This window comes from Vulpes vulpes, chromosome 15 (assembly GCF_048418805.1).
Source record: "Vulpes vulpes isolate BD-2025 chromosome 15, VulVul3, whole genome shotgun sequence".
Classification (NCBI taxonomy): domain Eukaryota; kingdom Metazoa; phylum Chordata; class Mammalia; order Carnivora; family Canidae; genus Vulpes; species Vulpes vulpes.
Window position 1 is genome coordinate 21715747 of NC_132794.1, and position 1153433 is coordinate 22869179.

A 1153433-nucleotide genomic window follows, 5' to 3' on the forward strand; every position below is an offset into this window, starting at 1 on the left:
CATGTCAACATGGTCAATTGTAAGCATCACAGAGTGATATTAAGGCTCTATAATAATCCCATATGTCATTTTTTAGTCATCGTACAATTATTTACAATCATTACCACATTATCTCTAAAATTAATTTTCAATAAAACTATCAAAATTAAATAAATGTCTTAACAAGGATTTCTAGGAGGTTATTATTATAAAATGGAAAAGAGTGAACACGATTTTCAAGTATGAAATCGTTTTCATTTGTTATGCATTTCTCAGGTAAACTGAATTATCACTGATTCGGCAGATGTATTATGTCGTTTAGGATGGCATAATACATGTCATCCGGGAAATATGTTGTAGTTATCACACATTAAATTGGACTGTCTCCCATTGTCTAAATAAAGCATTAACTAGAAAGAATTATAGACATACCTCAGAGATATTGCAGGTTTGGTTCCAGACTTCCACAGTAAAGTGAATATCACCATGAGACAAGTCAAGTGAATTTTTTGGTTTCCCACATGCATAGAAAGGTTATATTTCACTACATTGAAGTCTTCAACATATGCAATAGCATTATGTCTTTTAAAAAATGTATATACCTTAACTAAAAACAATTTGTTGCTAAAAGTTGCTAACCATCATCTCAGCTTTCAGTGAGTCATAATCACTGATCACAGATACCATAACAAATATAATAATAGTGAAAGAGTTTGAAATATTGTGAAAATTACCAAAATGTGACACAGGAGACACAAAATGAACAAATACTAATGGAAAAAAAAAGCACTGTTAGACTTCTTTAGTGCAGGATTGCCCCAAACCTACGAAATTGAAAAGCAGGGATGCCTGGGTAGTTCAGCCATTGAGCATCTGCCATCAGCTCAGGGTGTGATCTTGGAGTCTAGGGATCGAGTTCCACTTCGGGCTCCCTGCATGAAGCCTGCTTCTCCCTCTGCCTATGTCTCTGCCTCTCTCTCTCTCTCTCTCTCTCTCTCTGTGTGTGTGTGTGTGTGTGTGTGTGTCTCATGAATAAATAAATAAAATATTAAAAAAATAGAAAATCAGTATCTGTGAAGGGCAATAAAGCAAAAGACAAGAGAAAGACTGTATTGAAAATATCAGTGGAAAATATGTAACACTGTACACAGGATTAAATTCAGCCAAATCAATATATTATGCTGTATTATAGTTTTGGAGTTAATTTTGTGATTTTCTTGTCATAGGTTTCTAGACTGGGAAATGTTATTTTGTGAAAATCTATAAGTATAGGGAAGATATTTCTGAGTTATATGATACAGACATCAGTCACACTTTTTGGTGGCCTGAAATGTTTAGAAATGCTTCCTGTGTTGGTGAAACTGATCATATGGAGAATCTGCCCCCCGCCCCCAAGGCTGGAGAATCAGCTAACTAGGCTTTCTATCAGTCATTATTCAGCCACGTGAAATGAGTCCCAACAATCAGAATCTCACTTGAGACTTTTGTTCATTAAACTAGAGATGCCAAGAAATGACCCCTCCACGTTCATGCCTTTTCAGTGTCCATAAATGCAGTTTCCAAAGATAATGTACCTTGTCCAGTGTCTATGACACGAACTGAGCTGTTTGTGTCTAGCTCAGCTGTTTATGCTTATGGGTCTGGAGAATAGTATTGTACTGTTTGGAGTACAACTTCTAATTGTCTAAACTCCAATACTGATTCTCCTGTCCTTCCTGAGATAGCAAATATCATTTCATACATTTATGTTCTCTCTAAACCAGTGTTTTTTTTTATTCTGTTATTCATAACCAAAAAGTGAAACAAATGATTTAAAACACTGTTTTTTAAACTGATGAGTCATGAAATCAATTTATCCCTCTCATATCCAAAGAATTCAGTTCTGTCTCATATTCCCATAACTTTTTCCCCTCCCCATAGAACCTAAAAAGATGCAATTGTGCTCATTCTAAAACACATGGTTTCATGTGGTTTTTCTCTTTATTTAAGAGATAGGAAGTTCTTAGAATTTTCTCTAAGAATGATAAGAATCTATTTTACATCATTATATAAGAATATCAAGAGGTTCGTTCCTTCAGTGAGAAGGTCATATCCAGCTTGTTTGAACTATTTTATTTCATAAAATTCAATAGTTTGTTTCCTTTGTTGGGCTTTGTGGTCTCTTGTGTCTGTGAAAAATATCTCAACAACCATGGATACATGATACTATTCTTGAACAGACAAAGTGCCAAAGATCTTTGTATCTTGAGGAGATTCTGTATGATGAGACATGCTACATGTTACTAATATCAAAATAACAGCAACTACTGAAGAAAATAGACATAAGCCTACTTATGCTCAGTATGAATGGAATACATAATTGAAATATAATGCATGCATTCATTTGGCTGTAGAGAAAAAGGTAATTATGAGATGGATGTGTATGTTCATCAAGGGAGATCAGTATTTGATCAGTAGATTTTTACTTTTTGGGTTGATTTTATTTATAGCTGTGAAGATAAACCTACCTTATAAGGGTAAAATATTTTTAAAATAAAATGTGCAGTTGGTTCACATTTATTAAGTTCCTCCTTGCTCCTCTTGGGCCGCGTCACTGGGAGTGTATACTCTCTGCCCCATTGACTTTGGATTTGGTCAAACTTTGATTCGCTCAATAAAATGTGAATAAACATGGCATAAGTCACATTCAGATTAGAGCTATGAATGTACTTGTGTGGTTCAAGTCTGTTCCCCTACCACTTCCAGCTTCTGTCCTCACCCAGAACAATAGGTTGTTCAATATAGTAACTGCACCTTTGTCCTGGATCCTAGAAAGAGAAGACCTAAAAACCTTGATCCAGCCCAGCCCCACACAGTCCAGATGCAGATTAAGCATTTCCCTCACTTAATATGAGTAAGCATATAATGAAATATGTTGAGTTTTAATTAAAGGTTGTTTATCACTGAATTAAAGACATTGATATAGAATGTAAAGAAGTAAAGATTTTCTTGGATGTTTATCTTATATAAAAGAAAATTTTAAAATGTAATTCACAAGAAAAATCAAAAGAAAATATTTTTTTAAAATCAGAGACAATTGAGATCAGGTGCTGAATTAGAGTTTTGGTGCATAGAAAAATATAATTTCTCCACATTTCTAGAAATCTAGAAGCACTTGTGATCTAGATTTAAAAAAATATTAGTAAAGAGAGAAGCTAGAACATAAGTTTTGCTTTTCAAAAGGTTTTGTGACTTTCAAAATTGGCTTGATTGCTGATTAGCACTTTGATTCTAACCATTTAGGCTGCCACTAAGGGACATACAACAAGCAGTCTAATCTGTTTCTGGAAAGGACAAAATAACTGTAAAATTTTAGAGTCTCCTCTTCCTAATTATTTAAACTAGGGGAAATAATATCAGTCTTAGAATTTATTTTTGTTTAGGATCAAATTAGAAGATATACACAGGGATCCCTGGGTGGCGCAGGGGTTTGGTGCCTGCCTTTGGCCCAGGGCACGATCCTGGAGACCTGGGATCGAATCCCACGTCGGGCTCCCTGCGTGGAGCCTGCTTCTCCCTCTGCCTGTGTCTCTACCTCTCTCTCTCTCTCTCTGTGACTATCATAAATAAATAAAAATTTATTTAAAAAAAAGATATACACAGAATAAGCTTATATTAGAATATTTATGATCACAATTCTCTATTGTGGCTGCAGTTCTGAGAACAAAAAGTAATATTTGATGGAGTACATTTGAGATACTGAATTATCTGCTGACTTTCAGACTGTACATGTTTCCCATATCTCCCCCCCTTCAAGCCTGCTCCTGCAGTGTGCAACATTCAACTACTTCTTACTCTGTTATTCTACTTGCTGAAGACTTAAAACTTCATGTCATCCTTGATTCTTCTCATTCACACATGTCTATTTTCAGTGAGTTGGGTTGATTCTACATTTGAAACTATTGCAAACTTGAGAACTTCTCATCATCTCATTGTTACCATCCCAGGACAGGTCACATTGTCTCTCTTTAGAATTATTGCAAGGGTCTGATAACTGGTATCCCTAATCCTATCTTTGCCCTCTTCAGAGTCTTCTCAACACAGCCATAATAAAGCATAAACAGTATCATTTCCATTCTTTGCTCAAAACCTTCTGGTGGTCTTCTGACTTATTCAGGATAAAACCCAAGAGTCCTTCTTAAAGCCCCCAAGGCCCAGTATCGGCAAAGGGTACTTCTCAACTCCACCATTTTATTTCTCTTTAACTCATTTTAGTCCAAACCATTGATACTGGCTCCTGCAAGATGCCTTGAACATCCAAGCATGTTCTTACCTCAGCATTTTGAACACATGATCATTCAGTTTGCAAAGATCTTCTCCAAATCACCCACACTCATTCTCTCTCCTCCCTAGATCTCGACTCAAAGGTCATGTCCTCAGAGAGGCTGACCCTGGATACATCTATCTAAAATTTCAACTGCACCCACCCATACATATATACATCTTGTCATCTTTCCTGCTTATTTTCCCTCCCTAGCACTTATCACCATGTAGCACACTATGCATTTAACTTTTATTTTTAAAGTTTCTGAGGTCAATGAGGGCAGAATTTGATTTCCCTTTTGTTTTATAATATATTCTCAGTGCTGGCAGTTTTCAGGCACTAATTTAAAAAAAAAATGTATTGAAGGATGAATCAACTAATGTAGGAATTGCAAAGAAATGTTAAAATTTAATGTTGGCACCCTTACCCTATCGTGAGAGCAGAAATGAATAAACCATGGAGAGGCTTAAGGAGAGAGGGAGTATAGTTTGATTGGAGGTGCTCTATGAGTGTGTTACCAGAAATATCTTTGTAGAGGAGATTGTAAACAGCCAGACTTGGAAATACTGGCTTCCTCATCAAAAGACTATTAGTTGGAATTTTGGCAAAAAGGATCTGAGAAAGCCACAGAAGGGCCTTTGAGAGAAAGAATCATCCATTAAACCAAAGCTACCTTCTACATGTGCCATGTGACAATGTGTAATTTCTAATTCTCATTCATGAACCTAACATATGGAGAGGTAGGAATAGTAGTAAATGTGCATGCATGCATGTGTGTGTGTATGTGTACATGCTGAGCATGGAGCCACTATATCTAAGATAGATTTGGGTAGCTAGCTGTGCCCTCTGCTATATCCCCCTCATCCCTAGGCTGAAGCAGTAAGTAGCCAGGGAGAGGGAAATGACCTCTAATCTCTGACTCACAGCAGATACTCAATTCTATTTCCGAGAGTTGATAATAATCATCATTTCCATCATTTTATGGAAAGTGCAGGTTCTGTGCCAAAAGGAGAGGTACAAACAATATATAGTACAGTTTAGAAAAAAAAAAAAAGCATTAACTGAGACAAGAAAGAAGTTTAATGGAGAAAGAAAGTAAAATTGTCATTGATAATCTTGATGGGAAAAGAGAGGCTTAGATTTCAGGGAAGAGGAGTGGGGATTGAGAGAACTGGATGAGTTACTCTAAAGAATATAGGTACAGAAAGAAGAAAAATGTGTTTCAGGTAGTTGAGAACTTTGATACATTTGCCCTGAATTTTCGATGACTATGTTCAACTGCCTCATAAATTGGAAACCCAAGGGTTAGTGGTTGTCATATTTGAAATAAAAAAAAAAAAATAAGTAAATCAATGTTAAAATCACAACTGCACCAACGTTAGTGGTTCTAGTAAAAATAGTCTATGTTGATTTATGAGTTGATCTGTGTGCTGAAGTTGGCTAGCTGTTCTATGCATTTTACATTAATCAGGTTTTGATATGTGAAAAGTATGTTTTCATCTCAATTTCATCACCTGTAGTACTAAAGTGATTTTTTTAAGTGACAAGGTTTATCTTAAACTTTTCTTATCAATCTACCCTCTAAATTGGCATAATAAAGGGATATCTGATTATCATCAGCCTATAATTAGGAACCAAACTTAATGATCATAAATGATCATTCACAAAATAATTGACTGATCAAGAATGTTTTCTCTTTTATGTTTCTATGTGTGGCAACATATACCAGAGTATTGCTAGTCTCTTTAAGTATATTCAAGGAACACGTATCATGTTTCTATTAGGAACAAGACTAATAATCTCTGATTTAGGACATGAGAAAAATAAGCACACTAATTAGAAATAAATTAAATCTAGTTTTATATTTCCATTAAACCCTACAATACAATACAATTTAAAAATGCTAATAATTGGAGAACTCATCTTGCAGAACAAGAGAAATAAGAGCTGGTTTTCTAACTTTACAAAGATGGCATTAGATAAATTATTAATGTGCCTTGAAATAAGTTGAACACCTTTTTTATGTTTATGGTAAAATTCCCTTTTGAATTTTTACTTATCACTATGGGTTGTTAAGCACATATTGTGCATAAATAATTTTGATAAAAGTTTTAAGAGAAACTCATGCAATGTGCTAGTGATTCAACAGGAAGAAGGTGGTTACCTCAGTTATATCCCATAATAATAACTTTATCTTTGTCAGGGAGGAAGCCCTGATAGCCTACATTATTGTAGCTACAGAAAATAGCTTTCACATCCTTATGTTAATAATAAAAAGTAGAAATGTAAAATTTGAATGTGCAAATACGACTCCCAAAATTATAATAGAATTAAACATGAAGACATTATGTTTCATGCATATTTAACATTATGCAGTAGGTATGTGCTGTATCCTCAATTCTGCTGGCATATTTGCATATTAAATTCTCCTTAGACCTAGTTCACAAAGACATCCTAAGGTGTGATACAGCAAGTGCTGTATCACAACAAATCATTACCATGGAACATCTTGGAACATCTTGACAGAGTATTATTGACATGCTAAATTTCTGTTTCTTTGCATCTTTGGTAATGACTTTGGTGGCCTTCATCTTCAGCAGCTAAACTGGTTTGATCACAACTACAAACCATAGCATGTTATGAATGGCAAATATTCAAATCCTCTCTGCAGTTGTATCTCTGAGGAGTGCACATAAATTTGCAGGTTTGCATCAAGGACAGTGAGTTATTTTCTGCTCCCAGTGCAGCTCTCATGACCAACAGGCAGATGATTAAGCTTAGTTGTAGGCCCAACGCCCAAGTAGAAAGCACATTTCTCTGATCATTGATGGTATTTTCATTTTTCCTTTTTGAACACAATGAATTTTCTTCTACAATTAGTTCAGGGAGCCAGCATATGCGACATCACAGTTGCAATGATCTAAATCCTCTGTGAATTAACCATCATTAAAATTGATTCATTTGCACTTGTAAATGGGATTCTATATCCTTTGGGAATTGTATTATTGATCTCATTTCTAACAATCTAAATACTTAAAAATTTTAATGTCATTTATCTATTATAAAGATAGTACAATTTCAATGTGTTTGGAATTTTCGAAAATGTACTGAATTGATTAAGGTAGCTTTATAAAAGTAAGTTTAACAAATTCTTAGAAACTGCTGATGCTAACACTAATCGTGTTCATGAGTTTTAGTGTGAGACACATATCTTTGGGACTGAAGAAGGCTAGCCTTTATAAAATTACTTACTTGTAAAATAATATTTTGACGTTTTAAAAATAGTCTTTGGGACAATATTAAGTCATTAGATATTTTAATATTTTAAAATAGGTTTTATTATTAGAGGGGCATAATCATTTGCTTTCACAAAATACTATGATTAAATGAAATGAAAATAAATATGAACATTAATAATATTTCAATGAGAGTAATGTAATTGAAAAGGCTACATTTTTAAAAAGTCTTCTTTGACACTTGTTAACACATTGACGTAAAGATGTGTTCTGGGTACAATAGCTTCATACAAAATTTTTTAGATATTACTTTTATGCATAAAAATGATCAATGTTTGATTCCTTTTTTAAGCCACAAAATTTTTATTTAATGGAGAATATGCAAAGGTGCCCAGATTTTGAAATGCTAAAGAATTCATTATATATCTATCATTGTTTCTCAAACAACTACAGACAACAGGAAGCAATTTCTTTTTTAATTAAAAAATTTTGACTATCATCTTTAAATAGGCTGATATAGTAAGTCTAATGGAGTGCTTAGAAATCTGAAATCTTAACCTCAGGGAATTAGTACTCAAGTGATCACAGTTTAAAAACGCCAATGGGGATCATATTCCAGAATATTCTGTACCCTCTTTGAGTTAATACAAAATGGAAAATATTTATTTTATATTAAAAAATTAGAAAAGCATAAACAAGAAATAGGCATGCACAGGTTAGACATCGATTGATACTTGTTTGCTCAAATGTTTTTATCAGCAAACAACAAGTAATAGAAAACCCTACTTGTTTGACTTAATAACTAAGAAATAAATCATCTCTCAAATAGGCTAAAGGTAGATATCTCCAGGATTATGAGTTTAGCTGCTAAATTATTTCCTGAAGGATCAATGAACCTTTGAAAATCTGTGATGCCACTCTTAGCATGTTGGCTTTTCTCAGGCTAACTCTTCACAAAGCATAGGAAACTTGCAGTAGTTCCAGCCAACACATTCAGAAATGGAAAAGAAGAGTGAATGTGAAGGGAAGACTTAAAAAAAAAAAATAGAATCCTATCCTAGAGATTCCTGGGAAACATGCCTTTTTATCTAATTGGCTAGAATTGCTTTACAAGTCAATACTTAAATCCATTGGAAATAAGAATGGCACCTAAATAATTGGTTCAAACTGATCAGCTCTGAAACCCAGAGCTGGAGACAGGAAACTATTGAGTTAGTGAAGGATGAACACAAAAATTTGATTTCTCCAGAAAAGAAGTAAATATCTACTGGTCAGGCAACAGAGGTTCCTGTTACGGTTTTAAGCTTTCCTTCAAATAATTCACAAAGATTGTCTTTTTTTTTTTTTTTTTTAACCTGGATCTCATGAATATTAATAAATCAGCTCTGCATTTTGTATTCCTTAGATATTTTTAGTGGATAAACCAAAAATAATGCTTGCAGTGTGAGCCGAATTGAATATCTCTATTCAATTTGAATATTTTTATAATATCATCATTTGCAAGATCCACTATGAGAGATTTTAGATGTTCCTTAAGAGCAACAATTGCAGGGGCACCTGAGTGCCTCCATTGGTTGAGTATATCTGACTTTTGATTTCAGCTCAAGTCATGATCTCAGGGCCCTAGGATCCAGCCTGGCATCTGGCTCTGTGCTCAGAATGGAATCTGCTTGAGGATTCTCTCTCTCTCTCCATCTGTTGCTCCCTTGGCTTCTGTTTACACATGCTCTCTTGTTCTCTCTCTCTCCCTAAAATAAATAAATAAATAAATCTTAAAAAATAAAAATTTAGAAAAACTAAGAATCGCATTTGTCCTAAGAGTATGTAATATAAGTTCAGCATGCACTCCCCCCCCCCTTTTTTTTTTTGGCATCATTGATTATTGTGCAGGGTGAAGAGGAGATAACTGATGAAGGCAAGAGTGATGAATGCCCTAGGATAAGGTAATCAGGCTTTCTATTTTTAATATAATGTTTCTCAGTCCCACTAGATTCCCCATTAGTCACTATTTTCTATATGCTGTCTATCTCAAAGGATATAAATCACTAGTTAATCACTATGCTTTTTATCATCCCCTAATAGATCAGCATGCATTTCACACTGCACTAGGCCAGCATGATAAGAATATGGAATTGAGGGACTTTAGGATGTCATGCTTTCTCAGCTGGTACCTATGATTGATGCTATGGCTGCTAACATGGAATTCATGCTAGGTCCTATCAACAAAAGACGATTGGAACAGAAAGCTGAAGTAATATTAAAGTGATAAATAAGCCTGCCATCTAAAAACCACATCTTTCTTTAAACTCTACCCCTAGTTTAACATATATTGCTAGCCACATGGATTATGAGGCTCAGCATCATACACTAAGATTTCTTTCCCTTAAAATGTCCACATTGCCCATGATGATGTTAAATCTACATATTCAGATTGACTAAAATTGGATCAAGACACAGTGAAAGAATCACACTTGAGCAAGAGAAGCAATAAGCCCCCGAACAACAATTTAAACGAATTTTAAAATTGTTTTCACTTATAGGGACTTTTCAAGGAAAGAAATCCGGGACTGATACTATGGATCGGACTAGTTTTCAGAGCAAACCAGTACTTTCTGACCTTATTGGTTTCCATCCTTTTTGTATGAGTCTCATTTTTACACTTGTGAAATGTCTGCCAGAGATTCAGCTGTTAAGATGGTATTTCTTCTAAAGTAAGGAGGCAAAACACAAATGGGGTTGGTGTGGAATTGGTGAGCTCTCTTGAAGGGCTCCTAGTAACTTCTGCCTTTATCTTGTTCATAAAATCTATTCTATGATTTCAAGATACAAAGCAAGTTAGAGAAACCTTTTATGGGAACAAGGGAGGAACTTGCTAAAGCCAGAAGTCTTAATTTTTAACTTCCTATCATGTAATATATTCCAAGTATATATAATTATAATCCTATCATGTAATATATTCCAAGTCAGTCAGAGACTGACTACTTATTCATCAAAAATACCTTCCTTCTATATCTGGGCTTCCGTGTATACTTTAACCTGTATGAGAAACAAGTTCCTAGCTATATCTGTTGACATTGTGTTCATATTTAATTTAAAATTTGAATAAAGCTTTCTCCATAATGAATTGTCTCCATTGGTTTACTATTTGGTCCCTAGTAATATTTAATTACTTACCTCTTTTAAGTCATTTAACTTAGTATGCCTCTTATTCAAGTGATTAGATATAGTTTTATACTCTTTTCTGGATTATACAGTCTAGAATAACAATTATTAATAATACTAATTAATAATAAATTAGCATAGACAAGTGACTCACTTATATGCCCATACACACAAAAATAGACATTTACAAATTACGGATCAGATCTGTGGCCTGGTGCATAAGACCTAGCTTCAATATCAGAGACTATTATTTATCTTCAGACCAAATGTAAAATTCCCTCTGCTACAAATGAAGGTAGTCTACATCAGTGCTATTTAAACTTTAATGCCCCTATGAATCACTTAGGAATCTTATTTAAAATGCAGATTATAACTCAGTAGGTCTTGGAGAGGGCCCAATATTCTTCATTTCTTACAAACTTCCCAGTGATGGTGATCCTGTGAAGCCTGGAACCACGTGTAGAATAGAAACCATAATGGTTAAAGGAACAGTTCAGAAGGAGAACATTTGAAAGGTTCTTTTTATAATTAATTATTTTATTTTATTTTATTTATGTTTAAGTCTACACAGCTATAAATGGTACTTCAATAAAAATAAGATCTACCTTATGCTATTGAGTATTAAATTTGATTATGACTAAGACGGGTTTCAGAAGCATCATTCTGTTATTCCTTTAATCAATATATCAATTGCAAAAAACAGTTATATATTTTTCTTTAGAGAATTGAAATTTCATAAGTTAAAAATGTAAACATGGAAGTTATTGAGTTGTTGACAAACAAATAATATATATCTTTAATCGTAACCATTCAAAAACAATATTCTATTGTTACTTTTAAGACCTCAAAGATATTTCCAGTTTGACTTTTTGATCCAATTTTTTTCCATTTGAAGTTGCTACAAAAATGATCAAATAAATTTAGCACTGTGGACCCTAAACCCTCAGTCCCTAAAAATATTCTAAGTTACTCTGTAAAATTCTACCTTGTTTAAGCTTTAGAACAACTTGGAAAACTCATGCTCAATACACAGTAAGATGTGTGTAGCTAGAAAGAATTTATATACATTGAAGCATTGTCAGTTCATCAAACCAGCCAAGCCATTTAACAATTAACACCCATCGTCACAAAATGCCAACTAAATACAGAAGCATGTTTCTCTCATCAAACAGTCCAATTGTTTGTGCTGATGCATGGTTGAGTCATAGACCAGGTGCTCTGAGCTTTAAATATGAATTCATTTTCTGAAATTAAGTCTGAAAACCTAATGAAAAAGCTGACTGTAATTGCAAATGACACATTACAATCATGACAATCGCCTGTTGTAAATGATTCAAACAGCAAAATTGAGTATGCCTCTTACTTATTTGACAAAGGTAGTAGAAGAAATTTCTTTGCTTTGCTTTTAGTATTTTACAGCTGGATTTCAGGCAAATGAATATGCCACCCATTTCCACAACTAAAAGGCCAATGGATTTTCTCTGTATAACATTCCACTGGACTGCCTAACCTCAGCAGGGATACACATTTATCCTATTAAAAAAAATATTTCAAAAAACCTTTCCAACATTACAATGAAAATTGCAGTAATTGTTGCTGAAGATGATTTCTGTTTTGCTTTTTCACTAAATTAAATGTTTCTTTGTAGCCCAGCATGGTGGCTTTTGTAACCTTTTCAACATAAAATGAGCACTTTACTGTTTACTAGAGAGTTTCTTTTTTAAGATAAATGAGTCCAGTTGATTGAATTGTATTAAGCAATAAATTCATCCAAAAACGTAAGAGGTTTATTTGTCCTATTTTGTATCTCTAAGTAATTTAATGCTTTGAAAAACTATTCCTCTCAACTATGTTATTTGTCTGTAGTAAATAAAGGAAGTCATGCTACTTTATACTTTTTAATTATGAAATGACATATTTATTAGTGACTTGATGAATTAGAAAAAAAGTGTAACTAAGCCCTAAGTTTAAGTTGGCATGGTAATCTTGGGGAAAAGTCCAAGTGGTAAGGGTGTTATAAAATTATTATATAGTGTTGTTTTTTCTAGACTTTGCTACTCTTAAAAATCATTTATCTGAATTTTTAACAAGCATACACATACCTATTTAGTCATTCTATTCTGAATTTGCTAGATGTTTCAAAGAAAATTGCTCATTTACTTTCCCACATAAATTCCAAAATGTATTTTAAAAAAGCAATCAATTAAATAGACTATTTTTGATCCCCCAAATTTAAAGGAAAGTACATACTTTAAAACAATCACTTTACCATAATTTAACATTCTATGGCTATGAGAATATGATCAGCAAATATGGTCCTAAAATATTTAACACTATGTCTTATAATCTCAAATTGTGTTACCACATAAACCAAAGAATAGATTGGCAGTTGTACTACCTAATTTAATCTTCAATAGTCTATAAATTTTACTGAAACAAAAAGAATTTCCTGTGATTCATTGTGATTATACGATCCTAAGATCAAAGATTAAATATTCTGTGTGCTGGTTTTATTTTTCAAAGGTGTTGGAGAAAGCTTAACCCTTTCATGGGCATGTCATGGTCTCATTGGTCTATAATCTGAGGACACAGTAGCTGCTATTTCAGTAAGTGATAAAGTTAAATAGCATACTTCAAGTCTCTCAAGAAGCTTAGTTTTTTTTTTTTAAGATTTTATTTATTCATTAGAGACAGAGACAGAGAGAGAGAGAGAGAGAGAGAGAATGGCAGAGACAAGGGCAGAGGGAGAAGCAGGCTCCATGCCTGGTGTGGTACTCGATTCCAGGACTCCAGGATCATGCCGAGAGCCCAAGGCAGACACTTAAATGCTGAGCCACCCAGGCATCCCAAGAAGCTTAGTTTTTATTTTTTATTTTTTTTTGAAGCTTAGTTTTTAAAAATGTTTTTATTATATCAGTGTTTTGAGATCTCAGTGACAGTCATAAATATTATGATATGAATCTGTGTGAAAAAATAGGAGGATTAGGAGTCATACAAAATATAGTTATAAAAAATATCATTCACCAATCTATTTCCTGAAATTCTGGCTACTAGAACATCAATTGAATAAAAAATATGTAATGTTTTTTTAATTCAGAAAAATAATACTCAGCATTTGTATACTTTAAGATCAGCTTACTCCAAGAACAATTGAAATTTTTCTAGAAGCCTGCAGGAAAATGTGAATGATAATGTTATAACTATGCCCATGAGGGCAATAATTACATTAGCCTGCCTTAAGGAGAGCACTTACTCCCACACTATCAATTGGAAAGTTCTCTGACATTGGAATTCACACTAATGAAAGAGTTAGTATTAAAAACTGTAATTCCTGACAGAGTGGAAATAGTAGCAGAGAAAGGGACAGGAAAATCAATTCAATTATAAGTGAGATATTTTGAGAATGAAATAATGAAAATAATCACAACCTAACAGATGAGATAATAAATTACAATATCTACTATCATGTGCTATGAATCTTTATGTGATAGAAATAAGGAAAAGTAAAACATTACTTTGTTGTCAGAAGAACTAGAGCAAGTGTTGCTTTGGAAATGTAATAATAATGGAGTAATTTTGAAGGATAGAGAGAATAATAGAATCAAAAAATAATAGATCAAAAGTTGCAATATGTTCCTGGTTTAGCTCAATCTGCTGCAACAAAATATCATAGACTGGGTGTCTGAAATGTCAAGTATTTATTTCTCACATTTTTGCAGACTGGGAGTCCAAGATCAAAGTTCCAGCAGATTTGGTTCCTGGTTAGAGCCCTATTCTTGGGTGTCAGAGGGCCACCTTCTTATTGTGTCCTTACAGGGAGAGAGCTGGAGTTTCTTCCTATTATTTCTTATAAAGACACTAGTCTGGATCATCGTGGGAGCTCACCCCGTGTCCTTTCAAAAGTAATTAACTCCAAATGCACTCCAAATTCCATCACACTGGGAATTAGGGCTTCAAAGTATTACTTTAGGAGGGGAGGGTCACAAATATTCAGTCCATAACAGCTCCCTTCACTGTGAGGAGAAGAAATTTAGTGTTGATTACATACATATTTTCATTTATTGAAGTTGATCATGCTTTCTATTTTTTATCACCTTATAGGTCGCAGGAACCTCTTCCATAGTCTTGTACCTCAAATGCTCAATCAGACTAAATCTAAGGAGATGATAAAGAGTATGTATTGTCCGAAAACTCCTGTTCAGAATCCCGGTTCTACCTTCTGCTGATTGTATAAGACTTGATAAGTTAATTGTTTTGACATCTGCTTTTTCATTAATAAAGTATATCTAATAGTATTTACTTAAGAGACATTTTTGAGGATTAAATGAGTTAACATAGCCAAAGCACTTTAAATGGTTCCTAGGCCAAGGTGGAAGGCTCCTTGGTGAGGTAAAAGTGATCAGTAGAAACCAAAGGGGAATTAACAACTCTTTTTTAAATTTAATGATGATCAAATTTAGAAGGGCAAATGTTCCTTGGAATGTAATGCTCATCCTAAGATCAAACAACATTCATCTATATTGAAATAGAAAGTAATCCACTCCAAACCCCATTTCAGAGTGCTGGATGTTACAGAATCAAATGGAATTTTTTGAAGGCTCTAAAGGGTACTCAGATTGAAGAATGAATTATTGAATGATTATTCTGTAAAAAGTGTAAATCAAAATGCTTTATATGGATTTTAATTTACTGTCTTCTTTTGTCCTTTGCAGGTGTTTCTATTATTTTTTCCACTTTAAAGATAAGACAGTAAGTCACAGAAAGATTAATTTACTTGATCATATCCACAGAGCCCATAAGTACAAAATCAAACCCAACTAGGCAATTTGACTCCGGAGTCTATGCTTATACAGTTTTCTATATCTATTCTCAAAATTAAGAATGGATATTTAAAGTGGCTTATCTATTCTGTTCGTTCATAATATTTCTAGAACATCTGGAAATCTTATACTATACACATTAAATATTTCCAGAATACAGTGTTATTCTTATTTTTTTAATTTATTTATTTATTTTATTTATTTATGATAGTCACAGAGAGAGAGAGAGAGAGAGAGAGAGAGAGAGAGAGGCAGAGACACAGGCAGAGGGAGAAGCAGGCTCCATGCACCGGGAGCCCAATGTGGGATTCGATCCCGCGTCTCCAGGATCGCGCCCTCGGCCAAAGGCAGGTGCCAAATCGCTGCGCCACCCAGGGATCCCCAGTGTTATTTTTAAATTAATCATTTGTTTTATGTCCAGAGAAATAGATATATTTTCAGTTTAAATATTTAAAAATCATAATATGTATCTAGCAATATATAAAATTTTAAGTTGAAGTAAGAGCATCTCCTTCCAGTAAAAAAACACTCAACATTTATTATTAAATTTTCAAATTATTGCAATAAAAGTGTAACAAAAATGAATTTTATGATGATTATATAGCAATTATTGTGAAGTAAATTCCATTTTCCACATTATCTATGATCCCAACAAGAAAGCACTTTGTATATATTTAGCATTATATTTAGTACTGCAAAATAAACTCAGACAAAACCATCTCTTGAAACCTACCCCAGACTCTTGAAAATCCAGACCTATAACATTACTAACAATAAGTAAGTAAAAATGTCTGAGTCATCATCAGATTTTCTATAATCAAAATGTTTCAGATCCTTACACCTTTAGGATTTTCTTCTGCATTTCAATCAACCTTAGAGGAAAAGATTGAACAGTCACCAATAGTTTCATCAGGATTTCTCTCTCCAAATATATGCTCCACCACGTTGTCATTGACTACAGAGCAGCTATCAATATCTATAATTCTGGTTCAAGACCATTTTAATAATCTTAATTAGAATTTGGAGCTACTGTGGATAATGGCAACACAGAAATTAAAATACATTATTATATTAAGCCTTTTGTTTGTAAATAATTTTATAAAGATAACAGGTATTGGAAATGTGAAAGCAGCACAACACATACTACTTTATTTTTATAAATTGAAAAATTTAGTCACCTTCTTAAAAACACATGGATTGTTGAAAAGTAAAATGTGTAGTAACAATTGTGCGTCTTATTTGCATGACATATTCTTACTACCATGAATTTTAATATCCGAGCTACTGATTATTTCTTTATTTATTTAATGTAATTACTTTTTAAGGAAAATTGGTTAAAGAAAGACATACTTCCTTTTAATGTTTTGGACAAAGCAATGCAGAACAGATTTAATAAACTATTAAATCATCTAATGATTTAAAGTCATTTTTTAAATGATGGAAAAATGAAAAATAAAAAATAAAGTAATAGAATAATGGAAATAGCACAGAGTTTTGAGGTACATTATTAACCTAAATATGTGACAATTGACAGATTTTGTAACTTATTTGAGTTTCATTTCTATCATTTGTGAGGATTAAGACACAGATATCAAAAACTCAAAAGCCTTTTTGTCAAATAATCACTTTGCTTAAGTGACTTAATATAGTTTTTAACACTTAGTGGGAATTCCGTTTACACCTTAATGGATTTATTTGTTTATTCATTCATTCAAAAATATATATTGAGCATTTATTCTGTGCCAGGCACCCTTCTGGGACACGCAATGTGAACAAAATAAATAATTCCTATATTTATAGTTGTATCTTACATATTATACATGCAGATATGTGCACTGTAGACAGGAATGTTATAAACAGAGAATATCATCTTAGAGATTTGGAGTATATCTTGTTTCATTAGAATTTAGTGATGTAATAAAGTCATCAAAAATCCTTGTCATGATATTTATGTATTTGCTTGAGTTGTATGCAGATGGCTTCTCTGCAGCCATCACAAACTGGATTATTACTAATACATAGTATTTGTAAAATGAAAATACACCAATATCTGGGGAGAAAAATGCTTAAAGAACTAAGTTAAATTTTCTAAAGAGTATATATTCATCCTATAAACAAAACTTTAGTATTATTCCAATAATAACCACAATAATTTCAGAAAATAGATTTTTAATTATTTTATTTATTTATTTTAGACAGAAAGAGCAAAGAGCCCAACCCAGGGCTTGATCTCAAGACCCAAGATCATGACCTGAGCCAGAGGCAGATGCTTAACCAACTGAGCCACCCTGGTGCTTCTCAAATATGAATACTTATAACATCTCTCAAAATATGTGTTTGAGTAAAAATTATTTTCAAAAGTCCTTAGAATTATGAGGACATTTAACTCTGTGGCTAAAACTGATGACCTGTCTTCAGACAGACATTTTTTGGCCTGATTAAACTGTTTAGAATTAGCTTCCAAAATTTGAATATCTAAGAACATTAAATTGATACCCAGATTTCAAACTTCTTTCCCCAGACTGGAATATATGACACCACATAGCTTTCATTCCTACCGATAAACCAGGCCCTCCTTCCCTGGGTATCTGCTACTTCTATAAACAAGGCATATTTTCCAGTTTGTATTGTGTACCTTGGCCTTACAGTTTGCCTACTCCATAAGTTTATTTTTTGTGGTGGAACCTTACAGAAACTGATGGTGAAGTTTCTTCGTTTTACCTAAGAAAAAACTTTCGCATTGTACCAGATATGTTTGGCAATTTATTTTTCAAAATTGTTCTTTTACAATTTTTTGAACTTTTGATTAACATGAGGAAGCATAAATTTGGAGCTTATTTTTTCAAATCACTTACCTATATTATTAAATAATTAAAATTAATTTATGGTAGATTATTTCCTTTCTGCATTGTTATTATTCTCTGAAAGTGGAAGACGTGGCTTTACACAAGGCCAGTCATATTATAAGAATGTAGGAACATTTATGCTAAGGTCTGAACATTTATGCTAAGGTCTGAACATTTATGCTCCCACAGATTTATATGTTGAAACCCTAATTTCCAGAAATGATGATATTAAAAGGTGTGGTGTTTGGCATGTGATTAAGTCATGAGAGTGGAGCCTTCATGGTGCCTTATAAAATAGGCTTCTGAGAGATCCCTAGCCCCTTACACCATGTGAGAACACAGTGAGAAGATGCCAACTATGAACCAAGATGACAAGTCATATCGTAATATGCTGGCATGTTGATCTTGGACATCCTCATCTCTAGAACTATGACAAATTGTTATTAATAAGTGACCAGTCTGTGGTATTTTGTTACAGAATGTCCCAGCATTAGTGTAGGCACGCAAGATAGAAGAGTTCACGTCTTCATGCAGTTTATATTTTGGTAGCAAGAGAAAAATCAGAAAAAAAAAAGTATATTTTGTTCCAACTTAGGGTAATGCAATTTAATGTATATATATATGTATATATTTGCAATTTAAAATATTAAAGGTAGTAATGGAAATGATAGAACATGGAGGATGTATACTATAAAAGGATGGCTACAGAAAGTCCTGTCTGATGACACAACATGTTAGCAGTTACATGGAGGAATGGGAGGGATAAGGCTTATAACTGGAGGAAGAACTCTCAAGGCCACTTAATATCATCCTGCTAAAGGTCCAATCACACCACAAACAAGTTTGTTCTTTGTCTTGAGAGCCTTTTTCACAATGTGATAGAACATATAACAAAAAATCATTGATGGAAATGGTATGCCTAAATCCTATTTACCTTATGAACTATATATAGAATTACTATTATTCATGGAGAAAACTAGCATATTATTTTAGATGGACTGTTCAGTAAATGAATACATTGATATATAATTTAGGAGAAGTTGTTACCTTTTTTTTTTAATTTTTATTTATTTATGATAATCACAGAGAGAGAGAGGCAGAGACATAGGCAGAGGGAGAAGCAGGCTCCATGCACCGGGAGCCTGATGTGGGATTCGATCCTGGGTCTCCAGGATCGTGCCCTGGGCCAAAGGCAGGCGCCAAACCGCTGTGCCACCCAGGGATCCCAAGTTGTTACCTTTTAAAACTAGTCACATCACACTCTAGAATGGATAATTGATATCAACCAAACAGGATGGCAGATGGAAAGCACTAATAAGGATGGTAGCCTGAATGATATTACATATCAAGTGGAAAGTTTAGATATCAGGATCATAGTACGAAATTGGGGTTACATGTTTTATTCATCATTTCAAGGGATATTAATTGAATGACTTTTATGTGTAATGACCCCAAATCTTGGAGGGTATAGAAAAATACATGATGGGAATTGTGTCTAAGTTTCTGTCTTTGGGGAGGTGGGAGGAGGCAAGGGGAATAATGTGTAACCAAATCATAACTAGGCTTTGTTGGATATACTTTTCTTATTTTCAGGTAGAAGACAGAATGACAGCATTTTCAATAGGTAACAACTTAGATGGACTGCAGACGTTCCAACTGGTACTTCCTTAAGGAAGGATTAGAAGAGAATACAAACTTGCAAAATGTTTTGGGCAGCTATTTGACTTAATATATCAATTAGGTAATGGGATTGGTCCTTGGAGAGGGATGCCAAATGTGAAGGATGTATAGTACTGCAACATAATAACCCATAACCTTGGCAGTCCTGATGTTGAAATAACTTCGAGTATTTCTTTTAATCACGGTAGAGATTATAGTAATTTAAAAGCTGTATAATTTTTCTTACATTATCATTTCAAATCTATTTTATTTATTTTTTTATTTTTTTTAAAGATTATTTATTCATGATAGACATAGAGAGAGAGAGAGAGGCATAGACACAGGAGGAGGGAGAAGCCGGCTCCTTGCCGGGAGCCCGACGTGGGACTTGATCCGGGGCTCCAAGATCGCGCCTGGGGCCAAAGGCAGGCGCTAAACCGCTGAGCCACCCAGGGATCCCTCAAATCTATTTTAAAGCACAGAGAAAACAGCATATTACATTATAATAAATTATTTGGTGCAGTCAACACTCAACCTAAAATGCAAATGTGATATTAATAAAATACCATTTAATAATTTACAACATATTTGGTAAATAATGAGAAAATACTGTAGTATGAAACACATGCTTTGGCCCCTTATTTTAAAATCAGCCCAATTACCAATCAGAAAGTTGGTTATTTATACAACATAATATTTATATCAAGCTTTATCCGTGTAATAGAAGATTCACCAAAAAATATTTGTGCAAAACTACCTAATGGGATACCCACCTGCAGAATGTTTTAATATTTTAATATGAAATGTCAGCTAACTATCCAAAATTTATTTATGTTTCCCAACATTGACAAAATTGAGAGACAGAGAAATAAAAACCAAAAACATGATGTTTGGTCAATTGTGTTCATATGATTTTGGAAGTCATATATTTTTCTTCATAAAATTATGCTGTCTTTTGTAAATAATATAATATCAAAAGAGAAACATAACTTTTTAATACTAAGCTAAAAGACTTTAAAATTTATTGGGTATAGCTTTGTAATATCAAATAATTTCATAATCATGAATTTTTACTAACAATTTCAACAAACTAAAAACTCAATTTTGTAGAAACTTCATGATCATTCTGCAACTGTTAAGTTTAAAATAGTTTAAGACCTGATTTACCTGATTGTTTTTTTCTTCTAGTTATGTGTGTAGACACCTTAAAAGTAATTGATATATATTCTATAGTAATAAATAGTACCTATCTTTGTCCTAATTATATTTCAATTTTCATGAATATTATAGCTTATTATATCATCTTTCTTATTAGTGTTTTTTAAGGCTTCAATATTTTTTAAGATTTATTTATTTTATTTATTTATGATAGACATAGAGAGAGAGAGAGAGAAAAAGAGAGAGAGAGAGAGAGAGAGAGAGAGGCAGAGACACAGGAGGAGGGAAAAGCAGGCTCCATGCTGGGGGGTACTCGATTCGGGAACTCCAGGATAACGCCCTGGCCGAAGGCAGGTGCTAAACCGCTGAGTCACCCAGGGATCCCAGGCTTCAATATTTTTTATGTAAAGTACATACAATAGCTTTTTTCCAGAGTTTGATTTTTCTCTCTGGCACATTATAACCAGTCTATTAATTTTGCATAGATGTTAAAGTATAATCAATCTGCATTATTTAGCTTTTCTGATTTTCCTATCTATCTGGGACAAAACTTTAGGTTAACATATATGTGAAAAAATAAATTAAAATATAATGAAAATCTGGACACACATGTATTTAAATATAATACAATTTCAAATAAAACATGGTTGCTGACTGGCATCAGTTCTCAGACCCTTCCCTGTTCAATAATCAAAATCTATCCTTGTCTTCTGAAAGTCTTTAGTATGTACAAGTCTTATAAAGAAACTGAGGCAAATTTATCCAGTTTCAAAGTGATTTATCTAATCTTAGAAAGTTACCTTAAGGGAAATGCCTCACTGGCTTAGTTGGAAGAGCATGCCACTATTGATCTCCTGTAAGTTCGAGCCCTATGTCGGGTGCAGAGACTACTAAAAATCAATCAATCAATCAATCAACTTTTCAAAAGGGGAAAAGAAAGGTACCCTATCCTTGGAAGAATGTCAAATTCTTATTTTTAAATCTACTTAATATAAGCAAATGTCTAGATAGTTTGACTTTCCATATTTTTATTATTTAAACATTACTTGGTATGGGGACGCCTGGGTGACACAGTGGTTAAGCGTCTGCCTTCTGGCCCAGGGCGTGATCCTGGAGTACCGGGATGGAGTCCCACGTCGGGCTCTCTGCATGGAATCTGCTACTCCCTCTGTCTGTGTGTCTGCCCCCCCACCCCCATGTCTCTCATAATAAATAAATAAAATCTTTAAAAAAATAAAACAATAAACATTCCTTGGCATGGAATGAGATGTGTTTTTTTAAATGAAAATAAATTCTATTGTCACGTTATACAAATAATACTTTTTTCTATTTTTAGTAATATTTCATTATAAAATAGTTTTAGATTTGCAGAGAAGCTGCAGGGATAGTGCAGAGTTCCCATATATCCTGCACACCATTTATCTCATTGTTGACATCTTACTTTATTTTTTTAAGATTTTATTTATGTATTCATGAGAGACACAGAGAGAGAGGCAGAGACATAGGCAGAGGGAGAAGCAGGCTCTCTGCAGGCAGCCAGATGCAGAACTTGCAGGGAGCCTAATGCAGGACTTGATTCTGGATCCCAGAATCACACCCTGAGCCAAAGGCAGACCCTCAACCACTGAGCCACACAGGTGTCTTGACATCTTACTTTAGTATGGCAAGTTATTCACAACTGATGAACCAATATGAATACAATTTTATTAACTAAAATCTGCACTTTTTTCTATGATCTTAGTTTTTACCAAATACTCTCTTTTTTTTTGTTCAAGGATCCCATACAGGATGTCACATTATATTTAGTTGTCATCAATCCTTAGAGTATTCTTGATGATTTCTCTTCCTTGTTTTTCATGAACTTGGCAGTTTTGAGGAGACATGTCTAGTATTTTTTGGGTTGCCTATCAATTTTGTTTTGTCTGATATTTTTCTCAGAATTAGACTGGAGTTGTAGGTTTTGAGGAGGAAGACAATAAAGGTAAACTGGCATTTTCAAAACATCATTTCAAGGATTCATGATATCAACATGACTTACTACTGATAGTGTTAACAGAATTTATTTTTATAATAATTTATACTTGGTGTTATAAAAATTAGAAAAACATTTTTATTTGGCACATATTGATTTGAAGAGCAATGTCAGCACACTAAGAGGAGATGCATATCTCAAGGAAATCTCATTTTTCAAGTATGTGACACTATTAGAGAGCAAAAATGTCATTTTACTTACTCAAAAGGAAAAGCTTTATATGTGGAAGTATATGTGGATTTGTAGCATTAAACAGTCCATTCTTCATAAGTAGGCTATGTGGGTAGTCAGATCATATTCAGTAGGTTGCTGGTGAACATGTAAATAAAACAAAGAGGAATAAACAAACTAAACTTTAAAGGGAAATGATGGAGAATAGTTGTATGTATCCTCTACATTAAGCAGAACCTTGCCAATGAAACCGGAATAATTGACATCTCTTGGCTAAAATCTCTGGACAGTGTTTGGATGTGTGTTAGTTGGCTTTTGCTATAATAATGAAACAAATGATCCAAGTTTTACTGCCTTACAATTGCCATCATTTATTTCTCACTCATATACCTGTAAATTGACTGTGATGGTTCTCGTCGTCAAGCTGTGGGTTGAATTTGGCTTGATCCTCCAGTTTTCTGATTTCAAAACTTAGGATGTTGGAGCAATAACACTTGGACTATCTTCTTCTCATGGCAGAGGGAAGAGGCTTAAGGGACCAAGTTAAATCATGCAAATTATTTAAATAATTTACTTAGATGTGGAGTGTTATGTTTCAAATACCATTAGCTAAAGCAATTTGCATTGCTAAGTTCAACACCACTGAATGGAGATCTACATTCTTTCCCCAAAGGTCATGGGTACACCGAACATTTAGTGAAAAATCATATAATCTATCAGTGATGACTATTCATATTCTTTTATGCTTCTTTTGCTTCTATATGTAAAAGCTATATAATCCAGCATATTATTTACCTAGTCTTACTTTCTGTTACTCCATCCTAGTATATTCAACCAGTTCATGTTTAATTTTTTTTTGTAGGTTTAAGTACTTTTTTATTTATTTAGAAGTGCTTTGGATTGATCATGTGTCATGTAATCTATTTCCCTAATTCAGGTTTTTGGTTTGAGTCATGCCTAATTTTACCTCCCAAGAAATAAAAGCCCATGGTATACCATACACTTTTAAAATATATATTTGTTCTTTTTGTCACACAGAAAGAAATTTCAAACTCAACTGATATGTTCAAAATCAAAAATCAAAGTGCATCATGCATTTAAATAATTGTACTAGCAAAATAGTTGATCTCAATATAAAAATCTGACATACAACAGAATGTCAGTATAAATTTATGTTTCTTATTTTATTGGAAATAAGCAGAAAGGGCAATTCAAGAATAATACATAATTCATTATGAATGAGATAAGAAAATTTAACTTAAGAGAACCTGGGTGGTTCAGTTGGTTGAACCTCTGACTCTTGGTTTTGACTCAGGTCATGAAATTAGGACTATGAGATCTAGCCCTGTGTGGGCCTCTGCACTCTGCACAGTCCGCTTGAGTTTTCTCTCTCCCTTTGCCACTCCCCCACTCTCTCTTCCTATCTCTCTCCTCTCTTTCTCAAAAAGATAAATAAAAAGATAAATAAATCTTTTTTAAAAAGAAAAATTAACTTAAAACGAGAATTTCTTTTAACTAGAATTTCTATAAAAATAGAAAATATGTTTACATATAATATGCATATATACTAATTCATATATTTTATGTTAGAAACTCTGGATTGATTATAATGCCCATTACATGAAGCTGAAATGAAAAGTTAATGATCTGGAAGACCAAGCTAAAATTAAACAAAATGTTGCATAGCTATCTAAAACTTGGGAAAGTAAAATAGAAATTGATAAATATATAGTATTAAAAGACAAAGTCTAATATGCATAAACTTGGGGTTCCTGATGTTTAAATAATCAACTGGGATTGGTATAAGGCTGTATCTGTTTCTTTCCATCTCACTATCAGTATTACCTAAATTGTACTAACACTAGCCAAAAATCCATTGTTACTTTTTTTCCCCATCTCTCTTTAGAATATGAAACACATTTCAGACCTTGATTTCACGGAGTCAGTAAAGTCTCATATTGTAGGTATCCCTTTTCATTCCTATATCCTAAGAAAAGTCTTCTTTGTTTTTCCTTTCTTAGCTTGTTTCTTGATTCAGAAACTAGCATGCCTGCACATTTAAACACATGAATTAATTTGTCTTTATATTCCATGTACTTTCAGAAGATGTTCTAGGAAAAACAGAGTGATAATGGGCACATGAAATATATAATTTCATAAATATGTAATTGATTAAATAATTATTTGTTAAAAAATAAAGAAAAAATAAAATTATATCCTAGTACACAAAAGCCAAAATAAGTTATTATTAGAACATAAACTAAAGGAAATTTGTCAGGCAGAGGAAAGATGACAACAGATGAAAATATGGATTTACATACAAGGAACTTAGAATACCAGAAATTGTAACTACATAAATAAAAATACAAGATATATTCCTTATTATTTAAATCTCTTTAAAGATATTTGCTGCTTAAATTAATAATGCATTGTGGAATTGATAACATGTACATATATATATATATAAATTCATACAGACATGTAATATTAAAAGACATACACATATATAAACGGTATGAAAACATTTTTATAAAGGCTAGAAAATAAGAAATGAAGGTATACTATTTTATGGTTCTTATAGACTATGTAGAGTGGCATAATAACATTTGCAATTAGACTGTGATAAGTTGAAGCAATCACTAAAATAACAAAACGAAGAGATAAAACAGAATAGGCTATCATGGCAATAAAATGCACACATAGCAATACTCAGTTAACCCAAAAAAAGGTAGAGAAAAAAGAAAAAAGTGAATAAAGAGATGATGAAACAAACAGAACATAAATATCGTGATATAGGCATAAATCTTATTGTATCAACAACATTTTAAATGTAATGGTCTAAAGTCTTCAATTAAAAGACAAAGTTTTCATATTGCATTAAAAGCAAGCTCTAACTATATGCTGCCCAAGAGAAAGGAAAACTACAAGTATAACCACAAGTATAGAAGTAGAAAGATTGAAAAAGAAATTAACAGAAAGTGAGAAAGAAGGTGAAATTATGATATAAATATCAAAGAATATTGAATTCCACTCAAAGAGTGTTTTGGGGTATGAAAAAGATAATTTCATAATAATAAAAATGCCAATTCATATAATAATCCTAAATGTCCATGCACATAATAATACACCTTCAAAGTACATGAAAGCAGAGCCAGTATACTGCAAAAAGAAATAGGAGAATCTAAAATTATAGTTAGAAATTTCAATACCCATTTTCCAACAACTGAAGAGAATAGACTTAAAAGCAATAGACAAAAAAGAATAGGTAAAGAATCCATAATATGTTTATACATTGGATTACTGCTCAGTCATAAAAACGTATGAGATCCTGTCATTTATGACAACAATGAATGGACTTAGAAGGTATTATGCTAGGTGAAATAAATCAGACTGAGAGAGAGAAATATAATATGATTTCACTTATATGTGGAACTTAAAAGGCAAAAGAAATAAATACATGGACAAAAACCAGAATCTGACCCATACCATAAATACAGAAAACAAACTAATGGTAGCTAGGCAGAAGAGGAGTTGGAGGTTGGACAAAATGGGTGAAGAGTTGCGGGAGTTACAGGCTTCCAGTTATGGAATGTTAAGTCATAGGAACAAAATGTACAGCATTTGGAATATGGTCAATAGTATTGTAATAGCTTTGTGTGATGACTGATGTTAGCTACACTTGTGATGAGCACAGTGTAACCTATAGAGTTGTTGAATCACTATATTGAAATCAATGTCACATCATCTGTCAAGTATACTCAAATAAAATTATTTTTTTAAATCATTAGAATATATCACTGGAACAACATTAGCAACCACTTTGACCTAATTGACAATTATGGAACTTTCTAACCAATGATAGCAATACACACACTGTTTTGAAGTATATGTGAAACATTTTACCAAGTTGGACCATATGTCAAATCTCAATAAATTGAAAAGGATTGTAATCACTTGAAGTATTATTTCTTACTACAGGGAAAATAAAAGCACATCAATCTGAATTAGTGGGATGCTACTAAAGAAATACTAAAGGGAAAATTCACGGCAATAAATAAAATCAGCACCCTCTCAGTTTTGACTGGAGAACATAAGAATATGAGAAATAAATAAAACCTCAAAATAAAGCAACGTGTGGAAGTCTGTATCTCCCTCTCCTCTTCATCTATCTTGCCCATCCTCCCATGGGAGGAGTCCTCAACTCCTCTCAGCAACTATCAGTTTTTTCTTTGTGTATATATATAGGTCTGATTCTACTTTTTATTTGTTTATTCAATATATTTTTAATTCTACTTATGAGTGGAATGATATGAAATTGACCTTTCTCAATCTGACTTATTTCATTTAACATAATATCCTCTAGTTCCATCCATGTTGTTCCAAATGACATCATCTCATCCTTTTATGTGGCTGTGTAATATTCTACCCACATTTTCCTTATCCATTCATCAGTTAGGTTGCATTCATGTCATGGTTATTGTAAATAATGCTGTAATAAGAATAGGGTGCATATACCTTCTCAAATTACTGTTTCTGTTTTAAGTAAATACGCAGTACTGGAATTATCAGATCATATGGTATTTCTATTTTTAATGTTTTGAAAAGCCTCCATGCTGTTTTCCATAGTCACTGTACCAATTTACACTCCTGCCATCAGTCCAAGAGAGTTCTTTTTCCTCCACATCTTTTCAATACTTACTTTTCTTGTCATTTTGATTTTAACCATTCTGACAGGTATAAGGTGATAATCTCATTGTGGTTTTGATTTGCATTTCCCTGATGATAGGTGATGTTGAGCATCTTTTTGTGTATCTGTTGCCCCTTCTGTATGTCTTGCTTAGAAAAATGTCTATTTAGGTCCTCTGCCATTCTTTAATAAAATTGCTTGGGTTTTTTGGTGTTCAGTTGTGTAAGTTCTTTATATATTTTGGGAATTAATCCCTTATCAGATATTTCATTTGCAATTATCTTCTCCCATTCAGTTGGTTGTCTTTTTGTCTTGCCCATGGTTTCCTTTCCTGTGCAAAAAGCTTTTTATTTTGATATAGTCCCAATAGCTTATTTTTGCTTTCGTTTCCCTTGCCTTAGGAGATATATTTAGAAAAATGTTGCAATGACTAATGTCAGAGAAATGATTGCCTTGGCTATCTACTAGGATTTAGGTCTCATATTTAGGTCTTTAATCCATTTTGAGTTTATTTTTGTGTATGATACTAGAGAGTGGTCCAGTTTGATGGGAATAAAAGGCACAGCATAGAGAATACAATCAATGACACTGCAGTAGCAAGATGACAGGTCAGATAGTAGCTATACTTATGGTGAACATAGTATAATGTTTAAACTTACCAAATCACTAAGTTGTACACCTGAAACTAATGTAACATTAGTTACAAACATTTGTGTGTCAACATATAAGAAAAAAGAAAGAAAGAAAGAAAATATAAAAATGCACTAATACTTTTTTTTTTAAAACTCTAAGGTTTTTACTATATTCAGATGCTAGGTTTGTTTTTTAGCTAGTTTATTTTTGTAAATAAAATGATATTTTAAAAATGTAAGATAATACAAAAGAAGATTATTTAGTTAATAGTATCAGGGCAATTAGCTATTTGGAAACAGCTTAGGTTCTTGCCTCAGGTCAACAAATTAATGCCACATGAGTTTAAAAGTTAATGTTAATGTTAGTTAATGTTAATTCTCTAAAATATCAGTAAAGAGGATTTGTTATTGTTCAAAAAAAATAAAGCAATGGAAAGGAAATAATCAGAACATGAATCGATGAAATAGAAAACAGATTAAAAAATGAAGAAATATGTACAAAACAAAACTAGTTCTATGACAAAATGAATAAAATTGATAAATCTCTAGCCAGATTACTTAGAAAAGTGGAAGTCACACTCCGTCATTACAAGGAATCAGAAAGGTAACAAAACTCAGATGGTTACAGATAACTAGGGAATATTATGAACAACTTGATTCCAATAAATTTAAATTAAGTTCAGCATTTTAAGTTTCTTTAATGCAAGCATGACCAAAGTTTACTAAAGTAGAAATAGACTTGAAAATAAAACAGACCTGGAAAACAGTTTCTTTCATATAGCTTGAATATTCTATATCAATGAAAGACATTGAAATTTTAGTTAAAATTTTTCCTACAAGGATAACTCTAGACCTAAATTGTTCCTCTAGAGAATCTTTTCTTAAAAAATTTTATTTAGTTTTTATTTATTTGAGAGGGAGAGAGAAGGTGCTCACAAGCAGAGGGAGGGGCACAGGGAGAGAGAAGCAGACTCCCCACTAAGCAGGGAGCCCAACATGAGGCTCCATTCCAGGATCCTGGGATCATGACCTGAACCAAAGGCAGAGGCTTAACCAACTGAGCGACCCAGGCACCTACCTCTAGAGAACTTTTAAGAAGAAATAATAGCACTTTTATAAAATCTCAGATTGTTAAAGAGGGCAGAACACTCATTCTATGAGACCAGCATTATGTTAAAACCAAGACCAAACAAATTGTAAGAAAAAAATACTATAGTTCAGTATCCCTCTTGAATACAGATGCAAAGAAAATGTTTATCAAAGTTTTATCAAATAGAATCTGATAATCTGTAAAAAAGATATTTCACCATTATAATTATTTTAGAAATGCAAATTTTGTTTCACATTTAAAATCATTTAATGTAATTAATCATATTGAGATAATAAAACAAAAACATAAGATGATCTCATAGATGCAGAAAAATGTTTGAAATTATCCAAAATTTATTCATAATAAAATCTCATAAATTTAGCATGTAATCTGATATAAGGCATTGTGGTAAGGAGAATTACATACCTTTCCCCTATATTGCTTATATCCTAAGCTTCTAAAACTAAAGAACTGATGAGTGAATTTAGAAAGTTTACAGGATCCAAGACTAACATACAAAATCCATTGCATTTTTACAGAGTGAAAATCCAAATTAATTAACAAAATACATTTATAAAGTTTTGTCTTTTTTTTTAAGATTTTATTTATTTATGATAGACATAGAGAGAGGCAGAGACACAGGCAGAGGGAGAAGCAGGCTCCATGACGGGTGCCCAACCTGGGACTTGATCCCGGGACTCCAGGATCGCGCCCTGGGCCAAAGGCAGGCACTAAACCGTCGAGCCACCCAGGGATCCTCTATAAAGGTTTTAAGACGTGAAAAGCTTAGAGATAAGTCTGACAAAATACATGCATGGGCTGTCCACTGTATCCTGTACAGCATTGCTGAGAGAAATGAGAGACTTTAAGAAATAGAAAAATACGTCTTGTTCCTAGATGAGAAATCTCAATAATGTTAACATTTAGTTACCCTCCTCTAACTGATGGTTGGTAAATTTGAAAAAATCTCCAAATCTCATCAGATTTTTTTTTTTTTTTTTTGGTATAAATTATCAAACCAATTCTAAAATCCAAAGAATTTGGAAAGGTCAAAATTTGAACAAGAATCTCTGCTAAGGAACAAGGCTTGCAGAGTTAAAGGGTGATTGAATAGATAGAGCTCTCCAGACCTACAAAGTGTTCTCTTCCTATCTTCCTGGAGATAACATGTTTACATTTCAAAGCGAGAGTAAACCTTGAGAATTTGTTTATATATCGAAGGATAATAAACTAGGGATCTTTATCTTACCTCTAAGGTAGCCTTGACTCTACAAAAAAATAACCTGGTTCTTTCTCTTCATTCCTCCCATCCCCCTCCCTCTACTTCATTTTCCCTTCTGTCTCTCCCTATACTTCAATATAAACCTGAACGTCATTCATATAACAAAAGGAATTATAATCCAGATCATCATATATCAATTCTAATAATGCATAAATTATAATTAATGTCTGTGATAAAATGAATTCAAGAGACAAATTTAATGTTAGAGACATGGCTAAAATATGATGAAATTTTTTTATTTTTTCAAGTTTTATTTTATTTATTTATTTATTTATTTATTTTAAAGATTTTATTTATTGATTGATGAGAGACACACAGAGAGAGAGAGAGAGAGAGAGAGAGGCAGAGACACAGGCAGAGGGAGAAGCAGGCTCTATGCAAGGAGCCAGGCATGGGACTCCATCCCTGGTCTCTAAGATCAGGCCCTGGGCTGAAGGCGGCGCTAAAGCACTGAGCCACGGGGGCTGCCCCTCAAGTTTTTTTAAGACTCTGTTAGGATCTTGAACTTTCTTTGGAACCATAAATATATCAGTGAAACAGATATACTATTTACATTTTAGATTAAAATGGTGAATATAAACCAAGAAGACAAAACAAAACAAAATCACAAGGCAATTAAAACTTTGGTGTATGCAACCCTGCAGATTACACAGATGATATATAAGCAGCTTAATAACATTACTAGAAACAGAAATACCAAGTTATTTTATCCATTAGATGTTAGATTTATCCTGCCCATCCCCCTACCCCAACTTATCCCGTAAAAGGAAGCAAGTATGTACTCATGGCAAACGATGATTCAGGGAAAACAATGTTAATTAATCTCCCCACCATCTCCTCCACCCAGAGAGGAATCAGCAGCAATAGCATAATATAATGCAAAAACACCATGAACTGGTAAAATAAAATAATACAAGGAATATGTCCTCAATGACAATCAATAAATTAGAATAGGGATAGGACATAGCAGTGGTAAAATATCAAGCTGATAGACTGCTCTGCCTATTTAGGGAAGAACTTTTTGGTCCACTCCTGATCTACCGTGTCTAAAATTTTATTTCCCAGATACTGTAAAAGAAGTAAGGGCTATTATTGTACTAGACTAATTTTGAATAAGAAAGATGAATTGGCTGGTAAAAAATGTAAAATGAAAGCACTATAACTTGAAATCAGTGATTCTGAATAAATGATTTGGACATGTATCCTAGACTTAAAGCAGAGAAAATAGGTATTAAATCAATATCTGAAATTTCTGAAATAATAAAAATATTTTAAATATTTTGAGAATTATACCCTGAAACCATAATTTTAAATGGGCCAAATGAAAATGAAAATGGAAATGATGAAATTTCAAAATTAACATATCTAAAGGTTAGGAGAAGTGAAAAGACAGTTCATACCCAGAAAAAAAGACAAATGTCGGGAGGTTATAAATATAGTATTAGGATACCTAAACTATAGATTATAACTGCTACTTATAAGAAGACAGGAACAGAAACTCTTGGCTATATCTGGAGGAAAAAAATGAACAAAGAAGTCATAGGTCTGGTGCTTCAAAGAGACAGTCAAAAGACAAACAAACATAAGATAAAGTCTTTAAATGTTATTTTGAGTCCATTTTCTCTGTAATTTGGGAATGAGATGAAAACCACTTTGGTAAGAAAATATCAGCAAAGTAAACAAAAATGTTATGAAAAAAAAAGTAAGAATTCCCTGAGCTACCTAAATGAGTTTAAGATTCCTGGCTCAGGCAAATTACAACCCAGGCACTGAATGAATTTGATAGGCTCATTAAATGGATGTCAAATATGTGTGAGAGCTATAGGAAGACAAGGAGTTGGTGAAGAGGCAAAATGTTGGCTCAGTTTCAGAAAGGAAGAAGATGAAACTCAGATTCTAGACTAGATAATGTTCAGTATCAGCTGATTAATTTGGAGGCAATTAGGAAAAGAAATGCTGAAAATCTGGAATGTTATAAAATTGGGATTGCCTATAACAGGAACACTACTTTCTGTGCTGGTTGTACTCATTTGGGATAAGTTGTTCATGAAATACATTTAAGAAAAATACGGACACACGAGAGCAGTTTATCTCTGGAAGTATAAAAATGACACAACAATTAAAGCCAATTTATGCAACTGGGGAGCAACGAAGACATTTAATAAGAAGAGACACTTAAGAGTGACAATTGCAAACACATATTTGAAGGGAGGAAATTTGGATAAAGACTTGGGTGTGTTCTATCTAGTGTGATGAAAAAAAAAACAAAACAGTTGCCATAGTAAGAAAATGCTTTCTAATAATTTCACCCTCCCTTCATAGTTCATTGTGCATTGTGGAATAATTTTATTTGAAAATACGGATACTAAATTTGGATTACCATGTACTGGACATGTTTTTTGAAGGATCTAGATATATGGAAGCAATAGATCTTCTGACCTTAAGACTTTCTTCTAAATATGGTGATTGTGTGCAAATAGACATAACTATTGTGCTCACCTATGCAACTTTGAGAGAAGAAAGTACAGTCTGAATATTTCTGTACCATTTCTTGAGTATTATCAATATTTGATTTTTTTTACTCTGGCTATGGAGCCACTTATGAAGAACTATAGCTTATATTATTTAAATCTTGAAAATTCCTAAAAAATGTACTGTGGAGAATACTCTGCATGTCAAGGTGATGATCCAGATGACCCAATAGATTTTACCTATCTACAATTTCTTTAGCTCTGCAGAAAAGTACCTGGCAGAAATAAAATATGTAGTGCATCACCCTAAATATCTATTATAGTCATTATGTTGCCAAGTTTAATACATTCTATCCCATATAATCTGTAAATCTCCATAATTAACACCTTATTCATTACAGAAGCTATATCTCATATATCATCCATTCACAGGATTAAGTAGCAGAGTTCCCAAGGGTAATTGCTTCATCTATCAATAAAGAAAACAGAGCATTGCACATTTTTACTTATAAAACATTTTATCTCAATAAGTGAACTAGCATATTTAATTTCATTATAGATATATTTCACTTAGAAAATATTAGCCAATAAACAATGAATTAAGAGTTACAATTTGACTTCTCTGCTCCACTTTAAGTACTTAATGATATTAGAAAAACTATAAAAAAAGACTATTTAGAGAAATAACCTAAGTTCAAAACAAACATCTTCCAGAGCCAAATAGAATATAAGCATACAGCAACAGGCAGATTTAAATATGCAACCCTGCTAGTTTTGGGGCCAGAAAACAAGCAGAGGAAGAAGGAGGTGAAGGTTCTTTGGGGTAACAGGATTTAAGAGTTCCCTGAAATGCAGGACTGGGATATTTCTATGAAGTAAAGATATCAAATTGATTCCCTGATCTGAAAGGAGATGCAAAAAGGTTGTGATGAATCTTCTGGTTGGAGCTATGACTTATATAAGGTGGATATTTAATGAGGTGGAATGAATGAAGCAGGTACAACCATGCAGCCAAACATGTTGGATAAATTATGCATGTATATCACCATGGATAAAACTCTGAACCAACCATATAAGATTGTTCTGGTTGTGGTTAGGAGAAATGTATGATATATAAATTCATATTATAAGGAAGGATGAGTACACACACACACACACAGTTAAAAGAGTAAACCATACACAAAAATTTTTAAAACCCCTGATCAGTCTGAACTTAACAACCCCAAATTTGGAAACTCAAACTGATATTAAAAAATATAACAAACCAAATCAATTGAAGGTGAATATACACTAGATAAAATTAAAATACTAGAGGAAACTGAAAATGACTTTAATACTTTCAGGGGAAAAAATGGAAGAGCATTAATAAAAAGAACAATTTAGGCAGCCTAGGTGGCTCAGCGGTTTAGCGCCGCCCTCAGCCCAGGGCCTAATCCTAGAGACCCGGGATCAAGTCCCATGTCAGGCTCCCTGTGTGGAGCCTGCTTCTCCCTCTGCCTGTGTCTCTGCCTCTCTCTCTCTGTCTCTCATGAATAAATAAAAATTTTTAAATAAATTAGATAAATAAATAAATAAATAAAACAATTTATAGGGTAGAAATTACATGAACATATGTGTTTATCAAGTGAACTGAGAAATCTTGAAAATGAGAAAATATGATCATTGACTTGATTAATAAAAAAGAATGAGTGGAAAAAAACTCTCAGACACATATAATTAAAGAAAGAATTAGTATATCAAAAGACAGTTCTGAGGAATTTACCTACAGAACACAGTAAGAGAAAATAAATAAATAAATAAATAAATAAATAAATAAATAAATAAATAAATAAAAATAAGCAAAATTTTGAAACAACACATGTGTAATAGGGTTTCTGGAGGCTAACTATAGAGGAAAATGTCAAAGGAACAGTACACAAAGTTAAAAATAACCTAAAAATTCCTCTGATTTTAAAAGCTATGAAACCTCAGATTGAGAATTTGATGAGTTCTGGGAATGATAAACACAAATAAAAATATACCAAGGCCCTCTGAATAAAATTGAAGACAATTAACAATAATGAGTAAAATCATAAAACCTGATGGGGGAGAAAAAGAAAGAAAAGATCCTAGGAAAAGAAATAATTAAATTGATGATATATATTTTTTTTTTATTGCCATCAATATATGCCAGGAGTCAGTAGAATAAAATCTTTAAATTTACAGAAAAGAGCTGTCAACAAAACATTCCCTATCCAGGTGCATTATTAGTCATAATTGAAGGCCAAATAAAGGTATATGTCAAATAGAAGACTATGAAGAATGCTCACATACAACATACCTTCACTTTAAAATCTACTAAAGACTGTGTCAGGTGTGAACCTATATGGAAGGAGTGAGGTGACATTAAAGATCAATATATGGGGCACCTGACTGGGTTAGTGCATACAACATCCAACTCTCGATCTCAGGGTTTGAGTTTGAACCCCACACTCAGTGTAGAGATTGCTTAAAAATTAAATTAAATTAAAAAAATTAAAAAGACCATTATAAAAAAGACCAAAATATAGTATCAATTTAGCTACCATGCACAGGAATAGTAATTGTGACCAATGTCCATCATTAAGACATTATAAATTAATTTCTTAAAAAACATTAGAAATTAATTTCTAGATAGAATCATTAAGGATAATATGAAAAAAAAAGTGTGTTTCCTAGGTCTTTTTAAAATTTGCTAAGGTTTTTTCCTTTTATAGCAAAAGGCCAGAGGCACCGAATACAAAAAAATTTACTTAAATATGTACACTAAAGGTAATTACACAGTACAAATGCAGTGTTAAAATTCCAAACCACCAAAAGGAAAAAAGGGCTCCAAGTTGGGCATGATATAGTATGGTGGTGAAAAGTGAGAAAAAGTACAACTGAGTAAAAAGAAGGTAATAAAGAATTAAAAGTCAGCAAGATTAATCCCAACAAAATTGCACTAGAATTTGGAGAAATTACAGTCACTGGCAAAAGGATATGGGGTTGAATCAAGTCTCCCTGTGCAAGTGGTTCATAATTGAACTTATTGATTCACGGATCACTATATATAGTCTTGTAATATATCTGGAACTCTATGCACTTATTCTAGGTTTACTTTCATTTTGACAAATCAACTTTTACCGTTTTAAAACAAAAAATGGTAGCTGGTTTATCGTCAGTACATATACATCAGAAAATAATGCACCATTGATGGTGGCTCCTTCTCAGAGCAGTGAACTGAATAGCAGTCATGGGGACACCGCACAGACACTTCTCCCTTTGAATTTCTCACATGCAGGGGTTTTCCTTGCTGTGCAATGTGTCTTCCCTTTGCTATCTTCAATTCACTCTCCGGCCTTCTCTACTTCTCACTTGCCACATGAGGCTGAGCCCTTATCTACATCAGTGAGCTTCCTTGAACTCTGGTGTTGTGGTTGGGCTCAATCCATGAGGTGCTCTGACAGGAAGTAGAGAAAGGTCAGGGTACCTGTGCCCCTGAACCTCTCCCTCTGAGGTTGCTTTGAACTAACTGTGTATCTTAATTGAATGTCACTGCTACTCTTAAGGAATCCTATATTGTACAATTCTCTTTATCAAGTTATTGTTACTGTGCCTCTCTCTTTTTCTCCTCCAGGGTCATGGCTGGTGATTGCTCTATTGCTACCAAGTCCAGGTCACTGTACACTTACTTATTCCTCATCCACTTTGGGTACTGTATTGACTGGTTCCCTCAGAAATCCCGCTAGGTACACAATTCAATAAATAGATAATTTTTTTTAAAGTAGTCACTATCCTCATGTATTCAATAGAAATATTTTATCCTTTGCACAGAGGGAGATGGAAGCTTCAGGAAATTATAGAAGATGAGTCATCACTGTCATTAAAAATCTCTCCCCTTCAACATCTTATATACAAAGGCTTCTTACAACAGTGTATTAACGTGTAAATGTCAGATGCTTGCCTTCCTAGCAGCCATTTTCTTCCTCCTTTCTTCTTGCAAAAAACAACCTCCTGTGACAGAGACTGAACACTATTGAAGTGTGTCTCCCCAAACTTCCTGTGAATCACTGTGGCCAAGCAACTCAGTCTTCACCAATGATCTGTGCGAGAAGACTAGGTCTTACTGAGGCTTTTAATCAATTCTGGAATAGCCAATATTTAGACTTCTTACTATGTGTAATTTAATGTTGTTATTTTTAAGGCATTATGAATTGTTTATTCTGTTACAGTCCAAACCATGTTTCATTGATAGAGAAGATGAATTGAAAATGTCATAAAACCCAACTTAAAATATATAAATCAAGATAAGGATTTGGATAAAGATATGGGGAACTCTTAAGGTCTGAATTATATAAAAACATCGTAGTCCCAGGAATAGTTGGAAGAAGTTTTATGAACTTCTTGTCGCTGCTTCTCTGCTCACTATTGCTGCAATGCTGAGTGGAACTTATCAAATGACTAAAAGATTAGTTTCTGACATCATCCCCAACCCACCCCCACCAAAACTTTTATATAATGTTTTATATAATGTGAGACACTCAAAAAGGTATTCTTAGTTCTAATTCTGAAAGTCCACAGGTAAAGCATATTCCATAAACATGCATCAATTTTCCGACCTAGAACATCCCAGATGACTGTTGGAAGGGTAGTGGACTACAATGGGAAAGGGGTGGCAACATTTTGCCCTGAGTCCAACCAGGGGGGCTTTGCATTGCAGAGAACTTATCAATAATAATGAAACAGACTAAGTTATTCTACTTTATATCATCATCATGTGTCTACAATTCCCAACAATGATAGTGATATAATAGTCCTCTTTGTTGAGGCAACCACCACCCACTTTTAGCATGTCACTAGGTAGTTCTAGAAAAGCAATGAAGAGCATGTGATCCCAGAAAGTACTATAGTGGTTAGCTACATCATGAATATTGAGTGTCTCTACTATATAGGTATTGGGCTAACCAATAGAAAGAGAATAACAATTAAAACAACAATATTAGCTGCTCTTTTTTTTTTTAACTTTTTTTTAAATTTTTATTTATTTATGATAGTCACACACACACAGAGAGAGAGAGAGAGAGGGGCAGAGACACAGGCAGAGAGAGAAGCAGGCTCCATGCACCAGGAGCCCGACGTGGGATTCGATCCCGGGTCTCCAGGATCGCACCCTGGACCAAAGGCAGGCACCAAACCACTGCGCCACCCAGGGATCCCAATATTAGCTGCTCTTAATGAGTTTTACAATGTGGTGTCAGTTATTAACCATATGAAACACATATTTTATTTACATTATGTAATGATTATATAGTATAATTATATTATTATATGTTACAATCTATACACATATATATTTTATATAGATATTATCATATAATAGTATACTTTGTATTATACTTATACTTAATGATGAAGTTTTGGAATATAGGTGAGGTTTGGTGGGGTGAGGTCTGGAGGTGACAACTAAGAAAGAAATCTTGAGACATCTTTGGTGCAAATGATGGTTTGATTAAAGCACAGGAACAGGACCCATGGGCAGGAAGAGCTGTTGCTCCAGGCCTGTGAGGGGTGGCTGATTATATACCTGGGATTTGGTAGGGGTTTGAGGATAGCACACTCTCTAAGGAAGTTTGGAAGCAAGATTTACAGGACCCTGAAGGAGCTAGCTATTGTTGGGAAAAGGTGACTTATTACTGTCTAATATAGCCTGAGTCATGAGACTCTTCAGATGTATATTGGTGGGCCATGTGCTTGGGGGATGATTGCCAACACATATCTTGGGGGGTTAGAGATAAAAGAAATTTCTAAAGGAATTTTTATATGTTAAAGTAGACTGATAGGATTCTGGGGGTCAGGCTAAGATTGCCTGTTGCCCTTAGCAAAGTATGAATATTGAGGCAGTTGAGTCCATAGAGGAATGTCCCTCTGTCTATTTCAAAGACTTGTCAATGTGCTGCCCTGGGCTTATGCATTGTCCTCAGCTAGTCCTCTGTCCCTCATCACTCAACACACAAAAATAAGACAAATACAAATTACTATATTTATATTTTATTTGTGTACAATAAATTAGCACTATCAGAAGTTCTAAAATATAAAACTAAAACAACACAACATACATTGAGCTTCTCAGAAATTGTAAGTAAGACAGTTTTAAGATAAAAAAAAATGAATTATATGCCAGGCAAAGGATAGGGTAAAAGTCAAAAGATAGTAAATGAAGAATTTTAAATAAGGGAAAACTTGTTTCTACTTATACAACACACAGTAGCCTTAGACAAGTGGGTGCAAATTAAAAAAACAACAATAACAACTGTATTTCCTTCAGGAGCTGCCATCAATTACTTGTTTTATTTTCTTCATTTGAAAAATGGGGATGGTAACTGTTCCTAACTCATTAAGCTGTGATGATTAAATGTAGTATTTGTACTGTACTTATGGTAGTGCTTCCACAAGAGTATTCAACAAGCAAATGTTAAGTAAATAAAAATGATGGATGGATGAGTAGATAGAAAAAAGATGGGGGGGGGCGCTAAGGGAGAAAGGGTGAGATAAGAAAAGGAGAGGAGAGAAGGAGGGAAAAGGAGGCAGAAAGAGGAAAGAAAGAGAGGAAGATATCCTTCTTGTTCACGAGTTCAAAAGTTTCTCTGCTCAGGTCATGATCCTGAGGTCTTGGGATCATGAGGTTCACATGGAGCCTCATGTCTAGTCCATGCTCAGCAGGGCAGCAGCTCAGCAGCTCCCTCTCCCTCTGACCTTCCCCTCCATTCATGCTTTCTCTCATTGTCTTGCTCTCTCTTTCTCAAATAAACAAATCTTTAAAAAAAAGTTTCTAGTCTATGATGTAGATGGATAGATCGATGATATCTATCATGAACATGGTAATTCTCTGTATCTATATCTGTGTATCTGTCAAGAACAGAATTGGTAGATCTTGATATTTGCACACATTCAACTCTTTAGGCTTTTGCTAAATTACTTGCTAAAGATTTTTTTTTTCTTTCTCTTGCAATTTTTCCCTCACAATTTACACTTACATATGTAGGTATGAAGGTATGCATTCTGCTATTTTTGTGACAATGTTTGTCATTATACACCTTTTAATTTTTGTGATTTCTCATCGTGGTTTTATCTGCATTTTTCCACTTACAAATGAAGATAGGCATGTTTTTATCCTGTGAAAAGTCTGTTGATGTCTCTCCAAAGTTTTCAGAGGATGATCTTTGCCTGAGTTCCTTTTTTTTTTTTTTATCAATTTTGAACAAACTTAAAAATTTGTGACCATATTTTCAATGTTTTCGTGGGGCACTTTAATGAACAGAAAGATTAATTTTATTATATATTCCAAATTATCAATCTTTTCTGTTCTATTTGTGTTTTTTTTTGCCTTGTTTGCAGATATTTTAATACTGAGTGGTGTGTCATTAATCACCTATATCTTTTTAAAAGGCTTTGAGATACTGCCTTTCATATTTGTTATTTTTCATCTGGAATTGATGTGCATATAAACCTAAAATGAATTTTCCAGATTTATAATCAGTTCCACTGCTATTAACTGAAGTGTTTATCCTTTTCCCACTTATGTGACTTTATCTCATGCATAGTTTTAAATATATATGGGTCTGTTTCTGAGATCCATGTTAATTTAGTTATATTTCTGAGAAAAACTACTTCACTCTTTTATTTACCATTATATCACTTATTAATATCTAAATAAATTTATCATGTACCTTGTTCTAAAAATGTTTTTTTCTCCTTTTCTGCCTTCTGAACACCCATTCACATTTTTGAAACAATGGTCAATTGTATTAATTAATGTAAAGTTTGGTTGTATGAGAGAGTGTTCCAACAAATCTGTACCTTATAAAAAACAAATATTTATTTTTATCACTTAACATCTCCATCCAGTGGGATTCCTACTGTATGGTATTCTCAAGGCCATGAATTCTATTCATTTTGGGTGGTTCACCCTTCTACAGATATTGCCCTCATTCATATATGCCAAAACAATTCTGCAATGCATTCTTATTCCATATAGAAAGAAGGCAGGGGAGTCAACGGTGAGAGGCAAATCCCATTTAGTTAATAGGAAAACCCTGTAATTGCATACATTTAACAAAATGTTCTTGAACTTCCATCTTACTGGAGAGAATTTAGTCCCATGACCATACCTACATGCTAGGGAATGAAGGAAATGTTATTTTTTTCTTCTGGATAATGATATACCCAATATAACAGAATCAAGATTCTGTTACCATGAAAGAACATAAAGGGACAGTGACCTTTTTTTGCTGTTGTTAATTTATTTCTGTGGCTATCCAAATAACCATGCAGTCACTTCTCATTTATGGAACAAATTCTTTTTCTCCAGCAAGAAAATCCTAAATTAATATGGTAACTAAATATCCATGAAGAATGAAGAATGTTCAGCAAGTTCCAGTATGGGTGTTTAGTTTAGACAGCTAGGAGACAAGTAATATGTTTATCCACCCCATGTTGAAATATGGAATAAGAATAAGAACACTGTAATAAAAATTCATTTGGAAAGAGGAAAAAAAAAGAAACACAGTCCCCTTTTCCAAGGCATTTATCAAATGTCACTGGTAGGACACAGCACTTTAGAAACAACTCTGTTGTTCATTGTCTAATGTGCATTCTGGCTCTGCCTCTGGAGAGTTTTTCTTATATAGTGAAGCCCCAGGTCACATTTAAGAGGAAATTGGAGAATATTCTCCTGGGAGGTTAGTGCAGGTTTGGTCTTCTGGAGGTTGTTTGTTAGTTATAGGATGCCTCTGCATATCAAGCTCTCTGTTTCTTTGCCAATACAATTACTTGGCTAACAAAGTCCCCATCCCTTAAGTATGTGATGTGCACAGTACCTTCTAAAGGGTATAGTACAGAAAGTTGAGAATAAAAGAGTAACTTGACACTGGAGAAAGCTGACAAACACTCCCTTCAGGCGAGTGATGAATGATAGCATCAATAGTGAAAAGTTATATTGACAGTATGTACTTTTGATATGGCATGAAGAAAACAGCACTTTACCTCTGTAATCTTTGTCCCACGAACCCATAACCCCAGTATGACCATGAGAAACACATCAGACAGGATTAAATTGATGAGGACTTTACCGAATATCTGACTAGTGCTCCTCAAAACTGTCAAGATCATCAAAAACAAGGACGGTCTGAGAAACTGTTCACCTTCTAGAACAACCTATAGAGATACTATGAGTAAATGTAATAAGATATCCTGTATGGGGTACTAAAACAGAAAAAATATGAGATTGAAGGTATAACATCTTAGTGGGAGTGAAACCAACTCCTGGCTTGGAGCAGCAGCCTCACCAGGGCCTGCTGGTCTCCAAGGGTTTCTCTGTCCGGTGTCTCTCCCTCCAGTCCACAGCATGGGGAATATCTACACAAACCTCTTCTTCAAGGGCCTTTTTGGCAAAAAAGAAATGTGAGTTCTCGTGGTCGGCCTGGATGCTGTGGGGAAGACCACCAGCCTGTTCAAACTGAAGCTAGGTAAGACCGTGACCGCCATTCCCACTAGAGCCTTCAACGTGGAAACCATGGAGTCCAAGAATATCAGCTTCATTGCGTGGGATGTGGGCAGCTAAGATAAGACCCACCCTCTGTGGCACCACTGTTTCCAGACCACACAAGGTCTCATCTTTGTGGTTGATGGCAATCACAGAGGGTTTGTGAACGGGATCCCTGAGAGCTCATGAGGATGCTGGTGAAGGATGAGCTCAAAGATGCTGTCCTGCCAGTGTTGAAGCCCAAGCAGGACCTTTCCAAGACATGAATGCCGAGTTTTTTTGTTGTTGTTGTTTTGTTTTTTTAACGTGGTTTTTGTTCCCAAGGAGGCAATATCTGGTACTCCTTAGCAATATTTTATTAAAAATAAAAATATTTTTTAAGAGGTTGGAGAAAATTTTAATTCATTCACCAGATTAAATGAAAGGACAACATACTATAGACACAACTTAAGACAATTAGGAATCATAAAAAAAAAAAAAAAATGAGGTAGACCAACTAATGAAATTCACCAAATTTTTGTGAAGAAAACTTTACAGTAATAAAAGAACACAGGTGCCTCCTTTTCTAAAAATCACAGAAAAACCAATTGCATAAATTACAGCCAAAATAATTGAATACAACAATTCTCATTCTAATTTTAGTTTACATTCAGTATTAACTTGTGTGAACTGCTGCATGTCAAGGTGCAACAGGTCTATAGATCAATTATTATGCAGGCCTAGCAAACACATTCATACCCCAATGTTCTAAAGGATGGCAAGGCTTGAAGCTGAGCACACCAAGGTATGTATTAGCAAATCATGGTGTCCTGTGCTTGTGCAATATCTTTCTTAAAGGAGAAGGACCTAATATTCTCTAAAGAATTATACTGATAAGGTGATTTTAAAAGATCCAAACCTTAATAATATAGGCATTGAAAAAAATAGGTAGGTCAAGTAGAATTCAAGTTGATTGTCTTTTGGCTTTCTTCTGGCATTTCTCTTTCACAGAGTTAAATAATATTTAACTAATAATAATATTTAAGAAATCATTCAGAATTTTTTTTTTATGTTAAAAGTGAATCAATTCACTGTTTAGTACTGAGAAAGGGTTTTAGGCACTCGGGGCCTCCAGCAGTCATTGTGTGGGATCAGCCTTGGCACTCCTCCTCTGGTGTCCATTGTACATGGTCACAGTAGGGTCCCTGTGACTCACTCTGTTTCAGTTCCACCTACATCCCTAGACTGTCTGTATTTTCCCCTTTACCCTAAACTATTTTCCAAATTTCAATTGACAATCATGATTGTTACTTGTCTTCCCCAATCTGGAGAATATTGAGAGACTGAAGATCCTAAGGTCTATATCTATATATTCCCACTGTGTGAGAGCTCAAGTTTAATCAGTAAATAGAGTCTCTTTGCCAGGATATAGAATTCTCACCAGATTGTAATTGCACATCTATATTTTTAATTTTAGAAAATACTTTCCTAGAATTCTTTCTTGGAAAACACCCGCCACACATTTAAAAAAAAAAGGATTGGCTAAGATGGCTCTTCTGGTAGGACCACTTATGTAGATCTAGTAATCTTCCTGCAAAAATAGAGAATATATGCCCAAGCGCCAAAATTCCATACGTAGTTTAATTCCTTTTTATAAAAGCCAAGAAAATGTGACAAACTTGTGATGATCATCATTTGCTTTTATATCTTCAACATCATTAGCAACTGCTCTTTATAATGAATGGGAGACCATAGCAAAGACTAGCAATTAGGTTGCTGACCTTAAAGTAGAGGTTTAGACACAGGGTGGGTAGATTATTGAGTGGAGGGTAGAAAGGGAAATGATTGATCCAGGATTTAATTGGTGGATGCATGATCCTGACTACTACTTACCTTTTGTATATATTTTGATCTATATTCATTTGGAGCTGAAGCAAAATCTGCAAATAAAGTTGCCTTCTGTTAGAAATTTTTTGCAACTATTCTTTCTTTATCTAATTTTTATTAGAATGCTATATACTCCACTGCCGAAAGCCTTCAAGGCAACCCTATTTGCTTCTTCCTATGCTCCCAACCCTCAATTTTGAGACTTTGGTAAATATTGTTGAAAAGACAAACTATCCCCCAGTGGTCCCACAGTGGTACCACCATGATTGGGACATGAATGAATTCTAGGGACTGACATGTGACTGAATATTGGGCAGTGCGAAATGGGGGCAAGTCTGTAGTCATCGGAAGTTTTAGGCATAAGTCTTTAGCTCCTAATATAAGAAATGCAAGGTCCTTTACTAGCTTGGTTATTGGTATGTGATGTGATGCCTGATGCCACTGAAACCATCTTGTGACCATGAAAGAGACTAACAAATACTTCAAGGATGTTAGCATAAAAAGATGAAAATAAGCTCTGAGCTACTGAATTGCCTACTTCCAAATTGCTACTTTGCATTATAACAAATGTCCTTAAGGCTTAAATCATTTTCATTTAGTATTTATTTCTTTCAAATGAAAGTATCTTACCAATACAGATGGTCTATTAATAAGAAAAACTCTGGGGGTTCCTGGGTGGCTCAGTGGTTGAGCATCTGCCTTTGGCTTAGGTCGTGATCCCAGGAATCCTGGGATCCAGGGAGCCTGCTTCTTCCTCTGCCTATGCCTCTGCCTCTCTCTTTGTGCCTCTCATGAATAAATAAATAAAATCTTAAAAAAAAATTCCGTATGGTAGGAAGTGAATAAAATTTACCAAATTGTAGCTATATGTAATAAAAGTCTGCTCTAATATAGTTTTAAAACAAGTAGTTACTTTTATAAGCTACATATAGAATATAGCTACTTAGTATTTATTTGTTTAAAAATTCAAAATATTGCTTATATGTGTTTTATTAAATTTAAAAATTAATATAAAGTAGGGATGCCTGGGTGCCTCAGCGGTTGAGTGTGTGTCTTTGGCTCAGATCATGATCCCAAGGTTCTGGGATTGAGTCCCACATTGGACTCCCTGCATGGAGTCTGCTTCTCCCTCTGCCTGTGTCTCTGTCTCTGTCTCTCTCTCTCTGTGTGTGTGTCTTTCATGAATAAATAAATAAATAAAATCCTTAAAAAGAAATAAAAATTAATTAATTAATATAAAGGAATTAAAGTGAATATAGTTGTATAATTAATATGGCAAGTAAAAGTAAATCTCTTTTTCCCTCAGTAAGTTTTTGTACTTATAAGAGGAGGAGACTATATGAAGGATACTGTATTCCAAATATCTGAATACTACTTTTAAAATATTAGTTTATTTTGTATCAAATTATAGTAACACATTTTTCATGTACATTTGGTAAGTTTTAAAATTGACTCTTACTCCTAACTCTATGTAAATCATCTGTTGATCACAGTAATAAAATAGAAAATGGCAACAAAGTCCTTAAATAATAGTATTGAATAATAAAACTAGAGAATTAAGCTGTTATATGTGACACAGTCATAAATTGTATCATCAATTATGTGGTAAATATATTATTTTCTCTAGCTCATATAAAGAAATTAAAAATTCTCAACACAAAGGTAAGGCTTACCTTTGCACTAAGATGTAATTTTTTTTTTATTCATTGAAACTCTAACTTTATGAGAAACACACTAAAATAATTTTGACACAGTAATGATAGTAAAGTCCATTGTCTGATATTTCTATCAATGCAAATTGCTTTCTTCATATATTGCTTCATTTATTTTGTACATTTCCATTCTGGTCATCATTCATTTTGTATTTCAAATCCTAATTCACAGATAGTACCTTAATTATTTTGATTGTATGTCCTGATAACATCCTTTGTGAACTTAATTTCATGAATACATGAATAACTACTTCTCTTTTAATATCTACATAATGATGAGATTTTGTCTGTTTATAAACATCTTCTTGTTAGCCAGAATAAGAATTCACTTCAAAAATAATACATATCTTAATGATTAAAGTGCTTTTAATTTCAAAAAAACTTTAGCCTTCAAAATCTTGCAAAATCTGAGACTATCTTTATTTGAAATACATTCCAGATCATTCTGAAATTTGTGATGAAACCATTCCAAAGATGTTAATACATAAAATAAGAATTTTTTTTCCAGATAACAACACAATCCTGCTGATTAAAACTTGGGAATTTATTGAGTCCAATCTATGATCTTTCAGCCTAGTGTTCCATACAGTAGTTTTTAATATAATTTTATTTCACATAAACTGTAACTGCTAGGAATGGATCTCAAATATTATAAATAGAATTAAAAATCTTATGGGTTTCCTTATTCAAAAGTCTCATCCACCTACAAAGAAAAGCATATGAAAGAGTTTCTATTAACTTTGATTTTAGAAATTTGATAAGATAAATACCTGCTTTATAGTATTTTTAGTGTGGCTTTATGTATTTTTGCTGTTTACTTCTTTCCGCAAACTCTTCAGATTTTCAACACAGGGCTTCACTCTCACCCCTAAATCTACTGTGTCTTTTTTTTTTTTCCAATACAATAATTCCATTGAATAGCTTTTTTTGATGGTGGAAATTGTGATTTGAGAGATAGACTGATTCACATATACATATGAATGCATTAAAATACGGTGTATTTTTAAAAATATTTTATTTACTTATTCATGAGAGACACAAAGAGAGAAGCAAAGACATAGGCTAGTATTATTTTCCATGTTTCACTTTTAAATTTGTGTGATCTTATCTTCTGAGTGTGTTGATTGTTTATATTGGGTATAGCATACAAGGAACCCCATTACCTCTACCACCCACACTGTGGAGGCGGAGAAAAATTAAGGCCATCCCACCTAAAGTTTAGCATTAGCACAAGTACAGCCATCTTAGGTCCCTGTGAATAAGAGCTGAACTTTATAGGAAAAACTGCAGAATGTCCTCAACGTCCTGGGCAGGTAATCCCATATCAGAAAGACAACAGAGCCCACGCCCATGGTAGAAAGTCTCATATTAGAATGAGCACAGAGCTCAATGCCCTTGAAAGCCCCACATCAGAATGTAAACAGAACTTGGAGAAATTCTTCCACCCCTTCTGAAAATCCCCTAGACCAGCTTATAAAAAATCCAGCTGTAACCCACTTCGAGGTCCAAGTCCCTGCTCCGCTGCGTCGGGTATACTTGGACCCAAGCTCCAGCTTGCTAATAAACCCTCGTGCGCTTGCATCAGTGTCGGCTTCTTGGTGGTTTCTCAGATTCACAATCTTGGGCACAACACCACCCAATAGCTAATACAGCAGATTCAGCATCAGAAGGCTGAACTACTGACATCACATCTCAAAGAAAAGTGAAGGTTTCTTTCATGGATATGAAGAGTGAAATACTTCCTCTCCAAACCCAAACATCAAAGACAGCTCTTAGTTACCAATTTGCCAGAGTGGGTATATAAATACCCCAGCTCCTGTAGTTCTCTAGTGAGTAATTCTGGTTTATATGTTTTTCACAGTTTCCTAGAAATGGTTGCTTTGTTTGGTTTGGTTTGATTTCTTTTTTTGGTTTTTGTTTTTTTTCTTTCTTTCTTTTGTTTCTCGGATAAAATTGTACTTGTTCTGTTCATTAGCAACTGAATGCATATTCTTTACTGACTGCTTCCCTAGCCTTCAGGTCTTTGCTTGTGTTCATGAAAACACTGAAAATTTACATTTACTTAAATCCTTATCTTCAAGTCTGCTTCTGGGAACACCAGCAGAGATAATTAATTTCCCAATAATCAATTTGTTAAATAGAAAATTTATTTCTACTTACTTTTATCATGATTTTTGATAAATTAGAGTTCATTTCACACCATCCTATTTTACTATTTTGATTTGCCCCATATTTATAATTCCCTTTATTACTTGGAGTACACACAGAGACAAAATACTTTATTTTGAGCTTACTTTTATCTCCATTTAATTTCACTTGAGAGAAGGGAAATCCAGAAGAAGCTTGAAGTTAATTTCAGGAGTAAAATGTGTTTTTTAGTGATGCCTGGTGGCTCAATGGTTGAGCATCTATCTTTGGCTCAGGGCATGATCCCAGGGTTCTGGGTCAAGTCCCATATCAGGCTTCCTGCAGGGAGCCTGCTTCTCCCTCTGCCTATGTCTCTGCCTCTGTCTCTATGTCTCTCATGAATAAATAAAAATAATCTTTTAAAAAATGTGTTTTAGTACAAAGAAGAAAAATAAATTTATATGTTAAACTATAGCAAGCATTAAAAAGATAATTCCAGGATATGATTCAAATTACCAGACCAAAAGACATGGAAATAATTATAAATTGCTGAGAAATAGTTTATGCTTGAGCATGTGCTTTAAGTATTCAAATAAATAGTTGATACATCAAAATATGATTTATTTTGCAACTTTGAAGGCAGGAGAGAATTGTAAAAATTGAGTGTTACTATAATAACAGTAGCTATCATTTATCAACTATTTACTAGAACAAAGACTTAGTACTCAGAACATTATATATGCTGTCTTTTCTCTTCATCACAACCCTGGGGTTATACACTGTTATCCTCAATTTTTAATTTACAGATGAAGAAACTGAAGTTTCCATACATTCAGTAAATTGCACCACAGACAAAACGTGTCCAAGTTATTCTGAAGTACATGATCTCAATAGCAGAAAAACTGAAGCATCTTGGAAGAGGATGAAGTTGAAACTATTTTCCTGAATCAAAAATTATATTTCGTTTCAAGTATTTAATACAAATCTTCACCATAATGCTCTATATTCTATAGTACTATAATAAAGATACCAGCATCTAAAAAGCAACTGCTGTTTAACTTTTTAAAATTATATTATAAAATTTCCAAAGAGATTATTTTCATTGCTTCATAAACATCCCCCTATATAAAAATCTATATTTTAGGTGTATCAGTATACTTATCTGTCTACAAACCCATCTGTTAAAATTTATTCTGCTGCTGCATGGAATCTTCCTAAGTAGAGTCCTACAATTATCTTGGAATGTCATAAATATTTCCTACATCCTATTTTAGTGTATTTCAATACCACTAACTACTTAACTTGAAGTTGAGTGCTATAAAATGTAAACAAATATTGACTTAAAAATGAAATAAACATAGTGTTTTAGAGCAAAGGTCAAAGAATATTTTCAGAAAAATTTTGAGTTTTCTGTGTATTTAGTAATCATAAGCTTCTGATCTAGACTTTTAACATCTCAAACCTTTCTCCCCACACATAAGCATAAAATTGTCTCCCCATTCTTCACACATTTGTTGTAAAGGTCAAATGAAATCAGGGTAAACGCTGTAAAAACCGTCAAGTGCTCTATAGGGAAAAATAATTAGAGCATTATTGTTAATAAAGTAACCATTTGTAGGAATTTCCCATTTATAGTCTCCTCCACTGTCTCTCTGATGGAATGTCTTATCTTAGTCACATAAACTAAGTCCACTATAGATAGCCTCTATTACCTTGGCTTTTTTCTAATGCCAAATGATAAAAATCCTGTTCACTATCTGTTAAAAATTATAGCAAAATAATCCAATCTGCCAATCCTGACTTTATTTCCTGTAAGCTTCCCATATGAAGATACAGCACCTGTCATACTATCTCCCCAATAGAATTCTCACTAAAAATTTTGGTGATTTCAAGATTAATATTAAAAATCCTTTTAGTTCCTTAACCCCAGAAGTCCTTCAACTGCTTCAACTCCAATGATCTTGCCCTCAGCCATTCACTCTGTGTTTATGCCCTCGTCTTGTTAGTTCCCAGCAGCCATACCCTTTCCTTAATATCAACTTCAACAATTCCATTCTATAACCACTGCTTCCTATCTTTTCAATTTCCCTTCTTATTATTACAGTTTTCCAACAACCTCTACTTTCTTTCTACTTGAACCTCCTTCAATCCATCGACTGATATTTATTCCCATCATGTCTTTACTGTCTTTATTGCCTGACTCGGTTTCATTGTAATCACTCTATTGCATGAACTTGAAATCCCCTTCTCCCTTCCCTTTTCCTTTATGCATTATGCATTTTTCTAAAAACCCCAACCTTATTTAAGTTTGACTCTCTCCCTGTCCTGTTGCTGCATCTGTGTGACTCAACATGGCTGGAGGAAAACACATAAACGTCTACCAACTGATCTTACTTTTAACTCATGGCCAGTAACCTCAACTTCCTTCCTGCTCAGAGAGCCTACTTAATGTTGGTTGCCTATACATACTCCAATTAGAACCTCAAGGACTATATCACAACTTTGTCTTTCTTCTCAAACATCCTTTTAAAACATTGGAAAAGTGTACTGAATCAGAAATAAAATTCTAGGGGCACCTGGGTGGCTCAGTGGTTGAGCATCTATCCGCCTTTGGCTCAGGTGGTAATCCCAGAGACCTGGGATCGAGTCCTGCATCAGACTCCCCTCAAGGTGTCTGCTTATCCCTCTGCCTTTTTCTGCCTCTCTGTGTCTCTCATGAATAAATAAATAAATAAACAAAATCTTTTAAAAAAGAAATAAAATCCAAGGACCTCTCTACCCATCTACCTGCGTTTGTACTCATATTCTGGTTTTCCTCATGGTTTAATTTATTCTTAACTGTATTACTAAGGCCAAAGGCCAAATCCTACACTTTTGCAATGCAATTATTCCTTTTCAAATTATCTTCTTGCACACTTCCTTTGTTTTATATACAATTTAAATTTATTATTACTTAAAACTAAATCCAGAATACATTTTAAAATGTTAACTCTACATTCTATGGATTATCACCAGCAACATTTGCTCTCCTCTCTTTACAGTAGAACTCTTTCAACAGTTGTCTGCAGTTTGTATATAGTGTTTCTCCTCCCCTTTCTCTCTTGATCTCAGTCATGTGAGGTATTTCAATGACTAAGCTAAAGTCCCCAGTGAAATTTGATTTGTTAAATCAACTGGACAATTATTTGTCCTTATCTTACTTGATTTATCAGAAACAATGGACACAGCTGATCACTCCCTTTATAGAAATAGATTCTCTACCTGGTATCCAAGACCTATGCCCTCCCAATTCTCTTCTAACCTCACTGTTCAGCCACTTATGCTAATTCCTTTCCTGCATTTTGAGCACTTCCTTATTTTCTTAGTCAATATTCCTTAACTGAAATATACCTATGCAAAACAGTCACTTCTGTGCCTCTGGATCATCACAAACTTAGCATACCTGAATCTTCATTTTTGTTTTCATTCTTCTTTGAACTTACTTTTCCTTCAGTTTTCCCAATTTCAGTAAATAACAACTCCATTCTTCCTGTTGCTCCTACCAAGGCCTTGGACTCATCATGGATTCACCTCTTTCTACTTCCTCAGGCATTAGTAGCAAACTATACAATTACTATGTGATTACACTGTTCTAACTGTTAAGCACACATAAACACACACATTAGCAATGAATTTTTATAATAACTAAGGTAAGAAACATAATTTTTCATTTTTTACAGACAAGGCATCATGTAAGTTTAAGTAGTACCTGGCTATAAAACATGAGTCAGTTCTGGTATTTAAACCAAAGTAGTCTATCTCCAGTATATATGCTCTTAAGTCTGTCTTAGTCTTAGTCTTATGAAATATAGCCAAGAGCCAACCCAATCGGTTCTCAAGGTCTGCAGTCACTGACTTGCTCTCAGCAACCACTGTCTAATTCTAGTGTTGCAATGTTCCACTAATTACTATCCAGGCTATACTGTTACTCTCTGTAGTTCAAATTCAGAATGATTTGCATTTTAAAAATATCCACATAATATCATATTCTCTGCTCAAACCCCTACAGTTCTGTTTCATCTCTGTCTCTCAAAAAAAAAAAAAAAATCCACAATCCTTATCCTGTAGGCATGGGTAGATCGGTCCCCCATCATTCTCTTTCCTTTCTGACTTCATACCTTACCATTCTCCCCCTCCCCAGGGAGGAGACTTTACTTGCCAAGTTCAAACCCTGCTTTGTTCTACTTGCATTCTTTCAGCCTGGGAAACCTTTCCTCTGGACACCTGCTTGCCTTGCTTTCTCCTTTCCATCAGGTCTGTTCAAACATTACTTTATTAGAGAAGCTGTCCCTTAACACACTTTAGAAAATAACAGCAATCTCTCTCTTATTATTTGACCTTGTTTTCTTAGTCAAGGGCTCTGTTAGGTCAGATGAGTTTTCTTCCCCCAACCTCTTTTTTATTTCCACTAGGAAATAAATATTTTTTTTTATTCTTACAAAAGTACTAAATATTAGTAGATACTCAATAAATATTTATTGAATAAATTAGAAGTCCATGCATATACTAAAATTATCCTAAGTTGTCCAGATGCCTTGTAGTTAAGCTAAAGTTTAAATTAAGCAAAAATCACATTATGCATCTCCTTTTAGAGAGAAAGTGAGATTTAGGTGCTTATCTAAGTGAAAAAATATTGTCACACATTATGGGATAATTTGATATGAAGTTTTCTAGAAACTACCTTTCTATGCAAAGGTAGTAGCAGAAAAGAATAACTATTTCACAACCATAACAAGTCTGGAATTTGACAAAAGCTGATTTACTGGATCTCCTACTAAGACAGTTTGAAAATCTCCCGATATCATTTGAAACGTTTGGTGTATGCTCTTGGTTGGCTGTGTTAATTTGTTCTCTGTATTCTCTAAATAAGTTGTCTCCAAAGGGAGGTGTATGTATTTTCACAGGATGTGAGCAAGATAATCCATCAGGGTACAAGAAGAAAATATTACAATAAATAATATTTAAACATAGAGAAAGAAAGTGATTCTACTAATAATATATAAAATATGGATGAATACTGAGCTCACTCCATCTTAACAACAGATGGAGGATTAGCCTACATGGTTTAAAATGTTCCTTGAGGGAAAGGATAAGAGTTCAACCAGAAGGGATTTACAGTGACAAACATCTTTTTTCCCCCTGAACAGGTTGTCATGCGTTGTGATATAGCTCTTTCAGGTTCAGTAAATTTCTGGATAGTATTATCTAGTTAAAAAAAAAAAGTCTAAAGTGGACAAGTAGCTGAGAAAATACGTCTAGAAAGAATGGTGAATTGAAGATATCACTAGCAGTACAAGTAAGAGCAAACAAGCAATAGCAGAGTATATACTTTTCTTACTTAGAATATAATAAGCACTTTGAAAAAAAAATAAAAGAGAATATAAGCACTTTGTCAGCAACTACAGGATAAAAACAGTGCCAGTATAAGATTTAAAAGAAAGATGAAACAAATTGAAATAATCAGAAAACAATTGGAAAAGTGCATTTATTTCTCATTTAAGTGTGTGTTATGCCTTGAGATAATGGTTAGTGATACTGCTAAGCCATCATTGTTAACAAAACTGTTAAGAACTACTGAAAAGTGTCAATTTTTACTGAGCAATAAATATCAGTAATTTATTGTATTGGGATTTTCTTTGTGTCAGTAATTAATGATACAATTCAAATATCAAATCATGTAGAAATAGAACTTGTTTATAATTATTCCTTTTTTAAAACTTAATTTTTTAAAAAAAATTCACCTTTTGTATATTTTAGAATGCAGCTGCATACATATCAGTACATCACTATTAATATATAAGATATAAACAAGTAGTATACTTTTATTAGGAGTATAAACTCAAAACATTTGATAATAGAGGTACATAATGAAAATGATTTGGCAATAACTGTCTCAGGATATGAATGGCTCATAGTCTATACATATTTATACAAATCTAAAACCACAAGTGGAATATGCTTATTCACACAATTGGTTAGTCTGATAAATATTTAAAATCTGTTAAACAGACTGTTTGGCTCCATGCAAAAAAAAAAGAAAATGATTGCATTAATGCTAAAAAGTTCTGTATTCAAAAATGAGAATTTTGATAATGTTTTAGCTTGTTTTTCTCACAAGTAGTTAAATTAATTTATCATATTTCACAAGCCTGAAATATTCCTTCAAATACAATATAAAGAAAAGGCATCCTAAAGAATGACAAAAGTAAAAACATGTAATAATTCATAGTAATAAGTAAACAAATTAAAAAAAAAACAGCTACACATGCACAAATGAACTTACATTGACTAGCAACTCCAAAACCCTTATTTCTGTATAATAAATTGGTAAATTTAACATAAACACATTACATAATTAATACTATATATCAAAAAACACAAAAAAAACTATATATCATTAAACATTTTATTTTTTTTTAAGTAAGCTCCACACTCAGCATGGAGCACAATGCAGGACTTGAATTCACAAACCTGCAATTAAGACGTGAGCTGAGATCAAGAATTGGAAGATTGACTGAGCCACTCAGGTGCCCTAAACATTAAACATTTTCAATACAAATGCTTACATTAATATGGATTATAATTGTTCCAGATTAATAGAACATTTTTACAGAAATGCAATTGTATCTCTAAGTTATTACTAATATTGTTATTTGAATGTATAATGTATATTAAGTTTATAAAAATAATAGTATAATTCTTAAATTTCTGTGCATGCTAATTGTTCATATTTAAGCTTTTTAAGTATAAAAATTATTTTGCAAATGCAAGAAAAACAGCTATTTTATTCTGCTTAGAGTTAATACTCAAAATTAATTTAAAATGTGGTCTTGAGAAATAATGTGTTCTTATATGCTTATTATTTATAATTCATAGGTATATTGAAAAGAACCCAAGAAATTGCCACAAAAATACTAAATCATGCTGTGACACATTTTCAATTGTATTTGCCTACAATAAAGTCTTTAGACTTCCCAATTAGAATCAATGTATATATTGTGGTTTTTTACATTTTGAAGTAAAAAGAATAAAACAGAGCTATTGTACCTAGAATAATCAAACTTCTCCAAAAGACTTGGAGAAATTCCTACACCATGCTAACGTAGATAATATTAAATTATTATTTTATTTCTTCAGTTGGAAAACAATGATCTACATTTTATTTGCAAACTGTGTTTTTTATTTTGATGTTTGGAGAATTTTGAAAGATGACTGAAGGGGAAAGAATATCCTGAGCATTTGTAGAATTTTATTAAGCCTACTATATTTTTTTCTCAGATGCAGAATCTAAAAAGTAATAAAAAAAAAAAAAAGCAGAGAAAGAAACTGTCAATCTAAAAAAAAAAAAAAAAGTTTAAACAAAGAAATACACAACAGTTCTATTTTCAACCCCCATGCTCAATTGGTATTTCAATTAAATATGAGGTAGTCAAGTAGGGTAGTCAAATAAATGCAAGATAATGAAAAGATGAAGTGCTCTTAATATAATCATCCTCAATTTAGTGTGCAAATAATAAAGTGAGCTAACCGATGGCAAACCCAAGCACAAAGCTGTCCAGGCATTAATATTTATCATGTTCAAGGGAAGTTCCATATTTGGAGTAACATCTAAGTAGGGTGAAATTTTTTAATACCTTAAACACACAAATTGCATTTCTGTAAAAATGTTTGCACTATCTAATAATCAAGAGCAATTATAATTCACATGGTTGTAAGCATTTGACCCTTAGAGAAAACATCTTAGTAAAAAGGCTATGCTGTGCTTTGGATATTAGGACATGGCCTCTCCCACATCTAAAATGTTAACTAGAGGGGTCAATTTTACCTCCAAAGTTTCTGTCATCATAATCCCATCTATCTTTCCCATGTGTAATATACTGTAGTTCCTTTTAAGTGAGACGATGTAATTTCTAAACTTTTCTATTAAAATATCCCCCTTATTCTTAATGGTGGGTTCACACCAACCACCACTGACACAAACTAAATTTTATTATTTAAAAACAAAGATACTACTGGCATTCTCTGCTTGAAGAAGAAAAAGCACCAATAGTAAGTAAGCAAGCATGTCTAAACAAACTTCTATTACCTACCTGTGGTCTACCAGACAAACATGTGGTCCTGACTCCTTACCTTCTCCCGAAACATACTAACCAATCTCCTCCTGGAAATTGTTCCAGACTGTCACTCAAACTCAACCTTCTTTGCAGAGCATCCTGTGATCTTCCTACTCTAAACTTTCTGATTGTCACTCATGGATACATCTGACTCATTCAATACATTGACCAAGAAACCAGTTTTATGCACAGTCTAAAGTATCCCCATCAAAGTATGTATTTCTGTTACTGTAGTGAATTTAACTTGTCCTCATATTTGTTGATACTCCTTTAGGAAGTGGAGCTTTATTCTCTTTCCATTGACCTTAGATTATGTTCAGTTAGTGCAGACAGCTTTAGCAGTTCATGGACAGGTATAGGAAGATTAGATGCCTTTGGAAAGAAACATAAAATTAAGAATATCTTGAGCTTCTTAGAATGTTCTAAAAAGGTCCTCAAATTTGTGTAAATTAAGATTTTCCATATAATTTACAAAAGGCAATATTATAGAGTTGTGAAATTACTAGAAAATTATTGAAATTGCTCTTGCTTAATGATGTATTTTTAAGGACTGGATTTCAAAATTTTTATTTGTTGTAAGGTAAGAAAGTAAAGCAATTTATAGACTATTTTCTTTTCCCTCAAACTTAAATCACACTTTACTGGGGAAGCTATTGACTTTTAAAAAACAGTGGAAGAAACAGTTACATTATTCTAAATGAATTTTCAAAAGAAACACATTAAATCAAGTTAAGAAACTTGCAGATTTGTTTAAATCATAGACCCATGAGCACATCTAGTTCCCCTCCCTTACTCCTAAGCAACCAGTCAGCACAGACAGATGCTAATGAACTGAAAGACAACCCTGTGGGAACCTACAAACACATAGGAAGCTATATAGTAGTGCTTTTGCAGTAGATTTTAAAGTGTTTTTTGTTTCATTTATATCTGAAAAATAAAATTACTACTGTATTAGAGTCTATTTCCTATTGTTTAGTTATCTGGGGACTTGGAAAACTGCTTCTCCTTCCTAATTGCTCTATGAATGACTCATTTCTATAATCAGATCAGCCTTGTCCTTCCTTTCTCTAAGCTAAACAAATCTAATTCATTTAATTTCTGTTTGCCAGAGGTTAATTATCTTAGCTTCTCTCCTCTGACCATCTCCTGTTCTTTCATCTTTTTTTAAATTTTTTTAAAGTTCAATATCTAAAACTAGACACAATTATAAAAACCTGATTGATGTCGAACAGCAGGAAGATTACTTTCCACTTCTTCCATAATTGTTTTATTTAATACCTCTTATTATCCTATTGGATTATTTTTTATCATGACATTTCACTGTAGATTTCACCTTGGCCATAGATGCCATCTTCAGTGATCCTTTTAATTTTTTTCTCTAAATCTTAGAGCATTCTCCTTTCCCAAGGATTTCTCTTCTCAATTCATTCACATATCAACAATTTTGAGGCTCTGACAGTGTCATTTACCTCTGTCTCTATCCTCTCCAACCCATCTATCTTCTACCATCAGATTAATCATTCTAAAGTAGCATTGCTTCACAATAACCTATGGGAAACCAATCCCTGTTAACTGTCACACTGAGTCATGGCCCTTCTGGGTACTTGCAAGATGTTCCTTATTTCATTCTTGCACATGAAGTGAGCTGCCTATACAATTGTGCTCTCTGACAATTTCTTCTATAATACTCTCTTTCTCCTCTACTGTAGCATTTATAATACTCTTCTGTGATGTTTTTCTCTTCCCTGCCCTACTTTAAATTCTTTGGGAACTTAGACTGTGTGATTCACTACTTATCTTGATAGCCTGGCATTTTGTACTAGCACTAAGACTTTCAATACATTTTTGTTACAAGAGTAAATACATAAGTTAATTAACATGCAAATAATATTGTGGAAATATTAAATCGGTGTATTTTAAATGTTTCATAATTAAAATTTCTCCCCACACCCTTAGACATGTCTAAATATAAACTTTTGTCTATCCTACAAAATGGGCAAGTGTGATTATTACTTTGAAAGGAAGGAGGAGAACATAACAAAGCAGCATCTCCTGTGTAAAGAAACTCTTGCTCTACGGAGGGAGAAAGAGAAAGAGGGAAAGCAGTCAAACTTGAGGTTGCTGATCACTCATCTGGGCTATTACTTCATAGAGTAGGGGGTCACAAAACAACAAAATGCCCCCAAATAGAGGAGAAAGCTGAGTCCATCAAAGCTTTTGTTTATATTGCCATTAGAAACTCTAGAGCACTTTGTAAAGAGCCCCGTACCTATATAATTTTAGGAGAATATAAATGGTGTTTGACTTATTTAGACCCAGAGAGGTGTTTAAAATTATCCCTCCTGCATCTAAGTCAATTTTTAGCCCCTGTGAAGAGACAGTTGAGAGCTGATAGGTACAATGTTTTGAAAGAAGGCAATCACCCCATGACAAGGGCTATAGTTCAAAGAGCCTAGAACAAGTACTGAACAGAGAACATGTTGAGTTCCCAGGCTTCAGCAGTGCCAGCAAGAACTGCGTTGAGGATGGCTCCAAAAGGAGGTCCCAGCCAGTTTCCCCTGTGGCCAGAACACAGATGAGCTTTTCTAGCCACAATTGGTACCATAAATGACAACAGGACACCCAGTGCCATGGAGTATCATTGTATAAGCTCATGAGTACCTAGGGGACAATAGGAAGTTCTAATTCAGAGCTTACGTTCATTTTTTTTGTCATGATAAAGGCACATAGGTAGTCCTCTACACAGCAGCCTACCAAGAAGAAGAATCTCCAGAAGACTGGGCATTTCCTTCAAAGGAGAAAATTTTAAGATGAAAATGGGCTTCTTCCTTTTAACTGTAATCTTTCAAAGCTCCCCTATCCTCAGTGGAAATGGAAATGAGCTTAATGAAAGTTTTCATAGGAAAATACACTCATGACTTTTTTTTAGAAAACCTAAAGGATACTATGAAAAAATTCTCATCAGCAAGAGGTAAATGAAAAGACCACATGCCCCATTGACACTGGAGTGGATGCATGTGAATTTCTCACTCCTACACGTATTCTAGGTATCCACTCTAAAGCTGCATGCAGAGTCAGTGTGTAAAAACCTTCCCACGAAATCGAGCTCTAACTAAAGTAGTGGTGCAAACCTAACATCCACTTCACCTTAGTATCTATAACCCCCTCTTATGGGCTGAATTGTATCCCATCAAAGTTCATATGTTGAAATCATACTCTCAATGTGACTGTATTTGGAGACAAGCCCTTTAAGGAGGTAATTGAGGTAAAATAAGATCATAAGGGTGAGTCCCTAGTTGATAGGATTGGTGTCCTTAAAGGACATTAAAGTCATCTTTCTGTCAGGGCACAGAAGAAAGGTCATGGGAGGACACAGGGAGAAGGTGGTAACCTGTAGGCCAGGATGAAAAATTTCTTGATTTTGAATTCTTTGCTTCCAGAACTGTAAGAAAATTAGTTTCTGTGTTTAAACCACCCAACCTGTAACATCTTGTTATGGCTACCCCAGCAGACTAATACACCCTGCTAAGTAAACTTTCTATAGTCATACCAATCTCTTCATCGTATTGCATTGGTCCCCATTGTGGAGTCTTTATTTGTGAGTCACTTCACCTTCTCTTCGCCTTTTCTGATCCTGCTACTATTGATCTTTAAGAATTAGGTCACCTTCTACCTTCTGGATACTAGTACACATTCTTCTCTCTCTATAGTACGATCCCAGAGCTGCACAACTTAGCTCTTAAGTGAACTTGTATTGCTCATGTTTATTTACTAGACTTTGCTCAACAATTAGACTTTAGATTTCTTAGGAAAGTATGCAACAATTTACACTTCTTGAATAAATCCTACCACATCCAGCAGAAGTTTAATTAGCAAGAACAATCTTTTGAGCTCATGGTCAGTGTTGACTTTCCAGGTCTATTTTATTAGTTTCAAGAAGTTATTATTATTTTTTTTACCATACATCTTAATCCCATACTATGATTAATTTCCTTCTCAAGTGTACTTTTCTTACTGATTTTATACTTTGGATAGTTGTTCGGACAAATTTTCATTTTTAGTTTATATTGCTTGCTTGTTTTTGTTTTATTTTAAAATTTTACTATGTGATCACTCATTTAATAAATATATATCCTTTGCATGTGAATATCATTATAACATGTCTAAAATATTGTAGAAAAGATAAAATACATGGAATCCAAAGACAGATAACGATCTCTTTTCTTTCCTCTGAGCTTCTTAGCACCTTCTTTAAAATATGGAAAATCTATTATCTTTTCATTGTGAAGACCAACTAGAAAAATAATGAAAGTGCTTTTAAATCATGAAGAATTATAGAACTGTTATTCTTTGAAAAGATCAAAAATTTAAAAATTATCTCAGTTTCAACTAATTAAAATACTTTGTAAATAATTTAAAACTAAAGCTACATAATACTTTTTACATTATTGCAAATGTCAATAATTCATCAAATTAATTTGTTATTTTAATATTTGATTAAAATGTAATTGAACATTTAAATCCCTGAAGTAGTATGACATCTATATTGATAGATATCATACAGTTATTCTCCCCTAATTTGCCATTAGGGTCTAACCAACTTATGGTGCTTACCTAGTGTCAAAGCATTCATCATGGTCATGTGTTTACTGCCACTAATCTGTGATTTAACATCATTGCTTCTCTATATCTTCCTTTGAAATAAAAGAGCTACATGAGGTTTAAAAAAAAAAAGAAAATATGTTAGAAAGTGTTTGATGATGACATTGAGGACAAAATCTAGTTTAAATAACGAAATGGTCTGTGTTCCAAGAGAAGACACCTGAATGATGCAGAAAGAAGTGATTATGGGCCAGAAAAACCACTACTGCCAGTAGTTGGGACATGAAGGAATGTGTGTACACACATACACAGGAAGAACATGCATGAGCACACACATACACACACTTAATAGTTTTTTTCCTTATAGAGAGTATGCGCTCTATCATGCTCAAACTAGAGCCTCCAGGAGATCATTTACTCTGCCATCTGTACCAATCACCATTCTATTCCAGTTTATAGTTACTTTTTAAAAGATTTTATTTATTTATTCATGACAGACACAGAGAGAGGCAGAGACATAGGCAGAGGGAGAAGCAGGCTCCTTGTGGGAAGCCTGATGTGGAACTCGATCCTGGGACCCTGGGATCACAACTTGAGCCACAGGCAGATAGATGCTCAACAACTGAGCCACCTAGGTGCCCCTTAGAGTTATTACCAAATTAACTTTTACCCTAAAAGTACCTGTTATCTCAAGCTTGACTAACATATTTCCATTTCTTAAATATCCTCATATAGTCATATCAAGATAAGAGAAACTTTTATTTTGCAAGATTTATTATACAATGTTGCCTGCTTTGTTTTTTCAACATATTTTAGCATGTCTACTTTTCATGACACAATTTTAACCAAAATAAGATATTGCTGTGTTCATAAAATACAAAAAAACCCCTCATGATTAAAGGCAAATTATAAAGTGTAAGTATCATTTCTATCTGATACTATTAGCTCTCTGATCAATATGAATGTAGCCAGGAAGCATAAGAGGTAATCTACTCACTAATAAACTGTAAATGAAACTCAGTGATTTATTATATTTTTAGAATTTAATGTGCACATAAATATTTCAATTTTCTCATTTCAAATATATTAAGAAACATACTAATAGATATTTGGATAACACTAAAGTCATGAAGTCTGAGGTTTTTAAATTGAATTATTATACTAATGGAAATTACCAGTTATGAAGGACTATTTTTTAAATAAAATATCATACTCCCTAGTTTTAATCATTTTTTTACTCATATAGACTTTCCCCTACTCTTTCTACTATTCCAAATCCTACAAATTCAGAATAAAGGACTTTTTCATAATTTATTTGTGTCTCTCTAGTGGCACATTACTTTCTATCTGAATTATATTCAAGTACCCACATATCTAGTTTTCCATGTTATATTATATAAAAAGTATTTGAGGATATATGTTTATTATCATTTATTTTCTACAGAACCTGGTAAAATGTCTTACACAGCGTAAATGTTCCATAAATATCTCTGTGTTAGTTAATCTGTAACAGGTTGTTAAAGGAAGTTTCCTAACTCACTTTTGTCTGAGACATAAAATTAATAGATGCTACATTCCAAAGTAGCTTGTAACTCCAAGAAGACATTTTATAGTAGGTGGTTGAGAACCAGTTAGAGGATTCACCTTATCTATTTTATAAAAGGGTCAGATTTGTCTGTAGAGTTTTGTAAGAAAGGTCTAATTGGAAAGATCTGTACTAAAATTCCATTCCACAGCAAGGTGGAGAATCCAGGCCACTTTTCTCAATTCCATGGCAGTACAGTACCACTTGAAAAGCTTACTATTTGAGTCCTGCCATTGGAGATGCAGGGGCTGATGTCTGACCCATTCCTGACAAAGGTGGAGGGTGGGACCTGACCAAACCAGGACTGTGTTGGGAATGATCTGCACTTTTCTTCCAAACCAGTCAAAGGTGTGTGAATCCCAACAACCTCTACAACATTTCCAGTTCTGAAAGAATTCTACCAAAGGGTCGTCGTTCATCCACAGAAGAAAGAGATGGAGAATATCTTCAAATATCAAAGCAGAAAGGGACATGGAAGTATGCAAATGAAAGATTGAAATGGTCTACATTGAAAGAGTTGCAGTTGAAGTGACCCAACATAGGACAGATGAGCATTGGCTAAAATAGCACTATAATATGTCAGCAAAGACACTTAAAGATAACAGCTCTGTCCAGTAAAACATTTTGGCTTTACTTTCCCTTCCTCTCTTCCCTTAGATCAATTCTGGAATCTTATATCAAAAGGGGATATTAGATAGAGCAGGACTCTCAATCTACTTCCAAAACTGTAGGTTTTCAGCAGGCGTCAGCTGAAGATGAGGGAGACAATGTCACTGTTTCATCTTTGAAGAGCTTTTGTGAGATGTAATTGATATACAGTAAACTGCACAAATTTAAAGTGCAAAATTTAATAAGCTTGACATATCCATGCATCTGCGATACTCACAGCGCAATCAAGATAGGGAACATATCATCTCCCCAAAATCTCCTCATATTACTTTGTAATACCTTCCTCCCTCTCATTCCCCACCCCACCATTCCATCCCCAAACAACCACTGATCTACCCTCTCTATCACTAGAGATGAGTTTGCATTTTCTTGAGTTTTACATAAATGGAATCATAGAATATGTATTCTTCTGGGGGGAGAGGAGAGGTCTGGTTTCTTTCATTCAACATAATTTTAAGGTTCATCCATGGTGTTGGTTATATCAATAGCTCATCCACTTTTATTGCTAGGATTCCATTTTTTTTTTCTGGCATATGACAATTTACTCATGAGGTAATGGACATTTAGATTGTTTTGTCAATTATAAATACCTCTGCTGTGGACAAATGTACCAGTATTTGTATAGATATACACTTCATTTTTTCCTCCTTGAATAAAACTAGTAATAAAATGGCTATATCATATGGCTTATATATGCTTAACTTTAAAAAGAGAAGCTGTCAAACGTTTCCCAAAGTGGTTGTTTATTTACTGTTCATACTAGCAGAGTATGAAAGAGTTTAAGTTCTTTCCATCTCTCTTAGTATTTGATATGATCAGCCTTTTTTATTTATTAGCTATTTGAATAGGCATATCATAGTATCCCAGAGTTTTAATTTTCATTTCATTAAAGACTAATGATGTTGGGCATATTTTAAGATGTATATTTGCAATTTACCTAACAATTAACATTTCCAATTATAACAGTTTCTATGACTTAAATGATTCTAGGTTTGTCTGTTCCTTCTTTAAACACCAGACGTAGCTAAATAAACTCTTTTTCAGCTTATTATTTCAATAAACATCTTCTGACTTAGTAAAGCAGTAGCATATTGTTCAATTAGTTAAAAGTTGTGTAGTTGTTAAGGTGGCAGATTCTTAATTAAAGAAAGCTGCTTTTAGGAAACAGTAGAACAAGTTTTTGACTGTCATAGCACTAAGCAAGGCATTTGTGAGAGGTTAAACATATTGCCAAAAACAAATGGCAAAACTAAGGGATGATTTCAGGTCCACTGGCCATTTTTTTATGTTTCAAAACACATTTCAGACAACTGCTTCAGACTAGAGTCACCACACTGAATATTACTGAACCAAAAAATAAAAACTAAATGTATATTCAATAAAATATCACTGCAAAGTTTATTTCAAATTATTCAGTGTGTTTTAAATACCAGTATTATACCTACTAAACTCTGATAGAGTAGAGGTTTCACATCCATCATATATGTGTTTTGAAACATCTTACATATATTCAATTTTAATATAGAATAGGAAGGAACTTATGTTACATAATCTTACATGCATTATGTTTTATTTTATTTACCAATTATCCATGCATTTTCCTTTTTTATTTATTTGCTACCTTGGCTTATAGAATCTCCTAAAGGTATTCAGTGATTCAAAAACATTCCTTCAGCAATTTTTTAAAACAGGTGGTGGTGGGGAGTGCCACAAGATATTTCCAGTCTGACAAATGCAAGTCTTTTGATATTACATTAAACCTTTTGCATTATTGATCTAATGAGGAAGAAGAATATAAGAATAGTGATTTACTATTAACCCTCAATAGTAAGGCTTCAGTAGCATCCGTGCCAACAGTCTACTTGGATGATTGCAATAAACTGGAAAGAAAAGTCACTCTACTAACTTGCCTCATAATAAAAGACAAAATGATGACAAATTCAAAGAAGTTTCATTTTCCAGTGTCCACATACTCTGAGAAAGTATATTGATTTCTGATATAATTTTTTTACTCAATTTTTAGTTTGGAAAATGGAAATACTGGAAAATAAAAACTGAACTCCATTAATTAGAACATTTTTTAAATTGTTCAATACTTTGTTGGTGTTCAATACTTTTTATTAATAATGTTCAAAACAGAGGATAAGATGAATCACTCTTGTTGGGTGGAAATCTGAGAAATACTATCTTCTTATTAGCTAAACAAACTGATACTTCCCATTCCAGTTCTATACAAGAAGATCTACTCTATGTCCAACCCCTTTCATTATTGTTATTCCCTTTCACAATAGTGAGACTCCTTGTTACTGTTGTCCACAATATGCATTTGACAGTCTCAGAATATACAGTACTAATTACTGATTAGTAATTAGTTTCCAAAGTACTAATCTATGCCGATACAGAAATCTTGCCAGCCACATTTCAGAACATTTTTAAAGAAATCTTTTTTTTTGTTGTGTTTTGTTTTTTGTTTTGGTCTTCTTACTGAAGGCTTTATAGTCAAAATACTGTGACAATATGTTTATAAGTCACTTGGGTTATTTCTTTGTTCCACTTTTCAGTTTGGTTGTGCTATGCATCTGAAATACAGTTAGGTTAATTTGTTTTCCATTTTAAACATTTTCCCCAAACCTCATTTATTTTTATTTTATTGGTTGTATAAAACCTTAATGTGGTTCCAAACAACAAAACTATATGTATATATAAAAAGGGAGATCAGAGAAGTTTTGGAACAATCATTCTTAGGATTTGTTTTTTTAGAAGTTGTAAATACATATAGATTTCCTAATTCTCCTTTCTCATGTAAATGTTAGCATACAATGTATCTCTGTTGCTGTTTTCACCTGACATTATATGAAAATTACTCCATATCAGTTAATACAGACCTTCCTGAGTTTTTCTATTAGCTGCATAGACTCCAGTGTGTAATTATAGTATTTATTCAGCCAATATTCTGTTTGTGAATATGTCTTCCTCCAGTACCCTGCCCTTATAAACAATGTAGCAGTAGCTAACCTGTTGCATATGTATTTTCATATGGTTGGAGATATATCTTCACTCCAACAAGTGAAGCTTCTGAATCCAAACATAAATACACATATGGTTTTAATATATATTGAAACATTCTATTCCTTAATAGTTGGACCAACGTGTATTCCTAACAATGCTTGAATGTTCATATTTATGAGATAGAGAGAGAGAGACAAAGAAGGAGAGAGAAATTGTTTCAGAGATTCAATCTTCTAGGAATTTCAGAGATTTGACCTTATCCAGAACTGGTGAAGCCATATTTCTAGATCTGTTTGCTTAGTGTCTGGTGCTAGGGTTTGAGGTCCAGTGGGACAGGCAGCAGGGAAGGGAGGGGAGATGCCAGGGTGAGAGCAAGCACTAAATGGAACCCAAAGCCCAAGGTATAGCCCATGAGGAGAGCTAATGCCTGAGTCAGTTGTGGTTGTCTCGACCCTGCGCTGTGCGGGCTTCTACAGGAGCGAGGCTCTCCAGCAGAGGTAACAAATGCTGATGTAGGAGTTGGATAAGCAGAAAAGGAACAAGGGGAAAGTGAAGCTGCTGTCTTACATGAAGATGAGTTGACAGATCAGCAAGAAGGTGTGAGAGCTACCTAATGGCTCTGCCTCAGTTTCACCCACCAGACCTCTCACCGATTCTCTTCTATAACTCACCCTAACTCAAAATATACAGTCGAAGAAATTATGGAAAACATACTTAAGCATAGCCAAGTTGACACATTGCAAAGCCATGTAGGAATTTGATAACCAGCTTTCTATTTTCAAAACCTGTTCTCAAATTCAGTGCTATATTATGATCACTGGAAGGGGCTGGGAGAGTTTCTTCACGGTTTCTGAGTGTAACTATAGTAGAAGCTGCCATGTCCAGACAATGGAGAAAAGCGCATTATCAAAGAAGTTACATGTAACCAGAATTACCATTATCTAGCACTGTGCTTAGCACAATCGTCTGGCAAAATGTAGGCACTTGATAAGGACATATTAAGTGAACGACTAGATTGGGGAAAGTGGGGAAAAGGAAGAAAAACTGAATTTGTAATAGATATGAAAGCAGGACACATGATGTCAGAAGCTTGATGGACCTGGAAAGCCAAAAAATGTTTGAGAACCAAATATTCTGAAGTCAGCTAAAAGCCTAATTAATCAAAGTATAGATTTTTATATGATACTTGTAGTATAATAGATTGCCCTTTTTGTTTGTTTTAAACTTCTTTCTACATCTTTTAATATAAAGATATAGGAGCTCCTATTAATATATAGGAGCATTTACAAAATGTTCTGTGGATTTAGTGTTTTCTGGGGAATATGTACTGGAAAATCCTTTTTTTTTTTTCAAAGATTTTATCTATTTATTCATGAGAGGCAGAGAGAGAGGCAGAGACAGGAGAAGCAAGCTCCATGCAAGGAGCCTGATATGGGACTTGATCCTAAGACTCTGGGATCATGCCCTGAGCAGAAGGCAGATGCTCAAGCACTGAGCCACCCAGGCGTCCCTGTACTAGAAAATTCTTGCCTTTGCTCTCTATCACCACCCACTTATGCAGATTTGTAAAATAATGATTAGCCCAAAAAATTACATTATTTCTATTCAGCAAACATCATGAAGCCATCAACTGTCCTTTAGAGCAATTGGCTTGTAGCAAAGAAAAAAAATACTTTATGAAGAATTTTGGATGAATTAAAACCTATAATTTTCTTTGGCCCATTTTTTTAAAAACATTTTTAGAAATGATCCAAATATTCTAGTTTATCTAGGAAAACTTTCAATGCAAATGAAATCTGGTCATTCTTAAAATTTTATTTTTAGTGTTAGATTAGCAAAATAGACTAGTGGATATAATCAGAGACTATTAATTGCCCTAACAAAAGACCATGAGATATTATTTTGACCTGGAGTCCTGTCTTAATGAAGCATAAAAGCAACCTGTATCAGAGCAAAGTTATTTTAAAAATCAATAGTGATAAGTGTTAGATGGAAAGTGCAAATTTATAAGTTTGAGCAATAGAGTTTTTAATGGAAGTAACCTACACGGCCAAAAGTGTATCATGTGTCCCAGTTAGAGTTCATGCAGGTGAAAGGTGGGAATTAGTTTTCCAAAAAGCATACAGAAAAAAAATGAAAAGCTAGTCATTTTTTATCTTAAATACATAGAGTACTCTATTCATTAGACTTTGAAGTTTCCTGTTTTTCCATTGATTATTCAGTGTAATTATAACCATGCATTAAACAAGGTCACCCAGGACACAACTGAATATAGTAAGCTTGAATTTTAGTTTTGAAGCCTCACGCCAAAATGGAAATGAATGTGGTTAAATAGAAAAATAATTCTCAAACCAATTAACATATTCCCATTCTTTCCTTTATGATGCAAATTGCCATTAAGGAGCTGCACAAAATTTTGCTGCACATCACTTAATGAAATAGAAAAGCCTTGCCATCTAACTTTAAGTTGTAGAAGGAGTATCATTTTAAATATTTGTAGCATTCTGAATTGTTCTTTAAACATTTTTCATCAAGTAAAACTCATAAACCAGTTATAACTGTCAAGGCACTCTATCATATCAAACATAATAATACCCCATGAAGTGAAATAGTAGCATGACTACTCATAACTGCACACACGAGGACACACACAGCACAACATATCTAGTTGTCAACTTTTTGGTCTAACTTCTTCATTCACCAGAAACTCAGACACCCGGTGTTTAGCTTTTGCTTCATAAAAAGCCATCCCCAAACCCAGGAATTAAAAACACAGCCATCTCTTTTTCTCTCAAATCTATACCTATACATTTTGAAAGATTCCCACAATCAAATTAATTAATACATCCATCACCTCAGTTACCTTTTTTTCACCTTTTTGGTAAGAATATTTAAGATTTTGCCTAGAAAATTTCAATTATTAAATACAGTATTATTAATTATAGTTACCATGCTATAGATTAGATCTTCAGAACTTCATCATCTTTTTTAAAAATTTTATTTAATTATTCACAATAGACACACACAGAGAAAGGAAGAGACACAGGCAGAGGGAGAAGCAGGCTCCATACAGGGAGCCTGATGTGGGACTTGATCCGGGTCTCCAAGATCACACCCTGGGCTGAAGGCAGGCGCTTAAATCCCTGAGCCACCCAGGCTGCCCCAGAACTTCATTATCTTATAACTGAAAGTTTGTACCTTTTTACCAATATTTCCCTATTCTCTCCCATGCCTCAGCACCTGGCAACCACCATTCTACTCTGTTACTGTGCATTCAATTTTTTTGTCCTCATATATGTGATACCATGAAGTAATTATCTTCCTCTGTCTGGCTTATTTTACTTAGCAGAATGTCTGCCAGTTTCATCCATGTTGTCCGAAGAGGAAAGATTTCAGTTTTTTTAAGGCTGAAAATGTCCCATTATATAAATATCACATTTTCTTTGTTCATTCATCTTTGATGGACACGTGTTGTTTTATCTTGGCCATTTTAAATAATGCTGCAATGAACATGGGAGTGCAAATACTCTTCAAGATAGTGTTTTAATTTATTTATATATATGATTTATATATATATATATATACACATATATATATGATTGCTGAATCATATGGTAGCTCTTTTTTAAATTTTTTGAAGACCCTCCATCCTGTTTTGTCCATGCTGATTCTACCAATTTACCTTCCCACCAGCCAATGTGCAAAGGTTCCCTTTACTCCATATTCTCACCACATTAGTTATCTCTTGTCTTTTTCATAATAGATACTAATAGGAGTGGCGTAAATAGCTCCTTGTGGTTTTGATTTGTGTTTCCCTGATGTTGAAATTTTAGGCAGTTTGTAGAAATTCTTTGGAAAAAAGGGTCTGTCCAGGTCCTTTGCTCATTTTCTAATTCGGGTTTGTTTGTTTGTTCATTCACTATTGAGTTGCATGGATTTCTTATAACAACAAAGAATATTGCTAAGACCAGTGTCAAGGAGCTTATCCCTTAGGTATTCTTTCAGGAGTTTTTGAGTTTAATGTTATGTTCAAGACTTTCCATTTTGAGTTAGTTTTATGTATAGTGTTAAATAGGAGTTCAATTTCCTTCTTTTGTATGTGGATATTCAGTTGTATCAACACTATTTATTAGACTATCCTTTCCTCTTTGTGTATTCTGGGAACCTTGTTGAATGTTAATTGACCATATGTATGTGGGTTTATTTCCGGGCTCTTGATTCTGTTCCATTGATCTGTGTGTCTGTTTCTTTTTTAATACCATACTTTTTTGATTACTGTAGATTTGTTACATTATTTGATTCAGGAAGTGTGGTGCCTCAGCTTTGCTCTTCCTGTTCAAGATTACTTTCACTATTTGAGGTCTTTTGTAGTTCCATGCAAATTTTAGGATTTTTTTCCCTATATCTGTGGAATATGTTGTTGGAATTTTGATAGGCATTACATTAAATCTTTAGATCCCTTTCGGTAGTATGGGCATTTTAACAATATTAATTCTTCCAATCCATAAACTCAAATATCTTTCCATTTATTTGTGTCTTCTCAATTTCATTAATCCATGTTTTATGGTTTTCATTGCACAGAACATTCGCCTCTGTGGTTCATTTATTCCTATGTATTTTATTGCTTTTTTATTACTTTTGGCAAATGGGTTAATTTTCTTCATTTCTTTTTCTGGTAGTTTGTTGTTAGTGTATAGAAACATGGCCAATATGTGGATATTGATTTTGTATCATACAACAGTACTACATTTGTTCATTGTTTCTAACTCTTTTGGGTGGAGTCTTCAGGGCTTTCTATATAAAAATCATGAACAGAATAATCTATTTTCTTGAAGAACAGAATAATCTATTTTCTTGAACTGATCTATTAAAAGAATCTATTTTCTTGCTTTCTGATATGAATCACTTTTATTTCTTTTTCTTGCCTAATTACACTGACTAGGACTTCCAGTACTATGCTGAATAGGAGTGGCAAGAATGGGCATCTTTGTCATGTTGCTGATCTCATAAGAAAACCTTTCAGCTGTTCACTCTTGAGTATGTTAGCTGTGGGCTTGTCATACATGGTTTTTATTATGTTAATATATGTTCCCTCTATATCCACTGTGTTGAGTTTTTATCATGAGATAATGAACTTTGTCAAGTACTATTTCTGCATCTACTCAGATAACCATATGATTTTTATTCATTTTGCTAATGTGGTATATCACATTTATTGATTTGCATATGCTAAACCATCCTTGTATCCCAAGAATAGATCCATTTGATCGTAGTGTATGATCCTTTTAATGTGTTGATGAATTCAGCTTGCTAATTCTTCTTTTGAGAATTTTTTATATGTCTGTTCATCAGGAGTATTGGCCTATAGTTTTCCTTATTTGTTGTTTCCTTATCTGGCTTCAGGATAGGGAGATGCTGGCCTTGCAAAATGTATTTGGAAGTGTTCCCTCCTCTTCAATTTTTTGGAATATTTTGAGAAGGATTAGTATTAATTTTTCTTAAAGTTTTGTAGAATTCACCAGTGAAGCCATGTGGCCTTGGACTTCTCTTTGTTGGAAAGCTTTTGGTTACTGATTCAATTTCCTTACTCATAATAGGTCTTTTGATATTTTCTATTTCTTTATGATTTATATGTTTTTGGTTGCATGTTTCTAGGAATATATTCAATGCTAGGTTATTAAATTTGTTAGTATATAATTGCTTATAGTAATGTCTTATGATTTTTAGTATTTGCATACTATCATTTGGAATATCTCATTTTTTATTTATGATATTATTTATCTGGATTTTCTCTCTCTTTTCCACTGTTAGTCTAGCTAAAGACTTGTAAATATTTTCTCTCCTTCTTTTAAAAAATCTAGCCTTTAGTTTCATTGACATATTGTATTGCCTTTCACTTATATCCACTCCAATCTCTATCATATCTGTCCATCTGCTTACTTTGGACTTAATTTGTTCTTCTCTTTATAGTTTCTTGAGATAAATTCTTTAAGACCTTTCTGAGTATGTTTATTGTTGTATACTTCCCTTTTAAGAAATTGCCTTTGCTGCTTCTCATAAATTTGGTATGTTGTGTTTCCATTTTTCTTTCTTTAAAGATAACTTTGATTCTTCTTTGAACCATTGATTCTTCAGGAGCATGTTGTTTAATCTCTATCAACTTGTGAATTTTCAATGTTTTTATTTACAATTTTTTATTTTTTAAGATTTTTATTTATTTATTTTAGAGACACAGAGAGATAGTGTAAACAGGGTGAGGGGCAGAGAGGCAGAACCTCAAGCAGACTCCCTGCTGAGCCCAGAGCCCAGATACAGGGGCTCTAGGTGAAAATCCTAATCATGACCTGAGCCAAAGCCAAGAGTTTGAAGCTTAACTGAGTGAGCCATCCAGGTGCCTTAGGGTAGGTGCTTTTAAAGTTGTGGTCTATCCTCTTCCATGGAAAGGCTAGGAAATGGACATTTTTGCCTGCTCCTCCTATGCTTACCTGGAGTGGATAGATGAAGAAAGCAATAAGTCTTAAATTTTAGGTGCTATCTGTGTGGTCCAAACATTTTGCTGCTCACAGAGAAACTGAGAGTTTGGTATTTTCTCTCCATTTTAAGGTGCTGTACTGGGAATGGGGTTTATGGTTATCATGTATCTCAGTCTTTATTTCCTGTTTTAGTGTAATATCATCTCAGTCACCTGATGTGTAGGATTTATTCAACTAGTTCCTGGATTTCTCTCAGAGGATATTGATTATTAGTAGTTGTATATTCAGTGCATCTGTGGGAGAAGGGAAAGTCAGGAGCCACCTATTTTGCCATCTTGGTCCATGCCCAAAACAAACAAAACTTCCCCTCTCTTTATACATTTTCTTTGGTAGTGCTTTCCCACACTAATGCTGGAACTGGCCACGTGATTTGCTTTAGCCAATGACACAATAACAAATGAGGTACAAGCAAAGCTTTCCAACTGCACTCTGCAACACTCTCTTTTGTGAAAATTGGAATCATTGTGCTTAGTCTATGGCATTATAAACAAGATCACAGTAGCTTATGGATGATAAGAAGCATATGGTCAGTAGTTCTTGTTCTGTTGGCCAAAAGCCTACCAACCTCCATTCACGTGAGAAAGATCTTTCAATGTAATCCACTCCCAAACAACTCTCTAGCTGACTAAAGACACATGAAAAAGCCTAAAATTAAGATTGACAGACATATAGTAGGTTTGAGAGATGGAAGAGATGGTTGTGGCTTTAATTCGCTGATTTTGGAGATGGTTTATTAGGGAGCAAAAGCTAACATCATGTCAGAATTTTCATAATGTCATTCTAGAATAGCATTTCCAATACTCAAACATATTATCCCACTTAAATTTATATGCATAGCATTAGTGGCCATCCGATTTTTTGTTTCTTTAATGTTTGCACTTCTTCCACTATACTGTAATCTCTAGGAGATCATGATCATATCTGATTTCTTCACTCATATCCCCCAGAGCAGTTTTTTGACAAATAGTAGGAAATCAATGAATATATATTTGAAAGAATGAAGAAAGAAATGAAGAGTGTATCTGTAATTGTAAATACACTGTCCATGTCATTCTTTAATATGTTCACTCATTCTTTATGAATTCTCTCAGATACAATTTTGAGTCCTTGCTAGATGTATTTGCAGGTGATCAATAAACATTATCTTTATTCTTCTATAGTGAATTTATTTTTGTTTCAAAGCCCAACTCCACTAAGTAGTGAACCCTACATTTCTTTAATGTATGGCATCGTGAACCTCTGAATTTTAAATAAGACTGAAGATATTTTCAAGCCATGGGAGAATGGGCGAAATGGATGAAAGGAATTGAAAGACATAAACTTCCAGTTATAAAATATATAAATTTCCAGTTATAAAATAAGTAAGTCATGAAGATGAGAAAGTATAATACAGGGAAAATAATTAATAATATTGTAATAAGGTCATATGGTGATGGATGGTGACTATACTTAACATTGGTGAACATTAACTTGTGTAGAATTATTATATCACTATGTTGTACACCTGAAACAAATATAATATTATATGTCAACTATACTTCAAAAATAAAAGAAAAACACTAAAGGAATGTGGGCAGTGCAAGTTATTAGAAATATGTGACATTTGCTACCTGTTCTTCATTTTCTATCCAAGCAACATCTGAAAAGTCCTTTCTTCTTTTTTTTTTTTTTAATTTTTATTTATCTATGATAGTCACAGAGAGAGAGAGAGAGAGGCAGAGACATAGGCAGAGGGAGAAGCAGGCTCCATGCACCGGGAGCCTGACATGGGATTTGATCCCGGGTCTCCAGGATCGCCCCTGGGCCAAAGGCAGGCGCCAAACCACTGCACCACCCAGGGATCCCAAAAGTCCTTTCTTCTAACTAATTTTTATATATAAATCAGTGCATCTCAGAAGCATTCTTCAAAATCTGCCATTAATTCTCCTATTTTTCTTCTCTTTCCTAGCTGTGAAGCCCTTTAGGAATACAGAAAATTAGAAAATTCAGTCGGATTATCTTAGGCCTTACACTCTCCCAGTCTTACTTTACTTTACATAGAAAATTATTCTACCCTCTATGTAGTTATGCTGCTGGGGTATAGAGAAAATCCGTGGAATTATCTAAGACTCTCTTATTTTATGGAAACCCAATAACAATTTCTACTCTATTAACTTGAGTCATGATTGTGCATCCAAAATATCTGGGATCATGCCATTATCTTGAGCATAAGTCTGTCCTGAAGTTCATTTTCCTACAAGTTTCTGAGTTTCAGTTGTTCCCTTCTAGCCTCAATCCCAGGGATATAGCTCTGCTTAGGGACAAGCTTCCTTGTGTAATTCTTACATTATTCCTATAGCTTTTCCCTTCCTTCCTTAATCCAGAAGCAAAACAGACATCTCTTCTTATCTCTCCAATCTTTGTGAACTGTATTTAGATCCAAGTCACCAAATGCATAATTCTTAACCTATATGTACATCAAAGTTGAGAATCAAGGTGAAGTCAAGGAACTTTTCTGAGCATATTGTTAAGTCATCAATCAACTCAGCCACTCAAAATATCAGGACAGTTGCTTGTTTGTTTGTTTTTTTCCTAGTAAATTATCTAATCTAACTAAATGACTCTTAATACCAAGGCTTCCCAGAAATTTATATTTATAGTTATGTGTGTTGGAATTAAAAAATGCTGCCAGTGTTTATCCAAGTACAATACCTAACTCATTTGAATCACCTAGAATTTGTAAGGAATGCAAACTGTTAATTCACCCCAGAACTACTTAGTAAGAATCACAAGGTTGAAGGAAAAAGAATCTAACTCTTTTGCACTTTAAATACATGCATTAAAAAAATAATAAATAAATACTTGCATTAATAAATAAATAATAAAATTAAATGCATTAAAAAGGAACTGTAAAATGAACATAAGAGCAAGTATGTAAAAACATTTAGATGATACAACTAATCCACTAACAATTACATATATACTTAATGTTGTCCCTAAGTTGTATAAATAATCCAATTATATTCTCTCCTTTAAGATAGAACAGTCCTATACCCTAACAAAAATTCTATCAAAGTGTCAAGAATGAAATGGTTACAAAATAGAAATATGTCATGGATTTTTATGGAAGTGAACAAGACATTTGAAAATAATATATTGCTGTTGTTCTAGGAAATTAGAAATTTCAAATACTATTGATTACCTCTGAAAATTACCTTTAATACAAGAGAGTGTATATTCTTGTGATAAGCCTACTTGGTTAGATTCAAGATCCTGACCTTAGATTATTTCCATGGACTTCATATTTATAAAACAAATTTAATTCATAAACATGTTCTGAACTAGCCTGTGTCTAAAGTAACCACTAAAGTAGTTAAACAACTATTGGCTTTCTTAAAGTAATTAGGTTAATTGATCTATTGAGATTATCAAATATTCACTATTTTAAAATGAACTTATACTAATTTCTCGGCAAGAATCAGTATACCCTGCTAATACAATTATTTATGCTTTTCATATCAATTAAAAACAGATATGTGCATTCAAAACTCTGAACAATTGATATTAAGCATCATTTTATTTCTGGAATTGTCTTAAACATATGTGAAACTCAGACAAAAGATTGAATAAAAAGAGACATTAAAGTCATTTTGAAAATGCTTATTGAGCTTGCAATATTAATTATTTAGCCTCTATTACAATTTCTAGTCTAAAGCTAATCAACACAAACCATTAGGAAATGGGTTCTGAATTCAGACTTCCTGGTTACAGATTTGAGCCATGTCTCAATATTAAACTTCTCTAAGTTTCAGTTTCCTAATATAGACAGTTTGAGGACAAAATGAGTTATTAGTGAAATGTGTAGTTAATGCTCACTCAGTGGAATCTATTATGAGAGCCTAGACATTTCTTCTTAGCTATAATCTTTATATATTTCAAAGTAGCTAAATATATATTTTTAAAATGTAGGTCCTTCTAGCTCTGTCATTGTACATGTGTCAAACACATAACTGAGCTTACATTTTGTGAACTATGTGCCCTGCATCTAATGTGAAGAACAATCAAAATAATGAAGTTGTAAAGATTTTCCCAAAGACAGAAGAGAATCTCACATTAGCTATGACATGAAGTTTTCTACAGGCATGATGACTATCTATTATTTGAAATATAAAATTCATTTAGAATTATTTAATTATTTTAAAACATCTTTAACAAGTCCCCTTTGTTTGCTTTGATTTTCATGTTACAAATGAATACTTATCAAATAATCAGTATCTCTTACAAACATATGGTGCTTCTGATCATCACAGCTGTGGCCACAGACCCAACAGACAGTGGGTTACTCTATTACCATATGATGTGCATATTCAGATAAAAAAATAAATCCAAAAAGTGGAGTTCATCTAGCCTCCATTCTCAAGTGATGTGTATTATAGTAAAAAGGAACACAAGAAAGAACTATGGAATCTCAACCATTTTATTAACTACATTAAAGGGAAAGAATTATAATATCAGGTAACAAGAAGGAAAAATATGATATTCTACAGTGAATTTGTATAAAATGGAGTAGTGTGTATCATAATGTGAATGAGACAGGTTTTTTAACAAAGAACAATGTAGACTTCTAATTTTGTAACCTGTGACTTAACGTAAAAGAATTCTATTTTTCATTTTCCTCAGGCTATTCCAACTAACTTCTTCTTCTAATTTACCAGCCAAATTGGTTTCCCAAATTCTAATGTGTGCCTATGCTAATAGAATCTATAGAGTAATGTAATTACCTAATCCATTCATTATATGGGTTAAAGATAGTACAGTTAAAATGTCAAATAGAACCAAGGCTATCTGAATAAGAAATATTTTCAATTGTAATTTTTCCTTTCCCAAAAGAGATATGAAGGTATAATTTCTTGCATGCATGAAATGGTTTATATTAAGCTTCTGAAAATAAGTCTCAGGAACCATTTTAAAGTGTAAAGTACATCATATTTGTGACCTTGGGCTAGTTTCCTAAATTTTAAGGCCTCAGTTTCCTCATCCCTAACATGAGAATTATGAATCAAATCATCCCCTCACTATATTAATAATAACCAAGGATTTTATGAGTCCAGAAATTAATTATTTTTAAGTAAGAGAAGAATTTAGTGGATTTTAGCAATTTAATAGGATTGAAGGAATCACAATGTTAGATTGATTGAGATTGAAAGCTGAAATTTAATTGAACAGCATTTTATTTTTTATATAAATTTATTTTTTATTGGTGTTCAATTTGCCAACACATAGAATAACACACAGTGTTCATCCCATCAAGTGCCCCCCTCAGTGCCCATTACCCAGTCACCCCCACACACACCCACCTCCCCTTCCACCACCCTTAGGTCATTTCCTAGAGTCAGGAGTCTCTCACGTTCTGTCTCCCTTTCTAATATTTCCCACTTATAATAAAATGTTAAAATGCAACTCAGTATTTGCCCTCATAAACTTACAACTTTTATCTCTCTTATGCACCATGCATCTCTGGAAAAGAATATGCCCCAGAAGCAAGGTGGAATCAAAAGGGTGAACACTTGTCCAGAGCCCATTATAATTATTCTGAGGGTTTTCAATAGCTATATATTCATCAAGGATACAAAATGTGAATGAGAAAAAAGTTAATCAACATTTTATCTGCAAAACATACACACTACTACTCATTTTTTTATTATTTTAAGTATTATAAATAGTAATCATGATATGAAAATTATATAATACGTTGAAAGCAAGTAAGTGCTTTGAGAATCCTACAGAGAGAGAGAGAGAGAGAGTGAGTAGATAAAGGTGGTTGGGGATATCTTTTTGCAAACTACTTTCTAGCCACATTCCGCTGCATGCAGTATAGGCATGGAAGAGTCTGGAAGGTGAATTTAATCAGATTTTTAAAAATTAGTATGTAAAATCAAGAAAGGGAAAAGTTTTGGAGACACAGGCAAGGGATAATTATTATGACTGATTATAGCATTAAACCTAGTAGGTAAAGAAAAGAAGCATAATAAAGCTGTGAAGATTAGTTGAAAGAAACAGTATGTAGGATCAAAAATGTATGTTTGGAGAGTCAAAAAGTGATTTAAATGAGGGAATACATTTATTTTAAACCTGGATCTTTATGTGAAATGAAGATTATGATAGATATTGGTAATATATAACATAATAAAGATTCTTATCAAGAAAAGGTAAAAATTGTTGACATTTCTATAAAAACACAAAGCAATAATAAAATAATATCTTAAGTAAATTATTGAGTATTTTTATTAGGAAAAATAAAATCATTTTATTTTTTTAAAGATTTATTTATTTATTTATTTATTTATTTATTTATTTATTTATTTATTTGAGAGACAGAGAGAGAACAAGCAGGAGTCAGGGCAAATGGAGAAGGAGAGAGAAACTCCCAAGTAGATTCTCTGCTGAGCCTGATGTAGAGCTCAGTCTCAGGACCCTGAAATAATGACCTGAGCTGAAATCAAGAGTAGGATCCTTAACCCACTGAGCCTCCAGGGAACTCCAAAATAAAATCATTTTAATCATGTCATAGTTTAATCATGTCATAATCAAACATACTAAATGTTTTAGTATTTTATTTCCAATTTAACACCCTTCATTGAGATAACATTGGAAGTTTGCATTTGTTTCCCTTGCTTACATTGTCTGACAATTTGCAGGTATGGAAATAAAGGCACAGGTATGAAATAGCTAGCTGATAGAAGTTCCAGAGCTTAGACTCAGAGATCAACTTCTGCTAGCACCTTCCAGTAAAGAGCACAAATCCTCCCTCATAAACGTGTTCAGTCACATCTCTTTATTCCATTCTGTGAGAAGAGCAATAGACACAGGAAAAATGAGCTTCAATGTCAAATGACAGGCATTCTCCTGTGCAGATTATTTAAGCTATTATTTGCATCATTATTTTCTGTAGCATTATATCACATATATATGTAATATATATATTTTGAGACATACAAAATAAAGGATAGTTAGAAAATTGACAACTTGAGGGGACAAAGTTTTGAATATCCTTTTATTTGTTATTTTGGAGGAAGAGGGAGGAACTCTCAAATATCTTGCTATTGACTTTTGGTTAATTGCATTTTTGCCTATCTCTATAGCAAAAGTGCCATTTTCTTATAGTAAGAGTGTCAATGATTGTTTTTGTAATAGTGGAAATGGTGTCCAGATTCATGCAATCTTGATGCCCTCCCCTAATATAACACAATGCATAATTTTTCAATTTTATTATAATGAAAATGCTTCGATGTTGTGTTTTTTCTTTGTATGTAGTAAACAGATGTGAAACTGTTCTATTACCTAATCTATAGTAAGTTCGTATTTAAAAGAATAAAGATTAATATTAGATCTTCTGATTGAAACGCAATTTAACTTTAGTGTCATATTTGAAAAATACTAAAATCTCCAGTTGTAATTGATAAAACTAAATATTTTTATTCAGTCTAATAATTTTAAAAAGAAAAAAAAACAGCCTTTTCTTAGAGCGTTTCAAAAAATATACTAAAATCATCAGTGACAAGGCTAACATTTCAGGGCATTCAATATGTCTTTTGAATATGCATTGTCAGACAAGCCCTAGATCCCACCAAAATATGTTTCCCTAACAGTAAATCATCATCATGATTGCCATTATTGATCTGTAGAGTCAGTAACCGAATCTATCCATGAGATTCAACACCATCTATCTTGATATTATATAGCCCCATCCTCCTGCCTAAACCCATTAAACTGTCATCTGTGGGTTTATATCATTTTTATTTGAGGGACCTAGTGAAACTTTGCACTTTACTTGTTTTCTAAAACACTTCTAAAACCAAACTATCTCATCAGGAAAATTCCATGGTTTCCTGTTAACATCTGTTACCAAAATGGAGGCCATAATAACTTTAAATGGGAGGATAACCATTATCACTGAACCTAGCACGTCATAGAGAGTGTGCATTTTTATTTTCATGTCTGTACATATACTCTATGAATATATAATATGATGATAATCTATATCCACTGGAACATGGGAAATATTATGTAACAATGCCTATCTTGGGGTACTTTCAGAAACAATTAGAATTGGTGAATACTATTTAAAAACTATTGCCTACCTCCCCTAAATAATAAACTAGCAACAAAGAAAAGGTATTACTTACAAACTGTATAGTTAATACAATTTGCTTAGAGTAAATATGAAGATATTTTGGATTATGCTGTAAGGATCTTATTACTGGATATATTTCAGTGTGTGCATGGATATCTTGATAATGCATGTGAAGAATTATATCTATGTGCATCTCTGCTAATTGGTGAGGAAATAATCAATGGTTTCCAATACAATCTCAGAAGATATCATGATCCTTAAATTATTAAGAGATACAGGATAACAAGAAGTCATATTTATAAAAATCAATCTGCTGAAAATAAAAAATGTGGCAGATTTTACTTAGTTTACACTCAAAACGTTGAAAGTGAGCACTGAATATTGGTTTAGTATCAAAATGAAACACAGAACATTGTATATCTCTAGCCCAAAGCTCATTGTATGAAATGTGTTAGAAGTTTTCAGAAAAAGCAAATGCATATTGCATGCAAAATAAAAGAAATACATATACATGTCTGTACATTTATATACACACATATATATGTGTATAAAATGTACCCTTTAGTTTATGTGTAACATTTTATGTTCTTGCCTATATTTTATCTCTTCCATGTTTACAAATTGTTTCTTATGTTTATAAAAGTATAAAAATTGCTGCTGTAATAAAGTGCATTTGTCTGTTATATTTCATAAGTAATGAAACTTTTAATCTTTAAATCATAGATGTTTCCAATTGAATATACTCATTCTAACTGCTATTCTAATTGTGAGGTAAGAAAATAAACTGAAAATAATCATTCCCATTTACATTTCACATTTTTTCCCACATCAATACCTTCGGAAAAGATTTGAGAGACAGATAAATACACAATTTCCTTTAACTTGATAGAAATGACAATGTTAAAAAAGAAAGAAAGAAAGAGGGATCCCTGGGTGGCGCAGCGGTTTGGCGCCTGCCTTTGGCCCAGGGCGCGATCCTGGAGACCCGGGATCGAATCCCACATCGGGCTCCCGGTGCATGGAGCCTGCTTCTCCCTCTGCCTGTGTCTCTGCCTCTCTCTCTCTCTGTGACTATCATAAATAAATAAAAATTTAAAAAAAATGTTTAAGAAAGAAAGAAAGAAAGAAAGAAAGAAAGAAAGAAAGAAAGAAAGACAATGTTCAATTGGAGGGAAAACAAAATCTTTCCTGCCCCTGTTCCCAAACTTCACTGTTGTTGCTCAAAGCCCTGAGAACAAGAGTGAAGTTTTAATGAATCTTTTAAATTATTTTAACTTTCTTTGGAAAAATGTAATATTTTACACTATGGTAATTTTTCTAGAATTTGTGATAGTACTAACAAAAACAATGTTTAAAGAATTTAAACGCACACACTATGTCTTCTCTAAGAAAATGCATGTAATATAGGGTGTTTACCATACAAGTATATTCAACAGTCATATAATGAATACACAATTCACTAGATTTTAGGCATCAGAGAGAGAAAATTATAAGGAATCTCAGGTTATTTGTTATAACAGAATGTAGCAAATAAATTTTTCAAAATAGGTAAGTTTTACATGTATTAGAATATCTCTAAAGATGTAATTGGACATCTTTAGAGATTTTTACCTTTAAAAAATCTCTGATTTTTTACTGATTTTTACCTTTAAATCATCACTTGAAAATTTTCATAACAGATCTAAATGTGTTTTGCTCTAATAGGATCCCATTATATACTTTTTTAACAAAAAGTATTTCCTGAATATATATATGGTGGACATATTTCTCACACTAGAGATTTTAAAGAGAAATAAGAAATGGTCCTAAAATTGTGGACCTAGGAAAATGCCTTCTACGTGAGAAATATCAGGGACATTCTCAGATAAACAGGCCTTTTTCTGGGTCTTAAAATTTAAAAAATATATATATCTTAACCTCTCCACTCAGAAGCACCAAGAGCTTTAAACTAAATAAAAAGGAGCGACATGTACAAGGCTCATAGATGCAGAAGTATGTGGTGTACTGCAGACAGAGGCAAAGATTACTATCTGAGAATGGGTTAAGCGAGGATTCTGGAGGGAAAGGGGCAGGTCGTCAGGAGAAATGCTTCATCAGGTTAATGAATTGAAAACATCATTCTACAAGCAGAAGAAGCAACAGAAGGATTTGTAAACAGATTTGTTTTTACAAGTTTTGGGTTCAGTTCAAGACGTGGACTCAGATGCAAGGCAGCATCAGGGGTTTTTGCAAGGACTGAATGAGAAAGATGCTAGCTGCCATAATTTAACCTTTCCAACTTTTGATAGTAAAAACACATGAGGACTTATGTATCTTTATTGTTTTATGTCAAGAATGGGGTAGTAGTAACAGTTTACTCTGAGGAAAGGCAATAAGCAAACGGGTACAATGTCTGCAGAGAAATTGAAAACAATAATAAAGCTGACTAAAAATCAGTCTTTTTTAATTATTGCCCTGAGCCAATAATGCTAAATAATATCAGAAAATATCTTTCATTAGCCTAAGTTCTAAACAATTGCTGCAGTTAATGTTTTGTTTCAGTGATATCTCAGTAAGCCCCAACTTATCACATTTGTAATGCTTACCCTTTAACAAACGTTAATACAGAGTACTTCTGCGTGGAAGTTAATACAGAAAATTTCTATAGTTGTAACATACATCTCCCAGTGGTTTGAGACTAAGCTAGGCATGTTCATCTTGAGAGTAAGTTACTAAGAATTCATAACTGTTTGACCTTCTTTCAGTGCAATTTGTGTCTCTAACTCAAAGTATTATATAATTTTTATGCAATTTTTCTTTTATAAGTTATCTTTTTCTCCCAATGTGAAGTTTTAAATGAGGTTAATCAGAAACAAAATACATTCACAAACAGCCAGAATCAGCCTTAAAGAATGTACAATGAAACACTAAGCTTTGAAATCATTCTTTGAAAATTGGTGCATGGAAATTGTGGAGTATGTCATTAATTATGCAGGTGCAAAAGTAAGAAAATGGAATCTTCCAAAGAATAGTAGAATCAAATTTCAAAGACTAATGCTTGGAGAACTGACAAAAGATACTCATACTGTCAGACATCAAAAGAAATATTGTATTGCCTTGATTATTTTCATCAAGAACTGATACTCATTCTAAATTAATGAATCAATAATGTCAGCTTGCTATCATTCAGCCATTTTAAAATATTATAGAAGAAAAATAACTTCAGAAGTTTTTAAGAAATATAATTGAAATTTATAATGTTTATTTTTGTTTCAGATATTTTAATGGAAAAGAATGAGAATAAAAACAAAACACTATATAGATTTCCAAATAGATTTTTACGAATCTCTACAAAAATTATATTTAAGTCTTTTCTTAACAACTTAGCAACTTACTTCATGTGAAAGAATACTTTTGAAAATTAAAATGCTTTAAAAATTAAAATTAATAAGAAACTTTCTTTGAGCAACAAACAAGAGAAAAAAAGATTGATAATTTTGCTGATGTCTATTGGACATGAAGAAGATCAATTTTAAAGAAGTCATTGACAAATTTGTGTAGGGTAAAGCTCAAAACACACAAATTGTAATGATTCTTTATCAATGCAACAGAAGAATACATAAGCATGATTGTTTTTAAAAAAGTGCAATTAAAAAGCATTAATCCATCATTTTCCTCAATTATATATATATATCAATATTTTAAATATAAATATATATATTCTGTCATTATTTAATACATGTGAAATTCCATAAAATACAATACTCACTCTGCACTTTCCTGGCCATTATTGCCACTTGTTTCACCTTATTATTATTCCTGAAAAAAATATGTCATGTAGATAAGGTGGATGTTAAAAAATGATCCATTCCGCTGTCAAATAAGCCAGGCATTCATTACCTTCATTAGACCTCCAAAAAATTCATTTTAAATCTAACCTTGTGACAACCTCTCAGAAAATTTAAATAAATTCTATCAAGAATTCATCATACAGATCATATACCAAGGATACTAATGAGTTATACATTTTGTTAGGTATGATAATGGCACTGACATTACATAAGAAAAGAACACCATTTTTTAAAACATTGATTTATTTACTTTAGACAGAGAGAGAGAAAGAGAGAGAGTTTGAGTGGGGGGAAGGCCTAGGGAGAGGGAGAGAGAATCTCAAGCAGACTACTCACTGAGCTTGGGTCCCAGATGTGAATGAGGGACTCCATTCAAGGACACTGAGATCATGACTTGAGACAAAACACAAAGTCATATGGTAAACTAATGACCCATCCAGTCACCCCACCCTATTTTTATAGTCATACAATGAGTGAAAGGCTATGAAGTTCTGAAATTTGTTTAGAAATATCAATTATAGAAAAATAAAGGAAAATAAGAGAAGAAGGAAGAAATTGTAAAGAGTGAAAACAAGGTCAGAAAAATATTGATCATTTTTAATTTGAATGATGGATGTTTGAGGAATATTATTCTATTCTTTCTACTAGTTGAACAACTGGATTTTTTTGTAATAAAAATAATCAAAGGTGTGTTCACCTTCATATGTGGACCTAGATTGACACTTTATGGTATTATATTTTCTGAGAAGGTGACTCTAACATGACTGAGGGAAAAAAAAAAAAAGTGTTATTTTCTTGAACTGGCCTCAAAGACTCAAGGTCTATGCTAAGGGTGTCACAAAAAGTAAAAGATGGAGAGGGTCTCTGTTGTAATGCATAATGGGAATTATGAATTAGTTTATTAATTAGGACAAAGGTTCAGTGACAAACTCTGTGACAATAAAGAGAAGAATCAAATTCAATGTAGTAATAGCCCACAAATAACATTAGCAGCCTCAATTTATCACTTTTTCATAAACCAGGACCTCTCCTAGTTGATTTGTGCATTCTATTTCTATTTCCTGTTCATGAAAAAAAAATTAAATCAAGGCTCACTTATTTAAAGAAAGATCACCCCAAAAAGTTAGGAAAATGTTTGCAATTAGTATGGCTTTGGAAATGGGAAAAGAAAGTGAATATGCTACAATGAGAAAGCTGAACCTAAGTACCTCATCTCTCACCCATGTAATCATCAAGTCAGGCAAGGCAGCTAATCCAAGATGGAAAATATATTGAGTTAAAGCAATCAGTTGAGTCTTACAAGCCAAAAATCATAGGAAAGTATGAAAACAAAGCAAGAGAACTTATATACATGTAATTATTCAAGAACTGTTCAGAGTTTGGGATCCCTGGGTGGCGCAACGGTTTGGCGCCTGCCTTTGGCCCAGGGCGCGATCCTGGAGACTCGGGATCGAATCCCACGTCGGGCTCCCGGTGCATGGAGCCTGCTTCTCCCTCTGCCTGTGTCTCTGCTTCTCTCTCTCTCTCTGTGACTATAATACATAAATAAAAATTAAAAAAAAAAAAAGAAAGAACTGCTCAGAGTTTGAAGAGGTAGAAGTAATAAGCATAGCTCTATTCTACACAGGTGGGGGAAGGAAGTCTGGAGTCATAAACAGGCAGATTTCATGGCTGGTTCAGATCTGAACTGGTGTGAGACAGAGGAAGTCCTGACAATACAAGTCTTGACAGTACTAGCAATACCACAGCTTGGTGATATACAAGATTGGTGGTTTCCTGGAATTCTAAGTAGACTTAGCAAGATTAGTAGATAAAAAACAGCTTTAGAATTGATTAAAAATAAAGTCCAAAATCATATGAACAATTAAAATTAGGAAAAGTCTGAGCAGCAAGTAAGCAGTAGGATCAAGGTTTGAGGCAAGACTTAAGTATGTTCCCAGATGGTATCAAGCAAAACTTAAACCTGAAAAGTTGAACAGATAAGGAAGACTATTAAAGACTCTTGAAATAGTGTAATAGTGAAGGGGAAAGTGCAGTCTGAACTCCAATCTGGGGCAGCCCTGGTGGCTCAGCGGTTTAGCGTCGCCGGCAGCCCAGGGCGTGATCCTGGAGACCAGGGATCGAGTCCCATGTGGGGCTCTCTGCATGGAGCCTGCTTCTCTCTCTGCCTGTGTCTCTGCCTCTCTCTCTCTGTGTCTCTAAGAATAAATAAATAAAATCTTAAAAAAGAAATGAACTCCAATCTGTTAGGGGAAAAAAAAGGAAAAAAAGATGGGAAAATTTTTTCAGATGTGGGGTAGAGGATAGTAGGCTATTTCTGTTTGACAATTGGCTCTACTACTTTTTTTTTTTAAAGTAAATTTTCTTCTATCTTCATGACAGGAAGGAGTTTTACAACTTGGAGTTAGACTGGAAGGTAAAAGCTTTCTCTTCTTAATGATTACATTTCAAAAAGATGGCTCCCAGCTCCTTAAGTAACATAGTCTTTGGTTGTAATATTGGCAAGAGACTTTTTAAAAAGATATACATTTTAGAAGGGTAGAGAAAAATTTTTCAATTATAAATTTCTTAAAGTAAATGTTCTAAGAAAAAGGAAATCGGAAGCCTAGAGTCAGGAAGAAGCCTGTCCAAGTTTTAATAAAGCGGAGGAAAATAGTAAGGTTATCTTGGTAAGTAGGCTGTGATTACAATGGGAAACCAAGGAATGAAGCAATCTCAATTTGACAGTTACCTCTGAATTCCTTGGAAGTAAATGTCTTCTATACTTCAAAGAGTCACAGTTGTTAAGATTGGCACTAATTACTAAAAATGCGTAGTCTTTTGCATTTTACATTTGAACTTAGAAAAAAATCAAGGCAGATTTCTCTTTCATGATTTTAGGCAGAGGTATCAAATGATCCTTCACTGAGGCCTTCAATAAACCTGGAAGTCAACCAATATGGGAAGGACATGGATTAATTAAGGGAGAAGGGGAACTGCTATGAAGAATTTCTTAAGTGTTCACCAAATGATTCTTTTCTTCCTGGATACAAAGCTGACATATCCATGCCCCTCTCTGTAACTTCAAGGAAGTGAGACAATGTGATCAGGTTTTGGCCACTAGAAATGTGGACTGAAAACATGTAGTTTTCTTCCAGGTCTTTGTTTAAGTTTTCTTTACCTCTTCTCTTCTATTGAGAGCTAGGTAGATGAAGATGATCCTGTGGAGAACATCTTCCTGGAGAGCATGGGAACCACTTCTGGAAGAATCAAGAATCAAGAGCAAGATTTTAAGTTGCCAAGAGCAGGGCATAAGCATTTGTGGTGCTATGATATTAGTTATTTATTTTGGCAGTATATGGAGTTTATAGTAGAGAGATAATGTGAAAAAAGGCAAGGCTGGGAATATAAATGTAGAATGTAGAAAAAAAAAGTGGAAATGCATGAACTCTCCATGAAAAAGAAAAAGGTCAAAACAAGCAATGGTCCAAAATAGAGCCTTAGAAAACAACAAAATTAGAAAACAAAAGGAGGATAAGTATTTATAAAGGATGAAAGTAATCTGATTATGGAAGAAAAATATAACAGTATAATAGAGATTTTCAAATTGAAAGGTTAAATAAAATAAATAAGATCCAGGAAAATATTGATTAAATATTTACATGATGGAAATTTCAAAATTTTATTTCTAATATAAAATTCACTGATGACAGGAGACAATTAATTCAGTGTTCTTATTTCAAGAGAGATGTGGATTAATTCATAAAGGAAGATAAATTATTAAAATTGTGTCATATAACTCCTTAAAAATAGTGTTTTAATCAAAATGGATATTACAAAAATTTGAGCAACAAATATTTTCGAGACACTAAGAGAGTCCATATGAATAAAAGTATACAGTGTTTCTGCCCTCTTGTTCCAAGGAAATTATTAGCAATTATTTTGTAATCTTCTTTACATAAGATGATGGAATTGTATTATTATCAGATAAAAGAGATATCTGCAGATATGTATGTAAACATACAAAGCTAAAGTATCCATTGCCCCTCTCTCTAACTTCTAGGAAGTGAGACAATGTGATCAGGTTTTAGCCACTAGAAATGTGGACTGAAAACATGTAGTTTTCTTCCAGGTCTTTGATTAAGTTTTCTGATTAGAGATAACTTATAAATAAAAGTTGGGGTTGCTGCGTGGCTCCGTCATAAGCATCTGACTTTTGATTTTAGTTCAGTTCATTTTCTGGGGGTTGTGATATAAAGCTCTGCCTCAGGCTCTGCTTTAAGTGTGAACTTGCTTGGGATCCTCTCTCTCCCTCTCCCTTTGCTCCTCCTTCTACACACTCTCTCTCAAAAATAATAATAATAATAATAATAATAATAATAATTAATAATAATAATAATAATGAAAAGGAAACAAAACAGTGATTCTAGGGACACCTGGGTGGCTCAGTGGTTGAGCATCTGCCTTTGGCTCAGGGTGTGATCTAGGTACAGGGATCTAGTTCTGCATTAGGCTCCCTGCACCCTCTATGTCTTTGTCTCTCTCTGTGTGTCTCTCATGAATAAATAAATAAAATCTTTTAAATAAAGTGATTTTAGTATTTCATGCAATTGTAGATTTTGAGTCTGAAATTATTTACTAGTAGGAATCTCTGGAGATGATCCATAAATAAGCTGCAAGGTATTACTATATTCCTAAATTTAAAAGTAACATGGAACCGCAAGACATTTTTCTGGAGAGAGGAGACATGATTATCTTCAAATTTGCAAAATGTTCATGACTCAAAAAGATCAAAAGCTACCATTGTAGTCCATCTTTATCCTTTTTATAATAGAGGCATCTGAAATTCAGACCAATGAAATGCCTTTCAGAAAATCATGCAGATCGTTGTAAAACTAAAATCAGAACCTCTGTTTTCTCATCTGTAGTCCTTTATTCTCTTCCATATATTCTTTTCAGCATCTTTACTATTCTCTGAAGAATTCTAGAAACAGGAAAACATTTCAACTGTAATGATTTAGTTATAGTTATCTTGAGCGGCATGAGACGTGGCATCCTGTTCTTTAAGCTCTCAAAGCCATTATTTGCCATTGCTTTTATCTGTGAAGCTGTTTGGAAGCCATTCCCCAGCACATCCTTCCCTGGGTTTGAGGACAGTCATTAAATCAGTGTAGGCCTTTCAGGAAAGATACTTCTGATTCTTCTCTTTCTTCATATACCATACATTATTGTTATATTTGCTCTCTTCTAAAAACCTTCCAAGTCTTTTCCATGCATTATTGTGTCCAACAACCACAAAAAGAAGGTATGTAAATTCTCTAGTAAAATATACAGTTCAGGGAGCATTTTCTGTCCTTTGTTGTCTAATTCTGAAGACATATCTACAATTATTATGGTCTCTCTGCAGTTGAAAAAACATGAAAAAGTATTCAAATCATTGAATGCAATACTTGAAACTGTTTTAACACAAAATTTGAGATTTTTATGAAATTTTGTAGTAGTGTAGTATAAAGAAAATAGGCTATGAAGTATTTCTAACCCGCTGTGCAATCTTCTGTCTCACAATTCAATGTGTAACATTGCGTATTTTTACTTCTATGAATCCCCAACTCATTCTTAAATGGAAGTATTAATACATAGATGAAAGTCTTCAAACTAAATGCATTAATTAATGAATTATTTAGTTAATTAATGGGTTTAAATTTCCTGGCACTCCTGAAAATTGTACTTCATCATTAAAACCTTGTGTATCATTTGTAATATATATTAGCATCCTTTCTCAAAGGTACTCATTAAACCAAATGAAGACACAAGACTGGTAATTATATTCATTTTATTATTGTATGCATTCTACAGTGGCTTTCTCCTGCAGATTAACATGTTAGTGTTGAATTCCACAAATAAACTTCAGTGTTTCTCACTAGTACTCAGCCCTGAAATTCCCTGTTCACAAGGGATCCCTGATGACCAAAATATGGAGTAAATAAAACCAAAACTGTCAACATTTAATTGTGAATTGGTAAGTCAGTACATCACTGTCTCACTTTACCTTTCCCCCATACCAGTAACCCTCCAGAGAATTTATTTTAAAAGCAATCATCTGGGAATATATTTATAGGAGGACTACATTTGAACTCTTTGTTTTCTTGGGTATAGATTTTATTTTCTATAAGAATTTAACATTTTTAAGATTTAGGGTGTGTGTGTGTGTGTGTGTGTGTGTATAGTGTGTGTATGTGTATGTGGTGTGATGTGTGTGTGATGTATATGCATGTAGTGTGTGTGTGTGTGTGTGTGTGTGTGTGTGTATAGTGGATGGTGATGGTGTTATGTGCCTATCTTCAACCCCGGAGTGATAATTTTGACTCCTAAAAGGATCACTATTACTTCCAGCAACTTCTTATTATCCTATTTCTTTTGTCTAGTAATTTATCTTTAATGAATAATTTTTTAAGTTTGAAGAGAAAAACAAAATTGTTTTCCATACTTAACTATTGTGAAGCGTTCCCCCCATCTGAGAAACTTAGCTGAAGAAGAACTGGAACACTATTGTACAAGCAGTGCTTTATTTAAATAGCATATTTCATGCCCCAGAATTTCATTAACTTGCAGTTCTTTGCTTATTTTATTTATGTATTTGCTTATTTTCAGAAGTTAATTTAAAATATGTTTACCAGTATATTATGAAGAATCCCAATAAATAATTGAAAGTAGTACTGTGGAAATAGATATATTTTGTAGTCTGAAATATGCAAATTACAGCTTTTGGAAGAAATGAGAATACTATCCTTTTTTCTAGATAAAGAATAGTAGTCACATAAGTTAATGTCTGAATTACAGTATGACATATTACAAGGTAACATAATATGTCACAATAACAACACTAGGTACAATGTGCCACTGTGCCGTAAACTTTGAATTGTTTTATTGATAGTCCAGCAATGTAAGTATGAGTATCTGGTTATAATTTAACATGAACAATGCTTCTGCAGGCATTTTAACAGTAGAAATGTTTATTATTAGTCAAATCTAGGTTTATGGATGGCAGGTAAATATAAAACAACAAAGACATGTTACTTCATAGTTTAGTGACCAATATTTTCAAAAATATTTTTTTCCAAATGCAAATAACTTTCATATTTGTCATACTGAAAGAGATATAAATATTTATCAAGACTGAATTTAGTACATGCTTTATGTTTTACATGGGATTTTTTCCCACTGTTCTGTAAGTACATCAATTTTATCAATTTAACTCTTCATGCTTTATATTTATAGATAAAATATATAATTCTGAATTAATTAGAAAAGTATGTCATGGTTCTTGAAAGTTTATATGAGTTTAAATACATTAAGTACCTAGCACAGTACCTGGTAGAAAATTATTTCTTTCAATTTCTTTATTTATCAATTCTAGGTTTATGATTTATATTCTATGATCTTTAAAAAATTTTTTTTACTCTCAACTCACAAATTGCCACTGCATGTCAAAAGTCCTCCCCTTATCTTCAAGGTTAATACAATTATTTCTGGAGAATCTCATTCAATTCTTATCTCTATCAAATATCTCACATCTTATTTTTCTTTCATTAGTCAATCCATTCAGAAGCTTGCAGTGTATACATATATCACTCTAAGTGCTATGGTGAACATGGAAAACACGGTGTCCACAAGAAAAATAATGTTCTTGTTCTCATGGGCTTCATATTTTAATGGGGGAATACATGATATAAAAATGAAAGAAAGACTATAATTTCAGAGAGTACTATGTCCTTTTATAAACCACAACAGAATTCTTGGTTGATGAATGATAAGAAGCCAAACTACTTGAGTAAAGTATTAAAGAAGGGAGTCCTTGACAAGCTGACCAGTCCTGTGATCTTATTGATAAATCATATGAAAATCTAAGGGAAAGATGTTTCATGTAAAGGAAATGCAAAGATAATGCCTTGAAACTAGGAACAAGTTTGATTCAGCAAAGGAAAATAAATTCAACCAGCTTTAGTTTACATTACAGGAATAATTCTCTATTTCTCTCCTTGCCACCCTGCATTCAGACTTAACTCATCTGCCAAGCCAAGTCAGCCTGAGTCCTGACTCTGTCTGACATCTTCCATCCATCTCTCACTCACACTGACTTGATGGTCAAGGGTAGAATCCTTAACACACATGCCAATTCATCGGTTTGCAGTCAGTATTTTGGAGTACTAAGATCTAAAAAGAAAGGTGAAAAATTGGTTAGATTTGGCATATGATCATCATATATTCTACTCTGTGGAGTTCTTATAACAGAAAAGAAAAATCAAGAATGTGCCCAAGATTCTTGGTGTGAGGATCTAGATTAAGAGGTGAAATGTGACCAGGTATAACCCAAAGGTTGAATCTAGTATTGCCTTTCCAATTTTAACCTTTTCATCCATTACCAGGAAAATAATTCTTTTTAGAATTTATTACCTACACTCTTCATATGTAATTAATAATCAGATTCAGTTGATTATAAGATCTTAATATTTTTGTACCTACTCTCTGTACCAGAGTCATATATTACCTGTGTTAATACTATCAGCTATATATACACTGACCTTCCTACTTTTAATCCTCTCCTTGAAATGTTCTTTCTAAAATGCAAATCCAGCTATGCCATGTCCTGAATAAAGTCTTTTGTAACTTTTTATTACCTTCAATATCAAGTCTAAACTTTGTAGAATGAGATATATATGTGCCTCCATCAAAAGGCTTTTGCTTCTACCTCCAACCTCTCTTTTACTATGTCCTATCTAGGATTTCCTGCTTCAGCTATTCTAAAATAGTTGTGGACCTTTAAATCTGAATGTTTCATAATTTTATCTATGCTATTTATTCCCTTAGATGTATTTCTTCCTCCACCATTGGACATTTATTCATTTTTGAGGACTCAGTTCAAGGCCATATCCTAATGAGGTTCACCTGCCCTATTGTTCATAGTATCTTTTGTGAACCCATTTGCTATTGTATACTCTTGTTTCTCTTTAGCTCTTTTGATTGTAAGAAATTTGCTCATTGGTAGCAGAGATGAATGGTATAAGAATATGGATGGTACAATAAGGAAGAGGCAATTTTCATGGGGATTTAAAGACATGATTCACAGACAGCCAACCATCAGGATTAGCTTTATAATCTACTGGATTCAAGGTCACTGTGGCAAGTTTAACAACATGAATTACTGTTTATTTATTCTCTTTTGCTCTATATGACCTACTCATATTCTAACAATCCCTCTTTTTTCTTTTGAGAAAAAACATGCCTTTTAATTTTTTTACATTAAATTTAATTTTAATTCAGAATGAAATTTTTTAAAAAAAGCTGAAAGTAATTTTGTTTTTAAAAAAATTGAGTATAGTACAGTTGCAGAAGGTAGCTATACTTGTGGTGAACATAGTACAATGTATAAACTTTATGAATCACTGTGTTGTACACCTGAAACTGAAGACATTTTACTATTCCTCAGTTTGGTCAAATATCTTTCTTTTCTTTTGCTGTTGTTGTTGTTATGATGATGATGATGATGATGATGATGATGATTCATGAAAGACACACAGAGAGAGGCAGAGACACAGGCAGAGGAAGAATCAGGCTTCCTGTGGGGAGCCTGATGTGGAACTTGATCCCACCCAGGTGCTTTTCTTTCTTGCTTTATAAAACCCCCATTATTTTGATATTCATAAAACTCAAATGTCCTTGTATATTTCCAATATCCTTGTGCAAATAATATGCTTTTAGTTCATTTCTTGGAAAGATAATCAGAATAATCCAACGAATCTTTCTATAAAATGTGTCACAAAGTCTGTATAGGTCCAGAGAAGCTTTTGGATTCCTTGTTCTACATTTTTTTTTTTACTCTGCATCCGTAGATACATGGTATAAAACAAAGCTACCTGGGTAAAATTGGCCAAGAATCAAAAAGTTTCCAAGATAAAGAAGTATGGGTGAAATGAGCATTAACCCAATATATGGTATCCTCTATTATGAATGCTTCCATTTATCTGATACTCATGACATCAGTTATAAAGATGGCATTTGCTGAATGTGGCCTAGCCATCATATACAACCACCATACCCACCTTCATAGTCACCTCACAGAGTCTGATCAGAAATATAACTTGTTACTAGATCTAGAAGTAAGGACACAAGTTTCTTTAAAGGCATTTGCTGGGGTGCCTGGGTGGCTCAGTGGCTGAACATCTGTCTTGGGCTCAGGTTGTGATTCCTGGGTCCTGGGATGGAGTTCCCCATTCAGTTCCCCTGAAGGAGCCTGCCTCTCCCTCTGCCTGTGTCTCTGCTCCTCTCTGTGTATCTTTCATGAATAAATAAATTATTTATAAAAAAAGGCATTTGCCAATCTTAAAGTCTAGGATTTCTAGTGTTCCTTAATTTCCGACTTCATTCACAACCCCATTCTGATATTATTTATAGATCTTGTGAATCATATGAAATAAATGGTAGATAAAACTACCAGTGCCACTGTTTAAGTACAGTATTAGGAGGGGATCCCTGGGTGGCTCAGTGGTTTAGTGCCTGCCTTCAGCCCAGGGTGTGATCCTGGGGTCCCAGGATCGAGTCCTGCATCAGGCTCCTTGCATGGAGCCTGCTTCTCCCTCTGCCTGTCTCTCTCTCTCTCTCTCTCTCTCTCTCACACACACACACACACACATAAATAAATAAAATCTTTTTAAAAAGTACAGTATTAGGATAAGAGCAGAAAGTGCAATAGTAAGGCCCATTTATAAAAAGAATTTTTTTAAAAAAGATCAAAGGCAGCACAATGTATCAGTTGCTGGTTGTATCATTTATCCATTGCTATAGAGAAAAATCACAAAACTTTGTAGAGTAGAACAACAGTTATTTATTCATAATTTTGTTCATGTATCTGTTTTATTTTGTTTTTTCAGTTTTTTGTTTGTTTGTTTGTTTGTTAGTTTTTGGCAGGGCTTGGATGGGATTCAGCAGGTACCTTGTCTTTAATTCAAGAGGTTCAGCTGAAACAATTCATCTAGAGCTGGAAGATCTACTTTCTGGTGGTTAATTCACAGTCACCACTGTGAATTTAGGACTAGCTATCAGCTGGAACCTCATCTATACTGTTAGCCAAAGTTCATGCACACAGCTTTTCCATGGACTGTCTCTCCTTTTTAGGAGCAAGCATCCCAAAAGACCATGGTGGATGGGCATGACATTCTTATGCTGAGACTGTCACAAAGTGCCATTCAATTTCAAGGGGAGAGGACACAGATCCTATCATAAGTCACACTGTAAAAAGAACACTCAGAATACAGATTCTGTTGTACTCATCATTGGAAAACTCAATACCCCACACTCTAAAATATATCACTGAAATTTCTGGCTCTCATTCTAAAACAACCAACCATTTCTTAATGATAATATATTTGATCAACTATCTAACAACATGATAAATAGTATTTTTCCTCATATGTTTCCCCATTTATACTCATGCCTAGAAATGACATCATGAGAAGAATCTCAATGTATTCCTCATGTGAATCATACACAAAATAATGATGAACAGGCTTGAAATATTTTTTGTAAATTCAACTTCCCCCCAAAGTCAGCCCACATTCACCAAGATTATAAAGTCTTCTCAGCTCTGTTTACTTGGAGATAATGATATCAATGAGGATTCTTTTGCTTAACAGATTTGGTCCAGGCCAACTAATCCTAATTTACCTATCATAGTTCTCAAATATCCAATGTAACTCAGGTACTGTTAGGAAGTAATGTACTCTTACAGAGAAACATGACCCATAACAGCTTCTCTAGCCTAACTCAATCTAATGATTTTTCAGAAACTTCTACATTACTCAAAGTCTTTATATAGGCTTAGCTTGAATTTCTGTGTCAGAAATTGTCCTTGGATATAATCATCTTTATAAGCCCATTTTGCATAAACTGTAGGTGTCTGTAAATTGAATGCTTTCATGATATATCATCTTTTTGATCAAATCACCATGACTTTACAGTAGAAGTTCTGGGTCATATAGTATGAAGCTTAACCACTAAGGCAGATGGAACTGGAGGGATACAAGGTGGGGATAAAACAGGAATAGACATCTTCCATCACAAAAGCATATGGATGAGCAGTCATAAATATTAACATATCCAAAATGACAATGGAACTTGTATTTTAATTATGGGGGTTCTTATTATGTTGCATCTGTTTTGCATTCAGGGTACATGTCTGATTCTGTATTATGGCTGGCACACAATAATACTCCACCAATGTCATATGCATCAATAAATGACAGAATGAAGGAACCAACAGGTTATAGTCTTTACTATTGCCACTATGGCACTGGGAGATTATGGTCAGAAGAGTTCATGTCAAGTCTTATTTATACTGATATGAAACCATGTTGTATATGATAAAAGACAATTTTCAAGGATTTCTCTACAGTCAGGCACTTTCTACATAATGGAAAAGAAGGAATGTGTAATGCAAATGCTTGTATGCTTGGTTAATCAATTATTTAAATTTTTGCTATTAAACATATTATCAGAGGTATGTGTGCTCAAACCTGCCTATTAAAGGAAACTATTTCAAGCTTAATACCTAATCAAGACCCAGACACAATACTTTCCACTTACGTGCATACTTATGAACTGATAACATTAATTATCCTGTATAAAACATTGAATAACTAACATAGGAGCTCAATAAATCAGGTTTTAGAAATATTCTGTTCAATTCAGGTATACTCAATATTTTAAAATATTATATGATTATCTGAGTTATATTTGAGGATAGGCATAGAAGAGTGAGAAAGGCAGGGTGGAAGAAGCTGATCAAGACAAAATGATATGAATAAGTTAGGAATATTTGCTTTGTGTAGCTAGATCCTGAAAGGGGAAATAACATAAGAATACAAGAAAATAACACAAAAGTTTGCTGACAAAATGATGCACAAAACATCATATATATTTTTCCTCTGTTATTTTTCATTAAATTGGGTTCTCTACGTAGGACAAAAAAGGGCCATTGGATACAAATCTTAGTAACAAAGAAATAATTCAGGTTAATGCTTCATATAAAGATTGAAATTCTGTCCACAATTAGGATTTACACAATTGGGTGGTAGACAGACACAAGATGGAAATTTTGATCCACTGATTATAACTGTAGAAATAACATAAAAGATGCATTTCCAGGAGACTTGAACAGCTTTAACCTGCCCATTATACTTCTGCAAATATTGCTCCTTCAACGAGAGTTAACTTTAGCAACACAATATTTCAGTTGTTGGAAAACACTCAAAAGTCACACAATCATCTAATTCTGGTTATAACTGTAGTACCTTTTGAAGCCCAACAGGGCATTTTTCATCTTCTGTGGACTTTTTCTCATTGTGATATGATACAGTGTGCTTCGGGGGCTCCAACATGTAAACTGTTTGCTGCCCAGTGTGCCTGTAGAACATGGTCATTCTACTGAAATTAAGTCACTCCTGAAAGGTAGCAGCAACTCTTACTTTCCTGCGGGGACTTTGATATTGATTCATTAAACTCACTGTAGCCATGTGGCAGGATCATTATATACTTCACTTTGAATTTTCATAAGTTCAATGCAAATCTGTGATTGTCAATGATTCAACATAAAATTATTTTTTTTACCAACATATAAGACGTCCATTTCAGCACTTTCAGGGGTTAAGAATATATATGTGTATTTTTTAGGATGTATATATATATGTATATGTATATGCTATTTTACATCAGATAGTTTTTAAGCTATGCATCTAACTTGTGCATATATTAGGAAAGTTATCTGATGTAAAATAGCCTAAATATGACTAAGGAACAATGTTTATCAGTATTTTTTTTTTTATTTATTTATGATAGTCACACACAGAGAGAGAGAGAGAGGCAGAGACACAGGCAGAGGGAGGAGCAGGCTCCATGCACCGGGAGCCTGACGTGGGATTCGATCCCGGGTCTCCAGGATCGCGCCCTGGGCCAAAGGCAGGCGCCAAACCGCTGCGCCACCCAGGGATCCCATGTTTATCAGTATTGATTGTTGTTAGAAATCCTCCTGGATTACTAATCCGTAATCCTTTTATACTAAAAAGTTGCATTTTCATCTTTTTCCTAGTAATTTTATGAATGTAGTGTTTGTGCTTGCAGTATTTTTAAAAAGATTTTATTTGCTTATTTGACAGAGTGAGAGAGAAAGTACAAGCAGGGGGAGAAGCAGGCAGAGGGCAAGGGAGAAGCACACTCCCTGCTGAGCAGAGAGCCTGATTTGGGGCTCAATCCCAGGACAGCAGGATCATGACCTGAGCTGAAGGCAGACTTTTACCCAACTGAGTCACCCAGGCACCTTGAAGCATTTTTCAACACATTGCTCTATTTATACATTCTGGAAATAATTTTCACATGTTGATCCAGAATGCTTTAAGAAGTTTCTGGAGGCTTCCAAAAGACTTAGACATGACTTTTTTGCATATCACATTGCAGAAGACCATCCTGGAAGATCCCTAATAATCCCCACTTCCTGATGTTCACATCTTTGTGCACTTCCCTTTCCTTGTGTGCAGGTGGGACCTGTGAGTTGCTTCTAACACACAGAATATGGCAAAGGTAATGGAATGTTGCTCCTTTGATTAGGTGAAATAAGATGACAAAAATGATAGGGTACCTCTTTCACATTTTTAGCAGCCTTAAATGAAAGATTCTCCCTTCCTGTACTTGAAAGTAAGCTTCCAGGATGCCTGCTCAGTGGGTAGTCTGCTTCTCCCCTCTCTCTTGTGCTCTCACTCTTTCATGCTCTCATTTACTCTCAAATAAGTAAGTAAAATCTTTAGAAAATTAAAGAAGAAAGTAGCTACCATTTGCAAGAGGGTCTATAGAGAGGGTCATGTGGCAAGAAATTATAGATAGACTCTAAGAACCAAGACCAGTCCTCAGCAGGTAGTGAGCTAAAAACCAAGAAGGTCTATCCCACAGACATAGGAGATAAAATCTGCCAATGACTTGAGAGAAATTAGAAATATGTCTTGTCCTACTAGAGCCTCTGATGAGAATGCAGACATGGCTAGCACCTAGGATGTAGTTTGGTGAGACCCAGAGAATCCCGTTCATCTGTCCCTAGACCCATTAGAATAAGTACCAACACAGATAAAGAAAAGGAGATATTCTTCTCCCTTCATTACCATCTTTAGATGCTATGGTTCTAAAGAAGCACTGTAAATCAGAATCATCTGTTCGTGTTATTAATAAGTCATGGTAAAAATTAAAAATGATTCACAATCCTTTAATATTTGGATGACTGAATGAGTATCTCCACATGTTCTTTCTTTACAGACACTGAAGAGGGAACAAGTAGCTAGTGCGTTTCCTCAAATGGAAGTAGCTTTTTCAGAACTGTAAAGACAAATCTGAAATACTCTCCCAATTAACAACTACTATTTTAATGGCACTCTAGTTCCTGCAAGATGAAATGTAGTCTGACATTCAAGGCTGTTCACAGTATGATTCCACTTACCCCCCTAACATTAGCCAGCATTTAAGATATACCAACATGTTCAGCTCTCTGAACAGCAACAAAATGTCATGCCATTTGGTCTATGATCTGCCTGTAATGTCCCTCCTTACTTTGTCCATTGGCCTGTTTCTTTAGTTCAAGCATGATTCCCTAGGCTGTGTCGATGAGCACTCCTTTCACACTGCAATCATGCTACTGAATTCATTCTTCTTTTATTTTTTTTATTTATTTATTTTTTTAAATTTTTATTTATTTATGATAGTCACAGAGAGAGAGAGAGGCAGAGACACAGGCAGAGGGAGAAGAAGGCTCCATGCACCGGAAGCCTGACCTGGGATTCGATCCCGGGTCTCCAGGATCGCGCCCTGGGCCAAAGGCAGGCGCCAAACCGCTGCGCCACCCAGGGATCCCCTCATTCTTCTTTTAGTGTCAAGAATGCTGTGCTGTGATGATTTTTACATATATTTATCTTTTTCATTAGACAACAATTTTCTTGAGTTCAGGGTATTTCATTTATTTTTATGTGTTTATGCCTTATGTGTCAGTGCTTAGTAGATATCCATATATTCATATGTAAAATGTTATTTTTTTAAAAAAGTTTTATTTAAGGGTGCCTGGGTGGTTCAGTTGGTTAAGCATATGCCTTCAGCCCAGGTCATTATCCCAGGGTCCTGGGATCAAGCCCAACGTCGGGCTCTCTGCCTAGCATGGACTCTGCTTCTCCCTCTGCCTCTGCCTGCCACTCTGCCTGCTTGTATATGCTCTCTCTCTCTCTCATTCTGTCAATTAAATAAATACATAAAATCTTTTTCTAAAAAAAACTTTATTTATTTAAGCAATCTCTCTACCCCACATGAGGCTCAAACTCATGACCCCAAGATCAAGTCACACGCTCTTCTGGGGCACTTAGGTGACTCAGTCAGTTAAGCATCTAGCTCTTGATTTCAGCTTAGGTCATGAACCTCAGTGTCCTGAAATCAAGCCCCATGTCATGTTCCATGCTAAGCATGAAGCCTGCTTAAGAGTCTCTCTCTCTCTCTCTCTCTCTCTCTCTCTCTCTAAACAAAAGTCACATGTTCTTCCAAATGAGCCAGCCAAACACCCCTAAAATGTTGTGTTGTAGACATCTATATAGTAGGCCCTCAATAGAGATCTACCAAGTCAAAATATGTAAGAAAACATTTAATCTAAATGCCTTTACAAAAATAATGAGTCCTTCAAATAAAGCTTGGTTAGTGCTCAGTTGTTTACTCATACTCTACTCTAGATTTGGCTATAGAGGTAATTGTGAATGCTATAAACATTTACATTCAGTTGACTTGAAGTAAAACAGATTACTCTTCACAGAGTGAGTATGTTTCATCCAATCAGTTGAAGACCATAAAAAAAGACTTAAGGTTCCTGAAGAAGAAGAAAAGTTTCCTCAAGTCTGCAATATACAAACCCTGCATGAGTTCCTAGCCTGCTGAGTCACCTATAGATTTTGAATTTAAGACTGCAGCATCAACTCTTGCCTGCATTTCTAGCCTTCTAAGTAATGCGACATACAAAATAACTGTGTGAGTCAATTGCTTAAAATAGGTCTTCCTTTAGATAGATGATTGATGATAGATGATAGATGATAGATAGATAGATGATAGATAGATAGATAGATGATAGATAGATAGATAGATAATAGATAGATAGATAGATAGATACACAAACAGAAACATAGAGATACAGATGTATTTCTTAATAGGTCAATGGTTCCTTTTCTCTGGAGAACACTAATACAGTGAATAAATTTTAATTTTTGATGGCTTAATATTTACTCACTTTTAAAAATTATCAATTCAACAGGAGATGTAATTTCTTGATTTTGGACCTTAAATAAGGTTTTGAATCTTTAAGATTTGTTCTTTGAATTTAAAAAAAAAAATGCTTTTGTCAGTGATAGCGAAGTAAAAATGTCAGATTTACAAAATCTGCTATAGCTAAAAGAGAAAAAATATATAAAACAAGGTAAATCTTTCTATTTAACAGCTTTCCTTATGTAAGCTTGTTAATGTATAAATCCAAGTCTTGGTTGGTTTGGATGAAGATTAGATGATTTAAAGATATCATATTGAGATAAACAGCTTTTGAAAGGTTTTTGGTTGTTATATGGGCAGGGATATTTTTTATGCCATTGCAATGTATTCTTTGGCAGAATACCTCTGTGAAGGGAAAAGAATTATTGCTTTTAACAGGTGTATGTCCTGTGGAAAGACTCAGAGCAACAGAAGTTGTGGTAGGCAGAGTAATATCCCCCCAAAAAGGGTGCCCACATTCTAATCGCCAAAATCCATTAATATGTTACCTTCCATTGTAAAAGATGTTGAAGTGTGATTAAGTTAAGACTTTTGAGGTATGCAGATTAGTCTGGCCCAGTATAATCACACGAATGCTGAAAAGGGCAGAACCTTCTCGTTTGTGATCAGAGGAAGATTTAATTAGGGGAGAAAGGTTGGACAATGCAAAGCACTGGCTTTGAAGATGAAATAAGTTGACCATGAGCCAAGCAATGTGGGTGGCCTCTACAAGCTGTAGAATAGAGGGTACAGATTCTCTTAAGAGTCTCTGGAATATAATGTAGTATGTGCCAACACCTTGATTTTAGCTCAGTGAGGTCCATGTCAGATACTTATCATACAGAAATGCAAGATAATAAATTGTGTTGTTTAAGCCACTAAGTCCCAGGTCTGTGGTAATCTTATTATAGCATTATTAGAAAACTAATATGGAGGTTTTCAAAGTAATTATGATGTGGATACATAGTCATAAAGTTACAAATACAACAGAAAGAAACACAGGGTAGATTTTAACAGTGTCTTTCCCATGTTCTGCAACACTGATAGCCCAAAGTGGGCAATATATATGTTATATTGATAGTTAACTAGAACTTCTCTTTCTCTGCACGGTACAAATAAGGTCACCTAGAACATGAAAAGTGTTTCACCACTGACATCTTCCCAACAGCAGGCAATTGTTCACACCTTAGATGGTTCAGTTGGTGACTATGCACAGTTGGAACTATTTCTTATTCCCATGAAGCAGACCTGATTTAGAGCTGTCACCAAGTTATTTGAGACGTGAGGCATTAATTAAGGAGAGAGAAATTTTGGACTTCATAATATCGTCTTCCTTCCCAGCCTATCATCAGCTAGAATTCTTGTCTTCAGCATTTCTAAGATGTTGCTTAGCAATGCCATTGTCTCCAATGGGTGACAGAAGTAATATCCAAAGTGAAATAAGAGCTTGAGAAGTAGACAGAGTTCATGTAGATGAAGAAGTAGCATGTTGGGCTCTAAAAGAGTGATTTTGAGGACAGCCAATTCTTCAAAGATGTATCATTTTGTGAAAATAAGAAGGATTTCTTGACTGTGAATGTTGAATGAATGACTCACTTAGGAGTTTAGTTTCTCTAAGTTGTTCTGTCCCCTAGAAAGAGAAAAAGAAGTAAAGGAAATGTAAAGATAAAATGGAGTAATTTCTGTCTTATCATATAGTGTTATTATGAAGATAAAATTAGATAAAGAAAAAATATTTAAAATGACATAAATATGGAATAACAGGCCTTTATTAAAAATAACAAAGCTACTAAAGAGAAGCAGAGATAGTAGAGAAATCTATCTTTTGTATTGATAATCTATAAAATTTTTGAAAATATCAATAGTAGCAATAGCTTTAAATCATTTCTCTTTTTAAAGAAACTTTTGGTTCAATCTACAAAATTGAAAGTTTGCAAACAACTAAATGCTGCTATGCATTGTTATTCTTTGATGTTTTTCAATGTCCAAGTGCTTTGAGACCAGCACTGACCATTAAAAGAAAATGTGAGAAACATATTTAATTTTAAATTAGGCCGGGGAACGCCTGGGTGGCTCAGCAGTTGAGCGTCTGCCTTCAGCTCAGGGTATGATCCCAGGATCCAGGATCAAGTCTCGCATCGGGCTTTCTACAGGGAGCCTGCTTCTCCCTCTACCTATGTCTCTCTCTCTCTCTCTCTCTCTCTGCGTGTGTGTGTGTGTGTGTGTGTCTCTCATGAATAAATAAATAAATAATAAATAAATAAATAAATAAATAAATTTGGGGGGGTGCCTTGGTGGCTCAGTAGGTTGAGAATCTGACTCTTCATTTCAGCTCAGGTCATGACCTCAGGGTCATGAGATGGAGCCCATGTTGGCCTTGTCTCTCATTGAGGATTCTACCTGAAATTCTGTGGCTCCCTCTCCCTTTGCCCCTCCCCCACTCTCTCTCTCTAAAAATAAATAAATAAATCTTTAAAAATAAATAAATGAATGAATTTTTAGTAGCTGCACTAAAAAGATAAAGAAAAAAGTCAAATAATGCTAATAATGTATTTCATTTTGTCTAATATATCCAAATAATACTTCAACATGTAATCAATATTAAAAATTATTATTAATGTATTTTACCTTTTATTTTTAGTATGTCTATAAAATATAGTGTTTATATTATATTTTGTAATAGTTACATTTTAAGGCCTTAATAACCACATGTCATTAGTGGTTACCATACTAGAAAGAAATATTTTAAATTTAATGCTTTTAGCATCTTTGGCTAAACAAACAAACAAAACAATCTAATCATTCATCAAGTGCAAAGATTTAATCATTTTATTTCTTAGAAAACAACTTGATGTACTCTTAGCCGGTGGCTGTCAGTCCTCTGTGGTGGAGGTAGAGGTGGTTGTGAATATTTACTTTTTTTCACAGCTTTACTGCTTCAACTAGAGTCATTTTAGTTTATATTCTGGTCAGCTATTGTATATTTTTATATTATTCTTTTTGAACAAACTCTTCTTGGTTATATTTTATAATAATAATCTCAACAACATTTTATGATAGTGATCATAAAATGGAAACCATCAACAGAAAATAAAACATGGACATCATATATTTGGGGCCTGTACAATATTTTTATTATTATTTGTCACATGAATAGCTACATTTGTAATTTCTTTCAAAAAGAAAAAAAAATATTGGTTTACACTTTCCTTGCATGCCCATCCCACAATTGCCCAGGAGCTCCTCTGGAGCTAGTGTCTGTTACTAATCCTGAACACTTCCTTACCCATCTACCAAGTACCTGCAGAAAATTAAATGTGCAATTTGTTCTCCAGCATTAATAATAGTATCCAAGACCAGACATCTACAATATCTGCTCATGTTAAGTGAAAGTCTATTTTGTTCTGATACTTGAACAACACTAAATACTATAATTCATCAAGAAATCTCAAAATATATCACAACCAAACACAAATTCCATTAATAAATAATTCTGGTAGATGTGCCAGAAATGATAATTCAGATATAGGAATATCTCAGAGATATTATAGATGTGGTTCCATGCTACCACAATAAAGTGAGTCAAATAAATTTTTTGGTTTTCCAGTGCATATAGAAGTTATGTTTATAGTATACTGTAGTATATATTAAGTATACAATAGCATTATGTCTAAAAAAGCAATGCACATATCTGAATTTAAAAATACTAACCATTATATGAGATTTCAACAAGCTTTTGAGCAACATTTGCCTCAGTGTTGATGGCTAAAACTGACTGATTAGAGTGGTGGTTGCTGAAGTTTGGGGTGACTGTGGCAATTTCTTAAACAAGACAATAATGAAATTTGCCGCATCAAGTGACTCTTCCTTCCACAAACGATTTCTCCATAGCACACAATGCTGTTTGATGGCACTTTACCCACAGTAGAACTTCTTTTAAAATTGAAGTCAATCCTCTCAAACCCTGCCACCGCTCTTTGACTAAGTTTTGTGATATTCTAAATCATTTGTTGTCATTTCAACAATCTTCAGAGCATCTTTACCAGCAGTAGATTCCATCTCAAGAAACTACTTTCCTTGCTCATCCATAAGAAGCAATCCTCATCCATTCAAGTTTTATCATGAGATGGCAGCAATCCAGTCCCATCTTCAGGCTCCACTTCTCATACTAGCTCTCTTGTTATTTCCACTACATCTGTGGTTACTTCCTCCACTGAAGTCTTTAACCTTTGATTTGTAAACAATACAATATCCGCAAAGCATACAGGTATGCCTATATCTGTGTCAGATTTTAAAGGAATGCTAAATAAAATTATATCATTTACCATCTAGCATTACTTGATAAAATGAATTGATAAAATCCAAGAAAAATAGTTGATATACTAAGGTCATCCCAATATAAAAGGCCCCTACCTAATGGAGAAGTTCCTAGTCAGCTGATTAATGAGGGAAACTTACTTCTGGGCAAGAGAGAGTGAAAAACAAAGGATTTGCTCTGTCATCTGAGAAACCTAAAAATCAGAACAAAATATAAGACGAGGTGTTTTTAAAACATTGACATTGGACAAAGATGGCTAACACTCCATGAGATAGGAAACAAGCTGGAAGAACACTGCAATTGTCCTTAATTATTGCCTTGAACATGCTGGCTATATGGTCATGAAACCTATGCAGTTCCAGATTGAACACTTAGTGCAATGCCTGCTGTCACTGCCTTGAAATTCCTTCTTTTTTTAAAGATTTTATTTATTTATTCATGAAAGATACAGAGAGAGAGAGAGAGAGAGGCAGAGACACAGGCAGAGGGAGAAGCAGGCTCCATGCAGGGAGCCTGTTGGGAGACTTGATCCTGGAACTCCAGAATCACGCCATGAGCTGAAGGCAGACGCTTAATTGCTGAGCCACCCAGACGTCCCTGCCTTGAAATTCTTAATAGTATTTGAAAAAGGGCTTTTGCATTTCCCATTTGCACTGAGCCTGCAAATTATGTAACTGGTTCAAACTTTGAGATTTTCTATATCATCTTGTGAAATGGGGGAATCCCAACTAATGGATTTCCTTGAGTGGGAAAGATGGAAAGGAAGTGAGAGGGGGCAGAAACAGCTGGAATTGACAAAGCAGAATACCAAAGAGGACTATACAGATGGAGAACTCCAGAAAACCACAGATGGTGGCCTTTAAGAATTTAGCAGACATGTAACAAAAAGTTTAGGAGGCTTGGGAAGAGGACCCGAAGGGATCAGAAGAGACAATAATTTGAGACCTGGCTGAGAATAGGGACCTTTCTCACTTGCCAGAGTTGAAATCCTCATCATTCATGAAGCACTGGGTTGAATCTTGAGATAAACGCTGCTGTGGTCCAAACTAACAAAATTTAAAAGCAAGTCCCTAAAGGATCAGTTTGTTTCCAAATAACTTCGATGCACTTTAAAACAAAGCAGAAACATTATCTATAGGAGTACACACACATGCACAATGCAGCATCCTGCACAATGCAGGAAAGTAAACATCAGTGTCTGGTATGCATACAGTGAGGTAGAAAAAGTCTATGCGTGATGGAAAGAACAATCTATGATTTGAACTTTTCATAGAATTGATACATATGCTATAATTACTAGACAAAGACATTAAATTTCAGGTATTCAAGCAACTAGAGGAAATCGTGAACATATTAAGAGAGACATGGAAGATATCAGAAAGGCACATATCAAGCTGTAAGTGCTGAAAACTACAATGTTCAAAATAAAAAATTCATAGGATGGGATTTTTACCCAATTGAACATTGCAGAAGATTAGTAAATTTGGAGATATAGCAAGAGAAACTTTCTAAAACAAAACACTGAAATAAAAAATAACAGTAATATAATAAACAGAGATAGCTGGAGCATCTGGGTGGCTTAGTTGGTTTAACAACTGGCTCTTGATCTCCACTTATATCTTAATTTCAAGGTCATGATTTGAAGTCCCTCACTGGGGTCCATACTGGGCATGGAGCCTACTTACAAAAAGAGAGAGAGAGAGAGAAAAGAGAGAGAGATGGGTGACAACTTTTTGGGACCAAATACAGAATGTAATTAGAGTCACCAAAGGAAGGGAGGACTAGGAGAAAAAAGCTCAATTATGTTTTAACTGCAAATTAAAGCTCTTAACAGGAATACAACATATATTAGTTATGCTGACAACTCTTGACCAGATCTAGTCATATAGCCTCCCAAAAGGACTAATTAGAGTTTGATGTTTCCTAAAGACTGTTAATATTTAGTGAGCAAGACAATGACTACCATACTCGCATTCATTGTTACAATGTATATAAGTCCAAATCAGATTTTCCTAGTGCATCATATAGGGAGTTAGAGCAACACTAGCTATAATAACAAATTCTACAATTTTGGTAGCTTAACATAATCAGAACTATTTTTCATCACATAAATATCTACTATAGTTTTTGTTTTCATATAACTGTTTTTTATACTTAAAAATTCAGAGATTTAGACTACTACCTTCTCTATTTTCCTAAGATCTCAGCTCAGTCTTCTTCCAGGTTAAATAAAAAGAGAGAGTGGAAAAGGCATTCATGCTTCCTAATTCATTTGGCCTGCAAACAACACGCAGCATTTCCAATCACGTTCTACTGGGCATGGGCCCAACTTATTGTAAGGGGATCAGGAAATGTACTTTTCAAATGGCAAGTTTATAGGGTTCTTACATTTTCCTAAGTAGGCTCTATGTCCAGTATGGACCCCAATCTGGGGCTTGAATTCATGAACCCAAGAGCAAGACCTGAGCTGAGATCAAAAGTCAGATGCTCAACTGCCTGAGCCACTCAGTTGTCCCAGGGTTTGTATTTTTATTATTATTATTATTATTATTATTATTATTATTATTATTAGATGGCTGTCTTTTCTAAAATTAGAAATGAAAATAATTATTTCTCAAAAGAAACCAGTATACCACAGTGTACTTTCAACTCAGAGGAAAGATTGGACAACAATAACAGAGGAAGCTCAGGGCTGGACCTGGAGAGTCTTAATGCCTCTCTCCTCCTATTGCTATTTCCCTTTTCTGTTTTTATTTCCTTGGTGCCTTTCTTCTGTTCTGACTTCGGACTGTTAGTTCTATGTGGTGAAGAAAGTGGTCTCACAGAGTCCAAGTCTCACATTTGATAGCTAGCTTCTAATACTAGAGAAGGAATGGCTTGTGCTTATTCTTATTTCAAATTACTGAAGTCTTGGGGAAGGACTCTAATTGGTCCATGAGGGTCAGGTACTTATTCTGGATCACACTACTTGATCAAAAACTCAGGGTGTACAGGATATGAGAGCTCTCTTACAGATTATATTTTTTCATGTAGTACTTAAAAAGATGTTTCCAAAAGTAAGAAAAATGTTCACGTTCAGAGCAAACAATAGCAAACAATCACTTTCCTATGATCTTTTCTCTTCTTCTAAATGATTTCCCTCTCTAAGATATTCCTCATCTTTACCAGGCCCCCACCACCAAGCATTCCCTGCCATGCAGTTCTATAGCTGAAAATGATTTTGCCAAGTTTCCTACCCCAATTTCCTCCTTCCATTTGTCACTGGGGATGGCATTGTTACTTCTTAACAGTGGAATGCAAGGCTATTTTGGACATGAACATTCCAATTTCCTGCTGTTTGGTAGATACTCTATTTATATATAGGTAATGTGTTACCTCCTTTCCTTTAATTTCAAAAACTGAGGCATGTATCATTAAATGGGAATTTTAGTGCCTCCACCTCTACTCTGCCTCCTACATTCTCTCATCACTTCCAGGGCCATTTATTCTATTATTAGACCATTCATTATATTTTAAAATCCTTTTGCTACTTACATTCTTTTTGACACATTCTTATCCACATTACATATGTATTCTCTATCTAGGAAATGGTGCTATTATTGGTAGTAATTATGGATGACAACGTGGGCTGCACTTGGACTCATCTGGGGATTACTGCTGCTACCACAGCTCCCGAATTAATTATAAGGGGTATGGCCTGTGTATCAGGATGCTTCAAAGTTGTTCCCAGATATTCTAATATGCAAAAGTTTGAGAACCACTGATCTGTATAATTTCTTAGCCAGAGCCTGATCTGATCCTTCAGTCTCTAGTGATACCAGTTGCATGCAATTAACAACAGAAAAGCCCTATGAATCTCGCTTTTTGACTCTCTGACATATCTATTCCCTCTATATATACACACTGCCCCCTCTTTATTTGAGAAATTCCTTTTCTAAAATATTTTATTTATTCATGAAAGACACACAGACAGAGGCAGAGACATAGGCAGAGAGAGAAGCAGGCTCCGTGTGGGAAGCCCGATGTGGGACTTGATCCCAGGACCACAGGATTACTCCTTGAGCCGAAGGCAGATGCTCAACTGCTGACCCACCCAGACATCCGAGGAATTCCTCTTTTCTCAGGATTATTTCATAAATAAATTAATCTTACTAACCTTGATCTGTCTGCTGGTCAACAAACACTGCAAATTGTCATCAGACTACTCTTTAAAATCACAAAGCAGATATTTCACACTTGCTCAAAACACTTGGAAATTGACAATCTTGTTTTGCATGAAGTCCAAATTCTTATTGCAGCCATAACTCAACAGTCTGATACCAGCCTAGTCCTTCAGATCTACTTTTCCTATAGCCCAGGCTTCACCAACCTTGGATTTCAACATTTCTAAACTAAAACATCAACTCATGTATCCAACCTTTTTCACTTTTCACATTTTCAACTCCCCCAACTGCATGCTCTAACTCAAGTTGAATTGTTATTCTCTGCTTTGGTACCATAAATGAACTTTTTGCCAATTTGCATGACATCTTTATGCATTATTCACTTATAGGTTTAGCTTCATTCTGTAGATAGTAAGGCCCTTAAAACCAGGGACCATACATTATTCATCTTTGTATTATGATTGTGTCGCTAAAACTGGATGAATAGACACTACCCCTTCCAAAATATTAATTCAATTTAACAAGTGAAAACATAATGCTGGAAAGTAATGGTTTTCTAGTGATGAAATTTCAGACAAGGCCAAATATTTTATGAATGTATCCTCCAGTTAGATGGTAGGCTGGTCTTATCTACACATAAGTAGCACCTACCATTCCTTCAATGAGGCCACTTTATAACCTTGATGGGTTTCTCTACATATCTGATCTAGAACAGCGGTTCTCAAGGTGTTTTCCTGGGACTATCAGCATTATTGTCACCTGGGATTTGGTTAGAAACACAAATTCTTGGGCCTCCCCTCAAATCCTAATTAACCAGAAATTCAGGGGAAGGACTCAGCAATCCATGTTTCAAGTAGTCCTTCAGATATTTCGAATGTCCCAAAGTTTGAGAGCAACTACTAAGGTTGGAGAAAGAGCCATCATTTGCTACCTGACTAATGTTTTCCCTTTGCCTCATATGGTGACTGCAAGAGCCAGCTCTGAATGCGAATTATAGCCAACATGATCGTCTAGGTAGCATGAGGAAGTGGCTTAATCTTTTAAACCTATGTTTCCTTATTTATATAATGGGGTAAAATATTGCCAACCTCAGGAGTTGCTGTGAATATTAAATAAGTTAATCAATAGAAAATGTCTAATACAATTCATTGTATTAGAAAACTCAAACAATTTAGGCATTTTTTTTTCTTTGATACTTTGCTATTTCTGTTGTTACTTTGCTACACAACTCTGTTTAATACCACTGTGGCCATTACTATTAATTTTATGATAAAACTAAAAAGGTAGCTGGGAGGTATTGTATTATTCTCATTTTAGGAAGATGGAAACAGACAAGAAGAGGTAGACTAATAGGATCACAAGGATTACAAAATGAAACCAAAATTAAACTATGAGTCAGTTTGATAACCCAATGAATACAATTTTCAAAGTAAATATTACTACTTAAATAACTTCTATTTCAAGAGAAGTCAAAATACTTAGAGAAATGATTAGTACATAAATGAAAAGGTAGTTCAGCCATTTGATAAGAACTACAGATACTATTAAATAATGCAAAGTGAGTATCATTTTTGAAGAGTAGTAACTCAATATGTCAAACTGGAAGCATGGTTAAAAGATGACAATAAATATACAGCTTTATTGGCCTATTGATATTTTTCTTTGGGAGTTTATTTGTAGTTATGAATGTCAACTCAAACTCAAGTGCATTAAAGAAATAATGTATTTTTCCCAAGTATTCAACTTATTTTCTATTTTGAGGGCCCATATCACTGAGGTGACCTTAAGTCGTTAAGACTTGAAGTCACTCCATCTGGAGTTCTTTTTAAGTGCCCAGATACTATGATCATTTAACCCTTGAAACAGTCTACTAACATGAGAATCATGAGATTTTCTTCATCCATTCTGGTCTTCAGTCAGCGATCCATTCAGATTGACATTGAAACATTCCTCTTTCCTATCTGCTGACTTTATTTAGATTCTATTGTTTTTTTGCTACTTTCACCTAGAGTCATGGACATCGTCTGTAGCTTCTTTGTTACCCAGGGGATGAAAATCCCTGGAAGGTTACCTGTGACCCTTATCTGCTTAATGCTGAAAACTTCCATTCCCCAATATATACATAAAATGGCTTAAATACTTTGTGTGATAGGGTGAGCAACTGAGAGAACAAAAAATATGTTAATATTTATGAGACACACAATATAAACATAGCATATTTTGTGTAATATTATAAAGTTTAAGTCATATGTCCTTCTAAATTCACCTTCAGTCTGCGTCATCTAAGCCTTTTAGCTTTCCCTCACGAAACAAATGAATAAGTAACCATTCAACTGATAAACTAATTCAATTCACTGGAACACAAGCTACACACAATTCTCCTATCTATAATGTGTTTGGCAACAATGAAAAAAGTTTGCATGCACCAGTACAGAGATTCAAATTTTTACCCTGGAGGAAAATGAGGAGGAACATATGGTATTCAAATGTTAGTGATTAAATCTCAAGAAATACAGGAAAAAATCATTAAAAACTCCTGCAATGTGGAAAAAGGGAGAGTATTAATAATGGCTCATACATTAGTGGGGAGTTAGGGGGAAAACAGGCTTAACAAGAAAATGTTAATTCAAATTGATGAACTTATTTCAAATGGCAGAAAGAAGTTCAAAATGCCAGCAAGCCCAAGTGTCAGCTGTTGGGAAGCATTGACTCATAACACAATAATTGGCTTTGGTTCTTGAACATCATCAAACACACCCACATATACACACACCCCATGCACACATCCTTTACTTTTGATATATGATTGTAATAACCTTTAGGCCACAGACAGTTTTGGTTATGTAGGTTTATTTATTGCAGCAAATAATTCATACATTCATTTCAAATTTATCTTAATAATGAAATTGATATTTTCATCATCTATGTAAATGAAGTGGTAGTTTATTAGACTGAACAAGCTAACTTCATGATCTGAAACTCACATATCTAATCCAGTGTTAAGCTAATTCATAAGATTGCTATTGACCCAGAAAGGAAACAAAAATATTCACAGAATAGTGCTTACTGAGTATCTATTTAAAAAAAAAAAAAAGAATAAATTTGAAAACAGTGAAGGAAAGAGATAGGGAGAGAAGGAAGAAAACTGAAAATAAAGAAAGGGAGAAGGGGCAGTGAAGAGAGGGAGGAAAAGGAGAAAGAAAGGAATGAAAATGAAGACTTTTCAGGAACTCCAGTGAGATTAACATTCAAAATCCCTTTTTGATACTATTTTATTATGATTAGTTATTTCTTCTTTCAACTTAAACATAACTTCGTGGTATGGTATCATCCAATTTTTCACAGTAGAGATTAATCCTATTTCTTTCAATTGTACCATATTCTTCCATTTAGTTTAACCCCAGAACGACTTCTAAAAATTCACTTTTCTTTGACACAGATTTCAATAGCTACTCGTGAACTATTAATATGTTCCCATAAAGCATCCATGTTTTATTTATTTATTTATTTATTTATTTATTTATTTATTTATTTATTTTAAAGATTCCACCTATTTATTCATGAGAGACACACAGAGAGAGAGAGGCAGAGACACAAGCAGAGGGAGAAGCAGGCCCCACACAGGAAGCCCGATGTGGAACTCGATCATGGGACTCCAGTATCATGCCCTGAGCCAAAGGCAGACACTCAATCACTGAGCCACCCAGGAATCTCTCCATGTTTCTTTTAAATGTTTGCCTCTACCATCATATTTAGATTGCTACGTTCACTACTTTAATGATTTCGAGGCACCAGACTCCCTGTAGACCTACCCTAAAGGCACCTAAAAACTATCACGTTAATTTCAATACTCAAGTTCAATTAAACTTAATACTACTAGTTTGTCATTACTTCTTTCGTTTCTCCATTTTCTGCAATATCATATCCAAATGTGTACCCTCAAACTGTTGACAATCTAAATAACCAGGGATCCCTGGGTGGCTCAGCGGCTTAGCACCTGCCTTTGGCCCAGGGAGCCATCCTGGAGTCCCGGGATCGAGTCCCACATCAAGCTCCCTGCATGGAGCCTACTTTTCCCTCTGCCTGTGTCTCTGGCTCTCTCTCTCTCCCTCTGTCTATCATGAATAAATAAATAAAATCTTTTAAAAAATAGAAAATAACCAGTTTTCTGAGAAATTGAACCTAATATTAATTATTTTTATATATCACGGCATTTAATACTCATAATCCCATTTTATGGAAAGGAAAATGGAGCTCACGAATGTGTAAAACATATTTGAGGATTTGCAGCTGTTAGGGCTAAACTCTAAACCTAGCTCTGTCTCACTCTCAAATTCTGTTAATAACACATTGTGCAGACTTGGTGTCAGTTCCTCATAAATGGTTCCAATGTTTTTATTGACTTCATGTCATGTGAAAAATAATATTTAATATAGCAGAAGACAAATTTTAAGGCTCTTCTTAGTCTTGATTTCTGTAACACAACAATTACCAGTCTTTTCTTTTACTTCTGTTTCAACACTAATTATTTCTGTGACTTTCTGCAATATTGTTTCTGGTTGTTTCAGGTCTTTAAAGATTTGTGATAGTCCTATCTATGTATTAATTTCACTATATGTTGAATTAATATTTCTAAGGTAAGATTATAAAATAATAAAGTGTATTAAAATAGCTGGATTGCAAGGCAACTTAAAACTAATACACTACTAGCAACAATTTAATTTACAGAAAAAAAAAATCCAGAGTTTGCTAAAATTATAGACAGGTACTAGAATATGTGTTCTGTGTATAAAGAGAGAAAAAGAGTGAATTGTTATCCTGAGTATATTGCCATATGTGGATTAGTTATGATGTTTTTCCTATAAAGATATTCATGTGTTTATGTGTAAATCTAATGTGAAATCAGGTTTATAAAATGCATTGATCTATGTTGTCGTACCATTATGTAGCATCAGAGCTCTAACTATTTACAAATATAGCCAGAGTATCTCAAGAAATACGGAATATATAAAGTGTAATATATATTAAATATAAATATGTACAAATGTATTTTAATATATTATATATTATTTAATGCTAATATAATTGTATAAACAATAATACTTATATTAATATTATAATATTTAACATATTATATAAAGATATATACTACATATATTATATATTTCAGCAGTCATACATGTTTTTATTCATTGCCATCAGGAAATATTGACTTTTTTCGTACTGTTTACATACTGTTTTGCCCTCCTTTTTTGTGCCTTGAACTCTTGAAGCACATCAATCCTTTCTTCAATGACATTCCTTTTAGCTGAATATACTTCTTAAAATTCTTTCTGTCAATCACAATCCTTCAGTTATTTCAAACAAACTCCAATCTTAAATTGTTCTCCACATCCTGCTATTCCTTTAATTTTCAAATTAATGAAAAACAGCATAAAACAATTTGTTGCACAGTTTACAAATATCTAATCTTTTAGCTTCTTCTACCTGAATGCACAAACACAAGTAGACATGTTTACACACACAATAACACACATACTGAAATATTTAAAAATGGACTACACTATTTATTACTGTATACCTATGTACTATAAAATAAAACCTGTAGTTTCTTCTTCCTTTAAGATATTGATATTTTTTAAGAGTTCAGTAGACCACACAAATGAGAATGAGCATTATTATTCAGAACTTGTTGTGCAAGGGAGTCAATCACCATTATTTGTGTTTTGGCACATTCAAAGGCAGGCGGATGAGTGGGGAAGCATTATAGTGGGAAAAAGAGAAGGCTTCAAGTATGCCCTAGTGTGAGGCATTTACCTAGGGAAGCTGATAGCTGAGCTAACTAGAAGTGAGTTATCCTGTGTGATTTGTTAAAGGTACATATTTGGCTTTCTCCTGTTAATCCTAAATTAAAAGTAGGAACAAAAATTAGCAAAGCAGTCACTTATTAATCAAGCCCTGGCCACTTGGGGCCAATTTTTTACAAAGGTTATTATTTGATTTCCCTGACTGGTTGCTAAGGAAATATTATGATATACTACAAATCTTGTAGGTTGACTTCCTGGACTGTCTACTATGGATAATGGGTTGAATTCTTGGGCATGTTTTTTCAGACTGTGGCTCAAAATTCTATTTTTATGCATCATCTAGACACTGCCTATTTATATATTCAGTCTCTCATATGAAATATCAGACAATCTGGATATGTGCGATCTGTCCCCATGTTTACAACTACACTGAACTTTGTTGCAGGTAGCATTACCATGATGTATATTTTTCTTTTGCATAATGTATGTAGGTACATATATAGAATCAGTGTGTCCCAATATTTGTTTAAGTCAAATCACTTTGATAAGATGTTTGTCAGATTTCTCCATTGTAAAGGAATTTTTTTCTCTTTTCAGTCAATAAGTAATTTGTAAGGTGATACTTTGAGATGTTGTAAATATCTTATAAATATCCTTGTTCTCCAGTAGAGTTTTATCCAATCTTTATCTCCATTGATGATTATTACATTGATGGTGGCAAAGTATCTTCAATCATTCTTTCTCTGCTATTGTTTCATTGCTCTGTTACTAAGAGCTTTCTTTTACCCTCCTCCTTTTTTTGTTCAAATATCATTATGGATCCATGGAAACTTTTGTTATTCAAATTTTTAAAATCTATTAACATCAATCATTTTCTTATTTCTTTCTTTCTGTGCTTTTTTTTCACCTTAAATACACAATCTGTCCTAAATTTGTCCCATAAAGACACCTTTGCACCAGATTCTTGCCCTTTTGATACATTCACATTAGAATTTGAATATTCCTTTGCTTTCTGGAACAATATATTACATGCCCATCTTCCACCTTGCCTCACCTAAATATAAAATCAGTCATTTCTCCAAGGAACATTGGTGCCTTTTGTTGGAACACATTATTATATTGTTTTTAATGCAGAGAAAACCTAAATAATATTTTCTACCTTGCTGGGAATATTTGTTAAGAAAAACTCTATTATAAATATTAATAATCTTAACGTAAAAATTCTGTAGTGATCAAATAATTAATATCAATATCATATATACCTCCAAATTACTTAAAAATTTCCTAAGCAGTCACTAGTTCATTGGCTCATGTTAATCACTGTTCTTTTCTTTGTATATGTAATACACATGAGTATTCATGGACTAAACTGATAAAACAAAATAGTTAAGATTTGCAAGAGATAAAATTACATTAAATCAGATGTTTTCTTGACAGGGACTTCCCTTTGGCAATATAGTAGCAAATAAAAATGACAATGTCATTTATTTTTTCAGATTTCTGGGTATGGGAGAATAAATGTAAGAGAAGGAAAAGCATTTTTTGTAATTTTTAAACTAATTCAGGTTAGAGAAAATATTTGCTAGTAGTTATGAAACTTTTTGGACTTAATAAGTAAAAAAATATTTTTCACACCTAACAATGATTAGAAAATAATTAAATTTAATTATTTAATTATTCTGAGAATGATGCAAGAAGACCTCAATATATATGTATATATGTATATATTCAACTATATATATTTTTTGATATTCCAACTGATGCATGATAAATGAGATATAATTTAAATAATATATATACTACTTAATAGGTTTGTAAAAGAAAAGAAAAATAGCCTGATTTACAGGCAAGTTTAGAAATCAATTAAAATTTGAACAATTTATTAAAATAATTTTTCAATTTAAATGTGATCTTTTCTGTATTTTATGTCCAACAGATCACATATTTCTACCATACTGAACTATCAGTAACATGTAATATTTTTCCTAAACCAAGAAAAAAAATACTGCTTAAGCAATAAATTACTGGATTGCTATGAAATGATGTTAAAATAATTTTCAGTTATATTGTAGAAATTGACTTTTCATTCATATTAAAAATAGTTATTCATTATGAGAGTTTTCTAAATTATTCCCAAGCTTCTTCTTCTCACTTAAAAGAAGGACTCTTGGGGATCCCTGGGTGGGGATCCTAATAATCCCTGGGTGGGGGTCCTTCTTTTATTTTATTTTTTTTTAATAATTTTTTAAATTTTTTTTTTATGATAGTCATAGGATCGCGCCCTGGGCCAAAGGCAGGCGCTAAACCGCTGCGCCACCCAGGGATCCCTGTTTTACCGTTTTACATAATAAAAATGACTTTCTTTAAAGTGAGGTGACTTGCCAAAAGATCCAGAAAGTATTGGGATTGGGACCAGATCCCGATTTTCTCAAATTAAATTGTTTTACTTTTGTAAGAACATAAAGCCTACTAATGAAAATTATCAGGATTCTGACTGGTTAAATAAGAGATGAGAGCAAATAATAATAATGGGCTCATACATAATGTGTACTGTGTGCTAGACACTTCCCTAAATGTTATATATTTCAATGTGTTTATTTATTTTTAAAGATTTTATTTATTTATTTATTCATGAGAGACACACAGAGAGAGAGAGAGAGAGAGAGAGAGAGGCAGAGACACAGGCAGAGGGAGAAGCAGGCTCCATGCACCGGGAGCCCGACTGGAGACTCAATCCCGGGACTCCAGGATCACCCCCTGGGCCAAAGGCAGGTGCTAAACCACTGAGCCACCCGAGCTGCTCCTATTTCAATGTGTTTAATCCACAGAAAAACTATGTGAGATATGTTTTTATTATTAATCCCACTTTCAAGATGAAGAAATTGAGGAGCATAGAGAAAAAATGCATTTCTCAAGGACACAAAATTAATAACTGGAAAGCTTGGGCAATGGGTCCAGAATTCTTGCTTTTAAGTCCAAGGAAATGCTGACATTTCAGCTTTGTGACTGGGAGGACTATGGTAGAAATAGAGAAGGCAAATGCGGTCTCATCAGTTTTCCCCCTAAAAAATGAAGGTGAGTAAGCGTTTAACATATGCTATGCTTGAGTCATCAAAAGGTATGATATCCAAATAGAAATTACATCTGAAGAAAAATAATATATGAAAATAATATATGAAATAGTATATGAAATATATTGTTTCATGTATATGAAATATATGAAATAATATATGACAAATAATATATGCGATATATGAAACTAAATCTTAGCACAGGAATCAGAAGAGACATATTTCATTTACTAGAGTGATATTTAAACTGAGAAAGTAGAAATAATACTACTAAGAAAAACAATTGTTATTGCAAATATCTATACTATAGTAATTCCTTTTATATTTATTCTGTAGTTTACAGCTAGAATTCTTGTCACATATAACCTTATTTAACCTTATATATTATTTAATCTCAGAAATAAAGCTACATATGGGGCAGAGAAGTATGCTAGGACAACTTAGGAAGCAGTCAGAAATAAGAAATGGTTGCAGACATGAGAAATGATCCAAATATAAACTAGATTTCAAGGGTTTGCGTTATGAGTGGATGATGAGCTAATGAAATCGACAAGTTCTCTGCATTTTCAAGAGGTTTAAGGGAAAGAAAAGAAAAAAAGATTAAGAGATTAAAGAGTTGGTCAGATTGAAGAAAATAATAAAGGGGTAGAACAAACTAGAGCATATTTGGAAATAGAACTAATGAAGAAAGATGAATTAGAGCATATAAGTCAGGAAGGGATGGTAAATCGATTGTGTTCCTTGAGACATGAGTGAATGATATCAGAATATCCCATCCTCCCTTCCCATTAGAGATTATGGACAAACTGATACAATAATAAAAGGTTCAGTAGGAACTTTTAGGGATCTAAAAGTTTTATGAGCTTGCTCTCTTCAGAAAGGTAGCTAACTGATAAATTAATCTGTTGAGAATATGGAATGAGGGAAGAATACTGAGAAGAAAAAATGGTATACACATGTAAGGAAATGTATTACAAAGTCACGAAGAGTACCATTTTCAGTAAAAATTGTGGTATTCGTCAGCTTTCTGTCTAAGGCACTTTTAGTAAGAATATAGTTTTTAATTGCTTCAATCATTTAAAATTTAAAAAATAAGGATCATATTTCACTGTAATAATAAAATTTTTAGATATTCCTTTAATTGTTGTATAAGTAGGCAGCCAATAGCAAAATCTAAGAAAGACTGAATGGATTCTCAAATGAGCCAGTTAAAGATTTCTGTCATCATAAAATGTTAAATGGAAAGAGATTTTTTCATAATAATTACTGTAATCTATACTGGAGCTCAGAGAAGGCAGTAAAGTCAATCACTAAATGATTTATCATCAATTAATGTTTCAGTGTCCATAAGGACTTCACTGTTACTCTATCTCATACCGAAAGTTACATGTGTAACAGGATAACTTTTAAAACTCATTTTTCTAATTATTTCAGTTCTATTTATTTCCATCTTCAATTTGTGAAGCTACTTTTCATCTATTTGAGTGTCCAAAATATGCTACATAGCTCTTGTGGGGAAAAAATACAAAAATCATTTAAAAGAGAGAAAAATAATAACTGAATTTTCTCCTTATAATACCTAATTTCTTTATAAATTGTGGATTCCGTAGAAGTCCTAGGAAAATGTAAATTGAGACTTTTAAATTTTCAAATGAATTTAGACTGACTGTAGTGCTTTAGCAAAACATAGAATTGTAGAATCTCCTAAGGAGTTTTAAGAACATCTAGATATAAATATATACAAGAATTAGAGGGATGAGATGAGGTGAATGGCACCTAATTCGTTTCTGCCAAAACCACATAAATATTGTCTTTGTGCAATAATGATTATTTTGTTTATTGCTTCAGTATGGAATTATCCTATATACTGAATATATATCAAGTATATATGAGAATTCTTTATCAAAATTTTAGCTGAAAATTGAGACAATAAAAAGAAACCAAATGAAAATTGATTTCATTTATAACCAGAATATCCATTCACTAAATATATTATAACCCACAAAAACAAAGTTCAAAGTAGTCCATTATGATACAATATGCAGTTATAGTTTCTTATGCCTGCTATAATGAAGTATAACAGACTTTGCTACAAACGTCATGGCTTAATATAATACACATTTATTCTCTTAGAGTTCTGGAGGCCAAAAGTCCAAAATCAGCTTCACCTGACTGAAACCAAGATATTCACTGGACCATCTCTCTTTGGAGATACTAAAGGAGAATTTGTTTCCTGGCCTTTTCCAGCTCCTAGAATTGTATTCCTTGACTCATAAGACACCTTTTTCATCTTCAAAGTCAGTGTCAAATCTCTTTCTCTTTATGTTTTTCTCTGCTTCCTTCATATGGCTTTCCTTTTCTATAGTCTGTGGTAAATGTTTCTTTTATAAGGATACAGTGATGACATTTAGGGCCTATCTAGAAAATTCAGACATATTCCCTCATCTCAAGATCCTAACTTAATTTCACTTGCAACGTTCCTTTTGCCATGTAAGGTAACATTCACAGGTTCCATGGATTAGGATGTGGATACCCTTTGGGGCTCCATTATTCATCCTACCACAGCATGCAAGGCTGTGGTGTATTAAAAGGAAATTGTGAGGAAAATGTTTAATGGTTAAAAACTGGCATATTGAAAGGAGCATATGGTCTCAGAAAAGCATGCTTGTACAAACCCATAAAACACAAAGGCTGAACTCCAACCCTAAGACTTGTCACCTACTTCTTCCACAAATCTTTAACAACTGATAACTATGTGGGCATCTTTAGGCCATAGCCTTTCTGTCAAAGACACTACCTAGCAAGTGTTTGTCCATGAACAAAATAACAGATATGCCACAATGGAAGCAAAATCTCATGAGATCAAATCAAAATCAAGAACCAAGAGGCTTTAAAATGCAATGAGAATAATGTTTGGAAAAAGTTATAAAAAATCCTGAGAAATTGGCAAAGAGAGGGTAATATATACATGAAATTGATAATTAATTATATTTCAAGTATGTGTTATGTGACAGTCTGGGTTAATGGTGTTGACTTAATGTTATTTGTCAGACATTAATATCAGAAAATGTAAATGTATTTTAAAATATTTTGTTGAAATCACAAATCAGTAAGACCAGCTGGCATAAACTTCAATTTCAAATCATAATGGACAATCATGTTTTGGCAAACAGAAACCTGGACATATTTTGGCATAGAGTTATCATGGCATGACAAATATGCAAATTCAGTTTTTCACAAGTTCCTAATCAAGATGAGTCTTAGTGTCTATGTGCCACTAATTAGTATTATTATGTACTGTTATCTTTCATAGTTAATGCTTCATGTGTTTACATAATATCTCTTCAACTAGGAGGTTTGCCCCTCATGAGATAGAACATAGCTTGGGCATGCATAGCAATAAATATCCTGAGAAAAATATTGTTTCCCTTTTGACAATTACAAATCCAAGAGTTCAAAATGAATTGTGTTCTAAAGTCACTCAAGCAAATCTTTTTCATCTATTGAAATGCCTAGCATAGCAATTGATACATAGAATGTAATCAGTAAAAGTATATAGAACTCATTAATGCAATATTTATAAAATAATCTGCACTCAGTTAAATAATTTATTTCCAAAACAAGCCAAAAAACCAGTGCTTAACATCAGGAAATTCTTAGATAAATAAAGTGTTGTGATGTTTTGCTGTGGAAAAATAATAGCACTTAGCCATGGTTTGAAGATTGTATCCTCCTCATTTTTCATCCACCCTTTAGATTCATGACTTGAATTCATAGACACAACTCAGATTTCTAACAGGGCTTAAGATAGCTTCTCATAATGAAGGAAGAAGGAAAGATGTTACACAGACTATTCTATCTGGGCACATAGCCAACCAAAATAAAAATGACATTTCTGAGGGTAGTTTCAGATAGGTACAGTTTCGAAACTAAGTTCTAGACACTGGGATATAAAAATGCATAACCTTTGCAATGACTTTAATGTATAAGGGTTAACCTTCTATTTTTTTAATTCCTTTAAGTTGTTTGGAATTTGTACATAATGGATACAGCTGGAGAGGTGAAAATGGACTATGAGAAATTCCTGTGAACAGAGTCTTTCACAATTTGAGTTGTGGATACTGAAATGGAGTTTGGTATGCAAGATATTTATTAATAGTACCTTTTAGATCATCCACAGTAGAATGTCGGGCAAGGAAACAGGACTGGACAGAGGTAGAAATTGAACTGAGATGGGGATCCCATAATAGCCTCCAGTGATCTCATGAGATCTATGGAGCAAGAGTTGTCCTTCAGAAAGAGTCTCAAGGTGGGTTTGAAGTGGTGAAGGCTTAATACTCCTGTATTGATAAGTCATTAGCTGTCAGTAATCCAGGGGAGCATGAGACCCAAGGAGAGACAGCTCTTTGCTCCTAAAACTACCCCTTGAGTGGTTGACAACAATGTGCTGACAGTTCATTAATAACTGGGAAAACAAATCCTTCGGTGACGGAGATCTGATGGTGCATCACAGTGTCCAAAGCAATGGCATGTTCAATGGGTAATAAAATAGAGCAATATCATAAGTCCTGGACCCCTGAAAGAACTTTCCAATCTTGGACTGACAATCTCTGGACTTCACGAAAGAAAAAAATTCAAACGTGCTCTCAGTGGTATCTCCTCCACAACATGGCTTTTACTAACCATACTTATGACAGTGAGCCCCAAAATTTCATCTCTAATCTAGATCAAGTACCACAGATATATCAGAAATAAATACTTGCCATTTCTAGTTGAAACATGAATGCATCTTTATTTCAATGTGATCAAATTAAACATCATACGTACCAACTACGCAAAAGATTTTTTTGTACTACCAATCTTATTACATGACACAAAAGTCCATGCAGATGCTCTGATTTCACAATCCAAATCCTTATGTCATTCATGAGCTGAAATTTTCTATACCATCTCATAGAATTCCTCATCATACATTCAAAATTCCTTTCTGCAAAGGGGGTAATTTTCTTTTTTTCCTCTAATCCTTTGTCCACATCATTCCCTCTTTTTGTATTCTCCTATGCTCCTCTTCCAATTTACTTCTATTCACATTTTATATCCTAAATTAGATTTTTTTTTCTGGTCACTATGCCCACATTGTAACACAGTTGTATTTGTAATTATTTATCTTCAAAACAAAGCATCATAGTCTCATTACATTATTGTGTCTCCAGCACCTACAAAATGTCTGGCCCATAGTAGGTCTATATTGATACTGAGCAGATAAATGAGTGCATGCATGAATGAAAGAAACCCTTGATTCCATCCAGTCCAGTTTTCTCCCCTTTCCAGTTCGGTCTTCACAGGTTATAAAAATAGTGAAAACAAATCTGAAAAATATATTAGGATCAAATAACTGACAACAACAAATATTAGAAAAGGTAAATTGGACTTAATTTTTTAGACAATGTGGAAGAAGTCTTCAAGCATAACCTTGAGTGTGATTTCCAGGCCTTGGTCAATTAAAGATAAACAGAATAATACTTGCATAACTGGTATCTTACTGGAAGTGTGTGGTCAGAGTTAAGTCATGAATCATTTAAGAGAAGGAATTCTGAAATCAGGATGATAGAATATCAACTGTGCTCATTGACTCTTCAGATAACATTAAACAGCAAGAGAGAAAAGGAAAGAGCTTGAAACTAAAAGAATCTGATAACAATTTAAAGTGACCTCCAGGAGTGTAAAGACACACAGAACAAAATGCATTAAATATAAGATGAGGGAAATATAACTGGAGAGGAAAATAAACTTCCAAATGCAAAAATTTAAGATGCGCAAGTGTGGCAGATACATAGCTGAGTGTCAGAGTAGATAATGAACTGGCCAAGATCAGTGGTGCAGCTCCAGGGAAAGCAAATATAGTGCTGAATCCTAAGAAGAAACAGTGCACTCAGACATGATATAGTGATTCCCAAATCATATTCTCAGTGCTTTGGGGTTTTTTTTTTCTTTTTTTTTTTCCCACTCTTTCCACTTTTTCTTTTTTTTTTCCAGCTTTGTGGAAAATTGGGGCAGATTCAGGGGAGGGAAATATAATCTGTTAAGTGGTTAACTAATAAAGGAAAGCCCAGTAAAGGAAAAGGAAATAAGAGTGACCACGCTAATAGTGGTTGAGAGTTACATTCTGCAAACAGTGGTGTCCAGGCCACTTCCCCTCACAATTTGGAAGGCAGTGAAAGCAAACAGTAATGTGATAGACTATGTTGTGAAGAATGATTCCCTAATAGTTTTTTTTTATATACCAGCAAGAAATGCCACAAAGATAAAAACTAGAACTGATTATAATTTTCTTGGAATGATTTAAGTAAAATTTTATTGACTAGAAAATGAAATAAATACCTTTTTGAATAACTCTTATCCATCATAAAAACATTTTGATATTATTGGTCAGACAAATTGATTTTTTAAAAACCAATATTTTCCAGTATGAATATTTACAGAGAAACACACACACACATACACACACACACACACACACACACACACACTAGTGCTGTGGAGAGAGTGGCTAACACTCAAGCAATCCTGACACAGTGGAATGAATGCCAGCCTTCTAGTGATCTTGAAAAAGGCAATGATGGGTATTATCAGGGATTTGGTGCATTCTCTGATGGGAACCATGCTGATCCCATTCAGTACTTAAGTCACATTGAATTCTGATGATGATTCTGTGGGTAAATACTATCAGCATTCTCAATTTTACAATCAAAAAACAGTTAACTAGACTAAGTGACTTGTCCACACTCATGTACCTGGGATATATATCCAAACCCATGTTTGTTGGGCACGAAAATACATGTTTCTAGGCATAAATAATACAAGAATATCAGTCTCAAAAAAAAAAAAATCAGGAGAGTCGAGTTTTTCTTCTTTTCCCTCTATATCCTCAATGTCAAGCACATGGCATTTACTTAAATATTTGTTGAAATAATATTATAAATGAAAAAAATTGGAAACTAAGATAAGATTAAAGATGCTAACGAATTAATGTAAATAATGTGTATCCTTTCATGATTTTAAATGGATGATATATGGGCTGAATTGTGTTCCTCTAAAATGTTGAAGCCCTAATTTAAAAAAAAGTTACTGAAACTGTACTTAGAGTCAAACCTTTTTGTTATGAAAATCATTAAGAGTATTTCTAGTAAGGCAGAAGTATTTCTGGGTTCACAAGACTAGATTTGACTTTGGACTTTATTCTTTAAACAAATTGTAGAGAATGGAGGGAAAAATAAGTGATTTACAGAAAACAATATCTACCTAAGCACTCAGGTACAAATCTCGTGGCAGAAGAGAGTAAAGTACATGCTGGCATCTCACAAGCAATTCTCAAAGAACTTAGTTTTATTTTATTTTTTTTTTTAATATTTAGAACACCTAAAACCTTACATCATCTTTGACCTTGGAAGCCAAACAGTATTTTCTATGTCCCATACTAACAATTTTATACTCTATAACAAGTCCATCTGTAGACTTACTGGGTGTTGCTGTAGGAGAGTGGAGTGGTTTTTGTAAAGAAGTCCAGATACCTTAGTGCTAAAGTTAGCGGAACTGGCTCATTTCCTCTCTATGGCAATAGCTTCCTCCTCTTTGTGAACATTACTTGCTTCTGACAACTTAATATTTATATTTCCAAGTTCTACATGTACTAAAGGAATAGACAGGGAGGTTTGTTGTCATACTGTCGTTTGGTTTTTAAATCTGGGATAGTAACAATTGCTCTTAAATTCTCTCTTTGTATTTTTATTTTAGATATACTGTCTTCTCCTGAGTTAAACATATCCGATTTTCCAATATTCATGTAATATTTATAATAATTTCACATTTATAGGAGAAAATAGCATAGATATATGACCATAGAATATCTGTTGGAATGGGAAGGTGAAGACATCCCCTTCATTGTCATTTTTTTATGATTATCTTTCTTTTCATTGTTAATATCACTTTACAGTCTCTGATCTTGGTGGAGAGAAACCAGTCTTAACTTTAAGCGAACTATTCTGACACTTTAGATTTCTTTAATTCAATGCTCAAGTTGGATTCAATTCAATTAATACAGAATATTTAAAATGTAGGGCTGCCTGGGTGGCTAAGTTGGTTAAGCAACCAACTATTGATTTTGGCTCAGGTCATGATCTCGGAGTAGCAGGATCAATCCCAGGGTCAGGCTCTGTGCTCAGCAGGGAGTCTGCTTAAGATTTTCTCTTTTCCTTCTCCCTCTGCTCCTTCCCCTGCTTGTGCACTCTCTCACTCTCTCTTTCTCTTTCTCTAAAATAAATAAATAAATACATCTTTTAAAAACAAAATAAATTGGTTTATCTTAAAATTCTACAATGAAAAACACAAAACCACGATAAAGTCATTTCCTTGATTAACCTTTTGAGTTACTTACTTCCAGTTGTAAAAGGTTTAAATGAGAAAAATAAATAAGTAAACCACATTGATTTTTTTTTTAAATTGGATTGAAGTGTTATAAGTGGTCAGAAGTAAAAATGGGTAATGGAATATATATAGAGAGAGTGTTTACTCTCTTCAAAATATATATTTGTTGGTAGAGATTTGGTTTTATAGTCTAAACCATTATCTAATCTTCTGTGTCCCTCATGCATAATTTATTTTTGGAGGAGAAAGACTTTCTGTTATGATGTGATATTTGATCCAATATTTTTAAAATGTTCTTCATCATTTCCTACAGAAATACAGTGACAAAAGGCTCTTTGGTCATCAGTGTAGTTGTTTGTTAATTACAACTATGAGAAAGAATACTTGACCGAATTTTCAAAAATGTAAATCCCTAACAATACATAATCTTAGTTTAATTTTAATTATTTAGCAATATTAGGAATGTTTACTGTTAAGCTTCCCTGAAACTGCTTTCCTTATTTATATTTTGGAAAGAAAAATTATGTCAATATGGCAGGCAAAACTGATATGAGCAGTACTTCTTTTGCTCCAAAGACATAAAAATACTGCATAAAAAACATATTTTAATTCATAACAAAGTTTTTAACACATAGCAACAAAATATTTACAATTTTGCTTCAAAAGTATTAAAACAGATGACATTTAGTCTTATATGTAATATTAATTATGTTTCAACTATTTGGTTTCTAAAGTATTTACATGGGTTCCATAGATGAGCAGTGGCATGTAGATAAAGACTGAAACATAATCAAAAGTCAATTCATGAAAAAATAAAATAAAATGCATGATGGAATCAGAATAAAGATATTTCAAAATATTGTTTTAAAAGGAGAGATTATGTAGACACTCTGTATTACAAATACATTAAAGAAATACAAAGCCCAAGTAAAATATCTTAGTGTAAAATAATACACAAAAACTCATCATATTTGTAGCAAATTCCTTTTTTGAAATGTGCATTTGATAGAACCCTTTTTTTTTTAAAGATTTTATTTATTCGTGAGAGACACAGAGACAGAGAGAAGAAGAGACACAGGCAGAGGGAGAAGCAGATTCCATGCAGGGAGCTCCATGTGGGAGTTGATCTCACGTCTCCAGAATCACAACCTGGGCTGAAGATGGCACCAAACTGCTGAGCCACCCAGGCTGCCTTTGATAGAACCCTTGTAGCTGAATTTCAACTGAAGTTTTTCAACTCTTAAATTGCATTATTTGAGCCTCTGAATCTTAATAAGATTTTCCAGACACATTTTTTGCTGTTTGAGTAGCACTCTCCATCAATGTTAATGAATATTTTTACAACATAACTTGTAAAGAACTGTTCTGTCCATTAAATTAGATGGGACTTTTAGCATCATCTTGAAAAAAAAAAAAAAAGATGCATCAGCTGTTTCCAAGCACTTTTAAATACATGATGTATAACTTCTAGACTACAAAATGAAGTTGGCAGAACTCATATAAAAATGCTCTTGATATCCTCAAATGGAGTTTTCTAAGGCTAGCATCAATGGAGAGAGCAAAATTTGTATAAAGAAGGAAGAAAATGTTGAAAAATCTTAGGATAAATAGCAAGTAACAATTGGTAAATATGTGGGGAGCAATATTGAACACACCTGGTAAGGATAAAGAAAGGTTAGCATAATATAATGACCTATATTTTTATATATAATGTTTATTTGTATATTTTTACACACACATTATATATACATTATATATGTAACTTGTACACTTATAAGTGTTATAATACTTAACAAGGGGGCTAATACATATTTTTGATGAAGTTTTGCATTGCTTTTTCTTCACAGAGACTTGAGGAATACTAGTAAGAGTTTTAAACATGACTAAATTGAGACTTTTTCTTGCTAGTGGGCTCTGGGAAATAAATTTATGTAACAGGAAAAAATAAATCTGTGATTAGTTACTGTTGTGTACAAAATGCTATTTTTGTATTTTTTATAAAAATGTATAATGGGAAGGAAATTTTTGTTGACTGTTTTACTGCTCACAATATTAATAAGAATATTATATTTGAAAAGTAAGAGCAATTGAAATAACTAGTAACATTTTCTGAATTAAACTGGTGAAAAATGCTAATAGAATAAATATTTTATCACACCATGTTTTGAGTCTACCTTCCAATATTTAAATTTAATAGCAGTATAGCCCAGACTATAAAAAATCGAACACATGTAATAGGGCAGCTTCTTTCCCTCAATAAATCTAATGGCAAGTGAATTATGTTTTTGTGTAAGCAACTGAACTTTCTCCATTTCAGAGGCTTTGGAATAATACATCAGAAAAGTGATGGAAAACAAGTGTCTCCCATGCCATAAAATTATGGCAACATAAAAATACATTGGGAAGTCATCTTCTGGACATCAATGAAAAATATATCAAAATGTCTGCACATGTTTTATGTTTCTCGTCATGCCAGAAACATATCCTCCAATAAACTACAAAAACATGAACATGTTTCAATTAAGCATGTCTTCTATTATATATACATTTTATTATTCAACCGGTGCTCAGATGCACATTAGGGATAGTCAGTATAGTCTTTCCAACTCTGTCAATATTAAAATTTAGATCAGATAAAACTTAAGCTTTTATATATAGTCTCATTTTAGACTTGACAACTAAATCTTCAGGCTCCTCAAAGTATTTTTATTCTAAAAATCTTTAAATTGTTTTTTAATTTATCATGGCAGCCTGTTTTTATGAGATGTCAAGACAGCACGTAATATTGGCCATTAATTTAAGTCCACACACCACAAAGTACATTTGAATTCTTTCATTAAGCTGTTTCTAGATCAAGTGACTATATATTTGCAGCAACTGAGATAAAACATATGATAAAATGCAGATGCATAATCACTTATCTGTGATTATAAAACCCAAAAACCTCTTAAAATTGAAAGTATTTTAATAACTCAGTGGACAATATTATTTGAGCTGCTCTATGTTCACTTCAGAAGTGAATAGATTTGAGATTAAAGCTTTTCTTTCCCACTTAGAGTGACTATCCATATGATTTTCTGTGAATATAACACTATGCTTGATAATAGATCCCACTAGGACTGTTAGGTACACAGGATCTGTATATACTGCTAATCAAAGTATCTCCAAAATTCTAATTTCTAAAATATATCTGGCTTCATGAGTTTGAGAAAAAAAAACAGTATGAATATGAATAAAGATTTTAGGACATTGTTTCATCTGCATATGTTGAACTATCCTTGTATCCCAGGGATAAATCATGGTATGGTCCTTTTAATGCACTGCTGGATTTGGTTTGATAGTATTTTATTGAGGACCATTCCTCCTGTGTTCCAAGGATATTGACCTCTTTGATTTTTTTTTGTGTGTGTAGTATTCTGGGTTTTGGTATCAGGGTGATGTTGGCCTCATAAAATGAATTTAAAGGTGCTCCTCTTATTTTGGAGAAGTTTTAAAAAGGTGTGTGTGTGTGTGTGTGTTAATGTTTGGTGGAATTTACCCTTGGAGCCATCTGGTCCTGGGCTTTGCTTCAGTGGGAGGTTTTCAATTACCAGTTCAACCTCTTTATTTGTTATTGGTCTGTTCAGGTTTTGCATTTCATCTTGACCCAGAAAAAGTGATACACATCCATACACACACACACACACACACACACACACACACACAGGAATATTATTCAACCTTTAAAAAGAATGGCATTCTGACATTTGTAACAATATGAATAAACCAGAAGGACATTATGCTAAGTGATAAGCCAGACACAGAAAGACAAATACTGCATAATTTCACTTATATGTAGAATTTTAAATAGTCAAAGGTACAGAAGCAGAAGGTAAAATGGTGGTTACTAGGAAAGGGAGGTGGTGAAGAATGGGGAGATGTTGGTCAAGGGGTACAAAATTTATGTTTTGCAAAGTGAGTAAGTTTTAGAGATAAACAGTGTAACTATAGTTAACAATACCATGTTGTATACTTGAAATTAGCTCGGGATAGATATCAAGTGTCTCACCATATACACTCAAAAAGAAAGAAGATGGGGGTACCTGACTGGCTCAGTTGGTGGAGCATATGACTCTTGATATCAGTGTTGTAAGTTTGAGCCCTATGTTGGGCATGGAGATTAAAAAATTAAAAATTTGAAAGTTAAAAAAAGAGGAAATGGTATAAATACATAAAGTGATAATATGTTCATTAACTTGAGTGTGATGATTATTTCACACAATGTATATGCATATCATATCATCAACTAGTATGCCTTAAATATACACAATTGTTAATTATTTATAATTACCTCAAAAGAAAAGAAAAAAGATACAAGGATAGTATTCTAGAGTAAGTAAATAAAAGGCGTCTTAAATTTTCCTCATATTTCTCATTCTGAGTTCATTGTAACAAGATCACAGCTATGAAAGCTCTTTAACCTTGGAACTATATCTCCTACTGTCCCTAGAAGTCACATCTATCTGGATGACACTACCTCACTATTTTACTTTTTGGCAGTCTCATTATCCATATTTTGAAGCTGTGGTGCCACCTCTCTTCTCTAAGTGCTAGAAATAAGCTCCTATATAATAAATTTGTTGGAAGAAACTGTTTCATTGCATCCCATTCAGAACTCCCCATAAAATGCAGCATGCAGATCTAACCATCCTAGTCTGAGTTAAGGTTATCTAAGTATTTCAGGAGCCACCTGACTGGTTAACCTTTGCCCACTGTTGTGCCCTTAAATTTTCTTCTTAATAAAGCAATTGGTATAAGTCATGTCATTCCTTTCATTAAAACCTTGCTGTGATTCTCATTTTCATCAGGGTAAAATACAAATTCCTTCTGATGACCCTAGGATCCTTTCTGTCCAGGCTTCACCCACTGCTTCTCTGACCTCAATTTCTATGACACACTCTCTTACTCTCCCCAGCTACACTGGCCTCTTCATGGTGGTTTCTTTCACACAGCCTAAGAATTTTCCAAGCTACTTCCTCTGCCTAACATGTTGTTTTCTAAAATGTCCACCTGGTGAACTTTCTCACACCCTTTAATTTTTTTGCTAAAATGTCATCTCTTAGGATGTGAAGGCAATTTGGCTGGGATATCTATCACTCCGTTGATCAGCAGGGTCTATTGACTAATCTGGCTGGCTAGGCATGTGTCCCTTTTCTCCTTTACTGCTCCATGTGTGTTCCTCCCAAAGCTGGGCACTCGGTGGAAGAGGACAATCTTCCCGGATAGAGGATGACTGTTCTTAAGTCAAGGATATGAGTGGCTGTGCTCTCCTGTTCGAGCCACCAAACAAGCTCTCAAGGTCCATTCATAGGAGAAGGTGGGATGGTCAAGCTTTCAAGACTCTAGACACATCCAAATGAGGAGCTGCATGTGGCAATCTGCCTTTCTTTAAAAAAAAAAAGGAAAAGGAAAAAGAAAAAGAAAATTTCACCTCTTAAGTGGAGGTTATTGACTTTTCAAGTTTCAGCCTTCCCTATCTATACTCATTCTCTGCACTCTAAATGCCCCTTAATCCATTCCATGTATTTCTTCATAGTATATATAATCTTTTGACATAATATATTATTTATTTACATAATAGTCACAATAGTAGGGATTTATGTAATGCCAAGTTTATATAATAGTTTTTGTCATAATAGGCACCTGCTGAATATTTGTTATGTGAATGAACAAGTGACTAAAATAATGAGATTAATATCAATTTAATTCAGCCTGAATTGAGAAAATGTTGGATTATTAGAGAAAAAAAATACTGATGAACAATCATGATACCTGGGTCATTTTTGTTTGTTTGTTTGGTTTGTAATTGATTTTGCTCACTTTGGACAAGTTACTTAATATGGGCTTTGGTGATCTAATCTAGTACAATAAAAATGATGGAACTTGGATGAGTTCATTTCTAATTTTCTTTCCTTCTCATTTTCCACCGTCTCATTCTATGAGTGTACTGTAGTTTTCCATAAAAATATAAGAAAAATGACCAATAGTTTATAAATATTTTCAAATCATGACATGCAGTAGGGATCAAATAAATGGCTGTTGAATAAATAAATGCATGGATGGATAAAAATTTTCAAGTGTACCATTTTAAATATTCAAATGATAAGTTTATGAGTATATTTTGAAAAGTAATTCTGGGACTAGATAGAAATTGGAAAGACACTGCCAACTCTTCCGTGGTATAAGAATTGGAAAGGGGGCACCAACAATCTAAAAGCCATTGATGGGTCACATTCTAGTAAGTGCAATGAGAAATAGTCCTTGTGGGACCATAGAAAGGATACTTATGGAAGTGTGCCATGCCTGGGTAATTCTTTCTTAGTCTTGTTAGTCTTAAAAATGCATCTGTAGTTGAAAATGGATAATGGCCTTTAGGAAACAAAGGATGACCTAAGCTTTCAAAATCTGGTTCTGATGAGAGTAAGAAGAAATGTTGCCAACAATTAGTCCATTTGCTGTATTCTGAAAATGTTGCAGCTTCTGTCTCCAAAATAGATGATGATGTAGCAGATTGACTTGTACTTTTACTACCAATTTGAAAAATAATTGAATTCCACACTCCAACAATTCATAACACTCTTGAAAAGTTAAGCAAAGGTTAGTTTAGTCATATTGTTACATAATTTAAAAAATTAATTGGACTATCGAAATATTTTGAATATTGAAATATTTTGACTCAGAATTAGTGTTTTTGTGCTATTAGTAATTATGCTATAGTAAAAACAATCACTAGAGATAAATATACTTTAATGTATTAAATCCATTCACATCTGAGTAATGAGAACAATTAGAGAGAACTTCGAAAAAATATATATATTTTGGTCTCAAGTGAGTAATAGGTTATATCTGAGTATTTTCTAAAGGTCAGGGTAAACCAGGAAGGAACAAAATCTACAGCACACAGGACGGACAGAAACAGATTAAGGTGGTCCTGTGAAATTTATCAAATTAGGAAGAAGGAAAAATCCAAGGTAACCTGAAGCAAAAAAAAATGCAGTGGAAATTTGAAAAAAATTTGAGAATAGCTAAATCCATAACTTACGATTTTGAGTGTTTATCATATCAAAGGGATATAAGTCATAGGGAATAGAACAATAATTGGAGGCAAAATGTCTGGGCTTTGGAGGTTCAGAAAGGGTAGCAAAAGAAGAGATTCAGAAGTAGACATAGTCAACCTAAAGGATAAAATATAAGTGAAACGGGCAGTCCTTAAAGGGCTGTATGTCTGTCATATGCTGTCATAAACAGCAACCTAAAGAAACCACGTAGAGCTGATCACCCCTCCTGTCACCATTGTAGGTGAAATGTTGTTACTGCCATGAGCATCTGGGTTGATTCCCTTGGGGACCCTGTAAAGAGCTGTATAAAGCAGATTTAGAATCTCCTGCCTAGGGCAGGAGGCTGGGACATTTCTCCACTGACGCACATGCCCAAGAGACAAGCTTATTCCCAGTAGTCCTAATGTCCCTGAACTTCAGTGTAGCACCTCCAGGAAAACTGAGGGGCCCTGTTCAGCTTTAGAAAAAGGCTTTTTGTACAAAGGCAGAGAAACATGATCTCAGGTGGGACAGCCTACCAGATATTTTCATGGAGGCTGTGCTGAAATTGAAGGTGTGCAGCAGTGATGGGATATGGGGCTTTAAAAGCATATGCTGCATCAAGTTAGCTTAATATAGTATTTTTTTAATTTTATAAATCATGTTAATGAAAACATAATCTCAGTAAATTAAATACTCAATAATATATTGTAAACTGCCAATATACCATTTCTATAAATGATCAGCTATCAAGTGTGTGCCTATATTCCTTCACTCATGGCATGTTTCATACAGAACAACGGTGCATTTGCTCATTAATTTCTTCATTCATTCAACATATAGGTATTGAGAGATAACTATGGTCAGCCACTTTTCAGGCCATGAGGAAATAGAACAGATAAGAAACTGTCCTCTGAGACTTTTTTTGTTTTGTTTTGTTTTTTTTAATGGGAAAGTGTTTCCTAAGTCTTATATCATGCAAAAGGTATGACCTTGTGAATTTTCAAGAACTGGCAAGGCCATGGGAAATCCTGTTTTCCTAAATAAAAGCTAACATTTCTCATGTTAAATGTTCTGTATTCAATGAATAAAGTACAGGGGATCCCTGGGTGGCTTAGTGGTTTAGTGCCTGCCTTCAGCCCAGAGCGTGATCCTGGAGTCCCCCATGTTGGGCTCCCTGCATGGAGCCTGCTTCTCCCTCTGCCTGTGTCTCTGCCTCTCTCTCAATCTCTCTCAATCTCTCTCTCTCTCTCTTTTAAATAAATAAATAAAATATTTTTAAAAAATAAAGTACAGTGAGGCAGCAGGTCATGAAAATGTATTTGATAGATTGAAACCCCATGTAATTGTTAGCTATTTCATACAGTATATCAAATTAAGTGCTTAAATATAATTCAACCCATGCTAACAGTTTGAAGACAATTGAATGCAGGCTCCTTGAATTAAATTTGAATATTGATTGTTCTGATGATAGTAATAATGGCATCACCAACTTACAGACATTTGTTCTACAGACAGCTAGGCTAGGAGAATTCATATATTGAGAACTTTGGAAGAGGTTAAATGAAATGAGAGCAGAAAAAATTTAAATTAATAGCGAGGTTAAAAAAATGATCTGTAAAGCCTAATTCTTTAGTCTGACATGTTATAAATCAGACTCCCTATATAAGAGCTGAAGTATATACTATTGCCCCAAAATAATTTTTTCTAGGAACTTAGTACAGTAGTTAGACATCATGAAATCTGGGATGCAGAGGGGCTCTGTCACTCCAGGTGTGGTATCCAAGGGTGAGTAATTTGCTATGCCTCAGTTGCTTCATCAAGTGAACATAATTTTACGTTCAAAATATTCTCAAATTTCCATAACTAAAGTGTGCTCCAGAAGTTCTCTGTTTCTGTGAGTAATTCTTGGAAAAAAAAAAAAAACAAAACCCACAAATGGTCAAATCATGGTCTATATTGGTGGAAATTTGCTGACTTGGACATAAGCTACAAAATAAATTTGATTTTGCAGCAGATCATATACATTTTAAAGCTAAAAATATCCCTTTACATTTTGCTTATTTATTTTCTCAATGCTTATGAATCAAGATTTATATAGAAGCAATATGGGGAATATTTAAAATGTGAACATTAGAACTGATCCATCAATGTGCCTTCTATTTAAATATATACATTTACTCAGGATGTACAACCATGCATCATATTTAAAAGAATTGGAAAGACATGGATGGCAAAGCGCACTTTAAAATCATTTCCAATGACTTTTCTTTATAGTTGTGAAGGGAGAAGAGCCATATCTAAGTTCATACATAGCTTATGTGGCAGATGAAACATACTTTAAAAAATACAATGAACACTTCACTGTCTCCTGGGACTTTAAGACATCCTTGCCTTGGAAGAAGTATGTTTACCTTTAATCTGAGTAATGGAATTTTAGGATTCCATATTTGAATCACCAAAAAATGGTGCCATTCTTTTATCTTCTATCTTTCAACTCTAAATATAGAACATTCTTTTTTGCTTTGTTTTGTGAGATGAAGACTGCACCTCATCATGCCCTTTTCTTTCTTTCAGGCTTTCTACTGTTTCTTTTCATGAGGGAAACAGATGGGGATCAGAAAGAAAGGAGTCTTGAGAAAGGACCTACTCTGTTTTATTTGCATGACGTTCCTACCAGCTTCTTCCCATAGTGAACACCTGAACTAACAGAAGCACAGCAGCTGTTGTTTCCAGTTCCAGATCCTTCAGGTCTCCAGGGCAAGCCTCAGGCACCCTCCTTCCTGGAGCAACCAGCAACAGCCAGGCAATGGTTCCTCCTGAAACATCTCAGCTTGGTCTTCATAGGATCCTTTCTCTTGTTCTCCGGGTTTCCATGAGTGCTGCTTCCTCTAGCCTGGTCGCTCTGAATCTGAATGTTCCCTTTTTGACTTTCCAACCTGCCAGCAACCATGAAACAAATGACCCTACACTAAATCATATCTTTCAAAATACCTATTTTGGTATTTCTGTTTTCCTGACTGATATGAAATATATATTTTAGTGTTTATTTTAATTCCAGTTAATTAACATACAGTGTTATATTCATTTCAGACATACAAGATACTGATTGAAACCCTCCATACATCACAAGTGCTTCCTTAATCCCCATCACTTACCAGTGAGGAAGCCCAATTAGGAGGAATAATGCTTTGTTTGAGATTTAGAGGCTATAAATGAGATAGTTCAGAAAATCCATCCTACAGTACCCAATCCATACACTCTATTGATGGCTCATAGTAATGGACTTAAAAGATGACTATAATAGCTTGTCTCCCTCTCTGATTTCGTGTTGTTTCAGAAGAACGATTCAACACCTGTAAATCTATCATTGTAATTCAACGCATTAATAGAATAAAAGGAAAATAATCATGATTATTTTATACATTTAGAAAAGATACTTGATAAAATTCAAAACTCATTCATGATTTTTAAGATACAATACTTTGGAAATTATGTACACTTATTTAATCCACTTCTCCCACTCTCCTGCCCCTCTGATAACCATCAGTTTGTTCTCTGTGGTTATGAGTCTGTTATTTGATTTGTCTCTCTCTCTCATTCTTTTTCTCCCTTTGCTCATTTGTTTTGTTTCTCAAATTTCACATATAAATGAAATTGAATGATATTTGTCTTTCCTTGTCTGACTTATTTTGCTTCACATTGTACTCTTTAGCTCCATCCATGTTGTTGCAAATGGCAAGATTTCATTCTTTTCTATGACTGAATAGTCCATTGTGTGTATATATATATATATATATATATATATATATATATATATACCACTTCTTCTTTATCCATTCATCAGTTGATGGACACTTGGGCTGCTTCCATATTTTGGTCATTGTAAATAATGCCACTATAAACATAGGGGTGTATGCATACCTTTGAATTAGTGTTTTGGATTCTTTGGGTAAATACCCAATTGCATGATTGCAAGATCATAGGGTAGTTCTTGTTTAACTTTTTGAGGAATATTTATACTGTTTTCCACAGTTGCTGCACCAGTTCACATTCCCACCAATGATGCACAAGTGTTCTTTTTCTTGACATCCTCTCCAACACCTGTCACTTCTTGTGTTGTTGATTTTAGTCATTCTGACAGGTGTGAGATGATATCTCATAGTAGTTTTGATTTGTATTTTCCTAATCATACATGATGTTGAGCATCTTTTCATATGTCTGTTGGTCATCTGGATGTCTTTTGGAGAAATGTCTGTTCATGCCTTTTGCTCATTTTTAAACTGGATTATTTGATTTTTGATGTTCAGTTAAGTTCGTTATAGATTTTTGATACCAACCTCTTAACAAATATGTCATTTGCAAATATCTTCTCTCATTTTAAGTTTATTGATTGTTTCCTTTTCTATGCAGAAGTTTTTTTTTTTTTAATGTAGTCTCAATAGCTTATTTTTGCTTTTATCTCTCTTTCCTCAGGAGACATATCTAGAAAAAAAATTGCTGCAGTTTATGCCAAAGAAGTTACTGCCTGTGTTCTCTTCTAAGATTTCTATGGTTTTGGGTCTCACATTAGGTCATTAATTCATTTTGCATTTATTTTTAATATAAAATATTTTTAATAATGTACTGTCTTAGAATATTTTGTCTACATTAGTGAGTTTCACAAACCTTAAAGAATTTTCAGAAATTAAAAATGAATATAAAAAAAGAAATGCTGACTTGTGTTGATCATAAATATTTCTTTAGTTTTCCATTCTTTGAATATGGAAAAAATGAAACTAAAAGTATTGTAGAAAGAGCTAGGGATACCTGGGTGGCTTAGCGGTTGGGCAGGTGGCTCATCTGCCTTTGGCCCAGAGCATGATCCTGGAGTTCCAGGATTGAGTCCCACATCCAGCCTCATGCACAGAGCCTGCTTCTTCCTTTGCCTGTGTCTCCACCTCTCTCTCTGTGTCTCTCATGAATAAATAAATAAAACCTTTATTTTTTAAAAAAGAGAGAGTTAATAAAAAATTCCAAATACTATGGTTGTTTTGGTGCATGACATCTCTGACTATTGATTGGCAAGTTATTAATGAAGAAGTTTAATGATTTTCAGGTTACTTATAGATAAGTCTACACACATAAACACACAACATCTTACATATATATTAAAGAAATTTTTCCCATTGGTTTGTAAATTAATTCAGTTGAAACAATAACAAGTATCCTGGTCATCATCTGTAAGGATGTTTAATAAAAATAATTCACCTGGCTACAAGTATTTTACCAATTATATTTTAGAGATTTAACTGAAGAAGAATACCAATTATTCAATTTTCAAAAGAGTATAAATTTTAAGTTTCAGCAATAACACAGAAAGGACTATTACAATGTAGCAGGTTTTTGCTAGTGCATACTGAAATGTTTCTTAAGTAAGGTAAAACCTGCAGACTAGACCATGTTTTTTCCACAACCAGTATAAGTTCTTCCATGGAGAAATGAGAGATGCATAAGTCTAGATTGTGTTCTTCACTTTCTAAAATAAGGAAACTCTGAGTACTTATGCCAGTGGGTGAGGAGTTAGAACTGAAACTAAGACCATATCACATATTAACATTCTAATCGAAATGTGAGTTACTGCAAATATGACCAAAAGTGTGAAAACCAAATTAGATAGACTACTAAATATTTTTTTTTTATTTTTTAAGATTGTATTTATTTATTCATGAGACACACAGAGAGAGGGAGAGAGGCAGAGACATACACAGGCAGAGGGAGAAGCAGGCGCCAGGCAGGGAGCCCGATGTGGGACTCGATCTGGGGTCTCCAGGATCAGGCCCTGGGCTAAAGGCGGGGCTAAACCCCTGAGCCACGCGGGCTGCCCTTTTTTTTTTTTTTTTTTTTTTTTAAAGATTGACTACTACACGTTAATGATACTGGATAATCTTTTATCAACTACTACAGGCAAAGAATTGAAAAAGAGATAATATGGATATTACATAATTCCATATTTTAAGTAAGTTACAAGAACTTATTTTATGGTATATGGGAATAATGTTGGAATTATAACATGAATTTACAACAAAATAACTACAAGTAAATGCATGGGAACACATATAAATGATTTGAAACTCTTAAAATACCATGTTTTTAAAAAGTACTCAGGTAATGTAAGCTTGTGCAGCAGAGAAGAATTTTCTCAAGTTTCTTAAGAAAGTTTCTTTCTTTTTTTAATGTTTATTTATTTATTTGAGAGAGAGAGAAAGAGAGAGAGAGTGAGCATGTGTGAGCCTGGCATGGTGGTGCAGAGGGAGTGGGAGAGAGAGTATTAAGCAGACTCTGTGCTGAGTGCAGAGCCCAATATGGGGCTCGATTTCACAACCCTGAGTTCAGGCCCTGAAACTATGACTTAACCTGAAACCAAGAGTTGGAGCTTAATCAACTGTACCACCCAAGCACCCCTCTTAAGAAACTTTCTTAAAAATACTTTAGAAGGGGATCCCTGGGTGGCTCAGTGGTATGGCGCCTGCCTTTGGCTCAGGCCATGATCCTGGAGACCGGGGATTGAGTCCCACATTGGCCTCTGGCATGGAGCCTGCTTCTCCCTCTGCCTGTGTCTCTGCCTCTCTCTCTCTGTCTTTCATGAATAAATAAATAAAATCTTAAAAAAAAATACTTTAGCAGAATCTTATTGCAAATATGTGTGTATATACTGTAGGATAAAGAGTGGACCTAGGATGCTGTAGTCTATGAACAGGGAACTATATGAATATAGTTGAACTATAAAAACATATTAAGAGAGACTAAAATATTCATCTAAGTTCCTCTTAAGTTTTCTGATCTTTGGTATCAAAATGAAATTTGGTTCATATTTTTCCCCATACATATTCAATTTGTTTTGATTTTGGAGAGTAATCTATATGTATTATAAACTAAATCAAAGAATTACAAATATGTTTTAGAAGCAATAAATTGAGAACTAATGTTTTATCCATGCTTCTTTCTTTAAAAAAGTTCTAGGTAGAATGATATACTAATGGAACACATTCTCAACATTTCTTTTTTTTTTTTAAGATTTATTTATTTATTTATGATAGACATAGAGAGAGAGAGAGGCAGAGACACAGGATGAAGGAAAAACAAGCTCCATGCTGGCAGCCCAACACGGGACTCGATCCCAGGACTCCAGGGTCATGCCCTGGGCCAAAGGCAGGCACTAAACAGCTGAGCCACCCAGGGATCCCCTTCAACAACATTTCTACAAAATAGTTGGATATTAGGATTTTAGGAAGTGTATTTCATGAAAAAGTGTCAACAACTTTTCTTGTTGATACTTGTTGATAATAGTTTCAATTCATTTAATTAGATAAACTCCTTGCGTGTCATAGTATACAAGATCAGAAATAAGAGCTCCAGAATAAGAATCTACCAACAAATTATATTACAGTGTAAAAAACTGAAATAAATTACAGTTATTACCTTTAAACTTTCATCAAATCTCAGAATTATTTTCACCCAATCAGAGAAAATTGTGAAGCCTAGAATACAGAGGAAGAGCAGCATGACAAGCAGGAAGAAAACAGTAGGAAGAGGAGGAGAAGAAGAAGGGGAAGGAAGGGGAGGAGGGGGAAGAGAAGGAAGTAAAGGAGGAAATGAGCAATTTAAATATCTTTGCACTGTTTTGCTGCTTATTTTGAAAGCTATGCCTTCCATTCTACACTTTATTTTTAGGAGATGCAGTGCTTTTTGTGACATTGCTTTATGTAACTTAACATTTGCATAAATTTATCTTATTTTGTATTAGATAATATTGATATGGAAATGTTGAGGTTTAGAGCAAATGGTTAAGAAAGAATTCTTGACATGTCTTTGGTGCAAGGAGGTGATTTTATTAAAGTATGGGAACAGGACCCATTGAAAGAAAGAGCTGCAGTGGGGGTGTGAGGGGTGGCTGATTATATACTGTTAAGTTGGAAAGGAGTTAGGGATAGAGTTAAGTCTCTTTGGAAGCATAGTTTCCAGGACCTTGAGGGGCTAGCTATTGTTAGGAAAACGTCATTTATTGCAGTCCAGTAAAACCTCAGTCATAAGACCCTTCAATTTATATCAGTGGACCATATGCTTGAAGGATGATTGCTAGCATACATTTTGAGAGGATAGAGATACAAGAAGTTTCCAAAGGAATTTTTATATGTTAAAGAAGGTTTATAGGATACTGGAGGCCAGGATAATGTTAAGCTAATGTTAAGCCCTCAGCGAAGTATCAACATCAAGGCAACTGAGTTCTTAGAGGAAGGTCACTCTGCCTGTGTCAAGGACTTGTCAAGTAGTAAGGAAATTTAATATTTTCTTTTGCCTTTGTTTCCCACATCAATATGAGAAGCATTTCAATTTTCTTGTAACACTTTTGGTCATAAATGTGGACATTTATGTAGACGTTTGCCTTTTAAGACAATCAATTAAAAGTAATGACTACCCCCAATGTGAATCAAAGATGAAATTTGCATGTGCATTAGGAGAATGAGAAAAATGAAAATGCTCACAATTTCCAAGGCAATTGATGAAGTAAAGTTTGGAGAACTTTTGGTCTGTTTTAGTCCCACATCAATTTTCACTGGCAAATCAGATGCCCAAAATCTTTTAGTGTAATTTATTCTTTTCAGTCTAACACATTCCACAGAAATTTTTCAACAGAATTATGTGAGGAATGAGGGCCACATTTAATTTTAAAATAATATTATATTATTATATATTTTGTAAAAAAATTTTTAATCCTTTGAGTTATTATTTGAACAGTAGACATTTGCACTCTTTTAAGAAATATTTGAGTACCTACAATATACAGGGCACTATAACAGGTTTTTTGAGGAAAGAAACTTTTAAAATATCTATAATCCAATGCATAACTATTTTACATAAATAAAGACTTTCATATATATTGTCTTCTTTTTTCATAAAGCTTGCTTTATTTATTTGTTTATATTTTATTTACTTACTTACCTTTGCATACCTCTGCTTCAACTGCTACATAATCCATACCAGCATCTAGAAAGTAAATGGTGAAAGCAGCAGATCTGCCATCTATTCTCAATTCTGGAAAGGCATTGGTATTCCCAGGAAATAAAATTCAGGTGATGTGATCTATGCTTCTTGTAAACTTGGTAATGATAGGCTTCCTGGCAAACAATTTAATGGCATTTGCTAAACATAGCTTCCTGGGAAATGTTGTGTAAGCTTGTGACCATCCGAGGATGATGGAGATGGTTTATGATTAAGATGGCTTTTTGGGTATAATTTATGTGGCCACTGTCATTTTTTTGGAAACCTCACATTTTAATCTGGGCCACAACATATTCGATGTCATAAGAAAGCACCTGGTGAGGGATGCCTGGGGGGCTCAGTGGTTGAACGTCTGCCTTCAGCTCAGGGTGTGATCCCAGGGTCCCAGATCCAGCCCCACATGGGGCTCCCTGTGGGAGGGCCTGCTTTCCCCCCTGCCTGCGTCACTCCTCTCTCTGTGTGTCTGTCATGAATGGATAAATAAGATCTTAAAAGAAAGAAAAAAATAAAGTACCCGGTGAGCTCTTTTACTGTCTCTGGCATCTCCTGCATTGTTTGTGCCTAGTGATTGCTTATATCCTTGTAACTATTCATAAAAAATTAATTCTGGGTAAATTCTCTAATTTGTGTGTACCTAATCATCCTAACATCCTAGTCTGATGTTTTGCATTATTGCATAAACTGTGTATTATTCAGGGATCTTTAGAGAAACTGAACTAATGAGATATATATTTATTATTAGGAATTGGCTCATATGATTATGGAGCCTAAAAAGTCTCAAGAGCTATAGTCAGTAAGTTAGCGACCCAGGAGAGCTGATGGTGCATTTCCAGTAAGAAGGCAAGACCCCAGAAAGAACCAATGTTTCAGTTTGTGTCTGAAGGTAGGAAAGAACCAATGTCCCAGCTCAGTGTAATCAGGAAAAAAAGAATTCCCTCTCACTCATGGGTAGGTCAATCTTTTTATTTTATTCAGGCTTTCAACTGATTGGGTGAGGCCTACTTACATGAGCGGAGGTGGGGAACAATCTGATAGTCTACCAATTCAAATGTTAATCTCTTGCAGAAACACTCTCATAGACACATCCATAATAATGTTTGGCCAAATATCTAGATATCCATCATTTAGTTGACACATAAAATTAACCATCACATTTAGTATTCAACCTTCCTTATTTTTGAAATATTAAATGATATACAACTTTTTCTGCATGCTGATTTCCTATCCAAAAATAACTTTGAGAACTCTTTCTCAAACCAAAACAAAGATCTCTTCTCCTAAAGTCTGCATAATTTTCCATGATGTATATTACCATGGAACAAATAGGCCATTTTTGTCTAGCTATTTTCTTATTGATGATAAGAACTCTATTTCTGATTTTTGCTATTTAGAAATAATTCTGGGATAAATATTCTTATGTATATATCTTTATATACTGTCACTTTTATTACTTTTGTATATTTTTCAGGAGTCGGATTGATGTGTTTAATGATACACGTTTTTGTTTTTTGTTTTTTTTTTTTGAGTAACTGCTCCCTGAAGAAATCCCAAAAATGTATGTGGACACTCTTATACTTTAAACCACAACATGAAAAAGTCTCATACATTAATTATATAAATTCTCTACAGAACAAATGTTCTAAATGCTTGTGACGTGGAAAGATCTGTGTCGGTAATTTTTCCTTCGCTATTGCAAAGCCAACAGAATTTTATTTTTCAGTTTTTCATGAATATACCAGTGAGACAATTTTCTTTTTTGCTCTTATGTTCTTAAGCTCTCATTCAATAATTTCTATGGAAACTTGACCTAGGGAAATGACTCAGGTGGGACATGTAATATCTTTGAATAATCCACACCTTAACTCTGAATCTTCATCCTTTTTTGAAATCAGTGGGCTTCAATTTTCTCCTTCCCTAGGTTAGTTATTTCACAGGAAGTAACTTATGAAAAGTGCCTCCCAGTAGCATTTACCCAAATGTCCCAATCTAGACTCTGGATATGCAAATATTTTCCCCATGTCTGAATTCTAGAGTGAGCATGTATGTCTAGACTCTAGAGTCTGTATCCACCCTATAGAAGAAACTACTAATCTAGAAAAGTGTAAACCTTTACAAGAGGTTATTGACTAACAGGAATAAAAATGTTTCTGAAAATTCTATGAAAGGTACCATCCTGGAGTCATTGCTGTAGTGTTAAAAGGCTTGTGAAACAAGATCAGCAAGAAGTTAAAGGACTGGCAAGGAAATTTGATGTCAGTAATAATGATGAAGAGAAGACATTACATTGTGGTGGTAGCAAGGGAAAAGTATTTTGAAGGCTAGAAAATTATGAAGTTTTTTTGTAGTTAAAGAAATATTTCATGGAGAAAGTTTTAAGAAGCAAAGCACACACACACGCACACACACACACACACACACACACACAAAAAAGAAGCAAAGCACAATAAGGAAAACAAAATCACCAGAGATGATATGGAAGGAACTGAAGACATAAATGAAGGAACTGTCTTTGGCAAAACTGAAGGTCATTTCCCTTACCCATAGCCTAAGCTTTCCTACTTCCTACATTACTAGTCCATACAAAATATAAATATAAATTTGGTAAGTTTTATTTTGCCTTCCATCTTTTTTTTTCTACCCAATCAATTATTTCCCATATGATTTTTGTGTTCTATATTTTACTGTATAATTTAAAAGAAATTACCAGAGGGTTCAAACAATTTACTATTCACAATATGATTGATTTTTAAAATTGTATCTTATGGCAATGTGACTTGGGGTGAGCCACAGCACAAATTTAGATAATCATAAAAGCCAAATAACTTTAACTTTTATTATAATTATATATATTTTATCACTACATATAATATGTCTAGGATTTTATATATATATAATTTCTTAATAATAGAAAGGAATTTATGTTAAAAAAATTCAAGACCTTCATACTATTTGAAGACCTTTCAGTTTTTAAGACCTGTAAGTATATGTATATAGTGTTTTGGAATATATTCTAAGTATAGGCCATAAATTTTATAGATGTTACTATGTTCTTGAAGGAAGTAGTTAGAAGCAATGTGAAAACACAAGACACTTTATGTAAATTATTATTTTTCATATTTTCCATCACTGTCTTCTCCCAAATTTCCTTATCATAAAAATATTTCACAATTTTATTGTCATTTATGAGATTTTATCCTGTTCATTTCTTGATTATCTTTGGTCCTGTGTTCACAAGCACATGTGTATTCTGCTAATATATCAGAGCATCCTATTTTAAATAGACTAAGTGATATGGCATAGTTCATACAAATAATGATCTAGAATTTAATGAATTTTAAAATCCATTTATATGTGAAGCATCTTAGAGGTATGATGTTACCAAAATAAGTATTTTAAAAGTGTTATTTATGTGTTATAATATCACCATTGATCCTTGGGTATAAGCAATAATTAGCCAAATATTAGCATCCTCTGCCATTGAGATCCAGTATTAGTATTTTCCAGAGAAATGGAACTGATGGGATCGTATTTTATATAAAGAGAAAATAAGATTTATTAGAAGATACTGGCTCACATAGCCTGAGAAGCCCCATAATCACCATCTGCAAGCTGGAGATCCTAGGAAGCTGGTGGTATAATTTGAAGGCCTGGGATCCAAAGAGCTAATGATACAGATTTCAGTACATGTCTGAAGGTCTGAGATCCAAGAGAATGTGGAGAGCAGCAAAAAAAAAACAATGTCCCAGCTCAGTCGGGCAGAGAGTGAATTCAACCTAACTCTACTTTTTTGATCTATTCATGCCCTTAACAAATTAGATAATGACCATTCACATTGAGGAGAGTCACCTGTATTAGCCAATTCATCATTTAATGCTAGTCTCTTCCAGAAACACCCTAATAGAAATACCCAGGAATACTGTTTAGCCAGATATCTGGGCATCCTGTGCCGCAATCAAGATGACACATAAAATTAACCACGCAGGTCCCATAAACATGTTTTATCAGTCCCAGATCATTCAGTGAAGATCTTAACTTATTTAGAATTCTGAGTTGGAATCAGAACTCTAAATATTTGATCTTCTTGATATTTCTCAATAGCTTGCCAACTGAGCTAATTTTTTCCCTCTTATGTTCTAAATTCTATAAAAAACAACAACAACAAACCTTACAATCACCATCTATTTCAGAGAAGAGAATATACCAAATTTCACTTTTCATTTGTACTTCTACCTGCTGAAATTGCAGCAAGGCATTAAATCAAAGAGTTGATATAGGTCAGAGTGATTCAGCATACCACACTAAATTTTTGTTTAACTATACAAGAAAAGAATGATTTAATCCACCTTTGAGATACCAATCCACTACAAACATAGTTTTAGAATTTTTTAAAGGCTCATGGATTTATTCCCATAGCTAAATTTTAAACAACTCATGAAAAAAGGATCATGTTATTGATGGATTTTTAGTTTTTATTTTCCCATTTAAGACAACGTATTAGATATTAATCTTTGTATTGTCCTTTATGGTACCAAATACATTTGCTATGAAGTGACTATTTTCTCTCCTAAGAAATTGAAATTTCATCAGAAATGACATAGTGCCCCTATTTTCCATTATTTTTATGAAAAAATATTTTTTTATTCCTCTAGTACATTACTGGTATAAACATAGCTTAAACTGTGATTGAAAATTGTCCAATGGAATGACGGTAATAGACAACTGGAGTTTTATTAAGATGGTGAAGAAACTTCTAGTACAAAGTCATTTTAAAGGATAAGGAAGCTGGACATAATGAACCTGATCTAACTAAGACATTGGAGGAAATAGTCATTGCTTCTGTCCTCAGATTCTTCTTTAGTCCCTAGGACAAATTTAACTAAATTCAGAAAAAACTATCTCTCTAAAACTGTTGTGAGACATTGAGACAGAAACAGCAATACTTCAGTACACTTTATGCCAGAATAAATGGTCTGTTCTGTCAAAGGCAGCTGAGATTTCTAATATGATACACTAAGAAGTACCCTTTGGACTTAGAAAATACAGAGTTTATATTGACATTTGACAAGCTCCTCTAGAACAGAATGAATATACAAAGGAAGGGAATGATGATGACTCTTCCAAAAAATTTTGTGGTGAAACCAAGAGATAGGCAAGATTATATCCTCATAGATATTGAATGAGTACACTGAATACAGAAAAACTTCTGTTTTTGTTTTGTTCAATGTGTGCCTTTTTGTTTTAACAATGGGGAATACAGAGCTGTGTTGTATGAAGAGAGAATTCATAAGTAGAAAGAAAGAAATCAAAGATCTTGAAGAAAAGAAATTAAGTGGCATGATGAGGTGCCAAGAAAGAATATAAGGATAAAATCCATAGCAGAGTGAAAGGTTTAGTTTTTGTCACAAACAGATCCTTCCCCACTGTAATAGGAGAGCAGATACAAAAATCCATATAGAACTAGGGGTTGAAATTTGAGGTTGCACCCACCTTATGTCTTCAATATTTTCTATAAAGTAAAAGTGAGAGCACTTAGAAAATTTTGGTGTACATTGTGAGCAATCAGGAATGAAGCTCGTATATTCGAAGAAATAGTGCATAGATGGCACATGGTTATTTAAAGACACAACAGTATCACCCATATTCTATGCTCTTCATATTCTATGGCATAACCACTTTCCTATCAGTAATTGGAATCTATTTTTTAACCTTTCTGAATCTAAGCAGACATACTGACTGCTTTCACCAATAAAATATAGGCAAAACGATTCTGTGCCAGTTCCAGATATAGCCTCTAATTGGGCATTCACCTTCTGATTCCTGTTCTTGGAAGCCAGGTCCTTATGAAAGGGGCTGATATCCTGAGTCCAGCATGCTCTAAGAAGGCAAAGCCATGAGGAGGAAATGAGATACCAAAGACAGAGAGGTAGAGACAGAAGTACCAAAGTACCAGACATCTGAGTTAGATGCCCACTTTGAATGTCCAGCACACTTAAGAATTCTGATCTATCCTTAGATATTATCTGCAACTAAAAGAGATGATTACTCAATTGAGGAGAGGCAACCTGCAGAACTATGAGACATGTTAATGAAAAATTATTTATTTAAACTGCTAAGTTTGGGGATTCTTTGTTACCTGGGAATAGTTAATTGGAAAACAATGTCAAATATGTTGTATTAGAGGGTTCTGGACTGTACTAACCAGAAAGATACAGTAGGAGCTATGAAGCAGTGCTTTTAAAGCCTAAATAGGGTGTGAAACTAAACTTATTTTGGAAACTCTAGTGCAATTGAGTAAATCTAGCCAGATGTAATCATGAGCTAAGTATGAGCATGAACACAAAGAAAAATACTTGTTCATAATCTAAGGAGAGGATATCCAGGATAGGTATAAGAAAATGAAAGTCATTTAAAAGAGTAAAAGATCAAAATAAAGAATTTTTTGAATTATTATTTTAAACTAAAATGAATGTTTCGTTGTCTTTGATTGCTTTTACCATTTTTACTTAAACCATTCTATAGTGCTCTAAGTCTCCATCATCGTCACCACCACCACCACCATCGTCATCATCATCATTCTTATACCCTGCAATATGCTTTTCCACTGGATCTAATCACAGTTTCTTTCTATTAAAATAGTGAGTGGAAATCACTATACTTTTCCTTGGGGCTGGTGTATAGTTTCTAATCTTTATCAAATGATTGGCATTGATTATAGATTATCATTCTTGGATATGTTCTTTTCAATGGTCTGTTTTGGCACTGAAGTTTCTTTTTGTTCCTCCTCAAGTCGATGTACTGTAATTCAAAATCCAGAAGAGTGTATTGGATTTTGAAATAGCTGGCAGGCACTCTAAGAAATATTTCCCTCCTAAATAAAGTTCTTTTCTTTAATATCCTTCCTTCCTTCCTTCCTTCCTTCCTTCCTTCCTTCCTTCCTTCCTTCCTTCTTTCTTTCTTTCTTTTTCTCTTTCTTTCTTTCTTTCTTTCTTTCTTTCTTTCTCTCAGAAACACATCCTTTATTGCTATTTAATTTTATAACTGAAGAAATTAGAGAAACTACCTAGAAGAAGAAGTGAACTTCCTCTAGGTTTGCTTTTCTTTTTTTTTTTTTTTAAGGCATTCTTGAGTACATGAGATTGTTGATGTTCTTAAGCAAGCAACTTCACAATGATATGTCACACATATGTCACACCTACATTTTCACCACACTCCTGAACTGTGAGTCACAGTTACAACTGCCAAGAAAAAAAGAGTACTTTAAATTTTAAGAACTGATTTTCTGTGTTTTCTGCTTTGTTGGCTGCCAGAGAGGAACTGCTAGTCTTTTTTTTTTTTTTTTTAATGCCAATGGAAACCAGAATAGATTGAGACTCGTTTACACTGATTGTGCCAAAGGGGAATGATGTGAGAAGCTGATATAAATGAAGTTGAAATGTTCTTTCTAGTTTTATTACTTAGGAAAAGAGTTTTCCTAAGAAAATAGAAAATTCACATAACTAATCATTTTGAATTAACTTTTTTAAGTGAATTAAAAATTGAATTGGCCATCGGTATATTCCCTGTGTCCTTCAGCAATTCACAGGGGTAAATACTTGATGAAAAAATTTTAAAAGAGACATTCAAAGAACTATGTAGAACAATATGCTGGTATGCATCGGATAAAAAAGATGTGACCCAACTTTTTCTATTTAGTCATGCAGCCTACACAAAATTCCCTAGTTTGGCCATTCTATTAAGTAGTGCAGTCATGTCTAAAAATGAATAAAATATAAGGGAGGCAATTTGTCTGAGGCAATTTAGCCACTGGAATTTATCCCCCTCCATTTTATAACACAATCCTGATAGATACTCAAATTTACTTTTATTTACATAATTAGGGATTAGACAAGTCCACATTTATATTCTCTTCCCATTTACAAATGCCCTATTGAGTCATCTATTATTGTCTCATATTCTTCTCTAAGGCAAGGACCCCATACATCATTACTATGTGATTTCAATACTACTGTCCATCCTCTAATCTGTAAAGACTTTCATCCATACATGGAAAACATAAGAATCACACTATCTGTGTTGTAATAAAACCAGAGATGCCTGTTATACCTACCATTCCTTCCCGTTAGTAAATTATCTTTGAAAAACTTCAGACAAATAAATGGGCACACAGGCTGATACTGATTACAGCAGTCCCCCTCCCAAAGTTTCAGTTACCCCCAGTTATCTACAGTTCACAGTCAGAAAGCAGATGATCCTTCTTCTGATATGTGGTCCATCGTAGCCTAGGGGTATGTCATATGTCTCTTATTCCATTCACCTCACTTCATCTCATTCTGTAGGCATTGTATCATCTCTCATGATTACAAGAGAAACATGAATACAGTACAATAAGGTATTTCGAGAGTGAGAAACCACATTCTTCTAACTTTTATTACAATATCCATTATCTTAATTTTGAAGGTTGGATGTCCCATTGGTAAAATATTCTCTCAGATTCATATATTTCCAACAAACCACAATAAATAACATGATCGCAGTATTTTCCAGCTACTCAGAAGAGTGTCAGAGAACTGCAAAAAGCAGATACATAATAATAGAATTAAGATTCAGACTCAATCAAGACCAAATTCAATATAACCTCCATGCACAAAGAGGTAGACAAGAGAAAGAGAGTAATGAAAAGCAGGATGATTTTTTTTTTTGAGAGAAAAGAGAATCATTCCTTTTTGACAGAAAAGAGTTACTTTTTTAAAATGTAGGTAGATACATGTAACGATACATGATTAATTATGAAGTGCTAGGTTTTAGTAAATTCAAGAAAAATTGTTTTAAAGATTTTATTCATTTATTCATGAGAGACACAGAGAGAGAAGCAGAGACATAGGCAGAGAAAGAAGCAGCCACCTTCTCCCTCAGGGAGCCCAATGCAAAACCTGAGCCAATGGCAGATGCTCAACCACTGAGTCACCCAGGTGCCCCCAAATTTCTTTGGTATAACTGTACTAATAGTTTCATAGTTTCTTTTTTTTTAAGATTTTATTTATTTATTCATGAGAGACAGAGAGAGAGAGAGAGAGAGAGAGAGATGGAGAGACACAGGCAGAGGGAGAAGCAGGCTCCATGCAGGGAGCCTGACATGGGACTTGATCCTGGGTCTTCAGGATCAGGCCCTGGGCTGGAGGTGGCACTAAACCCCTGAGCCACCTGGGCTGCCCTGTACTAATATTTTCTAAAAGTTCTTTTTTTTTTTAAATAATAGAAATTGATATGGCTAAGTCATTTTTCTATCTAAACCTATGTGCATTACTTTATTCTTTTTCCAAATTAGCTTTGAAATCTCATCTTAAATGTTGGAGTTTCATTTGTCATTTGAAACTTGTGAGAAGGTACTAAACATAGAAGGACATTTTTAATAATTCAATACTAAATATTTAAACATAATTCTGGAGCACCTGAGCATTATAGTTCTTAATGTTTCTCTAAGATATAATAAAACTTTCCCAGTTAAAATTGTGATTATGCACAATAATGATCAATCATTCCAGAGATAACATTTAACAAAAGTATGTTTTACTGTCTATACTTAATCAATTAAATAATAACATTCAAGAAATTATGCTCCGAGAGTATTTCATTTCAGATTTTGAATTTATTCATTTTTTTTCATTTCTATATAGTACATCCTGCTAGCTGAATAATTTGTTTGTTATTGTTTCTCTTGATGGCTTAAATGCTTTAGCCATTTATAATTATCTACATATTTAAATCAGGTATATTGCTACATTAAAGCTAATTTTTCAAGAGCCCTTAGTAGTATTATTTAGTTTGCCTTCCTATATTATATAGAATAGCACTATGCAATGGAAACATACTACAAATGACATGTAATTTTAAATTTTCCTGTAACCACACTAAGAAAGTTAAAAGAACAAGGACAATTTATCCAGTAAGATATTTAGATGAACCAATACCAAAAATATCCTCATTTCAATATGTAATCAATAGAAAAATTATGAGAGATATTATACATTTATATTGTATATGAAATTTATTGTGCATTTACATTTTAATTTAAGCTCACATTTCAAGTGCTCAGTATTCACATATGACTAGTGGATAGTATATTGGACAGTGCAGTTCTCAAAAACAGAAAGTGGCTTTTTGTTTTGAAGGTTTATTTATTTGCAAGACAGAAGAGAGAGAATGCAAGCAGGGGGAGTGGCAGAGGGAGAGGGAGAGAATCTCAAGCAGACCTCTCTGAGCACAGAGCCCATGTGGCTAAGACCCAGGACTCTGAGACCATGATCTGAGCCAAAATCAAGAGGTGGCTGCTCAACAAACTGAGCCATCCAAGTGCCCCAGAATGTCTTTAAATTTTTCCAAAAAAAAAAAATGCATTTAAAAATGGCTTAATTAAACTAAGTGCTCAAGTGTTCTCACTTTCTCTAAATGTTAACATTGTTTTTAACTTTTATAATGGAAAATTCCCAACTAATTGAAAAGAAGATTCAGAAAGAAGGAAAGACAAAAAGATAGAGAAAGAAAGAAAGAAAGAAAGAAAGAAAGAAAGAAAGAAAGAAAGAAAGAAGAAAAAGAAAGAAGAAGAAGAAGAAGAAGAAGAAGAAGAAGAAGAAGAAGAAGAAGAAAGAAAGAAAGAAAGAAAGAAAGAGAGAAAGAAAGAAAGAAGAGAAAGAAAGGAAAGAAAAGAAAGAAAGAAAAGAAAGAAAGAGAGAAATAGGAGATTCAATAATGTAATAGATCCCTTGTGGGCATCACTCAGCTGCCAGAGTTACCACTTGTGGTATTTTTCCTCAACTCATGTGTCATCTATATCTCCACCCACTCCCACCTCTATTTTTATTATAAAGCAAATTAGATAAATTATAGCATTTCATTCACACAGTTAACTATGTAACTTTAAAAAATAAGCCTTTTAAAAAATGTAACCACAGTATCTCTAATACACCTAAAATATGTACAAATACTTTAATATTCAGTGTCACTTTTCGAATTCTAATCATTTCATAAGTGTCACAATTTTTAAACAATGCTTTAAAATATGTGTAAATTTCTTGGCAGCCCCGGTGGCGTAGCGGTTTAGCGCTGCCTGCGGCCCAGGGCTTGATCCTGGAGACCCTGGATCGAGTCCCACATCAGGCTCCCTGCGTGGTGCCTGCTTCTCCCTCTGCCTGTGTCTGTGCCTCTCTCTCTCTAGCTGTGTCTCTATGAATAAATAAATAAAATCTTTAAAAAAATAAAAGAAAATAAAATATGTGTAAATATCTATTATGTTTTGAGTTACTTTTCCTTTACAGACTTTCATCCTCTTATTTTCTCCTTCCTCCCCACTTTCTCTCCTTTTCATTCATTTGTTGATTATACTGCTTTTGGTTTCTATGTCATTCCCATTTTGTTTTGTTTTTGAATGTTGCCTTCTTATAGTGTTCCCCCCATTCTGGATTTGGAGGACCTCATTGCTGCAAAGTAATAAAACTGCTTTTTCTCTTCATGGTATATCCTATACATTGGTAGGTGAATCTAGCTTCAGGTTGGTTTTTTTTTTTTAACAAGAATATTTTATAATATATCTAAATGTTGTTTTTCAACAGGAGACACATAGTTTTTATCAGGCAACACATCTGATCTGGTTGTTTGTGTGTGTGTGTGTGTGTGTGTGTGTGTGTGTGTTGTTAACAAGTATTGATGATTAATGCATAAATCCATTAATTCACTGAGGATAGCAAAAAAAAAAATTCTAATCCAATCGTTCATTCTTTATGTATTACCTAGAAAGTTTCTATAAAAAAGTAGTTTCCTATCATTCCCTACTTGAGTACCCAGTTCACATACAATTTTTAAGAGAAAAACCTAAATACTTCTTTCTTTTTTTGATTTTTAGGAGCTTTCAATAGAATTTTAACTCAAGCTTCAAAAAAAAAATTTTTTTTAATTAACTTGTGGTGTGAATATATTTGATGGTTTATTTTTGGTAATGTCAAGCATGTGCCACCTTTGCCCAGTGGATGCTTCTTCTTTCAGGTTCCTGAATTTTTTTGACATGATCCTAGCATTCTTCCAGAGTTTCCTCACTGTCTGATATTAGGATGTTGCAGACTCCTCTTGTGTATATTATCCTTAGTTAGAGTAAGACATTTCTCCTCCATATCCTGGATCAAATCTTGTGGAAGGCTGATCTCGGCATGCTATTTCTAGGGGAGCAACCATTTTTTTCTAAGTCTTTTTAGTAGAAAATGCTAGAAATTTGTTGTTGTTTGCTGATTTTCAAGATAAAGTACATGACTTCATGATAGCATTTCCCATTTGGGGTGCCTCAGTCAGTTAATTATCGCTTAATCTCAGCTCAGATCTTGGTATTAGGGTCATGAGGTCAAGCCTGATGTTGGTCTCCATGCTGTGCATGGAGCCTAATTAAAAATAAATAAGTAAATAAATAGGCAAATTTAGGTAATTGTACTTAATCTGCTTTACCTTGTATTTGTATCTCTTTTACCTACAATGAGAAGGTCATTTTTCTAAGACATCAAGAGTGATAGAATTTTAAAAATTATGATTACTCAATTTGTATACTTTACAATACATACAATTACCTCAGAAAGGAAATATCAACACCATTTTAAGAAATATAAATCTTGAAAAATACTAATAACTTTCACAATACTTATTTTGGTTCTACTACAAATTAACAAATTACTGTATTTTAAATCCATTTGGCATCATTCCCAACTGTGTGGCTATGACCAACTTTGTGTATCTTCATATGCATTTATTACATTTTATTTTTGTTTGTATTATTTTGGATTTTTAATTCAATTTTGTTTAATAATTATATGAAATATTTGCATAGCTCCAAAGTAGAATTTACAAAACAAGGACTATTTAAAGAAGCCTAATTATTACAGAAGTCTCCTCTATTTTATTTCTTTCATTATAAGTAACCCTTATTTTTAATTCTCCTGTATATTTTTCATGCTTTACTTACTATAAGCAAATGTTTTTGTATACTCCATCTTTCTTAGGTAAACTGCATCATACTATAAATCATTTCATAACAATATATAGACATCAAATGCTCTTTTTTTAAATTCAAAAATATTTTAGCCAAAAGAACTTCTTGCATAGATTGAAAGAGTATGAAACAATTTTATATTCTGTGTTATTTATTGTAAACTTTCTGAAGTAAGAACTTTACATATATCCAAAAAGATAAAACTTTATTGTCTCCTTATGAAGGGAAGGTTACATGGTTTTCCTATATGATAGACTTTTTATTGGGATATATGTATTTTAATCCAGGGCAATCTTTTAGAAAAGGGGGTAAAGATATGTTAGAGTTGCTTGTCGCTTAGAGATGGAAAAAAAATGGCCATTGTATCTGTTTCATCTTGGAAATTGGAGTGTGGTTTCTAAAAACCTCTCATTTCCTTTAAGTTTGAGAATATACCTTTTCCAGCAGGCAGTAAAAATTGCCCTCAAGCAAGATGAACCTATCTTCTATAAGTATCTTGTATTCAATTAAGCTTTGCTTTTTAATATAGCATTTATTAATATGTCTCATTTAATGGATGATGGATCCAAGTGAGAACATTTTGCTTTAAGTAATGTAAACCAATTCAGAATTGCCATTAAGTTGTGAATTTGAATTGCTCCTGTCATGGCTAATTACCAAAGAACTAGTTTTAATTTTTTTCTTTTTTCCATCCATCTCCTCTCTTAAATTTACAAAAGAGAAAAGATGTTGATGGCTGAGGTAGAGTGTCATTTGCTCCAATCAGAGAATTTTGTCAGGTGTTTAAATGTACCCTCTCCAAAGAAAATTTACATGTCCAAAATGCCTGGAAACAAACCTACTAGAAATAGTGATTGTTACATTGCACATCTGGGAATTTTAAATGTGCTTGCTTTAACCCAAAATGATATTACACACACTAAGAGAGAGCTAGGATTCCTGCAATAATTCATTATAAGGTCAGAAATGATGGATCTTTTGCATATATGTATGTGTGTGTGTGTGTGTTTAAAAACTAAATACCCCATAAACAATACTACATAAACAAGACTACATATTTTAAAAGTAAACACCTGGGAGATAAGTTCTCTCTCAACTGAATATTATTTTATTTATAGTTTAGCACTCAATAATGTGAACAAGGACTTATCAGTTAAAAAGAAAAGAAAATCCTTACCAATAGCTTAGAGTGATACATTCATGGAATAAAAGCATGTGTGGGCAAAGGTCATATAGTGTTAGTAAAATGTTCCAATAAAGAGATTGAAGGCATAAGAAATGCAATTTCTCTTTAAATATAGATAATAATGATACATAATATTGACCTCTATCGAGAATTGTATCATTTAGTTAGGGAGATATACAATCCACTTAGTAAGCCATCATCCCAAAACATTAGCATATTGAGACAGGGACCAAAAGACAGCATATAAATGATGATGATAATGAATCATGTTTTGAAAAATTCCATGAGCTTATGTTGCTGTTGAGATAAGCTGCTTTTCCAACTTCTTGATTTTGGGGAATCCAATGAATGAGATGAAGTTCAAGTTGTTAGATACAAAAGCAGAGCAATGACTAGCTGAAAGTGTATGTATGGGGTAGGCAATTGAATGTTGAATAAAGTCTATATCTAACTTTATTGCAAAAAATATTTACCAATTCCCTCCATATTATAATTGTTAAATTACATGTGACTCTTCCATTACTATGGATAATTCAGAGCTGAATCTAATTCATTTCATTTTTATATGCACCAGCAAATGATTAATTAAAGATTTTATGATATACAAGGAAAAAGTACCTTGAGGCTTAAAGATAATCATAACAAAAGAGATCCACAAAATTGAGGGAAAATGTATGAATCAAATATCTTATTCCTTTCCATTCCCTGTTATATATTGTCCTTCTAAGCAATTAAGCTCCTTTTCATTCAGCTCTTGCAGATATTGAATTCTAAATATCGAAGAAACCACATTTCATTGAAAAACGCAACACTTTCATTTTGGGATAAAAGATTTAGTTTATAAGAGATGAAACTTTAATCTGAATTTCCCTTTTAAGGGTATTGCATTCCATTATCGGGAGGCCCTACATATAAATGGGGGATGATAGATTATTTTTTTCCAAATTTAGGATGTTTAGAGATCCTTTCAAAAAATGTTAATTTACTTTTTAGATATGGAGATTTGTTTTTTGAACTGACAGATTGTTATTTTAAGGCTGAAAATTGTTTATCAGTCAACATAATGTTCCATTGCTCATATTTAAATGAGTCATCTCCCTCTTTCTAAGCCATTATTTCCAGATGCGTGGTAGGTGGCCAAACTCCTATTTATGAGAACTTTACTATGCCTCACCCAAGAAACAGAGACATTGACAATCGTCTTCACTGTTTCAGCTCCTAGTCTTGTCTACTAAAGTAATGAGGAAATGCAAGGAGTTCATTGGTGACTCGACTGGCTTTATCAATACTGCCTTAAAAGTTCTAAGATCAGTGGAAAATGTGATTTCTAGTCAAATCACTCCATAAAATCCATATGTATATAACCCTGAATTAAGAACTTACATAAACTGCAGCCCTAAGTTTCAAATTACTGTTAGTACAGAAGTATGGGTATTATTATTTACACTTCACAAACAAGGAAACTCAAATCCAAGAAGAGTTGTAAGTTATGCTTGATGAAGTTTTGGAATATAGGTGAGGTCCAGAGCCAACGACCAAGAAAGAATTCTTAAGACGTCTTTGGTGCAAAATAGTGGTTTTATTAAAGCAGGAAGACAGGACCTGTGAGCAGGAAGACCTGCTGCCCTGGGCCTGTGAGGGGTGGCTGATTATATAGGAATTGGGATGCAAGCAACAGGGAGATTACAAAAGGATTTTCATACACTAAGGAGGACCTACAAGATATAAGAGGCCATGTAATTGTCAAGTTAAAGATTGTTTTTCCTTCTAGCAAGGCATTAACATTAAGACAACTGGAAGCTTCCTGAAGAATGTCACAAGTACCCCATCCTGAGTGGGGGCTGTTTGTGGGATATCAGTTCTCCTTTGTCCTAAACTAGCCCTGCTCCCTCATCAATGCTCAAAGAGCAATAGCTGGAGAGAGTGAAGAAAAGATTTAACCTAGAATATCTGGTTCCAAACACAGATTGAATTGAAACATTACCCTAAACCACAATCTCCTTGTACATATTTGGATCAGGCTTAGTAAAAAATGCCTTGAAAGATAGATGGACACTTAATTTCTCATTCCCCTTTTACTTCCTGGTGTTGAGCATCTCATGATTAACATTAGTCCTTCTTTCCATGCCTATTTATATTCATTCCCCAGGTATTTCACCCCCCCCCCAATGATATCAACAAGGACCTTAAAACTCATGGAATGATTAAAGAAATCAGTACCTTAATCCTGTCTTCTCCTCTGTTTTTCTGTTTTGTTTGTTTTAATCTTGTCTCCAACTCTCTCAGATGTCTCTTTATAGATGTCTCACTAATGTCTCAAGGTAAATTCTGTTTTTGCTTTTCTTCTTAATTTCTCTGCCAATACTCAGTAGATTCACATTGCCATTAAACCTTTGTGATTATCCTTTACCCTGAATATCCCCGATATACTAGTTTCTTGGGCTAAAGGCATTATTAATCTCTTCTCACCATTGCTATCCTAGGCGAATCCTTGAGGAAAAGTGAAATATGACATAGAGATATTTTCCACGGAGTCATAAAAACATACACATTAAAAGTAACTTTAAAAAATACTTTTAGTATTTCCTTGCAAAATTTACATCAAAAAATGTCAAGAAGAAATTGTGCTACAAAGTAAAAAAAAAAAAAAATCTATGTTTAGCTAAACATACTGCTGAAGCAATTGAGCTTAATAAGAGGTCTCCTACTCTAAGATATTATTTTTAGATATTTCAGATTCCTCACACAGTGGGCTCAATCAGATATGGCTCACCTACAAAAGCAACTTGAAATCCAAAGGCTATTTGTAAAACAGCTACTCTTTTTAAACCAAAACCAATAAAAAAAAAAAGAGTTTTAGCAACATACTGCATTTCTGGTGACCTCATAATTTTCATCTCTCATTTTGTAGATTTTACCACTTTAATTATAATCATTACATATCACCATCGCAGCCATCTTCCCAGTTTATGCAGTCACCCTTTCAAAATCTGCATTGGTCAACAAGCTCACTGATCCTTTCACCCAGCTCTCTGTTGTATCTATGAGTGGTATCTAACTTCCTGAGTGTTCTTATCTCAGACAGAAAGTGTCCTCAGGTTCATGCCATATACATTCTTCTATTTTATTTAGGTCATTATTATTTTCTTGATCTCCTTACAAGTTGTCTTTTCTTGTTCACCATGTATTAATTTTCTTAACTATCTCTTCTTCCTTCCATGATTAGCAAATGAATGGCAGCTCCTTCCAGTAGAGGCTAAAAAGATTGTCAATCTCTTTTGTAAATCTATCACTTACAATGGAGGGTCACACAGAAACCTGATTGAGGAGATTACTTCTCTGTATGTGTTACTGCCAATAATCCATTTTGCTAAGACATTGATACTGAACACATTTTTCTGTTTTCTGTTTTTTTGTTTTCCATTGCTTTCTTTTTCTGTAGGATAACATTGTGCAGTAAAGCAAGAATTGGACTTGGAGTTGTTGTGCTCAAGATTGCAAATGCGAGAAACCACCAAGGAGCAGACATCCATGCAAGCGTCCAGGTCCTCCATTTCTAAGATCTTGGCAGGGGCCTCAGATCTTTTGTTAGGGCAGTCTTTCACCCAGTGGCCCTCTTCTTTGCAATAAGCACATTGGTTTTTGTTCAGTTTAGGGTGCTCCCGATGGGGACCAGGGCCATCCTCCTTACCTGTCCCTGAAGCCAGCTTCTTGAGGTGCCTCCATCTCTCCTGTGGGTCGTCCATGGTTGTGGCCAGCAGGATCTTGGCCAGGTTTCGGGTCTGCTGGTCACTTAGTTTGGTTTGTTGTTCTTCCGGACTTTCTCTATTATTATAGACTCGTTCTGCCACTATCACTAAGTCCTGCAAGCTCTTCTCTCCCAGTCTCTCTACTCTTTGCAATTTCTTTTTAATGTCCGGAGCGGCCTGGTTAACAAAAGCCATGATAATTACGGCCTTTGTTTCCGGGGCTTCTGGGTTCATAGGGGTGCACTGCCTAAAAGCCTCTATGACTCTCTAAGAAGGCTGCTGGACTCACATCCTTACCCTGTCTCACATCATATACCTTGGCCAGATTGGTAGGCTTGCGCGGCAGCCTGGAGACCTGCCCCTAGAGTCTGGGGGTAGACCCAGAGTCTCTCCTTATCTTTAGCCGAATTGTGCACTTTGTGGGGTAAAAAGGATGTTAGCCAAGGAGGGGAATTCTCGATCATGTCCTGCCAGGCCAGGATGTAGGGCACCTGGTCAGGGCAGCTGTCGGGTTTGTCCCTGAGGATCACGGCCTTAACCTGTAAGATAATAGGTAGGTGGAAAGTTCCTTCTCTGGGCCATCCCATGTCAAAGGTTGGCCATTCTGATATGCAATACATTTGAAATCTCCCTCTCCTTATGTAAACAGTTATGACAGTTAACAAAGACACAGAACACAGACAAATGCACAGTTAACAAGGACATGGTAACACAGACAAATGTTCCACTGCGGCCACGGAGACAAAACAGAAAGTAATCCAAACGGCTGGCAGCCAGCCCTCCTTACAGATGAGGACCCCCGTCCCCCTTACAGATGAGGACCCCCGTCCTCCTTACAGATGAGGGCCTCCATCCTCTTTACAGATGAGGACCCCGTCCTCCAGGCAGGGGCAAGGGACATCTCCTCAAGACCCCGACAATGACCCACCAGCGTGTCTGCCTAAGCCAATGCCGACCCAATACAGATTGGAATTCCTACAGGTAAAAGTACAGTTTAGAGCTCTCAGAGAATATGCGCACAAAAAGTGGAAAAAGTTGAGTGAACTCACCACACATGAAACCCTCCGGATGGGGTCCTGGGGGTTTCTCAGATCTTGGATGAGCCCCCAAATGTTGTGCCCAAGATTGCGAATCTAAGAAACCACCAAGGAGCCGACACCAACGCAAGCACAGGAGGGTTTATTTACAAGCTCGAGCTTGGGTCCAAGTATACCTGACACAGCAGAGCAGGGACTTGGAGGTGGGTAACAGCCTAGTTTTAAGGGCTGGTCTAGGGGACCTCCAGAAGGGGTGGAGGAATTTCTCAAGTGCTGTTTACATTCTAATATGGGGCTTCTGGCCCTTGGCTTGGGCTCTGTTCTTATTCTAATATGGGGCTTTCTAGGGTGTTAAGCTGTAAGCTGTTTTCTTCCTGTAACTGAAGTAATGTAAATTTTAGCTCTTATTCACAGGGGCCTGGGATGGATGTACTTGTGCTAACACTGAACTTAAAGTGGAAAGGCCTTAATTTTCTCAGCCTCCATAGAGTCATAACGATTGTGTGTTAGTCTTAGTTCTGCCACTGAATAAATTTGTGTCTACTTTTAAACGAAGTCACTGAAACACTTTGAGTTTTAGTTTTCCCAATAGTGAAATAGTAATGTAAAATTATTAGTATTTCATTTTTCTTCCAGTTTTAAAACATATTGAAATATTTTTATGTATCATATTGTGTCAAGTCTAGAGTACATCTCTCAAAAACAGAAAAAAAATCCAGCATTCTTTCCCTTCTTCATGTGTAGTGCATGGAATAAGATAAAACTTCTCATGCTCATTAAATATTTAATAGTTTAAAAATCAAGGAAAATATTTCTTGCTATTTTGTTAAAAGTTTATGTCGCTATTAACAATTCTCAAAACTAGATAATGTGCAGAAAGACCTATCACCAGATACAATCTAACTTAAGTAGACTAATGCTTGGACCAATTATGGATTTAAAAGTACCAGAAATAATATTAGTTTCTAGTAATTAAATACATATTTTTGATAATATACTTATTCAGTACTTCTAAGACCTAGCCCATAGCCCATGCTCATTACATAATTAAGTAATTGTATATTTATAGAAAATACAATATTTTGTTATTTGTTACACATATTTTCTTTTTTGTTGTTGTTTTTTCCAGAATATGTAGTACTTGCATAAGCAATATAAATAGACTTTGCCCAACCGACCTAAATATGTTTGATCAAATATCAGAATTAACAGAATATCAGAATTTTAAAGATTTATTTTCTAATAATAATTTCTAAGGATGATTATTACATTTCTCCATCTGGTGTGTGTGTGTGTGTATGTGTGTGTGTGTGTGTTTCTTTCTCAAATGTTCAAGGCATTTTATTGTATTATTTGTAAATTTAAACTGAGTGTTATGGAGAAACAAAATAAATCTGTAGCCTTCCTCATTCTATATTCCTATATTTGCATGTTCTACTACTCATTTTTAAAAATACATTTAGCTTTATATACATTTTAATACTTTTAACCAATTCTGTCCCCAAAATCTTGTTTAGTAAATTCAAATAGAAATCAAGACTTCTAGAATTGAATTTTGTGAAGATGACATTTATTTCATTTCCTCAAAAACAGTAACTTGTAATAAACCTGAATTTCAGAAGAACCTATATTTTTGTGGAATGCTACCAAAGATCTGGGCATTCTCGTTCAATATTATGTTTTAATTTCCTTTATGGGGCAAAACAAAGGTTGTATTGCCATGTGTATTATAAGGTCTTTCCCACTCACATAAAATATAAAATTCAGTTAATCTGCTGTCAAAGTAAACTTTCAAAAAGTTAAAAATGTGACTCTAATCCAGGTACAGATTTAACACATATCAAAGATTTTTAAACTTACAAATGAGGGAGCCAATAAGATGGTAAAGTTGTTTCTAAGAGCACTTAAGGACTGCTTATGTATAAAAGCAAAAAACTGGTAATGCTAGTTTAGATGCAAAATTGGTTAATGTGTGTCTTAGTGGGCAATTAAGCCCTATCTTTTGAATCTTTTTCTTTTTGTTTTACAGACACAAGTATATCACTTTATATATAATCTCATAACCTCTATCCAAATAGCAACATTAAACTAGTTATATTCTGCTATAGCTAGACTTGTTAAAATGTTCTCAGTAATCCTTTATACTAAAAATTATAGAAAACTTACAAAAAAAGAAAAAAATTCAAGATGCTAATGAGTTTTGTGTTTTTTTGATTCTAGCTACTGAAATTTACAATATTAGAAATTAAATCTAAAAAATCATTAAAAATAATAAATCCATTGAACATTAATATAAATAACATATATCATTCTGAAAAATAAATGCATTTCCATAACAAAAATTGGAAAGTGTGACATTATTTTATAGTTATTTGCAAGTCTTTTTAATATTAGGAATAAAACTGCAGGATTTTTATTTCTGTTCCTGCATTTGATATGATGAAACATAATATTTAATTTGAAATATATGAAGAAAATTCAGCCTCATACACTATGTAGTAGGAAAAATTAAGGTCTCATAGATGTTTGAAAGGATTTGGAGTACTTCTTGGGACCCCCAAACCATAGTTGGAGGATCAAATAGTTCTTGGAAGGGCCTGTTAAAACATGCCCAATTGGGGGCACTTGGGTGGTTCAGTCAGTTAAACTTCTGGGCCCTGATATTCGCTCAGGTCATGATCTCAGGGTCCTGAGATGGAGCTCTGTATAGTCCAATTCTGGGCTCAGTGAGGAGTCTGCTGGAGATTCTCTCTTTGCTTTTCCCTCTGTTCCTTCCCTCCACTCTCTCTCTCTCTCTCTCTCTCTCTCTCTCTCTCTCTGTCTCTCTAAATCTGAATCTTAAAAACACCTTCAAACATGCCCAATTAGAATACTAAGAGAACATTATAGTGAATATTCAGTTTTGCTTTATTTCCAAATGTTTGGTAATTTTCTCGACACTACACTCTTTTAACAAATCATTCTGCCATCTTCAATCAATGTCTTTTATTGTGAAGACATGTTTTATTACAGCATTAGTCACATAAGAAGAAAGAAAGGAAGACAGAAAGAGAAGAAAGGAAGAAAGCTCATAATCCATAACAGTGTAAAACTATTAAGAAACTAAACTAGTACTTTCAAGAGATATTTCTTAAAAGTGAAAACAGTGATGATTGCAATTTCTATCCAAACCTTATACTCAGTTTAAGGGAACCTATAAGAATCCAAGGAATGAAAAAATATTTGATTCGATCTGACTTTCAAGGGGTCTATCTATAGAATCTGTGGACTAGAATAAAAAGAAAATGCTCCAAGGAAAATGAAGATGAAGAAATTCCTTACTCAAACTGAGCTTCCAAAGGTCTATAGCAGTAGTATTCAAGTGACTTGGTTCAGTACCACACTTAGTATGAGGAAAACTGAAATAGATAATAAATGACCTTATGCACCCTCTTTCATACAGTGAATAAGTTTTGCATTATTTATTGTCATCAAGGAAACCTAATAATAAACACTGAGTGAGTCATGAGGAGCGAGTACTAACAAGTGGCACAATGGATGACACAGCACCATGAGCAGTGAGGTAGCCAGCATTAAATAAGGTGATGTCAAGAAACTGAGAAAAGATTTATATAGTGGGTTTTTTTTTAGATTTGTATAATTGTAATACAGATTCTGAAGAGCTATGGCTTTGTGCTGTCCTTTTTCAACGTCAGTGACATGACATTAGCCAACAACTCTACCGTTGATGATAACACGCACACACACACACAGAGCACACACACACAGAGACACAGGTAGTCGCTATACAAGCAAAGGAAGATATGTGCCTGAACACTGGAAAAATCTTTACATGCACTTACTGAATAATAAATAAATATGCCAGTGCCTCTTCTCCACTCTTTATTTTAAAACTTCACTGATGAGCTACCATGATTCACTTTGGCCATAATTCACTTTGGTCATACATAGATAGGGCCCAGCAAATATTTGCCTGATCCTGTGTATTCTCTGACTTTGACCCAGTCACAAGTCTGACCTACTTTTATAACCTTTTGGCTCTATAAAGTGAATTATTAAGATAGCAGGTTCATCCATAGCCACAAAGCTCACTGTTTACATTAAGTTGAATTTATTAATTAAAAACCTTTATCAGGGGGACCCCTGGGTGGCTCAGTGATTTAGCACCTGCCTTCGGCCTAGGGCATGATCCTGGAGTCCCGGGATCAAGTCCCACGTCAGGATCCCTGCATGGAGCCTGCTTTTCCCTCTGCCTGTGTCTCTGCCTCTCTCTTTCTCTGTGTCTCTCATGAATAAATAAATAAAATCTTAAAAAAAAAAAAAAGAAGCCTTTATCAGAGGTGCCTGGATGGCTCAGTTGGTTAAGTGGCTGCCTTAGACTCAGATCAGGATCCTAGGGTCCTGAGATGGAGCTCCCAGTCTGACTCCATGCTCAGTGGGGAGTCTGCTTCTCCCTCTCCCTCTGCCCCACACTTTGCTAGTGCTCTCTCTAGCTTCCACTCTCTCTCTCTCTCTCAAATAAATAAATAAAATGTTTTAACAAAAAAGAACTCTGTTAAATTAATTTTACTATTCCAGGACATTTCCCACCCAGAAAGATGAGGTTGCCAATAATATTATTGATTATTTAAGTAACTTCCATATATCTCTTTATACAAACACTAGTCAAAGTAATCATCCTCTTTTCAGAGCAATCACTATCAAGATTATAATGGTAGTAGTCTTTCTTACTGTAGTAAGTAATAAATTTGGGGTGATTTTATTTTTTTTATTTTAAAAAATATTCTATTTATTTGAGAGAGAGAGAGAGAGCACAAGCACATGTGTGGGAGAGAGAAGAGTAGAGAAAACCAAGCAGATATTGCACTGAGCATGGAGCCTGATGCATGGCTCAATCTCACCACCCTGAGATACTGAAGTCAGCCAAAACCAAGAGTCTAACTGAGCTACTTGGGTGCACCAAATTTGAAGTGATTTTAGTGGTGTCTTGGGAAGTTGGCTATTGACATACACTCACAGTTAAAGCTTTTAAATAAATATGTGAATGAATAAATCAAGACATATATATTCTCTTTGAAATAAGACAATTTTAATAAATATAACAATTATATATTTCAAACTGTATTTTATAATATCTACTAGAGACTACCATAAATGACATAATAGAGGGCCTTTGCATTTTAAGGACAGCATTTATAGGAGAGAGGCATCGTACATGCATTCTAGTTCCATAACCTATACATAAAAATAATACAGTTTTAAGGTAAGAAGGACCTAAAAAATTTACTGTCAAATGACAGAAAAACAGTTCCAGACAAAATGTGTATTTTAAGTTTATTTAAAGCTCTTTATTGCATAATAAAAAAAATAGGCCCTTTATTATGCATACCAAATAATTTCAAATACAGATCTCTCTTCTTTGAAGCTATTTTAAGAATTGATTACTAAAGTTCATCTTTCCATTTTAATATCATGTTAATCAACATCTTAAAATGTAAAGCATTCAAAAAATCACTTCTTCAATACTAATTTTTCCTCTAGTAGACTTTCTAATTAAAAAAAAAGTTTTAGTATTCCTATCTCACAGATTGATATGGTTTAGTCTGTCAAATAAATGTATGTGAAACATCAAGTCTCACTTTTGCCCACAGAAAGCTCCATAGCATCCATGATTTTTAGCTTCAGATTTGGGCAACCAGTATGGATGTAAGGATGAATGAGACTCATTCTGTACTCTAAAGTAATTTATGCTCAGATGAAATTCCAGAAAAGTACACAGGAAATTGTAATATAATTTGCCAAATATAAAAATTAAAATGAATGTTTGGAACTAGAAGAGGAAGACCTATCCAAGCCTTGGAAATATAGTGTAGAATCCTCACTAAAAACTACTAGAAAACTAGATGTGATTTGAATATTTTATATCATACGGGAGTTTACGTAGTTGACAACTATGTTTTGACTGCTTTGCAATGAGGGAAAACCTCCCATGCATAATCATATATGTAACCAACCCATCAAAATATATCTTTAACAATTTATACTTCTTTAGTGTCATATTTCTTTTTGATTCTTTTTTATTCTTATTTTCAGAATGACTGTGACTCACTTTGTTTTCAAATACATATTTGAATCTCTCCTATGTATACTTTATTTTTCTCAAATTTTTCCTTTTAAGAAAATGAGTATTTAAATTTTTTTTCAGATGTAAGTTTACCATATTGCTCAGTCCTTTCTCTTCCCAAAATGCATTTCCCAAAATGCATAGTTAAGTCACTTTCCAAATCTATATTATTAAGCATTGTAATTTCCTTTGCTTTCGAGTGCAAAGACTTGTCCTTTCTAATCTCAAAATTAGCAATAGGAAATGTGGGAAAACTTTGAATTGCACTCATAATATTAAAATGTTACAACTGGTGTGATATCTCCTGCTTTGGGATGGGGCTCAAAGATTCTCATTAAACAACAAAATACATGCTTCAGGACATGTGCTTTCATTTCTTTGAAGCTTGTTCTTTTATTTCTTTAGATCCTATACTGGGGGAATTTTCAAGCTCCTGAATCCCATCAACTCAAGATTTATCTAAAAATACCTAAAATTATCAGCCTCTATTGGAGTCAAGATTCAGATATATAGCATTGGTTTGCCAGTCATATGAACTCAAGAGAGACTTCAGTTTGGAAGGGACTACAGTTGACCCTTGAACAGCATGGACTTGAACTCTGTGGTTCTACCTATATGGGAAATTTTTCTATAGTACAGTATAGTACTATAAATGTATTTTCTCTTCCTTGGGGTTTTCTTAATAACATTTTTCTTTCTTTTGCTTACTTTATTATAAGAATACAGAATATAATACACTTAAGATACAAAATATGTGTTAATTCACTTTTATCAGTTAAGACTTTCATCAATAGCAGGCTGTTGGTATTTAATTTGGGGGGGAGTAAAAAGTCATATACATGGATTTTCAATTGCATGGGGGTCAGTGCCCCTAAAATCCACATTGTTCCAGGGTCAACCATAGTTGGAAACACATATCCAACTCTCAGAAGTGGTAGTTATTTTAAGTTTGAGTCCTTTCTCAAATCTGCTTCTATTACTGTGGAATCTTTCTCTAGAGCCCAGTGGGGCAGTAGAAGCTTGAGTGGTTTCCTCAACAGCCTGTTGTGTGTTTGAGAAAGCTTTGTTTCAAGTTGGGCTCTCTGGACTCCTCCCTCTGCTGTTCCACAGACTATGAAAACAAAAATAAAAGCCTCTCTCTCTACTTAGTGTTTAATCAGTAAGAGTTATGTTCGCTACAAAAAAAATTGATTTTTACGGCTTCTAAATGGATAAATCATAAAACCTTTGTGATACACAGCCTATTTTTAAAATCATCCTTGCACTCAGAGAAGAATAAAATTGAAAGACAGCAAGAAGCAACCACAAAATAAAGAATTCTAATTGATATATTAGACCATGTGCATTAGTTTTCCATGGCTGAATAACACATTACCCCCAAATTTTGCAATTGACACAATACATACTTATATTACAGTTTCTATGGGTCGGCTGAGCTCTCTGTTTCTCACAGAAGACTATACTCACGGTACAGGCCAGGGTGCCTCATCTCCTGAATTCTCGATTCAGGAAGAAACCATTTACAAGTTCACTTAGTGTTTCTTGTTCAGTCACTTGTGGGATGTTGAATTCAGGGCCCCTGTTACCTGTGGGCTGTTAGCCGGAGATGGCTCAAAGTTCCTTGCTGGGGCCCTCTCAAATGACAGTTTGTTTGGTTAAAGAACAAATCAAGAAGGTCATTGAAAGAATGTTTTAGCAATACAGAAGTTATGGTCTTTTATAAAAAATCTGGGAAATGACATCTCCTCAACCTTGCTGTGTACTGTTGATCGGAAGCGAATGACTACAGGGGAATTAATAGCTCAAGACTGAATATCAGGAACAAGGATGGTTGTTGGTGTTCTTAAAGTCTGCCTAAATACAGTTAGACTTTAATCAACCTCCAGATGATCCTTCTTATGCTTAGTCAAAAAATAGCTTAAAAATAAGCTTTTGTTAAAAGCTATGGCAGGCATTGACAAACAGGTAAAGCAATTGTATTTGTTAAGGTGTTAACACAGCATTTGTTTGGGGGAAGAACTGAACTTCAACCATTTGTGTGGATTGTACAACTAGAAATTAGCAACCTAAGAGCTGTAACACGAAATTTTTTTTAAAAAAAAATTAAATCTATGTTGTCATAGAGCAAAAAAGATGGTGTGTGAAGTGAGATTTGGAAACTTCAGAAGACATTCACAAGCAACCTCTAATTACTGTTTCAACACAGATATAAAGACATTCCTATCCAATTGTGGACTATTGTGTATAATATTTGGCTAAAAATAGGTTGCTTTGAGAAATGAGACTAAAAGAAGAAATCCTAGACAATAAAGAGGAAAATACTATAGCTGGTCATGGATTTGATCACAACTGGGGAAAATTTTAAGACTGCTTATTATTTGACAAAGGTTTTTTTTTGTTTTGTTTTTAAGATTTCATTTATTTATTTGTGAGAGACACAGAGAGAGAGGCGAGACATAGAAAGAGAGAGAAGCAGGCTCCTTGCATGGAGCTTGATGCAGGACTCCATCCCAAGACCTCAGAATCAAGACCTGGGGTGTATCTCCCTTCTCTGGCTTTGAATATTCATCCCCTATCCTCCTTTGTGCGGGGGAGGTGAGGGTGCTCTCAGGGGGCTGACATCTGTGGGCTGAAGGCAGATGCTCAACCACAGAGCCACTCAAATGACTGACAAATGTTTTGTTTTGTTTTGTTTCTCACATTTACAGTAAACCTATGACACAAGCAGCTTAGATCTTTGACTTCCCAAAAGTTCATCAACCGAAGTTGAGTTTACAACCTGCTGCATTAAAGGAGAGTATCAATTTGGCAAGGTTATAGCACTCCCTGGGAAAGGGGAAAATAGGGACAAATACCAGTGTCATCGGTAATAGGACATATTTTTACCAAGGATAAAAATGTGCAAATCTTATTTAATAATTAATGAATTCTTGAAAGGGCTTTCTTAACATTTAGAATTGAGAACTAGATGACAGAAAACTGAACAGTGGTAAAGGAACTTAATTCTATCTTGCCAGGACTTCTAAAAGTGTTGGCTATAGATCTCCAGAAGATTGCCAGAATTGATCATGCAAAGTTGAGTCTATTGTCTGTAACTACAAGGCATCAGTTTGATGCGTCTCGGTGTGGCCACAGGGCAAATATCAATAGGTGTTCAGCGTCTGGGAGTGGAGAATTTAAGGTAGAATTTCAATGTGGACATTTAATTGAAATGAGCCAATTTTATGAAAAAAAAATTAAGATTAATGGGCACGGTGAGAATTTTGAAAGTGAGTGTGAGCAAACAACAGTTTGTTCCAAAGTTGAATGGTTTTGCCTGGTTGAACAAGTTATTGTCCTGGAAAGGGGGCTTTGGGCCCAGATGGGCAAATTGCTATCCTGAGGAGGAAATTACTTGAGCAAGTTAGTCTTCAGATAAATTGGTTTCTGAGAAGTTCCAGAAACAAACAATGAAATTATTTACTGATTTATAGACTTGTCTTCCAGGGAAAGAGTTTCCTGGAACAAATAGTAAAATGTAGGCACTTTTCATTCTTAGTCCTAACAGACATGCTGTGTCTGCAGGCAGTGTTAGGTCTCAGTATTGTTACTACCCATACTTTTAAATAGGGAAAATTAAGCTTCTAGAGGTTTTAGTGAGTTTCTATCAAGTACTCTAGAATAAGAGCAAAGGAAAAAAAAAAAAAAACAAGAGGAAAAAAAAGTTTTAATTAGGCTAGTGGGAAGATTATTCTGAAAGTAAAAATACTTTGATTTTCTGACCATGAGTTAGATATTTTATATATTACATACATTTTGGTTGGTCTTGTGAAAAGGGACAGAAAAGCAAGAATTTGAGTTGTTGGGGAACGAGTATGAGACAAAAATGAATGAATAACCACCAGTTCCGAGAAGCACATGCCCTAAGGGTAAATAAATTAGGGATAAGTACATTCTGAAGATTAAGTTTATCAATAAAATGGGTGGTTTGGTCGCCATGACTGTAAACTTTGGCAACATGAGCTTTACAGAAAATGTCTTTAACTATTTGATGACTATAAAATACAGCTATACAATTAAAAAATGGCAAAAACCAGATAAGCCTGTAAGACTACCTCATTACAAATCTATGCTTTCAAATAGGGATCATTTATCTTATGGATTGTTATATCACACACACACACACACACACACACTCACACACATAATAGATGCTTGATCGTACATATCCAATAGATGGTTGGTGAGTAAATAAATATATCATGTCTTCAGCTTAGTACATTGATGATTTTTCACTATTTTAGTTGTTAGCCATTTACTATGTATATGTGCATACATATGCAGAAGAGGCAAATATATGGCAGCTTATTTTATATCCTGTGATATTTAAAAGGCAGTATGATAATGGATATATCTTCTGATGATATAAAATTATTTCCTATTCTTTTTCCTAATAAGGAAAAATAAAATAATTTATTATTTCTTAAAGAAAAATGTGCATTGAACATCTATGCTAGTTATTCTTTATCCAACCTTATTTAAATATTACTACTTATATACATTGATTGAAAAATGTTATGACAATAAACAAAAATGCAGTATTATAGGGATGTAGGAACTGAGAGATATAATTCATTAATATATTGGTTTATTTATTCAATATATTTAATATAATATTTGCTAATGCTTTTTATATGCTAGATGCTGTTGAAAACAACGGTTCAATTTTAGGACCAGTATATTGGCTTAATATCGATGATATTGTGTTACATAAAACAAGTTGTAAGACAATCATATATAAATTATATATATCATATAGATTGATATATATCAATCATATATATATGAACATTATGTTGTACATAAAAAGTACATAAATATAAATCCTGTATTCCATTAATAAGTCTGGAAAATACCTTTTACCTCTGAGTACTAACATTTGAAAAATCAGAGAAATTATTTAGCTTTCTATTCTTTCTTAGTTGAGAATATTTGTATTATTTTTACTTTTATTATTCAAAACAAAAAATAAAGTTAAATATTATTATTGAGCAAAGTTCTTATTTAGCAAGAAATTTCTTTTAAGAAGATTTCAGAAATAACACTAAAATTAGTGTCAGTTCTAGCTCTAATACTAGAACAAGTATTATATATAACTAATTTTTTATTTAAATGATGTAAATATGTAATTACTTTTATTTTTACTTTTTTAAAAAGATTTATTTATTTATCCATGAGAGACAAAGACAGAAAGGCAGAAACACAGGCAGAGGGAGAAGTAGGCTCCCCGCAGGGAGCCCCAATGTGGGACTCCATCCTGACCCAGGGATATGCCCTGAGCTAAAGGCAGATGCTCAGCTTAACCGCTATGCCACCCAGGCATCCAATTACTTAAAAAAAAAAAAAGCCATATGTTTTCTAGACAGGTTCCTCATCTGTAAAGTGAGGCAATTATTTACTTCATTATAAGGTAATATGATGTCCAATATAAAATTCTAATGTCCTCTGATTCTAAATAATCAAGTCAGAATACTCATGAAAGAAAAGATAGGAAAAATGCAAAATAAACTGATAGCATTATGCTCACCAAAGTTTACATGCAAAAGCAAGAATTTTCAGGTATAAATTATGCCTTCATTTTTCCTCATAATTGTATAAGAGTTATTAACTCTGCTGTTTGCAATTCACATGGAGGATAGGGAAAAGAGATAATCTTTCCTATAAGGGAAATTAAATTCTCAAATAATTTTTCTCAAACCAAGATCTTTGGAAAACTAGAAGCAAAATAATTAGGGGGAGTTTATTAAATATACTGGTTCCAGGGCTGCAACCAAGAACTACTGAATTAGAAACTTGAGATGGATCGCAATAATTGTCATTTATAACAAGTTGCTCCAGTTATTCTTATAGTTGATGACATCAAAAACCACGAAGAATTAGTATTAGAATTAGGGAGACTGTCAATAAACATAGCCAACAGTGTTAAGAGATACAAGTGAGTTAGAGAATGGTATATTTGAGGAGGGGAATGAAAAGACTATTTATATTAGATCTTTTCATTTGTGCAATACATTTACAATGTGTTTTTGGTAGGATCATTTTGTCATTTGTTCCATAAATGCTTTAAATGCTATTTAAAGTAGTGACCATAACTTTACCAAAGTCAGAGACAAACTTGAAAATAGGATGATTTTGAACTTCTCACAAGCAAAGAATGTATATATAGGAAATTTTCATATGTTCCAGAACCTCTTGGAATCTCATTCATAATCCTGAATTTTTAGTTTAATGCATTAGTTTCTGTGAAACTAATGTAATAAAGTAACAAATATAAATTGATCTTATTAAAGATTCAGCTTTTCAAAGTTGGAAATGTAAAAGGTGCTTTATGATTTTTCAACTGTCAATCACACCATAGCATTGGGTAGGTTGTTCTACATATTAGTCATTTAATTTTATCTGTCAAAAGGGAAAATATGTGGGTAGTCACTTAAAAGTTCAAGCAAATTTAAATGAATTAAAGGTTCAAATAAGTAATTACTGTCATTGGATAAAAGGTTACTTAGGATTAAATCTGACCACTCCATCTATTTTATAGTCTGTAGTCAGTTAGGTGGCTGTATATCATTGCCACTCTTTTTTAAAAAGCTGACATAGGCATTAGTATGCTGACATTGAAACTAATTTTACAAGATATTTTGAACGTAACTAAGCATGAGACCTGAGCTCTAAAGATATCCTGTTCCTCTTTAATTCTAAGGACGAAACACTGACAGGTTAAGTGCTGTAAATCTCCTACAGATGCTGTCATGACTGCCTTCAGATGCCACTCAATGTCCCCAAAATGCTGTCAAGAAAGAAAGATCAATTATGGGTAAACATAAAGGGAAAGTAGCGAGAAAATCAGATTTTTCAAAGAATTATAATGCTGATTTGAATTTCAAAAAGTGTTAGTCAAAATCCTTTTAGATATAATTAATGGTAGTTAAGGTCAATTATAAGCCCTAAAGCTTTGGCAGAAAATTTTAAAAAATAAGAGTAACAATATAAATTTAAAGAAACTTATAAATAAATTATATTAAGCCTAAACATTGACAGGTAATGAATAAGTTAAGTTTGCTGAGCATCTACTATATATTGAGTATATTTTATTCACAAAGTTTAATCTTTCCAAATAAACACAACACTCCCTTATACACATTGAAACATATCTCCTTTTCTTTTGCTTATGAATCTGAATTTTGTATTTGTAAAAAATAATTGAGCATAATTAATTTCTCTGAAGATGTATATCATCTTCAAAATTTTCCTGAAATTCTTTGCACCAATAAATATTCATGTGCAGTAAAGTTATCACTTTGAGACTTTAAGTATAATGATAAAAAACTTTCATATTACTAGATAAAAATATCAACTTTGATTTTTATTGCCCATAACTTTCATTTTCTACCCATTTGTAAGTGCTGACAATTACCAGCACATTACCTATTCCTTTTAAAAGCTGAGTATTTATCAGCATATTAGAATTTGTTTTTTTCTTAATACCTATGATACAGATTTTTACTTTTCCCAATATATACACAGGAGTACTACGCTCACAGTATTTCTATGATGACTGATTTTGAATGTTTTCATAATGATTTTGAATTATTCCAAGTGAAATAAGGAACTAAAATTTCCTTCAAATTAATTTGGAATGAAAATATTTTCTGAAACTATAAAATCAAGTTTAAAGGACCCTCTTTAGGAAAAAAAATACTCACTTTATGTATGTATGTGTGCGTCTGTATTCATCCATTCGTTATTTTATTTTTTAACATTAAATATTTTAAAAGTGTGCTAATGTGTTTTTTTAAATTTTATTTATTTATTCATGAGAGACACAGAGAGAGGAAGGCAGAAACATAGGCAGAAGGAGAAGCAGGCCCCATGTAAGAAGCCTAATGTGGAATTCAATCCTGGGACTCAGGGATCACACCCTGGACCAAAGGCAGATACTCAACCACTGAGCCACCCAGGCATCTCTGGTAATGTGTTTCAATTCCCTTTTCACTTAGCATTTGCCTGGGAAGCTTCAGAATAAAAAGAAATCATTAAACAAATTGCTAGAAGAACATAAATATTTGAGTGAAAAATAGTCACCGTGACACTGCAATAAATAGTAAAATAAATAATTCTAGTGTTTTTCCAATATATTATGTAGCTCTAAATAAAACCAAAAAATGGAGAATTTGCCTTTTTTTCCCTCTTTCTTACACATCCTTTATTAATAATAAAGATAATAACTTTATTACCACTTTCTTACACATCCTTTTACTTGTGTCTCATCCCTATCAGATCATTTTTTTTCCTAGATGTGGGCTATCTAAATTAAATATGCTAGCTGGGACACTACTATTTTTTCTGCTCTATTTAAGGAACTACCTCTGGCTTATTCTCCCACTACTCTCACCAGAGCCCCTGACAATTTTCAAACATGACTCCAAATTCTTTGATACTCATTCCATCAAGAGTCATATCTCTATCTCCTTCACTTAAAATCTGCAAGGGTTTGTACCAGCCTCAGCCAATAGAGTACATGGTGCTATAGCACCTCTGAGGCTCATTTATAACAGGTCATGTGACTACTACCTGGTTATATTGTTTCACTTACCCTCTGGATGGTCCCTCTTGAGATGTATCTTCTCATATTCCAAATTCCATTTTGGGAGAAGTTCAAGACTCAAAGACAGGCATCTATATAGGTGCCTTGGTCTATCTTCTTTGCTGACCTCAGCCTTGGAGTCATTCCCACTCAGCCATTAGCCATATGAGTAAGGGAGACTCCAGATACTCAATTTTCCTGTTATCGGAGTCTCTCCATTAGAAACAAGCCATTCCCCCTGTGCCTGGTTCTAATTCAGGATGTAGAAAATGAGCAATCATAAGGAAATGATTGTTATTTAAGCCATTAGGTTCTAGGGGTTTGTTATACCTTAGTAAATAATTTGAACACTTAACAACTGCCCCTAACCTATCTGTTCTTCTTTAGTCAAGATGCATTTACATGAGCAATTCAAAGTTTAAGATTACCATTGACTCTTTCATCATGAAAAGATAAATAGATACTGGAAATTTATCAATGAAAAAAATCTACAACACTGGTAGATCCCTTACTTAAGCCACTTCATTTAACACAGTTCCCATAGCTGACCAGAAAGAAATACTTCCTAGGTCTGCTAGCTTGTCAGGGACAAATTGTCTGCACCAGTGCATTGGATACAGACAATTATATACCACTGCAGTAAGAGGAACCAGGCAAAACCTAAACTGATACTTGCTATTATTGCATATCAAAAATAGCCTCCTGTTAATTAAAGTAAAAAGAGAGAAGGAAGACAAGAATTACCCCTACTTTCAACAGACACAGCAAAAGCTGTTTGACTTGTTGGTAAACAAATCATAATTTTCACATTAGAAAATATTTTATGATTCTATAAATGTAACTTACATCCCTATCAATAAACATATTTATAGAAGAAACTAAGTTGTTCATAGTTATTAATATACAAATTAACATTTTTCAATAATTGAATTAATCTATAAATTAAAAAAGGAATGTTATTGAATTTTATTCAGTATGACATCTTTTTTTAAGATTTTATTTATTCATTTATGAGAAACACAGAGAAAGAGAGAGGGAGAGACACAGGCAGAGGGAGAAGCAGGCTCCATGAAGGGAACCAATATGGGACTCGATCCTGGGACTCCAGGATCACACCCTGGGCCAAAGGCAGGCACAAAACCGCTGAGCCACCCAGGTGTCCCCAGTATGACATCTTTTACAAAAAAAAAAAAAAACTTTGACTAAAATGTCTATAGTTGGGTATTCACATGCAAAAGCAAATTATAGTATTAGTCAACTAGATTGTAATATATTGATTTTAATTAGTTTTACCTAGACTGTTATCTAGACTGGAGATTCTTTATCAATTTTATTAATAATGCATTTCAATGAAGATAATAGTTATTTACAAAAAATATGTAAAATCCAGAGACTGTTTTTGTCACTTTTTACATTACCCATTAAGATTGTAATTATTTTATTTCATTTACATGCTCAGTTGATTACATATTCCCCCTCTTGAGGAGCTTGTTGAAAGTTATCTTGGTAGGCTGGATTGAATGATCATTCAAGCAATATTTTTCAATGTTGCTTTCAAAATCCTCCATCAGCTTCATAAGTGGCCTCTATCCTAATACTCATTCTAGTAGTTTCTCCAGGAAGAAGGAGGTAGAAGAAGAGAGGGGATTCATCCCAAATTCAATACATACTGTGTAGGGTATTAGAGAAGGTCCTTAGTGTCCATGTCTTTCTGAGACTCTAGGTCTTAGCAGTTGACAATAAGTCTGGTCATGTGTTTCCCATGAGTTTTCATCATCCTCTCAAGCATATTTATGATTTCAATGGGCCAAAACCTATGCAGCCATGTGTGAAATCACTTATTCTACAAATTGGACTTCTTCTAGGACTCTTACCATGTACGTTACCCTAAGAAAATATACTTAGGGCTATTTACTTAAGGAATTTTATATATAGACATTTATAATTTTACATTTATTTATATTATATATATATTATAAAAGCAGCCTAAAACACCTTTAGATTCCTGCTGAAGGCCAAAGGTGAGTGAGGGAGCATTTGAGTTGTGATGCACAACGCAAGCAGATTTTGAATAATATCAAGAGAATAGCTAGTTAATTAAGTAAGTGACACTTGACTCTACTGCAACTAAGTTCTTGAGTCCAATTCTCATATGGGTCAATTAGCATCACTCTATCCTGCCCTCTGACTGCAACACTAATGTCAACCAAACTTTTTATGAATAAGTGTTAGTTGCTTCTTGGTGGCTAGGCCAAGATAATATGCATGATTTCATGCCAACCATCAAGAAGCTTAATTTGTATTCCACATGGCAGTTCAGAGCAAGAAAATATTTATTAGAACAAAGTAATCAAAGTTATTTTATCAAAATGTACCTTTTAATCTAAAAATTGTATTAAATATATTGAGCTTAGATTTACATACACATATACACAAACACATACACACACACATATATACACCTGAGGAGTTTATTAAAATTAGCTGGGAGTAATTCAGCATTCTGTAAGATTAGATAAATGACCAAAACTGATCTTTAGTTCAGCAGTGCAATTAAGTCACAGTCTAGATTATCTGATTTACTCTTGATTAAGTATGAGAATAGGAAGAAAAATCAGGTATCTTGAAAAGTATTTATCTTGTTGACATGAATGAAACAAGATAAGTGTATTAAAATCTGTATGTGTCAATAATATTGCAACCCCACTGGACCTTGGAAAATATGTTCACTAGTCACATAGCTGAGGAATGAACTTCAGGCATTCATTGGGAAATTAAAATTAATCTTACTCTGTTATATTCCTAAGATTAAAGTAGTTTTCTGTAACTATAGAAATGCCAAAACTTAATCAAATTTGCAAAGCTACAAGTGGCAACACTATTATAATATTATAGAAACATTTGTTCCCTATTTTACAGTGGAAGCTTAATTTTCAAACATGTTTGTATATAGGAGGAGAAATTCTCTACTTTAGATTTACAAAGAAACTAACACTATTGTTTGTTGAATGAATGAAGACTGGGGAAAAGGGAATAATATATGTAACACAATACTGGCCAATACCTCCAAATACTATTTCATCACACATGATGTCTTTTGAGAAGTGATTTGCATGTATAAACCATACTTTAAAATAGATTCATTCAACCAGTGACATAAACCAAAAGATAATAGTTTACATTTAAAATGGCTGAAAATCGGGATCCCTGGGTGGCGCAGCGGTTTGGCGCCTGCCTTTGACCCAGGGCGCGATCCTGGAGACCCGGGATCGAATCCCACGTCGGGCTCCCGGTGCATGGAGCCTGCTTCTCCCTCTGCCTATGTCTCTGCCTCTCTCTCTCTCTCTCTCTCTCTCTCTCTCTGTGTGACTATAATAAATAAATAAAAAAAAAAAAAAATTTAAAATGGCTGAAAATCAATACCTAGAGTATGTAATAAATGTTTAATTTTTTTTAAAGTCACATGCTTTTATACAAGAGAGAAGAGAAAAAAAACAGAATGAGTGTCACATTAGCACAGAAACTCATAGGAATGCAATTTAGGGTTCTTTGTGCTCATGTTCACGTGTTTGAGCTAAAAGAGTATGTGTCATTGACTGATGAATGGATAGGGAAGATGTGGTATATATCCCTATTTCTACCTCTATCTCTATATCTGTATACACACACAATGGAATATTACTCAGCCATCAAAAAGAATGAAATCCTGTCATTTGCAATGATGTGGACGAAACTGGAGCGTATTCTGCTAAGCGAAATAAGTCAATCAGAGAAAGACAAATGCCATATGATTTCACTCATATGTGGAATTTAAGAAACAAAATAGACAAGCATAGGGGAAGGAAAAATAAAATAAGATAAAAACAGAGAGTGAGGCAAGCCATAATAGACCCTTAACCATAGAGAACAAACTGAGAGTCACTTGAGAGGAAGTGGGGGAAGGGTGGTATTTGGGTGATGGGCATTAAGGAGGGCACTTGATGTAATGAGCACTGGATGATAAATGCAACTGATGAATCACTAAATTCTACCCCTGAAACTAATAATATACTATATGTTAACTACTTGAATTTAAATAAAGTCAAAGTAAAATAAAATAAAGGAGTATGTGTCCCAGGATTATGGGGTACTAAAATGAAACATGTGAGGTGGCAAACATAGGTCACTCATACTTAAAAGTCACTCAAATAAACTTGATATTCATGAGATTAAGATGAATTTATAATATTCTGGATGTTTGGGTATGTTTGTGTACCTGAGACTAAAAGTCACATGGTATCAAGTCAGAGGCTTTCAATGTAAAACATATGAAAGCCTCATCCTACCGTTGTATTTCACTTATTACTCACTAAAATTTATTAGTCATCTTCTTAACTCCCGAAAAACTGGCCATATTTGGTGTTCTACTGGGAGGTGAAGCATATTTATATTAAGGAGAAAATAGAAATCCCAGACATAGAGAAATACTCAATTCTGAAGTAGTCTTCATTTATTCACAATATATCTATGGCAGCTCCATTCTATGGCAGGCAGTAATCCCAAGTGCCAAATACTATCCATTAAGTCAGGTCTCTGCTCTCACAGAGCTTGCGTTCAAGTGGGATGGGACAGACAACAAACATACACTATGTCTCTAAAAGTTAGCTGGTGGTATTTTTGTAGAGAATAAAAATAAAACAGCATAGGAGAAAAGGGAATACAGGAATGGAGATGCATTTGAATCAGGTGAAAATTGAGCAAGTTAGTCCAAGGCAGAGAGAAACGCAGGTGAAAAGATCCTGAAGTAGGAACAATGTTGGCATGTTTGAGAAAAAACAGAGAGGCCAGTAGACTGCAGAAGGAAAAGAGTCAGAGGGAGGGCACCCACTTCCACCCAACATGAGGGGCTGCAGAGTAATAATACAAGTGGAGCTCAAGAATTTTATGTCCAATATGTAAAATGAATAAATTGGTGCAGCCAATTCCTGAATAAAATACCTAGACGTTTCCTACATTGATAAACTTATTTTCCAAACAACCAAGAAGTCTGTTTGTATTTAGAATTCTTGGGCTCCTTAATGTTATCACAAGCATAGAGCATCACAGAGAAAGCTCAGTAGGGAGAACAGTTAGGATCTACTGCAACATTCCACATGGGATGATGGTGTGGTAGGCCTGGCTTATATCGATGAACAGTAAAACTTGATTAGATTCTGTGTGTGTGTGGATCCCTGGGTGGCTCAGCGGTTTAGCGCCTGTCTTTGGCCCAGGGCGCAATCCTGGAGTCCCAGGATCGAGTCCCACATTGGGCTCCCCGGCACAGAGCCTGTTTCTCCCTCCTCCTGTGTCTCTGCCTCTCTCTCTCTCTATCTCTCTCTGTCTATAATAAATAAATCTTTAAAAAAAAAAAGATTCTGTGTGTGTTTCAAAGGTAGATTAGATAGGATTTGCTGATGGACAAGACACGGGACATCAGATGAAAGGAAAGGCCCTGGATAAATGCAAGATGTGAACATAAGGAATTGGCAGAATGAAACTACCCCCTCCCTTTAGGATGAGGATTAGAAGATCTTTTGGACACACTGAAATTTGGATGCCTCTTAGACACCTAAGGTGGCAGCAGTTATTGTGAGTAAGCTCCCACTCATATTAGTCTGGAGTTCAGGGGAAAGTTTGGAGCCAAGGTTAAGCATCTGGGAGTGTTCAGTGAACAGGTGGTATTTAAATCTGGTGTACTCACCCTGTGAGCAGGTGGGTGAATTTGGTGGTCAGAACATGTAGAAGTTCTCTTCAGTTTGCTCATCTTCTCTCAGTGAAATAGAAAACAAGATGACCCTCTGTGAGAAAGCATGGTGGAGAAGATTTGGAAAGTTTGAGAAGATGGGACCAAGTATGAAATCATCCAGGAGCATGGATCAGAGAATGGAATAGGGAAATGTAGAATTCCCACATAGCACTAAAGGCTTATATCTACAAACAAATGCATCTCCCGGAGGACATATATTATGTATTCACTTCCTTTGTGTGCCCTACAAGATTAATAGAGTATCTAGCATATCTTTGCTAGATTTTGTTGAATGAAAATGAATGCTGTATCATGAGATTTATCCCTGACCTAATAGATGATGTCTAAAGTTTTCTAGGTTTCCATCACAGAGAGAAAATCTTTACATTTGATTTCCTGATTTCCCTTCACCACTGATTCTGGGACTTGGATAGAGGCCTGGTGTAGGACAACGTTGCACTCCCTTGTACATGACTTTTGTTATATTTGTGGCTGATCATCCTCAGGGAAGGATTTGCACGCTTAGAGTAATGGAGGATTGCCTTTGCTTACATCATCAGCATGGGAGTCAACTGAGGTGATTCTACAGAAGAAAGCTCAGCAATTTTAGAGCCTTCTTCCTGTGATAGCACTGCTGGTCTTAATCCTTCAGGCCCGTTCTAGTATTCCACTTTTTCTCTCTTTAAAATGTGCTTCCTTTCCAAATATCCTTGAAAATTGAAAAGTCCCTCTTCTGTCGACAACTTCAGCTGAAGGAATGCAAAAATAATAAAAAGAAGCTTCTACCTTTCTGTTTCCTTTTTCCTCTCTTCCCTTGAATCACCTCAAGAACTCATTGTGTTGTACCAGAAACCTGAGAGCAACTTGCCTAGGGGTGAAGGTTTAGTAATTATCCTTTGCATGTACCCCAGGGTTTTTTTTTTTTCTGAGCACCCCTGGTGATGCTAGCTCATGACCATTGAATCAAATTGAATTGTAATTTTAAATGTCACACTGAACTTAATTTAATGTAGTAATTAAAATGACTTATAGCTCAATCATTTTTCACTGTTCGATTTAGATACCCTCCTCTTCTCTCCCTTGTACTGAATGCCTCACACTGCACTGTGCTTAGCAGAGAGGACAATATTGAGAAGTATCTTACTAGATCCTTTTCCTCCGGACATTTACAATGTTAATGGGGAGACAAGAAATGTATGCTTAAGATTTTAAAAACCACTGTCAAATTTCTGTATAATAATGAAGTCTGGAGAATCACATTTTTGAGGTAGAAGAGTTTAGTTTAAATGGTATCAGTTAAATGGTGTCAAATGATGGAAATGCATTCAAGTGGAAAAGTCCTGCAGGCGGTTGAAAATGTAGAACGGATGCTCAGAGAATGATGAAAATGAGAGATAAAGATGAATTATTCTATTGCATAGAAGATGCTTACCCATATAGAGAAAAAAGTAGTAGAGCACAGAAATGACTGGACACATTGGAGAACTTTGAGTCAAACCAGGGATTAGAACTTGACTCTATGTCTCTTACTTCTATATAATAGTACAAATCAGTCACCTTCTCTGAGACTCTGTTTCTTCATTAAATGGTAAAATAAAGCAGTTCTACATTTTCAGTGTACAAAATGGGTGCAAGTTGTCAAACCATAAAACAAGTATTGACTGCTGACACCATCAAAGAAGCAACAGAAGAATCTGTTAATCAAGTAAAGTTTACTGGTCCTACTACAGTAAGGGAGACTTAAGAGTCTTTGCAGTGTCTCAGAAGGGGTTTACAAAGAAGGACATTTATAGATCGTTGGGGTCGGAGATCAAGCAGATATTTCAGATTATTTCCCTTATTCAGAGAGGAAGATTAATTGGATTTAGGTAAAGATTGTGACATAATAATTTAAGACTAATGGAAACAGTGAGTTAAGGATCTTGAAAGTAAACTGGTGTTTAACAAGCAAGGTATGGGCAGCCCGGGTGGCTCAGGGGTTTAGCGCCGCCTTCAACCTAGGGCGTGATCCTGGAGACCCGGGATTGAGTCCCACATCAGGCTCCCTGCACGGAGCCTGCTTCTCCCTCTGCCTGTGTCTCTGCCTCTCTCTCTCTCTCTCTCTCATGAATAAATAATTTAAAAAAATAAAATCTTAAAAAAAAAAAAGAACAAGCAAGGTGTGTGGCCAGGTTACAACCTATTGTCTGAGGGGAGACTTCTTTGCCCAAATGAGCTCTTTGCTTGGAAAATATAGCTTATAAGAGTTTCCTGAATAAAAATAAAATTGTTTATTGATTCATGGTCTTATTTATCTGGGTAAAGATTTGTGAACAAAAAAGATAGGTCATGCACCTTTCCTTTTGCTCAGTGAGACTGATTTTGGATGTCTGACCTCCAGAAACATAAGATAATAAATTTGTGCTATTGGAAGCCACTATGTAAAATCTTGTTACAGCAGCAATAGAAGTGTAATACAGGTTCTAAGCTCTTTGTATTGTCAGAGCTGAAACCAGAAGTCCCAGAGAGATTTTTAAATTTCTCTCCATACTGGATATATTCGACTCTTGTAGAAGGACGGAAGTATTTGAGGTCAGGTAGGAGGAAAGGAGGGATGCATCCCTACCAATATTTTTCAACCCTGACTGTAGTATAGAATTACTCAGAGAACCTAAAACAAAATGTAGTAGCCGAATTCTAAAGATATTCCCACAAAACTCCCATCCCTTGGTTATTCAATCAAACAACAATCTAAGTATTGCTGTGAAGGGATGTTACAGGGAAAAGTAAGGTTATTAGCTTACCTTAAAATAAGGAGATGGTCTTGAATTACCCAGGCAGATTCCATGTTATCACATGGCTCTTTGGATTAGAAGAGGAAGGAGAAGAGTCAGATGAATGTGGAAGAACAAGCAGGAGAGATGAGGCAGAGGGTGGCTCAGGGGGATTTGATGCATATAAAGGACTCAATCCATAGGCAGCCCAGGTGGCTCAGCTGTTTAGCGCCACCTTCAGTCCAGGGCGTGATCCTGGAGACCCAGGATGGACTCCCTGCATGGAGCCTGCTTCTCCCTCTGCCTCTGTCTCTGTCTCTGTCTCACTCTCTCTCTGTGTCTCTCATGAATAAATAAATAAAATCTTAAAAAAAATAAATAAATAAATAAATAAATAAATAAATAAATAAATAAATAAAGGACCCAATCCAGGGATGGAGTTAAGTGGGTCATGAGCCAGGGAATGCGAGAGGATTCCAGGATCTGGTAATAGTTCACAGTCTATAGCTGATGAGGACACAAGGAACTCAGTCTTACCTATTCAGAGAATTGAATTCTGCCAACAAGCTGAACAAGCAAGGAATTCATCCCCAAATCTTCCAAATATGAGGATCTACCTGCTGACACCTTGCTTTTGGTCTTTTGAAATTCTAACCAGAGGGACCAGCCAAGTCATGCAACACCCATCAGACCTGCAGAACTGGGAGGTAATAGATTTGTATTGTTTTAAATCACTGAGTTTGTGGTCATCTGTTATGGCAGCAATATACAGTAATAAACCAACAAAACAATACCTGAGACCCACCCCAGATCAATTTAAATAGTCTGTTGGTAAGAGCTTGGGCATATATTTTTCTTGCAAATATTCCAAGATAATTTGTACAGTGAGAAGCAAAACTAGGGGTGACCCTCGCTAGTTCTGCCTCAGCCATGGATTTTCCTGATTTGAGCAATTGAATTTCCTTTGTCCTGAGAAAGATCTTAGCATCAAAACAGATACAGCTTGTCAACCCAGAAATCTTCCTAAAGGAAGCTAAAGCCATGTGGAATTTATAAGAGATGCTTTGGAATTTGTACTTTTTAAGCCTCCGGCAAATTTCCTTGCAAATAGTTTCCTTCAAAACTATTTCAACAATTTTTGCCCTGCCTTCCTAGAAAATGGACCTGTATGTTGAACTTCTGATTCTTCCACCAATTTGGTGTAGCTGCCTAGAACTAAACTAAAACTTTCACCTAACATCCTTTGTCTCCTTGCAGGAAGTGTAGTATTGTCATTCACACACTTTTTATCAACCATTATGGTTGAAACTGCTACTGAAATGTTACTATAACCATACCATGCTGGGCATTTCCACACATAACATCTCAATCATAAAATTATGTTAAGAAGCAATATTCTTTCACATTACATTGAATCTCAGTTCATACATTTATGAATTGTTTTTACATGATTTGAAAGAAAATTAATATTCAGTCTTAGTTTACACATGTATGGAATATCTATATAGTACTATGTGAATGTATTATCTTTTCAATTCTTGATGACTAAACTCTTATTGTAGTTAATCTTAAATATGAATACTTACTCATTTGTATTCAATTTATCCTCAAAAAATTATTCTCTATAATGGAAAATATAATATAAAATCAGCAATTTCCAGCTATGCATACCATAAATGTTCCCCTCAATAATATAATTCTTCACATTTTATATTATTTTTTTTTGCTAACCCGTATTCAAAGAGACAAAAAATTTACTTAGCTTTACTACAAATTTTTCAGGCAGAAAAATACACACACACACACACACACACACACACACACACACACACACACTTTAAGGCATAAAATAAATGCCTTAAAATAAATGCATCCTTAATTAAAATGACAAATGTATTGATTTAAACGTCCATAAGTTTACATGCCGAAATAAAATCCAGAGGAAAAATTAAAAATTAAGGTAATTAGTATGTCAATTTACTGATTTTGAGTTGTATAATCTAAATAAAATAAAAATATAAAAGCTCTACAAGAATGTATCATTAGACGTTTTCCATTTAACAATGACAATAGTTAAGTAAAGAAAATTAGAAAGTTAAGTTATTTTTGTTAAAGCTCCAAATAAAACTTTGATTAGAGGAATTACAGGCACTAAAATTAATATATCAGCCTTCATTTTTCTTTGGGTATACCTCATCCTATCCTTACTTTATCACATTCTCAGCCAGATCTCAATAATCATTAAGTCTTATATTTTACACATGTCCTTACAGCAGAATATCTGCTTCAAAAATTGTTAGACTTCTTATTAAATATTAATTTTTTTCAAATTTATGTTCCATTTGTATATTTTATGCTTACTATGAAAAAGTGAAACATGAGGTTAGGAATTATATTTGTCTTTATGTCATATCCTTCTTCATGTATAAATAAACATGATCCTTTTGACTAAATTGATTTTTAGCTCAGGGAAATATAAATATAGAATGGATATGAATATCCTGTATTATTTTAACCAAAATCTCTCTCTAGCCTCAAGTAAGATTGATTGAATCTTGTCTTTTTTCAAACTACTTCCAAAAATAACTCAAAATTTCTTTTTTTGAAGGACATTTATTTATTACACACTCAAATCAAAGATTTTCTGAACAATTCAAGAGGGCTTTTTTTTTTCCACCTTAGAGAGGATCATGCAAAGTTAATATCAGATCAAGAGGGTTCACACTTGGGCAGCCCTGGTGGCCTTGTGGTTTAGTGCCACCTTCAGCCTGGGGTGTGATCCTGGAGACCCGGGATCAAGTCCTGTGTCAGGCCCCCAGCACAGAGCCTGCTTCTCTCTCTCTCTCTCTCTCTCTCTCATGAATAAATAAATAAAATCTTTAAAAAAGAATAGTTCACACTTTTGAACATTCTTTAAATTTAGTATTTTATATTAAGTTGGAATCTCCATGCATGTTTCCACGAAGATATGTTCAAATGACCTGAAAATATTTAATTTGTTCACTGTGATCAACACAGTCAAATTGCAAGACTGAATCTAATATGAATAAACTGGACTTTGTTAACCCCATCCCCTGATTTGGTTATTTTAAAAGCAGGGTTAGTGAGATATTGAAACAAGGAATTATAAAGTAACTCATTGTGGACATATACCTTATGTGTTATGCCCTTGAAAAATCCACTCACTTTGAGTGTGGGGAAACTCTGGCTTGATTGTGCTGATAGGAGATAGGAAAGATGAGGGGATAGTCATTGCTAAGACTATGTTGTAGACTCCATCTTAGCAGAGTAAAACCAGAGTGAACTAGTCTTTAAGAAGTAAACTGTCATGATGAGAGGGGCTTAAGAAAGATCCATGACAGAAAAATTTGAACGGTCTCTGGGAGCTAAGAGTTGCTTTCAATTTACAGCAAGAAAAGAAATACCATACTATACAGTAGCAAGATGAATTCTACTAATAATCACATGAACCTCAAGAGATTCCAAGCTCAAGAAAGGAATTCAGCCTTATTGTCAACTTGACTGCAGCCTTGTGAAATCCTGAGCAGAGAACCTGTCTGTTTCATGCCTGGAACACTGGTACGCACACATTATGAAATAATGCACCCTGATTGACTATAGGTTTCAAAGGTTATTATTTTGCCAATCTATTATGTATAATATGGTTCCTTACTATTTTAATTTGCATTTATCTATTTATAAATGAATTTGGACATCTTTTATATACTCATAAGGCATTTTATTTTTTTTATTTTTTTTGAGGTTTCATTTATTTTTTATTTTTTTTAAAGATTTTATTTATTTATTCATGATAGTCACAGAGAGAGAGAGAGAGAGGCAGAGACACAGGCAGAGGGAGAAGCAGGCTCCATGCAGGGAGCCTGAGGTGGGATTCGATCCCGGGTCTCCAGGATCGCACCCTGGACCAAAGGCAGGTGCCAAACCACTGCGCCACCCAGGGATTCTCATAAGGCATTTTAATAAAAAATTTTATTGAGATAATTGTAGATTCAAATACAATTATTGGGTCTATAATATACAATATGGATTATGTTTTAAACCAAATATACTAAACATATATTGTTATTCTTCATATTTTATTAAATATATTACTTATATTTCATTAGCTAAATATTAAAATATGCTTATTTATTTGGAGAGCAAATATACTGGAAAAAAATTAAAAATATAACCACATGAATATGTTGTGTTGAGTTTTCTTTCTATAATCACCAATATTTGGTGACCATATTTCCTCAGTAAATATATCTAATTTATTTCAAGTTCTCTGATAGCAAGCAACAGAAACCAAGTATAGTCCATTAAGCAAGCAAACAATCTTAAGTATATAGACTGGCTTATAGAACTTACAGAAAAGTTAAAAAAAAACCTGTCATATTTAGTACAGAAAATGGATAAGCTTCAAAGATATAACTAGCAGAGACCAAGGCACAGTCAATCCTAGATGCCTCTGTTGGGATTAATCAGCTCTAAGTGTTGGGTGCCTGTGTCACTCCACTCAAGATCCAGGGGAGATAGGGCATCTTGACATTTCTCATCAGGACTCTGTCCATTCTATGTGTGGCAGGGGAAGGGGGTGATAGTTTGCAAAGGCTAATTATTATGAGTACCCAGAATAAAGGTCAAATTGGTGTGCTTCCAGCCCCTGCAACATATGTCTATTACAACTGCTATGCTATTTTAATGACTTATTAGTATTTCACTTAATATTAAATCAATCACTTTCTGCTGGACATCAACTACTTTCTAATTTTTGTCACTGTATTCAACACTGTGTTATTAAATTGGCAGCCAAGGCTTTCTAAGCCATCTCTAATGCGCTGGTTCAGGGCAATATAAACTGTTTTCAGTTAACTGCCCATCAGAAAATGTATGCCAATTTAAATTTGCACCCGTAGTTGAAGGGAGTATTTTCTAAACATGTGAGACATTTGATTTGTTGTTTTACTGCATTGCTATTTTATTTGCAGTTCTTGGATCACCACTAGATTTTTAAAATATTGGACGTATTCTTCATAATAAAATTTTCTTTCATGTATTATATATTGTCTGGCTTAACCATAGCTCAATTTTTGTCAATAGAAAGTTTGTCTATTATTTATTGATTTATAATAAGTCTTTAAATGTTCTGTTAACTCTTTGTATCTTATACATACAGCAATTATTTTTAAGAATTTGTTGCTTGTTTACTACTGATAGTATATTTCATTATACAGCGGTTTTATTTTTATAAAAAAAAGTTTTGCTTTTATAATTTCTGCTTTTTGTTGCTGTTGCTTAGATAGTTTCTGGGTAAAATGGAGTTTGTCTTTTTGTTGTTGCTGTTTTTAATGATTAATGGCTTGGACCTGTATGATGTAGTGATTAATCTAGTTAATCTATTCTTACATTATATAGTTGAAATATTCTTTTCATCATTTTTTAAATGTATATGATTGATGTTGATAATGAAAATTATCAGGTAGCTGAACACACATAGGATCCAGAATATTCACCTTGGAACTCCCTCTTCTGCCTAAATTGGTTAACTGTCCTCTACAGTTCCTTCCTCCCACCACATTGAGATGCAGAGGAAAGCTGGTTCTTTACCATCCTCCTTAGATCCTTGCCGGAAATATACAGATATTGCCACAAGGTGATCTGACAGGCATTTCAAATTCAAATGTACCAAACAAGACCCCTGATTAACCAACTCTGTCTCCACAAAATCACTCCATTCCCTTCAAAAATATTTTATCAAGGAGCCATCCCCACAGTTCTTGTCCTGTCTTCTGAGTCCCAAACTAAATCTGTGACACTGTTTTGAATCTTTTCAATGGTATTTTGATCTTTCCATAGTAGTATTTTCTGTCTCAAAACTTCTTATTCAAAGGCTCAAAACTGGCTCATGTATCAGGGAGCCTGCTTCTCCCTCTATATCTCCACCTTTCTCTGTGCGTCTCTCATGAATAAATAAATAAAATCTTAAAAAGGGGGAGGTGGCACCTGGATGGCTTGGTGGTTGAGAATGTGCCTTTGGCTCATGTCATGATTCTGGGGTCCTGGGATTGAGTCCTGCGTCAGGCTTCCCACAGGGAGCCTGCTTCTCCTTCTGCCTGTGTCTCTGCCTCTCTCTCTGTGTCTCTTATGAATAAATAAATAAAATATTTAAAAACAATAAAACAAAACAAAACTGGCTAGCATGTAATAAGAATAAATTTACAGTGCCCCCTCCAAATCCAGTCTAACTTACATAACACAAAAAGTGCCCTCATAGGTTCCCAACCCCCACCCCCCCATAGGTTCAATCTGGTCTGGCAGTATGTGGTCCTGCCTCCCATGGGAAATGCTAGTCTGGGGAGATGGAAACAAGTAAGGGCCTGTGGGAGGACGGTGTACCATGCTGAAGACGTGCAGTGTGATGGGGGAAGCTTCCACGCTGCTGCTTTTTGTGCATGTTTGCAGGAAAAAATTAGCACAATTTAAATAGCACAGCAGTGGGGATTCATGATGAAGGGATCTACTGCAAATCCTGCTATGGAAAGAAGCATGTGCTCAAAAGCTGAGGTGGCTGGGTGAGGGGAGGCTGAGCCTGAAGCCAGAGAATGTTCAACCTCACAGGCCAACAACAGAGCACACACTGAGAACCTGACCACCATCTAGGCACAGATAACATGAAACTACTGTGAAATTTTGCCAGCATGTGAACATATCCATGGATAGGCTGGCTGAGTAGGAGGAAGAGAGCACTGTCGCTTTTTGCTTTATTTATTAGCATTTTCAAGAATTGTTTCTTTTACATTTTAAATAAAACTTCAAAAAAAAACCCAGCTTGAAACAAAAATCTCCATGTAGCTTTACTTTAATATAAAATCTATGTCTCTTCATATTTAAAGTATACATAAAATTGAAGTAGATTTGGTGGGTTAAACATTAGATGACCAACATATTCCTTATTTTCCCCCTGATCTTTAGTATATATTCAAAGGCAAAGTAGATCACAAATTTAAAATAATATAGATATTATAGATATTATTTTGCAATGATTTAGTTTGATAAAATTAACTGTATTGGGACGCCTGGGTGGCTCTGCGGTTGAGCCTCTGCCTTTGGCTCAGGGCGTGATCCTGTGTCCAGGGGTCGAGTCCCACATTGGGCTCCTTGTGGGGAACCTACTTCTCTCTCTGCCTGTCTCTGTCTGTGTCTCTCATGAATAAATGAAATATTTTAAAAACCCTAACTGTATTTTGGTAGTGCAAAAGTTCTACAAAACTGTGTATCTGTCACCTGCAGGTAAGAGACAGGTTGTGTACTATTGGCAAAACAAACTGCATTTTGGAACTGATTTATATAGAGATTTACAAGTATTTGAAGCACAAAGGCCACTGTCAAGCTAACATATGAAGTCCTTTGAATGGTACTTACTTTAAAAAAAATATGGATGTCCTAATTTCTATTGTTGAAATAAAATAGAAATTCTGGCATTTAAATGTTAATGGAAAATTCTCATATGGAGTTTAGGTACAACTTATACAATACCAGGTATCACAAAAACAATTGTATTTTAGGTTATCTTGATATTTTAATAGGGAAATAATAGGCAGTGTTTTTAAATATTTACTTCTAAAAGATCAAAAATAAGAAGATTGGGAATTATTAAAATTCATTTCCATATATTTTCATAAGAGAAAATAAAGGAAATCACAGAGGTCAGTACCAAATATATGGGCTTTTTACACAGTTTTTTGAATAAACACAAAGGTATAATTTTTATCTAACAAATCTGCATTAATGTCAATGCATGTTTAAAAGGAAATAGTATCTGCTTTCTTTCTCTGGACTAATCTGATATCATTATTGTCCTAAAGCTTGGGAAAGTCATTATGTAGGTCAGGGTTTTACTATAGTTAATGGTTGGATTTGGCTTTCATGATTTCCTATAATTGTAACAGCAGTGGTATTTCTTCAGGCTACCTCCAGACAGAGTCTTGATAAAAAAGCATGGATCACGGACTTCTTTTTTTTTAATCCTTGATGATTCTTTTCTTCTTTTACTCCCTGAACACAGCAGTTCTTGGTTCAGGGTGTGAACTATGAAGCGGTAAGTAAACCAGTTTTGGAATCAGAAGGTCCAGATTCATGCCCCAGCACTTTTTACTGAAGAAGTGACCTTTGGAGAAAGAAGCATGAAACAGTGCATTGAGTAGGAGCTTTACAAGCAGTAGAAACCCATTCAAACCCAGCTCATATCTCTTTACAGCTGCATAAATGTGACAGGTTACTTAATCTCCTTGAACCTTGGTTATTTTTCTGTAAAACAGTGATTGATGTTTTATGCATATCATTGCTCTGCATCTTAACCAGGAAAACTTTCTAAAAGATTGGACCCAGAAAAAAAGTTCTCAAAAAATTGTGGGTGTTTGCCACTTGCCTTATCCTCTGTGCTGCAGTAGCTCAGCTGTATAAAACCCTTCTCTATGCTTACTTATGTCACTATACCAAATTGCCCCATTTCCAGCCCCTGAAGATTTCGGCCCCAATTTTGTTCCCTCCACCACAGGTAGTAACTCTTGAATTCTCATTTTCTAAAAAGGACACATTTCTATTTCCATTTGTCCCCCTGACAACCTGCCCCTAATGACAGTTGTCATACTCAGCTGGCTGTACTCTCATTTCTAACTCATTAATTTTGGTGAGGTTTATACTCTCCACTAAAGCCATGGTTATGTTTATTAGACAGTGTCCATGAAATGATTCTAAGAAATGCATGTCAATAGAAAACATTCCCTTTCCCTCTGACTCCAAATATTTTTCAGAACTGAGCAAGGATTTTACTTGTTTCACTTTGGGTTTCATGTCACAACTCCTGTACCACTCAGGGAGAATGTTGATGAGCTAAGTGTAAGTTACATCTCTATTTTTAATGCCACACACAATGCCTTTAATTTATCCACAAGATTTTCAGAGTGTCCAGCCATATATCCTTTCTATCAATGCCTCATTTTTACCAGGGAACACTACTTTCCAGAACCTTAGAATCAAGACAACCAGCAAGTTTTCTGCTCTGTTTCCCTGGTAGTTATTCTTTTTCCTGTATTCATTATTTCCATTTTTCTTTATAAAATGTTCATTCTGGGATCCCTGGGTAGCGCAGCGGTTTAGCGCCTGCCTTTGGCCCAGGGCGCGATCCTGGAGACTCCGGATCGAATCCCACGTCCGGCTCCCGGTGCATGGAGCCTGCTTCTCCCTCTGCCTGTGTCTCTGCCTCTCTCTCTCTCTCTCTCTCTCTGTGTGTGTGTGTGACTATCATAAATAAATAAAATAAAATAAAATAAAATGTTTATTCCTCATCTATCAACTTTTTTCTACCCTCACTGGGTATATTGTTTGGCAGAATATGGAAATTTGGATAAATGGTGATTTTTTTTCAGAGATCTGTACTCCACTGTCTTCTAATTTCTTCCTGATAAAATACCTGCCACCAATTTGACAACTGTTACTCTTTACAGGCCTTTGGTTTACTGTTTGGATACTCTATGTAATCTCTTGATCCTAAGAGGTTGGGAATCCCACAATGTTATATGTTACCTAGATCTTTTAGTTGTTGTCCCAATAATTGTTCTGAACCATCAATAGGCCTTTTCATTCAGGGGCATAGATCCTTATTCACCAATGGCAAAAAAAAAAAAAAAAAAAAAAAAAAAAATTAATGCTTGATATTCTTCTCTGCTCTACTTTCTGATTCTTTGTTTTGGGAAATCTCTTAAGTCTGGTATGGAATCTCCTTATATCTTTGCTCCTTTCTTGCCTTTTTCTCATTTCTTTTCCTTTTTGTTCCTGGAGTTTTTCTTGGCTTTCTCTCCCAACCCTACTTTTCTTATTAATTTTAGTGAATTCAAAATAGTCTGTTTCATGGATGCAGTATCTCCTTTCAGTCTTTCCAAGGATAGATTTAAGTTTTTGTTTTTCCCCCAATTATATTTTGTCCCTCAATTCCTTCTAATAATGCTGGGGTAAAATTACTCCGCTTTATTCTTTTTTAGAGTTTATCTTTCATATCTTAAAATAATCATGCCTTTTGCTTGCCAACTGACATTTTGAAGTAGGATTGTGGAAGGTCTGTTAGTGCTGTTTTGGTGGCAGGTTAGATGAGTGGATAACCAGCCATTTTTGCTGAGGGAGCTTTATTCTTTTCTTCTGGAAGGTTAAAGTGGGAAATAAACTAGAAGAATATTTTTTCCCATTATTTTTTAAAGTTTTCCATTAATTTATATGATTTGGGCCTCACTTCTCACTATTGCCTTACCGGTATTTGCTTCTGCTTCATCCAGAACTTCCCCAGTATTCTATTGGTAGGACTGCCTCCCTTCCCTGAACAAATGTCTCATATCCCAACATTCTCAAGCTATGATGCTATGTGGGCTTTCGTTTTCATTTTCAATTAACATTCACTTCTCCTCTCTTAATTCCATTGATTTGTTGAAAACCTTGCATGTGCTATTTCCTATGACGTACAGGACATCTTAGCTCTCTTTTACTTATTCCTTTGCTGTCATTTTAACAAATATTTAGAAGAGATAAATGCATTTTTGTTCCAATGTAGCATCCTGCCTTAGCCATCTGAGGATTTAGAAATAAATGAAAAAATTGGCGGATGTTTTTATTTGGACTCAGAATTCCACAATTTGATACTTTGCAGTGATACTTGGTGAAAAGTGGAGTCCTATTAGAACTGCCTAGAAAGCTATAACACACATGTCCAGGTCTTCTTTGCTTTTACTATGTGGTCCAAGAGAGGGCACACCATTACTTCCAAGGGCTTCGAACAAGAATTGAATTAAAACAAAGCAACATAAGACAAGACTTGTCCTTGAACCTCAAATAACATTCCTCAAACCTGAAAATCACTGAATACATGGGTGCCTGGGTGGCTCATTTGGTTGAACATCTGCCTTCACTTCAGGTCATGATCTCGGGGTCCTGGGATCCAGCCCCGTAATGGGCTCCCTCACAGCTGAAGTCTGCTCCTCCGTCCCCCTCTCCCTCTGCCTCTGTCCTCAGCTGTCTTTCTCTCAAATCAATCAATCTTAAAAAAAAAAAGAAAAAAGAAAATCACCAAATATGAACATTGTTTTTATCTTATCTGTTCAATCTTATCTAAATTCATTCCATCATATCTTCCACTGTTTTCTCTAATATTTGGCCTATTGGCACTTTTTCAGACTTTTAACATCAAACCAGATGGAAAAGGCTATGTTGATAGGTGGGTGTTTGGTATTTCTGCTCTCTTCCAATGCACCCTACTCACAGACCTGTTGAAGAGTAAACCAGTTTAATTGCTGCTTCCAGGTAAGAGCCTCTGTGGCTAATCTGTCTTACCTTGCTTCCCTTGCTTCCATTTAAGACCATGGCATTTCTCACTTGTTACTACATGGACACATGTAGACACTTTAGGACAAGTTTTAATTATTGATAAAAGAAAGCCATTTAAAATACCCTTTCCTTGTATTACTTAGCTTGTTTTCCCATTAAGAAACTGTTTACAAACTATTTTTTTAAAGATTTTATTTATTTATTCATGAGAGACACAGAGAAAGGCAGAGACATAGGCAGAGGGAGAAGTAGGCTCCTCGCAGGGAGCCCAATGTGGGACTCCATCTGAGGACTCCAGGATCACGCCCTGGGCCAAAGGCAGACACTCAACAGCTGAGTCACCCAGGTGTCCCACAAACCACTTTTACTTCCAGAAATATTCCATGAAACCTCTGAATGAACCATCCTATACAAAACAACTAGAAATTGCCTGTGAAAAATTCATAGCAGTGGAAATCCGCAAAGGACCAAGTGAGCAGTGAACTGCCACCTTACCACTTTAGAAACACTGCATAGACATTGTTTACAGACTTGGAAACGGCAAAGGAGTGACTCTGGAAACCTGCATCCATGGTAAGTTACAATGGCAAAACTTGAAGGAGAAGCATAATGGGAAACTGAAAGGAAAGGAGGGGTCAGATCCATTCACAATGACAGGAAGCTGTGAGTGTAGAATATGTCTTGTTTTCTTCTCTCAGTATTTCAGTAGGTGAGGATTTGACACCATGATCAAATGACAAGCTTATCATGAACTCTGAAATTTTGTTTCTGATACTTTCTTTGTCCATTTATATCACAATTTTTATTGAACTGTATTCTTTAATGGTCATTTTATTTTATTTTGATGCACAAAAATATATATTATCTGAATGCCTATAATTTTTACTAAACTCTTAGTATAAATTACTTATGTATATGTTTCACATTTTTAGAATCATATATGTTTACTCTTTCCAAACTGAATGATGGGATTCCCTAAGGTGAGGTATTTTTCAATTTTTTTTTTTTGTAGTTAATATATATGGTATGGAATGCTAAATGTTGAAAACACAAATACATCAAATCCAATGCCTGCTTCTCTTCATATCCAGCATAATACTAGGGGCTTGATAAGCTGTAGTGGTCACAAAAAGTAAAAGTTTAACTTCAAAATCCTTACATTTGTGTTTCTGTATATTTCTTTAATGTTTTGATTCTATTTACACTCAGTGCCTTACTTCACCAAATGCTGAAATCTATCACTTCTTTAATGTTTTGATTCTATTTACACTCAATGCCTTACTTCACCAAATGTCGAAATCTATCACTATATGCCCAGGTATGACTGATTTAGTGAAATGTGAAGAAGAACATAGGCTTTGGAAACATGCATACAGTAAGAGAAAGGCATAGTAAGGTCTCAATTAAGGCTCAGTTCTTGGTTGTCTGTTTCAGTTTTCTATATGCTCAATTCAGGAGAGAACACAAACTTTTTCAGTCTTCAAGTCGGACTTCTTGGCTGCATTTGGCCAATTCCTCTCTGTTTCACTCTTCCTCAAAAACCAATTCCATATTCCCAGCTACTCCATTTTGGTTGTATTATCTTAGAGACAAATGCATGTAAAATGAAATTTACTATCTCCTCACATTAATTTCCTAACATTCATCTTTTTTTTTTTGCTTATTTATTTGAAACAAAGCCATAAAATTGAAATTAGAGATGTTGAATTTGAATAATATTCTTAGTTCTTTATCTTCTAATTTTTTTCAAGATTGTATTTATTTATTTGACACAGAGAGAGCACAAGCAGAGGGAACATCACAGAGAGGAGAGGGAGAAGCAGGCTCCCCGCAGAGCAGGGAGCTTGATGCAGGGTCAGTCCTGGGATCATGACCTGAGCTGAAGGCAGACTCTTAACTGAGCCTTCCAGGTGCCCCTCTTCTATTTTTTTTTTTTTCAAATAAGATTCTTTCCATACTCTGTTGTAAATTATCTGTACATTCTGGAAGTATTTCAGCATATCCCCAAATGGAGAGAATGACATAATTAGTAGTATACTAAACTCCCCTTTTTGTCAATTTTCTCCCCTCTTCTCTTGGTCTGTGTGTTCTGTGAGTATATGAACATCACATCTATCAGCATCCATAGACTTTGCCCAATCAGTTAAAACCTAGGTAGAAAAAAAAAAAACCGAGGTAGATTATTGGAATAGCAGGCCCAGCATTCCACTGATCATATCTAATACTGAGAAAATGGTGTTTGAAAATTTTCATATAACCAATCAAAAGAAAGGTATAGACAGACATATACTAAAATAAACTAGTAAGGGAAACTGAGCATGAAAGGAGAGCATTCATTACATGCCTTACATAGTTCCCTAATTTTCAAAACTAGTCTTTTATCATTTCAACATTGCTTTCATCATTTTCCATTCTTGTTCATTCTACACATTCACTGTCAAAATATTTCTACTGAGGTGTCAACGTCTTGGGATTCCATTCTCCACTTTCTTATATATTTTTGCTACTATGCAGTAGGGCTACTATGCAGTAGGCTTTAGTCAGATTAGAAATCTTTCCCTGACATGTATGTTAGAATTATTTAAGAATTATATGAAGAATTTTTACATGAGTTTTTGTATATGGTTATAACAATAGATGATGAAAATCATTAATGAGATTTTAATTTCAGGTTTATTGGACACTGAGAGCAAAAAATGCATTGTAGGAAAAAAAACATTGTAGAAAGTTGATGTATTTTTTTAAATATTTTACTTATTTGACAAACAGAGAGAGAGAGCATATGTGAGAGGGGTAGGGGCAAAGGGAGAGAATCTCAAGTAGACTCCACACTCTGGGTGGAGCCCCAGGTAGAGAACTAACTTGTAACTGTCTGAAAAAGATTATCTTTGCAAAAATTCCATATAATCACGTTTTTAATTTGTTTATTTCACATTTTATTTTTATGATCTCAACCAAAAAACATTTATCCAAGTTTGCCAACACCTCTGTTTCATCTTATTTCCTTGTTTTTCTTTTTAAGATTTTATTCATTTATTCACAAGAGACACACACACAGAGAGAGGGAGAGAGAGAGTGGCAGAGACATAGGCAGAAGGAGAAGAAGCAGGTTCCACTCAGAGAGCTTGATGTGGAACTCAATCCCAGGATTCCAGGATCACACCTTGAGCCAAAGGCGGACACTTAACCACTGAGCCACCCTGGCATCCCATCTTATTTCTTGTTCAATCCAGCTATGCTTGCTACATCAGTAACTATATCAATTGGACAAGAATGGTCATTGTATAAATAAATATATAAAAGCTGCAGAAAGTCCCATACTTTAATAAATCATCACTAAATATTTATTTTTTTAATTTTTTTAATTTTTATTTATTTATGATAGTCACAGAGAGAGAGAGAGAGAGAGAGAGTGACAGAGGGAGAAGCAGGCTCCATGCACCAGGAACCCGATGTGGGATTCAATCCCGGGTCTCCAGGATCACGCCCTGGGCCAAAGGCAGGCACCAAACTGCTGCGCCACCCAGAGATCCCATCACTAAATGTTTAAATTTCTTAAGCAATTAGTAAATGCCTAATAACTCACTAATGTTTAGATTGTTTTCGAGGAAAAAAGTCACACTATCATTAATCTAAATTGTGTAAAGCTTTAATGACATCAATTTTTTTTTAATCTGGGAAAAAATCAAGTTAAGTCTCTTCAAATACAATTATAAACCCACAGCATTTCTCTCTTGCTGAAGTGATCTGCAATTTCATAGCAACCATGTTCTGCTCTATAACTTTGCTCCTTTGAATCACTCATAACAAAATTGGTAGAGCAGAAGGGATTTGTTTATCTCTACAGTATTGTTCTATCCTGCTTCAGGTCATGTTTAATTTCTTCACACCACTGTTTGAAAAATCAGCTTCTGACTTCAAGGGTAGAGAAACAACCCTGAAGGATTCTGTTTGTTTTACAGCTCTGTAAGACATGCTTAATCTTCAGATTCCTACAAGTGCAAGATGACAATGGAGTACAAAACAAGGGTTTTAGGTCTTCATAAAAGTGCAAATATAAAATCCTTGTTTTTCTTAATAACAAAAAATATTTATTAAAATCAGTTTTTAATTCTTGTATTAGCCAGGATGGTTCTATAAGATAGAGTTTCCAGACCAAATTTATCTTTTAGTTTATCCTCTTTTCCCAGAGGCAGCTCTGAAAAATTGCTCTGCCCTTAGAAGTCAGCCTCCATAATTGGAGACAAGTGATGTAAATAATTTGCCCTGCATAAGTAAAACTAAAAGACAGCATGTTAAATCTTTTTAGTTCCAATTACTAGGTAACACTGCTATTAAATTATCAAGCTCAAGGTTTCTGGAATAAATTTAGAATTTATACTTGGTATGCAATACCGTTTTTGAAATGTGAAATCTACATCATTATTCTGTCAGGATGTAGGTTTAGTGATTGAACATGTATATGATCAATTTCTTGCTCTGGTTGAACTTCAACCTTATGAGAATTATGGTATTGGCTTAGGTTTCTCCTAGAAATATAGTGTGAGAATCTGGGCCAAAATTAATAATCACCCTAATTTTTAACTTCTCCATAGACTCATCTATCTCATCTTGCATGAAACAACCTTTAACTTCAGGGGATTCTCAAAATTCAGAAAAGACATATATGTGCACATGCACACAAAAAGATTATAGGGTACATAATGGCATGCAGCATTATTGCAGCTTCTGAATTAAAATAACTTTTCTTTCTTTTCCTTTTTAATTGTATCAATATATTCATGGTCATTTTTTAAAACTCTAGGGTGGGATACACAAATGAATGTAGATTTTATATAATGCTTGCCTGGTGAAACTACTGGGCATAGGAACCAAGTAAGAGCAAACATACTATCATGTTTGTCAGTATACAGAGAGACTACTTACATAATATTTTCAATATCCCATGTTTCTCCACAAGAGATAAATTAATAAGACAATACATTATATAGGTCATTGGAAGAAAATGAATTCTGAAGTCAAAAGTTTGTGATCACTGGATCCACCCATTTTGAATAACTTCTTAAGAATCTCTGAACTAAACTTTTTAAGGGTGGTGTTAAATCTTAACTCACATATATCATGGACAACAGGGTAGGTTTGCAGTCTAATTTATGTTTCTTTTCTGCTAAATCCTAATTTACTGAATAACAACTGTCAGTTACCATTAAAACAGCTGGGCTAATTCATTCAAAAACCAGTTGCAGAGTCCTACTAAATCTTTGGTTTTGAATTACGTATGAGTGTGGTCTGATCTTGGATACTAGCAGTCCCTACTGTGTGTCTTCTTGAATTAAATATGAACTTATTCAAGCCTTGGCACCAAAACTCACAATGAAACAGCTGTTAGTATTTTCTTATTAGATCATCTCTGAAATGGGGTAACAAACAAAAAGTAAGGTGTTTGAGGGAAAGAAACACTGGATATCTTTTCACTAGAAACATATCACTGTATTAAATATTTTTATGCAGAAAATTTTGCTTTAAACATTTTGAAAGACACTAAAAGAGCTATGTCTAAAAGTTATCTTTGTAGAAAGACTAAGTAGGTTACATATTGAGAAGGGCAGAGGCTATGCTTAGAGTTTTGCCTTGTATCATACTCAGCAAGTGTTGATTGTGTGATTGATTGGCTGTCCCCAGTCAAGAACTAAGATGAAGTTAAATGTTTTTGACAAGAAATGGGTTTTGACATAGTGCTTTACTGGTTTTTAGTACTAATGAATTTCCACAGTGTCTATCTCTGTTCGTCTTTTTCATTACCAGAAACAATACCTGTATCAAAGTCTTATAAACCTTTCATGCCTAGAGTTTCTCTCATGCACAGTCCCAACCTTGCAGTCATCATGACTTTACTGATCCTCCAACCTTATGCCAACCAGGTAAGATTATGGTTTCATGATTATAAGAGAAACTGTCCCAAATCCTAATGCAACTAGGGGGATAAATTTGACTGACCTTCAAGAAAAATATCTAAAAGAATTGTCATTGCTGCAAATCAACAAATCATGATGGGGGTGGAGTTCTCAAGGAAAAGGTACAGTCAACATTTACTATCTTGTTAGTTTTGCTTTCAAAGTTTTGCATTTTCATTTTTCTATTTCAGCAGGATGATACAAACTTTCAAAAGTGTAACATCTTCTTGAATCACCACAACACTGAATTTGTGATGAAGCAACTGCTACCCAGACCTCTTATGACCTGCTATTAGAAATCAAGTTAGCAGTTCAGGAAGGATCTATTGTCCTCATCAATAAAACACAGCAAGAAAAAAATATAAGCATATTCATTTTAATTACTTGTACTATTTATCTCTCCTCTTTTCTGTTGAAGTTCTTTTTTCCCTCTTTTAATTGAAGTATAATCAACATACAATGTTGTATTAGATTCAGGTGTACATTACATTGATACAAGAATTCTATATATTACTTAGTGCTCACCATGAGAAGTGCAGGCACCATCTGTCATCAAACAACATTATTACAATTTTTTAAAATATTTTATTTATTTATTCATGAGAGACAGAGAGAGAGAGAGAGGCAGAGGGAGAAGCAGGCTCCATGCAAGGAGCCTGACATGGGACTCGATCCCAAGTCTCCAGAATCACATCCTGTACTGAAGGCAGCGCGAAACTGCTGAGTCGCCGGGGCTGCCCCATTATTACAATTTTATTGATTATATCCCCTGTGCTGTAATTTTCATATCTGTGACCTATTTATTTTATAACTGGAAGTTTGTATGTCTTAATCCCCTTTCTTGGTTCCCCCTAACTATCCTCCCCTTGGATATTAGAATAAACTCCTTTTCAGAGAGGTAGTGAAGGCTTTCAAGCACAGACCTCAGCATCATGTAGTTGAAGATTTAAATCCTGGATTTATCTGTATCACATAAGCCTCAGTTTACACCTTTGTCAAGTCCAATTTAAAAATGCATGCTTCGTGGAGTTGCTATGATTAAATGGTATAACATAGTTAAAATCCTTAGCCCAGAGCCAAGTATATAATAAGTGCTTGGTTAACCCTATTTATTGTTCAATATTATTCCACAATGCACATTGAAAATTGAAAGTTCAGTTATTCAGATTGCCATATTAATGGACATTTTCTTTATGATGTGATATTATGACTTAGATCTTTTCATTACAAACATATCGGGACTTTTTTTGGGGGGGGGGACTTTTTTTTAACAGAAAGCCATTAAAGACTTGTTTTTGGTTTTAAGATTTTATTTATTTATTTTGAGAGAGATAACAAGAATAGGGGGGAAAGGGAGAGAGAGAATCTCAAGCAGACGCCCCACTGAATGTGAAGCCCAACCAGGGACTAGATCTCATGACCCTGAGACCATGACCTAAACTGAAATCAAGTCAGACATTAACCAACTGAACCACCCAAGTGCACCTAAATGTTTCAGGACTTTAATCTACATGTGGTTGTTTCAAATTTTCCCTCTTCAATAACAATAATTAAAATTTCAACCCCCTTAGATGTTTAAAACATAATGTTTGTCCAAAGTATCAGGATCTAGCCCCCCAAACCAGTAAGGTACCCTTTAAGTTTTATTTTTAGAAGAGATCTTGGACTGTAGTATTTCAATTACTACTTACCCCTTTTGATGGATATCCAATTGAATGAAAATTAATGTGTCCACAATTACTGTACAGGTCTTGGGACAGGGAAACTACTTCTTTCTTTTAGAAACAGACCATGGATCTTTGCTTTTATCAGTCGTATGCAACTTTCATTCGATAAAGAATGCAGATGATTTTTAAAAATTGCCCTAGATGAAAGGCGTTGGTGTGGCCAAGGTGAAAATCAAGAGCTTGTGAATACATTAAAGGCTTAAGGAATTTTTGGAAACTATTTCCAAGGATGTATAATGCACAATTTCTAAAACGAATAAAAGTTTGAAATAAGCTTTAAATAAGATGTTGAGAAGATGTAAGAAGTGTAGCTACTTTCATCTTAATCAATGCAACTTGTGATGAGGCAATCAGTCAGAACCCAATCTACTCAAATGAAATCTCAAACAACAACAGAGGTTATTTTTTTACTTTAGTTTGTGTTAAGAGAAATGGGCAATGTAAGTGCTGTGCAGACTTAATGTGCTAATGAAATCAATTCATCAAGTTTTAAATTATGTAGGAAATTAAAATAAGAAACTGTTCTGTACACAAAAGAGACTATGCCCCAAGAGACTATCCAGCCTTGATTTAAAAAAAAAAAAAAAAAAAAAAAAAGAGGGCAGGCAGGATGGTTCAGCAGTTTAGTGCCACCTTCAGTCCAGAGCCTGATCCTGGAGTCCTGGGATCAAGTCCCACATCAGGCTCCCTGCATGAAACCTGCTTCAAAAGAAAGAGGAAGAAAACAACAACAGCCCTAACAAATTTAAGTAAGATTTTAAAAAACGTTAAACATCAGCTGCTTTTAAAGAATTCTGTTTTTTGTTTTTTATTTTTAAGTTTTCCTATGAGTCTCCAGAATTTCTATTTAAAAGCAAGCTTAGGAGAGGAAATCTGAAAGAAGCAAGCCAAAAAGACCCTTTGTGAAGTTGTTTAGCTAACCAGTGTGGTGCTCTTCCTCACATCAGTGGTCTACCACCCGGCTTTTGGGTGCCACTAAAGTATATGGAGACATTCAAGAGTATCTGGCAACAGGTAGTTTAAGAGAATTGAAGGAATTACACCTTTTATATTAAATCTTTGCTAAGAGTCTTTAATGGAGTTTTCAGTCTAATTTTCCACCACTGTATACTAAGAATCTCCAAATTTAAAAATAAAATGCCTCCTCAACACTAAACTTATAGTGATAATAAGGATGGCTGAGTGGTTTAGTGGTTGAGAATCTACCTTCAGCTCAGGATGTGATCCCAGAGTCCTGGGATTAAGTCCCACATTGGGCTCCCTACTTTTCTGCCTAGGTCTCTGCCTCTCTCTGTGTGTCTCTCATGAATAAATAAATAAAATCTTTTTTTAAAAAATAATTTTTCAATGTTTAGAGGGGCTTATGGCCACAAAAATAAATTAAATCGATAAAACTCTTCTTTGCATAACATATATCGCCTTATAATAAAAGTTAAGTGTGAGAAGTTGAATGAAATTGGTTTTAGAAGAAAAAATGTATTTAGAAGAAAAATGTATTTAGAAGAAAAAATGTAAAATTTCTGCTGGTTAAGCAAAACAATGTTGATATATATTCCTAAAAATATATAATAGTGGATATTAAATCATTAGAGTACTTTGCTTCCATTGGAAATGTTTAAAGGAGTGATGTAAATGCTTTTTTTTAAAATGCCAATATATACCTTAGGCTGGATATTAAACTCTTTGTAATATTAAAACCTAAGATATAAAGTATAGCTGTCTGCTTAAAAATATATCTACTGTATTTCATCTATATGTTCTTCTTTTTAAAGATTTTATTTATTTATTCATAAGAGGCACAGAGAGAAGCAGAGACATAAACAGAAGGAAAAGCAGGTTCCATGTAGGGAGCCCAATGTGGGACTCGATCCCAGGGCACCAGGACCACACCCCGAACCCAAGGCAGATGCTCAATTATTGAACCACCCAGGCATCCCTCATTTATATAGATTCTTACTAAACTAAAGACAGATTAAATATTGATTGGGATGGCTTAGACATACTTATGGAAATATGAGTCCTCGGAAGAAGTCAAGACTGAAAACATCCATTTGTTCATTACGAAGTAGAATTGGTTCAATATCCTTATGTACACTATATATTTCAGTAGTCTTTAAATAAGCTGAAAATTCTATAGATTTTTATAATATGCTACCTTTTAAAAAAATTATTGAGTGACAATTATTTTCCATGAATTATTTCAAGTAAACTCTCAGTAGGCCTATGACAGCATTATACATATCTCTGGTTTAGACTTAGAATGAGGAAAGGAATTTTTCTATGATCATCTACCTACAAGTGGAAGGGGCTGAAATTAAAATCAAAGGACTCTGACCATGGAGTATACATGGATTCTTATCCTTTAGTTGTTTATGTCTTGGTATTCCTCAATTTCAAGACAAGAAAATAGGAAAAAATCTGCCCATCTTATTTGATGATTTCTCTCTTTACCAATAATATATAATGGAATAGTTATACAACGAAAAGCCAGATTTGGCCATACTTCCACTATGCTACAGTACTATTCCCATACATTTAAGGAAAACTATGGTCTCAATTTATATTATGCTTATTTACTTTGTACCTTAGTATATTGAAAAATAATTATTTTCTAAATAAAAATAATAGTAAATGTTTATATATGTGACTGCAGATTACATATATCTCTAGCACATAGGGATAACATAAAAAAAAGATTGAGTAAAAAAACTAGTGAAACTACATATTAAATATGAAATCTATTCTCTTTTTTACTGAAATTTCTGTTAAGAATATTCAAAATAATTATTGAAGTTGAGAAATTTTATTACTTCCTCTGAAATACTTATTATATTGCAAAGATCTTATTTTTTTAAGAGATTTTATTTATTTATTCATGAGACACATACACACACACACACAGGCAGAGGGAGAAGCAGGCTCCATGCAGGGAGCCCGATATGGGACTCCATCCAGGGTCTCCAGGATCACACCCGGGCTGCAGGCGGCGCTAAACCACTGCACCACCGGGGCTACCCAAAGATCTTATTTTTTACAAAATTATTTCATAAAGAAAAATGTCAATACCATGAGATATGTAAATTTAGTTGTTTAAATTTATCACTCACCCTGTTGATGAATGATGAAAATTTGAAAGGAATTCACATAGACTAACAAGCTTGGTATATTAAACATTCTATCTGCAAAACTGAATGTGTCTCTTCCCCCACTCCAAATTCATAGGTTGAAATCTAAACTTCCACCATCATTATATTAGGAGGGAGGGCCTTGGAGAGGTGATTAGGTCATGAGGGTGGGGTCCTTATGAATAGGCTTAGTTATAATAAGGACCTTTAGAGTTCTCTCACCCTCTTTCTACCATATGAGGATTCCAGAAGATGGCAATCTACAATCCAGAAAAGGACTCTCACCAGAACCTGACCATGCTGGCACCCTGATCTCGAACTTTCATCACCCAGAATTATGAGAGAGAAATTTCTATTATCTACAAGCCACTTAGTCCATGGTAGTTTGTTATAGCAGCATGAACTGACTGAGATAGTAATAATATAAAAAGAAAGGCAAAAGAAGAATCAAAATCTGTACAATTTCCAGTCTTTAGCTTAACAATTACAATGTCATAGAACTAGTTTGTTTTCATCTTTCTTCATTAATGCTAGATATCCAAACAGATTTTTTTATACGTAAATGTAGATGTTCAGAGAGCTAATGTGGGCCAAATAACTTGCTAAAGATGATTTGGTAAGTTTTGGGCTCAGAAAATAAATTAGACTCACAATTACCATCAGACACAAAAAGTTATGAAGAAATTAATAAATCTTGGTTAGGTTTAACAGTTCATTATAGCCTGTGAAAGAAAATGATTTCTAGATAATGCTATTTGATCTGTTCAGAAAGTATTGATCAATTTCTCTCTGAACCATATTTCCCACATTCAATTTATCCTAGAAAGCACTAGATTACTGAGACAGACCAAGAGAAACAAATATTCTTGTCATGATCTATACATTAGGCATATTTATATATGTATTATGTGCATGCATGTATGCACATGTATAAATGCATACACACGTGTATGCACACACATGTGTATATGCATTACAAGCATACATGTATATATGTACATACATGTGTATGCATGTGTGCATATAAATGGCATATGTATTTATCAACGTGTACCTTCATACACTCATATATTTACACACACACGCACATGGTGGCTAATTGATAAGAAAGAGAATACTGTCATTTTCTTAGTCATTGCTAAAGAAGATTGCATTAAATCTAATCAGGATAGATCTTTGACTTGCTCAGACTGCCAGGAGTCCTTCTGACCACCATATCCACATCTACTAGCCACAAACACAATACTGAAAAGTATTTACTTATCTAACTCCTTTTTTTCATTTCTATTACTATTTACTAATCTCAGGCCGTTAAAATGAACTCATCACCCCTCAAACCAGAGTCTTCCTTCAACCCAGATGCTTCAGTAGTGCCAAATATCTTCTCTCATACATAGAATAACAACATCCAACTTTATATCTTTTATTGACTTTGGCATCATGTTGTATAACATTAATTACACATGCAGACAAAAAATTAATTTGGATGAGGAATAAAAAAATGAGTTGACAGAAACCAGTTATTGGGTTGCTGCCATAATCTAGGTAAGAAATGATAATAACATGAACCACAAAACGAGTGAAACATTTAGAAAACAGTATATTCTAAAGATATCTAATGAGTAAAATAAATAGAACTTGATAATCAATTAGATAAGGAGGATAAGAAAGAAGAAATCTAGAAAAATCTAGCTTGTCTAAATTTGATCATTTGAAGACCAATGAAGTCACTTTAAACTGGGCTACAAAAAATGGCAGATGGGAATTCATGGGTTCACTTTTGGACAGACTGAATTAAAGGTATCTGGAAATAACATGGAGATCTGAAGTGAGTATTTGAACATAGGAATGTGGATATTCAAGGAGAAGTCAGTGCTGGAAGTCATAGAAGTTGTAGAGCAAGAAAAAAAAAACCAGTTAATATGGAAAAATTCCTTTGAAAATAGTGCAGAATTTACATATTAAAAGATTAAAGGACTGGGTTGTAAAAAGTCCAGCTAAAAGATGTGTAAGACTGGGTAAAATAAGGCGAAGAAGTAGGAGGAAACCAAAAGAGATATGTCATAAAAGACAAGAAAAGTGTTTCAAGGAGGACGTTAGTTGAGGATGTTAGTGAGATAGGCTCCCATTTTTGCCAATTGTAATAGTACCTTCTGCAAATAAGTGATAATGTAATCCAGACTGAAACAGATTGTTTACAATGCAGGTAATGCATCCATATACCCTCTCAAGTGTTTGACTTAAAAAACAAAACAAAAAAAAAAACAACAAACAAAAAAAACAAATGAGGAAATAATGAAGATGAGAAAGATCAGGGCATATATAAATATCAATTGTAAAATGCTGGTTGGGATGGATAAGTTGCTTGAGACCTTATGATCACAACTGAAATAAAGGAAGTAATTAACAAGCTTTGGGTCAAATTTCACAAGCTTTTGGGCAAATTTCACAAGCTTTTGGGCAAGCTTTGGGTCAAATTTCACAAGCTTTTGGGTCAAATTTCACAAGCTTTTGGGCAAATTTCAAGTTGCTTGAGACCTCATGATCACAATTGAAATAAAGGAAGTAATTAACAAGCAGTGGGTCAAATTTCACTTTCTCCACATTTCACTTGTTTCTGGTGTCACTTTCTATTTTAGTTGAAGTTTGTGGAATACATCTACACATCCTTAAAATGTGTAGGGCATTCTCAGTCTGTGTTCTGAGAGACAAAGACAATTTGAAAAGCATCAATGATTAAATGCAAATACCCCAATGCAAATAGAATGAAGCAGAAACACAAGGATTGGAAATTTTTGCATCATTTTTATAGAATTCTTGTCAAATAGTGTTAGCACAGGTAAATAACTAAGGTTATTGGCTTATGTTAACCATAGTTGTTACTCTCACCCATTAATTACACAAGCACACACCCACACACACAAACATGCCTGCCTGCTTCTACAGCAATAAAATAGTAAAACAATGAAAATGATGCATAAGCACATTATGAAACAGGTTTCAGTAATGTCTGGCACTTATATTCAAATTTTCATTCTAAATGATTGGTATGTTCTTTACATAATATATGCATAGCAGGTGTTTCAACCACCAAAACAGAAGCTCCACTGAGGTAGAAATAAAGTAATTTTTCTGCTTCAGCAACTGGGAAGATATTTTTTTAAGGAAAAAAAAAGTTTTGCAAATAAAGCAGAATTGGGGAAGCAATGTATGTTCAGTCTTATCTTAATTATTGATAATAGACCTGACAAGCTAACTTTCAAGTCTTTGTGTCATTGACAAGGGTCATTTAATCAAATATTTGCATGTAGAGTTACAAAAAAACCACTCTGATTTCAATGCATCCAAGTCTGTAAATATTCAAACTAACATAAAAAAATCCACATGACTGTATAAACCACTAACTTATTACCTATATATTAGGTTGTAGTTTATTTTGTTGCAGCTGTAATTCCTAGTGAGAAAAAAAAATCAGAGCGTAGCAAAATAACTTGAAACATTCATTTATAGCCTGTTTTATTTTAATTGAAATGAAACTGCAGATGAATTATGACAGTTAAATATTCAGTTTTGTTATGTATTAGCATCAATTAATAATATATTTTATATTCAATATATGATTCTATAGAACTTAAAACTAATATTTCAGAATTTTTCAAGAAAAGGACAGAAATATTATAGGGGTTTGATTGTTTTACCAGGCAGGTAACTCAGCACATACTCATTGAAGCCAATAAACAACATAATATTTTGGGTTTAAAAGTTCAGATGTTGGGGGATCCCTGGGTGGCGCAGCGGTTTAGCGCCTGCCTTTGGCCCAGGGCGCGATCCTGGAGACCCGGGATCGAATCCCATGTCGGGCTCCCGGTGCCTGGAGCCTGCTTCTCCCTCTGCCTGTGTCTCTGCCTCTCTCTCTCTCTCTGTGACTATCATAAATAAATAAAAAATTAAAAAAAAAAAAAAAAGTTCAGATGTTGGGACGCCTGGGTGGCTCAGTGGTGGGCGCCTGCCTCAGGATGTGATCTCAGAATCCTGGAATCGAGTCCCACGTTTGGCTTCCTGCATGCAGCCTCCTTCTCCCTCTGCCTATGTCTCTACCTCTCTCTCTCTGTGTCTCTCATGAATAGATAAGTAAAATCTTTAAAAACAAAAACAAAAACTTCCTTCTTAAAAAAAAAAAAGTTCAGATGTTGCTATAATTCCAAGCATCAAAAAACATGAGAAATAAATTTGAAAGTAAATTAATATAAAAGACAATTTTAAGATTATATACATGTTCATGACATAAATAAAAGGAAAAAAAAAAAAGCAGCTTTGCTTTGACAAAGATACTTGAGTCATTCCTTTTGTTTCCCTGTGGTCCATTAAAGTGTTGAAATAAGTTTCTAGGCCCAACATGGAGTTTGCCTCTGCCCCAGGTGTACATCAGGGAACTGAATCTCAGATAACTTTCATGTCCCTATAAATACTTTGTTTGAGGAGAAATGTAGTATTATAAATCCAGTCAGCCAATCCCCAAACACAAAGCCTGCTCTGGGCACCATACTTACTTTCTGGTTCCTTCTCACCACTAACAAGGCTGACTATGTGGCCCTAGCCAATCTGATATTTTCTTTTTGTCTTTTCCTTTTTCGTTATTCTTTACCCAAAAAAGCTTCCTGCCTTCCTTCCCTTTTGCAGTTCCCAGAATGAAAACTACAGTCTCATGGTTAAATACATTTTGTTTACATCATCTATTTGTTGTTTAATCATTTTTTGAATGATTAAATTTTTTGTTTTGTTTAATCATTTTTTGAACAAAAGTGAACAAATACATTTGAAAATAGAACTATTAACTTTGTTATTTTGAGTCTTCATATAACAGTAAGAAGTAGTGGAGGCTAACCTATTTATCCATCCTTGACTTGAAATCTGCACAATAACTTTTAACTCAAGTTTTTTGAATTAGAATAGGCATCTATGGGGTTAATAAGTAAATACAGTCCATTCTCATTATGCTTGGTAATTATGTTTTATAAAGCCTCTGTGAACACTGATGTAGCAAGTGGGGAACCATTGTTCCAGGGAAAATACAGAGTTATGTACTGTGAGACTCTGATCACAACATGTGCAACAACCATATACATAATCTTATTTTTATGTGTGCTTCTATTTAAACACATTTTAATATATAGTGCTAATTCATTAACACTGAATTCAGCAGTATATCTGATGCCTGAATGAAGCTTATCTAACACATGTATTTTATCAGAAAGGCATATCATCACCTAAGAAGATGCCTTTAGGAAATTTAGAGTAACTTTAACTACAGGGCCATCTTAAACAGCTAAATCATCATCAACAATAACAAAAACAAAAATACAGAAAACATAGCACTAAATAGACTGCTCACGTAGAGTAAGGATGCTTACTTTTTTTTTTAATTAATTTTTATCGGTGTTCAATTTACCAACATACAGAAAAACACCCAGTGCTCATCCCGTCAAGTGTCCGCCTCAGGATGCTCACTGAGAGTATGAGAGCTGACACTAGAAGCCAGAGTGGCCAGAGTGGCCTTGGTCCATGTCAGCGGCAGAAGTTCATTCTGGGCCAATGCATTTTTTGATGCTCTGGGCATGTCTGTGAATGACCTTGACAGTCCTGGGAATACTGATTTGGGGGGTATATATAAATTTTAGCAAGTAGACAAATTTGCAAATACAAAATCTAAGAATAATGAGGATTGACTGAATTTCTCCCTTTCTGCTGCCAGTCCTTGACAAATGGCTCCAATGGGCACGGACAACTAGAATTTAGGTAATTGTCAAAAGTACTTGGAAGACGTAAAAACTTAAAAAGATTGGGATCCCTGGGTGGCACAGCGGTTTGGCGCCTGCCTTTGGCCCAGGGCGCGATCCTGGAGACCCGAGATCGAATCCCACGCCGGGCTCCCGGTGCATGGAGCCTGCTTCTCCCTCTGCCTGTGTCTCTGCCTCTCTCTCTCTCTCTCTCTCTCTGTGACTACCATAAATAAATAAATAAATAATTAAAAAAAAAAAAAAAAACTTAAAAAGATTAAACACATACAGGTTAAGAGGAATTTCTCAGGGCTGTATCATTGAATAAAGACACAAAAGACCATAGTTAGCAACTAAAACTAAGCTGCACATCTATCAACTTTTCTGCTAATTAAATTAGATGGGAGGATTCTTTTAATTTTGTTTTTTCTGTTTGTTTGTTTTGATGTTTCTTTGTTTTGTTTTTGGTTTTGCTTTCATTGACAAGGAAGAAAAAAACATGGAAGGATTGATAAAAAATTTGCATTTCTACAAAAAATAAATAAATAACAAGTAAAATTTGCATTTCTGGCCCATAGCAGCTGTGGGTGAAATCAATAGCTATTGTATTGATTTGGGGTTGCCATCTCCAGTTGATTGATAGTGAACCTATCCGGTAGTATGGGACCATCAGGGAGACTGCAAAAAAAGCTTTGGAACCTATTATTACTCAAGTTTTCATGTTTCAAACTGCCAATAGCTAAAGTTATAATATACCACAGTCTTCTCGGGTGGCTGTTTTCTAAGGGCAAATGCCTATTAACTTATTAAGATACCTGTATATTTTTGCAGGCCACTAATTTTAAGGAGATTCTTAAAGTATAGGCATTATTCCATAATCAGTTTTCAAAGTGATTGATATACCCTTATATGTGACTATAAAGCAAGTCAGAGACATTACTAAAATCTATTAGCAGAAGCATAAGGATCTGAAAATCATTTCTGAGTTATTTATAATTCTTAATAAAAAGTGAAATGTGGGGACTCTGGGGAATAAAATGGTGAATTTAAGGGACAAAAATGAGTGCATTTGGGGATAACACTAAATGCCAAGAAGTGACTTTAAGGGATAAAAGAACCTTTTAAAAAATTTTTGAAGATTCTGGAGAAAAAAAAAACAACAACATTATATTCCAAAGAGAATATGGAGATTATAAAATTCAGATATTTGGAGGCAGGAACCAAAGAGATTAAAGTGAATGGGGGAATTTCTAGATAATTAAGGTAGGTAAGCTCCATGCTGGTTATCTCCTATTCAAAACTAAAACAGAGAAAAGAAGCTTTTAAAAAAACGTGAAAACTAATATGTACAAACCCTAATATTTTAACATGTTTTTGTAAAAGTCAGCAGATACAGAAGCAGTAGCTGACTTAGCAGAGAAAGGGGAGGAACAACTCCAGAGCAAAATGATCCCATTGAAGCCTAGACAGGTGAGAACTTGGAGCCCTGGGATACCTTGCAAACAGGATTGAAGATAAGAAGCTTGAGGTTGAGAAGGAAAAGAGAAGAGTAAGAGCTCCAGAAAGATCAAGAAAGGAAAGTGAAGTTGGTAGGTTATCATGATATATTTGAGCATTTAGAAAACAATATTCCTAAAAAGTATTTGACTAGTTTGTTGAAGCAGAAAAGTGAAACCTATTTGATTAAAAAATGCATCATACTCACATCCCTGTGTGACTCAGTGGAGAAGAGTATTGACAATAGGCTAAATATTGACATAGGCTAAATAAATACTGACTCAGAATGTGACCAAAAATCATGATTCTATTTGAGGAAAAGTAGAAGTGGGTGTCAACTTGGCAGGAAGAAAATAGATGATGTTTGAAATTGAAAACTTAAAATGAAACAGTATAAATGCTATGTAGAAATATGAAGCTAATATATAAAGAAACAGCTGGAAGACTTGGAAGTATTTTTTTTCTAGTGCTGAAGTTGGGAGTGGAGAGAGAGAAACAATAAACAGACAGAAAAAAAGGTAGTTTTTACTATAAACTTTGGTAACATTTTTATAAATTTACTTGAATGTGTTACTTTTGCTAAAATAAATATGAAACAAAAACAATAATTAAAGCTGGAAGGGGATTTTGGCATCTGCCTGTAAATGGTTTAAGATTACATGTACAATTTTACAGGGCCAGTGGCAGGACAAAAACCCATATTTCTAATAGATATACATATACAGATACAGGTAGATAAATAGATAAATACATACAGATAGAGATACATCTCTATCATATATATATACATATATATGACATATACATTTTTTCCTTCTCTATTGGTTATTTGGATTCTCTTCTTTGTAGATTTCCTTCATTAATTTCAATTCTGTATTCAACTGCTTAAATATGAGCACCCCTAAAGCCATCTACCAGCTTCTATCTCTGCTAAATTGAATCCTTTCCCTTTCATAAAACTTTGGATCTCTTTCCATACATGAAGCCACTCTATATTACACACTTTTAGACTTTAAACTTTCCACTCTGGATTTTGCCCTCTGTGTTTTCCCTGTCTTAAATATCCTTTTTCATCCTTCCCTCTTAATTGGGTCTCAACAGCATTCAGGATTCTGTTCAAATCATTCCAAGAAGACTTCTTGGGCAATTTCAGTCTTCAAGTGATTATTCTTCCTCTGTGAATCAGGACTCATTTAATGGCTGGTTTCGTCAATTCAACTCAAATTGATTTAAGAATAGGAAGAATTTTTTGGTCAACATCCCCAGAAAAGTGCAGGGGTAGAAGAAACTCTAGGTATAATGAGATACAGGAATACCTCTCTCTGCATCTCTCAATACTGTTTTTTTTGTCTTAAACTTTATTCCCAGAAGGCTCTTCTAATTGAGTGGCAAAGATAATCAGGAGGACTTCCATGATTTAATCCTACTAGCCTAGGACCTTCACAGAAATAGTTCCATCCACATTCGCTTCAGTAAATCAAGAAGCAGATTTTCATTGGTCCAGCTTGAAGCAGTGTGGCTAGCAAGAAAAATATGCTAATTAACCAGGCAAGAGCCATATACATACTACTGGGGTTTATTGTGCTCTTATGATATCCCATGGCGGTGGGGGGGGGGGGGGGGCAGGGGAAGAGATACATTCCTAAACAGATTTCCACCATAGATCCCTTTTCTAGCCTCCCATATTTCTGGTCTATAGCACCTGACATTTAGCATTTACCTTACATTATTATAAATACACTGTGTTCACCCACATATGTTTATGAATGCCTATGTGTTTTCTCATCTAGACCATGATAAGCCTTTATAGAAGGCTACATTTTACACTTATTTTTTATACTCAGCACTCAGTCCAATGATATGTGCAAAATAAGAGTTCAATAAACATTTGTGGATAATGCAGAATTACATTCTGGACAGGATATCCAACTATTAATCAGCATATCCTATGCCAACTTGCATGTGAAAGCCTGTGATATGGAGATGTTTCAATACCTATCACATCCCTCAGTATAAGGAACCCTTATGAAAAACTGCTATGTACACAAAGTCTAACATATCAGCTCTGACTCTATTCTCCTAAAGACCAAAAATTGATTTAGTTTGTCAAACTGCATATAAACAGGCAGAAAATAATTCTGACCTTATGCAACAATAGAGCATGATATTTGTGAAACCAAAAGTTTTAAAGAAACACATCATCTAATAAACTGGAAATGCTGGTGACATTTTATAGCTTAAATGTGAAATGAAAGGGCATTTCATCGACATTCATGATGTTTTAAAAACAAAGGAAATTACTTTGTATAAACTGCATTAAGTAGCCAACCAGTGTTTCTCCACACTGTTGATTATTCATGAAGCCTCTGGATAGGTCTCAGTTGGCTCATCCACTGCCCTGTCCTGCTCAACTCTATACCTCATTCTGTGGCCTCCACTCACTTAATTACATCAAAGCATCCACTTCATCCTCCAGCATGGCCTAGGCCACCTCTGTGGCTTCTGAAGCCTATTCAGCTCAGGGTTCTCTGGTTCTTTAGCTGAGACCAAAGCTGCTTCCTTTCCCAGGCTCTGCTATGCATGAATTGAGCTAAGAGTTTCGTACAGGCAGAAAGCTCTTAGTTATTAAGGCCTGTTTTCTCCCAAGGGAGCATACACCTACGGGAAAGATATCAATGGACATGAAGGGGACATAGACTCAGAAGTTGTCTAGTGTGAAATTAATGATCAGGCTGAAAGACAATTGGAAGAATATGAGAAAGCTCCCTTTAAAGAGCAGGGAGCCACTGAGGTATCTGAGGACAGGGACAGCCACGTATGAAGCCTTCTCATGACATACTGTATGTTGCAGTTGTTCTTAAACTCTGGTTTGGGGACTGCTAGGTATTCCAAAACATTTTCTTTAACATCTAAGAGGTCAAATTGATTTATTTTTTATAAAAAAGATGAAGATTTTTCTTGCCTCTCACTCTTATTCTCTCAGGAGCATACTGTGTAATTTTATTATTGGTGTCATTAGACACCTAACTCTGGAAAAGGAACAAGGGGTAGTGGAAGGGGAAGTGGGCGGGGGTTGGGGTGACTGGGTGGTGGGCACTGAGGGGGGCCCTTGGCGGGATGAACATTGGGTGTTATGCTATATGTTGGCAAATGAACTCCAATAAAAAAATAATAATAAAATAAAAATTTAAAAAATCTGATATAAACTAAAAAAAAATCTGAAGACTCATGAATCACATTCTTATGTGTCTTGGATTTTTAAATTTCTCAGTTTAAATATTTCATAAGGTCAACATCCAGAGATATAAGCTACATCAACAAGTTCTTTGGGTTCGTCAATGCAGGCATTCCTTGCTTTGCTTGGTTCTCATATGCATGAATTTTCCATTAATACTGTACTATGCAGAGTTGGCTGTAATTTTAAGAGTGTAAAGGTGGCCTTAGACAAAGTGTGTAATGGAAAAAAAATGTTTTAAGAGACAGAAGGCCTATTTCTAGTCTGACCTATGATCTATAGAACTTATTTGAGTTCTTACCTTTTGTTTCTTGATGTAAAGAAGGGCTAAGAACTTCTGTTTAGTGTGCTTCACAGATTAAGTGTGGGTGGGTGATGACTATAAAGAACAAAGAAATGTATTTCTGTGGTGTTGGTTGTGATCTCTCCTCATTCCTTCATGATTTTATTTGGGTCCTTTCTCTTTTCTTTTTGAAAAGTCGAGTGCGGGATTTATAGATTTTGTTAATTTATAGATAAGTTAATAGAACCAGCTCCTAGTTTCATTGATCTGTTCTGTTTTTTTTTTTTTTTTTAATTTCTATGTCATTTATTTCTGCTCTAATCTTTGTTATTTCCCTCCTGCTGGATTTAGGCTTTCTTTGCTGTTCTTTTTCCAGCTCCTCTAGGTGTAAGGTTAAGTTGTGTATTTGAGACTTTCCTTGCTTTTTGAGGAGGACCTGTATTGCTATTTACTTCCCTCTTAGAATTGCCTTTGGTGCATCCCAAAGGTTTTAGACTGCATGACCAAATGAGATTTATTCCTGGGCTGCAGGGATGGTTCAACATATGCAAATCAATCACATTAATAAAAGAAAAGATAATATCCATATGATCCTCTCAATAAATGCAGAAAAAGCATTTGACAAAATAGAGCATTATTTCTTGATTAAGAAGCCCTCAAGAAAGTAGGGATAGGAGGAATGCACCTCAACATCATAAAGGCCATATACAAAAGACCCACAGCTAATATCATTCTCAATGGGGAAAAACAGAGCTTTTCCCCTAAAGTCAAGAGCATGACAGGGATGTCCCCACCATTATTGCTCAACATAGTACTGGAAGTCCTAGCCTCAGCAGTCAGACAACAAAAAGAAATAAAAGGCATCCAAATTGGCAAAGAAGCCAAACTTTTACTCTTCATAAATGACATGATACTCTATGTAGAAAATCTGAAAGACTCTACCAAAAATTTGCTAGAACTGATACAGGAATTCAGCAAAGTTGCAGGATAAAAATCAATGCATAGAAGGCTGTTACATTTCTATACAGTAATAATGAAGTAGCAGAAAGGAAAATCAAGGAATTGATCCTATTTACAATTACAACAAAAACCATAAGATACCTAGAAATGAATCTAACCAAAAAGGTAAAATGACTGTGTTCTGAAAATATAAAACACTTATGAAAGAAATTGAGGAAGACACAAATAAATGGAAAAACATTCTGTGCTCATAGATTGGAAGAACAAATATTGTTAAAATGTCTATACTACCCAAAACAATCTAGACATTCAGTGGAACCCTTATCAAAATAACACCAGCATTTTTCACAGAGATAAAACAAACAATTCTAAAATTTGTATGGAACTAGAAAAGACCTCGTAATGAGGTAATACTGAAAAAGAAAAACAAAGCTGAAGGCATCACAATTTCAGACTTTAAGCTCTATTACAAGACTGTAATCATAAAGACAGTATGGTTCTTGCATAAAAAAAAAGACACACAGATCAATGGAACAGAATAGAGGACCCAGAAATGGATCCTCAACTATATGGTCAACTGATCTTCAACAAAGCAGAAAAGAATATTCAGCAGGAAAAAGTATCTTTAACAAATGGTGGTGAGAAAACTGGACAGCAACATGCAAAAGAATGAAACTGGACCACTTTCTTAACACTGTACACAAAAATTAATTCAAAATGAATGAAAGACCTAAATGTGAGACAGGAATCCATCTACATTCTAGAGGAAAGCACAGACAGTATCCTCTTTGACCTCAGCTGCAACAATTTCTTATTAGAAACGTCTTCAGAGGCAAGGGAAACAAAGGCAAAAATGAATTATTTGGGACTTCATCAAGACAAAGAGCTTCAGCAAAGAGAACAATTAACAAAACTAAAAAGCCACATATGCAAATGGGAGAAGAGACTCAAATGACATATAGGATATAGGGTTAGTGTCCAAAATATATAAGAAACTTATTAAAGTAAAACCTCCCAAAAATAAAAAATCCAGTCAAGAAATGGGCAGAAGAAATGAACAGACATTTCTCCAAAGAAGATGTCCAGATGGCCAAGAGGCAGATGAAAAGATGTTCAACATTACTAATCATCAGGGAAATACAAATCAAATATACAATGAGATATTACCTCAAACCTTTCAGAATGGCTAAAATCGATAACATAAGAGGCAACAGGTGTTGGAGAGGATGTGGAGAAAAAGGAAAACTTGTGCACCAATGGTAGGAACGCAAACTGATGCAGCCACTCTGGAAAACAATATGGAGGTTTCTCAAAAAGTTAAGAATACCCTAGGGCCCAGCCATTACACTACTAGGTATTTACCCAAAGGATACAAACATAGTGATTTGAATAGGCACATGTACCCCAATGTTTATAGCAACAATAACCACAGTAGCCAAAATACGGAAAGAGACCCAATGTCCATTGACTAAGGAAAGGATAAAAGAAGAGATTATATCTATATCTATCCATATCCATATCCATATCTATATCCATATGTATATCTATACCCATCTTGGAATATACTCAGCCATCAAGAAGAATGAAATCTTGCCATTTGCAATGACATGGATAGAACTAGATAGTATTATACTGGGTGAAATAAGTCAATCAGAGAAAGACAAATATTATATGATTTCACTCACATATGGAATTTAAGAAACAAAACAGATGAACATAGGGGAAAGGAAGGAAATATAAGAGAGAGATGGAAGTAAACTATAATTGACTCTTACATATAGGGAACAAAGTAAGAATTGCTAGAGGAGATAAGTAGGGGGATGGGGTAACTGGGTGATAGGCATTAAAAAGGGCACTTAATGTGACACACACTGGGTGTTATATGCAAGTGATGAATCAGTAAATTCTACCCTTAAACTAATACTACACTCACTATATGTGAACTAACTTGAATTTAAGTAAACTTTTGAAAGGAAAAAAAAATCAAAGAAATGGAAAAGAAGTCATAGTAAATCTAATTGATATACTACCACTAATAACAGCTAACCCATGTGTACTAGGAGACAAGCACTGTTCTAAGCAAAGGGTACCTGCTGATTTAGCCTTATAACTACTATATAAAATAGATGTGATCATTACCTACATTCCTCACTGGACAAAACTGAAATTGAGAGCATTTAAGTAACTTTATTGAACATAAATTTAACTTAGAAAAAAATTTAACTTAGAGAAGTTTCATTCATAGAAAAATTGAGCAGAAAATATAAAGAGTTGTCATATACCCCCTGTCTCCGCACATGCATAGCTTCACCCCCTATCTACATCCCCCAGCATAGAAGTACATTTGTACAAAAAAAGTGACCCTACATTCACACATCATTATCACTTAGTTAACACATAGTTAACACTTGGGTTCATCCTTGTGTTGTACATTCTATAGGTTTTGACAAATGTATAAATAGATGTTCATCATTACAGAATCATCATTGCAGAATAGTTTCACTGCATTAAAATTCCTCTGTGCCCTGCCTATCCATTCCTCCCTCCCTCTAACCCCTAAAAAATACTAATCTTTATGCCTTCTCTACAGTTTTATCTTTTCCAAATTATCATATACTCAAAATAATAAGGTATATATAGCCTTTTCAGGTTAGTTTCTTTCACATTTACATTTCTCCATGTCTTTTCATGGCTTGATGGCTCTTTTCTTTTTAGCTCTCAATAACAGCTAACTGTATGTACTATAATTTCTCTATTCACTCACCTGCTAAAGGACATCTTGGTCGCTTCCACATTTTGGCAATTATGAACAAAGTTGCTGTAAACATCTGTTTGTAGGTTTTTGTGTGGATATAACTTTTCTACTCCGTTAGGTAGTTAAATACCAAGAAGCATGTTTGCTGGATCAAACAGTAAGAGTATGGTTAAGCTTGTAAGAAACTGTCAAAATGTCTTCCAAAGTGGCTGTGTCATTTTGAATTCCCAGTAGTAAATGAATGAGAGTTCTTGTTGTTAATTAACTTTTTTAAAAAAGATTTTAATTATTTATTAATGAGAGACAGAGAGAGAGAGAGAGAGAGAGGCAGAGACACAGGCAGAGGGAGATCCCGGGTCTCCAGGATCAGGCCCTGGGCTGAAGGTGGTGCTAAACCGCTTAGCCCCCTGAACTGCCAGTTAAATAACTTTTTGTAACTCGCCCAAAGCCACACAGTTAAATAGTGGTTGATGCAGGATTTAAATCCAGTAGATCAGCAAGCTTCAGAGTTCAAGATCCTTTAAAGGAAAAATAAAAATAAATAAAATAAAACAATTTATATGCCTTTAGCTCTCCACCTAAAGTAAATGTAATTCTGAGTGAATATAAAATTGACATACTCAGAAATTCCTGGCTGTTTTGGAGACTACTGTCTTGTTTAGTTTAATTAGCCTAGAGCACTCTGGAATTGTGTGCCAGGAATAGGATAAGAGAATATTGCCTGCAAAAATGCCACTAAACTAATCCCTACAGTTTCACATGTAATATATTTGCAAATACCTAGGAAAAAAAAAGATTACAGCTCCAAAATTTCCACTGATTACATAAAAATAGGTCTTTTCTTAAGATGAAATTTTTTAGTAATCAAGGATAAATTTGACATAAAGCAACTTAAAGAAAGAACTTCAAATACTTAAGAGTGATTCATGACTTTGATTCAATAGCCGATTGGAGGAAATAAGAGAGAATAGAAATATTCAAACTGTCTTTCTTTGGCCTGCAAAGCAAAAACTATGCATTTTGTAAAAATGCTAAAGTATTTTTGAACAGATATATCATACATAAGTATTTTATAAAGACTTTTCACTCTAATTTTTTCATTTTGTATTTTTATGCTTTTGACTTTTCAGTAATACATCACATGGTAATTGAGCAAGATGCATCTTCTCTCCTTTCTTCTTCTCTTCTCTTTTCCAACATTGACAAATAGAATCTTTAAGAGACAAATTTAACAAAAACCCTATTTCTGTTACAATATTTTGAGGAAACATAGTAATTTTTGAATGTAGCCCTGTTGGCTCCATCCCTCTGCACTAAATTTGGGTGACTCTGTCAACTGACTTCAATTTGACTGCTGATGTCTAATGGCTGTTTCCAGCTTTTGCTTATTGAGTTTTATGCTGGCTGCTCACTCTCTGCAGGAGATGGGAGGGAAAGGACAATGCTTCATCCCCAAGATTTTTGTGTCATCCTACCTACTTAGTTTGGATCACTCTTGGGTTATACCTTTTGCTTCAATATTTATATTGGATTTTTCAGTGTTTAATGAATCAGTTTTATTAAAATAAGTGGCATTATATATTTTTTAAAGATTTTATTTATTTACTTGAGAGAAAGAGGGAGAGAATGAACAGTGGGAATGAGAAGAGGAGAGGAAGAGAGAGAAGCAGACTCCCTGCTCAGCAGAAAGCCCAATGCTGCGGGACTCAATCCCAGGACTCAGAGATCATGAACTGAATTGAAGGCAGATGCTTTACCCACAGAACCACCTTGGTGCCCCATTAAGTAAGTGGCATTATAATAAGGCAGAGGTTTCGGTAGAACTTCACTTGCATTCCAGTTCCTGTCAAGGTCTCTGTTAGTGAAATTGAGGAGCATGTACAGTGAACAGAGATAATTGTGGTTAAATCTCACTTTGCCTATCAATGACCCAGCAAGAACTCTTTTCTCAGCACTTTCTATTGAGGCATACCTAAAGTCTCCTTTTTACAGTGGCAAACAACACAATTACTTACAAATTATCTTTAAAAATGCACCATAAATGGAGCACCTGAGTGGCTCAGTCTGTTAAACATCTGCCTTGAGCTGAAGTCATGATGCCAGTGTCCCAGGATCAGGTCCCACATTGGGCATTCTGCCCAGCCGGCAGCCTGCTTCTCCCTCTCCTTCTGCCTGCCACTCTGCCTACTTGTCCTCTCTCTCTCTGTCAAATAAAAAAATAAAATGTTTTTTAAATGCACCACACAGATTTAACTAGGCAAGGAATACTTTGTTCAAGACTATTGCAATAGGAGAGAGAGGGTGAGCTTAACTCCATGGAAATAAAAGGTTGAGAGCATTTTTAAGCACTGAGCACAGCTAATGAAAAAGTACTGGAGGGCATCAAGGGATAGGTCTTTGGATGTGAGCAGGGCGTCTTGTTTGCTAAATGTTCCATTTTAGTAGTTAGACCTCTACTATCCCACAGAGACTGTTAGGGACACTATCATTCTTGATAATTACATTTCAAAGGAATGGTCCCTTAGGTCCTTGGGGGAAAAAAAAAAATTCCAGTATTATAAAACTGACAGGAGGCTTGGAAAATATTTATATCTCAAAGAAGCAGGAAGTATTCCAACTGAAAATTTGCCAAGAAAGAAAGAGAGAGAGGGAGGAAGGAAGAAGGAAGGGAGGAAGGAAGGAAGGAAGGAAGGAAGGAAGGAAGGAAGGAAGGAAGGAAGGAAGGAAGGAAGGAGGGAAGGAAGGAAAAAGATAAAATTATTTTTTAAAATCCTTGAATTTTATGTGATTAAGCTATTCAAATCCAAACCTGTTACCACTATTCTTAGAATTATTTCCTTACCTACTGGTTGTCTTCCCAAGATAATTCATATAAAATCCCAAGTGATTTCAATATCTACAATGATTCTCCCAAGACCCCTGAGCTCTTACTTCCTGGATCTTTTCTTCTGCAGGGAACTTGCCTTCCACAATCTATTCTCATGACCAAGCTTTGATTTTATCATTATGCATAAAGCCAAAATCTCCATAATCTGATCACAAGCAATTATTTGCATACTCCATCAACTCACTTGCCTTTCTCTTGCACTATTGTATTCTCTAAAGCACAATCTTAATGAAATCCAATTTTTTGCTTCCCTTTGGCTCCTTGAACTTGAGCATTTATAAAGAGGAAAAAAAAAGGTGTTGATTGATCTTGATTTAAAATCATAGCTGGGGCTTCTGGGTGGCTCAGTGGTTGAGCATCTGCCTTTGGCTCAGGTCATGATCCTGGGTCTTGAGATCTAGTCCTGCATCAGACTCCCCACAGGGGGCCTGTTTCTCCCTCTGCTTATGTCTCTGCCTCTTTCTTTGTGTCTCTCATAAATAAATAAATATAAAATCTAAATAAATAAATAAAACTCATAGCTAATTTCTTCATTCAGAAAATAGGCACAGGTACTTCCTTTAATTCTTACTGTAATATCTGAGGACAAGATATATGTTTACCAAAACCGAATGGACACAAGTTTAACAAATTTGGAGACTTGTGCTTTAATTTCCTGTGATTGTCTTAAGTCCTTGTAACAGTGTAACAGCTTTTTTTTCTTAAGAGTTTATTTATTTATTCATGAGAGACACCGAGAGAGAGAGGCAGAGACATAGGCAGAGGGAGAAGCAGGCCCCATGCAGGGAGCCCGAAGTGGGACTTGATCCCGGGACTCCAGGATCACACCCTGGGCTGAAGGCAGGTGCCAAACTGCTGAGCCACCCAGGTGTCCCATAACAGCTTTATGAGTTATAATCCACATACTATACAATATACCCATTTGAAGTGTACAGCTGTGTTCATTGCTACAAGGAAAGGGGTTAGGGATTGGCAAATGGGTGAAAGCGAGTGGGAAATACAGACTTCCAGTTGTGGAATGAGTAAATTGGGGGGAAAAAAAGGAACAATTTAGGGAATCGAATGAATGGTATTGTAACAGTGCTGCATGGTGACAGATGGTAACTATACTTGTGGGGAGCATAGCATAATGTACAGAGTTGTTGAATCACTATGTTGTATATCTGAAACTAGTATAACACTATGTGTCAACCATACTCACATTTAAAAAGTAAAAATAGGAAAAATAAAGTGTACTACTCAATGGTTTTTAGTATATTTATAATGTTGTACAACCATCACCACTATCATTGTAAAACATTTTCATCACCTCAAAAAGAAATCCCATACAGGCAGCTGGGTGGCTCAGCAGTTTAGCACCTGCCTTCAGCCCAGGGCCTGATCCTGGAGACCCGGGATCGAGTCCCATGTCAGACTCCCTGAAGGAGCCTGCTTCTCCCTCTGCCTGTGTCTCTGCCTCTGCCTCTCTCTCTCTCTCTCTTTCTGATTCTCATGAATAAATAAATTTTTTTAAAAAAGAAAGGAAGAAACCCCATATCCTCTACCTATCCCCTCCAACTGCCAGGCCTGGCCCTAAATCGCCTTAATCTACTTCCTATCTCTATAGATGTGCCTAGTCTGTACATGTCATATAAGCAGAATCATATATTTATTTTTAAGTGGTATATTTCTAAGCACAATAATCTTTAGCTGACTACATCCTCCATCAATCCTGGATGCTGTTAGAAAGCATTTCAATTTGGGTTTCCTGGGAAGAAACAAAACATGCCTTAATATAAATAAAATATAATTATATAAACCTATGCAGACATTTTCAATACTGTACTGAAATCTTAATAAGAAGCTATGTTCAAGGGCATAAGTTGCTTAATTTTTTTCTAACTCAAATTTCTCCCCTCTGAAGAAGGGTTAATAATATACAACTCACAGAACCTCTTCAAGTAACAAAAAACTGTGTTATGTAACCAACACAATGCCTAAAACCTGAAAGCTTTAACACACTTTAGTTGCTTTCTGAGTCCATCTTATATTCATACTTTTTCAATCCTTCTTGTGTGGAGGCTGAGAAAAATCAAGGCCATTCCACCTCAAGTTTAGCATTAGCACAAGTACAGCCATCTTAGGTCCCCGGGAATAAGAGCTGAACTTTATAGGAAAAACTGCAGATTGTCCTGGGCAGGGAATCCCATATGGGTAAGACAATAAAACTCAGAATGCCCTGGGCAGAGAATCCAGTAACAGATCTTAAGAAACTCCCCCAACCTTTCCCCCATATTGGAATGGAAAAAATTCCTCCACCCCTTCTGAAGATCCCCTAGACCAGCCCCTAAAAAACTCAGCTGTAACTCACTTTGGGGTCCAAGTCCCTGCTCTGCTGTGTCAGGTACACTTGGACCCAAGCTGGAGCTTGTAGGTAAACCCTCGTGTGTTTGCATCAGTGTCGACTCCTTGGTGGTTTCTCGGATACGGAATCTTGGGCACAACACTTGGCTGATTTTTCTTTATGTAGGTAATAAAGGAATATTCAGAGTTTCTTTGAGGATATTATTTCAGAATTCCATTTCTTTTAAACAGAAAATAAGTTGACTTTTTCTGTGAAAGGTTAAAACAAAAACAAAACAAAACAAAAAACACTTTCTGATTGAAGACTTCAGTCAAAAGATCCATATTGACTTTGGCATGTTGTGGAAACATTGAATTGGAAATGCTGAACCACATCTCTGCTCTTTACCCCAAAATCTACGCAGGAGTAGATAGGGTCTGTTGAGTGCTGTGATTGCCACACCTCAGTTTCTGTGGGACCTCCTTTTCACATTCTCATTCATATTGGACTAAGAAAGGATTTCCCACTACAACCTCCCTCTTCCCACAAACACATTTCAACAACTGTTTTGGAATTCAAAAAGGAGGACAACCATTAAGTTTATTATATGCATTTGAAGAGTGCTTCAAGTATATATTTTAAACAATGGGAAAGGTAGTAACAGTGAATGAGGTTAAGTACACATTTGAATGAAGACTCAAATGTGCTTTTGAAAACAAAAAAAGTTAGTACACCTAGGAAGTTTACAATTGTAAAGGGAATGGGTAAAATTAAATTGAATTGAATTGAATTAAATTAAATTAAATTAAAATTAAGACACACATGAATATATATGTTATATATAACCAAATATTATATATAACCAAAATAGCCAAAATTTAGGAACATTTACAAAGTCCCAGTAACTCTATCAGATGCTTTAACCACAGGAGGTAATCTCCATCCTACTGTCTTTGAAGATGTTGCCATTCTCCTGTTCCAAATGACTTTAGGAAGCAGTGTGTTTTCAGATTCTAAAGTAGTCTAAATGGGATGCCTAGGTGGCTTAGTGGTTGACCATCTGCCTCTGGCTCAGGTCATGGTCCCAGGGTCCTGGGATCAAGTCCCACATCAGGCTCCCAGCAGGGAGCCTGCTTTTCCCTCTGCCTATGTCTCTGTCTCTCTCTGTGTATCTATCATGAGTAAATAAATACAATCTTAAAAAAAAAATAAGGAAGGGGCACCTGGGTGGCTCAGTGTTTGAGCATCTGCCTTTGGCTCAGGTTGTGATCCCAGGGTTCTGGGATCATGTCCCACATCAGACTCCCTGCAAGGAGCCTGTTTTTCTGTCTGCCTATGCCTCTGCCTCTCTCTCTCTCTATCTTTCATGAATAAATAAATAAAATCTTAAAAAAAAAACAAGGAAGTCTATTTTACTAATTCTGAAATTGATGCTAAAATTTAAAGCTAAAAAGATAAATAAAATTTAACGCTATAATAACAGCACCAGTATTTTAGCAAATTAATTTACATAATTTTATTAAATATTTTAAAATGAAAAATCTGCACAAAATGTGTATGCAGTAGTTTGCAACATGAAATGTCGATGAATATTTCAAAATGCCACCAAAATCATTTTATTGAAAAGTTACATCTATTATTTACATAGAAGTTTCTATATGCCAAATACTATTACAAACTATTTAAAGATTAACTTAGTCTTCATAGAAACCTAGAATTCACTCTCATATTACTCAAGTACAAGGAAACCAAGATACATCAAGAGAGGAAAACAACTTGCAGAAGATCATCCAGCTAGAAAGTGGTATAGGCAATATTTGAATACAGACTAGTCCCAGAATTCATGCTATCACTTATTTCACTAAAATGCCACAGGAAAGGAAAGAAAAAAAATCAAAATATTTCTCCCCAGAATGAGGAAAAAGTGAATTGATAAAATTTTTTCCAAGTTTTTTTTTTTCTTGTCTCCAAGTTTGTGCAACAATGTATTTTATGGTCATTTATTAATTTTGACATATAGGGAATATTTTTCCTTGAAAAGGCAGTAACAATAACCAAAATTTAGAAACAATTACAAAGTACCAGTTACTCTATCAGATGCTTTAACTGCAGGAGGTAATCTCAATCCTACTGTCTTTTAAGATATTGCCATTTTTCTGTTCCAAAAGAGTAAAGAGAAGCTCAAAAATATCATGAAGGATAGTTGGAAGAAGGTCAGACAGGGACAAAGAGCCATCAGCTTAAGAGGAAACCACCCTTAAAGGATTTTACACCACCCTGGAAGGAGTCCTCCACCTTTTCCCACGTGACAAAAACCTGATTGGGTGACAGGCTCAGGGAGGGTTAATCATATTAAAACAGCCTGCCAACAAACCCATAAAAACCCCTAGACTTATAAATTTTGGTGGCAATCCTCACAGGTCCTATTCCTTTTTGGGAGTTTTGTACTGTCCCTCAAAAAACTTTGCTTTGCTGCCCACCACTCTTCATCTGATCTACCTCTTCATTCTTCCAACTGGTATGACCAAGAACTCCACCACTAAAGGAGAAAAAAATCCTGTAACAAATATATAGTAATTTTTTCATAAGCTATGTGTAAATGGCAGAGTCATGACTTTAACCCAGGTTGGCCTTGCTCCACTGGATGTTGCTTCTACATCATATTGTCTTCTTCCCTTTAGTAGTTGCTTTGGTACCAAACTCTGCCTTGTGAGGGCCTTCATCCAGCTTTGAATGTGTCTAGAGAAATACGTACCCTTCCTGTTTACCTCTCTGTTATTCTAGTCTCTGCTACTGGCTCATTGTAACCACTTTCAGTCAACCAGACATACTTTCACTTCCCAGTAGTTACTTATTTAAAGAAAAAGGAAAAGGCAATATCAAATGTTGGACTCTATTGTTGACATAACATTAGAATGAATAGATTCCTTACTGTTGTAGTATAAAGGAAAATCAGAATTCTCAAAGTAAGATGAGAACCCAAAGGATCTCACTGATTGTCAAATGGTATTTTTCTCAATGCTTCTCTCAGGTTCAATTTTTCTGTAGAAGAGATCATTTATTTGGTTGGGCTTTCTCCCACTGATGCCGAAGCCTTCAAAGTTCCTCAAGTTGGCTTTTAGGAAAAATGATGTCATCCATATTACTTCTATCACTCAAAAAATCCAGTCACAAGGGCCCAGGTGTGACTGAGGCATTAGGACACGTCATGGCTTTTAAAAGGGCAATGGGTCTTCTGGGAAACAGATTTGAGGGATCATCAAAATGTCATATCTCTAGTTAGTAAATCATCAACTGCAAAGTATGTCCTTGAATCCACTTTAGATTCCTTTAAAGATGTTTTTTTGCTACATAAAAATGCATATTCAAAAATTTATATTCAAGTACAAATTTAATGAGCACAACCAATGTTGAAATATGACTTTGATAACCAGACTGATAAGCATATTGGAAAAGAATCACTATGTGTTGTTTTTTCCTAAAAAGTGTGCATTTAGAATGTTGATCAGTGACAGCTTTCAAAAATTATTCCATTTTTCTCTTGAAACTATATATACCTGTAGCCACCTGACTGAAAGCAATAATGAGAGTTTTCAAGAGGTCTGTATTGTTCATTCTCTATACCCTTGTCAGTTTAATAGTGCTTGACATGGTCTCGGCATATAAAATTCACGCCTTGCACTTATATAATGAGATACTGAGTCTAAAGCTCAATTTGGATGCTGAGCAATGTTTACCAATATTCTAAGACCCTTCATGATGGAATAGTTCATTGCACTCCTGTTAATGGCATTGTGTCTGGGCTATTTCTAATTCCAATAAAGTGCAACATGTTTGTATGATACACCCAGTTTTAATCAAACAATTTTACACAATGATAAATGAGGTCATAGCAATAAGCTAAAAGCTGAAATTAAGAATTATGTTATATTTCCTTGATATATTCTAAACTACCATAACATTTTAGAATTTGTATATAATTGTATGCTTTATAATTAGTTATATTCTGTATTTAGATGTAAAGATAAAAACCATCTGAGATTTAAAATTATTTTTTGTTGTTGTTGTTTGCTTTATTTATTTGTTCATGAGAGAGAGAGAGAGAGGCAGAGACATAGCTAGAGGGAGAAGCACGCTCCCTACTGGGAGCCTGATGTGGAACCCAATCCCAGGACCCTGGGATCACAACCTAGGCCAGAGGCAGATGTTCAACCACTGAGCCACCCAGGTGCCCCATGAGATTTAAAATTCTAACACAGAAAAAAAAAAAATTCTAACACAGAGATTGTAAGCCTCTGGAAAACATGCTGTACTTTATTATCAAGTAGCCAAGACTAGTACGTTTTTTAAGCCCATTCAACTCAAATGTCTCTTCAGTCCTCTAAATAAAATGTTTTGGTTCTGAATACTAACAGACTTTCACTTACTTGCAATTATTCCAATAGCTTTGGCCTTCACTGATTTTTTTTTATTTCCAAACAGTGTTTTGCCTCATGCATGGGTTCCTCAGTGCTGCCTTATGATCTTCAAATTACCCTCTCCACCTCTATGCCCGGAGAAAAGTGGACCATCCTTTCCTTTCAACCCACACCAAACAAGATGAGCTATAGTTTTTAATGTTTTCAGAGGTTGAGCTTCTAACATTTCATTAGGAAAAGGAAAAAACAAAGGATGTGGAGTTTGCAAAATAAATTAAAGGTTGCAATACAATTTTCTTGATCATAGTATAGAAACTGCCTATTCAAGGAATTGGAAATAAAGAAACTATACCTAATTGGTTTATATCTGTCTGCCTCAGGAGCCAAAATCACTTGATTCATTCTAAACCATGATGCCAGAGGCATTTCAAAATGGAATGAAATGAAATTACATGGGTTTTGTTCAAAAACAACTAAGAATTTTAAGATGGTGATGGAAAAAAATAAAAAAATAAAAAAATAAAAAAATAATAAGATGGTGATGGCAGAGCAGGAAACCATCAACAAGGCCCTATTGAGTGTGGGATTCCATGAGGTTGCCTGGGTTGCAAACTCATCAAGCCCACCCAACCTTCAGCAGAGGAAGAAGAAGAAAGCTAATATAGAGGAAAGCCTCTATATTCTTATTTTAGCTTGTAATTATTAGAAACTACTTGAAATAGTCTTTTTATACTTTGATGAATTATAAAAGATATAGTCTTTGGTAAACAAAGAAAGCCATTTAAGCACACTTCTTTATCGAGAGCTGTGCCTCTGAAACTCATGCAGAAAGACATGAAGCACATCATACATCTTGGAGTGCCAGCACAGCACGGTGTTGACAATAAACGTGAAGGAGAATGAGGTCATTTATCAGCTAGCTTTGGCAAAGCACCTCTTTAAAATTCTTAGTTCCTTAACTGCAATAAATATCCATGTTTCCAACCTGTAGAACTGTAAAAGAGTTGTAGCCCACTGGAGGTGATTTCTTTGTTAAAAGTAAGGTGAACAGTGGTTACCCTATCAGGAATAAAACCTTAGCTATGAAAATAAGTAGGATGGCCACTGCTTGATCCATGAGGATTACCCTGTGTTCTAGAAGCAACTGTCTCAATAGGAACTTTAATTAAAGTCATTTCTATTTTAGTAGATGTCCAGCTGGAGAGATCATCACCACAGGAAGATTCTGAATGTGTTTAATATCCAGAAAGAATGTAAGAAAGCTTTTCCAGTGTTTATGCATAGGTAAATTTTATACATTTATTTTTGTTGTTCTTACAACTAATATGGCAGTAATAACTGATATATAAACATATAATCATGTGAACTAAATAGAAAATACAACATACATAAGTATAACAGTCTTTTTCTTAACTATTTTTAAATTGAACCAAAGAATACCTGTATGGACTAATACAGTCTTTTTATTAACTTTTTTTTTTTTTTTTTTTTTTACTATTTTTAAATTAAACCAAAGAATACCTGTATGGACTAATACAAAATATAGTCATAACCAAATTGAATTCAGATTATGAAAGTTCTGGGCTTCCAGGTCAGTTTGTTTAACCAGAATATGAATATTGTAGAGCAGTATATTCAGGTAAGTGAATAATTTTGAGTATTTATCATGTTCAAGGCATTTTGCTATTTCCAAAGACATGTAAAACTGCTAAAATTATAGTGTCTGACCTCATAAGCTAACACTTTATTAGGTAGAAAGGGAATATTACTGAATATATGGGGTTTATATCAGCATATGTAACCAGTTGTAATGCACATTAATATTGATGCAGGTACTCGTATTATAGACAAAGTGCTACAGGAGAGAATGCATGGAAGTGATGATGTATTAATCACAAGAGAATCAAGGTAAATTTTACACTGTTGGTGACCTGTGAGTTAGGAATTTAGACATAGAAAGAGAAAAGCAAGTTCTACACCAGGAGAGTAGTTGAGCAAAAACACAGACTTGGAAGTATGACATATGTAGAAATTAGACACGCAATTTCAAGGGATTCAGGAAATTTTGCTACAAGCATAGATGGGTTATTGCAAGATTCCTTCTCTAATATTCCTTTTTTAATTTCTCATAGTCATCATATGACTCATTCTGTATGAAAATTCATAAAGAAATCAATGGAGAGAAAAAAGAGGTAATCAGTTCATAAAATGAATGTCTTTGGGATAGGCATGTGAATTTCTAATTCAATTTATATTGTTTAAAGCTGAACCTTTCTTTATCAGATGCCCAAGGGATAAAGGTCATTTAACATGGAGTAGTTAGCTACAATGACTTTTTAAATTATTCACTAATCAAACCATTTAAGATGCTTTAAAATATGTTCTTTGGCAGTTATATGGTTTCATAAATGCTTTCACTCTTGTAAAATCTTATTGTTTCCATTTTTTTCATTCTCCAGTGCCATTTTAAAACAATATAATGAAACCTCAGGAAGAATAACTTAAGAATTGATTTCAGAAGTTCAAACACATTGCCTCTGGATAGATAGATTTTTAATTTGTTTGTAGTTATCCTAACATGTTCTATAAGAACTTTTGAATAAAGACTCCAAGATCTAAGACCTTTGAAGCACCTCATGAAACTTGTGGATGCTAATCAACTTCTAGTCATTCAAGTGTGAATTTTGGACTCAAATTCTACACTTCTTAGTAACATCTTCATGATTCAGTCTGTGCCTTTATAGTTCAAATTAATTTCAATAGCTGTTAGTTGTAAGTTCATCGTTTCTATAAAGCAAATGATTCCTATTTAAAAGAAAAAGAGATGAGATGGGGATTTATATCAATGTGGATTCAATCAGGGTGGGAAGGGAAGAGGAACTAGGATTTTGGTTAGGGAATTCATAAGGATATCAGTTATAGTCATAAGGAAATCTGAAAAAGGAGTGCACTGGAAATAGAGAGAATGGGGCCCCAATATAACAATTTAAGTTTCTTAAATTTGAAATCAAATTGAAAATTCTGAGAAGATGCAGTTGAAAAGGATGCTTGATCAATACTTTCTATAAAAAAATACTTTCTATAGAAGTCTATAATATGAATAAATGTGAGAATGAATAACTACAGTTTTAGAGCTCAGGAAAGACTTTATAAACTTCAGTAAGTAGATCACAGTTGAGACAATGAGATTAGATCATCAGGCAGATCATGAAAAGAGAGATGAGAAAATTAATAAAATTAAGCCTGAAAAATATCAGTGAATTCTGGTGTGTGAGAGCAATAAGAGCCAGCAGTTTCTCCTGAGAAGTGCCAGAAAAAAAGGAGAATCAAAGCAAACAGTGGTTCAAAAACAAAGAGACATCAAATAAAATGAAATGGAAAGTCCACTGAGTTTGTTTTTTATAGACATATGACTGATCTCAGCCTTAGAATATTAGAAATAATCATTTTCTGTTGAGACATATTTATTCATATTTATGTTGTAAAGTGAAGAAGGAAGGGTGTGTAATGTCATATTGTTACGTTGAAGTTTTATTTAAGTTTGATCTAATAATCTCTGTTTTTATTTCACCCATGGTTTCCCAAGCCAAACCTAACTCGCTCTTTCAGCTGCCTGTGGTTCAGGTCTTGGTCCAAACCTGAGAGCTGATTTTCACTGCAAAATGAGCAGAGACTTGGTGAAGTGCTTAACTTTGAGTAGACAGAGGCAATGGGAACTTGATTTTAAACCACTGATTCCACTAACAAACCATAAATACCATTCCTATTCATCTTTTCATAACTTATTAAGGCCCAGGAAGAACAAGAAGATTGTACAATTAATGGTTATGGCCCTTGAATATATCCTGGCAGCTGTCATGAGAATTGGCAGAAAAGTTATGACTAAACATTTGAGTGTATAACTTTAAACAAAAAAATCCTGCTAGAGAAGGCTGCTGGAAAATGTCCTGATGGGAAGAAATCACACAGCATGTGTTGAAGTTTTCAGATCACCAATTAGGAGTTATATAGATCACATTCTGTTCCTAAGTCTAAATTCCCTTATACATGATACAATGATAATAGTCTTTGCCTCACCAACCTCATACAATCGCTGAAAAACAAAATGTGTGACATTACTGCCATATACTGGGAACTTTTCTGGTATATGAACAGTTTGGTAGATTTAGATCTGTGTACCATGAATATCATAAAAGTGTAATACATTTTCTAAATATAAGGTAAATTATTTTCAATATCACAAGATTTTCATTTTTAGATTAAAAAAATTTTTGAGACAATTCTGCTTAAAGATTTCTCTTGCATAACAAAATAATGGACTATAAAACTCCAAGCCCCTTTGCACTCATAGAAATATCAAAACACAACCAGAAACTGGCTTTATAAACCTTATAGGGTCTCTGAAAAATGATGCACGGTCTACAGCAATCAAGCAAATCCTTAATCAAGACAATGTGACCTTCAAACCAGTAGGAAATTTTCTGGTGTTTTGACTAACCCTTGCCCCCACAGATAATTGCAAACCAATGTTCATAGCAGCATTATTCACAATAGCTAAAAAGGGGAAACAATCCATCAACAGATGGATGGAAGAACCAATGAGATGTGTGTGTGTGTGTGTGTGTGTATGATATCTATCTATCTATCTATCTATCTATCTATCTATCATCTATCTATCATCTATCTATCATCTATCTATTTACAATAGAATATTTAACCTTAAAAAGGAATGAACATGCTACAACATGAATAAACCTTGAAAAATTATGCTAAATGAAATAAGCCAGACAACAAAATGATAAATATTACATTCTTCCACTTATAAAAATAAATAAATAAATAGTTAAATTCAGAGACCTGAAAGCATAGTAGAGGTTAGCAGGGCCTGAGGGGAGCAGGGAATGAGGAATTATTTTTTAATGGGTAGAGGGTTTTGGTATGAGATGATGAGAAATTTCTGAAGAGGAATAGTGGTGAGGTAATGCACTGTGTAAATGCACTCAATGAAATTTAATGCACTGAATTGTGCACTTAAAATGTTTAAAATGGTCAATCCTACCTTATCTATATTTTATCACAATAAAAAACATCTTCCTAGCATACTCTTTTTTAAAGTGTTAATATTCCTTTGTAGAATTCTAGGATTTAGTCTTGGGGCCCTATCAATAACCGTAAGGAAAGGTCATCAATCATTTTGAATTCACCAAGCAGATATTAGCTTTTTCTATTAAAAAGAATTTCAACATTCCTCTCTATCTTCTCTTAGGGAGAAAAGGTGTGGGAATGTATCAATATGAGTTTTATTTTTAATGTCCTTGAGTATAGTTTTGGATACACAAAATATTATTCAGAAATTATCCTTTGGTTTTTTTAATTAATATTCAGTAAATATCCAAACACAAAAATTTAGATTATTCTAAAGATTTTTAGTTTCACTTAGAAATACTATTCTATTTACACACCCGGCATGTTTTAACCTTCTGCTTATTTCCAAATCTTGAATGTATTTTTAACAATGGATATTCAATTCTTAATATAACTGCAAATAATAACTATATCAAACCAAAGCAAATTATACCAATTGAAAAATTGTTCAAAATTTTTCCTATAATTTTTAAAAGTATAATAACTATGGCCAAATAGGAAACATGGGCCTTGAGTGATTACATAAAAAACAAAAAAATACAAGTAGTAACCTATGGAATTATTAGTGTTTTCAAGTTTTGCATTACCTTGGGTTGCTCAAAATTTATTTAAATAAACTTTGATGATTACAACATTCATTTCAACAAATTTGTTTTCAAAAAATTACTTAGAGCTGGAAATAATATTTAAAATGTTATGAAAACATTGCTATAAGATAGAGTAGAAATAATTGACTAACATTATATTTAAAGTTTTAAATGATAAATTTGGATATATGGGACAAATGGTTTAAAAAGCTGATGGCAAATTAAAGTGCATAAATGTCCTCTGTCTATTAAAAGTTATCACTATGTGAAAGGGAACATATTGTAAGTATTCTTATTTTGACCATTTCATTATTTTTGATCAATTTGTTTTCAACCAAAATCCTTTCTACAAATTTAGTTTCCATCAGTTCTCCTGGAGCTGGTAGGAGGAGAAGAGGCTCGGTTTTTAGCAGCTGATGGAGGTGGCATGGTTGGAGTTGAACTATTTCATAATGCAGACTTTTCCTTCTTAGTTAAATAGTCTCTAAGGTCTAAAACTATCAGCTATGATAACTAGGGATAAGGAAAGTGGTGTTAAGGATATAAAAAAGATTTGAGGGATCCCTGGGTGGCGCAGCGGTTTGGCGCCTGCCTTTGGCCCAGGGCGCGATCCTGGAGACCCGGGATCGAATCCCACATCGGGCTACCAGTGCATGGAGCCTGCTTCTCCCTCTGCCTGTGTCTCTCTGCCTCTCTCTCTCTCTGTGTGACTATCATAAATAAATAAAAAAAATTAAAAAAAAAAAGATTTGAACCCACATTCATAGAAATTAGGAAAAAGAACAGAAAGAAGAGAGAAAAAACCAGGGGGTTTAAAATTACAAACATATCAACAGCAGGAGAACACTTATATAATATGCTGAACATTTTTTCTGATTCTTATAACCTAAACCCATGATCCAATGGGCACAGGTTTTGATATTCTCCCCTCTCTTGTCCCACTGCAGATGTACCTGAGGCTGTGAATTTAGGTATAAGCATATAGCTATTTTGTGCCATATCAAAATAATTATGTGGCTTTTCTGCTATTGAATTCCAGATTTTGTTTCAAGCCCAGGTTGGCTCTCTTCCCTGCTCTCCCTGCTTCTTTTCTCTCCTCCTACTTCTTTTTGTTCTCAACTCTTTCTCCTCCTTCTCCTTTTTTCCTGTCTCTGTTTTCTGTTTCTCACTCTGTATATACACACACATGCAAACACATTTCTCTACCTGACTCTCCACCATGCCCCCCTGTCCAACCCAATGACAACTAAAGATAGGGACTCAAACTATTCATCTCTATTTTGCTCTAGAAATAAAGGGCTTTATTTTGAATTACTATAGCTAAATAGATTCAGCAGGATAAGACACAATCTTGAGACAGTTATAGAATCCGGAATTCTCAGAAGTGACAGAGGTTATGGATTGCTCAAGTGCAGACTGGTGTAGACTTAATTCTGAAATGGTAACTATTCTAGTTAATCTATTGTGTACTGTGCCTTCCCTTGAGAGTGATGTTTACTATATATTTTTTCTTTTGCTTCTGTCACCACTCTATTTATTCAGCTGAAGTGTTTTCCCCCTTATACAAACCCCTTCTATTCATTTGCCAGTCATGATAGAACAATAGCTATCTGTTATTTTAATGGCGCTTTGTATCCCTAAGGATCTTTAGGTTTGCAATCCATGAGACCTAGGGCTGAAATAACTTCCTCCCATTTCCTCAAAAAACCTATTAGTTATGAGTACCTGTGGAGTTGAGGATATTTACTTATGCATCTTTGTATTCTCCTGGAGCATTTATGTCCTTATTTCCCCATCTATTCATTGAGATGCAACTTGTGCCAAGCAATGCACAGGTCAATTAATGCTTAGTGTTTGAAATGCATTTCTTTATTTTCTATTAATTCTAGCCATAGTTTTTTTGTATCATGCCATGCCTGCTGTCCTGTTGAGATATCTGGTCACTTTGGGTTCTACTTATGAGTTGAAGGGGCAGATTGCTAAAAATTGCCTTTTTAATTCCAGTTCTGTGTTTGAGAATGTTTGACTCCATTTAGGATTATGCCTAAAAGCATTTTTTTTGTAAGTGTGTCTTTCTCAAAATTAAATTTTTATTTAAATTTATGATGCACAGTGTATTTTGAGGTAAAAGCAAAATTGTGAACTAATATTTTGATTTTGTGCATTGAAATGTCTCTAGTGGGAGGTTCTAGAATAACATCACCATTAGCTGTTTACAGACTTTGAGAAATTAGAAAGATAAAGGTAGCCGAACAAGAGTTATTAAATCAAGAAAACCTCTCAGGCTTGGACACAACTAAAAGACTCTCAGGAAAACATTTCCACAACATGTAAATGGCAAATAAGATTACTGTTTCTTTACATTGCAGTTCTAGACATTGCCTAGTCGTCCTTCAAGGGTTATTGGACTTTTTTCTGTGTTTTCACCTTTGTTTGTCTTCCTTAAATAGATAATTTTATGACTCTGTAAGGGTGGAATGTAAATTGTATAAAATGGATGGAAATGCAAATAATTCTTATCCATTGTAAAGTGTACAATTTTTTAGTGGAAATACAATTGACTTCTGCTCTGTAGAAAATATGACCCCAATTATTGCATTTGGATTTTATTTCCCTATAAAATATGAACCCATTTTTGCAACTTTTAGCAAATGTATTTTCGAATATATAGATATAGGTGTTCTTCAAATTTCTCTTTGAACTGATTTTCACATCTTTCTAGTTTCCACATGCGTTAATGAGTTAAGACATTCGACACATGTTAATTTTGTATTTGTATGAAATCTGTACTTTATCTTCTTAAAATTAAGGTTCAATAGCAATACTAAGTCACAAATAAGAGCTTCCTTGACCCTTCCTTCACAGGACTTGATCTGCCTTAATTTAGAAGGTAAGCATTCATCAAATGAAAGAATTCTAGACCACTACTTCAAATGAACTGTGGGGTCTCTGCATGAAGTTGTTAAAAAGGAACAGCACTAGAGCTACTTCTGTCTCAGAATCAGGAGGAAATCAAGATTAGCTCTTTGCTATTCCCATTGTTCACTGATCAGGAAGGAGCCTTTAGATCCTAAGAGTCTGGTGTCTGTGTCATTTATTCATGTTTAATGCCTTATGAGTCTCAATTGGCTATAATCAGATATAATAATATGGAAAATACAGTTTTGATATCTCTTAGACAAGTTCTGTTCTCAATGGAAAAGTTCATTTTTACATCTTTAGGGAATATATCCATCTGAAGTCAAAATTCACATTGGAATACAAATTTTAAGGTTTTTAAAATCAATTTTTAAAGTTTTTTTTTAAATTGTGGTATCCTTGGTTTTTAATAATATATCTTGTCTGTAATTTCTGTTTTGTTCTTTTGTCCATCCGCAGAGTTAGATAGGTTTTAATTTATTTTTCTTTTATTTGTAATTGCTATTCTTTATTATATCTATTCAGAAGATCTATCTTTGAATTTCAAAAATTAGAATTGTCATTTTTCAGTACTTGATATCTTGAATGATTCATTTTCCATATAATTAGTTTCCTACAAAGATCAAATCTCTTCTGAACTAAGTTCATTTTTAACAGACTCCTAGAATATATTCATCTCTTTGAAATAATAGCATTTATAAAATAGTATCAGGATAGCTAACTTATTAAAACTCTTCATATTTTGAAGTAATCGAAAAATATTCTCAAACTTTTACCAAAAAGAAACACTATAGAGCCTTTTCATTTATTAACAACTTTGGGGAAAATGGCAATATGAGAGTCAATATGCAATATTCACTTTTTTAATATCAAATGTGTTCTGAGTGCTTTAATATATACACATTGTACCTGATATCATACTTATTTTGGATTTTAATATAGTCAAACCTCTGAATAGATGTGACTTTGAAACATTGTGCTTAGATGATTAAGTCATGCATATCTACTGTACAGCATAATGCCAGCAGTTAACAAATTGCATTCTCTACTTATACAGTTGCTGAGACGATAGATCTTACATGTTTTTAATCACAAAAAGATTAGAATAAAGAGAGAGGAGGAAACTTTTGTAGATGATGAATGTGTTTATAGCATTGACTGTAGTGATGGTTTCATAGATATATACTAAACCCCAAACTCAGCAGGTTGTATACATTAAATACATACACCTTTTTGTTGTCAATCATAACAGCAAAGTGGTAAAAAAAAAGCATTGCACATAGAAATAAATTCTTAGAAATTATTATAGTCAAGCAAGCATGGAAATACAGTTTTAAATGGTCACACTAGTTTGAGAAATGAAAACTTAATAAATTCAAACTATGGACTGAAAATTTTTCTATCTGTTTCTATAGAAATTTTACTAATACATAAAAATTTGACATTCGGACCATATCAACAAAAGTATTGAAAAACCAAACTGAAAATTAAGAACAGGAAAACATGGGCATTAAAATACACACAGCTTGTTTAAATACTAAAGAAAACATTTTCAGCTGTCCAATATTAATGGATGGTTAAAAACATACTCATCATTCATTCATCTAGTCAAGAACATGTCATTATTAAACCAATAAATGAACCACAGTAAGATGAGACTCATAATTTTCCATGTTCATTTATTTACCAAATATAATTACCATGTATGGCACCTGAACATTCCCAAGATTATATGCTATTCCATTTAATGCCACTTAAAATAATTCTAGAGTTTTACATTTCCAATGATATTATCAATAATAGTAGTAATGATAATGCATTTTATAACAGAATGGGATTTCAATGAACACAATTTTTTTTACTTGTTAATTTTAGTTTCTTAAAAAAATTTACTCATTTATTTGAGAGAGTACACAAGAAAGAGAGAGAGAGAGCATAATCAGTGGTGAAAGGGCAGAGGGAGAGGGACAAGCAGATTCTCCACTGAGTGGGGGGGTGGGGGAGCCTATTCCAGGGCTCCATCCCAGGACCCTGGGATCATGACCCGAGCCGAAGGCAGTTGCTTAGCTGAGCCACCTAGGTGCCCCAAAACTACATAATTTTTTAAAATATGATGTTAAAGACCATGAAATAAGGGCCTAGTGACTAGTTCTTTGGTTGACATACGAATCAACAGATGTGAATTAAGCTTGTATCATACTGTTAAATTATCAGGTGGATTTGAACTGGACCGTAACAAATCTTTACTTTGAGCCTCTGGATGCCACACAATTCTGTTTTCTGACAGTTCTGGTTACCTGTCTGGAGATGATTATGCTTTTGTGTCTTTCATAAGCTAGAGACTACTTTAAAACACATGCTGAAAAGCCACTTGGGGACCATGGCCATACAATTGAGTTGGAGTGAAATTACTCAACCACCTTTCACTTTGCCCTCTCATTCCACATTCCACACTCTGCTCAGGCTTTGCAGATCTCTTCAATTAAGTGTATGGAAAAGGCAGTAAACTATATTTTCCTTTTATTTTTTTTTTCATTCAAGTCACAATATTACAAGGAGTTTGAACTGGGGCTGGGTAATTTCCTACTTACAGAGGAAAGCATGGGTATCCTTTATCAACTATTTCATGAATAGCTTAGAGTTTTCACTAAACATAACTAATTTTTATTTTATTTTCTTATCTTAGGTAGTCCAACAAGGTTTTAGCCTTAACATCCAATTCAGTGGTTCTTCTAATTTTCCATACTTTTGCAATTTTCTGCTATGTTGACACATCAGGGCCTTCATCTACACTTCCAAAACTCGTAAAGCTCTAAAAACTAAAATATTTTTAATAACTCATTTAGAAGCAAAACCTGACCTGATTGACATGAATTTTATAGGATTTATTTGTTGTGAATATTTATTTGTTTTGCTTCAGAGTAATTTATTATGAGACATCATCCTCGAACTTGCTGATGAATGCTACAAAATATATCACATATACACTCTAATAACTTCATAAGTCTGCAAATTCTATATTCCATATAAATTTGGTCCTAACAGTTTGGATGAAAATTTATGGAATTTTACTGGTTATTCCCTAACTTTTTATCTGCATAATGACTTAAGCTAAATAAAAAATCTGATTACATTTTCTATGTCTCCAGTGGCATCATCTCCTGGACCAGCTCTGCTTCTGGTGGTTGTACCCTGCCCCCCTGTTTGTGTCAGCTGTTGCTGCAGAGCTAACACAAAACGTAGCAGTTTAAAGCAGCAATCATTTATCATCACTCATATATGTGCAAGTTAGCCAGGTGCTCAGTGAACCTTCACTGTCTCTGCTCCTCACTGGTGCTCTGCTAGCAGACTGAGGATGTACAGATTGTGTCTGCAGTGAGTGGAGCGACTCTGTTTCCAGGTCCTTCCTCTTCTTCCTGGAACCAGCAGGTTAGCTGCCTATGTTCTTTTCGTGGTGAGGGAGAACTTCAAAAGAGCAAAGACTTACAGATAAACTAGAAGGATGGAGAAATGGGAATAGGGAGGAGAAGAAAGTGGAAATGAAAGGAGCAAATAACTGATAGATTTTTAATTAAAAAATCTGATAGATTTTTTTAAAAATACCAAATTCTGCTGTTGTTTCCCCTTCCTATCTATCATTACATCCCTTTGAGCGTAGAGGAGGACATAGTGGCTTATGGTCTCTTGTTAAGAGATTGCAAGCACTGAAAATTATAACATAAATAAAAACTGAAGAATAAACTACCCTATTTCATTGTAACCAGTCCCCACCTTTGGAAATAAAGAAATAATGAGATTTTTATCACCTAACTAAATATTTCTCAATATGACCATTGTGAGCATTAGTCCCAAGTTTACACACTGGAAATATACTTTTCTTTAAAATACTTCCAAGTGAGAAACAAGTATTGATTACTTTCTGAGAGTAAACTGTATATTCCATACAAATTTGATTTAAGAATGTAGTTTTTGAACATATAAAAAAAAAAAAAAACCCTTGTGGCGCCTGGGAGGCTCAGTCAGGAAAGCTTCCACAGCTCTTTGGCTCTGGTCATGATCTCAGGGTTGTGAGACTGAGCTCCTACTTGGACTCCATGCTGGGAGTGGAGCCTGCTTGAGATTCTTTCTCTCCTTCTTCCTCCGCCCCTCCCCATGCCACTTATACTCACACACACACACACACACACACACACACACACACCCTCTCTCTCTTTCTCTCTTAAAAAAATATTTAAAACTTCCCTCTATTTAAATTAATTTAAATATTTTATTTACATAAAGGCTACTCAACAATTAGAAATTTTTCACAGGTCGATGAAATTCAGTTTTTGTTTTGAAAGTGCAAAGTAATAAACACTTTTAATTAGAATTATTCAGAAACTAGCTAACAAAGTCATTGGGCAAGACAAAAATTGGCATGGTTTCAAGTGTTAGAAGAGTTACTCTTTCAGATTTAAAAAAATAAAGTTTAATTTCAATTCACTGGGTTTCAAACCTGTATTTCTCTAAATGCAATTCCTTTAACCGTCAATTTGGGACAATTATTAAAAATGCAGATGCCCCATCTCTTTTCCAACCTACTTAAAGAGAAGATTCTCATGGTGGGGACCTGAAGTCTTCATATTTACAGGCATTTGGGAAATTCTTAATTACATTAATGTTAGAGCATTCTGAAAGCTCTATAATGTGGAGTATTTTTGCTTAATGCTACTTAGTTGCTGGCTGAAGTAAATGCATCACTGGTGTTTCAAAATAAAACAAACACTGATTGAATCAAGGAAAGAATGCATAATGATTTATCTTTATGAAAATTACCTTTCTCCAAATATATTTATAATTGTAATAGGAATAAAATGAAAATTAAGTAATCAATTCTCCATCATTATACACTGCAGCTGTGTCTACAAAAGTTGTCAGTCATACAGAAGGAGTTTTGTTTTAGGTGAGTGCAGCTAGTCCATTTTTGGCCAAAATATAAAGATGTTAAGGGGCATCTGTGTGGCTGAGCACCCAAGTTACATTTTCACTCAGGTAATGATCTTATGGTCATGAGATTGAGCCCTGAGTTGGGCTCCATGCCGAACGTAGAGTCTGTTTAAGATTGTCTCTCTCCTTATCCTTCTGCCCCTCCTCATCCACCATACACGCTCTCTCTCTCTCTCTCTCTCTCTCTCTTTCTCAAAAGGAAAAAAAAAGACATTAAGTACTTTTAAGAACTTTGTAAGGAAAATAATATTATTTCTATCTGAATATTTTTTATGTTATAGATAAAGCTTTTTTTATAGTAAAAAAAGAGAAAGAAAACTGACTGATTTTCAGTAATTAAATTGACACTTCTGATAGTTTTTTTTGTAATGTAAAATTATAGTATTAATTCAGAGAGGCATTGGGTGTTTGAGTCTCTGATTTGGAACAGTAGGTAAGAATTAAAATGCAGTTAGGTAATTGTGCAGATATTTTTCATTCAGGACACACGGATTAGTCATTTCTACAAAATGGCAAAATAATTAAGAATAATTGTATAAAGACAATTTTATAAAAATGGGCTTAACATACAGTGTAGCCTTGGGGGCAACTATAAATAATGGGTCTGCTGTTAAGTTAATCACAGTGAAACCTGACCATCAATTTTTGTTTTTACCATCTTTCCAGAAGAAAATCAAGAGTAGTCCTTTTTCCTAATAATTTCCCTTCTTATTTTCTTTTCCACTTGAAATAGCAAAAATTGCTATCAGAAAACCTGTAATAATCGTCAAATGTGATATTAAAATTTTATTATGAATATTTCTTTAGGTTTGCAAATGTTATTGCACCATGGATATTGCATGTGCATGTTTGAATCATTTCTTTTAGAAACATCAACTAAAATATATATGAATTTTAAAAAAGAACATCCATATCATATGGATGGATATGTGAATGAGTGTTTACTACTACCTCTCTTCAGGAACTTCCTTTTCCCTTAACTGAAGGCCTGAGCCTATAAAAATCTGGAGTAGACTTGATTGCTAGTGAAATGAGGCAGCAAAGGCATAGGAGCTCAAGGAGTGTGTTTAAGTTTCCAGGACAGCTCTCATCCCTCGGAAAGGACTCCATGACCTGGAAATTTGGTTTCACTTATATTGTGCTTATTCTGCAGAAGCTAAAAGTGAGAAATAGTAAAGACAATTGGAGATATAACTGAAGAAGTTTATTAACTTTTCAAGTATCTTTTTTCTGTAATTAATTTTTGAAAAGACACATTAGTATTCACTGTAGTGTCTATCATCAAGGAGAGGAGATGCCTATTATACAGCATATGATGCCTTATCATTTTGCTTGAGAAACTGGGATGTGATGGTCACTATTTGTGAGTCTTTTCATCATTAATAAAAGTTGGGTGCAAAATCTCAGAGATTCCAATTTATTTCTTTAGGATCTAGATCAGCAATTATGGACCAGAAAAGATGCCTTTAACAAACTTGAAAATTTTCTTATGTTTCAAATTTTAGCAGTTCAATTATTTATTTCCTACTTTTTCACAATGATTAACAAAAAATACTCAACTAAATCAATCTGGACACTTCTTTCCTTCAATAGCAGCAAATAGCAGCTAAAAGTCTTGAGCCTAAAAAACATTAAGAATTGGGCAACAGCAGCTTTCAGGGAGAAATGGCAAACAGCTGAGATTTTGCATCCTGCTGAGAAGACAGTATGAATCTGTAGGCAGCAGCTTGAGTTCAAGAAAGGCTGTGGCCCCGAGAAGACACCTCCTCATGCCCTGTGAACTAACTGCCACTCTGGACAGGTGCTCAGGACTCAAACCCTTCCTCTCTCTCTCTAGCAAGCAAATAATTGAAAATAGTTTTTTAGTACAGAAAACCATTAAGGAAAGGAAGGAAGGAGAGAAGGAAGGATAAATGGAGGGAGGGAATAGAGGGAGGGAGGAAGAAATGACGAAGGGAGGGAAGGAAGAAAAAAAAAAAAACAATGTCCTACTTAGTCATAAGTGTCCCATGGCTTATGTGTTAGGACTCAGGAGTTGCAAACTCCTTTCCCTGAGGGTAAGCCACTTAATTTTAAAAAATTTTCTCATTTTTAACTGAGGCAACTAGATTATCTCTACACTTTTTGAATTTGAATATTCTCTATTATTCTTTAGTTCTAATGACAATATTGCACCTCCCTCTGTAGCCTCAAAGACAAGGGATCAACTCACTTTCACTGTCAGTTCCTTCCTCTATAATAATGGGTTAATACTGTCAGATGACCAGATGACTAGAATAACTTGAGGTACTAGATAGAAATATTGATTCCTTGACCCCAGACTATATCTGAATTCATCTTTTGGAAGTCAGAGAAGCTTGATAGTTTCAACATTTTGCGGGGGAGTGGTACAAATTCTAGTCCACATAGCAACATCAGCATCTGTTGGCTGAGATATTCTTTTTAAACATGTATCCATGATATTCACATCAGATCTACTCAATCTTGATCTCCTAAAGTGATGCCAAAAGATGTATCTTTAAAAAATGTTGCAGGTAATTCCAAGAGGAATTCAGGAATAGAAACCATTAGGTTAGATGCTTTTCTGGTTATAATCTAGCAAAAAAGGTAATTTCCAGAGTGCTCAATGCTGTGATATTTTGGATTAGCATTGGTCTTTTAGTAATTGGTCTTTAGTAAATAAGGGTGGATGTCTCAGAGATGCACAAGTCTTTTCTTTCATCTGACTAACATGAGATACTCAGAGCTTGATCTTTTCCCCCTCTGCAGCTGTTTATAGAAGAAGCATTTAAGGTGGGTGTGAGGGAAGAATGCCTTAAATTATGTGAGGCCAATTAGATGGTCATTATTATAGTTCCAAATATTTCTGGTTATGCTTCTGGAACATAATAGGATTGGATTTTCCTACTCTCATATAATTAGATAAGGCTGTAGGATTTTTCTTAGAAAATGTAATCAGAAGTGGTGTGTGCATGTTTTCTACACTGTTTTAGGGTCAGCAGTCTTTTGACTTCAAATCATCATTACTGCATATTATTATTATTATTGTGGGCTTCTCTAGAGAAGGAACTTTTCTCATGCAAGTTCAGAATTCTTGAACCTCATGTCTCTAATACAGAACCTGGCAATACCTTCATGGATTTGTGTCATCATATGTATGGTGACTTTTGACAAATTTGGCCAGATGAAGTCATAAGAATACACAAATATACACACAGAGAGAAAATATTTATATAGTGCCACCAACTGTCCTGATTTGTGCTGCATGAGCAATTACCCAGAGTAATTATAAGATAGAATATGGAAATTTTCTCTTCTCTCAGTTATTTAGGTATCATGACACAAAGTATTTACTGAGTGCCACATATTATAGCTACTTGAGATCATTGTTGAACCAAATAAAGATTCACAGCTTTGGAGAGCTTATATTCTAGTGGAAGGGAACACGTAGTAAATAATTAACCTAGTACATAAGTAAATGTGTAGCATGTTATAATTGACAAGTGCTATTGAAAATGGGGAAAGTGGAGTAGAATGAGAAGAGATCTGTAACAAGGTGGTGTCATTGGAGAGCAAGTTAGTGGTTTAGTGGACCCCTTTGAGAAAGTGTGATCTGAAAAAAGACATGAAGGAGGTAAGGGGGATTAGTTAAGCACATATCTTTGGAAATAGTGTTCCAAACAGAATGGATATCTAGAATCAATGCCCTATGATATTCTCCTGTATTTCTGATCATAGAATAGTAAGAGATAAGCTGAGAAAATTAACATTATGGCCATTGTATGAAATACATTTTATGTTGTGATTGGAATGGGAATTGATCACAAGGCTTTGGGGAGAAAAAATGACATGATCTGACTTAAATATTTGAAGAACTAATGGCAGTTTTCAAAATGAAATAGACTCCTTAAAAGAAGGGTAGGGAAGGAAGCAGGGAGACCATTTGTTATGCACTTGCCACAATATGGACAAGGCATAAAGGTGGCTCAGACCATGTAGCTTAGCAATGGAATGGAGTTAGGTTAGGCATAGCTCACTTTCTGTCTTCTATGTCATGGAAAGAAAAATGAAGGATCATAGAATAAAATAGCAATCAACTGTATGCAATCCATATTTTTTAATCATAAAAATATTTATGAGCTGGGAAGCTATAGAAAAAAAATGAAATACCTGTAAGCACATTGGTGAGATAAACTATCCTAGAACAATGGAAGTCTGTGTCCCCCTCCACAATGACAGCCCTTAACCACTGTTCCCAGAAATAGCCATTTTTGCTATTTATAAATGTGTCCATAAACTATAAGTAGGCTTGATTTACCTGCTTTTAAGTTTTATATAAGGGGTATGCTACTATATAGAAAGCAGGATGTATAAGTATACACATCTTTTTAAAATCAATATTTTAATTTTTCAGAATGATCTATGTTTATAACATAGCTCTAGTTCCTTTGATTACACTGTTTATCTCTATTGTATGGATAAAATTTATCTAATTTCTATGATCATGGAATTTTAGGAAATGTCACTTGTATTCAGGGAAATTAAAATTAAAGCCACATTGAGATCATTGGTATCACATTTTGTGAAGTGTTTTTAAATTAAAATTTTTAAAACCTAGCAGTATCTAAAATCTACCAAAACTAGGGATTGAATATTAAACTATGGTAAGATTATTACTGTTGGGTAAAAATCTAAAATGTTACTACTTATGACCAATTCAGCATAATTTATAAAATTGAAAATTTATTTCAATTTCCTATAAATTCCCATTTATAGGAAATATTTTTTGGTAGTTTCAAGTTTTTATTTAAATGCTAGTTAGTTAACATATAGTGTAATATTAATTTCGGGAGTAGAATTGAGTGATTCATTACTGCCATAAACACATTATCACAATAAGTGCCCTATTTAATTTCCATCATCCAATTAATCCATCCCCCTGCCCAGTACCCCCTCCAGCAACCCTCAGTTTGTTCTCTGTAAAGACTTTCTTTTCAATACACTCTTGGTTTGCCTCTGTCACTTTTTTTCCCTTATGTTCATTTGTTTCATTTCTTAAATTCCACATATGGGTGGAATCATATGATAGTTGTCATTCTCTGACTTATTTCACTTAGCATAATACACTCTGGCTCTATCCATGTCATTGCAAATGGCAAGATTTCATTCTTTTGATGGCTAAATAATATTCAGTACACACACACATACATATCCCACACCTTCTTGACCCATTCAACAGTCAAAGAACATTTGGGCTCTTTCCATAATTTGACTATTGTTGATAATGTTGCTATAAACATCTGGGTGCATGTGTCCCTTGGAATCAATATTTTTGTACCCTTTGGGTAAATACCTACTAGTGCAATTGCTGGGTTGTAGGGTAGTTTTCTTTTTTAATTTTCTGAGGAATCTCCATACGGTTTTCCAGAGCAGCTGTGGCAGTTTGCATTCCCACCAATAGTTCATTTTTGCTTTTGTTTTCCTGGCCTCCAAAGATAAATATAGATGTAAATATAAATAGATGTAGTTTAAAAAAAAAAAAGCTGTGGTTTTAAGTAGTACCAAACATTTTAAGCTCAAATTATCCCATTGTCCCCAAATGGATAAATTAAAAAAAAAAAAAAAAGAGTGGTCATAGGGCACTAGCTTCAGACACATTCTCATGGAAAATAGGTCTTGGCCAGAGTTACACTGCTATCATGTCAGCATGTCCAGCAGTCTTCTCTCCTTTTTTTTTTTCTTAACATACTTAATTTTCTTATTTTATGCATATTTTAAAATTTTAATTCCAGTATAATTAACATACAGTGTTACATTAGTTTTGGTGTATAATACAGTGATTCAACAATACATTACTCAGTTCTTATCACTATAAGTCTATTCGTATTCCCCTTCACCTCATTTACAAATGGTGGTGGGAAAACTGGACAGCTACATGCAAAAGAATGAAACTGGACCACTTCCTTATACCACATTCAAAAATACATGTGAAAGGAATTAAGGACTAAAATGTGAGAGATGAAACCATAAAAATCCTAGAAGAGAGCATAGGCGATAATTTCTCTGACATGGGCCCTAGCAATGTTTTTCTAGATGTGTCTCCTGAGGCAAAGGAAACAAAAGCAAAAATAAACTGTTGAGACTATGGTGGTCTTCTCTTAAAACCAAATGAGCAGGGAAAAGGACTCTCACACTTGGCTTTTCCCCTTCAGTGTCAGTGAATTGTCAACTCAGGAGCCAGGGCCCCTGGGCCCTGGTCAGGCCCAGCATCAGCTCCTGCCCTCAGAAGAGTTGGCTCACATAGATCTCCCTTGAAAGAAATGAAAAATCTGCAGGAGCTCCTGCTTGAGTTTTTGCTGCCTCCCACTAAGACAGAACTCTACCGACAGCTCCCTGAAAGTGGTGCACATGCAATGGGCTTCTTTGGAAGTCTGCAGTGGGTGGCATGCTTCCTTTGGTGTCACATGGCTCCAGTAAGAACAAGTGGAGAGCAGTGAGGGAAATGAAAGCCCACCTACCTCCTAGCATAAGATGGATCTGCCGAGGGCCATCACACCATCTACCAAGCATCAGGGAAACTAGACAGTTAGGCAGTATGTGTGTATTCCCCAGAAACTCTTGTACATACACATATGGAGACATAGACAAGAATGTCCACTGCAGCTTGTTTGTTATAGCAAAATATTAGAACTCTCCTTCATATCCATTGAGAGGGGATTCTATTTATAATGGCCTTAAAGATGGAACTTATGGAAATATGAGCAAAAGGTATCTGTCACAGGGAGAAGAAACAGAGTAATCAATACAAAGGTTAGGAAAATTTAGACATGTCTTAGAAAAAAATTCATGTCAGCTAGAGCATGGGATTTGTAAAGGATAGGACATGTGATATATCTGTAAAAGGCCGATTAACATCTAATCATGGAAGGTTTTGTGTGACATGGCAAGAAATACATACTTTTGTCTACAGATGGTAGATAGTAAAGATCGTGAGTCTATAAACAATCACAGACAATATGAAGACAATAAATGTATGTCTAATGGGGTGCATGTATGGCTCAGAAAGTTGAGTGTGAAACTCTCGGTTTCATGTTTATCTCATGTGTTGTGGGATCAAGGTGGGCACTCATTAGGGAGCTTGCTTGAAATTCTCTTCCTCTGCCCCTTCCCCACCTCAAATAAAAAAAAAATAAATCTTTAAAAATAAGTATGTCTTAAGGCAAAAAGACCCATAACAAATACTTGTGAACAAGCACTTTTGCAATGTAGTACCATATTAACAGCAATAGTATAAAATGAGGGAGGAATTACTGTTAGGTAACAATGAAATTGTATTGCAAGTTCTGTTTTTTTTTTAAGATTTTTATTTATTTATTCATGAGAGACATAGAGACAGAGGCAGAGACATAGGCAGAGGAAGAAGCAGGCTTCCTGCAGGGATCCCGATGTCAGACTTAATCCCAGGACCCTGGGATCAAGACCTGAGCCAAAGGCAGTTGGCACCCACCCAGATGCCCCTGTATTGAAAGTTCTAGGCAATGATCTACAAGGTAAAAGAAATGAAAACAATTTTAAAGGAGCACATGACCAACATGGTAGATGAGCAATGATGAGCAAATAGTTCATGGTTGAGGAGTAATGGCTAAAGTCCTGGGGCTGGGACTATGTAATTAGCATATTGTTCCTGGAATGATGGACTTGTGTCTCACTCATCCATTGCTTAGAAAGAAGTAAAATGTCTCAGATCAGAGACATCTGCTGAAATCATGAATACCTTGTTTACTAAACTCAGTAATAGGAAAAGCCTGCTGTAGCTCAGCTGTTATTGTGCTGCCATAATTAGAAAATAATATCTGAATTCATGGGAAATCAAGAAAACAAGGACAGCATGAAATATCAAACTGGAAAGTTTCAATAAAGAGTGATTTCAGGCATAATTGTTCTAGTCCTCTCTCTTTTATTCAAATAAGTAACAAAAGGGTCATAATCAGAGAGGTGGATACACTTTTTATTTTCTTAGGAACAAAGCAGTTTAGATCTGAGTGAAAATATTATGCCAACACAAAGCTTCCCCGAAAACAATATTAAATATTGGGAAACATCTGCTAACATATTTCCCAGTACATTTTAAAATATTTTCTTTGACATTTAGCCAAATATGTCTTTCTCTCATTTGCTATTTTTTGCAGGCTAGGTCGGAGCCAGTATTCATGGAATCAACAGCACATTCCCATATATTTTTTTAAGGCTATGTTTCTTTAGTAGAATGTGAACTCAATATTACACATGACTTAAGAAGGTATGAACCACTATCACGACTATTGTTGAAAGTCATTTATTAAGCTCCCATCTGTTCAGCTGTTCTCCTGTGCATTGCATAAAGTGAATTGGCAGTACACTTCTTTGACATCCATATTTAACAATTAAAGATGAATATCTGTAAAACAAACCAACAAAAATAGGGGCAACTCTTTTTGGCAGAAACACATCCAAAGGTAAGGAAGAGACTAATCTTTTTTGAAAGTCAGTGTCTTCAAACAATTAATAATGTTGAATCCTCACTATCATCTAATGTGTTTGGTATCATTGTCTTTTTTGTCAAGGTGGTGACACATTGGCTTGTACAACTGTAACAAGATAGCCAATGGAGTTAGTGGAAGATTCGAATTCAGATCTCTTTGACACAAAATTTTGGCACTTTACAATAATGTCAAAACCTATCAGCCTAGAGATGCTTAACCCTATCTGTACCTTCTAGTCTTTGGTCTGGGACACTAACCAATCTACTGCTCCCTCTATTGGGAATTTGAACAGGCAGCTTTCCAGACTCATTTCCTTCCCTTACCCAACTTCTGTTCTTGGGGTGTTAGTTCCACAGGTCAATGATTCCTGAGTAAAAAGCTAAAAATTTGCATATAGTAGATATAGAGCAGGACAAGCAACCTGGCATGGTCAAGCACCAGGAGGTAACCCTAATGCAGGTGACCTATTAACCAAACTGGAAAACACAATTTTTTCTCAGAAGCCTTCATTGGTCTCCCAAGGCTAGTGAAAGTGCTCCTCTTGTATTCTCATATCTCACATACTGTTTGATTACTTATACTCCCGATCTCACTATTACTATGCTTGTGCATTGACTTAGTCTTCTTGACTAGACTTAAATATGCTTTAGGCAAAGAAGTATGTGATATGTTATTAGTCTTTGCCTACCCTGGACCCAACTCTGTTCTTGCGATAGTGTAGATGGTAAATAAGTGCTTGATTCAATGACTGAAGGCATGAATGATAAATGCTCTTAACAAATGCTAATGATAAACAACTGGCAGACCACTGAACAAATGTTTCTATCAATTTTATAAATCTGTTCTTTGTTGTGAAGAATAGAATCAGTCTTCACTGTTTGAAGTAGAAACATAATTAATTATGTTAGGTGGTACATAGAACTTTACACACCTGCCCCACACAGATACTACTTTTGGCTCAAGAATGTGACCTTGACCCACTGCTTTCCTAATACCAGACACCTCTAACATCACTTGCTTTAGCAAGTTAGGTCTTCATACAGATCTGTGCCTTCATGTTGCTCACTTAAGGTCTCACAAGGGGACATCTGATTGGGGAAATACAGATTGCATGCCCACATCCTGACTGTAAGGAAAGCAAAGATTTCAAGTTACATCACTTCTCTGTTGAATAACATGAGAGCTTAGCCAAATATAAGAAGAAGGCTAATCCAAAGATAATAGGCAATGACACATATCCTCTCTACTGGTCTATACCTTTCATGTGTAAGACATTGAGCCCAACTGGGGGTAGGTAGAGATACCTTCTTTACATTCAAAAAGCTCAGGTTTCATTCAGTTTAATAATTGCAATGGCTTTAACGTGGTCTTCGCGCTGCTGAATTTTTAGAACACCTATATGTTACTAAATTGACACATTTGGATAACCGTAAGAGAAAGTAAATCCTCCAAAACTTTTTGATTAACTTTGGGAAATAAATTTGAGTGGCACATTGTTATATAAGGGTAAAGCTCTTTCTTGTCTCCTGATAGTATTCATAAAAAGGTGAAAATAAAAACTTGGAAAGACTGACAATAAAATTTTATTGCTAGAATGAACTTATTGGTATGGAAATGAAAGTCAGGTGAAAGTTATTTAAAATGAGGAAAAGTGGAACACCAGATCTTAACAAGAACAAGGCAATGCCTAAAACCTGACACACAGAGCATGCAAAACATCCTCAGAGCATTGCTGAATAAAATTCAAAATGCAGCCAAAGCAACGATGCACAATTTCTTATATTATACTTTAGTTCATACACACATTGATATATTATACATTAAATTGATGTGGAATACATTCCTAAATATTCATGCCTGTTTTTCACGAATTCATTCAAGTGAGAAGATTCATTGATTTGCTGAGTTCAATATTTTTTCTAATTTTTTATTACAGTAAAATATATATAATATAAACTTGCCACTTCAACCATTTTTATGTGGAAAGTTCAGTGCACATTAAGCATATTCACATTGTTGCAAACTATTGTCACTATCTGTCTCCAGAAATTTTTCATCTCCCCCAACTGAAATTCTGTATCTATTGAGCACTGATATCCCATTCCCTTCTTCCCTCAGACCCTGTCAACCACCATTCTACTTTCATTCTCTGAATTTGGCTACTTTACATACCTCATATAAATGGTTGTCATTTTGTGACTGGCTTATTTCACATATCCTAATTTCCTCATCTTCTAGGTTTTTCTGTGGTTGTAGCATGTGTCTTATGTTGAACGTTCCCTAAATACATCCATCACACTGTTCCTAGGAATCTTGGAATTCTTCAAGATAGAAGACATGCTTTCAACAAAGCTGCAGGTCATACTTGACATATATATGTTTTCTGAACCCCCATATGCAATCAATCACCTTGATTGATTGTTATTGTATCACTTTACCCCCCAAACAATCAAAAACTGTGTGTGCTTCATTGCATCTTCATTGGTCCCATATGAATACTAGTCAACAAAATCTCTTGTCTCTGCTATTCTGATAACTTGTCTACCTTGTTTCTCCATTTCTATTCTTCTCAACCATCTCCACATAGCAGCCATGGTGATCTTTCTAAAAAAATTAGATTCTCAGTCTTCTTAGACAAGCTGATATTGAAGGCTCTATATGACCTAGCTTCTCCCACCTTCCCAAAATGTAACACTCGGCCGTCTTAGATTCACTCGCTTCCCTCCAGCAGCCCCTCAGAGCTCCAGGCTCTCACCTGTCTCTCAGACTTCACTCTTCCATTTCCTTGGCATGCTCATCCTTTGATTCTCTCTCAATCTATCCTCATTGTTTCTTTACAGAGCACCTGGATGTTCTTTTCACCAAAACATTGATTGCAATTTCAAATTTCATACTTGTGTTTCTATTTATTAAAAATATGTGTCTCCCACTGGAGCACAGCCTCCATGAACCAGGCACTATGTTGGTTTTATATACTACCATAGAGCCAGGACTTGGCATGGCACCTGGAACATAATAGGCACTGTGTGGCACATATCACACAATATGTGATAAAGGTAATGAATAATTTTTCTCTAACATGTATAACTGACCGTATAAGTAGGTAAAATCACATATAATTACTGAGAATTCCAGAGTCACCTCAGACTGCAAATTTCTTTAATTTACTTACTTGAGAAATCAGGAGCTGCATATTCTTCATGAACAGCTTTAAGGTTGTTTATATTCACAGGCAATGACTTCCTCAGTATGTAAAGTTGCCACCATTGGAAATCAGTTTTAGAAGTTTCCATAACTCTCCTTAGTGCCCTGAAGTAAAACCATGAGTCATATAAGTAAGCTGGTGCTCAAGGGTAAATTGAAGAATGGTGAGGATAATAAAAAAATTCATATTTTTTAAAAGATCAGATAAAATCATATTTGTTTTGTTAAAAAATACAATGATTTTCAAGTAAGATTTTGGTTCTAATCTTGACTCTTAACTGTTTTTTGAAATTTAATACATTAACTCTTTGCATTTTGTTGTCTTTAATATGAAATGAAAGTGGCAGTTCTTTCTGAAGCCACCTCCCTCAATTATTTACATCGTTAAAACAAAAATGGCATTTCATGTAGTTGAAAGGGTTTTACAATCTATTATGATAATACTTCTGTGTAGATGTGGTTAAGTGCTGAGTTCCTATACAATGGTAACACATGTAGCATATACATAAAGCAAATTGTAATTGCTTTATGGCTAATAGGTAGGAAAGGTAAAGAAAGAGATTTTTAAAAGAGTAACATTGTCAAAATAATGGAATCCTTACAGGTTTGTTAGAGATAAATCGGTCAATTCATTGATTTTGCCTTTGAATTATTCCAGAGAAAATAGCAGAGAGCAATGGCCACATTGTGTTTGACACGCTCTATTTCACAATATAATTCCCAGTTTTCCACTTCTACTGAGAGTTATGCAAACTGTTTTTCATTAAAACCATGGCATATTTTGATTTTCCACTTCAGTTTTCCCAGGGAGAGAATGTCTCTGAGACCACTCATTTGTGCTGCACTCCCCTTGAGAAGCACCACTATTAATTGGAACAAAAATGTTTGGATAGCAAATGTCACTGAATCTCTCAGGATGTTTCATGCCTCTGCAGCTATGAGAAAACGTAAAGCAAGTCATGGCTGCATTATCTGGATAAGCTAAGGAAACAGGAGGTAACTAAAATTTTGCCAATGTGTTACAAATAGCCTGACCACTTTGATTGAATTCACCAGTTAATAGCATTTACTACATACCTATTATTTGTTAGGAATTTAACCTAGTTATAAGGTTGCAAAGATGAGAAAAAAAAAATGGTCTCTGTCCCTGTGGGATAGATGAGTCACAGAAAAGAGACAATATCAAGTCAAAGAAAGATGTGATAAGTGGGCTGACAAAAGAGTGCAATGTACTGTTGGCACACCAAAAGGCATAAATGTGCCTTAGGACATGTGGGCTAGGTAGTGCTGTGAAACTAATCACTCTGATATTTAGTGGCTTAAAACAACTGGCATTTATTTAGCTTTCAGATTTGAAAAGCAGCTTGCAACTGGCCTTGCTCTATGTTGCATATGCTGATCATGACTTTGCTAACATATATCTGAGGCTTCAGCTGAGAAATTGAGCTGAGTACTGGTCCATGGGCCACTCCATCTTCAGTGCCTTAGTCCAGACTTTTTTATATGGCAGTCACAGAGGACAAAAGAAGGAATGCAGAAATGTGAAAAGGACTCTTGAAATCTACACATGGAACTGGCATTATGTCATGTCTTTTAAAATGTCTTTTTAAAGCAAGTTTCAGGTCCAGCTTAGATTCATGGGGTAGGAACGTGGATTCTATCTTTTGAAAGAAAGAGCTGCAAAGACATATGGCAAAGGAGCATGGATACAGAGAGGGTGATAATTATTGCCACTTTTGCAATTAATTGCAGCAGATGGTTAAAAACAAGAACTGATTTTGACCTGTCTCTTGAAGTTTCCATTAGGTGAAAGAAGGACATTCCTCGATAAGACTAAGGACAGGGGTGATTCTGAGTTTAATATATTTTATACATCCTTTCATTCTCACACCAACATTATTCAAGTTAAGATTTTATTGCTAAAAATGTAAACTCAGAAAAAGAAAAAGTTACTCAAGAGAAGCTGTACAGATAATAAAAATGGTGAGTGATAAATTGACCCATGTTGGTTGACTCCAAAAGTGTTATCATTCCAATTGTTCTGCACCATCTGTTTACAAACAATACAGGAAATCTCCCAAAATGTAACATAGTCCATGCAGTGTGTTCTGAAACTTCTGAGCTTCTTTACTAAAAGTAAACTTCTTTACTTTCCTTTGTATTATTATTTTTTAATCATTTGTCCATTTGCTAGTCATATATTATTTGCTTGCTCATTTTATATATTTGTTCACTATTAGCACATGACATCCATAGTTGTTGTATTGGAAATGTTGACTACCTACATAGAATCTTTCTTTCATTCCTAAAGAAATTAATTTTTCCTTTAATATTCTTGTGCCCCATATGTCTCAGGACCCCATCCTTAGCTGCAAAGCTGTATCTTTTTTTATTCTAAGCCAATTAATGCATGATATTCTGATGGTGACTCCCCTTTGTCCAAGGGCAGTCATGTGACCTAAGCTGAATATGTCTGGCTGAGGTTATGAACTTTGAAAAGCTGCCTGTTCAGTAGCAACAATGAAACATGTAGTTATGGTCATAATAAGCATTCATTTTGTGACAAGAAAGGAAACCAGACATACATAATTGTTCCTTATTGTTCCCTTTTAGGATGGGCAGATGGTGAAAATAATCTGACCCTTTATGATATTACTAAGCAACTGATCTCACTTTTACTCCACCTTGGAGTTCTAATTGTAAGACATAATCCTTTTATTAAAACTGTGTAGGCCAGCTTTATTGTTTTTGTTTTTGCCATTTGCTATTACTCACAGTCAAGCAAAGATCTGCTGACCTAGATTTTGTAATGTCCACCATACCATCTCCTATTCTCCACCTCCACCATCACAATCCTCTTCTGTTTCGGTTCTTAAATTACTCCTATGCAAAAAAGTTTGACTCTTCCTGTTTATTCAATTATTGACTCAAATTTATTTGGGATCCCTGCTTTTTCTCTATCTTATTCAAGGCTCTAATAAATTAACCTATTCCTAGAAAAAAAAATCCTGATTACTCTGCCTACTATAATATTGCAATGTTATAATTACTCAATTTAAATTTTTTAAAACTTTTTTTAAATTTATTATTTATGATAGTCACAGAGAGAGAGAGAGAGAGAGGCAGAGACACAGGCAGAGGGAGAAGCAGGCTCCATGCAGGGAGCCTGAGGTGGGACTCGATCACGGGTCTCCAGGATCATGCCCTGGGCCGAAGGTGGCGCTAAACCGCTGGGCCACCCGGGCTGCCCTCAACTAGGTTTTAAAAATAAATTGACGTGAAAGCAAAATAAAAAATAATAGAATCCTTGGAATCAAGGATTACTGTGCATAATTTGTTTTTCAGTGGTTCCAAATGTCACTATGTTTAACAAATTTGTTTTGACAAGAAAACTTACCTAGAATTCGCTACTTTAATTAAACTTACATGCAGTGATAAAGCATATTCCAGCATAATACATCATTTTCAGAAATAAGACTTTCACTTTGGGGCAAAGAAAGTAATTAAAAACTTGAAGAATTGATTATAGGTAACTTAAGAAAATGAAGTTTATTTCTGTGAGAAGGGGACAAATTAAATGAGAAGCATGATTAGCATAAATCAGTATTAGAATATGTGAACATCTGGGAAGGCACATAGTTAGTCTCAGAGAACTGAAAACTAGCACCCAAATGCATAGTCAGCTAAGTCAATGGTTTATTAAATAAATACTTCTTGAACATGTAGGTATGTCGCAGTCCATGACGTACTCTCCTGAGGTTTATTTCCTAGTTAAAGAAGCAGATACGGTTCACTCTTCTGGATAATAAATGCTCTGAATAATAATGTAAACAATGATGGAGCAGAAGTATTGAACAGGCCAGGTGAACATAATACACATATAGGAAGAGTAAATGAAGTATTGTAAACATCAACTGGGTGTTACCATAACTGACACAAATGAAAACAATAAAATAGCTCTGTTTTGCCAACACAATTGAATAATAGGATCAACTTATTATAAGAGCTAAATTGATCCCCTACAAAAGATTTTTCAAGCTCAACTAAAACATAAACCTAGAAATTTGTTTTGTATATAAATTAGATATCTGAAAATATACAGCATTTATAGGAAGAATTGGAAATTAGATGTAAAAACACATTTTAACAGCTTAATTGGACCACCTTTAAGGTTAAATTAGTCAGTTACTAAAGTTAGTCTCAATCTCCATTGCATGCTTTAAAGACACAATTTTAAATGTTAGCTTATCTCTTCTCCAGGAGGTATTTTTAATTGAATTACATTTCACTGACAGTGTTGTTTTTACACTGAAGTATAGAAACAATTTCCCACATGTTGATGATTTTTCTATAAGCTTTCAAGCAGAGCACAGCCTTTCGTTGCATGTTCCCCAGAAGACATTCGAAGAACAGATGATCAAATCCACACAACCCTCTAGAGTTCATCTTCAGCATGAGGTTTTAGGTCAGGCGCAGGTCCTCCACACCAAGCGACTGGGATTTTCATGACTCTCTCAAGTTCCCAAGAAGGTACAGAGACCATACCAGCTGTCTCGTTTGAGGACTGAAAAATGGACAGCACCTCCAGCCTCTGGAGAGAAACATACTTCATCTTCTTCAGACACCGTTAGGATGGAATGGCCATAGATTCACTTCAAGAAGATGGCTTCTTAGCTTTAAATTGAGTAATTATTATTCACCCAATTATTATTCACTAATAATAAATGCTATTGAATATATTCAGGAATGGATAAATGAATGAATATATAGATTGTGACATTCTGTGCTCTGTGTTGAAGAGAGGGAAGGCACGTAACTTCTGGAACCAGTGCACCGTTAATATTCTTGACTGTTCCACTACAATGATACTTCCCTAACTTTTAAAAGTAAATTACTTTGGGGCACCTTGTGGCTCAGTGGGTTAGGCAACCAGCTCTTGGTTTCAGCTCATGTCATGATCTCAGGGTCATGAGATTGAGCCCAACACCTGGCTCCTTGTTCAGTGGGGAGGGAGTCTCCTTCTCTCCCTCTCTCTCTTCTTCTGCCCCTCTCCCTAATCGTCTTCTCTCTCCCTCTAAAATAAATGAATAAATCTTTTTCTTTTAAAGTAAATGACTATAAAATTTCCTGAAGAAGGCAAATGTTCTGAGTATATGTATATATATATATATACACACACATATCACAGACATGTAGTATTTTATATACTATATATACAATAAACAATATACATACACACATATATTTTATATATGTGGCTTCCACAAATAACTAAAAAGAAATCCCTGTATTCAGGAAGAAGACAGGTGGACATTAAATAACTGGAAGGCCAGAAGGCAGGAGGCTACTTCACACCATTTCTTAACATACCACTGCTATGGCTTTTCATTTTATTCATAGATAAAAGCCAAGATACATTCAATCACCTCTTACTTTGTTGAGTAATCCTGTGATCCACAGAGAAAGGAGGCACTTTTACTCAAAAATATACAAACTTTAAAGGATTGGCTAATATTATATATTTAAAAAGCGATATTATATATTTAAAAAGTGTCAAAGTATACAGTTTGACAACATAAAAAGCAACCAGGAAGTGAAGTCAAATTCATATAGATTTTTAGAAGATATTTAAAATACATATTTTGGAGAAACGGGAGGCAGAATTAAGGTTAAATATATTTAAAGATATATTCTGAAAATACAGTTAAATATTTTAAAATTTACATTTGTTTAAAAATAATTTATATGCATATACGGTATTTTATGACTGAATTCTTTCATTTAGCAGAATGTTTCTAAGGTTTATTTATATTGTAGCCTGATCAATACTTTGTTGATAAATAATATCCATTGTGTGGATATACCACATTTTATTTATCTATTCATAATTTGATGGACGTTTAGATTGTTTCAACATTTTGGCTATTATGAATAATGCTACTATGAATATTCATCTACAAGTTTTTGTGTGGACATGTTTTCATGACCCTTGGGTCCACTTACGGGTGGAATTGCTAGGTCATTTGGTATCTCTATATTTAACTATTTGAGAAACTGCCAAAATATTTGGAAAACCCTTTGATTTCCAAAGCCCATCAGAAATGTATAAGGATATCATTTTCTCCATATCTTCATCAACACTTGTTATTATCTGCCTGTGATTATAGCCATAGAAATCATTTCAAGGTTTTGATTTATATTTCCCTACTAACAGTAATATTGAGTGCATTTTCATCTGTTCACTAGCTATTTACATGTCTTCCTTGGAGAAATATCCATTCAGATCTCTTGTTGGTATTCAATTATATTATTTAAATTTCTATATTGGGCTATAAATTTTCTTTGGGATCCAAATCCCTTATCAGAGATATAAATTTCAAAAATTTACTCCCATTTTGTGGGTTGCCTTTTCAATTCTTTGGTAGTATTATTTGGAGCACAAAAGTTTACAGCTATGATGAAGTATACAATTTATCTTTCTTCTGGTGTCATATCTAAGAAATTATTGCTTAACTCCAGGTCATAACATTTATTCTTAACTTCTCTTTTTCCAAAAGTTCTGTAATTTTTGTTCTTAAATTTAAGTCTACAGTATATTTTTAGTTAATTTTGGTGAATGATGTGGAAAACAACATCAATGGCATTATTTTCCATGAGTATATCTACTTGTTCCAATATCATTTGTTGAAAAGACTATTATTTCCCTATTGAATTAGTTTTGGCACACTTGCCAAAAATCAGTTGACTATAAATATAAGGACTTATTTCTGTACTCTTAATTCTATTTCATTGGACCAAATATCTCGTCAATACCAACACCACACTGTCTTGACTACTATAGCTTTGAAGTAAGCAATGGAATAAAAAATGTGGGTCTTCCAACTTTGCTCTTCATTTTTAAGGTTGTTTCGGTTGTTCTATATCCTTTGCTGCATTAGCTTGCTAGACCTATTGTAACCAAATGCTATTGAGTAGGTAATAAGCAACAAATTTATTTTCTCACAAGTGTAAAAGCTAGAAGTCTGAGATGAAAGAAATAGCAGGATTAGTTTCTTCTGAAACCTCTATCCTTGGCTTATAGGTGGCCCTCTTCTTATAGATTGTCTCTTCACATGGTCTTCTCTTCATGTCTATCATGTTGAAATTTCTCCTGCTTATAAGATACTGTGAGTACTGGATTAGGGCCCACCCTAATGATGTAATTTTAACTTAATTACCTTTATAAGGACCCCACCTTTAAATATAGTCACATTCTCAGGTACTAGGGGTTAGGAACTCAACATATAAGTTTCAGGAGAACACGATTCATGATACTTACATAATCAAGTGCATTTTAGGATCAGTTTTTCATAAAACAAAAAGAAACCAAGGTTTTGTTATGTATTGTATTAAATCTGTATGTCATTTTGGGGAGTATTGCCATCTTAGTATTGTTTTCTGATTCAAAATATGTGATGTGTTTCCATTTATTTAGATCTCCTGTAATTTCTTTCAATAATGATTTGTAGGAACTTTGAAAAAAGATTTTATTTACCTATTTATTTATTTGAGAGAGAGAGAGAGAGAGAGTTGGGCAAATAGGGGAAGAGGCAGAGGGAGAGGGAGAGAGAATTTCAAGCCGACTTCATGCTGAATGTGAAACCAGATGCTGAGAACAATCCCATCACCCAAAGATCTAAGTGGAAACCAAGAATAGGATGCTTAACCAACTGAGTGTCCCAGGTGTCCCTGATTTGTAATTTTCAATGTAAGAGTCTTGAGCTTGTTTTGCTGTGTTTTCTAAGTAATTTAGTGTTCTTCATGCTGTTGTAAATGGTATTGTTGTTTTAATTTCATTTTTGTATTTTTTATTGATGATCTATAGAAATACAATTGACTTTTGTATAATGATCTTGTATCTTGTAACTTTACTGAGAGCATTTATTAATTTGTGTGCAAGTGTGTATTCTTTAGAATTCTTTCTCAATAGATAGATGATAAATAGATACTTATAGATATATAGATATGTATTTATATATTTATATATTAATGTCTTTTATTTCACTCTCTTGCCTAATTTCCCTGGGTAGGCCTTTCACTACACTACTGAAAAAAAGTGGTGATAGCGAGCATCCTTGTCTTGTTTCTTATCTGAGTAATAGTTGATCTTGAACCTTCACCCAAAGTGTGAGCTGTCAGAGTGATTAGAATCTGTTTTTGTTGGCCTGCCTTATTATTTTGGGCATCGTGGGGAAGTGAACTCCAGTACTCCTGGTTGCATTTGCTAGAACACAGCTTCTGCAAAATAGAGCTACATGGTATAAAAGTTTCTGGTGTCCTGTCACTCCCAGATTGAAGCAATGGCCCTAAGACTGAGAGCTATCTGGAGGGGTTCTGTCTAAGGTATGAGCAAAGAGGGCAAGTTGAAGTCAAGCACCACAGACACTTTGCTTGTACTATGGTATAGTAGATTTTCTTGAACAAGTACTTCTCCGTTTGATGTATGCCCTTAATGCCATTTAGAGAGACTATTTATGATTTTTGCCTATTAAATGATTGTTTAGCTGAGACAGCATTGACTGGGCTCTTCACACAATGACGCTGACGTTCCAGAAGCCCTTAAAAAAGGGTAAGTTTGGATGCCTTTAAATTTCACCAGTCTTTTGTAATCTTAAGATCATAAAACTCTTTAAGATACTTAAAAGTGAATTCAAGATACCTTGCATGTCTTTTTGTGATCCAAGATACAATCTAGAGGATGATTTTAAATCAGTAGAGGTAAACAATGTCTCTGTTTTATTTACATTACTAATTTTCATGTTCCTTCTTGGCATAACAAATTAGTGATAACAAAATAATTGATTAGGAAGACTCAGCACAATGCATTCTATCCTCTTCATCTTTATCAGTACCATTGGCTAGCATCTTTGTGTGTATGTTTCATTATGGACTTATTCTTTTTTAATATAACTATATAACTTTAATATAATTATAAGGCAAATCCAGTCAATATCCATTTGATTTAAAATTATTGCTACTTGGACAGTATGAACCTCTGTCAATTTAGTCTCTGAGTATTTGACATGAACCAATGAAACTTAAAAGCTGTCTTACTTTCTGACATAGCAATGCATTCTGGGCTTACTTCGTACCTTTCAATTCCAAACATGATGAATTCATTTCTCCAAAGGGTCATGATTCCATTTAGTGGAAAAATTATTGTATGGAAGAACAAGAGTCTGGACACTTAGATGAATCACAGGTTTGAAATTCCTCCTGGAACATTTCAATGGATATAGCCAGAAAAGGGGGAGGATTTTTAATTTAGTGTTATTTTATAATATTTTATTGACACTTATAATACAGGTAAAAGGACATAGTTCTCCTTAAGACTCTTGCTTCCTTAATTATACTACTCACTGTCAATTTTGAAATAGATGTGAGAATGTGAGAGTTAGCCTTTTCTTTGGATCCACTTATTAAGTAAAATAATTTTTTTGGGTTGTAAGAGTTCATTATCCATTGATATTCCAGTGAAAGTCACAGAAATAAGGCAAAGAGGAGAGTTTAAGCAGTTGCAGATTCCAGACAAGAGCAAGGAACAAACACTTGTGGAAGAATTTGTAACAAGAATTCTGTTCATGTTCTTTTCACTCTTTCCAAATCTTAAATCTTTGCATGAAACTAGATCCAAACAGGACTTTTTAAGTCTTTGCTTATTGGGATCTCCATTTACTCTGCACCACAAACAAGAAAATGGTGACAGGACACAGCAGCGAGGAGCTTGAACTCTGATTCCAGAAGGATAAAAGCCAACCTTTGGCTTGACAACTTTTTAACTACATGATCTGGTCAAATTTTTTAAGCAGATTCTGACAGAGTTTCCTTTTTATGTGAATAGGGGGAGATGATAATTGTTTCTATTTGAGAAGGTTTTTTTTTTTAATTTTTATTTATTTATGATAGTCACACAGAGAGAGAGAAGAGGCAGAGACATAGGCAGAGGGAGAAGCAGGCTCCATGCACCGGGAGTCCGACGTGGGATTCGATCCCGGGTCTCCAGGATCGTGCCCCGGGCCAAAGGCAGGCTCCAAACCGCTGAGCCACCCAGGGATCCCTCTATTTGAGAAGGTTGCTATGATTAAATGAGTTCATATTTATAAATGTGTAATATTAAATGAATTAATATGTATAAAACACAACAGTGCCTGGCACAGATTGTTAAATAAACCTAATATGATTCTTAAATAATTTTTCCTAACAATGAGAGTTGTTAGGTCACAGTATTTTCCTTCATGATGAGTAGCAATCTTAAACAGTCTTTTTTCGTTTTTTTCTTTTTAAGATTTTATTTATTTATTCATGAGAGGCACAGAAAGAGAGAGAGAGAGGCACAGAGAGAGAGAGAGAGAGAGAGAGAGGCAGAGACACAGGCAGAGGGAGAAGCAGGCTCCATGCAGGGAGCCCGACGTGGGACTCGATCCCGGGTCTCCAGGATCAGGCCCTGGGCTGAAGGCGGCGCTAAACCGCTGAGCCACCTGGGCTGTCCCTAAACAGTCTTTTTTGGGGGGTTATTGAAACCTTTCCTGGAAAAATATGACTAAAGCTATTTACAAATATTAAAAAAAGAAAAACTTGGGCTAAAAGCAATAGCATGGATAAACTATTTGACAGAAAGTGTTTATCAATCTTAAATATCTATTATTACTATTGTAAAATAGGCTAAATCAAAATAATTTATAATTTTGGAAAAAAGAAAACTTTAAAAATCAAACTAAAGAGTGTCTATTTTCCCTGAATATTCTTATAAAACACATGCCACTTCAAAGGAAGATTTATAGCAGTATAGGAAATGATGATTAAGGTGGTTGCTCTTCCTTCTACTTGTCTTTTATAATAAGAATTTGCCTCAATTGTTGTCTCTGATGGAGGCTATACCAGATGTGCTCCTGAAGGCTCTTAAAACATACGAGGTTCCTGGGGGTTAATTTCTGCTTCCATGGAAACTACCCTGGTGTGCCCCAGTTTTAAATGACTCCCTGCAGGCTGACACCCGGAGGCACCTGCTCAAAGAAACACCTTTCTTAGGACAGGAGCAACACACAGAATGAGGAGAAAAAGCTTTATGTTTACCCTCCTTTCCGTTAAATATATCAGTTAACATTTTCAATTTTTAGGAAATTATTTCTTTAGAATATCCTTAGCTATGAATTCTTTAGCAATGCTGGTAGCTTAGCAATACTGGTAGTTCAAGAATATCACTCTTGACATGGAAGAGGTGTGTTATACCTCTTAATGATAAAAAAATCATTAATAAGTCATTTGTTAACTAATTAATTTATTTGACGAGCACTTACTTGATGTGCTAACAGGATAAGAGGTAATTTTGATATAGATACTGATCCAAAGAATCCAACTATCTGAAAAACAGACCCACAAAAAAAGAGATTATTCTAAAATAATCTGGCAAGTTAAATGGGTACTAAGTATATAGGATAATATGTGTTTAGAAGGCATATATTACTAAGCATGGAGAAGGAGTAGTCATGGAAACCTCTTTTGAGCAGGTAAGGAGACTCTGGAACAGGATAGTCAGAGGGCAAGCAGGGCATAAAGAAGAGAAATATTTTGGCATCTGGATCCATATAGGATGTGGCAAGTTATTTGGCATTGTGGAAATACAAATACAAAGGGGGAAACTTTAAAAGTTCCTGAAGATATAGATGATATGGAGAGTCATATAATTGTTATACTACGGCTCTTAGCCTGTACCTTTTTAGGTAAGAGGATCCCTGAATGCTTTAGAGCAGAGAAGAAGCGGAGTTAGATTTGTATTTTAGGCAGATCTCTCTGATGGCCATGTTGAAATTTGACATTCAAGATGACTGAAAGAATGGGATATGGGATGGTTCTACTGGAGGATTCTAGACCAGAAAACATAAAAGCCTAAAATAACACAATAAGAGAGATAAAGGGGCAGAAGAGATTAAATAGTTGCATGGAAAAAAGTCAAAAGAATTTGATTTGAGGAAGTAACAGTTGAATGGGAGAGGTATCCACTGATACGGGAAGCAAAGGCAAAAGAAAAATTAAATTTCCTTATGACTTATAGCCCACTGACACGTCCTTGAAAAAGGCAGAGTGACTTCCCTCTAGGAACTCAGATGCCTCGATGTTGGTACTTTGCTAAAGGCAAAAGGCAATCTTAGCTTAATATTATCCCAACCCCAGAGGATCCTGTACATCTACTTTAACATATAAAAATTCCTTTGGAAATTTCTTTTATTTCTAACCTCCAAGATATATGTTAGCAATCATCCCCCAAGCATATGGTCCACTGATATACAACTGAAAGGTCTCATGACTAAGGTTTTATTAGACAGTAATAAGCAAGCAGAGACTCACTTGCTCCAGGGCCCACAGTTCTGGTGGATCAGTGCCTGGGATCAGCATGCAGCAGTCATGCTGATTTTAACAACAGTTTTGGGAATCATTATAATGGTGGCCCAACCTGAAGCCTGCTTTTCCAGATCTTCCAACATTTTTGTGTTTACCAATTTCCCTGTAATACTTTTTGCTTAAGGTGTATAATATGCTTTTTGTTACCTTCAAATAACTTTTACCTGACACACATTGCTTAGTTTATCAATAGAGCAAAAATATGGAAATACATTACATTTATACATGTGTATTAGTATATCTTAAAATATTAAAATATATATGAAATATACCTAGTATAAATCGTTTTTATCTCCACAAAACTTAAGTTCTGACATTTAATGAGACCTTGAGAAGGCAAGGAGAAGATATTTGTACCCAGTCTGGTATCTAATCTATAAATATTCATATTTTTATTAATAACTGTAAAACAGATTGAGCTAAAAGTATACATATTATTACAAACAATTATACCTTACTTTTATGCACCTTTTGCATTAGATCAATTTAACTGTTTCTTTTTTTAAATCTGTAATCTATATATTTCTCACTATGAAATAGACGTTAAAGTTGTGCTGGAATTTGACAGGGAAATATTAACTTCATATGCACATACTCTGGAACTAATGGTTTATACTGTGTTCTAAATTTGACACATTAGACTATGAAGAACCTTTGTTTCCATTGTCGCTTTATTCATCATATAAATACGGTATCTTGACAGTTGCTGGAGGCATATGCAAGGCCCCGGACTGTCTTGATTAAATGCTAATGAGTAATTTTGCCTAGAAACTCTGTCAGGATAGACTGGTTTGAAAGGTATATTTTGCTAAAATGTTTCATTGAATACTCTCAGTCCTTCTTACAAGAGCGGTGTCCACTTTATGGTATGTTTGTTTCTTTTTTTTCCCCTTGCTTTTGCAAACATGAAATTCAGCTTTAAAGACTATAGTTCAATTTGAAAATCTTCCCACCTGGCAAAGAAGCAAATGAGAGATTCCTTGGGTTGTACATAACTTCACAATTAATTTTGAGAGAGAAACATATCCTGATTAGTTTTAGAACTACTAACAAGAAAATTAGAGACACAACAATGGATTTTACAGGAACTTGAAATAGAAGCTATTTCTTGTTAATGATGGTCTTTGGTGCTCAGTGCTTCAGATGCAAGGTTGAGCATAACAAGGTGATTTAATAGGGCTGATAAGTTGCATGCACATGCAAACACACACAGAAAACAAAGTGGCATCTAGGAAGCTCAGTTTTCTGTCTGAATGAAAATTGTCTTTTATATTAAAATTGCATTGACTAAGTTTTATGAAATTCCAAGTTATTTTAAAATTTTATTTATTCATGAGAGGCACAGAAAGAGACAGAGATATAGGCAGAGGGAGAAGCAGGCTCCATGCAAGGAGCCTGATGTGGGACCCAATCTCAGATCCTGGGATCATGCCCTGAGCCGAAGGCAGGAGCTCAATCGCTGAGCCCCACAAGCATCCCGAAATTCCAAGTTTTAATCATGCTGGGAAATATTGCTTAAAAATATTATACTGAAAGGGATATAAACCTTAGTAAGTGAAGACACTGTAAAACCTGTGTCAGATAACTAGAGCCACATTTAACATTTTTAAAGTTTATTTTTTTCTCAAGTTTGGGTATAGGATCAGAGAGTTCTTAAACGTGGGGTAGCAGAGCAGCAGATAGCAGTTTATTGGAAATGGGATTGTTTATTTAAAGGAAGAGCTATTGGCACCAGCCTTTGCTTATCCTTTGCTGCATTTCATCCTCAAACTAGTTGTGAATGAACAAATGGTAGGTGAAGACATGTCATTGTAACATAAGCCCCATTGGAATATGTCTATGTCCAAACCAGGATTGAAACAGTCTCCATTCTAAGAACTACAACAGAGAAATGTAAAAAGAAGAAAAGTGCAGAGAAGAGTAGGTACTGGGGTATGTGTGTGTGTGTGTGTGTGTGTGTGTGTGTGTAAGGGGACAATGGGTTTGAGGAGAAGTCAGGGTGATTCCAGCATATGCTACTGTGATCAAATACTCACCAGAAGGCACTGAATATCTTCACTATAATGAGACTAAAACTCTTCTCAGCTCTCATGATGCATCAGTGAGACATTATACTGGTCAAGTAGTCTCAATCTCAATCTCAAGAACTAAGATGACCTTCTCTTTTTTTTTTTTTTTTTGTCTTTTTAGCATGTTCATATGAAATAATGTAACCATCACTGTTAAGCCATCACTAAAGTGAAGGACACTAATCAAGCAGCCTTATTATTATTGAATACTAGTTAGAATCTGATTAGAAACAATTAAATAAGAGCACACATGGCATTTTCTTACCAAAATCATGAACAGAAGCCATTTCCAAAATAGAGCAATATAAAGGTCACATATCCTCTAAAATAAGAATGCATAATTTAAATATGCCTAGGAGCAGCTGGAACTTACCCTCTAGCTATATAAACATATTTTTATTTTAATATTTACTCAAGTATTCATTATACATGGTTAATTTTCCATTTGCTTCCTCCCTCAAATTGCCCACACCCTGCCTGAAAATACTGTATGGTTCTCTTTTGAAGAGTAATTCAGATTTATGAAACTTTTACTACTGAAAGTAAAGAGAAAAGTGATTACCAAAAGATGACACTTTCATATTTTTTCAATTTTTATATGGATTTCTATATTAATTGAGTTCCCAAGTGGATAGATATACTACTAGGTAATAAATGCTCTGTGTCAACAATTATTCTAAAGGACTTATTATATTTTATGTTTTCTTTAATATTTTGTCACTGAATAATTTCATCCTATTAGAAAAAAGTTTACAAATATCACACCAAGTGAAATTGTAAGTAGATAGGTTTACAGTGCATGCATACATTTAAACTGAGAGTGAAAGGAAAAAATCAGCTCAAAAAATGAACAATGACCTAAGAAAGCAATAGAACTGACCCTTATTGTGCATTTACTATGAGCCATATTGTATGTGATGCAATTTCCACAAGATTATCCTATTTAATCCTCAAAGAACTTCTAGATCAGCTTGAATTCTCACATTTTAAGAAGATGAAGAAACTGGAATTTGGAGAGTCCAATATGTCCATGATCACTCAGGTGAAATAAAGGGCAATAGTGATTATTCTGCTCACCCTTATCTGCTTTCCTTGCTGTGGGCCCTGGGAAGTTCCAAGCCCTCCTGCAGGTACACAGAGGCCATGTGACTATTCTGACTAATGGGTTGTGAGGCAACGTTACACGTGTCACTTCTGGTGGGAGTCAGTTAGGAGCCTTTGGGAGTCATCCACATTTTTGCTCACGAATAATGCAGCCCTTGACTGCATGTAGCGGAGCTGTGAAGATGGAACTGGCCTCTGTCCCTAAGCATAGCAGACTCCTGTGTGCAGCCAGCAACTGGTGCTGGACAGAGAAAGAGAAATCAAATACCTGTTAAGCTACTAGAACTATATTGGCTAGAATATATGGAGGAAAGTAACATCTTTTCCTGGTATTATTAAATACAAGGAGAAAAACAATCTTCCAGAGCAAGTATATTTTAAATGCACTGCTGTTCATGCTCCATTGAATAATAGGGTAGCAGCTAACTGCCTATGGCCATTTAAGTTTAAATGAATTAAAATGACAAAATTTAAGTTTTAATTACCCGTATTAGTTACAATGCAAGTATTCGGTGGTGGCACATGGCTAGTGGTTCCTGTGTTGGACAGCAAGAACTTTTCCAACATCACAGATGATATCAAACAGTATGAGGGATGGATTCCCTCTTTATTCTGTACATTCTATATATAGAGAGGTGGCTTTTGAAATTCTTCTGAGTCATAAATACTTTGAGAAAAAACTATATACTGTTGCTAAAAACAAATTTATTTGGGGAAAAATAAAAAAGATAGTCATGGGTTTTCCTTCCAGAAATTATCTTTGCCTTTCTGAAAATATAAACATGTATTTAAAAATTGAGTATCCTGATATGATATCTAATTGTAATGGGAAATGTTATAAAACATAGAGCCTCCCAAGGAATGTGAAACTAATAGATTAATATTTGTTTTTTTCTATGGACCCATATATAGATGCACACATTCTACTTCTCTGTCCATCAGCATCCATAATAGAATTTCACTGCATGTAGAAAGAAAAACATTATAAGCAGACATAGCTCTTTTTAATTAAAGTAAAATCTCAGAAGATTTATTTCTTATTACTGCCCCTAAACCAAAGTGTGGGGCTTTCTTTTATCATGTGAAAGAAAAGGAGAAAAATAAATTGAACATGAGAAAGGAGTTAACATAAATGGAGAATGAGAAACTTTTTTTTTTTTTTATTGGAGTTCAATTTGCCAACATATAGCAAAACACTCAGTGCTCATCCCGTCAAGTGCCCCTCTCAGTGCCCATCACCCAGTCACCCCAAACCCCTGCCCACCTCCCTTTCCACCACCCCTTGTTCATTTCCCAGAGTTAGGTGGAGAATGAGAAACTTTCTGAACTAAAGCCAACTAAGGCATAAATATATCTGTAACATCGCAGCATTATTTCTTCAAAGAGTCAAGCATTTTTAAAAAATTTTATTTATTTATTCATGAGAGAGACAGAGGCAGAGATGGAGGCAGAGGGGGAAGCAGACTCCCTATGGGAAGCCTGATGTGGGAGTTGATCGAAGGACCCCAGGATTATGACCTCAGCTGAAGGCAAATGCTCAACTAATGAGCCACCAATTGGTGTCCCAAAGAGTCAAGCATTTAAATTTTCTTTTTCTTAAATACAACTCTCCATCTCAGTAACAAACTAAGAAATAAACTTTAAGAAATTAGTACTTTAAAAAAGTTCCTGGAACAAATTTCTCAATGTTCCAGTTTTCCTTTAAGTTTTAGCCTTCTCTATCCTTATCAAGAAAAAAATGGACTATTATGAAATCCTCTTAAGTAACGCCTAGAGAAAAACCAGCAGCTCTTTCCTTCTCAATCCATAAGAGTGGAAAGGAGAAAAAAAATGACCACATGGCCCACGGATTCCACTTTTGTTTGGTAGTCAAATGCACCCTCTAGTACCATACATGGCAGGCTCCAGTCTTGACTTCTGATCAGTGACATATCAAGAGAGAGAGGCCATGGAAACAATCTGCCCTCTCTTGAGGAGCATTTTATCACTGATATTGTTTGAAATTGTTAGTATACAGTGACAATAAAAAGTAGAACAAATTTTAGTTGGATTTTATTTTTTTAATCATGTTGTATGATCTTTAAGTATAAAGACTTCCTCCAATCATGTTACCTAGGGGCCATTTTACCCACTGCTGTGTTTGACTGCCAGTCTCTTGTTTCTCTCCTCAGCAATGGTGAGGTGGATACCTCTTCCACTGGGAAGAGATATCCATGATTTGTTTCCTTTACCAATAAAATAAAGGTGGAGAGCCAGGTGGCAAAGCTGTTGCCATTGTATCTTTCATGTGAACTACATCAAAAGAACAAGGGTATCTCTCTTTGTTGGTGATCACACCAGTTCTTCCCAGGTTAGCACTTCTAGGCAACATCCACAGATTACCATATTTGATGAAATTAGTAATCTTTCCAGTCTCCAAATCAATCTGAATGGTGTCATTCACCTTCATGAGGGGATCTGGATAGTGGGTGGAGTGAGCATCCTGTGTCACCAAGTGAGGGATTCCTTTTGTGCCCACAAAGATCTTTCTCACTTTCTATAACTTATACTTGGCCTCTTTAGGTCTAAGCCAATAAACAGCAAAGAGACCCTGGGTGTCATAGATCAGATGGAAATTCTCCTCAGGCTTGTCAGTGCTGATAACATTCATAAAACCAGCAAGGTAGGTTATATCTGTTTGGACCTTGCCATCACTCTTGATGAAACACTGAATACAGATCTTCTTTATTTCATCTCCTGTTAGGGCATACTTAAGTTTATTTCTCAGGAAAATGATGAGAAGAAGACCTTCTCTTAGCTTCTGGGGGCAAGTAGATGGATGACAGGCAAACATAACTAGTCAGTTTAATCAGTGTCCGATGGAGCTGTTACATGCTTTAGATGCTTCTTGGCACCATGAGCTATGGCTACAGTAGGCACTAAAAGATTACTGGTTTGGGGGTTTTGTTTTGTTGTTTTTTAATTCTCCAAAGAAAACTTGTCCTTAATGGCCTGTATCACTCTTAAAGACCCATACATATCTTGGTAGCCTCTCAAACTGGTCACATGGACATGCTAGTGACAGAATTTTGGGACTTTGTCTTATCTACAGTTTGAGGAGGTCAAATATTTACTTTCTTCTGGCAAATCTGTGCTCCTATGAAAATTTAGCAACATTCTTCTGTTATAGTAGGATTTCACTTTTCTCAGGTTATATTGCAGAATAGCTTCTTTCCTTTTTTAATTGGCTGTTGATTTAGTCTCAAATACCCTATGAAATATTTTAATTTGTTATGTCTATTCAATACTTTTAGTTGTTTTGTTGTGTAGATTTGAATTATCCTAATACTCTTTAGGGCATAATTGGCACAAACTATGCCAGCAAAAGTTAGGATACATTGTTTTGAGTCAGTGCCAATTAAATTTAAAGGAATGGATTTTCCAACTTTAAGAAAAATGGCTCACAGCAGGCTAAAGGTGAGATAAAAACAAAACTAAACTAAAACCTTTGAAGCCCTAACATTTATCCTGAGGCTATGTAAGAACACCCATGTTAGATAGCTTTAGGAAAAAAATAACTTAATATCAACATTCAAACAGAATATATGCTGTGATTCAGAAAAGATGCGATTTTATTCAACTCAATTGCTTTCCATGAAGAAAAAAAGATTAGAAGAAAAGCTAATGAAGGAAAATATATAACAGTAATGCAATTTATAGTGAAAAAGTCAGAGGTGAGAATGCTCACTTATTTTCCATTAAATACCAGATGTCATACTGACTGCCATTGAGATCAAATATCTCATAATTTTCCTCTGCCTTTGCTACCACTATACCTCTAAACCATTGCCTCTATACCATTTCAGTCACCATAGCAGGTCCCAATCTAATGGTGCTAAACACAAAGAAAAGTTCTTTTAAACACTAATGGAAGTACATACTGATTGATATCGAGTAAAGGAGACATTGAATAAAGTAGAATAACTCAACTTCATGCTGCATTCTTTGAGGATGGGATAGATGAGTACAATAAGTACAATAAGTACATGTTACACAACATGGCACAATGAATGAATGATCTAAATTTTGTGATAAGCCATCATCGTCTTCCGAATTTCAAGCTTTCTCTCCCCTCTCTTTCTACTACTCTCTGTTAGGAATTCTCAGTCCTGTTAATCATAGCACATCTATAAAGTATAGAAATTTCTATGAGTTTTTTTTTTTTTAATCTCAGGACTTTCTTTGGGATTCTACTCAAAGGGGCCATACATCCAAACACTGTAGGTCTAAAAGAGAAATAAATGACTGAGCATTGCTGAATTAAATATTTTTTTCTTTTAGTTTTGAGAGTTTATCACAGACGTAATTCGTGGCACTTGGAAGGATTTGGGTCAATTTTATCTTGGAATTTAATATAATATTTTCAAATGTCTTGTGGCTTGTGCATAATGCTGAGCTACATTTATCAAAGTAGTGAAATAGTGTTACTGAGCTATATCAAAATAAGTACAGCAGAAACTGATCAGCAGTGATGGGGAGAATAAAAAGTGGAATCAGATAGAGCTGATACTGAATGCTAGTCTTGTAGATTATAACCGTGTGGTGGAATGTTGTTGCAAATTGAACTTCTCCAAATCTTTATTTTAGAATCTATATAAAGTGAAGTTGTCACGTCTCATGGGATTCTACTGAAAACTTAACTTATTAAGGCACAAAAGTGCTTCTTACAGGTTCCTAAAGGCTCTACAAAGGTCTAGCATATTTTTAGTCATGGGATTTAAATTTTATGATGGTCTTGAAAAAAATCAGCATCAAAGTATTCTAGATGTAAACTTCATAAGCAAACATTGCCATGTGATTTTTGCATTTATTTACTTGCTTTTGTATATGAGCTTGTCTGTAACAAGTAAAAGTAAAATTAATTTATGGTTCAGAGTTCAAGATTTCACTGTGGTTTAAATTGAGGGGAAAATGTGAAAGAAGTAGGAGTTTTAGGTTGTCCTAAAGGGTAAACTAGTATAGATATACTGAACGAAAACAGAACAAAACAAAATGAACAATCAAACAAACAAAAACAGGCCACCCAAACTGGATATTTCAAGTAGAATATTATCTGACTATGGTCCTTTACTTACTAACTTATAACTGTTCTTTAGAACTGGTATTAATTTAAAATCATCATATTTGGTGAGTGCATTATTGAATTAATTGATCCCATAAAATATGAGGAATTGATAAAAAAACACTAATTTTTAAAGGATATATAATCATAGAAATAATAGAAACATCTCAAAGGGGAATATATTATGTTCTGAATAGCAGTGATCAAGGAAAGAAGGAAAATTCAAAAGATGCATTTTACAGCCAAACCCAACATCAACATTACAATTTCAATAAATCAATAGTATACATCACATAAATGTAGTGGTGCTAATTCAAATTTTATTGAGAATGTGATTTTGTTTTTAATTAATGCATTTGTTTGGTTTTACATGTGGTTAAGATCCTTAAGCCTAAGGAGTTTTTTTTTTTTTATCTATTTTGTATCTATGTATATTTCATTGTGTAGAAATTTAACTTAAATATTGTCAAGATTCTGGTATACAGAAAAATCACTTTCTAAACCAATAATTGAAGCAACTATGCAAACCCATAATCTATTGCTAACGCATTAAAAACTATGGAATGTAAGGATTTTAATTGTGCATGTCTGTTAGTTTTTGCTTAGATTGGTAAGATTGATCTCTCTTTCAATGATGTTTTTCTCATCCTCCATTTCTGTGGTATATAGACCATTTTTATTTCAAGGATTCCAAACCCACAAGATAGAAAAATCTACAATCAAGTATAGCAAGCAAGAAAAAGAAGCTTTTTTTTTTCCTTAGGAATAAAAAATAAACATTTATAACACCTTACCTTTTAAATAATTCAAAAGAGAAACAAAAGGATGTTGCATAACAACAATATTTATATTGCATATTCTGCTTGTAAGAAGACAAAGCAACAGGGCTTCTTTGGCAATTTTAGTGTGAAATCACACATAATTGAGGAAAGGTACATTGACAGGAAGAAATGAAGATTCTGAGGGAGAAAAAAAGAAAGGTGTTGGAAACAGAGAGAACAGAGAGCAGAGGATGTGCCAAAATTTGCTAGATAAGAAGGAATTATAGGGATAAAAAAGAAGGAATTAGAGGACAGAGAGGCACATGGTCAAGGTGAAGCTAGGAGGGAAGCCAGGCCAAACAGGGAGGAAGAGATCATTCATTCTTCATTCATTCATTCATTCAGTCAGTCAGTCAGTCACATAGCTAATGAAACAAACACTCCTTTACCAAGAATATAATTGAGTTCTGGTTATGTGCCAGGCTCTGAGTTAGAATCTGAGTATGTCGTAGCAAATAAAATGAACACTTTGGTCACGGCTTAATAAAAGAGATAGTCAATCAAATGAACAAAGTTAAATACATCATTAATTCTACTCATTATATAAAAAGGGGACATTAATTTTCCTGTAACTCCTGCTTATTTAAGACACTATTGTGCCATGAGGCAAGAGAAGAATATGTAGAAATTTATGACTGCATAGTTTGTCTAAAGTTATCCAGCAAGCACACAAATGGAGCAGTTTATTATTCTTAACAGTCACATTTTATTTTTTTTTAGCTTGTGTTCAGTTTGGGACAGAAACAGATGAGTTAATAATTTAGTTGGAGGTACACTGTATGCCACATGATATTCCCTTGAATTGTCTTTTGAATCATTCATTAATTGCAAAACTGAGCATTATGCAAAAAGCATAGAATGACCGTTTTTATTTTAAAATGCCAAAACCCAGGGATCCCTGGGTGGCTCAGTGGTTTGGCGCCTGCCTTTGGCCCAGGGTGCGATCCTGAAGTCCCAGGATCGAGTCCCGCGTTGGGCTCCCAGCATGGAGTTGTTTCTCCCTCCTCCTGTGTCTCTGCCTCTCTCTCTCTCTCTCTCTGTCTATCATGAATAAATAAATAAATAAATCTTAAAATAAAATAAAATAAAATAAAATGTCAAAACCCATAATTGAACTGGAATTTTATTTTTGTCTTTGAGACTGCTAATTCAGGCCAACATTTCTAAAAATCTTATTGGGGATTAGTAATAATTTAGTTTTGTGGTCATTTTTAAATTCAAATTAAATAAAGCATTATGATTTAGCTCGATATTTGTGGAAATGTTATCCAATAAAAAACTTAGGATGAACAATGCATATGTAGAGTTTACCCTTGTACAACATAGGGGCAAAGAACATGGCTCCCCCATGCAGTCAGAAATCTGCATATAACTTCTGACTCTCCAAAATCTATTAATAGCTTCTGTTGACCAGAAGCTTTACCAATAACACAGTCGATTAACACATATTTTGTATGTTGTATGTATTATATACTATGTTCTTATAATAAAGTAAGCTAGAGAAAAGAAAATATTATTAGGAGAATTCATAAGGAAGAGAAAATATATTTACAGAACTGTTTTATATTTACAGGAATAAATCTGCACATAAGTAGACCCATGCCATTCAAACTGGTGTTGGTCAAGGGTCAACTGTATTTCATGCTACAGAACTATAAACTTGAAATAATTAAATAATAAATATAATATTATTTAATTTTGTCACAATAAAAAAAGATAGAAATCCTAAGAATGTGTGAAAAAAAAAAATGAGAGGAGTTCCTCCACTGTTTCTTGATCTCAGCTTTCTTACCTAATCCTTTAGAGCCATGGCCCTCAACCTCTCTTGTCCATGGGATACATTTGAGAAACTGATCAAATGATGGTTTCTTTGTGTACATAAGGAAACATACACAATGGTTTTGAATAATTTTGTAGGTTTCATAGACAACCTTTAGTCTATCTTTGAGCCTTAGAAAGGATTTGACCTCCAGAATAGTCTTGGAATCATTTTTAAATCATTGACTCATTAAAGAAAGATTTCTTGTAAAAAATAAATCATCAATCAAAGAAACTCTAATGAATGAACAACTTTTCTTCCTTCTCGTCCAGTTCAGTCTGTTGAGAAATTGGAACAAGGAAAGTAAAATAGAGGCATGGAGAGGTACTGTGGGAGAAAAGAAAGGAGTAGCTAAGTCAGGACAGGAAGTGCATAGATACTAAGACATGAGCTGGACTTAAAGAATGGAAAAGAGCTTTACAGATTGAGAAGAAAGGAAGAACATTTTAGATAGAAGAATCATTGCGGGCAAGGTCTTGAGAGGGTCTGTGGGTAGGCAAAAAGAATAGAGATCCCATTATGAAAAAAACATGTAGAGATCAGGACAGTGGGTAAAGAAGAAGCTGGGAGATTTGGTTTTAACAATTTGTATGTATCAGGCTGTGGTGTACAGGACTGATGGGGGAGGGGGAAGGCACAAAATAGGACTGAAATGGACAAGCTGAACAAGGAAGGTTATTGTCCTTGGCATGGAATTGAATCTCTTCCAAATGAGCTCACTGCTGGCAATAGAAATAATATACTTGATTTGTTACCGAGCACAACTTCAGGAAAACCACAATGGAAAATGTGAGTGTGATCACTTAGTTCCTCCATGGAATAAGAGCCTGTCACCGGGTTTGCTACCTCTCTGGCTTTGTGACAGTATGAAGGCACGAGAACACGTCAGGTTCCAGTGATGACCTACCTAATAATCTACAAGCGATATCCATTTGAAATCATATAACTGGAGCCAGAAAACAGCTATTTGATAGTTTTTTAAAAAGTATTTTAGGTTTGCAAATCTGGAAAGGTTAAGAATTTAAACAGCATAATTATCTTTTAAATGCTTCAATTTTGATATAATATATGCTGTCGAGGTAAAATTTTTATGGTCCTTAATATGACTATACTCTCCCTCAACCTCATTCCCATCTTAGGATGTCCTCTATTTAGAGTAAAATTTTGAATAGCAAAACCTTAATGACTCATTCATGTTCATGTCATTTACAGCCATTACAGCATAGGTCACTCACAGCTTCTGTTATTATCAGAACATTAAAAACCCTGCCGGGGCTTTTCATTGTTATTTGTTTGACATCCGCTTATTATTTACCATTGGGAACATCACAGATGGCCCAATTTCCTTCTGACCCTCTTAATGAAGAGTGATCATTATTTTTATGGGTCCTCCTAGGGTACCCTATCTGTAAGTAAATAGCTAGTGGGAAGAAATAAATTATATTCCAAGTTATTACCAATTGACCACACCTCACAAAGAAACCTGTGCAGTTAAACTGGACCCCAATTTTTGAACTTCAATCTTCTGGGAAAGATGTAGATACAGATAAGGAGTTAAATAAAAGTGAAAGAACATTGTAATCATTGCATTACTTAGGAATATTTAGGATGCATACAGAAAGACCTTACTCAAACTGATTTAAGCTAGGGAATGTATTAACTTCTCTAATTGAAAATTCCAGAGGAATGCACAGCTTTGACACAACTTCTTTTAAAGGTTATATATTTATTTATTTGAGAGCAAGAGAGATGGAGAGAGTGGGGAGAAGGGGCAAAGGAAGAAGGAGACAGAGAATCTCAAACAAATTCTCTGCTGAGCATGGAGCCAGACATGGAGCTCCATCTCAGGACCTTAAAATCAAAATCAAGGGTCGGATGTTCAACCAACTGAGCCACCCAGGTGCCCCAACACAACTTCTTTTAGAGTTCAATTAATGTCATTAAATTTAGTTTCTCTCCACCAATTGATTCTGTTTCTTTAGGTTACCTTTTTCAGAAAAAAACCCCATGCGATTTCAAGATTGCCACTCAACTTTTGGTATTAACATCCTCATCTAATAGGAAACTGTATTTACCCTGATATTCCCTGCCAAAATCCAAGTATATCTCTTTGCGTGGGATTGCATCTTTTGCTCGGCCTTGAATACAGAGCGACATTCTGATAGTGTGAAAACTGTTTTACTCTGGCTCACACAGTCCATATGTGCTAAAAGAATAGAAAATGGAAAAGAAACCAGTTAGTTAAAGCAACAAATTACCACAACAATGATAAGGCAATAATAAGATAGAGTTAAAAAATAACCTAGATATGATTGATATCAGCGGATAGTTTAGTCATCAAAATAAATTAAAGCTAATGCCCTTGAAATTATAGAACTATATATATATTTTTTTTAAAACAGTAAATCTTATAAAAGTATGTATTTTTCGCTACTATTTTCATGTTTTCAGGCTCAAGACAATTCTTAAAGCATAATGTTCTTAAAAGTATCTTTCTTTCCTAAAATATAGCACCATCAACATTCTACTTTCCATTGTTGCTTTTGTAAAGCAAATATTTAAAGATACTTGGAAAATAATCTGATGTCACAATTGCTTTTTTAAAAAACTGTTTTTCCTTCAATTTTATATGCTTGTATCAACAGTAATTTTTTAAGACATTCATAGCATATTATAACAGGTTATCTTCTTTCCCTAAAGCACACCCAAAATACATCTTCTTAGATTTCCATTTTTGCTTCCTTTAGAGGGGCTTACAGTCAAAACAAGATGGTATAGACTCATTTCTCCCTATTCTTTCCTGTTCCTCTGCACAAAGTACAACTATAAACCCTGGTAATAACATAAGAGACAACCAACAGAGCACTGACAGATAGAAAGAAGAGAGTGGGTTGGAGAAGCCAAGATCTGAAGAACAACACAGAGGTAGTTTGGCTGCACCCCCACAACAACACAGACATAGAGACCACCCAGATCCCATGCCTTCAGATCTCCAGCCTAACGACAGAAGGCAGTCCAGGGAGGTTGATTTCTTTCTTGAATCAATCCCTCTGACAGCATCAGGGCTAAGGAGGTCAATTGGGAACCCCATAATGACAAGCAGCCAGCAGGGAAAGCATTCTTCTTTCCTGCCAAATAGAAGACAACCCTCTTAGCAGCCTCTTTGTCTACGTGGGCCTGGTATCTCTTTTTCCTGCCCAGAGACTCTGGCTGGCTTGGGGTAGAAAGAAGAGAGATTTTTAGTGGAACCCCACCAAATCCTCCTCTAATCTCCCAATCCAGGGACACCCTACTGCCACCTGAGGCAGCAAGATCAAGGGAAAGGAGAGTGCAAGTTGCAACAGATAAACCAAGTCAACCAAGACAATTGCAAAGACTCTGAGAAGTCCACTGACAGCCTACAAAAGTCAACTAAATCTTGGGGCCTAAACTTAAATAAGGTGCCCACTGGTGAAAAAAGAATAAACAAAGGCAAAAACAATGAAGTAGGGGTAACTGGGTTAAGCCTCTGACTCTTGTTTTAGCTGGGGTAGGGATCTCAGAGTTGTGTGATCAGGCCTGCAAGGACTCTACTCAGCCAGGAGTCTGCTTCTCCCTCCATCTCCCTCTGCTCATGCTCATATTCTAGTTCTCTCTCTGTCTCTCTTTCATATCTATCTATCTATCATCTATCTATCTATCTATCTATCTATCTAAGATGGATATCTCCCAGAATCTCCTAATTGTGGGGACATAAAACTTCCCCGAATTTCTCACTATTCCTATAAAAAGGTCATAGTTTCCAAAGACTCTTTATATACCATGTGAATTAGATCTGCAGGCTTCTATCTACTTGATTGTTCAAATGTGAAATAAGGGTAAAATTTCTCCTCTCTAACAGAGCCAAATGATTCTACTCCTGCTAAGTTTCTCAGTAAACTACAAATGAGCCCTGAGCACACTGAGTTATTTTCCTCAATATTTACATTTCAAGGAAGAATTCTTTGGACCTGGACCTTGAAAAGAGTTCTTACTTATAGTGTAGGGCTATCTGGCACCCATCAGACATGTTATTTACATCACAAATGTCTGGAATAAAGATACATTTTCAGGAATACAGAGATATCGATCTCTTTCCCCTTTTTAGAAGCAGATAAAAATTTTTCTTCTCCCTCACCTATGACAAGTCAAGCCACTCACAAAGTGAAAAAAGTCCTGTGGGCTATCATTTTGTTGCCCTAGGAGTAAGATAAAGTCCCTTAGGGGGACTAACCACTTCTTATTTACTATAAAGTATTTAATAGGAAATCTTCCTCTAATTCAAGAATATCTTATGTATAAATTCAGTGTAAAATTATTAAAGATAAATATTAAAAATGTAATATTACACAATAGACAAAATGCCCAGGATTTTGTTGAAAATCACCCACCATACTAAGAACTAAGAAAATAATGGCTTACATAAGAGAAGCCAACTGATGCCAACACTGAAATGAATGATCTCACAAGGATTTAAAGCACCTATCACAAAAATGCTTCTGTGATCAATTACAGATTCTTTTGAAGCAGATTTTAAAAAAAGAAAAGAAAATCCCAGCAAAGAACTAAGATTTGTAAAACAATCAAATACATATTGTAGAGCTTAAATTAGAATCAAATTGATATTATATAACTGAAAAATAGAATAAAAGATACTTTTGAAAACCCACTAGACAGACTCAATAGTAGTGACAAAGGATAGAATCAATAAGCTTAAAGTCCAAGCAATAAAATTTACCTAGTATGAACAACAGAGATAAAAAACATAGCTGAAAAATATTGAACACAGCCACAGGGACCTATAAAACAATAAAAAAAAGATCCCACACAGGCATATTCAGAGTCCCACAGGAGAGGAGAAAGAGAGTAGAGCTAAAGGAGAATTTAAATAAATTATGGCTGAAAATCTGCCAAAGTTGGCAAAATATGCAAACCTACAGATCCAAGAAACAGAGTGGATCCCTAACAGTTAAATCCAAAAAAAAGAAAAAATCATAATTAAATTTTGGAAAATTAAAGGCAAAAGAATCTAAATGGAAATGAGGTTTCCACACTTTGTCCCAACTGGAAAAATATCATTAGTAGATTGCCATAAATCAAATATGTATTTTGTATTATCCACTATAGCATCCACTCAGAAACTATACAAAGAGATCCATCCAAAAACATTGTAAATAAAGTGAAAACTTAAAAAAAATAATAAAGCAAAAACTTAAACATACTTTTGAAGTAGCCTGATCAATTTTTTTTTCTTAATTTTGACATCCCCCCCCCTTTTTTTTTTAGAAAGAACACACTTTATTGGAGAGAAAGTACTACATGTGAGCCATAGATGAAGGCAGGCAGCCTTGTGGACATCCTACATGTCACTTCAAAAATGGGCACAGCAGGTTCTGCTAAGAAAGAGCAACTGGAACATGGGTTCATCCGGGCAACTTTCCCAACCTCATCCCTCCAAGGGGTGGGGACACTCCCAAACATTTCCTTGAAGGCAACTGTGGTCTGCTGGAAACAGAGCCCCTCAGGGGTGCCTTCTTGTTTTATGAATAAACAACACTTTCTTTAGATTTTTTGAAGTGATTTGTTAATTTCATTCTACGTTCTCTCCAAGCCACCAGACTAGTTTCTGTGCAGAACACCTTGATATGGGCACTGGAGAGATTATCTTTAGCCACGATCAAGTTGTCCAGGGTTACATCATCAGCCAGCATCATTTTGCTGTTGTGGATCTGAAAAATGCACTTTTTCAATTTTCCATCAAATTTCAAGTGAAATCAAATCTATCCATCAATGTGGCGTTCTCTGATGAGGTCTAGATCTTAAGTTTCTATTTGGTTTGTGGCCATGATAACTTTCATGTCATGACAAGTATACTTGAAGAATCTGTTTTTTGTGTGTCTCTGTTTTATTTTGATCATTTGTTTTGTTTCTTAAATTCCACATATGAGTGAAATCATATGGCATTTGTTTATCTCTGATTTATTTCAGTTAGCATTATATTCTCTTAGAGCTCTTAGATCCATCTAAGCTGTTGCATATGGAAACATTTCATTCCTTTTTTATGGCTGAAGTAAGGTCCCATTATGCTACATCTTCTTTACTATTCATCTGTCAATGGATACTTGGGTTATTTCCATAATTTGGCTATTATAATAAGGCAACAATAAACATGGAGGCACATATATCTTGTTGAATTAGCATTTTCATATTCTTTGGGTAAATATGCAGTAGTGGAATTACTGGATTGTATGGTACTTCTATTTTTGATTTTTAATTTTTTGAAGTAACTCTAGAGTTTTCCATAAGTGGCTATGCCAGTTTGCATTCCAACCAACAGTGCACAAGTGTTAATTTTTCTCTACCTCTTTGCCAAAACTTGTTGTTTCTTGTGCTTTTGATTTTAACCATTCTGACAGGTGTGAGGTGATATATCATTATGATTTGGATTTGCATTTCTCTGACAGTAATGGTGAGCTTCTTTTCACGTGTGTGTTTGTTATCTGTATGTCTTCTTTTAAAAATGTCTGTTCATGTCTTCTGGCCATTTTTTAATTGGCTTATTTGTGTATTTTAGTATTGAATTGTGTAAGTTCTTTATATGTTTTGGATACTAACCCATTATCGGATATATATCATTTATAAATATCTCCTTTCATTCAGTAGGTTGTCTTTTGTTTTTCTGTGAAGAAGATTTTTATTTTGATGTAGTCCCAATAGTCTGTTTTTGCTTTTGCTTTCGTTGCATTAGGAGCCATATATAGAAAAATATTGCTGTTGCCACTGTCAAAGAAAATTTTATCTGTGCTCTCTTCTAAACTGTTTATGGTTTTGGGATGCCTGGGTTTATTTTTGTGCACATATGGTATAAGGAAATGGTCCAGTTTCATTCTTTTCATATTAATTGACCATCTCATTGGTTTATTTATGGGCTCTCTCTTCTGCTCCACTGAATCTGTGTGTCTACTTTTGTGCCAGTAATATACTGTTATGAAAACTGTAGCTTCATGGTATAGCTTAGAAACTGGGATTGTGATACCTTCAGGTTTGTTCCTTTCCAAGACTGCTTTGGCTATTTGGGGTCTTTTGTTGTTACATATATATTTTAGAATTATTCGTTTTAGTTCTGTGAAAAATGCCGTTGCTTTTTTGATAAGGATTGAATTAAATCTGTAGATTGCTTTGGGTATATGGATATTTTAATGTTTGTTCTGCAAATCCATGAGCGTGGAGTGCCTTCCCATTTGTTTACGTCAGTTTCTTTAATCAATGTTTTATAGTTTTCAGAGTATAAGACTTTCAACTCCAAGGTTCAGTTCATTCCAAGATATTTTACAATTTTTGATGCAGTTGTAAATTAGACTGATTTCTTAATTTCTCTTTCTGCTACTGAATTATTAATGCATAGAAATGCAATGGATTTCTGTATATTGATTCTGTCCCCTGCAAATTTACTGAATTTATTAATCACTTTTAGTAATTTTTTGTGGAGTCTTTCAGATTTTCTATATGTATTATCATGTCATCTGCAGATAGTGATAGCTTTACTTCTTCCTTACCTATTTGATAGCTTTTATTTATTTTTCTTGTCTGATTGCTGTGGCTAGCACATCTAGTACTATGCTAAATAAACATAATGAGGGAACATTATAGTATTGTTCCTGATCTTAGGGGGAAAAACTTTCAGTTTTTCACCATTAAGTATGAGTTAGCTGTTAATTTTTTATATACAGACTTTATTATGTGGAAGAATGTTCCTTCTAAAGCCACTTTGATGAGGGTTTTTATCATGAATTGATGTTGTACTTTATCAAATGCTTCTTCTGCATCTATTGAAATGATCAAATGGTTTTTATTTTCTCTTGTTTATGTGATGTATCACTTTGATTTCCAAAGATTAAACCACATTTGCATCCTAGAAATAAATTCCAGTTGATCATGGTGGGTTTTTAAAAATGTATTGCTGGACTCAGTTTGCTAATATTTTGTTGAGGATTTTTTGCATCTATGCTTATCAGAGACACTGGCCTGTAGTTCTCTTTTTTGTGGTGTCTTTATCTGGTTTTGATATCAGAGTAGTGTTGGCTTTGTAGAATGAATTTGGAAGCTTTCCATCCTCTTCCAATTTCTGAAACAGTTTGAGAAGAATAAGTGTTAACTCTTCTTTACATGTTTAGCTAAATTCTGTTGTGAAACCATCTAGCCCTGAACCTTTGTATTTTGGGCGTTTTGGATTACTGATTCAATTTCATTGCTGGTAATGGTCTGTTCAAAGTTATTAATTTTTCCTGGTTCGTTTTGGGGGGTTACATGTTTCTAAGAATTTATCCATTTCTTCTAAGTTGTCCTATTTGTTGGCATATAATTTTTCATAATATTCGCTTATAATCCTTTGTATTTCTGTGGTGTCAGTTGTTATTTCTCTTCTTTCATTTCTTATTTTGATTTTTGAGTCCTCTTTCTTTCTTGCTGCATCTGGCTAACAGTTTATCAGTTTTGTTCTTTACAAAGAATCAGCTTCTGGTTCCGTTGGTGTTCTCTTGTTTTTTTGTTTTTTGTTTTTTTTTTCATTTATGTTTTGTTTATTTCTGCTCTAATATTTACTATTTCCTTCTTTCTCCTGGATTTGGATTTTTTTTGTTCTTTTTTCCAGCTCTTTAGATGTAAGGTTGGGTTGTTTATTTGAGATTTTTCTTGATTCTTGAAGTAGCCCTATATTACTATAAACTTCTCTCTTAAAACCATTGTCGCTGAATCCCAAAGATTTTAGACTATTGTGTTTTTATTTTCATTTGTCTTCATGTACTTTTTTATTTCCTTTTTGATTTCTTTGTTGACCTATATATTGTTTAGTAGCATGCTTTTTTTTTTTTTTTTTTTTTTTTTTTTTTGTAGCATGCTTTTTAACCTCCATGCCTTTGTGTTCTTCCCAGATATTTTCTTGTGCTTGATTTCTGGTTTCATAGACTTGTGGTTGGAAAAAGTACATGAGATGACTTCATTTTTTAAAATTTATTGACACTTGTCTTGTGTCCTAATATATAGTTTTGTTATACTATTTTTTAAGAGCAGTTCTCAGCTCACAAAAAAAAAAATGAGAAGATGCACATATGTCTTGCTCCCACACATGCAGAGCCACCCCTATTATCAACAGGAGTCACCAGAGTGGTACATTTGTTCCAAAAATGAATCTACAGTTATACATCATAATCAACTAAAGTCCATAGTTCACCTTAGGGCTCACTTTTGATGTTGTACATTCTACCGAATTGGAAAAATATATAATGACATATGTCCATAATTATAGCACCATATGGAATATTTTCCATGCCCTCAAAATTCTCTGTGCTCTACCTATTCAACTCTCCCTCATTCCCATAGATGGTAGTCACTGACCTGTGTATTGTCTCCATAGTTTTGTCATTTCCAGAATGTCATATTGTTGGAATCCTGCACTATGTAGCCTTCTTAGATTAGTTATTTTCACTGAGTAATATGATTTTTAGTTTCCTCCATCTATTTTATTCTCATGGCTTGATAGCTCCTTTACTTTTGATGCTAAATAATATTCCATTGTCTGGATATACCACAGTTTATCGATTCACCTGTGAAAAAACATCCTGGTTGCTTCCAAGTTTTGTCATTTATGAATAAAGTCACCAAATAAACATAGATGTTTAGAGGTCTTTGTGCAGGTTTTTGTGCAAACATGTTTTCAACTTTTTTGAGTAAATACCTTGAAGCAGAGTTGTTGGATCATATGGTAAGAGCATGTTTAGTATTGTAAGAAAACACTAAACTGTCTTCCAAAATGATTGTACAATTTTGCATTCCTATCAGTAATATATGAGAATTCTTCTTGCTCCACATCCTTACCAGTGTTCAATTTTATCAGTATCGTAGATTTATGGCCATTATACGTGTGTAGTAATATTGTATTATTGTTTTGTTTTGTTTTGTTTTTAAATTTTTTTTTTAAATTTTATTTATTTATGATAGGCACACAGTGAGAGAGAGAGAAGCAGAGACATAGGCAGAGGGAGAAGCAGGCTCCATGCACCGGGAGCCCGACGTGGGATTCGATCCCGGGTCTCCAGGATCGCGCCCCGGGCCAAAGGCAGGCGCCAAACCGCTGCGCCACCCAGGGATCCCTGTATTATTGTTTTGATTTGCATTTTCCTGACATTATATTTTTTTTTCCTGACATTATATGATGTGGAACATCTCTTCATATGCTTATTAGCTATCTATATATCTTCTTTGGTGAGATATGTGTTAGTCTTTAGTCCACTTTTTAATGAAGTTGTTTGTTTTCTTATTCTTGAATTTTAAGAGTTTTCTGTATATTTTGAATAACAGTCCATTATCAGATGTGTATTTTGCAAATATTTTCTCCTAGTCTGTGGCTTCTTTTTTTCATTTTTTCCATTCTTCTTTTCTTTCTTTCTTTCTTTCTTTCTTTCTTTCTTTCTTTCTTTCTTTCTTCTTTCTTTCTTTCTTTCTTTCTTTCTTTCTTTCTTTCTTTCTTTCTTTCTTTCTTCCTTTGAGAGACAGAAAGCACATGTGAGTAGGAAGAGGGGAAGAAGGAAAGAATTCTTGAGAAGATTCCCCATTGAGCATGGAGCCTAATGTGAGGCTCAATCCCACAACCTGTGAAATCATCATGACTTGAACCAAAACCAAGAATTGGGTGCTTAACCAACTGAGCCACGAAGGTGCTCCTGTGGCTTCTCTTCTTATTCTCTTGACATTGTCTTTCACAAAGCAAAAGTATTTAGCTTTAATTAAGTCCAGCTTATAAATTATTTCTTTCATGGATCATGTCTTTGGTGTCATATGTAAAATGTCTTGCCATAACCAAGGTCATCTAAATTTGTCTTCTGTTATCTTCTAGGAGTTTTATAGTTGTGTATTTAACATTTAGGTCTTTGACCTTTCATTCATTCATTCATTCATCCATTCACTCATTCATTCTTAATGAACTGACAAAAGTAACTTATTTTACTTCTTTTTTTTTTTACCTTGAGTTTTAAGCAATGGTGCTCTATTCACAATAATCACTGTTAAATATAATTTTTAAGCTACACATCCTATTCACTTTAATTAAAACTTAATTTTCTATTATAGGTATATTAAAATATCTCCATAGGAACACTTGGGTGGCTCAGCGGTTTAGTGCCTGCCTTCAGCCTAGGGTGTGATCCTGGAGTCCCAGGATTGAGTCCTACGTCGGGCTCCCTGCATGGAGCCTGCTTCTCCTTCTGCTTGTGTCTCTGCCTCTCTCTGTGTGTCTCTCATTAATAAATAAATAAAATTTAAAAAAAATAAAAAAAAGAAAATCTCCAAATTACAAAATAAATATGCAATTTCATTTAGAAAGAAATTCAGTTTCCAAACTGTCAGAATAAAATGAGACTTTTTCAGATGGGATATCAAAGAAAGTGAATATAACAGCCAAATTATGATACATCTTTATAGTATATTTCATTAATTATTCACCAAGAAATTGAGGGGCACTTGATGAATAATATTTTGATATCTTTAGTGAAAAAATGCATGTTCTTTTTTGAAGTTACAACTTGACCTCATCAATTGTTACACACTACAGATTTTGTTATATTTTCATCAGAGCCATAAAAATGTGTGTTCCACTTTGACAAACTTGTTGAGGCATAATTAGTAAACAATAGAATGTACATGTGTATTTATGCAATATGGCCATTTTTGTCAAATGTATGTAACTGTGAAAGCATCAAAACAATTAAAATAATAAATACATGTATCATCCACACAAATTTGTCCTGTACCACTTTGAAATCTCTTCCTTCTGCTCCACTCCAGTTTCTCCACACCCAGAAAACCACTGACATTTATTTCACTATAGATTAGGTTACATTTCATAAAATTTGTTTTGTTTTTGTTTCTTCTTTCTTTCTTTAATAAATGGAATCATAAAACCTGTTCTTGTTTCCAGATTTTTTTCACTCAAATGAATACTTTTGAGAATAATGTACATTGTGCCAATGGTTCGCTTCTTTTTTAAACTCAGATATAAAGGACATATTGTGGAGGTATATAATATCTTAACTAGATATACTATATATAATACAGTATGGTTGACTATAACCATAATGCTGTGCATTAGATCTCCAGAACTTACTCATCTTCTGACTGCAAATTTATACCCATTAACAATATTTTCCCAATTTCCTCACTTAGTCTCTAGCTCTTCGTGACCACCATTATACTCTTCTTTTACAAGGTATGGTTTTTGAGATTCCACATATAATTGATATAATACAGTATTTGTCTTTCTCTACCTCATTTATCTCACTTAGCATAGTGCCCTCAAGGTCCATGATGTTGTCACAAATGACAGAATGCTCTTCTTTCTTATGCTGAATAAGAAATATATATATATATAGTATGTATACTATATACATATATTTAAACTATATATCATATATAGTTTGCCCATTTATCAATTGATGAGTGCTTAAGTAATTTCCATTCCAATTTCCATGATTTTGGTTCATACAACTCAATAAACAGCAAAAAATCTGATTAAAAAATGGGTAGAGGAACTGTATAGACATTTCTCCAAAAAAGATACACAAAGAGCCAATAGGTACATGAAAAGATGTTCAACATCACTAATCATCAGGGAAATGCAAGTCAAAACTACAATGAGATATCACCTCATACCTGTTAGAATGACTATCATCAAAAAGACAAGAGATAACAAATGTTGACAAGGAGTAAAGAAAAGGGAACCTTTGTGCACTGTTAGAATGTAAATTGATACAGCCCCTAAAGGTTCCTCAAGAAATGAAAATTTGAACTACTATGTGATCCAACAATTCCACTTCTGGGTACATATCCCAAGGAAATAAAAACATAGTATCCAGAAGATATCAGCACTACATGTTTATTGCAGTATTATTCATATAGCTTACTTTTTTTATTGGTAGTTAGTATTGTCTTAATATAAGACAAAGTAGATTTCAGAGCAAAGAATTTTATGAGGGATAAGTAAGATCTTTTTACAATGATAAAGGAGCCAATTCGTCAGGAAGACATAACAATTCTAAATATTTCTATTTGTAATAATGAGCTTCAAAACAAAAGTAGAAAAAACTGATAGAACTGCACAGAGAAATAGACAAATTCATGACGAGAGTTGCAGATTTTAACACCATTCTGCGAATAATGGATAGAATTAGGAGACAGAATCAGTAAGGATACAGAACCCTTACATAGCATTATCAACCAAATTGATATAATTGATATTCATAGAATACTCCACAAAAATGCAGAAGCAAACACATTCTTTTCAAGTTTAGATGGAATGTTTGCAAAGATAGATGATGCTCTGTGTTATATAATAAGTCTCAATAAATTTAAAAGTAGTCAAGTCATAACAAAGTGTGTTCTCTGAACATAATTTGATTTTTCATTTACCTATTATGTACAATTGAAAATCACAATTATTGCTCAATTTATATAGTATGGAATAGTTTAAAATCTGAATAAATTATAAAATAACTAATGTAAAATCCACAATATATATGATTTTTAGAATATGTTTTTAAATCACGACCTATGAATAATTTCTTGTCAACAAGAGATAGAACAAAGACTAAACAACAAAACATAGCCAGTTCTCTCCTTTCATTCACTGAATTTTATTTCATTTTATTTTTTATTTTACTTTATTTATTTTATTTTTTTAATTGGAGTTCATTTGCCAACATATATCATATCACCCAGTGCTAATACCATCAAGTCAATTATTGAATTTTAAATATTACTGATTATTTTGGGCAGCCCGGGTGGCTCAGCAGTTGAGCGCCACCTGCAGCCCAGGGCCTGATCCTAGAGACCCGGGATAGAGTTCAACGTCAGGCTCCCTGCATGGACACTGCTTCTCCCTCTGCCTGTGTCTCTGCCTCTCCGCCCCGCCCTCTGTTTCTGATGAATAAATAAATAAATAAAATCTTTTGAAAAATAAATATTACTGATTATTTTAAAGTAATCAATGTTTTTTCAAACATTCTTAGACTGAAGAGTTTGACTTTCAACATTTCTTATACTCTGGAGTAAAAACAAGGTAGGTGATTATTCACATAATTTTATTTGAGGTTGATAATTTTTCTTTGAATTTTAAATAACCGGGCTTTAACGTATGTTCTATAATATTGGTCCTTATATTTTTAAGCTGTACATGTTTTATTTCTTACACTTAAATATATCACCAAAGAGTATATTTTGAAATTATGTAGCTGATTCTATTAATATTGCTTTGTTGTCAAAACCAATATATATATGGAGAGCATAACTGAAGATCTTGAGTTTAAACCAGATATATTCTGAGATTAATTTTAAATTCATCATTAATATATGTTGTCTCTTGATATGTGATGCTTACTGGAAAAAAATCAGAATAGATATTGCTTGACCTGAATTTGAATCTTGTTTCTGCTACTTCCCAGATATATAAATCCAAGAAAAAACATTTCATCTTTTTGCTGATCAGAATTTCAGTTATAAAAATAATGGGAATTAACAAGGAGGTGTCTAGTGCCTGTATACATTCTATTATTTCATTCTATTCTATGATTTTCTTTCTGACTGTAAAACCTCTTTTTATCTATTGCAAATTTAATATTTTGAGCCATTTCACTGCTTAGTAGGATACGTTTTATTTGTCACTGCTAATTCATCATGCGTCTTGATGAAACCCTCTCTCACAGTGACTGAGTGGGCACATTTGGAAGCTGTTGTCATATTAACAAGAGTAATGCAAACAGATGGTTGATAAATAATTGCACACTGGAATTTGTGCTCCTGAAAACTCTCTTTTGAAAGCCATTCACCATACTCTAAAGATCTTTGTACTGGACTACAGAATGATTTGAGGCCCTGTGGAGAAAGATCTAGAGGATGAGAGATAATTTTCCACATTCTAGTTTCCCCTGAGGGTCCAGCTGAATGTGGTTGTGTTACTGATCTTAGCACATCAGTAGAGGAAAAAAAAAAAAATCACATCAAATTGTGCAAAGTCAACACAAAAGAATCATAATATAATTGTGTTGTTTTACCATTATATTTGATAATAGTTTATAATGTAGATTGGTAGGGAGAGCAATAACCCCCAAAGCCTGTTGGGGTCCTAATCCCTAAAACCTGCAAATATCTTGCCTTATATGTGGGAAAAAAAAAAAAAAAAAGCTTTGTGTATTTGATTAAGTTAGGAGCTATGAGAAGGAGGAGATTACATTGGATTATCCCGTTGTACTCGATATGATCACAGGCTTCTTAATAAGAAATAGGGAGGCAGGGAGTAGGAGTCAGAGAAGGCTTGGTGACAAAAACAGAGGCCTGAGTGTACCATTGCAGATGGAAGGGTACTAAGAGTCAAGGAATGTGGGCAGTGTTCATGTTATCAACTGAATATTTGTATCCCCCTCAAATTTTTGTGTTGAAACTGTAATCTCCAATGTGATGGTATTTAGAGGTGAAGTTTATGGGAGATAATTAAGGTTAGGTTAGGTCATGAGAGTCGGGCCTTCATGGTGAAGTTAATGCCCTCATAAAAAGAAAATTATAAAATGAGACTTCCCCTTGCTCTTTCTCTCTATTTCTCTCTCTCCTCTTCTCCCTCTCTGTCTTCCTCTTTCCCTTCCTTCTCCCCTTCTTCTTTTACTGTCTGAATACACACACCAGGAAAAGGCTATGTGAGAACATAATCAGAAAGAAGGCCTTCACCAAATCCCCCAAACACCATGCTCGCACCCTAAATTCAGACTTCCCATCTCCAAAACTGTAAGAAATAAATGTTTTTGTTTAAACCACCAATACTATGGTAACTTGTTATAGCAGCCTGCACTGACTAAGACATTCTAGAAGCCTTCAGACTAATACAATCCTGCTGGCGTCTTGATTTTAGCCCTGTGAAGCCCATATCAGAGTCTCACCTCTACAAATATGGAATAATACACTTGCAGGTTGTGTTTTTTTTTCTTTTTTAGATTTGTTATTTGAGAAAGAGAAAGACATAGAAAGGGATAGAGAGAGCATGAGTGGGAGGGAGAGGGATAGGGAGGGAAAGTCTCAAGCAGACTCCTTACTGAGCATGGAGCCCAAGGTGGAGCTTGATCCCAGAACCTATGAGATGATGACCTGAACGTAAACCAAGAATTGATGGCTAACTGACTGGAACACCAAGGCACCCTGGGTTGGGTTTTTTATTTTATTTTATTTTTTAAGTCACCAATTTCCTTGTACTTTTTTGTGGCAACAGTAGGAAACTGATACAGCTCAGATAAGTGAGACACAAAGTATAACTGCAAGTGGGTTACTACTGTAACAAAATCTGAAACTTCTGTCTTTAGCTTTGTAAACTGGATAGGAGCTAGAGGACTGAATAGGGTAAGGAGACCATGAAGTCCACTAGAACAGTTACTATCAGATACCAGAGACAAAACTACCTTTTATACTGGAAGAACAATCAGTTAGGTAACAATTAGGCAGAACAATTAGGTAGGTAACAGTTAGGTAACAAACTGTTACGTGTGATAAATTGGTAAACAGAAAATGTAACTAATGAGTTTGTAAATCTGACTAAGGAGATATCCAGGCAACATACCGAAAGTGGTATCTATCTTTTTTTTTTTCCCCTCTCAGGTATGATAAGATCTTTCAAGAGAAAGGTTTGCTAAAAAGACAGATACTCAAATTTTAAGCAGAATTCAGAGGAACAATTTTTAATCCAAGACTTGTTCTCTCATCCCCACACTTATAGCTGTCAAAAATTTCACAAAGCAATAAATGGCATAAGGATAAATATCAAATTAAGCTATTGTCAGTAAAACATAATCTTGAGGTCAAAAATCACAACAAGGGTCTCCTTTGTTTTGGGTCACATAGAATTTAAGGAATTGCTTAAGACACTTAAGGAAGTGTTTTGTAGACTTTCTTAATTAAACAAATGGGCTTTAAAGAATCTTAAGAGCATTATTCAATAGCTCATTTTGCAGCCCAACACAGAGAAGACACTGCCTTAAAAAGATTTGAGATTTTTGTCAAATGTAATGGTTATAATTTGATACATAAAAACAACAACAACAACAAAAATAAATAAATAAATAAATAAATAAATAAATAAATAAATAAAACGACCATAACAAAGAAAAACAAAAACACCCCTCAGTTTCAAAATAGTTGTATTAGTGGAACACCTGGGTAGCTCAGCAGTTGTGTTTGCCTTCAGCTCAGGGTGTGATCTTGGAGTCCCGGGATCAAGTCCCACATGAGGCTCCCTGCAGGGATCCTGCTTCTCCCTCTGCCTGTGTCTCTGCCTCTCTCTCTGTGTCTCTCATGAATAAATAAATGGAATCTTAAAAATATATATATAAGATAAAATAAAGGAGTTGTATTAGCTTGAACTTAAGAGAACTTGGTTTAAATGGAAGTAGATTTGTAAGTACTAGATATATTTGGCCAGGTAGCAAGACAAGAAATTTACTTAGCTACACACACCATTTTCCACAGAAAAGAAGTATACCTCAAAGAGTTTTCCTAGAAGCCACTGGGAGCAACAGATTTAGTAATGACTGGCACAAATTCAAACCAAAGTTAAAATGCCCTCTGTTGGAAGCAAGGGGGAACTGGTGATGTTTGATTGGCTGGATTTCAAATTTTCTGTAGACGCGGTAATTGTTGAATTCCTTCATTTCCTCCCTTTTTATCTTAAATGGCAATGTCTAGTGCTTTTTTTTTTCCTGCTTATATCTCACAATTAATTATCTGTAGGGTTTCCCTGGGGCAGTTATATTGTCTTTTTAGTGCCTCTGTACTGGAAAGACCCACCCAAGTTATAATAACCAAGGAGCCTTATTGACATTTCAAAGTTATTGAGTTGATTAAAGTCTGAAATTGAAGCTCGAGTCTCTTAAACTAATGAAATAAGACTTTGGAAATCTTGGGAAAGGGATAAGTACACATTGCATGTAGAAAAGATGTGAAACATTAGGGGACAGAAAGAGAGTGTTTCCATACTTAGGAGTGTTGCTCAAATATGTCATGCTCTTGTTACATTATGCTCACACATTGACTATATGGTATTCACTACTTGAAGATCTCAAGTGTGATGCAAGTCTTGGTAAGTATATACACAATGAGGCTTCCATTTGTAGGATTTCTTCTTAGAAACCAGTAGCAATATAAGTGAACTTGGCTACACCATATGGAGGAAAATAATTGCCAAGCTGAGTCAAATTAACAGATATGGTCATGAAAAAATAATATATTGTTGATGTTTTAAGCCATTATATTTTGGCTTGATTTATATTTAACAAAAGATAATTAAAACAGAAGTAAAAGAAATAATGAAATGGAAAGCTATACTTTCAGCTTTTAATGACTCAAATTTAACCTATTAATAGATAATATAATAGATTAGTAAACAATTGACTTATTTATGGTCAGTCTAAAGAACGTGAAGTAGCTGTCTAGCACAACTTAATTAGGATCAGTATTAAAAAATGGCAGATATAGAGATAATCATGGCTATCTTATTGTTATTTTCTGTGGTAGACACTGCATAAAGAGTTTTATTAATAATATCTCAATAAATCTTTACATCAACTCTTGGAGATTATTATCTAAGCACATTTTATAGATGATGGAATCAAGATTTAATTTTTTACATAAATTGTTTAAGCTTAGAGCTTGCAATAGGTTGTAGAATTGGACTGTGAGCCCAAGTATATTCTAATTCTAATACTTAGATTCTTATCTGTTTCCTATTATTACTTTAGTAATCTCAGTTCTATCCCCACTGCAACTTTGTGAGAGCACTTCTTTCCTCATCTTTTTTTCTGGTGAGTAAAGATATGGGTCTCTTGGTTCCTGACTTAATGAAAATTTTGTTTATGCTTTCCAGGGGTTGTTTTCATTAGAATTGTTAGGGGAGCTTCACATGGTCAGACATGGTGACCAAGTTTCCCCAACCTCTACTGAGTGATCTCTTGCATATGTTCCTTCCTCTTTAATTAGAAGGAACATTACCACTTCCTTTTACAACCCTCTACTTATAAAAGGATTCTTCTAAGAAAGTTTGTCATTGCTTGACTTTTCCATTGTGAGTGGATTGATTTTAGCTATCATTCTTTCCTCTATATATCTCAGTCTTGCCAGGTCAGTTCTAGACATTGATCATGCTTTTGTTATGACAGATAAAGGAAGATAAAGGGATCTGCAGAGGAATGTGAAAATTCAAGGTGAAAGAAGAGATGTTTATGTTAGCTGAATCATCAGGTTAGTCTTTTTTCCCCAAATCTTAATATCTTAATACTAGCAACCTCTGCCTTTATAGCCTGCTAGATTAATAAAATGACAAAGTAAATTAAATTTTGATTAAATTTAATATTATTCTAGCATAATAGTACAGTTGCCTCCTCCCTGCATCCCCCACCCCCAAATTCTGACTCTGGAAAATGACTTAAGTTATCCAGGAAAGTGAAAATATCCAAATGCATACATTTTATTTTGGTGAACAAAGTTATGCCAAGGATAAGAACATATATAAGACCCTTCACATAAAACAGAAAACATTATTTATGATTGAGAACATTCTAACTTGTGTGTTGAAACTGCATTCAGAAAAAGTAATTAAATTTAAAAAGAAATTTAAAGTGCTGACTCCATATATGACCTGATTCTTAGGAGACATACATTCATTACCTATATTACAAATAAAGAGGATTATAGTAGGTGATAGCTTAGGTTAAAAAGAAATAGAAGAAATTCTCTAAAATATTAACAGAGTTACCTGATGCATTTTTATCATATATCAGAGACTTTGTTTCAGCCTCTTTCTCATGGTATATTTTGTATTTTATTATAACTGTTCTTTTAATTAAATGCAGGGTAACTGACAGAACAAGCACCATATATAAATGTTTTTTTTTCATTCTTGACCAACTATTAATATTATTTTTACTCTACATATGTATGTACTTTGTGGTATTTGTAAGGCTTATATTGAGAATTGTTCCCTTGTGAAAATTTGGTATTTGCTTTCCTTTCATTTTTTTTTTTTTCATTTTAAGAATAAGTTGAACTTTACACTGGTTAAAAAAATGAAAACACCTTATAAAAGCATGTGAAGAATGACTGGCTTTTCTTATAACTCGTGAAGTCCTGCTTGAACATAATCTATATAATAATGAGAAATAAAATTTCAACATGAACTAGAAGTTTTTTACTTCTAGATTGTCACCCAAATGTGTCTCCAATCCACTCGCTCTCAAATTTCTGTGTGCATTAGGTTACTAGAAAAGCTTGTTAAAATACAAATTCCTGTAGCCCCTCCCAGATTCTTCTAATTTAGGGGGTCTGTGGTGAGGTCCAGAAACTTATATTCATTTCTAACAAATTCCCAAGTGCTAATGCTGCTGGTTTGATTTTAAGTACTGTTCTAACCAACCGTTTATTATCAAAATATTGTGATTCAGCATAGGGCAAAATGGCAGAAAGTATTCCTTTTTTTAATGTATAGAGATAAATTTGGAAATTCTTTAAAAATGAAAATATCTGAAAAAAAGAAATGCCAAGTCATAAGCTCACTCAATGCAGAGATGTTATTCAAAATAAACATAAATGCAACACTTTATTAAAGTAAAAGTATCTTTACTATTAATATACAAATGGTGAAGAGTGACAATTTTGATATACTGTAAGCCATACTTTCAATGTCTCTCATAAATACAAAACTTCAACATTTGCAGTATAATTTTTACAGTTTAGACATATATATACAGCATTTCATAGGGACATACTATATTGAAACAATAAGAAAACTTCGTGGTAGCTAACTTAATATAGAATTTGAATGGATATATACGTTAAAGAAAAGTATGTTTTTATGCATACTGAACACAGCATAGAATTCATACACCAAAAGGGAACAAAAAGGTTTTCTAATTTTATTTGTAAGAAGTTCACATATTCCTAACACAGTTTAGAGGCAAAAATGCTAAACCATGAACATTCCTTTAAGAATTGGAACAAATATGTTTTTTTCTTAACAGTACCATTTTATATAATGCATATTGTCTTTGAAATAAATCCTATCTGCAAAATTGAATATTAGGTTATTAGGTTCTAAGTTAACTTTTTTTCTCTGGATCTAATTGAGTCTTCTCTTTGCACCAGTATAACTGGCCTTAATTTTTATCTAAGTGGTGTTCCTAGTCCCTGGTCCAGCACTTCTCACACTTACATCCTTCCAATTTATCCTAAATATAGGAATTCAGTTTGCCTTTCTTGATTCTTTCAGTTTTTTGTTTCTCTAGTCTCCTATGCCTGGTTGCTGGTTGTGATTTGAAATGCTCCAAGCCATTGCATGGCTTATTTTTTCCCAAAGAAGGCTAAAACCAGATGCTACTTTTAGTGTATTATATGTTTTTATTTTAGAAAAAAAAAGTGGCAATGTTAAATTTATATAAGCAGTTTTTATATTAATAATTATGAACGTCCATGGCCAAAAACCTGAAAATTATATTAAAAAAACTAAAGTGGTGGTACCAGCTAAGGTATTTAAGTTATTGATAAAATTTTATAGTGAATAATGAGCTATTTTTAAGAACGTTAAATGTGTTATCAAACAAATATTAAACATTATATATATTATAAAAATCTCTGAGGGGAAATAATCTGCATTCTCATATAGTGTTGTTAAAAGAATTCATCTACATCGGTAAATGCATTTTTAAAAAAGGAGATTTGGAAAGACCTGGGAGGAAAAATTGTATTTGTTCAGCGAGTACTACATCTAGGCTCTTTTTATAAGCTTCCCGTTTACACATATCATTGTTTCATCTCAGAACATGATTAAATGCATGAGTAGAAAGCTTTCTTGAAAGATTTTCACTTCAGGACTGAATTACTTCATTTCTGTGACCTTACATAGTTTAATTTTAGTATACCCTAATACTTCCATATGCCATTTCAGTGTGAGAGACAATGTAATGATGCTTCAAAGGATTAACACAAAGATGCAAATCTTTCCTCTCTAAATATAAATAATGCAAACAATTCATTAAAAAAATATTTTCCCTTACTCATAAAGTTTGTTGAGTAAACATTCTGGATATGATTATGAGAAGAACTCCATGAGCAACTGACATTGAGCATTTACATTATTCTTCATGAAAAAGAACATTGCAACTTTAATAAGTAATTGTAATATGCTATTCCAATATTTCTTAAGAAATGGAGATTATTCTTTCTATTATATCTCTTGTAGATATTTTTATCAGTGGTTAGATTATCAATAATAAAGGATGATGTATGGACCCCAAACAAAGTACAACAAGACAATGTAGACCCAAGTGACACTAAAATAATTTACCCTATCCTAAAATATCATGTTGTCTTTGTCTTACAAGTGGTAGAACTCAATTTTAACAATATCTAGAATGTATTTATTATCTAGAACAATAGTGTAGACAAAATGAAATATATTTTACATGTGCATTAAAGGAATTGCTTTGTTATGAATGAAATAAGTTGCACAGTATTATTTATTATATTTAGATTTTGTATTCAAAGTAAAGTAATTAAGTTGAGTTTATTCACTAAATGTAAATAAGACAGTACCACTTAAGTGTCACAGATATGAACAAAATTAATCAATAAAGATTGCAGTTGATTTTTTCCTTTAATAAAGCAGAATATCATGCTAATCCAAAGGCACAAATACATCTTAATTATTTAAAATAAGAAGCATAAAATAAAGGTCTGATTATAAAGTTACAATTAATTGTTGGCACTCAAATAAATAATTTGATTAATAAAATCCTATTTATATAAACGTTTAAACCAAAGACTCAGATTCATGTAAACTTTGCTGGATCAAATCATCTTTGAAAAAATGTATAACTATTAATATTAAAAATAAGGGAAAACTAGAGAAACATTACATTAATGTTAGCATTAGCATCAAAAGAATGGCAATAAATCAATCAACAAAAATAACAAATCTATAGAAATCACAATTCTTTAGTTCTTTTGCAGATCATTGTAAAATATGTTGACACATTAATTTATGCCAGTTTTAAAAACAGAATGTGTCAAAATGCTGATATTACTGTTCCTTCCTATATGTTGTTGAATATAGATTGTCATTGCCTAATTGCACATTACCTATCAAGAAATACCAATATTTTTAGTTACTTTTTTCTTCTTTGTTTAAATTAGCATAGGGTTCTGATTATTTAACCCACTTATATTCAGTCAAATCTTTTGACATTTTATATTAATATTTAAGAGCACTCTCAGACAGTAAAAATAACATTTATACAGTTATATGGCATGTTTAGAATAAGAATGAAAATAAGAACAGATTATTTCAGTTTTACTCATATTTTACAATTTACTACAAGCATCTCTTATTCGGAAACTTTTAAAAATAGAGCAAGTTGGAGCATTCCATTGAAACGTTATTATTATTATTATTATTATTATTATTTTTCATCACAGTATTGCCTTGCTCCTGCATGGCATAGATTTCAAGGACAAGAGATAAGGACCACTCAGACAATTGAAACAGTGCACTTGAAACGGTTTGTCTACAATTAGTTTCAAATTATCTGCTAATCTCAGATCATTACTCCACATTAGTGGCAAGAAATTTAACAGCATATATATGTATATGTATATATATAATATATATATAAAAGAAATATTTAAGTAAATTGCTTTACATGGAAAGTCCAAAGAAATGAGAGAGACAAACTTTCAAACTGAGGAAACACAAAAATATTTGTTCTTTATTATGATTTCTCTGCTCTTGAAGTATAGCACAAATATAATAATAGTAAACATGCTAAACTGGTTTCTCAGTTTTTCTAATTCTTTCACCATTATCAGTTTAAAACCAGCCCTATCCAGGAAAAGTTAGCATTCATGGCTATTGCTTCATGGACATTTTACTAAGCCTGTTTACTTTGCACAAATAAATTCAAGTACTTTGACTAGTTATAGCACATTGGTACAAAAGGGGGGGAAAACGTCAAATAAAGCAAAGAGGTGATCAAACCAACATAAATAGATAGCAACAGTCAAGTCTATCAAAAGACCAGGTGGATAATTTCTACTCAAATTCCTAGGGAGGCACAGCATTTCTTCAGAATATGTCAGAAAAAAATATCAAGGGGGATATTCCTGCACTATAATCCTGTGAATTATGAAAATGATGCTGGAGATTTAGTCCACAAACATGCAGACGGACACATTCTGTCCTGCTAATAACTAAAGTTCTGTGAAATTAGTTGTCTCTCCTTGCCTGACAGTTTCAAGCACTTTGTAGAGAAAAGTGCTCATGAGTAGCATTAATATTGCATTTGATGTATTCATCAAGTTATCTCTACAGAGAGACATGCGAAGCAGGTTGCTCTGCACTGTTAAAACTCTCAGTGTTCTGTTGGTATGCGCTTCCCAACCAGCCAATATTTGAGCTATAATACCACCTGAAACACTAAAGATTATGAATGTAACGGGGCCTAAAGAAACCTTTGGCTCTCTAGGATAACAAATAATCTAAAACCTGCTCCCAACTGGTATGTATATTTATAAACATAAATACATTTATTTTACCTCACATATGAATGAAAATCACATTTCAGTCTTTTACCTCTGGGAGCTTGCATAGCTTGGAAGTTAATAAGTATTTTATTCTGGTTTAGGCCCTATCAAGTAACATTAGAAAGCTTGTGTTGAACAGCCAAGGAATTTCTTCAACCAAAGTTATTTATCAAAATTTTAAAATGACTTCTAGTTACAACATCAAGAAGAAAAACAGAGAGTGGCAATTCAATTGTTTATCACTGACACTTTTATGGCATGTGTAATGTTGATTTCTTCTTAATTTAACCACTAAGGATCTTAATTTCCAGTAGCCAATTACATTTAATGATTGACCTATAACATTGGGAAAATGAATTTTTAAACAATGATTATCTAAAACAATGGTCCAAAAGCATATCTGAGGATACGGGTTGAAGTATTTCAACACTAAGGACTTATTTTTTGATAAAATTATTTAAAAAGTAAAAGATAATCACATATTTATAAATATATCAAGACAACATTGATATTGTTACCATTTCAATTTACTTTATTTGAAGCTGAGGGCAGAAATCATATTATTTTCACTTGCAATACATTTATTATTTTGTGTAATCCATTGTGAGTGATTATGGCATATATAAAGAGAGAGATTTACGGAATCTTTCTAATCTAATTTTACACACAACTAATATTCGTTCAAATGGGTAACAATTTTGATCTGGCACTTTAGTCTACCAAAAATGAACATTGAAATAGCACTGTAATTATAACTTAAAAAGAATTTTCCAGTTTCTCTCAACTTATCTGCTAAAAATACTGGCTCCTTCAAGCCCATGTTCCCTGAAATTCTCCTGATAAAAAGTGTAACCTTTATTAACTGTTTTCATCTTAAACTGAAATCTACTTTAATCATCTATTTGCCCAAGATAGAATGAAAAACATGCAGGGCTTTCTTACACATTTAGCTCACAAAGTTTTTCTTTCCTTTTGTTTTTTCTTAAACCCCTGTTGGTTGGAGAGGTCATTGAATGAAATATATGTTTCTTAAGAAACAGAGCACTTTAGATGTATAATAAATTGCAGTACTTCAATCACAGAATCAAATTGATACCCAAGAGTTGATGCCAGTCAGGTCTCTCTACTGAAATTCATAACAAAATGAACAACAACAATAACAACAACAACAAAAGGTAATGGACCATGGGTAGGAATATTTGATCATATGTATATGTGTACAAGCTATTCCAAGCTAGAAGTTTCCCAAGAAATTAAGGTCAATGGAATAGTTTTGGTCATAGGGTCACTGCAATCCAAATGCTCTTTGTAGCATTGCCCAAGCCTCTGTGATCTTGGTGTTATGCTTTGCTGTCGTCTTCTTTTGATTGGATGATGTCATTAGAAACCTTAATTTCTATAGTTTCTTGATTTAAGACTTCTTTTCCATTTTCTTCTTTTAAAGGCAATTTTCTGGAAGGAAATATAAAAGTAATGAAGTTCATTTTCTAAGGTAATTTATGTGGTATTCTTTAATGCTTACATTATTGCTTTATAGAAGGCAATGCCCACAATTATTAGAATGAAAAAAAAATCAGATTTGTTAAAATTGATAGAAAAATAATTAAATAATTAACTAATATTGTCCATTGTAAATATGTGATATAGCACAGAACAATTAATGAGACATTTGAGGTATTTGTAGATTTACATGCACCAAATCGTTCACTGTAGGGTGGCTTAGAATTGATAAACAGTCATTAGTATGAAAAATGTAATTGTTTGGAATTTAAACAAGCCAGTATTTTTATATATCAAATAGGTGAGTTACTAGTACATACATTTTTTCAAATAAAAACTGTTTAAAAATAAAATAAAATAAAAACTGTTAAAAGTTGCTGCCATATTCTATTACACAATTCGAAAGCTGGGTGAATTAGCTATATTCTTTGGAACTTAATGGAAGTAAATGCATTTAAGGACTTTGTCACTTTTCTACATTTACTATATATGTTTTCTTTAGTGTCTTGTCACCATTATTTTTTGTTGTTATTTTGGTATTATTTATGAGCATATTTTTTTAAAGGAGAAAGAATCTCTCTCTCTCTTTTTTTTTTTTTTAAGATTTTATGTATTCATGAGAGACACACACACACAGAGGCAGAGACTCAGGCAGAGGGAGAACTAGGCTCCATACAGGGACCCTAATGCGGGACTCGATCCCAGGACTCCAGGATCACACCCTGGGCTGAAGGCAGGCGCCAAACTGCTGAACAACCCAGGGATCCCCTATGAGCACAATTTTTGAAAGTTGTTTTCAATTATAACTAAGAAAAACAAGCTCTCTTCTTTTTCCTCTTGTTCTTCTTCTTGCTCTTCTTCTTGTTCTTCTTCTTCTCCTTCTCCTCCTTCTTCTTTTTTAGATTTTATTTATTTTTTTTAAGAAAGCAAGAAAGAGAGCATGAGTAGAGGAAGGGGGAGCATGAGGGGCAGAAGGAAAGAGAAGCAGACTCCCTGCTACATGGGGAGCCCAAAGCTGGGCTCAATCCCAGGACCCTAGAATCATGGCCCAAGCCAAAGACAGATGCTTATTCGACTGACCCATCTAGGCACCCCTTTATTTCTAAATATTATGATAGCTTCACAAATCTTACTATCATGACAATGATTCAAGGTGTATAATTTTTTCTACCACTCTTGAATTCAATGGTTAACGATTATGCCTTGTGTACATGGCTTTGGGGGTAAAATTTCCTCCCTTGACAAAATACTTTTTCCACATCAAAAACAAATTCCAGTTCAATTCTGTACTTTAATGTCATCATAAAAATAATGTCATCATTTTGTGGTGTAGTGAATTGACTATGTTAGTTTCTCCGGGATTTACTTGTAATTTCTTTTCTATTTTTGAATGTATTGTATTCTGAAGATGAAAGCTATTAGTGAAAACTAACCAAACAAAAGTAAGTCACAGGTAAAAGTTACTACAACCCATTGCTGGGAATGAAGTACCATCTACTTTGTACCCACTAGGGCAGTTTCTTTAATTTATATTATAATAATGCCTTCACAGTTCTTCAGTTCTCCCATCCCCAAATATTGCAAACATTGATAATAAAAGATAAAACCAATGGGTCACTTCTAAGCAGCAAAACACAGAGAAATTTAGAGCTTGGATAAAAGGTTAGCATAATGCTTAATATATCTCTTATTCGAAGACCTGTAACATTGTAATTAACCAGTGTTTTCAACTAATTCTTGGATGATGAATATTTGCATATATAATTTTCACCACTTACATTTATGTTAAATTGTTTTTAAATATTACTGTTAATTCTATTGTTTTTATGTTGACTATTTCTTTTCTATAATTGAGGACTGGAGTAGTTATAAGATCATCTTTTTTATTTTTGTTTTATTTTTTGCAAAATATTATCCTGTCACATGTAAGGATATTTTTTAGCTAGTGTTTTGTTTTGTTTTTTTTGTGGTTACAAGTTTTTATTTAAACTCCAGTTAGTTAACATATGGTGTAATGTTAGTTTCAGGAGTAGAATTTAGTGATTCATAGCTTACATGTAAAACCCAGATCTTAGCTAGTTTTCATACACACCAATCTGATTGCAGGTGTTAATAAGTATATAGAAATTTGTTTGTTTTGTAATATTTTGTTTCATTGAAAATTCTTCTAATTTTTAAAGGGGAAACTATAGAACCCATCTTGTAAAAGCTGCCTCTAAAGAGTAAACTTCAGTTTAGAAGATAATAATCTCTAAGTGCAGTCACTGACATGACCTGAGGATTTATACTGAAATTTTAGCTACATAGTAGTACTTTGTATTTCTCTAAATAGTAATTATTTCAGTCCCTTGAGAGCAGATAGCAGGGAATTTCTGAAACAAGTTATTTTCTTCACCTGTGACAACTCACAGCCTTCCATTCAGGATGAGAAGCCTAAATCAAATTTCTCTGCAAGGGAATGTTTGCTGGTAAAGAAAAAGGGATCCTTAAAAAAATAAAATTTAGAAGTCACTTTAGTGAGCAGGTTTTAAAGAATAATGTGATAGCTATGGTTTTGTTGGTATCTAATACATTTCATAGAATACTATTACCGTTCCCTCATAATGCCTTTGACTTTAATCACTTTAACTTTCATGTTGATGAACATCATCATCTTTGAATGTGTACATCCTCTTTGCAGATGTAGTTGAAATAAATATCTGCTATGTCTACAATGGACCTCTGACGGGTGTAGAAAGAAGTAAATAATATAATCTTGAAGGAAGAGCAAGCACCAGTTGCTATATAGACATTAAAATGATAGACAATTTAACAGTATTTCTTTCTCTTCCTAATGACTCTTCTTTCCTTTTAAAGTACACTTCTGTATATTTTCACACTATTAATTTTTATTTTAAATTGTGATATTCATATTCAGAATAATGACTTATTTCCTGACCTTTTTAAAAAATATTTCAGCAGAATCACATTTTGAAAGTATACGTTCTTTTAAAAACAAACATTTATTTATTTTAGAGAGAGGGAACATGAGCTGGGTGCAGGGAGGCAGAGGGAGAGAGAGAATCTCAAGTAGACTCCCCAACTGAGTGCAGGAGGTTCCATCTCACAACCCTGAGAGTTGTATATCATGACCCTGAGTTGAAATCAAGAGTTGGATGCTTAAACCTTAACTGACTGAGCCCCCCGGATGCCCTGAAAGTATCACTTTCTTAAAGAGTAAAATAAGTGTAAGAAAATCTGACTCTAACATGTTCCATGTTTTTGATAATTTTACATAAAATTATAAATACATGTTTGAACAGTTGATTTTCTCTGGTATTGATATAACATTTTCATATGAAATGTCTAAGTAGAAAATGGTTTACAGAGGCGCCTGAGTGGCTCTGTCAGTTGGGTGTCTGCCTTCCACTCAGGCCATGGTCTCAGGATCCTGGGATAGAGTCCCAAGTCCAGCTTCCACTCTGCAGGGAGTCTGCTTCTCCCTCTCACTTTGCCCCTCCCTACCTCACTCATGGTAGCTCTTTCTCCCTCTTGCTTGTCTCTCTCTCTCAAATAAATAAAATCTTTTTAAAAATGGTTTTTGATATTCACATGTATTTTATTTGAAAAATAAATATTTTTCTACAAATGATGTTATTTGGAAATATATGCTATAAGTAATTACAAAATGTTATAATTAAATCATGCTATAATTTATTATGTTAACTTTTATCCAAAAATAATTAAGCATTTGAATTTACTTACTCAGGTTCTGTTAGCGGTGTGGTTTCATTTGGCTCATTTACTGGGCTCCCATCCTCATGATTAGTGATTCTTTCATCCTCTGTTCTCATCTCCACTATTGGTTCTTTTGATCCATCTTTCCTAAAAAATAAACAAACAAAAAACCTTACTCATGTAATGCAAAAATAGAAGCATTATGAAACATAGTTTAGCATCTCAACTGAATCCCACCTCCCTCTGCCAAAAGTCCAACAGTCAGATTAAGAATACCACTAACAATTTTTTTTTAATTTAAATTCATCTCACCCACATAATTTTCACTCAGAAAAAATAGAAAGGAGAAATTCCATTTTGTCTAGAATTCTTTTTCTCCTCAAAGCTGTGTTAAATTTTTACAAAAGTCCAAATTTAAATTTGATTGTGTAGTTTATTTTGTGAAATAAATAAAAAATGTTTGCTAAAGAAAATTATGACATAAAGTAGCTTTTCCCTCTAACTAGCCATATGCTTTAAATTTTTTATTTGAAATATAGCATCAAAAATATTGCTCCTACATTACAATTCAGAAGATAAAATTTATATATGAGATGTTTTATTGTTTTAAATGTTTCCATGAGTTATATGAATGATTTTAACTATAATGTGATATTCATATTTTCAAGAAAATAGCTTAAATAAAAATATCATAACATATGCATGATCTGAGCCAAAATCAAAAGCCAGACGCTTAACTGACCAAGCCACCCAGGTGCCCCTCTGTTTGCTTTTAAGTTTGGTATTTTCTTTTAAATCTCAAAGCTCCGAGATTCTTTCTTCAGCTATGTCTAGTCTATTGGCAAGCTCATCAAGGGCATTGTTCGTTTCTACTAGGATGTTTTTGGTCTCTAGCATTTCTTTTGGATTATTTTTCAGAATTTCCATCTCTCTACTACACAGGCCATCTATTCTTTCATGCTGTCCTACAGTGTTCTCACCATATTAATCATATACTTAAAAAAAATCTTGGTCTCATAATTCCAACATCCCTCCCCGCCTTCTCTGAATCTGCCCCTGATGCTAGTTCTGCTTCTTCAAAATGATTTTTGCCTTCAGTATAACTTATAGTTTTCTTGATACTGGGACATGATGTACTAGTTAGAAGGAACTGCTAAATATAGGCATTTACTAACATGGTGGTAAAGTGGGGTGTGGAGTGGGTACATACAATAGTCTTATCATTAGGCTTCATTAAGTCTCTGCCCCTGGACTGTAAATGTCACAACTGCTTCTCAGGCTTCTGTCCTGAAGTGAGTCAGAATGGCTGTAATGGACTGGAGTTATGTATTTCCTTTCTCTCACATGCCAGTAAAGGGGGCTGGATTTGGATATCTCTCCGAACATTGAAAAGCCATTTCCACACACACACATACACCTTGGCTAGTTACATCTTATTAATTTTTAATAATTTAGTTCCTTTACAGCTTGCTCAGGTAAGTCTAATCAGGAAAATCCTTTCCTTTTTTATGTAGCATTTATAACGTAAATTATTTATTTATTCATCCATTTGGTTGTTTTTTAACTGAAATGTGTTTCCTAGTAGAGTAAAAGCTAGATGATGGATGGGACTAGTTTGCTTTACTTCAGAGTTGTATTTCTGGGGCTTAGAATGGTGCCTATGTAGGTGTTCAATAAATATTTATTTGCATAAATTAATGCTTGGGTAAGCAAGAGTATAAGTACAGTTTGATAAAATAGAAATCATTCACCATTTTTATTAGATAAATGATAAGAATGCAAGATAAATGTAAATTTAAATTTACAAGAGCCAAATGATATAATATTCTAGAACTTTACACGAATGTCATTCTGTATGCTATGGACTTTAATTTCTCTTTTCTGGAACTTGATACTCTTTAAACAAGAATTCTCTAAGTGTGTAATTACCGAATTCTGTAATAAAGCTGTATAGTTTTTAATTGTGATAACATGAAAGAACTAGTCTAAGAATGCTTCAGATCTTGTTTAAAGGCCAGTGGAGATCCAATCCATCAAATCAGTTATATTCTATTTCTCATTGCAATTTTATGTAATATTCTTGAAAAATATATATAATATTTTCCCAAATCAAACACTGAATATTTGAAAAATATTTGAAAACTGTTTTCCCAAAGCACAGGAAATAATGATATAAAAAGTTATGATGGATAACAAGCAAGGAATGAACCCTGTGTTTTCATCTTCCCAAGTCTTTAAGGTTAATTAAACCCAGCAGGACTTATAAACCAAAGTGTTGATGGGTAAATTACCAATTAATAGAGTGAAATAAAAATAAATGGCAGAACTTGAATATCCTCATTGTTTTGCACATGGTCACCAATATCCTCCAGTTAATTAAGACAAAAACATGATTTCTCTCTTTAGTTCATCCCAAAGTCAAATAAACACATAGTATTTGACACTACCTCAGCTGTATCTAGACTCCATACATTTTATATGTCTATACCTTGGTCCAAAAAAATGTTATTTTTTATTTGGATTATTTCAAGGTCCTTCCACTCCATCATTCTGATTCTAAATAATTCCTCTATACCTATCAACCTTTCTGTAATTCATTCCTCACAAGTAGCTAAAGCAATCTTCAAAAACTTATTGGGAATGCCTGGGTTGCTTATCAGTTAAGCGTCTGACTTTTTGTTTCAGCTCAAATCATGATCTCAGGTTGTGAAATCAAGCCCCACATGGGGCTCCACATGCAACACAGAGTCTGCTTGATTTTTTCTCCCTCTCCCTCATCCTCTACCGCTACCCTACCTCACTCTCTCTCTCAAATAAATGAATGAATAAATAAAATCAATTAAAACTTACAGGAGCTTTCTATTTAAAAATATTTCTTACTTGGACTTAAGTAAATTTAATACTTTGGTATCTAGTAATTCTCTAACACGACATTTGTACCAGACTCTCTCTGACTGGCATCACTCATGTTCATTGGCCTTTAACATAGTAAGATGATTTCTGCCTTAACAACTTTTGTATTAATTATTCCACCTTATAGGATATTTCTGCCCTGATTATTATATTCTTGCCCACTATCACGCATGCTACACCCTCCTTCATTTTCCCTGCAAGACGTCTCATGACCCAATCTGTAGTAAGAATTTATCACTCTATTTTTGTTTTTTTTTCTTTTTAGTGCTTATTGCTATTAAACACTTCCTTTTTTAGTTACTGCTTATTATTGTCTTCATAAGTCAGAATAAGAACTCTATGTGAATAAAATTCTTACTTACTTTTGTCATCTCTTTACTGCTTGGTTGTATAGCAGTGCTTATTATCTAGCATTTATCCAGGAAATATTTGCTCAGTGGTTCAACAAGAATAGAGATACATAAAATTAAGCTTTGAGTTATATGTGTATGTGTGATATATATATATATATATGTATTATATAATATCATAACACACATATATGTGTGTGATACATGGTTTTATACAATATATAAATCATATATATATAATGTTATATAATATATAGTTCTCTTAATATGTGAAAAAGAGACTAAAACTAAGTTTGGTATATTTTTATTTAGGTAATAATGTAAAAGCACAGCAAGTTATTAAAAGTAGACTTTGTTCTAGCAAGAGATGGTGGATAGTGAATTGATCCTGCTACATTTACTATGGGACACATTACTATCTGATTCAAAGTGTGAAGTGGAGCCTGATTTCTGTTTGTTCTTTGCCGTGATCTGTGTCCAACAAGTAAGTAGGTGGCATTTTGGTATTGAAATGAATCTAATGTTTTTGAAATGAAAATGTATACTATCTGATTTGGCATCCTGTGAGGTGAAAATATCCCTTTTAGAGAATCCATAAGAAATGGTCATAGACAAATTGCTTAGTAGGACTGAAATAAGCTTGGAGATGTAAAAAAAACAAAACAAAGTAAAAAACAGAACTCAATACACTCAAACAAAAAAATAAACTCAATTGCTTAGTAGGACTGAAATAAGCTTGGAGATGTAAAAAAAAAAAAACAAAACAAAGTAAAAAACAAAACTCAATACAGTTTTTACAAAGTAAAAAACAAAACTCAATTAAAGAATGGTTTCTCCTATATTGTGAAGCCTAGAAATTAGTGCATGAGACTACAGATGCCTAAAAGTATGCATAGAGAAGCAAATAGTAATGACTCAACAATAAAAATAAATGAACTACTAATAAGCAGAACACTATGAATGAATCTTAAAACATGATGCTGAATGAAGGAAGCCAGATACAAAAGAGTCAACATTACAGGAACCCATTTTTATCAAGTTCTATAACAGCTAAAAATTATTTATGATTTAAAAAATCAGAATAATAGTTGCCTGGGGCAGGGTGAGGTAATGTTAGTTTTCTGGATAGAAACATGAGAGAAATTTTGCGGATGATGCTATTTCTGAATTTTGATAGGGGTTGGATTGTACAGATATAAACATTTGTCAAAACTCATCAAATGGAACAGTTTGTGCATTTTACACTATGCAAGTTTTACCTAAAGAGAACATTAACACATTTTGAATTGCATGCAGTGATAGGCAGGTCAATGAATTATGTAGGGTTCAGTGGATAGATACACTATGAAATGCAAAAAATAAAATAATGGATTGAGGGAATAGATAAATATGTGATAAGAGAAATAAAATAAAATATTTTTTCTATAATCCACATAGATGATAAATGGGTGTTGGCTATAAAATTCTTTTAACTCTTTTGTATGTGTTAGATGTGGAACAGAAAGACTAAGATTTAAAAAGTAAAGGAAATGTTCTCATTTCTTAAGAATGCTTATTTTTGATTACAGGGTTTAATATAACATATATGTATATGTATGCAAACACACATATACATAAACATTGCATGTTTATATGTGAAAGTGCATGTTCTCCTGTGTCCTCTTTTTTTTAATTGAGCCTTTTGTGTTTTTGATATTAGATAAAATCTAGCAAAAGGCCACAAAACAAAACAAAAAGTATTAAAACCTCTTAGTTGATCTTTTACATAACAAACGAGTTTTCTATAGTATTCCGCTCTGTGTATTTTCTTGGAATTCACATTCTAACTGAAGGAGATGCCACAGACATAATAAGGAGATGTCTTATTAAACACTGCCAAATTCTAACATATAGTCATCTTTTGATCAAAATTTGGAAGAGTTAGTTTAGAATCTGTAATAATGTATTGCATGGCACATACAACATTTCTATACAATCTTGAAGCCTCTATGTAGTCACCTCTTACACTTGAAGGAATTTGCACAATACATGTTTTTACTCAGCTTACCCAAGTTTTTAACTCAAATTACCATCTATATCCTTCTTTTATTCAACATAAACTGAAAAACGGTGGAAAAAATGATAAATATATTTGTACCATTGTCTATATTTCCATCTGTTTATATTTAAATCATAACAGTAACTAATTTTTGTGTGGATCCCATTTTAAGATTTATTTTTTAATAATCTGTTTTCAAAAGCATTTGGCTCCATAACATGTTATATTATTTAAGGTCATTAGATTGAAGATCAGAAAGCAGACAGTAGTGTTCACTGATCTTAGAGCTGAGCTCTTTACTCTGCTCAGCAAAGTCCCTGAGCAAAATATTCAAACTTGACTGTGGCACTTGTGTAATGTAATTGCTGCAAATATCTGCTACTCACAGGTATGCAGCTTTTCCTTCTTCGAGTTCTTTACTTTTCCCACTAGAACCACTTTTCTTCCCGCACATTCTCCTCGTGATGCACATCAATAACCCACATTGCCGAATAAAGAAGCAGCTGACGTCCGTTACCACAAGGATTAGCAAGAGTGCCGCCACGCCCAGGCCAATGACTGCTCCGAGCCCAAGACCATTAAAAAGCGTATCTTAAAAAAATAAAAGAAAATAATTTTACTAAGCTCCAAATTAGAAAAAAAATAGATAGTTATTTTGAAAATAAATCTTAACTAAAGAGACAGGAAAAAAGTGAGTCACTGGTAAATTTTAATTACATGATTTTTGGGAACCATTCTCTGGCTTTCTAATAATATTTTAAGCAACTGATTAATGATTTGAAATATATTTTTTCTTTTTTAAAAGATTTTATTTATTTATTCATGAGAGACAGAGGAAGAGACATAGGCAGAGGGAGAAGCAGGCTTCCCATGGGGAACCAGATGTGACACTTGATCCCAGGACCCTGGGGATCACGCCCTGAGCCAAAGGCAGATGCTCAACCACTGAGCCACCCAGGGTTCCCTGAAATATTTTTTTCAGACTTCATTTAGAAAAATACTCTTAAGTAGCTCTCTTTACAATATATTTTTTGATTTCCCAAGGGGAAGATAATGAATATTATTATAGCCCCAACTGTACTCTATTAGAAACTCATAACCATTAATGGATCATCACATTATTAAGAGGAAAATGTAGTCAAAACTCCTGTAGGAGAAGGTTAAATAAATGTTCCATGTAGAATTATCTCAGTTAAGCCTTGAACTTGCAAATTATGTGCACTCCAAGAACTTTGTTTTGACAGAGAATACATTTTAAAATATCTGTGTATGAATATTTTGAAAATCATCATTTTAGAATAAATGATTTACTTGTATTTTTTCAGCTAATATCTTACTAAATCATATTAGACTAGAAGCAAACTTTTTCAGAGCTATGGTACTTATGACCTTTCTGAAGTGTATCATGGGAAGGCTAGGGACGATGGGAGTCATTTTTCCTTGACCTGTGGTTGTAGAAATTCTTGAAAGTCATATAGAAACTATCCATGAAAGAGGTAACTTGGAATAGGATGGAATATGCTGACTGACAAAGTAAAAATAGCAAGAAGGAGAGTGGAAGTGAGGATGTATCAAGTGTTTCATGCCTATAGTCAAAAATGATGTTAGACCACACAATCACAACAGTGTTGGCACAAAAATAAGTACCATGGAAAGAGATTAAACTGGTGATACTTTGTTATCTATCTGAGGGAAGAAAAGAATTCTTGTAAGACAGTGTTAGAGAATTATTAAAAATGATTCTTAACATAATTATGTTAACATTTGCTTACATAACATTATAAAATTATAATTATCCTTTTTAATGATAAAATATATTTATTACTCAGCATCATAATGGCATCTTAAATATCTAAGATGTGTGCAATGCAATTGATAGGGACAGATGCACACTTAGTTTGGAGAAAATCACTTCTGAAAAATAGCTATGTAAAACAAAGTTTTTCTAAGTTATATTTTTAAAATTAGGTATAATATTTTAATAGTGACTTGAAGAAATTGTGATATAAAGGAATCAATGTAACTCATTTGCATTTTAAATCAAGCTGATGCTAGATGATGACAGACCTGTCTAAATCCTAGTTGATTTTTCCACTGAATGACTGAGCCTCACATCTATATTTATTTTTTTCCCCAGGAAATGCATGTTCTTTTAAAAAAAAAAAAGAATTCATTCTACCTGTGACATAGTTCCTGGCTTCTTACCCAGGTGACTTTGTGGTTCACCTGTGCTAGAACATGGACGTACTTCTATAGCATTTCTGTGTAATTGCAGGTAAGAATTCCTGAAGTCTTAAATCAACCAACTTGCAACTTCCAAGCAATTACACTTCCAAGCAAGTGTAATTTTGATAATAGTTCTTTTACTTCTGATAAAGAGAAACAGGAAGCAAACACATAACTGTGTTGGAGGATAAATAAGATTTCTGCAAAGTTCCAATACACAAATGGAGAATGAGATTCTAAATGTTATTTATCAAAGATATATCTATAGGCAAGATTGAAAAAAAAAAACCTAGCGTCTCAAGCTGTAAAAATAATACATTAAGCAAACCAGGCTTTCTTTTGACAATTAGAAAATCATTTTATACATTTCCTTCCATTATCCTTTTTTGAATATACGCAATTCCTACCTGAATGTACCATTCCAATATAATAAGGACAATTCATCTATGAAATGTCTTTGATTACATATAAAGCTAAATTTTTTTTTCAGAGTCCATGGAAATTCATTTTGCTCTACTGCACATGATTCAACAACTAAAGCTCAAAAAAGAGGAGTTGAAAAATAGAAATCTGATCGGGCATTAGGCCTTCTGGATGTATTGACCAAATGACCCTTCTGTTATAAACTATTGCCTTTTCTTTTGCTTCACTTAGGTTCCTCTCCCATGCAGCACTGTTCTAGACAATAAATCCCCCATGTCAATGATGATCTACCTGGCCTATTATTATATCTTCATTTACCTTTTTTTTTTTTTTAATGTAAGCTCCACCCCCAGCATAGAGCCCCATGCAGGGCTTGACCTTGTGACCCAGAGATCCAAACCTGAGCTGAGATCAAGCTTCAGACACTTAGCCATCTGAGCCACCCAGGCACCCTTTTATTCACCATTTTTAAGTATGAAAGGACTGGCTTTCTACTTAAATGCACTGAACCTGGTGTCCATCACATACTGCTGTATATCCTTGAATGAGGCAGCTAACTTCTCAAGGCTGCAATGTAACTTTATTAAAACGAGAACAATTATAGAAACAGCAACAATCACAAACTAGGTCATGGGGTTTTGGAAAGAGTGTTGTGAACATATTAATGTACTTAAAACCTCTACATTTATTGTCCAGTGCAGAGTAAAAATTTAACAAATATTGGCAATATTAGCACTACTATTACTATTACTACGACTACTACCACTACTACTACTACTATTTTGCTATTATAAAATTCTGGGGAAATGAAGTTTTGCTAGAAAAAAAATTGATCTTCTAAATTTAATCTATTCTCTAAGCATATTTTTTTCATCAGCACCCTAATGTGGGACACTTTCTCTTATTAAACACTGATTATTCTCTTAAGAATACAGTCACATTATTTTCTTTACTTAGTTTTAGCTAGTTAGCTTTTAAATAATAAATATTTTATTTATGATTTTATCATAAAACCAGCATACTGATCTGCTTTATTACCATCTTTAGAAAAGCTCTTAGAAACATTATATTTGTAAAGCAACTTATGATAAAGGAATATTGATGCTAAAATGCTAATTACTTTTTTCCTAAGGAAACAAAATTAAATCTTTTAAGCTCATGATTATAAATGTTGAGAGTTACTTGAAGTTATTTTTATGGAAAACTGAATATGTTTTGTCATTGCAGAGGAGAGGGTGGGCAGCAAGATAGTTTATGTAACAGATATTTAATTTTCTTGTTAAGTTATGGTTTTTAAAAATTGGCTTAACAATGTATTTAAATGCTAATATTTTCTCACATCCCATGAAATTAGACAATAACTATGAAAGCCAAATTTCCTAATGTTTTCATTTTTTTTTTTCTACCACCTATTTACTATGGTGTGAAAATTTACTACTTGTCTTTGGCTTTTTCAGAAACAAAATCATGACCACATGTAAATTACATCACTAGGATTTGGGGACTAGCAATGATTTTTTTTTTTTTTTTGGTGACATATAGAATATACTTTCTTTTTTAAGTTCATTACAGTTTTAATTATTTAACAAATTGAAACTGAGCCTAGTGATAATTTAAAAGATTTTAAGTTCAACTTTTCTTTTTTAGCTTTCCAGAATACTTACACGTCCTTTATGATACAATATTTTATGATAATTTTTACAACTCCATGACATAGGAAAATGGTGTTATCTCTACATTACAGATAAGAAAACTGAGGTCCAGAGAGTATAGTGGCCCAAGTCTCAGGATAATCCTTGATATTAGATCAGTATCAGTGAAGACTAGCTTCAGGTTTTATATTGTTTGTACTTGTGTCAGTTTTGTATTGTATATTCCTCATCAAATAATCAGAAGAGGAGGGACGCCTGGGTTGCTCAGTGTTTGAGCATCTGCCTTTGGCTCAGGTCATGATCTTGGGGTCTGGGATCAAGTCTCACATCTGGCTCCACCCAGGGAGCCTACTTCTCCCTCTGCCTATGTCTCTGACTCTCTCTTTGTGTCTCAAATGAATGAATAAATAAATAAAAATCTTCAAAAAAATCAGGAGAGGGGTAACATAGTAAATAAAACATGTAGTTTTTTTGAACAGGAAAATGTCTATTTTTTCCCTACACTACTAGAGGAACAACAATTTAAATGAGGTACAACAGTGTAAATCATTTACTTATGTATTCTTTATTTTAGTTTTTTAAAGCTTTAATTATTCATAAAAGACAGAGGGGGGGGGGAGGCAGAGACAGAGGGAGAAGCAGGCCCCCCACAGATCAGGAAGGTCCTCGTGGGACTTGATCCCAGGACCTTGGGACTATGACCTGACCTGAAAGCAGATGCTTAACTGACTGAGCCACCCAGGTGCCCCTTATTTATGTATTCTTGCTATTAGCTCTCTTTTTAGTGATCATTTTGTATTGCTTTTTGATAGAGTATTTTAAACTAGAATTTAATAAGAATAAATAATTTAGGAATTATAAAGTTTAAGCATCTGTTTTTTGGTATGTATTTTGCTATTGAGAGCAAATAGGAGAGTCATTCTGATTGTATTTCTATAACTTCCCTCCCAGCTGACCTTCTGTTCCATGAAATTCAGAAATTGTCAAGCTCAAGCCATATTAGTCCCCAAACCTTGTGTAATCACATCCTAACTGAAATAAAAACATAAATTCAAAGCATTAAAATGAGAAAAAAAACTTAAGTTAAAATTTGTCACATGCATATCTTTATGTTTCTGTTGTAGAAATTAATTCACAACTAAAACACAATTAATTTTCTGTGAAATGTATTACATTTGATAATAGTTTTTCAAAAACCAGTACATTATATTCATAAAACTAGCCTTGTTTTTTCACTCTTTAAATAGTTTAGTATTTTACTTAACTATTTTTCTATGTGTACATATCATCTCCTCCAAATAGATTGAAAATGACTTTCAGACTTGGAAAGGCAATAAAGATATGAAGAAAAAAAATTTCTTAATTTAATGGGTCCTAAGAGGGGAGATTTATTTTTTCCTCCCAGAATAGTGGTAGCTCTTTCCATAAGAGATATTCCTAATATAAGTAAGTAAATAGTGTAAGTCTATGAAAGACAAGAAGACATTCAAAAACTTTTGGTGTTTCTCATAACATTGCTAGGTACTATATCCTCCAAAATCGCAGTAGGTATACTTGTCTCCTTTCTTGTATGTTTGTTCTTCCTTCATCCTGCTCAGAGTAACACACTTTCAAACATCAGTTGATCTGTGGAAAACCTAGGTGTAAATCTATAAGCATGCATGTTTACTCATATATGTCCCATGTGAAAAGAGGTGAAGCAGGTGGTTTTCTGAGTTGGGCTCCATCTGAGCCACAATGGGAGCTACTTTAAAATCAGATCTGGATTAACTAAAGACTTTGTGGCTGTATAGTTAAAAAAGACTATCAAACCATGTATGCTTCACAAACTTTCGCTGAGTGCCTGCCTAATTAGTGTAGAACTAGATGGGCTTTCTGATACGTACTAAAATAGAACTAATAGAAATTAACATAAATCTTTAGGATTATACATCCTTTTAAGTCCTTTTCTACTTACAAAGCACAAGTTCCTAAAATTTAATTTCATTCATTAAGCTCCAAAAAATACAAGCAAAGAACAAAAGAATAATACCCACCATTTGCTTCAATGTGGATGGAACTGGAGGGTATTATGCTGAGTGAAGTAAGTCAATCGGAGAAGAACAAACATTATATGGTCCCGTTCATTTGGGGAATATAAATAATAGTGAAAGGGAATAGAAGGGAAGGGAGAAGAAATGGGTAGGAAATATCAGAAAGGGAGACAGATCATAAAGACTCCTAACTCTGGGAAACGAACTAGGGGTGGTGGAAGGGGAGGAGGGCGGGGGGTGGGGGTGAATGGGTGACGGGCACTGAGGGGGGCACTTGACGGGATGAGCACTGGGTGTTATTCTGTATGTTGGCAAATTGAACACAATAAAAAAATAAATGTATTATTAAAAAATAAAGGAACAAAGAGCTCAAAAAAAAAGGAAAAAAAAGACTTTTATATTAATAAAGGCATACAGTTAATAATAAGGGTTTTCACTAGAATTAGTGGTAATCTTGCATTATAGAAGGCACACTCTACAATAATACATCCCCACTCCTCCAAAAAAAAGGACGTTGCACTGGATTCAAAACCAACTATCATCCCTAAGGATTTCACAGTTTCTCACACTGTTGATAAACAAGCTGTTTTCAAAAATCATCTGTCACTTACAGACTTGGAAATTATCTTAAATTGGTAAATTGATGTTTCATGATTTTTCCATAGGATCTCCACATTAACAAAGAATAAAAAAGTGTAGCAGAACGAACAAAAGTATAGAAGTGAGACAAGGTCTAGACTAGTTCAACAAAATAATAATTTTTAAAAAGTTTTTTTAAATTTTTTTTTAAATTTTTATTTATTTATGATAGTCACAGAGAGAGAGAGAGAGAGGCAGAGACATAGGCAGAGGGAGAAGCAGGCTCCATGCACCGGGAGCCTGATGTAATTTTTAAAAAGTTATAAAAAGTTTAATAAGCCTCACAATTTCAAAAATGATGGGGATAGTGAAAATGAAGTCTAATCACAACATTCCCCCACTATAGACAAAGCTGCAGTATTTACATTTCTTGACATAACCCACTTGTCAAGAAAGAAAATAATATTCTCCAACCTATGGAATTGTGTAAATAAATGTCTTATTACGCATTTATAAGACTTTCTATTCTCTACTGGGAATAACAGATCTGTTAATCAGATCCTAAATTATGTTAAGATTTGTCTTTGGATTTGATAGCCTTTTCTCAGCTAAACTAAATGGAGAATCAGACATATGTTTGTAAATGTGATATTTATATATTGTATTTAGAAAAAATCATTATAAATATCTATTTTTATATATTTAACAAAAAACATGACTTTCAGGTCACCTTGGCAGTAGTAATCATAAATGTGGAAAAAAGTAAATGTTGATTTATTCATATTATAAAATTCACTATTAAAGAGGGAAGTGTTAAAACCACTCATCTTAGTAAACTGAGCACATGTCACACTGTTTCCATTTTTCCAAATAACACATTTTTGTGTCATGACCACAGGCCTCCTGCATTTAGGGTGCCTGGTGTTCATTCCTGAATTGATAGATCCATTTTATTTTGATTCATATTTAATATCCCTGTTTGAAACAAAGGTTTGGACTTCTGAAGTTTCCAATGTGTGGTTAATACCCCCTTTAAACTGTATTAAATAAAAAGAAGGAAAATATTACAAGTTGCATCAGCAAGGATTAAAACTATTTTCTGCTAATTTAAAAAATTAAAAATCAAACTGCCAACTGACGAGCAACTATAATTGGATTTTATATTCTTCCTCCGTCTAAACTATTTTTTTGTTGCTTCCACATACACCTGGGAAAAAAAATGGAGTGTACTCTCCTAAGATACATTTTTTTCATTTAAATTATAAATAGGTAATATTTTATGACATTTACACTTTGATAGACACACAATGCAATGCATTGTTCATGCATTTTGTGGCTCACACATTGCAGTTAGATATAACTAGATCATAATTACAATTTTGTTCTTTTTCATTATTGATAAAATGTGAGTAATAATTCTAATGTATCCTAGCTAAAATATTATTTGAGAATCATATTATGAAAATGATTTGGGAATTCCTAAGAACTGTACAAATGCATTATTATTTCATTTGTTATACTTGTTACTTTATGCTCATTTTTATAGTAACTTATTTTTATTTTTGTTTACAGTATTTTCTTTAAAAAAATAGAATTTCCCCACTTTTACCCCAAACCTTCCTATATTTTAGAAGCTTAAACATTTGAATATTGCTAACACTTATGAACTGTGATGCATAAAAATAATTGTAAACATGTATTTACATTTTACAAGTGTTTTTGTATCATTATTTTTGATAAACTGTCTTCATTAAGGTCTAAGGTTTAAAACCATTTTCATTCTTCTGGTTTTAGATGTGAATTTCACTATGACTAGAACTCAGCATGGTTGAATACCATTCCTTTTTCATTTGTTCATTATTCATATAGCAAATTATCTTTCTGGTCATTCATTCCCATACTTCTGTATGTCATAATCTTTCTTGATCTTTGTAAGGGTGATGTTAAAATAAATGAAAGCAAGAGAATTATTAAAAATGCTCTTTTTGACTCTTATAGATGAAACTGCTTTTGCCTGGTTTGGGACAAGAATATATATATTATATAAATATATATATATATAATATAAATATATTATATATATATATTCTATTCTGTAATTCACCCGCCCTCTTTACTTCACCATTAGATTTTCTTGCTGTTACTATTGTTACATTTGTTGTTATGGTTATCTTGTGCATTTCAGACCCATTTGTCTTCACTGAAACAAAAATAAGGTTGAAACTTGCAACAGATTATTGCTAACGAATCAAAAACCTTTTCCCTAAAATAAAGACTGTACCCCTTTTGTATTCTGATCTTTTCTCTGTTGTATCTTGACTCCCTCTTGGAAAAGCTTCTAATATTCATGAGATAATGAAAGTATTTACATCGTTCAGCTTCCTGACAAAGTGCACTTATTAGCAACTTTTTAAGTTCACTCAAGTTCATATTATTTGGATATTTAACTGCTTAGTGAACTAGCTGAGTGAAAACTGTGTGGGTGCAACATGAATTTTTAGGCATGCAGTTTTCAATGAACAGTGTAAAGAAAAAGTATGTAATGCTACTAATATCTGTGATGGCTGTGTAAGAGTACTGTTAATGGTGAAAAGAAAATTGTGGACTCTTTTATAAAGGATTGCATTTGGGGAAAGGAATCTTGGGATTTTAAAATTTAAAATCTTTAGAACTATATTAAAAATTAAAAGTTCTAATCTTGAGAAGAGTATATAATTGTATGAAATTGCACTATTTATAAGTGCATTGTGATCAGCCTGACAGATGTTTGAGTTTTAGGATCACACAAAAGTAATTTGCTGTGTATTGAAAGAACATGTATTGAGTTTATTGGAGCTCTTTCAGTAATCCAAAAACAAATTATAAAAGTTCATGTCCGAGATTAATATCTGATAATCCTTGATAACACTATTTGTGTATCCACACATTAATTTCAAAAGGTGAAATTTCAGATTTTTTTTTAAGATTTATTTATTTTAGAGAGAAAGAAAGAGAATGTAGGGGGCAGGATATAGGAGCAGAGAGAGAGAGAGAGAAACCCAACAGACTCCAAGCTGAGTGTGGAGCCCAATGAAGAGCTTGATCTCATGACCCTGAGATCATGACTTGATTGAAACCAAGAGTTGAATGCTTAACTAACTGTACCACCCAGGCACTCCTGAAATTTTCAGGTTTTTAATATTATAAGTAAAATTTACCAATGATTTTTCAGTATTATTCAACTATATTAACAAAGCCTACTGTTACTATTTGTATGTGTTTTAAATCCTCAAGATATTTCAGTACATTTTAGTAAGGTGGTGTTGTCTTTTCTGGATGTACTCAGTTAAGCAATATTGATGTAGATGTATTCTTGCTTACGACCAAATTTCTTTGTGTGGGGGGGTGAGGATTGTATGTTATATCATCTATTTCTTACCACTGTGTCTCTATTATTTATTTTGATTCTTATGTCAATATGTTCTTTACACATATAACAAATATGTATATATATATATATATATATATATATATATACATATATCACACACACACACACTCAATGATAATACAAATTTCCCTTCAAGTCACTTATCCTTACTAGGAAGTATTATTTGGGAGAAGGTAGGTTGAGAGGGCAGCACAGATAAACCCGACTTTACTTATTTATTTACTTACTTATATTTACTATCTGATTTGGGGCAAGATAATTATCTAATTAGCTAATTGAGGATATTTGGTTTGGTAATGGGAAGAGAATTATGTATGTGTGTGTATGATTTATAATTACAAAACTCTATACATTTTCCTAAGAATGTCTTTTCCTAGATATGCTTGTTTACAAAGGCAGAATTATAAAATATCTTTTCAAAATATCTTCTTCTCCTTTGATAATACAGAAATATTTTTGCCCAAGGCTGAATTGAGCCAAAATACATGATCATCCTTTAATTTAGCACAATCTTATTAAACAATCTTATCAAGCAGTTGTGAAGATGAAATAAGAAAAAGGCAAAAGACTCTCTTCACTGGGGACTCATATAAATTGAGAGAGAAGAGTAAGACATATAACTGGAAACTGAAATGCAATGCAATTGATTGTTTTACTAGTGGTAAAAATTAATGTAACCTGAGCAGATGGGGGGAAAATCACATATGTTAGTAGTTCGTGGTCAAGTAAGACGTAATAGAGAAGACAATGCTTGAAATGGTATTGAAGAATGAGAACATTTCCATGTGATGACAGGAGGTGATTTTTGACAGAATACGCCATGAGTAAATGTGGAAATGTATGAAAATATATGGTATGTTTTGAAACTAGCATATATATAAATATTAGAGATAAAATACGGAAGATGGTTGAAAAGGTCAAAGTGAAGTGATAAAAATGATGAAATTAAAAATGTGGACCTTGCAAACTGAGTAGATAAATAAATCACCTAAACCAAAATTAGTCACCACCACCAACAGAACCTCAAACATGTGATCTTTTCACAAAAGATGGCAGAGAGTTGTTAGAGATACATAGGAAGGGAAGTAGAATCTGTTGCAGGAAAGAAGCTAGTGGAAGCCTGGGCTATGGCTTCAAACATCTGTCCAGTCTTTCCTGTCTCCTCTTCCACCTCCATTTCCATAATGCACCCAGGCTTGTCAATCTCTGCTTGATACTTGAAGCAGTGAGAAAATAGACTCAGCCTAGAACATGTGATTAGTGATAGAACATTAATTAGTGACCATTAATATGTTTTAAAAATGGACACTGTATAAGATAAAGTATTATCATTTACATACTATATATTTACAATTACATATAACTGTTCTGTGTAATTTGTAATGGAAAGACATTCTAAGTGGCTCATCTCCTTCACACCATTTTTAAAATTTATTATCTATACAATCCTTCTAGAGGTTTTAGTATTTATCTTTTGAAAACAATTCCCTGTAAAAAGGAACACTCTAAAATATAAAGTTATTATTCTTCTATGGGAGTGTTGATGAAAACTTGTCACATTCTCAGAAAAAGTTAAAGTACTATATTTAATATAAGGAAAGGAATTAAAGATATAAGCTGTCTTGATTTTGAAAAAAAAAAGTGTTATCTAACAGATAACAGCACATTTTTGGTAAATGTTTCTAATAACTGAAAACTTTAGAAATGAATATTTCTAAGTGTTTTTTATAAATCTGGTGCAACAAACCATGAGAGATTGTGAAAAATCTAGAGTCCTTCCACAACAGAATACCTGTGCTCCTAACTACACTGACATTTCAAATTGCTAAGTGTGTTGGAGTGGAAACCACTGATCATTTCACAAAAAAATGCAAGATATAAAATATTTTATATGTCATAACTATTCAAATTTTTTTTTATTATTTTTTATGTATTATAGTCACAGAGAGAGAGAGAGAGAGAGGCAGAGACACAGGCAGAGGGAGAAGCAGGCTCCATGCACCGGGAGCCTGATGTGGGATTCGATCCCGGGTCTCCAGGATCGCGCCCTGGGCCAAAGGCAGGCGCCAAACCGCTGCGCCACCCAGGGATCCCTGTCATAACTATTCAAACTGCTACTTTGGAAATTTATTGTTATCTCACTAACTGTACTTTTCCATATGCAGTTTATTTATTTATTTTTAAATTTTTATTTATTTATGATAGTCACACACACACACACACACACACAGATAGAGACAGGCAGAGGGAGAAGCTGGCTCCATGCACTGGGAGCCTGACGTGGGATTCGATCCTGGGTCTCCAAGATCGCGCCCTGGGCCAAAGGCAGGTGCCAAACCGCTGCGCCACCCAGGGATCCCTCCATATGCAGTTTAAATCTTATGGTATGTGTTATTTTTCTTTGGTGAAGATGATTTGAGTATTTCTCATAAGATAATGAAGGTTTTTATTGACTTATAGGGAATAAAACTTCTTAGATTGGAATGAATATGATAAAAACATACATGAACCAGTGCTAAAGAATAGAATAACTTAAATTTTAGTTCTTTGGTTTAACCATTAACTGGCCAAATTCATTTTTTTCTGTTAACATTAGTTAGTTCCACTTATTGAATATGGAATATTTTGCACAGGTAAAAAATACCATATTTTCTTTTTTAATAAGATTTAATTAATTTATTTATTTGAGAGAGAGAGAGTGCACATGAGTACTGGCAGAGGGAAAAGGACAGCAGACTGTACTTAGAGTGAAGCTCCACATGGGCTCCATCTCATGACCCTAAGATCATGACCTGAGCTAAAATGCAGTCAAACGCTCAACTGACTGAACCACCCAGGTGCCCCCAAAATACTTTTTTCCTAAAGACTCTATATTACAAAATTGAATCATAACTGTATAAGATTAAACTACAATATTTTACAAATTGTTTAAATTACAAACTGTTTAATCTATTGCAAAATTATTAAATATACAGACCTTTGAATTTTATAAATATGTAAGACAATAAATGAAAAATATGAACAAATATATGGATCCTATTATTTTCTAAGGAATTTATAACACTAGGTTTTGAAAATTTTCCAGCTTTAGACATTTACTATATTGAGTTGTAGAGATTTCAATTTCTGCCTTAGGGTTCTATTTTAAAACCCCCATTACATTATTAAAATGAAACATCTAAATATGTAAGACCACTTATAATGTATATTATTACATAGTACTTCAAAATAATATATCATATAGTATACTTTAAAATAGAAGTGCAGATTTTCAATATATTTAAAAAGTACATCTAAGATATGCTCCTCTGGGTGAATGAATACACTGTGGTACATCCAGACAGTGGAATATTATTCAATGCTGAAAAAAAATGAGCCATCACAACATGAAGAGACATGAAAGAACTTTAAATGCATATTACTGAGAGGAGCCAATCTTCTGAAAAAGTTATGTGCTATGTGATTCCAACTACATGACATTACAGAAAAGGAAAACTATAGAGGCTGTAAAAAAGACCAGTGGTTGCCAGGGGTTAGGAGAGAAGGAGGGACGAACAGGCAGACAATGGAGGATTTTTAGAGCCGTGAAACTTTTGTAAAATACTATAATGGTGTGCACATTTCATTATGCATTTATCAAAACACATATAATGGACAACACCAAAAATAAATCCTAATGCAAAAACTGGTCTCTGAGTAAAAACGATGTTAGTGGTATCAATCGAGGTCGATCAATTGTAACAACTGGACCATTCTCCAAGTTGATAAGGGGAAAGGCTATACATGTACTGGGGCAGGAAGAAATGGGGAAACTCTGTACATTCCTCTCAATTTTGGTGTGAACCTGAAACTTCTCAAAAGTAAAGTCTTTCTGAAAATGGGAAAAAAATACAATGTCATATCTTGAAAATCTTCCCCCCAAAAATGGCTAACATGCCTCAATTGACTGAGAAAGTCTATAAATTCAATAAACAATCTTTTATGCCCTTCATTAATCAAGAAAAAATGACCTGCTAAGTGATGACACACAGGAAAGTCTTAAACATTTTTGGCTTCCTGTTTTAGTATTATGGGACTCACCGATGAACCAGACCAGCCCTTGCTGTAGAGCAATGGTTATATTCCCTTAAATAAACTTTCCTTCATGTCTGAGCCATTTGATGGAACAGGCCAGTATATCAAAATGCCACAATATTTTTTTGTTTTCCACCAATAAGCACTGTGAAACAATATTTTTCTTATCATTTTTCAAGAACACCAGAGAGTTTTGCATTTAATCTTCTATGTAACATATATATTTAGCCTTTGTGAAATTATATAGAGACAATAGTAAATTCAAAGTTGTTGTTCATGCATTCAAAACAGAAATGCTAGTTTGAAGAGCTGATTTTTACTTTTGCTAACCTTATCTAAGTAAGGAAAAAATAGTCTATATTAATTATAATATGAATTTTTAAATATTTTAATTGTTTCTCTTTGTAATAATAAATGAGAAATCAGTAGAGAAGCAAGCATATAGCCACTATGTAAATTCTGGTTCGAAGCTGTTTATTTTGATTTCTTAAAATGAAAAGGACAGATGCTGATATGAAAACACCTGTTTTAGTTTTTATTAGACAGTACACAAAAATATTACTAGAAAATGACCTCTTCACACTAACAATGCAATAAAGTCATTTTATAAGGTATTTTCAGGAAATATGTAAAAATCATAAAGTGATCACTTTTAATTTGATATTCCTTTAGGGCTAGAAACTGAGTGTGAGTTTATTATATTACATTGATCATGGGAAAGGAGCTTTGTATAAGAGTGGAAGTGAGAAAGGTAAGCTGATTTGTTGAATGAAGTATGGAGATTACTGGAAGGAACTGTAGTTGATTTATACATGGCCTTTCTTAACTCACATTGTTTTTTCTTTGAGGCAATCAAGAAGAAATTAAAGGAAGTGGAACAAAGACAAAGTCTGTATGAATTATAGACTAGGGATTGAGTTATTCTTTCTCTGATTCAGTGTAATTTGATAAAACAAAGACAGGAGGAATGCTGAGAGTTAATGCCTCCCAATTTGGCTTCTCTGATCCTCAGTTTGTTTACATAAGATATTGGTATAGATGACACTATTCGAATAGATTTCCTCAAATCTCTTTAGCTTTTTCATAGTGATCCCAAACAAGAAAGTAATATAAAGCAAATAGAGTAATGTAAAGTCACTGTGACAGTCACTATAAAAATGTCCAATAATTCCCAGATACTTCCCTTTTGATACTGTCTCATTGTCAAAGGGTTTCAGGAAAAATAAAAACAAGAACAGCAAAGAAAAACAACTTTCTTTCTCTCCCCACATCTAAAACCTCTGTAACTGTTGAATCAACTGAAAGAGCTCAAAAGTTATAACAAAATATTATGTTAAGATTTTCATTTTGAAATGTATATAAATATGTTTTAATGGGGGATATATATATATTAAGACCTACATTTAAGACTAGGCTGTTCTGGAATAAGAAAGATTAAATGTGCCTTAAAATTATGCAAATCTTGAAAATGAACATTTTCTCCTTTGTAATTTCTACACTGTTTCATTTTTATCTGGCAATGCAGCACTTGACTTCATTTATATAAGAGAAATACATATTCATATCTAATGCAGCAATTTGTCCTCTGTAAAAACTAACTGAATAATTTCCATAATAAAGAATTGTCATTTGAATCCAGGTCCACTACTAAAACAAAAAAAGAAATATAATGCTTCATTAAGAGCACTGGACCTGGATTCTAACTGTGACTCTTTACATAAATTATTCAACTTCTTTAGACCTCACTATTCTCATCTAAAATATGGGATAATGATACTTTAAAGAGACTTTATGAAGGGTCAATTAAATATTCCACACAGCATGTGTGGCAGTACACATTAAAAAATAGAATTAATTAAAGAATAGGACCAAAGTCATTTTTGTTTCATACCCTGGCTGTGTTTAAGCAGAGAAACTTAGGAACTTTCTATAATTTTATTCTTATGGTGCTTAAGCCAAATTATAGCAATACATTAACCAAAGACATTTTAAAAATCTCTTTAAGCATTTATCTCTGCCTTTATAAACTTTTGCTAGGAAAGGAAACTATTTAACAATGCTTGCATTATTAAAATTATTAACTATATTCTTGTATTTTATTAAGATAGTATCAATTACTTTCATCTCTTACTGGTTATCGAAGTCTTCTAAGAAGACTTGAACTAGTTTACTATGAAAGAAACAGTATTTAATAGTGTATCTAAATTATTTTTACAATATGAGCCGACTGATGATGTATTTATTTATCCCAAAAAGAAGTCACTCAATGATTATATGTTTATTACATTGAGATATTGGATTTGACCAAGTTAGAAATGAAAACACACAACAAGGACAGAAAAAATTTGTACCAGTAATAAAGAAAACACATATAACAAAGATTTTCCTCAGTTTTCTTTATTACAACAATGGAGACACAGAGGTACAGAAAATAAAATGACATTTAATATACTATGAAACACATGCATAGGATTACACATAGTGCTGGATATTATGTTGGGGGTTTCAAATAAGAGATGATACTGAAGACAATACATTTACAACGTACATTTTTTTTTCAAGAAACTAAGCTATGATGAAAACAAATGCAATTAAAGTGATCAGAAATAGTCACTTTAAAACACAAGTGTTATACATAAAATCAGTGTAAGATGTGAGATAAAAATATTCTTAAAGAAGCTCATGAATCATGGATGTTACTTAAAACAGTAATTTTTAATTGCTTGCATTTAAAAAATTAACTAGGAGACTTATTTCATAGTTCCCATTTAGTACAGGTATAGAATAAAAATAAATATGATATAATTAAGAAAAAGATGCTATCTCTTAACATTATGTAGTGCTTGCAAATATGTAACTTTATATTTTATTAGTTAAAATGGAATGATAGAGAATAACTTAATTTAACTCAACACACACAAATTAAGAAAATTTACAATATACCTAAAAATACAATTAGTTCACACTTAAAATGAAATTTGATTATACTTGAATGAATCTATCTTTTAAAATTAGGTAAAATAATAGTCTATGAATTATAGTCTATCAACAAAGCAGTAAGGACATCAGTTGCAGTTCAGATCAGTGAAGCTATAATAATAGAACTCTTGAACATAGGAGTTTTCCTTGGCTATTTCAATTTTTTCATTTTGGGCTTCGAAATTAATGAATAGCTATAGGAGAAGAGTGGACTACTATCAAAAAATCTTTATCTGAATCATCTTAGATAAGAAGATATTAAAACCAAAGGCATTTGGAAAACGAAGCATGGATATTACACTCACATCTCTGTCTTATTTCAGAACAATTAAATTAGATTTAAGATTACTGAATTTTTTACCTTAGATAAAAATTGAGATGCTGCTTAATATACTATAATAAGCATTATGTATTTCATCAAGTTTTTAGGTACAATAAATTAAAAAGAGATAATATTAAAGCTTTATATTTAAAAGTTAAAAAAGTATTAAATCTAAATGTTGACTCTACCAATATAGATGGCAACACAGAAGAAATCAGGTTAATTAGATGTTTTTTTTTTTTTCTTTAGTTAGATCCTAAAATTTACTGTGGTAATATCTTCTAAATTCTATGATAAACTATCAAGAATTAATAGTGACTAAATAATTCATTTATTTTTTATGACATCATCAAGTGATTTGGAAATGGAATTTTTACTAATTTCAATTCATACTGAAATAATTTCAAGGGCGATTTGTCAAATATTTACATCTCTAGTCATTTGAATTATGCAAATTTGAGCTACCCATTCAATACGTTAGTCTTTCTGAAGGTTTTAAGACATATATCCAAACCACAAATGCTAAGACTTTAATATTTACCACTGATTAATGGAAAAGGAATAGAAAAAATACATCCTATTTATTTATGGCTAGAAATCCAGAGGGAGGGAAGGAAGGCTGGAGGGTGGACGAGAGAGAGAGGAGAGCAAGAGAGACAAAGAGGAGGAAAAAAGAGGAATAGAGGAGAGACAGGGAGAGAGAGGGACTATTAGAAATTATGAATTGGAAGGAAAGAATGGAGGGAGGGAGGGAAGAAGAGAGGAAATGATGGAATGAATGGGAAGAAAAGAATGAAGGAAGGAATTAAGCCATAATAAGAGAAAACCTACTTAATTTGTACCTATTCAAAGGTTGTTTGAAGGGTATTATATCATACCTCACAGATTTGTGCCATAATAATAAGATGCATAAAATGGCACATTTAGATATAACCTTATGATCTGATATCTTTATTCATTAAGCAAAATTATAATACATAAGGGCTAAAGAAAATTATAAATAACATTTAATTAGGTAGTATTGTAACACACCAAAGCTCCCAGTGCTGCCAATATCATAACCAAAAACAAACAGGTGGAAATTTTCAGATAATTTTACGTAACTAGAGAGGTTTCTTAACTACTTCAAACTGTAAGTACTATTATAGGTAACATGAGCTAACTCTTCTTGAAAACTCGCCCCAAACATAGTTAATGGTTGTATTGGTAATATAAATATCTACCTTAAATCACTAAAATCATTTGTAATTTTAAAATTTATTTTTCCGTTCCCAGTGTAGGTATACCATATTATAAATAAGACGCTTTTCAGATACATAATAGAGCTCATCCTGACCCAAAAATGATTAATTACCTCTTGCAACTCTGTTTTGTTGAATATAACTGACTAATCACAAATCCAATTGTATAAAGTTGAAACTACAGTAGAATTTTCCGTATTTCAGTTTTAATTTAGTTAAATATGGTAAGTGGCCATTCTTATATGGAAAATATTTGAGTTAAATTATAATGGCTTCCAAATTGATCCAAATTGTAGAACCTATGAACTACTGTGCATACTTGTATTTTTAACTCTTAATTAAAAAAATCTTCTGTATATTTAAATAGTAAAAACTATTTGCAATTAAATTATTTGCACATGTATTCATTTTATATGTCCAACTGAAATAACATACATACACTATTAATCCAATGTCTAGAATATATTTATTTACTTATATAATTTTTTAAAATACTTAAGAAACTTTAGATGAAGGAAATAATGGAAATAAATTTTTTAAAAAATAAAGCCATAAGACATTTTAATCTTGTCCATGTCTACCAGGAATGAATGCATATATGTTCTTTTGTGTAATGTTTTTGGAAATAGTATGAGTGTAGCATTTATAAAGTATAGCTATTCCCAATGACTAATATGAGGAGAGAGGATGAAAAATGTTAATTGACCTATGAATCTCCCATGTAAGAAGTTTCATAGAAAAGAATTTACTGCTACTTGCTAGGCATACTCTGCTGGCACATCTGGCACGTGGTATTGGTGAGCTTTATAGTGATCTGATGAATAATTACAGAGTTTGGTTTGGGGTAGAGAAACCAGTAGCACTGAATAATTAAAGGAGAAAAGAAGACAGACCGAGCAAGAGCTGGGAGGAGAAAAAAAGGAGATATCTATGTTTATACAAGAAATTAACCCTGATGCTCCACATGCCACAATCATCCATAAGTAAGTCAGCCTAACCTAATAACTCATATAATATGCCTGTTAACAAAATTTTGGAATGATTAAACATTTGGAGATATGATATACATGTCAATAGACATAGACACATTAAATGTAATGATTAACATAAAACTCACCTTAACACACAAGTTCCTATTTTATACATTTCAGACACAGCATTTTATTTAAAAATCTATTGGATGAAAAAAATCATTGGGTAATACTAGGGAGAGACATAAAATAAGCTGAATTTTTATGTTTTGCTTACCAATAATAACATTCACTTAGACTTATAGGCAGATACTAATTAGACTAAAAAGCACTGTCAAATTACATGGTTGCATATAACAAGACTAAAACTCAGATTATAAAAAAGATAACTTAGCAACACTTACACATTATTATTATTATTTTTTTAAATCTGAGATGGTAATTTACAATCCCTAAGGTTTCGTTTATTGAAATGCTATAGCTATACTGTTCAGAGTTTTGTGCTTTCCTATTTCTTGTGGAAATAAACCAAAGCACAGAGCCTGTATTTTAAGATATCTGAGGATCTATTTTCAAGAATTTATGCATTTCTCAGAACTGTAAAATAACATCTTCTAAGCATAAACATTTGGTCAAATGAAAGGTTGCTCATTAATTTCAGGATTAAAAACCTGATCTGTACTTAGATGTTTATAAAAACTAAATGAAGGGTTCCTGGGTGGTTCAGAGGTTGAGCATCTGCCTTTGGCTTAAGTCATGATCCCAGGGTCCTGGGTTGGAGTCCTTTACCTGGCTCCCTGCAGGAGCCTGCTTTTCCCTCTGCCTTTGTCTTTGTCTCTCTCTTTCTGTCTCTCAGGAATAAATAAATAAAATCTTTTAAAAAAACTAAATGCTGAATTTATTAAATGTAAGTAATTCTGTGAGAATAAAAGTTTAATTTTAGATTATTTTATCAACTGTCAAAATATTATTTTAGGTATCATGTAAACCTGATTTCGAGTCTTCTTCATATCACTGTTGGTAACCTTAAATCATAGAATATTAAATTTAAAAAATCAACTATGTTGTCTTATAGGAGACCTATTCCATGTTCTTAAAAAATATTTTGCTATCATATACTATGTCAAAATAATTTCTACATGACTTTCTTGAAGAAGCATTTATCTTATTGGAAAGATCCAGTCAGGTTATAGTGAACAGAAAAATTGTTCCTGGAAGAGTTATTGAAACTTTTTTCCCAACACTTTCTACATATTAGTAACCAATAAGTCTACATGTCTTTTATAAGCACAGATATCCTTGAATATTATATGCACTTATAATTAGTTCTTTAATAAAAAATAAAAAGTTGGCTATGGTGATTTTAAAAATAGAACATTCCCCATAAGCAGGTTAGATTTTCATACTAAAGTCTGGAAGTTCCTTTGTCTCAGCAGAAGAGAAGGGAAGGAGGCAGAAGTATGTTTAATCTGTGGATGGGTTACTTCTAAAGGTCCATTGCTAGGTAAGAAGAAAGAAAGACAGAAAGAAAGAAGAAAGAAAGACAGCAGTGCACTGCAGAGTTTAGAAAAGATAAAGAAGATAGACTACTAACGAGAAGTCTAGCCTTAGATCTGACATAATAGGATCCTATCGCTAGTTTTTTGAAAGAATAAGAGAATACCTTCATGCCACAAAGTAAATAGTTTTTGATGAGTGATTCTCAAAGCCTAGAATCCAACAATATGATTTACCATATAAGTATGGTCACTTTTGCGCACATATGTAAATCCGATTGCTTTCTAATTATCCAGAATGAGTAGTAAGATCATTTACTAGGGTGTGGTTGGGAGTGAAAAGCACAAAACACTTCTTATTTTATAATGCATGAAAATGTGAAAACTGAAATCATTACTCATGATAATTCCTCAAATCCAGCTTCCTTTGAAAAATGGAACTCAGTTTCATCTTCTTGCAAGTAGTAGCTAAATTATTTACTTCTGTCTCTGGTCCTTGCAAAGATATTGACTCTTACATGTCCAGAAAGATGTGAAAAATAAGTATACGTGTATGTTGTTACAACATCAATTTTTGATGCCAGCTCACAGCACAATCCATAACCAGTGAACAGGGTGCAACTTTTTAAACACATTCAAAATTAATTTGTTATTTACTTTGGGATATTTGCAGAGATATATTTTCACCTAATGAAAAGTCTGGATATTTTAAATTGATGTTCAAATTTAAAAGAGGAAACACTTTCACTTTTATTCCTATGACATTTTAGGTCAATAAAAGGAAAATAGGCAGCACAGTAGGGATACACATCTAATATAATAAAAGTTACCAGGTTTATGTTCTATATAAATGGTAAACACCATGAAATTTTATAAATGTCCATGAAGTTAGAAACTTACATTTGAAAGAGTAACAATGAAAACCAATATAAAAGATCCACAATTCTACATAATAAAATTACTATTTATACAGTGTATGGTCATGGATATTGAATTATATTTGCAAAATAATCAAATGAAAGAAGATTAGATGCAGCAAATGCTTATGTTTCAAGTAAAAGTGACATGATATTTAACAAGGTCAACCTTAGAAATTAAAGGAAACTTTAGAATGAAGCAAGTTATGCAGTGAACTGTATCCTGGAAGAAACATTCCTGATTCTCTTTCTTTCAGTGATTTTCTGACAAATTATCTACTTTAAGATTGACAATTGGCGGAAAGGAAAATAGGCTAATTGTTCATGGGTGAAAATACATGCATAATTAGTTGGACCATAGAAAATCTTTTATCATAATTCCCGATTAGTCTTGTAAATTTGCAAGGCATAAAAGGAAATATATAACAACAACATTAAAACATCCAAGACAAACTTATGGCTATAATGAAAGAAAACCCAGCAGCATTCAGCTGCCATGACTGGCTTCCATTTTCGCCTTTATTCGCTTCACAGCATCTATCTGCATGACGGAATTGTTTTTGAAAATAGAGTAAGAATAAAATAATTAAGGAAGAAAAGAGTAGGGTTACAAACATGAAAGTAAAGAAAAGGAAAAAAGTGACAGTAGGAAAGAAAAAAAAAGAGAATAATTAATGCAAGATTTACACAAAGCTGTTACACATTACCTACAAAAAAATTACTTTGATACAAGACAAAGAATGTCTAAAATCTGTATAGAACATTTCTAAATAGCTGTCACATATTGAAAACATATCTGAGCCATGATATTAGTTATTCTTATTTCACATAAACCAGACAATAGCTCTGTCTTTGATTATTTAATATAAGCATCTTAATTATTCTCTAATGAAGATATAACTTATGAGCCAGGAGGCAGGCAGCTGTCATATCACTGGGCTACTGGTAAATTCACATTGCTACTGTTAATTTGAGCTCGTCACATTCTGCAGTGTTTACTGATAGTACTTTTTGCTATCATTTTATCTTAGAAAAAATATTTAATAAAAGTATATTTTAACAGTGAATAAAACTACCAAGAAATAGCAGTGAAAATTACATTTCACACAATGAAAATCTGCCATAAGAATAGAAGAGCAAGGAGCACTGGCCCAACAGACCAAAGGCAAACTCTAGACATATGTTATTGTATTTCCTTAAAAATAATCTCCTTAAAAATTAAAAAAATAATCATGAAAATATAGGTTTACTTTTTCATTACATGCTTCAAAGAAATATTGCTTTGGGTGTAGTATTAACATTTAGCTTTGATATTTCCAGATAGTTAAAATGAAGTTCTCCCCAATTAACTAAACTTCAAGTTCACCATTGTTTTAAAATTTCTCTTATTTATATTCCAAACAGATCATAAATTAAACTTTAAGAAGACATTTTAGTATTGGCCATGCACTTGAATGAGTTGTTTTTGTTTATGTTGAGTTATACTAGGTTTCTTGGAACTAGACTGAGCGTCATCAAAATAATTTTCCTCTACAGTTCATCAGAGGTATAATCAAAAAAATATGAAAACACAAAAAGAAAAGACCTAAAATTTGTAGCAATATATTTAGTGATGGTGATTATATAATTTCTTTGTTATCTTCTTAAATTTGAGGACCTCTCAGAGATGTATTACATGCTTGAATTCAGATGGTAGAATTATTTTATCATCATATCTTAACAATATATGAATGGAATTCTTTCTTCCCAAATTATATTGATAGTGCTAAAATTAGACATGTGTTCAATTCATAGTAACAAAAGCAGAAAAAGGGAACAATATTAAAAGAAAAAAGTTCCCTCTTTTTGGTTAAAAGAAACCGTATTAAGCATGTCACAAACCAAAAGAAATGGTGGGAAATGTTTTTCAAATAAATTGAAATAAATAAAATCATCAAGGATTTTTTATTTTATGTATTTATTTTTTCAAGGATTTTTTTAAAACATTAGATTATACTCATTCCACCAAGTTAGGAGTATTTTTAATCAGAGAAATTATAGAATGAATCCATAAATGTCATTTTATCAGACTCTCCTCCGATAGATTTGTAATCATTTTCTAAGAACGAGTCATAACATTTGAATATTCTCATTGGTCATAAATAAAAAGAGACAGCATTATGCTGTGTGAATATTCCAAAAAGGAACAAGATTGTGATTTTGCACCTTATTTCTATGTAAATCAAGAAACACATCTTTCAAAGTAAACACATGTTTAATAAGTGAAAATGAGAAAATACTATTCATCACAAAGTACTTTTTAAGTTAGGATAATAAACTATGGAGAAGTGTGATATCCACTAATATATGTATGTAGAAAGGCCATTATTATCAATATAATATATATAAACAGAAGGTGACCATAATGTTAAAAAATAGTTCTTCAGTCCAACAAGTATGTGTACTTTACATTTAGCCTGTTGCTTACAAAAGTTAAATATACTGAATGCACATGAGCAATGACTTTTTAAATTCAAAAGTCCATAAACTTATTTAGATAGTGTGCAATGCATGCTACCAAAAATGAATTAAAACTAAATTAACTTGGAAAGTTCACATCTTCTAAAACTGGATAGAAAGACTTAAGGTCTGCTAGTTTATTATAGATAACATATTTCAGATATGAGTTTGAATTTATAATATTTACTTTAAAATGGTATAAGAAATCATACAGCTACAAGAGTAATTTTGGTGAAGGCACATGCAGATCATTTTCCTTATTTACCAATACATAATTTTAACTCTATCGGATTCTGTTGGCATAAAGACTCCCAAACTCACCATCTCTCTTCACAGCCTTTAAAATTGCCCAGAGAAACCTTCTGGAGCTAAACCGAACAATTCTTAAACTATAAAGGCACGTCTTTAATGTGGCTTTCCACAAGGCTTTTGCAGCCAGTGGATTCAGGATTCAAGTTGGTGGTTATAGTTAATTAGACATCATCTTGTGACATTTTTATAGATAAATTAATCTTTTCTTCTTCTTTCCCCTTTTCAGGAAGCTGTTACTGCTTTGCATCAGCTGCACAGTTTAGAGAGGAGAAATTCTTTCTCCTACCTTCTCAGATAGCTTTTTCTGACTTCTCCTTGACTGCATGATCTGCTTCATCAGCTGTGAAACAGACTCCAGCTTTTTTCATCCTAAAAGTCCTTCTGATGCTGTTTTTCTTTTTTTAAACTCTGCTCACCTTCATAGCGAAGCTTCTTAAAAGCATTAAATAAACATGGAGTCTAAACCTCCCTAACCTCACATAAAATCCTCATCCCACTCCTACCTAATTTCTCTCTCAGCCACTTCAGCAAAGTTGTTTGTACGAAGGACACTTCACATCTCTTTCGATTGAGTTCCACTGACCTCTCAGCAGCATCTAAAGTGGCAAATGTGATTTACAGCTTCTCTTTTTGAAAGATGACTCTCTCTTAACTTCCAAGATACTACAGTCATCTGTTTTTACAGGACCTCTACAACATCTTATTCTCATGGGAGGGATGTGGTTTGCCCTTTCTTATATTAATTCCTTGGGGGCTCAGTTCTTCTCTACTCAGTAATCCCAAGAAGTACTCCTTGACATATATGTTGTGCCAGTCACCCTTCTAGGTACCAGGGAGATATCTTCGAGTATTTCAGACATTGACTCCTTTTCATAGAACTTAGGCACTATTCATTGTGTAATTGTTATCCTCACCCAGGCTTCAGATACCATTCACCTATTTAGTATTAACATCATAATGTATGTTTCCAGTCTATGATAGTCTTCTTATCTTAATGCACACACATAACTACTACGTGACATTTCAAACTTAGTGAATAACACACTGATCTTATGTTTGATCCTATTCTCCAAATCCTGCTCCTCAAATTCTTTATCCTGAGAGATGATGCCAACATTGTTCCAACCTCCAAGCAGGAGACTCAAAAGTCATCAATATCTACTGAATTCGATCTGTTACACATTTAAGGTTAACCTACATTATACTATGTCCAGAATTTGTTCATGGTTTTCTTTTTCTACCGCTATCACTTTCTTTTAAGTGTTCTTGTTCATCCATCTCTTCCTTTTACCCATATGAGCAAGATTAATCTGTCGGTAATGCCTATCTACTCATATAATGTCCTTGCTTGAAATGATTTCTTATTGCGTTTAGGATCTCTCTTAAGATTTTTTTTTTATTATATGTGCTGCTGAAGTGAGTACTCTCTTATGATTGTTTATGCAGTTTTCAGAAGACCTTGGATTATATCCCTCTCTATCTTTTATCTCTGTACACACATCTCCAGGTTCTCTTTGGCCATGTTTTTTAAAGTTCTTAAAGCAGATCAACTTTTTTTCTCTTCCTTAAAGGCTTCTTCTATATATGACACTTTCCCTGGAAGGCTCATTTCCTGTCAGTTTCTTTTGGGAAGGCACTTTCTACGAGAACCCCTCCCTACCCCCACTCTATCACCCCAAGTTAGGTGCAAATGCCAACCCCCCTCATGGCAGCATACAGCACCAGCACGTCTCCTAGTTGTAATTATTTGGTGGTTATTCTAACTCTGGTTTTATGTCTATTTTCCCTAGGAGATTGTAAAATCTTTGAGGACAGAGGCCAGTTCTGTATTTTTCACAGGTCATTCCTCTCTACTCATCTCTGTCCTTGTCACAAAGCAAGATCCCAATAAATATCTGGAACAAATGAATGAATCTTAACATTGAAGATCCAGAAGAACTAACTCACTGTTGCGATCATCCTTTGAAGATTTTAACTCAGATTTAGAATCATATTTATATCATGCTGCAGATATTTGTATAAAGGATAATTACTACAAATATAAAACATTGTAATTGTAGAAGCAGTTACCAATGTTTCAAAGTCACCAAGGCAATGAAACTGACAGTGTATTCAACCATTATTCTTGGTTAGGTGTATCATAACTGTACTGAATTCGTCATATGACTAAAGTAGCTCTGATCTTGAACAGATCCCTTAACCCCCAAATTTATATCTGTAAAGTGATTATAACTTTTTCTTGTTCAATTCAGATTCAGAGATATATGAATTAAATAATGAGATAATAAATGCAAAAGTAGTTCATAAATTTTTAAAAATGATATTATATCAATATTAGTTCTAGATGCTCCCAACTTCCTAATTTCAAATGATAATTGGAAGTACTTAATTAATATTAATAATGCAAAGTCAAAATATCAATTACTTTTAAATCATATAACCAATAATAATTATTTTTAATAGAAAGATGAACTATATAAAATCCTTTCAATTTGAAAGAGAAGACATACGGATCACAAGCTCATAATAATGATATTAATAGCAATTTGAAGTTACAAGAGGGTTAAACAGCATGACTGAACTGACAAACTTTATTTTTAACCCAGTTTCAAAAATGTTATATAACAGTACTGATACTTTCATATGACTTCAATAAGCCATACTTATGAATATGCTGCTCTCATGTCTACATATATGATATGAAGAGCATATGTATAATATATATATTCATACATGTACATTTAAAATTTCCCAGTAAATATTACATATTATATTTAAATGAATAATAGATGTTAAAATATGATCCATATGACAATCACAGAGTCAAATATGACTATAAATCAGGAAAATTCTTGCATCTTTACCTCTACAGCATGTATCTGAAAAAAATGTTAACATCCCTCTGTGGACTTTGATCGTATCACAAGCATATAATGATGCAAGCATTGTTACTTAATAAAGGTAGAATCCACCAGTGTGCTGTGAATATGGATGTGGGGTGTCCTGCAACATTGTGAGCCTCCTTTAACTCTAATTAAAGTTTTTTCTAAAGCTACGTCTGTGGCCCTTTCTGCCTCACTGTGTGTTTGAGTCTATCTTTCCAAAATCAACTTGCTTGATTAGTCATGGATGGGCTTATCATTATCTTTGACCACATTTTTCCAAAAGTGAAGGACCAGCCTCCATGTGTTTGGTAGAAAAGTTGTCTTCTTTGCAAAAGATTTTTTGGTCTCATCAGAAATCTTTCATGTTGACTTTGACACTTCACTTTTATCTTCCACCTCCCCCCCCCACCCCGTTCATCCTCTCTCCATCACTTCACCAAAATTGTCAGCGTGTATTTACAAGTTAACTGATACTTCATGACAAGAATGACTTGAGAAATCTTGAGTAAGACATGTCACAATAATTATGATTAGAACTTGGAATTTACACTTTCTTCTATAAAATTATGTTTTCAATATTAAGAAAAAATCCAGAGGAGTTATAAAAAAAGATGATATCATATTTATTGCCCGCCTAAGAAAGCATATAGTTTTGCTTACCTTTAATAATGTTCGGTTTTGGTGGCATGCTGAACTCATAGACTGTTGGTTCTGAATATCCCAATCTATTGGCAGCTGTAATTTGAACTTCATACCCCATTGTCCACTGTAGATGCTCCAAAATAATGTGGTCTTTATTTCCCTGGACTTTTTTCTCTAGCCACTGATCTTCTTTATCTTTCTGTAGAGGCAATACAAATATATTTTGTAAATACTAAAGTTGTAATTTAAAAAAAACAATAATTTATCTTCAGATAGAAAAAGTGGTTTATTAATAGTGGAAAAAGATATTTATCATCTACAGAAAGTTGATAAATTTGCTTTATCAATGAAGTCATTTCTAAGAATTTTCTATAATATGTGTAATATTTTTAAAATTTTAGCCAAACAATGATTTCCTAATTAATTCCTGATAATTCAGTGGTTGATGAATCACCCTCATTAATATCTTTATTTTTATTTCATAGGTATAATTTTACTGTTTGGCCGTTTTTCAATTATTAATAGTCATATGTACAGAAAAAATAAAACATGATTTACAGAAAAAGTCTAGTATATCCATTAAAATAATTGCCAGAGACTACTGTTTAAGGTTTGAGGTGGTGTGGGGGGAGATACAATGTCTTGCAAATAGAGGCTGGATATTTTTTATAGATTTAAATTTTTATTACTCTGATGTTTTAGAGTCATAATAAAAAATATGTAAGAAAAATTATTACTTGTTAAAAATGTTATTAGCATCAGAAAATAAAATATGTTATGCTGTCCTTGGACACCTACACTTAAATCCTGATTCTAAAATAAAGGCTTTAGAATGTGTTTTATAATTACCCTCTATTTCAAAAATATACTATGATTACAATTAACACAGAAAAATAAATCTATACAATTTAGTGACAAACTATCCTAAACAATGTGAACATTTGGCTGTGCCATGTTAACCATTTAAACACTGGTAAGTTCCTTAACCTCAATGCCTTGTTTCTCTCTATTATAGAAATGATAGTAACAGTTGCATCTGTCAGCTTTCATGAGGGAACAATGAGGAAAAACAAGTACTTTGGGTCGTCCAGGGCCTTAGGAATCATAAGCACTTAACAAATGACAGCCATTATTAAGGAGAACTTATTTCCATAATAACTGTATGAAAATAATATTTTTTGGAATGGTGTATTTAATAAATTATCATTGCAACTACAAAACTCAATTTCCCAGAGATATAATTATAAGTAAATTAGAGCCTGGCAATAGATAGATAGATAGATAGATAGATAGATAGATAGATAGATTTAGGTAAGTAGATAGATAAAGGGCAGACAGATGAATCCTTTTTAACTTCAGAGCTCAGCCCAGTATTACTTTATGTTGAGCCAATATTTTACAATGTTTCTTTGGCTATAAAGCATAACAATGTTTTCAGCATTTATGGTGAAAATTGAGGATTTATTCTCTGAAATGAAATTATGGAAGTTAAATGCATGATTGCATTAAATTGATGGTACTACAAACATGAAGTACTCATTAAAAGGAGACAAGAGGACGTTATTAATTTGATGTCATACTATTACTCTATCTTCCTACTTAATTATTTTTGGTTATATAGAACTTTTATTACAAAAGCATCAGGCTATTTTGATAATTCATCTAAAACTAAAGATATTAGCACCCCTAATGAAGCCATGAGTTCTGGAAAAGCACTTAAATTTAGCATATAAACAAGAGACATTTCCTTTGATTTTTGAAGCTTATAAATGGATTGAGTTAATAAATTGTTGTCCATTACTATTTTAAGGTAATATGAGGAATACTGAAGAGACCAGTGGAAAAACAAATAATTTGGACCAGAATGCTTGTAACTTGCCTACATCACTACATGACTAGTAAGTCTAAGAAGGGAGGTTAGGCATGCTTTTGAAATGCTTGGGACAGCTGTGCCAAACAGCCATGATTTTCCCACCACCTTCATTCCTTATCAATCCATCCATCAACTATTCATTCTACCTTTACTGGATAGAGGGCCTGTTCTAGAACTATGAACACAATAGTGAACAACACATGTAGAATATGCTCATCTTGGAGTTCACATCAAGTGAGAAGAAAGACATGAGCTCTTTGAAAAACTAAGAATGCTCCGGGAGCATGAAACAGGGAAACTTAATATTAAATCCCAGGGCTAGGAATGTTTCTTCTAGGGAGGTGACATCATCTTCTTTGGAAATAATAAACTCCAGTGCCATTTTTCATTTGTCCTAACTTAACAAAAAAGTGTGATTCTTTCACAGTGGTTTAGACCCGAACATAAGCACAATGATGAAAATCTCAGAAAGGTGCATGAACACTGGGAGATAGTAAGATACACACTATAGGCTTATTGTTTTCAGTAAATGTAAAAATGCTATAGATATTGACCAAAAGGAACCCTTAAAAATATTTATTCAAAAATGACATTAGAGGACATGTTATATGCATATGTGTATACATATGTGTATGTATAGATTTTATTGGTTTTATTATTTGTAGAGGACTGTGTGTGTATAGACATATATATTGTGTCTATATATGTGTGCATGTGTGACACATATATGAACACATACATAGACACAATAAAATCTATGTAACATAAATATCTGATATGTTCTATACTGTGTATACACATACACATCTATAGGGAGGAATGGGTGAGAAATAGGAGAGTTGAAAGGTTAGATAAAGACAAGGGGTACATAGAGCAGGAAAGAGTTGCCCTTGTGGCCTACTTTTTATCCTAATAATTCCATAAGTTCTAAGTAACTATGAAGTGCTTGGTGAGAATGAATATCTTGATGAAAATCCAGAGTTGAGTTTTGCTTTGGATCTGAATAGAGATGTGGGTAAAAGAGCCAGAAAATGAGCCAACAGCTGAGGTCTGGATTATCCCAGGATAAAATTTATTCTTCATAGTGATGGAGACACTTCATGTCCTTCACATAATCCTCCAAAAATAGTATTTCTGGGAACTGAGCATTTGAAGTGATACTTCCTGACAAGCATAAGACATGTAGATAGTCTCTTCTGAAATACCTATCATTTAACTCTTAATTGCTGAAGCTCTTAGTATGATAAATTAAAAACCCCTCCATCATTTTAGGTAGCTGGACTGATGGCATAAGGAACCAAAGGGAGTTCTAATATCTCCCCCCATTTAAGTCAATTTCATTTTCCATTCAATATTAGACAAGGAGGCTTTTTTAATCCCTTAATTGCTGTTCCTGGGGAATAGGGAAAAAAATTAAAGTGGGTGTTACCAAATACTCCCCTAGGTATCAAAATCTCAATTATGCATCTGTAGAGTGCCTAATTTACAGAATTTAAATGCCTAGGGAATGATTTAAGATAATCTAGTTGCAAAATGTTCCCCTAGGTAACTTAATGAGATGATTTGCTGAATAGGGCTATTATTAATAAGCCAATTAAATGTTGAAGGGCAGTTACTAAAAGAAAAATGGCCATTTTGCTTTGATATAGCTTCTCTTAAGCAATCCTTTTTCTCAGAAAATAGACAGCAGGGCCACATGACAATTAAGATTTCTCCTTAATAGTTATTTTGAAATCTTAATATCAGCATATGGGGAAATATTTGCTATCATCTGTCTAGGGAGCAAAGCTGAGAGGAGATGAAGGGTGTGTTGGTTTTATTTGCAGAGGACTTGCTGACTGCATTTATTTATAAGAAGTAATTCACTAATCCTTTTGCAAGTGTCAGAGAATATATGGTCAATATCATCTTAAATGAAAGTAGAATCAACAGAGGACAGGAGAGGCAATGTGCTTGTACTAAGTAGATGAATTTTAAGGTTCTTGTGACTCTCATGTGTTATGCTTTGTTTTTAAGATTTTATTTATTCATGAGACACAGAGAGAGATCGAGCGTGCTTGCATGCACGTGAAAGAGAGAGAGACAGAGAGAGACAGAGAGAGACAGAGAAGGGTCCCTACGGGGAGCCTGATGTGGGACTCAATCTCAGGACCCCGGGATCATGACTTGAGTGGAAGGCAGATGCTCAACCGCTGAGCCACCCAGACATTCCTCCCATGTGTTAAGCTTTAAGATTTTGTGTTTCCATGAAAGGCAGTTTCTGCTTCCTGGATTACCTGGTAGCATGGTTCAGCTACTCACTATTTGTATGATCTTTTGTAAGAATCATCCCAGAATTCTCTACAGCTCCATTTATTACTCTGATTATAGGAGAGGTAATTTAGCAATTACATACACAAACACACGCCCGTGCATGCATGCACACACACACAAATACACACAGACACACACACAATTGTGATTAGAAAAGGTATAAGATTTGGAGGATTTTAGTAAAGTTTCAAATTCTACTTTCTTTCTAACTGAATCAGCACAGTTGATGCAAATTCTAATTATTTTTTTCTATTGTCATAACTGATTCAAATTGCCTTTATTCCATTTCCTGAAGCTTGATAAAATGTTGTAAACTGGATCCTACTTAACCTACTCCTAGTCTCCATCACTCACATATCTCTTTAGGGAAAACTAAAATATAATTTTTCCTATTAATCACTTTGTTTTCTCGAAACCCATAGAAATTCACCCAATGCAAGTGTTTTTTCCTCTTGCATTATTTCTTATATTTGTTAATCTAATTATATAATTACTTACAATTATTCAACACAGACTGATTCATTCATTGATTCTTTGATGGCTTTATTCATTCAGACAACAAAGTCTTTTTGAAGATATCAATACGAGAATGAATAAAACTTATCCTCTTCACAAGGTGCAAAGGAAAATTATCAAAAAGTTTAGGATTGTTTAATGGCCATAGTTATTACTTGAAAATGCTTCAAAACTATACTGATGGCTTTAAATAAATTTCAGTATACCCACCTAAATATAAGAAAATCAGAAAATAGGTTATTATCGTTAATAATTAATTAGAAAATAAGTTATCTCAACAAGAACTCAATTTTACGTAGGTATCATTTTAATATCCTTTAAAAATTTTTCTTTTCCTATGGCTATTGAGATACACCTTCCAGAGACTCCAAGTAGCTTAAGAAGGTCAATTAAGACTCAGAAACGTATGCTAGAGCACTGTTGCTAGTCCCTAAAGTACCTTCTTCACAATTGATTTTAAGCAACTAATTTTTTTTAGTCCTTCTCAGCTCAGGAAACTTATTTAATGTGCCAACACTAAGTGATAGTTATGATCCCACAGCTATCATCAAATCTGGGAGAAAACCGTGAAAAACTCATGGAAGCATGTAAAAAGCTATTTATTAAATTATATGCACTTACATTGACTCTACAACACAAAGTAGATGTAAAATATTCTGTTCATAAAATAATTTCTTTCATTTTTCCATATACATTTTGAAATTAATAAGCTTGTCTATTCTCCAAATACATGGTTTAATCCTACTGACTTACTGTTACAGACATTAATTTTCACAAAGAATCCATAGAGACATCTAATTCTTTTACTACTCTAGTTCTGATCTCATAAATTCTGTCTTCTTAATGTGTAACTGAACGAAGTCAGGTGCTCTATCTACTATAAGATAACATGGAATAGTATGTTGTCCCTGGTTTATATTGAGTTACACATTTTCTATATTAGGATATGATTTGTCTTATCCTCATTCTGGTGAAATGCAGGTTTCATACTTAGATTCAATGTCTGCTAGCAGTCAACAGTCACATTAGGAATATATTAGTTTAGTTTTGTTGTTCCTAGATGTGTTCCTATGTGTTCCTAAATATACAGTCCCATGCACATGGAGAAATTGAAAGATAGGGTCAAAGAGGCAATCAAGATTAAAATCCTTATGATGTTTACTTTCTGAATTCCTCTACTTCCTTCCATAGAGGTCATACAATTAAAAAAAAATACATTGCATATAGCTAAATAATTTTTCAAGTTTTTCAGTTGTAGTTTACTCCACTGTGGAATTCATCCAATTTGAGAAACTAATAGATGAAGGGGCTTGGAATCATACAAAGAGAAGAGATGATTAAAAACGTTTCTGAAATAGTTACTATTTCTATACAAGTGCAAATATCAAGGCAAATGCTGCCATGAATATCTAGCTACCAAATCTTAAAATGCAAATTTTTAAATGTGAAGAAGTAATCAATTGAGAAAGAATATGTGGAGAAAGTTATTCCTTCCCAAGATCTGCTACTGTTTGACCACATTAATAGGACTTACATTGAATCATGGAATTTCCTAATTAGACCTGCAGAGCATGATTGTAGGATGAAGGAGGCAGAGAAGGAAGGGAAAGAAAAATAAACAGAAATATGGACATAATGTTGATGTGTTTAAGTAGAAGACATACCATAAATGATATGGTAAAGATAAAGTGGGTCAGAATGGCTGTATTTTGGATATACAGAGCTGGTCATTTGAAGTGAGATGGGAGAGTGCTCGAGGGGTCGATACAATCTCCGTAAGCGGATTTCAATTCAACACTTACTGCTGCAAAACTAATGTTTAGATTATAAAGTCTTATGTTCTGATATCTGCTCCCCATGCCCACTAAGTCACCCATATTGTGTAGGGTACAGTTTTCCCATTAGAAAGTATTAAAAAGTATCACTTTTTTTTGTATAGGTGACATACAATGTTACCTTAGCTTCAGGTGTACAAAGTAGTGATTCAACAAGTTTATACATTGTGCTCTGCTCATCACAAGTGTAGCTACCATCTGTCCAGATATTTCACATCCCTATTACAATATTGTGGACTACAATGATATTATGTCAATTCCTTATGCTATGTGTTTTATTCCAATGACTTACATATCCCATAACTATGTCTCCCACTTCCCTTCACTGAATGTTTAATTAAAGGTTTATGTTTATGTGTATACTTATATTTATAGTATCCAAGAGTAGAATGCCTTGCATGAAGTACAAAGGATGGAGATGAATTACTTTTATAAATCTTGCCATAGTAAAATTCTGCTATGTAACAACAGTGTTCCATCTAAAATGCTATTAGTTCTAAGAGTACTAAGACACTAATTGATTATCAGTCATTTGTAGCTATGCATTAATTATGCAACCAATTATTTTCATTATGGCATTTAAAAACAAATCCTTCAGCACTTTTTCAAGTTAGAAAGGGCTGGGGATTGGAAATGAAGAGGAGAGGTATGGCAAGGCAGAAGATGGAATTGAAAAGAGAATAAAACTTTTTTACTGGTAGAGTAAACATAGATGTTGAGTAAATAAGCAAAATAGAGCTCCCTTGCTATTAGGCTCCCTTGCTATTAGGGCTTCCCCTCCTCCCCTATTTTGGGGAGGAGGGGAAGAGAAGGGAAAAAGAATGAAAGTTACAATTATGTAAAAAATATTTACATCATCTTTATGGAAATTTGAATTACTCCATGTTTTTTAATCTATTATACTTAATACTTTAACTTACTTGTATCCATATATGTTTCACACAAAACTTTGCATAAGACATTAATTCTAATCCATGTTAAAGAAATAAAAATTAATTTGGCAGCATTTTAAATAGCTTGTATTATTAATTAAAATAATAAATACTAAAAATAGATAATAAAATGATAAAATAAATTATTATAATATTTGTAATTTCCCCTTGAATATCTAAAATGCCATTTCCCCCCAATTTTGTGAATATAATTGGTTCTAAACAGATGCAGTGCTACTCTAGGGGACATTTTTGGGTTCAATAATGATCAAGGACACAACTGGTAATATAGTGAGTGAGGGCAGGGATACTAAACATTTTGTAATAGGGGGTAGATTTCTGGAGGGCTCACTATTATATTTAAAATGCCAATAGTGAGTCCTTTCAGATACACAGGATTCATGACTGATAACTTGTTATGGACTGAATTGTGTCCCTCCCCCATTCATATATTAAATCCCTAAATTCCAATGTGACTTTATTAGGATATATGTCTGTAAGGAGGTTATTTGGATGGAACACTTATGACTGATATTTTTATAAGAAGATGAAGAGCAGTCAGGGATGTATGTATACAAACAAAAGGTCATGACAGGAAGAATGCAAAGAGGGAGGCCTCAGAAGAAACCAAATCTGCTGGCACCTTGATCTTGGAATTCTAACCTCCAGAACTGTGAGACAGCAGATTTCTGTTGCTTATGCCAACTATGGTATTTTGTTATGGTAGCCCTAGTGGACTAAGACAGTTGTTGTGACAATAAAGATAATTATTTTAACAATTTGTGGCAGACCCCAGACCCTATTATTTAGTTGACCTAACTCCCAACTAACCATTTTTCATTTAGTGACAGTCTTGACTATTTGTCTAATGGGACATAATTTTAATTTTGCTCAGTGGAGTTTTTGGAAAATTTGTACTGTATTGCTAGAAAAGAAAGACAAAAATAGCCTATTATTCTTTTGTGCTTTTTACCTTCTCTACATTTGGAATGTGGATGTGAATCCACTGTCTTAAAACACAAGATAATCTACATGAAGATAAAAGCCAATGTGCTAAAGATGAAAGACATGAAGAAAAATATTATGGGTGCCTGATTTTATAAGATGAAAAAGTCATACATTCCTAAAATATAATGCTGCATTAATAAAAGCCACTAGTATATGAAGAAAAGATACAATAGGAAATAATAAATATTTGCTATCATCAGTTGAAATAAATGATTCTGGTTGAATTCAACATAGCACTGGTATTAATTCCAGTATCAAACTCTTTTGAAAGGATAAGTCAAACATCACTTTTAATTTTAGGTACAAATTACATTCATAGCAAATTTTTAGATGTATTTTTGTAACTTCTCATTGTAGATCAGTTTAAAAATGGGATTTTATTGGAGTTGCCTATGAATTCCTATCATCCACCTGTATTTTGTGCCAAAAATTCTGTCCAATGGTAGGCCACAATCTGCATTGAGGTCTGTTCTCCCCGTTTAATTCATGATTCTGTTCAGGCCTATGACCCTTAGGACTCTTTCCCTTCCAAAGAGTTTCCAGATGGTCAAATAAGAATGGCCATGAAACCTGGCTTGAGTAGCATGAAACCATCAAATTCATAGAAAGACTGGTGAGCCATTCAGAGCCATTTTGGGGTAGAGGCATGAAACCTTCATAGACAATTAGCCACAAAATACCCACAGCTGCTCATCATTCCCAGCATGAAACCTGCAACAAAAAGGGTCCCGGAAGGGGATATTAATTTTAAATTTAAAAGACTGATGTCTAAAATTCATAATTTTAAGTATGCTATTCAATATCAAACTTCTAAATAAAACTGAACTCTTTTTTTTTACTAAACTTTAAAACTTAGATGTTTGAATTAAAAAATACTACAACTTACAAAATTATGAATTTGTGGGAAACAGCTGAAAATCATTTATAGACTATTAAGGAGCAATTACTTGGTATAATTTGCTAAAATATATATTTGCTAAAATATAATAAACTTAGAAAGTATTATGAGGTGTCCAGGAAATGTAAACTTAAAATTGACACTGTATGACACGGATAATCATAAATGTTAATAAATAAATATTATAAAATTTAATTTAAAATTGCATTTCACTTTTAACATATTCCACAGTAGACACAAATATTCGATGGCACTTACTACAAAGTTAAGAGAAGTCACTTTTAGTGGCTCTTGACATAATTTTCAGACAAAGGCAAAATCCACTGGGTCACTTTCTTCATCACTCTACAAGCAGATGTCCTTCACCCCTACATGTATAAGTTCCAAAGGAGTTCTTAGCTGTCCAAAATTCCATATTAGCTAGTGCTAATTAAACTTAAAAAAACTAATCCTTCTTCCACAAGTTCAATGTGGCCATTCTTTGTTAAATGTTGATGAGAATAGTTTGTTTTTAATGAAATTATTTATATAACATCCCTAATAAAGTTATTAATAATTTAATAATTCATAAAAATAAAAATAAAACATTTTTGATACAATAACTAAATTGAGAAGAGGGGCTTAGCTTGAAGCTACTAATATCAAGCAGAATGGAAGGTGAAATGTCCTGTGAAACTTGTCAGAAAAACAAGGAAATGTTACTTCATTTCTGAAATGTGAAGTTTAGAAAGCACAAGTTGAATACATGGCATGATTTGCATGATTAATGCTTAGATTTTTCACACGGATACGAAAGACAAGTATTTCACAATTTTTTTTTTTTTTTTTTTAGTATTTCACAATTTATAATGATTTTTCAGACAGACTCAAAAGGCAAGTATTTCACAATTTATAATGATGAATTTCAGCAATGGACAATTAGCAATTGAATATCTATGAGAACTGTTGATCATTACTATTTAATATACATTGACACCTAATATGCCTATGAATTTAATGCAAATTTAATGTGATTTGGAAACATTGTACAATGATTATAATAAAAAGATACTTACAAAAAAAAAAGGTACTTACACTTCTATACTTCACAATGTATTCCAAAATAGGGGCTCCTCCATCATCCTGCTTGGTGATACTGAGTTTAAAGCTCTTCCCACTGCTTGGCTGCCCATGTATGGATGGAGGACTTGGTTCACCTTAATAAGCAAAACAACATTCTTGATGTTTACACACACCTCAGATACCTGGAGAAACTGCATTCTAATAAAGAGAACAATGTCATGTAATAAAAAAACATGATGTGATCCTGAATTTACCCTTTGGTGTGATAAAACCTCTGGTCCTTTCTCCCCATTCAAGAAACAGCAACATTCATAAATCTAGATAAATCTAAAAGTGTCATGACAAAATTGTGACACCTGAGAATCAAAATATTATTCAAATTGATATGCAAATGTTCTGAGAATAGTACTGCATTATACAAATGTAAATTTTTTTCTTGTGTTATTAATAGTGTGCAATCATATTTAATAATGTAATTTTGGTTTACATTGTGTACATGTCTATTAATACAAACATATTAAGTTATCAAACTATATAGAATACATACTTACCAAGAAAGATAATGGCTTAGCAATTACATATTGCTTTAATGAGTATTTTCTTAAGATTTATCTATTTATTTTTAGGGAGAGAGAGAGAAAAAAAAGAGAGAGGGGAAGAGAAAACACGTGAGAAGGAGGAGGAGCAGAGGGAAATGGAAAGACAAAATCTCGAGAAGAATCCATGCTGAGCATGAAACCTGATATGGGGCTCTATCTCTTTACTCTGAGATCATGACCTGAGCTGAAATCACGAGTTGGATGCTTAACCAACTGAGCCATCCAGGCACTCCATACTGAGTATTTTTTAACTAGATGTAGATTTGAATTACAAAAATTTTGTTGTATCCAATTGATAGACATGTGTTCCAATATATGTTTTTTTTTCTTTTAACATCATGAACATACTTGCCTTTGATGTTTTTCTTCCCATGGAGGTGGTCTTATAACAAAGATGCTTATATGTTTAACCTGAACAGGGATCTAGTGGAATGTAAGAGTTTTCTATGTGAAAGATACCATCACTGCTTAGCAACTTGGAATGGGAACTATTTGCTGTGTGTCACTTATGTGATGTCCTTTGGCATGTGCTGGCATTCTCTACCTTTAATTCCTCCAATTCATATAGATAGGAATATAGCAATACTAAGGAACTTTCTGAGGACATGCTTTAGTTTGCAAGGTTCCAGAAACTGGTAGTATGGGTCTACTCAGAGGAGTGTCAAGACAAAGTAAGCAGAATAGAGTTGAAGAGGATTTTATGTCTCCAAATTTGGGGGAATCTGTTTTTTTTTTCTCAGCAGGTTATCTTTTCTTAATATGATGTTTATAAACCTATGAAGTGAGAAGTTTATTTGAGAAAAGGCATATCATTAAAGAAATATGCCAGTAGGATATGTTGATGTGCAAATAAAAAATAAAGCAGCTTAGCATACTAGAGCCATATAGAAACAAAGTAAATAGAGGTATTTTGGAGTGATTTTGCTAAAATTAATTAGTGTTCAGATATTATGATATAATCCGTATTCAATGTAACATATTTTCAATAAATGAATTAAAATGTCTGTAAAAACTGGTACAATAATTTCTTTAAAAGACTTAAGAGATTATGGAAAATTTAAGTATTGTAAAATGAATTTTACGTTGAGTTTAGTATAATTTATAAATTAAATTTTAGAATGTATGCTGTATAGCATGAATTCATTTAATAATACTGTAATCATGTTATTTTGACAATAGCATTTTGAGACAATAATTATACAGTAGGAACTGTATTTTCAGTCACAAATGTTTTAATATATATATTTAAAATATTTATGTCTACATTTAACCTTTACATATTCTAAAATTGTGATTCCATTACAGTTGTTATTTCTTTGAAAAGAAAACAAAGTTCCAAACAAATGTAAGTGCTATCAAAAAGGAGTTGATCAAAATAAGGTTTCCATTAGCAGTTTAATGGAATGTTTATGCAAGAGTAATAATATAAATAATAATAAAGAAGTAATAATGGATAGTTACGTCATATTAAGTACTTGGCATAACCATCTTATTTAAACTTCAAAAAAATCTTGAGAAGCAGCTACTGGGCATCTGGGTGGCTCAGTCAGTTAAGCATCTGAATCTCAGTTTTGGCTCAGGTCATGACCTCAGGGTGGTGGGATGGAGCCTGTCATGGACTCCATGTTCATGTTCAGCATAGAGTTTGCTTTCCCACTTCCTCTCCTCCTGCCCCTCCATACACTTGGATTCTCTCTCTCTCTCTCTCTCTCAAATAAGTATATTAAAAAAAAATCTTGTGAAGCAACCAAAATATATATTTACTATTCAAAACACTAAGACCTGGCCCTTAAAGTCTCAATGTCTAGGACAGAAGTCTGCAAGTCAACCGCAGTCAGTACACTAAGAAATTAAAAGTGTTAGAATTTATTTTATTTAAAAGGTTTTTTAATTTTATTTATTTATTTATTTATTTATTTATTTATTTATTCATGAAAGACACACACACAGAGAAGCAGAGACACAGGCAGGGGGAGAAGCAGGCCCCCTATGCAGGGAGCTGGATATGGGACTCGATCCCGGGACTCTGGGATCACATCCTGAGCCTAAGGTGAGGCTCAGCAGCTTAGCTACCCAGGCATCCCAGAAGCATTAGAATTTAAAAAAGGAAAGATGAAAAAATAGTTAAGGAGAGGGGTTTTATGTTAGAAACACGTAGGAAGGTGTTCTAGGTACGAAGGAAGGGAATCATGCTGACTTGAAGGAGGAGAAGTTGAGAAGTTGGAGTGGTTAGTCAGGGTCTTACTGGTCCCTGTTTGGAGACTGATGTGCAGTGACCAGGAGAGAGGAATCAAGACAGAATGCACAGCACATTGGAAAGGGAATACAGCTGGATCAAACTTGATTTTCACCTACTGATGCCCAGAGCACTATGGCCTGAGGAAGGGGTAAGAGGAGGAAAGGCAGGCAAATGTGTGTGTGCACAGAAGGTGTGAAGGTGAAGGCTGATGTTGAGGATTCTAAGTAAAGAAGGGACAGATTTGCTTAAATTTGTGTAAAGTTGCTCTGGAATTATTTTAGTCTGAAAGTATGGTTGTGAGTCAAGATGTACCAGCAGTCATCCTGGAGAGAAAATAGGGAGGGACTGAAAAAGACATAGGCATTGGAAATGGAAAAAATGAGACATCTGACAGATTTTATGAAAACCAAGAGTGGGTCACAAATTAGAGTAAGATGATTTATTGTGGCCATTTTGTCATATTAGGTGTATATAAGAAGCAGGGTGATACATAGATTTTGCAATAGCATTTGTTGGGTCACAGACAAATTTCTCACATTTTCAAGTAATTTATCCAGCATAAAGGAAACAGAGGTCTTTTCACGTTTATCTTTACATTATATAACTCAATTGATTTACAATATCCTCAAAAAGGATAGTAGCGGGGACAAGGCTACAATAGTTAATCTTCTGCAGTCACCATGATAATGGATTAATTCAGTGGTGTCATTTTCTCACACTTACAGCCTAAATGGGCCCTTTATGAGGGATAAAGGCAGTAGTCATGTCTCATCAATAGAATGGAATATTGGACATTTTACAAAGTCACTATTTTTACTTTCTCACAGACTATGGTCTGAACAATATAATCCAATTAATCAGGCTATAAATGAATAGGATACCTTCCTGATGAGGAAAATTTCCTGACGGCAGTTTTACTGTATCATAGTGTACCTTTTCCTTTTTGCCTTGTTCCAGACCAAAGTTATTTTTATAAATCTCAGATGCCACCATGTTCAGAAACTACTTCACCAAAGACATAATTCACTTCCCCAAAGCGTTGAAACACCTCTTTGCATTTCAAGATCCCTTCAATTTGTTAGTGAAGAGAATAGTGAAAGAGAGCAAAACAGAGATGACTACTTACGAACTGGTAATGTCTGGAAGATTTCTATTTTACTGTAGTCTCCTTGCCCTTTTCCATTTACTGCTGCAACCCTGATTTCATAAGTTGTATTTGGTTCTAGGTTGCTCAAAACAACCATTGCTAGAAGAAGAAAAAAATATATATGTGTGTATGGTTATATACTTTAATAAGTAAACAAATAGATCTATTACAAAGCTAAGTAAACAATTTCACTGTAAATCTTTCCAGAAAATACCTGAAAAAATAGCAAATATATATTAAAAGAGAATGATTTGTGAACACTCCCCTTCCACTTCTATTTCATTTAGCTTTCTAATTCTATGCAGTAACTTTCAAAGAAGAAAATTAGTAGCTTCTTTCATGATTCTTACATTCACAATGTATTCAATAAATAAGAGTGAGCTAAGCAAAACATCCTTACTGTTTGCATTCCAAATATTCTATCTACTTTAAATTGATTATTTCTATGGGACTTCATAAGATGTAGAATTAAGTACACAGAATTCTGGCCTCCGGTATAAGGTGTTCAACTCATGTCAGAAAAGTGTCACAAAGCTGACTTACAACTAAAGTAGATCATTTATTTGAAAATATCAAATCAAATTAAGTCAAATTATTTTTAGTGCTATTTTGAAAGTTGTCACCTCTTGTATTTTCTCTCTGAATTTCTTAATTCTATACTTTATCAGACCTGGATTCAACATGACACCAATAAGAGAGCATCCAAAAAAGTTATTAGAAATGTTTCTTGGGTCATGCCAACCTCTTCCATTTGCCAAAGAATTCTGGGTACAATTGCAGCTTTAAAATATATCCTTACGAATTCCTCTGAGGAAGCCAACAAAATTTCATAGCTGTCTTACTGCTTTTGCTAAGTAGTGCAAAAATTTACCAGTGGAAGTGGCAACGCCTTCAAAAACAATCACAAAGAAATTATATCTGGCTTATACAATAACTCTAAGTAAAATGACCAATTCATAATAGAAGATATAATCAATTGTAAAAAAAGCTTAAATCATAGATAACCAGGAACATATCTGTAGAAATACTGTTTTATATCAACCATGAGTGAAGCTGATATACATTATTTATTAACATATTTCTGAAAACTAATTATAGATTTCAGATGATATATTTCATTCCACATTTTATGAATATACTTAATGAATTTGTTTTGATATTTCCTTTTGTTTCCTTTTTTTCCCTAATATTTATTATCATGACATCTCTTTAGCTTTTTTATTATAATTATTTAATCTCACTGAATCACTTATTAAACTACAGAAAAGAAAAAAAGTTGCTGAATGCACAGTAAAGATATTTTTGTTTAAAATGCAGAATTAAAATATGTAAAAATTATATATATATAATATGTATCTGATATTCTATCATATGTGTCAGATAATTCTTAATGGCAAAAAAGAAAAAGACATCAACCAGACCTTATTTAATACAGGACTGATGTTCTAAAACCAGCAGAAAGGATATATTTCCAATTGGTAAAACTGACATTCGTATTTCTCAGTTTCTCTACCTCGTAATAAAACTGATCTACTCAGCCATTAGAAACGACAAATACCCACCATTTGCTTTGACGTGGACTGAACTGGAGGGTATTATGCTGAGTGAAAGAAGTCAACGGAGAAGGACAAACATTATATGGTCTCATTCATTAGGGGAATATAAAAAATAGTGAAAGGGAATAAAGGGGAAAGGAGAAAAAACGAGTGGGAAATATCAGAAAGGGAGATAGAGCATGAAAGACTCCTAACTCTGGGAAACGAACTAGGGGTGGTGGAAGGGGAGGTGGGTGGGGGGTGGGGGTGACTGGGTGACAGGCACTGAGGTGGGCACTTGATGGGATGAGCACTGGGTGTTATTCTATATGTTGGCAAATTGAACACCAATAAAAAAAAAATAAATTTGTAAGTAAAAAAAAAAACACAAAAACAAAAACTGATCTTGTTTTGGAGTTTTCATTGCTTTGTCAAAACCTCAGATTATAAAACTTGGTGTCAAAGTTACAGGAGGCCATGTGGGAAAGAACTGATGGGAAGGGATATCTGACTTATTATAAGCCATAAGGATAAATGGGAATACAACTGTTTATTGTATCTTGAATCCAACTGTTGCTGACAAGCTAACAACCTGTGAGCTTTTTCAAGAAACCCAAATCCAGTTGGTTGGTGACCTGAAATCAATGAATATATAACATCAGTCCAAGAAAAATAAATAGCTACAATTCAGAGGTTAGTGAATTAGATCATGCAGATTATGGAAAGGGAGGAGGAAATCAAATGAAAAGTTAGAAAGCTAAAATGCTGAGAAGTTGGAATCCTACTGTCCTTGAAAGAAAGCTTCCATTCAAGGTTAGTATAACAAGGAATTCAAGAGTTTAAAAGTCATCATATCTTACCAATTTTCCCAGTAAATAAATATAACAAATTTAAAGCCAATATGAAGTAGGCTTACTGTTCTGCAGAGATTTTCAAAGCTTTATAACAACGAACATATTTGTTTGTCAGGGCTTGTAATAAAAATGCCTTTGGACAATCAATACTGTCACAGACTAGTCAATGTTCAATGTGCTGTCATGGAGCAGTCAGTGTTTGATTGCCATTTCCTTTACCCTACTGGAGAATGACTTAATGTAGCATAGGGACATAGAAGACTCGTACAGGTATTAGTTTGACTACACAAACTCTTGCAAGACACTGTTGTGATGCATACTTTAAAATCATGAAAGAAGTCATTTGGTTCTGAGCCTGATGCTACCATTGACTGAGATTCCACCAAGTCTCATGGCTGAGTTAGTCTCCCACCTCATCAATGAAGACAGTTTTATTAAGTGTCATAGAAACAAAAGTACAAAAATAAATTGAAAGAATGTTCAGATAAAATAGTTTGAGCTCTGTGAAATAATCATCACCACACACTGATGATCTATGCTGCTCATGATGCAAAATAATGGATCATCCAAAAGTTGTTCATCTTTGCCTCCATTTAATGGCAAAATACTCTGTATTTATACACTTATTGATAAATATTAACATTTGCATAGACATCTATTTAGGCAGTATGCTACATAAGGATATAGGAGAAATTGCTATAGATGTCTTCCTGTTGCAGACCACTTCGCTCTGTGCTATGCCTGTCCATATTTCTATGATGTAAAGATGCGACTGCTATCATCATTTTAAGATCATTGATACTCTGTAACTCAGCAATGTAGGTGAGAACAATCCCTAATGTGTATATTTAGTTGTCTTCATACGACTCAGCAAGTAAAACAGTAGAACTGAAATCATACAATTTTAATTGTAAATAAAATTATCTGTAAACCAAAAGTGTGAAAATCAGATGGTTCATCTTCTTAGGTTAAAAATGGAAAACAGAGCTAGCAAAGTATCAGAGCTTATCCAATGAGGGGGAAATGAGGTTTTTAGATTAAACAATGAAAACAACAACCTCCTCTCCCCTCCCAAATACCTCCCACATTTACTTGAATTATCTGAATGTTTCTAGTGAAAGCTCTTTCTGGCTTAACTGGCCAGCATTCTTCCTCTTTTACCATTCACAGGGCTTGTGAGGAGCTTTCAGTGTCCCTCTGTCTCTGCCCAGGGGAAACTCATTTCTCTAATTACATTATAATTATTTTGAAATCAAGTCTCCTCATATTCTTCTGTTCTCCATGTTAGACTCTCCCCCCTCTGGTGTCTAAGAGCAGTGCACGGAGGAGAAGAGCAAAGAGCTTAAATGTTGGCTGAACTGTTATTACAGTGCTGAGCTACAACACTCATAGGTAAAGTGGATGAGGGGGCCTGATGGAGGGCCTTCAAAATTATAGGGGAGAAGCATGGAAGTAAACCTATTGAAGCAAGTTTTACGAAGTTTATATACAAGAAGTCGGTTTTTGAGTTCTGACTGTAAGGGTTTCGGTACAATAACACTTATTATGAGGCTTATTAACATTGTGCGAACATAAAGATTATTGTGTTGAAATAGAAAGAACTTCTTAAATTGGGACCAATTCAAAGAGAGGTAAAGGAAAAGGTTCAGGGGAGGCAAAGCCCGGATCTGTAATTTGACTTGCCTTTCTTAAATGAGAGGATATATACATTAAGTCATCCACAATTTCCTGGCATATTACCAAACACAGGGTTTCTGAATACCCAAGGTAGAGATTGAAAGCAAACTACCACTTGAAAAACGAAAAGCTGTGTACTCTATAATAGACTCATACCTCAAATTATGAAGTTAGTTAATAGAAGACTTGCTTTCCCCAAATGTGCCCATACAATACAACAAAAGAACCACAAACTGAGGTGTGGGATGGGTTCTTTCCCTATAATTTGTTAGAAATTTGAACTCAGAAATTAGGTGAAAGTAGATCTAGGTTACAAACTACTACAAGTTCTCTAAGGAAAAATGGCACAAATTAAGGTATTTTTATAGTTACATTCAGTCAGCATGATTTGGAAATCACAATGCAATTCTTCTGAAAATTATAAACCACAATGAATTTTTCTGTGACATGGCAATAGGTATTGGTTCTATAAAGGTTCTGGTTTTCCTCATTAATTTAATGTTTCTGCCTGGTTTAATACAATTGAGTTTCATAAAAGACCATTTGTCACCTGGCTGCAAATGCAAAGGTGCATCAAATATTAAAATGCATAAAATAATGACATTTAAACTAGCAAAATGAAGGAAAACAGAAACTTTTTTACGTTACTTTTGCAAGTATGGAAATAGTATTGCTAGAGAGAAAAATCTGAAGTTTCATTTTCCCTTTAAGGAGGGAATCAGAGTTCATTAGAGGGAGTTGAATAAGGTAAGTTTTTGTTTGTCCAAATTAGGTATTATAAATCCCATCCCTTCAACTGTCAAGAGAAGCAGAGGCTACAGAATCCTTATGACCCTCAGAGCAAAATAAATTACATATTTGCAAACTAATTAGGTAGAGTAAAGTTGTAAAGTGAGATTAAATTTAGCTATGCTCTTTTGGCTCTCTTAAAACCTCAGGCCTCTCCATAGGGTTTTCCAACTAGTCAATATTAGCAGATAAAGACTCCCTGGATGGAGAAGTGCTGTATTACCCACCTGAAATGCCACTTATTTATGTTGCCAGGAACTGTGAGGCATGTCAGACAGCTATGAGAAATCATAAAGCTTAGCTAAGATGGGACTCAGCATTCAAAATTGCACTTGCTGCTTATCTCCTCAGATACATCTGAAAATATAATAAAATTTCCTGAAGTTTCTCACCTAAGATTCAGCTTTTGTTCTCTAAACAATAAAAATAAAACAAAAAGCTTTCATTCCTTTTTTCTTTTTCTTTGAGAGAGTGAGAGAGAGAGAGAGAGAGAGAGAGAATTACCATACTGTCTTCTGCAGGAGTTTGCAATAGGTTTAAATAAAAGTGTATTTATCCATAATGTAGAATTTATTTAAATACTTTTACTCCAGTTATTCTCTACATACATATAAATGACTTGTGGAATTATTCCATTAACAGTGCAAAGTTTTAAGAAGTTTATGTAAGCAACCTTCTCAGTTCAGTTAGATTTTCATTTACTTTTGAAAAGTAAAAAATGCATTTTTGTACAAATCACATTGTGTTTCAAGATTCCATTAGTTGCAAAAGAATATCTCATCTTTTCAAAAGTGCCTAAAAATTTCTATGAATCATAATATGTAACTTGCACAGATATATACTTTAAGATGTGTAACATTTATTATGATAGATTCTGTGTAATACATAATTCATATTGATACGTACTGATGAAAAGCAGAAGGAATAATTAATCAAATAATTATGTGGTTTGTCTGTGACTTTTACTCAAAACAGTATGTTGACGGCACTATTTTAAGACCACAGATCGTCACTTAGGATATTCATAATTTTTTCTTTATTGTACCACTTTATGTTCTTTTTCATCATGAGTATAAACTATGCATAAAAAAACAATTTAACAAGTCAGTTTTAACTGACATGGGATTTTACATAAGAAATACATACTGTCTCTTGAAAACAAATGGCTTCCCTTTGAAGTAAACTCTAGATAAAAACTTTGATTTCAGAACAGGATGGTTTCATCAAAGAATATTTTTTTCACAAACAATTCATACTTTTCTCACTTCAAATATATCTCTTAGCACACAAAATTTATTCATTGAATTTACTATTCAAAAGTTCAAATGATACTTGTTTTCAGGACCCACTTGGTATGTAAAATATGATAGATCTATAATTACCAAACATCTCTTTCTATAGTCTAAACAATAGGTTTTTGTAAAATATTCATGAAATCTCCTTATGATTAAAAGTAATCAGAGTATTACTTTTCATTTATAAATAGGCTAATTTCTTAAAATGTCTGTGTCCACAAAACTTTTAATGCTACAAACTTTTTGTTGCTATAGCTTTGTTTGTTTGGCAGAGGTTGTCAGCATAAATTAAGCTTTTGTAATTAAATGCCCCCCTCTGCCCCCGCCCTCCACCGTGCCTATAGAAACTTTAAGCTACATTTCAGGTATTTAATCTCCTAACAACATATATATTTTTTCTCATTGATTATGCTCCCTACTTTTGTAGTTGGCTGTGTAATTGTTGGAAGCATTTTACTGTAAGAATCTGGTGAGCTGTTTATATATATATACAGGGAGAGTCTCCACCCCTTACAGAGGCTTCACATTTTGAATGCAAAGCGAGAATTAAATAGTTTTTGAATTGATATGGCATATTTAAAAAAATACCCCAAAGAAAACATCACTTTACAAGAAACTGACCCAAAGAGGGCACTGCTAAATCTATAGCTGGTATCCTTTATCACTTATTGACTCTACTCTTACACTGCTGAACACTAAAAGTACATTTTATTTCTCCAAGAAAAACTTCTTGTTGGGGGGGGGGGGGGAATCCACTGTTCAAATTCCATTTGATGCTATGCATTTCACACTTCGACTAGTATAGTTTGGTTGTATTCTACATTCCATAAATAAATGGAAGCTCAGAAAGATCAACCAGCCACTAAGTAGCAACGCTTAGATTTAAACAAGATTCTGTCTTAGAGTTAAAACTTTACATCCTTCCCCAACCTAATCCTGCCTTTAAAACCAGAGTACAGAAAATCCTTTGTAAAAAAATGAATTGAAAAAAATCCTCATAAACCTAAATGTAGGAAAATGTGTTCCATTTTCCCAAAGACACTAATTACATATAAAACTAAAAATGATAAACTAACAAAAATGGCAATAATGTATATGCCTTTTAAATTTAATTTATCAGAGAACACAATCTCTTAGAATACTCACGCATTTCTGGATTGTTATCAGAAAGAACAATGTAAATGCATGCTGATGATCCTCATAAATTCTGAGCACCATAAAATAAACACAACTCAGTGATTTTCTCCTTTAGTTCACAGGAGCATATTATAATAAAAGTCAAAATGCAATGATGAGAGATTCAAAGCAAAGTTAGATCAGACTATCTGATCCCTGAGTTCAGATTCTGAGCCCTGTCACTGGAAAGAGGCTTTTACCAGCTGGGTCTGCTTATGGGCATTTTGTCCAATTTACTCTGTCTTATTTATTTTTAAACTAAATCAAATAGATTATTTCATATATCCCACTCAAGCCCATATATTCCTAGCCACTTTTCCATATAATGAGGGATGAACTGGTTTTGCTCTACCATTTATCATTTATCAGAACCAAGTGCAACTTGGGCAGTTTTCTCTCTAGTTTCTTCTAAAAAAATTTTCTTTCTGTATTTCCAAGGAAGTTATATAGTATTTTTAAAATTCGTAACAGTACTTGAAATTTCATCTAAAGAAACCATGCTTTTCTATAGTTAACCCAGACATCTCCATTAGTTCTAATCAATTGCTCGCTATTTTTTAATGAATTTCAGAACATAGAAACATTTTACTTTATCTAGATACTTTGGATCATGTATTATGTTCCTTTCTTTATCTTGTTTAACATGTATATATTTCATTTTCCAGCAAACCTTAAGCATTTCAAGTAAGTTAATATGAATGCTTGCCATTCATATTTTATAAATATCATATCCTTTAACAACTTCCGTCAAAAATTTATTTGTAAATATTTGAAGTATTTTATGAAAATATATTTCTATCTAGCTATTTCTAAATCAAATTATTGGACTTAGAGCATTTTAAAGTGATTTTTGGAGAATTTATATTTTGAGCCAGACAATTCTATGGCTAAATATTCATGTGCATAATTCATTTATTTATGAATACTTCATATAAACTGAAGATGATCATCTGAACAATTCCACTGGAACCTCTCATGAAAGTGTTTAAAAAATCATCTGAATCTTGAATTTTAAAGCTAAAAGAATGAATGTCTATAATTAAATTGTCAATGAATGTGAAGAATTATAAATGGAAAGGGAGGATTCTAGGAAGATAGTGAAGGGGGAAGCACCAGGAATCTTGTCTCCCCACCTAAACAACAACTGTACCAGCAGAATCTGTCTGATGTAAATATTTTGTAAACTTAGAGTCTATTAAAAGCATGCAAATTCTAGGGAAGATATGGATGCCAATTAGGTAAATTTTGGTCAATTTCACCTGTTAGCACAGTAGCAGCTACCCATTCCCATCCCAGCCAAACAGAAGGCAGCTGCACACATGTTTCTAGAGTGGCTTGCACACAGCATGTGGGAGTCAGGCTGGGTAAAAAAGGGCACTCTCCTCTAAATACCAGGGATCTTACTCTGAGTTTGATTGCTGCTTTTCATCACAGAAAAGTGGACAAGGAGGGGGGCAGCCATTGTTGTTGCACACCCCTTCACTGTTGCATGCCCCATCTCTTCTGGCCAAATTGACTTCCCAGGTATTAAAGGAACTGGTGCCCTAAGGAGGCCTTACATTTACACGACAGTCTGATCCTTGGCACAGATATAGCCTGCAACAACAATATTTTTTAAAAATAATAAACAAGAATAACAAGAGTTAATGCTGGGGAAGGGGGAGATATGATTACCAGAGTTTTCATATTATTAAATTCAAATGTCCAGTTTTTAACACAAGTTTCACAAGGCAGTCAAAGAAACAGGAAATTATGGCCCATTTAAGGAAAAATTTTAATCAACATAAACTTTTCCTGAAAAATATCTCATAGTGGATATACCAGAAAAGGATTTTTAGAACAACCATCTTTAGTTCTAAGTAAAGAACTAAAGGAAGATGTGAACAAAGAAAACAAACAAAACAACAAAAACCAATCTATGACCAAAATAAAGGCAGAAAATCTAAAAAGAAATCAGTAAGAAATTGTGGAGCTTAAAAGTACAATAACTAAAGTGAGAAATTTATTAGAAGGTTTCACAGGTATATCTGAGTGAGCTATAGAAAGAACCAATGAACCTGAAAATAAATGATAAAAAAATCTTGAATCTAAGGAATAGAAAGAAAAAAAGATTGGAGAAAAATGAACAGAGCCTAAGAGACCAATGAGACATGATCAAGGGGGCAAAAATAATCATACTGTGGGAGTCCCACAAGAAAAAAAGCAAGAAAGAAACAGAGAATATTTGGAGAAATAATATTTGAAAACCTCAGCCATGAATGTAAATATCCAAGAAGTTCAATGAATTTCAGAGTAAATGAACTCAAAGAGGCCCATATCAAGCCACATTTTAATCAAAATTTTAAAAGCTGAAGACCAAGAGAGAATCTTGGAAGCAGCAAGAGAGAAGTCACTCATTATATATAAGGCATCCTTAATAACATTCTTAGCAGATTTCTCATCAGAAACTGTGAAGGCCAAAAGGCAGAGAGATGGTTTATTCAAAGTGCTAAAAAAGGAAACTGTGCTATATTTGACAGAATTTTTCATCAAAAATGAGGGATAAACTGAGACATTCTGGATAGACAAAAGCTGAGTTGCTTTGTTACTGCTAGGTTTAGTCTGCAAAAAAGCTCGAGGGAGTCTTGCAGAGTAAAAGAAAAGGACACAAGACAATAACTCACAGTCTTATAAAAAATGAAGGCAAATACAGAGATAATCACAAAAGCTGGTACTGTTAGAACAATGATTAATAACTGCACTGGTGGTTTTCTAAGTGATTAAGGAGATTATATATATTTTTTTAGATTATATTTTTTAAGTATTCTAAAAGCTGATATTATTGTAACTTTGTTCGTAACTCCAAATTTTGTTTTTGTATATAATTTAAAATATTAAAACATTTAAAAGAATTACTGATTCATGTTCTTGGGCACACAATGCATAAAGATGTAATTTTTTGATATCAACAACCAAAAAGGATGTCTCCATCCTTATAGCTATAAAAGAGTAGACTTTTTGTATATTACTGAAGTAGAGCTAGTATATATTCAAATTAAAGCGTTATAACTTTAGGATGTTAAAGGAAGTTCCCATGGTAACCACAAAGAAAATAGCTAGAGGATAAACACAAACGTAGACGAGATCAGAATTTAAACATTTCACCACAAAAAATTGACTAAATACAAAAGAAGACAGCAATGTGGAAAACAAAGGACCAAGAAGCTGTAAGACATAAAGAAAACAAACAGCAAAATGACATAAGTTCCCCCTTATTGATAATTACTTTAAATATAAATGGATTAAACTCTCCAATCAAAAGACAGAGATTGGCAGAATGACTAGAATCTATAGGAGATTTACTTTAGATCCTAAAGTACTAACTGACTGAAAGTGAAAGGATGGAAAAGTTTATCCATGTAAATAATAACCATAAGAAAGCAGGGCTGGTTATACTAATATCAGATAAAACAGACTTTAAATCAAAAAGTGTCACAGAATACAAAAAGGAAATTATATATTAATGGAAGTTTCAACACAGCAAGAAAATATAACAATTATAAAAATATACATGTTTATTAACAGATAATCAAGATACATGTGAAGCAAAAACTGACAGAAATGAAGAGAGAAATAGTTTAGTAATAGTATTTGGAGTCTTCAATACTCCACTCAGAATAATGGATAGAACATTCAGATAAAAGATAAGTAAAGAAACAGAGGAATTAAACAACAAGATAGACCATATATTAGGCCACAAACTAAGTCTCAACAGACTTTAAAAAATATATATTATATCAAGTAACTTTTCTGACCAGAGCAGTATAAAGTCAGAAATCAGTAACAGAAGGAAATTCAAAAATTAACAAAATCATTCAAATCAAACATTACATTCTTAAACAAACCAATAAGTCAAAGAAGAAATCACGAGGGTAGTTAGGAAAACTTAGAGATGAATAAAAATGAAAATATCATGTATGAAAAACTAATGGGAACCAGCAAAAGGCAGGCTCAGGAGGAAATCATAGCACTAAATGCTTAAATTAAGAAACAAGAAAGATCTGAAATCAACAACTTAATGAACTAGAAAAAGAGGAAATGATTAATCTCAAAGCCAGCAAAGTTAAAGAATAATAATAATTTGGACAGACAAAAATGAAATAGAGAATAGAAAAATAATAGAGGTAATGATACCAAAAGTTGATTCTTCAAAAAAGATAAACAAGTTAAAAAAACAAAACAAAAACAAAAACAAAACTTTAACTACATAGACTAAGACAAAAAAAAAGATACTCTATTACCAAAACCAGATATTAACTGGAGACATTACTATAAATTTTACATAAATAAAAAGGATTATGAGACTACTATGAACTGTAGGCTAACTGGATAACCTAGATGAAAAGGACAAATTTCTAGATACATAAAGCCTACTAAGACTAAATCATAAATAGAAAATTTGAATAGACTCATACCTAGTACAAAGATTGAATCAGTATTCAAAAATCTCCTGACAAAGAAAAGCCCTAGACTCAAAAGTTTCTGATGAATTCTATCAAACATTTAAATAAAAACTAATACTGAAGTGCTTGGGTGGCTCAGTTGGTTAAGTGGCCAACTCCTGATTTCGGGTCAGGTCATGATCTCAGTCCTGAGTCAGGCTCCATGCTCAGCAAGGAGTCTACTTCAGAATTCTCTCTTGCTCTGCCTCCTCTCATTTTTTAAAAATTTTATTTATTCATAGAGACAGAGAGAGAGAGAGAGAGAGAGACACGCAGAGACACAGGCAGAGGGAGAAGCGGGCTCCATGCAGGGAGCCCAACGTGGGACTCGATCCCGGGTCTCCAGGATCACGACCCTGCTGCACCACTGGGGCTGCCCTGCGTCCTCTCTTATTAAACAAATAAATCTTTTTTAAAAAGAAAAAGAAAAACTATAAACAATTTTTCTCAAAAGTTCCTAAAACAAACAAACAAACAAAAAACAAACGAAAAAACAAAGAGGAGTGAATACTTCCTAATTCATTCTGAGGCCAGTATTAACATGATACCAAAACCAGACAAAACACTACAAAAAAAAATTAGACTACAAATCAGTATCTTTTATGAACAGTGATACAGAAATCCTCAAAACACATTAGCAAACCAAATTCAGCAGCATATTAAAAAGTTTATCCACTATGACTAAGAAGAAGAATATTCTTGGAAAGCAAGGGTGTTTCAACATACAAAATTAAACACTACAATTATAGGATAAAAAATTATATCATCATCTTAATGCAGAAAAAGCATTTGACAAAATTTAATAACCATCATGATAAAAACACTCAAACAACTAGGAAAAAATAAATACTTCAACATCATATTAAAAATCTCCAGTTAATCATATTTAATGGTGAAATATTAAATCTTTTCCTCCAGAATCAGGAACAAGGCAAAGATGATTTCATCACTTCTATTTCACATAATGCTGGGATTTCTAACCAGAGCAATTAGGCAAGAAAAAATAAAAAGCATTTACATTAGAAAGGAAGAAGTAAACTTATCTCTGTTCAGAGATGATGTGATCTTATATGTAGAAAATCCTAAAAATCCCACAAAAACTTTTAGTACTAAAAAATGAATTCAATGAAGTGAAAAAACACAAAGTCAACACTCCAAAGCAATCAGATGCTTTTCTGTACACTAACAATGAACAATCTAAAAAGGAAAATTAAAAAAATTCCATTTTAATAGCATCAAAAAGAATGAAACACTTAGGAATTAACTCAATGAAATAAATTTAAGACTTGCACAACAGAAACTACAAAATATTTTTTGTAAAAATTTTGTGAAAGACATTAGAGGAGAAATCAATAAATGGAAATGCATCCCATATCCATGGATTAGATATATGTAGGATAAGCAGCCTCACCAATAGATCCGGGGATAAAACAATGCTACCCTGGACATGAGATCACGTCTTGAACTCCGATTCCAAAGTTCTTGCTATGTGTGTCTGTGTCACAATACCCAGTTGTGAGGATGATGATCTCTAGCAAAATATGCTAAATGGACACAGTTTTACAGAGCATACTAATTTTTTTATGACGTGATAGATATCCTAACTGTCCACTGACATGCCCAGTTGCCAGAACTGCACAAGGATGTTCTATCACGTAAGGAGGTCTTCTTTTTTTAATGTTAGGTGAGCCAGTAGCAGAAGTACATGACCTACAGTGATTGGATGCTTACCTTTGGTCTGAAGTGTGGAGAAAAACAGGAATAATTAAGGCTGCTTTTTTAGAGAAAGATAAACTGCTGTCTCTATTTTCTCAATTGTCTACTTATGTCTAGATTTAGAATATTTTTTAAAAAGCTACAAAAGATTTTTAAAATCTTAATAACTGAAAGGGAGTTTTAATATACAATAGCATCAGATTTTATGGAACAGCAAATTCCATAACATTAGTATCCAGAAAAGCTTGTGGAATCTGAAAACTTTAAAGAAAGGAAAAAACAACCAACTTGCTTAGATGGTTCCATTTAATTTAGCAGGGACCCACTAATAATTTACAGATGTTTGGAAATGGTTAAAAACTATATAATTTTATTTGAGTATAAGTAAACCTAGTAATTAAGTAATCCATTCATTCATCTCAGGTGATGTAGAAGATTCAAAGGTTCATACAATATGTTACACAGGCTCTCAAATGTGCAATCAAGATAGAGAAATGTGACTTGTGCCTTAATACTTATATTATGAGGTGAGAAGCTGGCAAATACTAGTATAAGCAATATTTACTCTAGAGTTTCAAAGGAATGTAAAAATATTTCTACTAAAAAGTAGATAAGCCCTTACCAAAAAGCTCAAATTTATACTGGATCTTGAAGGATGGATAAGAGAGTGGAAGGAGTAACACAAACTCAAGTATGGCCATAAGAACATAGAACACATGTATGACACAGTGAGTGGAAAGTGTTTGATGTGCTATGTATTTATTCAGGGACGTTTTATGAGATGAAGAAAAGGGACATATGAAGCACATACACTCTCACATACAAGTACACACACATACATACTTATATTGTCAATTATTTATAAATGTGGTTATCTGAATCATAACATATAATTTGATTAGAGAAATGGACCTTAATGGCTGATCCTTTATATATCGTGGAATACAAGAATCCTATTTCGATATCACTGCTATACATAATAGTGATTTTTAAAAAGGGCTGTGAGAAAAGTCAAAGCGGTGCATTATTAGTATAAAATGCCAATCAGACCTGTGTATACAGAAAAACTAAGGAACATATGAGATGGCAAGATATGAAAAGAACATTATCTCCATGGTTCACATGTGTTGTACAAGAGTTGAGAACCAGAGTATTGTCAGTCTCTGAAACCATTTCTGGTCATTCCAGTCCATGACAATCATCTTGCTTACAGGATGGCACTCCTGAGGAAGGCTTTAGAACCCTTCCAAAGATAGAAGAATCTTGAGCCACTTAGCATATAAAGGAAAAGCACTACACTCCTCCTTAAACGTTGAGAATATTTATCTACTATAATACAGAAAAGGCTGTTACTAATATTGAACCTTAACAATCAAAAAATCAAATAATGTTTATTTAATAAAGTGAAATGTGTTAGTATGATTTTAAAAATTTTAGGGATATAAAATTTAAACATGTCTTCTAAGATTCCCTATTAGTTAAATTCACTATTAAAATAACCATGATGGTCAGCCCACAGTGATTCTTTGTCAGAGTTAAGAAAAAATTTATGAGCTATATTCTAGGAAAAATTATATTTACACTGAATATTAAGGTGTTCAAAAAAGTGTTTGAGCAGAGAGATGGACTCTTATTTTTTTAAGTTTCTAGTAACAATGAATACTGGCATCCTTCTGTGGATTAAATTCCTATAAAACACTCACGAAATATGTTTTTCTCATTACTCACAAATATCTTTCTTATATAAATTAAGTTCATTTTTTCATACCAGTTATTTCTCTGATTTATAAAATTATATACATACAGAATTGTTCCTTAATTTTATTAAAAAGTTAAGAATTTTTGTGTAGAAGTTCTCTTTATCATTATAGAAGAGACCAGGCTGAGTGCAGAATTACAAATGACTTGGGTCTTCATACTGAGATGTGAGGGGAAGTTTCTAACATACAAATAATTTTACTTAAGGGTATTATTTCACTCAATTTCCTTCTTAGTCTCATTCCCCATATATTTAGATCTATATAATTTAAATTCATTAAGATTTCTACTATACATAAATTTCTAATTTAGCTCATTGTTTTTAAAACAGGCACAATGAAAAGTCCAAGATATTCTTGTTTAGATTTTTAACCTACAGAATTCTTTCTATTACATTCAAATTAGAACAAAGTTCTATTCACTGAAAATAATTAGAATTAACGTGGACTACTTTTATACTTTCTTTTGCAATTATAAAAGCTTATTGCACTTGTATTTAATATAGACAGATGATTTTTGCAGTCAATTTCTCTTTTACCATGTGAAACACAGTCATTAAAATGATAATCATTTTTCTTCAGGAGCATTTATGTTGAAAATAGTATAATTGTAGAAGATATTCCTTGTGGAGAATTTTTAAAAGCACTGGAATTTACTAAGATTTTAAAATCTGCAGTAGTTTACAACTAATTTTAAACAATGATTATTTAAAATTGTTTCTAAAATCATAATATTTAGTAGTACGATATGTGAAAATCCAGTGTCACCCAGGCAACTATAAATAACACTGATTAAAGAAACATTGGAATAAAAATCTTAAATGTAATTGGAAATGATGCTGTGATAACTTTTAGCCATTGGAAAACAATAGGAAAACTATACATCCTCCTACAGAAAAATCATTCCTACTAAAATAAAAAAGAGTAATGGCTACAGATTACTTAAAAAACAAACTCCAAAACCCTCTCGGACCCTTTTCAACACAATTGGTAGCCAAGGAAGTTTGTTGAGACCTGGTATAATATAGCATTGTAAACATAAAGTAATTGTCATGTTCATGTCACTGTACCACATTAACCCTTTACTCATTATTTAGAAAATTATGCCTACCAAAATATCACAAAACAAAATTCATAATTGTGTTTCAAGAACACAGGCAAAACACACACGAAGGTAAAAGAAAAAAAAAAAGGAAATTCCTTTTTTATAGTTAAATGAGACCATTATGTATTTGGTTGGTAGACAGGAGAGACAGAAGATAGAAAGAACCTAAAAGTATGATCATGTCATTTGTTACACAGGGACATCTGAGATGTATTTCCAAAAAAAATAAAAAGACAAAAAAAATGAAAAAAAAGTTTTAAGTAACAAAGACCTATCAATTATTTCTTTCATTATTTTTAGTGGTACTGTAACACAACATAGAAAATTCCTGATAAATCTAGGAAAGTCACACATTCGAAGAAATACCTGGGTGGGCTTACTCTGACTTTGATTGAGTTATGATGCTTGTTCTCATTATTTTCCTCCTGTATTTTAAATAATCACTGGCCTTCTTCTTAAGTATGAACAAAAGCAAGAAGGTTTCATATTCTATAATAATCACAGCAAAACATTTATAAACAGTAACTTTAATATAATGTTTCCACTGACAATAAGTTACTTTTTTTGGAGTCACAATTCAGAAGAAGCCCAATCCTGTATATTCTCACTACGAAAATGAATTAATAATTTAAAAGAAAGAAATCTGCACTATTATATTATCATTCCCTCCTTGTAGACATAGCATTGTATATATACAGAATGTTCCTCAATTACCACTGAAGAATCCAGGAACTATTAAGTAATCTGAACTCTACAGCACAATTAATGGGTTTTTGAACAAAAAAAAATGAGATGAATATCAAATAGCATGTTTTTCATAAAAGAGCTGGTTGTATTAAATTATCTTTGGACTCTAACAGGCTCTTTTACACAATGTAATAATATCTACCAGGAGGCAGAATTACTGTAATGATTTCAGTGGATTCCCTTATATCACAGTCTATTGTAAATAGTTCTTCTTGTGGTGATATATTATACAACATATGCAACCTTACACTGTGTCCACATCTAATGGCCTTTGTTATTTTTAGTATTATTAGAAAAACTGTCAAATATTGAAGCTTAATTTATATTTAAAATTTCTACTGAATGTGCCTATGAAGCTATCCAGTTTCCAAGAAAAATGTGAATTTCTTTTTGCCTATAAACCCCCAACAGAGTAAGAAGATTAGCTGGTTATAGGTGCTAATCATTACTCAGTAAGTAACATTGATATGCTCATTTTTCTTAAAAGTGTGATTTTCAATACTATGTCATCAATATATAAACAAATTAATTTAATATTGTCTGTTTTAAAAGTTGAAAGACCCACATATAAAAATATAATATTACGTCAAAAATTATAAAACTCTGTATAAGATGAGATGATAAGGAGAGGTAAACTAGACCTACAGAAGTCAAGAAAGTCTCAGGAATTTTAAGTTCAAAAACATGAAAGCACGAGATTGGATGATCATCAAACATTTAAACAATTGTATTATCCTGCCCTCTTCTCAGGTTTAAAAGATGAATTCCTCACTTTCACCTAAAAGGAAGATGATAGGTTAACTATCCAGTTAACCTGGATAACTGGGACCTAAGAAGTTTTGTGCTCTGGAATTCTAAACATGAGAGAGCATGGAGTTGATGTGCTAGACAAAACTTTGTGGAAAGCATTTGACTCCATATGATACAATCTGCTTTTCCACAGTGTCCTGGTAGCCAGGTATTCCAATAATAATTGAAAAGCCTCAAAAAGGATATCCGAAAATAGTTACTATTTCACAGACCTCTGTTGATGGGGAAGTAAAACCCTGCCTTTTGCATAGAGCTCAGGCATGATTTTTTTCTCACTTTTTTTTTTTTAAAGGTTTTTTCTCACTTTTAAATGCACATATCCAAGGCAAGGATCACCAAATACTTGGTGAAATTTTTCAATGTGAATGACAGAGAACACAACAAGTAACAACAACAAAAACAAAGTAAGTCTAGGAAAATAAAATGAAATCAGAAAGCAAAAATAACTCTGACAATGAATTATAATTACAGTTATCAGAGAGATAAGAGAATATATTGCACACATGAATTAAGTGATCTGATAATGAAAGATTTAACAATTTTAAAAGTTGATAGGTAAACTATAAAAAATAAGTGTTGAAAAATTCAGGGCAGAGTAAAAGATAAAAGTAGAGGCAATGAGAGAAAACATTGGTAACATAGGAGGATTAATTAAAAAAACATAACATTTGATTAAGAAATTCTAATACAAAACAATGGGAAAAAGTTACAAAAAACTGTACCAAAATCTATCTTACCTTTCTAAAAGGCATTAATGTCCAGCTTTAAAAGATAAACAATTCTCTGAGGCAAATAATGTAAAAGAACACTTTGTAGGCCATACCAAGCCTGTTACATTAAGAGAAAGTGAATAGGGGTGGGGTGGTGAAAGGACAGCAAGGCATGGAGGTGATTTCTGGTGAAAAACTAAAACATGGAGGAACATGTAACAGCGCTGTTGGTACAAGGAAATTCCATGCATATAATAAATAACTAATCATTGTTATGTGGAGAGTCAGCTTGAATATATATATATTAAGTTTGTGGTTTGGGAGAATTCAAGCCAGAAAGATTCTTTATTCCAAGAGAGCTGTTGATGCCATTGAATTTAGGGCACCCCCCCCCCACCCTTGAGACAAAGGAAGACACCGGCAAGTAGCATCTCATTAGTGGCACTAAAATCTTTCTCAGGATTTGATTAATTTTCATTCTATTCCAGTTTAAGCTCCTATTTAAAATAAGTTTGTGGGCCTATCAGACACAGGCATATAATTTATAAATCCAAACCTATACTTCAAAACAATCTTGGAAAAACTCCTTCATAAAGCTGAAAATGGATTTATCTACCATATAAGTTGATATTTTTTCCTTTAGATTTTATTATTTTTTAAATTATTTATTTATTTATTCATGAGAGACATAGAGAGAGGTAGAGACAAAGTCAGAGGGAGAAGCAGGCTCCCCGCAGGGAGCCCGATGTGGGACTCAATCCCAAGACCCCAGGATCACACTCTGGCCCAAAGGCAGGCGCTAAACCACTGAGCCACCCATGCATTCCTTCCTTTAGATTTTAGTTAAAATAGAACTAAAATCAAAACCTGGATAAAAAGTTTGGCATTATATGTAATAATGAAGCATGTACATAACCTTAATCACAACATTTACAAACTAAATGCTATAATGTTAAAATTACCATTTACAGATTAAAATATACATACTGCAACTGCTACCTGTGAAGTCATATTGAAGGTTTAGTGAAATTATGCAATGAATGAACTGTAGAGTCCAACTGTGAACTTACTTCCAAATTGTAGTTAGTTATTATTACATCCTTCAATTAATAAAAATGGTAAAAATTTGAATATATTCCTAATGAGTGTCCCATTTACAAAATGCGACTATTTTCAAATAAAAATTATCTCCCTTATTTTCAGATCAAAGAGAAATTCTGCTATAACCTTAGACCCAAATAAAGCAGAGCATATAATAATCTTGTTGAGATTGAAAGGACGTCTGTGTGTGATTCTATCTGGCTAAACATTTCAAAATTAAAAGAAATAGATTATGCTATCTGAAGAATTGTTCTATTCTCTGATAAAAAGAACCTGATATTTCAAAGTGTTAATTTTTCATTTTTATTTTGAATACTCAAAAATGAGTAGCTGTTTTGCAAGATTATTATCTTCTCTTCATTTGTGCCCAATGAAGTATATAGAACATGCTTACAAAGTGTTAAATGATAGGGTAATGAAAATGTCATGTATCCCTCCCAATCAAAAAGTCTTGCTACACCTGTGCTACATATTTTTCACTCAAAATTAAATGTCAGAATGACTCACAGGTTTAAATAGTTCAAGTTGTTGATATCAGATCTGTTCATAATTCTTCATGTTTTTGAAATTTAGTTTTGTGTCACATCAGTGATTGGGATGATCAGTAAGACTTCAGCTAAACCTTGAAGAATATAATAATTGGTCCAGACTGCAATTGCACTCTAAACCTAGGACCAGGTGCAGAGTAAGCAGGTGAAATTCACTGGAAATTAATTAATGAGTTATTTAGAATCAGACTCTACTAACAGGCCTTTTTTTTTTTTTTTTTTTTTTTTGCTAAATTTTTCTTGCTTATGCTACCACAATCAAACAAGAGCTGATATTTACTTCTAGTTAGAAGTAGACACATGAACAGTACATAATGAATTATAGATATTTATGAACAAAGAAAAATAACTGAACATCAACTGAACTCACGTAAATTAAATAAATAAAACCAGCTGAGGGTAAAAAGTAGTAGCTGAAATGTTCATGACCATAGTAACTGTCTTTTCATAGATAAACCTAAATTTATCTTCTAACAAATGTCTCAAAGACAATAAGTATGCTTACAAAACTCTCTTAAGCTTTAAGATGAATGAGAAGTACAAACTATAAAACAAAGGTACCGAAGAAGCATTTCTCCATTATTCAAAACCATGTATGTGCTTTAAAATATGTCTTCAGAATTTCAACAATATGGTCACCTATACAGCAAGAAAATCAAATTTTTAAAATACGCTTACAATTTTACATACCATTTTCAAAAATCTCTTTAAATGCACATATTATCTCATAGAAAAGGAAGGCAAACTCTGAGATATGAAATAAAATGATGTGAATGGTGAGATGTGAAGCTAGAGGATTAGTCATGCAATTGTTTTTCTATCAATTACTGCAGTCTTTTGGAAATTATCAGTGATACTCAGACAGCTGAGAGCTTTTGCACAGATGTGTAACAGAGGAGATTGGGTTTGAATGTCGTCACTGGGGAAAGAAGAGAGAGGGAGATCTAAGGCTTAGACCCCTGTATGCAGCCAGGAATCTCAAAGTTTTTGGAAGAATGTAGAAGTGTGGACCAGAAAAAAAAATTGTTTGTCTTGGCCTTGGGCCAAAACCCAATTTTTCTCCCAATTGTAATCCTTTTGAAACCACCAACTAATACATCACATAATCTCACAACTCACATGTACACAATATCTATCATACGTGTTCTGGATCCTGTCCAGGAGTGAAGAAACATGCTTAAGATGTTAAATCATAGTCATTCTGACAGGTTCTTGTTCTTTCCTTTTTCTCTCCCTCCCTTCCTTCCTGTCCCTTCCTTCCTGCTTTCCTCTTTTTAAGAAGAAACTTCTAAATAATAGGGATATTTCAACTCTAATTCATATTTAACTTGGTTAGGCAAATCATTCCCTAAATTATCTATGTAACTCCTTCTACTAAGTTTCTAAAACATATTGTAACAAACACACACACACAGAGACATATTACACATTATATATATATACTATAAAATTATTTATATATAAATGTACATAAAATTATATTATATACCTTCAAACTATATATATATATATATATATAATATATACACACACATGCACACATAGATATAATGGGTCATATTAATACTTTACAGGGCAGTAATTTCTGTTACACTTTCTCAACTCTTGACTGAATAGAGGATGAAAGGTGCATAAGAGTCAACAGTACAGGCTCTGGAATCAGATTTCCTGCTAGGGCTTGAGTTTTAGTTTCTCTGTTATTTATCCATACTACTTTAGAGATAAGAAGCTAAACTTTCTAGTCTCAGTTTTCTCCTTTATATAGATAACCCTCAGGTTCATACTCTGTAAAAGAGAAGATATTGATAATACCACATTCTTCAGTTTGTGCTCAAAATCTATTGATTTATTTTGAGTTCTTAACACAGTGACTAAAATACAATGAGTTTTTTGGAACTATGAACTGAATTGTGCCCATCCCCCCATTCATATGTTGAAACCCAAATTTCTAATGTGATAGTATTTAGAAGGGGGCCTTGGGAAGGTATTTATGCTTTATGGGTCATGAAGGTGGAGCCCTGTGATGGGATCAGTGTTCTTATATGAAGAGGAAGAGAAACCAGGACTTTGAGTACTCTAGTCTCACTGGCAAGCTTTACGGTGTCCCAGTCTGAGGGCATTAGATAGCTCATTTGTGTAACTTCCCTGACTGATATTCAAGACTCACCAAACAGGTTTCTGACTCATGTTTTCTTTCCTCCATAAAATACTCACAGGTAAAGAGTATACCTATCATAGATATTCTGACCAACTAATTTCAAGGACAGTGATTTCTTCTTGTGAATTCACATATGTTCTTTCTTATATGCCTGTTTTATGAACGTGGAAATCTGCTTCTGAGAGATGGATGCATGGAGTAACAATATCAGGTTTTTGAACAGGAATAACTCCGCCAGATCAGGGCCTTAAACATTCTTCATGGGGTTTTATTTTGTAAGAAGTGGTGAGAGATTCTGTTAATCTTCTTCCCCAGAGAGGAAGGGTTAGGTGTGGCAGTACTATTTTGCCAAGTTTAATGTCTCTAATATTCAGCTTTAACATCACATTTCCTCATGATTGTGCACAAGCACCCACTTTGAGTGTTCCATAGTGTCAGAAAGAATTCATTTCTCTTGCTCTCAGCTTTCACCTCTCTCTTAAAAAAATTATTCTTGAATCTAGGATAATAGTTTCTTCCCCTAGAGTAAGAACTCACTTGCTCATTCCTTTGGGACATTGTCTTCTCTCCTAAACCACACAGCATTTGCACAAAGAATATTACTTACGCAAAGCCTCTCATCATTAAAATAAATGATAAGAGCTGATGTGTTTGGGGAGCATTATTTGAAGCATGTGGTAAATGACTTGTGACATATTGATTAATATTTCTGGCACTTCTATCAAAAACATATAGTTGATCCCAGTAAAAACGGAACAAGTAGGTGCCAGCATAGGTGAAACTGGAATGACTAGGACAATTCTTCACAGGAGGGCTCATACTTTTTTCATAGGACAGCTCATGGCTTTTACAGCTCCCTTACACCATACATGTTAGGGTCCAGCCAGGGCCCCAGGCCAGGGCCAGCAGAGAAGGTGCACTATGGAACCATCATTTCCTCACTATTTTCCTTACTATCCTTTTCAGCTATTCAATGTAGTTCTACATCCCAGCCAATAGAGTCCACTTCTCATAGTTTATTATGATTTTTATACTTTAGTTTCTTCTTTTAGTGGGAAAACAAATCACATTTTTACAACATGATGAAATTCTATACAAGTGAAAAGAAGTGCTGTAAATTGTTTTAACTTCCCAGAATTAGCTTATTCTCCAAAATGCCATAATTGGTAATAAAAACCTGAGTTTAAAAACACAATTTTGAAATAAAGTTTAGTAGACAGATGAGTTTTTATAGATGGCTTCATAAATACATACAATAAGACATCCACATTTTATAGTATGACTTTTACGCCTACTTTTGGAAGACATCTTACTAATAAATGAAAACCAAAGATATTTCAGAATATTGAATCATCAAATCTGACATGTCAGGAGTTGTTTTTCCACCACCACAATTCTAAATACTAACTTTTCTTCCATAAAATTGAACTTTGGTGCTTTTGTTAAACTCTCCCATCTTTATTAAAGATGAAAACTTTCCAACTCCTATTAAAGTCATTCTCAAGAAGAGTAGGGCAGTAAGAAATGTCTTCTCAGCCCTACTTTATTAAAAAAAAAAAGGTACATGTTGAAGGAAAATAAAAACCCAATCACACAAGAACATTGGAGATCAGCTTGAATTAACCAACATACTTTGAAATCACTGACTCACTTTGAACTCCATGGGAGCGTACTATTTTCCAGGTTTCTGATGCCACTTCTTTGACATCCACTTGATAGTGATGAATAGGCACACCTCCATGGGAGTCCGGCTTGTTGAAAGAAACCTTGGCTGTGGTCTGTGACAACTCTATAATCTTCACTCCATAGGGACTGGATGGCACATCTATGAAAAAGTGAAAACAAAGGAAATATAAGCCAGGATAATGGATGGCTTAATATGGATGGCCATTATTAAGACTTAATGGTATTCTGCTAATTAGGAATAAAGGAAAATTGCTTCCCATGTTGCTTAATATATTTGAATTAGAAGGCTTGCATAAACTGCTGAATGATGTCTTCAAATGGCAAAGAAGTATACATTAATCAATCTTTTTAACTACAGCAAATAAAGAGTAAAATATTCATTACGAAATTCCATTGATTTTGGCAATAATTTTACTGCTGCCTTTTCTATATAATATGAGGATTTCATTTGCATTCAAGGAAAACAAGCTCTTATGTGTATGTATGTATGCATGTGTGTGTATTTAAGTATGTGTGACGACAGAAAGATAGAGAGGAAAGGAGAATGCAGGTACAGTTAAAATACAAGAAGAACAAAGACTTTATTGAATCATTAGCATAAGTAACTTTTGTGAAGATGTGAGATTTCTTTTTGTTCATTAAAATTCTATTAATAATTTTGGGGAAAGTGTTTAGAGTAAATGTCATTATGAACTAAATAAAGCTGCACATGACCTGTTTTAGTTTCACTTATATATTATTTACTAGAATAAAGCTTTATTTGGAATATTTAAATTGTAACCCCTATATTTTAAAAACAGCTATAAAATCTGTCTTGTGTGTGTTTTTGTATCAATCTATTACTCACATTATTTCAAGCTCAATAATGTATCCTGCATGAAACTTTATTTTCCAGTATACAAAACTTTATAAACAACTATAAAAAATGGTAAAGAGGCAAGAGGAGAAAATAGAGAAAAAAGTCTATGAGGAAATCAATGAAACATCTACTCCAGAAACATGAAGAATTAGAGGCAGTTAAACATTGAAGGGATATCTATCTCTCAATTTCTCTTCCTCTACCCCTTTTTAAAGAAGTAATCTCTACACTGAACATGGGGCTTGAACTCATGACCTTGAGATCAAGAGTCACACATTCTAGTAACTGAGTCAGCCAGGTGCACCCCTCTTTCTTTCTTTTCAATACCACATTTGAAATAATCATAAAGTTGGAAATTTATATATAATTTACATAAAATATATACATATGTTATAAAAACATGTAAGTAAGGGGCACCTGGGTGGCGCAATTGGTTAAGCATAAGACTCATGGTTTCAGCTCAGGTCATGATCTCAGGGTTGTGAGAATGAGCCCAGCTCAGCGCAGAGTCTGCTTAAGACTTCCTCACCCTCTGCCCCTCATCCCCACTCTCTCTCAAATAAATAAATAAATCTTTAAAATATATATGTATATATAAAAATATATCTCTGAAATTAATTTTAAAAAAAGAGAAAAAAAACTTGATTAAAAATAATGCAGTAAATGCAAATTCCTGTTCTGATAAAATCAAACATTCCTATAAAAATCTGTAATGGCTGTCAAAAGTCAAGTGTGCCTTATTTGCTAGAGTTGAAAGAGAGCACTGCAGATCACATAAAAGTATGCCTTATAAATGGTACTGGGCAAGAGCCAGAAAGACAGGCTTATGGCCTTTTGGATAAGAATATTGTAGAGAAATGTAACAGTGTACATTTTAGCTTTAATTAGTAACTGTAAATTATTTGGATATTCTATTAAGTGTATTATGGAAAAATTCAAGGTTTGGAAATTAATGTGCAGAATACTGACGCATCCCAAAGTCATGTTGTTACTAAAATCTTATCTGGAAATAAAAATTTTAAGTTACCTTAAAAAAATCTATGAAAGCTGCCATACATAAACATTATTATATCCTCATGTTTCTTTAATTCTTAGATTATGACTATAGGTTTTTTTAATCTGTAGGTCTGATCTAAAATTTGTAGGGGGAAAAAAAACATACATCCACACTCTGATTGCTCTTAATAAGATGCCAATTCTTCACCTCATGCCCATGACTCTCTAATGTCAGTCAGGTCTAAATTGGACATCATAGCAATTATAATCTTCAATTTAAGGTTACATTTAAAAAAGGAAAGGTACTAAGTACGGGGGAGGGGGGGAGCGGTTCGTGGAGGGAGACATATGATACCTCTTGGGCTCCACCTTTGACCACACATTCAGAATGGACATGGTTCTTGGTTCTTACTCTGACCACAGAGGTATGCAACATTAGCTGAGCTGTGCCTGTGACATAATATAATTACAGAAAAAAAGAGTCTTTTTTTTTTTTTCTTAGCACAAAGATACTATTACCAAAACCTGAGCAGTGCATATTTTTTTCTAGCCAGATAGTCTATTTTCAGATGGGCTGACTCTTACCCTGGTTTTTCATTTGTATTTATTTTTTGTTGATCTCTTCTTTCTGTTACCTGACTAAAAGGAAAAAACAAAAACAAAAACATGCTTATGACTTGCAGCTCTAGTAACTTCCTAAATATTTTTTCTTTTACATTTTGATTTTGTATGTTCAACCACTTCCTGACTACCAAAATATTCCATACTTATGTGCATATATATATATATATATATATATGCCATTGAGAAAAATAACTGGACTATACTCAACCCCTGGGAAATAGATGATGAATTAAACATTTCATTTTAACAGAATCTATGGATCCAAAGACTGGCCTTGCTACTTTTTTCAATAGCAATCTTGGGCAAATCCCTTGTCTTTTCACCAGTATTTTTCTTTCTAAAATGGAGATTAGAATTAAAAATAGTATACAAAGGTACAGAACATATTCAGGTCTTAGATGCCTAAAACCAATATCTCTAATTCTTCCCTCCACTCTCTCAATTGTTTTACAGTCATGTTCATCCTTGAGTCTATCTCTTATATACATCACAATAAGTCACAAAATTATTTTCATCATTCCCACATCATAATTCTTGTGTTCTACTCTTCCTTCCTGTTTCCACTGTTAAGCCCAAGGCCTATTAGTTAAGCCCAATGCCATTAGTGGCTCTTGGTTTCCTTTCCTATTGGACATCCCACCAAATTTCAATGCATATGGCATGTAAATGTAAAATCAATCTTTCTAAAGCACCACTCTAATTATGTCACTTCCCTGAGCAAGGTATTCAGAAGCTTCCTCCTCTTTATAATATCAAGTTTAGACTTTTCAGTCTGGCTTCCAATACCCTGAATTATAGACCTCACTGGATCTATGCAAACAGAGGATTGTATTGTTGAAGACTATCCAATACAGTCCTATGTTTCCAATGGGGCTTGTGGGTATTGAATTCCATAAACAAAACTCCCATCATTGTTAGCCTATTTTTCTAAACTACTTCCTAGCACCTTCCATCTCAATAATTAATGAATGCCACCCATCACTAAATGAATAGAACAACTGTACAAACATGTGTTTCTTTCTTTATTCTTTCTTTTCACCTCTACTAAAACCAGCATAGAGCTAGATAAAGAGCCTGGAACTATATCATCAGAATCTATGGATCCAAAGATTGGCCTTGGTACTTTTTTCAATGGCAATCTTGGGCAAATCCTTTGTCTTTTCACCCATTTCTTTCTAAAATGGAGATTAGAATAATACCCACTGCTAAGATTGCTATAAGGATCAAGTAATGCAGTACACAAAACAGAACCTGAGATAGACTAAGTAAATGTTAATCATTGCCATTTTGTTATCTCTCTTTGATAGCCACACCCTTTCTATTGTATTATTATGTATCCACAGCCATTGTCAATATTTTGGTTACATGGAAGGTAAGAGACAGAACATTGAGGTTCAGCTTAGAGACATGGACATTATATGATAGCAAAGAAGGCCATAATGTAGGACAGGACAGAAACAATCTTTAGCAGATTGTTGTAGGAGTTGCTGTATGACCCTGGGCAAATTAAATGCATTGACTATTTAGTTTCCTCCTACACAAAAGGTAACAATGTGAACACTATAAGTTGCTGTTGTAAGGATAAGTTGATGGACATAAACCACTGGAAATTCACAAATCCTATTTTCACTTATCCTTTCTTTAAAAAGGCTGTCAGTGTATAAATAATGTTGATAAACATTTTGATATTTATATATATGCTTAAAGCCACAGCTATAATGTAACAAATATAATAAACATTTTGATATGCATACCTATGCCTTTAGCCAAAGTATAAAAGTGAAACTTCTAAAAAGTATGCTTTGGTTATTATTTTATCTTGTGAAAGGTACAAACACAATGGAAAAAGTTGCTTCTCTGACTTTAATTCTGATAAAATAAAATAATGGAATTAAAAAAGAGCAACGAGGGGATCCCTGGGTGGCTCAGTGGTTGGCGCCTGTCTTTGGCTCAGGGCGTGATCCTGGAGCCCCGGGATCGAGTCCCACATCGGGCTCCCTGCATGGAGCCCGCTTCTCCCTCTGCCTGTGTCTCTGCCTCTCTCTCTCTCTATGTCTATCAAGAATGAATAAATAAAATCTTTAAAAATAAATAAATAAAAAAGAGCAACTAGTAAGTGAAGTGGAAGTACTTGTTACATGGAGTCTTATTTAAAACAACAAAAAAAGAGTACGACCATCAGATATATACATAGATGTGTGAAAACAGATTCAAAGTAATACATAAAATATCATATTCTTCTTTCTAACAACAATAACAAAAGAATCCCAAAGTAAAGATACATTCTAAAATGCAAAATTCTGAAAATATATGTCCAAAGATACTCATGCGGAGGGGAAGGTCGTGAGCTCATGAATATAATGTGAGTGCATAGGAAATCACGGATGAGTAAATGTTTTAGAAACATTTTTAAAAGGAGATGAATCATGGAATTACAAAATAATATTTCTTCAGGATTCAGGATAAGCTGAGATATGTTGAAATGACAGCAACAACAAAGATTAGCTGGGTGTGTGCATGTGTGTGTTTGCACGTATATGTGTTTAAACTGTTCAAACTATTCCTCAACTGCATCCACAATTCTCCCCAAATATAAAAAGACCTTAATATCAAGAGGGAAAATAGAAGTCATCAAGTAAGCTCACTCAAATTGTATCCAATGGCTTCTGAATGAACCTGTAATGGAAGGCTGCCTTCCTCTTTTTTTGAAGGGCAAACACTCCATCTTTGAGTGTAATTTCTTTAACGTGTCTGTTCTCCAGGACACTGCATCGCTAGATGCTCTTCTCTTCCCTCTTCTGCTCATTTGTATTTTTACTTCTTTTTGCATCTTGCTACCATGAACTATAAATCTCTCTCACACGACAAACTGTCTTCACGCTACTTTCTTCTCAGGCCATAAACTCTTCTTTTGCTTCTCTGTCATGCTGTTCCAACAGGCTATCTCTGATTTCTGCACTGGCATCTTTACGTTACTTTGGCAATTTGGTTTCCTGAAATGCTGGGGTGCCAGTGACAAAGGTATGGCTGAGAGTCACTGACTCAGCTCTTCTCCCCAGATGAGGATGTGGTATTGCTAAACTTAGATCAGTTGGAAGAGTTCAGTATTTGTCAAACTTCTCTTAAGTGGAAGTACTCAATTGAATATTTGTCCAGAATGGTGCTTCAAATCTAGGTAATAGAAGTACCTTAGACATTTTCTGTTGACACATCACATCCATTTCTATCATCTAAGCTACTCCTCTTTATCATAAGAAATGGAAGGCTAAAATTTTCATTTCCCAGACTCACTTGCTGGTATGGTTTGAAGTGCCCCAAAAGCTCAGGATGAGATGCACAAGTAAGTGGTTTAGAATACTGAAGAGGAATGAACACTATTTCCACTTTTCGATGGAGGTGCATCTGAACAAGAGGACCTAACAATGTGAATGAAGACAGAAGCTGTACTCCCTACTCCAAGTCTATTCACACAGTTTCTGGTGCAGGGTGGCTGTGAAGTCAGCAGGGGGAAGCTTGGCAGTAGGACTTCCTGACCTCCGGTTGGTTAACAGTTGAAGACTTGACCTCTGAGCTGTACTTTGCTAGATTGTGACCTTGAAGCTGGAAGACTGGTGATTCTCTTATCTTCCCCTTTCTCTGTCTCTCCAATGATTTTATAACCACCCAACTCTCAATATGAAGTTCTTTTCTGCTTGGTTTGTTTCTCAGTCTCCAATGTGATGAAAGACCCACATATTAAGGGAATTGTCACATAAAGTATTGACCCTCTGAATTTAGTAAGACCATGGAATATGCAGTATCAGTATTAATTGCATGCCCTAGGGGGACTATGCTGAGATGGGTTCCATTGGCCTCTGCTCTGAGTGGCCACTTTATTTCCAATAAGATTTTGTATATATTTTTCCTATTTAAATTGTAAGCTTAATCTAACATAAGAGTAAATTTGCAACACATCTGAAACCTTATAAATTTCACAACCTATCCGTTTTTCTCCAATTGCAAATCCAAAGCATTAGTCTACCAATCTTTTCACAGCATTTGATCACTCATGTTTAAATTTTTCTTTGTACAAGTGATTATATTAACTGTGAATAATTGTTTTTCATTTTATTTGTTCCTATCCTGCTAAGTCCAATAATTAAACTGAAGTAACCCAGGGATCTCTCTTTAATTACATCATTTTTACCTCTAATATTGTCCATTGAAGTGCTCACTTACTCTTGAGATACCAGTGGAAATTATTACCTTCTATAATAGTCAAGTGTGGACCCTTCTCACAAGTCACTGACTCCTATGTCCCCTATTAATTGGACAATTCAACTATGATCAATCAGCAAATTAAATAGAATATACTAAATCCTTTATACCTTTAATAATTCATCTAAACTTACTACAAGCTAGGCAGTTTTCTATGTCTGGGGTAAAACTGAGACAGCAATCATTACTCTTATGGTAGTTATATCATAACTACATAGAAGAAATTATATATACAAATTATTTATTGTAAATATTGTGGTCAAAAATTAAGCAAGAAAGGAAGATGGTTGGGAGTATAGGGATGAGAATTAGGAGTGTTGAAGTTTTAAAAACAAAATAAGATGAAATCAGAGAGGGAGCCAAAGCGTAAGAGATTCTCAACTATAGGAAATAAACAGAGTTGCTAGAGAGGAAAGGGGTGGGGAGATGTGTGATGGGTGTTAAGGAGGACATGTGATGTGTGATGTGTGATGAGCACTTGCTGTTATATGCAACTGATGAATCACTAAACTCTGCCTCTGAAACTAATAATACACTATACGTTAATTAACTGAATTTAAAAAAAATTAAAAAATTTAAAAAAATTAAATTGAGTGGACAAGAGTATCTTTGCTACAAAAGGTAATATTTAACCAAGGACCTAAAGGAGAAAAAAATTCAACTCGAAATGCTAGGAAGAGAAAATAGTAAGTACAAAAATTACATATGCCTTGGAGTTTTAAAGAAGGGGGTGATATGTGCATAGGAGCATAACTAAGGTGGGAGAAAGGAGACAAAGGTCAGAGAAGCCAATGAAGACAGTGTAGGAAGAAACATTATGAAGCCTTTATAATCATGATGACTTTATCACTGGACAAAATGGTAAGCCACCAAAATGCTCTGAGCAGAAGAGACTTATGATTTTTGTTTGTTTGTTTTAGTTTTTAAAGAACTCCTCTTTATTTATTTATTTTTAAAATTTAACCTATACTCTAGGGTGACATAGGCCAAAGCAGGAAGACCAGTTTAGGAATTTATGCAACTATCTATATTAAAAGCAAAAGTAAAGCAACCAACCAAACAAATAAAAACAACCAGAATGCAGAATTTAACATGAAAGCAATGAGACTCTTGAAATATTTTGCCAGTAGAATCAACAAGACTTGTCAAAGGGTTGGGCCTGAGTAAGTAAGTAGATTCAAGGATAACTGTGTGTTTCTTGGCCCAAACAAGTGGAAAGAGACAGTTGCCATTTACTGAGATGGAAAGAATGACAAAAGAAGATATGTAGGGGTGAATACAGGGGATTGGCTTTGGATATCTGGATATCTTAACATTTGCATTGCCTACAGAACACCTAAGTAGAGAGGGAATTAAGCAGTTGGATATAAAAATATAGCATTCAGGGAAAAGATCCAAGCTGAAGATGTATATTAGAGTTACAGGTGGAATACAAGGGGTATTTAAATCCATACAAATGGTGGTATTCTGTATTTGATTGTATATTGACTGTACTGATGCCAATATCATGGTTATAATACTGTACTACAATTTTGCAAGATGTTACCATTGGCAGAAACTGGGTACAGGGTACGTGGATCTCTGTATTATATCTTGCAATTATATGTGAATCTACAACTACCTCAAAATTTAAAAAAAATTAAAAGCAAAAAAATCCACATGAACTTAATGTATCAAGGATGAAAGTTTATATAAAAACAAAGAGATCCAAAAATGGAGTCCTAGTGAATTTTATTTTATTTATTTTTTTTTTCCTAGTGAATTTTAAGAGGTCAGAGAGATTTATAACAACTAGCAAAAAATATCAAGTAGGGCCCAATGAGGAAGAAGGAAAACCAGAAAAGCATGGTGACATGCTAGCTAAGTTGGGGGCTGGAGAGATTATTCAAGGAGAAAGAAATGATCAACTAGGTAATATTCTGCTATTAGATCAAGAAGTATGAGGATTGAAAAATGGGCCACTGATTGAGCATGAGCAGCTCAATGGATACCTTAATAATAGGTTTTATAGAGCAGTAGAGGTAAAAACCTGACTGGAAGATGTGTGCCAGAATAAGAGGAAAGTAATTAGGTACAGAAAATATAATCAATTCTTTTGTGAAGTTTATTTATTAAGGAAGAGTAAGACGCAGAGAAATTATGTAGTGGCCAGAAGAATTTATAAGGTCAGGATGATTTTTTTAAAGATAAGAATTATTTTTCATTACAGAAATAAAAAGCTTACTTTTTTGTGTATATATATATATATATACACACATATAAAATTTATATATATGTTTATATATACACATTCTTTTTCTATCATCTCCCTTTCTGGAACAAAGGACATTACTTTGAGACATTTGAGTTTACACTTAGAAATTTTAGGATATTTAGAGAGACATGGAAATTGGCAATTGCCACATACCGATATCTAGGCCATGTTGAAATCAATGTCTACAATGCTACCAACATAAAAGGATAATGCTGCTTTATAACTAAAAACTCCAAACTTCCCTTGCTATAAACATGATGCAGGAGAATGCAAACATGCTAAAAGTTTCTAAGGACATGCATAATCTGACCATCTCGCTACTTTCCTGTTTGTGTCACCACCACTGATCCCCTCACATAATATGGCCTCCTGTCTCTCATTACTGTACAATCCACGCCATTCCACAGCATGGTACCTTTGATTCTTGCCATTTCTCCCTTTCTTTTCAATGGATCTGTTTCTAGTGTCTTTCGGACTTAACTCAGAAATTGATACCTGTTTGAAACCTTCCCCAAGAATTCTAAACAGAATTCCATTTTGCATTCCTAAATATTTCACCTACATTTCTATCATCACCCTTTTATTTTGTACTCTTACTTCAATGTAAAGAGTGGGGGCCATATATTACTCATCTTCTGATTCTCAAGATCTAACACAGTACCTGGCACTTATTAGAAACTCATTATACAGGTTTTGAGTGAGTGAACTAAGAAATGATTAAAAATTGATGCAAGCATGGGCTCCTTAAAAATAATATCTAGCTATTCTAATTTCCTTTTTCAGAGGAGCAGGGGAATTACAAAATTAAGTTGATTGAGCCATAAATAATTTCTGACGACACACAAAAATTTGCCTCATAGTTTTAGAAAAAAAAGCAAGATGTAGATTTTTCCAGGCTAGATAATAAAACTGATCATGTAAAAGAAACCTGACTTTATATTCAGCTGAAGAAAGTGTGTTTCTAAATGAACCAACTTGAATCTGCTTTCAAGCTTTATATATAATAAGGGTCCAGAAAAAATATGATTCAGATACAAGGACAAGTAGACTGACTATAATTCCATAAATACAAAATTCTGTTCAATTGATTCAAGTTAGCATATAAGCAGGTTTCTATTCTCAAAAATGACTTGATAGACTTCTCAATGACTTAGGTGAAAATAGAGATGACCACACTTGATATTTTTGAATTAAGTCAATCCTGGAAAGAGGGCTAAAACATTGAATTTGACAGGGTCTCAGTAGGCTAAAAAGGTGAGCCCAAATGGACAAGATGAGATTTAATAGGGTTAAGTACAGGGTCCTGAGGTTAAAATAAAAATCAGTTGTGAAGTACAGCACAGGAGAACTCACTTAAGAGCAGTTTGTGTGAAAAAGATGTAGGACCAAAAGGAAAAACGTGGCAAAATCAAATGAAATTTTGTATCCTTTAATAGAAAAGTAATGACCTCCATATAAGTGAGGTCACTGTCACATTATCCAGTTTTACTATGCATTGGTCTACAGTGTCTAGATCTATGTATTTTTTTTCTAGATCTATGTGTTATATCTAAAGAGATATTTAACAAACTGACTTTTACCCAAAGTAATCAATATGAACTACAACTTGGCCATAATAGTAGCTAGCTAATACTTATTGAGTACATGCCCTGTGCTGGTGCTTTGAATTCATTTTTTCACTTAACCTTCACACAATTCTGATCAGGTGGATCTTGGAATGGCTTCTGTGGAGCACTGAAACCCCCTTCAGGACAGAAGCACCCATTCCCCAATGTGTGATATGTTGCCTAACAGCTTACAGTAGAGTCCTTCCCCTAAAAGTGCACAGGAAAAGGTGACTTTATCAGAAAAGCACATCAACTAATGAAGCAAATGGGAACTCATAATATTAAGATTTAATATGAAAAAGTTTACAGTTAAGAGTTAAAGATGAAATGAATTAAGAATATTAAAATTATTAATGGAATCATTTGATAAGGTTCAAAAGTTCGATTAGGGACGCCTGGGTGGCTCAGTAGTTAAGCAACTGCCTTCAGCTCAAGGAGTGATCCAAGAGTCCTAGGATCGAGTCCGATGTTGGGCTTCCCTGCATGGAGCCTGCTTCTCCCTCTGCTTGTGTCTCTGCTTCTCTCTCTCTCTGTGTCTCTCATGAATAAATAAATAAAATATTTTTTAAAAAAGAAGTCTTTAAAAAGGGGGTGCCTGGGTGGCTTAGTGGTTGAGCATCTGCCTATGGCTCGGGTTGTGATCCCAGGGTCCTGGGATCAAGTCCCACATTGGGCTCTGAGTGGGGAGCCTGCGTTTCCCTCTGCCTATGTCTCTGCTATTCCCTCTGTGTCTCTCATGAATAAATAAAAAAATAAATCCTAAAAAAACCCACCTCTGTTTCTCTCTTCATTTTTTTAAGATCGATTTATTTATTTATTTATTTATTTATTTATTTATTTATTTATGAATGATAGACACACACACAGAGAGAGAGAGAGAGAGAGAGAGAGAGTCAGAGACACAGGCAGAGGGAGAAGCAGGCTCCATGCCGGGAGCCCGACTCGGGACTCGATCCTGGGACCCCAGGATTACGCCCTGGGACAAAGGCAGGTGCCAAACCACTGAGCCACCCAGGGATCCCCTCCCTCTCTTCATCTAATTGCATTTGTATCTGATATTTTAGTAAAAAGTTAATATAACAAAATTGTTAACAAACACATATGGGAAATACTTGTTATTTCCCATTAATTGTAGTTTTCCAAAGACAGGATATAAATCAAAGAGAACTGAAAAATCCTTGCTCCTAAATATGAAGCCAGAGCCTGATAGGTAGATCTCGTTCAAGGTTTTTCTGATTTAATCTAAGCACAGCTAAATAAATTTTATTTAAAAAAATCATTTGACAAATGGATATAAGTTCCTTGATATTAATTGTGAGACTGTAAAAACAAAAATTAAATTAAAATTAGTACTTGGCCCATTAAGATCACATGTAGGAAACATGACCAGAAAAAAAACAAAAAAGAACGCTATTTTCTCACTGGCACTTTAATCATTGGAGACCTTGGACTAGCCAGTATTTTATCCTACTTACTATTTAAATCATCATCAGAATAGGTAAAATAATAATCATAATTATTATTATAAATTGTGTTTTTTACATATTTTCCCTAATTTCTGAATGTATCTTTCTTCTGTAAAATATGTATAAATAGTATCTCATGTACTTCCATGAGGTACTTTGAGAATTATATCGATGACTACTCAAGATTCAACTTAGTTAATCACTCCTATGCATCTTCTTGCTAGAACTTTATCTAGCTGTTCTTTCCCAGCAAAGATAAAGGAAAATGAAGTTGGCAGCACATGGGTAAAATATCCAGCACATGAATATAAGTGGTGTCTATATGCCAATTTCGATACCCTATTATTCCATACACTTCCATATCCTACTAAGTCTATGCCTTGATTGTTAAGAACAGTATTATCATCATATCTATTAAGATATTTTTGAAAAGTGTCTAAATTTTATTTAGAATAAAATCTATTTTAGAATAAAATTATATATTTTAGAATAAAAAATTATACCTCCATATTTGAAACACCACGTGTCTGTGAATCAATGAATTATTTAACATGCAAACCTTCTTTTCAGTATTTTAAAACTATAATCTCATATATGAAGCTATGTATGTACACATAAAAGATTGGATTTTTTTAAATCAAGAAAGCTACCTATATTCACAAGTTATGTTGCTTTTTTAAGGTAGAGTGTATGCCCAGTGAGGACTCCAATGCAAGGCTTGGACTTGAAACTCATAACCCCAAGATCAAGACCTGAGCTGATTTCAAGAGTCAGACACCAACTGAGCCACCGAGGTGCCCTTACTCCTTTTTTAAAAATATAATTTCATGTTTATAGACAGTGTACAAGAATAGTGTGTAGAACCTATCTTTTTTAATCTGAGCCATTTAAAATAAATTGATATGGTGCAAACTTTAGTATTTACTATAACAAAACACTCTCCTACATAAGCTCTATAAAACAAATTACTATCTAATCCAAAGACTGCAATCAAATTTCACCTATCATCCCAGTAATGTCCTTTATAACAAAAGATACAGGCATGGCATTTATTTGTTATTTATCTTCACTGTCCTTTAATATAGAAAGTTCCTTAATCATTCCTTTGCGTGGCTTTGACACTTCAAAGGCTGGTTATTTTGTAGATAGTACCTCAATTTGGGTTTGTCTTCTATTTACTCATACTAGATTCTGGTTATGCATTTTTAGCAGGAATATTACAATTGTTATTCTGTGTTCTTGCTGCCTATTTCTGATAGTGCCCAAGTTTAATTTTCTCATTACTGGTGATGCTAATTTTGATCACTTAATTAAATTGGGATTTGGTAGGTTTACAAATGTAATGTTGCCATTTTTCCTTTGTAATTAAAAAATAATTTGAGGATAGGCACTTTAAAAGTATTTCCGTTTATTTTTTGGTCATCTAGCTCGCTATTTTTTTTTCAATATACACCTGCATTAGCAACCATTGATGCCCCTCAGGTGAATTCATTTGTATGATGGCATTTGTTAGAAATGCTTGATTGGGGCAGCCCCAGTGGCTCTGGTTTAGCACCGCCTTCTGCCCAGGGCATGATCCTGGAGACCTGGGATCCAGTCCCATGTCGGGCTCCCTGCATGGAGCCTGCTTCTCCCTCTTCCTGTGTGTCCCTGCCTCTCTCTCTGTGTCTCTCATGAATAAATGAATGGAATCTTAAAAAAAAAAAAAAAAGAAAAAAAAAGAAAGAAATGCTTGATGGGGGAACCTAGGTGGCTCAGTTGGTTAACTGTCTGCCTTCAGCTCAGGTCAGGATCCCAGGGTCCAGGTATTGAGCTCCAGTCCAGGGACTGGGCTCTCTAGCTCAGCGAGTAGTCATCTCCTTCTGACACTCCCTACTCAAGTTCTCTCTTGCTATTTCTGTCTCTCTCTAGAGAGAGATAAGATAAATAAAATCTTAAAAAAAAAAACAAAACAGTTGATGGTTGTTTTCGACATGTCCTTATTCTTTTTTAAATTTCTTTCCTCCTGGCACAACACATTGTTCCAGGCTTATCTTGTACTCTCTTTGTCCCCCTCCTAGAATCAGCCATTGTACAAGAAATCTTGGTTATTTTTAGTGAAAAACAGTATTTAGAAACCAAGATGTGGCTGCCAGAGACATGTAGTGCTTTGCTGTATGGGAGCTCCCAAGTCCTCCCAGTGGATAGAGCTAGCTCAGCAATATATATATTTTTTAGTTTTAAGTTTTTATTTCAATTTTAGTTAGTTACCACATACGGTAAAATTGGTTTCAGGTGTAGAATTTAGTGATTCATCACTTACACATACAGAAATTGTTTTCTAAGTAAGATCCCTGACAAAAAGAAGTTCCTTTTAGACATGGCTGAGTAAACACACACACACTCCCTTACTTCTTTTCTCCTTTCTATATCTAGCTACATACATTAAAACCTGATTTCACATCAATAACTCCAATACCCAACCATTACCCTAGGGTCATTCTAATTTGTGTGTCTGTATGCAATTACTGATGTTACCCATAGGCTTGTAGAAATGAATCACCCATCACTGCTCCCACCACTTTATTTGGGCCTCTCCTTACACTGATTAGATTCCAACACTCCTCTCTGAGTTGCTGTTTCTGTCTTGGCACATGCAAATCCTTCTCACTTGCCTAGACTCCAACACCCACACTAGATCACTGGACCCCTCATTAGTCTTTTAACTCTGCTGAGAGTCAGACATCTTATGCTAGGCTGCTCCGCTCCAACCTGCATACAGATGTCTACTTGCTCAGATGTAAGACTTGATTATAAAGGATGTAAAAAAAAAAAAAAAAAAAAAAAGGAAGAAAAGAAAAACGGAAAAGAAAAAGGAAACAAAGATTTTTGAAACAAAGGGAATTTAAAAGGTAGCTTTTTGCTGTATTTTTCACTGAATAGATAGAACATCATTTCATGTTTGTCACTGTTTTAATTTATTGCCGTTTTGAATCAAAGTAATCTGTTATAATATAAAATACCATATGCCAAATGATCTGGACCTTTTACTAGGTCAGATAAGCTAATGAGATACTGAGCTGTGATACTTACATCTATTTTGAAATATTTAAATTTCTACATAACATTTCTCTTACATTTTATTTAAAATCATATTGCACTTTCATTTTTCAAATTCTTCATTAATTGTGTAAGCATTAAATAAAAAGGTCCATCAAATGAATAATGTTTATAAATGCTGATGTTTAAATGTATGTTTCCCATCTAAGTCTGTGGGTCTAATTCATTTTTATATCTCTGCTACAATTTCAGTCGAATCTCTTTCTTTTTTTTTTTTTTTAAGATTTTATTTATTTATTCACGCGAGACACACACACAGAGAGAGAGGCAGAAACACAGGTAGAGGGAGAAGCAGGCTCCAACGTGGGACTTGATCCTGGAACTCCAGGATCACGCCCTGGGCCAAAGGCAGGCACTAAACTGCTGAACCACCCAGGAATCCCCCGAATCTATCTCTTTTTTTTTTTTTAATTTTTATTTATTTATGATAGTCAGAAAGAGAGAGAGAGAGGCAGAGACACAGGCAGAGGGAGAAGCAGGCTCCATGCACCGGGAGCCCGACGTGGGATTCGATCCGCGGTCTCCAGGATCGCGCCCTGGGCCAAAGGCAGGCGCTAAACCACTGCGCCACCCAGGGATCCCCCCGAATCTATCTCTTTCTGAAACAAATATTCAGTTTGTATTTGTCACAAAATTTTGAAATATTAGGAAAGTTGCATATTTAAGAAATATTTCCAATAACATTTTAGCTCTTCACTTGAGTGAACATATTCTATTTTTTTTTATGGTTAGGCTGAGGGAAACTCATTAAGTTAATATCTTAATTAGAAGGATACATATCAAATATATTTTTCAATAAAAAATGTTACCATAAGAAATGTGAGATATGAAAATGTACAGGCATTAAATATTTCTTGAGAATTTAATGAGATATTAAAATCTCATGAATATAATATTCTATTTTTCATATTTTTCTGGAATTACAAGCACTTAAAAATTTAAAAAACATATCTTGTCATTAATGAGTTTACCTAATAGATCCAAACCTATATGATTTGTAAGAAAACAATGTAAAATCAATGTTAATTAATTGTATATACATATATTGATCACATTTATAGCTGTATTTATAAAAAAGTTCATACTAACTACAAGAAAATTTGCCTAATTTTCAGAGGCTTGGAATTAATGTAAGGAGTAAATGCTTCTGATCAGTACAGATGATGCTCACTTCAATTCATTATCAGTGAATTTTGATATGACTTAGCACATTTAATTTTCCTACAATTTATGCTTGTGTAATGGTTTATTCATATATCTAAATGTGGATAGTCTATTTCCTATGATTTTCATTGACATCAATTTTCTAATGACGTCACGGTAGGCAATAAATACTTGTTTATTTCCTTTCTTCCTTAATCCTTTTCTCCCTAAGTTAAATTCCCTTTCATCTCAATATTTTCCTTCCCCTCCTTCTTCCCTAAAGCACGTCACACAATCCCTTCTTTCCCTTCTCCTTCGTGTAGAAAAACCCAAATTGGAGATAAGCAGATTTCAGTCACATAATAATTTTAGTATTACTTGCTTTATAAACTTTTAAATTTCTCGTTTGGTCTTTGAAATTAATGATGTGACTTTACATATCAATAGAAAGAAAAATATTTCTTAATCAAGTTAATAGTTATATACTAGAACACTAAGAAAACATTCTAAAAATTTTCATGGAAGGTACTTATTCTATTAAAACAGAACATTACAATAATTTTCTGATATTTCTCTAACTAGCCCTAAAGACAATAAATCATGTTTTTGTATCTTCTGAGCTATGTAAATATACTGCTATGTATATTTTCAGACTTCCAATCAGTCTTGTAAAACATAATGCAAATTCTATAAATATTTATGTGTGCTTTATATGTAACTTATTTATATAAATAAAAACATTACTGGTTTCTAGTTAAAATGAGTTGTATCTACAAGTTATGATCTCTATATCTTTAAGCTCTTGAGGAAGAACTAGAATGTTGTCATGCACAAAATGCAATAGTTTTCAGTGAATGTTATGTAAGCTCCAAATTTTCTTGAAAATAAAATTATTTGTACTTTCAAGTTTAAGATTTTAAAATAGATTAATTTTAGTGTATTTTCTCTCAAGAGGTCTTTTAAATTTTTTGATATGATTCTTACTTAACATAAAATATAATTCGCTTTCTTAAGATATATCTTTCCTATTTCTTTCGTAGATAGCTCACTTGAAAAGGTGGGGGATTAGAATCAGGGTTTAAAATCAATCTTGATTTTTAAAAGTGTTCTAAGTCCTCACTATCTGTCAGATGCAACTATTCCTAATTTTTAAGCACTGGCCCATTCATCCTAATTATAACATGTATTATGACCTATAAAAATGTAAATCTATTTGCTTATAAAAATATTTTATGAGATCTCAGAAATTATTGTGCTATACTTACCAGCCAAAGCAAGAATATATTCTTGAAATCTTGTTCCTATACGGTTAGTGGCTGTGCAATTATATCGTCCAAAGTCATTGTCAGATGTAGGTGCTATCTAAAATATTAATAATAATAAAAGTTTAACAATTTTGAAACAATATCATGGCAGTTTTAAAATAGACTCTAATATGACTACCAACTTCACACATGTTCAATTATTCACAATGCCTTGCCATAACTCCTTTTTTCTGTATTTAGTAAGCATCACAACCTTTTAGATGTAAGAAATGGACCCATATTTCCACAGGACTAGATGAAACATAGGTTAACCAATAATTTAGTCAGTAGACAAATGCCACAATTTGATTATATCTATTCAGAAGAAAAAAAATCATTGGATATTTACATATGTAAACCTCTGAAAGTAGAACACAGTTTGAAAAAATATATATTCTGCAACTGTTGCCGACATGAACTTGAAAACAGAACACTATACCAAAAGCAATGTTAATTAACCCTTTGGTTTTTTGTTTTGTTTTGTTTTTTGTTTTGTTTTTAGCATGAAGTCAAGCAGATTTAAAGTTCAAGAAAGCCAGGAAATGCATCAGTTTTCTTTCCCTCTCATGACTTTATTGATTGTGAAATATTAATGAAGGATGAAGACTCATTCTAAAATCAATCAATCAGTCAATCAATCAATCAATCAATCAATCTTTCCAGGAAGGTATTTTGGAAGAAAATGTCACCCTTGTGTAGCAATCCTTGCAGACAGGCACGTTATATGGATAGCTAATAACAGTATCTTGCCTCCATTTCTGTTCAATTTGTATCATTCTCTTTCAGTTTAGGTGGAAAATAGCTGACCTCAGTCCTCACACATTTGAAATCCATAATTAAGTTAACCTTCCAGGAATCTATTGCTGAACATTGTGACCAACCCTGTAATTCAAATGTACCGAAATTTTGAAGTATCAATTCAGAAAAGAGATCTGATGATAGTAATAGATATAATTTTCAATCCCAGTAACTGTTATTAAGAGAGAATATGCTTACAACAAGAGTTGCTGTTAATTTCAACTCTATCCCAAAAGGGGGAAAATGATTTTGTGGTAATGGGAGGCTATTAACTAAAAGTGTAATTTTGAGGTCCATTGAAGATGGTGATTCTGAAAAAGTACAAAAAAGCTGTGTCATTCATTCTCTGGTTAGCTGTCTATCTAGGAATAGATCATAAGTTTTAAGGATTAGAAGCTTTAATCATTCTTATGTAAGTACTTCTGAGTGATTAAAACATTCATTTTTCTTACATTCAGCTTTTAATATACCAGGCTAATTTAACTTGAAAATAACTTTACTAGAGAGAAAGGAATCTGCCAAAAACTTTTCTACAATTTACAGGCATAGGGGGGTTATTTGTATAGTCCACAGGGAATAATGTATGCTGTACTGATAAAATGTAGACAGGATGGCCATGACAGAGAATCAGGAGTATTGTGCAGCCCCTCAGTATTAAAAAAGTAATTCAAATACAGCTAGTTTCATTGGAACAACTTTTAAAAGGCTCAATTCAGGGTTTTTTCATTTGATTGTTTTGTCTTCTGTTCCCAGGAGTTCACTAATCAAAAGATAAAAGTTTTACAGTTTTATCTGAAATAACTTCTTTATCATGTATGATTACCAAATACAGAAAACACCTCTAATAGCACAGATTATTAAAAAAAAAAAAAAACAAAAACCAAAGGCCTAGATATAATCTGATCAAATCATGTGCTTTGCAGCCTATCTGATGTGTTCTAGGAAAACAGTATGAATGCAACGCCCAATAGTGGCTTTATGCCCAATCCCAGGACAATTAAATGATAGTTAATTTTGCCAAAAATAAAATATTATACAACAAACATATAAAGCATTAATTTTAAAATATTTAAATGTTTAAAATATATCAGTTATTGCTGATATTTATCCAGGAAGTGGCAGACATATCTACATATGGCTCAACTTTTTCACACTTTAATATTCAGTTAACATAATTCAAGTGTACCTAAGATATTGGGCTTTCATAGTACATAATAAATCAGATATAGTTTGATATAGTTTTTAACATCAAAATATGAGCTGGGAGTACAGTGTTAATAAAGGAGCTCACTGTTCTTTCTCCTAAATCTGCAAAAATTTTATTTCCTCTTTCTTTGTGTTCCATGGTGAGAAAATCACATATTTAATAGTTAGCATTTTACTTAGGGCAAAGAACAGCAATACAAATGATCAAAAGCACAATATTATTCCAATCAACCTATTACAAAGTTCCTACAACAAATTTTTTCCCATATATTAAAACGTTGACTTATTACCTCAGGAAGTGCTCAGGGAAAAAAAATGGATGACCTTTACAGATGATTTTATTGACACTAATCCAAAGATTTATAGATTACTTTTTATGTTTAAGAATTCATAAATTTAAAAGACTTAATATATATATTTACTCAATGAAAAACTCTAAAAAATCAATTCAAGAAATCTGTTATTGATCAACTTGTTATCAGTTGCAAATTTAATATTGTATTAAATGTATAAAATATTCTTAAGAATTACCAGTTACATGACTATTATGATTACTAATAAAAAATAACACTGTACTATCCTAAGCAACGATGTATGCTATTAATTCAATTTTAGTAATGCTTATCTTTGCTTTTTCATTTTTGTAGTTATTATTTTGTTTTTAAGTTGTATTAGCTACCCTCTAGTTATTTATTCAAGGTTTTAATTTTGTTTTAAAAAATAGTATATACACAAAAGTATATGTTTAAGGTCAATGCTTTAATCAACAGATCATATGGTACGTATAAACAAAAATTGCTTAGTTTTCACTTTTGGGTGGGGAGGAATGCCATTTAAGCAGAAAAGTAAATAAAATGAGAGCTTTATATGAATACAATTTTTAAATATAAAAAATTTAAAATATTTAAATGTCAGATTTATAACATGTTGCTTGACATTGACTATGAAGAATTATGAGCTATCCTAGAAACTGAAAAGTGGTAAAATGAACTAAAAGCAGAAATCACAGATTAGACTGCTATTTAAACATGAACTTATACTGATCTGCTATGGAATAAATTGTGTCACCCAATAGAAGTCATATGTTGAAATCCTAACCGCTTAAGGTTATTTGGAAATATGGTCTTTAAAGGAAGTAATTGAGGTTAAAAGAAATCATAAAAATGGGCCCTGAGGTCCTTATAAGATAACAAGACACCGGACCTCTCTCCTTATGTGCACAGAGGGAAGGCCATGTGAGTGCATGGTTAGAAGGCATATCTACAACCCAAGGACAGAAGTTTCATCAAAAGCCAATCCTCTGACACCTTTATCTGGACTTCTAGTCTACAGAAATATGCAGGAGGGAGAAGGTTATTTTGTTTAAGCTACCCCACCTGTGGTATTCATTACAGCAGCCCAAACACAATAACACAGTGTCCAGAACTAAAGTTAAACCTAACCTGGTTTTAAATTTGGGTGAGTTAAATCTACCCAAATGTCTGTAAAATTGACCTTTGTGTCAACTCACCCAGTTAATTTTAATACAGTTACAAAGAAGCCAATTTAAATCAAAACAGATTTAGACACCACCCACCCCAAGGTGTCTAAATCCTCTGGGATGGGTGGTGTGCACAGATGTTTGTCTTACTAATATTTTATAATATGTGTATTTGTTGGGCATATATATAAGTGATAGTCAAAGCCTCTCTTCCCTAGGCCTCGAATATCAAATGTAAAACAATAGCTCTTTTTAGAGTCTAGCCTTTTATCTTTTTGGCTATATTAATAAATAAATAAAATACAAAATTAAAAAAAAGAAACAGATTAAGCAATTGCCTAATTAACAGAGTCAGTTACCCAAATATTTGGGGGAAGTGCTAGCTAATTCCTTCCATTAACCAACATTTTATGAAGTCCTATTACCAGATAGAAGAGTTAATGTGGCACCGATTAGAATACCTCTAAGTTAATGAATTAGGAGTATCAGATGTTATTTTAAAACATGCGTATATAAAATGTCTATAAATTGAATCACAAGGAAAAACACAGTATCCTTTTAGTGAAACAAAACACAGTATACTTTAGTGAAAGAAGGCTATCCAAGGAAGATTCCAATTGTACTGAAAGCGTGATAAATTAGAAGGGTTCATGATCGTGACCATGGACACACAAACTTTGTGAATTGCCCCCCCCCCACACACACACAATCTACAATTAATAAATAATGGGTATTGTATTCAAACAGAATTTAAATGCCAGGCACTTGACAGCATAAAGACAATTATCTAGAATCTTAATTTAAATGTAAATATAAAATAATATAATATAAAATGAAGTGAGGGGTGCCTGGGTGGTTCAGTCGGTGAAGCACCTGCCTTCAGCTAAAGTCATGATCCCAGGTCCTGGGATTGAGGCCCACATCAGGGCTCCCTACTCAGGGAGAGCCTGCCCTTCTCTCTCTCTCTTTCTCTTTCTCTCTCTCTCTCTCCCTCCCCATCATTCATTCTCCCTCTCAAATAAATAAACAAAATCTTTAAAAAAATAAAAAATTAAATTAAATAAGGCACTGAAAAAGTAAATCTGGTTTATTTAGAAAGTTCTAAGTATGTACCCAGAAAGAAGTTACATATGCCAGTCTTAGAAGGCATGGTCTCAGAATCAATAGCTACTATCAACACTGAAATTGAACTTTTGGCCCTTAATAAATGACGAATTACTCATTCTCTCACCCTATTTTGTCCTGATATAATTTTTTTCCAAAAATGGATTTTGATAAATAATGGCTTTTGCTATACACTCATATTTCTATATAAGTAAATAGTGAGATATTAATCATTAATGGGCCATGGTCCAAACACATAAAATTTCCCTTTTAAGTAAATACACAAGAAAGATATATAATGAGATTTGTATGTGTATAGATATTATATATTTGTTATATAAATGTATTTATATTAACATATTTATATATATTCTAAAATAGCAGATAACTCCTAAAATAATACAACTTATTCATAATGTACAAGACTTACCTCTAATATCATCTTTCTCCCTGCACTGTATGTCTTTAAATTAGTGGTGTTTTTAGCTGGCAGGACTAATTTCTCTCTTCTCCAATGGACTGATGCTGGTGGATTAGATTTCACATCACAGCTTATATTGATAGGGTTTCCTTCCCAAGAGTAATAAATTGTTTGGTTTGATATAAACTTGGGAGCATCTGTAAAGCAAAATAACATAACATTTATAGACCTTTTCTTTAAGATAATCACTTAATTAGTATAAACAATAGTAATTACTACTTGACTACAAAAAGAAGCTGCAGCAACTCTAATTTCATATATTTATTAATACACGACATTGGAATTCATGATAATATGTCATTTGACTGTATCATTGAATAATTTTAAAATTAATATAGAAATATTCAAAGTTGGCCAATTGTTAAAATATGAAACATTAGTGCCCAGACAAAAAATTATCAATCCAGTTAATTAATGGCTATCTATACATGTGAAATCTGTTTGTGGAACAAACCTCATTATAAAATGTAAGTTCAGGATAACAAAATCAGTAGTCTTGTGTCATTTTTAAATATTGTCTTACTCATATAATTTCTTCTATCAGATATTTTGAAACAGATATAAAATCTAAGTTGAAATGTTAATATCACAATTAAGAAATAGTTTTTTCCTGAAATATCATTTCCAGTTTTAATTAAACCAGAAATGATTTAATTTAATCCACAAAGTTGATTTGAAAATTAATTAGTCCCTATGAAGGTCTGTCAATTCTCAGGATCCTATGTCAGACCTCTATATAAAAATAGATTAAGAGAAAATATACAATATTATTATATTATTTTATTGAAATAACCTAATTGTGAAGACACACAAATGTGGTTTTTAGTCCTGCTCCAATCTAGAACTATGATGTAGCACAAATGCCAATCAATTATAACTTCTTCTAGTCTCAATATTTTGGCTGTATAATTATTTGAAAGAATTCATCTTTAAATTTTTTGCATAAAAGCAAAATCCTATATTAAGCAGTAGATAAAATGTTGCTGGTATTTATACTATTATTGTTATTAACCTTTAAAACTTTGTATCACTTCGTAAATTATCAATTTCAGTAATCTAACTTAAATGTTTTGTTTTACTACCCCTAATTACTTAAAACTGAGCTAAAGTAATTTTGTTGTACCAAAGGATTTTATGTAAGATACAAAAGAATCTGTATTCTTTTGTATCTTAGTATATCAATCTGTAGTACAAATGCACAAGTGATTTAAAAATTCTTGTCCTTTTTTTAGTGTATGTTTGTTAAGCCAGTCTCACAGAGGAGTATGAAATATTAATTGAATGTTTTCTACGTAAGACAGTAAGATTATATATTTTATTCTATTTTATCTTTTCAATAATCTTGTGTGGAAGGTGTCATCCTGTTGTAAGCATGAAGGATCTGGAGTAAGAGCTGTCAAGCTATCCTAGCACGAAGTTGTAAGTCTGGGATGTGAATTTAGGGTGATTTTAACCAGAGACCATTCATTCTATATCTATTAACCCCAGGAACAAAATTATATTATTCACTGCTAGCAACATTTTGGTGATGTGGATCCCATCATACATTATTGAAGTGAGTACAATTTGAACAATTCCTCAGAAGATAAAGAATCTTAAAAAGCCTTATGATTTTGATTCTGCAATCCAGTCTTAGGTATGTCTCCAGAAAAATACATAGAAATATCTAAAGTTTATACACAGGACTTTTAATGCATTGTTATCTTAACAAAAACTCAAAAACAGCTTACTGTCCCTCCAAAGAGAATTGTGTAGCTATGTAGTAACGCATCTTGGCACTCAGGTGTGCTGAATATTACATAAAGGTATGTGCTGTGATTATCCTTCAGCTTGTAATGTGCCCGTCCTTCCCTTCACCCGGCTGCCTTCAAAACTAAGCTCCATACTACCTAAACACAGCCTTTCCATGACTTTCTATTGTGAGTGAGCTTCGGTACTTGGTGCTCCCACAGATTTTGTGTGTTCCCACAGCACAGTAATAGGAAGTGACAGGATCTACATCACTGTTTCTCCACCAAATGATTTGAATCTTAGGAGCTAAGATATGTCTTGGTCACAATTATATACTTGATAGCTTACATAGTGTAAGATGGTGACTTGGTTCTCAAACACTGTATATCAAATTTACTTGAGATTAAGCCTTCGATGAGTTTTCAATTCAACAGTTCACATATATTGAACACAAGGTATTTTCAAGGAGAATAGAAAACAAAACAAAACAAAACAAAAACAGTGGATCCCTGGGTGGCGCAGTGGTTTGGCGCCTGCCTTTGGCCCAGGGCGCGATCCTGGAGACCCAGGATCGAATCCCACGTCGGGCTCCCGGTGCATGGAGCCTGCTTCTCCCTCTGCCTGTCTCTCTCTCAACTATCATAAATAAATAAATGTAAAAAAAACTTTTTCAAGGTCTGGGAAGATTAAGTGGAAAATCTAAGGATGTGTAACTAATTATGGGTGCAGGTGTAAGAGAAACCAAAGTTCCTGATATTCAGAGTCAAAAGCTTAGGTTATATCTATATCTTTATCTCTAGATCTATCTATAAAACATTTTATTACACTTACTAAATATTAAATATAATCTCTTTAATATTATAATATTCTAAGGAAAGGTTTATGGGTAATTTATTTGCATATAAATATAGCCCAGTATGAAAATCATACATGCTAGCGGAACTATTAATTGCTGACTCACAGTCTACTCTGTCCACGATGTGGCATCTGTGTGAATATGTATTATGTTATTATAATTTAACCATAAACTTAGGGCAAGATTTGATTTTTCTATAAAAGCAAGCAATTGCTGCTAATTGTTTGCCTGATGATCTCAGTAGGAATTTAATTTGGAATCACTGATGTTGAATGCAAACATGCTTACAGGCAGTACATGCTATTCTGAAAGCCACATTAAAAAAATGTATTTGTGGTGTGAGGCAAGAAAATATTGATAATTTCCATCCACAATTAAACACAAAGTAAATTTCTATATGTTATATGCTTTGTAGATATCAAACCAGATATTGTAGCAAGGCACCAATATTCACTGGCACAAGATGGGCACGTTAATAAAATCCAACAATTAGTGCTGGGTCACTGTTTGAAGAAGGATGTAACTTTGGCACAGGCAGCATGTGAAAACTTCAGGCTAGAAACAAGTAGCCATATTTCATGTTGATAAATCAAATATAGTAATTTTCAGAGAATCGGCCTTTTTAAGAAGTAGGCCTTTCCCATCATGAAAAGCTTCAAATATTGTGCAGAGGAAATAAAGTTGAGCAGTTAACAAAACAGCAGGGGGAAGGAAGAGGAGTGAAGAATACGGCATAAACAGAACATAAAGTAGTGGAAACTTCTCCCAAGGCATTATATGTCCTCCAAATCCTATTCAAGTCCAAAATAAATAATTCTAAAAAATTCAATGAACAGAAATCACTTTATTGGAAGAACATTTTATCTGAGCAAAGTAGAGAAAAAAGTCAGTGAAATCTATACAGTGACAAGATGAAATATTTCATTCATGGGATGGAAAAGTAGAGGCGTCCCTTAAAAACCTTCTGGTAGGGATCCCTGGGTGGCGCAGCGGTTTGGCGCCTGCCTTTGGCCCAGGGTGCGATCCTGGAGACCCGGGATCGAATCCCACGTCGGGCTCCCGGTGCATGGAGCCTGCTTCTCCCTCTGCCTGTGTCTCTGCCTCTCTCTCTCTCTCTGTGACTATCATAAATAAATAAATAAAAAAAATTAAAAAAAAAAAACCTTGTGGTAACAATGAGGAGCAAGGAAAATAGCAACAATGCCCTCCTTGACAAAACTTTCGTCAGGCTTCTGTAAGTCTTTCTATAGGGATGTGGCTTTGTGATTAGGTCCTGCCCTGCTCCGCTTCTTCCTTTAGTGAAGAATCCTGTTAAGTCTGTTTAGTGGGGATCGTTCAAGCATTGATATCTGAATATCTTTGAAATCTGATCAAGTTCCTTCTTACTCACCCTTAAAGCCCATGACCCAGGCCTGCCTTTAGTGAGAATTCTAGCATGCGAGTTTAGCGAGAATCACATTACAGCTGAAATTGAATAAAGTTTCTGTTAGTAATTTTCCATCCACTGACTTCTGTCATTCTGCTCCTTGGCTATAAATCCTCACTTGTCTTTATTGTATTTGGAGTTGAGTTCAATCTCTCTCTCCTATTGCAACAGTCTTGACCCCCATTCCAATACAGTCTTCCTTACTATTTTTAAGTGTCAGTATAATTTCCCTTTGACAAAAGATAGAGTACCCCCCCCCCAAAATAAGGAAAAACTTATTTCCTTTTAAGAGGAAAGAAAACAAGAACAATAACAACAACAAAGAAATATCTGAAGCAAATATGGCAGTGTAGTTCTTAGAACTACTTAATTTTTGGTCACAATTATATATCAGATAGCTTACATAGTTTAGGATGCTGACTTGGTTGTCAAAACACAAAATATCTCCTATATTTTGTGTAATTGAAGTTGTTAGAATTAGACAATTTTTTTTTTTTAGAATTAGACAATTTTTAAAAATCAATCACACAATAAAGAAATTTACCCCAGCCAGACACAGCGGAGGAGATATGAAGATTAACACCCAACTGTGTGTGAATTCACCAAGTTCTCATTATGTGAAGAGATCTTTGTATTTACTGTATTTACCTATGAACAAAATTAAACTTGTCTTTTGTGTACATGGTCATTTCAAGTTTGACAGAACTAGACAGATCTCATAGCATCTAATATCTGAAAAGGAATATGAGAGTCATCTACAAATCTTTGTTCCACATACAAGAAACTTGACTCTGGGATATTTGGGAAGGTGGTGGCAGAGCCAACCCATAGACTTTTGGCTCTTTATGATCATGTTATGAAATCACACACTGTGAGTTATTCTATTAATAACTAAGTACATTTTCAGAGACTCATTCCTAAAGATCATTAATAGAAAATTAAAGTTTGAAGTGATTATACCAAGTAATCAAGGAAATATTTATTACTCCTGTATGCTATATTTAAGCAATAAAAGAAACATGTATGCGGTTTAGAAAAAAATTTGATGGAAACGAGTGCACACTCATGTCCAGGTGATGCCAATAAAATGAAATGATTTAAATCATGACTACTTTTCCAATTTCTCTGCTCATGTATGAGAAGCTATGATGTAAGAATAAACGTATTCTGGGGTAGAGCAGTCATTTTCTGCACTAATGGTTTTACGGTTAGAATTGCATTTAAGCAATATATCCTTGAATAAATAGTTCTTGGATTAAAAACTCAGGAAAGTTAATCTCACATTAAGGTTAATAGAGAATAACGAAATCTGGAGTGGGGAGAAAAAGAAGGAGTAAAGGATGAAGGAAAGAGAGGAGGAAAAGAAGAAGGAAAATAAAAGCAAGGACAAGAAGACAATAAAGTATATTTTGCTTTGTTGTAGAATTTACATCTTATAAATATTTCCTGATTTCAACTTGTGTTCTCTTCTGCATATGGGGATCAAATGATGAACATGAAAGACAAGGTTACCCACCTTCTTGAAGTTTTTATGTTCTTTCAAGTTTATTTTATAATTTGAGGTAACTTGAAAGAACTTATAGCTACATCATTATCAGCATCAAGACACAAAAAACTAAAATAATAAACTAGAAGTTTACTAAAATTGCAAATAGGGAGAAAAATTAATCCGCTGTTTCAATATCAAAGTCAAAGGTAATCCCCTCAGCTCCAGTGTGGAAATTTGAACATACTTTTCATTTTGAATTAATACGGTGTATTAAAGTAGTGTATAAAATTTGTTTCGTTGCTGCTTATATATAAATTGATATTTCAAAGTAATCTCAAAATTTGCTGTCTGGCCCTCTCATGGTTAAGAAATTATGAATAAGCTAGCCACAGCACTTTTGCTCTTGATCCATAATAAATGAAGTCTTGCATTAAAATTCCTAAAATAAGTGGAAGATATCATTCAACATCTCAATAAAGAATACATTTAATCCCCAAATGAGCATATTTACTAGTGCCTTAAAATGTAATAATTGTTTCTTAACACTTTTTAAATTATATTTTTTTATTTACTAGGGTACCTGGGTGGCTCATTCTGTTGGGTGTCTAACTCTTGATTTCGGCTCAGGTCATGATCTCAGCGTCCTGAGATCAAGCCCCTATTCCAACTTCATGCTCAGGGGGGAGTTTCTTCCTCTCCCTCTGCCCTTCCCTCCCCCATGCTGTCTCTGTCTAAAATAAATAATCCATACAAAATGCATATACTATGTAATTTTTATATGAGGAAAATTCATTGGAATTTCCAAAGTTGAGCTTGATATTCAACTTCCTATTAGGACATTTATGAAGAAAGTAGGTTGTTATTACTTTTCAAAACATTAAGAGTTGAAAATATGTTACATTGCTTCTATCATTATAATTACTAACGTGCTATGCAACTGACATTTTGAATATGCTCTCTTCATATCTGAATCTGATAATTATGATTTATAGATTATTTTTGGATGTCAATACACTTGTACATATATTGCCTCTAATAAAAGACTATTCTAGAATATAATGAAAAACATGGGGTTTTATTATTAAAAATATCACTTATAGGATATAGCAAAAAAATACTAAATGTAACTGCTAAGATAGAGGATATTTTTCTAAAATATCCCAAAAATAGTGAACATAAAATTGCATATTCTAAAAATAGCAAACATATATACTGGTATCTTTCTCATTATGTACCTTTTCAACAGTGAAATTCTAATTTTGATACTTTTTTAGTCTTAGTGAACTTACAAGCCTTACAAACTTACATGTGTGTGTCTGTGTGTATTTGCTCTAGTGCAAACAGTTATATATGTATCATTTCAGGGAGATTTTAAGCAATCTGTTTTATTTGTTGAGAAATATTATTTGGAATAACTCATAAGTGGCTTCATTTTCATATTTCAAAAACTGTAGCTACTGCACATGAGGTAATATGCTTAAGATTTAAACAGTAATTTATGCCCACTGACACAAAGCTACCACTAGTAAATGTGGATATAACTGTTTAGGTATAAAAGTTTTGCCAACCTGGCTATCCATCAAATCATATTTTGAGCTTGTGGGGAAAAACAAATCAGATGTCTAAAGCTTCCTCTTAAATATTCTAATGCACTGCTCTGGGAGGGGTGGCTACTGCACTAATTACCCAAATTATTTTTGTTTATCTATTTTATGCTAAGTACTATTAAAATGTGGGGGATTCATGGGGGATTCATGACAGCAGGGAATCCTATCTTAGTGGATCAGAAAGATACAAAAATACATAACTATAATGAAGGCAATATGTAGTGCAATGGAAGGGGAATGGGTAAGGTTCTTGTCTCAAAGGTATTAGCACTGAACCTTGATTCTTCCCATCAAGCCTGACAATAAGAATCTGGACACACACACACACAGACTGGAGGCTGAACTATAATAGAAGACAGAAATTTGCAATTACTGTTTATAAGTGAATATAATTATATTGGAATTATTATATAATACATAATAATAATAATAATAATAACAATAATACAATATTCAAAATAGTGTCAGGCCTTCCATTGGATTCAGGTCCCAATGATGCCAGATAGCAATTATGTCCCCTTAATTTTCTGTTTATTAATTTGAGCTTTGGGTTTTTAATTTTTTTCTTTCTAGAACTAATAGTTGAACTTGTTTCTTTAACTCTAGGAGTTTACTGACACAGAAAATATGTCTTGGACAAATTAAAAATATAGAAAGAGGGTTATAATATTTACCATATATAAAGAGGCATTGGACCATATAAAAGTGACATTTGCTTTTGGCTAGAATTATAAATACTTCAGGATAGTTAATTATCTCATGGCTGGTAATTTACTATACACGCATACATGTAATTACATATATATGTACACATATAATGCAAATGAAGAATAAGCCTTCTTACTAAATACCATTTTAATAAGTTAATATCTTAAAAAAACTGAAGAGTGCATGAGAGAAAATCATGTGAGTTCCTTGGTGGTGAAAATACTAGGAAGCACATGATTTTCAGGTTTCCATGTATTCTACTTATGAATATGATTAATAAAAACTATATATATGATTGCACAGACTGTGAGAAGGAGAACATGTAAAACCGAATGTAAAATGAAAACAGACCTTAAAAATCAAGGATCTGTGTTCTCCTAACTATTATCACAACAGGAAGATCTCTAAAGAGAAATTATTTATGTTTAATTAAATTGTAGCTGAGCTAGGACTTTTCAACAGTACTTATGTCCATGACCTTAACTGAATCTCTAATTTAAATTTGCCAGCATAAGTAGAAACAGCAGAGTGTGTCAGTATCTGATTTTGTCATTTCCTCAAAGTGGGGATCAGGAAAAGCATGTTCCAGGAGTACCAGGAGACATTAAAGAAACTTTTCAGACTTGGTGCCAAGTTACTCTTGTTTGGTAAATGTGTTTTCTTATTTTGCCTTATTATTTGTCTTATGGCTGAGACTTAGGGCTGAATGTGCAGCCAGCACTCATCACAGCATTCCTGACACTGCACGAAACTTCCCTCCTGGATTATTTGCTTAATGCAAGCTTTTCACTTTCTCCTGTCATTCTCTCGTAGTCTCTGAAGGCTTTTTTCTGAACATGGTTTATCTGTGACTGGTACCTGTGACCTAAGTAAAGTCTTACTTCTCGCTGGGTGCTAGCCTGGATTCCTGAATTCTGCTTGCTCATGAGCAGGCTGGAGCTGATAACAAAACACAACACACAGGCTCTGGGATCTGATCTATAAAAAACCTTGACCTGAATTTCCAAAGGTTCATGAATAACAGAACCAGGCAACTCACTATACACACACACTATACACTATCCATTTTGTGAATCAAATTGAAAGGCATATGAGAGGGTAAGATTTAAAATCGATGAAAAATAAATTTGACTTTGAAAATCATATTGATAACACGTATTGCACTTATAAAACTGTACTGGAATTATAGTGAATCTGTCTCACACACTCTCCAAATAATTTCTATACTGTCATGAAATACCACCCCCTCTTCTAATCATCATACTTTCTGGCACAAAAATTTCAAATTCTTTTTATTTAATATTAGATTTTTAAGACACAATAAAATGAAATATTCTTAAAAGTTCGACATTTATTCCTCACCAATAAATCACAGCATATAAAAATACCATTCACTTCTTCCAGTTATCACTATTATATCCCCGGTTGAGGCCATCATCATTACATGGTTAACTTTAGAAGGCTGGTCCTTACTGGTTTCCTGGCCTACCAGCTTCTATTTTAAGATAATGTCACTATTCTGATTAATCCTTGCTATAAGATTCTCTTCACACTTCTTAAATCAAAAACTTTTTAAAAGATTTATAAAGTTCCACATTAGCTGGCCTATGCCTACCTATTTTTGCATCTACTTTGTCTCTGAGTTAACTCAATCCATCCTGAGATGGATGAGGGAATGTGAGGACCATCCCTAACTTTCCTGCTTTCAGCACTTTGCACTAGCTTCTTGTTTCTTTTCTGAGTTCTGTATGGCACCTGAATTTATATTTGACATTCAGTAAATAACAGTTAAATAAATGAATGAAAATCCAGGTTAAGTATAGATTCTAAATATTATCATTGCATTTAATAGAGAAGGTAAGGTATATCAACATTCGTTTCATTTTCCTAGTATCACAGAATTTAGGACTTTAATACTGTATTAATTCTGTGCTAACATTGTCTTTTGTAGATTCTGATTGCCTATTTTGTGAAGAAGCCAGCCCCTTAAATTAACTAAGAATTAACTGCACATGTTTTTTTTTTTTTAATATCTAAAACACCTTGATGCTTTTTTTCAGGCACTGAATTTTCTCATTTGATTTATGCTGAGGGAAACTACCAAGGGAATAAAAACTAATATATCCTTTGGCACATTTAGAGGATAATTCAATTAATAATTTCATAGACCCAGCTCTACTGCATGTTCACTCATAGGTGGAATCAGCTACGGCAATTAACTGGATTCAGTCCATGCATCATGGGAATTCTAGTGGCTACAAGGAATACTAAATTAGATGTGTGCTTATTGCCAATTAACCAACCATAGTGTTGGATGTGCATTTTCTGTACCAAATTTGAACAACCCAGGAATGCATAAACCTCAGCAAATTTTACGACCCTGGAGTCCTAAGTGTCATATGAAGATAACGCTTATATAGGATTTTTAGCACACATTGGGTTCTCTTTAATTTGACTAATATTAGTGATATAATTATTACTAATAAGAAAAGCTTGATTACAGCAAATTATTATTTCTATTACTACTCTTCTTTTACTTGTCTTAATATTTCTCTTCCTTAACCATACATATGTATACTGATAAAAGTATTTTACTACCTATGGTTAATTTTTCCTCTATTGATGCTTGATATAATTCAATTTTCCATAAGACTGCAGTTTTTTAAGGACTATATTATTATTATGCACAATTTTACATAGACATTTAGGAAACAAAGCCTGAGTGGATCTCTTTGGTAAAAATTTCTGAGTTGTCAAAAGAAGATTGATTGGACATACGGATATAGCAGTGTTACAGTTGTTTTATAAATAACAATATTGTTAGTTTCTTCAGAGTCTAATATAATTACAGCACATTCTGTTATTTATGTTATTTGTGCTTATTCATGTCAAATAATTTTGGAGTTTGTCACTACTATTAGGGTTGAAAAGAAAGCCCTATCAAGTTAAAAGTACAGTTTTTTTTCTAGTGATTCAATTTGATATCTAGGTTATTAATCTTATATGCAGTAAGTTTAATTCTTTTCCCAAACTTATCAAATACTGATGAGCTAAAAGATTTCAAAAACAAACTAAAACATTTTCACTATTATATTTCAAAGTGCATTATTGTGTTTCTAGAATGCTGCTTATATGCACAAAGGAATGTCTGGGTCACAATAATGGAAACCAAACAACAAAAACTCCCAGTATTATCGCCATGATATAATAATAATAATAATGATAGAAATAATAGTACAGTTAACGTGGTGCTTATGACCTATCAATGTTTAAGCATGTTGTATAATGAACAAATTTAGTTGCAATTACATTAGATATTATTATTATCACTACTTTACCTTTATATTTATTGCCTCTTAGTTGAAAGGCTGAAATGCAGGGAATTATGCAAACCTTTTCTACCTTCCTTTAAATGTCTTGAATAAAAATTGGTATCAATTATCACATATTTTTAACTTTCAAAGAATCATAGTTTAGATTTATTTATTTATTTATTTATTTATTTATAAGATTTATTTACTTGAGAGATTGTGCAAGTGTGAGTGAGTGTGTGTGTGGGGGTGGACAGAGAGAAAGAATCAAGTCAACTCCCTGCTGCTGACTTCAGAAGCAAGGTGGGGTTGGCTCTCATGACCTTGAAATCATGACCTGATCTGAAATCTAGAGTCCACTACCCAAGTGAATGAGTCACCCAGGCGCCCTCATTGTATTATTTAATTGGACTTTGATCACAATTTCTTCCTGCTTAACTGCTGTTTATGTTGACATGTATATTTTTAATGTGTATTTGATTAGAACACTCTTTTATTTAAAGAGGTGAGAAGCTATTGTTAAAATTAAATTATTTTTACATAACATAGCAAAATATTTTGAGCCAAATGGAATAAAAGTAATTCAAGCTATGATTAGAAATGAATCATGTGTGATATATTTTCAGAGCACTGCACCATAGTAAAATAAACAAAAACAAAAAATGTACAGTCTCTTCTAAAATAATATTGACCTAGATCTCCATCTTCAGCTTTTTCTTTTATTGAGCTAAAAAATGTGCATCCTTTATTTGGGTTTCCCCGGGGCCAATATACTGCCTAGCATATAGTAAGAATTAAATAAATATTAATTTAATGAATGTATATGGCAAAAAGTATCAAGCAGCTGGTATTACACTATTATGTACAAAATTCATATTACAAATAATCTACAGTTTTATAATAACATTAACCGGTTTAGGAAGTAGAGAATTAAATGAAAATAATATTGAAACAACACATTGTAAACCATAGTCTGAAAGAAAAATACCAATGTATAATGAAGGTTTGACCAAGGAAGCATTTTTTTTTTTTTACCTTTTATGTTTATTTTAAAAGTTTATTGTCAAATTGATTAAATAGGTAACCAAGTAGTTTCTCAGTCATCTACAATTTTAATTCAAGCAGGTGGACAAACCTGTGAAAGTGCTTTTGATTTTGCTTTCCCAAAATAAAACTCTAAATTTAGAAAAAAAGAAACAAAGATTTAAGGATACCTATTACATACAAAAATAGCTTTGGGATTTTCCAGAGAGCTTCTAGAAAATCACAAATATGTGTTCCTTTTACTTTCTTTTTTTACCCCACTTTAGAAAAAGAGAGATGTTCAAAATAATTGGCTTTGTGCATATTACATTATACTGGAAAAATTTCCACTTATTCTAGGAAAGAATATTTCATTGTACAAAATCAAACAACTAAAAATGATCCATATGAGTAAATGTAGTAAGGCAAATGAGTTACATAGGTTTTTGAAGTTGTATGGATATAGAATCAACATTATCTGATCTTAGTTTCTACTTCAGGATATTGTGATATTGCATTTCTAAGAGGCTTTTATGTGTTTTTTTTCTATTACTGCTCATTTGTATAGTCTCTATGACACATTTTTAATTATAATTGCATTAAATTATATGTTATTTTATAATAGTTTCTAAGCTGATCCACATAAGTGGATTCCAGTTACCTAGATATATAGCAATATTTGTATATCCCTTCAATCATTTTGTATCTTTGAAGAGCCCTAATAATACATTACTTCTAATGTTATACAATAAATGTTATTAACCCAAGTAATTATTATGGTCATTAAATGAAGATACAAAAATACCATTTACTTCTTTAATATCTTTAAAACAACTTAGTGAAAATTATGTTTTTCCTTATTCAATATGTGATGATACAACAATTCTGAAGCAGCTTAGAGAAAAAATGTAGATACATAGGTTTTCACAAACTTGAATATCATTTTAAAATTATCTTTCATTCACAGGTATATAGTTTTGATACATTCAGCAGATAGTCACTTCCAAAGCCCTCCCAGTAGGAGTGTGTTCCCCTGCTGGATTGATGATAGGCTTAGCCACATGACTTTTTGGATGTGACATGAGCAGACACATAAAATCAGCTCTCGGTAAGGGGCTTGTTCTCTTGTGCCTCTGTCATTGTCACAAGACGGCTTCCTCCCTGTAGTTGTCACCTCTTCTGCCTGGTTACAAGTGTCACTGGATCCATAGAATGGAATTTAGCCTTGTTACTTGACACAGAGCTCCCTATAGAAAGCCTGCCTGTATCAGCTGGTTCCATTTGAGCATGGGAATTATTATCAAGTGCCGCAGAGTTCTGGGATGTTTATTATGTCTGATTATCATAGCATTAGCTGCATCTCACTGCACTGCTCTATTTTCTTATCCTTGATCCTTTTCACTGTCCCATATTATATATTTTACAACTTTGTTTTTTTTATTATCTGTTTTCCTTGACACAGGGTGAGGTTCATAAAGTCATTTTTTCTTGCTTAGTTTAATTCTCTATACTCAACACCTGGAAAAGTGCTTGGTTGGTACTACATGCCTGATAAATACTGTTGAGTGAAAAAATATGTAATTAACATCCTAACCTCAATATGCCTAAATTCATAAAATAATGAGTTTAGATGCATCTCTCTCTCTCTCTCTGTACAAATCCAGAAACTGAAGTTTCCATAATTTAAATTAGCAACATCATAGGATTAGATCCAGCAGATTCATTAAAATGTAAGGACAGCTGCTAATACTATGATATTCAAATATTTTTGTAAAGCTCAATATATTAGAAAACTATCTATTTCAAATCATCACAAACAAAAACTGACTTCAGTCAGTGGATAGATATCAAGAATACATAGATAATATTAGGAAAAGCTTGTCCTTGCCACTGCTCCAAAGAAATTAAATAATAGAATTTAGAAGATTAAAGGATTTATGGCCACAGAGTTCTGGCTCATTGGATTCAAGCCCTTGGTGGTCTTTTTCAAGAATCAATATCATAACTTTTGGTGGCCATGCTATCGCAGACTAAGGATTAAAGTGGCAAATACAACAAGGCAATATTTCGGCACCATGTCTTAAGAAGAGGAGGAAAGTGGAGAAGCACTGTTACAAACTGAATGTTTGTGTCCCATCCCTACCAAATTCATATGCTGCAACTCTACTCCCCAATATGATGGCAGTAGGAGGCATGGCCTCTGGGAGATGATGAGGAGTAGATGAGGTTGTAAGGGTGGACCTCTCATGAATGGGAGCAGTGCCCTATAAGAGTCAGAAGAGAACATTGTTTCTGGGTCCTGCTCTCCATCCTATGGGGATATAAACAGAAGCCAGCAGTCTGAACCAGAACCCCACCATCCTGGCTCCCTGATCATGGACTCCCAGCCTTCCATGCAAAACAAACTTTTGTTGTTTACAAGCCACCCAATCTATGGCACTTTGTTACAGCAGCCTAAATGGACTAACACAGGCTGTCTGCCACAAGGTCTTAGCATATCTTCCAGGATCTTTTTTTTTTTTTTTAAATTTATTTATGATAGTCACACAGAGAGAGAGAGAGAGAGAGGCAGAGACACAGGCAGAGGGAGAAGCAGGCTCCATGCACCGGGAGCCCGACGTGGGACTCGATCCCGGGTCTCCAGGATCACGCCCTGAGCCAAAGGCAGGCGCTAAACCGCTGCGCCACCCAGGGATCCCCTTCCAGGATCTTTAAGATGATAAAAATTCAATGTCAGTGAAGTCTTAGTATGATATGATCTTGGTGGACAGCTTCATTCTGTGAACTTATGCTCTAGTTCCATCTGTGAAGTGATCTTCTCTGTCAAATCCAGAAAGTTCACTGCTATGGAATGAATGAGGGGGTTCCCACCTCACCCCAATTTCATAGGTTGAAGCCCTAATCCTTAATATAATGGGATTTGGAAGTGGGGGGACCTTTGAGAGGTAGTTTTGATGAAGTCAAAAGAGTAGAATCCCTTAATGGGATTAATGTCCTTAAGGAAATAGGAGGAGATAGCAGGTATGTCTGTGCTTGCATCAAGGAAAGGCCATATAAGGACATAACCAGAAAAATGTTCTGACCAATAACCTGACCACACTGGCATCCTGTTCTTGGACTTCCAGCCTGCAGAACAGTGAGAAATAAATGTTTCTGTTTAAGCCATTCAGTCTATGATACCTTGTTATATAGCAGCTCAAATTGAGACACTCACTTGCTAGTGTGAACTGGGATTCCTGGGGAAAAGAATCAATCCAGAGGAAGGATGGACAACTGTGGCAAACTGGAGGTAGAGCTCACTATTTCTGGGCAGTTAAGTTAAGCAAGTGCCAAGAGGCAGTGATAAATTCAGGGGCTATATGATACAGATATTTTTATTTCTTTGATATTTGCTTATTCATTTCTAAGGTTTATCCTCTCAAGAGCTGGATATTTCCTGAAATTCCTTAACAATTTATCATCATAATCTCTGAAGTACATTTCAACATGATTTTATTTGAATCAGATGATGTCTATCAGAAACAGACAAAAATGGAATAAGATTGGAATAACTGATAGTATCTTTACATGAGGAGCATGGTATTTCAAATTTTCCCAGGAGATACATGGAAAGTTTGGGTTAAAAAAATACAGCAGAGCAGTAAAAGATCTTTCACCTTTTTTCTTAATATTCTATTCTTATCTTCTGCATGTAGGTATAAGCTTTATATGCCTCTCAAATACTATCCTTGAAATTATCATACTGGATATAAAACCTAAGCTGTTGCTAGCATTAGAACCAACTTATTTCTACAAATAAGCCATTTTCTTTAAAGTCTGGATAGCTTAAATGTATTATGGTTAGTATAAAAGTTAGGATCATAATACAATATTTCAATCACATATATAAATGTGTGTCTACTATGACCAAGAAGGTTTTCTAATTTCAAAGTATTTACTAAGATAATTTTTTAAATATTAAAATCTTATTCACATTTTATCTACCTCATCTTGTACATGCAGCAGATCATGCTACCAGAATCACTGTTATCTTGAGAGTGCAAAATGTGAGGAAAGAATTTATGTGATGAAAGATGTATCAATTCTATGGAATGCATGTAAATATGGAAGTAACATGAGTCTGCTATAAGATTAATTAATATTGCCACATCCTTAAACAGTTTCTGATATTACTAATGCTTTTATATCACAGGAAAAATGAGTATAACTATTGCTATTAGTCTAACAAGAAAAAAAGTAGGTGCAGAGAGCTGGATGAGAAAAAAATGTAAATGAAAAATTCATTATTTCTTAACATGCATTGTTACATTGTAATCGTTAAATTTATCACATAAAATAATTAAGTCTAATTAACAGGTAATATGCAATGAGTCTGTAGTCACAAAGCTTAATGATATCCTAATTTCAATCAAATGTACTATGTAATCGGTGCTTATTGCATTAAACCACATATCACATGCCTGTTGTCTCCTTTGTTTTATAAATTGGAACTTTAGTTGAACTTCTGTTTCTTAGTAAAAGTAATGCCTTTGAAATGTTGAAAATGAACTGGCAGGAAGCCAAGAAATCTGTTTCAGAGAAACATAAAAGAGGTTTCGAATTTTTTAAAAAGGGAGTTTAATTTAAACACTTTAAGTTTAGTGCTATTACAGTAAATACAGTTGGTATCAATTATAAATGGCTTGATTCTTTTTCACTCTTTTTTAGAAATAAGACAATAGCTGCTTGAGTCAGGCAATGAAGATTGTTCTGGTCAGTGTTTTATAACACTGTGCAATGCCGTTGTAGTTTTCATAGTTCCCATACTGTTTTTGATTTAAACAAAATGTTTAAAATGTTCTTACCATTCTCATTTGTAAATATTTATTTACAAAAATAACTTATCGTAGCATTGCCTATCAGGTTCCAAAAGTTTCATTGCTATTGTAATTTAGCTGCTAAATAAAACATCCTATCTTATAACAACATAGGCTTTAATTACCAGGAAATAAGCTTCAGTACTTATATTGGAGCAATATTCAATCAAAATAAAAATTTCTACTAGTCTTTATATGAAAGAAGATGAAGATTTGTTACAATAGTGTTATCACAAATGTAAAGAAAGTTCCAAATTTCATAATACAATTACACTAATTTACAAGGAAAATAATTGGAAGAGAAGAGCAGGCCAACTAAATTTTAAATTATGACCATGGTTACATATTCCAAATGATCATTTAACAATACCCCAAAATAATGTTAACTACTGTGATAAATGATAACACTGTGGCATTTCCTCTATTTCTATCACAAGAATAAAATCTGAACTTTAGCAATTAATGAAATTAAGATTAATAATTATGTTGATTTATATTTAAGTAAAATTCATCTCTCATCATATTTACATAACTTAGCATAAATGAATTTTCTGCTATAATTCTCATCAAATTTAAGCATTTTTATGATTCAGTTTTAATACATTATATTACCCATGAGGTAGTGCATATAGAGAAGAAGTTAGCCACATGGATAGACAAAATATTATCATGCTAAAGCTAAAATTTATTCTTAAATGTAATATAAGGTTGGAAAAGTGGGTTAGGATCCCAACATATTTTGTATCCTCCTAGAATTCATGAGTAATTTCAATTGTGAAAAATAAGGATTCTCATTAAAGTATATGAAGTATATGAAGAAATAGCATAACAATTTGGATCAATCAAAGCAAGCTAGACTTCTAGAGACTTATCGATAATTTGTCACGGCTATTTAAAAGGTATCCATCTGGAGGAGAAAACAAAAGGAGATAGCTAATATGTAGCATCTGTGTGTAGGTTATAACCACAGGAAAAACTCCTTTCAATTGGAGATTTTAAAAAAAGATGGAAAAAGAATGTCAATGGAATGTACCGTTAAATGTATTTATTTATTTTAAAAATAGAAGATATTTTTAAGATATTTTGTTTTACATGAAATGTAGCCTGTATCAGTAGAATTAGAATTATGTCTATAGGATAATTTCTAAGGGATACTATTAAAAACTTTGAACATCTAACTCTGAACTTCAGCTTAAGCTATCCTATCTCTTAACTTAAAATCTGAAATGATTTACATAGGAAGAATTTAATACACTTTTCAGGATAATTAAGGTTTGTGTATAGATAAATGAAATTGCACAGAAGATCAAAGTAGTAAAAGGGAGAAAAGAAACTCTACTTCTCTTAGGACTTTGGATTTTAAATAATCTTTGATCAGTATAATGCTTTATTTGAGAACATATGATTTATAAAAAATAAAATCAAAAACATGAAATTTGAAAAAAAAAGGGAAAGGAAGAAATATACTAAACACTCCAAAAAACTGAAATTAAAAATTTGCACCTCAATTCTGGAAACTAGGGAAACCAAATATTTTTGTGATTTAAAATTATATGAATATAATATATAGAAATTTCTGCTTCCATAATGGCAGTATAAATCTGATTGTCCATTTCCTCTACTAGTAATGATTAAAAGCTTTAGAGATGATACAAATTAAACAAAAACACAAAAACAATAATAAAAGTCACTATATAAGACTTCTATAGATTAAACAAAATCAAGGACATTGTGGAAGGGAATCAAAATTAGTTTCCCACTTCTTTTTCTCTTTCCTGGCTTTGTCTAAAGGGCAGGCCTTAGTCGAGCTTCACAGTGATACTGGAGTTAAAATCTGTCTAGAAATAGAGCAGTTCCTTGGAGGAAGCCAATATAGGATGAGTAGCAAGGGGGCAATTCCAAATAGGGGTCATAGAGGAGATGCCATAATTCTGCACATAAACCATAGAAATTGGGATGCCTGAGTGGTTCAGTGGTTTAGCATCTGCCTTCAGCTCAGGGAGTGATCCTGTAGTCCCAGGACTGAGTCCTGCATCAGGTTCCCCACAAGGAGCCTACTTCTCCCTCAGCCTATGTCTCTGCATCTTTCTCTGTGTCTTTCATGAATAAATAAATAAAATCTTTTAAAAAAATTAAAAAATGAACCACAGAAATCAACCTAACCCCTGAACTTTGAATGTATGGGACAGGCACAAATTTATATAGCAAAGGCTTTAAGAAGTTAATTGAGATTTGAGTCACTGCTCACAGTAGGCACACAGAATTAGGAGTGAATATCTGCTCAACACTCTTTTTCCAGATGTTTGTCAAAAGTCTTACAGTGTGCACAACATAATATAGTAACCAGGACTCAATCCAACATTTCTTGACATTCAGTGAACCAGAAAAATATGATCAATTCTAAAGGGAAAAGACAATCAACAAATGTATTCCAAGATGACCCAAATGTTGATTCTATCAGATTTTAGATTTATAGATTTTGGACTGGCTATTCTAACTATGCTCAGTGAGATAAAGGAGAGCATGCATAAAATGAATAAGGATAAAAAATGTCAGGAGATAAACAGAAAAAAAAACAGAACAAAGAAATTCAGGAACAAAAATTAATATTTTAAAACAAAGAACTCACTGATTGAGCTTAGGAACAGAAAGGAAATAGTGGAATAAAGGTTCTGTTAATTTGAATAGAAAACACCAGAAATTACCTAATTTAAAGAACAGTGAATAGTTAAAATGTGTAAAACTGAACAGTACCTCAGATAATTTCAAAAGGTCTCACATGAGTTGAGCAAAGCCCTAGAGATGAGAAAAAGATTAGGAAAGAACTAATAATTGAAGAAATAATGTCCAAATTGCTCAAATAGATTGACAAATATAAATTTACAGACTTAAGAAGCTCAGTACACCCCAAACAAAAAACTCAAAGAAAACTGCACCTAACACATTCCATTCAGAGCTAAGAATAAAATAGAGAAAGAAAGTAATTTGAAAGTAGTTAGTGAATAATGACACGTGGCATATAAGGAATTCACAATTCAAATGATCATGAAATTCTCATCAGAAACAAGGAGGTTAGAAGATAGTGGAACCAAACTTTAAAAAAAAATGTCAATCCAGAATTCTTTCCAGGGGGAAAAAATATCCTTCAGGAATGAGGGATGAGGAGAATATTTTCAGATGAAAAAAAATAGAGTCTATCCCAAACATATATGCTCTAAAATTAATGGAGAAGAAATTTCTTCAGGCTGAAGGATTATACTATCAAAAAGAAATTTGGAACTTAAGGGATGAAGAAAAGCAAAATAAATGGTCAATGGATAAGTGAATTAAAATATTTTATTTTCAGTTCTCAAAAATATGTACGACCATTCAATAGAAATTTAACATACTTTCTGGTGAGATTTCAATGAATATAGATATAATGCATATGAAATAAAAAATAAAAAGATCAGTGGTGGGCAGGTGTAAAGGTATCTATATGGTTGTGAAGTTCTTCTATTTAATATAAGGTATCAAAATATTAGCTCAATGTAAGACTGTGAAATGTTAGGTTTGTGTATTATAATTCCTAGAGAATCACTTAAACAAACCAAAAAAAAAAAAAAACACAACTATATTGCCAACATAAAAATTAAAATAAATATATTGCCAACATACAAATATATAGCCAATATACAAATTAAAATAAATCAATAAAATCTTATATGACTAAAAATAATGAAGAAAAATCAAACAGAACATGAAAAAAGAGAGAGAAAAAAGTATAAAACAAAATTTTACACCTGAATGATATTATATCAATAACAGCATTCAATTTAACAGTGTAGCCTATGAACTATGACAAACTATGAACCATGGACAAAATATACTCCAAGGATCTCTTATATGTATGCTTACAGTTAAGATTTTTTTTTTACATTTTTAATCATTTGTAAGAGAAAAATGTATGAGCCTTTAAGATAGTTTGTAGGTGACAGAGATTATATCATGAAAATTTAAAATATTTATTAACTGGTCCACTTATCACTGATTCCTACTTTAAACACTCTAATGTTAAGTTAGAGATTGACAGTATGAATGAAAAAGCAATATTCTGTCATAAGCCACCTAAAAAGACACATTTTAATTTCACATAAAAATAGAGTGAGGCAGAAAGTAAATAAATGAAAAAGGGTGTATAAACAGTAAGAACAAGAAGTTATGACTAGTTATCTGAATATTAGGCAAAATAATTCTAGGCCAATGATTAGTGGAGAAAATAAGGGAAATAATTCATGAGGAAAACATATGTGGGAGAGCAAACAATGACCTGCCCCTCCAAAGATATTCACATCATCATCTCTGGAACCTGCAAGCATGTCATTTTACATGTCAAAAGGAACTCTGCAGCTGTGATGAAGTTAAATATGTTAATTTGAGAAGAATATCCCGGATTATCCAATGTGGGTCTCATGTAATGGAAAGTCAGAGACAGAGAAGTGAGAAGAGCCCCAGAATTAGATGAGGTGATGTGAGAGAGACTCCATCTGCCATCGCTGGCTTTAAAGATGTTAGAGGACCAAGAGCCAAAAAATGTGGGCAGATTTTAGAAGCTGAAATGGACAGAAAACAATCTGCCCTAGAGCCTCCATAGAGGAAAACAGCCCTTCTGACATTTTATTCAAGTGAAAATAATTTTGAACCTCTGACCTCCAGAACTGAACAATAATGTATTTGGGCTGTTTCCAGCAATTAAGTTTGTTGTCATTGGTTTTAGCAGAAATAGAAAATGAATACAACATACAAGCTATAAATGAGCATGGCCTCAATGAACTTAAAGATACGTGATGCAAAAATCAACAGATTAAAGGGAGAGAGAAAAGTTCACAATCATGGTAGAGGATTTTAACAACTCTCACTGTCATAAAACAGCTCTACAAAAAAAGTCAGTAAAGACAGAATTAACAACAGTGTCACCTACCTCTATCTAATGGATATTTATAGAACACAGTATTCTATGACTACAGAATATATATGCTTTTCATATACACTGTGTAGTTGTTGAGATAGATCATATATTGGGGCATAAGTCTCAATAAGCAAAAATGGCTAAAAATCACACAAGGGAGTTTATTTATTTATTTATTTATTTATTTATTTATTTATTTATTTATTTTTAAAGATTTTACTTATTTATTCATGAGAGACACAGAGAGGGAGGCAGAGACATAAGCTGAGGGAGAAGCAGGTTCCTTATGAGAAGCCTGATGCGGGACTCAATCCTAAGACCCCAGGATCATGGCCTGAGCCAAAGGTAGATGCTCAACCACTGAGCCACCCAGGTGACCTAAGGGGGTATTTTTATACAAAATTGAATTAAATTAGAAGTAAATAATAGCAAAATATGTAGGAAAACACTAAATATCTGGAGATTAAATCTTTACAAATAACTATGGGCCAATGATGAAATCACTAGAAAAATTAGAAAACATTTTCAAATAAATGACAATAAAAATATAACATATTATAATTTTTGGATTATGGTGAAGTATTGTTTAGTGGCAAATGTAGAGTCTTATATGGTATTAGAAAATAAGAAATATTTAAAGTAAATGACCTAATATTTCACTTCAAGGAAATATTATAATATAATCAAAGGTCGAAGCAAGTCCAAAATATATAGAATGGAAATATTGAAAATAAAATGGAAATCAACAATCTAGAAAATAGATTTATATACAAAGAATGTAAATTAACAAAGTCCAAAGCTAGTATTTTATAAATATCAACAATATTGACAAATCCTTAGCTAGAAAAAGGAAAGTCAAAATTAGTGCTGAGTCATTTTGATGTATGACTGTATGAAAAAATAATATATATTAACTCCACAAAAATGAATCCAAAATAGATCACAGACTATCATGCAAAATCCAAATCAACAAAACATTACAAAAATAGAGCCTAGCCTAGAGGTGCCTGGGTGGCTCAGTTGCTTAAGGGACTGCCTTCAGCTCAGGTCATGATCTCAGGGTCTTGTGATGGAGCCCTGCATCAGGTTCCTTACTCAGCAGGGAGTCTGTTTCTCCCTTTAACCGCACTCATCCCCACTGCTTGTGCTCTGTCTCTCAAATAAATAAAATCTTTAAAACAAATAATAAAATAAAATAAAATAAAATAAAATAAAATAAAATAAAATGAAAGCCTAGTCATAAATCTTTGTGGTCGTAGGTTAGGTAATGATTTCTTAGATGGAACATGAAAAATATCGTGAGTCCAATATGATAAGTTGGACTGGAACAAAATTAAAATATTTTGCTCTTCAAAGAGACATTTTTATTCCAGAAAAAAGAACAAATCTCTACACAATGTTCAAAAATGTTCACAAGAGCTTTTCTTAATAGGCCCAGACTTAAAACAACCAAATGCCCATCAACAGGTGACTAAATAAACTAACTTTGTTTTATTCACACAATGCAAAGACAGAAACAAATTATAAATTTTTTATTCATAGTCAACATATCAATGTATGTTGACTGAAAGTGCTTAGTAAAAAATTAAAATTAATGTACGATTCCATGTATATAAAGTTCTGGAAGTGCAACTAAATAATAGTGATAGAAAGTAGACTAACAGTTGCTTGGGGAGGAGAATGAAAGAATAGATTACAAAGGAGCTTGAGAAAATCCCTGGAGGTTATGTAAATGTTTGTTTAGATAATGGTGACACATATGCAGGCACTTCCATATGTCAAAACTGTTAACATTTTGCCCTTTATATATTGGCATCATAACTACAGTCCAACTATATTTTAATAAAATTTTCAACAAGGGGTATTTATTTCTCTAATTATTCTTACTAAAGAAAAATAAAATTCAATATTTAATTGTTTAAAGGAAAAACTGATCACATGCTCTAAAAGCTATCCATAAAACAAAAATTATTAAGACAATGGTTCAATAGTTGAGACAAAGTATTTTATTATCTTTGAAATAGATTTACCTAGCCAGCTTCTAATCAACAGGTAGCAACAACAATCTCAAGGAATGTTCAAAGAATTCTCAAAACATTCTTTTACAAAGAAAGTTGTTTCTTTTTGATCCTGGCTAAATAAGAGATACTGTATAATTTGCTGGTGAGCTTTATTTTAAACATATACTTCAGAAAATTAAACAGGCAAACCAATGTCTATACCTTTAAGCAAAGGAGAAATGCCTCTGTGATCAAAAACAACTTGTACTTCGTTATATTAGTCCTTGAAAAAGAGTATCCTAAGCATGTTTTTGTGTGTGTGTGTGTGTGTGTGTGTTAAAGTATTCATGTTATTAGAAGATCACAAGAACATGCAATTTGTACTGCAATATACAATCATTTGTTTACCCTATTGCTTTCTACCTATTTGAAATCAGTAATAACTAAAAATCTCATGTCATTATACATCAGCATTTCACAGTATCTTGATATTTTTCTCCATCTATCTCTTGAAAATTTGAATTCAAGTTGAGGTTTGATTTAAATCTCTCTCAATCCCAGTGTTCTAATGAAGCATGAGCTCTGTTTTATTCATTTTGTGTCTACAGTCACTCAGTACCAATTCTAAATCTTAAACAGCTTAATGAAAAGATTCTCAGTTTGCTCCAGTATGGCATTTTAAAATTCTTTTCAATGAAGTTTTAAAACAGAACAGAAATTGTAGACCTTAATTTAACTTGTTATTTATTTCATAATGAAAACTCAGGTAGGCATGCATGGAGGACAATTAAGAAGTTCTAGGATTGTAGGATGTGACTATGCTTGAGTAAAAGCATTTTTACATGGTTAAGTATAATGAAGCCCCACAAATTTCTTCCCTTAACCTTCTTAATTCACGTATATGGAAATCAAGGTCCCAGGGATGCATGTCAAACAACTAATTAGCACCAAACCTAGCACTGATATATTAACCTAATATTGCCTATAGGACCCAGTCAGCCTTACTCTGTTTTGGAAATATCAACAATGCTCATTTCTCATGAGCTCCACTTTTCTGAGTACTTATAGCAATAATCTAGTAGTAATTCTAGGATATATTAAATAAGCATTTAAATATTTACAAAATGCGAAGGAAAAAAGCCCTAAAGTAAGTTTTATTAAGAGAATATGATGCCTACCATTTCTTTGGCACAGTGAGAAAAGGCTGGAAGTATTCTATGAACTGCCCCTCCAAACTGGTTGGGCAGCTCTAATATAAATCATGTTCTGGCACCCTTAAATTTTTGCTCATGCAGGTTCACATTTAAAAAAGTAAAAAAATAGTAAGGTAAATTTTGACTTAAGATACTTATTTTGAATTACAAAATATAAACAAAGATGTTAAAAATTTGAGAAATGTTCATAATTTGTACAAATGCTGTTGACTTGAAAAAGATATATCTATTAATATATGACATATTAATACATATAAAATATTGGGAAAATAGCAGAAAATAGTGTTAGGAAATAAAGCTAAATAAGTTATCAGTATCACTTCTTCCTCTGTGCATACCGTTATTATGGCATTTTTTTTGCTGGTCTCTATTTTTTTAAGATGTATGGTGACAATAAAAGGACTTTCTTGAAAGTTCTCTACCTTTAGAAAATGAAACCTGCAATTTGTGAAATAATTATTTAATATCCTTCACATTTTTTTTGTAATTAATTGGCCTTTCCATGAATTTCTTAACAAGAACACTTATGAATATGTAAAATAACATGGATTATTTGTGTCTGTTCTTGAGGAAATATTTACTTTCTAAAGGCATTTTCCACGAAAATACATCTTATTTCACAGTTATTAATCACATTTTATCAATATTAACGCACAAGAAATTCTCCAATGTTTTGTCAATAAGAGCATGTTATACATCCCCACTATGACCGTTATGTCCTCTCAAACATCAGAGAATCTCCAACATTGATGATTCCTGAATATTCACTGAAAATAATATTAAATTTCTTCCTTTTTAGAAACATATATGTGAAATTATTCTAAAATCCCACTCAGTGATGGAAGGTGGATTGTGCATTAGCCTTCATATTCCCCAAATATTACATCTCCTTGTCATAATTCCCACTTACAGACAATAAACACTACTCTGATAAAATATGAATGCTGATACAATCATCTTAAAAACAGTATTTCATATCTTATGAGGATGCAAAAGAATTTAACAAAATAACTACACAGGTGATACACAGGACTATTACTATTATAAATAAACAGATAAAACTCTAAGAAGATACTGACCAATTATTGATAACTAATGCAATTCAATTTGTATTGTGTTTGGGTTAAACACTTCAAAAAAGAAAATCAAAGTTTTCAGGATAAGTAGTATCAAAACCATTAAATCTATAGAGTACTGTGAAATGTCCTATAACATCCACTAGATGTCTCTAATAACTGACTTTGAATGCCAACAATAGATCTAGAGCTATGCATCAAATCATGAACTACACAGGTATTTCGATGATCCTACCAAAATTCATACTTGTCAAAGCAGAAAAAGTTGTTTTAATAAACATACAAAATGAAAATAACTTACATTCAATATCAAGGTACATGCTCTTTTGGTGCCCTCCAATTCTACTTGCAGCTTCACAGTCATATCTCCCTGAATCTGACAACTTCACATCTTTAATATGCAGTGATGAGCTTCCATGCTGCCCTTTGACTTCGATACGGCCATCTGGGCTCTGTTTACATCGATTCAGGAAAAAGAAAGATTTTACGCTTGTTTTGTGCAAAATTATGACCAAACATAGGGTGTTTATCACATATATAATAAACGAAAAAGTCTTACCTGCATTACTTTTTTTAAAAACCAATGTTTCTGTGTTTATGACTTTCTGTTTTTAGCTTTTCCATTTTACCCACCCACTTGCTTACAGGGACACCAACATGTAGTAAAAACTTCAACACATATTTTATCAACCTCTTTATTTAGTGCACTCTTTGCTTTTAAAAAAGCTTGCATGTTCTAGGCAGGGCTTTGTTGGCTTCCAATTATGCTCCTCACAAACAGAATGGAACAACAATGCCCATTCAATTCTGGCTGAAACCCACCAGTGAAAATGATATTCCTCCTTCACTTTAGTTTCCATTTCATCAAGTAAAGTCAGTGTATAAAGATGTATGGAAATTAAAGCTTTAAGAAGAATTTATATTTATTTTGAATGCATGAAACAGCACTGCTCCAAAGTCTATTAGGTACCATATTTATAACAGATAAATTATTAAAAACAGCACTATGTAAGTCATTCTTAGAAAGTAAACAACATGAAAAAGATTAATCACATGCCCTATGAATATTGATGCAAATCAAGGAGTTGCTCATAATCCAATAGCCTAGAGATTATATTTCAAATAAGAATTCTTGTGTGCAACCTAATCGGTATACCTACAATTGTTTTCTTAAATCATTTAAATACCTTGAAAGCACACATGTTAAAACAGAGGTAGTTAATTTACTGAATTTTACTTTGCACAATCAGGAAATATAGTGGTATCTGCCATTTTATAATTCATTTGTAACATGTACTTTAATATTATTGAATTGATTATTTTCAATATTTGAGGTTTTAGTGCCATAATAAAAACTACATGCCATACATTTAATTTGAAATATGTAAGTTACTATGTAATAACGTAATGGCTGTTTAATTTTCTATATAACTGAAATTCTATAACTGAAATGTGTCCTTTGTATCATTAAAACTTGTTTATTTTCTTTTATTAATATCAAAAGTCTATTTTAAAGCTCCTTTTCAAACATGAAGTTGATTGGGACACAGTATGATCACTTTTTTGCCTTCTAGTTTTATAAAGGAATGCAATTACTATACAATCATATCAGCCACTCATAATTCATTTACTATCATGATCGTAAAAATGGTTTTCAAAAACAAAGGAACAAAAATATGCAGGGAATGTATTATGTGACCCAGATCAGACCAAAAATATGTTCCTCAACTCTCAAGTATTGCTAGAAAATAGTAAGGTAAGGCTTTCAAGCAAAAGACATTCTCTTTTTCCAATAATTAAGATGTTCAGTGGCCAACCCAAGTACTTACTGAAGAGAAAAAAAAATGCAGAAACTCACGAAGTTAAAATTAGGATGAGTAATCTCAAAAAAGCAGAATGGCCACTTTGTTATACAAAGTAACTAACTACTTTTTGATAACTAAATGAGTATTATTTTCTTATCTTACTGCATTTCTATCATTGGACCCTACAAACTACCCTTCTGTCCTTATGTGCAAACTTCCCTTGGCTTTCAGGACACCCACACTCTATTGTGTTTTCTCCCAGTGTCACTTTCTGACTACTTGTTAGTCTGGGTTGAGGTTTCCTCTCTTTGGGGGCCCCTGTATTCTGTCCTGAACACAACCAATGAACTCTGCTTAGACATTCTCATCCCCTCCCATATTAGCAGTTGTCATGACCTGTAGTCACTCTTTCTCTAGGCAAGATTCCTCTTTCCCAGGAGAGCTATGGAACCAGATATGTCTCTTTCAGGACATGCCCATTTGATGTTTCTCAACCAGCATGGGTATATCTGAACATATCACTTCCTCACCCAGCACAACATGATCTACTCCTGTGGTCTTTCCTTCCATGAATGGTACTAATCGTTTTCCATGCTCCATGGTAGACCAGGTCTTCAGTCTTAGATCAGTTGCTGAGTCTTTATCCATTTACATGGTAAGTGATGATAAATCTCAGTTTATCATCTTGTTCAACATTATCATGTTCAGTGTCTACCAACTGTATTTCCATGGACCTATCTGCTCTCTGCTTCTCCTATTTGTAAACTTAGTCGTGCTGCTGAGTTGGAAGAATGTTAACGGGCATCTCTGGGTTTCAGAGAGAACAATCACACTCAGGGTGAATGCGACTGAAAAAGATTCCCTGACTCTGCAAAAGCCATCAGCATAATGTTATTTCCTATGTTTCTCTAGCAAAGTCTCATTGCAGATGCAGAAATTATTTCTTGTGTAGCTAAGAATATGTTTTTCTAAAAGCAAACTTTTAATTCTCCTAACAACTTCATGAAGGTTTCATATACCATGTGCTCTATAATCATGAATAACATTGTACTGACATCTGAATAAAATCCCAATGTCTCAGCCTGACATTTAAGGACTTCCATGTGACATCTCCTTTCTGTCTAAGACATTGATTTTTTGTTTAAGCACACTTTATAATTTGGATACCATTAATTTGGATTCCAATTAATCTGAATTACTGTCATTTCCATAAGTACCCTCCACAGACCTGTCTCAACTTTTCCCCCTTTACCTCTTCTATGTTTACATGGCAGGGTTCTGTCATCATCCCTTTAATTTCTTGGGAAAATATCAGTTTATATTAAAAATAAATCAACTGTTTTATATAATTATTAAATGTACTACTTTGAACTTTGAGCTTTTCTTAGAACACACTACTTTTTCTAATCTAATTGGAACTTCAGAATTCATCCTGTAGGATATTATAGTTGAACAAATGTGAGAACATTTTTATTTTTATGGCACTTTATGTTAAAGTCACCTGGACTAGTACCAAGAACAGGGCCATTATATTCTAATATCTTTAAAGCAAATTAAGTTATAGTGAAATTTAGATATAGTTGAGTAAAGGAAAAGTATTCCTCCAGCTATTATTTACTATGAGTTAAAAATTTGCAGTTAGTAACTTTATTAATGTGATAAAATACCTTTTTAATAATACAAAACAAATTCTTCATTTTTCTATTAGGAAAAATATTGTTCTTTCACAGAATTGATAGAGAAAATATGCCTCCTTTGAAAATAAACAGGTCCTCATGTTATTACCTGCTGTAAATGATATGGTTTTTGACTTATGAAAAACTGGTGTCTTTAAAAATTAGTATAATACTAGTAAAGATGTTGGAATTGAAAAGTTATTTTCAATGTATCTGAAATTATTAACAGAAATTCTGGAAAACAGAATTTCTTTGGGAAAGTGTGTGATTCCCTGAGAAATCATAAGTCATTTTCAGACTTGACATTGACTCTGTAATAATTACAATGTGCATTTGTCTCAAATACTTACATTAGAAGACCAAAGTCATTCTTTCTCATATCTGACGTTTCAAAGGACATCTTTCTCTTTGTGTTACAAAAAGGCATTACATATTTCTGAGAGAAAATTAATTTATATCTTGGCTTTGATTCACCACCTACCAAATATTCATGCAAGACACCTGATATTTGATTGAGACAGGTTAATGGGCATATTAGCTGTCCATCTAGTATTTTCATGTTATATCACTGCATTAATAAGTAAGATGATTAGAAAGTAAAGTGCCTGACTATACATTATTATTCCAATCCTTTACAGAAAGGGACTCTGATTTGACTTAATGCTATATTCTTTGCCTTTCCAAAAGGTCAATTTAAGAACTGCTTATTTGAATGATATTTCAATATTTTTATAAAATGGTTATTTATAGAGTGTACTGAAAAAAAGTTTATTGATAGAGTTTACTGTCCAATCAAGAATCACTTAATGATAAGAAAAAGAATCACTTAATGAAATACCTATGTGATAACTACCTTCTAGGGTTTAGTTCCAACACAAATATTTTGTTGTCAATTTTAATTGCTGGACTGTTGAAATTATGCAATGTATCATGTTTACAGGTTGTTTTTGTGACCATGCTGACCAGATATTTATTGCCAGGTTTAGAACCCAATTGTAGTATACAACACATTTGAGGTGGTGATATTCCCTATCTGTAGTCTATATACTGATGTCATTGGCCCCTTTGCCCTTTTGGGAGATTTGTGAATTATGTCACTTAGTTACTCAGCAATTGTTTTCTTGTGCAATTATTCTACAAAAAGCACCCAGGCACTGGAGATACATGTTGAGCAAAACTGAACCATTTTTACCCTTTGGGAGATTAAAATTTGAAAAAATAATACAAAAAAACCTGAAAAGTACCATGTAGGAATGCCAAAATTCCATTTTAAGGATGAGTAAATGGAGGGGTGGGGTAGAGTGAGAAGAATGTTCCCTGATAAACTGAGGTTTGGATTATGATCTGAGAATAATGAAAGAGGAATAGTTTATAGAGAGAACTTAAAGCTGGTGCCCCCAGAAGGCATTTGAAGCAACTGAGAGAAGCCAGCAGGCACAGAGAAGAGAGTGAGGGTACAAAGGCTCTCCTGATGTTGAACTGGCAAACAGAGACAGCACGCCGGACCCAAGACAAATACAGACACACAGAAACCATGCATCCCTATATTATACATTCTGTTTGCCTTTTTGTAATGGCATTCTAGCTTCATTGACTGTAAATTAAATGCAACTCCAAATACTTTGAGGTAATGTAAAAGCATAACTGTTAATTACATAAACAAGGAAGTATGTTCCAAAGGTTACTGGTATTAATTTACTCAAGCTAACCTCTCAAAATTATGTTAACATTGGGTTAAGTTGAATAATTTCTGCAAGAATTTTAAACAGAAAGATTCTCTTCCTTCCTTATAAGATTCCTATACCTACTCTTAGCATTAATTTCTCTTTCCTCTGAGCTTGCTCCCAGCTTCTTAATTTTCTTCCTGCTCTGATTCCCTAAACTGAACTTTTGTACAACTACCCTTTTTTCTAGCATTGCAAATTCATGTAAGGAAGAGTGATATGAACAATGTAATTTCTTAATTTACATAATTTTTCCCTAGGTTCTAATGCCCTCTTCTCTCTTTGTATATAGAGTCAATAATTTATTCAACAAATAGGACCTGAATATAGCGCAGATAGCAGGTAACAGTGGTAGTTAAGATACTATTTTAAATGTTCTACATTTATTAGTTCACTAAATCCCCAATTAATCCTAATACTACTACTATGAGATTTGGACTATTATTTTTCCCACTTTAAAGATGAGGAAATGGGGCACCTGGGTGGCTCAGTGGTTGTGCATCTGCCTTTGGCTCAGGTCATGATCCCAGGGTCCTGGGATTGAGTCCTGCATCAGGCTCCTTGCAGGAAGCCCTCTGCCTATGTCTCTGCCTCTCTCTCTCTCTCTGTGCGTGTGTGTCTCTCATGAATAAATAAATAAATAAATAAAATATTTTAAAAAATAAAGATGAGGAAATGGAGGAACAAAAACATTAAATACACAGTTTCCACACATCTTACAAATTATAGCACTGGATGTCAAGGCTGTCTGGCCCTGGAGTTCATATTTGGAATTACTTTCCTTATGTGGCCCATTGCTGAGCCATAACTATGGGGTTGAACTACATATCTTACCACTATGCTGGTTTCTGAGGACATCATAATGAATCAGAAAGGCAGAGCCTTTAGTCTCATAGGTCAAAGGGCATAGATGAAAAAAATGACAAATCATAATGCATGCTGGTATAGATGAGGTTCAGGAAACAAACATGATACAGTCTATGGAGGTGGGGGACAATGTCTTACAGGTATGTTTGTCTAAACTGAGATCTGAAGGATAAGTAATAAAGATGGGTCCAGCACCAGGCTGACTACATAATTTTCAAGACCTACTGCAAAATGAAATGTGGGATATCTTGTCTAAAAGATATTGTGAATTTCAAGGCAACCACAGCAATACATGGAAGCACACAGGGCCCTTGTGAGTGTCAGGCTCTGCACAACTGTGCACATCACACATTGACAAAATTGCTCTGGCCAAGCTAAAAGAAGAAACAAAGGAGGAAGGAAATGGGAACTACATAGGCCTGAACTAGAAGGAAAAAAATGGCACATTCAGAAAGATGAAAGAAGCTCACTGGAACTAGAATACTCAATATAAAGTAGAGAGGGGCAAGAGATAAAGTGGCCAGAGAGGGACAGGACTGCTGTAATGAGGCTCAAAAGTCAAAGGAAGACCAGTAATAACATGAAAAGATGCTCAACATCATTAGCTACCACGAAACTGTCAATCAAAACCACAATACCACTTCACACCCTCTGGGCTAGCTGTAATCAAAAAGACAGATAATAGTATCAGTGAAGCTGTGGACAAATTGGCTGGTGGGTGAGAATGAAAAATGGAGCAGGTGGTTTGGATAAAAAAATATGACAGTTATCCTGAATATTAAACACAGAGTTATCTTATGACTTAGCAATTACACTCACCAGAGAATTAAAGATATATGTGCACACAAAATCTTATACATGGATGTCCATGTATAGCATAACATAGCAAAGTATTATTTGCAGTATTATTAATAAAACCACAGAATTAAAGCACTACAATGTCCATCTACTACTGCATGCATAAATAAAATGATCTAGTCATACAATGGAATGTTATATGGCAATGAAAAGAAATTAAATACTTACACACAGGCTACAATATGGATGAACCTTGAAAAATTAGGCTAAGTGAAAAAAGCTAGTAACAAAGGCTACATATTGACTGCTTCCATTTATATGAAATTTCTAGAATAGACAAATCTATGGATACCGAAGTATAGCGGCAGCTGCTTGGGGAGATTGAGAGTGATGGCCAAGAGGGGAGGAATTTCTTTTTCAGATGATGAAAAATATTCCAAAATTGATTTTGTGGATAATTGCACAGCTCTGCAAATATACTAACAGGCATTTAATTGTATTCTTTAATGAGTGAATTGCATCCTGCATGGATTATTTGTAAATAAAACAGTTAAAAATTAAAGAAGGAAATTGGGTGTTCCATAAGCAATTGGAAAAGGATATGAAAGGTTTCAGGCCTACAAGGCAAATGTGTTTGCTCTTTGAAAAGATCATTCATGCTGTGGGGTGAAGGATGAATTCAAGAGGGAGAAGGGAGGCCCATGGGAAGCATACTGCATGGATAAGGTGCTAAGAAAAGGTAGTGGTAGTGGAGATGGAGAGAAGTGAATACATTCTATAAATGCTTTAAAGGAGAATCAACAGTGTTTAGTGAATGATTGGATGAGAAATGGTGATGAAAGAAAAAGGGAAGAGAGTATCTAGGTTTCTGTCACACAGCCCAGGATGGGAAATATTCTCTATCATTAGTAAACTGTTGTATGTCTATAAATTATACATATGCATGCATATATTCATCTTTTATGATATGTACCCATATTTTAATAACTGGCATAATTCTGTTCCATATTATATTTTCAGTACTTTAAAATTGATATTTAAAATAGAAATGTTAATAAATGAGACGTTGATATAAATTGAAACTAGAATAAACTCTTCACAGATTTTAATTTCAAAAAAAATTATATAAGGTGGGTTCCAACTAACAGTTGTCAAAATGATGGTTTTCAGAATGTGAACTGCTTATTTCATATTAATGCCCGAGTGTGATGCCAACTTTAGCATAACATAGCAGCTAAGACGGCAGAACCAGACTGGAAAGTTTATATCCTAATTCTGCCACCTACAACCTTTATGACCTGGAGTTAATTACTTAATTTAGCTGTATCTTAGTTTCTGTCTGTATAATGGGAGTGCAACACTCATAATCTGCTATGCAGATTAAAGGAGTATTTGTAAAGAGCTTAGGATGTGTTATTACATGATAAATAAACTGGCATAAAACATCCGATATCCATATCCAAGAGATAAATATGTAAGTTTATACAACATTCATTTCATTGTGATAGCGAAGGGTATTCTGTCTCACAGAGAAATAATAACTCTCCTATCTTCTTTTTACTCACCAGTGCATTACTACTGCTAGACTTTTCTCACAGTCCCATAAGCTACATCCCAATTATTTATAATATTTTGTCAATGAAAAATTTGTAATATATTCAGTAAAGAACAAAATTAAAATAGGACAAAGAAACTACCATAGGAGAGCAAAATCCTACTGATAAATGATAAAACATTTCACACATCAATAATTAAATTACTGAATAATGGGATTCATATTTTATTATATCCATAATGCTAAAATAAAACTCTAGATATTAAATTTGTCTGTAATTGCCATCACATTTGTGGACGGTCTGCATGTATCCTTGACTTTGCTCTTCATCAGGATGACCTTCCCTATTCAAAAACCATGACTTTGGTGTGAAAGGTCAGTCTTGTAAGTGTTACACTGATATGAACTCAATGATACCATTCAATGGTTTTAAAATTTTAAGATTCCAATGATTATGCATCACCTCCCTGAAATTTATACTGGTCAAAGCCATATAAAGTAACATGACCCCATGTCTGTGATATTCACTATTACTTATTAGGGCCATTCATTGTGATTAGAGCTCCAAGAAAGTAAATTTTAATAGGAAGAATATGCTTATAGTATAACTGACCATAATTCTGGCATAACTGTTGGCTAATCTGCCTGACAAGACTTATTTTTTGTTGTGTAATTATGTATGGCATTTTAATCTAACCTAAGGATAATAAAACAAAATATTTGATATCAGGATTGTTTAGAAAATTTAAAACACACGAATTGAAGTCATAAGTATGGGACTAGAATAGAAAGTCAGGACTTAGAATATACCACTGATTCAAAGTATCATCTATGTAAAATTCTAGTGCTTTCTCCAAGGTTAAGAAATCAAGAAAAATAGAATGGTCACTATCATTTCTGGAGTCCCATTTTTTTTCTGTGTATCCTTTATAATGGAAAATAAGATATGTAAGAACAACTGGTTATTAAAAAATCAATAAGAAGTAAAGAAGCCAAGAAGATACTCAGATCCAAAAATCACATCCTCTATTAAGGTAAAATTTAGTTTCATGTCACACAACCATGGAAAGACAGAAAAGGGTTGTGAAAAAATGAGGAACATTATACTCTAAACCTTCCTAGTCAACATTTATTATAAGATACTCAGATGTAGTGCAATGACTTACGTCACATAACTGAACTTAACTTGTGAACATTGATATTGTGTTATTAAGTCATACTGCTCTGGAAGTAATATGAGTAATCACTAATAAGCACAGATTTCATGATTTTAAGGCTTTGAAGAATCCATAGGTCACCTGGCCATGTTTTTTATTCTAAAATTTAAAATGTTTTACTGTCTAGCACAAAGATAGTCATTGGAAATAGAAGAAGCACAATATTAAAAATACTAGAATTGGAATAACACAATATTAATACCTGTAAAGGTGAAGAATAGACATGAAATTTCATTATACTGTTCTCTAATCTTTTGCCTTTGTTTTCAGTTACATCATGCATTTACCATGGGAAATTGTAAACAGCACAGTCAAGATGGATCTATTCCTTTAGATCATTCCCTGAACTGTTAGAACAATGTAGAGAAGATCTGAACCCAAAGTCAATACATAAAAATCCATAAATTTTCTTAATTGAAAGGCACTGATATTTCAATGTCATTTATTTTGCCAGAGTTATCACAGTACAAGTTGTCTAATACACAGTATTTACTCTTTGCTGCTTTTTCCCACATCTAGTTAGAATCATATAAGATTAGGTAAGCTCAGTTCTAGGTACATGAAAATGTTATAATCAATTATGTAACCAGTTTAAGGAGTATGGTAATCCAGTTCAAATTCTAGACAAAAGAAGTTTTAAAAGCAGAAACATAATACCAAATAGGAAGTAATACAATAATGTTATATGAAGTGCTAAAAAAAATACCTGACATATACCATATATTCAATAAGTGCTAATTGTAGTCATTATGCTTTTCCATTAGTATATCTTTATACAAATCCTACAAGATATTCTATAATGGATTTTTTCCACTTTAGTATGAAGAAACTAAAAATATTTTGGGAACATTTTTCTTTGCTCTAATGGGACAAATAGAGCCCTTATCCTATGTCATCTTTGGTCAATACTTAAGACAAAACAAAACAAAACAAAGACAGGACTACTGAAAGAATATATTAGTCTGTTTCCTCCCTGTATACATTTGAATAAGTTATATTGTTCTTTGATTTCACTAATCTTTTCTTCTGTAGTACCTTTTTTTTTAAATTCTTAAAATTATTTTTGAATTTTTTTCTTCTGTAGTATGTAATCTGGTATTAATTCCATGTTTTTTTTTTTTACTTCAGACGTTTCCTGATCTCTAGAATTCTTATTTACTTTGTTTCTTTTGTGTCTCCTTATTATGCTCATGCTTTTTTTAGACAGTATATAAGTATATGTAAAAATACATATATGAATATTCTTTTTTTAGATTTTATTTATTTATTCATGAGAGACACACAGAGAGAGAGAGAGAGGCAGAGACACAGGCAGAGGGAGAAGCAGGCTCCATGCAGGGAGCCCGACGAGGGACTCAATCCCGCGTCTCCAGGATCACACCCTGGGCTGAAGGTGGCGCTAAACCGCTGAGCCACGGGGGCTGCCCATATATGAATATTCTTATCTACTCTCTCCTACGTCATTAATGGATTTGTTTATATTAATTGATGTATTTTTGTTTGCTATTCGTTATATATTTCTTGCCATAATTTTTGATTTGGTGCCAGACACTTTGAGTGCAGTATTTTTTTTTAAATTCCTTTCAGTGTGTTTGGTCTCTTCTCTGAGACACTGTTAAAATCCTTGAAAACAATTTTATTCTTTTGAAATTTTAAATTTTGTTAGGGGAGGTGGGAGCAATCTTTAGTTCAGGACTAATTTGGTTACACTACTAAAGCAACATTGTTCAGTATTCCAGTGGTTCTTTCTATATCTCTGAATAGTCTCTCACACATACACATATTAGTACTCAGCTTAAAACATCAGGGAAAAATACTGAAGATCTTTGGACCTCTCTGTGTGTGAATTTCCCTCTTCCCTACAGAGCTCTCTCCTCTCTAGTATTCCATACTGCGAATTCTAGCACCATGGATGACTCAAATTCGGAACACTGTTTCTTCAACTAAGAGAAACAACCAGACCATTCATCTCTTTGCTGTAGCCTGGAAACTCTCTCCCGACATTATGCTTGAGCAATAATAAGACTCATACCATTTGTTTCTCTTCTCTCAGGGATCAATGTGCTGCCCATAATGTCATAAATTGTACTTGTTGTTTAAAGCCAGAGCATAAATCAAGCCCTGCTTTATCCATTATAAAAGAGAAGCTCTAATAGGTAATTTTTAAAGATTTATTTATTTGAGAGAGAGAGCACAAGGAGGGGCAGAGGGAGAGGGAGATAAGCAGACTCCCTGCTGAGTGGGGAGCCCAACATAGGCTCAATCCCAGGACCCTGAGGCTGTGACCTGAGCCAAAATAGAGTCTGATCCTTACTGCCTGAGCCACCCAGGGGCCCCAACAAGTATTTTAAGTTGTCACTAATTCCACACTTACCATCAGAAAATTTACCTATTTACCCTCTAATGATCACTTTTTGTCATAGATATGAAAACAGAGTACACATCACTTTTAACATCATTTTCATCAGACTGAAACCATAAGTTAAAACATATTTTGTTAGGAGGAGCTAAAATGGCAGAGTAGGAGGAGGACACCAGCCTTGTCTTATCCTTTCAACACAGCTAGATAAATATAAAATCATTCTGTATACCCAAGAAACTGATCTGAGGGCTGACAGAACAAACTGCACAACTAGAGGTAAAGAGGCTGCATTGTGGAGGTACAGAGACGTGGTTTGGGGGGAGAAATGGATTGAGGGTGCTGTGGAGGAGAGGGAGCCCTGATCACAGAGAGAGTGAAGGGAGAGGGGACACATAGGGGATCACACAAGGAAAACACTTCCCCAAAGTCACTAACTGGGAAAATGAGAGGAGCTGATTTTTGTGAGTTTTTACCACCAGCCAGGCTCAAAGAGTGGAGTTTTGGAGGTACACACAATGGCTGGTGTGAAGCCCCTGAGGGCACTGCAGTGCTCTTGTGGATAAGGGCAGATAGCCCAGCGGCAAATGGCATGATGTAAGGATGCCCTGCGACATAATGGGAGAGACGGTTCCTCAGCTTTGGAGTGGATCTGGGATAGGTGGCATTTCCTCTCTGGGGACAAAAGAGCCAGTAACACCATTTCTCTCCCCTATTCCTCAGCATAAACTAACTTCAGTTAGCAGCAAAGAGCCAACATTGGCTGCCTAAACCGCATACACCAAGTCCTGGCCCCTAGGCTCTGCAAGTGCTGCTCTTCTTGGGCAAGTGTGCCTGAGAACTAGCAAAGCGGGCTCATCACCCAGAAAACCAGCACAATGCTCTCCCCTCCCCACATGCACCACATCTACTGACCAGAGAGCTCTGCAAAGCTTCAGCTCTAGTGGAAATAACATCAAATCTCTTTTTTAACAAGCAGATCAGGGCACATCTAGTTAAAACTCACCACACTCTGGCCAAAGTCCAAACACTTCCTACTGCAGGCAAGGAGAAATTCTGCAGAGGGCTGACCTGAGAGAAAGAGCAGCCAAAACACAGCAGCATAATGCACACAGCACACACCTGAGACACAGAAGTGCCAGGCCCTGGACAGCATATGACCTCTTCTTAATAAAGCCATTACTCTCAGGAGCAGGAAACATAACAGGCTTTCCTAACACAGAAAGAAAACAAGGACCTAGACAAAATGCCAAAACAGAGGAATTCATCTCAAAAGAAAGAACAAGAAAAGGTCAAGGATTTAATTGAAACAGATATAAGTAATATGCCTGTTCCAGAATTTAAAACAATAATCATAAGGATTCTAGCTGGGCTTGAAAAAAGCATAGAAGACAACAGGGTATCCCTTACCACACAGATAAAAGAGCACAAGTCTAAAAACTAGTCAGACAGAAATAAAAAATGCTATAACTGAGATATAAAACCAATTGGATATAATGACCACAAGGATGGAAGATGTAGAGGAATGAATAAGTGATATAGACAATAAAATTATAGAGAATGATGAAGATGAAAAGAAGAGGGAAAGAAAAATATTGGATCACAAATGTAGACTTAGGGAGCTCGGCAACTCCATAATGTGTAAAAACATTTGTATTATAGGCATCTCAGAAGAAAGAGGGAAAAAGAGGCAGAATGTTTATTTGAGTAAATTATAGCTGAAAACTTCTCAGTCTGGGGAAGGAAACTGACATCCAAATCCAGGAGGCACAGAGAACTTCCAGCAAAATCAATAGCAGGCCAGCACCAAGATATATTGTAGTTAAATTTGCAAAATACAGAGATAAGGAAAAAAATCCTAAAAGCAAAAAGAGAAAAGTCTCCAACTTACAAGGGAAGTCAAATAAGGTTAGCAATAGACCTCTCTACAGAAACTTGGCAGGACAGAAGAGAATGACATGATATATTCAATGTGCTGAATGGGAAAAATATGCAGAAGGATACTTTATCCAGCAAGGCTGTCATTCAGAATAAAAGGAGACATAAAAAGTTGCCTAGACAAACAAAAAGTAAAGGTGTTTGTGATCACTAAACCAGCCCTGCAAGAAATAGTAAAAGGAACTCTTTTAGTGGGAAAGAAAGATGAAAAGCAACAAAGGCTAGAAAGGAACAGAGAAAAATCTCCAGAAACAAAGACTTAAAAAAGTATTACAATGGCACTAAGTTCATATCCATCAATAACCACTCTGAATGCAAATGGACTAAACGCTCCAATCAAAAGACATAAGGTATCAGAATGGATAAAAAAACTAAGATCCATCTATATGCTGCCTACAAGAGACTAATTTTAGACCTAATGATACCTACAGGTTGAACTTGAGGGAATGGAGACCATTATCTAGGTAGCAGATGACAAAAGAAAGCTGGAGTAGCCATACTTATATCAGACAAACTAGATTTTAAGCCAAAGACCGTAACAAGAAATGATGAAGGGCACCACATCACAATAAAGAGGTCTATCCAATGAGAAGATCTAATAATTATAAATATGCCCCTAACTTGAGAGTATCCAAATATATAAGACAATTAATAACAAACATAATGGAACTCATGGATAATAATATAATAATAGTAAGAGACTTTAACACCCCACTCAGAGCAATGGACAGATCATCCAAGCAGAAAATCAATTAAGAAAACCATGACTTTGGGATCCCTGGGTGGCGCAGAGGTTTAGCGCCTGCCTTTGGCCCAGGGCGCGATCCTGGAGACCTGGGATCGAATCCCACGTCAGGCTCCCGGTGCATGGAGCCTGCTTCTCCCTCTGCCTGTGTCTCTGCCTCTCTCTCTCTCTCTCTGTGACTATCATAAATAAATGAAAATTAAAAAAAAAAAAAAAAAAAAGAAAACCATGACTTTGAATGACACACTGGATGAGATGGACTTAACAGATATAATCAGAATATTTCATCCTAAAGTAGCATTCTTTTTGAGTGCACATGGGACATTCTCCAGAACAGATTACATACTGGATCACAAATCAGACTTCAACAAATACAAACAGATTCATATCATACCATGCATATTTTTCAAGCACAACACTATGAAACTTGAAGTCAACCACAAGAAATACTTGGGCAGTTGAACATAGGGATAAAAAAAAAGGATGGGGGAGGGGAGAACCATAAAACCAATATGGTAGAGAATCAACTATGGTAGAGAATAAACTGAGAATTGCTAGAGGGGAAGAAAGTGGAGGGATAGGATAAATGGGTGTTGGAGATTAAGTGTGGCAGACGAAAACCCAGAAGTATATTGCACTTGTGATGAGCACTGGGTGTTATTTGTAAGTGATAAATCACTAAATTCTATATCTGAAACTAATATACTATATGTTAACTAACTGGAATTTAAATAAAAACTTAAACAAAAAAAAAAAAAAAAAAGGGAAGAAAAAAAGTACCTGGCAATGTATGTGTATGTTTTTCCTTCCTTTTTAAGAATTACATCATGCCAAATATATATTTAAATGTCTACATCATTGGATATATAAGAAATCTGATATAGCTAACATATATAATTATTATATGTGTCACTAGTATTATAGCAAATATATGCTCCTTTTTGAACAGGGAGCTATGCTGAGTGATTAAAACCTTACTTCAAAGTCTCATAACCAGGCATTGGGTAGCTCTGTTGCTATTTGACTCATAGCTAATGAACATAATTATCATAAATGAAAGCAGTGTGTATTTATTGGAAATGCTTTATATAAGGCATGAATGTAAAAACCAAGAATTACTCACTATGCACCAAAATACCAAAAACCACAATTTCATCAAATCATTACACAGACACAGAAACAACCTATCTCCAAGAAATGGCTAAAAATTAAAACTGTATGTAACAAATATATAAACTCCATTGAGCTGCTTTTCTTTTTGGTTTGGATTTTGCTTGTTTTATAGCAAATAAAGTAATCCTCCATAAAGAATAGGTAAGCTACAAGAAAGAATGCATATGCAAAGCGAACTTTTTATTATTGTTAGAAGCCTTCAATTAAAGAGAAGGAACTCCTCAGAAAGGATATAATAGAAGTTATTAAAGTGATAATGCAAAGGAGGAGGAGAACTAAAAATGTTTGATGGGATAAATGAATCAATGCTGCAACCTGAAACCATGAAAAAGAGAAGGTACTGTGTGGAATTTGTCAAAGACATTAATAGAAGATAAAGCATCTTGTATTTCTATATTGTAGTAATTTTCCTTAAAACAATCCAAAAATTATAAATCAGAAATGTCTGTGGTGAATCTTTACAGTGATGTGTATCAATCATTAGACCATGAAAAAATTAAGAACATTATCATTAAAGGGAGATCTGGTGAAACTAAATGCCCGGGGATCAGAGATGGTCTGGGAAATTATACTACCTTGGCTACAAGACATAAAATTGATGAGAAACAGCTTTCATCAAGCCTCTAATTGTGTGCTGGAATATGCAAGCATAAGAAGAGGTCAAATAATTATAACACAGGGCAGAGTGTTGTAATTTTATGAGAAGGTACTAAAAAAGCATACTATTAGTGAATAAATATGTAACGTCCTATCTCAAAGTGCTGATCAAAATAGCCAGCCAGGCAGTTTTCTTATAATATAGGAAGAGATGGATAAGGCCTCAATAAACCTCCAACATCTTCTCCATGATACACATACAAAAAATGTGCAATTTAATGGCTTGATAATCTCCTATTTCTATACATTTTGTGAACGGGATCCTCTTAATTATCACCTTATCTATCACTTGACTCCAAAGTGCATTTTAATTTATGGATAAACAGATTATTAACTTACTAAGTAATCAATTATATCAATTCATTCAAATTTTGATCAATAGATATGCTACTATTACTTTAGCATTACATGTCTCTATAATTAAAATTTGTCCCTGAATCATCACAGCTCCTATGACTCTGATAGATACAATGAACTTCAGAGTTGAATGCGAAAGTCCACAGAGGAAATTAACTCTCGTGTTTTAGAGATATTTAAGTTCTTAAGTGGCTCTGAATTTTGTGATTAAAAGAACAGTGGTCTGCAACCTATCCTTAGTTTACATGAAGAATTCAATAATTAACCAAAATATATTCAGAGTTAATACCTGTTAAAAATCAACCATCTATTATATAGACCTCAGTTTGTCAGTCAAGGACTCTCAGAAGATTCAAAAGTAATTGGAAACTGTAGTCAGTACATCAAAGATTTGTGACAGTTTTCACTACACTTATTAGTTGCTATGTGCAGTTAATATTCTAGATGGATATAGTAGAGACACTATTGAAAAACTTGCAATATTCAAGGATTGATGGAGGAATGTGAAATTTTACTTGGTTGAAACTAATCTTAATAGTAGGACATATGGGAAAAAAAGAGATAACAGAAATTGGAAGAGTGGCCTACCTACAGAGCCATGCAGGTAATAGAAGGAATTTCCAAATGATATGAGAAACTACTGGAAGCTTCTGAACAAAAGAATGATATTATCTGGCTTTTTTCAAGTGAAGCAATCTAGCTATTTTAAGGAGACTAATGCCCTGAGATCTCTTCAAATCTATTGTAATAATCTAGGCCAAGTAATTATGATGGCTTGGACCAGAGCAGTAATAAGTAGGTGTTAAGAAATGAACAAATTTTGAATACATTTAAAATTGGGCTAGAAGATTAAAAAAAAGAATATGGGTGTAATAACAGATAAGAATCAAAGATAACTCCAAGAATTTTAGTCTATGTAACTATAAGGAAAGTGTCACCGTTTAATAAGGTTGAGATGATGGAGGAAGAAGCAAATATGAAGATAATGGACAGATTTGTACTAGATATTTTCACTTTAAACTACGTATTTAATATCCAAATGAAGTTGTCTGGTACATGACTGGATGAAGACTAGGATGCAATGAAGAGGTCCATTGGTTGAGATTTAGAGTTTACTGGATCCAAGTGGTAAACAAAGCCATAAGACTAGATGAATAAGTCAAGGGAATAAGCATAGAGAAAGGAATTCAAGAATGGGCCCCAAACCAAGGCCTTTAATCACTTAGAGGCCAATTAGAAGGCAAAGATTAATCAAAGGGCACTGAAAGGAGAGAGAAGTGTGGCAGACGAAAACCCAGAAGTATATTGCAAACTAAAGAATAAGATTTAAGCAAAAGAGATAATTTCATTGGGTCACTGTTGTTACTAGGTAGAAAAAAAAAAGGGGGACTGATAATTTACCACTGAGCTTTAAGAAGATGAACATTACTGGTAAATTTGTCAGAAAGCTTCAGTGGGGTGATGATATGATCAAAGCTTATGTTCAGGAAATAATTGGAGGAAGAAAATTAGAGCAAGGTTAAACCACATTTTCAAGGGATTTTGCTGTGACTACACAGGATAGAAAATCAGATGGCATGTGGAAGCTATATGAGATATCTATCTTTCCATCCATCCATCCATCCATCCATCCATCCTCTGCCTGTCTATATGTTATACACACATAAATTCACATATATGAAGGATATGTGTAGTAGGTATGTGTGTATGTTACAGATATACATATAAAATGTGTATGTTATATATGCAATATATACATAAGAGAAAAATAATAGAGTATTTTTGGATGTTGACAGGGATGATAAATAAGGTACTGGGTAAAAATATTGCTGAGAATAAGGATCTGAATTACTGGACTGATATTCGTATGTTAGAAAGCGTACTAGGAGCCACGTAAAAAACTCAGATATTGCATTTACGGTGACATACAGGTTCAGATATGTATGAGTGTAGATGTAGTAGTAGGAATTTGTTAAAGTTTTTTTTGATTGCTTCTTAATAAAACAGCAGATCATCAGCAAAACTTTGGGGATAGAGGAAATTAGCAAATTTGAGGATGTAGGAAATGAACTGAAGATAGTTGTCTAAAACTGGTCAAGAAAATGAGCCAGAAAAATGTGGGATGAATGGTACACAACAACAACAACAACAAAACGCCCACAGGGTATGCACCACAACTTTAAGGAGAGACCATTCAGAATGATTACAAGCTTTTCCTCCATGTAAGCTCAGCTGTCCTACCACATGTGTGGAATAGATGTGGAGGTTAATTAAACCACGAGTGCTGCTTTGCCAGAAACATTTCACGAAGCCAAAAACAAAAAAATTGAGCAATGCATATGAAGTCGTAATTATAATAATATACAATGAAATTTTAGGCTGGGGATTAAAAAAGGTGAGCAAGATGAGTGGTCTAGGTCAGGGAAAAAACAGTAGAATCCACAAATATTAGAAATGCATTGCTTCTACATATCTGATAGAGTATAAATACATTTTTCTTATAAGTATATGCACTATTAAATATGCATCTAAAAATAATCTGAGGATAAGAGATTTAGAAAGTCGAAAGAACTTTCTGTGGATTACAAAACAACAGTAATAATGCTGCTCCAAGATGTAGATCATGACAATGTAACATTAATAGCCAAAACTGATTTACATGTAAAACATTTTTGTCCCACCCTGAACCCCTATCATAAACACCAGTGCTCGAAAGATGGCTGAACACAGCTATTATTGAATATCTTTGTTTAATACATCATTTAACTTTACTGTTCACCTCTGAGTCAAGGGCAATGAAGGCACTGCAGTAACTATGCTAAGGTAATTTTCATTAAAATGTATTCAGTTTTATTTGTTAATTATTGTGTAAGTAACATTCTTTTATGCACCTGTTTTTGTTGGATGCTTAAAGTTGACAACGAAATACATCAGATGTATTATTTTTATGCAAGTTGTTTATTAGATGTTGGATTAAATATTTTCTCAGATATGCTGCATTTATTATATAGTAATTTGAATTTAGTTTTCATATGTATTATTTTAAATCATACCCAAATGACTGCATAGCTGTCATGCATTTATTCAAATTTGCTTCATCTTGTTTCTTGAATTTTGTTAATATTATTTACTAAAATATAGAAGTTACAAATACCAGAAAATTTATTTTTTGGTCTATTAATATTCACTGACACCTCCATATTTCCTTATAGCTATATGATTTTATATTTTTTCGGGGACAGTACTAGATTGCTTCATAAGAAGAAATAAATATCAATTGAAGTCGATGTAGGACAAGGTACTTATAAGAAAAAATATTTTCTGCTACAAAGCCATACTAAAATCACTTTCAGTATATAAATAATATGTTTCCCCAGAACAATTCCTGTGAAATCGTGAACTACTGTTATGTTATCTTACAAACCTGATGACGGCTTCTTTCAAGTAGAAATTCTTATAATACATTTAAAAATAATAGTTCATTAATAAATAATGTTTTTTAAAAGAATAATGACACTCTTATTTTTAAAATATTTCACCGAATTTTATCAAAAGTAGTTTTTAAAAGCATATGTTGAAGTTATGGCTTGACTTCTTTGATAATTGTTATTCAAGCTGTGGGCTGGAAACAGAATTTCAGGAAGCTGTAAATGATTGAAAACCCACCTCTCAGCAAGCTCAGGAGCATCCAGGAAGATTTCCAACCTGCCTAATTCTATTCTACCACCTACATCAGATAGGGGATAGAAGTATCCATTTTGCCTATTGCCCAGCAGGGACCTATAATATTGCTCTCAGAGCACTAGTATGAAAAAATGCATTAGGAGGACCTTAAAAATGTCATTCAAATACAAAATCCTTCAGAAAAGCCCATTATCTCTACAAAGGGGAAAAAAAATACAGGCATTGAAATCTACAGGTGCCAGAAATATGTTCTTTGGCATTCTTCTCTACAATCAGAATTGACTTTCCCCCCCATTGTAAAGATTTTACTAAAGTCATCTTAATTTTTCTTATAACTGAGTTGTATGGAAAAGCTATATAGAAAAAGGAGATTGCAAACACCGCCTCACTATACTAAGTTATTATTTCAATGTTGTGACTTATACATAGCACTAATTCATAACACTGTATTTTAAATGAACTGGGAATACCAAAGCTAACATAGTTAGGAACCCATGGGTTATGCAGATTATTTTTTTAAATGTATCTTACTCTATGGATAGCTCCTTGAGATCCTCTAACGCAAGCACATTAAAAGAAAGGTGTTCCTTTCAGACATTGATTTTGCAAATTGCGCTAGAGGAATTCAAGAGACTGGGCATTCTTTCATTTGAAATTTAACAATTTCATTATCTGTAATCCTTGATTCATGGAAAGTCTATGCCTTTTAATAACGTCTACCCTTTTGTCATACGATTACCTGCATTAAGCAATACAGCTAGTTCAACTGTATGTATGGACGTCTTTAAAATATTTGAACAAATATATCATCACTGCTCTTTCAATTTTGTACTAAAACATTTTATTGATTTTATTTGCCTATTTATTTTTTTACATTAAAGTTCTCACCTTGACCTCTATTCCTGTGTTTTTGTTTTGTTTTATCGGTCTCAGAATCAGGCACTAAGAATTGCCCATAACTGCATGCCAAAATGGATCTTCTAGCTTTGGTAAAAAGGTATAAATAAAATTCATCATAAAAGTGATAAAAATACAGCTGTAAAAAATTTGCCCAGAAGTATAGCTACTTAAAAGATATATAAAAGATACAGACATTCTGTCCTTCATACTTAAAGATGATGCTATAAATATGCCATATTTTAGCTTTTCATTTCACTAGGGTATTTATAATAAAGTGCAGATATTTGAAACTCTACAGTCTCTCTTTTAAATCAATAATTGGGGATTTGTTGGTCTTATTTTGGTAATTTCTATTTAAAGAGGAAAATGAAGTTGAAAATCTTTCATTTTTCCTTATAATACAAAGATGCAGCAACTTATGCAATTATTTTTGTTTTTGTTTTTAAATCAGTCTATGCAATTTTTATCATCCGGGAGCAAGCGGAGTGGAGATATTCTATGAGAGTAGACCTATTCTCCAAGGTGCATGATACACAGGCCAACCAGAAGAACAAGTTGAACTGGGTCTGCGATAGCACAAAAAAATATGCCAAAGCAATATCTGTAGTCTTGTAAAAATGCACTTACATACTCAAAATTGGTATTTTGGATGTGCAAATTGCATAATTCAAAATTGCATATTCATAGGGAAAAGACTACTGATTTTAAATATGCTTTGATTCCATCTCCCTCCGAAGTTGTATGCACCATAATGTAGAAGATTTTTTTTTCCACTGCTGCATTCTTTGTACCTAGCAGAGTTCATGCAAACATATCAGTTCTCAGTAGTATTTGTTGATAGCTGTTAAATGAATTTGGGTAAATGATAAAGAAAACACTAGTCATATAAAACCCTATCACTTTAAAGATTATTTTACTGCTTACATTTTATGAAATTTATCTTTTCAAGAAGTCATATTTACTTTAGAGTTAAAAAAAAAGAGAGAAACACAGAAAAGGTTAATGTAATCTTCTCATTTTAAATATAAAAGATCTAAGAATTTTCAGTGTAGCTTTTCACGTGACGTGAAACGTTCAATCCATTACCTTCTGCCTTTCATTAGAAGGGATTTAAATAAATCATTTTTTAAATGGGAAGTTTCCCGGGACACCTAGGTGGCTCAGTGGTTGAGCATCTGCCTTCAGCTCAGAGCGTGATTCTGGCGTTTCGGGATCGAGTCCAGCATCAGGCTCCCTGAGAGGAGCCTGCTTCTTCCTCTGCCTATGTCTCTGCCTCTCTCTCATGAATAAATAAGTAAAATCTTAAAAAAAAATAAATAAATAGACTGGACGTTTCCTTAGGTCCAAAGCTGTACATAGACAATAAGGAATAATATCCCAAAGCATAAAATAATAATATAATAATGAATATAGTCATGTAATAATAAATATATGCTGAGATATTTAAATTGTTATAAAATTTAAAGTGTCATATTTTGTTCAAGAAGTTGTATGAAAAAAAAAGTTGTTGTATGAAAGAACTGCCTATCCTTATTACTGCCAGAAATCTCTTTGACCTGGTATTTTAGTCTGCAAGAGCATTTTAAGTAAGTATTGTCCAGATCACAGTGTCTAAATACCTGGAGAAATTTGCTCACCACTTCTACAATATTAAAATAGAAAGGGACATTTCAGTACAACTATGACTGCTGTACCTAAGTACAGAATGAAATGTTAAAGTATTCATACTTAATTATTTTTAATCTTAAATTTCAGTTTAAATACTGTGAAGTAACAAAAAGCAATATGGGCTTAATATACAAAAGCTGATGAAGAATCAGCTAGCTTTCTTGGACACACACACTTTTCAAAAGGAATGTAAAAGAATGGAAAATCCTATAATTTTAATCACAAAGTTTTGACTTGATCTAAATTCAGTAGAATTTGGTGTTTTACTTCAGCAAAAAATAGGAAGAAATTGTTTTTGAGGTTAACCACTCCACTTTATGTATTGAGTTTATTGGCAGCATTTTGAAGCAGTTTTTTATTTTTGAAGATTTTATTTATTCATGAGAGACAGAGAGAGAGGCACAGAGACAGGCAGAGGGAGAAGCAGGCTCCAATGCAGGGAGCCTGACATGAGACTTGATCCCCAGTCTCCAAGATCACACCCTGCACTGAAGGCGGCTCTAAACCACTGAGCCACCAGGGCTGCCCTATTGGCATCATTTTGAAAGGATCACTTGGTATTAAGGACTGAAACTAAATGAGTTTCTGTTACTTGTATCTGTAATCTCTTTTGCCTTTAATTAATAATGAACCATGTTTGTTTAGGGAAGTGTTTGGTCCCAACAAGAAGAGGACGGGAAATGGGTTTTTGTCTTAATCAGTCTATGTGTGAATGTGTTCTACTCCACAAAATTTCATACCTAAACTTTGTATCATGTTAATTCAAAGTATGTTTGACACAAAAAGTAGTCATTTTAAAAGTATAGTCTGTGTACCAGTGAAGGTACACATTTAGTATGACTTTGAAAAACAATTTTATCTTATAGCTTTATATTTATTTAATGATATTTAAAACATAACTAGTATATAATCATACTTTTGATTCCACTGACATTTTGGGGTAGGATTAGAATAAATGAAAAACTAATTCAATTTAAAGAAAAAAATAAGTGTATAACAGGCAGCACATGATTACAGAGGAGATGAAGCTGTCAAATGACTAATGTTTGAGAAATTCTGCTGTAAGACAGTTATAACTTACTGCTATACATTTCAAATACTTCTTATGCAATGTAGGGTGGGATTAATTTCTAGTAGAGGGAGGCCTATAATTTATTATGCAGGACAAGTGTACCAGGAATAAGATAATTATAGATTCTGTATCTTAAGAGTATAATATAAGTGGCATGTGTAAGATGTCATCTCCCAGACAATATTTTAAGCACTTTATAATTATTATATAAAACATTCTACTCATATAGATGGGGTTGCATGCTGTCATGTTTACCATTTTGTAAGAATTCTAAAAGTAAAAATCACTCCCTGTAGATCTTTTTACTTCCATTTACTCTTAAAATAACAAGTAACGATACTGCTTTAAAAAATGTTTAAAAGACATCAGGCTTATCAGATGACTATGAAACCATATTTTGAAAACTTATGGACCAGGCACTGTTAAGTCATCTTGCTTTGTGGAGTGTGACATTTTTTTCTTCCTATTTTAATGACCTGTCTAGTCTTTATTACAATGCATAAAGGTTTATTTAGAATCAATATTTATTGCTATGTAATGTGGGAGATTTACATGGGTCCAAAAAAATGAATCACTTCCTACAGAGGAAAATTTGGGGGTTTAGGAGAAGACAGATCTGAGAGAGCAGAAAGAAATCTGTGATATTTGATGTCTCTTAAGAAGAAACACCAGCCTTTCTTTAGCATAAAAACCTATTCTCATCCAAGCCAGGAAGTTTGAGCCTCATCTGTGCTCCCTTGCAGGGATGGAGATTGACATCAAACATACAGTAAGATGAATACTCGAATTCAGATTGTCAACTTCCAAACGGAATGTGATATATAGTTACAAAATCTGGAATTGATATTGCTAGATATGATTTTATCGTAAATTTCTATATACAGTTATGTCATAGAAGCACAATCTATAAAAACTATAACACTATTCTCCTGTTTTTGTGTTATTCATACGGGACATATGACCATGCTCAATTTTTTTAACTGGTTTCCTTTGTGACAGCAGTCATTAACAGGGAATTAATATGATCATTTTCTGATGCATAAAATATCAGAAGACTGGATACCCCCAAGGACAAGAAAAAAAAAACATTTTTAAGATATTCAATTTGTGTCTAGCATATAGTTATGTGGAAACATAACATCTTCATCTCCAGAAACTTTTTCCAGGGACATTTCATTATTATCCTGATTTGGAACTGCAAAAACTGAGGTCAGATAGAAGAAGTAATATAGTGAATGACACACCAAAGTGACAAAATTAGGATTAAACTTTGACTTGTGTGACATTTTGCATGACATCCCATACTAATTCATCAAAACCTATAATCTTACATATACTAATGTTTACTGAGTAATAAGAATTATAAGAAGGAATGATTTAAAGAAACAGGTTCAAAATAGATGATAAGAATTAATGCCAGGGACTATGTCAAAACACTCTAGAAATATAATCTTACATAATCCATAGATCAATTCTGTGAAAGAAGCATGGTTTTATTTTAAAAATAAAGTTTTTAATATAAAATTAGATTGCTTGGTTTGTATATTACAAAACAATTTATAAGTTTTAATTCATGGTTGTTTTATATTCCATAAAGATAGCTTTCGTTGTGTCTTAAACTTTATATATATATATATATATATATATTTATTTAAATATTATTAAAATTATGTGTATAATATCTATTAAATGAAAGGGCTAGGGATTTATGATTTTGAAAACAAATGTATCTTACGATGACTCCAAAATAATATGCCAATATTAAGCTGTCACTTTAATGAATTTCTGGATAACACCAGTAAATCAATATTTTTTATGGAAAGTCATAAATAATACTTAAGTTGCACTAAAGTAAAGTGCCTAGAAATTTTTCAATACATGGGTAATTAAAAGTTAGTTAAAACTGAATTTTTTAATAATAAAATGAACAATGAATTGTTTTTCTGAAATAATATTAAAATATTTTTAAAGCTCCTTTTCTTACATATTACACATATGTTTGAAATTAAAAGGATTCTGTATTTAAGGACCATATTTTTTGTTATCATTTCTGAAGGATGCTTTATTATGCACAGATCTTTTATGGTATCTAAATATGCCTCATTCAGTCTTCAGCAAAACTACAGATATGGAAAACAACTACATGTAAGCCCATTTGAGGTGCCTCGTCCACTTAGCCAAGCTTCCCCAAATTCCCGATCCACAAAATCATAAGCAAAAGAAAAAGGTTGTTTTGTGCCACTATATTTTGAGGTCATTTAGCATGCAGTAAGAATACCAGAAGTTAAATTGCAACAATGCATATACAGTGCTTTTTAAGATGTTATTAACATAAAGTTTGTCAGGCAGTGCACATTTCTCATGGACTCCTAACATTTATTCCATAGGAAGGGAGTTCTGCTAACATATGTACTGGACTTTCCAATTCCTTAATTACTCTCCTCCATGAGAACTAGGCAGATGTTTTATTGGTAAATATGGGGACATCATACTGAATATGCTTTTCCGAGATATTCTCTTTGTATTTTCAGAATGGACACAGGTTCTCCCTTGCTCTCAGCCATGGGGGTAACCTTAGCAGTGACACCTAGTCTGCCACAGTGGAAGGCTACAAGGTTTAATGCTATTCAGGACTGTGCTGTGTAAGTCTATCTAATGCTCTAGTTTGGTATAAGACATTCACTTACCTGCAGATTTAAGCCCCATGACATTTAATCCCCATTTATTTCTTTTGTCTTAGCTGGTGATTAAGAATTAGGCAAGGAAAGTGGATACTATTGATTGACATCACATACTTTGAAAATCTACATTGATGAACATATTTGCTAAATGCATTGTCATATTTCTGGGCGAAGCTATAAGTTTGAGCCATATCGCACTGATGTTGTTTCACTGTCTATGACCTAAATAATTAGCAGTTTCATTAAACTTTGATAGTGTATGCATGATGGGAAGTTTTGTTTTGTTTTGTTCAGTATTTCCCAAGCCCCTATCAGCTGCCAAGTAATCTGTTAAGAGCATATTTCTGTTGACAGGATTAGTTGTTAAATATCATTTGACTTAGAGAATTGTTTTCCAGAGTATGGCCTGAATTCAATCCATATGATACCAACCTTATAAGTTTATTAAATATGTACTTCTTGGTCCTGTGTTAGCATTATCAAATCAACCCTGGGAAATGGGATTCTAGAGAGTGCATTATAACAGGCTCTCCAAATGATTCTTGTTGAAAATATAATCTCATGCTTTCCATGACAAGAGATAGGACCTGAATATACTATGTGATACTGTTTAATCAATTAGGCACCAGACTTTATGGAGTCTATTAACAACTAGAATTTGTTCCAAAACAGAAATAAGATAAAGTATGCTTTGAAAATTATGTAATATGGCAAAGTAATATAACAAAGAAAAAATACAGTTTATTGAATATTTACAAAATATAAAGAGTTTGGTATACTCCTCATTTCTTGTTCTTTAAGGGAAGTATTACTATCCACATTTTAAAGATGAAGAAACTCATATTAATAATAGAGTTCAAATAATCTTGTCAAATGGCAGGGGTGAGATTCAAATGAGATATGTCTTATTTCAAAGCTTAGGTCAAACATTCAGTTTTTGAATTTTGCCTGCTGAAGAAGCTAGTAATGCTAGGAGAAAGGAGGCTTTCTCGGCTTTCCACGCCGAAAATAAGATATGAATCTTAAAATAACTTTGGAGAAATGTCAAGATAGAAAGTGAATAACCTATATTTCTTATATACTGGATAAAAGAAAAACTATTTGGAAAAACAAAAAGAAAAAACATTTGGAAAAACCAAAGAGTATATGGGTTCTAGAATTGTGGTAACAAATAACCTCCCCACCCCACCAAGAAAAGATGAGTTATTTAATAGAGAAAGTTTTGTTCAAACAAAACCTGTTGATTATTGTTCATACCTACTAGAGAAGAAATTTCTGTATGTTTTGGGTGGTTTGGGGTTTATAGTGTAGAAAAAAATATCATGGCCTGCTAGTTACTTGATAACTTCATGATTAAAAAAACTGAACATAATGTGTCTCTCATTTTTGGTATACACATAAGGAAACATATATTAAATGAAGAGTGAACACTATCTTTAAGATGAGAACTTTTATTTGCTGGCTTGTTCTCTTTGGCAGCACATATACTAAAATAGGAAAGATATAGAGATTAGCATGGCCCCTGTGTAAGGATGACATGCAAATTCATCAAGTACTCCATATTTTTAAATAACTTTACATCAAATTATCCATCAATAAACAGCTACTAATGAAAAAAAAGATGAGAACTTTTAGAAATTTTACAGCGGACAAGACAATAATGGAAGCATGAGGTAGGAATATGGACGTATAATTGATAAGGGCTTATAGACATGACAATCATTATTCTTGAGTGATCTAGTCTAAAGAGATGTACTGAATTGACAAACAATTACCTACAGTTCTATATATCTATTTTTTATATATAATTTAAAATAGTTTTATGGAGGGATGCCTGGGTGGCTCAGTGGTTGAGTGCCTGCCTTTGGCTCAGGGCATGATCCTGGAGTGCCAGGATCGAGTCCCACATCAGGCTCCTTGTGAGGAGCCTGCTTCTCTCTCTCCCTATGTCTCTGTCTCTCTCTCTGTGTCTCTCATGAATAAATACATAAAATCTTAGAAAAAATTAAATAGTTTTATGGAAATATACCTTTCAGATTTGGCAACTATGCCTTAATAATATCTGTGATTCTCTAACAAGAAAATGGTAAGGCAAACTATATGGTTTCTCTGGATTGCCAGAAGATATTTTATAAATTTGATTTTCAATTTGTATATATAAAATACGAATACCAAAATAACATAACTATTACCAAAAAGGATTAACTCTTAAAAATGCCATTATGAGGAGGAAATGAGGCAAAGAAGTGTGATATATAGATATATATGAATACATGTCATGTATATCATATATACGTATGATACATACATATGTACATATCACATATGTAAATACAATTCTTGCAAAGAATAAATAGTAAATAGGCAGGGAGGTAGCTGTTTTGTCAATTTATGGAGTTATCATATTGTTAAAAACTACATGATGAATTGGAGGGATAGAGAATGTCTGTTAGATAAATTGGTTTCAAATTTTTCTGCTATTAATGTTGGTAAGTCAAAGGTATTTATATTGTAGAAATCACTGTCCGTCACAGATCTGATTTAAAAAAATGAAAAGTTTAAAAGGGGTTCTCCTTAATATTAAGAAAAGAGATCTGTAATATTAATCTTATCCTTTTTACATGTGTAAAATGTCAGCTCATCATATCACGAATTCAATATCTTTTCCTTTCTGTTTCACTTTTGTCTATACTTTGGAGTTTTATATGAATAATGAAAAATAACAATAATAAAAAATCTATTAACTAATTTGTTAGAAATTTTAATGCATTCTCAGAACAGGTTGCCTATTTACAGGGGAATGGCAATTGCCAAATGCTGTATTTGTTGTGTTTGGGCTTATGTCTCTTTATTAGATACTAAATTACATGAAAGCCAAAACCAATCTCCCACTGTGTAACAACAATTCTAAAGAGTAAAGAGTTAATAATGAAGCAGAATCTGGTGAATTTGAATGATTTTCATTTTCACAGCATGAAGTGGGTGAGCTAAAATTGTAATAACACAATTTATAGATTCAATATATGCTAAAAGTCCATGTAAGCAAACAACAATATTAGCAACCTAAGATTTTTGTGGCTTAATGAAAACATCTTCAAATATCACACTTTCACTTTTTTTCTCCTCTACTTAGTTTTAGGCTGACTATGGTAGTTACCTTTTTAAAAATTAAACCATTTCTTGCATTCCTACAAGTTACTTAAGTTGGAGTCCACCATGAGATTTAATAATACACAAAACTCTGAAAATACAATGGCATTGAAAATCATTATATACTGAGTTCTTATTACCTTATCGCCTTCAGAAAATGTGATGCCATCTACTGCTCTCTTCCAAGTGATTTCTGGAATAGGCTCCCCTTCTGCTTCACATATAAGAGTGACTTGACCATTCTCATAGGTAGTCTCATTTTTAAGCTGTATTATGTGAGGCTGTACTGTAAAGAATACATACGTTACTCAATCTGTCTGGAAGGGAAATACTTCCATTTAAGTCCATATTAGTATAGTATAGAATTTTTAAGTTTGTAGTGTTACAGCAGCATGCTTTGCTTGAAAGAGATGCCAAGAGACTTGCAAGGTACAGGAGAAAAAGCTTTAGAAAATAATTCTCATTGATTATCATAAAAATAATTTGAAGTGGCTTAGAAACAAACATGCAAATTATAATTCCTTTTGAAATTTTGCAATTTAAAAGACCTCTAGATATTTTTTCCTCTCTTAAACTACAAAATAAAAAATTTCCTCTTTTAAAGTCATATGGTACCTATGTTGAGGAGTATATATGTGTTTATGTGTGACACTTGCATATTCAGTGATTATCTCTTAAATTTCCATCTACTATTATGAGTTAGCCAATATTTTGCAAGAATATACATGTATCATTTCATGTAATTCTTAAAATAATTCTCTCCGGTAGCTGCAATGCTAAAATATATTTCAGATGAGAAAACACATTTAATTTTGGAAAAGTTAGTGACATATAAGTGACAGAGGAGAATTTGACTCAGACCTCCCTCTAGACACTATAATTTTAACCACTATGCTAGAATACTTACCAAAGACCTGGAGGAATGCCTGCTTTTCATCTTCTCCTGCTTTATTTGTGGCCCTGCAGACATAAGGACCCGCATCACTATTAATTATGTTCCTGACAGTGAGCTCTGTATGGCTTCCTTTCAATACGTACTTTTCATTTTCTTCAATGAACTTGCCATTCCTAAAGAAGAAAACAGAGGTTGATCTTCATAAATCTGACTTTGTAACTCAGGAGGAGATTGTATTCCATTTTTTGATCAGTAGTCGTCACCTATTTCATGGCTTTTGACAGACAAAGCTATATTCTAATCGTTAAGTACACTCTGAATAGTCCAGTGAATCTCAATTATTAGATATTCAAATTATACTTGAAAATTGCTTTGAATTTAGAGACAAGAATAACATCTGAGCTATGCTGAAATCTTAACACTGACCTTAGGCAAAAAAGCACACTGGTTCAATTTTTACTTTGCTTACTAGCAAAAAAAAATTTGTTTAATTGATCTTAACTCCCTATATACTTTTTATTTGGTAAGTCAACACATGCTTATTGACTAAGTTCCTAGGACACATTAACAGAATTTTTATGGAAACATCCATTAAAGAAGTTTCAAAGTAAATGCAATTTAAATATGTTACAAATTTATATCGCAAATAAGTACTAGCGATGATAAGAGGGTAAGATGAAACAATTATGTGCAAATGCAGCTAGAAAAATTATGTTGAATATGATGATTTAAATCATTTATGAGAAGAAACCACTTTTCTTATATATGTTCCCTCTTAGATACAAATAATTTTCAATATTTTCCAAGTTCTTTTTGAGTTGAATAGTTCACTCTCTTCCAGTTCTAGTTTTTGTTACCTATTAAAACAATGTCTTTCAAACTTTGTATAATAACTTATAGTAAGAAATACTTTAAATACACTTAAATCTTAAACTATTTCTACAATTCCCCTTCATATGTGTGAAACCTTATACTGTACATTCTCTTCCATTCTAATTTATTCTCCTCATTTCCTCTTCCTCCTCCTTTTCTTTCTCATTTAGTTTTCCCTCTATGTTTTTCTGATAATGGTATTTTGAAGAATTGAATTGATTTTAAGGTCCACTAATGTAAAACGTTAAGGATATGTCCTAAGGGATGAGATATCTATTTGCCCATACAAGTTTAAATTAAAAAAAAAAAATCCTGAAAGAATTATAACAAATATTTCCTAGAATGAAAGAGAATATTTCTTCAATACACTAAATGATCATTCCAGTGAATTCTAATTTCACTTTCCAGAAAGCATTGGCACATATCCTAATATAATACTTCTCCTTTTATGACTCATTAACATTTGTTTTTCCATTTCTATTGACATCTCTAAAGATATCACGAAATGTGCAAAAATTTCCTAAGAGCAGGGTTCAAAAGTAGAGTTTGTAAAATACTAATATGTATATATATTGCTTTGTTTTTTAAAAAATATTTTATTTATTTATTCATGAAAGACACAGAGAGAGAGAGAGAGAGGCAGAGACAGAGGCAGAGGGAGAAGCAGGCTCCATGCAGGGAGCCTGATGTGGGACTTGACCCCAGGGTTTCCAGGATCACACCCTGGGCTGAAGGCAGGCGCTAAACTGCTGATCCACCCAGGGATTCCCCTGCTTTGTATTTTTTTAAATATTTTATTCATATTTTTATTAGTCTAAATCTCATAACAACTAAAAATGATGTTTCAGCAATTTTGTCTAGAATATAATGTATAGTTTGAACTTTCACAACAACTAGTGATACAATGTATTTCTTACTCTAGCCAATAGAAATTATTAATTTGTGGAACAAGAAGAACAATAATAATAATACACTAGAGGTTTAAGCAATTTATGCCTTATAAGACACTTTCCCTATGTATTCTACTGACTTCAAAACTCACAATTAGCTCATTTGTTCATTTTCATTCCTACCCTCATTCACAGATTAGAGAACTAAATTTTTAAGTATGATTTTCCCAATCCTGAAATCACAGATGAAGATACCTAGATTTACACAGTAATATAAGCAGCAGATTAAATACATTCTAGTGTTCTTTTTGATAGAATTATTTCCCCACCTCATTTGGAATATTGTGCTAAATGTCTGAAGTACAGCAAATAAGTGAGACATGGCTACCTATCATGAAGAATTCATAAAATTGGCAGTAACAGCAGTACCAAAGGATAAGGAAAATCCCAGTAATGAATTTTTTCATATTCTTTTTTTGTGTTGGGTAGGGGCAAGGAAGGATCTCTATAGTAGGAGAGAAGGAAAAAGAATAATGGATGAAAAATTCCGGAAAGTTTCATGGGAAAAAAAATTATGACTTGGGCTCTGAAGCAGATGGGTAGATCTTAAAGAGATTTAGAGGAAATCACTATGTAAAGACTATGGTCAATTTAAAAATATCAGCAAGGGATATAACCAAAGTAATAGCTCTTTAATACCTATCTCCTAATAAGCCTGTGATATAGAATATACTTGTTATTATTTACTATCTACTTCTGAGGAATGTTATGCCTGAAAAAGACTCCCAAAGAATTCTGATTGAATTCTGTAAGACCATACTTTAAGATGCAAACCAATTCTCTAAGTATCCCTTTTCTAGGCACAAGAAAATAGGGATCAGAACTAGGGAATTAGTAGAAATTATAAGGAAGTGAGGATAATTCCACTTTAAACCATAATGGAGTAACAGGGTCCATATCTACCTTCTCATTGTAAACTGCAAACAACACTAGACATAGACTAAATAACAGTTTTCAAACACTATCAACAAGTAGCTCATGAGTGTGACCTGTAAGGACCACCACAGCCTACTATTTAAAGACTGCTCCAAGCTGTAGCTCACAGAGAGAGAACCCAAACACAAGCCAGGCAGAGTTCTCAGCTGGAGGAGGTTAAAGTAGCTAGAATTTGTGGATCAGAGAATTTAAGAAAAGACAGCTACATAAGAAAGAGGGCAGAGAGATTTGCAGTGCATCCCCAAATCATCTTTAACTAACTCCTTATAAGTGACTGCATGCCAGTAAGGCTTTCCCAGTATATGGAAGGAACCATTGAAAAAGACAAAGCACAACAATCCCAGAACCTGGAATAATTTGCATCTCAACCATCCAGAGTATAAAGACCTTCTAAAATGCAGGACATCAAGTCACCTCTTTAGAAGAAAATTGCTTCAGTAATGGAATCAGGTTAATTCAAGGCTGAAGGCTGCTCTGCATCCACTCACTAAAAGAGCCTAAAAGCAATTCTCAAAATATCAAACTTTTCCCAAGTTACTTTCTGTGTCTAACCAGAGTAAGAGAATACAAGAATATCCAGGACTCCAGAACATAAAATCCTTAGTACCTGGCACTCAACCAAAAATTACCAGGATAGTATAATAAGTGGGAGAATATGACACATAACAAGGAGAAATTCAATCAATTAAAAAGATCCAGAAATGACACAGATGATGGAGAAAAGACTGTTAAAATAACTATTCGAATATATTCTGTATGTTCAAGGAAGTTAAATACGAGTTTGTAGGAGAGGAATAGAAGAAAAAAGAAAATCCTCTATGATAGAATGTGTAATAAATATCAAGTAAATAGAGTGGTGGTTCAAGACGGTGGTATAGGAAGATCCTGACCTAAATTCCTCCCACAGACACACCATATCTTCAACTACACAGTGATCAATCTCCTTGAAAAATACTGGAAAACTAGTTAAGAGCTTCTTCACAATAAAGATAAAAGGCTACACTGAGATAGGCAAGAGAGACAGAGACATGGTCTCACCAAAATCCCTATCCTCAGCATGGCAAATCACTACTTGGAGGGATCACAAATTTATAGTTTCGAAGTGAGGAGTGAGGAGTTTATACCCCATAGCAGACACCTCAGCCCTTAGGGTATTATACTGGAGAGATGAGCACCCAAAATATCTGACTCTGTAAAGCAAAAAGGCTTACATCCCAGATATCCAAAAAGCTGTGAGAAATAGAGAGGCTGCTTTTAAAGGTCTTATGCAGACTCATTCACCCTAGGAATCTAAAAAAATATGTGGTTTGGAAAACATCTTTCCATATGCAGTGGAGATTCATTAGCATGTCCTGGAGACACAGGGGTCTGGTAGGACTTTCTCCAGGGGAGAAAATGATGGTGAGCACCATTTTTACATTCTTACCCAATCTTAATAGTATAGTAGGGCTTCCTCCATTCCCTGTGTTCTACCATAGCCCTGCTTCAACTTCTTGGCTTGTCCTGCCCATGAGCTTTGATGGCCCTACTATATTGCCAATTGGTTCCCTCCTATCCTGGGCTTCCTCTGGGTTCTCCCATAGCCTCTCTGAACCCAGGAGGCTCACTCTGCCCATATGCTCTCTCCCTGAGTCTCACTGGAGCAAGTTGCTCATTCAACTTGTGTGCGGTTCCTGATTAAGAATAAATCAGGCTATATAGGTAAGCACAAAGGTTCTAGAGATGACCAAAAACTAGGATAAGGTTGGATGAAAAGTTTTATCATCCAATCAAGGCCATTACTTCTGGAATGAGAGGTAGCTGTTCCACCCAATACAAAGAAACAAAAATACAGAGAAAAGCAAAATAAGAAAACAAGAATACATTCCAAAAGAACAAACAAGATAAAACCCCAGAAAAGAAAAAAAAAATCCTTGATGAAATGGAGATGAGTAATTTATCTGACAAAGAGTTCAAAGTAATGGTCATAAAGATGCTCACTGAATTGGGAGAAGAATGGACAAACACATTGAGAACTTCAAAGAGACAGAAAATATAAGAAAGTATCAAAGATGTCAAAGAACTAAAGAAAATAATAACTGAACTAAAAATAGAAAGTGTTTCAACCACTCCAGTTTGGACGAAGCAGAACAGAGCTGCAACCTGGAAGACAAGACAGTGGAACTGTCTTGAACAACAACAAAGAGAATTTTAAAAAGTGAAGGAAAGGGACAGAAAACTTGTTTGAAGAAATAATGGCTGACAACTTAACCAACCTAGGGAAGGAAATAGACATCCAGGTCCAGGAAGCACAGAGAGCTCCAAAAGATATGAATCCTAAGAGATCCATATTATGACACATTATAAGTAAAACGTCAAAAGTTAAAGAAAAAGAGAAAATTTAAAGGCAGCAAGACAACAACTTGGTACATAAAAAGAAGCCCCATAAAACTCTCAGATGATTTTTCAGCATAAACTCTACAGGCCAGAAGGGAATGGCATGATATATTCAAAGTGCTAAAAGAAAAACTTCCAAACAAGAATATTCTACCCAGCAAGACTACTATTAAGAATAAAGGAGAGACAGAGTTTTCTAAACAAGCAAAAGCTAAAGGGTTTCATAGCAATAGACCATCTTTGTAAGAAATGTTAAAGGTAATTCTTCAAGCTGAAAAGAAAAGGTACTAGCTAGTAACAAGAAAACATGAAAGTAAAAATCTGGAAAAGGCAAATATATGCTAAAGATAGTGGATTAACCACTTAAAAACTTACAGTGAAGGCTAGAAGATAAAGGTAGTAAAACCAACTATAACTACAATAATTTATTAAGCTATACACATAAAATATAAAGATGTAATATACAACATCAGAAACACAAAATGTGGTGGGGGGGGTGTAAAAATCTAGATTCTCTAATTTGTATTCAAAACTTATGCTTCTCTCAACTTAAAATAAACTACTATAGATACAGTCTGCTATAGGTGTGCCTGACAAAGCAAAAACCTGCATAGCAGATACAAAAAAAGACAATGGGAAATGAATCTAAACATTAGACTAAAAAAAGGTATCAAACCACAAAGGAAGAGAGCAGACAGAAGAAGAAAGGAACAACAGGGAGGAACTACAAACAATCCAGAAAACAGGGAACAAAATGGCACTAAGTACCTACCTATCAACAATTAATTTAAATGCAAAGGACCTAAATTTCTCAAATCAAAAGACATATAGTGGCTGAATGGATAAAAGAAGACCTATTGATATGTTGCCTATAAAAGACCCACTTCGCACCTAAGGGCACACAGAGATCTAAAGTGAAGGGACAGAAAAAGATATTCCATGCAAATAAGAATGAAAACAAAGCTAGCATAGCTATACTTATGCAGACAAAATGATGACTTTAAAACAAATACTATATAAAACGACAAGGAAGGGTATTATGGAATGATAAAAGGGTCATTCAAAAAAGAGGATATAACATTCATATATAATTATGCACCCAAAATAGGAACACCTAAATATATATAGCAAGTATTAACATACGTAAAGGTAGAAATTGACAGCAATGCACTAATAGCAGAGGACTTTAATATCCCCTGTACACCAATATAGTATCATCCAGACAGAAAAATCAATAAGCAAACATTGGCTTTAACGCATTAGACCAGATGGGTGTAACAGATATATACAGAACAGCCCATCAAAAAGCAGCAGCATACACATTCTTCTCAAGTGTACATGGAACATTCTCCAGGATAAATGGCATTAGGTCACAAACAAGTCTCAATAAATTTAGGAAGACTGAAATCATACTGAATATCTTTTTGACCATAGTGATATGAAACTAGAAATCAATTACAAAAAAAAAAAAGGAAAAATCCGATAGAAAAAGAAAGATATCTTGCTATTTGTGACAACACAAATGGACCTCAAAAGTACTACGCTAACTGATATAAGAGATAGAGAAAGATATATACCTTATGGTTTTACATGCATGTGGAATCTTAGAAAACAAAAGAAATGAACATACACAACAATCTCATGGATACAAAGAATGGACTGGTAGATATCAGAGAGGAAGATGGTGGGTGAAACGGGTAAAGGGAAACCACTGTCTGGTCACAGACTGTAACTAGACTTATTGTGGTGATCACTTTGTAATGTATACAAAAATCAAATTTGATGTATATCTGAAACTAATAATATTATATACCAATTTTGCTTCAAAAATAAAGTCCTTCCTCAAACTTATAGAGATAAAAAACAGGATGATGAAAAATACTCTGATAGATTTGAGAGCAGGTTAAACATTGCAAAAGAAAACTATCAATGAACTTGAAAATATGTCAATATAATTTATTGAGTTTAAAGACAAAAAAATTAGAAACAGAAAAAAGTACTCAAAGTTCTACCTGGTATCATTTTATTTCTAAACAAAGTTCTTTAATAATTTTTATAATATTGATCTGATATTGTAAATATCTAAACATAAAACAGACCTTCAAAAGACATGGAACAAAACAGAACTGAGCACAGATATAGACAATAGTTGTCAAATCAGTAAGAGTATAGAAGATGTGAAGAAAACTAATCAACTAGCTGACCTATTTGATATTTAGAGACTACTCCACACAATAGTTGAATATAAATATATACATATACACAAACACACATACATACATATGTATACACATGGATGTGTGTGTATGTATGGTCAAATGCAAATAAAATATTTAAAAATATAGATCATAAAATGAGACCCAATAAATTTAAATAAATTGATAACAATTGCAACCATGTTTTCTGATAGTTATGGAATTTAAGTTAGAAACTAATAACAGAAATACATATGAAACAAATCAACAGCATTCTAAATAACCAATGTCAAAAATAACATCACGAGAACAGATTCGAAGGGACACATGTACCCCAATGTTTATAGTAGCATAATCAATGATAGCCAAATTATGGAAAGAACTCAAATGTCCATGGACTGATGAATGGATGAAAAAGATGTGGTATATATATATATATATATATATATATATATATATATCCAACAGAATATTACTTAGCTATCAAAAACAATGAAATCTTACCTTTTGTAATAATGTGGATGGAGTTAGAGTGTATTATGTTAAGCGAAATAAGTCAGAGAAAGACAAATACCATAGGACTTCATTCATATGTGGAATTTAAGACAATAAACAAATGAATATGGGGGAAAAAAAGAAGAGAGGCAAACCATAACACAGATTCTTAACTACACAGAACAAACTGAGGGTTGCTGGAGGGCCAATGAGGGGGATGGATTAAATGGGTAATGGGGATTAGGGAGGGCACTTATTCTCATGAGCAATGGGTATTATACCAGAGTGATGAATCTCTAAAATTCTATACCTAAAATTAATATTACACCATATGTTAACTCAATGGAATTTAAATAAAATTTGAAGCAGACAAAATAACATGACCAGAAAAAAAAATTACAAATAATCAAACTAAGAGTGCCTGAGTGGCTCAGTCAGTTAAGTGTCTGCCTTTGGCTCAGATCATGATCTCAGGACCCTACGATTGAGCCCTGCATCAGGCTCTGCACCCAATGGGGAGCCTGCTTCTCTCTCTCCCTCTACCCCACCCCCAACTCACACTCAAGTCTCTCTCTCTCTAATAAATAAAATCTTTAAAAATATATTTGAACTGGACAAAAATTGTGACATATTAAAATTAGTAAGGTGCAATTAAAGTATTATTTAAAGGAGAAAAGGTATGCTTATATTAGAAAAGGTATAAATGATTGAAATCAATAAGTATCCACTTTAAGTGACTGAAAAAGAAGAGACTATTAAACACAAAGTTAACAAAAGAAAGACAATAATAAAAATAAGAGCAGAAATCAATGAACTAGAAAATAGAAAAACACAATAGAAAATAATTGAAATCAAAAGCTGATCATTGAGAAGATCATTCTTTTCATAAACCTCTATCTAGACTGATGAGGATGAAAAAGAGAGTAGAACAAATAACCAATTACCAGGTTATCAGGATGAGAGAGGGAATATCAATATAGATAATGCACAACTTACAAGTATAATAAAATAATACTATAAATGACTTTAAGCTAGTAAAAAACCAATGAAATTGACAAATTGCTGGAAATATATATACATATATATCAACAGATATATGTATTACTGGGATAAGACTTAGATGTATGAAAGAATCTGAATTTGTAGTTACCTTTACACAAGAAAAGTCCTAGCACAGCCTGTTTCACTAGAAAATTTTCCAAATATTTAAGTAAAAAATAACAAGCATTATATATAAAGTCTACCAGAAAACAAAAGAACAACACTTCCCTAACTCATTCTGTGAGGTCAGTATTGCCCTGATCCCAAGCAAGTCAAGAACAACAACACAATAAAACAGTTATCTCTCATAACTGAATGTGACAATTTTCACAAAATACTAGCATAATGACTCCAACAAGACATCAAAAAGACAATGCAGCATAATCAAGTGGGTGCATTCAAGGAACACAAAACTGTTTTAACATTTGAAAACTAATGGAATTCCCTGATTAATGGGCTAATGATAAAAATCCATATGGTATTCTCAACAGATAGAGAAGAAGCATTTGAATGGAACAAAGAGAGAGATACTTTAGAGGTACCTGCTTTTACTTGCATTTTGGCCTCCATGTCACCAAGTGCTCCTGATTCTCTTTGTGAATTTTTTTTAAAATTTTCCCCCATTCTTTGGTCCTTATCTATTTTCTTTTTCGGCATCTCTCATACCCCTTGGACATATTATCTCTGTGCAACAGGGAGACTGGGTCTTCCTCGTTGGGCTGCTACTCTATATTACCTAATGATTACAGGATTTTTTTTTTTTTTGGCAAGGATAACATGCTTTTATCTGCATATAAAAACAAAAACTTTTGTTAATACTAATTTTAAATTTGTTGATGTCATTATCATATACTCACTCCCATTCTCCCATTATATATTAAATATCCAGAGAATATAACAATTATTATTTACACCATTAGAGGGATGAAACAAATGGCATATAAATATAAAGATAAAAACATTATAGATTTAAATGACTTACTACATTAGGTTCTGATTTTTATTTATTCTAGCCTCTATGATAATTATGTTTCCACTCAAATATGAGAATTTTGAACAAATGTTGAACTTTAAGATAGAAATCTAAACAGAAGGAAGTCTCTCTGGAAAGATACAATGATGAGAATGAGATTCTAGAACAATATTTGTTCATTGTAATGAATGATCCAAGAGCTTTTCTTGCTGCAATTAGATGTAATATTGACTTTTAAGGATACACACCAGAAACCAGAAGTCTCTGAGATACATGATCATTATCTGGGGTGATATGTTCATGTTTGATGTATAATCCTTTAAAAAATACAAACAGTATGTCAGCAAGAAATTAATGTTTGCAAAGAACATCTATTTCCCTATTTGAAGAAACATCTTGTTTATGGCTACCTGCCGTATTAAATGGATAAAAGTTTGAAATGGGTAGAATATCTGTAAGTGCTCAGGAAGTAATAGAAAAAAAGGGAATCAGACTGCAATTATCCTTCTTAAAATAGTTTTTTTAAAAATCTAATCCTCACCATGGCTACTTTTGTCAATGTGAATATATTTCTACTAATTGTTTTCTTGTGATTATTCTTACATTATTGGTTTATGAAGTGTAGAAGAGATTCTATAAATATCTGTAGCCATGTTTGAGTGGTAACCTGAACTAATAACTAATATGTATTAATAACATTATCCATTTGTAAAGTTTCATTGTCTCTCTTTTTTTATTTTTTTAAAGTTTTTATTTATTCATTCATGAGAGACACACAGAGAGAGAGAGGCAAAGACAAAGGCAGAGGGAGAAGCAGGCTCCATGCAAGGAGCCTGATGTGGGACTCGATCCCAGGACTCCAGGATCACGCCCTGGGTCAAAGGCAGGCGCAAAACAACTGAGCCACCCAGGGATTCCCTACTGTCTCCCTTTGAACAGCAGATCCACAACCTAAAAGAATGAAATATGTTGATAGCTGTTTGATGTTAATAGAAATCAAATAACACTCTAAAATCTAAAACAAATATATAAAAGTAAACTGTCAAAGAATAGATTTAGAAAAGAGAGTTTCTTCATTTGATGAAGTAAGCTTTTTAAAAATGACATTATATTTATGGAAATTTAACTGTACATAATGAGCTTTTTTCCTGAATAATATGGTACATAAATAAAATATGTAATTACACGCTAATAAAATATGATTTCTATACACATACAATGATGGTGCCATTAATTCTAATATTCCTATTTCTAGACACTCTCTAGCAGTACATTAACGTAATGTAGTTGAATCAGTCATTAGATTTCTGGGCCCAATTTTGCTCAAATGTGCCTTATACAAAGAATAAGCAATGCAATGGGTGTAGCCTTTGACTTGGGTTCCATCTCTCTGTTAATCTCTCTAACAATTTAATCTAACCAATTTAAGAGAAAACAAAACCAACATGACCTTTTATTAAAATTCAAAAGAATACTTTTATTCTTGATAAAATCACATCAGAAATACGGTTCCATGAAATTGATTCTGGACACAAGTCAGAAGGATATGTACGCACAATAACCTACCTGTACCAGGAGATGGAGGGCTCAGGAGAGCCAGAGGCCCTGCAAGATAACGTCATCTCTTCTCCTCTCTCTGCTGTGGCATTAAAGGTTTTCTGAGGCATTGTGATTGCTGGCGGCACTGAAAAAAAGAGATGAACACAGATTAAATAGAGATGAAAAACATTTCATCAACACAATTGGGACTTTCTTACAACTACTTTTGTTGTTGTTAAAATGCTAAGCCTCAGAACCTGATAGCTTACTTCTATATCTTTGTATCAACAGGACGAACTTGGTTGCACAGTAAGTGACCTTAAGACCACTGACCTGCCTTCCAATGTACAATAAGTAGATGATTCACCTTCATATTATGTTACTATTTTTAACCTATCAAACTAGATGAAACAAGAAACTAGACATTTTAACAAATTTATATATACATACATTTATGAAATATTTCTCACAAAAAGACAGACTATAGCGCCCTGATTGACATCAACACTGAGATCTACTTGGAGCATAAATGGATTTCCTACTTGGGTTCTCACTGGTGTATGTAATTCTATAAGCAATCCTTCACTGCTTCAAGACAGGGCTTTCAAATTAGGTGTCAAACTATAATGTTCTTTCTGATTAACTGCACTTAATTTCTTCATACAACTATAGAACATTTTATGAAGAGAAACTGCTGGAGCCATAGAGAGTATGAAATAGATTTTCATGAACAATTCAATTTTAAAATTAAGCTTCCCAATTTCTAACTAATTACATCGCAAAAACTGTATAGGCTGCACATTTTGAATATGTTGAAACTGTTGCTAAAATGTACTGTTTGCAATAAACAAATCAATAGCATCCATAATAAATGCTAAATTTCAAAGTAGAGCATAAATTTTTATTTAATGCACACTTTTATGATTTTCAATTGAATATGACAAAATTATATTCCTAAAATTAATTATATTATTAGAATTGTTTTTTATATATCCTTTTTTTTTTTTTAATTTTTATTTATTTATGATAGTCACAGAGAGAGAGAGAGAGGCAGAGGCACAGGCGGAGGGAGAAGCAGGCTCCATGCACTGGGAGCCCGATGTGGGACTCGATCCCGGGTCTCCAGGATCGCGCCCTGGGCCAAAGGCAGGCGCCAAACCGCTGCGCCACCCAGGGATCCCTGTTTTTTATATATCCTAAACAACATGACCAGACAGGCATTTAGAAGTGTGATAAAAATTAAATACATCTACAATAACATTCAGGTCAGCACTGATGCTGTATCATTGCCATCGATGGTAGGGATGGGAAATGATACGTATCTTAGCAATTAAGCACAATAAATCAAGTTTCTGCCTTTATGAATTTAGATACAAGGGACATGATCTGACACGGTGTCTCTAAAGTAACATAATAATTACAAGTATTACAATAGGATGGACCCTTTTTCAGATATTAACTATGTATTTTAACTACAATGAAAAAAGACTTTCTGTAACTTGTTTTACTTCTTTTGTAATTATAGCACATTTTAATCAAAATGTATTGCCTTTCATTTTGTTATAACAAAGGTGGTTCCAATAGCTTCATGGCTACATTTTATTACAACAATAAATATTTGTAACCCATTAGATAATTATAATGAAAATGAACTCTTTAATAGAAATTCTCGCTATGGTAAAGTATTTGTGTAAATATGAATACTTCAGGGCACCTGGGTGGCTCAGTTGGTTAAGTGTCTGCCTTTGGTTCAGGTCATGATACTAGGGTCCTGGGATTGAGCCCTGCACTAAGCTCCCTACTCGGTGGGGAGCCTACTTCTCCCTTCTCTTTCTCTGCCCCTCCCCCACGCTTGTACACATCTTTCTCTCTCTCATAAATAAACAAAATCTTTTTATTTTAAAGAAAGACTTCAAAATGGAGAGTCACATGCTCCAGTTCTTATCCTGTTATTTTTACGACCTTAAACAGATTATTTATTATCATAATTTTCTATAATGTAAAATATTATTTATTATCATAATTTTCTATAATGTAAAATGCATACGCTGGATGATCTGTAAGAATTGCAAAATCTTAAAGTTTACGTTTTATGATAGAGTGACTCTGCTAATGAAATGTGCGTTCTTAATTACAATGTGGATTTGTTGAATAATATTATTATTGCTTATTTATATGGTACTTTGAAGAGTAATTCCAGAGCCATTCTGAAGAATAACAGCATTCAAAACCTGCAGAAGTGTTCACTAATTCTGATGCCAACATGTTCAGAGAATTCATTAGTCACTGTTTTAGACTACGGAGCATTTTATGTGTAATACCTCATTGGTTCTGAATTTGCTATTTAGTTGGATTAAATAATTTAAAAAGGGATTACAATTATATTTCATCTTGTCATCTTGTCATCTCATAAGACCCATATCTAGTATAATTTTTCTACTCTACTTTAACTTCTTAAAAATACTTTTTGTATTTGACAGTATCTGAAATACCTAGTTCTAATAACTTTACAAAGATTTATATTCCACATATATTAAGTAGTCAATGTTTTCTGGCAAGTTTCAGTTCTCATTCTTTAGCTTTAAGAAACCTGAGAATGGGAGGGAGATAGCCCCATAACTCTGACTTAAATGGAAATTTTGGTCCATCTTCATGTTCTAATTCCCCTCACTGGCTGTTCAGGAAGCAAAGATCCCACTAATTTGATAGCTTAATTCCCTTTCATCAACAATAGCACCCAGCAGTTCCACATATATTTTATGTCTTACAATCTCCCTCCACGCATTACCCCTTAAATATTTCTCAGAAAATGAAAACATGGTATTAACTATGGAAAACTCTTGTGGTTCAAATTGACCACCTACCAATAATTCCTCCAAATTTATTCAAGAGAAGGGTAACAACATCCTCACCCCCAATCACCATCATTGTCAGGAAAGCTACTCTTTTATAACTCATTGATTAACCACATCTGACCAAAATATATATCATCAAATAAATTCACATGTCTGTTCTCTATCCAGCAGAAGACTACTAAAATTAAGACTCATGTGTTTTTTTTTTACTTTTCCTTGTTTTTACTATTAAGGCTATGTGACTCTCAGACATTAGCATAAGGGGAGATTTGAAAAGAATGGGAATATAGTAAGCACCAGTCATCTGTCTCCCCACCTGGGCAGCAACTGCAGATTCTGGCTCACATAACTGTCCTGCATCTCTGGAGTTTATTGAAGGCTTCCAGCTTCCAGGAGAAGACATGGAAGGTAAGCGGCAAGCAAAGTCTCAAAGAGGTATTTGCACAGCCATGTTCATATTCATAGCAGCATTATTCACAATATTTTACAAGTAGAAGCAACCCAAATGTCCATCAATGAATGAAAGGATGAGCAAACTGTGGTATACAGTCACAGAACGACAAATACTTTGTTATTCTGCTTACTATGTACGTAGAGTAGTGAAAATTATAGAAACAGAAAGTGGAATTGTGTTGCCAGGGGCTGCTAGGTGAGGTGGAATAACAAGAGGAATATGGAAAGGACAGGTGGTGGAAGAGGAGAATAGGAAGTTATTGTTAAATGGGTATAGAGTTTCAGTTTTCTAAGAGGAAAAGGTTATGGGGATGGATGGTCCTAAACGCTGTACAACATTATGAATGTATTTAATGCCACCTGACTGTACATTTTTAAAGGGTTAAGTTGGTACATTTTTATGTTATGCAATATTTACCAAAATAAAAAAAAAGAAGAGGGAAAAATCATATATGCTATCTCAGTCCCAAGAGAAGAGATAGATCATGTTAACACTGAAGTACCTTCTGGTTTTAATATTCTATATTGTTTGTCTTAATGTATATGGAAAGTAATTTAATTTCTTTCCTCAGGTCTTTCCATGAGTTCATCCACATGTGGTTCTTTCCATTTTACATATACACTGAAGAGAGAAAAAATGAAACAACTAGGAAACCACATTGGCAAAGCTGATTCATATTATTCAGGGATGCTAGAAAAGTGATTTTTTTTTTCAGTTTAATTTTAAGACTACTCCTTTGACACGGAAGCAAGTACAACTTAAGTCTTCAGCACTTTTTCATGTACTTAGCTGCTGATAATATGTAGTAAAAGAATGATTGGTATTTTAATATTATGTAGACGCTAGGCAGTAAGATATTTAAATTATGTATAATGCATTCTCATCATGATTTTGCTCATTTGATTAATGCTATCTAATAGTCTTATCAGGCCTTGATGATATCACATGTGCATGGATTTTTCTTTATTCTATTTTTTATTTTTTTGTTTTGCTCTTTACTTCTGTTTCATAGGCTATTATATCATCTAACACCTCTCAATTTTCATTAATATTCATTCTAGTTATTTGCAATAATCCTTCACTTGGTATTTATGAGGATGTTCAATTTAAGGTGCTACTAAGTAAGAATAAGGTTTTTTTGAGGAACTCAAGACATAAATTTAGCAAATACAAAATATAAGATTAACATAAAGAAAAGCTAATAAATTATACCATTTCATTTTGAAAGAAAATCTAGCTCATTGGTAATAGTAAATTAAGTGTTATAGTCATTTCTTTTCAAATAGACATAGTTTCTCATGCGGAGTGTTAGCATACTTACTACTTCCTTCTATAAAATCTAATCAAAAACAATTTTTAATGTACTCGACTGAGAACTGGTAACTCATTGGTGGGCATTTTCTGCATATACTTTCCTAATATGTAAATATAGTACAACAGTAACATAATTATAAAAATCTGTTGAAACTGAGTTTTAAAATCAAACCTATCTGAGGAAAACAGTAAGGGTTTTATCTGATTTCATCTGATTACAAAATTGGCCCAAAATGTTGCTTAAAAAAAAAAAACCTCAAGGGAGATATTTCTGTTAGCATATCAAATTCTATTCATAGTAAACTCTAATATGGAAAATGTCATAAATATTGGCAAATAAATATTGCTTTCAGGGGAAAGTATAAAAGGAAAGAGAAAATGTTAACTGGGGCTTTGTTGCACTATTATGCTTTTCTGTATTTTCCAAATTTTGTCAAATAAATCTCATTTTTATGTTCTTTTACTTTGACTTTCAAAGTAGATCATATTCACACGTTCAACAATGAAATGAAATTGATAGGCAAATTCTTAACTTTTCTCCTTTCCTCCTTAACCACTTAATTACTTGTAATTTTATGCAAATATTAACATTTTTAATATTTTTTTGTTTCCTTCTTCCTTTTATAAAATAAAGCCTTTTTTATACCATGCTTCTTTTCTCAAACTAATAGTACTACTAATAAAGGGATATATTCATGTCACAATGTAGAGAACTTTTCACTCCTGTTCAAATTGCACAGTCTTCTACCCTGTGGATAAACTACTGGACATGTATATGTCACCTGAGAATATCCCAATATTTATCTATTACAATCTTTATCTACTGCAATCAATGCTCCAGTTAATTATCTAGTAGTAAAATTTATATGTCAAGGAGTAAATATATATATATATATATATATATAAAATATATATATATATAAAATTTTGACTGAAGAAAATTAAATCAAAGTGCCCTCAGTTGTCACTACACAATTTTTGACTTCAGCTATGGACTATTTTTATCACCAGAAAAAAGTATTAATGAACAAATAAGAAAATAAAACAATAAAAGTTGAAGTAAATAATTTTCAGATAATTCCTAAAGTTAATCCATAGCTGAATGTCTATAAGCATTATAACCCTTATTAAAGAAAGTCCAAGTAAAAAAATTACAATTGGAAGCACGGAAAGCACTACTTTGATTTTCTTTTTGTTCCCACAGTAAGAGATGATAACTAAATAAAAGACTCAAGTTAATATAGAAGATACCTCAGGGCAAAATTTTATAAAAAGTCTGAAAGTCTTAGACATGCTGAGGAATATTTTCACAATTAAGCATGGTCATTTTTATGTTTTTGTGAGTACACTTTATATCAACAATATTCTATAGTAATCAAAGTATGTTTCAAGAACCTCAGAAGCCCTCAAAACCTTTTACCAACCACATATCTCTGTGAGTAGGGATTTCTCCTGCAAAATTCCCACAGTTTTTACAATCCCAGTTATTGGATTGTGCTAATGGAGGAAAAGTTCAATAACCACCTAATCTAAAAGAGTCCTTTTTTTGGGTTCAAAAATATATCACAGAAGATTGAAAGAGCAACAGATACAAGAATCTCCCTATCTTCTGTTATAGTACACACTAGAGAAACTTGCAAAAAATTTAAAATACAAAACAAAACAAAAGGATGTCTTTTTGTCTTGGAGTAGTCCCAATAGTTTGTTTCCTTCTGTTTTCCTGCATGAAGAGACAAATGCATATATTTGTAAATGATATATCCAATAAGGGGTTAATATCCAAAACATTTAAAGAACTTCTACAACTTAACACCAAAAATCCAAATAATCTTATTTAAAAATGGACAGAGGATCTAAATTGACACATTTCCATAGAAGACATTAACAGATGGCCAACAAACACATGAAAAGATGCTGAACTTTAGTAATCATTGGGGAAATCAAAACTACAAGCACATCAAAATCACACATGATATATCACCTCACATCCAGAATGGCTAGCATCAAAAAGACAAGAAATAACAAGTGTTGGTGAAGATATGGAGAAAAAGGAATCCTCAGGTACTGTTGGTCAGAATGTAAATTGGTGCATCGCTATGGAGAACAGTATGAAGTAAACTTAAAAAATTAAAAATAGAAATACTATATGATCCAGTAATTTCACTACTGGGTATTTATCCAAAGAAAATGAAAACAGTAATTCAAAAAGATATATGCATCCCTCTCTTTATTTCAGTAATATTTATAATAGCCAAGATATGGAAACAACCAAAGTGTCCACTGATAGATGAATGGAGAATGAAAAGTTGTATATATATATATATATATATATATATATATATATATATATATGCATATATATACACACTCACATATATACATAATATATATTATATAAAATTGTAGCAGGGAAAATAGTCACTAATACTGTAATCATGCTGTATAATGACAGATGGTGACTACAGTTATCATGGTGAATACTGAATAACGTATAGAATTATCACATCACTAAGGTGTATATTCGAGTAACATTATACATCAACTATACTACAATAATAATTTTTAATGTAAAAAGAAGCTCCTATGCAACTGTATTTTTGAAAATGTTATTTTCTTTAACATGGTATTTAGATTAGTATGTGTCTCCAGAGTGGGAGGAGGTCAAAGAAACTACTGGGAGAGGTGGGTTTGAGAGGGAGGCCTCTGTGTCTAGGTGATGTCACTCAGCAGCTCAGCAGGGGAGCTCCAGAGGGCAGCAGTGGCCTGGGGTGGCCCAGAGTTTGTCTTGTCTACAGCTAGCAGAAGGTGAGTGCACTTCTGCAAGGTGTGCAAAGCAGGCAGATTCTAAATGGTTAAAATATGCATACTTTGGCTATATTTAAAACAATAGATGTGTAAAAATATGAATTTGGTGCTAATGAGGCTTTGAGCTAATGGTTCCAGCATGCTAGGAAAGCAAAAACAACATGGCAATTAAAATAGGAGGAAGGGGTTTTTCTTTGGCTCATTTATATGACAGGAATGAAGGTAAGGCTGATGACAACAAAAACTTTGGGAGAAAAGGGCTATCTTGGTATTATATTAAAAACTGTTCAGTTTATTATAAAATCTGAATAGATATTAGAATAAATCATCAAATGATCATACAGCTCATAATTTTAGGAAGTTACAATTATTATATATTTTTTAAAAGAACAGATTTTATAAGACCAATATAATTTCCATCAGTCATATGCTGCCAGAAAGAGAGTTACAGATTTCCTTTGTTCCCGTCTAAGTAGATATAAATGGTCTTAAATATACTCATGGAAAAAGTAAGTAAGTAGTCTGAGCCATCCTAAAGTCTGAGCTAAAAGTGCAGAGCCACACTTGAATGACAAATTAAATATCAATCAAGTGAGCTGCTGTAAATCATTTCAGTTAATATCTTTATTGAGAAGATACTCATTTTGAGTTTAAAAAATGAACAACAGAAAAATTCTGATCATTTACATGTCAACAAGTTTAAAAATAATATTACAGATTTCCAGTTCTGGGTTAATGAGAGTCGCCCCAACGCATCCTGCCTGTATCACTTAATTCTTCTCTAACGCTTAGACAGCACGCACGGATAATCTCTTTGAGGATTTCGAAATGTAAATAGTAGCAAGCACATCATTACTAGAAAAATATCAGAATTTGAAATACTATAAGAAAATCTGTAAAAAGCAAACAAACACAAAAACCACCACAATATTATTATTATTATTATTATTATTATTATTATTATTATTTTCCTTCAGAACCCTTGGCCTGGACTGAAGGCAGCTGGATACTCTGAAAAAAAAAAAAATCAATATGGCCTGATGTTGATCCAGAGATGCCTTCTGGTTCAGTCTCAGAGAACAGAAGAGTTCTCCTGGGACACAGCACTGGGAGCCTGCAAAGCCTGCAAGTGCCTGAGTCTCAGCGAGAAGAAATTCTTTCTCATCAGTTAGAAGAGCTGTGCTCCCAAGAGGGCAAGGCAAATCCCATTGCTTTGCTCCTTCTCTTTCCTCCAGCTAGTTGACCCCCAATAAAGGCACATCTGTGGCACTGAGGGGTAGATAAAACCCCAGGTTTTAGTCCAGGGAACTAAAGGTTATTCATGGAATCTTGGGTTCAGCTTTGAGCTGTACATTTGGAGATATGATCTTAAACAGTCTCAAGACTTTGAGAATTGAACTAAGAGATAAACCACCACACAGGTACTGAAATGGCCCCAGGTGCACATGCATACAGATCTGAAAATACTGCAGAGGTTGTGAAAATGTAACTAATTTTTAATCCACACCCCACAGAAGTCTGGTCACAATATGTGGCCTGAATTTCTACAGATTGTGAAAATAAAGATATCAACATCATAAAATTGCTAAAAACCAAAGCCATACAAATACAAAAGATGTATCAGTTTTAGGAAAACAATAATTCAAATAACTGTAGGTTTCTTATCAGAAACTATGGAGGCCAAAAGGCGGTGATACAATATTTTTTAAGTGTCATAAAGACAGATATTTTAGAAAAAGTTCTATGTCCAGCAAAAATATCCTTCAGAAACGAGGGTAAAATACATTATCATGCTCAGATAAAAGACAATTAAAACTTCTGCCAGGAGATTTGATCCCTAATGAACTGGAAAAGGAAAACTCTTCTGACAAAAGACACATTTTATCAGAGGAAGCTTCAGGGATGAAGAAAGAGCAAGAGAAATGGTAAATATCTTTGTAAAAATATGTTTAATGATAGAAATAGAACTTTAGTGTTGTATAATAGAGGTTTTCAGTTAATGCAGGTATAGTACATAAGACAATTAAGACAAAGAAGAAGGGGGTATAAGGATGTATGGTGCTACAGCTTCTACATTTCAACTGAAACAGTAAACTATTGGTTCCAAGATAAATAGGCACATTGTAATCACAATAGCCATGAAAAAAAAAAAAAAAAACAGATACAGCCAATGACATAGTAGATAAAAAAGAATACTAAATAATGTTCACATAATCCAAAAGAAGGCAGGGAAGAGGAAATAGAAGAATGAGAAACAGAATAAAATGAAAACAAACCAAACCCATATGATGGTCAGGTAAAAGGATGAATATTTTATTTCTAAGACTGGGAACAAGTAAAGAACTCCCCACTCAACACTCCTGTTTAACATCATACTGAACCCAGTACTAAGCAAGAAATAAGAATAAAAGGCAGACAATTGGAGAGGAAAAAATCATTTTCTTCCAATTTGCAGATGCATAGTTGTCTTCACTGCATATCCAAAAATCTATAAAAGCATTGCTAGAACTAATAAATGCCCATAACACAGTCACAAGATATGAGCAAAACATACAAACATGATCATATTTCTGTATACATATTTGCAGTGAACAATTATATATTAACATACATTTATATTATAAATATTTATATTATTTTAATAACATATTAAAAATATAAAACCATATTCAATAGCACCAAAATAGAACACTTAGGTATTAATTAAACAGCATTCATGTATGACATCTGAATGCTAAAAACTACAGATTAAATAAATGAAAAAATACCTTAATAAATGAAGAGATATACTGTTCATATATTTGTAGACTCAATATTGAAGAAAATGTCAAATATTTCAAAATTGCTATCAAGACTCTGCACAATTCTAACTAAAATCCCAGTAGTATACCATTTTGTAGACAGAATGACTCTAAAGTTTAAGTGAAAGGCAAAGAAACTAGTAAAACATTTTTGTAAAAGAAGAACAAAGTCATAGTAATTGTACTATCTGATTCTAAGGCATGGGTAAAGCTATGCAACTGAGGAAGCATAATAATGGTGCAGGGATAGGTGCACATATCAGTGGAACAGAAAAGAGAGTCCAGAAATAGACCCTTATAATACAACCAATGTCTTAAAATTTTAGTTTACAAGGTGCAAAGCCATTTCTTTCTCTCTCTCTCTCTCTCTCTCTCTCTTTTTTTTTTTAAGATTTTATTTATTCATTCCTGAGAGACATAGAGAGAGGCTGAGACACAGGCAGAGAGAGAAGCAGGCTCCCTGTGGGGAGCCCGATGCATGACTCAATCTTAGGACCCCAGGATCATGACCACAGCAAAAGCCAGACACCCAACCACTGAAGCACCCAGATGCCTCTGCAAAGGCATTTCAATACTTTGAGAAATAGTAATGTTTTAGTAATGGTTTTTAAATATTTACATATCTAAAAAATATTTGCATATCTATATGCAAATACATGAACCTGAGGACAGAGAACTCATCCCTCATATAAAAATGAACATCAAATGAATCAAAGACCTAAACTGAAAACATAAAAGTATAGAACTTTTACAAGAAAACTTGGGAGAAAAGTCTCTGTGACTTGGGGTTAAGTGAAGAGTTCTTAGACATGACACTTTCAAAAAAATGGTCCATAAGAAAAAGATTAATACTTGGACTTCTTTAAAGTTAAAAGGCTTTGCCTTCTGAGTTACACTGTGAAGAGAATGAAAAGATAAGCCACAGCATGGGGGAAGTACTTGCATATCACATCTCCAAACAGGGAATTGTATCTGAAATATATAAAGACAATCTAAACTCAACAATAGGAGAAAAAAGTGCCTAAGAAGTGAACAGATACATCACTATAGAGGCTGTTTAGAAGGCAAAATTGCTCTGACAATTTGTAAGGAACTCTCACAATGTAATAGTGAAGAAAAAAAAATCCAATTAGAACATGGTACAGACATTGCAGAGAGACATTTCACTGAAGAGGAGATACCATAACAGAAATGAGAGATAAGAACGTGAAAAGGAGTGCACTATCTTTGGCCACTGCATAAAGCCATGGCAATGCATTGCAGAAATGCAGATTAGGACCAGAGATTTCACTACACACCTCTTTTGATGTGTCACATTAAAAACAAACAAAAAATAAAATTACAAAACTGACAAAATCAAGCACTGGTATGAATGAGAAGCAACTTGACTTCGTATGTATTTCTAGAGAGAATTCAAAATTACACAGCCATTGTGGAAAATGTCTTGGCAGTTTCTCATGAAGATAAAAACATGCACTTACCTTATAGCCCTGCAACCAAACTCAAGGTATTTACCCTAGATAAGGCTAGGCTTTAGATGATTCCATTTACATGACATTCTTGAAAAGACAAAATTAGAGTGAAGGAAAGGGAATGGTGGTTGTGTGGGGCTGAGAGGTTGCAGGAAGATGTAACTTCAAAGAGAAAAAAATAAAAGTGTTACTGAATCTGGTGGAGGTGGTTACATGAATCTATGTATACATTAAAATTCATCGAACTGTACAGTAAATATATAAAGAAGTAAATTTTACTGATGTTAATATAAAGCAAATAAAAGAAGTAAATTTTACTGATGGTAATATAAAGCAAATAGGCAAACTTCAAAAAATTATGTGGTAAGGTTTTACGAAATTATAATTGTATTATAAACACTATCATTGTATAATTTAAATAATGGCATTATTTAATGTATAATTAAGTGTATGGCAATTATCTACCAGATTCAATAAGGTGACATCTGAAATCATCCACAACTCCTGGAGAAGTCAGTTCCTCATCGTTTAGAAGCAAGAAAATCGATATGCCTGGGTGACTCAGTGGTTGAGGGTCTGTCTTTGGCTCAGGTTCTGATCCTGGGGTCCTGGAATTGAGTCCCCCATCAGGCTCACTGAGAGAGACTGCTTCTCCTCTGCCTATGTCTCTGCCTCTCTCTCTGTGTCTCTTGTGAATTAATAGATAAAATCTTTAAATAAAATAAATAAATAAAATTTACAAAGAAGCAGGAAAATTTCAGAAATTTCCCAAAATCTGAGGGAGTCTTGACTCACATTAGGGTGTGCTTTTTTCAACTTTACTTTATTAAACTCCTCCCCTTTCTTTAACTCATTACTCCTATCTGCCAAATGTATTCTGAAAATCCCTTCACTGCTTGTTTTTATCCTATCGTGAACTGCAGATTCCACAGCTTCTAGATTCTTCCTGTTTTCTGAAACACCTAGAAATTTGGCCACATTTCAGTTCATGGTTTTGGCTCTTTCAGAGTAGTTTTGTGCCACCCTGCTAGCAATAGTCCAGCGTCAAAACTGGAGTACAATTAAGTTAATTAACAAAAATACATTAATTTCAAAGCAAAATGTGTGGGCAACATAGGCAGAAAATGAAATTTAGACACAGATATGTAGATACAAAATGATTTTGAATTCAGTACAGAACAGGAGACTGTAATATTTTGAAGTTAGGATTTAGGTACAAGTGAGCAACATCACATTAAATGAAACATATTACTAACATTATTAAAATCCTTGCCATTCTCTCTAGGATTATGTTTACTATGCTGAAAGAATACAAGAGAAAAAAAAAAGTAAGCTTCCAGCCAAGATGCAGAAAGAGGTGCCCAATTTATCTTACTAAGTAAAAGAACCAAGAAATCAGACACACTGTACAAGTCTTCAAGACATTGTGAATCAGTCGACAAAGCAGTCACAGTGATCTCTGAAATATAAGAGGAAATGAGTGAGTCCTATTACTGCCCCAGCTAATTGTCTGGAGAGTTTCTATGCTGCAGTAAAGGGAAGAGGAGCCCAGTTGGAGTCGAGAAGTTTCTCTGAATTGAGGCAGAGAATGCACTCAGGGGAAGCAAAGAGGGCTGTAGTTCACAGGGCAGAGTGCCAGACAGGAGACAGGTGTGCAATAAGGACATCCTGAGATCTGCAGTGAGTTTCCCTGTAGCTTCCAGATGAGTACCTTTGCACATCTGTTCATGAGAAGAAACTACTGAGGTCAGAGAAAGAACTTCCCAAAAGATTCAGGAGAAACAATTTGCAAAGCTCAGAGAAACAAATAGTTTTTATTCCCACCAGCCAGAATTTTTTTTTTTAATGAGAAAAACAAAGCCAAACCAAACATCTCATAAAATTTGTCAAATAAGGAATTTAGAAAGATTTTTACCTCAAGAGTGAGGCAAAATTAGCTCTGGACTATTTTGATTCCACCTAAAAAAACTTAAAAGCATGAACTGAAAGGATGAAACTGTTTCCAAGTAATTCATCTGCATTTCAGAAAAAAAAAAAAAAAACTAAAATAAATACAAAAATATTCAGCACAGCAAAGGAGTAAAATCCACAAATTCTGGCAACCAATTTAAAATTACTCACCATGAAAAGAAGCAGGCAATATGAGACAGGATGAGGAAAAAAAAAATACATTCAACCATAAGTGACCCAGAAGTGGCACAGATGATAGAATTAGCAGAAAAGAATATTAAAACAGTCACTATAACTGCATTCCATATGTCCAAGAATTTAAAGCAAAGGCTGATCATGTTACAGACTTAAAAAATCAAACTTATAGATATTAAAACTACAGTGTCTGAAGGTAAAATACAGAAGACAGAATTAATTATAGATTAAACTTGCAGAAGATAACTTGAAAATAGTAACACAAACTATCCAGAAAATTAATACATCAAGAAGAAAAAAAAAGACTAAAAGAAAATGAACAGAACATCTGAGAGATGTGGAGTTCAATTGGTCTAGTCTATGTGAAATTGGAGTTTCAGAGGAGTGTGGGACAGAAAACAATATGTGAAGACCTACTGGCTAAAAGATTTCCAAATTTGATAAAGATTATAATACAAGTTTGTCAACAAAACCCAAATACAAGAATAATAAAGAAAACTACTCCAAGGTATATCAAATCCTAGTTGCTTAAAACAAGTGATAGAAAAATTGTTGAGAATCTAGGAGGGCTAAAGAATTCAATTTGAGATTCTATACTTAGCAAAATTGTATTTCAAACATGAAGGCAAAATGAAGATTTTCACAGATATACAGCAGGTGAAGTGAATCATCACTAGCAGACCTGCCCTGTAAAAAGATGCTAAAGGAAGTCAATCAGAGATTTGAGGAGTGATATCAGATAGAAATCTGGATACATACTAAATAATGAAGAACTCTAGAGATGGTAACAATATGGATATATATAAAAATTTGCTTTCCTTATTAAAGTCACCTTAAGAGCTCATTGCCAATTTAAACAAATAAATAAATAGATAGAAAAGTGGTAGTAGAGAATAATGTCCCCTTCCTCTGTAAAGATGTCAATGTCATCCACGCCATAAGCCCAGCCATTTATAAATACGTTAAGTTAAATGGCAAAGAAAATTTTCAGATAATAATAGGATTAAAACATTATAGTAGGAAAAGTATCCTAGATAATCCAGGTCAGACCAACTGCATGAGCCCTTAAAAGTAGAGAACATTCTCCAGTTGGAATACCAAACAGAAGGCGGAAGGAGATGCAGCAGAAGGGAACATCACAACTACTCCAAGTATGAGAAGGACTGACTACACCTTTGTTGGCACTGGAAATAAAAGTCTGCATGTTAATAAGCACCAGACAGAGCCAAAGACAGTCTCCTGTGGGTGATATCTAGCAAGGAATTAGAGCCTCAGTCCTACAACAAAAAGAGGACAAACCTGTCAACAATCTGAATATTAGAAGAGATTCTTCCTCAGAGTTGATAGCAAGGAGGGCAATCCCACTAATACCTTGATTGTGGACCTATAATTCCCTGAGAAGATCCCAGCTAGCTTACGGATTTCTGATCTATAGAAACTATGGAGTAATAAATCTGTATTGTTTCAAGCCACCAAATTTGTGGTACTTTGTTACCATAGATGGAGAACTGATACAAGGTTTATAATTTATATAGATATAAAACATATGATGATAATTACACAAAAGCTGGAAGGAAATACTGTTACTCAATGTGTGACTAGTATAACATCACTTGATAAAGGACTGTGAAAATTAATTACTAAAATAACATAACAATGATTTATAGTTAAAAAGCCAGGATAGAAAATTAATTGATTGATACAAAATACTTCAAAAATTAAAGGAGTCAAAAATAGAAGAAATGAACGAAGAACAATAAGATATATGGAAAACAAATAGCAAGATTTAAACCCAATTAAATCAATAAGACATTTAATATAAACTGTGTGAATATTCCAATACAAAGTCAAGGATTGTTAGAATTGATCATTTAAAAAAAAAAAAAAAGACCACTAAACCTTCTATATACTGCCTAATCTAACGATCAAGAAGTCAATTCATCAAGAGGACATAATTCTAAGCTTATGCATAAAATAACAGTTTTGAAACACTAATAGAAATAGAAACTAATAGAACTACAAGGAGAAATACACAAATCTAACAAATTGAACAGCCCTCTCTCAATAATTAATAGAGCAAGTAGACAAGAAGTTAAAAAGGATAAAGAAGACTTGATTAACATTATCAATTGACCTTAACCTAACTGATTATTATTAAGACTCTAACCAAACCAGCAGATCACATTTAGGTTTAAATTTAAAAAAACAGAAAAGAGGATCAAGTTAAACCCAGAATAAGGAAGAAAAGATAAAATAGAAAAAAAAAAACTAATTAAACCAAATCAGTTCCTTTAAGAGTCCAATATAACTAGCAAAATTCTAGCCACACTGATCAGAAAAGATGAGAGACAGGAGTGAGGGACAGAGAGAGAAAGTGAGAGAAAAAGAGACAAGGCAGAGAAAGAGGAGGAGAGAGAGGATACAAGTTGCCAATAGTGGAACTGAAAAAGTCAAGATGACTGTAGATTCTAAAGGTATTAGCAGGATAATAGTGGGATATTGTGAACAATGTTATGCCAATAAAGCCAGCAACTTAGATAAAATGGACAAATTCCTTGAAAGGTATAAACCACTAAATTCCACTTAAGAAAAAATAGATAACTTCAAGTGGATAAACTTTTATCTATTAAAGGCTGAAATAGCAGCTTAAAATCTTCCCACAATGTAAACTCTAGACCCAGATGGCTTTAATGATGAATTTTACTAAATATTTAATGAAAAAATAAACTAAGCACAAACTTTCTCAATATAAAGAAAGTTCTTTACAATTTTTTCAATGAGGCCGATAATATTCTTGTACCAAAATAAGACAAAGGCATAACAAGAGAAGAAAACTGAAAAACAAACAAACAACCCCTCCTCAAGAAACTGCAGAATAATATCGCTTAGAATACAGATGCAAAAATTCCAGAAAAGTAAATCCAACGTTATATGAAAGAATAACACATTATGGCCATGTGGAAATATAAAATTAGTTAACATTCTAAAATCAAGCAATGTATTTCACCAAATTAAGAGATTAAAAGAGCACAAACTATATTATTATCTCATTAGATTCAGAAAAGAAGTACTTGGAAAAATCCATAATTCATTATTGATGAAATTTTTTACCAATCTAGGGAAAGGTCACTTTTCAACCTGATAAAGAGCAACTCTGCAAAGCCTATACCTAACCAAATATTTGATACTGAGAGAATGAATATTTCCTCTGAAAGATTAGGGTCAAGGCAATTGAAATCTCCATAATAAGAAAATAATCCAGTAAAAAAAAAAAAGGTGGATTAAAGATTTTAAAAGAAAACTGATGGTTGCTCCACATCTTTAGTCATTAGAGAAATGCAAATTAAATCTTCAAATATGAAACTACTAAACACTTATTAAATATGTAATCATAAATGGTCTGACCATTAGGATGTTCTGTTGAGGATGTGGAGCAACCAATACATAGCTTTTGGGAATATAAAGTAGTCCAACCACTTTGGAAAATTATTTGGTGGATTTTTTAAAAAGAAGGTTAAACACATACATATCCTATGATCCAGTCATACCTCTCAAAGGTATTATTCCCGGAGAAATAAAAACATACATCCATGCAAAGACTCATACATACAAATGTTTATAGAAGCTTCATTTTTAAGGCAAAAACTTGAAACATTCCAAATGGTCATTTGGGTGAATAGATAAGCAAATTGTGAAATATTCCTAAAATCGAATGTTACTAAGAAATACGAAGGAATAAAGTTATTATTTGCATGGAACAACATGAATGAATCTCCAAATAATTTTGCTGAGTGAAAGAAGTCACTTAGAAGAGTATATACTGTATGATTACTCTTATTTTTTATTTTACTTTATTTTAGTTTTAGAGAGAGGGAGTGAGCTGGGAGGGGTGGGGAGGAGTAGATAGGGAGAGAGAGAATCTTAGGTAGGCTCCAATGTCCAGTATGGAGTCTGACTCAGGGGTATATCTCATTACTCTGAGATCATGACCTGAGCTGAAATAGAGTCAGACACTTAACTGACTGACACACCCAGGCACCCTTACATGATTACTTTTATTTTTATATTTTTTAAGATTTTATTTATTTATTTCATGAGAGAGAGAGAGAGAGAGAGAGATAGGCAGAGGGAGAAGAAAGCTCCATGCAGGGAGCCCGATGTGGGACTCTGGGATCACAACCTGAGCCAAAGGCATACACTCAACCGCTGAGCCACCCAGGCATTCCCACATGCTTAGTTTTATATAAATTCTGGGAACTTCTGTGGATAATGGGTATTATCCTGATTGTCATTAGTCATATTATATATATGGCATTCATATATACATATATATGTATATATATGGCATTTTAAATATGCAGTTTATTATGTATTATATATAACTCAAGAAGACTGTTAAAATACATGCAACATAACTAAAAAGGATTGGTAGATTAATAATATAAGGGAGAAACGTCCTCAAGGTAATAGTAAGATAATTTGCATTATTTAACCTCAGGAGAAAAAAAGTAAGCCATGATAATTATCAAATAAAATGTCTTTTTGTGACTGGGGTACTGATACTTTTGTATAAAATAATTAAAAGCTGAAGAAATTATTCCTAAAGTTGACTGCTTTCTAAGAGTTCCAAAACTCTAAGGTATTTCTTGATGCTATAAAATATTACCTTTGTTCTTGAAGCATTAATGATCTAGTCTGAGATAATTTCACACACAAATAGATAATTTCAAATCAGTGTGAAAGGTACACTGAGAGAGAGATTGTAGAGATGGAGGTGGTTAATAGCTCAGCTGAGAAAGTTCTAAAAGACCTTTGGTCATACTTGGATGTCTGTTGTTTGACTTTGGACAAAGATAAAGGCTTTGAAATTTATGATGAGCCAGAAACTCCCCTAGCAATCTCCAAACATTTTCTGCCCTAACAGCTTGAACCTGGACTGGCCAATTTATAAAAGTTGCTTTAATTACTTAAGGACCCCCCCACTGAAGGCTTCTTGGAGATTCCTCACTCAGATGGAGGTTCAAGGTAAAGAGCAAAGAGGGTTTTTGAGGATCTCACACTGGGGACTGTGTCCAGAAGCCTGCCTGATGTTCACCTGCATTATTTTCCTCTTGCTGCACCATGCACGCTCTTTCCTTTAAAATAAGACCTTTCTGTGAGTATTCTGTATGGAATTTGGTGAGTCCTCTCAAATAACTGAACTTGGGAAAATTTTACAGAGATGAACTGAGTGCTATGAGATCTCAAGGAGAGAAAGTCAGGTAATGAGGCAGATAAAATTGGGAAAAGCTTGCTAGACATGACACTTGAATTAAGTCTTACAGAGAAAATAGAAATCAGGCTACTTTTGTGTGTGTGTGTATATGTGTGTGAGACAGAGACAGAAGACTCATTTTATATAGAGCCTACACACTCCTTTACCCTGGAAAAACTAAATGTACCTACATAAAGGGGCAAACCATACTGTACTTAAAAATGTGTTCAGTTTAGGGAACTAATTTTACTTACAACTGGGTATTTATTTAATCCATACTTAAATGGAATTCTTTCTGTTTCTAAACTATTTCCACTGTTAAAAATACACATGCTCTGGCTACCTACACTTTTATTGAAAATCACAGGATATGATGCAAAAAAAAATAGTAAGTGAAAGCAAGAAATACTGGTCATAAGTAACTTGCAGTATGAATAAAATAGTGACACTGCTTCCTAAGTTATCCTTTAGTGTAGCAGACTTTGAAGAACAGAACTCATGAATATCATGAATGTAATTTAGACACTAATTGTCCTCAATGTCATTCATCTGCACAATGCCAGATAATAGGCTGATGGTGTCTTTTACTTTACTGATTGATTCCATGAAATGTAAAATATTTCCATCGTTGCAGAATCTTGTAGCCACTATAGATTTCTTGAAATTTTTGTTATTGCTTTCACAAATGATAGTATTCACTTCTGTACTTATTAACCAAGGGTTACAGAAAAATTACAAAGACCGATCTCTACCTAACCTGCAGGAAACTGCCATTCAGAGGATGGTTGAGTTCAGAGCTGGGATCTGATTCAAACAATGGGATAATTCTGCCTTTGGAAAGGAATACCTTGTAAAACAAATGTATGCTTTTCTACAACCTTGCAAATATAATATTATGCCCTTTGTGCCTAGGAAATTCTGGGCAAAAAAGAAATACAGATTGAAGAAAAGGAAGAAACTATATTAAATATTCACACCAATTATGTATGTTGATGGGAAAGGCAAAAAAAAAAAATGTCCTTAGATATACGTAGGTGATTCATCTGTCTATCTATCTGATAGAATAGGCAGTTAGCTAGATATGAGCAGGGAATAGGTGCTTTCAGACTGATATATAGGGTGGAAACCAAGTTCCAAACAGCAAGTTCCAAACCCCAAGGGATCCGCATGCATTCTTCCCTATTAATTCAGTCCTATAGCAAACTCTAGCTTCATTTTGACACATTTACATTGCTATTTTGACCCTCCCTCCCTGCGGGGGAAGGCGGCCATCGCAGTTCCAACAAAGACCATAGAGAGCCAAAGACTTCCCCTCCCAACAGGCAGGAGGAGTCCCTCAGATGACTAAAAGCAACCTCAGTCAGAGACCACCCTAGCTATGACTCATAACCTATGCAAACATAAAAAAGAAAAGATAACCTGGACCCCCGCCCCTGGCATGCAGTCACACCTGCCCACTCCCCTGCCTTGAGAGTATTTCACTTTGACCCTTGCTTATTTAAGAGTTTGGCTCTGAATTCTTTCTTGGCTGAACTCAAGACTGAGGCTGGGGAAGTGGATTCTCATGCTAACGTATCTGTCACATTTCTTTTTTTTTTTTTTAAGATTTTATTTATTTATTCGTGAGAGAGACACACAGAGAGAGGAAGAGACATAGGCAGAGGGAAAAGCAGGCTCCCTATGGGGAGCCTGATGTGGGACTTGATCCAGGATCACATCCTGGGCCAAAGGGAGGTGTTCAACTGCTGAGCCACCCAGGCGTCCCGATATCTGTCACATTTCTATAGTATGGATATTTCTTTTTTTTTTTTTAATATTTTATTTATTTATTTGAGAAAGTGAGAGAGGGAGAGCCAGCATGAGCAGGAGAGTGGAGAGACAGAGAGAGAAGCAGATTCCCTGCTGAGCAGAAGCTTGACTTGGGGCTTATCCCAGGACCCTGAGATCATGATCTGAGCTGAAGGCAGATGCTTAACTGACTGAGCCACTCAGGTGCCCCTGGAAATTTCTAAAATAGCATTGGATAAGAGTAAAAAGAAAAAAAAAGTCTACCTTATATTCTTAGACTTGTAATCTTTTAAAATTAATGGGACCATTAGGGGTAAAAAAATAATAATAATAACATCAGAAAATAGTCTGGTTTTGACAAATGCTATTTAGTAATTCTTTGGTGAATTACATTTTATTGCTATTACTTAGAAATTCCATCATAATTTGCAGTCATTAAACTGACTTAAACTATTGCTCTGAATGGTTGATTCAATTATATTATTGATAAAGAGGCTAGTTCACTATCTTTTCTATTTTTCTATATCCTTTATGTTATATAACGTTGTGTAAAATTTAAAGAAGAAAATTCTGACTTCATTTTTTTTTTAAAGAAAAGTATCCAATGTTCTTAATTTTCAGAAATGGGTAGAAAATGGGTAGGAATACAAAATCACTGCCTGAAGGCCACTGCATTAACAAAGTGCACTATCCATTCTGACATGTACTTGCACAAATATCTCTGGCCATTGTCACTTACTGTTGATTTTAATGTTCAAAGGAAGACTAAAGACACAATTGCTGTAAAATTATACCACTAGGTGTTTTTCATCCACTCTGAATTGTTCCTGCTTCCATTATCCCAAGTTTGAATTGGCAATTAGTGGATCACTCTCCACAAATTTACAAAAGATTTGGAAAATAATGAATCATTATACTTTAAAAGAGCATTTTATAAAAAATAACTTTCTATTGACTACACTTTAAATTTAAGACTTATTTCCAGACCTGTCATTTGTATGGACGTTTTCTGAGCAGCTTTAGAGACTGTTCTACTTAACGAAGGGCTAGGAGTCTGATGGGGCATGGGTTAAAAAGACAGAAATGATTTTGATTTTCTTTTAAGAAATGTAACTAAGATTTTGTAGTAGTGTGTCTGTGGGGGGGGGGGTGCATAACATAACTATCTAGTAAAAAGCATCCAGGAATTTATAGAGAATATGGCCAGCCAATTTATCAAATATGTAATAACGTAAGGTATAATAATAAAAGGAAGAGAGCCACTGGAAGATTTGTGAAAAAAATTTTAGGCATGTTAGAAAGCTTACTTGAAAATCCAATAAAGAGCAGATGTAAACACAGAAAACCATGGAGAAATATTTGAGCAATATCCAGAGTATATCAATGTTTGCTAGGTGACGGAAGCCAGGTGATTGGAAATAGAATAGTGAACTCATGTGGCAATATTTCTCTTAAATTATCAACCAGACCTATCTTTGAATTAATTTATCCACATCCTAACTCATTTCTGACTCTCTTGCTCCAGGCTCAGGATAAAAGATATCCTCCTTATGTTCAAGGGCTATCTTCCTTACAAATGTCCTAAAACTCCAACCATTTCCTCAAGTCTTTAATTCAAACTTGTGATGTTTCCTATTTAACAAATGATTCCAATGAGCTGGGGTAACAAATGCTGTGTCTTTGCTACCTTCGTTCTTCAAATGAATGTACAATGTACATTCTTCAGGACATTGCAGTATGAATTTTTTCCAGGCTATTCAATGCTATCATTGACTCTAATGTCTCTGGTAATCTCATAATGGTCAAATTCAGCAGATATATTTTAGTTCTCACTTTGTTGGTCACTTATGTTTGCATTTATTATACAGAAAACCTAGAATCTACACTAAAAACCATCAAATTACCCTTGATTGCTCTAGCCTCTGTGACACATGTGTAACACAAAGACTTTGCTTCAAATAATACCTGATTATGTATCTCCTTCTCCATTTCTCTGGGGCCCTAATTATCTTTCACTTTAACTAACTCACTTTCTTTCCCTGCCTCTATCCTTCTGTCAATGCCCTTGCTCTCTAGTTTTCCTGTTCTTCCATGTCAGTTCATCTCTGTCTCATAGAAGATAGTCCATAGTCCTCCATGATCTGGCCCTACCTGTTTTCCAGCTGTATCTTCACCCAACACTACTGTCACTCCCTCCCCAAAATATCACATCCAGTCACAGTTTTTGGATGCTTTTTCATATCATACCTATCTTCTCTTTTGTAGATACTGTTTTATTTCTCTATCACTCTCTCTCTCTGTTCTATAAGGTAACACTTTTTCATCAATAGATTTGTCCCAAATACCAAGCATGTCTTCCTTTAAGCCACATTAGGTGCCTCTTCTTATTATAAAATAGTCCATGTATATCCATATAAATTGCCCTTAGTATATGCTTTTGTATCCAACTGCCTCATAAACAATAAAGGACTTTAGTAAAATTGATTACCTTAAGTTATTAAGATAAAACTCTAAGTGCTTTGAGGGAAATGATGTTACATTAAGCCTACTAGTATTTTGAGCATAACATACTGTGAAACATACAGTTAGCACTTCATATGTACCTGTTCAATAAATATATAAATGCAATATAAGTTAATATTGAAACTGCTATCCAAAGTCTTCAGTTGAATTTCTAATATTTTGATAAGGTGATAAAAAAATCATAAGAACGATCACCATCAGGGGAAAGTAGGATTATAAGATGCCTGTGCCACAGTCAGTGAAGTAATTTTAGAAGTACCCCTAGGTTAAACAGTATTTAATTTGCTTATTTTAAGTAGGAAAAAGCCACTGGCATTGCATTTGTCTGCTTTTTTGCGATAACAAATGACTCTTATATTTCAGAGCTTAAAAAAATTATGCTTTTACTTCTTATTTATGTTATGTGTCTGCACCTGCAGACCAGCTGTGACTCTGCTGCACATGTCTTCAACATGGTGTCCAAGGTGAATGAGAAGTCTCTCTTTGTGTCATGTTAGTTTCATGTCAGAAGGAAAGAACAGGATAAGAAACATGTGATTCTTCTTGCAGCTTATTTCATCATAATGTACACTGTGTTTGCTTATACACCATTGACCAGACCAGTCACATCATCAATTGGGTGGGGATGCATAACTCTCCCACCAGAAGCACTATAATCCACATATCAACGAGCAGTGATATATAACCTTTTCAGTGGAGGAGAGAAGTATTTGTGAAAAACTGTACACAGGCATTAAAAAATATAGTAAGAAAGTCACTGAGGAAGTTAAGAAAAAAAATATTCCTGGGGCATCTGGGTGTCTCAGTCAGTTAAGCATCTGCCTTAGGCTCAAGTCATGATCACAGGGGGCTGGGAAGAAACCCTGCATCCCACTCCCTACTTAGTGGGAAGCCTGCTTCTCCCCCAACCTGCTGCCATACCTCTTGCTTGTGCTCTCTGGCTCTCCCTATTCTCTGTCAAATAAATACATCTTTAGAAAAAAAAAAAAGAAAAGAAAAGAAAAGAAAAGAAAAGAAAAGAAAAGAAAAGAAAAGAAAAGAAAGGAAAAGAAAAGAAAAGAAAAGAAAAGAAAAGAAAAGAAAAGAAAAGAAAAGAAAAGAAAAAATATTCCTAACATTTAGTACTGCTGGTACCACAGAGGAACCTAGAAAATATATCTTTCAACTAATTATTGAAACAAAAAGTATGAATTGGAAGAAAGGAAATTTGAGGGAAATGTTTTCAAAAGCAAAATATAGAAGAAAGAGAAGAATTTCTTCCAGAGCCAAGATTTTACAGGAAGTAGTGAAATGTACATAAGGAGTTGCCTGGAGCCTTTGGTTGGGACTCCAGTGTACTTGAGGAGAAAGGAGACAAGTAAAGGAGGTCCAGGATAAAATCCAAATCAGTTAGGATAAAAATTATTAGCAATTAAGAGAGAGGGCTTGCAACATAAATTAAGGAAAAAGTCATAGAACAAATCAAATTTGTAATTAAAAAGAGAGATAAGATAATGTGGATAAAGCAATTGCTTTATTATTATTATTATTATTACTATTATTAATTATTTTTGTACCCTTGAACTTTTCATTGAAACATCTTTAAGAGGTTTTATTAGAGAGAATTAATAGGGGGATAATTCTAATAAGAGTTCAAAATTTAAAAGGAGCCAGTAGTCAGTAAGAAGCACCAGAGTCAATAAGACCAGAACAGAATGATTTTTCTGGCTGAAGTAAAGGCAAAATGTGAGAGAAAAGCACAGATGAACTGGTGGCATTAGTCAATGCATTCCCTTGACAGGGTGCAACTGCATCATCCAGAAGCGAAATAAATCAATGGCTGATTTTTGTGAACACTGTTATTTTGAAGAGTAGTGGCACCAGGAATTCTATGGTATGAGTGTCTGTGACCAGAAAGGGAAAATGTGACTAATTAGAAGAAGTAGAGATAAAGCAATGATCGAGCAAAGGTCAGATTAGGATCTGTAGTTGATTCTGTTAGAGGAAATTGGGATATAGAAGGAGAATGATTTGCCTGCCTTTGGGAGGCTCCATCTGATGCAGGCAGAACAGAAAACCGTCTACATGATTGATTTGAGTGGTACAAAATAATACAATCTCATGTTTATCTACTTGTGAACCCTGACATAATAGGAATAGACATTCAGAACTAAATATTCCACTTTGGGCGTACACCACGATGGACTTGAAGATTCAAACTTTGTTAACCCAACACACCCATACCCAAATAATGCCTCTTTTGAAATAAATGTAATCATGTATAAACATTCACAGATAAACTAGTATGGAAATGGATTAGAACACTTATTAAGTGTATTACATGAGAAATTACAATAACAAAATATTTAATGAAGGGTGAACATGCTATGTTGGCTAGATAACACTTCTTTTGTAGTATCAGACTTCAGTTAATGTTTTAGTGTAAAATATGTGCATAATTTGACATATATATCCATATATATAACATATAATAGTAAATATTTACATACTGCCTCCAAAACTTTATATGTAAGAATATTATAATTCCCATTTTCATAAAAGAATACTCAGCACAATGATTTGTCTGTGACAAAATACACTTACATATGCCAGCATAAATTATTTTGAAAATAAAGCACAGTATAAAAATGTCAATAATTAAACAGTGTAAGTTATCTTTGTTTCCTGGACATAAAAGAAATAGTTTAAAGATGCTTAATGGTAATAGAAATAGATGGAGATACAGATATAGATACACATCTACACTTTAAACTATTCTTCATGCACTGAAACCATTCCCTTGTGTTGAAGGTCAAAACCTCTGGGGTATGGTACTCTTAATAAATACTGGACTCTGCATTTCTAAAAGAGAAAAGCTTCTTCTCTGGAAGCCTGGCCCTTTGGCCTCCTTCATGAGCATGTGCAATTTTTACCAGCCTGTCTAGTTTTCATGTCATACTATCTGGTCTATTCCATTATATTATCCACAAATCCCAATGAATTACAACTTGGAGAAGGAGAGAAAAAAGATAGCAGTATTTTAATATTCTCCTTCTCCTTCAGCAATAACTTTGTGGTTAAACTCCTTTGCTGCAAGTAAGAAAAGACCAATGAACTCTTTTAGATCTATATGAGATTCCTAGTATTCTCCAGTCTTCAAGACCCTGGAGAGAGTGAGCTCATGGTGGGATGGGGATAGAATACAGAAGAAGACACAGATTCATTTCTCTGTCCTTGCTCTAACTCACAGGAAACATGTGGCTAACTCCTTAATATTATATTTTGTCTATTCTAAAAAGAACAAATGACATTCTGTTTACAGAATCCTATCATTATAGTTATCACTAACTTGTTATTTTACTTTTTGTGGTGGGAGGGGTAGAAGGAGAGGGAGAGAGCATTTAAGCAGGCTCCATGACTAGCGCAGAGCCTGATGTGGGGCTCCAACTCACAACCCTGAGATCATGACCTGAGCTGAAATCAAGAGCTGGATGTTTAACCAACAGAGACACCTAGGCAACCCTAACTTGTTATTTTCAAGAAGAAGAAAAAACAAAACTGCATTTGTGTACTGTTACTACTTGTATTTCCATATGGCTGAAGCGTAAGCTGCTAATGGTTGAATGTTAGGGAAGAGGGGCTGGTGATCATAAAAGGATTCCTAGAGCAAAAAAGTGGTTTTGATTTTGGCTCAAAGGTAATGGGAAGCATTGACAATTTTAAGTGTTGGAGGGCTGGATGGAGAAAAAGTTGTTGAAATCATGAGACTAAGAGTAAAGGAAAAAGGTTATAGCAATTCCAGAAAAAAAAAATTTGAAAGGGCTCACTCTTACGGAGGGATCTCATAATAGAATATATTTTAAAGATGTTAAAAGTATGCAATGCACATGTCATTTACAGATTAGATTACCAAAATGGAGACAACCAGGATAACATTAATATATCATCTGGGCTCACAGAATGTCATGTTAACACAGGCAGGAAATATAGCAGGAGAAGCCAAGTTTGGAAGAAGAGATGTCATCGTGATATCATAAACTTAGTTATCAATCTCCCTGTGGAATCAATTATTAAATTTAAATTTGAGAAGACCTACAAAACTGTTAAATAGATCAGTTTAAGCAACAAGTGATTCATGCAATTTAAAAGTAAAATCTAGTATGATACTTTACTAGGTTTCATTTAGCATTCTTTCAACTACAAAGCCAGAAAAAGGCAGCTAGTGTCTTAGAGAATCTTTGTAAAAGAAGAGGATGATGTTAAATAAGTCACGGATCCTGTCCTTGAGGCTACACACAATGTAACAGATTCTACTGCTGGGATGAGGAGATTTCCTCCAGGTAAAGAAGAGGTGTATTAGAATGCTGCATGTGCAAGGTTGCCCTTTCAATAAACATATTCCCAACATGCATAATAATACGATACATACAAAGTATTCTCTGCTTACCATTAACAATAACGATGATATCACGGAAGTCAATTTCTCCCCTAGCCTCTACTCTTCCTTCACACCTGTATATACCTTCATCACTTTTATTGATGTTGAGAATCTGCAGATTATTGTTGGCTAGCATAGCAAAGCGATCTGGAAAGTAAGCAAAGGGGAGGAAATGATATCAGTAATTGAAAGCAGAGTCCAGTGTGCTCTAAATTGCTAAGAGTTAAAATATGGCACTTGTCTGACACTATCAAACTTTTCATCAACAAACAAATTCAAATTTGAAAGTAAAATGTAATTTCATGGCTTCAATTTTTCCACTCCACACTGCCTTGTTACACCTTTTTTTTTCTAAAACACATTCAAGACTTTATTTCCACATAAAACGGTTAGGCTATTATTTTCCCCTTGGTACTCTGAATGCAGAAATGATACACAAAAGAACAATGCTGAGAGATTAGATATTGCAAACATGAAGACATTTTGACTGCAAATATGTAGCAACTTGTGTATGGGAAAGGTTTAGAAAACTGAACAGTCTTCCTCACACAATAATTAAACTAATAATTTTGTATACTCTGAGGAGGCAGCTAAATGATACAATAATATTCAATTCACATAGAGGATATATAAAATGGCCACATACTGAATTTATTCGAATTTTTTTCTGAATGTAAGATAATTCACTTTAGGAATGAACAGATTAGACTTGATTATTTTTATTTGAATATTCCATTTTACATGTGAGTATATGCACATGAATATACATTAAAAATAAGCTGTTACAGGGCATGCATTAGTAGATTGCTTAAAATAATCTGGCTGGCCTAGGCATCATCTCAGCCTGACAGTGCTTCTAGAAGGTCTGGCCTGATTTTTGAATCATCACAATTTTGTCGTAGTGCTAACACCTTTTTCCTTCTTATCAAGTAAAGAATGGTCTGATATCTGGTCCTATTTTAAAACATGTTGCAAAAGCAATATCTTAAATTTCATTAATTAATACATCATTAAACATTGTCTATTTGGTATGTACAGTATTTGAGATGCTTTGGTAAATAAGAGAAATATGTCCTTGACCCCCTTGGACCTTTTGGTAAAGTATAAATGCCGATTAGTTTAAGGTATTCATCTCTGGGATGAGCTGTTTATTGTTATACCATTGAAATTTACTTTTTGGATCTATTCCAATGTTTACTGCTCTTTCCTTATCTGGTGGCTTGATAGGTTAGGGCAAACATGGAAGGCACATGAGATAAAGGTAGAGCCTCCCTCTGCCTAGAGTGATGAATGGATGCATTGGGTACAGTCCTACCCCCCTAGGTTTGCTGCTAACTGGACTTTGTATAAATGAGAAATTAACTGCTTTGATATCAGCCAGTTTGGAGTCAATTCAGATTTGGGATTGATCTGCTATATCCTGTTTCCTTAATGCAACTCCTTAATACCATATCAATTCTAGTTTGGACTACAAACACAAGTAGGGGAGTCATCAGACTAGGACTTTGCTTCATATGGGTAAGCAAAAGATAATTAACACAGATTGGAAATATGTAGATTCAGAAGATCCCAGAGACAGAAATGTTGATTATAAAGCAGCAACCATGATTTTCAGCTCAGAAGGCACTGCTTTAGTCAATCACACATAACTTTGGATATCAGAACTATTTGATTATTAGAGACTATTTGTTTCACTCAATTATACAGAAGTTTCATTATTAAAATGCAAATTTTCATTACTGCATTAAGAAAAATAAATAAAATAAGATAATACTCAATAAGTGATCTGCTTTATGTTTCTTTAGGCAAATTGTTTTCTAATTCTCTTCTCTTCTCCTTCCCCAGCCACTGATGATTGGTCTCATCTACTCTTATGGCTTCAATCACCATCTATATTTTGAGACTAGCAATTTTTCTTCAGACCAGACCATTAAATGATTATAAAAGTGTTTAACAGTAGAATAGATATCGTTACTCAAAAGGACTGTAAATACTTCAAAATCAGCAAATGAAAAATTTACTTTACTATCTATCCCTGGAATTTTGCATATGGTCTCCCAGTTCTGTCTTCATGCATCTTTACGTTGAATTATTTGCCCAAGTCAAATTCCTTGAGTCATCCTTGACTTCTCCATCTTCCTTCATTGCATATTTAATCAAACCTTATGTCCTGTGACTTCTGCCTTAATCATTACTTAGTCTACATCTCCTTATCCTTCAGCAACTATTTCATTAGGGTTTGAATTGTTATCACTGCCTGGAGTTTTGCCTTGATGACCATCCAATTCATTCTCCTCACTGAAGCATTAATATCTTTCTCAAATTCATATTGGGTCATGTTACTGCCTTGATTAAAATCCTTTAGTGATGTTCCCTTTGGATAAACTCCAGATTCTTTAGCAGGGATGTTAAGGCCATAATGACTTGGCTCAACCTTCCTTTCCAGTTTCCTTTCTTATTAGTCCTTTATGATCAATCCTAGTTTATATTTGTCTATTAGTATGAGTATTCTAGTTGCACTTATTCATAAATTCCCATTATAATGAACTAATTCCAGTTTCTGAAAAGCATCATTCATAGTGTCTTTTACCTCCAGGCCACTGCAGATGGCATTTTCCCCTTCTGAAAAGTCCCCACCACTCTTTGCCTGGCTTATTCCTTTTCATATTTAAGGATTATTTCTCTCTTCAGCAGACATCTCGGACACCCTCCCCTGCCCTAACAGGTTGAGGTATTCTTTTTTTTTAAATCATCCTCTGTCATTGAATTTTTCTTTTCATAGACCTCAATATATCTTGTTTTCATTGATTCTCTATTAATCTTTTCTACTAGAGTATTAGCATTTTTCTAAAGGTTTTATTTATTTATTCATGAGAGACACAGAGACAGAGAGTCAGAGACAAGGGGGAGGGAGAAGCAGGCTCCATGCAGGGCGCCTGACGTGAGACTCAATCCCGGGTCTCCAGGATCAGGCCCTGGGCTGAAGGCGGCGCTAAACCACTGAGCCACCCTGGCTGCCGATTATTAGCATTTTGAAGGCAGAGTACTTATTTACCTTGATATCTATGACTAGCCACCATTCAGCATGCTAAATGGCACACATTAGGTTTTCAACAACTAGTTTAAAATTGAATGAATTTTTATACTGGAAGTAGATTACATAAAAAAAAATTATTGAACAAAATTATCCATAGTTTTTGATGCAAACAAGGTACTTCATTAGGCAATTATAAAGGCATCTAGGATATTTTAGAGATAACTTTCAAACTGGCTGAGGTTGAATGAGCAGCTGCAATAGCATATCCCTCCATCTTGAGGATACTAAGTCAAGATATTCAACTTTGTAACAAAGTGGCACATTTACTCCCTAAATGCTTGGGTTCTTTAGCAGATGGATTCCTTTCAACAAGCAACATGGAAAACCTCCACTTCAAATATTCTATTGGAATTTTAATTATAAATACCTGCCATACAGCTGCTACCAAAAGCAAGGCTAATAAGATGGACATTTCCAACCTTTCATTATATCATCTGGAGCCTGCAAACTTTACTCACGTACCACATTAAGGCTTTAGGAAGTTACCTGGACATACTACATTATTCTAAATCTCTTTACATGTTCCTTTCATAGTTATAAATGTAATCTTATTCCATTAGCTTTAATAAAAGGGCCATACAAGGTATAATCAGGTGAAGAATATTATTTCTTATAAATCCATTATGAATTTGCAAATTGCTCCACAATGAACTATGTGGTGAGTTCCTTCAATATTAAAAGATTAGAAAGCTTGTCCCTCCTCACAATTCACCTAAGTCCTTTATATCCTAGAGTTTAAAAGAAAAAAAAAATGTCTTTTTTTCTTTGCTTGCCATACAACTCAGAGCCATATTTCATTTCATGCTTACTCTAGACTAGTCACTTCCCCTGCATTGGATTTTTTGGTTATTGTTGTTCTAGTTATAGCCGAGTGCATATAATTCTGGTAACCCTGATTCTTGAGATTTCAAAACTCAATGAGAAGGGAGGATAAAGATGAATGTTATTGTGTTGAGAAACCGATATATATACAAACATTCATTCATTTAAAAATATTTATTATGTGCCTAAAGTCTTATTGAAACCCAACAACTATTGTTGAAATTGGAGATAATAACCCACTGTTTACAGATAGGGAATCTGAATTAGATACAGAGCACTTAGAAGATTCAAAGTTTCTAGGCCAAGGAAAGGAGTAGAACCATAATGGCATTCCAGCTTCAAATCATCTCCTCCCTGGATACTGGGGAAAAAAATGTGTGAGCTGTATCACAGAAATAGCACTCCTCTGTCACCAACACACTTGACTATCAATCTCTGCTTTGAGGCTTTTATTCTACGTGTCTTTTAAAAACTATAATTCATTTCAAAACCTTCATGTAATTAAGGTTCACAATAAACCAGATGCACACTTGAAGTCTAAGATGAGGCAATCTGAAAATGTTTAGACATTGTCATTTAACTGCTATAAAAGAATTGCCTTTTCTTTACTATTGAGGTAAAAATTGCTGAAAATACATTGCACAATGTACTCATGTGATTTGTTAATAAGATATAAAGCAGTTATCCTGAAATAAAGTCAGAGGAAATAAAGTATTATTTCTCACTAACTTATTATAATAGAAAAAAAGAGAGGTAGTCAATAAATGACAAATGCTGAAAATGCTAAGACCAGAAAAATTGTCTCAAAATTTAAAAAAATGACTATTAAACATGATTATGGCACATTCTCTGTACATATTCAAAAATAGATACTATCTGCTCTCTCTCCTTTATGCTATAAGTTTTATCTCCTAGAAAACACACAACGGAATCATCCAAGATGGAGAGTATTTAAAAAGATTCAATTATTTTGTAACTCTCTGCAGTGCAGGTGCATTGAAAAATATTCTAAATTGAAAATGCTTCCCAATGCACAATGGTAAAGTAGCATAATGTAAGCAAATTATGCTTTCAATTTCAGATGTCATATTATTCTGGAATTTTAGCTCAATCTGAATCAAAATTATGAAGACAATTTGAATGAATGTACTTTTTTGTCTATTATCCATATGCATTTTACCATAATATTTAGAACACGTAGATATCTCTGAAAGAACAGTGCCAGAATAATAAACAGGATTCATATAGATATTATTATAAGATTATGTAGATGAGCCTACGGAATGATGTTTGAACTATAATATGTAGAATTTGAATGGATCAGGATTGATTCCTTCACTCACTTATCTTTAAATTGTTTGTACTAACTTTTTCTTTAATAAGATAGAGTCAGCAAACTTTTTTTGTAAATCTCCAAATGGTAAGTCTTGTAGGCTTGGTAGGTTACACCATCTGTGTCATAGCTGCTCAACCCTGTCCCCAAAGTGGCCATGCATTCTATGTAACAGTGAAGTTTGGCTGCAATCTCATGATACCACAAAAAAATAGCAGAGGGGCTGAATTCAGCCCAAGGTCTATGGTTTGCCAATCCCTACTTTAAAACTTTAAAGTCCTCAGAACAGTTATTTGATGCTCAGGATAAAAAAAAAAAAAATTCTATATTCAACAAGGTGGATCCAGTCTTTCTAAAAATTGCAATGTTATTAGAACATATAATTTAGGGAGTTACCCAAATACTAACTGTCGGAAAGAGCGGTGACTTCCTCATTATGATACAACCAGCTGACAACAGGGGCAGGTGAGCTGCTGACTCGGCAAACCACTTCTGCATCCTCTCCTTGTTTGAATTCTTGAGGAGATACCACTTCTTTGAAAGTGAGTTTTTCTGTATCAAGAAAGTAAAACAAACCATAAAAGTATTATTGCTTGCTCAGTTCTCCCAATAACATATTCCAAAATCTGTGCTGATTGATGCTATGATTAAATCATTAGTTAACTCTAGATCTTTTAAAACCTTAAGCCAAATAATGTAATTCCTCTACCCAAGAACTTCACATCTCACTGAGAAGAAAAGTCAAAGTCCTCACAAACGCCATATTAGATCCTAAGTGAACTGGAGTCAACCCACAACTTGGATCTCAATTTCTTCTCTCTTTTCCTAGTCCCTGTGATCCAAACTGTCTTTGCAATTCAAGGAATTGCATTTCAGGTTTGTTCTCATCCTCAGGCACTTGTGATCCTTTGAATTCCTTCAGATTTCTGCTCAACCTTCACAAATAAAGTAACTATCTCCCTTGCTAATCCACTTCTCTCCATCTCTTTATCTTATTAGCTTTCTTCACTATAGAAATCTATAGCATGTATAAATGGCACCCATGTATTTTTCTAAGCTCATTCATTGCTTGTCTTTCTCTGCTCATTAAAATATAAGCACCAATTGGCCAGTGACAGTTCCGTTTTAATGAGTGTCTAGGACTCAGAATATTGTCTGTTATGTAGTAGACACCCAATAAATGTGTTGAAAGAATGAATGAACATGGGTATTTATGCCTGTTGATAAGTTTTCGCAAAAGTAATTCATTGTTTTTGCCAGGAAAAATAAAAAAGTCATTTCTTTAGTTTACAAAACAACACCAGGCATCTTCAAAATGCCAGGCATCATTCAAAGTAAGGAAAAATCTTTCCAAATACTAAGTCTGTGAAAGGATCACTTCAATTAATTTTTTATCTATTTATGAAATAGGTACAGTAGAGTCACATAAATAGGTACACTAACTTTTCTTAAGGAGCTTAGAAGCCAAAAGGAGTGGGGTGAAATCTAAATCAGAAACAGAGAGGGCAGTAATATGCCAACAATTTGCCCTGGGCATCAAAGAGGAAGTCATGCTGTGGGAATGCTTTGCCTTTCTTTTTCTTCCTGTCTTATTTCTATAATAATAATAATAATAATAATAATAATAATAATAAATCTATAAGGAAGAGATGTCTTATGACTTAATATTTAGAATTTTATAGATTTTCACATATTTTTCTTTATACGTAGTAGAAATACTATCACGTATTAATTTTAAGGCATTGTTCTAAGCACTGTACAATATTAATGTAGTGCTCAAAATAACTCTGTGTATGAGGTAGGTAATAGTATTATATCCATTTTATAGATGACAAAACTGAAGACAGAGAGGACAGGTATTTGCTCAAAGCCACTAAAGTAAGTGATACAGCCTAGGGAGTCAACAGGCTTTACAGTGTTCTTAAACAGGTTAATGATTCCTGGGCCACTACGGTGGTGCAGTCAGTTAAGCACTGGACTCTTGGTTTGGGCTCAGATTGTGATCTCAGGATCATGAGATGGAGCCCTGTGTGGGGCTCTGTGCTCAGCCTTGCGTTGGGCTTCCTGCTCAGCAAGCAGTCTACTTAAGACTGTCTCCCCACCGCCCCCCCCTTGCACCCTGCCCTTCCCCCTCTCTTTCTTTAAAATAAATAAATAAATCTTCAAACAAACAAACAAATAGGCTAAGGATTCCTAAATGTAAGAAGGGTGAAGGAATGCAGAGAGCGGGCAATCTCAAGTCATAAAATGAGGTGTAAATGTGGAACCTTGTTAATGAAAATTCTGATGGTGAAGAATTCAGCTAGATATTATTCTCCAGTAGATGAGTTTTCAGTTTTTTGTGTGTCTACTCTTCTTCACTGACCTTTTCTCAGTTCTCATTCTAGACTGTTCAGTGTTACCATATATGTTATTTCACTTGTTCTAATCCTGAACTTTATTTTAGAATGAAAAAGTACTCCCTATAAATTTCTTAACATTAAATAATCTACTGTTTTCTATTTGTCCAACAGATTTTTAATGGGTGGAGAATATTAAAACATTTTCATCTCTCTTATTTAACCAACAGAAGTGGCTCCATCTACGTGTTTATAATAAACTATTTCCTATTATCCATTCTATTTTAGAGATGCACTATGGTAAAATATGAACAAGCTGATACTTTTAATGGTCTTAGAACGTTGCCTATCACATAGTTCTTCATGGGTGTTATTTTTTATTAAACACACTTTTTGTTCAAGTTTTTATACAATCACAATTTCAATCAACTAATAAATGCATGACTTACGGTAAATTTCCAAAACAACTGTAGCTTCTTGTGTCTGTCCTTTGGCATCTGTTGCTTGACAACGATAGATCCCTGCATCCTCTATGTTCGCATTATAGATGGTTAATCGTGATCTAACACCTTCCTTTTGCACTGCTACTCTCTGGGTTGAAATTATCTTCTCTCCTTGAGGATTATACCAATCTATACTCTCAGGTTCACCAATTGCTGCAAAGAGCAATGGAAAAGAAATGTTTGAAAATATGTTTCAAGTGTTTGTTTTGGCATTGACATTTACTATTATGTAACAATTTTTAACAATTTTGGGGGAAAATGTAAATAAGAGAAGGCTGGAAGTCTGAAAAATCTTACAAAATTGAAAGTAAACACAAATGTTAGCACACATGTTCATTCGTATTTATTCAGTGTTGAGAATTCAATCCTGTTTGCATAAGCAAAACCCAGAAGTTCTATAGGAAACTTCCAGTTTGGTATTTAAGCTCTGATAGTTGAAATTTTACCATAGCAATCTATGAATTATTACTGCAGTTAAGTTACGAAGCTTGCTTTGGCCACCGAGTCAGACATAAATTAAATGAGATCAATACATCTGAACAGAAACACGATTACTAACATGATTTCACCTGTTCCCAATTCTCCTTGCTAGGGTCAGGAGATAGCACTTTTTTCCCAATTAAGTACAGCTCATAACAATGTAAATCTTACACAAAATAAACTTTGGCTTTTGATAATACTGAATTTGGAATTAATTTCCCAAGTTGTTAAACTTATACAGATAAGGTTAATAATTATTTTTTGAAATGGAGTCCTAATCTCTTTCTCAAATGAAATGAATAATTTCATCATTTTAATCTAAAACTGTTAACTATTTAATCATACGATAATTAGAATACATTGAAATGATACTTCTACTGTTAGGCAATTACAACCAAATCATTATAGGGTAAACATTTATTTAAGTTTTCCAATTTAGAATCCAGGTTCTTATCCTCTTCATAAAAACTTCCAATATTTGCTTTTACTCACGAAAAGGATGTATTTCACCTAATTAGTTGAGAGATAATTTGTGGAAGCAGTATATGCTATTAACTCAAAAGTATCAGGGGAAAATGCATAAAGTTAACTAACATTGGCAGGACAACTTTGAAAAACATTGTTCCTTCTTATTTTATTACCAAGAAATGGCTTTAGGAACAAATTATTGTGCTTACCATATCAAATTAGACCTGCTTGAGCAAAAAGTATGAAAGACAGTTTAGTTAAATCTTAAATGGATATAAGATATGTTATCTTCAGTTCTTTCTGGACAGAACCATAAAATCTTAAGAGTTATGGAATGACTCATTTGGGGGAGGTATGTGTTTTAATTCCTCTCTCTACAGAGAAGTTACAAATGAATAATTTAAATGAGTAGCACTTTAAATTTGAACAGTACAAAAATCTCACTTTATACAGTAACTAGGATATTCTGTGAAATATTTTGGGCATTCTTTTCCTTAATAATATGGTATAAAATTCCATTATCATGGAGAGTTTATTATGGATTTTCAGAGAGCAGTCATTCTTCTCTTTTTATGTCATCTCTAACAACTACTAATTTCCAGTGAAACTTTCTATGTTTTTTTTTTTTTTTTTTTTTTTTTTTAATTTATGATAGTCACAGAGAGAGAGAGAGGCAGAGACACAGGCAGAGGGAGAAGCAGGCTCCATGCACCGGGAGCCCGACGTGGGACTCGATCCCGGGTCTCCAGGATCGCGCCCTGAGCCAAAGGCAGGCGCCAAGCCGCTGCGCCACCCAGGGATCCCTCTATGTTATTTATTAAGACTAGACTATTGGACATACTGATAAATATCATTAAATTTTGTATTTTCTTAAAAATGTGGTATACAAATTAATTTGCTAGTTATGACATACTTTTATTTAGCTCTCTGAGGGTCTGATATATCAATTTTAGACATATATTTTATTGAGTTCAGATGTCTATGTTTTAGTGTGTTAGGAAACTTCAGAGTCATATCAACTTGGTCAGCACTGTAGTGGAAAAAAATATATGAAAGCATTCCGACTTGCAAGGGTTTCCCACATCTGATTTTTAGACTCTTGTTTTATTACTGTATTTAATGTATATAAGGAAATTTACATGACAACAGTATGGCTCTTGGTTATGCAACTTTATACAAGGAAAAGAAAATATTTCATTATTTTATCTTATTTTAAGAGCGAAACTTAGTACCACTGAATGATGTTAATTCATTCTTTAAAATTATGGCTTAATTTGACCTTATGTAATACCTACAGAGGTAATAACATTATATAATTTAAATCGCTGTGTATATACAACATTTTTAACTACCATTCTGTGAATATGTGACACAATTGAGCTGTGTGCGCATATGTGCACTTGTGTATATAAAACATGGATGAGATTCATAAACAATGATCTACTTTCTTATGCTAAAGCTCTGCTAACATAATAAATGATGATAAACCAATATCTCACTTGCTCTCTGCCTTTCTACTTGTCATTTTATGTCAGAAATGCCAATTTTAAGCCAATTTTGAATTACTTAAGCATAATCAGGAATACAAACAATTTTAAAATACTCTAAAAAGTTGGGACGCCTGGGTGGCTCAGCTGTTGAGCATCTGCCTTCAGCTCAGGGCATGATCCCAGAGTTCTGGAAGTCCCACATCCGGCTCCCTGCAAGGAGCCTGCTTCTCCCTCTGCCTGTGTCTCTGCCTTCTCTCTGTGTGTCTCATGAACAAATCAATAAGATCTTTAAAAAAATAAAATACTCTAAAAAGCAATTCTGGCACTGGATGAATACTTTTTAAAACTTTGGCTATGAAGGCTTGTATGCATAAAAATGAATTTGATGAATATAAATAGAAGTCATATGTGTGCATTTGTGAGCTCTATAGTACTCTGAATTAGAATTCATTGCTTAGGTATTTAAATGTCTTCTGAAAAAATTCTGCATATGCATGATTAAACTAAATGAGGTCCATAAAACTTCCCACAGGTATTATGATATATGATATTTTTGATTAATAGTCTCAAAATTCTTGCAAAAAGTTTTGCTGATTCAATATTTACTTTTTTTAAATTCACTTTTCATAAGGATGGATTTGATTTTCTTTGTCCCAAAGTTTTCATTCAGGTACAACTATAATGCAGTGTGCCATATCTAATTTATTCATTATATATTTACAAAGATAATTCAGTTATAATATTTTCATTCATCCTCATATTACCATTTATACAATAATAATATTTGAATTTATTAAGTTATTGTGCATACAATATATTTGATAATAAGTTATTTTCAAAATAAATGAGCTAGTCTGGCAGGAAAAATTAATAACTTGGAATTAACAGAAATAAAATTCATACTTTTTAACATGCAAAATATGGTTATTAACACTTCCCAGTCCCATAAGCCCAATGATAATAAGGTTTTATTTTCAGAGAATTTTTCACTATCTAAATTTTGCAAATATATAATATTAAATTATTAAAGCATAAAACAAGTCATCATCTGAAAATATTTGTAGAAATACATACCTGTACATGTGAAGAATTTAGATTCGCCCACACTAAGCTCTACTTTGCTAAGTGAAATTGTCACTTGAAGAAGAGCTGAAAAAAAAATTAAATAATAATTTAGTATGGCTTTCAACATGAATTCTAAGATTTTATTACATGATCTATAAACTCCACAGTCCAAACAGCAATTATTTTCCCTGTAAATTTTTGTACCTGTAAAAAGAAATGAAAGTTTTATAAAATATAATCAAATTATAAAATAGAGTCTAACAGCATTATGTCTGATTAGATGTAATTCACAACCAGACCAAATATAAGACTTATTAAATCTAACATGTTGAAATTTGTTGATCATGTAAATAAGTAAATTCATATTCATTTTCATATTTGCATTCTTGGTTGTATATGTACTACCACATTGGGCAATAACTACAGAAAATGTTTGCCCAACATAGGGAGCCTTGTTTGAAAGAGTAAATCTTATACTGTCATCATAACAATAAAAATATAAACTACATTTTAACCATCTACTAAAATATTTCCATGAAAAGAAGAAAAATATTACATAAGAAATGTGAATGAGCATTATTTTCACAAGATAAATAAATAAGTGAAGGAACCAGTAAACTAGTAATAAAATCGAGATGTTCAATAAGTTTGTTGTCAAAGTTGAAATAAAATAGCTGAATATTCTAAGATTTTAGAAGGTAACTAGAATTATTATTATTATTTTTTAAATATTTTATTTACTTATTCATGACAGACACAGAAAGAGAGAGGCACAGACAGAGGCAGAGGGAGAAGCAGGCTCCATGCAGGGAGCTCGATATGGGACTCCATCACAGGACTCCAGGATCAGGCCCTGGGCTGAAGGCTGCGCTAAACCACTGAGCCACCGAGGCTGCCCCTGCTTTTTTCTTTGAATCTTTAGTATGCGCTTTTCCAAAATCTAATCTTGTGATTTCCAACCCTCAGCTAGAATTCCGTTTGGACAGCATGTTTTAATTTCAAATTTTTTTAAAAAATTTATTTATGATAGTCACAGAGAGAGAGAGGCAGAGACACAGGCAGAGGGAGAAGCAGGCTCCATGCACCGGGAGCCCGACGTGGGATTCGATCCCGGGTCTCCAGGATCGCGCCCTGGGCCAAAGGCAAGCGCTAAACCGCTGCACCACCCAGGGATCCCTAATTTCAAATTTTCTATGTGCAAACTGAACCCATTTCCCTTCCACCAAAACTTGCTCTCTGTTTATATTCCATGTTTTGGTCACCGTCAATCAGTTTTCAAGTCTTGGAGATACAGCCTCTGAAATATCATTTGCTTGCATTCTTATTTATTTCCCATACTTTTCCCCTAACACATGTACTCATTAATTTTGATGTGAGATGTTTATTTTAATCTGAGATGGTGATGTATCAGATTATTTATTTCTTTTTCTGACTTTTCTCTCTTCAATCTCTTTTTCCATGAAGTATTTCTCAGGCTGTTGTATGCATAAGTTTCTAAAACTGTTCAATTTCACCTTCCTAGTTCAAAAGTCCTCAAAGTGGATTTACTGAGCCCAATTAATTATTATACAAATTTTAATTGAAAGAAAACTTACCTTTCCAAGTTTATTTCCAATTAATCTTTCTCAATGTTCTGAAGCTAGAGACAACCGCAATTAATTATCCCTGCCCTTTCTCCATGGACTCTTATTTTCCTGCCACTATGTATTCACTCAAACCTATTTCCTCTGGCTTTCTCTCCCTTTTTCACATGTCCACATGGCTGGCTATATTCTATCCTCAAAGCAAGAGTAAAATATCAATAACTTTACAAAACATTCTTTGTTAGTCTCTTTATGCTATCAATAAATAAATATCTTTGATCAGTAGGCATTTTCATCAAACTTACATAATAGCTACTTATATTAATTTCTCTACCTTATTTAAATGTAAATTTCTGAAAGTGAAGGCTCATCAACCTCACTTCTGTTCCTTGCTTAATTAAACTGATAAAAAAAATATGACTATATGGCAGAACAATGGATAAACACCAAGAGCTTATTACACGGCAGATACAGGACACTGACATTAGTGACATTATACAATTTTGGAATGACTTCATTCCCTTAAATTGAATTTAAGTATATCAGACAGTTTGAGAAATGTCTGCCAATTGTTGTTTAAATAATTTCCATCTTTGGTCTCTGTAGTAAATTTGCTTTCTTAAGGAAAAGTTTATAGAAAAGACAAAACTTGAAGGATGTAAGCACTTTAAATGTTAAATATAGTTCTCGGTAATTTTATACTATTTTGCTTATGGGTATAATAAATATCCTATCATTGTAATAAAATGGAATTGAGCCTGAAATTAATTAGTTAATTTATATTAAAATACTTGGTTAATTTTTCATTAAGCAAAACTATCAATTCACCCATTAATCAAGAACATATTTTTCATGGGCATTTTGGTGACTAGACACACTGCTATATTTCAGGTTATTAAAATAAAAAAAGAAAATATGTAATAACCTAGTTTAATACATTTCCCAAAGGCTCAATTTGCACTATTGACCTATATAGATACATTAAAACATGTGCATATTAGGAAAAACTTGAAGAACTAAAGTTTAAGGTCATGTCTTAATCATGGCTCTCGTGATTTAACATCCAGAGTCCCTTGTAATCATTCTTGACCCATGGCCACCTCCAATAGTCTCATTTTGGACCCAAATATCAGAAGAAAATTAAAGTTTTATAGTGTCAAAAGTTGTGTCCATAAAAAACTGGATAGGACTCATCTATTTGATACCTACCTTGTTAATCTCTCCTTTATTTCTGGTGTTTCAAGTTACACACACAGAAAATGAAAGTGGATAGTAATATGAGGCCTTTATTTCACTTAGAAAAAATAATATTAAGCATTTCTAATTAAAATTTCTATGTAGGATTGGAATTTGAAACTTAAATGGCATTCATTGATCCTCAACAATCTCATTTTGGTGTTCTACTTTTTATATATTTGGAATAGATATAATAACTTTAAAGAAGACTGTGTATAGTATTTCATAGATTCACCCCTTAGAAGTCATTACTGATTACATAATGGCATTTCTTAAAATTCAACCAATAAATCATCTTTTTGTATTAGAATTAAGGTTGAATAGTAAAAAAAAAAATTCATCTTCACATTACATTCTTTTTCTAAAAGTTTTATTTATTTAAGAAATCTCTATACCCCATCTATGTGGGTATACTCACAACCCTTAGATCAAAAGTCACATGCTCTTCTGACTGAGCCAGCCAGGTGCTCTTCTTTATGAAAGATTCTGAATGGTAAGAAAAAACTTTAACCCACAGACTGAAAAGTGGAACGTTGATAAACCTATGTTCTCTGTGAACTATTCTCAAAGAAATGAATGTAATATCAACCTTAATAGGTTGATTTAATTTTACAAAATTAAAAATTGTCTATAAAAATCAGTGTTTATTAACTATATGCATTTTGCAAATCACTCTTTTAAATTCAGTGGTATACAAAAATAATAAACCATAATTCCAAAATCAAAGGAATTATAATTTATTTGCAAAGATTAACACTACATAAAACGATAAATAATAAGATGACATGTATCAATTACGGCCATCATGAGATTTATAATCAGGAAGCCTGCATAGTGGACAATAAAACTTTAAAAAATATGAAAGATATTATAATAGACAGAAAGAGGATAAACATTCCAAGTAAGGATTATGTATGCTGATGGACATTCCAGGTAAGGTAATAGTATTCAAGGAACATTCAGAGGATAGTTAGTAAGTCAATATAGAGGAGGTTAAGTTCATGTATAATATTGGTAATATATTATCATTGGAGAAATAGTTTTGAAAAGACATTGGAGGATCTCAAAAGCCATAGTAAATGTCAAACCTTAAATTTTTCTTCATTAATTATTTATAAATAGATACTGACATGACAAAATTGGCATTTAGTAAAGGTTAGGCAAAGATAGGATGACTGACAATAATTAAGGGGACATGCACTCTAGGGTAGTTATGTTGAGTATCTGAGCTGGCTTGTGGCAAAGAATTTGGAAAGACCGGAACAGATGTAATAACAAAGAAAGATCAAAATAGAAGTTACACCTGGGATCAATTAGAAAATTAGGATGAATAGGGAAAAAGTCAAAGATATTAAGATTTTCTACTTCAGCGAAACAGGGGTCACCAACATGGAAAAGAATATCAGGAGGAGAGCTAATGAAAAGAATATACAGAACTGCAATTTATTTCCTAAATGAAAATTATTTCTCAAGATAGAACATAGGCAACACAAAGGTAATCGCTATCATAACAAAGCTTAAATTAATATTTATAAATTTAAGCATGCATATCAAGTAGCAGATACTCGAAATAGAGTTTCTTAATTCATAGGAATATAAATATAATGAAGTCATTGGCATTTCTAAGTGCCATGAGGGGCCCAAGAGCCTGTTGCAGTTTGATACAACATTTAACAATGGCATTTAAAAAGGGCCAGTTTATCACCTACAGAGGTTTAAAAGCTGACAACTTCATCAGTCTACTATATGCCTGACACAAAGCAGAGTTGGATTCACTTAAAATTCAACAGACATGCAGAGAGAACTTAGGGCACTGATTTATCTTGATACAATGACTTGTAACATTTCTCAAGCAAGCACTTTTATTCCTTGGCCTCTACATCCAGGGAGTTGGGGAACGAAGGCACTTGCCTAGTAATTACAGAAACTCTCAAGGAATCTTACTCACTTAAAGTCCTTATAAATTACTGATACCAAATGAGTATGATATTCTCAATTTTTCATTGAAAACATTTTAAAACTTACCTACTTTAAGAGAATTATGTAAATAGTTTACTTGTTCACGTTTTTATTATTGAATTTTCATGTCATTATAGTATAACCGTCTAAGTGGTTTATTAGATTTTGAAAATGTTCAAGAAAATTCAGAACTTTTGAAACATTTAAGAAATAAATACTCAAAAAAATACTCTGTCATCAAACACTTTAGGAAATTTGATGCTATGAATGTTTCATGAGAATTATTTTTAAATAAATTTTTTCATCTAAGTTTATCAAGATGAAGTTAAACTTTTTAGTGTAATTCCTCTCCAGCTGCATGGTTTGTTTTGTTTTGTTTTGTTTTGATATTTGAATTCAATTTTCCTATCCTAAGTTAGGAAAACAAATGTCGCAGTTGCTAGATCACTTGGCTTCTTCTAAAAGAAAAAGCCCAACTCTCTCATGCTTCTGTTCAGTTGGCTCCTTCCTGTCAAACTATAGACTCCACCTAAGGACTTCCATCCTAAAATTCCATCCTAATTATTAAGTGAAAAAAAAAAAACACAAAAAAGAGAACAAAACAAAATAACCATATAAGATAAAAAGAAAAATCATCCTTTCCTTGCTTCTCTCTGAAATTACTATGGTACATCCTATTTGTCTTCATCATATTACTTAAAAAACAAAAAAAAAAAAGAAGAAAAAGAAAGAAGAAAGGAAAGAAAGGAAAGAAAGAAGAAAGAAAGAAAGAAAAAAGAAAGAAAGAAAGAAAGAAAGAAAGAAAGAAAGAAAGAAAGAAAGAAAGAAAGAAACTCTTGAGGCCCCCAGTCATTCTTTATTCTATTCCACTTTACTTCAGTTCTTTTCATTCAACTAATAAGCTTGCTATTCTAAGGTCAACCACAACCATCCAATTTCCAAATTCAGTAGCACTTTCACCTTTGAAAAAAAACCTGACTTAATGAAGGATGAGACACTGCTGACTATTTTGTTTTTAACTGTCCCATTACTTGATTCCTACATATTTATTCTCTGCTCACTTTTCTACATCCTCCTATTTTAGTCTTCTTGGATACATCTCTTCTTCCATATATGCCCTAAATTTCTGCATTTCTTAGTGATCTCTTCTTTGATTTCTTCTCTTGGAGTCCTACATATTCTCTTCTACTCCAAACACATATATGATGTTTACTATGTGCTGGGCAATGTTTTAATCAGTTGACAGTACTAGGAATTTACCCAAAGAATACAAAAATACTAATTCAAAGGGATACATGCACATCAATGTTTATAGCAGCATTATCTACAATAGCCAAATTATGGAAGCAGCTCAAGTGTCCATCTACTAATGAACAGATAAGGAAGATGTGGTGTATATATGCAATGGAGTATTACTTGACTGTAAAAAAGAATGAAATCTTGCCATTTGCAACAGTATACATAGAGCTAGAGAGTATTATACTAAGCACAATAAGCCAGAGAAAGACATACCACATGATTTCACTCATATGTGGAACTTAAGAAACAAAACAAATGAGCAAAGGGGAAAAATATATAGAGAGATGCAAACCAAGAAATAGACTCTTATTAGAGAACAAACTGATGGTTACCAGAAGAGATTGGGTGGGGATAGGTGAAATAAGGGATAGGTATTAAGGAGGGCACTTGTGATGAGAACTGAGTGCTGTATGGAAGAGTTGAATCATTATATTTTACACTTGAAACTAATATTACACCGTGTGTTAACTAACTGGAATTTAAATAAAAACTTAAAAAATGTATACATAAATGAAGTGATACTATAGGCAATGAAATAAAAACAAATGAAACTTTCTTAATCACATTCCTCCATGGATGTTTCTGTTGTTGAATTGAATAAAAAGGAGTTTTAAATCTACTTTTATTTTCTATAGACTATTCTATTTTTGAGAATCTAGATCTTGTTAAATTTATAAAAATTTGCATAAATTACATTAGTGACATATTAAGTGAGTCAAGTAAAATGTTCTGCTACCATGGATTATTCAGTAATTGTGAGTGTTTGTGTTTCAATAGAGACATGCATTTTACTCGTGAATATGTGTACAAATATGTCATTCAAATGATTGGTACTCAAAAAGTAACCAATGTTCAAAAAAGACATGTGAAGGAAAAGAAAGGGTGAATACGGATAAAATGAAAGAAAGAAGTCCAAAGGAAAGTGAGAATGTCTATAAAGAAATGTGAAGAAATGATCAGCTTGGGAAGACCATCATGGTGAGACAATACATTTTATGATCATTACACTCATATGTCATGGAACCACAGCACTGAACAAAAATCAATCACTTATGTATTGAGATTTTCCAACATGTCAAACATTTAAAAACCTGGGCTTATCAAGAAATTATGAATAAATCACAGCAAAGAGGAAATGTTTGTGAAATGAAGTTACCGCAGATTCAAATATACTTTTGTTGTAACAGACAAAATGATTTTTCTCAAAATCCATTGCCTGAAATTAAATAGCACGCAATAAATTTAGAATGAAATATAGAAGTTGAAACTCCAAATATGTCAATACTTATTTTTTGAAACTCCAAATTTAGATAAACTTCAACACACAGCACACTCAACAAAATAGTTTATTAATAAAAATAAAATAATGGCATTACTTTATATTTATAAAACTGGAAGGAAAAATACCATCTGTGCCATATTTTAAAGTAAATCCTTTTTCTTAAATCATTTAATGTAAATAAAAGTGAAAAAATATCCCTTCATGCCAATTAGTCTAGAAGATGTCGTCTGAGTGATGAGTGAAGCAATCTGTGGTGGGCAGGCTTGGAGTCCATTACCAGACCAAGCACAGCTCACTCATCACTTATTTTGAGTGTGACATTTAATTAAAACTAAAATATCATGAAGTGGCAGCTAAGTCCAAGTTCTACATCCAATCCAAGTTTATTTCAACAGACACCACTTAGACATGTAACTTATTAGCTGCCTTGATGAAACCAGCATAGAACATTGTGTGAAATTTTGAATCACTGCTAATACTATGCGGTAATAAATTAAATTAAGGAAGAGTGTTTGCGTTGGGGCTAATTCCTAAGTGTCTGGATGCCTATGTAAGTGCTTTGTCTACTTCAAGTGTGTGGACTTTCTCTCCAGATTGAGGTTAGTCTAAACCTTATTTATAAGCCTGACAAATCAAAAATCAAACATCCATCACAGCAGGGCTATGCCAGAATGTTCACCTGCCTTCCTTCCCTGAGTCGTCTCATTGGGCTGGCTATTCAACATTAATAGTGCTTATCAGCCTCCCTTGATATACATTGTTAGAAAATGTGAAACCTGTCGGGATATTCTAGTGTGAAACAGTGTGGAGAAAAAGAAAGAACATGCATTCTGCAACTTTAGGAACAAAAATGTTTTAAATCAGAAGCATAATTATAAAGGACCAATGAAAGATGTCATCCATAATGTAAGAGTATACTAATTTCCTTTGCTCAGTGCAGATCATAAAATTACTATAACATGAGTACATTATGTCACAGAGTCCAAAATATTTCTATAGGAATACACTCCATTAAAATAAACAATTTTGAAAGACTATAGGCATGAGTCATAATATTTTTAAAAGTTTTCAATAGCACAGGGTAACTAACAGCAATTACTAGAATAAAACTGGCATTTATCATTCAAAGATATATGCAATTAGTTACTCATTGAGTGGCTCACTCAATAACCATGTATGGGATCACGGAGTAGATTTGTCTGATAACATATATATCAAGTTTGTTGTTATATAACCACAATAATATTTCATGAAGCTGAAAAGTTTATGGTTTCATGAAATAAGCAATTTATATGTTTTAAGAAGTCAACAACAGTTTTGTTTCCTAGGCCTCCAAATCAATGATAACTTTATATTATGACTAGGAGCATATAATACTAAGATTAAATATTACCAAAAAAAGGATATTTTACATATGATTTATTCCAATGTGTTCACAGAGTCATGGAGGCAAGCCAGAGAAATTTTTAAAAAGAGCAAATTAGTTTGGATCGTTAAATATAGAGAAACCTTTTTTAAAAAGATTTTATTTATTTATGAGATGCACAGAGAGAGAGGCACAGACACAGGCAAAGGGAGAAGCAAGGAGCCAGCCTGATGCGGAACTCGATCCCAAGACCCTGGGATCATGACCTGAGCCAAAGGCAGATGCTCAACCACTGAGCCACCCGGTGCCCCACCCCACGACTTTTCTTTTTAAATGAAAGCGTTTTAAACATCTCTGTCAGATTATTACAGCCTGGAGGTGTCTACAGGATCTCTAGTCTAGTGATCTCAGGTTCCAGATGAGGAAATGAGTCCAGAAGGTTTATCTATTTCAGCAGGTGCCAAGATAAACCAGAAGTAGTTCTGTGCTTAGACTACTTCCAAGTAACGTTCGATTTCCATCTGAAGTAACGTTCGATTTCCAAAATACTTGGTGCTATGCTGTTGAAGACTGAGTGAAAGAGCAGACTGGTTACCTCCTCAGAGGGGTGGAAAAATTAAGTTGGGGATAATCCCTTCCAGATGGGAAGAGAGCAGATAGCCTACCCCCTCTTCCAGGGAGCCAAGAGAATCAGAAAAGACATGTACAACGTGGAGCTGCCAGAACTCATCTACAGCTTCCTACTTTGGGCTAACGGAATGAGAGGCTGTCCACAGGTGTAGAGGAAGGCTGGAATCAGAGAAACGGAACCTTGCAATTTTGTGTGGCTCTATGTGTGAACAGGCTCTATGTGTGAACAGCAGCAACTCCGCAACTGGTGACTGCAACAACCCAAGGCAACAGAGAACTCAGAGTGACAGAGTGAGTAAGAAGAGAGGGAGTTAGTACTGTTGCGGGGTGTGTTCCTGACTCCTGTGTGGTGCAGGAGGATGTAATGTCCCCAAACCCACACAAGTCTCATGGAGCAGAAAGCAGCATCGGGCATGAGGCTTGTTGTGGGGGGTTCCCTACTGAGAGGTGAGTGACTGACAGTGAGGCACACACCCGCCAAGGACAGGGCAGGAAACGTAGAACTCTGAGAAGTCCTCAGCACCAACAGCAGCTGAATGCAGCTGAGGCCGCATGAGAGAATTCCTCACCCCTGACTTGGTTCACAGGACAAACCACATATTCACCAGCAATTTCTCTAAGACACCAGTTCAAGGAATCAGGAACCCTAGCAGGGCTGGAAACCAAACCAAACCAAACCAAGCAGCTGAAGCAAGGACCACAGTTAGAACTAAGAGACCAGAGACCGGCCAGTGTCTCTAAGTTTACGTAGGAGAGTTTCCCACTGGGGCACAGGGGCTTTCTGTAGAGCATCCAACTCTTGATTTCGGCTCAAGTCATGATCTCAGGATCATGAGATCAAGGCCCACTTCAGGCTCACCTGCTAGATGTGGAGCCTGCTTAAGATTCTCCCTCTCCTATAGGGCACCTGGGTGGCTCAGTGGTTGAGCATCTGCCTTTGGCTCAGGCATGATCCGGAGTCGTGGGACCGAGTCTCGCATCAGGCTCCCCGTGGGGAACCTGCTTTTCCCTCTGCCTATGTCTCTCATGAATAAATAAATAAAATCTTAAAAAAAAAAAACGATTTTCTCTCTCCCTCTCTCCCCCTCCCCATTCTCTCTTTAATAGAAAAAGACAGAGAGACAGAGAGAGACAGAGAGAGAGAGAGAGAAAGGAAGGTTCCCCTACCATATCAGACACACAGATGCTACTATCTGAGGAAGGTGGTATTAAAGATTCAGAATTTACCTGAATGATATTGAATTAATTGTATAAACTGGAATAAACCCATATTCTGTCTTTGGGATGAAACAAAGTGTCTGATACAAAGTAAATACCAAATGAATGTTAACTGCAATCACTGGAACACCTCCTCTTCATTAGCTCCAGAGGTGCTCACAAAGACAAATTTCATATTTTTGTTCCTCTTACCTAAGACGACTGCTCCATGTTTGCACACCACTAAGGTTGCCATTCAAACTGTACTGGTCGTTTTTCATCCCAAGTAAACTGAGAAATTGTTTACTCAATCCAAATATAGTTAGAATGTATTTAAGCAAGATTTGTTCACTTCAGTCTCGGTCCACCTAGACTGCTATAGCCAAATACCATAAGCTGGATGATTGATCAATAACAAACATTAATTTATCAGTTCTGAAGGTTGGATGTCCAAGATCCTGACACCGGCATGGTCCTGCCCTGGCGAAGGCTCTCTCCCAGGGTGCAGATTGCCTACTTTCTTGTGTCTTCACATGGTGAAAAGAAAATGAGAGCTCTTTGAGGTCCCTTTTAAAAGGGCACTAATCCCATCATGAAGGCTGCACTCTCATAACCTCATCACCTCCCAAATGTCCCACCTTCTCACATATCAGCTCGGGCATTAGGATGCTATTGTAAAAGTTGAAGTTTCATCCTTACGAACAACAAAAAAAGCTATTGTCTCTGTCAGCATTTATGCAGAAAATTGTGGACGAGATAGTTACTCTTAAGCTATTATAATGTAATAAACACACCTGAAGTAACCAAATTTCTAAATCAGTACTAAGAAAAATTATAATAGTATCAAAGTGATTGATTTCTGCCAAACTAGCATAGTAATTAATATTTCAGGGTATCATATGTTTCAAATTCTGTCACATGTGTATATGACTCCTTCTCCAACAAGACCCCTGGGAAATTGTTATTTGTACATCTGAAGTCTCCCCTTTTTACACCTGTTTCATGCAGCTCCTCTTCTTCAACATGGCAAGCCTCCTATTTTTCTCTTCTCTTCTACCTTCCAGAATTAGGTTGTCTGCCTCATTCTCTTTGTCTCTTTGTGTCTGTAGCTCCTTCAGCATATCACTCTGTCTAACCTACCATATTTGAAGGATAATTATTTGTTTATATGGCCTTATCTCTAATTAGAATTTTTTTCTGAGAAAACATGATGCTTTACTAAATGTATTAAATAATCTGGAATATTGCCGGCATCTATTTCATTTCTTAAGGAAGGAATGTATACATGAGTTGGATTATTTTTTTAATCAACACATTCAAATCTAAATTTGTCAAATAAAAGGGTACAAATCTATTCCCCACTCCCACTGCCAGGAAAGAGAGGGTACTTATTTTAACTTATATTTTTATTTTTTTATTTTTTTTATTTTTTTTAAATTATTTATTTATTTATGATAGTCACAGAGAGAGAGAGAGGCAGAGACACAGGCGGAGGGAGAAGCAGGCTCCATGCACCGGGAGCCTGATGTGGGATTCGATCCCGGGTCTCCAGGATCGCGCCCTGGGCCAAAGGCAGGCGCCAAACCGCTGCGCCACCCAGGGATCCCTTAACTTATATTTTTAAAATATTTTCTATAATCAGACCTTTCTATTTTGATATCATATAAATAATGAAAGAAGCAAATCTGAATATGTACTATTTGATTGATTGATTTGTTGATTGCAAAGAAAGATGATTATTACTGTATCAGTGAGTTCTATGATAGGTTTCAAAACCAAAATAACATGCTCACCTATTCATTAACCTTTTTCATTCAAAACAACTACATCTCATGCAATTGAATACTGAGTACTGGGGTGATAAAAGTATTTTGTACTTTAATATTTTGCGACCTAGCTTAGAACCTTAACAGAAGTAAAGAAAGAGTGAATTTTGAATACATATACTTTTAAATAGAATATTAACAGTAAAACCATATATTGTATAACTCATAGTGCTCAACTTTGTCTACTTTTTCAATATTAATTAAATTTATGTGACTCTGCCTTACAGTTGTATTTTTAAATTTCATCAGTTAGTCCCTCTCGACATGAGTCCAAGGGGTCAGGAAACTGAGCAGAGCCCCAAATGGGCAGCTGACCTAAGAACAACAGAATCATGCATGTATCAATGGATCTCCCAAACATTGAAAATTTACATAAGTGGGTTTCCCCTCCCCACTATATATGCTAGCTAAGATAATATAAGTATAGCTAGCTCAGAAAAAAAATCAAGTTTCATGTTCTTTCTCTTTCATCTCTGGTTCCTGGATTCTTTATTTTATTTGTTGTGCCATTTGGTCTGGTAAAAATTTAGAAGACACTATTAGATTTCTTGAGCCTTTACAGTCTTAGATGGCAAATAACACACTCTAATCACAACCACAAGGATTCCATAGGACATTTTATCCAGCTTCAGAGGTTCCTGAAGTTTCTGTCTCTCCAATTACCTCACTCTCCACTTAATTGACAGAAGGGAGTGCTTAGCTGTCAATTCTGTGATTACTCCAGTGACCAGTCTTTGCTCCTAATCTGCAGAGAAATCGGTTGTATTCTAATTCAATCCATCACTTAATTTTACAAGCCAAAGAGTTTACAGTTTAATGGCAATCTCAGGCAAGTGGTTTCTTTTTTTTATCTTGTTTATCTGAAAAACTGGAACAGGGTCAAATTCTCCTCCTACATACAGAAAGCCTATGATAATGACTTCTAGGACATACTAAATCACTGCAGAGTTCTCTTCTATATTAGCAGCTTGATTAAAAAGACGAATGATTGCAGGTCTACTGCAGGAAAGCCAAAGGAGAGAACAGACAATGACATTATCAAAAACACTAGTGGTAAAGAACAGAAGACTGTTGCTTTTCTAGTGTTACTAAGTATACAGATGGGGTATCACAGGTATGTCCAACACAAGGAAGTGACTTCATCTAGAGGTTAATTAACAGGTTAGTACTTGAATCTCTAGGCTGAAGAACTATAAAATATTTGAATATATTGTAACTGTTCTTTAGATTGGACTTGTATGAGCCTCTGTTCTCTGCATTTGAAAACACAGCATTCCTTTAGAAATGCACATGATTATTTAAGGTTGAATTTTAGGTCATCAACAAGTGGAGGGAGGAGGGACTCTATTTCACTCTCTAAGCGTGAACACTCACCAACAATCAAAGGCATCCAATAGCCCTTCTGTATGCAAGAAGATATAAGCAATTTATCATCCAACTTTATACAACCCAGGTAAAATAACTGATCTCTGTATGCAAGGAAGGGGACTGAACCCCTTCTGAACCCCAGTAACATTTATAGTATTCTAATAACGGGAAATATTATTTCAATCAATCCCCATCCTGGTCTGCCCGGCAGAGGACTGAATGTCCCTGTTCCCCTGAAATTCTTATGTTGATCTCAATGTGATGGTAGTATGAAGTGAGGTCTCTGGGAAATAATTAGATCATGTGACTGGAGCTAGTGGCTTTATAAAAGGGACTCCAAAGAGCTTTTTCATTCTCTTTCTACCATGTGAATATACAACAATATACTTGTCTTCACCAGAGAGGGTCTTCACCAGACTTGATTGTGCTGGCACTCTGTTCTTAGACTGTCGGCTTCTGAAACTCGAGAAATAAATGCTTGCTGTTTAAACCACCTAGTCTTATTATAGCAGCCTGGATTAAGACATATCCTAATGCAGTCTATCCCTATCTTATAGAAAATTCATCTTCAAACATGGGCTTATATATATAAAGGCGATTACCTCAGTATTTACCCATCCAGTGTCAGTCATAACCAGGGATTGTATTTCAGGGCAAATTTTTCAATAAAACTATTTTCTGGGGGTCGATGACAATTACTGAATGAGCTTGGCATCCTAAGACTCTTAGACCTAAACACCATAGCCTAGAGTAGGTTGGGATAGCTCACACTATGCCAAATCGTTGGGCCACATCATTCAGCAACTATTTACAAGGAATCTACTACATGCCAAGTACTATTCCAGGCAATCAGGTAAATCTGTGAAGAAAACAGACAGAGATCCCTACCCTCATGAAGTTTACATTCTAGCAGGTGGGAGACAGACTAACATGAGAAAAAAGTAATGCTATAGAAAAAATATGAATTAGGGAAATAGACCATGCTATGGGGGGAAAAAAGAAAATAGGGAGCATTCTTCAGAATACTTTGATAAAGTGTTTCTAGTCAGGTAATTTGAAAGGCACTCTATCACATAAGCAAAAAAAAAAAAAAAAAAAAAAAGAAAAGAAAAAGAAAAAAAAAACAACACCATCAGCTGAAGGACAGCATATAATGCTAGCAGCAGATTACTTCCTGCTGGCCATAGTACCAGGGATGCAGAAGCAAGCAGAGATAGCATAGAGGGTTCATAAGATGGTGAAGCGCTGCTTGATTAAAACCACCAGCTTAGATCTTGGGAGGAAAAGTCTTTAACAAGGCACAAAAAGCACTCCAGTCTCTTCATTAAATAGGGCATACCTCCCAGGGAAGTCTGGAAGCTACTGATAAGCTGTAGCACTCTGCAGTATAGGAAAGCATGATTTCTGTGCCAGGGCCATGACCAGTCCCAAAAAGAATAGAGATATTATGACCTTCAATCTTCAAAAGACTTAAGGATACCAACACTTTTGCTGCATCCTAACTGTGTTGTCCATGTCATTTTGATAGCCTGTGGTTTATTCTACCCAAGATTTCAACTTGGAATCAAACTTGTTTTGAAGAAAAAAAAAGTTGTAAAAAAAATCCCTAATACATATGCCTACTATCAACCACAAATAGGTTGATGGGAATAATGTCTGTTTTCACAACAGCGATATAAAACCAACCTTGTCACAAATGGAGGACCTACCACCCCGAGTTTTCTGAAATCACTGAAGTGGTTCCCTAATTCTAGCACTACCACTCCCCAAATACTTGATGTATATTTATTCCATCTTAGAAGTATCCTGCTTTGGTACAGCTCTTTACTCCAAACCTAGACTGGGCAACTGAAGAAATGAAGCATACTGCATAGTAGAATAGGGCCAACTTCAGTAACTTGCATTATAAGAAGATTACGGGCTAGATGATGGTTATGGTCTAGTCTTTAAACCCAATCTCTTACCAAAGATGTTCTGGAGGTGGGAATCTCAGCAAGAGGATAATGCCAAATGACCAACATGCATTTTCTGATCATTCACAAACACAACTCATTTGGCAAATAAAATCCAAGCCACAAATAACAGTTTTGATTATAGGCTATCAGTCAAGATTTCTAAGGAAATGTTGAGTGATCAGGACTCAAGTATTGGTCAGACTTGATTAAGAGATCCTGGCCTGCCACCCAATAGCTCTGAGTGTCAGTTAGTCTTCTTGATGTCTCCTAGTTTTAGCAGATGGATACCACTGAATTTATAGAGTCTTTCTAAGAATTAAAATGAACAATAACGTGACAAGCTTAATGCAGTGTTTGACACAGAAAGAAAATAAGTAAGAGAAACAAAGTAAATATAATGAAATTAAAATTTGGGCTATCTTGGTTTGGGGACTCCTGCAGTTGACTTCTTATTTTGGTATTTGCTTCTGATCAATGCTATTAGTTTGACTAATCTTTTTTTAATATTGTACTTTTTGATTCTTTTATTTGGGAATTCAATACAGGTCTTGGATTTTGTAATTCCTCTGTGTTTCAAAATTTCTAGCATCTTTAGATGAAAGTTAACATATCTCACTGAGTTCTGATGCCAAAGCCTGGGCTTATAATCACTAGCAACTCTGTTTCAGAAATCTTGGCCAGATGCCTACTGGGGCCTAGAACCCCAGTGTCTAAGCTGGTTCTTTTTTTTTTTTTTTTTTTTTAAGCTGGTTCTTGATATCTACCAGTTTAAAAGTAGAGGCGACTTAATTTTAATAGTTTTCTAATATAAGAACTGATATCAGATTCGGTTAAATAGTATTTATTAAGGACTTACCATATAAAGGAGGAATGGTTCTAGGTATTGCTAGGATTACAAAAATAAATCAGCTGCAGTTCAAATTAAGTATTTGCATTCATTCATTAACCTCATCATTAATACAAAAAAAGATACATAAGAAAATAAAATATTCACACTCCATTAAGAATTTTTACAAAAAGTGCCATGAACAGATTCTTCAGTACTCAATGTTTCTGGTCATTCTCTTTTAGAATAAAAAGCTAACACTTAGAGAGGGGGAGAAGATAATGAGATTATGCTCAATTTAATTTAGTGGAGGGAGCTCTCGGTGGCTCAGCAGTTGAGTGCTTGCTTTGGGCCCAGAGTGTGGTCCTGGAGTCCCGGGATCGAGTCCCATGTTGCGCTCCCTGCATGGAGCCTGCTTCTCCCTCTGCCTGTGTCTCTGCCTCTCTCTATGTCTCTCATGAATAAATAAATGAAATCTTTAAAAAAATTAATTTAGTGGAAAGATGAGCCATACCCAACCAACGTAATGTTCAAGAAAGAATGTGAGAAACATGGATAAGCAAAGTGCGACACTAGCATAAAGAAGGCAACATTAGGGGATCCCTGGGTGGCTCAGCGGTTCAGCGCCTGCCTTTGGCCCAGGGCGTGATCCTGCAGTCCCGGGATCAAGTCCCATGTCAGGCTCCGAGCATGGAGCCTGCTTCTCCCTCTGCCTGTGTCTCTCCCCCGCCTTCTCTATCATGAATAAATAAATAAAATCTTAAAAAAAAAAAGAAGGCAACATTAAAAACTGACAGTTTGTGTATGGACTTTAGAAGAAGCAGTCCAAAGACATACTTATGCAACAACTGGAATTGGAAAGAAAGAAAATTACCTCTAGACCATGGAAAGAATACAATAAAAAATACAAGGAAGGTAGGAGGAAGCCATTTTCCAGGGGTTTTGGTAGATTCAACAATTTAGAGCCAGATGGTGGTGATACTTCTAATGGCACAAAAATAGGCTGAACTTCTTGTATATGCTAGAACTTAACTGTAAGTCTTGGATCTGGCTGAGTGGTAGGGAAATGATGTCTCTGCAGGGACAGAGAAGGAAGGATGTGAGGAGAGGATGAGTGGGAAGGAGAGAAGAGAGAAAAAAAGAAGTTTTTGAAGACTGAAAGAAGATGATTTCATTTTCATTTTATAATTGATTCTGGCTATTTGTTTTTATTTTTTTAAAGACTGATTGATTGATTGATGAGAGACACAGGGAGAAGCAGAGCATAAGCAGAGGAAGAAGCAGGCTCCCAGCAGGAAGCCTGATGTGGGACTCCATCCTAGGGCCCCAAGATCATGACCTGTGCCAAAAGCAGACACTCAACCACTGAGCCACTGAGGTGCCCTGATTCTGGCTACTAATTTATTCAGTGTAATTTCCCACGTGTTTAAGAGCACAAAAAGAGAGCATGGGTGTGGAAATATTTTTATTGTTTAATTGTTTGATATAAAATAGCATGAATACTTAAGTCACAACTGCCGTATTTACATTACTCTTGTTTTATCTTGATTTAGTTTTAGAAAGATTTTCCTGTGCATCTCCTGTTTTGGTATCTTCCATAATCTATTTTCTATCTTTAAAGAACATATTTAATAGGTTATAGAGCAAAGATAATCAGAGTCAGCCTTAGATGAAGTTATCTGTTAAGAATAATTCTAGCTTATGCATGTTAGAGAAAGAGAAGGAGCACTTAGCTTTTTTTTAATGACATATAATCAAAAAGGAAAAAAAAAGTGCATTTAATTCTTTCCCTGTGAGAGAGAATAGACAAGTCAGGTTTAAACAGAATCAGGCACTTAGCTTAACCTAGTTCTGCACTAGTGGAGGACATATTATCTAATAAACAATAAGCAGTTGTAATAATGTAATATTAGATTAGCTGTAGAAAAAAATCTATGATCAAAATTGTTTTTTTGTGAATAAAATATAACCAGACCAGAAAGGGAATTTGTTAAATAGTTACTTATACATCTTATAAAATAATCCTTACAATTACATTGAATGAAAATTGATATACATGGGGCACCTGGGTGGCTCAGTGGTTGAGCATTTGCTTTTGGCTCAGGTCATGATCCCAGGGTCCTGGGATTGGATCCCACACTGGGCTCCTTGTAGGGAGCCTGCTTCTCCCTCTGCCTATGTCTCTGCCTCTCTTTGTGTCTCTCATGAATAAATATATAAAATCTTCAAAAAAAAGAGAAATGTAATATACTTAATAACATATTCACAAATTAAGAGAAGATTTGGAGCTGAAATTTCTTTTCAGGAGTTACAGACTGGTAATCCATGGACATGAGATGGCCAGCAGAAATGTCTTGTTTGGCCCACAAGATTGTCTCAAAAAGTGAATTTGAATGTCTTCTGGGAGATCATGCATGCCCAGGTCTGTGGTGGTATCTGTATTTCCTCTCTTCACTAATGCAGTTATCTACCAGGGTCTATATAAACATTAGATTTGTTGACACATGTACTGCGTATCTTGATATGTTTGCTTATTTCTTTTTCCCTTTTAGGAAAAATGTTTAAAAAAAGACTGTCATAATTCTTACATATTTTTAAATAACTATCAAATGCAAATTTTGAAACATGTGGCACATGTGGTCACATTATATAAGTCAAATCGCATTTTTTCCAGTTTGTTAATCAGTAATGAAAGTAAAATTTCTAGGTAAAGTAAGCAGCTCCCTTGGCGGCATGGACTGAGGAGGACCAAAGTGCTTGTATCAAATTTGATGCAAATATAATTTTTCCAGTAACCATTTAGAATTTTGGCGACTCCAAGTATACTTTCTTCCTTATAAGCTTTGTCTTGCCCAATTAGCTTTCAATGGTGCTTGAAATTCCCACTTGAAATGCCTTATGTTGACCTGTCCATTTTAATCAAGTTAAATACTATCTGGGAGGAAGATATATTAGCTATCACTTAGACACAAATTAGTCTATCTGAACCTATTACTGCACATTATCAACCAGCACAAAAAAAAAAAGGCCTTAGGGCACTGGTTCTTGAAATCATTCAAATGCTAGACCACAGAGAGGCATGGTAAACTTGGTGGAAAACCATGCACTATTAGTCCATTACTCTTATAACCATTAAATATATTTGGTTGCATTAAATCTACTGTCATTTCATTCTATAATCCACACAGTAGGAAAAATCACAGATCTAAAGAATTTTAAATTTTTTTAAATTTTTATTTATTTATGATAGTCACAGAGAGAGAGAGAGAGAGAGAGAGAGAGGCAGAGACACAGGCAGAGGGAGAAGCAGGCTCCATGCACCGGGAGCCCGACGTGGGATTCGATCCTGGGTCTCCAGGATCGCGCCCTGGGCCAAAGGCAGGCGCCAAACCGCTCTGCCACCCAGAGATCCCAGATCTAAAGAATTTAACAGAAGAAACAATTCAATTATAAATATTTCACCCAATTTAAATTTAAACAATTGTTATAATATTTTATTTAGAGAAAAATCTTGTTTGCTGCAGAGACATTCTATTTTAGTGCCAAAGGATTGAGGGAGAAAAATAAATCTGTAAGGGGATGCTGATGGGGTGCAAAAAGAAGGTATTCAATTTCTTAACCCTAGTAAGACATTTATTATAAGGTAGGGTCATCATTTTAGCGAAACAAAGAAACATGAAACAAAGAAACAAAGAAAACATGAAACAAAGAAAATACTATTTTACTGAATGTATACATTGGCTATACAACACAAATTTCAGAAATGTGAGAACATGTTTATAATATAACTGAAGATGGAGGCCCTAATGTGGACTCCAACTGCCTTCCCTGGTTGGCCAAAAAGGAGGGAGATGGGACAGGCAGATAATTTTTTCATACCCTGAGAGTGGAACAGCTCTACAGAACCACAGTTCTACAGGAGAATTAAAGTCCAGTGCCCCAAGGCATTATATGCAACCTATTAACTCCTCTCATATGCATCAATAATAATATTAGCAATATACCTTGCTTGAAAGAATCAGTCAAATCACTTTCTATAAAACTTAATTTTCTGCAGAATCCCATGTGAAAATATTGGAGTACAGGGCTATTGAATAACTGGTTCAGATGCAGAAAAAAAAACTACATTCTTTTTGATTTACTTCCTAGGTAACATTACTTTATCACCTTGATTTATAATTACTATTATTATTATTATTTTTTTTTGAATTTACTATTATTATTATTATTATTATTACTATTCTTTGCCACATTATTGGAAAAGATAAAAAGAGATAGAAATCAGGAGAAATAAAGTCTTTTTCAGAAATTAGCATTACCTGACTTGCATTTTTTTTTTTTTTTAGCATCTGAAAGTTTTCATCAAAGTTTTATGTTTCTATTTTGAGAGCAAAGCATTTTGGTACATGAAGAAAACTGTAAATCTTAGTGAACTCTATACTTTTGTAGGAAAGCAAGAACTCTTAAGTGTGATGGTTTGTCTTATGAGTCAAAGAACATTTAGTAGAAGAGCACGAAAAGGTTGTAAAGGGAAAAAAGAAAGCTACTCAATTGTTTAATGAGAAGCAAAATGATATTCTTTAAATCGTGAAAGGATAATGACGACTAGTTAAATGGACAGAAAGCAAAAACAAAGGGACTTAGAGATCATCATCTGGAGTTAGAATAACTATGTTCTCTAAAAAAGACTGCTTTCTAGGAGAGGTGGGAGTCAATGATCAGGGAAGGACGACGCAATTGGATCAGTAAGTTAGATTCTCACTTCTGGAGGATTGATGCTCTAAGTGGAGATAATAAGGCCTATGGTCTTTCTTTACATCAAGGATCTCTCTCTCCTCTCTCTCTCTCTCTTTCTCTCTTTCTCTCTCTCTCTCTCTCCCTCTCACACACACACATACACACACAAACGTGGGCACACTTCCTCTCCACCCCTTGTCACCCTTCTGTCTATTCTTTCCTCCAACCTTAGGCCTTTAAAGTCAGTTTAAACTCATGTTTTTAAAAATGAAAGAAAGAAAGCCTCTGTACAGTAATGAGCAGTAGTAGAAAAATTCTCCCCTGAGTTAATCACATCAAACAGGATGATCGAAGAAAAGCAGGTGTGAATAAGAATGAATGTGCATTTGTCCTACTTTATACTTTAATAGTGTAATTACATGGCAATATGAATCTACAAGCACTGGTTACGATAAACAATATGATTATATGGTGACTCATTTCATTCAACACAGAGTTCCTCAGGGGATAAAAAATAATTCATCAGAAATTACAGGGTAGTTATATTTCACTTTCACAGTAACTATTTTAGGTCTACCTAGATAGAATTTCATTCATCAAAGACACAGTTAGTGAAACTCAAATATTCCAAAATAAAATAGATTTTAACTTTTAAATCAAAGATTCATTCTGAACTTTTTTCTTCTTGTCTTTAATAGATTTGTCTGAAGTAGCCAAACAACCACAGTCTCTCTGTTTAATTCATATTCTTTAACATAATAAACTACTATAGAGACAGTGTCATGTGGCACACTAGTCACATCCTAGCTATGTAGCCTTAGAATTCTAAGCTCACATCCATTGTTCTCCAAAAAGTAGATGAAGGTCATGACTTACAGGTTTCTGTTCTAAAAATTTTGAATTATGTGTTTGCTGTCTAAACCAGTGGTGGTGATAAATACTGTAGTGGGTCTGAATGTATTAGGGAAAATAAAATAGAGGTATTAGACAATTCAATAACAGAAATGCTAATATTAGGTAGATAAGCTAAGGTGGCTTATATAAGTAAAGATACTGATGGTGTCACCGAAAGTTAAAAAAATTTCATTTTTAAAATTTAAAAATTTGAGCCAAATGAGTAAGGAAGCGTTTTTTTTTTTCACCGAGTTGTTCTGTTTCCTTTATTACAATGTGGTTATTGTCAAAATCCAGAAAATGTAGTAAGTATGCAATAGGTTAGAAAAAGGAAGAGTTTGCAGGTTTCTGTAAAATTTGCAATTACAAAAAAATGAACAAAACAAAAACTTGGAGGCAAAGCTTATTTAAAAAATGGTAGCTGTAGTTCTGTTATTGCATATATTTATGAATTTGTAAGCATAAATCTGTAATATTTTCTCTATTTCTACTTCTCTCAGATGTATCATACATCTACTTCTCTCCAATTTACTGTAGTATCTAGTGATGCAAATCATTATTACCCTAAACATTATAACTTTAATCAACAGATATTTATCTAACAGTTTCTGGAATCAAGATGTCAAAAGAGGCTTAGGTGGGTGGTTTAGGCCAGCATTTTTCATGTGGTGGCAGTTGGGATGTCACCTGGATGATTCACTTCCAAGACAATTTAAATCACAGGGCTGGCAACAGGAAACCTCAGTTCCTGGCTACATCCGCCCCACTATAGGCTGCTTGGGTGCCCTGAGGGCATGGCAATTCACTACCCACACAGTGAGGCATCCAAGACAGAAAAAGGGAGGGGCAAGGCTCAGTACTTTTATCACCTAGTCTCAAAACCAGCACATTGTCATTTTACCCTCTATTCTATTTGCCAGAAGTGAGCCATTAACTACAATCCACTCAAAAAGGGAGAAAAATTAGGTTCCATCACTTGAAAGGAAAACTATGAATTTATGGGCTTATTTTAAAACCACCATATCCACCATCTGGGTACTCACATCTCACTTCCTACCATCTATCTATCTACCTATTTTCCTTTTATCCTTCCTTTGTTCCTTCTCATTTTCTCTCCCTCCTTTCCTCCCTCTCCCTTTCTCAGAAGGAATAGGAGAAAAAGAGAGAGGAAGAATGCAAATAATGGTTTTCATAAGAAAAATACCAGAGAAATATATGCTATAAAATAAACCAATAAATTATAAGCTCTGATATTTGGAACATGATTTTAAGGGAGTAGTACAGTGAAAGATTTTGGCACATGTTTAAAGAAGTAATTTCTGATAATTTGGGTCCAAGGAAAGAGATACTCTGACCTATACTATTTTCACGTCTTGTCCCAGAAATCTTACTGAAGAAGAGATGGCTTATCTGGCCATTGAAGCTTTCTGCCCAGTCCATCTGGGCAATAGAACAACTTTTCATGTGCACCCCAAAACAGGAAAAAAAAACTTATGCTTATGACAAAGGAAAAAGACACATTTACGTTCTCAAACAACTTACCCCCCCAACAAATGAGGGAGATATGTATCTCTCTGTCACACACACATATGCAATCACTCCGATATTAACATACAGTGTGATAAAACTGCAAAAGCTAATGGAAGCACAAAGGGAAGAGTCATTATCTTAGCCCCGGAAGTGGTGAGTGCAGTATATATAGTGAAGAGTTCACAGGTTTATGATATTTGATCTCTGAATGAAGAATGAGTGATACAGGGAGAGAAAGGTCATCTGGGCAGAGAAAACAGCTTAAAGCTTGAAGAAACGCATGTACATGAAATGCGACTGTGATGGCTGGCCCATGGAAATGTGGAGAAACACGTAAAGAGTGGTTCAAGATGTTTCTCAACATTATTTCAATCACCGATCTTACAGGCAGTATCCTCTTTGGATACTGGGCATTCTCAATTTATTTTAAATCATGATTTGAAGAATTTTGGCTTTTTCCGGCAGTGCTTGTTACTGAGGAGGCACATCATTTGTCATGGATTCAATTCAAGGGGGAAGCTGGGAAAAGAGTCACCCAATGAAGTTGTTTGTATCTTAATTTCAAATTTTATATTCTAGTCAGTTAACATATATGGTAAAATTGGTTTCAGGTGTAGAATTTCCTGATTCATTTCTTACATACAGCACCTAGTGCTCATCACAAGTGTCCTCCTTAATACCCATCACCTATTTAGCCCATTTCCTGTCCACCTCCTCTCCAGCAACCCTCAGTTTGTTCTCTATAGTTAAGAGTCTCTTATGGTTTGCTCTTGCTCTCTTTTTTCCCACCTCCTCTATGTTCATTTGTTTTGTTTCTTAAATTCCACATATGAGTGAAATCATATGGTATTTGTCTTTCTCTGACTGACTTATTTTGCTTAGTATAATACACTCCAACTTCATTCATATTGTTGCAAATGGCAAGATTTCATTCTTTTTGATGGCTGCGTGATAATCCATTATATATTATATTATTATAATATATATTATTATAATATATATTATATATTATTATATATTATATTATATAATATATTATATATTATATATATAATATAATATATATAATCCATTATACACACACACACACACACACAGACACACACCTGTCCACCTCCTCCTCCGCACTCACGTGCACAGTCAGTGGCCACCTCCATCATCTTCCTGGGGTCCTCTGGGACCGAGCCCTCCTGAGCAATGTATGTATAACGGTGTATGTATACACACACACACACAGACACACACACAAAGGCCTGCATCTCCTTCATCCATTGATCAGTCAATGGACATCTGGGCTCTTTGTATAGTTTGGCTATTGTTGATAATGCTGCTATAAACATCTGGGTGCATGTGTCCCTTCAAATCAGTATTCTTTAGTTAACCAATAAAGTACTGTGAAGTACTGTGAATATCATAATGAAGTACTGTGATACAGCAGTCCTTATTTTTTTTTTGTTTTCTTTATGCATAATTTGAGCATTTAATGTGGAGGGTATATATAAATTCAATTAAAAACAAAAATTTTAAAAGGTTTTTATTTTCCCCTGGAAACTTCATTGAGTTAATAACAAAATTTCATCTTTTTCTAAGAAGATAAAGCAGCAATGTGCTTGAAAAGTTTACAATTAGATATTAGAATTTGTATAGATGACAAACTTGATGTCAAAACTAAGTTAACTATGTATTTCCAATAACTACAGTTTTTAGTGTAGCTATTCCTTGACTAAGTTTTGGTTTTTCCTTCTAGGAAGGAAAAATTTCCTTTCATGTTGAAGGGAATTTATTCTTTTGACTAGCTAGCCAAAACTAATGCAGAAAATAGGATATTCTGTGTACTTCCAGGGCTTTCTACCAACTTTGACCAGGTCTCATCTTAGTATACATAGGCAGAAAAATATTCCTTCTAATCTTGACAAATGGTAATCAACTCTGTTTCTACATAAGATTACCTAGGCTGTTTTTAAGATATGCCAATGTCTGGGGACCATCCTAGGTCAATTAAAACAGAATTTGGAAAGGATAGAAAAAACATTCAGCAGGTAGTTCAGATGTACATCTTGGAATTAGAACCCCTGCTCTCTGTCTTTCCCCATACAGTTTTTTTTTTTTGTCTTTGTTTTTGTTTATTTGTAAAATAGGCTCTACTTTACTTTCCTCGAATAGGACCCATCCCTTCTCCTCTATTCTTTCCCAGAAACATGTATTTTATGACTGTTCTAGAGGACAAGCTATGACATCTGCAAGTAATTTATACTTCCAACTTCTAATCAGCATCTAAGTGCTGGCAAATGGCCTCAGTTATGTCTTAAGCTACAAGGTCATATGATTGCATTACTATGACCACTCATGTCAGGACTAAGTGTCAGGACCAAAGTCAAACCTAGCTGATTACGATAGACAAAATGGCTTTGAAGACTTATTTTCAACGTATCTTAACAGTAAAATAAATTCTCATCAACTGGTAAGCCCAAGCATGTCTGTACTTGTTAAAATCCAAAAAAAAGGGTAATACAGCCCCAAATATCTTTCAATCAGTAATAATAGAACCTCTGCTAAACTTTATGAGCTATAATATTTCCCCTACAAAGAATTAATAGTATTTTATGATTTTTTCAAGGTGTAACTCTCTTTCTCAAATGGTCTGGAACATATATATGCATTCTAAATGATTCCTTCCTACAGTTTTAAGACTTTTGCTCTTCACTAATAGAAATATTGAACCTCTGGGACACTGAGTTTCATGCAAACACTGCCTGTATGCACTGGCATTAGATCGTTTCTTTGGTTTTTAAAACCTTAGGAGCATCTGCCCTATGGGTTTTCTGTATTTCTTTCAAGATCCTCTGTTTTATCTCTCAATTATCTCTTTATATGAAGTATTAATTTAGGTATTTAAGACAGCTTAACTGATAGTTTATCTGGTTTTGCTTGAAATAAGAAGGTCTAGAACACACAGGGAACAATTATCTTCTTCTATAGCTTTTCTTCCACCATTTCTTGGCTATTCTTATTTCTTCTCTGACTGGAAAAGCTTTCCTTTACTTCTTTCACTTGGTGGTGATTCCAAAAGTCTTACCTCCTATTTAAATATTAAGAACAAATAACCAGTAAACATTTGTCAATACACTTCCTGTGCTGTCTTCGTATTCCTACCACTCAAAATAGTTCCAGCACTTTAATGGGTGCTCAACAACTATAGTATAATGTGGTATAACTCGCTGAATGAATGAATTTCCACAGTCTTCTTCTGAGATATATTATTTTAATAGTTTCCAAATCTTTATTTAATAACATTATTCTTCAAGCTCTCAACCTAGATTTCTAGCTAGACCTTATTTACAATTAGTAGGTTTTTTTTTCTTTTTCCTTGTACCATCAATTAGTGGGGAAGCTAACCAGGTAATGAAGACAGTTTTTGAATTCTCAGGACCAAACTTTATTGATTACAAGCACAATATACCCTAAGCCGACATTTTGGTCAACAGGATGTTCAGAAGTATGCAAGTTTTTGTATCAAATCATGGGTTACATTTTTAAAAAATAAATCAGTCTCTATTTCAGCTCCTTAAATTACCTGGAATAAACCCTTACAACCTGGCAAGTGCTTCACATGAATGGAGTTGGCAAGACTTCCCAGACAGCTTGTCATTAGAGTCGTCTCCACCATCTGCCCTACTGCAGCAGGGTAAAGCACGTGCGTGGAACTTGGACAGAATAAATCTGGGTTATAGCATAAGCTCTATCAAACATCCTCATTGAGCGTGGCGAAGTTAATTTGCATATACGTGTTTTAATTCCATAATTTATAAAATATGGAAAGTAACAGCTATATGTGAAACATTTCATAGAACTTAGAAGTTTAAGTAAACAGGACTAGCCTATATAGATTGTGATGTGATACTTCTTTCATCATTTAGGAAGGGGTCCTAGAAGACTTTTCTCATAGACAAATCATCGGGAAACTATGATTGTTCTAAGGTCAGTAAAAATAATCTCCTAAAGCACAATATATATTTGTTTGTTTTTTAAAGATTCCATTTATTTATTCATGAGAAACACAGAGAGAGAGGCAGAGACACAGGCAGAGGGAGAAGCAGCTCCATGCAGGGAGCCCAATGTGGGACTTGACCCCAGGACTCCAGGACCTCAGGACTTGACTCCAGGACGCCATGCCCTGGGCCGAAGGCAGGTGCTAAACCACTGAGCCACCCAGGGATTCCCAGCACAATATATGTTTTTAAAAATCATTTTTTTGTTGTTGCCATTGTTTTACTGCCCTTTTAAAGGTCAGTGATTTTTTTGTTTTTGTTTGTTTTTAACTGAAGATATTTGAGACACATTATGGTCCAAAATGTGCTCTGAATTTATTAATTATACTATACAAAAAAGACAGTTACACTTCCTAAAACAGTTCCAAATCCTTTATATAGGTTTTTAATCTAATCACTGAAATAAAGTCCTGTAAGATTTCTGGTCCTAGTAATTTTAACTGTATTATGGTAATGCTAATGATGCTGTTGTTTATAATAACAGGAATAATAATTGCGTATTTATTTGGTACTTACTCTTGCCAAGGACTATTCTGAAAATTTTATAAATATTAACTCAATCCTCCCAACCCTGTGAAATAGATATAATTATCCCTGTTTCTTCAGATGAGAGTTGATATATAGAAGATAGATAACTTGCTTATATTCATTTCCAGTCCCCAACAAGTCATGACATCTTAATGGGTAACAGATCATGGGATGATCAATATGTCTCATAGGATTTATGTAAGAATAATACAAGATAATAGATATAAAAATATAATCATGATTCCCCAATGTCTCATAGGAGTGATATAAGAATAATATAAGATGGCAGATATAAAATATAAATTCATAAACTATTATAAATAGCACAATTTTCCAAAAGGATAAATGGTCACTCCAATAATAGATTTCCCCAAAGATGATTTAGATAATTAGTGACAGAACAAGAATTAGGTTAAGCATACTTTCTACCACACCACCTGTCAGATAAAGAAGGAGAAAAATGAAATAGTTTTTCCACAGGGTGGATATGCAATAGTGTAGTCCAAAAGCCAATTTTCTTTTGGAAGCAGTTAATGCAGATTGGAGAATTTTGCTTTTTAAAAAAATTTTAGCAAATTCCTCTGAAATAATTTTGCATGCTAATATTATTTCAATCACAAAATTCTTTTTTTTTTTTTTGAGAGAGAGAGAGAGAGAGAGAGAGACTGAGCACATATGTTGTGTGGGGGCAGAGGGAGAGGGAAAGAGAGAATCTTCACCAGGCTCCATGCCCAGGGTGGAGACCACCTTAAAGGCAGGGTGCCATTTCATGACCCTGAGATTGTGATCTGAGCTGTAATCAAGAGTCGGGTTGGATACTTAATTAAGCCACCTAGGTGCCCTAATCACTAAAACTTTCTAAACTTTTGGGAGAAAGCATTTAGGCTTTTGCACATTACTTTTTAGGTATGTATGCCACCATAAATGGGATGAGTTTACAATTCATAAATGGCTAAAAGAAGTCTATTGGGCACTTGATATATTCCCATTTAAAACAGTTTTATTTTATTCTTTTAGTACTTCTTCAGTACAAGTGCTTTGCAATATCAAAAATATGTATTGGCTACAACACAACTTCTTCTAGAAGAAATGGAAGCAAGGTGATGGCATTATTGTGTCTGTGTGTGTCGGTGTGCATGAGAAACAGGGACAGAGACAGAGAAAATTAGCCACAGATTTTCCTAAAGCAATTGCTGTTTGGAATGAAAAACATGTAAGATTACCTAAAATTATTTATATTTATTTGTGTTTATATATTTATTACCTATTAATATGTAATTTAATAATTACAATATAATTATATATGTAATCTTAAAGTATCTCTGACCTTAATTTTTATTCCATAAAATGCATCCAAATTAAATCACATATATATTATACATTAGAATATTTTCATTTAAAGCCGCCATGCCTTGTAGGTACAGACTGATCAATGATATAACGTGCTGTAAGAGCAGAAAGAATTCCCACCATTTTGGGAATGAGTGTCCAAATGTTATTCCTGAATGGTCGCTAATTTGTGGTCATAAATACATACATCAGATACAAGTTTGCAAAAAGTTTCAATAATTAGATAGATGGTAACTGCAAATTCAATGCTTAAACAGAGAAAGCTTTACATTTTACTAATACCAACTGAAAATTGAACAATCATGACACTGAATCATTAATCAGGACTATCCAATAAGTTCTTTATAGGTAGATCATTAATTTTTACGAATACTTGCTGGTTGCAAAGCATAATACCCTATATATAGATTATTGCTAACAGACTGCTTGCCTACTGTTTTCTGCCACCAACCACATTTTTTCCCCTCTTAAAATTTTCTGCTCCAGATGTCTTCTTGGATGAGTGTTGCCTGAAGATGGCTGTGGTGGCATGCACACTCTCCCTTTTCATACAGAAACTTTTTTTTACAAAAAATTATGAGTTGCCAATGCCGCAGGGAAAAAACTGCTCACCAGCCCTTTCTGCGTTGGGTTTCTACAGCATCTGAATTTACAGTTTGCATAAATGTTTAATTTAAAAAACAAACATTTTAGAGATGAAGCTAAAGGAAATGGGGGAGCTCTGTGTCTCTCTTTTGTACAATGTCAACACCCCAGTTCATTGCTCAATAAATGCTGACAACATTAGGAAATATTCTCATATGAAGAAAACTGGGAATCTAATTTCATTTAGGCCAATTTTATCTAGAGATTACAAATGCTTCCATTATTTGCTGTAATGACCCACCAAGGGGAATTGCTCTGAGAAGATTATGCCACGCGATTGAAGCCTTTATCAGTATTATAATACAGATTTGAGGAGCTGCTACTTTGCAACCCTAGGAAATTGAGGTAAACAACTCTCTGAACTGCCAGTTGATTATTTCAAGGGAAAATGACCACTTATTACAACTCTTTACAGGAAAGACTACTGCTCTAATGTTTGTTGCTAAAAGTGACTAAAGATTCCTTTTTCAAAAATTTTTTACAGATTTCACCCTCTTCAAAGGTGATTTGATGTAGGTCTGAGCTAACAAATACTAATGTCAAGAGGAAAAAATATTGATGCACCCTGATTCTACTCAATTAAAAACAAAAACTTGCTTTTAAAATTAAGTTTATGCTCAAAACTAAAGTATTCATAGTTTTAAATGTTCCTATGATTTCATCTTAATCTGCTTTTGTATTTTCATTTATGATCATATATTTTGTCTTCTACGATCTTTATGTTCAAAAGTAAACTCTATTCCATAATTAAAAGACTATTTGTAAAACTTCCAATATTCAGTGTTAGAAGAATACTGTTAGATTAAGAATAAACTTATTTTAATAACCATTTTAAGGGAAACATAAAGATGTAAATCTAAATAATTTTATTATGTTTTGTCCTAATTATCAATTTGTATGGCAAACTTTTATAGAAAAACAAAGTAATTCATTTTGCAAATTTAGCATGATGTTGTGGGTTTTGGTTTTAAGGATTTAAATGGATTGAATATAATTTTTCAAAGGAACAGATATCCTCCAAAAATCCTATCCTTTTTTAGTATCTGCAATCCAGTATTTAATAGTGTTCAAAACTGTCAAGCAACACTAAATATGAATATTGTTTTAAAAACCCTACTTAAATCATAACTATACTCCATGATTTGATGAATGAACTTTATTTCTTTTTGTAGCAATGCTCTTCATTAGGATAATATAATGTATAGCAAATAGGATTTACCTTTAAAATTTCTGGAAAGACAAGTCTCAAATTAATCTGGAGAACTGTAAATTTTGAACTGATTCCTACTTCTGGGAACACGTGCTTTCATGAAGTGGAAAACAGTATATAAAATAGATATTCTTAATCTGGGAGAGAAATTCTTTATTTCAACATAACTTTGGGCTATAAAGCAGGTTAAAGGAGCATTTAAATGAAGACTGTCAGAAGTTAGCAAATGGGTTTCTGATTCATAAAGGAATTGAGAATTTGGAGTTGGAATGCTAGAAAGAGAAAATAGTAGTCCCAAGGCCCATCATTGTACCACCACTTGCTATGAAATATTTAAATATGCCAAAAGTTTTATGTTGCACTTACTTATTGCCATAGCTTATCATAGAAAGTAGTTAAATAGAACTTTTCTTCAGATGTAATGATATGAACCCTTAAAAAATTCGAAATCACAGTGACAATATGAGCCGTTCCCTCAGGGCTCTCTGCAGGATTAAATACTCTACTAAATGGGATGCCTGACTAATGAAAGGATTATGGAATTAGGTAGTCATGCCCATTACAGCTGTATTATTTCTGTTCGTTCTCCTGAAAATACCAACCATGTGCCTCCAGAAATAGGATTAACTATCAATCAGTAATTAATAGTTTGGAAAACAGAGAAACAGGGATAGAAACATAAATAAGGGGCAGAATTCCAAGGTTAACAGTTTAGGCCTTAAGGGGAAAAAAAAATAGAGAGAACTTAAAAAAAAAAAAGAGAGAGAGAGAACTTTGAAAATGGACACATAAGACAGAAACTGTGCAAAAACAGAATTGCATATTTAACATCAGTTTTCTGTCCTGCACCTCCACACTGCCAAAATGTCTACATTAAAGATTTTTAAATTATTAATGACATTTTAGGTAATAGAGAAAACATAGGACTCCAGATGTTATTTGTACAATGTAGACACACACACACACACACACACACACACACACACACACACACGGACTGACACACATAGTGATCTCTGTGGGTATAGCTTAAACCCAAGAGTTTGCTATTATTATGTGTGTTATTAGGTCATCAGATATGCTGTGACCTCAAACAATCCTAATAATCCTAAATAAAAAGTTTTGGGAGCTTGAGTGGCTCAGCTTGAGTGTCCAACTCTTTATTTTGGCTCAAAAATAAATCAAATCATGATCTCAGGATCCTGGTATCGAGCCCCATGTTGGGTTCCGTGCTCACTGGGAATCTGCTTGAGGATTATCTATTTCTCTCTCTCTCCCTCTGCCTTTCACCTAACTTGTGCATCCTCTCTTTCTCTCTTAAAAATAAATACTAAATATTATAAAAAGATTTATAAATACTACAGTGTCATAAGCTTAAATCCAATGCCTCCAAGTTTAAAGATTTTATTTTGAAAATGCCTACAAAAATAGGAAACCAGTCTTTCATAATGTATATATGTATATCAATAATTATTTTGTATTATTGTATGTATGTATAATGTATATCAATAATGTATAATGTATATCAATAGTGTATATCATAATTACATAATGTATATCAATAATTATTTTATCTGAGCACAATCTTCATGATTTAAGAGTTATACAGGAATATCCAAGTTTCATAAATAGAAGCAAAACTACTAAGTATAAACATAAAGACATAAATTATTTTGGAAACAGTTTACACTTGCTTATCAAAATCAACACCTCCACCTACTAATGGCTATACATATTTCTTAGATATTACAAAAAAAACCAGAAAATACTTTTTAAAGAACCATTTTTGAAAACCTACAGAAACATTTTGAAACATTTTCATTTTATACATAATGGATTTAGTAACTACCTATCAGAGAGAAACTCTGATTTTTTTTATGTCTTACATATCTACTGATGTTATTGAGATTCTATCTCATGGGAAAGAGAACAATGAAGTTGCCTAGTAAGTATTTCATGTTTATGAAATATAAGTCATCATAAAAGAAAACTGAGTTTATCTCATTCTATTTCACTTATAAATGGAAATGGGGAGATCATTATATAATAAAAATCTACTCTGTTATTTATTTTTTATTAAGGGATAATTCTTTTAAAAGCAGGCAGTGTTGGGATCCCTGGGTGGCACAGCGGTTTAGCGCCTGCCTTTGGCCCAGGGCATGATCCTGGAGACCCAGGATTGAATCCCACGTCGGGCTCCCGGTGCATGGAGCCTGCTTCTCCCTCTGCCTATGTCTCTGCCTCTCTCTCTCTCTCTGTGATTATCATAAATAAATAAAAATTTAAAAAAAATTAAAAGCAGGCAGTCTTATGGAATGTAATTTGCACAAATTTGATTAAATATGATATTGTAGAGCACTAACTACCCAAATCAAGATTCAGATCCCCTTCACATTTACAAGGAAACACTGGTAGCTGTAAACGACATCAAATTGTCAAATAAGAGGAGTGCATCTTTTATTTATTAACTCAAATATATTTATTTATAGCTCTGAATTCTCCACCATAGAAAATTGAAGCACAAGACAATTCATACTCTCCAAATTTAATGATCTAGTAGAGAAAATAACACACATCCTCAAATCACTAGAGGATATTTGACCATAACCAATACTAAAAAAAAGAGCGTATCTCATGGGTTTCAAAGACAGTTTAGTTTTTGTTTTGTTTTGAGAATCAGGGAAGTTTCATGGAAGGCAGAATTTCAGAAGAGAGCAATGCCGTCACAAACAGCGAACAAAGGCCAAGAGAAAGTAACACTGACAGTATTGATGTTCATGGTCATGTTATGTGTTAAGTAAGGTGACGGGTGCTTGATTTCACTGAAGCATTCATTAGACTCAGTAAGTGCAGACTATATGCTGAAGATATACCAGGCAAGGAAATAATTAATTACAAACTTTAATAATAAGAAGATTACTACTACTCTTACACTTATTACTACTACTAAGTACAACAAGAAAACACTAGAATGTGCTATGAGAACATATAGAAAAGGGACTTCATCTAGTCCGGTAAAGATAGAGGTTGACACCAGGTCGTCCTAGTGGTATTGACCTTTGAGCCAAGATCTGAATGTGGAGGAGGAACTAAGCAAACTGCAGCTGGATGAAGGTGCATCTACAGTCAATCATCCCACTATACTTTTAATTAAGTGAATTAATTCCATTCATTATTTATACCAGTTTTATCTGAATTTTCTGTTATATTCAATACAAAGGGTCCTAATTGATTTGGAAGTGTATTGATCACTTGCACTCACACTATTTTCAGTTCATAATTTTAGATATCTCTGGAGAGTTTCATGATTAATGAATTTAATTTAATAGAATTTCTAGAAGTAATGAAGTGGACTAGGTCCATCTACTGATCTATTTTTTTCGACACTGCCCAATTAAATTCATATATAAAATAGTAATTTTGAGATATTCAATCTGAGAATAAATAAACTATGCATTAAATTTCCTTACAAATATCTGGAAATCTTTCAATCCCAAGTGTTTCTTACTTGTTGAAACCTAAGATGTAAAATATGTGAACATTTATATTTCATTAAGTTCAAATAAAAGTTTAAATTGGTAAAAAGCAAAAAGATAAAGCTATATTTCTTTGTTAACAAAGCATATCAATATTCATGTTAAATATCCTTTATTTTTCTTGTATACCTGCCATAAAGTTATCTAACACTAAAGGTGTCTGAATAATTAAATTTGATGTCCTATTTTAACTTGCCAGATGGATACGTGGAAATTACTTGAAAATTCTTTTCCTGCAATGTTTCACTTATAAAATTGGAAAATATTATAGACGATGTTATGTCATTATAAACGTAGCCACTATAAAAGTAAAATATGGAACTCAAATACCATTAGCTGCAATTTACTTTTTACTAAATATCTATGTGAATTGCAAAAGAATCTTCTGAGCGATTTATTCATCATTTATTTAAATTCTCAGCACAATAACAGCAATAATGACCTGCTGGTCACGCATTTCCTGTAAGGTAATGACCATATGGATCAAGGGTCCTCAACTCCTCTTAAAAGCTCCTCTACTCCAGATACTCATTAACTCTTAGGGAAAGTTTGGGCTAAGAGGTCATTAATGCTGGGGAAAAAAAAAGTGCATATATGGTTCACACCATGGATAATGTGCAAATGAGAAATGTCATCACTAAAAAAGTTATTATAGAATTGAAAATCAGCATCTTTCACAGTATTTTAACATGAAAATTTTCTTTGGGAATGAATCAATAGTTTAAACACTCTCTTAAGAAGAGGAGTTCATTCACATTGTGATTTAAATTTCTTTCCTAAGACACATATACCCATTTAAAAGATATTTCAGGGCTTATTAGTATCCTTTCCCACAGGGGATTTTTCCTGATCCTGACTCTAAGATACTTTCATTGCAGGCTCATATAGTTTCTTGTATTTTTCCTATTCTCACACATCTTGCTCATTTTCTTACTGCGTAAAGAGTATAAATTTCATGACGGCAGATGTCCTACCCTATTTCTGCACCAATCATGGCACCTCCCAGGCAAGGTGCTTTTCTGGTACATAGTATATTGTTAATAAATGGAAAAATAAATTAATGCAGGAATATCCAATATCCTTCAAGAGGTGGTGGTTAATTTTTCCAATATTAATGTTTACTTTGGCTATTAGTAAAGCCTCTGAAAATATTTTAAAAACTAGCCCTCAGATCCTCCTTTTCTTTACTAGGGGTGGATGTTAATGAAACTTTCATAATGGTTGGTCATGGTTGGTCAATAATTATTCATAATTTCTTTGAATACATAATACTCTAAATATATAATACTCTAAAATATTAGTTAATCATCAATTTAATCATAATTCTTAATTTGTTTTCAATGTGTGTGAAAGTTATGAGCTTTAGGTATGCTATTAAATATAGTATATACTTTCCATTACACTATATAGAAATTATATCTTATTTCAGAAGGTTAATATGTATAGTGATAGTTATTTGGTATGATTACCAGATTTAACCTCCATTAACAATACAAAAAAAAAACTCACAATTTATCTTTTTGGTTACAATCTCTACATAGCAAGAAAAATATGCATTATAACCAAAATTACTAATTTCATGAAGAAGAAAAAGCATATATAACTTCTTGTGGTTTTACTTTTAATTTTTTTTCATGGTTGGTCATATCAAAATTTCATCTGCCACACAAAGTACATTTAAACAATTCCAATTTAAATTTAAGTGTACTCAATATCAGTGTCTTGACAGCAAGAAATCGTTAATACTCATAAGAGGGAGTTGACTGGAGGGTTAGTGATGAAAAGGATCTCCTGTATAATTGAAACAATCTTGGTATTACACCAGGGAATGATTTTAAAAGATAAAATCCTGTTTAAAATATTTTTAAAATGATGTTTACTCTTTATTTAAAAACAGGCAACTTATGAAATGGGAGAAAATAAGCCCAAACCACAGATTTGATGAGGGATTAATATTCAAAATATACAAGACACATGTACAACTCAATAGCAAAAAACCAAATTACTCAGTTAAAAAATCGGCAAAGGACCTGAATAAATATTTTCCCAAAGAAAACATACAAATGGCCAACAGGTGCATGAAAAGGTCCTCAACATCACTAATATCAGAAGGATGTAATTTCAACCATGATGAGATAATAATGTAATGATGTGTCTTATCAAAAAGATGGAAAAGATGTACAGAAAAGGAAACCCACATACACTGTTGGTGAGAATGTGAAGTACTACAGAGTCAATGTAAATCATTGTGGAGATTCCTCAAGAAATTAAAAAAAGAACTATCATATGAAAAAAAGAGAAAAAAAAAAGAACTACCATATGATGCGATTGCACTTCTGAGTATATGTCTAAAGGAAATGAAATCATTACCTCCAAGAGATATCTGTATTCCTATGTACATAGCAGCATGATTCACAATAGCCAAGATATGGAAAAAATCTAAGTGTCCATCAACAGATAAGGAATTTTAAAATCTGGTGTCTACACACACACATTCACACACAGACACACACTGTATTATTATACAGCCTTTAAAAAGAAGGAAATTGTCATTGCAACTACATAGATGAACCTGGAAAGCATTATGCTAAGTGCAATAAGCCAGACAGAGAATAGAATCATGATTATCACTGACATGCGGAATAAAAAGACAACAGTTGAACTCATGAAAATAAGAAGTAACAAAGAGGTTGCTAGGGGATGGGGGAAGGGGAGATAGGAAGAGATTGGTGAAAGGGTAACACATTTTAATTATAGGATAAATAAGGTCTGAAGATCTACCATATGACATGGTGACTATGGTCGATAACACCATATAGCATAATTGAAACATGAAAGAACTTAATGTTTTCACATACACAAAAGATATATCTGTCAGGAGATGGATGAGTTAATTAACTTGATAGGCAGAATCCTTTTAAATGCATATTACATCAAATCATCATGTTGTACACTTTAAATATCCTACAACTTTATTTGTCAAATGATCTCTCAATAAAGTGGATAAAAACTTTCACGTAAATATATCCTCCTATATCTAGCAAAAATTAGTCTTGGTAATTGATATTATTCTCCACATAACAAGTTTAGTTTTCCTAAGATCACTGACTATGTGTCTAAATCATCTAAACCCCATTCACCAGAAGAGAAGCTAATTGCCCTTCTGATACCAAACACACGACTGCCATCAGGTGGCAAATCAAGTAATATTCAAACATAGCTGTATAACTTAGTCACAATCCTTACTGACTGATTCTTCTAGTAAGAGATAAGAAATTATTGCATTCAAAGACTTTATAATTAGACTAACATTAATTTTGTAAATTAATATAATTCTTGTTTTTAAGTCATCAATCTCTGTTTTTGGTGGCAACTAAATATAAATGTGTATTTGTATACACTTTATTTTCAGAATTTTTTTTTATATTTATGTCATATAATTTGGGTGTAATAGAAAACTTCGAATATGCAGGACTGGTTTATATTTAAGTAATGCTATAATTATGGGTATGATAGGAATCTAGTACCATCGACCATCTGAAAGCCTCTTAGGAACCTCTGTTTGGATCTGGTATTGTCACAGTTGGCACACTAGTGCAAGAAAATGGGGAGAAAAAGCTTAAGATGTTTTTTTATAAGATTTTATTTATTTGAGATAGAGAAAGGAGCACGAGCAGGGAAAGGGACAGAGAGGGAATCCTGAAGCTGACTCCTCATTGAGTGAGGAGCCCGACCCAGGGCTTAATCCTAGGCCTCTGAGGTCATCACCTGAGTCAAAGTCAGATGCTTAAGCATGAGCCACGCAGGTGTCCCAAAAAGGCTTAAGATTATCTGAAAAATTATGCATTTAATAAGAATGTGGTGGATATGCAGAAGTATGTTCCTAAATTAGAAGCTAAAAAGAAAAAAAAAAAAAAAACCCAAGAGCCAGAAGAGAAATGGTCAATTTCAAGAGAACAGAATTTCATTAAAATGAACAAAGCTGGCTTTTATAATGACACAAGAAGACTCAGTACTATGTTCTGTTTTTGCTATTTAGGTAGGCATGGAACATACAAATGCATCAGAAATATTTGTGAGAAACATTAGTTATATACACCCCTAAATGAGGTTAGATATGTAAAGAAATATACATCAGTTTTTGTAATTCCTGACCTCCCAACAGCTGGAAAAGTAACACATTAAGGTAAGATCATTTTGGTTGGAAACAGTACAAACTACATGATATCCATAAATAGTATCTTCTCATGATTGCTCCTAAATCAAGCAGGATGATCCTATACAAGATTTACTTCAATCAGTTCATGTTTTTAAGTTTTCAGAAATAAGATTTGTTAACTTCCTCCTAAATTTTGCCCTTCTAATAATTTCTGGCAATGATTAAACCATGAAACATAATAAAGTAGATAGAGTCCTTAAACAGCAATAATCTACAAAAATATGCATTCATGCTAGAGTATAAAATTACACCTAAAATAAACCAAGTGTTTTGCCCTTTATATTTAATTTTATAGTCTGTTACTTTCTCCAAAAGTGCATATCTCATACTGTTTTCCCAGGAAGTATATGATAATGATGCATACATTCCTGTAAGTTTTTGTCAGAACTTTTTCCCATTAAATTATTAAAAGGGAGAACTGTCATATAAATTCTACAGCAGTTCAATTTATTAGGCAATATTTTGAATGTTCCATGCACATCTCTGTTTTATGAAAAGTTCGGTTAAATTTACTGCCCCCTCATCCACTAAATCAGCTCTTTAGCTGCAATAGTTAGACAACCAGGTACTTTTGGCATTGTACTTTTAATTTTTTCTTAGTGCAAATCAATATAACACTTCTACATTTTTAGCAATGATTAATTTCCAATTGCTAGTCTTGCCATCATTCTTAATTGCTTGGCAATTTTGTGAGGATGTCAAAATTTTAGCAGCCAGCACACACTGGAGCAATGTCTTCAAAAATATTTTATAATTGTACAAATCATTATTACATATCTCTCATATGCCTCTTGCTATAATGAAATATCCTATCCACCTACAATACAACTATGTGCATTGGTGCAAACATTTTGGAGGACAACACAATTCAATTTTGACAAAATTCTTAGACAATTGTGGATAAGCATCTCACTAGCAATAAAAATTTTACAAAGATGAGTAAGGTGGACTTGCTATTTTCATCATAATGAAGTGAGAATGGAAATAAAGGGATAGAGGGGAAGGAAAAATTATCACAAAATCATATTTGTACTTTTAGCATCAAAGCACAATGTGCGATTAGAAAGTAATGCTTTGACATCTTTAGGCCACAGACTTGGATTTCATGGTCAGCCAAATCACATAATAAAAACAAAACAATAATTTAGGGCCACACAGATTTCTAATTTTAATGTTTTAAGCAAGGACATTAAAATAAAGCAAATCTGAAACTATTTTACCATCCACAATTTTAAAAAAAAATTTAAAAATAGTAAGAGAGAGAGGGAGAGATTTATTTAAAAAACAAATTAAATATATGGCAAGAGGGGAAAGTGAAAAGATACGAGACCAAAACAATGTTGTTATCATAGCAAGTGAGAGAGCACAGCATCATCTGTATAGCAAAGTGTTGTCTGCGGGTCAAGAAACAAAGCAAACAATGTTTATTGAAAAAAATTTTAAGTAATAATCATTTTAAAACTATATAGACTAAATACAGTCTATATAACCTATAAAATATTATTTTTAATTTTTAATAAATTCTGGCTTTATTAAAATAAAACATTTTTTTCATTATTAATTTAAAAAGAAATAACAAAAGTATGGCATTTGATGACTACTAATAGAGCCCAACCCCATATCCAAATCTGGTACCTCATAGCTGTGAGACTTCAGACAAATTATTTAAAATATCTGCTTCAAACTGTTCACTGTTAAATGGGATAATGTAATTATGTCTGTGCGTGTGTATGTGTGTGTTTTGAATAAATCAATATACCTCAAGCCCTTAGAAGAAACAGTTCCCTGGCATATAATATATGCTCAAAATGTTAGATATATCATTTTTTGTTGTCTTTATTTAATATTTAATTTAATACGATTTCCAAAAACCCAACTAAGTGATTATTAGCTTGTAAACACCTCTGAGATAGTTAATTTAATTTTTAGAGCATTAAAAATCTGTATTGCTTCCATATTTCCAACTTAAAAACAATGACCAATACAAGAATGCATTCACAAAATATTTTTGACCTAGCTATGGAATAGATTAATATATATTAAGAACAAAAGGGACTGATATCACAATGAATGAGATGAGATGACAGCTTATCTCTAAAGAGAGATTATCAGACTAAAAATACCAAATATACCACTTCCTAGCTTTGTGACCTTGGCCACATAACGTGACACTCTTCACTTCACTTCCTCATATGGAGAAGTAGTGACCACAGGATTCTATGAGGATTAAATTAATTAATGTATGCAGAGTACTTAGAAATGTCCACAGAATAGAGAAACCAGTAGAAATGTAATTACTATCTGGTTTTGGGATCAAGGTAACGCTGGCCTCATAGAGTTTGGAAGTTTTCCTTTCATTTCTATTTTTTGAAACAGCTTCAGAAGAATAGGTAGGTATTAATTCTTCTTTAAATGTTTGTTACAATTCCTCTAGGAATCATCCAGTCCTGCATGCTTGTTTGTTGGGAGATTTTTGATTACAGCTTCAATTTCTTTGCTGGTTATGGGTCTGATGTTCAGGTTTTCTATTTCCTCCTGTCTCTGTTTTGGTAGTTTCTACATCTCTAGGAATGCATCCATTTCTTCAAGATTATCTAATTTGTTGGCATATAGTTGCTCATAAAATGTTCTTATAATTCTTTGTATTTCTTCAGTATTGGTTGTGATCTGTTCTCTTTCATTCATGATTTTATTTATTTGGGTCTTTTCTCTTTTCTTTTTGATAAGTCTGGCCAGAAGTTTATCAAACTTAATTCTTTCAAAGAACCAGCTGCTAGTTTTGTTGAAGTATTATACTGTTCTTTTGGTTTCTATTTCATTGATTTTTGCTCTAATCTTTAGTAATTCTTTTCTCTTGCTGGGTTTAAGCTTAAGAATTACAGACCAAGGGATGCCTGGGTGGCTCAGGGGTTAAGCATCTCCCTTTGGCTCAGGGCGTGATTCTGGAGTCCCGGGATCAAGTCCCACATCGGGCTCCCTGCATGCGGCCTGCTTCTCCCTCTGCCTATGTCTATGCCTCTCTCTCGCGCTCGCTTTCTTTCTCTATTATGAATAAATAAATAAAATCTTAAAAAAAAAAAAGAATTACAGGCCAATATCCCTGATAAACATGGATGCAAAAATTCTCACCAAGATACTAACCAAAAGGATTATACAGCATGACCAAGTGTGATTTACTTCTAAGCTGCAAGGGTGGTTCAACAACCACAAATTAATCAATGTGATACACTACATTAATAAGACAAAGGACAAGAACTATATGATCCTCTCAATCCTGTCGAAAGATTCAGAAAAAGCATTTGATAAAACACAATATCCTTTCTTGATTAAAACTCTTCACAGTGTAAGGCTAGTGAGAACATACTTCAACACCATAAAAACCATATATGAAAAGCCCACGGCAAATACCATTCTCAATGGGGAAAAACTGAGAGCTTTTGCCCTAAGGTCAAAAGCACAACAGGGATGCCCACTTTACATTGCTGTTCAACATAGTATTAGAAGTCCTAGCCTCAGCAATCAGACAACAAAAAGAAACAAAAGGCATGTGAATTGGCAAAGAAGAAGTCGAACATTCACTCTGCTCAGATTACATGACACTTTATGTGGAAAACCCAAAGACTCCACCCTTAAATTGCTATAATTCATACAGGAATTCAGGAAACTGGCAGGATATAAAATTAATGCACACAAATCAGTTGCCTTTCTATACACTAACAATCACAATGAGACAAAAAGAAATTAAGTTAATCCCATTCACATTAGTACCAAAAACTGTAAAATACCCAGGAATAAACCCGCCCTCAAAAGAGGCAAAGGATCTGTGCTAAGAAAACTATAGAATACTCATGAGAGAAATTGAGAAAAACAAAAGAAATAGAAAAACATTCCATGCTTATGGATTGGAAGAACAAATAATGTTAAAATGTCTATGCTATCTAGAGCAATCTATACATTCAATGCAATCCCTATTAAAATACCATCAACTTTTTTTTTTACAGAGCTGTAACAAACAAACCTAAAATTTGTATGGACCCAGAAAAGATCCTGAATAGTTAAAGGACTGTTGAAAAAAAAAAAAAACAAAGCTGGTGGCATGACAATTCTGAACTTCAAGTTCTATTACGAAGCTGTAATCATGAAGACTGTATGGTACTGGCACAAAAACAGACACATAGATCAAAAGAGCAGAATAGAGAACCCAGATGGATCCTCAATTCTATGGTCAAATATGGTCAACTAGTCTTTGACAAGCAGGAAAGGATATCCAATGGATAAAAAGACAGTTTCTTCCACAAATGGACAGCCACATGCAGAAGAATGAAACTAGACCATTTCCTTACACCATACACAAAAAATAGACTCAAAATGGATGGAAGATCTAAATGTGAGATAGGAATCCATCAAAATCCTATGGGGAACACAGGCAGCCACCCTTGTCACCTCAGGCACAGCAACTTCTTGCTAGATACATCTATGAAGGCAAGGGAAACAAAGGCAAAAATTAACTACTGGGACTTCATCAAGATGAAAAGCTTTTGCACAGCAAAGGAAACAGTTGACAAAACCAAAAGACAATCAATGGAATGGGAGAAGATGTTGGCAAATGACTAATCAGATAAAGGGCTAGTATCCAAAATCTATAAATAACTTATCAAACTCAACACCCAAACAACAAATAATCCAATCAAGAAATGGGCAAAAGACATGAACATACATTCCTCCAAAGAAGACACACAAATGGCTAACAGACACATGAAAAAATGTTCACCATCACTTGGCATCAGGTAAATAACACAAATCAAAACCACAATTAGATATCACCTCACACCAGTCAGAATGGCTAAAATTAACAAGTCAGGAAACAACAGATGTTGGCAAGGATGAGGAGAAAGGGGAACCCCTTACACTGTCGGAGGGAGTGCAAGCTGGTGCAATCACTCTGGAAAACGGTATGGAGTTTCCTCAAAATGTGAAAACAGAACTACCCTACAACCCAACAACTGTACTAATAAAAATGTACTGATCCGAAGGGGTACCTGCACTCCAAAGTTTATAGTAGCAATGTCCACAAAAACCAAACTATGGAAGGAGCCCAGATGTCCACCAACAGATGGATAGACAAGATGTGGCTTTACATAGAGAGTGGAATACTACTAAAAAAAATGAAATCTTGCCATTTGCAATGATGTAGATGGAACTAGAGAATAATAAGCTAAGGGAAATAAGTCAGTCAGAGAAAGACAATTATCATATGATCTTACTTATGTGGAATTTAAGAAAAGAAGTGTAGTATTTGTACTGTAATGCTTCAGATATCAGCCAATAAACTAAGCTTTTGGCAAAACTGGTAGCTTCTTACAAATAGTTTTATAGTTTATTACTCATAGTATCTGAAATAAAATTCTGACATGAACAAAGTCAGTTGATTACAAGGAAAATGTCTCTATAGCCTAATAGTTAATTAGGATCTATAGTAATCAAACTAGCAAGTCAACATAGGTTCTTAAGATAATAAAATGATAAGCATTTGAGAATGCATTATTTTTTTTATTTTTAAATTTACTTGATAATTTAAAATCCCCTCAAATACTACAATAAACCCTCTAATGGTTCAATATGTTTTTGGTCGACAAGTGGCAGCAAAAGTGACTGAAAAAGCAAAGGCCCACTATAATTATTAAGCCAAGACTTCCACAAGGGTACACACATACATGTGTGTGCACATACATACTTTGAAATACAAAAAAAAGTAATTTCATAGTTAATATTTTAGTATACAAAATAATTTTAAACATTTTAATTTGTAATAAAAAATTACTTGTTTTAGCTTTTAAAAACAGCAACAGAATGCCTCAAACATTAAAAACATACAGAATAAAAACATAACACTTAATTATGATCCAGTACTTAGATGTAATGTTAAGTGGCATTTATATATTATCTAAATTGTTCTCTTTAATAAAAAAGTGTTAGAGTTGCAGCAAATGCAGAATATTTTCAACACCCATTTCTTCTCCTTTTTTCCTTCCTAGGAATAAAAATTATCCCCAAGGTAGTAAATTGTTCCCAGGAGCAGTTTTGTTATTAGAGCATATATGCACAATTTGAACACACACCACATAATATTTTGTGTGTTTTAAAGTCTTACATGAATTGTATCTTATTTTAAATAGTTTTAAAATTTTAGCATTTCACTAAATACTGGATTTTGAAAACTTTATCCATAGTGATTCATAAAGATACACTTCAGTCATTTTCATGGGTACACAATATTATTGCGTTGTGGGAATAAATCATAGTTCTTTATTCTTTAGCTGAAGGATACTTAGTTTGATCTGTTGTATTTTTTTGTCACCAATTAGGTCATCTACAAGTACTACCATTTATCTTTCTTTTCCAGTCCTTTTTAATTTTTTGGTTTATTTGTGTTTACTTAGTGTGCTCGTGACAACTTTAATATTATGTTCAATAAAAATGGATTGTTGGCAGGAACTTTGTCTTATTTCTTAAAGAAAATATGACCTAAGTCGCTCCATTATTTATACTTGCTCTATTTGCTACTGGTAGATGCAATTTATCAGGTTAAGAAAGCTAACTTTTAGTCCCAGTTTGCTAATAGTACTTATAAACAAGTTTTAAATTTTTCCATTTCTTACGTCAACTAAAATAATCATATGCATGTTTCTTTGTTTCTCCTTTAATCCAGTAATGTGGAGAATTGTTTTAATAGTCTCTGTAATGTTAAAGTACCCATGTATTCTGGGAAAGTTGTCGTGTGTGTATGCATGTGTGTGTCTGTGTATTTGTTATATTAATATTTTATTTTATTTCTTTATGTAGTTTTGGAAGACAGGCCTATGATTTAATTTTCTTGGGCTACTCTTGTTTGGTTTTGGTTTCAAGATTTCAAATGAGGTGCAGAAATTTTATTCTACTTGGATCTTCAGGTATATCACAAATTTAATTTAATTTAGAAGTATATTTCATCTAACTTCACTGATTTTATATTTATCAACAAAATATAGATATATTCCCAATCATACAAAACTGGATACAGAGTATCTAACAGAATATATTAACCTCATACTCAATCTAAAATGTTTTTTTTATAAATGCAAAATTCTCTTTGAGAAACATAAAATTCCCCTCTATATAAGTACAAAGTTACATTACATGTCATTATCATTGCTATGTCTGTTTTTTGAAAGGTATTTAAAAAAAAGATTATTTAAAAAAATAATCATAATCATTACTCGGAAAACTAAAAAAGTATATTGGTAGACAGAATGACAATGACTTGCCCCAAGACAGGTTCCATGTCCTCTTTAAAATAGGAAAAAAATATGAAATTTTGGTTGAAGTCAAATCAAATTTAAGAAAACATCTTTAGGTATTTATTTATCCAAGCTAAACTGCCACGAATACATTTGTAGCTAGAGGAAGATAATATAGCAAAGGCTGTATGGCATTCCTATTGACTCAATGCTGAAAGTCAGTCTAGAAACAAGTGTTGGAATAAAAAAAAATTGACAATAATACTCATAATTTGGTGTAAAGGGGTCCAGATAAAATCTGTCTATCATCTATCTACTATGTATCTATCATCTATCATATATATTTGTGCTTTATAGAAGTAGTACTACACTGTATATAATTTTATGCACCTTGTCCTTTTCATTCAACATGCAACATTGCATGTTTGGCATTTATACAGAGACTGGTACTTGCAGCATTAGATCATATGTTTTAATTGTTCTATATTTTAATTGCTCTTATGAGCTGTGGTAGACAGTTTCTAAGATGTATGTCAATGAACCCTGCTTCCCACTGACTTGTTTGGAATGAAAATCAAAAGCAATGAGATGACACTTCTGACATTAGATCACAAAGATTCTGGCTTCTTTCTTGCTCACCTTCTCTTACCCTTTTGTTTGCTCTGATGGAAGTCCACTGCCATGTGGTGAGAAGCCTATATAACAAGGAAGTAAGGGAGGCTTCTAATAACCAACAAGGATCTGAGAGGCTCTCAGCTCAACAGCTCACTAGGAACCAAATCCTGCCAACAAACACTTGAGTGAACTTGGAAGCAGACTCTCCCCAGATTGGGATGTTGGGATGAGAAAACAGCTCTGGCTAACATCTTGACTACAATATTATGAGCGATCTTGAGCCAGAGGACTCAGCTAAGTCATGCCCAGACTCCTGACGCACAGCAACGTAAAATAATTAAACGTGTGTTGTCTTAAGCAGCTACATTTTAGGTTATTTGTCAAATAACAATAGATAAATAATAAAATTCCACTGTATAAATACTAAATTATATGCATTAACATGTTAATAAACATCAAGGTTATTCTTTGTGGTTTTGTTTTTGTTTTTGTTTTATGTATTACAAAGTATTATGTGCTTCACATACTTGCTGCTGCCTCCTTGAGAAGACGTGCAGGAGAATCTACAGTATCCGTACCTAGGGGAAGATGTGCTGCATTAAAGTAAACATGAGGACTTCATCTTCGCCAAGTATTGTCAAATGTTTTATCAGATTGTTTTGCTGTCTTGCACTCCCATAAAAAATACATGAGAGTGATTCCTTTGTCATATCCTTACCAACATTCAGCATTAACATATTTTTACTTTTTCATCAAATTGACGGGTTTGGAATGGTATCTCACTGCTGTTTTCATCTGCATTTCCCTGATCATGATGAGGCTGTTTATTGACGGATGGCCATTATTTGGTCATAGTGAATATTTGGTACTACTATCAACATGAGTTTCAGTTCCTCTCTATAATAAAATAGTAGAGCTGGACAAACAGTGAGAATTTGGTGGATTATGCATGTACGGAATGGTGGAATGTGTCTTGCTTCCTTAAGGAATAGACAAACTGATGGAGAAATATTATGGTTCAATAATTTTGATGGGGAAATCCTATGGATTTTCATAATCTTTATTCCTCTCTTTCCTTTACAACTGACATGTAATAAATCAGAAAATACTATGGGTTTACCTTGAAATGATACTTAGAATCTGATCACTCTACACCATTTTCACTGCTAAAATTCTCTCAAAAGTCAATTCTCTCTCACTCTGGATATTTGCCATAATGTCTAATTGGCATTCCTCTTTCAATATTTGATTCCATTATCAATACTGTAGTAAGTTCAATCACTTAAAAACAGAAGTTTGATCAACACAGCAGCAAGACTGTTCATTTGAACAGTAATTACGTAAAAACATGAGTTAGATCTTATTACATAGCTAATAAAATTTTATCAGTGGCTCCACTTTTTACTCAGAATAAAAATCAAAGATCTTTTATGAGTCCAGCAGGAAGACTGATCACTCTCTCACCTTCTTCAGTGTTTGCTCAAACCTCTATCTTGACCCCCACTCTGACTACTCCTGCTTGCTTAATTTGCTTTTATTTAATATTCCTTACCAGCATTTAACACACTGTACAACTTACTTGTTTACCTTTATTATCTCTTTAGAGTTAGTGGAATACATGGCCCATGAGTACAAGTATTTTAGCTATTTATTCACCAAGATATACCCAGAATAATATATTCTCAATGAGTATCTGTTGAATGACTGAAGAATCTCAAATGATTCTAACTAGTAGTCTTCCTGCTTTTTGGTAGGACAATGTAAATGATCAGAGGATAATCAAAGACTATCTCCTAATTGAGTCATCTCTCTATACATAGGGAATAGCACAGTATAGTTTGTATAGCTCCTGTAGTATTCACAAACATTCTTGAGTGGCCAGCATCCAAAGACAGCAGCTATCACTCAAAGTTTACAAATTTTTAGAAAGATGCAACTCCTGAGAAAAGATATTACAAAGAGTTGTCCTGTCCTACCAGCTGATGTGGCTCTGAACCACAGTCCTTAACTTTGGGGAGTAGAACAAGATCTGGGTTTTATCTCTCATTGGCCTTCCTTGGTCAAGGTAAACTGTGAAGGACAAAACTTGTACAATGGTGACTAAAAAGAAAACTCTTTCTGACTAGTGTGGTGATATTATTTGGAACTGTTATGAAGTTTTAGAGATAGAAGATATAGATATTATGGAATAGTTTTTTCCTGGATGCAATATGAAAAGATATTTTTAAAGTATTACTGAGATGAATGAAGGATATTCTGCAATCTCTGAATTAATGTGAAAATATCCAAATCTATATAACAAAAAATGTATCATTCAGTTATTGAATTATAAGAATGCTCATGCTAAAGTTTCTTAACTATACAGAGATCCAAATGTTCTACTCTATTACTTTCAGATGTGAATATATAGGTTTTTCTTTTTTTTTGAGCAAGCTGTTCTTTCTGAATAACAAATGCTGTGAGTATATGGACATGATTACACACACACACACACACACACACACACACACAGAAATCTCCGGATGATACAAGGAAATCCAAAGTGACTTCATCCGGACATTTGTCTTCTTGCTATTCTCTAGGTTAGGTGGGACACTGTACATTTTTATTTCTGGAATATGCACAGTAGAGCCTACAGCATTTAGTCCACAAAACCTGCCTGCCATGCAATTCTTATAATCTCACAGTTTTGCTCTTTGCAGTTAGAATTATGTCAGGAATTTCAAAGTGTTATTCTGAATTTTATTTACTCAAAATTAAGTCTGAAGCAATGTATATTAACATAGCTTTTGGACATCTATTTCTCAGTTTCTCTTTGCATTGCCTCTTCTAAAATCCTAGGAGAGTTATTTTAAATGTTACTACCGATGACAGTAGATACAAATTCTTAGTGTGCCACCTCATTCAAAATCAACTGTTGTAATATTGTTATTGGAAAGTAACAGTATTGCAAATTCGGTTTCCATGTTGATTTGATGTATATTTATAATTTTAACTTTAGGTAAAGTTTAAAGGTAAAAATTAAGAAATTAAACAGAATATTATGGAAAAAGAAAATTAAAAGGAATAAGTAGGATTCATATCTAGTATCAGTGTTATATTATACATATATATATTCTGACACCTATAATAGATTATTCAACATTATTTTAATTAGTACATTAAGGTAGAAAGGTCCAACTGTGACTTTAACAATGTGAGCTTGGGTGAGTCTGCAACCTCTCTTATATGTGAATTTCTTCACCTTCAAAATAAATAATGCATGCCAGATGACTCTAAGTATTTTCTAGGATTTTTAAGTTGACTTTCTCTGCTGTGCAAAGCAGTGAGCCTTTTGTGACTGCCATTCAAATATATAATATATAATGAAGCAGAATTCTTCACATTTTTCTATTACAATACATAATATTTTATTATTTTAACTTAAAGATAATATGCAAGGAACATTTCTACTTCATCAGCTTTAATCACTTTAAAAATATTTGAGAGAAGTGATATTACTGACAATAGTTCCATATAAAAAATTTAAAATCTATTATTTCTCCATAAGAATCAACAAGGATATCTGTCCAGGTCCTGTCTTTGTTGGCCAATCATATATTAAAAATAAGATTGTTCCAGGGCAGCCCTGGTGGCTCAGCGGTTTAGTGCCGTGTTTGGCTCAGGGTGTGATCCTGGAGACCCGGGATTGAGTCCCATGTTGGGCTCCCTGCATGGAGCCTGCTTCTCCCTCTGCCTGTGTCTCTGCCTCTCTCTCTTTCTCTCTCTCTCTCTCTCTCTCTGTGTCTCTAATGAATAAATACAATCTTTTAAAAAAATAAAATCGTTCCAAATAGCCTCCATATAAATGCTAATCTCCTTCTTTTAATTTTCTTTAGATTTAATGTAAATTCAAAAGATTAAGTGAATCTTATGGATAAAGTTATATATTATTTCTAAAATATATTTAACATATATCTATGTGTTTCTGTAAAGATTACAGATATTTGTGCAAAAAAAATAATTCTTTAAAATAATCCCTTGGTGAAGGACATTTACTTAAAACAAAATATGAGATAACAGCATCCAAACATTTGTTTACATTCTACCTAGATTATCTTTGAACATCCTATATATTCCAGATATAACTAAAACATCTTAAGCATAGTGGAAATTCAGTAACATCTGAAGCACAGAGCTACTCTGTGCCAGTTACAGTAAATAAGATTGTTTTTCTCCCTTGGAAAGATTCATATCCTATTCACAGATGAGAACAAATGTGAAAATCCTTTAAGTCATGAAGGCTTTGCAGTATTTGGTAACACCAATGGGGGGAAATTTTGTCTTTGACTTTCTGTGCTAACATTCAAATTGCTGCACATTTGTGTGGCTGGATTGAGCACTCAGTGTCAGTGGTTTTGTAAGAAAAGCACTTATGGAGCTCCACTATGATAACAAATGTTCTACAGAGCTCTGAATCTCCCACTCCCCAACCCTGTCATGCACTGTGTTCAGTGATTGCTTTTTCCTTCTGATGGGCTATATTTCAGATCTCTCCAATTGCGTTTGAAACGTGATGATTGCAAATGCTTTTTCTGCTTTATTTTTTGTTTCTAGATTATGCTTGATTTTTCTTAAGCATGCCACTTTATCTCTGTTTACATTGTATTTAGTTTGGCAGTGTTTTGAGATAAAGCATAGTTTGTGAATCTCATTAATATAACTATTATCTTTTTCAATTGTATGGCTCACTCAAGCTCTAGTCTGAAAAGAACTTGCAAAGCAAGGCTGTTTCAATGGTACTAACAAAATTTTCTATATATCATAGAACATTGCATGGTACATTAATTCAAGCTTTATGTTCTCCTGTTTTATACATTCTTTAGAGGGAGGCACTGCATGGCTCACAAAATCCTCATTCTAGTACTCTCTAAGGTGGCTATTACTGATCTGAAGACATGTATACTTGGCTTGAAAGAAAGAAGGGCAATGTTTTCTTTTCTACTTCTTCACCATTTCTTTTATATACCTAAAAAAACCCTGAGTTTTATTGAGAAATGAGAAAGTAAGTATGTTCTCTTAGACAATATAACAGGATGGTCAGGATTTTAAAAGCATGGTATTGATGTGTCTAATGGTTCCCACAGATAAAAGAGGGAAAAAATCAGAAAAAGTAGAATTTTAAAAACTATTAAATGTTATTGAATCTATCTTTATTGCTTGGGCATTTCTGTTATTCTAGAAATTTGCTAATTAATTTTCAGTATTTCTAGAACCAAGAACCATGTAAGAAATTATATAAAGGTGACAACACAATGTGGCATCTAATCACGGCAATTTAGTGAATAGTAACGGGAGACATATGTATATACCATGTACATATGTGTGTTGTGTAAAATGAGAAAAGAGCTAAAGAAAGTTTTCTGGGAAAGTTGTTAACCAGGTATGTAATAAATAAAAATGTGTGATGAGGACATCATCTCTTTAGAAAAATCTCCAATTACTTTAGTTATTAGGGAACCATTTAGTTATGGGGAACCATTTGATTTAGTCTTGAATGAGTTTGATTTCAAGAATAGACAAAATAGACAATGTTTACTAGGAAGACAGATTTCAGGGGGATTTTCAAATAAATTTAACATTTTGATAGGTATATTTTAGTTTTTTGGATAGCAGTGGATAGTCACTAGCCATTTTGGAATTTATATATTAAAATAAAATGTATTAAGAAGCGTGTTTTGAGAATGGAGTATAGGGTGACACAAAATGAACAAAACAGAGCAGAGGGCAGCCCAGGTGTCTCAGCGGTTTGGTGCTGCCTTCAGCCCAGGGTGTGATCCGGGAGGCCCGGGAAGGAGTCCCACGTTGGGCTTCCTGCATGGAGCCTGCTTCTCCCTCTGCCTGTGTCTCTGCCTCTCTCTCTCTCTTTGTGTGTGTGTCTCTCATGAATACATAAATGAAATCTTTAAAGAAAGAAAAAAAGAGCAGAGATTAATGCAACAGTCAAGTAAGCCATGAGAAAGTGAGAGCAGTACCTAGAACAGAAGAATAGAATAATTAGAGGTAGCCAAAAATAAAATAATATTTAGAAACATGAGTGTAGATGAAATATACAATAGAAATAAAATGTGTAAGAGAAGAGAGTTCAATGGAAGAACTTTAGAAAACCCATACATCTCCTGGCCCCATTCTCAAAAGTAAGTTAGTAAGGTAATGCAACCAAATTTTGAAGTGGCATACAAACTATTAGGTGCTGTACAAATGTTACCCACTCAATCTTCATAACATCCCTGCAAGATAGGTAGCATTATTCTCCATTGATGAACAAACAATGGTTGAGAAATAGGTGACTTTCCTGAGATTTAGGATTCTAATCCAGGTCCATATCCATAGTCCAGTCTCCTTCTTCCACAATATGCTACAAGTTAATGATACACCCAGTGAGAGAAGGGTAGGGTCGAGGAGGTATAGGATAGCAGAATATTAAAAAAGGAGGAGGGCTTTATGTCAATAAAGTGTCAATAGCTTTATGACATAAAATAAGATTAAGAAAACTTGGATTTTACGTTTCAGATATTGACAGTATTTGAATGAATAATATCAATGGCTTAGTAGAAGCAGATGTCATGTTCAAGAGTAACAGATAACTAGTTAGACAACTAACATGAAAAATAAGGTATTGTGCTACAATGCAGGTTCTATATTCAGACAGCCTTCCACATGAACTGTGACTAATATCTAGAGGGATTAGAGATGCTTATTATCTCTGAGTATCAGTTACTTTATCAATAATGGGGAGTAGAGTCCCTACCTCTTTGAGGTTGTTATGGATACTGAGATGGTATATACAAAACACTAAACACAGGTGATTATATGGTAGACAATTTAATATACTAGGATATAAAGAATATTCTTTAAAATAAGACTTAGAGAGGGATGTATCTGTACATATCATTTGTAAGGATGGCTGGATGTATGTATTTAAGCCACATCAACAATATAATACAAATGTGTCATATATTAGTATAGGTGCAACAGATTGGATATTATAGAGAATAATTATAGTTGACCCTTGAACAATGGAGGAATTAGGGGTGCTGATTCCACCCTACAAAATTGAAGATCCACATATAACTTCTGACTCCCAAAAAACTTCACTTCTAACAGACAGACTACTGTTGACTGGAAGCCTTCCCAATAACATAAATAATCAACACATATTTTATATGCTATATGTATTATAATGTATTCTTACAATACAGTAAGCTAGAGAAAATGAAATGTTATTAAGAAAATCATGAAAACAAGAAATTACATTTACAGGACTATATTGTATCTATCAATACTATAAGTTTATACACCTATTGAAAAAAATATGTGAGCCTGCATTGTTCAAGCCCATGTTATTGTTCAACCACATAAAGCATTGTCTTTTATCACAACCATGTAGAAAATGTTATTTTCCTTATTTTATAGAATAGCCTTCTTAAAATTTGAGAGAGATGAAGTCACAGTCATGTGACATAAATTCACATTTGCCAATCCCTTATCTTTTTTTTCTTGCTTAATAAGTACTGTAACAATGACATCACAACTTAATCAATGAAAAGGAGCTTACTACTCAGGTCAACAGATTTCAGTCAAAGATAAGGATTCAAAGAGACAGAGTGGCCATCAATTTAAAAATAATACTGTTTCTCTTATTTTTCATGGTAATATTAAAAACACATGGGATTCTTCTGGTTGAGTATGTATAATATGAAGTTCTGCTTTAAAAGAACGTGAAGCTATTACATTTTTAAATCTTTTAGCTTCACTTTGCTAATGATTTGCATACCAATTAGTTCATTATATTTTCCTTCCACTGTATTCACTCAATTAGTTTTTGTGCAATTGGCATTAATGAAAAGAATTTTATGATGTGCTCTAATAGGCATTAGCAGGATATAAGAAAATTAAATGTTTTAGTGGATAAAATTATATAACTGTTCAGATCTATCTATTAATTTATTCACTGCTTCTAACTTGAGTAAAGCCAAAGTGTTAAAAACATAAATGGTACTAAAGAAATAAGCCAGGATGAATAGAAACATCCCAATATGGCAACAGAACAACACAAAGTTGAAAAATAAATATAATAAATATACTGATGAAAGACCAAATATGTAAAAAGCTAGTCGATATTTTATTATAGTAAGACTATATCAAAAATGCATTACAGCTACTCATAGTCCAATGAACACTACGTAATACAACCATGATGTTTAAATGAGGGAAGTGATTACAGCCAGAATTTTTAGAATTGTTTAGTGAGCTGAAATCATTACTATTATGTGTTTTTCTCACAAGCTGATAAAATGTATTTCTGTATTTACTGACCTATGTACATATGAACTATTCCAAAGTGATATCTTCTTTAGTACTTAATTTTATACTTTCTGACTGACAAATTACCCCAAATAAATGGTTTTCTTTACCAACAATTTTGCAGTTCAATAAATTTGTAAGCCTATTTTAAATTTCATTTATTTTACTAAAAATCTTTCTAAATGACCCATATGTTTGGATTCCCTCTAGTGGGTTCACTTCCAACAGTATATATGAATTTAATAAAAAATATGTCGGGATCCCTGGGTGGCCGCAGCAGTTTAGCACCTGCCTTTGGCCCAGGGCGTGATCCTGGAGACCCGGGATTGAGTCCCACGTTGGGCTCCCGGTGCATGGAGCCTGCTTCTCCCTCTGCCTGTGTCTCTGCCTCTCTCTCTCTCTCTCTCTGTGACTATCATAAATAAATAAATAAATAAATAAATAAATAAATAAAATATGTCAATCATGATTGAGCTTAGTTACATTCTCATTAAGGCTCCATTGAGAATGGGAACATAGAATTATGTGTTCTTCATGTAGAGTTTGTATTTCTGTGATTCTGAACTCCTCTGGATCCTCCAAGACTTGATATATTTCTCTGTGTGTGTGCTTGTGTCTGTGTGTGCGGATGTACAAAAATTTTGGTGTAATTTAAGATACCAAATAATTTAGATATCTTTTTAAATTTATCTATTTTTGGTAGTCTCTATACCCAACATGGGGCTTGTACTCATGACCCCAAGATCAAGAGCTAAATGCTCTTTTGACTGAGCCAGCCAGGCATCCCTAGATATTTTTATTATGTGAGTCTTTTAATCACTTCAGAATATAGTTACTCTCCTATGAATTTTTAGATGGAGAGATTGACATAAATAAAATATAAATTTTTGTGTGTATATGTATGTGTATATATAAATTTAATTTATTCTACTAAAAATAGTTCTAAATGATCCATATATGTACTTCATATATATACTTCATGTTATTATATATATATTATATATATCTGACATATATATATGTATATATATATATTTTTTTTTAACATAATTGAGGCTGAAGAAGACTGGGGTGATGAGTACATACTGCTGTGTAATAGTTAAAATCATCGAAACACACCAACCACTCAGTTAAATTAAAAGTATTGTAATTGAACATATTGAAAAGCCTCAGCTCTGGTTTTAGTACACCAGAATTGTTCGTTTCAATTTTAGAAAATTGAGCAGCTTAGGGAAAGTAGAGATGAATTAGTGGATGTGTTCTTTATAAATTTATTTATAAGAAGAGAACCCATAAGTACTTCAAACTTGAATAATAATATTGGTAATGCTTAAGAGAATTTAATAAAGAACAAAAGCTTCAAAAATATATATATATAATATATCCACTTGGCTAAGTGCCTATGATGCCAGTTGTTTGATCCATCACTAGTCTAGTTGCAGTGTCAGTATTTTGTAAATGTAACTAACTTTCACAATTAGTTGATGTAGTAAAGAAGATTGCCCTCAATAATTTGGGTAGGCCTCGTCCAATCAGTAGATCTTAAGAGCAAGAACACACTCTCACAAAACAAAATAATTCTGCCTCAAAACTATAATACAGAAATCCCATTTTCAACCTCAGAGGTTGTCCTTCAAATTTCAGACTTGCATTCCCAAGATCACATGAAGTAGTTCCTTAAAATAAATCTTTGATTAATATGCCCACGTATATACTATTTGGAGATATTACTGACATATTATACTAGTTTCAGGAGTACAACATAATGATCTGATATTCATATACAATGTGGAATGATCAATATAATAAGTCTCCTTTCCCTTATCAGGATATAAAGTTGCATTATATAGGATACAATATTAGTGACTATGGTCCCATGCTGTACATTGCATCCCCATGATTCATATATGTTATGACTGGAAGTTTGTACCTCTGCCATTTCACCCATCTTTCAACCCTCCTGCCCTCTAGCAACTACCAGTCTGTTCTCTGTATGAGACTGGTTTTGCTTTGTTTTACTTTTTAGATCCCACATATAAGTAAAATCATTTGCTATCTATCTTTCTCCTTCTGAATTATTTCACTTAGCTTAAGAATTATTTATTGAGGGAAATATAGTGAATGCTGTGCTCCCCAAGGCCCATCAATGTTACAAGTAACAAAATTTCATTCTTCCTTATGGCGGAGTATATTCCTTTCTTATATAGTTTTTTATAAATATATATGCAAAATAAATATAAATAATATATAAATATTTATAAAATAAATTTATGAATAGATATGTATTTACAAATACATATATAAAATAATATATATATATTTAAATAAATATCACATCTTCTTTACCGATTTATCTATTAATGGGCACTTAGGCAGTTTCCCAATCTTGGCTATAAAGAGTAATTCTACAATGAACACAGGAGTGCATATATCTTTTCAAATTAGTGTTTCATTTTCTTTTTTTTATTTGAGAGAGAGTGAAAGAGATACAGAGAGAAGGAGCAGGGGGAGGGGGGTAGACGGAGAGGGAGAAGCAGACTCCCCACTAAGCTGGAAGGAAGCCTGATGTGGGACTTGATCCCGGCTTAACAAACTGAGCCACCCAGGCACCCCAGTGTTTTCATTTTCTTCAGATAAATATCCAAAAGTGGAATTGTTGCATCATATAGTAGTTCTTTTTTTTAAAGATTTCATTTATTTATTCATGAGATACACAGAGAGAAGGAGAGAGAGGCAGAGACACAGGCAGAGGGAGAAGCAGGCTCCATGCTCCCCTGTAGGGAGCCCAACGTGGGACTTGATCCCAGGACTCCAGGATCACGCCCTGGGCCAAAGGCAGGTGTTGAACTGCTGAGCCACCCAGGGATCCCTTGTATGGTAGTTCTACTTGTAGTTTTTTGAGGAACCACCATATTCTTTTCCATTGTGCCTACATTCATTTGCGTTCTCACCAGTAGTGCACTAGGGTTCCCGTTCCTCTACATCCTTGCCAACACTCAATATTTCTTTTCTTTTTGATGATAGCCATTTTGAGAGGCATGAAATGATACTTCATTGCGATTTTGATTTGCATTTCCCTAATGATTAGTGATGATGTGGGGTTTTTTTGAGTTGTATGTTTTTGTTGTTATTGAATTGTGGAGTTCTTTATATATTTTGGATCTTAACCACTTATTGGATACGTAATATGCAAATATCTTCTCCCATTCAGTAGGTTGCTTTTTAATTTTTTTAAAATTTCCTTTGCCATGCAGATAGATGCTTGTTAGTTTGATGTAGTCTTATTTATTTATTTTAGCTCTTATTGCCATTGTCTTTGAAATCACATTTTAAAAACATCACCAATAGCAGGGCCAAGGAGCTTAGCACATATGTTTTCTTCTATGAGTATTATGGTTTCTGGTTTTAAACTCAAACCTTTAATCCACTCTGAGTTAATTTTTATGTATGGTGTAGGATAATAGTCCAATTTCATTCTTTTGCATATGGCTGATTATGCCATATGATGAAACTGTCCTTTTCTCTTTATATATTCTTATCTCTTTTGTCAGAAAATAATTGACCATACATGCATGGGCTTATTTCTGAGCTCTCTATTCTGATCAGATTGTTTGGGATATTTGGTATCTTTTGTTGTTTCATACAAATTTTAGAATAGTTTCTTTAATTTTTGTGAAAAGAATGCCATTGGGATTTTGACACATATTACATTGAATCTATATATTGCTTTGGAAAACATGGACTTTTAAAATTATTTTTTAACTTATTTTTAATGCCAATTGCTCATTACATGACATTCCCTCCTTATTGCCCACTACCCAGCTATCCCATCCCTCCTTCCCCCTTCCCCTCCATCAACCCTGTTTGTTTCCTATGATTAAGAGTCTCTTATGATTTGTCTCCCTCTCTGATTTTGTCTTTATTTTTTTCTCTCTTCCCCTATGATTCTCTCTTTTGTATCTTAAATTCGACCTATGAGTGAGATCATATGATAATTGTCTTTCTCTGGTTGACTTATTTCATTTAGCATAATACTTTCTAATTCCATCCACATCATTGCAAGTGGCAATATTTCATTTTCTGATGGCTGAATATTCCATTATATATATCATGTATATATAATATTTATATATATACAATATAATATATATCTATATATATGATATATATATCACATCTTCTTTATGGACATTTTGACAATATTAATTCTTCTAATCCATAGCATGGAATATATATTATTTCCTTAATTTCTTTCATCACTATATTGTAGTTTTCAGTGAGCAGGTCTTTCACTGCTTTGGTTAAATTTATTCCTAGATATTTCATTCTTTTGGATACAATTGTAATGGGATGTATTTCTTAATTTCTCTCTTTTATATCTTATTGTTAGTGGTACAAAAAATGCAACAGATTTTTTAAAAAGATTTATTTTAGAGAGGGAGAAGGAGAGGGAAGGAATCTCAAGCTGATTCCCTGCTAGACACAGAGCCCAATGCAGAGCCCCATCTCATGACCCTGAGATCATGACTTGAGCCAAAATCAAGAGTCAGACCCTAACTGACTGAGCCCCCCAGATGCTCTATAGTAGATCTTTGTATATTGATTTTCTATCTTGCCTTTTACTTAATTTATTATTTCAAATAGGTCTTTTTTGTGTAGTCTTTAGCATTTCTCTTTATATAAAATTACGTTGCTTGCAAATAGTCACAGTTTTACTTATTCTTTAAAATATATAACCTTTTTACTTACTTTTCCTGCCTAATTGCTTGGATAGGACTTCCAATACCATGTTGAATAAAAGTGGAAAGAATTCTCATCCTTTTCTTTCTAATCTTAGAGAAAAAATTCTCAACTTTCACCACTGTGTATGATGTTAACAGTGGGCTTGTATATGGCTTTAATTATGTTTAGGTACATTTCTCTATACCCACTTTGTTCCAAATGTTTTTTTCTACACCTATTGAGATAATCATATTATTTTCACCCTTCATTTTGTTAATGTAGTGTATCACATTGATTACTTCAATTGACTTGTGAATGCTGAACCATCCTTGCATTCCTGGACTAAATCCCAACTGATCACAGTGTATGATCTTTTAAATATATTTAATATATTATTTAATTAGGTTCAATGATATTCTGTTGAGAATTTCTGCATATATGTTCATAGGTATATCAGCCTATAATTTTATTTTTCCGTGGTGTCCTTGTGGTTTGATTTTAGTATCAGGGTAATAATGCTGGCTTCGTAAAAGAAGTTTAGAAGCATTTCACCTATTCAAATTTTGGGATAGCCTGAAAAGGGAGATATTAAATCATCTTTGAATGTTTTATAGAATTCATCAGTGAAGTTGTCTAGTCCTGGACACTTATGTTTTATGAGTTTTTTTTTTTTTTTAGATTTATTTATTTATTCATGAGAGACACAGAGAGAGAGGGAGATAGAGAGAGAGAGGCAGAGACACAGGCAGAGGGAGAAGCAGGCTCCATGCAGGGAGCCCAACGTGGGAGATGATCCCGGGTCTCTAGGATCAGGCCCTGGGCTGAAGGCGGTGCTAAACCGCTGAGCCACCTGGGCTGCCCTGGGAGGTTTTTGATTACTGATTCATTTTCTGTTCTAGTAATCAGTTTATTCAGATTTTCTATTTTTTTTTAATGATTCAGTCTTGAAATTACATGTTTCTAGGAATTTATCCATTTCTTCTAGGTTGTCCAATTTGTTAGCATATGATTTTTCACATTAGTCTCACTCCCTTTGTGTTCCTTCAGTACCAGTAGTAACTTTGCTTCTTTCATTTCTGATTTTATTTCAACCCTCTCTCTTTTTTTCTTATTGAGTCTAACTAAAGATTTATCATTTTTTTTTATCCTTTCAAAAATCAGCTTCCAGTTTAACTGATCTTTTCTATTGTCTTTTTAGTCTCTATTTCATTTATTTCCACTGTTACTGTTTCCTTCCTTCTACTAATTTTGGGCTTCACTGGCTCCTCTTTTTTTTAGATCCTTTATATATAAAATTAAATTGCTTGTTTTATATTTGTCTTGAACTTGAAGTAGGCTGTTATGAACTTTCCTTTTAGAACTACTTTTGCTGCATCCCACTGAATTTGGTAGATCATATTTTCATTTTCATTTGTCTCAAGGTATTTCTTGATTTCTCTTTTGATTTCTTTATTGGCCTGTTAGTTTTTCAGTAGCACATTGTTTAATCTCCACATATTTGCAGACTTTTCTACTTTTCTTTTTGTGATTGATTTCTAGGTTCATATCACTGTGCTCTGCAAAGATGCTTTGTGTGATTTCAACCTTCTTAAATTTATTGAGGCTTATTTTGCAGCCTAATACATGATCTGTCCTAGAAAGTGTTCCATGTGCTCTTGAGAAGTAGTATGTATATCCTGCTGCTTTGGGATGGAATGTTCTGTATATATTTGTTAAGTCCATCTGGTCTAAGATGTCACTTATGTTTTCTTATCTTCATTTGAATGATCTATCCATCGATGTTATGGAGTCTTAAAATCTTCTACTATTATTATATTGCTATTGCTTTGTCTCTTTAGATCTGGTAATATTTACTTTAAGTATTTAGTTGCTCCTATGTTGGATGCTTAAATATTTACAAACATATTACAAATATCTGTTACAAATTAATATTTGATTTCAGTATTTAGGCGCTCCTACATTGGGTGTTTAAATATTTACAAATATTTGCAAATCCATCTTCTTGCTGGATTGACTCCTTTATGATTCAGTGATGCACATTTTCATCTTTTATTACAGTCTTTGTTTTAAAGTCTATTTGGTCTGACATAAGCATAGCTATGCTAGTTTTCATTTGGTTTCCATTTGCGTTTTCATTCTGTGCATGTCTTTATATATCTGACTCTCTCAAAAGCAGCATATAGGTGGGTCTTACTTTTTTTTTTTGCATTCAGGTACTGTATGTCTTTTGATTGGATAATTAGGTCCATTTACATTTCAATTACAGACAGGTATGTGCTAACTGCCATTTTGTTAATGATTTTATGGCTATTTTTAGTTCTCTGTTTCTTCTTTCCTTAATCTCTTCTCTTGTGGTCTGTACCCTACTTTAGTGTCATATTTACATCCATTCACATTATCTTTTGTGTTTCTATTATAGGCTTTTGTTTTGTGGTTACCATGAGGCTTAAATATATTAGCTAATATATTTACCAGTCTATTTTAAGTTGATAGCTAGTGAAGTCTGAATGCATTCTAAACTCTACATTTTTATTGTTATTTATGGTTTTGGTGTCACAATTTATCTCTCTTTCTCTTTTTTTTTCCTTGTGTATCTCTTAACTAATTGTTGTAGTTATAGTTATTTTTGCTTCTTTTGGCTTTTAGCCTTTAAGTTAGCTTTAAAAGTGATGAATCTACTACCATTATTATTTACTTTGACCAGTGACATTTTTACTTTTATAGAGTTTCTTTCTTTATTTTTTTAATTTTTACTTATTTATGATAGGCACACAGTGAGAGAGAGAGGCAGAGACATAAGCAGATGGAGAAGCAGGCTCCATGCACCGGGAGCCTTGCGTGGGACTCGATCCCGGGTCTCCAGGATCGCGCCCTGGGCCAAAGGCAGGCACTAAACCGCTGCGCCACCCAGGGATCCCTTTTATAGAGTTTCTTGTTACTAATCTGTACCATTCCTTTTCAGTTTATAGAAGGTTTTTTAATATTTCTGTAAGACCAGTTTGGTGGTGGTGAACTCCAATTTTCACTTGTCTAAAAAACTCTTTACTTCTCCTTCAATTTTTAATAACATTACCAGGCAGGGTATTCTTGTTTTAAGTGTTTTTGCTTTCAGCATTTTTATATTTTGCCAATCTCTTCTGGCCTACATAGTTTCTGATGAAAATCTGCTGACAATCTTAGGGAGTTCAACAAGTATGTAACAAGTTGTTTTTCCTACTACTTTTAAAATTCTACTTATCTTTAATTTTTGACATTTTGTCTTGGTTTTTTGTCTTTGGATTGTCTTTGTCTTTGGATTGATCTTATTTAGAAGTCTCAAAAATTCCTAGATGTGGATGTTTGTTTCCTTCACCAGGATAGGGAAGTTTTCAGTCATTATTCCTTAAATAAGTTTTTTGTCCCTTTCTTCTCCTTTTAGAACCTCTATTATATGAATGCTGTTCTGCTTGATGTTGTCAAGAAGTCCCTTAAAGCATCTTTATATTTTAAAATCTTTTCTTTTTGGTGCTCTGAATGAATTTCACTGCACTGTCTTCCAGGTCGATGATCCCTTCTTCTGCTTCATCTAGTCTGCTATTGATGCCCTCTAGTGTATTTTTCAGTTCAATTACTGTATTTTTTAACTCTGTGACTCTTTTGGCACTTTCTTATATTTTCTATGTCTTAGTTGAAGTTTTCTGTATTCATTCATTTTCTTGAAATCAGTGAGCTACTTTATGATCATTACTTTGAACCCTTCACTATACCTAATACTTTTCTTTGTTTCATTGAGGATTTTTTTCCTGGGGTTTTATTTCATTATTTTGTTTGAGGCATATCCCTCTGTTTCCTCATTTTGCTTGAACACTGTATTTGTTTTACGTATTAGGCAGAAAAGCTATCCTTCCCAGTCTTGAAGGAGTGGCCACAGGAAGATCTGTGTGTTTCAGTCTGCTGTTTGTGCAGTACCCTGGGGGATGATAATCTTCCAAAAACAGTCTCTCTAATTGTTTCAGTCCCCTGAGGCCCAGAAATGCATGATCCTTTGGCCACCAGAGCTAGGCATTCAAAAGGGGGTTGGTCCCCTGTGTGTACTGTGCTCACTCACTGGCTTTGGTGGGGCTGTGGAGCACAATGGGTGTTGGCAAACCTGCCCACCAAGTTTACCAGTGGTGGGAGGGTCATGAGGAAGTTCCAGGCTAGGGCATGCCTTCCTGCCTACTGGGTTTAACGAGACAGGTTGTATAAGAGCACCATGGTGGAGCAAGCCTGCTTGCTAAGTTTAGCAGGGGAAGGCCACAGAAGAGTACAGGGGGAGGACAAAGGCATTAGCAAGGGAGAAAGAGAGTACAAAAATTGGAATTGCCAAAACTTGCATCCCCAGAGTGAATTCCAACAGACCTCTTTCTGTCCAAAAAATACTTTAAAACCAACCCACATGAATCTCCTTCACATATATTCTAGACACTTTTCAATCTGCTGCTTTTGTGCTAGGTTCTGGGGCAGGTGAGTCTGCACAAGCCCTTTAAGCGACAAGTCTCAGTTTCCTATAGCCTTTAGGTCTCCCTTATTGGTTTTCAAGGCCAGATGTTTTAGGGCTCATCTCTTTGGTGAAGGTCCCAAGCTTGCGGGTGCCTGATGTGGAGCTCAAGCCCTTTGCTCTTCAGGCATATAATCCATATTTGTGAGATCTCTCCTGCTTGTGAGTCACCACACCAGGGTTGTTTCTGGTGAGACCTCATCTCTCCATCATCTACTCATCTTGACATGGTTTTTTTATCCTTCATTGTGAAGGAGCCATTCAGCTAAGTTTCAAGTCTTTTTCAGAAAGAAGTACTTTAGCTGTAGATCTGGTATGTCTGTGTGAGTTCAGGGTCTTCGTATGCCACCATCTTGAGCTGCTCCCCATATACGTCTTACTGACTCTGTTTCTGTGGAAAACCATGAATAATACAACGAATGTCTGTGTCTGTGTGTGTGTGTGTGTGTGTTTATCATACACATATACTCCCCAGATGTGCATAACTTTAATTCTTAGGAGAAATATTTTTAAAATTTGTATTTCATGTATTCATTGGAAAATAATTACCTTTCTAAAAGAGAAAAGTAGAAGTAATGGAAAATACGTAGGATAATAGGCTTCACATGGATCAATAAAGCTTTTGTCCCAAAAGAAAAAAAAATGTAGAAAAAGAGTAAAAAAGAAAATGACAGAGTATATATTTTCCTTAGATTTTCTCATAAGGAACGCATGCCTGGGTGGTTCAGCAGTTGTGTCTGCCTTCCGGCTCAGGGTATGATCCTGGAGTCCCAGGATCAAGTCCCACATCAGGCTCCCTGCATGGAGCCTGCTTCTCCCTCTGCCTGTGTCTTTCTCTCTCTCTCTCTTTCTTTCTCTCTCACTCTTTCTCTCTGTCTCCCATGAATAAATAAAATCTTTAAAAATAAATAAACAAATAAATAAATAAATAAATTTTCTCATAAAATGAAAGGGGGCTAAGGAAAAAAACTCTTCAAACAAAAAAAGAATAACATAATTTATCTAGCTCACTTGAAAATATTCAGTCTTAAAAGATTTATATTCTCCCACTCCTCTAAAAATATGGAGTTAAGGACAGAAAAAAAACCCAAAAGACAGATAAAAAGGATAGTAGAAAGAAACACATACAATTAATGTACAAATTATCCCATATCACCATATTCCTTTTGAATATAAGAAGCCATGATCAGGGGATCCCTGGGTGGCTCAGCAGTTTGGCACCTGCCTTCAGCCCAGGGCGTGATCCTGGAGTCCCGGGATCGAGTCCTGCATCGGGCTCCCTGCATGGAGCCTGCTTCTCCCTCTGCCTGTGTCTCTGCCTCTCTCTCTCTCTCTCTGTCTCTCATGAATGAATTTAAAAATCTTTAAAAAAAAGACCTTTTTTTTTTTTTTTTCCACTTTATCACTCAAGCACAGAACGTGAGGTAAGCCCAGACCTTCAGCAACGTGCAGAGAAGAGGCTGAGGAGGTTGGGGACACAACCTGGCTGAGAAGAGAAACTGATCCAAAGGGAAATACTGGTGGGGGGACAGGAGGTGGTCATCGGGACACCAGAAGACACCTTAGCCATACCATCTGAGGGGAGGATGGCAGCAGAGAACAGTTTACGGGCACAGCAGTGGTTCTTCCCATGCCCCTAGCATGGAAGGGCCACATGTTTATGAATGGACCAGGAGGAGGAAAGGACAAAAATGGCTGCCTAGGAGGTTCCCTCTCCACCCTGGTTTCCCATCAGACCTCGAGTAGCATCCCTACCACTCACTCCCTTCTACCATTTGGAAAATGGACATAGCAAACAAAAGAAGCAAAATAAATTAACATTCTGATGAGTGTGCGTGTGGATGGACATTCATTCACATGTAATGGGGGAAGAGGGAAGGGAAGAGGGGGTGACACCACCTGAAATGATCCCCCAGCCTACTCCTTTCCCCTTTCCCCCAAAGCCACCATTTTTTTCCAATTTTATTTCACCAGTATTTAATAATCAGTGGTTCTTCGGTTATTATATTTAAAGGGAGAATTTCTCCTGAAAAAAAATGTAGAATATTGCTATATATCGTACTGAGATATGCAGTGAAACTTTACTGCTCATAAATAATCAAATAATGACATCATCTGTGGATTCCATATATTCACTGAGGAATAGGAAGAAGGAAAGTTCTATACGGCAAAAGTTGGAGATGTCAATGATAGCTGACTTGCTTCACTCAATTTCTACTAAAGTAGTGGCAGGATAGTCTGAGCACCAGCAGTTTAAAATACATTGCAAGACAGAGTGAAGTAACAGCAGAAGAAAGAAGTACTCTGTGAGTTAACAGATTAAAAGCCTATATGACTTTCTAGAGGAGCACTGAATAGAAGAATTTTAGCAGCTCACAAGTATAAGCCACAAAAATAATTTTAAATTTTCCAGCAGCTACATTAGTAAAAAGTAAAGGTATGCCTAGGTGGCTCAGTTATTTAAGCTTTCAACTCTGATTTCAGCTCAAGTAATGATCTTAGGGTCTTGAGTTGAGCCCATGTTGGGCTCCACACTCAGCACAGAGTCTGCTTGAGATTGTCTCTTCCTCTCTCTCTCTGCCCCTCATCCCACTTGTGCTAAATAAGTAAATATCTTTAAAAAATAAAAGTAGGGGATCCCTGGGTGGCGCAGCAGTTTGGCGCCTGCCTTTGGCCCAGGGCGCGATCCTGGAGACCCGGGATCGAATCCCACATCAGGCTCCCGGTGCCTGGAGCCTGCTTCTCCCTCTGCCTATATCTCTGCCTCTCTCTGTGTGTGTCTCTCTTGCATAAATAAATAAAATCTTTAAAAAATAAAATAAAATAAAAGTAAAAAGACACAGAAGGTGTTAACTTTTATAACATATTACTTGACCTAATATACCCAAATTATTATCATTTCAATATATCAATATAGAAAATACTAATGATATCTTTTTAAAAAAATTTTTTTTCTAATGATATCTTTTACATTCATTTTTCACATTAGGCCCTCAACATTTGGTGTGTTTTTACATTTACAGAATATCTCAATTTGAACTACACATATGTCAACTACTCAATAATCACATGTGGCTAGTGGTTACTATATTAGATAGTGCAGTTTCAGGCCAATGAACCTCAACCCTGACCTGACAGACCACTGGAATCACCTGGAGAGCTTTAAAAAAGTATTAATGCTTTAGGTCTAATACTAAAAATTCTATTTTAGCTGGTCTGGGAGGAGGTGTAAATACTGGTTTTTAAAAGGCCCCTGGATAACTGGAAACCACGATATGATGTGTACTGGTCTATTTAGATCATCTCCTGGAATTACTGGGAAGTTATTATTTCTTTCACCACCATCTATCTATAGCTCTCCTTGGAGATAATGACTATGTGTGAAGATAAATGCAGACTTTCAAAGGGAAGTGGTTATCTTTGCACTTAGTCATAATAGCAGACACAGTCAGTTGATTTTGTAATCTGTACTGAATTCTGGAGAGCACATCAATTAAAAAGCTACAATGCAAGAGAAATTTCATATTCTAGTATGTATCTCTAAACACTAACCACTAATTATCAAAAGGCTCTTTGTACAAACAATTCAGAAAGGTAGCCAAACTGTTTTGTTTGTTTTTAATTAGAATTCTGAATACTTTGTAGCACAATATTTTGGGAGATTTTCATGAGCAACTCTAATCCTGACAATGTTACTAAATCTCTCAAACCTATTTATTTTCTCAATGTGGAAGTTAAGAGCTTTAGAACTCCTAGAATACACAAGAGTTTTCCAAAAATACACCTTTGTTTTATATGTGTATATATATATATATATATATATATATATATATATACACATATATATATATAAATGTATATGTTTGTTAATAAGTTCTTTAAAATTATAGAGAGATAATTACGTATGACTCAGCTGCTGGTTTGAAGGTAGTTCTATCTGTGGCAAACTCATTGACTCAGGGTAGCAAAGTATCATCTGTGGGCCAGCAGCTGGGTACAAATGCAGAATCCCTACCTCAGCCCAGATTGAAAAAGAACTTGCTTTTTAACATAAAATGGAGATTCCGGTACATATTACATTTTGAGATGTACAGGGGAATTATTTTGAAGGATCATTAAATGGAAATAGATTTGACAGATGGAATAGAATAGAATTAAAGACAAGGTGGGGTGATAGGAGGTAAAGTTCCTTAAGGGACTGAAGTGAATATTTTAAATTGAGTAGAACCAAATTAATAGCATGCAACTATTCACTTTTGAATTGGCTTTCTATTTGCTGCTATAATAAATTATCACAAACTTGTTTGTGTCTTTACACAAGACAAATTTACTGTCTTTAAGTCACAAGCCTGACACAGGTCTTACTGGGTTAAATTTAGGGTATCAGTAAGGCCATGTTTCTTTATGAAAAGACTAGGGGAGAATATTTCTATATTAAGGTCAGCTGATTAAAAATCTTATTTCTGGGGGGATCCCTGGGTGGCTCAGCGGTTTGGCGCCTGCCTTTGGTCCAGGGCATGATCCTGGAGTCCCGGGATCGAGTCTCAATCGGGCTCCCTGCATGGAGCCTGCTTCTCCCTCTGCCTGTGTCTCTGCCTCTCTCTCTCTCTCTCTCTCTCTCTGTGTGTCTTTCAGTCTCTCATGAATAAATAAATAAAATCTTAAAAAAAAACCTTATTTCCATCTTTATTTTTCCTTTGCCATGTAACAAAACATATTAACAGGTTCCAGGGACAGAGACATCTTTGTTCTCCCTTTGGGAGGGGGGCATTTTCTCTTCCAAACACAACCTTCAGTGCAACTATTTACTATCTAGTTGACAAACTGTGTCCAATGGAACAGCTGACACTGGCAGCCTCTTAGGAGGAAAAGAAAATGTAAAAGGCTGTGTGTCCTCTTAGGGGAGTTTCTCTTGATTTCTAGTAGAAGAAAGTCATAGAATAAAAATATACAGGATATTAGCTAATGGGCCTGCCATTTAGAAACTATCTGAAAATTCTCATTTTATTACAACTGCTATTTGCAAATGGGTGTATTTTTGTTAATGAGCCACTCACATAAATCTTGTTACTCTCTCTTTAAAATAATATGTAGACCAATTTAATGAGCATTATAGTGGCAAAAATATCAAAAAGGAAACCTTCATGATGCTGATTTTGGGCAAATATAATCTTTGGGCCTCAGGGGCTCAGCAATACCTGATATTTATAACAGGATCTTCAAAGCTTTGAGCCTACTCTATGTTATAAAAGCTTATAACATATGTTATCAAAAATAATGTCCCTATAAAGATCTCATCTCATTTTCTCTGCATATCAAGGAGTCTAATGCTTTCAAATTTTGTCCATAATCTGTGGTACTGATATGCTGGTGTATGTCTGAGAAAGGAAATCAAATGGTAACTTGGTTCACAGAAACAACATACGAGATGATTCTCATTGTCATCCACTGTATGTTTTTGTTTTCATTTTCTTTTGTGAAAATTCTGGAGGGCAAATTTACTTCCCAAACTGTATTAGATATTTAGGTGGTATTAGGATAGCCTCCTACTCTCCTTTTAAAAGTAAATTAAGCAATGTAATGAGTGACACAGCACAGCTGAACTGGTCTGCCCTGCAGGCTAGGATTAAGCCACATATTTGGTTTATTTCTATATAACTTCTAGCCCCTGAATATCCTTTCAAAGTGAAAATGCCCAACATAAAAGTCTGAATAGCAATGAACTAGAACTCCAAGAGGGCTTTCTGAAAGTGTACTGCATTGCAAATCTTTAAAGTAAGAAATAATTCTAATACTACTATTTCAACGCATACTAGCTGGCATCTGGTGATTAAGTTTTCTGTGCACTGGATTTCTCTTGGTTCAGCATACTGCTCATGCTTGGAAGCACAAGTAGGCCCCACCTTAGAGTATATTCTAAATGCACTTGTGCAATGTATCTGGTTCCTATTGCCAAATGGCCACAACCTTAGTGGCTTAAAGGCACCTATTTATTATCTCTCCCAGTTTTTGTGGTTCAAAAGTACTCACAACATGCAGGACTCATCCTCTGCACAAGGGCTAAGTCAAGGTGTTGGTAGGGCTGGGCTCCTTAGAACCTGCAGGTTCTAAGGTTTTACAGAATTCAGTTCCATATGGTTGTAGAACTAAGTTTTCCTTTTCTTTTTTTTTCCCCCGGCTTTCAGCTGGGGATTACAGTCATCTTCTGGAGGCCACCTGCATTCCCTGGCTGTGGTTCCTTTCCTTCATCTTCCATGCCAGCAGATGTCCTTGAGTTCTCCTCATGCTTTGAATTTCAGACCTCTCCTTTGGCTGTGCCTTTTCCTTGCCTCTGTCTTCTCTTATCTAACTGACACTCCTGTTTTCCTCTGCTGATTTAAAGGCTTATGTGATTACACTAGATCCAGGATAATCTCCCTACTTAAGGTCAGTTGATGAGTATTCTTAATTCCATCTGCAAAGTCCCTTCCCAGCAGTACCTAGATTCATGTTTAACTGAATAACTACAGGATGAGAATTTGGGGGATTATTTCTAAAGTTCCTCCTACCACTTGTAGGAGCTACATTTAAGATTATCTTTTCATTTTTACAGTGCCTTACACACCTCCACTTTTGTGATAATATGATTCAATAAATCAAAGAAATAAAAAATGTATATTTAAACACAGATTCAATATCAGTAGCATATACTAGTTGGTATTTAGTATCTCTATGCTCCAAGGCTAGATGGATGGTTACCTTTCACATTGATGTGTCTAGACTTTGTACTCGAGAGTTTGTACACAGATGTAGACTCCTGTATATAATTTGCCTCAGCAGTGATTCTCCCCAAATGTTGCTCACACTGAGCTATCAATGCCCTGGTGGCAGGTGACATTATTATTATTGTCAATGGGTGTCCTATATATTCTTGTCTTCTCCTTTAATTCTTGCCTGTCTGTATTCACTAAGCTCCTTCTGACTGATAATTAAATGTCTAGCTCGAGACTAACTGATACTTTCCTGGTGCCTTAGCACAGTGGCCAACACACAGTCAAAACCCACTACAGATTTCTTGACTATCTCTGCTCAAATTGGATATAGAGGCCTGAGACCCAAAGGTCTGGGAAATGGACGATGCCTGTTTCTGTTATCAAAATAATTATTTTACTAGTTTTCTACTTCAGTTTAGCTTGAATTTTCTCTCTAGGTTTGGGGAGATTTTTTTTTTTTTTTTTTTTTGGTCAAACTAGTTATATTTCTTCCCATGCAAATGGATAGAGGTAGGAAAAAGAGAAGAAAGATTCTGTTATTAGAGAGACTTTCCTCTTATCTTTCATGGAAAGAATCTTCATCAAGTATCTGATAACCCAGAAGATATATATATATATATATATATATATATATATATATATATAGAGAGAGAGAGAGAGAGAGAGAGAGAGAGAGAGATCTTCATATCTTTTTGCTCAGGCTCAAAGAATGAAAAGCTCTATTTTATTTATTCAAGCAACATTTAAGAAATAGTCATTTCAATGAACTGATTGCATTAGAAATAATCCTTAAGTGTGTTCTTCGAACAGCTCTTAGCTGTGTTGCTGTTTTAATGTGAGTACATCGCTATGGCTCTGTTCCAGACAGCATTGCCCAAACTGTCTTATCCTGAAAGTTTTTGACACAGCATGTATTACTCTTTGTAGAAAAATGAACACATACATATATGGAAAATCTGAAGCACATAAGTTCACTAGATTCATGGAGCTTCTCTTAGAATATCCTTAACATTTGGAGTTAGATCTATAGAAGTTCTTTATACTCTATGATCTTTCCGTCATCATAGGTTTTTATTTTGTAGATTTTGATCTTCACAAATAAACTGATCAGTAAAAAATATCAGTTCTATCCTTTCACATTCAATGTTTATTGTTAAATATATTAAAGACTTCTAAAATCAGCATATTTCCAGAGTGACATCATTATTCCTCTTGCCAAGAAATTGTTTTGTGTAACTTCAAACTAAAATTATTTATATCAGAACTTAAGTCCCTCTAAGAAACTAATCCTAATTTCATTATTTCTTTCTTTTACAAACTTGTTTGCTTTACTTGCGGCAGTCATGATTTTAGTGATTTCCTTTAATGCAAAAACCCAAATATATTTCAAGGTCTAAACTTGATTGCAAATATTTCTCCTTCATTATAATGTCTTGTGCTGAGAGCACAGCCTGTATTGTATCAAGAAATAAAACTCTCTGGGAGTTTCTCAAGAGTTAACAGTAATTATTTGAGTGAGAAGAAAAAAGCTTCAATCTTAAGACATTGTACTTACATTGCCAATTGTCTTGGCATCCATATTAAATATGTGACTTTACTCAAATTAACTTTTCACTAACCGTTGTATAATTTAATAAGTACTTCATAGAAATTAGATATCATAGAAAGAAAATTGGAGCTGGCTATTTAGAAATGCTGACATTACTAAAGAATGCAAAGCATGGGTAATTACCATACTTATTTCAACAATCTGGACTCCACAAGCATATTTCATAAAACGCTTTACTTGGAAAGACTGTAATTCTCAAAAATTGAAAAGTTACACAAAAATAGGTGGAAAGCACAAAAACACCCACACAGTACCATGAGCTTCACTTCCTACACATCTTTAGTGTAAGTGAAATTCATTCACAGAAGGAAGGAAAATAAAACAAACACTTAGAATTTAGCTTTGGTATATCTTAGCAGGTTGCACTCAAAGTAGAAATTGATTTTCAGATATTGTCCTCTCAAATAAATCACCAAGACTTCAGGTGCATATGTATATTTAGTGGCAGCGGTCAATATGTGGTTGCCAAAAACTCAGTTCCATTGATCTGAGCTGATCAAGAGGTTCATTTGTAGAATGTCTGGAATGTCCTTCAAAGAATCACCCTTAATATCGTGTTTTTATTTATGTTAGGCACTTTTTAAAATAAAATCTATCAAAAAACAGGATGTGTACTCTTCCATCGCATGTGGGGTGCACCTAGTTATTTCATGTTGTCAATCTATGTGATATTCATATACTTCTGTGAAGTTTTGACATCATGGGTAGCTATGTTTATATGAAACCCGAAGATTTACAAAACATGTTTCAAATGATAATGAGCCTGTGGAGAACCGAAGACAGAAAAATAAGATTCAAAAAAATAATAATAATAATATTTTTCTTCAGTAAAAGGTGTAAAAGGCTGTATAATATGAACATATACTCAAAAGCACTGTCCCTAATAGCATCATCCCAATGCTTTTACCTTGAAAGTTCTTGATATAGCATGCCATACTCAGAGTTGGAGCAATATGGCTTCCTAGTATATTTTATGAGGTCATGAACTACGTATCATATTTTAAGTGAGGTAACAACATAAAATGTTATTTCTAAACCAGTTGAAATTGGGAAGCATTTACCAAAAATTATTATTTTAAACGATTTAAAATTGTAGCTTAACCTTTAGTCAATAATTGGCAACTCTAAACAGTACTAAAGTTACAAGTTAGATACACTAAATCCATACCAGTGACATGAGAAGAATGCCTATCCTCCTATGTGTCTAGGAGGTTTAGTAGTAATTTTAGGTTTTTAATAAGTTTAAGAGAAAGCAGTCATAAGTTATTACAGATCCACTGGAAATTCTTCACTGACTTGTTCACTTATTCTTTCATGGGACAAGTATTTACTTAGTTACGTATATTTTCAAGTTGAGATTTTAACAGAGATTATTGAAGATTCACATGAAGATGTGATACAAAATACAATACAGCAACACAAATATACCACATATACACATTGCCCAATTTTCTCTGATGACAGCCTTCTGCAAAACTATAGTATAACATCACAAATAAGATATTGTCATTGGTAGAGACCACCTATATTATTCAGATTTCCTCAAGTTAGCTTACAGTCATTTGGTATGTGTATTATATGTTTATTAAGCTCTCTACGATTTTATTAACTGTATAATTTTGTAAATCTACCACCATAGTCATAACAATAGGGAATGCTTCCAACACCACAGGATCTGTCCTCTTGCTTTTTGTCCTCATATACACTCTTCTTTTCACCTGTCCCACTAACATCTTTGACCCTATGACTCAATAATGTGTTCTCTATTTCCAAATTTTGCCACTTCAAAAATTTTAGATAATAAAATAATACAGTATACAACTTTCCTGGATTTTTTTTTCATTCAGCACAATGACCTGATATTCATCCAACTTGTTACAAATTTAACCATTCCCTATTAAACAGACTACTATTCCATGGAATGTATGTTCTACAGTTTATGTAACAATTCACCTGTTGAAAGATTGCTGAGCTAATTCCAGTTTGGGATTATTACAAATAAAGCTGAAATGGGCATCTGCATGCAGGTTTTTTTTTTTAAGATTTTATTTGTATTTATTCATGAGAAACACACACAGATTGAGAGAGAGAGAGAGAGAGGCAGAGACACAGGCAGAGGGAGAAGCAGGGTCCATGCAGGGAGCCCGATGTGGGACTTGATCCCGGGTCTCCAATATCACGCCCTGGGCTGCAGGGGACGCTAAACCACTGCGCCACCGGGGCTGCCCTGCATGCAGGTTTTATGTAAATACATATTCTCATTTTTCTGGAATACAAACTGAAGAATGCAATTGTTGGGTCATATGGTTAACTACATATACAGTTTCATTTTTTATTTTTTATTTTTCTTATGGACTTTATTTATTTGAGACAGAGAAAAAGAATGAATGGGGGAGGCACATAGGGAGAGGGAGAAGCAAACTCCCTTTGGAGCAGGGAGCCTGATGCAGGGCTCCATCCCAGGACCCTGAGATTATGTTCTGAGCCAAGAATAGATGCTTAACTGACTGAGCCACCCAGGTGCCCCACATATGAAGTTTTCTAAGAAACTACCAAACTGATTTCTAGAGTCATTGTATCATTTTAAATCAGTACCAATAATGTGTAATTGATCCATTTTCTCTGCATCTTCAACAGTATAAAGGTATAAAGACTCAGGGCAAAGAGCACTAACAAAGCTCTATCTGTCAGGATTTATAATCTGGCCAGAACAGCATCTTACAGGCTGAATTTGACAGTATATTTCTATTATAGGTCTACGGAGCAAAAGAAGCTCATTTTCAGAGAGAGAGAGGACAATGAAAGGAACATGAGGAGAGAAGCAGTGACTGTAGGAGAGAGGAAATTAACAGCATCTCAATCTCAGACCTATGTATTTTTTCAGAAAATATGTGCTGCCCTTCCTATAACTTGGATTTTACAAGATATTTCATTATATTTTCCTCTCTTTATCTAGATAACTTCTATAGCTCAACACAAAAGAAACAAATAATCCTGTTTAACACACTAGGTGGCAAAGAGTGTAACTATAGGTTTGGTACCTAAATTAAGGCTATTTCCTGAAATACACTGAAAACACCAAGGTGCCAAGGACTCTAGGGTCAGGCAGATTTGAATTAAACTTGAATCCTGGCTCATAACATATGTTACCTATGGCTGTGGTACGGATTAAATAAAGCTTGTTCCTAAATGATTTATCACCATGCCTGGTGAATATGACAGCATATTGTTTCTAATAATAAAAATGCTTTACAAAAAAATCAGATGCACTACTGTTAAGCAAAAAGTTTTCATGGATTTTGGATGAAACTGCCCATCAATTGCTAAGTCTATATTTGGGGAAAGGATGTTGTTGACCTTGGAGCTGAACCTAAAAAAAAGGCATATTTTAAAAAATAATATTTAGGCTTATTTAGCATATAGTTTAAGACTGTTAAAATTTATTCAGTGATTGCGATGCCTGGGTGGTTGAGCGTCTGCCTTCAACTCAGGGTGTGATGCCAATCTGGGGATCAAGTCCCACATCGGGCTCCCTGCGAGGAACCTGCTTCTCCCTCTGCCTATGTCTCTGCCTCACTCTCTGTTTCTCATGAATAAATAAATAAAATCTTTTAGGAAAATTTATTCAGTGATTTATGAAAGAAAGATGGGAAAGAACTATTGGTAGCAATTCCTGATATTAGTAATTCATGTGCACACGCGCATGTGTGTCTGTTTGGGGAGATTAATAAAAAGCATGTACTTCTCTTATATAGAAAGCCCCTTACTGCCCAGTTTGGTGGTTCCTCCCCACTTCCCATTCTCCTCACTCTGTCTCCTTCTCTCTTCCCTTTACACCTACACATCAGTGACTTATCAAAGGACCCCCTTCAACTACAAAACATATTCTTCCTCAAGGGGAATTCTGGTAAATAAGATGTTCTCTACCTTATTGCCTTTCAAAGACATTCTAATGCTCCTTGTAGATTACAGTCTTGGGCAACTGTGCAGCTGACTTGTCCTATAATCTCTCTGGTTGCCCAGAGAATGGAATGCTTGCTTCATTTGTTTCCAGTCAACAAAGAAATCTTGCCTGTTGATTAATACAGATAAATCTGTCCTCACAAATACAAGCTCACCTTCCACGACACTCATGAAATAACTCTGGAAAGAGAGTTATTTAGCTCTCTTATTTTTCTTGAATCGGTAAGAATTTGTATTTCATGAAAGATTCTTACAGTACATCAGTCATGGAGTGGCCCAGTGCTCTTAAATAACTATTTGAAGAAGTGTTCAAGAAATTACTGTTGACACTTGAACAGCATGGGGGTTAGTGTGCTGATGCCCCTGTGCAGTAGAAAGTCTGTGTATAACTTTTGATGCCCGCCCCCCGCCAATTTACCTGCTACTAATAGTGTACTACTGACCAGAGGCTTATAAATAATTAGTAAATTCACACATATTTTGTATGTTATACATATTAATACTGTATTCTCACAATAAAGTAAGCTAGACAAAGACGCTTATTAAGAAAGTTATAAAAGACAGTCTATACTTATAGTCTGTACTGTAAAAAATCCATGTATAAATGGACCCACACAATTCAAACCTGTGTTCAAGAGTCAACTTCAATTCTTTCAGCTTGTACACCTTAGGTGATTAAAACTTTAAGTTATGAACATTAAATAACATGATAGCTTAGAATTATCATAACTGGTAAATAGTGTATTTTTGTATGTATTTCTAATCTATTACCAAATTTAAGTGCAATAATTACCAAGATGGTGATGTTCCGCAACTAATAAAATGTCTCAAGGTAAAATGAACTTGATGGGAGATAAGGGAAAACAGTGAACTGCATGGCCAAGTTTTATCTATAATAGTATTTCGACTATTGTGTGGCAGAAGGAACAACTGTTTATTTTCTGTGTTCTCATCCAAACCCATGACAGTGACATAAACTACTGAATTTATAATAAAATATTATCCAGCACTTCCAATCCCAGTCTACTCCTCAGAGACTATGCTCAGGACAAGTTTCTCAGGTTCTTCCACTCTGACCATTTTGCCATAATTCTATGCTGCTTTCGAGGGGGTTGGAGGTGGGTGGACAGCAAAAGTGTGTCAAGTACCACTTTTTTGAGGATAATGGGTTTCTAGTATTTGCCACTGATTCTTCTTCTCAGTCCTCCTGTGAAGGGATATCACCAGTCCATATGTCCGTGCACAGATCCATTCTCATGACTGGCTGAAAGTTTCTCTAATCTTCCTGCTTCATGTAACCAAGATCTGCTCCCCCATCACCAGATGTACCACTATGCTTTAAAATGCAACCTAAGCCCATTATCAACACCAGAAATGGGAATCAGTTCTTAACTCTTGCCCATTACCATTTCATGTTCTCAAATTTACCTCTTGATAGGATACTGAGAGTAGAAATTTCACAGTGTAAATAAAGGAAGCACATAGCAATGCAACATCAGTATAGATCATAGACTCAGGATTATTTTTATGTTAAGCCCAAACATAAACAAGTATCAATGTACGAATCCAGATTTTTAAAAATCCTGTTCAACCCCTGCTTATTAAGTGTGAAACTCTTATAGTCCACTCTCAACATTTACCTCACTAAACATAAACCACAGAAAGAGAAAATATGTTATAAATTTAAGTAGAAAAAAAAATAAATAAATAAATTTAAGTAGATCATTTTAGTTGAATATAAAAACACTGCATGAGATGAAATGATGCAATGAGAAAACTTATGCTGGGAATTTTAAGAACTAAACAGCTACTTATTTTTCCATGGGTCTCTTTGAACATAAGCTAAGTAGCTATATACAGGTGAGGATGTCCAAGATTTTTTCCTTAAGATCTCTCTTATAATAATCTCCAAATAAGTAGTACCACTTACCAAGCACTCATATTATCTTATAACCAAATTTTGATCTATTGTCAAATACATCCATTAAATAAGGCTTGAAACTTATATATATGTTGCCACAAATAAGCTGAAATAAAGAAGATTCTAAGTATTTTACTCAAGTCATTCTAATTTAAAAATGGACTAAGAATAAAATCATGATACTTAATAGATATCTGCCTGCCCAGGCTCTTAATATTACAAAATCTTTTAATTGGTATTAATATTACAACCGAGACAGACAATTCCATCCTCCCCTGCTGCCTAGTACAGATTGCATTTTATTAGTGTGAAGACATTTAAATGGTTTGAGCTGATAATTAAAATGTTTCTTTAATATGTTCTATTCTATTCATTGTCAATTGATTCAAGGTCACATACAATTGTCCAATGCTACATCCACACTTTAAAATTTTTCTATTCCACTTTATACCCTGGAAATATTTATAGCTGTTATACTTTCAATATACCTTGGAATTCTTTCTAGCAACTAATTGTAATCAACTTCAAAGCGACTTATGTGTCAACAGCATTTCCATTAATTGGTTACTTAAGTTCATAGTCACAAAAAATTAATAATGTATTAAAAAGTTGCTTCATAATTCAGAGGCATAGTCTTATTATTTAACTTGGAAAACTGACAGTCATACTTTTCTTAAACAGGTTATATTATAGCTTTCGGTGAGTCTAGAACATTTGTATTTCATTATGATATGCAGTTTACCTTTTTGATAATTTTGCAGTCAACCAATTTCTATGCACTTCAATTGTGTGATATTTTATCAGTTGGGGAGGGTCTTCTTATGCTTATAGGTTTAGATCTCTGCCATCATATCCATATTCATTCCTACCAGCTGACAAGTTCTTATGCTATCCTTGACTTGGGAATAATTACCTGAATAAACCAACATAATTCATAGCTGCAATATATACTACAGATTGGTTATTTGAAGACTCATTATAATAACTTTGTGCCCTGCTCCTAAAAATCAGGTTCTTATTCAGCTCTCTGTGAGCAAACCCCACAGCTCTCTGTGGACAATCTAGTTTGCTCCTTTGTGCTAGAGTCCTAGACCTGATCCCCTGGCTTGGCATGACAGATTCAACAGAATGCTTTAATTTCCTTCAAGCACCAAAGTTCCATGTTCTCGAGTGCCTAGTCATAGGAAAACGGTGCAAAGACGGAGACAAACATCTGGCATAGATAATACTGTTTCTTCTTGACTGCCAAAACTCACCCTTGCACACATTCTTTCCTATCCTTTTTTTTTTTTTTAAGATTTTATTTATTAGAGAGAGATAGGGGGAGAGATCGAGAACATTCAGAATGAGGGGCAGAGGGAGAAGATTCCCCCACTGAACAGGGAACCTGATAGGGCACTTGATCCCGGGACTCTGGGAGCAGGACTTGATCCGAAGGCAGACACTTAACCGACTGAGCCACCCAGGCACCCGTCTTTCCTACCCTTTAAATTAAACCTCAATTTTGCTGAAGTTTTGCCCAATTAATGGGACAATTTGAATTTTAACATAACAATATTATGATTCTGTGCTATGTGTTATATGTATGCAAAAAATTTGACCACATAATCTACAATATATCTTGTTTCTGTTTTCCCTATTTTATTTTTCAGATAATTTATAGGGTGGTATCTTTTTTTTACAATGTTACACCAAATTTATTTAAGAAAACAATCTAGATTAAACAAATTTTGGCAAGCCATCTGATTTAGCAGGTTCTACATTCTATGCAAAATTATTATGGAAAATTACTATATGGTCCTCAATGTAATAAAACTAAGAAAACAAAAATAAAATTATAAACAAAATAAGGTAGCAAAGGTAGTTAAATCAGCAAACAATTACCATGAAAAATTTCTCAAGGAAGGTCTGATTGTTGATTAAGTAGCCAAGGCACACTGAAACGTGGCTTTGGATTTACGCATACAGTGTACTCTCATTGCACAGTTCTAATACTTGGAATTTGTTGCTTTCTGATTGGGTAGTATTTTTTCTTGGGGGACAAAGGTCCATCTTGAATGATATGGTTCTGTAGTACCTAAAAGTTTCATATCTAATTACTCAGCAGAGAAGGCATATAATAAAATTGTTCATAAGCAGATAAATGTTTCAGGTATTTCTGAAACGAGGATCACTACTCATTTTATTTTAGCAGTTATTAAAAATAAAAATTTATTATTAGTTTTTGGTATAGTTGACACATAATGTTACATTAGTTTCAGGTGTACAACAAAGTGATTCAACAACTTTGGTTGTTATGCTATGCTCATCACAAGTGGTAGGACAATTTATTTCCATTACAAGCCATTTACTTCAGGGGGCCTTAACCAACAGGGTTCTAATGTTATATAAAACATGATTTAATTTACAAAAAGCCAATATACATACAATTGACTTATAAATGTCTATTTTATGTTCCCTTGCTTTTTGTATTTGTTGGATTCAGTGACAATGTATTGAAATCCGAAATCTCTCATTGAGCACAAAAGATCCTTAACAATTATCTATATTTCTGTCACTTCCTCATGTACTAAGTTTTCTCTTGTTTTGTTGTTTTTTGCCTTTTTATGTATCTTACTGCCCTTAGCCTTTCTCTTGCCCTGTCTTGGCCTACCATTCCTGTATCATTCTTCAAGATGAGAATTCTCAAAATGGCATCATCTTGGCAAAACCTTCCAGCACTCCTCTGAGCAGAATTAATTGCTTCATCCTTATTGACTGCAGAGTCTGTATTTGGATTATAGTATATCAAATAGTATGATTATAAAGGAAAATGTTTTCTAGGTTTCCTGTTTGGAAATTATAATACAAATATTAAATCTAGAGTTTACAAATTAAATACAAGTAAAACTAAAGCATGATGAAATTTAAATACCAGTAGTAGTTTAACATGCATTAAATCACTGTTCACAGTGCACTCACGGTGCTTATTATAATGGCCCAGGTTCCTTTGAATTTTAAGAAGATCCAATTGTCTCAGAACTTTTTTTCTGTCAAAGCTAAAACCAAGTTTGCTTCATTAAGTGTATCAAACATTATTTAAGCTCTTCTTGGTATAAAAGCCCCTATTTGTTTTTAATATTCAATAATCAGCATAATGTATTTTTTTAATTTTCTAAAGACAATGTTAAAATTCTGAGAGATATCCATTAATATGATTTTGGCTTATGTAGACATTTATAAATACCTTGTACATCCTAAAGAAAGAGACACTGGCTATCTCCTCATCCATATTCAAATTATCCCCTCATAGTTTTAATAAGACATTATTTAATATCTATAATAATCTGAGTTAACTGCAGATGTTATAGATACCAAACCAAGCAGCATTGGGTTCCTACTGAATGTAGCAGTGCTTTTATCCTTTTATTTAATAATCATTACCAAAATAGTTACATTATCTCCAATTTATATGCTAAGAAACTAAGGTATCAATTTAAAATAACCTGGATTCCAAATTGTGACAAAATCAAGAAAATTATTAAGCATGACATTTTATGTTGCAGAAGCATATAACATCTATAACATGAAGTCATAAAACATCAGTATTGTAAAAATGGATTCTTTAAAAAAATTATAAGAACTTACTGGAGATAATATTTCTGAAGCCATTAATGTTCTGACTTAGTAGGGCTATATGCCATTTTACTGTGCTTCAAGTGTCTTTGTCTGCTACTATAGTAGCATTGTGGAGCATAATTAGGTGACTCAACTATAAAGTGGGCTTTCATATTTCCATATATAAGTATAATTTAAATACCTGTTGAATATAGTTTGAATTAGTTTAGTAATAAGAGAAGTTTCTAAGAACCAATATTCAACTTTATCCTATGAAAATCTACCTATCATGACGTAAAATTGAGCTTATTAATACATATAAATTTACAACTATGATGTGGAATTCAATGCATTGCAAAATAAATATTATTCTATCATCTGTATACTCTTCTAAACACACTTCATTTATTGGATTTATAGCTGCTAATATCTACTATGTCCAAGAAAACATAGCAAGTACTTTAGGGGACATGAAATTGGATAAACTGCTAAGAGTACTCTTGAAGTTTTTTGAGACACTTGGGTGGCCCAGTGGTTGAGTGTCTGTCTTTGGCTTAGGGTGTGATCCCTGGTCCTGGGTCCTTGGATCGAGTCCCGCATCAGGCTCCCTTCAGGGAACCTGTTTCTCTCTCTGCCTGTCTCTGCCTCTCTTTGTCTCTCACGAATAAAGTATAAAATCTTAAAAAAACAAAAAAAAGTTTCTTGAAACTTTAAAGTTTCTTTGAAAATCAGGGATTTGGGGGCAGTCCAGCTGGCTCAGCGGTTTAGTGCCGCCTTCAGCCCGGGCCGTGATCCTGGTGACCAGGGATGGAGTCCCACGTCAGGCTCCCTGCGTGGAGCCTGCTTCTCTCTCTGCCTCTCTCTCTCTCTCATGAATAAATAAATAAAATCTTTAAAAAAAAGAAAATTAGGGATTTTGGAAACTTCTTTTGAGTAGTCAAATGTAAGAATGCAGGTTATTCACTGTGCTGATTTTATCTCGTTGCTATTCTATTTTAAAGGAAAAAAGTAGGCTTTATAATATCATGATTTTTTAAAAAGTTTCTAAACTTAAAACAAGATTTAAACGAGGTATAATCTACATAAAAAGCAGTGGGTTGCAAGGAAGTTTATACACATCATAGTGACGTGAGAAATTTAAAGGAAATTATATGTCTAGACCATATTCCAGCATATTCTGATTCAGGCAATCTGCAGTAGTAGCCAAGCACTGATAAAAATTAAAATAAAATTTTAAAAGTCCACAATTAATAGGTCCAAAGTTCTGATATACTTAGTATTTACAACACTCAGTTGTAAGCTATTGAATGGTTTTATGAGAAATTTATGATTAAAATGTCTGAAGACATACAGAAAAAAGCTAATGTTCAGTTCTAATATTAAAATATATTAAAGTTTCTTCAGCAGGTAAAATATTACAAAATCCACATCATTAATGGCACATTATGTGAACAATAAATGTCTGTCTTCTCATCAAAATTTTTAGTGTATGTGTGTGGATTCACTATATGTTATACAGCTATACATATGAACATACATACATGTATATATGTTCATATAAGTACATAATTTTTATTGAAACATCCAGTAAATATCTCACATCTTTTATTACAAATAGTAATACATGTACCTATGAAAGGGAAATTTAGAAATTAAGCAAAGGGTGTAAAGGAAAAATGGAAAGTGCAAGTAACTACTATCAGAGGATCAAGTTCCGTATTAATGTAGAAATTGTAGTCAAGAGAGCTACAGTACTTCCTTGCTATGCATAACACCCCAAAAAGCAATTAAGGAAAATATTTGCCAGATGGCTGTATGCAATGATATGAATACATTGGCAACAAGCCAATTTTTCTAAAACCTTTCACTATATATGTTAGAGAGCAGAAGTGTCACCAGTCTGAAAAAGGTTATTTCAAATAGGATGATTTCATTTCAGTGTATGCAAATATTCATGGTACAATATAAGGGGTCCATTTTAACCTTAGTGCCAAGGTTGGAAGACTCTTTAATAGAATATTGTCTGGAATCCAGATCTGATTTCCAGTGTGGCCTTTCTTCCAGTTTTAAAAATTATCTCAGGCTTGAAAATATTATTTAAGAAAAATGAAATAAAAAAACAAAAAACAGGCTTCCAAAGAAATTTCTTTGTTCTCATTGATTTATACAGATTATGTACCACAAGGTTATAGAGAATGTGCTTATTATAAAATATAACAAAGCTATTGGAAATATCAAAGGTAAAACATGCCCATAAAAATAATTTCAGCAGTAACTATCTTTGGAACCATAAATATTCATTTTATATTTTTATTATGCTGGCATGGTTCTCTATGAATAACTGTCATGCTTATGTCATGATGTCAGAGTCAGAGCTTAAAGCTAAAAATTTTAAGAATTAAGAAAGACCATAGTAAAATCACTTCTAGATGAGAGTTCTGACTCGGTAGGTAAGCATATTTCAAAACTGAAGATGGAGCATTGTAGTAAGCAGAGGTCAAAGTAACCAGCTATATCAGGAAATACTTGCTAAAAGCCAATAGGCACTTAATTGAATGAATAAATGAATGACTTTCAGTGTTAAAAAAATATGTCAAACATTCTATAACAATGTCAAAAACTTGTATTGATTAATAAGAAGAAACAGAAAAGTTATTGATTTTAAATTGTCATGATGCAAAGGAAGAATTCTTAAATAAATGTCAGTAAACTTAACTTACAAATAAGTCTCTATATTTATAAATCAATCAATTCTGAATCCCAGTGATAGAGCAAAAATCAACTTCTCAATATCAATACATTTTCTAAAGGAATTAGGAAAGCCATTAAATTCTATTTGTTCCAAAATTGAGGATTATCTCAAGCAAAGATATCTGCAAAACTCTCTCACTGTTGTGTAGTTCAGGCTTTCTACAACAGAACAGCATCATCTCATGTTTTTTACTCCTTTATGCATCAAACATAGATTGAACATCTACCATGTGTTAGGAAATGCACTAGACTCCTGGGATTCGGGAATGAATAATACAAAATTTCTATCCTATTGGAAATCATACTACTGGAGAATATTATGGGCAATTTCAAACTTACTCTGAGGTTCTTACTGTGTATATGAAGTGATACCCCCCAAAACCTTAAGACTGGCAAAATAAATGTCATTAAATCTATGTGTGATAAGTTTGTACAGTTGACTTTTATGAGCTTTCAGAAAATCACTCTAGAGTATACTAGTTTTTCATTTCCCAGGTGAAATACACAAGAACAAGTAAATATATAAGAGAATCTAGAGCTAGTTATTAACAAGAGAGACAAGAAAACAAAAACAAAAAAAAGAAATAAAGACCATAGCTCTGAGGAGGCAACTAATTTAAAAGTCAAATTACACTTACATGGGATTCCTTAAACTTTTTTTTTTGTATCTTTTTGAATTTTTTTGTGTCAATGATTCATTTGACAGTCTGATGACTCTGTCTCTGAATTATAATTTAAATAAGCTATAACTATTAAATAGATATAATATGTACAATATTGTATTGTGCACATTATATATAACTATATTTATCCACTGCATATAAATAAAGATAAAATAATATAGAATTGAATACAAATTAAAATAGAGTTCCAAAATACTAATTACATTTAAAGTTCAATCCATGAAATCATTGGTGTTCTTGGACCCCAGGTTCTTGGCCCATTTCAAAAGCCTCTGAAATTGGAGGCAGACAACTAGTATTCATAATGGTGACCAGAGAAACAAATAATTACATCCAAAATACTCTGATAAAAATGTGATAAAACAGTATACATTCTAGAAAGTTACCTCTCTGAAACTGATCCAAAGCTGCTGCCTTCATTCAATGGAAATAAAATCTGAGTTGTGGGTATATTTCCTTAAGAGATTAAAAAGTGCAGGCCAGGGGTGAGAACCACTGCTTTACAGTATCTACTTCATTGCCATTGTTGGAAAAAAAATTTTAATATGTATATTAAAAACAACTGACAGTGAAGCACATTGTGTACCCAGTCTAAGGAACACAGATACTCACATTTAGTAGATATTGAAACTGCCTGAGTCATCCAGTTTTTTTCTCTTTCTTCTGGGTTATGTTTTTCTTTCCATTAACTGACAGTACAAAGTTATCATTATTGTCCTTTTTCTGTCAGAAAAAGGTCCGGGGTCATTTGTTGTTATGGAGCCATGTTTAGGTTAACTGATTTGAGATCGTTTGGTGGTACACCTGCTGTTCTAGAATTCTGGCTTTCACCCACTAATCATAGGGGATGACATTTGTCTTATTAAAAGAGGCATTTTTTGCTAAAAGGGGAGAAAGCAGCATAACTCAAGATCATGAACTTTGGAAGCTGTCTTGTCTTTAGGTCCTGATAGACTATTTCAATCAGCCCCAAAACAAGAGCCTTGAAACTAGAGGCTATAGTCATATTTATAGTATTAGCTCCCACATCTTCTAATATCAACTCATAAAATAAATGTATGGTAAAGAAATGAAACGAAATTGGGAATATTGTTTTACTATAGAGGTGGGCTTAATTATCTGCACCTATAGTATCAACAAGCAACAGTAGTCTCATTATATTCCACATGCATTATGTTATTCCAGCAAACTACTTGAGAGGTGGAAATACACATAAAATCATAAAATGTATTCTTAAATCATTTACTGATTACTATGCACTCCAATACAGTTGTAGAAAAAAAAGATCTATAGATACATTATCACTGAACCTAAAAATTTATAAAGTTAGGAGAATGTAAGATAAGCATACATGTGCATGTGCATGCACACACACACACACAGTTAAAAGACAATTTTATTTCTCAAAGAATCAAGATGTTTTGAGAGGTCTGAGGTTCAAAGAGGTCAAGGTTCACATAATTAGAAGATTATTTTTAGAGCAATCACATTTTGAGCCTTGTCACTAATTTAGCTATATCATAACCTGATAAATAGAAGATAAATTAAACAGCAAATACACTGTCTAAAGATGTGATCTGCATTTTCTGGTGTGTCTGATCCCCTGTTCCATAGTGACCAGAAAGTTTAAGGCTTAACAAATTGTACCTGACAGTTTTATCCGGCCACTTACTGTTTTCTATCCTTTTTATCTCTTAGAACCAGAAAAAATAATAGCTGGGAAAACTACTAATGAAAGACAAATGAAGATTTCAGTTTTCTTACTGGCATGGTGTTGTCTCATTTGGAATTCTCAGAATCTACTTCTAATGGTTGATCAGCTACATGAGTCATGCAACTTCTGAGAACCATCAGGCGGTGTTTCCTGGTATGAACCAAGTGTTGACCCCAATGTAAGTTCATTTCATTGCTATCCAAAGTAAAGCACCCCTTTTCCAAGTACATTTTCTATTTATCCTTTCACGGCACTGTTACCAGGGGTCAAGCCAGGAATGCATGGCATAGTTATTGGATCTATCAGCTATGTTAGTCCAGTCCATCCTGCCTTGGTTTGTTTTTTTTTTTTTTTTTTTTCCTCTACTGTTAGGTGCGCCTCTTTAAAAATTAAAAAAAATAAAATAAAACAAAAACCGAAACATTTTCTTATTAGAAATCCCTCAAGTTTGGGGGGGCAGTCTTGATGTAGTGGCACAGAAATACAGTCAGTTAATATGTGCACCAGTAAAATTGTGAATAGTTTTAATTATCCTAGAGTTTTATTTTCTCTTTCAATGGCCATTTATTATACTGCATAAGTCACTGTATAAATGCTGTGGAATATTCAAAGGATATCCAGGCTTTAGCCTTGAAGTGTTTTGTCTAACAGGAGACACATGATATGACATAAATAGCTATGACTTAAGTATTTTCTCAGAATTTTAGACAATTATATAATAAAAAGACAAACTTGTATAATAAATCTTTTACAAACTATCTGACATTCTATCCTATTATATGGCAAACAGTCTCTATGCAGTATATATGTGCATTTCTTATATATATATATATATATGTTAAATTTATTTTATTCTTATCTTGTTCTCTATTGAGGTCATGAAATAAGGTCATCCACAGTTCGTTAGGTCCATCCTCTGAATAAGGACACTAAGTTCAAGGTTAATGGTGGAATGTTAATTCTCTGTGTTTACATTGCTTTTGTTTTATTCATGCAACAATAGTAAAAACACTTCTTAATGCTCCATTTTGGTCTCTGATATTTATGTTCATTAAGAATTTATGTATCAAAAAAAAAAGAATTTATGTATCAAGACTTTGTTATATGGGGAGCTCTGTGCTGTTGATTGAGGTATATTGTATATAATATACAGAAGAGCACAGGGAAGTTTATAGCCACAGGCAGGAGCCTTAAAGAATATAATGCCTTTTTCTGCTCCATATGCTTAGACCAGTGGTTATTATTAACAGACCTTGAGAAGAAAGTTAATCTTGAGGACAGGAGTCAGAACAGTAAAATTTCTTCCTCTTCTATTGCTAGCCTTGAATGACCAATGTTTGATTTTATTAAGAGAAACAGCAAGTTTCCTTACAACTTCCAAAGCATTTTAATTCATCTTTACATAAGGTCATTCTCTATTCATGGTATGAATGTTCTAATTCAACTCACTTTGTTATATAGTTTTCTTCCCCATTAAAATGCATTTTGGCTAAATTGAAAGAACAGATTATTCTTCTTTGTATTCTGTATGGTTACACTAAGTCAAAGTAATGCACAAGAGAAATTTATAATAACTTTAATTGCATTAAAATGTAAATATATAGAGTTAACAATAGTAAAAGGTGAAAAAGGACAGATCTCTAAAGGGAAAGACATTATATTTAAGAAAATAAGTGAATTCGTCTTGGATAGAAGAGAAACAGCTGAAAAAATCCTAAAGAATGTGTGTGTGTGTGTGTGTGTGTGTGTATGATGAAGGAATAAACACTGATAGTGTTTTCATATACATTAACTCCGATGATCCTCACAAGAGTGTAATGAACCAGGTAAAGTGGAAAGTATTTATATTAGCATTTTTTAACAGAGATAAAGATCAAGGCATGGAAAATATCACTTATATCCCTCGCTGTAGTAACTATGGAGACAACCTTCAGCCCGAATCTTTTGTCACCAAATGTGCAATGCTTCCATTTCACCAAGCCTGATATTTCAGTTCCATGTTAACTGTGTTCAAGGGGGCTTTTGATTTTTGTCTCAGCGTTTTCTTGTCAAATTCCTCAACTCAGTCTACTGTATGTATTTTACTGACCTTCATCATTTCTATACTGACAGCTCTTTAGCCATGGAACAGGAAGGAATTTGGCAAAGTATATTCTTTACACAAATAGTGCAGAAATAATTTGCATTAAATTCTGTTTTGTCATATTTTAGTTAGAAACTGTAACATGTTATTCAGAGTTTAAGATTTGAAAATCCTGAGTGTTGCTTTACTTCTTTCTCCCTCCCTTTCCACACGACTTTAAGCTTTGAAGATTTAGCAACAATGAGTCTTCCCTTTTGGATCGAAAATATATTTTGTTTGCCTCGAAATACATTTTGCTCATTTGTTTTTAGAGAAGGCCTGTGCTCTCCAGTTTCTGGTCCCCATGGTCTCATTGTCATACTTGCTATTATTTTATATTTAGGCTGATTCACTCAGTAACTTACCCACTTGGCTCCCACTGTGGTCTAAATGCGTCCCTGTAAAATGCACATATTGGAATTCTAGTACCCACTGTAATGGTATTGACGTAATGGTGAGGTCTTTGGGAGGTGATTAGGTCCTGAGGGTGGAGCTCTCATGAATGGGATTATAGTCCATAAAAAAAGATCCCACAGTGCTCCGTGCCCTGTGCCATGTGAGGACATAAGAAGGCTGCTGACAGAAAGAGCACCCTCACTGACCATGCTGGCACCCTGATCTTGGTTTTACAATATTTAGAACTGTGAGCAATAAATTTCTGCCATATATAAGCTCCTCAGTCTGTGGTATTTTAATATAGCAGCCCAAACAAACTGAGACAGTTCCTATAGAATTTGATCTTGGGCCTAGGTGGTAACTTTGTTAAGAGCTCCAGATCCTTATGTTATAATTTGAATCCTTTGTGCAGCAGACTCCAAGAAATATTTAGTGTTCAGAAGTCAACCTCTTTAAAAAAGAAGTGAGGAATGAAGAATTAGGTGGAGAAAAAAGAATTGAGCTACACAACTGGTTGCAAGTACAATGGGTCCAGCAATCCTCATAGAGAGCTGTGGAACTTAAATGGTCCCTCAGCATTATCTTGTATTAGACTGAAGTGCTCAAGTCTTTTTATCCCTACTTAGTCGTCAGATCCACAATGTCCCAAGAAGGACATGACTTTGGGTAAAATGACTTTCGAGTTGGAAAATCCTTTAGTGGGCTGACAGCTAAAGTCTGTCTCTTGACAAATCTCCTGGAAGCAGGAGTAAGTCCTTTCTTGGGGCTCTGAGTGGTGCCTGCCCATGTTTAACACACCATATGACCTTATTCAAACCAAAGTGGGATTGGTTAGAACTTAGATCAACTAGCTGATTCACACTCTGATGCAGCTTAGGATGACTAAGAATGTAAAACGTATTTTTAGAAGTCAGATTATTTTAACAATCTAAACTCAGATATTAATCAATCCTATCAAAATTTTAAAGTCTGGGGCACCTGGTGGTTCAATCATTTAAGTGTCTGCCTTATTCTCAGGTCATGATCACAGGGTTTTGGACTGAGCTCTGTGTGGGGCTCCCTGCTCAGCAGGGAGTCTGCTTCTTCCTCTGCCTCTCCCCCTGGTTCTTGCTCTCTCTCTCTCCCTCCCCCCCCCCCTCTCTCTCTGTGTCAAATAAATGAATAAAATCTTAAAAAGTCTTTCCATCCCTACTACAAGTTTGTAAGGTCAATTTAGCTCACAGTTTTATTTCCCATTCAATCACTTCCCTCCTAGGTTTGATGTATCTGAAAATATAAAATCAAGGAAATATTACTGAAGTCTAACATTTCATATTCACATAGTGAGCTGTTCATTACAGTTACAGCAATATCTGCAACACTGCACAAACTGTCAAAAAAACATGTTAAAGAGTTAGTTGATCAAACATAAATCAGAATAATTTTTATTCAGTCTTTTTTTATCATTTTATATAAAACACAAAATGTGTTCCACATTCCAGATCCTATTCTTTACTCCTATAAAAAAATACTTCTTGCTAATGATGTTGTATTAATATTATTTTTCAGAACTGCACACCTTTGGGATGATCTATATAGACGGAACCTCATGTCATCACAGAAACAAAACTATAATGGTTTTGAAAAGATAGGTGCAGTGACCTAATTATTTTACTTTTCCTCTTGACTCTGTTTTTTAACTGATTATTTTAGGTTCTTATTCATGTATTTCTATATGGAGCTTTAAGAATAAGGTAAATACTCGAAGCCTTCTCTGTAGAATAAAATTTTCCCTAAAGGCATAAACATGGAATACTTTAATTCAGAGTTATTCTTTTTCTTTTATTCTAAACTTTAGGACACCAAGTGAAGGGATCCCTGGGTGGCGCAGTGGTTTAGCGCCTGCCTTTGACCCAGGGCACGATCCTGGAGACCCGGGATTGAATCCCACGTCGGGCTCCCGGTGCATGGAGTGTGCTTCTCCCTCTGCCTATGTCTCTGCCCCTCTCTGTCTCTCTCTCTCTCTCTCTCTCTCTCTCTCTGTGACTATCATAAATAAATAAAAATTAATAAAAAAAGGACACCAAGTGAAATGTTATAGTTCTTATGTTTTAACAATTTTATACATTCATTCACATTTATTTCCTTCTATTTCTATTTGTTTTTCTACAGAAATATGGCAATAAAAATGAACAATGGTAGTTAATGTTCTCCTTCCTTTATTGCCTCAGTGGTTGCTATAAAATTTATTCCCCACCCTCAATTTACAATACCACTTTCTATCCTTTCATTATCATCACGTATACCTGGAGTATCAGCTCTCTCCCTTGCAAAATGGAGGTCAGCTCCAGTTAATTATTTTTTAAAGATTTATTTATTTATTTTAGGAGGGGGAGGGGCAGAGGGAGAAGGAGAGGGAGTGTCTTAAGTAAGCTCCACACCCAGTGCAGAGCCCCACGTGAGGCTTGATCTTAAGACTCTGAGGTCATGACCTGAGTTAAAGTCAAGAGTAAGATGCTTGACCAACGGAGCCACCTAGGTGTCCCTCCCCCACGTGAGGCTTGATCTTAAGACTCTGAGGTCATGACCTGAGTTAAAGAGTAAGATGCTTGACCAACGGAGCCACCTAGGTGTCCCTCCAGTTAATTATTTATATTATATATATATTAAACTCTTTATCTCTCTGTCTCAGTTTTCTTGTCTTTAAAATGGGAGATATACCTACCCATTTATGAAAATTAATGAATTAATAGATGTAAAGTGCTTCAGTCAAGTCCTAGCATATTATGAGAACTCAGTAACTATGATTATAAATGATATTGTATGTGCATGTATCACACGTGTGTAAGTGTATATGTGTGTATGTATGTGTGTGGGTGTTTATTTATTTATTTAGCCATACTTCAAATTCATTCCAAACTGGAATGCTTTTCTGATAAATTAAAGAAATGATCAACCTTATTATAAAGTAAAGAAAAGCTATACATCAATTACAATTATGTTTTTAATAAAAGAGAAATTAGAACTATTCACTAAGGTCAGACTCTTTCTATTAAAGGTAAAGGTCATACACTGGGAATCTATTTCAAATGATAAAATTAAAAGTAGGTTGTTTAATTATCATATTTTATTATCTTTTTAAATATTTTTTGAAAAACTGTGGTCTTCTCATATGAAAGAGAAACTGTATCACATGCAACATAATTCACTACAAAACGATCACTAAGACAAAGATGTTTTAAGTTCAATACCAACATTTAACTATATTTGCCTCTACACCTGAAATAGTAACTCATTATTGAGAACTTCTGAAAATAAACTGTGATATTAACTGTAATTAAAATTAAATGAAGTATATATATATCCTCCCCACTTATTTTCAGCTGTTCTTTGAAGTTCTCATGTTTGTTTTTACTCTCATGGCCACGATTATTCCCAGAACTGTCTATTTTCCTTAACGTTTCTGCCAGTGATAGGTAAAAAAGCTTATCTTTTCTTCCTCTTAGCATGATTCAAACAGGTCAGATTTTACAGGACATTTTATTAAATAACAAATAAGGAAACAACTAAATATAATATAAATATGATACACCTACAACCCATTCATTCATCCAATTGAAATCTGAGTGTTCATTCTATACCCAGTTTGGCTTAGACATAAGTGATAGAGACATAATCTGTTTGGGATAAAGGAGAAAGTTGGGCACAGAATTAATATTTTAGGTAACTGGCATAATCAAGAAAAGGAGATTAAGGGGCACTTGGGTGCCTCAGTGGTTGAGCATCTGCCTTTGGCCAAGGGCTTGATCCCAGGGTCCTGGGATCGAGTCCCGCATTGGGCTCCCTGCATGAAGACTGTTATGTCTCTGCCTCTCTCTGTGTTTCTCATGAATGAATAAATAAAATCTTAAAAAATAAAGAAAGAAATAAAAGGAGCTTAAGTTTAAGGCCAAAATCTGTTGAATTCAAAATTAAGTATTTCACATAAACAAACTACCCTGAAGAAGAAACCGAAATAGCCCATTATTTGTAAGTATATAAAAGAATTATTTTACCCTCCTTAAAGCAGTGTACCTTGGTCTATCACCCTATGCCAATAGCCTCACCGCACTGAGATAGGCATAAAATCTTGAGGCTGGCGCTCAGCCCCCTTGAAATCCCTTCCCTGTCAAGTCTCTTCTCATTAGCAGTGGATTGGTATTGCTGACCTCAATCTGTAATTTCATTACACCCTCCTCCCATGCTAGAACCTTCATTCATTCATTCTCAGGTTTCTCACATCATCATTTCAGCCTCACAGGGCTTATTCGGTCTTGCTCTTAGATTCACTGTCTTTAAAACTCACCCCGGGGCCACATGTCCCTCCAGCAAACATCCCAATTCTCTGCGTCCTGTTTGGCTAAACTTCTGGTTGCTGTACTGTCTCCAATTCTCTTTTCTGATTGACTCCTAAATCCTCCTCAGTTTGGGTTCAACTGCCACCCTGGCCAGAACAGGCTCTGTCAAGGTTTCCAATAACCTCTATGTTTCTACATCATACACCAAGCATTAGTGGTGTTTGTGGACTTTACCACCATCCCCCTTAGGAAACAATCTCTTCTGCTCCGTTTTAGAGCACTCAGGATTTTTATTCCACCGCACTTGTTTCTCTTTCTCACTCATGGGCTTCTCTGATCTTTAGTTTTTAAAACCAAGCCTCTTCTCAAGTTTCCCCAGGTGATCTAATCCGTGTCCTCAAAATGCCAGCAAGTCACAAATGTGAGATTGTTGACAGTCCATTCTGTCCCTAGGTTGTAAGCAGCACGACGATAGTGAGCTAGTCTGCCTGTTGTTCACATCTGGTTCTCCAGTACCTGGCTTTATGCCTGCTGCACAGCAGAAACTCAATAAATACTAAGAATGTATTAATGAAAATAATTTTAAAATAATCTTAAAACAGGGGCGTCTGGGTGGCGCAGTCGATTAAGCATCCAACTCTTGGTTTTGGCTCAGGTCGTGATCTCAGGAAGGTGAGCTTGAGCCTCACAATGGATTCTGCACTCAGCACAGACTGCTCTCTTCCTCTCTTCCTCTCCCTCTGCCCCTCCCGCTTGTGCTGTCTCCCTCCGTCTCTCTCTCTAAAATAAATAAATATATTTTAAAAATCTTAAATACTTTTTCACAGGTATGTCTAAAGTACGTCTTAGCCAAGACATGAGAAATTAGGTAATTCCTGAAACTGCTTTAATCACACAGTTGTTTAAATAAAAAATAAATAAATAAGGATTAAGACACCTACAGAAAGACTGATATAAAATAAAACATGTCAGTTTATCCTCTGACATGAAATACATATTTAAACATATAATTATGAAACTTTTAGCTGTTTCTGAAAACATTGCTACATACTTGGATATGGAAAGGTCACAACAGGATTTGAGAACATTAAGAAAAGAAGTCAAGGAAATCCATCATTGGTCTTATAGCCTATAATCAGGACATCATTACAAGCCAAATGAGCATAATTTGTCACTTTGAAAATTCTCAGGTTGAGAATCGGGTCACTTCAAATACTAATTTTCACAGGGCAAACAGGTCATACAGTCCACCTGTTCTGTGTATTTCTCCCAAATAACTTTCAAAGTGGCTGGCTCTCTACAAACTATCATTCATCGCCAAAGGAACCTCCTGATGTTTCCCTTCACATGGCCTCCATTTATATGTAGCTTTTGCTTTTAAATCTAAAGGGAGATTATTTGTAAATGGCTTTTCAGAACATAGTTTGACAGTTTTTAATAAATATGCAAATATGTCTGACCTTTGATCTAACATTGTCAGTAACAAGATATCCAGCTAACCAGCACTCTCATTTATAACAGTGTTAGCAATAATAAATATTTTTATGGAACTTTACATGTGCTCAGAATCATTCATCTTTTTCATTTCTTGAAAGAGCTCCATAAGGTAAGTACTATTCTTACACACATTTTAAAGAGAAGCAAATTAAGGCATCAAAAAATTAACTAAATCACTAGAGGTCACAATGTTAGTAAGTGTTATAGCTGGAATGTAATCCCAGCTAGTCTTGATCTAGAGTCTGTTCTCTTAACTTCCTGCACTAGACTCCTGAGACAGAGAAACACACACCACACACATGCATGTACACACTGAATTGAGGCAATACAAAAGAATCCAGAAGCTTTATAATCTTACCTAGGAGCGTGGACTTAATCTTGCTCCCAAATGTATTATTACTATCAATGATAAGTTCTTACATCAATAACTACAATAATGAAGAAACAAGATTCAGGGTCTAATCATAAAGCAAATTTATTTTCCCCCATTGCCTCATGTCAAAATTGTTTAGTGGGGAAATTTCTTCTCTTTGGCCCTGGTTAAAAGCTTGTGGGCTGAAGTAGGTGGTAGGGAGTGGAGTGTGGATGGGTGGGTGGATAAGAAAGGTAAGCCAGCAATATCGGGAGGTGGTGCTGTGCTTTCTGGAACTAGCAAAGAGTACAAACTAATTTATTTATTCACAGCACATGTCTGTCAGTATTTGGAGACCTGTCCTCACTTGAGGTAATTTTTCCAGCTGCTGTTTGCTCACTTCTTAACACCTAGGAATCCAATGGTCTCTTTCCAGCTTCTGTTTTGTCAGTTTTCATTGCTCAGTTGGATACAGCCCAAATAAGCCCCTCTCTTCCCCAATACATCACTTCTGCATGGCCCGAATCTGGTCATTATTAACACACAGGCATTCTTCTCTTGGATAACTCTAGAAGTCAAGAATTACTGCAATTTAACAACTAACTTCCTTTATTCCATCACCAATACAACCCACTTGCCCATCTCTCTCCTACAGAATATTCAAAGACTAGGTGGACATTATTTTACAGTCTTCCCCTGACAGCCAGGGACACATTGCTAAGCGGTCCCATAAAAGGCTGATCAGAGAAGACAAGAGTACCAATCCACATATTTGCCTTTGGCACAGAAATGAGTAAATTCCTAGCAGTTTTATCCAAAGAGGCGCACTTCAAAAATATCTTTCTGCCACAACATCAAACGGTTCCTCATTTTTACACCCTTTAGTGGGTGAGGGTTCAAGAGTAATCCAGAAGTAACCAGGTTTAAAATAACTGTTTTGAAAACGTGATTCTCTCTCACTTAACTTTGGATTTATGATATTATTTATATCTTGCAACTATAGTCAAGTCTGGAAACTTTAACATCCAATTAGTAATCCCTGACACCCTTACACAATATTTAAATCTTATCTAGAAGTAGTTTTCTTTTTAAAAATTTCATTATTAACTTCAAAGCCATTCTGTAAGAGATGACACATTTTTATTCTCGTTTTTTATTAAATATTTAAAAGTTGTCTTCAAAAAATGATTTGCTACTAAAACAGGTATCAACTGAGCAAATTTTTAAGAGCCAAATGGTTTTAATACCCCTGATTTGCTTTCAGAAGACAGAAAGTTTCTGACTACTTCCTTTGGGATTAAAAGGCAAACCCCCAAACCTGAAGAACTTTAATATCTCATTTGCACAATGAAGGAGTGGGATTAGATAAATACTGAAGTTTTATTAGGTCTAACATCGTATAAGCTAAAATGCACATGTGTTCTACTGAAGGCTTGGGATCCCTGGAGGATTCTCATAAGTTTCTGGGCTGGTTTCCAAGACACCTGCCCCATTTTAATCAGCCCTCCTTTTTATACTTTGTGTACCAAGGGACTCTACATAAATTGCACTTGACAAAAAGGTTCTGTACTTTGAAGGTTTATATTTCATTTGTTTTTCGACTGCTCAAAGCAGAGTGAATGTATCTAGCTCTCGTATGCTATTGTTTTTAAAATGGACTAAACTATTCACCATTGGACGGAAGCCTTCATCTCTGTTCATGTGACTCTTTGTGATCCATGGGACCCACATGAGGCAATGAGCCCCGTCCTTCCCTGCAATTCACTGGGTTTATTTACTTTTGCCATTGGCAAAGAGCATAAATATAGGTACTGCTTCATGGCTAGAAAATCCAAGGGCCCCTTATGAAATTATTATCAAACACTTATTTTAATCCAGCATCTTGCTGATTGTTAATGGGGCATCTCTAGTCAGAATTATATCCAGCTTTATTTTAGTAAGAGCTTCCTTTAGAGATAAATACCATGAAATGAGATTGCTGGTTTTTGTAAAGCATAGCCAATTACAGAAACATTTCAGTCTTCCATATGAAATAACTCATTTTTATTTTAAAATACATTTGTTAAAGAACTTTAATGGGTAGTAATTATACCTTTATTCCATCACTGAATATGAAAAATAATTAACTAGGAACTTTGTTCTGATTTCCATAAACTACTGAATATTTGCTAAAACCCACAAGTATGTATATGTATTAACAGCTATACTGACCAATATTTAAAGTTATTTCCTTCATATTTTACTTTTTTTGCAACATAACATAAAGTTTGCAGTATAGAATTTCACAGATATTTTCTATCTAACCATGATGACATAATCTACCGCTTTGATTTTCAACTCTCATGACAATTTGATGTGTTATTTCACTAATGTGCTCATTCACCGGGGAGACAGGTTTAATGAATACCCAAGACACAATGATTATACAAAGTCATATGGCATAACCCCAAGGAAGGGATAAAGTTTTAATAACTAGAACCATTTGTGTCATGACCTTCTATTTGCTTGGTTTATGTCATATAACAGTTATATTTGGAACAAAAAATTTATTTAGCTCTTGACTTTATAATGACATCATTAAAAAAGACAGCAAAAAAAGGAGAGAAAATGATGATTTCTCTTTTCAATGCCCTTCATGACCCACAGCTCACTCACTACTGAGGATGGATGTTTGGGTATCGTCAAGACTTATGTCCATGTAAAAATTCTTCTCACATTATAAATTTATACTGGAAGGAAAGGTATATTCAACATTCTTACAATAGAATTTCTTAAAGTTCACACTTATTGCTGTTTTGTATAGATGGAAAACAAGATAAAATGAATTACTACCATGAAAGTAAATAGTTTCTTATATATTAGTGGTATGAGATATGATGGTGTTATGTATTTTTTAATTTATGAAACTGTAATCAATTCCCGGATTTGTAAATGTAATTGGATGTCACAGAACTCAAAAAAACTTCATTGTTTTCTTTTACTTTGTTAAATTAGGCCGATTTCAAATATAATCTTGAAGTGTTCTTTTTAACAGAGATCATGTTCTTTAAACTCCTGGCCAATCCAGGCATACATTTCAAGCTAATTGGAGAAAAAACAAACAAACAAAAATTAGAAGACACAGATTCTGGTCTTTACTCAAATAACTATTACCCTTGCGACCTTTGGAAAGCCATTTAACCCATCTGGGTCCTAATTTGCTTCTCTTTATAATAGATTAATAATAATTTATTTTCCCTACTCTTTAAAGTTTTCCTAAAAACAATACATTTGAGAATAATGAGAGAAAGCAAAATGGTAAACACATGGAAAACTATAAATTTTTAAACTTGTGGAGTATTTACTGCTTTATGTAGCTGTTGGAGTACAGTGTTTGCAGACTTTTACAAAAATTTAATCAATTTGAACATACACAAACCCACAAATGTACACTATATCATCAGTGATGTTTAACCATGACTGATAACAATGCTTCCTCATTATCAGGGCAATCAATAATGGACTATACACCCCCCATCCCATTATTCATACTCAATCTAGTCTGTTCCCGAATGACAGGAGTTAATAATAAGAAAATCACTTTCAAATGGTGTCTACATTTGCAGCGTTGGTCGTCTAGTGGTGAGCACAGACGTCTTCCAAATAATATCTATAGCTTTGCCGTTAGAAAAATGTGCCCTGTACATTAAAAATAGCAAATGTCTACAAACTTTTCTTAAAGATATGAGTTCTTAAAATAGATATTTGCTGGGGACAACTTTTAGAATTAGTAGCTAAAGCAAATTTCATTATTTTACAAGTATTACTTTACAAGTATTCAAAACAAAATAAAACGTCTTCTTGCAAAGCATCTAAATAAAAAATGAAAAGAAGATAAGGCAATATAGGAGAGAAACTGATCAAAGTTCAACTGTCTTTTCAACATGACTTAAAATCAAGATTCATAAATATTTAAATAAATAGGTCTATCTTAAATGTGCATATTTTAATATTTAAAATGTACTCTTAAAATGTCATTTAAGTTCGTAATTCACATACATACACACATTCTTTCTCTTGCTCTCTCCCTCTCTTTTTTCTAACAATGTTATATTTCCAAATCCTAAAAATACATTGGGATAAATTATAATACAAGAACTATTGTATATTTGAGATAATAAAAATAATTGAACATCCAGAAAGACTTTGAAACCAGAAATTTTTCTTTTTTTTAAGATTTTTTTAATTTAATATATATATTTTTAAAGATCTTATTTATTTATTCATGAGAAACAGAGAGAGAAAGAGACAGAGAGAGAGAGAGAGAGAGAGGCAGAGACACAGGCAGAGGGAGAAGCAGGCTCCATGCAGGGAGCCCGACGTGGGACTCGATCCTGGGACTCCAGGATCAGGCCCTGGGCTGAAGGCGGCACTAAACTGCTGAGCCACCTGGGCTGCCCGAAACCAGAAGTTTCTAATCATAGTATTATTTATGTGCATAATTATTACATTTAAGAATCTCTTAAAAATTGTCATTTGTGGGCAGCCCACAAATGATAATAAGACTACAGATAATAAGACTACATTTAAAAATAAGGAACACATTTATTTTCTTATATTAATAATTTCTAAATTTTAGCAATCTTAATTTCCATTTCCTATTTTTATATCATGATTATCTCATATAAAAACTACCTAAATTAGTTACTAAGTCAATAATTAAACTGAAATAAAAGCACTAAAATTTCCTACAAATAAAACTTATTTTTTATAATTCACAATGAATTCTGAAAGATAGTTTTCTCATTTGCCAACCACCTGAAGTCTCACTGAATCTTTAAAAACTATATATACATATGTATTTGATATATATCTGATATATATATATATATATATATGAGGTTAGTTTAAACCTCATTTAGAGTGTACATAATGCACATAAGTTGAAAAGTTTAGAAGCCTATTAGAAGGAGAAAGAATAATGGTATACCTAGAATAAATCCTATGGCTCCTGCTGGGTCACATAAATTACTAAACCTCCTGTTGATCATCATGGTATTAGTTCAAATATCACAAAATGAAAAAGTAAAGGAGTAGTTATTTTTTAAAGATTTTCTTTATTTATTTGTGAGAGAAAGGTAACACGAGCATGAGAGAACAGGCAGTGGGGCAGAGGGAGAAGGAGAGAATCCCAAGCAGGTTCCTTGCGGAGCACAGAGCCCAGTAGGGGACTCAATCCCAATTCCCCGAGATTATGACCTGAGCTGAAATTATGTTGACTGGGCATCTGTCCAACCAACTGAGCTACCCAGGAACCTCAGGAGTAGTTGATTTTTAGCCTGTGAAAAATTGATGCTTTAGAATATCTAGAAATATATTTTGCTCTTTGTAATAATTACAAATTCCATATTTTGTTTTTATTCTAAGTTATTTTTCAGAAAATACTGGAAAAAAAAGGAAAAGATCTTTCTGGATTTTTAGGATTGTAGCTCAGTTTTGGCAAAATTTTGGATGTTTCTTTGAAGATTTTATTCAATCAAGTACAACAGATATAGTGAAAAATACACACATTGTAAAATTATGTCATTTTGAATTTTCATAACCGAGAATAATTAGACTATACATTAAGAAAGATGACAGTTATCTGTGCCCTAGAAATACCTCCTGTGTTGTTTTGTATCTGCCCCAGGCCATTATCCTGCCTTCCAAAATAATACAATAGCTTTTTGTAAATTGTATGTTAATATAATTATATGTTATATGCTTTTACTTTTTCCATTCTTTTTCCTCAACGTGATGTATAGAAAACCAACTGATATTATGCATATAACTCGAGGCCTTTATTTGCTATTGCTATATTATAATTATTGTGAATATAACAGAATGTATTTTTTCCACTTTATTACTGATTGGCATAGTTTTGCCATTTGGGGTTAAGTGAAAAGTGCTACTATGAAATAACTTTTTCATTTCAGTTGCTACCACAATTAAGACCAGATAAGCTGAGTCATAGCACACTACAAATGAAGTTATGGAAGATATGGTCAAACAATTTTTCAAAGTGACTATTCGGCAAACTTTTAAAGATAAAAGCAAATAATTAACATTAATAATTGTATTTCCATAGAGGGTCATTGAATATAATGGAAAAGGTAATCTTCTATAAGTGAAGTAAAAACAATTCTGAAAGAAAAATAGCAATTTTAAAAGTCAAAAAAGATAAACTTGAAATTAAATATGATGGACAAGTTAGTCAAGGATAAATTTGCTGAGTATCTGAATAAAAAATGTCTTATGACCACATGTCATAGGAGTTTCAAAACCCTCTAGCCTGAGTCTTTGCTAACCCCCATCTAATGTCAAAAGTAACAAGCATAGAACAAAGCCACATCTAGAGTAAACTGGATGAATGTGATTTTTTGGCAAACATTCTTAAAAATGTATATGTATACATTTGAAAACCAAAACACTACAGTAAATATCTTAAGGTATTAAAAGTGTGTTAAGTGTTAGACTTCATAACTGTAGACGATTAAGCATTTTAACTTGCTATGTGGTACTATGAAAATTCTAAAACATGCATCATTGTTTTGCATATATATTTTGCATATTATTTTCCTCATACTGAGAATATGGTGTCATTTGTCCACATTGACCAAATTAGTGTTGACTCCTCTATCACCTCTGACAAATCCATCTGTAAACGTACAGTTATTCCTCCACTTGAAACCTTAAGCTCCTTTTGTAAAAAAAAAAAAAAAAAAAAAAAATAGGCTACAGAAGTACTAAAATGACAGTATTTGCTGAACAGTTCCCAAAGAATACATTTCATTTGCTCTTCCTAGAAACAGCCTATGCATTTCAATATTGATTGATTTCATTAGAAGCTCCCTGGGAATAAGGGACAATTTCTTTAATTATTAACACTCTCAGTATTTACTAGATTGAAAAACTGGCAAGAAACAGGGACACCATGTAGGGACACTGTTATCAGAATATTAACTCTTCCCAAGAAATAATCCTCCCAACTTTAATTTGCTATAAAGCCCTGAGTTATTAGTTTTCAATAATGGTTGTACCTTGGAATCACCTGGGAGCTTTAAAAAATATATTCATGACCAGGTCTCCATCAGGCCCACTTAAGTCTTAATCTAGAGGAGGAGCCCAGGCATCAGTATTTTTAAGCATTCCCATGGTGATTCTAAGAAGCAGCCTGTTTTGAGAACCAGGGCATGAAGTCATCAGTCTTTCATGTGTCAAAATATACTCTACAGTTAAGGCAGAAAATGTTCAAGTATTCTTTTAAGTTAAGGGATACTTTCTTATTTTTTTAAATTTCTCTTTCTTTTTTTTTCTTTCTTTTTCTTTTTTCTTTACAAATACCAACTTTAAAGCCCTCCCTTGGCATATGAAGTCATTAGCATTTCCCATATCTCACAGAAATGGACTCCTTAATTTTACTCTCTTCACAGATTCCTAATCTTAACTGTATGTTTTTGTTAATGGTATGACCCAATAAACTAAATTACCTCTCTTAAAAGCATATTAAACAAAACAGACAAAAATTGTATAATAATAGTAAAACCCCTCCAGGGCCCTGAAAAAAAAAATGTTGAAGCATATTCTTCCTTTTTTTTTGTAATATTTGTATGGGTATCTATGTATTAGCCAGTGAATATTTTTTTCCTTTCTCATATTTTAGTATCTTAGCAAATAAATATTCTGGTAAACTCTTATTATGGTGAGAAACTTCAAAACTCGGTGATTAGCATCCAATTCTATACCTCTATTAAATTGCCGTATCATTAAAATGAAAATGTGAGACTGTAGAGTTAGTAAGATTTACTTTCTTTTTTATTTACATTTTTGTTACTTTTCCAACTTGGTCTCAGTACAGCAAATTAGACTTTGACCACCTACTTATTTTTGGTCAGTATAGATTGTGGTATTCTTTTAGATATAAAAGATTAAGAATATGACATGAGCTAAAACAAATACTTTCAGCTCCTCTCAGCTCAGATCCATATGAAATATTCAAGAGAGAATCCTTCATATTTCATACTTTTAAGATTTTTGTTTAGATGTCACATTTGTTTAGTGCATTTTCCCACAAAGCACTGTCATGGCCAGGCTGAAGAATGTAACAATGAAAAGACAAAGTAGGTCTGTATCCTCACCAAGTTTCCTCAACTTATTTCCTTGCCACCCAAAGCTCTTTTAGCTGGCTGCTCCTACATGTTCTCATGGCATTCTTACTTACCCTTCCCATAAAACTCACTGCACAGTAAAGATAGATCTGTTTGTTTCTCTCTTTCATTAATAATCACTGCTGTGGCCTAGTTATTCACAGTTATATGGGAGGCAGCATAGCACTGGGATTAAGAGACTGGCTTCTACCGTCAAACCACCAGCATTTGAATCCTCGCTTCATAATTTATCAGTTATATGACCCAAGCAAATTATTTAACCCTGGTGTCCCTGCATTTCCTCTGCTGTAAAATGGAAATAATAAATTAATGCCTGCCTCATAAGTAGGAGTACAGGATGCACAAAGTAATTTATATAAAGTGATAGCACACTGCCTAAGATATAGTGACATCCCAAAAACTGCTACCTATTATTATATTCCTATTTTTAGCACCATGTGTGTCATGGAACATATGTACGGTTTATGCTGGTTGAGTGAATTTATCATTTGTATGGTACTATTTAATACAGATATCATAAATACATTTTCAAAATTTAACTTTAAAGGTTACTACAAAAATTATCTTAACTTTTCCTAGAATATTTTATTTCACAGAAGGGAAATTGTTATTATGAGATTATTTCAAATGTTCCATTGAACATTTTGAGCAAGTGACTAAAATGATTTGGACAAGGCATACATGCATCTTAATAGAAAAATACTGCCCAGCCTGTCGAGCTGTCAAGTGCCAATCTCCATCAAAATCATATCTAAAGTATATTTTACAAAGATATTGGCTTTCCAGTGCATTAGGACTATGATAGCAATTGTGTGTGAAGTAATATTCTAAATTGAACAGCTAAAATAAAACTGGGTTGGTGAAGATTGCTAATATAAATTTTATCAAACCCAATTCAAAGAGAGCAAAACACTAATGAACATTTTAAAACAGACACATGACAAAATTTATAGATGTTATTTGGGATCATGAAGCACATTAATAGCTGGTATAATGGAGATGAATATCAAAGTTGAGGCTACTGTCTCAACAATCCAAGACCAAAGTAAAACTATGGGGATTTATGTCATATGAAAATATGGATTCTGAAAATATGGATTCAAATTTCAGTAACCATCAACTTAATATAGAGACTCCTCTATGTTTAAGATGTTACATAGGAACCTAATGGTAGCCATCAATCAAAACCCTAAAATAGATACACAAAAAATAAAGAAAAAGGAATCCAAGAATAACACTAAAGAAAGCCATCAAACCACAAGGGTAAAAGAGCAAGAGACAAAAGGGACACAAAAGAACTACAAAAACAACCATAAAACAAGTAACAAAATGGTAAGGAGTACATACCTATCAGTAATTACTTTAAATGTAAAAGGACTAAATGCTTTGATCAAAAGACATAGGGTGACTGAATGGCTCAAAATACGTATTCTGAAATTATTATGAAAATAGCTTTCCCATTAAAATAGTTAAAATGTTTTCATACTGTCCAGAGACTTCACATTATATATGTTTCTTACATTTAGTGAGATGTGTCAAAGTGCAAATTAATATGTATTTCCTATTGCTGCTGGGAATTCACCTTGTTGTAAGGTTACTAAATAATTCTCTAAAGGAATCAACATGAAAAGCTTTATGTGAACACCAGTTAAATATATATGTTAAATATTTCATTTAGGATTAATGCTGAGTTATCATTGCCTCAATAATGATCCATTCATTTATTTAAAAAGATTACTAAGTGACTACTATGTATCAGTAGCTATTGTAGGTGATAGGGCTATAGCTATGAGAAATATTAAACTAAAAAATATTCCTGGTAGTCACGAAGATTACATCTAATGGAGCAGGGAGAGAATAGGCTGATAAATTAATACGTTATCAGTCTGAATGGTAACAAATAATGTGTAAAAAGAAAATAGAAAAGGAGACAAGAAATACTGGAAGACTGAGAGGTTGTCACAGAGAAGGCAACATTTCAATAAAGATCTGAGCAAAGGAGAAAGAAGCCTAGTTATGAAAGTATCTGGAGAAAAGCATTCCAGTAGAAGTTTCAGAAAGTGCAAAGGCCCTAATACAAGAATGCGTTTGATTGGCTAGCAGCAGTCTTACAAAGGGTGCGGGGCCATCACACTCATCACCATACCCATAAAATGCACATTGTAGGGCAGCCTCAGTGGCTCAGCGGTTTAGTGTCACCTTCAGCCCAGGGTGTGACCCCAGAGACCCAGGATCAGGTCCCACATCAGGCTCCCTGCATGAAGCCTACTTCTCCCTCTGTCTGTGACTCTGCCTCTCTCTGTGTCTCTTATGAATAAATAAATAAAATTTTAAAGAAAATGCACATTGTAAAAGATTTTTATTCATTGCAATGCACACACCGAAAAGGTTTAGGTTAAGTATGAAAACAGCATTAGTTACTGTAAATTATATATTTCTGCATCAACATTGAATATTCCACTTCTATTAAATAGACATTGTAAGATGAGAACAGAATAGGTTTTCACTTGCCTACAATGCTGAGATTATGTGCGACAAAGTGGTAATTTTGTGAAGAGACACACTCAACTACTACATATTTACAGACAAACTACAGAATTGTGTTCTGTAAAAGACAGTATGATTTTAGAACTTAAATCAAAAGTAAATTTCCTTCTATCAGCACATCCCCTTATTGCATTGAAATTCAACACCAGGGAATAACATGTAGGAAAGGCATATGAAACTGAGTTTGGGGATCCCTGGGTGGCGCAGCGGTTTGGCGCCTGCCTTTGGCCCAGGGCGCGATCCTGGAGACCCGGGATCGAATCCCACATCGGGCTCCCGGTGCATGGAGCCTGCTTCTCCCTCTGCCTATGTCTCTGCCTCTCTCTCTCTCTCTCTCTGTGTTACTATCATAAATAAATAAAAATTTAAAAAAAAAAAAAAAAAAAAGAAACTGAGTTTGTATCTTTATAAAATGTAATTCCATCAATCTTTTTTTTTTCTAATGTGAAAATGTATAGTTGTATCAGTGATCTAGTTTTGAGATGATAGCTTGTTTTCAACAAAACTGAAGCCCAGTGCCCATGAACAGAAGACATAAAAGAAAAAAAATGCCACTTTCAGAGTTGATGTGATTGCAGAATACCACAACATTATTTTAAAACACACATGTGCATACACCCACCACATCATATTGATAGCTGAATTGCCCATAGCTTTGCTATAGTTTGAGGGCAAAGACATCAATGCAATGTATGGATTTCTTTATATGACCTTCTTCCTACTTCCTAGGCTGATAGTTTTCTATATGGTGTTGCTCTGTTTGTGATATTATTTTAGAGTGTTTTATCATAAGTTCTAATACATATGTTAACCTTTTGTGAAACAAGGCAAAAGAATTAATACATAAATGCATGAGAAAACACTCATCTTTAAACACTCAAAATCTACAAGATTTTTCAATACAGCAAGCAATTATTTGCTGAATAAATAAATAGAATTAACTCATAGTCAAGGAGAAGAAAACTTATTTTCCTTCCCCTTCTTTGTCTCCACCAACAAAGGCCTGAAAAAATTGCAGGTGGCAAGAGTGATACTGTGTAACTGTGAGGTCTGGATCTTTAGAGTTGCACAGCTTTTGCCAACACTCCTCCTTGGGACTTAGCCATTATTCTCAAAGGATGCCCAAGTAGTGCTGAGAAGAAGTCAATGTGGAGAACAAATGCTGTCCCTGCCCCAAAACTCCAGCTGATCTCTCCTATGGCAGGGGCACAATAGTTAGGCATTTCCATGAGGTCATTTTGAACCTTGTAGGAGCTCCATTTGGCAATGCAAGCAAATTCCCAATGAACCAACAACATTATGAGGAATAATACATTGTTGTTGTTGTTGTTGTTGTTGTTTTTAAAACAACTATGAAGTTTGGGTCTGTTTTTGTTACACGTCATTAAAGAACTGAAATAACACATGAATGGTCCCTCTGTGGTAGATACCATACTGCTTCCAGAGTTAGCCCATAATGTTCTATGTCTGCACAAGCAAGGCTGACTATAAAACAATTACATGGGATCCCTCGGTGGCTCAGTGGTTTAGCGCCTGCCTTTGGCCCAGGGCGTGATCCTGGAGTCCCAGGATCGAGTCCCACATCGGGTTCCCTGCATGGGGCCTGCTTCTCCCTTTGCCTGTGTCTCTGCCTCTCTCTCTCTCTCTCTCTCTCTCTCTCTCTCTCTCTCTCTCTCTCTGTCACTCATGAATAAATAAATAAAATCTTTAAAAAATTACATATCTTATTGTAGCTTTCATTTGTATTTCCCTGATGATGAGTGTTATCACTTCACACTTCCGAGATGGATAAAATCAACAACACAAGAAACAACAGGTACTGGTAACGATACAGAGAAGGGGAAACCTTGTATTGTTGGTGGGAATGCAAACTGGTCCAGTCACTATGGAAAACAGTATGGAGGTTCCTTGAAAAGTTAAAAACACAACTACGCTATGACCTAGCAATGCACTACTAGGTATTTACTCAAAGGATAGAAAAATACTGATCTGAAGGGATACATGCACCCTGATGTTTATGGCAGAATTATCAGCAATACCCAAATTATGGAAATAGCCCAAATGTCCACTGACTGATAAATGAATAAAGAAGTGGTGGTTGGTATATATAAATGAAATATTACTCAGCCATCACAAAGAATGAAATCTTGCCATTTGCAGCAACATGGATGGAGCTAGAGGATAGTATGCTAAGCAAAGTAAGTCAGACAGAGAAAGACATGTATCAGATGATTTCACTCAGATGTGGAATTTAAGAAACGAAACAAGTGAACATAGGGAGAAGGAAGAAAAAAAAAGGAGAGAGGGAAGCAAACCATCTATAAGAGACTCTTAAAGATAGAGAACAAATTGAGGGTTGCTGGGGGGAGATGGATGGAGGATGGGATAAATGGGTGATGGGTATTAAGGAGGGCATTTGTGATAAGCATGGGTGTTTTATGTAAGTGATGAATCACTAAATTCTATTCCTGAAATCAATATTACACTATATGTTAATTAACTAGAATTTAAATAAAAACCTGAAACATAAAAAAATAAAAAATAAAATAAAGCAATTACATATTCCTCATGAAAATGACACATGTAATAACCAGAGATATTTGTATCTGTCATGAAGTTAATATACTTTCTAATTTGAATAAAACTGCCCAGATACACCATAATAAGCCAAAAGTATGAGGATGGCTTTTTGACAAATGTCACACATAAAAGAAGACAAGAGCTGTTGGGATTAATTATAGTTAACACCCATAGCATTTTGGGAGAATGTCATTTTAGTATTGACCTGAATTTCTCATTAGTATTTTTATAGTAAAAAAAAAATAATTTCTTAAGGCAAACAGTTTGTGAAGGGAGAAAAAGAGGAATTTGTATGATAAATCCAATTTTTTAGGTATATATGATTTTGTACTGCTTTCAAATATACAGAGAAATACCTCAAGCAAACCATCAGAAAACATTAATTTAATAATGCAGTAAAAACTATAGTTAATATACTTTCCAAATAGTTTTTAAAACACAAAAGTTCTTAAGTTCTTTAGAAGGAAAAAAACATTTCAAACCTTAATTTCATGGAAACATTCTAAGAACTGAGAGGCATCCCTGAAAAGTACTTATCAGGATATGAGTGAAACTTTCAAGACTGCAGTGTTCAGATATTACAGTCCCTCACCTCTGAATCTGCCCTCACTAATTCTAAGACAACTAGCAAATATTTGTAAGACAGACACAACCTTTGTGACAAATTTTTGCCCTGCTCTATGCCAATATCTGACATTAGTCTGCAGCCAAAATGTGTGCTTTTCAAGTATGAGACCTAAGCATAAGAAGGCCATGTCAGAGGTAGTGACAATAGGTAATCCTTAATTATCTTTTAAATACTAAAAATGTATTATTTTAAACAATGTACTAATAATACTATTATTTTAAAAATAATTTCTACCAGTGTTAAAGAATTATAGAAGACTAGATTAAGAGTTTAAACCAAATGATTACTGAAGGCAGATTATAAATTGTTCCACACTTTAAAAGGTCCACTTGGAAATACTAGAGTATGAGATCAGCAAGCATGTCTAATTCATCTCTTTAAGTCTCAGTGATAGGATCATAGTATGTATTCAACATAGAGTATTCTGTGTTAAATAACCTTCTTAGAAAATATCTTTCTGACAAAAATTCAGAAAATTAAAGTTTTCCTAACTGAATGAACAGTTTATATAAGAATTGAAAATTGTAGAGGGAATGTTGGAGAAATCAGAAGTTAGCGATAAATCTAAATCTTTAAATTAAAATGAAAAGAAAGATGTGTTTGCCATGTTTGAGGTTTCCTATAAGCTGAACTAGTGTATGTCTCCCTCTCTCCATCCCTCCCACTCTATCCCCCAACTCCTCATTGTCTTGGTCTCTGCCTTTCTCTCAGAAAAGGTAAATCAGAGCACTAGTTAAATTCAGGCTTATAACTGTTCTATCAGAAATGAAAATGGAATAATGCATCCAGATTGGTTGCTTTGGTGAGAAAAATGTTATGTGAATTATCATGACAAGAAGAAACTAGTAATATGCCTTATATTAAGTAATTCATTTGCCAATATCCTTATTGTTATTATCCTTATTATCTTTAATCAGATACAAAAGACTGATTTTCAACTTAAGTGATTAAACTCCAAAATAATGACATTACAATTGTTAGTACTTAATTCCTATCCAATCCTACCCAAAGAGAATTACAAACATGTGTAAAATGTTTTCCCAAAATATATGCTAGGCATTATACAGCAAAATACTCTTCTTATATTATGAACTTACCTATCAGTAATATTATTCCAGGGCAAAAGCAGTGATGGTCAGTGTGACAAGGAAGATGAAGTACAGTTCATTTCATTGAAGGGGAAATGTCCCATTCATTGTTGGAAGGAAGAAAAGGAGGGAGAGAGGGAGGAAGAAAGGGCCAGGGGGGCAGGTGGGGAGAGAAAAAAGAGGGGGATATATGTTAATATATTGTGCTATATTAATATATATTATATAAAATAAGTTTTCACAAAAATTGTAATATATGATTTCTTTTTATTGGCTTTAAATATGTATTATAAATAATTTTGATACAAGAATATGAAACAAAAATAACTGGGTAATTCATTTATCTTCACATAAAATGATAAGCATTTCAAAGGTATTTGGTAAACTTTTTTTTTTTTTTTTAATTTATGATAGTCACAGAGAGAGAGAGAGAGAGAGAGGCAGAGACACAGGCAGAGGGAGAAGCAGGCTCCATGCACCAGGAGCCCGATGTGGGATTCGATCCCGGGTCTCCAGGATCGTGCCCTGGGCTAAAGGCAGGCGCCAAACCGCTGCGCCACCCAGGGATCCCGGTATTTGGTAAACCTAATTAATAAATGTTTCTACAGCAGTTCAAGATAACTCTATGAAGAATATAGCGTTTTCTAGATATTCTATTAAGTCCCTTAGAAACATTATGAATAGATCCAAATTTTGAGTCAGAGATACATGAGGATTAAACCTTTAACTGATAATTAGAAAGTAGTTGCAGGAATACAAAGGAAAAATAGATGAAGCTTAACATTAATTTATTTGTAGGAAATAAGTCAATAACACCAAATTAATAAACATAGACTGTACAACATGGTCATCCTCTAAGTTTCTGATAAAGCTAAAGATGATAGAAAGAAAGAAAGAAAGAAAGAAAGAAAGAAAGAAAGAAAGAAAAAAGAAAGAAAGAAAATAAATTAGTTGTTTGTGAAAAAACTTTCATTATAGCTCCTACAATATATCCATCCTGTCTCTCCTTCCCTTTCTCCTTTATCTCTTTCTTTCACTCTCTCCCTCTCTCTCTCCCTCTCTGTCAATGTGGTTGGCATTGTCTTATGAAAATACATTAGAGTTGTGCCAATAAAAAGACTAGAAATATTCTAGGTAAATAGGCATTGGTATTTAATATGACTTAGATATTTCTATTTAGAAGCAATTTTTGGTTGTAACAGAGAATGATGCTGAGAAGATTTTAATTTCTAAATTGTGGGTTTCTTCTTTTTCTCTTTTATCATTACATCAACAAACAGCTCTATAATCCTCAGTAATAAATAACTAGTACAACAATTATCTAGCACAGTTAAATGTTGATTCTGTAAAGAAAAATATATCACGTCATCTAGCTGTTTTAACAAAACCGTGGTTTACTACAATTTCATGATTGTATATAAAAGCTGGAAAATAAAGTATATGATACATTCTCATTTGGAAAAGGATTTATCACAAAAGCCATAAATATATATTGAATATATAAAATCTCAAACCTTCTTCATGGACAGTGAACTTCTGAAAAATACATTTTAATATATTTTTTCAAATTTTAAAAACATTTTACATAAAAGCTATCTTAACTATGTTATTTTATTCCTCTAAGTAAGTTTACTCACATTTTGATCACATTTTAATTTTCTATTGTCAAAAACAAGGCCGCAGGCTCAAAGGAGAGTTACTTATGCTAAAACCCACATCATCAAATCAAGCCTAATTCCAGTTTTAGCTCTCCCAGAAATGGATTCTTAAACCAGTCAACAGTCACCTAATCTGAGCTAATCAGGTAATCTGCATGATGGGCCCCAGCTATCCCCTAAAGGAAAGTTCCCTTGATAACCAACTTGCTTTTTTTGTTTGTTTGTTTGTTTTGTATAACTTCCTTGTTTCCATTCCTTTCTGTCTATAAAAGTCTTTCATGTGCTATAGCACTTCCTATCTCCTGGATTGGATGCTGCCAGATTCGAATCAATTTTTGCTCAGATAAACTCTTAAAATTTTTAATACACCTCAGTTTATCTTTAAGCAATTCTGGTGTCAGAAGGAAGAACTAAAAGAGGCCCCTGAAGGCTCCCAAGAGCAATGAGCAACCAGGTTTAGGTACTTGTAAGCCCTGCAAACTCACTGCTTTCCTGCTGCCTCTTAAGGCTGTGGGTTAAGTCCCTCTCAGATCTAGCTTTGCAGCTTTTACTGCAAAAAAAAAAAAAAAAAAGCTTCCAGATTTTATTTGAGAGCATTTCTTTTCCCAGACTGAGCCCAGAAATCAGCTGGCATCAGATTGGGTCTGACTTAGAAACTGGACTGGGTCCAGTGTAAGGCAAGAGAAGAACAAAATTTTGTTTTAAAGCTGAACAAGCAGATTAACCTTATCAAAGATAACCTTGAATTACAGTGGCCACAGTGGGGAACTTTTAATCCAGATAACCTCATCCATTTATGAGATGCCTAGAGAAAAAGGGGTCTCAGTCAAGTATTCACCATAAAGGGTAAAGGAAATATTAATTTCCTCCTCTACATTTGCTTGTAACCGGGAGGAGATTGACTAGAACACCCAGACTCACTTTACAGCATATCAATGGGATTCTGAACAAACTAGCAGAAGCTGGCAAAGAGTGAGAATTGTTGCCAAAGCCAACTCTCCCAAATCTCTATTCATAGTGCCTGGTCAAGAGAGAAAGGTAACATTTCATATTGTCCCTTTCTTCCCAAATTCAGATTGGCAGGCAAAACAACAACCAATCCACCCCCCCCCCCCAAAAAAAAAACAACCCTCCACATTTGTAAGAATTAGATCTTTGAATTATGACTCATGGATTTGCTTTCAGGCGTCCACATGCTGTCGATCCTTCTATCCCAGGGATAACTACTGCTTTTAGTCTGTCCTGTTTTGCATCCTGAGAACTTGGCATGGCAACCAGCAGGTTGGGGCTCCCCAAAATATGGCACAGTGCATCTGGTCCTGTGGAAATGTTGGAGATCTCAAAATCAGAGAAGTTGCTGCCATCAAGGTAGTCTGCTTCCTCCCAAGATGTTGATTCAAGAATGTTTTATTCTATTCCTCCTTTACTCTCTGAACACTCTTTTCCTGTTTTTTTTACATCATGAATGTCTTTATTCTTTTGGACATGTTTTGCTTTTCTCTGGCCTGGGAAGATAATCCCATTGTTCACATGTCTCAGGCCATTGCAAAGGAGGTTGATCCAACCTCTGCGCCACTGTTGTGTTTGCCACTTTGATGGTGATCCTGTAGTTTCTCCTGTCAGAAACTTCTCTCTGATTTTTAATGCCTCAGTTCCTCTGGAAAAATGTCAGCCCCCTCTCTACTGTGTCACACTCCCTAATCCTGGAGGTCCCTTTCCTATTCTCTAGTTAACAACCCCCAACCTGGGGAGCCTTGAGTCAAGAGTCTGTACAAAGAAAGGGACATAAATCCAGGGAAACAGGAATAAAACCACCTGTGTAGTCTACACATCCTTAAATTCTACTGGCCTCCATGGCTGTCTGCCATCTTCCCAGTCCCAAGTCAGGAATTACCAGGAGCATTCATGATTCAAAATCCACTTCCTTTGGTGGGTTTCTACTCCCCTGGCAAGAATGAGTACAAATGAGGCTCTGATCAGGAATCACTTCTTCACTCTTGAAGATATTGCAGAATCTCTGTGAAAGCAATAGTGGCCCCCCAAATCCCTAAACTCTCTGGGTAGCTTTGTTCTTTTTTTTTTTTAAGATTTTATTTATTTATTCATGAGAGACACAGAGAGAGAAAGAGAGAGAGGCAGAGACAAAGGCAGAGGGAGAAGCAGGCTCCATGCAGGGAGCCAGACGCAGGACTCCATCCCGGATCTCCAGGATCACGCACTGGGCTGAAGGTGGCGCTAAACCACTGAGCCACCCGGGCTGCCCCAGCTTTGTTCTTGATAATAGGATAACCCTTGACTATCTTTTAGCTGAGTAAGGAGGTGTTTGTGCTATGGCCAACACCCTTGCTGCACTTGAATTAATACTTCTGGGGTAACTGAAAGCCAGTTATGTAACATCACTGAATAAACAAGTTGGCTTAAAAAAAATGACTCCTTGAATGAGGTCTTCATCTGATTTATTTGATTGTGATTGGTTTGGGTTTTGTGAGGCTGATCAAACAGAAGAATTGTCAAAATTAAGACAACAAACTCAAAATGAGTCACTTATACAAAGTCCTGTGTCACCAAACTGAGACTTAATTACAGATTATAGTTTCAGCTCTCCCAGAAGTGGAATTTTAAACTAGTCAATAAGGAATCACTTCATTAGCACTAGTTAGACCGTCTGCCTGATAGACTCCACCCATCCCCCCACAATAAGTAACTTTGCAATAACCAACCTGCTTTGTTGCCTATAAAAGTCTCTCATTTTGTACAGCTTTTAGGAGCTCCTTTTATCGGCTAGATTAGATGCTGCCCATTCATATTGATTTTTGTTCAAATACACTCTTAAAAATTTCAGTATGTCTCAGTTTCTTTTAACACTATATTATCATATGTATTATGCCTATTTACATGTTTCACAGAAAAATTGTAAAGTCAATGTTTCTAAAAACCAGATTAATATTTGTCATGATTTTATTAGAAAGCCAAATCAGCAAATGGATATGAAAGACAGATGGCTAATAATGAAATTCAATTATGATTATCCATCATCATTAGAAGGATATCTCAATTATATATAGATTTTTGAAATTACACTCCTATTTCTCAGTATTTATGGTTATAGAGCTTTCTGTGAATTATTCTGATGATAACTTTTAGTCAAACTGGAAATGGCACTGAAGTCATCAATACACTTATGAAGTATGATTGATTTCATCTAAGATCTCTAGACAAATGACTTGGGAAAGGTAACAGAGTAATACAAATAGCCTATTCAAAATCAAATAATTCACAGGTGTTATCTCTTGACTGGAAAACTGGGATTTTCAAAATCATTTCACAGCTACCTCAGTGCTCTTTTTTTTAGAGTACCATGTATTGCTTAAACACACTTCGTCTTCCTAAAATTTAAGGAACATTGATTTTTAGATATATCTGTTTTTAACCAGTTTCTACAGAGAATTAGTCCTCTAGGATATAAGGGGGAGAAAAAGTTAAATTCACTGTTTTGACTATTAGATGGACATGTTAGGCTATTTCATGCTAGGAATCAAACAACAAATAATTAGGAAGCACCTGGGTAGCTCAGTTTGTTAAATGTCTGACTCTTGATTTTGGCTCAGGTAAGATCTCAGGGTCTCTCTCTAAAAATAAATAGATAAATAAATAAATAAATAAATAAATAAATAAATAAATATTTTAAGATAATAAAAATAATAACAATAATTAGGATATCTACCAAAGCATATGTTCATTTATCACTTTTAAAAATTAACACTTGATTTTATTTCACAACCCTCTTCTTCCTATGATCCTTCTTCCTATGATCTTCCTTCTCTGAGTAAGTGCACTGGTACTACTCTTAGCTAGAATGCTGAGTCATCCTTCATTACTGTTTTTTTTTTTTAGTCCCAACCACTCAGCCCTTTGTAGGTCTCAGGAGCCCTTTCCTTTGTAGGCCTAAGGAGCCCTTGTCACTTCCTGAAAGCAAACCTTATATTTCTCCACTTTGTCATTTTTACTGCTACCACTCTGGTTTTCCAAATCTGCCATCTTCCTACCTGCCCCCTAGACTACTGCATTTGCATCTTAATTTGTCTGCCAGTTTGTATTTATGTTCTCTCCCATATATTCTCCCTGTGTTACTTGAACTCATCTTCTGAAAATAGAAACCAAAGTTTGTTATTTTTCTGCTTTGAGGAATCCAATGGCTTTCTACTTTGAAAAGTAAAACAGGAAAACAAAATTAAAAAAAAAAAACAAATTCTCATTATGATTTGCAAAGACCTATTTAATGTTTCTATAAAATGTTTCACTCTGTTCCATGAATAATTTTCCTTTACATTCCATATTGAGTCCTTTTGTGATTAGGGCATTGTTATAGAAGAATTCCCACTCCCAAGCACGTTCTTATCTCCAATTTTCCTATGACTAATTCACATCATTCTTAATTTTTAGGTGTTAGGTCATGTCTATCCCCTCAGCCAGCCTTTCCCTGGCCTCTTTATTTAAAGGCCATTAAAGATGGCCTCCTTTCTCTCACATTAGTGTTTTATTTATATCATACCATCTTTCTTCATTTAAAATTACTGATTCATTTTGCTTATTATCTGTCTCCTATCTAAAATGTTCTCTCGCTAAAGTCAGTGATCCTATGTTTTCACTGCCAAGTACCCTGCTGAATTCCTCACATCCAGTCAGCACTCAAAAAATATTTGTTGAATGAATTGAATTTTAAAATGAAATTCATGCTTATTTCCTTCCAGAAACATAGTTTTGTGGTAAGTTCATTATCCCTCAAACAGTGCTGGTCATGTGGCAAAAATGATGTCCAGCCTCATCTGCTCCTAGATATCTCAATATAGGGTGCTATCTGATTAAATGTAAGACAATCAAAAAACTTTCAGATAAAAACTGATTTTTTTTTAAAGATTTTGTTTATTTATTCATGAAAGACAGAGAGAGAGAAAGGCAGAGACACAGGCAGGGGGAGAAGCAGGCTCCACGCAGGGAGCCTGACATGAGACTCGATCCCAGGTCTCCAGGATCATGGTCTGGGCTGAAGGCAGGTGCTAAACCGCTGGGCCACCCAGGGATCCCCTAAAAACTGATTTTTAAAAGTATAAATATGTTCCAAATACTGTGTGGGAGATACTTATACTGAGAAATTACACATTATTTACCTAAAATTCAAATTTAAGTAGGCATTGTATCAGAATTTACTTACTCTGGCAATTCTACCACTAAACATATTGTAAATAGGGGGTGAATCTTGCTTAAATCTCTAAGTTTCAAAATTATAGGTCAACTCTAAGTCTCATGACCTTTAAACCTATTGATACACTACTTATCAGCTACATGGGTACTATGATACTATGTATGATATCTAGGCTTGCTAGAACGTATGGCTGTGAACAGACTCCTGCTAATATTTACCAGATATCTGATTAATAAAAAGTGGTATATACAGATACTTTGGAAGTATCAGGAATATTTCTTTAACTAAGCATACTACTTGTTATTCCAAGGAAGTAGGAAAATGCAGGATTTAATACCTCAGAATAGGGGGCACCTGGTGGCTCAGTAGTTGAGCATCTGCTTTGGTCTCAGGGCGTGATTCCAGAGTCCTGGGAGCCTGCTTCTCCCTCTGCCTATCTCTGGTTTTCTATGTGTCTCTCATGAATAAATAAATAAAATCTTAAGAAATAGTAATAATACCTCAGAAAATTAGCATATATGTGTGAAATTGTCTAGGCCTCCTACTAAAGAAGTTTCATGGCATTGCCTTTGGAGTTCTGCTCTTGACTTCCTGCAAGGAAACCTAAAGAAATAACTAAGTAAAGCCAACTTCTCATGTTTCAGAGTGTATCCTTCAGGCCATTCTCTACTATATTTGGCAGTAGAGATAAATGAAGGTGTGCAAAATGCATTACGTTTTACCTCACTGCCATGGTGCACCTCTAAGTGGATACCAGACTCAGTGTCACTGACAACCCTAGAAGTTGAAGGAACAAAAATGCTATTAATATATCTCTAAGTAAGTTTGTATTATGCTGATATATGGCTACTCTAAAGTACAGTACTGTATATATAACTCTTCATTACACTCCCATATTTAATTCCATTGAGCTTCAACCACTTCCTTTCCAATGAAGAGCAAGAAATTAACACCTGAGTACAAATAGTTCCTTTCTGAGATACACTTCTTTATCAACAGAGAAATGTTCTTGTATGTTCATAAATAAAAATACAAAATGCCATCATTTTTTTCATTTGTACAACTCTTAAATACTCTTTCTGCTCTAGGCATTGTGTTATATTAATTATTTACATTACTTTGCCCTCTCAAATCCCCATGCAAGAAAGCAAAGTGAAGATACATTTTACACTGTTACCATTAATCAAGTCCACTATTATTGAGTCTCATAAATAATATTACGGGGTAAAAATTGAAAGCAGCAGCAGATCAAGTAGGAGAAGTGAATTAAACAAATACAGTTTCATATTTACTGTTGATTTCTTCTTTATGAAATACACATCTGGAAAACAACATTATGAGATATATATGAAAAGTGATTTCTACATCTGTAAATTTTCTGAAAAATCTCAGCCAATAGCATGTTTGGTGCAGTTTATGTCTTCAGTTTTCAGTTAGATAAATATTTTAAATGTCATATATTCATCTGCTACAGTATTAATGAATTGCCTGAAGCTCTAGATGAAATTGATGGTGCCATTTAGTTAGTGATAGGAAACACTACATCCATTTAAATGTTGAAGTACTTTTAAGCCAATGAAGTTGCTTCTCCCATATAATTATGTCAAACCTTATAAATGGTGACTAACTGATTATATATTTATATATGACCTCAACTGTTCAATATGCAATGTGTATGTAAAGTGTATACTAAGAAGCCATTATTTTAATGTGTATTTCTACAGGACAATGTTTCATACTTATAGATGGACTGTGAGAAGGAATAAGAAGTCTTTATATATATATTATATATATAATGTATATATACTTAATTTTATACTTATTATATATATAAATTTTTAAGTAATATATAAATACATATTATTTATTTATATACTAATATATATTAAAGTAATATATACATATGTTACTTTAAGAAACTTCTCCTAAAGATTAAAATTAAGTTAGATCAAAATGACATAAATGTATGAAAGAAAATGATTTTTTATTGGATGATTTGTAAGACATCATAAACTATTATGATGCTTTTAAATAAAGGTGCTATGAGTGTCTGTAGAGGTTTTTTTTTTTTTTAATTTAGCCTGAGGCTCTAGATGTGAAAAAACTGTTATTTTTTCTCATAATTTAGCAAACTGATGACTTTGTCACTATTCTGTCAGAAAACAACTGGAAACAAATGCAAGCTTGCTAAAAAAGTTTAAATAGGACACTAGACTAGGGGGAAAAATAAGATCATCTATATTTGGTAAGGCAAATAAATATGTGGAAGAGTCACATTCTGTCTGGGTTATGCTGATTTATTAAGGTTACTGGGGTAATAAAAGACATAAAAAGTGATTCATTTGTTTACGATGATTGGGCTTTTTAAAAATATAAGGAGAAGTCCTTGTAATATGAAATTATAAACAGAATATAAACCTGCTACTACACTAGTTAGTACAATTCCATTTACTCTAGCCACCAAAACAATATTCTGCTGATTTAACATCAACTTTTCTGTCTGCCCACACTAGTATTCTCAGTTAAAATAGTTTGTTATTCAATCAACTGTACTTCACAATCTTTAGGCTACAGAAAATATTTGAGATTTTGTTTTGTTTTGTTTTGTTTCTCTTCACCCATCAATCTTCTCAAATGGCTACTGACCTAGAAAACAAGGGAATGAAATACTGTCTTTAAAACTCCTGCTCTTGCATTTCCAGTCAGTGACAGTTAAGAGGAAGGTAGGAGACAAGATCATACTCTGGAGGCAAGACCATGATCATCTGACTCCAACATTCTCTACCTATGTGACTTCTAGCAATTACTATAGGTTTGGGTGCCTCACAAATTCCTTAATGCCACAACAGGTTGAAATAGACCCTACAAAACAAGGATACTCCCAGGACAAAAATAATATTATTCATGTGATGTCTCTTAATACCAGTGTCTGGCACACTTGGAGTGTTCAATACAGTTTAGTTTTTATTCCTAGATTACTGTTACTAATGTCTCACCATTTACAAGGCATTGCAGCACCAGTATTTGTAATTTGAAAGAATTTCCTAAGAAAACATCCTACAAGTCTTTGCCTTCCTTCAGTTTAGAACCCGGTTCAAATAAGTAATAATCCCATGATCATTACCAAGTGTGGTTTCTCGGCCAATGTTTAATGCATGGCAATTAATCACAGCAGAAGCTGAAAGTGTCACATTATAAATGTATTACCACACCCTTGTCTAATTGACCATGTAATCTATTACAATATCAAAATTTAAAGCTGAAGATGTGTCCAAGTACCTCTAAAATAAAAGGAAGAAGTTTGGAACTGATCACCTAATTTTTTTGTTGTTGTTGTTTAAGATTTATTTATTTATTTGAGAGCAAGGGAGAGCTAGCACAGGTGGGGGAGGGCCAGAGGAAGAGGCAGAAGCAGACTCCCCGCTGAGCACAAACTAACATGGCTCATCCCAAGCCACTGAAATCATGACCTATTCTCACACATACCTCCCACAATATCAACACCTCCTAGCACAGTGGTATATTTGTACCAATAAACCTACATTGGTACATCCCCACCAAAGTCCATAGTTTATGTTATAGTTCACTCTTGGTATCTGATGAATGTATATTTTTTTCTTTGAAGATTTTTATTTATTTATTCATGAGAGACACAGAGAGAGAGAGGCAGAGACATAGGCAGAGGGAGAAGCAGGTTCCATGCAGGGAGCCCAATGTGGGACTCGATCCCGGATCCTAGGATCACACCCTAGACCGAAGGCAGACGCTCAACCGCTGAGCCACCCAGGTGTCCCATCTGATGAATGTATAACGTATGTATCCACAATTGTAGTAATATACAAAATGCTTTTATTGCCCTAAAAATCCTCTGTACTCAGCCTATTCATCCCTCACTGTGCCCCCACACCTGGCAAACACTGATCTTTTAACCATCTCCACAGTTTTGCTTTTTACAGAATATCATATGGTTGGAAAAATGTGGTATGTAGTCTTTCCAGATTGCTTCTTATAATTAGTAAAATGCATTTAAGTTCCCACATGCACGTTTCTGTGATAAGTACAAGTTTTCAGGGACACCTGGGAGGCTCAGTGGTTGAGCATCTGCCTTTGGTCAGGGCGTGATTCTGGAGTCCTGGAATCGAGTCCCACTTTGGGCTTCCTGCATGGAGCCTGCTTCTCCCTCTGCCTGTCTATGCCTCTGTGTGTGTGTGTGTGTGTGTGTGTGTGTGTGTGTATGTCTCTCTCATGAATAAAAAAAATCCTTCTTTAAAAAAGTATAAGTTTTCAAATCATGTGGGTAAGCATCAAGTTATGTGACTGCTGGATTATATGGCAAGACTGTTTAGTTTTGCAAAAAAGCTGCCAAACTGCTATATTCCAAAGTGCTGGTACCTTTTTTTGCATTCCCACCAGCAATGCATGAGAATTTCTTTTTCTCCACATCCTCACCAGCATTTGGTGTTGTCAGCACTTTTGATATTGGCCACTCTAATAGGTTTGTAGGGTATCTTGCTGTTTTAACTTGCAATCCTCTAATGACCATTTTTCATATACTTAATTGCCATTGTATATCATTTTTGGTGAGGTTTCTCTTCATGTCTGTTGCCCATTTATTAATTGCATTATCCATTTCCTTACTAGTTTCAAGAGTTCTTTGTATATTCTGGGTAACAATCTTTTGTCCATTGTGTCTTCTACAAATATTTTCTCCCAATCCGTGGCCTGTCTTCTCATTTTCTAGACAGTGTCTTTGTAGGTTTTGTTTTGTGTGTGTGTTTTGTTTGTTTGTTTTAATGAAATCTAGCTTAATTCTTCCTTTCATGGTAATGTCTTTAGTATTGTGTCTACTAAGTTACTACCATACCCAAAGTTATGTAGGTTTTCTTCTATTTTATCTCATAGGACTTCTATAGTTTTGAATTTTATATTTGACATTTAAGTCTAAGATTCATTTTGAGTTAATTTTTTGAAAGCTGTAAGGTATATGTCTAGGTTTTTTTTGGGGGGGGGCATATTGATGCTTGGTTGTTTCACTATTTGTGAAAAAAGGTGTATTTGTTCCATTGTGTTGCCTTTGCTCCTGTGTCAAAAAAGTTGACTCTACTTATATGGACATGTTCACTCCCTCTGTATTCTGTTCCACTGCTCTATTTGTGTATTATTTCAGCAGTACCACCATGTCTTGATTACAGAAGCTCTTTGTTAAGTCTTAGAAGTAGAGCTTTATTAGTCTTCTAACATTGTCCTTCTTCAGTACTGAGGTGGATATGCCAGCTTTTTTGCCTCAACATATAACCTTTAGAATCAGCCCATTGATATTCACCAAATAATTTGCTGGGATTTTGACTGGGATTGCACTGAATCTGTAGATCAAGTTGGGAAAAACTGATATCTTGACAATATTGAATCTTATCATTCATGAACATAAAATACATTTCAATTTATTTAGTTCTTCTTTGATATCTGTCATCGGAGTTTTCTTCTTTTCCTCATATAGACTTTGTATGTATTTTATTATATTTATAGCTAAGCGGGTGTCTGGGTGGTTCAGTGGTGACCTTTGGCCCACGTCATGATCCTGAGGTCCTGAGATCGAGCTCTGCATCAGTCTCCCTAATGGGAGCCTGCTTCTCCCTCTGCCTATGTCTTTGCCTCTCTGTTTCTGTCTCTCATGAATAAATAAATAAAATCTTTAAAAAAAAAAAAGATTCAAGCTAAGCATTTCTTTTTAGTAATACTGTAAATGGTAATGTATTTTTAATTTCAAGTGCCACTTGTTCATTGCTGATAAATAAAGTACTTTTTGTACTTTAATTTTGTATCCTGTGACTGTGCTATTACCATTTATTAGTACTTAGGAGGTGTTTTTCAACGGTTCTTTCAGATTTTTTATATAGATAACCATGAACAAAGTTTTGTTTCTTCCTTCCCAAACTGTATGTCTTTTACTTCCTTTTCTTGTCTTATTGCATTAGATAGGACTTCCAGTACAATTTCAAAAAGCAGTGGTGAGAAGGGCTATCTTTACCTCATTCCTGTTCTTGGTGGAAAGCTTCAAGTTTTCTCACTCTACAGTATGGTGTTAGCTGTAGGTTCTTTGTAATCTTCTTTATCAAGTTAAAGAAGTTCCCCTCTATTATTAGTTTGCAGAGATTTTAGTAATGAATGGGTGTTGGATTTTGTCAAAAACTTTTCTGTAGCTATTGATATCACCATGTGATTTTCAAGAACTTGTGATGTGATAAAATGCATCAGTTGATTTGTAAATGTTGAATTAACCTTTATCTAGAATAAACCCCACTTGGTCATGGTATATAATTTTGTTTATACATTGTTGGATTTAATTTACTGACATTTTACTGAATGTCAGTAAAAAATATTTGCATCCATATAAATGAAGGATATTGCTTTGTGGTTCTTTTTTCTTTCTTTTTTGTAATGACTTTGTCTGGTTTCAGTAATCCAAGACTAACAAAATAAAGTAGGAAAAATGATCTCTGTTTCTAGTTTCTGAAAGAGATTGTTGAGAATTGGTATGATTTCTTCTTTTATTATTAATAGGATTCACCAGTGAACCTGTCTAGACCTGCTCTTTCTGTTCTGGAAGGTTATTAATTGTTGTTTTGATGCCTTTAATTTGGATTATATTCTCTCCTGTGAGTTGTGGCAGACTGTGACTTTCAAGAAATTTGTCCATCTCATCTATGTTCTCAAATTTGTCACTATAAAGTCATTCATAGTATTCTTTTAGTATCCTTTTAATGTCCATGAAATCTGTAGTGATAGCCCCTTTGTCATTTCCTTTGATATGAGCAATTTGTGTTTCCTTTTTTTTTTCTCTCAGCCTGGCTAGAAACTCACCATTTTTTTTATTTAAAAAAAAAAAAAAAAAAAAAAAAAAAAAGCTTTTGGTTTTGTTATCACTACTGATTTCCTGTTTTCAATGGCATTGACTTCTGCTTTAATTTTTATTATTGATTTTCTTCTACTTCCTTTGGTTTAATTTGCTCTTATTTTTTCTAGTTTTCAAAAGTGGAAGCTCATAAGATTTTTATGGACAATATGTAGTATCTTTCTTCTAAATTACTCAACCTAAAAATGAAGATTTGCTTGTCATATGAAAGCAAATCCTATTACCTTGGGATATGCCTTTTCTCCACTTCAAAATCTATTTTCTAATCATGAGTAAAGCTTTTTGATAATCTGATTATAAAGAATAATAAATTTCAAGAAGAGAGAGAGGATGTCATTCTGTTTTAGGTAAGATTGGCAGGCCTCTCTGGAAACAGGACAAAAACATTCACTTTAATTCCCACCCACTGACTGGAAAACCTCCTTTCTGTACTTTACTTCCCCCAAAAATTGAAAACAATTTCTACAGAGATTAGGTAGATAAGAAAAAGAGAATGAGAAAAAAAATGAAACTAAGAACATCCAGGGGAGATAAGGCACCAATTAGAGCAGAGTACTTAACAGGTTATGGCAAAGGATGTGACTATTTCTTACACTGGTATTGATAAAATTTGATGAAATGGAATATTCTAACTAACCAGAATGACTCTGTTCCACCAAAAATATCTTTTAGAAACAGATGTAGTATGGTGAAAAATAAACAGCTGCTTAGAAGCCCATGAAGCATTAAGTAAGGAAAAGCAACAAAATAAAATTTTATAGTATAGATTATGACAATTAGAAACTCAATCAGGTAAAGAAAATTGGTATTTTTTTTCTTAAAACACATCACAAAAAGAACCAAATTAGAGTTCAGAGAAGAGGATCAAGTTATCTGGAGAAATAATGGAAGCAATGGCTCCAATGCCACTTTTTTAGTAAGACCACATTGACCACTCCATTCAAGTCAGTGTTTCTTTCTCATTCTGTACTCATAATTTTTCTTGCCTTGTTCTACTTTTCTATATTATTTATATCTTTAATATATAATTTGCTTACTTGTTATATTTATTGTGTCTCTCTCAAACAGAATGTAAGGTCAGTAAAAACAAAGCTTTAAATGCCTCATTTTTCACTGATGTATCTCATGCTCTGGATTTTATTTCCAGAAAATTAACTTGAATTCATCTCTTGTTTCATTGTTCTCCATCATCCTACCTAAAACTGCAACCTACTTTCATCCATAATCTCTTCTTCCTCTACCATAATCCAGCACTTACATGAAAGAAGGATTCTTTTTGAAAAAGAAATATATCATTCTACAATTCCTTACTCTTAAAAAATGTTAAAAGTCCTACATAATCTGGCCCAGTCTATCTCTTGAATTTTACCTCACATCTTGTTTTCCCTCACTCATTCTTGACTATGCTACATCCTCATTTAACTTTCTACAATCCCCTGATTATTCAGGGTTTTCTCCTATCTCAGGGACTTTATTACCAGTTACTTCCTCATTTGGAGTGCCTTCCATTCCATTCTTTCTAAGATTAGCTCCTTTTCACTCCTTACGCTTTGTTTAAATGTCACTCTTTCTTTCTTTGATCAACTTTTCTAAAGTTGCATCATTGGATTTTGAGAAGGCTATTAATCACATGTCCAAGTCGAAATGTCATCTGGGGATACAAATAGTAACTATCTGGGCAGTAAAGAGTGATCTCCACAGTCCTGAGTTGTTCAAACTCTGTATATTCCAAAGAAAGGCCTATAGCACAATTATTATACCAGATGTCCAAGAGGGTGAAGCCATCTGTTTTCCAAGACAATCCCTACTTTCAGAAAGTAACAAGTTCAAATGAAAAACTATAAAACTGAATTGTATTGTTCTGGGAGATATTTTGGTCATACAATATGATGATGATCCAAACCAATCATTGATGACTGAGTGCAATTCTAGTATTGTACCAGGATGTTTGGGCTCTCATTTTTCTGGTTACATCTACTACAAAAGATACCATTTGTGAATAAATTTCTAAAAACTCTTCTCCATTAGGTCATCAGAGTATGAGGTGGTATATAATTCTTAGCATACTAATCACTATGTAACTATAAACAGTGATGACTAAATGCTTAGAAGGGCCCCTGATAATATGGACAAAATAGGTAACTGCATGCCCAATAGGCCACATTATACTGTGCATAAATACTTATCATCTGTGTTTTTGTAGGTAGAAAGTTATGAAGCAGAACTGTAAAAGACAATGGTTTCTAATGGGAATAAAGCAGCAAGCATCACAGAATGAATCCAAAATGCCACAGAGAATGAGCCTATTTTAAAAATACAAAGAAGGCTGAAACTGAATTATCATCCTTACTTAACCAGTCTCATTACAAGCCTGTGTAGAGTGACTGGCTTGTTGCCAACCAACTTAGAACCCAAAAAATAACTGAATAATGGCCAATTTTAATGATGCTGGTCCATAATATATCTGATATATGTGCAAGGGCTGATTTTGTTGGGAAAACATAGCAAATACATTTGTAATTCTCATTGGTTTGTTGTATGACAGATATATAAATGTTATACTAAATGTAGATGTTCAGAAAAAATAATAATTGCTTTACAATAAGAGAGCCTAGGACAGGACTGAGAAGTCAAATTTAATTCAGCAGACTTGAGTTGTTCTAACCATTCACATTCCAAAGAAAGACACTGGCTGATTCTTGGAGAATAATTTCCTAACTCTTGGAATGATCTGCCTGGTAAGAGTGTGTTTGTATGCCTGGGCCCTTTGGCCATGTGGAACCAGTTTGGACAAACTGATTTACAGTGAATGTTTGTTTTTGATCTGACAGGAGACTGGAGTTCGAGTGGCTATGGTTAGTCATGAGGGTATTGCATGCCTATGGACTGATTTCAATAAAATTTCTACATACCAAAACTTGGCTGAATTCCCTAGTTGACAGTACTTTGCATGTATAGCACTTTGATGTACAGCACTTTGCATGTACGGCCATATATCATCAGTGGGAGAATTAGGTGTGTCCCAGTGTGACTCCACTGGGAAGAGACACTTTGAAGCTTACACTTTGGCTTCTCCTGGACTTTGTCTTATGTACCATTTTCTTTTGCCCATTTCAATCTGTATCTGTTCAATGCAATGAACAGTAATATAAATACTGTATTTGTATTATCAGAAAAAGCTTTTGTGAGCCCTCTGAGTTCTATCTAGTGAATTATCAAAGGTGGTTTAGAGGATAAACACTAACAAGGTTGTTGTAAGAATGAAATATGACAGTGTGTGTGTGAAGAGTACTTATAACAGTGTCTGGCATACGGTATCGTCTTATTTTCCTTATTCCTATCTCAAACCTTTCTCTGTTGCATTCAGAGAATTTAACACAATCTACAATCACAATGATTAGCTGAGAATTGTCTGTTCCTCTCATTAGACTATAAACCCCACAATGGCAAGAGTTTTGTCTGTTTGACTCACTATTTGACCCCTTAACCATGTGGCATCTCACACAGTGTCAAGCATAAGGTAAATCACTGAATTAATACTTCTTCAATAAGTTAATGAATAAATATAAACATGACAAAGAAGCAACAGAACTGTGGTAAAGTAAAAGTTATTTAAATGTAGATTTTGGCTCAATTTTAAAAAAGCACTTTCTGGGATGTCTGGGTAGCTCAGTCAGTTAAAGGTCCAACTCTTGACTTCAATTCAGGTCATGAACTCAAGGTCATGAAATAGAGCCCTACATCGGGCTCCATGCTGGCTGTGGAGCCTGCTTAGGACTCTTTTTCTATCTTTCTCCCCACCCTCATAGAGCACTTTCTAATTGTGATTTGACCAAAGATGGTACAAGTAGTCTTCAGGGACTGTGTTTCTTATTAGAGAAGTTCAGGCAATAACTCTACTTAAAAACAAAGAAACAAAAAAACAAACAAAAAACCCCAGCTATTTTAAGAGGAATTCAGTCATTCCATCTGTTCAGATTAATTGCCTTTAAACTTCCTTGCAAGTCTCAGATTCTGATTCAAATGATCAAATAGAGTTTCTCTGAAAGTATTTGCAAGCATCCATAAAATTTTAATAATCTTCTTTCTGGAATTTTTTTCAATTTCCAATCAAATATAGAAAACCCCACTGTAACAAGAATATGTGAAGTCCAAAAATTCTCAATACTGTAAACCTCAGAATTACAATACATTATTCAGCCAAACTGACCTAAAGGACCTGATACCTTGGGACAGGAGCTTATCCTTCTACTTCTGATTGTATTTGGTGCCACCTAGTGGCAACTTTCCACTCGAGTTTATCTATAATGAGAGACTTTTTGGGTACCGGAGTGTTAGTTGAGACTCCCAGTAGACCTCAACGATGCAAGTAGCATTTTTCAGTTTTCATTTCACTACAATAGTCCAACTCAGATATGTTGGGCCAGGAGAAAACTGGAGTAATCAAGTCCTGATCTAATCCCACATCAATAATTAAGGGGTAGAACACAAGTTTCTGAAAGCAATGTCAGGCTCAAATCTTTATCCCAACACTTGCTAAATGAAAAACCTTTACTTTACCTAAATTTGTTTGGCCTTAATTTATGTGTAAAAGAGAAGTAATAATAATAATTTTCCATAGATATTTTGTAATGATTAAATAGATAACTCATAGAAGTTCTTACAAGTGTTCCTGGCACATTAGATAGATAGATAGATAGATAGATAGATAGATAGATAGATAGATAAAGTAAGTAAGCAAGCTTTAGGTGGTTTTATGTGTTTCCCTTCATGTGGAACAAAAGAAGGTGGAAGTAGACCACTCTGTATCAACCTAAAAAAATTACAGGACAAATATACCTTTAGGATATGCTAGCCCATGTAAATGTGCAAGAAGTCATTTCTAAAAAGGTGATTTCCTGCATTAATGTTTTCAAAGATGTGATTTATTTGAGAGACAGAAAGAGCACGAGCAGGTGCAGGTCAGAGGGAAAGGGAGAGGGAGAAGTAGACTCCTCCTCACTGAGCAAGGAGCCACCCCCCAACAGAGAACGGATCCCAGGGCCCTGAGATCATGAACTGAACCCACTGAGCCACCCAGACACCCCTTGCATTCTTTTTCTTAAATTATGAGTTGAAATACCTTCTGAGCATTACCTTCTGTGGGGATAATTTTTCTTCTTGCCTTTTTGAGCCCAAATTCAGTAATCAGATACTGCCCACCTATTATCTTATTATTTGTAATTGTTCTTGTATGCTTCAAACCACTGGTGATTCAGACTGTTCATCCTTTGCCTTATCTAACAAAAATTTTGCCAGGTAGGTGGAAAGGAAGTGAGCAGGGTCTCATTCCGTAACTCAATGCTGCTGTCTACATCCCATGGAAACGTGGCATAATCAAATATTTGTTCTGCCTGACTCTTGCTGGCTTTTCTTGATTTTAAAATAAGTTGTGATCAATAATAACACACTTGATTACACATTTATTACTGCATCTCTCAGATGCTTTGTGTCTCTTTAATGTAAGAAAAAAGCAAACTAAAAATACATGAGAATTCTGGGTTTGCAGAGTGTGTGTGTATATACATATGTGTGTGTGTGTGTGAAAGAGAGAGAGAGATAAAGAGAATTAAAACCATAAAATATCACTTTTACTAAACAAAATGTCTTCAATGAGAAAGAGCGCTGATTAATACACATTTAGCATAGTAAGGGAACCAGATAAGTGGGCTGCATTCTTAACCACGGAGTTTTATCCTCCTTTCTATCTTTGTACATCTTTCTCTTCTAGTGAACGGCCTTTGAAGTACTTCAATCATGCTTTCTCCTACAGGTAATCACTGACCTTGATTTTGGCTGTCACCACTGAAAATAATGCATTTATCTTTATTTTTACTGGAGTGTAAGCTTCTTCAGGGGAATTGCTTAGTTTATTTCTCAGTCTGTACCCCTGACATCATTAATTCAATGCCATATATCAAGGACAGAAATATAGGATTATATAAATGTCTCTTTTTGCTTCAACATTACTATTTAGGAAAGGGGATGAAAGAATATGTTAATTGGACACTTCATTATTTTAAGCACAAGGACTGAGTAAGCAATTGGGACTTCCCTTTTTTATCTATTCATAAAAGCAGTTTAATCTCCTCACAGGAACTGCCAAATTTCTTCCAAGTGAAAAATTTAAACTCCTTACTCATGATACTTTTTGACAGATTAAACGTCCACCTGTTTTTTCTTTATCAATAAAGGATATATTTCATATCAGTGTTGATGCCGGTAACATTTAGAAATAGCAATTGCTTGCTTCCTAGGGTTTGGGGTAATCCAGCAAAGCTTTTTACAAGCTTTTGTCTACATCTTGGTACATGCCAATCATTACCAAGAATTTTTTTTCTTCTTTTTCATGCCTGTAATCATTTAAGTACATATGTCAGGTATAATACCGGGAAAGAGTAATGTGCAATTTGGGCTTTTCAACTAAATGGGAAGAGAGGAGGTATATGAACTTGAGAGGACCTTCGTTTTTTATGCAGTTTCTCATGATCTAAATAAACTCCAATCCCTTAACAGCCTACAGTCATATGTAAATTGTGATATTTTATGCTAGTAATTTGCTAAACTGGTATTTAAACAAAGTTTTAAGCACAACTGCTCATGAAAATGTACAATCTGGTGAATCAGCAAACATTCGTCTCTATGTTTTATGTATATTTTTCAGACACATGACCCATTTTATTTTCCTATTTCACAGGAAGAATATTTTTTAAACTTCTGCCGAGAGTTGTCCTTCATTATATGAAATAGTTTTGAAATCATGTCCTAGAATTTTATTTTGTGAAAATATGATTACATTTCAAATGTGGTGCAGATGAGTATCTCTGTGAAATAAATCATTCTCTGAATTTGCTTTCCAATTGGATGTGGGGTAAGTTTTTTAAAGCAGGATAAGAAATGACTGAATATGCAAATATGGGTATTGTAATAAATATCTCTAAATATATCATAAATTCAGTGAAATACACATGAAAATTCTAGTCATAGAATTCCTCCTGCCAAAATCCCAATTGTTTTTGAGAGATATAATGCAGAGAGTAAATAAGAAACAAATGAGATATGAAATATTTTTACTTTTTACATTCTATCATATATCTCATGAACCAAATTATTCCAAAACGGTCTCAACTGTACCCGTGTACCACATACTTCTAATCCACATACGTCTGGCTTTGAATTCAAATATGATGTAAATGGTAGCTGTTATATAATAAAGATTTTTGACTAGTTTCATTCCTGGTTCCTGGGAAGGAGATTCTAACTCTGTGGAATCTAGGCAATGTTTTCAGTCACATTGCCACTGATTTCAGTCACGTGGCCATTGACATGCCATAGGTAATGCAACCTCAACTTTGGACCATACAGAGTGGAGCTTCCTAGTAAGTACACACATTAAAGTGCTGGGATGGTGACTTGTCCGGATTCCATAAGAAATGGTCATGAAAGCACTATTTATGACTCTTCCAGACCTTACTCTCAATGGCTCTTCATTAAGATTTTTCCTAAGTTGTACCCTTAATAAAAATGGAATATTACTCAGCAATTAGAAACGACAAATACCCACCATTTGCTTCAACGTGGATGGAACTGGAGGGTATTATGCTGAGTGAAATAAGTCAATCAGAGAAGGACAAACAGTGTATGTTCTCATTCATTTGGGGAATATAAATAATAGTGAAAGGGAATATAAAGGAAGGGAAAAGAAATGTTGGGAAATATCAGGAAGGGAGACAGAACATAAAGACTCCTAACTCGGGGAAACGAACTAAGGGTGGTGGGAGGGGAGGAGGGCAGGTGTTGGAGGGGAATGGGTGACGGGCACTGAGGTGGACACTTGACGGGATGAGCACTGGGTGTTTTTCTGTATGTTGGTAAATTGAACACCAATAAAAATTAATTAAAAAAATAAAAAATAAAAAAAAATAATTAAAGTACAGATGTTGAATGCTTTTCTGAGTTCTAGGAGTTATTCTAACAAATTTTCAAGGCTGAGAGAGTCATGCAAACCCTAGTATTTGAATTCAGGCATTCAGAAGAATGGGTGGACTGGTGACTTCACTTGCAGCTTGTCTCAAATGAAGGCAGTCTTGTGGAGAACTGAGGCCTTACTTCATGGGGTCTGCACTACCTCCAGGCGGTTGTCTGGGTCAGAACTAAATCACAGTACACCAACTGTGGTCAGAACAGAATGGTGGAAAATATTTAAAACCACATATCCTAAATATATATTCCATGTAGTAAATTGAAAGTTTTTCCTAACATAAATATATACAAATCCTACAAGAAAAAGATTTTCATGTACACCGAATTTTGGCTAACTTGATAGGAACCCCTCAAACAAATATGAGTTGACTAAAAAAACCCAAACTAATGTAAAAGTATTAAAGTACAAATCTAATATAATGAAACACACTACTGAGACAAATGCTTTTGCATCTGTCATACAGACCTAGAATGGTGCCTGATTTGCATGACTCCGAATCTCTGTTCATTTGGCCTTCCCGGGGTCTGAATGCATTTATCTATTATTCAAGGGTGCCTCAGGCTTGCTAGCTCTTCTTTTTAGCTTTTGGCCTTCATGTTTATATTTGGCCCTTACAATAACACTAAGATATATTAATATATAATATACAAGATGATACATTCACTCAGCTCACTCAACTCCACAATTATGAGATTGTCATAAATCTAGTATGGTGGACTATCATTTGGAAGAAACTTTTAGTGATCATCTGATTGTTAGTATACTAACATCAACTCTAACTCCCAAAAAATTACTCTAAAATTTGGACCTCAGAAGAGCTTAATTCATATTTGTCAAATACATGAAAATTATATAATTAAAAAAAATGAAGCCACTGTCTTATTGGCATTTTAGTTCCTAACTTAGTCCTTTTTTCTATGTGTTAAGATTACTGATTTTTTTCTATCTAATCAATTGTATATTCATGTATTATAATTTTGTTTTCATTGATCTAGCTTTTTCTTTTGTCTAAATTGATTTATAGGAAAATTTCTTTCGGTGTTTTGTAATGGAGGTGTGGCAGATAGCAAGAGAAAACCAACACATAGGTTGAAAATACAAAGTTCTCAATCAATATTTCAGGGACTTCACTGTTACAGCATGAAGTGATCTTATGAATTTATAGCCAGAATCCTTTTAGTCAATAACCTAAACTGAATCAAAAATCTTTCTAATATTTTTCAGTGTTCCCATGCTCATTCAGTAGAATATATAACAAGACTAAATGATTACGTGAACAACTGAAGCAAATGCCATGGCAAACAAAGACTAAAAAGTAATGATGTTGGAGCTTTTTTTTCACACTTCACAGTGATGTCCTAGAAAATTAACTTTTTGCAACATTTTCTTGTACAAACAACACTGTATTATGGAGTTAAAATATAAAAAAGGAAATAGTAAGTTATTAATAAATGATTGCACAGATCAGATTTATTCAATTTTAGTGATAATGAGGGCATAGTATAGTCCATAAATCTTTTCACCTTTAAATTTGTTTTCATCTTTAAAATTGTTTAACTAACGTTAACATTCTTTTGAACTTTTATAAATATTTTAGAAAATATTGTAAGATTTTAGAATCTTGTATGGGAAAGAAATAAAACATTTATCTTTAATAAAATGTCCTTTATTAAATTTAGCTTCATCTGTCGTATAGCATGAATACTCAATGCAAACTAAATTTTGTAAAATTCTTGACTGAAATAAGCATGGACTTAAAAAATATTTTTGCTACAAGAAATGATAGTTAAGTCAAATTTTATATCGTGGAAATAGATGGATCAATGACATTACTGGGTAAGCTACTGTTTCTCTATGCTTATTTTAAACTTGCAGATATTATCTATTTTTTTCCATTTTTCCTAAATAGTCACATGAAGATTAAATATAATAACAACTGAATCCAGTAGAAAAAAATTACACAATGCATATAGTTAGAGAATTTGATAATGAGAAATGGTGAAGCAAACCCTTGTCTATGGTTCATAAAGGCACAACATATTTGGAAACATGGTAAGTAGAAATTGACTTTCTCAGTTGTTCCTTCCTTCAATATTGATAAATGCTTACTTTTTGGAGTCCCTTTCTTTCCCTGTATATATCACTCATCCAGTCCAATTTCAATGTCAGAGTTCAATATCTTATGTATGTACATATAGTTTCTTATCTTACTTGATAAGATATTCACATAATAAAAATTAACTAGAACAAGATACACATACACAATATGTACACACACGATATGTATACACATATATATATCCACAGTGTATGCAAAACTATGTGAATGAGTTTTAAATTATAATTAACTTTAGAGTAAGAGAAAATTTAAATTCTATTCAGCACATACTCTATTCCAAATATATTTAATTCATTATTCTAAATCAGTTACTATATTTAATTCTCATAAGCCAAGATGGGAGGCTTGTTGGTATTTTATATCTATGCCTATCATAGTTCAATAATTTTTGAGTAAACAAATATACGAGAAAAACATTGTTTTGTTTTTTTCTTTTAAGATTTTATTTATTCATTCATGAGAGACACAGAGAGAGAGGCAGAGACATAGGCAGAGGGAGGAGTAGGCTTCCTGCAGGAAGCCTGATGTGGGACTCGATCCCAGGACCCTGGGATCACGACCTGAGCTGAAGGCAGATGCTCAACCATTGAGCCACTGAGGCTCCCCACTAATATATGAAAAAACATCGATGTTAAACTTTCAAAGATCACACAGCCAGTAAAAGATTCAGAGGTGAAATTCAAATCCAGATCAAGGTGAGCTCAAAATCCAGACCTTTAACCTAAATGGCTCCCTTCTGTTAAGTACAAATATCTATGTCTGAGAGAATGAGGTGTGCCTCCAAGCTTCACATTTCTGCAATTTGAGGAAGATGCTGCTGTAAGGATGTTCAATTTAGTAGAAATTAAACAAGAATGACAACAAAACTTCAAAGACTTCACCGTTTTGCCTAGAGTGGATCCTTCTAACCTTCACCTGCCTCAGTACAAATAGAAACTGTGTACCAAAATATTTCTGTCTTGCAGCTGCAAATACAGGCAGCTGTTCTTTGCATGTTTTATGAAGATCTTTTTTAAAAACGCAGATTATTCCATATAAAGGAAGTTCTCATTCTGAAGATTTTGTAACAGGGCACACATTATAAAGTGTAATGCACTTAATTCTCTCCCTTCATTTACTTGACAATGCACAAATATGATGATAGTACAAATATGGTGATACATGATTACTCTCTGAAATCTAAATATATAATTGTTGTGTGACCATAAGCCTACATGGCATCCTAAAGACTTCCAACAGTCCTGTGTTCAAAATAATTTGTGATGGTACAAAAGCACAATTTTACCAAATCTTGGAGCTACTGCAATCCATAACATTGAGTGTAAAATATAGTTAAGACAAATCCATAGTGCAGCAGCCAGGGAAAAACGTTCAATGGTATTGCATAGGACATAACAAGGTGTTCATATTTCTAACCAATGTGGAGGCTAATTTTAGCTCAGATTCAAGTGGTGAATTACTCTTCCTGCCAAAATTCTGGGCAGGACATAACTCCTTTCTATTAATGCAGCAGTAACACATCAGTTGAGTGGAAGATACAGCTATGAGTCCATAGATGAATAGAGAAGCCATTCCATGGGAATAAGGAACATGTGTCAGGTACGTTACAGAGTCTATTAGAGAGAAGTGGGGAAAAAAATTCGTAGGAATACAGCTGCTCCTCTGCAGTGAAATGAAAAACTGTGTGTACAGAAACAGAAATTTCTACCAGTAATAATTTGGATTCTGTAAAAAGAAAAGGTATTAGGCAACTGTGAGAGAAGAAAGGTGGGACTTAGACAATTAATAAAGAAGAGACAATAAGTCCTTATTAGAATAGATGCCATCTTCTTGGCCAACCCTGTATAGGAATTTCCCCAGTGCCTTTGTTAGGAGAAATTACAACTGCATCATAGTCATAGTTTTGTAAACAGTTATGATTGTGGTTTCTGGAAGTAACCCTCCATTCTTTTTGATACGTTAAGTTCTTCTCAACTAATTTTCTTTGTTTTGTTTTGTTTTTCTGGAAAATGTCCATAAAAGAATACCATCTAGATAGCATGACATATATCTATAATGATAGCCATATCCACTTTTATACCTTAATCTTTGTATCTATATATCGATCTATGGACCTATGCATCTATTTATGTCTATCTATCTACTTATCTATCTACAATTAATTCCACCATTAATGACTTAGTATTATAGGCAAATTAACAACCAATTAATATCACTTTCTTTTTTTTTAAGATTTTATTTATTTATTCAGGAGAGATGCAGGGAGAGAGAAAGGCAGAAACACAGGCAGAGGGAGAAGCAGGCTCCATGCAGGGAGCCCAACATGGGACTCAATCCCGGGTCTCCAGGATCAGGCCCTGGGCTGAAGGCAGCACTAAACCACTGAGCCACCCAGGCTCCCCCTTAATATCACTTTCATAGGATTATCAAGAAGTTCCTGATAAGCCATGCCACACTTGTGTTGTCATATATGTCTCCCATACCAGATCAAAAAGGAAGGACAAACATTTGTTATGAAATGATTTAATGTTCAAAATATTGTTGTTCTTGTTGGCCTCATTACTATCTAACAAAAGATGTTTAGGTGTGTCCAGAATAAATTTATTCCTTTGGAATTCAAACACTACTAATTTGTAATTTACCTTATTTTGGTTTGTTTCTATTAAACAGAAGAGAAAATGCTTCATCCCTTATAATAGGAGACAGGAATATTATAGAAGCAGCATACTATAGTAACATGACCATTTTTATTTTTTATATCATTGCGTATAGGTGTCTGAAAAGATTGATGAATATTCAATATGGCTTGGAGTGGTCTCTGGACATTTTCCAGATATTGAGTCCAAGGGTAGGAAGCAGAGGTGTACAGATTACGACACCCTTATTATCAATGATAATTTAAAGAAAGAAGGACCTTCTTCATAGATGGAAATAAAAGTTTAATATGGTTGTTCTACATATCAAATTAAATTAGACTAATTATTAATTTTTTAAACTATTTTAAAGGGTGTTTCCCCAGGTTTTCCTGGTATTTCATGCATCTTGCTCAGCATATTTTGTATATTACAGTGATTTCTATTAAAAGTTTATTGATTTAAAGGTCTTACTTCAAAAAAGGAGCTCTTACTATATACTAAAGCTAATGTAAACGTCCAAACTTCATCATGCCACTAATAAATCATCTATTTAGCCAGAGGTTGACAAAAAAGAGTAAAATAAAATGCACCAGGATAGTCATAGTGATATGAATAATCATGATTAACACACAACTATAGCATCCTGTACTAATTTTCTTTAAAAAGTAAAAATAAAAGATCCACAAGATATAGACAAGCGTATACTTAATTTCAACATGTTAATGAGTTTCTAATAAAATGTAAAAATTTAAATGGATCCAATTGTTTTTAAGATTTTATTTATTTATTCATCAGAGAGGGGGGGTGCAGAGACACAGGCAGAGGGAGAAGCAGGCTCCATACAGGGAGCCTGACATGGGGCTCGATCCCAGGGCTCCAGGATCATACCCTGGGCTGAAGGCGGCACCAAACCACTGACCCACCCAGGCTGCCCAGATCAAATTTTTTAATATATTCAAATAAAAACATTTATAGTGGCATTAAGCAGATTCAAAAATTAGAGTGTGTAGGGAGAGATAATGGTTGTCACTAACTGTGTGAGGACTCATATGGAACGCATTTTCTGAAGCGTCTTTTCTTTAATGGACTATCTTAGAGTGAGATCATATCCATCATATTTCCTCCTAGAGCTATAATCCTTTCCATGTTTGCTATTTTGGTTGACAGCATTACTACGGTCAAGTCCAAAACTTTGGTTTCAAAACTGAATTTGCTCTCCTCTTTTCCCTCCAAACTTGAAGCAGTTGCCCCATCTTTGTATTTTTACCAAAACGATGGTGCATTTGTGCATTTCCTTTCTTCATAATTTTTATTTTCATTATCATAGTGAAAGCCCCGCTCACCACCATTTCTGCAGATTTTTGAATGGGTTCTATAGCTAATCGTTTTCCAACTACCTAAATGATTATTAGCTTCAAGATATATGCTGTTGGTCTTCTAATTCTTTATTTCATCCTATAGCAATTTTATATAATTTATAACTTAAAGTGTCATATATACGCATACACATATATGTGTACATATATTAGTATATTTGTGTATTTTTCTAAAATCTATAATCAAAAACTTTCTTTTAAATTGCACACTTGAATTTTTAATCACAAAGAAATTGTCAAACATAGACAAAACTAGAGCACATGGCGTCAAGAATGATCAATATTTTTCCATTCATTTTATATGTCCTTCCCTTATTGGCTTTTTTCTACAGTATTTTAAAGCAAATATCAGATAAAACACAATTTGTCATCACATATCTTACTAACACAGACCTATTATCTTAGACTTCTTTTTGAACAGGACCACTATGCCATCCTTATGCTGAATTAAGTTAAAATACTTCTTCCGTATCAAATAATATGCTATCCATATTTAATTTAATATTTTTTAGAGTTGGTTTGTGCAAACCACTATCAAGTAACATTCATATATAGCATTGTTGTAAAAGTGCATGCATTTTTTGTTCAATATTAATTCCCCTTTTTTGGATATCATTGATAAGCTAGATAAAATGGGTTATTTTATCGATGTAATTCCCTGTATGAAATTGACTACTTGCTTCTTTATGGTGTCATCTACCTTGTTATTCTATGTCCTATACTTTTTTGTTACCTGGAAAATCCAAATCCAATTGCCATATAGATATATCTACCCAAACTTGAAGCAGGCTTCTCCAATCTTTCATGCTAAAAGTTATGTGATTTCATTCTCTCAACTTTTTATGTTGTGTATTCTCTAGCTCAGTTATAAAAGCATAAGCAGGTATTAGGCAAGAAAAATAAACATGAGGCATACACTTTGGACCTTCCTCATTCCCACACATCTATCTGAGCATTGTATCTTATTTTCTACTCTTATAGCTTCTGATTAAGTTTGCTTCCTCTACCTGTATGCGACCAGAAGTATCTGAACCCATTGGTCTTTTGCTGAAAAACTGATTGAGTTGAATGCAATTTTCCAATCATCATTGTATTATTCAATATCTTTCAGATTTTTCCCCAAGTTATATTTATATTCACTTCTATGTTTTCTAATTTTCCAGTTTCTGTGCCTTTGTTCACATGATCTCCTATGCCTATAATTTGGCTTCCTAGCATTCCATATTGCTCACAGTCATATCCTATAAAAGTCATGATGGTTTTTTTTCCTGAACTTGAAATTAATTCATTTTTTCCCTAAACTTGGGCTTAATTATTTACATTTATGGAACTAAATATTTCATTATTTTTCTATTACAATATTTTGATCATACTCTCCAGTTATGTACATAAACAAGTCAATGTCAAATAAACATGGTGTAGTATAACAAATGGATTAATGGATAAAGCACAGAATCCCATGGCAGCAAATACAGAGGATATATGGACTCACAGATCCCAGACAGCTTCTAGGGTGTTGGGGATGAGGGGGAGATGGTGTGGAGGCATTTAAACAGATCAGAAGGAGACACACAAAATGACAAGGGAATTATGTTCCATATTAAAAGAATATGGTTTTGTAAAGGCTTCTAATAAAGAATATATTATTAAAAAGAAGAATAGTAGACTTTCCATTGCTGGCCAAGATGGTATAATTGGTTCCAGACAAACCCTCTATCTAATCAACTTAAAACTAAAACAGAACAAAATATTTTCACAGACAACAGGTATACAGTACACTGACCTGAGAAATGAAAAATAACTATGAGGCTTAAGATCATCCTAACTTTCTGCCTAGAGGCATAAACTAGACACCAATACACGGTGGTGACAGAGGACAATAATTTCTATAATTTATGAAGACAGAAAGTTAAGCTCAGAGGAGTTAAGGCAGCTAAAATTTGTGTCAGAGGATTAGAAAGAAAAAAGGCCACACAGATAAGGAGCTCCAGCATCACATAAGTCCCCTTGAGTCTATTGCTGAATCCTAAACTAACCTTTCAGAGGGAAAGAACAACTACTAAGGAATGACAAGTTTAAAAAACACTACAACTTGCAAGGCTGAAAGAGTTCCAAGCTTGAAGAAGACAGAGAAATTTGTTGAGAAAATGGAACATTCAGTAGGGACTTAAAAAAGGCCAAGACCTTTAAGTCCAGCTATGCTAGTTCTAAACTACTGCCTCCTCAAAATCTCCCATAAAATTCATTAAGAAGGTGCTTAAACAGATCAACTTAATGCTCAAATAAATCGTCATCACAGCAAAATACAATCCTCTTTAGGGGAAAACATCAAAAACCAGAAACTTAACAATGTGACACTCATGATGACCAGTATACAACAAAAAATAGTAAACTCAAGAAGAATCATGGACTAGGAGAAAAATATATGAAAAGAAATAAGTGAAAATGACAAATAAAATGGAATTAATACACACGTCAAGGATTTAAAGGGAAATATGAATTATAATAAAGAGAGAAATGGAGTTACAGAAAAAAAGAAATCAAGAAATTAAATGAAATTTAACAGTTGTCAGTACAATATCTAAAATTAAATATTCACTGGATGAGTTTAATAGCAGATTGAAACTGTAGGGAAAAATATTAATGAACGTGAAGACATATCAGTAATATTAACCAATAAAAATAAATAAATGAATAAAGTATCAGTGGTCTGAATTAACACCAAGAAATCCAACATACATTACATAAGAGTCTCAGAAAAGTGAAACAAAACATGCTTGAAGAAAAATATAAAATTTCCATATTTGATGAAAAAATATAAACCCACAAATTCAAAAAGCTCAGCAATCTCTAATTAGGATAAATACATCAATCAGCAATATTTCTTAAAACCCACATAAAAGGATAAGGCACTACTAATTAGACTTATTTTAAAAATTTAAAAATCACACTGAGGTACATCATGACAATATTGTTAAAAATCAATGATAAAGATAAGACCTTACAAACAGCTAGATTAAAAAATCAATTTATGCATAGAGGAACAAATTTAAGAGAATTCTGATTCTGTATCAGAAAAAATACTAATCAGAAAATAGTGAAAACCACATATTTAAAAATATAAGCATGAGGAAAAGATACCATGTAAACATCAATCATAAGACAGCAAGGAAGGCTATCTTACTATGGGGCAAAACAAAATTCATTACAATATGATCCGATATAGGGAGGGGTGTTTCAATATAATAAAAGACTAATTTCACAAGAACGACATTAAAATTTAAAATTAACAAATCATTGTTGACTAGACCTCTTTTCTAGTGTACACTGAATATTCTCTAAAATAGATGATCTTCTGGGCCATAAAATAGGTCTGAGTAAGTATGATATAACTAAATCAACCCAAGTATATTCTCTAAACATACGGTAAATAAATTCAAAATAAATATTTGGTATATTACAAATATTTGAAATTATATAGCCACTTCTAAATAACCCACAGATCAAAAAAGGAAATTAGAAAATATCATGTGTTAATGAAATATATCAAAATTTATCAGATGCAGAAGTATTTTTTAAAATGTTTTGGTTTGAATAATATTAGAAAATAAAGATGCAAATTTAATTATCCTTAAAAGAAAAAAGACAAAAGAAAAAAGAAAAAAGACAAAACCTTCCAAGTAACATAATAATATCAACTAAATAAACATGTAAATATTAAAGAAACAAATATGATATTTTAAAAATATTCCTACAAAGAAAACTCCAGACCAAAATTACTTTCCTGGTGAATTTCATCAAGTAATTTAAGAAAGAAATAGCATCAAAAAAGAAAGGAAGGAAGGATGAAAAGAAAGAATGAACAAACATCAAACATATAAACTCTTCCAGAAAACAAACACAGAACACTTCCTAACTAACTAATAAAAAGAGTATTAGTCTTATACCAAATGCAGAAAAAGATATTACTAGAAAATAATAGCACAGTCAGGAACATAGACATGGCAATCAAAAAGAAAACATTAGCAAACTGAAACCAATACATAAAACAGATAACATATCATGACCAAGTTGGATTTATCCCAAGAATGGATATCAAACAATATAAGTTGCCATATTTATAAATAAAAGGGAAGTCATATTATCATCGGTAGAGATGCCAAAAAAGCATCAGACAAAACTCAACATTCATTAATAATTAAATATGTCACTAAACCATAAACAGAAGAACATTTTCTCAATCTAATAAAGAATATTTGCAAAATACCTCCATTTAAAATTATATTTAATGGTGAAAACCTGAATGTTTTTTCCATAAAATTAGGAAGTAGACAAGGATGTCTGTTCTCACTACTTCTATTTAACATTGTCCTGGAGTTCTCAAGCAGTAAAACAGGCAAAAGACAAATATACAGGGGCACCTGAGTGGTTCAGTGGGTTAAGTATTTGCCTTAGGCTCAGGTCTTGGGAGGGAGCCCTGGTAGTGCTTCCCGCTCAGCAGGGAGTCTGCATGTCCCTCTCCCTCTGTCCCTCTTCACCCCATGCTCTCTCTCTCTGTCTCTCTCTCTCTTAAATAAATAAATAAAATCTTTTTTAGAAAAGAAAACAAATATGGAGAAAGATACTATAAATATTATAAGAAGTAAAACTACGTGGTTCTCAGATGATTTGTAACAAACTTATAGAACCTAACACAAAAAACTGTAAGAATTAATAGGTAAATACGTCAGCAGAGCATAGGTCAAAGTACAAAAACTAATTGTATTTCCACATATCAACAAATAAATATATCTTTACTTGAAAAATAGTAACTTTTAAAGTAATATAAAAACATAAGATACTTAGGGAGAAGATGAACAAATTACACATGATACCTGAACACTTAAAAGTAGCAAAAAATTCCCAAGAAAAATTAAAGTTCTAAAAAAACTGAGGAAACTGATCTATAGATTCAATACAACATTCCCAAAATTCTCTGCAGACATTTTTAAGGAAATTTTCAAGAAGTTTCTAAATTATACAAAAAAGAGAATAGCTAAAGCAATTTTGAAAACTTAAAGTAAGAAAATACATAATACCTAATTTCAGTAATTTATATAAACATAAAGAACTGAATGATAGTTTGGTGTTGGAATAATAGAAATTTAGATTAATGGAACATAATAGTCTGGAAATAGATCCACATATACATGGTCTACTGGTTTTGACAAAGGCTCTATGATATTAGAAGTGGAAAAATAGACTTTCAAGAAGTGTTGGTGGATAAAGTGGATTCCTATTTGAAAAATAAAAAAAAGGTAGCTATGTATGCCTTACAGCACAAATATACTAAATATTGTATGAGATATACAACTTTAGAATCACAATTGTTTCTATTTCTGTTCTAAGAATTATTTGCAGATTAGTAAATACATTCAAGTCAATGTGTATGCAAAAATCTGCGCATTAACTGAATATACTGGGAAAACTCAGGGAAATTCTCAGAACTATTAATAACTATGACAACTTAAGCACATGTGACTGCTTCTCACAGCAGTTGCTAAAAAAGCTTCCCACAAAGAAAACTGCTGCCCAGCATTATTTTCTACTTTGAAAGATTCCAATAAATAAATAAATAAATAAATAAATAAATAAATAAATAAATAAATAATTCTGGAGTGAAATGCTATATATTTGTCTTCTTTTGGGTTTGTTTTAAAATCTCCATTTTAACAATATCTTCTTAGAGGAGAAAAAAATTTTCCAGAGAAAATAGCAATGAAATAAAGGTGATACTGTGAAGCATCAGAAATCTGCTCTCCAGCAAACCAGGCTTGTGCAATCTCCTTCCTGTTCAACAATGTTTAAAATAGAGAAAGCCTTCATTTCTGTGGTCCTAATATTTATGCTCAAACCCTTCAGGTAATTTCAGTCCACATGAGGTATTTAAGATCACCACAGAAGGCTTAAACACCTGCTCAAAAGAATCAGATCATATTTATGTCAGAAAGACAGTTTGCTTTTTATAATGTGTAATAGTCAAGACAAAACAAACAAAAGAAACCTGAATAGAAGCTAAAGGTAAAGTAAGGCTGTCATCTTACCTGTAGAAATAGCTTATCTTCTTAAAGTTAAAATGAAATAGAATATTTTATTTCAGTAAAAATATTATGAATGTTTTAGGTAATCACAGATGCTTATTCTTATATTTCTAATAGTTGTACAGCACCATACAGTGATAGAATTTATTCAATTCATATTTTCACTTGATCCATTATTATTTTTATTTTTGAAGACTGTAGAAAAATGTGCCTCTCCACTGCAAAAGTTTCCAGGCACAGCTGCTATTTAAAGATATTGCCATCTTTACTGTCTATAAGCCTGCTTCTCTGTGAAGCCTTCCTGGCTCTCTTGCTTCCCTCAGGCAAATTTAATCATAGTCTTCACTATTTTCTGAAACTCCTTAAGTACACTGCTATTGTTAAATGTATCATACTTCACCTGAGTCACTGCCTATCTTTCCTACTAGACTGTAAAGTCCTTAGGTTAAAAAAAAATCTTATTTATTCATCTTTTTTATCTTCAGTGTCTTGAATTGTTCCATGCATACTGGAGATCATAAACCTCTTATAGATAAATCTTTAATTTATAAGTTCTCTTGTTGCCATAGTTTACTATTCATAGTTCCCTTTTGCAATAATCCTTTTACCCTCTTCTATTTTGGCTTCATCTTATTGTCCGTAGCATACAGATTTATAAGCTAACCTAAATAACAAATGACTAAAATTATATTACATAACAAAACCAAAATCAAAATAGTTCTCATCAATATTTAATTCTGTAGAAGACAGTGCATGGTTACATGGGGAACATCAAGATTGTTTTCATCATTGTGATTACACATATAAATTTCAATAAGTTGTTAATAATTTATACTCCATTTCATAACTATTCAACTTAAAAACATCTAAGTAATATTCAAGACAGTGAAAAATCTTACCAATAAAAACAAATAACACAATTTAAAATTTTTGTTGTTTTTTTGTCATATTGAATGAAGCCATTGTAAAAATATTTGCAATTCATGTTAGCATTAACTTCAAAGCCTTTCTTTCTGCTTTTGCTTTGTCACTACCAAAGGTTTTCTTGTTTTTCAATGATAAGAAACTTTTAAAAAGTTCAGTGGAGTCATCATAAAATAAAATGACTGATGTATCAAAATGCATTGAATTCTCTACTAGGAATTCATTCATGCAGAGACTAAGATTGCTTAATATTCATATCAGTGGCAATAAAGTTTTTCAATCCTCAGTGATCAATCTTTCTTTCAACTTCTCACACATTGGTTTGTTTTTCATATATATGCAAGCCAATCTTTGACTTTTCAAGGAAAAGTTCCATTACTGTCGGAACACTTTCTGCCTGTTTCTCTACATTTCCTCATATATCAGTTACTGACTAAGCATTTTATTAATCAAGATGCTTAGATTTTGTATTCTTCCTTCTTCGTCTATAGTTAAAACTACAAATGTAAAAAAGAGGGGAAAACGAATGATGGAGGCATTGTGTTAGGCATTTGGGAGCAGGAGTGTTGATTTAAGCTGGAGAGGATTTCTCCTGTGTTGTATAATGCTAAGATAAAAGAAAATCAAAGACATGTCATGAATAAGACATCCTAAATTTAAAAAATATATACTTATTTATAATATATATAAAATAATATAAAATTATATATGTTATATATAAATATTGAGATTAAGTGGAATATACAGATTTAGAAAGAAGTGCCACTTTGCTACTGTTGAGTCATTTAATACATGATCATAGGGTGGGTCTGCACATGTTTGAGTCTTGATTTCTCCCAGCAATGTTCTTATGTTTGCAGTTTACACATCTTGAACTCTTCTTTTTAATATATCATTTTAAAATTTTATTTTAAATGTTTTTTTTAATTTTTTACTTGCCTTTTTAATGCTGGCATATAATAAACCAATTTTACTTTAAAATATTGAAAAAAAGGACAATCACAAACAGGCATGAAAGTAATACACAGAACCAAAATACAAATACTATATCCCGTGAAAGGAAAATCCCACATTATGAAAATGTGACTTATCTATAAGTTAAGCATTTTTGGCAATGCCAATGAAATCACATCAATTATCTGAAGCATAAGAATAGGATTCAAAAGTTTATTTGTAAAAACAAACAAGTATAAGTAATTTTTGTCCAAAACATCTTAGGGACAAACAAAATAAACAAAAAGGAGAAAAGGTCCACAGAATGCCAAAAATTTTAAAAACTCTAAACTGTGTTTGGGTGCAAGAAAAAACAAGGTTCCAAAGGGAAAATGGCATATTAGAAAAAAAGACAAAAATGTATTCTTGTAAGTGGTGTTTGGATAACTGGAGACAGTAAGGAAAAGAGATAAAATTATATCTGTTCATCATATGATACATGAGGATAAATTCCAAAATGGCTAGTGATTTAAATATAAAAGGATAAAACTATATGCATAACAGAAGAAAACTTGGCTGTCTTTTTTATAAATGGGAGAAGAAAAAATATTTAAAGCTATAATTCAAAATCCAGAAGCAATAAGGAAAATGTGAGATAAACTTGATTACATTTTGAAACTTGCATAGCAAAAGACACTATAAGTAAATAGACAAATGTCAAACTGTGAAAAATATTTGGAACTTAAAATATCAAGGAGCTACTATGCTTAATGAAGAGCTCTAAAGTTAGAGAAAATCTTCAACAACACTAAAAAGTAGAGAAAGGAACACACACTTTCTAGAAAAAAGAAATGGAAATAATCCAGAAACTGAAATGCCATTTTCTCAACTCTTCATTGGCAAAAAGTCAAAAATATAACAGCATATTCAACTAACTAGGGGGCAGCTAAATATTAACCTTCATACATTGCTGACAGGATGATACAGTGATAAAATCACTATAAAGAGTAATTTGGCCTATGTGTGTTGGAGAAGGTCATCAAGAAGATGTGACCACCAGTTGACCCATGAACTGGACCCAGGTGATAAGAGGCTTGACATCCTCTCCTCTGTCATTGGAATTTGGATTCAGCTTGCCCTGCCTGATCCCAGAGGCTGCCTGTAGGACATGGCCTTGAGATAGTAATGTGGTATTAAGACCATCTGGAAGGTACACTTGACTGAACCCAGTTAAGGACTCTACGTAAACTTTTAAGATCTGGCAGGCAGGTGTGGAGATCTACTCATCTTGCAGCCACCCAAGACAAGCCTTGTTATATGAATTTCCTTGCTTATTAAACCTGCCACCTACCAATCTGGAGTGGTCTGACTCTTTCTTCAGTACTCTGAGCCCTCTAAGTAAAGGAACCAGTTTAAGAATACACCTGGGAAGCGCCCAAGGAACCTATGAACCAACAACATGACAAATTTTTAAATTATTTACTCTTTGATCCAGCAATATAACTTCATAGGAATGTATCTAAAATATACACTAGCAAAAATACTTTTGAAAAGAATATCTTTTGTAAACTAAGCAAATAATGGCAGCATCCATGGGATGGAATGGGACCCAACAAACTAGCAATAAGCCACATTTTTTTTCCAATGAAGATTCAACTGAATAAAGTGTGCTATATCTCTGAAATCCAGCTCTACAAAGGAACAAGTACTCTTGTATATAACTATGATTTGCTCCCCATGTATAATAAGTGAAAAGGGGGAGAAAAATAATACATCCATATTATACACACTTTTCTCTGCTTTGCTTTTTGGCTGGAAACCCATTCAAAATATTTTACACAAATACAATGAAAAAGAAAAGAACAAAAGAAAAAAACGGAAAAGTGAACTTAAATATGTGTCTAGTTATTGAACAGACACATGACCCACAAACACACACACGGTTGAATGATTCCAAGTGACTTTAGCCAGAGTAATTTGACTGTATGTTTATAGTGAGATACAGCCTAAGGACAGAAAAAACTATCAAAAAATAAACTATTTACAGTATTCATTATTGGTTGTTCTTTTGTTTTTTGTATTACCTAGGCTCTTGTATGTACATTGTGAAATACAGCAAATGTTACTCTAATTCAATTATTTCTAATGTTGCTGAAAAGCAGGAGAAAAGTAAAGATGTGAAATGAATCAATTATACAAAAACCCTTAAAAGCTGAATTTGAATTGGAAAACTCAGCACGGACTCGACTTATTTCATCTATGTAGCTATGTCAGATAGATAAGAGATCTAGCATCTATTTTCATAGCTCTGTTCTCTGAAGTGTGTAGAACAAGGTAGAATGCAATAGTAATAAGCATCCCTAGCACCCAGATTACAGTCCAGATACATTTGCCCAGTAAAAGGAAGCAGTTCATTCTGGAGATATGTCTGATTTCTGGTTAATAGAAGGAGATATATAACTTAAACCTGGAACACTGTTATTCCAGAGAGCTTGGAAGCTACGAAAGACTTAGTTGGGCTGTGTCCGAAGAATTTAACTAAACTGAAGAGGCTCCTACGAGTAGAAATTGAGAAAATTTGAGTATCAAAAAGGGGAATCATCTGAGTGGATGGAAGGAAATCCATAATACTCATTTATATTCAAGAGTTCATAACAATGTTTATATAAACTAATTGTTCACTAATGAAGGTTCTAAATAGGCAAATCTTTATTCTGAAAACTAGTCATTGATAGGAATGAATCAAGCGCTTCCCCTGCCTCTCTGATACCACTAGTAGCCATATAGTTGGTGGAGGAATGTTTTCTTTCTTTTTTTTTCCGTTTGCATATGAATAAAGGTGATCTTTAGGGTGAAGGGAAAGGAAATAACGAGAAAAAAAAAAAGGACTGGAAAGACAGGAAGACAGGCAGTTGACTAAGAATACCTGGATGTCAATCCTAGCCCTACTTCTTCCCAGGTGTTTTGTCCAGGAACAAGCTGACCTCGAAATCTCTGTGTCTCGTTTGTAAAACAGAAGTGATGATACCAGTCTCACCTACATTACAATGCTCTTGTTGGATTCAAATGGTAATCCTAATTGTGGAATTATACTCATGGGTGCCTCATAGCCCACAATTTTGAAATCTTCCCTCATTAACTGCACAGAAGTTCTAGAGGGCATTCAGTAAATACTTAAAACTAAAGCTTATCATTGTCATGAAAGCAGAATCACATCATAACAAAGCTTCTCATACTTTGAGCACATATGTATATCCTAACTGTACTGGGGAGCAGTGTGGGGAGGGGAAGTGGGCAGGTGGTGTGCGGAACAGTGAACTGTCCACAGGAAAAAATGTGTGTGTGTAAGTGATGTGGTGGTTTTCATCATGTCAGGGCATGAGTGGTTCTTATCTCCATTATTATGTTCAGGTAATCACTGGAGCCTTGCTAAAGGGATGTTCTTCTTTATAAAGATATCTACTAATAAGTGAGGATAGAATGATGGAATTAAAATAGCATCATTTCTAACTGTTGGTGAATTAATGGATCTAGGCAAAGATCACCAGCAGCTGTTAGCATCATAAAAAGAGACACCCAACAAGCTGTCCCTCCTAATGGAAGAGCAATTTACAGGAAATAGAAAAGTTTGTCAAACGGCAACATATCATGTTTATACACACACACTTGTAGCCACTCTACAAGTTTTCTAGCAACAAAATCAAAAATATTTTACATAGTATAAATTTTGCAATTATGAAACGCCATGTCCTCCACTTTTGTCAGGAGCAAAGTCAAACTCACAAAAATGTGCAAAGATGAGAAAATATTAATTAAGATACTATGGAGAGAATCTACTGCCTCTAGGACTATGGTAAACAGTCCATTTGGATGGTTGCAAAAGGCCTTTGGTACTGGGTGCATCTCAAGTCAGGGTTAAATTAAGAAAATCATTTCCCTCCATTCCTGGTTGTTCACTATACACTGTCTTAGGGTGACCTCTGCACCCGTGCCACCAGCAATATGCAGAGATTTTTATTAACTTATTGATTTGACAGTCCTTAAATTGAATTAGACAGCATTCCTAATACTGTATGGATTCAGAAATTGTAACATGTTAAAAATACTGAAAAACTAAAGTGATTTTTCAAGACTTCCTAGGAGGCAGTTTGAACAAAAGGGAGAAAAAAGAGCACTAAAGAATAATGTAAGCTCTTGCCGATAACCTCTGAGTAAACTAACAGCTGTAATCAGAGTACAAGATTCTGAACTCTGGTGATCCCACTAAGAGAAAGCAGTTGATGAGACTCACAGTGAAGAAAAACCTGTCGACTTCATGTGATTTTTATTCTGTATTTCCAAAATTAAAATATACCTTGCTTGTTAACATCATGATGGTAATTTATTAAAGCCCAAAAGGAAAATAGCACTAATGGTAGGATACAAATGATACAAATTATCCTGTTTCTGTTAATAGTTCTATTTTCACTAAGAATCATTTACTGAAGTTCTGGCTTACTTAATATATTTGCTGTGCCCAGAGGCCCCATATGGAGTTTTCAGATGCTCTAGCCAACATTACTAAAATAGAAACTTTTATCTTTGATATCCAGGTATTGCAATACAATAATTTATCTTTATATCTCACAAAACTGTGTTTAAATTTGCAGTACCATTTATTTTTCAAGACTTTTTTTTATATTAGTCTAAGACTTTTGAAATTGATACAATTAACATCATTATACCCATTTTAATGATTTAGAAGTGGATTTCAACATTTTTCTTACTCTCTAAGTAGTAAGTAACCTGACCATTTACTCTAGCAATAGCAAAATAATCTTTGAAAAGAAACTCTGGGTAAATCTCAGAATCCATCATTACCATGTCCTAAATTCTTGGAATATCATCTTCCTCAGTGAATAAACTGTTCATCATGAACACTTTCTTAACATGGAAGTTACCAGTATATTTCCAACAAAGCAAATCTTGATAATAATAAACTGAAAATAATTTTAGATTTATTTATACTAGATAACTAAATTTTATAATTAAATTATTAGCAAACTGAGTTTAACAAAGGTAGTAGTATTCTTCATACATAGAACTAAAATTCATTATGCATTGGCATTTTAAATATTTTAATATATAGATATATGCATATATAGGTTACTGGCAAATTCTTATAAATTTATATTGTAGACTTCTTTTCTGTACACATATTTTCAAACAATCCTAATTTTTCCAGCACTTTAAAATTCTAAAAATAAGAATTTAAAAATTTCTTACATATTTCTCTTACATCAATGTAAAAGAATATAAAATAAAGACATCTATAGATTGTTGCAATTATATATGTATACATATGGATATTATTGTGTATCTTGTATATTAATTTCCTTCTTGTTTTCTACAGAAACAAACAGGTTAAGGGTGTTTGTGAAAAATCATTCCAAATCTTCAGGAACAGGTGCCAAGAACTAGAGACATTAACAAATTTGTATTAGTTTTCTGGAGCTGCCATAATAAGTTACCACAAACTTGGTGGCTTAAAACAACAGAAATGAATAAGTAAATCAAAGAAAGACAATTATCGTATGATTTCACTCATATGTGGAATTTAAGAATCAAAATACAAAATGTGGAATTTAAGTAGCTCAGTCAGTTAAACATCTGCCTTGGCTCAGGTCATGATCTCACTATCCTGGGATAGAGCCCTTATCAGAGGCTCCCTATTCAGTAGGGAGCCTGCTTCTCCCTCTCCCTCTGCACCTCTGCCCCACGTACACACAGCTCAGGCTCACAAGCGTTCTGTCTCTCAAAAACAAATAAACAAACAAAATCTTTAAAAAATAATAAAACAGAAGAGCATAGAGGAAGGGAGGGAAAAATAAAACGACAAAATCAGAGAGGGAAACAAACCATAAGAGACTCCTAATCATAGTACACAAACTGAGAGCTGCTGTAGGGGAGGAAGGTGAGGAGATTGGGTAACTGGGTGATAGATATTAAGGAGGGCATGTGATGCAATGAGCACTGGGTGTTTATACAACTGATGAAACACTGAACACTACCTCTAAAACTAATAATACCTCATGTTAGTTAATTGAAAAAAGAAACTCAAAATGGGGAAAAAAATAAAAGAAATGTATTCTCTCATAGCTCTGTTGGCTAGAATTCTGAAATGTGGCAGGATTATGCTCCAGGGCTCTAGGGGAGAATCTAATTCCTCACCTCTTGCAGCTTCCAGTGGCTATGTGCATTCCTTGATTTGTGGGCACTCACTTCAATATCTCCCTTTGTGGTCATGTTGCCTCCTTAGTTTCTGTTGACCTCAAATCCCCCACTATCTTTCTATTTTATTTTATTTTATTTTATTTTATTTTATTTTATTCTATTTTTTTATTCATGAGAATGAAACGAGAGGCAGAGACACAGGCAGAAGGAGAAGCAGGCTCCCTTTGGGAGCCCAATGAGGGACTCTACCCTGGGATCAGGCCCTGAGCTGAAGGCAGACTGAACCGCTGAGCCACCCAGGTGTCCCCTCCACTATCTTTTTCTTAGAAAAATAACTGCTGTTGAATTTAGGGCCCAGGCAGATAAACTTCATATAAAAATCCTTAATTCAATTACATCTGCTGCTATGGGCTGTGTCCTCACAACATTCCTATGTTAAAGGCTTACTCCCCAGTACCACAGAATGTAACTGTATATGGAAATAAGGTCTTTAAAATAGTAATTAAGGTAAAAGGAGGCCACATGTTTGGGTCCTGATACAATCTGACTGCTGTCCTTATTAGAAAAGAATTTGTACACAGAAAGGAGGCACACAGAGGAAAGACCATCTCTAAGCCAAGAAGCCATCTGTAAGCCGAGGAGAATGGCCTCATCACAGACCACGTCTGCTAATACCTCCTTCTTGGACTTCTAATCCCCAAATCGGTAAGACGATGAATTTGTGTGTTTGAAGTCATCCATTCTGTGATATTTATGTTAGGGTAGACCTAATGAACTAAATAAATCTGTGAAGACCTTTTTCTCAAAGAAGGTAACTTTTACAGGTTCTGGGGAAGGCCACTATCCAACTCACTACATTCTTTATTGTGAAATATCCTAGCATGAACAAAGTGATGAATAACTATGCAAAAAATTAGTATATAATGACTGCATTGTAAATGCAGAGATATTTAATATCACCTAAAGTCAATGACCACAATGTCAAATAGCCAAATACTAAAACATGAAACATATTTTTGGCATGAGTATGCTTAGCTATAAAACTGTGCTTTAATTATTAGGAATATTTTTCAAAATCACCAAAACGAACATATACTTTTTTGTTAATATGAATATGTCACAGCGAAAAGCAGTTATCTGTTAGAGACTAATGCTGGTATATACAGATTGCATTCTGTTTGCAATACTGCTGTAGATTTGGGTGGTGATAATGTGAAAAATGCAACCTTTATTCTCATGTAGTTCACAAAATGGTGGGGGAGAGAGCCAGTCAATTGATATAAACAATTACTTTTAATTGATTCCCACAATGTGGTAGGCAAATAAAGACACTAAACAGAAGATATAGCTTAAGATTTGGGAACTATTATCATTATCATCTCCAACTTACAGATAATGAAAATGAGGCATAGAAAAGGCATGTCAAACATGCCTATTTGTCTCTAAAGCCCCTGTTTTTGTTTTTCAGTATCACACCAAGTTTGAAAAGTGCCATAAAGGCAGTTTACAGAGTGGATTGGAGAGAATGATAATACCTGGGTCAGCTCTAGGCAAACCAATGGGGAAAATTTCACTTTGACATTTTAGTCCAACAATTAATGAAGTCTGTGCTTGTAAACATTTAGGGAATATGAAATGTAGCTATTTCCAAGATAAGCCTTTAGCAAGTGGCAGGACTTGCTTTTTGAAGTGCCTTGATTAGAGTTTGAAAGGGGGACATAAGATGTGTTTCTCAGTTCTAGGAATATAGACCCTAGACAAGATGGCAACAAGCTCATGTCTGGAGTGAGCTGAGTTTAAGGAAACACTGTTAAAAATGCTCTTGCCAAATATACCAATACCAAAGTATGGTGCCAATTTCCTGCTAAACCTTACACCCATGAAGGGAAAGAAAAGAAGCCATCCATCACAAAGAGCGCCGAAAAGAATCTCAGCATGTACACAAAAAACATCCCCTAGAACTGACTACTGTCTTCAAAGGATATCTCTAAGGCTTGGAAGCAACCAGAAGGAACTCATCCTCATGCTGTCAATATTTTCCTAAGTCATACTGAATGACACAAAAGTCTCACCTGATTTAAAATATTTTATAGGCACTTTAAAGGACTAACGTTTTTAAGAAATATGCTATGATGTGAAATGTCACAATATAAAAAAGCATGATTCTTTCCAAAGTTCTAATTTTGTAAGTGATGTTTTTAGGTAAGATCACTTTTATATACTCTGGCATATACAGTCATATTTTTAGTACACTCTTCGTAGTGTAATGTTCCCTCTTTTAAATTTTACTATACAAGCAGCATGTTTAACTTACATCTTAAAATAGGCTCACAAACTTTAAACTTGGTAATTGCATTTTCCCAATATTGTTACCAATTAATAATGTACTTTTTATACAATGACTATGTACTTGAGGATTATTTTGTGAGAAGAAAGGACAGTAAATTGAGTATTTGATGACTAATTAATACTGTAGTCACAGAACTGATTACTGCAGTTCATGAGATACAGCCAGACCTTTCCACTCCAGCTACACAATTACTTTGTGTAATTGTGTACTTCCCTGCCTCTTTGAAATCACGTATGAGCCTGTGACCTACTTGGGTTATGATTAGGAAAGGAAGTTCTGTGTCAGTTCCGGGAAGATGCTTAAAAGGACAAAATCCAATTCAAACCATTTACTTGTTTCCTTTGCCACAGAAATGGTAAATGTCCCAGATATGGCTGCTTTTTCATACTAACAGTAAAGAACATGCTGTATAGACTGGTGATAGAAGTGTAATGAGATAGGAAAGCCAACATAATTCCGTGTTATTATCATCACTATTATCCTATCTTGTTATTTCAATTTGTAGGTTTTAATATGTTCTAGTCCTAAGACTATTGCATTTTAAATTAAATCAGTGGAATTCTGTACAGATATCATATAAATAATCCAGATTTATATAAAAATGATGGATGGATTTTATAAATATAATCTGAACAAAGTAAGCAAGACATCATAATACACAGAATGTAATTTGATTTATATTATAAAAGCAGATATGAATATATTGTTTAAGGCCATACATCTAAGGGCTAAAAATATCAAGGAAATGATTACTAGAAGGTAGAACAGCAGTTATCTCTAAAGAGTATGCCCTGGAAGCAACATGCAAATGCTTCTAGAGTGCTGGCAGAGTTCTTCTTATAAGGTTCTGTACTGTGCTGTGGTTTATGTGATGATCTTTTTTTTAAATGTTAATTATGGTGCAAATTACTGCTTTATGTAGTTGTCTCTGTTTTATATTCCATAACAAAATGTTTTCATAAAAAGAGATATTTATCTATGACAATAATACAAAACCAATATCTGTGTTTATACAATAAAGAACTTTCCATCAAAATCTTTAGCAAGGTTTATGAAATTTAATAATAACTTATTTTAATAAGTATAGGGACTCTGTTAAATCTAAAATTAGAATACTGAACATTTTTCTCCCACTCAATATGCACACATATATTATAAATGCAGTCGTAACAGAAAAATAAGCATATCTCCTGAAGTAGACAGAAAAATGCTCCCTCAACTGAAGATGTCCATTTATAATCCCTAGGACCCATGAATTTTTTTCATTTACATGGTCGGGGGGGGAGGGCTTTGCTAATGGGATTAAGTTAAGGTTTTGAAGTGAGATGGGAAGATTATTGTATATTATTTGTGTGGACCAAATGTGATCACAAGGGTCTATGTAAGGGAAAGAGGATGGCAGGGGAGTCAGAGAACCTGTGACTAATTGGAGGTCAGAGAAAAAGAGAGAAGGACAGCAAGACCTACAGTGAGGGAAAGCAAGAGAGGTGGGTGTGAAGACTCCCCACAGGAGGCTCTAAAGACAGAAGTAACTTTGAGCAATATATGCAGGGAGCCGTTAGAAATTAAAAAAGGTAAAGAAAAGGATTCTTCACTACAGCCTCAAGAAGGAAAATATGCCAATACCTAGATTTTAGTTCTTTGCGATTAATTTCAAAATTCTAACTTCCAGCAGTCAGAATGATACTTTTGTGTTGTTTTAAACTGCCAGGTTTATGGCCATTTGTTACAGTATTTATAGAAAACTAATATACCTACATAGTTATTTACATAGATATATTTTATATTTTTCACTTCTATATATCCAGAATCTTACACAGGATCTTACACATAGTATAAGTTCAATATATATTGAAATAAATGAATGAGGTATAAGAGATGAAATGGGTATTGAGGCAAGAAGAGAAAAAGAAAAATTATGCAAAGTTGCTACTAATTTTTAATTAATCTTGTAAGAATATTTTAAGTGGTAACTTTTATTACATATATTTTTAAGTTAAAATCTTTTGAATGAAATATAAGTTGAATATATGAATATGAATATAAATTGAATAGCTGTTTATTTTTCATACAGCACTTTTCTGTAGGTAGTGTCACCTATATATAGAATTGCAGTAGTTAATAGATCTCTAATTAGAGAAAAATAGGGTATATTTCTACACAGATTATAAATCAACACATAACTTTTTTAGTTTTTAAAGTTTTTAGAGAGAGAAAGACAGTGTGTGTGCACTCATGTATGTGAGCGATGGGGACAGGGATGGTCAGAGGGAGAGAGAGAGAGAAAGAATCCCAAGCAGGCTCCATGCCCAGCATGGCGCCAGATGTAGAGCTCAATCCCACAACCCTGAACCATGATTTTAGCTAAAATCAAGTACTGGATGACCAACCAACTGGGCCACCCAGGTGCTCCACAATACATTATTTTTAAAATAGTAGAGCATAAAGGCCAATATGTATATATATATATATATATATTTATATATATATATATAATGCTCTAGTTATAAAGTTACTAATCTGGCATTGCTTCTTGACATGGTTACTGAATGGTGATACTTTAGTCTCTACCACTACTCCTACCATTTTCCCCAGGCATCAGTCAGGTATGTCTGTGTCAGCTACTTTTTTCATAGGTAGTAGCTTAGCTCGAAGTTTCTAGATAATAATTTTAACCTTATTAAAATAACTATTATTTTTATGATATAATTACATTTTTGCATATGCACATATAGATCTTAGAGGTAAGCAAAACATCTATGGAATTTCACAATAAAAATTTAAATATATTGTCCTCTATTTTAACTAAAATCAAAAGTAATCACTGTACACTTAAAACACCTAGTTTAACCTAACAGCATTATTTCTGCGCTAATTCATATGCATATGAACTAAAATATTAATAAATGTCTGCCCCCCCACACACACACCAGTTTTAATATTCAACTAAATCACACTGTCAACTGGTTTTCATTTGAAGACTCCCCACAGGTGGCTCTAAAGACAGAAGTAGCTGTCTACTGGTTTTCATTTAATAACCTAATATATTTTTAGATACTATAACAATTTGGTAATTTTTTAAGAAGCAAAAGTTATAGAAAATTGTTTTTGTCAAGTAATATTCCATGGCATGGATATACATTTTAGTTATTCATTCATCCACTGATGGACATGAGTTTTTATACTTTTTTGGATATCATAAATAACACAACAAAAAAAAATAAAGTACCGATGCATGCTACAACATGAGTGAATCTTGAATGCATCACGTTACATGAAAGGAATTAGAAACAGAAGTTCAAAAATGCCTATAGTGAGAAAATTCATATAGATAGTAAGTAGATTAGTGCTCTCCCAGGGATAAGAGAAGTATTAGAGGGACATGGGGAGTGACTGTTCAGAGATAAATGGATATGGGGAATGAAAATGATCAAAAACTGGAGTTTTTTTTGATGGGTAATGAAAATGTTACAAAATTGATTAGGGTAATGGTTGTACAACTCTGTGAGTATACTAAAAATCAATTATTTTAAGTTGTTGCATTATATATGTGAATTATAGCTTTATAAAGGTGTTCTAAAAACAAAAACACAAAAACCAAAAAATGCACAAAATAACTGTTTTTGTTGACAGATGACAACATTGTCTATGTAGAAAATCCAAAATAACTGAAAAAGAAAACCTACCAGACTCACAAGCAATTTAGCAAGGTTCCAGGACACAAGGTTAATGTGCAGAGGTCAACTGCTTTCCTACACACCAGCAATAAAAAGTGGAATTTGAAGTAAAAAATACAGTAACATTTTCATTAGCATGCCCAAAAATGAAATATGTAGGTATAAATCTAAATAAATAGGTGTAAAATCTACAAAAAAAAAAAAAAAACCAACAACTATAAAACCAATGACTTAAAAAAGAACTAAATTATTGCAGATAGTCCATGTTCATGGATAGGAAGTCTCTATGTTGTTAAGTTGTCAGTTCTTTCCAACTTGATCTATAGATTCTGTGCAATCCCAAATAAATCCTCAGCAAGTTATTCTATGGATATTGACAAACTGATTCCGAAGTTTATATGGAAAGTTAAAAGACAAAATAGCTAACACAATTTTGAAAGAGAAGAACAAAGTTGGAGAATTGACACTACTCTCTTCAAGTTGTAATATAAAGCTACAGTAATCAACATAGTGTTAGTATCAGGAAAAAAAAAAGAGAGAAACAAATAGATCACTGAAACAGAACAGAATGCTTAAAAATAGATCAACATAAGCAGAGCCAACTGTTCTTTGAAAAAGAAGCCAAGGCAATACCATGGAGCAAAGGACTGTCTTTTCAACAAATGGTGCTAGAACAATTAGACATCCACACCTACATACAAATTTAAATATAGATTCCAAATCCTGTACAAAAACTAATTTGAAATGGATGGACCCAGCTGTAAAATGCAAAACTATAAAACTCCTAAAAGATAACATAGGAGAAAATCTAGCTAACCTTGAGTATAGTGATGCTTTTTTGCATATGACATCAAAGGCATGATCCATGAAAAAAAAAAAAAAAAGAACTGACAGGCTGGGCTTCATTTAAATTAAAAACAATTGTTCTGTCAACAATAGTGTCAGAAGAATGGCAAAGGACACAATTAGCAAAAGACTGTGATCCAAAACATAAAAAGAGCTCTTAAAAATTAAAAAAAAAAAAAAGAAAACAAACAACCAAACTAAAAAGTGGGCCAAGACTTTAATGGTCACTTCATCAGAGAAGATATATAAATGGAAAATGAGCATACAAAAAGATACTCCTTATCGCATGTCATTAGGGAAAGGCAAATCAAAAAAATAATAAGATACCACCCATATCTATTACAATGGCCAAAACCTGTGACATTGATAATAACAAATACTAGCAAGGCTATGAACCAGTAGGAACTCTTATACATTGCTGGTGGGAATGCAAAATGGTACAGCCACATTGGAAGAGAGTTTGGTAGTTTCCAAACATAGTATTACCAAATGATCTAGCGATTATGCTCCTTGATATTTACCCCCAAAATTGATCCTTAAGTCGACAAAAAAAATCTTCTCACTGATGTTTACAGCAGCTTTATTAATAATTTCCAAAACCTGGAAGCAGTCACGATGCCCTTCAACAGGTAAATGGATGAATAACCTATGGTACATTCAGAAAATGGAATATTATTCAGCATTAAAAAGAAATTATCTATCAAGCCATGAACAGTTACAGAGGAATCTTAAATGCATATTAGTAACTGAAGGAGGCCAGTTTGAGAAGACTACATATTGTATAATTCCAACTATATAAAATTTTGGAAAAGGCAAAACTATGGACACAGGAAAAGATCAGTAATTGCCAGGAGGTGGAAGTGAGAGGAATAAATAGGATAGCAGGCAGTGAAGCTCCTCTGTATGATATTATAATGATGAATACATGTCATTATACATCTGTCCAAATCCACAGAATGTACAGCACCAAGAATGAATTCTAAGATAAATTACAGGCTTTGGGTGATAATGATCTAGCAGTGTAGGTTCATCTGTTGTAACAAATGTACCACTCTAGTAAGTGACGTTGATAATGGGGTTGGCTATGCATGTGTGCAGACAGGGAGTATATGGGTTTCTCTGTATTTCCCCCCCCCCAATTTTTCTGTGAATTTAAAATGACTAAGAAAAAAATGCCATTGAATATATTTTCAACTGGTTTTGATTTAATAAGTTAGTGTCTTTTAAAAAATACCACAATAGTCTGTAATTTACATAAAAGCAAGGTTATAGTGCAGAGAAAGCGAGCAAAACTAAAGTATTTCCTCAGCTATGGATAGTATTCAAAGGCAATGATATTGTACCATGTCAAATTAAGTCAATATTTAACCATATTAACTAATTTCTACTGACTATCCCCTACAGGTTATCAATTAACACTTGGGATTCATTTTAACTATATATGCTTCTTTTTCATATATTATGTTGAGGCTTTTATATTAATCCTAAAAAATTATAAGAGAGACAATTACATGGCCCACTAAGAGTTTGGAATATTGATCTCCATAAACTTATAGTTTATTCCACAATTTAGAGAGCTGGCCAATATTGACTAAAATATTCTAAAATAAGAGCTATTCCATTGAATATTTTATTAAGTGTCTTTAAGAAAATCCTCTTGAAACTATATATTTCCCAAGATGAACAGGATAATTGTTGCATAATTTCCAGTTGTATAAAACACTGAGTGACAAAGTGCTCAATCCTGGCAAATCATTATGTTAGCATTGTTCCACAGACAACAAAACTCTAAGAAATAAAAGACATTTCATGAACAATTTTCTTGTTGAAAACATATTTAGACCATATAAACTATCTTGTTTTTTTATTTTATATATATATTTTGTTTCTTTCTTATTTAACATCTTTATGTGTGCATATCTGATAATATAATTAGAAAGGCTAGAGAAGGGGCAGCCCGGGTGGCTTAGTGGTTTACCACCTGTCTTCAAGCCCAGGGCCAGATCCTGGAGTCTCAGGATCAAGTCCCACGTCGGGCTCCCTGCATGGAGCCTGCTTCTCCCTCTGCCTGTGTCTCTGCTTCTCTCTCTCTCTCTCTCTCTCAATCTGTCTCTCAAGAATGAATAAATAAAATCTTTTAAAAAAAGGCTAGAGAAGTCCATATCTAACAAAACATATTCATTTTTCTAAAGATATTGGCTTCATATTCCTCTTTAAATGAAATGATATTCCAGGGCGCCTGGGTGGCTCAATCGTTTTAAAGTGTCTGACTCTTGGTTTTGGTTGAGGTCATGATCTAGGCATCCTGGGATCAAACCCTGTGTCATGCTCTGTATTCAGTGCTCTCATTCCCTTTTCTGCTGACCTTCTCCCTCTCTAAAATGATAAATAAATAAATCTTTAATTAACTAATTAATTCTTCTTCAAGTCTCAGGCAAAGGCTCATTTATTCTGGTACATGATTGCATGTTCTAAGTCCATAATCCACCTTACATTACCCAAACAAGTACCACAGAAACTATAATGTATTCTGATAAAAAAATATGTAGATTCATCATACAATTTATTTATCATACTTATATTCCTTTATTATGTCAAACTTTCTATTGCCAGCAGAATTAACAGGCAGCTTAAAAATATATAAAAAGTTAAATTATTATTATAACCTTCTCATTTGCTCTAATTAATAAGGTTTTGATAGAGAAAACAATATAGTAACTGTTCTAAATTATTTTCAATCTACTAATTATTTAAAAATTGTTAAATTGTGATATTATACAGATTAATGTGACCAATATATTTACAATAAATAGCAGCTGCAAATTCATGCCTTAAAATTTGTCTATCTGCAAAATTGATGGTTGTTATTCAAGAAGCAATTTAAGCATATTTTATAATTTAATATTTGTTACAGACATCTGCAGTATATGCTGTATTTATTTTAGATCGTTTCTATCCTCTATTCTTTCTTTGGTTTTTACCTTGGTCTTGCACATATATAATATATTAAAGTGTCTTTAGTCCTTTAAACATTTCCTTATTTCCTTTATTGTTTACTGTACAATTCTGATTCAATTTTGTACAGCAATAATTATCTTCTTCACCATCTCAAAGGGTAGATTTAATTTAGCTATTGATATTTTGTTTCTTTTCTTATTTTTTTTAAAGATTTTATGTATTCATGAGAGACAGAGAGAGAGACAGAGACATAGGCAGAAGGAGAAGCAGGCTCCCTGCAGGGAGCCCAAAGTGGGACTTGATACTGGAACTCTGGGATCATGCCCTGAGCCGAAGGCAGATGCTCAACCACTGAGCCACCTAGGCAAGCCTGATCTTTTGTTTCATTACTATCTTGTTATGTCAAATCACTTTTTATCTTGAGATATGCTTTCAATTCATTTTTATTTCTTGCCTTACAAAGTCCAAATATTTTATATTTTATATTTATTTCATATTTCATCCAGAATCAAATCAAATGTTTAAAAGTACCTGTATATTATCACATACTACCCCTGCTCTGTTTCTATAGGATCTTATAAATTTCAACTTTTACATGTGGTCATATAGAATTCTTACTTTTATCTTCCTTCATCCTTTATTTTTCATTTCTCTCAACAGTTAATTCAGAAGAGATATTGATCTTCTCAGTCCATGTTTTATTTACTCCATCAGCCACCCCATGTCTCCATTTGCATACTAACAAAGTTTCCCTATCAGATGTGAAGTTGGAAGTCATGGTGACATGTATAATACTTAGATAAATCTGTGAATACCAGGTGTGCATTAATTTTAATTCTGAACTAAAGACTTTACCTTACTCTTATGGCCTTATCCTTGAAATATAAGAAAAAAAATTATTCTTGCACAAATTTGATTCACTCTGTATTTTTTCTTTGACCACACAAAGAAGCAAAACCAGTATTAACTACAGTCTACCATTCACAGATTTCTTTCTGATTTCACCTTCCTTAAAACACACATGCCAGATGTAGTATGTAGTAGCATGGTCACACTACTTCACTCCTGGCATACAAACCTTTTCTTGACTAAAGAGAAACAGTAGTAGTAACATAGAGTGGCAAACATACTGCACTTGCCATCCCAAAACACCAATCTCATCTGTGAGTTGAATGCCAGCCAAGTTTCCAGTTGTTAATATCATTATGCATTCTCTAAGTAATTTGGACAGTTTGTTATTTAATATATATGTTTAGATAGACAACAGATATATTTCTATTTATTTCAATGTGTTTAAATAAAGATATAATCAATTACTTGACCATACTTAGAAATGTTTCACTTTGGCCTCTTTCTTCTATTTCAGGATACCTGTTTTCTGATATTTACTTCTAAATGTTCATTGATGTATTCATTTTATACTTGTACTAAATTTATTATTTATGTGATGATTTCCATAAGGGTCAGGCCAAAACTATTTATAAGCAAAACAAAATCATGTAAAAATCACAAGATATATATATATATATATATATATATATATATATATATATATATATATATATGACTGATTCCTATTCTTTTTTAATAATAGGAAAACATAGATGAAACAGTAACAATGTATATATATTTCTTATTTTTGGAAGTTCTTATGATAAAAATACTTGAAAGATTAAAATTTAGTTGCAGTTTTTTGATATGTATTTTTATTGGTTTGTTTTTGGAAAGCAAAAGTACCATTATTCTGACCTTTAAGGTGTTCTTCGAACTTACAAAATATGACAATGACTTTTAAAATGCACATCTATACCAGTTAGAAAAATAAAATTGGAAGTCTAAACATGCATTTGAGTTTTTTCAATATTACTGCTTAGCAAATAAATTATTATTTTATTTAATTGCTAATATTTCTATTATGAGGTCATTAATTTTTATAAAGCTTATATATACAATATATATATGTATGTGATATAGTAAGATTTCTCATGACAAGATGAGCTTCTCTTTCCACAGAAGTGACTGTGAAATTTCAGGTTCACTAGATTAGTGGGCTTCAACAAATATATCAAATATATGATTTTCCACAATACAACCACAACACACATACATTTACACATATCCCACACAAAGCATGCATATGACGTTGTACTGAAGATATTTAATGAAACGCTTATACTTTGGTTATTATGTAACTGTGACAGAAATATAAACATAGGGGCAGCCCCGGTGGCCAGGGGTTTAGCACCGCCTTCAGCCCAGGGCCTGATCCTGAATACCAGGGATCGAGTCCCACAACAGGCTCCCTGCATGGAGCCTGCTTCTCTCTCTCTGCCTCTGTCTGCCTCTCTCTCTCTCTCTGTCATGAATAAATAAATAAAATCTTAAAAAAAGAAAAAGAAATATAAACATATAGATAAAAAATAAAAAATAATTTCTTGTTTTCAAAGTACACATATATGTATGTGTGTGTGCATATGGGTCTACATATGTTTAGCCTTAATGAATAAGCAAATCTATTTGGATGTAGTTTACCATTTTGTACAATCTGAGAAGAGTACTGTAATAATTTAAAAATTACTGGGCAGCCTGGTCGCTCAGTGGTTTAGCACCACCTTCAGCCCAGGGCCTGATCCTGGAGACCCAGGATCGAGTCCCACATCGGGCTCCCTGCATGGAGCCTGCTTCTCCCTCTGCCTATGTCTCTGCCTCTCTGTGTCTCTCACAAATAAAATAAAATAAAAATCTTTTTTTTTAAATAAAATAAAAATCTTAAAAAATATATTTTCACTAGGTTACATTAACTCAAAGAAATTTTTCTCTATAAATATTTTTAATGTTCCATGACAACATGACAAATGAAACTCCAATCTGACCTCATCTTTTCATAGCACTTACCCCAGTCAAAGTTCTCTCACTAAACACTGTTGAAAGCAATTATTTCATTATGTTTTACTAAGAAAAACACCCTTTATAAATGAGACTAATAGAACATTCTTATTAAGAAACATAATTGGATGTAGCCAATTTTTGAAAGCATGCTAGTTAAACATTACAATATTAGTAGAAGCTTTGGGATTCTTTGGCACAAACAGAGTAAGTGCTAGAGGAAAAGCTTTACAGACAATTTTTTTGTTGGGTGAACCTGATATACTGGAGAAGAGAAAAATGAGGTATTTGCTTAACTCTTTTTCCATCTTTTCTTTCCAGCAAATCTGAAAATGAATGAAATATGAAGTTCATTCAAGTTCAATTTAGAGACCATTGTGCTGTGCTGATTTCATGCTAGTTCAACAAGTTTGGAAAACAAGGTTTGTTTGGAGTCAAGGGGTTCACAGAGAAAAGAAGATGTGGTTTCTACTTTGGCTGAGATGGCTTGATTTTTCAAAAAAATATATTTTTATCTCCATGCAGATATTTTAAATTAGGTTTCCACAAAGCAGTCAGATAAACTAAATCTCCACTAGGATATGATATAGTTTAAGGAAGAACCTATGTAGAGAAATAGTAAGAATTCACTGGGAAATAACTGCATAGTAGGTCTCACACAAAAGTAGTTAAACAGCCATAAATGTGACATTACTAAATGTGGCATTTAAAGAAGACATAGAGTAATACTAAATTATATAGTATTTCTGTCATAGATATACAATAGATGTATAACCTAAAGAACATAAATAGAGATGTGTAATGAAATAATTACAAAACAAGGAGTTTGAGTTATCTTTAGATTTTGCGTTTTTTACAGATTTATTTATCTATTTGAGTGAGAGATGTGGGGAAGGGCAGAGGGAGAGGGAGAGAGAACCCCAAGCAGACTCCTTGTGGATCCCAGGGTCCAATATGAGGCTCCATGACCCCAAGATCATGACCAGAGCCAAAATCAAGAGTCAGATACTTAACTGAGCCACTGAGCTGCCCCTCTTTGTTTTTAATAAAATTTATATTTGTAGTTTATGTAATTTAATTCTTGAAGTCTGTGCTTAACAACCAGCTCACCAGTATATTCTAGCAGCAAACGAATGTAGGAAGGAGGATGGGGTGGAACAGAGGATGGCAATGTCCCAGCTGGCCATCACTGATACAATTTGGTATTTTGGTACTTCTAGAGGGCAGATGGCAAAGTGTACACTCCACAGTTTCCCTCATGGAGAGAATGTCCAAGTGTCCCCATGTTGTCTCCTTTTATCTGGCTTTGAGCATCAACAGCATTCTGGCTATAAAGTAATCTGTGCACCCTGGATTACTGTTTCTGAGCTCTGCCTAGCAACTGTGACTGATGGAGAGAATTGGTACAGGCTCCTGCAAGATCTCACCCTCCAGTTTTACACATTCCCTTTTTTCCCAGGGTAAAAATGGTAACATTAATGACTCACTAAGACCATTCATTAGAGAAGCAGGATCGAGTTTTATTCTTTATTCTAATAGGATGGCTGCAGAACTAGAGTTGGAATTCAGGTAAACTGAAAGAATAGTGTCATATCCTAGGAAAGAAAGCCTAGAAGAAGAAAAAAACTGTTCTTAAAATAACAACACGGTTCAAGTTTTAAACTATATGTTAGGTTTGGTTCATGATTCAGAAATTCAATGCAATGGGTTTAAGGTTTTTTTAAAGATTATATTTATTTATTTGAGAGAGAGAGAGAGAGTAAGCAAGAGAGAGAGAATGTAAGCTAGGGAGTGGAGTGCAGAGGGAGAGAGAGAAGCAGACCCTCCACTGAGCAGGGAACCCAATATGGAGCTTAATCCTGGGACTCCAGGATCATGACCTGAGCCGTAGGCAGATTCTTAACCCACTGAGCCACCCAGGTGTCCTGTTTTATTTACGTTTAAAGTTTTTGTGAGGATAAGGTATTTCCCTAATTTGATGTCGACATATTTTGCCCTTTCTATTATTCTAGTTAAATCAGCAAACATAATCTTCCAGAACTGATGGTTGGTTACAATTTTAGAAACCTACACTAACTACTGAAAGACTGTAACAAATGCTATTTGATATTGCTTTCTTTATGTAAGCCAGACAAGATCCAGGCTGTCTAATGATGTGTGTAGATACGGTTAAATTCTAAATATTGTATAAGAACTCAGTATAATTTCACTGTAAATGATTGAAGGGTATTGTGCTAAACAGAGTATGTTTGGGCAACATAACCTAGCCATCTTAAGGGTAATCTTTGCCCTTGATGTACCAAAAATTATCAACTTGAATGTAATTTGGAAACAATATGAAATGAAATTAAATGTTATCTCTTTCTGTGACTCTGATTCATCATCTGTAAAATGGGATAGCCATAACATCTAAATCATAAAGTTGTCATAAGGAATAACTAAAGTGATTAATATAAAAACCAATATATTTTAACTCTTCTAACTTACTGATTTCTTCATATACAGCAAAACATGTCATTTGCAACATCCATCATAGATATTTACTAAAGAAACAAGGCAGCAAGAGGGACTCCTGAGAGGCTCAGCCGTTAAGTGTCTGCCTTTGGCTCACGGGATCCAGAATTGAGTCCCGCATTGGGCTCCCTGCGGGAAGCCTGCTTCTCCTTCTGCCTATGTCTCTGCCTCTCTCTTTATCTGTGTCTCTCATTAATAAATAAATAAATCTTAAAAAAGAAGAAGAAGAAGAAGAAGAAGAAGAAGAAGAAGAAGAAGAAGAAGAAGAAGAAGAAGAAAGAAGGCAACAAAATATCTCAAAGACATCCACCACATCAGGGGACAGCATTTGAGGTTAAGTTTAGTAGCCAGTGTGTTATATAACCCTTAATCCTGGAGTATACAATTTAGAATAGAAGAAAGAAGATAAAATTGAACAGGTGTTAAAGGAGGACAAATGTAGACACCAATTACTGTTTATTTTTTAAATTGACATGTTTTGAAGTAGTTTTAAGTTCATAGCAATACTGAGCAGTAGGTACAGAGATTTCCCAAATGCTCCCTCCTGCTACACATGCCTAACCTCCCCCAATATAGACATCCACCAGCAGAGTAACACATTTGTTACAATTAATGAACTTTGATGAACCTATATTGACACATCATTACCATCCAAAGTCCACAGTTACTCCAGAGTTAACTCTTGATATTGTACATTCTGTGGGTTTGGACAAACATACAATGATAGATATCCACCATCATAGTATACAGAATACTGCCCTGAAAATCCTGTCTGGCTCACTTATTTACCCTCCTTTCTTTCTTAACAACTGAACCCGCTCATTTTTATTATTCTCAAAATTTTGCCTTTTTCTGAATGTGACATTTTTTTATACTTGAAAATCATACAGTGTATGTCATTTTCAGATCAACTCCTTTCACTGAGTAATATCCATTTAAGTTTCCTCTATGACTTTTCATTGTCTGGTGGTGCATTTCTTGTTCATGATGAATAATATTTCATTTTCTGGATGCACCACAGTTCATTTATTCATTTACCCACTGAAGGGTATTTTGGTTGCTATCAAGTAATGGAAAATATGAATAAAGCTGCTATAAACATCTGTATGCAGGGTTTTGGGGGTATATAAATTTTCCAATTCCTTGTGTAAATATTAAGGGGCACAACTGCCAAATCATTTGGTAAGGGTGTTTAGTTTTGTAGGAAATTGCCAAACTATCCTCCAAAGTTGCTGTACTATTTTGCATTACTACCATCACTGAATATGAGTCTATGATGGTCCAGATCTTTGCCAGAATTTGGTGGTGCCAAGTCCCTAGTTACATGAGATTGAACATTTTTTCCCATGATTCTATCTGGTCATACATATTCAAACGCATTGCTGTTATTATTTTGAACAAACTTTTATCTGTTAGGTCTGTTAAGAATAATAAATGTTCTTAACATTTATTTCTTGTCCCATGCTCTTCCTTTCTTTATGTAGCTCTGACTTTCTGATTTATATTGTTTACCTTTTCTTTAAAGAATTTAACATCTCTTGCAAGGCAACAGATTCCTTAAATTTTTGTTCATATCAGAGTCTTTATTTCTCCTTTACTTTTGAAGGATAATTTTTTGGGGTTCAAAATTATATATTTTTTTCTTTTTTTCTCTCTCGACCCTTTAAATATTTCATTCCACTGTCTTCTTGTTTGCATAGTTTCTGAGACATTAGATGCAATTCTCACCTTTGTTTTTCTACAAGTATTTTTTTTCTTTCAGATTTTGTCCTTATCTTTGGTTTCTTTGTAGTTTGAACGTGCCTAGGTATAGTTTTTCTGACATTTTACCTGCTAGGTGTCTCTGAGCTTCCTGGTTCTATGGTTTGGTGTCTAATATTAATTTGTGGAAATCCTTACTCAGTGTTTCAGATATTTCTCCCATTCTTCTCCCTTTCTATTCTTCTTCTGGTATCTCCAATACTAGTATAGCTTCTAGACTTGTCACACAGATCTGAATATTTTCTTTTTTCATTCATTTTTCCTATTGCTTTTCAGTTTTGGAGGTTTCTATTTATCTCAGATTTTTTTTAGAAATGTCCAGTCTACCAATAAGTTCATCAATTGCATATCTTCCTGTCTCTTACAGAGTTTTCTTATCTCTATCATTTCCTTTTCTCTCATAGACATTTAATAGACATTTTCTTTGTTTACATGGCCCGTCTGTTCTTGCAGTCTGTCTACTTTATGTACTACAGTCTTTAGCATATCAATCAAGCTATTTTAAACTTCTAATCTAATAATTCAATATCCCTTCCACATGAGTCTTTTCAAATTATGTTTTTGACTTTTAGTATGTCTTGTAATTTTTTTGATTGCTAGCCATGATGTACTGGCTACACAATGCTGTAAATAAGTCATTAGCAAAGTGATGGTAAGGTGTTGGGGGAAAGGAGCATTTTGTCATCCTATAATTAGATCTCAGTCTTTTTGTGATCTTCTGTCTCTAGATTATGAACTTTATATATGCTTCTCAGGCCCCTTTCTCTCTTAAGTAGGATAGGATGGTTAGATGAACAAGAGCTGAGAATTTTCCTATAAGGAAGGGTAGAAGGAGGATCCGTTGGGTACTATATAACCCAGGCCATTTAGGCTCCAATAAAATCTCAGCAGTTTAGGCTCTACTGAGAACAGACCTTGTTGAAAACTACAGAATGCTCTGGCCTACTCCAAAAGGGCTCCTTTTGCCTTCTCTATGGTGAGCACAAGCGTCTTTTTCTCTGATATTTACTGTGAGACCATGTGACAGAGAACTGGTATAACTCCAGGAAATAAAATTCACAGAAATATGGGGACCCCGAGGAGCGGATTTCTCTGGAGAATTTATCTCTGACATTTCCATGCTGAGCTTCTAGCAATTCCTCAATTACAATGCAGGCTTCCCTACCCAGACACTGGTTTCTGAGGAGGTTTCAACCCTGCTTAGGTTAAGCTGTAATTCTGTGCACACCTGTCAGTAAACACCTGTCTTCAATTTGAGGGGCAATGGTAAACCCTGTGATCTCATTTCTCTTCAGATCTAAGAAATGTTTTGTTTTGTTTTGTTTTTCAGTTTGTTCAGCTTTTTATTTGTTAAGATAACATGAAAACTTCCAAATTTCTTACAGGCTATACTGGAAATTATTGTTTTGTTTCTGTTTTTCAATTTTGTATTGTGCATAGGAGAATTTTCAAATAGTATGTGTTCAAAACATTTTAAAATTTACTTACACTCGGATAATTTTATTGGCAAGGACAATACATAGCCTGCTATGACACGTGTTTATTTGAAACTGAGTTGCTATTTTAATAAGGGAGAAGTAGTTGAGGAAAACTCACTGAGGGTAAATTCATTGAGAGTAACAAGCTTGCTTGAATTGTATAGGAGAATGTATAGGAGAGTGTGGTGAATGGTCTGCAATGCAGTTTTGCAGTAGCTATCAAGAGTTGTAGTTTATTTCTCTCTTACTTCTAGAATAGTCTTTAATAACTTTCCTAGGCTACAATGTATGAGAAGTCACAGTGTGTCAGCTCTAATCTGAAGGTTCAACAGGTTTGGCATGCTTCCAAAACTCTTGGACTCCTGCCTCTGATTTATTAACACAGGGCTGTCTTGCTAGAAGATATGAGGCCAAGTGAAGGAAAACTGAATTAGCCCAGCTAAGACCCAGCTAGTTTTCCAGTCAACCTGCCACTTGACTGCAGATACCTCAGAAAGCCCAGCCCAAATTAGCCAATGTAGGCTCAAAAAGAATCACTTAGCCAACCTTCAGAATTGTGAGAAATACTAAATAGTTGATGTTTTATACAATAATTATTGGGATAGCTTTTTGTATAGCATTATTGTGGAAATTTACAACTTATATAAGGAGAAATGATGCACTGGGGGGGGGAGGGCAAAATATTCACAACTATTCATCTTCTGCCTATTACTAAAATTAGGGCTCCAGACTACATGCATTATGAAACTCAGGCTTTATATAGTATATGGAGTACCTTGACTATATACAGAAAATAGGATCTTTTTTCCCCATATTGAGCCATGTGCCATCTCATGTAATCACCTTAGCAGAATATATTAAGAAATTTAATAAAATGTGTTTGTCATCATTGTTAAATTACTGAATTACTATTAAATTACAGATGGACAATCATAGGACAGAATTCCTTTAACTAAAGGTTGATTCTTTTCCTAGCCTATCAGTGTTTGCTACTTCTGATATCTTATTTTATAACTTGTAAGCATTACCAGACCTCTAGTAGTAACAGTAATTGGTTTTAACTCCTTGTAAAACACAAGTGGGTCAAATCCTCGTAAGAATGCATTGTCTTCAAAGCTCACACTCATATTTTCACAGTTTTTTTTTGGAAACAGTTCAGCTCAATGAATTGTCCTTTTCCCTTCAATTTGTCTCACCACCTCTTCTGAAGCAATGTGAATCTGCAGATAACTCCGGTATTAGCTTCCTGATTTATCATATACCACATCATGATGGAGGCATCAGATCCATTGGTGGGCCACCTGAATAACATGATTCTGGGAGGCATTCTTGAAAGCTCAGCCTATATATAGCCTTTTCCATCAGCTCTCAAAACACTTCAGTGAGCAAGCTATAATCCATGATAAATCCTTTTCTGTTTAAACTGGCTAGAATGGATTCTCTTATCTTTCAGAGCTCTGGCCTTAAAAGAAGGATCATGATTACTTTTGTATCCTTAATCGTATTTGGACACATTTTAATTGCTTAATAAATACAGCAGAGTAAATAAACTTCCATAACTTTACCAATCACAATTAGAGCCTTGTCAAAGCTATCCAAATTTTTAGCTATGATATGCAACTAAATATAAAATTATGACATAGAAGAATTTCTTTCATCATTTGGAGTTTATATCAAACAGCAAATATTAAATAAGACTACTAATTTCATCCACTCTCTCCTTGGCAATTAATGTACTTGGAGGATTATAACTATATTAAAATGTAAAGAATAATTTTTAATAAGTAGGTTAAAGACAAAAAGGGAAAAGATGAAAAAAAGGAGGAAGTATCTGTGATGTACACTGCAAACATTAGAGCTGTTGAAATCAACACTGTTAGAGTGTAATTGTTCATACTTTTATAAAAAGAAACTTGTATGATGTTTGAGAGAAACTTCTGAAATATTAGAAAACAATATTGTAAATAGTAATCATATGAAATATCAGTGAAAAACAGAGAAATTCAACAAGCATATAAAGAAATAATGTATTCTCAGTAAAGTCATTCACAGTATACAAACAAAAATCATTTTTTAAAAAAATTAATTTCTTTTAAAATTTTTCATTGCCTTTAAAAAGATTATTACATTCCTTTCCATGTTGTACCAAGCTGGTCTTTTCCCCATCCTGTCAAACCCAAGCTCCCTTTTATTGCAAGGGTTCTGCATGAACAGCTTCCACTGCCTATAAGTACATATTTCCTACTTTCACCTCACACTCCCAAAATCATCTTTAAACCATGTCCTAAGGAATTGCACACCCACACACAGACGTGCACACAGCAACACCACAGAAATTCCTTTTCCATCCCTAAATTAATGTTACTTTCTTCATCACATAACTTGTATTTTTTTATAATGATATAACTGCTAACAGTCAAGTGACATCACTGTCTTTTTTCAACTTTTCATTTTTAAACAAAATACTGGAAAACTCAAATTCATATGTTATTATCCTCAGAAATCAATAACAAAGCTATTAACATAAACAAAATCCTTATATTCAGAAAATGTATTATATCCCCTAATAAAATAATGAAGCCTAAGAAAGTATCTTGCATTCTCTATAGTACATAAGGAACAAATGCAACAGGTAAAACTTTCTAACTAAAGACAATACACTTATTAAAGCAATTATAACAACAATGGAGCTTCAATATAATCATCACTACTAACTGGGCAACAAATCAAACACTGAGGTAATGGAGAAAAATCAGTGCTTAGGGACCAAGGCAGAATGAGGTCACGATGGGATTTTGCAAAAATTTAAATCAAAGTAGAAAGATTATACCTGAACATGAACAATAGATTTTACTTAATATGAAGCTAAACTATTATATTTTGAGATTCAAATTTCTAGTGGTATGAATATAAAAACATAAATCTCAATATCTATGAGCTGCTTTTGTAATTATTTTTTCTAATAGTTTAGATGTAGCACTAATAAGATGTCTCTAGAGAATCTCTTCTTTTGTTCCTAGACCTTATTATCAAAGAAAAAATTGAGTTCATAAACAAATCATCTTAAAGCTTGTAAAAAACTTGCATTATTTTCTATATTGGCTTATTAAATAGGATAATAATAAAATAAAACAGTTATTTTAAGATGCATCTGATTAGATTTTGTGCATTCTCTGCCACTTTATAAACTATGAATGATTCCAGCAATAACAAAAATATATAAGCTGAAGAGCAATTATTGCTTAATATGCAACTTAGGGCTATGAAACAATACTACAGTTCTTTCAAAATCAAATACCTAACAGAATAGCACAAAATCCTTCATTAAAACACTGATTTCTTCTTATGATGGGAACACGGAATAGCTATATGACTATCAGAACCACCAGAAATCTGAGCTTACAGTCAGCTAATTTAAGAAACAAGATATGAAATTAGTACCCTGGGGCTGAAAACAAGCACTTAGAATTGAGATGTGACATTAATTAAAGTAAGAAGAAAACTATAATATTACTGTGAAGTAATCATTATGCTAAAAAGAACATATAAAAAGAGAATTAAAACTGAAAGAAAATGCCCAATTACCTTGCTCTGAATGAAGTTCAAATGTAGTATCATGATCTTCCAAATGAAAAGTGACAGTTGAACTTTCAAAAAAGTAACCTACAATACACTTAAAACAAAATGAAAACAAACAAAAACAGGAACAATTAAACAAAAAAGCGGGGGATGAGAATGATTACAGGTACCCATAGGATAGTGCTCACTAATCCAAAAACTAGGAGTGAGTATAAAATTAAGAACCTGCATAACATAAACATAATTGTGTTCCTAAAAACACTGTCATACATAAACACTGGGAATAAGGTGCTAATCTTCTTACATCAGAAATTAGTGAGTGTGGGGAGAGTACAAGCAAGCTATCTCAACTGGAACAAGCACAGGAGTGTGTATTTGGGGGGTGTAGATGGAGAAGGGACTATTCAGTAGTGGAAATGCTGGAAAGGGAAAGATAAGAATGAGATGGAAGAAGAAACAAAGAAGAAAAATGAAGGAGGATGGAAGGAGGATGAGTAAAAAGAAAGAAGGGAAAAAGAGGAGAAAGAAAATTAAGGCAAAAGCCTTTCTTTCAGTGTTACTCTAATTAATATGGCTACTGATCAGTTCAGACTGTATACAGTAATTGAATATGGAGCATTCTCCCTTATTAATTTCTCTCCACCTAAAATGTTCCTTTCTGTTAGCTCATCTGAGTTGGTTAAGCTTCAGAGTCCAGTTTAGATCACCCATCTTGCAGGAAGACAGAATGACCTCTCCCATTCCTATACCATTAAGGCACCTGTTCTTAAACTCATTTTCAGATCGAATCATATCCTTACTCTTTATGTCTTGGTGGTTGTTTGTAACAAATAATTCCTTAGAACAGATGGTTGGGCATGTGCAGTGATAACCTGAACTCCTTTCATGCTGATGATGTGATCCATTTAAACCATCAAGAGTATTGAGCATAAAAAGAAGGTAACAAATTCTCATTCTGAAGAACATTCAAAGGTGCCAAACAATGTCATCACAAGAACTTACTCTATTTTTTGTTGAGTCTCAGTAGGCATTCTAACAGGTGGGCACTTTGACAAGGAAAAATTGAGGATTTTTTTTTCCAATTTCATATTTACTGATTTTTCCATTAAGATTTGAAAAGTTATTCCTAAATAAATGCACTATTTTAGTTCTGTCAGTATAATTAAAAGACATGAATATCATATAACTTAATCTCTTCATTATTCCAGTTGTCAAACAGAATTGGAATTAAGTTTTCAAGTTTTACTAAGTGCCTAATAATGAGCCATGTTCTTGTTTCAGTTGTCCATCAAATGAGACACAAGCTGTTTTCATAGAACTTGAAATTAAGAGGAAAACCACTTGATTTCAAAGAAATACACATAAAAATGTGGATCACATGGGACACCTGGGTGGCTTAGCAGTTGAGTGCCTGCCTTTGGCTCAGGGCGTGATTCCAGATTCCCTGGTTCAAGTCCCACATCGGGCTCCTTGCATGGAGCCTGCTTCTCCCTCTGCCTGTATCTCTGCCTCTCTCTCTGTCTCTCATGAATAAATAAATAAAATATTTTTTAAAAAAATGTGGACCACAAACTGTGATATATCCATTAATTCTCAATAAATCTTCATAAGCCAAATGGAAGAGTAGATTCTGTATAAATGGAAGAGTAGATTCTGTATAAAGACTAGTACTGGTGGTTTCTGGTTTTTCTTCAAAGACCACTGCCTTGTAATTTTAATTCTTTCTGTGATTGCATTCATTCATTCATTCATTAATATATTTGTTGAGTCAGTCGGTGAACAACTATTTCTTGCAGCACTACATTAAATGGGCCAAATAGGTGTTAAAGATAGTGACCAAAATTGACATGACATTAAACTAAATATACAGTTCAATAAGATGAAAGCCATCAAATCAATGATTACCCAACTGGTGTTTAAGTGATAGAAAAAAAAAATACAGAGGGACTTGAAGCAGTTTCGAAGATCTAGGAAGATTCTTCAAGACTCCTCAAGGAAGTGATCTGAAGAAACTAGTGAAGAGAATTAAACAGACAAATAAAAGGGGTGTCCCAGAGTGTCAACAAAGGAAAGGACTTAACACTGAAAGAAATCAAATGAAGGCCAGTATGTCTAAACAACTTTGTGAGTTCCCTTTAGACATCATATATTATTATACATATCAATAAACTTACAAAGTATTTAAGGGTACATTTTCTTTGTTGTATGTCATGTTCCAAACAATCTAACAATGTTCTGGAAAATAACTATTTCCCCCTTCAGTACTATACTAGTCAGAGCAGTGGCTTCCCTAAATTATTCATTCAAGCAATCATGATAATCTGTTGATACAAGGCACATAACTCACTTATGGTAAAAGAGACATCTATCTGCTGGGAGGATCTGAAAATTGATTAGTCCTCAGGTCAGAAAGGCAGGGAGAGAAGATATAGGATCTTCCTTTGTACATTACTATATCTGGATTTGATGCCTAGAACTGATGTATCCAAACTGGAAACAGTTTAACTGAGGAAAAACCCAACCCATGAAAAAGGAAAAAGAATCCTAGAGAAGTGGAGCTAGAACCCTAAACTCCAGTCTTACTCATGAACTTCCTGTTATCGCACAAGATAACATTTCAATATCTTTGAGCCAACTTGAATTGATTTTACTTCTCTCCACAGAAGACACTGCAAATCACACACACACACACACACACACACACACACACACACACACACTCACTCATGGATACTCATGCACATACACATGGACACAATTTCCATGGTTCTGAATTCAAATTTTTTTCCAGGAAAATCATGTACAATTGTTGGGAAGGAAGTTTTTAGAATCATGAGTACCCAAAAAATGAAGGTGCTTAATGCAGAATACAGAATTATAGGATAGCAATCTCAGAAAAGTCATGTTAGAGAAGGTTTTCTTAAATGAGCCTGTAACCAGGAAAATAAACACTGAATACAGAGACATTCCATGAACCTACCCACAGAAGCTGGTAATGGGATTTAATTACCTGTGAGAAGAACAGTTTTAATAACTGATCTGGCCATTAGAACCAGAATGAACCTAATATTTTAACTGTGGAGAAGACATGCAGTGAAGAATTCAATGGGATGGGTAACTGAAAATGAATTTGACATTTTTAATGTTTTTATTTAACTTAACCAATTCCTATAGAACTTGTTTCTTGAGTATTCTCCATATGGTAATTAAACAACAAGGGCGATACATGGTGACTGAGCATTCAGGGCTGGGGCAGACAGTAAAGACTAATGCTAGAAGAATGGACTAGAAAAAAAACTCTAATAAAATTTCTTTTTTCATGCTAGCTAACATCAGTGGGTAATTTCTCAAGAAAATGTAACAATGACTTGCAGGAACAGTCATTAATTATGGCTTTCTTGCATCTTTTTCACACTATTTCATGTAGGAAAATTATGTCTTCAAATGAAAGCAATAGACAAAATGAGTAAACCAGGTCATTAAAATTAAAAAAAAAAAGGCAGAGATGCTTTAGTTGAAGGTGAGGAAGCTGTGGAAAACTCTGAGGTCTGTTTGGTTTGTCATCTAGTCTCCCACCCTTGCCCTAGAAAGTCTGCTCAGTGGTTCATTATGACAGCTTTTGATAAAACTGCTTTTTCAGTGCTCTTGGAATCATTAAAATAGCCTGAACCACATTGTTTGTCATGCTCTTTAGTTTTAAGAAACATATTTGGCACAGATGACACCTCCACCCTTATTACTAACCTGTTCCTATGGCAGTGCATTAACACCGACCCTTGTAAACTAAGGGTTATATCCCAGGAGATTCATTAGTCCATGATCACACTTGTATTCCCAAACAATTTTAGAAACACATTCATGCAAAACCACTTGGAAGCAACCTACAAATGATACTTTTAAAAGTACCATATAGGAAAATGAAATATTGCTTATAACAGCCTACATTCTATTTAAAGAATAAGGTATTATATACAGAACAAAGGTCTATTTAAAAACTAATATCAAAAGAAAAATAAGATATCAGATGTTTTATGTTACTTTCAAGTGTGTATATGCCTTAATATTCTCGAGGATTGCCACACTCTTCTCCCAAACCTGGGGGGAGTGAGGTTCTTGGTCAGTCAGATGTAATGTAAAAGGCATACTCAAAAAGCTTATCATTTTTCTAATAAATGCTATAGAATATAAATTGGGAGGTGTTTTTCTTTTGGTTCATGAGTATTCCCAGAGTAAATAGTAAGAATAAATTTTGGAAGCACAGATTAAACAAGAAATAGAAACAGGAGCTAAAATAGACATGGCAAAATTAGTTGATTCACCTGAGTGATTATAACTCAAATGAATGATTATAACTCAGAGAATGATATGACACTTTTAGACTGTCTTAACTCTAAAATACAGCAATTATGATGAAGTTGAGGTCATTCAAATCAAAATCAACTGCCTAACAATATTACTATACCTAGTTAAAACCAGCATTAATATTGGATTACCAGAAGGTCAATCAAAATGAAAGAGGCATTAATTTAAGTCTTAAAACCTGAGATAAATAATTGGAGGAAAAACCCACATCAAATATGCATAGTGCAGTATATTTCTCACTATTTAGGATTAGCTGATTAAAAGCACAAATTATAAGAATGTCAACAAATATTGTTAGTTTCCTAGAAGTGACAGGCTTGCTTTGCACATTTTAGGGAAAAAATAATGTCTGGTAACCCAAATCTGAATAATCGTGTTTTGTCAGTCATTTTTCTCAAGTTAGAATAATGTCCCATGTTTAAAAAGATAGCTAGTTTAGCTCACACTGAAATAACCCACATTTGCTTCTTCCTCGAGATAATTATATCTCTGTTTGGAGCAGAAATGCTCTATATGTTGTTGCAATTTTGTCACACTAAATATTGAAAAGATGTGTCGTCAAGTGTTGAGCACATTACATTTTACTGCTTATTGAAGAACATTCTTAAATGAAATTGGCTTTCTTCTCCCTGTGATTGTGTGATAGTGAAGAAAATGACCATTAGAATAATTTTGTGGCACTATTCTTGCTAAGGGTCACTTTTGCCCACCACTGCTTTTAGACCACTAGAAAGAGCAAAAGTCAACACACTAGAAAAGTCCAATTATTGTCTTAGCATTATTATGAAAATAGCTTGCTTAATTCACAATCCCCTGAAAGTTTTAGTACATGCATTTGGAGGATATTCTCACTCTGAGAACCGCTGCTATAGGTCTTAAATTCTAAAAGACTAAATATCTTATGCTAACTCTTCACAAAGTTGTTCTGTGAATTAAATGGCTATGTGTCGGACAGCAACAGAGGTGCCACATTTCAGGGCCGGGTGTAGGAAAGCCACAGAACACACCAGATCCTTTTTAATCCTAGGAAGCCAATTCTAAACCTAAGTAGTTGAAGGAGGCCTCAAGATATGCTTTTACTAATACTTGTTATTGACTCAAGAGTGAAACGATGAATCCTGTGCAACTTCAATCTTACTGGCCAATCTCCTATAAAAATCTGCTTCGGGACATTCTTTATGATCTGCACTATTCTTCTAGCTTGACCACTGGCTTGTGGGTGATAAGGCCTGATGGTGACACTGATAAAGTTTTCTCTTCCGTACATTTCTTAAATGGAGTTATCAGGACTGATACCATCTGGCAATCAGTGTGTCACAAAATAACTACCAGAGAGGAGTGACTGCAGGCCTGGAAGTATAAGAAGGAACTGATACATTTCAATTCCCTTTGAGGTATATTTAAAGTACATTCACGCTGCCTGTGATAGTTCAACTTTATTTCAAATAGGAAAGCAACACTGTTGATAGAAGTTATAATAGAAACAGGTAAGTAATAGAAGAATGAGGATGGGTCATGCTTTTAGAAAAACAGTTACCTTTTTCAAGCTGCCTCTATTCTCTACAGACAAAAAAAATGTTCTAAACACAAAATTCAGAATTCAGAGCAGAATGTAAGAAAAAAATATGTTTTAGGGGGTACAGAGGAAAATACATATATAGAGGGAGGGAGGGAGAAAAGAGTGGCAAAGTAGAAATAAAACACAAGGAATCACTATAAAATATATCTTAGAAAAAGAAACTTCAAATGTTAAGAATATAGTATTTTGTTTTAACAGAGAAGGCAAAAAAATAAATTTGTATATGATAAATATAGTAATTAAAATGACAACTGGATGTCTATACTAAATTACAATGGTTCAACCATTCAGAATATTATTAAAGCAGGCTTTAATACAACTACAGGCACACTACTTCAGAGATAACTGTCGTTGGTTCCAGATAACTGCAACAAAGCAAATATTGTAATAAGGTGAGTCAAGTGAATTTTTTGGCTTTCCAGTGCATATAAAAGATGTGTGTTTTTTTTTTAAGATTTTATCCATTTATTCATGAAAGACAGAGAGAAAAAGTCAGAGACACAGGCAGAGGGAGAAGCAGGCTCCACGTAGGGAGCCCGATGTGGGACTCATCCTGGGTCTTCGGGATCACACCCTGGGCTGAAGGCGGCGCCAAAGCGCTGAGCCACCTGGGCGTCCCTATAAAAGATGTGTTTACACTATACTATAATCTGTACTAAGTATGCAATAGCATTATGTCTCAAAAATGTACACACCTTAATGAAAAAATACTTTATTGCTAAAAAATGCTAACCATCACCTAAGCTTTTGGTGAATTGTAATCATTAATCACAAGTCAACATAACAAATACAATAATAATAAAGTCTGAAATACTGTGAGAAAAAACAAAATGTGACACAGAAACATAGTATGAGCAAATGCTGTTGGAAAAAAATGGAACCAATAGATTTGCTCAAGGCAGAGTTGCCACAAACATTCAATTTGTAAATATAAAGTATCTGTGAAGTGCAACAAAGCAAAGTGTAATACAAGGAGGTATGCCTGTATTACATGATTCATTAAAATAATGGTTGAGTTATTCACACAATAAACATTAATCTATTCTGCCATAGGGGCACCTGGGTGACTCAGTGGTTGAGCGTCTGCCTTCGGCTCAGGCCGTGATCCCAGGGTCCTGGGATTGAGTCCCATGTCAGGCTCCCTGCATGGAGCCTGCTTCTCCTTCTGCCTGTGTCTCTGCCTCTCTCTCTCTCTCTCTCTCTGTGTGTGTGTTTCATGAATAGATAAATAAAATCTTTTAAAAATCTACTCTGCCATAATTAATCTATTAGAGTTTATATATACTGGTCATGAAGCCCAGTTTTTGCTTTGAAAAACACACAAGTCAATGAGAGGACACATAACGTCCTTAGTCAATGAGTTCTGAGTCCTCTGGTGCAGTGCTCCATGCCTTCTCCATTTTCCTCATCTCAAACATTCCCTCCCACCTCTTCACATTTATCAGATGAATGGGACTTTATTTTTGAAAAAAAAAAAAAAAGAAATAGTAGGGGGGTGTCTGAGTGGCTAGGTGGTTGAGCATCTGCCTTCGGCTCAGGTTTTGATCCCAGGGTCCTGGGATCGAATCCTGCATCAGGCTCCCTGCATGGAGCCTGCTTCGCCCTCTGCCTATGTCTCTGTCTCTGTGTGTGTGTGTCTCGTGAATAAGTAAATATAATTTTAAAAAAATAAATAGTAGAATCATAAGAGAACTTTCACCTTCCCCATCTAACCACAGTTTCACCAAGCATCTAGTTTCTGTAACCACCTGCACTTTGCCTTTCTTCTTGTTCCAGTGAGTGGATTATCCCTGCATCTGATCTGCCCTGATCTGTAAGAAGATCAGCCAGTTTCCCCCCTTTTTAAAAAGATTTTATTTATTTATTCATGAGAGACACACGGAGAGGCAGAGACACAGGTAGAGGGAGAAGCAGGCTCCATGCAGGGAGCCTGACGGACTCAATCCCAGACTCCAGGATCATGCCCGGGGCTGAAGGCAGGTGCTAAACCACTGAGCCACCCAGGAATCCCCCAGTTTCCCCTTCTTGCATCACTTTCTCCACCTGGCTTTTGGAGCAATTCTCTCTTGCTTCTCCTCCATGTGGGTCCTAAGTCTTCTTGTGAGACGAACCTCATCCTGAAGACCTCCAAATGCTGCAATGTCCCAGAGCTCAGCCTGGAATCTCTTCTGCTATCCATTTCCCTGACTAATGGATCACATCCAATCCCATAGCTTTAAATAATACCTCTGTGCTTTCAGTTCCAAATGCACAATTCTAGTCCTGATCCCTGGAGTGAAATTGGATATTTTAAAGGAGCAGTATTGTATGAATAAAGTAAAACAGAATAATCAGCACTTGGAAAAACATAGTTACTGCAATATGTTATTCATTTAGGTTTGAGTTTTCAAATGTAAAAAGATTGATTAGAAAGGAAAACAAGATGGATATTACAATATCCTATTTTGGATTAAAGTAAGCATAATATTTTGTTCAGAGAATAATGCTTTGCCTGAAACTATATTCAATGAAAAATTAATTTCATCACCTTTTAAACAAAGGATAGTTCTGATGGTTACCAGAGGGGAGATGGGTAGGTGGATGGATGCAATAGGTGATGAGGATTAAGGAGGGCACTTGTGATGAGCACGGAGTGTTGTAGGGAAGTGTTGAATCTCTGTACTGTCCACCTGAAACTCATACTACAGTGTATGTTAACTAACAAAGAATTTGTTTACTGAACTAATATTTACATAATGATTCTTTAGTTTAGTACTATGACATGCCACGTTATTCAACTATTGTTATTAAACATGCACAATATCCATACACTTCTTTTCCCCAAACTTTTTGATAATCTCACCAATTCTGTAGTCATTGTCTGAATGTACTGGAGTAAGAGATGAAGCTTCTAAATTAAGGTACTAAATTTGCTCCATCTATAATTAGTAGAGCCAGTATTTAGGCACAAATTCTTTTCCTTGTCCTTGTTCAGTGTTCAGTGATAGTTTTGTAGTAGGGAAACATGCAGTTTCCAAAAAAAATGTTTTAGTAAAATATTAGGATGTTTTCAAAACTAATTCACAGAAGAAGGCATTCTGTGGGACCTTCATGAAAAGTATAGATTAATGATAATTTGGTATGTTACTTTGATAAAGCATAGTTTATAAAAACTGATAAAATTATTCTTTCATTACATACCTCAATTTAAAGAATTAGTGTGTGTGTGTGTGTGTGTGTGTGTGTGTGTGTGAGTGTGATGTTCACATATGTTTCACATCTAATAGAAGTTTGGACAGGAAATACACTTTCTCTTTCACCTCACTGGACTGGCATTCTATTTTTAAGGTTCTTCTCTTTAAATATTAAGTGAGATGTTACTAATTCCAAATATTGCATTAACAGTTGAGGAAAAAAGAGATGAATTATAGTTTGTCCTCAAAATTTAATAGATGTGAAAAATATGATAATACTATGACTGAATTAACAATTTTTAAAAAGAATTTTTAAAGATTTTTTTGAAATTTATTTTAGACAGAGAAAGAGAAAGTATACAAACAGGGGGAGGGGCAGAAGGAGGGAAAGAGAGAGAAGCTCAAGCAGACTGTACACTGAGTTGGGACCACCAAATTGGGCTTGATCTCAGGATCCTGAGATCATGACCTGAGCTAAAATCAGGTATCAGACACAACTAACTGAGCTACCCAGGCACCCCAACAAGTTGATTATATATTTATTTAGATTATATATTTATTTATAAGAAAGTTCAAGCTTAACAAATAAGCTTAGGAGTTCAACAAGTTGTCAGTCTTATCACTATATTAAAAAATGAGATGAAAGTGGGTGCCTGGGTGGCTCAGTCAGTTGAGTACCGGTCTTAGGCTCAGGTCATGATTTCAGGGTCCTGAGATGGAGTACCATGTCAGGTTTCCTGCTCAGTGGGGAGTCTGCTTCTCTCTCTCCTTCAGCCCCTTCCTCTCTTTCTGCCCCTCCTCCTGCTCATACTCTCTTGCACTCACTCTCTCACTCTCTTGCTGTGTCAAATAAAAAAGCAGATTTTTTTTTCAAATGAGAAGGAAAAGTATCTTCACTGAACGTTAACCACGTTTTATTTCACTAAAATGAAATAATAGTTTTATTAACACTAAAATGAAATTTTTAAAAAGACAAGGAATATAGTATTAGGAATGGTACTCAACAATAGAGGTACTGTGTTATGTTTCTATGCAGGGAAAAAAGTACACTTTTATCCTATGAAAGTTAATCATGAATTTCAAGCATTTAGCAAACTTTTATTTTTTTTTATTATTATTATTTTTTTTTTAGCAAACTTTTAAATTAGAGAATCTAAGATATGGGGTGCCTGGGTGGCTCAGTTGGTTGGGCATCTGCCTTCAGCTCAGGTCATGAGCCCCGGATCAAGTCCCATATCAGGCTCCCCGCTCAGTGGGGGGTCTGCTTCTCCCTCTGTTCCTCACCCCACCTGTGCTCTCCAATAAATAAACAAAACCTTAAAAAAAAAAGAAAATCTAAGATATGTGTGTATGTATATGTCAAATAATGCAACTCAAATATTTAAATTATCTTATTCAAGAGTTTCCAGGAAGTGCAGAACCATATTTAACTGGCCATTTATATCATTAATCTTAAACAACAGAATCATATATCACTTATACCAGGCTTATAGTTCGAAAGACATTTTAAAAGCAAGACATTTTCTTTCTAATTAAATCAAAATATATATTCCAGTCACTGCAAACAGTATTATCTTTTCCTATTAGCAGTGACCCTAGCCACTAAACAACCCTTGCATATATGTTATGTTACTGTTATAATAATTTAGATACCAGAAACATATATTTTTAAAAAAAACACAAAAACTAGAGACCATTACCATAACTGCAATCAAAAACATTTGACTCTGACCCCAAACACAACCTTGGTGGTATTTGAGAGATAGTAAATAGTGAGGTTGATTTATCCTGTATTTTTGGATACATACTCTGATTCAGAGATAAAAACATATTATTTCTGAGTTTGATTATAAATTCCTGAAATTCAGTATTTTGTGTGTCAGATAGTCGTTCAGTCCAACAGAAAACAAAAAGATTCATGAGCTTTGGCAGTGAGGAATTTCAGATCCAGGTAAAAATATCCGTATTCTAAATTCTGTGTAGTATTCACAACAATTCAGAAATTGAAAAACCTATCTCTGTAGAATTTTCTAATTGTGGCCCGGTCTTACAACTTGATAATCATTTCGCCTTAAAACCCACATATTATATGGAGTTCTTATCTCTGCTTGATAAAATTGCAACACTTCATTTCATAGCCAAAGCTTTTCAATTAGCATACTCGTTTTTGACAACCATTTGGATGGCAGTGTGACAGCTTCTGTATAGCTTCAAAATTAAAAGTGCCACTGATGGCCAAATGTATTCTACATTGCTGTTTTTCAACTTTTATAACAGAAATTAAACTGTGAAAGAAATTCAGTTGTCTAAAATACGGCCTTACTTTGTAGAATTCCTGAGTGAAACTTAAAGCCTGGCAGGCAGTACATTTTAATGCTTTTAATGAAAAATAAAAGCATTTATGAGTCAAATTGTTTTTTAAAAATATTTTATTATGATTGAGTGAAACAATTTAGCCTTTGGACATAAGGACATTCTTGAGATATAATATACAAAAAGTGAATAAAATAAAAACATACAATTAAAATAATTAAACTTCATGGTCATTCAGATATTACACGTGCTTTACATAGAACAAATATATTTCCATTCACATGTGCAATAATGTATACTGGGAACTTTCAAATGTTCATTAAAACACTAATAAACTGTAGAACAATACTAGATTAAAATCAAGTAGTATCTTATGAATAAGTTTCTTATGAAGTGACCAGATTAAAGAAGACAAATATAACTCCTATTCTAATTAATATCTTGTAAATCTTAGCAATGACATCAAGGTTGAAGTAAATTCAGCTCATATCATATTCACTGGGTAGTGCTGAAGAGATAAGACCCAAATTGTCAATAATGAAAGCATTGATTACAAGGTGTTGTTTCTGTTCAATGATTTCTCTAACATGCCTTATATCCCCAATCAACTTTGTAAGCTCTGTAGGACTACAGTCTTGTCTTAGATGCTTAAATGTAGTAAGTACAGTTTATTAGGACTTAATGAAGTCATTTTTAATTGAATTAATAAGTATACTCAAAACAAAAATTAAATAGAAAATATAGCAGTTGCCATATTCTATTAGAAATAGAATATTGCCCTATTTTCTATTTAAAACTGCAATATTTACTATACAGAGAGAAAAGTGTAGGTTGAGAAGCTGGAGTGGGAAAACATTTTTCAGAAATAATTTCCTGTCCCTGTTCAATATTGAAACCAAAAGGGACATTCTGAAAGTCGTGTGAATAAGTATACAAGGTTTGAATGCAAAAAAAAAAAAAAAGTCTGATTTACTCTTTTGGAGGCATTATTTCATTCTGAGCTCTGGAGTTATTTTCTTTCTCCACTACTTACTAGATTTATAATGGTGAATAAACCATTTAACCCCTCTGAGCCTCAGCTCTCTGATTTCTCAAGTGGATGCCATTAATCAAAGCTACCCCAAGTTATGATAAATATAAAATGAGACACTGAATGTAAAGCACAAATGAGATGAGTAATTACAAAAGTAACACATTATTATTATGGCTGTTATTGCCAGATTAAATTGCCTGAAAGGTTAAGACCTCTAGTAAACCCTGAACTAGATACATTACTATCAAATAAATATGGAAAGCAGAACTTTCTTACTGATTTTAAATATGATTCTTGGTCAGTCTCGAAAGCCAAAATTATAAAGCAGCATTTCAGTGGATACAATTCTCTTAATATTACTACATTAGATCTTGAATAAACTACCGTTTAACGTGAGAATAAGTTTTGGGAAATACTTTTTACCCAATTAAATTCTTTTGCAAAAACTGACAGAACGAATACATCACTTTAGCAATCTCTATGAAACATATGTGCCTGGTCCATGATTTATCTGAAAACCAGGAAATGTGATATCTGTAATAAGTCTGTAGCAAATATATATATCTCCTTTAAAAAAAAAAACTATGTTCTGATATTTTATTTTCTCCTCAATGATCAATCCAGTTTTATTTTCTCTTATTATTCTTATATTTTTCTGCTCTAATTAAAATCAATAAATACAAGGAACGATTATTAAAGTCTTGAAAAAGTAAATAAGGTAGGTAACTGAATCTTAAATTATCACTATAAAGAAAAGATTTGAATAGGGAAAAGGACTACTGCAAGAGAATCATTTCTGTACTTATTTGCTACACTAGAAAATCACGATATAGATTATGACTTTTAAGTATTTTTTCTTCAGTTCATTTTCTTTTTTACATAGTTTTGGATTATCTGTATTTGTAAAAATAACATGTCAATCAAAGGCGCAGAAAGAATTGATACGCTGGACTTCACTGGAATCTAAACTCCTGTTCTGCCAAAGACACTGTCAAGAGAATGAGAATAAAAGCCACAGGCTGGGAGAAAACATTTGTAAAGGACACATTTGATAATGGGCTGTTACTCAAACTATACGAAGGATTCTTAAAACTCAGCCATAAGAAGATAAACAACCCATAAAAAAAAAAAAAAGGCCAAACACCTTAACAGATACTTCGCCAAAAAAAAATATATATATATATATACACACGGCATATATGCATATGAAAAGAGACTGAGCATCAAATTTTACCAGAGAAATACAAATTAAAGCAACAAATAAAATACCCGTACACCCTGTGGTAGATTAGAATTGTAAAAATCCAGAACACTGACAACACCAAATGCTGATGAGAATGTGGGGCAACAGGAATGCTCATCCATTACTGATGACAGTGCAAAATGGTACAGCCACTTTGTATGACATTTTGGCAGTTTTTTATTTTATTATTTATTGATTTATTAAAAGATTTTATTTATTTATTTGACAGAGAGAGAGAGCACAAGCAGGGGGATCAGCAGGCAGAGGGACAGGGAGAGGCAGACCCCTGCTAAGCATGAAGTATAATGGAGCATAATGTTGGGCTCAATCCCTGGACCCTGGGATCTTGACCTGAACTGAAGGCAGGCTGTTAACAACTAAGCCACCCAGGTGCTTCTTTGGCAGTTTTTTAAAGAACTAAGCATACCTTTGCCATATGATACAGCAATTAAACTCCTTAGTATTTATTTATCCAAAGGAGTTGAATACACGTCTACACAAAAATCTGCACACAGATGTCTATGGCAACTTTATTCATAATTGCCAAAATTTGGAAGCAACCATGATGTTCTTCAGTGAATGAATAAATAAACTGTAGCAAGTCTAGACAATGGAATAATATTCAGTGCTGAAAAGAAATGAGCTATAAAACATCGAAAAGTCAGAGAGGGACCTTAAATGCATATTGTTAAGTGAAAGAATGCACTGTTTTATTCCAACTACATAACATTCTGGAAAAGACAAAACTATGGAGACAGTAAAAAGATCAGTGGTTGCCAGGGGGTAGGTGGGAGGGAGGAATGAGTAAGCAGAGAAGAAAGGATTTTTAGTGAAAATATACTATAAAGATTGATAGATGCACGCCATCATCTATTTGTCCAAACCCAGAGAATGTACAACATCAAGGATACTATGGACTTTGGGTTACAATGATGTATCTATGTAGGTTGATTAATTTAAAAAAATATACTAGTCTGGTTAGGGATGTTAATGGGAGAAGCAGAGAGGCACATTTTGCAGAGTGTATACGGAAAATCTCTTTACCTTTTTCTCAATATCTTCAGGAGCCTAAAATTTCTTTAAAAAGTAAAGTCTAGGGATCCCTGGGTGGCGCAGCGGTTTGGCGCCTGCCTTTGGCCCAGGGCGCGATCCTGGAGACCCGGGATCGAATCCCACGTCGGGCTCCCGGTGCATGGAGCCTGCTTCTCCCTCTGCCTGTGTCTCTGCCTCTCTCTCTCTCTGTGACTATCATAAATAAATAAAAATTAAAAAAAAAAGTAAAGTCTAAAAAAAATAATAAAAAGTAAAGTCTATATACAAAAAAATATTAAAAACAACATGTCAGCAAAAAGAACCTTAATAGAGAAAAATCTAAAGAAAGCAAAAAATGATCTCCACTACTTAGAAATATTGACAACTGCTGAACATTATTCTGAATATTACCTTTTAATGCACGCACATGCACACACACACACACACACAAACAATGGCATGGATATTTTATATACATGGATTCATGATCAACACACCATCCTGAAACCATTATTTTGCCATTAGCATGATTCGTTACACATACAAGGATGAGTCTATCAACTACTTCCAAATTTCCACAAACATAAATAATCTTGGAGTGAACAATGAGTATTCTATTAACATTCCAAATATTTCATTAGAATAAATTCCTAGAAGAAGAATCACTGGAACAAAGTGTATGCATTTTGCAGACTAGCTTCAGAGAGTTTATATCAGTTTAGACTCATATCTACAATAAATGAGACTGAACAGTTTTCCAGGCTTGCCAATGAAGAGGTTATCAGTCTTTTTAAATCTGTGGGATGAAAATGTCATTATTATTGATTTTTTTTGCCCATAATAATGAGATCGAGCATCTTTTGCAAATGCATTTTGTCATTTATAAATTCATTAGTTATGTGCCTTTTATTTTTCTCATCGATCTTAAGTAATCATGTATATTAAGGATATCCCCATCATTAGCATTTCTTGCCAGTTCTATCACCTTTGTACCCAAGAGTTCCACTTGTGTTTGTTCTATTCAATTCTAATCATTATCATACACACATCTGTTTTACTCCTAATTAACTTGACAACCTGATGAATTCTTATGGTCCTCAAATTACTGTGTTTTAAGAATCAATTCAGTTTTATTTATAACAAAGTCAGATCCCTTTATGTATGTATATATATATATTTAATAATTTCAAATCACTTAATAACTTAAGCTTTTTTAATAACTTAAAATTCAAACTCTACCGAAGTCTGTGAAATCCTACATCAAGTCATTTCATTTCTAAGCACTCTTGTGTATCATCATTTACTGCTGCATAAAAAAGATCTCCAAACATGAGTACTTGAGGCAATAAGCAGTTAATTTTCCACACTATTTCTGAAGCTCAAGAATCTAGCAGGAGCTTAACCAAGTAGTTATGGCTCCAATAAAATTGCAATCAAGCTGTCTTCTAGGGTTGCAATCTTAGACTTGTCTGGAGCCAGAGAATCCATTCTAAGCTCACTTTCATTGTTCATGGCAGGAGTCTTTAGTTCCTCTCCACATTAATGCATTTATTTTTTGAGTTTTTCAAGTTTTCATTTAAATTCCAGTTAGTTAACATACCATATAACATTAGTTTCAGGTGTAGAATTTAGTGATTCATCATAACACCCAGTGCTCATCACAAGTGCTCTCCTTAATGACCATCACCCATTTAACCCATGTCCCCCCCACACACACACACACTTCCCCTCCAGCAACCCTCAGTTTGTTCTCTTGAATTAAGAGTCTGTGTTATGGTTTGCCTCTCTCTTTTTCCTCATGCTCATATTCATCTGTTTTGTTTCTTAAATTCCACATGAGTGAAATCATATGGTTTTTGTCTTTCTCGGACTTCTACTGCTTAGCATAATACTCTCTAGCCCCATTCACATCATTGCAAATGGCAAGATTTCATTATTTTTATGGCTGAGTAATATTCCTATATATACATAAAATAATGACTGCTTTATCCATTCATTAGTCAATGGACATTTGGGCTCTTCCCATTATTTGGCTATCGTTGATAATGCTGCTACAAACATCAGAATGCAGTTTGTATCCTTTGCATAAATACCTAGTGGTACAATTGCTTATTAATTGCAATTAATCTTTTGCATAAATACCTAGTAGTGCAATGGCTTATTATTTTTCATTTTCTCTTCTTCACTGGAATACATATCCCATGACAGCAAAGTGTGTCTGCCTTGTTCAATGCCATGATTAAAATAAATGTATGGTAATTAATAAAAACTCTATAAAATTATACATATAAGGAACTACCTATGAGAAAAAATACATAGATGATCAGAAGCCTTTATTATATAAGATGTATGGCAAATATTTTCCTTGTTTTTATTTTTCCATCTTATCTATTTTGCATTTCACATGCAAATATACAAAACACACTAATATATATAAAACATATATATTAGAATATATATATTATCCGATAATGATATATACACATATATATCACATTATAGCAACTGCTTAAAAAGAACTTACTTAAGTTTCTTTAGGAAGAGAGAGGAGAAAGGGTAATAACATTTACTAAAAACTTAAGACAGTATCTCAATTAAAAAAAATCCTACACCTTTGAGGTAATTATAATGGCTGAATTTTTCACATAAAGAAACTAAGTTTCAGAGGAGTTACTTAACTTTTCCAAAGTCCCAGAAATAATACTGAAAAAGAAAGGGGGGGTGGGTTTCTATTTAGATCTGCTGGATGTCAGACATCCTTCTTTGTTGTTCCACTCCACTGTGACAAGCATGAGTCAACATGCTGAAAATTCCACAAGCATGTTTATTTTCACAGCTGTTATTTTTTTGTTGTCAAGGAAATGGTTTTAGAATTTAATTTTTCATTCTTAAAAGTAGGATTTTTTCTCATCAAGATCCATTGATATTTAAGGAATCATTAACACACACAAATGAAATGACTAACATTAGGCCGTGTTCACCTAATTACAAAAAGTTAATATTCCTTTGAAAGCAAAATGTATAACCATCTTCCATAGCAGCATGGGATGTAAAACAGGTACATATTTCTAAAAGCAATATTCCTTTGTACTGCTCTCTTAGCATCCAAAAGAGAACATAAGTAACAAACTGAGCATGCTAGACACTTACAAAAGTAAAAAAAAAAAAAAAAAGTATTGTAGATTTTTTTTCTCTCGAAAGCAATTTTGAAGCTCATTTAACTCAAGCTCTTAATTTCATGGAGAGAAATTGGCTATTTCATGTATTGTTAATTTTATATTTTGAAATACATATTTCTCTGGGATGGATATACATTTCTACTAATTAATTGCTATTATACTGCCTCATTAATGATTCTGTTCGTGCCTACTGAATTTGTATTTTTTTTCTGTTTGTTTGATGACCATTCCCTTCAAATAATCAGCTTTTTGTTAAGTTTCCTGAGTTTAATTGCAGTTCCACACAGATCAAGGAATATGGAAACTGTCCAAATCTGGGTTTTGTTCATTTTTTTCTTCCTGTAACAAATGACTAACCATTAATACTGTATAAGTATTTCTTAGACTAAATTTAAAAATAAGGTGAGGTTACAGGGAAGGCTTCTTTGGAAGATTTTACCCCCAATAATAGCTGTTTTGTAAAACTTGGACTTTCTACAGCTGCTGAATTTTTGAGTTTCCTAGGAGACTGTAAGCTAGCGTCACTTTCTTAAAAACGATGAAAGCTCTCTTTGGTCTGGGTCTATGCCTTGTTGATTCACAAGAATGAATCCTTTGATAAAAAGACAAGACAAGAATGCATGCATTAGATGATGAGACTTAAAACTATTTATGACAGATTTTATAAAAAAGGCAAAGTCACAATAGTATGTAAGACATTTGGATATATTACATAATTATATATAAGGATATTTTTTTTTATATTTCTCCCTAACACCTATCAGGAAAATAGCAACAGCGAGAGAATGGTGCCTTTCTCTTCATTTCTTTCTTTCTGTCTTTCCTTCTTTCTTTTTATTATTATTCTCATTTTAAAAAAATCCCAAAACCAAAGACAGGTTGATTCACTGAAAGACCTTTTCAAACTGTTTCACAATACATTAATGATAGTTTCTACTGGAATTTTTATAACTCAGCATCAAGTTAGAAAACCATCATATGAGAATATCTCATTTCCACTATTTTCATTTACTTTTTTCCTTCAAAAACTTATCACAGTGCTCTACACATATTTTGCACTTGAAACCAATTTTCATTGTAATTGTTTTGGTGCATATCCATGAATTATTAGTTAAGTGCAAAAGAGTCTTATTAAATGCCCAATTCACTTCCCTTAAGCTACTCTGTTTAAAGTTTTCTGTAATACACGAGAACCATAACATACATGAACTACCACTTGAGAAGTAGTATATTTTGAGGAACTAAAAAAATTAGACTGTCAACTTCTTACAATCTTTCGAATTAAAAATTATAAGTAGTGTTTTAATAAAAAGTTTTATATCATGTCATATATCCTATGTCATATCATATTATACTATACATTTAAATTTAAAATCTAAATAAATGTTGTGACAGGACAGCTTTAGGCTTGCTATGTCATAGTCCGCCTACAACTCCAAAGTCTTATTTTAACTAAAGGGTTTGTTTTGCTTTTGCTTCATCTCCAATGAAGGTCAGCAGGGGGCTCTCTGATCATGGTCACAGTCTCAGGATGATGGAAGCTTCCTCTTGACTAGAGCTTCCAGGATCATCAGAGGAGAGCAAAGAAAGGTAACAACTGCCACTCCTCGTACTTCATGGGCCAGAATTTGTTACATACAAGGCCTAACTTCAGAGGCAGGCAAATACAATCCAGGAACATACCCCAAAAAGGTGAGAATTGGAGATGTTTGATAAATTCCACCAATAATTGTAAAATCTGTAGTTTCAGGTAGCAGCCTTGCATAAACTCAAAAAATAAAAGTGGGATCACAAAACTAATGATTTTAAATCAATTTTCTTTTTTTGGATTATTTAGTTGTTTGTGCAACCACCTAAATTCATTCTTAATTTCTGCTGCTTTTGTTTGTTTCATTACTTCAAAAGTCAAAGAACACATCAGTTCTTGGCCTTTTGGCTAAGATCAAGTGCAAGAGTTCGAGAACATTATTCTGATTTTTTGAAAAAAAAGTTACATTTAAATATCTCACTTCTCTGTATTAGCTACTAAGTCATAAGTAATTTTTCTTTTACTTGTCCAACAAAGGTGCCATGTTTTACCCTATGATGTTAGAAATCTAGATTTGAAATAAAGTTTAAAGTTATAGTATCTATAAGTAGAATAATCATAAATAACAATCATTTGGTGCTTACTAGGTGCTTCACATTATCCCGTTTAATCCTCAACACAATAAATTATGTATGTTATCAATACTTTTTGAATTATGAAACTGAGGTATGGAGAAGTTCAGTGACCTGCACAGAGTCAAACAGCCAGGAAACATTGAAGATGGTGTTCGGACATGGGCAGTCTGACTCCAGAGACAGAAAAGCACTTGGTTATATTGAGTCGTCCTTGATCCTTTAAGAACATGCATATTTCGTTATAAGTAGGGTAGTATTCATTGCTTATGCTTCCAAAAATAAAAAGTGGTCTCTAAGGAATCAATCACAAAGGAAAAACACAAGAGAAATGAAGCATCATTTCTGTTTTATAATTAACTATGATTAAGTATTTGTTATTTTTTTCATGCATATTTTCCCATGTACAAACAACATATATTTATTGTCTATTATCTGTATAGCTTAGGGGTGTGCATGCTTCTGCATATTAATTTTTAAGGAAAACTGACACATGCTATTTAGTATTTATTCACATAAAAGTTTATATTGAAATAATGTTTGTGAAAGTATTTTTTAAAGAGTAAATATTATAGATTCACATTAGACCATTAAGTAACTACTTCCTCAGAAAATAGATAGTATCATACATTACATACACAGTGTGCCCTTAAATACCACCATGCTACGTAGATTTCATTGGGAGGTACTGTTGGGGACATTTAGGGCTTAGTAAGTCAATGTTACAGATTAAAAGTATTAGGCCTAGCAAACTAAATCCTAGGGAAGCACATTTGTTACATTAAGACAAATGAAAGGGCAAAGGGATCCCTGAAAGAAGTGTGCTCCCCAAAAAAAGGGATGTTTATCTACATCTCTAGGCCCTGCATAGGTGAGGAAGATTTACTAGAAGTCACAAGCCAGAGAAACAAGAAAGGAGAAAAGAAGGCAATCTGAGTCGAACGAGAGGCCAATTATATCAAAAGTCCATATTTGGAGGAACTGGACTCAAGTTTGAAAAATGCAAAAAAAAAAAATTAAGGAAAGAAGGAAGGAAGAGTGAGAGAGGGAAGGGGTGGAGGGAGAAATTAAAAATATATCAATAAACAAAATAACCAAAACATTGCTTAATTTCTTAGTCTGTGCCGGCTAAAAGAAAACAAAAGATGCTTATAAAACATGGCAAGTTACACCCATGGCAAAGGAATCATGCTGGAATACAGGCAACTAGAGGCTATAAAGCATTTATTTTCAAAATGAAAGTTAAAAAAAAAATAAAGGCAAGATAAGCAGAAGTGTCATGACTAAATTATGTCCAGCAATGTAGAAGTAACTATGGTATGGCAGGTGGGTTAGGGGCATTGAGATATCTACTATAAACTCTAGGTCCAAGGGAAGAAATGGAGGAAATCTACCAAGATTCCCTCTGGCACTTGGAAATGATTAAAGCTAACAACCGCCCCTTTTCTTAGATCCCATTTCCTTACTCTTAGTTTATACATTTAATGTAGGTTGGCTGACCCTAGTACTCCAAAATTAATGATAAATAAAGGCAAAATATGTGTACTTCACTACAATTGAAGGCAGCATCCAGGATCCATCCACCTTTCTACGGTCTAGAATTCTGTTTGATTACAGATCCCAGGTTTGGCTTTCTTTCTCATTTCTTTCACTCCTTCTGCCTCCACGGCCTTCTGGATAATATCTAACACACTATGAGAGCTCAACAATACCCTGCCTATTAACATACTAGTGAACAAGTGAATTCATGGATGGTCACTCCACTTGGGTATGGGTTCCCCATTGGATTCCTAACCTTCTCTTAGTACTGCCACCAAACCTCATCCCCTAGCTCTTCCTATGCCTAGACATTTCAGGCAGGAAATGTTCCCTCCATCAGTTTCTGGTAATTTCTTGAAATGAGTGCACTAGATGAGTCCACTTTAGGCCTCCTAGAAATAATAGATTTAATAAAAGGGTTTCCATATTGATGTAAATAAACTTCAAAAGCATTTTTTTGTCAACTTTTACATCCCAGCCAAATATGATTAAGGAACATTCAGAGAAAGTTATGAAATACATCCCTCCTCATGTCTCAGGGCACATCACAGAAAATATTTCAGCTTTGGAATGAAATGGAACTAATTCCTCAGCTCAATCCACTGAACCTCAGCTTACTTGTCTGTAAAATGAAGACAAAAATACCTCCCTAATAGAGCTAGTGTTAGCAATAAATCTGTTAATAGGTTTAATATCTAATCTATGGTAACACATTAAAAATGGATCATCCCTTTTTGCTCTGAAATATATTTGAATATTTTTAACATAATGTCAGATGTGAGTAAGAATAATAAGGGTAGTTCTATGAAAACATAAATTCATCACATTATAAAATAGGTCTATTATGAAGATATATAGAGAAAAAAGCTAATAAGTCTAATAGTAAGAAAATGCAGTGATAGCATTGAAACAATAGCATTATAGATCCTTAAACTTGCATTTATCTAATAATATCAATGCACACCTTTATAAATAATTAAGTTTTCTAAAAATTGACTTCAATATTTATAGTATTATAAGAGCCAAAAAAGCTACAAAAAACCAAAATATTGAAATGAAGCTATTTACAAAAATTTTATTCATACAGTACTAAAAAACTAAAAATAGTTTAGAACTATATTATATAACATGTACTTTCAATTTTATAAAATTAAATTCTAAAGGTATATATCATAGCAAGAATAGAATGTAAAGTACTTCCTTTAATATTCACTTATTTTTTATTTAAACAAATTACATTTAAAAATGTTATAATTCCAATAAATAGAAAAATATGAGTAAAAATTTATATAAATCATGATTACTATCTAAATATTTGTATGCTGGATATTTTTGTGAGGCAAATATAGTAGACAAAAAGATCTATGTTGGACTCAATAAAAAATAATGCTGTTATGATTCCAAAAAATTCTAGAGAACCATATTCCATTTTTATTTATTAAAAATATCTATTAATGAGTAATACTGTGCATGGAGTTCTATAGTACTTATTGCCTCCTGCAAATGTATGAAAAATCAAGAAACACTGCAGGTTTCAGGACTGTCAGAAACAAAGGAACATTTTGACATTGTAAGCATCTTCTTTCATCAAAAATTTCTCTTCAGTTTATATTTGAAGCATAACATTTAATTATATATCTTGTTAATGAAATCTTTTTGCAAATGAAATAAAAATTACAACACAAGTTCTGATTTAATAAACTTAATGTCAAAAATATTTTGCATGTTCTTTTAAATTTAAAATTTTTCAGGGTGTTAGGAGATAAACTGTGTCCCCTTAAAACAATGAATGTTGAAGTCTTAGCCCCCTATACCACAAAAATGTTACCATATTTGGAAATAGGGTTTTTGAAGGAGTAATTAAGTTACAGAGAGGTTACTAGGGTAGGCCCTTAACCAATATGACTAGTGTTCTAATAAGAAAGGAAGTTGGGGGGAATCCCTGGGTGGCTCAGCGGTTTAGTGCCTGCCTTTGGCCCAGGGCATGATCCTGGAGCCCTGGGATCAAGTCCCACATCAGGCTCCCTGCATGGAGCCTGCTTCTCCCTCTGCCTGTGTCTCTGCCCCCCTCTTTCTATGTCTATCATAAATAAATAAAAATAAATAAAAATAAAAATAAGAAAGGAAGTTGGGCACAAATACATAAGGAGGGACGATAATGTGAAGACACATGGGAAAAAAGGTCACCTACAAGCCAAGGAGAAAAAGCTTCAAAAGGACCCAACTCTGCTAAAACATTGACCTCAGACTCTGGCCTACCTAACCATGAAAAAGAATACTTTCAACTGGGGCACTTGGGTGGCTCAGTCGGTTAAGTGTCTGCCTTCAACTCAGGTCATAATCCCAAGGTCCTGGGATCCAGCCCCACAGAGAGCCCCACATCAGGCTCCCTGCTCCTTGGGGCAGGGATGCTTAACATACCCATTACAATACTTTGAAGTTTTTACTGCCTCAATACATTCAAATTCAATTTATAAAGTATAGACTGCTTCTCCCTCTGCCCTTCCCTCTGCCCATGTTCTCTCTCTCTCTCTCTCTCTCTCTCACACACACACACACACACACACACACACACGCTTTCTCTCTCTCTCTCAAATATATGAAATCTTAAAAAAAAAAAAAAAGAATACTTTTGTTGTTTAAGTCACCCAGTTGTGGTACTTGTTAATTGTTTTTTATTATGGCCACACTTTCTTTTTACTCATCACTTGTACCTGCACAAAGATAACAGTTTTAAAAAGACAAAATATTTTGTGTTCTATTTAAAATTACCAATAGAACATTGTTTTTGTGCTTTTAACTGTTCCCCTACTGCAAAACCAAATAATGATAATCTATGACAATATTAAAGATTGATGGCATATGTCATAGTGCTATCTATCTAACAGAAGATAAATATCTTAAATTATTTTCTTTACTTTTTGAATTAGGCACGTTTTAAGACCAGCTGTAATTGTAATGTTTTCTCATTACGTGAAGACCCCAGCATAGAGCTCAAGTATCTTCTTTGTGGGATTGATTATGATACTTCTCCATCTGGATAAATGTTAATACGGAAAGTCTCATTTTCTTTGTCCACATGATTAAACTGAAAACTAAGTTGAAAAAAAAATGGAATGATACCTTTCAAAACTTAGAATTTAATTTTAATAATTATTTCCTGCATATTTGTTGACTATAAGAATTCAGGGTTTAAGGACATAGTTAAGATTAAATCCATGGGAAATTCCAGTTAAAATAACTAATAAGTTCAACTGGAATAAATAATCTATCCTATTACCTTAATGAGTATTATTAGTTCATTAAACAGATACTTAAATCACAGAATGTAATATAAAATGAACAATAGAAGATGAATTAAGAGTGACAAAGGTTAACATCTGCTGTAGAATTAAATTCATGGAAAAGTATTTAGGGAGCATAGCAAATGCACACCTGGTAAAGCATAATTTGATTAATTATAGCCAACATGAATTCAGGCAGGAGAATTCATGCTTAACAAACCCATTACAATACTTTGAAGTTTTTACTGCCTCAATACATTCAAATTCAATTCATAAAGTATAGACTTTAGGAAAGCTCTAGATGAAGTTTATCATCTGCTATTAATAGATAAATTAACTAACCATAGAATGGGAAGTAAAATGAGTTAGATAAGAGGATATCTTTTTAAGAGAAAATTAACATCAGAATAGAAATATTTCAAACTGAAAAAATTCATAACTGTGATTAAAAACTTTGCCAAAATCTTGCTGTTTTCATTGTACATAATGAAAGATGAGTGTGGTTACCTGTGAATATCTATTATGACTACATCATAAGCCTAGACATTGAGCAAAAGAGAAGGATGTAAAAACACTAGAGTCACATCATTGGAAGTCTGTGTTTGAGGAATGGTTATTTTGGATTATGGTTATTCCAGTTGTAGAAGTACTGGTCATTAAATAAAACACAGAGAAGAAATTTGACATACACTCATCACTTACGGTGAGGTAATGCAAAATTATATTACAGATACCCAAAAGAATTATGTTGTTAAACATCTAAACACAAGTTATGTTTTTAACATAAAACAGATATGAATGCAATTCCTCCTTGGTTTACCACAAAGATCTATTTAAGCCAACTACATTAAGAAATCATATCTACATTAAAATATTTTTCATAAATATATCTAAAAGTTAAATTTACCAATGAACCTATAGACTATAAATTCATACAACATCTGTGGTTATTTGGCACTATAATAGGAACCACAGTACCACACACTAGTATTAAACATTCTTATATTCAAAATTCCAGTTAACGTTTACATATTATTTAATTTATATTAAATGGAAATTGTTACTTTTTAAAATTAAAATTAAAAAAATAAACAGGTGTAGATGCATATTGAAAAAAGTTACTTTTGAAACTAAATAGCATAATCATTTCTTACTAAGAAGAGAACTCTCATAAAAAATAAAAGAGTTCCCATTATTTTGCCACAATGTGGAAAAAAAAAAAGCCATCCTTTGGTCAGGAAAATAATTATAATTAACACACACACACACAATGGATACAATTATTATACATAGAAGTAAACCAAAAAGTAGTATGGTGTGTGAATATGATCCTGATGAAATATAAACATGACAGTGATGAAATTGGGCTGTGTTTCAACTCTGTCAACAGTCCTGTGTGTATTCTTAAGAAAATATGTCTTGATATGGCTGATGTAAACAAAGTATAATCTGATCCAATTATACAGCAATATGTCTGGAAAGAGTAAAGGATGCTGATTATAAGAACACAAAAATACAAAAGAGTTTAAAAGAAGAAATGTTCAATGCATTTCCTCTGTTGGTCAATGCTCAACAATAGTAACTGACATATAGTGCTTAAGTAAATGTCAGGCAAATATCTAAGTGCTTAATACTTATTATTAACTTATTTAAATAAAGCATTTAAAATTATATTCTAGTAATTGTTATTTTCTGCATTTGACAGATAAGGAAACAGAACAAAAAGGTTATGTGCCAGGGCCACTGTCACATGACAAGGAAATTGTGAAGCTGGAAGTTGAACCTAGTTCACTATGGCTCTGGAGCCAAGCTCACCCCTTGAGTCACATAAAGCAAAGTTAAAGTTCCTGTAGACACACTGAGAAAAGTAAAAAGAAATAGGTGAAACTAATATGAATAACATTTAAACCAATACATCCAAATATTTTTTCAATATATAATTGATACAAAAATTATTGAGATTTTTACATTATTTTTTCATAGTAATCCTTCAAATTCAGCACATTTTTTGTAAATTTATTTTTTATTGGTGTTTTACACTCAGAAAATGTTTTAATTTGGATTAGCCACATTTCAAGTGCTCAAGTGCCATGGTGGTTAATGGCTACCAATATGTGATGTACGACTCTAGAATATGTGCTTTCAGGTGTCAGGCATCCTGCCTCTTGAGGGGTCTGTCAATGAGAACATGTACTCATTTTCTCTTTGAGGGTAGAGCCGTCTAATTCTAGCTTTTTGTCCAAGCCCATAACATGACAACTGAAAGTATTGTTGAGATTCCTATCTGTGAAAGAATGTATTACAAAATGCAGTGCGACAATATTCATCTAATTCATAGTTATTTTTGTTACCAATTCAAAGATTTGAGTTGACTCATCAATTGCTTTTTTTGTGCTTTGGTTAGGATGAATCAATCCCTGAGGTCTGGTAAAGAATTAGTTTGGTGCAAGAGAATGTCTGCAGACCCTTCTTATAGTCACTGGCCTTGGCATGCTTGAAACAGCCAGATAGGTTTTTACTGTTCACCCAACAGGTATCTATTATGTGTCCAAGTTCATGGAACATAAACAGGACCATCACTGAAATTTATGTGCAATTTAAAATACAGAAAACTTGGGGATCCCTGGGTGGCTCAATGGTTTAGCGCCTGCCTTTGGCCCAGGGCACAATCCTGGAGTCTCGGGATCGAGTCCCACGTTGGGCTCCCGGCATGAAGCCTGCTTTTCCTTCCTCCTGTGTCTCTGCCTCTCTCTCTCTCTCTCTCTATCATAAATAAATAAATAAATAAATAAATAAATAAATAAATAAATCTTTAAAAAATAAAATAAAATACAGAAAAGTCTGTATTTAAAACAGTAAGCATATGAGAAGTTTTAAGTGACATCTCTGTTAATAATGGATAATTTTAAGAGTCTGTTTTTTGGTTTGCCTTTCTTCCCCCTTGCTCCTTTATTTTATTTCTTCAATTTCACATATAAGTGAAATCAGATGGTATTTGTCTTACTCTGGCTGACTTATTCCACTTAGCATAATACTAACTCCATCAGTGTTCTTGTGAATGGCAAGATTTTGTTCCAATTTACGGCTGAGTAATATTCCATGGTATATGTATACTGTATCTTTAGCCATGCATCAGTCAATGGACACTTGGGCTGTTTCCATAATTTGGCTATTGTAGATAATGCTGCTATAAATGTCGGGGTACATTTATTCCTTTGAATTAATATTTTTGTATTTTGTAGCAAATACCTAGTAGTGCAACTGCTAGATTGCAGGGTATTTATATTTTTAAATTTATTAAGGAACCTGCATACTATAAAGAACAAACTAATGGTTTCAAGAAAGGAAGTAGTTAGAGGGATGAGATAATAGGTGATGGGGATTAAGGATGGCACTTATTGTGATGAGCATCAGTGCTGAATCACTATATTGTATACCTGAAACTAATATTACATATTATCCTGGATGTTAACTAACTGGAATTTAAATAAAAACTTAAAATAAATAAGTAATCCTGAGAAGTAGAGGAAACAGACCTTAAGCCTTCAGGCCAATGGTAGAGCCAGGGCCTGTGCTTAGTCTTACTAGGTTCTATTTTAATTTCCATAAACTCGCATATTTTTATTTTAGAGAAACTAAATTTAAAAATGGAAAAGATGAATAATTTTACATGTATGTCCATACAAAAAATAAAATAAGCAATATCCATACCAAATAACAAAAATGCAGGTAGTCTTTGCTTTACACAGTTCCAAGGTGTATGAATTTTGGTTACCACAGTTCACTTAAATAATAGCCACTATACAGGGAAAAAAGGAAAAAAAAATAATAATAGCCACTAAAACACAGTTCAGGGCTATATTGTTACAATGGCATGTTGACCATAACTGCCTTAAGTACACAGGTAACCGCTAGCTCCTCAGCACATAAAGTACTATGTAAATAACAGATGTTTCATTACCAATGACCCATCATGTCAATTCTTCTATAGTCTTTCAGGGATTGGTCAGATCAACCCATTCAGTTCATGAACCAAAAGCAAAGCCGATGGTTGTACTGTCTCATGGTGTCCCAGTGATAAACTCGTATGATATTTCACAGAAATGGATCAACAATGAGGGAACTGGCCAATGAAAACTAAGGAAGAAACTAAAAGTTATAATGCTGAAGTGAAGTCAAAGGCAAATGGAGTTACAGAAGAAATAACTTACTTGGGAATGCAGATACTGCTGCCATTGAAGAGGTTCTAGATATGAAGCCAAAGGAAGTTGGGTCAGGCAAAACTTGGCACAGATGAAAAAATTGATTGTGACAAAAAGGAGGAAGATATTCCAAAGGAAGTGATGCCAAGAAAAACATCAGATCAAAGGAAATCTCAGAAATATTTCACGATATTGAAAGGGCAAAGAATATTAGAAAGTTGATCCAAACTTAGAAAGAAATATGACAATCCACCAAGGCATCAGAAAAAATGATACTAACCATGAACTAAAGAAGGAGAAGGCAAGCACTGTTCACACAAATCCGGAGAAGTATTTTACAAAAAAAGAAATCATCTGAATTCTTAATATGCCTAAAGTTTTAAACTATAGTGTTTTAAATATTAGTTTTACTATTTTTTCATGCCTCTATGCATTTATGAACAATGTAAGAGATGTTTTAATATTTTAACAAAAAATTTTAAATGGGAATAATCATAATTTTCCCATTGATTTGTTTGCATAGGTTCATTCTGCAGTGTCATTTTACGGTCCTGCAGTTCTATGCAAATGTACTTTGAGAGATCATTACAGTGAAAATGTCAAAAGAAATTGACACTAAACAATTGGGAATTTAAAACGAAGTGAATTAAAACACTTAAAGTCAACATCTAATCTATTCTGTCTGAGATAATGAACTTTGAAAAACCTGGCAAACACCCTTGTTGATAAGAAATTGTGACATTGTTATCTAATGTATTAAATAAAATTAACGGTAATAGGTAAGGGGTTTTAGGTAAGACAAAGACAAACGCAAGGGGAAAATGAAGAATCTTCATGGATCTTCCCATAGGATAATTAAGGACGTTTTAGTGTCCCATAAACAGATGTTCTGATCATATTGTCTGATGCAATCTGCCTCATTAGTTTCTTCTCTCTTGTCTCTCACTTCCTTTCTTTTTAAAAAATACATCTGTGAATTTCTGATGGTAAGGGTGTAATATTCAACAGCCAATCCTTAATGAGCTTTGCTCTCTTTCAGATACTGTATTACATTAGAAATATAAAGAAAAGATAAATCATGGCTCTCTAAAAGATACTATGGGAAAGCTGATACTTTGAAATTTGAAACAAAGGATAAAAATTAACATGTTCTTTATTTAATAAATTATACACAAGTATTTAATATGTTTTATTCACTGATATTTTTCTTTACAATACCCATGTTCCAATGGTTTTATTTATATTTTCACAGGTACACAATACCTTCATTTTTTGTAGAAACAGGCTTATTTGAGAAACATTTTATCATTCTCCCTTAAAGATCTTATCTTTTTAGTTTCACTTTACGTTTGCTTCCATACTTTTTTGAACATGTACTCATTGTCCATATATTTCATGTTTTCTCCCTTTTCTCATCTTTTGTTAAAAGCAAAGTTAGCTGCGTCTTTTGATAGATGACTCTGAAAAACTTATGAAATATGTTTATATGCTTAACATAATCACACTAGTGCTTCAAGTATCAAAAATCTTATGTATATATGTATGCCTTAATTTTTCTTCTGTGATTAATGTCACTCATGTGATCTGTACCCTCCTCCAAAAAATACACCTCCAAATGAAAAAATTAAACTGTAGCATACGTGCTTTGAAAGAATTTATTTGTTGACTTATATTTTTTGACAATGAAGTTACTAACACTCCCATCTTAGAAATGGTATACACTTCATTTTTTAAAACGCAGACATAATCTGAATTGACTTAATATTTCTCAAGACATTCAAGACAACAGTTCTACTTCAGGAAAGTGACGATATTTAACTAATCAAATGTTAATTAATAAATCTATCTGGAGAAAGTTAACAGACTGATTCCTTTTTAATGGTGAATATCAATGCTCAGAGAAACCTAAAACTCTCTTAGAAGTCAACAATTATGTCTCTAATATACACCAATATTCTTTATTATTCACTGATTATGATTAATATCCCTATGGAAATTTTTCCAATTAGAAGTGTTTAATTTGAATTTTCTTAAATCTTTTAGTTAATCTACCCTTTGAGAATTGTCTTTAAACATGCTGACTTACATCTATACATAAACCTTCAAATAATGTCGCATCTAATATCTCTGCAGAAAGCTACCTTGTAATACACGTGATTTTTTAAGTTCAAAATAAAGCTTATAGTCTTTCTAAAAGCGTATTGTAAAACCCTGAAATAACTTACATTTATAACACCACATTGAAGTGTTTTCGTCCAAGCAAATCTCACTTTCTTGATATTCTAAGTAACAGTTTACCTAGAAGAATCATATTTAATAACTGAGCATATTCCTTACCTTACCCTTCACGTAAAAAAAACAAATAATGTCCAAGCATTGGGATTATCTTTATGTTACCTTTCCTGTAGGCATTTTTAAGGGCATATGTCTCCTTTTTCTTCCTAAATACATTTTTTTGAACTATCTGGCTAATCATTTGTTTTGTTTTTGTATGCTTTTATTTTTTTTAATTTTTTATTTATTTATGATAGTCACAGAGAGAGAGAGAGAGAGAGAGGCAGAGACACAGGCAGAGGGAGAAGCAGGCTCCATGCACCGGGAGCCCGATGTGGGATTCGATCCCGGGTCTCCAGGATTGCGCCCTGGGCCAAAGGCAGGTGCCAAACCGCTGTGCCACCCAGGGATCCCCGTTTTTGTATGCTTTTAAAACAAATCAATGTCTCTAAAGTTATCATCAAATGTATATTTGTGCATATAAATTTAACAATAAACACTTTAATTTCATTATGTCATAAATTTCAATTTCCAAGTAGTGATTTTTTTTTTTCAATATTCAACCTGTACAGCCAGTCACAATACTAAAGGTCAAATATACAGTGTATGGCAAAATGAGGTCCTGGATCTCTTCTCATGGAGCTGACACAGTGGGGAATGCAAATGTATTAAATTTGCAAATTTGATGAAATATCTCATGAGTACAAAATACAATGAGAGCTTAGAGAAGAGGCATCGGACCCACTCAGAGACATTTCCTTGAGAAAAAGGTCTCCTTGAGGAAATTATACTAGATGAAATGTAAAAAGCAAGGAAGGAAGATAAGATCATTAGAGGCAAAGGATGAAAGTACAAAGGACTGAAATACAGATTGCATTTTGGAGCCTGGAGACCAACATCAGTCACAGAGAAAGATGCTGCTAAGAGGGAGATGGGAAAGATGAGGCAATGCAAAAACAGGCCCCAGTAAGGAAACTGTCCTTAGACTAGTCTGTTCATACTTCATTCTAAGACTGAAAGGTGACTAAATGTGATTTTTTTGGCAGCAAACGTGATATAATCATACCTCCAGTTTATAAAGGATGCTCTCTCGAGAAGAGGGACTAGAATGGATGTGAATAATTACAAAGTGATTATAGCACTGTTGTCTTGGTCCATGAAGGAGGTTATAAAGATGGAAACTAGTAAATGACATCCAAGATCATTTTATTTAAGAGGTCCAGGCTGCATGAGTTGTGATGGATTGTGTATTGGAGGATGAATAGATAGGAGATGATTCCAACTCATCTTTTTGGGCAATGGAATGACTGGCAATGCTAGTCACACTCATAAAATATTAGAAGGTCAGAAGGTGGGGATGGGAATATAATAAGTTCCTGACTCAGGGAAAGCTATCTTTGTAACCATTATGACTGGAGCCAAAAAGAGGGACAAGTAAGCCAAGTATACCTTTAGAGTAGAAAAGCAAGGAAGCAAGGCCCCTGATGAGGACCTGAAACACTAGACCTCAGGCTTCCTGATGCCTTGAAAATTTTCTAAGTACCCCTTTGGTGCTGAAGGCTGAGCATAGCTGGAAGTGACCTTTGGATGGGGTCTTGTGAGCTAAGACCAGGACCCACATGATTTCCTTTCCCACATTTCTGTGTTTTATGATACTCTCTTCCAACCTGTTTAAGAGGTCAATCTAATGCTCTGAAGGTCTCTGAAACTTGTTTCTATCTGATCTTTTAGGGCCCCAGTGGTAAGGGAGGTTTCAGGAGAGTGGCCTGATGAAAACATCACTCTTGCTGGTCAGTCTGGGATTTCTTTTCTGAAATTACAAAACTGGCTCTCCAGAATTGTCCCAATATGCAGATTTGGGGACTCAAATTATTCATATAAGAATACTGCAAAATATCTGTCTGGGTCTCCCTTTTCCCCCACACGCACACAGTCCAGTGAATGATTCTGTGGAGAAAACCATAGGGGAAATTTGTGATTTAAGAGAATGATCCATAAAGGCTTCCCAAACCAAAAGCCAAAGGAAAAAGAGTATTCAGAAGACAATTTTAATGCTAGGCTGGAAGGAGACACACAGCGAACCAAAATATTAAACAATCCCTATCTGGATCAAGGTTAGAAGCTAAAGAAGTCCTGTTCAAGAAATAAGTATGACAGACCTTGCTAGATTAAGACCTAGGTAGACAACAAATCTTGATTATGCACATCTCCTTTTTATTTGGCTTTAGGTTGTTGCTTGATTATGAGAGAGCTCTGAAAGGAGCAGCTTTCTATGGAAAGTTGTGGGATTCCAGATCTGAGGTCAATATGATGATTCATTAATTAAATGAGTGGGGACATCTCATTGAAAATATTATGGGAATTTTTACTTCATTGTCGACATTAATGGATACTGAACTTGATGCCTGCTAACATCCTTTCATCTTTATGTTCTATTTTCCTATATTATATTTGTTCCCTGTTTCTTCTGTACCTTAAATTGTGAGTTCAGTATAGCATATCCTAATATATAATCTGACCTCAGCACTATTAGGAACTATTCTTGCCACAGAAGATACATTAATCAGAACTCGAGCTGAGAATTAAATGAACCTAGTTTCAGTCTAAGCAGTGAGCAGTGGCTCATGTAACCACATAGCAGGCAAGGCAAAGTGAAACTGAGGACTAGTGGGGCAAGGACCTGTATGCTACAAAGAATTTTATTATCATTTTTTCATGGTTTCCCTTGAAGGGTCATCTACAGAGCCTTTCATGTACACATCCTATTAACCCATGATCCAAAGAGGAACAGGCTCTTTTCTGCTATCTCCCTTGAAAATAAACTTAACAATGACTGTATGAGATTACAGCACATGTCCATATCTGAGTTGATGGCAGTGTCCAATAGCATCTAGAGAAGATAGAGAGGTAGCTGCAAAAAAAAAGAAGGTTATACTATTCTAGGGGAGGAGAAAGTGAAGAGGCAAAATGATAGGTAAAGAGGAAGATGCCAAAATCTCAGCCTCCTTGCTTTTCATATACCATGCCTGCTTTTAGCACCATACCATTTAAACTTTGACCCGATTTATTACTCCTATCAATTAATTTTCTTGGGCATAACCAATTGTCTTCCTGACCTTCCTCTAATTCCTGTATTTTCTGGTATCTTTGGACTTGACACATAATGAAAAGTTATTAAAAAGTTATGAATATTGGGACACCTGGGTGGCTCAATGATTGAGCGTCTGCCTTCAGCCCAGAGTGTGATCCTGGAGTCCTGGGATCGAGTCCCACATCGGACTCCTGCATGGAGCCTGCTTCTTGTCTATGTCTCTGTCTCTCTCTCTCTCTCATGAATAAATAAAGTCTTTTAAAGTAAGTTATGAAAACTATAGGTAATGTCAAGTAACTGACATTCCACTCATTGCTACAAAAATTCTGCTGTGGAGAGGAATACTTCTATTGTAAAAATTGGGGGTGCGAGACTAGGGAGACACAGGATGAGAGGCCCTCCTCCTCCTGGGATTACATCACTGTCAAGGCTAACTATACTCACCCGGGGTTACCAGGAACTCTGCAATACTACCGCCCCGATTTTAGGGACTGACTCTTACCTGGAGCCCCAGCCGGGAACTTGGTGGGCATGCAACAAAGTCCTCACCCCCTGTGTGTCAGCTAAGGTTCTAAATAGCTCAAACGACTTCTGTGTCATGGTGCAGATCATACCCAGGGTGTTCTATCACCCTGCTGAAACTCTAGAAAATCAGTATGATGAACATCCCACCCGTTTTCAGCGCGAACCTGTCTCCCTAACCCTAGTCGTTATGCTGGGACTAGGGGTCGCTACTGGGGTGGGTACTGGCGCAGCTGCTCTGATCCAGGGCTCACGACGTTATATAGAACTCCAGGCAGCTGTAGATGAGGATCTACGGGCACTGGAGCAGTCCGTTTCTAAGTTAGAACAGTCCCTCACCTCACTTTCAGAAGTAGCACTTAAAAACAGGAGAGGCTTGGATTTACTACTCCTGAAAGAGGGAGGACTGTGTGCGGCCCTGGGAGAGGAATGCTGCTTCTATGCAGACCATTCTGGAGTCATCAGAGACTCCATGGCCAAACTCAGGGATAGGCTAAATAAAAGACAAAGGGACCAGGAGGCCCAGCAGGGCTGGTTTAAAAGCTGGTTTAATCAGTCTCCCTGGTTGACCACCCTAATCTCTACCATTATGGGCCCTCTAGTTATCCTGCTCCTGCTGCTAACTTTCGGCCCCTGCATCCTTAACCGGCTGCTCCAGTTCATCCCAGAAAAATTGTCCATTACCCAAGCTCTGGTATTAACAATGTTGGGCCCTCCAAACTGAAAAAAATAAATGTTCCCTAAGATTTTAAGGTTAAAATCAGCCCAAACAAAGAGGAGGGAATGAAGAAACCCCCCCTGTAAGTAGGATCAGCCCTAATCCAGAGGCAGCCCATCCAGGTGCCTTCCTGAAGTTTTAGCAACAAAAAGCATTCTGTTTGTGATAAGAAAACCATTTCCCGCCACACCCTGATTGGAATGTCCCTGAATAGGTTCATGTTGACCTTCTGAGAAATCAACCTGGATGCTATGCGACTCCCGCGGTTCTTTTGTCTTTAAGCGGTTTTTTTTCCTTTTACCTTTAAAAGATACCTGTAATTGCTAATCGGGGCTCTCTTCCTCCTCGGAGGCGGAGAGCCCGTTTGCGCAAACGTTCAATAAACGTGCTAATTTGCTAATTGCAAAAAAAAAAAAAAAAAAAAATTCTGCTGAGTTCTTGTAATTGACATTGCTATTTTTATTTTAATATTTTCTATAATATTAAATAAAATTTTACTACACAAATAATAAAAACAACATATATATATATAAAGAGATATGAAGTATTATTTTCTATTATATACTGGCTGAATTATATATCAGCTTAATCTCTGGGGAATGTCTACAGTATGTAATTATATATTACATATATACACATGGCTTAGTTGAGAATCAAGGGATTTGAGTTCCTATGCAGATTTCCCAAGTTGTATCACTCTTTTGCCTCATATTTTGTTTTCCACATTAAAACGGAAGTATTAAGCCAACTAACTTGATATATTTAACCTAATATCTCTATAAGTGTTCTGAGAAATGCTACTCATTTATGTGTCTTCTTACTAGCACCAAAGCAGGTAGCTAGTATAAGTTGCCATTATTTATAAAATAAAAATAACTATACGTGCTAATAGATATTTCCACTAAGACTGAAAGGTAAAATTAAATTATTAGTGCAGTAAATTCTTCTAGCCTAACCATCTATTTTGCAGCATATAAGGGTAAAATAAATATTTAGAATTATTTTAATGCTTAAATTGAAATTCAACTCAAAAGAAGCTATAAGAAGTCTACTAAGTATTCTACATCATTAAAATAGATTAAATGAGAATTCAAAATTGTCATTCTTTTAAGGTTATTTTTGTCTATCACAGTGGAAACATCCGATAATGCTTCATTGAGTACATTTTAATTAACTCTTAAGTCAAGAGACCCTCTACCAACTACCCACTACCAATTCCATTTTATCGAAAGAGCCTCATGACCCTTCTCATGACAGGCAAGTTCCCCACCTATCACTGACCACAAATTCATTTTTAATGAATTAATTTGTTACTTATCAAATATTTATTGAACACCTAGTTTGTTAGGGTTTAATTTATTCATTAAAAACAACGTTTCTAAAACTATTACCTATTTGATGGAGAATACATAAATTAATATTAGCTATCAAGGGGTTTCTGTGTACATCTTCTCAGCATTTTATAAAAAGTAAAAATAAAAATAAAAATTTAAAAAAAGAAAGAAAAAGAAAAATCTTTTTAAAAAGGATTATTTCTTTAATATTGAGATGTAATTAGAGGAATAAATCACATGTGCATTTTAAGATATTCTATCTATGGGACACCTGAGTGGCTCAGCATGTTGAGTGCCTGCTTTCAACTCAGGGCATGATCCTGGGATCCAGGATCCAGTCCCGCATTGGGCTCCCCGCGAGGAGCCTGCTTCTCCCTCTACCTATGTTTCTGCCTCTCTCTCTGTGTGTGTCTCTCATGAATAAATAAATAAATATTTTTTTAAAGATATTCTATTTAGAATAACCTATTCAGTGTCAGATGATTATGAGGCTAGATAGTGCACTTGAGAAAAGTAACATACGGTTTCAAATCTCTTTCTTATGCTAATAACTAAATAGTACTCAGAATCATACTTGTTATTCTCAGTAAAAAGTAAAATATTTAAGGAAAGAATTATGTAAGATCATTTCTTTGCCATTCTGATTTAGGGGGAAAAAAACTTTTCAAAGGATAATTGGACTTTTTAAATTATACCGTATGAGATTTCCTATTTTATTTGAAGGATTTCTTATTTTATTTTATTATTTGTTCAAAACAAATTTTGTTTTTATTTTATATTTTATATTTTTATTTATATTTCTATTTTATTTGTTCAAGACAAATAGTAAAATAGAGCTCAGATATACAATTTAGAATAGAGTTGATAATCACAATTTAGCACTCACAATTTAAAAGAATTTTATTAAAGAAGATAAGAAGATATGTTATGGGCACATTTAAAAGTAAAATAATATAGTCATAAAACTTTCAGGATAGCAGAGGAATAAATAACCCACAGAAACATATAACCTATGGAATAAAAAAGATTCTAATCATGTTATACCTGCACTACACACTTACTTAATAAAATCTCCTTCTACTGTGTACTATTACCAAAAAACTAAAACCTGTGAGTAATGTCACATAATTTTTAAGCAAGGATGTAATCCATTTCTGCCACACCTGTTATTAAGAAGCTACCACCCATGTGCCAAGCCTCCCACTCAGACCAGGAATGTACATCAGGAAAAAAAAAAGACCAAAAGTCCCTTTCACAGAATGAACCCTGGGTGAGAGACAGGAAATGAACAAATAAACCAAGTCACAGAAGTCTGATGATGGTGAATGATCTGGAGGGAAAGCATAGAAGGGGGCTGGAGTGAAAGTGGAAGGCTATCAACTTCCAGTTTTCATCAGAGGAGTCCTCATTGTGAAAATTACATTTGCAGCAGCCCTTAAGTAGCTGAAGAGTGAGTCATGCTTGAATCTGGGTAAGCAGCACTGAGGCAGAGTTTTTCTAGGTGGTTGAGGAAACAGCAAACTTGCTAGGGTGCCTGGACATAATTTTAAACAAGAGAAACTGGAGTGACGGTCTTTCAAAAAGTTTGCAAGGTGCCAACTTTTATGCCTGAGAAATTTAGAGGCCACTGGAGAAAATGATAGTTTCGACTCTGTTTCTGATAGGGTCACTCCAGCTGCTGTATGACTACGATACACACGGTACAATAGTGAGTGCAACCAGCATTATGGATAAAATAAACTTGGGCTGTTTATTAAAAACTAAACAAAACCTGACATATCTATAGAGAGCAATACTTGATTTTTTACTGTTTGCTTAGTTTTTTTAGGTACTACAGTTTCCTGAAAATGCAATAAAGCTGCCCACATTTACTTCTGACATCAGATGTTTTGGAACAGTTTGCAAACTGGTGGCCTCTCAGACCTAATGATATTTTCAGTTTGTTTCACTGGTCCCAGAAAGTATGGGGGGAAAATGACAGTAACAACAAAAACCAAATTAGATAATTTTTGAAAATTAAGAACTTTCACATTAAAAATCCACATACCCTGAAAAACTTCAGCAGATTTGACAATCGTGGATAGAAAGACACAAAGAAATTAGAAAAAGAGAGAAAAGCAGTGCTTCTCAACCACTAACATGTACACACATCGCTTGGAAATTGTGAATGGCAGATTCTGACTATGTCTGGAGCAGGACCTGAGAATCTGCATTTCCAACAACCTTCCATGGGCTGCTGATGTTGCTGATCCTCAGCCCAAATCTTGAGTAGAAAGAAGCTGGAGGACAGTAGCAGTTCATGTCCCTTCCTCCAATTCCCACACTCCAACCCATTAGCAACCCGCTGTTGTTGCTAATGTTGTTAGTGTTACTGTATTGATGTCTGTTGGCTTCTGAATATTTATTCTCTGTTTGAGAATATGATCTGTTGCATGAAAGAAGAAGTAAAGAGGATGGCAATTATTAAACTAGAAGTTGCAATTTAATGCACACAGGGGATATACTTATAAACTCAAAAGAAAAAAATTAGTAGCATATTTCACCATTGACGTATATAGTCAGTTGACCTTTAGGAACACATGGGCAGACAGCTTAAATATGCTATGTAAAGAGCAGTGACAGATCTCAGTGGAGGATGCTGTGGGAGAGCAGAGGGACACACCAACTGAACAAGAGAAACAGAGAAAATGAAAGAAGGCAGACAACAGTTGTTCCAGATGTCATGGGCATCCATGTTCAAATCTCAGTTTCAGACAAACAGTCTGGTATAGGTATCCAATTTCAATTACAAATAGATGTTCAGAGAAATATTCAGCCTCCATCATTACCAGTAGTGTGATAATTTCAGAAAACTAACAGAAAAAAAAGTGGTGGTTTTTAATGTGATTCTTTATTGTGGGTTTGATTGCCACTAATAGGCAGCAGATGGGATAGATACATTAGGGAGAAAAAAGCACATAGAAGTTTTCTGGCCAAAATAAGCAGTTATATTCTAAATTACACCACAACTTTGAGAATTGCAAAATGCTATTGGAGAAAGTTTTTCAGAAAACAAAATTATTTTTAAAGGTAGGTTTCTTTATTAACCATGCATAATCTAAATGTTATTAACAGTAATTGTTCCAAATACTTCTATTGGGGTAATTTTTTATTGTATTTTCAAATAAAGATTCCATTTTCTTGCAAAGCATAATTCCTCTAGTTCTAAACTCTGTGTATTGAGTGGAAGGCTTTGAACAGCCAGTTTTTACTAAAAAAGCAAAACAAAACAAACTAAAAACTCACAAAAGATTACAATAATATGGCTAGCTACCCAAATTGTAAATCTATGATCCCTAAAGCTTAAAAACCACTACCTATGAAGGTCTCTGGCTGTGAATGGATGTGCTCAGTAATCAGTTTCAGTGAACACTGATTGTTAAAATCATAAATAAGTTCTGCAAATCTAATGCAAAGCATAATAATTATAGTCAATAATACTATATCATCAACTTCAAAGCTGCTAAGAAACCAGATCTAAATTGTTTTCACTACAAAAAAGAAAAGTGTGTGACATCATATAGTGTTAACTAATGCTATGGTGGTAATCATATTGCAATACATAAATGAATCAAATCAACACATGTACATCTTAAGTGTACATAAAATGCATGTCAATTATATCTCAATTAAAAAAAAAAAACTCCCAAGAGCTGACCCTGAAGGAAAGAAATTGATAACAAAACGAACCCCTGGGGCATAAGATTATCAATACTTCTCTGTTTGCAACATGATTGATCACAAGGGTTGTTATACGTGATTGAGAGCTTTCCTCTAATATGAAAGTATGAAGTAACAACATGGACATTCTGTGTTTAGTTCAGTTTCACAATGCGAATTTCAACACATACAGCTGAGAAATGCAATTATATATAATTTAAATATAGTCCTGGAAGATTATTCGATATCATGGATATTAGTACATTAAACAATGCAACATGAATTATAATTTTGGCATAACCTAATATCCATTATATTGGCTTTGCATTATTTAAATTTTTATTGACATATGCTTAGTTTGAAAAGGAGGTAATGCTTCTTCTAAAGTGATTTGGGTAGTATATTTAATATTTGTATTGATTGCAAATATGGATCATATTTAATTATTTTAAAGCTATTAACTTTACATACAAATTAATTATGATTTAATATAGTGTCATATTCTTGGTGTAATGTAATTACAGTTCCAAAGCACTTTAAAGATCTTCAACATATAAAACCTATGAGGAGATATATATTTCAAGATAAATTTAGATTATTTATATGTATTTGAAAAACAATGCTCAGATAGTAAGGACAAATTTGAGGACATGACTAATTCCTGATACACTATTCTTAGTCATATTGAGTCTTTATGTGATCACACAATTACTGATCACACACAGATGAGATTTTGTCAGAAATGATGTGAAAGCAGACCATCATTTCTGCCTCCCAAAGGCCAAAACAAAACAGAAGTTCCAAATAAGAGGCATTCTTAGTACCTTATGCAATAATTGTACAATTTCCTATCTCACTGGATTCCACATCCTGTCTGCACTATCCAAAATGCTGTAACTCCCCATGGTCCACACAGGATACAGCTGGTACACTCAAATTAAGATAGCATCTTATTTGCAAAGGGACTAATTACAAAGATGTGGACAAGGAATAGGGAAACAATGAGGGAAAGTTCTGCCACCAGAGCTAACAGGGAAGGAGCAGTTACCACTAGTCTCCTCAATGAAAGGAATGGCTATCAAAATCCAGGAGAGATGTGTGGATGAGTTACCTGAAGGGAAACAGTGACATTAGGGCAGGACACAGTCTCAAAGAGTAAGTCAAAGAATAAACACTCAGATCCCCTTCTCTTCTGTCTCTTGAAAGGACTCCCTATTGGCCCATCCCAACTGACTAAAATACAAGACAGTTTCTAGGACAAGAGAAGGGTGCAGAAGTATAGAGGGGATCTGAAGAAGTAAATGAAAGCAAGCAACATAAATCCTTAAGGGAATACAAAAAAAGTATGCTATAATATTTTTCAAACCTGAAATCTCTTTTCTTTGTGTTTTTTTTTTTTTTTTAATTTTATTTATGATAGTCACAGAGAGACAGAGAGAGAGAGAGAGGCAGAGACACAGGCAGAGGGAGAAGCAGGCTCCATGCACCGGGAGCCCGACGTGGGATTCGATCCCGGGTCTCCAGGATTGGGCCCTGGGCCAAAGGCAGGCGCCAAACCGCTGCGCCACCCAGGGATCCCCCTGAAATTTCTTTTCTACTCCTCACAATTATCAGTAAAAAATTTAAGAGGAAAAACCATGCATAATCTAAATGTTAGAGACAACCTAAATTCTTATGCAATTCTTATCTTGCCAAAAAGACACTACAATGTTAGATATGTCCACAATAGGATAAATATCGTTATTAAAAGGATGGATTGATTTTTGTATTTGAAAAAAAATCAAGAATAAAATCAGGAACTTCTTGAAGCACAAACTACAACATTTTAACCCAAATAAAACTGCTCTCTTCATTCTTCTAGTTGAATTAACTTTCCATTTTAGTTAGAACTCACATTTAAACACCACCACAACTACTGTTACACATCTTATTATGTAAATCTTTCAAAATGTCTAATTACAGATTCTGAGGTGGTGACATGTTACTACACTGAAGCACTGTATATTGCTTTTTGATAGCCCTGACCCTTGCAGCATTGCAAAATCAACCTTATGCATCTTAAGTACTGTAGTACAGACAAATGAAGTTGTATAGGAAGATGAGATAAACCTTTCCTGGCCATTTAAGATATAGAATGTATTTTGAACAGTGGTCTATTGTGCACATACAATTCTACCATTATGCATTTCCTTATAAGTAGCAAGTTCATGCTAAAAGAGATTCCTAGCCTTGGAACACTGACAGGTCTAAGAAAACCCTCAACAACTGGGACCTATCAATAGTGAACCAGGCAATTTAGACAATCACAAAGGTTCAAGGGTCAACTAACAACTAGGGAAAAACTGAACAGAAATATTCATCATCTATACAAGGACTTCTTTGAGCTGAAAAGAAACCATACTAATTAATAACAAGAAAACGTGAAAGTAAAAATCTTACTGGGAAAGGTATATTGTAAAAGTAGTACATCAATCACTTATACAGCGACTATGAAGGTTAAAACACAAAAGTAGCAAAATTAATACAATAATTAGTTAAGAAATAGATTTAAAAAGATATAAAATGTGATATCAAAACATAAAATGTGGAAGGAGAATAAAAAGGTAGAGTTTTGGAATATGTTCAAATTTAAGTTGCTATTACTTCAAATAAACTATTCTATACATAGGATGATATACACGAACCTCACAATAACCACAAAACAAAACCTTATAGTAAGTACATAAAAGAAAATGAAAAAAAAAAAAAAGAATCTAAATATAACAAAGGAAATTACCAAACCACAAGGTAGGAGATAAACAGAAGAGAGGAAAAGAGAAGAACTACAAAAATAACCAGAAAACAATCAACAAAATGACAGCAAGTGTATATCTCCCTATCAATAATTATTTTAAAGGTAAATAGACTCTCAGAATGGATGAATGGGTAAAGAAAAAGACACACTTAACATCTATATACTGCCTAAATTTAAGAGATTCACTTCAGAAGTAAGAACACACACAGAATGAAAGTGAAGAGATGGGAAAAGATATTACATACAAATGGAAACAAAAAGAAAACTGGTATACCTATAATATGTCAGACAAAGTAGAATTTAAAAAGGACTGTAGAGATGTGCCTGGCTGGCTCAGTCAGAGCAGTGTATGACTCTTGATCTCTGTGAGTTTGAGGCCCAAGTTGGGTGTAGAGATTAAGTAAAAATAAAATCTTTAAAAAAGACCACATAATGATAAAGCATTTAATTCAGCAAGAAAATATTATATATATATATATTATATCTTATATTTTAAGATAAAGATTTATTATAAGATAAAATATTATAAACATTTTATATATGTGTGTGTGTATATATATATATATATATATATATCCAACACAGAAGGTCTGAAATATATAAAGCATGTGTTAAAAGACCTAAAGGGAGAAAAAGACAGCAATACAATAGTAGGGGATTTTAGAACCCCACTTACATCAATGGATAGATCATTCAGATAGAAAATAAGTAAAAAACAATCAGCTTTCAATACACATTAGATCAGATGGAACTGATAGATACATTCAGAAGCAAAACACACATTCTTCTCAAGTACACATGGAACATTTTCCAGGATAGATAACATGTTAGGCCATGTTAGAAATCAAAAACAAATATAAAAATACCTAAAGACAAATGAATGTGTAAATACAACTCACCAAAATCTATGGGATGCAGCAAAAAGTGATCCTAAGAGGGAAATTCATAGCAATATAGGCCTATCTCAGGAAATAAGAGAAATCTTAAATAATTTAACTTTATATCTAAAGGAAGTAGAAAAAGAACAAGTAAAGCCCAAATTTAGTCAAAGGAAGTAATTAATAAAGGTCATAGTGTAAATAAAGAAAATATAGGCCAAGAAGAAAATAGGAAAGATAAATGAAATTAAGAGTTGATTTTTTTGAAGGGATAAATAAAATAGATGAACCTTTGGCTAGACTCACCAAGAAAAAAGAGAAGGCTCAAATAAATAAAATCAGGAATGAAAGAGAAGCTACAAATTCTACCACAGAAATACAAAAGAATGGGCAGCTTGGGTGGCTCAGAGGTTTAGCACCATCTTCAGCCCAGGGTGTGAACCTGGAGACCTGGGATCAAGTACCACATCCGGTTCCCTGCATGGAGCCTAATTCTCCCTCTGCCTGTGCCTGTGTCTCTTTCTCTCTGTGCCTCTCATGAATAAATAAATATAATCTTTTAAAAAATAAAGAAAGAAATGCTCACATAAGAGACTACTATGAACAGTTACATGCCAGTAAACTTGACAACCTAGAAGAAATGGATAAATTCCTAGAAATTTACAGTGTTCTAAGACTAAATAAAGAGGAAACAGAAAATCTGAATAGAACAGGTACTAATAAGAGGATTGAATAAATAATCAAAAACCTGCCAATGAACAAAAGTCCAGGACCAGACAGCTTCACTAGTGAGTCTGTCAAATACTCAAAGATTTAATACCTATGTTTCTCAAGATCTTCCATAAATTTAAGAGGAGAGAATGCTTCTGATGCCTTATGGAGATGTTGGGGCTTTCTGATGCCTCCCCAACAGGATCCTAATGCCTCTGCAGCTCTAGCTATATGGTTTCCAGGTAGGAGAGCTGCTAGAAGAGAAAAAAAAAAAAAAAAAAAAAAAAAAAAAAAAACAATGACAAATGAAAGTGTAAATACAAATTCAGTGTATCAGGTTAGCATTGCCCTAATACCAAGATCAAAGAAGGATACCACAAAAAAGAAGATTACAAGCCAAGTCCCTGAGTAACATAGATGCAGAAAATATCAAAAAATATTATAAACTGAATTCATCAATACAAAGAATCACACTCCATGATCAAGTGGAATTTATTCCAGGGATGCAAGGATGGTTCAACATCCTTAAAAATCAATCAACGTGATATACCACAATAACAAAATAAAAGTTAAAAGTCATATGATTGCTTAATAGGTACAGAAAAGGCATTTGGCAAAATTCAACATCAATGTACCCAATATCAACAAATTGAGAATAAAGGGAATATACCTCAACATAATGAAAGCTGTGTATGACAAATGTACAGCTAATACCATACTTGATGGTGAAAAGATGAAAGCTTTTCTTCTAAGATCAGGAAAGAGACAAGGATGCCCATTTCCACAGTTCTATTCAATATAGTATTGGAAGCTCCAGGCACAGCAAGTAGCCAAGAAAAAGAAATAAAAAGCATTCAAATAGAAAAGAAAGAAGTAAAACTGACACTATTTGTAGACGACATGATACTACATATAGAAAACACCATAGAGGACTCCACCAAAAACAAACAAACAAACAGAAACCCGTTAGGACTAATAAGCGAATTTAGTAAACTTGTAAGATACAAAATGAATACACAGAAATCGATTGCATTCTATACACTATCCACAAACTATCAGAAAGAGAAGTCAAGAAAACAATCCCGTTTACAATTGCATCAAAAATAATAAAACACCTAGGAATAAATTTAGCCAAGAAAGTGAAAAATCTATACATTGAACCCTCTAAGACACTGGTGAAAGAAATTAAAGAATACAAATAAATGAAAGATATTCTATGCTCATGGCTCAGGATAATTAATATTGTCAAATGCCCATACTACTCATGTAACGTCAACTAATATCTAAAAAAGGGGGCAAGAATATACAGCAGGAAAAGGACAGTCCCTTCAATAAATGGTGCTGGGAAAATTGGACAGCTACATGTGAAAAGAATGAAACTAGACTATTACCTTACACCATATACAAAACTTACCTCAAAACAGGTTAAAGATTTAAATGTAAGATCTTAAGGCATAAAACTTATAGAAAAAAACAAAAGCTATAAGCTTGTTTTTAGTGACTTTTTTAAAATTTTTAAATTTTCCAAAGCCAAGGAAAATAAGCAAAAATAAACAAATGGGGCTACATCAAGCTAAAAAGCTTCTGTACAGCAAAGAAAACCAACGAAATGAAAAAGCAACCTATGGAATGGAAGAAGATATTTGCAAATCACATACGCAATAAGATATCTTTAGATATCACATACATGCACATACAATGGACTACTACTCAGTCATAAAAAAGGAATGAAATCTTGCCATTTGCAACAACTTGGATGGACTCTGGGGGTATCATACTAAACGAAATAAGTCAGACAAGGAAAGACAAATATTGCACAATTCACTTATATGAAGAATCTAAAATCAAAACAACCAATAAAAACAAAACAAAACTCAGATTCCTAGATACAAAGAACAGTCTAGTGACTGCCAGAGAGAAGGGGAGTGAAGAAAGGCAAAAATGCATGAAGGGGATCAGCAGTACAAACTTCCAATTATAAAAGAAATTAATCATGGAGATACAATGTGAAACATGAAAAACACAGTCAATATTATATTAATATTGTATGGTGACAAATGACAACTAGACTTTCCATGGTGATCATTTTGCAATGCATACAAATGTTGAATCACTATGTTGTATACCTGAAACTAATATAATACTAATAATCTAAACTAATAATACTAACATCAATTATAATTCAATTTTTAAGAAAGATTAAATTTTGGCCTTCTGAATCCTATGATAATGTGATAATGGAATAATTTTAACCACTGATTGAAGCAGAAGTGGAGATGGCAGGATGGGTGCATAGGTTTCTCTAGTATCTGTAAAATCACACCAGTGCAGTGACAACTACTGTAACTCAATATAAAAATATTTTATTTACATGAGTGAAAATTATCAAACATGAAAGGATCCTGTTTTTACTATAAACCCAGAGTTTTTACTATAAACATTTTTTAAGCTCTACAATTTTAACTACAAAGTTATTCATTCTTTTAGACAAATATTTATTATCAACTACATGATGTGTGCTGTACAAGTCAATTGGGAAGCAACAAAATGGGGGGTGGGGGACAGATGACATAGTCCCTGTCTTCATGGCATGGAAAAGAAATATCCAATTATGATAGTCTCTTAATCAGTGTGATATATATAATATGCACAGATGAAAGTAAATTATTATTATTATTACTACTTCTTTATTGATTACCACAATATTTTTTAAAGATTTTTTTTAATCCATTTGAGACTGAGTGAGCCAAAGAGAAAGACACAAGCAGGGAAGGGCAGAGTAAGAGGGAGAAGCAAACTCCCCACTGAGCAAGGAGCCTAAATTGGGCTTAATCCTGGGACTGCAGGATCATGACCTGAGGTGAAGTCAGTAACCCAACCGACTGAGCCACTCAGGAGCCCCTGATTACACAATATTATAAATTGAAGAATCTTATATATTACATGCTAATATAATTCCATTCACATAGCATTTTTAAAACATCAGAATTTTAGAAATGAAGGCAGATTAGTGATTGCTAGGAGTTGGGAACTGGTGGGGGTGTGAGGAGGGAAGTATCTGTTGTTGTGAAGGCACAATGTGAAAATCTTTGTGGTACTGGAACTGTTCAGTATTTCCACTATGTTGGTTGATACAGGAACCTACACAGATAAGAAAGTTGTATAGAACTTATTATACCCAAAACACATACAAATGAGTAAAACTGAGAAAAGTTTGAATCAGCTAGGTACATCAATGTCAATTTCCTAGTTATAATATTATACTAGAGTTCTGCAAAATCTTACCATTGAGGAAAACTGGACAAGGTTTAAAAGGAATTTTTCTGATCTCTTACAATGATTAATTTTATGTGTCAACTTGACTGAGTCAAAGAGGATACCAAGATGGCTAGTTAAACATTTTATCTGGTTGTGTCTGTGATGGTGATTCTAGAAGAGACTGGCATTGGAATTGTAGACTCAGTAAAGTATATGGCCCTCCACAATATGGTGGGTACCATTCAATTCTTTGAGGGCCTAAATAGAACAAAGAACAAAAAGGCAAAGAAAGTTTGAATTTTCTCTCATCTGGTACATTGATCTCCTATCCTCAATTCTTAGCTCTTAGGCTTTCAACTTGGACTGGAATCTAAATGATTGGCTTTCCAGCACTCAAATCCTCAAACACCACTACCAGCTCTCCTGGGTCTCCAGACCAGCAGATCATGACACTTTTTAGCCTCATAACCATGTGAGCCAGTATCTTATAACAAATGTTTTCTAGATCTATCTCTATCTACCTATCTATCCATCCATTCATCCATCCATCCACCCACTTCTTACTGCTTGATTTCTCTGGAAAACCCTAACACAACACTGAATCTACAATTATATCAATAAAAATCTCCATTAAATAAAAAAGATGGATTTTAGAGTTCACTGGAGTCTAGTTTCCAAGCTCAACTGATAGGTCTGCAAAGAAATAGTTTCACCTATCGAAACCTTAGCTTTCTCTCCTGTAAAATGGAGATGATAATTACCACAAAGATATCATTTTATCCATTCTTTCATTCATGTATTCATTCATCCATTTAAACATCAGGCCTGCAATGAATTCCAGGTGCTATACTAACACGTTGGAAATACAAATGTTATTACTATTAAAACTGCTACTACCACTACAACTATTATTACCAGGACTGTTGCCACTACTACTATCACTACTACTGATCATAATGGAGATTTCTAACCTCAGGGAATAAAGGAGCCAGTGAGAGACCCAAATAAACAGATACTCTGTTTTCACAAATGCCATGGTAGAAGGAAAAGACTCTGGAAGGAGCAAACAGTAGATTTCCCACTCAGATTTTTAGGAGAAGCTAGGGGGATTTCTGAACTATACAATGCTTGGACATATGTCCCCCGTCCTGAAATAAAGAAAGAGGAAGAGCTTTTCAGGCAGTGGAAGCGAAGTGCAAAAGCGTAGAGGCCTAAGAGACTGGTGAATTAGCTAAAATCTAAGGCATCTAGTACGTCTCGAATATAGTAGAGAAGGAGATGGACAAACTACAGTTCTACTACAAGGAAACATGGGATATAAAGATGACCACAACAAATCATACCAGTGACTCCTTCAGGTAACTGCAAAGGCTCAGGTAAGCTCCAAAAGTACTATTGACAGTGCATGGTAAATGCACTTTAGCTATTGCTAGCTGTAGTAGTGTTAGGTATAATAACTGCAGTAGTAATAGCAAACGTAATAGTAATATTTAGTATCACTTTTAATGAAGTCTTTAATAAAAACTAATTTTTAATAAAAACTACTTTCAAACTAAATTTAGCAGCCATAATGTTAGAGAGATTAAATATTCTGTGAAAAAGCATACCTAAAATAAATGCCAATTATGTCAATGGTCAGATGATGATCCACAATTAAAAACAATTCAATTACAATCAATTCTTCAATACAAAAGTAGGCTGAATCCATATAACACCATACTGTTTTACATGAAAAAACACGTATGTAGCCAAGCCTCAAATTCATACACAAGCACTCAAATACACAAGCCCTAAAAATAACTGAGTCTAAGTAAGAGGTAGTAATACTAAATGCTTCTATTTTGTTCTATGTTAACATAGAACAAAATCAAACACACTCCCCTTACACGTGAGACAACACCTTCACTGAAAATTAACCTATATTCTTAAAGTGTTATGAATTAGAAGTTTACTGACTTCAATTTCACTATTACTATTAAATAATTCTGCTACCATTCTTGTTCGGTTAAATTCAAAATTTGATTACAGTCTTCCCTAAATTCTAATCTTCAAATTTCACTGTTGACTTCACCAAAACCCTAAAGAGTTAGTTACAATTTGGCCTATAAAGCCACATGACAATTTCCTCTCTCTACATCAAGTAAATGAGTAACATGGTGTTCCAGTGACTGAATAAAGTTGAATGCCATAAAATAGTGATCTGTGGTCTATTAGTAAAGGTCAGTTAAAATACACCTGTATCTCTTTTGCAATGTAGTCAGTGAGAGTTTATCTCAAATGTATCTTAATATTTTGAGTTCCTGCTTTTTCTATGTGTTTGAACTATTTTATTTCTTTATAGAGGGAAAAAGAATTTTCATTCTGTACTTCTTAGTTTTTACTTATAAAATGTGCAAATATTAAAGCAAACAATCCATTTTACTTTTTAGGCTATGTAACATTGATAACATCTGGGCATTATCACTTAAAAAATGTTACAGCCTCAAAAGGTAATGAGTCTCATTAATCTGAAATTGAGAAACAAGACAGAAAAACAGGGGTATGTTGTTCTTAATTGTGTGCAAAGGCCAGAAGATGATTCCTTTTCAATAATCCTTCAATTATCTTTGAAAGGCAACTGAAGGCCTATCCTATTAAGGAAAAGGAAAAAAAAAATCCAAACCTAAAATCTGCAACAGAAGACAGAGTATTTTCTTTGCTTAGGTTTAAATCATCTAATGTGGAAATACTGGGATGAAGCAAAGCACTAAGTCAATTCCAGTGCTACATGTTATCTACCTTAAGTAATTATCACCTGAGTTGCAAATTATGGAAAAACCTATGCCATGCACTTCCTCTAAAATATCTTGTCATAGAATTTTCTTAAAAGGTAGGAGTTGTCCCCCTTTTTTCTTTTTCACTTTTTTTAAAATTTATTTATTCATGATAGACACAGAGAGAGAGAGAGAGAGAGAGAGAGAGAGAGAGAGAGGCAGAAGCAGGCTCCAGGCAGGAAGCCCAATGCAGGACCCGATCCTGGGACCCCAGGACAACGCCCTGGGCCAAAGGCAGGCACTAAACCGCTGGCCACCCAGGGATTCCAACCCCCCACCCTTTTTTCCTAAATAAGAATCTGAAACTAAGAGAGGCTGAATACTTGTCTCAGATCACCAATCTCACATGATTCCAGATCTCCTTTCTCTGACTTCTCTACTCAACACACTGCCTCCTTTTCCCTGACAAACAATCTGTGATCATGGGAAGAAATTCCCCAAACAATATGGCCAAGGTTACAGGCATCTCACACTCTCTGTCAATGTACTCACTGCAAACGAGAGGCCTCCCAATTCTCCGAGCCTCCCTGACCATATGGGAGACAACAGCTGAGAAGGAATTTGTGCCCTATAGGATTCTGCTCATTTTACTCCAAGAAAAAAAGGGCCTGTCTGAGCAGAATTATGTTGGGGCAGCCGGGTGGCTCAGGGGTTTAGCTCCACCTTTGGCCCAGGGTGTGATCCTGGAGACCTGGGGTCGAGTCCCACATCGGGCTCCCTGCATGGAGCCTGCTTCTCCCTCTGCCTGTGGCTCTGCCCCTCTCTCTCTCCCTGTGTGTTTCATGAATAAATAAAATCTTAAAAAAAAAAAATTATGTTCCGTACACCCCCCCCATGGGGCCTGAAATAAACGTAGCCTGTTAGGAGCCTGGAAAACATTACATATGCACATGCCCAGTTGTGAGGACTTTAAAAACTATTTTATGAATCATATATAATATTAAATGTCAGGGAACTTATTTTGGAATCAATAATCTTCAGAAAGCAAGGAGATTAAATCAAAGCAGACTGACCTAGTTTTAAGACAAATGATATTTAGGAAAGAAACAAAGGAAGGAAGAGGGAATGACATGTCTCAAACTTAACTGAAAGAGCTATAAAGATCTTTAAAAAGAGAAATCTAGACAAAGCGAAATGTGCACAAAAGAAAGCAGTAAAAAAATTAAATGGCTCTAATTTTCTAACAAATTTTTGCAAGTATAAGCCTGAAATAATTACTTAGCAAAGCACGCAAAGAGATCAGGACAGAAACTAAAGAGAGCCTTTTTGTTTAAGTTTTTTGTTTTTGTTGTTGTTGTTGTTTTAGTAAATTGTAAAGGTCCAAGTTTCATTATGTGCAGCATTAAATGCGTAGTCAGCTTTTTAAAATCTCATAAAAGCACTATGGAAGAATGTTTTCAGTCCATTTCCCTTGTAATACAAATTATACTTTTATCAAACTTCTTTTGAAAATGCTGATTTTCATGATCATATTCTTAAATTACATCATCATAAAGTTTTCCATTTTTTAAAATACGTTTCTCAAGTTTTTCTTTCGAGATTTTCATTTTTAAGTTTCTCTTATTTTATATTTCTGTATTGAATTGTGTTCATATGGGATTTGAAGACTGAATATTCCAAAAAGGAAAATTACATACATTTAAAACATGAGCAATTAGACCAGGTTATTGTGACTTTGGGGCAAAGTAGAAGTTTACTTGAACAACATGCTGAAGATTTCTGGAACTGCCATTTATATCTACCACAACCATTCCACATTGCAGCAAAGTCAGGCTTATCTGGAAGCCTCTGATTTCATTTGGGCATTAACACAGGTAGATCTAAAGGGACCACACACTGAACTGATTATGAATTAACAGAAGCTGTCCTAGAGTAAGTTTTTGCTTTTATCCCCTTCTTGCCATTGTGGCTGATATAAAATTACTGTCTCCTAGGCTTTAAACCTATTTATATAATCCTGTATGGTACCTACTTATGTTCACTGGGTATTACCTATCAGCTATTACATCATCAATACATATTGATTCTATCCATCTCAACAAACATTTGTAGGATTCAGATCTTACTTATCTATCACAGTTTATCTCAATATATAATGAATCTGTCCCTATGCTGTCATTAAGGCATGACTCAGGTATGGGAATGTGGCTCTGTCAGCAATTGTTAAAATGGGAACTGAATCTTGTATAGGTAATGTCCACACATAAAACAATCACTACCATTAACAACGATGATTCTCTAGTACTTTCTCCAAATCAATCTTGTCAAAGAAATGCCTTTAATCTGATTTTATTAATGCCAAAATGAACACAGAGTAAAGACACAGGAAACAACAAAGAACAAGTGTTAGCTAATCTCCATCTGGTCACAGGGATGGTTCTTCAGAAGCAATAAGTGACTATGATTTTCACCTTATCCTTCTGCCAGACCCTGACCCACTGATGAATTCTAGATCCTGACCCACTGGAAGAGTTCCAGCCAATTGACCTGGATTCTAATATTAAATCAGCATTCCAACTGATATTGAACATTAAAGCACATCTTCAAGGTATCCTTGTATTAACCATTTATCTTATGAATTCATTTATTTTAAATTCATTAAAATATTTTGAATTATATATTACCATTTTTGTAATATCAACACATTTATGATAAGTAATTCTATTTCTTTACATATCATATCTCCGATAGGAATATGGCATACTTGGATATTTTTCTTGGTAGATAAGGCATTAAAGATGGCTTTAATTAAGTGATAATTTCAAGACATAATTACAAAAGTGTGGCTATTGCAAACCAAGGCTAAGCAAACAAACTTGTAATAAAAATAATACATCAGAAACCACAAAGAACAATGTATTACAGAAAGAGCTATGGCTGGAGAATCAAGAGATCTTAGTTCTATTCTTGACTGACAAAAGCACTTGATCCTCAGGCAAGTCACTTAAAACCTCAGAGTTTCAGATCCCTTTTATATAAAATAAGAAAGATGAACCTGCCTAAAACACACTATGGTCACAAAGACTAGACATATAAGCACATTTTTGATTTACTGATCACATTAAGTGACCTATAAATGCTTGCACTTGACAGGGTAGGGGAAGATCACCTGGAGTGGTTCCAACAACATGGCACGCCATTCTATTATGCTGGAATGGGGAGAAAACTGTTCAATGATAATTTCCAAAACTCATTTGGACAATGTGGTTATATAGAGTGGACTTTGAGGTCCTATATATGAAACATGAAACTCTTAAATACTTGTTCAATTTGGGTATACTAAAGGTATAGTGAAAATCTGAGACCCAACTCTTCTGTGGTACTCAAGTAAACATGTGCAGGGACTAATGGAAATGCTGAATTATAATACCACATTCACTGCAATTTTGCATTATACACTAAATTGTTCACTATGACTGAGGAGGACGCATCAGATATGACATGTTTTAATGCAATGTCAATATACTTTAAAATTTTTTGGATAAAATTTGGAAGTATAAACAAAATATATGTGTATATATATATAATTATAAATGTATATTTATATACACATATGTATACATTTTTATTACATATATATGTGTGTGTATATATGCAATGAAATATTATTCATTCTTATAAAATGAAAGAAATTCTGATACATGCTATAACACTGATATATCTTATGGACATTAAGCTGAGTAAAATAAGCCATCACAAAAAACAAAAATCTATGAATCTATAATTTTATAAGATATATTCTATTTCTAGTTGAAAGGACTTGAAGGAAATTAGGACCTATAGAAGAAATCATTTAAAGCGATTCAGTGAAAATAAAATTATATAGATATAATCTATCTATTATCTATATATCTATCTAGTACAGATTTGCTAGAGGGTTTCTCAACACCCATTCTAGCATGATATCACTCATCCTTCATTCAATTTATAGCTGAGGGCCTATTTTCCAGAAAATACTACACAGTAATTCAAGAATGTGGAGTGGAATGTTTCTATATAATTTTGGGAAACATTCTGTTTTGATCAAATCTTGATTTCATTGAGTAACAGTTATTCTGATTACCTTCATAGAGTCCAATTCAAACTTACTTTCAAAAATTGAAATAAAAATAAATCACATTTGTTTTAACCAATGATTTTTACTTATTTTTCATGAAGGAAAAGAGAGTTATGAATCCAAATTCTTACCTCCCAGAAGGGAAAATTGTATCTAATACCTTTTAAACCACTCTTTTTAGGTCTCCCCATCTACTTTCCTCGAAAATCATTAGAAGTTCTTAGTTCAAACCAAGTTTGTAATGAATTATAATATTTAGGATTTTTCTAATTAAAGAACTCCCAAGTGGTGCTAAAAAAAATCAAATTCTCTAAAATTGAAAGCACAATTTAAACTAATGGCCAAAAGGAAAATGATTCTTCTATATTTTTTGAACTATGTCAACAGTTTGTTACACTTTATCTTCAACATAATGACTTAAAGTGAATCACTACTTGTCTAAGTGTATATACTGCTACTATCATAATTAAGGGGAGATAGCTCACTCTTCAGTTAATAACCCGTATTATTCCTGTACATGGAGGCACCATTGGTAACATGACACAAAGTCAGGTATTGGTTTAACAATTCTATTATTTCTTAGCTAAGAGAAACCTATAAAACCAACAGCAATAAGCAGAAGCAACAACAACAGTAACAACAAAAAATAATGGTTTCATTAGACACCTATGTATGTTACAGAAAACAATGCATTCATAGTGATTAATATTATACAAAAAATAAAAAAATTATAGAAAAATTCAAAATAGGTATCATCTTAAAATCTGGTAATATTTACAAAAAGGAACCTAAAGACTGACACCCCCATTGCCTGGAAAGGGCATTCTAATGAAAAAATATATTCAAAAATTAAAATCTGATTTAAAAATCAAGGATTTATTGGTTTTTAAAGAAAATCATAAATTTTTTTCAGCAAAAGATGAATCCTGTATAACGTTTCAAATTTTGCCAAACTGCATAGAGAATATCCCATGAGGAAATATTGTCCTTGTGTCTTTAATTGGAGATTCATTCACTGATCATAGGGACACTAAAACAAGGACACTCCCTCCTCAGTAAATCTAGAGACAGGTCATAGAGGCATCTGTTCTCCATATACCTATTTAATGAGGTCATTTGGTACACATGCCATGCATTGGGGAGTGCTTAATTTTTATTAGGAGCATTAATCTAGCTAAGAGTTAGTGAATTAAAATTATCTTCGAAATGAAATAGAACACTCCTTTGTCTAATTTGCTCAAATTTATTGACATACAATTCTTATATATAAGCCATTTTGTAAATGGCTAACAATAGATATATTAGTCATAGCACATATTTCCATCTAAATAACAAAATACTTTCATGACCTTGAATAATAATTAGTACTCAACAATTTCAAACTATGAATATTAAATTAACTAGTAACAGCCAGCCTCAATGACTTGGGACTCTGTCATACAGGAATACAGCCACCATTTTTAATAACAAAGAATATTTACATGAGTAGAAACACTCTGTAAAGGAGATTCATTTATTCAAAAGTGAATGAAAATGGTCCTAGAATGCCAGTTTGCCTACAAACTTTTGATGCTTCAGCTGTGGACTTGCTTCAAGTATTTGTCTTTGGTGTTATTTTAAGGGTCTTTTGTGATTCTCAGGTATCACTGGAAACAATAAAGCTTGAGTTCTTTAAGATTGTTATTCATATGATGAAAATGAAAAACCAGGGCACACAAGACTTAGGATTTTCAAGTTAATACCTGTATTAAATGGAACCCAAGGAACAGAAGTACTGTTGGCCTATAATTTCTATAATATTCTATTATCTCTAAATGAGACTCTTGGCTCTAAAAAGAGGTGATGGTGGGTAATCAAGCAGTCAACTGACCAAGATCTTACAGATCTGATGTCTAGGTTAACATAAGGGAAAATGCAGTAACAGCCCAACCACTATACAAAGTTACAATAAACTAAAAACTACGTGTGGAGACCTGAGATCAACATTTCTCAGCGTAGTGGAACACAATGTAGAATTTTATTAAAAACTGTCCGCTTGATTTTCTAATAAACAATCAATTAAAGTGCAAGAGAAACCACACTTCTCAAAGGGTTCTGAACCTACAGCAATTCCTGGAGTGATTAATATGGCTTGCAGATGGAAGCCAGGATGCTTTTGGTGGAGCAAAAGGGCATACATGACAAGAAACCATAATGTGGGACCTGTATCAGTACATCAATGACAAAGGAGTGCAATCTTTAATGAGTGCTATAATTGAGAAACTTTGGAGAAAAGATATCTAAGATGTTTTTTGCACAGCACATTCCACGAAAGTGCTAGGTCAGTCTTTTTAAGAAGGAGAATAAAGATAAACCTTGTTCTTTGGGACAGCTGGACTGGGTCTCCTATTATTTCACTCAAAGCTTAAACAGACACCTGAAGGATGATTAAGGTTATGTACTTGGATTAATATCAAAACGTTTAACATGTCCTTCAGGGACTGGTGTAGTCTTACACCGTCTATATCTGCAGCTGCAGAACATCCACATTTACTGTGCTATAGCCACACTGACCTTACTTTATTTTCAGCATGTACTAAAATCTCACAGCTCACAGTTTTCATAGGTCCTGTTCCTTCTACTGACATATATGCTCAAGTCTTCAGCAGAAGTCTCCAGCATCACTCATGTCTCAGATAACACATCTCTTCCTACATGTCTAAATCAAAAAAATTGCCTGTTATTATCTCTCATTATATCCTCCAATTTTGCTTTCTTTCTGGTGTCAGCATTTGTGCAAATATCCCATGCCACCAGACCAAAGACTCTACTGATATAAAAAGCCTTTATTTTTTAGTTATTTTATTCCCAAAATGTAATAATGCGCCTCATAATTAATAAGCTCTTAATGCTATTTAAAATGCAAATATATATTAATTAGGATGGTACCTCATTAACAAATATTATAGAAAGCATTGATAATAATTTACTAAGCACATTTTATCGCATGAGATTTGATTTTTGTTTTGTTTGGATTGTTTTTGTTATTTCTTTTTTCCTTTTAGAGTCTGTCACACATTTAAGGTGGGAATTTTATTAACTGGGAAATTTATTCTTTCCTCTGACACTTAAATTTATATGTGATTTTTAAACTTCAAATTCCACATTTCATCATTTCCATGGTGTTAAGACTGTAAAGACAGTTTTCTGACTTGAAGAGTAAGTTTAAGATTCAACACTAATTCTGAGATTATAAATCTATTTACTTGTAGGTACTACAGAACTGGTTTTGCCAGCAGTGGGTAAAAAAAAAATAGTTAAGTAGGATTTACTTCGGACTAGAAAAAAAACTAAAATTTTATTATTTTATGCCGATGTTAATGCTCTCTTTTCACGTTACATTTCATTATGATAAATAACAGTATAAGGTTAACACTGCAAAGATCTGTAAATTTAAATGCTTCACGTTTTGAGAACTCAAAACACTATTTTCTTCACACATATTTCTTCATATATATTATATATAATCATCTTTCTCATTGTCTGACATAGAATATACTTTTCAAACCCAGATAAGCATAATAATTTTGTTTTCTGAAAATGATTAGATTATTATTTCCAATCGTCTATATATGAGGGCTTTCTTTTCTAAGCAAGCTACGATTGGCCTCTGTATTAGTATAAATATAAAAACAAATAATACATTTTTCTCATTCAAAACATTTGCTTATTAGTTGATGTATCAGCTTGCCAGGCTGCTATTAACAAAATTCTACAAACTTGGTGGTTTAAGCAACTGAAGCTTGTCTCACAGTTCTGGAGGCTGGAAGTCTGAGATCAAGGTGTCAATAGGGTTGGTTCCTTCTGAGGTCTGGAGGGGAGAATCTGTTGTATCTTTTTCCTAACTTCTGGTAGCTAACTAGCAATCTTTTGGTGGCCTTTGGCTTTAGCTGAATTACCTCCATTCCTGCCTCCATCTCCACAAGGAATTATTCTTGGGTGTTCATCTCCAGATTTCCCCCTTTTTATAAAGATATAAGTCATATTGGAATTAGAGCCCACCCTAATTACCTAATTTTAACGCATTGAGCTCTGGAAAGAACTTGTCTGCACATCCGGATCACATTCTGAGGTATTGGTACTTAGGACTTCAATTAGGAATTTAGGGAAGGATACAAATCAGGCTCCCACTGTTAGTTTGATGTAGCAACAGCCTCTGTTTTAAGACATCACATAACTTCACAGGCCATCAATCAGAACATACAGAACAAATAATTCAAGAAAATGTTCCAAGTAAGTTTAATTAAACTTAAACTTAATTAACAATAAATTTAAAAGATACTGCAAGGGGCACCTGGGTGGCTCAGTGGATGAGCGCCTTTGGCTCGGGTCGTGGTCCTGGAGTCCTGGGATCCAGTCCCGCATCGGGCTCCCCGCGGGGAGCCTGCTTCTCCCTCTGCCTATGTCTCTGCCTCTCTCTGTGTCTCTCATGAATAAACAAATAAAAAATCTTAAAAAAAATAAATAAAAGATATTGCAAGTAAACATTATACAACATAAACCAGAACACTGTAAGATAATTTTGGAAAATAATTCTCAATTGATAGACCTATGTCACATACACTCAAGGAAAAAAAAGTCATGGAATACGTCAAAACATAGTTAAATTAATGTAAATACAATGAAAGCTCCAAAAGAGTACTGGATATAAAACCAGAAATAAAATAGGTTTGATCTCAAATTGTCTACTCTTTTCCAGTCTAACAACCTCATTGGAGCCACGTGCTTTCTCCGAGGCTCAGTACCCTTATAAATAAAACAAAAATAGTATCATCTCTTCTCCTACTTATCACAATGCTCTTATTATTTATGTAATTATATGTCTCCCTCCAGCTTCCTCTTTAGTTATCAAGGACTGAAAGGGCAGGCATGCTGTATCCCAGCCTGCCTAAGATGTGGTGGCACTGAGTAGATGCCAACTGTATGTTGGGTGTATATCATTTGATTTACCACCAAATGTAATTTTTAGTGATTTATTGATGTTTTTAAAATAGATGTTTTATGGATACGATATTCTATGTGGAAATGATGATTTCTGTGTGTTTAAGAAAAAATGACCAAAAGACAAAAAATATTTTGAGATGTTCCTATTAGTGTTTTACAAATGGCGATAATTTTATGTATGCCCAAATACTATCCTTCAGCTTTGTTTACATTTCTGTATACACGGACAGTTAAAAATTAAAAAAAAAAAAAAAACTTTCTTTCAAGACATTCTCCTCACTTAAAAAAACAGCCTCCCCCAATTAATGTTTAGCTTTATGTTTGGCCACTTCTAACTACCAAGTAAACGTATGAGTGCTTTTTTGCTTTATCATTTAAGTTAAGAGAGCAGGAATATCTAGATTAAAAGTGCCTAGACAATCCTTTTTTTGTAAAGTTGGTGCTCTCCCACTCTCTACTCTCTATTACACCTATTTTCCAATACAGAATGTACAGTGTGATGGTACCTGCTATTACAGCAAAGTACTACTATTATTTCTGTGATATTATTGTAACTGAATATCAAAACACTGTAAAAAATATTATTTTTAAACGGCATCATGAATATTTAATAGATTAACAGAATTAAATAACAGCAGTCCAGACCCAAATAGAGGACTATAAATAGACCTTTAAGACACAACTATACGTCAAACCAAATTTATATTTTAAACATCTAATCAATACCAATAACTATTTAATTTCTATTATTTTGCCATAGTTAGTATATGTTTCAAAGAAATAAAAGGTTAAGGGATATTTTGCTTTTAAGCATCAGCAAAATTATCTATCTAAATTCTAACTCATCAGTGAATGAATGAATGAATGGTTTCCATTCAGATTATCTATTGAGAATTTCATTTTTTTTAAATATAAGAAAGCTCTCCCTCCTTCAACCCAGAAAAGAAAGGGGTCATTAACATTGATCAAATCTAGTTGTATAAAATGCACCTAAATCTAAATGGTCTTGGCCTTTATCTCTAAAACCAGAAAAAAACAGAAGTACACCTTACAATAGAACAAAAATGATGTGTTCAGTATCTATAACTGTGGTTGTTAACAGCAGCCAACTAACAATCAAGCCAAGCCTCAGCAATAACTTGAAATGACACTAAGACTGTATTTTCAAGAACACTCTGAAAGAGACTGTTTAATATTTAATATGGCCTTTAACTCTCTTTTAGAATAGAAATATCAAAGTAGCTGCATATTATGTAGATTGGTACCATTCAGTTGAACTCTTCACACTTCCAGCTTATGTCCATAGCTAGTTTCTTAGCTATGAATAGCTATTCTGAACCTTCACATCTTTTCAAACCTTATACTATCTTTCTCTTTTCCCACTAAGCCTCTTTATACCTTGGAGAGAAGAGGAAGCCAGCTGAGAAGATCCTTTAAGAACATAGGGGAGGAAAAAAAAAAGATGCAAAACAGAAAACAGACTCTTAACTATAGAGAATAAACTAAAGGTTGCTGGAGGGGAGGTGAAGGGGATGGGTTAAGTGGGTGGTGGGGATTAAAGAGTACAAATGTCATGATGAGCACCTGGTGTTGTATGCAAGTGATGAGTCACTAAATCCTACACCTCAAACTAATATTAGTATGTTAACTAACCAGAATATAATAAATGCTTGGAAAAAAAAAAGAAAAAAATTAAGTTTAGACCCATCTTCATTTGGATTTTTCCTTTCCCTCTTAGCATTTCTTGCTATATGGCTATTGCCCAAAAAAGTTTACTAGGATCCTGGATGACTTGCCCTCCTTTCAAAAGCACTCTCCATCAAGGAATTCCTCAGCATTTTATAGCCCCCACTTCTCTACTAGTCCTATGCTTAAGTTTGTTATATTAAAATTTGCCAGTGAACAGGTAAAAAAAAACTTATTCCTTTTCCCAATAAGAATGCATATATACACCTATACCTATATCTTTATCTCCCCTGCTATCTGAAAGTAGAGCATGTATATGGAACCTTTCATAAGTTGAAATAGTGTAAAGCAAAGAAACAACATTAACTTATGTGGAAAGAACATTAACTTATGTGGAAAGAACATTAACTTATGTGGAAGAAAAAAATCTTTCGCTTTCCCAGACCCAAAAAAATAACCTTTCTTAGGCTTTTCCAATGCCTTAGGATGCATCTTGCTAACAGATGCACAAAATAAATCTAGATAGAGTAAAGATGCTCACAGGCACAGTTCAAGCTATGGCTGCTTGATCATGTGATGCTGAATATAGTTTCCAGGGAAGCAGGTTGGTGGGGCCACTCTTGTTGCTTGGAGTGTGTCCTGCCTCTGATAAAGCCTCGCTGCAAAACAAGCACTGAAGTATATTTTCTGCTTTTGAACCTTTTTTTTTTTTATAACAGTGAAAATCCTTTTTGGATTTTTCAGTTAGCAAAAACAGGTATTAATGTAGGTCTTTTGTAAAAGTGAAGTGGCTTAGCATGAGCTTTCCAAAAGTAGAGGATATCTGTATACACATATGTACATACATATACCATCCTTACTCCCCTCCATTAAGCTACGGTTATTGAAAAAATAGACATATCTCAGTATTCCAATTTTGTCACCTTCTACATCTGCTTAATATTGTGTGATAGATTACACCTTGTCCAGATAGACAGTTTTACTTGGCATTTAATATTACTAATGTTCCTATACGTCTTGAAACTCATGTTTCTCATTTTTGATGCCTGAAATTATCTCCTTCAGAATAAATTTAAACATCTGGATAGAAAATTAAAAGGGACAATTAAACATATTTCAATTGGAATATTTTTCTTCAGATAAAATAATTTTTTAAGGAATATGTTCTAAAACTTCGGGGATTTAGAAAATGTACAGATACATACACAGATATGATTATGCATTTATAATGTAACACATTTACATGTCATTGAACATCAGAATAGGTATAAAAGTGGTTTGACTATCAGTGACTATTTTCAATGATGTTTCCTTTTGTTGTTTTTCAGTGATGTGGTAAGTTGAAATATATCAAAATATTACCACTTTAAACTGAGTATTATGCATAAGAAATCCTATTGAACTTCGTACCAATGGAATAAATATACATTATTAGTGTATCTATAATAGACACTTTTTACAAATATATGTCAAGTGTGTATAAACATAACCCTAACTTCATAATCAGATTATAGTTCAGACATGTGTACAATATATTTCACGTAATAAATATAATTATACAAAATCCATTAAGTTGGGCATTTCTACATCTGACCAAACATACTGCCAAAAATAATCATTCAGACATTACAACCTTTTAACTTCCACAGCAGAATTTCTCAACCTCCATTCTATTGACAATTTGCATTGGATAATTCTTGGTTTACAGTGGTGATGCTGTTCAAGGCAGAAGATTAGCAGCATTGTTGGTCTCCGTCCACTAAGTACTAACAGCACCCCACACTCATGCACAATTGTGAAGGCCAAAAATATCTCTAGATGTTAAATCTGTGGAACAAACCATCCTCTCTAAGAACCACTATTTTAGAGATTGAGAATAGGTTAATTTAAAGTCAAAGAGGAAAAAAAATAAAGTCAAAGAGGATACTGTGCAAAACCATTTTTAACTTCTCAATAAAATATGGCTTATATCATAAATGCTATGTAAAAGATAAAGATGACATTAATACACACAACAGGCTATTGTATTCTAAGTATAAAAAGGTTCTTAGGTTAAAATGTTCCCTAATATAATTGCTTAATTCCGTTCCTATTTACAAAATACTCCCATATACATCTTCTTAGACACAAAGTCTAGAATGAAATATTAGTTTCATTTAAATAAAACTTTTAAAAATATTTTTATTTTAAGAACACTTCATAATACATATGCCCTCCTAACAATGTTTAACTCTACAGTACAGTATTGTTGATTATAGGTGCAATGTTGTACAGCAGATTTCTGGAACTTACTTATCTTCTTTAACTGATACTTGAGTGACCCCCATATTGTTTCCTGTAGCAGCTGCACCATTTTGCATTCCCACCAACAGTATACAAAGGTTTCAGTTTCTCCACATCCTGGCCAACAATTCTTTTTGTTTGTTTGTTTGTTTGTTTTTGTAATAGCCATCCTAACAGGTGTTAGGTAGTATCTCATTGGAGTTTTATTACTTTTAATTTTATTTTCTTTATTCATGAGAAACACACACAGAGAGAGAGAGAGAGAAGCAGGCTCCATGCAGAGAGCCCGACGTGGGACTCGATCCCAGGTCTCCAGGATCACGGCCAGTGCTGAAGGCGGCGCTAAACCGCTGAGCCACCTGGGCTGCCCTCATTGGAGTTTTAAATTAAGTTAACCAAAGTCAAATCTGAAATTTTGAAAGACTTCATCTCTGCTCACACTACTTTCTTCCAATACCATATCTTATTAATGTCCCCAAATCTCTGACACATTTAGCTTCAAACTTTGGCTTTAAAAATTCTCTTCTGAATCAACTGACATAGTATAAACTTCTTTCCCTGCCTTCATCTATATTTCTCTTATATTTCAACTGCTATGCACTAGATCAAAAAACACAAAAATGCAAAGAAGTTGACATACATAAGATAAAAAGAAGTTCTTCATTTCAAGCATAAAAAAGAGTCAAACGTGTGACATGGTAGATGAAACAGCTAATGAAAACTGAAGTTGCTGTAAAAGAAATAATGTCTATGCCACAGCAAGAGAGTGAGAGTCGGCAAGTCAACTGTAAGAAGAGGAGATGGAAGAGGAAAGAGGAGGATGAGGAGAAGAGGAGGAGAAAGACAGGAACAAAGGGAGAAATACATTCACCCATGGTCAAGGAATATCTGGGTTATTAAAGTCAAGTTTGAGTGTCATATTTTAAGCAACTATTGGAAACCAATGATCATGGATGATCCTCCATTTTTAAAAATTTTTATTGTGGCCACTAGCAATATGCAGCTACTAAGTATTTGAAATGTGGCTAGTTCGATGGAGGAACTGAATTTTATTTAATTTTCATGAATTTAAATTTAATACCCTATTGAACAGCACAGGTGTGTTTCCTCATCTGACCAAGGAGGAACTCATGTGTATGTGGAGCACCTGGCAACGACAGGAAATCCATGCATGCTCTCCCATCCCCTGCTACTGCAGCAGACCACAAGCAAGGAACCTAACCTGATTGAAGGCACCATCCACTATGCAGGTAGGAGGACCACAATACATTTTTAAGGGCAAGCTTGGAGAAGGGACACCCACAAGGACCCTCTCAAGAAGTAGATGAAATAATAGATAGCACTTCAGGACATTTCCCATAAGTGGATTTAAATGATTACATTTTTTATGCTTTTACACTGCTCAGAAAAAAGCCTTGGAAGTCCGTAGAAGTGCTTTGGTGTCATTGAAGAGTCTTGAATAGGATCTGAACCATAGATTCTCCCCCACTCTGCTTTTGGCTGCCTTTCAGGTTGGGTTTCTTCTGTTACAGAGTTTAAAATTCACTTAAATATCCTAGAAACACACCTTGGAAATACTGTCCATAAATGTGAAACACAACCAGCCTGCCACCAGCACAAGGCAGAAGAAATCTTCAAACAACGCAGGAGAAAATAGTGTAATGCAAATTAATAGGAAGACATCTGTACTTGGTTGGCTGCAGTAAGAAATGCATTAAAAAATGGAAAAGCTATTTTCATATATCAAAAATAAAAAATGGACTATAAGAAAAAAAACTGATTTTTTTTTTGTTTAGCCAACATGGAAAAACATGACCCAATGAGTCAATATATAAATGAAATTCAAAAAAAGAAAAGAAAAACAATTCTTGTGAATTTCAGCGTAAGCCTGCTTTCACAAGTACCCGAACGTATAGCTGACAAAAAAAGTGTTTCAAAATCTATGTAAATCTTATCCTTGACATAACATACTTCTAACTCTATAGAAAACTGCTATATGTTTCTCTTTATTTTCTTTGAGTGTATCAACAAATGTTTGGTGATGCCTTTAATATAAATTGCACAATAAACTATACTTTGTGGTATTAGAGAGTAGATGGGTATTTTAGGTGTTCTTGACATAATAATGTAAAAACTGCTCTTAGATATCCATGAGCACAATGAAATAACATCACAGAATACACACACACACACACACACACACACACACAACCACATACACACACGCTCAACAACTAGATTCCAGTATTTCTGAAATCTAAACTACTAAAAATGGGAATGTACTGTAGGAATAGAGTCAATTGTATTAAAAAAAAAAAAGAAAAGAAAAGAAACTACTGAAAATGGGAACAAATTGCTATACAAGCTTTCATTTATTTTTTTTCTTTTTACTTTGGAAAGCTAGAGGTTTTGTTGTTGTTTTTGTTTGTTTGTTTTTTGGAGGTGGTGAGAGAGAAAGGTACTTGGGGGCCACTTTGGTATATTCTTTTTGTACAGTATTTGTCATCAATCCACCGGCAGTTCTCGAGCATTACTGATCACTGGTGCAGTGGTTCTTGATGAAGTGGTAAGCATTATGCCTAATTACAGAGAAGTCATTTTGATTGAGAGGATGACATCCTTTGCAGGAATATCATGTTTTCTTCCCAGTGGTTGAGATCTAGATAGAGGAGTTGGATTTTCTGGTCTTTTGTAAGTAGGGTAATATCTGGGGAGTATCACATAATGAAGAAGAGGGTCTAAAGAGAGAAATGGCGCAAAAAAAAAAAAAAAAAAAGATCCCAGGGAAGGTGAGAGGCCTGAAGCCTCTAGGAGCAGAGCCAAGTGATCTCCAGATTGTGTTAGTTAGTGTCATCACTGCATTATATTGTCTTCAACCCTTAGGAAAAAGTCTTAAAAATGACAACTTTAGAAATGCCTTGGTTAAAGTAAAAGCATCAGTTGCATGGAGATGCTCCCCCAGAAGCCCAGTTACAAATAGGGAGAAACTGAGAGAAAAATCAAAGGAAGGATGACAAGTAACAATCAGATTTTGCAGAATGTGTAAACACTTTGTCCTGATTGGGGATCACCTACACTTATGGATTATAAGTGTTCAACTATTGGACAATAAAAGTAGAGGTTACTCCTCTGAAGTCTGGAAAACTTCAGTATATTAGGGTTATATATATGAAATCTTGAAAATGGAACTAAACCATTTCAAACTATGAAAGCAGAATATACAAATCATCCACTGACAAGTAATCCCATCTCTTTATTACATCCAAACAGTTTATTAGTACTTGTTGCAATCTCTCTCCTCTTGCCTGTAATCTTTTGACCTTTGTGTAACTGCTATTGTAAATTCTGTATAATATTTTCATCAACGTTTATAAAGTGAAGTTTAAACTACTTATAAAGAAGACATTTTAACTCCTAGAAGTGTGCCTTCATTTTTATTTTTTATTTTTATATAAATTTATTTTTTATTGGTGTTCAATTTGCCAACATATAGAATAACACCCAGTGCTCATCCCATCAAGTGTCCCCCTCAGTGCCCGTCACCCAGTTACTCCCACCCCCCGCCCACCTCCCCTTCCACCACCCCTAGTTCGTTTCCCAGAGTTAGGAGTTTCTCATGTTCTGTCTCCCTTTCTGATACTTACCACTTATTTTTCTCCTTTCCCCTTTATTCCCTTTCACTATTTTTTATATTCCCCAAATGAATGAAACCATGTAATGTTTGTCCTTCTCCAATTGACTTATTCCACTCAGCATAATATACCCTCCAGTTCCATCCATGTCGAAGCAAATGGTGGGTATTTGTCGTTTCTAATGGCTGAGTAATATTACATTGTATACATAGACCACATCTTCTTTATCCATTCATCTTTTGATGCTCCCGAGGCTCCTTCCACAGTTTGGCTATTGTGGACATTGCTGCTAGAAACATCGGGATGCAGGTGTCCCGGCGTTTCATTGCATCTGTATCTTTGGGGTAAATCCCCAGCAGTGCAATTGCTGGGTCGTAGGGCAGATCTATTTTTAACTCTTTGAGGAACCTCATGAGGATAGGTTAAGGGAAATAAGTGACAGCATGAGGAAGAAAAATCTACGTTTAACTGGGGTTCCCGAGGGCGCCAAAAAGGACAGAGGTCCAGAATATGTATTTGAACAAATTATAGCTGAAAACTTTCCTAATCTGGGAAGGGAAACAGGCATTCAGATCCAGGAGATAGATCCCCCCCTAAAATCAATAAAAACCGTTCAACACCTTGACATTTAATAGTGAAGCTTCCAAATTCCAAAGATAAAGGGGAGATCCTTAAAGCAGCAAGAGACAAGAGATCCCTAATTTATATGGGGAGGAATATCAGATTAACAGCAGACCTCTCCACAGAGACCTGGCAGGCCAGAAAGGGCTGGCAGGATATATTCAGGGTCCTAAATGAGAAGACCATGCAGCCAAGAATACTCTATCCAGCAAGGCTCTCATTCAGAATAGAAGGAGAGATAAAAAGCTTCCAAGACAGGCAGGAACTGAAAGAATATGTGACCACCAAACCAGCTCTGCAAGAAATTTTAAGGGGGACTCTTAAAATTCCTCTTTAAATCGAAGTCCAATGGAACAATCCACAAAAACAGGGACTGAATAGGTATCATGATGACACTAAAGTCATATCTTTCAATAGTAACTCTGAACGTGAATGGGCTTAATGACCCCATCAAAAGGTGCAGGGTTTCAGACTGGATAAAAAAACAGGACCCATCTATTTGCTGTCTTATTTTTATTTTTTAAAATATTTTTTAAAGATTTTATTCACTTATTCATGAGAGACACACAGAGGCAGAGACAGAGGCAGAGGGAGAAGCAGGCTCCCCGCAGAGAGCCTGATGTGGGACTGGATCCTGGACCCCCAGATCACAACCTGAGCTAAAGGAAGACGCTCAACCGCTGAGCCACCCAGGTGTCCTTAAAATATTTTAATTAAATTCAATTTGCCAACATACAGAGAAGTTTGCCCTTAAATCTGATCTTAGATAAATGAATCTTTTCTAGTATTATAAGTTTGTATAATTTATATTTTTATACATCTTATGTTATATATTATATATTTATATGAGCTTATTTATATAAGCATATTATATGTTTACCATAAACGTAATATTATACATTTTGCTCTTGAAGATTGTGCTTACTGTTTTTTATTTTAATTTCAGTATATTTAACATCGTGTTATAATAGTTTCAGGTATACAATATAGTGACTCAACAATTATATTTAAGATTGTTTCCAGGCAAAATATATAACAAAGAAACACTCCTTAAAAGGTATTTTTCAAAGAAGTGGGATTATGGATAATAAAAAGTATTCACTCCAACATATTATTAAAGAGGTTCTATAATGCCAAAAAATAGATGGGAGAGGAAAAAAGGTACAAAGAGCCAAGTGTTTGGTTTCTTTGATGTTACATGATTCCAGTTCCAATTACTGAAGTGTGTCCTTCTCAAATCTGCAGGTTGCCCTTGGCCCTTTTCATTACAATATCCATTTCTATCTCTGTTTATTCTCAATTTTTAACTGCATAAATCAAAGCTGCACTCCAACTTTCTAGAGTAGCAACAGTTCAATGAATTAAGTAACCCTGAACAAGACTGTCTCTTCCTTGCCTTTCAGATCAGTTTTTTCTTTAGAAGTAATAGTAGAAGTCTTTTGTGATAAAAACAACACATATCTCTGTCACTTGCTCTCCACTGGCAATTATCTATTTATTTTAATTTGTCTCTTGAGGAATTTTTGCAACTTGATAAATGAGCTAGAAGAATGGGCAACATAGTCCTACAAATGTAAAATAAAATTACACTGTAGGAGAAAATAAGGAAAAGTCAAATAAAATATATTTCCTCATTAATTTCTGTTGGAATTCCACAATGTTTCTGCCCTTTTCTTCACAAATATACTCAATATATGTTGTTGATCAAGGTATACACTCTTGGGAAGTTTCATAAATAAATACAACAACCTGACTCTATGTTTAGATATTAAAATGAATCCTGTCAGCCTTCATAGGTTATATTATATATACACTGGCTATTATATAGACACTGGCTCTTCTCGTTTTTTGTTTGTTGTTTTTTAACCATGGGCACAGACAGTAGTTGATTCAGTGCAAGTAAGAATGCCTAAGCCAGAATATCTATCCCCAGAGAGAAAATAGTTTATTGGATATAAAGCTAGTCCTAAAATGAGGTACTTTAAGAACAGGTGTACTACTTTATCTTTTATTCATCCTGATGGATTTCTAGTCCCATAGAAATGTGTAATATACATTTAGAGATATGTAAGTGAAATAATAAGGGTGATAAGAGCTCATAATTACTGAGCATGGGATATTCCAGGCATTGTATTAATATGGGTTTCCTCTTTCAATTCTTCTATCAAGTCTGTGAGTTAGGCTCCTTATTATGATCTTACAAATCAGGAAATTAAGGTTTAGGCAGTGTAAATAACAGGCACAGAGTGATGAGGTGATTAGTCTAATCCCACATGGGGGGCTCCTGAGCCTTCTCCTAACCACTCACCTCTACCGGTAGTTCCCCCAATGCTTCCCATTTTGTTTTGAGATATGATATGCTTTTGTACTTACAAAAGTAACCAAGAAACTGTTTGTCCTTTTGAGAGTTCATTCTACCTCTAATTAATGAGCACAGACTAAGAAGACACTGATCAAATAGGACTGCTCTCAAACTATCTCAGCTTCCCATCATTATCTTCTACCTAAAACATATCTCATTAATATGTTAAACCTACCATTATTTTTAGTAAAGGGAATCATCAGTGTAGTTTCCTGCTTATGACCTATTAAATAATATCTTGCTAGATCAAGAGAGATGATAAGGTTACTTTTAAACTATTGTACTAAAAAAAATAAATAAATAAAAAATAAACTATTGTACTAAGTTGCCCAGCGAACATAATCACATACACACACAACCATAAGTTATTTGAATGGCATCACAGGTTGATCACATAGTTGGTGTCTAAGTGTTCGGGAAGTAATTTAGCTTACCTTACTGGCTTCTCTGTATGTATGTATGTACGTATGTATGTATGTATTTATTTATTTATTTTAAAGAGAGTGAGGAGGTGAGGGGCAGAGTGAGGAGGAGAGAGAATCTTAAGCAGGATCCATGCTCAGCACACAGCCTGACATGGGGCTCAACCTCACAATGCTAAGATCATGACCTGACTTGAGCTGAAATCAAGAGTCAGATGCTTAATGGACTGAGCCACCCAGGTGCCCCAGTGGCTTCTCTGTTTTAATCTCTTTTCTCTGTTTATCCAGACATATCAAATATATAACAAACATAACAGGTAAAAAAAGTTGGGTTTTTCCATACTTAAGAAATGCTAGAAAAAGAAATACCATACATGAATTTCTTTCCTGTAGCTCATTGTTTCATTTTCCATTAACGTGTTTATGATATACATTTTCCTATGAATCTTAAAATAAAAGGAAATGATCCAAACTTGATGTTTTAAGTGATAGCTTCTTTATTTCTGCACTTAAGAAATTTCACCCTAAGAAGGCTTTTATCTGTAAAGATGTATGAGATATAAACACTCTCATTGATTATTCTCTCAGGACGATGAGAAAGAATTTGTTAAAAGTTAAGGGTTAGCTATAAGTAAGTAGTACACATTTGGGTTTTGTCATGCTTTTCCTACATGAATATTTCTCTTCAAGACAAATACTCAGAATCTAAATTTAATGGGAAGACTTGAGTTAGCTTTTACAAAAATATGTTGCTTATGTCAAATTTTCAATTCATTTATCTTCTAACAATTTAAAGTGGAGCTTGCTATAACTTCTTTTGGAACCAATTTATTTACTTTTTGAATTACTACTCTAAAGTTGCCAGTTATGAACTCACCTGGAAACAATATTTTTCTCTCATATTTTGAAACTTGGCCGTGGTATTTTATTTCTACTTATGCACAGACTTGGAAATGGAACTCTCCAATATGTCTAATAATTGAATGTCCAAAAATCATAAACCATGAACATTTGAGGTATTAATATATACTAATTCTACATGTATATGTGTTAATATTAATACGTAGACAATTACTCTTCAGCAAATTTCATTAAGTCTATGATTACAAATCATACTTCTATATATTTTGTTATAATCATCATGAGCTATTATATATGAGTAGTATATCTTCATGCTGAATCAAAGTTATAATCTTCACATTTTACATTAATGGATGAAGTTAGAGCACAGGAGTATATTAGTAGCAAGTTTTATAAACTGAAGTAGAAGTGTTAACATGAATTTTAAAAGCAAACAGATATTTGCTTACCTTATAAGATACAAGATATTCAGACATCTGAATACCTTATATCTTGCACAGTATGGAAGTATTGTCCAAACTATACTCAACAATGAATTTATATTTATGCCTAGACTCCTAATATGCAATATTATTAAAAATATTTGTGATAAGATTATGCAATAGCACAAAATGACAAAAAGCTATGGTGATGACAGTTGACTGGGGAATAATACAGTTGACTGTAGTATACAATGCTTATTTTATCAAAATTAGTTTCTAATTCTGAAGTCAAACCACTGAAAATAAGAAATTTCATTCTAGATGTTGAGTTGGCTGAGTAATTGGTATTTCTAAGGATCATCTTCTAAACCTACAAGGAAATAAAAACTGAGATTCCCAATTATATAAAGATACAGAGTTTTAAAAAAAAAGAATAGTTCAAATCTAAACCTATGGGAAGAGTATATGTATATAGTATGTGTGTGTATATATTACATATATATGTATATATTATACTATTTGCATACACACTAATAGTATATACTATAAAGAAGAAAATGAGCAATAAAATAAAGAAAAAATTTGAGGACCAATATGGATAAAAAATTAATTTAATGTAATACAATATTAAACACAAAAAGACAGAAAGAAGTGATTAAAAATAAAAGCTAGTTTCTTAAAAAGAATATCCTTGTGACCAAAAAACAGAGAAAAATATACAGCATTAGGAATAATATAAGAGGCCAAAAACATAAGTATGTAAATTAATAATTTTAAAAGATGTCACGTGAAAATAAATTGCAAAAAATTAAATTTAGAGATAATAATAATAGGTTACTTATAAAATGTAGTCCACAAAGTTGACCTCCAGAATTCAGGAAAACTAAGCAAGGAAAAACACATAAAAAGAACTGGAAATTAATAAATGTTAACTATTTAAAATACTATCTAGTCCATAAGCTTTACAGATGAGTTTCATCAGAATTTGTAATAAAAAAATTTTGGAAATACAGATAGCATGAAAGGATTAGAAAAATTTATCACCTATACCCTGATGCCCACCCCCAATTTTTATATTACAAATTCATTTTCTCCTTCAACATTTAAGTGTATAACTACTATATAAATACTCAGAAGCAAATTTTAAATAGGTCTTCAAGATAATTTATTTATTCTATAAAATTATAATAACCATTCTCAATGTCTTCACAGTAGAACACACAAAAAAATCAGATTTTTTTGGCTTTTGGCTTATAATTTTTTTTGCTTCTATTCAAAAAGTGTCTAAGTAAGGAAATTATATGCATACCCTTAAAGGGCAAGTAAATGGTGAAAAATGGTAATGGGAATAGTGAAGCACAGCAAAACACCAAAATACAAAAAAAAAAAAAAAATAGAATTGACCATCTGAAGCCTATGAACCCTTTATTTTCTCTAAATTTCCTTAAAAAGTCAAGAGTTCTGTACTAATAGTCTATTATTGTCTAGTTTTATTTTTGCTTTAAAGGAAAGAATAAGCAAGATACTATACAATCATTTACTTTCTAATTATAGTGGAAACTCCAGCTGGAACCTAAATTAGATTCATTATAGGGTTTCTAACCTGTCTGAGCCTGTCTGGTTGGCAGGATTACTGTGTGGGCCACCAGAGGTCTATTTGCCTAAGAGATCAAAAGTCTTTCCGGGAAGAAATTCATTCTAAGGAAGATGGAGTTTATGGGTTTGGAGGAAGGAAAGATTTTCAATGCTTAGTGTAGATGACAATTCCTTGGACTCTGTCCAGCACAGATGCCACAGAATCTTTACTCTGTGCTAGAAAGATGCTACAAGTCATACCTGTCGAAGGACTTGGATGAAAATCTCTGGGATCCATGAAGAAAAAGGCTTCATGGGAGTCCGGAGTCCCCAGTTATAGAGCTCACTAAGATCATGGTTAAAAGAGTCTCTCCTAAAAAAAAAAAAAAAAAAAAAAAAAAAAAAAAAAAAAAAAAAAAGAGTCTCTCCTTTCATAGGAGACAACAATAACAATAATGGAGAAATGTCTTCGAGGCTGACTACCCAAGCCACTGTTTCTGTTACATCTTAACCATGCAAAACAGGACATTAGTCGTTGTCTTGCAGTAATGGAGATAAAGATATTTCTACACTTTTGTGAGAGCCCAAAGGGTTGACATAAAGAGGAGAGGGCAACAGAAGTTGTTAAACAGCCAGAAACATTCTGCCTGCTATTTTGCAGAGAAGAATTTGCCATGAGCCTGTTAGGGCATCAGACACTTCACCAGGTGTGGAAACTACAACACTGAGCCAGAGCACCTATTGTGACTTAGTCTTATCCGCAGCTAAATGTAACCAGGACACCGGAGTTTGCACGCTGAAGATAAAATGCTTTGTATTTTGTCTTTCCGCTCAATTTTATATCTGTTTATTAAACATCCACTATGTGAAAAGTACTAGTACTATGTATCTCAGGCTGGGTTTCCTGGAAACAGACTCTGAGGTGCTTTAGCATTTAGGATATTTATTAAGGTGTGCTCTTGGGATCAACACCTGTTAAATTGGAGGGAGAGATACAGGCTTAAGAAGAGGGAGATGTTGGGGCACCTGGGTAACTCAGTGGGTGAAACGTTTGACTCTTGATTTGGGCTCAGATTATGATTTCAAGGTTGTGAGATCAAGCCCAGAGCTGGGCTCTGCACTGAGCCATGGATCCTACTTAAGATCCTCTCTCTGGGATCCCTGGGTGGCTCAGCGGTTTGGTGCCTGCCTTTGGCCCAGGGCGTGATCCTGGAGATCCAGGATCGAGTCCCACGTCAGGCTCCCTGCATGGAGTCTGCCTCTCTCTCTCTCTCTCTCTCTCTCTCTGAATAAATAAAAAATATTTTTTTTAAAAAAAAAGATCATCTCTCTCTTCCCTCTCCCCCTCACTCACAAGCTCTCACTCTCTTCTAAATAAATGGAAGAGAGAGATGCCAAACTGTAATATGGACCCAATGGCAGTTTCAACTAACGCTGTGGAATCTCTGGAGTTTGGCTGGGGGTGCTATAATTTTTTTTTTTCTGAGCTGGGTAGTGAAAGCCAGACCTTTATATATCACGTCTATATATCTGTTATAGGCTATAGACAGACCCAAAGAAAGGGAATGACCTTAAGCATGGGATCATCTACAACTGAAGCAGTTCCTGAAGAAACAAAAATCTAGAGAACTGGTGGTTATCACAGGGGAGGTGAGTGGTGGATGGGTTAAACAGGTGATAGGGATGAAGAAGGGCACTTGTGATGAGCATTGGTGTCATAAGGAAATGCTGAATCACTAAATTGTACACGTGAAACTAAGATTACACCATATGTTAATTAAACAGAATTTAAATAAAAACTTTTTAAAAATCTGCTATTGACAGCCCTCTCTGTAGCTGGTACAAACCCCCCTTTTAGTGGAAACCAAGTGAGGTTGGGCCCAGATTACTTGGTCTGAAGATTGACAAATTCAAAGTCACTTGATAAAAAGAAATCAAGGTTCTAATACTGTTACCAAACAAATATTTAGTATCACAGCCACATTCATTTTGGATAGCACTATCAGGGTTCCTACAACCTCCAAGAAAAGAACACTTGTGATAACCAATAATAGCTAACATTTTTATGCCTATATATTCTAAGCACTAATCTAGGGCATTAACTCATTTAACTCTAACAATCACTCAGGGACTTATATAATGTGTTCGTTTTCATTTCCCTGATCAAGACAGTAAAGCACCAAGAAGGTAAAACACTCAGTACTAAAACATCTTTCAGCTCCCTTGCTAGACCAGTGATGAACTCTACGGGGAATCCAGAGATCAATAAGACACAGGCTCTGACTTTAGTATCTTACATTCCAGCAAGACAAAAATGTTGCAAATCTAAAAGTGAATACTAGACTAAGTGGGGTTGGCATAACATTGAGCTGGAATTAAAAAGAACGAACCAAAGGGGTCAATGAGGAACACAGACAGAAATGTGAATTAATGCATATTCTTGAGGCTCTAGAGTTCTGCTGATATTCATAAACCCTCCTCAAAAAAAGTCACATGCGTAGCACATAATCTCTGACTTAAATTCTGCTGAAAACAGATTTTGGCATGATTAAATGACATGGATTCTAAAATGCTAATTTCTCCAGGGCATCCTTAAAGAAATGTATAACTTTCACTTTTCTATCTCTGGTATAGATTGGGAGAGTTTGTGAAATAAATTAAGAAGTGATCATATTAAAGAGGATTCATGAGGAATAGACCTAGTTTTGTGTTATACAGGACTCAGTGTGAATTAGATAAACATCTAAATTTTGCAAGTTCTAGTCAATGTTAGCAGTCCAGTCCTTAAATCAGTCACTTGACCCAAGACAGACCTGTAGGATCACTGTGCATCTAATAATCTAGGATAATAATTAGGTTGTCTTCAGACACTCCTACTATAATATTAACACCTCCACTTGCATTCTATTTACATTTTCCAAAGCTCATTTCTATGCATAATGTTACGTAATATTAACTATAATATTAAATGAAAACATCATTAGAGTAACACACAGATAAATCCTTTATAGTAACACAGAGGAAGAAGTGGCTGTGGTATTCAGTGGCTGATTCCAATTCTCACGCTCCTTTTATTAGGCAATTCAGAGGGGTCTTTGCCATCAATTATAAATCCATTAAAAAGAATCAAACATGTAATTAGAAGCCTAATGTTGTGGTATTTTATGGACATGAAAAATTACACTTGAATTTGATCATTATAGGGTATTTAATCTGTACAGTTTGGCTGCATCAGCATATAAATTAAATATAAAAATAAAGACAAATATATTAGTATAATATTATAAAATTTCCTTAATGACTGCAGAGATAAATTATGAAATAAATTATGATTAATTCAGCTGAGATACTCCCCAAAATGTGTTCCAGATTTAGATTGAGAAGGGGGTTAAAGAAAACAATTTGAATTCGTCAACAGGCATGAGGTAAAATTCAGAGAAAAGCTGTAATTTTTGCTTTGGTAATTACTGTAGGGAAGGGAAGTAGAATTACAACAGATCATTAATAAAATGTAATGCTTGAAGGCCCATAAAAGGAAATATTTGCACAGATGGACCAGCAAAGGATTTTTATTAAGGTAAAGGGACAACAACTGGCTTCTTTGAAAAATTTCATTTAGGAGACCAAAATTTAAGAGTTCTGTATCTGAAAATTAGCTTTAAATGATAGACCAAATAGAAGAAAGTGAAAAAAACAGCTATCTCAAAATGGAAAAGTCATCCAAAGACTGGGATTCTCCCTTTTATAAAACGCAAATTCATTTAATTTTCCAAATATCTTACGACTAAAGGTGTGTGCAGATCTTTCTATTGCTTTTCTAATAGCCTTGTGATTATCTTATGAGTGATGCACAGTATTTAAGAAATCTCAGGTAAGTAAACTTGAGTTCAAGATGGAAGAATCCATGGATATATAGAATTTGAAAAACCAAAAAGTGACACAATCTCCCACCCCCATAAATGAGCAATAACATGGCAATTACCTAATGAGATACAAAAGAGGGCAAGAAAACATTGCATAATATTTTTTTAAAACATCGCATAATATATTGACATGAGTTGATGACATTTGTTTCTATAACTTTATTAATGCTATTCATGGATTATTTTCATTTACCTCTAAAATTTTATCAACACTTTTCTGAAATTCTAATGCAAGTTTCCACACCATATTCAATTCTATTATTAGAACATCCTTCCACTGAGTCACATCAAACTGGATGTTTTTTAATTTTATTTCATCAACCACAGCTATACCTTCCGTCAGCGTAAAATAAACAAGCAAAAAACCTGTCTATTCATTTTTGTTGCTCATTAAACATCTGCTCATTAGCCACCTCCTGGTTAATGAATACTTAGAAACTAAATGACAACCCATTAGCAAAACTAGTTTTGTTTTCAAGCATATTTTTCTATTTTTCAAATAGTAGTTATTTAGAAAAAATATTTATTTAGCCAAAATTCATGTGATCATAGCAAAGAAATCACTGAAGAATTACAAGCTTTGTCTTAAATGCCCCAATAAAAATAGAAATTTCTTTAGTGCATTTTTAAGTATATAATCATTATTTAAAGCAAATCTAACAAAACTATTTAGTAATAGCTTCCCTAACTTGTACAAACCAGTGATAACACAAAATCTTTCTGTAAAAGGGTACAGACTATTTCATAAAGCAGCTATCCAAATGCAGAACAGATTATTTCAAATGGTGTTTCAGAAGCTGTAGTATATCTTACCATCAAATACTAACTCAATTCCTTTAGAGGTTAGTTTACTAAATAAAGGAAATACATAAATTTAGAAGAAAATAACTAAATAAACACCATTTAGAGAAAAATACTAAATTTTCTCAGATATTTTGCTATTATTGTTTGGTTTTGCTTCTCTTTCCTTACACTTTCTTCTTTGTCAAACAACAGAAACTAGAGCTCAGTTTCTTTTTTTTCAATATTTTATTTATTTACTCATGAGAGACACACAGAGAGAGAGGCAGAGACATAGGCAGAGGGAAAAGCAGGCTCCCCACAAGGAGCCCAATGTGGGACTTGATCCCGGATCCCAGGATCACACCCTGAGCCAAAGGCAGACATTCAACTGCTGAGCCACCCAGGCGTCCCACAGAGCTGTTTCTTTACTTAGCTTATGCCCTTGTAAACATTATTTTTAATTAAACTGGAAAAAAATCAGTAAGAATAAAGTGTCCCTGAACTGCAGCATCAATGCAACATGTAACTAAGAAATGAGCTACAAGCACTTTTTGGTACTGGCAAAAAATCTAAACCAAGAGATGAAGCAGAAAGGGTCAGAGCTCTGTATCACAAGACCTGACTATGGTAATAGGAATCAGTGGAAAGGAGAAGGAAAGGATTTATCTTAAAAGTTGTAAGAGAAAAATACATATGATTTTACGGGGCAGGATTTGAGATTTAAATGTTTGGATTTGTGAAGAGAGAATCCAATGGCATTTCAAATAAAATTTAGTTCTGGTCATCTACAGGGGGCCCAAATATTTAAGGCATTATAAACACCTATTAACAGGGAACGTAGGAGCACCTGGTTGCCTCAGTTGGTTAAGCTTCTGACTTCTGCTCAGATCCTGATCTCAGAGACCTGGAATTGGGCCCCATTATCAGGCTCCCAGCTCAGCAGGGTGTCGGCTTGGCTCCCTTCCTCTCCCTCTGACTACCCCCCCCCCACCTTAGTGGTCTCTCTCTCTCTCAAATAAATAAAATCTTCAAAAAAAAAATTAAAACCAAACAAAAATACGGAATCTACATTAAAAATTAAGTATAACAGCAGTCAAAATAGTTAACTTTCTGCCATTTGCTTGAAATTAGAATAGACTTAAAACAGTAAGTAACATTTTCCTTACTGCTCAGGCACTCAGAGTCTCCTGTAGAAGACAGACATGCAAACTAGTATCATAAGATATTTCTCTACCTGATGTAGAAAACAATAGGTAACATCTATTGAGATCTGAGTTTTTCTGAGTGCTTTACTCATTACACATTGCCTTTAGTTCTCATGCCTATCCTAGGAGTGAGGACCCATAGTTATCCTCCTTTTCCAGGTATGAAAATGAGCAAAAGAGAGGCTAAGTGACTTTTCTGAAGGAAGACCACTAGTAAGTGATGTTACCAAAATTTAAACCCAGACAGTGTGGAACTTGTATTTGTAAAGACTATGTATCTGGTATAAATCTTCTCTATATTGGTATACTAGAGAGGTCAAAAAGAATGCTCATGGTCTTGAAAACATGCAATACTTCTGCAGATAGACAAGGAAGAAGAGAACACACCTGACAGCATGTGATATATGTGTCCATGTTAAATTGAAATAAGTTGAGGGCTCAGATTATTAATTCTTTTTAAACAGACCTACTTTGATTTTAAATGCAAGCCTATCTGATGACAGAAACATTGATTTATTCATTGCCACTAACATTTAGTACTACCTAATATGAGACAAGTCTTGCACACTCACTTTGATTTATATCAAATCAGTTAAATCTATAATAATTACTGTATTTTTTTTACAGAAAAGGAAACACCGATCCTATGGCATTTCCATTTCACCTTTGTCTATGCTTAAAGGGTGTACCACTCTTAACAGGAGATTAAAGTGGCATCCCCAGTGGGATGGAGTGGGCTTGCATTTCCTCACTATGGTCATCAGCTTAAACTTACAGATCTTAAATGTAATAAAGAATATCAGAAAAACCAACAGAGTAATACAGACCATCTTTTACAAACCCTGCTCTTCTGTTGCTATTCAAGCTATTCCATGGCCTTGAAAAGAAAGACGAATTCCTTCTGGTATAAATCTGCCACAAGATTATATTTTTTTAAGATTGCAGTAGCTATAAACATACTCTTAGGACATATTGACTGAAATTCATATTTTAGTAGATAAAATGTACTAATACATTTTACAGTGAAATTTCACATGAATGAACTTATTCTCTCTCTCTGTCTCTTACTCTTTCTCTCTCTCTCATACACATACATGCAGTCTTTAAATAAAATATTTGGAAAAAACACTCTATGGCTAAAAGTAGTCAAAATTATCATCAATGATCCAAAATACTTAATTAACGTGTTCCAGTAAACCCTGTTGTAAGTTCCATAAACTTGTAGTTTTGTATTTTTTTTTATCTTTTCAAAGACTAATAACACATATTTTACTTTTTAAATTAAAACATAATTTGACAGCATCACTCTAACAAGAAATTACTAACATTACATATATTTCTTCATAAATACTTTTTTCCTTGAAAACAAAATTTACTCACTAGGTGCCAGGAATTACCATCCAATTTATCTATATTTTCTCATTTAATTCTCAAAACAATCCCATGGAATAAATATAATGATTCTTATTTTAGAGATAATTAAATTACTCATCCAAGATTCCACACTGTGTCACTAGAATTCCATATTAGTCATACTGAGTCCAGAACCCTGGTTTTTGTTTTATTTTTGTTGTTTTTTTGTTTTTTAGAGAGGGAGCAGGTACAGGGAGAGGGAGAGAGAATCTTAAGCAAGACTTTACACAAACCATGGAGCCCGAGGCAGGACTCGAACTCATGACCCTGAGATCATGATTCATGACCAAATCAAGAGTCAGATACTTAACTGACTGAGCCACCCAGGTGCTCCAAGCCCTGGTTTTTAACCACGGAACTGTATTTCCTATATAAATCCAATTACTGTGTTTGTGATATTTACAGACTTCAATGTAGCCATTTATAGAGGGGCATGAGACAGGGAAAGGAATAATCAGTTCCTTTAAATCAGAGGCTGTGGCTTCATACACAACTCCTTCCCTGGGTATAATTCATATTTGTAAATTAGATACAATTTTATGTGTTTAAAAATGTTAAAGTAGTTAAACATAGAAGCCATTAGGCTGAGATGATTCTGAAGCCTTTGGTAGCCTGGTAAACCAAAGCCAGAGTCAATGAACTCAAAATCCCAGAAAAATAAAAGGTAAAAACAGTCACAAACAGCCAATAAGATTTTCCCAAATAAGGAACCTGCTCAAAGCTGTAGCCAGGCAAACAATATATCTGCTCTATTTCCATATCTTTTCTAAAAAAACCTCTCCCTGGGACCCCTGGGTGGCTCAGTGGTTGAGTGCCTACCTTTGGCTCAGGGTGTGATCCCTGGATACTGGGACTAAGTCCCACATCAGGCTTGCCACAGGAAGCCTGCTTCTCCCTCTGCCTATGTCTAAGCCTCTCTCTGTGTCTCTCATGAATAAATTAAATCTTAAAACACACACACACACACACAAAACCTCTCCCTTAGCTCCCTTTAGTGGAGTCCTCCTAAACCACCTTAACTTTGGTGCTGCACCATTTGAATCAACTCATGCTCTGACTCTGGAAAATTTTAGTGTGCCTCAGTTTATCTTTTAATAAAAAGAATGCCTGCCATTCCTTGGTATAATGATTTCAGAAACATTAATTGTGGATAAGTTATGTTGATGGCCGGTTGTACAATAAAACTGAATATTGATATTGATATTTGGATTTCAGTCATTTTATTTTGTTTCTCTTGCCTTTGTTTAAAGCTTTCAAAGAAATAAAATGTAGTAATGTGTTCTCTGAGATAATTAAGCTTGTTGTTATTTAAACCTATTGATCAAGGACAGCTCTTGCAGAAAATAAGATCTATATAAAGCTTGCATTCCATTTACCTAGCCAACTCAATTCCTCATTATTTAGAACCAAGCTGATTTCAGGTTTCTAATATCAACCTGAGTAACAGCTGCTATGTGAGATGGAGAGTCTGAAGGGAGTAATTCACACTTCATTTTGTACCTGGCAACATTCCTCATTTATAGATAAAAAATTCAAGCTCAAATAATTTAAAATACACGAAAAGATGAATCCCTGAGATTTTTGCACATTAACTCTTCCTTCTAAATTTAGAAAGATAAACCTTACTTTCCTGTTAATTCCTAGAAATATCAAATGCTTACCCCATGAGACCCCATGAGAATTTTATATCTATCTACCCCCCAACAGTCAGAATGAACAATCTCCAGACACTTTCCAAATTTTAGATTCTTAATCTGTTTATATAGCACAATCCCTGTCTTTGTATATGTGTTACTGTTTAAGAAAAATGTGTAAATATCTTCAAAAATGTTCCACTGTGCTTAAAATTAATGAAGGTTGACACAGTCATTTAACCTGTTACAAATCAATTCTTTGGTCCACATTTCTCCATATTACCCACAAAGTAAGCTTCTACTAAAGAGTGAGCTCACATTCAGATGTACCAGATTTAAAAACTTTCCTACTCGTCAGTCCAATGACTAACCATAAATAAAGTCAAACATCTGAATAATCGCTATTTTCGTTCTTTCAGCTCATGTGTTTGAGGGTACACGTACACACACACACACACACACACACACACACACACACACATGCATGCTACCTAATGTACTCTGAAGTCTTACCCAGAATCAAAGTCCACATACATATAGTTTGGTACATCTACTTTGTGAAAAACTCAAAAAGTTCACATCTTCATAGCAACTTTTACTACTTCAAAGACTGTAGAATAAAATGTTCTCACCTAAGTTCAGGTATTATTCTGTGATAGAATTTACTGGAATAAAGAAGATGAAAAGCATTTATGGTAATTGTTTTCCTAAAGACTCCTCACCACACTCTACTTGCCAATGCTCCTCAGCACTCTCTTCTGAAAATCATTCTCAAAGAACTGAAAAAGAATAGTACATCTGCTTTCTCTCTATCATTAGCTAACCATACAATTGTTTTATTTAAAACCATCAATTGGGGCATCTGGGTGGCAGAGTGGGTTAAGCGTCTACCTTTGGCTCAGGTTATGATCCCAGGGTCCTGGGATCGAGACCCATATCAGGCTTCCAGCTCAGCGGGAAGCCTGCTTCTCCCTCTCCCTTTGTCCATCCCCCTTCTTTTTGCTCTGTTTCTCTCTCTCAAATGAATAAATAAGAAATCTTTAAAAAAAAATAAAACCATCTATTTACATAGTGAGTGACAGCATCTTTTAACATCACACCACAGCTTCGCCAAGTGACTTTCTATTGTTGTCAACATTCTCCAAAGCCTCCCCTTATTCTTGGCTACACTAATTTTGTATTACTCTTATAGAATAGGGAATGTTGTTTTGTATCCACTGGTTCTGTGTTACTTACTCTTAAGGCCTTTTGTAAATGTGCATCAGAAAGCTCTTTTTCAATTGATACTTTTCTTTGTTTTTTTTTTAATCTGGATAAATTACATTAATTTTGTGACATACTGATTGTAGGATATGGCACTATTTCTATACATAGGTTTCCACTGGCTTATGGCAAAACAATATATTAAAAAATATTTTTTTTGTAGGTAATGGTGTGCTGAGAGAGGCAGAGACAGAAAATAAATGAACTGGATGCTAGAACAGGACATGTCAGTTGTATAATTTGAAGCAAGCAAACTAAACACCTCCTCTAGGCCAGCGCATAGTAAGTCCTCAGTCATGAAAAGCCATTAGGATCTTCAACAGGAAAAGGAACACTCATAAGGTATCCTGTACAGTTCCTCCTCTACCCTTTCTAAAATTCTATAACTCCATAAAACTGCACTTGGCTGGCAGCTGTTAGCTTGGTAAAGGGAGTAAATAACTTTGTGGCGTGACAAGAATTCAAATGGAGGACTCTAGAGAGAATTACGACGTGCTAGCTGAGGTTGCCCTTAACAGTAATAACTGGCAATGTGTAGCCTCCTTACCGGTGTAAAATATCTGCAGCTACTCATCACAGACTTCCCTCTCTGGGAAGCTGTCAGAATAAAAAACACTCCTAACTGTTTTGAAATATAATAACTCTAGTTAATATGCTTCCCTGATCTGACAAGCGCTGATTTATGATGTTAACTGAGGATTGGATATCAACAAGCAATCCTAACATTTAGTGCTGCACTTGAGAGAGAACACCATAAGTGACCCTCTGGCAACTTCAGTGATTTGCATACGTCCAAGGCAGAAAGTTATGGAATTGCTGGGAAAATATTTTCTCATTTTAATTTTTAATGTTTTCACACATCAAAAACCCAAATGATTATTAAAATACTAAGTTAACATATGCATTCATTTGAATATAACCCTGAGTTTTTCCTAAAGTTGCATTATTTTTCTTCACGATTTGCTGTTCCCTCTCAAAAAGCTATCCCATAGTAATCCACTATTGTCAAAGAACACATTGATATTAATGTGCCTGTTATATCTACTTTCTTAATTAAAGGAAACGTCAGAAACTGTAAAAGAACACGTGTGGGAAATATTTCTTTATAGAGATGAATGGAATAGACACACTTCAGAGTTACAGGTCTTGGTTTCTCTGACCAAGAAATATATCCGTTGTTAGTGTGGCTGGAAAGGTGAGTGGTCGGGTTAACGTTTTAAGATGATAAACATTGAGAGAACGTCTTCCAGGAGAAGAACGAGGTTCTGCTTGGCAAAGTATTCCTGTGCAGAGCATCCTAATGGAAACCTACTGAGCATGAAGACTGCTTGTGCATTCAGTCCACAGTCAAAATGGGATTAAATAAATCAGTAAATTTCAGAAGTGACAGTGGAAGATCAGGATTTGGGTTCTCTCAGAAAAGAGCAATTTATAATTTGTATTTCTTTTAGGGAATGAAATCATTTAAAATCAAATTAATCAATGGATTGATTGCCTTTCACATACAAATATTTCAGCCGAATCATTTTCTGAAGATCTGTACATATTCTTTTTGGGGGGTAAATGACTAAATGGTTCTTATTATGCTGACTGATCTGCTTCTTAATCTCTGTACTCTCAATAAAAATCAATCTTGTCAGCCACTAAAACAAATCCAGATTTGGATCATGCCAATTGGTAATTTAACAGTAACAGCAGGGAAAAAAAATCTTAAGACAATTGTGAGCAGAAACGACGCGAAGTAAACCATTATTAAGGCCAGAAAATAGGAGAGACCATTTTCAATACTTTTTTGCTCCCATTTTTCATAATCTCATAAGCAGATAAAGCAGAATTATTTGTAAGACATCCCAACGCAAATGATATTATCTGTATTAATATGTCTTTAAAATGGGGATTCTGCTTTTCAAAATAAAGAAGTTCTATTTTCACAAGATCAAAATTATCAGAAAATTGAATCATCCTACTCTGTCATTTCCAATTTTAATCAGGTAAACATAAAGTACCAACTTAAAAGTATGTGGTGTACAAAGGAACTATATATCAAAATGAATCAGTACATTCAAACCAAAATTATTATTCTCCATCCACCCCACTTTTAGGTTAGAATTTCTAATTGACAAAATCTGAGCTCTAGTAATATCTCCATAATGTTCTCTTACACTTTCATTTATGGTAATCATGAAGACTTAACAATTAGTCTAAGGCTGCAAATTAGCAAATTACTGCTTATCTGTACTGTTTTATTAGACATGTAGCCTAACATAGAGCCTGTAAATACCAATAAATGCCTATCAATTTCTTATTTCTTCTTATTTCTAATTATTTATTATCTAAGAAATATATAGAACAAACAACTTGAAGTGAACAATCAATTATAAATCATTCAATTTCACTCTCTCATTTTGAAAAGTTTAAATACTAACTACAAAACCATTTGACTTCTTGGAAATCAAGAAGGACTTGGACTTCTTAACTGGCTTAGTGGCTTTCAGAAGAAGAAGGTGAACCTACAAAGTAAGAGGAAAGCATGCACTACTCCTGAAAATTACGTTCTATAATCAATGTCATTCTATATATAAGAAAGATAGGAACATTTTCCTCTGACATCATGATCTTAGCTATAGCCATTTAACACTTTATCATCCCAAGTGCCTAAACACAATGTGGCGCACATTATGAATTTTGTGTAAAACCACAACCTAACGAATGAACATACTGTTAGGAATTAAAGTTACTACCATAAACAAAACAGAACACCATTTTGTCAAGGTGTGTGGATAAGTTTCTAAATGCATTTTATGAAAAAGAGATTAAAGGTCACAATACAGTACTGATGAGTCTGTTACTAGCTACCAATAACATTAATTTACTTCATGAAATAAGTTAATAATTATGTCTCTGACTATTCTATTGTTTGAGTAAATTAGTACTTGGCTACTTCCATGAAATAACATTATGTTATAGTGTCATAATGCACTGTAATTATATTCCTTCAACAAAACACTAAGAGCTAATCCATATTTTAGAACTAAGGCAAAATGCAGAATGTTGATGTGAAATACTGAGAGGTTTATTTTGATTTGCTATAGTCAACACATATTTTTCTTTTCAAACTGAGATACTGTAGACATTAGGATTATTTGCTGATAGTGTTTCTAGCAATTACAATAACATTTCCTGGTGTTAATAGACAGCTACCCTGTAATTCACAGACTAATGCCAGTGAGTGGTTTTCTGGATGAAGGAATCATAGAGACTTCCTAGCCTACATGACAAGGGAAATCTCACAGAAAACTTTAACTTTAAAATAGCCATTTTATATATTATGCTTAAGTAAACGTAATTTGTAATTTAATTTCCTTACTAAATAATAAATATAAATAGTTTAGCCACTGTAGTTTTATTTCTATTTCTATAATCACTGGCTATAATATATCGTCACTAGTTGGAAATCACTCCCTAAAGAAAATTATCTATGGAGTAATTTATAATGAAACCGTTTTTTTAATAACGTAATTTAAAAGTCATAAACAGCTAGATATTTTCCTAAATTCATGCGCTCAATATTACACTGGCATCACATCAAGGAGAGTAACAGACAATCCTTGCTAAGTTTAAAAATATCTAATCAATATTGAAATTTAGCAAACCACATTTACCTTAATGTTCCTCTACTATAAAGCATGATATTATCAAGATATCTGCATAAATATTACCAAAAAATCTACTGAAATTGTACAAAGACTATATGACACTGTTCAATGTGTACTTTTATAAAGATAATGAAATTGTGTATGTGTGTGTATGTGTGAGAGAGAGGGACAGAGGGAGAATATATTTAATAAAAAATATATTAATGCATATTGAGGTAAAAGTGAGTTAACTCAGCAAAAGCTTAACTGGGACCATTAAATATAATTCTAGTTTACTTGACAATTCCGTTGACCATCACTGCCTGCTTGCATGTGAAAGACCTACTTTTTAAAATTTAAATTCAATTAGCCAGTATATAGTACAGCATTAGTTTCAGATGTAGTGTTTAATAATTTATCAGTTGCATATAACACCCAGTGCTCATCACATCATGTGCCCTCCTTAATGTCCATCACCCAATTATCCTCCCACCCACCTCCCCTCCAACAACACTCAGTTTCCTATAGTTAAGAGTCTCTTATGGTTGTTCTCCCTCTCTGATGACTGACCATTCAGTTTTCCCCACCTTCCCCTATAATCCTCTGCAATGTTTCTTATAGAGGTCTACTTTAAGAGTTTCATATCATGCAGATTTCCTCCACCAAAATCAAGATGATCTAGGTCACAAAAGAAGTCTAACTCTTGCCAATTACTATATTACACAAATGAACCTGATTAGGCAGTAAAATCAGAAGGCTAAGGGCTTATTAAGTTCTCTCTTAGAATTTGGGGAGTGGCTGGACGCAACATCAATCACTTTAGAGTCCAGTGAATAAGGCAGCAAGTGAGCTTCTATTACCAATTAGTTGTGTGTCTCTGGGGAATTTACTAAAACTCACCATGTCTCAGGATGACATTTTGTTTATTAGGATTAATACCCTGTCTAGTCTTTAAAAATCATTGCAGCAGATTATAAAATGACTCAATATAAAATGGCAAATACAAGATTAAAAATGACAGAAAAAATAAATGGTAAAACTAATGATACATGTTAGTTGTCATGCCTCAAGAGAGGTAATATGTGTATTAATGTATTAATTAAGTGATATATTGGTATTAATATTTATTAATTAAAAATTATTGTGATGAGTTTCTTGTCATACAATTTATACAGCTTTTGAACTCCACTATAGTTTTGTATTTTTTAAACAACACTGGTTGCTGAATATAAATTTATTAATATTTCCCTGATTAAACAATTAATACTGAATAATATCTTTTGAGCTCTCCATAGAGAGGACTATTATGTTCTCCAACTTACCTCCTTTAACATCACACATTCTAAAATATACACTGGTGGTTGGGAAAAAAAAAAATGGCCCTCGAAGATGTCCTCATCCTAATCCCCAGGATCTATGAATGCTGCCTTATGTGGCAAAAGAGAATTTGCAGAAATAAATATAAATCTTGAGGTGGAGAGACTATCCTGAGTTCTTTATATGGACCCATAATAATAGCAAGGGCCCTTATAAAAAAAGGGGAGGTGGGTGATTCAGATGAAGACAGAATGGCAGACAGAGGGAAGGAGAGGAAGGGAGAAATGTGAACATTCTACACCAGTGGCTCTGAAGATGGGCCATGAGCTAAGAAACTGCTGATGGCCTTTAGGAGCTGGGAAAAGAGAGGACACAGATCCTCAGTTATAGCCTCAAAAAGGAACACACTCCTGCCGACACCTTCATTTTTATCCCAGTTTTCTGACCTCTAAAACGGTGAGAAAATAAATCTGTATTACTTAATAACAGACACTTGAAAAAATGCTCAACATCACTCACCATCAAGGGAATACAAATCAAAACCACAATGAGATACAACCTCATATAGGTCAGAATGGCTAAAATTAACAACTTGGGAAACACAGATGTGAGCAAAGGATGAGAAAAAGAGGAACCCTCTTACACCATTGGTGGGAATGCAAGCTGCGGCAGCCCCTCTGAAAAACAGTATGGAAGTTCCTCAAAAAGTTACAAGTAGGGCTACGCTATGACCCAGCAATTACACTACTAGGTATTTATTGAAAGGCTACAGAAATAATGATTCAAAGGAGCACATACACCCCAATGTTTGTAACACCAATGTCCACATAGCTAAACTATGAAAGAGCCCAGATATCCTTTAAGAGATGAATGAAAAGATGTGAGGGGATATACATACATACTCATCATCAAAAAGAATGAAATTGGGCAACCCGGGTGGCTCAGCAGTTTAGTGCCACCTTTAGCCCAAGGTGTGATCCTGGAGACCCGGGATCGAGTCCCACGTCAGGCTCCCTGCATGGACCCTGCTTCTCCCTCTGCCTGTGTCTCTGTCTCTCTCTCTCTCTCTCTCTCTCTCTCTCTCTGTGTGTGTGTGTGTGTGTGTGTGTGTCTCATGAATAAATAAATAAAATCTTTAAAAAAATTAATGAAATCTTGCTCCTTGCAACAACATGGATGGAACTGGAGGGTATTATGCTAAGTGAAATAAGTCAGAGAAAGACAAATACCGTATGATTTCACTCACCTGTGGAATTTAAGAAACAGAGCAGATAAACATAGGGGAAGGGAAGGAAAAATAGATTAAAATAAAAACAGGGAAGGAGGCAAACCATAAAGGACTATTAACTACAAGGAACATACTGAGGGTTGCTGGAGGGGAGATAGGGGAGTGGGACGGGGTAACTGGGTGATGGGCATTAAGGAGGGCACGTGGTATAATGATCACTGGGTGTTATATGCAACTGATGAGTCACTAAATTCTACCCCTGAAACTAATAATACACTATATGTTACCCAAATTGAATCTGAATTTTTTTAAAAATCAGTATTTCTTAAACCACTAACTCTGTGGCAAAAAAAAAAAAAAAACTAATATCATGCAGTCAAAGATATGGCCTTTGAAGTCAGGCTACCTTGCCTTGAAATTTTAAAAAAACACTTAAAACTTCAGAGCATTGTTTTCATATTCTGAAAATGGCCCAGGAATAGAATTTACCTTATAAGGTTATGGGCTCAAGTGAGATTGTATATGTCTAATGTTTAGCATAGTGCCTGGGATAGGTAATGCTCAAGAAATATATTTTTACAGACCTTTGCTCAAATGTTCAATATCACTTCCTCCCTTCTGTCATCAAGAAGGTGGTAAGAAATGAGAGTTGAAGTTCTAGCCAAAGGTAGAGTCAAGGCTGTCTGCAGTCATGTGAACAAGAATTTTGAAAGCAGACAGGACAATCACAGTTTTTGAATTCCAGATTTTACCATTATCAATTGGACAACCTTGGAAGAGTGATTTGCCTTTTCAGAGTCTTAGTTTCTTAATTAGGAATTTATATAAAATGAACATTCCTTACAGATTAGCTATAGGATTCATTCAAAGTATCTAACAGAAACTAGGATATAGGGGTTGTATTCATTTAATGTGAATTTTCTTACCTTCCATTCCTACTCAGTACTAATGATGTGAATACCCTCAAAGCAGGTAACAAAATAGATGTATATAGACAAAGATATGGATTCCCAGTGAAATTAAGTCAAGGTTGGATATGAACCCAATAATTTTGTTTTGAACCCAAGCATTATTTTTTCACTAAATCACATTTGGCTAGAATATTAACCAATCAATTAGGGAATTAAAATAAATCAGGCAATACTGTTCTTGAATTTTGTGACTTTCACCTCCAGCCAGATGCAGGGAGTTCTAGATAATATAATATCATGGATAATTATGTAATACAATTTTTGACAGATTATTTTTATTAAATTCCATCAATTTTACATGAAATTTTTGAACATTTAAATTAAAAGCAATTTTAAAAAGCAAATATGATACCAATGAAACTTTTAGTCTATGAAGATAATTATTTGTTTTCTAATTCTGAAAGCTAACACTATGGTTAAATATGCATCAAATACAGACCCACTGTCCTGAGTTCTCCTGCCCCTACATTTGTTTCGAGCTGACAACCTCAAAAGTTAATCGCAGACATAGATTTGGCAGGCATCCCAGCACAGAAAAAAGGATGTATGGATTAAAACTACTTTGCATTCTAGTCACAAACAGCACACTAGCAACATGACAACTGAGAATTTTACATCAGAAAGAATCTATTGTTCTCTGATTGCATTAAATGCTTGTGATTAAGTCAAAATATACCTTGACCACTGTCACAGATTTCATCTGAAAAATATAACAAAGTTTCACGCAAGGTAGGAAGTCAAAACAGACAGAAAAAGAAAACTGTAAATATTTGTACAAGAGCATACCTTGGATAATGAACAGTTTCTGTTTTTTTGAATCAAAGTGCATTGATTTGTATTTATGGGTTATGACCACAACCTTTCTACAGAAGCCCCACGTAACTCATTCTCCTATACTTCTAAGTCCACACTTCAAGGCAGCTAAAGAGCTATTCTCTCGGAACTTAGTTCCTCCCATACTGAATTTTAATACTAAGAGTAATTTTAAACATTCGTACTTATGAAAAATATAAATTATATATATCTCTGATGGTAGACTGCATTTTAAAATTTTTATGATAACATTAAACATCTTACACACAAACACACACACACACACACACACACACGCACACACACGTTTTGTTTCCCTATGCTCCAGGAGAATATTAAGTACAATCAGGTATCCTTATATGAGACATTGATTTTTATTCAACAATATTGGTATACTATAGACATGTACACTTACTAATGTTATATATTACAAAAGACAGACTATTTGGACATTTTGTGTACAAACCTAATACATTTGTCTTGTGTAAGTCTGCGTATCTTACAGCCCTGTCTCATTTTAATTCAGTTAAGGTAATCTATGCTGCAGCTTTCTGCCCCTGATTACATGCCGGCTGCACACCAAAGTTTTCCGGCGAGAAGGACAAGATGCTGGGAAGATTAAGTACAATGACAACAACAAAATGACCTCAAATATGACTCAAAATCATTTAGACTGAAGGTCTGTTTGGGAAATGTGAATCACTGTATTTGGTTTTCACTCAAAAGAGCTGGCCAGGCCTCATTAAAGAATCTAATAAGTAAATAGTTTCATCCAAAATATATTTTTGAATAGGATTATCAGTTAATGGTATTTGTGCAATAATAAGATGATTGGATCTGGGAGACTCATATAATTTCCAAAGAATCAAAATAACAAATTTGGTACATAGGAAAAATGTCAAAATTATAAAGTAATCAACAAGCCAACTGAGCGTAAGAGGTTTTAGCAACAGTCCTGTTCACTCTAGAAACTTAAGAAATAAATGCAATTCAGAAAAAAAGGGCATCCTAAAGAACTATGTATTCATGTTCAGAACCCACTTTGGCATATTAAAATTACTTAAATAGGGCAGCCCTGGTGGTTTAGCAGTTTAGCGCTGCCTTTAGTGCTGCCTTTAGCCCAGGGTGTGATCCTGGAGACCCTGGATGGAGTCCCACGTCAGGCTCCCTGCATAGAGCCTGCTTCTCCCTCTGCCTGTGTCTCTGCCTCTCTCTCTCCGTGTCTCTCATGAATAAATAAATAAAATCTTTTTTAAAAATTACTTAACTAGCTAGGAAAGTAATGTATATAACACAGGATATGCTCCTGAGTAATTAAAAGAAGTGCAGAGAGTTCAAACAATATGTCCATTTTTGAACATATTTGCAATGTGACACATCTGTGATGAGCACTGTGTTAAACTAGGGAAAGTATTTTTATTAACTGTTCTTCCCTTGATATAAAGCAAGCCTGAAATAAAGCTACATTCTCATTTCCACACTTGAGGAAACAATTCCAAAGTTGAAAGCAGACTAGTCAAAGAATATGATAAAATTATATTTCAGTATTATTTCATGTTCAAAGATTGCTTCCATATTTGAGAGCTTGGTTATAATAATTAGAATAATTTATTGGAACTGTTTGCTTAAGTGTTTTCTCTATTGAAAACCTAAAGCTTCCTAAGGGAAAAGACAAAAGTTTGATTTATCTCTATAAACTAATATATCAAACGTTTATCAAAATGGCTGGTAAACAGCTGATTCTCCAAAGAGGTCTTAAAATAAGTAAATCCATAAGTGAATTCACATTATCTAACAATGGAAAATATATAGTAATACCTCAGACTGCCTGTGGTCAAATAAAAAAAGTCAGAACTCAAGAAAATAAGAAAGCTGTCATGGTTAAACATGGCTATATAGAATAAATGTCTGTGGCCCTCCTCAAGCTCCCTCTGCCTCAAATGTGTATGTTGAAAACCTAACCCCCAATGTAATGAGATTAGGAGGCAAGACCTTTTGGAAATAATTAGATTATGAGGTGGGCCCTCATTAATGGGATTAATGCCCTAATGAAAGATACTGAAGTGAGCTTTCTAGCCCCTCCTAACAAAGAGGACACAGCAGAGAGACAGCTATCTACAAACTAGGAAATGGGCTTTCACCAGACACTGACTCTGCTAGTGCCTTGATCTTGGATGTCCCAAGAAGTCAAGAGAACTTTCCATTCTGAGCATTTGATTTTGACCTTTGAAATGTTTTTACACCTTCTTCTCCAACCTCCTGCTTTTCTCAAATAGACCCTAGCTATCTCCAGTTAAGTATTCTTCTGCTTGCCTTTAACACAATGTTAGGAAACGGTCACTCTGTGCCTTACTTCCAAGCTACATTAGTCCCTCTCTTAACCACCACATTTTCAGAATGAGTCCATGTATGCCAATATTTTCCAAGTTCTCAATGCTCTCATTAAACTTATTTCTGGAGTTTAACCTTTAAAGACTCCACCATAGAAAATGGTTTACATTGTTCTCAGTCTGTTATCATTCACAATTTAATAGAAAATAGTGACTGTCCTTGAACTTACTCAACTCTGTCTTCCTATAATTTCCCAAAAGACATTATCAATTTGCTTAACACTCTTTGGCCAAGACTTCATAATACACTCCACAAATCAATTTCCTCTTGACCTACTCTCTCATTCTGATTCACAACAGCTCATAACCTCTAGTATACCCAGTTCGTTGGTGCTATCCTACCAATACAGCTTCCTCTGCCCTGGAAGGGTGATAGTATTTCTATTAATTTTCCTTAAAAATGCCCCCTCTCTGTGAGAAATAAATATTTACATCACATAATAAAATCCTGGAAGATAAAATATACTGGTTTGATTCCAGGTAAACTTAACACACTTTTTCAGATTCAATAAAGACTTAATTTTAACAGTGATTTTAGTATTTAAAAAAGATAGGAATTGAATTCCTCCAATTAATCACAAAATATTAAAAAATAATAGTGGGATACTCAGTATCTGGAAATCTCTTCTCTGATATAAAAGTATTGTCACTACTGGAGAAAGAGAACATATTACAACAGTTCTAGTCTTTACGTTTTAAATCACTTCCCTTTGGAATAAAGAACTATAATGGATATTTGGATAAAACACGAGCCAATCTGGCACATTTAGAATAATTTTAAGGGATGCCTGGGTGGCTCAGCAATTGGGTAGCTGCCTTCAGCTCAGGTTGCGATCGCGAGATCTGGGATCAAGTCCCACATCGGCCTCCTGCGAAGAGCCTGCTTCTCCCTCTGCCTGTGTCTCTGCCCCTCCCTCTCTGTGTCTCTCATGAATAAATAAATTAAAATCTTAAAAATAAAATAATTTTAAAAGCACATGAAATTTTGGCCAAACACAATTTTTCTCCTAATATGAACTATTTAAAGTTTTTGTACTTAAGTTGAAAGTCAATTTAGATTAAGCTATGCTACCTTCTAGCTCCCAACAACTGAACAAGTCACTTATCCCTTTAGACGATTTTTTTATTTACATTTGTAAAATCAGATTGTTGATTAAAATGATTTGCAACTCCTTTTCTTATGAATAAATATTTCAAGTCACCCTGTTTTTTATAGGAATTCTTGGACAACACAAAACCTAACCATCTTCTTGGCTCTAGGGAGAAGTGCATGAGCAAAAGCAAGGTGCCTGACCCCAACAATAATAGTAACCATAAAGGAACTCGTATGTTGTGGTGGCAGGAAAAACTGGTTGATTTTACGGTTCTTCCTGAGTCAGAGTTTCATTGCACTGTGTTGTTTCAATCAAATTCTTAGCACTTGGTGGACACACATATAATCAAATTGCATTCACAGGTTGATACCGCATTTTGTCACTTATATGGAAATATCATATATTCTTTGTATTATTGCTTTGGGAATAAGTGTATTATTACTGATGCTAGATGGTAAATCCCTGGAGAAAATGATTCAGGGCTTATATATCTTTTTATTACCCATAGGCTTCAATGGCTTCAAGGATTTGACAAACAGGAATGAGTACAAGATATACAAACTCAATTCTGAAAAATGCATTTGTGAATTTTTCTTTTCATTATTCATCACTCAAAATTGTGTTTTAACACCTTGATTTAATGTAAAAAATCTAGGGATCCCTGGGTGGCGCAGCGGTTTGGCGCCTGCCTTTGGCCCAGGGCGCGATCCTGGAGACCCGGGATCGAATCCCACATCAGGCTCCCGGTGCATGGAGCCTGCTTCTCCCTCCGCCTGTGTCTCTGCCTCTCTCTCTCTCTCTGTGACTATCATAAATAAATAAAAAATTAAAAAAAAAAAAATTTAAAAAAAAAAAAAATAATAATGTAAAAAATCTAGCATTACTGAACTACCTAAAAATATAAACACTAAACACTGAAGAATGTTTATCTCTTTGTTTTTATTTTATATGTATATAAAATCTATACATACAAACAAATGATATAGATTAACATAATCTGATATGCCCTAGGCTCTTTCCAAATATAGCTATATGAAATGGCACTATATAAAATATCTGGATCTTTCCAAAAACTGGAATGGAAGTCATCATCTATTAAACTGTTTAAAATTATCTGACCTTAGATGCCACACATTAAATCAATTTTAATCTTCCTTCTGGATAAACAGTATGATACAATTTGATCATTTGATAATAAAAATTACATATCCCATCTTCCCCTTTACTCAGAACTCTGAATTAAATATAACTTCAAATGCACTAATATGGCTCATTTCAATTTTTATGGTAGTACCTTTCTTGCCTCTCATATTCTTATTTAAGTTTTTAGGAGTACTGTTGTGTGTATATCTTTCACAGTGTGACCACAGATAAATTTTCACATTTTAAGGCTATAAATCTTAATGCATTTTAAAGCAAATTAAATATTTAGGAATATTTTATTTTAAATCACAGACATTTTTGGGATGGCTAATTTCTCCTACTTTAACTTTTACTGTGCTTCTGTTATAGCTGTTTTGCTTATTTAATTACTATAAGATATATATTCATATACAAATCACTTCTCACCTTCTGACCTTTTTCCTGTTAAAATTAAACTGAAAAGAGATTATAAGAGCTTTATTATTTGTTTCATCAGAGTGTAACACTGAAAGTAATCAACAATGGATTACTCAGAAATTGTCAATACTCTATAATATTACATGAACATAAATGGAGTATTTAGAAAAAAATGATCTTTTAATATCTTACAATTATTTCAAAATACATATGTTACAGAGTATTCTTTGGAGGAATTTAGGAGTCAGAATGAATGAATTTGGGTATAAGTCTTATTAATATGATAGTTTTAGTAACAAAATAATTCAAATATTTGTCTAGATGGTGCCATTTGAAAAGTCATTCTATATTTCTTATAACTGAGATAGACTTTTGCTATAGAATATTAAGGGTCAGGAAAAAATTGTACAAATTTAGATAGGAAGGGAATGTACATAAGTAACTAAAGTATATACAAGAAGATATGATTCTGGGTTTCTGACCATTACACTTACTTATTAGCTTTTCTAAAACTTTGTGAGAGATCATTGAGAAGGAAAAGTGTAAATATTCCTTATTAAATTGCTGACTCAAACAACTGAAATAATATGAAGAGGAAAAACACAGAAGTTTAATATTTAAGTACATATTTTCAGAGAACTTTGAGGCAACTTTGATCATTTAATTTATATTTACACCAAAACTGTTCTAATCAAGAACCTGGGTGGCTCAGTCAGTTAAGCAACTGACTCTTGATTTTGGCTCAGGTCATGATCCCAGGCTTCTGGGATTGAGCCCTGCATTGGGCTCTGAGCTCAGCAGGGAATTGGCTGAGGATTCTCTTTCTCCTCTTTCCTCTAGCCCTCCCTCTGCTCACTCAGGCATGCAATCTCTCTCAAGTAAATTAATAAATTTTTAAATATATATGTTTATGCTTTTAAAAAATACTCTTGTAAAAAAGTACAAATATTCTATAACATTTATCAGTAAAATATGCTAAATAGCAGTCCCCACAGCCAGATACTTATCTTTTTTTAAAATTTTATTTATTTATTAATGAGACACACACAGAGAAAGAGAAAGAGAGAGAGAGAGAGAGAGAGGCAGAGACAAAGACTGAGGGAGAAGCAGGCTCCACGCAGGGAGCCTGATGTGGGACTGGATCCCAGGTCTCCAGGATCAGGCCCTGCGTCGAAGGTGGCGCTGAACTGCCGAGGCACCCAGGCTGCCCGATACTTATCTTTTTTATTTAACACAAATTCCTTTTGTCACAGTTTTTAATCTCTACTTTTATTACAAATATAAATAGCACTGTAAGAGCATCATTCACTTGTTTTTTTCAACAGCTATTTACTGAGTATCCACTATGTGCATCACATAACATAAAGCCTTTGTGTATAAGCTTAGAATCTGATTTAAAAGACAAGATTAGTGAAAGTGAAATTAAAACAAAACCCAAGACTATATGAGATTATAGATGGGCAGTACTAATCTATATTCTAGTGGTTTATAAGAGAGAAAGGTAGTTTGGAATGACTAAGAAAGGTTTCAAAAATGAAGCAGGATTTGAGCTTCATTTTATATGATAAACTGAGCAAATTCAAAACTGCCATCTTACTATAAGGATCTAAAAAACTACTTCTAGAAAATTATTCTGAAATTTCTAGTGGGATCAAATCAATCCTCCTACTTTTGTAAACGTAATGATCACAAATCACTCATTGCCCTTTCTTTCATATTTCCATTTCCTTCTGATATGTCTACACACTGAGTCTTTATCATCTTGCAGCTCTGGGAACCTGCCGTCCAGGGCTCTGCACTCAATGCACTGAACCATCCAGCCCTTGACAGAGAGTGCAAGAGTGGAGAACCAACAGGTCACTATCAGGGGTGATTTTCAAATAGCACCTTTAAATAGAGCATGGCAGATGGATAGCTTTGAATGCTAGATCTTTAGAGTTAAAATCCAGGCACTTGAAAGAAAAGAGTATTTTCATAGTAAGTGGCCCTTTCAATATCAGTAACTGATGACTCAGAGCAAAGAGGTTATAAAAAATCCACAGAGAAAGAAGACTACACCTGATATAAGGACAGTTTCCTATTCCCTAAAAAGAGAAGAACTGCAGCTAGTTTTGGGGAAAGATAAAACAGGTGATGGTCAAGTGTCTCTTAAGAAAGTTATCTTTTCCTTCTTTGTGTTGTAATTCTTGGCAGGACCCAGAAGGCAACAGGCTGGCTTGTCCTTTTATCCCTACCACCATAATCTCTACTACCATCACCACTCACTCAAAGATTTGAGAGCAGAATAGGGTTTTTTTCTTTGTTTTCCAGCTGCAAGCATGGAAAGGGCACCAGCATGTCTGACAATAGGGAACAAAGATTGGGAAGGTTAATTAGCCCCACATGGCCCAAATGGTGCTCTTTCCCCAAGACCTCAGTGACTCAACTGTGATATGCAACAGATTTAATGTGTGTTCTTATAATCCCTTTATTATGATGCAGATCTTAAAGGAGAATAAATTGTCACTGAACTACCTTGGCCAGGGGAAGGAGATGTTAAAACTTAAACCAGAAAACCCAGTAGCACAGGAGATGGGGGGAACACCACCGGGTAAGTCATGAGGGAGGAACTACTAAGGCTCAGCCTCTGAGCATATCAGAGTCAGTGGGAGCTGAGGCAGAGCCTTATTCAGTAGTCTGGGAACCACCTTCATTGATCCTATCATGGAAAGGGACCAAAATGAAACATCCATATTGAAGGAGGCCATTAGGAGGAAATAACTGCCAGCTGACCCACAAGCTGGACCCGGGCAATCGGAGGCTCCTCATTCCCTCCCCAGGCCTTAGAGAGGATGCTATGCCAACTGTTCCCACAATGGGAGCCATTTTCAAGTATGCAGCCTTGAGCGAACGATGTGTTGGAGAGACCATCTGGATGGTATTCATGATTGCATCCAGTTAAGGCCTCTATATAAGTGTTCAAGATTGTGGCAGATAGGTGTAGAGATCTACTGTCTGCAGCCATTCAAGACAAGCCTTGCCTGTGCATTTATGAAGCCTGATTCTTCCCAATCTGCCTCTTTCTTTAATCATTTCTTGCCCCGTCCCCATCTGTGTGGGCCAGGTTGCAAACCATCTGGCCAGTGGTACAGATACTGCCCCAAATCTAAGCAGAACCAAGAGGCACACTTGACTTAAGGATGGATAAGAGTAGAGAAACAAATCAAGACAATAAGCTCCCACCTAAACCCAGACAAGAGTCTGAGTAGGGTTATGTGAAGAGGAGGAAAGTCCTTGAGAGGGAAACAGAACTTGGCACTAGATTCAGGATTTAAACAGTTCTGAGGTGGTCACATACTAAGTGGTGTAATTATCCTTAATTCCTTGTTCTGCCTCAGTTGTGAAGCCCTGCACCGTGATAGCAAACAGCTAACAAAGAACAGCAGGGAGGCCATAAAGGTCCCAAATGCTAAACTTACCAGTTGTTACCCACCCTTATCAATATGTGGGAAAACTAAAAGGAATGTAATCAATGGTGCGGTGATAACGCAGCTCTCCAAAACTAATAATTGTGTAAAAAAAAAAAAATTGTGACACCATACCACAGTATTGTTTTCCATAGAGCCAGACTCTCTTTAGAAGGCTGGTTGATAAATTCTCAAACAAACAGGTAATTATACCTTGGCTTTATAGTAATATTAATGGTGGTAAATATAATTGAACATTTACTATGTAAGTAGTGCTGTTACTATCCCCATTTTACAGATGAGAATATTAAGGAATAGAGGAGTGAATACCTTGATTGTGGCCTCTCATAGAGCAAGTGGGTGAGGAGGATTTGAATTTAAATCTGCCAGAGATCAGACTCTGTTCCCCATCTCACAGCCACTGATACGAAAGAGTATTTTGAGGGCCCAAAGCATTTGCATGCCTACAAATCAAAATAAAAATGTTTGCAAGTAAAATTAACAAAACTTTTGCCTTGACGCTAAAGGAAATGTAAAGATATTCAGATATTTAGCTCTAAGTAGAGATCTGGGCTTCACTGAGTATGGAACAGAGCTGGAAATAAAACACAGATGTTGAGTTATTTCTTGAAGACATCATTTGGGCCACAGGATCCAAATTTAATCACAGGAAACCACTACCAACTTGTGCATGGGAAAGTTTGGCCCCAGCACTAAGCAGCCATTGGCCTCAGTGGCTGGAACTGCCATGTGCTGGCACGAATTCATTTAGTACCCAACCACTCAGAGAGAATGCTTCACCAAGCAGCCACGCGATGTGAATTCTGAACACTTCCGAAACAATTTTGACTGGTGTCACCAAACCATAAGGACTAGAAGAATATCAAAAAAATCTTTTAAAATGGGACCATTCAATGCCATTTAGAGGAAAGGGAAAGCTCCTCTCAAAACACTTTTTATCTCCATAAAGCCATAAACCAGTCAATGATAAAGTTAATAGAAACTATTTAATTTGAACACTATTATTTGGCTGCAAATAAGTAAACTCAGTTGTCTTGAATACCTGCAAAGACAGAAATGCTTTATATGAAAAACATTAGCAACATATCTCACAAAAGCTCTTTACACAAATGAATTTGTTCTCTGTCATCAGAAATAGAAGCAGACTATCTGCTTAGTAATCCTCAAAAGGGACATGGCAATCAAACACAGATACAAGAGAATGTGTATCTACAATTTTATGATCCAATCCTTATTGTGATATTACAAATATGTTAAACAATTTGTTCAGCAGCATTGAAACAAATGTTGTAACTCAGTTGTACAGAGCAATGTAAAAGAGAGCATAACACTGCTAGGAACTTAGCAGGCTTCATGTCTTCAGTTGCAAACTGGGGAAAATGAAAATGAAGAATTTTTCAAGCATGTGCATGCATTTCAATCACAGTCCCTGAGCTGGAACCAAAGCATCCATGCTCCAAATGCTGATTTTATCTATATTCAGGGAATATGTTTTGATGGAAAACATCATAAATTATGAATGTTTGTGTGCTGGGAGTTTGTTTAAAAAAATAAGGTGGGAGAGCTGTTTAGCTGTTCATTTTGTGTTACAGAGAGACAACAGATATTGTTTTGTAGTCTTGAGAAATTAAACACTAGCTAATTAGTCTTCAGTTACACTAAGTGTGAATAATAAGTCCAATGTTTTATCATGGAGTACATTTTCTTCTTGGAGGCAAAAAGCAGCAAAGAACAAATCATTTTAAATATTAATGAATTTCAGCCCTAATGAAAATAATGGAATAAATAGAGCAAGGATTTTGACACAGCATAAAATGATGGAATGATTTTCCAGTTTATATATATATATATGTATATATATACACACACACACACATATATATATACACACACACACACATATATATACACAAAGGTATACACACACACACACACGCACACACTCCCCCCCACACACATACATAAATATATATTTTATATATTTGGCCATTCAGAAAAAACAGTGTTGATGAGAGTACCTGGCATGGGACGGGGGTGGGAGGAACTAGAATGACTTTCAAAGAAAAAGTAATTAAGAGTATGCACACAGTTTTATACCCTAAGCATCTTAATCTTTATCCTGCCTTTTAATTCATTGTATAGTCTCAGGAAGAAACCATCTAGAGGCCAGGAACTGATGTAGTTCACATCTTGGTCTAGGCATGTAGTAGATTAGCACTCTGATTAGTGAGTCTACTCACTTCAATACTTAGCCTGTCTCATCAGTAAATATGAAGTCAATATTCTTTGTTTCCAATTTCCACTTCTCTTTCTAGAGACCCTGGTCTCCATTTCTATTTTTCATTCAACTCTTCCAGAGACCAAGTGAGAATTTTTCCTTGCCCTCCTTAAATTTGAGAACATTATTCAACTATCTAGTTTGGGTAAAAATGAAATATATTTCCTTTAAAAAAATGAGTTTCTTTTATATCATAAGATTCTGGAAGACTGATCAGGTTTATGTGATTTGTTTGATTCCAAGTCTGTTACCCCAGCCCTGCCATACTTTGACCACAATCTTTAAGCATTATATAGTGGGAAGCATTCAATGCCTCAAATTAAAAGTAAACTTTTAATCAAATCCCACTTTGGCCACTTCATAGCTATGTGTCCTCAGGCAAACTGCTTTATCTACTCTCTCTTAATTTCATTATCTGTAAAATTTTAAAAAATGGTAAAAGATGTGTAAACACATATTAAATAAGATCAAGTATAACAGCTTTCTCAGACAATTTCCCAGGATATACCCTATTCACAAAGGAAGTTGGTATCCTTACCTACCATTCTTCAACTTAACAATAGTAAAACTATGCACAATGTTAACAGTTTCCTTTTACAGTGACCTGGCAGGGAAAGAGGATTCTGTTGCCAGCCAGCCAGGGTTCCAATCCCAACTCTGCCACTGAGCAGCTTTGTGAGTTTGACAGGTCATTCAAACACTTCAAAACCTGTTCCCAGCCCCTTCTCTACAACAGAATCATCTTCACAATTAGTCTGAAGAATTAAATTAGATCACACACACAAAGTACACTGAAATGGCACACTGTAAGTGATTAATAAATATTGAATTATTTTATTTTTAAAAGATTTTTTTTTTGTATTTATTCATGAGAGACACAGAAAGAGAGAGGCAGAGACACAGGCAGAGGGAGAAGCAGGCTTCCTGAGAGGAGCTTGATGTGGGACTCGATCCCAGGACCCCAGGATCATGACCTGAGCTGAAGGCAGATGCTCAACCTCTGAGCCATCCGGGTGCCCCATAAATATTAACTTCTGATACAGTTTACATTCTTTGTCAAAAAAGGCCCTCTCAGCATCCCTGTAGCAGACACATCTGGCCACCCACTGCACCCTATGTCCTCTCCCTCATTCTTTAGTCAATGAACAACTGAATTTGACTGAACGATCATAGGCTCCAAGGGAGACTAACTTTTCCCTCAGCAACAGAAAGGAATGGATTAGTAAGTGGAAATCATGGTGATGACATTCTCCTCACCAGCCATTAGTTTAGGGGAGTTCATATCATAGAATTCAAGCCAATGAGAACTGAAGGAAGACTGATCGATGATATATGAGGATTTTTATTTTTTTGTAATACAAGGTCAGTGAAATATTTTTCTTCCCTAAATTCAGATTTTATTGCAGAAGAATATAATACATGAAACTGTTGCAGCCACCTTTCTTCCATGAAGTCAAGGAAAAAGAGCAAAAAAATAAGGAGAAAAAGTCCAAACCTGCCTCTAGGTGGTTTCTTACATGCTATAATAGATTTTTATTTTTAAGCCCTATAAAATATGTCCTTTTCTTATTTGCCTCTAAACGCATCCTAAACTGATGTAATTTCATTATCAAAGTATTCAGTAAGTCAACCATGAACTGATGACCTACTGAATTATTAATAACGATAATGTTTTACAATAAGAAACGCCACTTAGAAATACAACTTATATTTAAATATTAATGTTAGCCCTTAATGAATTACACTAATCTGGACAATTAAACTGCCCCATCTTGCAGCCACCATGAACCCAATATTTCTAAAACCTGCTGGTTCTTTGTGCTCATTAACATTTTAAGTCCCTAAAAGATTTACTTGTTTACTAATTAGTAGTCACTCACCTAGAGTTTAACCATTCAAAAGAAATAGTCTGAGAGCAGTAAAAACCTGAAACTAGAGCTACTCCTAGTACTTCCTCTCTGCTTTCTCCTTTCTGTTTCTAAGGTACCATGTTTTAGTCAGAGAAAGGAGTCAAGTTTTAGAACCAAGTATTAACTAAATTTGAAATTTCAAGCCCTTTACTTATTAGATGCCACTTAACTTTTATGCAATTCAGTTCCCTCAACTGTAACATAATACTTCAGAATTCTATATATGTTGCGAATATAAAAATGAAGTAATGCATGTGAAAGTACCCTTCAGGGTGACTTACAATTTTTTTTTCTAGCATTCTCTGCTTTACCAAACTCTAACCAGGCTACACTTAGCTCTCCTCTCACCTAGGCCTCAACCTTGACCAATAAAGATTTGAATGAAACGCTAGCATTTTTAACAGCTCAAGGCTGCATCCCTGGAATGACTTAAAGTGGCTGAGAAAACTTAAGGCTGCCAAAAGACTTCCTATTTGCTCCACACCTCAGGATAGGACACCTGTCTCCCAACCTCTGTGGGAAAGTAGGAACGTTTGATAACCACCAGTTAACAAACCCAGGTAGATTTCAAACAGACCAAACCATCCTTCTAACATTTTGCAATTTTTCACTTCCCTAATTCTACTGAGCCCCCACATACCTCGCTTGCTATTCCCTCATTCTCCCTTTTAAAACACCCAGTCTGGGGCACCCAGGTGTTTCAGTGGTTGAGCATCTGCCTCTGGCTCAGGTTGTGATTCCGGGGTCCTGGGATCTACTCCCACATCGAGCTCCCCACAGGAAGCCTGATTCTCCCTCTGCCTATGTCTCTGTCTCTGTCTATATCTCTCATGAGTAAATAAATAAAATCTTAAAAAAGAAAACAACACCCAGTCACCTCTGTACAAATCAAAGTTGAGCTCAGCTCACACTAAGCTCTTCACCCTACTGAATATAGTCATATACTTCATTTCCAACATGGTCTATTACTGATTAAAATCTGTCCTTAACTGTTGTGACCAGTGCCTTGCTTTGTTTATCTCTGACACGTCTTCATTCAATTAATCCATTAAATATTTACAAGCAGACACTGCTCCTTGAGGACACAAGGTTGTCTGTTGTCCCTCTCTATGTTGTTGGGCATCTCCTTCTCCCCCTGCACACATGTAACTGTCAGACTTGATCCCAGCTCTTCAAAGTCTGACCCCACCATCCACTTCCCTCATTACCTTTTAGCTGATGAGTTATCCTTGAAACAAAACAGTGACTGATCTTTACTAACAGTATTTACTTTCCTTTCTCATTCTTAGCTCCCTGCATGCCTTTCTGCTCAGGAGTCAGAATGTGTTCTGGAGTCACAATTAGTAAAAGATAATTTTCACGTCTTACAACAACCTCTCTTCTCCCATCACACACCCACGTGTGGGTACAGCATCTGAGATGTGAAGACTTTTAAATGAGGTGCCTTCTGAGAGGCAGCCAAACAGGAAGAGACAAGTGAAAGTTACCTTAACAAAAGTCCCCTGACCAGCCATAGTCAGTAAATTTAATCCCTTGATTTTCCTAGCAAGAGAGACATTCTGCTTAAATAAGGCATCTTTTACCAAATAATCTGTATTCATGTACAGCGTAGGATGGAGAGTATTTTTAATAAAATGTTTCATAAAATAGGAACAGAACAAGGACTTGAAGGAGAAAATACATGAGCAATTTAGGGTACTTCATAATTGCTCAGAATTCCATTCTAAACATTATTTAAATATCATAAGAATACTAAAGTTGAATACTTTCTATCCACTTTGGATATGCTGTGAAAGTTTTCAGTAAAGCACAGAGAGTGACATAATATCATTTAATAGCCTGTGCTGAGTTTTGTTGCTAAATTGCAGACCACACACAATGCCCACAGAAGTAAAATGCATTAGCATGGGGCTCTCGTGAGGGGGCTCCGAAATAAAATGACTCAAGAGGATAATCAATTAAAGTGATTATAAATTATGTGAAATTTAAGGGGGGAAATGAAAGTAAAAATGGATGAATCAGGAGCAGTGGTCATATCTCTAATTGCCAACTGTGTTTCACGTTAGAAGTGGCATACGCAATACCGGTAACATTAGCGCATAAATGGAAGGAAGACAAATAAATAGGTGATAAAGACATTCTGGAGTATCTGAAAATGTATTCAACCCAATTAACTTAAATGCTCTTACCACTGAAATCAGACATAGAAACATCAGAAAATCAGGACAAAATATGGCTACCAGACAGGAGGGGATTTTTTTTTTAGGTTAAAATGAATTTCATTTTTTAAAAAGAAGCAAAACCCAAGTGTCTATGAAACAATAAGGTAAAATACTCTTATCTTACTTGTCTTCCTATACATACAGTTTAAAATTGGCTTCCAAAAATCATTGATTGAATAATCAACTTTTAATTAACCCCAGGGATTATCTTGATTTTTTCAGGGCTTTAAATACTTGCTGTATTGACAAATCAGACATTTACTATTGACAATATCTAATCTGTTTAATTATACCATTATCAACATATTATATCTTCCTCATTTATTTCTACGTATTGAAGACTTTGAAACCTCAACAACGTAATGGTCTCCTATTCCTCAGATAAGGCTTCAAAAGAACAAATCTTACAGTAAGATTTAAAAGTTTGCTTTACTCCTGGTCTAACTTATTTTCAGTACTGGAGATAAAGCAGGTTATCTTTTCTTTCCTTCCGAATTAAGTAATCACTGTGACTGGATTACTTAATAGATACTCAAATATTTAGTGAAGGCCTATCACGTGCAGTAGTGATATAAACAAAATCTTTAAAACAAATACACAGACCAACAGATAATATATTCCCAACAGTCAGAACTAAATATATTTTTAAATAGTTAGTTTGTTTTACTCTCGCTGGGTAATATTTAAATATTCATTTAGCACATATTTACTAAACATCTACTATGTTCCAGGAATACACATATGAATTTACAGTGAACTCCCTAACTATTACACTGTATTTAATAGCAAGCCAGCATGGAAAGGCATTCTTGCTCTCAGGGAGTTCATAAAGAAGGTCACATACAGTTACAGTGAAGTCTGACATGCAGAATTCAGGTATATTACCACCTATGATTGTATCTTCAGTGTCCTGCACATTGACTGGTGATTAGGTATATTGAGAAAATATACCTAATAGGTATATTGAGAAAAAGAATGATGTCTTCACTGATGACATGGATTAGCTGAGTTTTGAAGAAAAATAATGGGAATTGTCTGAGCGAAGGAAGTTAGGAAAAGTGTGAAATACATGAGCTGTGTTAACACAGAGCCCAAGTCTGGGGATCTCAGAAATGGTGCAAAACTGCTTGGTGGGCATGGTAATAGGCATGAGTCTAAGAAAACAAGATCCTGAAAATGAATAAAAGGTAAATGTCTTAACAGTTTTAAGACAGGAACTTCCAAGTAATTCAAGTGAAAGGGAGTCCTCTAAAATGAACAGCACGTGTAAACACAGTCCAAAAATAACTTTGAAGAGCCGAATAACATAAACTATCTTCTGTGCCACAGTTATTTCTGTTTTTTTTTAAAGATTTTATTTATTTATTCATGATAGACACAGGGAGAGAGAGGCAGAGACACAGAGGGAGAAGCAGGCTCCCAGCAAGGAGCCCGATGTGGGACTCGATCCAGACCCCAGGATCATACACTAAGCCAAAGGCAGATGCTCAACCACTGAGCCACCCACGCGTCCTGCCACAAAGTTATTTCTGAGAATTGCTCCATTAATATGAGTAAAATATATTTCTGCAAAAGCACGGACTTTAGAATAGGAAAAATGCTGTATAAAGAATAAAATATTTATATCAAGTCCTGGGCCAACCATTTTTCAAGTCTTTCTTCCTGGCCAAGTAATTTGACCTCTTCGGCATTCATTTTCCTCTTTTCTAAATCAGGAATAGTATCTACGTTTCAGGGTAATTGTGGGACTTTAGGTAGGTAAATTTAAGTTGACCATCTCAGCATATAATATATCCATTCGAAATTGTTAAATTCCACAAGGTAACCTACTAACCCTTTGATATTTCAAAAGTGTAATCCAGTTTAAAGTATTAATATATAATTAATTATATAATTATAATTATATATATAATATATATAATTAATATATAATACTATATACAATAGGTAGGGTGAAGCCAGTGATTCTGCAATAAAGAATATAAAAAAGAAGTAAACAGGATTGAAAATGTTTTCAGTTAGCATTAGAAAATTATATATGGTTTATGTAAGTAAAGAAAATTTTTTTTTTAAGTAAAGAAAATTAAAAAAAGAAATAGGTCAATATCATTGATCAGTACTTTGACAAAGATTATGACATATACTTCATGTCATATCTAATTTTCACATAATTTGTGTTTCACATTTCTCTCATCAATGACACAAAGCTATCACTATAATATAAAGATGCAACTTGCTCTGTTCAGGCAGTATATTCAAATACTTGTCATTGGTAGATTAAAAATAATCAGAGAGAAATTAAGGAAGGCAATATATATAAAAGTAATCAGAAAGAGTAGTACTGTATTATTAGAAAACTGCTTGAGAATGGACAAGTTACAATAAAAGAAACACTGTCCACAAACCCTCATTAATCCTTAGAACAAAGTATAAGTGTGCTTATTTTCTTAAATTAGGATATACTCTATTCTACTGTAAGTCTTAGCTTTATTACATTGGTTTATTGTACAAGTGGTGGCATGCATTTCTATGCTAACACCACATTTGCATTCCTGAAAAACGCTGGTGCCTGCAAAATTACGCAGTAAAAAATATCATGGCTTATTGGAAAAGACAGGATTAGAGGTCAGAACATTCCAGACCTACAGAAATGTGTAACCAAGCACTAACAACAACCATAACAATCCTAATTAAAATACTAGCACTGTTAAATCTTTCCTGATGCTTGTACCTAGCATTTGCATTTTCTTTCAAGATGCAGGGCCTGAAGGGCATTCACTTTAAAATGAAAACTATGATCAGGGTGTAGCCTTTTAAAAAGTAAAAACAAACACATCATTTTAACACAGGAAAAAATAACTTTCCAGTTTTTTAAGCTATACTCTCAGTATTTCCAGAAATATAATATATCCAGTATATATACATTATATATATAATTTAAAATATTATATATAATATTTCCAGTATATAATATACTGGAAATCAAGGTGGTTCTTAAACTGCTAAACAGATACTTGCAGTAAAGGAAAACATTTGAGTTAATTTTTCATATTTTTTATTAACATCTTCATAGATTGCCAAGACTTTCTCTTTAACAGTGAGAAAGCTTGCTCTTGATCACTTAAAATTTAATGAGCTAAAGAAGTAATATATGGAGCAACACAATTCCTGTATCATCCCCCTATTAACCAATCATGTATCAAAAACACACACAAAGAAACAGAAGTATAGGGATCCCTGGGTGGCGCAGCGGTTTGGCGCCTGCCTTTGGCCCAGGGCACGATCCTGGAGACCGGGGATTGAATCCCACATCAGGCTCCCGGTGCATGGAGCCTGCTTCTCCCTCTGCCTGTGTCTCTGCCTCTCTCTCTCTCTCTCTCTCTCTCTCTCATAAATAAATTTAAAAAAAAGAAAGAAAGAAAAGAAACAGAAGTATATCTTAAATGCACAGGATGCTCTTTGGCTGCAACTTTGGATGTCAGCCACAGACCCTAGTTAATAGCTCAAGGCCAATCTGACATTCTCAATCTCAAGACAACATCTATCAATGGTGATTTTGTCAGGATTAAAGGAGACAATGAGTGAAAATACCTGGCACAGCACCCTGGCACACAGTAGGCACTCAAAAATACTAGTTCCTTTGAAGATTCACAGAAAAATGTCCAATTCTATGTATTTAATATCAAGGTTTTTTTAAGTTTTGATTTTAGTTTATTTTCACTTCTTTTTAATTTTCTTATTTCATGTTTTATTTCTCCAGAATAAAAAGGGATAAAAAGCTATGTATAAGCACAGAAAAATGAAGAACATATAATAAAAGCAAATTTGACCTACATGCTTCTGAAATTTTACTCAAAATCCAGACACATACACACCAATTAATATTAGAGTGCAAACAATGATGGAAGACAAGAGAACAAAGTTAAATGAAAGTGGAGAAAAATTCTGAAACGAGGATCAACAGCTGGCCTTTCCAAAGTTAATGATGACATTACCATCTAGATGTTTCATGGATACTTCAAAGTCAACATATCAACATAGAAAATCACAAACAAGCAAAACATAAACAAAACAAAACAAAAAACCCTCTTGCCTAAAATAAATGGTTGCATTTATCTATTTCCCTATTTCTATTTTTTTATTTTTTTATTTTTTTTAAGATTTTTTTATTTATTCATTCATGAGAGACACAGAGAGGGAGAGAGGCAGAGACACAGGCAGAGGGAGAAGCAGGCTCCATGCAGGGAGCCCGATGTGGGACTCGATCCTGGGACTCCAGGATCACGCCCTGGGCCAAAGGCAGATGCTAAACCGTTGAGCCACCCAGGGATCTCATATTTCCCTATTTCTATTAAGATAATCATTCTTTCTGTCAAAAAGGCTTAAAATTTCAGGTACTACATTTTTCCCAATTTCCCAAATCGAATGACATATGAAGATCCATTAATTCTTCCAGAGAAACACATGTCACGACCCCTCAACTCCTTTATCATTTCCCTCAGGTCCACCCCATGCATGGTCAGGAGACTTAAAAACAAATCAAATTTTAGTCATGTTCTTTTCCTGCCCAAACAACAACTCCTAAAGATATAGACCCGAGAGTCAAGCTGAGCCTGGCCTCAAGGCCTTTCTACCTCTCTGTCCCACCAATATTTCCACAATCATGCCCAACAACTAACCTTTCCAAACTCTTAAATTAATTGAATTGGATTATTTCTGTCCTCTGAACACTTGGGGCATCCTTTCTCACAGTATGCTCACCTGTTTTGAATCCCTTGTCTTATCTTCTCCATTTTCCATGTTGAATACCCTTCTGCTTCAGTGAATGGCAAGGTGGGGTCCTGGTTAAAAGGCAAGTCTTTGGACGTGTCCTGAGTTCACAGCTTTGTTTCTTGGCTGTGCAACCTCAGATAGTCATTTAATTTTTCTATGCCTCATAGCCCTCAAGTGTAAAAGGGGAATAGCAATATAATAATTAGAAGGCTATTTTACATATTAAGCTAGTTAAGTACATGTAAAGTGCTTACCATAGAGCCTGGCAGTTAGCAAACACTCAACAAATTTTAGCTCTTTCTAGGTGCTGAATTCCTAAGGGCTTATTTAGGCTTTTTAATTTTTAGTTAATTATATAAATTTCCTCATTTTGCAGCATTTTGTTGACCAAGTTTATTGATCTCTGTTATGCTGATTTGGCTTTTATATTTTTTGCCTTCTCAACTACCAACATTGAATTCTGTGTACTACCCCTCCCACACACATGCAAATTTTCAAATGAATACATTAAATATATTTAAAATATAGGCACTGAACTAGAAGTGAGAAAATCGAATCCTAACTCCAGAAAACTACTAACTATAAACGATATAGGCAAATCAGGGAATTCCTCTGTACCTCAATTTCTTCATCCACAAAATAAATATTCCTTTGGATTCTTGAGCATTCTTTACAAGGACGTTGTATGAACTTTGAAATAGTGGTCTATACTGTTACGAGATGCTGGCATTGTATTCATTATAAGGCCTGCACAAGTGTTTGTTAATCGATGAACTGACAAAATGGCACAAAATTTAAATATCACCATTACTTTGAGCTGAAGAAATGTTAGATTAATTTTCTTAAACCAGTGCAAAAGCCTGGTGTTCAGGGAACTGAATTAAGAGTTTGGAGACCAGAGCTCTAGTTACTATTTGATCCTTACTAAATCACTTTTCCTAATTGTGTGCCCATTCTAAGCCTCTCTGCAACTAATTTCAGCCTGGTGTTGGCCCATAAAACGGATTTATGATACAATAAGAAATCCATTCCTCAAGACCCTTTACTGCCATCTGCTGGAAAACTGTGAAAATAAATATGTATTCTATCACCATGACTATGAGTGGCGCCCCCTGCAGTTGTTCATCACGCAACCTATACAACCATTCCTCTGAATATCACTGAATAAGGTGTCTGAGGCACTGTGAGGATTCAATAAATGTTAGATAAATGAGTAATTGATGAATGAACCACTCATCCATTAATTACATTATCTCTGCCCCCCCTCAATATTTGTTTATAATCACAGAGCAGTTTTTAATGACTTAAAAAATTGAATAAATGGAATATTTTTAAACCATGAACAGCTTTATCTGTATTCATAATATACATCCGGCATTATAACGTCTGTCATAGTAGGGTTGACATTTTATAGGAGGCGTACACATATCTATTATCACAATTGCTCCTCACAGCGGTATAGCAACTATTAGATATATTTATGTCTGATTTTCAAATAAGCACATGATGGCTCTGAGAGTTTAAGTTGTTTCTTCAAAGTCAAGAGATTTAATGGTCTAAGTCCTCTGATTTCAAATTCAATGTTCTCTCTGCTTCCCTGCTAGTTTTAATAACAAAATGAAGCCAAGAAAATTTTGACCAACTGATTTGAAACCCTTAAAACCGTCATCTATTGATTGTTATGTTTGTAAATACTCATAAAATTCCTTACTAGACTTCTTAACTATTTAAATTCAGACATGTTTGTTTCATTACATCATAGCTTTCTAAAATGCCTTGTTATGGCTGATGAACCATTCACTACTGGCAGAGGTGAATATGTGACACCAGGAAGTACGTTGATAGCCATTTGGAATCAGCACTATTACAACTGTAAAACTGTAAATAGTTAAAAGTCATTAAAATATTTTAAATAGTGCCACATAGAAGCACTTTTATTTGCTGAACAATTAAAGATACCTTAGCTCTATGAAGCTCAGGAATATTACATGTAATAAAAGCCTAAAAGCACTGGGTGCATCTCAAAGTGTTCTCCTATCATATAATTTGGAAAATTAAAACTAATTTATAATCTTTTAAATAGGTCTATCTTCAATATAATTGGCATAGTATAAAGGGCACAAAGAACGTACAATCTAGGTTAATAAAACTTGAAATACAACGGACGGTATCCCCTTTATAAGAATATTTAAATTATTAAATTAATTTCACATACACCAACACCCGGAGGACTCATTTTATTCTGGACCTAAACAGAAACAACAACAACAAGCAATTCAAACTTGCTCTACCACTTATCAAGCACTTTCTTCATGTTTTCAAAAGTTCACTACTATGAGAGATGACCCTGAAAACAGATAAATTAAAATCGTTTCCCAAATGTCAAAAGCCAGAGAGAGCAGCAGGACTAGTTCCAGGGCCTTCTGATTGGCAACCTTGTCTCCATTCGCATTGCTCCCTCACAAGGAAATAAGACAAAAACAAATGAGACTGTAAGGCTTGGTTACCAGCCTCAATTTCTATAGCTCATTTCTCAGTCCCATTACAAACTAGCTGTATGTTTGAAAGAAAGCCATTTTATTCACTCAATTTTATGAAGTTTGACTTTAGTCTTGTAGTGAATGAGGTCATTTTCTTCCATTAATTGCTTCTCTAATAGGACATTACCTCTGGAAGAACATTAGCCCCCTGTGTCACTAGAAAGGCTCACTGGACCCCCTGGGACCTACCTACCACCTTCCCTTCTTGCTCTTCTCCAGGGCTCCGATTCAGCTTTAGAAACTAAAGTGGCCAAGTGGTCTGCTTAATTCCTTTGACATCAAGCAGGAAAGAAAACCCTCTGGGTTGTTCATGGACAATAACAATATTAATTCACACAGCCTATCTTCTCTAAGTGCAAATGCATATGGAGTTGATTCAATAGAAACGTTGCACAAGAGGCTGACATCAAAGAATTAGAGCAGAGTAGATTAGAAAGGATGTGAGAGAGGCTGTCTGCCTAACAGCCTACCCTGAAGACAGGTTTGTGGAGACCTTCCTGTAGAAGTGAAACTCGTAGTCACCCACACACACACCCACACACACACTCCACACTTCCTGTAGAAGTGAACCTAGTAGTCACCCACACAGCCACACACACCCACCCAAGCCTTATTTTTAGCAGGTACACTTCTCTAATGAAGGATGTCCTACTAGCACTTCACCAGAAAGAGAAAATGTAAGCAGATGCCTGTAAGTTCAACTGATTAACTGGGCAATTCACCTCCCCCTCCCCATGATTTTGGCTTAGGTAAGTGCTCTAACTGTGTGGCTGAACTGGATTGCAAAAGAGATGAATAGCTAGCTCTGTTCTTACCTTACAGTTTCATACAAAAAAATCCTTCTGTTTCATATATGTAAGCATCCAGGAATAGATCTTTATTAATCACACTTGAGTAATTTTTAAAAGGAGAAGACAATTATTTAAGACAGTGAAAAAGCTTCAGGAAAACAGCCCATACATATTACAGTTTGGGAATTGGAATTTACGCAGATCCAAACAGCAAATGCACTGAGAATCACAGACTCGGGTTACTGATTGAGATTTACGATGACAAGAGACTGTGACCAAGTTTTGAATACAAAAGAAAAATAATTGCAAAAGTTAAGAGTTATAGAATCTCCCTTCCATTGACAATTAAATTCAGACTTGACAGTTAAATCCCAACCTTACTTCGCTGGATATTAATCTTGCAGTGGAAATGAGAGGCTTTTGAGGGGAGCATTTCTGCTATAATAAAGGCTCTCACTACAGTAGAACAATAATGTTGTGTTGAAAGTTAGAACTATTAGACCTTGTTAGCTAATTATGGTATTGGCATCCACTTAAGTTGCTCAGTTTTTCACTTCTGTCATTTTCTGCTGTTCAACTGCTGCAGTTCAAAACGTTTTGACTACTTAAAAGGGAATACATCATCGTTGCCTTTCCCCAGTCTAACTGCACACCACTTTCCAAAGCAATAGCTTCAATCATGCTTCATAAAATCCCCTGCAAGTATATTGTTGGAAACATAAATCAGCAAGCTGAGATTTTAGTATTTCTAAGGCAAGCTCAGGGATCACAAACTGGAGGCTTTTCCACGGCCCCACTTATAAAAGAATAAACAAAATTATGAGTTACACTAGATCCCTTTTTTTTCAAAAACTGCTCCAGTGGTGTGTCTGGTACTTGCTTCTGCATCCTTAATTGGAGAACAAAACACTAGCATAGAAGAATTGGACTCCAGGATCAGGATTGCTGTTTCCACGCATCTCTGACTTCATTAGGACACATGGCACAGAAGTACTACATGTTCAGTTTCACAAAAGCTAGGTCTCTCTGACATGCATCTACGCCTCTACGAGTGCCATGCATTTTTAAATCGCACTAGATAGAGAGATCTTTAGAACGATGCTCTCCTCCTCCTCTGTTTCATTACAGTGAATATAGGCTCCCTTTCAGGCACGCTTTAGTTTTAGAGCCCCTCTTTACAATCACTCTGCATTCTGAATTATGTATTAGGGGAGTCACAATTTCAGATATGTCACACATACAGAGCCAAATTAAATTGTGTCTGTGTATAATACTTAAACATTCCTAGATTTCTCTTTTGTCCCCCAAATCCCAACACACTTAGTGTCTATAGCTGTAAATTCACAGACCCCACCACTGAGACATATTTCTTCCCCAAACCAGTCACAATGCAATCATAAGTCTGCATAAACTTGCTTTCTATTATGCTCCCGTCTTACTCCTCACTGGCCACACTCGGTTAATTGCAGGGCTATTTTAACTGCAATTTTCAGGGGCTGCTTCTTAGGATTCACTAATACCTGTCCGTGTTATAAATGAACAGTTAAACATAATCAGCAGCTCTGCCAAAATGAAAGCAGCATGTCCGTAGGGCATAAAGTCTATGTTGATCTTTGCTATAATAGTGATTAAATTAACTGGGCTGATATCAGCTTTGGATGGACACATCTGCAATTTCGCTGTGACTGAAATTTTGCATACTCTATGTTATTAAGGGAAAATGAGCAGCATCTTTTCCAAGACACTTCATAAACTATGGCAACATTCGGTGTTTGCATTCTGATTTCTGAACATAAAAATCTGCATCCAATCGTGTTTCATCAGCAACTAACACTGTATAGCTTTAGGGAGGTGAGGGCAGAGAAAGGAAGGCTTCATATCCAAAATGTCAAGCCCTGCTGAAGAATGATAGAAGGACCCAGGGAGTGTGGAAGAACAGAAACCACCATTTCTGGGCTTAAAATGGAGTTCTACTACCCCCTGCTGGACCACACGAGCAACACAGAGGAGGAGAGCAAACGCTTAGTATTGAACACAGTGGAGATATTTTAACTTGTCTTGTAATTTATGTTTTCTCAAAAAAAAAAAAAAACAATTTTCATGCCATACTAATAATGCAACACTCTACGCAATTATTACACACCACAAAATCGCTGCTAGTTTCTCTTTCGCTAGAGACTGCCACCAATGCATGCTTTATGGCATGTTGTGTTCCCAATTAAATGTCCAAACTTGTGTGGACAGTTGAAAATGCTTGCATTCATTACAAATATATTTTACGTGAACGCGAACTACCCAAACAAAGCAAGATAAATTCAGATCTATCTCTATACAGATAAACAGAGGTGGCTTCCACAAATTCTCCCAGGTTATTCTAGTAAGCTATTCAATTTTTTTTTTTTTTTTTTTTACCCCTCCAGAGATTAAAAATCTCACCCAGCTCTCCACAAGCTAAAGCATCCCTTACAGGTGTAATTACAACCTGAAGCTATAAAAATTCCCAACCTTGATGTATTAACAAGGGTGGGGGGGGGGGAGCTGGAAATGAATGACTGCAACACATGCCTAGTTTTATCCATTTGCCGTCTTACACACCACATCCAGGGCCCCTCTTTTAGTTTCAATAGAAATAAACCATCACCATTCACCTCCCAGTCAGGAATTGGGGTCTCGGGAAAGGGGGGGGGGGGACAAAAAGAGTCTCTTAAGAATTGCATTTCTTGCACACCAGAGACATTTCAGCAACGAGTTTGATGCTGATAGTTTTTGCTCCTTCTGTAAAACATCGTCGTTCCCTTTCCTTCCGCAACCTCCGATATTTGACTGTGAACACACAGCAACGTACTCAGCCAATTTTTGATAATGGAAATCGGAGAAAGCCAACAGCCCGGAAAAAAAAAAAAAAAAAGAAAGAAAGAAAAGAAAAAATAGAAAAAGAAAAGAAGCAGTTTGCCTAGATCTCCCGCTCACTGATGCCAACCTCCAAATTCCGTATTTTCTCTCATTTAAGGGTCTCCGCAGCACCGATAGCGTTTCCAGCGGCAGCTAAAATAAACCGGGAAAATGAAAATCACAAGCACCGCGACTGGAACTTTTCATCTAATTCTTCGGTGCCTCCCTGTGCCGCTCCCGGTCGGGGAAGGGGGAGGGAAAGTGGATGCAATAGGGCGCCGCGCTCCTACCTTGCCCGCTGCTGACGAGCAACCCGAGCAGGTGCAAGGAGAGGAGGAGGCTCATGTTCAGGACGCGACCCTGGAGGACAGACGGTCCCAAAGTTGTTAAGTCCAGCCCCGGAGAGGGGACGCTCCGCCGCCTCGGCCGCCTGGGCTGCAGCCGCCGCCGCTCCCGGGTGCCCCGGCCGCCCGCAGCCCGCGCGCTCCTCCTCGCAAAGTGACTGCGAGCTCCGCGCCTCGCCGCACTATATCCAGGCGGCGGCGGCGGCGGCGGCGGCGGCAGCAGCGGCCGCCGCGGCGGCAGCAGAGCCGGGCGGGGAGGGAGGCGCGGGCGGGGGCGCGGGCGCGGGCGCGGGCGCGGGCGCGGGCGCGGGGAGGGGGCGCGGCCGAGGTGTATCCCTCCGCGCCGCGCGGCCCCGGATTCGTCCGCAGTGGAGCTCGCGGCCGCGGGTTCGGTCCCGGGCGCCTCCGGCCGCAGCGCCGAGGACGAGGGCGGCGCGGAGCCCTGCACCGGGGCTGGAGCTGCGGGCGCCGCTCGAAGCGCGTCCGGACTTAGCCGGAGCGGGGCAGCGGGGGCAGCGGGGGCAGCGGGGGCAGCGGGGGCAGCGGGGGCGGGCGGTGTGTCCCGCGGGCCTGGACCCTCCGGGGGCGTGGGGGGAGATGCCGCGTCCCCCCCGCTCGCCCCATCGGCCGGCTGCCCCCTTCCCTCGCTCCCCCTTGTGCCGCGGCGGGGGGGGGGGGGGGACAGTTGTCCTCGGGGTCCGCACGGCCCGTCCCCTCCGGCCACAGAGGGGGGGCGGGAAGGTGTGGACGGAGGTTCCCGTGCGCCTCGCCCCTCCGCCCTTAAGCGCAGGTACCTGAGGGAGAGAGGCCGGGAGGAGGCGAGACGCTGCAGGGGCCTAAGTCTCCCTCCCCGGGGCCGCGCTCAGCCTCGCCGGGCCCCGCGGGGAGGGCGACCCCGGGGATGCGCTCGCAGCCCGGCGCCCCCGACACACCTGCGCGCGCGGGACCGGGGGACGGAGCCGTGGCGGGCGGGCGCCCAAACTAGCTCCTTCTCTGGAGGTTGGGGCACGTCCTTGGGGAGCCGGGGAGACAGGTCGGAGCGATGGAGGCCTGCGGCCAGGCCCGGCCCATCGCAGCCTCCCCGGCCCCGGGCCCTCCCTGGAGGCGCGGCCCCGTGCAACGGACGGACGGTGCGTCCTTTCATCTAGAGGTTCGTCCTGTTCCTGGGGTACCTGACGCCCAGCGAGACCCCTGGCCATTTCCCTCCGAGCGAGGACACTCAAGTAGGAAGCAGGAGGGGACAGAGATACTGTGGAACTCGGCACCAGCGCCCAGACGCCGCCCGCACCACACGCGCACGCACACGGGGACTTGATGCTGACATGCAGGTGTTGCCCGGGGCCCGCGGGTAAGAGCAGAAACGCGCTTCCAGGCTCGGGGCAGGTATTGGCTGCGCCTGTGCTCCCAGGGGGAACAGGCTCCTCACACAGGAGGTTCACTTGCTTGGCATCTGGGATGGGTTTGCAAGAAGAGGGGAGGCAAAGGCCGCTGCCCAGTACCCAGGGCTGAACGCTGACCGATGGCCCTCCCAGCACCTCTCAGTTTGGGAACCTCGTCTTTCGCTTGGTTTTATAATAGTATATTTAGGACAGTATGTTTAGGAAATTCCTTTGTCAAAGCTCCCACCTTACGTCCTCTCCTCATTCTGGGAGGCACCAACTGTACTTAAGTAAGGTCACAGTCAGCTCTTTGCGGGAAAGGGTGGAAACAGCACACTTATAAGTGTGAAAATGACTCCTTTGTTTGCACCAGTTCTTGATTTCTCTAGGGAATCCGGTGCTGGAGCTGCGGGCACATAGGTGCATACACACACACACAGGGTCACAGAAGACATTTGAAAGTGTACTACCTGTGCCAAATAGCCCTTTCACCACAAAACCTGAAATTTTTCAGTGTGACACCAGGAATAGTCGAGTACCTATGACATACAAATACACACACACACACTCACATCTGATAGTTTTGACCATTAGATCCCGTTCTTTCTTATTAGAAGTCAGTTGTCTTTTACGGAGGGTTGAACTTTGCCAGGGGAGAATTTGCCTGGTGCCCTTTGAGGTGATTTAGCTATTAAATCTTCTTAGAATATGGTCAAGGAAGGAGAGAAGGTAAAAATGATCCATCAAACACTAATGACATTTCTGAGTAGAAGTTTATTTTATAAGATGCGTACAAACTATCTGTGAGAAACAGAGAAGGGGAATGTATGTGTGTGTGTGTCTGTGTGTGCACCTATGTGTATGGAAACAATGAACAAATAAAGCGCTGATATTCAGGAATATACAAAGGTAATATAGGTATTGATCCTACTCTCAATTTGCTAATAGTGTTATTGACTAGATCAAGAATAAACACAAGATCCGATCATATGAATCAGGTTGTGAAAATATCTCAATAGAAAACAAACTGTGATTGGGACATAAACAGAGAGGATGATTTCTGAATAGAGGATTGAGAAAGGCTTCAGGAAGCTTTGAAGAAAGAGGAGAAATCTGATGGGTAGAGACAGGGAAGGTCAGAGAGAAGCTTAAGCAGAGCCTGGAAATGTGAAAGCACACCGCTTGCCTGGAGAACAGAGAGAAGTCTAATTTGAAAAAAGTATGGTGTAAAATATACAGATTGTTTGGAGTTGCAAGAGGGGTATAGGACTATGTTATGCTAAAAAGTCATAATAGTATGTACAACCCTCTTGGAATAAAGGTCCAGACATACATGGTCAAGAAGATCCAGGCTGGCTATCTCTCCATCCCTGAGGCACAAGTCATAAGTTGTGAACCCATGGGAAGATTATAACATAGGCTCTCAGGCGTTTTATGCATAGTTATCTTGAATTTATGTTGCTGTGGGGTCTCAATAGCAGGGTGACACATACTCGAAGAAAGCCTTCCCACACTTGCTCAAACTGCTTCTTAGCCAGAGGTAGGAGTGTCTCTCCAGGGCTCCATCAGAAGCACGTTCATTCCCTGTTGCAGTGACAAAGTGATATACAACCTGACATTTGCCTTGGTCACTCCTGCTTCACAACAGATTGCCAGTGTGAGGACAACTTGTAGAAAAATTGTCTTTGCCCGCTGTCCTCCTGCCCACTCCAAACGCATGCTTCCCATGTGCAGACACTGAGTACTATTACCAAATGTGCCAAATCTCTGAACATGACTAAGCCATGTGTCCTGGGCAGGATATAAAAAGTATAGAAATGCATCCTCCCTCCTTTATGTGTCCCATGATTACATTTAAGACAAATTATCATAGTCTCCATCCACCTGGGGAAGTGTTTCAGAGGTTGAGCTGGGGCTTTAATTATTTCATTTATAAAAGTAAGAGAAAGTTGAACAGAACTCAGAAGCTATGAAGAGCTGAGTAGTAGGAAATACCAACAGGACTGGATGCATGGTTAAATGAAAGCAGATAAATTTGTTTTTAAAAAATCAATAAAATGAACATGAAGGAGTAGCACAAAGATAGAAAACGATAAGGTGCATTATGTGTGGAAATTATCTTCTCAGAGAGGTTCTAACTCTTCCAACTGCAATCTGTTCTTGCAAAAGGCATGCAGGCATATAATCCACACATAGATCCCAGGCATGAATGGTGTGTAGTGGGCAGGATTTAAACATCATTTCTGTTTGTGTATTTCTGATGTTATTTTTGTTTAGTCTCTGTTAACAAAATCCATGTGTGTTAGGATGGTACTATTAGGAAATGGGACATTCTGTGTGTTCATTTATATTTTTGAAATGTCATAAACCATTATACCTATTCATTTACTTGTCTAGAAAATTGCCTGTTTTGACTTTTTTTTATTACCACAAAGGAAAAAAAAAAAACCACTGTATATATAGGCAGATAGCCTGAAACCTCTATAAATAGATTATCCTGCTACTGCTTTTCCTTCTCCATTAATGCCACTTTTTCCAACGGTCATCCCTTTGAAAATAATTTCAACTTTTTTGATACAACAGCACTTTAGATGTTTTACCAGGCTATTTGTGAGCATCTGACAGTAGCTACTATAGCAGTAGAATTTAGATTTTAACACCTTCCTTTGTAAATGCTTTACTTTCTTAGCCATTCTATTTGAAATTAAGAAACAGAAGGGAGAGATTTATGATACTTGAGGCACCCTAATTGTCACAGACTCTTACTTTTTAATTTCTTTCAAGATACATGGGGTCATTTTCCTTCATGGCTACTTCATGTTCCCTCTGGGCAAATAACTGCTCACTTCACTCTGAAATTATGCATTAACTGCCTATAATTTGCCACTTGCCAGAATAATATTTTCTTAACTCTAAGGGGTATTATATTTTTCTTTACCAAGACATCCCTGGCACCCATAATGATGGGCAGAGCAGATAATGTAACAAACCTATTACCCATTGACAAAACAGTGATTGACACAACTTTAAGAATATAGTTAGGACAAAGTGAGATGGGAAAAAGGAATCAAGCAATGGCTAGCAATGAGCCTATTTGATATGACAAGGATCATAATGGAAAGTGCTGATTGCCCAAATATTAATCACAGCACTCAGAAATCACTTTTTTGTCCATAGGTAATATTAAACAAGGTGATGTCTGCACAAATCCTATCATTGGGGGGGGGGGCAGTTTTTACATCCTAGATAAAAGCAAATCCTTCATATCTGGCAAGTGATTCCATGCAGGTATAGGTTTAAGAGAAAACAACACCAACCAAATGCATTTTGGCAGGACAATAGGTAGTTACATTTGAAAATCTCTTATTACATAGGATTATTTGGTTCTCTCCTTAATAAAATTATGTTTCTGGTAATTTTCAAGTTAGATATGCAATTCTCCTAGTAATCAGAAAGCTACTGGTAGCAATAGGATTCCCTCTAATATGTCCACAAACCATTAATAATGTCCTAATAATTAACCAATGCACATTATTTGAATATACACATTCTTTTACTTTTATTTTAATGTGTATTGTTAGGTGAAAAATACTTGCATTTTACATTTACATGAGATGATCCTCACTCATTAAAAAAATTATGATACATTTTCCTTACAACCATTTTTAATCATTAGTCCTCATATTTAAATGAATATGTACTTAATACTGGGTTTGATAACCTTCCATAAAATGAGGAACTCAACACTTATGGAAGAAAATGACCTGACAATATATAAATAAAATAGAGAAACGAAACAATATATCTGTTCATGTTTTATTGTAAATTAATATTTACTCTCCCCAAACTCCTGCATTCTAATAATTAAGAAATTAAAAATGTCTATACCCTATCAAGCTGACAGATACTACCTTTGAACACTTTGGTCCATTTTCTTCAAAATTTCATACATATATATATATGTTTTTCTTAGCATGGCTTGAGATAATACTACTTGGCCTATTTCACCTTGTTTCATATTGGAAATTAGTATTTTATACTGCCATTAACTTTGACAAATATGAATTTAATAATTTCATTTGATTACATGAACTATAGTCTAATACATTTAACAATTTTCCTACCCTAAGACATTTAGTGTTTTTCTGTAATTTTTATTCTTATGAGAAACACTGCAATGTGAATATCTTTCTCCATAGAGCTTTGAACATAGTGGAGGTTATTTCTGTAGACCACTAGAAGTTGTATAACTTGGTTTAAAGATATGACCAGTTGTAGATACTAGATTTGTATTGCATCTGTGGATGCCTGAGAAATGAGGCACCTTTCACACATAAAACCTGGTGATTGTGTGTAATCCCAACACCACCTTGTGCTGTTTCCTCCCTGGAGGTTACTTTTTGCCATCTTATAAATGGCTAGCCAAGGCTGTACTCTCCTTTCTGTATCACTTCACTTGAAGCCTAAAAAACAGCCACCTGCCTTAATTGCTCGGAGCTCAAGCAGAGATGTTCAGTAAAGCATATTGAAAGCTTGAGGGTAATAGAGACACAATAAAACACAAAAAGAAAACCCAACCTTGAATAATAGATACCACAGTACATCAGCCACTTTGGAAGACAGTTTGGCAGTTTCTTAGAAAGCTAAACATAGTCTTACCATATGATCCAGCAATTGTGTTCTTTGGTATTTATCCAGAATAGTTGAAGATTTATGTTCACACAAAGACCTGTACACATGTTTATAGAGCAGCCTTATTCATAACTGCCAAAACTAGAAGCAACCAAGATGTCCTTCAGTAGGTGAACAGATAAATAAATTGTAGTATGTCCAGACAGTGGAATATCATTCAGCACTGAAGAGAAATGAGCTATCAAGCCATGAAAAGTCATGGAGGAAATTTAAATGTGTAGTATTAAGTGAAAGAAGCCAGTCTAAGAGGACTACATACAGTATGATTTCAATGATATGCATTCTAGAAAAGGCAAAATTATGGAGATGACAAAAATAGATCAGTGCAGTTAAGGGAGAGATGAAAAATGGAGCACAAACAACATTTACGGTAATTAAAATACTCTGCATGATAGTATAATGATGATTATATGTTATTATACATTTGTCCAAACCCATAGAATGTACAACACCAAGAGTGAACCCTCAGGTAAACTATGAACTTTGGGTGATTATGAAATGCAGTATGCTGTCATCCTCGGTAAAACATGTACCATTCTAATGATTGATTTTTATAACAAGGGAGGCTCTGCATGTATAGGGGCAGGGAATAAATGGTAAATCACTTTACCTTCCTCTCAATTTTGTTAACTTACACTGTTCCGAAAAAAGGTAAGTCTTAAAGAAATAGATACCCATTCTAGAGACCATGGGCCACTTCCTCTCTCCATAGTGAATCCCCTTAACAGATTCTCTTTCTCGGTGCTGGGAGATTTTTTAGGCACCAATTACCCTCCCAAGAAGAATTTCTCTAACCTAATCCTTCATGGCTGAGGACTATTTAGTTTCCTAGGAAACATTTGTTAATGTCTTGAGCCCTTATGATCGTCGTGATTGGGAGGATGATGTTATTGGCATCCTTTAGCATCCTACAATGCACAGAGCTGCCCTCCACAATGAATAATTATCCAAAATATTAGGGTGAGAAGTCCTGCTCTAAACTATCTTTCTTAGGGCACCCGAGTGGCTCATTTGATTAAACATCTGCCTTCTGCTCAGGTTATGATTTCAGGGTCCTGGGATCAAACCCCATATTGGGCTCCCTCCTCAGTGAGGAGTCTGCATCTACTCTCTGCCCCTCGCCACTGCTCATACACTCTTTCTCACTTTGCTCTCTCTCTCTCTCGCTCTCTCGCTCTCTCTCCCTAAAATTAAAAAAAAAAAAAATCTTTCTCAGGATGGGTCTAGAAACAATTGCCTGTGTCCTGAGAAAAAGAGCTGTTTGTTTGCTTCTCTAAAACCAAAGCCTGCCCCGTTTTCTTCTCAGAAGTATTTTTAATGGTGCAATCCTCATCCTCCAAAACCAAATTTGACCCTAGATATAGTGTGACTTTTTGTCATTACTCTGTCATTTTTCCCAAAAAAGGCAATAATTATAATGGAAAATCAATTTCCTGAAGTTTCTTTTTCCCCTCATTTTAAATGATGTTATATGCTAGACCTCAAAGAGAAAAAAAATGCATTCAGTAGAGCAACCCCAAGGGGGCTCCATATTCTTTACATGAAATGTCTTCATTTAAACATAAGTCTATGAGCATAACAACTTAAAAGAGCCCAGTGTGGCAAGTCCTACTGACTTGACACTTTCAGTCTCCTTATAAACTAAGTTTTGGAATGGCATGATTTGGGTACAGAGTCAGGGAAAGCAACTTTAAAGAGTCAACTATTGTTATAAAGCCAGCACAGTCCATCTTCATTAAAACAAAAAGACAGGGGTGCCTGAGTGGTGCCATCGGTTAGATGTCCTTTGGTTTTGGCTTAGGTCATGACCTCGGGGTTGTGGGATGGAGTCCCACATTGGGCTCCACACTCAGTGCTGAGTCTGCTTGAAACTCCCTCTCCCTCTTCCTCTCCTCCTCTCTCCCACTCTCTCTCTCTCTCTCTAAAATAAATAAACAAATAAATATTTTTAAAAAGCAAAAAGACAAATATTATATTTCCAGAAACATCCAGTTTGCTAATTATGCACTCAATTTATTTTTTAAAATGTCTTCGACATTCAAGGTGGAAACAGCTACAAAGAGACAACTTCATTAAGTCAGAGATATCCCAGAAAAACAGATGCATATGTGCCCTCTCTCTCCCTATTGAAATGAGTTATCAATGGAATCCCTCTATGAATGAAAACATGTCTGACCCATGCTCAAAAATGCAGAAATTGCCAACAGCCTGCTGACATGGCTACTTACAAAACATTATGATTCAGACCCCATTTAACAAACTGTTATATGTCCAGAGGGCTAAGATAATTTTATCAGTTTATTTTACTTCAACTACTAAGCTCTTGAGGAAATAGGGATGTGCCTAGAGGATTCTGATCCATTCATATAATTGCTCCAGAATTGCCTAGAACCCCAGTGTCTTTCTTAGTTTCCCTACTCTGGCTTTATATTTACCCATCTCCCTTTAGCATATCAGCCTTGCAGGCCAGTTTTATACTGTCTTCCTCAGCTTTGATATGACTCCATCCCTTCCTACCACTTCAAATCAGGTCTTCTGATATTTCACAATGAGCTCACGCCTCCTCCCATGGAAACTGTCCCTTGCCTGTATTCACTCACCAGTTTAGGGCTCAGTCCCTCCTCTGCCCTCATAACTGTTTCCATAACACGAATGAATAGCTATCAAGACCAGCTCCCAGAAAGGCAAACATAGCAGTGCTCCTACTTAAGCTACAGAACCTGTACTGAAGGTCTGGGGTCATTCTGAAGTGAATTGTGGAGTTATTGAATTATCAGAGTTGAAGCAACGGTGTCTTAAAAACACTGGAGAATCTGTTCTTTAACTCACCCCTGAAATAGAGGAGTCATATTTAAGAATCTTGAGATATTGAGAAGCTAGTGCTAATAAGGGTTGCAGAGTGGAAAATGCTGTAGGGAGGAAGCAGGAATATGGTAACTTCCATGGAGCCTGATACTTGAATACACTTTTTACTGCCGCCCTTATTAAAAAAATAATTATACCTAATGCACCTTGAAATTAGCAAATGGCAGTATTAAAGAGTGGTCATAAAATGTAACTTCAAAAGTCATTGTTCATACAAGAAAGAAAATCAATGTTCAGAAAATTTGACCTTTAAGTAGATCTTCTTCAAATTACAGGTGGTGTCTCAAGAAAGTATCACAGTAACACCTAAGTATAGTATAGTAAAATCAGGTTCACTCAGTATTGGAAAGGCCAAAGTGGTGTTTAATTCAATGTTTCGTCTTAACTTCATTTACTTGAATATATAATTTGGTAGATTTACAAGACATTTTTCTTCTTTGAAATCAGAAGATTTACTAGTCGTAATTGTTTATAAGCCACTTATGCCTGGATTTCCTTTTACTTACAGACAAATACATGGTAGTAAACTAAACATTTTATTCTATACACCATCATCATTTGTATTCCATAGTCAGTCAAAGGGACGAGAAAGTTTAGGTGGAACATATGAGTCTGGCTCTCTAAATTTACAAATGAAAAAAATTGACACTAAGAAAGATTAAATGACCTGCCCAATTTCATTGAGCTTCTGGAGCAAAACTATAACTTGAATCAGAGTAATAATTTTTCTGCTACAGAATGCTTAAAAATGGAAAAATGCAAGATCAATTTCCTAATCACTACATAATATAATTCTATAATTTATTTCCTAAATGAAGTGTGAGAGTATTGCCTGTTAAGATATTTTTTAAAAGTTAGATTCCACTCTAATGATTTCAGAGGAGCAGTTTTATTTATTGGTGACTCTGATGCCATTATTATATATTAATAGATTCCTTCTTCTTAATTCAGCTTTCATCTCTAATTACCAAAGTGACTATAGCTACCAATGCCAAAAACTGATTTAAAAGTGCAAAACTGAGCCAAATCATCACAGGCTGACAAATTATTGGCTAAAATTCCCAAATAACTAGTTTATTTTTTTTTCTAAATGGGTCTGATCAACAAAATCGATGCTCAATAAATAATAGGTAATTGGCTATAATCAACTCCTTAAGCATAATGCAAAGAGAGAGCGCACAAGTTAAAGTAGGGTATATTTAATGCAGTTAGGTAGTTCAGAAAGCATTGTACTATTAGTTTTCAAAAGTAAACCCCTTTTTCTGTGCTGTCTGTAGCATATAGAATTGCTTTTGGAGGAATGCGTGGGTGGCTCTGTCGGTTGAGTGTCTGACTGTTGGTTTAGGCTCAGGTCATGATCTCAGGGTCATGGGATCATGAGATGGAGCCCCCACATTGGGCTTGGCACTCAGTGGGGAGTCAACTTCAGATTCTCTCTCTCCCTCTCCTGCTGCCCCTCCCCCGCACATTCTCTCTCTCTCTCTCTCTCTCAAATAAATAAATAAATAAATAAATAAATAAATACAATCTTTTAAAAAAAGAATTGCTTTTTTGATTGTAAGTGCTTACTAAACGTCTATGGAAAATAAAAATTTGACTTGCCTGTAATTTAAATAGCGCAATGGTTATAATGTAATGAGAAAAGTGGCATCGGGTAGAGGGAAGTAACTATAGGAGGAAAATACCCATTAATTATGTTTTCTAATATAATATAAAGTATGCATCCTATCTGTAGCTAGAGAATATACTAATTTTGGCCATGTGTTGGTTTGCAACCTTGGGAGCTTCCCAGGTGAAGTCTGAAACCAACCCTCTCCCCTTCATGCAGGGCAGTGAGAGAACAAAGAAAGAAGCAGGCCACTACAGGTTGGCTGGTGAGAGATTTAATAAACAAGGTGATGGACATATGAGGTTTGTCTTAAATGACTACAAGATGAGCAGATCGCTGTACCCACTCTGCCAGACTTTTAAAAGTTAAATACAGTAGCTTTAACATAATCCCATCATATATATCATCTAGATATTCTCAAGAACACATTGCTCTCTCAAGCTTACATCCTTGAAAGTGGCTCCGACTTTGGTAATGATGGATAGAATATACATTCCAAGGACAGAGGAGAGGATGAGGATGAGGAGCCTCAGATGGCCCAGGCCAGCTCAAGGGACCACCAGAGGTCATGTCCTCTCCATGAGCTCCTCCAACTACATCCATTAGCATTTTGGTAAGTTTTGGTTTGGGGATTTTTTTTTAAAGATTTTATTTATTTGTTCATGAGAGACATACATAAAGAAGCAGAGACAAAGTCAGAGGGAGAAGCAGGCTCCCTGAGGGAAGCCCCATGCGGGACTCGATCCTGGAACTCTGGGATCACACCCTGGATGGAGGCAGATGCTCAACCACTGAACAACCCAGGCGCCCCAGCATTTTAGTAAATTTTGAATAGGTAATATGTCCTATGTACTGAGTTAAGCCATTGGTACATACACATCATGCAATTTATTCCTCACAGAAACATTATGATATGGATTATTATTCCCATTTTATATATGAGACGCTAGAGGACAGAAAGCTCTAGCCACTGGGTAAGGTCAGAGACATGAAGTGCTACAGCTATGGTTTGGACTCAGGCATACCTGACAGCAAAGATCTGGATTTTAAAACCTCTTCTTTAAGTATAATGTGCTGATAAGCCATCTACTAAAGACTCTTCAAAAGCAAAGATGACGTAAAAGGAAAAAAGTAGACAATTTTCAAAATTCTCCACATGCACTATAATTTCAATTACTTAAGATGACCAAAATGAGAATGATCTAATTAAATTATCAAAAATTCAAGATGGAGAAGTTAACATTGAAAAGGTTAATAATATTAGTCTGTTGATCTTTAATAGCAATTATCAAGTTTCGACACATTAATTATGGCATACACATTAAATATATATTAACATGAAGTTATATAAAATTTATAATTTGAAAACCTATTATTTTATTGGTTGTCAGCATTAGAAAGAATGAAAGAACTTACAAATGAAAAATACCCAATGTACTGTTAAATAAGTATTAATGACAGCACATTTGTGTATATGTAGAGATATGACATTTAGTAATTTTATTTACTATGCATGTTGGATATATTTATCACTTATAAGTATCTTTAGCATATATTTAATTTCCCCTAAGTCATAACATTTATAATTTTTTTAGTGTGTGGCATTATAAATCGTCCACATAAAAGAAAGAAATAACTGGTTCAGTTATTTTGCCAAAAAAGACACTCTTATGAACAACTTTAAAAGCACAAAATGCTTAGAAGAAATGTCTTAAAGTATTCTGGTAGAAAGAGGATGAAAGAAGCACTTATTTATACTTTGTAGGTCTGAGTGTTTGTAGGAAATTCTGTTCTTGCAACATTTTGAGTAATTTTCTGAAGTGTTCATGAACCAAATTACCGATCTTCACGAAGATGAGTAATTATCCAAACAGAATGCTTCCTTGTGAATACTGCAAACACAATTAAAGAGGCACTAACATAAATTATGCCACAGTGTACCACTCTATCGCTTGTATTTTTTCACTTGGTTAAAAAAAAATTCTTGAATACGGCCACGGATCTATTATTGGTTCTACTTTAGTTCTAAGACCTTTAAAAAGCGGTTGTGTTCAAGCTAAATTCGGCCTGATGAAGTGACGGCAGCTGTGGTGCTCCATACCCTCACCTTGAGGCCCCCTTCCCTCTCAGAAATGACCACTGTGTTTGGGAAAGCTGTCAGTGTTTGTGTTGGTTTGATTTACCTGTCTAATTTGGATTGTAATTATGCCCACTGGGTGGGGAATGTGACTAACTTTGTGTTCCGACAGCACCTGGCGCACAGTTGGATTTCCACTAAGTGTTGAATAATAATCTACAGAAATCAATTTAATATTAGCAATGTAGGTCTTTATGCAGGGCAATTCCTTCTTATCTCTAGGAATTGTAGGGTAAAAAAAATCTAGCTTAGCAAAGAATATGCTATACTTGGGGTCATTCTGTCCTACAGGAAAATACCATGTGTCTCCTGAGTGCACTTTCTGTCTATAATAGACAAGAACAAAGCAGTGAACTCCGAAGTGAATGAAGTGCAAGTGGGAGAGAGAAAGAGCAGGCTTCACATGCCATATTCTTTTTTGGTCTTTCCCCTGAAAAGGCTGGCGTGAGACTCACAAAGCAGATGCAGTCCTTGAGGCAATGCGTGTGCCATGTGCTGTCCTCGTAAGGTATGTGGCCATTGAGAGTATCTAAAGAGCAGGCCCTAGGACTACAGGATTCTATAGCTGCAGGACCTTCAGCAGAACTGACCCAAGACTGGAAGCTTGAAACTGAACCCCAGAGCTAGGAAGTGGTGCACCCAGAGTCCTTCATGTATTGAGTGGCGACCTGGTATTTTATATATTGCTCTTAAAAATTAAACTTCATCCCTGTCCATATTTATATTTAGTTAGAGAGAAAATAAATCAAACGAATACTGCTACACCACTGTTCAGTGTGGAAAGTAATGTAATGGTATGATATTGATCACTGGATACCATTCAAGTATTTGTGGGAAAACCCAGTCTTCTGTTGTGACTTCCCCATACCTGTCTTTTCTCCTCTGCTATTTTGAACACTTACTTAAAGCGATTTCTATCCTGTGTTCTTCCCAGTGGGGTGTTGATTGCCCATCCCAGGCTCATAATTGGTTTGGTTCTCCAGACCCATTACTCTGATATATGAAATATCAGAATAATAGTAGCATTGGATACATTAACAACTGCATTTCAACACTTCTATCTTTGGGTAATGGACTCAGGGCAGAGTACTATGATCCACCCTATATTAAGGTAGCCACTGGGTCTTTTTCACTTTCAACAAAATTATGATACAAATGAAGTCACATTGTTTAAAAGTCTTGGTAATCACACACCCTGAAAGCTATTCCCTGTATGTTATTTGCTACGTATGATGAAAGTCCTCTACAACCTGTGCTGATTGCTGAATTATAGGTAACACTTTGGAACAAACAATTGAATGTGATTTTATAGTTTGGGATCATCCATAACTATGACTTTTGAAAAAGACGGGTTATCTACTTAGAAATAAAAATGCATTCTGGTTCACCATTCATTTGCCTTATCTCACTTGCTGGACCTTTTCTCATGCCCCTTTGAAATAAAAATAATTAGAATAATTAGTGATGCCACTATTTTTGCCTCTATACTAAATCCACATGTGGGAGTTATGCATATCCTCCTTAATATGGACATGCCATCACTTGATCATTACCTGAAGATTCATTAAACCTAGCACATATTATTTTACTTTCTTTTGCACTTTTTCTTCTTTTCTTAAACTTGGAAAGAATACCACAACAGAGCTTATATGAAGATTCTTACTTCCACCTTGAGATGTGTTTAGGTCTGACAAAAAGCAATGTTTTTGGCTGAACAGACTTACAAAACACAAAAATTTAAATTAGAATTACAAGGCAATATTATGACAGACAATGCTATCAAAAATAATACAACTAAATATGGTATATATGGGCAGCCTGGGTAGCTCAGCAGTTTAGCTCCGCCTTCAGCCCAGGGTGTGATCCTGGAGACCTAGGATCGAGTCCCACGTCGGGCTCCCTGCATGGAGCCTGCTTCTCCCTCTGCCTGTGTCTCTGCCTCTGTGTGTGTGTGTGTATGTGTCTCATGAATAAATAAAATCTTTATAAATAAATAAATAAATAAATAAATAAATAAATAAAATATGAGATTCTTATTTTATTTTTTTTCAGAGAAGCAAACAATAAATGCCAATTTATGTCAATATCTAGATGAAGCATGATAAGGCCCTTAGCTTTCCACCTAAATGGTGATGTTTTTGCTAATAGTCAGGGAAACCTATTTCTATATCTGTATTTCTGTCTCTTGTACCTGGGCACGGGAGAAGCATTGCTAGGGTGATATTTTTTCCTCTTGTCCTTCCTCTGCTGTCATGGCCTCTGGTGATTCCACAGGGTAACCTAGGGTGAAAGCAGAAAGAATTTATCTTATCTGTGGTCCGTGAAAGATGAATAAATTTCCTTCCCTTCTCTTACCTTCCTGAGAATCTAATGCCCTATACAACTTCTCTAGTCTAAACACTTGCAGAAATCGAGTCCAACATAAAGTTGTTTACTGTGTGTCACATGGATTTCAAATGAGCAAAAGAAAGTGTGGGGAATAGAGATTAGAGTTTGCAGCTCCTTCTAACAGAGTAGTTCCTTTTACCATAGAAGGATCAAGCTTTAGAGCTAGGCTTTTAAAAAAGATTGATCATCCACTAAGCAGTCTCTCTCTTTCCAAAACCCTTTTTTTTCATATCTCTTACTATAATCTCCCTGTCAATGGAGCAGCTCAGACTTCCGCCAGATGCTAGAAAGAACTCTCTGTTCATATGTGCTGCTGTCCCTGAGAGGTGAAGGCTGAAGCCATATGAAAAGCAGGGACTAAAGCAGACACTCAGCTCCATTCTTCCCACTGGAGAGATCTGGAGAGGATTTTCTCACTAGTTCACCCAAGAAGCAAGCACATCTCACAGAGGAAAACTTGCATTTTTTTTCATAAATAATATACTAGATTCTTAAAAGAAGACATTTTTCCTGTGTGTGTGTGTGTGTGTGTGTGTGTGTGTTTCTTATAGGGCTGCTTAAAGGCAACAATAAACTATAAAAATGTCATTGTTGGGATGCCTGGGTGGCTCAGTTGGTTAAGCATCTTGCCTTCAGTTCAGGCCATGATATCAGGGTCCTGGGATCAAGCCCTGCATCAGGCTCCCTGCTCAACGGAGAGCCTGCTTCTTCCTCTCCCTCTGCCTACTGCTCTCCCTACTTGTGTGCTGTGTGTGTGTGTGTGTGTGTGTGTGTGTGAAATAAATAAATAAAATCTTAAAAAGAAAACAATGTCATTGTTTTACAAAACAGCTGTGGATTTCTTTTGGCCTGGCATATCTGATAAGGCTTGACAAAAGTGCAGATCTTGGGCTTCTCTGTTGTTGGGATTTTTTTGTTTGTTTATTTGTTTTTTAATATCAAACCTTCCCTAGCCTTGATCAGAGGACTCATGGATTATTTCTATCATAGCAAACAATTTTTGCACATGTTTGTCTCTTCTTCCAGGAAGACTTTCTCCATACCTAATATGGCAATCGAGTACATTATACTTTATAATTATAAAGTATTAGTATAAGGTGTGTACTTATAAATGGAGCACATGCCTTTGATTGGTTGATTCAAACCAAAAGGTCAGAGTTTTGGTAAGTTACACAGAGGGTTTATCTAAGGCGCAATAAGCAGAAGTCACTGGGAAGCAGAGGAGACTTGATCACAAGGGCTGTAGGGGGGTGGTGTTGGGAACTTGCCTGAGGGGACTAGCCTCAGTTTAGGGTCTCAGCAGGCTGTTAGTCATATAAAATGTTTGCCGAGGCAGCAATACCACAGCATAGCTTACTAAACACTTGACAGTCGTCATCCAATCGTTATTTTCCTGTGTGTACTTTTGACTTTGGAGCTGAATTATTTTGTAAACTAATGATGGCCTGATTCTTACAAGAGTGGTATATTTAACTCTAGAATTATATTTACATTTATAAAGGTGTATTTTGTTCCCTGCATATTTTTTCAACTTTAATTATTTACTTTTGAAATAGCACTACAGAGATGATAATTATATTATTTTTATATATAATAATATTATTTTATTATATATTATTTAGATATTTTTATTATATATAAGGAGGTATTGTTATATATTATGATATGTAAGATATGATTATATATAAGAAGAAATACATATTAGGTCTTTGTTCTTGTTTGTTTCTGGCACTGAGTTCCCGAAACCTTTGAAATTTCCTAAGTGTTGAGACTGATCAAGTCTCTGGTTATATTTATGCAATGACTTTTAGGATCTGCTTACAGTGGGGGCTGGTTGTCAGAAGAATCAGCCATGTGTTTGGAGGGTTGGAGCTCTAAGTCCAAAATCCAGGGAGGGGTTGAAAACCTGAAAGTTGAATCAATTACCAATTGGTAATGATATAATCAGCCCAGCCAATGTAATGAAGCCACCATAAATACCTAAGAGGACAGGGTTCAGAGAGGTTCCAGGATGGTGAACATGTGAACTGTAGAGAGAGTGGTGCCCTGCAGGGGGCATAGAAGCTCCTTGCCCTATGCATTCTTTTACCTGGCTGTTCCTGCATGATATCCTTTTTAATGAACCAGTAAACTGGTAAGTAATATGTTTCTATGAGTTCTGTGAGCCTCTCTAGCAAGTTAACTGAGCCCAAGGAGGTTGTGGGAACCTTCAATCTACGGTTGGTAGGTCAGAAGCACAGGTGACAACCTGGGCTTGTGATTGGCATCTGCCGTTGTGGAGGAAGGGCAGGTAGTCTTATAGAACTGAACCCTCAGTTACTATCTTCAGGAGATAGAACTGACGTGAATTCTTGGACCTCCTGCTGATTTCTGAGAATTGCTTAGTGTTGTGTGGGAAGCCCCCATTCCACACAAACATGTTGCAGTCAGATCCCATAATCTAATTTATCATCACATATGAGAAAATATCAGTGGCTATATATATTTTTAATGTGTAATTTATACAAATGCTGGCATTAATCTATATAAAATTGCATAATTTATATTAATATATAACATGATCACATAAATATATAATATATATTTATAATTATATACATACATATGGAGCAGAGATTCCTAGCACTGTGTGACTGGTAAATCAAAGTCAAGTAGATTTAAATGTACTCATTCACACCAGAATTTAATGAAATAAGCAGGGTAAAATATCAGGACATGGAATGTCTTCCATATAATTATAACCTGCCACCTCTTATTGTTACCTTTCTTAAACCATGTAACAGCCTTTTATAAAGTTTGTAAAACCTGTGAATTTTTTCTAACGTTTCCTGAAATTGTCTCTGTTCTTAAATAAAGGTTTTTCTGGACACAAATATCGGTGGTTTTTGTACAAATAGTTTTGTTTTAATATAGGTAATGTTAATGAGCTCAATTATTAAATACAAATTTAAGCACTGACTCTTTTAGCATTGAACAACTTGTTTCTACAGTTTAGAGGCTTAGATGGCAAAATTTCTAAAAACCATTCCTAAATTATATTGATCTTATGTTTTCATTTTCAGTAAACAGCAGTCCGGGCATAAGTGTCTATCCTAGGAATACCTGTTTCCTTGTTGCAAATTAATTAAAAGTCATGCTCACTTCTTATGTAAGTCTTTATAAAATGTACGTTATTCTTGCTCTTTTTATCCTCGTGTTTATGATAGAAGTTGATATTTTAAATCTTTGATCTTTTCTTCTGTCCTTTGTAGGTAACTCAGAAGGAACTAGGCGGACACCAGAGGGAGCCCACGTTACCTACCTATCTCAGGAGCTAATGTGACATCATCCGTTGCCCTATTTATAAAGAGTAAATTTAATATTCAGGCACAGCCCAATACACCTAAGAATTCAGGGGAGGGAAGCAACAAATAGCTTAACTTATTGAGGTTTATAAAAAATAAACTGCACTATATATCTTCACTCCTTAACACTGCCATTTAATATAATTAAATATAATTTAATTACTTTATATTATCAATATAAATATAATTGCTTGAAATGTTTCCATTAAAATGCAAAGGCATGAGCAATTTCTAAACCACTTGGAGTCTAGAGGGAGAGAAGGAGATATGAGTGGTAAAGTCCCGCTCCTCTAAGGTTTGAATTTCAGTGCACTTGGGACAAAAGGTCTATCTCCCTGCCCTGTTGTGAGAACATGTTGGCTTGCAGTATTCATAGGCTATCATTTGGCTTTATTTTATAGGTGATGAAACCCTTTTCTGAGCCCCTTTACCATTTTGGCAAAGGGCACTCACCACCCAAACTTTATTTTTCCCCTAAATCGAATGCATGTAAAAAAAAAAATACCTAGCACTCAGGCAATTCACTTTTTATCTGAGCCTTGGGCAATGACAAAATAGAAATTGCAACATTTTACCATACTCATAATGTAGTGATACAAGGTCTCTTTGAAACAAACACACCAGGCAAAAGACTGGAAGAGTCTGTGAGCTGAACAATAAAAAGAATTTCTAAATTCCCTTTTATAGCTTCTCAAAAGTGCTTATTGATTTCTTGTTTTTAAAATAATTCTAATGCCACATCATATGAAAATAATATCCTATGTCCCATGAATGTTTAATGTTCTTTGGTTTTGTTATTGTTTTTGTTTTTTGGCACATTCTATCAGAACACATAGATAGTGTGTGTTTCACAGTGATGGAGGGGGAAAAATTTCTGGCTTATTTAGAACTAATCCAGATATGAGACTCTCAGAGTCTCCTTTTTGGAAATCATTCTTCCAAATTCCTAAAGAAGTTTTCATTAATGTTGTTAAAACCTTATTTAAAGATAATCTTGCAAGTGATTTAAAATCCTAAACTATTTTCAAAAATCAATTTAATGATAATTGTAATCTACATCTCTTTTTAAATGATTCTAATGTATATATCTTATCCTTTTCATTAATCTAGTTTCCCTTCTGGTCTTTCTGTCACCCACTGATAACCTGTATCTTAGTTACTGAGAGCTTCTTTTACTGCCACCATTTTCCCCCATGGTGTGGCAATTTCCTGCCAACCTCCCTTTCTCACCATTAACAGTCTTGTCTACCTGCTTGTGAAATAATCTTCTGTAAGAAAAGGAATAGATATCAGCTGTTGCACTAAATAGCAAATTTAATCTGTACATTTACAATGTAGGGAATATTTTTATTTCTTGGATTTTTAAAACTGACAAAGGCATTATCACATAGGAAGAACAGACCTTTAGGGGTGAAGATGTTACTTCTTGATTACATGTGACAATTTATAGTGGACAAATATTTGTGCATCTGGAAGGAGCAATGCTTTATTTTAAAAAATAGGTACACTCATTATCAATATGGCCAGCGTATTTAAAAAGGTGTATGTTCCTCTCATAATCATTCATTTGGGAAATATTTACATTTATATTTTCAAGAAATTAGTCCAATTTTCTTTTGCTAACAAGATTTGACAATATACAAATGCTTTGAAGTTTAATTAGGCTAATGGCAAATGGTATGGTATTTATCAACAAGATTCAATCATCATATACACCGGCACCATTCACTATTAACCATCCAGATCCCATTTCTTAGATCCTCTTATTCTCAGTTTCCATGTTTGTAAATTCTATGTATGTCAGGTATCTCATGAAAATGCTGTCAGAAGGTAATGGATTATTTTATATGAAATACCATACTATATTTCTTAGTAGCTCCTGAATAAATGTGAGATAACTACACTGTTCTCTAAGTGAAAGATTATATTGGAAATAAATTTTCAACTTTATAAAATTTTTACTCTAGCATACTGTATTGAATTTTTACCAACATAGATGATGATAAATAGATAGATGATAGATAGAGGCATTTTATTGAAGGGTACCAAAGAAGATAATACAAGTCAGTCAGAATGTGTATTACATGTCTCTTTCTCCCCCAAATTTCATATATATATATATATATATATGTTTTCCCTTGGTAATAAGTCAATAGAAAGTAGATACCTTTGTAAGTTATTAGATACATCAAATCCACTTATAGTCTGCAACATACATTCTGTGTTAGCTTAAATCCTGAGTTTCTATTTAGTATATTTAACTGTGGTTCACTTTGCATGCTCCACCCTTGCCTCCTGGCCCTTCACATTCCTCTGGGTCACGGACAGCAAGCACTCTTCCCTAAATTCTGAAGTTTCTCTCATCACACTGAGATTTATTGAAAAAATAACAAAAAAGCAAACAAAAAACAGAAGCTCATCAAAAGTGTTTCACTTTGTACCGTATCCTTTGTGCTCTACCCCTTTGGAGTAGGTAAGAAAAGCCCTAGCACAGGATTTGTGACTGAGCACGTCACAATGACGTATTTGGTCTTAGGCCTGCTTTCACTTCAGCTCAAGGTACCAGGCAGCCAGTTTGGCATCTGAGCATGCCTTTCATAGCTCAAAGCACCTTTCCCAGTATATCTGGTCTAAGTTTATAAGCATTTTCTGATTACTCATTTGGGATTTAAAACCACATCCATAAAAATATTAGGTGAATGTTCAAAAACATGTCACAGAATTGATAAAGAGGATTACTAGTTTCTGTTGGCAGTATATGTCTTAGTTTAATTTAAATACTTGATGAATAATTATGTATTGTAGCACCATGACTGTTGAAAATTTAGTAAAAATGAAAAACATGGCTATCTTCTTCAATATTAGCTAGGAAAAAAAAATCCTAGGCACATAGTGGGTATGCAATAAATACAGAAAACCACCGATAGCAGTTGTAATACTGATAGCAGTTGAAAAAAAAATCTTTATTCATGATAACTCAGATACAAGAAAGCAGAAATTAAAAGTATATCCTTAATTTTTATAACCATTGTTCATACTTAGAAAGACAGGAAAAGTTTTGAAACAATGTGAGCTACCTATATCAAGCAGTAAGAAGTGTCCCTGTAGTTTGCACATTGTTTTTACCAATACCCTATTTTTAAAATCCTGTTGAAAAATTACATTGATGCATTTTAGCCATTTTATAAAATGTATAGCAAACTCCGAGGGAAGAGGTATTTCTCTGTCTTCATGACATTCAGGCGGTGCATTTGCTACATACTGATTTAGAGACAGGGCATTCAATTATAGTGAAGGGAGCTGTATATCCAATTCCCTCTGCACAGGTTGTGCTTGGGAGTTGCCCCTTCTTGCTCCTTTACTCTCCATCATTCAGACAGAACAGGTGGTTGCCATGGGCAGCATAGCATTAAAGGACGCATGATCGTTTAGTGACTGCTGATTGTATGAGCCACTGCAGTCCATGAGGACTTGAGTTTCTGTGTTTACTTTCAGAATGAAAATCTTAGAACTATTTATACCTAAACAACTGGAAAAGATCTGCTTTTCTTTTTTTATGATTTTATTTATTTATTCATGAGAATACACAGAGAGGAGAGAGAGAGAGAGAGAGGCAGAGACACAGGCAGAGGGAGAAGCAGGCTCCATGCAGGGAGCCTGAGGTGGGACTCGATCCCGGGTCTCCAGGATCACGTCCTGGCCTGAAGGCGGCGCCAAACCGCTGAGCCACCCGGGATGCCCAAGACCTGCTTTTCCAATCAATCTTTCCCCCACCCACTTCAGAAAAATTCAGTCAACTTACTGTGAGGGGGAAAGTGGGAGGTGGGGGTACCAAAAGATTCATTTGGAAGCTATCAGTAACTTTTGGAAGTCATCACATAGAAACTGAATAGAGTTTTTCTTTTTCTCTTTTTAATTTCTCTTGTGGGTTTTATTATGCTTTCAATATACCTGCATGAAATGGTTTGTCAAGGAACAGCTAATTCGTCTCTCTATGTAATAGATTACATTCCTTTTCAATTGTTTTGACTGATAAGCAATTACTCCAAAATTCAGCATCCAGTAAAATTTTGCTTATCAGAAGGAATGGAGTGTAGACAGAGCATAGGTAATTCAAAGTGATGAATAATATACAAATCTTTAATTTTCAATTACATTTAGCTTTGCATTTGCAATTTAAAAAACTAAGCTGGCATCACTTTTCCTCTTATTTACTTATACTTTACAAAATAAAGCTATTTTCAGTAATTGTTTGAATGTTCTAAATATTATGACATGTTATACCAAATTTATATTTTAGATACATGCAAATACACACATACACATTTACTTGCATCTTCCTAAAATAATTCTCAACAACACTGTAAACTTCTTCAATCATTTCTTTTGTCCCACCTACTCCAACCAGAAAGCCTCATGCAGTCACTTAAAAAAAAAAACAAAACAAAACAAAAAAAAAAAAACCTTCTATGCCTTACTATGTAATAACTCTAATTCAGAAAAAAAAAATCTATATGGAAACAAAACTACAAAATGAGAATGAGGGCATAGCAAATACAGTCCAGAACAATTATCAGGCAACATCAGTAATTGGTTATGGAGTAGTTTGTTTAGTGGCTTTGATGGGAATCTGAAACCACATTGAATATTATCTCCAGGTACTCTCAGTCATAGACATGTTGAGAATTGTCAGATGATATTAAAGATAACTCTAAAATCTTCCAATACTTGTTATTGAATCTTATATATTTTCCATTGAAGGGCTTTCCCACTGTGAAATGATGGGCTGAAACATAACCAGGGGCATGTCTGGGGCTTCCTTTGAGTAGTTTCATCCTACAATCCAGTGATTGGAGCTGATTATGAGTGGATATTTGGCATTTCTGAAAAATGTACAATTCTGTAAATAAGATACCTTTTTATGGAAATAATGAAAATGGTAGGAGGAAGTGGGATAACTTTGATAAATTAAGAGTAAAATACCTATACGTGTATTTGTGTCACTAATTTAAAGAACATTATAAAAGGTGATAAAATATCTAAAGAACTAATGAGTTTAAATAACAACATTGAGTTTGCCAGAGTTGTTCTTGACATAAAATTCCAATACAAATGGAACATTTTAAGCTCTCAGTCTGAAATATAAAGTTTATATATTTCTTAATATAAAATTCCTCTCTTTTTCATGATTACAACTAGCATACCAAAAGTGCTAGCTTCTTCGGTTTACAATCAAACATGGAGATCATTATACATGTCTCTTTAATGCTTGCTTTTCATGGAGATAAAGAAATCAGCTTGTTTTTAAGCTGCACAAACTCTAGAAGAGAAAAAAAAAATTGTGGAACAAATTTAAGTATGTGATCTTTTACCGTATATTTTGATTAAGGGATAAATTAACAACAAAACTAAGAAAATAAAGAAATTAAACTTTATCAAAAACACATGGCAAATCATAGAACAGAAGTGAAAAGAATTTGCTGGTAAGAAAAAAGAACATATAGGTTGCAAAAAATAATGAAAAAAAAACCCACACCATTTTATTAAGAAGTATGTGGTCATGAGTTATGACTATCATTTAGAAAACAGAGTAAATTTGAAGAGCACCAACATATAAATAAACACCAAATTTTCGTGGGCCAAACTTTTAAATGATGACTCAGACAATGTTAAGGACAGTTTAATTAAAGTATAAAATTTGAAAACACCAAAGAAACTGTATAGAATGTTGAAAAACAATGCCAGAAACAAAAACATTTGCAATAAAATCAACCAAGATGAAAAGATTGTGCAGAGTATAATTCTCCTTTGTGTGAGAAAGTCTGTATGAGTTTCAAATGGAAAATAGGATTACAAACTTAAAGACTGTTTTGTTCTGTGACGTTAAAGTCTACTTTCTAAAAATATGCACCCCAATCTTTTACAAAACATGACATATACTGAATTATATCTGTCAAAGATGCAGTATTACACTGGGTACCAAATCTTATTCACTGGAACAGTGTCTCTGTAGATCTTGGAGTCATCTCTGGTCATTAACTTTGTGTAGATCTCCGAGGTCCTATGTCTGTAGGAATTTTAGGACATGTTACTAGACTTTAGTCAGGTCATCACAGAGCTCAGAAATTCCATTAAAGATTAATCAATGGGGACACCCAACTTAATTGTTTGTTTGGAAAATGATTTCGCACCAGGTAACACAGTGTAAACTCCCTTTCTATCTCATCCCTTGGCCAAGACCTTGGGGATCCCTCAGTGTTTCAAAGCTTTCTGAAAATGCTCTGTACCTGACAGTCAAGCAGGTCCCTATTCACCACCTCGAAGAAGAATGGAGGGTAAGGATTGGCCTGAATTCCTCTTAAGTGATTTAGAGGTTTCACTGTTCCATCATTGTTTTGGCATGAAGAATTTATGCTTTCAAAACCTAGTTTTAAAAGACCAGAAGTGAAGGGATTTTAGAAATTTGTCAATTCCCTGTTCATAAAGGCTTGGTAGCAATAGGAATTGATCACTCCCTTTGTCATTCCTTTTTTATTTATAAGAAACATTTGGCTCTTTATTCCAGAGTGTCTTTTCTTTTTACTCATAGCGAGTGCACTGCATATCTATGATCATCAAATAACTGCCTAGAGATTTTTGAATCTTAATTTTGTCAAACTTCATATTAACTATTCATCTAAGTGTAACAGGGTGCCTATTAAGAGAAAGAGATTAAACACAGTGCCCTTTCATAAAAAGTCTTTAAAATGCCAGCCTCTTCTTTAAGAGCCTGGAGCTGACTAGATTTAGGAAACAAGTAAATGAAATTATATTTAATTTACAGAGCAAAGTTTTTTTTCTTTAAATTTAACTTTGTGACAGTTATTGTGCTTTGCAGGGGTTACTCATTCAATTGTCATAACAAATCTTTAAAGCAGACACTATTTTTATTATATATGAGGAATCAAAGTCTTGTAAACATTGAGTGCTTTGCCCAGAGTCATATAGATATTAAATTGTAGTAGCAAGATTCTGAGAACTGTATTCTTCATTATAATTGAATATTATATCATAATAAAATTAATAGATGGTTTTCATGATAGGTGAGTGATCCTATTTGACTCAATAAGTCTAAGAGCTTCATGCCAGGTGGACATCAGTTAGTGAGGTGACTTGGTAATACCCACTGATAAGAAACTTTATTGGAACAGTGTAAATTAGTTGACATTATATTTACACAATCTACACTCTAATCTCTTACACTCCAAAGACATGCTAAAATTTTTCATGATAATGTGAATTATTTTCAAATCAAATCAAACTTTACAAGTCAAGAATTTAAAATTAATAAAGAACACTATGCATGTTGTATTTTAAAAGTCATCATGAGGTTGAATTTTGTACCACATAAGAATAGAATAGCTGCAAATAAAGAGGAGTATTGTATACAGGAAAGCACAGAGTTGAGGTCATCATTGGCTCTACCCGTGCTGTCTTCCTACCTCTCTGTCCAGTGCACTCTCTGCTCCTTCAATTGTACATTGGGCTACCTGGGAACCAGATCCCAGAATCTCCCTGCAGTCCCACAGGCCTCTTGTTTAGAAAGGATAGAGCCATGTGTTGCAAGAAGCTACTGAAAAAGATGAAGAACTGAGCATGTTTTCAGCCACAGGTGCACAGAACATCAAATTTAGATCTTCCTAATTAGTACACACTGCCTGTAAGATGTGGAGGAGTGCAAACTCAGATCTTGCTTCTTGGGGTCACTCTTTGAGATACAAATGACTAGCCCATGATCCCTGGCTGCCCAATCTCTATCAGGATCCCTTAGAAGCTAAGGTTATCAATTTCTTCATGTCCCATCTGTTACTCATTTGGAACATATAAGGATACCATAGTATATGATCTAGAAAGCTCTCCCCTTGAGCGTTGTTATTCCGACTTTTGTTAATTAAAGTGATAAATTAAATTAAAAATACAGGCTAATGAATATCTGCTTTGTACCTAAAACTTAGGATAAAATTTAGTTTATGCTATATTAGCAGTTATTTTGATTCACATCTGTGTGTGTTCAATGAGAAGGTACTTTTATTACTAAGCATTGCTATTTAATTTATGAAAACTATAGGAAAAATTGTACTCCTGTGGAAAACTATGTGCTGTCTACAGCATATCCTTTTGGGTTGATTCTAGACTTTCAATCATAATTTGTAGGTCATTGATTAAGATGCAAATTGCACCCAATTTGCACCTTCAAATTGTAGTTGAAGTTCAATTGACTTTTCTCTCTTACCCTAGAGAAAACCCATCTTTCCTCCAAGTACATATTAATCTGAATATTTCTAATCTATAAATGTGTCTATTATTTTGTATTCTCTTTTGAACCAAATGTAACATCTGCATGGACCCTTCATTAAATAAACAGTTAACATTTGCTTATTTTTTTTTCTGGAAATGATTTTTTTAAACAAAATTGACTCATTTACTACTATCTTATAACCCATATTAAAAAAAAAACGTAAATTTAAACGAGATAATGTATGTGAAAATGCTCTGCCAGTTCTGAAGCCCTTTGCAAACAAAACATAGAGTTATTACAATAACAAATTAAAGGAGTATAAGAAATATCTTATTGAAGAAAAATCTAGTATTTTCAGTAGAAAAGGAATTGCAAGTTTTATTTTCCTGTCAGAATAAATTCAGGTACACTGAAAATAACAGGAAATGCTGATCAGAACTGAGAAAACAACATTCAGAGAGTGATGAATTGTTTAAAGAAAATCAGCCTGGATCACAGGAAGACAACCACACCTGACAAACCTGATAGTATTTTGCTTGATAAAATAATACAGTTGTCAGAGAAAATTGGGGACATAATTTTCCTACAGTACAAATCGTTCCCTAAATGACCAGATAGAAAACTAAATCTACAAGGTCAACCATTATGGAGAGATGTGGAAGACAGCTACTTGGATAAAGAACTGTCTTGAAGAATGAAGACAAATGATAACAAAAGAAGAAAAACCTTCGCATGGATAGGAGTGACAAGTGCGATGTATCAAAGACCCACATTAGTTCCAATTGTATAAAGTTAGATACCAGTGATGTGAAAGCAGAATACTCAACAAGATAAACAAGTGTTCATTGGAAAAAACTTTGAGTCTAAAGCCAACAATTCATTCAAGGATTAAGGTCACTAGCTTTTCAAAGCTTTGGCAAGACTATGTTGAACATACTAATTGAACAATGATTCTAATAGACCAATGACTTGAATGTTATTTGTTGGAGTAAGACTGGGACAGTTAAGCCACTGACAAGAAAAGAAAAGATAATGTCAAATCCTTCAAGGTTATAATATATTAAATAAAGAAAAAATATGTTGGGGATGTGTGCGTGGGTGTGCGCATGCTCATGCAGACATACGATAGAATCATCTTTACCTTTTATAGTGTCCTTTACCTTTTTTTTTTTTTTTTTGTCCTTTACCTTTTTACCTGAACCAGGTGAGCAGATGTCATCATTTCAAATCTCAATAGAAAGTTGCCTATTTATTTTAGCACAGCAGGACAGAGTGATAAAAAATAGTGCTGAAATCCTCAATGTAGCAATGAGTAACTGAACTTGAAATTCCTGTACAGCCTCAATATTTTTAAGAGAATTTCTGAGTATGAAAAGATCTTTAGCTGATCCTCATTCTACTTCAAACAATTTGATAATATGACAGATACTAGTTGTAGACAAATACTAAAGCTAATAAAGAAAAATCTGTCTTCAGTAAGGGCAGGTGGTAGGACAGGAAATGAATTGTAGGGAGGATATTACAAAATCCTTTCAAATTAACTTAAATTGTTTTTTTTTCCCTAAATATACATTCAAGACATGAAAATTATGAAAATATAGCAAAGCTTATGGAAGAAAAGACTTTTAAAGAATGAATATTTGATATTTAACCTGCATGTATGTAATTGGTTTCATTGGTTAGTGGTGGAGATGGTTCTGGTTTCCTTTAAAATTAAGCAAAAGGGATCCCTGGGTGGCTCAGCAGTTGAGCACCTGCCTTCGGCCCAGGGCGTGATCCTGGAGTCCTGGGATTGAGTCCCACATTGGGCTCCTTTTGGAGAACCTGCTTCTCTCTCTGCCTATGTCTCTGCCTGTCTCTGTGTGTCTCTCATGAATAAATAAAATCTTTAAAAATAAATAAATTAATTAAATTAAATTAAAGGGAAGACAATGTTTATTGAGTTACATTATACTAATGATTTCTCTAAGCATTTTTTAAAACAAAAATTGTCTCAGTTTTTAGAAAAAAATTTGAATACCCAGATGTAAGATATATACAGAAGAATGGACCCTCTGATTTTTATATTAATAATATAAATATGTCCCACATTTCTCTCTTTTTCCAGCATAATGCAAAACAGAGGATCAATAAATATGTAAAAATTAAAATGAGATTTTAAAAATCTAAAACTCCAAGTGAGATATTAAAATTATACAATCTGATTACTGAATGTAAATCATGTACTGTGTGTGTTTATCTCTTTTAAAAAAAATTAGATCAGCACTGTCTTCCTGAACTTTCTGCAATGATAGAAATGTTCTAGAATTGGTGCCATCCAATATAGTAGCCACTAGCCACCTGTGGCTGTTGAGTACTTGAAATGAGGAATTGATTTTTACATTTTATTTAATTTCCAATACTTTAAAGAGCCACATGTAACTATTGTCTCTCATATTGAACAATGCCTATCTAGACAATTGTATTTTTTCTCCAGTTACAGATATAAACTTCTTGCGTTTTCATAAAGCTATCCACATGGAAATGAGATAACACCCCTTCAATACTTTTATGATGCTAGGAGTGATCAGATCTTTAATCTCTATGTTCTCAAAAACAATCTCACTTCCTATATGAATTCTGACATTTGTATGCATTTTAATAACTTTAAAATAACAAAGCATCTATGAATGTTGATTAGTTCCTTTGATAAGGCCTGTAACAAATGGAAAAAAAAAATAGGTGATCCAAGCTTTAAAGGAGGTAGGAAATATCAAAAAGTCACTACAATTGCTAATACCACTCCATTTTCAAAGACTGTTGTCTGTGTTCCTTTCACAACTCAGTGCAACTTGAATTCATTTAGTACTTTACATTTTTAATATTTTATTTATTTATTTAAGAGAATGAATGAGCGTATGAGAGACAGAACACAAGCTGGAGGAGAGGCAAAGGGAGAAGCTGACTCCTGGCTGAGCAGGGAGCCCCATATGGGACTTAATCCCAGGAAACTGGGATCATGACTCCAGCCAAAGACAGACATCCAACAGATTGAGCCACCCAGGTGCCCCACTGAGTGCTTTCTAATAAATATCATTTTGTTTGAATCTCAATGGAGATTCAAATATTATTGGGAGATACTTGTTTTCTAGTGTCTGTGTCCTGGGAAATGTATTTTAATCACTTTTGTTTTATTTTTTAACTCATTTTCTTGTCGGTATGTTTAATATCCCTTCAGATCCTGGGGATAAAATGTGGAATATTTGTTTCTCAAAACAGAACTTCTTTCAAGGTATTCACAGAGTAGAGGAGGATCATGTACATATAGCACTATGATGAAAATCCCAGTTGAAGTTTGTAGAATATTGTGGGCTTTAAAAAGAACTCTTACATATTTCGTTGATTTTCAAATCAGTAAATTAGTGCGCTAAGTAAAGCATTAACCAGTGAGAAAAATTGAGACTCCAAGTCATTAACTGATGACTGAGGAAGCAAGAACTTGAGCTATGCCCTGATTTAAATCTAGGATTCCCTTCCCCTGCACCAATATACGATTTAGCCAAAAGCAATGTCACCATCTCTACACTAGAGGGCCTGTATTTGAATGATTTTGAATTATTACAGAGTGATCTCAGAGACACCTGAAAATATTCAGATAAAACGGTGCCATTTGAAAATAAACTCTAAGTATTAATGGTTCAAATGGAAAATACATTTTTAAAATCAGTGAAGATTAGCTTTATGGGTCGACCTAGAGGTTCTACACATTTATAACTCCCCATAGACTTGTTTTAAAATGTTGCCTCTAACTATAATATACAAATCACTATACATGTACTTTAGGGTTGACTTGTTAAATGATTTCAAGAAGGTGTATTTTATTCATAATAAATTACATGAATATTTGCAATGAAAGTATTTCATTCAGTAAGGAAAATTTAAAATCTAGGACCCTAATCCTCTAGTTTATGTGTTCAAGGAAAGCTTCAAATGCATTAAAGAAAGCATTACCAGGACCAAAAGCCGGACAAATGGTAACTTTCTCTGAATCTGAGATCCTGTTTGTCACAAATCACGGTGAAAGGACATAGAACTGCAATTTTCAAAACATGTTCTGTAATACAATAGTGCCTAGGCCGTCAATTACACATTTGCATAAAAATAAGCAAAAAAATGTGTTAATTATAATAGTCAAGGGGCTGTACCAATTTGAATGGTTTATCTACATCAGGATATTTCTGATCCCTTATGCTAACACAAATATGGAGAGAGATGTGCCAAGAAAACCAGAGGAGGATAGATGTTAAAGTTGTAAAAGCAGATATTATTTATAAAAACTATTGCAGCAGGGAAAAAGAGACTTTACTATGAGCTGGGCTGCATTCTGAATACGGCATGAACAAGTTGGAATGGACAGCCAAGGAGCAAGGTTGGAGGTGTGGTTGGATGGAAAATTAGTCAGGAAGCATCAGAGATATGGAGGGATTCTGGCTAAAGGGACCTAAGAGAATTCTTGCTCAATGTATGCCTGGGTGATCAGATACCAAAGATGGTGGGGGGTGGTGAGGAATTGATCAGATATCAAGGGTTGATATTTTTACAAAATTGACTTAGCAGGATTCTTGCTAGAACTAGACTCTACAAAGAAGGATGTGGAAGCCCTCATCAAAAAGAGAGCTCAGAAGAGCCTGTCCAAAAGTTGGTCAAGGAGAGAATCTTGCCAAGGACTTGAGTTTCTAAATATTTTAGATGCTGAAGATATTGTTGTTTTCCATTAAACCTCTCATAGGACCCGCTATCACTTGGAACATACTTTGAGAAATTATTGCTAGAGCATCCCTTCAGCCTGTATTTCATAGCCTTGGGCTCTCCAGTATTAGTACTAAGAGCAACAATTGAATGGCTTATGGCTTTTGCTCTTCCTTTCATGATGGGATAAGAAAAAGATAATTTATTAAGAAACTTGAATTACAGATCTAGCTCTGATATTATCTACCATAATTAACCCTCTGTAAACAATTTAAACTCTTTAATCTTCGGTTTGAGCATCTGAAAAATACGGGATGGAATTTGTTGATAGCAAATTTATTTCCTTCAGGGGCTACTATCTGACTCTCTCTTGCTCACTTTAAAATTTTTATCTGAGACACTTCCCTGATATTGCTTTGAAAACTATTTATATTAACTTCCCTTACTTCTTACTTACCTGTCTAGTTTTTCACATAACTCCCTATACCCTACCAGGGTAGAATAAAGGTAACTAAATCCTTTAAATTCTTTTTATATCCCTTTTTCAAAATAGAGAAAATCACATTCTAGCAACAATCTGATCTTTAATTTCAAAGGGCTGTTCTAAAGGGTTAAAGAATATCTTGCAGCTAAGAGGCTTAAATTGCTGTCTCCCAAAATTAACTTAAAAATCTGTTGGTCATTCCCAAACAATCCTAGAGGCTATGTCTCTGAATATAAAAACAAAAACAATTGTCCAAAAACAAAACAAAACAAATGTAAAAACAAAATAAATATCCCCTACCATATTTTATACCATTTCTTTACATTTTTATACCATATAACATATATAAGATGAAGTTTAAATTTTGTTAAAAAACCAAAGTTTAGGTAATTGAAATATAAGACAGGGAGTTAAGGGATGAATGTATCATTTTTAAAGCATTCCTTGATTTTAGTCCACATGCTAGGGACCATACACTGAACACTGTGACATCTCTCCCTCAAAACACTCTTATAGGTCATATTTTGTATCATGCTTTTGCAGATGAGAAAACAAGGGTCAGAGGATAATTAATAATTATTAATTGTCTAGTAATTTGGAGAACCAGGATTCAAACAATATTTTCCAGAGTCAACACACTTTAAATGCAGAATTGTATACCACATTGGAAAATAAGAACAAGCAGAGATAAATATGAAAAGGGGGTTGGAGAATTGCTGAAAAAGAAGGATTTGAACACATGTAATGTGAGTGGGTCTTTCCAGGAGTGACATCAGAAAGACAATCTTATTAAGAGAATTTTATTTTGGGATAGGACACCCAAGAAGGGAGGTAAATGATAACTCTAGGTTGGAGAAATGAAGATCCAGTGCCCAGATTATACCCTGAACTTTTTCATCACTTCATGAAATAAAAATAGCACCTTGATTAGGGGTTCTCAAGTCATGGTTACAAGTATTTCTCTAAATCAAGATTATAAAAAGTCCTGAATTATAAAATACATTTACAATAAAGAGATGATACCCCAAAATCTATCTTCCCTTGATTATTCCCTTGTAAAACAAACAAGCAAACAAATTAACAAAAGACAAGAGCATATACTATAATGCTGGACCCTCTAAGGTTTTTTAAAAAATAGTAAGTGTAATATCTTCAGTAATAACACATTACACCTCTATTCTTCTATCTTATCAGAATAAAAGTAAGAATATAGAAAATGCGTATGTTGGGGCACCTGAGGGGTTCAGTTTTAAGTATCTGACTTTGGCTTAGGTCATGATTGTGGTATCCTGGGATCAAGCCCCAAGTCAGACTCGCTCAGCAGAAAGTCCGCCTCTGCCTCTTCCTCTGTGCTCTCCTTCTCTCTCTCTCTCTCTCTCTCTCTCTCTCTCATTCTCTCTCTCTCAAATAAATACATAAAATCTTAGAAAAAAAGAAAGAAAACGCATGTGTTTCCCTGGGCAGCTTTGCATTCTAAAACATAAGGGGGACCTAACTTTGTTGTGAACACTTACAAATTTACAAAAGAACATCCTACCTCTTTATCTATTTTAAACAGTTTCTTTGGGACATTCAAATGTCTCTAAAGGCTTAAGTAAAGGGAAACGCGCTTTATGCCATATATGCTAACTCACACTTTTTAGTGTTTCTAAAAGTTTAGGCAATCAGGATTTTTGTTTGTTTCTCCAAAATAGTACAAAATAAATAATTCCATAGATTATGAAAAGGATAAACTTAAGCAGAATCAGATGCAAGTCCTATCTTGAGATCCAATCAAAGAGACAGTGAAGCACAGTAGATTAGACCTGTGCTATGAGAGACAATTCAGCCATTTTTTAGTGTTTCATTTTTCTAGAAAGGATCAAGATTACCTGCCCAAATTTAATGAAATTTAGAACAGATAAGAAGTATTGACCTAGGTCAAAGCCGGAAAATTAGTGAATTGGGACCTACGTGTAAAAGTTACTATATATATTCACAGAATTTTCTTTTTCTTTTTCAGGAGAGAAAGGGAGGTGAGGTGGTAAGGGCCAAAGGGTGAGAGACACTTTTAAGTAGGCTCAACATCCAGCCCAGCACAGAGCCCTGGGTCTCAGAACCCTGAGACTGTGATTGGAGCCAAAATTAAAAATCAAGAGTCAGATGCAGTATGTTATTCTAGTTACTTTTATTGTAAAAATCAGGGTAAGCTTTCATCTCGCAATGTGTATTTGAGAGTCAATGATATGCTATGGATTTTAGTTGCCATTTTGACTAATGACTAATGCTTCTATCTTAGAAGCATTATGGGAAACTTAAAGGAATTCCTGCAGAGAGGAAGTAATTTGAATTTCTGAAACATGCATGATAATTTATTAAAATTGAAAGAAACCGAGGCTTTACATATAAATATCTTGGCAAATATTCATCATCTTTATATTCTTTGTTGTCTTTTCAATCTTAATATAATAAATGCATAAATGTCATGTGAAAGCAAATTGAATTTTCTTTCACAGTCAATGCACAATCTTCAGTTATTTTGCTATAAGATATTGTTTATTATTTTGCCATGGGAAGCCATTTTTAGTTTGTAATAGGATACGAAAAATGGTTTTAATTAACTTGCTTTTAATGCCAATCACAGATATTCTATTATACTTTCATCTTACCTTACTAAAGATTCAAAGTACACACAAATTTTATTTAAAGAGAAAAGTTTTATGAGAATATTATATTATCTGAATGGGGAAATTTTTCTATATTTCATAGTAAGAACAAGAGAGATAATTGGCATAGTCAGGGACCAGAGTTGAGAAATAAAATTAGTACCTGACACAAATTCAGATACACTCAAGTTTTAAATTAAGATAGCATTTGGAATATTTAATCTATTTTTCCTCAACTTGTTAGAGAAGTAAGTTTGAAATCTTAGTGTGACTGATTTGTGAGATTCACTAAGTATTAATAATCAGTTTTTGGTCTCCAACCACATTTTTATTTTAAAAGGAAACCTCTATAATTTTTAAATACAAGTAAAACTTCAAAATATAAGGGTTTAGATTTTTATATTAAATTATGGAAAACATTTACCACCATAACTATTAAAGAGTATATCCTCTTAGCTATCATTCTATATTGTACAATCTTGGAATTTTCATTATAGGTAAGTTCAGGATGATCACTTAAGTAATTTAAATGCTGTAACTAATATTACTGATCAGTAAAGACATGCATTTAGAAATTTATGGTATTTTTTTGAAGTAGATACTGCATATAAATTTATTTTTAGGAGAATAGGAAAATAGTTACTGTTGAAAATGTCAAATCAGTAGAAAAGCCAGATATATCATTGGACAAACAGTATTCAATTTTTGACTGGTGTTGAGAGAGGTAACATGAAAAAGAAAAGTAAGAAACTGTCATAGGAGGTCTGAATTTATCAAAAATAAGAATTAAGATAAGAATTTTTTAAATATTTATGATTTATTTTGCTGGACCTTGCTAAGATGGCTTTAAGCTTCCCAAAACTAAGTGAGCATTAGCTATACCTGAATTTCAAAATAAATACATCTCCTGGGCCTTATTCTTTGTCACACTTAGTCTTTCTTTCCCTACTCTTTGTCTGACAATTATTTTCCAGTACATAATTATTTCTCTCCCATGCTTTCAGAAGTTTCAGAGGCAAGTTTGATCTCTGGCCCTTGATGATCACTGACTTTGGACAGTGATAATCAAATCTTAAATTAGAACACTTTTGAAATGAAAAAAATTCTAAAAACATAATTATTTTAAAAGCAAACAAAAATTATTATAATTCAGTGATTGGTTAATTTCCAGAGGTAAATTATCCTATAGAGGTAGTAATAACTCAAGAATGAATCTTTGTAATCTCTAGTTTCACCATTAAACTTTTTTTTTAAAGATTTTATTTATTTATTTGAGTGAGAGAGTGAGCATGAGCTGGAGCAAGGGGAGAGGCAAAGGGAGACAGAGAAGCAGACTCCCTGTTGTGGAGGGAGCCAGACTCAGGGCTAAATCCAAGGGTCCTGGGATCATGACCTGAGCCAAAGGCAGACACTTAACTGACTGAGCCATCCAGGTGCCCCACCATTAAACATTTTAATGTCTCTGTAACTAATACTTTGTAAAGAAAAAATTAAAAAGACTTAGTGCAAAAGAATGAAAGAATGAGAGTAAGAAGAAAACAAAAAGTGAGCAAAATAGAAAAAAAAGTATTAGAAAGAAAGACATACATGCCAAATGTATCATTAAGTAATCATTTAATTATGAACTAAATATTCAGAATAAAGGTTCAAGATTGTCAGCCTTGAGTAAACATAAATACAACCATAGATTGCTTTAAGGGCTATAAATCAAATGAACGCAGATTTAAGTAAAAGGCTAGAAAAGATATATTATGCTTCAATAAAATAAAATTCTTGTATCTGTATGTAAACAAAATAAAGACAAATGAGTCTTATTTCAGTTATGAAAAATGGCTTAACATTTAAAGACAGAGCCTTTTTCACTAACAACAAGGTAGAAACAATTATAGAAAAAAAAAAAATTTTAACATAGCTTTATGTCTTTTTATGCCTTATGTGTTGCCTGCTTTGTACCAATTTGGATCATAATGCTATTGCTTGAAAGTGATCTTGTTTTTAATATTTTAACAGAAGAGTGGACCATTGTCACTCTAACTTTCTACTTTGATCTTTCTTGCTAATATTAGGGTCACATTTCCACACATTTTGTTATCTCAGTAACCTGCAGATATGATGAATCCACTTTCCACAAAGGGATTGCTCACAATGTTTCAAAGGATGGCTTAAGAATTCCTTTGAAGAATAATGCAGTCATGGATTATTTTAACTTTTCCTGAGCTTTATTTTATTCTCCTTCTTCTTGATAGAAAGTATTGAGGATGAACTGAATCTGCATATGAAAAAGATGTCAGATGCAGAATTTTGTTTAAATTAGTAGTGGTATTGTGGATTGAGTGGTGAATGTGGTACTGAGCATATGAATAAAAGTGATTAATTATCTAGCTAATCAAAGAATATATTAAAGACTGCATGGACTTATATCTGCCTAGGGAATTGCTGCAGCTCTGAACACTTTTGCATGCATAAGTATTAAAAATAAGGAACTTCCATCAAATGCCTATCATCTAATAGGCATCAGGAAATGGAATTCCTAATAAAATCCCATCAGGAAATAGAATTCAAACTCAACCTAGGCAGCCTATGGCAACATAATCATCAATATTTTCTTAATTTGCTAAAAATAAGAATGACTTTAATTGAGCCAATTCTTTATGTAGGAAGAAATAGTTCAAATAGATTTTTTTTTACTCTTCATATATATATATATATATATATATATATATATATATTACTCTTCATATTGTAGCTAAAATCAATGTAGGGATTAAATAGGGATTAATAGGGATTTAAATTAAATAGGGATTGGTCAAAAAACAATGCTTCCTTCTTCGAATCAGAATCACTTAATTGATTATAGACTTGTAATAAGTTATAAAACATTTCATCTCCAGGTTAGCAGTCCAAACACCTTCAAGATTAGTTGTGACTCAAAGTTGCTATAATTTAATGGATGTTAAGTGACCCCTGGGAATTGGCTAGTGGTCTGATTTCAAGTCTGGAAGGCAAACTGTCGTATCTCAAGCTCATGCACACGACAGTTACAGTTTAATGCATCAACCTTTAATAAACAGTCCTTTAGAGTGAACTGTCTGGTTCCAATAAGGTAAATCCTACAAGAAATATTAGGGATTTATGCACTGGCATAGGTTATTGCATAAATAAACATATCATTCTATGAGTTGCTTGATTTGAATAGAATTTAAATTTTAGTTTTAAAAAATTAAATAAAATGAGGCCAATGCATTATTAAAAGCAATAGATGAATGTTTTCATTAATTTTTTTCTCACATGCTAGGATTGGAAGATAGCTTAGTGGTAAGCTTGCCACCATTTATTCTTCAGCTCAAAGCATTCTTCAGCTAAGCATCTTGACATATCCATTTAACCTCTGCTTTGTATCTAAAAGCTGAACATTTATCAACCTCCACAGCCTTGGCTCTTTGAATTGCTTAGAGTGAGCATCTGTATTCAAACATATGCTATGGATAACTACTATGATATTTTAGCCAGTTTGGTTTAGCAGCTGTTCCGTAAAAGTGAGATGAGTAATTTAATAAGAAACTCTCCTTGACTCTGATACTCCTCCCCCAGTGTATGCCAACCTCAGCCAGAAATGCAACCTAAAAAGGGTTCAGTGCTTGTGAGACATAAAGACAGGATAATGATTTATGCAGAGGACCATCTTCCAGGCGCTGACAAGCACTCACTGTCCCACACAAGTCATCACTGCTGCTCTAAAGAGAACAGATGGCTTTGCACACACCACTAACAAAGAAGGAATTCTGCACAGATAGCATGAAACTTCACTACTTTTCTGAACACATCTTGTTTGAACCAAGTAATAAAAAGCACTTGCCAAAATACAACTTGCCAAAGTACAACAAATATGAACCTTGGTCTTGCTCCTAGAAAAACATAACATAGGTTAAAAAATGTTTTAAGAGATAGATGAAGACAAACTACTATATTTGTTATTTCCTATATTAAACCAAATAATAGACTCACAATATGAATCCAAAGCAAATTCCTTGATGTATTTGACAAGTCAACAACTATGAAAGTATCAGACAAAATTCTGAATTAAATAATATGATGACCAGTATTTGTTCATTGATAAAATATTTCAAATGCTTCAGAATTTAATCAGATACATACCCTAGTTGTATATTTTAGAAAATAATTTTAAAAGAGAACAATAGACAACATTCTGATTAGTAATATTTTTGGTATCCCATGTAATGATTATTTAGGGAATATGTTTCCCAATAATGCCCCAATAGACTGTGCTTCTGTTAAGGTGCACCAATGAGTTTTCATTCTATTATTACCTTACAGCATATTCAGTATATTGGGACTTATAAAGTATTCCAAAATTTATAGGTATACAGGTGACTTATTCAGAAAGCATGTTTGTTCATCATGGGATCCTAGAAACATGAGTGCATGAGTGTAGATCACATAACCGATTGTGGACCAATGTGGCAAAGCAATATAAATGTTTACTTGAAAAACAAAGGGGCACCTGGTGGCTCAGTGGTTGAGTGTCTGCCTTTGGCTCAGGTCATGATCCCAGGGTCCTGGGATCAAGTCGCACACTGGGCTCCTAGCAGGGAGCCTGCTTCTCCCGCTGTCTGTCTCTGCCTCTCTGTGTGTCTCATGAATAAATAAATAAAACCTTTAAAAAAATGAAAAACAAACAAAAACTTGCAATTGGAAATTCTGAGGCTTATAACATTGCTAAAAAGGAGATTGGGCAGTCACCTGGGTGGCTCAGTGGGTTAAGTGACCAACACTTGGTTTTGTCTCAGGTCATGATCTCAGGGTCATGAGATGGAGCCCCTTGTGAGGCTCTGTTCTCAGTGTGTCATCTGCTTAAGTTTCTCTCTCCACATGCCTCTCCCCACCCTGCTCTGTCTCTCTCTGAAATAAATAAATAAATCTTAACAACAACAATAAAGAGAGAGAGAGAGAGATTGGGCATTATAGCCCTGTTAAAACTGACGTTTTGGTGGGTTGGAAATTGTAGCTGCCATATCATCTTGCTTCTGGCTACACAATGTGTAGTACATACAACACTGGCATCTGCATCCTCTAAGGCCTTTGTGGAAATACATACTTTCAGGACCCACTCAATACCTACTACATCAGAATTTCCATTATAGCAAGATAGCCAGGGTGTTTATATGCACATTCAAATTTTGGAAGCACTGCTCTAGTGGTTCTCAACCTTGACTCTACCACACTGGAAGAATCTGAGGTGCTTTGAAAAATTAGCCATGCCTGGAAGCATGCCCAGGCCAATTACATCAGTCTGTGAAATAATTGTGAACAATACAGTCAAAGCTGTTATTCCTTTGAGAATGCATACATTCTGGCATTTTTACCCATAAGTGCACATGGTCCATATGCACGGCATGACCCCAAAAAATGGTAATCACTGGACAATATTAACAAATGTAGTTAATGCTAATACCTCAAAAGCCAAACAGCTTTAGTTGAAAATATGAGGCATTGCTTGTTTTGGGTCATGATTCCTTTTTATTGACAAAGCATTCTGAAAAGCTCTCTATTCTCTGCCTCCTTAACAACAGAAACACAATTCCAGATTTCTGAGCCACAGATTGATCTGTATGCCATTGTTTCTCCAGCCCATATCTTCATCAATATATGAAAACATGCTTTTTTTTTTCACTCTCTTTTTACCATTGCTCAGCTATATGTCAATAAAGAGTAAACACATAGATGTTTTCTTCATGAAGCTGGATAAGTAAGTCAGCCACAAAGAGAAAACAGAACAAAATAAGGCAAAAACTCAAAACAGCAAGGGGAACAGACAGTAGTCCTGAAATATATTTGAAAAAGTCTGAAATAACTCAATTTTCAACTGCAGATACATAGTCAGATTCCTAATGGTCTGAAGTGGGGTACTAATACAATGAAAATGCCATCTGCTATGAAAATAATGTCATAATATTTGAAATCCAACTATAATTATTCATGTAGAATTAAGTAAGTTATAATTCCTTTTTTGGCATTCTGTGATATTGGTGCAGACAACATTATATTTTGAATATGGGAATTGCAGCTTATGATTGTACATGTGATGAGTGAATATATATGTATATGTATATTTACATATGTGTATTTAAACACACATGTGTGTTTATGTATAAAAACGAAAAGCAGGGCAGCTCTGGTGGCTCAGTGGTTTAGCGTTGCCTTCGGCCGGGGGCGTGATCCTGGAGACCCTGGATCGAGTCCCACGTCGGGCTCCCTTCATGGAGCCTGCTTCTCTCTCTGCCTGTGTCTCTGCCTCTCTCTCTGTGTCTTTCATGAATAAATAAATAAAATCTTTAAAAAAAAATGAAAAGCAGGAGCAACATTTTATCTGAATTTGGAACATAATTTATATAATGGAAGGGACTGGCAGCAAATTAGCCTTAAGGTTTGAGGATAGAACTACAGTTCATGCTTCAATCGCTGGTATACATAACCTAAAGTCACTTTATTTTTTAAAGGTTAATTTATACACTTTAGAGAGAGAGAGAGAGAGCAGGGAGGAGGAGCAGAAGGAGAGAGAATCTTAAGTAGACACCCCACGGGGGGGAGGTACCTGATGCAGGGCTCGATCACAGGACTCTGAGATCATGACCTGAGCTGAAATCAAGAGATGGATGCTTAACGGACTATGCCACCCAGGTGCCCCAACCTAAAAATTACTTTAAATAGATACCTCTGCAGTTGGATTTCTTCCTATGAAAAGAAGAAGCTGGTTTTAAGCATCTCTGTGCTGCTGAAATAAATATTCCAGAGCAGGGCTTATTTTCCAGCTGGATAACTTCAAGTGCCCTGCCATCACCTCTTCAATGTAATAAGAGAGTGCCTTGTCACCTGGAGCCTTCACTGACCTGCTCTTCATTTCATACCAATACAAGTGCCATTCCTCCTGGCTTGGGTCCCATGCAATATCTGGTGATTTAATTTCTGGCTGTAAATATAACCTTACCTGATATGAATGTCCCCTTCTTGTAGATAAGCTGAGGAAGTATGGTCACACCTGAGGGGGCTAGGTCAGACAAATTGCTGACAAGGCTTTCCCAGTCCCTGCTGCAATCCGACTGGTGTAGGAGCTGACAAAGCTATCCAACCCCAGAATTTATTTATTCCCTTGTCAAGGAAGTGTTGATTTAGCACAGGGCCAAACTTTCTCATGTATCATTAAACAGGTTTGAGCCACAAGATGGAAAGATGATGGATACTGAACTCCCAATGCCAGGGTTTGGGTGATGTATTTGTGACACAAAAGGCCCTCGGTGTTTAAAAGTAAGTAGCCCTTAAGTGATAGACAAAAGCATAGTGATCAAGTTCAAAGGCCTAGAAAGAACATGAGATTTACTGCCTCTTCCACAATATATATATATATATAAAAAAAGACTATTTGAATTAGGATGATTCTAAAACCTGACATTGATAAGCAGTATTGGTCAAAACAATGAATAAAATGAGTGCCTATTGCAGACTTGCCAACTCAGGAGAATATGTGATGGCTGTGGTCTTTGTCAAATAAATTAAATTTTTTTCATCAGAGAAAATTGGTGTCAGGATGCTAATCTCCTTAAAACAATCTCTTATTCTACATCATACCATGTCTAGGTCATGGTATTGTACCTGGAGGAGAATAGGCCCTCACCACGTATTTATTGAATAATGTGTCCTTAGGCGTTATTATTATGGATTGTATATCAGCTTCAGACAGGTTCTTCTACTAAAATTATTAAGTTTATTATCTCCTGGACTTTCAGAGAACATAGGGAGTTTAAATCTGCAGAATTCTGTAAGAGCCGCAGTGTTCAGTTGCACACAGAGTGGCATTATCATCCTTGATCTCATCATAAATGATGCTGGCTCTCAATTTACCCACCAAAAGGAGAACAAGGTGCCTGAGTTCACAAATCACATTTAATCAGCTGCCACACTGGCAGGCTTTTCTTGACAACTTGAATTTTAATGTTCAAGTTCTTCCAGGCAAATGCAAGAAGCCTCTTTATGTGGGCAACCATAGATAAATCCCAACACTTTCACAAAGGTCTAGCTCAAAAAAAAGGAAGAAGAAAGAAAGAAAGAAAGAAAGAAAGAAAGAAAGAAAGAAAGAGAGAAAGAGAAAGAACTGAAAGTACGTTATGGAAACTAGTAACTAAACAGACAACACCAGTATGATGACACCAGTAAGAGAGCACGCTGTACTTGAAAACTCTTTTTTTTTTTTTTTTTTTGGTGATCATTTACTCTACTTTGAATTGCCATCAGTTAAAAGCACAGCTGCAAAGAATTCTTATTATGTTAACTCTTATAATATTTGTTATTCTGCATACACATTGTTATAAAATATAGCTCTTGGCAAAACTGTTTAAAAACTGTCAGAATCAATGCTTTTTTTTTTTTTTTCAATCTCAGCTATATTTCCATGGTGGAAGAAAAAAGATAACAGTAGCCCAAGAAAAAACACAGTTTTTGTTTGAAAGCTCATTTCACATTCTTTGAAGAAATAGTACTATTCGAATCTTGGGTGAAATCTAAGTCCTCCTACCATTCAAAGAGAGCAATAAATAATATGCTACACTTGGCTTTATACTTGCCAATTCCAGTTTCTCAGTTTAATATTATGAATAACAGAATACAAAATGTTCTAGCTTTCGGGGCAATAACTTTTAAAAATCTGGATGTCTTAATTCTCAAATGCCATATGGTGTGTGTGTGTGTGTGTGTGTGTGTGTGTGTGTGTGTGTGTATGTACGTGTAAAATAAACACTTCAGAATTATACTCTGAGGCATGTCAGGAGCTCCTTAGCATACCCCTAGTGATCTAGTTAATGAAGTGTGCGCTGTGCTGACTGATAAGACTTCCCTTTGCTACCTTGCACTTTGGAGCTCTTGAAAAGTATTTGCCAAGGGTGGCTGGTCTACAGAATCTGGCTACACACACAGGGCAACCTTTCATCTCAATTTTTGCTAAAAGGTTTTATTGCCTCTTATTTGAGAGCCTTACTGATGTCTTTGGTGAGTATAAAAAAATGTCAAAGGAAGATGAATTGAAGTCTGTTACCAAGCCCCCATGTTTATCATATCTCAGATTGGCAAAATTTCAGTGTGCAAATGTGTTTTCTCCGCAAGTCACCTTTATTAGAAAAATAAATAAGTGCTTTTACAATAGGTTAATCAGTGTGCATGTTTTTGGAAAGAACTGCTTCACATCATCATCAATTCTCTTTCAGAAAAACCATACGTGCATAGTTTCTTTGAACTCAATTTTATATTCTTTCATATTGCATGACATTATTTTTATAGGCATTGTAGTACATTTATGTGAGGTCACATATATTTCTAAGATGGTTTATAATTTTTCACAACTACTGTCATTTTACATTTAAGAATATTTTCTACTTTCTCTTTGGTATGTTCTAGCAACCGAATCCACATGCATATCTCTGTGCAGGGATGTCTGCTGTTTACTCACACCTTCCCATTCTTTTCTATACTTTTCCCTGCTAACACAGGCTAATCATTTTAGGAGGGTTCAAAGTTAGACCCTGTTGATGAGTAGTACTGAATGAAAAAACACTATTCTTCAGTGGGTTCTGTGGATAAGTGCGTGGAAATCTGAGGTTCTGCTACCTGTTTCCAGATAAGCTAAGCATTCATTTTAGTTCCACAGTAAGTTCAGATAATATGCCAGAGTATCTTTTAGATCTTCCAAAATACTCTGTAAGTCTAAAACTCCCTACTTTATACTCCCTCCTGTTACATGCTCCCAGAGTGTTCTTTGTTTTCCTGACCAGCCAGCCCACTGTTTCAATATTGATGTGTGACGTTAAGATCTGATATCTAATTACCCTTCATGTTAATATAAAGCAGGTATCAGATGTATTTACTATTTTGTTTTTCTTATTTGTGACACAGATTCTTATGGCTAGCTGTGGTAGCTTGACAAATGGGAAAATCTTCAATGCTTGTAATACAATGCTTAAATTCAAACCTTCCAGGACAGCTGGGTGGCTCAGTCGGTTAAGCATCTGCCTTTGGCTCCGGTCATGATCTCCAGAGCCCTGGGATGGACCCTGGTATCAAGCTTCTTGCTCGGCAGGTAACTGCCTCTCCCTCCCCCTCTCCCTCTGCCTGCTGAACCCCCCCACCCCGCTTGTGTTCTCTCTCTGTCAAATAAATAAATACATTCTTTAAAAAAATTCCATCTCCAGACTGAGTTTAACTGAAGAGCTAATATCAATTATGAGTCCAAAATTCGTAAATCAACATGCACAGATTTTTAAAGGGAAATGTCTAAGAACTTATTTCATGATTCTTCAATACTTTTCTTTTGTTCAAATAACATTTTAAAACACAGAAGGGAAGGTGACTTGAGGAAGGTATTTTGCAAAAAGATACACTGTTAATTCCACTTCAGTCTCCACTAAAAAGTGGTGACTCCACTAAAAGAAGAGATTGTTGCTCCTTCCTTCAGCTCAAAGTCCAAGGGCAGAGGGGCTTTGCCTGAGCTCCTGCCCTGGGGTCACTCTGGCACTGTGGCCTTCTGCAGGGTAGAGACAAGAAAGGTCTAGTAACCAGGAGTGGCCTGATAATCCAGAGTATTGAGGCAAAGGATATGTATTTCCTATGATTCAGATGCATCCCATGTTGGTGAGAGCAATCTAGTAAGTGGTTCCTTTGTGTCCTGTGCAAGATGACTGTCCAGATGGGTGGGGAAATCTCAGCCAAAAGAAACTGCAGGTAGCTACCAGTTTCTAAGGAAACAGTTACAGGGGACCAGACTTATTAAAGTCTAGAGATGCCTCCATCCAAAGCAAGGCAATTACGAAAGAAAGGAGCATGAGCAGCGAACTTCCAAAGAAACCTTTGCCAGGTCCAGTGAAGGAGAAACCAACTCCTAACAGCATCTGCTCAAATAAGATCTTTCCTGTTCTGTTGCCAGTACCCCTCCCACTCACTCAAGACTATTGCACAGGTAAGCTAGCTAGTTAGCTTTTGTGGAGGAAAGGGCAGAGAGGAAGATCAGTGCATAGAAGATAAAACACAAAAAGCTGTCATGTCTGCCTATGTCACTCAGCAGTCTCACCTCCACCAGACCCTAATCTCCAAAGGAAGATGATTTGAAACTAAATCACGTTCATAGTACTGGTTAAGGTCTTGGGTTGGACATTCCATTTCCTGAACTAAGATGCATTAGGACAATGAGACACCATATATGTATCTATTTCCTATGGGACCCCCATGGAATCTATAAGTTTTCATCCAGGGGCAAGTCAGATTACACCCCCTTGGATACTGCGTAAAGAGACAATGTGAGACAAATTTGAGTTAGAATTTGGGTCACAATTGGTAGAACTGTGGTCAGAATTTGGGTCACCCATGTTATACAGACACAACTTAATTAGATATTAAATATCCATAGTGGCAGATAGGAGCATATTGACAAAAATTGGACAAGCAAATAATCAGAATTCCTTGTTGCTTCTTGATGTAGTTTATTTGCTTCATATTCATAAGAAGAGCATTTCATTAGTTACATTTAAGAAAAGCTATCCTCTCTAAGCAGATTGGACAATTTATTTCAATGTTATCCTGTAAGGAGTAGCTCCCGGTTGAATCTTTTTTTTTAAATAAAGAAAAATATAGCAGTAGCTTTGAAATCAGACAGAGCTCTGAGTCATGATGGACACAGTAATTAAATTCATAGTTTCACTTTCCTCACGTTAAACTAAAAACTGGGAGTGAGGAGGAAAAAGCAAGAGAAGACACCAATATCTATCTCATATAGTGCTATCATGGGAAGTAAATTAGGTAATATTTGTAAAATTCTCAAAATCAAAATAAATTTTAACTTCTTTCTTTTTCTCTGCACTTCACATAGAAATAAACTAATAATGGAAATCCTTCCAATTTAAATTGAACATCTCACCTTCTGATACAATTTAACATTTAAGGATAAATACATCCCTGTCCATCCCTAATGCAAGGAAAATAAAACAGTGTAAGTAACTGGATGTTGAATTCACTATAGGAGAGAATTGGGCTGCAGACTTTTCTATACTGTAGAAAGGATGGCAACATAAAAATAAAGTTATCCTTCAAACTAATGAACACAAATTAATAATTATGTCAAAAGAAATATGATACTTGATCTGCATGTTGAAATCCCTAATATATAAGCCATATTGATATAGCCACTAGGTTTATCTCAATATCAATTCTTCTTGGTGTCCCCTAATTACTGACAATACATCCCTCTCTTCTTTATTTCCATAAACAGAGCTGAAACAGAAATGCATCCTGTTGTTTTTTTCCCCTAATAATTAGCAAAGGAAGCTACCAAATGCCAAAGCATTGAGATGCTACATTTAAGATGTAACTTATGTTTATATACCTCAAACCCCTTTCTTAAAACTTTGACAGGAAGAAGCATCCTACTTAAAGCTCAGCTGAATGACTTACTCCTCCTCAGAAAGTTATTGATTAACTCCCACAATATACTGTTGTTTTTATCTTGAAGTTTCCACTGAGATCACCATTCTCCTTACCAGGCTGAAGCATTTTGAGATTGGGTGGGTGTGAACATTGATTTTTGGAACTGGCCGCTGAGGTCAGCTCTTAATTTTTCTTACTTTGATCTTTTACTACTAGAATATAATCCATAGTCCCATGGGATTGGGATAGAGTAGAAAGGCTTGAAAGCCAAGATACATCTTCTAAAGTGCAAAGCCCTGGCTTATTTTATCTGTGATTCTGAGGTACCTCCAGTATGAACTTACAACAAGTTCGTATGAGTGCATTTGAGTTCTAGTTTCCTCAGTTCAGAAGTAGGATATTCATTCATTATAGGGCATATATTTGGTTATCATTTATTGGAAGTTCAAGGAAGAAGCACAGCAAGGGCTCCAGGAAAGGAATGCTACTAAAATATCATGAGAGTCCCCCAGCTGGAGACATCAGTACTAGTGGCAAACAGGATGAGTTTGGAATCAAAGGACATGCAAGAAATCCTTTATTACTTAGCTCTGCAAAAAAAGATCTTCCCAGTATTTATTGTTTGTCAGACACTGAATGAAATGTTGAGGCTATTTTCAGTAACACTACTCCCACCAGGGCAGTCTCAGAATAGTGGTATTCTGGCTTTTTTCCTAACCTATAAACCAAGGATCATCATTAGAATACTCCATCCTGGACTGGTTATGAGGATTCAATCAGATGGTCCATGTAAAGTGTTCTCTGTACTGCCAAGCTCTCTACATATTAGGTGTCTGTTCTGTTATTATGCTAACAGAACTGACATTGTTCTCTGGATGATCAATGTGTGGAGGGGACCTACCAACTCTCACCTACTCCATATTAAACTCTATATACTTCACATGGATATTACTATCTAAAAATAATATTTGGTCCATTGGATTTATAATTTTCATAATTTGTCCCTGGGATAAAATCTTGACCCAAGGGTTAAGCATCTTGTACCTTCTCAGAGCCATCGTTTTAAAACATCAATGAACACTGATCATGTGTACTATAGATAAAGGCGGTTGAAAAGCCAAGCCAAATCTGTGTTGAATTCAGGTTTCTTTTAAAAATAAATCACAATCAGGATATTTTGTATAAAATTCAAATCTTTCTTATAAAATTAGCTGTGAAAATGGGAGGGAAAATCCATTTACTCTGACAATGGGAAATTTATACAATTTGACTCACTTTTGCACACACACACACAGACATACAAATACACACACACATACTTACTGTTTGTTTCAAGATTACCTTATGATTCAAATAGAAAGCTATTTTAGTCAGTTAGATGAGCTGCTATAGAAAAGAACCCCAAATATCAATGGATTAACATCCTTTAAGTTTATGTCATAGTCCAATATGGATGTGGTTGGTCAGAGAACTCTTCGGGGCCAGTCTCCTTCAAGGGATAATTTAGAGAAGGAAATTTCTTCCACTTTTTGGGTCTATGGAACTCCGGCACTTGCCATCCTGCCACTGAAAACTGAAAATTTTAGGACCAGGAGTGAAAGTTCACTACAGCACATCTACCCATATTCCATTGCTCCGAACTTGCTATTTGGCCTCATCTCGTCAATAAGCGAGTGATGAAATGGAGTCATCTCCTGTGCACGGAAGGAAATTGAAATAGTCCAAACAAGTTATAGTATTGCCTTTATCATGGAAGCTCATTACTATGGCTCTATACGGATTTTTAGAAAAGTACATACTATTTGTCATTATCAATAACTGAGATGTTCTCTAAGTAAATACCTTATATTTGCTTGCTATGTATTTACAAATTAATGGAAGAAATCGCTAGAATTTGTGATTTGCAAATTCCTTTGCCAGATGTTCATCTTAGGCTTTAACAAGAAGTGGACAGATTACTAAAGCTGAACTGCTGCATATCGTTTTATTCACAATTTTTGGTAGACTGCATAAAGAAAATGATATTCTCTAAATGACTTCCCACCTACATGTAAGCTTGAAGACAAGACTTGTCTACCAGAACTCAGGTGTTTTCTATAACTAATATAATCTCATTTTGTTTTACTGAAATTGAAAAATACAACTGTGTAGAAAACCTCTTTGCTTTCCTTTTCAGCCATAACAAATTTGAATGAACATAACATTCAAGCTGTTTAGTGATGATTTCTTTTCCTGACATGGTGAATAAAATACATTTCATTGTGATCTGAGTAAAATTTCATGGGATGAAGGTTATTATACAATAAACACACATACTTAAATGTTGCTGAGTCCTTTTTAAGTTGTTATAGGTGTCTATACTTGAGATAGTCCAGAAAAAAGTAATATGGCAAATCTCCTATAATTTCACATTTATCTGAAAGTTAATAACTGATGAACTGTTGGAAATATGAGTAAGGGTTATATATATTTGTCATTACAGATGATTTAAGTTTGTGTTAGATAATGTCTCTGATATCATCATCAAAATTAGAGCAATGACACTCTGTATCATGTTATCTGTCTCAAACTCTATTTCATGTGTGATACAATATAATCTATATTCTGTGCTTTATAAAAGAATGTTGTCCTGATTGATAATTATTTGGCCAATGATGCTTGCATCTTTCATCATTTTAAATAAAAAAATAACTAAGTATGTTTCATGTATAATAGACATACAGCCTGATAGCATTGTGGTACAGATGACTAACTCATTAAAAAGTACTTGGCAGAAGTGAATTTAATATATTTTCCTTTGGATTGTTGGCTCTGTGGTTGATCACAGAAAAAAATTCTAATTTTCCCCAATTAGTGTGTCTGTTAATCTAGTTAAGAAATTAGAATGCTACTTCAACACCAGTATGCATGACAAAGGATTGATAGATAAATAAAAATCGGTCCTTAATCTTCTAATTTTACTTTAATAATATATATCCAAGAGGCTTGGAGTAACTTTATAGATTGGTAGCAGTATCAGTACAATATTTTTCTTTTGTCTTGGTAAAATTTCAAACTTAGTAAAACATAAGGGGCTGCCATGGTAGCTCAATCTGTTAATTATCTGACTGGTGATTTTGGCTCAGGTCATGATTTCATAGATCATGAGATGGAGTCCCGCATGGAGCTCCATGCTTAGCAGGGAGTCGGCTTGGTTCTCCCTCTGCCCCTCCCTCAAGTCTCTCTCTCTCAAATAAATAAACAAATATTTTAAAAAGTAAATAAAGCATTGCAAGCATAGTATGAAATAGTTCCATAAACCCTTCATAAGATATCACATTCAAGTTTACCAATCTTCTCAATGATGCTGGTTTGGGGGAAAATCTAACCCTTGATCATTCCTTGCATTGATCACCATGTTTTTTAAGTTTCCCTCATCCTAAAATACCTCCTCAGGTCTTCTTTGATCTTCATGGCCTTAGATTTTTAAAAGTATAGGCCAGTCATTTTGTAAAATGTTCCGGAATTTGAGTTTGTCTGATGCTTCCTCCTGATTAGAAGCAGGTTACACATTTTTTTTTTGTCAGGAAAATCATAGAATTGATGATGTATTCTCATTGCATTTCGATGAGTGAATTTCAATGTGTGCTAGCTTTATCTCCTCTTTATCTACTCTTTCCTCCTTATAATTAACAAGAATTTTGTTGGAAAGTACTTTGAGACTATGCAAATATTCCAATGCTCAACTAACTTTCACATAGTACCTCTATTCTTCATTGATGCTCTGGTTCAATACTACTATGATGATTGTCAAATGGAGATTTGCTATTTCATTTATTCCTTCTGGACTTACTATTTTATCTTGAGAAAGAAATTCCCTCTCTATTTATATTTAACTTGTATATTTACATCAGTGAAGACTCAGAGATTCCTATTTTATTCAAATGGATATATTTTATTAGTATGACTATATTGATGTTCCAGTTATATTCAAAGATATGATCTTTAGAAATGAGTAGGATGAGGAGATGCTCACAAATGAATGTGTGAGGCAGTTCAATACAGCTTGTGGTGGATTTTAGGGAGACAATATCTTTTGAATATATAACATCTGGGGAAAAATCATTTTGAAAATCTTTGACTGTATTACACTGCTTATTTTACGTTACTAAGTATTTTCTTTTAATAATCCCAGAATTATCTTATTCTCATCATTCAAGGAAACTTAAGAATGAGAACCCCAAGATAAAAATTTCTGAATTTCCTGAGGCAAAACTACCATATACTTCTATCATATGGTATTTGTCAATAAAACATGTTGAAATATACTGGATAATGTGTGGAGACTCATTTAAATAGCTAATATCCATATGCCTGTTTCTATAACCACAGGAGTGCTCTTATACTGTGCTTACACCACTGCATATTTCATAGAATTTCATATGTGAGTATCATCATTTGTACCACTTAGGCATGAAACAGTTTCCATAAACTTATCAGGTAATATGGTTGATAATCATTATACTGTAAGAAAACTACTTTTTGACTTAGCCAAATTGTCATAAATTAAGAATCAACCTGGATTTCCACTTTGCTAAATCAATAAATAATTGCCAACAAAAACTACACCAAAATAAATTGCTGAGTATCACAAAATGATGCTTAAAATATAACTAAATAGAAGTAGCTCAAATTAAGCATTAAATGAACATTTAAACTCTTTGTTTAGCAGTCTTATTCATTTTGGCTTTTGAATTTATTAAACCTCTTTAAGGAGATTTTCATAAATACTCTTAATTGCTTTCAACTAAATTTTAATATTCAGCATCTTTGAAACACAGACTTTGGAGGATATTTTAGGTAAAAAATAAAAAGAACTATTAAGAAAACTGGGGAAAGAAAGTTTATTTCCAAATTGTATAGCAATTCAAAGTGGACACTATGCTACCATAATGCCATAATTTTTATAATAAAACCTGTGAGTCAGAAATGATATTTCACCATGGCTGGTTTTATTATTACAATTAAACAGGCTAGAAATGTTTGTATTTAAAGAAAAGGAAAATCATGCTTCCATTCTTTTTGGATAGGTTCTTCAGAAGAGAAAGAAAACTTTGTGACATTGCAAATATGGTGTGGGCATTCTATCAACTGCTTATGATAAAGAGCATTTCATAAAACAAACAAACAACAAGCAACTTGGAAAAAGATTGTCAAATTTGAGTGCAAAATAAGCCAACTCTTAAAACCCCAATATTTTTTACAGGAAGAAGTTTTTCAAGAGCTTAATCTGAAGGAATATTTTTCTACTCAAATTCGCATCAGGGTAACTTACTACCTGTATTTTAGAAAATGAAATCTTTATGAATATAGTGTTATGTTTTTGTGTTGCCATATGTGATTTAGACAAAATATTTGTTAACAATTATTGTTGATGGATAGAGAGGAAGATTTGCAGCGTACACACACACTGTGCATACATACACAGTATCTTAGCGTTTATTTAGCGTTTAAAATTTGTTTATTGTGTATATTAATTTACACAAAAATAATAGTGATCATAATAATAACCCTGACACATAATTGGCATTCCATAAATATTTGTCAGACAAATATGGATTAGCCTCCATTTTTTATTACTTCCATAATTAGTTGCTTATATACTACGTACTCGACATCGATATATAGAGAAATCATATATATGTATGTGTATCTACAAATCAATGGAGAGAGCAAGAGAAAGAAAAAATTATCCCCACTCCTGGAGGACAAAAATGAAGTTGGAGAATTGGACATGGATAAGTCCTACAGTTGGAAAAATGATCTGGTCTCAAAACCTATGGATTTCCATTATATCCCTTGCTCTCATAATATTTATCTTCTTATGCAAAAGCCCCACATTTAGAAGAAAAAAAACTGAGTAAAAGAGGAATTCATTGACTATCTCTTGTATCTTTAAATTTGCTGAAGCATACTCATAAAAATAAGGTCTGGAGAAAGGACTTTATACATTTAAGTTTAAATACAAAAGAAGTCACTATGCTAAAACCAAACGTATTTTCTGAGAAAAGGATATGCTAAGAAGCTTAGAACTCAGTGTATAAAATGAAGCAGAGGAGTTAAGTCTTAAGGAAGTTACCTCTGTTTCTTTCAAGTGCACCCTTCAAACAAGGTCTTTAAGAAGCATTTTTCATTCTTAGCTTTAACCATATCCATTTGATTCCCATCTGATATGAATATGGAATTCCTTTTTATCTTTACAAATAAATCAGTGATGTGAAGAGAACTTGATCATAGGGAGGAAATATTTTCACAGCCTTCTGCCTTTTAGTAATTAACACTAGCTTCTAAATATACAAAATAACAGGCTCATGTATCACATGTTTATAAAGCATTTCTTAGGTGAATAATAAGTATAATTTTCTTAACATATCCATATGGAAAGAGATTCAAACATTTTTTCCCCAGACAACTGTCATTAATATATCAAATGATCTACTTCTTGACCTCTACCATACACTAAATTTTTATAGGTACTTAAGTATTTAATGGTTTTCAGCAAAGTTCTTGGTTTCTTCAAATTTTCAATGTGCCAATGGTTATTTTCCCATTATAATTCTGTATGTGTGTTGTGCATGTTCCTTCTTATTTCTGATTATTATTGCTGTTTATGTATTTTACTATTTTATTCAGATAATTGGCTTAAAGCTTTAATTACTAAGTGTAACACTATTTTGCTGCTCACCTATTTCAACAATTCAATATTTTTCTTCCATCTTCTATCTTTATTTTGTGATTTTTCCTTAAGCTTTGAGTTATATGCTTTTTAGCATATAAATTTTCTTTTTAACTTTGGGATGCCTGGGTGGCTCAGTGGTTGAGCATCTGCCTTCGGCTCGGGGCATGATCCCAGAGTCCCAGGATTGAGTCCCACATCGGGCTCCCTGCATGGAGCCTGCTTCTCCTTCTGCCTGTGTCTCTGCCTCTCTCTCTATGTCTCTCATGAATAAATAAAATATTTAAAAATATATATATAAATTTTCTTTTTAACTTAATATAAAAATCTAGAATTATTCATTGTTCTCCTAATAATTGTTTAACTTGTATGCCAGGTAAAAATTCAGTTTTGATTTCCTTTCAACCCCTTTGAAGAAGAATTTTGTTGTTGATTTGTGTTTTTTTTTTAATTTTTACATATGGTGGGCTTTTAAAATTCTGATTTATTATCCATAAGTAGTTTTATTTTATTGAGATTAGAGAATGTCCTCTGTACTAATTTTTCTTTTCAGAATTGAGTGAAAATTTCTTTGTGGAGAAATAGATAACATTCTTTAAATGTTTCATGTATAAGTGAAAAGAATGTCTAGTCTATGTTTTCAAGAAATACAATACAGCATATTGGAATTTGGTCTAACTTGCTGTTAAGTCATTATGTTATCATCTCATTTCATTGGCCATAGAATTATGGAGGTATAGTAAAATGTCTTTCTATACTGTGTCTCTCTCTTTCTATTTTGTCTTCTGTGGTTGTTGTTATGAATGCAGATGCCGTGTTGTTATGTGTCACATAGACATTTGTATAGTACTTTGATATAAATTTTAAGTATTTGGGTATAAACTTTGTGCTTTTCAATTATTTAAAATAGTTGCCAGCTCTACCCACCCCCACCCTCTCTTCCAAATGTAGAAGCTATTTTTTTGTTTTTTGGTAATCAGCTGGATGCACAGTTGTTTTTCATTGTGAATTGAATTTTCATTTCCTTGACCATTAAGAAGATTATGCTCCATTTGCCATCATATGTTAATTGGCTATTGAGTTTTCCTATTAGTGATTTTTTCATATAATTTTTCTGTTTATATGTTGCATTGTATTTAATTTTGTTATCAATAGACACATGCTTTTGTATAATAGAGACATTAACCATTTATTATCTGGGTTTCAAGCATCCCTCTTATTTATTCTTATATCCTGGGTTTGTTTGTCACATATTTTGTCTTACAAAAGTTTTAAGTTTTATACAGCTAAATATTTTTTCTTTTCCTAGTATAGCTTCCAGGTTTCCTGTTGATTAGAGAGTCAAACCCTAGATTACCTTTTTGACTTTTTGATGTGTCTCTAATAAATTAGAACTTTATTACCACCATGAACCAAAAAATTTTTCAAGTAAACCAGCCATAGTGTTTCTGCTCCTTCAGGAACACTTCTTCTATTTATGGCCTTTAGCTGTTGTTGTCATGTCATATAAAGTTCAAAATTATCTTGTCCAGTGCTATGATGAACTGTGTGACTTTTATCTAATTTGATTTTTACAATTCTTATTTAACAATATATCTCACGATTGACATAAATTCTTTTTTAATGTGAATGCACTTCATATATTTTTATTTCTGTTCTAAATTGTCCTTTATAAATTATTACAGTAGAACCTAGGGCACAGCCTTTTTAAAAAGTGATTGTTCTGGGGCACCTGGGTGACTCAATTGGTTAAGTGGCAGATTCTTGACATCAGCTCAAGTCATGATCTCAGAGTCCTGGGATTGAGTCCCCTTGTGTTAGGATCTGTGCTCAGCAGGGAGTCTGCTTGAGGATACTCTCTTTCCCTCTGCCCCTCCTCCCACTCTCTCTCTCAAATAAATAAATCTTTTAAAAAAATTGTTCTAACTTTGCTTGAGAATAATATGTAATCTCAAATTATTGGGTGCAATAATCTACTTATATTCATTAGGTAACTGAAATGTTTTCTAATTCTGTTGATTTTACTATAGATGCATTTGTTAGTTTTTTTCATATGCTTAATTAAAGAGAAATATGATTTTAAAATGATGAAGCTTGGGACTCCCAAGTGGCTCAGTTGGTTAAGTGTCTACCTTCTGTTTAGGTCATGATCCAGAAATCTTGGGATTGAGCCCCCATCAGGCCTCCTGCTCAGTGGGACATCTGCTTCTTCTTTGCCATGCTTATGCTCTCACTCTTTCTCTGAAATAAATAAAATATATTTCTTAAAATGATGAAGTTTATCCATTTTCCCTTTCATACTATGCCAATTTTTTTCTTGTCTATATTTTGGAGTTATGTGATCCTTTATAGAAAAATTTTGTATTTGTATCTATCTATCTATCCAGAAACTATTCATTTCGCTGATGTCTTTGAGGAATTGCATTAGATTTGTATATTATACATATTTTGATTTAGTTATTAAAAGCGTGTGCTCAAGTAGAACTGGTTTAAATTCTATCCACTATTTACTTTCTGTTTGACCTTGGCACTTCCTTCCAATGTCTAAGTCTTAGTTCTTTATGTAAAATGGAAATAAGTGTCAGCCTCATAGAGCTTTTATGAGGATTCAATGCAATAAGGTATTCAGAACACTGAACGCAAGGTCTGACATTGAGAAGAGTTCAGGAACTTAAAGATAGTGTTATTTCTCAATTTTTCAGTTTGCAACTTCATTAAATCACACATTTTTAAAATTGTATCCTAACAACTGCCTCTCTACTATTAATTTTATTTTTTGTTTTACTTTCTTGAGATAGATGCCTTCAATATTCCTCTTTTTAAATAAGACATTTTAAGGATAATTGTTCTTATTTTGACACAGCATTGGTTACACTCCTATATTTTTTGGTAATATTTTCACTTTTGCTATTTTTCAATAGATTTTATTTTTAGATCAGTTTTAGATTTATAGAAAAATTGAGCAGAAGTTTCAGTGGCTTCCCATAAGCCTCCTGACACCACATATACATAGCCTCCCCATTGAGACTATTACTCACTATTAGTGACTGTTGATGGAACTCCACGGATACATCATTATCACCCAACATCCATTTTTTATATTCGAGTTCCCTCAGTGCTGTACATTCTATTTTTTTAAATGTATCCATAATTGTGATTTTTACACAATGTTACAGGAAGATTATTTAGCATTGTATATAAATGCTTAATGCTTACCAATTCTACTTCAAGATTATCATGTATACAAGTCCAGAATTCAGGTCTCAGATTCATAGCAGCTTTATTTTCATAGCATTGTCTGAAAAACCAACTAAATCTCCAGTGATTCTGGATTGATTTGAAAAAAAAATAATTTAAAATATTCATATAATGACTCAATTTGCTCAATTTGAAATTACATTGTAATATATATCCAAACCTTTACTGGTTGTAATCTTTTTCATATTTATTCCTATGTAAAACAAAATATGTATATATGTATGTACATATATATATGTATACATGGGCATGTGAGCCTGCTTGTAATTTTGAAATGAAGCAAATTGAAAGCTTGGAATGCAGGATACAGAGCTAGCCATTCTATTTTCCACAGGAATTCTAATCCTGTTCCAATGGCATGCTAAAGAATTATTGGACCAGTGCAAATGGCAAATCACAATTGTACCAGGTATCTTCAGAAAAATGATAAATATTCGTGGTATAACGTCCCCAGCCAAAACAGTAAGTCGAAAAGTAAAAAATATGTTTTAAAAATATGCAGATATAGTTGTTTTGAGAGGATTATGCTATTATATTAACAGTTGTTAAAAACTTTTGTAAGTAAGCTCAGCTAATGGAGTCTTCTCTTCAATTCAAGACCTGGAGAAGTACTGATGGGACCTTTGGGTTCTACAAATCACTTGTTGAAAACCATAGGCTTGGAGCACCTGAGTGGCTTAGTCAGTTAAGTGTCTGTCTTTAGTTCATATCATGATCTCTGGGTCCTGGGATTGAACCCTACGTTGGGGCCTCTACTCAGCGGGAGCCTGTTTTTCCCTCTCCCTCTGCCTACCCCTGTTCTTGTGCTCTTTCACTCCGTCAAATAAATAAATAGCATCTTACAAAACAAAACAAAACAAAACAAAACAAACAAACTCTCACAGCCTTGTGAGTAATACAGCGTCATCACTGCTCTTCATTATGCCCTCTTAAGTAAATTGGTAATCCGGGACTCAAAATATGAAAAATCCTGAAATATGAGGTATAGGTATTCTTGAAACAGATATTGTATGGGCAGTATTTTAATTTTAAGAAAAGCTTTTTAAACTAACTTTATTTTTTTGAATCATAATGTATATAATTAACAAAACATATATAATTACAGCATATTAGATATCACACAGGAAATATTTGTTTAAGAAAAATTAACACGGATGTCTGTAACTAAAGGAAATTTATCTATAGCTTTCTTTTAGAAAAATGAACAGATGCTATTTTTCAGTGCAAACACCTAACTTGCTGTCAAGTAGATTCCATAAGGAAAAGTTAGTTCTCTTTCTGGCAAAAAAAAAGAATAGATAATTAGGAATTGTAATATTAATGGACATAGACTTCTTGAACTTATGTCTTATGAGAAAATTGGAAAGCATAAAAATGACAAATAACTGTCTTGTATTGAATATTCCTTCTGCCATAAATTGAACTTAATTTGACTCTTTCTGAATATACTACTCAATTGCTATTTGCTGTTACAAGCAATTTGATCTAAAAGGCTTGTGGGATATTCCAAAAAATGTCAGCACATTTTCCCAGCATTTATTGTGTGCCTAGCACCATATCTGGCACACAACAAACAATTAAATGATAAATAAATGAACCAGTGAATTAGTGAATGGACAGTGTTCAACATTTTCAAAGAAAAATGTTCAATATGTCCATAATGTATATCACAATCATTTGACATAGGATTACTTTTTAAACCTCCTAGAATGTGTACAAAAGACTATCGTCTTTCACTCTTTTCTTTTTTCTCTTTCTCTTGTATACATTTGTGTGAAAACCCACTCACCCCATACACAACCTTATATAATCCCCAATGAAGACAGATACTGCTTTGACTAGAGAACTTTGAGAACTATTATCACCACCAAATGCCTCCCTCCCTCAGACTTAAATATTTCCTGGGCTCTTGAGGGAGCAGACTAGGGGGACTGAGAGAACTAGTGTCACTTTCATTTTTGAATCTCTAAGCTGTCTGAGAATTTATCATCGTTACCGTTCATTTGACACTTCAAATATGTACAACTTCATGCTGGTATAAATTGTTTTATTTCTATTAGCCATACTCCCCCGACTAAAAGGAAAAAGAAGCCTAATTGCAAGGGTTGAAACACCACCATATATTTAGTGGGTGCACAGTTCTGATTGTTTAGGAGACTTGCAGATACAGCAAAAGCAAATTTCTAAGTCAAAAGTAAGACTTAACTGCCCCAAATTTCATATATAGAATTATAAGATTCTTATCACATCTATAGCTAAGTACTCTCTCCTGACATGTGGGTGGCACTTAAAATGCTCCAAAAACTCTTTAGTATTGTGTTGAAAGGTGTTTTGAACTGCAGAGATGGTCTTCACCTCAGGTCTTAACTTTCATCGGCCACTCTGAAATCCAAAACTTCGCAATCAGAATTTTCTTATAACTCAATTAAATGACAAAATGTGGTTGGGATGACAATGAAGTTATTTAGAAGATTTTCTCTGTGTTGTGTTGCTATTTTTAACACCAATTAAGGAGTGTCTGTTTCATCCACTTTCCTTCAGAAATATTACTGTGTACTGCCACGACCCTACTGAAGTGTCAAATGATAAACATCATATCTGTGTCAATCTATCTTACTAAATACAGAAAGCATGAATCTTGAAATACATCTGGCCCCAAAGATTTTGAGTAAGGGGTTGTGAATCTGTACTATTTATTGACTACATATGTTAGGCCATGCTTTCTCAAAAGTGTGCATATAAAAGCAATCGATAAAAATAAAGGCAAATAAAATCTGCAATAAATTGAACCAAAATAATTCCTAGCATGGTGAATCTGAACCTCTTTGTAGAAAACAGAAAAGAATTTTTCAGAGTCAGTAGTTTAATAAGAATTCTAACAATAAAAATGTTCTTCTAAATAATTCAGATTATGTAGAGTCTGTTTCTGTGGGGCAGAGAAAATATACAGTGAGAAAATAATCCATATACTATTTCCTACATCCTGAATATGTTCTTATATTGGTAATTCATTTTGAGGTTTGGCACAGTTTATTAATATTTAGTGCATCTAACTCTGCTTTCTTTGCACATTGACTTGAAAATATGTTTGAGAAGTAAATTTAAATGACATTTTAAATTAAAAACAAATTAGAAAACATTTTAAAAGGTTCACACAATAAAAATAGTTTTATAATACCTATTAAACAGAGAATATTGAAAAATATTCTTTTTTTTCTGTAGCTAAAGTATAAATGTTTATATTCTTCTGGTTATATAACTCACTCAGTGACATTTAAATCTATTGCATTTTTTTAACTTACTAGATTTTTTTGTTGGTATATCACAAATCTTCAATATTTATTATCTCATTATTTATTATTCTTTGCAATGTACATGCTATCCTTGAGAAATAGAGAGAGGTGGTAAGAGAGACACAGAGAGGGAAAGAGAGAAAAAAAGAGAAAAATTATATTCACTCTCACAATGAATGGGGTCTTTACATTTGTTGGTATAAAAATTAAATTGTTCTGTGACCAGCTTCAAAAAGTCATGAGGGTGTGGATACAGAGGCAATTTGTTTCTGATGCTTCCTGCGTTTCCTCCTTTGGCCTGCACAGAATAATTGTAAAAAAACAGAAAATCAAAGCCTTATAAGCTGAGTTGCCTTTCAGCAAAACTAGAAGACAAAAATATTCTCATAATTCACATCACTTTTGAGTCATCACACATCCACTCGGAGTAGTAGAGCCCTTTGGGAAGACATGCAGAACTATGACCACAGCAGCAAGGAGGAATAGAAGTGGTCAGGAGGCCTTAGTAGTGGCAGATCTCAGAAAAAATCAGTAAAAACAGATTTCCAGAAGGGAAGCACCTCACCCCAATTGGGAATCATTGTGAATAGGGCCAAGGTCAACCAGAGTAGGAACATTAGATAAGGTACAGTGATAAGGCTCATAAAGGATGTATATAGCCTGCAGGTGGAAAATCCCAGAATGTACCAGCAAATCTCTCCAGCCTAAAAAATGGGCATGCTGTGGACTCAGTAGAAAGTGGGATCATGGGTAACTCAGAGCTGGACAAGGAGCCATCCTTAACCAGGGGAGGTGTGAATAGAGGAAGGAGGACTACATAGAGGCCTGAAATGATCCATCAGAGAAGCAACAGAGAGGGGGGCATTAACTTAATTTCCTGAAATGATCCATCAGAGAAGCAACAGAGAGGGGGGCATTAACTTAAGTTAACCTGACCCCTTGCAATTTAATATCCTTATCCAAATATCCTGCAACTAGGACAGGTAAAGCCCAATTAAGCATGAAATTTTTAAAAGGAATTGTCACATCTACCACATAAAAGTTTGACAGAAAGTTTGAGGGTGATGACAACCAAATTTTCCCACAAGAGAAACGATAACAACAAAACTAAGAGAAGATGGAAGAGGAGGAGGAAGAAGGAGGAAGGGAAGAAGAAGAAAGGGAGATTTGGGCATAGGTAGAATTTGAACATATTGAAGTGGAACTTGGGAGAGTTATGAAATTGTCACTTGAGGAGTAAGAATATGAATGGACTAGAGCAAGTAAAATAGGGTTTCTGGGTAATAGGAAGAGCCCACTTGAGCTCTATGGCTATAACAGGTTTCCCCCACTATAAAAGTAGAGCAAAGTAGAGCATTCCTATGAAACATTTCCTAAACTGAAAGATGATCCCCACTTTCTGGAAGTTCACATTATACCACTTCATTTTTATGAATACCTGTTTTTCACTAATCAAAAGAAATCCAGAAGGATTTTTGCTTTTGAAAAAAAAAAAAAAAGTCATTACTATACTAATGTAGGTACTTCATAAAAGGCAAGTGGCATAAGGCAAACTTTCAGAAAGCAGGGCATACCTATAACTGGAAATGAGATCAATCAGCTTGGTTTGTGCTAAAAACACATTTTTTTTTCAAGTCTAGTGATTGATTCAAAGTATTTTACGTTACTTCCTGTAACCTCTCCTGTTAAAGGAATCAAGTTTATATTATGAAATCCAGGACTAAACTGTTAGACCATTTGATAGTTACTGTTTGTAATTGAAGAAAAAGAAAATAAAGATGAATATTGTCAATATTTAATTTTATTTTTGAGGATTCAAAATGTAAAAGTGCCATTGCCCTGAAAAACAAATATGATAGTAATTAGAATGAGTTATACGTTTAATATAAAGTAAGGTAAAACAGAAAAAAATAAGTTAAAATTATAGTGTACAAAAAATACTTTTATTAGTTATAAAAACATAGAAAATTATATTTAAATTAAAATCACAGTCCTTTAAGATGTATTTTTCATTGCTTTAAATATAAATTATTAAGATAATTTTATACAAAGGAACAATGCCACACTATTTTTCTCTTACTACTGAAATCCTGATGTCACTCTCTACAGAGGAGCATAAAGGTTGGTTTGGATGGAAAAGAATTTTCTTCGTGCTTTAAATTATCGAGGCATATGAAGATATGCAAATAAAGGTAAACTGATGTCTAGTATCGTATTTTTTATAAAAATTTTCACTGCTTTGTCACTGCTGTAACTCTATGTCAAATATGAAATTTTTTTAATTCATGGGATATTAAGGAAATCTATGATATTTTCCTGCAACATATGTTTTACCTTCTGCTGGCAATGTTATTTGGCCCCCAAAAGTGTGGGCAGTGGGAAAGGTGATGATTAAGTCCTATGATTGAGTCTTCAGGAAAACAAGCAAAACAACAATAAATATATCTGCCAATATGAAGAGGTAAAGGGAACTACAAGAAAATACTATGTCCAATTTGCTACCAACATTCCAGATGGTCTGAGATAAGTTAAAGCAGATATGCTGCCAGAGAAGCATGTTCCCTTGTGTGTAAACCTGGAACTGAATGACTTCTGGGTGTGTCTTTTGAAAACCTCAGAGCCCATTGTACTAGAATTGCTTCTACAAGCTAATGCCAAGAATTTGAAGATTATGTCCTGTTACTCTTGCCAACTCTCGAACACACTACAGTTAAAGTGATCCCTCTAATTAGTCCAGTTACTGGATGCATGGGCATAAAACACACATTGCAAACTGCCCTATTCATTCAGTCTATGCTTCAGCACTCAGCTCAAGTAAAAGGTTTTCTCAGGATCAGCTTTGGTTGTGTGTAGCTTATAAGGTCATGTGACCAATTTTCCCCCATTGACCAGTACAGGGTTGGTTTACATCTGTTTTCTCAGTGTTATTAATAACACCCCTTCTAACTCAGGAATTGGCTTCATTTGAATAATAAGTTGAAAAGTCAGGGGGATCCCTGGGTGGCTCAGTGGTTTAGTGCCTGCCTTTGGCCCAGGGCCTGATCCTGGAGTCCCGGGATCGAGTCCCACGTTGGGCTCCCTGCATGGAGCCTGCTTCTCCCTCTGCCTGTGTCTCTGCCTCTCTCTCTCTCACTCTCTCTCTCTCATGTGTGTCTATCATGAATAAATAAATTTTTAAAAATAAGTTGAAAAGTCCACCTAATACAGAGGGTATAGGGAGTCGGTTGTGTACTGGCTTTCTTTCCTGTTTGGGAATAGGAAGAGGAGTAAGAGGGTCTTGAATCACAGAAGGCAGTACTTCATAATCAGCAGCAATTTTGCTTCCCAAGGGACATTTGGCAATGTCTAAATATAGATATATTATAGATAGATGATAGATAATTTTTTTTCTGATTGTTACAAATTAAGAGTAGGGCTGGAGGCTATGGTTACTTGAATCAAGTCAGAAAAGGCCATGAAAGTTTCTTTTTAAAGGTTTTATTAATTTATTTGACAGAGAGAGATAGCACAAGCAAGGGGAAGAGGTAGGGGGGGCATCCCACTGAACAGGGATCCCAATCCAGGGGTTGATCCCAGGACCCTAAGATTATGACCTGAGCTGAAGGCAGATGCTTAACCGACTGAGCCTTCCAGGTACCCTGGCCATAAATGTTTCTAAACATCCTTCAGTAGTCAGGACAGCTGTCTCAACAGGGAATTTTCTGACCTAAATTGGTAATAGTGTGGGGGGTTATTTTTTAATGGGATGAATGTTACACTGTTTATGGCAGTACCTCTCTGCCACCAGGATGCAGGCCTGTCCTTATGGATGTTTCTCTGCTAGTATTCATTACAGCAAAAACAGCTCCTCCCTAGTTCTTTTATTCCAGGATGATGCTTAGAACTGGCTGTATAAAGGTGCAGGGTCTGATAGAAAGTGAAAATGCAGGGAACCTTGTCCAAAACTCAATCATTACAAGCTTCAAGATAGTGATAATGAAGTTCTAAGTCAGACCTAATTCTGAATGATAGCAGAGGTTGCACACTCATGAATTGGGCACTGATGCCCCATCAGCAGTAGAAGGTGAATTTCTACTGAGTTAATTTTATGAAGATGCAATCAGAAGGTTGAATGCCTAACTATCTTTGATTCCATGGTAGTGTTATTTAAAGAGATAGCTTTGTAAATTTAAAACATTAGGCTAATTGGGTTAACTGGACCAGTTATATATATTATATATTTATATATTTATATATTTATATATTAAATTGCTGAGGGGCGCCTGACTGGCTCAGTCAGTAGAGCATGTGACTCTCGATCTTAGGGTTGTGAATTCAAGCTCCACATTGGGTGTGCAGCCTACTTTAAAATTAAAAAAGAGCTGAAACATTTTGAAAACTAAAAGCAATAATGTGGGCTTTCTCCTTATGTTTTAAAATCTTTTATTTGAGTATAGTTGACACAATGTTACATTAGTTTCAGGTGTACAACATAGTGATTCAACTGCTCTAAACATTATGCTGTGCTCACTATAAGTGTAGCTACCATCTGTCACCATACAGTGCTATTACAATATCATCGACTACATTCCCTATGCTGTGCCTTTTATTCCCATGACTTACTAATTCCATTACTGGAAGCCTGTATCCCCCACTCCCTTTCACCCATTTTGCCCACCCTTTCACCTCCCTCCCCTCTGATAACCATCAGTTTCTTCTCTGTATTTACAGGTCTGATTAGGCTTTTTCTTTCCCTACTCATTTTTAGATCCCACATATGAGTGAAATCAAATGGCATTTGTCTTTCTCAGACTGACTTATTTTACTTAGCACAATACACTGTAGCTCCATCCATGACACAAATAGCACAATTTTGTCCTTTTTATGGTTGCATAATATATGGTTGCATAATATTTCATTATATATATTATTATACATTATATATTCCATTATACATGTATTCCAATATATATACATAAGTTCCATTATACGTATATTGGAATATATGTTGATATATATCCATTCATCTATCATTGAACACTTGGGTTGCTTCCATATCTTGGCTGCCACTATAAACAATTCTTCAAGAAACATAGGGCTGCATATATCTTTTTGAATTAGTGTTTTTATTTTCTTTAGGTAGATGGATACCCAGTAGTAGAATTATTGTATCATATAGCATTTCATTGTAATATTATGAGGAACTTCCGTACTGTTTTTCACAGTGGCTGCCCCAAATTACATACTCACCCACAGTATGAGAGTTCTTTTTGCTCCATACCTTCACCTCACTTATTTCTCGTATTTTTTTATTTTAGCCATTCTGACATGTATAAGATGATATCTCATTGTACTGTTGATTTTTATTTCCCTGATTAAATGTAATGTTGAGCATCTTTTTCATGTGTCTGGTGGCCATGTCTTCTTTGGAAAAAATGTCCTCTGCTCATTTTAAAATTACATTGCTTGTTTTTTTGAGTTGTATGAGTTCTTTACATATTTTGGATATTAAATCTTGTTGGATATTAACCTTTAAGGATATTAAACCTTAGTTTGCCTTTTTTGTTTTGTTAATAGTTTCCTTCACTGTGCAAAAGTTTTTAATTTTGATCTAGCCCCAATTGTTTATTTTTACTTTTGCTTCTCTTGCCTCAGGAGATATATCTAGAAAAATTGTTGCTAGAACCAATGAGACAGAAATAACTGCCTGTGTTCTAGAATTTTTATGGCTTCAGGTATCACATTTAAATCCTTAATCCATTTTGACTTTGTATGGTGTTAGAAAGTGGTCCAGTTTCATTCCTTTTGCATGTAGCTGTCCAGTTTTCCCAGCACCATTTGCTGAAAAGACTGCCTTTTCTCCATTGTATATTCTTGCCTCCTTTTTCATAAATTAATTGACCATATATGCATGAGTTTATTTCTGTGCTCCGTATTCTGTTTTAATGTTCTAAGTGTCTATTTTTTTGTACTAGGACTATACTGTTTTGATTATTACAGTTTTGTAGTGTATCTTGTAATCAGGTTTGTTTTCTTTTCTCACAATTGCTTTGGCTACTTGGGGTCTTTTGTGGGTCCATACAAATTTTTGTATTATTTTTTCTAGTTCTGTGAAAAATGCTGTTAGTGTTTTGATAGGAGTTACATTGAATCTGTCTATTACTTTGGGTACTGTGGATATTTTAACAAAGGTATTCATATTCATCACTTTTATTCAACATAGTACTGGAAGTCTGAGCCACAATCATAGGACAAATAAAAGAAATGAGTCATCCATATTGATAAAAACATTAAACTGTCACTATCTGCAGATAACATGATACGAAACATAGAAGAGGTAAATGAATTCAGAAAAATTGCAGGATACAAAATTAATGCATAGAAATTGGTAGCATATCTATACACTATAATGAAGGAACAGAAAGAGAAATTAGTAATTCCATTTACAACTGCACCAAAAAGAATAAAATACCTAGGGATAAACTTAACCAAGAAGGTGAAAGTCCTGTAATCTGAAAATTATAAAACACTGATGGAAGCAACTGAAGATGATACAAACAAATGGAAAGATATTCCATGTTTATGGATTGGAAGAATTAATACTGTTAAAATGTCCTTGTACTTTTAAGGACAGGAAAACCTGTTGTAATATTTGGCCTAAAAATTACCTAATATGTAAATAGACATTTGCTTCATTATCTCCTCTGGTGCATCAAAGTTAGCATACTTCATGTAGACCATTAAGTACATCCTTTGGCAACATTTATGCTAGTGTTCCACCAACATGTGGTTAGAATATTGATAGTTAGAAATACTTGATATAATCATTCTCTTTCACATGCCATATTAGCTAGTAGACTCAATTCCTTTTACTATGTCAAACATTAAGGCTTAAGATGTTGTTGGATCAAGACACCATCAGCTTCTTAAAAAGATCTTCACAGTATTTCCAGACAGGGCATTGTCAAAGGGCATGCTTGCCATCGTCATCTATTTCAAAATGTTAAGGATATACTTTTAAATGTATTGTTTTATCTACTTTTTTCCTTCTTCCACTTATATTATACCCACCCTACCTTATCTAATCACAAATAGTGTCCCTTTTACAAGTACACTTTCTTTAATCTGGTTGGCAGCAATATTTCAGAAATTTTCAAACTTACCACTAAAGCCTAATGTGGTCATAGAGAAAAAACATCATGTAATCATTTGTTTTCTCAGTCCAGGTGCATAGGGATTTTTTGGAGATACAGTTTTGATTTAGATTATATAGACATCTGAGCACAGTCAATAACCAGGTTTTTGAGGGGAGACAAGTTTTCACAATCCACACAGCAACTTTTCTTTCTGAAAGAGTAGAGAGCATCTCTACCTTTAATTCATTTAAACAGGGCTTTTCAACCTCTGTGCTGAATAATCATGGGAAGGCTGTTCTGTGCACTGTGGGACGTTGATTAGCATCTCTGGCTGTTACCTACTAAATGGCAGTAACACCTTCCCAGTTGTGAAAACCAAAAATATTTGTAGACGTGGCAAAATGTCCCCTGGAGGGAAAAATCACCCCTGGTGGAGAACCACAGCTTTAAAACAAATCTAAAACAAATATATCAGATTTTCAGGCTGAATTTCCCTTTATTCTTCCCAAAGGAGCTCAGTGAATTTTCATGCAATAATCCGTAAAGCTACCCTGAGAAAGCATATTAGACAAATGAAATAGAGATTCTATTTTATTGATATAATAACAAATCTTTCCAATCTGATGAATGTGTTGATTTTTTAATATTAAATTGAAAAAAAATTACTTTTAAAATGGTGTGGCCTGGAATAGTGCCTCGGCATGTTAAGCTTGCATATTACTTCCACTGTCATTGTACTAATATCACAAATTGTACTAAGGTCAAAATGTGCCCTTCTTAGATGCCAAAACAGGGAAAGAAAGGCAGCATTGTCTTCGGAGCTGAACATTTGTTCACTTCTCACACATATTCATATAATCATGTCATCTCAGGCTGTCTCTGCTTAACAATACAACCATTTGAACAAAGAAGAAAATCAAACAGCTGCATAAAAGATGAACCCATAGCTGTTTTCACTGATTGTTTTTTACTCTCTCCTTGCACAGATTCCCTGGATCTCTTATGTTTATGATTGTCTTTACCTTCAAAAGGTGAAGCAATCACACTGTTGTACTTGAAGAGTAGATAAAGGATGAATTAACGGGTCGTTTGGATGGATTCAATTCAACTGGCTGACCTAGAGAATGTGCTTAGATATATTTTAGTGAAGAATGAGTTACATACATCTACACAGTTATGTTCCCTATTTTTAAAAAAAATCTCCTTATAATTAGCCTTTACTTAACATCTCCTGATTCTCTGTCATTCAAGATAAATTCACCTGGAAACAGAATTCCAGAAAACTCAAAACCAAATATATTCACCCTGGAAAATGAGAGCTAGAGCACGACAGACAATAAGGGATTTAGTGCTATTTCTACACATTTTCCATGAATGGAAATTAAGAAGATGATTAAGAAAGAATAGTTACTTCAACCACAAACTAGTAAGCTTAAATTATTAAACTAGTAAAACTATATTACAGAAAAGTTCAAGTTTATTTTAAATATCTTCCTACTTTTATTTTTACATGCTGATTGCTTTATTGTTTTTCCCCTTAAAGATGACAAATAATACACGCTTAAACTATCAATGAAAAAATTATTTCTCTAGCTTTACTTTATTTCATGATTATTTATTGGCATTATACTGTGATTAAAATTTAAGGGAAGGTAACAATGGTTTACTAAGCATGATTAATAATTTACTAAGTCCAAGCTTTGCTTTAAATTATATTTATATTCCAGAAAGTTTTCTTGAGTGAAATTTAGTAAAAGCATTGTTTTCTTCTGTTTTTCTGTATTGGTAACAGAAGACCATGAAACTCTGTTGAAAGGAGACTCCCTTAATGTCTTACATTCATATAGCATCTAGAAATGCCTCTACTTTGTAATCCAAAATGAGAAAGGATAAGAGCATGCAAATATGAAAATTTCTAGCATATAGATTTCTGAGTCACTCTTGATATTATAGTCCTACCACTTAAAAGTGAATTATTTTGGAAAAATATTACAATCAAGACATAAAATATAATAGACAATCAATATGCAGGATGCCAGCAAAACATCATATAAACTATGCATTTTTCCTTGTTAAAGTCTTATGTGAGCCATGAATTATGCAAAACAACCAAGAGATCCTATTAAAAAGGCGATACATCTTCGGGATCCTAAGACATGAAGACCATTTGAGCTTTCCTCTCAAGGTTATTACAGAGTTATCAGAAATCCTCAGAGTCTGAAAGTTTTAAATGGAAGTAAGAATATATTGCAAATTATATGCTGGTAGAAGAGAAACATCACAGAAAAAAAATTATTTTTGATGAAGTAATAAAAATCATTTATTAGGTAGGCCACTGATTTGCTCAAGAGCACAATTTATAAGGCAATAGCCTGATGGCTGCAGTGATGTCATTGGTTAGAGCATGTGCTTTGAAGAAGTTTCCATTAATATGCACAACATACCACCCAATGAGAATTTATACTTACTTATCTGGCTAAATTCAGTATATTTTTGATGCCTCTTTTAATACTTTAAAGAATGATTGCCAAACATTTGGAATTATTAGTAATAACACTGCCACACAAGTGGCAGTGGAGACACTGATTAATTCTGAGAAATCACAGAAGAGTGGATTCAGATGATCTATTAGGAACAAGGTTATGGATTTAACATGTAAATGTTTGTAAGCCACCCAATTTCCTGGACCAGATGTAGCAAAGCTAGGTTGTCAGTGGTGTGTGTGTGTGTGTGTGTGTGTGTGTGTGTGTGTAATCCTCACCAGTTTATTAGTTTTTCCCTTAATGAATTATTTCGGCAAAACTAAGGCTGATGAATTTCAGTCAGATGTGTCTACAAAGCAAAAAAGTAGATATTTGGTTAGCCAATGAAAGGAATGACAAAATGTCTTTCAGTACAATTTAAACAACACAATTTTTACCCCCAGGAAATGTCTAATTTCAATGATCTTGTGTACTATTGTTCAGCAACCTCACCCTGCCCCCGCATGCACACACAGAGTTTCAATTTAAATAAATGCAAACTACTTCCAAAAAAAAAAGGGGGATTAGAAGGAAACGAAGCATAACATTAAATGTGGTACTACTATCTCAAACACTTTGAAACACTCAGCTTAATTGAGTCAGTTTGGGTTTATATCACATACACAGAGAGAATCTGGATGTTCTCTCTGTGTTACCACTAGTGTTGTGCAAGTACCACATTCCTTGTCCTGGCCCAGTTCTCACTGAAAATGGTGAAAGGGGTAGCAAAGGAAGGTTGCTATCTCATAAACCTTCAGAAATGTTAGAGTTTATTAACCAAGAGTCAGCAGAGTGACTGGCTTAAAGCAGGGGCTTTGGAACCCTAAGGAGCTGTGATTTCAGGTGAGTAGCTTGATGTATCCGAGACTTTTAAGAGGTGTCTTCTCTTTAGCATGGGATAAAAAGATCGTCTAATACTTAAGGTTGCCACAATGCATGCTGTCCTGAGCTTTCAGTTGTTCTGCTTTATACCACAAGGGGGGACTCCTGCAGGCCAGACATTTCATTCCCCAGCAATATTTGCCCATGGGAGAAAGAGAGAAGGGATCTTCCAGCTGTAGGAAAGAAGCCAGAGTATATCCCGAGCCACTCTATATTAGTTTGCTACGGCTGCCGTAACAGAATACCACAGACTGGGCAGCGTGAACAAAAGATTTTTCTCACAGTTCTGGAAGTTAGAAGTCTAGGATCACAGTGTCAGCAGGTTTATTTTCTCTGAGGCCCTTCTCTTGGTTGGTAGAGGCCGCCTTCTCACAGTGTCTCCTATGAACTCTCCTCCACATGTATGCACTCCTGGTGCATCTCTTTTGTGTGTGCAAATCTTGTCTTCTTAGAAGGACAGCAGATAGATGGATTAGGGTTCGCCTGTGTAATATAATTTATCTAATTCCTTCTTAAAAGGCCCTATCTCCAAATATAGTCATATTCTGAGGCACTGAGGTAAGACTTCAATGTAAGAACTTGGGGAGGGGAGAGATGGGGACATAATGGAGCCCACAACACTCTCTCTGCTTCTGTAGCTTCTCTAAGAACCACTGTGTATCCTCCTTGGGTTCATCTCCCACTGGACATGTCTGCAACTCTCTAGGGATAATACTCAAGCTACCACTGGAGAGATCTCTGTTTTTCCAGCTTCTCTTGGTGACTTGGGCCTGGGGCCCTGCCTATCCCTGCTCCTGTCATTTTTCCTCCCACTTGAGAACTAATACAGAATTCTGTTGTTGTTAATTGGGATATCCCAACTTTCCCTGTTTGGGTGCTCAGCTCATGATCAATGGGTTAAACTTCCTTTCTTTCAAATACAGTGGAACCTCCTTTGCTATAAAAGAAGTAAATAGATACAGATAAGGAGTAAATGAATAAAAGTTCACAAAATCAGGAGAACATAGCACCATGCATGTGTTTCAATAAATGAACAATATTTCTTTATTCAATGTGAATGAACTCTGAACAACTTTCTTCAAAGTTACTCTACTCAAGCTCTTTGTTATTACTTATGTCTTTTGATAAATTTTTTGTTCCTGAAAGCCAACGATTTGGAGTAAAATCTGGAAATTTTTGTTTTAGTTTTCAAAATGAAAAAAAAAGGAATAGAACAGATTTTTTGGGGGGCCAATATAGTCTTTGTTCTGTTACTTCTAAAAAGTGGGTTTTTTCCTCTTTTATAGTGATGAATGAGTTAACATGTGGGAGTTTTCACAGATTTTTAAATTCTGTGTTTTCATCCTGCTTCTGCTCTTTTACAACCTGCTTATCACCACTTTCTCATCTGCAATTCAGAAAGAGCCATATCCACCTGAAATTTCATGTAAAGATTAAATGTGAGTTGCTCTTTCAATCTCACTCCTTTCTTGTCTTTTTTTCATCATCATATTAATATAACTTGATTAAATTTTGCCCCCTCCTTGGAGAGATCTCATTATGCCAAGCTTTTAAAATGTGAATAAAATCTTACCCCAGAAGACGTAAAATTTGGCAAAAAAAAAAAGAATTATACCACAAAGAGGCATTTTATTAATATATCCTTTTGATATTTTACTTCATAATTTCTACTATGTTATCTGGCTGCTGGCTTCTCCTTGCAAAAAAAAAAATTCTCAAAATTGAGCAACTTATTCTCTCTCTCTTCCCTTTTCCTTGATCCTTCTAGTGATTTTACTGTCTTGTTCTATCCGTTTTCCAGTGAAAATCAACTCTTTAGATTCTCCTCCTCCTTCCATGTTTTTTTCCTCCAACCTAAGATCATCCCAATATGAATCCAGAAACAAAGCAGCATCAACCCAGCAAAACACACTATGACAAATAGACTTTACCATTTTTGTTCTTATAGTGTAATTATGTAAGCATACTCATTACCTCTTAGCATAACAAATAAGTAAATCAACAAACAAGCAAAGAAGACACACACACACACACACACACACACACACACACACACAGCTCTTATACTTTTGCTTCTATGATCATGGATTTTAACCAGACATCACCAAATATCTCTGTTGCTTTATTGCCAAACTTTTTGGGAAAGTGATTTATTCTCATTATTCCTTCTCCCTTATCAATTATTCCACCCTCAACAACTTGAATTCCACTCTCTTCCTTTGTCATTTTATTCTAAATACTTACCAAGATTTCCAATGATTTAGGGATTATCCCCATATATATTATGTCAATATGACCTTTTACCCCTCTATAACCTTTAGCATTTTCAGCCACTGAATTAGGGCTTTTTCTTATATTTTCTGCCAAAGCTTAAGTCATACCTTCTTATTTTTGAAGGCTCCTTTTCACTGGACAGAAAAACTGTTTTTTCTCAAGTTTGTATTGAGTATTTTTCTGCCTCTACACAACTTGATATGTCAGACCTTATTTACATTATCTAAAAAAAGGCTACAACCATGGCATTTTATTACCTATGTATAAAGACTCACAAAATACTTATGTCTTAAGCAGATCTTTCCCTCAGGTACCACTTGTTGTCCATATAATTTGCTATATGTGAAATATCTCCTAGGGGAAGACCTTCAGGCAAGTCAATTAAATATGTAGATTTGAACTCATCATTTCTCCCAAACCTGTCCCTATAGCTATGAATAGTTCTACAATCCAATTTTTTAAAATCTAAATTAATTCCAATGCTTTAAGTATTTTTAGACATATAATTATGGTCCCTAAATACATACTGTCTTCTTTCCATTAACATTGCCATAAAATTTCCTCATATTCTCATCATTTTTATTCAGTGATCTGCAAAGACTCATCTCATCTCCCTGCTCATTGTCTTATCTGCCTCCTGCCTGGAATACCCATTCCTATCCAAACCATGTTTCATATAGTTGTGCACTATCCTTCCATAAATGCAAATATAATTAGTTGCTCTGTACCTAAAATAATTCCAGTAACTCCCTAATGACACAGGATGAAATTCATGTTCTTACTATGGCTATAAGACTCACCATGCCTTGATTTCTTTACAGAATTTCAAGTTAGTTCATCATTCCATGTTTCAAATTCTGCTCTCTAGCTATACAAACAGAAGTAGCTTCTAGAAAACAGGAGGAGCTTGGAAATAAATAAATATGCCATAAGATCTCCATTCAGCAATTTAACTACAGTTTGCCTCTTTGTCTGGGATCGCCTAACATTTTTTTTTTTTTGCTACTAACTCCAGTTAGTATTTTTGTTTTTCTGTTCACATACTTTAAAAAATCAGTTTGTATTCATCCACTGTTAGGAGGCCTCTTTATACAGATTACCCAATCTGTATAAATTTTTGAAATTAAAAGAAGATAGAAGGGGGTCGTCTGCTAGTAGATTTGTATACTGTATAGTGATAACCTACGTTTTACTTTCTGTGTTATGGAGTCTGGAAAGCTAAATTTCTTTCCGCAGACCACCTTGTGACTGGGGTTATCGATATATTGAGGTTCTATCAATCAGATGCAGTCTCAAAAAAAAAAATCTAAATTTAGAGAAGATTTGTGAAAAGATAGATTGCCACCACTTTGTACTCCATGAGCCATCCATTTGCAATTAATGATCTAACAGAGAGGGTGTGGTACTAGAATGAAATATGGAAGCAGTGGGTCTCTGATCCATGGGCAGAAGTGGTAATGGCGTATTTCTGGAGACAACAGCTGTATTGATGCTTTTTCATCCCCCAACTTCCTGATTGTGGCACAGATGGATCCATTCTCAAAATTTTTCTGGAGTCTTAACCAGACCTTAGAATACTCTGCTTTACCCTCTCCCAACATGGCAGCCTCAGCAAAAAAAGAAGAATAAGAAGGGGAAAACTATCTCCCTAATAGACTTTCCGGCTGAGGATGGAGGGACTGGGGGAGGAAGCACCTATGTCCCCAAACCAGTCAGCTGGGCTGATGAAACAGACGATCTGGAAGATGTTTCAACCACTTGGCACAGTAATGACAACAACATGTATAGGGCACCTCCAGCTGACTGTTCCATCCTGCCCACTGCTCCACGGGCTGCTTGGGAACCCAATATCGACCGGAGCCATCTTCCAAAATCGCCATCCTATACTGCTTTTCTAGGCAACCTGCCCTATGGTGTCATAGAAGATTCCATTTAGGAATTCTTTAGAGGATTAAATATCAGTGCAGTGCGTTTACCACATGAACCCAGCAATCCAGAGAGGTTGAAAGGTTTTGGTTAGGCTGAGTTTGAAGACCCAGATTCTTTGCTCAGTGCCCTGAGCCTCAAGGAAGAGTCTCTAGGTAACAGGAGAATTCGAGTGGATGTTGCTGATCAAGCACAGGATAAAGACAGGGATGATCGTTCTTTTGGCTGAGATAGAAATCAGGATTCTGACAAAACATACAGACTGGAGGGCGCATCCTGCCACAGACAGCTTGGATGACTACCGGCCTAGGAGAGGTGATGAGAGCTTCGGAGACAAGTATGGAGACCTTTATGATTCAGACTGATAACGGGATGGGTATCAGGATGGGTATCAGGATGGTCCACGCCAGGTTATGGACCAATCGTTATGATGACCCAGGCAGCAGAGACTATGACAGAGGCTACGGTTCCAGGATAGACAGTGACAGAAGAGCATTTGGTAGTGGGTACGTAGGGATGGATGATGACTACAGAGGAGGCGGGGACCGCTATGAAGATAGATATGACAGACCAGACGACCGGGCATGGAGCTCCAGTGATGATTACTCTCGGGATGACTATAGGTGTGATGATAGAGGTCCCCCTCCCAAAAAAGACCCAGACTGAATCTGAAGCCTTGGAGTACTCCAAAGGAAGATGGTTCCTCCGCTATCACCTCCCAATCCAGTTGAGAGGCCTCTGTCTTTGGAGGGGCAAAGCCTGTTGACACAGCTGCTAGAGAGCAAGAAGTAGAAGAGCGGCTGCAGAAGGAGCAGGAGAAGCTGCAGCGCCAGCTGGATGAGCCAAAACTAGAGCGATGGCCTCGAGAGAGACACCCAAGCTGGAGAAAGTGAAGAGACTCAGGGACGGGAATGGTCCAGGACACGAGGTGAGTCACCACAGACTGGGACCTCGGCCACATCTGGCAGAAATGCATGAAGGAGAGAGAGTGAGAAGTGTCTAGAAAATGCAACACCCAATAAGGAGGAAGACTGTCACTCTCCGACTTCTAAGCCACCCAAATCTGAACAGCCTCTGAAGGTAATGCCAGCCCCTCCACCAAAGGAGAATGCTTGGGTGAAGCGAAGTTCTAACCCTCCTGCTCCATCTCAGAGCTCAGACACAGAGCAGCAGTCCCCTACAAGTGGTGGGGGGAAGCAGTCCCGGCCTAATCACAGGAGGAAGGACCAGCAAGGAGAGCAGAGGAAAACAAAGTAGATGGGGTGAGTGTCCCAAAAGGCCCCAGTGGGAACTCCAGCCGTGGTCCAGGAGATGGAGGGAACAAAGACCACTGGAAGGAGCCAGATTGGAAAGACGATAAAAAGGATCAAGACTCCCGATCTACACCTAATTAAAGAAACCTGAAGAAAATCCAGCTTCCAAGTTCAGTTCTGCAAGCAAGTATAGCTGCTCTCTCCACTGATGGTGAAGATGAGAACGAGGGAGAAGATTACACCGAATAGGCCTCTGCATCCTGTGCTTTCTTTCTCCTAGTCTCTCCACCCTGGAACATTCAAGAGCAAATCAAACCTCTATCCAGACAAGACAATGTAACTCACCATCTCCTGGAGACCTTTCTTAACTTTTTTTAAAACAAAAAACAGTGAAATGAAATTCTTTTGCATGCTGCTGCAGCCTTTACAGTATTGAACTAACGGGAGAATCGCCAATGTAGCCAGAGAGAGAGACGTACAGCTTTTAACAGAAAAGTTGTGCATTTTTACAGCACATGCAGTTGCCTGTGTGATTAGTGCCTGGGGGCCTCCATTTAGCAAAATGGCAGTGACAGTGATGCAGTGTCTGGAATCCGGTTGGGCAGTAGGGCAGGCTTAAGGAAGAGTGAGATTTCTACCTTCTGATTCTCATTATCCTATTGTGGCATGTATAAATTCTCAGACATTATCTGAATAAATTTTCCATCCTTGGAAAGGTAAACTTAGTCTCTGAAGTTGTTGTAATCTCCAAATGGCTGCCTGCCTCCCTCCCCCCCCCCCCCCCCCCCCCCCCCGCTCTTATTTAATTCTGAATTACTGGGGCCAGCCTGAGGGAATTCCTTAATTTTACCACCCAGGGAGGTAGTTGAGAGTGAGTCTATAGGCCACTAAAGAACAGGGCTGCTTGGTGACCAAAATGAGCAGGGACATCATGGTTTAAAAAGAGGCCCCTAGGGGGGCAGCCCCGGTGGCCCATCGGTTTAGCACTGCCTTCAGCCCGGGGTGTGATCCTGGAGTCCCAGGATCCAGTCCCACGTCAGGCTCCCTTCATGGAGCCTGCTTCTCCCTCTGCCTGTGTTTCTGCTTCTCTCTCTGTGTGTGTCTGTCATGAATAAATAAATGAAATCTTAAAAAAAAAAAAAAAAAAAGAGGCTCTGGGGAAGTAACGGATTATTTTGCACCAGTGATGGGGGGAATGACGTGACCTCCAGTGATCCCTGGAACAGGAAGCACTTAGGGGTCGTGGGAATTCCCAAGTCTTCTGTATGTCCTGGTTTTGCCCTCTCTCAAATACTGTCCTTTCTGAAAGTTCACACATACCCATACTCTGTTGAAATCTTGAAGCTTTAAAAAATGTAGACTCTTGTCCTGGGCTTCTGAGCCTCATGCTCTTTGCAGTCACTCCCCAGAAGCAGTTTCTGATGCAGGTGTTCTCTATCTGCCCCAGGAGCAGAGGCAAATGAAGAATCACTGCTCTTCTCCAGCAGATTGGGGCTCCTTCATGTCTTTTGACTTTCACTCCTTCCCTCCGTTCCTGCTTCTACTTCTTTGACCCCTTTTACACCTCAGAAAATTCTAGAATTAATGGCTTAGGTGGTGAGTGAGGGCAAATAAATAAGGACGAATTGTGGGCTATTCTTACCATCTTGATGGGGGCTTTTTGGTTTTGTTCTGGCAAGTTTTCTCTCCATTGAAATCCCACACCAATGTTTGTATTTATAATGTGGCCTTGACCAATGTGTGGTTTTGGGGGGCAGTGGGGGTTTGGAGGGTTTCTTTTTTTTTTTTTTAAGCTTCCCTTGAGAGAACAAATGATAAAGGAGAGAACTTCTTAACAAGGGCCTGGTTTCTGTTGCAACATAGTAGCTTCACTTGCCTGCTTTTATGTGCACCTTTATACTGTCAACCCAGGAGCCGGCATCCTTATGTGTGATATCTGCACTGGCAGAGAAGTGATACCTCGGTCTCTTGTTGGCAAGCCCTTCTCCCATCAGTCCTAGGTTATCCCCTGCCAGGCCATGCAGACGAGCATTGTGGGAGTGCTGCAGCAGTGAGCTAATGAATTGTTTGCCCCATGGGCAGAAAAGACTTACCAAGTGGAGTAACTTTAAATAATTGGCTTAGATTGGCCAGTAGCCAGGAAGTGGCTTTTAGAGAGATACCCAAGGCTGAAGGGTTTGGTTGGGTTTTTTTGAACCATTGAAAAGGTAGGTTTTGCCCTCTTCAGGTCTACTTCCAAATGGTTGTATCCAAAAAAGCAGTTTTTTTTTTCCCCACTCCCCACCTGTCCTCCTGTTATCACAAAAGCAGGGGTCCTTTCCTGCTCCTTAGTACATGTAATATTTGTACAAAATATCTTCTATGAAAATGATTTGTAATCTGTAGACTTAATACCTGGGAAATGTCTTGAGATGTAAAATCCCAACCTTTGGGTTGTGGTTTTTTTTTTTTTGTCGTTGTTGTTTTCTCCAAATAAATCTGATCTTTAAAGTTAAAAAAAAAAAAGTATACTCTGCTTGAGGTTTACCAGTGATTGTGGAACACAGCACTTCCTATCTTAAGCCATATTCTGCCTAAAAAGCTAAATATCTTCACAAAAATTCTTTTTTTTTTAACTTTATTTATTCATTAGAGACACAGAAAGACAGAGAGAGAGAGAGAGAGAAAGGCAGAGACACAGGCAGAGGGAGAAGCAGGCTCCATGCAGGGAGCCCAACGTGGGACTCAATCCCGAGTCCCCAGGATCAGGCCCTGGGCTGAAGCCCACACTAAACTGCTGAGCCACCCAGGCTGCCCTCTTCACAACAATTCTATCAGGTAAATAACATAATTGTCTCCATTTCATGGATAAAGAAGCTTAGATATGGAAAGTAAATCTTTCAAGGTTACACAGACAGCAGTGGATCCAGGACATGAACTCAAGCGCTCTCTCCCAAATTCTATCCAAAACTTTACATATAGGATCTCTACTATGTTGCAAAATTTGCCGTAGTCTTCAGTCTTGGAGGCACTGGAACTTGATTTCTTTGGAACGTTTTGGAACTCCATTGCTAGTAGTAGATTTACATTAAAGGAATTCACATCAGAATGCCATCTGTTAATACAAAAAGAGATGTAATTCCCACAGAGATGGAAATGTTTATCTCAGGCTAACTAGCACTGTTTTTCTGTCCTGTGGGAGATCTATGGGGGAAGCCACATCATTATTAAAGTTTGCTTGGTCGTCTTCAGATAATAATGAAAAGAATTAAGGAATAAAATATTTAATGGCTTTCATATCCATATGAGGCGTGCTCTTAAATATGAGAGTGGATTCTTGGAAGTTATTGGCCTTAACTTCTTGTACACCTCTTACTGATATGATCAAATTTAGCAATAGACCTAGAATATTTTTTTAAATTTAGCTAAGCCCACTCCCATGGATAGCTCTTTGATTAAAACTGTTGACATTTGGGGTACCTAGGTGGCTCAGTCGGTCAAGTGTCCTACTCTTGATTTAGGTTCAGGTCATGATCTCAGGGTCATGATCTCAAGGTTGTGAGGTCAAGCCCTGCATGGAGCCTTGCACACTCTCATTGTCTCACTCTAAAAATCAAAAACAAACTGTCTACATTAGCTTCTATGATCTTTGTATCTTTTTTTCCATTGGCTGGCCTTTCTTCTGAGTAACCTTTACCTTCTTTAGCTGTACTTCCATTCAGTAAATTATTGCTTATGTCTTCAGGCTTTGGGACTATTGTTTTTTTCATGACTTCATTTATCACTCAAAAGGTAATGTTGTTTACCTTACATTAAATTTCTTACAGAAAACTCAGAGTCACCTCCCTTTACCCAATACACTTACTATCCTTAAATCTAATCATCCATTATCTATTCCTCCAATGAGAGTGAAAGCTCCAGAAAAATAGAGACTGTGTCACATTTATCTTTGTAGCCTCAAGTTCTTAGCAGAGCACAGAACCAGATCCCAAAATACCCAAAGTATTATTATGAATGAAATAATAATATGTTTGAAGGGACTTTGCCAGTTGTAAAATGCACACTAATATAAGACATTGATATTGTGAGGCTTGTTGTTCAAAACATACCTTCTGAATTTAAAGATAATTTCAACTGTGTTTGCCAAAGAGCAAATTATTAGAAAAAGTTTTATGTTCTTTATTTTTATTCATTTCCATAGTGCTAGCTCTCAAAAACTCAATATGGTAAATTATCATTTTGAGCTCTAAGAGAAAAAAAGATAAATGTATATTATTTCAGCCCTTCACACTTCAGAATTGCTCCTAAAATGCATTCTGAAAAATGTGAATACTCAATTGCCTTATTTGGCATTTCTAAAGATGAACGAGCTAAAGAAAATATAAGATTAATTCAAAATATCTCTGCTGGGGTAATAACTTATTCACAGTATTGTACCATAAATATGCCATGGCAGCCTTATTAACTGATTTAATCTAATTAGTGTCAAAAGCAAGGTACAGGTCCTGAATGTAAGATTGCACTTGACAATTACATTAGGGCCAAAATACACGTAATGAGATACATTTTTCAAAGAAATGTTTTCATTGTAAGGATTTCTGAAAAGATGTTATGGGATGTCAGTTTAGTTTACTCCAACAAATATTTCCTGAGAATTTATCATGTACACAATGTGCTAAGTTCTAGGCAGGCACAAGTGAATTAAAAGCAATCTTATCATTAAGGAGGGCACGTGATCTGATAAGCACTGGGTGTTACATGCAAATGATAAATTGTTGAACACGACATCTGAGACTAATCATGTACTATATGTTGGCTAATTGAATTTAAATTAAAAGAAAAAGAAACAAAGGAACTATGAAAATAAAGAATGCTAAAAGAAAAATTAAAAAATAAATAAAAGTAATTTCATCAAAGAGTTTATAGCTGGAAAATTAGATATTCAAAAATAACATTCTAATTACATGTATCAAGTGCTTTAGGGGAAAAAAGGGCATTAGGGGAGAAAAGAGAAGGATATATAAGCCTGCCTTGGGGACTGGAGTTGAGATAGTAATAAGAAATAGGCTTTCTGGTTAAGGTAAGATCTGAGCCACATGCTAAAGAATGAGAGTCTGAATCCAAGAGAATGGGAAGAGAATGCTCTTTTTTCAGATCAAGAGACTCGTGAAGTTGCAGAGACTTGAAACTAATTGGTTGGTCTGGGAACCAAAAATAGATCATTAAAGTTGGAGTGTAAATTGTGAGATGGGGACTAGTAGAAGATTACATCTTTTTTTCAGTGACAGAAAGCATCCAGGTCATGGAAGCCCTTGTCTGCAAGGATTAAGAGTAGGTGGCGGAGGCTGCCCAAAATATCACTGCAGATACAGTGTTTTACACAAAGTTGTTCTATGCATGTTATTGCCTTATCATATGCTGTACAAACATCTAGTAATAGAGCTAGAAAGTTAGAACCCATTTACTTTGCTTTTAGTTATATAATGTGAACCACTTTCAAAATGTAAATAACATTGAATTTCATAAAGTATTATCGATAATACTTGAACTGAGGAGTGTAGAATCAGTGGAAATTTCTGCATTGCCATTAAGCAGGCTTTCACTAGTGGGTTACCTTTTGTCACCCTATTATTTTATAAAATGTGTCTTTCTGAACCTGGCCAAAACTGTAACTGGTTTAGGCCACTAGGCAGTCTTAAAACTAATGCTGGAAAAGTGAGGTTATAAGCTTTATGGTAAAATTGGAAGTGCTTTCCAACCACTCACATTGAAACAAATCTCATACGGAGATTACCTCCTTAATCTGTCACCTATGTCTGTATGCTTCTCCCCATCAGATCTTTTTCCAAGTCACAGCCTAAAATACTCTTTTTAAAAGAGTAGTTTTATCCTCCACTTCTATCCTCAGTGTAGAATCCTTTAATGGATTAGCACTGTATTTAAGATTAAAAATTAATGATGGGATGAGCACTGGGTGTTATTCTGTATGTTGGCAAATTGAACACCAGTAAAAAAATAAATTTATTAAAAAATTATAAATTTTTTTTATAAATCAAAAAACTGATTCTTAATCAGTTCTCTACTAAAGTAAGTAGCAATATAAGGATGGGGCACTTTTTCTAATGTCAAGCTTAGTCAGAAGGTGCTTTTAACTAAATCATTCCTGGAGCTTATTATACACTTTATGTCATTGGAAAGGCATAGAGAATGAGATTCTGACTCATCCTTAAGAAAAGTAGTGACCAGTGACAATAGGAGGAAGAAGGTCTAAAACTTGAAGGTAACTACCCACCAGCAGAGAAACAAAGATGTGCAATTCCCGGGGCCCAGTGAGGAATGGGCCCCACCTAATGACTTCCCACCATTAGGAAGTCCGCACAGGGATCCCTGGGTGGCCCAGCGATTTAGCGCCTGCCTTTGGCCCAGGGCGCGATCCTGGAGACCCGGGATCGAATCCCATGTCCGGCTCCCGGTGCATGGAGCCTGCTTCCCCCTCTGCCTGTGTCTCTGCCTCTCTCTCTCTCTCTGTGTGTGTGTGACTATCATAAATAAATAAAAATTTAAAAAAAATTAATTTAAAGGAAGTCGGCACAGGAAATAATCTACAGGGTGATAGGACACCAACAGTAGGAGGCTAAAGCCTGCTCCACAGGGAGAATAAGCTAAAGTATGCAAATTGGGTGGCTGGTTAATTGAAAAACAAAGCCCATGTCATGACAATCAAGAGAACCAATGAAAATTCAGAAAATTATCTGTGAAGGAAAGGCTTTAAATGTTTATTACTCAAGAGAACACAAAACTATCTTTCATAGTACCTAACTCTTTCTGATTTCCTCACCTCTTATCTCTCCAACCTCTTTGTTTCAGGTGGTGCTAAAATAGCAGAAAAAGGAAGGGAAATTGGTGAGTGATACCTAACAGTCGAAGAACCATAGCTCTACTTCAAAGCAACTAGAAATGAACTATATAGTTGGCTTTAGTGGGGGGTGGTGGGGGGGATCTTATCATTGAATGATAGTTACAGTATTGATCAATTTGTTGGGTATTTTTTTTTTTAAAGATTTTCTTTATTTATTCATGAGAGACACACAGAGAGGCAGAGACACAGGCAGAGGGAGAAGTAGGCTCCATGCAGGGAGCCCGATGTGGGACTCGATCCCCCGTCTCCAGGATCAGGCCCTGAGCTGAAAGCAGATGCTCAACTGCTGAGCCACCCAGGCATCCCTGGATGGTTTTAATCAATGAATTGAAGATGTATTTTCATTATAAAGCAACTATTTGACTTTTTGCTTTCTCATAGTGATAAAAAAAAATGTCATGGAGTCATTCTAGCTTTTCAGTCAAGATTAAGAGGAGGACTATTCACTTTGGGAAGGTTTAAAAAAATAGAAGAATGAAGAAAGTTAATTTATAACTACACCCCATGAGTACCACCAATTCAATGTGCCTGTTGCATAGCACTTTATGCACATTTGTGGAATGAGGGAGCTGCATTTTCATCTTGCCTTTTACTAATAAGCTGTATGACCTCGGAAAATATCTGATACAATTGGCCTCATGTGTAAAAATAAGAAAGTCCTTTGGATCTCATAGTCCATTTCCAGTCCCAAATGTCTACTATTCTTTAGTAACCTCAATTGCTTGGGAATCACTTTGTAGAAAGTTTAGAATAGTATAATGCTGCCAACTGCTAATAATTACCTTGCATTTTTAATATGGAGATACCAAATGAATAGATATATGCTTGATATCTTGGAGCTGAACATTTAGCTGAGGAGAAAGAAAATAGATAATTGCAATATATTTTATAAATGAGAAGATGAAATCTAAGGATACATATAAAACATATTTAACAGCTTTAAAAAATAGATGTTGGCTCTCGGAGTCCCTGAGTGGTACAATAAGTGAAGTGACTTACTCTTGGTTTTGGCTCAGGTCATGATCTTAGGGTCTTGAAATTGAGCCCTGTGTCAGGTTTCCTGCTCAGTGAAATGCCTGCTGGGGATTCTCTTTCCTTCTCCCTCTGCCCCTCACACTAATGATCTCTCATGCGTGCTCTCTCTCTCTCTCCCTTTCTAAATAAATAAATAAATAAATAAATAAATAAATGAATAAATAAATAAATAAATCTTTAAAAAAATAGATGTTGGCTTTTTGTAAAGCCAGAGCTATTCTCAGGATATCGAAAGCTTCCAAGGCAAACTAAATTTGAAAACTAAATAAATATCTATTATATAAAACAAATAAAGTATTTTTTTAGCAACATGTTTTATATAATAGATTTATTTCTTTGGTTTCATGAATTGCTTATTTGTGTGGGCAATCAAAACTTAATACCATGTTTTTTATAAGCACCTTTGAATGCTTGACCAGTTTAATCTCCAGGTATATGGATTCAATCTGCAAAGAAAGGACATGGTGTGAAATGCTTAATTAGTTGTGTAGGGAAGCATTTCATGAGTGTGTAGGTAATGATATAAGCTTTATAACTTGTATTTGCTTCGGAGAAAAAGAAAACTTTTGGCCCTTTCCTTGTTAATTCCAGTCAAATTTTATTTTGATTAACATTATAGATGTATAAGATAGACATCATAAACTGTTAAGTAATTTTGTAACATTAGTAAATTTTACCTAAAAATATCAGGGAGGGGATCCCTGGGTGGCTCAGTGGTTTACCACCTGCCTTTGGCCCAGGGTGACATCCTGGATTCCCAGGATTGAGTCCCACGTCGGGCTCTCGGAATGGAGCCTGCTTCTCCCTCTGCCTGTGTCTCTGCCTCTCTCTCTCTCTCTCTCTCTCTCTATGTCTATCATGAATAAATAAATAAAATCTTTAAAAAAATCGGGGAAAGTTCTGCAAGATTAAACTTTGAAAAATATATGTGCTATCTTGAAAAAATAATATGAGAATATTTCCAGGGGGAAGGAACAATTGTACTGCATAAACAATCACAACAGTGAATTAGACAGCACATATAATGTGAATTTTTTAAAAGATTATTTATTTATTTATTTATTTATTTATTTATTTATTTATTTATTTTAGAGAGAGAGAGAGAGAGAGCATGTGCAAGCTGGGGAGGGACAGAGGGAGAGGGAGAGAGAATACTCAAGCAAACTCCCTACTGAGCAAAGAGCTCACAACAGGGCTTGATCCCAGGACCCTGAGATCATGACCTGAGCCAGAATCAAGAGCTGCTGCTTTACCAACCTAGCCACACAGGTGCCTATAATGTGAAAGTTTTTTAAAAGCCTTAAATTGTTTTGAATTTTCCATCTACTTTATTTTTAAGCATATAAAATTTTAAGTTCAAGTACATGAAAATGTGTAGTGCTAAGAGACAGAAGTCATAAATCTGTAAAATACTGGTCATTCATATAGGCCATTGACCCAAACAAAGGTACCCATTCAGATTGATGGAGGAAAATATGACATAAAAAGTCCAGATTACCTGTTTTATTTTAAGATTGCTATCTTGGGTTTTGGTCACCAATTTCAATGTGCATGTATTAGGGTGAGGGTTCCCCCACACCAACAACGTTCAGGATATTGGCTAAATTTCCTATAATTCAACTCAATTCTGAGACTATCTGCCCAGAGAAAGCATCAGATTCTACAGAGGGCAGAACTCACAAGACTCAGTTCTCCCCAACTTCAAACACTAGTCACAAGTCCAGGTTGTTGCTTGTGTTTCTGACTATATGGCTATAGATTATAGACTTCCATCATGGAGCCTTCTCCTTGGGTTCTGTTAAAGAGGCTTACAGAATTTAAACACTTTATTTACTGGATTACTAATTTATTATAAAAGGATATATTTTGGGAACAGCCAGATGGAAGAGATGCATAGGGAAAGGTATGCGGAAAGGCCGCAGAGCTTCAGTGCTCTCTGGGAGCAAATCCTCACATATTCATCAACTTGGAAGCCCTCCAAATTCCCTATTTTTGGGTTTTTATAAAAGTTTCATTACATTGGCATGATTAATTAAATCATTGGCCATTGGCCATTGACTCAACCCCTAGTCCCTCTTCTCTCCCTAGAGGTGAGTGGGATGGTACTGGAAGTTCTAACCTTTTAATCACTTGGCTGCTTTCTCAAAGGATTAGCCCTCATACTTGAGTGATATAAAAGTCACCTCATTAACAGAACAAAAATCATTTTTTATCTCTCTCACAATTTAAGAAATTCCAAGGGTTTTAGCCTCTGTGCCAAAAGACTCAATATATATTTATTATAAATCCTAGTGTCACAACAACTTAACAATTTTTCTTATTATTGAAAACACAAGAACCACCCTTTTTTAACAATAGTAAAATTAAAGACATTCAATTAGTTTTTTAAGTATTTACAATATTTTGGAACATTTAAGCATGTGAGGATACAAGTGAGAACAGTTTTGAGAATAATATATATCATATTTAGCATAAGTTTGAGTACAAATTTAAATTTTGGTTAACCATGTAGACCAATACTCTCAGTAAAAATTCAGAATGATATTAAGAAATCCAAATTTTAAGAAGTCTGACAATAGAGAATTAAAATTAAACTCGGGGCATCTGGCCAACTCAGTTGGTAGAGCATGGGACTCTTGATCTCAGGATCATGAGTTTAAGCCTCATGTTGGTGTGGTGCCTATAAATAAATAAAAATAAGTAAATAAATAAGTAAGTGGAAATGCATAAAAGGTTTTGTAATAATCTCAGTAGGCACCGGATAGAGTGTGAAAGACTGACGTGACTAGAGCCATTTTATTTATTTATTTATTTATTTATTTATTTATTTATTTATTTATTCATGATAGACATAGAGAGAGAGAGAGAGGCAGAGACACAGGAGGAGGGAGAAGCAGGCCCATGCCGGGAGCCTGACATGGGACTCGATCCCAGGTCTCCAGGATCGCGCCCTGGACCAAAGGCAGACGCGAAACCACTGAGCCACCAAGGGATCCCCAACTAGAGCCATTTTAAAACAGAGCCAGAGCTGTGCCTGTAGAGAAACCACTGTTGCCACCTTTGTTTGAACTGGGCCAAAACCTTTGGATTTAGCAAAGTGGCATTTGTCTAAAGAAATTGCTTGAGAAGTCAGAGGGTGGAGGGACTTCCTGATCACAGGCTGATGGTTTCTAAATTCTAGACTTTCTAAAGATAGAATCAATGGTCAATCAATGTATAATCCAGAGTAATTTAGCTTGTTAAGATCCACAGAAAACTTTTTTCCCTCATATTTCTTCAACTCATAGAATTTCCCTCTTCCTTTTTCTCATAAAAACCCTGTACTTTCACTCTATCAGCAGGACATTACATGAGTTTCTACCTGAATCTGTGCTTCCTGAAATGCAGTTCTTTGATCCCAGAAAAACCCCATTAACTGCTAATTGTGTGGTTCTTTATTTTCGGGTTAACAGATGCTAAGTAATATAGTATGGAAGAGATCAAAATGGCAGATGAATTTTGGTGAGATAGAAAGTGGGCCAAAATAAATGCTGCTCTATCTGACATATTCTTTCTTCATAGTTTTTCTATATATTGAGAAGAAAGACATTTTCATAATTTACCATATACAATTTTGTGAAATGTATTACTTTCATAATATACCATATATTACACAATGTACTTTAAGGTCTCTTCAACACATTCTGCAAGAATCTACATAATTCTTTGAACACATCAAAGTGTAAAGACAAGATGGATGCCATCTAATAAATGGTCATACACTTAGGCTTCGCTAGAGCTTATAATTCTTTTAAAGAATTATCTGCCAGGGATTGAAATTAGTTACTAATAACATGAGCACTCACTGTTGTGTGAGGAAGTCTTTGGTTTCTGTCAGCTTGTTATATAATCTACCAACATCCACAAATTTCAGCAGAAACATATCACTAACTCAGTCTCTATGTTGATTAAATTGTGGCTAAAGAAAAATGATGCCTAGAGAAATTAAGAATCTCTTATATCAGAAAACTAGACACTTCTTTTTATTTGGCTTGTCCAGTCATTTCCTTTGTCCACTAATAAAAATGCTTTACAGGTCTTAAAAATGTTCTAAATATCTATACTTTTCCTTACAAGAAGATAAGACTTGCAGGAAATCATTATTGCTGTGGAAGCCAGTCTCCACTATTGCCCCAGTATGGTTCACCTGGTGGTGGTCAGGCCTTTGTCAGGTCCCTTCCAACATGGCATCAAGCTGACTGGTATAACCAACAGGACACTCTGGAAATTACAGAATATGACTTCAAGGCTAAATCATAAAAGGCATATTAATTTCTGTGTCTATTGCATCATTCCCTTTGGGAGAATTCAGCAGCTATGTTGTAAGTCATCCCTAACACCCCTAAGGATAGGGAGGGCTATGTGGTGAAAAACTGAAAATTCCTGCCAACAGCCAGATCAGTTTGCCAGTTCTGGAAAGGAGCCCATCATAAAAACAGATCCTCCAGCCATAGTCAAGCCTTCAGATGTCTGCAGCCACAGTCATAATCTTAACAGGATCCTTATGAGAGATTTAGAGCCAGAACCATTCAGCTGAGCTACTCCAGGATTCCCCACCCACAGATACTGTGTGAGATGATGTTTATTGTCTTAAACCATTAAGTTTTTGGATAATCCCTTGTGCAGCTACAGAACTAACACAAATGCTAATCATAGTGGTAATTTACATACTAAAATGTGTTTACAAACTGTATGTATTGGCATATTTTATTCTTTATGATCACATTTCCACTTGTTCTCCAGATATTTAATTTTTTAAAATTTATAGATGTTAGAAAAAAACTACTTGCTTCACACAACGGGCCATTTCATCAAGAGAAAAACAATGAGTCAATGTTGATTTCTTCCAAATTCCCGATATTCCCTCAGAAATATTTTTGAGAGCCTAGTATGTGCAGATAGATAATAAACCCTCTGGCAAGAGGAGAAGGTTTTCGTGTGATATGAACTGACATGTTTTAGTAGGATCCCAGGGCTCCCAACACCAACAGGCAGAAGTCAGGCAGCTCACATAGTTGAGACAACTACCAGTGGGTGCTGGAAAATACAGCTGCTGTGTCTAGAAATTCAGTATTGTACCTGAATTTTCATATGAACATTTCCAGTTGAAAATGGGCAATGTAGCTAATTGTTGGATTTAGTCATGAGAATAAGCTCTAGCCATAAAATGTCAAGCGGAAAACAATGAAAAGTCTGTAATTTTACCATACTTGCCAACTAACAAGTTAGCTTGCTGTAGAAAGTCAAGGACTGGGGCTCCCCTGGGTGACCCAGTGGGTTCAGTGTCCAACTCTTGATTTCAGCCCAGGCCATGATCTCAGAGTTGTGGGATGGAACTGCACATGGGACTCCACGCTCAGTGGGGAGTCTGCTTGAGATTCTCTCCCTCCCCTTCCTTCTGCCCCTCCCTACTCTGCCACCCCCCCCCCCCCCAGTCATGTGCACATTCTCTCTCTCTCAAATAAGTAAATAGTTTTGAAAAATAGTCAAGGACCATACTGCCATGCTAAGTCCATTCTGTTGAGTGTTGGGACAGAATGTTGAATACATACCAGGGCAGACTAATAATATACAGATGACTCCTTAATCAGAGACAAACACCATTTATCATCCATATTTGCTCCCTATACATCAATTCCCACAGGGCAATATAACGAGAGCCAGAAGTAATCTGCACATGCCATGAGTGCATCATAGGATAAAAAGGTCAAAATTAGTAAACTCTGATCTTGTGTGGGGCTGCTCATGACCTGTCTATCCTCCCCTCCAGAGAAAGAAAGAGCAATAGGAATATTATCTTCATTGTGATATATAAGGAAATATGACAGTGAAAGAGAAGCCATCTCTATGTATAATATCCTGGGGTATAAACAAATCCACCCCCAAAAAAAGGAAAAAGACTTAAATATCCTGGACTGTTTCCATACATAAAAATTGACTGTACATACTTTTGCTCAAGGGACTCCAGCTGTACAGGAATGCAATTCATGGGAAAATGTCTTCCAACACAAGAAAGGCTAAAAAAAAGAACATAAGGCATTTTCAGATTTGATACTGAGTTTCAGGCTCTTCTTCAAAAAAGTGGAAGATTCTGCAAATATATAAGCAAGTCAGGTTCTGGATAGACAAGAGGAATGCTAATAACTGCTAAAATTGACCTCAAATGTGTCTGATTTATTGGCACCATAATGTGGACAGAAACTTAATTTTTTCTCATGTCTTCATTATTCCACCATTTTGATTTATTTCAACATCAAGCTCTTAAAAATATAGTAACAACAGTCCCAGAAATCATGTAAAAAATAGCATCAACAGCAATAATGGCAGAAGCAACAATAATATGTTTTAAAAATAGAAGAGATACTGGATTTTCCAGTGGCTCTATTTTGTGAATGAGGAAACTTTTATTAGAAATCTTCTAACAGAATATGCTTCTCATTCTATTGTTTAGTATTAGATCACATGCCTTTTCCTCAAACTGCCAGTGGTGTAGAGTGTGGAATATACCAGTTGGCTTAAATTAATCAACTAAGGTGGATATGGAAATGACCACCAGAGGGTGCAATGGGAATGGTAACTACCCGGGATTTGGAGGATCAAGAAACATTCTGAAATACCAAACTGGGAGGTTAAGTAGGAAATAAATAGTTGAAGACAGTGAAAGAAAGTGTTGCCCATAGAAAATACAGTATAGGAAACAGATGGGGCAGGTATAGAGTTTTTTCAGGAATGGAAGGGAGTTCAAATTAAATGGAACTTTGATTTCAAGAGTGTAGTTTCCAGAAATAAGACCAAAAAGGAAGGTTAAGTTTAATCACAAAGAGTCAAGCATAAGAATGTTTAAATTTTCATTAAGCCTATATTTGTATATGATCCCATATAACAACTCCAGAACAATTGATTCTTTAACTCCATATAACATATATCCTACACTAACATTAATTTAAAAATTTGGAACTATTTTTATAAAATGTATTCATATTTATTTCAATCTTCTGCCTCCTTAACTGAGAATAAGTTTTTATTATTTCATGCTGTCTTACATGACACTTGAATTCAAGACGAGACCAATGCTTATAGATGCTTATAGATAGATGAAGGAATGGAATATATTAATCACAACAAAACAGAAATGTTGGAAAGGATAGTAACTTAGTAGTTTTTCAATAAGTTTTTAAGTGATGGTTATATTATCTCTATAAAATAGTTCATGTTTCTTCCTCTTTTAAATATTTCCAAGGCTTTTAAGGAGAATTTTTTTTTTAATTTACGAAGCATTTGTTTTGAGTTTCTGATCTTCTTTACCCTACTTGGAGTCATATTGCAGTTACAACAAACATAGCAGCATGTAAGATTTTTAAGGATAAAGAGTTGTAAGCAATTATACTTTCAAGATGGTTTTAGTGACATTTAGGTCCTCTGAGGTTTATTCTCATGAGTAGTAACTGCATGAAATATTCAGTCCAGATAAAGATTTTTCCTTCTTCCTTCATTTTTATCCCATCACAATGTAGTAAGATATGCTTTCATTGACAATATCAAAATGGGAAACATTTTTCAGAAGAAACCTCCTGAATCAAAATGAATATCTTAAAACACACACAGTTAAATTAAAATTTATTTTCATTAGAATTTGATAAACAGAGTCAAAAAACAATTTTGCAAAAACACACAATACACATTTTTTTGAATTCTAAAATAAGACACGTTTCTAATTGAACACACTAAACAACAAAACATATTTTATGGTATTTTTTTAAAGATTTCATTTATTTATTAATGAGAAACATAGAGAGAGGCAGAGACATAGGCAGAGGGAAAAACAGGTTCCCTGTGTGGGACTCGATCCCAGGACCCGAGGATCACACTCTGAGCCGAAGGCAGATGCTCAAGAACTGAGCCTCCAGTATCCCTGGTATGTTGCTTCTTGAAAGTAAGTTATCACTTTACCTGATTGTAAGAGATTTTGGCTGTTCCATATTTTACCTTTAAATGCAGTTCTGTCAAGGGATGGAGAAAGGGGGGTCATAAAAACATAAATGTCATATGAAGAAGGATTATAAAGGAAGAAATAAGCAGCTTTCATAGAACTGTCAGAAACCCTAAACTATGAAATAATAGGTATACATCTTAGCAATAGGCAATTACTGGAACCAAAGTATGTTACTGTAAGTCAGAAAGAAAGCAAATGTCCTTTTACAGTTTATTTTCCATACTGACTTTGGAGAAGATACCACAAAATCGTTGTGGTTTAGATTTTTTATCTTGAGAAGACTATGATTGGTGGGTTCACATTAGCATCAATTAGCTCCCTAGAAGGAGAAATATAATTTTAATTTCTTTGGTTTAAAGAAGTAACATGAATATATTATCATGAGTTTTTCCCCTAGGTTGGCCTGTCCTGCTCACTTTAGTGTTATGGAATTTAAGTTTCCATGACAGATACTGCAGGTAAGAATAAAAATTATGGCTCTGAACAGAATCATTCAGAACTCAAGTGTAGGAAAATTCAAAGGTAAGGTATACAGCAGGCACAGGAATTGAAACTAAGCCACTGTCACAATATTATCACTTCTTCCTGCTTCATTTGGCATCAGCAATGAGCGTTGGAGATTAGTGTTGGAGGGAGTCAGAGCAGGGACAACTCCCAGGACATCATTGGAAGACATTAGAATAAAATTGAGTGACAACTAGAAAGTACTAACATATTTCACCAAAATTGCAATTCTTTTTTCCACCACTTAAATGAGCACCAGACATGAACAATGACAACTAGATTATGATGTATATTTTTGGAAGTAAAAGTACGCAGTTCTGTTTTCTTATTTTGTGGCTTTTATTCTTTTTATGACTTCATAATACTATTGCCACTTCCACAATTTTTTTTTCTTATTATATATTTATCTTTGAAACTAAGCCTCTAGAGTAGTGTCTGGTAGATGGGTAGGAAGGTATAATTGCATTAGGTGGTGTGGCGTGTGTTCATGTTTGGTAAGAGAAATAATTAATTTCTCTTTCTTGTCCCTATTCAACACTCTCAATTTCTCATGGAAAGATGCTGAAAATAGCATTTATCTAACTATTTATAGCATGTCAACTCCTTGTGTCCCAGGAGAAAGTATATAAAATTTGTCCAGCAATGTCCAGCTTGTTTTAATATGTGCAAAGTGGAAAAATTCTTACATGCATAGAAAAACTACTGAGAAAGAAGTCATGAAAATTTTGAAAGCCCTATGCATTTTATTATCTCCAATTTCCCTCTTTTGTAAAACTCTATTCAATTACCCATTCCTTTATTCTTAGCACATATGTTCTCAATTTGCACTGTATCAATTTGCATTTATTTGTAGATCGCTGTTGGTAAAACATTTCTTAATGTTGTGTGAATGTACATTTATTTTTTTATCTCCACAACTGGATTGAAATTTCGTGCAGGACAAGCACTTAATTGATTCTCTCTCTGCCTCTAAGCTAGGACAAGTGCTCAATAAAAGTTTATTGAAAATGAAAACTCGTGCCTCAAAATCACTCTTTACCACCAAACACAGAAACTATAAAGGAAAAAATTGGCTGATTGGACTACACAAACATTTTAACTTCTGTGCTTTAAATACTGATGGATGAGCAAAATTGAAAAGTAAATAAAAATTGAGAAAACAGCATATATGATATACAATCATAATAATCATTACTAAAGGAGTTAATTTAAGTCAGTAATAAAAAAGGAATACTTCACTATATAAGTGAGAAGGGATTACGATCATGGGATTTGCAGCATAGATGATAGATAAATATACATGTATATTTATATGTAAATATATACATATATGTATATGTATATATATGCACATGTATATGTGTGTATATATATGTATATCCATGTACATATACATATATATGTATATCCATGTACATATATATATAGTAGAGACATAGGGATAATCATAAGAAAAATATACTGACACCAATACTAATGGAAGAAAATATTATTTAAACAAAGGCAAAACTTGGGATGCCTTCTGGCTCAGTACATTAAACCTTTGACTTTGGCTCAGGTCGTGATCTCAGGGTCTTGGGACTGAGCCCTGACCATTGGGCTCCCTGCTTAGTGGAGAGCCTGCTTCTCTCTCTCCCTCTGCCCCCGATCCCCCACTTGTAGTCTCTATCAAATAAATAAATAAATAATCTTCAAAAAATAAAAGCTAAATGCAAAACTTGTGCTTATCTCTTAAATTGGAATAGAATCTAGGAATAATAAAGCTAAATATCAGTTTAGTTGTAGAGAAGTTCAGAACTTTCTTAGACTTGTGGGTGGGAGTACCACATGCTATACACTTTACAGAGGAAGTTTTCACCATGTGAATCATATATTTAAATAGATATTCAAATTTTGGCCTATAATTCTATGAACTTACTGTAAAAAATATTGAATGTATTTAATAACATAAACTTCTAGACAATTAAGTGTATTATCTGAAAAAGTTGATGTTTTCAGAAAATTAGTGGTAACATAAAAAGATTGAATATCTAGGGGCAGCCCCAGTGGCTCAGCAGTTTAGCACCGCCTTCAGCCCAGGGCCTGATCTTGGAGACCCAGGATTGAGTCCAACGTCAGAAGCCCTGCATGGAGCCTGCTTCTCCCTCTGCCTGTGTCTCTGCCTCTCTCTCACTCTCTCTCTCTTTCATGAATAAATAAATAAAATCTTTAAAAAAAAAGATTGAATATCTGTCTACAGGTTGCTAGTTGGCACATTGTGTAAATATATTGCGTATGATGGACTTGGATTTCACTTAAAATTGACATATATATGCTATCAAGAATAGCTGATTTTCATACTTAAACCTTTTTTTCAAGTAATTACTTCACAATATTTCCTTTCTCAGTAACTTAGACCTTCTAAACTTAGACCTTAGGTCTTACATGCTAACATACAATAATTATCCAAAAGCCATCTAAATGAGAAACAATAATTAATCTGCTTATAAGATCAGACTGTGTACAATTGTTCATATTTGTGATATTTCTACTTTTGTTTTTAAATTGTTTTCAGGATTAAACTCTACTAGTTTCAGAAATTAGGTAATATTAAATGCAGTATATGCTTTTTCTTGAGAGGATGACTGATAATACTGATTATAATGTTATAACTAACTGAATTTTAAATTACAGACTATTCCATATTAGCTGAAGTATCACAGAAAGTCAGTCATTGATATATAACTGGTGCTTTTCTAGATTCAGTATGACCCAAGAAAAGCAATTTTTCTATATAATTAGTAATCAATCAACAATTTCCTAGAAATATAGGAGTAGCACAAACAGGTAGGTAGGTCCCTTTTGGGGTAATCACCTTTAATGGATTGGAGAGAATAATGCTAACTGCACATGGTGCCTGTTATTTCTCTTGGCCTAGCATATTTTCTGCATGTTTTTGTGACATAAACATCTGTTTGCTTTGCTTGCAGTTATAATACCAAGAGAAAGAAGCTAGACAGAGGCAGCAATTTGATGGTTATATTTTTCCAAGTGCAAAGATAAAGTAATAATAAAAATAGTGATCATGTTTTCAAGTAGCACAACATATAATCCCTTAAAAAATTGAAGTGCCTCACATGTAGCAGAACAACTGCAGCCAATTCAAGTTGGTGGCTATAGGGTATGTTGGAGAACTACTCCAGAAAAGATTAATGGAGCATACCTTTTAGGAGAAATGGTATGGTTGAGCATAATATTTAACTTACATAGTTATGAAAAGGATGAATTTGAAAGCAAACCAAAAGGCTTGCATACTTATGGCTCCTATGCTTACTCCCCAACTGTGACTCTCGATTGTGACTTTCCACCTATAATTTTGGTAGATTTATGGTTATATATATATTTTTTCCAATTTTTTGTTCTCCCTGGGGCAAGCTGCTCATGTTTTCAACTGCTGCTGAAGTATCTCTTGAAGGTAAATAGAACAGTTGAAAAGCTGTGAATAACTTATTTGCTGGAAGTCAGAGACAGGTTCTCCTACCACTTGTAGTTTTCTACAGTCTCATACCAAGAATCCAAAGACTCAGTCTGAGAGACTAACTCTACAGCCCAAGATAAATTGCATCACTCCTCAAGTCTCTGAACTCATTGTGATAGCAGCTCAGCAATTAATAAAAGGGTAATGTGGGTCCCACTACATTGCTTTTTCTGGAAAAAGCAAAACTATAGAGATGGTAAGAAGATCAGTTATCAATGGTTAGGAGGGAGGACTGAATATATGGAACAGAGAGGATTTTTAGGACAGTGGAACTATTCTATATGATACTGTAATGGTAGACACATGTCATTATACATTTGTTAAAACCCATAAAATATACAATGGAAATATAATGTGAACTATGGACTTAAAAATATATCAATATTGTTTTATCAATTATAATATCAGTTATAATTATAATATATAATCAATTATAATGTACCACACTCATGGAAAGGTGCTGACAGTCTGTAGAAGTTCACCCTTGTGACACTCAGATCCACCTGTTCCTCACAATAAATTCTCTCTATGCTGACAATGCTTCTTTTTCATGATGGCAGCAAAGCATAATTTCTTTAGGGAACAAAAAAACTTAAAGAGGAAAAGTAATAAAACAATCCATAGTAGTAACTGTTGCAATTGATACTAAGGCTACAAATAATGCTCATCATATTCTTTTCTAACATTTGGTCAAGTGTAGTTTGCTCACCACATGGGATAATGTAGATCTTCATTCTCAAGGGACTGAAACTCTGGTTTCCATGCCATTGTCAAACTATAGTTACCTATGATTGTTACCCAACATAGATATTGCCAAGAGGAGACCCAAAGAGTAAACTAAGGTCCAGCTGTCCACCTCCCTGTTCCTACTGTGTTGCAACTATCTACCGTATCATGAAAACCAGAGTCAGTAGTTAGTGAAGGCCTAAGAAAGGTTCAGTTGACCTAGAATGTGTTTATCTAGGAGGTTTTGCTTGGCTAGGTACTGAAGTTGGAGGTTGGGTTTAGGTCCTCTCAAACTGTTCACTTTAGCTAAAGGAATAGTGCCTAATACATAATAATAGCATAAGAAGTAAGCCAAAACATGCGTACACACTGAAGACCTGTGGTGCCATCAAATGTGCTCACATTTTTCTAAGCAGATAACCCCATCTATTGGCAAAAGTAAGCTCAAGTCCAACCCACACTTCATCAGGCAGGGTAATAAACCCACCCACAATGGGTAGAAGAGAGAATGAATATTTGTGAATAAACTTAATACAAATTATCCTACACCCTTCTAAGGTTGTTAAATGATTAAGTTAATTAATGTTTTAATCTCTTAGGGTAGTTATGATCCAAAACACATATTATGCAAGAGTTTGATAAATAAAAATAAATAAACAAACCAACCAGTGATCATTTGCAAAATCCATTTTTTAAACAAATTTGCAAATAATTTTTCCAGTAATATATATATCCCTGGTACTAAAAGAAACACTGATATTACTGCTATAGCTCTTCAAACTATCAGAAATAACTAACCAGATGATAACTTGATAGAGCTAGAAAAGAACAGCTTTTATCTCTGCAATATGAATATTATACTGTGTTAAGAAGAAACTCTTCTAGAATACTGAATGCTTACATTTATTCTTCTAAAATAAAAATTCTTAAGGCTAAAGTAAATCTTCAAGTTCAATTCAGCTTCCTTAAATGTAATTTCATTGTAGAAAAAAACGTTATTGAAGCAAAATTTCAAATTTAGCAAGCTGAACATCCCAATTAAAAAAAGACAATTGTCTATGTCAGAGAGTGTTGGCAAGGAATCCATATCAGTGGGCTGTGCAGTTATTACTTACATGTTGATGTAGATATACTACATCAAAAGCATCATTTATGCTTTAGGATAATATTTAGAGTTTGTATTTGGAATTCAAAGTTAGTATGTTGAAAATAATAAAGAGATTCAAGATATCTTTCCAAATCTTCAACTCTTCCTGTGATAACCATTATGTTGTAAAGTGTACCCTTTAAGTCCTGATGTTTATGATAGAGCACTTTTTTCCTTTTAATAATATTTATAGATCTTATTATTCCATCTGTATGCACTGTTTCTTTTTTTTCTTTTTTTCTTTTACAACTATGTTTCATATGTATAAATAAAGTAGCTACTTCTGAGACAATGATAATAAAGACTTTCTAAACTATAGCCATGTTGTGTCTGATGTAAGCAAGAAGACTGTAGAAACCCTGAATGGAAAGATCTCATTTTTCTCTAGGTATGAAATTAAACAATAATCTATTAAAGAAATCTTCACTCAAGCTCTTTTGATTATCTACTATTTCTCCCCCCCTTTATCCAACCCTCCGACTGACCACCATGCTCTGGAATGATGTTAGGATCATACAAGACAGCCGAAATCCACCCAACATGAAGTCAGTGGTGAGCTTTTAGCCAGTAGGTGCTGCTGTTGAACAATGTGAACAGGAACCATTTTCCAGGAATAAAAAAAAAAAAAAATCAAGTTGACACTTTGATTTTAATGGATCATAAGATAAGAAAATACGTCTCTGTAATTTAAATGAAGATTTTAGCAGGTAAGACTTCCACTATATATCATATTTCATCCCATCATAACAAATCTCATGGTAACCCATATGTTATTTAAAATACTTTGGACAGATTTATTAGGCAAATGCATTATTCTGTTTAAAGAATTAGAATTTGATGCTCCATTTTGCTTTACTTTCCCATGTGTATCATTGGTAAAAATAGAAAACTCTTAATTGAAACCACTGTAGTTCTATATGTTTAACTGTGACAAATATGCAAGTTGATGACTTCTGCTTTTTCAAATATTAAGCTATAAATAAGGAAAATAAGAAAATGACTTACTTTTGCTAGAAAATGTCTGAATTCAGTCTCATTCATTCTATAAACTGTTGTTTCTCAACGTCAGAGTCATTTAAAGAAAATTTGTGCTTTTTCTAACATTTCTTAGATGTTACTCGATCTATAAAAATATTGCCAGGCATTATTTCATCTCAGTACTTCAGCATGGTGATGATAATGGATTCCACTTTTTATTCCATCTTAACATCTGCTACCAGATTGAAAAGAAGAATGAGGACTTGTGATATCATTGTGTATAAAATGAAGTCATAAAAACCAGCTTCACAATTAAGTCGATCAGATAAAACACTATGTGCTAAAAAATTACCTTAAATTCTTAACCACTACCTTTTGTCAAAGGAGAACATTTTTTTGTGTGTGTGTAGACTAGAAAGTCTGTAACTTTGTGCTGATACACACACACACACACATACACACACACACATATACACTCATATACATACCCATATATAAAACATGCCATTGGGACACCTGGGTGGCTCAATAATTGAGCATCTGCCTTCCACTCAGGATGTGATCCTGGGCTCTGGGATCAAGTCCCGCATCTGGCTTCCTATGAGGAGCCTGCTTCTCCCTGTGTCTGTCTCTCTGCCCGTCATGAATAAATAAATAAAATTTTTAAAAATGCCATATATGTGTATACATTGTATATTAGGACATATATGCATTTAGGATTTAGATGTATGACATATATGATTTACATGACATAGTCTGTATAATATGATGAATAGCATAGTATATATCCACAAATGAGTAGAGATCACAAATCTAAATGCTTTCTATTATAAATTGAATCATGTTCTTCTCCCAAAAGTATGTTAAAATCCTCACTTCTAGTAACTCAGAATGTGACTTTATTTGGAAATAGTGTTTTTACAGAGGTAATTACATTAAAATAAGATCATTAGCATTAACCCTGATCCAATATGCCCTGCATACTTATCAAAAGGAGAAGTTTGAACACAGGGGCAGGCATACAATGAGGAAAGACAAAGTGAAGCTACACATGGAAAAGATGGCTATGTGGCTGGAACGATGTACCTACAAGCCACAAGATGACAAAGATTGCAGATGTCAGGGAGGGTGAAACTTTTCATGTCAACAGTGCCTCCAGATGGATTAAGAATTAAACTTACATGAGGTAGAATAACAGGAGAAAAAAAAATCAAAGTTTTATTTTGTGTCCATGGAGGTCCAACAATGACATCGAGACCTAAAGAAATGACTGACCAAGGCGCACAGTTCTTGTGCTTTTTATACAGAGACAATAAATCTGTGAGGAATAGACAGGACAATAAAAGCTTAACTTGAACTTCAGTTAGTAAGGAATTCTAAACAGATTTTGGGTTGTGGTAGTAAATTGCTAAAAAGTAACAATGTGTATATAGCCTTCTTTGCTTTAGTGATAAGGGTGTCTTCTTCACCTCCTGGTATAGGGAGGGAACATCCACCTGCTTTCAGGGGGATGGAGGAGGGTGTGAGTATCCCTTCTTCATGGATGCCTCTTCAGTGACTTTTATTTAAAATAATTGGTATGCCAAAGTGGCACAATTTGGGCAGCCTGTCCTTGGCCCCTACACAGTCAAATACCAGAAGTCAGAAGAGATAAATAAGGATTCTCCCCTAGAGTCATCAGACAGAGCAATGCTCTGCCAGCACCTGGAATTCAGATTTCTTGCCCCCAGAGCTAGGAAAAGAGAAACTTTTGTTGTTTTAAGCCTCCCAGTTTTTGGCATTTTGGTACACCAGCCTTAGAAAATGAATATGTCGCCTTAGGCATTAAAAAAAAATAACTGTACTGGCTAATGAAAATACTTACATGAATCAAATTTAGCCCTGGAGACTTTGTTTTGCATCCTTAGGCCTAGATTCGTTTTAATCAAATTTGTAGTCAACACAAATGTGAAATTGCTACTTAATATCATAGATATCAGCATTAAAAATTTAGAATTACCTCAATATCCAGGAAACATGGGATGAAACCAACAGCTATCATCTTAATGGAGGTAAATGCAGTGTGAAAAATGCACAAACTCTAGTGGATGTTAAAAATTGTGGAAGGTTTGCTAGTCACAAGTAAGAGACAACAAGGATATAAATTACTTAAAAAATTGACACAATTTTAGAAGACTACATTTAAAATATTTCAATCATAGGAGCTATTATTTTTTCAGGGTGCATGGAATAATACATAAAAATTATATCTAATTAGAAATGTCACAATGTAACTGAGATTATGCAGACTCCTATTGTCAAGGATAAACCTGTGTGGTATAATAACAGCAAGCCCTAGAATGAATTAACCTGCATTTTAGTACAAACCTGGCTGCAAACTGTATGATTTAAAGCGATTCACATGTCTTCTTGAAGCTCAGTATCATATATCAAATGAGGGGCTTAAGTTCAATGCTTATTCCCTAGGATCATTTAGAGCTACAAGATTCATCCTTTTATTCATTCATATAATAGGTATTTATTGAATATACCATGCACCAAGAATTGTGGTATATTTTAAGACTTTAATAATGAAGAAGGCAGATAAGTTTCATTTTGCAGGGAACTTACTTCAATGCATGAAAAGAGACAATGAGTAAGTGGTAAGTAAAATGAACATTGTTGTAAGTACTGTAAAGTTAGGGGAAGAAAATGAGACCATAAAGCATGAACATGGTGGTATAAGGATCACAAATTTGTTGAGCTGTATGGAAAGCATTTCATGAAGATAGTTCACTGAATTGTGGATATCATCTTGAAAAGAAAATGTTAATATAAGAAATCATAATACCTTGAAAATATCTGAACAGGTATCATTTTTCAGAAGGAGATTAGTTTTGTGTGGCCTATATGTACAAATAATACCAGCAAGTGGAAGATAATAGTTTGGGATTCAATATAAGATCTTTCTGAAAATATAAAAATAAAAATAGGATGGATTATTTTAATACCATGAGTTCCCTGATTATAATTTGATAGGATATTATATCAGAATTCCAACATTGAGCATGGTATCTTCAATCACTGATATTTAGCATAATTCCTACAACAATAAATAATACTGGGTTCATGAAATGCTATTTGAATGAAATGCTAATCACTCTGGGAGAAAAATATCCGAGAGAGTATAGCAAACCAATAGAGATTTTCATTTCAGTTTTACAACCTATGAGAGTAACATAATTACTCCAAATGTTGTTTGTTTTATCTAAAGGTGTTGGTGTATGTGTGTGTGTGTGCACGCCTCCCTTGAAGCTATACATAGTTGTTCAATCCAATTTTTGCGGATAGATAATTAAGAAAAAAGTGGAAGTGAATCAGAGAATTACAGTATCAACTATTTTAGAATGAAGACATCACAAACAAGAGATTTGGGAATGGAGCGTGCCGGAAGGATGGGCGGACAGAATGTTGAGCTTATCAGCGTTGTGTTGGAAGTAGGCTCCCTTTCTTCTGTACCCTTGCTGCTCTGGGACTTTAATGTATTCTCCCTCCAGAAATGTCAGACATGGAGATTTAACGGTGTGATAGAAAGACTGAAGATAAAAACAAGTCTAGTAATAGTTTACCTGCTACATCATAATTTTAGGCTTACCCAAATTATGGGTTCGGCATGCCTCCAAAGACTAACTCTGAATATTTGATTCAAAAATCTTTAAAACAATTGTTTTTCACACTTAATTTTCAAATTATTTTGAATTCACAATATCTTATGTTTTTGAAACAAGACTGCTAATTTTCATTCTTGGTTCTATATCGGAATGCCTGGGAGGCCATTTCTTAATCTCTTATCAGCCCCGTAACCCATTTATAAATGGATATAATATTTAAATAGGGACAAAGGGCCATGTTAAAATTAATACACTTTTACATGGCACACTAAGATTTTTGCTTACTGCCTCATTTAAGAAAAAAATAATCTCAGACTAAAAATATCATAATGATATAATGGAATTGTTCACGAAAATTTAAGTGTCAGCTCTGTCCCAGTAATTTTTCAGGACTTAAGTAGATATCTGAATTTTGGCCAGACATTTTAAACCGAGGATCTCCAATACTCTTTGATGAGTCCTAATTTGAAAGAGACAAGCAATTGTTTACAAACGGTGTGGTGTAGCTGATATGAGCTGGAAGGTATTTTTTCTTGGTTTCTGGAGGAAAGCCATGCTCATGTACATCTTTACACTGACAACGTGTGCATAGCTGTTAAAAAAAAAAAGATACAAAGCTTACTGCACTTTACAGTTTGGTGGGAAAACAGTAAAATAGACAGAATGGTGGCTGATCTGTGGCCATGGCAAATTAGATAGATATAGAATTGTCCTGAACCTATCTCAATGATGCAGTTGAGAGTTATGAACAATAATTACAGTACAGACTGTAAGACTGCAATTAGCAGGACTAATAATAGCATTGCCCAGCCTAGTAGGGTGATGATTTTCCTCCCTTTTTTGCATATTTTCCTGGAAAATCAACTTAACTAAAAGCGGCAATATTCTACAATTTTCCAATTGTAGTCAGTAAAAAGGGGAAAGGAGAGTGATACCACCAAATTGATGTCATACGTGATTCCTGAATTTCCCTTTTCCCATGGACACACAGAATACACAGCTACACATGGTGCAATTCCCTCTGAGAGAAATCCAGAAGCCAGATTTGAATAGCTCCTACACACTGAGAAAATGCCCACATTGAAACAAGTAGAAACAGATGAGACACTCTCACCATAAGCCTTATTCCAGGCACAGTGCCTTACAACTGGGCACTCCCAACTCCCAGCTTTCCCCTGAGGAGCAAAGAGTTCAGACCATACATGTAATTCTCCAACTTTTAATGCTGCCATCCAAGAGACAGGTCCCTAAATCACCCAGCTCTGATAGCCAGTGGGGCTTGTATTCATGAGTCCTACAGGACTATAGCAAACACATAAGCAGCTGTTAAAAGGACACATGAGCACTCCCTCTGGCTATGGCCCCAAGACTCAGTGCAGAGGGAGCAGACAAAAATGGCCATCCCTCAGTTTTTCCCTGGAAGAGTTTGAGTGCATACATTACCAGATTTTGCTTGAGGGTCCAGCGTCAAATTAGTCTGCATCTAGTGCTGAATGAGATCCTTCCAGGAGCCCAAAAGGGCCCATCCTCCCTCTGTCTTGCTCCAACGGTAAAACCAAATTTCCAGCTTCACCCTAGAAGGATCTTATTCATACCTTTAATAATTTAATAATGCAACATTTAGGGATTTAAGACTGTCACCCCAAGGATGTCTTCCCCACAATTACCTATTTCTGATGGGCAATGGGCCATGCATTCTTCAGTCACACAGAACAATAGCAAACAAAGAAGCAGTTTTTAAATGAGTGCACAAACACTCCCTGCAGCTACCCACCTGGGCTCAGTGCAGAGGGCATAGGCAAAAGCACCCATCTCCCAGTGTTTCTCTGGAAACAAGTTGATGGAATACTTTCCCAGCTGCTGGCAGTGCTTCCAATTTCTAATCCCTCTGTACATGGGACCAAACCGGAATCCTCACAGAAGCCTAAAGGAGATTTTGAGCATGTCCTTTATTGTCTCCTCTCCACTCCGAATACACATTTCTCCAACAGTAAAACCAAGTCTTTGGTTTTTCCTTAGAAGGAGCTTGTTCACATATATAGCACTCCAATTTTTATAGCTTCCATTAGAGAAACTGGATTCCAAATCAACCACCTCTGAATGCTGATAGGGCTCAGCAGCCAGTCTCCCAGGGCCACACAAAATACAGAGGTTGTTCTATTGTGGGGCACAAAAATTTTCAGTAACTATTCCCTCTGGCTCAGCACTGTGTGAATGAACACACACTCAGTCCTAGTTCCTCCCCAATAAGAAGCTAGACTGCATTATCTCATGTCCACTGCTGCCTGAAAGTTAGGCTTCCAATTTGCCTGCATTAGAGAGCTGAGGGACCAGATAATTATGCCTGGGATCCAGAACAGGCAGATGGACATTCCCCATGTTTTTGGGATACTGATGGGTCTTGGCACACCCTGAACTACTGGAAGCTACTAAGAACAAAAAAAAAAATGACTTGGACAATCACGAAAGTTTGAGAGGCGATCAGAATCTCTGGTCAGACTGATTGACAAGATTCAACTCCTACGTAAGACTACTCTCTCAAGATTGGGAGAAATGGCTGTTTTACCTAATACACAGAAACCAACACAGAGAGTCAAAGAAAATAAACAGGGAAATATTTTCTAAACAAAAGAAAAAGATCAATATATCCAGAGACCAACTTTATGAAGAGATGGACCAACCTTATGAAATGGAGATAGACAATTTACCCAATAGAGAGTCAAAATAATAGTTACAAAGATGCTCACTTAGGTTAGGAGAGCAGTGCATGAACAAAGTGATAATTTCAACAAAGGCATAAAAAATATTAAAAAGTGTCAAAGGGAAATCATAAAGCTGAATAATACAAGAACTAAACTGAAAAGTTCAGGAGAGGACTTCAGCAGTGTACTAGATCAAGCAGAAGAAATGGTCCGTTAACTGGAACACAGAGCTGTGGAAATCATGTTACCCTATTTGTTAACATGAAAGAAGAGCAGATGTTCAGTTTTGTTTTCCTGTTGGTAGCCAATATGTGCTGATCAACATAAAACAAATGGACATTAAACAATTCTAATAACTATTGTGTTCATATCTTGCTCCTTTATCATCTTCTCATTAGCACATTTAGACTTCTCTATTATTTTAAAAGAATACACAAAACTTCTTTAATAGGATTTGTACCCAAACAAACTCCTCTGTACCCAACTCACTTGTACCCAGGCAAGTTCCCAGAGGTCTTTATGAGCAAGTACAGATTCTTTTTACTGATCCATAGAAGGCTATTTATATTCTTGCTTCTAACAACCACTACAGGATGCTCTCTTACCACTCTGTTTGTTATATCCTTTTGTCATTCTGTGAGTTATTAGGTATTGTTAGCATTCTTCTCTTTGTTTTCCACCTCCACATTTTTATATTTGGTGTTCTAGCCATCTAGAATACCCTACATCTCACCTCCCACCCCCACACTGTTCCAACATATGACCATGTACATATGTACATGCATAAACACACACACACACACACACACACACACACACACACACACACACACTGAACTGACTTGGGCCAGATTTTCCCAGAGGAAGATCCTGAGAAAAATAGTTGAGTACAAGTAGTTTACTTGTGTCCCCAACAAGTAACACAATGCATGTGATATAGTAGAGGCCGTATCTCATGTATTTATGAACCAGAAAATGATAGTTAATGATGATAAATAATAGCATACTAATATTTGCTTAGTATGCTTACATTACTGAAATGTTTTTATATCCATCGTATTAATTAAGGCAGTTGGAGTCATTTTCTATCTTTTTACTAAAACCTAATAACTCACATACAGAAATGTAGACTTAACGTTTTGGAAATTTCTGGCTCTGCAATTCTGTTCAAGGAGACTGGAGTTGGTTGGCAAGATTCTAAAAGAAGAACATATTCAACATTAGTCTTTATACTCTCGAGGTTTGGTTTTACAAAACCAGCTGGCTTCCATCTCCACATAGGCCCATGTTGTCTAATTGAGAAAATAATCTCCACAAGACCCTGCAGTGCCTGCACTCAATTTCTATTTTAACAGTTGATATTATATATTCTAACCCAGTGGTCAAGTTGTGATGTTCTCAAAAATTTGCTCTATGCCTTTCTCACTGTGCATCTGGACTCCTACTCATTGTCTGGAGTTAAATCCCAAGTGATAGACTGTAATGACTGAAGGGAATTTGGAAGACTATTCACTTCAAATTTTTTGTTTCACAGCTGAGGCTAAGAAGGGATTAGTTTGCCCATGTTCACCAGCAGAGGAAGAGTGATATTTAAAATATTTAACAACTTGTACAGCTGGGTATCAACCAATCAAAATGGGGCATCAGTCAATCAGAATGAGCACTGGTTACTGAGCACAGCCATGCTAGTGCATGGAGAATAAATATAGATCCTTCAGCAGAGACTGTATCAAATCCGAGCAGCTCATGCTGTTGCTGATTTTACACCGCCATAGATTCTTCTCTGCTTACTCCTTTTCTGCATCTTATAAAATAATAGAACTGGTATCTTTAATGTAAAATATTCACTACTTTATACTTCCTTGCTTCTTAGAGAATAATCTAAGAGCAAAAACTACCTTACAGAAGTTTATGTATACATGTGGAAAGGGACATAGTGAAGAATATGGAAAAATATTTGTTTTCCAGAGTTTGTATCTTTTTGGCTCATTTCCAAATCACACAGAATATTCCAAACCAAGTCTAATAATTCTTTAAAGTAAAAATTTTTAAAAAATAAAGAAAGAAGAAGAAAACTCGCTCTAAGACAAATAAAAGTAAGTTGCCAACACATGATGGCTCAGGTATAATCAAACTGAGTACCATAACGGTCTGAAAGCTCAAATCAAAAAATTTATGAAATAATCAATAGCAAAAAAGGAAGCCTTATATCAATAATGGAAATTAAAAACTATTTCTGAACATTCCTGATAAATGAGCCTCACTGTGATCTTAATCTTGGTACATAGATTAATTTTTCTAACCAACTTCCAACATTTTAAAAAATGTTTAAAAGGAAAAAATATAAGATGAGTACATCAAAGCCTATTTTTGCATTAATGCCATGAGGGCTTAACTTGGAACTCAATGTGTAATTCTTTATTTTAATGCACAAATATTATTTTTTGAGGAGATCATTTTTGGAGCTCTCATTGCAACATTAATTTTCATAGAGTTCTATATTATCACATTTGTTAGCAGGAAATTCAACCCAATGTAGCTTGGAAATAATGATTACTTTCTGAGTGGAAATAAGGGTGATTATATTTTGAAATAACTGCTTTTCAATAGTGATTCTTTATCTTAGCTACCCCAATTATAGACAACAAATGTTGGTATCTTGTTTGCTCTAAGAAAGTTATATGGAATTTTTTAACTTTTATATTAAATATGATTAGATTCCTGTTTTACTTTCAAGGTAATATAGTTCAATCTACTGATTATATTAAAAGTCATTAAAGTAATTTTTACATTTGTATATAAATTTGTATGCATACACCTCATGTAAACTGCTTTTTTTTGACAAATGAAATAATTAGCTAGGGGGATACTGAAATTTTTAATGCTTCATAAGAAAAGATGTTTTAAATTGGTAAATATCTTTTTTGTTTGTAATCTATCTCCTTTAGTTAGGTGATAGGATCTTTGAGGTCAGAGAGCTTTGAAGTGATCATACGATCACTTAGTTTCTCCTGCACCTGGCATAGTGGCTTGCATATTAGTGGATTTTCAACAACAGGATCATGATTGAAATTATTGAGCTTGGGATCCCTGGGTGGCGCAGTGGTTTGGCGCTTGCCTTTGGCCCAGGGCGCGATCCTGGAGACCCGGGATCGAATCTCACATCGGGCTCCCGGTGCATGGAGCCTGCTTCTCCCTCTGCCTATGTCTCTGCCTCTCTCTCTCTCTCTCTCTCTCTCTCTCTCTGTGACTATCATAAATAAATAAAAATTAATTAAAAAAAAATTTAAAAAAAAAAAAAAAAAAAGAAATTATTGAGCTTGTTTAGCAAACAGGACTCTTCTGTGAAAATTAGAGATGACACATGCTGAATTCTCACACAGTTATGTAATTTACAGTAGAGACTTCTTACTAATACCAATGGGATGCATTCTATATAATAGAAATATTATTATTATTGTGATAGAGAACTATCTTTGAAATAGACCATTTTACAAACTCCTTTTCATCTAGCAGTGGACATAATTTATGCCCTAACACTCTCTTGTAATTTGGGGACAGAAGATTAACAAAAAAGTAACCCCAAAATGCTCAGCATGTAGCTTCTTTTTTTTCCTTGTTAGTCCATAACAATGTTTTATCATAAAATTTATTTTTTATGCCACAAGTATTTCTTTTTTTAATCAGTAAAATAAAGAACAATAATAAAGAGTAAAAATATGAAAATAAATTTGGGATTAAGAAAAAAATCCTTTAATGAATGACACATAAGCATGACTCATGGGATGGGGCAGTTCAAGGTCTAGCAAAGGTCTGTTGGCCTTTGTGGATGATTAACACATTGTGTGCACCTATCAACTGTTGAACAGCCCTCACAATTTAATGTTTAAATTCTAAAACACTCTTCAGAGTTGGTGCAGAAAGTAAGAGACAAGTAAATGATAAGTGGAAAACTGGATAAAGCATGATTATAAACAATGTAAGATGAATTTCTGTAAATGAACTTAACAATTAATGGAAGTGATATCACACACAAAAATAAAGGCTTCTGGTTAAAAAAAAAAAATTAGTAGCTCACAGACAAATAGACAACTACTGATTAACTAATCTCCCTGAAGTTTTCAAATTAAATTAACTTTGAAAAATCTTATATTAAATAAATTATTTTTCTTTTTTAGAATATATACACACACAGATGTATGCACACACAGAGATCCACATATATAGATAAATATGCACACAACATACATAATGTGTGCACTTTTATCCAAGGTATCCATATAGAAACTAAAATTTATTATCCTTCAGTTGTGCCCTAAATATTATCTTTGGACCAAGTTATATGGCTGAGCATGAAAAACTGGGCTTTATAATAGGAATGTTGACAGAACTTTAATTACCCTGGTGTTATTTGAGTGCTACTATAGTTAATTCTCTCATATACTGATAACAAAAGCAACAGTGACTTGTAACCTGCAGCTAGCACATTTTTATTAACTCCTTCTACAATTTTGATATTTCATTATAGATTTTGGCACCTTATTTTGCCTGACTCCCTTTCTGTACTCAATCTTGATTTACTTCAACATGTTGAGAAAGGATATTTTCTATTTACTTTATATTATTACTTCCTTATTCCTTCTTCCCCCATTTGGTACTACATTTTTAGTTAACTCAGTGGATTGTGTTTTTACGCAGTGAATGATGTCTTTAGATAGAATCCTCCAATCAATCCAACTGGTCATGTTTATATCATAGGATTACAACTTGGAGCTTTTAAGATAACCAGCAATCTCAAGACATTTCCCCATAATATCATTTCTAACACCTTTAACAGTGAATTCTTAAACTAGTCAAAGCATTAACTAAATACCAAACATTGACTAGAACTCTCTAAAAATGTCTCTCAAATTAGCTCCAAACTTAAAAATTTCAAGGAGTATATTCCATATTTGTACCACAGTCTGTACTACAGACTGTATCCTAGCTTGGTGAGGACAAGGTCATGTCATAATTTAATATTTATAGACCTAGTGCAGATGTGATTTGTTAAAGGTAATAGAAAGAACTCATGTAAATTTTTTTAAAGATTTTATTTATTTGAGAGACAGGAAGAGCATGTGTGTGTGAGAGAGAGATGAGTAGGAGGCAGGGGTAGAGGGAGAGAGGGAAGCAGATTCCCCACTAAACAGGGAGCCTGATGTGGGATTTGATCCCAGGACACTGGGATCATGACTTGAGCTAAAGGCAGACTCTTAACCTGACTGAGCCACCCAGGCACCTCTCATGTAAACTTATGCAATGACTTAGGGGGCAGGGTTTGATGGAGATTTCACCTAATTAATTTGCTTTGTTTTGAAAGCTATATTTATGAAGGTGTTCAGTTAATTTGTGCCTTTTTCTTTATTCATGTATTGTTAACTTATTAATTCCCCACAACTCCAAACCTCCCATTTCATCATTCAGTCATGTTCCTGTTATTTCTAGGATCATGCCTGGATTTCTAAGCACTATATGAATGAGTAGAGTCTACAATTTGGCCCCTCTTCCCTTTCGCAACCTATTTCCAACTCTCTGTCCCCTCCAAATTCATCCAAAAGTCAAGGTCACATTTGAATGTCTTCCCCATGCTGACTGTGTTTTTATTTACTTGGTGAGGAAAAATACTGAGTCAGTAACACATTTTTGAAAATCAACAGAGTAAACCTCAAGTGCCACCACCTCCAAAACACCTTCCTCATCCCATGAGACAGTAGAGTTTCTCTTGTTTTGTTACTTATCTCATAGAGATGACTTAATGAATCTGCACTGCAGGAATTTAAATCATGCTTCTGTCAGAGACCAGCTGTGAAACTCTGAGTATGTTTTTTTTTTTTGTTTTTTTTTATTTTTACTCTCTGTTTCTCAGTTTCTTCCTCATAAATCTGGATTGTGAAGATATTATAGGTCCATAACCCCTTGTCCAATTTTGAAATCTAAAACTCTCCAAAAGGTAAAGGCTTCTTTTGTTAACTCAGACAGCTGCAAATTCGACCTGACCTAAATTCTTTCAGAAGCAAAAGCTGACTTGAATTAATCTTATAATCTTCTTCATACTTAGTGTGAACACTCACGTTTTACTCCAGAAGTACTAGTGTGTTTTATTACAGGTTGCTCTCTCAGATCCTCCTGGGCACGTTAAAACACTTTCTTGTATCCTCAATAGTGGTATGTAAACGAAATATTTAGAAACCAATGAACTGCAGTCTTAACAATTAGATGATGATAGTCCCAGTTCAGTCTAATTGTATATATCCAGCATAAATCTTCCACCCCTTCATGCCCTGCATTTTTCAGAACTTGTACATTAAATTTAAAATGAATGCCTAGATTAGATAGTCACTATATTGGTAAATATGCCTTAACAACAAACTTAATGGAGAGCAAATCTAATATAGCCTCAGAGGAATTTAACCTGAGCTTCTGTTTATTTAAAGACAAATACAGCATATGGGAAGTGCTGTTCTTCATCAAAAAGTCTTTTCAACTGAGAGGAAAAATAGTGAGTAGAGGAAGGTGCAAACAAATATAAGGAAAATCCAAATTGAGGTTAGGTTAAAAAAACATCTCTCTCAAATTCACAGCATATATTTCACTGCGCTTCTGATTAAACATTTCTCTTTTAACCTCTCCTTGATATTCCTTGATCTCATATTAGAAGCTCCCCACCCTCAACAAGAAAAAACAAACAAACAAACAAACAAACAAAAAAACCCTTCCTATTTTTTACGGGGATTTTGTTTTGATTTGGTTTGATTTTGGTTTTAGTTTTTAGTTTTAAGGCAGACAAAATTTATACTGAGTCCATTTAAGCTACCACGTGTCAGTCACCTCACAAATAAGGCATCAGGGAAGTCTAAAATGGGTCACAATTATCCAAGAATGTATACATAACATATAGCCTTTTAAAAGCTTTGAGACTATGGGTCAATTGTACATTTAGTCTTCTCATCCAGAGTTGAGGATATGATGCCATAATTAGAGAATTGGAAAATTCTAAATGCAGAGGTAGATGGAGTGGAAGAAGTAGAAAAGAAGAGCCCAGTTCCCCCAAAGCATTCACAGTTGAAAGTGCCCAGCACACCCATAGGTAAACTTCCATATTCTTATTAGAGAAATAAAAATATATAGCAGGCATATTCATCTGCTTAGACTGCCCTAACAAAATACTATAGACTGGGTAGCCTAAACAACACAGATTTATTTTCTCACAGTTTTGGAGTTCAAGATCAAGGTGCCATCAGTGTTGGTTTCTAGCGAGCTCTCTTCCTGGCTTGAAGACAGCCAACTTCTCATTAGGTCCTCAAGTAGCTTCTAACTCTGTGTGTGCAGAGAGATTTCTGGTGTCTTTTCCTCTTCTTAGAAAAACACCACTATTATTGGATTAAGGTCTCATCCTTAGGACCTCACTTAAGCTTTATTGCCTCCTTAGTGACCCTATTTCCAAATACAGTCACATTGGGAGTTGGGGTTTCAACATATCAATGTAGGGTGTGAGAAGGACACAATCCAGCCCATAACTCAAAAATTGTACCTTGCAGGACACTTGGATTTCTTGCAGATGTTCATTTTCTTTCTCTTTCATAAAGAACTCTGATTTCATTAAGGAATCCTCCCTTCTTCATCTTGCACATTTGCCCCAACAAAACCAGATCTCATTTCCAATTTCAAAGTTTGACCAGTATAACTTTAGGTAGAATAGTAATATAATTTATTATTCAAACTTAGACAATATTAAGAGTGAAAGGGGCCACTATTTAATTATGACAGAAAACAGGTAACATTTTAGAGGAAACTGGAATGTAAGGTCATTGTTGAATGTTTGGTTCAAGAATGAGCTCCTGGTCCAGTTTGTGGCAGTGCATCAAAAAGGTATTTGGTGGCGGCTTTAAGGAAGTCCTTCCTCATTATCCTATGTTGGACAGGTCTTCCCTAACCCCATGTAAAACTTTTAAAAGCTGTTACTCCATTGTTGTTGTTGTTGTTACCGCCTAAAAATAGAGTAGCCACATGGAGAGTATATTAGGGGAGTAGAGCTAGAGGGACTATAGGATTGAATAAGTCAATCTTTAACCCCCAAATTATCCCAACTCATATAGGTGCATTTCTAGGAATAGAAAATTTTCTTATAATTTAATTTAGAAGACTTTCTTGTCATACCAAGAAGCATTGTAAACAGTTTGAATCTGCATTGAACCTCACTATCTCCATTCCTTTCTTCCATTTTTTTTTCTTTTCTTGCCACAATTATCATTCCTTATCACCTTGGTTCACATGAAACCATTATAGTTCCAGTGTCCTTGAGCTTCCTTGGGCCTTAAATCATGTTCTGCCAACCACATTCATAAGCCCTTCTTCAAACTCCAGCTTTCTAGAACACTGGATACTTTTAGCTAAAACTAATTACAATGTTTGAACAGAAAACACAGACACTTGGGGATTTGGGGATGTAAAAAAATAAATCATTATAAGAGTAACATACAGTAACCCTAATTGGTGGCTACATCTAAGTAAACAAGTAGTTTTAAGCAGAATATTTGCTAAAGTGTGTTTTTAAGTTTAGAGTTAATTGAGATATTTTAACCTGACTCATATTTCACAGATGTGTGGAATTCTTTTTTTTTTTTTAAAGATCTTATTTGTTTATTCATGAAGACAGAGAGAGAGAGAGAGAGATGCAGAGACACAGGCAGAGGGAAAAGCAGGCTCCATGCAGGGAGCCTGACCTGAGACTGGATCCGAGGTCTCCAGGACCAGGCCCTGGGCTGAAGGCAGTGCTAAATCGCTGAGCCACCTGGGATGCCTGATGTGTCTAATTCTATGTCTGCATTTATGATGGTCTCTCTCCATCTCCCAGAGTCTGTCACTGTCTCTCTCTCTCACTCTCTGTCTCATATAATCATACTATATTTATAATTACTAATTATGTACAATATTCATTGTATTGATTGCTGATTAATATTAATAATTATTAGTTAATACTAATATTATAAACAGTAATTATATAATAGCACTACAATGAGGATTTACAGAATAGATAAACTGATATAGAGGATACACTAGTGTATCCACTACATCACAGTAGTGTAACCTCTACACATTTCTATAATATATTAGAAATACATATTATATATTTTTATGTATTTAATTTATATATATTTACATATTTTATATATTCTAATATATTAGAAATACATATTATGTATTTTATATATCTTATATATAACATATTAGAAATAGTACATCCAATAACAGGGTATCCTCTACACCAGTTTATCTTTTCTATAAACCCTGATTATAATATTAACTGTCCAAACATAATAGGGAGTATAATAAGATCATTCTGGATAATATGCCCAATGTTGTAACTGGTAACTCTAAAATGACAGTTAAATGTGGCCAGTGTCCAAGACTTAAGTCACACAAAACAACATAAGCATAGTTAGAAACTATGTTTTAGACTACTGACTGTACCACAATCGAATAATAACATTCTGAATTTGATTAGGATATTATTTAATATCTGAGTAATTCTGAGTGGGAACAGACTACAGGTTAAAACAGTGCAAGAAAACCCCAAACCAAACCAAAACAAAACCAAAACCACACACACACACACACACACACACACACACACCAGAGAATTTTTAAACTTTTGCCAGATATTAGACTGACACATCACCCAACATGCATTTTCCCTTCTTCCTTTTAATCAATGAACTTCCCACCCAAAGTTTAAACTGAGCACATAGCCAGAGACTGCATTTCACAACTTTTCTTACAGTTAGGAATGCTCATGTAAATGAGTTCTGGCCAATAAGGAGTGGACCAACATGACACATTTCACTTCAAGGCCTTGGCATTTAAGTATTATGTGAGAGTGTGATATTGTACTTATAATAAGAAATATATATTTGGTATCCAGCCCCATTCCTAGCAGAGCTTCTAAAACTCTTGGAATTTCCAAAGTGAGGAGAGGGGCAAAAGTGTCCTTTATTATGTTAATGAAGTGAATTTTGGGTCCCATCTAAGCTTGTGGGTTGGTTGCCAGGAGTCCAACCAGATGATTAGAAGGTTGGAACTTTCATTCCTACCAACAAACCTCCAGGGAAGAAGATGTAAATTGAATAAATGGCCAATGTCAATGATCTTATCAATCATGTCCTTGTAAGGAAGTATCTATAAAACCGCAAAAGTGTGAAATTTGGAGAGCTTCTAGGTTGGTGAACAAGTTTAGATGCTGGGAGAGTAGCACACTTGGAGAGGACATGGCAGCTCTGTACCCTTTCCCCAGACCTTGTTCTATGCATCTCTTCTATCTGGCTGTTCCTGAGTTACATCCTTTTATCACAATCTGGTAATCTAGCAAGAAAAATGTTACCCAGATTTCTGTGAGCCACTCTAACAAATTAACTGAACAGCATCATGGACCACTAAAATCTGTGGGCAAGCTTGAATTGTGAGTGTTGTTTGAGGGTATAGGGGGTGAGTGTTTAGGGTATCTTGTAGGACTCAGCCCTTGCTGTGGAATCCGATGAAGTAGTTAGAGTCAAAATTGAGTTGAATTGTAGGATGCTCACCCCATGTCTGAGAATTCCTTGGTAGTGTGGGAAGAAAAAACCCACACAATGGAAATGGGCACAGAATATTAATGAGGTAGCCCATTCTCTCTTTTCTTTCCTTGCAGAGGGCTGGCACGAGATGACTAGACTAATTCTTACTGATGCAGAAGAGGATCATGGCCTCAGCAAAGGAGAGCAACAAGCAGAATCCTTGCTTAACTTTGTGGAATTGTTGAAATACCAACCATTTTTTATAAGCAATTAGACTTTTTCTGACATCAATTTAGCCTTCAGTCTTCCTTATATACTCAGTAAAATTCACTACCATTTTAGTGCAAATATCCAAATATTTGCATATGGTAAACAAATCATGCCTTTATCCCTATGCTTTAATTTGTGTGTGTCCAATATAAGATCAAATGCAGTCTTTTCTAAACATATGAATTCAAATATTAAGCCCACAGAGACACACATAGACATGCTCTCATACACACACTCACACACACAAAGAATAAAACAAAGAAACTTCAACCATTTTCATTCACATAAGGAAATCTTACTTCATTGAATATATTTAATATGTTTAAAGAGCATTTCCTTCTCAGAGCCCACCTGTAAGTCAGTGTCAGTTTCCACAAATGGATACTAACAGAGAACTCCTTTATCATGGGGCTTAATAAGATCTGATTTATACTTTTATTTCCAGGATTAGCTTTCCAAAATCCAAATTGTAATGAAATTTTGAGAAGCATTTAACCTTCATGAGGCATCTGAAAATAAGTCCTTATGAAAATGAAGAGCTTGGCACCCTCCGGAGGTCCCATATCAATCCTCATAGTCATTCACCTCATTTTCATATTCACATGAAGTTCCGTAATAGTGTAGGCAACAAAATCTTCAATTACTGCTGGACAACAGTGATGTATGCATGCTGAAACTTGATCAAGCTGCACTTAATAAAAACTTGAATCTCAATATCTATGTTGAGTTTTAAAATGCATTAGATTGCAAAAGGAAATTTTTTCTGTTTCATTAATTTTATAGTGAATGGCAATTTCCCACACATCTCATCCTACTGAATAAATTTGTTCATTAGCACAAAAACAATAATTCATATAATGCTCATCTAGGTGAGTACTCAATTTTTATGTGCAGTCATGGTGCATTTTAAAAATTTATTTAACATTTTAGAAATGAATTTTAACCATACTTTTGATTTCTTCTGTCACATGGAGTCCTTTCAAAGAGCAAAGATATGCTAGGTAGTCTTACTTAAATGAACAAACAAGAGATATCCAGTTTGGAAGAAATATATTCACGTATGATTTTATATAAACAAAACCACATGTGTATGTATATACATATATGTAGCTATATATGCAGGTATGTATATGTGGCTACATATATGATAAATATATGTTGCCTATACAATTGATGATATGCAAATAGGTGTCTATCTACACATACAACTGTATATTATTAAATGTATGTGCAACCCAACAACATTTATGGCAGAAATAAATATTATCATTAATCCTAAAATTCCAAGCATCTTCAAAATGTGAATTATAATGACAGACTGGTAGTATTTCTGATATCAAATAGTCTTCATCTTCAAGGAACTTTTCATTTTAGAGGGCTTTTAATTTTAATTCAGAAAAAATAACCCTGTTTTTAGCTCAGTATGATAATTGTTATCATACCTATAAATACTGGGTATTATGTAATTTCCAGTAAGAGGAGTTTAACCAGGTCTGATGTGGGAGAGCCTGGAAGAAGTAAGATTTTAAAGTGGATAATTTTGAGATTATCTTGAATTGTAAACAGGAGATAGAAAAATATATACACCTCTGGGCTATTTTAACATATAAAAGAAACATCATGCAAAGGAGTGTAGGTGAATGGAATTGACTGCCCCACAGTGTGTCTCTTTGGCATGTGGATTGTTTGGGGGAGTAGTTTTTAAGAAACAGAAATCTCAAGAAGGTTTTCATTTTGCCTTCCCTACTAAATGCCTAAAATAATTTATATAGAGGACCTGTTCCAGGAAGGGAGCCATCACTGTAGATAGCCACAGTATAATATTAATTAGGTATAGTAGACAGGGAGGAACTTGGCAAACTCTGTTAAAATTTCTATGTCCCATTGTTTCTGTACGGCCCAGCAAAATTGGTTTACCAAACATTTACTCTTTTCATCTTCCTATTAATTGTCCTCCTTCTTTTTGAAGTCCCAAACCCCAGCTCACTTCCCCTTCGTTCAGGATGACATATAAAGTCTTAACTACCTGACTGCCTATGACCTTCATATTCTTATGGAGCTCCATTGTATATAATTAAATGTTATTTTCTCCTGTTAATCTATCCCATATTGATTTAATTCTTAAAATGGCCAGAAGACTCTTGAAGAGTAGAGAAAAAGTCTTCTTCCCATCACAGAGCAAGCAGGTGATTGCATGTGGATTGCTCTGTGTGGAGAATACGGTGCAAATGAGGCCTTGGTCCTTATGGGAACCAGATGCTCCTACCCCATCCCTAGCAACTCTGTTTCCAACCTCCCAACAACAGTTTTATACAAACTGCCATTGTAATGCAGAGAATAAATTTGAATTTAAAACCACGGGAAAAAAATCACTTTAAACTGATAATTCGAGGGGAACCAGGATGGGGAGAATGGGATAAAACTTTTCATATCAATATTTTTGTCTCCTCAATACTTTTACTTATTCAGTGTTTCATAATTATTAAATGAGAGCACTATTGTATAGAGATAAATATGTCTTGTCCTTGAAGAGAGTATGCCCAACTCAAAGAAATTTTGTTAGTAATATTATGCATTTAAAAATTTCCCCTGATAAAAAAATACATACATACATACTTATATACATACACAAAGTTCCCTGTGGTTCTTATTTTAGCTTCTATTCTGCATTCTAGTGTTTAAAACATAGAGACATGACTTCTGAAAGTGTTTATGCTGCAACTACTTGAAATTCACTAAAGTCCACACTGCATACTATAAACACGATTTCCTCTTTAAAGTATTTTTCTTAAGCAGTAGTTTTCCCAAAGTCTGTTTTTCTAGTCACCTTTGTAAATTTTTGCTTTCAGTTATATTCCAGGGAATTACCCCTTTACCCCACAAAATTCTGTTATACTTTAAATACAATTTAAGTTTTATATTTATAGATTCAATGTCATATGGCAGGATAAGTAAAGTGAGCAGTTTTCAATTTAATTGCTCATATTTGTAGATATTATTTGTCTTGCGATTCAACTCACTGTAGCAAATTGCCTTTTAATGATCTACCTTACAAACAGGTATAGTGTGCAGAGCTACAGAGATTTTTAATAGCTTTGCCTGTGGCATCTTTTTGCAAGAAATGAATTGCAGCTATTGGCTAATTTATTAAAAAAATAAAACATAGGTATTGCATGTATCCAGATTTTCTATAAGACTAAAAGAATTAAAAATAAGACTAATAACTTATTTTCTCCATTGAAGCAACCCCCCCATGCTATGCCTAAAAAATAAGACGATTTTGAGTCAAATGTCAAAATCATGTCATACATCAGGAGTAATCTTTGAGGAAGGTAAGTGCTCAGGTTGTTTGGCTACACCCACACACTTTCTAGCAGTGTTTTTTTTTTTTTTAAGTTCTTTTTGAATTCTACTTCTGTCAATAGCAATTCTTTCTCTCTCTCTTTTTTAAGACTTTATTTATTTATTCATGAGAGACACAGAGAGAGGCAGAGACATAGGCAGAGGGAGAAGCAGGCTCCTTGTGAGGAGCCCCATGTGGGTCTGGATCCCAGGACCTAGGGATCAATCACAACCTAAGCCAAAGACAGATGCTCAACCACTGAGACACCCAGGTGCCCCTGTAAATAATTCTTGGTCATTAGTTGATTGGTCAGTAAGGCGAAGCAGTAACACACTTGTCCCAAAAGTTTCAGTGCAAGTTTAAGCTTTGGTAACTTCAGATGTATAAACAGTATAACTTTAAATAAAACTGAAAGTTGGTATTTAATTTATTGGACATTCATTTATTCTTGTAAGTTTTCAATAACAAAATTCTATTTTATTTATTTTTTTCATTTTGGACCCTCAGATTGAAGGTCTAAATTGTCTGAAAACTACAAATTAAAAAAAAAAAGCAACAGTTTTATTTCAAAATCTAAAACCATCTTTTCTTACCTTTTGCAATCTATAGACCTAGATTTGGATCTTAATTCTGATACTATTTGTGGAAATTTAGAGAAAATATCAATTATCTCAAATGACAACATCAAACCAGTAACACTGCCTTTCAGAATTATAAAAAAATATATATGCAGTTTCTACAATGGTACCTGACACTTGGGAGATGTTACTTAACTTTAGGCATTATAATTATTTTTGTAGATTATTCATTTGGTTTTCTTTCTTTAAAACACTCCAGATGTATTTTCTTTAAAATACACAAGATGTTTGAAATCTAGGAGAAACCTGTAACATGTAACTGGAACTCACAATGAAACATATTATTGAATTGCTATGACCTTTCTAATTACAAACCACACTAAGTTTTTTTAAGCACAGACCATCTTTTGATATGCAAAGCAACACTGAGACAATCAATTTAACTTCCACTGTATTCCTCATCACAGCTCAATATATTGCAGCAAGGTCATTAGGATCCTGGTTTGGGAATCAGGCAAAATTGAATTGCATTCTTTGATCTAACACGTACTAACTGCGTGTCCATGGGCAAATTTCTTAATCCGCAATTACCAAATCTCAATTCCCTCAACTATAATATATGGGCAATCAAACCGAAACCAAATCCATTTATGCAATCCAGACCTTTGTGATATAGAACAAACAGACTCAATCAGCTTAATCTGCATTCTCTCCAAGTCCCTTCCCAGGGTTTTCACACATACCTAGGAGGTAAGGGGACTCTTGTTTCTGTTCCAGGAAAATGAGTGTTTCTTGCAACCAGAACATTAGCACCCAGAAAGCATGGGCTTTTTCTGCTCTGTTGGCTGTTTATTTACAGCATCCCAAGCACCATAAATCAATAATAGAATTTTTATTGAACGATTTAATTAATAGACTTACTCCCCTCATATGTCTAGGTTCTTTAAACTCTCGGCTGTTCAAAATCAGAATAATCATTACTGCGATTCTCAATGTTTAACAGTATAAGTGTTATAGACATTTTAAAATAAAAAAAACATATTGTTTTCTTCTTAGATTTGTTATTTTAAAAAGGAGCAATGTGGGAGAATATTTATAAAATGCTCAACACAATGCCTATGTGCATAGTAAGTTCTCAATAAAATGAGTTCCCATGAAACAGATGGAGTTCCATGCACAGGTCAGTCTCTTATCATTTGGAGATATAAGAATATATGTGATATTGGAGTTCAAAATCAGCAGTCATTTTAAATGAGGGAATTGAGGATTGGAGAGGTTAATTAACCTTCTCATAGATATATAGCTTGACGGGAGTAGATAGATCCAAGACCAAAAATCAAGCTTCACTATTCTGGCAATGACTAAAGGCTATAAAAGTTGGTAATGCCCACTCTCAATCTGTTATCATATTAGAAACTGGAAACCATTCACACAATGGTAGTGAACGTCAGTCAGAGAAGCATAGATTGCTCGACTATTTCCTACAGTGTTTTCTGCTCTTAGGAGACAACTGAATATAGTATTACTCCTTATAAAATATGTTTAAAATATTAACGTGGACCTCTTATTATCTCTAACCCTCTACATGTAGGAAGTTTTTCAACTTTTGCCTACCTATTTTCTCTCCTGCATTTTTTTTTTCTTCAAAGTCAATGCTAAATGAAATTATTGATGTGAAGAAACACATTTGAGTAGAGAAGACTGGATCTAGGATAAGTAATAGATATCACATTATCTCCTAACATTCCTTTGGAATAGATTTCTTTTGGGCCTCATGATTATTTATTGTGGGAGAGCTATTTGGTGCACTATAGGATGTTTAGTAATAACTTGACTTCCATGTACTAAATAACAGTAGCATCTCCTCATTTTTGACAACAAAACAACATCTCCTAAAATGTTGGCAAATGTCCCCTTGGAAACAACATGGTGAACAAATACTTAAGATTATGAATCAAGATGTAATCTAGAATGACTTTCAAAAATTTGGTGTATGTCAGAATAATCAGAAAAATTTGTTCAAACCTTTCTAGATGGTCCCAACATAGGGAGATTCTGATGGAGTAGGACTGCAGTGTGTCCACATAGTCACTTCTATGTGAAATCCGCAGGTGATCTGGGCACATGCACAAGATAGAGAAACACCATCTTAGAGAATAGGGAACATGTTGCTTTGCTATTAGAGGAACACAAAAATAGATTCTTGGTAGGAAAGGCATCATAGGAAGTCTGGCTTGGTTGATCCACATTATCAAGGACACCTGAGCCAGGAAGATATTTGTGTCACCAAAGGAGCCTAGGGATTACTGACATATACACTAATGAGGGCAGACAGAAAAAGCAGCTAGCTCATCCATGCTCAGTGAGCTCATCTCAGATTGGACCCAGTATTGTGACATAGAATCCTTGTCTATGATAATGGATTAACCAAGGTTTCAAATTCACAGCTTTATTCTCCTTCAATTAGCATAAAGTCAGAATGACATGGTGGTCATGAACTTGAACATTACTGTACTGATTTCAGGCTCTATCATTTCACTAGCTAAATAGCCTTACACAAGTTATTTGATCTCTTTCTAAACCTCAATTTTCTCATTTATTTATAAAATAAGGATAATTATAGTTATTCATGGTAGACAAAATAATGCCCCCCATATATATTGAAGTATGAATCCTTAGAACCTGTGAATATGTTACCTTACATGTTAAACTTTGCAAATGTGAGTAAGGATCTTGGGATAGGAAGATTATACTGGATTATTTCCGTAGGTCCAATCCAATCACAAGTACCCTTGTAAGAGGGAGATTTGGCTACAGAAGAGGAGATGAGGATTTGACAACGGAAGCAGATTTTGGGATGATGTGACCAGAAGCCAAGGAATGCCAATGGCCTCTAGAATTTGCAAGAGACAAGGAAGGGATTCTTTCCTGGAGCTTCCAGAAGGAATTAGCCTTGCTGACATGTTGATCTTAGCCTCATGAAACTCTTCAAGTTTCTGATTTCCAGAACTGTAAAAAGATAAATTTGTGTTGTTGTAGGCCATTAGGATTATGGTAATTTATTACAGTAGCAACAGGGAACTAGTGCATTATCTCACTGGGTTCTATGAGGATTAAGTTAATACATGCAAAACATTTAGAAGAATGCCTGCTCACAAGAGGTATTAATGTGTTCGCTTTTATTATCCATAATGTATTGTATGTCTCTATATCACAATGTTGCTCTAAATAATCTATCATTACTAATACTCCATTATGGTTTCTCAATCAACATATCAATGGTTTGCATGGTGGACCATGTAAAGCCTATATGACACTGTCCTGCATGTTCTAATAGCCCAGAGCTTCTCAGATGGGAAAGTTTAATCCAAATTGCATTAGCTTATTTTTCATTTGAATGGAGATAAAGTTTCCTTGTGAAGAAGTAGGATGTCATTGTATAAGCCAGAGTTGTAGGATCATCCAAGACCAAAAGTCTAAATTTATTGATGAAATCTATTAATTATAATGTGTTCCTAATTCTAAATATAAAATTAAGTTCTATCTGCAGATTCTTCTTATTTTTGCTTAAAAATATATCTGGTTAGGGATCCCTGGGTGGCTCAGTGGTTTGGCGCCTACCTTTGGCTCAGGGCGTGATCCTGGAGTCCCGGGATCATGTCCCATGTCAGGCTCCTTGCATGGAGCCTGCTTCTCCCTCTGCCTGTGTCTCTGTCTCTGTCTCTGTCTCTCTCTCTCTCTCTCTCTCTCTGTTTCTCTCATGAATAAATGAATAAAGTTATGTTGGAGAAACCTTTTTTAAAATTTATCTTATGTCTTGTCTTTCAAAAATTTGTCATGTAAAACAATCATATACATTACAAATAGAAAACAAGATAAATAGCATCTTACTCTCCTGTCTTTATACAAAGGAGACCTCTTGATCTGATGGTAAAATTACCCTATAGTCCTTTCTAGTTCCATAAAATAGTTCAGCTAATTTCCTTATAATATGCTCAATTTAAAAAAATGTTTGCATATGATCTTTTATTTGCATCATATCTATGAAGTAGGTAAGGAGTGGAAATACTATTAGTCCTAATTTATAAGTAAGAAAATTGAGGCAAAAGGATTTTAATGATTTACTTCTTGCTATATTCTTACTCAATAGTAGAGAAAAAGTTATACATTAGATCATCTGATTCCTAATGTAGACTTTTCTATATTTTTGGCATAATTGGTTAGATTTTTAGACCAAGAGGAAGAGACACATGAGGATTACTGTATGAATTCAGTGCAAGGAAACAGAGTTGTAACAATAGAAAAGGATGTATAGATTTAGCAGCATAATCAACACAATTCTTAGCCTCAAGCTATAGAACAAGAAGAGACTTCACAGAACACCAGGGAAGGTCTTCAGCACTGTGTGTGATGAAAGCCTGTGCTGACTGAACATACATACCATCTTGCCTTACCAATGTTTTTTACTTGGAGAATTTTCAACAACTCTTTCTGATGCTATTTTTTATGAGTTCCATATTCTTATAGCATTATGAGAGAGAGCACTGATATGATGGTGTCCTGCCCATAGCTACTCACCTCTGGCTTGTTTCAAGTACCCATTATAGATATGGAGATAGATGATCTCTCATCAGAAATCTAGTTCTATTAGAACCCAAAGAGAGTCACCATCCAAGGGTGAACTCCTATAGGTCCAAAACGCGTAAGTTACTAAGGATAAAAGCACATTTCCTTTACTCTGTTTAGAACTTTACTGCATGACACTGTGCCGTTGATTTATGTACATAAATACTTTCATTCTTAGATCAAGGCAAAAATGAGAAAGATTGTTGTAGAACACGTATTGTCATTTAAAACATGATTAGGCAGTGTGTTTTTAAAACTTTTTATACAAGAGAAACAAACTTCAGAAATACGGTTAAAATACCTTTAGTATTCCATGAGGATGTCAGATTTAACATATAACTTATCTGACTTTTTAATAACTGTGTCGTGTCCACTGATGGTAATTGTCAAATAAAGTGAAGAGCTTATTTAACCTGCTTAGCCTAATCATGGAAATAAAGCTATGCTAGCAGATTTGTTATTTGGTAGTTCACATCCTCGCATTTTTTAAGGCAAACATGAAGTGGAAATTTGACGCTCCTATTTTTTTCTTATGGTTGTTACTTAATGGTTTAATCATAACAATGTACATCAGAAAGATTTTGCTTCTGTCAAAGGAAATATTAAATATTCATTGAAAGAGTTTTCTTTCTTTGTGAAGGATCACTCAATACACTGTCATGACAATTTTGCAGAATGAAAGACGGTGTTTTAAGTAATGGCACATAGTCACCACATTAAGTGTGAAAAATTCAGAATTTGCTCCCCTTTATCTCATCAATTCTCACTCATTCTTTCCTTCCCTGTTACTCCCCTAAAAATAGAATCTAGAAGGCTATGCTTTGGATGTTCGTAACTGCTCTGGGAAAATCTGCAGTCAATTTTTTCTCCCTCTCTTATATTTTTAATCCCTTATTCCAATGCCTTCCTATTTCAAATTGAGGAAAAAGTCACCCTTTGGCTTTATCTGTTTCTCAAGGGACACATCTCCTACATCACTTGGAGAATTCAGAGTAAAGTCTTTAGCTGTGGGAACAGTCACTGACTACACCACATGACTATCCCTGGTATTCCCCTCATTCTTACATTTCATTTAATATTTGCCTCATTTTAAACTTTACCTGAAAGAGAAAAGAGAAAATATATTTGATTTTTTTTCTGTTTTGCATGATCCTTAACATGCCTCTTGCATTTTCCTAGTTTCTGAGTTTTCCATCTGTGATTTTATGACTTATAAGAAATGTATATTTGGCCATTCAGGTGACCAAAATATATTTCTCATATGTATCTGGTCTTGGTCCACAGTTCCAGGCTCTCAGCTCCTATAAACCTTGGAAATTCTTGTGATATGAATCACAAAGGTATCCTTTATTATTTTAATGAGTGACCTTTAGGAAGCCCTTGGGTAACTTAAGGATGGAGGCTAGTTGCCAGAAGAACTAACCAAGTGATTACAGGGTTGGAACCTTAAAACACACCTCCTTGAGCTCCTAGGAATCAATCACCAGTGGCCAATGCAGTGAAGCCTCCACAAAAGCCAAGAAGTACTGGGTTCAGTGAGCTTCTAGGTTGGCGAACAAATGGAGATTAAGGGAAAGTGGCCTGCCTGGAGAGGATGTGGATGCTCTGTGCCATTCCTCATATCCTTTCCTACGTATTTCTTCTCCTGGCTGTTGATTTGTATTGTTTATCATATTCTTTAATTAACCAGTAAATGTGTTAAAGTGATTCCAAGTTCCGTGAATCTCTCAGCAAATTAAAAAAACCTAAGGAGATCGTTGGAACCTCCAGTCCATCAGAGGAACAGGTAACATTTTGGGGCTTGCAACTGGCCTCTGAAGTGGGTGGGGGACAGTCTTATAGGATTGAACCTTTGCCCTGTGGAATTTGATAGTATCTCTAAGTATATAGTGTTAGAATTGAGTTGAATTTTTGCATAGTTGCTGGTATCTGAGAATTGCTTGGTATTATGGGTGGGGAAACTGCCCATACCCTCCTCACATTGCAAGTGGGTCTGGGAACTCCAAGTACCTTTCACTTGATGCATATTTACATTTTATAAACTCATCTGTGACCTATACAAAACTATAATTTCGTACTGAGTTATGGTTATATCTGTTATATTTTGTTTTTCTTACATCAGTGCATCAGACACAGTGCAGCACAGTGATGAAGAGCATGGATGTTGAAATAAGATGCTTGTGTTCATATATTTCCTTTGACAATGTATTAGCTACATGCTAATGTATTAGTGCTCAAATTACTTAAGATTTTAGAGGATATATTTGTATCTTAGAGATAATATCTATAGTTTGGATAAATATTACACTTTAAAACAGAAGCACAAATATACTACTAACTAACTGAATATTCATTTAAGCAAGGTTGGCTTAAGGAAAGTTTACTTAAGTGAGAGCTGTAGATATATGAAGTTTGGGTGTGAAATAACAAGTTTAAATTTTCTATGAGGCTTATCAATGCTTTAGAATCAAAATTGATGTGAAATTTTTTGGATTATGAATGTCATAAATGATATTACAGAGGAATAAATGGTTGTTCCTTATTGCAATATAGGTCTATAAAGTTACCATTTGGCATTCCATTTTATATTAGATGTATCTTTACATTCAGGCATTTTCAAGAAACTAAAAGTACTTATCTGCTTAAATTATCCGACTATCATTTTTTTCAACTAAAAAGTTTTCTGTAACATTTAATGATTTTTTGACAGTAGATACCTGAAACATAAATCAAATATCCTTTAAAATTTATGATATTCAATACTATTGTAAAAAATATTGGTGTCTTGGGGTATATTTTATCTTTTCTTTTAACTATAATATAATTTAACTGTAATTTAACGATTGAATTCTTGGGGGGCTACTTTCCCATGGATGCATGAATATACATATAAGTAGGTTCAGCTAACTCTGAAAGCCTACTATTTTAAAGATGAATTTAAGTGGTATGTTTTGTTTTATTTTTAACACTAAAATAATGCATTTCTATAAGTAAAGAGAGTGAACAATTTTCATCATTTCCAATGATGAATCAATATCAACACAAGTTTTGTGATTATTCTTTGAAGTTATAGATTTGTTTTGAGTTGGAGGGAGGTTTGTTTATTAGCAGATCTGACTCCCTAGTCCTAAAGACAGAAATACTAAAAGCTTGGAGAATTAGAGAAAAATGTCCCAGAGTCAAGCTCTATTCTAGACTCAGTCTAGGATCTGAATACATCACCACTTTTTCTTTCTCTTTTTTTGAAAACCATTTTGCTCCAATATTTTTACATGTTCTTCCAACCTAAATAATTAATTTCCTCTAGAGAATAACCCTTAGTTTCTGCTGTTTGAGTACATTGCAAGTTACCCATTGTGAAAATGGATTTAAGAAAACTCCATTCTCATCAAAATGCTTAATGAATGCAGTCTTCCAATTTGCTTTAACATGAGCAGTCTGAAACTGACATCAACCAGATTTACTGTTATTCAAAAAGGGGGGGAAGCCTCTAAAATTTAAAGTGCTGCTCTTGTAGATTTAAAAAATGCTGTCTCTGCTGCCAAGAAGTTTTAGATTTCAGATGATTTACCTTTGAGAACAACCAAGGATCAATAAGAGGACTGAAAGAGTATAGACTGAGTGAAATAGGGGTAAAAAACCCTGAAAGAAACATTATAGGAAAACAAAAAGTTCTCTAGTATGGGAAAAAAAAAATCTCATGGGCCAGTAAAAGAGAGTCTTTAAGTACCAAATTGAGAGACCCGTTCTTTTGGATTAAAAAAAAAAAAAAAGAGTGAAGGGGAGAAAGTACAAATTAAAGGAACAATTCACATATTTTCTTTGCCATAAAAAAAATCATGACATTTTCAGGCAGATTATGAAGTGAACATGTCTCCCAAATGATAATATAAGCATATTAGCTGTCCTGAGAGTAGAGTTAGTCAATAAGCAATTGTATCTAGTGAACGGTAGGCAGCTCCCTAGGCTCTACCTCTGCATCTTTATTAGCCAAATATCCAACAATTTCTCAGAAGGAACAGTGCAAAATTAGCTGTATTTTCAAAGAAAACCCAAAAGGCAGGCTCATCTCCATCTCTCCTAATGTATACATTTTAATGTCTTCAGAAACCTTTCCAGATCCTTAATACTCATTTCTCAAAACGACATGACCTTTAATCTCAGATAGCAAGTGTATTTATTTTGCCCATCCTCTAGTGAGCAGCCAGGCCTTTTCATATTTAGGTCTACAGAATTTGGATCAAGATCATATTTGATTCTCTATTCAGATGAACCTCTGAAACATTATAGGCTGACCATTCAATAGAACTCCTCACTTCCAACTCTTGGTTATAGTGATTACTGCTATTAAATCTGAATTTTCAGTAATTACTTTTGACCAACAGCTCCTGAAATCTCAAGATCCATTATCTCTTTCTAAAATGCCTTACATGGACGGTTATGTTCAAAATTGAATTGCCACAGTTATCATTAGCCAAAAATTGCAATTACCTAAATTTCATGTAGGATAAAACCAAGTATAATGGCTGAGAATTTGGAATTCTATATTCTACATGGTATTAATTGAATAAAATTAAAAGTTCATTTTTATTTATACAGCATAGACTTAAAAATCTGGAAACATAGGACAAATGATTTTATCTAGCAAAACCATTTTGCAATGTTACTATTTGTTATGCACATGCACCTATTCCAGACTTTATCTTCACCCTGGACTGATATATTGAGTACATCTGGTGTACAGAAATATTTCAAAGAATTTTCCAGACTTCAAAACCATAAAACTTAAAATTTCTTTGACCGTGATGCAATCTCCTTTCATATATGGGAAATCTCCATTGAAGATTTCTGACAAAAATTTATATTAACCTCTTAAATAAATGAAAAGGATATAAGAAATGTTTTAGGCAGCTTAAATTATTCAAAAATTTATATATCTAGAATCGTTTTCATTTTATTAATCTCAAATCTTCTTTGAAATTTATGATCATTAGTCTTAGTTCTTCCCTTGAAGGAATTCTAAATATCGGCTTCCTTTTTGATCTGCTTGCCATCCCAATGTTTGGAATAGCACCTTCTACTCTGCTTCAAGCATCATGTACTCTATATATCATGATTTCCAGTGTTTTGGATTTTTTTCTTAGATTATTTTTTATTTACTCATGAGAGACACAGAGAGAGAGGCAGAGACATAGGCAGAAAGAGAAGTAGGTTCCATGCAGCCCGACGTGGGACTCAATCCTGGGATTATGGGATCATGCCCTGAACCAAGGCAAATGCTCAACTGCTGAGCCACTCAGGTGTCTCTCTCATGATGTCCAGTCTTAATCAACATTGTTTGAAGCATCATGCCCAGAACTTTTCATACTACTCCTTATTTTCTTTCCTATAAGTCTAGGACAGAGCTTCTTATATATTGTAATATTTACACATAACATTTTATAATTTAGAGAAATCAAACAACTTTTAAAGAAGTTGGTTTATGATTCCATATTTGCCTGACTTCTGACTCCATGTTATTAAACTCTGTGTCACATCATTATCTTCAGAAATGCACTGAACATTGTGAAGATAAGAATAACATGAATTTTTTGTCTGCCAAATACTATGTTAGGATATGGTCAACAGACAGTGCAAGTGAAGGAAGACTTGTACATACTCTGGACTTGATGTTCTACTTCTGGGGCTTAGTTTCCCTACGTCTACTTTACATTATATTAACCTTCATTTGAATCAAAGCTAAGAATATAATGGTTAAATGTATAATCTTACAGGTTAGAACAATGTTGGGGTTTGATGGTCTGTTCTGTCATGTCCAAAATATTTTTAAATATAACAACTGTCAGTGTCTTGTGACTATAGGAAATAGGCACTCATAAATGGTTGGTAGACAAATTGGTATCCTTTTCTGAAAAACATTTGTTATATGTTCCGTGTTAATTTTATTAAAATGATTACATCAAACTTGTGTATAGATAGCTAAGTAAGCTCATACCTTGGTTCTATATTTCAGTGCTATCAATGCATAGATTGGTAGAAAAAATGAAAATGAGAATATAAAAAGATATCCCTGTCAGACTTACATAAGATATATATTTCCAGATTTTTGAAAAGGGACCAAAATCTAGAACATGATTGGGGCTATTCCTGCACACTCACTTGGCTTTGAAATCAGGCACTGGGGTTAGGAATGGGATGGAAAAGAAATAGGGAGGAGACAAAAAAAAAAAAGTTTATATTCAGGAAGCCATAAAGAGAACAAATGATAACAACCACACCCTTTTGTTTTCTGATAGGCATCTTAATTAGGTCCTTTTCATAAGTATAACATATAAAGGTGACACAGTAAAACTATATCTCTCTCTTTTCTTTTATCCTACAGTCAAAATGAAATTTGGAGTAATATGTTAAGAGCCCTTTTGTTGATTTTGAAAAAAAGTAAGATACAATATCCAATGATGGATACAATATTCAATAATATTTTGCCAAATTCAGCATTTATGTTCACAATGTTTAAATTATCACTTCTTATCATTGTCTCCCCTGAAAAATAAAAGAAAAAAAATACGTACTTTCAACAAGATCCTACTAATTCTAGGCCAGACAACATAAAAACTCTTAAGACATGAATAATTTTAGAGACAATATATAAATAGAATTCTCGATTAGCAATTTCAGGAGATTGGCAAATGGTGTGCTAGTTTACCCACTATGCGCATTAACACCTTACAGAATTATTATTTACTGACTTATGTAATGGACATGAAAATACATTAAGCTGAACTCTTAAGGAAATTTTATGGTTCCAATTTATGAAACACCATCAACATGCGATTCAAACAAGAGCACTTGGGTAGAGACATGAAATCTTTATTGGACCTTGAAGACAATATGTGATTTATAAAGAAATTAAATTTCACTAATAAAATGAAGGAGACGTTTGTTACAAAAAGTAAAATGCTAGTAAAGATGACTATTCTCTAAGGAAAACTAAGTAAAGAGGTATTTTTCTATCATGTGGGTAACATTTTAAGGAATCTCATGTTCTAACTAAATGATGGCCAAGGTTTATTTGAATTATAGAGAAAAGAATGTTTACAGTAAATAGCAAAAATATACCTATGCCATACATTATATTTTTTCTCTCAAAATTTCATATCACATGATATTTCAAGTTAGGTTATCAACATCATCAAAGTTTCATTTCTCCAGACCCCTGCTACATAATTTATAACAAAAGAAAGGTGAAATAAACTAAAAATGTGGCTCATACAATGCTTTTCAGATTTAATCCATTAAAACAGTGACATTAGTATTTTAAACTGTCTGGTATGGCAGTTATGTATTCATACAGTTTAAAGAGTAAAATAATTCTAAATTTTCTTTTTTTTAAGATTTTATTTATTTATTCGTGAGACACACACACACACACACACACACACACACACACACGGGGGTGGGGGGGGTGCGGGGCAGAGATAGAGGCAGAGGGAAAAGCAGGCTCCATGCAGGAGCCTGATGTGGGACTCGATCCTGAGTCTCCAGGATCACGACCTGGGCTGAAGGCAGGCGCTAAACCACGGAGCCACCCAGGGATCCCAATTCTAAAATTTCTTATGAAAAAGTGTAGTCTCTGCCATTCACTTCCTCTGTCCCTCTTTTCTAAGGTCTCATTTCGGTTAGCTTTCTACTTTTGACTTTATCTCTTGATGGCTAAGTTATTTGATTGTATTTTGATTTTTTAGGTTTAAATATTACCAGTTTCCCAACATAAAAGATGAAGAATTAACCATTTGTTTTCCTCTCCATCATCTACTTAAATGCTCTCACCCTCCTAATTCAGTTACATGATAATTTGGAATAGACCAATGTTTACTTTATGAAAATAATTCATAATTAACTAACTTCAGTAAAGTATGAATACTTTAAATTTTTACTAAACATTTTCCTATTAGTCCTGTAATTTTTTACTTGCCTTCTTTCTTGTCGGCTTTGGGTTTTTTGCTTTGTTTTCAATGTACACTTTCTACTACACTCATTCATGTCTAATTCTCTTCTTAAAACATGAAGACCATCATGTATTCTATTCATATTTCTCAAGCTATCTCTTGGAACACTTGGTCTGATCTGTTCTGGACTGGTTGCTCTCTGTGCCACTTGCACAGATGCCATCTTGAGATCTCTAGTTTATGTATCCTAAAACAGTTTCTTCCTTCTTTTGTTCCTTTGTTTTAGTGAAGAGCATCTGCCGGAACCATCTAAAAAAGAGCAAATGGAAACAAAACAAAACAAAACAAGAAAAGGGATGCCTGGGTGACTCAGTTGGTTAAGTGTCTGCCTTTGGCTCAGGTCATGATCCTGGGGTCCTGGGATCCAGCCCCATATTGGGCTCTCTGCTTCTCCCTCTTCTTCTGCCACTTCCCCTGCTTGTGCCCTCTGTCTTTCAAATAAATAAGTAAGTAAATAAATAAATAAATAAATAAATAAATAAATAAATAAATTTTGAAAAATATTCACAGTTGGAAATAATTTTGATTCAACATTTTGAACGCACTGTCCCATTGCTTTTGGCTTCCTGTGTCATCCTTTAGGGATCTCTAGCCATTGTGTTTCCTTATCATTTGTATGTGACTATTTTATTCCTTCAGATCTTACAGAATTTTCTCCTTGTCCATAATGATCTAGAATTGCATGTGCTTTGATGTGGTTCTACTTTCAAACATGTGCTAGGCTTGTCAAATTATGTACTTGTTTTGGGGAACATTTTAATTATTTTATGTATGATATTCTGGTTTTTTAAATTATTTTTGTAACAAATAGCATAAATTTCAGATATTAGGTTTCTTGGAGCGGGCCTCTGATGATCATACCATCTCCTTATTTTCCTTATTTTTAGAATTTGCTCTCTTTCAAGGAGATTTCTCCAGATTTTTATTTCAATATATCTGTTACTTTTATTAATTCTGCCATCCTCACTTTAATTTCCTATGGTTGGTTCAATTACCAGAGTGTCCTTTTATCTTTGAAATAGTAATTTTTTGCATGGTTGCAGTGTAATATCTTTTGACTCTCTGTTATCAATGTTATTTTCTTTTAAAGCTTTTCTATTCTTTGCATAATTTCTACTTCATCCAAATTGTTTTCTCTTTGTTTTATTCTCTTTCCTTTAGAGGTTTCCCTTAGATGTCTGGTAATCTTTCATTGTTTGCTTGCATTTAAAGTGGAGAATGAATAGCTGATTTTAAACTCTGGGTTTGTGGATGTTACTTGTCTTCTGAGAGCCTCACTCTAGGGTAATGTGATTGGCCTATTTAGTTGGAGAAACATAGCTGTCAGGGTCTTTTTGTCTTTGGGCCTCATTAGGTATCCCATCAGAGAATTTGGCAATTTCCTATCTGTAGAGAAAAGATATGTTTGTTGGCGATTGGAGGATTGTGTAGAATTGTGTCTGGGTATCTCAGAAAATGGAATACTTAATTAGATACTTAATCCTACTGTATCAATAGAGTCTAATTAGGAGATAGAAACCACATAGTAATTTGAACAGAGTGTGTAATATATAAAGAATTATTAACTATAAAGGGTAAAGAATATTCTAAAGGATATCCTCTGGCAGAAAGAGTGTCCCATAGAAGGGAACAAACTTGGAAGATGGGCCCCTTTGTCAAGTCTGGGGTCCAGATTCTCATTGGAGAAGATATGGTTGCAGCCTACCGGATAATGGACATCTTGGGTTGCTCTATAGAGGCCAGAGCTAGTTCACAGTTGCTGGGCAAACAGAAGACAAAACAAAACAAACTTTTTGGGATATAGATGGCTGAGCTGAGTCTGGCAGGCAGAGAACCACAGCCAGGACTGGCAAGCAAGTAACATCCCTTTTTGATACTGATGGTCAGGAAACTAAGGCTTGAACAGGTAACCAGTAAACACATCTCTCATGTACAGATGAGAAAAGCATAAAAAATGTCATTTGAGGACCACTAGGGTGGACTCACTAGAAATTTACCCAGGGGGCTGCTGCTGAAACTTCAATGAGGGTAAGCATCACTGGGCATCTGCCTCATTGGCTGCTGATAGCTGTGTCATAAGAGAAAAAAGAAGCAATGAAAGTGCATCAAAACCAAGGTCATGATCGATGGGATGGGAATATTTGCATGGCTAATACTTTGTGAGTTTATTGGTGTGTCATATCAGATCTCATTCCATTGGCTAGAACTTAATCATATTATTCCTCTTAATTTTAGGAAAAGCTAGAAAACAGTCTGCCTGCCCAGAATAAAGAAAAAATGGGTTTGATGGTTATCCAGTAATATGTGTCATACCAGGACTATATAAAAGTTCTTAGATCTTATTTGATATCAAACTAATTGCCTACAACTTCTCAATTTTAAGTGATATATGGTAGTTCTGTGATATTTCTTAATTCAAGTTTATGAAGTGTCATTATCTAGAAATAAAGAAATCTTTTTACTGTTTATCTCAAATTACTGCATTGTCAATAGAACTTTGTTTTTTTTTTTGTCAATAGAACTTTGACCCTGAGTATACATACAATGTTATGATAGTATCAATTTTATATTAAATACTGTCTCTCAATATTGTGACTCCTACATTAAGAGAAATCATTGGGTTGAATGAGAAAACCAAATTGTAAATCTTACTACATTGCCTCTTGTAGGCACTTTGTTACCAAACCCATTAATTTTTCCACAAAGAGAAAATTGATGCTGAGTATCCAGTTGCTACAGGTCTGATGAATTGATTTATTTCCGTGAGCATTCCTCAATGCTTATGCAGTATAAGGTTTTAAATGCTACCATCAGTGCCAAAGGAAAATGAGAATAGTATTGCTGAAAGGAGCAGAGGCACCAGTGCCTAGGAACTCTTCAAATAAAAATGAGGATTAATGAGACAGCAAATTGAGATTCCCTGGAAAGCACATCTCCATGATTTTGCTTTAAGGCAAGAGGAGTTAGTGTCAGTCACAGCCACTTCAGTAAAGAAAAAGGAATCTGCTCATTTAGCTATTTAGGACCAATGTGGTTGACTTCTGTCTCTTGTCGGGGGAAGAGCACTGTGGTTTCCCTTAATGTTCTAGTTAATATTTCATCTTTTAATGAAAAGAGGTTACTAAAATTAACCTAAAAATCTCATTGCAGATCGGATGTTACAGAGGCAAAATTAGATTCAAAATCCGTACTTCTCAAAATCTGCCTTATAAAGTTCTGCAATTCTTCATCTGCAAAAACAAAGCAGTATAAAGGTACTAAATCTAAGCTTTGGTATTAAATTTTTAACAAGTTTCTTCCACTTACAATGAGATACTGAAATAATTAAAGGCTGAAAAATATATATATTCAATATTTTTCTCTTCTATGGGTACTCCTTGCAAATATTGCTGGAAAATACAGTTATACAGTGGTCATCTCTTTTCTGATGGCCTTAGAACTTGGTTCTCAGAAGGAATCCATTTTATAGTTTTGTATGTGTAACATGGGGTCACTTGAAACTTTAGAGATTCTTTAAAGTAGATTATTTGCCATGCTTTACTCATCATTATCTGGTGTCTCTCTTTCCTATTTCATTCCCTTCCAATACAATCTGTATACATATCCCTGGCTAGATTTTGGAAACATCTCTTTAGTCACCTTTCTCTCTCCTGACTCAAGAATCTCCAATGACCTTTTCTTGCCCAAAACATGAATATAGTCAAGACTAATCTCCTCATTGATCTGCAAGCGCAAAATATTTATTTATCCCTATAGCCATGGTTTTGCTTATGCCCTTCCTAGAACCCAAACTGCCCTAATTAACTTTTCCCTGATCATTAAATGTTATTCCACTCAAGTCATGGTTGAATTCTTAGAAGTTTCACAGGGATTTCTAAGATTTCTATGGGCCATAACCCTCTATCCATCATCTTTTATTTTGGTGTGTTGAGTTTATCTCCAGTGATATTTATGCTTTACTCCTGCTCCTAGGTCTTTATTATAATAGCATACTGTTAAATTGCCAAATATTTTTTATTAAAAATTATAGCATGGAAATCTTATGGTATATTACAAAATTCATGGAAGTTGTTAGAGATGATTTAAATTGATAAGACTTTCTACAGTATAGAATTGATTATTTCTATCCCGAGCTGAATAATTTCCATGAACCAATCAATTTCTGAAAAACCATCCTATTTTCCTGCAGAGTATTTGAAACTCAAAATACTTGATGAATCTTATTAAATATAATTCCTATATAACAAAAGTTTTATCTCTTCAACATGTGATGAGCTTGTCATAAACAATAAAGAACAGACCAACAATGTGATTTTTGAAATTGGTTAAGTATGTGAACAGATAGTTCATAATAAGTAAATAAAATGACTCAGGCTGCTTCTGTTTTTTTTTTTTTTTTTTTTTTTGGCTTAATCTTAACCTTAGTGACACTACTGCAAACCAAAACAGAAGTAAAATAGCATTAATTTTTTCAATTATTAGCAAATATGATGTCAAATATAATTATGAAAATATGATGTCAAATACCAAAAATTCTGTCAGTGGGAAAATACATGTGAAAGAAGCACACATCGCTGGTATATTGATCATTTGGAAAACTAAAAGTGGACATGCCCCCAGCCCTTGTACAAAAAGACACCAATAAGGATAATGTTGAAGATCATGTCAGTTCCCTCTTTGCATCTTCTCATCTTTACAAAAAAAAACCAAAAACTATTTCACGTGAATCTGCATTTTAAGTGTGAGGGTTTCCCACCCTCCACCTCCTCTTAGCTAGAAGAGCATGGTCAGACCATGTACAGGGAATACCAAAAGTACTATAGAGATAAGATCCCTGTGAGCAGCTCACAGTCCATGATGGACTGGATGAGGAGTTGTGGATAAGTGCTATCACTTCCCAGCCCCTGATTTGGAATAACTAAGGTATATTCTACTTTCTGTGCCAGAGTTCCCCAGCAAGACTGAAATCCAGTGACCTACAATGGCAAGTTTCTTGAAACTTGGATTCTCTGTCTCAGATTCTCTCCTTTCCCTGTGTCTCTTGTCACCCCCCTGTCCTGTGTTTCTGGCATCTTTATCAAATAAACTATTTGTACCCAAGACCTTTGATCAGGTTCTGTTTCTGGTGGAACCCAAACTGGAAAAGATTCATTGCAACCTTGTCTGTGAAAGGAAAGAATTTTGGAAACATTTAAATGCTTCTCTGTAAAGATTGGATGAACATATTAAAGTGCACCATTTTATAACACAGTAGGATGTTTCCTTTCAAACAAGTGAAATAAGTCTCTATATGCTGATAACAATCAATACCTAAGCTATGATTCTAGGTTTTAAAAAGCCTGTAAAATAAGAAAGTACTTAGGTATGAGTCAATATAATCACATCATATTTCAAGTAAAAAAAAAAAAAAGAATTGGTAATAATAGATATCTCAGATACCAGAATCTAGAGGCTATAGAATATAAATAAGGAGAATTCAATATTTGCTCTAGACCCTTTTGTGCCTTTTGATTTTTATCCATATATATTTGTACCTGTTAAAAAATTGAATAACAAAATTAAAAAATTAGGATAACTTTCTATCTATGCCATTGTAAGTTGAATTTCACCTTGAGAAAATTGATCTCGGTAAAATGAATTAATAAATATGCATTCCAAAGTTATTGTGCTAAGATTCTGATATTCCTTAGTAAATATCTGTCTGAAGTTTTAAATATAAGAGATATTTCATAGGTTACTCTGCATGGCTGGCCATGAAAACAGAAAAATAAAAGATCAGTAAGAAAACAAATGTTTCTCTCACATGGGAAACTCATATTATGACTTTAGATATGAAAACCTTTAAGTATTTTGGGATGTGTTTTCCAAGAATGAGGCATGAATTGGACAAGGATATGAAGAACATTCACTGAGAGGCTAGAAAGGTCAGATTAGCTTAGATGTAATAGGTAAAGAAAAATCCTCTATGTTAAAGGATTCTGAAATCTGCTTGTGAAATCCGAGTTTTATTTTCATGTGTTTTTATTTTTTATGTAATTATTATGTTCATATTTTCTAGTCAGGAAAAAATATTATAAGCAAAAACCATTGTAATAAAATTATTCTTGCTTGAAAGTATGTCATTTATTGCTTCCAAATTAAAATTCCCCATTAAATCCTTCTCTGTAAAGTTCTTAATTTTTTCCTCCTCCCTCCTCACCCTTTTTTGCCATAGATCTCTGGGTGTTGTTCACGTTGTTCTATTATTAAGGATTTTCCCCAAAAGACAAAAGAACTTTTACCATTTTGGCAGCCTGGCAATCTTCAAGCATTATCAAATAACAGAAACTTGTCCCCACAAAAAGCTGTAAACTGTACTTGAAAAAGTATAATTGTATTAACATTTTTTAGACCACTCTGCTAACATGCCCCTCATGGTACAAAGGTGTCAAGGCTATATGGTTTGGAGAAACTGGCATGGGGTAGCACATGTTATAAAACAGGATTTCTCTATGTGCATTTCTCTAGTATAAAACAAAAAGTCATGCCAGTAAGTGGGAGGCTATGGAGAACATTTAAATTTTAATCACAAATTAAACTAGAGACAAAATTATGTGAAGTTTCTTTTTTGGACTAAATATACATTGATTCCAATAATACTCACATATACTTTAAAGCATAATGTTTAGTCTTAATTTTCATGGAATATGTTTACTTGATATTTTCCTAGACATGTGCAGTTAATATAAGGTCTGTTTTATTTAATCTCCTGGAGAAGAGAGTAAATACTCTTGGAATTCTATTGATTTAGAGTGAGAAAAATACAAGGTAACAATCAGTCAAGCATTCAGAGAATAATTTTCTAAGGAAGAGTTGCAGAGCTGGACCACTAAAATGAAAACCATCAGCTCCGTATCTGACCATTTTTACTGAGGACACATGGTCATGCCCCTTCAGGTTATGCTTGTTCAAAAGAAAGCTCCACTTCTGAAAGGTCTGCCCGAACAGTGCATCAAAATCTGTACCTTTAGAATAGGAAAGGGAAGTTATAACTCCTTTTTAAGACAAAAAAAGCATTTCTGACCACTGAGAAAGAAGCAGTTCAAAAAACAACTGTCATGGATCTCTTATAAGAAAGGAAAAAAAAAATTAGAACAAATTACCATAGTATTTCCTTTGCCAAAATTACACAATACAACTAAAATTAAAACAGGAACTGGAATACTTTGGATCAAGTTAAACACTTGTCTGTTGAAGAAATTTTCATAGCATTTAATATCTGTATATTTTCAGAGTCAATTTCCAAAACATTTAAGGGGAAATATTATGTGAGGCGTGTCACAAACCCGCAATCCATAGGGTCACTGAGGATGTTTTAGTTTGACTGAATTCTGTTCAGTCTTCAGCTGCATTTCTCAATCTGCACATATATTGAATGCCACTTTGGTAGGTGCTACACATTAAAAATTAGAGATGTTTTTAGAAATAACTCTTCAAATGTGGATTTATGAGAATCCCAAATGTCTGTATGTGTGTGCTGCTGTGTTGTGTGTGTGTCTGAGTGAGAGTACTAATCAAGATTCTCCAGATAAATAGAATCAATAGGAGATAGAAGGGCAGACAAAGAGATTAGACCTGAGGAATTGGCTCACATGGAAGTTGAAAAGTCCCATGATGTGCTGTGTGTACCTGGAGACCCAGGAAACCAGTTAAATCATTCAGTCTGAGTCTGAAAGGCCTCAGAACCAGCGGTGCTAATGGTATAAATCCTAGTCACTTGACCAGGTAGGAAAGGATTAAATGAGGCGTCCCTCTTCAACAGTGAGGGAGGAAAAAACAGGAGTTAATCCCTTCTTCCTCAGCTTTTTAAAAATTTTAAATTCAATTAACTAACATATAATGTATTATTAGTTTCAGGGGTAGAGGTCAGTGATTTATCAGTCTTATATTATACCCAGTACTCATTACATCACATGCCCTCCTTAATGCCCATCATCCACATACGCCATCCCCCCCACCCCACCCCAGTCCCCCCCAGCAATCTTGTTTGTTTCCTATGATTAAGAATCTCTTATGGTTTGTCTCCCTCTCTGATTTCATCTTATTTTTTTCCTCTCTTTCCTTATGATTCTGTATCATTTCTTAAATTTTACATATGAGTGAGATCATATGATAATTATCTTTCTCTGATTGACTTATTTCACTCAGAATAATACCCTCTAGTTACAACTACATTGTTGCAAATGGTAAGATATCTTTTTTTTTTTGGATACCTGAGTGGTATTCCATTGTGTGTGTGTGTATATGTGTGTATATATACATATACATATACATATACATATACATATATATGTATGTGATATATCACATCTTCATTCATCTGTTGATGGACATCTGGGCTCTTTCTATGGTTTGGCTAGTGTGGGCATTGCCTCGGCCTTTCATTTTATTCAGGTCCTTATTGGATTTCATCACCACCACCACCCTTGGAAGGGCTATCCATTTTACTGAGCTGAGTTCACAGATTCCAATGTAGATCTCATTCTGAAAAGCCCTGAGAGACACGCCCAGAAATAATGATTAATCTGGCCATCCTGTTGAGTTAAGGACAAATGGGGCTAGCCTGGGCTAAGTAGAGGGTCACAGAACCAAGCTCACAAAAATCCCCAAAATGTGGAGATAAAAGTAAACCAGAGATAAATAAACAAGACCATCCTGTCCCAGATGCCCGAGGTGGGGTCTTGTTATAACAGCTACTTGTGACCAACAAAGAATTACCAGACCCTAAAAAGGAAGTAAGCCATTGAAGGTATTACTAGTCCTTACTCAATGGTGATATCAATAGATAATGTTAAAAGATTTAGGTTTCCTGGTTGGCTTTCAGAAAAGGCCAACCCTACAAGCACTCAGTGGCAACCCTGTGGGGACCCCTCTCACTTCTAGGAGCTTTCTCTGCATCTAAACTTCTATTGCTTTACTCACTCTCCTTGGTCGGTGAGATACATTCTTAGACTCTGTGAGACATGAACCAAGCTCTCCCATATCATTGTAGAAGGAGTGAGTGTGTGTATCTGTGTGAGTGGCAAAATCGGAAGAATTTCCTCACACTTTGGGTGATAGCCTGTGTCAATAACATTCCACAAATTCTCGAATTATTGCTTTTCTCTACTAGAAAAAAACATTACTTTTCATATTATTTCATATACATAGAAGGGTAGTTGTTCACCCAAATATGAACTCTTGAGGAAAAAAAGTGGTAAAGACAGACATTTCCCTGGCTGAGGTCAACATTCTGTCAAAAAAAAAAAAAATACAGATGCATTTGTCACCACAATTATGATTTTAGGCAAACTATATTATATTTTCCCTATTTTATCATCTGTAGGTCTTATATGGCTTTGACAAGGATTAAACAAAAATAAAGTTAAATATTTTAGGTAAATGCTTATTAAAAGGTCCTGCACACAATACGTGCTCAACAAATATTAGCTATTGCTTTTTTTACAACAATTATTAGTCTTGATGTTGCCACTATTGTTAGTTTGTTTTTCATATATTTCTTAAATTGTAAATAGCCCAAATAACATACCTCCATACATTATCTTCATCTCATACTGATTTGTAACCTTTTTGAAGAAAGTCCATTTTCTTACTCATCTCTCCTGAAGAAAATGGTTGAGAACAAGAGATCTGGAGTCAGACAACCCAGTTTGATACTTTGATTACAACATTTTACTTACTGGAATATTTTGGTGAGTATTTTCCTTGAGGTTTTCTCATTAATATTTTATCCCACTTCTTTGCTAGGTTTCTGTGGGAGATAGTTTATATTTAGGTGAGAAAAAAATAATCACATGAAGATGTCTTTAGGAAATATGCGTTGACTTGCTGTGGGCTCAAAAATCACATTGTTCTTCAATATGACAGTAAGAGGAATAAATTGAGTCATTCTGAAAAATTAATGTATAGATACAGAGACATAATGTAGTAAAGGGAAGAATATTTTTATAGCACTTTGGAGTAAATTATAATTTAATGTTTTAATTATTCTAGGAGATATAGATGCCACTGAAAATAAAACAAACAAATACCCTCAAAACTATACATATATGCATTGATAATTCTTCTTTTTACACCCATGGGCATCTCTGGGACAAGTGCAGAGTGAACAGAATCAAATTCTTTACTAGTGTTGTGCCCAAGTTTGCGAATCCAAGAAACCACCAAGGAGCTCACACCAATGCAAGCCATGAAGGTTTATTAGCAAGCTCGAGCTTGGGTCCAAGTATACCCGACATAGCAGAGCAGGGACTTGGACCCCGAAGTGGGTTGCAGCTGTTTTTTTTATAGGCTGGTCTAGGGAATTTTCAGAAGGGGTGGAGGAATTTCTCAAGTTCTGTTTACATTCTGATATGCGGCTTTCAAGGGCATTGAGCTCTGTTCTCATCCTAATATGGGACTTTCTGCCACAGTCGTGGGCTCTGTTGTCTTTCTGATATGGGATTCATTCTGCAGTTTTTCCTATAAAGTTCAGCTCTTATTCACAGGGGCCTAAGATGGCTGTACTTGTGCTAATGCTAAACCTGAGGTGGAATGGCCTTGATTTTTCTTGGCCTCTTCAACTAGTATTATCAGAAAACAATGGATCCTACAATTTGAAAGAGAAAATGAACTCTTACATGTAATTGCATTCATAAACATAGGGCAGGGCAGGGCAGCAGGTCCACATAAGATAGGCTAGTTTGTTGAAAAGAAACATTGGACAAATGCCTAATTTTGAAAACAATTAAATAGAAATGTCCATTTATCAACAATACAGTGCAAAGAAGGGTTGTTATTGTGTAGTAATTTACACTAACTGAAAAATCAGTTAATTAGTTTATAGCCAGGCCCTTTTACCTGAGACACAAGTCCCTGTTACAGCTCACATTTCATCAGTTTTTAAATGTCCTATGAGAATTTAATGCAAATAATTTCTAATAATTGACATATTTATTGCTTTGTGACCATTTCTTTTTTTTTTAAGATTTTCTTATTTATTCATGAGAGATACATAGAGACAGAGACATAGGCAGAGGGGAAAAGTAGGCTTCCTGTGGGGAGTCTGATGCAGGACTTGATCCCAGGACCTCAGGATCATGCTGTGAGCTGAAGGCAGATGCTCAACCACTGAGCCAACCAGGTGTCATTTCTGACATCTTTCACTTTATTTCTCAGTCTCAGTCTCTTAATATCAACAGCCAATACAACTTCAACTGTTAGAAAGCATAAGCATTCTCCCAAAGAAGCCATCATTGTTCACAACTATCAAAGTTTTCACAGACAAAAGTCACCCAAATTCTCATATTGTACATCCTAGTCCAAGTATTGTGTGCAACAAGTACAGTAACATCACTGCGGTTTTTCCAGGTTGTCAAAGAAAATTACACTGGACAATGTTAACCTGGCAAGGATGAGTTTATTTGAAACTATTGTAATAGGGGAGTGAGGTCATAAATAAGTCTGAACTCAGTTCTGCTGGAACTAAGAATGGTAAAGTTTTTAGGGGCTGGGATGAGCTAGTGGAAAAGTGCTGGAGGAACTGAAGCCAGGTCCATTTGCCTGATAGGTAGCAAAGCCAATCACTGAGACACCAAGTATGCAGCAAGTAAAGGCTTTATTTGAGAGGCAGTCAAGGGAGACAGGAGGATAAGGTTCAAATCTGCCACCTGGAGTAGGGAGAGAACAGTTTTTATAAGGGATTGAGATTACATACATATTGATGAAAAGGGTAGGGAAACTTACGACTACTCATGAGGAAAGATGGAGCATACACACGAGCAAACATGTATGTAACATAGATCTCATGCTCACTTACTTCTAAGTAAGTCTCAGGACTTACTTAACATTAGAACAAAGCAAAGTTTAAAAAAAAAAGAACAAAGCAAAGTTGAGTGCCTGGTGTCAGGAGGTTATCATAGGATAAAGAGGAGCTGAGACCTGCTCCAAGAGCCAGTGTAAACTGGATAAGGTCTTGGGCTCATTATCTAGGGTTAGGAATGCAGGGCCTTGCTTGTTCATCGGCTGGAAACATATCAGTTGACCTTGAATTCAGGCATATTTGTTAGTGGGGTCTGAAAAGACATACTGGCTGCTAAGGGACAAGCAGATCTCTGAAAAACAAGTTTAAATTCTCTGTTAGTTTCAACTTCATTAACCTTATGGGGCAGAGTTTCAGAGGGTGTTAGAGAAGGTTGATCAATGGGGTTGTGTTGAGTGCACTGGGTTGTTTATTGAGTTTGTGATTAGGGCCATTGGGTATGGAATGTTTTTCTCTGTGATTAGGTTACCTCTATTCTGAAAGGTCCAGTGTGAAAAGGAGGGCAGGGATCTAAAGGCAGGAAAAAGCCCGTCTAAATTTTAGTTAAATTGTGGAGAATATTAAGGACATCTTGGTCAGCACCATTCATCCTAAGCTGCCCTCAGAGACAGCAGGAAAGACTTTCTAGAGTAAAATAAAGGTATATCCCATACTACTCAGAAATTACTGTTCTAGAAGCTCTCCAGCAGGGACCTCAAATAAGGTAAATTTTTTCACATGAGGGAGAGATAACAAATTAGAAAATAAGGCAATACCAAATTCAAAGCGTATGTGAAATTGAAGCATTTTATGTTTTGAAATGTGATACCAGCTGACATATATTGTGGACACACTAGTTTTCTTTGAAAATTTTCAATGAAGCTTTAAGAAAATCACCAACATTAAAATCTAGTATTTAGTGGGTTCAGCTTTAACTAGACTTATTTCAATCCAAAATATAAGACACTGTTATTCCTGGACCAATTACATCACTAAGAACACACAGGCAATAGATAGTATAGCTTTTGTTGCAATGTCAGAAATATGTATGTTTCAAGATTTCTTTTTCCTTTAGTGCCCAGTCCTTGGTCACACCACTGGGAAGAATAAAGAAGTAGACCAGACAAAGAGTGGTGGGCAGCAAAGCAAAGTTTATTGGGTGATACTACAAAACTCCTGAAGAAGAAGGGGACCTGAGAGGAATGTCGTTAAAGTTTCCACATCTAGGGGATTTTATGAGAATGTTGACAGGTTGTTTTAATCTGGTTAACCTTCCTGTCGCATAATCAGGTTTTTGTCCACATGCTCATATACCAATCAGGTAGTTGTTTACATGGGAAAGCAAGCATGAAGGGCTCTTTCCTTGGTAGTATTGAATAATAGGATGGGGTCTTTTTCCTTTTAAAGGAAAAAGGTCTTCCTTTTAAAGGTCTTTTTCCTTTTTCCTCTTAGGACCGGGCCCTTATCCCCTGCCTGCTTTTCTTCCAACTATCCTCCATTTCATAGATGATGAAGAAGGGCACTGGTACCTTTCAAATAAACTGAGAGGCCTCTTTTAGTTTCACAAGTTCTAGAAAATATTTGTTAAACCTGACAGTGGTAAAAGTACCAAAAATAAATCAGGAATAGTGATCAGTACTGAAGTTGTTTTGGTTTTTTTTAGTTCTGCTTTCCACCCACAGCCTTGTAGGGTCTCCTATTTGGAGATCCCCTGAGGTAATCACCCCCAAAAGGGAGTTGAATATGTGAATTGACATAAGCATCCTTCAACACATAGTCTACATTTGTAAATGTACTCCACTTGTCAGTGTGAATTGAAAAAATTAGTTAAGGTATTAATTTTGGTGTGCCTCGGTAATTAACATGTGTTTCCAGCTAAAAGTAATGTTTTGAAGTTGGAAACAATTTGGAATTACCTATGTTTCTGAACCAAGTTTCAATCTGATGAGTTCTGAAATTAATTAAGTTTGAATTGTTCCTTAAATACATAATTTAATTGATTAAAAGATTACTCTTCTAGAGTTTATACTATGAAAAGACTTATTAGAGAATGATCACCTTGCTGATGCATAGCAGGGGACTTCAGGCTTGGAGAGAAGCAGATTAATTATATAATAGTATTTTACATAATACCAGGAAAAAAAAATCAGTGGTGGTCTTTATTGTTGTTTTAATACATTTTAGAACGTTTGCATTTATGGAATTTAAAAAAAGATTTTCTGAGAAATTCTTGAAAGGTCATTACTTCTACATTTCTGGGTGCATGTGTGTGTTTTTTAATTAAGAGCTGAAATAAAAATGTATGAATATATTTTAACATTTATCTCACTTCATGGCATCTATTAAGCAAGCATGTGTTAATTTGTATGACCTTACATCCTTAGCATCTTTTTGTTTGTGGTTCCTACTTTCAGAAGAATTGGCATTAATTATAACAGAAATAATTTAAAATATCAGTTCAAAATTCTACAGCTTGAAACAGCTCATCCTTTAATAAATTAAGTAAATAAAACTAAATTTAATTTAAACACTAATGCTGTTTTTTAGGCTTTGTGGAGTCATTATAATTAGTAATTCATAGTTGGTATTTTATTGATGTCCATGCCCTGTGTTGTAGAGCATCATCAAGAAACTATGATGATTGGTGGTAATTTGACAAATATTCAGAGCCATTGCATTAATTATGTGCCTTCCAATTACATCTGAAGTTAATGAATGTATGTGAATATTATAGATATGAATTTAAAGGACAGCCCAACTTTAATTATAAGACAGTTTTTTTTCTAATATTCTAATTATAACTTTCCTAGTTATAAGCTTTTATACAAAATGAGGCTTATGTAAAATATCAAATTTGAGTATTATACATACATAACAATCTGTTTTCAATCTGTTATCAAATATGGTAATGATTGATTCAAAACAGCGTCATTGTATAAAAGATGAAAAAAAGCTATCATGCAGTTTTTAGTCTGAAACAAAATCTGAAAAAATCTATATAGTGACTAGAAAAGTTTAAATGATTTTACTAACTTTGACACTATTTTTTTTATAATGAATTTTTTAAACATTTTATTTATTTATTCATGAGAGACACAGAGAGAGAGGCAGAGACACAGGCAGAGGGAGAAGCAGGCTCCATGCAGGGAGCTGATGTGGAACTCGATCCTGGGTCTCCAGGATCAGGCCCTGGGCCAAAGGCAGCACTAAACTGCTGAGCCACCCGGGCTGCCCATTTTGACACTATTTTTAATATAAAACTTTTCTAGAAGCTATGCTGCATTTAACTTAATGTACTTAGCTCATAAATTAAAAGAATTACTATAAGAAAAATGCATATTTTCATAGATAAAAATCAAGGTCATAAATATCTTTTTCTTTGTTGATCGAGCTGGAGGAGGGGGCAGTGTCTCGTGCAGTTGGCTCCGTTTAAACACAATTAGCAGAGTGTATTTTGAATTTCCATTTTAATAGCCAGCTGAAAACCAGTGAGCTTTCAATCTGAATAAGAATGGAAATCTGTAGCAATGTCTATAGAATTTAGATGTGGTACCTCTCCAGAGTACTTTCTGTAGGATTCCAAAAACTCTAATGTGAGTTAAAACCCTTGGTTCACTAGAGATATGATGCTCACATCATCACACAGATGATACCTTCTCTTGACTGCTTCCTACTGTTCCCTTTTTCTACCCAAATATCTAAGATTGAAGGTTAACTGACCAGGCAAACTATCAGTGTTAGTAGTGTTGAAAATATAGGGGCCTGTGCCCATGAGTAAAGAGAGAAATCTAAAATGAGAGAGAGAGAAAAGAAAAAGCAATAAAATGCTGAAATTTAAAAAAATCCCATGGAACTTATTTTTCCAAAGTAAAAAAAGAAAAAAAAAAAAAGGTTGTTTCCTAATATACAGACAGAACCAAAATCATCAGCTACTAGCTAGGCTTTAATAATTTCCGAGTGTATTTTCATTGATGGTGAGGATATGGTCTTGAGATTTGGAGGATTCGTAACAAGATACTACAATTGGATGTGTGGTTTTTAAACAAGTCATTGAAATTTCTCCAAAATTTGATGTTTGGAATAGATAGGAATAGGAATAACTCCAAAATTCAATGCCTATCAAAATAAAACTATTGCCAAACACAATGCTTTATGTTTGGAAAAACTTTTTATTCTCACACTTAAAAATCTTAATTAAGGAGTACACTCAAATGGTCAGTGTTAAAAGAGAAAACTAACAAAACTACTACATTACTGAGTCAAGGATTTTGGTGGTCACTGCGAACAGTTGTGTTCTGTTACTATTTAAATCCATTGTTTATATTTAGATTCCTAGGTTTGTTCTTTTTTGAACTTAACCTGGCTTACATGCCGTATTAGTTTCCAAGGATTCTTTACAAAGGAAATTCACTCTCTCACAATTCAGAAGATCCTATGTCTGAGAGCAAGGTGTTGGCAAGGTTCGTTCATTTCAGCATTGACCCCATAATGTTGTTATAAGAATTAAATAGGAGGGATCCCTGGATGGTGCAGCAGTTTGGCGCCTGCCTTTGGCCCAGGGCACGATCCTGGAGATCCGGGATCGAATCCCACGTCGGGCTCCCGGTGCATGGAGCCTGCTTCTTCCTCTGCCTGTGTCTCTGCCTCTCTCTCTCTCTCTATCATAAATAAATAAAAATAATTAAATAGGAACACAGTTATAAAGCACTAGAAGTATGCCTGAAAATACTACATGAGTTTCTTAAATTAAAAGGAAAATACATGCATTTGTTTATTCATTAAATAGCTCTACCTTAAGCACTTATCACAGGCAGGTAACGTTCTAGATGTTGGACATAAAGTATTTGATAAAGATTATAGACTCAGAAACCAGTTTTTTTTTTTTAAAGATTTTATTATTTATTTATTCATGAGAGACAGAGAGAGAAAGAGGTAGAGACACAGGCAGAGGGAGAAGCAGGCTCCATGAAGGGAGCCCGATGTAAGACTTAATCCTGGGTCTCAAGGATCAGGCCCTGGACTGAAGGCAGTGCTAAACCGCTGAGCCACCTGGGCTGCCCACAAACAAGGTTCTTATTGTTCATTGATATATATACTGTCTACCATTGAGTAACTATAAGGTCTATCATTGAGAAATTATCTCACCAGACTTTTCATTGTGTCAATATTTCCATTTTGTATCTTTATACAGTTTTATTTCAACAAATTTTACAGCAATTACAAATTACAACAATTTACAAATAAAGTACAAGATTTACATGAATGGAAAGGAGCTTTCAAGGTATTTTTTTTTTAATTTCAGTATTTCTATCATTTTATGATAAATATGTATATGCATGTCAAAATATATGTCTATTAAACCATTAAGTGCAGAAGTCTTATCAAAGTTTGTCTAATTTAAAAAACACTCAAAGTAGGTGCACCAGAACGTTGTAGAGGAAACTATGGTAAAGACAAAGGAGAAGTTACAGACACCAGCTCTAAATTTGTATCTAAAATTCTATACAAAATTTTAAAGTATTCATGGTTCCTCCCCTTATTGTCACCTCATGCTCATAGCTAGCTCACTCCAGTCACAACCAGCTACTGAGTACTTAATTTCAAATGTGTTGTTTAATCTGAGTGAACTTAATATAAGATACTAAGAATACTTGGATATCAATACCTTCTTAAGTTTATTGAGTAAGTGGCTTCATCTGCTTATGGAAAATGTCTTCAGTTTGGTTACGGTATGATACTGATGATTTTGATGATGATAATACTGATGGATGAAGAAATAAATTTTATTGTTATTATTACTATGATATTTTTACTACTGCTGCTGCTGCTGCCAGTACTACTACATATATACACTAGTCATAAATTCGATGCATCAACCCAATGATAGTCTATTTAAATAAGCTTCAACACCCAAAGTTATATGAATTAAGATTTTTTTTCCTTTTCATACTTTGTATCACCGTCAGAATAGCCATTCATTCATAGTAGGTAGTAAGTGACTTTTCACATTAATGTATAATTGTACTATAGCTACCTTTTCTGTAAGGTTCTCTAGTTTGACAGTGTGGTGAACAGGTTCTCTAGTCTCAAAGAACCAATGGAACTTTCTAAATATAGCAAATGTTTTTATATCACTAGGAGTACAGCCAATTCCCTTATGTCTTGATAGTCTTAGAAAACTCTTGCATTTGTTGTAAGGAAAAGACCAGAGCTATTGGGGTGATGAGTCTACCATAACCATTGGGAATGCGTGTGTAGGGAATGGGAGTGCTACCATGCTGGGAAAGCCCAACCAAATGAATCCATAAGGTAGCCAACTAGGTAGGCTTGAGTAAAGAGGGCTGAGCTGAGCCTCTGTCCCACCAATACGAGGAGACTGACTCTATCTAGTAATTTAAGGTTATATATCCAATGTTAAGTTTGCAAACAGTAGGCTTATGTTGCAAGAAAGTAAAGGCAACCAATTTCTTAGTGATTTTGGCTTATAACAAAGATTCCAATGCTTCAGGTAGACTGAAAAAAGATTTAATTGAAAGCATGTATCATAACGTCCATAAAGGCTACGTTATTGAGAACTTTGGCTAATAACATATTTGAAAATAGCTGTTTAAAAGCAGTAGCTATATTTGTGTAATTAAAAAGTGTGGACATAATATAACATCTAGAAAATTCTCTTCATTTCCATAATTGCTATTTGTGAGGTAAATGTGTTTAAAAGCAGTATTGTATCATGTTTTTCTATTGTATTCAGCTAAAAGCAAAATTTTAAATGTTCCTTCCATTTCAAGTACTTGAGACACAGTTTTGATATTTCTATGGCTGTTGTTACATTCTCTGTAGGAACAAATGTATTAAAAGTAATATTTTCGTGTGACAACAATATTATTTTATAGGGCTCTGTTTTTCAAATGTTCAGAATAGAAATTTCAGTGACAATTTCTTTTTTTAATCTCAAAATATAGCCTTAAAATTATCACTTGGACAAAAGCCTTAGAAAAATACAAATGCCTTATGTGCAAGTAGGCCACAATCCCTCAAGTTGCTAAATTGTAGTCTGACATTATGGGTGCAGGGAGCTTCCTCCAAGGAGTTGCCCCCTGGAGGAAGGCTTATTATTTAGCCCAATGATGAAAGCGATTGTGTCATCCTTGATGCCAGTGAAAGATGCTTCCCACACTGAGTGGGAGCTTTGAAGTCTTAGTATTTCAGTCCTTAAGTTTCCATGTGTCAGTTCTGAAAACAAAATGTAGAAAAAAGAGCTGTACAAGAATCTCCAGAAATAGCCTGAGTCAGTAGCAAATGAACAGGCATTCTGTTGGATGTATTGATTTAGTTTGTAATTTTCCTGTTGCTTGTTAAAAACCAGAATGTACTTAGAACCTTCAGCTCTGTACAGCATAATACGTCATTGATCTTTTCATAAAAAAGTGTTTGTTGGGGAATATCTGTCCACTTGAGCTTTTACATGGGTATTGTCAGTTCCAAACGCAAAGCTTAATCGAGATGTATGCTTAGTTTTATTGAAGGGCACATGAAGGAAGAGAAGGCAATGAATAGGAAATTATTCCTACCAAATTTCCAGGGTCATGTAATGCAAATCTCACAGTGATGAGTTGGAAAGTGCTATTTGTAAATCCAGCTCTGTTGGATGAGGGTAATGCACTCCTTTCATTTCATTGCTTCTGAAATTTTCACATTAATGGTTAGTACTCCTGGTATAAAAGACTCCCTAATTCATTTGTGTTGTATAAATAGAGCATTTATATATATGAAATATATTATATACATGTATATAATATAATGGAACAAGAGGAACCAAAGAAAACAGTGTAGAAAAAAAATGACCTAAAGGAACATCCTTAATGAAAGGAACACCCATAAATAAAAGCAACAAAAATTTACTGAATGATTACTGTGTAAGCTCTAATGTTTGGATTTGGTGGAAATGGTGATGGGTGGAAGTACAAAGATGGATAAAATATTTCCAACCCTGCAATAATTTAACATATGTAAACAGATATTAAAAATTCAAATTGGAGACATAAATTGAGAAAAAAATATAAGGAATGCAATAAGGCTCTTTGGGTACAATTACAATCATAGTTAAGACAGTTGTTGGTACATGAAAGCAGAGGGTGGTCAGAAAAGGCCTACAAGGGAGAACACACAGGTACTAAACAGAAAATGACAAAATGGGAAGAAGGTGGAGGTTTGGGGAGACGCTGTCTGATGAAATGTATAAAAGATGAAACATTGTAGCCAAGAAAATAAAGAAATAAAATGAGTAAAAATGTTTGGTAAACTTTTAATATGCTACCTTGGCTAGAAATAAGCATTCAAGAAGCATTTGGGAGGCACTGGGGTGCCTCAATCAGTTAAGGGTCTGCCTTGGGCTCAGGTAATGATCTTGGGGGAAGGATAAAGCCCCAAATCTGGCTTTCTGCTCAGTGGAGAGTCTGCTTCTCCTTCTCCCTCTCCCTTTGTATTCTCTCTCACTTTCTAATAAATAATAAAATAAAATATTTTTTAAAAAAGAAACATTTGGGTAAATCAATAGTTGGGTAGTAATATTACTAATGTATGAGATCTCTTTGAGAGAGAGGATTCAGTTTCAAGGCAATATTCTTCGCAGCTATGCTGGGCATTTGCCTAAAATAATGTCCTATAATTACTTGGATTGCCTCTTTTTCTAAGAAAACTTTTCATGAGTCTTCTTTATTTCAGAAAAAAAAAAAACCCTCACTGTAGAATTCAGTGAAATTATTACTTCTGAGGAGCTGAGAACTCTATTTTTATTTGTGCATCTTCAGTTCTTAATTTTGTATTGTCCCCTCCTCTTTTAAGCACTTTTTCCAGCTGCCTCTATTCATTGTGACATGGAATTTGTAAGTAAGTTTCAGTTGACTCCCTTGCTAGAGTTAGGTTATAGAACATAGTGTTAAGTAGACCTTTGGGGTGATAGGACCTAGATTCTGATTCTGTCACTTCCTGGCTGTATACATTTGTCAGATTTATTTAATCTCCCTATGTCACTATTTTCTTCTCTGCAAGAGAAGAATAGTAATAACACTAACACCTATCATCAGGTAGCTATGGAGACTAAACTACATAACAAAACAGATGACAGCAACATCAAAATTAAGGCAACACAAGATATGATGATGAAGATGGCGATGATGACATGATGACATTATTATAATTAGCATTATTACTACAACAGCTGAGGCTCTGATGCTTTGCTCTGTGATAAGTTTCCAGTTTGCAGACAGTTCGGGTTCATTCCTGTCTTAACACATAGAATTCTTTTCAGTCTCAACATATGCTGCTTTGAACCATGAATTACATGGTCATGCTCCCCATGGAACCGCTGGGGATGATTCCTTCACCAATCACTTAACTTATGCTGCTAAAAAAAAAAAAAATAAATAAATAAATAAATAAATAAATAAATAAAAATCCCTTCTTGATTTGCCTGACGCCTTGTTCCCTTGCTCCAAATCCCAACATTTCACATTAGCAGTGTAGCAGATTTGACAATGTCCCTACAATTTCCCACCCACCCAGCTTTTTTTCCTTTCTCAACAGTAAAATAGTTTTTGAAAAAGACTCCAGGTTTCATCTTTCCTCATTTTATTTATTGCTTAATAATTTTATTATTGTTCTATTATTGTAGTTTTGGTATCATGGAACACTTCACAAAATAATTCCAATTTGTTTATTTATTTAATAAAGTCCTTATAAACTCCTGTAGATGTGTTCCTAACTACTTTTCTAGCTAACTCTATTCCTCTTCCTTCTCAAACACTGTGCTTTCTAGTTAGATTCTCTCCTTCCCCCTTTTTACATTTTCAACAGTCAAATGAAGAGAGAAAAACATATAGAGCAAAAAACCCCCACAAAAAGACACCAAAAAGCCCCCCCCAAAAAAACCAAGAACAACAACAAACAAAACACTGAAAAACCCAAAACCCAATCCCTTCAAACCAACAATAGTAATAATAAAACAGATTTGTCCACCACTACAATGACAGAAGAAGCGCATTAAATTTGGTCCAATACTTTCTTAACAAGGCACCGACTCCGTGTAACTATGTACAACCCATAGCAATTTGACTCAGAACTTTCCAATTAAGTCTTGTTTTGAGGTATGGATCTTACTTCTCTCCTAGTTAACTCTCAAATGCTTTCTACAATCAGAATATCAATTCCTGTTTATGTAATTATTTTGTTCTGGGAAATTGAGAGTTACCAACATGATGTTCTAGCTTACTTAGGTTTTAAGGATTTTTGTCATTTTGTTTTTATTTCTCTTTCTTTTCCTTGGGTGTATAGATGGTGATGGTATACTGAGGAGAAGGGAGGGACCCAGCAGGATAAGAGGTCACAACAGTAACAAATGCTTATTCTTAGCCCAGTCATTACGATGAAAGACATTCTTTTTTTCCTGTCAGGAAAAGTTATAGTCAATATGTTGTCTTCCTAATTATTCTTAATAATTTGGTAACCAACAAGTACAAATTTGTAGAAATTGCATTTATTTCCTATCTTCCTCGGTGTATAGTTGATGTCAGCAGGCTGGGCAATGTTGGGGGAGCAGACCTACCTGGCCTACAACAACTTCCACATTCATGACTCTACCTCACTCATAACCCCTGCTATATTCTAGCCCTCTAATCTCACCACACAGATCTTAACTTTTCTGGAAATTTCCTGGAAAACTGGAGGACTTTAGAACCTGAAATATCTCCCTATCTATATTACCCAAATATACTGATCTTGCACCTGTCCTTTTAGAAATGAGATAATAATTACATGATCATTATAATTAGAGAAATAAGTAATCTTGAGGAATAGAGAAGACTAGTAGGGATGTTAGGCTTTCCATTAACTCCAGTAATATTATTTTTGTCAATACATCAGAAAATGATATATTAATTGCTTTTTAATTCAACATATATATTTAGTCACCATCTATGCACATATTTATTTAGATAATTGGATTTATTGGGCCAGGACAGCAGTATTAGACATTTAGTTTTTGCCTGATTTTAATTGCACCTAAAATTAAGTGTGCAAATCACATAACATCTCAGGATATTAATTTGATTCTCTTATAAAATAAGATCATTGGAGTTGGAGACTTCCTTCTCATTTAGCTTTAATAGGAGGTAAACTGAGTAACCAATATATAGTCTATAGTTTTTTTTTTTTTTTGCTTGGCACCCATCTGTCAGCTACCCCAGGGCTTTTAGACTTTGACGCAAAGCCCCTCTCAGGGCAAGAATCTTGGCTTTGGACCTGAAAGCACAGGCAAAAATCCCCCTTTCCTGGCCTGTGGACTCCACCCTGGCATGGTTCCTCTTTGCAGACCTTCCAGAAAAAGTCCCTAATGCTGTGTAAACTCACCTGCTAAGGCTTCAAAGGTCTCTGCAGAGACTTAGCCAGTGCAGGGATGTATCACATTGCATCTCCCTGGGCCTCCCTCTTTTCTCCACTCACCAGCCTGGGCTTGTACCTCCCAAGTAAATCCTTAGCACTGTAACTTCTGTCTGGTCAACATTTTTCTAGAAAAGTTTACTTTTTTAAAAAATAGTTTGTTTTAAATTTTTTTTTCTTGAGAGACAGCAAGCATAAGCCAGGGGAGTGGCAGAGGGAGAGGCAGGCCCCCTGCTCAGCAGGGTGCTCAACATGGAGCTCCATCCCAGGACTCTGAGATTCTGACCTGAGGCAAAGGCAGACGCTTAATTGAGCCACCCAGGGGCCCTTAGAAAGCTCTCTTAATGCTGGCTATCTCTGAGCCTTTTTAAAATTTTTTAAAATATTTTATTTATTCAAGAGAGACACAGAGAAGAGCAGAGATACAGGCAGAGGGAGAAGCAGGCTTCATGCAGGGTCTCCAGGATCACGCCACCTAATCGTTTTATTTATTTACAACAGATTCTGTCAATTTCAATCAAGAAAAAATTAGAAAATGTTATTTTAGAACTTAGATGTAAAGTTGGAGACAAAGTTTTTGCCTGGATAGTGGGTTAAATATTTACACATTTTAGCTTACTTTAAATATATACAATCATAATTTATTATAGCTTCACAATTTTCTGATCTAAAAGTGCAATGAAACTTAATTTATACATTATTGCAGCTATCTAATATGATGTTGGTTTTCAAGGGGAAGAATAATTAATGGAGGGCAGAAACTTTCCTAACATCCTATCATATATTCTGAACTTAGTTTTTCATTTTTATTTAGGTTGGTATCATTAAATCAAGTCTCAAGAAATTTAAAATTGACAAGTTCTTCTTCCATTTAATAATGCTCAATATATGTATAGTTCAACTAAAAGATAAAAACGCAAAATGCCCAAGGCAGAGGCTCACAGAGATTTTTAAAGGGGAAAATAACACACTTGACAGAGTGTGAGATAGAAAAATGAATTTCTTGACAAGAGAGGTTGTTAAATATGTGAACAAGTTCCTAAAGGATTTTATAAAACTGTAGGACTTTAGAACCTGAAATATCTCCCTATCTATATTACCCAAATCTCACTGATTTGGGTGAGATTATGAGTAACAGTTAAATAATAGATCTGATGAATACAAATGGAATTTGCTACCCCTGTGGGTTTTAGATTTATGTTGGAGGCTATGATAAAATCAGATTTAAAAGTCATACGTCATTACAAAATCCAGCTAGAGAAAAATTTTGATTTTGAGATATTTTTGAACAAGGAAAATGACAGAAAATTGTCTGTTTTATGTTATGCAGTGAGTCTCTGCCATATACAAAACAAAAGTTTTGCATTCCCATAACACTTGTGAAATAATGTGGGAAGCGTTTAAGTGTATATAGCCAGGAATTAAAAAGTGACAACAGAATCAGAGAAATGGAGAAAGACTGTCTTTGTTTAGTAAAATATTTTGATGGTCCATTCGGTTATAGAAACCAAATGCCTGGGGTCAACCAGATGCCTAGGGGAGCTCCAGGGCTTAATTCCTATTGGGTCATGTGGAGTCCTGTGAATAACTGGGCTCCAGGAGAGAAGCACAGGAGCCAGTCACTCCCATCGGTTAGAGCTGCATATTTCTACAGGCTCAATGAAGATGGGGGCCATCAAGAATGAATGACTGGTCATGTGGTGACCCTGCAAATGCAGGACTCTGGACTGGTTACTTTCACATTTTGAGGTTTGGCTTGAGCTGTGCGTGAGTGGGAGCATGTTTTGAACAAGGCACTGCCTCTGGCTAACATTAGATGCCTGCAGGGGGTAGAGGGCATTCCTTACTCTGTGTGACACCCTACCAGGCATGCTGGCAATCGCCTCACCGCAGCAGCGAGACCTGGCACATATGCACCAGTCCTCCAGGGGTGGCTGCACCTATATCCTTTGAGTTTTTGAGACCACTGCACCAAAGCAAAGGGGACCTAACATGTGAAAGATATGGATAAGGCAAGATTAAGTAAATGATTTTAGGGAACTACAGGTGCAAAAAAATATCTATATTGTTTTAATACAGATCATTTCTAAAGAATCACAATGTGAGAAGTAGTTATGTCATATTTTTTCACTACCTTTGTCTCATTGTGCTTGATATAAAGTTAGACAGTGAGGTAGGTAGAATGTGGAGATGGACCCCAATGACTTTTGCCCTTGTATCATCCCTTCCCTCTTCAGTGCGGATAGGACTTAGGAAAATAAGGAGATATCATTCTTGTGATGATGACACATTTAAAGCAAAAGGGAAACTGTCCTGGGTGGGCCTGGCATAATCAGTTGAGCCTTTTGAAAGCTGAATGCTTTATCTTGTTGGTTGAATAAGAGGACATCAGAGACAAAGGGTTTTGGCTGCTCTGGAGGAGAGCAAACATCTATTTGGTAAACTGTCTGGGGAGCTTTACAGTGATAAATTCCATCCAGGTGTCCTCCAAGAGTTAAGAGCAGTCTATAGACAAGAGTTGGCAAGATCACAGGGATCTCAGTCTGCAGCCACAAGAAATGATTCTGCCATCATCCTTTAGTGAACTTGGAAGAGAACCTAGAGCCCAGCTGAGAAACAGTCCCTGCCCACATCTTCATTCCAGACTATCCAGGCCTTCAGCAGAGAATCCAATCACATTGTGTCTTGAATTCTGACCTTTGAAAACTGAGAGATAATAAATTTGAATTTTTAAGCTACTAAGTTTGTGTCAATTTTGCAGTAGTAGAAAACTAATACACCTAGGAAGGGCACAAATGACAGCAAAGTACATAAAGAGATTGTTGATAGCCTTGCACAGGAAGAGATAGTGCCTGGACACTAAAAAATCTTCAAGTGCACTCTTGGACAATGAACAAATATTTATGGCCCTCTTCTCTACTATTAAGATAAACAGTCATCAGTAAATCACTATACCTCACATATGCCATGACAGTTTAACTCAGTTGTAAAAAAATAAAATTCTTCATACTGATGGGTTCTCTGCCAAAAATATTTTCCCAGGACCATGCATACCCTATGGGTGTCACTACACTCTGACCATGCATTTTCTGTTCTGATGGTAAATCTTTTCATTACGACATAATTTAATTTGAAGTTTTTGTTACTTATAGGCAAAAGTATATCAAATGATGAAACAATATTATTTACGTTAGGGTATCACAGATGATTTTAACTCTCAATTTTGCCAATACAAATATTCAGTCAGTGATCAACTGTATTTTTATTCTGATTGCTTTTCTTTCTATAGCAGGAGATATAATGATTTTTACTATGAGTGGATTTATGGTATTGATATAGCTTCCAAACCTACGGAATCGTGGACTAATGCAATGACTGAATTATTTGTGATGGCAACTAGGCACTTGCAGGAATAGTGGTTCTATTTATATATCATCTGAGACATTTAGGGAAAAAAATCCTCTTATTTAGCAAATCATTGCATTTCTATTTCTTAAAATCACCAACTGGTATCTTAAAATCAATACCACATAATTCAGACAATATATTTCTGTCAAATCCTAAGGACAATGGGGCCCAATAGAGTTAGGCCATCATTATGAAAGAGAGTTAGTGAAGGAAAAGGTCATATTCATAAAATTTTCATTCAATTGTATTTCTAAATACTATATTTCCCTTAAAGACATATAGGTTAGAAATAGTGAAAACTGTTTCTTTCAAGATCACACTCATCATGGTTTAACTACTTTCATTGCTGCCAATAATAATATAAACAGGCTTTTAAGAGAATACTATTGGGAAAAATCTGTTAAAGGAGTACCTGAACTTTGCTTGGAAATCCTCAAGATTCTGGGGTAAGCAAGAACTTTACAAAGAGCCCAAACTTGAATAAAGTTACCTGCAAGGAATTTTCTTCAGACTTATTTACCTAGTTGTATAAAACAATACACTCTATAAACATTAAACTATCTTCTGTGACATACAAAGGATGCTAAACATGTTTTCAGAATATGGATGATTGACAGAAAATCTTTGCAATTCACTATGCATTTATGTATGTATATAACATGAGGTATTATTGTTATACAGTAAGGTACTATATGCATAAGGTAATATTATATACAGTTGTCCACCTTTATCCACGGTTTTGCTTTCTGGGTTCCAGTTACCCAAGGCTAACTACAGTCTGGAAGCAGATGATCCTGCTTCTGATGTATTCTCAGAAGTTCAGTAGTAGCTTAACACTGCTACATCACAATGCCTGTGTCATTCACTTCACTTCATTTCATCATGTAGGCATTTTATCATCTCACTTCATCATGAGAAAAGTGATGAGTACAGTACAGTAAAATATTCTGAGAGAAAGAGGACACATTCACGTAACTTTTAGTACAGTATGATGTTATAATTATTCTATTTTATTATTAGGCATTGTTAATCTCTTACTTTAATATGTACATTAAACTTTATCGTAAGTATGTATATATAGGAAAAAACATAGTACACATAGTGTTTACTACTATCCACAGTTTCAGGCATCCAAAGGGGTCTTGAAATGTATCTCCCCATATATAAAGAGGAACTAATATTCTAAAAAAAAAAAAAAAAAAAAAAAAAGGAGGGTAGGAGGGTATCTCCTATTCTCATAAATAGAGAAGAAAATAAAAATGTAAAAGTATCAGGTCAAGATGAAATATACTTACTTCAAATTATTAACTTTATTAATGCAATTAAACAGCTTATTCTAAGTTATATATTAATCAATTGGCTAATGAATGAATGATAATGTTTTGTAAGAAGTAACATGCTTTGTTACTACTAAAATTTAAAGTTGGTTTAAGAATTTGTGATGCAGAAAGTAAAAAAATCAGATTTTACATATTATGTGGATATTTTGTCCCAATGGTTATAATACTTCAGAAATAGATGTTGCAATTACATACAAAGGTAAATAAACATTACTACTGTCTGTCCATGGTAAAGCAAGACATTCATTTAAAAGCATAAAAAAATTAACAAAAGCTATAGTTCTAATTTAGCTATGAAAATTCCAATTTTCCCTAATGTCTATCAGATACTTTAAATAGCTAATAGTGTGAGTTATTTTGCAATTACACATTTATGTTACACTTTATATTTACATATATATTATATTTATATTATATGACATTTTATAAATACATACAAAACACATTAAGACTCTTAAGGCACTAGAATATCACCAGGCTATATAATATGGCTTTAAAATGTTTAAAAAAAAGTTACATAAATGAGAATTTTAGTAAGTGACACATTTACCACAAACATAATTTTCAATAACAAAATACATACAATGAAAAATTTCCAAATTCTGTTATAAAAATGATCTCTCTATAGCATAAGTCTCTTTCAGAGATATTTCTTATTTATTGTTAGTGCCACATATATTAAAGAAAACATTTTAAAATTAAATTGTTACTTACCAACCCTTTGTCATCAGAGGAAAAAGTCAGCAAATATGGAAGCAGTTTTTTCCCAAAAAATTGTTACTCATATTTACATTTGACATATTTTATAAATGCTTTATAGCCAACAGCTCAGATTCCAGGCTCAAAATTGCACTCTTTTAGAGTTAGGTGACTACCAGTACTTTTTCTGATCTATATTCTAGTTGATTAATATTTGTTCATCAGCATTTTATTAGCTTGTTTATTTATTAATTGATTTAGCCAGGCATTTATCATCTCAAGTGTGAAATGTCTGGAGAGTGTTTATACAGTTTAATTATTAGAGAACTTATAGTTAATCTAAAGTATACTTGTGCATATCAACTTCCAATTTATATTTCATTTTCTGAAAATTAGGCCTAAATTATGTATCACTAAAATTTCTCCAGTGATTCTATTGCTTATCTCTATCCTAAATGTATATGATATTACTAATTTTTTAGGAAAACATCAAATCAGCCCTTCATTATTGCTATTATATGCTGAGCACAGTGCAAAGCAAATGAGTATATGGCAAGGACCTAATCCTCCTGAGATGAGAATCTAGTAAGGAACACAATACATTTAGGCACATAAAAAATAATGATGATACAAGTCAGCACTATTGGCCCTTCTTAGGAAATATTCAAATACAAGTTCCAGTAGCATTTTGGAAAATAAGTACTGTAAGTTTATAATTTATAAATGAGTACACTGAAATGATAAAAAACTGGAAGTGCTCTTTAAACATGGAAGTAGTATGGAAAAGTACAGAGGAGAGAAGAGATGCCCACGGACAGAATGTCAGGATGAGGGACCATACATGGAAATGCTGATCATAGACTGCAGACGCACTGAAATACTGGTAGTAAAATGCTGGTAATCAGAAAATAGGTTGAACCTGGGTGAGAAGTGCTAACCTACTTGTAGGTTCTATAATGAAAGCCTTGGTGTAGAGATGAAGTCTTAAAATCTTGAAATGCTCAGCTTTCTTGCCATAGAGGTGCCTCATGGGTATGGTAGCAAAAAAAAAATAACATTCAGGGAGATTTTATTGGAGGAAAAAATTAACACTAATGAACCAAAGATGTGGTAAATATCAAATTTAATTATTTAAAAAAGCTCACATGAACTCATGACTCAGTCTTCATTACGTTCAAAATGGTATTCTAGTGAGTAGCATATATGTGCTTCATTTATTTTCAGAGTGAAGACTTGAGTTGACTTGTTCACTATTACAATCCAGGAAAATAATGCTCATATAACCAGATGCAACTTGCTATGCATTCCTAAACTATCCAAGTTGCTTGTCAATTTTTCTTTTATTATTTAGGTAAAATTGTCTTAAATCATCTCTCCATATATAATGAAGGTAGGAGAAGATAACTTTGTTTCAAATGTCCTTAGAGATTCCTGAGGATTTGGAGAAAAGTTTGCCTACACACTTGTTCTAAGGGCCTCAAGCTCTAAATTCCTACCTCAGGTTCTCTTGCTCTCTTCTGGATTTTTTTTCTTCTTCTGTACCTATAGTCCACTTTCTCTGTGATGTCATTCCCCAGAAGTCACTCTTCTCCACATTGTGCCAATTCCCACAAGCCATTTCTTTTTCTCAGGGACTATGGACTCAACAAGGCTGTGTATATACCAGAATTAACTGAACATGAGAAGCATAGAGGAGTTTCACAAAAGCATTTGCAAAACAACAATGTAATATTAAATATTTAAGAATGTATTCTTAAAGTTCTCTCAAACATTTCTGCCTCCAGGAAATTTTTCATTATTATCTCTTTAAATCAAGAACAAATCTTCTACCAATATAGTAGTAGTAGTATAGTACTAGTACTATATTAATGGAGCACTAGACTAGTAGTAATAATATCAGTCAACAATTACTAAACACTCTATATGAGTAATTAGTATTCACACCATTCTAAAGATATAAGAAAAATAAAAAGAAATACATTCTGAAGAGGGGTAAAAAAGAAATACAAAAGGATTAATTTTCTCCAAATCTGCTAGCACTGAAGTATGGACTGGACATTAGAAAGTAGATTCCAGATCATGTGATTATACTGACATACTGTATCAATACCATATTTCTGGACTAGCCTAGGGTATGCGAAGCTTTAAGCAGAACATTTTTGCAAGGGCCATAAAGATCTACAAAGAGTTTGATTTTTAAAAATGTATTAAAAATTCATGGATCCATGTGAGGTAGAGTGATTTAATTAAGATTTAAAAATAGTGAATCAGTATTTATGTATTTATTTATTGTTCCATAGTGCACAAGAAGATTCTTTGTAGAATAGTAAACTATCTTCTCTTATTCAGGTCCAGAGACCATGTATTCTCATTATTTATTGTCAAATGTGTCATTCCTTGCTAATTTCATAACATACGATAAGAAAAAAGATAGCAGTATCATTATTACACCTAATGAAATAGCTCTTCTCAGCCTATTTGAATTGAAACCATATGGACTTTTTTTTTTTTGCCTCTGCAATACTTGAATATCATTTATTTAATGTTACCTACATCATTACTCATGATACTGTATTATTCATTGTGTCACTCATGAGTACTGACTTCAAAGGACTCCCTCAAATAACTAAATAAAATAACTAAAAAAATAAAATGTGACTCTGCTTCATTGATAACGACCACACATACAATGTTGTTCAGAGTATGCAGGAAAATTTGAGCGAAAAACAGTTTTTTGTCATGTTATATTTACCACTGGGAGTCCCCCCCCCCCCCACTGGGAGTTTATAATGTGCATGTAGAATAATGTATCTTCAACCACATATTCATTGTTTTATACTCTTTAGGCAATAATCACAGCATTTTAAAACTGTAATCTCTTTTATTTTTTTAAAGGTTTTATTTATTTATTCATGAGAGACACAGAGAAAGAGAGGCAGAGGGAGAAGCAGTCTCCATGCAGGGAGCCCAACACAGGACTTGATTCCTGGTCTCCAGGATCACGCCCTGGGCCGAAGGCAGGTGCTAAACTCTGAACCCCCTGGGCTGCCCTGTAATCTCTTTTGATATTGACATTCCATACTACTTTTGTACAAATCATCATGTAGGAGGGGGAATGAGAACCAGATGAGCGGTCTGAATGAAGCTAGAAGAATGTTCCCAATCACCCAAGTAATGTCTACCCCTACTCTACTTCAGCTGATAAACTACCTGGGAAAGCATGACATCACATTGATCAGAAGCAATTAGATGGCATGGTCCAGAGACCTCATTGATGTTGTGAAGCAATAAGATCTGAAAAGTCTTCAGGAAATATAAGTATGAGGGTGCCTAGGTGGCTTACTCAGTTAAGCCTCTACCTTTGGCTCAGGTCATAATCCTGGAGTCCTGGGATCCAGTCCCTTATCGGGCTTTCTTTTCAGCTGGAAGTCTGCTTCTCCCTCTCCCTCTGCCTGCCGCTCCCCCTGCTTGTGCTCTTTCTCTCTCTCTCTCTCAAATAAATAAATAAGTAATATATTAAAAAAAAAGAAAATATGAAGTTGGAGTGGGTGGACTATGCTCAGTGACAGGGCTGGGAAACACAGGGTCAAAGAGTGCCTGCTACCTCCCCAGAGATTCTGGGATGATATAGTCAGAGGCAGCACTTTAGGTGGAACAAGGTTGAGCAGGAACTATAACCAAAACCTACATATGCAATTCAAGCCCCAGGGTCTGTGGTGGACAATCAGTAATCCAGAGCCCTGCATTCTTTCTGTGAGTGATAATCACTCAAAATTACCATTATCAGCAATATCCAGCATCTCAAGGAAAAGATGTTGTGGTTAGGAAACAAATTTCCCAAAAAGAGATTCCCAAAGGAGACTTACCCATTATTCTTCAGCAGCATCAGAGTTTTGCTATCATGTGACTATATTATTGCTGATGATAAATGAAATAACTAATAAATAAAATCTGACCCGCAAAAAATAACAACTCAAAATTAAACATATTCCATTGTAAAATGCATTAAAATCATCACTTCATTATAATAGATAGATAAATTGATAAAAGATGAGTAGGAAATAAATGAATGAATAGATGTACCAGGATTCAAAACAGTTTTCCAATTCATACTCCACATCTCTTGGAAGTAATCCACAGTATATGCATGATTGTTTCTTCCAAAGCTCATGACAGAAGATAATACATAATTTAAGCTGCCTACCAATTCTGATGGAATCCCATTCAGCCTCAACTCTCCACCAAGTTCCTCATATTTTAGTCACATCATAACCAATTATTCTGTCCCATAGCAATACCTTTGTTATTTTTATTTTTACCACAATAAAAAATCTTCATGTAAATTTAAATTTGCATCAGTGAAAGCTCTTGCCCTTGTACTAACCATCATTATACTTCATTGGGGGTACAGTAAATGGAAGAGAGAAAATAATTAAGATGCTCAAGGGCCTTTTTGATAACAAAGAGAGATTTGGATATGTATTTTTCTGTATTTTTATTTTTAACTATTTCACTTTTAAGTTACTTCTGCTGGCAATGAGACAACATTCTTGCTTTTTATTTAGACATAATGTAGGTATTCTAAATTCACATCACATTTTCTTTAGATAATGTGTAGCTGGTAGATACTGCCCAAAACAAAATTTGTGTGTTTTCTCATTCATAAACATTTTTTCCCCTAGATTTTGAGAACATTGGTCAAAAAAGAAAAAAAAGAGGATCCTCCTCATTAAATAAATAATCATCATCCTCTAAAGAAAACATATCTTCTACTGAAATAAATATTAAAATAGCTAAAGAATTTGAGAAGCAAGTATATCTTAAACATTTCTTTTTTTTTTTTTTTTATCTTAAACATCTTAATCAAAATAGTAGCTTGGCAAATGGTAAGCATATCATGAGCACCTAGTCATGGCTGCAGAATGACTAAACAGGTAAAAAGAATGTTCATATGATTTCTGTAATGACTTTGACTTTTTTTTTAAATACCCCTTTCTTAGCAAAAAAATTAAAAAGACAAAATTCTCTGCAATTTAGGTATTTCCTTCCATCCCTTCCTCACTCTGTCTCTCTTTTTCTTTCTTTGTATTTTATAAAAGCATTTGAGATGGTTCCCTTTAAGCCCATATATATGAAAAGCTGATAGGAAAATAACCTTGCTGGGCTCAATTCAAGAAAGCTCAGAATTGGTTTTCATAATCTAGAAACTTGGGTCCTGGGTTAAAAATTGATAATTTAAAAACTGCTTTGGATACACTCAAGCCTGAGTTTTAGATAATCCCAAACCAAGTGGACATAGAAGAGTAGCACTAGAACTATGGATATATTTTCAAAAGGCAGGCTGTTCCACTTACAAAAATGTAATCAATGATTCTGACTTCTATTATTCTATGAAAATTAATAACTTCATAACTCAATACAATGTAAATATGGGCAGCAGACTTAGTTATGTTTCCAGCAAAATGGTTTCATCTTACTATTCTTTATTTTAGTCAATATCAAGCCCTAAGCTCAGGGGTAAATTGTAATCTGTCGTCCCTTTCCCTTTGCCAGTGATTGGACATGGCATGGCACTCTACATATTAAAATATTGGTATGTATTACCTGGAGGTTCCTCACTCCTCTCATCTCCATGAGGTTTTCCAGAAATACACTAGGAATGATAGAATAGAAAGATAAAATGGACTCAGATCTTTAATAATATCATTGAGCCAGTAAATTGACCAATAGAAAAGCCATCCTTTCCTGGATCATTTTTGTATTCAAGATAATATATCTTACTGTTTGAACCATTTTTTTTTTCTGTAACTTACCTGAAATAATTCTCATTAATAAAATGTAACTATTAGGAGACTTATTCCCATTGCTGAAATCTTACATGAATGGCATTAATAATTAAATTAATGGATGAATCAAATTATAGACAATAAAACAGTGATTTAAGACTTACGATTTATATATTCATATAAAACTTATTAAATATGTACTACGTGTTACGTAGTTATTTGAAGTACCATAAATCACAAAATATTAAAAAAAGAAATTGTTTCTATCTAGAAGCATGATCATGGGGCAGCCTGGATGGCTCAGCAGTTTAGTGCCACCTTCAGCCCAGGGCGTGATCCTGGAGGCCTGGGATGGAGTCTCACGTTGGACTCCCTGCATGGAACCTGCTTCATCCTCTGCCTGTATCTCTGCCTCTCTTTCTCTCTCTCTGTCTCTCATGAATAAATGAATAAAATCTTTAAAATAAAATAATAAAATAAAAGAATGATCAAATGAGATTGTAAAATTACAACCAAGAAGTATCTGAGCCATGGGTAAACTTGGCCTCAAGTTCCGTAATGCAGACAATTTGTACACTTATTCTCTGCAAGTGGATTCTTTTCGGGCTTTGTCTACATGCAGTTGTTTGACTAAATTGAATATTCAGTCAATTTATTTTTCAGTTGGAATCTATTTCCTCACCTGTAACTTGGGAAATCTACAAGCTGCTTTTGAAGAATAACAAAGAATAAACAAAGTAAAAAAATCTATCAGACACTATGCTGAAAAATAACTCTATAAAGAAAAATGGAAGAGAAATCAGAATGAATCCATGCAGTTGACCAGGGAATTACCAATTACATATAAAATTTAATACTGGAGATATCCTTACGTATTACTCCAAATATTGGGGTTGGTCTTGAAACAGTGGTGTGGTCTTAATCAAATAATCAGTTCTCCAGGTAGTCTTAATTTTACTCTTAAATCAGACAATTGGAGTACTGATAAGTGGTTTGGTCCTTTGGAAAATTGTCTTTAATTGAGGAAAGTTATAAAAAAATATAATGAACTCAATACAGTATCTTCAGGACATATGTTTTTATATCCTAAGGGATTCCTTATAGACATTTCATTCAAGCATTAGTATCAATAAAACAAACAAGCAAGCAAACAAATTTTGCTCCCCCTGTACGAGTGGTTTCTTTTTAGCTTGAGTGAATTAAGAATCTAAATATCAAGCATGTTTACTCTTGATTTACTCACCAAGATTCTAAAGAGATAAATTTGAAACTGCCATCTCCTTAGTTTTTTGCCCAGTGTTACTGAGATGTAATTGACATATAATGTTGTGCGAGTGAAGTGTACAATGTGATGAATCGATACACGCACATATATATTGGGAAATGTTTACCACAGTAAGATTAGTTAACAGATCTATCACCTCACATAATTACCATTTTGTTGTTATGGTGAGAACATGGGAGCTCTACTCTCATAGCAACGTTTGATTATACAATATTATTACCTATGGTCCCATGCTGTACCCTAGATTCCTGGAAATTACTTACCTTATAACTAAAAGTTAGCACTTTGACAATCATCTCCCATTTCTCTCACCCTTTAGTCCCTGGCAACCACCATTCTACTCTTTGGAGCAATGATAGTAGATAAGTACTCTTTGCTTTGCTTATACCTCTGGCATTGATATTCTACTTGTACAGCTCAGCTTCCTCATCTATTTTCTTCTTTCTTTCTTTCTTTCTTTCTTTCTTTCTTTCTTTCTTTCTTTCTTTCTTTCTTTCTTCTTTTCTTTCTTTCTATTTTATTTATTTATTCATGAGAGACACAGAAAGAAGACAGAGACATAGGGAGAGGGAGAAGCAGGCTCCTCACAGGGAGCTGGATGTGGTACTGATCCCAGAACTCTGGAATCACACCCTGAGCCAAAGGCAGACGCTCAACTGCTGAGCGACCCAGGAGTTCCCCCTCATCTATATAATTTCAACTCATGTACTACGTCTTTTTAAAAAATATTTTTATTTATTTATTTGCAAGAGAGCAAGAGAAAGAGAGAGAGCCTGACTCTGGGATCATGACCTAAGCCGAAGGCACACTCTTAACCCACTGAGCCACCCAGGTGCCCCACTCATGTACTGTATCTATTTTTGCTAGTATTTGTGAGTTGATAGCAGATAGATGCCTGGGTTTCCTCAGTATAAATCAGTTTACTGATATGCAGAGATGAGCTAGGTGACATCTTTAAATTTTTAAATATTCTCTTGTCTGTTTCTTCTTTCACTTAATTTGGTGCTAATAAGTTGTGGGCATATGTTTATTGATATTGATATTTCAAAGGAAGCCACTTCATCTCTAGATTTAAAAATTTCAAAGAATGTGATTTGAAATAGAAAGATCAGTTGTACTAATCCAAATTTGTCATTAAGAAAGGTAATTAAGAAAATATCTAGGTAGGAAAAAAACATGTATACATATATATATTATTAGCATTAGTTTTTCTTTGTTGTCTGTAAAACCAATGGTTATTTTACCACAGTATATTTATTTTCTAAATATAGTCATATTTTTAAAAGGTAATAATTACAACTTGTCATGTTCTGATTTTTCTAATGGCATACTTTTAAAGAATTATTTAGGCATGGGCAACTTAGTTTCCTTAATCATGTTCATATATCAATGATTCATACATTTCTATGTATCTCTTATAGTTTTAAAGGAGAATATTGCCCTAAAATGTATTCCACAGAGATAAAATATAATGCCACTTCTCAACTAAAACCCAAACAAAACTAGATTCAAGATCCCTCAATACAAAATTAAACTGCAGAATTCTATTTTTCTGATTATCTTCTACATCTTTAATCTTCTTCAGCATCCCATAGAGTTCATTTCAAATGTGGATATCAAGTTCTGCATAAAAGAGAAATATATTGGCTTAACTGTATAAAATATCATTTAAATGTAAACATTCAGATCGCATATTTCTAATTTTATCAGACTTTCTAGTGATAGAACTAAGAGGTATTTTATATAACAGGTATTTTATATAACACATATCCTAATGCTTTTGTATGAATGCTTTTTTTTTTTCTCACAGACCAAAGCAGAAACAGTGATTAGTTGAGGTTGAGGAAAAGTGGAACATCGGGCACAGCATTTCTATTACACAGCTATCCCCCCTTGTCTCTAGCTACAACTCTTAGGCAAACTACAGCATGTGAGCCCATTTCATTTCTCTGTAGCCACATCTTCCCTTCCTTAATTTCTAATTAGTCCGTTTAATCTAAATTTCCACTTAATCCTTATGAAAATAATATTGCACAGCTTGTAGTTTCATAGGCTCCTAATGGTCTTCTTGGTTTCAAATATTTTAAGACTTTCATTATTCTGATTTAAGATGTTTTGCATGTCATTTAAAAAAATACTTAACTCTTCCTCCCCCAAATTACTTAACCCAAGAGGAAAAAAATATTGTTGTTACCTTGATGTTTGTCTAATATTAATACACTTGTATAACACAAATAAGTAAAATGTGTTTTAATTTCCCTTTGAAGTTATACCCCATTGGTGGCTGAATTATAAGTATAACATCCCAAAACACCTAGGGTACCTGGTCCCTTTAGTAAGGCAGTAGTTTAAAATCCAGTTTCAGATAAAAAAAAAAAAAAAAAAGAGAGAGAGAGAGAGAGAGATATTCTAAATTCCTGAAGAACCAGTCTGAAAGATTCAGAGCAGAGAATTCAGCAGAGAATGAAGCCTTTGTCAGTTGGGCTATATAATGTTTATTCTTGAGTAAAGGATAATATGACATGGCAGAAAGAATGCTTTTCTCCCTCTTGTATAGATTAAGAGAACAGAAAAGAGAAGAACAAAGAGTGAAGGTAAGTGGCCAAAATTGCTAGTTCTGTTCTCCCATCTCTTGGTTTGATGTTAGATAAGTCAAGCTGAGGATAGAGACACAGGGACTCTCTCTCTCTCTATCTCTGTCTACTCTATTTATCTATCTATCTATCTATCTATCTATCTATATCTATCTATCTATCTATCATCTATCATCTCTAAGTATCATCATTCATCAGTCTAACCATCCCCTAAAAGGAAGATAGGGCAACCCAGAATAGGCAGATAAACAGGCTCAGTCTATGAGTTCTACCTGAAATGACAAAATGATAGTGTTATCACTTGCTAAATAGAAAGCAATAGGGAAACAACTTGGAATGAAATATTTTGGTTGGTGAGGGAAGATAAGGAGGAAAATTGAAAACAGGTCATTCAATTGAACAATTTGAACACTCTATCCTTCCTATAGCCTACCTCCTCTGTCTCAGAGATCCATGTTTCTCCACCTACTGCCAAGAATTTGCCAAACTGTTGTTTAGAAAAAAAAAAAGGAAGAGAAAAAAAAGATAGAAAGAAAGAAAGACTACAGATTATATATTTTCAGAATTTGAATTTTGTCATTTACTTAAGATCTCTCAAATGAAGGTTATGAGTGATTTTAATCATCAGCCAGAAGAAAAGGATCACTGCTGAAAATTTTGAGAACTGTAAACATTAAAAAAAATAATCTCTACACCCTCAAACTCATGACCCCAAGACTGAGAGTCACATACTCTAACAACTGAGACTTCCAGGCACCCCAAGAAATGTAAACAATTTAAGCAAAATTCTTCTGTTTGGACAATCTCTTCATATCCAAGTTTTAACTACTTAAAAATTGCTTATGTAAATATATTCTACAAATATTTTCACAATTCCTTATTTCTTTAAGATTATTAAAGTTACAGGAGCCAAGTAATATGACATTTATCTGTATGAGCACTTGAGACAGACACCATGGTTTTGAAATCTGGTTCCAACACTTATCAGCTGTTTTACCTGAATCTCTTCTACCTCTTGCTAGTTTCCTCATCTGTAAAAGCAAAAAAGAATGATTCCTGTTTCATTGCCTTGCAAGGATGACACATGTTACTGTATAGGAAGTACTTGGAATAGTACTTTTCTACACTATTACTCAACACTCACAGGACTTAATAATGAATCACGGCATATTCTAATAATGTGATATCTATTACCAAATCATCTTCGAGAAATCAGGCATGTTTTCATTTTTTGCCTCAATGAGTAAGATACAAAATGCTGATTTTCCAACATTCTTAACATTTCTTGTATATTCATTTTTATTCTTTTTTGATAATATGGTAGAAAACATCATTATGCTCAAATTTGCAATCATTGATTATTATTAGTTTTCTTTTCATATTTTTTTCTTTGTATATTTTCTTCTACCCACTTAGGGGGCATCTATATAATTTTTAAAAATTCTAAAAATCCTTTTTAAATTAGCAATGATATGTAAGTAAATATATAAACTAATGATGAATACAATGATATGTAAGTAAATACATAAAATAAATGGCAAGTATTTCAAGAACATTTTCATCTACATGTTTTTCTGGGGCTTTTTGGTCATGTAGTTTAAATTATATATATTTTCCTTTGTGATTTCTCTTTTCCTTTATGTTATCACTTTTATGCTGTGATATGATCTGATCCCAAAATTGAAAACATATTCTTACATCCAGTTTATAGCTTCGTTTTTACAATTAATTGTTTTAATCATTCTGGAATTTATGCCATGATATGACATGAGACTGGGGTATACTTTGATTGTTTTCTAATTAGTTAGCTTATTATCACAACTCCTCTGACATTTTATATAATCATTATCATTTGTTCTGTCTTATCTTGACTACCCCATTAAGTTGTCTATCATTACATTATGTCAGTACTTCAGGCAAAATGACGTTTCTTAATGTTTTTGTAGCTATGTGCAATGTAATTTAAAATTTGTGGAGGAAGTTTCTTGTCCTCGTTCTTTTTTTCTTTCAATTTATTTTCACATTCCTTCCCTGGCAGCAAGAGTGTAAGCATGTGTCCCGATCTGATAATCTGAAGTGAAGTCTTCTGGGGGGATTTCTAGAAGGGTGTGCCTCTCTAATTAAAAGAAAAAGAGAGGAGATAAAGAGAGAGAGAGAAATGGACAAACAGAAAACCACCTTCTTAAGTCTCAGATTGGACTTGGTCATATGAATATGTGGGGCTTAATCCACAGGAAAGCCATTTTATCAACAAGAGAAAGATATAAAGGTGACCTAGAATCCTGACATTGTTAAGCAACTGAATTATATAACCCTTGAATCACCTGCTCCTGAAATATTTTAATATTGAATAATTAAAGTCAATAATAGTGTATTCTGCTCTTAAAGCAGTCCCAGCTGGTATATTTTCTCTAGTGATATTACTGAATTGAAAAAGTCTCTATTAGGGTGGCTCAGAAGTTGAGCGTCTGCCCTCAGCTCAGGGCGTGATCCTGGAGTCCCGGGATCAAGTCCCATATTGGGTACCCTGCATGGAGCCTACTTCTCCCTCTGCTCATGTCTCTGCCTCTTTCTATTTCTATGTCTCTCATGAATAAATAAAATCTTAAAAAAATAGAGAAGTCTTTTTTAAGTCAACTGTTGATTGATCCTCCCTCTGCCACCCCCAAGTCCTACCAAGTAAAACCAAAGTCCTAAGGTTAATGGTCAGAATTCTTCAGAATCTCTCTCCTTTTTTTTTTTCCAGGCTCACCTCAGGCTACTAATCAATGGAGCTAAATATTCACTTCCTCTTCCCGATTATAGCTTCACACACTTTAAATTAATTCTAGTTAGAACATCTTTTCTCCTCATGGCTTCCTATTGAATTTTCTTGTCTTCATTAATAGTCATGATTTCCAACAGAATCGTGAACATGCTTTCTCTCTTCCTAACTGAAATATGATGTGTCTCTACTCTGAACACTAACATTTGTCTTATACCATTTAAACAGCAATTTTCTACATGAGAATTGAAACCATTTACAGCCACACAGCTTGTTGTCTACCCTAACATGAATTTAATATTCTACTGCCTGCAATTAACATGAATTTAATACTTCAGAAATGTTTTACCCAGAGAGATCAAGTTATAACATGTTTTTATTTGGTTTTGGAACTTATCGGGTAGCCATTTATCTGAACAGGCCAGTCTATTTGCCCCTGTGAGAGTAAATAGCTCCTTCTCAGAATAATAATGCTCAATTCAGCTGAACCAACAAATCTTTACTCATTAAGACTCACTTAAAACCATTCTCTTACTGTGCCACCAATCTTAAACTACTGCATCACAATCTTTACCCAGCCCCAAACAGAACCCCTGCATTGGAAGTGTTGGGCAAATACACTGACAAACAAAACATCCCAACCCGGAAATCCTTTCTACAAAGGTAGTAGAAAAAAAGAACACATTCATTATTGAGTAAACTTTAAGTAAACCAAAACTTGATATGAATCACAAGCAATCTGCTAAGAGAATGTGAAGACCAAAATAAATGCCTCTTTTATACATCCATGCAGATACAGGCCATTACTTACATGTTTTCAACATAAACAATGACTAGCTCCTCTCAGATCAGAGGACTTAACAGCATTATTTGTCACACAGAGTTAGTTTATCTTAACCTTATCTTATTATTGGGGTGACCATCTGTGTGAGCTAATTTGCTCTATCCAGAAGAAAAACAAACTATCTTTATGATAGGAGGTGGCTTTGCAAGTTGGAGCAAGGTGCCCACAGAAGTTAAGCTTCTTCACTCCCACAGAGACTGGCGGATAGGGGTGCTATCTCCCTTGGTCATCATATTTTATTTTATTTTATTTTATTTTTTTTAAGATTTTATTTATTCATTCATGAGAGACAGAGAGAGAGAGGCAGAGACGCAGGCAGAGGGAGAAGCCGGCTCCATGCACCGGGAGCCCGACGTGGGATTCGATCCCGGGTCTCCAGGATCGCGCCCTGGGCCAAAGGCAGGCGCCAAACCGCTGCGCCACCCAGGGATCCCCGGTCATCATATTTTAAAGAGATAGTTCCAGGGTCCTTGAGAAAGACATTTCTAGGTCATACACTAACAAGATGCCAATCTACTCTTCAAAAGGACTTATGTACATTTCAAAGAGAGGAGAAAGTACTTAAAATTACAAGTTTCTAATGTAAATGCTCCAAGAAAAAGGAAGGAGGCAGGTTCTCTTCCCTTATTTTCAACAGAACAAATTAAGCCTCTTATTTTTAATTTATATTTGTCTTACAGAAAACCTGTCCTAAATGAGATCTCCAAAACCTTTTGAATATATCAATGGTAATTGATGTCTCCTTCTGGGACTCTCCTAAAACTCTGTCAAATCAGTAGCTCCCGGGGCTGCAGTCCTGATAAACTTGGGCTTTGCTGGATCTACATGTTATTATGGTAGCATTTTCCCAGACCTGGTAGTAGACACCTATTGTCTCATACTAATTTTTGAAACTGCCATCTATGCTGTAGTAGATTATAAACTACTAGGATGTAGAAAATATTTATGTAAATTTCCTTTTCCTTTTTCTTTTCTCTGTAGTTAGCATAAGATTCTACTCTCATTTGAAAATTCAATGAATCAAATTTCCTTTTATAGTTTCAAGATATCTTGTCCATATTTTGAGTTGTGAATAGGACAAAATTAACTGACTCTCCCTGGAAGATAATTTTTATAACTACTTTGAATACAATTTAATCACAAATACAAACATAATAATAACCATCTGTTTAGTGTAAACTGAGAAAAATGACTGAAACAACCAATTACAAAATGCTTGCCATAAATTAGTATTATTTCATCACATCTTCCATAAAATACATGCAAATCGCACTATTTTAACAGACATTATTAGATTTCCTAACTTTTTTTTTTAAAAAGATTTATTTATTCATGATAGACGTAGAGAGAGTGAGAGAGGCAGAGACACAGGAGGAGGGAGAAGCAGGCTCCTTGCCGGGAGCCCGACATGGGACTCGATCCCGGGACTCCAGGATCAGGCCCTGGGCCAAAGGCAGGCACTAAACCGCTTAGCCACCCAGGGATACCCCTTAACTGACTTTTGAAATTACTTCTTATTCATTAATGAATCCCTAGTAATTCTGATCCTGAGGATTTTTGGCTGGTTCTCTATATTCTAAAAGACTATGCTTTTTATTTATTTTAATTTATTGTTTACTATTTTTTTTTTTTTTAGAGAGAGAGAAACAGCATGTGCTGATGGGGGTACTGGGGGAAGGGTGGGGGGAAAGGGAGAGAGAGAATCTTAAGCAGGCTCCATGCCCACCACAAGCCCAACAGAGCTCCATCTCAGGACCCTGAGATCATGACTTGAGCGGAAATCAAAAGTCGAATCCTTAACTGACTGAGCCACTCAGGTGCCCCTAAAAGAATATGCTTTTTAAAAAACACTTCAGCGATGCATAAATCTGAATCCTTCTGAAAATGACCTCCCCAAAGAGGTCTTCTTTGAGAGAGATTTTAAGCCCTTTCATTCCCAATTAACCCCTTGCCCAGGCATTGTACAGTTTCTCAATCAACATAAAAGCCACCGATTTCTTTTCTTTAAGCATTGCAGAGAGCAATGGCTCCTGCTGTGATGAGACAAAGGCAAGATGCCAATAAAAGTTAGCTATGACCTTTTTTCCTCTACCAGAGTCATCAGGCAGTAGCTACTTCAAGATCACAGATGAAATAGCAATACTTAAAACGGCAATAAAAAGTTCTTCTCTAATTAGGAAAAAAAGCTTGATACTGCAATTTCTTATTTGATACTTATATTTAACTTACAGGAAGCTCGATAAAAGTGCTGAAAAACATACTAGGGAGTTTATTTGACCTATGCATTGCAATTTCCAAATATCTGCCAAGACAAGCAATTAAAGTGGGCTAGTGAAGAGCTTGTAGCCACTGCAAATATCTTCTCAAATGGAGTAAGACATTCTAAAAATACTCAGGAGAGTTCATCACACATCTTTTTTTTTTATGTGCTCGAACTTCTCCTGAGTCATGTTTGGTTTTGTAATTCTAGAATTCAGCAATCTTTTCATTTCAGCCACAGACACTTTTTCTCCAACTTAGGTAACTAGAACCAGATGAATTAATTAGGAACACTATTTTTCCCAAATTTAAATAAATTTAAATAATAAATAAAGAATTGGCAAACGTAAGAGGTTATTCCATATTATAGCTTTAAAGATAAATAAACCAATTAAGATTAGAATATAAACACTAGGAAGAAATATACACTCTTTTTGAGAGTATTAACAGGATCATCTAATCTAGTCTAGAACTTCAGAAAAATTTTCAGAGAGAAAATGATCTAAGTCCTGAGAAACACAGATTGAGGTGACATTGGCTGGGTAAACAGGGATGGAGGAATAGTAGCCCCGTAGTTGGAGGCCCTTTGAAGCCCGAAATTTAGAAGAATTAAAAGAAAATCAAAGGGATTGGTGTGGCTTTGGAGTGTAGAATGCATCTGTAGAGTGATATAAGGGGCAGTCAGTAAGGGAACTTTGAGATTACATGGAGACTCTAATATATCCTACAAGAAAGGAAAAACTTTCAAGGGTCTAAATAGCACCTGAGAAGTACTAAAGTGTCTGACAAGTGTTTTGATTAGGTTATAATTTTTAAATTTCCAAGCATCCAGGCTCTAAATAGAAATAATAATACTTGGAGATCCATGTATTTCTTCCTAGGAGAGGGAAACGGGGTAAAGGGGAAGAAGAGTGAGCAGGTATCTGGAAACAACTGTTTTGAGTCAGTAGCAGGCACTTCCAGAAAGTCTCCTGAAAACTCTAATGCCATTTTGTTTATTGTGCTATTGTTAGAAGGTGGGCGAGGGGCAGTAAAGGATTCCCAAAACTGAGAAGGAAGACATTTGAAACCAGAAAATGAAGCAGAACCATACATGTTACACAGAATTTTTTTCAAGGTAATTTACTGACAGGGGGATCAGGCCTGATGATTCAGGTAGCTACATAGCTATTCTCCCCAAACTCCAGACCTTAGTCCACAAATAATTTTATACAGTGAGAGAATGTGCAGGAGGGTACTGTAGTGATCTCAAAGGATTTGCATCCACCTCAAAAAGCTTGAATGCACCTAACTGATCTTTAATTAGATCTTGTGGCACCATCTGTGCATCAGGAGGGGAAGAGATTATACAAACCTTAACAAAGTTGTGCAGGGCCTAACCAAGCATACCCCAATCCTGACCCTGGTGGATATTTCTAAGGTATGTGCATTAGTCTAAAGGGGCCCAGAACAGGTAGCAGCAAGAGAGGCCACTGAGCAAACACGAACAATGTGGAGGGCCAAAGATGGTATCAGTATTGTCAGCATTCCTACAGCTATTATGGAATGCAAATCTTAACCTATATTACTATTCAATTAAACCAACCAAATTACATGTTCATTTTTCAGTGTTTAGATAAATGGTGTACAAATTACTTCACATGCATGACTATGTAAATATGAGATTTAATGGTAAAGTAACCTGACTGGTTTTCAAATGTGGTTGCTAAGCCAATCTCAGAATTATACGGTACAGAGAAAGAAAAAGATAAATGGCTCATTTTTCTGTGAAGTAACATCTAAATCAAAGGAACTGATACCACTCAGTTGGGATTAAAAAATAAAATAACTCAATGGAATCAATGAGTCATTGATTACTGAAGTGAGCCACGCTGTTGAATACTTTAATATCTGCTCATGCTAAAAGTATTCTTTGTGGCAACAGACACAATTGCATTATTTGGAAGATGGATTCAATCATCTAATGATAAAAGGGAGTTCATAGAGTAAATAAAAACAAGTATCAATATCACTATTGCAGACTACTTACCATCTAGAAAAAGATAACCAGATATTAACTATACTGAAAAATAATCATTTCTAAGAAACAGAAAAAGAAAAATTGCTACAACAACTCACCTGTCATTTTGAAGTAAACTCATGTCCCCAAAACATTGGCTCTGAGGACATCAAGACTGAAAGAAATGTCACTGATGCCTCTACTCTCTGGGCCACAGTTCATTAAGTCACATAGTTCAAAGATAACCTTCCTCAGTAGCTGACAGTGCTATTCTCTTATTGAATGAAATACCACTACTACTGTTTTACACAAACTAATACATACTAGTATTTAGCAGTAAAAATCCAGTTATGTAAGGGAGGAACGGAAATGATGTTTTGCCTTTTTATTACTTTTTTCTGCATTCAGATTAATGTTGAGACCAATTCCTATGGTCCTATGTTAACTCAGAATCAATGAAAACTTAAAAGATTTCATTCACATTAACAAATTAAGATTTGAATATGTTTTAACAAATCATAATGTGAAAGTGAAAACCTTGGAAGTATCTTTGCTTTTCTAGAGCCTATTTGTGAAAATCAGGGGCACTCTGGGAGGACAGCATGTCACATCACACACATAAGTTATAGGACTACAGAAGCTAGAACACATCGTGGTAACATAGGCTGGCTGTGTGAATTACTATGCTGTACATAAGGCCCCAGATGGCGGATCTTACCAATTTGCATAGTTTCAGTCTATATCTTGTTGTTCTTCATCACGCAATTTGTTCTGTAATCAGAATTACTGCTTTATTCTTTCTGCAACAAGCCAACTTTATTCCTATTACCTTGCCTTTGTAGTTGCTCTTAAATTTGCTTCAAATATATTTTGCTTCACCCTTTTATTTATAGAGATGCCAAATCTTCACAATATGACTTAAATTCCACCTGGTTGTATAAAGCTTTTCCTGATTACTCTTTCTTTAAGGAAACATTTGTTTTCACTATGATAAAATCGACTCTACAGGTTTGCTGAAGGTGGGCTATATAGGTCAGCTCTAGGTTAACTGAGCTCTGCTCTATTAAGCTGGACTTGACTGGACTCAGATTAGCTCCATGCATCTTCTAGTTCCAGAACACAGAGTGAAAGATTGACCAAGAACTGGGATAATTTGTTTTTAAAGTAAGAAGAGTCTGAAACAGATTACATGGATGTACATGAAGATTCAGCTTGAACATCTTGTGTGTCATGTCTCTGCTCATTCCATTGGCTAAAACAAATTACCATCTAGAAATGGTACCTTACACTAGAGTAGGAAAGTATACTTCATTTTTCTGGGAGATAGGATTATATAGTACTCTTAGAGGGGAAAGAGCACATATTCAAAGTATAACACTATTTCCATCTCCACTCTTGATGCCATATAATGGGCTTTCCTCTTATGTGAAAAATGTACTCAGTACTTCCCCAAATGGGTTTAATTAAGGCATAAGATGCAAAAGCCTGTATCTTATGATTTAAATCACTCCCAGACGCAATTTCTTTTGATCTAAAAACAAATGAATAAATAATACAAGTATATTCCTCATCCACACCAAAGATTTTATGGCGAAACAAGTGTGCTATAACCAAATAAACATACTCATTTAGAGAGAGGAAGAAGATGACACACTCATAGTCACTGTTCCCTGTAGTTAATCTGTGTCACAATAGTGCAAGTCCATCATTACTAGACATAGGGCATGTATCCTGATTAGACCCCAATTCTACTCACTCCTGTGTAGTAATAACCATTCCTTGTTTCTTTTTTTTTTTTTTTTTAAGGTTTTGTTTATTCATTTGAGAGAGAGAGTGCATGAGCAGGGGGAGGGCAAAGGGAGAGAGAAAGAGAAGCAGACTCCCCACTGAATGGAGGGCCACCCTGAGATCATGTGACCTCAGAGGCTTAACCAACTAAGCCATCCATGTAACCCTCCTTGTTTCTTATTTGACTCTGGCCTCAAAGAGGCTCTTTTTCCTTCACTCTCCTTGGCCACATCAGAAAGGCACTTGAGAGAATATGTCCACCATGGAAGCTCAGTAAATTTGCCTATTTCTGCTATTAGAAAATTGAGAGCCTAAGGATTGTTTCATGTTTTAGTCACAGTCTCCTTTAAACCAAGCTGGTAAAAATAAATAAATAAATAAATAAATAAATAAATAAATAAATAAATAAATAAATATAAATAAATAAAATAAAACAACCTGGTGACACTTTTTTGGAAATAAAGCTTTAAAAAATGTGGTGGCAGGGATCCCTGGGTGGCGCAGCGGTTTAGCGCCTGCCTTTGCCCCAGGGCGTGATCCTGGAGACCCAGGATCGAATCCCACGTCGTTTCCCGGTGCATGGAGCCTGCTTCTCCCTCTGCCTATGTCTCTGCCTCTCTCTCTCTCTCTCTCTCTCTCTGTGTGTGTGTGACTATCATAAATAAATAAAAATTAAAAAAAAAATGTGGTGGCATTTAGCTATTCGATTTCAGGCAGTTCCTTGTGCCAATATTAACACCCACAATTCTTTTTGAGACTTATCTTTATTTAGACTTCTCCATAAACATTTTGATCTTACCAGGCATCCTTGGGCCCACACATGTGGTTGCTTTTCCCTCACAAGTCAGTGAAAAATCTTAGCAAACAGCTGGATGATCATCTCTCCTTCTCTGCCTTCATTTGGTGTTTTCAGCAAAGCTTTGTCTTCATTGATTTTGTGGTTCATGTCTTTTCTGTAGTTTATGCTTTAGTGATTGGAGTTGAGTATGTCTTTCAAACCTGATTAATATATAACATAAACCTAATATTGTAAATATAATATTTTATGAATATAATTTATAAATATAAATGTTATATAATTTTTCATATATATATGAAAAGAAGTAGAAAATAACATGGTGGACTGGATTCCAGGAACTATTTCAACTTGAATTTCTAGAATATAAAGCATAATGTAAGGTATAGAAGAAACAAGTTTGAAAAACAAGGGAAAAGATCATGATGGGCTTGGAATGTTATGTTGCAGATTTGAAATTCTGTGGGATGTAGTGTTAAATATAATTTTTACTCTTCAAAATGTGTACTCTTTTAGCAGTCATATAGTTTTCGGTCTAAGACTAATTATTAACAGATTTTTTTGTTAAGCTAATGAGAATAAAGGTACTTGTCAGTATCTTTATTGAGGAATTGAAGTATTTAAGAATTTAAAATCAGTAATCTATTTCTGACTTCAATTTATATGATCAATGGTTAGACAGAGTCCAAGGATCCCAAACTGGACTAGAATTGTTTATAAAAATTTCTAGATAGTTCTTGAATCCCTAAGCTTTCCCCACCCCAAACCTTAAGCATATATCATCAGTTTTGAGGCAAAACATTTTCTTTTAGTCTAATTAGCTCCACTTGAACCTGAAGCATACCTATAGGGGAGAAGCTTTGTAATTCATACATATTCTAAGGAGTTTGACCTAAATCAATGAATCACTTTTGAAATTGTGACTTAATAATCAACAAATGGCTCAGCAATTCTTGAAATCATGATTTTATTGAGTTGAAGGCATTTCAGCCAAGGGGAACCGGTTCAATTTGAAACTACCTACAGCTTAATCAAGTCTAAGGTTGAAGTTATTTAATCTCTTAAAACCAGCAAAGCAGTTTTTTCTCTGCAATTGCAGGTTCATTGGCTTGATGGCTTCTGTCCCAGAGGAAAGAGATGGCAACCACGTTAACCACAGCTGAGGAGCATATATCAAAATAAATAAAATCTTTATAATCCTCTTAAAATTCTTCAATTGATTTTTAGGAATGTGAATGTCAAAATATTTATTGCTTTTTAAATTTCATCATCACTTCTAGCAGTGAATTTGATTTACAAACTTAGCACACAAACTTTCATAATAAAGAATAAAGTGGAAACCTGATACACAGGCCCCTTTTGACCAGAACTTTCTTTTCTTGTACATTTCAGATGCCCCCATTTAAGCTATGAGTGTGAGTGTAGGCCCCAAATTTTATACTCTTTACTTAAAGGTGGTTAAGTTATACTTAAGGCCATTAAGATATACTCCATTAGCTAAACTACTTCAGCAGAAATAACATACTTATTGAAAACAAGAAGGTTGAAAATCGTGGTAACACAGATTGAATTTCTTCCCAGAATGCCTGTTAGGTTCCATCTCACCTTGGATTTTGAACTACAAAAGAGGTGCTATCCTGTGATATCTCACTGCCAACCACAATCTCACTGTGGGTTGATTAGAGGTAAATAGAAAGTGACTTGAATACATCAGTTCCCTATAAAGCCAGGATGATTGTTATTCATTGTTTTGTTCTTTTACTATTAGTTTTAGAAACATTTTCCAAATATTCATTTCTGCATATTAATAAAACATACCCCTTTTTATATTATTTATAGGAAAAGTTTTAAACTTAATTTTAAGATAACATACTACTTCTGCTTCATGCTACTACAAAATGTTGGTCTTTTATAAGTTGCTTAATTCAAACCTTTTATTTTTAGAGCAGGCTTTTTAATTGGTCATATGAAATATGCAATAGAGATGTTTATTGTATAAACATCTATTAATTCAAATTTAGAGAAAGCACTCAGGTTGATCTAATCGGTAGGGAGTTCATTAAAAGTAAAGATGGGGAAAATGATGCTTTTAAATTACAGGAAACTAAAAAAAGGTATGTGATAAATTAAGTGATTTAAAATTTTTATTTTCTCAAGTTACCATTTACTGGGTCAGAAACCAATTGTACCACTATCTTCTTTAATAGCTTTCCATTCTAATCCTTTAGTCAAATAGATCTATTTTTTAAAATAATTACCTTCTCAACTATGCTGCTAGATAAAACACACAGGCAAAAACCTCATCACTCTAACAAATCTTTAGCAATGAAATCATACACACAATTCCAGCAATTTCTCTGGTCCAACATCTAATTATGTATCTACCCATTACTTATTTCATAGAAGTGGACGTCAAGCTAATTAGGACTTTTATTAGGTTCTTCATCCATATAGAAAATTAAACTCTGGTCAGATTTCCTACTAAACTGAAAGGCAACCTTACATGGGACACTAAATGCATTCTAGGATTTTTATTGTCTGAATTTATTGCTACTACTGTGCAAATCTTTTCAGCAATTGTCAGCACCACCCCCAGAGCTGTTGACTTCTTCAACACTTCCAGTGGTGAAGATGGTACAGATTAGATGGAGCCAACAAGTTCTCTGTGCTCCTAGAAATAGTGTTTTTCTTCTCTCTGACCACAGTATCACCACTACAATCAGTTTTGGAGATCCCAGACACAAATCTCATTATACCCCTTGTGTTTGTAATTCAAGCATCATAAGATTCCTAGAAATCCAGGGTCATGCCTCTTCCCCTGGAAACACATCCTGCAGAGATGGATCTGTATGTGGCTTAATCTGACTTCATCTGCTCTGCTCCCCAACTTCTGAAATCCTTCCATTGTATCCTCTAAGTCACATGATCTTTTAACAGTTAAAACTTTTCTAAGCCCAAACTTCCCTCGTCATTTTATTTACCTTCTTGCTTCAAATGATACCTGAGATCTTTTACCTGTAGCCCTCATAAAATTGAACCTGAAGGTTCAATCTTTCCTCCTCCCCTTTTTTCAGACTGAACCCATCTCTTCATCTCTGTCTTAAAATACTTTTATTTCCCTTAAAACACTTCTTACTAGATTTTATTACCAGCTCTTCATCTTTTAAAAAACTTAATTATAGATTCTGTGATCACCTACCCTTCATTTAAGATTTTAACTCTTCTCTAACTGAACGTTACTCCTTTACAGATCACAGTTATTCTTGATAGCAGTGCATATACCGATGATTCTTCCACTTGTAAAGTGTGGCAAGCATTCAGTGCTGTTATCAGGTATTCTGATTTTTTCTTATTGGGGTAGGATTGCATTTTCTGGTCCCCTTGCTATTGGGTGGGGCCTTTAGCTTAGCTCTGGTCAATGGGTTCTAATGATTAGAAGTGATTTAAGGGTCCCTTGAAATTAGAAGATTTAACTATCAAGTTCAGACCTTCCTGAACATAATTAATCATGTTGACTATGATGGGCCCATAACAGGAAAGAAATAATCTTGGATTTTTAAAAAACTTGATGTTTTAAGCTGCTGAGTCATATTTATTTTATTTTCAGCAGCATGACCTGGCTTATTTAATAGATGCACCCAGTCTTTCCATTCTTTGCTCCTCCATAGCAAAAGATCTAGATTGGTTAAATTCTATTCTTTATTATAACTATAAGCATGCAGCTGAATGTGGCTGAAAAAGAATAAAAAGTCTTGCTGACTGATCTTTCTTTAAATTCAGGACTTCTAGCAGTGTGTGACCCTTAATGCTGCCCTGCAATCCAGCCTTATTTTCCTAGTCTGTTTAACCTCCCACTCACAAGCAACTATTATATACCTTCTCTTCTGTCCTCAAACATCTTCTTCTATAGTTTGTAAGTAATAATAGTATTAGAAGAAGTAGTATTAATCCATTAAAGCTAGATATCAATCATAGTTTGTGATCATTGTTTCCTTAATGACTTAGTAAATATATTTGGGATGTAGAAATGTGAGAGTTAACACACACGCTCCTCAAGGCTCCTCTTTTACTATCTGACTTAACTTATGCATTGCTTTTTTTTTCTTTCAATTTTAAGATTTTTTTTTTATATTTTTTTATTTATTTATGAGAGACAGAGAGAGAGAGAGAGGCGCAGAGACACAGGCAGAGGGAGAAGCAGGTTCCATGCAGGAAGCCCGATGTGGGACTCGATCCCGGGACTCCAGGATCACGCCCTGAGCCGAAGGCCGGCACTTAACCGCCGAGCCACCCAGGCGTCCCTTTCTTTCAATTTTAAATAGCTATTATATGTTTAGTGCCTGCTGAGTGCCAGGCAATGCATTACATTTTTTATAGGTAGTATCTCATTTAATTTTCAAAATAATGCTATTACTGGCTATCATTATCTACCTTTTCATATAAGAAAATGTAGGCAAAGATGTTAAATATTCTATCTCAAATTACACAATCAGCCAGCAATAGATGTGGAATTTGGAGAGGGGTTGATTGTGGATTCGAGAGATCATTATCTAAGTGCTAGGTACCATGCCTCCCACAAAGTACTGAACAGAGTTTGAACAGTTCGGCTAAGAAGCAGGAGGAATAAAGAAGGTTATATTGCCTTCTACGTTTCCCACATTAAGAGCTGTTGATTATCACACAGGAAAGAAAACTCTCAGACACTCTCTGTTCACTTGATAGTGTTGTCTATGTGTGGGGATCACAGAGGAAAAAGGCTGTGTTGCACTGTATTAGTCTTGGTAGTCAGTCAATTGTTATGATAACGCCAATGACATTTTGAGTAACAATATATTTATTTTGGGGTTTAGAGATATCTATTTTACTCTAACTTTGCTACTTCTTATGTGACTTCAATTCATCCTGATTTCTTATTATAAAATATAAAACAGTAACTCTAAACATGACCCAGTTACAGTGAGCATTAGGGAGATGTTATATGTGCAAGGGACTTTGTAACATGTTGCTCTTTCTGGAGGGCTTGGAGTTTGAGGTATGCTGGCTACACTGGTCAATGTGATTGGATTGCCTCATGAGTACCACCAAATGGATTTCTGGGTAAGTACAAATTCCTTAATTATTGTCAAATGCTTGGTATTTTTATAAGCTTGTATCTCACTACTTCCCCAGATTTCAAGTCGCAGATGTCCATGGAATATAGGAGAAAGATACACAAAACCCATCTGACAGAATGATGATTATGTAATGTTATAAAACAAGATTTTAGGAAAAGATCATGAGATACCTTAGAAAAAAAATATTAATGAAGAAAGACTCTGGTATGGGATCCAGACTGAGCAGAGGGTCTACCTGGTAGAATGAAACAGTCATATTGCACAGAATACAAGGCTGTTCATTAACCTGTTAACATTCTCATTTTGGGCATCTTGGAAAGGAGTAGACTATGTGATAAGATAAAAAGTCTATATTGCTGGGCAGGGGGAGGGAGGTGGCAAACAATTCTACTTTGTAATCTCTTTTTACAAGAGCCATATATGTTGAAGAGAATATATTTTCCTATCTTCCAGAAAGAAGGAAGCCTCTAGAATACAGAAATAGGCAGAGATGATGATGAACTCAGAGTGGTGACTGCAGAAGGAAGAGTTTCCCTAAGATTGTCGAGGTCCAGCGATATCCATATCCAAAAAAGAGTTTGCTCAAGGGAAGCACTGCTCATGTAGCAGAGACCACTGCAGGTGGATTAATGCAGAACAAAAGTGACACAAACAGAAAGGCAATGGCATAGTAAGGGGAAAAGGAGGTCAGAGAACTAGAGGCCGCCAGGCAGTAATTTAGAATTTTGTGGCCCTACTTTGGGGATTCCTAGAATCACAAGCAGAGTAGTAACCTGAGACTTTTATTTTTGGTGAGTGATGTCCAGTGATCCATGAAATTAGGAGTTAACTGCTATAGTGCCTTTCCTATGATCCTGAAGCTAATGTAACTTAGGGCACATTTGTTTACACCAAGTAAAATATCTGGTAAATATTGTTATCATCAAATATCCATTCCTTCCCTGACAACTCTATAACCCATCCTGTATAAGTTGGAAAATGGCTTTAGTGTACACATTTTTAAGCCAGGGGTTTTCATATGGCATGGAGCCTTATGTAGGGGTGATATGCATTTTGGCTGTTTATTGTAACCTCTACTTTTTTCCCACTAAAAGCCAGAGTTCATTCAACTAACCGAACGAACTTCCCACAATGTTTTTGTGAAGGCCTGTTTGCTTATGGTTAGTCCAAATGTGCTAAAAATTGCTAACTTTCTGCCTTCTTTGTAGCCAGTAAATTTGTCCTTGAAAATAAATTTAGAGATTAATATACTTTTTCCATTACAGGCTGTTTGTGTAAACCTTTCTATATGTCAAAATAAAGACTTTAGTGAAGGAAAGTGAAATAGAAAAGGAGTTAAAAAAAAAATCAAGTTGATGGATTAACTCAGTATTTCCCAGCAGAAATTTTTTATTCTCTTCTGTTTGGTAGTTGCTTATCTCAGTGGACTATATCTCTAGTTTTTATCAATTACCTGAGGGGCACTTCTCTGCAAATAGTTTCAATTCTATAGACTCTTTTGGCAGACCTCCCTGTTACCTTTGGCTCTTTATCTCTGCATTTTATCAGATGCTTTCAAGAGAACTATTTTGGAGCTCAACTTGAGGAGCCTGAGCACTAGACTGTTTCAGATCTTTTTTTCTGTGAAATAGCTAAGCATCCCAAGATACCTATTTTAAAAGCAACCATCATGTTGTAAAGGCAGAAAACTCTTTTTGATTCACTCATGATAAGAAAATTTTCTATAAATTTCATTTTTGTTAATTTGCATCCTTTTACAAAATTCCTATGGAGTGTTAGATTGATACAGAGAAATACAAAGGTAGATAGATATAAATATACAGAGTCAGGTCGTTTATTCATTGTTGCAGACTATTTAAAAAAAATTTGAAGTAGAGGTGACATACAACACTATATTATTTTGAGGTGTGCAACACAGTGATTTTGACAATTCTATACACAAGGCTATGCTCACCACAGGAAGTATAGTTACCATCTGTCACTATACAATGTCATTACAATGTCATTGGCTATATTCCCTATGCTGCACTTTTCATCCTTGTGACTTATTTATTTTATATCTGGCAGTTTGTACCTCTTAATTCTTTTTACCTGTTCTTTTACCCTAGCTCCCTTCCCCTATGGCAACTAACATTTTGTTCTCTGTATTTATGATTTTGTTTCTGGTTTGTTTGTTCATTTGTTTTTTGTTGCTGACAAAATTTTTACAGACAGTATTCTCTACAATTGAAAATGAGAATCATTTGAAAAAAAAATTTCTGTTAAGTATAGATTCTTAATTTGGTGTCTTTAGTGGTTCAAGAACTTCATGGATAGAATATAAGGAATTCATGAACTTAGATGGGAAAAAAATTACATATTTGTTTTTAGTAGTCTGAATGAAATTTAACACTTTTTTTTTTTCTAATTATAAGCCTGGATAGCCAATCACAGCAGTATTTGCAGTACTTTGTTACCAGAAGAAATCATACATATTTTTCTATTCTTAGCCCACTAGAGATATTGTATATGTGCTTCATTTTACACTCATTGCTAATTTGTAATTATAATTTTTAGAATCTTTCTGCTAAAGCATGTTAATATATTTAATAATGAGGTACTAATTAAACTATGTAATTTAAAAATTATTTTAGAACTTTATTTCAATATATTTGTGTTCCTATTTATTCTTAACATTTTAGTATAAAGATTTAAAAATATTCTGAGAAGTAAACCAAAGGTGTCATACAATTACCAAAAGAGGCCTTTAAAAATTAATAAACAAAAGCTTAAGAATACCCAGTGCAAAACCTCAGAAGTCTAAGAAATTTTAGATTCCTGATATACTTAAAAAATTACAATGATAATAAAAATCTTCATTCCTATGGTGATGCCAATGAATAGATTTCAGGTTAACGTTCACTTAACAGATGTTCATTGAACATCTGACATTTGCCTAATAATGTTCTTGTGACAAAATAGACAAAAATAGATTATATTTGACTTTACAATCCTGGGTTTATATTTTAGTGCAAGAGACAAAAATAAATACAATTTAAAACAAGTGCTGTAATGAAGTTGAAGGACTTACACTCATTGATTCTAATACTTTATAAAGCTACAATAATCAAGAGATTGTGGTATTAACAAAAAGACTGAAACTTAGATCAAAGGAACAGAATAGAGATTCTAGAAATAGACCCATGAATATATACTCAACCAATTTGCAAAAGCAATTTGAACGGAGAAGCAATAGTCTTTTCAACAGATGGTGCTGGGACAAGATGACATCATAGGGAAAAAAAAAAAGACAAAACAAAAAAACAAAATGAAAATAAGCCTCAAACAAAAACTCATATAAAATAATTAACTCAAATGAATCATTGACTTAAATTTAAAAGTTGAAGTTGTAAAATTTCTAGAAGAAACCAAGGGACAAAAACCTTTGTGCACTTCCAAGTATAGTATTATCTCATTGTAATTTTACTTTGCAATTTCCTACAAGCTAATGATGTTGAACTTCTTTTCATGAACTTATTTGGCATTCATATATCTTCTTTTGTATCAACTAACTCTTTTGCTCATTTTAAATTTGTTCATTTTGTATTTTATTATTGAATTTTGAGAATATTTTATATACTTTGGCTATAGGTGCATGATGAGATATGCGTTTTGCAAATATTCTTCTAGTCAGTGGCTTGTCATTTTATTTTCTTACCAAAGTCTCTGGAAGAAATAATTATTAATATTTATTCTTTCCAAATGTGTTTTATTACACTTCCTTTCATTTGAATAAAATTTGAATCTATTTGTTGATTTTTAAAAACAAAGAACAAAACAAGTAAATAATAATAATAATAATAATAATAATAATAATAATAATAATAAAAACTTGGTCAAATTCATTGGATTTGCATGGACTCATTAGAATTGCCATCTCAATAATATTGAATCTTTCAATCCAAAACCATGTTTTATTTAGATACCCTTGGCTTTCTCTCATCAGTATTTTGTACTATATAATTTTAAATAGAAGTGGTATGAATGGACAGTTTTACTTTGTTCCTGATTTTTTGTAGGGAAAGGTTTAGTCCCCTATCATTTGATATAATGATAGCTGTATGTTCTTGGTAGAATCTTTTCACTTTTTTATTAGGGTAATTATGGCCTCATAAAATAAGTTGGACAGTGGTCTGTTTGCTTCTGTTTTCTGAAAGAGTTTTTTTGTAGAATTTATATTATTTCTTCTTAAACTTAGTGGCATATGCCAGTGACATCGTCTGGGCCTGGAGTTGTCTTGCTAAGAAATATTTTTAATGATTAAGTTCTGTTTCTCTAATCGATTTCAGACAACTCAGCACACCCATTTGTTCTTGAATGTGCTCTTCAGTACTTTGTGTCTTTCAATTAATTTGCCATTCCACCTCACCTGTCAAATTTGTGGGCATAAACTTGCTCTAAGAGTCTATTGTTATACTTTTAATGTCTTTATGATCTGTGATAACTGCTACTTTTTCATTCCTGATACCAGTAGTTTGTATATTCTCTCTTTTTCTCTTCACCAGTTAAGCTAGAGGATTATCAAATTAATAAAATATACATAACATTATAAATTATCTATAGTATAATAATATATATAATGTATTATTTATATTACTTATTTTATATAATTTAAAGTAATATTAATATAGTCAAATTAAATCTATCACCCTGTTCTTATTTGTTCTCTTTTCTTTCCCTGATCATTTTTTTTTCTTTTTTTGTTTGTATGTTTATTTTGTGTGTTTATTTTTTATTACATTTATCTCTACTACTGCTTTATTATTTTGTATCTTTATAAAAAATGTTAGTGATTATCTTAGGGTTTATAATAACATCCTTCATACATCACAGCTTTTCATCAAATAATATTATGTTTTTCTGTAATGAACTTACAGTTTATGCTTCTAATCTTACTCTCTCAATTGTGCTACTATACTTACTCTTTTTAATTTTACCTATGCCACAGGACATTACTTTTATTTTTTAAAACATCAAATATCTTTTAACAGAGTTCCTCAGTACTGGCACTGTTAACATTTTGGATCAGGTAATTCTTTGCTATTGGGACTGTCCAGTTTTACAGTATGTTAGCATCATCTCTGGTCCCTACCTAGTAGACTCACCCAGTCATAAAAGTAAAAAAAATATCTCCAGAAATGGCCAAATGTGCTCTGGATGGGTGTGTGTGTAAAATTGTCCTTGATTGAGAACTTCTACTTTAAAGTCATTTAACAAAGAAAAAAAAAAGTATTTGTATGTTTATCTGTATTACAACACCTTGCAGAGCCCTTCATTTTTTGTATTTGAATGTACTCTTTGTCATCATAATCTTCTGGCTCGTTCTCTCTCTCTTCTCTATCTGAAATGTGAATTATGTGCATGTTAGATTATGTATCCTTGTCTCACACTTCTATCTTCAGTAATGTTTTTGTGGGGTTTTTGTTTGGTTTGTTTTGTTTTACCCTGAGTATTTTTATTTCACTACTCCTTACAGCATTCTGGTTACTCTTGTAATTCACCATCTATTTTTCCATGCTCTACTAGGTAATTTACCATATTAATCATAGATGCTATAAGTTATCTCTCTGGGATGGGGTGTCTGGGTGGTTTAGTTTTAGCTCATGTCATGATCTCAGAGTCCTGGGATTGAGCCCAGGTGTTGGACTCCACTCTCAGCACAGTTTGCTTGGGATTCTCCTCTTTCTCTTCCTCTCCCCCACTCCCCACTCCTCTGCCCTACTGTGCTCCCCATGTTTTCTCCTTCTCTCATAAATAAATAAATAAATAAATAAATAAATAAATAAAAACTTAAAGGATTATCTCTCTTGAAACTCCTACATAGGGATCATCTCTGAGTCTGGTCCTATTGATTACTTTGTCTATTGGTAATATATTTTTCTTTCTTCTTTCATGAGCTTCATGTTTTGTGATTGAATCCTAAACTATCTATGTATAACAGTAGAAACGTCTCAAGAAAATCTATAACATTGTAGTTTATCTGAGTTTTTATTCCTATTTAAGTGAATGTGATGTTCTTTCCTATTTTCTACATCATAGGCAGATGTTGAACTAGAAAACCATTTTGAAAATAGAAGTGACATGATCTGATTTGTATATCTTTGCTAGAAGATAACACTTGCTGGTCTATAGTACTGTAAAGTAGAAACTGGAGAAATTAATCAACTGGATATTGCAATAGTTCAGACCATGGTGGACCATGAAAAGTTGTCAAATCATGATATAATTTTAGAAAGAACCAAGAGAATTTCCTCATGGATTAATGAGAGTGGAATAAAGAAAATTTTGAAAGTAAATTTCCTGAGAAATTGGATGGATTGTGGTGAGATTTACTGAGATGGAAGATAATGGATAACAAGCAAGTATTTCTTACAAGCAGGGGGAGAGGAGAGTAAATCATCCATTCATTTATTCAACCAAATAATTGTTATACTTTAATTTTATTTGAAATGTTAAGAGACACGTAGGTGGATCAGAAATATAGTAGGTATCCTTGAAGTATGAGTGTTATAAGACTATAAGCAAGAAATTACATTCCAGTGTGGCATATTAGAAGACAGAACTAATTCAGTACATTATGAGAATACTCAGGAGGAACACCAGTGTTATCTGACTCTATGTTGTTCCTACAACATTTAGGAAGTATAAGAAATCTAACTACAACATGAAATTAAAAGTCAAGCAACTAAAATTTAAAATATGAAACTAAAATTAAGAGTGACATTTTCATACTTCATTTTTGCAATAATTCCTGATTGTCAAAGACTTAAATATCTTACTGTTAACACATAAGTCTCTCTGTGATCTGACCTTTTTTTACTTTTATAGTTCAAATCTACAAAATTTTTATTCCTCTCTCTCTCTTCTACAGTTTGTCATATGATATTGTCTCTGATAGAAGTGGCTACTCCTACATCCTCAATTCCAGGTTCCATCTGGTAAAATCTCACTCGACTTAAAATAATCAACTCAATTTTGATCTCCTTATAGAAGCTTTCTTGCCAAACCACAGAAAGAGTTGACATATCCTCCTCTCTGTCTTCTATTTTCTTACTGATTTTCTAATCCTTTTTTTCTTTTATTTGTTTGATTGTCTCTACTTCAGATTTTTAAGTTCCTTTCATTTTTTTAGTTCATGACAGAGTATGTGATATAGATGAAATGGCTTATAAATGTTTCTGAAATGAAAAAAATGCATGGATGAATAATCCATTCCTGAAATAAATGCATTTTGGAACTATAAATTGGAGAAGACACATTGGCTAAAACATGCCTTCATTCTTATAAATGAATTACCTGGATTACTTAGAACTGAAAGGGACCACTAGGAAAGAATTGACTTGGACTTGCTTGATACAATCAGCATTGCTCTAGAGGAATCCTACAATGTCACCTATAGGACTGTGTGTGTGTGTGTGTGTGTGTGTGTATGTGTGTGTGTGGCCAGGAAAGGGGATGAAAGTGTTTGTAAGTAGAGGAAATATGTTTGTAAGAGAACGAAAGGAAAATAGGGAACATGATAATAAGACTGAATTTCTTGAGGTAAGCGATACAACTTGATGATTTTTTATTCCCAGAGACTGACTCAGGAAAAAGCCAAAGAAAAATGATTTTCTAAGACAGTTACAATTGACTTTCACATCTTTTAGTACTTGCAAACCAAAATATTTTCTATCATCTATCATCTATAATTTAAAGTTTTTATTTTATATTCTCTTTATATTACTAGAATAAGAAGTTGTATAGAGAAGTACAAGATCCTTTTATAGCAATAATGCATTTGCCTGTTATTATGCCATAATTACTCAGTTCTGCACTGTTAATAAGACTATTTATAACTTTATCTCAGGATCATGAGATCAAGCCCTTCATAGGTTTCTGTGCTCAGTGGGGACTCTGCTTAAGATTCTCTCTCCCCTTCTTCTTCTACCCCCCCACCTTTAAATAAATAGATAAATAAATCTTTAAAAGTAAAAGATGATCCATAACTTTATTAGCAGGTTGAATGTGGGAAATGTGTCACCATCTTCTCATATTGCCCAGACCACAGTAACCAAATGGAATTTTTTAAAAGAAAATCAAATACCATTGTAATGTGTTAATTAGAATGATACAAATGGCACAAATTCCTTAAGCAAGATTCCATAGGAAATCTAAACCCTTGAATAAAGAGTCATTTCCTATTGAAGTATATATTTACTAATGACATATAATATATAGTAATATATATGTTTTATCAACACAATGAAGAGATTTGAAGACCAGCTATAATTTCCTAAAATATTTCCAAAGAAATTCATGGAAATTTAAATAATTGTTAAATCAAACTGAATCTAAGAGTGGCAAAGGGCCTATCTAAGCTTTCCTTTTATTGTCCCTGGTAGTTACTGGACTGAAGAGAAGTTTCCCTCAGTTCTTAGGAAACCGTAGTGTTATATTCTCTAAAGAAAATTGACATTGGCTTACTTTTGTAATTTTGTATGTGTGGAAATTTAAACTTGCAGGCCAGCTATACCCTCCAAACACCTTCCTATCAATGAAACGAAACAGAAACTTTATAAATCTTTATTGAAAAAGTTAGTCTATATTTATTTGATGTCCTAGAGCTTCTCTATAAGATTTCTCTGCTGATATTTGTTATTTTCTGTGCTAAGAACTAGTAAGATTTTTAGAGAAATTTAGTAATTTGCTTTGATTATTTGTGGAAAAACGTGTGCGTGTGTGTGTGTGTGTGTGAGAGAGAGAGAGAGACAGACAGACAGAAACAGGGATAGGAAGAATGTGTGTAGTACCTAGGCTAAGTACAAAAATTCATTTCTAATGAATAGTCTATTTTGATTTATTACATATTTTCAAGTTCTAGAAAGCACCAGATTTTAGAAAACTCTGACAATTAAATTCCTCGTAATCATGATGATTCATAACTTGATAGCAGGGGACATATTATTGTGTTCTATGTTCATGTGTGTGTACTAAAATGGGACAGTTTTCTCACTTAAAATGAGAATACACAAAATGACAATTTACTGTGTAATTCAGGTAAATATATTATAATTTTTTTGGTCAGAGTTGTCATTACCTTTGAATTAGGGAATGAATAAAGGAAATTTAAAAATTAACAAGTAATTTATTTTTTCAGTAAAGTAAAATTGCATAATATTCTCATTATTTAAAGAGCATTGTTGACTCATTCTCACTTGGCTGTATATGTGTGCTGTTTATGTGTGTCTTGTGCACTATTTTTGCCGTAGCTATAGTACCCTTTTTCATGATACAGTCATATTTTAGCAGTATTTTGATATCCATCTGACAGAAAAAAATGTAGAATAGAAGGATTATGTATGTATTTTCTTAAAATTATCATCAACAACAACAAAATCTCAGGGAAATGTAGTTTCCACAGAGCATTAACCTTGTTCACAGTGTTATACTGCATGGCAAATTTTGTCCCTTTGCTGAACTGAACTGCTATTGAAATACCATTTTCATGATTCTCAATTTTTCAAATTTATGCAGGTGTTGTACTGCATGAGAAAATCTGCATTTAGTATGCGAACTGAAATTGGCAAAGGAGGATGGCTGCTCTCCTGCTAACTTTAAATAAGTCATGTCACAAATTGCATGCAAGCCTTATAAAATATTAACATCGGGAGACACTGAAACAAATCAGTATTACTATTAACCTGGGAAAAGATCTTCCAAATGTATATCCAAACAAAATAAATACTGGAAAAAAAGTTTTAGTTTTCAAACCAAGTTTATGAAATATTTTCCTGAAGTTTGTATGATTATTAGGCAGGTGACTCAAATGGTAGAGAAAAGCTGGTAGCTTGTGTGTTCCCAAGCAGCTCCTCCTACACTTTGCTTCTCTGTTGCCATGGACTGGCAGAGCTGCAGACAGGAGACATTTCCTAAATTAACAAGTGGAAAAGGTGTAGATAACACATTATACACTTTTACTTCAGGCTTCTTTTTTTCTCTTTGTCCAAGTACTACAGCCTGCTTTTAAAAACCCTTATAATGGGACTTACACAAAAAAACTATTGTGGTTATAAAAGTGTGGCTGTCTTCTCGAAGGAAGTGCTGATTATAGTTCATAAAAGTTAGTTTACGGCATAAACCATACAGAGGCAATTAGTTGTTTTTATTTTTGTTTGTTTTCTATAATAAAAAGGGTAAGTATTCAAGGAGAGATGGAAAACTATAAAGAGCATAAGTTGGTGTCTACACACAATTTGCTGTCTTGCTAATTAGTAAAAAATGAAAGGAAAAATGAAGATACAGAGAATTCTGTTTTATTGACAACACCAGATATACAGGAGGGAGGGGGACTTCGTTAAGTGTCAGCCTTATTAAACTATAATTAAGCTGGCTTGTGAACAGTCTAGGCTTTGTAAAAACAGATAGGTACATAGATGATGGATGGATTGGTAGAGAGATAGATGCATACATTCATACATCTAGTGAATGATAATTAAAACCTTTTATCTAAGACTGATTAATTGGCAACCTACTATATTTTACTATGTTATATTGGCAGATAGTATAGTAAATAGAAAAGTAAGATATAGTCTCTGTCTTCAGGGGAAATATAATCTTGTCAGGGAGGTAAGCCGTATTTGTATGCACTAAATTGAATAGGTAGATTAGAGGAGAATCTTGAATGCCATGCTTAAAATTTTGAACTTGATTCTGAGTACAAAGGAGAGGCGCCAACGTTTATGACCAGAATTTGGCCGTTGATATGATTCATTTTAGGAAAAGAAATCTATCAATTTCAATTTCCAGAGGTGAGGACCATTTTGCTTTCATATTTTACTGAAATATTCTAATACAATTGATACTGCCACTCATTTCCTCTTTGAAATGCTCTTATCGTTCAGCTTTGGTCCCTAGGATTCTGCTGATTCTCCTCAAATCTCTCTGACCATTTTTTCTTATTCATCTTTATGTGTTCATCTTTTCCTCCACAATGTAGACAGTTCTTTGCAATATTAATATTTCATTGCATTCTTTACTCAATTAAAGGTACTTTTTATTCGCTCTGTGCTCTATGGGTGATCAAATGAAATTACCTAAACTCAAATACCATCTAAGTGCTGATACCTCTCAACTAAGTCTCTGGTCTCTCTCATGTCAGATTCACATACTAAACTGTGTGTGTCACTAGGTTGTCAGAAAAACGTGTTCCATATTGAGTTCCTTTGGACAGTCATTGTATCTTGACCACCCAGCATCAATTTGCATGCTATTCTTGATAGTGTGTCAGTTTTATTTTGTAGAAATTATTCAATCTCATTTGAATGTATCTTGTCAGTCAGTCCAGGGGCTCTGCTCTCTTGCAACAGAAGAATTTTTGGAGAATAAAAAAGGCTGTCTTTGCTAGATCCTTTCTTTTACCATCCTGTGTTGTCTAAGGGTGAGCATATGAGCAACATCATTACCGGATTCTCTCTTTCATTTCTGAAAGTTGTGATGCATGGATTGAAGACTCAAAGTCTATTGATTTTCATGGTGGCATCCTTCATGCATGATTAAGTCATTCTAGCAGCCTCATTCCTTTCCTGGTTTCTGTCCTGTTTTTGTGGGTGCTATTCTAAATATAGTGTATATGTTTTCTTTTTCTATTAGTTATTTGTTGCTGTACAACAAATCATCAAAAAATGTAGCAGCTTAAAAGGACAAATGTTTATAATCTCTCTTGGTTTCTGTGGCCCCAGAATCTAGGAGTGGCTTGATTGGTTGCCTCCAGCTCAAGGTTTCTTGAAATCATGCTGCTGATGAGGTGATGGTCATCACCAGGTTCAACTGAGGCAGGTGACTCTAATTCCAAGCTCACTCATGTGGCTGTTGGCAGGCCCCAGGGCATCTAAGCTTGCTACGTAGGCCTCCCCATAGGACCTTCTGAGGACATGGCAATTCGCTTTCACCAGGGTGGGTGACCTAAGAGGAAGTAAGAGAGAGCAGCCAGGATTGAAACCACTGTCTTTTTTACACCCAATCTCTGAAATGACATCCCATCACTTCTGCTTTATTCTGTATATTCCAAGTGAGTCAAGAAATCTAACCTGCACTCAAGGGGGGCAGATTATGCAAGGATGCTAATCTTAGGGGAATTAGATCATCAGGGGCATTTTAGAGGGCACCTGTCATACCTTTCAATGCATTTCCTTTCTGCTTAAGATAGCCAGGGTGGCTTCTATTGCTTGTGGCCCATGTCTCTAACTGGCAAACCACATCAGCATTATCCTTCTCCTATATTGCTGTATCTTTTGGTGCTACTATGAGCCACCCAGGCGCCAAATGTGCAAGTCTTGGATTAATGTTTGTCATTTCATTTTTTCCAGTTTCTCACATCAAATATATTCTTACATTCCAATTTATACCCTTCCTTCAGTTTTGTAAACCACATTTGCTTAGGGAAATCTCTACCACCTGAACTTTCTCTCCTGTATTTTCTACATCTTCTGTCTCTAGAATTTAGTCTTGTATTTCTTTTTAAAATGCTTTGAATGACTCACACTGTGCTAATTTTTGTTTTTTTGTTGTTGTTGTTCATGCAGTTTTCTCAGACAAATACTTTCTCAACCATCTCCCCAGTCCCACACTAGATTATTTTCTCAGCTTCCCAATTTAGAGGGCATCTTACTTAGAAATCCACTTCTTAGTGTGAGTAAAATATTGTCATTGTGAACCCACAATGCACTGTGACTATCTCTGTTATTGTACTTTTATATGTTATTAAAATAATCTGATAAGTGTCTGTCTTCCTCATAGGACTGGATAGTTAGCTCTAGTTTTTGTATTCATTTTGAGATCTTCATGTCTTACACATGCCTCTTTTATATAAGATTCTCAAAAGATAATAAACTATAAATAAATTCTACATCAACACTCTAGATGATTCAATAAAGATAGTTATATTGAATCATAACTGAAATCAAATAAAGTGAGTATCTGTGTAGAAAATAAATCATTGAAAGTGTCCTATGTTAAGTTTAGAACACACATTGAATTGGAAATTTATGAATTCAGAAGTCTAGTAGAAAATAAAAATGGAGAATTAAAGCAATTGCAGATATACTTTGTCATAACTGCAAACTTTTTTCCTCTATTACATATGCAGCTTATTATATGAAGTAGTTTTATAGGAATTATCATAAGTGTTTAGTGTAAGTGTAGAGCTAAATATTAGCAGACGCTCAAAGAGCAAAATGAAGAACTGGCAATTTTTGATGATTAGAGATCATGTCAACAGTCAATGTGTAAAGTTATTTTCAAAAGTCAAATTTTACAGAAGATTCACATCAACACAAAACAGACACAAAACAAAAACAGAGGAGTTTGTGACTTTAAAGAAATGTACGTCATGGCGTGTGTCTAAAGGACAAGACACTAGGATGCCACTACTTTAGACTATTTTTCTTGAAAAACTTATCTGCAAATTAACATTTCTTATCTGTTACCTAGCCCCTTATTTTAAATTATAAAATAAAGAATGACCCCTGATCACTGTCCTGTCAAAGGATATTTTAACATCCTTTGTGGAAGTAACAATGAAGCCCTCCAGATGTTTTTATTTTTTAGCTTAATATTTAAATATTTTATTAATATAATATTGATTTCATTAGGAATGAAAACAACTTTCTAAAATGTCCACAAGTGGCAATAGGTTTTTCTCATCTGAGCACATGAATCATTAAAAAAAGAAAGCATAACATTTGTTTAGTCTATATTTATTCAGATTTCAAAATCTGAGTCATTAAGAATATTCCATTTCATGTTTATACATATTTGTCTATTTTCATTGAATATGCATTCTTGGTTTTTAAAAATGTAATATAGCTTATTTATGGAATTAAATTGGACATTCTAGCTCCTACTTATTGTCATCACTTGAGACATTGGCTATTTTGGAGTCTGTGGCATAAAAATGGACATTTTTATTTTTAGAATTTTCCTATTTTACCTTTGAAACTGATAATGTTATTCCGCCATGCATCCAGATTTTTGTACTATTTGGCATATTCTTTCCAGAGTTATAAAAATCTGCTCTTTGCATAATGAGATTTCCTTTAGTATCACTAAAAAACCCACAGAGATCATATTCTTAAATAGGTAAGTAATTCAGGGTAATTTATAGTTTCAAGAACACCCATTGCACTTAAATTTGTGTGTGTGTGTGTGTGTGTGTGTATGTGTGTGTGAGAGAGAACCGGTTTCCAGCTTAATACCATGCTGTTGTTAAGCCATCTTTATTTTTTTCTTTTATTTTTTAAGCCATCTTTAATATCTCCTGATTAGATATTTGTTTCAGGTCTAGTTCTCAAGAGTTTCCCATAGAGCTATAAATTAAACTGTCTTGAACACTTTCAATGAAATTCTGATGTTAACATTTAAAGTATATAACAATCATGTTGACAGTGCTTTCTGTTTAAAGAAACATTTCATAGAAAATAAGAAAAAATAATTTTACATAAATTTTACCACTAATGCAGAGGAAACTCATTAGGTCCTCTGGATAAAGATAAAAGACTCAATTTTCATAGAATTTGTTTAAAGGATAATATTATAAGACATGTTTTCTGAAAATTTCTATATGCATCAGATCATGTTTAATAAAACAAATTTAAAACATAACTAACTTTGAGAACTTTAAATATGCATATAAACACTTTATCTGTTTCCCACTAACCCTATCTTTTTCACCTTCTTTCTTCCTTCTTTGTTATCCTTACATTCCAAAATTCCGAACACTGAGATTTGTTCAACATGCCACGTCTTTTTATGTCTCCATATATTTTACTCTACTAATCCCTGGAAGGTAAATGCTCTATTCACAATTGGCCTTTCCTCTCTAATGATCCAACTTTCAATGCTTATGCAATATAATCATGAAGATACCTTTTCCAGTTGCCCTAGATTTGGCAATTAGGATTCAAGGATAAAGAAAAAGAGACAGTACTCCGTATTCCCAAGAAAGAACCATCAAAACATTTTAATAATCAGACATAAACATTTCTGAGAAGTTACTAAAAGATGATCACATTAGGTCTGTTACCCCCTGACCATTCATTGCCCCAGCTTCCCATTCATTTTTGTTTATGTAGATTGCAGAGAAGAATAAATGGAGACTCACATTACCTAGAGATTTCTGAGACAGTTCCTTTCCCACGCCTAAGCCAAATGTAGACATAATCACTCTTAGATATCAAAGTGTCTATAGACAAGGGAAATGAAATCTTGATCCCTGGCAGGAAGTTTGATAAACTGGGAAATTAGCAGTTTAACCAAACTGGGGAGAGTATGGGGGGGAAGGTCCACAGGACAGCTTAATATCTTGCAATTTTGGGGTGGGATGGGGGATGACTCTGACCACAGAGCCTGGTACTTGCTTCTTAGCTGGAGATGTTTGAGCATGAAATATGGATTTAAGCAGCTCACATCATCAAAATGAGAAAGGATGAATTAATTAACAGCCTATAGAATGAACACTTTGGAAGTCTCTGTGAATTTTTATTTAAGACAAAATTCAAGAATACTTTCCTTGTGAGTGCATTGTTCTTGAATATTTCAAAAATAGTTCTGTGAATGTATTATTCACATATATTTTCCTGAATATATTAAAAATTCAGTTAATATAATTGTCAACAAAGATAGGCAATATATATTCCTATATTCTAATAATGTATACATTATTTGAATTTGTATTGAATAATACATTTGTTGAGTTTTATACTTATGATGGACTTATTATTTGTATACTTTGTCTCTGGATGCATAAGCAGAGACTATGATAGAGACAAATGACAATACTTAAAATATTGTTATTTAAAAAAGAGAGAAAACTAGGTGCCAGAAGTTGGAAGAGAAGTTTTTCTAGAATTAAATCATACCCCTTGCCCCATCACCCACTCAAGGATACTGGAGTTACAAGCCCAGTGAAAAACTGGCTACATTTCCTCACCCACTATAAGCATGCATAGTGCTGGGGGAGCACAGGAGATGGAATTTGAGTCAAGGTTAAGATTGGTATTTTCATCCAGGCTTTCATCACAGTCTTGGAAAGAGGGATGAGGGAGCAACTTGACCTCATCAAGTAGAAAGAGCCTGAGCTTCAGAAAATGATAGAAGTCAATATTCATCTATTCTGTAAGTTCGTGACTTAGTCATATCATTTTCTCTTAGATTTTTAGTTATGTTAGAAAACTGGACTGTTAATTCTATCCCAGCTAGACACATTTGGTACATGATTAGCGCGCAAATCTTTTATCTCTTTTATTGGTACAAAATTTCCTGACATACTTCCTCTGGCAAGTACTTTTTCCTCTTCTCCCTTTATTATCACAACTAGCCTCATTATTATGTTGTAGGCTAATAATTTATAATCACAATTTTTTCTTATTACACTGTCATCTCCTTGACAACAGTCACAGTATATTCATCATCTTGGAATCCCCACTTCCCAGCACGATTTTTGGCATGTATTAATTTAGTTCAGATGTCCAAGCAATATTGTCTACTTGCTGTGTTCTAACACTTGGTGACACAGAAGTCAAAAGAAAGTGTCTCCTACAAAGTAAAGAAGACAGGAAAAGCTACACAAAATTTCAGTAGAATAGATGTATGCTTAAAGTATATGGTTGTTTAGGAGAAACACTTGCTCAGACAAGACCCAATTTCAGCATGCAGTGTGCACATTTCTTATATTTCTTGTAGAACTACTGCCCATCTGAATCTGGAATATAAATACAGATTAGATATACTATCTAATCTATCTTATCTAATTAGATAAAATAAATTAGATATCTTATCTAATTTATAAGATATAAATTCTGTATTTATATCTTACTAAAAGAGTAAAAGACTATTTTAAGTCAGAGGTTGGCAGACATTTTCTGTAAAGGAAGAGCCAGATAGTAAATATTTTAGGATTTAAAGGCCATACACTCTCTATTGCAACTCTGCAATGTAGTATGAAAGCAGACATAGACAAGCATAGGGAGTAGATTTGGCTGTGTTCCCATAAAACTACAAAAATAGGCAAACACTGACCTCTGTTTTAGGCAAAGACACTAGCATGTAAGGGTAGCTAAACATAGTTTGCAGAGGGATCTAGAAATTATTGGCTATTAGTGATAAGTTTTGTGAACATTTAAGAAATAATGAGAGTTAAAATAAGATTTTCATATTGAAGGGAGAACAAGATAGGCTTTATTTATCACTTTAAGCAGTTTAAATTTTGCCCATAACTCAGGGTGAGAAAAGATAGTTAAAAAGTAGTCATGAGGCCTGAAGCAGATTCATCTGGGAAGATTTTGAAAGGAATAACTTTACTTTATGCCATAAAATATTGGGGAAGGAAATAGGAGAGGTTGGGAATATTCATGTTAAAAAAATTTCTGTAGCTAAGCTTTTCCATTTGAGAAGCACCACAATATATGCCAGGTGACACGGAGGGGTTTAAATCAGGGTTATGGCACGGCCATATTTCTTCTTAGATGTATTATTCTTGGGACCTTATAGAGACTTATTTAAGGGGGTCAAATGCATAAGAAAAATTCTGAAATGGTCCTAGTAAAGGATGATGAGAAATTTTACAGGCCAAGGATGGTGAGGATGGTGAGGAAAGTAAGAACAAACAAAAATTATTAAAGTTTTGGAGAAAAATTTTGCTGAATGGATAATTAATAATCATCAAGAAAGGCTGAAACAATACTATACAGTCTCTGTATTGTATTTTAACTTAAGCTTATTATTGGATTTTCAAGAAGTAAAAAATTCAGGAATGGAGGAAATTGGATATATATATATGGATATATGTGTGTACAGGGAATTGAATGACTTCATTGTTGAAAATGTTAACTATTTTCATATTAATTAGATAATACAAAAACAAGTTAATGAGAATAAAATTAATATTCCTCAATAGGAAAAATAGACTGATTATTTTCCGGTGGAACTGCATACTTGATTCATACTTGATTTTCCTATGAACTCTTGCTTTTTCAAGTTAAGAATTAGGGTTGGAAAAACGTTGTGTTCATATTCTTGTATTTTTTCTGAAAAATTTAGACTTCACTCGGGGCAATGTCAGTGTTATCAGTCTTTTTCCCTAGAAAGATAAGGGTTGCATCACATCTAAATCATGATTTTTTTTTTTTCTCACAGTGGGGAAGTGGGAGAGGGAGAGAGGGAGAGAGGGAGAGAGATAGAGAAAGGGAGGAGATATGCACCATAAGAACAATTTTATATTCCCATGTAGCTAATTATAAATTTTCAAGGGTAGAAATTTGACAGTGATTTTAATAAATCTTGATTCTGTACATATCTATTTTGACATATGCCTCTAGTTGAACATCACAAAAACATTTGGTTTCTTCTTCCCTTGTCAGCGCAGAGCTATTCAGTGATAAGTATGACAAGAGTGATTGGTAGAGGGTCTTTCAAAGGATTTAAAGCCATCACTGAGGGAAGAGTGAGAAGGAAATTCCATTTTTAAGAACCAAAGAAGAACAAAATCCCCATTAAGAACTGCGACTTGAACATCACTTAGTGATGTCTCCTATCCGGTCTCATGTATCACTTGAAATGTATTGAAACTTCAAGCACAAAGTAGGATAGGGTAAGATTAAAGATCTAACAATATACTTTCTAGAGTGAGTTTCCAGGAAGAATAGCTAAGATCATGATTCATCTTGACTTTTCTTTGTAATTGTTTTGGGGGCATGCAAATCATCTAAGACTTCACATTTCACTTATTATTTTTAGGCATCATGCTTGCATTCATTGTTTACGAAGTAGCTTGAAAGCGTGATTCAGATCAGGGATAGCTCTAATGTCACCGGATGGTGTCAGACACGAGCACGAGTAAACTTCTCTATCTTCCTCAACACATCACCAGTAACAGAAAGCACAAAGAAAAGTTGGATACTTTCTGCATGCATTATCTTTCCTTTTGAATTTTCCAGGATTTAGATATTAGAGTATTTATGACTTCCTTTTTCCTTTAACCTATTTGTCTAAAGATTAAAAAATTCCTTTTAAATGAAGTAATTTGAATTATATTTGTTTCTATCAATTTTATATATTTATTGACAGTCTCTTTTTATTCCTCAAAAATTTGAAGTAACGTAAAATTACACAGAATTTAAACTTTTTTCTTTTTATAATTTATATCATGTTAGTTGAAAATTCAGAAAGTAAGACTAGTAAGGATTTAAATCTATAAATCTAGGGAAACATGATTTGTAACAAGAAAATAAAGTTTATGGCACAGGATAAAGCATGTGATTAATTTAGCTGGGATGTCAGGAGTCAAATTCCTGACATCGGAAGTTGTGACCCTGAATCAGCTGTGAACCTGAGTAAGTTATTTTACCTCCCTCTGCCCTGTGTTATCCATTTATAAAGTCGGCTACTTCCCATGAATTTAATGTAGATTTAATGAGTTATTAAATATAAATCACTTAGAAAACCAGACAGTATATATTAAGTAATGAAATAATGTTAGCTATTTTCAACTATTTGCTATTACCCTCCTTTCCCATAAAAAATAATTTTGAGAAAAATCCACTTGCTGTATTTCTTCCATTGTTTTCCATGGCGTATAGTGTAATATAGTTTATAAAGTGAATAGGACATGCACAGATACTAAATTTCAAATTTAAAGCTCTAATACAGAAAACACTCTGTTTCACAGAGAAATTAACGGAGACTGTTTTCATGTAAACTTCCATGAAATGATTGATGTTGTTATTCAAAATAAAATGAAAAGTTGGCGTATTTTCTTGGTTAATATAGTCTCAAATATTTATACTGAAACTGAGCTCTTTATACTACTTCTAGCTTCTGTTCTTGCTAGAGATTATCTAGATTTATAGTAATCACTATGTTAAAAAAGAGAATTACCTATTAAATATCCAGGTAAGCATTTAGACACAAAGATATGTATAATTATAAACACGTTTGGAAGCTTCTGTCCCAATTAAAGTTAAATGTACACTTATTCTTTCTTTCTTATATTAATAACTATTACATTAATGTATTTCAGTAATATATTAAAACAATAATTATAGGAAATACACATATACACGTATATAAGGCCAAGTATATCTAAAAAGCCAAAAGTAACTATAAAGCTAAGTATACATATATAAATACATTATATGTGTATTTAAACCATATATATATATTTATATTTATATATAAACATATATATATATATTTATTATATATATTTAAACCATATATATATATATATATCCATATATATTTAATTGACAGATACCCTCAATCATGCCTTGGTTTTAAGGAATAATCCAACAGAAATTTACTGAAAACAACTCATATTTTTTTTTTAATTTTTTTATTTATTTATGATAGTCACAGAGAGAGAGAGAGGCAGAGACACAGGCGGAGGGAGAAGCAGGCTCCATGCACCGGGAGCCCGATATGGGATTCGATCCCGGGTCTCCAGGATCGCGCCCTGGGCCAAAGGCAGGCGCCAAACCGCTGCGCCACCCAGGGATCCCAACAACTCATATTTTTGAGACCAAGAAATAATTTAAAATTGTCCAAATTAGAATGGGAACATTTCTTTGCTTGTTTGTTTTAACACTGAGGCACCTATCTGTGTTAGATAAAGCAGCTGTGTCCTTGCTATATTTCAAATTCTATAGAGATGATGACACCAATATGTATATATTTTTAAAGATTTTATTTATTTATTCATGAGCCACAGAGAGACAGAGACACAGGCAGAGGGAGGAGCAGGCGCCATGCAGGGAGCCTGATGTGGAACTTGATCCCAGGTCTCCAGGATCACGCCCTGGACTGAAGGCAGTGCTAAACCTCTGAGCCACTGGGGCTGCCTAACACCAATGTATTTTAGCGGATTCTCCCCTCTCTGTGTTTCTTATTTCCTTTATTCTTTGTAGGGTGACTGGATATATCTCCTTGTCTATAAGCCAGTCTAAACAAAACAGTCAACAGATCATGCTTAATAAAGACAAATTTGGAAACATCTTTCTTTGCAAGCTAAAAGGTTATCTATGCCTGTGGATGGGAATGAAGGGCATTACTTTGATATTAGCTTATTTTTAAATCTCTCTCAGATTTACCAACCTTCCCCAAAGAATCAGTTATCTCTCTGGCTCAACCAGAAAATAGACATACAACTCTTCTCTCAATGACTTCACACTGACACTACTATTCAGGTGACATGAGGGGAAAGAGACCTGGATATTGAGAAGTGTAGCATGACTTTTTCTATATCACACTTAAGCAGTTACCTTTCTGAAATATTTTCCATCTTATTAGAAATATCTGAAGAGGGATGCCTGGGTGGCTCATGGGTTGAGCATCTGCCTTTGGCTCTGGGCATGATCCTGAAGTCCAGGGATCCAGTCCCATATCAGGCACCCTGCAAGGAGACTGCTTCCCCCTCTGCCTGTGTCTCTGACTCTCATGAATAAATAAATAAAATCTTAAAAAAGAGAAATATCTGAAGAGAAGGGTTGCTATGGGATTTTATTAATTTTTTATTTTTTAGGGATGAAAGAACCTGATTCAACAAGGATCTACATCAGGTGCAGTCTCTAGTAACAGTACAATCTAGAAATGCACCTGAGGAAGGGATTACAATAGACATTCTAGAAACTCAGGCTGGCAGATTTATGGTAAAATAACAGCCTCAATATTTTTGGTTCCTCCAGTAAAGCTTACGAAAAATATTGCTAACTGGCTAAAACACCTTTGCAATAACCTAAGTGTTTACAGCTTTATTCCAGGGTATCTCAGTTACTAAACTGGAGCAAAAACATTTCTCTTGTATAGAAAAATTGGATGACTATGGCTTTACAGCAGATTTTCAATTATTAATATTTATGCCAATAATAGCTTAGCAGTACATCTATTAACATATATAGAAAGATAATGCACATAGACAGATGTGTAAAATTGGAAAATAAACATAATAAAAGAAATACATCTTTTGGACAGATAATATATATATGCACATCAAACAAAGCAATAGCTGTAGTGACTACGATATTTATTTCTCATTTTAAAATTGGCTACATTATTGACAACCTGGAGTGGCAATGGACAATGCAGCTAGAGGGAAAATCTCAATCAAACTCTAAAAATAAGGACTATGTACAAAGTGTATTTCTTTCTGCTTTTGTAATCTTAAATTGCAGAAATTTATACACTTAAGTAGCCATCTGTTTTCTTAGAGTAGAATTTATTCTCTTTTCTCTTTTTCTTACCCTGAAAACAGCTGTCAGCCAGGAGGGCAGAGCTGAAATTTATTGCTCACATCACAGGAAGCGTGGGACAGACGTCAGTACTCCTTCAGACTCAAGGGGGTGCCGTGCTGGCTCAAAACTTTGCCTCCTATAAGATTACCTTTGTTTTGTCTGGTTGATAATCACCCTCTCCTTTTTCCTCTTCTGTGCTTTTCCTTTTTTTCTTTTTCTGATAATCCAGTTTGTGAGTGACTAGGTTCTGTGTTAGTTATGATAATTCTCTCAAGAAATATTTTTAAATGCTAGTAATTGACAATTAGTCACTATCTGAGTGTTTGAAAGATAACCATCATTTTGAGTTTTAAAACCATATGTTAATTTTTAGGCCTCTGTTCTGCATTTTTTAAAATTTATTTTTGTTTTTTGGTTTGGGTTTTGGATTTTTTTGGTAATTGTTGATTCAGTTTTGTTTTGTTTTGTTTTTTGAGGCATGGAACTGTTCTCTCATGCATTTTTAAAACTGAATTAAAATCTGCACACAGTTAAATATACAAATAACAGGTGTACAATTTGATAAGTTCTGACAAGTGTTCATTCTTGTGTAATGAACACTTCAATTGAGACAGAATCACCTAAAGGCATTTTTTGGTGCCCTGTTCTAGTCCATCCATGCACACCATAGACAAAGGCTATTGTGATTTCTGTTGCCTTAAATTTACTTTGCTTGGCTTTAGCATTTAATATAAATGTGATTGTGTGGTGTGCATGTATTTTTTGTGTGTGTCTGCCTCCTTTCTCAACCAGCATGTCATAATTAAAATTCATCCATGTCATTTCATAATTCATAGGCACCAGCTAGCCAACTAAGAGAGATAGTTTGTAGAGTTTTAGCCTTAGCATAACAAACCTGAACATAGAAAGCTAAGTTTGGAGCAGATTCACAGTAGTTTATTAATGGCACAAGCAAAGGGGTGAGTATGAAGGCTATTATTATCTCTGAGAGTGCATGGTCATAAATGGAGAGAATGTAAGAGAAGAAAGAGCATGGATTAAACAAATACAAAGTAATTTATGACTTCAAAATAGTTCTGGTAGACTGAGACCAGTAGCTTGCTTAAATAAATAAACAACTAACTAACTAGCCAGAGTGGAAACATGGAGATATTGATACCAAAATTTGGAAGCTATTTCTATAGTTTCCAATCTAGTTCAACTGTGAATGAATTAGATTGGGAAAAGTAATCATGGGCTTATCCATACTTTACTGGTGAAATCGAGCAGATTTAGCAGCAGAAACACAGAAAGAAATTTCATTTATTTTCTAACTTTAAAGTCTGACCCAGAGACCCAGATCTCTACTCTCTGGAAAACCAGATAGTTATTATTATGCTGTACAATTGATACAGTTTGAAGAGGTTTTTTTGTACTGTTGCCCATAGTTTTATAGCCATTTGGGAATTGCAATGCTAAGAAATCAAGGCAGCAGGGAGTCAGGAAGACTGAAAGTGGTGAAGAAGGATACAGCATTGCAACCTAGAAGTACTTTCATCCCAAATAAAGCACTTTCAGTTGGGTGGAAATGAAAACATTCCTGGAAATAGTACATTCTCAGCATCCTGCTATCCCTTATTTTAGATTATCAGAAAACCAAACAATGGTCTTAGTTAGAGCTTAGTACAGGAAACCTATGTTCTACAGCTATAGTTGGCTTATGGGAATATGGCAGATTTGTATTCTGTAGGTCATCTTTCAGATCCAGATATGAAGAGGGGATTTAACTAGTGCTTATATGAAAAGTGTGCCCAGATAAGGCACATTCTCACATATTGATTAATAAAATGATGCATCTGAATAAATTTCTACTTGGTCAATCTATAACTAAAAATTAAAGAAAAAAGCAAAAGAGTTCCTATGAAATTTCAGGTTACGTGAAGTAAAGAAAGCATTATCAGGAAGATGCAAGAGAAGGGCGAGTATTTGAAAATTACTTATTGCAGAACCCAAAGAAAGTCAGGATATTTTTGTCAAAGAAAAAAAAAAGTGACCTTTATAAAAGAAGAACATAAACTAGTAAGCACAACATAGGTAGCTTGCCTAAGTCTAAGAACTTTTGGTTGTAAGAAATAGAAATCCACTTACACCAACAGTAAGGTGGGTAAAAAACACGGGGGAGATTTTATGAAAGGATCCAGACTGTGCTGGGGAACTCAAGGGTAGCAATCCCTCAAAGGATCTCTGTCTAGGCAATGGGAAATATTTGGGAACCTGTAGGATGATAGTCATTCTATTTGTCCTTCAGGCATGTGCCTTCACAGTTGCTTAACTTCTTTTCTCTACAGAGCAGCTGCCAATGCAACACAAGCCTAACAATGTTCTGATCAATGTAACTTGGAGCCCTGGAGCAAATATCATTTACCAGATATCACTTGCTCTCTATTCAGCATTTACATTCCCACCTCTCTCAGTCATCAGGCTGTCCTGGGCAGCATGTGACTTTCAGGCAGGCAACTCTCTATGGCTGAAACGAGGCAGGACAGAGCTGAGCCCCAAGTTCTTTCTTGGAGGCCAATCTGGATGGAGAATCCCTGTAACTACCACAGTCCACCCTCTGTGCACATGGATTTTCTTCTCCATACACTTTTGGTGACCAGCAACTCCATGAATCCATGGGGCTCTTTTCTGGAAGAGAAACAGAAGAGAGATTAGTTGGATGAACTACAGACTCAATTCTAGAGCTATTCTCAAGGCCCAGCTGACACTCAGATTCTTTCTTCCATTATCTGTCTCTTACACCTTCATCTTGCAGTTACCACTTCTACTGGCTTCCAGAGTGCCTTAGTGATTGGGCCTAGACCCTCATTACAGAGGATCTGATCTCATTATCATCATGACTTCTCAGGCCAGGTTGCTACATTTGTCTTTTTATAGTAACAATTGGGCAAGGAATTCCCGAGAGGCACCTAACTGGACTACCTGGCTTCCATACATAGTCTTAATTTCTCTTACCTTTTCATGATGATCAGAATCTACCCCTGCTAAGATGGTGACTTGACTTCTTATCCATTTGTGTCTGGCCCAAGGAACCCAAAGCTCCCAGGGGACAATAATAGTTTATAATTGGTCCCACTATAGTGGGACACTTGCTGTTTGCCCTGGCAAAAAACATTAATCTTTTATAAACCCAAAGACTCTATTCTAAAGAGCCCAGGGTTACAGAGATAGGAAGTATAAAGTCCCTTAGTGGGTCATTGGAATAATGTCCCCTGGGAATCCTCCTATTTCCTGTCCTTGTACTCTGTAATTATTTCTATTGGGACACAGAGTCATATAAAGGTCTTTGAATCCATGTATATCCTGCCTCCTGGGTGATGATATCCCATTTTCAAAGAATATTGCCTCTAGGTCAATTGCATATCAGGTCAGGAAATCCTGACTGGTATAGAATGTAATCTGATCAGTAGATCCCATGGTCAGGGGTCTATACATGTGCTTAAAAGCATTTCTACTGGTACCAGAGAATATTAGGTGAGATCCAACCCAATGGATTAAACACTCTGCAAACCCTCAAGTAGTGTTGTCTGCTGAGGTCTTGAAGCCAGGAAAGGCAAATTCAAATCCAGAATATGTATTTCGTTTCTATGAGACCAAACCAGTGACCATTCCAATATGGAAAGAACATAGATATCTTGCCAGTGAGTGGCTGGATTGTCTCCTAGAATAGTGTCCCACTGGGTCCTCAGCACTGACCTTTATTTCTAGCAGGCTAGATTTGACAATGATGGTAACTAGATTAATCTTAATGAGTATCCATTCTGTTGGACCCATACACACCCTCCATTTCTGCCATATTGACCATGTCTTTCTTGCGCCTATTGTTAGTGCTGGGGTGGTCAATGGCAGAAGCTGTTTGATATTAATCTACTCATGATTTTTGTCCTTTTGTTTAACATCTATAGTCCAATGTCTTTTGGTGATTGTTAACACATAATAGACAGATCTTTACACTTTGTGCCCACTCCAGTGTGTCATCTTCATGCCTCTCCCCCTGAATTCCTGGCTTCTTCTAATCCTTTTCGTTCCAACTCCTTGACTAACTGACCAAGACATTTGCAACTGCCATATGACCATAAATTTAATGACTCTGGGTTCCCCTTGTTCTATATAAAGTAGATTATGTGATGTTGCTCCTGAAATTGCCCACTGGAAGCATTTTCACTGAACTCTATCTTTGAAGATCACCCTTGAAAGAAGCATAATGCAGTCATCATCCATTTTTTTTAAATTTTTAATCACATAGAAAGCCAGGCTATCTATAACCAAATGGACATTTTTTCCCTATTTTCCTAAAATATTCTTATGGAATGATGTTTGTCTCATCATGAGTTCAAAGAAAGCACTGATGCAACAGTGTTGTAAGCCATGGAGCTCTGGTCTACCTGCTTGCCCATCTTACTTCAGCCATATAGTCATGTTCAAGCTCAATCCCAAATGCACCATTTCATTATTAAAATAGATGGTGCTGGGTCCATCTCACCTTATGACTTGGTGAATCTGATAGGATCTGGCTAATCCTGGGCTTCTCTGGTGTTATGGTCATATACTACTGTATGGCCAAGTATTCCCTCTCTACCTGGGTCTAGTATAAGTCCAGGATCTGTTTTTCACAAGCTTCATAATTCTCTACTGCTGATGACATCATCTTGTTCCAGAACTGCAGGGGTCGGCATTATAATTTCTCACTGAGTCTTAATACAAACTTTACATTTTCTTTCTTTCTTTCTTTCTTTCTTTCTTTCTTTCTTTCTTTCTTTCTTTTTTTTAGATTTTATTTATTTATTCATGAAAGATACAGAGAGAGAGGCAGAGACACAGGCAGAGGGAGAAGCAGGCTCCATGTAGGAAGCCTGATGTGGGACTCAATCCCGGGACCCCAGGATCAGGCCCTGAGCCAAAGACAGATGCTCAACCGCTGAGCCACCCAGGCATCCCCAAACTCTACATTTTCATGAACACCTCCTATATTACAGGATCTGTTGGATCATATGGGCTACATGACAGGGCTACTTCCTCTGAAACCTAGACCTGCTGGAGACCCTTGTCCTTCTCTGAACCCCACTTAAATAGGTATGACCTCATCCATATAAAGGATCAATGTGATATTCTGCAAAACTTCCAATTGGTCTAGGACAAAGAATACTATGACAGAGGTAGGCCAAATTCTAAATGTATATTGTTCGTGCTGCAGGGTCATTCATCCTGATCATGTAAACTGACACACACTTCAGAGTGCGAAATATTCACTAGGGAATAATACTTTTAAAATTAAAGGGAAGGAAATAAGATTATGAAGAGGAATAAATCGAACTGCAATGTAGGCTTTGGTAAATGCTGAAGTGAATATTGCTCATGAGGTTCCCCCATCTGGGCTGATATTGCTAGGCATTATACTCCCACCACACTCTGTCACCAGATGTGGATTGTCCCAGGAAAGTCATGACCAGGGGCAAGACAGTTTTTTTGTTTTGGTTTTTTTGGGGTTTTTGCAGTGGAGATTGACCCTGAAGGAGTCAACAGCTGGAGGCTGAGTGATAACTGTCTTTCTTGCAGGTGAATAGTATGTTTTTTCCTGAGTACTATCTAATTGTCATATCTCACTATCTATCATAGAGGACTATATTAAAGACTATATTAAAGAAACTGTTTGCGAATTGTACAGACACCCACAAATGTACTTAATATAGGAGTAAAAATGAAGACCAGATAAGATGAAATAAAAAAGAAGGTAAAATAAGATAGGATTGCAAAAACTTTTTAAATAAATTAATTTAAAAAGAGAATTGACCAAGAATATTAAAATCTAGGATTTGTTGAAGTGCTTTGTCCAAATTTAAGCAAAGTCAAAAGAGATGAAGGAAAGAGATAGACTTTTATAAATATGAAGTAAAGGAAACAAAGAATTATTTTTTAAGTAAGATTTTTTTTTAAGTTAGGAAAAAAAGAAATGAGAACAAGATAATTCAAGAAATACTATATTTAATCCTAATACCCTAAATTTTTCCTTACATTTTAATTTTCTTGAAAGAAAAAGAAAAGAGGAGACTTACAACAAATGTCATTGTTTAATTGGCAGGACTTATATTTCTATAGTGAAATATAAAACAATGGCATGTTGTACCCATGATGGGGATATAGAAATGATAAAATTCAGTAAGTGAAGAAAAGAAACTATCAAAAAAGGAAAGAAAAGAAAAAAGAAAAGAAAAATTAAAACGATTGAATTCCAATCTTGATATAAATTGAAAGGAGTCCTCACAACAAGCAGAGATCAGAACCTAGAATTTAAGTTCCATAAAGTTAAGGGCTTTATTTAGTATAGTGTTTACAGCTCCAAGAAAGTTGCCTGGCATATAATCAGAACAAATAAATATTTTCAATTAACTGCATAAATTCTGACACCAGTTTATTTTTTTAAAAATATATATATATCGTTCCAAGAAGTTTAGCATATGCTTTAAGAGTACTCTAGAGCTAGAATGTCTGGAATTGAAACTCTGGTTTTGCCATTATCAAAAATGCTTGTAAAGATTACTGATAACTATTTCTCTTTTCCTCCAGAACATGTGATAGGATCATACTTCTGTATCATCATATTTGTAGTCAAGGTCATGTGCTAGTTCTGTCCTATGAGTTTGGCCAATTTATGTCACTCTGTTTGAGTCATTTAATAGCCAGTGAAAGACCCTTTGGCACTTTCTTTCCCTACAGCTTTGGGCATGGAAGCACACATTGGGCCATCAGATCAAAGTAGTTGAACTCTGGACCAATACAAGGAACATAGCTGCCTTGAAAATTGTGTGATTCTGGTCTAGACTTTTACAGAAAGTGATCTTTTGTGGATTTCTGTAGTTGTTAGTTACTACAACATGACTTAGTTGTATCAACCAATAAGGCACTTATACATTGAGTGACATTATATGTTTATCCTTCTATAACTTGGTTTTCTTATCTTCATATGGTTAATGATTATACATAACTCAGTTTTTTAAGAATGAAATGTGCTAACCTAAGTAAAGTAGTTCTGAAAGTTCCTGGCCCATATTCAGAGCTTATTAGGCAAAGGAACATTTTATAAGTACAGGAAATTTTTCCAACATGAGAGGAAAATGAGATAGGCCATAATTTGCTCCCTCAATAAGTTTATCACAAATGAATTTGTCTTTTACATGTGAAGGTCACAAAAATATTCTTCTATATAAGAACACTGAAATTACAGACCCTTTGAAAAACAGACCCTAGACAAAAGAAAAGACATTAATCAACATTGATAACTCAAGATTGAGAGAAATATAAAAATGGCTTATCTAAACTTATCTCACTTGGTTTAAATCCCAGTCTAATAAATTTTGTTATGTGGAATTTTGTAAGTATTTCGGTTGGATTCTACATCTCCGGGGTAAAACTAAGTTCTACCCGATTTTGCACCCGATTTCTTCTTCTCCATCAAGAAATTAATAGAAGGAAGAGACTAAAGACATATTTTTGAGTATGCATCAGGACTAAATAAAAAAAATGTTTTGATCAGAAGATTTTAAAAGCTAAGAAAGTTTTAGTGTGGTAGGTTGAATAATGGCTTCCTAAATAGTCCCATCCAAATCCCTAGAATCTATGGCTGTTACCTTATACAGCAAAAGATAGTTTGCAGATGTGTTCAAGTTAAAGATTTTTAGATGGGAAGATAAATGTGGGGTTATTTAGGTGGGCCTATAAGCACAGTGGTCCATGTATATGGGATACAGGAGGAGTTTGTCAGACAGAAGGCAATGCAACTACTAAAATAGAGAGATAGGAAAAGAGGTTTAAAGATTCTACACTTAGAGTTTTGAAAATGGAGGAAGAGGGTGTGAGCCAAAGATTGTAGGTAACCTCTGGAAGATGGAAAGGACAGGGAAATGAAATCTCCCTAGAGCCTCCAAGAACACAATCCTGGTGACCCGTTTTAGAGTTCTTACCTGCAGAAAGGATATGTGTTGTCTTAAGCCACTAAGTTTCTGGTAATTTGTTAATGATAATCAGAAGCAAGCATGGTTATTTTGAATGATGATTTTTATGAAGATCACTGAGTTCTTTTTTTCTAAAACAGTTGAGTTTTGAGCTTATAGGCTGTTATCAATGTCTCGTGTCCTTGAAATATTTTTGAATATTCAATTGTCAGTAATATAAGTAGTGTGATATACTTGCCATTTTTACGCCTTTAGTTTTTAAAACTTGTTTTCTTATTTTCATGAGCAAAAATAATCATACAGAGCTAACACTTTATATTTCTTTGATTACATGCCTGTGTGACTAACATATTCATATTCATGTAACACTAATAAATAAGCATATTTAATAGATCAAAAATGAAATTAAAATGGGAGAGACAGAATATATGTGAATAGAATATCTAATACCTTCACTTCCTTCAGCATTTCCCTGGGCCATATTGTAAATCCCCTGGAACTTTGCTCCTTGCATTAGAAACCACTGCATTAGATAACCGGTACAGATCACTTCCTACTGTTTAATGATTCTCTCCTTTTTCTACTGTGAGATATTAATGCTAAATGTAGTACAGATTTAGTTAGATGCTATGGGGTATGATACTGAATAAGCAATGTGACTAATCCTCATTGTGTATTCCCAAGCTGACTCTTAATACTCTATTTTCATGTCTCTTGAGCACTATAGCTTATTAAAACTGTCTATTTCTGCAATGTTTCAGTGAAAGGTATTATGATGCAATGCATTTTCTTTCTCAATTTGCAAAGGTGATGAACTAAAATTATATGATCATTTGGCTAATGACATTAATTTATCTGTGTGAATATATATTTTTGAAAAATCATATGCTGTTATGGCAGGAAATAAGATTAAGTTTCTCACATTTTGAAAAATCAGATAATATACATGCCACAACTAAAAAGACATTTTGTTGAATGAGTCTATTTTAATCTCAGTATGATGATGCCAATCTTGTGGTTTTTCATATTAGAATGAAATGTAGAACAGAGCTTTTCTATTTCTAAAAATCCTGGGTTTCTTTCAAGGTTTCTGGCCTCCAGACACCCCAAGTGACCTAACCCATCATTACAATGGGCCTTAATTTACATGAAAGAGGAAAAACAACCCATAGTTGCTGCCATTAATGAAATGGCTCCAACTATCTGCCAACATTGAATAATTTAAGTCCAAAATGACTTAAAAAGGACCGTGGTGTTTTGAAATTTAAAACATCTGCTAAAACTTGCTTTTCACAAAGCACCCTAGTAACCTCCCGTAGCATGACCAAATTCCTGGCAGTAATATTAAGGTCAGTAATAACAAAGACAAAAATAACAGGCAATCTTCAAAAATTGCATCTTTGCCTTCAACCTTAAACTTCATTCTTTTTTTCCATAAAGTGAGTTATTTTGCTCTCTGGAATCCAGTTATTTCTATAGACTATGATAGGTTCCATCTTGTAATCAATACCTAGAAATCACTCTTTGCATAAGAATCACATGGACATTGGTTATTACAAATATTACATCTAACTGACACAAAGAATGGGACTGTTTGAAAATGACCCTGAAACTTTGCCTTTGACTACACGGAAAATGATTCAAGGGTATCTGGAGGGGAATGACACCACCGTGGTGTTCTGGCAACCTTACATGTGTCTACCTAGGCCATGGCGGGGAAAAGCTTAAAGCCTATTGTCTGAATCTTGTAGATTGCTTTGTGGTCTCCTCTGAGTGGGAAAAGATGAGAAGTTTGTGAGGCACTACCTCAGGGTTATCTCTCACTTGCCTGCCACCCCCCCCCCCCCCCCCCCCCCGCCCAGGAGGTCATATTGAGAGAGTTTCTCATTGTCTCCAAGGTTCTGAAGAGGTGTCTCCATTTCACTCAGGGTATAGCTACAGACTATGAAAACAATGAGCTGCAGGTTAGAATTGGTACTTAGATTTCCCCACAACTGGCACTGCAGCCATTTGGTGCTTTTTTGTTTCGGTGTTATCCTTTTCAGTATGTGGTTATAGATATAAGGAGTTGGTACCTTTGGCTATTTTTTCCTTTCACAGTATATATTAAGTAATAAACTGAGTCTTAAAGTGGCTGTTGTATCTTTATTTGCTGAACTGTCAGACTTGGCCTTGGCCTTATGTACTGTGGCCTTGCCTTCACAGGACCGTGACCATCATTCTTCTAACAGAAGTGACCACAGAGACATTTAGCTCCTGCAGAACTGAGAGGGATTCAATTTTCAAGATGTCCCTATTTTCAGACAACTCTTGAAAACAAGTACAAGCCAATCCAGACTGCTTGGCATCCATATCTGTAACATGTGGGTCTTCCTCCATGGATCAGACTGCTTACCCTGAGAGAATCTTTTCACTAGAGTGTAAACCCATCTTGTGTGCCTGGTGGATCACACAATCACCAGCATATGCCTCTGAGGGATGATGAGAAGATGGGCAAAACATGCCTCCTCTCCTTTTGCTGAGTCTTGGCTTTTAAAATTCTCCTTTCTCTGAGTCCATTCTATTGAAGGTACGGAAATTTTCCTGACACCTAAAAAATGAAAGGTGGTGACTCTTATGAGATGGATCTTTTAGAGCATGGATATTTAAGGATGTAGGCTGTTATGGGCTGTATTGTATCCTTCTAAAATTCGTATGTTGAAACTCTAACTTTAGTACCTCAGAATGGGACTGTATTTGGAAATAGGGCCCGTAAAGAGGCAATTAAAGAGAAATGAAGTCATGGATGGGTTCTAATCCAACTGACTGGTGTCCAAACAAGAAGAGGGAATTTGGACACACACGGAGACACCAGAGACATAGGTGCACAGAGGACCAACATGTGAAGAAGCAGCAAAAGGGTAGCCATCTGAAAACTAACAAGACAGGCCTCAGAAGCAATTAGTCCAGCTGACACATTAGTCTTGAACTTGTAGCCTTCAGAACTGTGAGAAAATAAATTTCTATTGTTTCAGCCAACCATTATGTTGTATTTTGTTTTGATGTCCCTCGAAAACAAATATACGAGCTGAAATTATGAATGTACTGGCATGAGAAAAGTCATGTTTGTAGGAATTTTCTATGTAATAACTACCAGCTTCCATTTGCTTTTGAACTTAAAAACTCAACTCACAGAGAGGGGGACACTTGAAGAGCTAGAAACATCATGCCTCACCATGCTGATACTTTTTTAGGTTAGAGGGTTGCTGCTCTTGTCTAAACTGCTGACTCTGGCCACACCACCACCATAGCTCTTAAAATTAAAATGTGTCATGTTTTCAATGTTCTCGACCATCATAAATCTGAAATCAATGGTGGACCACTTGATACAAAAACAATTCAACAATAACTGATTCTCAAGATAATCAGTGGAGCGTCCATGTTCCTACCATCCATAGACATTTGGTATTTTTGAACATTAGAAAGGTCTCTTCAAATATTGGTGTAAAGGGGGTGCTTGAATAGCTCAGTCAGTTTAGCATCTGCCTTGGGCTCAGGTCATGATCCCAGGGTCCTGGGATGGAGCCTGCATTGTGTTCCCTGCTCAGTGGGGAACCTGCTTCTTCCTCTCCCTCTGACCCTACCCCCTGCTCATGTGCTCTCTCTCTCTAATGAATAAATAAATGATCTTTTAAAATTTGGTGTAAAAAGTTTTCTGACTACTACTCTGACCTCTTCTTTCTTTTTTTTTTTTAATTTTTTTTTTAATTTTTATTTATGATAGTCACAGAGAGAGAGAGAGGCAGAGACACAGGCAGAGGGAGAAGCAGGCTCCATGCACCGGGAGCCCGACATGGGATTCAATCCCGGGTCTCCAGGATCGCGCCCTGGGCCAAAGGCAGGCGCCAAACCGCTGCGCCACCCAGGGATCCCCTGACCTCTTCTTTCTTCACACATTTTAGTAAGGGAGTTTTGTCATTGAATGTGACTATAACCAGAAAGGGATAATCTGCTTTCAGTTGCTTCCTGGGCACAGATTAGGATGAACAAAATAAGAGTTAAATAGGAGTTATATACATCTATGTCAGGTTTCAGTCCCAAACCATTCTTGGGCATGATGTTTCCATCCTTTTCCTAAAGGCAACACCAGGTCAGCTTCATTGGTATATACTCTGAGTAGCAACTTGGACAAAAGGGAACCTACCTTTGTAGATTTGTGGATTCTATGTTAAATCAGCATAGTCCGAGACCATAAAGATAAAGAATGGTTGAATGTACTGCTGTGTGCCATGCCCACTGATTTTGTCCACAATTTGATCACTATTCTCCTTCACCTTATAGAAAAGTCTATGGAAAGCAGTAGAGGATGGCTACTGATCTTGCATCTTCCAAGCAAAACACCTGTCAACATAGTTTACTACTTCCTCCATGCCCATTTCTATGACTGACAGGCAGTCATATCATATGGAAAGTAAGGCTTCCTGGCTGCTAGAATTGACAGATAGTGTAAATTGAACTTAACACCCTCATTCTTCAGAAACAAGGACTAATCCAAGTATTCAGACGAAACTGGGAACTTACGGACTATAGTTCTTGAGTGGAAGCCAGGTATTTATCTGCCTCCTTTCTAAAAATACAGTTGATTTGTTCATCAAATATTTAAGGAAATACTCCTGTTGGCCTGGAAGACTTTCATGTCATCCTCAATTCACAGGCCTGTTTTAGAAGTTGATATGTCCTAGAATTCTTTCTTGCAAGCAAAGATGGAACCTGTGTAATTGGTACTGCATCCAGGTACTGCACCCTGTGATACTGAATTAATGCCTCAGGCCATGTGGAATGGCCAGTTCAGAAACCTGAAGAGAGCAGTACGTGGCTTTCTAGGACATGCCCTGATTTGTTCAGCTGGTTAAGACCAAGATGATAGGGCATGTTTGAAATATGAAGGCAGGCTCCATCCTGCTGCTTGGAGTCATGTCGATAACAGCCTAAGGTAAATGCTGAAGGAGAAAAATTGAACAGATTGGATACCAGCTACTCACTATCTGATTAACCACAATAGTCAATGGAAAGGTGTATGCATGATGAAATTTCCCAGAAATCAAGATTATAAAAAATGAGGGGCAGTTATTGTTAGGAGACAATCCCTAATGAATGTCTTTTATTTCTGCATATCTTGGTGTAGATTCCTTTCAATGATGTTTGTACAGCAAAGAGACTTGGAAGATAGAAATAATATCTTCCTTCAACACAAAGGGAAGATTTGTTAGCTGTTCAGTACAGTGAAATAATGTTTATATCAGGAGCAAAGGGAAGTCATGCTTAGTGCCCATAGTAGAAGATGAAGTTCCCTAAGCTCACGGTTTCTTTCCTGTTAACTCACTCATGTGCAAGCTTCACCTGGCCATCTTTGCCATGCCCTGTGGGAGCTGAAGCCTGAGGAACTTGCTCAAGGAAATGTTGATATTCTAGCTACTGAAATTGTTGTGTCTAATAAAGTCATTTGTGCCCCACCTGGGAATGTCATGTCTTGCTGGCATCCACGAAACAGAGGCAGGCTAACTTGTTAGCTTGCAAGAAGGAGACTATCTAACCTTCTTCTCAGTACTTGACACTTTGAGACTTGCTGTGAATATAGATAGCCCGGTTCTTATTATTTAAGAAGAAAAAATATATATATTATTACAAAACCTATAGAGAAGATATCCAGTCACTACTTAATATTATCTCAAGTAGAAAATTGAAAGAAACTTGCTTAAAACTCCCTATGAATATGTGTGTCTTTGGGATTTTAAAAATTCTTCCATTGGCACTTTTATATTAAAAAACCCATTTAATTAATTTAGTGTAAAGCATGGAGAAAGGAATATCCCCTGTTTCGTAAGTCTGTAAGAAATGAGCAAAAGCACTATTGAATAATACAATAAAAAAAAATACAATAGAAAGTGTAGGAAGTCTGTTGATGCAAAGGACTCTGGGAACTGATGCAAAGGGGAAAGACTCCCAAACTTTTATTGCTAATACAGCTTGTTCTCTTAATTTGCAGGTCCATATATTCAGGGCAGTACTCATCCTGGTTGCATTGATTAGTTGTGAACATGTGAAATATACTATCTGAGCCAGTTAAAGCTGCGGTGCTGTACACTGAAGGGCCAGCTCCTTGGACGGGAGATCCTTGCTCCAGCCCTGCTATGATGGATCACCAACCATCCAGTGCTTACACTCTTCTTATCCTCCCTGTCAGACAGCAGGACCCTACTCCAAGGAACCACCCTGATTAGCCACCACTGCTTGTCTTATATCAGTTATGGTATTTTTTGAATATCAAAAAATAATTTGACTAATTGTTAACTTAGGAATCATACTGAAATCTCAGTTAACATATCCAACATCAATATCTTTATCTTCCCTCCAAAGTATATTTTCCTCCTCATCTGAATTCTAACTCAGAGGGAGGCAATCACTACTAAACCCACTCATCCTGTTGCCCAAGAAATTTTTTATCTTATCTTTCTCTTCTCCACACCCAAATCCTTTCTACTCTACTTGTTATCCTTGTAATATACTTCTTACTTTCCCCTTATCCCCTTTATCACTGCCTAGTTGCCTCTGCTTGTTTCACCCTCCTCCAATCCATCCATGCTCAAGATAGCTGCTGGAACAATCTTTCTAAAATGCAGTCTTACTTGATTATTCTCATTTAAATTCTTCAATAGCTTCAGTATAAACTTTTCACCTGGAATTTTGAGATTTGATTTCTTATGACCTATTTAACCCATTTCTCACCAATCCACCAGTCATACTTTTGTTTCAGCCATAGCAGACTACTCATTATTCTCTATAGTTGTTCCATGCCTCGCTACCATTGCCACCAGGAAGTTTCTTCACCTCTTTTCCGTGCTAGTTTCTGCTCTACTTTAAAAAGCTACATGAATAAATAATACCTCTTCTGACTCATATTATACCAGTTGTATATTTCATTCTATACTCATTCTTTGGTTACTTTTCCAGCCCTCCCAGTTCTTTTTACTATTAGTTCATGACACACTGTAAGATCTCAAAAAATGTTGGTTAAATGAATACATTTATTCCTACTGAAATATCTTAAAAGTTAACTATGGGTATTGTGTCAATTCTCAAAACTATACATGACAGTGTTATGTATGTTTCAGCTTTCTGTCCAGTTATTTAAACTTTATACTTTCCAATTGCACTTCTTTCTCTGTCTTATATTTAAACCATGATTTGGTCTCATTCATTTTTCTTAGTGGAAGCTTCCACTAAGAAGCCCTCAATATTTAAAATATTGCTACTTGGTTTTGTTCAGTCAAAGCACATTCCAGAATCAACATGGACTCAGGGAAATCAGACAAATGATTTTCTTTTATTTCAAAAGTGTATCCAAAGTCTGTTGTGCTGGAATGTGTCTCCACATATAAAGAAGCACACAACTTCCACAGTGAATTATTTCTGTTAACATAAAAAATAACATGAATAACTATTTAATCTACTACAGCTGCTGGGCAGCTTAAGTCCTCCTTCTCTGAAAATATATCCCTATCTTAGACCTGAAAAACAATATTTCCAGGCAGAATTATGTCATAATCACTGATTCCACATGGCTCCGAGACTTATGATTAGTCAGTTTTCCTTCAGGTTCCCTCTAAACTAACATTCTGGTTCAAGAAAATGGCACTTTTTTTTTTTTTTTAAATAATAGTCATCATTCCAGAAGCTACCATTAATTTCTGTTGATATTAAATGGTGTTATATAACATACACCCTGGATTTTGAATAGTGAACTTCCTGACCACTGCAGGCAACCCAAATAATATATTACTATGTTAGTCATTGTAGGGAATTCTCTCTTGCTTCTGTTTCAAAGACCTGGAACATGAGAAGAAAGGGAGACTCCTTGGAGGACAGTAATTAAGTCCCAGTTTCTTCCTCTAGGTCTGTTTTCCATTTTGCTCCTATTTCTGATACCATGTCACCACTATTAGAGTTTTGGTATTCATTTGCATTTAATTTTTTAAAATTAAAAATCCTCACATATAACTTTAACCTAATTAAAATTCCACTAACAACTTTTTAGAATGATATCCAAGCATGTGATTTTACAAATTCGATGCATATTGCTTTGCATATTATTTGCCAGTTGTTCCCCACAATCTCTAACATGGATTGACCTAGAATATCTTCTACCCAATCAGCACCCCAAACACACTACATTTGATAAGATGTGGAATGAATGATAATTGTTAGGATACTTAAGGTCATAGAAGTTATTTATGGCAGGAATTGCAAATACCTCTCTATATTTGCCAGGCAGAAAATTTAAGTAGGTGAAACTATAAGGATGCAGAGGCTTGTTCTGACTTAGGAGGTGGTAGGATGCAGACATTGGTTTTGTTAAATTTCTAATATTTCTTTTTTTAAATTTTTTTTTATTATTTATTTATGATAGTCATACAGAGAGAGAGAGAGAGAGAGAAGCAGAGACATAGGCAGAGGGAGAAGCAGGCTCCATGCAATGGGAGCCTGACGTGGGATTCGATGCCGGGTCTCCAGGATCGCGCCCTGGGCCAAAGGCAGGCGCTAAAGCGCTGCGCCACCCAGGGATCCCTCTAATATTTCAAAAGAATTAACATTGCTATTTTTATGTAACATCTCCCAATGTCAAAATATTGACTAATTTTTAAAAAATTCCACAGATGAAACAAAATATATCTGAGGGCCAAATTTTGCCCTTAGGCTACCAGTTTGCCACATTTAATATAAAGATTATTTTTTGCTTCTTGATTTTTGTTCTCTTTTTTTGATGAGTTGTTCCTCCCATATATAATCTGAGACTATTTGGTGAGAAAAATAATTCATAATAAGGAAATTATTTTGTGATTCATAGGACAAATAGCAAAGAATATTTAAAACGTGTTGTTTTGTTTTGTTTTCAAATATGGAAATAATATGTTCTGTTATTAATCTAACCACATACATTTATGAAATGCTATAATGTTTGATAAAAATAATATTTATCTGTGAAAGAAACATGCTTTCACTTGATTGCATCTGCTTGCAAAACTTATTAAAAACATAGTGTTAATGGATTATACTGCAGAGCTTCCCAAGATATGTGTTTAGTATAAACTTGTGCCATAAATGGAATACTGTCATCCATTTAAGGATTATTGCAATGGCCAAAACATGGATCTCTCAACTGAATCTTCTTAGAGATGGATACAAATTAAAATCACCTGTAGCAATATTAAAAATTCATTTGAAATCCATCTGAAAGGATTTTGTTGAATTGTCTGGAGTATCTTTGCATAGTGGATAGAAAATCACCCAAAAACAAGGAAGGACAAAAAAATCTGAATATCAAAATTATCACACTGGAACGAATTGACATATGTAGAGCACTGTACCCAACAACAATCGAAATTACCTTCAAGTTTATATGTAAGGTTCATCAATATCAACCATACAGTGAGCCATCTCAAAGCCTCAACAAAATTTAGAACTTTGAAACAATTTGAAATTTTAAAATATTTGAGGTATTTTAAAGTATATTCTCTAATGATAGAATTAAGATGGTAAATAGTAACAAAATTATACTAGAAAAAAGATGCACCCGTTGGAAATTAAATAACACATTCCTAAACAACTCATGGATGAAGGAAGAAGTCATCATGGAAATTAGAATATTATTGAATAAAATTATAATAAAATATGATAGACCAAAACTTGTGCAATATAGCTAAAGGAATATTTTAAGGGAAACATAGCCTTATATGCATATATGAAAAAGAAGAAAGGATAAAAATCAACATTTTAACTCTCTATCTTAAGGAATAAGAGTATAGAAAAAAAGAATAATAAAAATAAAAACAAATGAATAAAATTTTTAAAATATTGTATAATAGAGCAAATAATATAGCCAATGGTTAGAACTTTGAAAATATTGAAAATATTGATGATTTGATAAATCCTTAGCAAGATTGATCAAGGCAAGAAAGATTGTAAAGAGTAAAACAAAAATAAAAATGGAAAAGGGGGCATAAATATAGGACTATAATATATTTAATAAAATAACATTATGAACAACTTTAAGCAAAGGAATTTGATAATTTAGTTAAAATGAACAAATACCCCCATGAATACAATTTACTGAAGTTAAAGAATGACATATAAAACCTCAGTAGTGAGGCATCTGTTGAGGAAATTAAGTTTGTTACTTAAAAAAAAAAAAAAGAAAGAAACAATTCCCACAGGAAACTCTACAACCAGATGGCTTTAATAGTGAAATCTCTTCCAAATATTTAAAAAAGAAATAACCCCAATCTTGCATAAAATCTTCTGAAAACAGAAAAAAAAAAATGAAGGTGATCTTTCCTAACTCCTTTTATGAGGCTAACAAAACCTTGAATCCTAAATCCTGTTAAGAAAAATCAAGAAAGAAAAAAAAAAATCACTCCGAGAAAACAAAAAGAAGCATTTGACTAAAATTCAAAACTCCTTATGAAAAATCTTTTAGTAAACTCAGAGAAAAAGTGAAATTTTTAAAATGATAAAGAATACCTACAGAAAATCTAGAGGGAGTATACCTTTAGTATCTAAAAAAGAAGTTAGATTTTACCCTATAGAGAGGAAAGAGGATACTCACTATTTCCACTTTAATAGAGTAGTGGAGAGTCTAAACAATCCATTCAGGCAAGAAAAAAAAAAAAAAAAAAGAGACAGAGGAGCATAAAGATTGGGAAGAAATAAAACTTATTTTCTTGGAGATTACAACTAAAAACTCTAAAATATTATATGAATAACTTTATTAAATTAATGAATTTACAATCATCACTGAACCCTTGATCAATATGAAAAAAAAAATTTTGTATTTCTATAGAAATAAACCAAAACAGTTGGAAATTTAAGGACTGATACCCTTACAAGCAATAAAAATAATCAAATATCTTGTAATAAATCAAATAAAGGTTTACAAAGACTTTACACTAAATAAAATACTATTGAAAGAAATGACTAATGACCAAAATAAATATCATGATTATGTATGAAGACTCCATATGGTAGATATGTCAGTTCTCCTCAAATATATTTACTTATTGGCAATGCTAATCAAAATGTTCAGTCTTTTTTTTTTCGGAAGTTGGTAAACAGATTATAAATTCATAAGGTTATGCAAAGTGCCAAGTAAAGGCAAAGTAATCTTCAAGTAGAACAAATCTAGGGATGTTACAGTACCAAATGTAATTCTACTTAAATCTATACATCTATATTAAAACCTTGTGTCCTGAAAAAATAATAGAAAAAATCATTATGGAACAGATATAAATTCTGGGAGTACATCATAATCTATATTATAACATCTAATCATGACAGACACCACTGTCCTACTTCAGTGTGATGAGAGAATGATTGTGCTATCAATACATGTCGATTGAACATCAATTTATGACAAGAAAGTATGTTCACCTCTACCTTACACTAAATGAACACACAAAAATGAAATCCAGACAAATTAAACTGCATTAAAATTAAGAGCTCTGATTCATCAAATGGCACCAATAACGGAATGAAAATTTGAACTACAAAGTGGAAAACGATATTCAGAATTCATATACCTAATAAAGATCTTATAGCAAAAATAAATAACTCCTACAAATCAAAGAAAACCAGATAAATCCTTTTTTTTTTCCCAATGGGCAAAAGACTTTTGACACCTTGTAAAAGAGAAGGTTCAAAAGGCCAACAACCATTAAAAATGTGGTTCAAAAAAAAAAATGTGGTTCAATCTTAGTAATCATCAGGGAAATACACACTAAAGCCACAAGGTGATGCTACTATTCACTCACCAAATGGCAGAAATAGAAAAGACATTAATTGTCACTCTGGATGGAAAGCAAGAAGAGCTTAAACGAATGCCAATGGGGGTATATTTTTAAAGCCATTTTAGATAACATTATGGCAGTATGATTCTATTTATCTGAAAGAGGACTTCACCTACCTCCGGGTTGACTTCAAACTTTCTAATTGATTAAGTTCTTCTTTCCACTTTTTTTCTTAACCTAGGCTGAAGACCTAGTAGGCAAAGGATGCCCTGATGAGAACCGAAACTATCTCTTCCAGCAATAAGAACTGCCCTGAGCCAGCAAGACCCATCGAGGTTGACAACGATCCCCCTGCAGTATCCACCAACCTTTGTTCCACATTTTCCTTACGTGAATGTAGAAATATTAGCAGCAGTTTGGAGACAGTCTTTGAGATGATAGTCGGCTGTCTTCCACATGTTGGCTTCTCTGAAATAAATTCCTTTCTTGTTTCACCACCACTGTCTCTCTGCTTTTGGATTTGGTCAGTGACATGTAGCTGAATCTGGTTCATGGGGAAGCCCTGAAATCGGGTATTGGCTTTCCTGGTGACCAGCCCCCATCCTGAAGCTATGGAGGGGCCTCACCATGACTTAAACCCTATAGCGTGAACTCAGGTGTGTGGCTCTTCATGAATAGCAAGACCCTTCTCTCACTCCGGGCATTCTGAGGGTTTTAGGAGGAGCTCTGTGTCAGGAACGAAGAACAAAGACCAAATACATGTGATTACACAGTTCTTTAGAAAGAACATTCTCTAGTTATGAAGAGGCTGCAAAATACTCCTGAGATTTGCCTTTTTCCAAATCTTCTGCAGCTTTTGAGTCTTTCTCTAAATCAGATTTCACTTAAAAAAATCCTTTTGGAAATGAAGCACCATCTATTTTTTGCTGATTTGTATGCACAACAATATATTACAGCTCTCTCCCTGTTTGCACTAAGGGAAACTGTCATTTCATCTGACCAGTGTTTTCCACACATCTACTAAACATAATGTTTTTTTGTGCATTTGTGAAATTGTTGTGCCCAAGATTGTGAATCCGAGAAACCACCAGGGAGCGACACCGATGCAAGGGCACGAGGGTTTATTAGCAAGCTTGAGCTTGGGTCCAAGTACACCCGACACAGCGGAGCAGGGACTTGGACCCTGAAATGGGTTACAGCTGGGTTTTTTATAGGCTGGTCTAGGGGATTTTCAGAAGGAGTGGAGGAATTTCTCAAGTTCTGTTTATATTCTGATATGGGGGTTTCAAGGGCATTGAGCTCTTTCTAATATGCTCATTCTAATTGAGCTCATTTTAATATGGGACTTTCTGCCCCTGGCTTGGGCTGTTGTCTTTCTGATATGGAATTCCCTGCCGAGGACATTCTGCAGTTTTTCCTGTAAAGTTCAGCTCTTATTCACAGGGGCCTAAGATGGCTGTACTTGTGCTAATGCTAAACTTGAGGTGAAATGGCCTTAATTTTTCTCGGCCTCCACAAAATGACTACTAAAAAGCTTTTTTAAAAAGGTTTTAAGGAACATACTTTTGGAAAACTGTCATTTTCATTTTTTCTCCCTTTTTCTATATGATGTTAAGAAAACACTTTCTTGGGAAAAAAAGAACACAGTAAAGTTTTCATTCAAGTATTACATGTAAAATCCACAAGATAGCCAAAACTAAATTCCAAGTATTTCTTATTTTTTATGACTCTATAATAGTATTTATCTACTTATATTTGTTTTGTAAACTCATCTCCAATTCAAATTTAACTAACAGTGTGAATACTTGTGTTATTTTATTTACTGATCATAAATGTTTTGGGACGTACTTATACCTATGCCTATATTTATATTTTTATCAGTGTTTTAGAGGATTTGTTTCTCTGCTTCCCTGAGATTCTACCTCTTCCCTTCAAATAATCAAACTAGCCTTTCTTTTGTGTTACTCAGACACGAATACTGTCCTCATAGTCTTGATCATTTTACCTTCAATATAAATTTATAGAAGGAATTTACCATCCCCAAAGTAGCAGTTGTATTATATACATACTCCCCCTGGGCATCCCCAATTGCTTCCACTCCATTTCTTCAAACTTTAACTCCCAAATTCAATCTCTGAAGGGCAGAGCAAGTGATAAACTTATCATCATAGTCATCATCCCAAGTGCCCTAAGGCCTAGAAGATTTCCTTCTGACCAGTCCTGTAGTTGATTGACTTTATATAGTTGAAATTTCCAACCATATCTGGTTTTAGTTATATTTCTTGGGGTTCATCATTATATGACAATTGACCTGCTGGTAGTTTACATGTACCCATGACTAGCAGATTTCATATCAAGACTAAATATTCAGAGTTAATTCCTTGGCAGAGAATGTGTATGTGTGTGTGTGCTTATTCACATATTTGTATATGCATATTTTTATGTTTATGTGCATGTACACATAGATATAAATCATCTTTATGCTGCCAAAATTGTTAACTAGCATGCTACTTGGAAATGGTTCCTGAATTTGTCACTTACTCCTTTGTGGGCATTAATGCACTCTCCCTCCTGAATATCAAGAAATGGAGTATGAAACTATGTTTCCATTTATTATGATTTTTAATAGCTACAGAAGAAAATACACATGGCAGCTTCACTGCTCTGCTCTGGACTAAAAATTTTCTTTTTCTTTAATAAATTTCTACTACATATCTTATTTAGAAATATCTTTGATAATGTCTGGAGATAGTCCTTGAGTTTTTGATTCCCATCAATTTGAATACTTCCAAAGATTATGATCTCAATATTGTTTTATTTGTTTGGAATGCATCAGAATAGAGCATCCCATACTAAAAAATATATATTTTTCCCCGGTGTCCACAGTTTTCATAATGAAGTATCCCTGAAGTTAGGGTTCCCTGCTTCAAGTATAAGGCATTGGACTATTTTATACTTTTTGTTTGTTTGTTTTTATTTGACAGAGAAAGTGCAAGCAGAGGGAGCAGCAGAGGGAGAGGGAGAAGCTGACTTTCCACTGAGCAGAGAGCCTGATGCGGGATTCTACCTCAGGACCTTGGGATCATGACCTGAGCCAAACGCAGATTCTTAACAGACTGAGCTACCAGGTGTCCCAGGGCATTGGGCTATTAAAGTATCTATTAATTAGTGAAAAATATGCCTTTCCAAATCCAGGATGTTCAGAATATAAAAGTTCTGTATGCATCTGTGATGGTTGTGGAAGGTAAAGTTAGTAATGTTCGAATTTCTACTTACTTTAATGTGGCTACCAAAGTAAAAATCTGCTTTGCCCTGTGGCCCTCTGTTTTACTCAGTGTAATATGAACTTGAGTCAAGATATCATCTTAAACTCATGCTATAAATGATGTGTGTGTATATATGGGGATTGGTAGGGTGAGTATTTGTGTGTTATGACTTTCTCTTTTCTACCTGAATTAATTCTAGAAATAAAAGAAAGTCTTGGTTGGGAGGAAACTCTAAAAGTTCCATGAGAATCAGGGATTGAGGTTAGAATAACCCAGGTCTGAATAAGATAATTCCTGCCTACAAGTTCTTGATCATTGCCTGGCTTGCTGAATCTCAGTCCTTGGACTCAGTCCTTGGACTCCCCTCTGCACTGCCTTTTGCAAATAATATTTTCATATTATTACAAAGCTAAAATTCTTTTCAACTTCTTATGCCAGATGGTCTCACATTCCACATATGTTTCCTTGGCAATTTCTCTGCTGTCAAACTCTTCACTGAGTGCCAGTAACCAGTCAAGTACAGGTAATGTTGGAGTCTTGGCTTTCACTCCAGGCACCACTTCAGGACTAGGCCCCCAAAGCTTACATCAATTGTCAACATTTCTCCAGCTCTCAGAAATCTTATGCTATACTATTTCTTTCTTATGTTCAGTGCACCATTCAAATCCTTCATTTTTCAACCCTCACTTTTCTTTCCTTCTAAAATTCCTCAGTTTTTTGTACCTGGTACAATCCAAATTCTGCTCTCTGTAGAAAAGTGTCAACATAGCTGTTACCCTGGGAAATTCCTGCTTGCAAGATTGTTCTTATTTGGCATCCGAGATGTGGGGGGGGGGGGGGCGGTTTCTACCATTGTCTAAATCAGTTAGAATGGCTTACTTTGCCTAGACTGTACAAACAATATGATTTATACTGAATACTTGCTTACTTTCTGGGAGCCTGGAATTTTGGAACATCCAAGGCAGAGGGTGCCTTTTGTGACCAGTCCTCAATTAAAACCCCGAGTACTGAGACTTCCATGAATTTCTCTGGTAGACAACATTTTACACATGGTGTCACAGCTCATTACTGGAGGAAGTAAGCACACACTGTGTGACTCAACTGGAAGAGGACTCTGAAGCTTGTACTAGTTTCCTTTGCAAAAATGCTGTATTAGTTAGCTTGGGCTTCTATGACAAAATATTATAAACTGGGTGGCTGAGACAACAAATTTATAACAGTTCTGGAGGTTGGAAGTCTTAGTTCAGGGTATCTTTCCTGTCTTTCTATATATAGAGATCGAGAAAGAAAGAGAGTGTATGTGTGTATGCCCGAGAGAGCAAGCAGGCTCAGTTATCCCATCAGACCAGAATCCTACTCTTGACCTCATATAATCTTAATTACCTCCCCAAATCCTTATCTCCAAAGATTATCTGTTAGGAGTTAGGGCATTAACACATGAATTTGAGAGGAACATAAACATTCAGTCAATAACAGGCCCCACACTCCTTTCCCTTTGCTAATTTTGCTTTATCCTTCTGCTATAAAAATTATATCCTTGAGTAGGACTATGTGGTGAACCCCCCTAGTGAAAAACAACTAAACTTGGTGTTAGTAATAGAGATCTACAACACAGCATGCATCACTTGATACATCTTTTATTCCAGGGCACTAGTCCAGATACCTGGTGCTTCCTATGTCAAAACTGTTGCTTTTAATCTTCCCACCAACTTTATGATATTGCTCAAAAATCTACCTTCCTTTTCCAGAAGCAAACCTACTTGTTAAACAGCTATGTGTTGGACAAGGCATGTATGTGAACTATTGTCCATAAGCTTCTTTGCCTTGGATGTCTCCTATAGAGCCTTGGATGAGAAAATCACATGGCAACATAAACAAACAAACAAACAAACAATAAATAAATAAATACATAAATGACTTTTTTTAAAAAAAAAAAAAAACCGGGGGGAGGGGCAAGATGGCGGAGGAGTAGGGTCTCCAGGTCACTTGTCCTCAACAAATTACCTAGAAAACCATCCAATCATCCTGAAAATCTACGAATTCGGCCTGAGATTTAAAGAGAGACCAGCTGGAACGCTACAGTGAGAAGAGTTCGCGCTTCCATCAAGGTAGGAAGACGGGGAAAAAGAAATAAAGGAACAAAAGGCCTCCAAGGGGGAGGGGCCCCGAGGAGCCGGGCTGGGGCCGGGGCGAGTGTCCCCAGGGCAGGAGAGCCCCGTCCCGGAGGAGCAGGAGCTGCACCGACCTTCCCCGCGGAAAGGCCTCCTGGGGAATTGGAGCAGGATCCCCAGAAAGGCGGGGATGCCCTCGGGCTCCCGGGGACAGTAACAGAGGAACTGCGCCCCGGAGAGTGCGCCGAGCTCCCTAAGGGCTGCAGTGCTCGGCGGGACCCGGAGCAGCTCGGAGGGGCTCGGGCGGCGGCTCCGCGGAGGGGGCGGCGCGGCTCCGGGAACAGCTCGGAGGGGCTCGGGCGGCGGCTCCGCGGAGGGGGCTACGGGGCGGGAGCGCGAATCCAACAGCGCAGGCCCCGGAGCACAGGGCGCCGGGACACAGCCCAGGTTCCGGCCTCCCCCGGGACAGGCAGAGGCCGGGAGGGCCCAGGACAGCGAGGACGCTCCTGCCCCGAGCTGAGCAGATCAGCGGCCCCGCCCGGGAGCCCCCAGGCCCTGCAGCCGGAGAGCCCCGGAGCTACTGCGGGAGCTGACTCCAGGGTCCCAGAGCTGCCCCCGCCACTGTGGCTTCCTCCCGGGGCCTCACGGGGTGAACAACCCCCACTGAGCCCTGCACCAGGCAGGGGCAGAGCAGCTCCCCCAAGTGCTAACACCTGAGAATCAGCACAGCAGGCCCCTCCCCCAGAAGACCAGCGAGACGGACCAGTTCCAAGGGAAGTCAAGGGACTTAAAGTACACAGAATCGGAAGATACTCCCCCGTGTTCTTTGCTTTTGGTTTTTTTTGTTTTTGGTTTTGTTTTTTTTTGTGTGTTTTTTTTTTTATTTGTTTGTTTTGTTTTGTGCTTTTTTTTTCTTTCTTCTTGATTTCTGATTGCTTACCCCTTCCCACCCCCCCTTTTTTTTCTTTTATCTCCTTTCTTTCTTTTTCTTTCTTTTTCTTCTCTTTTCCCCCCCCTTTTTTTTCCTCTTTCTCTTTTTTCTTTTTCTCTTTTCTTTCCTTCTCTCTCTTTTTCTCCTTTTCCCAATACAACTTGTTTTTGGCCACTCTGCACTGAGCAAAATGACTAGAAGGAAAACCTCACCTCAAAAAAAAGAATCAGAAACAGCCCACTCTCCCACAGAGTTACAAAATATGGATTACAATTCAATGTCAGAAAGCCAATTCAGAAGCACTATTTTACAGCTACTGGTGGCTCTAGAAAAAACCATAAAGGACTCAAGAGACTTCATGACTGCAGAATTTAGATCCAATCAGACAGAAATTAAAAATCAATTAAATGAGATGCAATCCAAGCTAGAAGTCCTAACGACGAGGGTTAACGAGGTGGAAGAACGAGTGAGTGACATAGAAGACAAGTTGATGGCAAAGAGGGAAACTGAGGAAAAAAGAGACAAGCAATTAAAAGACCATGAGGATAGATTAAGGGAAATAAATGACAGCCTGAGGAAGAAAAACCTACGTTTAATTGGGGTTCCTGAGGGCGCCGAAAGGGACAGAGGGCCAGAATATGTATTTGAACAAATCCTAGCTGAAAACTTTCCGAATCTGGGAAGGGAAACAGGCATTCAGATCCAGGAAATAGAGAGATCCCCCCCTAAAATCAACAAAAACCGTTCAACACCTCGACATTTAATAGTGAAGCTTGCAAATTCCAAAGATAAGGAGAAAATCCTTAAAGCAGCAAGAGAAAAAAAGTCCCTGACTTTTATGGGGAGGAATATTAGGGTAACAGCAGACCTCTCCACAGAGACCTGGCAGGCCAGAAAGGGCTGGCAGGATATATTCAGGGTCCTAAATGAAAAGAACATGCAACCAAGAATACTTTATCCAGCAAGGCTTTCATTCAAAATGGAAGGAGAGATAAAGAGCTTCCAAGACAGACAGCAACTGAAAGAATATGTAACCTCCAAACCAGCTCTGCAAGAAATTTTAAGGGGGACTCTTAAAATTCCCCTTTAAGAAGAAGTTCAGTGGAACAATCCACAAAAACAAGGACTGAATAGATATGCTGACACTAAACTCATATCTATCAATAGTAACTCTGAACGTGAACGGGCTTAATGACCCCATCAAAAGGCGCAGGGTTTCAGACTGGATAAAAAAGCAGGACCCATCTATTTGCTGTCTACAAGAGACTCATTTTAGACAGAAGGACACCTACAACCTGAAAATAAGAGGTTGGAGAACCATTTACCATTCAAATGGTCCTCAAAAGAAAGCAGGGGTTGCCATCCTTATATCAGATAAATTAAAATTTACCCCAAAGACTATAGTGAGAGATGAAGAGGGACACTATCTCATACTCAAAGGATCTATCCAACAAGAGGACTTAACAGTCCTCAATATATATGCCCCGAATGTGGGAGCTGCCAAATATTTAAACCAATTAATAACCAAACTGAAGAAATACCTTGATAATAATACACTTATACTTGGTGACTTCAATCTAGCTCTTTCTACCCTGGATAGATCTTCTAAGCACAACATCTCCAAAGAAACGAAAGCTTTAAATGATACACTGGACCAGATGGATTTCACAGATATCTACAGAACTTTACATCCAAGCTCAACTGAATACACATTCTTCTCAAGTGCACATGGAACTTTCTCCAGAATAGACCACATACTGGGTCACAAATCGGGTCTGAACCGATACCAAAAGATCGGGATAGTCCCCTGTATATTCTCAGACCATAATGCCTTGAAATTAGAACTTAATCACAACAAGAAGTTTGGAAGGACCACAAACACGTGGAGGTTAAGGACCATCCTGCTAAAAGATGAAAAGGTCAACCAGGAAATTAAGGAAGAATTAAAAAGATTCATGGAAACTAATGAGAATGAAGATACAACCGTTCAAAATTTTTGGGATGCAGCAAAAGCAGTCCTGAGGGGGAAATACATCGCAATACAAGCATCCATTCAAAAACTGGAAAGATCTCAAATTCAAAAGCTCACCTTACACATAAAGGAACTAGAGAAAAAGCAACAAATAGACCCCACCCCCAGCAGAAGAAGACAGTTAATTAAAATTCGAGCAGAACTCAATGATATCGAGACCAAAAGAACTGTGGAACAGATCAACAGAACCAGGAGTTGGTTCTTTGAAAGAATTAATAAGATAGATAAACCATTAGCCAACCTTATTAAAAAGAAGAGAGAGAAGACTCAAATTAATAAAATCATGAATGAGAAAGGAGAGATCACTACCAACACCAAGGAAATACAAACGATTTTAAAAACATATTATGAACAGCTGTACGCCAATAAATTAGGAAATCTAGAAGAAATGGACGCATTCCTGGAAAGCCACAAACTACCAAAACTGGAGCAGGAAGAAATAGAAAACCTGAACAGGCCAATAACCAGGGAGGAAATTGAAGCAGTCATCAAAAACCTCCCAAGACACAAGAGTCCAGGGCCAGATGGCTTCCCAGGGGAATTCTATCAAACGTTTAAAGAAGAAATCATACCTATTCTACTAAAGCTGTTTGGAAAGATAGAAAGAGATGGAGTACTTCCAAATTCGTTCTACGAGGCCAGCATCACCTTAATTCCGAAACCAGACAAAGACCCCACCAAAAAGGAGAATTACAGACCAATATCCCTGATGAACATGGATGCAAAAATTCTCAACAAGATACTAGCCAATAGGATCCAACAACACATTAAGAAAATTATTCACCATGACCAAGTAGGATTTATCCCTGGGACACAAGGCTGGTTCAACACTCGTAAAACCATCAATGTGATTCATCATATCAGCAAGAGAAAAACCAAGAACCATATGATCCTCTCATTAGATGCAGAGAAAGCATTTGACAAAATACAGCATCCATTCCTGATCAAAACCCTTCAGAGTGTTGGGATAGAGGGAACTTTCCTCGACATCTTAAAAGCCATCTACGAAAAGCCCACAGCAAATATCATTCTCAATGGGGAAGCACTGGGAGCCTTTCCCCTAAGATCAGGAACAAGACAGGGATGTCCACTCTCACCACTGCTGTTCAACATAGTTCTGGAAGTCCTCGCCTCAGCAATCAGACAACAAAAAGACATTAAAGGCATTCAAATTGGCAAAGAAGAAGTCAAACTCTCCCTCTTCGCCAATGACATGATACTCTACATAGAAAACCCAAAAGCCTCCACCCCAAGATTGCTAGAACTCATACAGCAATTTGGTAGCGTGGCAGGATACAAAATCAATGCCCAGAAATCAATGGCATTTCTATACACTAACAATGAGACTGAAGAAAGAGAAATTAAGGACTCAATCCCATTTACAATTGCACCCAAAAGCATAAGATACCTAGGAATAAACCTAACCAAAGAGGTAAAAGATCTATACCCTAAAAACTGTAGAACACTTCTGAAAGAAATTGAGGAAGACACAAAGAGATGGAAAAATATTCCATGCTCATGGATTGGCAGAATTAATATTGTAAAAATGTCAATGTTACCCAGGGCAATTTACACGTTTAATGCAATCCCTATCAAAATACCATGGACTTTCTTCAGAGAGTTAGAACAAATTATTTTAAGATTTGTGTGGAATCAGAAAAGACCCCGAATAGCCAGGGGAATTTTAAAAAAGAAAACCATAGCTGGGGGCATCACAATGCCAGATTTCAGGTTGTACTACAAAGCTGTGGTCATCAAGACAGTGTGGTACTGGCACAAAAACAGACACATAGATCAATGGAACAGAATAGAGAACCCAGAAATGGACCCTGAAATGTATGGTCATCTAATATTCGATAAAGGAGGAAAGACTATCCATTGGAAGAAAGACAGTCTCTTCAATAAATGGTGCTGGGAAAATTGGACATCCACATGCAGAAGAATGAAACTGGACCACTCTCTTTCACCATACACAAAGATAAACTCAAAATGGATGAGAGATCTAAATGTGAGACAAGAGTCCATCAAAATCCTAGAGGAGAACACAGGCAACACCCTTTTTGAACTTGGCCACAGTAATTTCTTGCAAGATACATCCACAAAGGCAAAAGAAACAAAAGCAAAAATGAACTATTGGGACTTCATCAAGATAAGAAGCTTTTGCACAGCAAAGGATACAGTCAACAAAACTAAAAGACAACCTACAGAATGGGAGAAGATATTTGCAAACGACATATCAGATAAAGGGCTAGTTTCCAAAATCTATAAAGAACTTATTAAACTCAACACCAAAGAAACAAACAATCCAATCATGAAATGGGCAAAAGACATGAAGAGAAATCTCACAGAGGAAGACATGGACATGGCCAACAAGCACATGAGAAAATGCTCTGCATCACTTGCCATCGGGGAAATACAAATCAAAACCACAATGAGATACCACCTCACACCAGTGAGAATGGGGAAAATTAACAAGGCAGGAAACAACAAATGTTGGAGAGGATGCGGAGAAAAGGGAACCCTCTTACACTGTTGGTGGGAATGTGAACTGGTGCAGCCACTCTGGAAAACTGTGTGGAGGTTCCTCAAAGAGTTAAAAATAGACCTGCCCTACGACCCAGCAATTGCACTGTTGGGGATTTACCCCAAAGATTCAGATGCAATGAAACGTCGGGACACCTGCACCCCGATGTTTCTATCAGCAATGGCCACAATAGCCAAACTGTGGAAGGAGCCTCGGTGTCCATCGAAAGATGAATGGATAAAGAAGATGTGGTTTATGTATACAATGGAATATTCCTCAGCAATTAGAAACGACAAATACCCACCATTTGCTTCAACGTGGATGGAACTGGAGGGTATTATGCTGAGTGAAATAAGTCAGTCGGAGAAGGACAAACAGTGTATGTTCTCATTCATTTGGGGAATATGAATAATAGTGAAAGGGAATATAAAGGAAGGGAGAAGAAATGTTGGGAAATATCAGGAAGGGAGACAGAACATAAAGACTCCTAACTCGGGGAAACGAACTAGGGGTGGTGGAGGGGGAGGAGGGCGGGTGTTGGAGGGGAATGGGTGAGGGGCACTGAGGTGGACACTTGACGGGATGAGCACTGGGTGTTTTTCTGTATGTTGGTAAATTGAACACCAATAAAAATTAATTAAAAAAAAAATAAAAAAATAAAAAAAAAAAACCCACCAATTAACAAAGCTCTAGAGTTGAAATCACTGTTCTTTATCATGATAGCCTTTTCCTGAGAGGATTAATCCCAGGGCCATTATTGCTTTTGCCAAATGCCTTTTTACTTTGACAAAAATTAACAGTTTATTTGCTATGATGACCTGCAAATTGATTTAATCCTATAATGTGCTTGAATTCAAATTCAGCACTATACTACTTGTGGAGATATCCTGCATTCCAGGTCAATTTTCCTATAGATGAACACTCTAAAAGGCTTAGCCTTAAAGTTTAGAAGAAAGCAAAGTAAAGCCCATGGGTCTTAGATGATCAAATTGTCCTCTTTCTCTCTGACATAAAGAGGGTACACAATGCATTTTTCAATTTTCCTTTGCTCCGATCCGTCTGTATCTAAATGCAACTCAGAGAGGTAGAAGGAAATTCTTTCTCTGGCATCTCTTTTTCTCTTTCTCCTTTGTCTCCAACTTTTCTGCTCAACTTCTGCAATGAGCTTACTTCTTCATCCTTTTGTTCTCTGACTGAGGCTGTTTTTTGTTTTGCTCTCTCACCTTTTCTTCCACTGGGAAAAAGGATTGGGGCTGGAAATAGATTACATTTCTGCTTAAGGAAACAGGGAATTAAGCAATAATGTCCTTCCTGACCCTTCACAAAAACCCAAACTTTCCATGGTTTATATTGATCAAATTGTGGTATTAATGTGCATGACTTGAATTATCTATATCCATGAAACTCACTTTTTACTTTTATTTTGGTCACTGCATCTGACCATAAAAACATCCTTCCATCTCATAATTTGTCTATAAATTTTGTTCTTGATATCTCTGAATGATTTAAACATGTCCCACATTAAGATCATGATTGACTCTTTTACTCATAACATAATCTTCTTCAGTGTATCTCCCTCCATCTTTGTAAATAAATAAGAAACCTAGAGGTTTTCTTTGGCACTTTCTTTTCTCAGAGGTTTTTTTTTTTTTTTTTTTTTAAGATTTATTTATTTATTTATTTATTTATTTATTTATTTATTCAGAGAGAGAGAGAGAGAGAGGCAGAGACACAGGCAGAGGGAGAAGCAGGCTCCACGCAGGGAGCCCGACATGAGACTCGATCCCAGGTCTCCAGGACCACACCCCAGGCTGCAGGAGGTGCTAAACCGCTGAGCCACCGGGGCTGCCCTCTCAGAGTTCTTAATAATCAATCCTTCACCAAGCCCTAACAATTTACCTCAGAATTATAGGTCACTTCGTCTTCTCTCTTTCTCTCCCTACAACCAACATCTTCATCTGGAATATTGCAATATTCTTCTGAATAATCACTTTTAACTTAATCTTGATCCTATACAATCTCTCCTTCACACATGATAGAATACATTGTTCATTTTGAAATACAATCTGATCATATCACTAACCTCAGTCAAATATTCTCCAGCTTCCTGTTGGCTTCAAAACACAGGTTATACCCTTAAAAAATGAGCCATTAGCTATTTGAGATCATGTATCATGATCTCTTCTCCATTGCTCTTTTGCTTTCTTTCTATATTCCAGTGTTTTGGTTCCTCAAGCACCCTGTCTTGCACAAGGTTTATTTGCACAAGGAAAACTGTATGCAGGAACAACTTTCCCCAACTCTCTCTATTTAATATCTATTATTTCTTCATTCCCCAGCTCGGTCATTTTTTTCCTCTCTGATACCTTCCATAGTGGTTATAACCAAGTCAAATCCAACTGTTAAGACTCTAATGACACAATTCATCTCCCTTTTGTGGAGATAAGTGTAATTTGTAAAATTATATTTATTTATATGTGATTATCTAGGTACTGTTTACTTGCAAAACTCTGGGCTCCTTGGGAGTAGGACACATCTGTGTTTATTGACCATTGAAATCCCAATACCTAGTATATATGCAACTCATAATTAGTTTTCAATAAATATTTTATGAATTAATAAATGTATGAACTATCCTTTTGTGCTATTATTCAAAAATATCTATTTTTTTTCTTTTTAGTTTTTCTAAAGAGCTGATTCTCTTAACATAACCTGTGATGTCCAAGGGATCTAGATCTAAACATGGGTATACACAATATCTAGCAATAAGTCTATGTGGAGGGGAGGGAGGAATAAAGGAGGATGAAAAAATATATAAAATAATTTCTAATACATTTTATATTAAAAATAATCTTAATATTAGAAAAAACAGTTTATTAAAATGTTTAGATTTTGGATTTTTAAAATGAATTCTAGAACTCAGAATAATCTTCTTTAAAATATCCCTTTGCTAATTCTTAACTGTCTGGGCACAGTATATATTTTAGTATTACTTTCAGTCTTTTCAGTAGACAGTTCCTTGAAGCCATAGTCAACTTGTTTTCTTCTCCTTGGCAAGTGGTGAATGGTACTTAACATACCAAAGTAAGACATCCAAATCTAAAGAACTGTTATGGCAAATTATCTTTGAGATATGATAACTGCCACATCAGGTTAGATAATTTTCTATCTTTTTGTTCCTCTGTCTAATCCTAAATGATAATTCTAATTTTATACAAATATTCTCATATCTGTCTCAACTGGCTTTTCTTTCTTCTCTGCTCCTTTCTACTTCACCGTTAAGCAGGTTTAACTTGTTCAATTTTGCCTTTGACTAACTTTATAGCTCTTTTACAGGTGTGAATAGTTATAGACTCTTGTCTCTGAGGTGAAATTTGATGCCAAACATCATATATATGTTCAGTCATATATATGTGTGAGTATGTGTCACACTTATATTTATGTCACACACACACACACACACACACATATTCTTCACATATACATGAAGAATAGGAGGTAAATGAGAGTCTTATCTCCAGACTCTATGCTCACTTCAGTCACGATCCTTACTTTAGGGATTCAGTTAAAATTATATATAGAGATCAATGAAAATATTCGTTTGCTTCCTTTGACTTTGGTTCCTGTCTCCCTCATTAATATTATTAATTTTTAGTTGTAGTATCTTTGATGGAAGAGATTTTTGACTAAGCTATCTGTTTATCTTGAGTTGTAAGGTCTCTAAAACTTTCTAGATAGGTCCATGTGCAAAATTCCTAATATATACTTTCAAATAAATTCTTTTTTTACATAGATTTAGTCTTCTCTGAAGCACAACAGGCCAAACCTTCTCATAAGAGCTCAAAACATAGGTTGAATACCCAAAGGGAGGGACTATCGACATTGTAAAGTTCTAAAAACATAATTAGCAAAACTTGCTCAGCAGTGATCAAAAACAGGTTCTCTGACTCTTATCCTGCAACTGCCATTAGCCAATGTATCTAGACAGTGAAGAAGTTATGGGAGAGAGTATTATTTGTTTAAAGATAGTACTAGCCACTGCTGTGCATTGCCCATTCTGTACCTACAAGCCATATAAATACAACGGGATTGAATTGTAGGACTTGTGAGGTATGGGAGTGTTTCCCAGGAGGAAGACAAATTCTCATCAACAAATCTAGGTCCAATGTTGTCATGGGACAAGAGTAGAGCAAGAAAGAATCTTGAAGGGAATGACTTGAATTATTGGAGTTTTTGGAGCATGAAAACTGTGCTTGACTCTTTCCTGGACAAATCTAAATAAAGATGAGAGGCTGCTCTGAGTTCCCTTTGATGAGAGTAAAATCTTTTTCCAGATTGTGTTGAAAGCCATCTTTGTTTCCAAAGTTTTATGTGGCAAAAATAAGGAGCCCTTTACTGAGTTAAGTAGACATAGTAGAAGGAAACTAATTGTGATCTTTCCAAGCAGATTACTTTGGAAAGTGAGGGGACCAAAGAATGGTTGTAGATAGGTAACTTTTGCTATAGCAAATCTCAAGGTGAGCTGGAGCAGGTGTCATACTGAAGTCTAGTATGACTTTATGCGATGTAGGGAGCAGTATGGGAAGAACAGGAGATAGAGAGTAGTGTGTGAAGAACACACATGAGAGAAAGAGCCTTCAGTCTCAGAGGAACACCAAGGACAGTTCACAGTGGTTTCAGTTAAGCAATATCTTTTGTTCCCTTGTTTCTTTTTCTTCTTTTTTTTTTTTTTTTTTTTTTTAGATTTTATTTATTTATTCATGAGAGACACAGAGAGAGAGAGACTGAGAGATAGAGTCAGAGACACAGGCTGAGGGAGAAGTAGGCTCCATGCAGGGAGCCCGACATGGGACTCAATCCTGGGTCTCCAGGATCACGCCCTGGGCTGAAGGTGGCACTAAATCACTGAGCCACCTGGGCTGCTCCCCTTGTTTCTTTTAATACTAGTCCATTTCTCCACTCAAATCTGTATAGCAAATTTCAACTACTATTTCAACTACTAGATGTTAAGGGTACTGAAATTTCATCTAAACCCTTTTGCTTTTCTCATGAAATCTAACAAGGTCATGAATACTTAAAGTGGTACTTCCTTTCTTCCACCTCTTAAATATTTTTATTTATTCTGTCATGGTTCTACAGAAGCCCACAGCCACAGTAAATATAAATAAATTCTGTTCTATGAATATAACTAGTTGTGGAAAGACATTTATTTTTTCAAACAATATTTAAATCTTGTCCTGCTGATATGGGTATTTATAACATTTTTACAATGCCCTAAATGGAGAAAAAAATTATTCTGAATATAAAGAATCAATACAAGCTGTTAAAATCTCTTAGAATTAACTAATGGTATCAATTCTTACCCTGATATGATTTCATTATGTACAACACAGGATAATAAGATGGCAATATGTCGAATATCTTCTTTAGAGCTAAAATTCTTGGACCAAAGCACATTAGCTCAGAAAAGACGTATGTGTGGTATGAAGCAGCTGTATAGGTTTGTTTGCTTGTTTTTTTGTGTTTTTTTTTTCACCTCCTGTAATTTCCTGAAACAATTGCCTTTTTCTGTAAATACTTAAGTGCTAGGCAGTTAGAGTTTTTGCCTGAGGCTTTATTTTAAAGCAAATGGTGCCATTTACTTCTCTTCTCCACCTTTACTTCTACCACCACATCATCCCATGTTATCCAAAGGAGCACCTAGACCCTCACTTAAGCCACAGGAAAATCACCTGGGTAGTTTAAACAAGGGCACTTTATCTCTAGAACAAGGAAGATCACTCAGGTGTTACAGGAGGGTGAGAAATCTGTTTATCTAACTGAAAACAAGTTTCCCCGTGGTCAGGGCAGATAGCTCCAGCATCATAGTAAAGTAACAGCAGTGGTGTAAGGTTAGGGAACGCAGCCCCTCACAGAACACGGTCAAGCAGATACTAACAACCTCAGTATGCACCAGTGGCCGGCAAAATGTGAATGCTAGAACTTTCATTTATGTGGCTTTTGTTAAATAAAATTGCATCCACAGAGAGGTCAACTATCTCATTTTTATGTTATTTTTCTGACTTAGAAACAGTGACAACAATGCAATCTTAAATCAGTAGCTTCCTTTCTCATACCAGTGATAAAGCAGCTGTCTATTCATTTATGAGTTCACAGAGGGAGTAGATAAGTCTGTGATCACCTGTATACTTATGCTCTAAATCCAAACTATTTGCCACATTTAGCTGGGAGGGATTGGGAAGCAGGCTGGTATATTGAGAAGGAAATGCCAGAAACTCCACAGAGAGGGCTGTGGTACCTGGTGGAACATGGGTAGGCCCATGTTTAGGCCACCGTGTGAACGGTGCCCCCTAAGGACGTGCAAGATGGTGACCCTGGAAAAACAATAGGTCTGACTTTTGATTTTGTTGCTTACCTGTAGGTGACCTTGGACAAATTACCCCAATGATAGTAGTCTTAATTTTTGTTACCTAAACCTGGGCTAATTAAACCTAACTTCTGTGTTACTTGTGACAAATAGAAATACAGTTTCAGGCATATATATGTATATTTGTGGCTATAACTCACTATTATAAATTAGCCATAAATATGCTAGTTTACAAAGATAAGGATCAAAAGGATAGTTCTACCAAGCAAAAAGGACAGGGTGATAATAGAATCGTGACTTTAAAAAGTGATAAAGCAGTGAATATACTCGGTGAATAACTGAGAAAATTGAGACCCTAGGAGATGACTGACTCTTCCCTATTAAGAATTTTTTTTAAGTGCATAAGTAATCTGGTATGTCTTACTTCTAAATCTTCTACATATTTCTCCTCCCAGAGACTCTGAGTTGGACAATATTTGACACATAGTTGTCAGTAATATGTGGTGAAAAAGCCTTTTCCAAACTGTTCGGATGCCCCCTTAGAGTTCTTTTTTTTTTTTTTTTAGATTATTTATTTATTTATTAGAAACAGAGAGAGAGAGAGAGTGAGAGAGGCAGAGGGACAAGCAGGCTCCATGCAGGGAGCCCGACGTGGGACTCGATCCCGAGTCTCCAGGATCAGGCCCTGGGCCGAAGGTGGCCCTAAACCGCTAAGCAACCGGGGCTGCCCCACTTTAGAATTCTTAAGGCATTTTTAAAATGTTCTTATAATAAGTACTTATTTTAAAGAACTGTAGTTAATCAATAAATAGAAAATAAAAGCCACATGTAAACTTTCTACTCAGAGAAAGCCACTGTTCTATTTTCCTGTTTTTGTAATTAGCCATTTTAAAAAAGCATATAAAGATCAATCATATATTAAAAATAGCTAGTAATGAAAACTTGATGTTGAACTGAAGGAGTATAAATACATAGCATCATTAATATATAAAAAATGCATGTTCAATTCTAGTTCTCTGGAATTTGGGCAATATTATTTTGGGGGGCTTATTTTTCATTTTTAACTATATAAATTGTTATTATTGAAGTATGGTTGACATATAATATTATATTAGTTTCAGGTGTATAACAATAATGGTTCAATACTTCTGTATATTACATAATTACCTTGGGTAACATTGTTGGGGGTATTAGGATAGAATACAGAAAAAAAGTGTAACAGCAAACATTAAAGCAGCAAAAATTTTAACTTACACAATCAAGTTATTATTATAATTGTAGTAATAATAAAAATTTGAACTATATATTTTTAAATTAACAGAGCATTGTCTTTGAGTGAAAGTGATGACATAAATTTTAATCAACAGCATTGGTAAATAATGTTTATTGGTGGGTGCCTAAGTATCCCAACAAAAAAATAACCACATACTATATTATTTGAAGAGGAAGTTTTCAAAAACATTTGAAAGTTCTGCCTAAATAAGAGTAAATATTGCAGGTTTATTAAGCCTATATTATAGAAGAGCCAGGGAAATAAAAGGAATTGGTAGCTTGGAGAAGTTGTGCTAGTTTTATACTAGTAACAACACACTGGTTAGAAGGTGAGAACCGTAATATTTAGTGCAAACTGCCTCTGAGTTGCTCGCTCTGGGCCTGGACCCCGATTACCTAGGGGTCAGAAGAAAGAATGTTCAAAGCAATGTACTTTGCAAAGTATGCTTCTTCTGGGTCTCTATCTTTTCCCCTGTTGGGATTCTGGATGAATTCAACTAAGTCCTATTTGCAAGGCATAGTCAGCAAGAGAAGAAAAAACTGAGGTTGCTCCATCTCCCTACAGGGAGAATCATCAGAGTTTAGGGACATATAAGGTCGTTTATGTCCTAAGGGATATTGCCTTCTCTTATTCTTCACTATATGGAGTAAGTGTGAGAATATAGTCTTATGGATGGAAAAAACAGAAGGAGTTTGGTCTCAAGCAACCTAGAATTTTGATGCCAGCTACTGACAGAAGTCTGGGAATATCAGCTGCACAGCACCTGGGGAGCTTGGCTCCCGTGACGTGTTATATACTCCTTGTCAAGGAGCAGCAACAACTTGTCCCTTGGGAAGCTGAGGTTTAGTGCAGCCTCTTCTGGTAAGACAATGTGGGGCTGGGAGGCTAGACCTCCCAGCCTCCTAACTATGTCAACTGGGTCAGTAACCAGGAAATTCAGAGTGAATGTCCATGGTCATTTTTGAACAATTCTGTTCATTTCACTACAAAATGACTGGAAGGGAGTATTTATTCATTCATTCATTCATTCATTCATTCATTATTTTTTCATATCTATATTTATGCCTACATATGAAAAATTTATGTATATAACAAATTTTAGTTAACATATGGTGCAATATTAGTTTCTAAGAATAGAATTTAGTGATTCATCACTTACATACAACACTCAGTGCTTATCACAAGTGCCCTTGGAAGGGGGCCTTTAAATCAAACCAAATTTTCAGTGGAAAAATTCACAACAGAATAGCGTCCTTCCTTTGTAGTATAGTCAGAACTATTTGAGTAAGCCAGTCCTTTAAAGACATGATGCTCTCCTTAGGGAAGTTTTGGACTGAAATGAGACTTTAAGTTTTTATGCTGCTTCTGTCTTAAAAACACAGAAGTAATAAATCTCCAATAAACAGGTGGATTAGGTAGAGAATTTTTGTTTTAGATATAAGCAGAACTGAAGCAAATGTGAAGCAATATTGGAGATAAACAGTCAAAACATTGCTAAACCTAGACAAAGAAGCAAGAGCTTAGCTCTGGCCAACTTCTAGAGAGCCATGGCTGTATGCAGCAGATGGCTCTAAATGGACCATAGTGAGGTAGGGTACCTGTAAGGTAGTTTACATCTGAATGAGTAAAATATGTGAGGCAGCTTTGGGAATCATTGCTTTGAGGAATCAGATTCATAATGATATATGCAGGCTTCCTACACCACAAATGACTCCTAGAAGTAAGTGAATGACTTTACCCATGACTCATTCTCTTCTTTTTAAAATTTTTTTAAAGATTTATTTATTTATTTATTCATGAGAGACACAGAGAGGAGAGAGAGGCAGAGACATGGGCAGAAGGAGAAACAGGCTCTTCCAGGGATCCAGATGTGGGACTCGATCTTGGATCCCCGGATCACATAGAAAGCAGCGGCTCAACCGCTGAGCCACACAGGCATTCCCCCATGATTCATTCTTTTAAGGGGTAATAATGAAAATGATGGAAAGTAAGACCATGGAGTTGAACTCTTAAACTTGTCTGTCACAATTTGAGTCCTACCTTCTTTATTTGTAAAACCATTATAAATTTCATCCTAACTTAACTTTTGAATTGAAAATCTAGGGTGGCCTAGTAAATGTGAATATATACTGAAAAGCATATGTTTTGAAGTTTGAAAAGCAAAACTTCTACTGTTTTGTTATTATATATGATTTTTATCTGTGGTTAGATCTTCAAGAACATAGTGGTACACAATCATAATACCTCTAGAAAACCTGTGGGTTCTTTTTTTTTTTTAATTTTTGAAGAGCTAATTGATTTGGGTGATATCAATACGTTAGGAATCACCATTTTTCCATTATCTTTTTTATGATTCGCAATATCTTTGAAAGGTATAGGCTTATGTCTTTGGAAACCATTTTAAATTCTCATTTCCACTAACTTGTCATTCACACTTCATCATCTTCATCCTCACCCAACTACCAAAAGTGGAATAACCCTTTCTGTCCTAACAGAAAATATTCTTTAGTAAAAGTGAAAGTGGTACCTAATTTCTAATATTTTTTTTTCTGGCTTAAACTGGATCAACAGGACTTACTCATTAAAAAGCAGATGCTGTCAATATGACTTCTCTGGAGGGGTTGTTTCATCAAGAATAAAAATTTCACAGACAAAGAAAGATGAATACCAAATGACTGCACCTTTATGTGGAATCTAAAAAACAAAACAGACAAAAAACAGAAACAGAATCATACATTCCAAGAACTGGTGAAAACTCGTGGTTGTCAGAGGGGAGACATTAGGGGGTAGGGTGCAATAGGTGACGGGGATTAGATAGTAGAAACTTAAAAAAGAAACTCAAAAAAAAAAAGAAAGTAGAAACTTCTAGTCATGGAAATGTAAAGTACAGCATAGAACAAGGTGCAACATAGTCAATCATATTGTAATAACTTTGTATGGTGACAGATGGTAACTACACTTATTGTGGTGAGCATAGCATAATGTATAGAATTGCCAAATCCCTATGATGTGCACCTGTAACTAACACAACATTGTATGTTAACTCTACTTCAATTTTTTAAAATATAATAAAAAATTCATTTTGTTTCAGGATAAATGAACACGAGATTCATGCACTCGTTCACGCATGCCACAAGTATTGTACACCTGCTATCTGTAGTCTTTTTCTTTTATGACTGGTAGAATGAAGCAATCTCGGAAACTGTGTCTTGAACATTTCTTCCACCACTCTGTCACTCCTGAGAATTTATTAAACGCTCAAGCAAGATTGTACTTTAAACTCTTTTTAAAATGATTTTATTAAAAAAATAAATAAATAAATAAATAAAATAAAATGATTTTATTTTGGAGGCCCATTTGTTACAGTAGTAATACCCTAACTAATATATAATTGCGTACAAAACAATGAAAGAACTGGTCAGCTATAAAATAGATAAGTAATTTTCTAATGGTTGCAGTACTCTGGTATTGTGTACCTGATGGTAATAGGATGGCAGTTAGGGAAATACAGCAGAAATTAAGCTAGGAAAGTAGATTGAGGTAATGCAACTTTAAATTCTCGTCTTTTTTTCGCTCCAGAATATTGAACAGGCAAATGCATATGTGAAATCGGTCTAGTTAAAAGTTGTTTAGAGTGTGGGTTCTTGTGTCTGATGGCTTTGTTTTGTTTGGATTCTGTCCTGACCATTAATTAGTTGTATATGTTCGAGTGTTAGTAACATATTGTATATGTTTGCACATACATGTTAACATCTCTGATATCAATATCTTATAGTTGATACTGCCTTAAAATTGAAGACATCCAGAGAGTAATCATGGAATAATTGTCACTGTCCATACAATGGAAAAATGGATATCCAGCTTTAAAATCTGTATAATGGCCGGCAGAGGCATAGAAGATAATCCGAATGATAACGCTGGAGTTTTCTTTTTACCTTCTAGATTGACCTAATTTGGGGCAGGCATCAGAGAGTTGGTGACTCAAACATGTTAAGCAACGAACTCAGAGTGGTGCTGTTTTATGAAGTTAGCTTAACACCACATCAGTGGTTTTGGTTAGCTCATAAAGTCTTTTAAGGAATATTGTGGACTCATAATGACACAGAGGAAAATATTGTCAATATTACCAAAAAGTGATGAACTATTATATTCTGAATGTTAATCCATTTTAGAAATACCTGAACTAATTGCTTTTACTTATATTTCTACTTATTTATGTACAGTGGCTATGGCTGACTAATAAAATCTGTGTCTAATTTCTCTAAGAAGCTCTAAGTGATAAGAAGGAATTGTGTCCGATTAATTAGCATTTTAAAATTTCTTTCTTGCTGATCTTAGTATTTTATTTTTTATGGAAAGTGGTAATAATGCATACCAAAAAAAGATTTAATTAATTAGCCCAGGAAAAATGCCCTAACAAAGAGAAAGAGGTCCCTAAAATATATTATTGTTTAGTGTCAATGGAAGACTATGGATGTAGACTGTAAGTCTGCAATAAAATAAAAATCTGGTGATATAAATTATTCCTTGCATCATCCGGTGTTTACTACTTTAGGATTTTTAAAAACTGTTAATGAGTCAAATTATAAGTGCTCCACTTTTGAGGTTGCCTTTGAAAAAATTTACAGATCTGACAATCTGATAGACAAAAACGATGATCTTGATTATGTGCAGGAGAAGGAACATCAACAGGAGCAGAATAAGTGTATTTATCTGCTAAAAAGTTCTGTTTTTTTTTTTTTTTTTTTTAAACAGACCTCCTGGTCTAAGCATGAGTGGTAATAACCACTAGCTATATCACTCTTCCCCTGAGATCCTATTAGTTCTTTTGTGCTTGACCTTCCCCGATCTGGCAGTTTTATTGGCCAGTTCTTCTGGGAAACCTGGTGCATTTGTGAAGCAAAAGAAGTACTAAAATATCCTCAAGTCCCACTCCTATTTTGTTCAAAAGACAGTGCTTTGTTAACACAGTGCTACCCATTAGCCGTTATCCATCACCGGGTTGTGGAAACAAGTCATATGCCTTTCTAGTTCAGCTTCCAAATGCAGACAGAGCTCTACAGAAACTGTAATAAGGGGGTGTGGGGGAGGCAGGGAAGGCCTGTTGTATCCCGTAGGACTCCTATTTAAATTTTTATTTTTGAATGACCCTGACAGCTCTCACAAATACCTCTACTTGCAGTTTACTACATTTTTCTACATTTTTCTTTCCTTTAGATAAGAGTGCCTATTATTTTAAAACCAATCAATTTTATTCTATTTACAGGCTTAAATAATAAATCAAATAAACTCTCAGATTGAGGAAATATGGTTACTACTAAATATTCATTGGGAGTGAATGCAGCAGTATGTCTTTGTTAATGTGGTCTTCTGGGTTTAGTTTTGTGACTTATTTGGCTAAATTCAATTGAACTTAATTGATTTAGCAAAGCCAGACATAAAATATAGAGAAATGGAGTGCCTATGAGAGAACAAGGCAGTTATGAATTCATAAATAGAGACAGATATAAGAATTATAAATAAGATCCAGGATGCAGAGCATAAAGCTAAAGGAGATAAACACAGAAGAGTTTATGACATGTTAGCCTCAATCAATCTATTCTCATTTCTCTGAAAATATTTAACTTCTGCATCTTGGCAGCAGGTTAATTTTGACCCCCCCCCCCGACCCTCTGCCCTTAATTACATCATTTTGTTTCTAAAAGCAGAGCTAATGTTTCAGTATCATTCAAACATTTATTCTATTTCCAGGATCAGAATTCCTTAATGTATTCATTCATTCAAAAATATATTTTGAATTTCTACTATCTGTTAGATACAGATTGGATCTGATCAAGTGCAGGGAAAGGGGGGAAAAAAAGATACCAGCATAGTATCCAGGATTCGACTATTAAATAGTCGATTGGAAACAAAGGATAGAAAGCAAGTTTGAGGCAGAGGTGACAAAGTTTATGACCTCTTGATTGGGAGGGGGTAGAATTACCTATGGTAATTCAGTGAAAATAGCAAACATGGGTGAGAGGCTTAGAAAAACTATCTGGCCTGGGGATAAATTTTGAAAGCATACAGAATTGCAAAGGCATATCTTACTTAAACAGCTTGTGAATGTAAAAGAAGGACTATTGATTGATTGATTGATTGATTCATTTTGCAGGTGATATTAATTATTCAGTGGTACTTATTTTTTAAGTCAGGTTTCTTGAGGTATAATTTACATACAGTAAGATTTACTCTCTCTAGGTATACAGTTCTATTAATTTGGAAAAGCATATGTAGTTGTGTTACCACCGCTGCAGTCAATATATGGAGAATTTCCATTATCTCAAAAAGCTTCTTTGTGTCTGTTTTCAATCTCCTCCCTCCAGCCCCAGTCTTTGGTAACCTGTAAACATTTTCCGTCCCTTGAATTTTATCTTTTACAGAATGTTACATGAAGGTAATCATAAACTATATGACATTTTGAGGGTGGCGCTACTTAGTGTAACGTCATTGATTTATTAATGTATGTATCAATAATTCGATAATTATTGCTGAGTAGGATTTCATTGCATAGATGTACAACACTGTGTTTACTCACTCAAAATGTGGTGGAGATTGGGGCTGTTTCCAGTCCTGAGTGATCAGGAATATAGATGCTATGAATATTCATTCAGATATAGGTTTTTGTGTGGATATATGTTTTTGGTACTCTTGGGTGAATATCTAGAAATAGGATTGCTGGGTAATATAAATAGTACATGTTTGACCTTAAAAGAAACTGCCAAACGTTTTCCAACTGGCTGTGCCATTTTGCATTCCTACCAGTAATGTGTGAACACTCCAGTTGTTTTGGAACCTTTTTAGCATTTAATATTGTCAGTATTTTTAAAAAATTAATTCTAATAGGTTTGTAGTGGTATTTTATTATGATTGTAATTTGCATCTACTAATTACCTCATGCATTTTATTGTGTTTATTTGCCATTAGGATATTTTCTTATTAAAATATTAAAATATTCTCTTGTGGCTTTCAGTGTATCTCTTACAATTTTTGATTTTTATGTTCTTTGATGGTACTGTAAAAGGAATTGTCTTCTTAATTTCATTTTTACATTGTTCATGCCTACTCTACAGGAACACAACCGATTTGTGTGTTGATTTTGAATCCTGCAACATTTCTGAGATAATTTATCAGCTCTAATAATTGTATGTGTGTGCATACTTTAAGATCTTATAATCTGCGAATAGAGATATGTCATTTCTTCCTTTCCAATATGTAGGTTTTATTTTATTTTCTTGCCTAATTGCCCCAGCTAGAACAATATTGTACAACATCGAATAGAAGTAGCAAAAGCAGACACTCTTGTCTTGTTCCAGAAAGTAGGTGGAAAGCTTCCAAGATTCCACCATTAACTATAATAGCAGCTACAGGGTTGTGTAGATTAGACGCCCTGTATCAGACTGAGGAAGTTTCCTTCAGATAGTAGTTTGTTGAGTGTTTTGTTTTTATCATAAATACAATACCTGCTGAGTTTTGTCAACTGCATCTAGTGAAATGATCCTTTTTCCCCCTTCATTCTGTTTACATATGTTATATTACATAGACTGATTTTCATACGTTGAAACAACCTTGCATCCCTGGCTGCGGCGTACAATTTGCATGCTGCTGGTTTTGGTTTGCCAAATATGTAAGCAATATCAATATTTTTCATCAAATTTGGGAAGATTTTGACCATTTCTTCAAAAATTACTTCTCCCTTTTTATCTGTCTCCTTTCTTTTTTTTTAATATTTTATTTATTTATTCATGAGAGACACAGACAGGCAGACATAGGAAGAGAGAGAAGCAGGCTCCATGCAGGGAGCCTGATGTGGGACTCAATCCTGGGACTCCAGGATCATGCCCTGGGCTGAAGACAGATGCTCAACTGCTGAGGCGCCCAGGTGTCCCCTCTCTCTCCTTTCTTTTCTGGGACTCCCATTATTCATATGTTGATATGCTCCATGGTGTCCCAGGTTTTGAACTCCATCCATTTTTTTCATTATATTTTCTATTTCAGACTGGATAATCTCATTTGACCTATCTTCAAGTTTGCTAATTCTTTCTACTCAAGTCTGCCATTGAGGATTTTACTGACTATTTCATTTCAGTTATACTTTCCAGCTCCAAAATTTTTATTTGGTTCTTTTATATAATTTCTAGATCTTTACTAATATTCTCTATTTGGTAAGATGTCATTCTCGTACTTGCCTTTTTTAGACACACTATTCTTTGGCTTGTTGAACATATTTCAAGTAGCTAATTTAAAGTATTTGCCCAGGGATGTCTGGGTGGCTCAGTGGTTGAGCATCTGCCTTTGGCTCAGGGCATGATCCCAGGGTCCCAGAATCTAGTCCCACATCAGTGTCCCTGCAGGGAGCCTCCTTCTCCCTCTCCTATGTCTCTGCCTCTCTCTGTCTTTCTTATGAATAAGTAAATAAAATCTTAAAAAAAAATAAGTATCAGTCCAGAAATTCTTATCTGGCTTCCTCAAGTATAGTTTTATGAATGGCTTGGTCACCCTGTGTATGGGCCATACTATCTCAATTACTTTGCACACCATTTCATTTCTTTATTGAACACTGGACATAAGATACATTTCTTTGTCATGGGTTTTTATTGCTGCTGCTTAATGTAGTTGTTTTTTCTTATTTGTTTAGTGACTTTTCTTCACCAAATTTGTAAAGTTAGCATTTTTTGTTGTTTTGGCCACTGAAGTCTCTATTCTATTGGCTTTATAGTCTGTTAATGATTGGACAGAATTTCCTTAAATACCTAGAACCAAAACAATCTTCTAGTGTTTGCCTAATGGTTCTCTGTATATGTTGGGGTGCCCCTTCAACACTCAGACAGGCGGTTTATAACTTTACCTTAACATTCATTTTCTGTCTCTACATAGACTCAAGATTAGTCAGGGTTGAGTGCTGAGAACCTGCTCAGGTCATTTCTGGGCATGCACATGCCTCAGGGCATGGGTGTGACCGTCTAGTGTCCCAGAAATATGTTGGGGTTTGTCAAAGCCCATATGAACATGTCCTTAAATATCCACTTCTTCCAAGCTTATCAGTTAGTCCTTCACATGTTTCAGTTTTTATTTATTGCTTCTGGCAGCTGTGACTAAAAGATTGTTCTGTAAATGTTTTGATAAACAACCTATGGTAGCAGTTTTAGCACTGGGCCAGTTCTGAGGGTGGTGACATGCAAGACTTTTGAACTAGTGTTCCAAGTCATGACTAGATGGAAAAAAATGATAAAAAAGTAATAATTACAAGTATTTGCAAATGAGGTCTGGTCTGTTCCCTCTAGTACTGGGAATGTGGGCTTTTATTTTCATAGATGCTGCTGAGCTAAGGAATGGGGTATCAAACTGGGTTAAGTTAAAATACTACGCAGGTCGCTGTGCTTACTGACATTCAGTTGTTGTTGTTGTTGTTGTTGTTGTTGTTGTTTTCCTTGAATAAGCACTCTCTGTCTTGCTCCAAGTCTTTAGTTATGCTCCAGACTTTGAAAGAAAATTGAGTTTCCCCAGTTTTTTTCATTGCTTTTGTAGAGGGGTGGGGTTTTGGGTTTCTTATTTCTCTATTTTGCTGATATCACCCCACATTCAGTACAGTAAAGTGAATTTCTCATATATGTCATATATTTGGAGCATGCTTTCTTATCTAGTTTGATTAATATTGCTTCTTAAGTAATATGTTAAACCATTTACATTTAATGTGATTATGGATATTATAATATTTCGGTCTATTCTATTGCAGTTTGTTTACTATTAGTCCTTTATTTTGTGCCATTTTTTTTTCTTTTTAGTAGTATTGTCAGAACTTCTGTATCCTTACTAATTTTCTAATTGTTCTATCAATAACTCTCTTCTTTCTTGGACTCCAAATTACGTTAGACTATTTGCTATTGTCTTGGGATTTAAATTTTTTCTTCCAATATATTTTCTCTTTGTGTTTCAGTTTGGACAATTCCCATTGAAATATTTCCAACCTATTGGAGATGGTTGAAGAAATTTTTCACTGTCAATACCATGACTTTTAATGCTACTATTTCAATTTGACCTTTTTTTTATAAACCCTTCTCTTTGCTGAAATACTTATCTCTTCCTCTATGTTATCTGCTTTTTCTAATAAGTCTTTACCATATTAATCATGGCAAATTTATCTCCCAGAGAGGTTTTCCCTGACGATGCTCCTTTATTGGGCCATCTACTTTGTTATTTCAGAGTCTTTAGTTTGTTCATTTATTTATTATTTTACTTCTTCAACTAAACTTAAGTTCCTCCAGGATAATGACTCTGTTTTGCTCAAAACACTTTCCTATACCTCTCATCATGCCTGACACAAATAATTAAAAAAATATTTAAAGGATGACTAAACATGTGAACAGTGACCTGTCTATACTCCCTTAAGATGTGTTTAGTTATTTCCAAATGCATGATAGCCTTCTATGAATAGACTTTTGTGAGATCCTATAATATGAGAACTCCACATACAATAGCTCATTTCTCTTGAAATGATGTAGCTGATTGAATGAGGCGGTATGAAGACTATGAAATATTTACACTTGCTTTAAGATTTCTCCTTAATGTTAGCATGGTTTGTTATATAAACCCTGTCTCTGATATTTTGTCATAATTCCTAGAAGATCCTAAAGATTCCTACCACTATGTAGTTTAACCCAATTTAGAGGTTTTAGAACCATTTTTAATATTTTAGGGAAGTTTTCTGGCCATTTAGTGAGATATAAAATAGCACAGAGGGGCATCTGATCTTGATTCAGTTGATGGCTTTACCACTTACGAACTGTATGATTTTGAATTGATTATTTAATATTTTTAATATTTCACTATAAAATGAAGGAAAAATTTAGAATACATACCTCACTGTAATATTGTATGAATTAAATGGGATAATCTGTTATACACAGTACATGAAACATTCTAAAATATTTCTAGTTTCTGTTGCTATTATTATTATAAATACTATCCACTTAGGATTGAATCAGAATCCTCCTCATGAGTTATCTAAAGGACCTTTCCAAATTTGAATTAAAAAGAAAAATGTGTTTTTTTTTAATTGCAGAAGAAATTTGACCATGAGCTTGTTCTGTTAATTGGTCTTTTCCTGAAAATTTTATTGACCTGTGAGGTTTCCATAGATATTCTTCTGACTCAATTTTTCTTTATGCTTACACAGCAATGTCTTATTATTTGGGAAGCTCTCATTAAATATGTGTTGAATAACTAGATATTGAATTTTTCAATAAGCTACTGGTTTCAAAGTACAATGTAGAGAGAGAATTACAGATATTATTTTTCCTTCTATGCATTAAATTTCCCAAGTTTTAGAGTGCACAGGAGTCACTGAGGAGTGTTTAAAAAGAAGACTCCTGAGCTCCATCTAAACCAGGTGGACCTGAACCTCCTGAGTGGATCCTGATCCATAGAACAAGTAGTGCCCAAACCTGCTCTTTTAAAAATACTGCACTAAATTGTGATCTGATCATGCTAATTTTCAATCAAACACAGGGAGAAGGAAGCACATTCTAACTTAATTAAGAGAAAGCACAGACAAGTTATTACATTAATCTTTTTCTATAGGCTTAACAACAGCATGAGTAGCAAGTCATGAAATGATTGAATCTGGAATACCATATGTACCTAATGACACAATGGTAATTGAAGTACATGCTTAAAATTTTTCAGTTAAAGATGCAGTCTCAAATTTACTTATGAGGAAGTTTAAACAGAATGATCTACAGTACTTGTCAAAGGTTAAAAAAGACTATTCTTATGGGAAATAGTATATTATTTGTGTCTGAAAATATGTTGACATTACATTGTTTCTTCTTTGAGTATTTTTGATAATCAACCCAGAAGTTAAAAAAAAATAATGCTAAACAATCCCTGGAATGCACAAAAAGAGGAAACATTTATATTTTGTCTGTAATATGCATAATACCTATTGAACTTGATGTAAGCTAAAAACATGTATGTCAGTCTCATAATTGAGTATCATTATTCCTTTTTATGTTGAATCTCACCTATTATTTTCATGACAAATAAATGATTTTAAAAGCAAACAATACCATTCAACTAATGGTAAAGAGTAAGAAAAACAACTGTCCACACTACCAAGGTAGTTTTCAAGTAATAAATAACATGCTTTTATTTCTTTACTTTTATAGTAATTATAGTTTTGATAACTTCCATTTCATCATATTTTAACATTTTTCAGAACCCCTATACTATTAAAATTATTAATTTTTTCATTCACTATTCAAATTTGCAAATTATCTTTCATACACACACATGACTACACATCCCAAACAAGTCCCAGTAACAAAAGCACTGCTTTTGGACTACTTTGAGAAGATTAATTTACTATTTATGTTTTAGTAAACTAACCTTGCTGCCCCTAAACTAAAATCATTCCCTTAGTCAAACAAGAGTACAAAAGGCAATAAATAGTTAGATCCAGGAACAAACTAAATTATTGATTAAATAAATTAATCATATCTTAACTTACATTTTTAAAAATCGAACACACATAAGAGCTTTTGGTGTCTGGGAGTCTGGAAGTAACACTTATATAATTGATGGAAGAAAGGCTCAAATCCGTGGCTCCTTCTTACTTCAATGTTCACTCTGCAAGAATCTTTTACCTCTATCAAGGAATCTGGCAGCTAAAGTCATGATTAATAGGAGCATGGAGGGGTGCCTGGGTGGACTATTCAGTTCAGCTTCTAACTCTTGGTTTCATCTCAGGTCGTGACCTCAGGGTCTCGAGATCCAGCCTCAAATTGGGCTTGGAGCTCAGTGGAGTCAGAGTCAGCTTGAGACTCTCTCTATCTCTCTCCCTCCCCACTGCTCACTCTCTCTCTCTCTCTCCTTCTCTCAAGTAAATAAATCTTTAAAAAAATAGGGGTGTGGAAATGTGTGTGTGTTTCTGGGTTTTTCTTCTTTTGATTAATGATCTTCAATTCTTAAAGCAGGTTAGTTTACTATATACCATAATTTGTTTATTTAGCAATTGAAAGACATGTTGGTTGCATCAATTAGGGCAATTATGAATAAAGTGGCTATAAAACATTTGGGTGCAGGTCTTTGTGTGGATATGTGTTCAACTCATTTGGGTAAATACCTAGGAGTGTGAATGCTGGATTGCAAGGCAAGAATATATTTATTTTGTAAGAAACCAGCAAACTTTCTGTTGAAGTGTCTGTGCTATTTTGTAATCTTACCAGCAATGAATGATAGCTCCCACATTCTTGTCAGCATTTGGTATTCTCAGTGTTTTGATTTTAGACATTCTAACAGGTATATCATGGTTAACTCATTATTGTTTCATTTTGCAATTCTCTAATGACATAATACTGATCATGTTTTCATATGCTTCTTTGCCATCTGGATATCTTCTTGGATGAGATATCTGTTCAGATCCTTTGCCACTCAGCTCCAGTTTTATAAAATTAAATTTCAGAAAACTAGGCATGTAAGCAAATGAACTAAAGAAAAATTATGTTATAAAATTACCTTAGTTTTACTAAAAAATTCACGATAGATATACTTTAATGGAAGTGAGTGTTTTAGAAAATTCTAAATATTATCTGATTTTTAATTTAAAATTTAAAACCTATCAGTAGCACAAAGCAAGGTACAGCTATATTACAAATTTAGACAAAAATGATCAGAAAATTCACCATTTCCTACTATATTCTTCAAGGAAAACACAGTTATTAATTTTATGTTTGATAATTGATATCCTAATGTAATTCTGGATTATATATATATATATATATATATATATATATATATATTTACTTATTTTAAAGATTTTATTTATCTATTCATGAGAGATACACAGAGAGAGAGAGGCACAGAGACACAGGCAGAGGGAGAAGCAGGCTCCATGCAGGGAGCCTGACGTGGGACTCGATCCTGGGACTCCAGGATCACGCCCTGGGCTGAAGACGGCACTAAACCACTGAACCACCGGGGCTGCCCCGGATTTAATATTTACAGAGAAAATCACTTAGATTGATTGTCCTCTTCTAAGCTGAGTATCTCCTTATAGGGAAACATGAAGAAAAAGAAGATCCAGTTTTATCCTTAATGACAAAAAGCACTTATTTTTCTTATGTGGGGATTATATCTCAAGCCATTACAAGTACCAAACTTAGAAATGAGAGATTGGAGAAATACCTACCATTGCAAGAGAATTCCTGGGAAGTATACAAGAGTGCCAAGAGCAGAGTATTAAATTTACAATCAGAAAACCAAGTTCAGGCTTTTCCATGTATTAATTATTTAATCATGTTCTTATTTACTCATATGTGTTCATAGTAATCATATAACTGTGCTTATTTTGATGTTCTGGCTACCATTCTCTTATCAGTTATACTAGCAGTTATGTTTAATGTTTTCTAAGGTTTGCTAGCTAGTATTCTGAGATGCTAAATCCTTGGAGGGTGGCCCACATATAAACTGAGCCTTTTACTCACACTGTGGAAAATAAAAATATGTGGAAATATGTGAACTATCTCTATCTCAATATGTCGGACTTTTTAATATTGTAATTTAAAATATGATTATTTTAATGCAATCTCTGATATCACTTTTTCTGAGAAAAGAAAGTATAAAAACCAAGAAAAATTATATTATAAAATACAGAATTATCATGGGATTATTCACAATGAGATCAGTATATTGAGAAAGATTTTGAGTATGGATATATTCATTTTTCAAACCAAAAATATATATATACACACACATATAAAGGTTAATGCACACATCAAACTTAACCAGTTCAATGAACTGTATCAAAAATAAACCCAACAGCCAAACGTGGAAGCAACTCAATGTCCATAAACAGATGACTGAATAAGCAAGATATGCTATATGTGTATTATGAGATATTAGCTTATAAGAAAGAAATTCTGACATATGCTACAATGTGGATGAAATTTCAGGACATTACGTTAAGTAAAATAAGCTAGACACAAAAGGAGGAATGTGTTTGATTCCACTTATGTGAGGTACTTAGTGTAGTAAAAATCATAGAAACAGAATAACGTGGAATATTGTTTGCCAGGGACTGGGGGAAGGAGGAACGAAGAGTTATTTTTTTAATAGGCATGAAGTTCCAGTTGCACAAGAGGAAAGAGTTACCGAGGTGGATGGTGGTGATATTTGCACAACATTATGAATATACACTGATCTGGTCACTTAAAAATGATTAAGACGATACATTTTATGTTATGTGTATTTTACTACAATGAAAAAATTGGGAGAAGAAAACTAATCAACATATCCATTAAACTACTACACTTAATAGTTCAAAATGAAAATCACCAGAAACCCAGGAATTGATTTTATGTTTAGAGATTAGTTTGAATTTTATATAAATGAAATCATGCATTGTTTTCTTTTCTTATTGCCTTCTTCATCCATTATGTTTGTGGACTCAAGCACGTTGTTGTGAGTCCTCTAGTTAGCTCATTTTTATTGCCGGGTATTTCATACAGGTAATTCACTGTATGATACTTTACTACCACTGCTTACCCATTTTATTATTGATAGAGATAAATTTACACTATGTAGCTTTGTAAGTAATGTGCTATCAGTGTTTAAGTTCATGATTTTGTGCACATTTTGTTGGGCATGCTCCTAGGAATAAAATTACTGTATAATTTGGCATATTTATGTTCAAGTTTCGTAGCAAATACCAATGAAGTTTCCAAAACAATTTAACAATCTATGTTCTCACCAGCAGGTATAAGAGTTTCACTCAATGTACATCTTCAACAACACTCAGTAATATCAGATTTTTAAATTTTCAGATGTTTGGGTAAGTGAGTAGTGCTGTCTTCTTAATTTGATTTCCTGTGGAAACTAGTAAGATTTTGTACTTGTTCATGTATTTGTGGGGTACGTGAATATCTTCTTTAGCAAAATGCCTGTTCAAGGGCTTCTGTTCTGTGTTAAGATTGACTTGTATTATTTTAAATTTGTTTAGGGAATGATACTATATAATCCAAGGCTATGTTTAATGAATAAATAGGTAGGAAATGTAGGTCACCTCCATGTCCCAATTTCACAGATTAATGACAGCTATTGATAATAACATGTCCCAGTTTAGACGTTGTATAATTTCTTCGTGTTTAGCACTTTTTATCTTGGTCAAGAAATGTTACCTTATTACAAGTTTATGAAACTTTTTTATTAAAGTATCAGCTGGAAGCTTTATGGTTTTTATCTTATAGAATTACATCTTCTGCTTCTGCCCTCCACCTGGAGTGGGTTTTTGTATATGATATAACACAGAGTTAAGATTTATTATTACTCATTGGTCTATAGTGCTCTTCGTGTCATAATCAAAAAGTCTATATAAGTGTAGGACTGTTTCTGGACTATTCTATTCCACTGGATTATTTTTCAATACTTGTACTTAAATGACATTTTTGTAATTAACCATGCTATTTTATTAGGTTAAATTTATAAGTCATGTCGTCTTGCAGTGTGAGCACTTCAGTTTTGGCTGCTCTTTGTATTTGTAAATCAATTTTAGAATCTATTTGTACAATTTTATACACCTATACATGAACATGCACACTCAGACAATGCTGAGATTTTGTCCAAGATTATAATGAATTGATATCGATTTGGTATATAGAGAGAAATAGTATCTTAAAACAATGAGTATACCAATCTGTAAACAAAATATATATCAAATTACTTTCAATATTACTCTCAATTAGTTCTTTATATTTTTTGTACAGAGATTTTGTATATTTTTAGAATAATTTTAAGCCTTTAGATGATTGTTGAATTACTATAAATAATAATTTTATTTTGTTTTCCAATTTTTGTTTTTGATAATATGAAAACATAATTAATGATTGTAAACTGATCATGAATTCAAAGATTTCACTGAATTATGTTATTATTTCTAATTCTTTATCTTTATTTTGTAATTTCCATGAAATATTTCTACCTGAGGAAAAAAATAGCAGCTTTATTTCTTTCCATTCCATCATTATATGTTCATTTCTTTGTTATTATTCTACTAGCCAGTACATCCAGAACAATGCTGAATTGAAGTGATGATTATAAGTATAACTAAATATGATTCCAGTTATAATTGCTGCAAAAAGGACAGCCCCGGTGGCACAGCGGTTTAGCGCCGCCTGAAGCCCAGGGCGTGATCCTGGAGACCCTGGATTGAATCCCACATCAGGCACTCTGCATGGAGCCTGCTTCTCCCTCTGCCTGTGTCTCTGCCTCTCTCTCTCTTTGCATCTCTATGAATAAATAAATAAATAATCTTTAAAAAATTAAAATATTAAAAAAATAATTGCTGCAAAAACAAACTACAGCAAACATTCTTATTAGAAACTAGGCAAAATGGTATATTTAGAAGGAAACTAATGTACCAAAATATAATAGCAAGTAAGATCCTAAATATTGAAATAATACAATCATTTTTCTTAAGATTAACAAATACACAGGATTGTCCCTTTTCACTGTTGTTATTTAACAGTGTTGAAATTACTAAAACATGCTTTGGTAAGAGAATACTGATTATTTATAAAAAATAAAAAATATAAATTTAAAAAGCTCTCTAGTGACATAATTCTCTAGAAAACTCAAATGGCATTTATAAATAACTTCTAGATAATGATAGATAAGTGGTAGAAAGCTTAAGTGTACAAACAATAGATGTCCCCTTCTTTGGCAATAGGCACTTAAAATATATAGTATAGTTATATGTAAAATGAGAATAATAAGAGCATCTATTAAGTTATCATTGTGAGGGATAAATGAGATAATAAGTTTAAACTGTATATCCTATTTCAGACACAGTGCTCAGGGAATGTCATGTGTTTTAGTTAGCCATATACTCAGATTTTTACCTCAAGATTTTCACACATGCCTAATGTTCCTTGGCCTACCTCAAGGGTAAGCTAACTGCTCCCTGCCTATTTTATTGGAAAACAGTTATGCTCATTTATTTATTGTGTATCCTCAGTGGCTGTGTTCCCTTGCAACAGAGACCATGTGGCCTGCAAATTTGGAAATATGTACTCTAAGACTTTTTTACAGAAAAGCTTGCTTCCCCTGGTTTGTAATGCTCTATCTCTAATTTTCTTAGCTGACTATTATCTTGTATGCCATTATTTAGTTAGATTTGATATTGCAAATTAAACTGGGCAGCCTGGGTGGCTCAGCGGTTTAGAGCCGCCTTCAGCCCAGGGCACGATCCTGGAGACCGTCTCACGTCAGGCTCCCTGCATGGAGCCTGCCTCTCCCTCTGCCTGTATCTCTGGCTCTCTCTGTGTCTCTCATGAGTAAATAAATAAAAATCTTAAAAAAAAAAAAGTAGACTATGTTCTCTCTCCATATCAAAACCTGTAGTTTTTTATGAATTTTTATAACATGCCCTCCATAATTAACTATATATTTCATAAGGACAAGGAACTTGTCTCATTTGTTCACTGCAATACATTGTCTAACTTCTGACATAGCCTTTAAATGGTAGTTATTCAATAAGCATTTTTCAAATTAACCAATGAATGAAAGAATGAGTGAATGAATAATCTAAAGCTATAAATTGTCTTTATAATTGGTTTAATCCAATTCTTTATTTTTATTTAAAATATAAAGACACAAACTAAAAATAAGCAAACTCATTCAAAGTTCCATGATGTAAATGAATCATGGTTACCATTTTAGCATCTATATCTATGTATACCTATATATATAGACATATGACAAAGATAGTTTCTAGTCTAGAAAATCATACTGAATTTTAACACAAAAATATAAGATATATATATATATATATCATATATATGTCACATAGATGTTATTTCATTGTATAATATTATAGTGAATTTTGCTACTTTTTAATTTTTACTACCTTTAAATTCACCTACTTTAGCAGTATTTCTATTGTGTGGTCTTGTTGAGAGCATATATGGCTTTCCATTCTACTGAAGAATCTCAAAGGGCCAGATAATGCTCAGATTATGAGCAGGTGACCAGGATTCAGCAAAATGGATGTTTATCAGAGATGGTGGCACTATGAGGTGAGTGGTGGTGAACTACACAAATGCCACCAACATGATATCTCAGCGAACTGTTTTTGTGACGTCTTTGAGTTTACTTCTTACTGCTTGAACATTTTCTCCATCAGCTTTCATATCTAAGTTTCTCAAAGATTTCCAGCTCCTCTGATCCTTCCATTATCTTTCCAATGATTTTATTCTCTACTTCAGTTAGCTGGAGTTCACTAATCTTATCTGCAGTAAGATATTTTGACTGATAAATAGTATTAATTTATTCATCAGTCCATCTTTTTAAAGAAGTTTTAGGCATGTGCCAAGCACTCTGCCAGGTACTTGACATCTATTCTTTGTAATTGTCTATAATACTAATTAATTTGATGTTGTTCCTTTTGCTTGGGCAAGATCTCAGTTTGTGAATGTGTCTCCACCAGTTTGGAGAACTATTTCTGAGAATTATAGAGGAAATTTTGTTGTAGATTTCTGAATACATGACATTTCTAACACTACTTGATTTTATTATTGCTAATTTTACAATAATAACTATGTTTTTAAGCCAACTCTTCATTCATTATCTGAGCTTCTGACTTTCATCTGTGACATATTTAAAGAAAGAGAAAGTAACGTGTTCTTATAAAGGAGATTTGCTCCTGTCATGGTTAGTATTTCTGAGGGAAAATGTGCTTGGATTGAAAGCTAATGGTTACTGAAAGTCAATTAGAGGGCAAGGTATATAATCAAAATTTCTTGGCAGAAAACAAAACAAAACAAAACAAAACAAAACCCCAGCATCAAATAGCTTCATTGCTACATGTCACCTACTTTATGACTCCTTAAAAATATCCTTTCAAACATCAACAGCCACTTCCTCTGGAAGGTTTATACCTCTGGAATAGATTGTATCAAAGGAAAGCTTCAATATCAGGAGCTAAAGAATTATCTTCTGAGGCCTTAAAATATTATTTCAAAACAGAACTTTTTGATTTGCTGACTATGTTTAGTTATGTCTAATTCTATACTGCTTAGAATGTAGCTAAAGCATTACAAACATAGCCTAAATTACTCAAATTGAAAAAATGGTGTCAAAATGCACACTTAGCATTATCCTCTCTGCAAATTCTTTCCTTGCCTCCCCCCACCAAGATGAAGGAAACTGTTTTTCATTTATGTAGCATAACCCTAAAAATGGCAAGTTTTTCCAAAATTTTTCATTTATATCTAATCTTATTAAATTGGTTTCTAATAACTTCTAAAATCTTTTCTAAAATTTAAACATCTTGAAAACACAATATTTTCAATTTTTTAAATAAAATCATTTGCATATATATATATATATATATATTTTTTTAATTTGAGTTATTTCACTGGTAGAGATAAAGACGGTAAAAAGACTGAAGTCCTCTGCACATCTACCTAAGTCATTCCTTGGTAGCAACACTGTCACTTCAATGCTTAACTAGTATTTGCACTGTCCCACCACTACGCCTTAGTGCTGCTACAAAATTCACCCACTGCTCATTCTATTTTCTGATTTAAAGTGCCCACTCACTAGGGTAAAGAGTTTGCCTACAGCAGGATCTCACTTGTAAAGTGTTGTGTTTGAAGTAGTGTTTTCACAAAATGGGTTCTGTTACCTACTTTTATTATTTTTTAAGATTTATTTATTTATTTATTTATTTATAGAGAGGAGCAGGGCAAGGGGCATGGGGAGACAGATAGAGAGGATCTCAAACAGACTCTCACTAAGTATGGACCCTAATGCAAGGCTGATCACATCAACCCTGAGATTATGACTTGAGCCAAAATCAAGAGCCTGATGCCTAAGTGACTGAACTACCCACAGGCCCCAGGTGCCTAGTTTAAAATGTAGGGAATTAACATGAAATTGCAATTTCTAGAGGCGCCTGGCTGGCTCAGTGGTTGAGTGTCTACCTTTGGCTCTGGTTGTGACCCTGGGTCCTGAGATCGAGTCCTGCATCAGTTCCTGCAGGGAGCCTACTTTTCCCTCTGCCTGTGTGTGTGTGTGTGTGTGTGTGTGTATGTGTGTGTCTCATGAATAAAAAAGAAAAAAAAAAGGAAATTACTATTTCTAGCTCTTGCAAAATGTCAAAAGATCTAGAAATACTGTGCTGATGCCCTGATGGAATCAATTGGCTTGAGCTCAGTAGCACTTGACTCCTTAAGAAAGGGTCACTCAACCCAACACAACCCTTTTCTTGTGTTACTTGCTTAACCCTTGTTGGGATTGGCATACTCAATTCCAAAAGCACAGATTTTTGATAAATGCCTCTAGAATCAGACTGCCCAGATTCCAGTCCTGGTAATTTTGAAGATTTAGCGTCACAACTCTATGTTTGTTTATTTGTTTATTTTAAGAGGAATAAGATTGGAAATGGCCTGTGTGGTAATATGGGAATTTGTACCTTCCTCCTAATTAAACCTATTTGTACATTGTGAGTTTTTAATAAAGATATTGCCCTTTATCTTTCACAGATGAATTAATAAGATAATATATTGGAAAAAGTTTTTGTAAATGTCAAAAAAACTGCACCAAGTTTAGCTGGTATAAGAATAAAAACGGGGATGCCTGAGTGGCTCAGCGGTTGAGCATCTGCCTTTGGCTCAGGGTGTGATCCCAGAGTCCCAGGATCGAGTCCTATATTGGACTCCTTGCATGGAGCCTCCTTCTCTTGTCTCTGCCTCTCTCTGTGTCTTTCATGAATAAGTAAATAAAATCTTAAAAAAAAAAAAGTAACATGGCTCGAGTTGCTTCTGTTCCATCACTTTTGACTTAAGAAATTTGTAAACTGGGACCTAGGTCCTGGAGCCAGCTTCTATGTCCAGCTGTCAGGAATGTCACAACTGAGTCAGGGTGTTCTTTGGGGACATCCTCCCATCCCCAGGGTCTCCTTTTCATTACCTGTGCCATCTACTGTTTGGACCTTGCCTGCCTTATAGTAATTATTCTCTCAAGCATAGTGAAAATCTAAATCAAGTGCCTTCTTGTATTTCCAGGGGTTTAGACATTTCTGCCTTTGCCGTCATATTGTACTTCATTATCTTGTATGAGCATTGCTTTTTTCCTAGTATTGTTCCCGAAAGTGCAGTGCACCCTGTCTGAAAGTGAGTCCTGGAGTGTTTCCAGTTCTTCTAAAAGGGCAGTTGGTGTTTTAGTAGTAGCTGACATTTCAAACTATAATATAAGATGAGAAAACAGGGGTCATAATAATAGCAAACACTTCCAAAATGCTTTCTATGTGTCACGCATCATTCTACATCATTTCTAAGTCATATATATTAATTTAAGTCACATTACAACCCTACAAGATAGGTACTTTTAACTGTTGCAGCCCTAGAAATTCACTTCCTCTTTTTGAATCTTGGAATACTAATCTGAACAGTGACAATAAGGTGAAACATTATTGTTCAGAACATAGAAATATCATCATTTAAGAGGAAAAAAATCCACTATGAGTTTGTGTATGTTCATGTATTAAGCATTTAGTAACGCCGTGAATCAGATGGGGTTTAACACATAAGGATTTGCTTTTCATTCTTTAATTTTTCCAAGCCACAAAACATACTGTAAACAGACCTATTCTAGGCACTTATTTAGATGGCAACTGATTGGTACGTGTCTATTGCCTATACAGGCATTTGATAGTGAACATGACTTTGAGGAAATGAACTCTAGTGCATTTTTTAACTTTCTTTCTTTCTTTCTTTCTTTCTTTCTTTCTTTCTTTCTTTCTTTCTTTCTTTTTTTAAAGGTTCTTACACCCTCTTTGGTTCACCAGGTAGACTACAACAGAATAGCTAAAACAACAGATATTAAGTGCACTAGAATACAAGTTGGTTTCTTTGCCTCATGAAATGTTAACAGGGACTATGTCTTTGGACTCTGTGGCTTTTTGTCCAGGGTTAAAATCAGGGTGAGGGGTGAGCTGAGGTTACAGAGTGGATACTATATTAAAATGCTTGCCCACATGATTGGGTTGATTTTTCACTGCATGTACACATCAACTGCTGATTCTTTCCTTAGCAGCAGATGCTCCACTGTGTTCTCCTCAGGGCCCTCAGATAATTACACACAGCTCTTGAATAGTCCCATTTTCTCTGGTGTTATTGCCCAATTTACTTTTTAACAGACTCATATGATTGTTGCCAAAAAGACATGCTATACTCCAGTAGTGAAATTTCCCTGACAAAAACAGACATGCAAGGAAGAAATAAGGCACAAAAATTTTCTTGTTAATTGCTATTAAATGATTATAGGTTCACTCCATTGTTCCATGGCACTCTTATTAAATAGTATAATAATATTATCAAGGATTCCCATAAAGACTAAAAATTCCTCAGCATTGAATCACAATTCCCTTTATACAACTAACTAATAATCTCAAAGATTCCTCTGGATTTTCCTTGCAGGCTTGGTTATAGAAAATCCACCATTTTCTAGAGATAATGCCACAGAAAGGAATCATGCACAGTACATAGAAGAGTATATTAAAATTACATGTCAGAACAAAAGGTGAATTGGGTAAGTAAATGTGACATTTAAAAGTCCTTGTTATTATGGCTTTTAAAAACTCAATTCTTTATGAACATTCATTTTCAGTTCTCAGAGGAATAATGACCCAGTTATTATTATGCTTGTTGAGGAAACTCTAGGGGTATGACATGAAAATGATTTGCTTTTGAAACTGGGTGTATTTGTCATAATTTTCTTAGTGCTAGTAGAAAAAAATATTTCATAAAATTAAAAAAATATATATGAGCATGAAATGCCTTTGGATTTTGACCTAGGAAAAAAAGTAATCAAGAATAAGAATAGTTATCTGGTATGTAGGCAGACCAAGGGGAGTTTGCTCTAGGTGAGCAGATTCAGAATTGTGGTCTCCTTACTTGATACACTGAGTCAGTTGTCATATTTAGATATCATGTATAGACTGTCCATATTACCAAGATTCATAGGGGAATTTATTAATTCAGTTAATCCTGGATTTGCAAGAACAGGGATGAAACTTGAGGGGATTATGCTAAGTGAAATAAGTCTGAAAAAGACAAATAATACTCTATGATCTCATATAAGGAAACTAAAAAACCCAAAACAAATGAAATTCATAGAAAAAGAGATCCGATGTGTTGCCACCAGAAGCAGGGGTGTTGGAAAGGGTGTTGGAAAGGGGTGTTTTCCAAAGACCACTTGGAAAAAGGTGGTCATAAGGTATAAACTTCCAGATGTAATATAATTAAATGTACATGATGACTAGAGTTAACCTTGCTATATGACACACAGGGATAATTTTGAAGACAGTAAATTCTAAGAGTTCTTAACTCTTTCCTTTTTCCTTAGGAAAAAGGAAAATTTTTTTTTGCTTCTTTTTCTTAATGTGTCTATATAAGATGATAAATGCTAACTAAACTTATTGTGGCAATCATTTCACAATATATGTAAGCCAAACTATTATACTGTTAAAAAAAGAAAACAATGGTTTTTACCCCTTATTTTTGCTCCTTTTTTTTTTCCTGGGACTTTAGTCCACATGCAGTAAATGGACCTTACATACCTATTCAATTTAATTTTGGTAGACATTGGTGTAATCAATTTACAGACATAGGAAATAAGGCACAGAGCATTTAATAATTTACCAAAATGACAAAACTAATGCCGTCAACTGTAGAATCAGGATTGGAAGACAGGCCACACTCAGAATCTGTAGTTTAGAACTTTGTTTTTTTTGTTGTAGAATAATTATATTCTATATTCTATAACTATTTTCAAAGTTACATTCTATATTCACTTTTCAATAATTATTTACCCATTTGCTACATTTTAAATGAGAACATAGATGCCCTGGCCACTTATTCTAGGCATTCTTTAAGACAAAATAAAATGTGAATATTTCATAGTAGGTTGGCAAAACTCATATCATAGGTAATCTATAAAAGCATTACCAATTTTAAAGATATAAATCTTATAGTTTTATGATGTTTAAACACTAACAGACACCATTCTTCTGTTTTTGTGTGTTTATGTGTGCCTATTAGGACAAATATTAAATGCCACAGCCAGATTTAGGCTATGCTCAAACCTCTTTTACTCAAAGAATTTCTAAATGCTTTATTTCTAACCTCAATGGATGACTAAGTGGTTGTACAGAATTGCGCTTTGAACTTTCAAGACATATTTTTAGGCATCTCTGGCTCCTGTCTACAATGTCCTTGATGGTGACAATACTGCATTTTCCCTTAGCCTGATGATCCTGGGAAACAGCGAAGGTTAAGAAACCGCCCACCCTCTTGTGTTCTGAAAAAAGGCCAACTCTAATAAATCACCCTTCCCCACATGACTTAATTAAGGTTCATGGATGTTTCCCTTGCTGTCCTATGACAAAACCAGACAAACACTCCAAATTCCTTATTCTTTGCTTCATAAATCATTAGCTGAACTACCTGTTCCCACTGGTCAATAAGAACAAAATGCTTGTGAAAGCAAAACAAAACAGAACAAAATAATTTGGGTAAATCTTCTCCTCCTCCCTGGGTCCCTAACTTTGGCTGGCATGCAACCCCTTAACAGCTCTTCCTGAGGTTAGGCTGGCCTCAGACTACAACATTACTCTGATCTCCTATCGGATACTTTCATCGCACTTCCCCCACATGGGTCCTTTTACCCCTGTTCACTCCCTCCTTTCTAGAAAAACCCTCTTTGCCTAATCCTTGAGATATTCTAATATCTTATGATGAGAGGGTTCTCATTATTTCAATTCCTCCCCTCCTCTCTTGCAATAGTCCTTTTTACCCTTGGAATAATCCTTTCAAATCAAGTCTCTCCGTACTAGGTCCACATTTGTTTTTGGTTTGACAATGATGATGAAAAAATGGAAACACAGTACCTTCATCCCCTTAGTAGGTAGCCTCTATGATAAAGTGTGTGAAGAGGGGTGTTATTTTAGTGCTGAAAAATAAAATGAATAAAATGAGATGCTTTCATACAGATCAAAATTAGTAGGTGTCATTTAAGCCTGGCTTTAATGGTGGGTCCTGGAGCAAGGCAGGATGCTTCTCTTTTTGCTGTGAACATAGCTAACAATCTTTATGAATCTAAAGAGAGAATGCAGCTCATAATAAAATGTGATTTCAGTAAGGATTTTCTTTAGCTGCTCAAAGATGAAATTGTGGCTCGTGGACCACAATAGCATTATAACTGCCTTGTGGCATTTGTGATGAGCAGTTGACAGGTTGTACTTATTTTTCTGAATAACCACTTTGAAGGAACATGAATACCTTTCTTAATAAAATGGATTCATTTAAAAAATATTTTATTTATTTATTCATGAGACACACACACACACACACACACACACACACACAGAGGCTGAGACATAGGCAGAGGGAGAAACAGGCTCCCTGCAGGTAGCCTGATGCGGAACTTGATCCCAGGACCCAGGTATCATGACCTGAGCCAAAGGCAGACCCTCAAACACTGAGCAACCCAGGTGCCCCAAATGGATTCATTTTGATAGTACCCCTTTCAAGGAATTTTACAACCAAATCCAGAAATAAAAGGTATAAAACAATTATTTTGTGGTAATAGGAAACATGGGTGTTGGTAGGAAGTTGTTATGAAATTAGTTAAAATAATTCCACCAAATGCTTCTGAAAATAATCTTTGACTGGATTGAGATTCAAAGAAGCTAAGTAAACTTGGAGACAATTGACTGACCATCAATATACTTCGTACTAGTTATAAGCAAGAGAATTCTAAGTAATACACGAAGACTATAAACTTTGCATCCTAAAAATTTCTGGTCACTCATGGTCACTTAGACATTAAAAGCTTCCCAGCAGTCATGGTGCCAAGGATATTGAAGAAGAAAGAGACTTCCATCGTAGGGTTAGGCCATCTCTGACACAAGATTCTGCATAATGCATAAGCAACAGTTACTTTCTAGAACTGTCAGAGTGTGATTTCATGGGCTCCTCAGCAGCTCAAATATTTCCTGGGTTTTTGCAATAGCAGAGCCTTGTTTTGTGAAGTATAAATGTTCTCTTTTTATTCCATATTAAAAACAAAATATTTCACAGGTGCTTGGGTAGCTCAGTCAGTTAAGCATCCAACTCTTGGTTTCAAATCAGGAAACGATCTGACTGGTCATGAGATCTATCCCTGCATCGGGCTCTGCACTCAGCGGGGAGTCGGCTTGAAGATTCTCTCCTTCTCCCCCTCCCTCCCTCAAATAAATAAATAAATCTTCAAAAACATATTTCATTAGAATGGAAATGCATAGTTAATTCTGTCTTGAGACATTCTCAGGTGAAATGGATTTTTGTATCACTGATTCCTTAATATTCTGTTTTCTCCTTCTGGCATTTCTTCAATTTGGATGTTGAAACTTACATGATTTCCTCAAATCTCTTACCTCTTTCTTTATACATTCTGAACCCTTTTCCTTTGGAGAGCAATCCTCAATATCAACTACACCTGCTTATTAACTCTTTAGCAGCATCTATTTTGCTATTTTTTTTTAATTTTTATTTTACAATGTTACCCTATTTGTATGTGTATGTATGTTTAAAGCCTTGCTTACTTTAAAATCCAATCTTACAATTTTGTTTCTTTGTGTTAAAATGTTTCCCTTCATTGAGCCTGCTGTTTCTCTGTTCTGGTGCCTGCTTTTCTGTCTTGCTTCATCAGTCTTGATATTGTTTTGTTGAGATTCCCTGCTGTGAATGGAGACTACATTCACACAGCTTACTGTCTGCATTAACATGTCCCTGCTCCTCCACTGACTTCATGGACTTAACTTTAGTACTACAGAAATCTCTTGCCCCAGAAGGTAAAATTTGGAAATAATTTCATTTTTCACTCTCGGATCTTCCTGAATGTGAAGACCCGTTGTAGTACTTCAAAATTCTCTCCTCCCTGTTGTGCACGATCCTAACCAATGTTGTTATGGTTTTACCCAATCCTAACCAAGCTTCCACACTGAATGACCCACTGTATAGAAGACTTTAAAATCTCATTAAGCGCTCTTCTGCCTCTGTCAGGGTAGTATTGTTTACCACAGAAAGAAATGAATTGGGGTGTGTCTCATCAACTTGTTTCGGTGATATTTTAGAAAATCAACGTTGAATATTGCTTATTTTTGAACAAGTCTTTTAGGAGATAGGAAATACTGAATGCTTTGTGTCGTTTGCTGGGAAAGGAGAGGCAAGTAGGCCCTGTTGCTGGGTGCGATATCCAGGCAGGATGAAATGTCCATTTCTTCTGCATGAAACCAGCTCTCAGGACTTGCCTTCCTCTTTCCCCTCCAATTCTCCAATCTCACTGCTTACCAATGAAAGTCAGGCATCATTGTTAAGGCTCACCTAATTAGACTGCCACCTGTAAACCAGAAATTTAGAAGCTATAATTAATTTATGCCTAATTGTGAATCAATTCTAATTGAGTTTAGACTATTAAAAAAAAAAGTACAAATAATTGGATATCAGATTTTTTTTTCTTTACTTACAGAGGACTGTGATGGAAGCAGAAAAGCCCTAGACAATAGTTGCTAACAGAAAAGAAAATGATTGTAGAAAATGATTCTGTCAGAAGATAAGCCTCAAGGAAGTCATAACCTTGATTAAGGTGGACCCAATTTATTTTAACTTCTTTGGGGAAAAAGGTACTGAGGCCTTTCCATTAAAAAAAAAAAGACTTATATAGACAGCTGTTTTCAGTATGAATATTCAGTCTATGTTTGAATAAGCTAATTTGATTTTAAAGGAATTTGTTCATTGAGGAAACATATTTTGTACACTGATTATTTTTCTGAATTATTTTTTTACAAATACTATATATTTTACAAAACACATTTGAGGTTTAACTTTGTAATATGCATTGTAAAGAAGCAAAAGTAAAACCAAAACCAATTTTTTCTTTCCATCTTCTATTTTTAAAATCTCAGGTTTGCTACAACTTATTTGATTGATTGATTTACTGCTAAATGCCAGGTCCTCGAAATTTAAGATGGCTTATATAAGTACTTTAACAGAGCAGAAAGATTTACGTTTTTTTTCCAAATCATCATTCTTTCCTAGAATATAACCAGTAGTACATGCTTAAATTAATACAGTTAATATTCCTCATATTCACCTCCATATAACTTGGTTCAATCTTGAAAAGTGATAATTTGATGTGGTATCTCCAAAGCTGGAGGACTTGTCTGTTTAGATGTAATTCTCAGAAGGTCAGTATAACCTGAAGCCATCAGTCTTCATCACTGGTGATTCTTATACTTGAAAGCAGTTTTTGATCTCGAACTTTGTACAACGTTTTAATGCATATAATAACATCATTAAATACAGCTATGATGCTTTAATGGAAATTAGAACTTTTTATTTTTTATTTTTTATTTTTGGAAATGAGAACTTTAAACAAATTGTCACTCACCCACTGTCTTACACTTTTCCTCCCTAAATAACTGTCATCACATTCCAACACTTGTCCCAATTTTATTTTTTCATACTGATAAACATTTTGATACTTGAAGCAATGGTTAGATGGATGAAAGAGAAGTAACAGCACATTGAGGTTGCAAATCTGTGATGGAGATTAGCAATTCATATCCACATATTCCCTCACAGTTTCTTAACTTTAAGATAGTATGCCTTCTTTTTTATTGAGCATATCCCACCGATGTAGGTAGAACCAATGGTAATCTTCCCACTTTCCAAATGTGGAAAGACTATGTGATTATGATCAAATTGCTAGTCAATAGAGTTGTAAGGGACTTTTACATGTTAACATATATCTTAAAATTACTCAAATGTTACCATAATTCCTGTATATCTATAGAAGTAAAAAGTGTTTCTCTATTCTAGATGTTTTGAAAGTGGAGATTACTTTTCCTACTCAGAACTCCTTGTGGTCTTTTAGTCTGAGATCATGTCTTTCTATATTTGTTGAGAAAAATTAATCCACTTTCTATTTAAGTATAGCCTCTCTTCCTTGTCTCTTTTCCCCAATTTCTAGTGTTCTTTTATAGACATATATCCAAGGGCGCCTGGGCGGCTCAGTCAGTTGAGCAGCTGCCTTCTGTTGAGGTCATGATCCTGGGGTCCTGGGATCCAGCCCCACATATTGTTCCCACTCAGTGGTGAGTTTGCTTTGCCTTCTCCCTCTGCTTCCCTCTCCCCCCTCTGCTCATGTTCTCTCTCTCAAATAAATAAATAAAATCTTTAAAAAAATAAAGATATATATCCAGGTTCTATCCTGTCTCCTTAGCTCAGTCTTTAAACTCACTGTGATGTATTCTTGGTATTTTCCTCAGCTCTATCGACCAAATAATCAATTAACCAACAAGTAACTAATTAACTCTCTAATACATCACTTTTTAATGTAAACACCAATATTATTTATTTCTGGAATTTATGTTTTTTTAAAATGTCCTAGGCCCATTATAAATTCTATTTCTTCATTTATCTCTCTGAATGACTTATTGTAAACTAAATTTCATAATGTCCTAAATCTCCATTTTCTGGCTATGAATCTTCCCTTTTATTCTCTTAATTCAGTTTCAGAGGAAAGGATTCATTTCTCTGCTTTTTGATATTCTGTGCTAGCCCTTCTTAAAAGGCACTGTCTTCACATGGGTTCCCTGGGTTGTGGAAACATTTATGGGCAATTGGAGTGCATTCAATTCTCTTGGGGCCTTGCCCAGTGTCAACTGCACCCCCTTTTTATAGTTTCCTCTTCACTGTAGAGGAAAAGCTGAGAACTATTATTTTAGAACCCCTGATTTATAGTTTACCAATAAGAGAGCTCATGTAATATTTAGAAGGTATTTTCTTCCAGAATTCTGGGCAGACTGAAGAGTCACAGGAGCTTCTCAGCAAGAACGCGAGAAGCTCCCATTTTGGTGCTGTTGATGAGCCAGTCAATAACAGCTTTCAACCATTCATGCCAGCCCTTGAGATGAAGATTTTGATGTTTGTTTTCCTTCCCTCCCACTTGCAATGACCTTGTATTTGGTTCCTCTGATGGCAGCTCCGCTCTCTCTCCCTACAGTCCTATAATTCCAATGAACTTAATAAACCAACTATTTCATTAAAGTGACTTGTTTTCCCAATGGAATCAAGACTGATAGAAATTCCTATATAAATTATTTATGTTTGAATTTTTAAGTTAGGTTTTTAAATAGAAGATTTATCACCAGAAACTTTGGAGTTCAGGCTTAGCTTTCTGTTTAGCCACAAATGACACTCTTTCCATTCATCATCTGTCACTTCAGTCTGCTAATTGGTAATAGTTAGCAGTGTCTTTGCCCATTCACAGAAAGGATGATTTCTTTTGGTTTTGTCATGGTCTGTGGCCTTGTAACCACCATTATTTTATAGGTGGTGCTAATAGTTATGGCAGCACAACAGGCGAACACTAGAACATCCCAGGCAGACCACGTCACCTTACACACATCTCTCTCTCTCTCTCCAGATCTAAATATGTTCCATATTATACACATTTTTCATATACTCAGCATTTGTGTGTCTCAGTAGCTGAAACATAGCATTCTATCATCTTAGCCAGATGTTCGCTCCATGCTTCCTTTCATAATTCTACTGCTTTTTCAGGGAAATATTAGTACTCAACAAGAGACTTCCATGTACAGTTGCTAAAACAATAAAAATTTAAAATAGGCTGTCACATCATTCATACTCATCACATATTTTAGTAGAAAATCCTAACTTGTGATAACTACCTAGGAAGCTCTAAACTAAAGCCCTAGAAGTCGAGGTCCCAATTCTTGCTCTCCTTCTAATAAGCTGTGTGGCTGAGGCAAGGTCCTATACTTCCCAGTATTTTCCTCATTTGTAAAGTATGTATAAAATAATTACCAGTATTGAGCATCTCTTCCACCTGAAAGATTGGAGTTTATAATTCAAGTAAGTATACTATTTTTCATATGTACTGAAGGAAATGTATTTCAGAGGTAGTCTTGAGACTAGAGAAAATATTTGCCCTTTGATTATTAAAATATGACCTCTGAAGTTCTCTTGTTTTTCAGAGCATCAAATTCTTTCTCGAGTATGGAATATCTGCCTTTGACAGCTCTGTCAGCAGTGAGCTAGACTACAAAGCCAAATCAGTGTTCAAAGACTGGCAAGAATGACAACTCAAATTCAACTAAAGTTGCTGTCACTTTGGTTTACCACTATCCTGGCAAATAAGAAATATAAAAGGTCTACAAGATACAGGTGTATGTTTAGGGAAACAGCTTCTGGTGCTTTCCAAGTGCCTTCTTGAGGCCGGGGTGAAGTTCATTGTTGAACAATGAATCCCAGATAGAATGAAAAATTAAACAGGTCAGAAAAACAATGGGCTTGCTGCCTTTTATAACTTTCAGCTACCCAGGGACTCCATCTCTGCTAAACAGCAATGCCTCCCTGCCAGAGTTTCATTCTTCAATGAAATGATTCCTTCTGCCCCATTTGGGCTATCTCTGATGATGGCCTACTGCAGTATTTCTCATAGTCAGATGTCAGCCCATAAAATTATTACACTTCTTTTCACAAACAACTTAAACATGCACTTCAAATTTTAGAAGCCATGTCAACGGTTAGCTTTGAGTCTTGCCAACTGAGAACTACACATTAATTAGATTTTAATTTGGGTTTTTCTTTTGATTTTATTATTAAACTATGAAGGACACATTAAGAATGTGATAGTCTAGGATGACATAAGGTACTTAAAATTAATGCATCATTATTACTGTTATAGGTTATATTAGTAAATAAAAATTATAACATTTATAACTAATTTCAATTAGCTGCCAGAAACAAATAATTACTAAAATACTAAATAATTTAGCTATAATGTAGTAGGTTAACCATAACTATATTAACTATATTTAATTGTATTTTTATTAACAAAATAGTGAAGGATCTATAGGAAAGATAAACTGTATCTGTCTCATATCTAAAATGTCTTGAGGGTATTCAAAATTGTTGAATTTATCCAAAGTCAGTTATTCATCAAGATATTTGTGTGTTTTGAAGACACTTGAAAAATGTTACACTCACATAAAATTGGAGTGCATTAACTAGGAATACAGTTTGAGGACTAAACATCTGAAATCGCGGGTATTTCAAATCTAGCCCACTGATTTTCCATATAATCTGCCTTATGTGGCTTTGTTAGTGTTCGTGGAAAATTAAAGCTGGCCATAAATTCTTTGACACTTTTCTACCCAGAGGTGGAGCCGATGTTCCTTCTTCTTGAATGTGGGAGGTTTGTATGGCTGCTTTGACAGTATATCTATCAGAATACTGCTATGACAGTTTCTAGGCTCAGGCCTTAGCAAAGTAACAATTCCCACGTCAGTCTTTTGGAAATATCTCTCTTAGACCCAGCTGTATCTTAAGAAGAATCCTGAGTAGTTTCAAGGAGATACCCATATTAGAAAAGGAACTGAGATCCACAACTGGCAATTCTGATTCAGATAGCAGCCATATATGAACAGGACATCTTGGAAGTGGTCGCCTCTCCAGCCACTGTCTAGCCACACCAAATAATGCTTAGTTAAAGTAAAGGAGTCATCCCACCCTAACTCTGGTGGAATTGCAGATCTGTGATCAAAGGAAATAACTGTTGTTGCTTTAAAAGCCGTAACTCTTGAGGCAGTTATCTACACAGCAATAGATAACCAGAATAGAGATGTTTCCAACTTCTGATACTACTTCACTTATATGTGTTCGGTGTAGTTCAGAGCAATCCAGCATCCCTTTATGAACTTAGAATATATTTTCAGTATCTATGTGTGGCTGAGGTCTAGCTAAAATACTTGAATTTTTTTGTGCTTCTAATGTTTGTTATTTGATATAAGGATGCTGAACATTTGCAAGAATAGATAAGATTTTTCACTCTGAAATGTGAGCAATTTGGATAGAGTTAAGATTTTCGTGGGAAGGATTTGGCAAATTATATCATATAATGGATACTAAACATCCATTTTTAGGTAAATAGAATTACATGTGAGACTCAAAAGAATAAACAACAAAGTTCATACCTTTTTTTGTTAATTTTGCCTAATCCTTACTTGTGCCATTATAGCAAAGGCTGGAGACGAACTTGGTGGAAATACAAACTTTTCTGCAGTCTTACTTATTTCATCCAAGTTGCATTACTATAAGCTGATGAAATATCTCAAGGTAAATAAAGTTTCCTAAAGGTCTGGAGGCCAGACTTTTGCCATTTCTTCAACTAAGAGAAGAAATAGAAATGACACAGATACAGATAGATGCGGAGACAGAGATAAAATAGATTGTGCCTATGACAGAACTAAATACCTAGCTGAAAAATGGTTTTATTGAAATAGTGAAACTGGATGATAGAGATTTTGGGTGCATCATTTTATAAAATTCACATGTATATTCAGGCATATCTTTCTCTCTCTGCCTATTATACACACACACATGATTATGCTGAATCCTTCCAGATTTCAGGTTGGCTTTTAGCCTGAGGAATTGTAAAACTGGTTTTCTACTGCAACACATATAGAGATCTGAAACCAAAGAAGACTCTGAACCGAAATTCCTCATAAGAATAGCTAAAGCCTTGAGTTACAGTAAAGAGTTAATTTATTTTTAACCTACCTTTTTTAGACCTTCATATTAAAGATGACAATTGCCCCTGGCCTTAATTGAATATGAATTGGTATACATTGGAGGTAACACAGATTCCCTACCCTGCTTTCAGATTTTTATACTCCTTGAAAGAAAACAGAGCACAGGATTTTCGCTCAGAACATATTTTCTCCAGTAGAATTTTGGAGGACATTTGGCACTTCTGAGTCTTTCTTCTGCAGGACAATTTTTTAAAGAATATATATTTTCAGAAGCTTGCAAATAATGTGAGTTTCCCCATTTTTGACATTCTTTACATTTAAATATGTTTGTATTTTTTTCCTTTTTGTTTCCAGCCCTTTCTATCTTTCATCATTAAATTGTGGACCTAGCCAGTACTCTGGTTTTGTTTTCTGTTTTCATTTGCTTCTTAAGCTTGTTTTCAAAAAACTAAAAACAATAGAAAATAAATGAAAGCACCGTTTTCAGTTTACAGCTGGGATTTTGCACAGCATGTAATACTAACTGCATCTGTGCAGAAAGTCCACCATATGGGTGGGAGGGGAATCATTTAATTTAGTTCATATGCATGAAGTAAGTGAAAGTTGACTATATTTTAGATCTTGCCAAAGTCAAGCAACAACAGAGCTAGGAACAGAATCCAAAAAGTTTCATAATCAATCTTATGCTCTTCTTGGTAAACTACTCCATATTTTAAGGCTGTTCACTTGTACAATGCAAGTGATATATCCTTAGAATGAAACTGTATTTTTTAAATGTAGTTTTTGGCATATTAAACTGTAAAGAGATTCTATTTACAATTTTTAACCTTTGAATATATGTCTTTCTTTGAATTTCTTTATCAAAACATATCTTAAATGTGCAATTTAGAAGAAATTAAAATGTATATAATATTTAAAAATGTCAACCATCTCTGGAAAAATATTAATATGTGTTGTATGAATAAAGATACGATTATAATCTAACCCAAGTAAAATAATTCAGCTGATTTTAAGGCTGTAGAGATTAAAGGAAATACATGAGATTTGAGTTTGAGTATGAGATTTGGAGGCACATTTGTCACTCAGAGATAAAAGGCGAACACTGAATATTCAGAGAGAACTGAATATAAGAAAGAATATCTCAAGAGCAAAGACCATGCACCTAATGAGGAAGTTTACTGTTTTTTTTTTTTTTAATGTACTGTCCTTAAATTCAACAAATTCACTCAAAGTATTCCATTTACTTTATAAGAATAGTCTTTCTACAACTTTTTTCAAGGGATCTTTGAACACAAGTCTTCAGTTTTTTTCATCTGTATTACGAAGATCATGTCTACTAGGTGACATCACTGAATATTAAAATGAAGTTATAAGCATATTTCTATAACTTCTTGGAGAAAAAACTTTCAGGGATGGTGGCTTCACTAATTTTTTTTAAATCTTATTCACTGCTATGGAAAAAAAATATGTACTCTCTGAAGTCTTATTTAATTATAGGAAGATCATCCCAAACTATGAATTCAGAGTCATTATATCAAAATGAAACTATGGGATTAATATCTATTTAAAAAAAAGGTAAGGAGAGTACTTCTTATGTACAAATAGGTATTATTTTAATAAATCCCCCATATAGATGTTGCACATGGTAGTATCTACTTGTTATGAAAGCTCTCTCAACTAGGTGGCACTAAAGTAGCCATTAGAATTAATCCACATTTTCATTGTCATGTTGTAATTACTAATTTAATTTTAATGAATAATTTAGTAAACTTGTGAAAAGTGCTTGCAAATAGTCGGGTTTTTTTTTTTTATTCTATTGAAATTAAATGGTTAACTGGAAAAAGGGCATTCATTTAATGAATTGTCATGTTAGAATTAGATAAGGCAACTGTAAAAGTCATAAAATTTACTGGATATCCAGATGTTTTAAAAAATCTTGTCTTTTTAGTTATTTCCTATTTGACTTTAATTTCCTATTGAAACTTTTAATCAATATAATATATGTGGATTTATTAAAGAAAGATTTTATAGCCTTGGAACCATTTAAGAACTTCAGACAATAAATGAATATAGGTACTAACTTGATAGATAACAATGCATCTGTCTTATGATTCTCCTTGTTAACTGATTTGTTTGTTAATAAACTAATTACCAAACCCAATTATGTAAGCACATAATAAGGCTTCTATATATTCTATAATGTGTTCATATATTATAAGCATTTAAAATGTACTTTGTAGGGTGCCTGGGTGGCTTAGTTGGTTAAGCGTCTGATTCCTGGTTTCAGCTCAGGTTATGATCTCAGGGTTGTGAGATGGAGCCTCGCATCTAGCTCCATGCTCAGGACAGAGTCTGCTTGAGATTCTCTCCCTCTGCCCTCCCCTGCCCTCTCTCTCTCTCTCTAAAAGAAAAGAAACAAAATCTAAAAAAAAAATGTATTTTATGATCTACAAAGTCACAAAAGTTTTAGAATAGCATAAGGCAAAAAAATTATTTGAATATTTTACTTAGTTTCAACTCATGACAATGTAGAAAGTTTCTGTGCAATATTCCTGTCAGTTGGTCATCAAACTCTATTTCATGGAGTTTTTAGGTCACATTTAAGAGATACATTCTGGATTTGGGTTGAGTTGTGTAATATATATACATCTAGAAGTAAAGCCATATGGTATAATTATGCATCTCATTATATTCACTCAAACTAACAAAAATTTGGGTACAAAGATGGCAGAAGAGGATAACATGCAAGTGTTACAAAAGTATCTCATAAAAGTGCTACAAAAGTGTCTCACAAAAGTAGCTAATATGAATCTAGATATTTTATTTTATATAAAATTCTGTGTTACTATTGTGCTATTGATTTTCCCTAATCCAATATGTAGAGTGTACGTAAGTTAATATTTATCTATTTTAAAGATTGGGAAGGGTAGCTAAATATAATCATAAGATTCCTAGTAACAGTACTATAATATTTAAGGATACAGATGAAATGTACTAATGTATTATTTTACTAAGAACTTTAAATTGCCTCATTAGTTCTCACAAATTCCTATGAAGTCAATCTTGCTATGACAACTTTAGAGATGTATTCTTATTGATAGATGATACAAAGAATGCACAGTGAGAGAGAATAAGAAATTTTGAATTTAATTATTTCTAAATTAAGGCCTAGCTTTGTGGTGGCAGGCTTGTTAACCATTTTGTTGGCAGGAGTTAAAAATAAGCAGAGGTTGTGAAATAGTGCATTGAGAGAAGCACTTTTTATTTTATAAGTTTTGACTATAATGTCTATGTTTGAGCTTCATGGAAGAAGTCCAGGACCTAGCTCCCATGATAGGACAAACATCAGAGTTTCAATAAATTGCCTAAGATTCTGAGAGCCAAAATAAATTCTATGTGGGAGTTACTATCTAGAATCCAAGATTCTACTGCAAAAGTGATATTGGTAGCTACAGACATCTTCTAGTGATCTAGAGGAAAATCATCACATGAGGCAGCTTATTTTTTTTTTGATGTGAAAAAAAGTAACTGCCATGGAATACTGACTATATGCTAGGAATTATATTAGGACTTTGCATGTGTAAATATCATTTATTCTTTAAAACCACTTCCTGAGACAAAAATCACTAAACCCATTGTAAAGACAAAGTCCTTGAAATTCAAAATATTTCAGGGGATCAGAATTTGTGCAAAAATATGCAATGAACCTATACCAGTTTAAATAGTTTAACCATTCTTTTTTTTTTTTTTTTAAGATTTTATTTTATTCATGAGAGACACAGAGAGGCAGAGACACAGGCAGAGGGAGAAGCAGACTCCATGCAAAGAGCCTGAGGCGGGACTCGATCCTAGGTCTGCAGGATCAGGCCCTGGACTGAAGACGGCACTAAACCACTGAGCCCCCCCGGGCTGCCCTAGTGTAACTATTCTTACTTAACCAATGTATTGTGGCTAGAATCTGGAAAGGGAGTAATTCTTTATCTTTTCCCTCTCTATTTTTTTAAGGAACTTTTAAAGAATTTAAAAAAACAAAAACAAAATCAAAACTCAGCTAAGAACAATTTGCAGGCCACATGTTAATTATAGGATGTACATAATTGACTCATAACCAATTTACTTATAATATATGTCAAACACTTGAAAGCTGCTGGAGATAGACAGGCCAAGGAGTCATTGTTTTGAAGGTCCCATAGTTGGGCAAGGAGAAACAGATATGAAAGCAATGAAATTCTACACATCTTATGTACCCTTTAAGAAATAGGCTCATGTACACTGGATGGACAAAGAAAAGAATTGTCAATTTATTCAGGAAGCCTGAAAGAATCATCATAATGTGGGTGACTCTTCATGTGTATCTTTAAAAAGCCTTGTGAGGTTTTCAATGGTTTTGCATGGAAAGAAATAATATTTTCTATAGCTTCTAAGTAATCTTTAGTTAGAGAGATCAATATAATTGTCTCGATGACCGAAATTACATTAGAAGAAAAAGTTCATTTATACACGAAAAGTCCTTCAACAAAAATTCCAAAATTATTTCAGGAGAAGTTGAGAAATTTGGTAAGAAGCTTTATTTTCAGAGGTATAGCAGAAGTAGTAATGATCAATTGATTTAATAAATCATATCTTCCATACAATTCCTCTCAATCATTGAGTACTAATCTTTTTTTCTAGTTGCTAGGACATTCTAGTGCAACGAACAAAGACTATCTGAACAAAGAAGGTAGAAAGCTAAATTCTTCAAGGGAAAAAAGAAAAAAAAGATAGTCTGTTTACATAAGTTATGGACCATTCTACCAAAGAAGACACGGGATCTTGAAGAGATAAAAGACTTGTCCAAGGCCATGCAACTGAAATGACAGATTTGAGATTGACTTCTGGTTTTTTTCTTTCCAGTCTTGATGTTTCTATCACTGAAGAGGATCAGACTTTTTCTCAGATTCTCATAAATAAGTGTAACTTGGATTGCTATTTTTCCAAGATTAACCTTTTTCTGAATACAGTGTGTATCACTAATGGTTAAATGTTCCTCTCTCTCTCTTTCTCTCTCTCTTTCCTTTTAGGAAGTACATTCTGTGATCTACTAACCTTGATTTTATAAGTTTAATCTTCTGCAGGCAGATTTTGAGATGGACTTTGGGGTGCAAAATATTTAATAAGAATCAATACCTGTGAAGGGAAGGATGCTGACTCAGGATTTGGCAGAGGAAGGAATGAAATTGCATTTCCAGGCTTGACAAAGTCCGGGCCCATCCCATGGGAAGCTCTGGGGTGAAGACTGCTTGTAAGGGTGCCCACATTGAGCTGACATTGCCAATCCTTTATACTCCCTACTTGAAAAGTCACTGAATGCAGACTGCTCAGGAAGAATGTAGCCTTGGAAAGTCAGCTTTCTGAAGAGATAAGGTCCTTAAAAGAACTGACAGCTGGAGTCTATCTATTGAGTGACTTCCCAGAACTGGCCGCAAAGACTTTCTTAAAGGGGCATCTGGGCCCACACATCTCTGTGTCTACCACACCTTGCATCCTGGCAATAACCCTAAGTCTGCTCTATTTCTTTAAAAACCTTTTATTTTAAGATGTGTGACTTTCTACTAGAATTATTTCTTGTATCATATTTCACAATCACCCAGTTTCTCTAATGACACAGTAAAAAATTGAGAGGAGCTGGTTTTCCTCAAACTCTTCTTCAGCAGACTGCTCAGAATGTGTTCACAGCACATACACATAATGAGGGCCCCTGAGCAGAAAGGTCAACATGACCTACAGATGGCAGGTCCCTGGAACAGTGTCTTTGCCTTTTGTAACTTCACAATCCCAAAGTGACCTCATTGTACTTCTCCCAACACATTTCTAAAAGTTCTTTTTTGTCAGTTAACTGTATGAATCCAGATTCTTAGTTACACAGGTTCTTAGAGGAATTGTGTCTTTAAGCTCCCCTGACGGTGCCTCATAAGATCCTTTTTAACCTCAGTTGAACTCCCATGCATTAGTGCTTGCTCAGCCACAATTTAGCCAAGACTAAAAATTCAACAAATCCAGGGACCTTTGACCAGTCTTCCAGAATCTCTTAGTTTATTACACATTTTTTGCTCTACAATTTTTCCCAGCTGAATTCGGTGTCATAGCCAAATACTACTTCATCAAATACATATGCTACAACATTCTTCACCCCTTTATCCAGGAGAGGGGTGAGGAAAGTCAGTGAATAAGCAAACACTTGGTATTATACAGTTTTGTATATTATTATCACAATTACACAGTGATTGTAAGTTATACAGTTTTTGCAAATTATTTAACCACTTTTTATTTTTGCTGTTGTTCATTTGAACAAGGGGGTATCAATGCTTATAGTATGATACTGATGTGAATTGTAAGTATGACACTATATTTAAAGTTCTTGATGTATGTAAGCTCTCAAACACTTAGATAACCTTTGCTTAGCATTCAATTTCATTTTAATTTACTTTGCTCTAATTCAAGTATTCCTATTGTCACATCTCCTTAACACACAGCCTTACTGTAATTTTAAATGGTACTATTAATCTTACTCAGTGAAACACTGGTTGGAAAAAGGTAGAAAACAAATGGAAATATTCCATTTTATTCTACTCTTTTAAAATTTGGCCCTTTCATGTACACCTTTGCCATTTGTCTTTAGAGAATACTCCCTAGAGAAGAGCCGTCATAGTTTTTCTTTTCTTTTCTTTTTTACTACTCCAGAGTAGATTTTTTCCCATGTTTCTCAACCCTTATTATAGAACACAGTATATTCACTTATAATTTTGACATTTATCATTGATTGGATTTTACTAGCATTACAATAAGGATGACTATTACAGTGAAAATGTCATGTTCTAGATACAAACTTCTGCCCACTTTTAAAAAATTTAACTTCCAATCTTTAAACAACATGGATACTCAGAAAGATAAGATTGTTATAATTCAATTTTATTTGGAGGCAGAAAGGATTACTTTCTATCCTTAAACAGACTGGTCTCTTTAGCTCTTATTGGCATTTTATTTAGATAGGTAAATAGTAGTTAGGCAAAAAAAAAGAAAAAGAAAAAGAAAAAGAAAAAATATATACATATATCAATCTGACGAAAGACTTGCCAATCAATGCTCTTTTGAATTATATCCCTATCCAACCCACCCAGGCAGGGAAACAAATGAAATAGCCAGTTTACTGCCATTTCTGTCTCTTTCAAGCTATTTGATAGAGTTGAAGATTATTATTATTGACTCTATTATCTAGAGTTGAAGATAGTAACTTTGAATTAAATTATGGGGACACACACACACACACACATACACACACAACTTCACATAAATACATGCAGCCACAAAAATAGTGCCTTAAAAGTTATAATGTAGTTTGGAGCTTGTAACATCTAATGTATTGTTTAACTTCTTCCCCATTTATTTCAAAGTTTTCATGAGGTAGGAAAAACTAAACTAAATCTTATTTATTACTCTTATCTACAGTTGATTAGATGTTTGTAGTTTGGTTTTGTTTACATCAAACTAATTTAACAGTTGCCTAAACTGCAGATTTGGTTCTGAAAAATTTTACTTGGAGTTACTTCTGACTATATTGGTTTCATTATGGTCAAAATCCAACTATGGCGAGAAATATGTGTGCACTGCTCACTTATGATGTGATCTTCAAACCTCTGCTTGGCTAGTTTGAACTCTTTCCCATTTTTTTAATTTTAATTTTTATTTCTTTTGCTTATCTGTTTGACCTTTTGGAACCCAAGGTCAAAAAGCTGTATTGATCAAAATCTTTGATTCATTGCACGCTAACTTCATTGGTAAAGATATGGACATTTATTCGTAATTTAGCATCTAAAAAGATTTATTGTAATGATCAGATGAACATCCACAACACATTGCCAAAGAAAAGGTGTAGTTGTTGACAACTCCCATAGATATGTGTGCTCCCACCTATCATATCACGCCTAGATGTAATCTTTACTGTGAGTGGAGTTTATCGTGGCCCATTTTATTTTTTAATCAATATATATGTATCTAAAATAGGCTATTTTACTTATATTTAAGGTTTATGTAAAAAAATTGTTTCCTATAAATAGTTTTCTGACACTTGCTTTTCTAACACAGTATTTGTTAGTATTATTCATTGAGGCGCTCTCTTCATTTTCACTACTATTTGCCTGTGGGATTTTCTACAATATGTTTACCCATTCCCTATGGGGTAGTGTCTTGTTTGGTCTGAGTGTTTAACTAGAACAATCAGGGATCCTGTTCTCTAGATACCTCTTGGTACACAAAAATTAAAGATAAGAAAGAAATGGCTATATCTAAAGGTATATATAACTGTTCAATCTAACTATATAAGTCTAAGTTGAGGGGTGCCTGGGTGACTCAATTAAGTCTCTGCCTTTGGCCCAGATCATGATCTCAGGATCCTAGGATTGAGCCCTGAGTCAGACTCCCTGCTCAGAAGGAAGTCTGCTTCTCCTTCTCCTTCTGCCACTCCCCCCATTCCTGTTCTCTCTCTCTCTTTCTCTCTCTCTCTCTCTCTCAAATAAATAAATAAAATCTTTAAAAAAACAAAAAACAAATCTGTTTTTTCCAAAGTAGTTTTACTGGCAAGAAACTCCTTATCCACAGCTACCCTAACTCTTTGTGTCCTCAGATTTCTTAATTTAATCCAGGTGAATAGGGTAAAATAATATTTTATTCTCTCCTCTTTTCCATTCTGATATTGATAATGATTTTTTAATTGAAATCTTCCCACTTCTTTCTTGATTTCTGGAGAAAAAAATGAATTCTAGATTATTATAGATAAGTACAGAAAAAAAACTTTGAGTCTTGCTTATTTAAGTAATCTGTTCACTCAGTGTGGGGCTTCAACTCACAACCCTGAGATCAAGAGTCTCATGCTCTTCCGACTAAGACAGCCAGGTGCTCCTGAAAAGTTTCCTTCTTGGTCTTTGGTTTGGAATAATTTCAAAAAGTTGTTCATTTATTTCAACCAAGAAATATCACATATATTAGATAGGCATCATTGTTTTGAAAATTTGTTGTTGTTGTTGTTTACACGGTGTACTACTTTTTTCTTTCTGTAGGTGAAGAGAAATTTTTGATGCCTGCCACCCAAAGCCATATTCTGAGTTTATGTTCCTTGTTAACTAGAGACCATGTGGGTGCTGGAATCTTTTGTCTATGAAAAAAGCCACATGGATCCAAGAGGTTAGCTTATTCATAGTTTCTTTTTTTGGCTCTTAAAATGTCTAAAACAACATAGAGATGAAGTGCTTGCTTGATAGCACTTGCCAATACATGGAAGCCCCCCCTGGAACATGGATTTTGTACTACTGGTTGAGAAACCAGTCATGGATACCTAAGAGGCCTAGATACACAAAAACTCTTCCTTATAAATGAATCTCTGTTTCAGTAGTATCTAGTTAAAGCTGGTCAAAATCAGATTCACAAATTCTAGTCAAAGCAGTTGGTCTTATTTACCTAATGTCTGCTCAATTAGAACTAGTCAAGTAATCATTAAAAACTAATAATAATAAAAGTCAGTAGAAACTAACCATAAACCATCAACTCAAACTCATTTGGCACGCATTGAAAATCAGGTCCTGTGACAAACAAAGATTCTGAATCTCTGTATGTAGCCGTGTTCCTCAAAAGTAATTCCTCATCTATTTCTCATGGTGCCTGGTTAATGCACCAAAATGTGCAGGTCTCAGGAAATCAATTAAATAAGAACTATTCTTTCACTTCCACACTTTGGAACAAATTGAGAGTAAAGACTATCCTCAGAGAAATGCAAATTAAGGAAAACAGAGGCTGCCTGAAACAGTAGTTAGCAGATTAACTATTTGTCTTAAAAGTCAGTATCTTCTAAGTTAAGCATGTGGTCTTGATATACGAAGTATCTTTAAATCTTAAAATTTTCTGGAAACCAGCATTCCTTCATCCTATGAACCAGTGCTAGAAGAGAAACTAAACAATTTGTGAACAAAGTATGAGGAATCATGAATCACATTGTGAACGAGCACAAAATGAGGTCATCTTAGATAAATCACTAAGAAGATACACAGAGTACTTATTTCTGGGGTAAGCTGCTCTGACCTAGACATTCCCTAAAATATGGGATGTAAAGACTTTAGCTTTCTAGGTTAAATTGAGATATCAAATCACCTTAGCTCTAGAGAAAATAGAACGTCAGCCCTGAGAAAATATGTGGTAAGTGAAGGAAAATATATATTAAAAAGTGTTTCTGAGCCACATTCATTTTTATAACCACTTTAAAATATTCTGTGTTTTTGAACCTGCATTTATCAAGTTAATTCCTTTTTAAGGCATTTAAAATAAATGATTTTCCAAATTAGAGTTATCCAAATACAAATCTTGCATTTTAAAAAGAATGGTTTGCAGCACTAAGTACCACTTTTCTTACCGGTCGATTTTTTAAAAGAATTCTACAAATAGAAAAGTAAAAATAGATCACTGCTTTGTAGCTTCTGTGTTGTTCTGGGGAAAGAAGAAATAGAAGAGGAAGAGGACAAATGGAATATCCTTGACTTTAAAAGTAAACATTTTTTAATAAGTAGCAAACTCCCTGTATTTTCAAAGGTGCTTTCCTGAAATCTTTGTTTTGGAAAGTGATATTTTATTTCTTTTCAGGTAAACATGGTAAATGCTTTTTCCTCAGTTCATTTGGTGAAACCATTCTACCAAATCATTTCCTTGCCTGATTTTGAAGATGTCATTAGTTATATATGAAATGTCCACTAAGTGAATCAATTGTTTTAGTTGATTTTTGGCACTAGTTCTCATTCCATAGCTGTGCATTTGAATCACCAGGAGTGCTTTAAAAAATATACTGATGTGTGAATATTAGTGCATTTAAAAATCTCCCCTGGTTATAGGAATAAGCAGCCAGATTCGAAAAACAATGCTTCAGAGAAGCCCTAGAAAAAAATATAACACTAAATTTAAAAATATGATATAGAAACACACATACTTTTAACAATCCTTGTGAGAATCTGAATTGATCAAATACTTATTTGATCTCTTTAGAATATTAAAGTATGTATAGTAGCTAGAATTTACACTGAGCTTCACTGTAAAAATAGAAGATGGATTCAGGGAGACAAACACACATGTGATAGTATGTGACATGTGAGTCAGAAGGTGGAAGAAGTAGAGGGCAGTTAGAACTGCCACATAATCTAGGCAAAAATGTGAAAGAGCAGATGCTTGTTTTTAGAGATCTCCTACTTTTATTTTATACACTTTTTTTCTATCCCAGTTACTTTGAGTCCTCAGATTTCTTTTTGAGTCAGTAAAATAGCCCCTACAAGTTCCATTTTTTGCCCAAATTCACACATAGCTCAATGTTCACGTTCTTTCTTCCACTACCATACATGTCATTAAGATGCCCATTTTCCCCAATCAAAACCATAATGAGATATTATCGTACACCAGTTAAGATGGCTAAAATCAAAATGACAAGAACCAGCAAGTGTTAGTGAGGATGTGGAGAAGAAGGAACCCTTGTGCACTGTTGGTGGGAATGCAGACTGGTGCAGCCACTGTGGAAAACACTACGGACATTTCTCAAAAAATTAAAAATAAAACTATCATATGATCCAATAATTCCATTACTATTTACCCAAAGAAAACCAAAACACTAATTCAAAAAGATAGATGCACCCCCGTTTATCACTATTATAAACAATAGCCAAGATATGAAGCTAACTGAGTGTCCATCAAAAAACAAATGGATAAAAAAAATGTGACACACACACACACACACACACACACACACACAGGCATATTATAGAGCCACATGATATTGTGCTATTCAAAACAACATAGATGAACCTACAGGGTATTATGCAAAATGAAATAAGTCAGACTGAGAAAGACAAATACCATATGATTCTACTCATAAGTGGAATCTAAAAGAATGAATAAACAAACAAAAAGTAGAATCAAATCTATAAATACATAGAATAAACTAATGGTTACCAAAGATGAGGAGGGTGGGAGTTGGGAAAAATGAGTGAAGGTAAGTGGGAGATATAGAATTCCAGTTATAGAAGAAGTCATGGGAATAAAAGGCACAGCATAAAGGAACACTATCAGTGATATTGTAATAGCAAGGTAATGGTACAGATGGCAGCTACACTGGTGGTGAACATTGCATAGTGTATAAACTAGCAAATCACTAAGTTGTACACCCCAAACTCATGTAATATTGTTTCAACTAAACTAAAAAATTGCCCATTTTTTTCTATTTACTTCAGAATGGTAGAAGGAAAATAGCCAACTAAACAGAGCTGTACAAAATGGACATCCTTTGAACTATCAGATTATTATTTTAAAAACTGGAGAACTTTTAACTTAAATCAACATATAATTGATAATATTTGGGCTAATGTGACTAAACAAAGTTAAAAAATACAAATTTTGGGTGGTTTAAAAATTGGGTAAGGAACATTTCAATTAAAAAATATTTACTGACCATTAACTATATCTAAGGACTAAAATAGACAAAAGGGGTAGTCCCTGGATTTAGGAAGTTTGTAAGCTAGTAGGAAAAATATGTAAGTAAACAGTTAAGTCAAATGTAGAGTACTGAATTCTGTATTGAAAATTTGTTAAAAATGTTACTGATCACAGAGGAGGACCTCGTGGTGGTGCAATTTCAAAGAATATCAATGATCCTTTTATCCCACCAGTTAGACGATGGATAACTTTTCTTCTACATATGGATAGTATGCATGTTGTGCTTGTTTAAAAGAAAATGACTAATGAAGCAAGAACAAACTTTCCAGACTAAATATTTTTTGGAGAGTCTGAGAACATATTTATTTTTACTCTCTTAAAGTGAGAAGATAAATTCAAAATGTCACATAATTAATAAAGTACATTAATTAATGTGATTTTGACATCTTTAAAGTTATTTTATAGTTCCCTCTATAAACCTCCACTGTATTTCTACTTTTAATCTTCACACAAACTAATTGAAGCTGAGAGAAATCGAGAAAAAATTGGAAACACTGAGGTGAGGGAAGTGAGATGATTTGATGACAGGTGATAATATCTAAACTTAAAAAAAAATGATTTAGATGGGCACTGAGGAGGGCACTTGATGGGATGAGTACTGGGTGTTATACTATATGTATAACTTCAACAAAAACAGAAAAAGGTGATTTATGTGAAAAGCATGTGTACTTTTACCTAAGTGTATGTATATATGTTAACTTAAAAGGCAACTTGTCATAATGAACAAGAGTATACACTTTATAGGGGGATTTTTTTCCCCTATATCTAAGCATTTAATTTAGAATGTTCATTTTGAAGACTTTTTTACCTCAAATAATTATAATGAGATAGATTAATAATATAGAGAAAATTCTTGTATCAAAATAAAAAAGCAAAATTCAAGTTATATTCTTGTACTTATTTGGATTTTATCACAAGGTTCTCTCAAATGCTTCCCCAATCTATTTGCATATTCAGACCTGTTATGTGCAATAAGGCACCATGTCCAATGAGTCAGATTTTATTTATAGGCAATAAAATCCAAACAATAAAATGAATTATCAAAATATTTATGAACAAATTTTATCTATGATAGCTTTTGTTAGCTTTGATGAGGTGCTAGTTATTAGTGGAGATGATGTTTTCATCTCATGTCCTAATACAACTCTGGAATGTCATTGATGCTTAAAGAGGCATTTTTCATTTAGTTCGGAGGAAAAAGTTTTAGAGTAATTATCATTACTCTTTTATGACTCATATCAAAACACTCACTTTAGGTGAATGGTACTATTCACCTCATGGTACTATTGTCAGCCTGCCCCACCCAAAGCATGTCTTATATAAAGAAAATACAGCATGTCTTTTCAAAATTACAATTTTCTACCAGTATGTCAATCTCTTTTTATATTTGAGGTAACATTTATAAAAGACATGTAGTATGATGAGTTTTTATATTTGTATACACCTAAGTAACCAATTCTGGTACACAGAGAAAATTCGAAATTTAAAATCTCAGATGGAAAGATTTCTCAAGTCCCTTCCCAGACAATCCTCATCTTTACAAATCCTCAACAAATAATTACTTGGATTCTTATCCTGTCCCCACTTCAAAAGATTAAATCATGCAGCATTATTCTTTTCTGTTTGGTATCTTTTTCTCAGCATGTTAATAAAGATTACTTACATTGTGGTAAATACAGTTTTGGTTTTCCCTTTTTGATGATTCAGTAATATTTCATGATTGGTATATCATAATCAGTTTATCCCTTATTGTGTTGTTAAACATTTGGATTATTTCAGTTTGGGCTACCATAAAAAATCATTTCTTTTCTACAAATCTTTATGCATAAGACTATTTCTTTTAAATACACCTTCATTTTCTTGGGGGACCTCAGTATTTCCAATTTAAGTCATTTTCATAGGAATTGAGAGTTCTCCCAATGTGTTTCAAATCTGCATTACCCTGACAATGAATTGAATATTTTAGAACAATAAAGTTAAAGGATACATGCTTATTGGTGTGTAATAGATGAAGCTGGGCTAATAAATGAAGCTGGCCATTAAGCACAACTTCTTGTGTTTCATCAATGTCCTTATGATAGATGTCTCTAAGAGGCTGACATTTTAAGATTAGATAATATTTTGAACTGTAGCACCCAGTGTATGTGTAAGAGGGGAAGGCAAGAATAGTAAATTAAAGTCACCCATAGCACTGATAATTTTGATCAATCAATTATATGACAAATTATTCCTGTACTTACTACATTTTAAAATCAATGCATATTATTTAACTCACTATCAACAAGTATTCTGTTGCCTTACATTGAAAGGCCTTTAAGTTGGGTAGATAGATGAGAAAGAGTGAGGCTTGGAGAAGTGTCATAGGTTGAGGTAGAAAAATCTGTTGTGGCAAATAAAAGACTGACCTTAAGACTAAAGTAAGAGCCAGACCAAGGACATTTCAGCTCATGCATGGGTTGAGATGGCAATGTTAGAACCAGGTGACATGACATCCCAACCATTTATATCTCTTTGGACAAATATAAGGAGATATGTTGACCATATATGAGGGGTTTCGCTGTCAATGCCCCAACTGTGCACCTGCCTTTTCAATTTTTACCTATCCTGCAAAGGAAAGATGAGTTGCCTGAGAATACCCTTATTTGACCATTTTTACACCGAATTAACACACACATTAGAGCTGAATCTCATGTTAGCATTTTTAGGAGAAGAAATTAGGGTTGAATTTTTGGACATATGTGTGTGCTGAGGTTTTTATCTGTTGTGTATATTCTTCTTTAGTTTCGTTAAGACCAACTCAGACAAACCTCCTATTTATCTCCTATCTTGATATCCATCTGTCATGCATTTGAAATTAAATGCATTAGGTGTGTTGTAACTCAGATGCTATTACATATTTGATAGCATCATAAAAAATGCAAACTGCCAAATTTTAGTTCTTATTTGGAATTGAAAGGCCAACCGCTCATGTTTTACATAGAAAACATTAATGTGAATCCCTTTATTTCTTTAATATTGTCAAAAAGAATATCCTTTTTCAATTCTCCTTTTCACATGTGGGTTTCTTGCACTTAAAACATAAAACCAGACTCCCTTTTTCAAATTTGAAATGGAGATTGCTAAGGACAGATTCTGACACATTCCAGGTAACTCACAGTTGGCTCAGGTTAGACTGCTGCTCTGCTCCTGGACTGCTTGTTACTCAGAAAAAGAGAACATTGTATGGACTTAAACTCCTTTCCTTCCTTCCTTCCTTCCTTCCTTCCTTCCTTCCTTCCTTCCTTCCTTCCTTCCTTCTTTCTTTCTTTCTTTCTTTCTTTCTTTCTTTCTTTCTTTCTTTCTTTCTTCTTTCTTTCTTTCTTTCTTTCTTTCTTTCTTTCTTTCTTTCTTTTTTCTTTCTTTCTTTCTTTCTTTCTTTCTTTCTTTCTTTCTTTCTTTCTTTCTTCTTTCTTTTTCTTTCTCTTTCTTTCTAATACATGAAACCTTGCCTTGATGGCACCTTGGATTGTAAGAAATTGTTATCTGACTCTTAAGGTATTCCTAGTACTGATTCATCATTTTCTATGAGTGATGTCAATCAGCAGAGGATATACAAAACTTCTCAACCAAGAACTGAGATAATTTGGTTGAAACTAAGCTATTCATTATCAAATATTTATTTAAAATGAAATGAATTTATATTTGGAGTTTGGTGAATATGTAATAGAGATTGGTTATTAGCAGCAACATCGGGAACTCCTGAAGATTTTATTAAAAATATGTAAGTTGAATGGACTCTTGTCTCATATTTAGGTCTTTCATCCATTTTGAGTCTGTTTTTGTGTATTATGTGAGGAAATGGCTCAGTTTTATTCTTCTGCATGTGTCTATCCAATTTTCCCAATACCATTTGTTGAAGAGACCATTTTTTTTTCCATTGGATATTCTTTCCTACTTTGTCAAAGATTAGTTGACCATAGAATTGAAGGTCCATTTCTGGATTCTCTATTCTATTCCATTGATCCATGTGTCTGTTTTTGTGCCAGTGCCATACTGTCTTGATTACAGCTTCGTGATAGAGCTTAAAGTCCAGAATTATGGTGCCACCAGCTTTGTTTTCCTTTTTCAACATTCCTCTGTGTATTTGGGGTCTTTTCTGGTTCCATACAAATTTTAGGATTATTAGTTTCCAACTATGAAATAAGCTGATGGTATTTTGATAGGGATTGCATTAAATGTATAGAGTGCTGTAGGCAGCATAGATAGTTTAACAATATTTGTTTTTCCAATCCATTAGCATGGAACGTTTTTCCATTTCTTTGTGTCTTCCTCAATTTCTTTCATGAATGTTCTATAGTTTTATGAGCACAGATCTTTTGCCTCTTTGGTTAGGTTTATTCCTAGGTATCTTGTGGTTTTGGTTGCGATTGTAAATGAGATTGACACCTTAATTTCTCTTTCTTCAGTTTCATTGTAAGTGTATTGAAATGCAACTGATTTCTGTGCATTGATTTTATATCCTGCCACTTCGCTGAATTCCTGTATGAATTCTAGCAATTTTATGGTGGAGTCTTTTGAGTTTGCCATCTAGAGTATCATGTTATCTCCAACGAGTATGAGTTTGACTTCTTTGCTGATTCAGATGCCTTTTATTTCTTTTTGTTGTCTGATTGTTGAGGCTAGGATTTCTAGTACTATGTTGAACAGCAGTGGTGATTGTGGACATCCATGCCATGTTTCTGACCTTAGGGGAAATGAATTTTTTTTCCATTGAGAATGATATTTGCTGTGGGCTTTTCTTATTGGCCTTTATAATATCGAGGTATGTTCTGTCTCTCCCTACACTATGAAGAGTTTTAATCAAAAGAGGATGTTGTATTTTGTCGAATGCTTTTCCTGCATCTATTGAGAGGATATACAGTTCTTGTCCTTTCTTTTATTAATGTAGTGTATCACATTGATTGATTTGTGAATGTTGAACCACCTTTGCAGCCCAGAAATAAAACCTAATTGATCATGGTGAACAATCCTTTTAATGTACTGTTGGATCCTATTGGCTAGTATTTTGATGAGAATTTTGGTATCCATGTTCGTTATGGATATTACGGTCTGTAATTCTCCTTTTTAGTGGGATTATTTTCTGGTTTTGGGATCAGTGTAATGCTGGCCTCATAGAAAGAGTCTGAAAGTTTTCCTTCCATTTCTATGTTTTGAAACAGCTTCAGAAGAATAGGCATTAATTCTTCTTTAAATGTTTGGTAGAATTCCCCAGGGAAGCCATCTGGCACTGGACCCTTGTTTTTTGGGAGGTTTTTAATAACTGCTTCAATTTTATTGCTGGTTATGGGTCTGTTCAGATTTTCTATTTCTTCCTGTTTCGTTTTTGGTAGTTTACACATCTCTAGGAATGCACCCATTTCTTCTAGATTACTTAATAGAGAACACAAACAGCAGCCTCTTTGATCTTGGCCACACTTGCTAGATACATCTCCAAAGGCAAAGGAAACAAAGGCAAAAATGAACTATTGGGACTTCATCAAGATAAAAAACTTTTGCATGGCAAAGGAAATAGTTGATAAAACCAAAAGGCAACCTATGGAATGGGAGAAAATATTTGCAAATGACATATCAGAATATCAGATAAAGGGCTAATATCCAAAGTCTATAAAGAACTTAACGAACCCAACACGCAAAGAACAAATAATCCAGTCAAGAAATGGGCAGAAGACATGAATAGACAATTCTTCAAAGAGGACATACATATGGCCAACAGACACATAAAAAAATGCTCAACATCGCTCAGCATCAGGGAAATCAAAACCACAAGGAGATATCAACTCACACCAGTCAGAGTGGCTAAAATTAACAAGTCAGGAAATGACCAATGTGGATGTGGAGAAAGGGGAACTCTCTTACACTGTTTGTGGGAATGCAAGCTGGTGCAGGCACTCTGGAAAACAGTATGGAGATTCCTCAAAAGCTTGAAAATAGAGCTATTCTATGACCCAGAAATGGCACTACTGGGTATGTACCCCGAAGATATAAATGTAGTGATCTGAAGGGGCACCTGCACCACAATGTTTATAGCAGCAATGTCCACAATAGCCAAACTATGGAAATAGCCCAGATATCCATTGACAGATGAATGGATAAAGAAGATGTGGTGTTATGTACACACACCACGGACTACTATTCAGCCATCAAAAAAATGAAATATTGCCATTTGCAATGGCATGGATGGAACTAGAGGATATTACATTAAGTGATATAAGTCAGAGAAAGAGTATTATCATATGATCTCGCCCATATGTGGAATTTAAGAAACAAAACAGAGAATCATAGGGGAAGAGATGAAAAAATAAAACAAGATGAAATCAGAGAGTGAAACAAACTATAAGAGACTCTTAATCATAGGAAACAAACTGAGGGTCACTGGAGGAGAGGGGAGTGGGAGGATGGGGTAACTGGGTGATGAACAGTAAGGAATTCATGTGATGTAATGAGCACTAGGTATTATATAAGACTGATGAATCACTGACTTTTACCTATGAAATCAATAATATATTATATGCTAATAATTGAATTTAAATAATTTTTTAAAAAATTAAAATAAATAAATATTTATATACATGAATATAAGTAAATTACTAGTCATGAATTATGAAGCTAAAAAAATCTTTCTAAATTATCAATAATCAAAACAAATTTAAATAAAAAATATATAAGTTTTCTGATCTTCCATCCCTTGATTAAGATTTCTTCCTTGCATTTTGTGTGTGCATGTACATACCTTCTAATATCTACCCCTCCTTCTTCTGATTCCTTTAGCAAATCTTTGGGATTCACATGCTTCCTTCATTGTCTGCATTTACTCTTTTATTTTGTTTTCCTTCTGAAGGTTCTGCTTATTTTCCAGTGAGTCATATTCAAAAAGAGCTAGAATCCAGAAGAGACACATGTCAGCAAATTAAAATGTGCAGTCTTCTGATATAAATAAGGACTTATTTGGTCATTATACAATGAAGAAAAAATGTAAATTAAAAAATATAATTCATTACATGATGAAACAATAATACACATATATCCTATGAATTGAAGCCCTGACATATTTTGGAAATGCACATGAGACAGTAAAAGAGGAAGATATTTGATAACAGTTTTTTTCAATAGTTTATTCACAGTGTTTAAGATCTATTTATATAATGGAAGCTAGATTGGGTCCAATAATAGAAGAAACACTTGACTCAGAGCCTAAAATAAAGTGGAACTACCTTGAAAATAAAGATGAAAATATTAACCTCTATGCTTTTCTACACAATATATATTTCATTTGGCTTTATTTACAAAGAACTGCTAATGTTCTATCAGAAATTGCTAAATGACATGATTAGTTCTTTGGAAAGTGATGAGTTAGCACCATAAAGAAATTATATAATGGATTGAAATCCAAAAGGAATAGTAATTTATCCAAATAAAGTGAGAAACTTAGAACTTTTTGATATCCCAATCATACTACTCCTGATATCCTTTGAGATTTCTCAGTTCAAGCAGGGGCTGAAATGTTCCACTAGTTAATTATAAAATAAAAATATTAGAAAATAAAATTACTGAATATTTATTGAATAGCTACTATTTTCAAGTGACTATTATTTTCAAGGTTATAAAAATTTTAGAAGTTGGGGATATCAAGCATAAATAGATAATAAAATAATAATTACATAGTAAACTTCCTAATTCAGTACTTGAGTTTTCATGACAGCAGTGATTCAGGAAAGATGAGTTTTGATTTAAAGGCTAGAGAAATCACTGTGAATCACTGTGAATTTCAGTACTGACCTAGATTACCCTATTGATTATTATCAATTCTATCTTAATGACATGAAAAAGAGATGGCTTATGGTCCTTCGAAGTGTCTCAGTTCAAACAGAAGCTAATTTGTGTTTGCCAGTTATATAATTTGACCGTCTACACCTTGAGTACATTATTGACCAAAAGAGAGTAAAAAATGTATACCACCATCAATATGCTAACCAGGAAGATCTATAGTCATCACTCTTAGCATTCTAAACGGAAAATTATACTTTACATTTTGTATATTTCGATTGAATTTTGAAAAAAAAATCTAAAAGTGACTTGGATGATCCACTTCTTAAGTGTTCTGTTTTCATCCATGAGAAGAGATTTTCCTAAATCCTCCTGGCTGTTTCCACCACTCATCACTCCTTAATATTTCTTTAGGAGTAGGATGTCTTACCTGGTAGAGGTCAGTCTTCACCCCAATTTCTCAACTAAGTGGAACTATCAGGCACATTTTGTTTACTGTCTGCCCTCCATCTCTGACCCTCCCTCCCCTAGCTCCCAGGACACCCACAAACTCCAAAATTGGGGAAGGTATTGACATGGGTCAATAATGCCTACTCCATAGTTTCAAGCATTCTTTTACATGGGCTATTCCAAGAATAGTAAGAAGTTATAAAAATGATTTTTATCTCAGATAAGTTGTATCTTTTATCAGTTAAAGCAAACAGAGTCATATGCTACTTATACATATGCTAATTCATTGTTTTTTTCTCACTTGACTCCAAACTTGATGGAAAAGAGTGATTCTCTGCATTTATGTGTGCATTTTATTCCATAGTTTTAATTTCTCACAACTTTCACTACATTGCCAAAAGATCTTCACTCAGTAACTATCCCTTTTAATAACTTTTTGGTTTAGAAATTAAATGCATATTTATAAAACTGAATTGTAAAACTCAATATCAGAAAGGCATCTGGTTGTTTTCTGATTTGATCACAAATATTTCCACTTCCTATTTGAAAGGCTAACATTACTTTATATAAAATGGATAAAGTTGGGGCACCTGGGTGGCGCAGTGGTAGAGCATCTGCCTTCGGCTCAGGTCATGATCCCAAGGTCCTGGGATCAAGTCCTGCATCAGGCTCTCTACAAGTTTTCTCCTTGAAAAATAATTCAAATGTCAATTAAAATGAGGCTAATATCAGGGAAAGTGATCAAAAAGAAAAAAATTTACTTATAATTTACATCAACAAGAGAAAATTATTTACTTTTTTTTAAAAAATTGGGATTTTCCAATTAATGTTGGGGTCTCAGTGAGAAGGACCAATATATTTCTTTAAAAAATCTAGAATTGGTTGTTTGTTTACATTTTGTACTATAATAAACAGTGATATTTTATTATTTATTATTTTTTATGTTTTTATTTTCTTTTAAAGATTCATTACTTGAGAGAGTGCATGCCCATATATATACCTGCATGCAGTGGTGGGGAAAGGCAGAGGGAGCTGGGGAGAGAGAGAACCTCAAGCATATTTCCTGCTAAGTGCTTTGCATGACACTATGGGGCTTGATCCCAGGATCCTGAGATCATGACCTGAGCCAAAATCAAAAGTTGGATGCTTCAACGACTGTGCCACCAAAGTGCCTTGATTCATAAAATAGATTATATTGCAATTATGCCATTATTCTTTTGTATGCTGCTAAGCCTGTGCCTTCTTTTTTTCCTCTTATCCCTTCCTTCATCCTTTTCATTTGAACATTGAGATAATAATTCTTAGGTTATGGAAATATTTTGAGAATCAAGTGAGAAACTATAGTGCTTGGAATATAGCTGACTCTCAATAAGTGGTAGCTTAATACAATTATCTTGGTATCACTTCAGTTATAAAAATACATAAGATGTTCATTTACACAGAAATAAAATTCAGGTAGGATATTTCTTATTAATTCAATATCACACTATTTTATGTCCTGAATCATAAAAATTGAAAATTTTAAATTTAATTCTAAATTATAAATTGTAGGTGGTACCATTTGTATGTCAATCTTTTATTTTTTTGTCTCCTTTGCTTTTAATATAGCTACAGAATATGTTTTCACAAGTTTTATAACTTGGTACTCATTCTCTTGTCTGCACACAATCACTTATCACAAAACTATAAAAATTACAAAGTAATGAAAGAGATGGCTAAGGGTTTCCATGCTTATGATATCATAGTGGTGGGATAAATCACAGTAAATAATCTGTAATATTTTGTTTCCTTTTCTTCAACATTGAGTGTGTAATAGCCTACTAAAACCTAACCATGAAGTTGCAAAAATTAGCATTCTAAAATCACATTGTGCATTAACTTTTTTTTAAGATGATGCAAAAGATGGTAGGCACATAAAAGTAGCATCAAATCTAACAGCATTTAAAATATTTTTTCACAAGGTTAAATATATGAAGGTGTCAAATTATTTTGCACACATCAGTAGTTTCTAATGAACATAGGGGTTATTCATAAATCTAGACAGAATTGGGTTGGAGAGACAGAGGCTTAGAAGTTCACATATATTTCAGAGAAATATATTTTTCATATTACTATTAAATATAATGAAATGGTGTAGCTAAACCAAGTAATATAATAAAAAATCCTCCAAACTATTTAGCACTCCTGAAATGAAACTTTAAATTATGCTCTCCCTCTTTTTTTCCATTTACTTTGAAATTAATTATATCATTTTAGATAAATTTGAAGCAGGCATTATTATTATTCTTATGTCACAAATTGAAAAATTAAGGTGAAAATATATTTTCTTTCCCAAAGCAACAAGCAAGTTAATGAAATAAAAAAATGAAGGAAAATAGTGAAGAATTTTTATTGCCCCTCTGATACCATCTCCCTTTGCTCATGGTAAATCATTTCATAGTTTCACCTACTTTAATATAACTGAGTGAATAGAAGAAACTAATGGATATCCCTGAGAACTCTGTATAGAAAAGATTTCTTGAAAATAAAGAAAACTATAGTTAGGCACTTAATTACTGATTGTAATGTTGGAATTGCATTATAAACTCTATAAACACTAAAGAGTAAATGATTTACTTAAATGATTTTTTTTTATTTTTTTTAATTAATTTTTATTGGTGTTCAATTTACCAACATACAGAAAAACACCCAGTGCTCATCCCGTCAAGTGTCCACCTCAGTGCCCGTCACCCATTCCCCTCCAACACCCGCCCTCCTCCCCTTCCACCACCCCTAGTTCGTTTCCCCGAGTTAGGAGTCTTTATGTTCTGTCTCCCTTCCTGATATTTCCCAACATTTCTTCTCTTAAATGATATTTTTTAAATGAAAATTTTCCTATGGGATGAAATTATTTCCCGGTCAAAATATCAATCATAGATAACTTGTCAAACATTTCTTAAAATTAATTTCATAACTGTATATAACATTAAAAATAAATTACTTAAAAACTCTTATTTGATCTCTATGAATTCTGTAATCTCTGCTCTTACAAAATTGAAGGTCACCTATAGTTTCTCCTCCAGTGTTAATATTCTGATGTCACTATGTATACTGTGATCACTTCTTCCTTGCTGATACTCTTACCTGACTTGTAGTTAGGCACTGGTACTATCTAGGAATCCTTTTGTCTTATTCCTGCTTCTCTTCCTCCTCTTCCATTTCTTTTTGGTGGATTATTTTCTACAATTCTCTGAAATTGGGTGATTCAATGTTAGGCTTTTGGCCAATTGTGCTTTCATTTTTGTAACATCCTTGAGCGCTTATCTTTTCTCACAGCTTTAGAATTCAAGTCTCTACTAGGGATGACCCTAAATCTTCTTTTGCACTCAAACTTTTTTCTAGGTTCTGGGGCTAAATTTTCGACTGTCTCATGAGCCCTTTTGCTTGGAAGCCTACTATCATTCCAAGCTCAAAGTGAAGTCCACTCATAAAAATTTTTCGTCTCAGCCATGTTATCAATATACAGATTTGTAATTTCCAAGACCATAGTTCTAACTTCATGCCTACTCTATCATTTTTTTCTGATTTTGACTTCTGTGTAAAAATTATTTTTTTCTAATTTTTTATTAGAAATGTGAAGAACTGTAGTTAAATTTTTTACAATAAATATTAGAAGTGTAGTTAAACCACTTTTTTACAATAAATGCTAGAACTGTAGTTAAACCACTGTCCCTGAAACACAAGAGGTTAAGTAACTTTGTCTCTCTTCTCACTGTTATAAATAATTTAAAAATATATGCCATTAGAGTTCCTATTTGGATACAAAATATGCACTCTTCCATTAGTTTTATGTTCTACTCCTACAACACTTATTGCTGTCTTCTATTAAATAACTTCTACAATGGCCAAATTATGGATACACGCCAAGTGTCCATCAACTGATGAATGCATATAGAAGTGATATATATATATATATATATATATATATATGATATGGAATATTACACCACCATAGAAACAATGAAATCTTGCCATTGCAACAACATGGATGGAGCTAGAGAGTATTATACTAAGGAAAATAAGCCAGAGAAAGACAAATATATATGATTTCACTTATATGTCGAATTAAGAAATAACACAAATGAGCAAAGGAGAAGAAAAAAGAGAGAGACAAAGAAACAGACTCTTAATTAAATAAAACAAACTAACGGGGGCATCGAGTGGCTCAGTAGTTAACTGTCTGCCTTTGATTCAGGTCATGATCCCAGAGTCCAGGAATCCAGCTCCACATGGGGCTCCCTGCTCAGCAGGGAGTCTTGCTTTTCTCTCTGCCCCTCACCCCACTGGTGATCTCTCTCTCTCTCTCTCTCTCTCTCTCTCACAAATAAATAAATAAAATCTTAAAAACAAAACAAAACAAACTAATGGTTACCAGAACGGAGGTAGGTGGGGGAATGAGTGAAATGAAATAAGTGAAAGGAAATAGGGATTAAGGAGGGCAATTGTTGGATGAACACCAGGTATTGTAGTGAAGTGTCAAATCACTGTACTGTACACCTGAAACTCATATTACACTGTAAGTTAACTGGAATTTAAATAAAATTTTTAAAAAGTTTTTATATATTATATATATTAGACATTATATATCTATATCACATTATCTAAATATATAACTATATAACTATATATAACTATATATATATATATATATACACATAAATAATTTTACCCTCTCCCTTCACTCATGTTTTTCAGAGATTACAAAAAGTTAATATTGAGTAATTAGGGGTACCTGGTTGAGCATCTGCCTTCAGTTTGTGATACTGGAGTCCTGGAATCGAGTCTCATATTGGGCTCCCTGTGAGAAGGCTGCTTTTCCCTCTGCCTATGTCTCTGCCTCTCTCTGTGTCTTTCATAAGTAAATAAATAAAATCTTTTTAAAAATGGACTAATATGGAGCATTTTCCTTCCTTCATTAATTCCATTTTTCTTCCTTCTTCTCTCCCTCCCTCCCTTCTTTCATTTCTTCCTTTTTTCTTCTCTCCTCTCTTCCTTCTTTCCTTCCTACCTTCATTGTTTTTGTCATTAAAAAGTAATAATAGATATTAATGCACTCGAAATCTGCGTTTGCTTTTCCACTTGCTAGGTCATGAACTATCCTGTGGGTAAGTGAATACTGATTTTTGTTTGTTTGTTTTGTTTTTAGTATAAGCAAAATCTATTTCATGTCAACACTACAATTTAGTTAACCATAACCATTCCCATTCTGATGGACATTCAAGTTGTTTCCATTTTGTTTGTTCATTTTTGAGAGACAGTATTATAATAAACATTCATTGTGTGTGCATAAAAAATAAATACATCTTTCAAGTATATGATCATTCTGACATTTTCACTGGGCATCTCCTTTTGCCCTAACTCTTTTAAATTTTAGAATTTAAAACTTCACATCTCTAGAATGTAAGCTCCAATAAAGTGGAAAATGTTGTCTATTTTGTTCAGTTAGGGTCTCCAATGCCTAAAAAAAATGCCTAGCACCTGGTAAGTGTCAAGAACTGTGAAGGGCCTTAGATTTTAGTCTCCTTTTAAACTAATAGAAGATTCCTGCATCAGAAACAAAGGTTTTTTTACACACGGCAAAACAGTTATCATGAGCTGCATGTTGCTCTGATTCCCCATGCTTCCCCAGATCTCATGGCAATAATTCAGATAGGCCACGATGGGTGTAACACAGGAATTATTTTTGCTCCCATCTGAAGAATTCCAATTTCAGAAAATGTCTATCTTTTATGAGGTGATACAATCAAATCCACCCAAACTTTGCCCCAGAGGGAGACATTAGCCTTATTATTGTGGCTAGCAAACAAATTTTGTCTCTCTTCTGAGGAAGACAATATCTGTCTTCCTGAGTGGTTCACTATGTAGACAGCCTTGGAAATAGAGTCTGGAACAAAAACTGTCAGTGCCTTTGTTTGCAAGATGTTCAGAAACATAAGGAACTGGTAGAGAATCATCTCCCAAAAGGTGGTGCTCTAAAACTATTTTTAGACTGAGTGAATTACAGAAACTCTTGATTTTACTTAGGTGGCCATTTTTATCTTGGTTCATTTTCTTGAATTAGCCCTCTTTCCTGTATCTTAGGTTTCATTTCAGCAGCATCTTTATCCTCTTCCAATCCTGAATCATCTCTTCATTTTATAAGCTTGAGTTCAAGTTCAAATATAACTAGACATAACTCATTTGTTTCTCCTCCGAATTTTATAGAGATTAATATAGAGTTCAACTCCCTTCATGTCTATAAATATAAATTTTATAGCATTTAGGGAAAACTGAAAGGGAAACAATGCATTATGCCTCCAAAAAAAAAAAATCCTTTCCTTAAAACTAAACTTCTTCCTGCACAATATTTTAATACCAGTTATTTATTTAAATTTTAATTTAGCAGGAAAATAATTTCCTAATAACTAATATGGAAAGAAAACTCCAGATCAAGCATCACTCCTAGTAAATTAACAATATTCTTTGTAAGTTAAGATAGGACAGTTCATCAGAAATAAGCCATTGTACTTTCCTCTATCTAGAACAAACTAGAAGCTGATATCATTTTAGTGTGAACTAGAAAGAAGGGAAGGCACACACTAGACTTATTTGAATATTCCACTTACCATGATACTCTTTGGATTTTTATAGATAAGAGGTTTTCCACTGAAATGCCATTCTTTAAGCCTTTGTTATAAGAGAAACAATAATGAAATCCAGTTCATTTTTATGACACTAAAGTATTAAAAGGAAAAAAAAATCCTAAATTTCATGAGTCATTATAAACCAGTTCTAATTTCCCTTCAGGTAAAGAAGAAAGTAACCCTCTGATTAATCTTTTAAAGTATATTGCTCTTTGTTTCTTTATAAATTAATGTGGGCTTATATTATAGGTTACCTGCTAAATCTCTATTACAATTCTTCCTTATTTGATTAACTTCTGAAATGAGTTTTGTGTAATTAATGTTATCTTCATTAGAGCTTAATAATGCTTTTCTTTTTACATATTGTTTCCTGAACTATTGTGTACTCTTAGAAGTAGAAAATGAATAATTAAACTCAGTATTTCTATTATGATCATATAAAAATATTAAAAAGTGGTACCTGAATAAAATTAGGCTATGAATTTGTGAGTGGCAGTAAGTATTAATGTAAGGCAACATAACAATAATTCACTTCAACTTATTGAACATCTCTCTCTCTCTCTCTACACATACACACACATGATTAGGGAATCATGCACAAGCATTAATGCATTATGTCTTAAAAGAAATCCTTTTCTTAAATTTTATTGTACAATGATTTGTTAACATACACTAGTCACACCAGATTTGCTTTTACTTCTATTTCAGTAAGAAAATTGCCTCTGCATCTAGTGCATATAATCACTTATTTGGTAAATATACATCAAAACATATAACCTGATATGGGGCAGATAAACTCTAGATAAGCATGCATTATTTCTAATAAATAACCAATAACTTTTGTAGTTAAGAAAGGACAGTCTGTCACAAATAAACCTCTGCACTCTCCTCTTTCTAGGAATAAAGTCAAGAGGTAGGACCCATCATGAAGGTGGAGTAACTGAGAGATTACCCTTTTAATGAGAGGGGGCTTCTTTATTGACTAGTTGGGGAGAAAAGAATATTTCACAATAACTATGTCTCTTTCTTTCCTATATTAATGTAAGGTACTGAGTGGCTTTTTTAAATTTTAGGGATATAATTATATCAATAATCATCTGAAACTGTGAATATATACTTCAAATATGTGTTATTTGTTTCAGAAATTAAATTTAGTTTATTTGAATAAAATCATGATAACATTTTTCACATAAAATAGTTTAGATTCTTCCTTTTATCCATCATCTTAAATTTTTCCTTAAATTAAAACTTCTACTTGACCTTTCTTGTTTAGCTTTAAAAACAGTTGCTCCCCTAGTTCTCATGGCATTTTAGTTTCTATTTGCTTTCATTCACAAAGATAAATGTAAATTAAAATGCACAATTTGAAGAAATAAATGTCTATGTACTCCCCAATTTCCTTAAAAAGTATTAAGTGAATACTGATACACATTTGTGCCCCTTTTTCCCGTTAGTAGAATCTACTGTGTCAGGATTTTGTTATTCAGTGCCTTGTTTAACATTACTCTTTTATCTTAAATATTATATTGCTTAGTTTTCCATTCTATGACTCTACCTAAATCAACATTTATTTTACAGATAAATTTGTTGTTGTTCTATTATGTACAATACTGACAGTACATGGCTTCTGGTGTACGAGACTATATTCCTGGAAATGTGATTGCTGGGTCATAGGAATGTTCAAGTTCAACTTTGTAAGATAATGTAATGCCAAACTGATTTTCTCAATACAGTCCCAATTTGTCTTTAACAGTATATCCACTGTTCTATTATCTCATCAACAATTGAGATTGTGATACTATTTTTTTTTCTATCTAGCAAACTTACTTTTTGAGTTCCACTTATGGATAGTTTATGATTTCCTCAGTAATTTGAAATGTGACTTTCATCATACATTAGACACCCATATATGGCAGTCTTTTTGGCCACTTTTTTGTTTTCTCAGTCCATTTGCTGTGCATACTGCCTTGGTTACCATGGCTGTATAATATCCTGATACCTTGTATAGCAAGTCTCCCGCCTGCTCCTTCAAGAAATGTCTTTCAAAACTTTTATTTCTTTGCATTTTGTCTTTTTGAATGATTAACCCAAAGGTCACTGTGGGTTAATATTTGGCAAAATGGATAAAAACCTGAAATTTAAGTAAGTAAGGAAAAGGGTTTTTTAAAATAAGGAAAAGTTTAAAAGCATATTTCTGTACATTTTAGTCCATAGATTTTGAGAAATATATGCTTCCTCTGCAATACAAAATTGTTCAATATACCTTATCAATATTCTAATTTTCTAATATAACAAACTATGTCTGAAAAAATCTTATTTTTATCACTTTTAACATAATTTCCTGTTCAATTTCCATGTCCTTCTCATCTTTCTACCAAAGATAACTTTCAATTGAAAAAATAAGTTATTCATTTGCTAATGGACATTGGATAACTAACCAGGAATCAATATTAAGAATAAAGAGGAACAATTAGAAAGACTATCAACACTAGAGTTAACTATTGCAATTCACACTGTAATTGAGTTCAGGACTTTAAATATCAACTAATGCTAGAGTTTTATACTTGTGCTTTGGCTTGAAATCCTATGCATTAACCTATTTTGAATTTATTCACAGTGAGCCAGTGGTTGCAATGTAGCAATTCTTCATATAATGTCATTGTCTGTCTTTTGATTTTAATAAAAGAAACTGCTTATAAAATATATTTTGAACAGGCCAAGATAGAAAAATTTGCATACAGTTTATCGAATGAAAATAATAATGACTTAACAAAACATGTAAGATTTGAAAATTTAAGATGCAAAAAGGAAACAAAGTTGCCTTTGTTCTCAATTTAAAATAAATATATAAAAAATAAAACTAATAAAAAATATAAATTCAAACTGTTCTGCCAATTCATAATTTATTACTCTGAAGTATTTCAATACCTTGATTCGACAAATTAATATAACTTTATATAGTTCCAAATTAAACACAGATATTTTTGAGAAAAAAATGACTATTCTTAATGTTATAACTCAAGATAGCTTTTGAATTGTCAACAACGATACTTTTTAGGCTCATTTGGATTTATATGTATAATCCTTAATGAATGTGCAAGGACTGAAAGAACTCAGTAATTACTTTCTCAAATTATCTATTTTAATTATATTCTAGCTATATGCAAAAAGGAAGCAATCTAGCAGCTCTATATTTAAAAAAAAAAACAAAACAAAACAAAAATCAAAGATTTCTTCTGTATGGATGCTTTCCATAAAGATGGCTGAGGAGTTATTGCCTCAAACTTAAGGGTGAAGGGTCACCCACCCAAGTGAGATATAACATGTATTAAGCAAACTCATTTTTAAAAAGGTTTATTTAATAGAAATACAGTGTGGCACACCTCTGCCATCTTTCCAATTACCAAACATTATTTCTCAAGAATGGCACAAAACATCAGCCTTGTTCTGCAACATATGAGCCTCCCATCTTCAATATATGTGTCATTTAATTGGGTTTCCAAAGAAAATCCATCACTGTACACTTTCCCATGAAACTGATTATATTATAATTATATAATAATAATTATTATAATTATATTTTAATTTGTTCTAAATAATAAAATAGCTTAAATGTGTAAACTATTAGGCAAACTCATGATAGTTTTTAATAAATGTTAAAATGATGAAAGCTATCAATTTTGTTGTTATATATCCATGTATGTATTTAGTATAACAGCAAGTACACCAACTTATAACAGTTATAGATAATGGGACTTCTTAAAAGAATAATGTTTCTCTGTCTCTAAGAATGTTCTAGTAGAGCCTGGTTGATCTGTGTAAAAAGGATACATGCACATTTATTGGGTTAGATGACCTCAGAGATTCCTTTAACAAATATGTAAATCAATAATGTTAGTAATAATAATGAATAATACAACTGCCATCCTTGAAGACTTACGTCTTACCACTGTATTGAGTAGAACGCAAATATTGTCTCATTTATTACCCATGGTTACACAAATGGGATCTTCCATAAGCTGATTGTTCAAGTGACAAAACTGAAAATTAGGGAAAATCAATTACTTGCTGAAAATTACACACATGGTAAAGTTGGGATTCAAATTGAGATAAGCCTTTCTATAAGCCCACAGCTCTTTCTCTAACACTACTCATTCTTCTCATTTGCTCGGATTTATTTTAAATGAGATTTAGTTGGGAGGGCTGGGTGGCTCAGCCGTTGGGTGCCTGCCTTTGGCTCAGGTCATGACTCCGGGGTCCCAGATCGAGTCCTGCATCAGCACCTGGAGAGGAGCTTGCTTCTCCCTCTGCCTATGTCTCTGCCTCTCTCTCTCAGTCTGTGCCTCTCATGAAGAAATAAATAGATCTTTTAAAAAATAAGATTTAGTTATAAATATATATCATATGTACAAATATAAATAGCATGCATAAGGGCATAATATGTAATATGCATTTCCAAAATTTTAGGGTTTTGGCTTTTCTTTTTAAAAATATTTTATTTATTTATTTGATGGAGAGACAGAGAAGTGAGAGAGAGAGCACAAGCAGGTGGGGTGGCAGAGGGAGAGGGAGAATCAGCCTCCCCACCCTTCAGGGAGCCTGATGCAGCGGTTCAATCCTAGGATTCCTAGGGATCATGACCTGAGCTAAAAGCAGACACTTAACCAACCCAACCTAGCCACCCAGGTACTCTGGAGGGGTTTGGCTTTTCAACATCAGAAAGAATGAAACTGAAACAGTCTCTATTACCACTTTTTTAAATATTTCAAATTATTTGCTTCTTAAAACTACTTTCAAAAATCTCTCCCTCTGCATTTTGTTGTGTTATTGGAAATAGTCTGAATAAATAAGCCTATTTCAAATCGCTACCAACACCCCAAATTTTTTAAATGTACATTTTTATTATTATCACTAATGCTATACCACATTTGTTCATGCATTTGTACACATGGATGTGATTTTGCTAGGTGAAATTTTCATAAGTAGAATCACTTTATCAAGGTACATATCGAATATTGATACATGCTGTCAACTTAAGTGCCCTTGATTTGTATAAAGTTATGCTTTCACTGATAATCTATTTATCATCTTTACCCATCACATAGATAAAAATAGCTCTTAAAGTAATAGACCATAGACCTAGTGTTGAAAGTCACAGATTTAGTACAGCTGAATTAATACTAATCTGACACCTCATGTTCCTGGATAATTTTATGGAGCAGAGAAGCTCTGCCAACATTAGAACATTCACCATTTGCCTTTTGTGTGTGTGTGTGTGTGTATGTGCATGTGTGTGTGAAAGAAATATAGTCTACAACATTTGAACAGTTGAGCATTGCTCCTTATTAGATTCTGAATTAATGAAGACCTCTCAGATTTATCTTCAGCAGTTTGGTTTGGATCATTATACCGGCTTACACCTGCACTACACAATGGTATTAGTATTCGCTACCCAAACCCCATCAATGATGAGAGTCCCTTTCTGTTTCAGCTGTTTATATATTGTTTTTTTAATCCCTGAAATGATGTTTCTTAAATGATTTTGAGCATAAAACGGAATTCAGAAAAGTTTGCTATAGTTCATTTACTATCCATTTATAATACAGTAAAAACCCGTCAGCATATTTGCTTTGCCATACTCTCCCTTACACATTTTTTCTTTATTGTTTGATTTTAATCAAGTATTTTTAGTTAACACCCTCTAGTTTTTGGAGATGAAAAACATTATTTTACTTTGTAGGAATTCAGACAATAAAATATTATCTGGTCAGTGGAAACAAAAAGGTAGAGCTCTGTATCCTGACATGGAATAGTCACCTTACTGAACTCTATCTCCAATACCCATCCCTGCACACACACCATGTACACACCCAACACAGAGACACTCAGGTACACAGCACCTAATTTTTCTCACAAATATTTATGTTTCATTTAAGGTGGGAAGTGCCTAAAAACCTAAAATAAATAGCATTCTGGACATTTTACATTTCTTAATAAACATTTATTACTTTTTTTGGGTTTAGATAAACACAAAGGTTAATGTTTTAAAGTAAAGATTTTTCTTCAAAATTCAGTTTAATTCCCAGATATGTAATCTTTTAGTCAAGATGTTTAACATAGCCACGTTCTCTTTAAGCATAATATATTTAAAATATTTAAGAATACTATTGTCCTCTATATGAATTTACATCAATTTACCATGCAAGAACTACTATATAACTTAAAATCTACTGTTCATAGGGGTGCCTGGGTGGCTCAGTGTGTTAGGCTGCTGCCTTTTGCTGGGGTCATTGTTCAGGCTCCCAGCTCAGAGAGGACTCAGTTTCTCCCTGTCCCTCTGTCCCTCCCCCTAGCTTGCATGTAGTCACTCTCTTTCTCCCTCTCTCTCTCTCAGATGAATAAATAGCTCTTTAAAAAAAAAATCTACTGTTTGGAGAATAAAAAATTTAATTTCCACACATGTTTAAAGAACTGATGCCTCCTGCACAAAAACAGCTTGCTTAGTATCTACTTTTTAAAATAAAATTCTGTTAAATTTATTTGCTAAGCAAAAAGCACTGTTTCATCGCATAATAGTTTGTAAAGTTTGTAAAGAGTAAGTAATAACAGTTCATAAAGTAGTTTAAAATATAAATTAGTAAATGCTAATGGTGTTTATCCTGAGTAATATAATAACATCTTCATAATCTGAGTAATTTTAATTTAGAAAATGAGTTTATAGAAAGATAGTAGAAATTGTAATTAGAACTTACATAGTGCATTGTGAAATAAATTGATCATGGTATACTTATTATTAATATATTAATATTTTAATTATATTATTAATATATATTAATATAATAATATATTATATATATAATAATATAATATTAATATATTAATCATTTACTGCCTATTATTTTTGACTACTGCTCAGATACAGATACAGATTTATGGATTAAGTACACAAAGAATTTTCTCCTTTGTACTGAAACTGTCAATAAATCTGTAAAAATCTAATGTTTAAAAAAAAGACATAATTTTCTAAATATCTTAATAAACTTATGGACAATATGTTCATGGCATATTTCTGACCATTTTTGTTTCTGTAATTTAGCATTCTGCTACAATGGGTAAAATATTTGATTAAGTTAGTATTCAGGCTAATGAGACCAAAATATTGTCTTATAAATGACAGGGTTTGTTTTTATTCTCTGATATATTATCAGTTCATTCATGTGATCTTAAGATCCTTCAGCTTCTAATAATATTGTGAAATTTACAGAGTTAACTTTGGTGGATAGAGTCACAAAATTTGAAGATAAAATGGCTTCTGGAAGTTCAAAGCATTAGGAAGTCAAATGAGCATTATTCTAGTTCTATATGAAGCATGCAACCAGAATGAGCTCTTGATCATTAAATGGGGAAAAAAACAAAACAAAAAATCAAATCACGTCATCCTTCCTCCGTCATCTTCTTTGATGAATGCCTACTTTATATAAAGACTTATTACTAAAACAGAGAGAAAAAATTATATCCATTTCAGAGTCCCAGTTAGGACAATCATGCTATAATTATCATTCTGGAGTTTACGTCTGAAAACAAATTTAATCTGGGAAACAGGAATCTGTGGACTCTGCAAAGATGAAATTTAGGGGAAATAAAATTTCCAGGAAATGGAAATTTATTTTCTCTTCTAATCCTTTTATATAATTAGCTAGTCTGTTTTCTTGTTGGAAGAGAGGGGCTTACAGATATCAGATAATTCATGTGTAATAATAAAGACTGCATGCACAAAACTAAGAAAAAACACAAGCACAGTATACCGAATGGACTTCTGGCATAATTCTTTGTCAGAAAATGCTTGTGTTTAAAAGAACAATGCACAATTTACTACTCGTTACAAGAATTGTTCATGTTTTTGATGTTTTCCAAACAATTGGGATCTGTCTTCAAGGAAATTGTTCTTGTTTATTCTTTGACATTAAACACATATTGAAGACAATAATGCCTGTTAGAAATGTGTTCAGAATATAAGGGCAAATTTCAAGGTTTTGTGCTGAAACAACCTGAAGAAATAAATACCACATGTTCTGCAGTTTGCAGACTTCACAGTGAATTTCATGTGTCCCTCAACTTTGATCTAAACAATTGCAATTGATAAATGGAATAGGATCTTGTAGGCAAGGGAACAGACATTTCCCCAATTTCTAAACAATTTAGTTGCTTACAGGTTTTCTTTGGAAGAGACATTTCAATTTATACACTAGTTCCTATTCAGGAGAGTTGGATGAAGGCAGAAATATTTTAAAAGACTAGAAATCAAGATTATTGATAAGAGGTGTGAAGTGGTTAATTCAGAACAAAATACAGGAGTTCAGTTAGGCGATAGAGTTCAAAGGAAGAGGCATACAAATTTATCTCTGACTCAAAAACCCTCAACTGTATTCAGGTAAAACTGACAAAATTGTAAGATACTTAAAGTGTATGTCATGGTGATTTTATATACATATTCATTATCATCCACTTGATTAACATATCCAGGTATGTATGTATGTATGTATGTTTATAAAAATATCTAAGTTCTACTTTTTTTAAGCAAATTTCAATTATTTTTTTTTTGCAAATTTCAACTATATAGTAATGTGTTATCAACAATAGTCACATGTTTTACAAACCTCCTTCATACTACAGCTGAAAGCTTGTACCTTTTTACCATCTTCTCCAGCCCTTGGTAACTGCTTTTCTACTTTGTTTCTGTGAGTTTGACTTTTTCTTTTCTTTAATTCCACATCTAAGTGATACTTTTTTTTAAAAGATTTAAAAAATTTATTTGACAGAGTGAGAGCGAGAGTGAGAGAGAGTACAAGGAGGGGGACCTGCAGAGGGAGAAGGAGAAACAGACTCCTCGCTGAGCAAGGAGCTGAATGTAGGACTCTATCCCAGGACCCCTGGATCATGACCCAGCAGAAGGCAGAGACTTAACCCACTGAGCCACTTAGGTGCCCCTCACATCTAAATGATACTCTGCAATATTTGTCTTTCTCTCGTTTATTTCGCTTAGCATAATGCCTTCAGGCTCCATCCATGTTGTCACAAGTGGCAACATTTCCTTCTAATAGTGGACATATATTCCATTGTGTATAGATATAACTTCTTTACCCATTTATCCATTGATGGACACTTAGATTGTTTCCATAGCTCCGCTATTCTGAATAATGCTGCATTTACCTTTCTTAATCTTGTCTAATCATTTCAAATTGTTGATTCTCTCTGATCTTCAGTTTCCTCCTCCTAAAATTCAATAGCAGAAATTTAGCAGGTTGTAAAAATTAAAAGAAATCAGGTTTCTAGAAAGCAAAATTTAAGATAAAAAATACTACATATATATTTTTTAAAATATTTTATTTATTTATTCATGAGAGTCACAGAGAGAAGGCAGAGGCATAGGCAGAGGGAGATGCAGGCTCCTCACAGGGAGCCTGATGTGGGACTCGATCCCAGAACTCCAGGATCACGCCCTGGGCCAAAGGCAGATGCTCAACCGCTGAGCCACCCAGGTGTCCCAAAGTACTATATATTTTTGAAATAAATTTTATTTGATCTATGATGATTAGAAATTAATCTGAGAGCAAATAATACTTACCATTTACATCAACATGAATGGATTTGGAGGGTATTCTGCTGAGTGAAATAGGTTAATCAAAGAAAGACAATTATCATATGGTTTCATTCACATGTGGAATATAGGAAATACTGCAGGAGACCATAAGGGGAGGAGGGGAAACTGGGGAAAAATTAGAGGAGAAGACAAACTAAGAGAGCCTATTAACTCTGGGAAACAAACTGAAGGGTGCTGAAGGGGATGTGATTGGGGGGATTGGGTAACTGGATGATGGGCACTAAGGATGGCACTTGATGTGATGAGCACTGGGTGTTACACTATATGTTGCAAATTGAATTTAAATAAAGAAAAAAAGCAAATAATTTTAAAAGTCTTTAAACAGAGCCTATCAAATCAAAGCTACCTGGAAAACTTTGGCCAACCAAATGTGAGTTTTAGAATAGAAAAATAGAAAATATCCATAATACTCTAGCAAACAATAGTTTAAAAGAAGAGTAGGATCAGCACACACTAGCACTGAACTCTGTCAAAGAGATATTGTAGTTATACATATTATAGAATATATGCATAGTATGACTACATTCTTATAAAAGTGTATATTTTGGAAGTTGTCTAAGGGGTTTTAATAGTCACTTGACTGGAATGGTGTTACTGACATTGAGGGAATGGTAGTGAAAGATGTTAAATATTCTTCTGTGCATTGCATAAACAGAAGAAAAAAAACTTACCAGAGACTACACAGCTTTAAAAATATCTCACTATATACCCATATAGGCTAAAACAAAACAAAACCAAAAATTGATTAATACTTATCTGAGCCTAGTATTTTAGTTTAATTTGCATTTACATAGTGGGAAAATTTAGTTTACTTTAATATGCTTTAAAAAAAAAAAAAAACTAACCTAAACTAAACTAAGGGGAACAAGAGGTTTCCAGAATGTTGGAATAAGGAACTCAGCAGACACTCTCTTCAGCAAAGAACAAATTAATTCATGAATTTTTAAACTCATTTAAGGAATCTGAAGAATCTGAAATAACTGGAAGTGACAGGCCTTCCTCATGCTTCAACTCCTGCCTCTTCTTTTCCTTTCCACCTATCTAAATCTTACCATTTCTGCAAGGCTCAGTTCTAATACTACCTTTCCATGACACTTCTCTACAAGTTCTCATGACTCTCTTCATTCTTAGCATAGTTTTGTATCAGTAATGACTCATGGCCTGGTTAACTCTAGGTTATTCTCTTCAGCAGACATTTTATAGGCATTGTCTATAAGGAACAGATGTAGGTGTCATTTCATCAACTTGAAATCATGACCTTGGTTGAAACCAAGAGTTAGCACTTAACCAACTGAGCCACACAGGCACCCCCACAAACAGACTTAAAAACATAGGGTGGGAGAGCCACTGATACAAAAGTTTTAAACAAAACTTCTGGCTAAACACTGACTGAATGATAAACTATTCCAATAAATTAACTGAAAAATTCACAGTGAAATGCAAATTCACCCTCATCCCTGGCAATTTAGAAAACTGAGTACATGCCTAAGGCTAAACTTTCTTGGGAGTGACCAGAGAGGATATCTCCATGCTAATGATCTTTGGCTGAAACTGGGGACAAAATAAGCCACACACATCTAACAGGAAATGGTACAATCTAAATGGCCAAGAGGACTTAAGTAAAACCTTTGTAAAATGCAGTTTATACCAGCTCAGGGATGCCCCATAGGTAACCTGACTAAAAGATAAAAACAAGGGGGAAATGATCTGAACAGAGACAACAGAGTCTTCAAAATACAGGAAAATGTGATCTCACAGAAATAGTTTGGAAAATCACTAAACAAAAATTGACTAAGCTAATAACAACAAAACAACCTCTGTGAAGGGGGAATTTATTCTCAGAGTTTCTGCACCGTATTATCTAAACTGTCCACTTTTCACCAAAAAATTACAAGTTATGCAAATAAACAACAAAAATGTATGACACATACAATGGGGAGAAGGCAGCATTAGAAACTGCCTGTGAAGGGGCCCAGATGGTGTATCAGAATTCAAAGACTTCGAAGTACTTGTCATAAATATGTACAAAAGCTATGCTTTCAAAATAAAGGAAAATATAAATACAATGCATCATCAAATAGAGTATCAAGTAAGACATTTAAATTATTACAAATAGCAGAATGGAAAGTCTGTAGTTGAAAACTATAATGATCAAATGGAACATTTATGAGAGAAATCTAACAATTATTTCCAACAAGAAGAAAAAAGAAAGGGCAAATTTGAAGAAAGATAAGTAGAAATTATGAAGAACTAATAGGAGAAAGATTAAAGAAAAAATATAATGCCTAAAGGAAATGTGAGACACTCTTAACCGGACAACAGATGTGTAATTGGCCTAGAAGAGAGAGAAAAAGAAAAAGAAACACTTGAGGAAATACTGACTGAAACCTTTCCAGATTTGATGAAAAGGTTAATTTGCTGACTCATTGAAGAAGCTCAATAAACTCTAAAGAAGATAAACACAAAAAGTTACACACTTACATGCATCATAGTTAAAATAATAAAAGTAAAAGGCAAAGAGAAAATCTTGAAAACAGCAAAAGAAAAACTACTCATTACTTATATGAGAGTCCCAATGAGAAACGAACTAACTTATCAAAAGCAACAAATTCCAAGAAACAATTTACAATTGCACCAAAAAGCATAGGAATAGATCTATACTCCTTAAACTATAAAACACTGATGAAAGAAATTGAAGATAACACAGAAATAGGAAGACGTTCTATGCTCATGGACTACACAAGCAAATGTTAAAATGTCTACAATACCCAAAGCAATCTACGTTTAATGCAATCCCTATCAAATATCATGAGCATTCAGGGGTAGAACAAACAATCCTAAAAATTTTATGGCACCACAAAAGACCCCAAATAGCCAAAGTGAATCTTGAAAAAGAAAAGCAAAGCTGGAGGCATCACAATTCTGGACTTCAACTTATATTGCAAACTGTAGTCATTAAGACAGTACTGTACTGGCATAAAACCAGACACATAGATCAGTAAAACAGAATGGAGACCTCAGAAATGAACCCAGAAATTATATGGTCAATTGTTCTACAAGAAAGAAGGAAAGAATATCCAACAGTAAAAAGATAGTCTCTTCAATAAATGGCATTGGGAAAACTGGATAGCAGCACACAAAAGAATGAAACTGGACCACTTTGTTACACCATCCACAAAAATAAATTCAAAATAGATGAAAGGCCTAAATGTGAGACAGAAAACCATCAAAATGAGAGAGGAGAACACAGGCAGCAACCTCTTTAACATTGGCTGTAGCAATTTCTTACTATATATGTCTCCCATGACAAGGGAAACAAAAGCAAAAATAAACTATTGGGATTTCATCAAGATAAAAAGCTTCTGCACAGTGAAGGAAATAATCAACAAAACTGAAAGCAACTTTTGGAATGGGGGAAGATATTTGAAAATAACAAAGGGTTAGTACCCCAAATCTATAAAGAACATATGAAACTTAACACCCCCAAAACAATAATCCAGCTAAAAAAATGGGCAGAAGACATGAACAGATATTTTCCCAAAGACATCCAGATGGTTAGTAGATATATGAAAAAATGCTTAGCATCACTCACCATCAGGGAAATGCAAATTAAAGCTACAATGAAACATCACCTCACATCAGTCACAATGGCTAAAATTACCAATACAGGAACAACAGACGTTGGTGAAGATCTGAAAAATGGGGAACCCTCTTGCACTGTTAGTGGGAGTGCAAACTGGTGCAGGCACTTTGGAAAACAGTATGAAGGTTCCTCAAAAAGTGAAAAAAATAAAAATTCCCCAAGAGCCAGCAATTATACTACTAAATATTTACATAAAGGTTACAAAAACATTGATTTGAAGAGTATATATACATATATATATATATATAACAGAATATTACTCATATTACTCAGCCATCAATAAGAATGAAATCTTGCCATTTACAATGACGTGGATGGTGCTAGAGAATGTCATGCTAAGTGAAATAAGTCAGTCAGAAAAAGGCAAATACCATATGATTTCACTCATGTGTGGAATTTAAGAGGTAGAACAGAAGAACATAGGGGAAAGGGGAAAAAAGAGAGAGGGAAGCAAACCATAAGAGATTTAACTATAGAGAACAAATTGAGGGTTGATGGATGGGAAGTCGCTGGGGGAGGGACATTAAGGAAGGCGCTTGTTGTGTTGAGCACTGGGTGCTATATGTAAGTGATGAATCACTAAGTTCTATACCTAAAACAAATATTAAACTGTATGCTAACCAGGTGTAATTTAAATTAAGACTTGGAGAAAAAAATAAGTGATAGAATATATTCAAAATGATGAAAGTAAAAACCAAAACAAAAAACTTCCAGTCAAGATTCTGTTATTCATTTTATACTAATTATAACTAATTTCTCAAATTATGGTAAATGAAGACATTTCCAAATAAATGAAAATAGAATTCATTGCTTGGAGATGTATCTTACAAAAAATTCTAAAGGAAATTCTTCAAGGTGAGAGCAAGTGACACCAGAATGAAATACAAAACAATGAGTTCTGTTAAAGATAATTATGTAGGTAATTACAAAATACTGTATAATTACATTTCTTCTCCTCCTTTCTCTTGACTAATTTAAAAAGCAGTTGTCTAAAACAATATTATGTAATTGTACTGCTGGACCTATCACATATTGAAATGTAATATATTTGACAATAACAACACAGAAAAGGTGGGTGAGGAAAAGCTGTATTGGCATAAACAAATGATACCAATTAGCAACAGATCCATAAGAAATGAAGAGAAAAGAATAATGGTGAATAAAAATGTTATTATAAAACAAACTCTATATATTTCTTTCAGCTTCTTTAAAATACATATAAAAAGTAATAATTGTAACAGTGGATTGTTGGATTTAAAGCAAATATAGTCATAAAAATGTATACAAATAATAAGAAGTGGAGGAGGGAATGGCAGTATAGGAGGACGGTTTCTATATCTTGCTAGAACTAAGTCCAAAAGCTAGACTACAATAAGATTTATATTTATATCTAGTGCAATTACTAAGAAAATAACTCAAAAGATACCTTAAATCATTAATTAAATTAAAATTTTACTCTATACAATATTCATTTACTGTAAGCGGAATTAGGAAATGATAAATAGAAGAATTAAAAGATAATATAGAGAAAACAAGAATCTAACTGAAAGATACAAATCAAACTATATCAGCAACAACATCTGAATGAAGTAACAATCAAAAGGCAAAAGTCAGGCTGGATAAAATAACAAGATTCAGGTATAAGCTTTCCCCTGGAGACATATTTGAGATTTAAATATACAAATAGATGGAAAGTTAATGAGCGAGGAGGAAATACCATGCCAACCGCATAAAAAGAAATGAAGAAACTACCCTAATACCAGACAACAATTGTTTTGTTTTTGTTTTAAAGATTTTATTTATTTATTTATGAGAGACACACACAGAGAGAGGCAGAGACACAGGCAGAGGGAGAAGCAGGTTCCATGCAGGAGCCCGACTTGAGACTTGATTCCAGGACTCTGGGATCATGACCTGAGCCAAAGGGAGATGCTTAACCCCTGAGCCACCCAGATGCCCCCAGACAACAGGTTTTTAAAGCATTACCAAAAGGACTTTTCATAATGATAAAGGATTGATCTAAACTTTTATCTACCTAGCTGTGAAAGAGAAAACTCAGGAATACATTCCCTTCACTTTACCACTCATTGAAATTGCCCTCTCAAATTTTAAGTACAATGATTATAATTGCAAATACCCTCCTAATCTTTTTCCACTTTTCTCTACCCCAATACGTTGGCTTCCATGACATAAAATTTTGAATTTTGATTGCTTCAATAGGCAGCAAATAGTTTCTTGTGATTTTAATTTGCATCTCCCTCATGGCCAGTGAAATTGATGAATGGTTATGCTGCCTACCCTCATATCCGTATGTTGAAATTTAAACCCCAGTGTGATGGTATATGGTGGTGGGGCCTTTGGAAGATAAGTACCCTTATAAAAGAGACTCCAGAGAGTTCTCTTGCCCTGGACCATATGTGGTTACAGTGAAAAGACAGCCATCAGACACAAAATCTGTTGGTATCATCTCAGGACTTTTCAGCCTCCAGAACCATGAGAAATAAACTGGGCTTTTATAAGCTATCCAGTCATTGTTATTTTTGTTATAGCAGCATGGATCTACTAAGACAGATCATTAGTTCAAATTTTCTAATATGTTTGTGAAATGTCTGATCAAGGCTTTGCTCCCCTACCTTTTTTTGATGTTTATAGTTTTTTGTTTTTCTTATAGTTATTGATTCGTTATTTTCTGGATTCAGCTCCATTGTTACATACATATGTAATATACATGCTTTGTGAATGTTTCTCTCTCTTTTGGGGTTTAACTTGTAAACTTGTTGGTTTTTTTTTTTACAGTGTTGTTTTATAAAAAGAGTATTAGGTTTACATAAAGTCTAATTAATCATTTAAAATTTGTTTTTGTTCTAGAAATATTTGCTTGTCTATAGATCAAAGAGAGGCTGTTATGTTTTCTTTAAGAAGTTTCAGAGTTCTACATTTCACATTTAAGCATTTCTTACAACTCATATTAATCTTATGTATGATACAAAGTAAGATTCAAGTTTCATTTTTTTCATTATGGATTTTCAGTTGCTCTTAGCACAATTTATTAAAAATGTGTTCTTTTCTACCTTGAAATGCTTTGCTAGCTCTCTAAAAAATAAATTAGCTATATTATAGACACATTTTTTTCCATTGGTATATTCATCTTTTCTAATATCAATACTTCACTTTCTTAATTAATATACCTTCATAGTAAGTCTTGAAATGGTACTAGATGTCTTCCAAGCTTTTTTATTCTTTTATTTTTAAAGGCTATTTTAGTTAAATGTATTATTTTACATTTCTTAAATAAAATTAAAAACAAGCCTGTCAGTTTTTAAAAGAAAATTATAAAACTTTTGAGTTTTCAATTGATTAAATTGAATCTATAGGCTAGTGTAGACAAGTGACATTTTAAAAAAATTGACTCTTCTAATTTAGAATACGTCTTCATTTATAAAAGTAATCTTTCAGAAATTTTTTTATACTTTTTAGTGCAAGAAGTCTTGCCAATTTATACCTTGTTGTATGTATAATAGTTTCATCTTTTCCAGAATGTCATGTAGGTAGAAATATATAGTATGCAACCTTTTCAGACTGGCTTCTTTTACTTAGTAATATGCATTTAAGGTTTCTTCATGTCTTTTTACAATTTGCTAGCCCACTTATTTTCAGCACTGGATAATATTCCATTGTCTAGGTATATCATTCTTTATCCATTTGAAGGATATGCCCTTTGAAGGATATCTTGGTTTCTTCATAGTTTTGACAATTATAAATAAAGCTGTTACTAACATCTGTTTCTAGGATTTTTTTGTTGGTTTGAGGTTTTTTAATGATTCTACTTATTTATGTGAGAAAATGTGAAAGAAGGAGAGACAAAGAGAGAGAGAGAGAGAGCGAGCATGGGCTGGGGGGGAAAGGTAGAGGTAGAGGGAGAAGCAGACTCCCTGCTAGGCAGAGAGCTTGATGCGGTACTGGATCCCAGGACCCTGGGATCATGACCTGAGCCAAAGCCAGATGCTTAAATGACTGAGCCACCCAGGCATCCCTGTCTCTAGGTTTTTATGTAGATACAGGTTTTCTACTTTTTTGAGCAACAACAGAGTGTGATTGCTGGATCATATGGTAAGAGAATGGTTAGTTTCATAAGACATCATTGAAGCATCTTCTAAAATATCTATACTATTTTTTATTCCCAACATCAATGGATGAGATTTCCAAATTGCTCTACAATCTCACTAGCATTTGGTATTGTCAGTATTCTAGATTTTGGCTCCCCCAATAAGTGTTCAGTGGCATCTCACTATTTTAATTTGCATTTATTTGATGGTATATAATGTGAAATATATTTTCATATACTTATTTAGCATCTGTGTATCATGTGAAGTGTCAGAGACTTTGGCCTACCTTTTAAATTGAAGTGTTAGTTTTCTTATTGTTGAGTTTTAAGAGTTTTTTGTAAATTCTGGATATAAGTGTTTTAGCAGATGTGTCTTTTGCAAATATTCTTCCCCAGTCTGGGAGGTTTTTTTCTCATTCTCTTGACAGTGTCTTTCACGGAGCCAAAGGTTTTAATTTCAGTGAGATACAGCTTATCAATTATTTCTTCCATGGATCACATCCTGGGTGTTGTATATTAAATGGCAATGCCATACTCAAAGTTATGTAGGTTTTCTTCAACGTTATCGTCTAGGAGTATATTTTATAGATTGGCCATTTACATGTAGGTCTATGATCTACATTGAGTTATTTTTTTTGAAGAGTGTTAAGTTCTGTGTTTAGATTCATTATTTTGCCTGTGGATTTCCAGTTATCTAGCACCAATAATTTAAAGAAAACTTATCTTTGTTCCATTGCTTTGTCTTTGACCCTTTGTCAAAGACAGTTAACCATATTTGTGTGAGTCTTTTCTATGCACTCTATTCTGTTCCCTTGATCTATCTATATATTCTTTCTTGAAACCACATAGTCTTAATTTACTATAACTTTGTAGTAGGTCACAAAGTCAGGTAGTGTCAGTTCTCCAATTTTGTTCTTCTACAATATTGTGTTGGTTATTATGAGTCTTATTCCTCCTGATAAAAACTTTACAATCAGTTTGCCTATATTTGCATAGCAACACAGACACACATACATGCACACATAATTTTTCTGGAATCTAGAATAGGATAGTACTGTTTTTTTTAGATCAAAAGCTGACATCTTGACAATATTGAGTCTTCCTATCCATCAATGTGGAAAATCACCTCAAATATTTAGATCTTTGATTTCATTCACCAGGGTTTATTATTTTCCTCATATAGATTTCTGCATGTTTTCCTCATATAGATTTCTGCATGTTTTGTTAGATCTGTACCTATACAGTTGATTTTTGGATGTTTATGTAAATGATGGTTTTAATTTTAAATTTTATTTATTCAATGATGGTATATAGGAAATTGATTGAATTTACATATTGACCTTGTATCCTGCAATCTTCTGTGTATCTTTTATTTCCTTTTCTTATCTTATTGCACAAGTTAAAACTTTTAGTATGATGTTGAAAATAAGGGGTAAAAAGGAATATCTTTGACTTGCACTTTCCTTGAAAAAGCAGTAATCTCATAGTTTAGTTTCTTAGGTTTAGGTTAGTGGTCTAACAAGAATTCTGACTTTTGTTATTATATGAGGCTCAAAAAATTAATCGTGATAAAAGTTTGCATTATATAAAGTAATGAACATTGTTTATAGGTATTTACATGATTTAGTACTTCTTTTTAAGGCATAAACAATTATTTTTCCAATGTTTAATAACACTTTACATTTTCTTAAGTATTTAAAGACTATAAGTAACAATTATATTTATCAATCATAAATTTTTTAAAGATTTATTTAGTTATTCATGAGAGAAACAAACTGAGAGGGAGAGGCAGAGACATAAGCAGAGGGAGAAGCAGGCTCCTCATAGGGAACCCGATGCGGAACTCGATCCCGCATTCCGAGATCATGACCTGAGCCTAAGGCAGATGCCCAACCGCTGAGCCACCCAGGCATCCCTATCAATTATAATTTGATTTAATTACTGTGATATTACATATTCTTGGGAATTATGAAAATATGAAACTATGCCATCAGAGTTTTAAATTTTTTTCAAGGATATTGCTCATTTTGCATTATGCAATAAAAGTCAAAATTTACTGATGGTAATTCTAAATGAAAATAAAACAACATGGATACGGTTGAGTCTCTGTTAACTGAGTTTTCTTTGCTTATTTTTTGTGGACACAAATATTTTCTAGTCACCTTTGCAATTAGACACGCTATATCGATGTGTTCCAATCAAAAAATTTAAACAACTTATATTTTGTATTTATAACTTAGGACAGACTTTTTTTTTTTTTTTAAGCAGATCTATTCCTCCAATCTCCTTTTGTGGAAAATAAGGATATAAGTGATGGCAATGCTGAAAGATCAAATACTTGATAAGACACACATACTTAAAATATCAAATTCTAATATATGCTTTTATTATTTAATGGTATGTATGTCTTTTTTTTTAATGTAGAGCAAACCCAACATAATGAGTTTGATTATGTTTAACTGAAATAGCTTCTTAGAACATGAAAACTGATAAGGACCATTACACTAAAAATGCAACCATATATAATACTGGCCATAGACTATACCTCCTGTTACAAATATGTAATAAGACACTTTTACATAATCCTATATCTCTCTACAAATTTCTGGAGTTAATTATTTCAATATAACAAAGTATTGAAACATTTGGTTTGGGAAATATTTTCCTAAAAGTGGTAAATAATTTTAATATCTCTACTTAATTTTTTTTATTTGTAGTACATATCTTTTTAAACATGAGCCTAAGAGAGAAGCTCTGAATTAGTATGCACTAATTGGTATATTTATTTCTATTGATTTCATTCTGCTCAAACCCTGCTAATTTCATGTAATCATAGCTTATTATAACCTGAGGGGACCTTAGGGATCAATTTGTGATTCCTGACCCCTCCATTACAGATTTGCACATTAAGGCTCAGAGAAATTAAATGATTTTTCCCAGATCTCACAACTTCTTAGCAACAGGTATAATACTAAAACCCAGGTTCCATTTAATTTTAATGCTAAGATAACATTCATTTTTTCTTAGTTAGATACCTTTTGTTAAATCATAAGTATTTTCTTTGGGCTTTCTAGAGAGGCGTTGAAATAACCGATAACATACTCGTTATGTCTTCCATACAAACAAGGGCTTTAGATATCTTTTAGTGGCTAAAAATAAAAGTTCTTTTCATTTTACTCTATTTATCTATATAAACATATTATACACTGAAAATCCTGCAACATATGTTTGGAATAACAGTCTTCAGTTATAAGCCTCGTTATAGTTTTTTTAGTATTTTATTTATTAATTTATTTTAGAAAGAGATAGTGCATGTGCATGAGTGAGAGAAGGGGCGGGGGAGAGAGAGAGAGAAACAGAGAGAGAGAGAGAGAGAGAGAGAATTTCAAGCAGACTCAGTGCTGAGCATGGAGTTCCATGTGAGGCTCAATCATATGACCCTGAGATCATGACTTGAGTTAAAACCAAGTCAGATGTTCAACTGACTGAGTCATTCATGTGCCCCAAATGCCTGGTTAATTTTATTCTACAATATAATACTGGCTACCCATCTACTATTCCTATACCTTTTTTTACTTAGAAGTAAGGTCTTGTGCTTGGAACATTGTAGTAATGGAACAAATGTGAATATGTATTATCTAGTATGAAAGCCCTAGTGAAAAATGTAAAACATGATGTTTTTAATGTAGTTGGCATGTAGATTAAAAGAATTCATTCCTATATTTAGTTTGAATTTTGATTTTGTCCATTAACTGCAACAGAATCTTTGGGAATTTTCTCTTTTTCTTTGTATTCAGTTGCCTTATCTATAAAATTAATATGATAGCAGATGAAAACTCACAGTATTTTTGTGAGGGTTTAGTCAATTGGTTATATGTAATGATTTCAGAAAAGTGTCTGGCAACTAAGTGCTCAACAAAAGCTAAGCTTTGAAAATTTATCTTTAGGTATGAAAGTTAAAAACATTATAAACACTTGGGACTGCATCAAACTAAAAAGCTTTTGGACAGTGAAGGAAATTATGAACAAAACAAAAGGGTAACCTACTGAATAGAAGCTATTTGCAAATGATATATCTGATAAAGGGTTAATATCCAAAATATATAAAGAACTCATGCAACTTAAAACCAAGAAAACAAATAATCTGATTTAAAAATGGGCAGAACACCTGAATAGACATTTCTCCAAAGAATACACACAGATGACAAACAGACACATGAAAAGATGTTCAATATCACCAGATTGTCAGGGAAACACAAATCCAAACCACACTGAGATATCACCTTATACCACACAGAATAGCTGGTATCAAAAAAAGCAAGAAATAACAAGTACTTGGTGAGGATGTGGAAAAAAGTGAATCCTTTGTGCACTGTTGATAGGAATGTAAATTGTTATAGCTACTATGGAAAACAGTATGTAGGTTCCCCAAAAAATAAAAATAAGAATACCATATAACCTAGTACTCCACTTCTAGGTAGTCACTCAGAAAACAAAACCACTACTTTGAAAAGATATATGCACCTCTACATTTACTGCAGCATTATTTACAATAGCCAAGTTATGGACCCAAGTGTCCATCCATAGATGAATGGATAAAGAAGATGTGATATATATATATATATATACACATACATATATATATATATACACACACACACACAATGGAATATTACTCAGTTATAAGAAAAAGTGAATCTTTTCATTTGCAATGACATGGATGGACCTACAGGATATTACGCTAAACGAAATAAGTCAAATAGAAAACAAATACCACATGATTTCACTTTTATGTGGAATCTAAAAGCCAAAACATATGAACAAATAAACAAACCAAAAATAAATTCACAAATACAGAGAACAAACCCAGAGGTGAGGAGAATAGGGAATGCAGATTAAAATGAAGGATATTAAGAGGATCAAACTTCAAGTTGTAAAATAAATATGTCACAGGGAAGAAAAGTACAGCATAGGAAGTAATCAATGATACTGTAATAACATTGTGTGGTGATGAATGGTAACTATACTTATTGTGGGGAGAATTTTGTAATGTATACAGTTGTTGAATCACTATGTTGTACACTGAAACTAATATAATATTGTGTATCAGATATACTTAAAAAATACTTGCGATTTTGCTACCATAGCATTTATCACTTTTTGATATTGCCTATTCATATCTCTACCTTTTACAACTGTTTTAAGAAATATGACTATCTTATTTCTCATGTCATATGTTTCTGGTACAAGAGCAGCATATGTTTAATAAATATTCAATTCCAATTAATTGACTTTACTGCTAATAAAACTTCCTCTGTTTAGTTCTGTATGTGTCTGACAATTTTATATCCAGTCTTCTGACTATAAAGGGAGGGTGAGCTAATGTGGACTCTCTCATGTAAGCCATTCAAATATTTGCATTCCTTCCATTTTTGGCTCATTACTATAATGTGTTTTATAAACAATCTAAAAAATGTGATATATAACATATATCCCATGGTCCCATGGAATCCACCTACTACAAAAAATAATTTATAAAAAATTCTATAGGTATGCCATTCTCCTTATATATGTTTGAAAGTAAATCTTTGAAATTAGTCAATAAATGAAATGTTTAGTTACTACCATGCATTATACTTCTTCACTGGAGCTCATTGATATTGCAAAACTTTAGGGTTTTTAAATATTTTATTTATTTATTTGAGAGAGAGTGAGAGCCAGAAAGATCACAGAGGGAGAAGGAGGGGGAGAAGCAGACTCACCACTGAGCACAGAGCCCCAAGTGGGGCTCGATTCCAGGACCTTGGAATCATAACCTGAGCTGAAGGCAGATGCTTAACTGACTAAACCACCCAGGCACCCCACTATTTCATAACATTAGATAAATAACTTTACCTGAGAGGAAACCAGTGTTAATTCCCTTATCAAAACACAATATTTCCTCAATTCTGTTTCAAAATCAAAGGCAAGAGGGGAAGAAATTTTTACAGAAGTTTTTTTTCTTCTAAAAATGATCATAATTATCATTATGATCTCTGTGCAATATCAATCATAATAGCAAGAATTAATGATTTTTATAGTTATTTCCAACCCCACATTGCATAGAGTTAACTGTCTTGTTTTATACAAATAAGTCTCTACAACTACTCTTAGATAGGCAAACTTAGAAAGGATCCTTAGGGAACAGATAATTCTGTTTATTTGTCATATGGTACTTCACTGATATACGACAGACATACATGAACACAGCTATGTTCTGGTATAGTACATCAATATTGAACTGCAACTTATTCACAGTGGTCAATTCTGGATGTACTCTGGATTCAGTTCAATTACAATATTATACACCATCAGGGAGTCCTAAATTTTATGGAATTTGTATTTTTAACAAAATGAGATTGTCTCCGTGTGTCTCTCAAATGACAGCTACCACTTACTGAGACATTACTGTGTGCTAGACACTGTGCTAATTATTTTGTCTTTATTATCTCAATCTTCATAATAATTCTATCAGTTACATAAATTTCTATTTCACAAATGATATAACTAAGGGTTACACATTGCACTACTCTGTACAAGATTATGACAAAAATTCATAGAAGAGCTATAATTTAAACCATATCCATCTGCATAAAATCCTCACATATTTCTTAAAAATTGAGATTATAATTAAAGACAGAGTAGTTGATTTAAGTATACATATATCTGATATATTTTCTTATGTTATATGATTTTTAAGAAACATTTTCAGTTACATTCCAAAAGTATTAAATATTAATATTTAAACTTTGGCTTTTTAAGTAAAAAAAATCAGTTCACATATTAAAACACCAAGCAATTAAAGTTTTTTTTAAAGATTTTATTTATTCATGAGAGACACAAAGAGAGAGGCAGAGACATAGGCAGAGGGGGAAGCAGGTTCCCTGTGGGGAGCCTCATGCGGGACTCAATCCCAAAACCCCAGGATCATGACATGAGCAACTAGAGCCACTCAGGTGCCCCTAAGCAATTAAAGATTTATCAGGAAAAATAGATCCTCTTCCATTCTACATTCATGTCTACTTTACTAGCTTCTTTGGTATCACGTACTAAAATAATTTCACTTTCAACACGTTGTTAGATTTCCACCTTCAATGCAAGTAAAGTAGTTGTCAGAACAATTGTCAACAGATTAAGCTACTCATGCTATTGAAACTATTTATGTATATTAAAATTATACATATAAGTGCAAAAATTTCAAAACCATCAGCTTTATAAATCTTAATTAGTTAAAAGTACTTAGAACAAGGCATAGCACATAATAAATGTCACATAGAAGTTCACAGTTACATGCACAAACGTAATTATATGTATGTTTATATGTGCTAACAGCATTTTAATATTGAAGGTTAAAACACTGACTATTGTTAAAGAACAGTATATGTATGTATGAGAGAGAAGGAAAGAAAGGGACAGAGAGAGTATGTGTGCATTTTGGTTTACTCCATAGTTGAACTGAAATAAGGGATAAGGATATTTGATAAAGAAGTAGGATGATATATGTACTGTGAAGTGCTTTTCTGAGGTGATGCACTCATCCTTGTATGCTCAACTCTCTGCACCTAGAAATGCTGAATAAATAGGTGAAAAAAGAATAATAAGTAAGTTGAAGAAATAATTAGGCCTTTATCCTTCTTGTGATTTCTAGAATTAATCACTTATGTAAAAGAGGTGAGTTTCAAGATCCAATTTTGAGACTGTTTTATGGTGGAAGACACTGGGCATCCGGATGGGTCTGTCTCAAGGCTCAGGGCAGAGGTTTAAAGTTATGGTTGTGGGAATAAAAAAACAAGTAGATCACATATATGGTGTCTGAGAAAGAAAAAAAATCTAAGAACAGTGATTAATTCTGTAGTTTTTAATTCACAGAAAACCTTGATTTCTTCCACCAAGCTTATTTTGCACTTAGTATTCATCTCACAGTAAGAAGAAAGACACAGCATACTTACACTGAATAAACACCAGAGTATGTGGGACTTTTCTCATTGAGACTGGTTGCTGCAGCCAATATAATTTCTAATAATGATTTTTTTAAAAAAAAGATTTTATTTGTTTATTCACGACAGACACAGAGAGAGAGACAAAGACATAGGCAGAGGGAGAAGCAGGCTCCATGCAGGGAGCCTGATGTGGGACTCAATCCAGGGTCTCCAGGATCACACCCTGGGCTGAAGGCGGTGCTAAACCGCTGAGCCACCAGGGCTGCCCTAATGATCATTTTCTTTTTGAGAGATTGAGTTTATCACACAACTCAGACTGAAAATTATGTAAGGTATTTTTGTGAGCCATGGTATTTGATTTAAAAATCAATCATTATTAAAAAAATAATTAGATAATGCTTTAAAATTAGCTTATTGTTGTTTGCAACATTAGTATTGTCCCATTAGCATATTCCCAGGTATTAAGCAAACAATCAGTTTAAACAAAAATACACTAACAATGTCTAAAATAATTCCTACTAAGGAACTATGATTGGCTCTGTAGGTTGGTGGGCATTTATTTCAGTCATCATGATAACCACATGGGATAAATTTATTTTCAAACAGTAAATCCATACTGCAGCCAACACTATTCCAATGATTTATTCTAGAATTCAAGTCTCTATGGAGCATTATGTTCTGGTCCCAGGAGAGGATCATTGTTCCTGCATCCTAAGGCTTTGACTCTGTCTCTCACTTAACATTAGTAAGTCAATAAGGTAACAATCGTGTTAAGAGGGTATCCAGCCTCCTTGTTCCTTAGTCAATGTAGGAATTGTGCAGATAACTCTATTCTTCTCTGAAGCAATTTTTACATATGTGATAGGGTCAGTGGCCTTTTCAGAGACAGAATCAATAATGACATTTGGAAATATTTTCACAGGTATAAAATCATATGGTTAAAATGACCTATAATTCAGGGGATGGTTTTTCTTGTTCACACACACATGCATAATAAACTTTATACTTTATTTAATACATAAAAAATAGTAAATTAGAGTAAAGCTGTACATTGAAAGGATCTAAATAATTACTTGTTTGGTTAGTTGAATACTTTTCAAAATTTTGGTAAGTTGTTTATCTCTTTCTTTCCCTACTTTATTATTTTTCTCTACATACTCATCTCTCACTCAGTTTTCTAGACATATTAAAAACAAAGAAAATTACATAAAGGGCCACAAAATTCTGTTAATTTTTTCCCTGGTCCAATATTCTATTACTTTTATATTAAATCCATTAAAGATGTAGAAAAATATATTTGATCACAGAATAACTGACCCTATTCTACTAAATAACATGCTTTTGATTCAAATTTTTCTCTATCTTTCTGAAAACAGAGGTTCTTAGAAAAGGTGATCAGTTAATATTACAAATGATTATCCATTTAAACATAAACATGTATACAGTGAGATTTTTAAATGAACTGACATATTTCTTGTAAAAAAAAGTTCAAAAAGTGTTATAAACACTTCACATACTCTTTTGATTAAACTACATAACTTACCTTATTTTCTTAATAAGATTTATTTATTTGAGGAAGAGAGCATGTGAATGGGGAGGCAGAGTGAGAGAGTCTTAAGCAGACTCCTGTAGCCCGAAGCAGGATACTCCTGTATCTACTACTGCTGGATCTCATGACCTGGAGATGACCAGAGCCAAAAATCAAGAGTGAGACCCTTAACCAACAGAGGCACTCGAGTGCCCCTATCTAACCTACCTCTTGGTTTGCAATCTTACACACACTCTTCCTTCTATTTATATGCTTCTATTTTTCTGCTTAATTTTTACTTCCTAGAAATTTAACTAGCAATGATTGTTATCTAAATTAAGTTTAACTTTGATGACACTTCAGTGAACTTTATAAATTCTGATTAGATTATGCTAAAAAGTGCTAATGGCAATTATACACATGTTAATTATATGCACAAACATAATTGTGTGTATGTTAATAGTATTATAACATTGACAATCATGTATTATTCCATGCCAGGCATTGGTATAATCGCTCTGTATATATGGGATTATTTAGTCGTCACAAGACCCTTTGGAGTTTACAAAGAAGATAAGTGAGGCACGGACAGGTTAAATAGATTGACCAAGGTAACACACAGGCTAGATAGTAACCAGAAATCACCCCCAGGCAACTTGGCTCCAAAGACCACTGGCAAAATAAGACAAAAGTAACATTTTCAGAGTGAAAGTATTTGTGTGATTTACTTGGTTTCTTCTTTATATTTTACATGGTTATATTTGTTGTTCAAGAAGACTAATCATAGAACTTAAATTCTTGAAGGGATCTTAATTTAAACATAGGGATTTATTTTTATAGTTTGATTGAAATTTAACTGACACAATTCAATTTACCCATTTAAGCTGTGCAGTTTGACATATTTTAGTATATTTACAAGGTTTTGCAACTATCATTTAATTTTGAAATATTTTCATCACACCAAAAAGAAACTGCAGAGCCAATAGCAATCACTGCCATTCCTGTTAACTGTCTCTTCCCACTCCAGTCCCACGTTCCACAATCTTCCTTCCCTATGAATCTGCTGATTCGAGACATTTCATATAAAGGGATTCACATGAAATTTAATCTTTTAGGTATGCTTCTTTGACTTAAAGTTTTCAAGTTCCTTCCAAGTTGTCATCTGTTTCTGTGCTGTACTTTTTTTTAGCTGCCAGATACAACTCCACTGGATTGATACATAGTATTTTGTTTTTTATGTTAACATAGTTTGGGTTGTTTCTGCTTTTTTTTTTTTTTTGGTGATTATAAATAATAGTGATATAAGCATTTGTGTACAAATTTTTACATGCATGCATGTTCTCAATTATCTTGGATAATTACTTAGGACTGAAGGTGAGTCATATGATAAATCTTCAGCTTTTTGAGGAACTGTCTATCTGCTTCTAAAGTGGGTGTACCATTTTATATTTTCACCAGCAATATGTAGGGTTCAGATTTTTCCACATGCTCATCAATGCTTGTTTTGCTTGTTTTCTAAGTAGAGTCAACCTCATAGGCAGGAAATGAATCTTATTGGAATTTTGATCTGAATATTTCTAAGGACAAATGGTGTTGAAATTGCTTTATGTATGTATTTACTGGTCATATCATTATGCAATATTTGTTGGAAAAATGTCTATTCAAAAATTTTGGCCATTTTTTACTTGGATTGTCTTTTTTATTGTTAAGTTGTTGGAGTTTTGTTGTTGTTTGTTTTTTGTTTTTTTTTGTTTTCTTAATCTGGATAGCAGAACCTATCAAGCAAATATTTTCTCCCATTACTTGGATTCTATTTTCACTTTCTTGATGAGGTTTTTGAACCATAAGTTTTACTTGTTAATAAAGTCCAACTGATTTTGTATATCAGTATTGTATTCTATTGTAAATATGGAAGCCTTGTTCATTAGTCCTAATTGTTCTGTGGACTCCTTACAATTTTTCCACACATAAAATCAAATAATCTGCAAGTAGAGATAGTTCTACATATTCCATTCTCTCCTTGGTGAATTTTACTTATCTTTCTCTTCCCTAACCTTCATGGTAAGAAACACCAGTATAATATTGAATAGAATGACATGAGCCGTTTGTGTCCCTGTTGTTAGGAAGAAGGTTTTCAGTCTTTCACCGTTGAGTATGATATTTGGTGTGGGGTTTTTATATATGCCCTTTGTTGGATTAATAAAGTTCCATTTTATTCCTAGTTTGTTGAATGTTTTTATCAAGAAAATGTGTTGGATTTCACCGAATGTGATTTCTACTTTTATTGAAACAGTAATGTGGTTTCTGTCCTTTATTCTTGTAATATATCAGATTGTTTTTTATATTTTGAAACCCCTTGCAATCTGGGAATAAATCCTATGTGTTTTTGTTGTATAATTCTTCTTGTATATTGCTGGGATTGGTTTGTTAATATTTTGCTGAGGATTTTTTTATATCTATAGCCTTTTAAATGCAGTGGGTTTGAGGATTTCAGGTCTGATCAAGGATAAAGAAACTACTACAAGTTGGCATTGACACACAATGTGTTTTACTAGGGTAGTACTTTGACAGGTTTGCCTGTGAGGATAAGTCCTTCATCATTAATACTTTTCAGAGATTAAGATATAGGGCCACCACCCACAAGAAGAGGGAAGGGTACCACTGGGACATAGGGGAATTGGGAAGGGACTCTACCCATGCAGGGTTTGTAGCCCAGGAGCATAATAATGGTTTCCAAGTCAGTGAACTCTTAAGGGCAGCAGTGGCTTGCAGGCTTTTGTAGCCTCAGAGTTTTATATATGAATAGTTTTGGGGTAAAGTTTTGTGGAAGATGCAAAGTTAGGCAGACTCTAAATGCCTACCAAACTGCTTGCCTACAGGGTGCCTGGCTGGATCAATCAGTGGAGCATGTGACTCTGATCTTGGGGTTGTGAGCTCAAGCTCCACATTGGGCACAGAGATTACCTAAAAATAGATAAATAAATAAATAAATAAATAAATAAATAAATAAATAAATACAAAAACAAAACTCATTGCTTGCTTGGGCTATATTTAAAGCAGTTAGATCTGTAAATATTTGAGCTTATTGCTAACAGGCTTTTGAGCTAGCAGTCTAGCTTCCTGTGAAGAAGTAAACACCATAGGGCCAACACGCAGGAACCAACTTTGCCTTATTTATATAACAATAATGAATTATCAGTCTATAGTTTTCTTTTCTTTCTTTCCTTTTTTCTTTATGTATTTTTCTGTTTGGAATATCAGAGTTATATTGGCCTGACAGAGTAAGTATTCCTTCCTTTTCTTCATTTGGAATAGTTTGAGAAAGTTTGGTAGAAATCACTAGTGAATCTACCTGTTTGGGGGCTTTTCTTTGTGGAAAGTCTTTTATTATTAATTTAATATCTTTACCTTTCAAAGGTCTTTCCAGATTTCCTATTTCTTTTTGGGTACACTTTTAATATTTGTGTATTTCTAAAACTTTGTTTCTCCTAGGTCATCTAATTTGTTGACATATAATTGTTCATATTTTTCTTTATAATCATTTTTATTTCTGTAAGGCCTTTAACAATGTCCTATTTTCATTTATGATTTTGTGAATTTGAATCTTCTCTCTTTTTTTCCTTGTCAGTTTACATATATGTTTGTGAATTTTATTGATATTTTTCAAGAACCAACTTTGGTTTTGTTGATTTTTTTCTATTATTTTTCTCTTTTCTAATCCATTTATTTTCTGTCTAATCTTTGTTATCTCCTTCTTTCTTTTTGCCCTGGGTTTAGTTTGCTCATCTTTTTCCAATTTCTTGAAACGAAAATTGAGGTTACTAATTTGAGCTAATTCTTTTTTAAAATGGTTTTATAGCTATAAATTCCCTGGTAAGCACTGCTGTTCACAAATCACATTAGTTTTTATATGTTGTATATTTATTTTTATTCACCTCAAAGTATTCTCTAATATTTTTGTGATTTTTTTTTCTTTTGAGTCATGGTTGTTTAGGACTTTATTATTTACTTTTCACATATTTGTTAATTTCCTAATGTTTTCTTTGTTGTTATTTTCTGATGTAATTAATTCCACTGGGATCAGAGAACATACCTGTATGATTTCAATCTTTTAAAATACATTACATCCTTTTCTAATAATAATAATTAATAATAGCTTTTTGTAAAATAATTGTGTTACTTATGGTCTATCCTAGAGAACATTGCATATGCACTTAAGAAGAATGTGTGTTCTGCTGTGGTTTCACGGACTATTATATTCTTGCCATTACATTATTTCTGTCATACAAAATACACTTTAAACATTATAAGTCCATCAACAGCATTTTTAAGTAATTGTTTATGCTGCTGTTTTTAAAATTGATAGAATAAAGAGTTGCACCAAAAGTATATTTATACTGTCCTTCTTAACACCTATGCTGTTAGCTTTACTGGGGCTTCATCTTTGGATGGATTTGAATTACTCTCTGATTTCCTTTCATTTCAGTCAGAAGGACTTCCTTTTTCTTTTCTTTTTTTTTAGGGATTTATTTATGTATTAATTAGTGAGAAAGAGAGTGTGCAAGAGGGAAGAAGGGGAGGGAAAAGTCTAAATTTATCTTGTAGTTTTGAGGGACCATTTAGCAGGATTCTGAATTTGATGACAACATTTTTTTTTTTTTTTTTTACAATTAAAAAATGTCATCTGTCTTTTGGCCTCCATAGTTTCTGCTAAACAGCTCATTGGGGTTCTTTTGGTAGGTGATAAGTCATTTTACTCTTGCTGCTTTCAAAATCTTTTTTCTATCTTGGTCTTCAAATATTTTGAATATAATGTACATAGGTGGATCTATTTGTGTTTATCTACTTGTATCTCATTACTCTTCTTGAATACATAGATTTAATAGTTTTCATAAAATTGAAAATTTGAAAAACCATAATTTTTCTAGTACCTTTTATGCCTCTTCCTCCTCTCTTTCTGAGCCTCCCATTATGCACATATAGGTACACTTGATGGTAGCCCACAATTTTTTGAAGTTCCTCAAAAATTTTTCATTTTTCTTCATTTCCTTTCTTTGTATCCCCTCAGCCTGTATAATCTCTATTAACCTATATTCATGTTTGCTAATTCTTTCTTATTTTAGTTCAAACAGTTGTTGAGCCGGTCTAGTGATTAGCGTGGTTTCTCGTTTGTTTGTTTTTGGATTAGTGGCTTCTTTAAAAATTCAGTTATTCAATTATTTTCCTTTTCAACTCACAATTTTTTTTGAAAGATTTTATTTATTTGTCATGAGAGACATAGAGAGAGAGAGAGAGGCAGAGACACAGGCAGAGGGAGAAGCAGGCTCCATGCAGGGAGCTGGATGTGGGACTTGATCCCAGGTCTCCAGGATCACACCCTGGGCTGAAGGCGGCGCTAAATCACTGAGCCACCCTTGCTCACAAATTTTTATTTGACTTTTCTCATAATTTATCTGTTTATTGGTATTCTCTATGTGATGAGACATCACTGCCATACTTCTCTTTAATTCTTCAGACATAAGGTTTCCTTTCCTCCTTGAACATCTTTGCAATGCTAACTTATACTCTTTATCTCCTAGTCAACCAATGACTGCTCCTATTTCTTTAAATGTCTTGTCTGTATGTCTTCTGCATTATGACAGGAGAATCTTTGTGAGACGGGACACATTCAAACTGCAGGCAGTTTGCAAAACAGCCTTAGATTTCATTTTCTACTTTTGCAACCAGAGGTCAATGGGTGGTGCTTTTTCTTTCTCTGGGTATTATCCAGGCATTTTTTCACTGCTTTTTTCAGTTTGGCTTTTAGGTCAACAGGAATATGGTGGAGCTTTTCAGAATTACCAATGGTCCTGAAATTTGAATGTTTTGTGATTTCAGAATAGATGAATGGTGGATCTGAGAGAATGAAAAGTTTATTTAAATAATCATTGGCAGTGAGGTAGGGAGGCTGAAACTCAATATTGAAATAAAAGTTTAAACATTCTTTCCTTTAAGTATAAAAATGCTTCAAGGTGTAATTTTAAAAAGTCTGTTGTTAATTGTTACCTTAAAGATAATTACTTAATAGATTTGCTAAAATTTAGTGAACATATGAGAAGTCATAATGTTTCCTGACAGAAAAAAGCTTTCCTATAGTGGATATGAAAAATTAGAGTTTATGTTTGAAATATTGATATACCAGAGTCAAGTAAATGATCACCAATAAGATAATGTAATTTTTACTGATTTTTCATTAAATCACCTGCTAAAAAGATGTAAAATATAAACCTATTGGTTATAATATATTACTACTGAGGGAATTTGTCAGTAAAACTTAAATATTACTTTGAGACTCAAATTATTATTTATAATATTTGGCCATTATTTCTAATAATGACTTAGAATATTTTGTCAGTAAGATAAGTACAATAAGTGGAAATGTGCCTAACCCTAAGCCCTGCAACTTGTTAAATAAGTTGTTAAAACTTGTTTCTAAGAAAATATTAAGCTCAAGCTATTTTAAACAAATTCAAAATATTCTTTAGAATTTCATTCTACTAGATTACTAAATATATAAATTTTAACCACAGATTTTTTTACTTATTAAAGACTATTACCAAAGGGAATTACAAAACCATTCATTGCACTTTCTGGAAGAAAAGAATACTATGCTCAAGGTACTTAAGTAACCTTTTGTTGATGATCCATGACAGGTAAAATAGACCTTGTTCCCATGAGAAAGTTTTCTCTTTGAGATGGAGAACAAACTATCAGATAGGAAAAAGGTACATTTTAAAAGTATTAAAATAAGCAATTTGAATTAATATATCTTATGTCATCGTATTTAATCCAGCAATATGAGATTAGAATACTGAATGTGATCAACAAAAGGTACATACACACACACAAGTGTGCACACACATACATGCATGTAAAAAGTCAATCATTTTGGTAAGAAGCATTAATTAGAATGAATATATCACAAATGGGCAGTATTTTCACTTTTCAACAGACTATTTGGTTCTTATATACAATCTACTTTGGCAACATTTTTTTGCAAAACATAAAAAGGGAACAAATTGAGAATGCTTTCATGGTCTAATAAGCATGTGTTTTGTCATGATTAGTATTTTTGTAGACCTTAGAAGTATAAAATATTTCAGTTAATACTTTAGAAATGAAAAACAAAAACATTAACATAATCGAAGAGATGTAAAATGGTGATATGTTTTAAAATTTGCATATACTCTGAATTCTCCATGCATTTGGAACAAGATGATTTGACTGCATATAACATTCTATAAAATTCAATTTTATAATAATGTATTTTATTTCTAATTTATTCAGTAAAATGAATAGATTATCCCCTGTTTAGAAATGATATTCTTAAGAATTAAAAAGATAAGTAGCATTTATGACAGCTGGCAGAATTATAAACAATATGTATAACAATGAAATCCAATGCACATGAGGCATGAAGTCCAAATCTAATTAAGTAAATTCTATAAAATGAAATTAATTGTGTTTACCACCAAAACACCATCTGCTTCTAATAACTGAAAATTGTGAAGAAAATGGAAGAGCTGTATTAGGCTGAAAAATATTTCTGATTTTACTTCACAGTGGAAAATCCAAATAAGAATCTCCTGTTGTACATATCATTAGAGTTTTTTCTACCCAACTATCCATTGTTAGACATATAACTCTTCTGTCAAGTTAACTATGCATATACATGTGTGTGCATGCATATTTATATCTAATTATTTTCTGTACCTCTGAATCAAGTGCATTTGCTCTACTAGTGAGAAGGTCAATTTAACAAATTATTATTGTTTTTCATATATTCTCTAACTTTTTACCATCACTTGGTTTTCTGGGTTAAATAAATGGTACAAAGGCATATGAGTGCTGAATTGCTTAAGATAAAACTACCTGTGTGCCTAGGTGGCTCAGTTGGTTAAGCATCAGACTTGGCTCAGGTTATGGGTCCTGGGAGTAAACCCCAAGTTGG

General features: G+C 34.3%; 1 protein-coding gene, 1 long non-coding RNA gene, 1 other non-coding gene and 3 pseudogenes across 4 annotated transcripts; 4 read left to right on the top strand and 2 right to left on the bottom strand.

The window, feature by feature from the left end:
- The first annotated feature begins 42931 nt into the window (after positions 1-42931).
- On the top strand, positions 42932-43258 carry LOC112917723 (ADP-ribosylation factor 1 pseudogene; annotated as a pseudogene).
- A 232923-nt stretch (positions 43259-276181) lies between these two features.
- LOC112917722 (small ribosomal subunit protein eS4, X isoform-like) lies at positions 276182-283955 on the bottom strand (annotated as a pseudogene).
- A 21661-nt stretch (positions 283956-305616) lies between these two features.
- On the bottom strand, positions 305617-809440 carry NCAM2 (neural cell adhesion molecule 2). Of its 2 annotated transcripts, XM_025995672.2 has the most exons (18): positions 808898-809440; positions 514887-514961; positions 511321-511527; positions 508941-509084; positions 503290-503427; positions 475480-475597; positions 464087-464247; positions 463320-463465; positions 433455-433605; positions 406858-407045; positions 401801-401897; positions 384196-384369; positions 360065-360184; positions 356113-356234; positions 345682-345862; positions 317369-317573; positions 311709-311828; positions 305617-307916 (listed from the first exon to the last, which is right to left on the bottom strand). In XM_025995672.2, exons 1-18 carry the CDS (start codon positions 808950-808952, stop codon positions 307805-307807), a joined length of 2514 nt encoding a protein of 837 aa, XP_025851457.1. In that variant the 5' UTR covers positions 808953-809440; the 3' UTR covers positions 305617-307804. The 2 variants fall into 2 exon arrangements, with proteins under 2 accessions (XP_025851457.1, XP_025851458.1); XM_025995673.2 differs by lacking the exons at positions 305617-307916; positions 311709-311828; positions 317369-317573 and adding an exon at positions 335942-339866 and having other exon boundaries at positions 808898-809189.
- On the top strand, positions 461495-461596 carry LOC112917743 (U6 spliceosomal RNA). The gene has a single exon (XR_003234525.1). It is a non-coding gene; the product is annotated as a U6 spliceosomal RNA (small nuclear RNA).
- A 17490-nt stretch (positions 809441-826930) lies between the features above and the next one.
- On the top strand, positions 826931-828049 carry LOC140595724 (uncharacterized). The gene is made up of 2 exons (XR_011997577.1): positions 826931-827169; positions 827273-828049. It is a non-coding gene; the product is annotated as an uncharacterized lncRNA (long non-coding RNA).
- Positions 828050-875538: 47489 nt separating this feature from the next.
- On the top strand, positions 875539-885464 carry LOC112917721 (eukaryotic translation initiation factor 4B pseudogene; annotated as a pseudogene).
- Positions 885465-1153433: the final 267969 nt, after the last annotated feature.

Coding starts and splice junctions, on each gene's coding strand:
- NCAM2 (XM_025995672.2), bottom strand. CDS start 808,952: ATGAGCCTCCTCCTCTCCTTGCACCTGCTCGGGTTGCTCGTCAGCAGC. Junction 509,085..511,320: donor AGTTGTTTTGGAAATTTACC/GTAAGTCATGCA, acceptor TTCTTGATACAG/AAAAACTCACTTTCAAAGAA. Junction 360,185..384,195: donor ACGCTCCCATGGAGTTCAAA/GTGAGTCAGTGA, acceptor TTCTTCTTCTAG/CAATGGTTGTTTTGAGCAAC.